Source organism: Ranitomeya imitator, chromosome 6 (assembly GCF_032444005.1).
Source record: "Ranitomeya imitator isolate aRanImi1 chromosome 6, aRanImi1.pri, whole genome shotgun sequence".
Lineage (NCBI taxonomy): Eukaryota > Metazoa > Chordata > Amphibia > Anura > Dendrobatidae > Ranitomeya > Ranitomeya imitator.
This window is the reverse complement of record NC_091287.1, coordinates 452,246,200-453,399,632: the sequence shown is the minus strand read 5'-3', so window position 1 is coordinate 453,399,632 and position 1,153,433 is coordinate 452,246,200. Positions and strand designations below refer to the sequence as shown.

The 1,153,433-nt window shown below is 44.4% G+C and overlaps 1 protein-coding gene across 1 annotated transcript; it reads left to right on the top strand.

Annotated features, from left to right (window-relative positions):
* Positions 1 to 280,396: 280,396 nt before the first annotated feature.
* On the top strand, positions 280,397 to 1,042,701 carry PREX2 (phosphatidylinositol-3,4,5-trisphosphate dependent Rac exchange factor 2). Its single transcript, XM_069731466.1, has 40 exons — positions 280,397 to 280,792; positions 400,395 to 400,466; positions 406,758 to 406,880; positions 411,779 to 411,883; positions 417,494 to 417,595; positions 428,393 to 428,554; positions 444,814 to 444,947; positions 454,181 to 454,284; positions 464,538 to 464,687; positions 470,251 to 470,395; positions 475,723 to 475,823; positions 510,743 to 510,846; positions 521,100 to 521,149; positions 564,322 to 564,397; positions 567,678 to 567,750; positions 567,941 to 568,083; positions 570,965 to 571,057; positions 581,338 to 581,486; positions 595,959 to 596,044; positions 598,504 to 598,640; positions 604,349 to 604,469; positions 604,564 to 604,748; positions 609,782 to 609,943; positions 771,791 to 772,013; positions 774,475 to 774,682; positions 836,220 to 836,393; positions 840,418 to 840,512; positions 844,772 to 844,854; positions 846,234 to 846,324; positions 848,970 to 849,098; positions 857,932 to 857,973; positions 870,439 to 870,656; positions 875,137 to 875,239; positions 880,246 to 880,389; positions 886,331 to 886,445; positions 902,883 to 902,949; positions 905,250 to 905,440; positions 969,888 to 969,990; positions 978,058 to 978,125; positions 1,041,264 to 1,042,701. The coding sequence occupies exons 1-40, from the start codon at positions 280,652 to 280,654 to the stop codon at positions 1,041,307 to 1,041,309; spliced, it is 4,818 nt and encodes a 1,605-aa protein (XP_069587567.1). The 5' UTR covers positions 280,397 to 280,651; the 3' UTR covers positions 1,041,310 to 1,042,701.
* Positions 1,042,702 to 1,153,433: the final 110,732 nt, after the last annotated feature.

The window sequence follows — 1,153,433 nt, the reverse complement described above, 5'->3', positions numbered from 1 at the left end:
GGAGAGGTGAATATATCAATATTTTTTATTTTAATTCTTTATTTTACACATAACTATGGATCCGATACCGATTCCCGATACCACAAAAGTATCGGAACTCGGTATCGGAATTCCGATACCGCAAGTATCGGCCGATACCCGATACTTGCGGTATCGGAATGCTCAACACTACTCGTAACTAAAAAATATAGCAAAACAAAATAATTGAGCTGGGCTATAAGCTGGTATATATGCAAAGTATAAGAGCATGTTCACACAGTGGCCATTTCACGGGCAAAACCTAATAATAATAACAATAATAATAATAATAATAATAAAAAATGAGCAGATACCCTACATCAAGTATATAAATATATAGTAATAGCACATGTAGCGACAGGGTCTGTTCCGCAGGACTGGCGCATAGCAAATGTCTTGCCAATATTCAAAAAGGGCTCTAAAAGTGAACCTGGAAATTATAGGCCAGTAAGTCTAACCTCTATTGTTGGTAAAATATTTGAAGGGTTTCTGAGGGATGTTATTCTGGATTATCTCAATGAGAATAACTGTTTAACTCCATATCAGCATGGGTTTATGAGAAATCGCTCCTGTCAAACCAATCTAATCAGTTTTTATGAAGAGGTAAGCTATAGGCTGGACCACGGTGAGTCATTGGACGTGGTATATCTCGATTTTTCCAAAGCGTTTGATACCGTGCCGCACAAGAGGTTGGTACACAAAATGAGAATGCTTGGTCAGGGGGAAAATGTGTGTAAATGGGTTAGTAACTGGCTTAGTGATAGAAAGCAGAGGGTGGTTATAAATGGTATAGTCTCTAACTGGGTCGCTGTGACCAGTGGGGTACCGCAGGGGTCAGTATTGGGACCTGTTCTCTTCAACATATTCATTAATGATCTGGTAGAAGGTTTACACAGTAAAATATCGATATTTGCAGATGATACAAAACTATGTAAAGCAGTTAATACAAGAGAAGATAGTATTCTGCTACAGATGGATCTGGATAAGTTGGAAACTTGGGCTGAAAGGCGGCAGATGAGGTTTAACAATGATAAATGTAAGGTTATACACATGGGAAGAAGGAATCAATATCACCATTACACACTGAATGGGAAACCACTGGGTAAATCTGACAGGGAGAAGGACTTGGGGATCCTAGTTAATGATAAACTTACCTGGAGCAGCCAGTGCCAGGCAGCAGCTGCCAAGGCAAACAGGATCATGGGGTGCATTAAAAGAGGTCTGGATACACATGATGAGAGCATTATACTGCCTCTGTACAAATCCCTAGTTAGACCGCACATGGAGTACTGTGTCCAGTTTTGGGCACCGGTGCTCAGGAAGGATATAATGGAACTAGAGAGAGTACAAAGGAGGGCAACAAAATTAATAAAGGGGATGGGAGAGCTACAATACCCAGATAGATTAGCGAAATTAGGATTATTTAGTCTAGAAAAAAGACGACTGAGGGGCGATCTAATAACCATGTATAAGTATATAAGGGGACAATACAAATATCTCGCTGAGGATCTGTTTATACCAAGGAAGGTGACGGGCACAAGGGGGCATTCTTTGCGTCTGGAGGAGAGAAGGTTTTTCCACCAACATAGAAGAGGATTCTTTTCTGTTAGGGCAGTGAGAATCTGGAATTGCTTGCCTGAGGAGGTGGTGATGGCGAACTCAGTCGAGGGGTTCAAGAGATGCCTGGATGTCTTCCTGGAGCAGAACAATATTGTATCATACAATTATTAGGTTCTGTAGAAGGACGTAGATCTGGGGATTTATTATGATGGAATATAGGCTGAACTGGATGGACAAATGTCTTTTTTCGGCCTTACTAACTATGTTACTATGTTTCTATGTAAATAGCATAGGGTGCTTAGATAATGCTGTTTTGTACACAAATGCATAAAAGCCATCCCATAACAAGGTGTACACATCCGGACAGTTCTAAGTTGTCTTTTGTGTTAAAACCTTACCTTGTGTCAAACGACTTCAATGGGAATAGCAGGACATAATGCCATCTGAGACACCCATCCGGGGGAATCTATACAGAAAAAATACTTAGCTCAGAAAAGGGGGCCACGGCCTATTTCTGCAAAGTTCAAGAGATTATAGCAAAAACCAAAGAAATGAGCCGGACTGTATCGTGATATACATGCAAAGAGTAGGAGCAAATATAGTAATAATAATAATAATCTTTATTTATATAGCGCCAACATATTCCACAGCGCTTTACAGTTTAACAGTTTCAAATACAACATTCATAAGTAACAACGTTAACAATACAATAATGAAAGCGAAATAAGACGACCCTGCTCGTGAGAGCTTACAATCTACAATGAGGTGGGGGAGATACAAAGCACAGGTGTGTATTTACAATGATGTATTTACAATGATGGTCCAGCCATCTTCAGGGGGTGGGGGATAGATGGGGATAGTGAATGGGCTACACACACAAACATAAAAAGAGTTTGATTAGTGAACATGATAGGCCGCTCTGAACAAATGTGCTTTGAGCGAGCGCCTAAAACTATGCAAATTGTGGATGGTCCTAATATCATGGGGTAGAGCATTCCAGAGGATTGGTGCAGCAAGGGAGAAGTCTTGGAGTCGGGGGGGGTGGGAGGTACGGGTTAGAGCAGAGGTTAGTCGAAAGTCCTTTGCAGAGCACAGCGGTCGGTTAGGCCAATAGACAGAAATGAGGGAGGAGACGTAAGGGGGTGCGGCACTGTGGAGAGCTTTGTGGGTGAGAACAAGTACTTTGAATTGTATCCTGTAATGAATGGGCAGCCAGTGTAACGACTGGCGAAGAGCGGACGTGTCCGAGTAATGATTAGCCAGATGGATGACCCTGGCTGCTGCATTAAGGATGGACTGGAGAGGGGAAAGTCGAGTGAGGGGGAGGCCAATTAATAGAGCATTGCAGTAGTCCAGATGGGAGTGGATCAGGGCGACAGTGAGGGTTTTTGTTGTTTCCATGGTGAGAAAAGGGCGGATTCTAGAGATGTTCTTTAGGTGTAAGCGGCACGAGCGGGCAAGAGATTGTATATGGGAAGCTGAAGGGGAGATCGGAGTTAAACATAACACCTAGACAGCGTGCCTGCTGCTGGGGTGTTATTATGGTGTTACCCACAGAGAGGGAAATGTCAGATTTAGGGAGGTTAGTAGATGGCGGGAGCAGAAGAAGTTCACTTTTGGAGAGGTTGATCTTCAGATAGAGAGCAGACATGATGTTGGAGACTGCAGACAGACAGTCAGTGGCGTTCTGTAGTACAATGGGGGTAAGGTAAGGGGATGACGTGTATAGTTGTGTGTCATCAGCATAAAGATGATACTCTAAGCCAAATTTGCTGATGGTCTATCCAATTGGAAATGACAAAAAAAAAATATGGTAGCTGACTGACTCAGCACTCCTCCCATCACCATGTGGTTTTTAATTGCATCTCATCACACTTGGTCCCGGCCAACCCATATATGTAGGCTTTGCTGAACAGAGGTGTCCACATTCACCCAGGCATACAGACATTGGCCTTCGGTAAGTGTTCACATTTGGACAGGGGGGTCAGGGACCCATCAGTTATGAGACCACCTTGACGACGGTTGATGGGCTCACACTATTTGATTATATCAAATTCTGTGCAAAGCGTCTCTTAAATATTTTCCTAATGTTCAAAAGCCATTTTGCTATTCATATTTCATATATTTCAGATTAGAACATTACACAATAGAGTGCAACCTTTTTTGTATATTTAGGTCTATCCAATTGGGACTGTGTAGAGGGAGAAGAGAAGGGGGCCAAGGACTGAGCCCTGAGGTACCCCGACAGTGAGAGGAAGAGGAGATGAAGTGGAGCCAGAGAACAGAACATTGAAGGAGCGGTCAGAAAGGTAGGAAGAGAACCAGGAGAGAGCAGTGTCCTTAATGCCTAGTGACTAAAGCCTAGAGAGTAGGAGAGGGTGGTCAACAGTGTTGAAAGCTGCAGAAAGGTCTAGAAGAATGAGCAGAGAGTGGATACAGTTACGTTTTGCTGTCAGAAGGTCATTGGTCACTTTGATGAGTGCAGTTTCAGTCGAATGTAGGGGCGGAAACCGGACTGTGAAGGGTCTAGGAGGGAGTGAGTGGAGAAGTAACCGGAAAGGCAGGAGTATATCAGGTGCTCCAAGAGTTTAGAGATGAAGGGGAGATTGGAAACCAGTCTGTAGTTATTTGGGCAGGATGGGTCAAGAGCGGGTTTCTTTAGTAATGGAGTAATGATAGAGTGTTTGAAGGAGGAGGGGAAAATGCTAGAGGAGAGGGAGAGATTAAAGATTGTAGTTAGGTGAATTGTGACAACTGGAGAGAGAGACTGGAGGAGGTGTGAGGGAATGGGGTCAGTGGTGCATGTAGTCAGACGAGAAGAGGAGAGAAGCCTGGACAGTTCTTCTTCTATGATGGGATCGAATGTGGAGAGTGAGCCAGGGGAAATGCGGGGAGGGATGGGAGTCACTGAACTTGGTGATTGGGAGCGGATTTCCTATAGTGTGCGTACATATAATCCCTTAAAACTTTACCTTTATTAATACAAGATATAAAACCCAAAACCCAATAAAAGGAGAATGATATCAAAGTATGTCACAAAAAACACTCGGATTTCCTGACGGATATTGTCTATTTTCTCTATAAAGTGGGAGGCCAGGTCATCAGCACAAATGTCTGTGATAGGGGCCTGCTTTTGGCCTGATGAGGGAGTGAAAGGTGTCAAAAAGTTTCTTGTGGTTGTTGGCTAGTGAGGAGATCAGGGTGGTGAAGTAGGTCTGTTTGGCAAGGTGAAGGGCAGAGTTATAGGTCCTTAACATAAATTTGAAGTGTATAAAGTCTTCTGGTGTGCACGTTTTCCTCCATAAGCGTTCAGCACACCTAAAGCATCGCTGGAGAAATCGTGTTTGCGATGTGAGCCAGGGCTGTTTCACTCTGTGTTTGGAGGTTCTGAGGGTGAAGGGTGCTACTTGGTCAAGGGTGTTGTGAATTCTGTTGTCGGGCTCCCTCCTGTGGTCATGAATGGTACTTCGGCTGGTTCTGTCCATGGACTTCCTCTGGTGGGTGTTTCTGAGTTCACAGGTGACGAGGTTAATTCGTTAGCTGCTGCTCTATTTAACTCCACTTAGATCTTTGCTCCATGCCACCTGTCTATGTTCCAGTATTGGTCTAGTTCACTCCTGGATCGTTCTTGTGACCTGTCTTCCCATCAGAAGCTAAGTTCCAGCTTGTATTTCTTTGGTTTGCTATTTTTCTGTCTAGCTTGCTATTTAATTTGTTGTCTTGCTTGCTGGAAGCTCTGGGACGCAGAGGGAGCGCCTCCGCACCGTGAGTCGGTGCGGAGGGTCTTTTTTGCGCCCTCTGCGTGGTCTTTTTGTAGGTTTTTGTGCTGACCGCAAAGTAACCTTTCCTATTCTCGGTCTGTTCAGTAAGTCGGGCCTCACTTTGCTAAATCTATTTCATCTCTGTGTTTGTATTTTCATCTTTACTCACAGTCATTATATGTGGGGGGCTGCCTTTTCCTTTGGGGAATTTCTCTGAGGCAAGGTAGGCTTTATTTTTCTGTCTTCAGGGCTAGCTAGTTTCTTAGGCTGTGCCGAGTTGCATAGGGAGCGTTAGGCGCAATCCACGGCTATTTCTAGTGTGTTTTGATAGGTTTAGGGATTGCGGTCAGCAGAGTTCCCACGTCCCAGAGCTTGTCCTTATTATCAGTAACAATCAGGTCATTCCGTGTGCTCTTAATCACCAGGTCCATTATTGTCCTGACCACCAGGTCATAACAGTACAGGTGGCCCAAAGTACTAATGCATCTCAATAGAGGGAAAAGAGAAGTTCTGAGACCATTTTTTTTTCTTTGCAGTGTGTTTTGTCTCTATTTTCCCCTTTACCTCTGGGTGGTTCAGGACACTGGTGTAAACATGGACATTCAAGGTCTGTCCTCTTGGATGGATAATCTCACTACAAGGATACAAAACATTCAAGATTTTGTGGTTCAGAATCCGATGTCAGAGCCTAGGATTCCAATTCCTGATTTGTTTTTTGGTGATAGATCTAAGTTCTTGAATTTCAAAAATAATTGTAAATTGTTTCTTGCCTTGAAACCTCGCTCCTCAGGTGACCCTGTTCAACAAGTAAAGATCATTATTTCTTTGTTACGTGGTGACCCTCAAGACTGGGCATTTTCCCTTGCGCCAGGAGATCCGGCATTGCGTGATGTTGATGCGTTTTTCCTGGCGCTTGGATTGCTTTATGACAAACCTAATTCAGTGGATCAGGCAGAGAAAATCTTGCTGGCTCTGTGTCAGGGTCAGGATGAAGCGGAGATATATTGTCAGAAGTTTAGAAAGTGGTCTGTGCTCACTCAGTGGAATGAATGTGCCCTGGCAGCAATCTTCAGAAAGGGTCTCTCTGAAGCCTTTAAGGATGTCATGGTGGGGTTTCCCATGCCTGCTGGTCTGAATGAGTCTATGTCCTTGGCCATTCAGATCGATCGACGCTTGCCTGAGCGTAAAGCTGTGCATCATTTGGCGGTACTATCTGAGCATGGGCCTGAGCCTATGCAATGTGATAGGACTTTGACCAGAGCTGAACGGCAAGAACACAGACGTCAGAATGGGCTATGTTTTTACTGTGGTGATTCCACTCATGCTATCTCCGATTGTCCTAAGCGCACTAAGCGGTTCGCTAGGTCTGCCACCATTGGTACGGTACAGTCTAAATTTCTATTGTCTGTTACTTTGATTTGCTCTTTGTCATCCTATTCTGTTATGGCATTTGTGGATTCAGGCGCTGCCCTGAATTTGATGGACTTGGAGTATGCTAGGCGCTGTGGTTTTTTCTTGGAGCCCTTGCAGTATCCTATTCCATTGAGAGGAATTGATGCTACGCCTTTGGCCAAGAATAAGTCTCAGTATTGGACCCAATTGACCATGTGCATGGCTCCTGCACATCAGGAGGATATCCGCTTTCTGGTGTTGCATAGTCTGCATGATGTGGTCGTTTTGGGGTTGCCATGGCTACAGGTTCATAATCCAGTATTGGACTGGAAATCTATGTCTGTGTCCAGCTGGGGTTGCCAGGGGGTACATGGTGATGTTCCATTTTTGTCTATTTCGTCTTCCACTCCTTCTGAAGTTCTAGAGTTTTTGTTGGATTATCGGGATGTATTTGATGAGCCCAAAGCCAGTGCCCTACCTCCTCATAGGGATTGCGATTGTGCAATTAATTTGATTCCTGGTAGTAAGTTTCCTAAGGGTCGATTATTCAATTTATCTGTGCCAGAACACGCCGCTATGCGGAGTTATATAAAGGAATCCTTGGAGAAAGGCCATATTCGCCTGTCGTCATCACCGTTAGGAGCAGGGTTCTTTTTTGTGGCCAAGAAGGATGGTTCTTTGAGACCTTGTATTGATTACCGCCTTCTTAATAAAATTACAGTCAAATTTCAGTATCCTTTGCCGTTGCTGTCTGATTTGTTTGCTCGTATTAAAGGGGCTAGTTGGTTCACCAAGATAGATCTTCGAGGGGCGTATAATCTTGTGCGTATTAAACAAGGCGATGAATGGAAAACAGCATTTAATACGCCCGAGGGCCACTTTGAGTACCTGGTTATGCCATTTGGGCTTTCCAATGCTCCATCAGTATTTCAGTCCTTTATGCATGACATCTTCCGAGAGTACCTGGATAAATTCCTGATTGTGTATTTGGATGATATTTTGGTCTTTTCGGATTATTTGGAGTCTCATGTGAAGCAGGTCAGAATGGTGTTCCAGGTACTTCGTGTGAATTCCTTGTTTGTGAAGGGGTCAAAGTGTCTCTTTGGAGTTCAGAAGGTTTCATTTTTGGGGTTCATTTTTTCCCCTTCTACTATCGAGATGGACCCTGTTAAAGTCCAGGCCATTTACGATTGGACTCAGCCGACATCTGTGAAGAGCTTGCAAAAGTTCCTGGGCTTTGCTAATTTTTATCGGCGCTTCATCACTAATTTTTCTACTGTTGCTAAACCCTTGACTGATTTGACCAAGAAGGGTGCTGATGTGGTCAATTGGTCTTCTGCGGCTGTAGAGGCTTTTCAGGAGTTGAAGCGTCATTTTTCTTCTGCCCCTGTGTTGTGCCAGCCAGATGTTTCGCTTCCGTTTCAGGTTGAGGTTGATGCTTCTGAGATTGGAGCAGGGGCTGTTTGGTCGCAAAGAAGTTCTGATGGCTCGGTGATGAAGCCATGTGCTTTCTTTTCTAGAAAGTTTTCGCCTGCTGAGCGTAACTATGATGTTGGTAATCGTGAATTGTTGGCCATGAAGTGGGCATTCGAGGAGTGGCGTCATTGGCTGGAAGGAGCCAAGCATCGCGTGGTGGTCTTGACAGATCACAAGAATTTGACTTATCTTGAGTCTGCCAAATGGTTGAATCCGAGACAGGCTCGATGGTCGTTATTTTTCTCCCGTTTTGATTTTGTGGTTTCGTACCTTCCGGGCTCTAAGAATGTGAAGGCTGATGCCCTGTCAAGGAGTTTTGTGCCTGACTCTCCGGGTGTTCCTGAGCCGGCGGGTATTCTCAAAGAGGGGGTAATTTTGTCTGCCATCTCCCCTGATTTGCGGCGGGTGCTGCAAAAATTTCAGGCTGATAGACCTGACCGTTGCCCAGCGGAGAAACTGTTTGTCCCTGATAGATGGACTAGTAGAGTTATCTCTGAGATTCATTGTTCAGTGTTGGCTGGGCATCCTGGAATCTTTGGTACCAGAGATTTGGTGGCTAGATCCTTCTGGTTGCTGTCTTTGTCGCGGGATGTGCGTTCTTTTGTGCAGTCCTGTGGGACTTGTGCTCGGGCTAAGCCCTGCTGTTCTCGTGCCAGTGGGTTGGTTTTGCCCTTGCCGGTCCCAAAGAGGCCCTGGACGCATATTTCTATGGATTTTATTTCGGATCTCCCCGTCTCTCAAAAGATGTCGGTCATTTGGGTGGTTTGTGATCGCTTTTCTAAGATGGTCCAATTGGTACCTTTGTCTAAATTGCCTTCCTCCTCTGATTTGGTGCCATTATTTTTCCAGCATGTGGTTCGTTTACATGGTATCCCGGAGAACATCGTTTCTGACAGAGGTTCCCAGTTTGTTTCAAGGTTTTGGCGATCCTTTTGTGCTAGGATGGGCATTGATTTGTCTTTTTCCTCGGCTTTCCATCCTCAGACAAATGGCCAAACCGAACAAACTAATCAAACTTTGGAAACATATCTGAGATGCTTTGTTTCTGCTGATCAGGATGATTGGGTGTCCTTTTTGCCGTTGGCTGAGTTCGCCCTTAATAATCGGGCCAGCTCGGCTACTTTGGTTTTGCCGTTTTTCTGCAATTCTGGTTTCCATCCTCGTTTCTCTTCAGGGCAGGTTGAGTCTTCAAACTGTCCTGGTGTAGATACTGTGGTGGATAGGTTGCAGCAGATTTGGACTCATGTGGTGGACAATTTGACATTGTCCCAGGAGAAGGCTCAACGTTTCGCTAACCGCCGGCGCTGTGTGGGTCCCCGACTTCGTGTTGGGGATTTGGATTGGTTGTCATCTCGTTATGTTCCTATGAAGGTTTCCTCTCCTAAGTTTAAGCCTCGTTTCATTGGTCCGTATAAGATTTCTGAGGTTATCAATCCTGTGTCATTTCGTTTGGCCCTTCCTGCTTCTTTTGCCATCCATAATGTGTTCATAGGTCGTTATTGCGGAGATACGTGGCGCCTGTGGTTCCATCCGTTGATCCTCCTGCCCCGGTGTTAGTTGAGGGGGAGTTGGAGTATGTGGTGGAGAAGATTTTGGATTCTCGTGTTTGAGACGGAAACTCCAGTACCTGGTCAAGTGGAAGGGTTATGGTCAGGAAGATAATTCCTGGGTTTTTGCCTCTGATGTTCATGCTGCCGATCTGGTTCGTGCCTTTCATTTGGCTCATCCTGGTCGGCCTGGGGGCTCTGGTGAGGGTTCGGTGACCCCTCCTCAAGGGGGGGGGGTACTGTTGTGAATTCTGTTGTCGGGCTCCCTCCTGTGGTCATGAATGGTACTTCGGCTGGTTCTGTCCATGGACTTCCTCTGGTGGGTGTTTCTGAGTTCACAGGTGACGAGGTTAATTCGTTAGCTGCTGCTCTATTTAACTCCACTTAGATCTTTACTCCATGCCACCTGTCTATGTTCCAGTATTGGTCTAGTTCACTCCTGGATCGTTCTTGTGACCTGTCTTCCCATCAGAAGCTAAGTTCCAGCTTGTATTTCTTTGGTTTGCTATTTTTCTGTCCAGCTTGCTATTTAATTTGTTGTCTTGCTTGCTGGAAGCTCTGGGACGCAGAGGGAGCGCCTCCGCACCGTGAGTCGGTGCGGAGGGTCTTTTTTGCGCCCTCTGCGTGGTCTTTTTGTAGGTTTTTGTGCTGACCGCAAAGTAACCTTTCCTATTCTCGGTCTGTTCAGTAATTCGGGCCTCACTTTGCTAAATCTATTTCATCTCTGTGTTTGTATTTTCATCTTTACTCACAGTCATTATATGTGGGGGGCTGCCTTTTCCTTTGGGGAATTTCTCTGAGGCAAGGTAGGCTTTATTTTTCTGTCTTCAGGGCTAGCTAGTTTCTTAGGCTGTGCCGAGTTGCATAGGGAGCGTTAGGCGCAATCCACGGCTATTTCTAGTGTGTTTTGATAGGTTTAGGGATTGCGGTCAGCAGAGTTCCCACGTCCCAGAGCTTGTCCTTATTATCAGTAACTATCAGGTCATTCCGTGTGCTCTTAACCACCAGGTCCATTATTGTCCTGACCACCAGGTCATAAAACAAGGGTGCTTCTAAGAGTGTCATTGAAGTGATGTACAGCCAGATCAGGACAGGAAAAAGAAGAGATTGGGGACAATGATGAGTGTAGGGAGTCTGAAAGTGTATGAGGGTTAATGGCATGTAGATTTCTGAATGTGCGGTAGGTAGGAGTGTGCTGGGGTGGGTGAGGATTTGTGATTGCGAAGGAAAGAATGTTGTGGTCAGAGAGGCGAAGCGGTGAGTTATCTAGGTAGGAGATTGAGCAGAGCTGGGCGAAGACCAGGTCAAGGGTGTTACCGTCCTTGTGTGTCTCAGAGGTTGAGAGCTGTGAGAGGCCTAGAGAAGTGGTTAGTGATAGAAGCTGGGATGCAGATGTGGAAGTGGGGCTGTTTATGGGGATGTTGAAGTCTCCCAGGATAAGGGTTGGGAGTTCTGAGGACATGAAGTGTGGCAGCCAGGCAGAGAAATGGTCCAGGAAGTAGGTGGGTGAGCCTGGGGGCCGGTATATGACCGCTACTCTGAGGGAGAGGGGACGAAAGGTGATGGAGTGGACCTCAAAAGAAAGGAATGAGAGTGATGGAGCTGGGGGGATGACCTGGAAAGTGCATTGTGGGGAGAGAAGTATGCCGACTCCACCACCATGTCTGTTTGTGGGTCTCGGGGTATGTGGAAATTGTAAGCCACCATGGGAAATGGCAGCAGGAGAGACAGTGTCAGAATCCTGAATCCAGGTTTCCGTGAGGGCCAGCAGATTCAGAGAGTTTTTAAAAATGTAATTGTGTAGGAAAGGAAGCTTGTTGCATACAGACCGTGGTTTCCAAAGGGCACAATAAAAAGAAGGAGATGAAGGAGTGCAAGTAATATTAGTAAGATTATTATGGTTTCTATGTGAGGTAGGTGGATGGTGGACCAGGGCTGGGGGAGATATCCCCTGAAATCAGTAGGAGTAGGAAGATAAAAAGCAAGTAGTTTTTGGAATTGTATGAAGTTTTTTTGTGCAGAGTGTTTGGGCAAGATGGACTGAGGTTTTTCAGGAAGGTGAGAAGTGCATGGGTGCTGTTCATGGGAGCGGGAAGGAGAAATAAGTTGATGTACATGAGTCGTGATGGAGGGGGGATTGGTCGGTGAAAGTGGATTGCAAGGGAACATAGGAGGATAGGAATAAAGCACATGGATAGAAGGGAGTGCAGAGTGTGGGTTACCTGACTCCTGCCATGACTAACTGCCATGGAATAACTGCTGTATCATGACATTATATATCTATTTTCACTCTACCTACATTTGTCCAATGCACAGCCACTTTATTCAGTATTGAGTATGTTTTGACTATGTATATGATACAAAAAAATATGATACTAGATGGTGGCCCGATTCTAACACATTGGGTATTCTAGAATATGTATGTATGTATGTATATAGCAGCCACATAATATATAGCAGAGGTCACTTAGTATATAGCAAATACTACGTGGCCTGTGCTATATACTATGTGGCTGCTATATACATACATACATATTGTAGAATACCCGATGCGTTAATACAGGCCACACAGTATATAACAGTGGCCACGCAGTATATAACACAGCCCAAACAGTATATAACACAGCCCACACACTATATAACACAACCCATGCAGTATATAGCAGCCACGCAGTATATAACACAGGTGTTGCAGTATATAACACAGGGCACGCAGTATATAACACAGGGCACATAGTATATAGCACAGCCCACGCAGTATATTACACTGCCCACAGAGTATATAACACAGCCCACGTACTATATAACACAGCCCATGTACTATTTAACACAGCCCACATACTATTTAACACAGCCCACGCAGTATATAGCAGCCACGCAGTATATAACACAGGCGACGCAGTATATAACACAGCCCACGTAACATATAACACAGGGCACGTAATATATAGCACAGCCCACAGAGTATATCACACAGCCCATGGAGTATATAACACTGCCCATGTACACAGGCGATACAGTATATAACACAGCCCACATAACATATAACACAGGGCACGTAGTATATAGCACAGCCCACGGAGTATATCACACAGCCCACGGAGTATATAACACTGCCCATGTAGTATATAGCAGCCACGCGGTATATAACACAGCCCACACAGTATTTAGCAGTGTGGGCACCATATCCCTGTTAAAAAAATAATTAAAATAAAAAATAGTTATATACTCACCCCCTGGGATCCAGCAAAACTCTGGCAATGCGTGCGCGGCTGCCGCCATCTTCCGTTCCTAGGATGCATTGCGAAATTACCCAGATGACTTAGCAGTCTCGCGAGACCGCTAAGTCTTCTGGGTAATTTTGCAATGCATCTCTGGGAACGGAAGATGGCGGCCGGAGCGAGCGCATCGTCAGACGACGGAAGGTGGAAATAGCAGGTTTTTTGCTTTTTTAATATTTTTAACATTACATGTTTTTACTATTGATGCTGCATAGCATCAATAGTAAAAAAGTTGGGGACACACAGGGTTAATAGCAGCGGTAACAGAGTGCGGTACCTGTGGCCCGTTACCGCTGGCTATAACCCTGTGTGAGCGGTGACTGGAGGGGATTACGGAGCAGGCGCCGGGCACTGACTGCAGGGGAGTAGGGGAGGGATTAATTGACTGTGCCCTTCGCTGATTGGTCGCGGCAGCCATGACAGGCAGCTGGGGAGACCAATCAGCGATGCGGGATTTCCGTTACGGAAGTTGCCGACAGAAAGACGGAAGTACCCCTTAGACAATTATATATATATAGATGTTTTTTCCATTATTTTCCTCGGTATGATCCTCCCTATTTTTACTATCCATTTTATGTTATTTTTTATGTTTTCTGTATTGTATAAATTGAATTATAGTATATTTTGCTTTTGAATTGCTATTTATTTTATGTTTAGGACTGTACAGGACCAACCAAACCACTAGTGAACATACAAAGATAGATACCAGTCACCAAACCTTTCAAGTGAATATAATAGTCCTAATAAGACCCTTCCTCCACATTCAGAGCCCCCCACAGTAGTCCTCATATTATTCCTCCCCATTTATAGTGCCCCCACAATAGTCCCCATATTATTCCTCCCCATATTAATTATGCCTTCTATTAACACTGCTTCCACACATTGGGTCTTACATTAATCCCCCTTCATTAATAGTATGTCTGCACTCAATGCTGTGGCCCTTGCAAATTTCATGAAGTTTGTAGTGCAATGCTGCTTTCTCATTCTCACAGCCTTGTTTCAATACACATTCGCTGTGAATTTCCAAGATCTCAGCTTGGCTGCTGTCATTCAACAGATCCCACATTGTTTACTATCAAAGTAAATTCAATCTGTCCTGGTCATGTGATGGACACTCGGATGCTTCGCTCACCTTCCCATTAATACTAGGAGACATTATTTAGGATAGCTGCTCGTGGCCCCATGTGTTGTCCTCTGGTGAGACAGGAAACAAAATGTATAGAAGAACAACCCAGCCTGCTATAGGAAAAAGTTTTATCATGAAATCACCTTTTCAACTTAATCGTGCATAAGACCCCTTTTCTAAACACTCTCAGATGTCAGGAGTCTGTAGATGTGGTCAGCCTTTGATTGGGAGAAAAAAATAGTTTTGATTCCATGAACACTGACATAAGGGTCTGCAATGATGTCCAGTGAGGAATCGGATCAAAGATGTACAGATGAGTTCCAACTAATACTGAAATTCTGAGAATTATGCAGTTCCAACTAATACCGAAATTCAGAGAATGATGCACTCCATATGTATTCTCTCCCTATATATACACACATATATATATATATGTATATGCACTGTATATATAGTACATATGGAGTGCATCATTCTCAGACTTTCGGTATTAGCTGGAACTGCATAATTCTCAGAATTTCGGTATTAATTGGAACTCATCCGTACATCTTTGATCCTCACTGGACATCATTGCAGACCCCTTATGTTTTAAAAAAATATAAACGTTCAAATCACTCCCCTTTCGTCCCATTCCAAATTTAACAATAAAAAAAAATCAAATGTACACATTTGGTAATGCCGCATTCAGAATCGCCCAATCTAATCAATATAAAAAAAATTAGCCTGATCGCTAAACAACGTGAAGAGAAAAAAATTCAAAACATCAGAATTATGTTTTTTGGTTGCCGCTACATTGCAATAAAATGCAATAATGGGCGATCAAAAGATCGTATCGACACCAAAATTGTGTCAATAAAAGCATCAGCTTGACACACAAAAAATAAGCCCTCACCCAGCCCCAGATCACGAAAAATGTAGATGCTACAGGTCTCGGAAAATGTAGCTTTTTTTTTTCTTACCAAAGTTTGGATTTTTTTTATCACCACTTAAATAAAAAAGAATCTAGACATGTTTAGTGTCTATGAACTCATAATGACCTAGATAAGCATAATGGCAGGTCAGTTTTAGCATTTAGCGAACATAGTAAACAAAAAAACAACTGTGGAATTGCACTTTTTTGCAATTTCACCACACTTTTTTTTCCCGTTTTCCAGTACATGAAATGTTTGAACCAATGGTGTCATTCAAAAGTACATTCTGTTATTCAAAAAACAAGCCCTAACATGGCCATTTTAACAGAAAAATAAAAAAAGTTATGGCTCTGGGAAAACGGGGAGCAAAAAACAAAAGCGCAAAATTAAAATACCTCAGGTCATGAAGAGTTTAAAACATCTTTAAAGATCAACATGACTGAAGAATGGTCAGTTCACTTCTTTCAACTGATTAATGTCTTGGGAAAACTAGAGAAGTTAAAAAACGCTAAAAAGCCTGAACATATGAACAAGAAGTCATTTTTACATAGAAATTTATATGCTCATTTTTTTGAGCATTTAGTTAGCACTTTTTCATGTGGGTTTTGGACTGATAAAGCCTGGCGTTCACATATGCTAAGATTCTACAGTAGCCAGTTTTCTCAGAGCCAAACACAAGATTTGAGAAATTGCTGATATAGTCTTATAATTTGAAGATGTTACTTTAGATACTGTATTTAGTTTTGACTCCAACACAAAATAAGTTGAAAATAAAAGGTGATAATAAGAGAAGTAATACAAGTCTGCTCTCCTTTTATAAGGCAATGTATATATATATATATATACATATATATATATATGTATATATATATATAATCTAAGGGGCACTTCCGTCTGTCTGTCTGACTGTTTGTCTGTCTGTCACGGAAATCCCGCGTCGTGGCAGGCCGTGACCAATCAGTGACAGGCAGAGTCTGGCCGTGAATTCGCCCCTTCTTACTCTCTGTCAGTGCCCCCTCCAGTCAGCGCTTACACAGGGTTAATGGCTGCGTTACACCGTGTTATGCCGCAGTGTAACGCAGTCCGTTAACGCTGCTATTAACCCTGTGTGACCAACTTTTTACTATTGATGCTGCCTATGCAGCATCAATAGTAAAAAGATCTAATGTTAAAAATAATAAAAAAAATAAAAAATCATTATATACTCACCTTTCGGCGCCTTTCCCGCTCCTCGCGACGCTCCGGGCCATGCATTGTGATCTCGCGCAATTTTCAAGCTTTGAAATTTTATGCCCTTAAATCAGAGAGATATGTCACACAAATAGTTGATAAATAGCATTTCCCACATCTCTACTTTACATCAGCACAATTTTTTTTTGTTAGGGAGTTATAAGGATAAAAAGTTGACCAGCGATTTCTCATTTTTACAACAAAATTTACAGAACCATTTTTTTAGGTACCATCTCACATTTAAAGTCATTTAAAAAACTACAGTGAGTCAAAAGACGTGAGCACAGCTACTAGGGTGCACGGGTAGGTTCCCAAACCATATGCATATAGATATAAAGAACCCGGCACTCAACTTGAATTAAACTTGAGGTTTTTTATTTGAGGTTTTTTATTTTCGTACTACGGAATAAAAAACCTCAAGTTTAATTCAAGTTGAGTGCCGGGTTCTTTATATCTATTTTAAAAACTACACCCCTCAAGGTGCTCAAAACCACATTCAAGAAGTTTATTAACCTTTTATGTGTTTCACAGGAACTGAAGCAATGTGGAAGGGAAAAAAATTAACATTTAACTTTTTTTTACGAACATTTTAATTCAGAACCAATTTTTTTTATTTTCAAAAGTGTAAAATGAGAAAATGAATGACACCATTTGTTGTGCAATTTCTCCTGAATACGCCAATACTCCTTATGTGGGGGGTAGAACACTGGTTGGGCGCACGGCAGAGCTTGGAAGAGAAGGAGTGCTGTTAGACTTTTTCAATGCATAATTGGCTGGAATTGAGATCGGACGCCATGTTGTTTTGGGGAGCCCTTGATGTGCCTAAACAGTGCAAACCCAGTCAAAATAGAAGAAAGTAAGCGGGCACTGCTAAATTTATAGTCAAACAATAATAATAGGGGTGCTACCTTTGCGCCCAATATGTATATAAAGTGTATAAAGAGGAAGATTTTTTCCAATGTAATGGAAACCCCCCCTAGCTAGCCATTACATTGGAAACATTTTTACTCCATGGGTCAGCTCCATAAGGTCATATTTGAAGGACACTCTGGATTTTTTAATTTCCATCAGGATCATTGGGGCCATCCCCTTGGGGAGTAAATTGGTAACTCTCGTCATCAACAGTCTTTATACCAGTATAGACCACCAAGCAGGCATAAAGGAGTTTAAGGTTTTTCTGACTAACCATACTACTTATAGCAATGACCAGATTCGGTTTTGCGAGGACTTGCTTAAGTTAATCTTAAAGGAGAATTTCTTTCTGTTTGAGGACCTGTTCTACTTGCAGAGGAAAGGAACAGCTATGGGATCCAACGTGGCACCCACATATGCTAACATATATATGGAACATTTTGAGACATCTTTAGTATATAACCATCCCCTTTTTGCGACTAACGTCATACACTGGAAAAGAGTCATTGACGACATTTTTTTCATTTGGGTTGGGAATGACAAAACATTAGCTCAGTTTTTCACAGACATCAATATAGCCACAACGGAATTGTTCTTTACCATCCATCATGACACACAATCCATCCACTTTTTGGTTACCTTAGTTTCAATCACTACGGACAGAAAATTGGAAACTGATCTGTACATGAAGCCCACGGACAGGAATAGTCTCCTTCATTATACGAGCTGTCACCCCCAGCATATCAAGAGGGGCCTCCCAAAATCCCAACACTATAGGGTCAGTCGAATTGTGACCAAAGAAAATGTCCATACACTTAGACATGACGACATGGATTTCAAATTTTGCCAGAGGGGGTACCCCAATAGAATCCTTAGATCCTCTAAAGTACAATCTGAATGAACAGTCAAGGACAAAAAACTGATTATTTTTCATCAGCACATTTCATCCCTTTTGCAGGGTAATAAATAGGAATTTATCGAAACATGGGTCTCTCCTACAAAAATCGTATCCAGAAGTTCCTGAGTTTACCAGTAGACCCATCATGGGGTGTAACCAACCTGAGAACATTAAAAACCACAGACATCGGCAGCTCGCCATTGCACGACAACCCCCACACCACGCAGGCATGCCTGTGGATTAGATCCCATAACTAGAGACCTTGTTCCTCACAGATTTTACTTGAAAAAGGCATCTTATTGCTGAAATGTTGCAGCAGAAGTATATCTGTTTACACCTGTGTTCTTTTTTCTTTGTTATATGGTGGAGAATTCGCCTTATTTTTTCATATGAATATTTGATAATAAATGTATCATTTGAGTGCCGAAGGTTTTTTGCTTTTTTACTGTTTGGAATTTCCTTCAGAGCACCAAGATCCCCTTATCTGTGAGCACCCCTAATATCCCCAATAATATAACCCTAATCACAACCCTAACCTCAACACACACCTAACCCTAATCCCAACCCTTACCATAACCCCAGCACACCCCTAACCCTAATCCCAACCCTAACCATAACCCTAACCACAAACCTAACCCTAATCCCAACCCTAATTCCAATACACCCCTAACCCTAATCCCAGCCCTAACCATAACCCTAATCCCAAACCTAACTCTAATCCCAACCCTAATCTGTGATCACATCAGAGGACAGAGATATTAAATTGCACAGTGGACTTTTTTTTGCGGTCTCCGGTAAATGGTTAATACCGGTGATCACAACCCGGGGGTCAGTAAAAACTGACCCGAATTACCCCTGGCAGCTGAGACCCTGGAGAAAATCTGACTCTGGGGGACGCTATACACTTTTTCCACAGCGCCGTTAACTAATGGCACTGTGGTTTAAGTACCCTTAACTACCGCTATTGAAAGGCGTATCGGCGGTCGATAAGGGGTTAAAGATACAATTTTATCAAGAATTTCAAGTGGGAAATCAACCTGAACCAAAAATGTTTTGGCTAATTCTAGCCTAAAGGTAAAGTGCAATGTGCCGAGTCCGAGCAGAGTTTATAAGGCAAGTGCCTACAAATGAAAAAGTGCTGCAAAGTAATCATTTGGTGGCATAGTACTTACCAGGGTTGAGCGACTTTTATTTTTATAGGATCAGGTCGGGTTTCACGAAACCCGACTTTCTCAAAAGTCGGGTCGAGTGAAATCGGCCGATCCTATAAAAAAGTCGGGGTAGGGGTCGGCCGAAACACGAAACCCAATGCAGTGCAATGGGATACTATGGTTCCCAGGGTCTCAATGAGAGGAAACTCTCCTTCAGGCCCTGGGATCCATATTAATGTGTAAAATAAAGAATCAAAATAAAAAATATTGATATACTCACCCTCGGACGAGCCCTGGTACTAACCGGCAGCCTTCCTTCCTAAGAATGAGCGCGTGAAGGACCTGCGGTGACGTCGCGGCTTGTGATTGGTCGCGTGAGCGGTCACATGGGCGGTCCTATTAGGAATATATTCCTATTAGGAATATACTCACCCTCGAACGCGCCCTGTTTCTTTCCCGCAGCCTTCCTTCCTAAGAATGAGCGCGTGAAGGACCTTAGATGACTTCGCGGCTTGTGATTGGTCGTGTGACCGCCCATGTGACCACTCACGCAACCAATCACAAGCCGCGACATCACCGCAGGTCCTTCACGCGCTCATTCTTAGGAAGGAAGGCTGCCGGTTAGTACCAGGGCGCGTCCGAGGTTGAGTATATCAATATTTTTTATTTTGATTCTTTATTTTACACTTAAATATGGATTCCGATACCGATTTCCGATATCGCAAACATATCAGAACTCGGTATCGGAATTCCGATACCAGATTCAGAAGATCGCCGACCTCATGGCCGACCCCACACAGGGGTCGGGTCGGGTTTCATGAAACCCGACTTTGCCAAAAGTCGGCGACTTCTGAAAATGGCCGACCCGTTTCGCTCAACCCTAGTACTTACAATAGTGTGTACCTGGCTTGTGGTACACCAACTACCGCCCTGACAGCGCCGTCTCGCCGACTGCCTTCTTCCAAAGGGGGCATGATATAATTGTATCATGTATCAGCTGCTATGTCCCGGTTTGTTTACTTTGTTACCTTTTACCTCACTCTAATCCCTATGTTTGAATCTTACATGTAACCCTGTTTTTAAATAATAATCTTTATTTTTATATAGCGCTAACATATTCCGCAACGCTTTACAGTTTTGCACACATTATCATCACTGTCCCCGATGGGGCTCACAATCTAAATTCCCTATCAGTATGTCTTTGGAATGTGGGCGGAAACCAGAGTACCTGGAGGAAACCCACGCAAACACGGGGAGAACATTCAAACTCCTTGCAGATGTTGTCCAGGGTGGGATTAGAACCCAGGACTCCAGCACTGCAAGGCTGCTGTGCTATCCACTGAGCCACCATGCAAAATAATTAGAAATAAAATGTTTACATTTTATTTCTTGATAAAGCCTCCATATTTTCTCCAGTACCAGAGTTTGGAGATTTGTGTGTAAACTTGTATTTTGTGAGGTTGAATACAGTCTGTTTTGGACTCATTTGAATAGTTCTTGTATTTTCGTCCGACAAAGAATCTGACATGGGTCATTTACATGCAATTCTTCAGAGGTTACAGGGAACTCTCTATTCGCTAAACCCAAGAAGTGTTCATTTTGTGTTCAAGAGCTGTCCTTTCTGGGATTCATCCCTTCTACCAATGGGTTTTGTATGGACCCTGGAAAGGTACAAGCCATTGTTGATTGGGTGCAACCCAGAGACCTCAAGGGTCTTCAGCATTTTTTGAGTTTTGCCAATTATTATTCCAAATTTATTAAGGGGTTTTCTTAGGTGGTTAAGCCTCTCACTGATCTCACTTGTAAGGGGGCTGATCTTAAAAACATGTCAACTTCGGCAGTTGAAGCCTTTTCTACTTTGGAAAAATGTTTTATGTCTGCTCCTGTGTTGGTCCACCTGATCCATCTGAACTATTCATTGTGGGGGTGGATGCATAATAATAATCTTTATTTTTATATAGCGCTAACATATTCCGCAGCGCTTTACAGTTTGCACACATTATCATTGCTGTCCCCGACAGGGCTCACAATCTAAATTCCCTATCTGTATTTCTTTAGAGTGTGGGAGGAAACCGGAGTACCCGGAGGAAACCCACGCAGACACAGAAAGAACATACAAACTCTTTGCAGATGTTGTCCTTGGTGGGGTTTGAACCCAGGACTGCAGTGCTAACCATTGTGCCACCGTGCTGACGCATCAGAGGAAGGAGTTGGGGCGGTGCTGTCTCAGGGACCAGTCACTTTGACTAACTTAAGACCTTGTGCCTTTTTGTCCAACAAATTTTCTCCTGCTGAGAAAAATTACGATGTCAGGAATTAAGAATTATTAGCCATAAAATTGGCTTTTGAGGAATGGAGGCATTTTTTGGAGGAGGCTGTTCACCGGATCACGGTGATTACGGACCACAAGAACCTGTCTTGCATTGAGTCCGCCAAACGTTTGACTCCTATACAGGTGAGGTGGTCACTTATTTTTTCACATTTTCATTTTTCTATCACCTTTCGACCTGGTTCCAAGAATGTCAAGGCTGATGCCTTATCTCACAGCCTGGATCCGATATCTCCTCCAGAACCTCCTTCCTCCATTCTTCAGCATGGGGTGGTTGTGGCTGTGGTGTCTTCTGAATTGGAACTTGAAATCTATGAGGCTCAGTCTCTTACTCCTCCGTCATGGCCCGATAACAAGCTCTTCGTCCCACTTCAGTATCGGTTGAGGGTTCTCTGAGAGTTCCACAAATCTGCTGTCAGTGGACACACCGGAGTCGCGACCACCCGGAGAGCTATTGCTCGACTGTTTTGGTGGCCCTCCATGTCTTCTGATATCACCGTGTTTGTGTCTGTCTGCTTGTGATACATGTGCCTGTGCTAAAGTTTCCCATAACTGGCCGGTTGGGGAATTGGTGCCATTGCCAATTCCAGATAGACCTTGGACTCATTTGTCCCTGGATTTTAGCACTGATCTCCCTCCTTCCAATGGCAAAACTGTGGTCTGGGTAGTGGTTGACAGATTTAGCAAACAGGCACATTTTGTTCCTTTGGCAGCGTTACCTAACGCTGAGACACTATCTAAGTTGTTTATTGAGCACGTTGTGTGGTTGCATGGCGTGCCTCTGAATTTGGTGTGTGACAGAGGGGTGCGATTCCTGTCCAAATTTTGGACACGTTTTGCCTACCATTCTGAGACCAACGGTCAGATGGAGAGGACCAATCAGTCACTAGAACAGATTTTGCGGTGTCTTGCCCCGTCTCAGCAGGATGATTGGTGTTCCTTGTTGCACGTGGCTGAGTTCACATTTAATAATTGGATTAATCAGTCAACTGGCACTTCTCCGTTTTTCTGTAGCTGCAATTTTCACCCCATTTTTGTGAATTTTATATGCTGGATTCAGCGTGTCCAGAGGCTAATTCGGCAGTTCAATGGTTAGGGGAGGTTTGGAGGGAGGTCCAGAAGAACATTGGGGTGGCTCATGGCAAACAGAAACATTTTGGTGATAAGCGACGATCTGTAGGACCTAAATTTTTGGTAGGAGATAAAGTGTGGTTGTCTACCAAGAACATACGTCTGAAACTGCCTTCCATTAAGCTGGGTCCCAAGTTTATTGGTTCTTACAAGATCATTGAGGTTGTCAATCCTGTTGCCTTTTGTCTACACTAACCTCCGTCGCTTCCTATCCCCAATGTGTTCCATAAGTCCCTTCTTAAATCATTTGTACCTTCCTCTGCTGGGTCTCCACCCCCTCTGCCTCCTGTCTCTGTGGATGGACAAACTGAGTATGAAGTTGAACGGATAGTCAATTCTCGGATGGTTCGCAGTTCGCTTTTGTACTTGGTACATTGGATGAGTTACGGTCCTGAGGATCAATCTTGGGTCCCGATGCGATCAGTCCATGCTGATCAGTTGGTTTGGGTTTTTCATGCATGTTATCCTGAGAAACCTGGGGGTCCGGTGGCCCCCTTGAGAGGAGGGTACTGTCATGATCCGGACCGGGTTTTGGGTCTTTTCTCTCCTTTCCCGGTCTGGTCATGTCAGGGGTTAACTTTCTCTGCCTCGTTCTGGTCCCGGTCTGCTATTTCTCTGCGCTGCATCCTGCAGGCAGTGCCAGTTATATTTCCTGCCTACGTCATGTGCAGCTGGCTCTGGTGAGACCCTCATTTGTCCTGCTGTGTTTAGCTTCTTTGCCCGTGTCTGTTCATTCCTCTCTTCCCACCCTGACTCTGTGTGTCCCTGTGTGTTTGCATTTCCTGGTAATCGACTCTGCTTTGGCTCTGACCTGATTCTGTCTCTTCCCTCTGGTACTTTTTCTACAAACTGTTACTGACCGAATGGCACTCCCCTGGCTCTGTATTTTGGATTTCCCTTTGTATTATGCTACTCTCTGATATCGACTTTGCTTGTCTCACTTTTCTGCTGCCACCAGATGGTAGCCTTGCTGCAGTTCTGCTGGTCTGCTCTGTGCAGGTTTCTCAGCCCTATTTCTACTCTGCTGCCATCTAGTGGAGTTTGCATTTACCTGCAGAGCTGCAGGTTGACAATAAAGTTCTTTGGTCTTGCCCATGTTGTAGAGGTTAGTTAGAGTCTGACTGAATAATTGAGTCTGTGGACAGGAGTCTTTTATGAAGGTGGCTATGTAAGACAGCTGTCTTTAATGCAGGTAATGAGTTTATTAGCAGCGTCCAACTGGTCTGTAGGAGCCAGAACTCTTAATGGTTGGTAGGGGATCAAATACTTATTTCTCACTGCAAAATGCAAATACATTTATATCATTTATACAATGTGATTTTCTGGATTCTATTTTTGATATTCTATCTCTCAATGTTAAAGACTGTTCATCTCTTTGTCAGTGGGCAAACTTACAAAATCAGCAAGTGATCAAATACTTATTTCCCCCACTGTATATCGCCACGATTCTGAACACGGCAATACTAAATGAGTAGATTTGATTTTTTTTTTATTGTTTGATTTTGAATGGAGCAAAAGGGGGGTGATCTGAACTTTTATGTTTCTTATAACATAAGGGTTTGCAATCGTGTCCAGCGAGTGTCAAAGCTGATGCTTTTATTGACACAATTTTCGTATAGATGCGATCTTTTGATCGCCCGTTATTGCATTTAATTGCAATGTAGCAGTGACCCAAAAAATGTAATTCTGACATTTTTAATTTTTTTCTCTTTACGCCGTTTAGTGATCAGGTATATTGTATATTCTTTTTTTAGATTGATAGATTGGGGGATTCTGAACGCGGCAATACCAAATGTGTATATTTGATTTGATGTGTATATTTAATTGTTTTATTTTGAATGGGACAAAAGGGGGGGGGGGTGATTTAAACTTTTATATTTTTTATAACATAAGGGTCGGCAATCATGTCCAGTGAGGATCAAAGATGTATGGATGAGTTCCAACTAATACCGAAATTCTGAGAATGATGCAGTTCCAGCTAATACCGACAGTCTGAGAATGATTGCACTCCATACATCATTCTCTGAATTTCGGTATTAGCTGGAACTGCATCATTCTCAGAATTTTAGTATTAGTTTGAACTTATCCGTACGTCTTTGATCCTCACTGGATACAATTGCAGACCCTTATGGTATTGTTTATGGAATCAAAGCTATTTTTTCCTCCCAATCAAAGCCTGACCACATCTACAGACTCCTGACATCTGATTTCATGATAAAAACAATGACTTTTTCTTGTAACAGGCTGGGTTGTTCTTCTATATATTTTGTTTCCTGTCTCACCAGAGGACAACACATGGGGCCACGAGCAGCTATCCTAAATAATGTCTCCTTCTAGTATTAATGGGAAGGTGAGCGAAGCATCCGAGTGTCCATCACATGACCAGGACAGATTGAATTTACTTTGATAGTAAACAATGTGGGATCTGTTGAATGACAGCAGCCAAGCCGAGATATTGGAAATTCACACTGAATGTGTATTGAAACAAGGCTGTGAGAATGGGAAAGCGGCATTGCACTACAAACTTCATGAAATTTGCAAGGGCCACAGCAATGAGTGCAGACATACTATTAATGAAGGGGGATTAATGTAAGACCCTATGTGTGGGAGCAGTGTTAATAGAAGGCATAATTAACACGGGGAGGAATAATATGGGGACTAATGTGTGGGCTCTATAAATTGGGAGGGATAATATGAGGACTACTTTGAAGGGCACTATGAATGGGGAAGAACAAAATGACGATTACTTTGTTGGGGCACTATAAATTGGGAGGAGTAATAAGATGACTCTGTGGGGCATTATATTTGGGGGTGAATAATATGAGGACTACTGTGGGAGGCACTGTATGTGGAGGGATGATCACATGAGGACTAGTATATTCAAGTGAAAGGTTTGCACAGCATCTCTGCTGACTGGTATCTATCTTTGTATGTTCACTAGTGGTTTGGTTGGTCTCGTACAGTCATACCTACATAAAATAAATAGCAATTCAAAAACAGAATGTACTTTAATTACATTTATACAATACAGAAAACACAAAAAAAAAAAAAAAAAAAGGGATAGTAAAAATAAGGAGGATCATACAGAGGAAAATAATGGAAAAACGTATCATATACAGTGTTGTGCAAATTAATTGGGACAAAGAAAAAAAAAATGTTATAATGCACTGTTACATACTAATTCTGAAAATTAACTTTTTCTACCGGCTAGCTGACCAAGATTTATTTATTATATATTAAAACTGGTTTGAATCACTGACTGGTAACCAACTTACGATTTAACTTAAAAAATGCTTAGTCCCAATTAATTTGCACAGCACTGTATATGGGTATCATATACTGTACATAGTCAAAAAATACTCAATACTGAATAAAGTGGCTGTGCATTGGACAAATATAGGTAGAGTAATAATAGATATATAATGTATATTTGCTCCTACACTTATGTATATCATCTTATAGTCCGGCTCATTTCTTTGGTTTTGCTATAATCTCATGATGAACTTTAGTTAACAACGACTGACATAGCGAAAACAATAATAAACAGCTCAAGCTTGCAATAAGCAAAGTGAGTAGCTCCCAGAAATCATATAACCTACATACAATATGGAGCTCTATACTCAGATAATAATTATAGTGAGACAACCTTTTTGTTTAATTACTAAGATAATACTTTCATTTGACTCACGCAAAAAGTACAAAAATTGGGCTCAAAAAGGACCCTAAATACAGAAAAAATCAATCACGGACGAGTGTACATATAAAGGGAAGGAAACAAAAGCGACGGTATACACGACAAAACTGGGAACATCACTCTAGTAGCCAGACCAGAAAATCTTTCATCCAATGTGAATTAAGCCTGGTCAAACCAAAGCATAAACCACTAACTGTCCAATTGATACAAACCGGGTATATATCCCAACTGTTTAAATTCACCTGTCCACACCTAACTGTGCAAAATTGCTGAAGTGCCGGTAATAGTTCAGAACAGCAATGGTGGGTTTGATCATTTCTTACCCATGTGGGGGAGTAGCGTAACCTGGCCGTGCAGAGCCATTGCCCCGACGCGCGTTTTGCGTTGCGGGCTTCTTCGGGGGACAGTGTAGGTAACTAGAACATGTCAAACCTTATATAAATCCAATAAATGATGCACCTGTGAGCGCATGTGGAGTGGGGCCAGGGCCGCCATGCGACGCGTCCGTACATCCAGCTTCCGGTGTGGGTCAAAGAAAAACTTCCTGTGATGTCACTGACCCGCACCGGAGCCGACAGGATGACTTCAGACACAGGCTGGCCCGGGACCCACGGCGCATGCGCATCTGGCAACATACTGCACAAGCAAAAGCTTGTTTACAGGTGGGAGACTACTCACAATTGCAAATAGAGAAATTAGGTCGGACGTGTCAGGTATAGAATCACAAATACAGTATGTACATGTCACATGAAAAAATAAGAATAAAAATTTAAAAAAGTGCCAATTATCAAGTGGGTAAACCACAGAACAAACATTTTAACAAAAAATGCTACTAACCAAACCGAAGGATGACACAGATATCTATCACAATCAGAGTACAGTATATAAATGGAGCCGCTATCATGGAGAGAAAAAAATTCCTAACATATTGCATAGTTTCAATTTCTCCTTGCGCAGTTCCAGCTCCAAATTAAGGCCACCTCCAAGGTAATATTCCACTTCATGTTATTAGTTTAAGCGGGGCTTAGGGGGAATACCCAACAAGATAGGACACTGTTATAAAAATAAACATGAAAGTCAACAAGGATATAGACACAAACATACAATATTAAAAATAAAGAAAGTAAGAGTAAATCGCCATGTCCCAACTAATATCATTATAGAAAAGGAGCAAAGGAAAACTTTTCATTTAGGCCATGGGGAGGCATCATGCCCAAGGAAACGATCCATCGACATTCAAGCTGCACCAAGACCCGTTTTAAATCCCCACCTGGTATGCCAAAGTGTACTTTATCAATGCCACGTATTATGACCTGGTGGTTAGGAGCACCCGACCTGATAGTTAAACTCATACAAGACGAGCTCTGGGATGTGGGAGCTCTGCAAGCCCTAATCCTATCGCACACACTAAAAATAGCCGTGGAGCGCTCCTGATGCTCCCTAGGTGCCTCGTCACAGCCTAAGAACTATCTAGCCCTAGAGATAGAAAATAAAGCCTACCTTGCCTCAGAGAAATTCCCCAAAGGAAAAGGCAGCCCCCCACATATAATGACTGAGTAAAGATGAAAGTCACAAACGCAAAAATGAAATAGGTTTCAGCAAAGGGAGGCCAGACTTACTAAATAGACAGAGGATAGGAAAGGAATCTTTGCGGTCAGCACAAAAACCTACAAAAAACCACGCAGAGTGTGCAAAAGGGTCCTCCGCACCGACTCACGGTGCGGGGGTGCCACTCTGCATCCCAGAACTTCTAGCTAGCAAGACAAATCAGGAAAACCAGCTGGACAAAGAAACAATGAGCAAAAATAACAATAAGGAATTTAGCTTCTGCAGGAGAAGACAGGTAACCAGGCAGATCCAGGAGCGAACTGAACCAATGCTAAAACATTGACAGCTGGCATGGAGTAACGATCTGAGTGGAATTAAATAGAGCAGCCAACCAAAGGATAAACCACGTCACCTGTGTAAAGAACCTCAGAAGCAGCAGCTTCACTCATAGCCACCAGAGGGAGCCCATAGACAGAATTCGCCGAAGTACCATTCACGACCACAGGAGGGAGTTCGACAACAGAATTCACAACAGTACCCCCCCTTGAGGAGGGGTCACCGAACCCTCACCAGAGCCCCCAGGCCGACCAGGATGAGCCAAATGGAAGGCACGAACAAGATCGGCAGCATGAACATCAGAGGCAAAAACCCAGGAATTATCTTCTTGACCATAACCCTTCCACTTGACCAGGTACTGGAGTTTCCGTCTCGAAACACGAGAATCCAAAATCTTCTCCACCACATACTCCAACTCCCCCTCGACCAACACTGGGGCAGGAGGATCAACGGAGGGAACCATAGGCGCCACGTATCTCCGCAACAACGACCTATGGAACACATTATGGATGGCAAAAGAAGCTGCAAGGTCCAAACGAAATGACACAGGATTAAGAACTTCAGAAATCTTATATGGTCCAATGAAACGAGGCTTAAACTTAGGAGAGGAAACCTTCATAGGAACGTGACGAGATGACAACCAAACCAAATCCCCAACACGAAGTCGGGGACCAACACAACGCCGGCGGTTAGCGAAACGTTGAGCCTTCTCCTGGGACAATGTCAAATTGTCCACCACATGAGTCCAAATCTGCTGCAACCTATCCACCACCGCATCCACACAAGGACAGTCCGAAGGCTCAACCTGCCCTGAAGAGAAACGAGGATGGAAACCAGAATTGCAGAAAAAAGCAGAAACTAAAGTAGCCCAGCTGGCCCGAATATTAAGGGCGAACTCAGCCATAGGCAAGAAGGACACCCAATCATCCTGATCAGCAGAAACAAAGCATCTCAGATATGTCTCCAAAGTCTGATTAGTTCGTTCGGTTTAGCCATTAGTCTGAGGATGGAAAGCCAAGAAAAAGACAAATCAATGCCCATCTTAGCGCAAAAGGACCGCCAAAACCTCGAAACAAACTGGGAACCTCTGTCCGAGACGATGTTCTCCGGAATGCCATGCAAACGAACCACATGCTGGAAAAACAATGGCACCAAATCAGAGGAGGAAGGCAGTTTAGATAAGGGTACCAAATGGACCATCTTAGAGAAGCGATCACAAACCACCCAAATGACTGACATCTTTTGAGAAACAGGGAGATCAGAAATAAAATCCATGGAAATATGCGTCCAGGGCCTCTTCGGGATCGGCAAGGGCAAAAGCAACCCACTGGCACGAGAACAGCAGGGCTTAGCCCGAGCACAAATCCCACAGGACTGCACAAAAGAACGTACATCCCGTGACAAAGAAGGCCACCAAAAGGATCTAGCCACCAAATCTCTGGTACCAAAGATTCCAGGATGACCAGCCAATACTGAACAATGAATCTCCGAGATAACTCTACTAGTCCATCTATCAGGGACAAACAGTTTCTCCGTAGGACAACGGTCAGGTCTATCAGCCTGAAACTTTTGCAGCACACGCCGCGAATCAGGGGAAATGGCAGACAAAATTACCCCTTCTTTAAGAATACCCGCCGGCTCCGGAACACCCGGAGAGTCAGGCACAAAACTCCTTGACAGGGCGTCAGCCTTCACATTCTTAGATCCCGGAAGGTATGAAACCACAAAATCAAAACGGGAGAAAAAGAGCGACCATCGAGCCTGTCTAGGATTCAACCGTTTGGCAGGCTCGAGATAAGTCAAATTCTTGTGATCCGTCAAGACCACCACTAGTGTTGAGCGATACCTTCCGATATCGGAAAGTATCGGTATCGGATTGGATCGGCCGATATTCAAAAAATATCGGATATCGCCGATACCGATACCCGATCCCAATGCAAGTCAATGGGACCAAAATATCAGAATTAAAATAAACCCTTTCTTTCCTTGTAGGTTCATTCTACATGAAGGAAAACAACTAAGAATAATGCAGGATGTATTTGGGGAGGTAGCGGAGACATTAAAGGCATAGAGGTTTAGCCCAATCAAATAGAATAGCATGTTTTTTTTTTTTTAAAGACGTTCGGAGTGACAAAGATATTGACTATGTAATTTTTTTTTTATTTTGTCAGATATTGATGTTTCACTATTCCACGCCCTTCCCCTTCTTTTTTTTCCTTTTCCCACACTTTCATCTTCATCATCATCAGCATCTTTGACATCAACTTCTTCTTCACCTTATTCATCTTCTTCTTCATCTTCTACCTATTTTTTTTTTATTACATTCTTCATATTCATTTTATTCAACTATTATTATTCTTCCTATTCTACATATTCATTTTATTCAACTGTTATTATTCTTCCTATTCTACTTCTTCATCATATTCTCATTTGTGACAGGCATTCCCGTAGTTGTTATCTATAAAAGTTTGAAGATTACACCTTCCGTTTTGCCTGTCACAAAAGTTACATTTGTCCGTGTTCAGTTTGGCCTGCAGCATCAGGCTTTATCCAGGGGCACCACGAGGAGGAACGCACACACCCCCATACACTGCTTAGTCTTCTTCTGCATATAATTTAGATAATATCTTTTGCTCTGATATTAAGTGTTATGCTTAATGTTCTTCTGCTCTTTGTTCTGCAGCCTCTTGTTCTTCTGCTTCTCGGTCTTCCATGTCGTCGTCTCCAGGGTCGTCGTCTCCAGGGTCGTCGTCTTCTCCGCCGCCGTCGTCGTCTCCGCCGTCGTCGTCGTCGTCATCGGGGTGGTCTTCAGGGTCGTCATCTCCAGGGTCGTCGTCATCTCACTGGTTGTCGTCTCTGGTGTCGTCGTCATCTTAGGGGTGGTCTTCCGGGTCGTCGACTTTAGGGTCTTCAACTTGGAAATGTAGCAGAAGGTACAAGAAGGCTGAGAAAATGCCAAGAACCAGCTGACGGTACTGGAACCCGGATGGGTAGCCGAAGGTCCAAGAGCCAATGGAACTACCGAGGACCAGCAGACGTTACTGTAACCCAGTTACTAAGCAGGAGGTATCCGTGCCTGAAAGCAATACCAAGGACCACCTGACGTTGGCGGAACTCGGATACCCAGAAGGAGGCACCTAAGCCAAAGGCTCTGCCGGGAACCAGCTGACGGTACTGGAACCAGGATGGGGAGCAGAAGGTACAAGAGCAAAAGACACTGCCGAGAACCAGCTGACGGTGCTGGAACCAGGATGTGGACCAGAAGGTCCACAGGAGAGGAGAAAACAGCTAGGCCGCGAGGCAGCCGCAGTTACCGAACCCCAACAGTCCTACAGGGGGAGCTTGGCCTACTGGCACTACAGAACCAGCCTTGACTGCCAATTCACGCAGCCCACATAGGTAGCTCCTAAACTGGAGGCACCCTGGAGTTGGCTAACCCGACCGCAACACGACGGGGCAAGCATAGGCGTCTCAGTGAGCTTGACACTACCCGGAAACAGCTGACGGTGCTGGAACCAGGCTGGGCATGAGGGAGTACCCGTGACAAAAATACTGCCGGGAACCAGCTGGCGGTGCTGGAATCCGGATGCGTTGCCCCAGTGTGCAAGAGCCAATGGCACCGAGGACCAGCTGACAGTGCTGGAACCCGGTTACTAAGCTGTAGGTGCCTGCGCTTAAAAGCACTACCAAGGACCACCTGGCGTTGGCGGAACTCGGATACCCAGGAGGAGGCACCTAAGCCAAAGGCTCTGCCCGGAACCAGCTGACGGTGCTGGAACCAGGTGGTGGACCAGAAGGTCCACAGGAGAGGAGAGAACAGCTAGGCCGCGAGGCAGCCGCAGTTACCGAATCCCGACAGTCCTACAGGGGGAGCTTGGCCTACTGGCACTACAGAACCAGCCTTGACTGCCAATTCACGCAGCCCACATAGGTAGCTCCTAAACTGGAGGCACCCTGGAGTTGGCTAACCCGACCGCAACACCACGGAGCAAGCATAGGCGTCTCAGTGAGCTTGACACTACCCGGAAACAGCTGACGGTGCTGGAACCAGGCTGGGCACGAGGGAGTACCCGTGACAAAAACACTGCCAGGAACCAGCTGGCGGTGCTGGAACCCGGATGCGTTGCCCCAGTGTGCAAGAGCCAATGGCACCGAGGACCAGCTGACGGTGCTGGAACCCGGTTACTAAGCTGTAGGTGCCTGCGCTTAAAAGCACTACCAAGGACCGCCTGGTGTTGGCGGAACTCGGATACCCAGGAGGAGGCACCTAAGCCAAAGGCTCTGCCCGGAACCAGCTGACGGTGCTGGAACCAGGTGGTGGACCAGAAGGTCCACAGGAGAGGAGAGAACAGCTAGGCCGCGAGGCAGCCGCAGTTACCGAACCCCAACAGTCCTACAGGGGGAGCTTGGCCTACTGGCACTACAGAACCAGCCTAGACTGCCAATTCACGCAGCCCACATAGGTAGCTCCTAAACTGGAGGCACCCTGGAGTTGGCTAACCCGACCGCAACACGACGGGGCAAGCATAGGCGTCTCAGTGAGCTTGACACTACCCGGAAACAGCTGACGGTGCTGGAACCAGGCTGGGCATGAGGGAGTACCCGTGACAAAAACACTGCCGGGAACCAGCTGGCGGTGCTGGAACCCGGATGCGTTGCCCCAGTGTGCAAGAGCCAATGGCACCGAGGACCAGCTGACGGTGCTGGAACCCGGTTACTAAGCTGTAGGTGCCTGCGCTTAAAAGCACTACCAAGGACCACCTGGCGTTGGTGGAACTCGGATACCCAGGAGGAGGCACCTAAGCCAAAGGCTCTGCCCGGAACCAGCTGACGGTGCTGGAACCAGGTGGTGGACCAGAAGGTCCACAGGAGAGGAGAGAACAGCTAGGCCGTGAGGCAGCCGCAGTTACCGAATCCCGACAGTCCTACAGGGGGAGCTTGGCCTACTGGCACTACAGAACCAGCCTTGACTGCCAATTCACGCAGCCCACATAGGTAGCTCCTAAACTGGAGGCACCCTGGAGTTGGCTAACCCGACCGCAACACCACGGAGCAAGCATAGGCGTCTCAGTGAGCTTGACACTACCCGGAAACAGCTGACGGTGCTGGAACCAGGCTGGGCACGAGGGAGTACCCGTGACAAAAACACTGCCGGGAACCAGCTGGCAGTGCTGGAACACGGATGCGTTGCCCCAGTGTGCAAGAGCCAATGGCACCGAGGACCAGCTGACGGTGCTGGAACCCGGTTACTAAGCTGTAGGTGCCCGCGCTTAAAAGCACTACCAAGGACCACCTGGCGTTGGCGGAACTCGGATACCCAGGTGGAGGCACCTAAGCCAAAGGCTCTGCCCGGAACCAGCTGACGGTGCTGGAACCAGGTGGTGGACCAGAAGGTCCACAGGAGAGGAGAGAACAGCTAGGCTGTGAGGCAGCCTCAGTTACCGAACCCCAACAGTCCTACAGGGGGAGCTTGGCCTACTGGCACTACAGAACCAGCCTTGACTGCCAATTCACGCAGCCCACATAGGTAGCTCCTAAACTGGAGGCACCCTGGAGTTGGCTAACCCGACCGCAACACGACGGGGCAAGCATAGGCGTCTCAGTGAGCTTGACACTACCCGGAAACAGCTGACGGTGCTGGAACCAGGCTGGGCACGAGGGAGTACCCGTGACAAAAACACTGCCAGGAACCAGCTGGCGGTGCTGGAACCCGGATGCGTTGCCCCAGTGTGCAAGAGCCAATGGCACCGAGGACCAGCTGACGGTGCTGGAACCCGGTTACTAAGCTGTAGGTGCCTGCGCTTAAAAGCACTACCATGGACCGCCTGGTGTTGGCGGAACTCGGATACCCAGGAGGAGGCACCTAAGCCAAAGGCTCTGCCCGGAACCAGCTGACGGTGCTGGAACCAGGTGGTGGACCAGAAGGTCCACAGGAGAGGAGAGAACAGCTAGGCCGCGAGGCAGCCGCAGTTACCGAACCCCAACAGTCCTACAGGGGGAGCTTGGCCTACTCGCACTACAGAACCAGCCTAGACTGCCAATTCACGCAGCCCACATAGGTAGCTCCTAAACTGGAGGCACCCTGGAGTTGGCTAACCTGACCGCAACACGACGGGGCAAGCATAGCCGTCTCAGTGAGCTTGACACTACCCGGAAACAGCTGACGGTGCTGGAACCAGGCTGGGCACGAGGGAGTACCCGTGACAAAAACACTGCCGGGAACCAGCTGGCGGTGCTGGAACCCGGATGCGTTGCCCCAGTGTGCAAGAGCCAATGGCACCGAGGGCCAGCTGATGGTGCTGGAACCCAGTTACTAAGCTGTAGGTGCCTGCGCTTAAAAGCACTACCAAGGACCGCCTGGCATTGGCGGAACTCGGATACCCAGAAGGAGGCACCTAAGCCAAAGGCTCTGCCCGGAACCAGCTGACGGTGCTGGAACCAGGTGGTGGACCAGAAGGTCCACAGGAGAGGAGAGAACAGCTAGGCCGCGAGGCAGCCGCAGTTACCGAACCCCAACAGTCCTACAGGGGGAGTTTGGCCTACTGGCACTACAGAACCAGCCTAGACTGCCAATTCACGCAGCCCACATAGGTAGCTCCTAAACTGGAGGCACCCTGGAGTTGGCTAACCCGACCGCAACACGACGGGGCAAGCATAGGCGTCTCAGTGAGCTTGACACTACCCGGAAACAGCTGACGGTGCTGGGACCAGGCTGGGCACGAGGGAGTACCCGTGACAAAAACACTGCCAAGACCCAGCTGGCGGTGCTGGAACCCGGATGCGTTGCCTATTCAAGATTGTCATCCTAGAGCCCCAAGTAGCGGTGTTGGAGCAAAGGGTAAGCAGGGGGAGCATAGTGTAGGCCGAAGCCTGCACTGGAAGCAGCTTTTTGTCTGCGTTGCCTTTGCAGGACACGATGCCGGCTACACAGCGGGGGAACAGCTGGCGGTGCTGAACCCCACTGACACATTGGCTGCTGTGTTTTTCTCTGTGCAGCTAGCACTTCCGGGCAAAAACTGGCGGTGTTAAAGCCCAGGGACAGCAGGAGGAGGAGAGGAGCAGAGTGTAGGCCGAAGCCTAATTAAACCAGTTTCAAAGGTAACCTTTAACCCACCCTCAGGTGTTACAATGTAGAAGAGCCACACCTTGTGCTGCAGTAATGCTCCACAAGTGAAAGGTTGCTCTATTAATTTGTCTACTTGCACACGCTGAATGACTTGTCTTTTTAAGGAGACGCAGCACAGGTGTCCAAAATAACGCCTTGATGCTGGGCGCAGCCTCCTGAGCGTTGTTATTTGCTGTACTGGAGTCTGCGCTCTTGTTAGCCCTTGGCCATGCGCTGTGAGCGCTGACTGTCTTCTCACCTCATTTCACGTTGGCCGGTGCGGTTAGCGATGGTCATGAATCCCAGACCCACAGTGTCTTTTCATAAAGTCACACTGCGGGGCTGTGATTCGTGGCCTTGCGCAGTAAATATGCTTTCCGCTCACACATGTCCTTACACCTGCTTCAGACTGGGCGGCCTCAGCTGATCCCTTATCGCATGCCGCGGCCATGAGGCCGCACAGTCTGAAGAAGGCGGAAGGAGATGAGTGAAGACAGGCGAACATATGCACTGCATATGCCCATCAATCACACCCTCGCAGTCAAAATATATGAGACAACGAGGGGCGTTGTGTTCGGCAGGGCGGATGCACAAGCACAAACAGCCAACCAATGATGTCAGAAGACGGACAGCGCTAACAAGGGGGGTGCTGCGTATCCTAAACAAAGAAAGTCACACCTCTGGGACAGTGTAATGGTCTCCAATGAGACACATTTTGTAGGTGTTTAGTTGCACGTGGGCAAGGAGAAAAAGTCAGCCACCTTGTACAAATGCAGCATTACTGCGGTACAAGGTGGCTGTTATACATAGAAACACCTGGGGGTGGCAGGTTCCCTTTAATTTCAGTTCAGGTGCCTGCATGGCGCTTGCAGGACACCTTGCCAGCTACAAAGCAGGGGAACAGCTGGCGGTGCTGAACCCCACTGACACATTTACTGTTGTGTTTTTCTCTGTGCAGCTAGCACGTCCGGGCAAAAACTGGCGGTGTTAGAGCCCAGGGTCAGCAGGAGGAGGAGAGGAGCAGAGTGTAGGCCGAAGCCTGCACTGGTGGCAGCTTTTGTTCTGTTGTGCCAGCGTGTCTTGTGCTGGACACGTTGCCGACTACACAGCAGGGGAACAGCTGGCGGTGCTGAACCCCACTAACACATTGGCTGGTGTTTTTCTCTGTGCAGCTAGCACGTCCGGGCAAAAACTGGCGGTGTTAGAGCCCCGGGTCAGCAGGAGGAGGAGAGGAGCAGAGTGTAGGCTGATGCCTGCACTGGTGGCAGCTTTTGGTCTGTTGTGCCAGCGTGGCTTGTGCTTGACACGTTGACGGCTACACAGCAGGGGAACAGCTGGCGGTGCTGAACCCCACTAACACATTGGCTGGTGTTCTTCTCTGTGCAGCTAGCACGTCCGGGCAGAAACTGGCGGTGTAAGAGCCCAGGGTCAGCAGGAGGAGGAGAGGAGCAGAGTGTAGGCCGCAGCCTTCACTGGTGGCAGCTTTTGGTCTGTTGTGCCAGCGTGGCTTGTGCTGGACACGATGCCGGCTACACAGCAGGGGAACAGCTGGCGGTGCTGAACCCCACTAACACATTGGCTGGTGTTCTTTTCTGTGCAGCTAGCACGTCCGGGCAGAAACTGGTGGTGTTAGAGCCCAGGGTCAGCAGGAGGAGGAGAGGAGCAGAGTGTAGGCCGCAGCCTGCACTGTTGGCAGCTTTTGGTCTGTTGTGCCAGCATGGCTTGTGCTGGACACAATGCCAGCTACACAGCAGGGGAACAGCTGGCGGTGCTGAACCCCACTGACACAATGGCGGGTGTTTTTCTCTGTGCAGCCAGCACTTCCGGGCCCCAACTGGCGTAGTTAGAGCCCAGGGTCTGCAGGAGGAGCAGAGTGTAGGCCGAAGCCTAATTGAACCAATTTCAAAAGTAACCTTTAACCCACCCTCAGGTGTTACAATGTAGAAGAGCCACACCTTGTGCAGCAGTAATGCTCCACAAGTGAAAGGTTGCTCTTTAAATTTTGCTCATTGCACATGCAGAATGAAAGACGTACACAATTTTGCCCATTGTACAGTAGAACTGTATTGGAGGCGTGACTTGTCTTTTTAAGGAGACGCGGCACAGGTGTCCAAAAATAAGGCCTTGGTGCTGGGCGCAGCCTCCTGAGCGTTGTTATTTGCTGTACTGGAGTCTGCGCTCTTGTTAGCCCTTGGCCATGGGCAGTTAGCGCTGCCCGTCTTATGACCTCATTTCATGTTGGCTGGTGCAGTTAACGATGGCCATAAATCCCAGACACGCAGTGTCTTTTCATAAAGTCACAGTGCGGGGCTGGGATTCGTGTCCTTGTGCAGTAAATATGTTCAACACTCACACATGTCCTTACACCTGCTTCAGACTGGGCGGCCTCAGCTGATCCCTTATCGCCTGCCACAGCCATGAGGCCTCGCAGTCTGAAGAAGGCGGAAGGAGGGGAGTGAAGACAGGCGAAGATATGCACTGCTCGTGCCCATCAATCACACGCTCGCAGTCAAAATATATGAGACAACGAGTGGCGTTGTGGCGGGCAGGGCGGACGCACAGGCACAAGCAGCCAACCAATGATGTCAGAAGATGGGCAGCGCTACCAAGGGGGGTGCTGCGTATCATTTAAAAAGGAGAATCACACCTCAGGGACAGTGAAATGGTCTGTAATGAGACACATTTTGTACATGTTGAGTTCCACGTGGGCAAGGAGAAAAAGTCAGCCACCTTGTACAAATGCAGCAGTACTGCTGTACAAGGTGGCTGTTATACATAGAAACACCTTGGGGGGGGGGGTCAGGGTCCCTTTAATTTCAGTTCAGGTGCCTGCGTGGCGTTTTGGAGGTCACGTTGCCGGCTGCACAGCAGGGGAACAGCTGGCGGTGCTGAACCCCACTAACACATTGGCTGGTGTTCTCTGTGCAGCTAGCCCGTCTGGGCAAAAACTGGCGGTGTTAGAGCCCAGGGTCAGCAGGAGGAGGAGAGGAGCAGAGTGTAGGCCGCAGCCTGCACTGGTGGCAGCTTTTGGTCTGTTGTGCCAGCGTGGCTTGTGCTGGACACGATGCCGGCTACACAGCAGGAGAACAGCTGGCGGTGCTGAACCCCACTGACACAATGGCGGGTGTTTTTCTCTGTGCAGCCAGCACTTCCGGGCCCCAACTGGCGTAGTTAGAGCCCAGGGTCTGCAGGAGGAGCAGAGTTTAGGCCGAAGCCTAATTGAACCAATTTCAAAGGTAACCTTTTACCCACCCTCAGGTGTTACAATGTTGAAGAGCCACACCTTGTGCAGCAGTAATGCTCCACAAGTGAAAGGTTGCTCTTTAAATTTTGCTCATTGCACATGCAGAATGAAAGACGTACACAATTTTTCCCATTGTACAGTAGAACTGTATTGGAGGCGTGACTTGTGTTTTTAAGGAGACGCAGCACAGGTGCACAAAAATAACGCCTTGGTGCTGGGCGCAGCCTCCTGAGCGTTGTTATTTGCTGTACAGGAGTCTGCGCTATTGTGATCCCTTGGCCATGCGCTCTGAGCGCTGCCTGTCTTCTTACCTCATTTCATGTTGGCCGGTGCGGTTACCAATGGCCATGAATCCCAGCCCCGCAGTGTCTTTTAATAAAGCCACACTGCAGAGCTGGGATTTGTGGCCTTGCGCAGTAAATATGTTTGCCGCTCACACATGTCCTTACACCTGCTTCAGACTGGGCGGCCTCAGTTGATGCCTTATCGCCTGCCACAGCCATGAGGCCGCACAGTCGGAAGAAGGCGGAAGGAGGGGAGTGAAGACAGGCGAACATATGCACTGCACATGCCCATCAATCACACCCTCGCAGCCAAAATATATGAGACAACGAGGGGCGTTGTGTCGGGCAGGGCGTACGCACAGGCACAGGCAGCCAACCAATGATGTCAGAAGATGGGCAGCGCTACCAAGGGGGGTGCTGCTTATCATTAAAAAGGAAAGTCACACCTCAGGGACACTGTAATGGACTGTAATGAGACACATTTTGTACGTGTTGAGTTCCACGTGGGCAAGGAGAAAAAGTCAGCCACCTTGTACAAATGCAGCAGTACTGCTGTACAAGGTGGCTGTTATACATAGAAACACCTGGGGGGGTGGGGGCAGGTTCCCTTTAATTTCAGTTCAGGTGCCTGCATGGCGTTTGCAGGACACGTTGCCAGCTACACAGCAGGGGAACAGCTGGCGGTGCTGAACCCCACTGACACATTTACTGTTGTTTTTTTCTCTGTGCAGCTAGCACGTCTGGGCAAAAACTGGCGGTGTTAGAGCCCAGGGTCAGCAGGAGGAGGAGAGGAGCAGAGTGTAGGCCGAAGCCTGCACTGGTGGCAGCTTTTGTTCTGTTGTGCCAGCGTGGCTTGTGCTGGACACGTTGCCGACTACACAGCAGGGGAACAGCTGGCGGTGCCGAACCCCACTGACACATCAGCTAGTGTTTTTTCTGTGTAGACAACACTTCCAGGTGGCAACTGACAGTGTTGAAACCCAGGGAATCAAAGAGGAGCAGAGTGTAGGCCGAAGCCTGCAGTAGAGCAAGTTGAAAGGGAACCTTTAACCACCCCCCCAGGAATTTGTTGCTGAAAGAGCCATCTTGTACAGCAGTAATACTGCACATGGAAAATGGTGGCTCCTAAAATTATGCTCCTTGCAAACGCTGAAGTACACACTCATATAATGTGTCCCCTCACACCGTCATACCGTCCCGGAAGTGGGACTTTCCTTTGTAATGTGACACAGCACAGCCGTTATTCCAACCCCTTGGTGCCGTGCGCCACCTCCTCAACGTTGTTTGGTTCTGTCACGGAGCCCGCGCTGTAATGTTATCCCTTGGCCATGCACAGTTAGCGGTGCCCGTCTTCTGACATCATTTAGGTGTCAGGCTGGCAGTGCCTGTGCGTCAAAGCTGCCCGAGATCCAACCTCGCAGTGTCATCTAATGTAATCCCACTGCTGGCCAGGGATCCATGGGCATGCGCAGTGCATATCATCGCCTCTCACTCACCTCCTTCCTGCTTCTTCAGACTGTGCGGCGTCACGGCCGTGGCATGCTATTAGGGATCAGCTGACGCCGCCTAGTCTGAACAAGCGTGAAGAAGGGGAGTGAGAGGCTAGTATATGCACTGCGCATGGCCATGGATACCAGGCCCACTGTGGGATCACATTAGACGACACTGCAAGGTGTCATTTCGGGCAGCGTGGGCGCACAGGCGCAGCCAGGACAACAACAAATGATGTCAGAGGACGGGCAGCGCAAACTGTGCATGGCCAAGGGATAACATAACAGCACAGGGTCCATGACGGAATCAAACAACGCGAAGGAGGCAGCTCACGGAGCCAAGGGGGTAGGAATGACGGCTGTGCTGCGTCACATTACAAAGGAAAGTCCCACCTCCGGGACGGTTGGACGGTGTGAGGGGACACATTACATGAGTGTGTAGTTCAGCGTTTCCAAGGAGCATAATTTCAAGAGCGATCTTTTCCTTGTGCAGTATTAGTGCTGCACATGGTGGCTCTTTCAGTAACAAACGCCTAGGGAGGGGGGGGGGACAGGTTCCCTTACATTTTTGTTGTGCCAGCGTGGCGGTCGCATGACACGTTGCCGGATACACAGCTGGGGATCAGCTGACGTTACTGAACCCCAATAACAGAGGAGCGACTGTTGACTGTGCACACAGCACTTCCAGGCACCAGCTGGCGGTGTTAGAGTCCAGGGACAGCAGGAAGAGCAGATTGGAGGTATTGCCGCACACACAGCTGGGGATCAGCTGACGTTACTGAACCCCAATAACAGAGGAACGACTGTTGACTGTGCAGACAGCACTTCCAGGCACCAACTGGCGGTGTTAGAGCCCAGGGACAGCAGGAGGAGCAGATTGGAGGTATTGCCGCACACACAGCTGGGGATCAGCTGACGTTACTGAACCCCAATAACAGAGGAGCGACTGTTGACTGTGCACACAGCACTTCCAGGCACTAACTGGCGGTGTTAGAGCCCAGGGACAGCAGGAGGAGCAGATTGGAGGTATTGCCGCACACACAGCTGGGGATCAGCTGACGTTACTGAACCCCAATAACAGAGGAGCGACTGTTGACTGTGCAGACAGTACTTCCAGGCACCAACTGGCGGTGTTAGAGCCCAGGGACAGCAGGAGGAGCAGAGGAACAGAGTGTAGACCGAAGCTTGATTGGAGCAAGCTGAAAGGAAACCTTTAACCCCCCCCCCCCAAGACGTTTGTAGCTGAAAGAGCCATCTTGTGCAGCACTAAGGATGCAAAAGGAAAAGGTTGCTCTTTTAATTATGCTCCTTGCAAACACAGAAGTAAACACTAAAAATGTGTCCCCTTATACCGTAAAACCGTCCCGGAGGTGGGAATTTCCTTCGTAATGGGACGCAGCACAGCTGTCATTCCTATCCCCTTGGTGCCGTGCTCTGCCTCCTCAGCGTTGTTTTAAGCTGTCACAGAGCCTGCGCTGGTCTGTTATCCCTTGGCCATGCCCAATTTGCGCTGCCTGTCTTCTGACATAATTTGGTGTCAGGCTGTCAGTGCCTGTGCGTCCACGCTGCTCCAGATCTCACCTCGCAGTGTCGTCTAATGTAATCCCACTGCGGGCCTTGGATCCATGGGCATGCACAGTGCATATCCTCGCCTCTCACTCCCCTCCTTCCCTCTTCTTCAGACTGTGCGGCGTCACGGCCGTGGCATGCTATTAGGGATCAGCTGACGGCGCACAGTCTAAAGAAGGGAGATGAGCGAGAGCCCGAGGTGAAGATATGCACTGCGCATGCCCATGGATCCCAGGCTCGCAGTGTGATTCAATCAGAAGACACTGAGAGGCGGGTTCTCGGGCAGCGCGGGCGCACAGGCGCAGTCAGCCTGACACCAAATTATGTCAGAGGACAGGCAGGGCAAATTGGGCATGGCCAAGGGATAACAGAACAGCGCAGGCTCCGTGACAGCTTAAAACAACGCTGAGGAGGCAGCGCATGGCACCAAGGGGGTAGGAATGACGGCTGTGCTGCGTCACATTATGAAGGAAAGTCCCAGCTCCGGGACGGTATAACGGTATCAGTGAACACATTTTATAAGTGTTAAGTTCTGCATGTGCAAGGAGCTAAACTAAAAGAGCTACCTTTTCCTTGTGCAACATTACTGCTGCACAAGATGGCTCTTTCAGTAACAAACGCCGGGAAGGGGGGGGGGGGGGACAGGTTCCCTTACATTTAGGTTGTTGTGCCAGCGTGGCGGTCGCAGGACACATTGCCGGCTACACAGCTGGGGATCAGCTGACATTACTGAAACCCAATAACACTGGGTCGTATGTTTTGACTGTGCAGCCTGCACTTCTGAGCCGCATCTGGCGGTGTTGGAGCCCAGGAATAGCAGTTCAGGTGGTAGAAAGATGAACACATCAGGAGACCTGGATGACACCCAATTACTTAATCAGGCAGAGGAGTGGCAAATTCCTGCGAGATCCAGGCCTGGTTCATTTTCAGGAAAGTAAGCCGGTCAACATTATCGGAGGATAGTCGCATGCGACGGTCTGTTAGTACACCACCTGCGGCACTAAAGACACGTTCCGATAAGACACTAGCCGCAGGGCAAGCCAGCACCTCCAATGCATACTGGCTTAGCTCTGGCCGTGTATCCAGCTTAGAGACCCAGAACTTGAACGGGGAAGAGCCATCTGGGAGTACAGTAAGAGGTCACCATCTGACGGAACCGTTGCCTCCTGCTGACTGGAGCCGCCGGTGATGGTGTAGACATTTGGGGCGGGCACACAAAAGTTTTCCACAGTTGTGCCATACTGGGCTTGCCTTGGGCAGAGGCACTGCTTCGGCTCCCTCTTTGTGCAGAGCCTCCCCCACTGCCTCGACGCACTGAGCTGCTTTGTAAAGCACTAGCAGCACTCCTCTCAGTTGGACTGGAGAAGATGATGGAATTCACCAGTGTGTCGTGGTACTCCCGCATTTTACGCTCCCGGGTCAATGCTGGGATGAGGTTTTGGACGTTGTCCCGGTGGCAAGGATCGAGGAGGGTGAACACCCAATAATCAGGCATGTTGAGAATGTGGTCGATGCGGCGGTCGTTTCTCAGGCACTGCAGCATGAAATCCACCATGTGCTGCTGACTGGCAACTGGCCCAGAAACGCTGTCCCCTGCTTGAGACATGATCTCTGCCCGCTCGTCATCACCCCACCCTCGCTGTACACACTGACCACTGGACAATTGTCTCACTCCCTCCTCTGGACGGAGCTCTTCCTCCTCCATTGACTCCTCCTCATCCTCCTCACAAAGTGGCCCCTGCGTACCCCTTTGTGAGGAACCACGTGGCGCTGACTCTCCAGAAGCTGATGGAAAAGGTGACTCCTCATCCTCCACCTCTTCCACAACATCATCCCTTAACGCTTGCAAAGTTTGTTGAAGCAGGCAGATAAGGGGTCAGTCATGCTGACTAGTGCATCATCTGCACTTGCCATCCGCGTGGAATAATCGAAAGGACGCAAAACCTGGCAGACGTCCTTCATAGTGGCCCACTCTGTGGTTGTGAAGTCTGATCGGCGCTGACTGCGACTTTTTAGCGCCTGATGCAGCTGGTACTCCATTACTGCTTTTTGCTGCTCACACAACCGCTCCAACATATGTAACGTGGAATTCCACCTGGTAGGTAGGTCACATATGATGCGGTGTTCCAGAAGGCGGAATCGGCGCTGCAGAGCAGCAATGCGTGATCTTGCCAAGCTGGAACGCTGCAAGTGAGCACACTCTAGGCGGACCTTGTGCAGCAGTGCATCAAGATCCGGATAGTCCCTCAGAAAACTCTGCACAACCAAATTGAGCACATGTGCCAGACATGGGATGTGAGTGAGGTTGCCAATGGCCAAAGCTGCCACCAGATTTCGGCCATTGTCACACACTACCATGCCTGGCTGGAGATTCGCTGGCACTAACCACACATCGCTCTCCTGCTTGATGGCATTCCAGAGCTCCTGCGCTGTGTGGCTTCGATTCCCCAATGAAACTAGTTTCAAGACGGCCTGTTGACGTTTGGCCACGGCTGTGCTCATGTCGGTCATAGGTAAACGTTCACGGGTCCATGTGGAGGTGGACTGTGACGGCTCCTGCAGCGATGATTCTGAGGAACTTGTGTATGAGGAGGAGTCAATGCGTACAGACTGGATTCCTGCAATCCTTGGAGTGGGCAGGACACGTCCTGCGCCACTCGCACGATCTGTGCCTGGCTCAACAACATTAACCCAATGGGCAGTGAGGGAAATGTATCACCCCTGTCCATGTTGACTGGTCCACGCATCGGTGGTGAGGTGGACCTTGCTACTGACGGCATTCAGTAGCGCGTGTTTTATTTGTCCCTCCACATGCTTGTGCAGGGCAGGGACAGCTTGCCTGCTGAAGTAAAAGCGGCTGGGCACCTTGTACTGTGGGACTGCCAATGCCATCAAGTCACGGAAGCTGTCAGTCTCCACCAGCCTGAATGAGAGCATTTCCAGGGACAGAAGTTTGGCAATGCCTGCATTCAGAGCCTGTGCTCGGGGGTGGTTGGCCGAGAATGCCCGCCTTTTCTCCCATGTCTCTACTACCGATGGCTGTAGAGTAGACTGGGAGTGTGAGGATGACTGGGAATGTGGTGCTGTGGGTGGAATTACACTAGGTCTCTGGACAACAGTGCCAGAGGTTCTTCCATGGCGATCCTGGGAGGAAGCCAAACCAGCTGTGCGTGAGTTGGAGGAAGAGGCAACACGAGCTGAAGAGGTGGTAGCTGCCGCTGTTGGTTGGCCTAGGTCTTCAGTGTGTTTTTGTAACTCCACCGCGTCCCTGTTCCGCACATGTTTCCACATATTTGTGGTATTGAGGTTGCTGACACTTTTACCTCTTTTGACTTTCTGATGACACAGCTTGTATTTGACAAAACAAATGTCATCTGCAACTGTGTCAAAAAAGGACCAGGCACTGCAAGTCTTGGGAGCGCCCTTTTTTGGCTTTTGAAAGAGACAGGCTCCTAATGGGTACCAAAGTGGAGGCTACAGGCTCCGCAGTCTTCCCCCTCCCTCTCCCTCTTTGGCCCGTAAGGGGAATCTCTTCCTCAGAGCTGCTCCCACTAGGGTTGAGCGAAACGGGTCGAACATTTTCAAAAGTCGCCGACTTTTGGCGAAGTCGAGTTTCATGAAACCCGATCCGACCCCTGTGCGTGGTCGGCCATGCGGTACGCGACTTTCGCGCCAAAGTCGCGTTTCAATGACGCGAAAAGTGCCATTTCTCAGCCAATGAAGGTAAACGCAGAGTGTGGGCAGCGTGATGACATAGGTCCTGGTCCCCACCATCTTAGAGAAGGGCATTGCAGTGATTGGCTTGCTGTCTGCGGCGTCACAGGGGCTATAAAGGGGAGTTCCCGCCGACCGCCATGTTACTGCTGCTGATCTGAGCTTAGGGAGAGGTTGCTGCCGCTTCGTCAGAAGCAGGGATAGCGTTAGGCAGGGTCCATTAACCACAAAACCGCTTGTGCTGTAGCGATTTCCACTGCCCAACACCACCTTCGGTGTGCAGGGACAGTGGAAGCTCCTTTTTTTTTTTTTTTTTTCCTCAGCGCTGTAGCTCATTGGGCTGCCCTAGAAGGCTCCCTGATAGCTGCATTGCTGTGTGTACGCCGCTGTGCAAAGCAACTGCTTTTTTCAAAGCACAAATCCTCTTGTTCCTTCCTTTCTGCACAGCTATCTTGTTTGTTTGTCCACACTTTTTATTTAATTTGTGCATCAGTCCACTCCTTATTGCTGCCTGCCATACCTGGCTGAGATTACTGCAGGGAGATAGTAATTGAAGGACAGTTCCCTTTTTTTTTTTTTTTGTGGGAGATTAAGATTGACATTTCTGCTAGAGTGCCATCTCTGTCTGTGTCATCTCTCACTCAGTGGGCCATAGAAAGCCTATTTATTTTTTTGCTTGATTTGGGTTCCAAAATCTACCAGAAAAAATCACAACATCAATCAGTGGGAGAAAAATATTGGCCTCAGGGCTTGTGTGCCACTCCTTACTCCTGTGTGTGCCATCTCTCACTCAGTGGGCCATAGAAAGCCTATTAATTTTTTTGCTTTATTTGGGTTCTAAATTCTACCTGAAAAAATCAATAAATCAATCAGTGGGAGATTAATATTGGCCTTTGGGCTTGTGTGCCAGTCCTAAGCGTGCCATCTCTCTCTCTCTCAGATAGTGGGCCATAGAAAGCCTATTTTTTTATTATTTTATTGGGTTTATAAATTTTCCCTGGAAAAAAAAAAAAAGTGGGAGATTAATATTGGCCTCTGGGCTTGTGTGCCAGTCCTGAGCGTGCCATCTCTCTCACAAATAGTGGGCCATAGAAAGCCTATTTATTTTTTTGGTTGATTTGGGTTCATAATTCTACCTGAAAAAATCAATCAATCAATCAATCAGTGGGAGATTAATATTGGCCTTTGGGCTTGTGTGCCAGTCCTAAGCGTGCCATCTCTCTCTCTCAGATAGTGGGCCATAGAAAGCCTATTTATTATTATTTTTTTTATTGGGTTTATAAATTTTCCCTGGAAAAAAAAAAAAGTGGGAGATTAATATTGGCCTCTGGGCTTGTGTGCCAGTCCTGAGCGTGCCATCTCTCTCACAAATAGTGGGCCATAGAAAGCCTATTTATTTTTTGGGTTGATTTGGGTTGCTAATTCTACCTGAAAAAATCAATCAATCAATCAGTGGGAGAAAAATATTGGCCTCAGGGCTTGTGTGCCACTCCTTACTCCTGTGTGTGCCATCTCTCACTCAGTGGGCCATAGAAAGCCTATTAATTTTTTTGCTTGATTTGGGTTCCAAAATCTACCTGACAAAAATCACTAAATCAATCAGTGGGAGATTAATATGGGCCTCTGGGCTTGTGTGCCACTCCTGACTCCTGTGTGCGTCATCTGTCACTCAGTGGGCCCTAGAAAGCCTATTTTTTGTTTTATTTGTTTTCTAAATTCTCCCTGAAACAATCATTTTATTTTCTTTGGTTTCTAAATTATTCCTGAAAAAAATCATTTTTTTTGTATTTTTTTTTCTCTCAAGTCTCCCTGAAAAAAAAAAAAAAAAAAATCTGTGGGAGATTCATATTGCCCCTTCTGCTTGTGTGCCAGTCTTGACTCCTGGGTGTGCCATCTCTCTCTCTCTCCCCAATTGTGGGCCATAGAAAGCCTATTAATTTTTTTGCTTGATTTGGGTTCCAAAATCTACTGAAAAAAATCACTAAATCAATCAGTGGGAGATTAATATTGGCCTCTGGGCTTGTGTGCCACTCCTGACTCCTGTGTGCGTCATCTGTCACTCAGTGGGCCCTAGAAAGCCTATTTTTTGTTTTATTTGTTTTCTAAATTCTCCCTGAAACAATCATTTTATTTTCTTTGGTTTCTAAATTATTCCTGAAAAAAATCATTTTTTTGGTATTTTTTTTTCTCTCAAGTCTCCCTGAAAAAAAAAAAAAAAAAAAATCTGTGGGAGATTCATATTGCCCCTTCTGCTTGTGTGCCAGTCTTGACTCCTGGGTGTGCCATCTCTCTCTCTCTCCCCAATTGTGGGCCATAGAAAGCCTATTAATTTTTTTGCTTGATTTGGGTTCCAAAATCTACCTGAAAAAAATCACTAAATCAATCAGTGGGAGATTAATATTGGCCTCTGGGCTTGTGTGCCACTCCTGACTCCTGTGTGCGTCATCTGTCACTCAGTGGGCCCTAGAAAGCCTATTTTTTGTTTTATTTGTTTTCTAAATTCTCCCTGAAACAATCATTTTATTTTCTTTGGTTTCTAAATTATTCCTGAAAAAAACATTTTTTTGGTATTTTTTTTTTCTCTCAAGTCTCCCTGAAAAAAAAAAAAAAAAAAATCTGTGGGAGATTCATATTGCCCCTTCTGCTTGTGTGCCAGTCTTGACTCCTGGGTGTGCCATCTCTCTCTCTCTCCCCAATTGTGGGCCATAGAAAGCCTTTTAATTTTTTTGCTTGATTTGGGTTCCAAAATCTACAAAAAAAAATAACTAAATCAATCGGTGGGAGATTAATATTGGCCTCTGGGATTGTGTGCCACTCCTGACTCCTGTGTGCGTCATCTGTCACTCAGTGGGCCCTAGAAAGCCTATTTTTTGTTTTATTTGTTTTCTAAATTCTCCCTGAAACAATCATTTTATTTTCTTTGGTTTCTAAATTATTCCTGAAAAAAATCATTATTTTGGTATTTTTTTCTCTCTCAAGTCTCCCTGAAAAAAAAAAAAAAAAAAAAAATCTGTGGGAGATTCATATTGCCCCTTCTGCTTGTGTGCCAGTCTTGACTCCTGGGTGTGCCATCTCTCTCTCTCTCCCCAATTGTGGGCCATAGAAAGCCTATTATTTTTTTTGCTTGATTTGGGTTCCAAAATCTACCTGAAAAAAATAACTAAATCAATCGGTGGGAGATTAATATTGGCCACTGGGCTTGTGTGCCACTCCTGACTCCTGTGTGCGTCCTCTCTCACTCAGTGGGCCCTACAAAGCCTTTTTGTTTTGTTTTTTTTCCTAAATTCTCCCTGAAACAATCATTTCATTTTATTTGTTTTATAAATTCTTCTGTAAAAAATAATTTTTTTTAAATTTTTTTTTTTTCTGAAGTCTCCCTTTTAAAAAAAACAAACACAAATCAGTGGGAGATAAATATTTACATTTGCGCTTCAGTGACAGTCCTGCGTGTGTGCCATCTCATTTGTTGCCAACAACAACAGAGTGTGTAACATTGTGGCTGATTTTCGTTGTGGTCTCACCCACCTGTAAAGGGGTAGCTAAATCATACTGAAGTTATAGCTCACCGTGTAAGTTGTGTGACAGCAACAAATACCGTTCATTTGTTAACGTTTTTAAAACAATGAGGAAGTCTGGTGGAAGAGGTCGTGGCCGGGGGCGTTCATTGTCAGCTGGTAATGAGGGTAGTGGTAGTGGTGGAGCATCAGCTGGTCGTGGGAAAAAAAATATTGCACCTAAGTCTGGAGCTGTGGAGCCAGGTTCGTCGTCTGGCTACACAAGGCCTCGAACGCTCCCTTTTCTGGGAGTAGGAAAACCGCTTTTAAAGCCGGAGCAGCAAGAGCAAGTTTTGGCTTATCTTGCTGACTCAGCCTCTAGCTCTTTTGCCTCCTCTCGTGAAACTGGTAAATGTCAAAGCAGCGCGTCGTTAGTGGATGTTCACGGTCAGGGACAAGTCGCTTCCTTGTCCTCTTCAGCAAAAACAACAACAGAGAAGAATGCAGCAGGCGACACAACAGGTTACTCCATGGAGCTCTTTACACATACCGTCCCTGGCTTAGAAAGTGAAGCAGTTAACAGTCCATGCCCATTACAAGTTGAATCTGACATGGAGTGCACTGATGCACAGCCACAGCCAGACTACTATCCTGGTCCTTTGACTCAGACCACAACATTGCCATCGCAGGGTGCTGATCAAGAATCAGACCCTGATGAGACTATGTTGCCCCATCACGAATGCTATACCACCGACCGCCATGGTGACACAGACGAAGTTGCACACGAGCTACAAGAAGAGGTAATAGATGACCCAGTTCTTGACCCCGATTGGCAGCCATTGGGGGAACAGGGTGCAGGCGGCAGCAGTTCTGAAGCGGAGGAGGAGGGGCCGCAGCAGGCATCAACATCGCAACAGGTTCCATCTGCCGGGCCCGTATCTTGCCCAAAACGCGTGGCAAAGCTAAAACCTGTTGGAGGACAGCGTGGCCATCCGGTTAAAGCTCAGTCTGCAATGCCTGAAAAGGTATCCGATGCTAGAAAGAGTGCAGTCTGGCATTTTTTTAAACAACATCCAATTGATCAGCGCAAAGTCATCTGTCAAAAATGTTCAACTACCTTAAGCAGAGGACAGAATCTGAAAAGTCTCAATACAAGTTGCATGCATAGACATTTAACCACCATGCATTTGCAAGCCTGGACTAACTACCAAACGTCCCTTAAGGTTGTAGCACCCTCGGCCAATGAAGCTAGTCAGCAACGCAACATCCCTTCCGGCAGTGTAGGGCCACCATTTTCCGCACCACCTGCAGTATCTGTGCAGGTTTCTTTGCCAGGCCAAAGCCGTCAGGGTCAGGGAATCACCAGTTTCGTAGTAGGAAACACTGCATCTAGGGCACCGGTGGCAACAATACCATCTCCCACCGTCTCTCAGTCTGCCATGTCCACCGGCACCCCCGCTAGTTCCACGATCTCCAGCTCTCCAGTCCAGCTCACCCTACATGAGACTATGGTTAGAAAAAGGAAGTACTTAGCCTCGCATCCGCGTACACAGGGTTTGAACGCACACATAGCTAGACTAATCTCGTTAGAGATGATGCCCTACCGGTTAGTTGAAAGCGAAGCTTTCAAAGCCCTGATGGACTACGCTGTACCACGCTACGAGCTACCCAGTCGACACTTTTTTTCCAGAAAAGCCATCCCAGCCCTCCACCAGCATGTTAAAGAGCGCATCGTCCATGCACTCAGGCAATCTGTGAGCACAAAGGTGCACCTGACAACAGATGCATGGACCAGTAGGCATGGCCAGGGACGTTACGTGTCCATCACGGCACACTGGTTAAATGTGGTGGATGCAGGGTCCACAGGGGACAGCAAGTTTGGGACAGTTCTGCCTAGCCCACGGTCTAGGAAACAATTGGCTGTAGCCGTTCGCACCCCCTCCTCCTCCTCTTCGTCCTCCTGCAGAAGCGAGAGCTCGTCCACAGACCGCAGTCGCACAACCACTCCATCCGCAGCTGCCACTGTTGCACACCAGGTCTCCCATTATGGGGCAGCTACTGGCAAACGTCAGCAGGCTGTATTGGCTATGAAGTGTTTGGGCGACAACAGACACACCGCGGAAGTTCTGTCCGAGTTCTTGCAGAAAGAAACGCAGTCGTGGCTGGGCACTGTAGATCTTGAGGCAGGCAAGGTAGTGAGTGATAACGGAAGGAATTTCATGGCTGCCATCTCCCTTTCCCAACTGAAACACATTCCTTGCCTGGCTCACACCTTAAACCTGGTGGTGCAGTGCTTCCTGAAAAGTTATCCGGGGTTATCTGACCTGCTCCTCAAAGTGCGTGGACTTTGCTCACATATCCGCCGTTCGCCCGTACACTCCAGCCGTATGCAGACCTATCAGCGTTCTTTGAACCTTCCCCAGCATCGCCTAATCATAGACGTTGCAACAAGGTGGAACTCAACACTGCACATGCTTCAGAGACTGTGTGAACAGAGGCGGGCTGTTATGTTTTTGTGGGATAATACACATACACGGGCAGGCAGTAGGATGGCAGACATGGAGTTGTCAGGTGTGCAGTGGTCGAAGATTCAAGACATGTGTCAAGTCCTTCAGTGTTTTGAGGAATGCACACGGCTGGTTAGTGCAGACAACGCCATAATAAGCATGAGCATCCCCCTAATGCGTCTGCTGATGCAAAGTTTGACGCACATAAAGGATCAGGCGTCTGCAGCTGAGGAAGAGGAAAGCCTTGATGACAGTCAGCCATTGTCTGGCCAGGGCAGTGTACAGGACGAGGTAGCGGGTGAAGAGGAGGAGGAGGACGAGGAGGATGATGGGGATGATTATATTTTTAATGAGGAAGCTTTTCCGGGGCCACTGGAAATTGGTGGCGCGGCAAGGCCGGGTTCTGGTTTTTTGAGGGACACAAGTGACGTGGATTTGCCTGAAACTGCCCCTCAACCAAGCACAACCGCAGATTTGAGAACTGGAACTTTGGCCCACATGGCGGATTATGCCTTACGTATCCTCAAAAGGGACACACGCATAACTAAAATGATGAATGATGACGATTACTGGTTGGCCTGCCTCCTTGATCCTCGCTATAAAGGCAAATTGCAAAATATAATGCCACATGAGAACTTGGAACTAATATTAGCAACCAAACAATCAACTCTTGTTGACCGTTTGCTTCTGGCATTCCCTGCACACAGCGCCCGTGATCGTTCTCACACGAGCTGCAGGGGCCAGCAGACCAGAGGAGTTAGAGGGGCAGAAATCAGAAGTGGCGTTGGCCAGAGGGGTTTTCTGACCAGGTTGTGGAGTGATTTTGCTATGACCGCAGACAGGACAGGTACTGCAGCATCAATTCAAAGTGACAGGAGACAACATTTGTCCAGTATGGTTACAAACTATTTTTCATCCCTTATCGATGTTCTCCCTCAACCGTCATTCCCATTTGATTACTGGGCATCAAAATTAGACACCTGGCCAGAATTGGCAGAATATGCATTGCAGGAGCTTGCTTGCCCGGCAGCTAGTGTCCTATCAGAAAGAGTATTCAGTGCTGCAGGTTCAATACTAACAGAAAAAAGGACTCGTCTGGCTACCCAAAATGTAGATGATCTAACCTTCATTAAAATGAACCACAACTGGATTTCGAAATCTTTTGCCCCACCTTGCCCGGCTGACACCTAGCTTTCCTATGAAAAGGTCTTGCCTGTGGACTATTCTGAATGCCTTTTCCAATCTCGTAATTTTCAGCACCTGATTGTCCAGCATACGACATGTTTACACCTCACTAAATGGCCAAACTCCCCACACGGGGCCGTGGTATGGACACTTGGCGACAGCACCCGTGAGAGTGCAGTTTGTCTGAAGAGGTGGGTGAGCCCGCTTTTGGTCGACGGCACTGCCACTGGGTCCCTCCTAGTACAATAAAGTGTCTCTGGCGGTGGTGGTGCGCACCCAACGTCAGACACACCGTTGTAATATGAGGGGCCCTGGGCCTGTACCGCCGGCCACAAGACAGTTTCCCCCCACCCCAGCTCAAACAGTGCTCTACCACTTGCAAAATTATCTCACAGCTCCACCAATGTTTAGTCTATGCGCTGACATCCTTCAATGCCTGCCACTGACAATACCATTGTATTGACATTTTTGTTATGTTAGGCCTTCGATGCCTGTCTGTGGTCACTCCTTCCACTAGGCCTCCACTGACCACACCACTGCTGTCCGTGTACCCCTGGAACAAATTTAAAATTGCCTACAGCCATGTGTTATTATTTTAGGCCTTCGATGCCTGTCTGCGGTCACTCCTTCCACTAGGCCTCCACTGACCACACCACTGCTGCCCGTGTACCCCTGGAACCAATTTAAAATTGCCTACAGCCAGCCCAATTTTTTTATTTTAGGCCTTCGATGCCTGTCTGCGGTCCATTCTTTCAACTACTACTACACTGACCAGGTCACTGCTGCCCGTGTACCCCTGGAACCAATTTAAAATTGCCTACAGCCAAGTGTTATTATTTTAGGCCTTCGATGCCTGTCTGCGGTCACTCCTTCCACTAGGCCTCCACTGACCACACCACTGCTGCCCGTGTACCCCTGGAACCAATTTAAAATTGCCTACAGCCAGCCCAATTTTTTTATTTTAGGCCTTCGATGCCTGTCTGCGGTCCATTCTTTCAACTACTACTACACTGACCAGGGCACTGCTGCCCGTGTACCCCTGGAACCAACATCAGAAAATATAAAAATAAGTATTTTGCTTACAAAAAAGAAAATACTGGAGAGATATCAAATGCAGACATTTTAACATTAAAAACAAACACACAACTAAAATCTGGTACAGTACTAAAAATGGCCACCAGCTACAATTACTTTCTCCTGCAAGTAGTTAACTGAAAGGTTTTTTCAATTGAAAACACACATATGGCATCCACCGAGTGTTGTCCTGTCGTGTCTTCTTTATATTATTGCCGAGAAGATGCAAAACAATGAAAATAATAAAATCATTAATTACCAAAATAATAGAGAAAGTCAACACCACATTGCAAATAAACATTCATTCCAAATAAAGAAGCAGGGCGCGTCCGAGGGTGAGTATATACCTAATAAGAATATAATCACCCTCGGACGCGCAATGCTTATTTCCAACAGCCTTCCTTCCTAAGAATCAGCCCTTCCGTGGTGTAGAGAGACGTTGTGTTACACTCCAAGGTGTTCCCCAGGTTGCCTTTCCTGAGCTTCGATCTTCCGGCTCTCGTTTAGTAGTTGTTGGAAACTACGCTGCATTAGGCCTTCAAATTGGGTATGGGGTGTAGAGAGATGGTGTGTTCCACTCCAAGGTGTTCCCCAGGTTGCCTTTCCTGAGCTTCGATCTTCCGGCTCTCGTTTAGTAGTTCTTGGAAACTACACTGCATTAGGCCTTCAAATTGGGTATGGGGTGTAGAGAGAGGGTGTGTTACACTCCAAGGTGTTCCCCAGGTTGCCTTTCCTGAGCTTCGATCTTCATGCTCTCGTTTAGTAGTTGTCGGAAACTACGCTGCATTAGGCCTACAAATTGGGTATGGGGTGTAGAGAGAGGGTTTGTTACACTCCAAGGTGTTCCCCAGGTTGCCTTTCCTGAGCTTCGATCTTCCGGCTCTCGTTTAGTAGTTCTTGGAAACTACGCTGCATTAGGCCTTCAAATTGGGTATGGGGTGTAGCGAGAGGGTGTGTTACACTCCAAGGTGTTCCCCAGGTTGCCTTTCCTGAGCTTCGATCTTCCGGCTCTCGTTTAGTAGTTGTTGGAAACTACGCTGCATTAGGCCTTCAAATTGGGTATGGGGTGTAGCGAGAGGGTGTGTTACACTCCAAGGTGTTCCCCAGGTTGCCTTTCCTGAGCTTCGATCTTCCGGCTCTCGTTTAGTAGTTCTTGGAAACTACACTGCATTAGGCCTTCAAATTGGGTATGGGGTGTAGAGAGAGGGTGTGTTACACTCCAAGGTGTTCCCCAGGTTGCCTTTCCTGAGCTTCGATCTTCCGGCTCTCGTTTAGTAGTTCTTGGAAACTACACTGCATTAGGCCTACAAATTGGGTATGGGGTGGAGAGAGATGGTGTGTTACACTCCAAGGTGTTCCCCAGGTTTCCTTGCCATTGCTTCAGTCTTCCGACTCTCGTTTAGTAGTTGTAGAAAAGTACACTGCATTAGGCCTACAAAATGGGTATGGGGAGGAGAGAGAGGGTGTGTTACACTCCAAGGTGTTCCCCAGGTTGCCTTTCCTGAGCTTCTATCTTCAGGCTCTCATTAAATTGTGGTTAAATGGAACAACTGCATTTGGCGTACTAGTTGGTTTGGGGCCTACTATCGGTGTCTGCCACTCCTTGCTGTTCTCCTGGTTTTCTGTCCTGAAATTCCATTTTCAGGCTCTCGTTAAGTAGTTGTTAATGTTAGACTGCATTTGGCCTACTAGTTGGGTTGGGGCCTACTATCGGTGTCTGCCACTCCTTGCTGTTCTCCTCCACTGAACAAAGCTGTGCCGCCTGTTTACTACGGTTGCCAATTTTGAACTGCATTTCGACTACTTACTGATTTGGCCCTACTCTCTGTGTCAGCCTCTCATTCCAGTTGTCCTCCACTGCAATGCCCCCTGGTTATTCCTGTGTTACCAATTTTGAACTGCATTTAGCCCACTTTATTCTTTGGGCCTATATCTGTGTTTCCACTTCATCGTGCCCATTGCCCAGCCAGTGATAGATGAGTCTGCTGGTACATTGACCCATAACGCAACATTCCCCGTGCATGCTACACAACAACATTGTGACCCTGCTGAAAGTCAGGTTGCTCTTTCAGCATACCATACCACCTTACACGGGGACAAAGAGGAAGGTGCAGATGAAAGTGCAGGTTCCTTCATCAGGTGGGGGGAGGAATACTAGTTGGCGACGTCACTGGCACAGGGCCTCTCATAGTACGCAAAAGTGTTGCTGCCGGTGGGAGGCGCCCCCGCCGTGCAAACACACCGCTGTACTTTGAGGGGCCCTGTGCCAGTGCCAATGCCAACAAGTGGGCCCCCCCTGCTTGCTCAGGATCACAGCACTTGCAAAGTTGAAATACTTACCTCTCCCTGCTCCACTGCCGTGACGTGGTCCAGATTTCCTGGGCCCACTAATTACTTGAACCAGCCCTACCCCACACAACTTTAGCCAAATGACCCCCAATTTCAAATGCCTTCCAATTATTATAAGGTAAATTACGCTTGACAAGCTTCATTAAGAAGAATGGATGGTTTTGACATTAAAATGGGCACTCTAGGTGTTTTCCTGGCCCCCACTCACTGCCGACTATGCTGCCCCATTGACTTGCATTGGGTTTCGTGTTTCGGTCGATCCCGACTTTACGTCATAATCGGCCGATTTCACTCGACCCGACTTTTGAGATAGTCGGGTTTCGCGAAACCCGGCTCGACTCTAAAAAGGTCAAGGTCGCTCAACTCTAGCTCCCACCACCTTCCTGTTCCTCACGCCACGATGGGTCAAGGACCTCATCATCTCCACTACCCTCTGCCACCAACTGCTCCTCCTGGGTAGTCTCGGCAGCACAGTACGCACCAGAAAGCGGCACCTGAGTTTCATCATCAGATGCGTACTGTGCTGTGGTCACCGCAGGCACTGGCCCACCCGCCTCTTCAGAGTCAGAGAGACAAAGCTGTTGGGCATCACTGCACACTGCCTCTTCTTCCATTTCTCCAATGCTGCTTGGCTGGCCCCCTGTTTCCAAGCCAAGAGATTCAGAGAACAGAAGTAGAGACGGCTCCTGTCCTGGGCTCTCTGACTGCCTGGCCAATTTGGCAGGTGGTGAAGAGACAGATGGCTGCTCTCCAGTGGTCTGTGCCTGAGAGGATGTGGCACTAATTGAAGTCGATGCCAATGCGTTAGCTGCCATCCATCCGACAACGGCTTCAATTTGATCTTCACGCAGCAGCGGTGCACGGCGCTCTCCGACAAAGCTGCGCATGAAGGACTGTTCCCTGCTGAAACTGAGTGATGATGAGTTACCGGTGCCCGCAGCAGGCACAGAATCACCACGTCCTCTCCCTGCTCCTCTCCCTGCTCCGCGCCCACGCCCACGTGCCTTACTCCCTGCCCTCTTCATCTTGGTTGACAGATAAAGATAATCAGAAAATTACTAAGGCCTTAGTGTGCTTATTCCTGAAATGCTCCTCCTAACAGGTGTAAGAAACACTAATGTTGTAAAGTGTGGACTAGACTTTATTATTGATAAAATGTGGCCTACACAAGTGTTAAGTGGTGTTTGGTGAACTTTACTTTTTTTATGCAGATCGGGCTACAGAGCGACTTTAACACACACGGGGACCGTGCAGACAGCCTTAAACGGCGCTGCAAGGCCCAAAAACCCTCCTCTAGGTTATCCTATGTAGTGTTTTTCCACTATTTAGCTGGAGACGGGTGGAAAGACACTAATAGGAAAAATTTTAAACAATTTTCAACTGGCTGCACTATTTGAAAAAAAGGAAAAGTTTTTTCACGGTATGAGGCAGTGACGCACCCTGAGCTGAATCCAACCGGCTGTGGCTGCACACAGACTACAGGGTGAGCTGCGCTCACACGGAGACCGTGCAGACAGCCGTAAACGGCGCTGCAAGGCCCAAAAACTCTCCTCTAGGTTATCCTATGTAGTGTCTTTCCACTATTTAGCTGGAGACGGGTGGAAAGACACTAATAGGAAATTTTTTAAAAAATTTTCAACTGGCTGCACTATTTGAAAAAAAGGAAAAGTTTTTTCACGGTATGAGGCAGTGACGCACCCTGAGCTGAATACAACGGGCTGTGGCTGCACACAGACTACAGGGCGAGCTGCGCTCACACGGAGACCGTGCAGACAGCCGTAAATGGCGCTGCAAGGCCCAAAAAAACCCCTCTAGGTTATCCTATGTAGTGTTTTTCCATAATTTAGCAAGAGACGGGTGGAAAAACACTAATAGGAAATTTTACAAAAAATGTGCAGCAGGCTGCACTATGAGCAAAAAAGGACAATGGATAGCACTGTATGAAGCAGTGTGAACCCCCCCTGAGCTGAATACAACTGGGTATATGGCTGCACACAGACTACAGAGTGAGCTGCACACACACACACAGAGACCTTGCAGAACGCTGTTAAAACAACGCTGCAAAGGCAAGAGCAAGGTGAACAGTGAACAACACACAGCGTTTTGCTAAATTAGCCTTGGGAAAGCAAAATAAAGCAATTAGCCATCTCAACTGGCCCTCAGTTAGAACACAGCGTCCTGTCCCTAACTGAAATCACAGCAGAGTGAGCGCAAAATGGCGGCAGCGTTTTTTATAGTGCAGAGTGACATCATTTTAGCAGCCAATCACAGCCTTGCCAGTACTTACATGCCCACCATGCTAAACAGGATGTGCCCACACTTCCATTCATTCCTCATTGGCTGCTGCGTGCAGTTTGAATTCTGGGAACTTCCGATTCCGGTATCCGATACGCGGGAAGTATCGGAATTCCGATACCGCAAATATCGGCCGATACCCGATACTTGTGGTATCGGAATGCTCAACACTAACCACCACGCGATGTTTAGCTCCTTCAAGCCAATGTCGCCACTCCTCGAATGCCCACTTCATGGCCAACAACTCCCGATTGCCCACATCATAATTTCGCTCAGCAGGCGAGAATTTTCTAGAAAAGAAGGCACAGGGTTTCATCACCGAGCCATCAGAACTTCTTTGCGACAAAACAGCCCCTGCACCAATTTCAGAAGCATCAACCTCCACCTGAAAAGGGAGCGAAACATCTGGCTGGCACAAAACAGGGGCAGAAGCAAAACGACGCTTCAACTCCTGAAAAGCCTCTACAGCCGCAGAGGACCAATTGACCACATCAGCACCTTTCTTGGTCAAATAAGTCAACGGTTTAGCAATACTGGAAAAGTTAGCGATGAAGCGACGATAAAAATTAGCAAAGCCCAGGAACTTCTGCAAGCTCTTCACAGATGTCGGCTGAGTCCAATCGTAAATGGCCTGAACTTTAACAGGGTCCATCTCGATAGTAGAAGGGGAAAAAATGAAACCCAAAAATGAAACCTTCTGAACTCCAAAGAGACACTTTGACCCCTTCACAAACAAGGAATTCGCACGAAGGACCTGGAACACCATTCTGACCTGCTTCACATGAGACTCCCAATCATCCAAAAAGACCAAAATGTCATCCAAATATACAATCATGAATCTATCCAGGTACTCTCGGAAGATGTCATGCATAAAGGACTGAAACACAGATGGAGCATTAGAAAGCCCGAATGGCATAACCAGGTACTCAAAATGGACCTCGGGCGTATTAAATGCTGTTTTCCATTCATCACCCTGTTTAATTCGCACAAGATTATACGCCCCTCGAAGATCTATCTTGGTGAACCAACTAGCCCTCTTAATCCGAGCAAATAAATCAGACAGCAGCGGCAAAGGATACTGAAATTTGACTGTGATCTTATTAAGAAGGCGGTAATCAATACAAGGTCTCAAAGAACCATCCTTCTTGGCCACAAAAAAGAACCCTGCTCCCAATGGTGACGACGACGGACGAATATGACCCTTCTCCAAGGATTCCTTTATATAACTCCACATAGCGGCATGCTCTGGCACAGATAAATTAAACAGACGGCCCTTAGGAAACTTACTACCAGGAATCAAATTAATAGCACAGTCGCAATCCCTATGAGGAGGTAGGGCACCAGATTTGGGCTCTTCAACTACATCCCGGTAATCTGATAAAAACTCAGGGACTTCAGGAGGAGTGGAAGGTGAAATTGACAGCAATGGAACATTACCATGTACCCCCTGACAACCCCAGCTGGACACAGACATAGATTTCCAATCCAACACTGGATTATGGACCTGTAGCCATGGCAACCCCAAAACGACCACATCATGCAGATTATGCAACACCAAAAAGCGAATATCCTCCTGATGTGCAGGAGCCATGCACATGGTCAATTGAGTCCAGTACTGAGGCTTATTCTTGGCCAAAGGCGTAGCATCAATTCCTCTCAATGGAATAGGATACTGCAAGGGCTCCAAGAAAAAACCACAGCGCCTGACAAACTCCAAGTCCATCAAATTCAGGGCAGCGCCTGAATCCACAAATGCCATTTCAGAATAGGACGACAGAGAGCAAATCTGAGTAACGGACAAAAGAAATTTAGACTGTACCATACCAATGGTGGCAGACCTAGCGAACCGCTTAGTGCGCTTAGGACAATCAGAGATAGCATGAGTGGATTCAACACAGTAAAAACACAGCCCATTCCGACGTCTGTGTTCTTGCCGTTCAGCTCTAGTCAAAGTCCTATCACATTGCATAGGCTCAGGTCTATGCTCAGAGAATACCGCCAGATGGTGCACAGCTTTGCGCTCACGCATGCGCCGATCGATCTGAATGGCCAAGGACATAGACTCATTCAGACCAGCAGGTGTGGGAAATCCCACCATGACATCCTTAAGGGCTTCAGAAAGACCCTTTCTGAAAATTGCCGCCAGGGCACATTCATTCCATTGAGTAAGCACAGACCACTTTCTAAACTTCTGACAGTATACCTCCGCTTCATCCTGACCCTGACACAAAGCCAGCAAGATTTTCTCTGCCTGATCCACTGAATTTGGTTCATCCTAAAGCAATCCAAGCTCCAGAAAAAAACGCATCAACATCTCGCAATGCAGGATCTCCTGGCGCAAGGGAAAATGCCCAGTCTTGAGGGTCACCACGCAAAAAAGAAATTATGATTTTTACTTGTTGAACGGGGTCACCAGAGGAGCGGGGTTTCAAAGCTAGAAACAGTTTACAACTATTTTTGAAATTCAAGAATCTAGATCTATCCCCAGAAAACAAATCAGGAATAGGAATTCTAGGCTCTAACATAGGATTCTGAACCACAAAATCTTGAATGTTTTGTACCCTTGCAGTGAGATGATCCACACAAGAGGACAGACCTTGAATGTCCATACCTACACCTGTGTCCTGACCCACCCAAAGGTCTAGGGGAAAAGAAAGACAAAACACAGTGCAAAGAAAAAAAAAATGGTCTCAGAAGTCCTCTTATCCCTCTATTGAGATGCATTAATACTTTGAGCCAGCTGTACTGTTATGACCTGGTGGTTAGGAGCACCCGACCTGATAGTTAAACTCATACAAGACGAGCTCTGGGATGTGGGAGCTCTGCTGACCGCAAGCCCTAATCCTATCGCACACACTAAAAATAGCCATGGAGCGCTCCTGACGCTCCCTAGGCGCCTCGTCACAGCCTAAGAACTATCTAGCCCTAGAGATAGAAAATAAAGCCTACCTTGCCTCAGAGAAATTCCCCAAAGGAAAAGGCAGCCCCCCACATATAATGACTGTGAGTAAAGATGAAAGTCACAAACGCAGAAATGAAATAGGTTTCAGCAAAGGGAGGCCAGACTTACTAAATAGACAGAGGATAGGAAAGGAATCTTTGCGGTCAGCACAAAAACCTACAAAAAACCACGCAGAGTGTGCAAAAGGGTCCTCCGCACCGACTCACGGTGCGGGGGTGCCACTCTGCATCCCAGAGCTTCCAGCTAGCAAGACAAAATCAGGAAAACCAGCTGGACAAAGATACAATGAGCAAAAATAACAATAAGGAACTTAGCTTCTGCAGGAGAAGACAGGTAACCAGGCAGATCCAGGAGCGAACTGAACCAATGCTAAAACATTGACAGCTGGCATGGAGTGACGATCTGAGTGGAATTAAATAGAGCAGCCAACCAAAGGATAAACCACGTCACCTGTGTAAGGAACCTCAGAAGCAGCAGCTTCACTCATAGCCACCTGAGGGAGCCCATAGACAGAACTCACCGAAGTACCATTCACGACCACAGGAGGGAGTTCGACAACAGAATTCACAGCAGCCACGTACACGTAATCCAGTGGGGTCACAGTCATGGCACAGCCTGAAATGTCTAGGGATCATTTTTATTTCAGAGGGATCCTCACAGTTTTTTGCAGACATGATGTCTCTCACATGTTCCCTCGTCTGTATCCATAGTTCTCGCAAAGTGAGCCCCACGTACATTAAGTTACAGGGGAAGATGGCATAATAGACCACATATGTGGTACTACAGCTAATGTAGTTAGTAATCCGGTAGTCCATACTTCCATCTGCTGTTGCAAAAGATGTGGCCCGATCGATGTTATGTCATGCCACACATGATCCACAAGGAAAACAACCCCACCTCTGCTTAGATGTACCAAAGAAGTTTGGGGGATTCACCACATAGTGCCTCTTCACTAATAAATCCTAATAAATAAATTCCTCCCTCGTCTAGCTGTTAGGAACGGTCGATCAGGATTACTTCGTTTTAAAGTTGGCTCTGTCCTGAATGTTTCTGAAGTATTTGATGCATCAAATCCCATTGATTATTATATGTTGAGATAAATCTCAAAGGTGGATCTTTCTTAACCTTGGGCGGCACTCTACAGAGAAGCCTACTGTATCCTCGACCTCGGATTCTCCTGGAGAGGTCTCGAGCCTGGTCCTCAAATGCCCCATCCGAGGAGCAAATTCTTTTCATTCTCAGAAATTGTCCTATTGGCACTGCTTTTGTTGTTGAGGATACATGTGCTGAGTTTGCATGTAGGAGTGAATTCACTGAGGTCTCCTTACGGAAGACATCAGTCTGAATATTACCCATGGTATCTACCCAGATCTTAATATCCAAAAAGTCAATCTCTTTTACAGCAATTTTATATGTCAATTTGATATTGTAAGAATTGGAATTTAGTTGACGGATGAGGTCACAGAAACCAGGCTCGGTCCCCTGCCAAACGATAAAAATATTGTCTATATAGCGATACCAGCACTGCACCTGGGAAGAGCCCTCCTCAAAAATCTTCCTCTCCCAAAACCAAAAAAAGAGGTTCGTGTGCGAGGGCGCATAGGCGGCGCCCATCGCAGTGCCGCGTTATTGAAGAAAGAATCTATCTTTAAAAGTAAAGTAATTGTGTGTAAGTACAAATTCCAGGAGCTCAAGGATCAAGGAACACAGATCAGTGTCCAAGTTGCTATTTTGGAGATAAAAAGCTGTGGCCCTCAATCCGTCGATGTGTCCTATACTAGTGTATAGGGACTCTACATCGATCATTGCCAAAAACATATCTGGTTCAAGGGAGAGACCACTGATTTTCCCCAGGACGTCCATAGTATCTCTGACATAGGAGGGCAACGTCTCCACAAGTGGATGACGATAGTATTCAAGAAATTTGCAGACCGAATTTGCAAAGCCCTCCCTGGGGAGGGGGGGTGGGGGGAGGGGGATCCTTGTGGATCTTGGGCAAAAGATAGAAGGTAGGGACCATCGGATTTTTTTCCCTGAGGCCATCATGAATCTTCTTGGGGATGATGCCTTGAGTAAAAGCTCTGTCCAGAATTTCATCAAGAATACCTGCGAACTTAACAGTGGGATTATGAGGCAACATGATATATGCCTCTTTATCCCTCAATTGCCGAAAGGATTCCCTCTCATACATTTCTGTCGGCCACAGAACAACATTCCCCCCCTTGTCTGCTGGCTAGATCACAATGTCCATCATGGACTTCAATTATTTTAGTGCTTTTCGCTGTGCCCATGTGAGATTATCTCCCCTTTTATTTTCTGAATTTATCCTAAAATCTTCAAGGACAAGTTTATTGAAAATCTCAATCTGTGGGTACAGCGACAAGGGGGGGGGAAGCAGTAGATCTAGGTACGACGGAGGTGGGGAATGCACCTGAGGCAGTAAGAGCGTTTTCATTTTCCAACTCCTCCAAGACAGATAAGGCCTCTTGATCCATTGTAGAATTAAGGCCGTCTACTCCCGTAGGTCTAGCATGGAGTCTACGCAGAACCACTTTATGTAGAAATAATTGTACATCTTTCATAGCTGTAAAAAAGTTGAAACTATTAGTTGGTACTAAGGTCAAACCCAAACTGAGAACCTCTCTTTGGGGACTTGATAGAACATGTTTCGAAAGATTAATTACCTCCAGAGTCGTATTAACTTTGGATTTCTTTTCCATTGATTGAGGAGGTGTAAGCTTCCTTTTATTCTGATTGTGTCCTTTTTCGGAAACATGTCTACCAAGGCCCAAACGTTCATTACGGTGAAAACCAGTATTACTGCTGATGGATGGTTCCTCGTCCATAGATGATGTAGAGAAGGAATTACGGTGCGGCCTTGATGTAGCTGTTGCCTGTCTGAACTTCCTCTTCCACCTGTAGACTTGATTACTAGCAAGGTCACCCATATCTCTCTGATATTTCTTTGTTTATAAAATTCAGTTTCCAGTTCTTTATTAAAGAACTTTGCACAAATAGGCCGTGGCCCCCTTTTCTGAGCTAAGTATTTCTTCTGTGTAGCTTCCCACGGACGGGTGTCTCAGTTGGCATTATGTCCTGCCATTCACGTTGAAGTCGTTTGACACAAGGTAAGGTTTTTAACACTAGTGATGAGTGAGTGTACTCGTTGCTCGAGTGGTCTCCGAGTATTTGCAACTGCTCGGAGATTTAGTTTTCATCGCCGCAGCTGAATGATTTACAGCTACTAGCCAGCCTGAGTACTTGTGGGGGTTGCCTGGTTGCTAGGGAATCGCCACATGTAATTAAGCAGGCTAGTAGCAGTAAATCATTCAGCTGCAGCAATGAAAACTAAATCTCCGAACACTAACAAATACTTGGAGATCACCCTCATCACTATTTAACACTAAAGACAAGATAAGACTGTCCTGATGGGTACACCTTGTCGTGATGAAATGGCTTTTATGCATTTGTGATCAAAATAGCATTAACTAAGTACCCTATGCTATTTACATGTGCTATTACTATATACTTATTGTAGGGTATATGCTCATTTATTATTATTATTATTATTATTATTAATGTGTTTTGTCCATGAAATGGCCACAGTGTGAACATGCTCTAACACTTCGCATGTATACCAGCTTATAGTCTGGCTCATTTTTTGGGTTTTGGTATAATTTTTAGTTATTAGCAGTATAGTGGTATTATTCAGTCATTAGAGTATATACTGGTAATATGCAGTCATTGTCTAGCAGACATCAATTCAAATAACAAACCAGAAAAAAGAAAGTCTTCCCAACACCAGGTCAGATCACAAATGCGCAAGCAGGATACAGCAGACTCCAATTAATACAGGCGGGAGCAGCACAGGTGCAAACTACTGCTGAAAGCAGCAACTCACAACACTACCAAATTATGGAGGGGTGGCTTCCCAGTCAAAAATGCACACAAATGGGGCTTGAATATAACGCTATGCCCATAATATTATATCAGGCTTGTGCATTTGTGATCTGACCTGGTGTTGGTAATGCTAGTGTGTGTTTTTTTTACTTTTCTGGTTTGTTTATTTCTAAGTCTAATTTTGCCATTATGTAGTACTATTATTAGAGCACCCACTGAGCCTGTGTCTCCACACTTTGTTCTGACTCTGAATTGGAAAATGTAATAACTTATTATTATACAAATATTAACCTTTGTTTTCTGAAAGTGTAAAACTGAGAGTTTTTTGCATTTCAACCTCTTACAAAACTCAAAAAGAAGCCTGCTTACAGGGCTGTGATGTAAATGTGCCTCCTTCCAGGAGTTCCCATATATTGCATAGGCAGGCGTTCCCTTATATTGCTTAGTCGTCTTGCCGAGCAGATTTTTATGTTTTTACTAATCAAATGTACATCATTGACAACTGTAAGTTGCCACTTGTACTTTTTTTTATCATGGATGTCTTAAGCTATTGCAAAGTTCTAATAAAGCAGAAATATATATAACACCCCCTTCTAAGGGTTTCTGGACCCCAAATAACAAGCTCCAGAGGTTTCAGAATTAGCGCAAATCTCACAGTTCAAAACAGTATGGTGCGTAGGTGAGTTAAATACAGCAGGGCAAGGTCGGTCCTTCACAATTCGTCATTATATTAAAAGAAAAAAACATTTTGATTAATATGGCAATAACCTAAAATATATCTAAAGATTGCTATCAAGAAATATAAAAGAAATTCACTGGTGGATGGTTATTCTGAGCTCTGGAATTTGAAAACTCAAAGTGTGAGAAAAAAGGTCACTGGAAAAAGGATGAAATTAATTTTCTTCAAAAACCTGATTACGGTAGTTGTTGCGTTCATTAAGACCTTGACGACTTTCTTATTTCATCATAAAAGTTCATTTGCATTCCTCTTGCAGCAGGAATCTATTCAGATGGCTTCATGTTTCATCTAAGCAGACTTGGCTACTAGCCCATTCCTTATAACTGTTAAAGGACAAATAATCCTTAAAGGAGAGTTGGTTTATAAAAAAATGCTTCTGACAGAATTTACAAGAATATTTGTTGGCATTTATCACATTTCATTTTCATATAAATCAAAGACTGAGCTGTGGGGTTACAAACAACAAGTTGCAATAATTAAAGATATAAACAAAACATCAGCCAAGGCACATCCCTAAGGTCTTAAGAGATCAAAGGCACAAGCCCCAAATCATATGTTACCCCTCCACAAAAAAATGTTAAATACATGTACAGTTATGACTGAAAGTGTTGGCATTCTTGAAATTGTTCCAGAAAATTATTACAACTACACGTGTTTTGCTCTACATGTTTATTTCCTTTGTGTGCACTGGAATAACACAAAAAAAACAGAGAAACAAGGAAAATAAGATATACCGTATATACTCGTATATAAGCAGAGATTTTCAGCACTTTTTTTGTACTGAAAGTGCCCCCGCGGCTTATACACGAGTCATGGTCCAGAAAGCCGGCAGGGGAGGGGGAACTGGGAGTCGGTGGCTGTAACACAGTGACAGCTGCAGCTGCCAGCTTCCAGAAGACATCAATACTTACCCTCCATCGCTGCATCTCCATCTTTCTGCATCTCTGTCCTGGCGCGGCAGCTTCTTGTTGTGCTGAGCGGTCACGTGGTACCACTCATTAAGGTCATGAATATGGACGCGACTCCACTCTCATAGGCGTTGAGTGCATATGCATGACCTTATTGAGCAGTACCACGTGATCGCTCAACACAGGAAAAAGCTGCTGCGCTGCGCCGGGACAGAGATGCAGGGATGTTCAGCGATGGTGCGAGGAGGCTAAGTGTGACAGAAGAGGACAGGGGAGGATGGAGGAGGACTGGGGAAGCCCAGCGTAGCCCATCCATGTATACAAGATGGGACAGGGGAGCCATGCATACAAGGATGGGAGGGAGGGAGCCGAGCCATGCATATAAGATGGGACGGGGGGAGCCATGCATACAAGGATGGGAGGGGGAGCCCATCCATGCATATAAGATGGGACGGGGGAGCCATGCATACAAGATGGGACTGGTGCAAATTGTCTCTTCAGAGAGGAAGAGGACTAGAACTCTAGTGCCACCTATTGGAAGTAGCAATCCTAACAGTCTTCTGACCGGGATCGCAGAAGTATAATTTCTCCAATACGGAGGGTAACATGTTAAGCATGTCAAGATGAGGAGACTTAAAGCCGCATTGCTCCTCTGAGAAATTATACTTCTTGGATCCCGGTCAGATGCTTCTCATTCAGCCAAACCAGATCTCCACTTTGCACTGACAAGGGGCAGTACCCCGAAACACTGTGTCTGCAAATTCTGGTTTGGCTTTTATCCTAAATCATGTGACAAGGCTCGTTAAAGGGTCGACATTGACTGTTAGGATTGCTACTTCCAATAGGTGGCACTAGAGTTCTAGTCCTCTTCCTCTCTGAAGAGACAGTTTGCATATTTCCCAGAGGAGCATTGCGGCTTTAAGTCTCCTCATCTCGACATGCTTAACATGTCACTCTCCGCAAGGAGAAATTATACTACTTGGAAGATGGGACTGGGGAAGCTTTGCATACAAGGATGGGAGGGGGAGAGTCGAGCCATGCATACAAGATGGGACGGAGGGAGCCATGCATACAAGGATAGGAGGGGGGAGCCGAGCCATGCATACAAGATGGGACCGGGGGAGCCATGCATACAACAGAGGAAGTCACACAGAGCAGGACAGGACTTGGGGGACCACACATACCGGGATAGGAATGAGGGGTAATACATACCCGACTTATACTCGAGTCAATAATCTTACTCAGTTTTCCGTGGCAAAATTAGGTGCCTTGTAGTGATGAACGAGTATACTCGTTGCTCAGGTTTTCCAGAGCACGCTCGGGTGGTGTCCGAGTATTTGTAACTGCTCGGAGATTTAGTTTTTGTTGAAGCAGCTGCATGATTTACGGCTGCTAGTCAGCCTGAGTACATGTGGGGGTTGCCTGGTTGCTAGGGAATCCCCACATGTATTCAAGCTGTCTATCAGCCGTAAATCATTCAGGGGAGGTGAGGCTTATCACTAGTGCCTCGACTTATACTCGGGTCAGCTTATACTTGAGTATATACGGTAATTTCACACAAAAAAAACAGAAATGGGCTGCACAATATTGTTGGCAACATTGCAATATTGTTGCCGCTTTTTTGTGTTGTTCCAATACACACAAAGGAAATAAACATTTATATAAAAACATGCGTAATTGCAAAATTTTTCTGGGAGAAATAATTCATTTTATGGAACAATTTCAAGGGTGCCAACACATTCGGCAGTGACTTTACAGTCATGATAGAACTTTGTTTTTGCGATAACAAGACAAAAAAAACTGACCATGCACAAATTAAATATTACCTACATTCTGAAAGATATGCTCTATACAAAAAACAACATTGCCAAATATACCACTAAGGAAGGCAAAAATAATAGTGAACCAGTGTGACTACTATTATAGTACTGCACGATAGTTATATAATATTACCATTCCGTTACTGAACAAACCACATATACAAAGGCCATTGCAACAACGATACCTAATCACTGTGAACGATATCTTCTCTAACGGCAGCCCTTCACCTTTTCAATTTTACAGACCACCATTAAGACATCTCCCATTATTTATATTGAACGTGTTTGGTGTCCAGACATTTTTGGCTTCTCACTTTTCCAGCACCATTCCCTTCAATCCGTACTCTATATTTCCCATGATGAGCTTTAGGTGACTTTTTGATGTTTCAGATTTTCTGCCCCCATTAAGTAAAATAGGTTACTTGCATTTCTTCAGAAATGCACAACATAAAAAACTCACCAAAAACTCATAGTGGGAACATCGTCAGGGCAGTGAAGTGCGCTTGTGCAGGAGCACGATGCCAAGGACACTGTGTGGATGATGTAAAACCCGTCATCCACATGAAGCAAGAAGAGAGGAGGCGCCGGATAAAAAACAACGACACCCATGGGACCGCACCAACCCGTAGGTGAATGTAATAAAAGCTATTTTTTGTTTTATGGAAAGCGGATTGGGGACATAGAGACAGCATTCTAGAATATTATCACATAGGGATTACAGGTGCTGGTCCTACCTGGCGACAGCTTCCCTTTAAGTGCTTTAAATGGTAATAATGACAACTATTGTAACTCTTACACAAATAATACTGCCCAATTTGTGCCCTCCAGACAGTAATAAAAACATTTTTCTGCCAAATCACTATAATAATGCCCTCTTTGGACCCCTTGATAAATAATAAATGCCCCTTTGCTCATTATAGAAAGTAACAAAGCCTCAAGAAAGTGATAATGCCCTCTGTATATTCATTTGATAGTAGTAATCTTGCATGAGTGCCACTTCCACTAAAATTGTTTCTATGCCCCTAATTGGTATTAGTGCTCCCTTACTTCCCTATAGAAAAAAACAGTACATAATATAACAATAATTTTGATGTAATCATTAGCAAACCTTGGTAAGAACAACTACAGCCAGTCAGGAAATAACTAAACATTGATGCCAACCCAGAGCACCAAAAATATGTCAAAACATGCACATGCAAGTACTATTTAGCTTATAGCGGTGGTGGAGAACCTATGATATGCGTGACACAGTCTAAGCAGGACAAGAGAAAACAAATTAATAGCACAGAATTATTAAGCACACAGCATGTGTGCCACAGAAACAAAAACCAGACACTTATCTTTGCTGAATTGGCAGCAAGGCAGGAGGAACCAGACAAAGATCCAAAACCTCCCAGAACCATGGACAACTGGCAAGGACTAATGAATCCTGCACACCTAAATACCCCAGTCAGAACTGCAATCAGCAGAAACACCTGACCAGGACTGCAACTCAGGGACAACTGCATTACCACCTACAACCACTGGAGGGAACCCAAAAGCAGAATTCACAACAGAGAAGGTATAGAGTAATGCATCTGGAGCGCCCGCTAGAACCGTGTGGTACTCAGGCTGGGTCCGGCGGTACTTAAAGGGGAGGGTCACGGCAGCGGTGACCCTATCCGTGGCCCAATTAAAAGCAATGAAGTGAAGTGGACAATAAAGTCTATGGGGAAATGTTCGTGATGCCACCTGTGGTACTCGGCCAGGGATGGCCGACGCTGCTTAAAGTGGACCACTGGGCTTATGGTATTGCAACAGAGTTGATACTGCTCCCCATAGGTAGAGCTTTGTCCCCGGGCTACCGATGCAGTTAGTAAGGGATAATAGCTGGTGGGGTGCAGGACTGAGGATGCAGGAAATAATGGGTTTGCAGTTTCCTTTACTTTTTTACTGATGTATTTCAGGTGCAGTCTGAGGCACAGGTTACAGGTGTAGATGGGGTCCGGACGGCCTGGGAGTAACTTGGGATCCACTTGGCCAGGTAGGCTTGGAGGCCTTCTTTCTGCGCTGAATTCTCTGTCCCTTGCTGCCTGAAGCTTTAAACATGTTCCTCTCAGTGTCTGTTACTTCTAATCTGTTTGGTTGACAGCACGAACCTTTCATGGGCACTGTCTTCTCACTGGCAGCCCGAGGCTCCTGACTTCCTGTGGTGCCTCCAGGTATTAGATGGGCCAGGAGACCCGCAATCTTCTGCTCTCCGGTTCTAGCTGCTGGACCTTTAGTACCCATGCAACCACGGATTCCGGTTTCTGGTCTGGAGTTAGGAAGGTGTTGTATGTTTGTATTACCTGCCAAGGGGATCCCTCCTTACCTCCAAGCATGACATCACCCCCCCTCCACATGAGGAAGGCAATGCCATTTTGGCAACCTGACTCCTGGGGTGGCACACATCAATAGTATATGGCATATATGAACCTGTAAAAAAATAATAAAACATCAAGTAAAATTATATATAAATTATGCCTATACAGTGAATGAGTGTATCTTAATATTGGATATATGCATGAATTGTGGGAACATATACATGCATGGGGGGATCATATACATAGATTGGGGGAGCATATACTAGGTTGGGGAGCAAATATACAGATTGAGGGCATGTACATGTATTGGGGGTGCATATACTAGGATGGGGTGCGTTTACCTGGATGGTGTGTGATACACCCACCAGGGCCGGGGGGTACTTGGTACAGGGTCAGGTACTCACAGGGGGATGTCATGGTGCAGGTGACCCGGTCTGTGGCCCTGGGTGCCCATGTTAATGGAAGGTCTTTAAAGGGATTTGTGAAATAATAAAAGTTTGTAAAGCCACCTGTGGTATTCTGGGTGTCACACTCCCCCCGTTAAATCCAGTACTCCTGGACTGGGAAAAGAAAACAACAGTTACAGATTATTAAAAAGACATACAATTTTTTAAATGCTGATAAACAGGTTAAACAGGTAAACTTGAGCTTCCCTTTATGGGAGGAAAGAAGGCTTTAACGTTGCAAGAACATACTGTATTTACATAAATATATAAATAACTTTTCAAAAATAGAACTTTTGCTATAATATACCATGGATGGCAACTACCCTTACGGGTATAATACTTTAAGGTTTCCTTTAATTAAAGGGCAAACATATTCAAGTCAATAACTCAATAACATGTAAACAATAGCAACAATGCGAGGGACCCGTTTCGTCAACCCTCAACGTAGTCTTTGGGTGGGCAACAGGGCGTAGTATCCTGACCCCATCTTCGGCCACGCCAAATGGGTTTTTCTTCATGTCTCTGTAAAACAAATCAACTCCCAAGGCAATATTAGCAACATTTTCTGTAAAGAATCTTTTGTAAAACCAGTAGGAAGCACCTTAAGAGGTGTCAACTATGTACAAGAAAGTTTTGATCATGCCTAGTTCATGACTCTATAGTTCTGTTAAACTTGAGCAACAGTAACATAACCAACCAGGTTAACTTTTAACTATTTACAGTCATATTCAAGCTTGCAGCATCAAAAACTGTTTATCTCCTTTGCCAGGGTAGCTCCTGGTGGCTACTGTTTCTTGACCGGGAGAAGCTTTCTGCAAATGTCACAACAGGTGACTCAAATGATTTTAATTCAGTATTTGGGGTCTGGGCTTTGGCCTGCATAGCGGTGCTGTCGGTGGCTTTGGCAAGGTCAGTCACTGTAGCGAGATCAGTAGCTGGGGCCTGGTTTGGTTTCCTACTGGGGCAGGATCAGTCTCTTTACCTGCTGCTGTGGTGTCTCCAGTGCTGGTCACCTCTGCTGACATCAGGGGCTGCCGGATAGGATGCTGCTCCTGCAGTTTCACCCTCAGCACCGCCTTCCACTTGTTCACGGTGTTCAGCTGTGTCCGCAGGAGTTGGTCACTGAGATCTTCCACCTCCGCTTTTAGGAACTTCGGGACCTCTGGTAACGGCTCACCATGGCTTCCATCCTGGTAGTTGGGTGAGTCTTCAGCTTCCACCCCACGCTCCTGGTCTTGGTCACTCGCCATCTTCCTCTCGGTGTCTCGGACCGGTTTCCGCTCTCTCCTTCGAGGGCGGAGCTTCTTCCTCAATCTCCCGCAATTCAGGATCAGGAGGCGGATCTCTCTGGCTGATGGGCATGTCCTCAGGGTGCAAAAGTATTTGGAGTGGGCGGCCATTATTTTCATGCTGCACAGCTAGCCCCGCCCATGATGGCGCCCTTTTTCTTTCTCCTGCGCTCCTCGTGGCGCTCTTCCTGGCGCTTTGTTTTTGGTGGTTATTTTGAAAAATAAAGCGCACATCGTGTTTCGCAGTTATGGCGATGTTTTGATGGCAATGTTTTAAAAGCTCATTAAATTCCCTGGTACACAATTCAATAAAGTCTCTCTAGTTTCTCATTTAAGCACAGTCTCTTAGGTGCACAAGACCCGTTTGCTGGGTCTGCCCATCCTGTTCGTGATGCCAGAATGAAACGCCCGCAAGGGCCGTGGGGTACTCGGTATCGGGTCCGGCACTCACAAGGGGATGTCAAGGTGGCAGCGACCCGGTCTGTGGCCCTGGGCACCCATGTTAAAGGGAAGGACCTCAAATGGATTTGTGAAATAATAAAAGTTTGTGGTGCCACCTGTGTTATTTGGTCAGGGATGACTGACGCTGCTTAAAGGGGTCCACTGGGGTGATGTTATGGCAGCTGGGATGGTGTAGCTTCCCACAGGTGAAGCTGGGTCCCCAGGGCTCCCGGTGTAGTAGATGAAGACGGTGAGTGGTGTTATTAAGAACGGAGGACACAGGTTTGCAGTCTCTACCTGGTTTACTGATGGTAGCAGGCTGCCCCAGTCCAGGGCACCAGATCACAGGTACTGGCAGGGTCCAGCCAGCTTGGGATCGAGTTCAGAGTCCCCTTTAACTAGGTGGAGTTAAAAGCCTTCCTCTTAGCGCAGTGGTATTGTAGACCTTTACTGCCTAAGACTTCTTTCAAGGTCTTCTCAGTTCTCTCTGTCCCCCTTTAGGTAGGACTCAATCCCGTATGACAGGTAACTCGAGCCTTTTTACAGGGTCTCTATCATGACCTGGGCTCTATGTGTCACTGTGTCTCCTGGGTGTAAGGGCGGACAAGTTACATGTAGTTTAGCTGTCCTACTGGTTTCTGCTGTGCCTCCTAGAGTATGACACAACCTCGGTCTTCCAGCTACTGGTATCTGCGCTCTGTCAGGGAGGTAGCCCAGTCGCTGCTATTCTCCCTTGTTGTCACTCTCCTTTGCTTCACTCTCTGGCACGTTCGCTACAAGCTGATCTTCCTTCTGTATCTCGCTATCTAGGAGCTGCAGCATTTCAGTCTACATGGCCCCTCACTCGCCCTTCTGTCTCAGACTGCTCCCATCTGCTGTCTGGCACCAACTGTCTAACTCTTCCAAACTGCTTAGCAACTGCCTAGCAACTAACTCCTCCTCCCTACCAGAGAGAGAATCTCCCCCTGAAGTCCGGTGTAGAGCTCCCCCTTCTGGCCTGGCAGCAGAATGGTGGTGTATGTGCTGATTACTTGTTAAAAGGAATCCTTGATCGCTTCCAAGCATGACATCACTCTCCCCATGAGGAAAGCAATGCCACTGTGACAACCAGGACCCTGGGGCATCACAGGTGCGTACACCAGGATGGAGGAGCATATACCAGGATGGGGGGAAAGCATATACCTGGATGAGGGTGCATATTCAAGGATGGGGGTGCATATACCATGGATGGGGGGCATATACCATGATGAAGGGCATTTACCAGGATGGAGGAGCATATGTCAGCATGGGGGCATATACATGTTTTGGATGAGCATATACAAGGATGGGGGAGCATATACAATGATGGGGGCATGTACATGGATTGGGAATCATATACTAGGGTGGGGGAGCATATACAGGGATGGGGCAACATATACAAGAATTACGGAACATATACAGGGATATGGGAGCATATGCATGGATTGGGACATCATATAAAAGTATGGGGATCATATACAAGGATGTGGGAATATAAATAAAGATGGGGCATCATATACAACGATGGGGGAGCATATACCAGGATGGGGGAACATATGCAAGGATTGAGGGAGCATATTAAAAAATGGGGGTATATACAAGGTCTGAGGGAGCATATCCAAGGATGGGGGAGCAAAAATTAGGATGAAAGTGCATATACATGAATTGAGGGAACATATACATGCATTGGGGAGCATATACCAGGATGGGGGAGCATGTATATGGATTGGGGGGCATGTACATAGATTGGGGGAGCATATATCAGGATAGGGGTGCATATGCCAGGATAGGGGCATATACAAGGATATGGGCGCATATACCAGGATGTGGGTGCATGTACCAGAATGAGAGGGCAAATACCAGGATAGGAGGCATATTCCTTTACATCTGCAGATATAATGCAAACTTTTCAGAGGCCATGCTGCATTCACTTTCGCTCCTTTTTTTCACACTTTTTCGTTAAGTATATAATTCCACGTGTTAATTCATAGTTTTGATGCCTTCAGTGTGAATGTACAATTTTCATAGTCATGAAAATAAAGAAAAATCTTTAAATGAGAAGGTGTGTCCAAACTTTTTGTCTGTACTGTACTCCCGGCCAGATCCCGACCAATGGGTGCGGATTCACTCCATACACTTCTATTGAGCGAGGACACGTTCCGTACTGAGATGTGGCTATCTAGTGGATGTAGCCAACTAAAGGCTCAGCCTTGCTTCGTGCAAGTGTATGAAAGCGAGTCCACACCCACTCGATGAGCTCTGGCTGAGAGTATGTATAACTCATACAAATCCTCCGGTTCTGGCTCAAAAAATCGGCGTATTCCCGCAGCTCACAGTGCGCGCACTGGGGGATTCATAACAAAGTGTGACCCCTTTAAGACTCATTCATGTGCACTTATGTTCACAAACTTGTCACATTGAAACTCGCCATAGGTAAAACATGCATGCTCAGCTCAGTTAATAATAATAATAATAATCTTTATTTATATAGCGCCAACATATTCCGCAGCGCTTTACAGTTTAACAGTTCATACACAGTCATTAGTAACAACGTTTAAAATAATACAATAATTAAAGTAAAATATGACGACTCTGCTCGTGAAAGCTTACAATCTACAATGAGGTGGGAGAGACACCTACAATGATGTCCCAGCCATCTTGAGGGAGTGTGGGATAGATAAAGGCTGCATGAGCTAGTCACTAGCCAATATTTGTGGTACTGTTGGGTGCGGTGAGGTTTCATGGAGAATTATTCTCAGATAGATAGTGAATGGGACACACACACACATAAAAATAAAAGAACTTTGATTAGGGAACACTATAGGCCGCTCTGAACAGATGTGTTTTGAGGGAGCGCCTAAAACTGTGTACGTTGTGGATAGTCCTAATTTGTTGGGGTAGAGCATTCCAGAGGATTGGCGCAACGTGGGAGAAGTCTTGGAGCCGGGAGTGGGAGGCAATTGGTAGGCATAGACCAAAACGCTATCACAAGTGTACAGCAGATTTATTCAATTGTGATTACTCAGGTTCCCTTCTAATTTTTGAGTTTAGAAAACTTTTAGTGTGAGAAATATGCATTAGACATGTGAAAGTGAGCAAAACATTTTGGACAGTATTATATTATTTGTGCCTTTTTTTCATTTCCTCATAAATCCTGTATGTGCTCTTCATTGTAACTATTTAAATTAAATTACTTACTTGTTTGCACAATGGGTTTGATTTAGTTTTGGCATTCCTGATCCATGGAAAAGGCATTATTTTTATTCTACTGCTATTGTTCTCAAGTTTGCAATATTAATAACTTATGGTACAACACAGACAGTCGTCTGGTTATAAAATATACCAGTACTTATTCCCAATCCATTTGATCTTGGTTGCACATATACAATTGTTGAATATGAAGAGTCAAATAATGAAACCTAACATTATCTCATCAACAAAATAAAAGATTTTTCTAATATTTTTATACTGAAATGTTATTCATTCAAAGAGCATGCATGGCCTGCATTTGCATCTCCCTCTACCTCCGACATAAGCCTGGGGTTTTATCTTAATATTTTTATCTTGTGGCACTCTTCGTTCCCCAATGAATATAAAAGTGACATCTCAGTCCCCGTAAATTTTTCAAAGGTTTGTCAAGCGTCAAGCCAGAATATCGTGGTGCCTGACAGATATGCAGTGCCTTGATAAAAATATTCATATCTGTTAGGGCTGGCGGAACGCAGCAAATAATTATAAAGATGGAATAAGGACCGTTCGCAGCCCGGTGTCCACCGTGCAGGGATGATACCTGCTGCTAGGCAATGACGGACAGTAAATGGCAGTATAATGAAAACACACACGGGTTAGCTACACCCGGTATAAATGAAGCAAACCCTGCTGCGTCACAGGACCACAACACTGCAGAGGAAACGCAAGTATTGAGTCACAGAACTCTGCCCCAAGACGCGGAGTTAGAGTACCTCTAGACCACTTGCATTCAGCACCGGAAATGCAGTGCCAGGGAAAGCACAAAATAGATTTAGCGCACTGGGTGGGCGCAGTGCCGCTTTGGCAGACACCACTAACCGTCCAAGAAGGGACAGGTAAGCGCACTGGCTGCGCACGGTGCCACACAGGCTAATGCTGCAGATAGACGCTATAAATTGTGCCTGGTGCTGAATGGCACTAGGTGGCACTAGATAGCTCCAACATTCGCGAGCAGTTATCAATACTAGGGATGGGTATGATTCAGAGCTTTCACCAGAACAGGCATACATCCACACACACACAATAACTGATTTATACTAGCGCATGGCCATGCGGTCATTCAAACCTTTTATAGCGGAAGTTCTCCAGGACATTCCTAGTGGTCCAATAAGAGCTGCTACAGGACCTGAGCATGTGACCCCCGACCTCCAATGAGAGGTCATCCCTTGGGCATGATCAGAAGAAGAAAAGCAGGACTTAATCCCTGCTCGCCGCTGATCAGTACTGGTTACGATGGCCGAGCCTGGAAGGACAGCAGTAACCCGCCACACAGTATCAGCTTGAGCCAGATGCAGGGACCGATGTCTCTGCTGAGCAGGCTCCACTGTGGCTGGAGGAGAATGGGAGACCGCAGTGGACATGGTTTGAGATTCCCCCTGTGCAGCGGCGGGAACTCAACACCTAACATTACCCCCTCCTTGGGCCTCGCTACGCTCGAAGGCAGCAATGAGCTGCGGAGCCCAAATGTGCTCAACAGGCTCCCAGGATCTGTCCTCTGGGCCATGACCCTTCCAATCCACCAAATAGAATTTTTTGCCACGTACCACCTTACACCCCATAATAGCATTCACCTCGTAATCATCCATGGATGAACCCAATGTCCCGGCAGATGACTCAGAAAACTGGGACATGTGAACGGGCTTTAGGAGGGAGACATGAAAGGTGTCGGTAATACCCAGGCGTGGAGGAAGGGCCAGACAGTAAACCACAGGGTTAACGTGTTCCAGAACCTTGAAGGGGCCTAAGTAGCGAGGCGCAAACTTAGTGGGCTCAACTCGCAGCCTGATATTATGGGCGGAGAGCCACACTAAGTCGCCAGGAGCAAAGGTCAGAACGGGGCGCCGATGTGCATCAGCGGAGACCCTCATTCTATCCTTAGAGGCCAGGATGGCATCCTGTGTGCGGTCTCAAATGTCATGTGCCTCCACAGCCAAGTCTGCCAACCTGAAGTCGGCGGAAGACACGGGCATGGGCACAGGAATCCGCGGGCCATACTTAAGGAGGAATGGGGTCTGCCCAGTGGAGTCCGCTACAGCGTTGTTCAGAGCGAACTCCGCCCATGGTAGCAAGGATGCCCAGTCATCCTGCCTGGCTGAAACAAAATGTCGCAGGTATGTGATCAGGGTCTGGTTGGCCCTCTTTACCAACCCATTCTTCTCGGGATGGTATGTGGAAGAGAGATTCAGCTCGACGCTGAGTAGATGACAAAGCTCCCTCCAGAACCGAGATGCAAACTGGGGACCCCGGTCACTGACAATTTTGTCTGGCATACCATGTAGGCAGAAAATGTGTTTAACAAACAATGCTGCCAAGGCCCATGCAGAAGGTAGCAGTGTAAGAGGCACCAAGTGCACCATTTTGGAAAAATGGTTGGTGACTACCCAAATAATGGTGCAGCTACGGTACTTGGGTAAGCCCACTACAATGTCCATCCCGACCATTTCCCAGGGCCTGTACACCACCAGCAGGGGGTAAAGTAACCCAGCAGGCCGTTGTCCAGGAGACTTGTTCTTGGCACAAAAGACACATGCCCGAATATAGACTCTGATGTCACGGGCTATATTTGGCCACCAGCACGTCCTCGCCAGGAGCTCAGATGTCCTCTTGGTCCCAAAATATCCACCCACCCTGGATGAGTGAGCCCAAGAAAGAACCTCCGGTCGCAAATTGGATGGCACAAAAGTCTTGCCCGGGGGCACAGACTCTAGCAAAACTGGGGCCACGATCCTCAGGCTCTCTGAAGTGACAATTAACCCAGGCTCTTCCTCCTCCTCCGATGACACTAAGGAGCAGGAGAGAGCATCGGCACGAGGGTTCTTCTCCCTGGAGAGAAAATGGAGGGTGAAGTGGAACCGGGAGAAGAACAGGGACCATCTAGCCTGGCAAGAGTTTAGCCGCTGGGCGGTTTGTAAATATGTAGAGAAAGGAAATATGGATCCAGCTCCAGTCCTGAGGACTAAGGGCACATTTGTTGCTCGAAATGCATCCAGTCGGGTGCTGGTTGCTCTCCTTTACCCACTATGCCGGTCATGTCTCAGCAGCATTTTAATGGGAACTAATAAAGTTTTTACATTTTATTCCTGGAGCTGGATCCATATTTCCTTTCTCTACACGTCGACCAGTGTTGTGGCAGCAACACTTTGTTTCCGTGCTCGGATGGATACTTACCACATCGGACAGATGAACTAAGGGTGAGCTGAAATATACTCTTTTTTTTCTGGGTTTGTAAATATACCAAATTTTTGTGGTCGGTGAATACTTGGAAGGCATAGCGAGCTCCCCCCAAGAGGTGTCTCCACTCCGAAAAGGCCAACTAGCAACTCCCTGTCCCCGATGGAGTAATTCCTTTCTGCCGAGGAGAAGGTCTTGGAGAAGAAGCAAGGATGCTTCTGACCTTGAACATCCTTCTGGAAGAGGACTGCTCCAGCACCGACAGAAGAGGCATCCACCTCCATGATGAATGGTTTATCAACATCAGGGAGATGTAAAATGGGAGCGCTAGCGAAGTGTGACTTAATTGAAAGAAAGGTCTTGGAGACCTCCTCCGACCACAATTTGGGATTTGTTCCCTTCTTGGTGAGGACAATCAGGGGAGCTAACAAAGTTGAGAAGTGGGGAAGGAACTGGTTATAATAATTAATGAACTGCATAAATATACTCCATAAAGCGCTGCACCGCTTTAAGAGAATGGGGTTCCTGCCAGTCCATCACAGCCTGTAGCTTGGCAGGATCCATGGCCAATCCCCGGGCGGAGATGATATAGCCCAGGAAGGGCAAGGACTCCTGCTCAAGCACACACTTCTCCAACTTGGCATAGAGGGAGTTTGCCCGTAGGAGGTCAAAGACTTTGCAAACATCTCTCCGGTGGGAGCCAATATCTAGAGAGTAGATGAGAATATCATCCAGATAGACTACGACTGAGGTGGTGAGCATATCCCGGAAGATATCATTCACAAAGTCTTGGAAAACAGCAGGAGCATTACAGAGTCCAAAGGGCATCACCAGGTATTCATAATGCCCATCCCTGGTGTTAAATGCCGTCTTCCGTTCGTCCCCCTCACGGATGAGAATCAGGTTGTAAGCACCCTGCAGATCAAGCTTAGTAAATACCCTTGCTCCCCGCAACCTATCGAATAGCTCAGTATCAGAGGCAGAGGGTATTTGTTCTTAACGGTGATGGCGTTAAGACCCCTGTAATCTATGCATGGACGTAGTTCTCCATTCTTCTTCTGTATGAAGAAGAACCAGGCCCCTGCAAGTGACACTGACTTCCTAATGAATCCTCTTGCCAGATTCTCATGGATGTATTGGGTCATCGCCGCGAGAGATAAGGGATAGACTCGACCCCGGGGAGGCTCTTCACCAGGCAAAGGTCAATAGGACAGTCATAGGGGTGGTGGGGCGTAAGGGTCTCCACCGCCCTCTTGGAGAACACGTCCACATAGGGCCAATGGTGCTTGGGGAGAGGAAAGATCTGCGGGTACTTCAGTAGTAGCAACCTGAACGCACTCCCTCAGACATCTACCCACACAAGATTTACTCCATCCCAGAATTCTCCCTGAGGACCACTCTATATGAGGAGAGCTGTAGCAGAGTCATGGTACCCCTAAGAGGACCTCATCAATTCCCTCGGGAATGACTAGCAGGAAGATAATCTCCTGATGGGATGGAGACATGGATAAAGCAAATGGGATGGTCTGGTGTGTTATTTGTGAGGGCAGAGTCGACCCATTCACCACTCGTACAGTCACCGGCTTGGCGAGCATCACCAGGGGTATAGCGTGGCGTTGGGCGAAGGCAGAGGATATAAAACTCCCCTCCACCCCGGAATCCACACAAACCTCGACTGTAAGAGTGGATGGGCCTAAGGTGATTGTCCCTTTGAAGGACAGTTTGGAGGAAAACGTCACCGTGTCTAGTGTACCTCCTCCTACAACCGCTAGATGCTGACATTTTCCCGACCGCTGGGAACATCTGGAGGCAAGATGTCCTGACTGCTGGCAGACATGACAGACCTTGAGTGCACGAGCGGTCCTGGACTTAGATCCTGCTCGTGACACCTCCATGGCCTCACGTGGCTTGGACGCCTGGACCGTAGACTCCAGAGGTTTGGCGAAGGTGGGAGCCACCTTAAACCTCTGCCTACACTGGGCTCGTTCCAACCTTCGCTCGTTAAAACGAAGGTCGATGCGAGTTAATAAAGCTATTAGCTCCTCCAGTGTGGCGGGAATCTCTCTGGTGGCCAAGGCGTCCTTCACATGGTCAGCCAGCCCCCTCCAAAATACAAGGATGAGGGCATTATCTGACCACTCCAGCTCTGATGCTAAAGTCCGGAAGTGGATGGCAAAATGGTTGACCATGGATGAGCCCTGTGTCAATACCAGCTGTTGGAGCACCGTATCATGGGTGACTCGAGGTGCTAAAAATACCTGTTTCAGAGTGCTCAGGAACCGCGGAGCACTCCTGCATCGTCACGCTCCTGCAGTGGCGTAGCTCGCTCCAATGCCCTGTCCGACAGGAGGGGTACAATGAATCCCACCTTTGCCCGCTCTGTGGGAAAACGTGCAGCCTGGAGCTCGAAGGGGTATTGTGCACTAGCTCATGAATCCCCTACACAGCTTACTGTCGCCATTAAACTTATCTGGCAAAGGGAAGCAGGATAAGGTCGGAACAGGGGGGAGTGGACAAACTAGCTGCAGCCATGCTAGCAGCCTGAACAGCTACTGTGGTAACATCCACAGCTGAGGTTGTTCGCTCAACAGCCACCAACCTGCCCTCCAGCTGCTGGATGTACCGCTACAGTCACTGTTTGTCCACCATTACTAGCCAGACCCTGGTGCTAGTATAATGTTAGGGCTAGTGGAACGCATGGGGTCCACCGTGCAGGGATGATACCTGCTGCTAGGTAAAGGCGGACAGTAAATGGCGGTATAATCAAAACACACAGGTTAGCTACACCCGGTATGAATGATGCGAACCCTATTGCCTCACAGGACCACAATACCGCAGAGGAAACGCAAGTATTGAGTCACAGAACTCTGCCCCAAGATGCGGGGTTAGAGTCCCTCTAAACCACTTGCGTTCGGCACTGAAACTGCGGTGCCAGGGAAAACACAAAATAGATTTAGTGCACTGGGTGCACGCAGCACCGCTCTGGTGGACACCACTAACCGCCCAAGTATGGACAGGTAAGAGCACTGGTTGCACACGGTGCCGCACAGGCTAACACTGCAGATAGTCGCTATAGATTGTGCTTGGTGCTGGATGGCACTAACTGGCACTAGATAGCTCCAACATTCGCAAGCAGTCATCAACACTAAGGATGGATTGTATGATTCGGAGCTTTCACCAGAACAGGCATAAATACACACACAATAACTGATTTATACTAGCGCATGGCCGTGCGGCAATGCGAACCTTTTATAGTGGAAGTTCTCCAGGACCTTCCTAGTGGTCCAGTAGGAGCTGCTACAGGACCTGAGCATGTGACCCCCGACCTCCAATGAGAGGTCGTCCCTTGGGCATGCTCATAAGAAGAAAACCAGGAGCGCCTGCTCGCTGCTGATCAGTACTGGTTACAATGGCTGAGCCTGGAAGGACAGCAGTAACCAGCTGCACAGTATCAGCTTGAGACAGACACTGGGACCGACGCTGCTGAGCAGGCTCCACTGTGGCTGGAGGAGAATGGGAGACCGCAGTGGACATGTTTTGAGATTCCCCCTGTGCAGCGGCGGGAACTCGACACCTAACAATATCCAGTGAACTTTTCCACATTTTAACACATTACATCCAAAAAACTAACTGTAGTTTACAATTTTTTTTTGTAGTTCACCAACCCAAAATAGCAAGTATTTGTGAAGCATAAATGAAATAATACATGGTTTTCTAATTATTTAAAAATATAAATCTGAAAATTGTGATGTACATTTGTATTCAGTACCTGTAGTCTGATACTCGTAATTAAAATAATGAGTGACCAATTGCCTTCAGATGTCAAATAATTAGTAAATTGAGTCCACCTGTATATAATGTATTCTCAGTATAACTACAGCTGTTCTGTGAAGGCCTTAGAGGTTTGTTTGAGAACATTAGAGATACAGAATCATGAAAACCAAGGAACACACCAGACAGGTCAGGGATAGAGTTATGGAGAAGAGTAAAGTAGCATTAGGTTATAAAATGCATAGCCCCATGTTGTGAATTCTGTGGCAGAGCTCCCTCCTGTGGTCACAAGTGGTACTTCGGCTGATTCTCTCTGTGAGCTTCTGTTGGTGGAGGGAAGTGGTACTGCGGCTTTTGAGTTTCCTCCCTCAGGTGATCTGGTGAGGTTGTTAGGTGCTTCTCTACTTAACTCCACCTAATGCTTTGATCCTGGCTTCCTTTCAATGTTCCAGTGTTGGACTTGCTTTTCCCTGGATCATTCCTGTGGCCTGCTGCTCTGCATAGCTAAGTTCTTCTTTGCTATTTGTTTGCTATTTTTTCTGTCCAGCTTGTCTAATTTTTTGCTGGAAGCTCTGGGACGCAAAGGGTGTACCTCCGTGCCGTTAGTTCGGTACGGAGGGTCTTTTTGCCCCCTTTGCGTGGTTTTCTTTAGGGTTTTGTGTAGACCGCAAAGTTACCTTTTCTATCCTCGCTCTGTTAAGAAAGTCGGGCCTCACTTTGCTGAATCTATTTCATCTCTACGTTTGTCTTTTCATCTTAACTCACAGTCATTATATGTGGGGGGCTGCCTTTTCCTTTGGGGTATTTCTTTGAGGCAAGGTAGGCTTATTTTCTATCTTCAGGCTAGTTAGTTTCTCAGGCTGTGCCGAGTTGCATAGGCAGAGTTAGGCGCAATCCACGGCTGCCTCTAGTGTTGTTTGGAGAGGATTAGGGATTGCGGTCTGCAGAGTTCCCACGTCTCAGAGCTCGTTCTATGATTTTGGGTTATTGTCAGATCACTGTATGTGCTCTGACCGCTATGTCCATTGTGGTACTGAATTGCCTTTCATAACAGCCCCAGCTCTGATAATCTCAAGGAGCACTGTTCATACCATCATCCTAAAATGAAAAGAGCAAACTGCAAACCTACCAAGACATGGCCATCCATCTAAACTGACATCCCAAGCAAGGAGAGCACTAAATAGAGAAGTAGTCAAGAGGCCCATGGTCACTCTGGAGGAGCTGCAGAGATCCACAGCTCAGGTGGGAAAGTCTGTCCACAAAACAACTATTAATTGCATAATCCACAAGTCTGGTCTTTTTGGAAGAGTGGCAAAAAAAAGTAATTTTTGAAAGCAAGCCTTAAGAAGTACCTTTTGCAGTTTCTAAAAAGCTATGTTGGGGACACAGCTAGCATGAGGAAGAAGGGGCTCTGGGCAGATGAGATTAAAGTAGAACATTTGGGACTAAGTGCAAAATGCTGTGTGTTGCGGAAAACTACCACTGCACATCACACTGAAAACACCATTCACCATTGTCAAGCATGGTGTTGGCAGCATAATACTGTGGGGATGCTTTTCTCAGCAGGGAACGGGAAGCTGGTAAGCATTGATGGAAAGATGGATGGAGCTAAATACAGGGCAATCCTGGAGGAAAACTTGTTAGAGGCTGCAAAAGACTTGAGACTGGGGCGTAGGCTCACCTTCCAGCAGGACAATGAAACTATTAATGTGTGTGAATGGCTTAGTCACAGTTCAGACCTAAATCCCATTAAGTGTGATCCTGTGGCAAGACTTGAAAATCGCTGTTCACAGACACTCCCTAACCTGACTTTCCACGCTAAAATTAGAGATTATATTACCTAAACGACCCTTGCACCAATTCCATTTGAAATTCTTGATTTATTAGAATCAAATTTCACTGAGCAGGAAAAAGTGAACATGATAAAAAAAACACTATAAAAAATTACTGGGAATAGATGCAAATTGCCTCTTCAGAGAGAAAAGCGGACTTGAACTCTATAGCACCACCTGTTGGAAGTAGAGATCCTACAAGTCACAATAGACCCTGTAACGAGTCTTGCAATATGACTTAGGATAAAATGCAAATCAGAATCTCAATTTGCAGGTATGGTGTTTCTGACTATTTGCTCTTGTCAGTGCAAAGTATGAGAACTGATAAGGCTAGGTGAGAGGCTCTGGACTGGGGTCTAAGGGGTAAGGTTCCTCCTTGTGGAGAGTGACATACCTGATCTGGCTTGTCAAGGTAAGATGGATTTTCCCCTCTTTTCTTTACAACTTTACAGGAATATCTTTTTTTTTCTAGGGAAGGTTTTGAACTTAATTTCTGCTTTAATCTCTTTTCTAAAACAGGCCACACATGATGGTTATTCTCAAGCCAGGAAAGGATACCACCCATTGTTCTAGTTATTGCACTAATTCTTTAATTAACCCCTTCACACCCCAGCCAGCTTTCACCTTCCTGACAAGACCAATTCTTTCAATCTGGCCAGTGTCACTTTATGAGGTTACAACACTGGAAAGCTTCAATGTATCTCAGTGATTCTTTAGATGTTTCTTTTTTTGTGACATGTTGTGCTTCATGTTAGGGATACATTGTTGTCAATATGATTTGCGTCTATTTATACAAATATTGAACATTTTAAGGAAAAAAATGGAAAATTTAGCAATTTTCAAACTTTGAATTTTTATGCCTGTCATAGAGAACATTAAAATCCATGAAGCCACTCTAGTGAGGGGGCATTCACTCTCCTCTTCCTCTCTCACAAAGAATTGCAGTAGGAAAAAGAGCTTACATTCTAGGTACCGTCACACTGAGCAACTTTTGAACGATAACGATAGCGATCCGTGACGTTGCAGCGTCCTGGATAGCGATCTCGTTGTGTTTGACACGCAGCAGCGATCAGGATCCTGCTGTGACATCGCTGGTCGGAGCTAGAAGGCCAGAACTTTATTTTGTCGACAGGTCACCCGCTGTCATCGTTGGATCGGCGTGTGTGACGCCGATCCAGCGATGAGTCCCCGGGTAACCAGGGTAAACATCGGGTTACTAAGCGCAGGGCCGCGCTTAGTAACCCGATGTTTACCCTGGTTACCTTTGTAAAATAAAAAAAAAAAAAACACTACATACTTACATTCCGGTGTCTGTCACATCCCTCACCCTCAGCTTCCTGCACTGACTGTGAGCGCCAGCCGTAAAGCACAGCAGTGACGTCACCGCTGTGCTCTGCTTTACGGCCGGCGCTCACACAGTCAGTGCGGGAAGCTGAGGGCGAGGGACGTGACAGACACTGGAATGTAAGTATGTAGTGTTTTTTTTTTTTACTTTTACAAAGGTAACCAGGGTAAACATCGGGTTACTAAGCGCGGCCCTGCGCTTAGTAACTCGATGTTTACCCTGGTTACCCGGGGACTTCGGCATCGTTGGTCGCTGGAGAGCTGTCTGTGTGACAGCTCCCCAGCGACCACACAAGGATTTTCCAACGATCACGGCCAGGTCATATCGCTGGTCGTGATCGTTGGAAAGTTGATCAGTGTGAAGGTACCTTAAGTCTCTTTGAAATGGAATTACACAATGGATATAGGAAAGTGAGTAAATTACTTATAGCTAGGGGGGGGGGAAGAAACCAATTAAGATAAGAAGAGGTAACCACCTAAGGTCCATTTGAAGCCAGGACTCCCTGGTCTGAACAAAGAATTAAGACAGCGACTGTTGTGATATCGGACATGAAGTCCAGGGTTCCTTTGATTAGAGGAGGGGAAGTAGGATCTCTCCAGGATGAAGCTGCTATGATGAAAGAAATTCCCCTGACTTTATGTCTATGAAGGAAAGTTATGAATATTGGGATTTGTATAGATCTGATAGAGATGGGGCATACATTTTCAACTTCAGGACTAATAAGAGAAGAATATGCATGCTTTCTCATAACCGTGACACCTGCCTATGAGCCCCAACTCAGTAGTGGACAGGTCGCTGACAACAGCCATGTCATGTTTGGCCTCTGGGTATGGTAAAATCCTGATAAAAATATGGCATCAATCTCGAATGTCTGTGATCATCTGGAGGGAAGTTATTGTTGATTTTGGAAATTTCATAAAATCCTTTAATGGCTGAGAACATCCCGCAACTCAATCCATGTGAGGTCAGCAAGGGGGGTATTGTGTGGGTGCAATTTAGGTGCTGATAAAAGGTCAAGGTGAATTATGATCTGTATTCTTGTAGAGAGATACACATTGGTGTTAACATGATTACGATTCATGGGACGTTTCCAATAAAAGTGCTCTCCTTTGCTAATCTGAATCATTTCTGTGATCAGCGTAGTAAGTTTCTTAGGTTATTCTTTTTTATTTTATATAATTGAATATGCTATATTTTTTGTCATCTTTGTAAAATCTTTTGTATATTTTTTATAAACACTGCATATCCTTTTGGATTAAAAATAAAATGTAATAGTTCTGTTCCTTTTGTTCTGTAAACCATACTCCTGAAAGCCATACGCTACCTGTCAGGCGCCTGGTCAGCCTGTATAAATGACTGGTGGCGGCAGAGAGTAGTTGTTATCGGGGGTTAGCAGAGACCGTACTAGGAGTATATACATGTATTCCATGAGTTGGAATCGGAGGTGTATATACAATATACTCACTGTTAGTTTCCTAATAACGGGCCTTTTTGTGGAAACAGCCTGCAGTCTCCTCCGTTAATTATCTATCAATCATGTAATTGTCCAGACAATAGGGGGCAGCAGAGAGCTGTTTGTGACAAAACGATAACAGTGGGTAGAGTAGTGCGACCTTCCCTGGCCATGATTCTTGACAATGCCCTTAAACCAGATAGGTGTACCACACAAAATATTTAATAAATAACATTTATAACATGTCTACTTCACATCAACATAATTTTTTAAACATAATTTTTTGATAGGAAATTAAACTGTTAAAAGTTTATTAGCAATTTCTCATTTTTACAACAAAATTTAGAAAACCAATTTTTTTTATTGACCATATTGCATTTGAAATGACTTTGAGGGACCTATGTGACAGAAAATATCCAAAACTGACACTGTTATAAAAACTACACCCCTCAAACTGCTCAAAATCACATTCAAGAAGTTTATAAACCCTTTAGGGCAGGAGTGAGCAATTAGTTTCCCCAAGGGGCCACAAGAGATACAGTGAATGTTTTGTAGGGCCAAGCCTATAGGCTGAAATTAATTCTGCTCAATATTAATATTACCATATTAATTATAATTACTTTATATTAATATTAATTGTATCACTTAATATTGAGCAGAATTATATTCTATGGGGGGCTAGATTATATTGTATTATACTCTATGAGGGGGTTACATTATATTCTATGGAGGGCTGCATTATACTATATGAGGAGGGCTTCAATGTATTCTATGGAGGGGCTACATTATACTATATAAGGGGGCTGCATTATATTTTGTAGAGTGGCTGTATTATATTCTATGGGGGCTAGATCATATTCTATGGGGGGGCTGCATTATACTATATGAGGGGGTCTGCATTATATTCTATGGGGGTTACATTATACTCTTGTGGGGGCTACATTATATTCTGTGGGGTGGCTGCATTATGGTCTGGGGTGGCTGCATTATAATGTATTGAGGACTATGGAGAATACATTATACTATATGAAGAAATGTGGGGTGCATTATACTATGGGAAGTGAATTGTACTACAGTGATGACTATGGCGGTGCATTATACTGTACTATATGAAGCACTATGAGGAGTGTATTATACTATATGGAGGACTGAGCAGTGTATTTTAATATATGGAGGACTATGAGGCGTGTATTATACTATATGGAGCACTGAAGAATCTATTATACTATATGTAGGACTGAGAAGTGTATTATACTACATGGAGGACTATGGGGAGTGTATAATATTATATGAAGCACTATGAGACGTGTATTATGCTATATGGAGGACTGAGCAGTGTATTTTAATATATGGAGGTGTCACAAAGTGACTGTCGTAGCGTGACACGACCAAACGAGAAGATGGTCACAAAACGGCGAAACACAAAAGGGTACACCGGGGACACTTTAACAACGTTGGGCCCTGTCAGTAGGGAACGAGGAATGGACACCTTCTGCACTCACCTGAAGATGTTCCCTGCTCTTACTAGCATCCCTATTTGGGTTCTCACACCCCGTGGCCAAGCAGGACACCTAATCCCTCACTTGCCCTGCTCCTATCCTGAAGTAGGGAATTGGAAGAGAGAACACTGGTCCCACTGCTGCACTCAGACAACAAAAGATAAGGTAAGTCAAACACCACAGGAAAAAGAAAACACAAAACAACCCTTAGCTGTTCTCTGCTGAAATGCACCGCACAGCAGAGTAAGGCACCAAATTACTGTATTCAACTGAAGCACAACTGAACCAGCAACCCCAGTCTTCAGCATGGTTGGTATCCAAAAGGACCTGTATAACCAGCAGTCAGCTGATGCATCAGGTGACCTTTTAAAGGATGGTGGGAGTGGTCACCAACTACATCAGCAGACTAGGCAGCAATGTAATTACACCAGCAGCCACCTGGGGAAACTGCATTAACCCCCGATGACCTGAAAGGAGAAAAGTTTTAATCTGAGGGAAACCAGATCTGCCACAAATCCAAAAATGGATCGTGACAGGAGGACTATGGGAAGTGTATTATACTATATGGAGTACTATGGGGAGTGTATTATACTATATGGAAAACTATGGGGCACATTATATTATATGGAGGACTATGGGTTGTGAATTTTACAATATGGAGGACTGTGGTGCACATTATAATATATGGAGTACTATGGGTTGTATTATACAAAACAAGCAAAATGCTGCATATTCATCGAGTGATTGGATTGTTTATACCGGAATAGAAATCATTGTGCTCAGCAGCACATCGCCAGTGTAAACTCTAGATGTGCTGCTGATAACATGATACTGTATGGGGACAGATTGATCTAATAGCGATTGTTCTGTTCCCATCATTCTTTCTCAGTTGGTAAAAAGAGGCCGGGAAACAAGTGTCAAAAGACTTCAACATTGTCGATCACACTCGTTTAGCGGCCTGAACTCAGTGCATGTAAATGCAACAGAAATGATTGTGTGTGATGTTAGCAATTGGGACCTCATTTTAAACTTTTGCCCACAGCCCCACTTTACCTAAAACCGGCCCTGACTGTATGAGCCCACACACAGCCCCTATATAACGCAAGAGCACCCACATAACTTCCTATATACAGTAGGAGCCCCAGCATAGCTCCCTATATAGAGTAAGAGCCACCACATAGTCTCCTATATACAGTAAGAGCCCCCACATAGTCTCCTATATACAGTATGAGCCACCACATAGCCTTCTATATACAGTATGAGCAGCTACATAACCTTCCATATACAGTATGAGCCCCACATAGCCTTCTATATACAGCTCTGGCAAAAATTAAGAGACTACCACATCAAAACCCTGTCATGGGCAGCCCAATCTCCAGACATGAACCCCATTGAAAACCTCTGGAATATAATCAAGAGGATGATGGATAGTCACAAGCCATCAAACAAACAAGAACTGCTTAAATTTTTGCACTAGAATCAGTGTGAAAGACTGGTGGAAAGCATGCCAAGACGCAAGAAAGCTGTGATTAAAAATCATGGTTATTCCACAAAATATTGATTTCCGAACTCTTCCGAGGTTAAAACATTAGTATTGTTGTTTCTAAATGATTATAAATTTGTTTTCTTTGAAACAAAATACAAAATGTATTGCTTGGAAATTCGGAGACGTTGTCAGAAGTTTATAGACTAAAAGAACAATTTACATTTTACTCAAAAATATACCTATAAAGAGAAAAATCGGAGAAACTGAAAATTTTGCAGTGGTCTCTGAATTTTTGCCAGAGCTGTACAGTATGAGGCCCATATAGCCTCCAAAATACAGTATAAGCTCCACATGGCCTCCAATATACAGTATCAGCCCCACATGTCCTCCTATATACATTATAAGCCCATATATATAGCTTCTAATATACAGTATGAGCCTCCCACATAGCCTCCTATTTACAAACAAGCATCCAATACACATAAAAGAGAAAACAACCACATAGTCAACTCGATCCCATTCTCCCTGCGCTCTGCTCCTTTCTCCAGTGTTCTGACTCTAAATAATTGACATCAGTGGTCTCATTGCCATTTCTAGGCCAAATAAATAAGTTTTCCAGACCGGTGTATTGTTTATCTTAGTTTGGAAAATAAATAATTGGCATCAGCTATCTCATGGCCATTTGTAGGCCAAAGAATACATTTTCTGTACCGGTGTGTGTTTTCTAGCACTTTTGAAAATAAATGAGTGTAATCAGCCATCTTGTTTCCATTTTTATGCCAAACAAAACAAATTTCTGGATCGCTAAGTGTTATTTCGTAGTCCGGGAAATAAATAATTGACATGAGTTGTCTCGGTGCAGTTAGTTAGCGAAAGAAATAATTTTTCTGGACCACTGTGTGTCATCCAATAGTCTGGAAAATATATATATTTTGCATCACTAGTCTCGTTGCCATTTTTATGACAAATAATTTTTCTGTACATTAAATATTTTTTCTGTACCTATGAGTGTCTTCTAGTACTGTTGCAAATAAATAAATCTACTCTTCAGCCATCTCTTTGCAATTAGTGTGCAGAAAAACTTCTTTAAAAAAATGAAGAGAGCATCAAATAGGGGACATGGCCGTGACCATGATGAAGCTGGTGTAACTGCTGATGGTGGTAAAGGCGTAGCTGCTGTAGGGAGAGGACGTGGTTATTCTGTACATGTTACATACCCAAATAGAACACAATAATCTGGTGCTCGCAGGCAATAGGACGTTATGCTTCCTTTTATATGCCCAAATATTGCTGCACGAATGGTGAGGCCACAAGACGTTGAAAAGGTGATAGATTGGATTGGTGAAAGTGGCTCCAATTCCTTCACTTTATCTTCCAGCTGGTGCAGTGCAGAAAGTGCACAGTTGGCACCTGAGTTCCATGGTCATCTGGCTTCCACCTCACCCCCTTGCAAGTCAGTCAAGTAGACTGAGCCCCAAGTCATGCAGCAGTCTCTTCTGCTTTTTGATGAGTCCGCTGGTTGGGGTTCCGTGGCCCATCCACCAGGCCCTGCCCCAGAAGTGGAAGATACTGAATGCGCAGATGCCCAATCACTTGTTATGCTTGAGGATGAGTACATGGGAGGGGTAGTACACATGGTCAGTCGACCAGCTAAACACATGTCGGATGATGACAAAACTCAGTTGCCAACTACAACATACGAGTATTTCTACAGTGTGCAGAACGGCAAGGAGGACAGGGTTGAGTTGTCAGTTGAGAGAAAGTGTTCAGCTTTCCATCCTCCAAAACCTCGACAGAAAGAGCAGATAACCTCCTAGCCACCCATGAACATGGTCCTGAATGACAGCATTTCCAAATTACTGGCCTTTGAAATGCTGCCATTCTGGCTGGTGAAGAATAGACAGTTTTAAAAACTGAAGGCGGTGGCTGTCCCGACACTACTTTTACAGGTGGGCCATCCCTGCCCTGCATAAACATGTTGCGGATCAAATCAGGTGTGCACTGCACAACATCATTAATGGCAAGGCCCACATAACCACCAATACGTGGACCAGTAAGCATGGCCAGGGATGTTACATCTCCGAAACTGCCAACAGGGTAAATGTGGTGGCTGGGACGGAGGAGGAAGGTGTTCTAGCTCATGTCCTACCACCACCTAGTATTGCTGGACGTTTATCTGTCCAGGTTGCCTTCTACTCCTACTCCGCTTCCTCTTCCTTATCCAGTCACAGGAAGACCTGCATCACCAACTTCATCACAGCCAAGGGGAAATGACCGGAGGCTCTTCTTAAACTTCTCTGTTTGGGGTCAAATTCCACAATGTGCAAGAACTGTAGACTGGGTCAAACAGCAGACACATGAGTGTTTGGTGCTGGAGAACCTCAAATCTGTTGTCACGGGTGTGTCAGAGGCTGCAGACTGTTGTTCTGCAAATAACTGCAGAAGGTCTTAGCAGTTTGCTTGGCAGACTTTTTCCTGGTCCTTCTGACTCTAGGACCCAGTGGCAGTTCCCCCGGCTCTAGTTGATACACCTGGACCGGGGTGTTTATAACTCCCAGCTTGCTGCTGAGAGTTGCGAGTAATATTTCCATTTCCCTGTTGAGGCTGGGAGCTATAGCAGTCCGCTCGCTTCCTTTTTGGTGTTTGAAAGACAGTGACACCTGTGTTTCTCTCTGAGTCTACTCAAGCTAAGTGCTCCACTTGTTTGTGTATCTCATCTGTCTTTAGTAGTAGTGGGGATTGACTAGTGCTGTCCTTCCCTATACAGGGCTTATCACAAGGGTTTAGGTATCCTGCTCGGCAATAGGTGGGGAACCTATATATGGACACTTAGGGCAGACAGGGTGACATTAGATCTGCCTAGGGGTCTCCACTCTCCCCTTCCCTGGTGTTGGATCCCCTTCCCCTTATCCCTTCATGTTGCACTTAGCCTTTCCTACACTGCGTGTGACACCCAAGAAAATCAGAGAACATAGGAGTATTTCTGGTTAAAAAAAGTATTTTATTATTAACATCTCATATAAAAAGTTACAGTGACAACACTGCACATTAGAGTATCTGCACCGCTGGAATAAGTGATGTACTAAGTATGTGGGAAAATGAGTCCGCTATTGTGACTCCTGAAGATATGTGCGGTCGGGTTGGCCAGAGAGAGCCTTCGGATTGGGGCATGCGCAATGAGTGTCTTTAAGGACTTAAGGTACCGTCACACTGAACGATATCGCTAGCGATCCATGACGTTGCAGGGTCCTGGCTAGCGATATTGTTCAGTTTGACATGCAGCAGCGATCAGGATCCTGCTGTGATGTCGTTGGTCGCTGCAGAAAGTCCAGAACTTTATTTCGTCGCTGGACTCCCTGCAGACATCGCTGAATCGGCGTGTGTGACGCCGATTCAGCGATGTCTTCACTGGTAACCAGGTTAAACATCGGGTTACTAAGCGCAGGGCCGCGCTTAGTAACCCGATGTTTACCCTGGTTACCATCGTAAAAGTAAAAATAACAAACACTACATACTTACCTTCCGCTGTCTGTCCCCGGCGCTCTGCTTTCTTCACTGGCTGTGAGCGCCGGCCAGCCGGAAAGCACAGCGGTGACGTCACCGCTCTGCTTTCCGGCCGCTGTGCTCACAGCCAGTGCAGGAAAGCACAGCGCCGGGGACAGACAGCGGAAGGTAAGTATGTAGTGTTTGTTTTTTTTACTTTTACAATGGTAACCAGGGTAAACATCGGGTTACTAAGCGCGGCCCTGCGCTTAGTAACCCGATGTTTACCCTGGTTACCGGCATCGTTGGTCGCTGGAGAGCTGTCTGTGTGACAGCTCTCCAGTGACCAAACAGCGACGCTGCAGCGATCGACATCATTGTCGGTATCGCTGCAGCGTCGCTTAGTGTGACGGTAACTTTAGACACTGCCAGCCGGAAAGGACTTTGGAGGATATACGCATTTTTTTACCTGAGGAGCACAGGCCGGAGTTAACTTGGACATGCACAGTTTGGCCAACTGTGCAATCACTGGAGGACTGATACAGCTGTCTGGATGCTGAGGTGTAACGGCTGCTGTGATAGGCTTGGGAACTTTAAGGGCATGTCAGTGGGGGTGGTTATCGCCATGGGGACTGTAATGCTGTGCATTGATTGGTGTTATTTCTTTGTTTACAATTTAGTGAAGGGAGCTCTAATCTGATGTGACCTGCTCATAAGAGCAATCAGAGCTTTGTACTGTCTATTATATGTATGGGCATTGTGGTAATAACTATATGGGACTGTTTTTAGTATTTTTGTATGTGTGTTTAGGTTATAATGTTGTTTTCACTTTTGTATTGACACCCTATTGGTGCTTTAATTGTTGGGAGGGGTTATATATATATAATGGTGGTTAGAACGCTGTATACTGTGCTTGATAAAGGTCTGTTGACCGAAACGTCGCTACAGAAGGCAGAATAAATGTGATTTTTTATTTTTTCACCATCCATTGTGGCGCTGTATTTTTTCTTTGAAAACACTACACATTAGTCAGAAAGGATGATGATTATGATCATCGGTGCCAGGTACCCCATAATAGAATACAAATTAAATGGAAGGCGTTTTGCTACATGATATGCAAAGGTACTAAGACCAAGTGGTCTTAGAGAAATGAATCTCACACAACGCTTACCAATTTCGGATGGGGAAAATGGCACCAAAGTGGATCAAACAAAGCCCCCAACGCACGTTTCGCTTTTTGATCTTGTAGCTTTCTCACCCGGCCTAGTGGTGTGTGATATCGGGTGAAATCCCGCAGCAGCTCTGGACCTAGCCAGTTTGATGCACCTCCCTTTCCTGGTGCATGTGCTAAACTTGGTGGTGCAGAGCTTGATGAAACACTACCACGCATGTTGGAGCTGCAGCTGAAATTAAGGGCGGTGTGTGTGCACTTTCGGCAATCTCACTCTGCTGCTGCTCACCTCTCTGTTCTGCAGCCTCACTTCTGCCTTACCGCTCACTGGAGGAAATGCGACGTACCAACAATGTGGAACTCCACCTTGCATATGCCGGAGAGACTGTCCGAGCAACAGCAGACAATAATGAAGTTTCAGCTGCAGGTCGCACAGCTGGGTCGCTCTGCAGAACATCACTTCACCAATATAAGGGCCTCCATGCGGGACGTGTGTGCCGTGTTACGCGGCTTCGAATGCCAATACTAAGCACATGTTGGTAATGTGAACTACTAATGGCTGACCCACCTGACAGCTGGGGCTCAGTGGAATAACCAGAGGTGTATCTCGGTTTTCTGGCACCCGGGGCAAGCATTCAGTTTGGTGCCCCCCATTCCCCAAGGACATATGCGATTTGCACAATTAGTCTCGTACCGATGAGTCGCTCTCCCTAATGTTCTCAATGATCAGTGAAAAACAGAGAGAAGCAGAAGAGAAACTCGTTGTCACCAAAAATCGCATATGAGCGAGTGTCCATGTGATGATGACTATTGGAACCTGCAGAGCTGAATCCTGACATTGCAGGCTTCTGAATTCTCACAACTAATGCATTGTAACACTTTTAGGATTCTCCCTTGCCAGTGGACAGTTATGTCAGCACAAGCATGCAATTTGTATACTTCTAACCACATTCCGACTAGACGTGCCTAGCCTCGCTCAGTTCATTTTCATTGAGTGAGGCCGCACATGTCTAGTCAGCATGTGACTGCATGTATGTAAATCACCAACATGAGAGAATCCTGACAGTGTGCAGGGTGCACTGTGAGAATTCAGAAGTCTGCCGTCTGACTGCAGACTCATTACAAACCTGGACATCCCCTTTAATGGTCCAAACAAATAAAAACATGAGGATTAGTATCACAAATAACATTTACATCCAGATACCTTATAGATGACATTGTCTCTGGAGTCATTCTCCTTCTTTTCTTCATCTTATCCAGACCCATGATGAGTTTTCTCATCCACAGCTCGTCTCTGCAGACTTCCATCTTCCAGTGTCATTATAATGCTCCTGAATAAAAAATTGCCCCTCACTATATTGTCTGCACAAAATATGACCCACACATTGTCCCTCTAATGGTACATGCTCTTATGGAGCATGCTCTTCACACTGACCACAACTTTCCATACCTGCCCCCTTCTTCACACTGTCCTTTCATACTGTGTCCCCCCCCTTAAGGGCCCAGTATTTATACTGTCCTCTCATCACACTCCCCCTCCTTGGTATATTGTCCCCTCCTGGCTGTACCCTTACACTGTCTCTGCATGCACACATCCCATCACCCTCACTCCCCGTACTCTGTCCACATACATTTTTCACATCCCTACTCATACCTGTCCTCTGCTTTTGACACAGTTGACCACTGCCTCCTACTACGGATCCTCTCCTCCTTTGGCATCAAAGACCTCGCCCTATCCTGGATCTCCTCATATCTTTCCAACCGCACATTCAGCGTCTCCCACTCCCACACTCTCCTCATCCCACCCTCTCTCTGTTGGAGTCCCCCAAGGATCTGTTCTAGGACCCCTACTCTTCTCAATCTATACACTTGGCCTGGGAGAACTCATAAAGTCTCGTGGATTCCAGTACCACCTTTATGCTGATGACACTCAGATCTACCTTTCTGGCCCAGATGTCACCTCCCTGCTGTTCAGAATCCCAGAGTGTCTATCAGCCATATCCTCCTTCTTCTCCTCTCGCTTCCTCAAACTCAATGTGGACAAATCTGAACGTATCATCTTTTCTCCATCTCATAGATTTTCCTTACCTGACCAATCTATCACAATTAACAACGTCGCACTTTCCCCCATACCAGAAGTCCGCTGCCTTGGAGTAACCCTTGACTCTGCCCTGTCCTTCAAACCGCCCAAGCTCTTTTCACCTGCTGTCGCCTCCAGCTCAAAAGTATCTCCAGAATCCGTCATTTCCTCAACCGTCAATCTACTAAAATTCTTGTGCATGCCCTCATCATCTCCCGCCTTGACTACTGCAACATCCTTTTCTGTGGCTTCCCTGCTAACACCCTTGCACCTTTCCAGTCCATCCTTAACTCTGCTGCCTAATTCATCTCTCCTCGCTACTCCTCCGCTTTCCCCTCTGCAGATCTCTTCACTGGCTTCCATTCCCTCAGCGTATCCAGTTCAAATTACTATTACTGACCTACAAAGCCATTCATAACCTGTCTCCTCCATATATCTCTGAACTAATCTCCCGATATCTTCCCTCACGTAATCTCCGGTCTTCCCAAGACCTCCTTCTCTCCTCCACACTTATTCGCTCCTCACCCAACCGCCTCCAAGACTTCTCCCGAATATCCCCCATCCTCTGGAATTCTTGCCCCAACACGTCCGATTATCAACCACATTCGGATCCTTCAGATGGAACCTTAAAACCCACCTCTTCAGGAAAGCCTACAGCCTGCACTGACCCTGCTGCCTCCTCACCACTACCAAAGCTACCGCCTCACCAACACTGGAGCTCCTGCAGCCCTCAACCTATTGTCTCCAACCCCACCATCCTGTAGAATGTAAGCCCGCAAGGGCAGGGTCCTCGCCCCTCTGTATCAGTCTGTAATTGTTAGTTTGCTTACTGTAAGTGATATCTGTAATTTGTATGTAACCCCTTCTCATGTACAGCACCATGGAATCAATGGTGCTATATAAATAAATAATAATAATACTGTGTCCGCATACATTCCCCCGTTCACTCCCCATACTGTCTGCACCCATGCCCCATACTGTTTCCTCATATATGCCCCCATTTCCCCATACTGTTTCCTCATACATGCCCCCCATTCCACCATACTGTTTGCTCATACATGCCCCCCATTCCCCTGAACTGTTTCCTCATACATGCCCCCATTCAACCATACTGTTTCCTCATACTTGCCCCCCGTTCCCCCGTATTGTTTCCTCATATATGCCCCTTATTCCCCTGTACTGTTTCCTCACACGTGCCCTCATTCCCCAGTACTGTTTCCTCATACATGTCCCCCATTCCCCCATACTGTTTCCTCATACATGCCCCCATTCTACCACATTGTTTCCTCATACATGCCCCCATTCCCCTGAACTGTTTCCTCATATATGCACCTGAACTGTTTCCTCACACATGCCCCATTCCCCAGTACTGTTTCCTCATACATGCCCCCATTCCCCCATACTGTTTACTAATACATGCTCCCCATTCCCCTGTACTGTTTCCTCATACAGCCCCCCTATTCCCCAGTACTGTTTTCTCATACATGCCCCCCATTCCCCATACTGTTTCCTCGCATATGCCCCATTCCCCAGTACTGTTTCCTCATACATGCCCCCCATTCTCCCGTACTGTTTTCTCATACATGCCCCCCATTCCCTCGTATTTTTTCCGCATATATGCCCCTTATTCCCCTGTACTGTTTCCTCATATATGCCCCATATTCCCCTGTACTGTTTCCTCATACATGCCCCCCATACTGTTTCCTCATATGTGCCCCCCATTCCCCCATACTGTTTCCTCATACATGCCCCCATTCTCCTGTACTGTTTCCTCATACATGCCCCCATTCCCTCATATTTTTACCACATATATGCCCCTTATTCCCCTGTACTGTTTCCTCATACATGCCCCCATTCCATTGTACTGTTTCCTCATACATGCCACCCATACTGTTTCCTCATATATTCCCCCCCATTTGCCCATACTGTTTACTGATACATGACCCCATTCCCCTGTACTGTTTCCTCATACATGCTCCCCACTCCCCAGTACTGTTTCCTTGTACATGCCCCCCATTCCCCCATACTGTTTCCTTATACATGCCCCCCATTCCCCATACTGTTTACTCATACATGACCCCATTCCCCATACTGTTTCCTCGTACATGCCCCCATTCCCCTGTACTGTTTCCTCATACGTGCCCCCCATTCCCAATACTGTTTCCTCATACATGCCCTACATTCCCCAGTAATGTTTCCTCATACATGCCCCGTTCCCCAGTACTGTTTTCTCATACATGTTCTCCATTCACCCATACTGTTTCCTCGTACATGCCCACCATTCCCCCATACTGTTTCCTCATAAATGCCCCCCATTTCCCAGTACTGTTTCCTCATACATGCCCCCCATTCCCCAGTACTGTTTCCTTATACATGGCCCCCATTACCCCGTACTGTTTCCTCATACATGCCCCCATCTCACCCTTTGCTCTTCATTTTGTGTCCTCAAGTCTCCCCCACACCTTAACCCCTTCATGACCTTGGGATTTTTCATTTTTCCGTATTCGTTTTTCACTCCCCTCTTTCCCAGAGCCATAACTTTTTTATTTTTCCTTGAATTTGGCCATGTGAGGGCTTATTTTTTGCGGGACGAGTTGTACTTTTGAACAACATCATTGGTTTTAGCATGTCGTGTACTAGAAAACGGGAAAAAAATTCCAAGTGCGGTGAAATTGCAAAAAAAGTGCAATCCCACATTGGTTTTTTGTTTGGCTTTTTTGCTAGGTTCACTAAATGCTAAAACTGACTTGACATTATGATTCTCCAGGTCAGTACGAGTTCATAGACACCTAACATGACTAGGTTATTTTTTTATCTAAGTGGTGAAAAAAAATTCCAAACTTTGCTAAAAAAAAAAAAAAAAAATTGCGCCATTTTCCGATACTCGTAGCGTCTCCATTTTTCGTGATCTGGGGTCGGTTGAGGGCTTATTTTTTGCGTGCTGAGATGACGTTTTTAATGATAGCATATTGGTGCAGATATGTTCTTTTGATCGCCTGTTATTGCATTTTAATGCAATGTCGCGGCGACCTAAAAAACGTAATTCTGGCGTTTCGAATTTTTTTCTCGCTACGCCGTTTAGCGATCAGGTTAATGCTTTTTTTTAATTGATAGATCGGGCGATTCTGAGCGCGGCGATACCAAATATGTGTAGATTTGATTTTTTTTTATTGATTTATTTTGATTGGGGCGAAAGGGGGGTGATTTAAACTTTTATATTTTTTTTATTTGTTTCACATTTTTTTTTACTTTTTTTTTTTACTTTTGCCATGCTTCAATAGCCTCCATGGGAGGCTAGAAGCAGGCACAACGCGATCGGCTCTGCTACATAGCAGCGATCTGCTGATCGCTGCTATGTAGCAGAAATGGAGGTGTGCTGTGAGCGCCGACCACAGGGGGACGCTCACAGCCACCGGTCATCAGTAATCATAGAGGTCTCAAGGACCTCTATGGTTACAATGGAGATGCATCGCCGACCCCCGATCATGTGACGGGGGTCGGCGATGACGTCATTTCCGGCCGCCCGGCCGGATGCGGTAGTTAAATGCCGCTGTCTGCGATTGACAGCGACATTTAACTAGTTAATAGGTGCGGGCAGATCGCGATTCTGCCCGCACCTATTGCGGGCACATGTCAGCTGTTCAAAACAGCTGACATGTCCCGGCTTTGATGCGGGCTCACCGCGGAGCCCTGCATCAAAGCAGGGGATCTGACCTTGGACGTACTATCCCGTCCAAGGTCAGAGAGGGGTTAAATCCCCCATCCTCACTACAAATCTCCCCACACACATTAAATAACCCCAACTCCACTCCATATCTCCCCACACACATTAAATCCACCATCCCCACTTCAAGTCTCCCCCCACACATTAAATCCACCATCCCCACTCCAATTTTCCCCACAAACATTAAACACACCCATGCCCACTACAATTTTCCCCCCACACAATAAATCCCCCTTACCCACTCAAATTCTTCCCCCACAAAATAAATCCCACATCCCCACTCAAAATCTCCCCCCACACAATAAATCCTCCCATCCTTATTCAAATTCTCCCCACACACAAATCCCCCCATCCCCACTCACATTAAATCTCCCCCCACAATAAATCCCCCAATCCTCACTCACATTAAATCTCCCCCCACAATACATCTCCCCATCCCCACTCACATTAAATATCCCCCCCAAGCACCTTCGGTGTCTTCAGCTCCACTGGAGCACTTACCACCGATCTGAGTCTCTGCTCTGCAGCGCCGGAGAGTGACTTCAGCAGCATGATCACATGACATGATCACGCTGCTGGCGTCGCTCTGACCTGGCAGTCAGAGCCTGGGAGCCGGCACGCTGCAGCTTCTCTGTCGTCTGTCAGCTTGACAGTCGGCACAGAGAACAGCTGACTCTCAGTCTAGGGGGTCAGAATGCAGCCGCCGGGGAAGACATTGCAGACCGCCACATTAGGCAGCCTGACTGCGCCCCCCTGATGGCTGAACCCGGGGCACATGCCCCGGCTGCCCCCACTAGATACGCCTCTGGGAATAGCAAGGCAGAGGAGGAAGTTACCAATGTGGCTACCAGCACCTCAGAAGACAGAGTTAGCATGCCAGAAATGTGGAAAAGTTTTGTGAGCATGCCACATCATCCGGCACCACCATCTGGTATGATAATGATATGCAGGAGGCAGCGTTACAACAAGATGGTGGAATACTACCTGTCTACTTGTCTCCATGTACTAACAAATGGATTTGCCGCATTTAACTTCTGGGTCTCCAAATTGGACACATGGCCTGAGATTGCCCTTTAAGGTTTGGAGGTGCTGGCCTGCCCTGCAGCAAGTATACTGTGGGGATGTGTGCTTAGCATGGCAGGGGTGATCATTACAAACAGGCTTATCTACCCATCCACATCCATCTTGGTTAACCTAACATTCCTTAAAATGATCCAGGCGTGTATACCACACGACTTGTTCATACCTAGACCACTACAACAGCTGCTCCCAGCTAGTTTTCAACTCTATTTGCTATTTATTTTATTTGGGGCCTCCTCCACAAATAAAAAACGCAAAAAACTGTGTTGGCTACCTCCTTCTTTGCCTCTTTCACCTATACCACCATGTCCACCTCCTCCTCCACTTGGAACTGTTCCAAGATTCTTATTTTTTTATTTCTACTATGCATAGCGTAGGGACAGAATACAGCTGTAGTGATGGACATTATTAGGTTTTGCATGTGTGCAGTTTTACAAAAACATTCTTTATGTGTGCTCTGTAACCGTCTCTGTGATAGTACCGTGCGTACCCAAAACTTTTTAGAATCCTCAACTGAGTAGGTGGTAGAAATAATTTCTAGTCTTAGGCAATAGTGATGAGCGAATATACTCGTTACTCGAGATTTCCCGAGCAAGCTCGAGTGTCCTCCGAGTATTTGTTAGTGTTCGGAGATTTAGTTTTCTTCGCCGCAGCTGAATGATTTACAGCTATTAGCCAGCTTGATTACATGCGGGGATTCCCTAGCAACCAGGCAACCCACACATGTACTTATGCTGGCTAACAGATGTAAATAATTTAGCTGAGGCAATGAAAACTAAATCTCCAAGCACTAAAAAATACTCAGAGGACAACTAGTGTGCTCGGGAAATCTCGAGTAACGAGTATATTTGCTCATCACTCTTAGGCAACTGTCTGTGATCCATGGTTTGTGAAATAAATTTATTTCACAAGCCCCCATAGACTTATATGGGTGCATGCAATCCAAATTTGGCATGCAATTGCAGCATGCTGCATTCTTTTTCCTGTCAGATCGCAATCCGATTGGAGCAGGAAAAACAAATAAACAGAAGCATAGTATTAAATTGGAATGCAATCCAATTTTTAAAGTTGGAGCGAGCCCGTACACTGACAGAATCGTCTTACACCATGGCATGGTCTAAACAGATCCAAAAGTCATCATAACAGCTTAGGGTTGTCATGACAATGATCGGGTTCTCTTGATGACGCCATGGGAGCACCGATCAGCTGAGATAGGGAGCCCCTCCCTCTCCTAGCCTCCTAAATGATCCGATCAATATCGATCACAGCATTTAGGGTGTTAAACAGATGGGTGGTGCGGGCACTGCTCCTAGCTGTGACAGCCGGTGCTACCATATAAGCCGAGCTCCTGGTGGCGATCACACTGCTCCTGTGCCCATGCAATCGTCATGACATGATTAGTGATGAGTGAGCATGCTCAAATAACATCTTATCCAAGCATGTTCGGGTACTATCCGAGAATCTGGGAGTATTACGTTCGAGTCCCGGCGGCTACATGATTTGCAGTTGTTAGATAGCCTGAACACATGTGGGGATTACCTGTTTGTTAGGGAATCTCCATAATTGTTGAGACTGTCTATCAACTGCAAATCATACAGCAGCAGGGACACAAACATAATAAACTAGCACTACCAGATAATCTGATGACATCCGAGCATGCTCGGATAAGACGTTAACCGAGCACATTCGCTTATCATCACTATTAACTATAAGTCAAAGATCAAAAACCCCTACCCGACCATGATATATAGGTACGTCAAAGGTCATGAAGGGGCTAATGTAAATATAAACTTACACTTCAATGCTTGCTATCATATTGAAGATGTTAGTTTTGTTCTCAACTGACGAAGTACATTTTAATTAATAGTGCAGAGTCCTGGTCATTGCAGTAATGTCGTTCTTCCACCAGGGGGGAGTGATGTTACGTCTGATGGCACCAAAGGAGTTCACCTTATCAGGTATCACAAAACACACTTCACACTCCAGTCCACCAGGGGGAGCAAAAGGTTCTATCTACTAGGCCACTCCTCACATTAGGGTAAAACTGGTGGGTTGGGGAGGAAGTTAGGGAGTTCCTGGCTGGAGACCGACGAGGAAAGGTCTCCAGGTTGAGCTGGCTGGAGTGATCTCCAGTCAGATCCAGACTGCGGTCTGAGGAGGACAGAAAGTACACGGAGCTGCGCCTGCAACCCATGCGGCAGCATCCTTAGAAAGGACACAAAAGGAATTGTGTTGTAGGGAGTGAGCCATGAAGTCACAGTAAAAGGAGAACAAAAACCAGAAGGAGTCCTGTCCTAAGAGAGGCTGCCTCCTTCTGGAGCGCGGGCCGGTGACCGGAACACCGAGGGAGTAATAGACTCTACGCTTTACTTCAGAGACCGTCAGGGCAGTCAATTCCAAGTTGGCTGTGCGACCTAAGCACCTAAGCAGACACGATGGCAATTGTGGAGGAGGGGCGTATCTAGAGTCCCTATAAAATAGCCTCAGGCCATCACCGTCATACGGGTTTGTCCTATCCATTGGAGGACACAGAGAGAAAGACATAACATCCACAAAAGTTGTGAGGACCTTACTGAGTTGCTCAGCAGGGGGGTACTACAACGCACGAGTGCTACAAGGAAGGCTACTGATTTCCACCTGGATAAGGGGACTCTGGAATTGCCATCAGACTGGCCAGACCCAGCCTACCCTGTCATCCGGCACTCTGGACTGTGGATGCTGAAGCCTTCAGTAAAGGTAAAGAGACTGCACCCATTGTGTGCCCATCGGATCGGCCGGTCTCTGATAGCCCGGTTGAACGTGCTCTGGACTGAGTGTACTGAAGCCTTCAGTAAAAGGTAAAGAGACTGCAACCCTGTGTCCTCGTTATTGCCTGCACCTCACACCATTACCATCTACCTTACTGGGAAGCCCTGGGGAAATACTTCACCTGTGGGAAGGTATACCATCTAGCTGCCATAACATCACCCCAGCGGACCCCTGAGCAGCATCGGTCACTCTGACCGGATACCGCAGGTGGCGTCACGAACACTACCGTTATTTACAAACTCTGCCTTTTATTGGGCGCCCCTCATAGGACCATGGTCCGGGTCGGGCCACCGTGACATCCTCGCTGAGGGAACTGAAGGACCCGGTACCGCGCACCCCATTGCCCTTACGTGGGGGCGATCCAACTGATCTTGGTATAAAAGCAAGTTCCACAATTGGTTGTGTTAAAATAAATGTTCCTCTGCTCAGATAATGTTATACATGTGTCCCTGCAGTGTACTGTGTAATGGCCGTGTCTCACCATGCAGGGACATGGTCTGTTCATACACATCTTCTGGGAGAGGAGCAAGCAAAAGAGAGTATACAGACATTATAGCATGGGATCTTAGCTGATTCTTATTGTGAGGCAAAACATTTCACTGCCTGTTTTTAATCAATGTTTTACCTCAAACAAAGAATCATCTGCGATGCTGTGCAGTGTCGACCAATATGTACCAACTGTGGGAACGTGTAGAAGAGACCTGGGATCAGATTTCGGTCAAAGCATGCTTGAATCCGATTGAGAGCATGCCCAGAAGGATTCAGGCAATGTAAAGCCAAAGGTGGAATTACAAAATACTAGCAAAATAATACAAATTAAAATTAAAATTTTTAGGAGCAAAACAGTAACAATGCAGTGACATAATAAGAATCTGCATAACTAATCATACGCTAATTAGTTGGAAGTCAAATTTATGTATGAGACCACCAAGATGATTGTCTATAAAATGATGGTAGTCTCACGTTTGACGTAGTAGTGAATGGGGATATATGGAGCCTGAAAGTCTAAAGTTCACAACAGTGTTAACCTTTTGCTCCATCAGCGTACTTCATTTATGGCACTCTGCTATTTCTAGGAGAGAACTCTAAAAATATCTAGGCTTTTGGACACCCATGTCCCCTAGTTCATTATTTTCCCCAGGAAATTACACTTGTTAGCTTCATATTTTGCCCTCCTTCAAAGTCAATGCAATTACCAGAACCACAATTGCCCTTCTTTTACCATCACCCTAAAATCCATAAATAATTTTATAATACACCTGATTGACTAAAAATTTCCAGAATTTTTTTTTAACTAGCAGTCTTTCATTATATTGATGTATATCTTCAATAACAACAAAATCTTTTATCATAATGTACTCAAAGCTCAAGAATATGTATGTCGGCTACCATCATATCTGAAAGATAGTAGCCAGTCAATACATGAATTAGAAGAAATACCATGGCAGTAGGGCTATGTAGTAGTCACATTAGATGTCATAGCACTCTATTCAAATATATCGTACCATCAGGGAATTCAAGAAGAAGCACATTTTCTGAAACAGGACAGTGATCTTCCGGGGAGACAAATAAAATGAATTCAGAAAGCCATCCTCTTCTATTAATATAATGTTTTATTGTTTGAATTCAGAAATTTTTAACATAGGGGGTACTACGGTGGGGGATTGATTCACTCCAAGATATGCAAATCTATATATGGGGTCTCTTGAGTTCCCTTGCATTATATATAACTCAAAATTGTGAGAAATCTGTTATTTAAGATGATTCATACATGACCTATGTTTAACCGACAAAAAAATCCTAAAAAATGTTTCCATGTAAGAAACTATCCAAGAATGCCCTAACAAGGAACATATGATAAAACTGAAAAATTAAGTAGGAAAACAATGGTAACTAAATAAAAAGTCATCAACTCAGCCAATTCAGATTTCTCATGTAATTCTATTACAGCATACAATTCGACACATAAAGATATAAAAAACAATATGAAGAAATACTGTTTCCAGCGTGAGACCCCACATAGCCTCCCTATGTCCGGCATGAAACCACACTTAGCCTCCCCATGTCCAGCATAAGAGCCCACATAGCCTCCACATGTCCAGCATGATTGCTCCATAGCTTCCCCATGTTCAGCATAATTGCTCCATAGCCTTCCATGACTAGCATGAGAGCCCCATAGCCTCCTCATGTCCAGCATGAGAGACCCTATTCCTCCCCATGTCCAGTCCAGGATGAGAGCCCCATAGCCTCATCATGTCCAGCATGAGAGCCCCATAGCCTCCCCATGTTCCGCATGAGACCTCACATAGCCTCCCCATGTCCAGCATGAGATCCCACATAGTCTCTCCATTTCTGGCATGAAAGCCCCATAACCTCCCCATTTCCAGCATAAGAGCCACATAGCCCCTCCATGTCCAGCATGAGATCCTCATAGCCTACCATGTCTAGCATTAGAGGCCCATAGCCTCTCCATATCCAGCATGAGAGCCCCATAGCCTCCTGATGTCCAGCATGAGAACCTCATAGCCGCCCCATGTCCAGCATGAGAGTCCCATAGCCTCAACATGTCCAGCATGTGACCCACACAGTATCCCAATGTCCAGCATAAGACCCCCATAGACTCCGCTTGTCTAGCATGAGTCCCCCATAGCCTCCTCTTGTCCATGTCCAGCATGAGACCCAGTCTCCCCATGTCCAGCATGAGAACCACATAGCCTCCTCTCTTCCAGCATGAAACCCCATAACCTCCCCATGTCCAGCATGATACCCCCATTGCCTCCCCATGTCCAGCCAAACATCCCATACACATGAAAAAAACACCACATACTCATCTCGCTCCTGTTCTGACTCTGCTCTCTCCCATGCACTGACTCTGTACAGTGCAAAGCTGATGTGATAAAATGACATCGCTTCAATTGTCTCACACGCTGATTGGTGGAAGAAGGGGCCAACTACCCCTCCTCCACTAATGCATTCAACGCTGTCTGCATCCCAAGGATGCAGAGAGCGGTGACAGTGGGCGGCAGCAGACAGGCTAGGGAGGGCATGGTGCAGCTTGTGGGCCAGAGCCAATGTTTTCAGCCCCTCGGCTGACTCGTTCTGCCAAAGTCTGCTCTAATGTAATAGGTAAATCCTTACAATTAAAAGATTATATTGATTTCCTCCTTGCAGTATGTGATTTATTTATTGGATTGCAGCTGCAGGCTACAGTACATTGGTTGTACAAAACAGACACTGTGAGCCCGCATTGGTAAACATAACTCAAACACTAAAAGTATTTTAATCTACTATATAATTGTCTAAGGGTCACTTCCGTCTGTCTGTCCTTCTGTCACGGTTATTCATTCACTGATTGGTCTCACCAGCTGCCTGTCATGGCTGCCGCGACCAATCAGCGACGGGCACAGTCCGGAAGAAGATGGCAGCTCTTTACTCCCTGCAGTCAGTGCCTGTCGCCCGCATACTCCCCTCCGGTCACCGCTAACACAGGGTTAATGCCGGCGGTAACGGACCACGTTATGCCGCGGGTAACGCACACCGTTACCACCGCTGTTAACTCTGTGTGTCCCCAACTTTTTACTATTGACGCTGCCTATGCGGCATCAATAGTAAAAAATGTAATGTTAAAAATAATAATTAAAAAAATCCTGCTATACTCACCCTCCATTGCAGCTCGCGCCGGCCGCCATCTTCCGTTGCAGGTTCCGGTGGCAGAAGGACCTGCCATGACGTCACGGTCATGTGAACGCGATGTCATCACAGGCCCTGTGCACCTGCGCGACAAGGCCCAGGTATGACGTCACGGTCATGTGACCGCGACGTCATCACATGCCCTGCACTCCTGCGCTATAAAGACCTGCCATGATGTCACGGTCATGTGACAGCGACGTCATCACAGGTCCTGTGCTAATACCAACCCTGGGACCGGAACCTGCCGTGGACAACAAGGGCTCCCTCGGAAAGGTGAGTATATGTTTATTTTTTATTTTTTCACCTGTGACAAACCTGGCTGGGCAATATACTACGTGACTGGCCAATATACTACGTGGCTCTGTGCTGTATACTACTTCGCTGTGCAATATACTACGTGGCTGGGCAATATACTACGTCACTGGGCAATATACTTTGTGGCTGCACAATATACTACGTAACTGGGCAATATACTATGTGGCTGGGCAATATACTACGTGGCTGGGCAATATACTACATCACTGGGCAATATACTGTGTGGCTGGCCAATATATTACGTCACTGGGCAATATACTACGTGGGCTGTGCAATATACTACGTAACTGGGCAATATACTATGTGGCTGGGCAATATACTACATGGCTGGGCAATATACTACGTCACTGGGCAATATACTGCGTGGCTGGCCAATATATTACGTCACTGGGCAATATACTACGTGGGCTGTGCAATATACTACGTAACTGGGCAATATACTATGTGGCTGGGCAATATACTACGTGGCTGCGCAATATACTACGTCACTAGGCAATATACTACGTAACTGGGCAATATACTACGTGGCTAGGCAATATACTACGTCACTGGGCAATATACTACATGGCTGGCCAATATGTTATGTCACTGGGCAATATACTACATCACTGGGCAATATACTACGTGGCTGGGCAATATACTACGTGGCTGGGCAATATACTACATGGCTGGGCAATATACTACGTTGCTGGGCAATATACTACATGGCTGGGCAATATACCGTATATACTCGAGTATAAGCCGACCCGCCTAATGTTGCCACAAAAAACTGGGAAAACTTATTGACTCGAGTATAAGCCTAGGGTAGGAAATGCAGCAGCTACCGGTGAATTTCACAAATAAAAATAAATGCTCCATACCGTTCATTATTGCCCCATAATATGCTCCATATAAAGCTGTGCCACATATAATGCTCCATACATTTCATTATGGCCCCATAGATGCTCCATATAAAACTGTGCCACATATAATGCTCCATACTGTTCATTATTGCCCCATAAGATGCTCCATATAAAGCTGTGCCATATATAATGCTCTGCACCGTTGATTATTGCCCCATAGATGCTCCATATAAAGCTGTGCCATATAGAATGTTCTGCACCGTTCATTAAGGCCCCATAGATGCTCCATATAAAACTGTGCCATATAGAATGCTCTGCACCATTCATTATGGCCCCATAGATGCTCCATATAAAGCTGTGCCATATAGAATGCTCTGCACCGTTCATTATGGTCCCATAGATGCTCCATATAAAGCTGTGCCATATAGAATGCTCTGCACCGTTCATTATGGCCCCATAGATGCTCCATATAAAGCTGTGCCATATAGAATGCTCTGCACCATTCATTATGGCCCCATAGATGCTCCATATAAAGCTGTGCCATATAGAATGCTCTGCACCGTTCATTATGGCCCCATAGATGCTCCATATAAACCTGTGCCATATAGAATGCTCTGCACCATTCATTATGGCCCCATAGATGCTCCACATAAAGCTGTGCCATATAGAATGCTCTGCACCGTTCATTATGGCCCCATAGATGCTCCATATAAAGCTGTGCCGTATAGAATGCTCTGCACCATTCATTATGGCCCCATAGATGCTCCACATAAAGCTGTGCCATATAGAATGCTCTGCACCGTTCATTATGGCCCCATAGATGCTCCACATAAAGCTGTGCCATATAGAATGCTCTGCACCGTTCATTATGGCCCCGTAGATGCTCCATATAAAACTGTGCCATATAGAATGCTCTGCACCATTCATTATGGCCCCATAGATGCTTCATATAAAGCTGTGCCATATAGAATGCTCTGCACCGTTCATTATGGCCCCATAGATGCTCCATATAAAGCTGTGCCATATAGAATGCTCTGCACCATTCATTATGGCCCCATAGATGCTCCATATAAAGCTGGGCCATATAGAATGCTCTGCACCGTTCATTATGGCCCCATAGATGCTCCATATAAAGCTGTGCCATATAGAATGCTCTGCACCATTCATTATGGCCCCATAGATGCTCCATATAAAGCTGTGCCATATAGAATGCTCTGCACCGTTCATTATGGCCCCATGGTTGCTCCATATAAAGCTGTGCCATATGGAATCCTCTGCACCGTTCATTATGGCCCCATAGATGCTCCATATAAAGCTGTGCCATATAGAATGCTCTGCACCGTTCATTATGGCCCCATAGATGCTCCATATAAAGCTGTACCATATAGAATGCTCTGCACCGTTGATTATTGCCCCATAGATGCTCCATATAAAGCTGTGCCATATAGAATGCTCTGCACCATTCATTATGGCCCCATAGATGCTCCATATAAAGCTGTGCCATATAGAATGCTCTGCACCGTTCATTATGGCCCCATAGATGCTCCATATAAACCTGTGCCATATAGAATGCTCTGCACCATTCATTATGGCCCCATAGATGCTCCACATAAAGCTGTGCCATATAGAATGCTCTGCACCGTTCATTATGGCCCCATAGATGCTCCATATAAAGCTGTGCCGTATAGAATGCTCTGCACCATTCATTATGGCCCCATAGATGCTCCACATAAAGCTGTGCCATATAGAATGCTCTGCACCGTTCATTATGGCCCCATAGATGCTCCACATAAAGCTGTGCCATATAGAATGCTCTGCACCGTTCATTATGGCCCCGTAGATGCTCCATATAAAACTGTGCCATATAGAATGCTCTGCACCATTCATTATGGCCCCATAGATGCTTCATATAAAGCTGTGCCATATAGAATGCTCTGCACCGTTCATTATGGCCCCATAGATGCTCCATATAAAGCTGTGCCATATAGAATGCTCTGCACCATTCATTATGGCCCCATAGATGCTCCATATAAAGCTGGGCCATATAGAATGCTCTGCACCGTTCATTATGGCCCCATAGATGCTCCATATAAAGCTGTGCCATATAGAATGCTCTGCACCATTCATTATGGCCCCATAGATGCTCCATATAAAGCTGTGCCATATAGAATGCTCTGCACCGTTCATTATGGCCCCATGGTTGCTCCATATAAAGCTGTGCCATATGGAATCCTCTGCACCGTTCATTATGGCCCCATAGATGCTCCATATAAAGCTGTGCCATATAGAATGCTCTGCACCGTTCATTATGGCCCCATAGATGCTCCATATAAAGCTGTACCATATAGAATGCTCTGCACCGTTCATTATGGCCCCATAGATGCTCCATATAAAGCTGTGCCATATAGAATGCTCTGCACCGTTCAGTATGGCCCCATAGATGCTCCATATTAAGCTGTGCCATATATGCTCTGCACCGTTCATTATGGGCCTATAGATGCTTCATATAAATCTGTGCAATATATAATGCTGCTGTTGCAATAAAAAAAAATGCCATACTCACCTCTCTTGCTGCCCGCAGCTCCTCAGTGTCCCCTCTTGGCGTCTCTCCACACTGACTGTTCAGGCAGAGGGCGGCGTGTACACTAGTACGTCATCGTGCCCTCTGACCTGAACAGTCAGAGCAAGAGGACGGGAAGACGGAGAGGCGCCCGGCGGGTGGAACGTGGACAGGTAAATATGTAATACTCACCTGCTCCCAGCATCCCTGGCTCCTTATCCCGGACAGATGGTCTCCGGGTGCCGCAGCCTCTTCCTCTGTCAGCGGTCACTGGTACCGCTCAGTACAGAAATGAATATGCGGCTCCACCCCTATGGGAGTGGAGTCCATATTCATAACTTCAATGAGCGGTACCACGTGACTGCTGAACAGGGGAAGAGCTGCGGCACCCGAAGACCATGGGACAGGCAGGGGGAGCGCCAGGAGCCCCGGAAGCAGGTGAGTATGCGACAGTCCTCTCTCCCCCTCACCCGCCGACCCCACCGCCGATCATGACTCGAGTATAAGCCGAGAGGGGCACTTTCAGCCTGAAAATCTCGGCTTATACTCGAGTATATACAGGACTACGTGGGCTGTGCAATATACTACGTGGACATGCATATTCTAGAATACCCGATGCGTTATAATCGGGCCACCATCTAGTATTACATAATGTTCCAAGACACATCACACTATTAATCCTAATAAAGAATTTTCCATTATCACCATCACTTGCATAGAGTTGAACAAAGAGACTGAGGAAAACAGGCTACAGAAACTAAAGATCCATGTCATATTGGATTTTTAAATTTCAAAGCCTAGTCCCAAAAGGATTGAATGAGAAAGTTGAGAGTGTTTGTTAGAAAGACCAGAAAAAATATATTGATTTTTCTTGGATGCCTGGTAAGTTGATATGCAAAGTTAATAGCTTGGCCACCCCCAGTCCATGTTCTGCTTTTTTCCCTTTCTACCAACGTTTCTCTTGGTGCATATATTTAGTTGAAGTGCTTTAATTCTTCTAAAAATGAGGGGCCATTTTAAAGTATCTTTTTCTATCTAAATCAATACCCACGAGAATTGTATCAACCCTGTATGGGGTCTTTTTGGGCTTTATAAATATATCAGTAGGTCCTGAGAAAACTAATTGGGAGAGTCAACAGTGGTAGATGATTGGGAAAAGGCCTTCATCCTCGCTCAAAAACTACATACAGACTGTGCTGCTCATGAAATACAGAAGGAGCATATGTCCTTCTTATCTCCACTCTAGCCTTCACCTTGATTTCCGCCTCTTGTTGCAGAGAATGGTGAGGGCTTGGTACTATGATTCACATTGGTTGGAGTTGTTCTAGACATAAGCCTTTGTGGGAAAAGATCTTTTCTCTCTATAATGCAGTATGTGGAATCGATTTAGCCAAAGAAAACCCCTAAATTGCGCTACTGTCTATGATTCCAATTTCAATATCTTTATACAAAAAAAAGAATTTGCCATCATGTTCTAACTGTAGCGTCCTGTGTCATACCTCACTACTGGTGAGACAGAACAACCTTCAATTTTTAAGTAGCTCAAGGACATGGATCACATGGTAAGGATGGAAGATTTACCGGAGGAAGAATAAGAAGAATCTTCCCAGATATTTACTGATACTCAGGCATCCTAGCTGTTATTCCAATCAATTCCAGTATGCCAAAGACTTCTGGAGTCATTGTATAAAATCGATTGTGCATAGCGTGTTCCATATCCTACTCTATCACACCTTTTGTTTCTCTTCGGCTTTCTTTTTTTCAGATTTTGTTTATTTCATACATATGATTTGTCAAATTGATTCACACACTAACATACAACCCTTGTGGGTATGATAAGATTGTATCTTATTGAAATAATCATTTATTTTGATGTTTACTTACTTCATTATGTCACATATGACTAGGCTGTGGCCATTTTATATATTTGTCAACATATTCGAGTGCTGAGTTTACTTTTTTATTTTATTATTCTTTTTATTCAATGTCTTTTCGTGCTTCTTAATTTTCAAAACATTGTAAATATAGATTGACAATAAATCAATTTAGACAATATTTCATGCAGTTTTGAATAGTCACAGGTAGATTAACCCTGCTGTTCTGTTCGGTCTGGGGAGCCCTATTTTGAACTTTGGTATTTTTTGGGGTGTTCAAGATGCGGTTCTGAAACTTGTGGTTGATTGACTTAAATGAGGATGGGTCGGTCGGCCACGGGTTTCAGAGCCGCATCTTGAATATTTTAAAGAATATTGAAGTTCAAAGTCGGTCATTTTTGACCAACAGAACAGCAGGGTTAAAATGGGTAACCAGAATATCAGAAATACCTGTTTTGATGCCATGTTTCAATACTAGGCCCAAAGATCCAGAAGACAATTATCCTATTTGAAGTTGTTTTGGAGACAGCTGCTTACTGCTAAGAACTATTGAGACTACTTCAGTACTATGTCAGGCTTTATTCATTATTAGTGATGAATGAATATACTCGTTACTCGAGATTTCTCGAGCACGCTCGGGGGTCCTCCAAGTATTTTTTAGTGCTCGGAGATTTCGTTTTTCTTGCCGCAGCTGAATGATTTACATCTGTTAGCCAGCATAAGTACATGTGGGGGTTGCCTGGTTGCTAGGGAATCCCCACATATAGTTATGCTGGCTAACAGATGTAAATCATTCAGCTGCGGCAAGAAAAACGAAATCTCCGAGCACTAAAAAATACTCGAGGACCCCCGAGCATGCTCGAGAAATCATGAGTAACGAGTATATTCGCTCATTACTATTCATTATATGACCTCTTTAGTTTACTTTGCAATTAAAAGGTTTATATGGACATGTCCTGTAAAGATTGAGCCGGCTCTCAAAATGAGTACTCCTGATTTTACAAATTTATACTAGTCCAAATCTGTAGACCTGTCACTAAAATGACATGGCTGTGTGAAGTACAGTGCAGTAATATTTCTTCTTTTGTAGACCTTCATTCCAAAGATGACCAACCTTTGCTTCAACAAGACTTTAATGTAGACTAAAGAAAATAAAACAAAGTTTATTAAAAGAAAGATGACATCTTTAGACTCCTCTTTGTAATTTGGTTGATCTGTTGACTCTTGGCTCACAGCTGAGATCCTAAATTCCTGTTAATTTAGACCTGTGGGAACGAGTTTTATGAAGTTTTCTGTCTGATGAAGACACAGTCTTCCTCCCTTTACTGATGTGTAAGCCTAAGATTTGCACAATCAGCTGGTAAACTGATGTCAGTACTAGCTCCCCCAGGCTCAGTTTACTAGATGTAGAAGGATATATGGGTCTCTTTGGCAGCTAGTGAAAAGCAGAATAGTACATAAGAATGCGAGTGGATGAATGAGAATCATGTGATGGGGTCAATCAAAGCTGACACCTATTCCCATTTAAAATCTGAGCATCTTTACAATCATCAATCTAATATATAAAGCATGACACGCTTGGTATACAGATGTATAAAGCAATGCTACCATTGACCAGAATAACAAGCACATAATTAGAGAAAATAACGCAAATAAAAAAGCAACCCCTACGTTTTCTCATGCCCTGGTAGTCTCGTGATCATGAAAAAGAAGCACAACAAATGAGACGATTTGAGCTGGGATAGGGGGCATATAAAGTCATGAGTCTCTCATTTTTTTAAAGACTAATGCCATGCTGCTCGATGGCTGTTTCAGTCTGTCAGTGTGATGTGATGTGTTATGACCTGGTGGTGAGGACAATAATGGACCTGGTGGTTAAGAGCACACGGAATGACCTGATAGTTACTAATAATACAGGACAAGCTCTGAGACGTGGGAACTCTGCTGACCGCAATCCCTAATCCTATCACACACACTAGAAATAGCCGTGGAGTGCTCCTGACGCTCCCTAGGCGCCTCATCACAGCCTAAGGAAATAGCTAGCCCTAAAGATAGAAAAATAAAGCCTACCTTGCCTCAGAGAAATTCCCCAAAGGAACAGGCAGCCCCCACATATAATGACTGTGAGTTAAGATGAAAATTACAAACACAGAGATGAAATAGATTTAGCAAAGTGAGGCCCGACTTACTGAACAGACAGAGGATAGGAAAGGTAACTTTGCGGTCAGCACAAAAAACTACAAAAAAACCCTCACGGTGCGGAGGCGCTCCCTCTGCGTCCCAGAGCTTCCAGCAAGCAAGACAAAAATCAAAACAGCAAGCTGGACAGAAAAAATAGCAAACAGAGAAAAACAAGCAGGAACTTAGCTTCTGCTGGGAAGACAGGTCACAAGAACGATCTAGGAGCGAACTAGACCAATACTGGAACATTGACAGGTGGCATGGAGCAATGATCTAGGTGGAGTTAAATAGAGCAGCCAGCTAACGAATTAACCTCGTCACCTGTGGAAGGAACCTCAGAAGCCGCAGCCCCACTCACAACCACCAGAGGAAGCCCATGGACAGAACCAGCCGAAGTACCATTCATGACCACAGGAGGGAGCTTAACAACAGAATTCACAACAGTGATGAATGTATCTTCATGTTAATCGTACTTTCAAATAACTTTTTTTTAAAATAAGCAGTGCTGTGTGTATACATGAAGTATAATACTATTTTGGCCCATTATATGACTTGTATCCTTCATTTTTCACTAGTTTTCCTCTCTGCAGGCTCTCTTTCTAATTTGCAATCCACTATGATCTGGTGGGAGGACACTATCTGCTGTGATCTCTCTCTTGTACATAACACAGCACACATCGAGGGATTCCTGCTCTTCATCCTTTTTTAGCACATAGAAAATCGCAGCTACAGCATGGATGACATTATAAAGCCATAAGGATCAGTGTAGTTATGAATCCACTAATTAAGTAGGTTAAATATTTCTTCCAAAGCTCAACTCAATCTTCTTGTGTCTTCCTCTGCTTGTTTCCTCACTCTGCTCTTCTCTCCTCCTTCTGCTCCTCTCTCCAGAGAGTGTAATGGGTTATGCCACATTATACCAGAATGAGCTGGAAGTCTGACTTTTCTCAGCTAAACACATTTGAACTGTTTTTTTTTCCCAAATGTATGGTGAGTTAGGGAGGCATGGGGGAGAGGAAAGTGTCTTATAAGTGGAGATAAGAGCAAATTTCTTTGATAAGATATGTTACAAAATGTCTTTTTATCCATTGAAAATACAGTTCCCAGTTAAACAGGGAATGTCTGTTATTTTGCTTGATATACCTCTAGAAATCCTCCTGCTGATAAGTGCCCATCTTGTTGAAAATGCTCCAGCCGGTAGTATTCCCAGCAACCAAATGCACATGTACTTAGATGCAGTGTATTTAAAATTTGTTGTTTGCACTGGTAACATTGGGCACAAACACATTTAGATATGAGTACAAACTCTTTACCATTTACGGAATATGATTATATAATTGCAATGTATCTTGTTGTATATCTGACTGTTTTGAGCATAGCTCTTGTTAACTAGATCAAATAAAAACTGAAAGTCAAATGCAGTAGCGTAGCTACCGGGAGGGCAGAGGGTGCGGGCACCCCGGGCCCGGTGCTCAGAGGGGGCCCACCCGGAGCTACGTTACGGTAACTGTATCGGCGCGCGCAGCTAAGGGGTCGCTGAGCAGGCAGGGGGCTCCGGTGCCAGCAGTGGGCCCCCCCGCCTGTCATCGCAAGGTCAGCTGTACCAGCATTTAGCCGATACAGCTGACTGCAATGATGAGGGTAAGAGCGCTGCGCTGTGCTCCTTTGCTCCTTCCCCCATCATCCCCCTGTCAGCGACCTGACGTCGGCGATGATGTCACTACCCGGCGCCCGCTGTCAGGAGATGAGCGGGAGCTCAGAGCAGTGCAGGAACCAGGAAGAAGAGAGGTGAGTATTTTTATTTAAGGGGTGCTGCCTTATAGTACAGGATCTGCCTATGGGGGTCTGCCTAATACTACAAGGTCTGCCTATGAGGAGTCTGCTTAATGCTACAGGGTCTGCCTATGGGGGGTCTGCCTAATTCTACCTGGTCTGCCTATGGGAGGTCTGCCTAACACTACAGGGTCTGCTTGTAGAAGAGTCTGCCTTATTCTACAAGGTATGCCTGTGGGGAGTCTGCCTTATACTTCATGGTTTGCCTATGGGGGGTCTGCCTAATACTACAGAGTCTGCCTGTGGGGGTCTGCCTTATACTACAGGGTATGCCTGTGGGGGTCTGCCTTATACTACAGGGTCTGCCTATGGGGGGTCTGCCTAATACTACAGGCTCTGCCTATGGGGGGGTCTGCCTTATACTACAGGGTCTGCCTATGGGGGGTCTGCCTAATACTACAGGCTCTGCCTATGGGGGGGTCTGCCTTATATTACAGGGTCTGCCTATGGGGGGTCTGCCGTATACTACAGGGTCTGCCTATGGGGGGTCTGCCTTATGCTACATGGTCTGCCTATAGGGGGTGCTGTCTTATACTACAGGATCTGCCTATGGGGGTATGTCTTATACTACAGGGTCTGCCTATAGGGGTGCTGCCTTATAGTACAGGGTCTGCCTATGGGGGTGCTGCCTTTTAGTACAGAGTCTGCCTATGGGGGTGCTGCATTATAGTACAGGGTCTATCTATAGGGGTGCTACCTTATACTACAGGGTCTGCCTATAGGGGTGCTGTCTTATACTACAGGGTCTGCCTGCGGGGTGCTACCTTATACTTAAGGGTCTGCCTATGGGGTGCTGCCTTTTACTACAGAGTCTGCCTATAGGGAGTGCATTATACAATATAGAGTTGGCCTAAGGGGAGAGCATTACACTATATTGAGGACTATCTGGCGCATTATACTATAAAGAGGCTATCTAGAGGGGCATCATACCACGTGGGGATTACAGTGTTGGAGCCAAACAGTTTGGAGGCTACTAAGGGGTCAGTATACTGTGTATAAGAGAGCATCATACTGTGTATAGGGGAGCTGTACAGGGGGCAGACTCTGGACATTATTAAATGTAAAGTGGGCACTTATTGTTATAGGGGAACTCAGGTTACTGTGACTGTCAAAGGAGCACACATGGCAATATTACTTTCTGGGAGACAAAATATGGGTACTGTTTTCTAGGGCAATTGTACCCAGCATTACTATACTATAGAGGGGTGCTTTAGAATTTAGAGGGCACACAGAACCACACAGCAGGTGCAGTAATAGGGACACACACGGCAGCACCGGCTTAGTATTGGGGGTATCAGAGGCAGTAATAGGGACACATACGGCAGCAGCGGCTCAGTATTGGGGTATCAGGTGCAGTAATAGGGACACATACGGCAGCAGCGGCTCAGAATTGGGGTATCAGGTGTAGTAATAGGGACATATACGGCAACAGCAGCTCATTATTGGGGTATCAGGTGCAGTAATAGGGACACATACGGCAACAGCGGCTTAGTATTGGGGTATCAGGTGCAGTAATAGGGACACATACGGCAGCAGCGGCTCAGTATTGTGGTATCAGGTGCAGAAATAATGACACATACGGCAGCAGCGGCTTAGTATTGGGGTATCAGGTGCAGTAATAGGGACACATACGGCAGCAGCGGCTCAGTATTGGGGTACCAGGTGCAGTAATAGGGACACATACGGCAGCAGAGGCTCAGTATTGGGATATCAGGTGCAGTAATAGGGACACATACGGCAGCAGAAGATCAGTATTGGGGTATCAGGTGCAGTGATAGGGACACATACGGCAGCAGTGGCTCAGTATTGGGGTATCAGGTGCAGTAATAGGGACACATACTGCAGAGGCTCAGTATTGGGGTATCAGGTGCAGTAATAGGGACACATACCGCAGCGGCTCAGTATTGGGGTATTAGGTGCAGTAACAGGGACACGTATGGCAGCAGAGGCTCAGTATTGGGAAACAGGTGCAGTAATTGGGACACATATGGCAGCAGCGGCTCAGTATTGGAGTATCAGGTGCAGTAATAGGGTCACATACGGCAGCAGCGGCTCAGTATTGGGGTATCAGGGGCAGTAAAAGGGACACATACGGCAGCAGCGGCTCAGTTATGGGGTATCAGGTGCAGTAATAGGGACACATATGGCAGCAGCGGCTCAGTATTGGGGTATAAGGTGCAGTAGTAGGGACACTGTTATGACCTGGTGGTTAAGAGGCCACACTGAAATGACCTGGTGGCTAAAACGCAACATGGAACGAGCTCTGAGAAGGTGGTATCTCTACTGACCGCAGTCCCTAATCCTAACAACACAACTAGAAATAGCCGTGGGATGTTCCTGACACTCCCTAGACACCTCGTCACAGCCTCAGATATAACTACCCCTAAAGAAGGAAATAGAAAGCTATCTTGCCTCAGAGAAACCCCCAAAAGGAAAGACAGCCCCCCACAAATATTGACTGTGAAAGGAGAGGGAAATGAAGAACTCAGAAATGAAATTAGATTTCAGCAAAGGGAGGCCAAAACTAAACTAGATAGACAGAGAGCAAAGGATACTGTGCGGTCAGTATTAAAAACTACAAAATCCATGCAGAGTTTACAAAAATGAACTCCACACCGACTCACGGTGTGGAGGGGCAAATCTGCTTTCCCAGAGCTTCCAGCTAGCCTGAATAAGACATAGTGACAAGCTGGACAAAAGAGACAAAATGCAAAGCAATAGAGTCCAAGCAAATGGACAAACAAAACTAGCAAAACTTATCTTTTGCAGACAAGGACTGGCCATATGAGAAATCCAAGGGAAGAATCAAATCCAACCAAGAAAATTGACAGCAGGCATGGACATAAGCCCAGAGCAGGTTTAAATAACAAACCCAGGCAAGGCGATTAGTGAAGGCAGCTGCCACAGCTACCTAACGGTGCAGCAGTTCCACTTGAAACCACGAGAGGGAGACCAAGGGCAGAACTCGCAAAAATACCATTAGCAACCACAGGAGGGAGCTCCAGAACGGAACTCACAACAGTACCCCCCCCCTTGAGGAGGGGTCACCGAACCCTCACCAGAGCTCCCAGGCCGATCAGGACGAGCCAAATGGAAAGCATGAACCAAATCGGGAGCATGAACATCGGAGGCAACAACCCAAGAATTATCCTCCTGGCCATAACCCTTCCACTTGACCAGATACTGGAGCTTCCGCCTCGAAAAACGAGAATCCAAAATCTTCTCTACCACATATTCCAATTCCCCCTCAACCAACACCGGAGCAGGAGGATCAACGGAGGGAACCATAGGTACCACATATCTCCGCAACAAGGATCTATGGAACACATTATGAATGGAAAAGGAAGCTGGAAGGGCCAAACGAAAAGACACTGGATTGATAATTTCAGAAATCTTATAAGGCCCAATAAAGCAAGGCTTGAACTTAGGGGAAGAAGCCTTCATAGGAACATGACGAGAAGACAACCAGACCAAATCCCCAACACGAAGCCAGGGACCAACACACCGACGACGGTTAGAAAAACGCTGAGCCTTCTCCTGAGACAACGTCAAATTGTCCACCACATGAGTCCAAATTTGCTGCAACCTGTCCACCACGGAATCCACACCAGGACAGTCAGAAGGCTCAAGCTGCCCTGAAGAAAAACGAGGATGAAAACCAAAGTTACAAAAAAAAGGCGAAACCAAGGTAGCCGGACTAGCCCGATTATTAAGGGCAAACTCGGCCAACGGCAAAAAGGTCACCCAATCATCCTGATCAGCAGACACGAAGCATCTCAAATAGGTTTCCAAGGTCTGATTGGTTCGCTCCATTTGGCCATTTGTCTGAGGATGGAATGCAGAAGAAAAAGACAAATCAATGCCCATTCTAGCACAAAAGGACCGCCAAAACCTAGAAACGAACTGGGAACCTCTGTCAGACACAATATTCTCTGGAATACCATGCAAACGAACCACATGCTGAAAAAATAATGGAACCAAATCAGAAGAGGAAGGCAACTTAGGCAATGGCACCAAATGGACCATCTTAGAAAACCGGTCACAAACCACCCAGATGACAGACATCTTCTGAGAAACAGGAAGATCAGAAATAAAATCCATGGAAATATGCGTCCAGGGCCTCTCAGGAATAGGTAAAGGCAAAAGCAACCAGCTGGCACGGGAACAGCAAGGCTTAGCCCGAGCACAGGTCCCACAGGACTGCACAAACGAACGCACATCCCGCGACAAGGAAGGCCACCAAAAAGACCTAGCCACCAAATCTCTGGTACCGAAAATCCCAGGGTGACCAGCCAACACCGAACAATGAACCTCAGAAATTACCCTACTAGTCCATCTATCAGGAACAAACAATTTCCCCACAGGACAGCGGTCAGGTTTATCAGCCTGAAACTCCTGAAGTACCCGCCGTAAATCAGGGGAGATGGCAGAAAGAATCATCCCCTCCTTGAGGATCCCAGCCGGCTCAAGAACTCCCGGAGAATCAGGCAAAAAACTAATAGAAAGGGCATCAGCCTTCACATTCTTAGATCCAGGAATATACGAGACCACAAAATCAAAATGTGAGAAAAACAAAGACCACCGAGCCTGTCTAGGATTCAACCGCTTAGCAGACTCGAGGTAAATCAGATTCTTGTGATCAGTCAAGACCACCACGCGATGCTTGGCTCCCTCAAGCCAATGTCGCCACTCCTCAAATGCCCACTTCATAGCCAACAACTCCTGATTGCCGACATCATAATTACGCTCAGAAGACAAAAATTTTCTGGAGAAGAAGGCACAAGGTTTCATCAAAGAGCCATCAGAATTTCTCTGAGACAAAACGGCCCCTGCCCCAATCTCAGAAGCATCAACCTCAACCTGAAAAGGGAGAGAAACATCTGGCTGACGCAACACAGGGGCAGAAGTAAAACGATGTTTAAGCTCCTGAAAGGCCTCAACAGCCGCAGAGGACCAATTCACCACATCAGCGCCCTTCCTCGTCAAATCGGTCAGAGGCTTCACCACACTAGAAAAATTAGCAATAAAGCGACGATAAAAATTGGCAAAGCCCAAAAATTTCTGAAGGCTCTTTACAGATGTAGGTTGAGTCCAATCATGAATGGCCTGGACTTTAACAGGGTCCATTTCAATAGCCGCGGGAGAAAAAATGAAACCCAAAAAAGAAACCCTCTGAACTCCAAAGAGGCACTTAGACCCCTTCACAAACAACGCATTAGTACGAAGGACCTGAAACACCATCCTAACCTGCTTCACATGAGACTCCCAATCATCGGAGAAAACCAAAATATCATCCAAATACACAATCATAAATTTATCCAGATAATTCCGGAAGATATCATGCATAAAGGACTGAAATACCGATGGAGCATTAGAGAGCCCGAATGGCATTACAAGATATTCAAAATGGCCTTCAGGCGTATTAAATGCTGTTTTCCATTCATCACCTTGTTTAATACGCACAAGATTATACGCCCCTCGGAGGTCGATTTTAGTAAACCAACTAGCACCCTTAATCCGAGCAAACAAATCAGAAAGCAAAGGTAACGGATACTGGAATTTGACAGTGATCTTATTGAGAAGGCGATAATCTATACAGGGTCTCAAGGAGCCATCCTTCTTGGCAACAAAAAAAAATGCCGCTCCCAACGGTGACGAAGACGGGCGAATATGCCCTTTCTCCAAGGACTCATTTACATAAATCCGCATAGCGGCATGCTCTGGCACAGACAGATTGAAAAGTCGGCCCTTAGGGAACTTACAGCCAGGAATCAAATTAATGGCACAATCGCAGTCCCTATGAGGAGGCAGGGAACTGGACTTGAGCTCATCAAATACATCCTGGAAATCCGACAAAAACTCAGGAACTTCAGAAGAAGGGGACGAGGAAATGGACATCAAAGGAATATCACTATGTATCCCCTGACAACCCCAATTAGTCACAGACATAGATCTCCAATCCAGCACTGGATTATGTACCTGTAACCATGGAAAACCCAGCACAACAACATCATGCAAATTATGCAACACCAAAAAACGAATATTTTCCTGATGTGCTGGAGCCATGCACATGGTTAACTGTGTCCAGTACTGAGGTTTATTCTTGGCCAATGGCGTAGCATCAATCCCCGTTAAGGGAATAGGACTCTGCAAAGGTTCCAAGGAAAAACCACAGCGCTTGGCAAATTCTAAGTCCATTAAGTTCAGGGCAGCGCCAGAATCCACAAATGCCATAACAGAAAAGGACGACAATGAGCAAATCAGGGTAACAGACAAGAGAAATTTAGGCTGCACAGTACTAATGGTAACAGACCTAGGGACCCTCCTAGTACGCTTAGGACAGTCAGAAATAGCATGAGCTGAATCACCACAGTAAAAACACAGGCCATTCTGACGTCTGAATTTCTGCCTTTCTGCTCTAGTCAAAATCCTATCACATTGTATAGGCTCAGGACTTTGCCCAGAGGACACTGCCATATGGTGCACCGCCTTGCGCTCACGCAAGCGCCGATCAATCTGAATAGCTAGAGACATAGATTTGCTCAAACCGGTAGGCATAGGAAAGCCCACCATAACATCTTTAAGGGTTTCAGAAAGACCTTTTCTGAAAATAGCAGCCAGCGCCTCTTCATTCCATTTAGCGAGCACAGACCATTTTCTAAATTTCTGGCAATATAACTCTGCCGCTTCCTGACCCTGACACAGGGCCAACAGTGTTTTCTCAGCATGCTCTACAGAGTTAGGTTCGTCATACAACAATCCAAGCGCCTGAAAGAATGCATCTACATTCAATAATGCCGGATTCCCTGTTTCAAGAGCAAATGCCCAGTCTTGAGGATCACCACGCAGTAAGGATATGATGATTTTCACTTGCTGAATGGGATCACCAGAAGAACGGGGTTTCAAAGCAAAAAACAATTTGCAGCTATTATTAAAGTTCAAAAACTTGGATCTGTCCCCAAATAACAAATCAGGAGTAGGAATTCTTGGCTCTAGAGCCGGAGTCTGAACAATATAATCTTGGATACTCTGGACTCTTGCAGCAAGTTGATCCACACGAGAAAACAAACCCTGAACCTCCATACCAGAGCATATATCCAGCACCACCCAGATATCAAGAGGAAAAAGAAGACAGAACAGAGCACAGAAAAAAAATGGTTCAGAACTAGTGTTGAGCATTCCGATACCGCAAGTATCGGGTATCGGCCGATACTTGCGGTATCGGAATTCCGATACCGAGATCCGATACTTTTGTGATATCGGGTATCGGTATCGGATCAATAGAGATGTGTAAAATAAAGAATTAAAATAAAAAATATTGATATGCTCACCTCTCCGGCGGCCCCTGGACATCACGCTGCTAACCGGGAGGCTTCTTTGTTTAAAATGCGCGCCTTTAGGACCTGCGAATGACGTCTCGGCTTCTGATTGGTCGCGTGCCGCCCATGTGACCGGCACGCGACCAATCAGAAGCCGTGACGTCATTCGCAGGTCCTCAATTCCTAGAATTAGGAGTTTAGTGAATGAGAATGACGTCGCGGCTTCTGATTGGTCGCGTGCCGCCCATGTGACCGGCACGCGACCAATCAGAAGCCGCGACGTCATTCTCATTCACAAAAACTCCTAATTCTAGGAATTGAGGACCTGCGAATGACGTCACGGCTTCTGATTGGTCGCGTGCCGGTCACATGGGCGGCACGCGACCAATCAGAAGCCGGGACGTCATTCGCAGGTCCTAAAGGCGCGCATTTTAAACAAAGAAGCCTCCCGGTTAGCAGCGTGATGTCCAGGGGCCGCCGGAGAGGTGAGCATATCAATATTTTTTATTTTAATTCTTTATTTTACACATCCCTATGGATCCCAGGGCCTGAAGGAGAGTTTCCTCTCCTTCAGACCCTGGGAACCATGAGAATACCTTCCGATACTTGATGTCCCATTGACTTGTATTGGTATCGGATATCGGTATCGGCGATATCCGATATTTTTCGGGTATCGGCCGATACTATCCGATACTTTCAAGTATCGGACGGTATCGCTCAACACTATTCAGAACTATATTTTTTTTTCATTCTTTTGAGATGCATTCAATTCATTCTTGGCCTGCTGTACTGTTATGACCTGGTGGTTAAGAGGCCACACTGAAATGACCTGGTGGCTAAAACGCAACATGGAACGAGCTCTGAGAAGGTGGTATCTCTACTGACCGCAGTCCCTAATCCTAACAACACAACTAGAAATAGCCGTGGGATGTTCCTGACACTCCCTAGACACCTCGTCACAGCCTAAGATATAACTACCCCTAAAGAAGGAAATAGAAAGCCATCTTGCCTCAGAGAAACCCCCAAAAGGAAAGACAGCCCCCCACAAATATTAACTGTGAAAGGAGAGGGAAATGACGAACACAGAAATGAAATTAGATTTCAGCAAAGGGGAGGCCAATACTAAACTAGATAGACAGAGAGCAAAGGATACTGTGCGGTCAGTATTAAAAACTACAAAATCCACGCAGAGTTTACTAAAATGAACTCCACACCGACTCACGGTGTGGAGGGGCAAATCTGCTTTCCCAGAGCTTTCAGCTATCCTGAATAAGACATAGTGACAAGCTGGACAAAAGAGACAAAATGCAAAGCAATAGAGTGCAAGCAAATGGACAAACAAAACTAGCAAAACTTATCTTTTGCAGACAAGGACTGGCCATATGAGAAATCCAAGGGAAGAATCAAATCCAACCAAGAACATTGACAGCAGGCATGGACATAAGCCCAGAGCAGGTTTAAATAACAAACCCAGGCAAGGCGATTAGTGAAGGCAGCTGCCACAGCTACCTAACGGAGCAGCAGTTCCACTTGAAACCACCAGAGGGAGCCCAAGGGCAGAACTCGCAAAAATACCATTAGCAACCACAGGAGGAAGCTCCAGAACGGAACTCACAACAGGACACATGCGGCAGCATGTATTGGGGTATCAGGGACAGTAATAAGGACACATATGGCAGCAGCTTCTCAGTATTGAGGTATCAGCAGGATGAGGATTTTGTACAGGTTGGGAATAGATGGTGATGGGGCTGGAATGTGATAAGTGGAAGGTGTCTTTGTTGTTTTCTCTGCAGCCGAGTCATGGATGGAGAAGTTGTCATGTCGTCCTGGGCCAGATGGGAAAAGTGATGATTCCATCAGAAAGAATGTCAGCGGTAAGACATTATCTGTAACTGTGCTGTGATCTCATATGTTCTGTAGGGCTGGTATCTACCACTGACCATATGGCAGTAATATCCATGTTGGTCTTTGTATAGAGATTATCTTCAGTAATAGCACGGTCATCTGCTGAGGTTCTCCTCCACTATTAGGGCGCATCACCCAGCTGTAATCAAGGTTACCTGGTTAGGGGCCCACTCAGAAGCTTTGCTCCCCCTTAACCAAAACCCTAGCTACGCTTCTGGTCAAATGTCTTGATCGGCCTTCACCAAGCCGGGGTGTAATGGTGGCAAACTGTCACAGTGGTCTTGCGGGCAGGTGGGCCATCCTCAGCAGAATTAAAAAAAGGGAAAGTTGTGAAAAGGATGCAGGATCAGCCTGTCTCAATAAGCAATGTCCAGACCTCAGGTGCAACAGGAAGAAAAACTTGCTATTACTTGAGCAGTTGATGATGACAATTACTGCTCTCCACAGTTATTTAGCAACACTGAGCCAACAGCCATTCATGGTGTGATGAACCCAAGCACTTTTCTGGCAATGTGTTGTAGCTCTCCTCACTCTCACTGCATATAGCACTATACGTGCACTAAAACATCTTCTCTCAGCCTGGACCTTGGCATCCACGGTACCTCAGACTTAACAGACTTCTCACCGCTGACAACTAAGGATCGTGTTAAGACATCCATCATCTGATCCTTAACTGATGTCATCTGGCAGTTGGGCACTTCTTGTACTGTGCGGGACACTATGTCCAATGCTGCTGCACAGATTTTGCTGGAGGCCCTACAGCTACCATAGCAAAGGCATTGGCTGGCCTCCTTGATCTCCAGCATAACCCAATCCCAGCGGCACAGAATTGCTTCTCCTGGGCTTATAGTTTTCCTGCAGGGGCTGTTACCCACCAGACTTTACAATAGCCCTTACACTAATTACATGTGTATGTGTAAAAATCGCTGAAGAATTAGTTTCTCACACCATCAGAGTTCATATCAATTTTCCAAGAAATTTAATTTGCTAAAAAGTTATTCTCCATTAAATTAATGTCCCTTACTATGGCCTGGGTTCTCTCCGGATGCCAAAACATAATAAATGCAATATGTAAAAAAAAAAAAAAACATACATTCATCTCACAGCTCTCCTCTTTGCTCCCTGCTGTCTGTCTGGTCCTCCGTTCCACCGTTGCGTCACATCTCTGGACTGGTTTTCACTCTTAGCCAGGGTATCTCGCTGTGGGCATATTCTAGAGTTAACTACACATGCGCAGTGACTTCCGAACGTGTTCATTCTAGGCTGGGGCTTCCAGTAGGCCCCTCAGCATTTGCTGTGAACTCCAAGGCCTGCTTGCGCCCAGAAGGCCCAGCTTAGAGTGAACACTGGGACGGAGATATGGTGTGACAGAAATATAGAGCACCAGACAGCAGGCAGGGAGCAGCGGGGATGCTCAGATTGGTAAGTGACCAGCATAATTTAAAAAGAATAAAACATACCTCACAGCTGACCTTTCCACCCATCCCTACTGCTCCTTGCCCATTATCCATTTCTCTGTACACCTTTCATGTTGCATCGATAGCCTGGTGTTCACTCTAGAGAGTGTGGACATAGCACGCCTGTGTTCAGTGATAAAGTAGGATCATATCCCCTAAATAACCATAGATTAAACTTGGCACTCAAAACTCGGTATTGATGAAATTTATTAAGTGCACTCTATCCGAAACATAAATGCAGATGTTTCAGTCAACACATGACCTCCATCAGTAATGCGAATTGCAGTAGTGAAAGATAAAGAAAGTAGTGACGCTGTGGACTGGCAGCACATGCTACAGCAGACAGTAGTATTTCACTCTAGGCTTAAGGTACCGTCACATTAAGCGACGCTGCAGCGATATAGACAACGATGCCGATCGCTGCAGCGTCGCTGGGTGGTCGCTGGAGAGCTGTCACACAGACAGCTCTCCAGCGACCAAAGATGCCGAGGTCCCCGGGTAACCAGGGTAAACATCGGCCGCGCTTAGTAACCTGATATTTACCCTGGTTACCTAAAAAAAAACACTACATACTTACATTCCGGTGTCTGTCGCGTCCCTCGCAGGCAGCTTCCTGCACTGACTGTGAGCGCCGGCCGGCCGTAAAGCAGAGCACAGCGGTGACATCACCGCTGTGCTTTACGGCCAGCGCTCACAGTCAGTGCGGGAAGCTGACTGCGAGGGACAGCGGAATGTAAGTATGTAGTGTTTGTTTTTTTAGGTAACCAGGGTAAATCTCGGGTTACTAAGCACGGCCCTGCACTTAGTAACCCGATGTTTACCCTGGTTACCAGTGAAGACATCGCTGAATCGGCGTCACACACGCCGATTCAGTGATGTCAGCGGGTGATCCAGTGATGAAATAAAGTTCTGGCCTTCTAGCTCCGACCATCGATCTCACAGCAGGATCCTGATCGCTGCTGCGTGTCAAACACAACGATATCGCCATCCAGGACGCTGCAACGTCACGGATCGCTATCATTCTAAAGTCGCTCAGTGTGAAGGTACCTTTAGACTTCTGGCTGCAAGTACTGCCCCAGAGCAGACCCAGTGAACTCCGGGGTTATCTTGCAATCTGAAACCCCGACCTAGAGTGACTACTGTGCCAGAGATGAGATTCGATGGATGTGTGGAGGACCGGACATCAGGCAGGGAGCAGCAGGAGGCGGATACAGAGGTGAGCCATGAAGTAATCATGTTTTTTTCCTTACTAACCTATTGCCAGCTCTCTACTGTTCAGTAAGGTGGCTATCACAGCTGGAGAACTACAAACAATCTTTATTCTCCAGAAAAAGTGGCTGGAAAGTGTAGAAAGAAGCATGTTTCTCTAAGATGAGATCAATGTTTTTATATGTTTACTTGTACTATTGATTGATAAATTAAAAATCTATGACTGAAATGAAATGCTTCAAGACTTCCAAATAGAATAATAGTAGGAATAATTAAAACCATCTATAATCATAAAAAAACAAGGAAGCCAAGTTATTTGTAGCGTGGATGTAGACAATCTATAAAAAGATAATTTTCTGAGCATGATTAAAATCAAAGTAAAGAAAATTGAGAAAGACAAAGAGAAAAACACTACAATATCTTAATAGATGAACAAGTAAATATCTAAGAGGATACATTTCTGTGAGTTTTGCTGGAGGATGACAAGTGAATAGCAGATACAATCAATTGTTAATCCACCTAAATACTACAAAACTAATAGTGCTCAAGGATAGTCTTATTACTCTTTATTGACTGAGACATCGCCTTCAGGAAAGACTGTGTTCTAGTTCAGACAGATAAGAGACATACTTGAAAGAATATGTTGTTTTCAATTGAATGGGATGTTCACTGTAATTGTGTAGATTTTACACATTCCAGTGTTTTGGGTTATATTGTGGTTTGTCAACAAGTGCTGGAAGTTACAGGGGCCCAACATTCAAGTTTTCTTAACCAGACAGATAAAAGAAAAGTTTAGGCTTGTCAAATAGTCCAAGTTGATGCCTGTTGATATATGGGATAGTCCATGCTAAAATGAAAAATGCCTCTCAATTTGTATTTTATTACTCTCACGAACTTGGCATAGCATAAAATAAATGTAAAATGTATTATGTTCTAAACAAATAATTGCTTCTATAGTTTAAAGGAAGAAAAAACAGTAAAACCTAGTTTTTTTACGGAAACTAAGTAGAAAACCTAGTTTGTGGTACGGAAACTAAGCAGAAACACCAAGGTTTTGGGGAAGATTTGGAAAGTTTACTCTCAGTTACTGCTTTCAAACACGTCTCAAACAACTCTTTAAGATAGAATCACTGAGTTTTCCAAGGTAAAGCCACTTCAGGAAAAAGATGGTGATCTTCACTGGTTGTTCTGCCACCACCATTGTGGCAGCTTCACCACCGGTATCTTTACGTTATATCACATTCCAAATTTTTTTGCAAACTGTTTTCAAGTGTCATAAAGATGTATTTTTTGTTTTTCAAATGAACTCATATATGGTATTGTGCCTCAGGGCTCTTTGGATCACGGAAATCAATCTCAAATGTCTGTGATAATTAGTTTACCTGGTGAGCTAAACTAAAAGAAAACTACATAAGGAGGACGTTCCACATTATTAAGCAGGACATAGGTTTCAAGCAATATGAGAAAGAAAAAGAATCTCTCTGCTGCCGAGAAATATCAAATAGTGCAATGTCTTGGAGGAGGTATGAAAACATTAGATATTTCATGAAAACTTAAGTGTGATCATCAAACTGTGAAGATATTTGTGGCGGATACAAAGCGCAGATGGGTTTGTGCAGATAAAGGCATAGTAAGGAAGGTTTCTGCCAGATAAATTCATCATATTAAGATAGCAGCTGCTAATATACCAGTTCTGCATAAACCTACAATTCAGCCACTCCTAAACAGAGCTAACAAGCAAAAACTGTTGAAGTCTGAGTACACAGACATGAAGCTTAATTTTAAAACTGTCTTGTTTACTGATGAGTGCTGTGTAAACCAGGATGGTCCAGATGAATGTAGTTATGGATGGTTAGTGGATGGTCATCATGTCCCAATAAGGTTGCAATGTCAGCAAGGAGGTGGCAGAGTTAGGTTTTCATCTGGAATCATGCGAAGAGAGTTGGTAGGCCCCTTTATGGTCCCTGAAGGTATGAAAATGAGTATATAGAGCTTTTTACTGACCACTTTCTTCCATGGTACAAAATAACATAACAAAATGATCTTCATGCATGACAACACACCTTCTTTTGCTGCACAGAATACCTCAGAGTCATTGGCTGCTATGGGCATAAAAGGAGAGAAAGTCATGTTGTGATCACCCCTTGCATCAACCCTATTATGAACCTTTGCAGTATTGTGGTGGGCCACTGGGGAGACGACAGATGTTGTAGAGGGGCCAACTGGGGCATGTAGTCCCACTGGCAGCAGATAAGGATGTAATGGTAGCTGAAGTGTGTAGCTGGATCCCTCAACACTTCCCTTGTGTGCACAACAATTGCCAATAGCGGGAGGTGGCACTTTTGGATGGTATAGGATTCCCTGGGGGCACTCCTGTAGCAGTGGGGTCTGGGTGCAGGTTTTGGAGCTCCCATTGTGTTTGTGCAATCTCAAGAAGCCATCAAGCAGCCAGACACGCAGGTGAACTTGTAAACATAAAAATTTTACTGAAAGAAGTAACGCCGTACAGTCTCTCTCTTTAAGGCAAAGTTCACAGTATATTGTGCATATCAAAGTAATGGTTCTCTCCATGAGACAAGCAAGGCTATGGCGTCTCAGGGTGGCTGGAGCAGAGTTCTCTTCACTTGCTATTGCAGTAACTGATATGCACAGTCTAAGAAATATTACACTGATGGAGGGACATTCACAGATTGACTATCGGTGGAAACACACTTAAAGTATGGATGTACTACCATTCCCTTTTCCAGGGAATAGGTTAAACAAAGTCGGTGGCATGGCAGCCACGTGGATCTGGTCCTGGCCAGAAACAAACAGGATAACCAGGATGCAGGAGAGCACATGTGCAGCTTTTATCTCTCCTGACTGGATGAGGCTTCCCTCTTTTGTGGATGAGATTATGAGGAGAAAGATGTTCCCCCAGCGTGGACTGGTATGAAAAACATCCTGGGAGCAGTAGTGTCTGCCTCCTATGCCTTCCTTAGGCTAGGTTCAGATTGCGTTAATGGGACTGCGCTAACAAACAGCGTTGCACGGCGAAATTAACGCCGTGCAACGCGTCCATTAGCGCGCCCATTGGCAGCAATGGGAACGCGCATCGCTAGCGCGTGCCATTTTTGGCACGCGCTAGCGATGTGCCGGTGTTTTGTGACGCGCCTCGGACGCTGCTAGCAGCGTCCGCGGCACGCCCGAGGTCCGTTCCCCGCTCTCGCAGATCGGGGATCTGCGAGAGAGGGGACGTTAAACGTGACCCCGAAAAAGACATTGCGTTAGCGCAATCTGCTAGCGCTTAGCGCTAAACGGATTGTCCTAACGCAATCTGAACCTATCCTTATGCAGCTTGCTGTTAGAATAATCACTTAACTTTCATATACACACATTGGCCAGTAGATGGCTGGAAATCACATTTATGAAAAGTCAGTATGCAATGCAATATATTACATCTCTTATCTCACAGTGCCCAAACTAATTCTGACACATTTTACCAGGTAGCTAGAAGGAATATAGAGCGCACATAGGGTCTTATCCGAGATAAAGGGAATATTCGTGAGAGATAGTATAAATTCACTCACCTATTATGGTTGTGCAAGACACAACCACTGCACTTAGCATTGGCGGCTGCTGCAAGCCCCGATGTGATGATCCTTGGCTAGATGAGGAGAATGGGGTATCAGACTGCGCTGCTCGCCTGTCAGGATAATGTACCAGAGAAGTCCAAATAGAAGTAATAGAGAATAGACTTTATTTCTACGCGTTTCGTGGTGATCACACCACTTCCTCAGGACAGTCTAGATAGACTGGTACATTATCCTGACAGGTGATCAGCGCACTCTGATGCCCCATTCTCCTCATCTAGCCAAGGATTGACACATTTTACCGGGATACCTCAGTATCCTCAAGCAAAAGATCTATGAGGGTGGAAGGTAGTTCACATAAAAAAACAGCACTGGGGAGCTATTCTGACATCCTGCAAAGACATTGAAGCAAAAACTCACAAGTTCAATGCATGTAAGAATTGTGAAGGTGATATCAAAGACGCGATGACGTCCTAAGATGAGCGGGTGCTCGGAGCAGCGGGGGAACAAGGAGGAGAGGTGAGTATTGTGTTTATTCTTTTTGTTTTAAGGGGAGTGCTTTATACTATATAGAGTCAGTCTATGGGGAGTGCATTATACTTTATGAATGCCTATGGTGAGTGCACTATACTATATAGATTCTGCCTATGGGGATTGCATTATACTATATAGAGTCTGCCTATGGTGAGTGCACTATACTATATAGATTCTGCCTATGGGGATTGCATTATACTATATAGGGTCTGCCTATGGTGAGTGCATTATACTATATAGATTCTGCCTATGGGGACTGCATTATACTCTATAAAGTTTGCCTATGGGAAGTGCATTATACTATATAGAGTTTGCCTATGGTGAGTGCATTATACTCTATAGATTCTGCCTATGGGGAGTGCATTATCTATATATATAAGAGGCATCATGATTACTCGCTAATCCCGCCCCCTGCACAGTAGCTCCGCCTCCCACCACATCACCACACACAATCCCGCCCCCACCTCATTACCACACACAATCCTGCCCCCAACACATCACCACACACAATCTCGCCCCCACCCCATCACCACACATAATCCCGCCCCCCACCCCATCACCACCCATAATCCTGCCCCCCACCCCATCACCACCCATAATAATGCCCCCCACCCCATCACCGCCCATAATCCTGCCCCCCACCCCATCACCACCCATAATCCCGCCCCCCCACCCCATCACCACCCATAATCCGACCCCCCACACCTTCACCACCCATAGTCCCGCCCCCCACCCCATCAGCACCCATAGTCCCGCCCCCCACCCCTTCACCACCCATAGTCCCGCCCCCCACCCCATCACCACCCATAATCGCCCCCACCCCATTACCACCCATAATCCTGCCCCCCACCCCATCACCACCCATAATACCGCACCCCACCCCATCACCACCCATAATACCGCCCCCACCCCATCACCACCCATAATCCCACCCCCACCCCTTCACCACCCATAATCCCACCCCCCAACCCCATCACCACCCATAATAATGTCCATCTCACAGAATCTGTGTCACGAAGTGACTGTTCAAGCATGACATGACCCAACAGGGTGGTCGGTCACAAAGCGGCGAGACTCACAAGGGAACACTGGGAATATTCAGCAGAAGAACCACTGCACTCAGGAAACTCCTTTCACCTGCTTGGTTGATCTCCAGAAGGACCTGTATAACCAACAGTCAGTTGATGCCCCAGGTGACCTTATGAAGGATGGTGGGAGTGGTCACCACCAACATCAGCTGACCCAGCAGCAAAACAATGCAATAACACCGGCGACCACCGGGGGGGGGAAACTGCATTAACCCCTGATGACCAGAAAGGAAAAAAGGTTTTAATCAGAGGAAAACCAGATCTGCCACAGATCAAACATGGATCGTGACAGTACCTCCCTTTCAATGAGCGGCCTCTGGACACTCAACACCAGACCTCACCAGATAACAACCTATGGTGAGGACGCCTCGATCCACCAGAGTTCACCTTGGCAGTTACCTGACTCCCAGATTTTTGGCAAACATGGCCTGATAAAAAATTCCACCAACGTAGGCTCCGGAGGCGCCACAAATCTCCAGAGCGCCGGCCTGGGGAATGAGTTGTGTACATGAATAACTGGGGGTAACTCCAAATGAAAAGTCCCCGGGCTGAGAATGGCCGACATCTGATATGGCCCAATCACCCTGGAACTCCAGGTAACAGCTGCACACTTCCACCTGATGTTTCTGGTGGACACCCATACGTACTCATTCACACACAGGTCCAGACCTAAACTTTATTTTCACGCATGCGTCTGCCACAAGATGATTAACTCTTTACAGAACTGACTACAGAGGCATCCCCCTGTGTCACCAAACTCACACCCCCACTACGCACTGAGAGAACCACCACCGTTGTCTGACTCCTCCTCCTTAGAGGTCTCTGACCCACCGGGTTAACATGTAGTTAGGGTAAAGTTTTGCCCCTACTCCCTGGCAGCATCTCTGCTACCCCCACTGGAGAAGAAAGGGTAGGTTGTAGAAGAACAGCAGAGATCGTAGCTCCCAGGCAGCAGTCCTTACATGACTGACCCCAGCTGACCACTTCCCTGGACCGCCAGTCTATGACCAGGTTGTGTCTTTTCAACCAAGGGAATCCTAAAACTATGGGAATGGGTATGCTCTCCAAGATGTAGCATGATAAAGACTTCATGACAAGCCCCTATATGCAGATGTATATTGTCTACTTGGGTAATGCTCCCCTGGCTGAGCGGGGCAGAGTCAATGGCCTGGATGCTTAGGGGTCTTGCTAGCATCCTACTCATCAGGCTATGGGTCTGGACAACATGAGCATCCACCAGATTGACTCCTACTCCACTGTCCACTAGCACCGGAATATTCTCAGTTACCCCATCAACAACCACCTCAGCAGGTAAGGTACACTGAGACGAGAAAATGGAGGAAATCTATACACCCTGGTCGCCTCCCTCCATACGACCAGGGAGATGCAGCTCTTTAGATGGTGCAGGTACTTGGCATGCACTGGGCAGACATTGATAAAATGACCGGTCTGCCCACAGTAAAAACATGCTCCCCACTCCACGGCGAACCTCAGACAACCCAGTTTGGGAACCAACTCCTCCCACGTGCATGGGTTCATCCGCCTACCCAGGTGTGTCCTCCTCCCTAGAAAGGACTACAGGGGGCACATTTGGTGTATGCCTCTCCCTCAAGCATCTATCCACCCGGATGGCAAGGGACATGGCGGCCTCCAACGACCTGGGGGCGGTGTACTGCACCAGAGTATCTTGCAACCTAGGGGACAGATTCTGCACAAAATGGCCCCTAAGGGCAGAGTCATTCCACAGTGTGTCTGTGCCCCACCTCCTGAACTCTCAACAGTACTCCTCAGCCAGCCAGCCCCCCTGCTTGATCTTACGGAGTCGGGATTCCCCCAGAGAGACGCCATCAGGATCACCATACACCAGCGCCAGAGCCGTAAAAAACTCATTCACCAACCGTAGGGATGGTGAACCGGTCGTCAGGGAGAAGGCCCAGGATTGGGGATCACCCTTAAGAAGGAAACGATGATTCCCACCCGTTGCTTTGCTCCTCACTCCCTGATGAACGAGGGCGGAGTCTGAAGTATAGTTTGCAGGCTTCCTTGTACAGCTCCCATGCACTTCTCACCTTCCTGAAAAACCTCAGTCCATCTTACCCAAACAGACTGCATAAAAAAACTTCATACAATCCCAAAAGCTACTTGCTTTTTATCTTCCTACTCCTGCAGATATCAGGGGACATCTCCCCAAACCCCGGTCCACCATCCACCAACCTCAACCCCTACCCTACCTCACATCGAAACCTTAATAATCTTACTAATATTAATTGCACTCCTTCATCTCCTCCTTCTTTTAATTGTGCCCTTTGGAATCCACGGTCTGTATGTAACAAGCTTCCTTTCTTACACAATTACTTTCTGAAAAACTCTCTGAATCTGCTGGCCCTCACAGAAACCTGGATTCAGGATTCTGACACTGTCTCTCCTGCTGCCATTACCAATGGTGGCTTACAATTCTCCCATTCCCCGAGACCAACAAACAGACCTGGTGGTGGAGTTGGCATACTCCTGTCCCCACAATGCACTTTCCAGGTCATCCCCTCAGTTCCATCACTCTCATTCCCTTCTTTTGAGGTCCACACAATCAGGCTCTTTCGTCCCCTCTCCCTCAGAGTAGCGGTCATAAGGCCCCGTCACACATAGCGACGCTGCAGTGATACCGACAACGATCCGGATCGCTGCAGCGTCGCTGTTTGGTCGCTGGAGAGCTGTCACACAGACAGCTCTCCAGCGACCAACGATCCCGAGGTCCCCGGTAACCAGGGTAAACATCGGGTAACTAAGCGCAGGGCCGCGCTTAGTAACCCGATGTTTACCCTGGTTACCATCGTTAAAGTAAAAAAAAAACAAATGCTACATACTTACCTATCGCTCTGTCCTCGGTGCTCTGCTTCTCTGGTCTGGCTGTGAGCGGCAGGCAGCCGGAAAGCAGAGAGGTGACGTCACTGCTCTGCTTTCCGGCTGACCGGCGCTCAGAGCCAGACCAGAGAAGCAGAGCGCCGAGGACAGACAGCGATAGGTAAGTATGTAGCGTTTGTTTTTTTACTTTTAGGATGGTAACCAGGGTAAACATCGGGTTACTAAGCGCGGCCCTGCGCTTAGTTACCCAATGTTTACCCTGGTTACCAGCGAAGACATCGCTGAATCGGCGTCACACACACCGATTCAGCGATGTCAGCGGGACCTCAACGATCAAAAAATGGCCCAGGCCATTCCGACATGACCAGTGATCTCACAGCAGGGGCCTGATCGCTGGTATGTGTCACACATAGCGAGATCGCTACTGAGATCGCTGTTGCGTCACAAAACTTGTGACTCAGCAGCGATCTCGCTAGCGATCTCGCTATGTGTGACGGGGCCTCTATACCGGCCCCCAGGCTCACCCACCCACTTTCTGGACCATTTCTCTGCCTGGCTGCCACACTTCATGTCCTCAGAACTACCAACCCTTATCCTGGGAGACTTCAACATCCCCATTAACAGCCCCACTTCCACATCTGCATCCCAGCTTCTGTCACTAACCACTTCTCTCGGCCTCTCACAGCTCTCAACCTCTGAAACACACAAAGACGGTAACACCCTGGACCTGGTTTTTGCCCGGCTCTGCTCAATCTCCTACCTAGATAACTCACCGCTTCCCCTCTCTGACCACAACATTCTCTCCTTCACACTCACATATCCTCGCTCACCCCAGCACCCTCCTACATACCATTCAGTCAGAAATCTACAAGCCATTAACCCTCTTACACTTTCAGACTCCCTATACTCATCATTGTCCCCAATCTCTTCCTTTTCCTGTCCTGATCTGGCTGTACATCACTTCAATGACACTCTTAGAAGCACCCTTGACCAAGTAGCTCCCCTCACCCTCAGAACCTCCAAACACAGAATAAAACAGCCCTGGCTCACATCGCAAACCCGATTTCTCCAGCGATGCTCTAGGTGTGCTGAACGCTTATGGAGGAAAACACGCACACCAGAAGACTTCATACACTTCAAATTTATGTTAAGGACCTATTACTTTGCCCTTCACTTCGCTAAACAGACCTACTTTACCACTCTGATCTCCTCACTATCCAACAACCCCAAGAAACTTTTTGACACCTTTCACTCCCTCCTCAGGCCAAAAGCACAAGCCCCTATCACAGATATTTGTGCTGGTGACCTGGCCTCCCACTTTATAGAGAAAATAGACAATATCCATCAGGAAATCCGCTCCCAACAACTAAGTTCAGTGACTCCCATCCCTCCCCTCATTGCCCCTGGCTCACTCTCCACATTCGATCCCATCACAGAAGAAGAAGTCTCCAAGCTCCTCTCCTCTTCTCGTCCGACTACATGCATTACCGACCCCATTCCCTCACATCTCCTCCAGTCTCTCTCTCCAGTTGTCACAAGTCACCTAACTACAATCTTTAATCTCTCCCTCTCCTCTGGCATTTTCCCCTCCTCCTTCAAACACTCTATCATTACTCCATTACTAAAGAAACCCACCCTCGACCCATCCTGCGCAAACAACTACAGACCGGTCTCCAATCTCCCCTTCATCTCTAAACTCTTGGAGCGCCTGATATACTCCCGCCTTACCCGTTACTTCTCCACTCACTCCCTCCTAGACCCTTCACAGTCCGGTTTCCGCCCCCTACATTCGACAGAAACTGCACTCATCAAAGTGACCAATGACCTTCTGACAGCAAAACGTAATGGTGACCACTCTCTGCTCATTCTTCTCGACCTTTCTGCAGCTTTTGACACTGTTGACCACCCTCTCCTACTCTCTAGGCTCCAGTCACTAGGCATTAAGGACACTGCTCTCTCCTGGTTCTCCTCCTACCTTTCTGACCGCTCCTTCAGTGTTCTGTTCTCTGCCTCCACTTCATCTCCTCTTCCTCTCGCTGTCGGGGTACCTCAGGGCTCAGTCCTTGGCCCCCTTCTCTTCTCCCTCTACACGGCCCCAATTGGACAGACCATCAGCAGATTTGGCTTTCAGTACCATCTTTATGCTGATGACACACAACTATATACGTCATCCCCTGACCTTACCCCCGCTGTACTACAGAACGCCACTGACTGTCTGTCCGCAGTCTCCAACATCATGTCCGCTCTCTATCTGAAACTCAACCTCTCCAAAACTGAACTTCTTCTGCTCCCACCATCTACTAACCTCACTAAATCTGACATTTCCCTCTCCGTGGGTGGCACCATAATAACACCCCGGCAGCAGGCGCGCTGTCTGGGTGTTATGTTTGACTCCGATCTCTCCTTCACCTCCCATATACAATCTCTTGCCTGCTCGTGCCGCTTACACCTAAAGAACATCTCTAGAATCCGCCCTTTTCTCACCATGGAGACAGCTAAAACCCTCACCGTCGCCCTGATCCACTCCCGCCTGGACTACTGTAACGCTCTATTAATTGGCCTCCCCCTCACTCGACTTTCCCCTCTCCAGTCCATCCTTAAGGCAGCAGCCAGGGTCGTCCATCTGGCTAATCGTTAGTCGGACGCGTCCGCTCTTCGCCAGTCGTTACACTGGCTACCCATTCATTACAGGATACAATTCAAAGTACTTGTCCTCACCCACAAAGCTCTCCACAGTGCGGCACCCCCTTACATCTCCTCCCTCATTTCTGTCTATCAGCCTAACAGACCACTGCGCTCTGCAAATGACTTTCGATTAACCTCTGCACTAATCCGTACCTCCCACTCCCGACTCCAAGACTTCTCCCGTGCTGCGCCAATCCTCTGGAATGCTCTACCCCAAGATATTAGGACCATCCATAATTTGCAGTTTTAGGCGCTCGCTCAAAACACATTTGTTCAGAGCGGCCTATCACGTTCACTAATCAAAGTCATTTTATGTTTGTGTGTGTGTGTAGCCCATTCACTATCTCCATCTACCCCCCACCCCCTGAAGATGGCTGGACCATCATTGTAAATACATCATTGTAAATACACACCTGTACTTTGCATCTCCCCCACCTCATTGTAGATTGTAAGCTCTCACGAGCAGGGTCGTCTTATTTTGCTTTAATTATTGTATTGTTAACGTTGTTAATTATGACTTTTGAGTTTGAAACTGTTAAACTGTAAAGCGCTGCGGAATATGTTGGCGCTATATAAATAAAGATTATTATTATTATTATTCCTTAAAGACCAAAAATGTGTCTCTCCCTCCAGAGAACCTGCCTGGGAGAGATATCTTGGGTTATGGTTGAGCCTGTACCTGAGCCGAGGCCCAGAACCCCAACATTTGCTGCAGCTGCTCCTCGGTGAGGGTCTGTAGCAATTGGGCAAAGGCCTGCATTTGAGCCATGGCTCACTAGAAAAAAATGGGATGGTTGGTTATAATGTCACAAAGTGACTGTCCAAGTGTGACATAACCCAACGGGTAGTTGGTCAAAAAGCGGCGAGACTCACAAGGGAACACCGGGGACACAATAACAACAGTGGGCCCTGCGATAAGGAGTGGGGAAATGGACACCTCCTGCACTCTCCTAAGGATGTGCCCTAATATTCCTGATGTCCCTATACAGGTTCTTTCAACCTGTCGCTGAGCTGGATACCTTAGCCCTCACTCGCCCTGCACCTATCACTGGGTAGGGAATTGGCTAGTGAGAACACTGGTCTCACCACTGCACTAATACAACACAAAGAGAAAGAAAGACAAACAAGGTATCTGCAAAAAACACTTAGCTTTCTCTGCTGCTATGCACAGTACAGCAGAATAATGCACCAGGTATGAATATTCAGCAGAAGAACCACTGCACTCAGAAAACTCCTTCCACCTGCTTGGTTGATCTCCAGAAGGACCTGTATAACCAACAGTCAGCCGATGCACCAGGTGGCCTTATGAAGGATGGTGGGAGTGGTCACCACCATCAGCTGACCCAGCAGCAAAACAATGCAATAACACCAGCGGCCAGGGGGGGGGGGAAACTGCATTAACCCCCGATGACCAGAAAGGAAAAAAGGTTTTAATCAGAGGAAACCCAGATCTGCCACAGATCCAAACATGGATCGTGACAGTCTGCCTATGGAGAGTGCATTATACTATATAGAGTCTGCCTATGGTGAGTGCATTATACTATATAGAGTCTGCCTATGGGGAATGCATTATACTATAAAGAGTCTGCCTATGGGGAGTGCATTATGCTATATAGAGTCTGCCTATGCTGAGTGCATTCTAGTATATAGAGTCCGCCTATGGGGAGTGCATTATACTATATGGTTTCTGCCTATGGGAGTGCATTATACTATATAGTCTGGCTATGGGGAGTGCATTATACTATATTGAGCAGTGTTCCCCAACTCCGGTCCTCAAGAGCCACCAACAGGTCATGTTTTGAGGATTTCCTTAGTATTGCTCAGGTTATTGAATGCTTGTCTGTCCAGGTGATGCAATTATCACCTGTGCAATACTAAGGAAATCTTCAAAACATGACCTGTTGGTGGCTCTTGAGGACCGGAGTTGGGGAACACTGATATAGAGTCTGCCTATGGTGAGTGCATTATACTCTATAGAGTCCGCCTATAGAGGTGGATTATACTATATAGAGTCTCACTATGGGGAGTGCATTATACTGTATGGAGGCCTTTGGGTAGTGCATTATAATATACAGAGTCTGCCTCCGGAGTGTGCATTATACTGTATAAAACCTATGGGGAGTGCATTATACTGTAAAGTCTGCCTATGGGGAGTGCATTATACAATATAGAGTCTGCTTACCGGGTGCATAATACTATATAGTTTCTTGCAAAGAGGCTATCCTTTCCATATTTTAGACAAGGCATATAATAAAGTTCCTCAAATTCCACAAACACTATTACTATATTAATCAAGAAAGAAAAAAGAAGACATTATCAATAATCATCAAGCTCACCAAAAAACGCAGTGGTATATATAAAATTTTTAAGCTCAATGGATAATGCAATTCATTCTGCAATTAGAAAAAAATGGCATGTAGTCAATAATGATAAAGACTTAAAAAAATTAATTTACAAAAACCTATGTTTTCTTACAGGAGAAATCATGATATAGGTGATAGCTTATTCCATAATAGAATACTACCTGTTACTCACAATTGGGTGGATAACCATAACCCTAAAGGAAACTTTAAATGTTTAGATTGCCCGAGTTGTCACTTACATATGATAACAAATCCTCTGCGTATTGGCTCTGTTTAACATAAAGTCACTGATTTCATTTCTTGTAGAACAAAATTTGTTGTTTATATTATTTTTTGTCCATGTGATTATTATATCGGTAAAACGATTAGGCCCTTTAAAACAAGATTTCGTGAGCACTATCGCTGCATTTCTTCAGGTAAAGGATCATTGAGACAAATAAAACACGTGCAAGAAAAACATAATTCTAATCCAGAAACCTTGTGCTTTGCCGGCCCCGAAGTGGTTAAATCAATCACAGTAATCTATTATTGAGGCATGAAGCAAGGATGGATCATGAATACCAATGTACAGGGTTCTATAGGTCTTAAAGACATTGGATTTAGCAGTATTTCTCTCACTTTCTGTGTTCTTCTGCAGCAATGATAAGTACTATGTATATATGCATTTTTAAATTACTATGTTTCTTTATCACTAAATACTTGTGGGTCAGCCTTTAAAAGGGGATTGACCTTTTAGTAATTATGCACCTGGACCCATTGAAGCGTCGTTACACTAAATGGCCGATGTCCTATCTGCCTCTTCCTGCCCGTCTCTGTAACCTGCACACCGCCACTATGTCCATGCTCTGAATTCGGAATAAAGGAATTTCACATTCATTGAGTTGGTGAGTGCTGAATATTCTTGTTTCAAATTACGATTGATAATCTCTTTTATGCTGAGCACAAAACACCTTTCATTTTACCACTACAGCTCTGTGGATATAAAACAACTAAACCCGTGCAGATTGCTGGTGCCGTTACTCTCTTTTTCATTGATGAATTCCTTGTATACCCTTTTGTAATGAGGCATAGTTATTCGGTATTCTATAATGGGAGTGGATTGCAATACAAAACGAAACTGAGTCTACAGAGGTTAAAGTTGGTGTACTAGCAGGTTGGGAGGATGCGGACGAGTTTTTTGCAGAATGTAACCGAAAAAGAGGAACTGCAAATTATTAGTTCAAGGGCTTTAGAAACAAAAATTTGTTTTCTTGCAGAAAAAGAAATTTGTCTTTTTTGGACTATCAAATTGTTAAAATCCTACATTGAGTTTGGACGTGTCCCTAGAGGCTTACGAGACTTCAAAGAGATTTCCCAATTTCAAGACAATTCTTTATTCTTGAAAAAATGGGAACAAATTCACATGCAGTGCTCTCAAAATCTTAGCTTAGTTTTATTGTGTAATGAAAAAGACTACTCAGACCTCAACGATCAGTTAAATAAGGCAAAAACTGAATTATGGATACGGCTAACAGAAAATCAAACGCAAACCTTCTATAATCAATTAGAAAATAAACTTATACTGACTCAAACAGAAGTAAAACAAAATAAAAAAGAAACATTTCTATGGGATAAAAATGATTCTGATATGGACCATATTTTTTTTACCTAGAATAAAAAACGCTTTAAAAACAGAAAAAATTGCAGTCAAAATAAAAAAAAAAAAAAGAAAAACTAACTTGGATGGTTGGACAGCTCAAGCAGACTCAAGTGCTGCACAAGATCATGTTAAAGCGGACAACAGTGGCTGAAAAAGATTCAATAACACCACAACCTCAACCTCTTTAGGAAACGCACCAGTAGGGGCAGAAAAAAACACAGGAATTAGCATAAAACTAAAGCAGGTTTCGTGGAAGTAATTAGCAGCAGTCTCGGCAATGAAGTGGTAAATTTAACAAACCGAGAATTGACACAGGACCATTTAGCAGTGCTTTTCAAGGGGCTCAATTTATGTCTACCAGAAACCTTTGACCTAACAGACTTTAAAATAGATTTATTCAAGAATGCAAGAAAAATGCACGTGTGTAAAGCATATAGTAATAATAAAGTTGTCAACTTTCAAATTTATCCTCCAGGTGAAATTCCTAGTACATTGGGTCCTTTAGGTTTTTGTACAAGAATGATCTATACAATGATGTGGCTACTCTGTTAAGTTTAACCCATACTTCTATATCTCAGACTGTAACTACAACTAATAAAGCACCTGAATATACACTTTTACAGGTGGAATTCCCTCAAATAACATGCCTCCCATATCTCCTGGCAATGCTGTAGACCTCTTTCAAGGCTTAGTTATTAAGGACGTGGAAGCACTATATTATAGATATATAATATTTATATAGTTCAGAATTGAAATAAAACAGAATATCAAGCCCTACAAGAAATGAAAAAAATGGAATGACGTTATTTTTCGCAGAGTGGATAAGGGCGTCAATCTGGTAGTTCTCACTAGAGAATACTATATTACAGAGGCTTTAAAGCAACTAAATGACGGGAACACCTACTTACTTTTAACAAAAGATCTACATATAAATTCAAAAATGTAAGATCTTTATTAAGAAAATATGTACAAAATGGCATTTTATCGAAAAGAAAAGCAGAGAAATTATTACCAGAATATCATCTGAAACCATCTTGGTACAGTATTCCGAAGATACGTGAGTCATTAATATCACCACCAGGTAGCCCCATAATATTGGGCAGTGGTTCATTAACAGAACGACTCTCCCTCTCCCATTATTTACAGTAGATTGGTTACTAAAACAAATCCTTGATAACATCCCCTCTCATCTAAAACAGTCAAATATAGAATGGCTAGAAGATTTTGCACAAGTAACGAGCAATGTAGAAAGTCTCTACACCAGAATTCCTCAAAATCTAGGAACTGAAGCAATAAAAAATATTTTCATGAGCACAAACAAACGCTCAGAATATATAGCATTTGTAGTAGAAGCATTACAATTTGCACTCTCACACAATGCATTTAAATTTATGGAAAAATGATCTCTCCTTCACCTCCCATATACAATCTTTTGCCCGCTTGTGCCGCTTACACCTAAAGAACATCTCTAGAATCCGCCCTTTTCTCACCATGGAAACAACAAAAACCCTTACTGTCGCCCTGATCCACTCCCGCCTGGACTACTGTAATGCTCTACTAATTGGCCTCCCCCTTACTCAACTTTCCCCTCTCCAGTCTATCCTTAATGCAGCAGCCAGGGTTGTCCATCTGGCTAATCGTTACTCGGACTTGTCCGCTCTTCGCCAGTTGTTACACTGGCTGCCCATTCATTACAGGATACAATTAAAAGTACTTGTTCTCACTCACAAAGCTCTCCACAGTGCGGCACCCCCGTACATCTCCTCCCTCATTTCTATCTATCGGCCTAACCGACCGCTGCACTCTGCAAATGACTTTTGACTAACCTCTGCACTAATCCGTACCTCCCACTCCCGACTCCAAGACTTCTCCCGTGCTGCGCCAATCCTCTGGAATGCTCTACCCCAAGATATTAGGACCATCCACAATTTGCATAGTTTTAGGCGCTCGCTCAAAACACATTTGTTCAGAGCGGCCTATCACATTCAGTAATCAAAGTCATTTTATGTTTGTGTGTGTGTAGCCCATTCACTATCTCCATCTATCCCCCACCCCCTGAACATGGCTGGACCATCATTGTAAATACATCATTGTAAATACACACCTGTACTTTGTATCTCCCCCACCTCATTGTAGATTGTAAGCTCTCACGAGCAGGGTCGTTTTATTTCGCTTTAATTATAGTATTGTTAACGTTGTTACTGTTTGTGTTTGAAACTGTTAAACTGTAAAGTGCTGCGGAATATGTTGGCGCTATATAAATAAAGATCATTATTACCCCATTTCTTAATACCGTGTATTGCCCCCTCTAACATCAATGACAGCTTGAAGTCTTTTGTGGTAGTTGTGATGAGGTTCTTTATTTTCTCAGATGGTAAAGCTGCCCACTCTTCTTGGCAAAAAGCCTCCAGTTCCTGTAATTCCTGGGCTGTCTAGCATGAAATGCGCACTTTATATCTCCCCAGAGTCACTCAATGATATTGAGGCCAGGAGACTGAGATGGCCACTCCAAAACATTCAATTTGTTCTGCTGTAGCCAAAAACAGGTCGACTTGACCTTGTGTTTTGGATCGTTGTCAGGTTGGAATGTCCAAGTACATCCCATGCGCAGCTTCTGGGCTGATGATTTCCCTCCAGTATTTGCTGATAACGTGCTGCATGATCTTTCCTTCAACTTTGACCAAGTTTACTGTGCCTTTGTAGCTCACACATCCCCAAAAAATTAGCGATCCACCTCTGTGCTTTACAGTAGGAATGGTGTTCCTTTCATCATAGGCCTTGTTGTCTTCACTCCAAATGTAACGTTTATGATTGTTGCCAAAAAGTTCAATTTTGGTCTCATCACTTCAAATTACCTTGTTTCAGAAGTTTTGAGGCTTGTCTCTGTGCTATTTTGCATTTTGTAGGCGAGAAACCATGTGGCATTTGCGTAGTAATGGCTTTCTTCTGGTGACTCGACCATGCAGCCCATTTTTCTTCAAGTACCTCCTTATTGTGCATCTTAAAACAACCACACCACTAGTTTTCAGAGAGTCCTGTATTTCAGCTAATGTTATTTGTGGGTTTGTGGGTCTTTTGTGGATTAAATTTTTGTTGGTCTACTTGACCGTGGTTTTGTTTTCACTGAGCCCCTAATTTTCCATTTGTTAATCACAGTTTGAACACTGCTGACTGGCATTATCAATTCCTCGGATATCTTTTTGTATCCCTCTCCTGTTTTATACAGTTCAACTACCTTTTCCCGTAGTTCCGTTGACAATTCCTTTGCTTTCCCCATGACTCACAATCCAGCCACGTCAGTGGCTGGATGAAAGATGCAAGAGTCTGTCTGGATCCCAGAAACTCACTCAGCTTTTATGCACACACTCTGATACAAGCAAACAGGTCACAGGTGAGGCTGTTACCTTTAGTAGACATTCAAACTCATTTGTGTCAACTTCTGTGCATGTTATCCAGGCCACAAATCACCAGGATATGTGAACCTTTGATCATAGTCATTTGGATGTTTTGGGTTGCCATTATGTATTAAAAAGAGAAAACACAGAACACAGTAGTTTGATAATAAATGGCTTCACCCAACCACTAACCAAGAGTGGAGATAAAGTTTTGGTGTTATCATTCATATTCTCTGAAAAAATCCCACGAAAGCAAAAATTCTGCAGCGGTATGTAAACTTTTGAGCACAACTGTATGTCACGAAAAAAAACAATCTCAGAATCAGTGAAATATGTTGAAGCATTCCAGAGCTGTAACCTCAAAGTGACAGTGGTCAGCATTGTAAAATTTGGCTTCGTCAATAAGGACAAAATTGGCTTGGTCACTAAGGGGTTAAAGGGACTCTGTCACCTGATTTGGTGGGTCCTGTGTTCAGTTCGATGGGCGGTGTTTTCTCTTGTTTCATTCACCTCTTCGTTTCCTGCTGGCTGCACTATTTTCTTGAATGTGAGTTGGTTTCCTCCATAGTACACGCGTGTGCAATGCAATCTTGCCTTGCGCACGCGCAGTATGCTTTGCCCAACTGCGGGTAAAGCAGAAAAGCATTAGTGCGCATACGCTGCCACTCTATGTCCCAGAACACAGTGAAATACTTCTGGGACATAGTGCGGCGGCCCATGCGCACTAATGCTTTTCAGCTTTGCCCGCAGTTGGGCAAAGCATACTGCGCGTGCGCAAGGCAAGATTGAATTGCGCACGCGTGTACTACGGAGGAAGCCAACTCACATTCAAGAAAATAGTGCGGCCAGCAGGAAACGAAGGGGTGAATGAAACAAGAGAAAACACCGCCCATCGGACCGAACACAGGGCCCACCGAAATCAGGTGACAGAGTCTCTTTAAATGTTAAGTGGGCACTTAAGAAGCATTATTGGGGCACTCAGAGTAGTGTGACCCTCAAAGGTGCAAAGAAGGCATTGTTACTTTGTGGGGACTGTTTTTTAGGGCATTTGCACAGGGCATTAATAGTTTCTTGGGGGCCCTTTTAGCATCTAGAGGGCATAAATGAGGCATTATTACTAAATAAGAGGCACAATGGTAGTATTGTTATGTGAGGCTCTAAGAGGAGCACTGTTATTGTGCCACACAGTAGTTGTAGTAATATGGACACTAACGGAAGCAGTGTCTCAACATTGGGGTATCAATAGGATGAGGCTTGTATGCAGGTTGTGGATAGATGGGGATGATACTGGTAATGTGGTAAGTCAAATATGTCTTTTGTTGAAATCACTGCAGATGAGCTGAGGCTGGAAGAAGTCGTCATGTCGGTCTGGACCAGATGGAAAAGATGGGAAAAGTGAACGACTCCATCAGGAAGAACGTCAGCGGTAAGTCACTACCATAATCACTTGTATGTTCTGCAGGACTGATACCTACATCAATGTCAATATATGGCAGTAATATCAGTGTTGGTCTTTGTGTTTACAGTGCGGTGATCTGCTGAGGTTCCCCTATATCCACAATTACGGTGCACCACCATAGTTGTAATCAGGGTTACCGGTTAGTGGCTGACTCAGGTGTATCGCCTCCACCCTGAGCTGAACCCCTAACTACGCCTTTAGCTCTGTGTGTGCATGTGTGTGTGCGTATACAGGTCCTTCTCAAAAAATTAGCATATAGTGTTAAATTTCATTATTTACCATAATGTAATGATTACAATTAAACTTTCATATATTATAGATTCATTATCCACCAACTGAAATTTGTCAGGTCTTTTATTGTTTTAATACTGATGATTTTGGCATACAACTCCTGATAACCCAAAAAACCTGTCTCAATAAATTAGCATATCAAGAAAAGGTTCTCTAAACGACCTATTACCCTAATCTTCTGAATCAACTAATTAACTCTAAACACATGCAAAAGATACCTGAGGCTTTTATAAACTCCCTGCCTGGTTCATTACTCAAAACCCCCATCATGGGTAAGACTAGCGACCTGACAGATGTCAAGAAGGCCATCATTGACACCCTCAAGCAAGAGGGTAAGACCCAGAAAGAAATTTCTCAACAAATAGGCTGTTCCCAGAGTGCTGTATCAAGGCACCTCAATGGTAAGTCTGTTGGAAGGAAACAATGTGGCAGAAAACGCTGTACAACGAGAAGAGGAGACCGGACCCTGAGGAAGATTGTGGAGAAGGACCGATTCCAGACCTTGGGGAACCTGAGGAAGCAGTGGACTGAGTCTGGTGTGGAAACATCCAGAGCCACCGTGCACAGGCGTGTGCAGGAAATGGGCTACAGGTGCCGCATTCCCCAGGTAAAGCCACTTTTGAACCATAAACAGCGGCAGAGGCGCCTGACCTGGGCTACAGAGAAGCAGCACTGGACTGTTGCTAAGTGGTCCCAAGTACTTTTTTCTGATGAAAGCAAATTTTGCATGTCATTCGGAAATCAAGGTGCCAGAGTCTGGAGGAAGACTGGGGAGAAGGAAATGCCAAAATGCCTGAAGTCCAGTGTCAAGTACCCACAGTCAGTGATGGTGTGGGGTGCCATGTCAGCTGCTGGTGTTGGTCCACTGTGTTTCATCAAGGGCAGGGTCAATGCAGCTAGCTATCAGGAGATTTTGGAGCACTTCATGCTTCCATCGGCTGAAATGCTTTATGGAGATGAAGATTTCATTTTTCAGCACGACCTGGCACCTGCTCACAGTACCAAAACCACTGGTAAATGGTTTACTGACCATGGTATTACTGTGCTCAATTGGCCTGCCAACTCTCCTGACCTGAACCCCATAGAGAATCTGTGGGATATTGTGAAGAGAAAGTTGAGAGACGCAAGACCCAACACTCTGGTTGAGCTTAAGGCCGCTATTGAAGCATCCTGGGCCTCCATAACATCTCAGCAGTGTCACAGGCTGATTGCCTCCATGCCACACCGCATTGAAGCAGTCATTTCTGCCAAAGGATTCCCGACCAAGTATTGAGTGCATAACTGAACATTATTATTTGTTGGTTTTTTTGTTTGTTATTAAAAAACACTTTTATTTGATTGGATGGGTGAAATATGCTAATTTATTGAGACAGGTTTTTTGGGTTATCAGGAGTTGTATGCCAAAATTATCAGTATTAAAACAATAAAAGACCTGACAAATTTCAGTTGGTGGATAATGAATCTATAATATATGAAAGTTTAATTGTAATCATTACATGATGGTAAATAATGAAATTTAACACTATATGCTAATTTTTTGAGAAGGACCTGTACATATGGGTGTGTAAGTAGTATCCACATTTATAAATTTCGGCAGCGCAGATGGGCGTTGATAGGTGTAAACATGTCGGCAATCGAGCAAAATGCTGCACATTCACTAGGTGATTGGATTGTTTATGGCAGAAAAAAATCATTTTTCTCAACTGCACATTACCCTGTGTAAACTGCAGATAATATGCTGCTGATAACATGATAATGTATGGCGACAGACTGATCTGATTGCTCTGTACTCAACATCCTTCTTCATCCTGTGTAATGTAAATGCAACTGGAATGTTTGAGGGTGATGGCGCCATACGTGAGTATTACAGGCAATCTGTCACCTCCTTGGATATAAATAACCTATTAATATTGGCATACAGGTGATAGAATTGTTAAACTAGTCCTACCTCTACCTGCCTTACATATCCTGAGTTTTAAATACTACTACAGCTCAGCATCTAAACTATGGTAACTGAGCTCAGTCCTTAAAGATCTGCCAAAGTATTGATTTATTAATTGATTGATTCATTTTTGTCTGTGGCACTGCGTGGGCGCTCTCAGGGTTGTGGATTTTCATCTGCAATGTGGGGAAATACTGAGCAATGTCGTGAGAAAGTTCAATAGTGTTCATATCTATCAGCCACTAGGGGGCAGTATTTAACTATGCTTTAAATTGTGCGACTTCAACCAAAATTCGTCATTGTACAGCAAAACGCTCTAATAAAGGATACCATGAGACAAATTTATCAGTATGCCCCGCTTGTGCTAGCTGTGACAATGACTATGTAAGACAATTCCAAATATTTTTGAAGGTGACCATATTTACATCCCTTTTGAGTTGTCCTTCAAAAGGGGCATTACACGTCCATGTTTTTGGTAATCATAACTTTCTAAATGTTTATAAACACAGAGGTGACTAACTGACTAACAAAAGTCGAGCACTTACAGCCGGTCACATTTGCCTGTTTGGGGAAATCCAATATAGAGTTTAGAATGTTTTCACACTGGCAATCACGAATAGAATAAACATGAAATCTCTTACGAAGAAAAGATGACACCCCAAATCATTACCCCTTGCATAGAAAATATGCAGATTGTACACCTAAGGGCTCATACACATTTGCGAGAAAAAAACGGTCCGTAATCTGGATTGAAAAAAAAATGGACGAGTGCCATGCAAGAGAAAACAATGGCAGCATACTGCGAGTGGCTCCGATATTCAGATCACGTGCACCCATGCAAGTCTATGGCTGCGTGTGAAACATCAGACTGCACTCGGATGTCATGAGAGTGCAGTCTGATGTACACTCACAGAGACAATGGGGAAGATGGAGAAATTACGTTCTCTGTTTTCTTCGCACCTGTGCTGCAATGCCCTCATCTGAAAAAATCGATTCACAGTAAGATGACACTCAGGCTCAACCTCTGACAGAGTCAGATTCTCTCATGGGAGAACATATGCCAGTGTGAGATAACTCTTAGGCTACTTTCACACTTGCGTCAGTACGGGTCGATCGCAATGCGTCAGGCTGTCGTACCGACGCACGTTGTGAAATTTGTGCACGACGTGGGCAGCGGATGCAGTTTTTCAACGCATCTGCTGGCCATTCTGAAGTCTGGGGAGGAGGGGGCGGAGCTTCGGCCACACATGCGCGGTAGAAAATGGCGGACGCGATGTTCGAAAAAACATTACATTCAATGTTTTTTCATGACGACGGTCCGCCAAAGAACAACACATCCGTTGCACGATGGACGCGACGTGTGGCCATCCGTTGCGATCCGTCGCTAATGCAAGTCTATGGGAAAAAAACGCATCCTGCAAGCACATTTGCAGGATCTGTTTTTTTTCCCAAATCGACGGATTGCGATGGATGCCAAACGACGCAAGTGCGAAAGAGGCCTAAAACTACTAAAATACTGCATGAACCCTTCCAGAATTTTCCCTAAGGCCGGCGTCACACTCGGCGTAAGACAATACGGTCCGTATTTTACGGCCGTAATACGCTGAAAAGTCCCCAAATTAGTGGTCCGTAGCTCCTCCGTAGGCAGGGTGTGTCAGCGTATTTTGCGCATGGCATCCTCCGTATGTAATCCGTATGGCATCCGTACTGCGAGATTTTCTCGCAGGCTTGCAAAACCGACATACGGACATACAATGAATCCATGTTCTCAAAAAATAATAAAAACATATATACTGTCTATATATATATATATATATATATATATATATATATATATATATGTTAGTGAGACACATATATATATATATATATATATATTAATATTTCATCCAGCGCGAGATAGCATAAAAGCCGTTAATTCAATTACCGGCTTTTGCTTTCTCCTTCAAAAACTCGACATGAAATGAGACATGGTTACATACAGTAAACCATGTCATATCCCCATTTTTTTTGCATATTCCACACTACTAATGTTAGTAGTGTGTATGTGCAAAATTTGGCCGTTCTAGCTTTTAAATTAAAGGGTTAAATGGCGGAAAAAATTGGCGTAGGCTCCCGCGCAATTTTCTCCGCCAGAGTAGTAAAGCCAGTGACTGAGGGCAGATATTAATAGCCTGGAGAGGGTCCACGGTTATTGGCCCCCCTCCCCCCCGGCTAAAAACATCTGCCCCCAGGCCCCCAGAAAAGGCACATCTGGAAGATGCACCTATTCTGGCACTTGGCCACTCTCTTCCCATTCCCGTGTAGCGATGGGATATGTGGTAATGAAGGGTTAATGCCACCTTGCTATTGTAAGGTGACATTAAGCCAGATTAATAATGGAGAGGCGTCAATATTGTTGTAATATTTTATTCTACGCTCAATCCACTGGCTTAAGACCCTCGCTCTGTGACAAAGAAAAAATAATAAACCAACAATATACATACCTTCCGAGGATCTCTAACGTCCCACATTGTAAATCCATCTGAAGGGGTTATTTTTTTTACAGCCAGGAGCTCTGCTATAATACAGCTGTGCTCCTGACTGTAAAACCCCAGCGAATGAATGTGGAGCGCCCCCAGACACAGGGCCACGACGTTTCGGTACCGGGCCTCTCTGGTTCAGTTCTGAGGCTGTCACGGTGGCTAGACCCGGTCCGCGACCCTTCTAAGGGGCGTCCAAAGAAGCTGGTAGTACAGTCTGTCAGGAGTTCGTGACGCCACCTGCTGTGGGGTTATCTGGGGTGATGGAATAGCAGCCGGATGGTATACCTTCCCACAGTTGAAGTATATCCCCAGGGCTTCCCAGTAAGGTAGATGGTAATGGTGTGAGGTGCAGGCAATAACGAGGACACAGGGTTGCAGTCTCTTTACCTTTTACTGAAGGCTTCAGTACACTCAGTCCAGAGCACGTTCAACCGGGCTATCAGAGACCGGCCGATCCGATGGGCACATCCAGAGTTTCCCTCGCAGATGGAAATCGTTGCCTACCAATACCGCCTATGTGTTGTAGTCCTACCCTGCTGAGCATTCGGAATAGTCCTCACAACTGCTGTTCTCCTTCGTTCGTTCTCTACAGCTTTCTCTCTCTCTCTCGTTCTTTGGTTCCAGATGTTGCTAGTTTCTAACGTCCCCCATGTTGTGAATTCTGTTGTCGGGCTCCCTCCTGTGGTCATGAATGGTACTTCGGCTGGTTCTGTCCATGGACTTTCTCTGGTGGCTGTGGGTGTTTCTGAGTTTCCTTCCACAGGTGGCGAGGTAAATTCGTTGGCTCGCTGCTCTATTTAACTCCACTTAGATCTTTGCTCCATGCCACCTGTCAATGTTCCAGTATTGGTCTAGTTCACTCCTGGATCGTTCTTGTGACCTGTCTTCCCAGCAGAAGCTAAGTGACTGCTTGTTTTTCTCTGGTTTGCTATTTTTCTGTCCAGCTTGCTATTTTGATTGTTGTCTTGCTTGCTGGAAGCTCTGGGACGCAGAGGGAGCGCCTCCGCACCGTGAGTCAGTGCGGAGGGTCTTTTTGCGCCCTCTGTGTGGTCTTTTTGTAGGTTTTTGTGCTGACCACAAAGCAACCTTTCCTATCCTCAGTCTGTTCAGTAAGTCGGGCCTCACTTTGCTTAATCTATTTAATCTCTGTGTTTGTATTTTCATCTTTACTCACAGTCATTATATGTGGGGGGCTGCCTTTTCCTTTGGGGAATTTCTCTGAGGCAAGGTAGGCTTTATTTTTCTATCTTCAGGGCTAGCTAGTTCCTTAGGCTGTGCCGAGTTGCATAGGGAGCGTTAGGAGCAATCCACGGCTATTTCTAGTGTGGTTGATAGGATTAGGGATTGCGGTCAGCAGAGTTCCCACGTCTCAGAGCTTGTCCTATATTATCAGTAACTATCAGGTCATTCCGTGTGCTCTTAACCATCAGGTCCATTATTGTCCTGACCACCAGGTCATAACACCCCCCGATATGTTATGGCTAGGACGCCACCCGTTTGACGGGAAGGCTTGGAGGTCTTCCGGGACCCTAGAGACGCCCCTCTCCCAATGTTGCCCCCTATGTCTTCGTAGGTGTAGAAGGTAGACAGCCAACCTATAATTGACTGTCCAGCGGAATTTGAAGTAATGCGTGAAGTCAGTTACTCCTACGGTGATCTGGCCACCGACTACGCGCCTCAGTAAGATGTTGCCTTCCTCTCTCAGCACGACTCTTACTGGCTCTCCTTTGTGCTGATCTCGTTTACACTATTCCACAATATTCTTCCCCTCTTGTCTCTTCCTTAGGATACCGCCGCAAGGTGTGCAGGCACGGTTCCGTAACGTTCTGTTTTGTCGCTAGGCACCTGCCAGGTTCCCACGCCTGACAGGGACCCCCCTGTGTCTTCTCCCTGCAACACCCCCTGCCACGGGATATTGCCTGGTTCCGACCCAGTCAGCTTCTGACTAACTTCCTCCCCAGCCCCTAGTTTTACAAGTGTGAGCAGTGGCCCAATAAATAAAGCCTTTTGCTCCACCTAGTGGTCAGAGTGTGAAGTGTAATGTGTTCTGGTGATACCTGGTCAGGAGAACTCTTTAGTGCCATCGAACGTACCGCTACTCGCCTTGGGGCTATACTGCAACGACCAGGTCTCTGGGGCGCTGCAAATGGAAACTAGGTCAATGACCTGTAGTTACCTTCATTCGCGGTGATGCGCCCTCTGCTGGTTATCCTCATATGAACTCGAGCCTGGGAACTTTTCTGAATTTTTCCCACGCTCGAAGAACATCCAGCAGAGGGTGCATCACCGCGAATGAAGGTAACTACAGGTCATTGACCTAGTTTCCATTCATTCGCTGGGGTTTTACAGTCAGGAGCATAGCTGCATTATAGCAGAGCTCCTGGCTGTAAAAAAAAATTAACCCCTTCAGATGGATTTACAACGTGGGACGTTACAGATCCTCGGAAGGTATGAATATCGTTGGTTTATTATTTTTTCTTTGTCACAGAGCGAGGGTCTTCAGCCAGTGGATTGAGCGTACCATAAAATATTACAACAAACGGTGTGTTTATTTCATTAAAATACTTTTAAATAATGTGTGTGTGTTTTTTTTAACTCTTTCATACAATTGGATTAATAATGGATAGGTGTCATAATTGACGCCTCTCCATTATTAATCTGGCTTAACGTCACCTTACAATAGCAAGGTGGCATTAACCCTTCATTACCCCATATCCCACCGCTACACGGGAATGGGAAGAGAGTGGCCAAGTGCCAGAATAGGCGCATGTTCCAGATGTGCCTTTTCTGGGGTGGCTGGGGGCAGATGTTTTTAGCCAGGGGGGGGGCAATAACCATGGACCCTCTCCAGGCTATTAATATCTGCCCTAAGTCACTGGCTTTACTACTCTGGCGGAGAAAATTGCGCGGCAGCCCACGCCAATTTTTTCCGTCATTTAACCCTTTAATTTAATAGCTAGAACAACCAAATTTTGCACATACACACTACTAACATTAGTAGTGTGGAATATGCAAAAAAAGGGGATATGAGATGGTTTACTGTATGTAAACCATGTCTCATATCATGTCGGGTTTAGGAAGGAGATAGCAAAAGCCGGCAATTGAATTACCCACTTTTAAGCTATATAGCGCTGGATGAAATATTAATATATATACAAATATGTGTCTCAATGACATATATATATACAGTGGGGCAAAAAAGTATTTAGTCAGTCAGCAATAGTGCAAGTTCCACCACTTAAAAAGATGAGAGGCGTCTGTAATTTACATCATAGGTAGACCTCAACTATGGGAGACAAACTGAGAAAAAAAATTCCAGAAAATAACATTGTCTGTTTTTTTATCATTTTATTTGCATATTATGGTGGAAAATAAGTATTTGGTCTGAAACAAACAATCAAGATTTCTGGCTCTCACAGACCTGTAACTTCTTCTTTAAGAGTCTCCTCTTTCCTCCACTCATTACCTGTAGTAATGGCACCTGTTTAAACTTGTTATCAGTATAAAAAGACACCTGTGCACACCCTCAAACAGTCTGACTCCAAACTCCACTATGGTGAAGACCAAAGAGCTGTCAAAGGACACCAGAAACAAAATTGTAGCCCTGCACCAGGCTGGGAAGACTGAATCTGCAATAGCCAACCAGCTTGGAGTGAAGAAATCAACAGTGGGAGCAATAATTAGAAAATGGAAGACATACAAGACCACTGATAATCTCCCTCGATCTGGGGCTCCACGCAAAATCTCACCCCGTGGGGTCAGAATGATCACAAGAACGGTGAGCAAAAATCCTAGAACCACGCGGGGGGACCTAGTGAATGAACTGCAGAGAGCTGGGACCAATGTAACAAGGCCTACCATAAGTAACACACTACGCCACCATGGACTCAGATCCTGCAGTGCCAGACGTGTCCAACTGCTTAAGCCAGTACATGTCCGGGCCCGTCTGAAGTTTGCTAGAGAGCATTTGGATGATCCAGAGGAGTTTTGGGAGAATGTCCTATGGTCTGATGAAACCAAACTGGAACTGTTTGGTAGAAACACAACTTGTCGTGTTTGGAGGAAAAAGAATACTGAGTTGCATCCATCAAACACCATACCTACTGTAAAGCATGGTGGTGGAAACATCATGCTTTGGGGCTGTTTCTCTGCAAAGGGGCCAGGACGACTGATCCGGGTACATGAAAGAATGAATGGGGCCATGTATCGTGAGATTTTGAGTGCAAACCTCCTTCCATCAGCAAGGACATTGAAGATGAAACGTGGCTGGGTCTTTCAACATGACAATGATCCAAAGCACACCGCCAGGGCAACGAAGGAGTGGCTTCGTAAGAAGCATTTCAAGGTCCTGGAGTGGCCTAGGCAGTCTCCAAATCTCAACCCTATAGAAAACCTTTGGAGGGAGTTGAAAGTCCGTGTTGCCAAGCGAAAGCCAAAAACATCACTGCTCTAGAGGAGATCTGCATGGAGGAATGGGCCAACATACCAACAACAGTGTGTGGCAACCTTGTGAAGACTTACAGAAAACATTTGACCTCTGTCATTGCCAACAAAGGATATATTACAAAGTATTGAGATGAAATTTTGTTTCTGACCAAATACTTATTTTCCACCATAATATGCAAATAAAATGTTAAAAAAACAGACAATGTGATTTTCTGGATTTTTTTTTTCTCAGTTTGTCTCCCATAGTTGAGGTCTACCTATGATGTAAATTACAGACGCCTCTCATCTTTTTAAGTGGTGGAACTTGCACTATTGCTGACTGACTAAATACTTTTTTGCCTTTTTTGCCCCACTGTATATATATATATATATATATATATATATATATATATATATATACCTATTCTATGTGTACACATTTATTCCAATAGAATATATTGTAAGCTGTCAGTGTGATTTTACTGTACACCGCACTGAATTGCCGGCTTTTCTCGCTAACACCGCTGCGTATTTCTCGCAAGTCACACTGCTGGTCCGTGTGTAATCCGTTTTTTTTCGGGCCCCCATAGACTTGCATTGGCGATTTTTTTGCACAATACGGTGACAAACGCAGCATGCTGCGATTTTCTATGGCCGTAGAAAGCCGTATAATACAGATCAGTAAAATACGGCAGATAGGAGCAGGGGCATAGAGAATAATTGGGCCGTGTGTAATGCGTGTTTTACGGACGTATATAATGCGCTCATACTTCCGTAAAACTCGCTAGTGTGACGCCGGCCTTATAGATAAGTAATCCCAAAACGTATTCTAAGGTTCTATAATATTTTTATTTAATTCTATATAATTTAATTTAATTTTATAACCAGCTGAAGTCCACACATGCTAGGCTTTTGCCCACTCCCATTGCCCAGTCGGCATCCCTTTGCTGAAATCACTTCGGACTGCGTCCATTCTCTTCTCAGTTCTGAACAAATACTGTGATTTCTGGCATCCACCCAAATGATAACAGACATAAAAAGAACAGATATTGGGATAATTTGTAACCTTCACTTTAGTCCATGAGGAATAAGTATTGTAGCAAAACGTCTGTGGGATTAACCCCTTCACCCCGAAACCTGTTTTCAACTTCCTCCCCAGGCCATTTTTTTCAATTCTGACCACTGTCACTTTACGAGGCCATAACTCTGGAAAGCTTCAATGGATCCTGGTGATTCTGAGATTGTTTTCTCATGACTTATTGTAATTTATGATACTGGTAAAATTTATTTGATATGGCTTAAGTTTATTTGTGAAAAAAACGTAAATTTGGCGAAAATTTTGACAATGTAGCAATTTTTTTACTTTGAATTTTTATGCCCTTACATCAGAGAGATATGTCAAAAAAATTAGTTCATAAATAACATTTCCCACATGTGTCCTTTACATCACCTCAATTTTGGAACCAAAATATTTTTTGTCAGGAAGTTATAAGGGTTAAATTTGACAAGTGATTTTTCATTTTTTCAATAAAATTTCCGAAACCATTTTTTTTAAGGACCACCTCACACTTGAAGTGACTTTAAGGGGTCTTTATGACAGAAAATACCCAAATTTGACACCATTATAAAAACTGCACCCCTCAAGGTACTTAATGCCACATTCAAGAAGTTTATTAACCCTTCAATTGTTTCACAGGAGCTGAAGCAATGTGGAAGGAAAAAATGAACATTTATAATTTTAGTCACAAAAATTATCTTTTGGCAACAATTTGTTTATTTTCACAAGGGTAAAAGGAGAAAATGACCCACTAAAGTTGTTAAGCAATTTCTCCTGAGTATGCAAATATGCCATATGTGGGCGAAAACCATTGTTTGTGCACACGGCAGGGCTCGGAAGTGTAGGAGCGCATTATAACTTTTGAATGCAAAATTGACTGGAATTGAGAGCAGATGCCATGTTGCATTTGAAGAGCCCCTGATTTGCCTAAACATTGGAAACTCCCCACAAGTTACCCCATTTTTGGAAACTAGACCCTTTAACGAACTTATGTAGTTGTGTGGTGAGCAGTGTGAACCCCCAGGCTCTTCACAGAAGTTTATAACATAGTTAGTAAGGCCGAAAAAAGACATTTGTCCATCCAGTTCAGCCTATATTCCATCATAATAAATCCCCAGATCTACGTCCTTCTACAGAACCTAATAATTGTATGATACAATATTGTTCTGCTCCAGGAAGACATCCAGGCCTCTCTTGAACCCCCCGACTGAGTTCGCCATCACCACCTCCTCAGGCAAGCAATTCCAGATTCTCACTGCCCTAACAGTAAAGAATCCTCTTCTATGTTGGTGGAAAAACCTTCTCTCCTCCAGACGCAAAGAATGCCCCCTTGTGCCCGTCACCTTCCTTGGTATAAACAGATCCTCAGCGAGATATTTGTATTGTCCCCTTATATACTTATACATGGTTATTAGATCGCCCCTCAGTCGTCTTTTTTCTAGACTAAATAATCCTAATTTCGCTAATCTATCTGGGTATTGTAGTTCTCCCATCCCCTTTATTAATTTTGTTGCCCTCCTTTGTACTCTCTCTAGTTCCATTATATCCTTCCTGAGCACCGGTGCCCAAAACTGGACACAGTACTCCATGTGCGGTCTAACTAGGGATTTGTACAGAGGCAGTATAATGCTCTCATCATGTGTATCCAGACCTCTTTTAATAAACCCCATGATCCTGTTTGCCTTGGCAGCTGCTGCCTGGCACTGGCTGCTCCAGGTAAGTTTATCATTAACTAGGATCCTCAAGTCCTTCTCCCTGTCAGATTTACCCAGTGGTTTCCCATTCAGTGTGTAATGGTGATATTGATTCCTTCTTCCCATGTGTATAACCTTACATTTATCATTGTTAAACCTCATCTGCCACCTTTCAGCCCAAGTTTCCAACTTATCCAGATCCATCTGTAGCAGAATACTATCTTCTCTTGTGTTAACTGCTTTACATAGTTTCGTATCATCTGCAAATATCGATATTTTACTGTGTAAACCTTCTACCAGATCATTAATGAATATGTTGAAGAGAACAGGTCCCAATACTGACCCCTGCGGTACCCCACTGGTCACAGCGACCCAGTTAGAGACTATACCATTTATAACCACCCTCTGCTTTCTATCACTTAGCCAGTTACTAACCCATTTACACACATTTTCCCCCAGACCAAGCATTCTCATTTTGTGTACCAACCTCTTGTGCGGCATGGTATCAAACGCTTTGGAAAAATCGAGATATACCACGTCCAATGACTCACCGTGGTCCAGCCTATAGCTTACCTCTTCATAAAAACTGATTAGATTGGTTTGACAGGAGCGATTTCTCATAAACCCATGCTGATATGGAGTTAAACAGTTATTCTCATTGAGATAATCCAGAATAACATCCCTCAGAAACCCTTCAAATATTTTACCAACAATAGAGGTTAGACTTACTGGCCTATAATTTCCAGGTTCACTTTTGGAGCCCTTTTTGAATATTGGCACCACATTTGCTATGCGCCAGTCCTGCGGAACAGACCCTGTCGCTATAGAGTCCCTAAAAATAAGAAATAATGGTTTATCTATTACATTACTTAGTTCTCTTAGTACTCGTGGGTGTATGCCATCCGGACCCGGAGATTTATCTATTTTAATCTTATTTAGCCGGTTTCGCACCTCTTCTTGGGTTAGATTGGTGACCCTTAATATAGGGTTTTCATTGTTTCTTGGGATTTCACCTAGCATTTCATTTTCCACCGTGAATACCGTGGAGAAGAAGGTGTTTAATATGTTAGCTTTTTCCTCGTCATCTACAACCATTCTTTCCTCACTATTTTTTAAGGGGCCTACATTTTCAGTTCTTATTCTTTTACTATTGATATAGTTGAAGAACAGTTTGGGATTAGTTTTACTCTCCTTAGCAATGTGCTTCTCTGTTTCCTTTTTGGCAGCTTTAATTAGTTTTTTAGATAAAGTATTTTTCTCCCTATAGTTTTTTAGAGCTTCAGCGGTGCCATCCTGCTTTAGTAGTGCAAATGCTTTCTTTTTACTGTTAATTGCCTGTCTTACTTCTTTGTTTAGCCACATTGGGTTTTTCCTATTTCTAGTCCTTTTATTCCCACAAGGTATAAACCGCTTACACTGCCTATTTAGGATGTTCTTAAACATTTCCCATTTATTATCTGTATTCTTATTTCTGAGGATATTGTCCCAGTCTACCAGATTAAGGGCATCTCTAAGCTGGTCAAACTTTGCCTTCCTAAAGTTCAGTGTTTTTGTGACTCCCTGACAAGTCCCCCTAGTGAAAGACAGGTGAAACTGTACAATATTGTGGTCGCTATTTCCTAGATGCCCAACCACCTGCAGATTTGTTATTCTGTCAGGTCTATTAGATAGTATTAGGTCTAAAAGTGCTCCTCCTCTGGTTGGATTCTGCACCAATTGTGAAAGATAATTTTTCTTGGTTATTAGAAGAAACCTGTTGCCTTTATGGGTTTCACAGGTTTCTGTTTCCCAGTTAATATCCGGGTAGTTAAAGTCCCCCATAACCAGGACCTCATTATGGGTTGCAGCTTCATCTATCTGCTTTAGAAGTAGACTTTCCATGGTTTCTGTTATATTTGGGGGTTTGTAACAGACCCCAATGAGAATTTTGTTACCATTTTTCCCTCCATGAATTTCGACCCATATGGACTCGACATCCTCATTTCCTTCGCTAATATCCTCCCTTAAAGTGGACTTTAGACAAGACTTTACATAGAGACAAACCCCTCCTCCTCTCCGATTTTTACGATCCTTTCTAAACAGACTGTAACCCTGTAAGTTAACTGCCCAGTCATAGCTTTCATCTAACCATGTCTCGGTTATTCCCACTATGTCAAAGTTACCTGTAGATATTTCTGCTTCTAGTTCTTCCATCTTGTTTGTCAGGCTTCTGGCATTTGCGAGCATGCAGTTTAGAGGATTTTGTTTTGTTCCAATCTCCTCGCTGTGGATTGTTTTAGAAATGTTCTTACCTCCCTTCTGAGTATGTTTTCCTGGGTCTTCTTTGTTCAAGTCTAATGTTTTTCTTCCCGTCCCCTCTTCTTCTAGTTTAACGCCCTCCTGATGAGTGTAGCGAGTCTTCTGGCGAATGTGTGTTTCCCAGGTTTGTTGAGGTGTAGTCCGTCTCTGGCGAGGAGTCCATCGTACAAGTAATTCACACCGTGGTCCAGGAATCCGAATCCTTGTTGTCTGCACCATTGTCTTAGCCAGTTGTTTGCATCAAGGATCCTGTTCCATCTCCTGGTGCCATGCCCGTCTACTGGAAGGATAGAAGAAAAAACTACCTGTGCATCCAGTTCCTTTACTTTCTTCCCCAACTCTTCAAAGTCCTTGCAGATTGTCAGTAGGTCCTTCCTTGCCGTGTCATTGGTGCCAACATGTATCAGAAGAAATGGGTGGACGTCCTTGGAGCTGAAGAGCTTTGGTATCCTATCGGTCACATCCTTGATCATCGCACCTGGAAGGCAGCATACTTCTCTTGCGGTTATGTCCGGTCTGCAGATGGCTGCTTCTGTGCCTCTCAGTAGTGAGTCTCCCACCACCACCACTCTTCGTTGCTTCTTGGCTGTACTTTTTGCTGTCACTTGTTGCTGTGTGCCCTTTTCTTTTTTGCTTGCTGGTATTGCTTCATCCTTAGGTGTGCCATCTTCATCCTCTACAAAGATTTGATATCGGTTCTTCAGTTGTGTGGTTGGTGATTTCTCCATGGTCTTCTTGCTTCTTTTGGTCACATGCTTCCACTCATCTGCTTTTGGAGGTTCTCTGAAACTTTTTTCACCTTCTGTGACCAGTAGAGATGCTTCTGTTCTGTCTAGAAAGTCTTCATTCTCTTTGATGAGTTTCAAAGTTGCTATTCTTTCTTCCAGACCCCGCACCTTTTCTTCTAAAAGGGCCACTAGTCTACACTTCTGACAGGTGAAATTTGATTCTTCTTCTGGTCGATCTGTGAACATGTAGCACATGCTGCAGCTCACCATGTAGGTTGTCACATCTGCCATAATGCTCCTAGATCCTGCTGACTTGCTGAATCACCAAATTCCAGGTTTGGTGATGCTTTCCAAGCAGCTGGTCCCGGCTGTACCCAACGATCTTCTAGCTTAGGGAGACTCCTTGCTTTTCCCAGAAGGCTCCTGGAATATGCAAATTAGCCTCCTCTAGCTTGAATCCCTGGTTTGGTGATGCTTTCCAAGCAGCTGGTCCCGGCTGTACCCAACGATGTTCTAGCTTAGGGAGACTCCTTGCTTTTCCCAGAAGGCTCCTGGAATATGCAAATTAGCCTCCTCTAGCTTGAATCCCTGGTTTGGTGATGCTTTCCACAACGTAAAGTTGTGAAAAAATAAAAGATCACATTTTTTCCACAAAAATGATCTTTTAGTCTCAATTTTTTTATTTTCACAAAGGTAACAGGAGAAAATAGACCACTGAAGTTGTTGCACATTTTCTCCTGAATACGCCGATACCCCATATGTGGATGAAAACCACTGGTTGTGCGCACAGCAGGGCTCAGAATGGAAGGAATGACATTTTGGATTGCAGACTTTGATGGAATGGTCTGCGGGCATCATGTTGCATTTGCAGAGCCCGAATGTGCCTAAACAGTGGAAATCTCCCACAAGTGACCTCATATTGGAAACTAAACTTCCCAAGGAATTTATTCAGATATGTGGTGAGCACCGTCAACCTCCAAGTGCCTCACAGAAAATTATAATGTTGAGTCGTGAAAATAAAAAAAAACAAATTTTTTCCACAAAAAATATCTTTTAGCCCCAATTTTTTTATTTTTACAAAGGTAACAGGAGAAAATAGACCACTAATGTTGTTGCACATTTTCTCCTGAGTCCGCCGATACCCCATATGTGGGGGAAAACCACTGTTTGTGCGCACGGCAGGGCTCAGAATGGAAGGAGTGACGTTTTGGATTGCAGACTTTGATGGAATGGTCTGCGGGCATCATGTTGTGTTTGCAGAGCCCCTGATGTGCCTTAACAGTGGAAATCCTCCGCAATTAACGCCATTTTGGAAACTACACACTGAAGTAATTTATCTAGAGGCATAGTTTTATAGTAATAATTATAATGCTTTTGGTTTTAATGGTGTATGAATTTATAATGTGGTGTTATGTGTAAGATGTACATCAGATTATAAAAGTGTGTTGTGTCAACAGGGTATGAACTAATGTTAGTAATTTGTGGACGTGTGGAATGCTTTGAAACAATCCTTAATGCAAAGGCCAGGTTTCTCAGGGCAGGTTTCACAATGATAAGTTGTGTCCTTTCGGATTCCCCTCTTGGAGCATACTCGCATTGCTTTTGTGATCGGCCTGTCCTCGCTGTTTGGGGAACCGGTCCTGGGAAATGACCTGGACAATACGGGCACTATCAGATTCAGAAGTACTGGGGCCCTCACCTCCCCGAGGTGCCAAACATTAGGGCCTTGATGACTTCCTCCTGAAACTGATGGTTGGAGGACCCCCCATGCAGCGATTGTAATACAAGACACAATCTGGTTTTCGGACTTGTGCTGTGGTCCCACGAACAGTGACAAGGGTGCTGTTGTCACTGTGTAGGGTGGTCAAGACAAGGACATCCCTTTTGTCCTTATACTTGACCACCAGCATGTTGTCGCTGCATTGGGCTCTGCTTTCCCCTTTTATCAGCGTTTGCCCACCTAGCGGCTTAGGGAGGCCTCGCTGATTTTTTTGCACGGTGTCACATTGAGCTGTACCTCTGGCAGAGAGGGCCCTGAAGAGTGGGACACTGGTGTAAAAGTTATCAATGTAGAAGTGATAACCCTTATCCAGCAGTGGGTGCAGCAATCCCCACACAATTTTCCCACTCACCCCCAGGATGAGGGCATTCGGGGGGGTTAATTTGGGTGTCCTTCCCCTCGTAGACCCTAAATCTGTGAGTTTGTACAGTTTGTACAGCTGTATGCTATACCTGGACTTCTTACTGGGCAGGTATTGTTGGAATTTTAGCCTCCCTTTGATGTGAACGAGAGATTCATCAATAGTGATGTCCCTCTGGGGTATGTACGCCTCAGCAAATTCTCTGCTGAAGTGTTCAACCACTGGCCAAATTTTATATAGACGATCAAAGTTTAGATTGTCTCGGGAAGTACACTGTGCATTATCACTATAATGCAAAAATCTTTGGATCCCTTCAAATCATGTCCTTGTCATGGCCATGTGGAATACCGGTGTACTGTAGAGAATATCAGTACTCCAGTATTGCCGAAGCTCTGGTTATTTTATTATGCCCATATGCAGCACAATTCTCCAAAATGTCATCATTTCTGCTGCATTTTTGGGGGTCCATCTGGAGTAAGATGACGTGGGATTTTGGGTGAAAAATCGTTGGGTATACAGGTTCGTATGGGCCACCATAAGATTTATTATTTCATCACTGAAAAAGAATTTGAAAAAGTCAATTTCAGTGAGGCCAGTGGTGTCAAACTGGATTCCTGAGCTGCTGCTGAAATCCGGAATGACGGGCTGATAATTTTCGGGGGGGTGCAATCCATATGGAATAGATTGCTGCAGGAGTTGCCTGGGTCCTAGGGCGCCTTGTTGATGGGACCTTCCTCACCAGATGAGAAGGAGGAGGAGGATGATGAGGAATAGAGGAATGTAGGATCTTCCTCACTGGCTGAATCCGTGTCGGACGCAAGGATGGCGTAAGCCTACTCTGGTGAATAGCGCCTTGTTGACGAATGGGCCATTTTATTTTAATTTTTCCAAACCTCGGGGATGTGTATGTAAGTGGAGCTTTTACATATGTAATATGTGGGGCTTGTGTAATAGGGTAGTCTTTATTCTAACAAAACAGAGAGAGAAAAAAAGTAGAGAGATAAAACGTACAAGAAAAAATGGAAAGAAAAATCAGATGTAAAAAAAAGTTTGTATAAAAAAATACAGACGTTCACTACATTAATGCCCTCCCTATAAATTTACCTCACGCAAATTCTTTTTTACAAAAGAAAAACGGACATCACCAACAATGTGACGTACGCTCCGCTAATGCACTTTTTATGCAAGAAAAAAAACCTCCCTACCTATAAAACTACTCTGTACAATTTTTTTTCTCTAAAAGAAGATCGGTCGTCACTAACGATGTGACGCCGGCTACGCTACCTTGCTATGTCTAAAACTATGCTGTACTAACTACTAGGGTTGAGCGACTTTTAGTTTTTTAGGGTCGAGTCGGGTTTCGCGAAACCCGACTATCTCAAAAGTCGAGTCGAGTGAAATTGGCCGATTATCGCGAAAAGTCGGCGATCGACCGAAACACGAAACCCAATGCAAGTCAATGGGGGAGCATAGTCGGCAGTGAGTGGAGGCCAGGAAAACACCTACAGTGCCCATTTTAATGGCAAAAACATCCATTCTTGGTACTGAAGCTTGTCAATCTTAATTTACCTTATAATAATAGTTAGGCATTGGACATTGGGGGTCATTTGGCTAAAGTTGTGGGGGGTATGGCTGGTTAAAGTATTTAGTGGGCCCAGGAAACGTGGACCACGTCACGGCAGTGGAGCAGGGAGAGGTAAGTATTTCAACTTTGCAAGTGCTGTGACCATGAGCAAGCAGGGGTGGCTCACTCGTTCACATTGGCACTGGCACAGGGCCCCTCAAAGTACGGCGGTGTGTTTGCACGGCGGGGGCGCCTCCCACCGGCAGCGACACTTTTGCGTACTATGAGGGGCCCTGTGCCAGTGACGTCGCCAACGAGTATTCCCCCCCCACCTGATGAAGGAACCTGCACTTTCATCTGCACCTTCCTCTTTGTCCCCGTGTAAGGTGGTATAGTATGCGGGAAGGGGAACCTCACTTTCAGCAGGGTCAGAATCTGGCTGTGTAGCGTGCAAGGGGAATGTAGTGGTCTGGGTCAATGTACCAGCAGAGTCATCTAGCACTGGCTGGGCAATGGGCAGGATGAGGAGGAAACACAGATATAGTTCCAAATATAAAAGTAGGCTAAAAGCAGTTCAAAATTGGTAACAGGACTAAACAGGCGGCATTGCTTTGTTCAGTGGAGTACAATTGTAATGAGAGGCTGACACAGTGAGTAGGCCCAAATCAGTAAGTAGTCTAAATGCAGTTAAAAATTGGTAACAGTAGTAAACAGGCGGCACTGCTTTTTTCAATGGAGGAGAACAGCAAGGAGCGGCAGACACCGTTAGTAGGCCCCAACCAAACTAGTAGGCCAAATGCAGTGTAATATTAACAACTACTTAACGAGAGCCTGAAAATGGAAGTTCAGAACAGGAAACCAGGAGAACAGCAAGGAGCGGCAGACACCGTTAGTAGGCCCCAACCAAACTAGTAGGCCAAATGCAGTGTAATATTAACAACTACTTAACGAGAGCCTGAAGATCGAAGTTCAGGACAGGAAACCAGGAGAACAACAAGGAGTGGCAGACACCGTTAGTAGGCCCCAACCAAACTAGTAGCCCCACTGCATTTGTTCCATTTAACAACTATTTATCCTGAAGATATAAGGTCAGGAAAGGCAACCTGGAGAACACCTTGTGCTGGGTTGAGGAGCGCTTTCGGGCAAATCAACGTCACTTGCCTCCCTAAAAAACCCTGAACCTTGCCTTGCAACGCCACCAGTTTCTATTGCCCCCTGAGAAGCTTCCTCATCCAAAAAATACTCATCCCCATCATCCTCCTTGTCCTCCTCCTCTTCGCCCGCCACCTCGTCCAGTAGACTTCCCCGACCAGACAATGGATGACTGTCATCATGGCTTCCCTCATCCTTGGCTGCAGACGCCTGCTCCTTTATGTGTTTCAAACTTTGCATCAGCAGATGCATTAAGGGGGATGCTCATGCTTATTATGGCGTTGTCTGCACTAGCCAGCCGTGTGCATTCCTCAAAACACTGAAGGACTTGACAGAGGTCTTCTAGCTTCGACCACTGCACACCTGACAACTCCGTTTCTGCCATCCAACTGCCTGCCCGTGTATGTGTATCCTCCCACAAATACATAACAGCACGCCTCTGTTCGCACAGTCTCTGAAGCATGTGCAGTGTGGAGTTCCACCTTGTTGCAACGTCGATGATTAGGCGATGCTGGGGAAGGTTCAAAGATCGCTGATGGTTCTGCATACGTCTTGAGTGTACGGGCGAACGGCGGATGTGCGAGCAAAGTCTTTGCCCCTTCAGGAGCAGGTCGGGTAACCCCAGATAACTTTTCAGGAAGCACTGCACCACCAGGTTTAAGGTGAGAGCCAGGCAAGGAATGTGTTTCAGTTGTGAAAGGGCTATGGCAGCCATAAAATTCCTTCCGTTATCACTCACTACCTTGCCTGCCTCAAGATGTACACTGCCCAGCCATGACTGAGTTTCTTGCTGCAAGAACTCGGACAGAACTTCCGCGGTGTGTCTGTTGTCACCCAAACACTTCATTGCCAATACAGCCTGCTGACGCTTGCCACTAGCTGTTCCATAATGGGACACCTCGTGTGCAACAGTGGCAGCTGCGGATGGAGAGGTCGTGCAACTGCGGTCTGTGGACGAGCTCTCGCTTCTGCTGGAGGATGAGGAGGAGGGGGGGCGAACGCCTACAGCCAACTGTTTCCTAGACCATGGGCAAGGCAGGACTGTCCCAATATTGCTGTCCCCTGTGGACCCTGCATCTACCACATTAAACCAGTGTGCCGTGATGGACAAGTAACGCCCCTGGCCATGCCTACTGGTCCATGCATCTGTTGTCAGGTGCACCTTTCTACTCACAGATTGCCTGAGTGCATGGACAATGCGGTCTTTTACATGCTGGTGGAGGGCTGGAATGGCTTTTCTCAAAAAGAAGTGTCGACTGGGTAGCTCGTAGCGTGGCACAGCGCAGTCCATCAGGGCTTTGAAAGCTTCACTTTCAACTAACCGGTAGGGCATCATCTCTAACGAGATTAGTCTAGCATTGTGGGTGTTCAAACCCTGGGTACGCGGATGAGAGGATGAGTACTTCCTTTTCCTAACGAGAGTCTCTTGTAGGGTGAGCTGGACTGGAGTGCTGCATATGGTGGAACTAGCGGGGGTGATGGTGGACATGGGAGACTGAGAGAGGGTTGGTGATGGTATTCTTGCTGTGGGCCTACATACAGTGTTTCCTACCAAGAACCTGGTGATTCCCTGACTGCTTTGGCCTTGCGACGAAGCCTCCACATTTGCTGCAGGTGGTGTGGTAAACAGTGGGCTTACAGTGAGGGAAGGGATGTAGCATTGCTGACTAGCTTCATTGTGAGAGGGTGCAACAATGTTAAGGGACGGTTTGTAGTTAGTCCAGGCTTGCAAGTGCATGGTGGTTAAATGTCTACGCATGCAACTTGTATTTTGATTTTTAACATTCTGACCTCTGCTGAAGGTCCTTGAGCATTTCTTACAGATGACTTTGCACTGATCATTTGTATCTTGGTTAAAAAAATGCCAGACTGCACTCTTCCTACTGTCGGATACCTTTTCAGGCATTGCACACTGAGCTACTTTAAACGGATGGCCACGCTGTCCTACAACTGGTTTTGGTTTTGCCACACGTTTTTGGCCAGATACGGGTCTGCCTGATGGAACCTGTTGCGATGTTGATGCCTGCTGCGGCTCCTCCTCCGCTTCAGAGACACTGCCGGCTGCACCCTGTTCCCCCAATGGCTGCCAATCAGGGTCAACAACTGGGTCATCTATGACCTCCTCTTCTATGTCCTGTGCACCTTCCTCTGTGTCACCGTGTAAGCCAGTGCTATAGTGTTTGTGACGGGGCTTCATAGTCTCATCTGGGTCAGATTCTGGATCAGTACACTGCGAGGGCAATGTTGTGATCTGAGTCAAAGGAACAGCATAATAATCTGGCTGTGGCTGTGCATCTGTGCACTCCATGTCCGATTCATCTTGTAATGGGCATGGCCTGTTAACAATTTCCCTTTCTAACCCAGGAACGGTATGTGTAAAGAGCTCCATGGAGTAACCCGTTGTGTCGCCTGACGCATTCTTCTCTGTTGTTCTGGGTGAAGAACCCAAGGAAGTGACTTGTCCCTGATCAGGAACATCCACTGACAACGCGCTGCTTTTATATTTTGTACTTTCTGAAGAGGAGGCAAAAGAGCTAGAGGCAGAGTCAGCAAGGAAAGCCAAAACTTGTTCCTGCTGCTCCGGCTTTAAAAGCGGTTTTCCTACTCCCAGAAAAGGGAGCGTTCGAGGCCTTGTGTGGCCAGATGATGACGGTGGCTGAACAACTCGAAACTTAGGTGCTATATTGCTTTTCCCACGACCACCTGATGCTCCACCACCACTACCATCATTACCAGCTGGCAATGACCGCCCACAGCCACGACCTCTTCCACCAGACTTCCTCATTCTTGGAAATATGTAACCAAACTAACAAACGGTATTTGGTACTGTAAAACCAGTTACAAGGTGAACGCAAAATTGTTGTGAATTTAAATCTCCCTTTATAGGTGTGTGAGAGTGCAGGGAAAATCAGGCCCACTGTATTACAGTACACAGTTTCAGTGGCAGACAGTGGCTGACAGATATGCCACTAACAGGACTGACGCAGATGCACACACTGGAAATAAAAATCTCCCCTTCTTTTTTTTTATATGGAAGACTAGTGAATAAATCTGGCCCACTGTTTTACAGTATTGTTTCTGTGGCAGAAAATGACATACAGATACCACAGACTGGACTGGCAGAGATGCACAGATTTGCCAATATTAATCTCCCCTTCTTTTTTTTTGATGGGAGACTAGTGAATAAATCTGGCCCACTGTTTTACAGTATTGTTTCTGTGGCACAAAATGACTGACAGACAGATACCACAGACTGGACTGGCAGAGATGCACAGATTTGCCAATATTAATCTTCCCTTTTTGTTTTTATATGGAAGACTAGTGAATAAATCTGGCCCACTGTTTTACAGTATTGTTTCTGTGGCAGAAAATGACAGACAGATACCACAGACTGGACTGGCAGAGATGCACAGATTTGCCAATATTAATCTTCCCTTTTTGTTTTTATATGGAAGACTAGTGAATAAATCTGGCCCACTGTTTTACAGTATTGTTTCTGTGGCAGAAAATGACAGACAGATACCACAGACTGGACTGGCAGAGATGCACAGATTTGCCAATATTAATCTCCCCTTCTTTTTTTTTATGGGAGACTAGTGAATAAATCTGGCCCACGTTTTTGCAGTATTGTTTCTGTGGCAGAAAATGACTGACAGATACCACAGACTGGACTGGCAGAAAATGACAGACAGATACCACAGACTGGACTGGCACAGACAGTTTCTGTGGCAGAAAATGACAGACAGATACCACAGACTGGACTGGCACAGATGCACAGATTTGCCAATATTAATCTCCCCTTTTTGCTTTTATATGGAAGACTAGTGAATAAATCTGGCCCACTGTTTTACAGCATTGTTTCTGTGACAGAAAATGACAGACAGATACCACAGACTGGACTGGCAGAGATGCACAGATTTGCCAATACTAATCTCCCCTTCTTTTTTTTTTTGATGGGAGACTAGTGAATAAATCTGGCCCACTGTTTTACAGTATTGTTTCTGTGGCACAAAATGACTGACAGACAGATACCACAGACTGGACTGGCACAGATGCACTGTGCAATATAAATCTCCCTTTTTAGGTGTGGGACAGTGCAGAAAAATACAGGCCCACTGTTTCACACTACACAGTTTCAGGGGCAGAAAGTGGCATGAAGATATATATATATATATAAAAAAAAAAAAAGGGACTGTACTACAATTACTATCTCCCTACAGTAATCTCAGAAAAGTATGGTAGGCAGCAATAAAAAGGACTGCTGCACACAAAAGTGAGGACAAACAAACAAGATAGCTGTGCAGAAAGGAAGGCACAACAGGATTTGTGCTTTGAAAAAAGCAGTGGGTTTGCACAGCGGCGTAGACACAGCAATGCAGCTATCAGGGAGCCTTCTAGGGCAGCCTAATAAGCTACAGAGCTGATGCACAGAAATCTAGCCTCCACTATCCCTGCAAGGAAAAGGTGGTGTTGGACAGTGGAAGCGGTTTGGGGGTCTATATTCCCTTCCTAACGCTATCCCTGCTTCTGACGAAGCGGCAGCAACCTCTCACTATGCTCAGATCAGCAGCAGTAAGATGGCGGTCGGCGTGCACGCCCCTTTATAGCCCCTGTGACGCCGCAGAAAGCAAGCCAATCACTGCCATGCCCTTCTCTAAGATGGTGGTGACCGAGAACTATGTCATCACGCTGCCCACACTCTGCGTCCTCCTTCATTGGCTGAGAAATGGCGCTGAACGCGTCATATGAAACGTGACTTTGGCGCGAAGGTCTCGTACCGCATGGCCAATCCCACGCTGCGATCGGATCGGGTTTCATGAAACCCGACTTTGCCAAAAGTCGGCGACTTATGAAAATGACCGATCCGTTTCGCTCAACCCTACTAACTACTATTATTTTATTCTAAAAAAAAAAATAGGACGTCGCTTAGACTGCGAAGTCCGCTACATTAGCTAAAAAAAGAAAAATTCCCGTGGCGCAGTCTCTGATCAGCAGCAATACTGATCAAAGCTCTGCGGACACAGGAAGAGCACAAATGCTCTGCGCACACAAAAAAAACGCAAAAAAGTGTGCTAAAAATTCAATTGGACGGGGGGTAGTCACTAAACACTGACGCCAGCTACACAACTTTGCTACATCTAAAACTGCACTGTACTAACTACAATTGTTATTTTTTTCTTTAAAAAATCAGATATCGCTTAGATTGCAAAGTCCGCTACACTAACTAGCTAAAAATAGAAAAATTCCCGTGGCGCAGTCTCTGATCAACAGCGATACTTATCAAAGCGCTGCGGACACAGGAAGAGCACAAATGCTCTGTGTAGGACGCCGCGCACAGAAAAAAAAGCACAAAAAGTGCTCTAAAAATTCAATTGGAGGGGGGAGGGGCTACTGGAACAGGGATGGGGGCTTGGGAAAGGGGACGTCAAACACTGACGCCGGCTACGCTACTTTTGCTATGTCTAAAACTACACTGTACTAACTACGATTATCATTTTTTTCTAAAAAAAAAAAATCGGACGTTGCTTAGACTGCGAAGTCCGCTACACTAACTAGCTAAAAAAAGAAAAATTCCCATGGCGCAGTCTCTGATCAGCAGCAATAATGATCAGAGCGCTGCCGACACAGGAAGAGCATAAGTGCTCTGCGCAGGAAGATGCTCACAGAAAAAAAGCGCAAAAAAAGTGCGCTAAAAATTCAATTGGAGGGGGAACGGGGGTACTGGAACAGGGATGGGGGGACGTCAAACACTGACGCCAGCTATGCTACTTTGCTATGTCTAAAACTACACTGTACTAACTACGATTATTATTTTTTTCTAAAAAAAAAAAAATCGGACGTTGCTTAGACTGCGAAGTCCGCTACACTAACTAGCTAAAAAAAAAAAAGTTCCCATGGTGCAGTCTCTGATCAGCAGTGATACTGATCAGAGCGCTGCGGACACAGGAAGAGCACAAGTGGTCTGTGCGGATGCTGAGCACATGAAAAAAGTGCAAAAAAGTGCGCTAAAAATTCAATTGGAGGGGGGTACTGGAACAGGGATGGGGGACTGGGAAAGGGGTGGGGGAGGTGATGCTGCTGCTGTGATTACAGGAGTCACACAGCAGGCAGATCGCAGCACACAGCAGGCAGATCGCAGCACACAGCAGGCAGATCGCAGGAGATTTCAATGAAGAAGGAGCACTTGGAGGCAGGAGATCGCCGGGTTGATCGCACTGGTCACCAATGGATTCTCTCTCTCAGGTGACACAGAGGGGATTAGACAACCACTCTGCACGCCAAATCTGAGGTACAGATGGCGTGCAGGGCGGTGATCGTTATTTTAGATTAACCCCTTCGGCGCTGATTGGCTAGAACCTATTGCTCAGCCAATCAGCACCATAGGGGTTAATCAGGTGAGGTGAGGTGACGTGGTGATCACCCCACCCACTGTGACGGCTGTGATTGGTGCTTCGTCACAGAGCACAGATTACAGCCTGTCACATGCTTTTTTTTTTTCAACAACTTTATTGCTATCTTTGCTGTGATTGGCTGGTGAGAATTTACCAGCCAATCACAGCGATCGCCGAGGCGCAGGCGGATCAGCCCCACGTGGTGACATGCCGGGATCAGGAACAGCAGCCATCCTCACCCGATCACCGCGCGATGCAGCGCGGTGACCGGAAATAGCAGCGCTGTACTAGTACTGCGGTTTACAGGAACACAGTTCCCACAGTGCAGTACTAGTACGGTGCATGTAAGGAAGGGGTTAAACAGGTTGTTTTAGTTTGATAACCCCTTTTTAGTTCTAAGGTGCAGCAGGACATGGCAACTTTTAAGCTAATGTAGTCGTTGCCTGTAAGGCTAAGTTCACAAGTCAATGGGTGAAAAATGCTGAAAAAATGCTGAAAAAAGTGACATGCTCTATGTTCAAAAAAAAATTAAAAGCACAAAATACTGATGACAAAAAAACAATGTGTGTGCATGAAATTTATGAAATCTCGTAGGCTTTCCTGGTACTGTAAAACGCAGCTGAAAATTTGCATTACAAAAACTCATAAAAAACACATCAAAAACACCCAGTGTGAATTTAGCCTAAATGTTTAGTTAATGGGAACAGGGCTGGATTTAGGAGGTGGGTGGCCCGGGGCCCATTTTGGAGGGAGGCCCATTTTTCAAGGTGCTGCAATATGTAATGCAAAAACACAAAATGAAACGAACGCAAGTTTATTTACAAAAATCATTTACACAGAGTAATTCAAGAAAAATCATTCATTTTTTACAATCCGGGCACTTTCCTTGATTTTTGTGCTGCAAAATCACTAATGATGTCACTGAAGTCCAATTCACGCAGTATATCTGACCCTGTCAACCCTTGAAGTCCTGAAAGGGTGTTAAAGATTAAAATATGTACATATGTATGTACAGTATGTATATTGTAGAAATTTGGGTTATCTATATCAAAGACTGATGCTGGGCTCTATATGTCATAGGCTTCTGCTGGGCTCTATAAGTATGAGAGGCTTCTGCTGGGCTGAATATATATGAGAGGCTTCTGCTTGGCTGTATATATATGAGGGGCTTCTGCTGGGTTGTATATATATGAGGGGCTTCTGCAGGGCTGTATATATATGAGGGGCTTCTGCTGGGCTGTATATATCAGAGGCTGTTTACCTGTATATATCAGAGGCTGTTGCTGTGCTGGCCGTATATGTATGAGAGGCTTCTGCTGGGCTGTATATGTATGAGAGGCTTCTGCTGGACTGTGTATGTATGAGGGGCTTCTGCTGGGCTGTATATATCAGAGGCTGTTTACCTGTATATATCAGAGGCTGTTGCTGTGCTGGCTGTATATGTATGAGAGGCTTCTGCTGGGCTGTATATGTATGAGAGGCTTCTGCTGGGCAGTATATGTATGAGAGGCTTCTGCTGGCCTGTATATATATGAGGGGCTTCTGCTGGGCTGTATATGTATGAGAGGCTTCTGCTTGGCTGTATATGTATGAGAGGCTTCTGCTGGGCTGTATATATATGAGAGGCTTCTGCTGGGCTGTATATGTTTGAGAGGCTTCTGCTGAGCTGTATATATTTGAGAGGCTTCTGCTGGGCTGTATATGTATGAGAGGCTTCTGCTGGGCTGTATATGTATGAGGGGCTTCTGCTGGGCTGTATATGTATGAGAGGCTTCTGCTGAGCTGTATATGTATGAGAGGCTTCTGCTGGGCTGTATATATATGGGGTGTGCTGAGCTGTCGGTGCTGTTTATCCCCTTTTCCCTGATCCTCTATTCTTCTGGTATTTTGAACTCAGATCGATACTTGACTAAGCCTTTGTCTCTTTCCTCTGTTTATGACATACCATCCCGGCATTTGACCTCAGACTCCTTGACTATCCCAACTCAGCGTGACAAAAACAACAACCAAACTTTTTTTTTACTCACCCTCACCGGGTCCAGTAGTGAGTTTCAAATTCTGTTATGTAATTGTCTGCAGGGCTGACATCATGTCGATAGTGCTGTAGCCTATTTGTGAGTTCAACGGCTCAGAGTGGTTCATTTTGTCAACTCAGGCACCACTGCTGAGTTCAATGCCGCAGTCAGTAGCAGACACCTGGTGCAGTGGTGGAGACTCAAATCCCAGAGAGTTTGAGAAAAGTGCAGCTTGTTTTTCTAACAAACTGTGGCTATGGGACAGGGGTTTTCCAAGGTCAACTGTATTTTCCTTGATGAAATGCCCACAGTGATTAGCTGATTGCTGAGAAATCTATTATGTTAAAGAGGTAGGTGCCACAAATATACTCAGTTACTAATTCAGGGAAACCTGGTGTTCTAAGAGGTTGGTCCTCACAAAGAAGTCAATATACATACTGTAGAATATAAGGAAGGTGAAAATATGTCACAGAAAGTCTATTTCTAAGATATGATCTGTTAAAAAAAATGATCTTTTGGGGAGATTTCATTGTACTTCTCAAATTGGAAATGCTTTCTTCTCCAGAAGCAATATTCTGATAATGCTGCCAGTCAACAATTGGAAATTAAAAACTGCCATGCAAATCCATTGGATTTTGCTACAGCCCGTTTTCAATTAAATCTGCTTGAGAAAGCGACTTACTAAACACACGAAACATGCGTTGAGGCTTTCTCACTGCCTTGTTCCAGCCTGAGTCTCCCCTCACCTGCCAGGCAAGAGGCTACTCCTTATTAGTGCTGTGAGGCAGTGACCCCTGTTACAGCTAGGTGGCATTGTTTGTGCATCCCAGAATGAGCACAGAGGCATATGAAGGCCATAGGTGTGCATGGTAGTCGCAGGTGTAGCTGTGATTGCAATGTGAGGCAGTGACTTGTGTCACAGGTAGTGGTCGCTGTGTTCTCCCCAGGTTGTGCATGCACACGGATGAAGTCCATAGGTGTGCATGGGAGTCAAGGATTTCCGGTCCGGGTTTTCCATGTGGTTGAAGGCCACAGGTTTGTGTGTTAAAAGTCCTGCAGTAAGGGGTATGGGTGTGTCAGGTGTAACGTCTGTGTCAATTTGGTGTGTGCTGGTGTGCAGAGCAGAGGCTTGCAAAGCACTTGCTGAGTGCATGGAGGCACAGGCCAGCGGAGCCAGCACGCAGGGCAGCTGAATAGCCTGGCACCCACAGCGTATATAGCGATGCAAGTCATCCATGGTGACTGGTGTCGGATGTGGACAGTCTTGTGCCCGTAGGTGGATGTCCTATGCCCGAAAGAGATGGATATGAACAGTTCTGTACCCAGATGTGGATATCCTGTGCCCAAAAGAGGACTAGCATGTGTAACGATTGCTAACAGGTAGACATGGTGCCCGGTTGCTATCCGGAGGATATCCTGGGCTGTGTACGGTTGTGTGAGTAAAGAGACTGGGATACAGCGATGCAGGACACCCACGAGAACTAAATATCCACCTGTAGAAGACGATGCACGCCATTGAAACGCGTTGTGGTTTTACCCTAACTGGTGTCTGTGTTCTCCTTCTGCGCTCCTGAGACTGGCTATTCTGTTCCTGTTGCAAAACCCACGAGAACCAGTCAGAGGAGGACTGGCATGTGTAGTGTCTGCAACATGTAAAGCTGTGTGTTTGTAGACTTTAATATGGCGTGCGGTCTCCCAGGGAAACTGGACACGGGAAGGCTGGCCTGATTAAGGACTGCAATTTAAAGCCATATGATATGTATTGCTATGAACTGGTGTGAACTGAACACTGATAATATTCACTGAATATGTATGCATTTGTGTGAATTGGACTTTAATGCTGTGAGGAAACACAAGGAAACACATTAAAGAGACTTTGTGTTGGAACTTTGTGGGTCACTGCCTCTTCACTGCGTACGATGCTACTGCAGCCTTACAGTGCTTATACACTTGCAGTTCCACTTGGCTTATTGGCGTTGTTTATTCCTCTATGGATGTCCACCCTGTTATACCCTCTCACAAATTTACCTAAGATAATGTAATGACTTATGGCTGGTATTTCGTTTCACTATCTTTGTTTTGCAAACAAAATAACCGTATGCACTACTGGTGAAATGGTGCTAAGGTTAGGTTCCCACACCTTAAGACAGTATAATGAAAAGAACCTAGCACTCAACTTGATGCTTTTAGTGCATAATTTATTGTAGTAGTACCCAAACGTTTCGGTCCTTCATAACGGACCTTCATCAGTAAACTACATGTGAGAAAATAAAAAATATAAACAACCAAACATAAACCAAAAGAAAAAATAAACTATACAAAACAAAGTATATACATGAAGTGTTTGATACAGAAACAGCATCGATATAAAATACAGGTCAAATGTATAAATGCAATATACGCTGAGAAGAGGTACACCGAATATCGAGGTATAAAAGTTCCACTCATAGAAATGGGAGAAGACAGCCAGAAATCATGAAAAAAAGAGGTGAAGTACATACCGTACTAGTAAGTGGAAAATGAGACCATAGGGTCATGGGGCACTAAAAGAGCAGCGTCTGGGGATATAGGAAAAACCTATTAAAGATTCACATGAGCCCATGGGACATTAGTGGGGGGATATAATACAAAACATACCTTAAGAGTAAGGCCGGATAGGTATGGTAATGCTGCGAAACACAATGAGGCTAATTACATACCGGGGCGTAGTAGATAGGGCATAGTCAGCGCAATAATTACCTAGTTTAGCAGAGTAGAGTGAAGCCGCTGACAGACGCGGTGTCCACCGCTGGTCTGGTCAGGAAACGAAGGAACCGCCGCTACATGTGCGGAGGGCGGGACCGATCACAGCCCGATGGCCAATCAGCGGCCGCGTGATGGCCGGAAGTGACGTCGCGCAAGTTGTAAGAGAGTGTGCGGTTATGGAAGGAGTATGTGCGCCGTTACACCCGGAAATGACGCCACGTTGTCATGGTGATAGAGCGATACAGAGGGGCGGCTACAGAGGAGCACAGAGAATAGCGCCGACCAAGTATCTATATCTAACAGTACTCTAGTAGGGGGAAACGAAGAGAGAGACCCAGGAGGGAGGGTTCCAGAAGGTCACAGTAAAAAGAAGTCAGGAACACAAGTAGCGTAGAAATGAAGTGCCTAGTGGAGATTCCGTGACTGGTGAGAGTTCTCCGTGGTGATGGTGCTCCTATAGCGTAGCAAGTAGCCATGTGACAAACTAGGCAAGGTGCGTGTAGCAGACTTGATCCAGTGTATATACGGGTGGTACGACAAGATCTCAGTACTAAAAGCATCAAGTTGAGTGCTAGGTTCTTTTCATTATACTATCTTTGTTTTGCCTCACACACTTTTTTGTTTTTGTATCATTAGTAGTGTTGAGCATTCCGATACCGCAAGTATCGGGTATCGGCCGATACTTGCGGTATCGGAATTCCGATACCGAGATCCGATATTTTTGTGATATCGGGTATCGGTATCGGAAGTGTAAAATAAAGAATTAAAATAAAAAATATTGTTATATTCACCTCTCCGGCGGCCCCTGGACATCAGCGGGAGGATCCGGCGTCCGGCACGGCTTCTTTCTTCAAAATGCGCGCCTTCAGGACCTGTGGAATGACGTCTCGGCTTCTGATTGGTCGCGTGCCGCCCATGTGACCGCCACGCGACCAATCAGAAGCTGCGACGTCATTCCTCAGCTAAAGTCCTAGAATGAGCGCCTTCTAGGACCTGAGGAATGACGTCGCGGCTTCTGATTGGTCGCGTGGCGGTCACATGGGCGGCACGCGACCAATCAGAAGCCGGGACGTCATTCCACAGGTCCTGAAGGCGCGCATTTTGAAGAAAGAAGCCGTGCCGGACGCCGGATCCTCCCGCTGATGTCCAGGGGCCGCCGGAGAGGTGAATATAACAATATTTTTTATTTTAATTCTTTATTTTACACTTTAATATGGATCCCAGGGCCTGAAGGAGAGTTTCCTCTCCTTCAGACCCTGGGATCCATGAGGATACATTCCGATACTTGATGTCCCATTGACTTGTATTGGTATCGGATATCGGTATCGGCGATATCCGATATTTTTCGGGTATCGGCCGATACTATCCGATACCGATACTTTCAAGTATCGGACGGTATCGCTCAACACTAATCATTAGCTGTTTTTAATGTGTATTACTTATTACACTTTTTCATGTTCATTCGTTACTCCTTTTCCTCCAGTTTTTCATACTTTTTCAATGAATGTAACAAGTGAAAGAATTCTGAGAATTACTTTACTCAAAAACCCATAGATAGCTATTTCTACAGTAACAGGAACAGTAAAGGAAATAGAGAAGACAGTAATGTCTATCCACCTGGGAAACTATGACAAAGGAGTCTGAGCAAAAACAAATCTAAACCTTACACCTACACTGTCTGTCTGAATCAATACATTGCTTTGTCTCAGCTGGTATGCATCTGATTGCTTCTGATAGATTCAACTCAAGTTACTGTTAAAGACAGAAATAATACACAGCGTAAAATAATCTTTAGATGTACAATAGGAATTGAATATTGGGACAAGGCACTTAACAAATATCCCCCTGTGAAGATTAGTGTAACATGTTCTTGTTTGACTGATAAAATGGCAAAAAGAAGGAAAAACGTCCAGAGGTTTGTTATGTTAGAAAGAAACAGTATTCTCTATTTGGTGTGATTCTTTACAAGTAGATGATGAATGGTTGAACCAAAAAAAAACTGAAAAATTTAGCTTTGCTCCATTTTGAGTCTTACAAATAGCCCAGATTTCCAAAGTGACATGATCGTCTAAGGCCATTCAAAGCCTAATTTAACACATCCCCTGTGTCTGAGTATTAAAGGGAACCTGTCACTAGAAAAAATGCTATTTGTCATGATCCGTTCCGGAGTTTAGTCCTGTCTCCTCTTTCTCTGGGTGGATCATGTCAAGGGTTAACTTTGATCTGCCTCATTCTGGGCTCGGGTTTGCTATTTAGCTCCCAGGTATACTGAGGGTTGTGTCAGCTATATCTTTGGCATGTGAACCTGACTCTGGAAGCCCTTGGTTTGTTCTACTGTGAACCCTGACTTGTCCTGTGTCTGTTATCTCCCCCTGCCTGCCCTTTTCCAGTGTCTCTTTGCTTGTCTGTATATCTGCTTGACTCCCTGGTTATGATCTCTTGGCTTGGCTCTTTGACTCTGTTTCAGTTTGTCGCTATTGTACCGTATTTTGCCTGTCCTGGTTTACTTATCCCGTGCTATGTCCTGACTATTCATTCTGTCTAACTCCATTTGTATTATTGTGCTGTCTTGTAATCTGACTCGGCTTTCCTGACCTCGCTCTCGCCACTAGGTGGCGTCTGTTCAGTTGCTCTGTGTGTGCAGTCTGGCTTCCCTACCAAGCTCCCCCTGGTGGAGGTTGCGCTGTACTGCACTGCAGCTGCATGACACTATTAACCTGCAGACATGTATGCCTACATGTCCCATGCACACCAACTTATATTCCATTTCATTTATTTAGGTAACTGTTCTCATTATTGTACAATTTGCAGTGGATCTATACCTTGCATCTGCTCTGGTCAACCTATCATTTGTCACAAGCATCTCAAACTGTTATTAGAGACTTTTCATATTAAGCTATAATCTGCTATAAATATTGCTATCTACATGTGTATGCAGCTTCATATCTGTCAGTGTCATCTACAACTCAACTCCTGGTTCTGTTTCGTTAAATGTATGTTGCCTTCCAGAATAGCATGTTATCATGTCCTTACTGTTCCATGAGCCTTCCTGTCTACTGTGCCAACACTCTGGATAAATGTGCCCACCCACCTACACTTGCAGTTTTGTGAATCCGCCTCACCAGGAGAGCCTAAAGGTACCTTCACACATAACGATATCGTTAAAGATATCATTGCTTTTTGTGACGTAGCAATGATATCGTTAAGGAAATCGTTCTGTGTGACAGCGACCAACGATCAGGCCCCTGCTGTGCCATCGTTGGTCGCTGAGGAAAGTCCAGAACTTTATTTCGTCGCTGGACTCCCTGCAGACATCGCTGGATCGGCGTGTGTGACACCGATCCAGCGATGTCTTCACTGGTAACCAGGGTAAACATCGGGTTACTAAGCGCAGGGCCGCGCTTAGTAACCCGATGTTTTCCCTGGTTACCAGCGTAAAAGTAAAAAAAGCAAACACTACATACTTACCTACCGCTGTCTGTCCCCGGCGCTCAGCTTCTCTGCACTCCTCCTGCACTGGCTGTGAGCGTCGGTCAGCCGGAAAGCACAGCGGTGACGTCACCGCTCTGCTTTCCGGCTGCTGTGCTCACAGTCAGTGCAGGAGGAGTGCAGAGAAGCAGAGCGCTGGGGACAGACAGCGGTAGGTAAGTATGTAGTGTTTGTTTTTTTTACTTTTACGCTGGTAACCAGGGTAAACATCGGGTTACTAAGCGCGGCCCTGTGCTTAGTAACCCGATGTTTACCCTGGTTACCAGGGGACTTCAGGATTGTTGGTCGCTGGAGAGCTGTCTGTGTGACAGCTCTCCAGCGACCAAACAGCGACGCTGCAGTGATCGACATCGTTGTCGGTATCGCTGCAGCGTCGCTGAGTGTGAAGGTACCTTAACAGACAACCTAACAGGCCAGTCATGTGAAAAGGTATAGAAATGGAAAAATGGTTTAAGCCATTCATATGCAACATCAACAGCTTAATCGATGTCATTTACTCAATAGATGTCATAATTTCCCTGCATAAAATAATAAGACACAATAAGGAAAACCCTTTAAAATCTATATTTAATTTTACAATCGCTAAAACCATCCCCTTAAAGTGAATAAAATGCTGAAACATCAAAAATAAACATAACTAGTAATGTAGATGGGAAACTATCAGTGGGACAAACTCATGTTACTTTACCAAAAGATCCAATACACCCAGATTTATGATCCCAATGTCATCGGAGAAATCATAATTGACAAGAACAAGGGGGGCGATCTAAACTATGAGACAAAATAATACAATTTACATAGCCAAAAACAAGAGTCAGTAGTCTAGTATTAACAACCTGCAAAAGTGAAGGCACCAAATTATTAGGATGACACACACATAATGGAGTGGTATATCACCGCTGGACAGCAGAGGGGCAGCAAAAGTTTAAAACATAAAAAAAAAATTCAGCAGGCTGGAAGCAGCAGGGATGATCAGTAAGGTGAATGGTGAGATGAGTTTGTCTTTTTTCACTTCATAACCTTTTGCCAGCCGGTTACCCCTCTGACATTTCTATTTCTTCCTGCCCGCTGTCTGGTCCGCTGTTACACCGCATCTTCAAAATAAAGTTTATACTAGGCCACGACTTCCAGCCCCAAGCAGGCCCTGGACTCCACTGCTCATGCTGTGGAGCCTATTTGAAGCCGGAAGCCTCAGCCTAAAGTGAACCCCTGGCCAGAGATACAGTGAGATGGAGGCATACAGTGGGGGGAAAAAGTATTTAGTCTGCCACCATCTGTGCAAGTTCTCCCACTTAAAAAGATGAGAGAGGCCTGTAATTGACATCATAGGTAGGCCACAACTATGAGAGTCAAATTAAGAAATCAAATCCAGAAAATCACCTTGTCTGATTTTGCAAGATTTATTTTGCAAATTATGGTGGAAAGTAAGCATTTGGTCATTAACAAAAGTTCATCTTAATATTTTGTTATATATCTTTTGTTGGCAATGACAGAGGTCAAATGTTTTCTGTAAATCTTCACAAGGATGGCACACACTGTTGGTGGTGGTATGTTGGCCCATTCCTCCATGCAAATCTCCTCTAGAGCAGTGATGTTTTGGGCCTGTCGCTGGGCAACACAGACTTTCAACTCCCTCCAAAGGTTATCTATTGGGTTGAGATCTGGAGACTGGCTACGCAACTCCAGGACCTTCATATGATTCTCATGAAGTCACTCCTTTGCTGACCTGGTGGTGTGCTTGGGATCATTATCATGCAGAAAGACCCATCCATGTTTCATCTTCAATGCCCTTGCTGATGGAAGGAGGTTTGCACTCAAAATCTCACGATACATGGCCCCATTCATTCTTTCATGTATATGGATCAGTTGTTCTGGTCCCTTTGCAGAGAAACAGCCCCAAAGCATAATGTTGGCATCCCATGTTTCACAGTAGGTATGGTGTTCTTTGGATGCAACTCAGCATTCTGTCTCCTCTAAACACAACGAGTTTGATTTCTACCAAACAGTTCTACTTTGGTTTCATCAGACCATATGACATTGTCCCAATACTCTTCTGGATAATCCAGATATTCTCTAGCAAACTTCAGACCGACCCGGACATGTACTGGCTTAAGCAGGGGGGCACTTCTGGCACTGCAGGATCTGAGTCCCTGGTGGCGTAGTATGTTACTGATGGTAGCCTTTGTTATGGTGGTCCCAGCTCTATGCAGGTCATTCACTAGGTCCTCCAGTGTGGTTCTGGGATTTCTGCTCACCGTTCTTGTGAACATTTTGACCCCACGGGGTGAGATCTTGCGTGGAGCCCCAGATCTACAGCGATTATCAGTGGTCTTGTATGTCTTCCATTTTCTTATTATTGCTCCCACAGTTGATTTCATCACACCAAGCTGCTTGCTTATTACAGATTCAGTCTTCCCAGCCTGGTGCAAGGCTACAATTTTGTTTCTGGTGTCCTTCGACAGCTCTTTGGTCTTCACTGTAACACCCCTGGTAAACGGTTGTTACAGTGGCATTGCTTTCCTCACGGGGAGAGTGATGTCATGCTTGGAAGCGAGGAAGGATTCCTTTAACAGGTATTCAGTACATAATACACCATTTTGACTCTAGGCAAGAACGGAGAGCTCTACACCCGACTTCAGGGGAGCTGCTCTTTCTGGTCAGAATAAGGAGTCAGTTGCTAGGCATTTGCTAGTCAGATGGGGAGAGTTAGAAAGTTGGTGAGAGGAGAACGAGGAGTGAGGAAGGAAAGCTGGGGCCGTGCAGATGAGTGATTCTGCAGCTCTTGGGAAGGAAAAAGAAAGCAGAGTATCTTGTAAAAAGACTGAAAGGAGAAAGGAGCTAAGGCAAAGTGAAGAGCTGGAGAAATAAATTACGACTGAACTTTCTCCACACTGAGCGCATATACTGGTAGCCGGAAGACCGGGGTTGTGGGGGTAACTTCATGCCCCACAGCAGAAACCGGCAGACAGCTAGATTTCAGGTAATCAGTCCACCATTAACACCGGAGAACACAGTAACAGATAGAGCCCGGGTCATGATAGAGATCCTGTAAAAAGGCTCAAGTTTTCCTGTCACACGGGTTAGTGTCCTGCCTAAAGGGGGACAGAGAGAACGTGAGGACCTTGTGTGAGGCCTAGGGCAGTAAGGGACCACAACACAGCGCTAGAAAGAAGGCTTCCAACTCCACATGGTTAGGGGGATTCCTGAGATGCTTCCAAGCTGGGCGGACCATACCAGCACCTGTGTTCCAATACCCTGGACTGTGGCTGCTTAAAGCAAGAAAATAGACTGCAACCTTGTGTCCTCTGTTTTCTTACTACACCACCGACCTTCATCTCCTCTACTACACCGGAAGCCCTGGGGACCCTGCTTCACCTGTGAGAAGCCATACCATCCCAGCTGCCATAACATCACCCCAGAGGACCCCTTTAAGCAGCGTCGGTCATCCCTCACCTAATACCACAGGTGGCATCATGAACAAACTTTATTCAAACCCCTTTAAAGACCTTTCCCTTAACATGGGCATCCAGGGCCACGGACACATCCCTTTAAGTGCACATTCTGACACATCCCTTTAAGTACCAGACCCGGTACTGAGTACACCACGGCCCTGATGGGCGTTTCATCACTATAATGGAGTTTGGAGTGTGACTGTTTGAGGTTGTGGACAGGTGTCTTTTATACTAATAACAAGTTCAAACAGGTGCCATTGCTACAGGTAATGATTTGATGATAGAGGAGTCTCTTAAAGTTACAGGTGTGTGAGAGCCAGAAATATTGCATGTTTTTAGTTGACCAAATACTTATTGTCCACCATAATTTGCAAAATAAATCTTGCGAAATCAGACGGTGATTTTCTGTATTTGTTTTCTCATTTTGACTCTCATAGTTGTGATCTACCTATGATGTCAATTACAGGCCTCTCTCATCTTTTTAAGTGGGAGAACTTGCACAATTTGTGACTGACTCTCTAATTAGCATTAAGATGCCGTGGTTTTTGTGCTCAGCGGTAGGTTCAGACGGAGCCGCGCCTGCACTACCTTGCGGCGGCATCTTAAGAAAGGACACAAAGAGAAGGATATTGTGGGAAAGTGAGAAACGAAATCAAAGCACAAAGGAGAGCCAGTAGGAGTCGTGCCCTGAGAACGGCAACATCCTACTGAGGCGCGTAGCCGGTGGCCGGACACTGAGGAAGTAACTGACTCCAAGCATTACTTCAAATAACGGCAGGACAGTTGATTATAGGTTGGCTGTCTACCATACATCACCTAAGCAGACATAGGGGGCAAGCGTGGAGAGGGGCGTCTCTAGGGTCCCAGAATAGCTCCGAGCCTTCCCATCAAACGGGTGCATCCTATCCAGATAAACTTGGGGGATGGAGAGAGAGAGAAAGAACGAACACGAAAGTTGTGAAGACTATCCCGAATGCTCAGCAGGGAAGAACTACAACACACAGGCGCTAGTGGTAGGCACTGATTTCCACCTGCAAAGGGAACTCTGGATGTGCCTTTGGACCGGCCGGTCTCAGCCAGCCGTTATCAGTGCTCTGGATAGAGAATCCCGAAGTCTTCAGTAAAAGGTAAAGAGACTGCAACCCTGTGTCTTCGTTGTTAACTGCGCCTCACATCATCGCCACCTACACTACTGGGAAGCCCTGGGGACATGTGTGATACAAAACAAGAAAGATAAACAGTTTGTATGGGTCCTAGAACTAGGGAACAATCAGTCATTTTTTAGTTGATTTTTTTTCAACCCCGCAAAAAGTGTATTCAGACCTCTGTGTGGGAGAGAACATTCTAAATTATGACAGTCTTTGAAGTGGATAAAAGTACTACATTTGTATTCACCGCCTTTCTCATGTCTGTCTCTAGTAACCTTTCACACTGTATTGTCTAAAAAGGGACAGACGTGGCCCCACATTTTTATAAGGAATTCGAGGCACCATACAGGCATTTCTTCAGCAACAGTTAGAGACAGCCAAAATAACAGGCCCCAAGATAAATCTGTTTAACTGTGTCTGCAGCATTTTCTCCATGCAGAGAACAGCTTGAATTTTTATTTTTGATCTTTCTATAGTGTGCACAGTGTGCATGAACCTATCTATTTATCTATCTATCGATTTGGGCAGATTTGGGCCTTTTTTCCACTGGTCAACACAAACTGTAAGGGTCTCAACGATTCTCCGATCCCCATATATAAAGGAGCCTTTAGCTACAGTGTCAATAAGGAATTCTCTATTCAATTGTTAAGGAAAGCCGTCTTGGTAAAACGGTAAAAACAAATATATATTCTCCCCTGGATACTAGAAGCAGAGCACCGGGGGACAGACACCGAAATGTAAGTATGTAGTGTTTGTTTTTTTTACGTTTACGCTGGTAACCAGGGTAAATATCGGGTTACTAAGCGCGGCCCTGCGCTTAGTAACCCGATGTTTACCCTGGTTACCAGGGGACTTCGCATAGTTGGTCGCTGGAGAGCTGTCTGTGTGACAGCTGTCCAGTGACCACATAGCGACGCTGCAGCGATCAGGATCGTTGTCTAGATCGCTGCAGTATCGCTAAATGTGACGGTACCTTAAGATGGTGTGTATACATTTGGTTTGACTTCTGACTGAATCTAATCGGGTTCTGGTATGTTCATCGAACATGTTTGGCGAACGTCTAAATGTTCAGCGAATCAAACAGAACCGAACCTTGAAAGGTTCGCTAATCTCTAATCATTAACGCCAGTTAGAGCGCTGTGGCTCCCATACTGTCAAATGACAGTGGGAGCCAGCAGCTGCAATCGGAGGGAAAAAGTTTACCTCCGGTCACTGGTGTCAGCTGATGGGACTACTACTCACATCAGCCTACGCTTGATGCTGCAAATAATAGCAAGAGTAGGCAGCGGCTGATGGGAGTATTCATCAGCCGGCGCCTGTGCTTTTAATAAACAATTTTTTAAATGACCTGGGTTCGCCTTTATTTTTGATAACCAACCAGGCAAAACTGACAGCTGCAGGCTGCAACCCTCAGCTGTCAGCTTTAGCAAGGTTGGTTATCAAGACTAGAGGAGTTCCCTGTTGTGAGTTCGGTTTTTGGGCTCCCTCTGGTGGTTACTGATGGTACTGGGTGATTTGTGTTCTGCTGTCTCTGGTGTCCACCTGTTCTATTAGCATTTGGGAGTTTCCTATTTAACCGGGCTTTCTTGTCATTTCCCCGCCGGCTATCAAGGTTATCAGAGTGTTTTGTTACCTCAGCTTCTGGCTTCAGTAATCTTCAGGACAAGCTAAGTTTTTGATTTTCTTGTTCCACGTTTTGCTTTATTTTGTCTTGTCCAGCTTGCATATAATTGTTTCTTTGCTGCTGGTTGCTCTAGTGGGCTGTAATTGCTCCTCATGTTCCATGAGTTGGAACATGAGTTCAAGTAATTACAGGATGGTTTTTTGAAGGGTTTTTTGCTGACCGCACAGTTTACTTTTGTATCCTCTGCTATCTAGTTTTAGCGGGCCTCATTTTGCTGAATCTGTTTTCATACTGTGTATGTGCCTTCCTCTCATTTCACCGTCATTATATGTGGGGGGCTGCTATTTCTGTGGGGTATTTCTCTGGAGGCAAGAGAGGTCTGTGTTTCTTCTAATAGGGGAAGTTAGATCTTCGGCTGGTGCGAGACGTCTAGGACCAACGTAGGCACGTTCCCTGGCTATTGTTATTTGTGTGTTCAGGTTTAGGGTCGCGGTCAGCTCAGGTTCCATCACCCTAGAGCTCGTTGGTGCTTGTCCTTTTGTGATTCCCTGCCATTGGAATCATGACAGTATAGCCGGCCAAAATGTTTGGGCTGAAGTAGGAGGAAAAGTAGTCTGAGGAAGTTTTTTTTTTTTTTTTTCTCTCCTCTAAGGTTGCTGCCTAGCCTTAATTGCAGCCTGGCTGATTTTTTTTTTTCCTCCTCTTAATCCTTGAATGGCTCTGACCTTAGCTGTTTATCATGGACGTCCAGAGTTTAGCTTCCAGCTTGAATAATCTTGCTGCTAAGGTTCAAAATATACAAGATTTTGTTGTACATGCTCCTATGTCTGAACCTAGAATTTCTATTCCAGAGTTCTTTGCTGGAGATAGATCTAGTTTTCTGAATTTTAGGAACAATTGCAAGCTGTTCCTTTCTTTGAAATCTCGCTCTTCTGGAGACCCTGCTCAGCAGGTTAAGATTATTATATCTTTCCTGCGGGGTGACCCTCAAAATTGGGCATTTGCATTGGCACCAGGGGATCCTGCGTTGCTTAATGTGGATGCGTTTTTTTCTGGCATTGGGTTTGCTCTATGAGGAACCTAACCAGGAGATTCAGGCTGAAAAAGCTTTATTAGCTCTCTCTCAGGGGCAAGATGAAGCAGAAATATATTGTCAAAAATTTCGGAAATGGTCAGTGCTTACTCAGTGGAATGAGTGCGCCCTGGCTGCAAAGTTCAGAGATGGCCTTTCTGAGGCCATTAAAGATGTTATGGTGGGGTTCCCTGCGCCTACGGGTCTGAATGAGTCTATGACTATGGCTATTCAGATTGATCGGCGTTTACGGGAGCGCAAACCTGTGCACCATTTGGCGGTGTCTTCTGAACAGGCACTTGAGACAATGCAATGTGATAGAGTTCAGTCTAGAAGTGAACGGCAAAACTATAGGCGGAAAAATGGGTTGTGCTTTTATTGTGGTGATTCAGCTCATGTTATATCAGCATGCTCTAAACGCACAAAAAAGGTTGATAAGTCTGTTGCCATTAGTACGTTACAGTCTAAGTTCATTCTGTCTGTGACTCTGATTTGCTCATTATCATCCATTTCCGTCGATGCCTATGTAGATTCAGGCGCTGCCCTGAGTCTTATGGATTGGTCATTTGCCAAGCGATGTGGGTTTAGTCTTGAGCCTCTGGAAGTCCCTATTCCTTTGAAGGGAATTGACTCTACACCTTTGGCTATGAATAAACCTCAGTACTGGACACAAGTGACCATGCGTATGACTCCCGTTCATCAGGAGGTGATTCGCTTCCTGGTATTGTATAATTTACATGATGTTCTAGTAATTGGTCTGCCATGGTTACAAACTCATAATCCAGTCCTTGACTGGAAAACAATGTCTGTGTTAAGCTGGGGATGTCAGGGGGTTCATGATGATGCACCTCCGATTTCTATCGCTTCATCTACTCCTTCTGAGGTTCCTGTATTTTTGTCTGATTATCGGGATGTTTTTGAGGAGCCTAAGCTCAGTTCGCTTCCTCCTCACAGGAATTGCGATTGTGCTATAGATTTAATTCCTGGTAGTAAATTTCCTAAAGGTCGTTTGTTCAATCTGTCAGTGCCAGAGCATACTGCTATGCGGGATTATGTTAAGGAGTCCTTGGAAAAGGGACATATCCGTCCATCTTCGTCCCCTTTGGGAGCAGGTTTTTTTTTCGTGGCCAAAACAGATGGGTCCTTGAGGCCTTGTATAGATTATCGTCTTTTGAATAAGATTACCGTAAAATATCAGTATCCTTTGCCTTTGTTGACTGATTTGTTTGCTCGCATTAAGGGGGCTAAATGGTTCACTAAGATTGATCTTCGGGGTGCGTATAATCTTATACGAATAAAGCAAGGTGATGAGTGGAAAACCGCATTTAATACGCCTGAGGGCCATTTTGAGTATTTGGTAATGCCTTTCGGACTTTCTAATGCTCCTTCAGTCTTCCAGTCCTTTATGCACAATATTTTCCGTGAATATCTGGATAAATTTATGATTGTGTATTTGGATGATATTTTGGTTTTTTCTGATGACTGGGAGTCTCATGTTCAGCAGGTCAGGAAGGTGTTTCAGGTCCTGCGGGCTAATTCCTTGTTTGTAAAGGGCTCAAAGTGTCTCTTTGGAGTCCAGAAGATTTCTTTCTTGGGGTATATTTTTTCCCCTTCTACTATTGAGATGGATCCCGTCAAGGTTCGGGCTATTTGTGACTGGACGCAGCCTGCATCTCTTAAGAGTCTGCAGAAGTTCTTGGGCTTTGCTAATTTCTATCGTCGTTTTATAACTAATTTTTCTAGTGTTGTTAAGCCTTTGACGGATTTGACTAAGAAGGGTGCTGATGTTGCTGATTGGTCTCCTGCGGCTGTGGAGGCCTTTCAGGAACTTAAACGCCGGTTTTCTTCTGCTCCTGTGTTGCGTCAGCCTGATGTTTCGCTTCCTTTCCAGGTTGAGGTTGATGCTTCCGAGATTGGAGCGGGGGCGGTTTTGTCGCAGAGAGGCTCCGATTGCTCGGTGATGAAGCCATGTGCGTTCTTTTCTAGGAAGTTTTCGCCCGCTGAGCGGAATTATGATGTGGGTAATCGGGAACTTTTGGCCATGAAGTGGGCATTTGAGGAGTGGCGTCATTGGCTGGAGGGTGCTAGACATCGTGTGGTGGTCTTGACTGATCACAAAAATCTGATTTACCTTGAGTCTGCCAGGCGTCTGAATCCTAGACAGGCTCGTTGGTCACTATTTTTCTCTCGTTTCAATTTTGTGGTTTCATACCTGCCAGGTTCAAAGAATGTGAAGGCGGATGCTCTTTCTAGGAGTTTTGTGCCTGACTCCCCTGGAAATTCTGAGCCCACTGGTATCCTTAGGGATGGGGTGATTTTGTCGGCCATCTTCCCAGACTTGCGACGTGCTTTGCAGGAGTTTCAGGCGGGTAAACCTGATCGTTGTCCGCCTGAGAGACTGTTTGTTCCGGATAGTTGGACCAGTAGAGTCATCTCCGAGGTCCATTCTTCTGCGTTGGCAGGTCATCCTGGAATATTTGGTACTAGAGACTTGGTGGCCAGGTCTTTTTGGTGGCCTTCCTTGTCGAGGGATGTGCGTTCTTTTGTGCAGTCTTGTGAGGTTTGTGCTCGGGCTAAGCCTTGCTGTTCTCGAGCCAGTGGATTGTTGTCACCTTTGCCTATCCCGAAGAGGCCTTGGACGCACATTTCCATGGACTTTATTTCGGATCTCCCTGTCTCTCAAAAAATGTCCGTCATCTGGGTTGTGTGTGACCGCTTTTCTAAAATGGTTCATCTTGTACCCTTGCCTAAGTTGCCTTCCTCCTCTGAGTTGGTCCCTCTGTTTTTCCAGAACGTGGTTCGTTTGCATGGGATTCCGGAGAACATCGTTTCTGACAGGGGATCCCAGTTTGTGTCTAGATTTTGGCGGACGTTCTGTGCTAAGATGGGCATTGATTTGTCCTTTTCGTCTGCATTCCACCCTCAGACGAATGGCCAGACGGAGCGAACTAATCAGACCTTGGAAACTTATTTGAGGTGTTTTGTTTCTGCTAATCAGGATGACTGGGTTACCTTTTTGCCGCTGGCCGAGTTTGCCCTTAATAATCGGGCTAGTTCTGCTACCTTGGTTTCTCCTTTCTTTTGTAATTCGGGGTTTCATCCTCGTTTTTCCTCTGGTCAGGTGGAGCCTTCTGATTGTCCTGGAGTGGACATGGTGGTGGATAGGTTGCATCAGATTTGGAGTCATGTGGTGGACAATTTGAAGTTGTCCCAGGAGAGGGCTCAGCAGTTTGCTAATCGCCGTCGCCGCGTGGGTCCTCGACTTCGTGTTGGGGACTTGGTGTGGTTGTCTTCTCGTTTTGTTCCTATGAAGGTCTCTTCTCCTAAGTTCAAGCCTCGGTTCATCGGTCCTTATAGGATCTTGGAAATTCTTAACCCTGTGTCGTTTCGTTTGGATCTCCCGGCATCGTTTGCTATTCATAATGTGTTCCATCGGTCGTTGTTGCGGAGGTATGAGGTACCTGTTGTTCCTTCGCTTGAGCCTCCTGCTCCGGTGCTGGTGGAGGGAGAATTGGAGTATGTTGTGGAGAAGATCTTGGATTCTCGTGTTTCCAGACGGAAACTCCAATATTTGGTCAAGTGGAAGGGTTATGGTCAGGAGGATAATTCTTGGGTGGTTGCCTCTGATGTTCATGCTGATGATTTGGTCCGCGCTTTTCATAGGGCTCATCCTGGTCGCCCTGGTGGTTCTCGTGAGGGTTCGGTGACCCCTCCTCAAGGGGGGGGTACTGTTGTGAGTTCTGTTTTTGGGCTCCCTCTGGTGGTTACTGATGGTACTGGGTGATTTGTGTTCTGCTGTCTCTGGTGTCCACCTGTTCTATTAGCATTTGGGAGTTTCCTATTTAACCGGGCTTTCTTGTCATTTCCCCGCCGGCTATCAAGGTTATCAGAGTGTTTTGTTACCTCAGCTTCTGGCTTCAGTAATCTTCAGGACAAGCTAAGTTTTTGATTTTCTTGTTCCACGTTTTGCTTTATTTTTGTCTTGTCCAGCTTGCATATAATTGTTTCTTTGCTGCTGGTTGCTCTAGTGGGCTGTAATTGCTCCTCATGTTCCATGAGTTGGAACATGAGTTCAAGTAATTACAGGATGGTTTTTTGAAGGGTTTTTTGCTGACCGCGCAGTTTACTTTTGTATCCTCTGCTATCTAGTTTTAGCGGGCCTCATTTTGCTGAATCTGTTTTCATACTGTGTATGTGCCTTCCTCTCATTTCACCGTCATTATATGTGGGGGGCTGCTATTTCTGTGGGGTATTTCTCTGGAGGCAAGAGAGGTCTGTGTTTCTTCTAATAGGGGAAGTTAGATCTTCGGCTGGTGCGAGACGTCTAGGACCAACGTAGGCACGTTCCCCGGCTATTGTTATTTGTGTGTTCAGGTTTAGGGTCGCGGTCAGCTCAGGTTCCATCACCCTAGAGCTTGTTGGTGCTTGTCCTTTTGTGATTCCCTGCCATTGGAATCATGACAGTTCCCATGGCATTTTTTCTAAATTATTGAAATAATTTTAAAAAACTGCTTGGTTTCCTCCTCATTTTTGACAACCAGCCAAACTAAAGCAGACAGCTGGGGTCTGGTATTCTCAGGCTGGAAAAGGGCCATGAATATTGATCTCCCCAGCTTAAAAATAGCAGCTCGCTGCCACTCAGAAAAGGCGTATCTATTAGATGTGCCAATTCTGGTGCTTTGCCCCGCTCTTCCATCTTGCCCTGTCATCTATAAGATGCCTATCCATTACTCATCCTATAGTTGTACAGTAAATAAACACACAATCAGAATAAAGTCCTTTATTTTATTTATTTTATTTTTAAAAATAATTAACAGTTATACTCACCTGTTATGTTTGCTAATGACAGGTGTTATGAAGGCAATCCAGAAACACAGTGTGCTTAGCGATCAGAGCGCACACAGTGATCTGACAAATACCCAAAAATACAAGAACGAGCTCTGAGACGTGGAAACTCTGTAGACTGCACACCTGATCCTATCCTAAACACAACTAAAAGCGGCTGTGGATTGCGCCTAACAACTACCTAGGCAACTCGGCACAGCCTAAGAAACTAGCTAGCCTGAAGATAGAAAAATAGGCCTGACTTGCCCCAGAGAAATTCCCCAAAGGAAAAGGCAGCCCCCCACATAAAATGACTGTGAGTAAGATGAAAAGACAAAACGTAGGGATGAAATAGATTCAGCAAAGTGGGGCCCGATATTCTAGGACAGAGCGAGGACAGTAAAGCGAACTTTGCAGTCTACAAAAAACCCTAAAGCAAAACCACGCAAAGGGGGCAAAAAAACCCACCGTGCCGAACTAACGGCACGGCGGTACACCCTTTGCATCTCAGAGCTTCCAGCAAAACAAAAGACAAGCTGGACAGAAAAAAAGCAACAAAAAAGCAAAAGGCACTTAGCTATACAGAGCAGCAGGTCACAGGAACAATCAGGAGAAGCTCAGATCCAACACTGAAACATTGACAAGGAGCAAGGATAGCAGCATCAGGCGGAGTTAAGTAATGAAGCAGTTAACGAGCTCACCAGAACACCTGAGGGAGGAAGCTCAGAAGCTGCAGTACCACTTGTGACCACAGGAGTGAATTCAGCCACAGAATTCACAACAGTACCCCCCCCTTGAGGAGGGGTCACCGAACCCTCACCAGAGCCCCCAGGCCGACCAGGATGAGCCGCATGAAAGGCACGAACAAGATCGGAAGCATGAACATCAGAGGCAAAAACCCAGGAATTATCTTCCTGAGCATAACCCTTCCATTTAACCAGATACTGGAGTTTCCGTCTAGAAACACGAGAATCCAAAATCTTCTCCACAATATACTCCAATTCCCCCTCCACCAAAACCGGGGCAGGAGGCTCAACAGATGGAACCATAGGTGCCACGTATCTCCGCAACAACGACCTATGGAATACATTATGTATGGAAAAGGAGTCTGGGAGGGTCAAACGAAAAGACACAGGATTGAGAACCTCAGAAATCCTATACGGACCAATAAAACGAGGTTTAAATTTAGGAGAGGAAACCTTCATAGGAATATGACGAGAAGATAACCAAACCAGATCCCCAACACGAAGTCGGGGACCCACACGGCGTCTGCGATTAGCGAAAAGTTGAGCTTTCTCCTGGGACAAGATCAAATTGTCCACTACCTGAGTCCAGATCTGCTGCAACCTATCCACCACAGAATCCACACCAGGACAGTCCGAAGACTCAACCTGTCCTGAAGAGAAACGAGGATGGAACCCAGAATTGCAAAAAAATGGAGAAACCAAGGTAGCCGAGCTGGCCCGATTATTAAGGGCGAACTCAGCCAACGGCAAAAAGGACACCCAATCATCCTGGTCTGCAGAAACAAAACATCTCAGATATGTTTCCAAGGTCTGATTGGTTCGTTCGGTCTGGCCATTATTCTGAGGATGGAAAGCCGAGGAAAAGGATAGGTCAATGCCCATCCTACCACAAAAGGCTCGCCAAAACCTTGAAACAAACTGGGAACCTCTGTCAGAAACAATATTCTCAGGAATGCCATGCAACCGAACCACATGCTGAAAGAACAAAGGTACCAAATCAGAGGAGGAAGGCAATTTAGCCAAGGGCACCAGATGGACCATTTTAGAAAAGCGATCACAGACCACCCAAATGACTGACATCTTTTGAGAAACGGGAAGGTCAGAAATGAAATCCATCGAAATATGTGTCCAAGGCCTCTTTGGGACCGGCAAGGGCAAAAGCAACCCACTGGCACGAGAACAGCAGGGCTTAGCCCTAGCACAAATCCCACAGGACTGCACAAAAGTACGTACATCCCGTGACAGAGATGGCCACCAGAAGGATCTAGCCACTAACTCTCTGGTACCAAAGATTCCAGGATGACCAGCCAACACCGAACAGTTTTGAGGATACCCGCTGGCTCAGATAAACCCGGAGAGTCGGGCACAAAACTCCTAGACAGAGCATCCGCCTTCACATTTTTAGAGCCCGGAAGGTACGAAATCACAAAGTCGAAGCGGGCAAAAAATAACGACCAACGGGCCTGTCTAGGATTCAAGCGCTTGGCAGACTCGAGATAAGTCAAGTTCTTATGATCAGTCAATACCACCACGCGATGCTTAGCTCCTTCAAGCCAATGACGCCACTCCTCGAATGCCCACTTCATAATTACGCACTAAGCGGTCTAGACATCCCCTTGAGGATGCCCGCTGGCTCAGATAAACCCGGAGAGTCGGGCACAAAACTCCTAGACAGAGCATCCGCCTTCACATTTTTAGAGCCGGAAGGTACGAAATCACAAAGTCGAAGCGGGCAAAAAATAACGACCAACGGGCCTGTCTAGGATTCAAGCGCTTGGCAGACTCGAGATAAGTCAAGTTCTTATGATCAAGTCAATACCACCACGCGATGCTTGGCTCCTTGTACTGTTATGTTTGCTAATGACAGGTGTTATGAAGGCAATCCAGAAACACAGTGTGCTTAGCGATCAGAGCGCACACAGTGATCTGACAAATACCCAAAAATACAAGAACGAGCTCTGAGACGTGGAAACTCTGTAGACTGCACACCTGATCCTATCCTAAACACAACTAAAAGCGGCTGTGGATTGCGCCTAACAACTACCTAGGCAACTCGGCACAGCCTAAGAAACTAGCTAGCCTGAAGATAGAAAAATAGGCCTGACTTGCCCCAGAGAAATTCCCCAAAGGAAAAGGCAGCCCCCCACATATAATGACTGTGAGTAAGATGAAAAGACAAAACGTAGGGATGAAATAGATTCAGCAAAGTGGGGCCCGATATTCTAGGACAGAGCGAGGACAGTAAAGCGAACTTTGCAGTCTGCAAAAAACCCTAAAGCAAAACCACGCAAAGGGGGCAAAAAAACCCACCGTGCCGAACTAACGGCACGGCGGTACACCCTTTGCGTCTCAGAGCTTCCAGCAAAACAAAAGACAAGCTGGACAGAAAAAAAGCAACAAAAAAGCAAAAGGCACTTAGCTATACAGAGCAGCAGGTCACAGGAACAATCAGGAGAAGCTCAGATCCAACACTGAAACATTGACAAGGAGCAAGGATAGCAGCATCAGGCGGAATTAAGTAATGAAGCAGTTAACGAGCTCACCAGAACACCTGAGGGAGGAAGCTCAGAAGCTGCAGTACCACTTGTGACCACAGGAGTGAATTCAGCCACAGAATTCACAACACTCACCTAACCTTCATTCCATTTAAGCCCTTGTGTCAAGTAAAAAAACAGAAAATAATAAACAACAAAAATACTCACCTAATGCCCCTTCCACTGAAGCCATGGTCTCCTGTAAAAATAATAATAAAAAACAACCATATGCCTCACCTGTCCGTCATTCTGTCCTATGCCATAATCTATGTCAGTTGTCAACCTGGACGATGCTAAGTTCACTGCAGTTCTCACTCACCGCTGCACCATGAGACTTCTTCTCACTGTGCTAGCGATGATCTTACCAAGATCCATGCAGTTCAGGGGCCTGACTGGGAACACAGCCTCAGTGACCTGCGATAACCTTGATGACATCACCGCTAGTCATTCAGACTGAGTTCGGAGCAACTCATTCCCCACTAGTTCTTGGCACTGTCCTGGTTAAAAACTGTTCATCCCCAGACATGGATTACGGCATGGGACAGAAAGATGGACAGGTGAGTGATATGGTTGTTTTTTATTCATTTTTTTTTTACAGGAGAACATGGCTTCAGTGGAATGAACATTATGTGAGCATAAATGTGTTTGTTATTTTTAAATAAAAAAATAAGAGTGTGGTTTTTTATTTACAAATAAAGCATTTTATTCTAGCTGTGTGTTTATTTACAATAAACTATAGGATTAGTAATGGATAAGCGTCTTATAGACGTCTCTCTATTACTAAGCCATGGGTTTGATGTCACTGGACAATAAAAAGGTGAAATCAACCCCACAAATATGAACCCCACTTGCCACCACCAAAGGGTAAGTGTGAGAAGCCATGCAAAGCACCAGAATTGGCGAGTCTAGTAGATGCCTCTATTATGGTTGGCTGAGGGCTGCTATTTTTAGGCTGGGGTAGGGTTGAGCGAAACGGGTCGAACATTTTCAAAAGTCGCCGACTTTTGGCTAAGTCGGGGTTTCATGAAACCCGATCCGACCCCTGTGCGGGGTCGGCCATGCGGTACGCGACTTTCGCGCCAAAGTCGCGTTTCAATGACGCGAAAAGCGCCATTTCTCAGCCAATGAAGGTAAACGCAGAGTGTGGGCAGCGTGATGACATAGGTCCTGGTCCCCACCATCTTAGAGAAGGGCATTGCAGTGATTGGCTTGCTGTCTGCGACGTCACAGGGGCTATAAAGAGGCGTTCCCGCCGACCGCCATCTTACTGCTGCTGATCTGAGCTTAGGGAGAGGTTGCTGCCGCTTTGTCAGAAGCAGGGATAGCGTTAGGCAGGGTCCATTAACCACAAAACCGCTTGTGCTGCAGCGATTTGCACTGTCCAACACCACCCTCGGTGTGCAGGGACAGTGGAAGTTTTTTTTTTTTTTTTTTCCCCTCAGCGCTGTAGCTCATTGGGCTGCCCTAGAAGGCTCCCTGATAGCTGCATTGCTGTGTGTACGCCGCTGTGCAAACCAACTGCTTTTTTCAAAGCACAAATCCTCTTGTTCCTTCCTTTCTGCACAGCTATCTTTTTTGTTTGTCCACACTTTTTATTTCATTTGTGCATCAGTCCACTCCTTATTGCTGCCTGCCATACCTGGCTGAGATTACTGCAGGCAGGGAGATAGTAGCTGCCTGCCATACCTGGCTGAGATTACTGCAGGCAGGGAGATAGTAATTGTAGGACATTCCCTGTGTTTTTTTTTTGTTTTTTTTTGGTGGGAGATTAAGATTGGCAATTTGGCATTTCTGCTAGAGTGCCATCCCTGTGTGTGCCATCTCTCTCACATAGTGGGCCATAGAAAGCCTTTTCATTTTTCTGTATTTTTTTTTGTGGGGTGTATAAATTCTCCCTGATAAAAATACAGTGGGAGATTAATATTGGCCTTTGGGCTTGTGTGCCAGTCCTGAGTGTGCCATCTCTCTCACAAATAGTGGGCCATAGAAAGCCTATTTTATTTTTTTGGGGGTTTTATAAATTCTCCCTGAAAAAAAGGGAGATTAATATTGGCCTCTGGGCTTGTGTGCCAGTCCTGAGCGTGCCATCTGTGCCAGCCCTGAGCGTGCCATCTCTCTCACAAATAGTGGGCCATAGAAAGCCTATTTAATTTTTTTTTTGGTTTTATAAATTCTCCCTGAAAAAAAGGGAGATTAATATTGGCCTCTGGGCTTGTGTGCCAGTTGTGAGCGTGCCATCTGTGCCAGTCCTGAGCGTGCCATCTCTCTCACAAATAGTGGGCCATAGAAAGCCTATTTAATTTTTTTTTTTTGTTTTATAAATTTTCCCTGAAAAAAGGGAGATTAATATTGGCCTCTGGGCTTGTGTGCCAGTTGTGAGCGTGCCATCTGTGCCAGTCCTGAGCGTGCCATCTCTCTCACAAATAGTGGGCCATAGAAAGCCTATTTAATTTTTTTTTTGGTTTTATAAATTTTCCCTGAAAAAAGGGAGATTAATATTGGCCTCTGGGCTTGTGTGCCAGTTGGGAGCGTGCCATCTGTGCCAGTCCTGAGCGTGCCATCTCTCTCACAAATAGTGGGCCATAGAAAGCCTATTTAAATATTTTTTTGGTTTTATAAATTCTCCCAGAAAAAAAGGGAGATTAATATTGGCCTCTGGGCTTCTGTGCCAGTCCTGAGCGTGCCATCTGTGCCAGTCCTGAGCGTCCCATCTCTCTCACAAATAGTGGGCCATAGAAAGCCTATTTTTTTTTTTTGGGGGGTTTTAGAAATTCTCCCTGGAAAAAAAAAGGGAGATTAATATTGCCCTTTGGGCTTGTGTGCCAGTACTAAGCGTTCCATCTCTCTCTCTCTCTCTTAGTCAGTGGGCCATAGAACGTCTATTTTTGGTTTTATTTGTTTTCTAAATTCTCCCTGAAAAAATCATTTTATTTTATTTGGTTTCTAAATTCTTCCTGACAAAATCATATTTTTTTTATTATTTTTTTTTCTAAAGTCTCCCTGAAAAAAAAAAAAAAAACAGTGGGAGATTAATATTGGCCTTTCTGCTTGTGTGCCAGTCTTGACTCCTGGGTGCGTCATCTCTCAGTCAGTGGGCCATAGAACGCCTATTTTTGGTTTTATTTGTTTTATAAATTCTCCCTGAAAAAATCATTTTATTTTATTTGGTTTCTAAATTCTTCCTGATAAAATCATATTTTTTTTATTATTTTTTTTTCTAAAGTCTCCCTGAAAAAAAAAAAAAAAAAAAAAAAAAACAGTGGGAGATTAATATTGGCCTTTCTGCTTGTGTGCCAGTCTTGACTCCTGGGTGTGCCATCTCTCTCTCTCTCTCTCTCCAATTGTGGTCCATAGAAAGCCTATATTTTTTTTCCTTGATTTGGGTTCCAAAATCTACCAGAGAAAATAACTCCATCAATCATTGGTAGAAAAATATTGGCCTCTGGGCTTGTGTGCCACTCCTGATTCCTGTGTGCGTCATCTCTCAGTCAGTGGGCCATAGAACGCCTATTTTTGGTTTTATTTGTTTTATAAATTCTCCCTGAAAAAATCATTTTATTTTATTTGGTTTCTAAATTCTTCCTGATAAAATCATATTTTTTTTATTATTTTTTTTTCTAAAGTCTCCCTGAAAAAAAAAAAAAAAAAACAACCAAAAAAAACAGTGGGAGATTAATATTGGCCTTTCTGCTTGTGTGCCAGTCTTGACTCCTGGGTGTGCCATCTCTCTCTCTCTCTCTCTCTCTCTCTCTCTCTCTCTCTCTCCAATTGTGGTCCATAGAAAGCCTATATTTTTTTTCCTTGATTTGGGTTCCAAAATCTACCAGAGAAAATAACTCCATCAATCATTGGTAGAAAAATATTGGCCTCTGGGCTTGTGTGCCACTCCTGATTCCTGTGTGCGTCATCTCTCAGTCAGTGGGCCATAGAACGCCTATTTTTGGTTTTATTTGTTTTCTAAATTCTCCCTGAAAAAATCATTTTATTTTATTTGGTTTCTAAATTCTTCCTGATAAAATCATATTTTTTTTAATATTTTTTTTTCTAAAGTCTCCCTGAAAAAAAAAAAAAAAAATCAACCAAAAAAAACAGTGGGAGATTAATATTGGCCTTTCTGCTTGTGTGCCAGTCTTGACTCCTGGGTGTGCCATCTCTCTCTCTCTCTCTCTCTCTCTCTCTCTCCAATTGTGGTCCATAGAAAGCCTATATTTTTTTTCCTTGATTTGGGTTCCAAAATCTACCAGAGAAAATAACTCCATCAATCATTGGTAGAAAAATATTGGCCTCTGGGCTTGTGTGCCACTCCTGATTCCTGTGTGCGTCATCTCTCAGTCAGTGGGCCATAGAACGCCTATTTTTGGTTTTATTTGTTTTATAAATTCTCCCTGAAAAAATCATTTTATTTTATTTGGTTTCTAAATTCTTCCTGATAAAATCATATTTTTTTTATTTTTTTTTTTTTCTAAAGTCTCCCTGAAAAAAAAAACAATGGGAGATTAATATTGGCCTTTCTGCTTGTGTGCCAGTCTTGACTCCTGGGTGCGTCATCTCTCAGTCAGTGGGCCATAGAACGCCTATTTTTGGTTTTATTTGTTTTATAAATTCTCCCTGAAAAAATCATTTTATTTTATTTGGTTTCTAAATTCTTCCTGATAAAATCATATTTTTTTTATTATTTTTTTTTCTAAAGTCTCCCTGAAAAAAAAAAAAAAAAAAAAAAAAAAAACAGTGGGAGATTAATATTGGCCTTTCTGCTTGTGTGCCAGTCTTGACTCCTGGGTGTGCCATCTCTCTCTCTCTCTCTCTCTCCAATTGTGGTCCATAGAAAGCCTATATTTTTTTTCCTTGATTTGGGTTCCAAAATCTACCAGAGAAAATAACTCCATCAATCATTGGTAGAAAAATATTGGCCTCTGGGCTTGTGTGCCACTCCTGATTCCTGTGTGCGTCATCTCTCACTCAGTGGCCCATAGAAAGCATATAGTTTGTTACATTTGTTTTCTAAATTCTCCCTGCAAAAATCAATGTGTTTTTTTTGGGGGGGTTTCTAAAGTGTTCCTGAAAAAAATAAAAATAAAAAAAAAATAATAGTGTGACATTAATATTAACATTTGTGCTTCAGTGACAGTCCTGCGTGTGGGGCATCTCTCTAATTTGCAGCCACCAAAAAAAGAGTGTGTAACATTGGGCCTGATTTTCGCTGTGGTCTCACCAACCTGTAAAGGGGTAGCTAAATCATACTGAAGTTATAGCTCACCGTGTAAGTTGTGTGACTGCAACAAATAACGTTAGTTTGGTTACGTTTTTAAAACAATGAGGAAGTCTAGTGGAAGAGGTCGTGGCCGGGGGCGTTCATTGTCAGCTGGTAATGAGGGTAGTGGTAGTGGTGGAGCATCAGGTGGTCGTGGGGAAAAAAATATTGCACCTAAGTCTGGAGCTGTGGAGCCAGGTTCGTCGTCCGGCTACACAAGGCCTCGAACGCTCCCTTTTCTGGGATTAGGAAAACCGCTTTTAAAGCCGGAGCAGCAAGAGCAAGTTTTGGCTTATCTTGCTGACTCAGCCTCTAGCTCTTTTGCCTCCTCTCGTGAAACTGGTAAAAGTAAAAGCAGCGCGTCGTTAGTGGATGTTCACGGTCAGGGACAAGTCACTTCCTTGTCCTCTTCAGCAAAAACAACAACAGAGAAGAATGCAGCAGGCGACACAACGGGTTACTCCATGGAGCTCTTTACACATACCGTCCCTGGCTTAGAAAGTGAAGCAGTTAACAGTCCATGCCCATTACAAATTGAATCTGACATGGAGTGCACTGACGCACAGCCACAGCCAGACTACTATGCTGGTCCTTTGACTCAGACCACAACATTGCCCTCGCAGGGTGCTGATCAAGAATCAGACCCTGATGAGACTATGTTGCCCCATCACGAACGCTATACCACCGAACGACACGGTGACACAGACGAAGTTGCGCAGGAGGTACAAGAAGAGTTATTAGATGACCCAGTTCTTGACCCCGATTGGCAGCCATTGGGGGAACAGGGTGCAGGCGGCAGCAGTTCTGAAGCAGAGGAGGAGGAGGGGCCGCAGCAGGCATCAACATCGCCACAGGTTCCATCTGCCGGGCCCGTATCTTGCCCAAAACGCGTGGCAAAGCCAAAACCTGGTGGAGGACAGCGTGGCCATCCGGTTAAAGCTCAGTCTGCAATGCCTGAAAAGGTATCCGATGCTAGAAAGAGTGCAGTCTGGCATTTTTTTAAACAACATCCAATTGATCAGCGCAAAGTCATCTGTCAAAAATGTTCTACTTCCTTAAGCAGAGGTCAGAATCTGAAAAGTCTCAATACTAGTTGCATGCATAGACATTTAACCACCATGCATTTGAAAGCTTGGACTAACTACCAAACGTCCCATAAGGTTGTTGCACCCTCGGCCAATGAAGCTAGTCATCAACGCAACATCCCTTCCGGCAGTGTAGGACCTCCATTTAGCGCACCACCTGCTGTATCTGTGCAGGTATCTTTGCCAGGCCAAAGCAGTCAGGGTCAGGGAATCACCAGTTTCGTAGTAGGAAACACTGCATCTAGGGCACCGGCGGCAACAATACCATCTCCCACCGTCTCTCAGTCTGCCATGTCCACCGGCACCCCCGCTAGTTCCACGATCTCCATCTCTCCAGTCCAGCTCACCCTACATGAGACTATGGTTAGAAAAAGGAAGTACTTAGCCTCGCATCCGCGTACACAGGGTTTGAACGCCCACATAGCTAGACTAATCTCGTTAGAGATGATGCCCTACCGGTTAGTTGAAAGCGAAGCTTTCAAAGACCTGATGGACTACGCTGTACCACGCTACGAGCTACCCAGTCGACACTTTTTTTTCCAGAAAAGCCATCCCAGCCCTCCACCAGCATGTTAAAGAGCGCATCGTCCATGCACTCAGGCAATCTGTGAGCACAAAGGTGCACCTGACAACAGATGCATGGACCAGTAGGCATGGCCAGGGACGTTACGTGTCCATCACGGCACACTGGGTAAATGTGGTGGATTCAGGGTCCACAGGGGACAGCAAGTTTGGGACAGTTCTGCCTAGCCCACGGTCTAGTAAACAGTTGTCTGTAGCCGTTCGCACCCCCTCCTCCTCCTCCTCCTCCTCGTCCTCCTGCAGAAGCAAGAGCTCGTCCACAGACCGCAGTCGCACAAACACTCCATCCGCACCTGCCACAGTTGCACACCAGGTCTCCCATTATGGGGCAGCTACTGGCATACGTCAGCAGGCTGTATTGGCTATGAAGTGTTTGGGCGACAATAGACACACCGCGGAAGTTCTGTCCGAGTTCTTGCAGCAAGAAACGCAGTCGTGGCTGGGCACTGTAGATCTTGAGGCAGGCAAGGTAGTGAGTGATAACGGAAGGAATTTCATGGCTGCCATCTCCCTTTCCCAACTGAAACACATTCCTTGCCTGGCTCACACCTTAAACCTGGTGGTGCAGTGCTTCCTGAAAAGTTATCCGGGGTTATCCGACCTGCTCCTCAAAGTGCGTGGACTTTGCGCACATATCCGCCGTTCGCCTGTACACTCCAGCCGTATGCAGACCTATCAGCGTTCTTTGAACCTTCCCCAGCATCGCCTAATCATAGACGTTGCAACAAGGTGGAACTCAACACTGCACATGCTTCAGAGACTGTGCGAACAGAGGCGGGCTGTTATGTTTTTGTGGGAGGATACACATACACGGGCAGGCAGTAGGATGGCAGACATGGAGTTGTCAGGTGTGCAGTGGTCGAAGATTCAAGACATGTGTCAAGTCCTTCAGTGTTTTGAGGAATGCACACGGCTGGTTAGTGCAGACAACGCCATAATAAGCATGAGCATCCCCCTAATGCGTCTGCTGATGCAAAGTTTGACGCACATAAAGGATCAGGCGTCTGCACCAGAGGAAGAGGAAAGCCTTGATGACAGTCAGCGATTGTCTGGTCAGGGCAGTGTACATGACGAGGTACCGGGCGAAGAGGAGGTGGAGGATGAGGAGGATGATGGGGATGAGTATATTTTTAATGAGGAAGCTTTCCCGGGGGCACGGGAAATTGGTGGCGTGGCAAGGCCGGGTTCTGGTTTTTTGAGGGACACAAGTGACGTAGATTTGCCTGCAACTGCCCCTCAACCAAGCACAACCGCAGATTTGACAACGGGAACTTTGGCCCACATGGCGGATTATGCCTTGCGTATCCTCAAAAGGGACACACGCATTACAAAAATGATGAACGATGACGATTACTGGTTGGCCTGCCTCCTTGATCCTCGCTATAAAGGCAAATTGCAAAATATTATGCCACATGAGAACTTGGAACTAATATTAGCAACAAAACAATCAACTCTTGTTGACCGTTTGCTTCTGGCATTCCCTGCACACAGCGCCCGTGATCGTTCTCACACGAGCTCCAGGGGCCAGCAGACCAGAGGTGTTAGAGGGGCAGAAATCAGAGGTGGCGTTGGCCAGAGGGGTTTTCTGACCAGGTTGTGGAGTGATTTTTCTATGACCGCAGACAGGACAGGTACTGCAGCATCAATTCAAAGTGACAGGAGACAACATTTGTCCAGTATGGTTACAAACTATTTTTCATCCCTTATCGACGTTCTCCCTCAACCGTCATTCCCATTTGATTACTGGGCATCCAAATTAGACACCTGGCCAGAATTGGCAGAATATGCATTGCAGGAGCTTGCTTGCCCGGCAGCTAGTGTCCTATCAGAAAGAGTATTCAGTGCTGCAGGTTCAATACTAACAGAAAAAAGGACTCGTCTGGCTACCCAAAATGTAGATGATCTAACCTTCATTAAAATGAACCACAACTGGATTTCAAAATCTTTTGCCCCACCCTGCCCGGCTGACACCTAGCTTTCCTATGAAAAGGTCTTGCCTGTGGACTATTCTGAATGACTTTTCCAATCTCGTAATTTTCTTCACCTGATTGTCCAGCATACGACATGTTTCCACCTCACGAAATGGCCAAACTCCCCACACGGGGCCGTGCTATCGCCACTTTGCGCTTGGACCCTTGAGAGTGCTGTTTGTCTGAAGAGGTGGGTGTGGCCGCTTTTGGTCGACGGCACTGCCACTGGGTCCCTCATAGTACAATAAAGTGTCTCTGGCGGTGGTGGTGCGCACCCAACGTCAGACACACCGTTGTAATATGAGGGGCCCTGTGCCTGTACCGCCGGCCACAAGCCAGTTCCCCCCCCAGCTCAAACAGTGCTCTACCACTAGCAAAATTATCTCTCACAGCTTCACCAATGTGTAGTCTAGGCGCTGACATCCTTCAATGCCTGGCACTGACAATACCATTGTTTTGACATTTTTGTTATGTTAGGCCTTCGAAGCCTGTCTGCGGTCCCTTCTTTCTACAACTACTACACTGACCAGGCCACTGCTGGCCGTGTTACCCTGGAACCAATTTAAAAGTGCCTATAGTCAGCCCAATTTTGTTATGTTAGGCCTTCGAAGACTGTCTGCCGTCACTCCTTCCACTAGACTTCCACTGACCAGACCACTGCTGCCCGTGTACCCCTGGAACCAATTTAAAAGTGCCTACAGCCAGCCCAAGTTTGTTATGTTAGGCCTTGGAAGCCTGTCTGCGGTCACTCCTTCCACTAGACTTCCACTGACCAGACCACTGCTGCCCGTGTACCCCTGGAACCAATTTAAAAGTGCCTACAGCCAGCCCAAGTTTGTTATGTTAGGCCTTGGAAGCCTGTCTGCGGTCACTCCTTCCACTAGACTTCCACTGACCATACACTGCTGCCCATGTACCCCTGGAACCAATTTAAAAGTGCCTACAGCCAGCCCAAGTTTGTTATGTTAGGCCTTCGAAGCCTGTCTGCGGTCACTCCTTCCACTAGACTTCCACTGACCAGACCACTGCTGCCCGTGTACCCCTGGAACCAATTTAAAAGTGCCTACAGCCAGCCCAAGTTTGTTATGTTAGGCCTTGGAAGCCTGTCTGCGGTCACTCCTTCCACTAGACTTCCACTGACCAGACCACTGCTGCCCGTGTACCCCTGGAACCAATTTAAAAGTGCCTACAGCCAGCCCAAGTTTGTTATGTTAGGCCTTGGAAGCCTGTCTGCGGTCACTCCTTCCACTAGACTTCCACTGACCATACACTGCTGCCCATGTACCCCTGGAACCAATTTAAAAGTGCCTACAGCCAGCCCAAGTTTGTTATGTTAGGCCTTCGAAGCCTGTCTGCGGTCACTCCTTCCACTAGACTTCCACTGACCAGACCACTGCTGCCCGTGTACCCCTGGAACCAATTTAAAATTGCCTACAGCCATGTTTTATTATTTTAGGCCTTCGATGCCTGTCTGCGGTCACTCCTTCCACTAGTCCTCCACTGACCACACCACTGCTGCCCGTGTACCCCTGGAACCAATTTAAAATTGCCTACAGCCAGCCCAATTTTTTTATTTTAGGCCTTCGATGCCTGTCTGCGGTCCATTCTTTCAACTACTACTACACTGACCAGGGCACTGCTGCCCAAGTACCCCTGGAACCAATTTAAAATTGCCTACAGCCATGTGTTATTATTTTAGGCCTTCGATGCCTGTCTGCGGTCACTCCTTCCACTAGGCCTCCACTGACCACACCACTGCTGCCCGTGTACCCCTGGAACCAATTTAAAATTGCCTACAGCCAGCCCAATTTTTTTATTTTAGGCCTTCGATGCCTGTCTGCGGTCCATTCTTTCAACTACTACTACACTGACCAGGGCACTGCTGCCCAAGTACCCCTGGAACCAATTTAAAATTGACTACAGCCATGTGTTAATATTTTAGGCCTTCGATGCCTGTCTGTGGTCACTCCTTCCACTAGGCCTCCACTGACCACACCACTGCTGCCCGTGTACCCCTGGAACCAATTTAAAATTGCCTACAGCCATGTGTGATTATTTTAGGCCTTCGATGCCTGTCTGCGGTCACTCCTTCCACTAGGCCTCCACTGACCACACCACTGCTGCCCGTGTAACCCTGGAACCAATTTAAAATTGCCTACAGCCATGTGTTATTATTTTAGGCCTTCGATGCCTGTCTGCGGTCACTCCTTCCACTAGGCCTCCATTGACCACACCACTGCTGCCCGTGTACCCCTGGAACCAATTTAAAATTGCCTACAGCCAGCCCAATTTTTTTATTTTAGGCCTTCGATGCCTGTCTGCGGTCCATTCTTTCAACTACTATTACACTGACCAGGGCACTGCTGCCCGTGTACCCCTGGAACCAATTTAAAATTGCCTACAGCCATGTGTTATTATTTTAGGCCTTCGATGCCTGTCTGCGGTCACTCCTTCCACTAGGCCTCCACTGACCACACCACTGCTGCCCGTGTACCCCTGGAACCAATTTAAAATTGCCTACAGCCATGTGTTATTATTTTAGGCCTTCGATGCCTGTCTGCGGTCACTCCTTCCACTAGGCCTCCACTGACCACACCACTGCTGCCCGTGTACCCCTGGAACCAATTTAAAATTGCCTACAGCCATGTGTGATTATTTTAGGCCTTCGATGCCTGTCTGCGGTCACTCCTTCCACTAGGCCTCCACTGACCACACCACTGCTGCCCGTGTACCCCTGGAACCAATTTAAAATTGCCTACAGCCAGCCCAATTTTTTTATTTTAGGCCTTCGATGCCTGTCTGCGGTCCATTCGTTCAACTACTACTACACTGACCAGGGCACTGCTGCCCAAGTACCCCTGGAACCAATTTAAAATTGACTACAGCCATGTGTTAATATTTTAGGCCTTCGATGCCTGTCTGCGGTCACTCCTTCCACTAGGCCTCCACTGACCACACCACTGCTGCCCGTGTACCCCTGGAACCAATTTAAAATTGCCTACAGCCAGCCCAATTTTTTTATTTTAGGCCTTCGATGCCTGTCTGCGGTCCATTCTTTCAACTACTACTACACTGACCAGGGCACTGCTGCCCGTGTACCCCTGGAACCAATTTAAAATTGCCTACAGCCATGTGTTATTATTTTAGGCCTTCGATGCCTGTCTGTGGTCCCTCCTTCCACTAGGCCTCCACTGACCTGTCTACTGCGGCCCGTGTACCCCTTGAACCAACCTAATAAAATATTTAAAAAATTAATTTGATTATAAAAAATAAGATCGTGTTGAGATCTCAAATGCAGACATTTTAACAATCAAAACAAACACACAACAAATATCTGGAACTGTACTACAAAGGTCCAACAGCTACAATTTCTTTCTCCTGCAAGAAGTTAACTGAAAGTTTTTTGGAGTTGTTAACACAGATATGGCATCCACCGAGTGTTGTCCTGTCGCGTCTCCTTTAAATTATTTCCAATAAGATGTTAAACTATTAATTTAATAAAATCAATAATTAAAAAAATAATTGAGTAAGTCAAAAGCACATTGCAAATAAACATTAATTACAAATCAAGAAGCATGGCGCGTCCGAGGGTGAGTAGATACCGAATAAGAATATAATCACCCTCGGACGCGCAATGCTTATTTACAACAGCCTTCCTTCCTAAGAATCAGCCCTTCCGTGGTGTAGAGAGAGGTTGTGTTACACTCCAAGGTGTTCCCCAGGTTGCCTTTCCTGAGCTTCGATCTTCCGGCTCTCGTTTAGTAGCTGTTGGAAACTACGCTGCATTAGGCCTACTAATTGTGTATGGGGTGTAGAGACAGGTTGTGTTACACTCCAAGGTTTTCACCAGGTTGCCTTTCCTGAGCTTCGATCTTCATACTCTCGTTTAGTAGGTGTCGGAAAGTAGGCTGCATTAGGCCTACAAATTGGGTATGGGGTGGAGAGAGATGGTGTGTTACACTCCAAGGTGTTCCCCAGGTTTCCTTGCCATTGCTTCGGTCTTCCGACTCTCGTTTAGTAGTTGTAGAAAAGTACACAGCATTAGGCCTACAAAATGGGTATGGGGTGGAGAGAGATGGTGTGTTACACTCCAAGGTGTTCCCCAGGTTGCCTTTCCTGAGCTTCGATCTTCATGCTCTCGTTTAGTAGGTGTCGGAAAGTAGGCTGCATTAGGCCTAAAAAATGGGGAATGGGGTGGAGAGAGATGGTGTGTTACACTCCAAGGTGTTCCCCAGGTTTCCTTGCCATTGCTTCGGTCTTCCGACTCTCGTTTAGTAGTTGTAGAAAAGTACACTGCATTAGGCCTAAAAAATGGGTATGGGGTGGAGAGAGATGGTGTGTTACACTCCAAGGTGTTCCCCAGGTTGCCTTTCCTGAGCTTCGATCTTCATGCTCTCGTTTAGTAGGTGTCGGAAAGTAGGCTGCATTAGGCCTACAAATTGGGTATGGGGTGGAGAGAGATGGTGTGTTACACTCCAAGGTGTTCCCCAGGTTTCCTTGCCATTGCTTCGGTCTTCCGACTCTCGTTTAGTAGTTGTAGAAAAGTACACAGCATTAGGCCTACAAAATGGGTATGGGGTGGAGAGAGATGGTGTGTTACACTCCAAGGTGTTCCCCAGGTTGCCTTTCCTGAGCTTCTATCTTCAGGCTCTCATTAAATTGTGGTTAAATGGAACAACTGCATTTGGCGTACTAGTTGGTTTGGGGCCTACTATCGGTGTCTGCCACTCCTTGCTGTTCTCCTGGTTTCCTGTCCTGAAATTCCATTTTCAGCCTCTCGTTAAGTAGTTGTTAATGTTAGACTGCATTTGGCCTACTAGTTGGGTTGGGGCCTACTATCGGTGTCTGCCACTCCTTGCTGTTCTCCTCCACTGAACAAAGCTGTGCCGCCTGTTTACTACGGTTGCCAATTTTGAACTGCATTTCGACTACTTACTGATTTGGCCCTACTCTCTGTGTCAGCCTCTCATTCCAGTTGTCCTCCACTGCAATGCCCCCTGGTTATTCCTGTGTTACCAATTTTGAACTGCATTTAGCCCACTTTCTTCTTTGGGCCTATATCTGTGTTTCCACTTCATCGTGCCCATTGCCCAGCCAGTGATAGATGAGTCTGCTGGTACATTGACCCATAACGCAACATTCCCCGTGCACGCTACACAACAACATTGTGACCCTGCTGAAAGTCAGGTTGCTCTTCCCGCATACCATACCACCTTACACGGGGACAAAGAGGAAGGTGCAGATGAAAGTGCAGGTTCCTTCATCAGGTGGGGGGAGGAATACTAGTTGGCGACGTCACTGGCACAGGGCCTCTCATAGTACGCAAAAGTGTTGCTGCCGGTGGGAGGCGCCCCCGCCGTGCAAACACACCGCTGTACTTTGAGGGGCCCTGTGCCAGTGCCAATGCCAACGAGTGGGCCCCCCCCTGCTTGCTCAGGATCACAGCACTTGCAAAGTTGAAATACTTACCTCTCCCTGCTCCACTGCCGTGACGTGGTCCAGATTTACTGGGCCCACTAATTACTTGAACCAGCCCTACCCCCCACAACTTTAGCCAAATGACCCCCAATTTCAAATGCCTTCCAATTATTTTAAGGTAAATTACGCTTGACAAGCTTCATTAAGAAGAATGGATGGTTTTGACATTAAAATGGGCACTCTAGGTGTTTTCCTGGCCCCCACTCACTGCCGACTATGCTGCCCCATTGACTTGCATTGGGTTTCGTGTTTCGGTCGATCCCGACTTTACGTCATAATCGGCCGATTTCACTCGACCCGACTTTGGACATAGTCGGGTTTCGCAAAACCCGGCTCGACTCTAAAAAGGTCAAGGTCGCTCAACTCTAGGCTGGGGCCTATATCCATGGCCTTTTATCAGCCTGAGGAAACCTGCCCCCAGCTGTCTACTTTAGCTTGGCTGTTCATGAAAAACGGCATGGACCCTACAACTTTTATTTAAATTATTTATCTAAATAATTTAAAAAAGCGGCTTGGGGACCCCTCTATTCTTGATAACTAGTCTTGCTAAAGCTGACCGCTGAGAGTTGCAGTCTATGGCTACTGCATTGGCATGATTGCCAAGCAATCCCTGCTTATTTAATGGCTGAAAAACAAACATAAAACATGTGGGTGGAGCGCCCGCTAGGACTGTGTGGTACTCGGTACCAAGTGTCCAATAAAATGGGATTAATGTAAATGGTAATAAAGTTTATGAAGATTATTCATGACGCCTACCTGTGGTACTTGGCAATAAAGGTGTTAGCCGACGCTGCTTAACCCCTTAATCCCATATGAAGTACTATCCCGTCGAGGTGGGGTGGGCTTTAATTCCCACCGACGGGATAGTACGTCATAGGCGATCGGCCGCGCTCACGGTGGGAACGCGGCCGATCGCGGCCGGGTGTCAGCTGCCTATCGCAGCTGACATCCGGCACTATGTGCCAGGAGCGGTCACGGACCGCCCCCGGCACATTAACCCCCGGCACACTGCGATCAAACATGATTGCGATGTGCCGGCGGTATAGGGAAGCATCGCGCAGGGAGGGGGCTCCCTGCGGGCTTCCCTGAGCCCCCCGCAGCAACGCGATGTGATCGCGTTTCTGCGAGGGTCTCCTACCTCCTTCCTCCTTGCTGGACCCGGATCCAAGATAGCCGCGGCATCCGGGTCCTGCAGGGAGGGAAGTGGCTTACCAAGTACCTGCTCAGAGCAGGCACTTGGTAACGCTGCACTGCTCTCAGACAGATCGGTGATCTGTCAGAGTGCTGTGCAAACTGGCAGATCACCGATCTGTACTGTCCCCCCCTGGGACAAAGTAAAAAAAAATTTTTCCAAATGTGTAAAAAAAATTAAAAAAAATATTCCTAAATAATGAAAAAAAAACATATTATTCCCATAAATACATTTCTTTATCTAAAAAATAAAAAAAAAAACAATAAAAGTACACATATTTAGTATCGCCGCGTCCGTAACGACCCGACCTATAAAACTGGCCCACTAGTTAACCCCTTCAGTAAACACCATAAGAAAAAAAAAAAAACGAGGCAAAAAACAACGCTTTATTATCATACCGCTGAACAAAAAGTGGAATAACACGTGATCAAAAAGACAGATATAAATAACCATGGTACAGCTGAAAGCGTCATCATGTCCCGCAAAAAACGAGCTGCCATACAGCATCATCAGCAAAAAAATAAAAAAGTTATAGTCCTGAGAATAAAGCGATGCAAAAATAATTATTTTTTCTATAAAATAGTTTTTATCGTATAAAAGCACCAAAACATAAAAAAATGATTTAAATGAGGTATTGCTGTAATCGTACTGACCCGAAGAATAAAACTGCTTTATCAATTTTACCAAACGCGGAAAGGTATAAACGCCTCCCCCAAAAGAAATTCATGAGTAGCTGGCTTTTGGTCATTCTGCCTCACAAAAATCGTAATAAAAAGCGATCTAAAAATGTCACATGCCCGAAAATGTTACCAATAAAATTGTCAACTCGTCCCACAAAAAACAAGACCTCACATGACTCTGTGGACCAAAATATGGAAAAATTATAGCTCTCAAAATGTGGTAACGCAAAAATAATTTTTTGCAATAAAAAGCGTCTTTCAGTGTGTGACGGCTGCCAATCATAAAAATCCGCTAAAAAACCCGCTATAAAAGTAAATCAAACCCCCCTTCATCACCCCCTTAGTTAGGGAAAAATTAAAAAAATGTATTTATTTCCATTTTCCCATTAGGGTTAGGGCTAGGGTTAGGGTTAGGGCTAGGGTTAGGGCTAGGGTTAGGGTTAGGGCTAGGGTTAGGGTTAGGGCTAGGGTTAGGGCTAGGGTTAGGGTTAGGGCTAGGGTTAGGGCTAAGGCCAAGGGTAGGGCTAGGGTTAGGGCCACAGTTAGGGTTGGGGCTAAAGTTAGGGTTAGGGTTGGGGCTAAAGTTACGGTTAGGGTTTAGATTACATTTACAGTTGGGAATAGGGTTGGGATTAGGGTTAGGGGTGTGTCAGGGTTAGAGGTATGGTTAGGGTTACTGTTGGGATTAGGGTTAGGGGTGTGTTTGGATTAGGGTTTCAGTTATAATTGGGGGCTTTCCACTGTTTAGGCACATCAGGGGCTCTCCAAATGCGACATGGCGTCCGATCTCAATTCCAGCCAATTCTGCGTTGAAAAAGTAAAACAGTGCTCCTTCCCTTCCGAGCTCTCCCATGTGTCCAAACAGGGGTTTACCCCAACAAATGGGGTATCAGCATACTCAGGACAAATAGGACAACAACTTTTGGGGTCCAGTTTCTCCTGTTACCCTTAGGAAAATACAAAACTGGGGGCTAAAAAATATTTTTTGTGGGAAAAAAAAGATTTTTTATTTTCAAGGCTCTGCGTTATAAACTGTAGTGAAACACTTGGGGGTTCAAAGTTCTCACAACACATCTAGATGAGTTCCCTGGGGGGTCTAGTTTCCAATATGGGGTCACTTGTGGGGGGTTTCTACTGTTTAGGTACATTAGGGGCTCTGCAAACGCAATGTGACACCTGCAGACCATTCCATCTAAGTCTGCATTCCAAATGGCGCTCCTTCCCTTCCGAGCCCTCCCATGCGGCCAGTGGTTCCCCCCCACATATGGGGTATCAGCGCACTCAGGACAAATTGGACAACAACTTTTGGGGTCGAATTTCTCCTCTTACCCTCGGGAAAATACAAAACTGGGGGCTAAAAAATAATTTTGGGGGGAAATTTTTTTTTTAAATTTTCACGGCTCTGCGTTACAAACTGTAGTGAAACACTTGGGGGTTCAAAGCTCTCACAACACATCTAGATGAGTTCCCTGGGGGGTCTAGTTTCCAATATGGGGTCACTTGTGGGGGGGTTTCTACTGTTTAGGTACATTAGGGGCTCTGCAAACGCAATGTGACACCTGCAGACCATTCCATCTAAGTCTGCATTCCAAATGGCACTCCTTCCCTTCTGAGCCCTCCCATGCGGCCAAACGGTGGTTCCCCACAACTTTTGGGGTCGAATTTATCTTCTTACCCTCGGGAAAATAAAAAATTGGAGGCGAAAAGATAATTTTTGTGAAAAAATATGATTTTTTATTTTTACGGTTCTGCATTATAAACTTCTGTGAAGCACTTGGTGGGCCAAAGTGCTCACCACACCTCTAGATAAGTTCCTTAGGGCGTCTACTTTCCAAAATGGTGTCACTTGTGGGGGCTCTCCAAACGCAACATGGTGTCCCATCTCGATTCCAGTCAATTTTGCATTGAAAAGTCAAATGGCACTCCTTCGCTTCCGAGCTCTGTCATGCGCCTAAACAGTGGTTTACCCCCACATATCGGGTATCGGTGTACTCAGGACAAATTGTACAACAACATTTAGGGTCCATTTCTCCTGTTACCCTTGGTAAAATAAAACAAATTGGAGCTGAAATAAATTTTTTGTGAAAAAAAGTTAAATGTTCATTTTTATTTAAACATTCCAAAAATTCCTGTGAAGCACCAGAAGGCTTAATAAACTTCTTGAATATGGTTTTGAGCACCTTGAGAGGTGCAGTTTTTAGAATGGTGTCACACTTGGGTATTTTCTATCATATAGACCCCTCAAAATAACTTCAAATGAGATGTGGTCCCTAAAAAAAAAATGGTGTTGTAAAAATGGGAAATTGCTGGTCAACTTTTAACCCTTATAACTCTCTAACAAAAAAAAATTTTGGTTCCAAAATTGTGCTGATGTAATGTAAACATGGGGGAAATGTTACTTATTAAGTATTTTGTGTGACATATCTCTGTGATTTAATTGCATAAAAATTCAAAGTTGGAAAATTGCGAAATTTTCATAATTTTCGCCAAATTTCCGTTTTTTTCACAAACAAACGCAGGTACTATCAAAGAATTTTTACCACTATCATGAAGTACAATATGTCCCGAGAAAACATTGTCAGAATCACTGGGATCTGTTGAAGCATTCCAGAGTTATAACCTCATAAAGGGACAGTGGTCAGAATTGTAAAAATTGGCCCGGTCATTAACGTGCAAACCACCCTCGGGGCTTAAGGGGTTAAAGGAGTCCGCTGGGGCTGATGGCAATGCAGCAGAGTTGGTAGCACTCTCCACAGGTAGATCTAAACTCCAGGGCAGCTGTAGTTTTAAAAGTGAAGATGGTGCTAGTGGCAGTTGTAGTAGCTGTGGTGCAGGGTGGATGGCATGGTAAATAAATGTGAGGACACAGCAAGTTGCTGTTTCCAATGCTGTTCTCACAGTTCTTAGTTGCCCCAGTTGGGGTGCTGTGTCCTCCGATTAAGTGATCCAGCCAGCTCTCAAGCAATTTGGGTGCACTTTCCAGAACCCTCTTTCTTATGTTCCTTTCTCTGGCCATCTTTCCGTGCCAGCTCTCGCCCTCCTGCCCTGCACCTGCCACACAGTGTTCCAAGCCAGCAGCCAGGGATTCCTCTGGGAGGTAAGTGCTCCCTGAATCCTATACAGCTGCCTTTTCAGCGAATGTGTGCATATATGACTGTGCTTCTTGGAAATGCCACAGCCTCCAGTTATCTAGCTGAGTTCTTAGTTTCTCCATTAGTTTGAGGGCCGATCCCTCACTGCGACCTGGTTCCTCCAGCTGGCGATGGTCAGTGTGGATACGAGCCCCACAGGTGGACTTCTCATTACCCGTGCCTCTAGGACCCCTTCCTTCAGTTCTTTCTGTTGTGTTCTTTTCCTTCAGTTCCCTCACTTTCTGGGAACTCTTTTCTGTCTGTTTCAGTATTTTCTGTCTCACAGGAGCTGCAGACCATCACGTCTGCTCAGCTCCACTTCTCTTACCAACTCTGCCTAAGCTGATGTTCCTCAACAAGCTCCTCCGCTACTCTACCTACCCCACCCACTCCTCCAACACCCTTTCCTATTCAACCTGGCCCTGACTGAATTGGCTGTGTTAGATGTGGGTGTAGGGTTCTGTTGCCGTGCCCCTCCTTCCTGAGAGCGAAGTCCCATGCATCTGGGTGAGGTGCAGCACTCTATGGTGACTGGACCCTCAGGGGCGCCACATGGGGCAGGGACTCGAGCATGTGCACGAGCACCAAGGATGCTCGATCGATGACAGAGAATGCCCTAGCACCCCAAAGCTTAATCGAGAGTCGTGCAGTGCCAAGCACTCTTGCTCATCATGAATTATAAAAACTGAAGCAAGTCAAGAATCGACCATAGATCTTCAGTTCTTGTGTAACTCCAGGTTTTGTGTCTTCTTGTGTTCTCTGCTCCACTTGTTTGCCTGCTGTCCTTGTCTTCTCTGTTCCACTTGCCATCTGGCATGTAGATAGCATTCAGAAGCAGCAGCATGGAGAACATCATGATAAATTTATCTGCGAATCAAGCACTGGCATGACATAAATCATATACTAAAATCAGCAGCACCGTCAGCATTTTGTGTCCTTATTTGCGTGTACTACTTATTTATACACTTATGTTTTGCAGGAACAAAATTTTTCAACCCATCAAAAAAATAATTTCATGACTCTTCATGCACTTTTTTTTTAGATACTTTTTAAATCTGGAAAGGCTTCAATAGTGTCTAAAACACATGCACATTTTGCCGCATTTAGTTTATAAAAATTTCTGTGCCAGAACTCTGGCCCAATTTGCTTGATAAACCTCCTGCCATGTATATCAAAACAAATGATATAATGCCAATCATATGTTACTGAAGATAATCTCTATATAACGACTAACATGAATATTACTGCCATATGGTCAGTGGTAGATACCAGTCCTACAGAACATATAAAAGATCACAGCACAGTTACAGATAATGTCTTACCGCTGACGTCCTTTCTGATGGAATCGTTCATTTTTCCCATCTTTTCCATCTGGCCCAGGCCGACATGACAACTTCTTCCAGCCAGGACTCGTCTGCAGAGAATACAGCAAAAACACATTTCACTTCTCATATTCCAGCCCCATCACCATCTATTCCCAACCTGCACAAACTCCTCATCCTGCTGATACCTCAATACTGGGCCGCTGCTGCCGTATGAGTCCCTAATACTGCCCCTGATACCCCAATACTGAGCCCCTGCCGTATGTGTCCCTATTACTGCACCTGATACCCAATACTGAGCCGCTGCTGCCGTATGTGTCGATATTACTGCACCTGCTGTGCGGTTCTCTGTGCCTTCTAAATTCGAAAGCACCCCTCTATAATGTAGGAATGCCGGGTGCACGTGCCCTGGAAAACATTTTGCTCCCTAGAAAGTAATATTGCCACGTGTGCCCCTTTTATAGTCACAGTAACCTGAGTTGCCCTATAACAAGAAGTGCCCACTTTACATTTAATGATGTGCCGAGTCTCCCCCCTGTACAGCTCCCCTATACAGTATAATGCCCCCTCACTGTATAGTAAAATCCACACAATATACTGACCCCTTAGTAGCAGCCCCCAAACTGCTTGATGGCTCCAACACTGTATGATGACCCCTTCACTGTAATCTCCACACAGTATGATGCCCCACTAGATGGCCTCGATATAGTATAATGCACCAGATCATCCTAAATATTGTATAATGCACTCCCCATAGGACTCTACATAGTATAATGCACTCCCCATAGGACTCCATATATATAATGCACTCCCCATAGGCCTACTCTATAGCACAAGGCAGCACCCATAGGCAGACTCTATAGCACAAGACAGCACCCCATAGGTAGACCCTGTAGTATAAAACAGCACCCCATAGGCAGACCCTGTAGTATAAGGCAACACCCCATAGGCAGACCCTGTAGTATAAGGCAACACCCCATAGGCAGATCCTGTAGTATAAGGCAGCACCCCATAGGCAGATTGTCACGCACGCGCCCAGACTGGTTGGCGCGGGCATACGGGGGTGTGGCCCCACTGGACCACAGACCAAACTTCCCTGGAAGGGGCGTAACTAAGTAGCTTCCTAGGTGTTCGCTGGAGCCTCTGATGGTGAGGTCAGACTTGTGCAATAGGAAGCTACCAGGTGCCACTCCAGGGTAATGTCTGGCTGTGGCTGCTGATCCCACTAAAGAACGGAACGGGCACGGCTGGCACACTGGCTGACAGGCGGGCACGGCTGGGACACAGGCAGGCAGACGGGTACAACAGACACTGGCGGGCAGGCGGACACGACTGGCTCTCTGGTAGGCAGGCAGGTACGGCTGGAACATAGGAAGAACCGGTAGGGACCGGTCTGCAGGCAGGTATGTGAAACAGGTAGGAACCTGTTCAGACAGGAGGATTAAGTAACAAGTAGAGAAAGACCGCAAGAGCGGATGCAGAGCGAAAGCACAAGAGCTAGAACCAAGAACAGAAACGCAGGAGGCTGAGTACGAGTAGAAGGTGGAACTAAGAGAAGAGAAGGAGAAGGCAAAGCCAAGGACGGAGCTGCAAGAGGCGGAGCCAAGAGCAGAGATGCTGGAGGCGGAGCCAAGAGCGGAGATGCTGGAGGCGGAGCCAAGAGCGGAGATGCTGGAGGTGGAGCCAAGAGCGGAGATGCTGGAGGCGGAGCCAAGAGCAGAGATGCTGGAGGCGGAGCCAAGAGCGGAGACGCTGGAGGCGGAGCCAAGAGCGAAGATGCTGGAGGCGGAGCCAAGAGCGGAGACGCTGGAGGCGGAGCCAAGAGCAGAGACGCTGGAGGTGGAGCCAAGAGCGGAGATGCTGGAGGCAGAGCCAAGAGCGGAGACGCTGGAGGCGGAGCCAGTTAGAACCTCAAAGAGCAGAGCCAGATAGAACCGCAAAGAGCGAAGCCACAGAGCAAAACCACAGAGTGCGAAGCAAGGTCAGAGTGCAGAGCAGAGAGCAAAGCCACAGAGTGTAAAGCAAGGTCAGAGTGCAGAGCAAAGTAAGCAGTGCCACAGACAGTGACGAACAGAGCAGAAAAGGCAAACCAAGACAGATATAAACAGACAGAGGAATAGGACTAGACGAAGACAGAGTCAGGAACGAGACAAGACACAGAGACATAGACACAAGCCAGGGTATGATGCCCCTCTGGGTGGCTACACAAGACAGAGACCAGGGTACAAAGCCCCACTGGGTGGCTACACAGGACAAGACCAGGGTACAACGCCCCCCTGGGTGGCAGACAAGAAAGAGTAACCGAGACAGGACCTGGCACCTCAGCAGCTAAGAACTGACTGAGGGAGTAAGTTGCACAGGCCCAGAGCACAGGGTGGAGCTGCACTATATACAGGAGGCCTCTTGGTAATTGGTCAGGAACTGATTAGACAGATGCACCTGATTCCTATAAGAACCAGAGAGTTCAGGCGCCGGCCCCCTATACACATAGCCATGAAGCATGCACAGAGCAGAGACACAGAACATGGAGCTGGCATGAAACAGAAACCACATCATGACCTGGAGCAGTGGGTAAGATTGTGTGAGAGATGTGAGGCCATGCCGTGATGCCAGCAGAGTTGTTACAGTACCCCCCCTCCCCCCTTTACGGCCCCTCTTCTTCAAGCCCACCAGAATAACTTGTAGAAGAAGGATAGGAGCACACATAGTCCAGGCCAACATGACATCTTCAGGGTAGAATAAGGCAGGCGGGTCACCAGGAATCTCATAAAACAAAGTCTCTTGGTGCTCAACAGGGTTAGCTTCCACAATGAGCTGGACCACCTCCTTCAGGTAGACAGGTAACAGGGAATTGAATGCTGCTGTCTTAACATCTTCACCAGCCGGACACATGGAAACTGGAAGCCTTCTCATAGGATTCAACTTTTGCCCGACAGGTAGCAGAGATGTTCTTAGGTACGGAACACAAGAAAAGTCATTAGAGATGAGAGTGGAGAACAACAGCTCCACCGGGTCAGAGAAAAATTGAGGTGAACAAACTTCTGTTTTGAAATCTTCACCAGCCGGCCACAAGGACGCTGAAGGTATCCACATAGGAACCATCTTCTGCCCATTATCCAGAAGAAATTGTCCAAACGGCGGGGATGTTCCTAGGAAAGGATTACAGGAATAGTCGTGGGAGATGTGTGGAGAGATAGTCACCGCTTCCCCATCTTCAGTGACGTTAGCACACCTTGACTCGACGACTACCTGTTTACTGGTATAGTCGCTGGAGATGTGTGGAGACATCGTCACCGTTTCCCCATCTTCGGTGACGTCAGCACATCTTGACTCGACGACTAGCAGACCAGCTGAAGAAGATGACTCTGCTGAGAGTCTTTGATGCATGGGAACCAGACACTTCTCAAGACTGGGTAAGTTCAAACGAAGCACTTTACTGGAACTCTTGACCAGAGCGGGTGGTAGAGTCCTTGGCTCAGAATGACCCATGGGCATAACAGACAGCATACGGAAAACAAACTTCTTCGTGTATAAGGCTCCAACTTGGAGCTGTAGTTGTCCTAGCAGGACTAGACTGCTCTTTAGCAGGGCTCGGCCATTATCAGGCAACGCCCACACCGGGTTCTGGAGCTGTAGAACGGAGACCATACACTGACTCCGAATGATAGGCGGCTCAAACACACCAAAGCTCCCAGAAGGCAGAGAAACAGTCATTAACTTTGATGGAAAGGAAGTACTCTCGCCAGGGGCAGCCTCTCCTACTGGCCCAGGGTTTTGGAGTACAGGCCTCACAGGGCAAAGACCATCTGAATGTTCTTTACAACCACAGGGATACCGTATTTCAATCTCAGCACCAGATTCAGGCTGCAGATTTGCCAGACCCCTCTTATTAGACCTCTTGGATCTTGCTCGGGTGGCCATTTTGGCGGGTTGTGGAACAGATGAGTCTTGGACGGTCATGGATGGAAGTGACGGTTTACCTACAGGTTTCTTTCATCTGGACCGTCTCTGTGAGCTTGAAGGGGAAGACTTTTCAGGAGATGCAGTACTTGGCTCATCGAAGGCTTTACAGAAGGCCACCAGGAAGGCCGGCAGATTCGAGATGATGGGTTCCCCTGCTTCCCAAAGGGGGTCGCACCACATCAAAGCATCTCCTCTAAGGTAGGCCATTAAGAAACCTACTTTCAACCAGTCAGTGGGGAATTGGGTAGCATGCCACTTGAAATAACGCAAGCACCGCTCCAGGAACACACGACCTTGCTTTGGTCCCCATAGTAGCATGGAGGATCTGCTGGCTTGGATTCGTCATTAGGAGCGCAGGCTTGAATTCGATCAAACAGCTCATTAGAGATGACAATAGGGGATGGAGCAGTGAAGGACTGGCTTTCAGACTGGGTAAACATTTTCCTCGGAGGCCAATACTGGCAAGAAGAGAGTTCATCTTGCTCCGAGAGCGAAGGCACATGGGACTCAGCGGGGACCATGGCCTGTGCAAACTGTCACGCACGCGCCCAGACTGGTTGGCGCGGGCTTACGGGGGTGTGGCCCCAATGGACCACAGACCAAACTTCCCTGGAAGGGGCGTAACTAAGTAGCTTCCTAGGTGTTCGCTGGAGCCTCTGATGGTGAGGTCAGACTTGTGCAATAGGAAGCTACCAGGTGCCACTCCAGGGTAATGTCTGGCTGTGGCTGCTGATCCCACTAAAGAACGGAACGGGCACGGCTGGCACACTGGCTGACAGGTGGGCACGGCTGGAACATAGGAAGAACCGGTAGGGACCGGTCTGCAGGCAGGTATGTGAAACAGGTTGGAACCTGTTCAGACAGGAGGATTAAGTAACAAGTAGAGAAAGACCGCAAGAGCGGATGCAGAGCGAAAGCACAAGAGCTAGAACCAAGAACAGAAACGCAGGAGGCTGAGTACGAGCAGAAGGTGGAACTAAGAGAAGAGAAGGAGAAGGCAAAGCCAAGGACGGAGCCGCAAGAGGCGGAGCCAAGAGCGGAGACGCTGGAGGCGGAGCCAAGAGCGGAGACGCTGGAGGCGGAGCCAAGAGCGGAGACGCTGGAGGCGGAGCCAAGAGCGGAGACGCTGGAGGCGGAGCCAAGAGCGGAGACGCTGGAGGCGGAGCCAAGAGCGGAGACGCTGGAGGCGGAGCCAAGAGCGGAGATGCTGGAGGCGGAGCCAAGAGCGGAGACGCTGGAGGCGGAGCCAGGTAGAACCGCAAAGAGCAGAGCCAGATAGAACTGCAAAGAGCGAAGCCACAGAGCAAAGCCACAGAGCAAAGCCACAGAGTGCGAAGCAAGGTCAGAGTGCAGAGCAGAGAGCAAAGCCACAGAGTGTAAAGCAAGGTCAGAGTGCAGAGCAAAGTAAGCAGTGCCACAGACAGTGACGAACAGAGCAGAAAAGGCAAACCAAGACAGATATAAACAGACAGAGGAATATGACGAGACTAAGACAGAGTCAGGAACGAGACAAGACACAGAGACATAGACACAAGCCAGGGTATGATGCCCCTCTGGGTGGCTACACAAGACAGAGACCAGGGTACAAAGCCCCACTGGGTGGCTACACAGGACAAGACCAGGGTACAACGCCCCCCTGGGTGGCAGACAAGAGTAACTGAGACAGGACCTGGCACCTCAGCAGCTAAGAACTGACTGAGGGAGTAAGTTGCACAGGCCCAGAGCACAGGGTGGAGCTGCACTATATACAGGAGGCCTCTTGGTAATTGGTCAGGAACTGATTAGACAGATGCACCTGATTCCTATAAGAACCAGAGAGTTCAGGCGCCGGCCCCCTATACACATAGCCATGAAGCATGCACAGAGCAGAGACACAGAACATGGAGCTGGCATGAAACAGAAACCACATCATGACCTGGAGCAGTGGGTAAGATTGTGTGAGAGATGTGAGGCCATGCCGTGATGCCAGCAGAGTTGTTACACAGATTCTGAAGCATAAGGCAGCACCCATATAGGCAGACACTGTAGTATAAGGCAGCCTCCCATAGACAGACTCTAGTAAAAGGCAGCACTCTATAGGCAGACCCTGTAGTATAAGACAGCACCCCATAGGCAGACTCTAGTAAAAGGCAGCACCCCATAGGCAGACCCTGTAGTATAAGACAGCACCCCATAGGCAGATTCTGAAGTATAAGGCAGCATGAATATAGGCAGATCCTGAAGTATAAGGCAGCCCCATAGACAGATCCTGAAGTATAAGGCAACCCCCCTATAGGCAGATCCTGAAGTATAAGGCAGCCCCCCATAGGCAGATCCTGAAGTATAAGGCAGCATGAATATAGGCAGATCCTGAAGTATAAGGCAGCCCCATAGACAGATCCTGAAGTATAAGGCAGCCCCCCTATAGGCAGATCCTGAAGTATAAGGCAGCCCCCCATAGGCAGATCCTGAAGTATAAGGCAGCCCCCCTATAGGCAGATCCTGAAGTATAAGGCAGCCCCCCTATAGGCAGATCCTGAAGTATAAGGCTGCCCCCCTATAGGCAGATCCTGAAGTATAAGGTAGCCCCCATAAAAAACTATAAATAAATACTCACCTCTCTTCCTCCTTGTCCAGCGGTGCTCGGACCTCCCGCTCATCTTCTGGCGCCGGGTGGTGACGTCACCACACCCACTGTCAGCATCTGTGATGTCAGACGCTGACAGGGTGATGATGGGAGAAAGAGCGCAGTTCCTTCATCAGTACGGTGATGGGTGGGGGGCCCACTACTGGCACCAGGCCACGCCCGGCCTGCTCAGAGGCCTCATAGCGGGCAGCAGTGCAGAGAGATCGATTCTCCCTGCTCTGCCTCTGAAGGTAACTGTATCGGCGCGCTGCACACAACGATACAGTTACAGTAGCATAGCTACGGGTGCGCCCCCTCTGAGCACCAGACCCGGGGCGATGGCCCCCTCTGCCGCCCGGTAGCTACGCTACTGGTTATATCTGTTTAAGCAACATGTGGATAACTGTAAAATAAATATCAGGTCACTGTTAAGTAGAATACAACGCAAAGCTCAAACTATGCTTGGAATAACAGGGATAATATCTTGTCCCACATACATAATGATATATACCATAAAATATATACAGCAGCCAGAGACAACACAGCTGACTCATAGTGACATGAGATGGACTGGATGTAATCTGAAAAAAATGCACCCTTCCTCTGGTGTATGTTGGGAAGAACTAGTTCTTCTTGAAGAGACAAGCTGAGTATGGCGTCTTACTGACAATGATACATGGGAGAAAAGTATGCAAATTAGCTCTCTTACAGAAAAAATCAATTATCTTGTACCACTTAGTAGCGGTGGCTACCCTATGAGTCAATGTCCAACCCTTTAACAAGACTTGCAACATGACCAAGGATATGCCAAGCCAAAAACTTGACTTCCTAAGTTTGGTCAGGGAAGTGCAACAAATTTGAGGAAATGTGGTGGAATACATAAAAAAGGATATTTACATTTGTGGGAAAATTTCAGTTAATTAAGGGAATCTGTCAGCAGGTTTTGCTAGCTCATATGAGAGCAGCCAGAGTTTTTGGATGTAGCAGAGCTCAAAGGCTAAATTCGCCCACACCACAGCTTTCTGTGTACATTGTATAGTGACAATGTAAGCAGGTGACTGAATGCAAAGCACAGACAAAGCACTAGGCGGAAGTAGCCACTAAAACTGTTTATTTCCCTGATATTTTGGGAATTGTGGTAACTATAGCAATGACAAACAATGTTAAACAGAATAATTACTGCAGGATATATACAAATATACATTGAATCTTCGGGTTCTCTCTGACTGCTATAACAGTCTCTTGTTAAAGCGCTTATAACCTCTAGCAAAGGAAATGATAACAGTACTAGGGAAAGTCACTACATTATCTCTTCTCCTAACACAGGTCCTAGTGGGGGTCTCCAGTTCTTCCAGCTAGACCTCAAGTCCTCCTGACAAAGTCTAAAAAGGCTCGCTGGGTCTTTGCCTCAAACGGCCACTGCCCAGTCTGCTGCACTAGACCAGAGCAACCCCTTTACCATATGTTGGTGCTGGAAGCAATGGCCTTGCTTATTCGAGCCCCCCATTCATCACCATCGGCGTCCTTCCTCGAGTGGAGTCTTCTCGTGGATCTTCGCTGCTTGACCGACAGTGAATGTCTCTGGTACCTGGTGGAATGAGGGCTGAGCCTCGCCTCTTGACTGGCATAGTCTGGACTTCGGATCTTGACCGGCGCAGGTCGGGTTCTTGGGCTTTAACCAGCATCGTCTGGATTCCAGAACTCATGGCGCCACAACCTCCTACTTTGGGCCTTCTGCCGTGACTAGTGACCTCAGTCTCAGCGTCTTCCTTGATACATGTCCCAACCATTCCTTTACTTGATGCCGAATCTCCTCCTATTTTAGTGCGGTAGCCTTTTATATTGGGGAAAGGCAACATCAAGGTCACCTGACCAGGTGCTCCATTCAAACTCTTCCTCCCTGAAACTCTCCCTCCGTTGGTTCCACAGTGTCTCGTTTGGACACATCATTGCAGTAGATTAGGTATCCATTGTTACGACCACTAACAGCTAACTAACTGACAAACTGTCAATATATATGGTCGTAACCACAAATAACTTAGCCACTGCAATGCCCTACACATGGGGTGAGCGACATAGCGAATCAGAAAAACTATACTACATAGCTAATTGGAGGTATTTGCTAATATTATTATTATTATTATTACACCTACTACATATTGAGGTAGGATCTTTGAAATGGGAACACCCCTTTAAGGCAACATGACAGAAGTACTGTCCATCCTTAAAGAGCTTTAGGACTCCAAGTACATCCTCAACATTGTCTCAAAAGCGTCGCACTCATGCAGAATCTGCTCTACACTGAAGAGCAGCAAACACTTTGAAAAAGGCAGTATATAAGCTCTGGCTCGAAATTTATCCCTGGAAATGCTGCAAGCCTTGTAAAGGGTCAGACTCTAACTTTCCGGATGGCTACCTCTCCTATGTGGTACTTGCAAGATTTTTTTTTTATTCAGAGAGGGATGATTTGTAAACTTTACTCCCATCTTACATTGCCTGTTAAGAGTCTATACTCAGCTGGTCTCTTATGGAGAATCAGTACTCACCCAGGGAGTTCTGATCACTATCAGAGTGTTACAATTCCCCCCTAATGCCTTTTCCTTCTGAAATGAGCCAGGTAATGGGTGAATCAAACAGATGCTAATAAATGTTTACTTTGGCTTTTTGCATGGTAATTGCTTGCAGTGTTTGGCTTCTATTCTTTATTCTGCACCATCACCTCATTTCCATTTTGAATGAAAAATATTGCTGTTCAATGTTCATGCATCTTAGAGAACTCTTGTCTGCGTGACTATCCAGCTGATTTCACAGAGAGGGATAACGGGAGATGAGCGCATGCAAAGTAAAGTTAAACTGAAATGATGGTTTACTAAGCAAAAATATTTTAAAGGAAACTCTGGTACTCTAAAGCTACTTATTGTAACTATTCATATTTTCAGAGCAAAGTGTAAATCTCATGAGCCCTGGTGTAAAAAGTTCACTTTGGGTTCTCACACAATTTTTTTTAGATACAATTTTTTTTAGATTCAGAGGATCAATTTAATGTATAGTAGTAGCCCTCTAGTAATAATCAGATGCCAGGTCTGCACATCGTAAAGTGATCACCGAATAGTTAAATCCAGTGACTCACAAATGATGTCTTCCTCACTACTCGCTATTGCTTTTCTTCTGTGGACCAAGGCCACCATAAATACATTTTTGATTCCCAACTTGCCTGTTCACACAAATGCCTAATTGTGGTGCGATCCTTAATGCCACTCTTGGAGCCCCTGCACAATAGTAATGCCCCTAAGTGGTAATAATTGTTCCACGTCATTCAACACAAGACAAAATTACTTCCTCTCTTCTCCGAAACCTGTTATCTGTCCACTTTTTGCTCCTGCACAGTAAAAAAATCCTGCTTTCCTTTGTGTTTTCACATAGCTATAATGCTTCTTATGTGCTCCATGGTAATAGTGCTGCATCTTGTGCCTCCATACAGTAATAATACCCTTTCTGCCCCCTACAGTAATACATGTTAAAATTTTCCTCTGTGCCCCTGAAGTAATGAGGTGATGTTCAAATTATGTTTTGCTCTGTAGCTCTGAAAAATGAAATTTGGACAGTTTCCCCAACTGAGCCATTCACAAGAATGAGGCAAACAGTCACTCTGTACTCCATCTGGCATCAGTTCTGGCAGTATCTGTCTTTTTAGGGAGTACAAATGTACAGTTACCAATCACAAACGGAACCAAAAAGTTTGCCAGAAATGTGGATTCAGCAAAATGGTGGCGGCTGATGAGGCTCAGAACAGTTCTGCACATGGGTGCGCAAGGTTACGGCGCATGCGAAAATGTCATGATATGATTCAGCACTCGTGGCAGCAAGCAGGCGATGTGAAGAGGACCAGACAGGTGACGGTGAGAAGCGGAGGGGTCACAGGTGAGCGGTGTTGTGAATTCTGTGGTCAAGCTCCCTCCTCTGGTCATGAGTGGTACTTCGGCTGGTTCTGTCTATGAGCTTCCTCTGGTGGATGTGAGTGGGGCTGCGGCTTCTGAGTTTCCTTCCTCAGGTGACGAGGTTAAGTCGTTAGGTGCTGCTCTATTTAACTCCACCTAGTTCTTTGTTCCTGGCCTCCAGTCAATGTTCCAGTATTGGTCTTGCTTTCTCCTGGATCGTTCTTGTGACCTGTCTGCCCTGCATAAGCTAAGTTTTGCTTGTGTTACTTTTGTTTGCTATATTTTCTGTCCAGCTTGCTATATTGGTTTTTCTTGCTTGCTGGAGGCTCTGAGACACAGAGGGAGCACCTCCGTACCGTTGGTCGGTGCGGAGGGTCTTTTTTCCCCTCTGCGTGGTTGTTTGTAGGTTTTTGTGCTGACCGCAAAGCTATCTTTACTATCCTCGGTCTATTCAGTAAGTCGGGCCTCACTTTGCTAAAATCTCTTTCATCTCTGTGTTTGTATTTTCATCTTAACTCACAGTCATTATATGTGGGGGGCTGCCTTTTCCTTTGGGGAATTTCTCTGAGGCAAGGTAGGCTTATTTTTCTATCTTCAGGGCTAGCTAGTTTCTCAGGCTGTGCCGAGTTGCATAGGGAGCGTTAGGCGCAATCCACGGCTACCTCTAGTGTGGTATGATAGGATTAGGGATTGCGGTCAGCAGAGTTCCCACGTCTCAGAGCTCGTCCTATGTTAGTAACTATCAGGTCACTTTGTGTGCTCTTAACCACTAGGTCCATTGTGGTTCTGAATCACCTGTTCATAACAGAGCGGTAAATATAAATGTCTTTTTTTATCTTTAACATCTTATGTTTATTATGCTCTAGTGTCTAAAGAAAGGCTATAACATAATAAGGGACATTCAATTTGAGAAGAAAAATTCCCTGCTAATCGAATTTCCAATTAAAATCTGCATGAACAAGTGAATTTGACTTCCAATTTGCCTTGTACAAGCATTGTCACTGAGACAGTACAGTATGTCCTCCAGTTTGTTTTTGGGCAAACATGTATTCTCAGTTCACCAATGTTTGACCTATCTTATTAGCCTGTCTTTATTGGCACTGTACTCGCAGAATACCAGTCCTTAGGCCGGTCCATGCTTTTGTTTGTAGCACTTTACACGCATACGTCATCTCTTTAGTAAGTCTTACAATGTAATTAGTATCTTAGACCTCGCTGTGCATGTGCACATTGACGATTTAAGATTTCATCCCAAAGATCTGTTCACATTACTGTGGAGCAGACATCGCTCATGGTGTCCAGCATGCTGCTTCCGCACTACATGTTTGCTTACGCTCACCCATATAACATTGTGAATCATTAAACACTATGAAATATATTAGGATAATTGATTTCCAAACCTCTGTTATTGATTTTTATTACATCCAAAAACAATACTGCCTAGATATATGGCACTTCCAAATAAGAATATAAATCAAAAAAATAAGTGGGAAGCTATATGCCATAAAATTACAACATTTTATTGAGACAAAAAATAAAAGAACAATTTAAAAGAATGCATTGACAACAAATGCAAAGTAAGACACTTTTTAAAAGTGATGTGCCATTAGTAAAATACATTATATTTCTTGACTTAGGGTTAGGTTAAGGATAGGCCAGTATGAAAAACTAGGTATATATAAGGAGTTAAATATTAACTTCTAGAAGTCAATAAGCAAAAGAGTCGAGCGCACTGCTAATAACAAATGCCAATAGATACAAAACTATGAGGGTGCGGAAGCAGCAATAAACATGAACTATGTAACAAAAATGAAAAGCATTACTGCAAAAATACGCACTCCATCAAAGAATACAAACAAAATAAATAAGATAAATAGACTGATTTTATTAACAGATCAAAAAAACACACTACAAAACGATAAAAACACAATTAAAAACAAGTAGACAACATCACAACAACACAGGTGATAAAGACCATACCTAGATGTAATAAGGCGACTAAACACAGACCAATTGGCTCATGGGGTATATGCGCTAGTAATGCCTAGAAAAAAATCAAAAAATCGTGCCATATAGGTCCCTAAAGAACCATTTAAAAAATAGTGAAAATAAGGCACAAAGATTTAATCTATAACAATAAAAATAGGCAAGATATGAGCCAAAGAAAGGGCTGAGAAGCCACCAATATACAATAATATCACTAGATATTTAAAGCATAAATAGGAGGAAACCCCCCATAATAATAAACCAATAAATAAAGATTCCAAGGAGACACACATAGCACTTTCAATTAATATATGTGAAAACGAGTCACTGAAGATTGTCCTTATATCCATACATAAAGGTTACATACAGGTACTTAGTGCATCAACAAGGGATTGAATTAGAATCCAAAAAACTGCTTCCTACAGTCAAAAAATTCCCGAGTGTTATGGGTAAATCACCTTTATGTGAAACAGAAATAGTGGAGCAGTAAAACAATGATAAAAGTTGCAAGTTAACTGCCGATGTCAGAGATTGACAACGGCATTTAACAGGTTAACAGTTGCGGGTGGATCGCGATTCCACCCGCAGCTGTTAGAGACACATGTCAGCTGTTCAAAACAGCCTGGAATGATGTGGGCTTAGCTCTGGAGACCACATCAAAGGGAGGGATTCTGACGTGGGTGTATTATTACGCCCAACGTTGGAGAGGGGTTAAATACATCGCACCCTTTGCCTTCTGCAGGCCTTTTATTTTCCCATACATTCAGCTTTGATGTGGTCGGTGTTCATAAATCTGCTGTGAGGAGCTCGTAAAGAAACATACTCTCCATCAGGCCATCATAAAAGACAGACTCTCGGGTAACCCATTCAGCAGTCAGCAACAAACAGTGCAACACACGCAATAGAAGGCAAATGGTACAATTTTCTTTTAAAGAAAAACAATTGCAAAAATTAATTTTTAACCCTGATTGAATGAATTTAAGTATAAAAAAAAGTTCCCAAAGGTGGATAATCCCAGAGAACGTGTTGACAAATTGTCACACTGCTATCTTGTGTTCATCTACAAGTAGGGGTATTGCATACATTTTGCTTCTTTCACTGTTTTGTACACATTAGGTTTGTAGTTATTTATACCAAGCACTTTTTGTGCTTCAAGAACCAGCCAGTTATTACAATTTTGGCATTTGATATTTCATCTATGTATTTATATGGAGCCAACTGTTCTTTCTTTTTTTTAATTAACCGCTTGCATGCACACTATATTTAAGTGCAGCATGAGTAAGGTACAAGGCATGTGAGTTGTGACATATACTATATTCTTTAACTTATGGATTTTTATGTTTTATTTTCCTTTTGTGTCAATAAAACTGAACCCCTTTACATCATATTTTGGTGTGCACTTCTACCTCAAATAGAAGAGTTACATAGGTTAAAAAAAATATCGGTCCTTCAAGTTCAACCTATATAGTTACATAGTTAATAAAAAAAATGCATCAAGTTCAGCCAAGGTATGGGAAAGGGTAAAAGGAAGCGGTATGTATATATAACTATAATAACTGATCCAGTCTGCCCGAGAATAAATATTATTTCCCTCCTAATCCCAACTGTTGATCCACTAGACTAAACATTCAGAAAAGAACTTTACACTTTGTACATAAGCATTTGTTTTATTTTCTTTTAAAAAACATCTAAAGCATCTAAGCTTTTTTCAAACTATGAAATGGTTTCTGCTGTCTATCTAGGTAGTCTAATCCACAGATTAATAGTCCTTATGGTAAAGAAGCCTGTCTCCTCTGGAGATTGAACCTTTCTTTTTTTAGATAGCGAGAGCTCTCCCTTGTCTTTTGAGGAAGTTTTACATAAAACAACTTTTGACCATACTTTTTGCAATGTATTCGTACAAGTTAATCATGTCTACCCTTTAAACGACTCTTCTTAAAGCTAAATAAATTTCTTTCTTTTAGTCTTTCCTTACAACTAAGATTCTCCATGCCTCTTGTTAGTTGTTTGGCCTTTATTGCTCCTGTGCATGAACAATATATGGACCCCTTGCAGTGCAAAAGCTCATCATAATGCACAATTCCACCTGCTTTGGAGGTTGAAGTTGCCCCCTTATCTCTTCAGCCCTTGTGTGGTGGCACAGGCTGCACCAATAAGGCTACATTCACATTTGCGTTGTTGGGCGCAGTGTCGGCGACGCAACCAACCGCATGTACACAACGCAGCGTTTTGCGACGCATGCGTTGTCATAAGATCGTACAGAGCAGGAATTTTGGCGCAGGGAAAACGCTACAAGTAGCATCCTCTGCGCCCTGTCTGTGCGTCAATATGACGCATGCGTCGTAAAATGCAATACAACGCATACCGGCGCATGTCCATGCACCCCCCATGTTAAAGATAAGGACACATGACGCATGTGTCGGTATGCGTCGATGACGCTGCGCCCAACACCGCAAATGTGAACGTAGCCTAATGTGCCTGTCTCTGATTTTGTGCTCTGCCTGTCAGTACAGCGATCAATGAGCACTATGTGTATATTAGTCAGTGTTGCTGCCGCTATTGGTCCATCTCTTAATGCGGATGTCAGAACAACTTATAGAGCTGATAGATCTAAGAGTTTGTACACATATTTGTAGGGTAAATTCTAGAAATATCTTAAACAAATCTTTAGGGCCCCATTCACCCATTGTAAACTGGGCATATGGCATATGTCAAGCTGACGCTCTGAGCATGCCCTTTTTTTTATTATATAGAGAAGATACACGGGGTATAAATGTATATTTTGTATAACAACGCAACCCTTTGGATGAAGAAAAATAATCCTGTTTATAGTATATAGCATCTACATTGTGCTTTACAATGGGGGAAATAATCCATAAGACAGTGACGCTCCTCAGCCTGTTATTGACTGAGCCGGCATTTCTTCCAATTTCCTGAGTGTTGAATTTGGATCAGGAAAAATTGGTCAGCATGTGACATATTGCCAGATGGAGCATAGGAGAAACAAAAAAACACACCCTTTCTGTAATACTTAATCAATGATTGATTGACCATTCCCAATATAAACTCCAGATTGTGGCCAAGTATCGACAAATACATACAGCGTCATGTATCAAAATTCAATATATCTTTTTGCATTGGGAAATGTTAGGTATTGTCCCAGGAAGACCACCCCTGCTTATTTCCCTATTATAACATATAGATTTCAGAAGGGTAACCACTTGGGACTTTCTAATTATGGCAGAACTGCAATACAAAGGTACCTTCACACTGAACAACATTACAATGATAACGATAGCGATCCGTGACGTTGCAGCGTCCTGGATAGCGATATCGTTGTGTTTGACACGCAGCAGCGATCTGGATCCTGCTGTGACATCGCTGGTCGGAGCTAGAAGGCCAGAACTTTATTTCGTCGCTGGATCACCCGCTGTCATCGCTGAATCGGCGTGTGTGACACCGATCCAGCGATGTGTTCACTGGTAACCAGGGTAAATATCGGGTTACTAAGCGCAGGGCCGTGCTTAGTAACCCGATGTTTACCCTGGTTACCATTGTGAATGTAAAAAAAAAAAAAACACTACATACTTACCTTCCGCTGTCTGTTACGTCCCTCGCCATCAGCTTCCTGCACTGACTGTGAGCGCCTGCGGTAAAGCACAGCGATGACGTCACCGCTGTGCTCTGCTTTACGGCCGGCCGGCACTCACAGACAGTGCAGGGAAGCTGACAGCGAGGGACGTGACAGATACCAGAATGCGCTTAGTAACCCGATGTTTACCCTGGTTACCCGGGGACTTCGGCATCGTTGGTCGCTGGAGAGCTGTCTGTGTGACAGCTCTCCAGCGACCACACAAGGACTTTCCAACGATCACGGCCAGGTCGTATTGCTGGTCGTGATCGTTGGAAAATTGCTGAGTGTGACGGTACCTTAAGAATTGGTCCCACATTAGAAGAACTGGCTTATCTCACACCAAAACAATTACTATGTGTGTCTACTATACTATTCATTTGGGAAATAGTCCAAAAAATGAGGATGGATGGAGCTGAAAATAATATTGTTTTTAGATTTGTTTTTTTCTGAGCTACATAATAATTTAAACAATGTTTGGTATGAGAACCTCAATCCACTTAAGGAAAATGACTTTGAGAATAATGTTCTGGACTTAGGTTGCCCTTGGGTAGTCTTTTATTTAATTTTTGGAAAAGTATTTTACTTTGTGGATCCCTTTGTTGCTGTCAGTGTAATCTCATTATTATGCACTTTCTTGCAAAAGGAGAAGACAAGCATAATTGATTCCTTGGAATAATGCATTAAAATGTCAATAAACATTGTCACAATTACCAGCATCAAAAATATAACTGATGATGAATTTTAATTAAATGAAAAAAATGATACATGAAGAAACTGCAGATAAGAAATTTATGACCGTAAACTATTGAAAAGGCCACAAAGGTTTGAGCAATCCAGAAAAGTAGCAAAGGTAAGAAGCCTTGTGCAATCACAGTTGTTCTATTTTCCCATAGCATTAGGGCAAATATTTGCAATAAATTGAACTTTCCCAAAATTTAGCTTATTAGTCTTGCTATGTAAAGAGCTGGTATGTTAATTGAGGAGTGTTCCATATTACAACAGTAGAAAATACCAAACATTCCCAAATCATTTGTTAGCAATTTTAAAAGAGTGGAAAAGCAAGAGCAATCTTTATGCCATCTATGTACCTATCTCTATTTCGTTGGCATTTTGTTATGTAATATTTAGTAACATAAGGCAAGATTTTTACTAATAATAAACAATAAACTTTATTTTGAAATAGCGCTAACATAGTCCCCAGCGCTTTACATTTTGCACACATTATCATCGCTGTCCCCGATGGGGCTCACAATCTAGGTTCCCTATCAGTATGTCTTTGGAATGTGGGAGGAAACCGGAGAACCCGCAGAAAACCCAGACAAACACGGGGAGAACAATAGTATTAATAGTCTAATGATTTAAAAATCAATGGAAAATTAATGGTTTAATTTTAATAGTGTGTTGCATTTATATGTATTCACTGAACTTAAAGAGAGTTCTTTCACCACATTTTATGTGCTAAATTGGCTACATCATGATGAAGTAGCTGAAATATGAAAAAAATATATTTTACTTTGATTGCTTGTTCTATATCCTACTCTACTTCAGTATAACAGTATATAATGTAAACGATAGTGGCTGGTCTTCACCGGAATACCAAGATGGCAGCGATGGCAGGCCTTCAGCAGGCCCCATCGTCTATAGTAACCCATCTATACCCAGTGATTGTGTTGTGGAAGACTGGTGGGAGCCATTCACTGGCGATCGCTCCATTTAAATGCCACCATCAGTGATTGACAGCAGCATATAAAAGGTTAGACATCATCAATCGTAGTTTGCTCACTTCGTTAATTTTTACAGCCAGATTCTAGGTGTGTAGACTCCTCATCTTCTGACCCCACTTCACACCTGCGGACTCAGGTGTGTCATGCCCATATGCAGGGCCAACATCAGGGCATTACTGTCCTGACTGGCGTATAGGGCCCAGTGGGCATCAGGCCCGGCCCCGACCCCAAGACGCAGGTTCTATTGCTTTGCGGCAATAGTTAAAGCCGCCAGCCAATCGGAGGCTGGCAGCTGACGTCAGTGCGCACGTCGCCAGCGTATGACCTCATTGTCATTCGCCGGCGAGTCCGGGCTGAAATGTCTGGGATGGACGTTGGCACTGGAGCCGGCCAGGTAAGAAGAAAGCTGTTTGTTTTTTTTTACTGAATGCGGCAAGCAGATTGGAGACACAGGGGGCAGGAATGAAGAAAACACAGGGGGCAGAATGAAGAAAACACGGGGCAGAATGAAAACAACACAAGGGGCAGAATGAAGACAACACGGGGCAGAATTAAAACAACACAGGGGGCAGAATGGAAAGACAGGGGGAAAAATGAAGAAAACACAGGGGGCAGAATGAAAACAACACAGGGGTCAGAATGAAAACACAGGGGTCAGAATGAAAACACGGGGGCAGAATGGAAACACAGGGGGCAGAATGAAGAAAACACAGGGGGCAGAATGAAAACAACACAGGGGTCAGAATGAAAACACAGGGGTCAGAATGAAAACACGGGGGCAGAATGGAAACACAGGGGGCAGAATGAAGAAAACACAGGGGGGGCAGAAAGAAAACAACACAGGGGGCAGAATGAAGACAACACGGGGCAGAATTAAAACAACACAGGGGGCAGAATGGAAACACAGGGGGCAGAATGAAGAAAACACAGTGGGCAGAATGAAAACAACACAGGGGTCAGAATGAAAACACAGGGGTCAGAATGAAAACACAGGGGGGCAGAATGAAGAAAACACAGGGGGCAGAATGAAGACAACACGGGGCAGAATTAAAACAACACAGGGGGCAGAATGGAAACACAGGGGGCAGAATGAAGAAAACACAGGGGGCAGAATGAAAACAACACAGGGGTCAGAATGAAAACACAGGGGTCAGAATGAAGAAAACACAGGGGGCAGAATGAAGAAAACACAGGGGGCAGAATGGAAACACAGGGGGCAGAATGAATAAAACAGGGGGCAGAATGAAAACACAGGGGGCAGAATGAAGACAACACGGGGCAGAATTAAAACAACACAGAGGGCAGAATGGAAACACAGGGGGCAGAATGAAGAAAACACAGGGGGCAGAATGAAAACAACACGGGTCAGAATGAAAACACAGGGGTCAGAATGAAAACACAGGGGGGCAGAATGAAGAAAACACAGGGGGGCAGAATGAAGAAAACGCAGGGGGTAGAATGGAAACACGGGGCAGAATGAATAAAACAGGGGGCAGAATGAAAACACGGGGCAGAATGAAGAAAACATGGGGCAGAATGTAGAAAACACAGGGGGCAGAATAAAAACAACACAGGGGGCAGAATGAAAACATGGGGCAGAATGAAGACAACACAGGGGGCAGAATGAAAACACGGGGCAGAATGAAAACAACACAGGGGGCAGAATGAAAACAGCACAGGGGAAGAATGAAGAAAACACGGGGCAGAATAAAAACGGGGCAGAATGAAAACAACACGGGGCAGAATGAAAACACAGGGGGCAGAATGAAAACACATCGGGCAGAATGAAAACAACACGGAGCAGAATGAAAACAGGGGGCAGGAATGGAAACAACACGGGGCAGAATAAAAACACAGGGGGAAGAATGAAAACACATCGGGCAGAATGAAAACACGGGGCAGGAATGGAAGCAACACGGGGCAGGAATGGAAACATCACGGGGCAGGAATGGAAACAACACAGGGGGCAGAATGAAAACAGGGAGAAGGAATGGAAACAACACAGGGGAAGAATGTGGGACACGGGGCAGAATGAGACATGGGGCAGGATGCGAGACACAGAGGGGCAGCATGTGAGACACAGGGCAGAATGTGAGACACAGGGGGCAGAATGTGAGACACGGGGAAGAATGTGAGACACAGGGGCAGGATGTGAGCCACGGGACCAGGATGGTAGACAGCAGAATTTGAGACACAGGGGGCAGGATGGGAGAGATGGGGGCAGGATGGAGACAGATGGGGCAGGATCATGGTGCAGGATGGATAAGATGGAGACAGATGGGGCGGTAGGATCATGGGACAGATCGAGCAGGATCATGGGGACAGATGGGGCAGGATCATGGGGACAGATGGGATAGGATCATGGGGAAAGATGGAGCAGGATCATGGGGACAGATGGGGCAGGATCATGGCGACAGATGGGGCAGGATCATGGGGACAGATGGAGCAGGATCATGGGGACAGATGGGGTAGGATCATGGGGAAAGATGGAGCAGGATCATGGGGACAGATGGGGCAGAATCATGGGGCAGATGGAGCAGGATCATGGGACAGATGGGGCAGGATCAAGGGGACAGATGGAGCAGGATCACGGGGACAGATGGGGCAGGATCATGGGGACAGATGGGGTAGGATCATGGGGAAAGATGGAGCAGGATCATGGGGACCGATGGGGCAGAATCATGGGGACAGATGGAGCAGGATCATGGGACAGATGGGGCAGGATCAAGGGGACAGATGGAGCAGGATCACGGGGACAGATGGGGCAAGATCATGGGAACAGATGGGGCAGGATCATGGGACAGATGGGTCAGGATGGATACTCATGAGGGCAGAATGGGAAAACATATGGCTGAAGCCAGGAATGAGATACACGGGGCCAGGCTGGGGGATATTATTACCATAGGGGCTAATTAAGGGATATTATTACTGCAGTGATGTATTTATTTTATTTTTTGAGGATACTGTTTTAAATGGGGGGGCGGTCCTGTTTCGGTGCAGAGCGACACTATGTTAAGTAACATTAAGTAATGTGTTCTGCAAGCGGAGCTCTAGATAACCGTGTTATTTCGGGCAGAGATGACTCCTGGCTGGAAGAAGTGAAGGTGGTCTGTGCTGGATTAAGATGGAAAGCAAAGCAGAAGGAATACACCTAGAGACGTCACTGGTGAGTCAGTGTGTTACCTGTACACTGACACTATACACTGTATACTATATACAGCGGTCCTGTGTACAATGTCAAAAGTGATCACTGTATTACTTTTACACTGATACTACATACAGAGCTCCTGTGTATAATGTCACCGGTGATCACTGTATTACCTGTACACAGACACTGCATACTTAGTACAGATCTCCTGTGTATAATGGCCCTTTTGGTGATAGTATTGTGTTTTTTTTATTAACCCTTTCACGACATGCGCCGTACTATTACTGCGCATGCCATGTCACCCCCTTTGATGTGGGCTCCGGCGGTGAGCCCACATCAAAGTCGTGACATGTGAGCTGTTTTGTACAGCTGACATGTGCGCGCAATAGCGGCGGGTGAAATCGCTATTCACCCGCCGCTAATAACCTGTTAAATGCCGCTGTCAAAAGCAGACAGCGGCAATTAATCGGCGCTTCCGGCCGGGCGGCCGGAAATTATGTCATCGCCGACCCCCGTCACATGATCGGGGGTCGGCGATGCATCAGGAAGGTAACCATAGAGGTCCTTGAGACCTCTATGGTTACTGATGCTGGCATGCTGTGAGCGCCCCCTTGTGGTCGGCGCTCACAGCACATCTGATGATCGCTGCTATGCAGCAGAGCCGATCAGGCTATACCAGCTTCTAGCCTCCCATGGAGGCTATTGAAGCATGGCACGAGTAAAAAAAAATTGTTTTTAAAAATATGAAAAAAATATAAAAAATATACAAGTTTAAATCACCCCCCTTTCGCCCCATCCTAAATAAAACAATTAAAAAAAAAAAAACTTACACGTATTTGGTATCGCCACATTCAGAATCGCCCGATCTATCAATAAAAATAAAGCATTAACCTGATCGCTAAACAGCGGAGTGAGAAAAAAATCAGAAACAGCAGAATTACGTTTTTTTGGTCACCGTGACATTGCATTAAAATGCAATAACGGGCGATCAAAAGAACTTATCTGCACCGAAATGCTATCATTAAAAACGTCAGCTTGGCACACAAAAAATAAGCCCTCACCCGACCCCAGATCACGAAAAATGGAAACGCTTCGGGTATCGGAAAATGGCACTTTTTTTTTTTTTTAAGCAAAGCTTTGAATTTTTTTTCACCACTTGGATAAAAAATAATGTAGACATGTTAGATGTCGATGAACTCGTAATGACCTAGAGAATCACAATGGCTGGTTAGTTTTAGCATTTAATGAACCTAGCAAAAAAGCCAAACAAAAAACAAGTGTGGGATTGCACTTTTTTTGCAATTTCACGGCACTTGGAATTTTTTTCCCGTTTTCTAGTAAAATACATGGTAAAACCAATAGTATCGTTCAAAAGTACAACTCATCCCGCAAAAAATAAGCCCTCACATGACTATATTGACGGAAAAATAAAAAAATTATGGCTCTGGGAATGAGGGAAGTGAAAAATGAAAACGCAAAAACGAAAAAGGGCCGCGACTTGAAGGGGTTAATGATCAGTATTTTAATATTCAGTCACTATGTGGTGGTAATTTGTTGTCCGGCCATGGTGTAGTGGTATTTGTTCCCTGTATGTGGTATTATTCATCACCATGTGGTGGTAATATGTAGTCTGGTCATGGTGTGGCGGTATTTGTTCCTTGTATGTGCAATTCTTCGGTCACTGTGGTGGTAATATGTGATCTGGACATGGTGTGGCAGTATTTGTTCCTTGTATGTGGTATAGGTCACTGTGGTGGTAATATGTGGTCTGGTCATGGTGTGATGGTATTTGTCTCTTGTATCTGGTATTATTCGGTCACTGCGGTGGTAATATGTGATCTGGACATGGTGTGGCAGTATTAGTTCCTTGTATGTGGTATTACAGGTCACTATGTGGTGGTAATATGTGATCTGGCCATGGTGCAGTGTATTTGTCGCTTGTATATGATATTATTGGTCATATTAAAAATTGAAAAATAAATAAAAAATATACCTAAATTGTATTGCATATTTTAACACATTTTTAATAGGTTAGGGTAGAGTAGGGCTCGGCCAAAAGAGTCTGCCTTGTTGTGGTGGCAGATTAGAAAAATCTTTTGGCTAAAACAAAAGCTGCTGGCTATATGTGTGATCTGGTGATGGGAACTGTTAATGTTTGATTGGTGAGAAGTGGAGTTTTTTCAAGAGAGAGTGGTGGGACTGTGGACAGTTTGAGGGGTGGAGGCGGGGCTGTGGTGGAGTCTGGGCGGAGTCTCAAGGGGGCCCAGAAAATTTTGCCAGCTTGTGGCCCCAAAATTCCTAGTGGCAGCCCTGCCCATATGCACCAAGATTTGAAAGAGTTTAGTTACAGTCTTTCAATTTAGGAGCAATCTTGGTAGTCACACAAAGGCACAAAGCCTAGTGGTTACAGGTCACAGTGGAGGTACAAAGCTTGATAGTTACAAGCAGCAAATGGAATTTTTTTTAACATAGTTCACAATATAACTCATAGCCAGCAATTGCAGAGCCCAGCTACCAATCTACTAGCTCGCTTACCAACCCAATCCACTCCTATAACCAATAACTGCCCTTGACACTTGTTATAGGCTGTACATGGTCTACTACCACTTCAAATATCCAAAACTCTCACAAGCCAATTGCAAAAGCTAGCCAGGGCAAATCCTTGGCCTAGGTAGGTTGTAAACCCTCTGTCCAACATCAAGGTTGCCAATATTCTCAAAAAACCCAACCCCAAACATAGCTTCTTTCCATTATGAGACAGTGGCAGTGATACCATAGTCAATATACTCACCAATCCTCCGCCCCAGGGCAGCCTGAGTCTATGCGCGAAAACTCCCCAAAATGCGGGTTAAACCCATAATTGACCAGGAAGGGAGACATTCCCGTAGTCTGACTCATACAACCATTGAAAGCAAACTCTGCCACACCACAGGTAACGCATCACACCAGTCCTCCTGTCTAGAAGATGCCAAACATCTCAGAATTTGCTCCAGGGACTGATTAGTGCGTTCAGTTTGCCCATTAGACTTGGGATGATAGGCAGAGGAAAAAGACAGAGTGATTCCCAACTTCTTACAAAAAGCCCTCCAAATCTTGGCCACAAACTGCACACCTCTGTCAGACACCACATTCATAGGCACACCATGCAGGTGGACCATATGCTGCACAAACAACCTGGCCATGGATTCAGCAGACAGTAAAGCGGGCAGAGGTACAAAATGAGCCTGTTTGGAAAAGTTATCCACCACCACCCATACAACAAAGTTACCACTGGATGGAGGGAGATTAGTGATAAAATCCATGGACAAATGTGTCCATGGTCTATCTGGAATTGGCAAAGGCACCAATTCCCCGGCTGGCCGGCAATGAGAATTTATAGAATGGGCACAAACCCCACATGCAGACACAAAAGTATTAACATTTGCAAAAAAAGAGGGCCACCAGAAAGTCCTAGCAACTGCCTCCTGGGTGGCCGAAATCCCAGGATGAGCACTCAATGCAGACTCATGAAACTCCTGCAGGAGTCTAAGATGGAAGTGTTCCGGTACAAACAATTTACCCACAGGTTTGTTACAGGGAGCAAGAGCCAGTGCCTCAAAAATCTCTCTCTCCAAATCAGATGAGATTTCAGTCACCACCACCCCAGGTTGAAGAATGGAGGATGAGGGTTCAGGAGGAGACACCGGATCAAAGCTTCGGGACAATGCATCTGCCTTACCATTGTTAGACCGTGGACGGAAGGTTATAGAAAATTGAAAAAAGTTACCACCGGGCCTGCCTGGGGGTCAATCTCTTGGCATACTCGATGTATGCTAAATTTTTATGATCGGTGATTATGGTGACAGGATGAACAGCCCCCTCCAAAAAATGCCTCCATTCTTTAAAGGCCAACTTGACTGCCAGAAGCTCTCTATTCCCCATATCGTAATTTCTCTCGGAAAAGAACTTTCTGGAAAAGAAGGCACAAGTTTTGATGGATCGCTTTTGTGCAAAGCAGGTGTCTTATCTGCTTGGAGGTGCGATCCTGTTGGTCTCTGCGGCATGGTGCACGGTGCTGGGGCTCTTCCTCTCTGCCACCATGGCTACTGACAGATCAACTACCCTTCTTTTTTTTAGCTTGTTTTTAGCTTTATTCTTTCAGAAAAATAACAATATATATACGTATAGACAACCGATTTGGAGACAAAAACTTTTTTTAAGAATTAAAGATTTATTTTTACTTTCTTAAGATAATTAATAAATGTCAGTTTTTAATAGAAATTTCAATGCAACAGTTGTTAACCTCTTCTGGCACTTTTGAGGAATATTATTAATTCTGTACTGACCGCGATTTACTAACTGTTTGTTAACTATGAACTTTGACACCATGTGTCATCTGACTATTTGGCGCCATTTTTTTAAAAATCCAGTATGTATTTAAGCAATGTACTACCTATGTATGTTGTATGTGATATTTCCTGAAGAAGGGGTCCTAATGACCTTGAAACGCGATGACTAAACCACCTTTAGGCCATGTGCACACGTTCAGGATTTTTCGCGTTTTTTTCGCGTTTTTTCGCTATAAAAACGTGATAAAAACACGAAAAAAACGCTAACATATGCCTCCTATTATTTGCAGGGTATTCCGCATTTTTTGTGCAAATGTTGCATTTTTTTCCGCGAAAAAATCGCATCGCGGAAAAAAAAGCAACATGTTCATTAAATATGCGGAATTGCTGGGATTCCGCACACCTAGGAGTGCATTGATCTGCATACTTTCCGCATGGGGCTATGCACACTATGCGGGAAGTAAGCAGATTATGTGCGGTTGGTACTCAGGGAGGAGGAGAGGAGACTCTCCTCAACGGACTGGGCACCATATAATTGGTAAAAAAAAAAGAATTAAAATAAAAAATAGTGATATACTCACCCTCTGATGGCCCCAGGAGTGTTCCCGCCTCTCCGGTGCATGCTGCCGGTTCCGTTCCTTTAGATGGTCTGTGTGAAGGACCTGCGATGACGTCGCGGTCTTGTGATTGGTCGCGTGACCACTCATGTTACCGCTCACGCGACCAATCACAAGCCGCGACGTCATCGAAGGTCCTTCACACACAAACCATCTATAGGAACGGACGCCGCCGAGGAGATCGGCTGTCTGCAGGTAAGTATAACCATTTTTTATTTTTTTTATTATTTTTAAACATTCTATCTTTTACTGCATAGGCAGCATCTATAGTAAAGAGTTGGTCACACTTGTCAAACACTATGTTTGACAAGTGTGACCAACCTGTCAGTCAGTTTTCCAAGCGATGCTACAGATCGCGTGGAAAACGCTAGCATTCTGCAAGCTAATTACGCTTGCATAATGATAAAAAAAAAACGCGAAAAAAACGGAAAAAAAACCGCAAAAAAAAATGTGGATTTCTTGCATAAAATTTCCGGTTTTCTTCAGGAAATTTGTGCAAGAAATCCGGACGTGTGCACATACCCTTAAACTTCATCACTCCTCTGGAATTTCGTTACTGGGGCAGCACGGGCGTAATCCACACTTCCTATGCAGTATACTGTATTAACCCCTTTTTCCCATATGACGTACTATCCCGCCGAGGTGACCTGGGACTTAACTCCCAGTGACGGGATAGTACATCATAGTGGATCGTCCATGCTCAAAGGGGAGTGCGGCCGATCACGGCCGGGTGTCAGCTGACTATCGCAGCTGACATCCGGCACTATGTGCCAGGAGTGGTCACAAATCGCTCCCGTCACATTAACCACTGGCACACTGCGATCAAAGATAATCGCAGCCAGGGCAGGCTCCAGGTTTTCGTGGGCCCCGGGCGAAAGCGTCTCAGTGGGCCCCTTAACACATACCACAATTCATAATGCACAGTTACAGCAGAGAAATATAGGTATAGTACAATGCCAAAGATTTCACTTCTTACATTACATGAGTGATATCTATTGTAAATTCTTCAATAGCTCAGAAACCGGACAGTATAGTCCTCCATACAGTATTATGGGCATCACATAATGCTCCATGCAGAATAATGTGCCCCATATATTGCTCCTTACAATATTATGGGCACCACATAGTGCCCCATACAGAATAAAGTGCCCCATATATTGCTCCATACAGTATTATGGGCACCACATAATGCTCCATACATAATAATGAGCCCCACATATTGCTCCATACAGAATAATGAGCAGCATATATTGCTCCATACAGAATAATGGACCCCATGCAATGCTCCATACAGTATAATGAGCCACATATAATGCTCCACACAGTACAATGAGCCACATACGTATATTGCTCTGTACAGTATTATGGACACTATATATGGCTCCATTCAGACTAATAGGCCCAATATGATGCTCCATACAGAATAATGAGCCCCATGTATTTATCCATACAGAATAATAGACCACACACAGTGCTCCACACAGAATAATGAGCCACATATATTGCTCCATACAGAATAATGAGCCCCATATATTTCTCTATACAGTATGTAATAGGCCCCATATATTGCTCCATACAGTGTAATGAGCCCCAAATAATGGTCCATATAGTATAATAAGCCTCACATAATGCTCCATACAGTATATGATGGGCCCCATATAATGCTCCATACAGAATAGTTCCCATATAATGCTCCATATATAATGGGCCCCATATATAATGCTCCAGTGTATGATGTGCCCATATCATGCTCTATACATAATTGGCCCCATATGTGATGCTCCAGAGTATGATGGGCCCATATATGATGCTCCAGTGTATAATGAGCAACATACATGATGGGCCCCATATATGATGCTTCAGTGTATGATGGTCCCCATATATAATGCTCCAAACATTAAAAAAATAAATACTCACCTCTCATCGCTGGCTGCTGCTCTGCTCCAGACTCCTCAGTGTCATCATCTTCCAGCTCCCTGAACTGTGGCTGCTAAGGCAGAGGGCGCACAGACGTGACGTCATCGCGCCCTCTGACCTGAACATCACAGTCATCAAACGCCGCAGCAGTGGAGCTGGTAAAGGTAAGTATCACAAGTGCAAGGACCCTGATCAAGCAGAGGGGCCCACTCGCGGGTGTCTGCACTAGCATAGACACCGGGCTCCCATAGGGCACAGGTGTCACAAAAGGCAAGCGGGCCCCCACCTGTTCAGGGCCCTGGCACTTGCCCAGGTACACCAGTTGCTGACACCGGCCCTGATCGCAGCATTCCGGAAGCATAGGGAAGCATTGCACAGGGAGGGGGCTTCCTGCATGCCTCCCTGAGACCCTTGGAGCAACGCAATGTGATTGCGTTGCTACGAGGGTCTGCTACCTCCTCCTCTCTGCCGGCCCGGATCCAAAATGGCCATGGGGGGCCTTCCAGGTCCTGCAGGGAGGTGGCCTTCAAGATCCTGCTCAGAGGAGGCGCCAGGAAGCCTCCCTGCACTGCCTGTCAGATTGCTGATCTGACACAGTGCATTGTAAAGTGTCAGATCAGCGATCTTATAATATACAGTAATGTCCCCAGCCATCCCCCCCCCCCCCCCAGGCCATGTAAAAAAGTAAAAAAAAGAAAAATTTACATGTGTAAAAAAAAAAAAAAATCCTAAATAAAGAAAAAATATGTATTGTTCCAATAAATACATTTCGTTATCTAAATAATAAAAACTATAAAAGTACACATACTTAGTATCGCTGCGTCTGTAACGACCCGACCTATAAAACTGTCTCACTAGTTAACCCCTTCATTGAATGCCGTAAAAAAAAAAAACAGGCAAAAAACAACGCTTTATTATCACACCGCCAAACAATAACACGCGATCAAAAAGACTGATATAAAAACCATGGTACCGCTGAAAAAGTCATCTTGTACCACAAAAAAACGAGCTGCCATACATCATGATCAACGAAAAAATTAAAAAGTTATAGTCCTTAGAATAAAGCGATGCAAAAATAATTATTTTTTATATAAAATAGTTTTTACCGTATAAAAGGGCCAAAACATAAAAAAGATATAAATGAGGTATCGCTGTAATCGTTATGACCCGAAGAATAAAACTGCTTTACCAATATTATCAAATGTGGAACGATATAAGCGCCCCCCCAAAAGAAATTCATGAATAGCTGGTTTTTGTTCATTCTACCTCACAAAAATAGGAATAACAAGCGATCAAAAAATGTCACGCGCCCAAAAATAGTACCAATGAAAATATCAACTCGTCCTGCAAAAAACAAGACCTCACATGACTCTGTGGACCAAAATATGGAAAAATTATAGCTCTCAAAATGTGGAGATGCAAAAACTATTTTTTGCAATAAAAAGCGTCTTTTAGTGTGTGACGGCTGCCAATCATAAAAATCCGCTAAAAAAACAGCTATAAAAGTAAATCACACCCCCCTTCATCACCCCCTTAGTTAGGGAAAAATAGTAAAATTTAAAAAAATTTATTTATTTCCATTTTCCCATTAGGGTTAGGGTTAGGGTTGGGGCTAAAGTTAGGGTTAGGGTTGGGGCTAAAGTTAGGGTTAGGGCTACAGTCAGGCTGGGGGCTAAAAAATAATTTGTGTGAAAAAAATGATTTTTTTTATTTTCACGGCTCTGCATTATAAACTGTAGTGAAACACTTGGGGTTCAAAGTTCTCACAACAAATTTAGATAAGTTCCTTGGGGGGTCTAGTTTCCAATATGGGGTCACTTGTGGGGGGTTTCTACTGTTTAGGTACATCAGGGGCTCTGCAAATGCAACGTGGGGCAGCATGGTGGCGCAGTGGTTAGCACTGCAGCCTTGCAGCGCTGGGGTCCTGGGTAGGGTTGAGCGACTTTTCTTTTTATAGGATCGGGTCGGGTTTCATGAAACCCGACTTTTTCAAAAGTCGGGTCGAGTGAAATCGACTGATCCTATCGAAAAGTCAGGGTTGGCCGAAACACGAAACCCAATGCAGTGCATTGGGTTTCTAATGGTTCCCAGGGTCTGAAGGAGAGGAAACTCTCCTTCAGGCCCTGGGATCCATATTTAAGTGTAAAATAAAGAATCAAAATAAAAAATATTGATATACTTACCCTCGGACGCGCCCTGGTTCTCACCGGCAGCCTTCCTTCCTAAGAATGAGCGCCTGAAGGACCTTCGATGATGTCACGGCTTGTGATTGGTCGCGTGAGCGGTCACATGGGCGTCACGCGACCAATCACAAGCCGCGACGTCATCTAAGGTCCTTCAGGCGCTGATTCTTAGGAAGGAAGGCTGCGGGTTAGAACCAGGGCACGTCCGAGGGTGAGTATATACCTATTAGGAATATACTCACCCTCGGACGTGCCCTCGGACGCTTTCTTCCTAAGAATTAGTGCCTGAAGGACCTTAGATGACGTCGCGGCTTGTGATTGGTCGCGTGACCGCCCATGTGACCGCTCACGTGACCAATCACAAGCCGCGACATCATCGAAGGCCTTTCAGGTGCTCATTCTTAGGAAGGAAGGCTGCCGGTGAGAACCAGGGCGCGTCCGAGGGTGAGTGTATCAATATTTTTTTTTTTTTATTCTTTATTTTACACTTAAATATGAATTCCGATACCGATTCCCGATATCTTAAACATATCGGAACTCGGTATCGGAATTCCGATTCCAGATCAGAAGATCGCCGACCTCATGAAACCCGACTTTGCCAAAAGTCGGCGACTTCTGAATCTGGCCGACCCGTTTCGCTTAACCCTAGTCCTGGGTTCTAATCCCACTCAGGACAACATCTGCAAAGAGTTTGTATGTTCTCTCCGTGTTTGCGTGGGTTTCCTCCGGGTACTCCGGTTTCCTCCCACATTCCAAAGACATACTGATAGGGAATTTAGATTGTGAGCCCCATCGGGGACAGCGATGATAATGTGTGCAAAATGTAAAGCGCTGCGGAATATGTTAGCGCGATATAAAAATAAAGATTATTATTATTATAACGTGATACCTACAGACCAATCTATCAAAGTCTGCATTCCAAACGGCGCTCCTTCCCTTCCGAGCTCTGCCATGTGCCCAAATAGTGGTTCCCCCCCCCACGTATGGGGGCTAAAAAAGAATTGTTGTGGAAAAAAAATAATTTTTATCTTCACGGCTCTGTGTTATAAACTGTAGTGAAACACTTAGAGGTTCAAAGTTCTCACAACACATCTAGATAAGTTCCCTAGGGGGTTTCCTTTTCAAAATGGTGTCATTTGTGGGAGGTTTCAATGTTTAGGCACATCAGGGGCTCTCCAAACGCGACATGGTGTCCTATCTCAATTCCAGTCAATTTTGCATTGAAAAGTCAAACAGCGCTCCTTCCCTTCCGAGCTCTGCCAGTGGTTTACCCCCACATATGGGGTATCAGCGTACTCAGGACATATTTTACAACAACTTTTGGGGTCCAATTTTTCCTTTTACCCTTGGTAAAATAAAACAAATTGGAGCTGAAGTAAATTTTTTGTGAAAAAAAGTTAAATGTTCACTTTTTTAAACATTCCAAAAATTCCTGTGAAACACCTGAAGGGTTAGTAAACTTCTTGAATGTGGTTTTGAGCACCTTGAGATGTGCAGTTTTTAGAATGGTGTCACAGTTGGGTATTTTCTATCATATAGACCCTTCAAAGTGACTTCAAATGTGATGTAGTCCCTAAAAAAAATGGTGTTGTAAAAATGAGACATTGCTGGTCAACTTTTAACCCTTATAACTCCCTAACAAAAAAATTTTGGTTCCAAAATTGTGCTGATGTAAAGTAGACATGTGGGAAATGTTACTTATTAAGCATTTTGTGTGACATATCTCTGTGATTTAAGGGCATAAAAATTCAAAGTTGGAAAATTGCGAAATTTTCAAAATTTTCGTCAAATTTCCATTTTTTTCACAAATAAACATAGGCAATATCAAAGACAATTTACCACTATCATGAAGTACAATATGTCATGAGAAAACATTGCCAGAATCATCAGGATCCGTTGAAGTGTACCGGAGTTATAACCTCATAAAGGGACAGTATGTAAAAATTGGCCCAGTCATTAATGTGCAAACCACCTTTGGGGGTTAAGGGTTAATAAAATTTTGAAAGACAGCAGGAGCATTAGTTAGACCAAATGGCATGACCAGGTTCTCAAACAGTCCTTCAGATTTGAGAAATGCCATTTTCCACTCATCCCCTACACGAACCCTTATCAGGTTATAGGCCCCACTTAAATCAAGCTTGGAAAACTATTTGGCCCCTGAAATTTGACTACACAGATCTGGAATGAGGGGTAGTGGATAGGTGTTTCTCACGGTAATCATTTTAAGGTCCTGAAAGTCGAGGCACGGCCACAAACCACCATCTTTTTTTTGTTTATGAAAAAGAACCCAACGGCTACAGGCGAGACAGAAGGATGAATATGCCCTTTGCAGAGGCTTTCTGCAATATATTCCTTCATGGCTTGGTGCTCGGGCCAAGACAGATTAAACAAACGAGCCTTGGGAAGTTTAGCCCCAGGAACTACGTCAGTGGCCCCTTCGAAAGGTCTATGTGGTAGAAGCGCCTCAGCCTCGCTTTCGGAGAACACGTCTTCAAAGTCCTTTAAGTACTCCGGAATACCTTCCAGACTGACAGACGACATAGATACAGATTTTAACGGGGTGGATATTGGTACAGAATTGCAACACACACTGGTACAACTGGACCACCATTGAACAATGTCCCCAGTTACCCAATCAATAACAGGGTTATGGCGTTGAAGCCAAGGCATACCCAATACCAGACCCGCAGGCAAACTGTACAAGACAAAACAGCTTATGTTTTCCACATGAGTAGGGCCCACTCTTAATGAGAAGACCTCGGACACAAAACATATTCCCTCTCGGGTTAGAGGAAAGGAGTCAATGGCCACCACCTTGACTGGGGATTCAAGCCTAACTGTCCCTATCTTATAAAGAGTCACAAAACAAGAGTGAATTAAATTGATGGTAGATCCACAGTCCACAAAAGCGGTAGTCAAAACAGGAACACCACCAACCTCCAACTCCATCTGGAGAAGGATTTTAGCAAATGAGGAAAATTGTACTTGGGAGTCTGGGCAACATCCTTGATCACTACCCAGACTTAGGCTTTTCCGACATCTTAGATTAGGAGGGACAAGAAGGACAGTCTTTTTTCCAGTGTTCTGGGGCTCCACAGTTGAAGCACAGCTGGTTATCTCTGCGGCATCGCCTCTCTTTCTTTTTGACCAAAATGGCTCCCATCATCATAGGTTCTGAATAGGTGTCCCTGGAGCTGGTGTATAAAGGGGTTTCCTGCTGCATCACCCCCCTGGCACGGAGCCTATGGTCCATATGGACAGCCTGGATCATGGCATCCTCCAGGGTATACTGGGGAAGATGCAATGCCAGTGCATCCTGCAAATGGTTGGACAGGCCTCTGTGGAACAACTCTCTTAAGGTGGCATCATTCCAGGATATCTCAGCTGCCCAGCATCTGAACTTTGGAACAAAACCATTCTGCTGACTGCTTCCCCTGTGTCACACTCATCACCATGTCCTCAGCCAGATGCACTCTATCAGGCTCATCATAAAAATGCCCAAGAGCCTCAAAAACAGATCCACAGACAGCGGAGGGAGAGAGAAAAAGCCCAAGCCCGTGGAGCTCCCTTTAATTAAGAAATAATAATTCCCACCCTCTGACTTTAATTCCCTGAGGCACTTAGACACAAAAAGAAAAACAATTTACACCCCTTTTGAACACCCTGAATAATTTTTTGTCCCATGAAAAGGTGTTGGACAACTTAACAGGAGGTTCAGGAGAAACAAAGGAAACATCTGTGGCACCCTCATCCCGAGCCCCAGAAGAAAAAGAAACCCACACGGCGTCAGCAACCCCCACTGAATTTGTTGGTGTGACTGAGCCAAGGTTAGCCTGTCCACAGATAGTTTTTGCATCATTTGAATGAGGCTATTCACTTACATAGAGAGCATGCAGTGGATCCATGACCAAAAGTAAAAAAAAGGTACAAAACCATGTTTAATTGTTCAGGTCAGTGATAATATCAAGAACCCTGCTGCAGACTTACAGCAGGAGTCTGTGCACAAGATACAGAAGGACAGGGGGGTGAGAGGGCAGCGCTGCGGTGAGCTTACCTGTAGGAGCGCAGGACGTGAAACACGTGACCACTGGGGGATGGGCCAGAAGCAGAGCCAGACGCCGAGTAGCGGCTGTGACCTGCGAAACCGGAGAGTAGTCTGAACGTGCCGAAGTCAAGCCAGGAGGTCGATGAAGTACTAAAGGATGAGATGCTGAGTGGTCAGGAAGTAGCAAAAGGTCAGGTAGCCAGAGATAGCGGTGCAGTTCAAACGGGGCAGACAGGAAATTAGTAACAGTACCAAGCCAAAGGTCAGAGCCAGAAACAGAAAGTAAGCACAGAATCACAAAGCAATGCACAGAACGAGAACATGGACCTGATCATACATGAGAAAGCAAATGGACTATACAGTATGCAAGCACACCAGGGGGTCAGACACACAGCCAGAACAGATGTATCACAGACAAGGATCCCCAGATGAAGGCGGGTAAATATAGCCCTCCCCAAACCAAAATGAGGCCATATAAAATTAACCCTGAGAGGACAGGGAAGGAACCCTGTCAACAACCATGACAATGATGGTCTGTTTCTCTTTCATTGAGAGCTCCTTTGACCGCAGGTTGTGGGTTCACAGCAACAGCTTCAAAATGCGATTGCCACACCTAGAATCAGCTCCAGACCATTTATATGCTTAATTGATGATGGATTAATGAGGGACTAGTCCATGAAGCCCATTACAGTCCATATTGATTATATAATTGGATCTTGACTATGTTTGGTTACCAGCTAATATTCAAAAACTCGTGTCACTGTCCAAATATTTCAGGACCTAACTGTACATGTATTATTGTTATTATTTCTTATATAATGCAGTGTTTTATACTTTGCCATGATTTATATGTATACCGTGGCAACTAGGCAACAGATATAGTGAAATGCCCCAAGCACAAGTGAGAAAGTGGTGCTGTATACATCAACATATTCTGTAGGAAAAGTGCCCTAATATGTATATGTAGGATCCCACTAAGTAGCAGGAGTGAAATCTAAAGTGATAAACCCAGCGCATAAAGACTTAGCACAATGAGCTGCTACATGAAATGAAGATCAAAAAAGGATTTTTGTGGATATATTTCCACACTGCTGAGCAAATGAAGAGGTCAGTCCAGAGGTTGGCAGATAAAAGATATTTATGGTTGCTTCCTGAAGGAAAAGTGATTGAGCTTCAGAACGTGTAGAATAAACCACAAATATCTTTTATCCACCAATCTCTGGACTGACGTCTTCATTCACTCAGCAGCGTAGAAATATGGTATAGCCACAAAATTTCTTTTTTGATCTGGATACTAACGGTCACTTGCTGAATCTTCCTGGATCTGCTGCACTGTCATTTACGCCTAAAATCCCAAGCATCGGACACATCAGGTTAGCATTATCTGATAAGACGTGTAATTTTATCGGATAGGACCCTATTTGCTCTATTTGCTCCACAGTTTTTTGATCGGCACGAAATGAAAAGTCATAGTGAGTGTGGTGTTAGCTTTAGCATGTCTACCTACAAACCCTGGATTTGGAAAGAGAGTGAGTTCTCCTGTTTTTTACTTGAGCTCAGAAGAATCTGCAAACAAGCTAAAGGCAAAAATCAAGAATCCCAAAATTGGTGTCTCACTCCAAGGAACTATTTAGAGCCGAAAAAAAGAGCATGAAAGAAGTGCACCCCAGGAGAAAAAGATTAGCCCTCCTGGATGAGAGATCCACCATTAAGCCGGGCTCAGACTTGCGAGTGTGATGCGAGAAACTTGGCACTCGGCAGTGTGCAGCTGCATGTATTTCTATGCAGTGCCGGGTATTGATGCGAGAGACTGGTGAAAGTAATGAGAAAAAAGCGTAATGACGTAGCGAAAAAAAAAGTCAAAATGCCAGAATTGCATTTTTTTGGGTGCCCCAACACTGCATTAAAATGCAATAACGCTCAAAAGATCGTATATGCACCAAAATGGTATCATTAAAAACATCAGCTCGGTGCACATAAAAAAGCCCTAACCAAACCTCAGATCACAAAAAGTGGAGACGCTACGGGTATCGGAAAATGACGCATTTTTTTTAAAATCAAATTTTAGATCTTTTTTCACCACTTAAATATACATGTTTGGTGTCGATTAACTTGTAATGACCTGAAGAATCGTAATGGCAGGTCAGGTTTAGCATTTAATGAACATGGTAAAAAAAAACAAAAACAACTGTGAGATTGCACTTTTTTTGCAATTTCACTTTTCCCCCTGTTTTCCAGAACACTATATGTTAAAACCAATGGAGCCATTCAAAAGTACAACTCATCCCGCAAAAAACAAGCCCTCACATGGCCATTTTTACCAAAAAAATAAAAATGTTATGACTCTGGGAAAACCTGAGCAAAAAATGAAAATGCAAAAATAAAAATACCTCTGGCCGTTAAGGGGTCAAAGGACTTTATTCTGAGTGTCTGCGTTTTTATACAATATTACTTTAGGGTTAGTAATGGTGGCGTCTTATTGACTCCTCTCCATTACTAACCTCGGGGCTTGATGCCACCTGTCATTACAAAGGTGACATCAACCCCCCAACTATCACCCCACTTGCCACCGCTACAGGGCAAGTGGGAAGAGCGGGGCTAAGTGCCAGAATTGGCGCATCTTATAGATGCGCCTTTTCTAGGGCAGCTGAGAACTGATGTTTTTAGCCTGGGGGTAGTATCCATGGCCCCTTCCTATCAGCCCGCAGCTGTCTGCTTAGTCTTTGCTGGTTATTAATTATAGAGAGACCCAACCTCATTTTTGGGGGGGTCCCCCATTCTAATAGCCAGTAACGACTAAGTATATAGTTGTGAGGTTATATTGATAGCCTGGGAAGCTCCTTGGGTATTAACCCTTCCCAGGCTATAATCATCTGCCCCCAGGCATCGCCTTTCCCTCTGCTGGTTAAGAAAATTACACAGGAGTCCACGCCATTTTTTTCAGAAAAATAATCTTTTAATAATTAAATATATGTACAGTAAGCTGCATACACTGTTCTAATTGTATTTGTCATATACATCTGTATATCTACCTATTCTATATATATTTACTGTATGTAATCCATCTCATCTATCCTGTCAGCTCCTGCTGTAATTTTACAGTCCACGACAGATGAATTACCGGCTTTTCTTCTATGTAATTTACACTGCTCACAAAAATAAAGGGAACACTTAAACAGCAGAATATAACTCCAAGTAAATCAAACTTCTGTGAAATCAATCTGTCCTAGGAAGCAACACTGTTTGACAACAAATTTCAATAGGAATAGACAACAGATGGAAATTATTGGCAATTATCCAGACACACTCAATAAAGGAGTGGTTCTGCAGGTAGGGACCACAGACCACATCTCAGTACCAATACTTTCTAGCTTATGTTTTGGTCACTTTTGAATGTTGGTTGTACTTTCACACTCGTGGCAGCATGAGGCGGACTCTATAACCCACACAAGTGGCTCAGTGCAACTCATCCAGGATGGCACATCAATGAGAGCTGTGGCAAGAAGGTTTGCTGTATCTGTCAGCGTAGTGTCCAGAAGCTGGAGGCGCTAGCAGGAGATAGGTCAGTACACCAGGAGACGTGGAGGGGGTCGTAGGAGGGCAACAATCCAGCAGCAGGACCGCTACCTCAGCCTTTGTGCAAGGAGAAACAGGAGGAGCACTGCCAGAGCCCTGCAAAATGACCTCCAGCAGGTCACAAATGTGCATGTGTCTGCACAAACAGTTAGAAGCCGACTCCATGAGGATGGTCTGAGTGCCCGATGTCCACAGATGGCAAACTCGCCACTGGTGCCCTGTGCTCTTCACAGATGAAAGCAGGTTCACACTGAGCACATGTGACAGACCTGACTAAGTCTGGAGATGCAGTGGAGAGTGATCTGCTGCCTGCATCATCCTTCAGTATGACCGGTTTGGCAGTGGGTCAGTAATGGATTGGGGTAGCATTTCTTTGGAAGGCCGCACAGCCCTCCATGTGCTCGCCAGAGGTAGCCTGACTGCCATTAGGTACTGAGATGAGATCCTCAGACCCCTTGGGAGACCATACACTGGTGCGGTTGGCCCTGGGTTCCTCCCAATACAGGACAATGCCAGACCTCATGTGGCTGGAGTGTGTCAGCAGTTCCTGCATGATGAAGGCAGTAAAGCTATGCACTGGCCCGCCCATTCAGCAGACCTGAATCCGATTGAACACATCTGGGACATCATGTCTTGCACCATCCACCAACGTCACATTGCATCACAGACTGTCCAGGATGCTTAAGTCCAGGTCTGGGAGGAGATCCCTCAGGAGACCATCCATCGCCTCATCAGAAGCATGCCCAGGTGTTGTAGGGAATTCATACAGGCACATGGAGGCCACATACACTACTAAGCATCATTTCCTTGTCTTGAGGCATTTCCACTGAATTTGGATCAGCCTATAACTTCATTTTTCACTTTGATTTTGAGCATCATTCCAACTCCAGACCTCCATGGGATATTAGTTGTGATTTACATAGATCATTTTTAGGTTTTATTGTTCTCTGCACATTCTACTATGTGGTGAATAAAGATTTACAACAGGAATATTTCATTCAGTGATATCTAGGATATGGGATTTTAGTGTTCCCTTTATTTTTTTGAGCAGTGTATATATATTATTATTATTATAATTATTATTATTTATTATTATAGCGCTATTTATTCCTTGGCCCTTTACGTGTGAGGAGGGGTATACATAATAAAAACAAGTACAATAATCTTAAACAATACAAATCACAACTGGTACAGGAGGAGAGAGGACCCTGCCCACGAGGGTTCACAATCTACAAAGGATGGGTGAGGATACAGTAGGTGAGGGTAGAGCTGGTCGTGCAGCGGTTTGTTCGATCGGTGGTTACTGCAGGTTGTAGGCTTGGCGGAAGAGGTGGGTCTTCAGGTTCTTTTTGAAGGTTTCGATGGTAGGTGAGAGTCTGATATGTTGTGGTAGAGAGTTCCATAGTAGGGGTGATGCACGAGAGAAATCTTGTATGCGATTGTGGGAAGAGGAGATAAGAGGGGAGTAGAGAAGGAGATCTTGTGAGGATCGGAGGTTGCGTGCAGGTAAGTACCGGGAGATGAGGTCACAGATGTATGGAAGAGACAGGTTGTGTGTATGTATATGTGTGTATGTGTCACTGACATCTATATATCTATGTATTCTATGTGTTTATATTTATTCTTTATATTTTTTTCTAACCTGTCAGTATGATTTTACTGTATGCAGCAGATGAATTGCCAGATTTTCCAAGGACATCTGTGCATAAAAATTGGACAGCACTTGCATGGTCCGAGAGCTGTGCAATTTTCTTCTCCCACCCATACGCTTGCATTGGTGAGTCTCGTCCGAGATACGCGGCAAATTGCTGCATGCTGCGATTTTTTTCTCAGTCCGATTTCAGCTGAGAAAAGAAATTACAGATGAAATATAACCCATTGAATAACATTGGTCAGAGTGCAATCCTATTTCTTATCTGATTGCACTCATCCGTTTTTCTCGCAAATGAATATGAGCCCTAACCATCAAGCTTGTTACCTACCCAGTGTGTAAAATCCACTTGAATTGATGCTGATATCCATCTGTATTACATTTGATATTCTTGTGTAGGGAAACCACTCTGTCCAATGAGGGTCAATGCATTAATACTTTTTAAAGGACCATCCACATTATAATAATAATTATTATTATTTATTTATATAGCACCATTAATTCCATGGTGCTGTACATGAGACGGGGTTACATCAAAATGCAAATATCACTTACAGTAAACAAAACTAACAATGACAGACTAATACAGAGGGGAGAGGACACTGCTCTTGCGGGCTTACATTCTACAGGATTATGGGGAAGGAGACAGTAGGTTGGGGGTTGCAGTAGCTCAGATGGTGTTGAGGTGGCCGTGTGGTCGTTACAGGCTGTAAGCTTCTTTGGAGAGGTGGGTTTTCAGGTTTCTTTTGAAGGATCCAAATGTGGTTGATAACCGGACGTGTTGGGGCACAGAATTCCAGAGGATAGGGGATATTCAGGAGAAGTCTTGGAGGCGATTGGGTGAGGAGCGAATGAGCGTGGAGGAGAGAAGGAGGTCTTGGAAGGACAGGAGATTATGTGAGGGAAGATATTGAGAGATTACTTTGGAAATATATGGAGGAGAAAGGTTATGGATGGCTTTATAGGTCAGTGTTAGTAGATTAAACTGGATATGCTGGGAAATTCGGAGCCAGTGAAGGGATTTGCAAAGAGGGGAAGCAGGAGTGTAGCGAGGAGAGAGATTAATTAGTTGGGCAGCAGAGTTAAGGTACCTTCACACATAACGATATTGTTAACGATATCGTTGCTATTTGTGACGTAGCAACGATATCGTTAATGAAATCGTTCTGTGTGACAGCGACCAACGATCAGGCCCCTGCTGGGAGATCGTTGGTCGCTGAATAAAGTCCAGAACTTTATTTCGTCGCTGGACTCCCTGGAGACATCGCTGGATCGGCGTGTGTGACACCGATCCAGCGATGTCTTCACTGGTAACCAGGGTAAACATCGGGTAACTAAGCGCAGGGCCGCCCTTAGTAACCCGATGTTTACCCTGGATACCATGCTAAAAGTTAAAAAAAACAAACAGTACATACTTACCTACCGCTGTCTGTCCTCCAGCGCTGTGCTCTGCACTCCTCCTGTACTGTCTGTGAGCCGGAAAGCAGAGCGGTGACGTCACCGCTCTGCTTTCCGGCTCACAGACAGTACAGGAGGAGTGCAGAGAAGCAGAATGCAGCGCTGGAGGACAGACAGCGGTAGGTAAGTATCTAGTGTTTGTTTTTTTTAACTTTTAGCATGGTATCCAGGGTAAACATCGGGTTACTAAGCGCGGCCCTGCGCTTAGTTACCCGATGTTTACCCTGGTTACCGGCATCGTTGGTCGCTGGAGAGCTGTCTGTGTGACAGCTCTCCAGCGACCAAACAGCGACGCTGCAGCGATCCGGATCGTTGTCGGTATCGCTGCAGCGTCGCTTAATGTGAAGGGGCCTTTAAGGATGGACTGGAGAGGTGCGAGAGTGTTAGAAGGTAGGCCACAGAGGATGTTGCAGTAGTCGAGGCGGGAGATGATTAGGGCATGCACAAGCATTTTGGTAGAGTGAGGGTTGAGGAACGGAGGGATTCTGAAAATATTTTTGAGCTGTAGGCGACAGGAGGTGGCGAGAGCTTGGATGTGTGGTTTGAAGGACAGGGCAGAGTCCAGGGTTACTCCGAGGCAGCGGATTTGGGGGACAGGGGAAAGTGTGATTTCATTTATTTTGATAGATAGATCAGGTAGGGAAGATATGCGAGATGGAGGAAAGATAATTAGTTCAGATTTGTCGTCATTGAGCTTGAGGAAGCGAGTGGAGAAGAAGGAGGATATGGCTGATAGACACTCCGGGATTCTGGAGAGCAGAGAGGTGACATCTGGTAAGAGAGAGTTTAGGGTACCGTCACACAGTGGCATTTTGATCGCTACGACGGCACGATTTGTGACGTTCCAGCGATATATCCGTGACATTCCAGCGATCTCGCTGTGTCTGACACGCTCCTGCGATCAGGGACCCCGCTGTGAATCGTACGTCGTAGCAGATCGTTTGAAACTTTCTTTCGTCGTCTAGTGTCCCGCTGTGGCGGCATGATCGCATGGTGTAACAAAGGTGTGCACGATATTGTATATGATGTGCGCATAGTAACCAACGGCTTCTACATCGCACATACGTCATGAAATTATCGCTCCAGCGTCGTACATTGCAAAGTGTGACAGCAGTCTACGACGCTGGAGCGATATTGTTACGATGCTGGAGCGTCACGGATCGTGCCGTAGTAGCGATCAAAATGCCACTGTGTGACGGTACCCTTATTAGGTAAGAGGAAAGATCAGCATGGACGTGCTACTCAAGGAGTTTGAATGCAAATGGGAGCAAAGATATGGGGCGATAGCTGGACATAGCGCTTGGGTCTAGGGATGGCTTTTTGAGGATAGGTGTGATTGTGGCATGTTTGAAAGCAGTGGGGAAGGTACGAAAAGTTAGTGATAGGTTGAAGAAATGGATTAGGGATGGGATTAGTGTGGTGGTGAGGTTGGGGAGGAGGTGGGATGGGATGGGGTCAAGTGCACAAGTGGTGAGGTGTGATTTTGAGAGAAGGTGAGCAAGCTCCCCTTCAGTGATTTTGGAGAGGGAAGTTATGGGGTTTGGGCATTGGTCTGGTATACAAAGGAGTTGTGGTGGTTTGACGACAAAGATTTGCCTTGTTTGGTCGATCTTATTTTTGAAGTGCGTGGCAAAGTCCTCGGCAGAGAAGGGAGTTAAAAGTATTGAACAACTGTTTGAGGTTGTGAAGTAGACCTGTTTAGCAGAGGTGAGAGCTGATTTGAATGCGAGTGTTGCTTGTTTCAGTGCAGTGAAATCATCTTGCAAATGAGTTTTCTTCCAACGCCGTTCTGCAATTCTGGAAGCTTGCTGAAGCTTTTAAGTGATGTTATTGTGCCAGGGTTGTCTATTGGTTCGTCGCACTCTGCTATGCATGACAGGGGGGATCTTGTCAATAGCTGATGCATGAGTAGCATTGTAGAAAGCAGTGGCAGTGTCTGTGTCGTGGAGTGAGGATATGGATGCTAGTGGTAGGATAGAGTCAGAGAGTGTGTGGGTGTCTAGGTGTACGAGGTTCCTGTGTGTGCGCATGTTGCTGGACATGGGTGACAGGTGAGGAGGACGGATGAGAAAGTGAGTAGATGGTGGTCAGATAGAGGATGAGGGGAGGTTGTGAAGTTAGAGAGCAGAGACGGGTGAAGACCAGGTCTAATGTGTGTCCGTCTGTGTGGGTGGCCTAGGAGGACCACTGAGTAAGTCCAAAGGATGAAGTAAGGGACAGGAGTTTGGAGGCTGCTGACTGGTGGGTGTCAATGGGGATGTTGAAATCACCCATGATAATGGTGAGAATGTCAGCAGAGAGAAAGTGAAGGAGCCAGGTGGAGAATTGGTCAATAAAGGCAGTGGTCGGGCCCGGAGGTCGGTATATGATGGCCATTTGGAGGTTGTAGGGGGAGTAGATGCGGACAGTGTGGACTTCAAAAGAAGGGAGGATAAGGGAGGGTAGAGGTGGGATTGGGTTAAAGGTACAGTTGGAAGAAAGGAGAAGACCCACTCCTCCACCACGTTTATTGCCAGGGCGAGGAGTGTGGGTGAAGTGGAGGTCACTGTAACATAGTGCAGCAGGGGAGGCTGTGTCAGAGGGTGTCAGCCATGTTTCTGTGATGCCCAGAAAGAAAAGATTGTGAAAGGTAAAGAGGTTGTGAATCACATGGAGTTTATTGCAGATGGAGTGGGCATTCCATATTGATCCAGAGAGAGGGTGCAGGGGGGTGGGCATCATGGGCATGGATTTGAGGTGGCCAAAATTTAGGGTGATTATAGTGGGTTGGGAGCGATAGGAGGGGGTAGTAATGAGAGGTATGAGCTGTGGGGGTTCAGGATTGGGAGATATGTCTCCAGCAATGAGGAGAAGCAGAGAGAGAGAGAGCAGGTGGGAAAAGGAGAGTGGGCGGCTTGTTATGTGTTTTATTAGGAGAGGTCTGAGGTTGAGGAGGAGCTCAGCAGAGGAGGACAGGTGGGGAGGGCAAGAGGGAAGGAGAGATTATTACTTGGTTAGAGGGTGCTGGGGTTTGGGGATAGCAAAGGAGGCTGAGGAGTAATGGAGCCAAAACTGTTAGAGCGTATGTCAGCATGGTGATAGTAAGTGTGGTGGAAAAGGAAAGAAATGTAGTACATTTATTAACAGTGGTTAGCCACATGACCTGACCCACTCTTTAAGTACATACTACATGTGAAAAAATTAAACTCAATAAAAGCATGCATTACATTGGTAGTCACTCAGCTTGGGCGCACAATTTGCCATATGAGCCTTATTATATGCTCAGTACAATGCCCCCGCCCGGCAGGTTTCTTACAAGACCAGCATATCTTTTCAATAGTTTAGTTAATTGAGTTTTTTCCAAAATTCAAACAGCACATTTTCACATGTATATACAGTTTTATGAAAAAGTTTGGGCACCCCTATTAATCTTAAGCTTAAAGTTTTATAAAAATTGTTTTTTTTTTTGCAACAGCTATTTCAGTTTCATATATCTAATAACTGTTGGACACAGTAATGCTTCTGCCTTGAAATGAGGTTTATTGTACTAACAGAAAATGTGCAATCTACATTCAAACAAAATTTGACAGGTGCATAAGTATGGGCACCCCACCAGAAAAGTGACATTAATATTTAGTAGATCCTCCTTTTGCAAAAATAACAGCCTCTAGTCGCTTCCTGTAGCTTTTAATCCTGGATCCTGGATGAAGGTATTTTTGACAATTCCTCTTTACAAAACAATTCCAGTTCAGTTAAGTTTGATGTTGCCGAGCATGGACAGCCCTCTTCAAATGATCCCACAGATGTTCAATGATATTCAGGTCTGGGGACTGGGATGGCCATTCCAGAACAGTGTAATTGTTCCTCTGCAAGAATGCCTGAGTAGATTTGGAGCGGTGTTTTGGATCATTGTCTTGCTGAAAGATCCATCCCCTGCGTAACTTCAACTTTGTCACTGATTCATGAACATTATTGTCAAGAATCTGCTGATACTGAGAGGAATCCATGCGTAGCTCAACTTTAACAAGATTCCCGTTGCCGGCATTGGCCACACAGCCCCAAAGCATGATGGAACCTCCACCAAATTTTACTGTGGGTAGCAAGTGTTTTTGTTGGAATGCTGTGTTTTTTGGCAGCCATGCATAACGCCTTTTTGTATGACCAAACAACTCAATCTTGGTTTCATCAGTCCACAGGACCTTCTTCCAAAAAGAAATTGGCTTCTACAAATGTGCTTTTGCATACCTCAGCCGACTCTGTTTGTGGCGTGCTTGCAGAAACGTCTTCTTTCGCATCACTCTCCCATACAGCTTCTCCTTGTGCAAAGTGCGTTGTATAGTTGACTAATGCACAGTGACACCATCTGCAGCAAGTTGATGCTGTAGCTCTCTGGAGGTGGTCTGAGGATTGTCCTTGACTGATCTCACCATTCTTCTTCTCTGTCTTTCTGATGTTTTTCTTGGCCTGCCACTTCTGGCCTTGACAAGAACTGTACCTGTGTTCTTCCATTTCCTTACTATGTTCTTCACAGTGGAAATTGACAGGTTAAATCTCTGAGACAGCTTTTTGTATCCTTCCCCTGAACAACTATGTTGAATAATCTTTGTTTTCAGATCATTAGACAGTTGTTTTGAGGAGCCCATGATGCCACTCTTCAGAGGAGATTCAAACAGGAGAACTACTTGCAAGTGGCCACTTTAAGTAGCTTTTCTCATGATTGCATACACCTGGCTATGAAGTTCAAAGCTCAATGAGGTTAGAAAACCAAAAAAAGTGCTTTAGTAAGTCAGTAAAAAGTAGGTAGGAGTATTTAAAACAAGAAAATGATAAGGGTACCCATACTTATGCACCTGTCAAATTTTGTTTGAATGCAGATTGTACATTTTCTGTTAGTACAATAAACCTCATTTCAAGTCAGAAACATTACTGTGTCCAACAGTTATTAAATATATGAAACTGAAATAGCTGTTGCAAAAAAAACAATTTTTATAAAACATTAAGCTTAAGATTAATAAGGGTGCCCAAACTTTTTCATATAACTGTAACATAACATGAAATCGTGAAATCGCAAGTACTGCACGTCAGCACCATGAAAGAGGCTAAGGCCCGTAAATATACGGTCCGTTTTTGATGGCCGAGATACGCAGAAAATTTCCTGAACAGTGATCCGTATTCAATGTGAGGATGCGATTTTTTCTCCTAAAATTTTCCGTGTGTCATCCATTTGGCATCCGTATGGCATCCGTACGACGAGATTTTCTCGCCGGCTTGCAAAATGGACATAGAATGGATCCATGGTCTCAAATATTCATAAAAACATATACTGTATACAGTCTATATATATATATATATATACATATATATATACAGTATTTCATTGAGACACATATATATATACATAAATTGCGCGGGAGCCCACGCCAGTTTTTTCCGTGATTTAACCCTTTATTTTAACAGCTAAAGCCCCAAAATTTTGCACACAGACACTTCTAACATTAGTAGTGAGGAATATGTAAAAAAAAATAAGGGATATGAAATGGTTTACTGTATGTAAACCATGTCTCATATCCTATCGGGTTTGGGTAGGAGATAGCATATATATATATATATATATATATATATATATATATATATATATATATATATATATATATATATATATATATATATACAGAACAGACCAAAAGTTTGGACACACCTTCTTGTTTAAAGATTTTTCTGTATTTTCTTGACTATCAAAATTGTACATTCAAACTGAAGACATCAAAACTATGAATTAACACATGTGGAATTATATACTTAACAAAAAAGTGTGAAACAACTGAAATTATGTCTTATATTCTGGGTTCTTCAAAGTAGCCACCTTTTGCTTTGATGACTGCTTTGCACACTCTTGGTATTCTCTTGATGAGCTTCAAGAGGTAGTCACCGGGAATAGTTTTCAATTCACAGGTGTGCCCTGTCAGGTTTAATAAGTGGGATTTCTTGCCTTATAAATGGGGTTGGGACCATCAGTTATGTTGTGCAGAAGTCTGGTGGCTGCACAGCTGATAGTCCTACTGAATAGACTGTTAGAATTTGTATTATAGCAAGAAAAAAGCAGCTATGTAAAGAAAAACGAGTGGCCATCATTACTTTGAGAAATGAAGGTCAGTCAGTCTGAAAAATTGGGCAAACTTTGAAAATGTCCCCAACTGCAGTGGAAAAAACCATCAAGCGCTACAAAGAAACTGGCTCACATGAGGACCGCCCCAGGAAAGGAAGACCAAGAGTCAACTCTGCTTCTGAGGATAAGTTTATCTGAGTCACCAGCCTCAGAAATCGCAGGCTAACAGCTGCTTAGATTAGAGACCAGGTCAATGACACACAGTTCTAGCAGCAGACACATCTCTACAACAGCTGTTAAGAGGAGGCTTTGTGCAGCAGGCCTTCATGGTAAAATAGCTGCTAGGAAACCACTGCTAAGGACAGGCAACAAGCAGAAGAGACTTGTTTGGGCTGAAGAACACAACGAATGGACATTAGACCAGTGGAAATATGTGCTTTGGTCTGATGAGTCCAAATTTGAGTTCTTTGGTTCCAACCTCCGTGTCTTTGTGCGACGCAGAAAAGGTGAACAGATGGATTCTACATGCCTGGTTCCCACCGTGAAGCATGGAGGAGGAGGTGTGATGGTGTGGGAGTGCTTTGCTGGTGACACTGTTGGGAATTTATTCAAAATTGAAGGCATACTGAACCAGCATGGCTACCACAGCATCTTGCAGCCGCATGCTATTCCATTCGGTTTGCATTTTGTTGGACCATCATTTATTTGTCAACAGGACAATGACCCCAAACACACCTCCAGGCTGTGCATGGGCTATTTGACCAAGAAGGAGAGTGATGGGGTGCTACGCCAGATGACCTGGCCTCCACAGTCACCAGACCTGAACCCAATCGAGATGGTTTGGGGTGAGCTGGACCGCAGAGTGAAGGCAAAAGGACCAACAAGTGATAAGCATCTCTGGGAACTCCTTCAAGATTGTTGGAAGACCATTCCCGAGGACTACCTCTTGAAGCTCAGCAAGTGAATGCCAAGAGTGTGCAAAGCAGTCATCAAAGCAAAAGGTGGCTACTTTGAAGAACCTAAAATATAAGACATAATTTCAGTTGTTTCACACTTTTTTGTTAAGTCTATAATTCCACATGTGTTAATTTATAGTTTTGATGCCTTCAGTGTGAATGTACAATTTTCATAGTCATGAAAATACAGAAAAATCTTTAATTAAGAAGGTGTGTCCAAACTTTTGGTCTGTACTGTATATATACATATATATACCTATACTATGTGTAGACATTAATTTTATCTGTTCTATTCTAACCTGTCAGTGTGATTTTACTGTGCACCGCACTGAATTACCGGCTTTTCTATGGAACACCAGTGCGTATTTCTCGTAAGTCACATGCATGGTCCGTGCGTAATCCGATTTTTTCTCACACCCATAGACTTGCATTGGCGATTCTCGTCCGAGATACGCTGACAATTGCAGCATGCTGCGATTTCACTCGGATCCTGAATACGGCCGAGAAAACAACGGATAATAGGAGCTGCCCCATAGATTAACATTGGGCCGAGTGCTACGCGAGTTTTTATCGCATTGCACTCGTCCGTATTACGGTCTACTGTGATTCCGGCCTAAGGAGCAGTATCAGACCCAGGACACAAAAAGAGTGGAGTAGTTTCCAGGCAATAGAAGCCATATTATTCTAACCTGATATAACCTCATATATTAATTTAGTGAAGTTGAGATTCTATATACATTTAGAGGGAAAAATACTGGACCTGAAAGTGAGGAACGAACAGAATTCATTTTTTCCTGCACAACAGAAAAACAGAATTCCTAATGAAGGTGTAAATCTTGCCTAATTGGGTTTTGGCACCAGCAGTGGCGTAACTACCGCGGTCGCAGCGGTCGCCAGTGCGACCGGGCCCGGCAGGTCAGGGGCCCGGGCCCGGCAGGCAGTCTCGGACTGGCAGTGCCTCCCCCCGCTCCAGGGCCTCCCCCCCCCTTCCCCGCCGCCGCCGCCACCGCCGCCGCTGCCTTGAATACTCACCCTGCTCCAGCGATGGTCTCGGCGTCTGCACTGCAGCTCGTTCCTGCTTGAGCGGTCACGTGACACCGCTCATTAAGATCATGAATATGCGCATATTCATGATCTTAATGAACGGTGTCACATGACCGCTCAAGCAGGAAGAAGGTGCTGCGCCGGCGCCGCCGCCTGGAGTCGGGACAGAGCGCGAGGGATGTCGGCACGGCCGTGCAGTGGGAAGACAGGTGAGTATGAGGGACGGGGGGACGGGGGGGGATGAAGGAGGACATAAGCCGGCGCGCCGAGCAGGAGCAGGAGCGGAGAGATAAGCCTGCATACAGGGGGGAATATGAGCCATGCAGGGGGGAATATGAGCCATACAGGGGGGAATATGAGCCATGCAGGGGGGAATATGAGCCATGCAGGGGGGAATATGAGCCATGCAGGGGGGAATATGAGCCATGCAGGGGGGAATATGAGCCATACAGGGGGGGATATGAGCCATGCAGGGGGGAATATGAGCCATGCAGGGGGGAATATGAGCCATGCAGGGGGGGATATGAGCCATACAGGGGGGAATATGAGCCATACAGGGGGGGATATGAGCCATGCAGGGGGGAATATGAGCCATGCAGGGGGGGATATAAGCCATGCAGGGGGGAATATGAGCCATGCAGGGGGGAATATGAGCCATGCAGGGGGGGATATAAGGCATGCAGGGGGGAATATGAGCCATGCAGGGGGGAATATGAGCCATGCAGTGGGGATATGAGCCATACAGGGGGGAATATGAGCCATACAGGGGGGAATATGAGCCATACAGGGGGGAATATGAGCCATGCAGGGGGGATATGAGCCATACAGGGGGGAATATGAGCCATACAGGGGGGAATATGAGCCATGCAGGGGGGAATATGAGCCATGCAGGGGGGAATATGAGCCATGCAGGGGGGGATATGAGCCATGCAGGGGGGAATATGAGCCATGCAGGGGGGGGATATGAGCCATGCAGGGGGGAAATATGAGCCATGCAGGGGGGGATATGAGCCATACAGGGGGGAATATGAGCCATGCAGGGGGGGGGGATATGAGCCATGCAGGGGGGAATATGAGCCATGCAGGGGGGGATATAAGCCATGCAGGGGGGAATATGAGCCATGCAGGGGGGAATATGAGCCATGCAGGGGGGGATATAAGGCATGCAGGGGGGAATATGAGCCATACAGGGGGGAATATGAGCCATGCATACAGGAGGGGTAATATGAGCTATGTATATGGGATAGGAGGGAGATGAGCCATGCATACAGGAGGGGGGTCATTATACAGTATTGAGCATCATGTGTGGCCGTTATACAGTATGGAGCATCATTTGTGGTCATTATACAGTATTGAGCATTATGTGGGATCATTATACAGTATGGAGAACTGTGTGGCCGTTATACACTATGGAGCACTATGTGTGGGTGGTCATTATACAGTATGGAGCACTGTCTGGCCATTATACAGTATGGAGCAATGTGTGGCCATTATACAGTATGGAGCATCATGTGTGGCCATTATACACTATGGAGCATCATGTGTGGCCATTATACACTATGGAGCATCATGTGTGGCCATTATACACTATGGAGCATCATGTGTGGCCATTATACAGTATGCAGCATCATGTGTGGCCATTATACAGTATGCAGCATCATGTGTGGCCATTATACAGTATGGAGCATCATGTGTGGTGGCCGTTATACAGTATTGAGCATCATGTGTGGCCATTATTCTATGGGGGTTACATTGAGTTGTATGGCAGGGCTGCAGGGGGGGGGCCCCATTTGGAAGTTCGCACCGGGGCCCCTAACTTTGTAGTTACGCCACTGGGCACCAGGGTCTCTCTGCAGTCATGCCATGAGATAAGAAATCTCTTAGTGCCTGTTCACATGACCGTATTTTCGGTCTGAGCATTATATATGTGAAAAAAACAATCCGCACTTGGACCAATGCTATTCAGATTGTATAAAACAAGCTCACCCACACGCGTCAGATGCCGACTTGTTACATAGCCATCATCTATCTCTAACGACAGCGGACGGTTCTGTGCTGTCTGTTAAAGTATAACAAAAAAATACAAATTTGATATTGCTGCATCTGTAAAAATCTAGGTCTATCAAAATATTACATTAATTAATTCCTATGGTAAAAGACGTAAAGAGAAAAAAATCTCAATACTAGAATTGCATTTTTTGGTCACCTTCAGTGGAGTAACTAGAGTCCGATGGGCCCCAATGCAAAATTTGGACCTGGGCCTCCACCTGCATGTTGGTCAATGGTCAGATGTATGGATCCTAGTAGCATTCTAGATCCTATAATGACATGTGTTTGCCCCCCGTTCTGGGTGTTTCTTTTTATAATTTCCCCCATCTTATCCTATCCTATAATAATGTCTCTCATCCTAGTCCCCTTACCAGTATAATATCCCTCTTCCATGTATAATGTTCCACATCATGGGCTCCTTCCTAGTATAATGAACTCCATCCTTATCCCTTTCCAGTAATAACGTCTGGTAAAATGTCCCCTATCCTGGGCCCCTATGCTGTAATAATGTACCCCATCCTGGTACTATGTCATCTATAATAGGCCCCTCCTGGTATAATGTCACTCATACTTATGTCTTTGCAGTAATAATGTCTCCCAGTCTGTTAAAATGTCCCCTATCCTGGGCCCCATACTATAATAATGTCCCCATTCTGGTATTATGTCCTATAATGGGCCCCTTCCTGGTATAATGTCCCCCATACTTATGTCTTTGCAGTAATAACGTCTCCCAGTCTGGTAAAATGTTCCCTATCCTGGGTCCCATACTGTAATAATGTCCCCCATTCTGGATTTATGTCCTATAATGGGCCCCTTCCTGGTATAATATCCCACATCCCATAACAATGTCTTTGAACTCACATTCAGCCTAAGGGTACGTGTCCACGGTCAGGATGGCCAGCGCTTTGGATGGAGCGGAAAACTCGCTCTGCCCAAAGCTCTGCCCCCTTCTGGGGATGCGATGATGCCGGATGTGTTAATTGCACACATCCGGAATCATGGCACCCCACACATAGGGCCCTGTGTTTTACCTTTCGGCGGCGCAGCGTCGCCGCAAGGTAAACTGACATGCTGCGATCTAAAAAGATGCGTGTCCGGAGTCGCAGGGACGCATAGTAGAGACGGGATTTCATAAAATCCCCTCCACTATGCTGTAACATCTGGACACTGCGTGTTTGACGCTGCGACCCAACGCAGCGTCAAACATGCAGCGTTTCCTGCACGTGGAAACATACCCTAAATAGGTGCTGGTATCTACAACTGTGATCCTAATGGATCGCCCCCCAGGTCTAGGGGTTACTCGGAGCCGGGCCTTTCGGTTCTCGTTGGGGATGTCACGGTGGCTGGCCCGGTCCGTGGCCCTCGGGAGGTCCATTAATAAATGCGGCGAAAGGTCTTTAAAGGGGTAATGTTCGTGACGCCACCTGTGGTATTCGGTCAGTGTGACCGACGCTGCTTAGGGGTCCGCTGGGGTGATGTTATGGCAGCTAGATGGTATACCTTCCCACAGGTGAAGTATGTCCCCAGGGCTTCCCAGTGAGTAGATGATGGATGGTGTGAGGCGCAGTGAATAACGAGGACACGAGGTTGCAGTCTCTTTACCTTTACTGAATGCTTCAGTGTCCACAGTCCAGAGCACCAGATCACAGGGCAGGCAGAGTCCGGCCAGTCAGAAGGCAAATCCAGAGTCCCCCTTATCCAGGTGGAAATCAGTAGCCTTCCTCTAGCACCTGAGTGTTGTAGTCCCTCCCTGCTGAGCTTCTCGGTGAGGTCCTCACAACTATTGTAGATGTAATGTCTCTTTCTCTCTGTCCCCCTGATGGATAGGATAGGACAAACCCGTATGACTGATGGCCTGAGGCTTTTTTACAGGGACTCTATCACGCCCAGGCCCCCATAAGTTGCCACCTGTGCCTCCTGGGTATAGGGTCGGGCAGCCAACATAGAATTAACTGTCCTGCCAGTCTCTAAAGTAAAGCATAGAGATCCTTACTCCCTTGGTGTTCTGGCTACCGGCTTCTGCGCCTCAGAAAGGAGGCAGCCTTTTACAGGGCAGAACTCCTTCTGGTTTCCTCTCCTTTTGCTATGACTTCGTTTCTCACTCACTACTAGACAATTCCCTTCTGATGTCTCCTTCTTAGGATGCTGCCGCACGTGGGGCAGACGCAGCTCCGTGGACCCTCATCCTCCGCAGACCTTAGTCTGCATCTGGCTCCCTCTCACTCCAGCCTGCTTCTGTCTCACTTCCTATCCAGACTACCAGTTTTACCAAATTGTGAGGAGTGCCCTGATAGAAGCATGGTTCCCCTGGCGGCCTGGAGTGTGAAGTGTGTTGTGTGGTTTGTGATACCTGGTAAGGTGATCTCCTTTATTGCCATCAGACGTAACATCACTCCCCCTGGTGGAAGAATGACATTACTGCAACAACCAGGACCCTGAGGCGCTGCACTAACACCCCATGTCACCTCAGTTCCCTAAAAAAATGCATAAAAAGCAATCAAACCATTGTATGTACCCCAATTTGGAGCCAATGAAACTTTTAGCTCACCAGGCAATAAAAATCATATTTATCAACGGAAAAATAAAAGCGTTATGGGTCACGGAAATGGTGCCACAAACTAACATTTTTTTTCTTTTACAAAATTGTGGATTTTTTTTACCACTTCATTTAATAAAAAAAACATGCAAGTTTGGTATTACCACAATCATATTGACCTGAAAAAAACAAGTTTTTTCAGATTATTTTTAAAGTATAAAGGTACCGTCACACTGAGAAACGCTGCAGCGATACCGAAAACGATCCGGATCGCTGCAGCGTCGCTGTTTGGTCACTGGAGAGCTGTCACGCAGACAGCTCTCCAGCGACCAATGATGCCGGTAACCAGGGTAAACATCGGGTTACTAAGCGCAGGGCCGCACTTAGTAACCCAATGTTTACCCTGGTTACCAGCGTAAAAGTAAAAAAAAACCAAACACTTCATACTTACCTTCCGCTGTCTGTCCCTCGGCGCTGTGCTTCTCTGCCCTGTGTAAGCCCAGCGGCCGGAAAGCAGAGCGGTGACCAGTGAAGACATCGCTGAATCGGTGTCACACACGCCGATTCAGCGATGTCTGCAGGGAGTCCAGCGACCAAATAAAGTTCTGGACTTTCTGCAGCGACCAACGACATCACAGCAGGGGCCTGATCGCTGCTGCCTGTCACACTGGACGATATCGCTAGCCAGGACGCTGCAACGTCACGGATCGCTAGTGATATCGTTTAGTGTGACGGTACCTTAAGGAATAATGTGAAAACAAATAAGACAAAAAAGCAAGGGTGAAATTGCGTTAATTCACTGCAGGTTTATATTGCCCTGTGGGGAGGGGTGCCAGTCCAATTTTCACCTCAGGTAACAGGAAAACAAGAATTGGCCCTGGGGCCCCCAGTCTGAAGATTGAGGAAAGTGTCAATATTTAGTGATTGGTCTTACAATACGTCTTCTTTGAAGAAGAAAACAATGCCAGATTACCTTTAATAAGATACTTTATGCAGATAATAGGGACTCATTTAAACAATTAACATTCCCAGATAAAGGTGTGATAATGGTGGAAACAAAAACATTAAAGGGATCAGATGGCACAACGGCATTCTACACAAAGATCTAATGATGGTCTTCTTGATGGTCTTCTTTTAGGGTATGTGCACACGTCAGGATTTCTTGCAGAAATTTTCCTGACAAAAACTGGCCTTTTCTGCCAGAAATCCGCATGCGTTTGTACCGCGATTTTACCGCGTTTTTGGTGCGTTTTTTGTGCATTTTTTCCCAAATGCATAGAATTGCGGGAAAAACGCAAGAAATCCGCAAAAATAATGAACATGCTAATTTTTATACCGCGATGCGTTTTTTTCACGGAAAAAAACGCATCCATGTGCACAAAACATGCAGAATGCATTCTAAATGATAGAATGCATAATGTATGCATTTTTAATGAGGTTTTATAGCGTTTTTAGCACGAAAAAAACGCAAAAAACCCTGAACGTGTGCACATAGCTTTAGTCTTTGGAGATAAAGCCACTATTTTCAGATGACTAAACTAGTCACAGACATTAAATAAGCTTAAAATGATCATACATAGTCAGCCATCATCAGCTGAACAATTAGGGTATGTTCACACATGGCAGTTTTGCAGAGTTTTTGTGGTGTATTTTATACAGTGTAATTGGTGCTTAACATGCAGAACGTTTTACAACACCATTTCCAAAATCCCATGCACTCGTTGAGTTTTTCGTTTTACATGCACATTTTAACAAACATGCAATTTGTGAACATCCCCTTAAGGGCAGTCCCACACGTCCAGATAATTCCGGTACCGGAAAAATCGGTACCGAAATTATCCGTGTCCGTGTGCTCGTGCGTTTCTGTGGCACATCAGTGTGGCACACGTGTGCCGCCCGTGTGCCGACTGGGTACCACACGCACCCTGCAGGAGACAGTAATAGAGATAAGCGCTGTCCCCCCCACGTGGTGCTGAAGCCGCCATTCATATCTTCTCTTCTTTTTTTTTTTGTTTCATGTGTTTAACATAAAGATCCATGTCCCCCCCCCCTCGCACCCCTGTGCACCCCCCCCCCCTCGCTGTTATTAAAACACTCACCCGGCTCCCTCGCTGGCGCTGCTTCCTGTCCTGGCCGCACCTTCTACTGTATGAGCGGTCACGTGGGGCCGCCGATTACAGTCATGAATATGTGGCACCACCTCCCATAGGCGCTCCCACGAACACTGACATGTCTCCGTGTTTGGCACACGGAGACACGGTCCACAAAAAATCAATGACATCTGCACAGATGCATTGATTTGAATGTGTCTACGTGTGTCAGTGGCTGAGGTATGTGAGGAAACTGTCACCTCACGTACCGGAGACACTGACGTGTGAAACCGGCCTCAAGGGGTTTTTCAATACTATATAAATCAAATGGAACTCTATCTGTCGGAAAACTGCAGCCCATCAGCTGGTCTAAGGCTATGTTTGCACGTGGCATATTACATCAGGATTTGCTGCGGATTGAATGCTGCGTGCAGCTGTAGTGTCAAATCCGCAGCGTCCAGATGTTGCAGCATGGTGAACGATTTTTTATACATAAAGGTGAACCTGCCCTTCAGGTGGCAAAAAAAAATATATAATTCCACAATTGTTGGTTTTAGGCTATGTGCACACGTTGCAGAATGGTGTGCGGATTTTTCCTCACTGTTTTTGCAAAGGCCGCTGGTAAACCGCACTGCGGATTACCCTCGGATTTGCCGTGCATTTACCGCAGTTTTTGTGCAGATTTCATATGCTTTTCACACCTGCGGATTCCTATTGAGGAGCAGGTGTAAACCGCTGCGGAATCCGCACAAATTGACATGCTGCGAAAAAAAACACTGCTGCGTTTCCGCACGTTTTTTTTTCCGCAGCATGCGCACTGCAAATTTTGTTTTCCATACATTTACATGGTACTGTACAACGCAAGGAAAACAGCTGCAGATCTGCAGCAAAATCCGCAACGTGTGCACATAGCCATACTCCAGAGTTGTTGTTTGTTTTAACCGCTTACTGCCAACTCCCAAACTGGAGAATTTGGGTTTTATCATGCACCCACTGACATACTGAACCAAGAGGGATTTTATCTGTTACTTTCTGCCATCTGTTTTTTGTTGTTGTTTATCCTGGTTGATGCCTTCAAAGGACGCAATATGACCTGGCATTAAAGGACCGATACACTAATGGCAGCCACAGAACAACAAAGCCCATCACTGTCTAGCATTAGTCCCATCTCCATGGCAGGACCCACTGTGTGATGGAGAGGCCCCCCTGACTGCTGAACATTAGGTCTGTTACATCTCTTGTCACTGCTGAAGAACCAACAATGGCTGAGAGGTTCTCTCTAATGATGTCTCTGAATAACAGCAAACATTATTTCCGCCTTTCCATTCTGATTTGGTGACAGAGTACATGGTACATTACAATAGCAGCGTAATATCAAAAGGTTTCATAGAGATAAATGTTACAAATTAATGTTTTGAAACAAATTATATGAAATTCAAGGCATTTTTCCTGCCACTTAATCAGACATAAAACTGTTCATATCCTGAACTTAGATTGTGTGAAACATAATCATGTCAGTAGTTTTACTAAGGGCTCAATGTTCTGATCTTAACTCCCCTGGAAATATATCTGTATAATATGAGCCAAGGGGTATTCTACACTATAGGTACATATTGTACAAATAAATATAATGTATATAATATGTACACATTAAGATCAGAACATTGGGCCCTTAGTAAAACTACCACTCCGACATGTTCCACTCAAGCTAAATTCATGATATGTAAAGTTTTATTATTATTATTATTTTACTTTTATAGCAGCATTATAATCCACGGTGCTAAGCAGACGTGATCGTCACTGTCCCCATTGGGCTCACAGTATGTCTTTGGATTGTGGCAAGAAACCAGAGAACCAGGAGGAAACCCACGGAAACACAGAGAGAACATACAAACTCCTGTCAGGTTTTGTCCTTATGATTATTTCGGGGCCCCTTCTTCCTAAACGGGTTCACATTTTCCATTATCAAAGTATTTGCCTCCTTCAATTATGGGCCCTATAACAGCTGCTGGGCCTTACAGCGTTTTTTTATGTACCGAGTCAAGTGATAAGGCCACATTCACACGTTCCTTTTTATCCTGCGGGTTCTCCCGCAGCGGATTTGATAAATCTGCAGGGCAAACCCGCTGCGGTTATCCCTGCAGATTTATCGCGGTTTGTCCTGCGGGTTCCGCTGCGGGTTCCACTGCGGGATTTTACCCCTACTATTGATGCTGCATATGCAGCAATACGCAGCATCAATAGTAATGTTAAAAAAAAATAAAAAAATAATGGTATTCTCACCCTCTGACGTCCCGATCTCCTGGGCGCTGCAGGCGGCGGTCCGGTTCCAAAGATGCTGTGCGACCAGGACCTTCGGTGACGTCACGGTCATGTGACCGCGACGTCACCGCAGGTCCTGGTCGCATAGCAAACCTGAGACCGGCCGGCCGCGTGCAGCGCTGAGACTTCAGAGGTGAGTATAACATGATTTTTTAATTTAATTCTTTTTTTTTTTTATACAAATATGGTTCCCGGGGCCTTGAGGAGAGTCTCCTCTCCTCCACCCCAGGTATAACCCGCACATTATCCGCATTACTTCCCGCATGGTGGGCACAGCCCCATGCGGGAAGTAAGCGGATCAATGCATTTCTATGGGTGCAGAATCGCTGCGATTCTGCACAAAGAAGTGACATGGTCCTTCTTTTTTTCCGCAGCAATTCAGCGCGTTTTTTTTCGGGTTTTTCCGCATCATGTGCACTGCGGTTTCTGTTTTCCATAGGGTAACATTGTACTGTACCCTGCATGGAAAACAGCTGCGGACCCGCAGCGGCAAAATCGCCGCGGTTCCGCAGTAAAAACCGCATAGTGTGAACATGGCTATAAAATACACCTATATTCCGATGGAGATGGTGGTCCATATAATGCAGACTTCATAGTCAAGAGGGTACTGGTCCTGACACGATGACTCCGAGGCTATGTGCCCGCGGTCCGGAAGTAGCAGCGTTTTGGATGCATAACATTGTTATGTTACGTGACCCTGAGGCCAATCAGAGCTGTCTTCACTCTCGACATCTTCAGGTGAACCGCATATATCGGGAGGAAACAAGAGAGCTGCAACTTTCTATATTTGCCTTATTTCCTATTTCCTTTTCAAATTAGTTTTACTCAAAGTTTAAAATTCTTTTTTTAGATCGTTCATATTTTTATGTTATTATAGTGCAAAAGCTTGGTGATAATCAATATGACAGTCATTAGTGTTGGGGGGGGGGGGGGGGGGGTTACCCAGCTTTCCAAGCATCCTGAGTGGCAAAGCTGCCCAGGTACTGTATATAATAATACACTTCCTATTTATCACTCTTGGAGATTTGCTTCTGGCAATGTTATGCAGTACCAGTCGAAATGGTGTAGATTGAGGTGTCACCCAGATTTCTCAAACTAATTGAGATCCGAAAACTGTACATTTATATTTTTATAATTTTTTTAAAGGGGAAGAAAAAGTTTCTATTTTATAGAAAAGCTGTTGTGTTCCCTCCCGTGTGCTAACATCTGAATGATTCCATCCCAGGGAGGTATCTAATCCCAAACAGCAGAGAACACAGCAAATGACTTTCCTTTCCTGTGTGAGATGACATTAGCAGAAGTGATGACTCTGGAGAAGTTAAACTCTCTGACTCCTGAAGAACTTTACAAGCCTCCTGCATGGAGGCAGAGTAGTAGGAAGAGGGGCTGCAGTCTTACCCAGGCTCCTGACATCCTCCTGACACCCATGCCCCCTGTTAGCCCTGTGCAGAGGGGGCATTGTTGGCACATTCTACTTCCCAAGGTTTCTGCTCTCTTTCCTGCCATTCATTGGAGGATGAAGGAGGGGACAACACTGGAGCAGAGGGTGGGTGATGGGGGTTGGTTCCAGGATGAAGGGGCTGGAGTCACATGGAGACAATCTTTTGATTAATGTCCAAATTACTTGCTCTGCTCCCAAAGCACTGACTGGGAATCTGCAGGCACAGAGGAACTTTTCTCTGTTCCATCTGGATTGATTGTATTTGATCAGGGCAAGATGAGTCTGAATGTGAAGGCGACAGCGCACTATTAGCCTTGGAGGATCTCACTTTGGAGAACTTTTCTGCATTGAGTGAAGTGATCACTGGAGGATCAGCACTGAGCCCTGGGATACAACATGACAGAAGAACATAGACCTGATGGAAAGGTGGAGAGCAGCAAAGACCTGGAGAGGCAGCTCCGTCTCAGGGTGTGCGTTCTCAGCGAACTCCTCAAGACTGAGAGGGACTATGTGGGGACCTTGGAGTTTCTTGTCTCGGTGAGTTGTGTGATGGGGACATGGGGGAGGGGATGTCTTCTATCACTGCTCAGTCAGCCTGACTAACAGGATTATTGGAAAGCCCCATAGGAACCTCAACAATAGGCATAGAATGGGCAGAATAATTGTCTCCAGGACAGGCAGGGATCATTAGATTATGGATATTATGCAACACTAAAACAAAGGTTAATAATATCTATCCAGAAAAAGGAAAAAAGCAGTACAAGATATATATAGATATATAGATATATATAGAGATATATAATCAAAGAGCAAATTGGGTTACAAAGCTTCCCAGGCATAAGCCTAACTCGAATAGTAGCAACAAAAATGGAATCAGCACTTCAAAAATAGAGCCAATTATAGGATTATAATGGCCCATGTGGCGACTTTTCGGTTCATAGAGTGAAATTTCCTGCGGAGAAAGGTTTACACTATGAACCACAACATTGCCACATAATTTGCACTGCTTTTGGAGTTCTGCTTCCATTCCATTTTTATTTGTATCTGTCTATAATCTCTCTCTCCACCTAATTATCAACAGTACCTCACTTTATAGGTAGCCTAGTCCATCTAATTGTCTACAGTACCTCACTTTATAGGTAGCCTAGTCCATCTGATTGTCTACAGTACCTCACTTTATAGGTAGCCTAGTCCATCTAATTATCTACAGTACCTCACTTTATAGGTAGCCTAGTCCATCTAATTATCTACAGTACCTTACTTTGTAGGTAGCCTAGTCCATCTAATTATCTACAGTACCTTACTTTGTAGGTAGCCTAGTCCATCTAATTATCTACAGTACCTCACTTTATAGGTAGCCTAGTCCATCTAATTATCTACAGTACCTTACTTTGTAGGTAGCCTAGTCCATCTAATTATCTACAGTACTTCACTTTATAGGTAGCCTAGTCCATCTAATTATCAACAGTACCTCACTTTATAGGTAGCCTAGTCCATCTAATTATCTACAGTACCTCACTTTATAGGTAGCCTAGTCCATCTAATTATCAACAGTACCTCAATTTATAGGTAGCCTAGTCCATCTAATTATCTACAGTACCTCACTTTGTAGGTAGAGTATTACATCTAATCTACAGTATCTCACATTGTAGGTAGCATAGTCCATCTAATAATCTACAGTATCTCACGCTGTAGGTAGCCTAGTCCATCTAATTATCTACAGTACCTCACTTTGTAGGTAGCATATTCCATCTAATCTACAGTATCTCACATTGTAGGTAGCATAGTCCATCTAATAATCTACAGTATCTCATGTTGTAGGTAGCCTAGTCCATCTAATTATCTACAGTATCTCATGTTGTAGGTAGCCTAGTCTATCTAATTATCTACAGTACCTCATTTTGTAGGTAGCATATTCCATCTAATCTACAGTATCTCACATTGTAGGTAGCCTAGTCCATGTAATTATCTACAGTATCTCACTTTATAGGTAGCCTAGTCCATCTAGTTATCTACAGTACCTCACATTGTAGGTAGCCTAGTCCATCTAATTATCTACAGTACCTCACTTTATAGGTAGCCTAGTCCATCTAGTTATCTACAGTACCTCACTTTGTAGGTAGCCTAGTCCATCTAATTATCTACAGTACCTCACTTTATAGGTTGCCTAGTCCATCTAATCATCTACAGTACCTTACTTTGCAGGTAGCCTAGTCCATCTAATTATCTGCAGTACCTCACTTTGTAGGTAGCCTAGTCCATCTAATTATCTACAGTACCTTACTTTATAGGTAGCCTAGTCCATCTAGTTATCTACAGTACCTCACTTTGCAGGTAGCCTAGTCCATCTAGTTATCTACAGTACCTCACTTTGCAGGTAGCCTAGTCCATCTAATTATCTGCAGTACCTCACTTTGTAGGTAGCCTAGTCCATCTAATTATCTACAGTACCTTACTTTATAGGTAGCCTAGTCCATCTAGTTATCTACAGTACCTCACTTTGCAGGTAGCCTAGTCCATCTAGTTATCTACAGTACCTCACTTTGCAGGTAGCCTAGTCCATCTAATTATCTATAGTACCTCACTTTGCAGGTAGCTTAGTTCATCTAATTATCTACAGTACCTCACGTTGTAGGTAGACTAGTTATATAGACCTTTTAAAAAAGTTTGCAGAACTGGCACAAAGTAATAATATAAATACACCAACAAAATAATTACCAAGTGGCCCAAAAGTAGGTATACAGGTGAATCAATTACATTTTTCTCACAAGGGATGTATATTTGCATTTTATCACATTATCACATTTACATTTGTTTCACACTGTTTCATCTCCTAAACTCTCTAATTGTCTACCAACAACGACATCAATATCCAAGATTGACTTTCTTAATTCATCTGGGATTTTCTATCAAGAACCTTATTCTTTACTGCATCCCTAAAAAAAGAAGTTCATAGGTGTTGTCGGATGTGGCAATGTATGTTTGTACCTATAAAATCTCATAGAACTTCAATGATTCAGCTGTAGACCTACTTTTGGGCCACCAGGTTATAAGATCTATACTCACCAAAGGACCATAAATTGTGTCCTTTCTGTGAGCTGACCATCCCCAGGTGTAGATCATGTCTGTATTGTGTGGGTCAATCATGGAATTGATGCTCCTGATAACTAGTGTGTAATATCTAGACTTGCTCATATCCAGAATGGTTCAGATTGTATTTGGCAGCATTTTATTATTTATTCTGGATGTACAGGACAAGTCTCCATTCACATTAGCTTCCATTGATTATTCTGTAGCAATTTATACTGGAGATAAAGCATCAGTAGCATCTATCACCTTGTAAATGGAGCATTACATTACATTCATAGCATATGGGAGAGGTAGTCACATATGAGTAGGTACCAACCCTCAAAAAGCAATTGGAGTAAATAGAGGTGGTCACATATACACAGTATGCGGGGCCAAGGGGTCATGCATGATGGACTTTTGGACTTCTCAATATTTGACCCCTTGGCCCTGCTTTTATCACCACTAATGTATACCAGCTCTACATGAATCTAGATGGTCAAGTTATGGATGTCCACCAAAGATCTAAAACAGTTTTATTTCTCAGTAAGTAAAAAGAAATCTGAAAAGGTATGTGTGAATGTCTTTAGACAAGGTTGGACAAACCTTGGAGCTGGATAGTCGGTGCTCCTAGAAGTCTGTTTTGGCCTCCCAACTCTGAGCTATTTTTTACAGATGCACATAAAACGTGTTACTGCTGCTGATCATAAAGTTATAACTCCTGTAGTTGACCCAAATTATTCACCATTTTGGATGTCCTTGATTTTAGTATTGCATGCTATGTAACAAGGAGCAGAGATGGACGGTGAGGAGACATCAGGCAGTCCTTTAATTGTTCATAGACAGAATAGCAGGGGATAATATAACAGATCTTCAGCTTTCACCTTTTGTGGTTCCTTTTCAACCTGATTGTTTTATGGACTGAGAATGTGTTGTGATGCCATGTCCCCTGTAACACAAAGCACACAGTGCCCAATTGTACTGAGGAGAATAAAGGGACAGTGTGAAGGCCGTGGTACATGCATGCCTGGGCACAGGCTCATCCTGGACACTTCTGTAAGAGGGGCAATAAAATATAGACAGCGCGTCTCAATAGAGCTATTCCTGCTGAAAAGATCCGGAGTCTACTTCCCACACAAATCTACTATTCACATGATTTACAGAAATACTTACAACACCATTGAGTTTGCACTGTTGATAGTTTTATTTTGAACAGATAAAACAAGGAATACTTTTTCACACTATTAATGGGGATCTGTCAGCAGAGACCTTGATTCCAGCGATGTGTCACTTACTGGGCTGTTTCAATAAAATCAGGGTTTTATCAGCAGGAGATTATCTACAGGACTGGATGTCTTGTGTGTCCTGGTCCAATCACGTTCATACCACTGAGCTCTGCAAGATCTGTAGGGTAGAAAACTGTGATTGTGTCACAAATGCTACAGACAGTAAAAAAAAAAGTGACACATCGCTGGAATCCGGGTCTCTGTCTCTATGTCATCCTGTCATCAGATTACATAGCAAAAGAGTCAGGACAGATGCCCTCTAAATGACAAGGTTGTATGTCTCAGGTGTTGCCTCTACATGCAGTTTTGAAGTCTTCATAGAATTGGCAGCTCTAGATTATTAAGGCCCCCCAATACTCCATAGACTAAAGTCAACAGAACCAGCAGATATAGGTGGGACTGGCTGACAGCGTAATGTGTGAGAGGGTATACTGATCGTCTCTTAATAGACAATGCCATGCTGGAAAAGGATCTGGTCAGTTAGATTTCCAATGGCCAATCCTTTTATTCTCCCTCCAGATAGGCCTCTGCCAGAGGAGTCTGACAGCGGCTCTATCATACAGGACACATGAGCATGTGATTTAGCCAAATAAAATCTATACAGTGTGTATGGGGGACTTAAAGAGGACCAGTCACCAGGTCAAAAGTCTCTAGTTTTTTCTCTAATTGCATTACTGCGGCTCCTGTGAGTATTCGGTTTCCATTTGGTGTTTTTAACCCCTTCATGACCCAGCCTATTTTGACCTTAATGACCTGGCCGTTTTTTGCAATTCTGACCAGTGTCGCTTTATGACGTAATAACTCAGGAACGCTTCAACGGATCCTAGCGGTTCTGAGATTGTTTTTTCGTGACATATTGGGCTTCATGATAGTGGTAAATTTAGGTCAATAAATTCTGCGTTTATTTGTGATAAAAACGGAAATTTGGCGAAAATTTTGAAAATTTCGCAATTTTCACATTTTGAATTTTTATTCTGTTAAACCAGAGAGTTATGTGACACAAAATAGTTAATAAATAACATTTCCCACATGCATACTTTACATCAGCACAATTTTGGAAACAAAATTTTTTTTTGCTAGGAAGTTATAAGGGTTAAAATTTGACCAGCGATTTCTCATTTTTACAACAAAATTTACAAAACCATTTTTTTTAGGGACCACCTCACATTTGAAGTCAGTTTGAGGGGTCTATATGGCTGAAAATACCCAAAAGTGACACCATTCTAAAAACTGCACCCCTCAAGGTGCACAAAACCACATTCAAGAAGTTTATTAACCCTTCAGGTGCTTCACAGCAGCAGAAGCAACATGGAAGGAAAAAATGAACATTTAACTTTTTAGTCACAAAAATGATTTTTAGCAACAATTTTTTTATTTTCCCAATGGTAAAAGGAGAAACTGAACCACGAAAGTTGTTGTTCAATTTGTCCTGAGTACGCTGATATCTCATATGTGGGGGTAAACCACTGTTTGGGCGCACGGCAGGGCTTGGAAGGGAAGGAGCGCCATTTGACTTTTTGAATGAAAAATTGGCTCCACTCTTTAGCGGACACCATGTCACGTTTGGAGAGCTCCCGTGTGCCTAAAAATTGGAGCTCCCCCACAAGTGAACTCATTTTGGAAACTAGACACCCCAAGGAACTTATATAGATGCATAGTGAGCACTTTGAACACCCAGGTGCTTCACAAATTGATCCGTAAAAATGAAAAAGTACTTTTTTTTCACAAAAAAATTCTTTTAGCCTCAATTTTTTCATTTTCACATGGGCAACAGGATAAAATGGATCCTAAAATTTGTTGGGCAATTTCTCCTGAGTACATCGATACCTCACATGTGGGGGTAAACCACTGTTTGTGCACATGGTAAGGCTCGGAAAGGAAGGAGCGCCATTTGACTTTTTGAATGAAAAATTATCTCCATCGTTAGCGGACACCATGTTGCGTTTGGAGAGCCCCTGTGTGCCTAAACATTGGAGCTCCCCCACAAGTGACCCCATTTTGGAAACTAGACCCCCCAAGGAACTTATCTAGATGCATATTGAGCACTTTAAACCCCCAGGTGCTTCACAGAAGTTTATAACGCAGAGCCATGAAAATAAAAAATAATTTTTCTTTCCTCAAAAATGATTTTTTAGCCTGGAATTTCCTATTTTGCCAAGGGTAATAGGAGAAATTGGACCCCAAATGTTGTTGTCCAGTTTGTCCTGAGTACGCTGATACCCCATATGTGGGAGTAAACCACTGTTTGGGCGCACGGCAGGGCTCAGAAGGGAAGGCACGCCATTTGGCTTTTTAAATGGAAAATTAGCTCCAATCATTAGCGGACACCATGTCACGTTTGGAGAGCCCCTGTGTGCCTAAACATTGGAGATCCCCCACAAATGACCACATTTTGGAAACTAGACCCCCAAAGGAACTAATCTAGATGTGTGGGGAGGACTTTGAACCCCCAAGTGCTTCACAGAAGTTTATAACGCAGAGCCATGAAAATAAAAAATAAAAATTATTTTCTCAAAAATGATTTTTAGCCTGCAATTTTTTAATTTCCCAAGAGTAACAGGAGAAATTTGAGCCCAATATTTGTTGTCCAGTTTCTCCTGAGTACGGTGATACCCCATATGTGGGGGTAATCTACTGTTTGGGCACATGCCGGGGCTCGGAAGTGAAGTAGTGACGTTTTGAAATGCAGACTTTGATGGAATGCTCTGCGGGCGTCACGTTGCGTTTGCAGAGCCCCTGATGTGGCTAAACAGTAGAAACCCCCCACAAGTGACCCCATTTTGGAAACTAGACCCCGAAAGGAACTTATCTAGATGTGTGGTGAGCACTTTGAACCCCCAAGTGCTTCACAGAAGTTTATAACTCAGAGCCGTGAAAATAATAAATACGTTTTCTTTCCTCAAAAATAATTATTTAGCCCAGAATTTTTTATTTTCCTAAGGGTTACAGGAGAAATTGGACCCCAAAAGTTGTTGTCCAGTTTCTCCTGAGTACGCTGATACCCCATGTGTGGGGGTAAACCACTGTTTGGGCACACGTCGGGGCTCAGAAGGGAAGTAGTGACTGTTGAAATGCAGACTTTGATGGAATGCTCTGCGGGCGTCACGTTGCGTTTGCAGAGCCCCTGGTGTGCCTAAACAGTAGAAACCCCCCACAAGTGACCCCATTTTAGAAACTAGACCCCCCAAGGAACTTATCTAGATATGTGGTGAGCACTTTGAACCCCCAAGTGCTTCACAGACGTTTACAACGCAGAGCCGTGAAAATAAAAAATCATTTTTCTTTCCTCTTTCCTGTTTTTAGCAAGCATTTTTTTATTTTCACAAGAGTAACAGGAGAAAATGGACCCCAGTAATTGTTGCGCAGTTTGTCCTGAGTATGCTGGTACCCCATATGTGGGGGTAAACCACTGTTTGGGCACACGTCGGGGCTCGGAAGTGAGGGAGCACCATTTGACTTTTTGAATACAAGATTGGCTGGAATCAATGGTGGCGCCATGTTGCGTTTGGAGACCCCTGATGTGCCTAAACAGTGGAAACCCCTCAATTCTACCTCCAACACTAACCCCCCCACACCCCTAACCCTAATCCCAACTGTAGCCTCGTGTGAGATTTTTCAGCATCATTTTTGAAAAATCCGCGGGTAAAAGGCGCTGCGTTTTACCTGCGGATTTACCGCGGATTTCCAGTGTTTTTTGTGCGGATTTCACCTGTGGATTCCTATTGAGGAACAGTTGTAAAACGCTGTGGAATCCGCACAAAGAATTGATATGCTGCGGAAAATACAATGCAGCGTTTCCGCGCGGTATTTTACGCACCATGGGCACAGCGGATTTGGTTTTCCATAGGTTTACATGGTACTGTAAACCTGATGGAACACTGCAGCGAATCCGCAGCGGCCAATCCGCTGCGGATCCGCAGCCAAATCCGCACAGTGTGCACATAGCCTAATTCTAAAAAGGTATGTGCACACACTGCGGAAAACGCTGCGCATCCGCAGCAGTTTCCCATGAGTTTAGAATTCAATGTAAACCTATGGGAAACAAAAATCGCTGTACACATGCTGCAGAAAAACTGCACGGAAACGCAGCGGTTTACATTCCGCAGCATGTCACTTCTTTCTGCGGATTCCGCAGCGGTTTTACAACTGCTCCAATAGAAAATCGCAGTTGTAAAACTGCAGTGAAATGTGCAGAAAAATAGCGGTAAAACTGCCATAAATCCGCAGCGGTTTAAAAAAAATCCGGAAAAATCCGCAGAAGACCAGAATACGTGTGCACATACCGAAACCCTAACCCTAACCTAACCTTAGTGGAAAAAAAAAAATTCTTTATTTTATTATTGTCCCTACCTATGGGGGTGACAAGGGGGGGGGGGGTCATTTACTATTTTTTTTTTATTTTGACCACTGTGATAGGTTATATCACAGTGATCAAAATGCACTTTGGAACGAATCTGCCGGCTGGCAGATTCGGTGGGCGCACTGCGCATGCGCCCGCCATTTTGGAAGATGGAAGCGCCCATAGAGAAGACGGACGGACCCCGGGAGGATCGGTAAGTATGATGGGGTGGGGGGAGCACGGGGAGGGGGATCGGAGCATGGGGGGGTGGATCGGAGCGCGGGGGTGGATCGGAGCATGGGGGGGTGGATCAGAGCACGGGGGATCGGAGCACGGGGGGTGGATCGGAGCAAGGGGGGTGGATCGGAGTGCAGGGGGGTTGGATTGGAGCATGGGGGGGTGATTGGAGCATGGGGGAGCGGACAAGAGCACGGGGGGAGCGGAGCACAGGACGGAGCGGTGCATAGGACTGATCGGAGGACTGGGTGGGGGCGATCGGTGGGGTCGGGTGGGGGCGCATCAGGGTTTCCAGCCATGGCCGATGATATTGCAGCATCGGGCATGGCTGGATTGTAATATTTCACCAGTTTTAATAGGTGAAATATTACAAATCGCTCTGATTGGCAGTTTCACTTTCAACAGCCAATCACAGCGATAGTAGCCATGGAGGGGTGAAGCCACCCCCCCTGGGCTAAACTACCACTAAACTACTAAACTACCCCCTGTCCCTGCAGATCGGGTGAAATGGGAGTTAACCCTTTCACCCGATCTGCAGGGACGCGATCTTTCCATGACGCCACATAGGTGTCATGAGTCGGATTGGCACCGACTTTCATGACGCCTACGTGGCGTCAAAGGTCGGGAAGGGGTTAAATCTGCTATGTTATTCTAGACATGAGGGCCATTTTATTAAGTGCTATTCTTTCTGGCCTTTACCAAGGGGATGTTGCATGCATGGTAAAATACAGAACATCCTGAAGACAAACCCTCCCCCCCCCCCGAAAATCATGTGAGGCACACTCACTTAATAAAGACAATGAAAATGATCAATAAATAAAAAGGCCAATGTCTTTCCCGTTACTGAGGTAGGAGATGGCAATGCTACTGATGACATTCTATAAAGGAGGGAGGAGCTAGAGACAGAGCTCCGCCCTCCTCCCCTCCCCCTCCTATCTACATAGATTTTACCTCAGAATTGAGAATTCTGATAATGACTGATCAGTCCAGGAAGAGAGAGAAGCAGATTCCTGTGATAAGATTTATTACAAAGTTGCTTATTTTCATGTGTACTATTGATTTATGAAATAAAAAAATTAAAACAACTGTTACTTTTCAACCCTTTCACCCCAGAGCCTGTTTTCACCTTCCTGATCAGGACAATTTTTTCACTTCTGACCAGTGGAATTTTGCGAGGTAATAACTTTGGAATGCTTCAACATATTCCAGTGATTCTGAGAGGTTTTTTTTTCATGACATATACTTCATGTTAGCGATAAGTTTTGGTCAATATGATTTGCGTTTATTTAGGAAAATATTAAAAATGTAACAAAAAATGTGAAGGTTTTGCAATTTTCAAAGTTTGAATTTTCATGCCCTTAAACCAGGTAGTTATAACACACACAATAGTTAATAAATAACATTTCCCCATGTCTGATTTACATCTGCATGATTTTTTAAACATCATTTTTCTGGTTAGTAAGTTTGAAGGGTTAAAAGTTTATTCGAAATTTCTCATTTCTCTAACAAAATTTAAAAATCCAATAATTTTTTTAGGCTCCACATTTGAAGTGACTTTAAGAGGCCTACGTGACAAAAAATACCAAAAAGTAACACCATTTTTAAAAAACGCACCCTTTTTAGTGCTCTAAACCACATTCAATAAGGTCATTAACCTTTTAGGGGTATCACAAGAATTAAAGCAATGTGGAAGCAAAAAATGAGAATTTTAAAATTTTACTTTTTTCTCACAAAATGTTGCGTTAGCTCCAAATGTTACATTTTCAAAAGTGTAACAGGGAAAAGTGGACAATACTATTTGTTTTGCAGTTTCTCGTGAGCACACTGATACTGCATGTATGGTGGAAAAGTAGTAATGGGTGCATGGCATGATTTGGAACGCAAGGAGCACCATTTGACTTTTCAAGTGCAAAATTGACTGAAATAGATAGCGGACGACATGTCGCGTTTCAAGAGCCCCTCATGTGCCTAAACAGTGGAAACTCCCTACATGTGACCCCATTTTAGAAATTACACCCCTCGAGGAACTTATCTAAAGTTGTGGTGAGCACCTTGAAACCCATATGTTCAATAAAATGTTGCTTTAGCCCCACACTGATACCTCATATGTGGTGAAATAGTACTGTTTGGGCACAAGACAGGACTCAAAAGGGAAAGAGTATCAATTTAATTCTGGAGCACAATTTTGGCTGAAATAAATTGCTGATACAATGTCACATTTGAAGAACCCCTGACATGCCAGAACAGCAGAAACCCCTACTAGTGACCTCATTTTGGAAACTACATCTCATAAGTGAGTCATCTAGGGGTTTTGTTATAATTTTGAATCCTCAGGCGATTCACAGAATTGTATAACATTGTGCTGAGTCTATGGAAAACTACCGTTTTTCCACAAAAATTTTGCTTTGGACCCAAGTTTTCAATTTTCAAAAAGGTTAATAGGAGAAAAAGAATGGTACAATTTCTCCTGAGTACACCGATGCCCCATATGTGGTCGAAAACTACTTTGAGGCAGAGTGCAAAGCTCAGAAGGTAAGAAGCGCTATATTGGATTTCAGTTTTTGTTGTAATGGTTTGAGGGTGCCATGTCACATTGGCAGAGCCCCTGAGGTGCCAGAACAACAGAACCCCTCTATGAGTGACCCCATTTTACAAACTACACTATCCAATGAATTGATTTAGGGGTGCAGTGAGCATGTTGACACCACATGTGCCTCGCAAAATATTGCACCATTGGGAGATGAAGAAAGAATTTTATTATTATTTTGTATTATTATAGCGCCATTTATTCCATAGCGCTTTACATGTGAGGAGGGGTATACATAATAAAAGACAAGTACAATAATCTTAATACAAGTCACCACTGGTACATAAGAAGAGTGGACGTTGCCCGTGAGGGCTCACAATCTACAAGGGATGGGTGAGAAAACAGTAGGTGAGGGTAGAGCTGGTCATCTAGCGGTTTGGTCGATTGGTGGTTACTACAGGTTGTAGGCTTGTCGGAAGAGGTGGGTCTTCAGGTTCTTGTTGAAGGTTTCGATGGTAGGTGAGAGTCTGATGTGTTGTGGTAGAGGGTTCCAGAGTAGGGGTGATGCGCAAGAGAAGGCTTGTATGCGATTGTGGGAAGAGGAGATAAGAGGGGAGTAGAGTAGGAGATCTTGTGAGGATCCGAGGTTGCGTGTAGGTAAGTACCGGGAGACGAGGTCACAGATGTATGGAGGAGACAGGTTGTGGATGGCTTTGTATGTCATGGTTAGGGTTTTGAACTGGAGTCTCTGGGTATTGGGGAGCCAGTGCCGGGATTGACAGAGGGGAGAGACTGTGGAATAGTGGGGGGACAGGTGGATTAAGCGCGCGAGTTTAGAATAGATTGGAGGGGTGCAAGAGTGTTAGAGGGGAGGCCACAGAGCAGGAGGTTACAGTAGTCAAGGCAGGAGATGATGAGGGCATGAACTATTTCTATTTTTGCGCTGACAAATTCATGTGAGGACTTGTTTTTTTGGGTACAAGTTGACGATTTGTATCGGTATCATTTGTGAGCACATAACATTTTTGATCGCTTTCTTTTCTGATTTTTGGGAGACAGAATGAAAAAAGCCAGCAATTTCGGAATTGTTTTTTGAGCTTTTTATGACATTAACTATCTCGTAAAAGTTAACAAACAGCTTTTTTTATTCAGGTGAGTAAGAATACAGCCATACCACATTTATACAGTTTGTTTTGTGTTTTGCCGATTTTACACAATAAAAACTATTTTATAGAAAAATGAATTCATTTTGCATCATTGTATTCTGAGAGCTATACATTTTTTATTTCTCCACTGATGGAGCTGTATGGTAGCTTGCATTTTGCGGGTCATCTAGACCAGTTTTGCCTACATTCGACTTTATGATCGCGTTTCATTTCACGTTTAGTTCGGCGGTATGATGAAAAAGCACAGGTTTTTTTGCCACTTTTTTACCGGGTAAGTGAAGGGGGTTAACTAGTGTGACAGTTTTATAGCTCCAGTCATTCCAGATGCAGCGATATCAAATATGTGTACTTTTTTTTTGGTTATTTTTGTTTTTGCATAAATATACATATTTATTCATATAATTTTTTTCAGTTTATTTTGTGATTATTTTTTTTATATTATTTTTACAATTTTTAAAAACTTTTTTTAAAACTTTTTTACTAAGTCCCTCTGTGGGACTTTAACGTTTATTACTCTGATCGCTTGTAGAATGGATTGCAATACAGCAGCACTGCAATGGATTATAACTGTCCTTTATACATTGACAAAAGCATTGTAGACCATGCTCCTGGCCTGTTCTAAACAGCCTACCATAGCTAGAAGACTTGTAGGTTGTTATGATGACCTCGATTTGCCATGACAACATGGCATGCTATATCTCTAATTGTCAGTTGTTTCGGAGGTTGTGGGTGGTGACTTCATCCTATGATGTCTCCCGTACTCCGATCACACAGGAATTCCAACTCTCCTGTCTCTAGATAATGTGCAGAAGCAGATGCATGGATTACATTATTCTTTAGTAACGAGCAGTGTATCTGTGATTCCAGTCACTTACACCTCTTCCTCATAGACAGCTTAAGTTGATCCCTCAGTCAGCTGGCAGGCTGTCTTTTTTCAGGACTTTTAGCAGTTTTGAGTGATCATTTCTCTCATAATATATATTGCAAAGTTTCTTATCTTTGTTTACTGTATTAATTTATTCAAACTTAGTATAAATGACAGTGAGCATTTAACAAGTGCGGAAATATAAACAGTTTTAAACTGAATGAATAATATAGTTTACTATTCATACATTGTGTTCTTAGAGTCAAGGGTCACATTCAGTGTAGCTCTTGTCTATGAAAAAACACAGTAATCATCCATTAAAAGCAAAGAATTACGACTCTAATGGGTCCCTGACGTGTTTTCCTAAAGGACTGATATCAATTAATTCGGAAGTTTTTTCATTGGTTTTCTACTTTCTCCTTTGGGACACTTCTAATAATTAAATTTGCATGGAATTTTCCTTTTTTTCTAGCAACTCAGAGTGAATGTAAAAATTGTTTAATTTCTTTCTTGGAATGTATATTTATTTTTTTAGAAGGAAAAGTAACTGATCTGGATTTCTTGAGACATTTTTGAAATCTTCAATCAATATTTAAATTTTTCTACAAGCACCAAGATTTACTATTTATATATTGTAATAAAACATTTTTAATAGGTCAGCAAAGACGATGTAATATGTTAGAAAATTAGACTAGGCAATGATCGTTCATGTGGATGATTATCGCTCTATGTAAATTCCACTGGACTCTTTGGACTTAGGAATCCTAACATATCCTCAATTAGGATATGTTCACACATTGCATTTTTGCAGCAGTTTTTTCTGCATCAAAAGCCACAATAGTGAGGGGCGTGGCCTAACTGCCGATGGAGTAGGTCGCACAGAGCGGGAGCTCCGCAGCCAGGAACCTTAAAGCGGCCCATATCTACCTCCTCAGCGTCCTCGTTCACCTCCGCGATATCGGTACCGGCTCCCGGTGCGGTGGTAAGTGTATGGGGAAATCTAAAGCGGGCGCCCGTGATCCCTCCAGGAGAATTCCTGATTTCTTTGCGGCCACCCCACAGCCACCGCCAAAATCCAAGATGGCGCCGTCCTCCCCCAGGCCTTCCCGCTCTTCGCAACGCAACGCTCAAGCGTCGCAATCAAGTGGTGCTGCGTTGCATTCAGGCGGAGCAGCATTGCATTCAGGCGGAGCAGCGTCCAATTCAGGCGCTGCGGTGTCGGATTCAGCTGACGGTCCGGTAACTGCTGCTCTCCTCAAGGGTCTACTTGGAGACCTCAGAACCTATATTCAAGAGGATATGCGCTCTATGCTGGCTGAACTAAGAGGGGAAGTGGTGGAGCTGGGTAATCGCACGGACCGCCTGGAACGCAAGATGGCGGAGCTGGTCTCTTCCCATAACGAGCTCTGGGATGCTCATGAGACCCTGCAAGCCCTGGCCACTAAAACCCACTCTAAAGCCCTGGACCTGGAAGATAGGTCCAGGAGAAACAACGTCAAACTCAGAGGCATTGAGGAATCTGTCCTTTCAGGAGATTTGAAACTATTTTTGCAGGACTTTATAGCTGCAGCTCTCCCTCAGTTGGCTCCAAAGGACGTCATAATTGACCGGGTGCACAGGATCCCTTAAACCGTCTGGCCTGGGTCCCTCCGTCCCAAGAGACGTGCTGGCACGCATACACTTCTACGAAATGAAGGAAGATTTTCTCCAGGCTCTAAGGGAGAATCCAACCCTCCCTAAAAGATTTGCACACATCTCTGTTTTCCCAGATTTCTCTCCGGGTACTTTGGCCCTTCGGAGGGCCTTTGCCCCCTATGCTACTATCCTCAGAGAGAAAGGCATCCAGTACCGCTGGGGGTTTCCTACCAAGCTCCTCATCCGCAAAGATGGATCGATCACCACCTGCCTGATGCAATCTCACACAGCTTCCGCTCTCTCCAAATGGGGACTCTCAACTCCTGAATCTCCGGCTTCTGTGAACCTGTCTAGGCCTGGAGGTGGCGGAGGCTCCAGGGCCCGCATTACACCGGATTGGGAGGTGGCCTGAGCCCACTGCATCTATGGTTCCTGGCTATTTTCCCGCACGGATTTATTTTGTTTTCTCTTTTCTCATTTTTAAGCTGCGCTGGTCCCTCTTTCGAGTGTATCTGCAGCATTTGTTTGCCCCATAGGTGAACTGTTTTATGATTCTCACCTTTTGGACTCAGGGTCTCCCTGAATGGACCTCGGTCCACTGGTTTACTTGTTATTTGTTGTATGTCTTGTTTGTGTCCCCCCTTCTCTTTCTTCCCTCTCTCCAGTTTTCCCACATGTATGCTTTAGGTTATTGGCCACGTGTCTTATGCTCTCATATACAGGTTATCGGTGTCCAGATGACTGCAAAACTGTTTATATGACATCATTATGAGTATCTCGTTGTATTCGATTAATGTTAATGGTCTCAACTCTCCGGGCAAGAGGTCTGTTGTGTGGCGTCAGTTGAGCAAATCCCGCCATGATATTTTGTGCCTTCAGGAAACGCACTTGCTGGAATGTGATAATCCCAGAATGCATTCAGGTTTATATCCGCACCAATTTTTTGCTAATGGCCCGTCAAAAAAGGCGGGAGTAGCCATTTTTTTTAGCAGGGCCAACTCCTTCCAGCTGGTTCGCTCCATTGCGGATCCGATGGGTAGGTTTATTGTGGTTCTCTGCCTTATTAACAACGCACCCTACACTATTGCCTCGATCTATGCCCCTAATGTAGGGCAGCTCAAGTTTCTGGAGGGGGTTTTCCAAATTCTACACGATATCCAACATGGTCATAAACTGATTGCTGGGGATTTCAATGCTCCAATGTTTAGGGATGTGGACTGCTCTGCCTCTTCCCTGTCAAGATGCGAAGCAGGTCCTCTGATTAACTCTTTCAATCTACATGATATCTGGAGATATCTGCATTGCGGCGAGAGAGACTACACGTTCTTGTCTCCCTGGCACGGCTCCTACAGCAGGATTGATTTTGTGCTGGTGAATGACGTGGCTCTTCCTCATTGCATCTCAGCAGATATAGGCAGTATCACATGGTCGGATCATGCCCCGGTGTCCCTTACTCTAAAAGACCCCTTGGCCATCAGGCCTCCTGCACACTGGCGTCTCAACGCCCATCTCCTTGCTGACCATTCTAACTCCCAGGGTATTGAGGAGGCTTTGCGGGAATTCTTCGCTTCCAGTGATACCCCGGACATTCGTGACGACACTCTTTGGTTTGCCCACAAGGCGGTAATCAGGGGTTGCCTCATCAAGATGGGGGCAACGGCCAAAAGAAAGTATAACGCAGCTCTCCAATCTGCCCTGGATGAATTAACCCACCTCGAGACGGCTCACAAAATATCCCCTACTCCGGTGCTTTTCTCTGATCTGTCTACAGCCCGCATGCATGTCTGCAACCTGCTCCTCCATAAAGCTGAGAAGTCTCTGAGGAAAACTAGAGCTAAATTTTATGCAATGGGGGACCGAGCGGGCGCTGTTCTGGCTAGACGTGTTAGGAAGAGAGAGGCTCAATCCAAGATCCCATTCTTGCTCAGGACTGATGGCTCCCGGGTGTGCAACCCTATTCATATTGCTGAGGAATTTGCATCTTATTATTCCTCTCTCTATGACCTTCGGTCTGACCCAGGGATTCCCCAGCCTTCGCGGGAGTCAATTTTGGCATTCTTGGAGAAGGCTAATCTCCCCTCGGTCACTTCGGAGCAGCTCTCCTTCCTAAACTCCCCCATTGTCGAGTCTGAACTCGCGCAGATTGTCAGAGAGGCCAATAAGGGTTCCTCCCCTGGGCCAGATGGCTTTTCTTTTCTTTACTATGCCCAGTTCTTCTCTGTCCTCTCCCCTTATCTTTTGCGCCATTTTAATAATTGGTTGTCGACAGGCAGTATTAGGGCTGAGGGGTTGGAGGCCTCAATAGCGACCCTCCCCAAACAGGGGAAACCCCCAACATCCCCGGGGAACTTACGCCCGATAGCACTCTTAAACTGCGACGTGAAGATTTACGCAAAAATCTGGGCCAACAGATTATTCTCGGTCCTCCCTGGCCCAGACCTGGTTCACCCAGACCAAGTTGGGTTTGTTCCGGGCAGAGAGACCAGGGATGGCACTAGGCGCCTGATAGATCTTTTGGATGTGGTGGAGAGGGGTGGCCTCCCCAGTGTATTTCTGTCGCTAGATGCCGAAAAAGCGTTCGACAGGGTGCACTGGGGATATATTGAACTCGTACTGGAAAAGTTTGGGCTTATTGGGCAAATTAGTAGAGCGGTTATGGCATTGTATTCCAACCCCTGTGCGTCGGTTCGATCGGCGGGTTTTGGGTCTCGAACATTTCCCATTCGGAATGGTACGCGTCAGGGCTGCCCCCTCTCCCCTATCATCTTTGCTCTGATCATGGAGCCCTTAGCTGCAACGGTCAGGCAAAGTGCAGACATAAAGGGAATTGTGGTGGGGGGAACTGAACATAAAATTGGTCTTTATGCCGAGGATGTGGTATTAACCTGCACCTCACCTTTAACTTCGTTGAGCGCGATTACCTCTATTTTAACGGAATTCTCAGCGGTCTCATACTACAAACTTAACTTGACCAAATCCACAATCTTTCCCCTTTTCCTCCCGGTTCCCCTCCAGATCCAAATTCAATCACAATACGCGTTTATTTGGGCCCCCTGGGCTTCACGTACCTAGGTATTAAGATAACAAGGTTAGACAATATAGTTCGCGCTAATTGTGAGGAAACCCTTGCGGAGGTCAGGAAGGGCATAGATCATTTATCGAATGCGTCGCTCTCATGGATGGCCCGTATACAAACTGCCAAAATACAATTCCTACCTAAAATTATGTACCTCTTCCGTTGCCTCCCCCTTTCTATCCCCGCGAAGTTTATTTCAGCTTTTCAATCGCTTATAGATCGGTTTATTTGGAACAAGAAGCCACACAGGGTCAGGCGTCGGATTATGTCCCTACCATACTCTATGGGTGGGCTGGGCGCTCCTGCGGTACAGTCTTACTATAGGGCGGCGATCCTTGAGCCCCTTAAAATATGGTGGGAGGGGAACTCATGCTTACCCTGGTACCTTATCGAGTCCCACTTTGCCCCCCAGAACTCACTTAAACTTCTCCTAGAACTTCAGCTGCTTCGGGTCCCTCTTGTGGACCCGTGTCTCCGCTCTATCAGGAGTGCTGCTAAACTCTGGGCGCTGCTTAGCTCCTCACATTTGGGGTTCATGTATGATTATGTCTCTTTGCGGGCTTTGGAGTATGCTATCGGACACATTTCTCTTTCCTCCTGGAGAAGTCGTGGGGTGCTCCGGGTGGCGGACCTATTTGGCTCAGATGGTCTTCTGTCATTTGAGGACCTCTCAGGGAGATTCTCCCTGAACATCACTGATTTTTTCCAATATCTTCAGCTCCGTAGCTTTCTCAGATCACGTCGGTCGTTCGGAGCGCCCCCGCCTTTAACAGAGGACCCGGCTCATAGGTTCTTCAGACCAGCCACTATATTGCCCCATGGCATATCCATTATCTACAAAGCCCTCATATCCTATGGTTCCACTGACAAATTTCAATTTATGACTTCCTGGGAGTCCTCGCTGGGTTTTGAGGCCTCCCTGGAGGATTTGCAGTTTGCAATGACACATCCCTCTAAATTCTCCTCATGTATTAGTCACTTGGAGCAGGTGAAAAAGATACATCTACACTGGTACATTACCCCCGTCCGTTTGGCGAGGTTTTCCCCGTCCTCCTTCCCTCTCTGCTGGAAGGGGTGTGGCGCCTTGGGGTCCTCGTCCCATGTTTGGTGGTCGTGGCCGCGGATTCAGGTTTTCTGGAGCGAGGTGGAGGCACTGATTACCGACCTGACTCGTCTCCCCCTGCTGCTGAGTGGACAACTTGCTGTCCTGGGCATCTCCCTCACCGATCTTCCCTCCCCTCTCCGGCCCATTGTCTCTAATGTCCTGGTTGCTGTCAGACAATGCATTGCGAAACATTGGAGGTCCTCGGATCTCCCTTCCAGAGCCGAGATGATCGCCAAAATCGACTTACACTTTTGCTATGAGGTTATTATGGCTCAGGGTTTGTCGATAAGAACTAGGGTCCTCTCATGGTGGGACCCCTGGGTGTCCTCCGTACACATCTCTCAGTCTGCTCTTACCCTCATTTAAATTGTATATTTCATCAATCTCCCTTTTTTGCTGTACTTGACACTGTAACTGTATACTCTGTACTAATTATGTTGTAGTCCTCATGCTTTTTGTACTGGATTTGTCCCCCCATCCCCCTTCCCTCTCTGATTGCCCTCCCCTCCCTCCCTCCCCCTCCTCTTCCCAAAGTTCACTGTTGTATGGTTAATATGCAATTTCTCAATAAAAACTTATTGGTTTAAAAAAAAAAGCCACAATAGTGACTGGGAAAAAGCTTTGTACAATATACACAATTTTGTGGTATTTTTATGTGCATTTTTACATTTATTTTTACTTTAGTTTTTTATCCAGTTATGTTAGCGGCTGAAAAACACTGGAAAAACACTGAAAGAATTGACTTACTGCATCTTGGCAAAAACATAATAGGGTCCCAAATACGAGCAGGAAAGAAATGCAGCATACTCATGAGATTTCAGAAATCTTGTTGATTATGCCACTACTGTAAAAGGCTCCGTATTTTACCACCAAGCATAGTGCATAAAAGGAGTCGCTGGGACTACTGTATATACAGTACATCACATAGGAGATGCTGAGACAGCTGTATATACCCCACATAGGAGACGATGGGACTGCTGTATATACACCAGATTGACGATACTGTGACTGCTGTCTATACATCACATAGGAGACACTGGGACTGCTGAACATAAATAACATAGGAAACATTGAGACTGCTGTATATGCATCACATAGGAGACACAGGGACTGTTGTATATACATCACACAGGAGACACTGGCAATGCTGTATATACATAATATAGGAGAAGCTGGGACTGCTGTATATACTTCACATAGGAGACACTGGGACTGCTGTACATACATAACATAGGAAACATTGATACTGCTCTACATCACAGGAGACTCTTGGATATTTTTATTACAAGAGGGGCTGGGGGCATAGACATCACAGGAGATGCTGGGACATATTCATCATCAAAGAAACTGGGGAGAATAGCCATCACTTGGGGGCTATATATATCACTAAGAAGCATAGACAGCACTGGGGGTATATATGTCCCTGGGGGGAATATACATCACTGGTGGGGTCACATACATCTCTGGGGCTATATACAGCACAGGTGGGGGGATACACAGCACTGGGGGGGGCATATACATCACTTTTGTGGGTAAATGCAGCACTGGGGAATATACACATCACTTGGAGGCACATACTGCCCTGGGGGGGAGTATACAGCACTGGGGGGGACAGGCATCACTATGGAGGCACAGAGATCACCAGAGGGTTGCTCGAAGATCACAGGGGGTAGCATGAAGATCACAGGGGGGCACAGAGGTTACAGGGGGCTCATAGCTGGGGGGCACAGAGATCACAGAGGGGCACATAGCTGGAGGGGACAGAGATCACAGGGGGCACGGAGATCACATGGGATCACAAATATCACAGGGGGTACATGGCAGGGGTACAGGGATGACAGGGGCACAGGGATCACAAGGGAGCAAAAAACTGGGAGCCACAGAGATCACAGGGGTGCAAATCGCTGGGGGGGCACAGAGATCACAGGGGGGCACATAGCTGGGGGGCACAGAGATCACAGGGCAGCACAGAGATCACAGGGGGCACATAGCTGGGGGCACAGATCACAGGGGCATAGAGATCACATGGGAAACATAGCTGGGGCATAGAGATCACAGGGGGTACATAGCTGGGGTCACAAGATCACATTGGGCACATACCTGGGAGGCACAGAGGTTACAGGGGACATATAGTTGGGGGTACAGAGATCACATGGGGCACATAGCTGGGGGTTACAGAGGGGGCACAGATCACCAGCAGACTGGCACAGAGCTGCCGACACAGAGATCCCAGGGAAGGCACAGAGCTGCCAGCACAGAGATCGCTCTGGAGTCTGTGGTAGGCAGCAGCGTAGCAGCTCCTCTTCCAGGACAGGAGTGCATTGGGCGCTAACCCCACCCACCACAGCACTAACCCCGCCCACCCAGATGACGTCATCATTCTATTGCAGGCAGGCAGCGTTCTGTAATGAATGTTGCGTGTCGTGCACTTGGGGGTTAAAGGGACAGCAGTCGGCAGGATATATGGCTGCCGCCCGAGCATTGCGGAGTCAACCGGGGACCTGCCCGCGGGCCACATGAAAAGTGAAAAGTAAACTTGCAAATAACTCATGAAAGAATAAACTGTTCGTATAGGAATGCTCGGACCTGACACCCATAATGTGGTGGTGCACCATCTTGCTGGAAAAACTAAGGGAACATGCCATCTTCAGTGCATAGCTGAACAGTTTCCTGGAAAGTGGATTGGTCATCGTGGGCCAGTTGAATGGCCACCAATGTCTCCTGATCTGACCCCATTAGACTTTTATCTTTGGGGTCATCTGAAGGTAATTGTCTATGCTGTGAAGATACTGAGATGTGCAGCATCTGAAACCACGGATAATGGAAGCCTGTGCCAGTATTTCTTCTGCGGTGTTGCTATCAGTGTGTCAAGAGTGGGAGAAGAGGGTGCATTGACAATCCAACACAATGGGCAGTACTTTGAACACATTTTATAAGTGGTCATAAACTTGTAAATAACTCATGAAAGAATAAAGTTATGTTAAAGCCAAGCACACCATTGTTTTTCATGTGAAATTCTCAATAAGTTTGATGTGTCACATGACCCTCTTCCCATTGAAAAAAATTAAGTTGGATCCAAAATGGCCGACTTAAAAATGGCTGCCATGGTCACCACCCATCTTGAAAAGTTATCCCCCTCCCATATACTAATGTGCCACAAAGAGGAAGTGGATATCACCAACCATTCCCATTTTATTTAGGTGTATCCATATAAATATCCCACCCTGTATATTATACTGTCAGCTGAACCTGTCGACGTCAGCGGGTTCGGATGACATTAGTCTAATATATATTTTGATGCAGCGGTAAGACCATATGCAGTGAAACGACAGTGACCCAAACAAGTTCAGACAAAATGTTCCTTTATTGTGTTACTTCACACAGTCTATACAATACACGGCTTCTTCATACAGTCCATTAGAAATATATGGCTTTAGTTTGCTGTCAATAAACAGGCCGGACTTCCCTCTGTCCGGTTTCCCTGGGCAATTGCATGCCGGTACCAAGTCTCTGTCATTACGCAGATCACAGCACTCTTTATCCTCCGGATTGCAGCTGGGTAAACATAAGACAGCCAGGGACACAGGGTGTCAGTCCCTTTGGTTCCTCTTGCCCTCGTGTTGCTCCACACAGATTGAGCTCTGCAGTGAACTTCTCTGTCTGCCTCCAAACCAACACTGACACACCTTCCCCTTTGATACAGGGCTTTTAATCAGTCACTGCTTCACCATTCTAATTACAGCTACACCTGTGTCTGCAGTACACCCTCATGGCCTCAGTATGCCTCTGTGTGCATTCTGGAGAGCCCAAACAGTGCCCCCTAGCTGTAACAGGGGTCACTGCCTCAACATATCCTTCCCCCTATTCATAACTGTGGGGTTGAACATTTGTTATCCCATATGGGTGAAAGACTGTGCATCGGTATGCCCCTGTGACATTCCCACTTGACACTACAGTAAATAACTAAAGTAGGGACTGGAACCATCGATTGGTGAATGCATCCCTCCCCTTTGCATTTCTCCTCCATATTTCATTACGGGACCACCCACCCCATTCTCCATTGCAGAAGCCAAGCCCTCTTTTCTAATTAACCACAGATTTGGGCAAGTTTTGGGTGGTCTTGACCTTGTTTTTTTAGGGTTCACTAACCCCACGGGTCATCCTGTCACTTAAGTATCTGCTTTCGGGCCCCTGGTATTGTTTCCTCTGTACCCTTACCCATGCCTCAGTGATTATGTCACGCTGAAACACCACAGACCGCACTGGCAAATCCGAGCATATATCTGTATTATGTCGCACCCAAACCTGAGCCTCCCGACACTGCTGTCAAGCGAGCGCTCTATCTAATTTACCCTGACCCTCGGCCCCATCCTTGACCGCTGCCAGATGATTCAATGTGCTCACGTCCCCAGTCGCCTCCGCAACCATAGACTCCTGACTCTTCTCATACCTGCGTCTCCATGTGGGACCCTGGATCTGAGCTGTCCTGACCTTACCAGGGAACATCTCCACCTCAGGGTCCAATGGGGTCCCCACGACCTCTACTGCCACAACCTCTTGGGAAGCCTATCAGGGTTACACTCTAACTCTAAATTGGCAACCCCTGTGGCATACATCTTAGGATCTTCGGGTTCTACTCCGGAAACAACATCTTTAGTTTCTCTTGCCATTACCTCTAGGGGGAGCCTATCGGGATTACACTCTGTCCTTAGGTTGGTGACCCCTATTGCAGGTATCTCAATTTCTTTGGGTTCTGCACCCAGTTCAACACTTTCCGTGAGAGGGTTGACCCTGGTTTCCCACAGGGACCAAAATAGGGGCAAATCTCTCCCCAACACAGCCCCATATGGAAGGGTCTTTGCCACTCCTACCACATGCTTAATGTCCCCACATAGTGTGGAAAAATTAACCTCCACTGTCGGATACTCCCGGGTTTCCCAGTGAATCCCCATCATCTTCACTTTTGGTCCTTTGGGGTTGTCCGCGTCAACCAGGAACCGATGGACCAGAGTCACTTTACTCTGTTGTGAATTCTGTGGTCAAGCTCCCTCCTGTGGTCATGAGTGGTACTTCGGCTGGTTCTGTCTATGAGCTTCCTCTGGTGGATGTGAGTGGGGCTGCGGCTTCTGAGTTTCCTTCCTCAGGTGACGAGGTTAAGTCGTTAGGTGCTGCTCTATTTAACTCCACCTAGTTCTTTGTTCCTGGCCTCCAGTCAATGTTCCAGTGTTGGTCTTGCTCTCTCCTGGATCGTTCTTGTGGCCTGTCTACGCTGCATAAGCTAAGTTTTGCTGGTGTTACTTTTGTTTGCTATTTTTTCTGTCCAGCTTGCTATATTGGTTTTTCTTGCTTGCTGGAAGCTCTGAGACGCAGAGGGAGCACCTCCATACCGTTAGTCGGTGCGGAGGGTCTTTTTGCGCCCTCTGCGTGGTTGTTTGTAGGTTTTTGTGTTGACCGCAAAGCTATCTTTCCTATCCTCGGTCTATTCAGTAAGTCGGGCCTCACTTTGCTAAAATCTATTTCATCTCTGTGTTTGTATTTTCATCTTTACTCACAGTCATTATATGTGGGGGGCTGCCTTTTCCTATGGGGAATTTCTCTGAGGCAAGGTAGGCTTATCTTTCTATCTTCAGGGCTAGCTAGTTTCTCAGGCTGTGCCCGAGGCGCCTAGGTCTGGTCAGGAGCGCTCCACGGCTACCTCTAGTGTGGTATGATAGGATTAGGGATTGCGGTCAGCAGAGTTCCCACGTCTCAGAGCTCATCCTATGTTATTAGTAACTATCAGGTCACCTTGTGTGCTCTTAACCACTAGGTCCATTGTGGTTCTGAATCACCAGTTCATAACAGTACTGGAGGTCCAAAGTACTAATGCTTCTCAATAGAGGGAAAAGAGAAATTCTGAGACCATTTTTTTTTTCTCTGCACTGTGTTTTGTCTTTCTTTTCCCCTAGACATTTGGGTGGTTCAGGACACAGGTGTAGTGATGGACATTAAAGGTCTGTCTTCTTGTGTGGATCATCTCACTGCAAGAGTACAAAATATTCAAGACTTTGTGGTTCAGAATTCTATGTTAGAACCAAGAATTCCTATTCCTGATTTGTTTTCTGGAGATAGAGCTAAGTTTCTGAGTTTTAAAAATAATTGTAAACTGTTTCTGGCTTTGAAACCCCGCTCCTCTGGTAACCCAGTTCAACAAGTTAAGATCATTATTTCTTTATTACGTGGCGACCCTCAAGACTGGGCATTTTCCCTTGCGCCAGGAGATCCTGCATTATGTAATATTGATGCGTTTTTTCTGGCGCTCAGATTGCTTTATGATGAACCTAATTCAGTGGATCAGGCAGAGAAAAATTTGCTGGCTCTGTGTCAGGGTCAGGATGAGGTAGAGATATATTGTCAGAAGTTTAGGAAGTGGTCTGTGCTCACTCAATGGAATGAATGTGCGCTGGCAGCAATTTTCAGAAAGGGTCTCTCTGAAGCCCTTAAGGATGTCATGGTGGGATTTCCTATGCCTGCTGGTCTGAATGAGTCTATGTCTTTGGCCATTCAGATCGGTCGACGCTTGCGTGAGCGTAAAACTGTGCACCATTTGGCGGTATTATCTGAGCATAAACCTGAGCCTATGCAGTGTGATAGGACTTTGACCAGAGCTGAACGGCAAGAACACAGACGTCAGAATGGGCTGTGTTTCTACTGTGGTGATTCCACTCATGCTATCTCCGATTGTCCTAAGCGCACTAAGCGGTTCGCTAGGTCTGCCACCATTGGTACGGTACAGTTGAAATTTCTTTTGTCCGTTACTTTGATCTGCTCTTTGTCATCCTATTCTGTCATGGCATTTGTGGATTCAGGCGCTGCCCTGAATTTGATGGACTTGGAGTATGCTAGGCGCTGTGGGTTTTTCTTGGAGCCCTTGCAGTATCCTATTCCATTGAGAGGAATTGATGCTACGCCTTTGGCCAAGAATAAGCCTCAGTATTGGACCCAGCTGACCATGTGTATGGCTCCTGCGCATCAGGAGGATATTCGCTTTTTGGTGTTGCATAATCTGCATGATGTGGTCGTGTTGGGGTTGCCATGGCTACAAGTCCATAACCCAGTATTGGATTGGAAATCAATGTCTGTGTCCAGCTGGGGTTGTCAGGGGGTACATGGTGGTGTTCCATTTCTGTCTATTTCATCATCCACCCCTTCTGAGGTCCCAGAGTTCTTGTCGGATTACCGGGATGTATTTGATGAGCCCAAGTCCAGTGCCCTACCTCCGCATAGGGATTGCGATTGTGCTATCAATTTGATTCCTGGTAGTAAGTTTCCTAAAGGTCGACTGTTTAATTTGTCTGTGCCTGAGCACGCCGCTATGCGGTCATATTCGCCCGTCGTCGCCATTGGGAGCAGGGTTCTTTTTTGTGGCCAAGAAGGATGGTTCGCTGAGACCTTGTATTGACTACCGCCTTCTAAATAAAATCACAGTCAAATTTCAGTACCCCTTGCCGCTGCTGTCTGATTTGTTTGCTCGGATTAAGGGGGCTAGTTGGTTCACCAAGATAGATCTTCGTGGTGCGTATAATCTTGTGCGTATTAAACGGGGCGATGAATGGAAAACAGCATTTAATACGCCCGAGGGCCATTTTGAGTACCTGGTTATGCCATTCGGGCTTTCTAATGCTCCATCAGTGTTTCAGTCCTTTATGTATGACATCTTCCGAGAGTACCTGGATAAATTCCTGATTGTATGCTTGGATGATATTTTGGTCTTCTCGGATGATTGGGAGTCTCACGTGAAGCAGGTCAGAATGGTGTTCCAGGTCCTGCGTGCAAATTCTTTGTTTGTGAAGGGGTCAAAGTGTCTCTTTGGTGTTCAGAAGGTTTCATTTTTGGGTTTCATTTTTTCCCCTTCTACTATCGAGATGGACCCTGTTAAAGTTCAGGCCATTTATGATTGGACTCAGCCGACATCTCTGAAGAGTCTGCAAAAGTTCCTGTGCTTTGCTAACTTTTATCGTCGCTTCATCAATAATTTTTCTAGTATTGCTAAACCGTTGACTGATTTAACCAAGAAGGGTGCTGATGTGGTCAATTGGTCTTCTGCTGCTGTGGAAGCTTTTCAAGAGTTGAAGCGTCGTTTTTCTTCTGCCCCGGTGTTGTGCCAACCAGATATTTCGCTCCCGTTCCAGGTCGAGGTTGATGCTTCTGAGATTGGAGCAGGGGCTGTTTTGTCGCAAAGAAGTTCTGATGGCTCGGTGATGAAACCATGTGCCTTCTTTTCCAGGAAGTTTTCGCCTGCTGAGCGTAATTATGATGTTGGCAATCGAGAGTTGTTGGCCATGAAGTGGGCATTCGAGGAGTGGCGGCATTGGCTTGAAGGAGCTAAGCATCGCGTGGTGGTCTTGACTGATCACAAGAACTTGACTTATCTCGAGTCTGCCAAACGGTTGAATCCTAGACAGGCTCGTTGGTCGCTGTTTTTCTCCCGTTTTGACTTTGTGGTTTCGTACCTTCCGGGCTCTAAGAATGTGAAGGCGGATGCCCTTTCTAGGAGTTTTGTGCCCGACTCTCCGGGTTTGCCTGAGCCGGCGGGTATTCTCAAAGAGGGGGTAATTTTGTCTGCCATCTCCCCTGATTTGCGGCGGGTGCTGCAAAAATTTCAGGCTAATAGACCTGACCGTTGCCCAGCGGAGAAACTGTTTGTCCCTGATAAATGAACGAGTAGAGTTATCTCTGAGGTTCATTGTTCGGTGTTGGCTGGTCATCCTGGAATCTTTGGTACCAGAGATTTGGTGGCTAGATCCTTTTGGTGGCCGTCTCTGTCGCGGGATGTGCGTTCGTTTGTGCAGTCCTGTGGGATTTGTGCTCGGGCTAAGCCCCGCTGTTCTCGTGCCAGTGGGTTGCTTTTGCCCTTGCCAGTCCTGAAGAGGCCCTGGACACATATCTCTATGGATTTTATTTCGGATCTCCCCGTCTCTCAAAAGATGTTGGTCATTTGGGTGGTTTGTGATCGCTTCTCTAAGATGGTCCATTTGGTACCCTTGTCTAAATTGCCTTCCTCCTCTGATTTGGTGCCATTGTTTTTCCAGCATGTGGTTCGTTTACATGGCATTCCGGAGAACATCGTTTCTGACAGAGGTTCCCAGTTTGTTTCGGGAAAGTTTTGTCGCAAAGAAGTTCTGATGGCTCGGTGATGAAACCATGCGCCTTCTTTTCCAGGAAGTTTTCACCTGCTGAGCGTAATTATGATGTTGGCAATCGAGAGTTGCAGGCCATGAAGTGGGCATTCGAGGAGTGGCGTCATTGGCTTGAAGGAGCTAAGCATCGCGTGGTGGTCTTGACTAGAGTTGAGCGACCTTGACCTTTTTAGAGTCGAGCCGGGTTTCGCGAAACCCGACTATCTCAAAAGTCGGGTCGAGTGAAATCGGCCAATTATGACGTAAAGTCGGGATCGACCGAAACACGAAACCCAATGCAAGTCAATATGGCAGCATAGTCGGCAGTGAGTGGGGGCCAGGAAAACACCTAGAGTGCCCATTTTAATGTCAAAACCATCCATTCTTCTTAATGAAGCTTGTCAAGCGTAATTTACCTTATAATAATTGGAAGGCATTTGAAATTGGGGGTCATTTGGCTAAAGTTGTGGTGGGTAGGGCTGGTTCAAGTAATTAGTGGGCCCAGGAAATCTGGACCACGTCACGGCAGTGGAGCAGGGAGAGGTAAGTATTTCAACTTTGCAAGTGCTGTGAACCTGAGCAAGCAGGGGGGGCCCACTCGTTGGCATTGGCACTGGCACAGGGCCCCTCAAAGTACAGCGGTGTGTTTGCACGGCGGGGGCGCCTCCCACCGGCAGCAACACTTTTGCGTACTATGAGAGGCCCTGTGCCAGTGACGTCGCCAACTAGTATTCCTCCCCCCACCTGATGAAGGAACCTGCACTTTCATCTGCACCTTCCTCTTTGTCCCCGTGTAAGGTGGTATGGTATGCGGGAAGAGCAACCTGACTTTCAGCAGGGTCACAATGTTGTTGTGTAGCGTGCACGGGGAATGTTGCGTTATGGGTCAATGTACCAGCAGACTCATCTATCACTGGCTGGGCAATGGGCAGGATGAGGAGGAAACACAGATATAGGCCCAAATAATAAAGTGGGCTAAATGCAGTTCAAAATTGGTAACACAGGAATAACCAGGGGGCATTGCAGTGGAGGACAACTGGAATGAGAGGCTGACACAGAGAGTAGGCCCAAATCAGTAAGTAGTCGAAATGCAGTTCAAAATTGGCAACCGTAGTAAACAGGCGGCACAGCTTTGTTCAGTGGAGGAGAACAGCAAGGAGTGGCAGACACCGATAGTAGGCCCCAACCCAACTAGTAGGCCAAATGCAGTCTAACATTAACAACTACTTAACGAGCGCCTGAAAACGGAATTTCAGGACAGGAAACCAGGAGAACAGCAAGGAGCGGCAGACACTGTTAGTAGACCCCAAACCAACTAGTACGCCAAATGCAGTTGTTCCATTTAACCACAATTTAACGAGAGCCTGAAGATAGAAGCTCAGGAAAGGCAACCTGGAGAACACCTTGGAGTGGAACACACCATCTCTCTCCACCCCATACCCATTTTGTAGGCCTAATGCAGTGTAGTTTTCTACAACTACTAAACGAGAGTCGGAAGATCGAAGCAATGGCGAGGAAACCTGGAGAACACCTTGGAGTGGAACACACCATCTCTCTCCACCCCATAGCCAATTTGGAGGCCTAATGCAGTGTAGTTTCCAACAACTACTAAACGAGAGCATTAAGATCGAAGCTCTGGAAAGGCAACCTGGAGAACACCTTGGAGTTGAACACACCATCTCTCTCCACCCTATACCCATTTTGTAGGCCTAATGCAGTGTAGTTTTCTACAACTACTAAACGAGAGTCTGAAGACCGAAGCAATGGCAAGGCAACCTGGGGAACACCTTGGAGTGTATCACACCATCTCTCTCCACCCGATACCCATTTTGTAGGCCTAATGCAGTGTAGTTTTCTACAACTACTAAACAAGAGTCGGAAGACCGAAGCAATGGCGAGGAAACCTGGAGAACACCTTGGAGTGTAACACACCATCTCTCTCCACCCCATACCCATTTTGTAGGCCTAATGCAGTGTAGTTTTCTACAACTACTAAACGAGAGTCGGAAGACCGAAGCAATGGCAAGGAAACCTGGGGAACACCTTGGAGTGTAACACACCATCTCTCTCCACCCGATACCCATTTTGTAGGCCTAATGCAGTGTAGTTTTCTACAACTACTAAACGAGAGTCTGAAGACCGAAGCAATGGCAAGGAAACCTGGGGAACACCTTGGAGTGTAACACACCATCTCTCTCCACCCGATACCCATTTTGTAGGCCTAATGCAGTGTAGTTTTCTACAACTACTAAACGAGAGTCTGAAGACCGAAGCAATGGCAAGGAAACCTGGGGAACACCTTGGAGTGTAACACACCATCTCTCTCCACCCGATACCCATTTTGTAGGCCTAATGCAGTGTAGTTTTCTACAACTACTAAACGAGAGTCGGAAGACCGAAGCAATGGCAAGGCAACCTGGGGAACACCTTGGAGTGTAACACACCATCTCTCTCCACCCGATACCCATTTTGTAGGCCTAATGCAGTGTAGTTTTCTACAACTACTAAACGAGAGTCGGAAGATCGAAGCAATGGCGAGGAAACCTGGAGAACACCTTGGAGTGTAACACACCATCTCTCTCCACCCCATACCTATTTTGTAGGCCTAATGCTGTGTAGTTTTCTACAACTACTAAACGAGAGTCGGAAGACCGAAGCAATGGCAAGGCAACCTGGGGAACACCTTGGAGTGTAACACACCATCTCTCTCCACCCGATACCCATTTTGTAGGCCTAATGCAGTGTAGTTTTCTACAACTACTAAACGAGAGTCGGAAGACCGAAGCAATGGCAAGGCAACCTGGGGAACACCTTGGAGTGTAACACACCATCTCTCTCCACCCGATACCCATTTTGTAGGCCTAATGCAGTGTAGTTTTCTACAACTACTAAACGAGAGTCGGAAGACCGAAGCAATGGCAAGGCAACCTGGGGAACACCTTGGAGTGTAACACACCATCTCTCTCCACCCGATACCCATTTTGTAGGCCTAATGCGGTGTAGTTTTCTACAACTACTAAACGAGAGTCGGAAGATCGAAGCAATGGCGAGGAAACCTGGAGAACACCTTGGAGTGTAACACACCATCTCTCTCCACCCCATACCCATTTTGTAGGCCTAATGCAGTGTAGTTTTCTACAACTACTAAACGAGAGTCGGAAGACCGAAGCAATGGCAAGGAAACCTGGGGAACACCTTGGAGTGTAACACATCATCTCTCTCCACCCCATACCCAATTTGTAGGCCAAATGCAGCCTACTTTCCGACAACTACTAAACGAGAGCATGAAGATCGAAGCTCAGGAAAGGCAACCTGGGGAACACCTTGGAGTGTAACACACCCTCTCTCTACACCACGGAAGGGCTGATTCTTAGGAAGGCTGTCGGAAAGAAGCAGGGCGCGTCCGAGGGTGATTATATTCTTATTAGGTATATACTCACCCTCGGACGCGCCCTGCTTCTTTATTTGTAATGAATGTTTATTTGCAATGTGGTTTTGACTTACTCAATTTTTTTGTTAAATAATGATTTTATTATTTTCATTGTTTTGCATCTTCTTGGCAATAATATAAAGAAGACGCAACAGGACAACACTCGGTGGATGCCATATCTGTGTTTTAAATTGAAAAAAACTTTCAGTTAACTACTTGCAGGAGAAAGTTATTGTAGCTGGTGGCCATTTTTAGTACTGTACCAGATTTTTGTTGTATGTGTTTGTTTTTAATGTTAAAATGTCTGCATTTGATATCTCTCCAGTATTTTCTTTTTTATAAGCAAAATACTTATTTTTATATTTTCTGATGTTGGTTCAAGGGGTACACGGGCAGCAGTAGACAGGTCAGTGGAGGCCTAGTGGAAGGAGGGACCGCAGACAGGCTTCGAAGGCCTAACATAATAAATTGGGCTGGCTGTAGGCAATTTAAAATTGGTTCCAGGGGAACACGGGCAGCAGTGGTCTGGTCAGTGTAGTAATAGTGGAAAGAACGGGCCGCAGACAGGCTTCGAAGGCCTAACATAACAAAAATTGGGATGTAGGCAATTTACAATTGGTTCCAGGGGAACACAGACAGCAGTAGACAGGTCAGTGGAGGCCTAGTGGAAGGAGGGACCGCAGACAGGCTTCGAAGCCCTAACATAATAAATTGGGCTGACTGTAGGCAATTTAAAATTGGTTCCAGGGGAACACGGGCAGCAGTAGACAGGTCAGTGGAGGCCTAGTGGAAGGAGGGACCGCAGACAGGCTTCGAAGCCCTAACATAATAAATTGGGCTGGCTGTAGGCAATTTAAAATTGGTTCCAGGGGAACACGGGCAGCAGTGGCCTGGTCAGTGTAGTAGTAGTGGAAAGAACGGGCCGCAGACAGGCTTCGAAGGCCTAACATAATAAATTGGGCTGGCTGTAGGCAATTTAAAATTGGTTCCAGGGGAACACGGGCAGCAGTGGCCTGGTCAGTGTAGTAATAGTGGAAAGAACGGGCCGCAGACAGGCTTCGAAGGCCTAACATAACAAAAATTGGGATGTAGGCAATTTACAATTGGTTCCAGGGGAACACGGACAGCAGTAGACAGGTCAGTGGAGGCCTAGTGGAAGGAGGGACCGCAGACAGGCTTCGAAGCCCTAACATAATAAATTGGGCTGGCTGTAGGCAATTTAAAATTGGTTCCAGGGGAACACGGGCAGCAGTAGACAGGTCAGTGGAGGCCTAGTGGAAGGAGGGACCGCAGACAGGCTTCGAAGCCCTAACATAATAAATTGGGCTGGCTGTAGGCAATTTAAAATTGGTTCCAGGGGAACAAGGGCAGCAGTGGCCTGGTCAGTGTAGTAGTAGTGGAAAGAACGGGCCGCAGACAGGCTTCGAAGGCCTAACATAACAAAAATTGGGATGTAGGCAATTTACAATTGGTTCCAGGGGAACACGGACAGCAGTAGACAGGTCAGTGGAGGCCTAGTGGAAGGAGGGACCGCAGACAGGCTTCGAAGCCCTAACATAATAAATTGGGCTGGCTGTAGGCAATTTAAAATTGGTTCCAGGGGAACACGGGCAGCAGTGGCCTGGTCAGTGTAGTAGTAGTGGAAAGAACGGGCCGCAGACAGGCTTCGAAGGCCTAACATAATAAATTGGGCTGGCTGTAGGCAATTTAAAATTGGTTCCAGGGGAACACGGGCAGCAGTGGCCTGGTCAGTGTAGTAGTAGTGGAAAGAACGGGCCGCAGACAGGCTTCGAAGGCCTAACATAACAAAAATTGGGATGTAGGCAATTTACAATTGGTTCCAGGGGAACACGGACAGCAGTAGACAGGTCAGTGGAGGCCTAGTGGAAGGAGGGACCGCAGACAGGCTTCGAAGCCCTAACATAATAAATTGGGCTGGCTGTAGGCAATTTAAAATTGGTTCCAGGGGAACACGGGCAGCAGTAGACAGGTCAGTGGAGGCCTAGTGGAAGGAGGGACCGCAGACAGGCTTCGAAGCCCTAACATAATAAATTGGGCTGGCTGTAGGCAATTTAAAATTGGTTCCAGGGGAACACGGGCAGCAGTGGCCTGGTCAGTGTAGTAGTAGTGGAAAGAACGGGCCGCAGACAGGCTTCGAAGGCCTAACATAACAAAAATTGGGATGTAGGCAATTTACAATTGGTTCCAGGGGAACACGGACAGCAGTAGACAGGTCAGTGAAGGCCTAGTGGAAGGAGGGACCGCAGACAGGCTTCGAAGCCCTAACATAATAAATTGGGCTGGCTGTAGGCAATTTAAAATTGGTTCCAGGGGTACAAGGGCAGCAGTGGTATGGTCAGTGGAGGCCTAGTGGAAGGAGGGACCGCAGACAGGCTTCGAAGGCCTAACATAATAAATTGGGCTGGCTGTAGGCAATTTAAAATTGGTTCCAGGGGAACACGGGCAGCAGTGGCCTGGTCAGTGTAGTAGTAGTGGAAAGAACGGGCCGCAGACAGGCTTCGAAGGCCTAACATAACAAAAATTGGGCTGTAGGCAATTTAAAATTGGTTCCAGGGGAACACGGGCAGCAGTAGACAGGTCAGTGGAGGCCTAGTGGAAGGAGGGACCGCAGACAGGCTTCGAAGCCCTAACATAATAAATTGGGCTGGCTGTAGGCAATTTAAAATTGGTTCCAGGGGAACACGGGCAGCAGTGGCCTGGTCAGTGTAGTAGTAGTGGAAAGAACGGGCCGCAGACAGGCTTCGAAGGCCTAACATAATAAATTGGGCTGGCTGTAGGCAATTTAAAATTGGTTCCAGGGGAACACGGGCAGCAGTGGCCTGGTCAGTGTAGTAGTAGTGGAAAGAACGGGCCACAGACAGGCTTCGAAGGCCTAACATAACAAAAATTGGGATGTAGGCAATTTACAATTGGTTCCAGGGGAACACGGACAGCAGTAGACAGGTCAGTGGAGGCCTAGTGGAAGGAGGGACTGCAGACAGGCTTCGAAGCCCTAACATAATAAATTGGGCTGGCTGTAGGCAATTTAAAATTGGTTCCAGGGGAACACGGGCAGCAGTAGACAGGTCAGTGGAGGCCTAGTGGAAGGAGGGACCGCAGACAGGCTTCGAAGCCCTAACATAATAAATTGGGCTGGCTGTAGGCAATTTAAAATTGGTTCCAGGGGAACACGGGCAGCAGTGGCCTGGTCAGTGTAGTAGTAGTGGAAAGAACGGGCCGCAGACAGGCTTCGAAGGCCTAACATAACAAAAATTGGGATGTAGGCAATTTACAATTGGTTCCAGGGGAACACGGACAGCAGTAGACAGGTCAGTGGAGGCCTAGTGGAAGGAGGGACCGCAGACAGGCTTCGAAGCCCTAACATAATAAATTGGGCTGACTGTAGGCAATTTAATATTGGTTCCAGGGGTACAAGGGCAGCAGTGGTATGGTCAGTGGAGGCCTAGTGGAAGGAGGGACCGCAGACAGGCTTCGAAGGCCTAACATAATAAATTGGGCTGGCTGTAGGCAATTTAAAATTGGTTCCAGGGGAACACGGGCAGCAGTGGCCTGGTCAGTGTAGTAGTAGTGGAAAGAACGGGCCGCAGACAGGCTTCGAAGGCCTAACATAACAAAAATTGGGCTGTAGGCAATTTAAAATTGGTTCCAGGGGAACACGGGCAGCAGTAGACAGGTCAGTGGAGGCCTAGTGGAAGGAGGGACCGCAGACAGGCTTCGAAGCCCTAACATAATAAATTGGGCTGGCTGTAGGCAATTTAAAATTGGTTCCAGGGGAACACGGGCAGCAGTAGACAGGTCAGTGGAGGCCTAGTGGAAGGAGGGACCGCAGACAGGCTTCGAAGCCCTAACATAATAAATTGGGCTGGCTGTAGGCAATTTAAAATTGGTTCCAGGGGAACACGGGCAGCAGTGGCCTGGTCAGTGTATTAGTAGTGGAAAGAACGGGCCGCAGACAGGCTTCGAAGGCCTAACATAACAAAAATGTCAATACAATGGCATTGACAGTGCCAGGCATTGAAGGATGTCAGCGCATAGACTAAACATTGGTGGAGCTGTGAGAGAAAATTTTGCAAGTGGTAGAGCACTGTTTGAGCTGGGGGGGGACTGTCTTGTGGCCGGCGGTACAGGCCCAGGGCCCCTCATATTACAACGGTGTGTCTGACGTTGGGTGCGCACCACCACCGCCAGACACTTTATTGTACTATGAGGGACCTAGTGGCAGTGCCGTTGACCAAAAGCGGGCACACCCACCTCTTTAGACAAACAGTACTCTCACGGGTGCTGGCGCCAAGTGGCGATACCACGGCCCCGTGTGGGGACTTTGGCCATTTAGGGAGGTGTTAACATGTCGGATGCTGGACAATCAGGTGCTGCAAATTACGAGATTGGAAAAGTCGTTCAGAATAGTTCACAGGCAAGACCTTTACATAGGAAAGCTAGGTGTCAGCCGGGCAAGGTGGGGCAAAAGATTTCGAAATCCAGTTGTGGTTCATTTTAATGAAGGTTAGATCATCTACATTTTGGGTAGCCAGACGAGTCCTTTTTTCTGTTAGTATTGAACCTGCAGCACTGAATACTCTTTGTGATAGGACACTAGCTGCCGGGCAAGCAAGCTCCTGCAATGCATATTCTGCCAATTCTGGCCAGGTGTCTAATTTTGATGCCCAGTAATCAAATGGGAATGACGGTTGAGGGAGAACGTCGATAAGGGATGAAAAATAGTTAGTTACCATACTGGACAAATGTTGTCTCCTGTCACTTTGAATTGATGCTGCAGTATCTGTCCTGTCTGCGGTCATAGCAAAATCACTCCACAACCTGGTCAGAAAACCCCTCTGGCCAACGCCACTTCTGATTTCTGCCCCTCTAACACCTCTGGTCTGCTGGCCCCTGCAGCTCGTGTTAGAACGATCACGGGCGCTGTGTGCAGGGAATGCCAGAAGCAAACGGTCAACAAGAGTTGATTGTTTGGTTGCTAATATTAGTTCCAAGTTCTCATGTGGCATTATATTTTGCAATTTGCCTTTATAGCGAGGATCAAGGAGGCAGGCCAACCAGTAATCGTCATCGTTCATCATTTTTGTTATGCGTGTGTCCCTTTTGAGGATACGTAAGGCATAATCCGCCATGTGGGCCAAAGTTCCAGTTCTCAAATCTGTGGTTGTGCTTGGTTGAGGGGCAGTTTCAGGCAAATCCACGTCACTTGTGTCCCTCCAAAAACCAGAACCCGGCCTTGCCGCGCCAACAATTTCCACTGGCCCCGGAAAAGCTTCCTCATTAAAAATATAATCATCCCCATCATCCTCCTCGTCCTCCTCCTCCTCTTCGCCCGCTACCTCGTCCTGTACATTGCCCTGGCCAGACAATGGCTGACTGTCATCAAGGCTTTCCTCTTCCTCAGCTGCAGACGCCTGATCCTTTATGTGCGTCAAACTTTGCATCAGCAGACGCATTAGGGGGATGCTCATGCTTATTATGGCGTTGTCTGCACTAACCAGCCGTGTGCATTCCTCAAAACACTGAAGGACTTGACACATGTCTTGAATCTTCGACCACTGCACACCTGACAACTCTATGTCTGCCATCCTACTGCCTGCCCGTGTATGTGTATCCTCCCACAAAAACATAACAGCCCGCCTCTGTTCACACAGTCTCTGAAGCATGTGCAGTGTTGAGTTCCACCTTGTTGCAACGTCTATGATTAGGCGATGCTGGGGAAGGTTCAAAGAACGCTGATAGGTCTGCATACGGCTGGAGTGTACGGGCGAACGGCGGATATGTGAGCAAAGTCCACGCACTTTGAGGAGCAGGTCGGATAACCCCGGATAACTTTTCAGGAAGCACTGCACCACCAGGTTTAAGGTGTGAGCCAGGCAAGGAATGTGTTTCAGTTGGGAAAGGGAGATGGCAGCCATGAAATTCCTTCCGTTATCACTCACTACCTTGCCTGCCTCAAGATCTACAGTGCCCAGCCACGACTGCGTTTCTTTCTGCAAGAACTCGGACAGAACTTCAGTGGTGTGTCTGTTGTCGACCCAAACACTTCATAGCCAATACAGCCTGCTGACGTTTGCCAGTAGCTGCCCCATAATGGGAGACCTGGTGTGCAACAGTGGCAGCTGCGGATGGAGTGGTTGTGCGACTGCGGTCTGTGGACGAGGTCTCGCTTCTGCAGGAGGATGAGGAGGAGGAGGAGGGGGTGCGAACGGCTACAGCCAACTGTTTCCTAGACCGTGGGCTAGGCAGAACTGTCCCAAACTTGCTGTCCCCTGTGGACCCTGCATCCACCACATTTACCCAGTGTGCCGTGATGGACACGTAACGTCCCTGGCCATGCCTACTGGTCCATGCATCTGTTGTCAGGTGCACCTTTGTGCTCACAGATTGCCTGAGTGCATGGACGATGCGCTCTTTAACATGCTGATGGAGGGCTGGGATGGCTTTTCTGGAAAAAAAGTGTCGACTGGGTAGCTCGTAGCGTGGTACAGCGTAGTCCATCAGGGCTTTGAAAGCTTCGCTTTCAACTAACCGGTATGGCATCATCTCTAACGAGATTAGTCTAGCTATGTGGGCGTTCAAACCCTGTGTACGCGCATGCGAGGCTAAGTACTTCCTTTTTCTAACCATAGTCTCATGTAGGGTGAGCTGGACTGGAGAGCTGGAGATCGTGGAACTAGCGGGGGTGCCGGTGGACATGGCAGACTGAGAGACGGTGGGAGATGGTATTGTTGCCGCCGGTGCCCTAGATGCAGTGTTTCCTACTACGAAACTGGTGATTCCCTGACCCTGACTTCTTTGGCCTGGCAAAGAAACCTGCACAGATACTGCAGGTGGTGCAGAAAATGGTGGCCCTACACTGCCGGAAGGGATGTTGCGTTGATGACTAGCTTCATTGGCCGAGGGTGCTACAACCTTAAGGGACGTTTGGTAGTTAGTCCAAGCTTGCAAATGCATGGTGGTTAAATGTCTATGCATGCAACTTGTATTGAGACTTTTCAGATTCTGCCCTCTGCTTAAGGTAGTTGAACATTTTTGACAGATGACTTTGCGCTGATCAATTGGATGTTGTTTAAAAAAATGCCAGACTGCACTCTTTCTAGCATTGGATACCTTTTCAGGCATTGCAGACTGAGCTTTAACCGGATCGCCACGCTGTCCTCCAACAGGTTTTGACTTTGCCACGCGTTTTGGGCAAGATACGGGCCCGGCAGATGGAACCTGTTGCGATGTTGATGCCTGCTGCGGCCCCTCCTCCTCCGCTTCAGAACTGCTGCCGCCTGCACCCTGTTCCCCCAATGGCTGCCAATCGGGGTCAAGAACTGGGTAATCTATTACCTCTTCTTGTAGCTCGTGTGCAACTTCGTCTGTGTCACCGTGTCGGTCGGTGGTATAGCGTTCGTGATGGGGCAACATAGTCTCATCAGGGTCTGATTCTTGATCAGCACCCTGCGAGGGCAATGTTGTGGTCTGAGTCAAAGGACCAGCATAGTAGTCTGGCTGTGGCTGTGCATCAGTGCACTCCATGTCAGATTCAACTTGTAATGGGCATGGACTGTTAACTGCTTCACTTTCTAAGCCAGGGACGGTATGTGTAAAGAGCTCCATGGAGTAACCCGTTGTGTCGCCTGCTGCATTCTTCTCTGTTGTTGTTTTTGCTGAAGAGGACAAGGAAGCGACTTGTCCCTGACCGTGAACATCCACTAACGACGCGCTGCTTTTACTTTTACCAGTTTCACGAGAGGAGGCAAAAGAGCTAGAGGCTGAGTCAGCAAGATAAGCCAAAACTTGCTCTTGCTGCTCCGGCTTTAAAAGCGGTTTTCCTACTCCCAGAAAAGGGAGCGTTCGAGGCCTTGTGTAGCCAGACGACGAACCTGGCTCCACAGCTCCAGACTTAGGTGCAATATTTTTTTTCCCACGACCACCTGATGCTCCACCACTACCACTACCCTCATTACCAGCTGACAATGAACGCCCCCGGCCACGACCTCTTCCACCAGACTTCCTCATTGTTTTAAAAACGTTACCAAACTAACGGTATTTGTTGCTGTCACACAACTTACACGGTCAGCTATAACTTCAGTATGATTTAGCTACCCCTTTACAGGTGGGTGAGACCACAACGAAAATCAGGCACAATGTTACACACTCTGTTGTTGGTGGCAACAAATGAGAGAGATGCCACACACGCAGGACTATCACTGAAGCGCAAATGTAAATATTAATCTCCCACTGATTTGTGTTTTTTTTTTTAAAAGGGAGACTTTAGAAAAAAATAAAAAATAAAAAAAAATGATTTTTTAAGGAAGAATTTATAAACCAAATAAAATGAAATGATTGTTTCAGGGAGAATTTAGAAAACAAATTAAAAAAAATAGGCTTTCTATGGCCCACTGAGTGAGAGAGGACGCACACAGGAGTCAGGAGTGGCACACAAGCCCAGAGGCCAATATTTATCTCCCACTGATTGATTTAGTGATTTTTTCAGGTAGATTTTGGAACCCAAATCAAGCAAAAAAATTAATAGGCTTTCTATGGCCCACAATTGGAGAGAGAGAGATGGCACACCCAGGAGTCAAGACTGGCACACAAGCAGAAAGGGCAATATTAATCTCCCACTGATTTGATTTTTTTTTTTTTTCAGGGAGACTTTAGAAAAAAAAATACAAAAAAATGAATTTTTCAGGAAGAATTTAGAAACAAAATAAAATAAAATGATTGTTTCAGGGAGAATTTAGAAAACAAATAAAAAAAATAGGCTTTGTAGGGCCCACTGAGTGAGAGAGGACGCACACAGGAGTCAGGAGTGGCACACAAGCCCAGAGGCCAATATTTATCTCCCACTGATTGATTTAGTGATTTTTTCAGGTAGATTTTGGAACCCAAATCAAGCAAAAAAATTAATAGGCTTTCTATGGCCCACAATTGGAGAGAGAGATGGCACACCCAGGAGTCAAGACTGGCACACAAGCAGAAAGGGCAATATTAATCTCCCACTGATTTGATTTTTTTTTTTTTTTCAGGGAGACTTTAGAAAAAAAAAAATACAAAAAAAATGATTTTTTCAGGAATAATTTAGAAACCAAATAAAATAAAATGATTTTTTCAGGGAGAATTTAGAAAACAAATAAAACAAAAAATATGCTTTCTAGGGCCCACTGAGTGAGAGATGACGCACACAGGAGTCAGGAGTGGCACACAAGCCCAGAGGCCAATATTTATCTCCCACTGATTGATTTAGTGATTTTTTCAGGTAGATTTTGGAACCCAAATCAAGCAAAAAAATTAATAGGCTTTCTATGGCCCACAATTGGAGAGAGAGAGATGGCACACCCAGGAGTCAAGACTGGCACACAAGCAGAAAGGGCAATATTAATCTCCCACTGATTTGATTTTTTTTTTTTTTTCAGGGAGACTTTAGAAAAAAAAATACAAAAAAATGAATTTTTCAGGAAGAATTTAGAAACAAAATAAAATAAAATGATTGTTTCAGGGAGAATTTAGAAAACAAATAAAAAAAAAATAGGCTTTGTAGGGCCCACTGAGTGAGAGAGGACGCACACAGGAGTCAGGAGTGGCACACAAGCCCAGAGGCCAATATTTATCTCCCACTGATTGATTTAGTGATTTTTTCAGGTAGATTTTGGAACCCAAATCAAGCAAAAAAATTAATAGGCTTTCTATGGCCCACAATTGGAGAGAGAGATGGCACACCCAGGAGTCAAGACTGGCACACAAGCAGAAAGGGCAATATTAATCTCCCACTGATTTGATTTTTTTTTTTTTTTCAGGGAGACTTTAGAAAAAAAAAATACAAAAAAAATGATTTTTTCAGGAATAATTTAGAAACCAAATAAAATAAAATGATTTTTTCAGGGAGAATTTAGAAAACAAATAAAACAAAAAATATGCTTTCTAGGGCCCACTGAGTGAGAGATGACGCACACAGGAGTCAGGAGTGGCACACAAGCCCAGAGGCCAATATTTATCTCCCACTGATTGATTTAGTGATTTTTTCAGGTAGATTTTGGAACCCAAATCAAGCAAAAAAATTAATAGGCTTTCTATGGCCCACAATTGGAGAGAGAGAGATGGCACACCCAGGAGTCAAGACTGGCACACAAGCAGAAAGGGCAATATTAATCTCCCACTGATTTGATTTTTTTTTTTTTTTTTCAGGGAGACTTTAGAAAAAAAAAATACAAAAAAAATGATTTTTTTCAGGAATAATTTAGAAACCAAATAAAATAAAATGATTTTTTCAGGGAGAATTTAGAAAACAAATAAAACAAAAAATTGGCTTTCTAGGGCCCACTGAGTAAGAGATGACGCACACAGGAGTCAGGAGTGGCACACAAGCCCAGAGGCCAATATTTATCTCCCACTGATTGATTTATTGATTTTTTCAGGTAGAATTTAGAACCCAAATCAACCAAAAAAATAAATAGGCTTTCTATGGCCCACTATTTGTGAGAGAGATGGCACGCTCAGGACTGGCACACAAGCCCAAAGGCCAATATTAATCTCCCACTTTTTTTTTTTTTTTCCAGGGAAAATTTATAAACCCAATAAAAAAAATAATAAATAGGCTTTCTATGGCCCACTATCTGGGAGAGAGAGATGGCACGCTTAGGACTGGCACACAAGCCCAAAGGCCAATATTAATCGCCCACTGATTGAATTATTGATTTTTTCAGGTAGAATTTAGAACCCAAATCAACCAAAAAAATAAATAGGCTTTCTATGGCCCACTATTTGTGAGAGAGATGGCACGCTCAGGACTGGCACACAAGCCCAGAGGCCAATATTAATCTCCCACTTTTTTTTTTTTTTTCCAGGGAAAATTTATAAACCCAATAAAAAAAATAATAAATAGGCTTTCTATGGCCCACTATCTAAGAGAGAGAGATGGCACGCTTAGGACTGGCACACAAGCCCAAAGGCCAATATTAATCTCCCACTGATTGATTTATTGATTTTTTCAGGTAGAATTTAGAACCCAAATAAAGCAAAAAAATTAATAGGCTTTCTATGGCCCACTGAGTGAGAGATGGCACACACAGGAGTAAGGAGTGGCACACAAGCCCGAGGCCAATATTTTTCTCCCACTGATTGATGTTGTGATTTTTTCAGGTAGATTTTGGAACCCAAATCAAGCAAAAAAATAAATAGGCTTTCTATGGCCCACTGAGTGAGAGATGGCACACACAGGAGTAAGGAGTGGCACACAAGCCCTGAGGCCAATATTTTTCTCCCACTGATTGATGTAGTGATTTTTTCAGGTAGATTTTAGAACCCAAATCAAGCAAAAAAATAAATAGGCTTTCTATGGCCCACTGAGTGAGAGATGACACAGACAGGGATGGCACTCTAACAGAAATGCCAATCTTAATCTCCCACAAAAAAAAAAAAAAAAAAAAAAAAGGAACTGTCCTTCAATTACTATCTCCCTGCAGTAATCTCAGCCAGGTATGGCAGGCAGCAATAAGGAGTGGACTGATGCACAAATTAAATAAAAAGTGTGGACAAACAAACAAGATAGCTGTGCAGAAAGGAAGGAACAAGAGGATTTGTGCTTTGAAAAAAGCAGTTGGTTTGCACAGCGGCGTACACACAGCAATGCAGCTATCAGGGAGCCTTCTAGGGCAGCCCAATGAGCTACAGCGCTGAGGGGAGAAAAAAAAAAAAATGTAGCTTCCACTGTCCCTGCACACCGAAGGTGGTGTTGGGCAGTGGAAATCGCTACAGCACAAGCGGTTTCGTGGTTAATGGACCCTGCCTAACGCTATCCCTGCTTCTGACGAAGCGGCAGCAACCTCTCCCTAAGCTCAGATCAGCAGCAGTAACATGGCGGTCGGCGGGAACGCCCCTTTATAGCCCCTGTGACGCCGCGGACAGCAAGCCAATCACTGCACTGCCCTTCTCTAAGATGGTGGGGACCAGGACCTATGTCATCACGCTGCCCACACTCTGCGTTTACCTTCATTGGCTGAGAAATGGCGCTTTTCGCGTCATTGAAACGCGACTTTGGCGCGAAAGTCGCGTACCGCATGGCCGACCCCGCACAGGGGTCGGATCGGGTTTCATGAAACCCAACTTTGTCAAAAGTCGGCGACTTTTGAAAATGTTCGACCCGTTTCGCTCAACCCTAGTCTTGACTGATCACAAGAACTTGAGTTATCTCGAGTCTGCCAAACGGTTGAATCCTAGACAGGCTCGTTGGTCGTTGTTTTTCTCCCGTTTTGACTTTGTGGTTTCGTACCTTCCGGGCTCTAAAAATGTGAAGGCAGATGCCCTGTCTAGGAGTTTTGTGCCCGACTCTCCGGGTTTGCCTGAGCCGATGGGTATTCTCAAAGAGGGGGTAATTTTGTCTGCCATCTCCCCTGATTTGCGGCGGGTGCTGCAAAAATTTCAGGCTAATAGACCTGACCGTTGCCCAGCGGAGAAACTGTTTGTCCCTGATAGGTGGACGAGTAGAGTTATCTCTGAGGTTCATGGTTCTGTGTTGGCTGGTCATCCTGGAATCTTTGGTACCAGAGATTTGGTGGCTAGATCCTTTTGGTGGCCGTCTCTGTCGTGGGATGTGCGTTCTTTTGTGCAGTCCTGTGGGATTTGTGCTCGGGCTAAGCCCTGCTGTTCTCGTGCCAGTGGGTTGCTTTTACCCTTGCCAGTCCCGAAGAGGCCCTGGACACATATCTCTATGGATTTTATTTTGGATCTCCCCGTCTCTCAAAGAATGTCGGTCATTTGGGTGGTTTGTGATCGCTTCTCTAAGATGGTCCATTTGGTACCCTTGTCTAAATTGCCTTCCTCCTCTGATTTGGTGCCATTGTTCTTCCAGCATGTGGTTCGTTTACATGGCATTCCGGAGAACATCGTTTCTGACAGAGGTTCGCCGGTTTGTTTCGAGGTTTTGGCGAGCTTTTTGTACTAGGATGGGCATTGATTTGTCTTTTTCCTCGGCCTTCCATCCTCAGACAAATGGCCAGACTGAACGAACCAATCAGACCTTGGAAACATATCTGAGATGTTTTGTTTCTGCTGATCAGGATGATTGGGTGTCCTTTTTGCCTTTGGCTGAGATCGCCCTTAATAATTGGGCCAGCTCGGCTACTTTGGTTTCGCCGTTTTTCTGCAATTCTGGTTTCCATCCTCGTTTCTCTTCAGGGCAGGTTGAGTCTTCAGACTGTCCTGGTGTGGATACTGTGGTGGATAGGTTGCAGCAGATTTGGACTCATGTAGTGGACAATTTGACATTGTCCCAGGAGAAGGCTCAACGTTTCGCTAACCGCAGGCGCTGTGTGGGTCCCCGACTTCGTGTTGGGGATTTGGTTTGGTTGTCATCTCGTTATATTCCTATGAAAGTTTCCTCTCCTAAGTTTAAGCCTCGTTTCATTGGTCCGTATAGGATTTCTGAGGTTCTTAATCCTGTGTCTTTTCATTTGACCCTTCCAGCTTCTTTTTCCATCCATAACGTATTCCATAGGTCATTGTTGCGGAGATACGTGGCACCTGTGGTTCCATCCGTTGATCCTCCTGCCCCGGTTTTGGTTGAGGGGGAGTTGGAGTATATAGTGGAGAAGATTTTGGATTCTCGTATTTCGAGACGGAAACTCCAGTACCTGGTTAAGTGGAAGGGTTATGATCAGGAAGATAATTCCTGGGTCTTTGCCTCTGATGTTCATGCTGCCGATCTGGTTCGTGCCTTTCATTTGGCTCATCCTGGTCGTCCTGGGGGCTCTGGTGAGGGTTCGGTGACCCCTCCTCAAGGGGGGGTACTGTTGTGAATTCTGTGGTCAAGCTCCCTCCTGTGGTCATGAGTGGTCATTCGGCTGGTTCTGTCTATGAGCTTCCTCTGGTGGATGTGAGTGGGGCTGCGGCTTCTGAGTTTCCTTCCTCAGGTGACGAGGTTAAGTCGTTAGGTGCTGCTCTATTTAACTCCACCTAGTTCTTTGTTCCTGGCCTCCAGTCAATGTTCCAGTGTTGGTCTTGCTCTCTCCTGGATCGTTCTTGTGGTCTGTCTACCCTGCATAAGCTAAGTTTTGCTGGTGTTACTTTTGTTTGCTATTTTTTCTGTCCAGCTTGCTGTATTGGTTTTTCTTGCTTGCTGGAAGCTCTGAGACGCAGAGGGAGCACCTCCGTACCGTTAGTCGGTGCGGAGGGTCTTTTTGCGCCCTCTGCGTGGTTGTTTGTAGGTTTTTGTGCTGACCGCAAAGCTATCTTTCCTATCCTCGGTCTATTCAGTAAGTCGGGCCTCACTTTGCTAAAATCTATTTCATCTCTGTGTTTGTATTTTCATCTTTACTCACAGTCATTATATGTGGGGGGCTGCCTTTTCCTTGGGGGAATTTCTCTGAGGCAAGGTAGGCTTATCTTTCTATCTTCAGGGCTAGCTAGTTTCTCAGGCTGTGCCCGAGGCGCCTAGGTCTGGTCAGGAGCGCTCCACGGCTACCTCTAGTGTGGTATGATAGGATTAGGGATTGCGGTCAGCAGAGTTCCCACGTCTCAGAGCTCGTCCTATGTTATTAGTAACTATCAGGTCACCTTGTGTGCTCTTAACCACTAGGTCCATTGTGGTTCTGAATCACCAGTTCATAACATTACTCCCCGTGTCCAGGAGAGCCTCTGTTCGGCACCCATTCACCACTACCTGGCACAATTCTGGTTCGCTGCAGGCTGTGCCTGTAGTGGTGCTAGAGACTGGGTGGGCACACATAGACCTCAGACCTGCGTTCCCACAGTCCATGGGCTTACATGTCACTGAACAGTTACTAGCCCCATGCCCAGGCTCTGGTGCAATGTCATGAGTGTATTTATACCGCTCAATCAATTCTATCAGCAGTTCCAGGTTGCCTAGGTCCCTTAGCCCGACCCAACGCTGTATGGTGGCCGGCAGAGCCCTCACCATCCGCTCAGCCACGATTCTCTCAATCATCTCAAATGGGGGGAAAAACTCAGGCTGGAGCCATTCCTCCACCAACTGCAATAAGTCATTTGCTTGAGACCTGGCAGGCTGAGTCTCTACATAGGACCGCTGGTACACCCAATGATCGCCCCTTACCTTTGGGGTCTCTTCACGACTCTGCTGTTCATGCCCCATTTTAGGGGTCTCCTTTTTAACATGCTGAAGCTCTGATAGCTTCCACTGCAGCAGCTCCTGCTGCTGCTGCAGCTGCAGCACTTGCTGCTGCAGAACCTCTTCCTGCGAATGCTGAAACTGCAGCATCTCTTGCTGAAGCCTTTGCTGATTGAAAACAACCTGCTCCAAAAGTTCTTCCATTTCTCCAGCAGACTTGCACAAGGATCTGCAGCACTCTCTGGGCTGTGCCTTAGTTTAAACGACCCGCATTCTTTCCACCATATGTGATGCAGCGGTAGGACCATACGCAGTGAAACGGCGGTGACCCAAGCAAGTTCAAGCAAAACGTTCCTTTATTGTGTTACTTCACACACTTCATACGGCTTCTTCATACAGTCCATTAGAAATACATGGTTTAGTTTGCAGTCAATAAACAGGCCAAACTTCCCCTGTCCAGTTTTCCAGGGTGACCGCACGCCGGTACCAAGTCTCTGTACTCATGCAGTGCACAGCACTCTTTATTCTCCGGATTGCAGCTAGGTAAACATAAGACAGCCAGGGATGCAGGGTGCCAGTCCCTTTGGTTCCTCTTGCCCTTTTGTTGCTCCACACAGATAGAGCTCTGCAGACAACTGCTCTGTCTGCCTCCAAACCAACACTGACACACTTCCCCCTCTACTACAGGGCTTTTAATCAATCACTGCTTCACCATTCTAATTACAGCTACACTTGTGTCTGCAGTACGCCCTCATGGCCTCACTACGCCTCCGTGCACATTCTGGAGAGCCAAAACAGCACCCTCCATTATTTCCTTGAGAGGGTGGTATAAATGGAAGAGGCCATAAAAGAACACATCAGTCCATACAGAAACATGGAAGAAAGGATACATTAAATTGGTTTTAAGCGTCTCATACTAATAGATTAAGGTTGTCCAACACATTTGAACACTATAATATGTATGATGACAGCCCAACAGACAGCTGACATCTACTCTGAATGAAAGGAAAGACTAGCTTATTCTTCTCTTTTATTATATTGAAATCAGTGGCATTACGATTTCATCCATAAACCATTATTTGAACACATGACAGGTATATAATCAGACAGGAAGGCGAGAGCTAAATAAATAGTAAAATCTAAAAGAAGTATATATGACAGATTACATTATTTTCACTTCTCCAGAGCATGTTGTTTTTGCAATTCATTTTAAGGCAACATTTGGAGGTCAGCTTTCATATTGGGATTTCTGATTTTCTTGTCATTTTCATGGAAGATTACTTGATTTCTAGGTCTTTAACTTGTATGTGAGTCACTGTGTCTTGACGTAATACACACGTTCCCTGCCCCAAGTAAAAAACAAATTGTTATATTAAAAACAGAAGACATCGCCAGCCTCTAAAAGTTTATATTTGAGTTGTGATGAATTATTCTTTGATCTGGATCTTGTGTCATTATTGCTTACATCTGTTCAGTAGTATGTGGAAGCATTACTGATTATCCTTACATATTACAGATACAGGCATCGAGGTAATGAGCAAGCGGCACTATACTTGCAAGGTGGAGGTAGTTATAGGATAGCAGATGAGTCAGTAGGAAAGGCTAAAAACTTTTTGCAAGAGGTCAGCTTTCAAGGTGATTATAATGGTTTACAGCAGAGCCTCAGAAGAACAGTAGTATGAAAGTATTGCTAAGAAGACATTTTCTAAAAGGAAAGAAATATGAACTATGTTGCCAGCTGCCAGAGGGAGAAGGAGACTGATTTTGCTCAGAACCTGCCTCCAGCAGCACCAAATAACAGCAGAAGAAAGGAGGAACTGTTAAAGCAAAAAAGAAAATACTGAAAACAGCTAAATTACTTGAAAACAGCTAAAGTGATGGAAGTATTGGATCTTCATAAAGCAAACAGCTGAGTATAGAATCTTATGAGCACCATGGGAGAAAAGTATGCAAATTTGCTCACTTGGAGAATGAAATAAACTGTTTTGCAAGTACCACCTAAGAGAAGTGGCTACCCTATAAGGTAATGTCTGACCCTTTAACAAATGTTAAGAAAGGTTGCTGCCAGGTCATCAATGTAGAACTGAATCCGGCTGAGTGAAGGGCCATGATTTAACGTGGGGGATTTTCTGGTTCTTCCAACAGACACCACTGTATAATACTTTGAAGAATGAAGTTGGCATATTTTTACTGGATGTGTTTTTTTTTTATAATAATGGACACAATACAAAAACATCAAAAGTAAAATTTCTTTTGTGTAGTTCTTCTTGTCTGTGTTATGTGAAATTTATAGAAAACTTTTATGTTTTTGTCCTGTCTGTTCTCTGTCTGCTGTAAATTAGCCTCAGTAAATTATAACTGTTCAAGTTTTTGTACCTCAAAAGATGTGCAATATGAAAAAGGACCATGCAAACCACATCCGTTCTCCATTAGAGAACCCTGAATATCTTGCCATTAGTTCTCCTTCTTGCATAATATGGAATTACAATTATCATAGGCCTTGAGGGATGATAAAACTTTAGGCTCCCATTGTCTATTCATTTTTTTATGCCTGTCTGGCACTGGGACATGAATAATTTCATAGACACTTTGAGTCTCTCTCAATTATTATAGTTCAATTTCTAACCGAAGGTTTTAAATTTTATAACCTAGAATACAAAGTTTTATTTTATCCTTCTACTTAAGTTCATAACTGGAGGCGTGAGGTGAGCTTTGAGCCCAATTGTCCTACATGCAATTTTAATGCGGTTAATTCAGGAAAAACTTGAAATCCTGTTCCTTCAATATTCCTGATCTACAAGTTGATTACAATGTAGCTGCATATGATTTTGATAGCTGTTAACAGGTACTCCTCCCAATCCCTCACCCATATGCATGCACACTTGTATTGAGAGTACATCATACATGTTCCATGTTCATAAATTGAAAGGTGTCACGGCCACTCCTTCTGCGGCTGTGCCTGCTGCTGGACCACCGACACTCCCCCAGCTCATACTTACCCGCTGCGGCACGCTCCTCCTGCAGGCACGCATCCTCTCCTTCATTCTTCCCCGCTCCCTGGTTCTCGTCGGGTGCGCGTACGCACTGCTCACTCCAGCACTTTCTGATTTACAGGCGCTCTGTATCTCCTCTCTGTGATCCTGGAGGACCGGTGACCCAGAAGTCCTTCAGCACTCCATGTATTTAAGGCGATTCCTTCCTCTGCTCCTTGCCTGTTTGTCATTTGTGCTGCTGTGACTCAGGTCCACCTTTGTCTTTGCACTGCCTGTTCTGAGTCTCCGCTCTGTCCAGCCAGTTCAGCTTGTCTGCCTTTCCCAGGCTTCCTTGTCTCCTCGTCCAGTCCAGCCCTCCCAGTGTCCTCTCCGTACTCTGTTAGTCTGGTGTCTCTGTCCTGTCCTGCTTCCTTTGTGTCTTCCCCTTCCCAGTGCTCCTTTGGTCTCGCCTGTACTAAGCTGTTATGATCCGGTGACCTTGGAGCCGCATGGAACCTTCTCTGGAGTTGGTGTAAACTGTACTGACCGCAAATCCTGAACTTATCACCGCAACTAGAAGTAGCCGTGGGGTGTGCCTAACAAATCCTAGACACCTCGACACAGCCGGAGGACTAAATACCCCTATAGATGGAAATAGGAGTTCTACCTTGCCTCAGAGCAGAACCCCAAAGGATAGACAGCCCCCCACAAATATTGACTGTGAGTAGTAGAGGAAAAGACACACGCAGGCAGGAAACAGGATTTAGCAAAAGAGGCAACTCTAACTAAAATAGGAAAGGATAGGACAGAATACTAAGCGGTCAGTATTAAAATCCTTCCAAAATATCCACAGCAGAAAATACAAAAAACTCCACCATCTAACTAAAGATGTGGAGCGTATATCTGCAACTCCAGAGAATCCAACAAGACTGAGAAAACACTGACACAGTCTAAGCTGGACAAGAGAAAACAAATGAATAGCACAGAATTATTAAGCACACAGCATGTGTGCCACAGAAACAAAAACCAGACACTTATCTTTGCTGAATTGGCAGCAAGGCAGGAGGAACCAGACAAAGATCCAAAACCTCCCAGAACCATGGACAACTGGCAAAGAATAATGAATCCTGCACACCTAAATACCCCAGTCAGAACTGCAATCAGCAGAAACACCTGACCAGGACTGCAACACAGGGACAACTGCATTACCACCTACAACCACTGGAGGGAACCCAAAAGCAGAATTCACAACACTAAGCTCTTACCAAACTGTACTTCATTTTACCCTGCTCTGTCCGTCCTACGACCAGCTTCTTTATTTTGTACCTCCTACTACCTGTCTCTAGGTTCCAGCTTCTGCGGCAATAGTCTCCCTTGGGTCTGCCCCTAACGCTCCCTGTATAGGGGTGGTCTACCTGGTCAGCTAACCCTTGGGAGGTTCGTTGTCATGGATCTGCGGGTCAACTCCAGGTGTTCCAAAAGATCTTACAAAAGGGAAATAAGCAGCTATCAGACACTTTAGGTGATTGTTTATCTGCTAGGAGAACAAAAGAGTAGGCATGTTAAATTCCAACAGAAATTAGATGGTTGACCTCTCCTGCTTATATTTTCACATTTAGCTGACGTTAATCTGATGTATACGGCAACCTTTGGACACACATTATCCTCTGGAGACTGATTGGATTAAGTGTTGTAAAAATGCTTTTACTTCAGGAGATTTTTTTTTCAGACTGCTGTTTTAGAATAGTTGGTGACATCATTGTCATCTAGTGATGGCCTGGTGTAAATGTTATTAGTAGTGACAGGGTGTCCATTTGGTGGGGTCTTGGTCCTGTTCGGCCTTTATTCACATTTACATCACTTGACATATGGTAAGGTTTTAATGCTAGAGGATAGGACTGTCCCGAATAGGGTCACCTTGATGTGGTCGGATGGCTTTTTCGTTTTTTTTTTTGTCCAAATTATGTTAACTAAGTACCTTATATTATTTTCATGCAGTAGTGCTATTTGTTTATTTATTTAATGCAGGGTATTTGCTAATTTTCTTTTTATCTTTTTCATTTTAATTAACTTTCTAGTCTTTATCTTATCATTTTATTTAACCTTCTAGTCTGCAATTATATAGGTGACCTATTCATCAATATCAAATTGATGAAACAGAGGCATAGTTAGGAATTTGGCTCACAGGGGCCGAAACTACTAATTGGACCTCTAACGAGGTAACCACGTTTAATAAATCTCTACTGAAAGACCACCACTTACATCACAGCCATACAGTGACCATATAGTAGTAGATAGCAGCATATATAAGAGATCACAGCACAGTTATATATAGTAAATTATAGCTGATGTTCTTTCTGATGGACTTTTCCCATCTTTTCCATCTTGCCTATCATTACACAACATCTTCCATCCACAACTCGTCTGCAGAGATTACAACAAAAACACATTTAAATACAACAAAGACACCTTTCTCATATTACCAGCATGATCCTCATCTATTTCCAACCTGCACAAACTCCTCATCCTGCTGATACCCCAATGCTGAGCTGCTACTATCGTATGTGTACTCATTACTGCACCTGCTGTGTTGTGTGGCACAATAATAGCGCCTGAGTGCCCCATAACAATAACTGCCTACTTAACATTTAATAATGGCCAAAGCTTACACACTGTATAATAGCCCCAAACTAGCTCCCACACTGTATAATGGCCCCCACACTGTACAATGGCCCCTTAGTAGCCACCACGCCATATGATGGCACATTAGTAGCCCCTACACTGTTTCATAGCCCACACACAATACAATTGCCCCACATTAGCTCCCACACTGTATGATCACCCTCAAAGGAGAACTCCACTCTGTATCATAGCCCCTTTAGTAGGCCCCACACTGTGTCATGGCCCCCTTCATATCTCCCACTCTGTATCAGGGCCTCATTAGTAGCAAATACTATGTATTTTGGGCTCCTTAGTATCCCCCACACTCTATCTTGACCCCCTTAGTAGCTCCCACACTTTGATGGTCCCCTTAGTAGCCCCACTCTCTATGATGGCTGTTATGAACTGGTGGTTTAGGAGCAACATGGACGAGCTCTGAAGGAGGTGGTACCTGTACTGACCGCAGTCCCTAAGCTCAACACAACACTAGAAGTAGCCGTGGGATGCTCCCGTCACTCCCTAGGCACCTCGTCACAGCCTGAGAATTAACTACCCCTAAAGATAGAAACAGGAATACTATCTTGCCTCAGAGAAAATCCCCAAAGGATAGATAGCCCCCCACAAGTAATGACTGTGAGTGGAGAGGGAAAAGACATACACAGAATGAAACCAGGATGTAGCACAGGAGGCCCGTCTAGCTAGATAGATAGGACAGGATAAAATACTGTGCGGTCAGTATTAAAAACTACAAAAATCCACACAGAGCTTACAAAAATCTCCACACCTGACTAAAGGTGTGAAGGGTAAATCTGCTTCCCAGAGCTTCCAGCTTAACTGAATTAATCCATACTGACAAGCTGGACAAAACATCGAAAATTTTCAGAAGTCGCCGACTTTTGGCAAAGTCGGGTTTCATGAAACCCGACCCGACCCCTGTGTGGGGTCGGCCATGAAGTTGGCGATCTTCTGAATCTGGAATCGGAATTCCGATACCGATTCCCGATATGTTTAAGATATCGGGAATTGGTATCGGAATTCAGATTTAAGTGTAAAATAAAGAATTAAAATAAAAAATATCGCCATACTTACCCTCTGACGCGCCCTGGTACTAACCGGAAACCTTCCTTCCTTAGAATCAGCCTTCCAAGACCTTGCGGTGACGTCGCGGCTTGTGATTGGTCGCGCGGCCGCCCATGTGACCGCTCGCGCGACCAATCACAAGCCGCGACGTCACCGCGGCGTCACCGAAGGTCCTGGAAGGGCTGATTCTTAGGAAGGAAGGCTGCCGGAAAGAAGCAGGGCGCGTCCGAGGGTAAGTATATACCTAATAGGAATATACTCACCCTCGGACGCGCCCTGCTTCTTTCCGGCAGCCTTCCTTCCTAAGAATCAGCCCTTCCAGGACCTTCGGTGACGTCGCGGCTTGTGATTGGTCGCGCGAGCGGTCACATGGGCGGCCGCGCGACCAATCACAAGCCGCGACGTCACCGCAAGGTCTTGGAAGGCTGATTCTAAGGAAGGAAGGTTTCCGGTTAGTACCAGGGCGCGTCAGAGGGTAAGTATGGCGATATTTTTTATTTTAATTCTTTATTTTACACTTAATTATGGATCCCAAGGCCTGAAGGAGAGTTTCCGCTCCTTCAGACCCTGGGAACCATGGAAACCCAATGCACTGCATTGGGTTTCGAGTTTCGGCCGACCCCGACCCCGACTTTTTTATAGGATCGGCCGATTTCACTCGACCCGACTTTTGAAAAAGTCGGGTTTCGTGAAACCCGACCCGATCCTATAAAAGTAAAGGTCGCTCAACCCTACACAGAACGAATAAGTCCACAACATGTGGACAGAAAAGAGCAAAGCAAGGACTTATCTTTGCTGAACTGGTCAGGATATCAGGGAAATCCAAGCAAAGATGTGAATCCAACCAGGAACCATTGACAAGTGGCACTGGCTGAAGGGAAGAGCCAGGCATAAATAGCCGAGCAGAAAGACAATCAGTGGAAGCAGCTGCAGACTGCTAAATCCAAGGAGCAGCCATTCCACTTAAAACCACCGGAGGGAGCCCTAGAGCTGAACTCACAAAAGTGCCACTTACAACCACCGGAGGGAGCCCAAGAGCGGAATTCACAACAGATGGCCCCCCTTAGCAGCTCCCATGATATATTATGTCCCCCCTTAGTAGAATCCATTATATATGAAAGGGCCTCCTTAGTAGCCTCCACTATTTATATGGGTCCTCTTAGTAGTCCTCACACATAATGGCCCTCACACAATATTACAATTACAAAAAAAATCATATACTCACCTTACCCCAGCGAGTCCAGCAGAAAACAGTGGCAAGTCCCAGGCAGACAAACAAGGTGCCATACAGCCTAGTTGCTATCCGGCACATGCTTGGCAAGATTCTAATACCCCTCTGAGATTTTATTGCCTCTGCACTACTCAAGTTATATATATATATATATATATATATATTCTCCCCTGGCTATAATCTCGCTTGATGAAGTTAATGCAAAAAGGTCGAAACGCGTAGAGAATGTTTTGGGTTTGCTACTATTAGGACATCATTTGGGTACTGCCCTTGTTAGGATGGGAGTCATTTACATAAGGCACGACAGGGGATAACAGGGACCAAATTGTTCTTCTCTTTTTCCAGAGTTGTCCTATGCTATTAATCTCTACAGGCACTGTTGTCTTGGTGGGCACGTTTCTTTATAATGGTTGTCATAAGTGTTACTTGCTTTACAACAGTCTTTGTTATTTTGAGTATTTTTAATATATCTTAGTCAAAGTAAATTTTTATGGTTTCTCATGCTGAGTACTTTCATATACTCACCTTACCTGTCATGTCGAACGCTGTTCACACTAGGGCGTCCGACAGACAGCGGTAATTCCCCATTTGTCCACTATACGCTCAGTGGCGCCGGCTAGATTTTATCCAGGTTATCCAGGGTTAATCTGGCTGGTAATCTGGTTGGAGGCTGGGTCACGCCCGTGGCCTTTAAATAGTCATTCTGGACTTTGGGCGTAGCCGATTATAGCTTGTGTCTTGTGCCTGGTGATCTCAGTCTGGAGTGGTGGTCTAGGAGTTGAAGTATCGTATCTGGTGGTGTATTATCCTTTGTCATATTTCTCCTTCCTATATTTGTGTTTATTTTTGCCCTGTGCACATTATAGTGTTTTCCTGTGTGTCTGCGGTGAGGTACGTTTTTAGTTTTCCCTGTCTGTACTTTCTGTGTAGGTTGGTGTGTGGTCTTATCACTGGGTGGCGGGTGGAGGTTTCAGCATAGGGCTGAAACAGGAGTCAGGGTCCGGCCTGGCGGCCCAGACAAGCACACCATCAGTGTAAATTCTGGGAGAGGGACAGACAGAGTTTTCCCTAGTCTGAGGGATATCGCAGGGGCCCGGGTAATCAGCTTTAGTCTACCCAATACCCCCGTGACATTACCGCAGTGAGTCCAGCAGGAAACGTCATCGCATCACGACTCTGATGTACTGTGTGTGTTGCGACTCGATGATGTCATCGAGTTGCTCTGTCTTTGACCTCCGGCCTACAGAAACTAAAGTGGCAGTGCAGGGAGACAATTTCTCCCTCTGCCGCAGAGTTTAACTATATCACAGTTAGTTGTAGCGGTAGGTTGGAGTGGAACCCCTCTAAGCCCCTTCTGCCCCAAGGTAGGTACGCTACTTTGATGGTGGTCCAAACCCAACCTCCATCGATCTTCTGCTAGCAGCTTCAGCAGCAGCTGGACATAAGTAGTGTGAAGGAATATCTGGAGTATTCAAGTGGCCACAAAACAATGTGGCAGAGGTACAGTGTTCCTCTCCATTACACTGTTGTCATAAAAAGCCAGAACAACTTATTGCAGTTCTTCAATACAAAAAATGAACCTCATATATTATATATAGAGTCATTACAAACAGAATGATCTATTTCCAGTGTTTATTTCTGTTAATGTTGATGATTATGGCTTACAGCCAATGAAAACCCAAAAGTCATTATGCAAGAAATTCCTGAAATCTCGTAGCTTTTCCTGGTGCTGTATAAGCGCAGCTTCTAAGCTTCTTATTTACATACAACATGCTCTTTATGAACATGGTCTTATAGCTCAGGAGTCCTAAATTCAAATCTGACCAAGAACAGCATCTAATAATGGGAAATAAATAGGATCTGGGCTAGATGGAATTCACTGTACATGAGTATGTTAATGAAGTGATTTAACATCTATTTGTATTCCAATGTAGCTGTCCCTTAGGAATAATCCAGAATGAGTCTTTGCTAGTGTGGTAATTTCCAGGTGTAAAAACACTGCCCTAATGGTTTGAGCTTGATCTCTGTCTCTCTTTCTCAGTAATGGTGCCTGTAGTATCTCTTTCATCCAATGTAATGAGTTCTACATGCGATGGTCAAAAAGGAGCTAAGAGTAGTTGGGCACCGTGTTTGCATACTGATGAGAGAACAAACAAAGGTTAAATTCTCCAAGGCTGCGCGGTGCCAAAGAAAGACGGATTGTCAATTCTATTCTAGTTTTCTTTCCTAAAAAATATATTATTGGCTTTTGCTTCCATTATGTTTGGTTTAATAGTTGGACCGTGAATAATTACCGCTAATCACATATTACTTCCCAATACAAGAGAATGTATACCAGAGACAGAAACATCTTATCACAGTACAAGTTAATGAAAGGCAGCAACCTAGGCAGGAAGCTAGCCACAGGGGATAGATCCCCAGAGTGTTCTGGAGGGGGCTGGGTAACATAATTGTATGTTCAATGGAAAAAGAGCCACAGGCGATATGTAGGAAACGGACAAATAATGGAACATAGACTCTAAAATCTGCACTTCTGGCTCCTAAGTGACTGGATATAAACTTCCTTAAAATTTCCTCTGCTGAATGCTCTTATCGGAATAGGCTTTTCCTCACCATTGAAAAAAGCTATTTTTACAAATGCCCAGGATGAAGTTCATTTTCCACTGGTGGAGTTCCCCGACTCCCTTAAAAGATTTTGGATATTGAAAAGAATTAGAAAACTTTTATAATCTAGGTAAAGAGAGGAATGTTCCTCCAGACTCAGAATACTTGCCGGGACAACAAATCCTCATTCAATGTATTTGATGGCCATTTTGTGTTTTTCCACAAATTTTTACGAAATACTCGTTTTTGACCAAATTTCACATTTGTAGAAAAGGTTGAGAAGATTTATGTTGGGATATTTTTTTGCATTCAACAGTTTTGGCAGAAATGTCTTCAAATCCTAAATCTTTACAGGGCATATGAATGAGTTGGTTTCTGCAGAATGCACAGATTTTGGTTGGATCCATCGAGATGAAAGGGGCAATTGTACTAATATCCGCAACAGTTTTGACTTGCAATTTACCTTTATGGTGATTGACTTATCTCTTTCCAATCCTGAGTTACATGATGTCTTCTTTTCCACTTATGGTCCATCTGTGCTCTGAATTTGGCTGGTTTCTTGTTACTAGAGAGCAGAGGGGCCCAGATGTCACTGAGGTTACAGCAGAGTGGCAATAGACAGGATTTTGAAAGCAGCTATGTAAATGAAAGGAGAAATTCATGTGAAGTTATATGCATCCATAAACCGCATGTGAGGGTAGAACGTTTTCTTGCCGCATTGCACTTTTCCTGGTTGAATGCAGTATCACGTTGGTCTCCATTCAATTAGAGTTCCAAAAACAGTTAACAGGATTATCAACAACTTGGACAACCCTATCTTAAATATTATTTTCCTCCATGTAAAATAAAAATAAATTCACCTCCTGTTTCAGCATCATTCCCGTGGTGTTGGCGCTGGGTCTTCTGGGGCTTTGTGGCATTTGTGTGCCTCCTGAGCACTGCAACTAATCAACGGTCACTAATGTGCTGTAGTTATTATTATTATTATACATTTTTATCCAAAGGAAGAGAGAGCGAGGCTGGCCTTTAGTGTCCGTAAGGCTACTTTCACACTTGCTTCGGTACGGGGCCGTCGCAAACCGTCGGCCCGACGTACCGACGGACAATGTGTTAAATGTAGCACAACGTGGGCAGCGGATGCAGTTTTACAACGCATCCGCTGCCCATTGCGATGAGCGGGGAGGAGGGGGCAGATTTTCAGCCGCGCATGCGCGGTCAAAAATGGCGGACACGACGCACGAAAAAACGTTACATTGAACTTTTTTTGTGTGTCGCGTCCGCCAAAAACACGGCGCATCCATTGCACGACGGATGCAACGTGTGGCCGTAAGTCGCAATGCGTCGGTAATACAAGTCTACGGAGAAAAAACGCATCCTGCGGGCACATTTGCAGGATGCGTTTTTTCACCAAAATGACGCATTGTGACGTATGCCTAACAACGCAAGTGTGAAAGTAGCCTAACATGGATTTATACAACTTATTGATGATACAGAGTCAACGACAACATAGATTTCTATGTGGGTTTACTGTATCTCCATTTGCCTCTGGTTTTATTTGTCGTGTGCACAAGGCCTTAGTATTTAATATACCCTATTTTTCATGTTTTATTCTCTCACTTATTGCTATAAGGAATAGCTGAATACACTGCCTATTTTGTAATAATCCTCTATATTTTAATCTGATGGTAATCACATCTTTTATTTGTGAGAATCGCAATACAAATACATTAATATTTCAACACTTGATATCAGTGCATGTCCTTTATTGGCAGTTAATTCTTCAATTAAGTATAGAGAAATTGGGAGTGCATTCAGTGTCCTGTAGATGGAGTCGCAAGCAGATCAGGATGGGTCTCTTAAAGGTAATCTGTCAGCAGGTTTTTGAGTTAGGGCCCGAGACACTGATTTCAGGAATGTATCACTGATTAAGGTACCGTCACATTTAGCGACGCTGCAGCGATATAGACAGCGATATAGATCGCTGCAGCGTCGCTGTTTAGGTCGCTAGGAGACGTCAAACACGGCAACACCAGAACGATGCAGGAGCGATCCAGTGACGTACTTATCGTTCTCGCTGGTCATTGCTCCATGAAAAAACATTGCTGGCATCATTGCTTTTGCTGTCAAACAGGAGGAATCACGCCGACCTGGCGACCAAATAAAGTTCTGGCCTTCTAGCTCCGACCAGCGATGTCACAGCGGGATCCTGATCGCTGCTGCGTGTCAAACACAACGAGATCGCTATCCAGGACGCTGCAACGTCACGGATCGTTGTCGTTCTCGTTGGAAAGTTGTTCAGTGTGAAGGTACCTTTAGGCTGTGTGCTGTTGTTGCAATACAATGAATGTTTTATCAGCAGGAGATTATCATTGCCAGACTGGTGCCCATTTGAGTCTTGGTCCAATTTCTCCACCCCACCACTAATTAGCAGCTTACTGTCATTGTACATTGTGCACAGAAAGCTGTAGTGTGGGCGTATTAGCTTTATGAGCTCTGCTACATTTAAGAACACTGATTGTGTCCCACTGGAAACTAAGCTTTACATAGTTGAAATCAGGGTCTCTTTTCCTGCAAAATCCTGGTGACAGATTTCATTTAATACCTGCATTCACTGCATACTTCTTGGATGACGCAAAACGAATGCATTTCATTAATACAGTTAATATAATACAGAAATGATGAGAGCATCTTTAGGGCTGTAGCTTTAAGCACAAAATATTCCTTCATCGTACATGTATTATACCGACTATTAATAAAGTACTATATATATATTTTGCATCATCCAAGGAGTGTGCATTGAATTTGAATATATCCCTTTAGTGATAATAACATCTGATTGCGGGGTCTACCAGCATGTACACCCCCAATGTCAATATTTTTCTTTGGAACTTGCAATCGGAATAAGGGTGCACAATCCATATTCAACTTTTTTTCAGATATATTACATATTAATGAGTTTTTTAAATGTCCAAAATTGGTTGATTTTACTGTTGTACATACTTTTTAGATTTCTGAGAAATAAGGATAATACAAAGCTTTCTATTTCCAAATTGGCACTTATACCTGCTGTGAGCACATTATCCGCTCAGAGTTGTGTCTCTTGATTTTTTTATATGCAAATTGCCTCTTCTGAGAAAAAGAGGACTTAAGGTACTGTCACACTAGACGATATCGCTAGCGATCCGTGACGTTGCAGCGTCCTCGCTAGCGATATCGTCCAGTGTGACAGGCAGCAGCGATCAGGCCCCTGCTGGGAGATCGCTGGTCGGGGAAGAAAGTCCAGAACTTTATTTCGTCGCTGGACTCCCCGTAGACATCGCTGAATCGGCGTGTGTGACACCGATTCAGCGATGTCTTCGCTGGTAACCAGGGTAAACATCGGGTAACTAAGCGCAGGGCCGCGCTTAGTAACCCGATGTTTACCCTGGTTACCATCCTAAAAGTAAAAAAACAAACACTACATACTTTCCTACAGCCGTCTGTCCTCCAGCGCTGTGCTCTGCTCTCCTCCTGCTCTGGCTGTGAGCGTCGGTCAGCCGGAATGCAGAGCGGTGACGTCACCGCTCTGCTTTCTGGCTGCCCGGCGCTCACAGCCAGACCAGAGAAGCAGAGCGCCGAGGACAGACGGCTGTAGGTAAGTATGTAGCGTTTGTTTTTTTACTTTTTAGGATGGTAACCAGGGTAAACATCGGGTTACTAAGCGCGGCCCTGCGCTTAGTTACCCGATGTTTACCCTGGTTACCGGGGACCTCGGGATCGTTGGTCGCTGGAGAGCTGTCTGTGTGACAGCTCTCCAGCGACCAAACAGCGACGCTGCAGCGATCCGGATCGTTGTCGGTATCGCTGCAGCGTCGCTTAGTGTGACGGTACCTTTAAACTCTATAGCGCCACCTGTTGGAAGTAGCGATCCTACAAGTCGCTACTTCTAACAGGTGGCGCTATAGAGTTTAAGTCCTCTTTTTCTCAGAAGAGGCAATTTGCATATTATATTTCCCAGAGGAGCATTGCACGGCGAATAAGCCTCCTTACCTTGACAAGCCAGAGTTGATTTTTTTATTAACTTTTCTACACATAAGACATTTTACATTATTTCTCTCTGGTTAATATTGCCTTATACAGAGAACAGCTGCAGCATATACTGATAGGTAGTACCAGTATCCTTGTTTTGCGGATTATGTGTATCTAACATTTAGTAGAACACAATTATCAATAGAGTCTTGGTTTTAGTATCGTATGTTTGAAAAAAAAATATTATTTCTCATACAGTAAAGAGTTAACAATGTTCCTTTCCAACACCCCTCCCTAGCTTGGTCAGGTACTCCTGCTAATTGCATCTCCATTGTCCCTGGAAAATTAGCTCTGTGCCAGCGCTGGACTCCAATGACATTTATGTCTCTGGCTCCATTCAGTAAGGAGCACATTCATTAAGTTAGTGAGTGTGGATTGTCCTGTTCTGGTCTCTATTCACAAGTCTGAACACTTGTTCTTGACATTTTCTTTCTGAGCACAAGATAAAACCTTCTGTGCAATATTTTCCAAGAAAATGTCCACGTATTCAAGTTCTTGTTATAATTAGCAATTGCCCATCTGTTTCTACAGTTGTTATCTGATTATCAATGTATGCCGTGGTACTGCATGTATGCTACTAGTTTACCAGTCACATCTACACACGTCCAGGAAGATTTTTTTGAAAGCCCGAGAATGTGGCTTTTTCCACCCAGGTGCAAGAAAAGTGCATTGTGCCACAATAGAAAAGAATGTGATCTATTGAAAGCCAAAAAAATGGCCCCATGAAAGCTTTCTTCATCCCACCAGACTTGAATGCCAAAGTAAGGATTGGGGTAGGCAGCTACCTCTTGGCAGAGCTTAGAAAGATCCTTGTTTTGCCGTGGGTAGCCACCTCAGTGGGGTGCTGGTAGCCTAAGTCAAGATCAAGTTTATTGTCAATTCTTATCAGGGGTTTGGAAATTCCCCTTGAATAATTTGTGCATATATGCACATGCAGTATAAGCTTCTGGGAGGCTTAAATAGTTAAAAGCAGGCAACCTCAGCACCTCGGTTGAAAACCCAGAGTGTGAAGAGCCCAGGGATGGTGACTCTAGGATGCCTTATTTCAGAAGATTTCACTCCATGTCGAAAGGAACTTGTGAAGCCCTAAGAACAGATTTTAGCCAAAAGGTGACTTTAGTTTTTCCTTTACATCATAGGGAGTGTGAAGAACCCTGTAAACAACTTCTATATATCAGTGGTGGTAACCAAACCAGGAAACATATTGGTCAAAGTAGGGAAATCAGCACTAAATAGTGCAAAAGAACCCAAACACCAAAAAGAAACACCAACTCCATATCATATGCCAAAGAAGGAGATTAGAGTATATATGTATAAAACAATTATATTTTATTAACAATACATTAAACAATGCACTTTACTGATTTTGCACTTTTGTATTCACATTGTTTAATGTATTGTTAATAAAATATAACTGTTTTATACCTCTGTACTCCTCTATTTTCTTTCTATATATCAGTGCACAGATTTTTTGTTCAGTTCTCTGCTCTTTCCTTAAACTGGTTGTCCACTTTAGAATAACTTTACAGAGTGTAGAGATTATTAGAAAACACAGTAAAGGTACCTTCACACATAACGATATTGTTAACGATATCGTTGCTATTTGTGACGTAGCAACGATATCGTTAATGAAATCGTTCTGTGTGACAGCGACCAACGATCAGGCCCCTGCTGGGAGATCGTTGGTCGCTGAATAAAGTCCAGAACTTTATTTCGTCGCTGGACTCCTGCTGACATCGCTGGATCGGCGTGTGTGACACCGATCCAGCGATGTCTTCACTGGTAACCAGGGTAAACATCGGGTAGCTAAGCGCAGGGCCGCGCTTAGTAACCCGATGTTTACCCTGGTTACCATGCTAAAAGTAAAAAAAAACAAACACTAGATACTTACCTACCGCTGTCTGTCCTCCAGCGCTGCGCTCTGCTCTCCTCCTGTACTGGCTGTGAGCCGGAAAGCAGAGCGGTGACGTCACCACTCTGCTTTCCGGCTCACAGACAGTACAGGAGGAGTGCAGAGAAGCAGAGTGCAGCGCTGGAGGACAGACGGCTGTAGGTAAGTATCTAGTGTTTGTTTTTTTTTACTTTTAGCATGGTAACCAGGGTAAACATCGGGTTACTAAGCGCGGCCCTGCGCTTAGTTACCCGATGTTTACCCTGGTTACCGGCATCGTTGGTCGCTGGAGAGCGGTCTGTGTGACAGCTCTCCAGCGACCAAACAGCGACGCTGCAGCGATCCGGATCGTTGTCGGTATCGCTGCAGCGTCGCTTAATGTGAAGGGGCCTTAAGACAAAAATAATTCTTACCACTGTAATCCCTTTGCCTCTACAGGGATTGATGATGTTCTAACAACAGTCAACATACCTTGAAGTCAATAAGTGGCTTTAGACCTCAGGTGACTTGTTTTTGGAAGGTCATCAATACGCATTATGTAGCTTAGCATATAGAGAGAGCAGAAAAAAAGACTTAAGCCACATCATATAATTGTCAGCAGAACCTGCCAACACTCTAATGCATATGGGGAACTGGATAATTGTTGGGGAGATGCCGATTGGGCATGTCTGATTTATGCTGATCACTATCTTCTCCCTTAGATAAGCCATCAGACAGAGATGTATGTCAGCGGCTTTCTTATAGAGAACACAGGAGTGCCCAGGATAGCGAATGATACATGACACAGAGGAGCTAGAAGACCACAGCATCTGTTTTCTCCTACTCCTGCACTGATTAGAAGCACTTCACCTTCATATTAAACGGTGCAGGTTTCTTTTAGCTGTGCAAGGGTTAATCTGCTGAATTGAGAGCTACTAGAAGCTTTCCTGCTTGAAGGCACAGCTGTTCAATATTAGCAACTCCCTTCTTCATCTATACAATCTGGGCCCTGGCAAGCACTCATTGTCAAAGTTAGCTTTTGCTGCATGGCTAGAGGTTGTTAGTTATTATTTGAGAAGGTGTTTGGTGGATTTATCTGTGACTGTTGCTAGGTTTTGGGTGTGTGCTAATTCCCCTTCTTCTAATACTTTGGTTTTATCCCATCCTTCACTCCTCATTGTATACTTGTTTTGTTTGTCTGTGTATATTTATATGATTGCTATTTTCCTTTATCCCTGTTTGTATTACCTTGTTAGTCTGGTTGTTGTATTATGCAAAGTATTATGTATTATGGGTCCGAAACGCCCGTCGGGGTGCACATAGTCACAGATTGGCGGTCCTGGAAATATCTCCCCCAGCTTTATAAGTAAGTAGCATTGGATCGTATGTTCGTTTAGCATTTTTTCCATGTAGAATATGCATGGCATACATAGCAAGCCGTCTCTTATATAACTTGCACATTGCACTTTCTGGTTTGCATTTCTTGCATATTTTATACACATAGAATTTGCATAGCAACTCATTCCTTATATAATCTGCATGTAGCACTTTCTCTTTTGCATCCCCTGCATGTTATATGTTATATTTTACACACATATAAATCACTTCACTCGTGTGGTAATTTACATCTGTTTTATAATTACACATGTTTTATACATTCAGGTTCTGCTTTGCATTTTTATATATATAAACTTTTTTATATATTTTTTACATATGATCTCTACTTCTATACCTACAATTTTATTTACTGGGGTATCCAGTTTATATATACAAAATATTTTTGACCTGCCTAGTGCAAATTGGAAACTGCACTATATATATATATATATATATATATATATATATATATCTCCTTGATATGTGCACATAAAAAAACATATGGTATAACTATACATATACATAGCTATTTTATCCTAATATTTTATTGATTACTGTCTGTTACTATACAATAATAAAAGTGATATATTGAAATATTCCCTGTCATCTTTCTTCTATTCTGGCTTGATTCATGTTCGGTGCATGTTTTCTTTGTTGTTTTATGGTACACTACTACTCCCCTCTTCCATGGGTGGGGGAAGGGTACAGACTGAGGGAGGATTCAGGACCTAAGGCAAGGTACGTGGCCCTGGATTCTTCACCTTTAGAAGTAATCTGAGGAACATGGCGAGCTAGGGCGCCCCCAATATTACGGACAGGGAAAGAGCTCCTGGTCCCAGGACACCCAACAAGAGAGTTCTGGTCCACTGAAACTAAGTGGAATGACCCTGCACTCTGTAGCCTGTTCTGTCAAGGGCTGTCAGTAAGGGTGAACAATGCCTTATCCCTGTTTGAGACTCCAGTTTCCCTTAAGGCGGCTATGTCTTTAGCTATCTGGGTGGATCGTCATCTTCGCCAGAGACATAATGAGACACCCCGATGTGCGGGAGGTCCGGGGCCAAAGGAAACCTGGTCTGAGTCATCTGAGCATCCTATGCAGTTGGGTAGTGCAACTCATTCTGGAAATTTTACTGTAGTTTGGCGTAAAGGGGGAGCATGATTTTACTGTTACAGAAAGGGTCATTATGTGGGTGCATGTCCTTCCCTACCTCACTGTAAACAGTCATGGGAAAACTTAGGAGCCCGGGTTGCAGGGAGGTTAGCAACCGGGATGTACATATTTTCTCTGTGGGTAGAACACAATTTTTTCTGCCTGCTGAAAACCATCTGGGCAAAAATAAGGTGTTTTTTTCTGCCTTTCTGGACAGTGGGATGGTGTTTAACTTGATCGATGTTAGGTTTGGCCAGGTCCAGGGCCTCAAACTATATACACTGTCCAGATTTACACCCATAATTGCCATCAACTCCGCACCCTTGAGACAGGTAATTTACTCAAGTCATCCGAGAGTTACATCTACAAGTAGGTGCCAAGCTCTCAGACGTTATTGAATCTTATGTGCTAGAGGGTCTGCCCTCTTCTGTGATTCTTGGACTACCTTCCACTCTTCGCTAGTCGTTACACTGGCTGCCCATTCATTTTAGGATCCAATTCAAAGTACTTGTTCTCACCCACAAAGCTCTCCACAGTGCGGCACCCCCTTACATCTCCACCCTCATTTTTGTCTATCGGCCTAGCTGATCGCTGCGCTCTGTAAATGACTTTTGACTAACCTCTGCACTAATCGATACCTCCCACTCCCGACTCCAAGACTTCTCTCGCGTTGCGCCAATCCTCTGGAATGCTCTACCCCAAGAAATTAGGACCAGGCACAACTTGCACAGTTTTAGGCGCTCGCTCAAAACACATTTGTTCAGAGCGACCTATCATGTTCCCTAATTAAAATCATTTTATGTGTAAGTGTGTGTGTAGCCCATTCACTAACTCCACCTATCCCCCACCCCCTGAAGATGGCAGGACCTTAACTGTAAATATATCCTTGTAAATACACACCTGTGCTTTGCATCTTCCCCACCTCATTGTAGATTGTAAGCTCTAATGAGCAGGGTTGTTTTATTTTGCTTTAATCATTATATTAATGTTAATGCTGTTACTTATGACTGTTGTGTTTGAAACTGTTTAACTATAAAGCGCTGCGGAATATGTTGGCGCTATATAAATAAAGATTATTATTAGCTTGACTCATGCGGCACAACCCTGTAGTAGATTGGCAGACATGGGAGGTGGTAAAGTGGAGTAAGTTTTGTCAAGAACACTGCTTGGGCACCCGACTTTCAAGGGTGGACATCCAGTCTGTGCCTAAATACCTGTTTGACTTTGGGGATGTGTTTTCAGAGCTGGATTGCCAAGAACTTCCTCCCCATTGTCCTTATGACAGCTCCGTTAATCTTGTCCATGGGGCCAGCTGCCAAAGAGCAAACTATATAATATCTCTGGTCCAGAGAGGTATGCCATGAAGGACTATATCGTAGAAAGTTTGGCATAGTTTCATATCAGACAATCCTCATCCCCCATTGCTGCAGAGTTTTCCTTTGTACTGTATATAAGAAAGACGGGGGTGTTACAACCCTGCCTAGATTTCTGCAAACTCATCCGCAAACTCAATCAGATTACCGTTCGGGATCCGTATCCGCTCCCTCTCATCCATCTCATTTAATAATATTGTAGGAGCAAAATGTTTTTTCTAAACTGGATCCCAGTTAAGCGTATAATCTCATTCATATAATCTCATTCATATTAAAGAGGGGGATGAGTGGAAAACAGCTTTCAATACGCTTGATGGACACTACAAGAAATTTGTTATGTGATTTGTGTTGATTAATACACCCACCGTCTTTCAGCACTTTGTAAATTATATTTTTACTCACCTGGTAGGTAGATTTGTTGTAATCTATCTTGATGACATATTAATTTATTCACCTGACCTGGAGTCACATCAGGTACATGTAAGGCAGGTCTTACTCAGAGACAATAAATTATTTGTCAAACCAGAGAAATGTATGTTCTCGATTAAAGAGATTCCTTTTCTACGATATGTAGAAACGTCACAGCGGTGACGTCACCGCTCTGCTTTCCAGCCGCTGTGCTCACAGTCAGTGCAGGAAAGCAGAGCGCCGGGGACAGACAGCGGTAGGTAAGTATGTAGTGTTTGTTTTTTTTACGTTTACGCTGGTAACCAGGGTAAACATCGGGTTACTAAGCGCAGCCCTGCGCTTAGTAACCCGATGTTTACCCTGGTTACCAGGGGACTTCGGGATTGTTGGTCGCTGGAGAGCTGTCTGTGTGACAGCTCTCCAGCGACCAAACAGCGACGCTGCAGTGATCGACATCGTTGTCGGTATCGCTGCAGCGTCGCTGAGTGTGAAGGTACCTTTAGCATAGCCAGCTTAATTATATTTAGTTTTTGTTATTGGAACCATAAATTAATGAAGATTAGGGCTTTGATGACATGCATACATTTTGACAAGTACACATGGCACTCTCTCATCTACTACTAGACATCTTTTATGCAAATATTGTTATGCTAGATTCATTTTTGTATATGTCATCTGGAAAACATATGGCAGCTCTTCTAAAGTTGATCTTTTTCATGACCCAGGATATAGTGGTTTTCCTGGACTGAGACTCTGCCAAGAAAAATAAGAAAAGTCTGCAAAAGTCCTCTTGTTGTAATAAAGACTCTTCAATGAAATGGATGAGTTTTCGCTATAATAAAAACCATGCAAGGTTTATTCTTTCATGCTATAAAAAATGAATGGGGGCACAACATCTGAAGACACCAACATGGTACCATCATGAAGTGATGTGGCACCTCCTAAAACAAAATCCAAATCCAGCCCCTATAATATTAAGGGCCCAATCATATTTAGAGCAAAAAGACATCTAAGACATCATTCTTGGTGTATGGACTCAGACCCTAGTAGGTAGCAGCAAGGTTTAATAAGCTCAGAAATGTCAGCTAATGATGCCATTGTTTTTGCATTTTAAGCTTAGGCAAATATTCTCTTTTGCATTGTTTTCATCAAAATGTTAAAGAAGAGTGAACTAACTAGTGATGAGCAACTCTTTTTTCACTTTATGCCACCCAGTGGAGGCTAGATCAATACATAGTGTAACTCTGTTGAAGCTGTTGAAGTATGTCTTAGCCATTGCAATTCAAGTACAATTATGCAATTCATGTAAAGCACTGTTGGACTGTTAAATTGCCAAGCTGTTTGAAATTAAATTTTGCCTTAAATTTTTAAATTGTGTTAACGATAACACTGGCGTGGTCATGCAGATAGCACTGCAGTCAACTTTTGTCAGGGAAAACAGCCAGTGAGATCCCACAGATCCAACCTCTGTCACCAATTTGTCAGGGGACGCAACTCCGCTGCCTTCAGTCGTCAGGACAATACACAATTGACTGATGAGTGATAGACAAGGCCACGGTTGCTTCCACCATTAGGCCAGCTATTGTGGAACTCACACAGTTACTATATGGTATGTACACCTCCAATTCCAGCTCATGGAATATATATATATATATATATATCTATATAGATAAACTGTATATACTGTATATACTTATACAGTCTTTGCCAACTCCACAATCCCAAAAGAACTAAAAGCTGCCTCTACAAATCATTTATACAGGCCAGTTGTGCACCCATTACATGTAGAGTATGGCTTCAGTGGTGCGGTTTACAGAGCAAGAGGAACAAAGCTATTAAATTTTATATATTGAATCTGGAAAGGTAGCAGTGTTTGTAAAAAGTATACAAAGATTATATAAAATGGGAACAAACAATATGGTATATACAATTACATAAGATAAAAAGGATAAGAAAAGAAAATGACTAAACCTGTTGTCACGATAATGGCTCAGAACTTAGCCAAGGTAGATATTCTTTAGGAAAACAGACAGAACCCAAAAGATGCACCTTCCAGGATTGACAAACAGCCAAATCCAAATTTTGCTTTTCATTAGATCGAGGTTATGCTCAAATACCCCACTTGGTGAGCTTATGGGGGGTTAGTTTTGGGATGTGCTGGATGTGTTAGAATTGTATAAGATCCCCAACCTACAAGATATCTTCAACTCTGGAGGTCCAGTTGGTAGATATTATCTTCCTGTTTCTTATCACCATTTTACCAGTCTACAGAGATAATACACAACTATAAATATACTGCTTAAAAAAAAATAAAGGGAACACTAAAATCCCACCTCTTAGATATCACTGAATGAAATATTTCACTTGTAAATCTTTATTCACTACATAGTGGATTGTGTTGAGAACAATGAAACCTGAAAATGATCAATGTAAATCACAACTAATATCCCACGGAGGGCTGGAGTTGGAATGATGCTCAAAATCAAAGTGGAAAATGAAGTTACAGGCTGATCTAACTTCAGTGGAAATGCCTCAAGACAAGGAAATGATGCTCAGTAGTGTGTGTGGCCTCCACATGCCTGTATGACCTCCCTACAACGCTTGGGCGTGCTCCTCATGAGGCGGCGGATGGTCTCCTGAGGGATCTCCTCCCAGACCTGGACTAAAGCATCCGCCAACTCCTGGACAGTCTGTAGCGCAATGTGACATTGGTGGATGGTGCGAGACATGATGCCCCAGATGTGTTCAATCGGATTCAGGTCTGGGGAACGGGTGGTCCAGTCCATAGCTTCAATGCCTTCATCTTGCAGGAACTGCTGACACACTCCAGCCACATGAGGTCTGGCATTGTCCTACATTAGGAGGAACCCAGGGCCAACTGCACCAGCATATGGTCTCACAAGGGGTCTGAGGATCTCATCTCGGTACCTAATGGCAGTCAGGCTATCTCTGGCGAGCACATGGAGGGCTGTAGGCCCTCCAAAGAAATGATATCCCACACCATTACTCACCCACTGCCAAACTGGTCATGCTGTAGGATGTTGCAGGCAGCAGATCGCTCTCCACGGCGTCTCCAGACTCTGTCATATCTGTCACATGTGCTCAGTGTGGACCTGCTTTCATATGTGAAGAGCCCAGGGTGCCATTGGTGAAATTGCCAATCCTGGTGTTCTGTGGCAAATGCCAAGCGTCCTGCATGGTGTTGGGTTGAGAGCACAACCCCCATCTGTGGACGTCGGGCACTCAGACCATCCTCATGGAGTTGGTTTCTAATCATTTGTGCAGACACATGCACATTTGTGGCCTGCTGGAGGTCATTTTGCAGGGCTCTGGCAGTGCTCCTCCTGTTTCTCCTTGCACAAAAACTGAGGTAGCGGCCCTGCTGCTGGGTTGTTGTCCTCCTACAGCCCCCTCTACGTCTCCTTCGGTACTGGCCTGTCTCCTGGTAACACCTCCAGCTTCTAGACACTACGCTGACACACAGCAAACCTTCTTGCCACAGCTCGCATTGATGTGCCATCCTGGATGAGCTGCACTACCTGAGCCACTTGTGTGGATTGTAGCGTCCATCTCATGCTACCACGAGTGTAAAAGCACAACCAACATTCAAAAGTGACCAAAACATCAGCCAGAAAGCATTGGTACTGAGATGTAGTTTGTGGTCCCCACCTGCAGAGCCACTCCTTTGTTGAGTGTGTCTTGATAATTGTCAACAATTTCCATCTGTTGTCTATTCCATTTGCACAACAGCATGTGAAATTGATTGTCAAACAGTGTTGCTTCCTAAGTGGACAGTTTGATTTCACAGAACTTTGGTTTACTTGGAGTTATATTCTGTTGTTTAAGTGTTCACTTTATTTTTTTGAGCAGTGTATATAAAATGCTTCCTTTTGCAACCCCCCAGACTATGTCCCTTTTACAGCCATATTAAAGCACAAAAGTTCTGGTGCCTATTGACTTCTATTGAATTCGGGTCCAGGGTCAAGTTAGAGGTCAAGTTCGGATCCGAACCACACTTTGTAGGCTGGAGTCACACTCAGCGTAAGACAATACGGTCCGTATATTACGGCCGTAATACGCTGAAAAGTCCCCAAAATAGTGGTCCGTAGCTCCTCCGTAGGCAAGGTGTTTCAGCGTTTTTTGCGCATGGCATCCTCCGTATGTAATCCGTATGGCATCCGTACTGCGTGTTTTTCTCGCAGGCTTGCAAAACCGACATACGGCTATACAAGGGATCCATGTGTTAAAAAAAAAACATATATACTGTCTATATATATATATATATATATATATATATATGTCAGTAGACACATATATGTATATATATTATTACTTCATACAGCGCTAGATAGCTTTAAAGCCGGTAATTCAATTGCCGGCTTTTGCTATCTCCTTCCTAAACCCGACATGATATGAGACCTGGTTTACATATAGTAAACCATCTCATATCCCCATTTTTTTTTGCATATTCCACACTACTAATGTTAGTAGTGTGTATATGCAAAATTTGGCCGTTCTAGCTATTAAATTAAAGGGTTAAATGGCAGACAAAATTGGCTCCCACGCAATTTTCTCTGCCAGAGTAGTAAAGCCAGTGACTGAGGGCAGCTATTAATAGCCTGGAGAGGGTCCATGGTTATTGGCCCCCCGGCTAAAAACACCTGCCCCCAGCCACCCCAGAAAAGGCACATCTGGAAGATGCGCCTATTCTGGCACTTGGCCACTCTCTTCCCACTCCCGTGTAGCGGTGGGATATGGGGTAATGAAGGGTTAATGCCACCTTGCTATTGTAAGGTGACATTAAGCCAAATTAATAATGGAGAGGCGTCAATTATGACACCTATCCATTATTAATCCAATACTAGTAAAGGGTTAAAAAAAACACACACACATTATTAAAAATTATTTTAATGAAATAGAAACAAAGGTTGTTGTAATAATTTATTCTACGCTCAATCCTTCTGAAGACCCTCGCTCTGTAACAAAGTAAAAATAATAAACCAACAATATCCATTCCTTCCGAAGATCTGTAAGGTCCCACGATGTAAATCCATCTGAAGGGGTTAAAATATTTTGCAGCCAGGAGCTCTGTTAATGCAGCGCTGCTCCTTTCTGCAAAAACCCGGAGAATGAAGGTAAAGGAGGTCAATGACCTATATTTACCTTCATTTGCGGTGAGGCGCCCTCTGCTGGCTGTTCCTGGAGCATGGGAACTTTCCTAGAAAGCTCCCAGGCTCAAGTTCATAGGAGGACAACCAGCAGAGGGCGCCCTCATGCGGAAAGTAAGCAGATCAATTCATTCCTAGGTGTGCAGAATCCCCACAATTCCGCAAATTTAATGAACATGTTGCTTATTTTTTTGCAATGCGATTTTTTTCGTGGAAAAAAATGCAACATTTGCACTAGAAATGCGGAATACACTGTAAATAATAGGAGGCATATGTAAGCGTTTTTTTCGCGTCTTTATCACGTTTTTATGGCAAAAAAACACGAAAAAAACGCGAAAAGTACTGAATGTGTGCACATGGCCTAACAGGTGAAAGTATGAGAAGCAAATTAATATTCGCATAACTAATTACATTCTAATCACCTGGAAAAAGTAGACTTTGAGTGTCGTCTTTGGTCAATTTGGCAAAAATTAATTTCTAGTCTGGTGACAACCAACCTGACTGAATTTATTCATCCCAAAAGTATATTGTCGCTCAATTGACTGAATGCAGAATTAGCAGGCCAATGACCGATGTAAGCTAGCCATAAACATATTTGTGTTGGCAGATCTTGCAAATCTCAATGATATCTGTAAACAATCTAATGTCTATGAGGCTATGCTGAGAGCCCCCTGATGTCTGCAATTGTGGAAAATAAGCTATAAGTTGGTAGAATTGTAGCTTATCCGATCTGCCGTAGTCCGTTCAGATAAATAAAATGTGAGGTGTTTGGCATTTTTTCAATCTGAGCTGGCAGCTAATCTGGCATCATCTCTATTAAGACAAAATACGTTGAATAAGTACATTGGAAGATGAATCATATGTGACTAATATTTATTACTTAGCACCTTAATTTTACTGCTTACGTATTCACTTGTGCTGCAAAAGTAATGACATTTATTTTCTACAGTTCCCGCCCCTGAGGAGCTTGCAACTGATTAACACATTTTAAAATTTTGAAATAATTAAAATTGATAATGGAGCAATAAGAATTTTCTTTTTACAGTCATGGAAGTTTTAGCTGGAAACATCTGCTTGAACACATAATACCTTGGCAGTCTGTTAAGAACAATTAAACCATAATTTAAGGCAGAAGAATCTAAAACCCATCCTGTAACATGGCATGTGTTTAATTAGCTTAGTGCTCCAGTTTTCCGAAGGTTGTAGCTTTCCTCCCAATGACCTTTATTGTTTAAAATCCCAAGTCTTAGCCAGAACTTGGCTTTGACAGACCAAGCGATGACACTCAAACCAAAATAGGATGTATTCTAATGACACTGTATCTCTGACACCAATGACACTCCCTCCCCAACTTAAATAAACGTTGCTTAAACTCTTATACATATTTTGAACTCTAAAATGGAATGGGGGAATAATTATACATTTCAAAATGTCCAGTGAATAGAAGGGAAGGGCTTTGGCTTGCTGTCATTAACGATAAGGCTGTGTGATTTCCTCTTCCTTTCCTATGTAAAGTGGTCAGTGGACGTCAGGAAATGTGGAAAGGAAATGCAAACACAATCTCTATACAATTAAAGGCTCCATTCAGTTCATTTCTGAGAAAAGTCTTACAAGTGAGAACATCAGGCCTGTAGACGCATCCCCCCTACTTACATTGTAGCTTATGTAGCCATAGTCCATCACTTATAGTTAGGCAGCCTGAAATATTCTACGTCCCATTAATATATACCGTAGTATTCAAGCAAACATTATTATTCGTGTAGATTTTTATTTTCTTTGCTTTATCTTTTATATGTTCCACTTCATGATTTTTTTATTTCACTGTGAAGCAAGAAGAAATTATCTTGATGCCAAAGAATCTTAGATTTGGCGTTGGTTCAAAATGTGGATTTAGAAAAGGAAATGTCTTTAACCCCGGATGCACTGTTTATCGGACCTGCCAAGGTCCCGAAAGACTCCAACTGTTCCAAAGTACCGTACTCTAATCTTAGTGCTACATCAAGGCTAATCACGTTTCTAGCACTTGCCAACTGCAATCTCTTCACATACTGAATTGCTGGTGTGATCGAGAACACAAAAGGGCAATCACACTCATGGAGCGGAGCACCTTATGTTTTATGTTCATCAGTGATAGGTGAATATTTTTTTTTCAGATTATTTTATTTTCCATTGCTCTTAGCACTATTATGTTTCATAAGAGTGTACAAAAATTGACGCCTTTAACATCAGTCTTAGTCATCTTTCTGTAAGTTTTTGGAGTATTACACTAAACCAGAGTAACCAAAGGGAGTAACAACATAGACATTAAAGGTGTTGTCAGAGACTTTAAAGGAATTGTCCATTACTAGGACAAACCCTTCTAGATCTAAATTTTTGACCCGATAAAATAAAAAAGCTTATACTCACTTTCCCTCAGGCGAGGAAGTCAGAGATCAACTGCAGTCCAGACTTCCTCCTCATGTTCAATTCGATAGAAGGCAGAGACAGTGATGCCAAAGCTGATTGGGCAATGGGCACTACGTATCATGCAACAGCACGAGAGCCCCAGGACTGTGAGTGCCGACACTGCTGGAACTGTGCCGGCACAGAGGTGAATATAAGCTTTTTTATTTTTTCGGGGCCAAACATTTTGATCCAGAATGAACCCCTTTAACATTGATGGCTTATCTTTAGGAAGGTAATCAATGTCTGATCGTTGATGGCGTGACACCTCACACCAATCAGCAGTTCCCAGTGTTGATGGCTGCCGGAACTGCTCAGTTGCAAAAATACACAGCACTGCTCAGTTGATGAAATAGGTTACTTGTTGTAACGGGCTGGGTGGTGGAGCTACTATGCCAAAGCACAAGGAAGACCTAGAGGGGCATCACTAGGAGCCTCACCAAATCTGACCACGGACATGCAGCAGCTAACGATATCGCAACAAATAAACCATTGTTACCTAAGTAGGTGCCACTGGTCCGAGCGTCCACCTCACCTGTACATTTTGCAATTACTGCTTCATCCAGGGGATGCTCGGACCAGTGGCACCTACTTAGGTAACAATTTTTTATTTACATGTTAACTTTTTAGGTACTCGGTATGGCACTATGTACTTTACTTGCACATGTGATCTCTCATATACTTGAATTATTCCACTTGGCAAGCTATTAGGGTATGTGAATTATCACTTTACTACTATCATATTTTTTTAGATACCGTATATACTCGAGTATAAGCCGAGATTTTCAGCCCATTTTTTTAGGCTGAAAGTGCCCCTTTTCGGCTTATACCCCAGTCATTGTCCCAGGGGGTCAGTGGGGGAGAGGGAGGGGCAGGAGTGGTGGCTGTCACATTATACTTAACCCCTCCTGGCGCGGTCTCTGCAAGTCCCTGCTTCTCCGATGGTCTCTGGCACCGGCAGCTTCTTCCTGTGTTCAGCAGTGATGTGGTACCGCTCATTAAAGTAATAAGTATGGACATGACGCCACTCCCATAGGCATGGAGCGCATATTCATTACTTTAATGAGCAGTACCATGTGACAGCTGAACACTGGAACAAGCTGGAGACCATCTGAGAAGCAGAGACCGTGCCAGGATGGGGTGAGTATGATGGGGGAGGGTGAGCCATGCGATATTCACCTGTCCCCATTCCACCTCCGGGCTCTGTCTTCTGTGTCCTCTGGCTGTGACGTTCAGGTTAGAGGGTGCGATGACGGGGTTAGTGCACACCCTTTGCCAGAACAGTCACTGCAGAGACCCGAAAGGCACCGCAGCGCGAGGCGGTGGTACAGGGATAAGTGAATATTGCAAGTGCCGGTGTCCTGAACCAGCGATGACTCCCACACCTGGCCGCCATATGCCGGTGTCCCCGCCTGCACAGGACACCATCTGGGGGCTATTGGTTAGTATGTCACTTTTTTTAGTTTTTTAATCGCAGCAGCAGCAGCATATGGGGCATATTATTCTACGGAGCATTTTATGAGGCCATCATCTTTTATGGATCATTATATGGGGCATTTTATTTTTCTATAGAGCATCTTATGGTGCTATCATTAACCATTTATGCAGCATTATATGGGGCATATTTTAATAGGGAGCATCTTATGGGGCCATTATTAACCTTTGTGCAGCATTATATGGGGCATATTTTTTGTATGGAGCATCCAATGGGGCCCATCATGAACTTTATGGAGCATTATATAGGGGATATTTTGTATGGAGCATCTTATGGGGCCCATGATGAACTGTATAGAGCATTATATGGGGCTCCTGATTCAATATGGATATTCAAAAACATTTAACCTACTGATGTCTCAATTAATTTTACTTTTATTGGTATCTAGTTTTATTTTTGAAATTTACCAGTAGCTGCAAAATTTCCCACCCTAGACTTATACTAGAGTCAATAGGTTTTCCCAGTTTTTTGTGGCAAAATTAAGGGTCTCGGCTTATACTCGGGTCGGCTTACACTCGGGTATATACAGTATGTGTATAGATTAAATACTATTTGGTGTTACTAGTCACTTATTTATCACCCATACTCAGCATACATTTGTATCCATTTGATTGTGCACTGCACTGTCTTGTCTATCTATTTATTTGATCATTATTAGTGATGGGCGAAACCCCCGATGTTCAGGATCGCTAGGTTCATCCGAGTTTTTTTTAAAGGTCGAGTTGGGGGCCAGAGATGGCACGAACTTGGGTCCGAACCCTGAACTCTGACATTACATACAGTGGGGCAAAAAAGTATTTAGTCAGTCAGCAATAGCGCAAGTTCCACCACTTAAAAAGATGAGAGGAGTCTGTAATTTACATCATAGGTAGACCTCAACTATGGGAGACAAACTGAGAAAAAAAATCCAGAAAATCACATTGTCTGTTTTTTTAACATTTTATTTGCATATTATGGTGGAAAATAAGTATTTGGTCAGAAACAAACAATCAAGATTTCTGGCTCTCACAGACCTGTAACTTCTTCTTTAAGAGTCTCCTCTTTCCTCCACTCATTACCTGTAGTAATGGCACCTGTTTAAACTTGTTATCAGTATAAAAAGACACCTGTGCACACCCTCAAACAGTCTGACTCCAAACTCCACTATGGTGAAGACCAAAGAGCTGTCAAAGGACACCAGAAACAAAATTGTAGCCCTGCACCAGGCTGGGAAGACTGAATCTGCAATAGCCAACCAGCTTGGAGTGAAGAAATCAACAGTGGGAGCAATAATTAGAAAATGGAAGACATACAAGACCACTGATAATCTCCCTCGATCTGGGGCTCCACGCAAAATCCCACCCCGTGGGGTCAGAATGATCACAAGAACGGTGAGCAAAAATCCCAGAACCACGCGGGGGGACCTAGTGAATGAACTGCAGAGAGCTGGGACCAATGTAACAAGGCCTACCATAAGTAACACACTACGCCACCATGGACTCAGATCCTGCAGTGCCAGACGTGTCCCACTGCTTAAGCCAGTACATGTCCGGGCCCGTCTGAAGTTTGCTAGAGAGCATTTGGATGATCCAGAGGAGTTTTGGGAGAATGTCCTATGGTCTGATGAAACCAAACTGGAATTGTTTGGTAGAAACACAACTTGTCGTGTTTGGAGGAAAAAGAATACTGAGTTGCATCCATCAAACACCATACCTACTGTAAAGCATGGTGGTGGAAACATCATGCTTTGGGGCTGTTTCTCTGGAAAGGGGCCAGGACGACTGATCCGGGTACATGAAAGAATGAATGGAGCCATGTATCGTGAGATTTTGAGTGCAAACCTCCTTCCATCAGCGAGGGCATTGAAGATGAAACGTGGCTGGGTCTTTCAACATGACAATGATCCAAAGCACACCGCCAGGGCAATGAAGGAGTGGCTTCGTAAGAAGCATTTCAAGGTTCTGGAGTGGCCTAGCCAGTCTTCAGATCTCAACCCTATAGAAAACCTTTGGAGGGAGTTGAAAGTCCGTGTTGCCAAGCGAAAAGCCAAAAACATCACTGCTCTAGAGGAGATCTGCATGGAGGAATGGGCCAACATGCCAACAACAGTGTGTGGCAACCTTGTGAAGACTTACAGAAAACGTTTGACCTCTGTCATTGCCAACAAAGGATATATTACAAAGTATTGAGATGAAATTTTGTTTCTGGCCAAATACTTATTTTCCACCATAATATGCAAATAAAATGATAAAAAAACAGACAATGTGATTTTCTGGATTTTTTTTCTCAGTTTGTCTCCCATAGTTGAGGTCTACCTATGATGTAAATTACAGACGCCTCTCATCTTTTTAAGTGGTGGAACTTGCACTATTGCTGACTGACTAAATACTTTTTTGCCCCACTGTATATGGGATGGGAGGGGGAGCTGTAAAAAAAAGCAGAAGATTAATAAAAAAAATTAGAATTATACTTACCTGTTCAGCGATGCGTCCTCCCGTCCTGCTGTCTCCCAGCCGCATCTTCTTCCGGGGCCGCTCATTAACTGCCCGCAGTATTCACTGCCCTTGGCAGTCTTCGGCTTTTTCTGGCAGTGTTCGTGCAGTGATAACACCGCACGAACACTGCCAGAAAAAGCCGAAGACTGCTGAGTGCAGTGAATGCCGGCAGAACGTAATGAGCGGCCCCGGAAGCAGATGCGGCCGGGAGACAGCGGGACGGGAGGACGCGTCGCTGGACAGGTAAGTATAATTCCAATGTTTATTATTAATTTTCTGCTTTTTTTTTAGAGCCCGAAGTGGACCCGAACTGTAACATGGGTTTCCCATAGAAACCCGTGTTCAGGACCGTGTGACTGAACACTATGTGTTCGTACGGTCCCAAACTTTACAGTTCAGGTTCGCCCATCCCTAATCATTATTGGTATTTATACAGTATGTACTATTTGTTGCTATATATTCTTTTCTTCCTATTATGTGATTGTTTTCTGGTCCAGGTTTCCACCAATTTTTTCCATCTGTGGCTTCCATTCTTTTTGACTTATATCATTTGTATATTTTTAGATTAAAATGAATAAAATACTATTTTAACGTACTATGGTCTAATCATGGAGTATTTGTTTTTTGGGGTTTTTTTTTGGTGAGCTTTATATTGATATGTATACTTTAAGACTTTAAATTACAGGACTCTTCTATAGGTGTATCTATCGAAATAGGTTACTGCACAACCACCCCTATTGATTTGAATAGGTGAGATGTGCAGAATTCGTTTGTGGCCACTAAACAGTCGATGGAACTGTGCTGTGCAGCTCCGCAACTGAGCAGTTCAAGCTTCCACCAGCATAGTGAACAGCTGATTGCTGGGGTGACCCACCTCACCGATCACACACTGATGGCCTATCCTAACAATAGGCTATTAATGTTAACGTCTGAGACAACCTCTGAATGAGAACATGCAAACTCAATTGACTTTGCCCAGAATTGAACCAAGGAGCACTACAAGGCAACAATGTTAGCTACTAAGCCATGATACTGCCCCAAATCATAAACTTGCATTTTTATTTCTGCTTATGATATAAATCAACACAACAAAAGGATGTATGGTTATCAAATAGCAAAAAAGACATACTCTAAATTTGATTCATCTCTGTAATTTATTGATCCAAAAAGATTTGTCATATTACAACAGATTGCTGTAGTTACTCAGTATCTCAGATACTTATATGGTGGGCTCCAGGGCTTGTTCAGAAGAGATTGGGGATTAAATGTTCACACCCATACCATGGGAAAAGTATGTGAACTTTATAACCTGAGTTACATGGGCATGTGGCCTACCATTATGCACACTCTCTACTTCCTTCATCCCCCATATTACATCCAAATTAAATTAGACAACATTTTAGTTGGGCGTTTTACTCCAAGCTTCACATGCCATTTATTGTGATCCCTTTGTAACAGGAACATAATCAGATATGCCAGATCCTAACAGAGCTGTTCTCAGGTTTTCTCCTTCGCCCATCTTCCTTCAGATGTCCAGATCTAGAAGAAAATCACATTTTCTGCTGGAGTTTTTTTGTGCTGTAATAAATAATGAAGAGCGGGAAGCCCACTGTGAGAAGCACAAAAGGATATTGTGGCCTTCAGAGAGAGTGGCTGTCATTCACGCCGCTGTCATTCTGAAAGCTTACTTCCACTTAGGAAAAGTGTATTACAGCTATAGTTCTAGAAGCAATCGGATCTTTAACGCTTTCTCAGCCAGATGCTGCCAATTCACTTACCGTGATCATCCTTTGTCTTCAGTTATAGTAATGGGCCCATTGTACAATAGATGGAAAGCTTTCTTAAAAGCCATTAGTGGAGACCTAATTACAGGATATTGTGAATGAAATAGATAAAATAATCATTATTTGCCACATCCTTTGTAAATTGCAATTAAAGGAAATGTGGTTAATGGAAGCTCTTAGCACCCAAAGATATATGAGATAGATACTCTTCATAATATTTATGCATTCTCTCTTTCAAAAAAAAAAAAAAAATTAGATATAAATGAGTTCTTTCCCTTTGAAACAAAGAGCATGATAAAACTGCTCTATACACCATTTGAATATGTACAGAACTATTTCAGTTTTGTAACTGCATCCATTCTCCCATTGATGTGGTGAAGTAGTCCTGTGCCCTTAGCAGAGAAACACCCCCAAAATGATGTTTCCACCTCCATGCTTGACAGTGGGGATGGTGTTCTTTGGGTCATAGGCAGTATTTCTCTTCTACCAAACGTGGTGAGTTGAGTTAATGCCAAAGACCTCAATTTTTGTCTCATCTGACAACAGCACCTTCTCCCAATCACTCACAGAATCATCCAGGCGTTTATTGGCAAACTTCAGCCAGGCCTGCACATGTGCTTTCTTGAGCAGGGGGACCTTGTGGGCACTGCAGGATTTTAACCTCTTCGTGACCGCCCACGGCCGATATACTGTACGTCAGCGCTAGTTAGTTTTGTAACTCACCATCCACTTCTTTTCAGTGGGTGGTTACTGTCCATAAGAATTCTACCTGTACTTTAGGTGCTGGGACTTTCTTTATTGACTAAGTTCCTAGCATGCATTGGTCCTATCATTAGCCGATGGATTCCTGGCCTGAACTGATAGGCTGACTCTTTTATGCCTGTATTCAATTTGGCAGAGTAGAGACAAAGACCTGCTCTTACTATAAGGAAATCATCTTGGTGTTTTTTGCTGGGGGAAAAGGATATGTTTGACAACTTTTTGTGGACATCACATGCTGCAGGCATCCATCATATGTGATGACTGAGTGCAGTTGACAAATTATTCTGCCATCAGAGATTGTTTGCAGACTTCATCGGTAGCCCACTCATATTTTTCGACAATAATTATGCTACAGGCAACGTTATTCTTCCATCTGCCTAGTGTTATTGGGATTCATCACATGATGGATCCAGCACAGCATGGTACTTTACATTATGAATGCGTTTAGCAGATGAAAGTGGATGAAAATCCATCCGACAGGTGCATCGGATTCAAAATTATGTCAATTTGGCAAGCAATTGAAATGCATATATAAAAAAATCACTATAGGCTGTAGCTACAGTGTGGAGAGTTAGGCCCATAGTCTTGTATTTGCTCTTGTTTGTAGGACTTGAGCGTTAATGTTATTTATTGGAAATTCTGTGAATATTCCAAAAGTCCATTATCATCTAACACAGGAAACTTTTATTCAAGTCCCTTCAGAAATACCTTACATGCTTACAACTTTCATTAATATTACGACCTTATTCTCTCCGCAAGTTCTAAATCAATACGTTTCCTTTGTATATTTATAGAGAAATTATCTCCTCAGCGTTCCACAACAGCCTTTATATACTGCTAGTTACAAGTTTCCAGAGATTACTCTCAGAGGAACAGAACATTTTGAGATGTTTAAACCTCAGCACATATTTCATATTTTTTTCACAGAACATTTACTTCAATTCTTATTCCATATGGAAGCGTTGTATCTGTTCTCAGCACTTTTTCATGTGCTGAAAGTAACAAACAACAAACCGACATGAATAAACAAATTAAAATCTACCCAAGAGTTTATGTGTCAGGTCAAACTTGGAAAAATAGGATGATAAATCTATTTAATGAGTACATTTGCTCAAACAAATTTGTCCTAGTTGAGTGGTTTTTAATTGCTCAATTTCCTGCAGAATTTTCTGTGGGTACAGGACAAATTTTCATCCACAAATAAACTCATGCATATAAGCATTAATCGTAATGTACTTAAGGCTAAATATTATTTTGAGAGAGCCTATAGAATAAATAATAATAATCTATTTATATAGCACCAACATATTTCGCAGCGCTTTACACACATTATCATCGCTGTCCCCGATGGGGCTCACAATCTAAATTCCGTATCAGTATGTCTTTGGAATGTGGGAGGAAACCGGAGTACCCAGAGGAAACCGATGCAAACATGGGGAGAACATACAAACTCCTTGCAGATGTTGTCCTTGGTGGGATTTGAACCCAGGACTCCAGCGCTGCAAGGCTGCAGTGCTAATCACTGAGCCACCGTGCTGCCCATATAGAATCTTTTTCTCTAAAGGTACCTTCACACTGAGCAACTTTACAATGAGAATGACAACGATCCGTGACGTTGCAGCGTCCTGGATAGCGATCTCGTTGTGTTTGACACGCAGCAGCGATCTGGATCCCGCTGTGACATCGCTGGTCGTAGCTAGAAGTCCAGAACTTTATTTGGTCGTCAGGTCGGCGTGTATCATCATGTTTGACAGCAAAAGCAACTATGCCAGCAATGTTTTTACATGGAGCGAACAACCAGCGAGAACGATAAGTTCTCCTGCTCCTGCATCGTTCTGGTGTTGCCGTGTTTGACGTCTCTACAGCGACCTAAACAGCGACGCTGCAGCAATCGGCTCGTTGTCTATATCGCTGCAGCGTCGCTGAATGTGACGGTACCTTAACTTTCTCCTACATTGTAGTGAATGTGGAAAAAGAGACTCATCAGTACTGTGCAATTCTCACCATGTTTACAAAGAGGGAGATAAGTCATCTACAAACAGACATCTGCAATGCCATCTCCCCTCAAAATTAGAATGGCTCAGATACAGCACCTACCTGTCTATTATTGTGTATATTTCGCCAAAACAGCAATGATCAATTAAAATATAGTATTCGGCCCCTTTACTTTCAGTGCAGCAAACTCACTCCAGAAGTTCATTGTGGATCTCTGAATGATCCAATGTTGTCCTAAATGCCTAATGATGATAAATATAATCCACCTGTGTGTAATCAAGTCTCCACATAAATGCACCTGCTCTGTGATAGTCTCAGGGTTCTGTTTGAAGAACAGAGAGCATCATGAAGACCAAGGAACACAACAGGCAGGTCCATGATATTGTTGTGGAGATGTTTAAAGCCGGATTTTGATACAAAATGATTTCCAAAACTTTAAACATCCCAAGGAGCACTGTGCAAGCGATCATACTGAAATGGAAGGAGTATCATACCACTGCAAATCTTCCAAGACCCGGCCGTCCCTCTAAACTTTCATCTCAAACAAGGAGAAAACTGATCAGAGATGCAGCCAAGAGGCCCATGATCACTCTGGATGAACTGCAGAGATCTATACCTGAGGTGGGACAGTCTGTCCATAGGACAACAATCAGTCGTACACTGCACAAATCTTGCCTTTAAGGAAGAGTGGCAAGAAGAAAGCCACCTCTCAAAGATATCCATAAAAAGTGTTGTTTAAAGTTTGCAACAAGCCACCTGGGAGACACACCTAACATGTGGAAGAAGGTGCTCTGGTCACAGGAAACCAAAATCGAACTTTTTGGCCACAACGCCAAACGATATGTTTGGCGTAAAGGCAACACAGCTCATCACCCTGAACACACCATCCCCACTGTCAAACATGGTGGTGGCAGCATCATGGTTTGGGCTTGCTTTTCTTCAGCAGGGACAAGGAAGATGGTTAAAATTGATGGGAAGATGGATAGAGCCAAATACAGGACCATTCTTGAAGAAAACCTGTTTGAGTCCTCAAAAGACCTGAGACTGGAACAGAGATTTGTCTGACAACAAGACAATGATCCCAAACATAAAGCAAAATCTACATTGAAATAGTTCACAAATAAACGTATCCAGGTGTTAGAATGGCCAAGTCAAAGTCCAGACCTCAATTTAATCGAGAACCTGTGGAAAGAGCTGAAAACTGCTGTTCACAAACGATCTCCATCAAACCACACTGAGCTCGAGCTGCTTGCCAAGCAAGAATGGGCAATAATTTCAGTCTCTCAATGTACAAAACTGATAGAGACATACCCCAAGCGACTTGCAGCTGTAATCGCAGCAAAAAGTGGCGCAACAAAGTATTAAGGTAAAGGGGCCGAATAATATTGCACGCACCACTTTTCAGTTTTTGAATTTCCACAAAACCACTAAATTTTGTTCAACTTCACAGCTTTGTTCCACTTGTTGTTGATTCTTCACCAAAAATTTACATTTGGTATCTTTATGTTTGAAGCATGATATGTGGGAAAAGGTTGAAAAGTTCCAGGGAGCCGAATACTTTTGCAAGGCACTGTAAGTATTTGATCCCTTGCTGACTTTGTAAGTTTGCCCACTGAGAGAGACATGAACAGTCTATAATTTTAAGTGTAGGTTAATGTTAACATTGAGAGATAAAATCTAAAAAATAAAATGCAGAAAATCACTTTGTATAAAATACATAAATGTATTTGCATTTTGCAATGATAAATAAGTATTTGATCCCTCTGTCAATCAAGACAAACCCTTGTTGGCAAGCACAGCAGTCAGACTTTTTTGTAGTTGATGATGAGGTTTGCGCACATATCAGGAGGAATTTTGGTCCACTCCTCTTTGCAGATCATCTCTAAATTATAAATATTTTGAGGCTTTTGTTTGGCAACTTGGAGCTTCAACTCATTCCATAAGTTTCTATGGGATTAAGGTCTGGAAACTGGCTAGGTGACTCCATGACCTTAATGTGCTTCTTTTTGAGCCACTCCTTTGTTGCATTGGCTATATGTTTTGGGTCATTGTCTTGCTGGATGACCCAGCCATGACACATTTTTGATGTCCTGGCGGAGGGAAGGAGGCTGTTACTCAGGATTTTACGGTACATCCATTCTACCATTGATGCGGTGAAGTAGTCCTGTGCCCTTAGCAGAAAAACAACCCCAAAACATAATGTTTCCACCTCCATGCTTGACAGTGGGGACTGTGTTCTTTGGGTCATAGGCAGCATTTCTCTTCCTCAAAACACAGCGATTTGAGTTAATGCCAAAGACCTCAATTTTTGTCTCATCTAACCACATCGCCTTCTCCCAATCACTCACAGAATCATCCAGTTGTTCATTGGCAAACTTCAGACAGGCCTGCACATGTGCCTTCTTGAGCAGAGGGACCTTGTGGGCACTGCAGGATTTTAAACCCTAACGTCGTAATGTGTTACCAATGGTTTTCTTTGTGACTGTGGTCTTAGCTGCCTTTAGATCATTTTTTTTCTCGTTTTTTTGCGATAAAAATGCATTACAAACTGCAGACATATGCATCCTATCATTTAGAACGCATTCTGCAATTTTTGTGCACATAATGCATTTTTTCCACACAAAAAAAAAAACGCATTGTGGTAAAAAAAAAAGCATGTTCATTAATTTTGCGGATTTTTTGCGTTTTTCCCGCTATTCTATGCATTGGGAAAAAAAACGCGTCAAAACACGCAAAAAACGCGTCAAGAACGCGAAATAATGCATGCGGATTTCTGGCAGAAATGTCCGGTTTTTGTCAGGAAATTTCTGCTAGAAAATCCTGACGTGTGCACATACCCTTAGGCTGATCTATCACCTCCCTCATGATCAAGGATACCCCAATGAGGTGAGATTTTGCTTGGTGCCCCAAATCGATGTCGATTTGTCATTTTGCATTTCTTCCATTTTCTTACTATTGCACCAATAGTTGTCTCCTTCTCACCCAGCGTCTTACTTATGGTTTTGTAGCCCATTCCAGCTTTGTGCATGTCTATGATCTTATCCCTGACATCCTTATAAAGCTCCTTGGTTTTGCCCATGTTGTAGAGGTTAGAGTCTGACTGATTACGTATATACTCGAGTATAAGCCGAGATTTTCAGCCCAAATTTTTGGGCTGAAAGTGCCCCTCTCGGCTTATACTCGAGTCAAGGTGGGTGGCAGGGTCGGCGGGTGAGGGGGTGAGGGCGCTGAGGCATACTTACCTGCTTCCAGCGATCCTGGCGCTCCCCCTGCCGTCCCATGGTCTTCTGTGCTGCAGCTTCTTCCCCTCTTCAGCGGTCACGTGGGACCGCTCATTAGAGAAATGAATAGGCGGCTCCACCTCCCATAGGGGTGGGCCGCCTATTAATTTCTCTAATCAGCGGTGCCGGTGACCGCTGATAGAGGAAGAAGCTGCGGCACCGAAGACAGCTGTCCAGGAGAAGGAGCCGGACGCCGGGACCAGGTAAGTATGTAATATTCACCTGTCCGTGTTCCAGACAGATGAATGTCCCGGCGCCGCTCCATCTTCTCGACGTCGCTCTGCTCTGACTGTGCAGGTCAGAGGGCGCGATGACGCATATAGTGTGCGCGGCGCCCTCTGCCTGATCAGTCAGAGCGGAGAAACGCCGGGACCGGACGCCGGAACGAGACGCCGGGAGCTGCAATCAAGAGAGGTGAGTATGGCTTCTTTTTTTTTTTTTTACTGCAGCAGCAGCGGCAATGGCACAGATTTCTATGGGGAACTATGAACGGTGCAGAGCACTATATGAGGCACAGCTATAGGGAACTATGAACGGCGCAGAGCACTGTATGGGGCACAGCTATAGGGAACTATGAACGGCGCAGAGCACTGTATGGGGCACAGCTATAGGGAACTATGAACGGTGCAGAGCACTATATGGGGCACAGCTATAGGGAACTATGAACGGTGCAGAGCACTATATGAGGCACAGCTATAGGGAACTATGAACGGTGCAGAGCACTATATGAGGCACAGCTATAGGGAACTATGAACGGCGCAGAGCACTGTATGGGGCACAGCTATAGGGAACTATGAACGGCGCAAAGCACTATATGAGGCACAGCTATAGGGAACTATGAACGGCGCAGAGCATATATGGGGCACAGCTATAGGGAACTATGAACGGTGCAGAGCACTATATGAGGCACAGCTATAGGGAACTATGAACGGCGCAGAGCACTGTATGGGGCACAGCTATTGGGAACTATGAACGGCGCAGAGCACTATATGAGGCACAGCTATAGGGAACTATGAACGGTGCAGAGCACTATATGAGGCACAGCTATAGGGAACTATGAACGGTGGAGAGCACTATATGAGGCACAGCTATAGGGAACTATGAACGGTGCAGAGCACTATGAGGCACAGCTATAGGGAACTATGAACGGTGCAGAGCACTATATGAGGCACAGCTATAGGGAACTATGAACGGCGCAGAGCACTATATGAGGCACAGCTATAGGGAACTATGAACGGTGCAGAGCACTATATGAGGCACAGCTATAGGGAACTATGAACGGTGGAGAGCACTATATGAGGCACAGCTATAGGGAACTATGAACGGTGCAGAGCACTATGAGGCACAGCTATAGGGAACTATGAACGGTGCAGAGCACTATATGAGGCACAGCTATAGGGAACTATGAACGGTGCAGAGCACTATATGGCACAGCTATAGGGAACTATGAACGGTGCAGAGCACTATATGAGACACAGCTATAGGGAACTATGAACGGTGCAGAGCACTATATGAGGCACAGCTATAGGGAACTATGAACGGCGCAGAGCACTATATGGCACAGCTATAGGGAACTATGAACGGTGCAGAGCACTATATGGGGCACAGCTATAGGGAACTATGAACGGTGCAGAGCACTATATGAGGCACAGCTATAGGGAACTATGAGCGGTGCAGAGCACTATATGAGGCACAGCTATAGGGAACTATGAACGGCGCAGAGCACTATATGGCACAGCTATAGGGAACTATGAACGGTGCAGAGCACTATATGGGGCACAGCTATAGGGAACTATGAACGGTGCAGAGCACTATATGAGGCACAGCTATAGGGAACTATGAACGGTGCAGAGCACTATATGAGGCACAGCTATAGGGAACAATGAACGGTGCAGAGCACTATATGAGGCACAGCTATAGGGAACTATGAATGGTGCAGAGCACTATATGAGGCACAGCTATAGGGAACTATAAACGGTGCAGAGCACTGTATGAGGCACAGCTATAGGGAACTATGAACGGTGCAGAGTACTGTATGGGGCACAGCTATAGGGAACTATGAACGGTGCAGAGCACTATATGAGGCACAGCTATAGGGAGCTATGAACGGCGCAGAGCACTGTATGGAGCACAGCTATAGGGAACTATGAACGGCGCAGAGCACTGTATGGGGCACAGCTATAGGGAACTATGAACGGTGCAGAGCACTATATGGGGCACAGCTATAGGGAACTATTAACGGCGCAGAGCACTATATGGGGCACAGCTATAGGGAACTATGAACGGCGCAGAGCACTATATGAGGCACAGCTATAGGGAACTATGAACGGCGCAGAGCATATATGAGGCACAGCTATAGGGAACTATGAACGGTGCAGAGCACTATATGAGGCACAGCTATAGGGAACTATGAACGGTGCAGAGCACTATATGAGGCACAGCTATAGGGAACTATGAACGGTGCAGAGCACTATATGAGGCACAGCTATAGGGAACTATGGACGGTGCAGAGCACTATATGGGGCACAGCTATAGGAAACTATGAACGGTGCAGAGCACTATATGAGGCACAGCTATAGGGAACTATGAACGGTGCAGAGCACTGTATGGGGCACAGCTATAGGGAACTAAGAACGGTGCAGAGCACTATATGAGGCACAGCTATAGGGAACTATGAACGGTGCAGAGCACTATATGGGGCACAGCTATAGGGAACTATGAACGGTGCAGAGCACTATATGAGGCACAGCTATAGGGAACTATGAACGGTGCAGAGCACTATATGGGGCACAGCTATGGGGAACTATGAATGGTGCAGAGCACTATATGAGGCACAGCTATAGGGAACTATGAACGGTGCAGAGCACTATATGAGGCACAGCTATAGGGAACTATGAACGGCGCAGAGCACTGTATGGGGCACAGCTATAGGGAACTAAGAACGGTGCAGAGCACTATATGAGGCACAGCTATAGGGAACTATGAACGGCGCAGAGCACTGTATGGGGCACAGCTATAGGGAACTATGAACGGTGCAGAGCACTATATGGGGCACAGCTATAGGGAACTATGAACGGTGCAGAGCATATATGGGGCACAGATATGGGGAGATATGAACGGTGCAGAGCATTATATGGGGCACAGCTATAGGGAACTATGAACGGTGCAGAGCACTATATGAGGCACAGCTATAGGGAAATATGAACGGTGCAGAGCATATATGGGGCACAGCTATAGGGAACTATGAACGGTGCAGAGCACTATATGAGGCACAGCTATAGGGAACTATGAACGGTGCAGAGCATATATGGGGCACAGTTATGCGGAGATATGAACGGTGCAGAGCATTATATGGGGCACAGCTATAGGGAACTATGAACGGTGCAGAGCACTATATGAGGCACAGCTATAGGGAACTATGAACGGTGCAGAGCATATATGGGGCACAGATATGGGGAGATATGAACGCTGCAGAGCATATATGGGGCACAGCTATAGGGAACTATGAACGGTGCAGTGCATATATGGGGCACAGTTATGCTGAGATATGAACGGTGTATTACAAAAGAAAAAAAAAACCCCATAAAAAGTTAGATACTTTATTAGATAACAATAATTAAGGACATAAAGGTAAAAACCTCAAAAAACCCTATCTACTCCATCCGTTAGTCCTACAAGGAAGAGGATATAATCCCCTACAATACACCCTAATATATACTGGTAAAATACCCCTATTAAGCCAAATATAAATATATATGTGTGATTCGTGATACCAAATAGCAGCTATAAGGGTGTATTGATGTAAGTGAAAATATCCCTCACAGCTACAAAAAATAAACCTAAAAGCTGATGCTACCTAGATGCGGAGGTTGGCACCCTAAAAGAAATAGCGAGAATGGCGCCCCCGCTCGTACGATGACTATCCCTGGTCTCCTATCTACTCCCTATAAGAGATAGGTACAGAAACAGAAGGCCAGATGGCTGAGAATAACTTGTACAAGTATGTGATACCAATAATCCAGCACAACTGGCCCTCCCCCACAATGTGATGTGAGACCCAAGGATAGATATATATACCAACTATAGCATCACTATATATATTATAAATAGCATATAGCAACTAATAGGACAAACAAAACAGACCAGTACTTATGTTGGCTCATAGGTCATACAAAGCCAACAGTAATAATGACTAACTAATAATATACAGAACATATACACCACATCGATACATAACACGGCGTCACCACATCCATCTGGATACAAAATAAATCAATACATATAGCAGTGTGGATAATACAGTGAATACACCATGAAATCAGAATAGTAATGATATACTCATCCACTGCATTCAACCGTCCACAGCTGATAATAAATCCAGATGTCGCGGCTCAAGCCATGATGACTGGGCAAATAACACCTCCAGACAACCTCTCGACGCGTTTCCCCCACAAGGTTGGGTTCATCAGGAGAGACTAGATGACGGCATAGCAGTAGTTGCAAAGTTGCAAAGATAGGGCAGCCCTAACTTTGCAACTACTGCTATGCCGTCATCTAGTCTCTCCTGATGAACCCAACCTTGTGGGGGAAACGCGTCGAGAGGTTGTCTGGAGGTGTTATTTGCCCAGTCATCATGGCTTGAGCCGCGACATCTGGATTTATTATCAGCTGTGGACGGTTGAATGCAGTGGATGAGTATATCATTACTATTCTGATTTCATGGTGTATTCACTGTATTATCCACACTGCTATATGTATTGATTTATTTTGTATCCAGATGGATGTGGTGACGCCGTGTTATGTATCGATGTGGTGTATATGTTCTGTATATTATTAGTTAGTCATTATTACTGTTGGCTTTGTATGACCTATGAGCCAACATAAGTACTGGTCTGTTTTGTTTGTCCTATTAGTTGCTATATGCTATTTATAATATATATAGTGATGCTATAGTTGGTATATATATCTATCCTTGGGTCTCACATCACATTGTGGGGGAGGGCCAGTTGTGCTGGATTATTGGTATCACATACTTGTACAAGTTATTCTCAGCCATCTGGCCTTCTGTTTCTGTACCTATCTCTTATAGGGAGTAGATAGGAGACCAGGGATAGTCATCGTACGAGCGGGGGCGCCATTCTCGCTATTTCTTTTAGGGTGCCAACCTCCGCATCTAGGTAGCATCAGCTTTTAGGTTTATTTTTTGTAGCTGTGAGGGATATTTTCACTTACATCAATACACCCTTATAGCTGCTATTTGGTATCACGAATCACACATATATATTTATATTTGGCTTAATAGGGGTATTTTACCAGTATATATTAGGGTGTATTGTAGGGGATTATATCCTCTTCCTTGTAGGACTAACGGATGGAGTAGATAGGGTTTTTTGAGGTTTTTACCTTTATGTCCTTAATTATTGTTATCTAATAAAGTATCTAACTTTTTATGGGGGTTTTTTTTTCTTTTGTAATACATTGTCATTTTCCCTTAGTGTATTTATTAGTTGAGTAAGTTGTTGAGATATGAACGGTGCAGAGCATTATATGGGGCACAGCTATGGGGAACTATGAACGGTGCAGAGCACTATATGAGGCACAGCTATAGGGAACTATGAACGGTGCAGAGCATATATGGGGCACAGATATGGGGAGATATGAACGCTGCAGAGCATATATGGGGCACAGCTATAGGGAACTATGAACGGTGCAGAGCATATATGGGGCACAGTTATGCGGAGATATGAACGGTGCAGAGCATTATATGGGGCACAGCTATGGGGAACTATGAACGGTGCAGAGCACTATATGAGGCACAGCTATAGGGAACTATGAACGGTACAGAGCATATATGGGGCACAGCTATAGGGAACTATGAACGGTGCAGTGCATATATGGGGCACAGCTATGCGGAGATATGAACGGTGCAGAGCACTATATGAGGCACAGCTATGGGGAACTATGAACGGTGCAGAGCACTATATGAGGCACAGCTATAGGGAACTATGAACGGTGCAGAGCATATATGGGGCACAGCTATAGGGAACTATGAACGGTGCAGTGCATATATGGGGCACAGCTATGGGGAGATATGAACGGTGCAGAGCACTATATGGGGCACAGCTATGGGGCAATAATGAACGGTGCAGAGCACTATATGGGGCACAGCTATAGGGCAATAATGAACGGTGCAGAGCACTATATGGCACAGCTATGGGGAACTATGAACGGTGCAGGGCACTATATGAGGCACAGCTATAGGGAACTATGAACGATGCACAGCACTATATGGCACAGCTATAGGGAACTATGAACGGTGCAGAGCACTATATGGGGCACAGCTATAGGGAACTATGAACGGTGCAGAGCACTATATGAGGCACAGCTATAGGGAACTATGAACGGTGCAGAGCACTATATGAGGCACAGCTATAGGGAACTATGAACGGTGCAGAGCATATATGGGGCACAGCTATGGGGAGATATGAACGGTGCAGAGCATATATGGGGCACAGCTATAGGGAACTATGAATGGTGCAAAGCATATCTGGGGCACAGCTATGGGGAGATATGAACGGTGCTGAGCACTATATGGGGCACAGCTATGGGGCAATATGAACAGTGCAGAGCACTATATGGCACAGCTATGGGGAAATAATGATCTATTTTTATTTTTGAAATTCACCGGTAAATGCTGCATTTTCCACCCTAGGCTTATACTCGAGTCAATAAGTTTTCCCAGTTTTTTGTGGCAAAATTAGGGGGGTTGGCTTATACTCGGGTCGGCTTATACTCGAGTATATACGGTAATTGAATCTGTGGACAGGAGTCTTTTATAAAGGTGATTATGTAAGACAGCTGTCTTTAATGCAGGTAACGAGTAGATTAGAGGAATCTAACTGCTGGTCTGTAGTAGCCAGAACTCTTAATGGTTGGAAAGAGATCAAATACTTATTTCTTACTGCAAAACGCAAATACATTTATATAATTTATACAATGTGATTTTCTGGTTTTTATTTTTTAATATTCTATCTCTCAATGTTAAAATTAACCTACCTTTAAAATTATAGACTGTTCATGTCTTTGTCAGTGGGCAAACTTACAAAATCAGCAAGGGATCAAATACTTATTTCCCCCATTGTATAACTCATGTAGTGCGTGCACTGGGGGATTATTAAGTCTGCAGTCTCACATTGTGACTGCAGACTTATTGATTTGGACCGGACAACCCCTTTAATGCCATGTTATAAATTTTTTAAAGAGTCTTGTTAGGCCATGGCTGTCCTATAGAATGGGAATAGTCCACCACATAAGGATCTTCATCTCATATATACAGTATCTCTCTAGTGTTTTCTATCAGTAAGTTGGTGTGAAAAAATTTCAAATGTGAAAGATGATGTGAATCAGGTGGGTGTGATTCGACATACTGGGGCTGCGACTGGTCATGGCCTAAGAAGAAATAATTGCTGTGCTGCGCTGCTTAATGAGTCCGTTTTTGCATTTATTAAACATTGAGAGGTAGAAGTACAATTTGTCACGGTGTAAATACTCTTCTATTTTACTTAAATATGTCATGTTCTTTTGTAAATATTTCCCTCACACATGATAGGGAATAAAAATGAAATGTTGCAAAATAAGTTATGGTATTTGTTATAATGCAAACATATTTTGCATATTAGATATGTTTTTTTAAAAGCCAGACCTGCCATTAGCCACCAATAGTTAAAAGTAGAAGTTCAAAAATTTGTAAAATGTAAAAATTGAGGGAGAAAATTGCTTCATTTTTAACTACTTCCACAATCAGTAAAATTATGTTAGAGCCCTATAAAGACATTTAACACTTGGTGATAGACTGAAGTACAAGTGAAGAACATCACAAATAAGCAGTATAGAACCTCACCGATCTGCTTATCATTATGGAATAAATACTAATTTATTGCTCCACATTTTGCAGAAAGCTGATATTTACAAATTACTCCATTGTGTCTATTGTTTGCTTACTCTTGTTTCTGCTGTCGCATAATATTAATTATTCAGCTGAAAACATGTAACCACATTTCCAATAAGTGACTTTGTTTCCAGTATGATAATGCAGTCGGAGGGCTGTAACTGTAATTTCTTACCGAGAGAATGTTTTACACTCATTGTAACAATGTTAAAGTCAAGATTAACTAACTACAAGCACCTTTTTTAATGACTGTCATAGCTGCAGATTAGTATTCTACACGGGTATTTATAAGGTATTCCTCTTGAGAGTTACACATTAAAGGGAACCTGTAAGCACATCTTTTAAATACAGAAGACGTGGACTGTTCCATAATGCCTTGCAACTATGAAATCTAGAGGATTATCATACATTTTACAATGGTGGTCAAAGTCATTACAGATTGGTGGTTCCCAGTGGAGCACAATTAGTACGGCAGAGTTATTTTTCATCTCTCAGAGTCACTGAGTAAGTCTCTTTCGTGAAAAGTGTAAGCTCTTATGGTCAACGGTGTCCTCTCTCTCTCGCCCGTCTAATGTAAGCTCTTAAGGACAGCCGAGTCCCCTCACTCTCGCCTGTAGAATGTAAACTCTTAGGGTTAGTGGGGTCCTCTCTCTCTCACCTGTAGAATGTAATCTCTTAGGGTCAGCAGGGTCCTCTCTCTCACCTGTGGAATGTAAGCTCTTAGGGTCAGCAGAGTTCTCTCTCTCTCTCGCCTATAGAATGTAAGCTCTTAGGGTCGGCGGAGTCCTCTCTCTCTCACCTGTAGAATGTAAGCTTTTAGGGTCAGCGGGGTCCTCTCTCTCACCTGTAGAATGTAAGCTCTTACAGTCAGCAGAATCCTCTCTTTCTCACCTTTAGCATGTAAGCTTTTAGGGTCAGCAGAGTCCTCTCTCATTTGCCTGTATAATGTAAGCTCTTAGGGTCAGCGGGGTCTTCTCTCTCTCATCTGTAGAATGTAAGCTCTTACGGTCAGCAGAGCCCTCTCTCACCTGTAACATGTAAGCTTTTAGGGTCAGCAGAGTCCTCTCTCTCTCTTGCCTGTAGAATGTAAGCTATTAGGGTCAGCGGGGTCCTCTCTTTCCTGCAGAAGTAAGCTTTTAGGGTCAGCGGGGTCCTCTCTCTCGCCTGTAGAAAGTAAGCTCTTAGAATCAGCAGAGTTCTCTCTCTTGCCTGTAGAATGTAAGCGCTTATGGTCAGTGGGGTCCTATCTCTCACGCCTGTGGAATGTAAGCTTTTAGGGTCATTGGATTCCTCTCTTACCTGCAGAAGTAAGCATTTAGGGTCAGTGGGATCCTCTCTCTCGCCTGTAGAATGTAAGCTCTTAGGGTCAGCAGAGTTCTCTCTCTCTTGCCTGTAGAATGTAAGCTCTTATAGTCAGTGGGGTCCTCTCTCTCGCACCTGTGGAATGCTAGCTTTTAGGGTCAGCAAAGTCCTCTCTCTCTCACCTGAAAAAAAAGTAAGCTCTTAGTGTCGGCAAAGTCCCTCTCTCTCACCTGTAGAATGTAAGCTTTTAGGGTCAACGGGGTCCTCTCTCTCTCACCTGTAGAATGTAAGCTCTTAAGATCACCAGAGTCCTCTCTCACCTGTAGCATGTAAACTTTTAGGGTCAGCAGAGTCCTCTCTCTCTTGCCTGTAGAATGTAAGCTCTTAGGGTCAGCGGAGTCCTATCTTACCTGTAGAAGTAAGCTTTTAGGGCCAGCGGGGTCCTCTCTCTCGCCTGTAGAATGTAAGCTCTTAGGGTCAGCTGAGTCCTATCTCTCTTACCTGTAGAATGTAAGCTCTTAGGGTCAGCTGAGTTCTATCTCTCTTACCTGTAGAATGTAAGCTCTTAGGGTCAGCTGAGTCCTATCTCTCTTACCTGTAGAATGTAAGCTCTTATGGTCAGTGGGGTCCTCTCTTCTGTAGTGTGTGAGCTCTTATGGCCAGCAGGGTACTCTCTCTCCTGTAGAGTGTAGGCTCTTATAGTTAACGGGCCCATCTCTGCTTCCTGTAAAGTGTAATCTCTTATGGTCAGCAGGGTCCTTTTTCTTCCTCACTTGCATTTAATAAGCAATTACAGACTTTCCAGTATTAAAATTTCTACAAATTTACTCGTGACTAGTGTTGAGCGATACCTTCCGATATTCAAAGGTATCGGTATTGGATGGTATCGGCCGATATCCAAAAAATACTGTTACCCGATACCAATGCAAGTCAATGGGTCACAAATATCGGAAGTGATCCTGGATGGTTCCCAGGGTCTGAAGGAGAGGAAGCTCTCCTTCAGGCCCTGGGATCCATATTCATGTAAAAAATAAAGAATAAAAATAACCTTCGATGACGTCTCAGTCAGGTGACCGCTCACCTGACCGCTCACGTGACGTCATCGAAGGTCCTTCACTCTCTGCATTCTCAGTAACGGAGGCGGACACTTGCAGCGGTGACAGCCAGGGTTCGCCGGAGTGGTGAGTATATCCATATTTTTTATTTTTATTCTTTATTTTTTACATGAATATGGATCCCAGGGCCTGAAGGAGAGTCTCCTCTCCTCCAGACTCTGGGAACCATACGCACCGCACACGCCGATTCCAATTTCTGATATCGCAAAAATATCGGAACTCGGTATCGGAATTCCGATACAGTAAGTATCGGCCAATACCCGATATTTGCAGTATCGGAATGCTCAACACTACTCGTGACAGATCAAATTTGAATTTCCAAAGATTCGCTCATCTCTAAACATTATAAATATATTTTAAAATCCTTTTAATTATCTGTGCCAAAAAGCACAGTTGTTTCCACCTTGCTAGACACTTTGTGAAGGTGTTTAGAAAAGACACACAGTGCCAATTTTGCAAGTTTTCCTACAAAGAATGGAGAGGTCTGTAATTTTTATCGTAGGTACACTTCACCTGTGATAGTCAGAATCTAAAAAAAAATCCAGAAAAATCACATTATATTATTTTTACATGAATAATTTTATTTTATTGAAAGAAGTATTTGATCACCTATCAACCAGCAAGAATTCTGGCTCTCACAGACCTGTTAGTTTTTCTTTAAGAAGCCCTCCCACTCTTTAATCTTCATCTCTTCATCTTTAATATAATTAAAAGCAAGAAATTCAAAGGCACAGATACAAAGCTGGGTTGTATTAAAATAATATGGAACAATTAGTAATGAAGAAATGGTCTTGTTTAACCCCTTCCCGACATGCCCCGTACTAGTACGGCGCATGTCGGGTCCCCTGTTTTGATGTGGGCTACGGCAGTGAACCCACATCAAAGTCGCGACATGTCAGCTGTTTTGTACAGCTGACATGTGTGCGCAATAGCGGCGGGTGAAATCGCGATCCACCCACCGCTATTAACCTGGTAAATGCCACTGTCAAACGCTGACAGCGGCATTTAACCGGCGCTTCCGGCCACGCGGACGGAAATGAGCGCATCGCTGACCCCCGTCACATGATCGGTTGTCGGCGATGCATCAGGATGGTAACCATAGAGGTCCTTGAGACCTCTATGGTTGCTGATGCCGGCCTGCTGTGAACGCCCCCCTGTGGTCGGTGCTCATAGCACACCTGCATTTCAGCTACATAGCAGCGATCTGATGATCGCTGTTATGTAGCAGAGCCGATCAGGCTATGCCAGCTTCTAGCCTCCCATGGAGGCTATTGAAGCATGGCAAAAGTAAAAAAAATGTTTTTAAAAATATTAAAAAAAAAAAATATATATATAAAAGTTTAAATCACCCCCCTTTCGCCCCATCCAAAATAAAACAATAAAAAATAAATCAAACCTACACATATTTGGTATCGCCGCATTCAGCATCACTCGATCTATCAATAACAAAAGCACTAACCTGATTGCTAAACGGCGTAGCGAGAAAAAAATTCAAAACACCAGAATTATGTTTTTTGATCACCGTAACATTGCATTAAAATGCAATAACGGGCGAGCAAAAGAACATATCTACACAAATGTGGTATCATTAAAAACATCAGCTTGGCACGCAAAAAATAAGCCCTCATCCGACCCCAGATCACGAAAAATGGAGACGCTATGGGTATCGGAAAATGGCGCTTTTTTGTTAGCAAAGTTTTTAATTTTTTTTTCACCACTTAGATAAAAAATAGCCTAGACAAGTTAGGTGTCTATAAACTCACAATGACTTGGAGAATCATAATGGTAGGTCAGTTTTAGCATTTAGTAAAGCTAGCAAAAAAGCCAATCAAAAAACAAGGGTGGGATTGCACTTGTTTTGCAATTTCACCGCACTTGGAATTTTTTTTCCCATTTTTTAGTGCAAGACATGGTGAAACCAATGGTGTCTTTCAAAAGTACAACTCGTCCCGCAAAAAATAAGCCCTCACATGACCATATTGACAAAAAAATAAAAAAGTTATGGCTCTGAGAAGGAGGGCAGCGAAAAACGAAAACACAAAAACGAAAAATGGCCGCGACAGGAAGGGGTTAAAGAGATGACTTTATTTTTCTAAGAAAGCATTTAATTAAACAAAGAACATTAACTATAAATCCCATGGGAAGAAAGAAGATAAAAGAAATCTGCTGAACTTGATGATCGAATGTTAGGTTAAATTTACTGTTATCCATCAATGACAAGCAGATCAATCACGCTGTGTAGAACTCATTTCTGATCTTTTTCAGTTAGATTTATACTTCAGCCTCCCCATAAACATAATACAGTAGAGTTGTTCAATGAACTACACAAAATAGAATGAATGAGAATGAATGAGTGGAATAGATACAATTTGTATTTGTATATCATATAATGAGCTATATAACTTATTTCTTGCCAAAATTTGCTATATGTCCAGGCTTATGCTGTTGAGGTACTGTCTTAAACAGACAACAGATAGGCGCAGTGTTATTTTTGAGTTTTTCAAAACTACGGCCTGTAACCTTGATGTTTTGTTTGTGTTCACTTCCTCCTAGTAATTAGGACTTCAACTCTTTAATTAAATGGATTATTTGGCTGAAAAAGCGCTGTTCTTTACTGCATTCCAAATAGCCTCTATTAAGCACCACTTGACATGCAGGGTGAACACAATATTTAGGGTTAAGTCATGATGCGGTCAAAATCCTGTCCCCCAAAGGTAACCAATAGAAGCACGATTTTCATGTTTTTAAAATGAGGTGATTGGTACTTGAGTTTCCAGTCTCATTTCCTTATCAGCCAGCATCATTTTATCTCCAGTGAGAGCCATTTTATGCCATTCAAGTGACTTTCAGGGGATGAGCCTTCCATCGTTGTTCACATAAACCAATGTCATCACGCCAGCTCATATGTGAACAACCGATCCTTACTTCCTTCCTTTTATACTCCATGTTGTAATGATGAAGATAATGATTGATGCATGCTCCAGGCAAAGCAGTTCATTCTCCCACAATATCGAGTGCTGAATGATTCTGTTGAAAGCTGAAAATCGGCAACAGGTTATGGGCCAACAACAAAGTGACAAAGGTGACACAGCATAACATGATCAAGAGACTGATACAATGTTCTGTATACAGTACAATAAAAAAAAATAGGCGTCACACCCCCATCAATCAGACATTGATGACCTATCCTGAGGATAGGCAATCAATGTTAAAATCCAGGACAACCCCTTTAAAATTATAAGTGATACATGTCTTACAGCCCATAATTCTGATATGAATGCATCAGCTGCATTCACTGTAAACTGTAAAATGATGATAGTTAAAGTCAAAATAATCTTCAGACTCAAAAAAATCATGTACACCTTAATTTGTTTTAAGAACAGGGCAAAAAATTGTCCTTTTTTAACAGACTGCCCTGGAATTCCTGTACTGTTGGCAACTCTGATAGCTTCAGATGTGTAATTATCAGGCACTGCCATAATTAAAGGGACAATATGCAAACAGTGCCTAATAATCTGCTATAGTAATGTCTATTGATTGAAATAGGGTGTGGATGTGCAGTACCCAAGCGTCACCACCACTATACAGTACATGAAGCTGTGCTGTGCAACTGAGAAGTTCTGTCAGCCGTCGATACCGCTGATCGGCAGCGATGCCAGATATTCCATACCCACCAATCAGACATTGATGACCTATCCTAAGGACAGACCATCAATGTTAAAGTCCTGGAAACCCCCTGTAATGATTTATTATGGTTTTATGTGTCTGTATAAAAATATTGCCTGTCTGTTTTTTTGATAGGCTGTCCAGACAAAATAAAAAGTAAACGTGGCTACCCTGAGTCTGGTTGTATTTTACTAAATCTTTCTGTCCTCCATATTGGTCATCAAGTCATTCCAGGTACCTTATAAATATCTGTACAGTATTATTATTATTGATGATGGCTTGTACAAAAGCCGAGAAAACAGAGGAACTGTACATTTTTAACAGTTCCTCTGTTTTCTCGTGCTTTGTAACCCTGCAGTTATGTTCCATTAGATGTGCCCTGTTTCTAATTGCTCTCGGTCCGTGGTGAGCCTGGCAGCTGAATGGAGAACAGCTCCTTTGCTTACTGAGTAGGTGTAATGGTTCTGAAAGTGACCTACTCACTTGAGACACATATTGATTTTCTGTTTGAGTCTGACTTTTGGTGGCTCAAAACCAGCATGAGACCGTATGTATGAGTGACCTCGAGAAATGATGGCCTGACTGGAGTGTTCTCCATTACTACAAATCATAATGTGATCAGAACTCTACAGCAAAATGCTTTTAGTACTTTAGAAAATATTCCCAGTAGAAGTCTAGTCTAGTGGTTTAGCTTGGTGATTAGGTTTCTTTTAAGAGTTATGGCGTGATTGTACTACATACACGATTTCAAAAAACTTTTCAACTTTATGAATAGTTTTCACTTAAAAACAAAATCTGAACTTTTTTGTATGAAGCGCCTTTGCAGACTTACAGTCATGGCCAAAAGTATTGACACTCCTGCAATTCTGTCAGATAATACTCATTTTCTTCCTGAAAATGATTGCAAACGCAAATTATTTGGTATTATTATCTTCATTTAATTTGTCTTAAATGAAAAAACACAAAAAGAATTGTCCTAAAGCCAAATTGGATATAATTCCACACCAAACATAAAAAAGGGGGTGGACAAAAGTATTGGCACTATTCAAAAAATCATGTGATGCTTCTCTAATTTGTGTAATTAACAGCACCTGTAACTTACCTGTGGCACCTAACAGGTGTTGGCAATAACTAAATCACACTTGCAGCCAGTTGACATGGATTAAAGTTGACTCAACCTCTGTCCTGTGTCCTTGTGTGTACCACATTGAGCCTGGCGAAAAGAAAGAAGACCAAAGAACTGTCTGAAGACTTGAGAAACCAAATTGTGAGGAAGCATGAGCAATCTCAAGGCTACAAGTCCATCTCCAAAGACCTGAATGTACCTGTGTCTACCGTGCAGAGTGTCATCAAGAAGTTTAAAGCCCATGGCACTGTGGTTAACCTCCCTAGATGTGGACGGAAAAGAAAAATTGACAAGAGATTTCAACGCAAGATTGTGTGGATGTTAGATAAAGAACCTCGACTAACATCCAAACAAGTTCAAGCTGCCCTGCAGTCCGAGGGTACAACATTGTCAACCCGTACTATCCATCGGCATCTGAATGAAAAGGAACTGTATGGTAGGAGACCCAGGAAGACCCCACTTCTTACCCCGAGACATAAAAAAGCCAGGCTGGATTTTGCCAAAACTTACCTGAAAAAGCCTAAAACATTTTGGAAGAATGTTCTGTGGTCAGATGAGACAAAAGTAGAGCTTTTGGGGCAAAGGCATCAACATAGAGTTTACAGGAGAAAAAAGAGGTATTCAAAGAAAAGAACACGGTCCCTACAGTCAAACATGGCGGAGGTTCCCTGATGTTTTGGGGTTGCTTTGCTGCCTAAGGCACAGGACTGCTTGACCATGTGCATGGCATTTTGAAGTCTGAAGACTACCAACAAATTTTGCAGCATAATGTAGGGCCCAGTGTGAGAAAGCTGGGTCTCCCTCAGAGGTCATGGGTCTTCCAGCAGGACAATGACCCAAAACACACTTCAAAAAGCACTAGAAAATGGTTTGAGAGAAAGCACTGGAGACTTCTAAGGTGGCCAGCAATGAGTCCAGACCTGAATCCCATAGAACACCTGTGGAGAGATCTAAAAATGGCAGTTTGAAGAAGGCACCCTTCAAATATCAGGGACCTGGAGCAGTTTGCCAAAGAAGAATGGTCTAAAATTCCAGCAGTGCATTGTAAGAAACTCATTGATGGTTACCGGAAGTGGTTGGCCGCAGTTATTTTGGCTAAAGGTTGTGCAACCAAGTATTAGGCTGAGGGTGCCTGTTGTGAATTCTGTGGCAGAGCTCCCTCCTGTGGTCACAAGTGGTACTTCGGCTGATTCTCTCTGTGAGCTTCCGTTGGTGGAGGAAAGTGGTACTGCGGCTTCTGAGTTTCCTTCCTCAGGTGATGTGGTGAAGTCGTTAGGTGCTGCTCTATTTAACTCCACCTAGTGCTTTGATCCTGGCCTCCAGTCAATGTTCTAGTATTGGACCTGTTTCCTCCTGGATCGTTCCTGTGGCCTGCTGCTCTGCATAGCTAAGTTCCGCTTTGCTATTTTGTTTGCTGTTTTTTTCTGTCCAGCTTGTCCTTTTGTTTTTTCCTGCTAGCTGGAAGCTCTGGGACACAGAGGGTGTACCTCCGTGCCGTTAGTTCGGTACGGAGGGTCTTTTTGCCCCCTTTGCGTGGTTTTTGTAGGGTTTTGTGTTGACCGCAAAGTTACCTTTCCTATCCTCGCTCTGTTCAGAAAGTCGGGCCTCACTTTGCTAAATCTATTTCATCTCTACGTTTGTCTTTTCATTTTAACTCACAGTCATTATATGTGGGGGCTGCCTTTTCCTTTGGGGTATTTCTCTGAGGCAAGGTAGGCTTATTTTCTATCTTCAGGCTAGCTAGTTTCTCAGGCTGTGCCGAGTTGCATAGGGAGCGTTAGGCGCAATCCACGGCTGCCTCTAGTGTGGTTGGAGAGGATTAGGGATTGCGGTCAGCAGAGTTCCCACGTCTCAGAGCTCGTTCTATGTTTTTGGGTTATTGTCAGGTCACTGTATGTGCTCTGACCTCTATGTCCATTGTGGTACTGAATTACCTTATCAGAACAGTACCGGAGGCCCAAAGTACCAATGATTCTCAATAGAGGGAAAAAAGAGGTTCTGAGACCATTTTTTTTTCTCTGCACTGTGTTTTGCCTTTTTTTTCCCCTAGACATTTGGGTGGTTCAGGACACAGGTGTAGCGATGGACATTAAAGGTCTGTCTTCATGTGTGGATCAGCTCACGGCAAGAGTACAAAATATTCAAGACTTTGTGGTTCAGAATTCTATGTTAGAACCGAGAATTCCTATTCCTGATTTGTTTTTTGGAGATAGAACTAAATTTCTGAGTTTCAAAAATAATTGTAAACTATTTCTTGCTTTGAAACCTCGCTCCTCTGGTGACCCAGTTCAACAAGTTAGGATCATTATTTCTTTTTTACGTGGCGACCCTCAGGACTGAGCATTTTCTCTTGCGTCAGGAGATCCTGCATTAAGTAATATCAATGCGTTTTTCCTGGCGCTCGGATTGCTGTACGATGAACCTAATTCAGTGGATCAGGCAGAGAAAAATTTGCTGGCTCTGTGTCAGGGTCAGGATGAGATAGAGGTATATTGTCAGAAATTTAGAAAGTGGTCCGTACTCACTCAATGGAATGAAGGTGCACTCGCAGCTATTTTCAGAAAGGGTCTCTCTGAAGCCCTTAAGGATGTCATGGTGGGATTTCCTATGCCTGTTGGTCTGAATGAGTCTATGTCTTTGGCCATTCAGATCGGTCGACGCTTGCGTGAGCGTAAATCTGTGCACCATTTGGCGGTATTACCTTAGCTTAAACCTGAGCCTATGCAGTGCGATAGGACTTTGACCAGAGTTGAACAGCAAGAACACAGACGTCTGAATGGGCTGTGTTTCTACTCTGGTGATTCCACTCATGCTATCTCTGATTGTCCTAAGCGCACTAAGCGGTTCGCTAGGTCTGCCACCATTGGTACGGTACAGTCAAAATTTCTTCTGTCCGTTACCTTGATCTGCTCTTTGTCATCGTATTCTGTCATGGCATTTGTGGATTCAGGCGCTGCCCTGAATTTGATGGAGTTGGAGTATGCTAGGCATTGTGGGTTTTTCTTGGAGCCCTTGCAGTGTCCTATTCCATTGAGAGGAATTGATGCTACGCCTTTGGCCAAGAATAAGCCTCAGTACTGGACCCAGCTGACCATGTGCATGGCTCCTGCACATCAGGAGGTTATTCGCTTTCTGGTGTTGCATAATCTGCATGATGTGGTCGTGTTGGGGTTGCCATGGCTACAAGTCCATAATCCAGTATTAGATTGGAAATCCATGTCGGTGTCCAGCTGGGGTTGTCAGGGGGTACATGGTGATGTTCCATTTCTGTCAATTTCGTCATCCACCCCTTCTGAGGTTCCAGAGTTCTTGTCTGATTACCGGGATGTATTTGATGAGCCCAAGTCCGATACCCTACCTCCGCATAGGGATTGTGATTGTGCTATCGATTTGATTCCTGGTAGTAAATTCCCAAAAGCTCGACTGTTTAATTTATCTGTGCCTGAGCACGCCGCTATGCGGAGTTATGTGAAGGAGTCCTTGGAGAAGGGGCATATTCGCCCGTCATCGTCGCCATTAGGAGCAGGGTTCTTTTTTGTAGCCAAGAAGGATGGTTCGCTGAGACCTTGTATAGATTACCGCCTTTTAAATAAGATCACGGTTAAATTTCAGTACCCCTTGCCGTTGTTATCTGATTTGTTTGCTCGGATTAAGGGGGCTAGTTGGTTGACCAAGATAGACCTTCGTGGTGCGTATAATCTTGTGCGTATTAAGCGAGGCGATGAATGGAAAACTGCATTTAATACGCCCGAGGGCCATTTTGAGTATCTAGTAATGCCATTCGGACTGCCAATGCTCCATCAGTGTTTCAGTCCATTATGCATGACATCTTCCGAGAGTACCTGGATAAATTCCTGATTGTGTACTTGGATGACATTTTGATCTTCTCGGATGATTGGGAGTCTCATGTGAAGCAGGTCAGAACGGTGTTTCAGGTCCTGCGTGCTAATTCTTTGTTTGTGAAGGGATCAAAGTGTCTCTTTGGTGTTCAGAAGGTTTCATTTCTGGGGTTCATCTTTTCCCCTTCTACTATCGAGATGACCCTGTTAAGGTCCAAGCCATCCATGATTGGACTCAGCCGACATCTCTGAAAAGTCTGCAAAAGTTCCTGGGCTTTGCTAATTTTTATCGTCGCTTCATCTGCAATTTTTCTAGTATTGCTAAACCATTGACCGATTTGACCAAGAAGGGTGCTGATGTGGTCAATTGGTCTTCTGCTGCTGTGGAAGCTTTTCAAGAGTTGAAGCGTCGTTTTTCTTCTGCCCCTGTGTTGTGTCAACCAGATGTTTCGCTTCCATTCCAGGTCGAGGTTGATGCTTCTGAGATTGGAGCAGGGGCTGTTTTGTCGCAGAGAAGTTCTGATTGCTCGGTGATGAAACCATGCGCCTTCTTTTCCAGGAAGTTTTTGCCTGCCGAGCGAAATTATGATGTGGGCAATCGAGAGTTGCTGGCCATGAAGTGGGCATTCGAGGAGTGGCGTCATTGGCTTGAAGGAGCTAAGCATCGCGTGGTGGTCTTGACTGATCATAAGAACTTGACTTATCTCGAGTCTGCCAAGTGGTTGAATCCTAGACAAGCTCGTTGGTCGCTGTTTTTTGCCCATTTTGACTTTGTGATTTCGTACCTTCCGGGCTCTAAAAATGTGAAGGCGGATGCTCTGTCTAGGAGTTTTGTGCCCGACTCTCCGGGTTTATCTGAGCCGGCGGGTATCCTCAAAGAGGGAGTAATTGTGTCTGCCATCTCCCCTGATTTGCGGCGGGTGCTGCAAAAATTTCAGGCTAATAAACCTGATCGTTGCCCAGCGGAGAAACTGTTTGTCCCTGATAGGTGGACGAATAAAGTTATCTCTGAGGTTCATTGTTCGGTGTTGGCTGGTCATCCTGGAATCTGTGGTACCAGAGAGTTAGTGGCTAGATCCTTTTGGTGGCCATCTCTGTCGCGGGATGTGCGTTCTTTTGTGCAGTCCTGTGGGATTTGTGCTCGGGCTAAGCCCTGCTGTTCTCGTGCCAGTGGGTTGCTTTTGCCCTTGCCGGTCCCGAAGAGGCCTTGGACACATATCTCTATGGATTTTATTTCAGATCTTCCCGTCTCTCAAAAGATGTCAGTCATTTGGGTGGTCTGTGATCGCTTCTCTAAGATGGTCCATTTGGTACCCTTGTCTAAATTACCTTCCTCCTCTGATTTGGTGCCATTGTTCTTCCAGCATGTGGTTCGTTTACATGGCATTCCAGAGAATATCGTTTCTGACAGAGGTTCCCAGTTTGTTTCGAGATTTTGGCGAGCCTTTTGTGGTAGGATGGGCATTGACTTGTCTTTTTCCTCGGCTTTCCATCCTCAGACTAATGGCCAGACCGAACAAACCAATCAGACCTTGGAAACATATCTGAGATGCTTTGTTTCTGCTGATCAGGATGACTGGGTGTCCTTTTTGCCTTTGGCTGAGTTCGCCCTTAATAATCGGGCCAGCTCGGCTACCTTGGTTTCGCCGTTTTTCTGCAACTCTGGGTTCCATCCTCGTTTCTCTTCAGGGCAGGTTGAGTCTTCGGACTGTCCTGGTGTGGATACTGTGGTGGACAGGTTGCAGCAGATTTGGACTCATGTAGTGGACAATTTGACCTTGTCCCAGGAGAAGGCTCAACGTTTCGCTAATCGCAGACGCTGTGTGGGTCCCCGACTTCGTGTTGGGGATTTGGTTTGGTTATCTTCTCGTCATATTCCTATGAAGGTTTCCTCTCCTAAGTTTAAACCTCGTTTCATTGGTCCGTATAGGATTTCTGAGGTTCTTAATCCTGTGTCTTTTCGTCTGACCCTTCCAGATTCTTTTTCCATACATAACGTATTCCATAGGTCATTGTTGCGGAGATACGTGGCACCTATGGTTCCATCTGTTGATCCTCCTGCCCCGGTTTTGGTGGAGGGGGAGTTGGAGTATATTGTGGAGAAGATTTTGGATTCTCGTGTTTCAAGACGGAAACTCCAGTATCTGGTTAAGTGGAAGGGTTATGCTCAGGAAGATAATTCCTGGGTCTTTGCCTCTGATGTCCATGCTCCCGATCTTGTTCGTGCCTTTCATATGGCTCATCCTGGTCGTCCTGGGGGCTCTGGTGAGGGTTCGGTGACCCCTCCTCAAGTGGGGGGTACTGTTGTGAATTCTGTGGCAGAGCTCCCTCCTGTGGTCACAAGTGGTACTTCGGCTGATTCTCTCTGTGAGCTTCCGTTGGTGGAGGAAAGTGGTACTGCGGCTTCTGAGTTTCCTTCCTCAGGTGATGTGGTGAAGTCGTTAGGTGCTGCTCTATTTAACTCCACCTAGTGCTTTGATCCTGGCCTCCAGTCAATGTTCTAGTATTGGACCTGTTTCCTCCTGGATCGTTCCTGTGGCCTGCTGCTCTGCATAGCTAAGTTCCGCTTTGCTATTTTGTTTGCTGTTTTTTTCTGTCCAGCTTGTCCTTTTGTTTTTTCCTGCTAGCTGGAAGCTCTGGGACGCAGAGGGTGTACCTCCGTGCCGTTAGTTCGGTACGGAGGGTCTTTTTGCCCCCTTTGCGTGGTTTTTGTAGGGTTTTGTGTTGACCGCAAAGTTACCTTTCCTATCCTCGCTCTGTTCAGAAAGTCGGGCCTCACTTTGCTAAATCTATTTCATCTCTATGTTTGTCTTTTCATCTTAACTCACAGTCATTCTATGTGGGGGCTGCCTTTTCCTTTGGGGTATTTCTCTGAGGCAAGGTAGGCTTATTTTCTATCTTCAGGCTAGCTAGTTTCTCAGGCTGTGCCGAGTTGCATAGGGAGCGTTAGGCGCAATCCACGGCTGCCTCTAGTGTGGTTGGAGAGGATTAGGGATTGCGGTCAGCAGAGTTCCCACGTCTCAGAGCTCGTTCTATGTTTTTGGGTTATTGTCAGGTCACTGTATGTGCTCTGACCTCTATGTCCATTGTGGTACTGAATTACCTTATCAGAACAGGTGCCAATACTTTTGCCTGGCCCATTTTTGAAGTTTTGTGTGAAATGATCAATGTTTTGCTTTTTGCTTCATTCTCTTTTGTGTTTTTTCATTTAAGATAAATTAAATGAAGACAATAATACCAAATAATTTGTGTTTGCATTCATTTTCAGGAAGAAAATGAGTATTATCTGACAGAATTGCAGGGGTGTCAATACTTTTGGCCACGACTGCATATGTAAAGCTATTGTTACACACCAAAAACAAGCTATTCACTCCTACTTGAACATGTTAGTTTTCCAAAACTAAGAGCATAAATTAAGGATTGGGGTTCCTTTTTTGGCTATGACATATACCCTTCTTCCAGAAAAGCTTTCCACAAGAACATTCATCAGATAAGGCACCGATATTGAACATAGAAGGTCTAACTCATAATCATTGTCCCAAATAATTCTAGAAGTGTTTGGTAGAGTTGAAATTATAGCTGTGTGATGCCACTGCAATTCCACCAAACCAGCCTCATCCAAATATACAGTGGGGAAAAAAGGATTTAGTCAGACACCAATTGTACAAGTTCTCCCACTTAAAAAGATGAGAGAGGCCTGTAATTGACATCATAGGTAGACCACAACTATGAGAATCAAAATGAGAAAACAAATCCAGAAAATCACCTTGTCTGATTTGGCAAGATTTATTTTGCAAATTATGGTGGAAAATAAGTATTTGGTCACCTAAAAACATGCAAGATTTCTGGCTCCCACAGACCTGTAACTTCTTCTTTAAGAGGCTCCTCTGTCCTCCACTCATTACCTGTAGTAATGGCACCTGTTTGAACTTGTTATCAGTATAAAAGACACCTGTCCACAACCTCAAACAGTCACACTCCAAACTCTACTATGTTGAAGACCAAAGAAATGTCGAAGGACACCAGAAACAAAATTGTAGCCCTGCACCAGGCTGGGAAGACTGAATCTGCAATACGCAAGCAGCTTGGTGTGATGAAATCAACTGTGGGAGCAATAGTAAGAAATTGAAAGACATACAATTTCTTGCCTTGTCATGCAGATGACAGCATGGGAAACTCTGGATGTTTGGCCCCCCATTCATTTAAATGGGGTCCAGATTTGTGTTTGAATTTGGATACTGTGTTGATACCCGAATCAAACTTTTTTTTAATGTTTGGACGAACACGAAAGACACGAACATCCACAGCTTCGCCCATCACTAGTAAAGACTCGTTAATTCATTCAGTAGTAATGAATTGGGAAGCTTAGGCCCATGCTCATCAATGTATTTGTGCTTTTGTTTTAGATATTTTACTTCAAAGTAGTATCTTATCTCCAGTATGAGTTATACGTTTAGCCATTTACACCAAAATGTTGAGACTTTTGCATCTTACTTACTTTTATATCTAACTTGTTAAAGTGGAGAAGAGGGGCAAAACGTTGGCATGGTTTACAGCTTGCCCAGGATTTAGACATACTTCTGCCATTTTTCAAAAAAAATTACAAAAACAGTCGCAAATATGAATAAAAGTAACATCTATATATTACCTGGGGTCATAAATTTGTCACAATGTATTGTCAATAAATCAGTGAAGCTTTAACTTAAATACTGGATAAAACAACTCAATTTCGGTACAATTTGGTCTTCAGTATTTCAGCTCATTGAATATAGTGGGCACAGGGCAAACTGAAGGCCTGGCACTTCATTTCCAAATGAGTAGTGCACTAGTTAGATTATGTTGCCTCACAAAGTATTAAAGTGTGACACCCATGGGAATGATAGTTAATTATTAGCCACATATAATTTATTCCGCCACCTATTGAAAAGACATGAGGACAATGTGAAAGGCAAACTACCGAAACAAAGCAAACAGCTGGATGCAACCTGCCCAAATGGCATGTTTAACAGCTTCTAATGATGAGTTGGCTTCTATGCAATCCGAGCTGCCTAATAAAGTGTTAGGAAGGCTTATGGGTATCTGCTGCCAAGCCAATTATTGTCATTCCGTTTCAAAGCCATTTGTCAGTGCTTACAAAGGAAGACACATCTGACATTTACTAGATTGACTCGCGTCACATCTTGCTTTATTGCCAGAAACTGCAGTTCAAAGTCAGGGATGAAACCCAAGTATAAGCATCTGATACCAGCTCCCTGAACACGGCAGTACTCAGATATGAGGCTTGTTTGCTGCATTTTAATGGTTGCCAGAATATAAAAAACTTATTACAATCTGAAATAGGTTATTACTAGACAAAGCAGGGCTGTCATAAGATGGGCGCAGCAGAACTGTAAACTTTATACCTCAACCAAACATAGCTATCCTCTGTCCTTTCCTGATGGCCATGAGTTTCCCTGTTTGACATACCAAAAACACCGATGTTAAAGGCACGTCCACACCAATGAAAAGTAAGGCTTGTCAGTATGGGCTCTGAACATTGCCTGTTTAACCCATTCTCTTGCAAGACTGTATGATTAGGTTCAATTTATTCTCGTATAATTAGTTTATTTCTTACATTGCAGATCTTTTGTTGATGGCAGCAGGTTTTCACATAAGATATTTCTCTATTTTTTCTCCAGCGAGAAGTATTGCCAAAGCAGGATACGGCCATGATGATGATTAAAATGGGGACAGTGTGGTTTTAGCATTGGGTGGCATTTTGTTTATATGACTTTCTTTTTGACAAAAAGGTCAGATGCTGTCCGTGAGATTGATCTATTTCTATAAGTTCAGTATTGTCATGCTAAAAACTGTAAATTGTCAGGATTCACAGAGAAAGCCTTTAAGTTCAGAATAGGAATTGCTAGCTCACGCCTGCTAACTGTTTTGGGGTATTCTGCCTCCCATAGCTCTGCTATGCTACTGAGGTACTCCTCATTCCGGCCGTATGAAAATCAGTTTCTGGTAGAAATCTCGAACTTGCTATCTTTAGTTCTTCTGGACTAAACACACTCTCCACTTGTGTCCTTTTCCCTCATAGCAAAACATCCTTCTCCCTCAGTAACTTCTCTCTAACTTCTAACAAACAGGACAATTTTTTCCTAATGCCTGCTTATTTCCTCCCACCATGGGCTGGCTCTCTGTTTGTAGGCTAACTAACTGCGGCAGGCTCCAAAGTAGATAAAACAACAAAGTCAATGCAGGTCAATGCATTGCATTAATACAAACGTTTTCAGAAGTCATGCTATCTGCTCTTCCACTCCTTTACAGGTGGAAAGGGGGATACATGAGGTTTCTCCATGCATATTGGCATAATACATATTGAATCAAACTCTACAAAAATTATATATTCCCAAGTTCAACGTCCCCCTGCAATCCACGATACCCATAATTTGCTTGTCCTACACATGGTTTTAACTCTTATCTCATGTTGGTACTGCTGTCTTTCTAGTTCAGGATTGGTAGTCTGTGGTCACATGACTGGGAAACCACTATTTCCAGAAACTCATTGTGTCTATCAGCATCCATTGCTCAGTGAGTACTCAGTAGACTTCTCTGCTCGGTTGAGTAATAGACACACAGACAGTGGTTATGAGCGTTATTGAACTTTGATCCTTATTAAACTTCTTTGAAAATGGCAAGTACAGACAGTGCTTGTAGACATGCACTGGCACACATGTCATTTCACTGGAGAAAAGAGGATACAAGCTATAGAAAAATAGCGGGTATCTACTGTGCATTCTAGAGAACCAGGCGGTCAGATCCCTGGGAAAAAGTGTATAAACATACTTAGACCATTAGAATTTTGGAAGGTGGGGTGGAAAATCTGGAGTTTAGATCACTCTAGAAATTTATTGTATTTAAAGAAAATCTGTCATCAGGATATTACTATCTCATCTGAGCGCAGCATAATGTAGAAAAGGAGACCCTGATTCCAGTGATATATGCTCAGCCCACACCATAGGTATCTATGTACATTGTCTATTGACAGTGAGCTGCTTGTCACAGGAGGAGGCGGAGATGGATTAGCAGCCATGTGAGCAGCCAGCCTGACAGTGATATTGTCTTAGAGGAAAAGCCTTCGTTGTAAGAAAACAATAGCACACAGCCTGTTAGGATTCCGGTTGTGTTTCTGTGGATTGACCACTAGTGAATGCTATTCTTAACCTTGATAATTATTCTGCATTTCCACTCCACTTACCACTGCTGTTTTGTTCTGAAATCATCCTTTACTGTGACAGCACATTCTGACCCTGTGGGTGCTATCTTGTTTTTTGTGTGGGTCCACTTAAAGCCTCATGTAAAATTCACTCATTGCTTGAGTGTCTAGCTGTTTAGTCTAGTTCAGTTCCTTGTTCTGAGAAGTATCTTACCCAGACTGTTCCCACTCCTCTCTGGATTGTTGCTACAACTTGCAATGCTGCCTGCAATTACTTTTACCAGTGCCTGCTGTTTCCTGCTAGTGCTTCTTGGCTAGTGGGTTCCATTCGAGCATCACCAGTATCGTAACACAGCCTAATAAGTGACACAATTCAGTGCTTCACTCTCTATCTGCTGCTGTATTCAGATTACATAGCAGAAAAACCTGCTGTCAGATTCACTTAAAGAACTTGCTTATCTTGACAATGACAAACAGTGACCTAGGAATATGGATGTTGGAACAATCCAGATCTTTTTTTTGTAATAATAATAATCAGTTCAACGTTACTGTAAATGTTTTTCTAATCGTTATGCAAATATTGGCATCTATGTTGAAAAAGTCTTAAAAGAAGAGCGTACGTGATCTCTGGAAAGTTGCCATTCTATACAATGAACAATGAAGTAATGAAGACAGTGCTAGAAATAAGGATTGCAGATGGTCTTAGGTACTTGACTTTCTACATAAGGCACATGCAACATATTACTGAAGAATAATGTCGCCGGCAAACATTTGTCAAAGATATGGTATCTAATTATCATTCCCTTTGACAAAATGTAGATACTCCTAACACAAATCTACCATTTAATTGTCTAAGGGTCACTTCCGTCTGTCTGTCTGTCTGCCACGGATATTCATTGGTCGCGGCCTCTGTCTGTCATGGAAATCCAAGTCGCTGATTGGTCACGGCAAAACAGCCATGACCAATCAGCGATGGGCACAGTCCGGAAGAAAATGGCTGCTCCTTACTCCCCGCAGTCACTGCCCGGAGCCCGCATACTCCCATCCGGTCACCACTCACACAGGGTTAATGCCGGCGGTAACGGACCGCGTTATGCCGCGGGTAACGCACTCCGTTACCGCCGCTATTAACCCAGTGTGTCCCCAACTTTTTACTATTGATGCTGCCTATGCAGCATCAATAGTAAAAAAATGTAATGTTAAAAATAATTAAAAAACAAAAAACCTGCTATACTCACCCTCCGTAGTCCGCCGAGCCGCTCACGCCTTCCGCCATCTTCCGTTCCCAGCGATGCATTGCGAAATTACCCAGAAGACTTAGCCGTCTCACAAGACTGCTAATGCTAAGTCATCTGGGTAATTTCGCAATGCATCCTGGGAACGGAAGATGGCCTCAGGCGCGAGCGGCTCGGCGGACTATATAACTATTTTTTATTTTAATAATTTTTTTAACAGGGATATGGTGCCCACACTGCTAAATACTGTGTGGGCTGTGTTAGATACCACGTGGCTCTGTGCTGTATACTACATAGGCAGTGTTATATACTATGTGGGCTGTGTGATATACTCCGTGGGCTGTGCTAGATATTACATGGCCACTGTTATATACTGTGTGGGCAGTGTTATATACTACGTGACTGAACAATATACTACGTGGCTCTGTGCTGTATGCTAAGTGGCTCTGTGCTGTACACTACATGGCTCTGTGCTGTATACTACGTGGCTCTGTGCTGTATACTACATGGCTCTGTGCTGTATACTACATCGCTGGGCAATATACTACATGACTGGGCAATATACTACGTGACTGGGCAATATACTATGTGTCTGTGATGTATACTACGTGGCTCTGTGCTGTATACTACATCTCTGTGCAATATACTATGTAGCTGGGCAATATACTACGTGATTGGGCAATATAGTACGTGACTGGGCAATATACTACGTGGTTGGGCAATATACTACGTGGTTGGGCAATATACTACGTGGACATGCATATTCTAGAATACCCGATGCATTAGAATCGGGCCACCATCTAGTCTTTATATATTTGTCAGAATCCTAGATAAGTTCCCATGATAATAACATTCTGCAGCTTGTCAATAATTGCTTGGGATGCCGATTGCCCAGTATATGTTATAATTAGGGTTGAGCGACTTTTCTTTTTATAGGATCGGGTCGGGTTTCACGAAACCTGACTTTTTCAAAAGTCGGGTCGAGTGAAATCGGCCGATCCTATAGAAAAGTCGGGGTCGGGGTCGGCCGAAACACGAAACCCAATGCAGTGCAATGGGTTTCTAATGGTTCCCAGGGTCTGAAGGAGAGGAAACTCTCCTTCAGGCCCTGTGATCCATATTTAAGTGTAAAATAAAGAATCAAAATAAAAAATATTGATATACTTACCCTCGGACGCGCCCTGGTTCTCACCGGCAGCCTTCCTTCCTAAGAATGAGCGCCTGAAGGACCTTCTGAATCTGGCCGACCCGTTTCGCTCAACCCTAATTATCTTAAATGACCATAGCGACTACACATTGATAATCATAAAAAAAAATGTCTGGAATTTCACTATCATTGATTCTATCAATGATACTGCAATTTAGATCCAGTGCCATATCTCTGTGCATGCCCACTTCATGTTGAGCCAGCTAGAAAATCAAGAACGCAGTCAATCATATTGGACCCTTAAACAGCATCTGTAATATAAAAACTGAATCATTGAGGCTGATACGTATACTTGGGTATTAAAGTGATCTCATTCTACTTTTAGATCCTAATCCAAAGTTGACCTATACTAGGTTGTTAAAATGATAAAAAAGGAAGTTTCTCTATGGCTTTATGGTAGCCTTTCTTGACTATCTGTCTTAACCAAGTGATGAGAAAGTAACTCTGCACAAAGAGTTGTGAATAAGTCAGAATGGCTATAACCATAAAAACACATCAGGTGCAAAAAGGGGTTTTCTCAGTATCACAAATGATCAAAATTGCTTGTAAAATCAAGCAACTTTGTAAATTACTTGGTCTTAAAAATCCTAGGATACTGCCTTATGCTGCAGTCTATGATTTGTGGCTGGTCTCCTAGACAAGGAATGCAGTGCTTAGACACCCGTGCTCCACAAATGCTGCACAGGCAAAACGGCAATCATGACGCTGGTCCAAACTTGCAATCAATCAGGAGATCATTACCCCACATTAAGCAGGAAACCGGAAGGCAGGGGACTGGTGCGCTTCTGAAGATTGATGATGAGAATAATTTTTAAGGTCTATAAATTGAGCTAAACACTTTAAAAAAAAAAATATATATATATATATATATATAAATAAATAATTTTAACTTTGGAACAAGAAGGGCTACACAAATTTGGCTAGGTGCTGATACTTTTAGAGTTTTGCTCATTCAAGCCTCTGTCACTCAGGGTCTATTTCCGGCACAGCATTACCTCCTTCGGCTTGATCTACAGGTCATTTGCTGTGTGACTTCAAGCCAAGGAGCTGTCAGTCAAGCAGGAACAGGCGGCGCTGGGCAGTGAATAGAGCTGGAGTGACAGGAGCTTGGGAAGTGTTTCCACATGTCAAAGTCCTCCAGTTTAATTTGCATAACAGCTCATATTTCTCAGTAATGGAAAAAACGGACCGGCCATGTAAAGGTATTGCTAGACTTGTCTTTGATAGAGCTAAAAGAGGTACAATTTGGGGATGAAATTCTGCTGACAGATTTTCTTTACTACAGCAACTCCTTCTTCCTCTATCCAGCAGAAAATCCCAGCAGTTAAATGTCAGGACACTTTGTAATATTTGTAACATCACAATCATATATTCAGTAGGTTATCATTTTTTTTTTCTTTAGATCTTGAAAGACCTCATTTTTTTTCATGTGTCGTGCTCATCCACATTATCTTTCCATTTTCCAAAATACAATTGTCCTATCCATATGACTAAAAGAGTGAATAAGACATAAGCAAACAAAACACTTCTATAGTTTATTCCCTCCTTTTTTTCTAGCTGCCTATTGACAAGAACGTTGTACACTTGCCGAGAAAAATGTAGCTCATGATTGATTGTGAATCAATTCCATAAGACCCACAAATCATTCAGTACGGCTCAACCACTGACCTACTGCATATTACGGAACCAATAACTAGAAAAAGGAAAGGCCACAAACTAATGTTATTTATGGATTTCGCTTTAGTACGTTTTAATATGCTGTAGAAGTTATTAAAAACACATCTAATAAGCCTAAGATGCCAACTGACATTATTGAATATATTTTTCAAATTTAATATAAACAGCACACCAAATCATTGAAACATAATAATTCAAGTATAATACAGGCTTGTTTTAATTCTCAAAATATTTACCGGTACATGCATTAGTATAACTAATAATTCTGCTTTGCCTTTACCTATTCTAGTATTAATATCTATATGATAGTCACCTGAACACCTTTGTTACACCTTAAGCCAACAGTATGTATTGCACAGTATATTGTCCAATTTCCAACCTGAAAAGCTTTTAGCAGCTCACAATTAGTGATGAGCCAATATACTCGTTACTCGAGATTTCCTGAGCATGCTCAAGTGTCTTCCGTGTATTTTTTAGTGCTCGGAGATTTCGTTTTTATTGCCGCAGCTGAATGATTTACATCTGTTAGCCAGCATAAGTACATGTGGGGGTTGCCTGGTTGCTAGGGAATCCCCACATGTACTTATGCTGGCTAACAGATGTAAATCGTTCAGCTGCGGTGATGAAAACAAAATCTCCGAGCACTAAAAAATACTCGGAGGACACCTGAGCGTGCTCAAGAAATCTCGAGTAACGAGTATATTCGCTCATGACTACTCACAATGCATCAGCTCTATTGACATCAGCACAGTGCGCTAACTGTTCACCCTCTACTCTTAGTATTTGAGGTCTCTTTCCTTAAGTACAAGATTTCAAAGGGAATCTGTCACCAGGTTTTCCCCATACCAGGTACGGCCAGCAAATTTAAGCCCTCCTTTACACCATACTAGAAGGCTTTATGTAAGTCCCCAATAACTCCTACAAGGTACATAAAAGATCTTTACTTATACTCACATACAGTGAGGTCTGGTCCGATGGGCATCTCTAGTCTTGATCCAGTATGTCCTCTCTTCCGCTTTCAGCTGAATTTTTATCATTGTATTTCTGGCTTGATAAAGGTCTATTATGATCGAAACGTCACATCATCTACCTAAATTTTGTATTTTCGCCGTGTGATTTTAAGGATGGAATAAAAGCTATGTTTTATCTCTCTTTACATTCTCTGGGGCCTCGGAATCTTTGGAATCTTTACTTCTTTGGACCTTGTGGGGGTATCACACCGAGTTTGCACGGATTTATCACTGGTGCATGAGAATCGCTCACTGGACTCACTTACTATTAATTATATATCAGCATCATTAAAGGGATTATCAAGCCTTAGTCTATAAGTATGCTGCCTCTCTATGTGACTGCAGACTCGTGAATCCTCACATCATGTGCTCTGAGGATTCTCCGGAGCTGCTATCAGGTGGTCATGTGACTGTTAGTATGCGATTTGCATACTTTCAGCGACATTACTAGTCACATTATTAGACATGTCCTGCTTCATTCAAATCACTTGTATTGAATGAGTCTCAGCACGTCTAGTCAGCATGTGACTGCATGAATACAAATCACATAGTTGAGGTCACGCACCCACCACATCCGGCAGCAAAGAATCCCCACAGTGCCCAGTGTGCGCAATGTGAGGATTCACAAGTCTGCAGTCACATAAGGAGAGAGTTACTTTTAGCATGGAGCTGTTTACTTAGTGAGTGCATGTTGTACAATATCCTGTGACCAAAATTTCAATCTGACCAGAAGTCAAAGGTAACGTCACAAGCACTCAATGCAATTCTATGAGAGCTTTATTCTGGCCCTCATAGACGTTTGTTGAGTAGTCACCTCCGGCTCACCCAGCAAACACGGGAGTAATCTGGCAGATCAAAAACTGCAGTAGACAACCGGAGTGGTGGCGATTAGTTATGGGCGAAAGTGCTCAGATAACGTCTTAGCCTAGCATATTCAGGTGTTATCCGAGTATCTTGGGCATCCTCATATATTATGTTCGAGCCCCTGTGGCTGCATGATTTGACAGCCTCCACACATGTGGGGATTCCCTAATAAACAGGCCAGCCCTACATGTGTTTGTCTAATAGCCGCAAATCATGCAGCCGCGGGGACTGGAACATAATATAAGAGCATGCCAAAGATACTCGGATAATGCTCGTCTTCCCATCACTACTGGCGATAGATGGAGAAGATGGTGACTGGTAAGTATACTACTTGGGGATGGGAACTTAGTTTGGTAGCACCACTCCAGTTCTGAAGTAAAAAAAGAACGCCATAGTGTTGCTCTAAGGAACTGAGCAGAATAATATTTTGGCTAACATTTGGATACTTGTATAATGTGCAATGAGGAGGACCACTAGTAGGAGGTATCACATCTAACATGAGGCAGGCCCTGCTGCTTAGTGTTTGGATAAACTGATTGATGTCACTACAGTCCATCTTGACTTAGCAAATTATTATAGGAAGCAGTTACTCATTTTGTCTGTACTGAATAAGATCTTGTTCTCAGTTTCGCTAGATATTCAAATATTTTATTTTAGTCTTTTGGATTATCATTAGAACATTGGGGAAAAGTTGAATGCTAAGAAACTGTTATTCTTTCCCTTCAGGTAGCAATAGCAAAAACTCTAACAAGACATTTCTCTCTTTTTCCTAGGCGTTTTTCCACCGAATGTTGCAATATGCAGCTTCAAAATCTGATAAAAATGTCACAGAGGAAACTGTAAAGGTTAGTCCTGAAATTCTTAATGGTTGTTTTCTATTTTCAGCTCATGTTGATGTGTTTTGACTCCACTAATAGGTTTATTTGGAACAACATAACAAGAGTCGTGACATGTTTGGTTTGTCTGAAGACCTCTCAGCCCTACATTGGTGAAATATCTCAGCCTTTAAAATACCACTAACTTGCTCATGGTTAAAGTAAAATCAAACCAGACTGAGAAACGCACGAGACAAAGTCACGTTCAGCGTGTGGCCTTACTTTTCAGCAGAAATAAAAAGACACATTATTTAATGTATGTCTTTTTCTTTCTTATATTGAATCGATTCATTATAAATTTTGAATGCTGTTTTTTAAATCCCATGATAATGGTGACATACAGTATTGTGAGGACCACTCACTTTCTTGCAGCACTTCATAAACCTTCACAGGATTCAAATGAAAGTAACAAAGGGAAAACAGCACAGTCCATCCCTAGGTAGGCAGGTTAAGCAAATGGTCTCTCATCCATGCAGTGACACAGATCTTGTTCCTCAATCACTTGGATCTGCAAACAGACTGCCTCTCCAAAACTACATCCACCTGAGCCAATTTAGCAGCCTTTTATAGGAGCTGCAAAAGATGGATGGGAGATATGGGAGCCTCCATTTTCACCCGTTCCTAAATCCCACACAAAAAATCCGATATCAATAAACAAAAAGCCCTCACCAATCTATCATAGCTGGAGCCTTCATCTCCAAGATCTACACCACCGAGGCTGGCCACCTCAGTGACAGATATCTCCCGTCCAGGACTTTACCACCAGTTCCTTTACAAGATATATAATATAAATATATATATATATATATATATATATATATATATATACACACAGTACAGACCAAAAGTTTGGACACACCTTCGCATTTAAAGATTTTTCTGTTTTTTCATGCCTACGAAAATTGTACATTCACACCGAAGGCATCAAAACTATGAAGTAACACATGTGGAATTATATGCTTCCAACAATCTTGAAGGAGTTCAAAGAGATGCTTAGCACTTGTTGGCCCTTTTGACTTCACTCTGCGCTCCAGCTCACCCCAAACCATCTCGATTGGGTTCAGGTATGGAGACTGTGGAGGCCAGGTCATCTGGCGTAGCACCCCATCACTCTCCTTCTTGGTCAAGTAGCCCTTACACAGCCTGGAGTTGTGTTTGGAGTCATTGTCCTGTTGAAAAATAAATGATGGTCCAACTAAACGCAAAACGGATGGAATAGCATGCCGCTGCAAGATGCTGTGGTAGCGATGCTGGCTCAGTATGCCTTCAATTTTGAATAAATCCCCAACAGTGTCACGAGCAAAGCACCCCCACATCATAACACCTCTTCCTCCATGCTTCACGGTGGGAACCAGGCATGTAGAGTCCATCCGTTCACCTTTTCTGCGTCGCACAAGGACACGGTGGTTGGAACCAAAGATCTCAAATTTGGACTCATCAGACGAAAGTACAGATTTCCACTGGTCTAATGTCCATTGCTTGTGTTCTTTAGCCCAAACAAGTCTCTTCTGCATGTTGCCTGTCCTTAGCAGTGATTTCCTAGCAGCTATTTTACCATGAAGGCCTGCTGCACAAAGTCTCCTCTTAACATTTGTTGTAGAGATATGTCTGCTGCTAGAACTCTGTGTGGCATTGACCTGGTCTCTAATCTCAGCTGCTGTTAACCTGCGATTTCTGAGGCTAGTGTCTCGGATAAACTTATCCTCAGAAGCAGAGGTGACTCTTGGTTTTCCTTTCCTGCGGCGGTCCTTATGTGGGCCAGTTTCTTTGTAGTGCTTTTTTTTTAGTGGTTATTGCCACTCACTTGGGGACACTTTCAAAGTTTGCCCAATTTTTCAGACTGGCTGACCTTCATTTCTTAAAGTAATGATGGCCAGTTGCCCACTCGTTTTTCTTTACTTAGCTGCTTTTTTTCTAGCCATAATACAAATTCTAACAGTCTATTCAGTAGTACTATCAGCTGTGTATCCACCAGACTTCTGCACAACACAACTGATGGTCTCAACCCCATTTGTAAGGCAAGAAATTCCACTTATTAAACCTGACAGGGCGCACCTGTGAATTGAAAACCATTGCCGGTGACTACATCTCGAAGCTCATGAAGAGAATGCCAAGAGTGTGCGAAGCAGTCATCAAAGCAAAAGGTGGCTACTTTGAAGAACCTAGAATATAAGACATATTTTCAGTTATTTCAGACTTTTTTGTTAGGTATATAATTCCACATGTGTCAATTCATAGTTTTGATGCCTTCGGTGTGAATGTTCAATTTTTATGGTCATGAAAATACAGAAAAATCTTTAAATGAGAAGGTGTGTCCAAACTTTTGGTCCGTACTGTATATATATGGTACAAAGTGATTTTATAGTACAGGATTAAGGGAATAGTATTAACATGAATAATATTTAAAATTTCAAAGTGTTTGTAAGAAGAAACACATTTTCTTTCAATTCACTTAACATTAAAAGTCCTCTCTTCTCTCAAGGACAAAAGGATTTTTAACTTTATTGTTTGCTGTTCATTATCTAATTTACTGTCCACTGCTACAGTCAAGCAGCGGTGGCCAAGCTTGCTTAGCGCTTATGAGCTCTTTTAATAAAGCTTGTAAGCGCTAATCTAAAGCTGGCCAGATCATTGGAGAGCACGAATCAACCAGCTTTTGTGCTTTTGCACTCTTCCAATACTGTAGAGGCAAAGCTCCCTATGGTTGTAGCATTAAAGAGCTCATCATTTAGACAACATGTCATTGGTCCAAGCTGTCAACTTTTAGGTGATAAGAGAGCACTGGCCCACAGGAAGCAGGATCTTATAATATTGGGATTATGTGAAAAGTGATGTCACGATATAATGATAATAATGAAAAAAAGAGTCCTGATGGGCATCACCCACCAATGTCTAATAGCGGTGCGGCAAAGATGTATCAAAGCATATATAGGACAAGAACAACTAAAGGGACACTTCAAAGAATAGTTATTGTGACAAAGTCACTGGTAAAGTACTGTAGGGGAGATACTGTATGTTTCACTATGCATAATGGCATCAGTTATATAAAACCTACAGTTTTTCCTCCAGCACACTAAGTGTCGTGAGGGGTTAAGTGAGTTGCATAATGGGCTAGCTTTTATGTGGATGTCCATAGAGCTTGTGGGAGGATGTCCACCTTATCTCCACCTCAGGGTGTGGTCTGGGGCTTAAATAGCTAGCCTCCAAAGGCGGCAGTGTTTAATGTCTGGAGAGGGACACTCCAGAGAAGTGGTTTGTGTTTATTCTAAAACCTGAACCGCGTGTGTTCTGCTAGCGGTGAGTGGGAGGAACCCTGCTCTCAGAAGATCTGTGCTTTCTGCTACTGATTTGTTTTGTTTTCCTGTCTTGCCCAGAGGGCTGTATTTGTTTTAGTACACCTTGGTTTATGCTGTCCATAATAAACCAAAGGAAGTTCTTAAAGCCACAGTGTTCCCATGTACAGCCAAGTGAGCCCCTCTAGCACAGTATATACACACCCTAGTACATAAAATATATCAATCTTATTAGATAAAAAAAATTAAATACAAGGACAAAGATTAAAAACACTTATAAACTGATAAGCAACACCATAGAGTAGCCTATTGCATACTGCCATGGTCAAACTGTAAATGAATACATATCTAAAATATGAAATAAAACGTGCATAATTTAGTGGTGGAAATGCATGGCTGTCAATAGGAGATGTAAAAAGAAATTTGGTCAGACATTACCAAATACACTAGATTTATTTAGAGTGGTATGTTCACAAATTACATTTTATGGATTAATAGGATAACTTTAATTCCATAGGATCGACACCCAGCAATCTCGAAAGTGGGGATCCTGGCGATTTAGCTCTGCAGAGGCCAGTCTTGAATGGCACACATGCTCATCTTCTACTCCATTCATTCTCCATGGGACTGCTTGATAAAGCGATCAGTAAATCATCCCCTATCCTGTGGTTAGTGGATCATTCTGAGAATACGCCTTTAAAAAAAATAGGGTACAATTCCCGAATATTACTCTTTCCAAATTCATTGGAGAAAAATATAACCTAAGCCCGATCCCCTTTAAAAGATTCTCCTAGTTACATTACCTAAAAAAAGAAATGGTTACAGTGTAGGAAAACAGAATATATTGAAATGCATTGCTTATGAGACATCGTCTGCAAACATTTCATATATATTTAACACTTCATTGCTTAGATATCTAAACCAGCCACTTTTAGAGAACCTGCTCTCACTGGAACCTGATAGCTTTTGCCTTTGATTTATGTTACTAATAATAATTTCACTTTCTGTGCTTAGGATGAAGAATTATACCGTGATACCAATGGTTTCTAGTGTTTATCTTTATATTTCTTCAGTGTTTATGTTTATATTTCTTTAGTCGTTTTTATGTGGACGGTTTAGATATTTTTCGATTGTTGCAGGGAAATTGAAATTCCTTCTTCTAACCAAGCAATAATCCAGAAAGCCTTTGTCAAATCCTTTCAGGTCCCTTTAATGCGGGATAGCAAGATACAGTTTTTTCTTTTTAATCCAAATAGCAGTCCGAAATGTTTTCTTTATTTCCTTTGCTTGGTATTCATTGCAACGCTCCCTGCCCTCCGCATACGAGGCATTGTGCAAGCATTCTTCAACTAAGTGCAGAATACATTTTCGCTCCCCGAGTATTAATCTTTTTATCTGATTGTGATACAGCCTCTACAGTGCTATATATCCTGCACCGACAAATATATTCTCCCGGCATTATCAGGACCCTGGGGAGAGCAATGTGGATATTGAGGTGATTTTTCAGGCACATTCTGATACAAAGAATATACGATGCTGGGCTTTACAGTCGGTGAACACTGTGAAAGGGGAAATACAGAAACCACAGGGAATATAAAATACGTTTATGACACATCATCCAGTCTATTAGAAAGCAAATATATGGAAAGTATAGAAGAGTAAAGCAATCTTGTGCTGGAACCATTGCTCACTGAATGCTGGATTATCACATGATATTTATGCCTCTACACTTATTTCTTCCATAATGTATACTCTATAGGGAAAATGAGAAGGTTTAAAGGTATCACTTGTCTTATGACTGGAAAGTCATTTGCGTAAATCTACAGGGGATTTGTAAAGTAGAATTTATTTTAACAATTTTATGCAGTTTTTCCAACTTTGTCACGGAAATGCTCAGTTACTTGTAAGTTTAGCTACTATAAATCTCAGGGTGCAATCTAGACCCCTTGATATGCAGTTTGCAGCCTGGTCCAATTTTCAGATTTTTCTCTTATGGGAGTGTCTCTCCCAGTAATATAGGATGGATATGATATCTGTGTATATCCAGGGTTCTGCTATCTTCATTTGTTTTCATGCATCGGCACAGGTCCAAAGCAGCATTTATTTGCTCCACAAGTGCTATTCATTTCATCTAAAGACTGTTTCTCTGTTCTCCATAAGACTTTAGATGCTTTCTCACCTCTCCACTGTAGATTTGTGTACAACACCCTCTTCCTTCCACTGGCTATCTCTAACACTGAAAGAAGAGAGGGGGGTGGAGAAAGACTACAGAACCAAGAGTAGGAACTCTGTGGGATTTGGATAAGTTTTCCAAAAGCCCTCAGCTGGTTAAAGGACTCATACTTTGCAATAGCAAGAACGTTTTATTGATTTAATGAAGACTATCTGTTGCTTAGCTTTACATTTAGTAGGCCAATTAAGAATAACGTAAATTATAGCCTTTAAAGGTGTTGTGTGCAATGAGACCAACTGGGCTGAACTGCAATACTAGAGACAGCCAATGGGCAGTCGTGCAGATGTATTGAAATCCTGGAGAAACTATTAATATTATAAAAAGTAAATGTTTTCACAGTTGTATGAAGTGTAAAATTTCCCAAATACTGTCAAACCATGAACTTATTTTGTCATATATGATCCCTACTTTGTCTTAAAAATGCAGTAGTGGAAGGGCACATGCTCATTTTAATAGGCAAAGTGTGAAAATTGTCTGTCGGTCTTCCCTAGAGATACAGATGATTGGGTATGGTACAAATTACCCTGTCCAATCCTTTCTTCTTCAGCCAGAAACTTTGGGGATAATCAGAGGCTTATTCCTTGTAAAGTGAATTAATTATGTTTCTATTTTGAAATTTAGTCGTGAAATAAAAGTTCTCCAGAAAGTGGCATTATACAGTGGATCGTGTGGTAATCTGTTAACACGTTCTTACAATACAATGACTATATCACTGCATAACATTGATCTTTCCAGATGTTATTCTCCAACATTGAGGACATCCTCATGGTGCACAGAGACTTTTTATTGCTCATTGAGGAATGTTTGCATCCAGAACTTAATGCTCATCGAGACGTTGGAATCTCCTTTCTACGATTCGTAAGTTGGATTTCATATTTATGTGATTCCCATTTTTCATTAAAGTGCTCCAAAACCAACATTTTTAAGTCATAAACTAATCTCTTTTCGCATGTACTTTAATTAAATAGTCCCTATTGTTCCTTCGGTGTTTTATTTATTTTATTTACCTTCTTCCTTAGAGATGACGCTGTGTTTGACAACTCCCAGGGCATGCTGGGATACTCAAATGAACAGTCATCAGGGGGTCCCTGCTCTACTGAGCATGAGTCGGTTTTCAGTTCTGACATATGCTCAGTAGAATCTTGTTACTGTGTAATATGCACAGTGACAGTGTGTTCCCTAGCCGAGTCTGCTGAGCAGTGACGAGCTGGCAGCAGAGCGCATCTGTCAGTGTGCTTTGTAAGGAGACAACTTGGCCAGCAGAGACCAGAACCACCCTAACAGGTGGCATCACTTGTGGGGATGGGGCTGGTCTCTGCTTTTCCTACACGCCGGGTAATCTCCTTACACTGCATACTGACAGTGCTCTCTTTTGCCAACTCGTCACCTCTCATGGGAGCCAGTGAGCTCACTGTCACTGCGCATATCACACAGTAACAAGTTCTTACTGAGCATACGTCAGAATTGATAACTAACACATGCTCAGTAGAGCAGGGACTAGCCCAGCCCTGGCAACAGACGTCACTGACTCTTCGTTTCAGAGTGGGGACAGAGGCTGTGGCAATGACCAAAGCGTCTGCCCCTTAATAATGGCTAATTTATGTATCCCAGCATGCACTTCTCAAATAAAATTTAATCAAACAAGAATAAAATAAAAAAATGAATAAATCAGTTAGATAGTGTAGTGAGGAAACAATAGGAAATGTTTTATTAAAGTAAGAAAAGAGATTGGATTTTGACATTAAATATATAGACATTTAGGAATAAAATAAATGTTAGTTTCGGACCACCCATTTACCATGCATTGATTTACCATAATTATGTCATAAACAGGTTTTCAAGGATTTAACTTCTTTTCTCTTCAAAAACAAAACACAACAATACTCATTTTTAAAATTCTGATCATCCTCAGCGCCATCACTCCAACAGTCCCTGCCAGTCTTTCTTTACTTTTCTCCACCATTGCAGTCAGCCCATGACCTCAACGTTTTTATGCTATACTGAAGTCATGTAGATATACATGCACATGAGCTCTGCAGTGAGCCACTGAAGACTGTGACAAAGTCACTGGCAAAGTACTGGAGGAGAGATATGTGTCACTGAGGTTATTAACTTCAGTGATATGAACCTAGGAAAATTCCCCAGCACACTAAGTGCTGAGAGGGGTAAGGTTAGTTGGCCATGTTAAGAACTAGGTTTAGTGAACAGCTGAAGAGTGGGTGGGAGGCTGTTCACCATATATCCACCCCAGGGTGAGGTTTAGAAGATAAATAGTCTACCACAACACCTGCACAAACTTGTGGAGGAGCAAGGATTTGACACCTCAGTATTTCTGTTAGAAAATAAATGTTAAATCAAAATCAATCTTTTTAGATTAGCATGAAGCACTAGCACAGTGGTGAGCAATGCACCTTGCAGCCCTGTGGTTTATCCAACCTATGCATCATCTTAATATGAGCTTTGTTTGGGACATGGGCTGATATTATTGAACGTGCATTGTGTCTAGATCTATAGAATATTTGATTAGATGAGCGGAAATCATAAAGATATTTCAGCCAGGCAAGAGCCAGCCAATAGGCATCACTAGGGTAAGACAGTTTAACCATCCAGATGTGACCTTTTTGAGATATTTAGACCCTTCCTCAACTCTGTGAGGCCTCTGGGGTCACTGTGGGTGGGTATATTCCCAAGGTTTGGGAATGCTTTGACATAGAATCTACATAAGAGGATTACCCACCTTTGATTAATTGTTAGTGGTTTGGTGGTCATCAACAATAAGACACCAATTCCATAAGTGGTACCTTTTAATGAATTTGGCACCGTGCACTTTGTCAAGACTTGCATAGCATGAGCTTGTTTTCTATGTTTAAAATTTTCAGCGTTGGTGTATGTTTTTATATATGCAGTATTGTGAAAAAGTTCAGTTGATTATGCTCTATTAATTTCAAGTGACATGTATCTGTTAGCATTAACTGAGTAGCTTATGGACCCAGGGTTGGACTGGCCTGCCAGAGAACCAGAGAATCCTCCGGTGGGCCCTGGCTTCTCCTTCAGGAGAGTTCATAATGCAAACCTTGCAGCTTCTATGGGGCTCTTCAGTGGGGGAGAAAGGTGGGCCCTCAGAATCTAATCCTCCCGTGGGCCCAATGTTCTTCAGTATGACACTGACCCATATATATACTGTATATACATAAATACTGTATATATATTGGATTTACAAGTACTTTCACCAAATTTAGAGCTAAAAAACATAGTGTTGACCTCACTTAAAGAGAACCTGTCAGCACGATTTTGTAATGTTTAGTAAAGACATGGCTGTAATGGCTTTGTGATACTGAGTACATTGATACCTTTGGTGACGAAATCCCCTTTGTTGTTCTTCTGCATTCAGCATTTGAAGTCTTCTGCTTTTTAGATTTCGGAGCATAGGTGCCGGATGGTACACGTGGTCTTCTCCTCCCTGTCTGTGATTCCCCGACCCCTCCGCCTGTCTCCGGTGTCTGAAGGATACGTCACTGCTGAGAGTTCAAACAGAGGAGGCCCGTCATTCATAGACCGGAGGCAGTAGGGGAATCACACACAGGGAGGAGAAGAACCAGTGTACAGTCCGGCCCCTCTACACCGAAAACTGATTAGCAGAAAACTTCAAATAGTAATTAAAAAACAACAACAAAGGTGTCAATTTAATCAGAATTACAGCACCATTATAGTCGTGTCTTTACATTACAAAATTGTTTTGTCAGGTTCTCAGTAAACTTTGGTTATAACAGAAGTTCTTAGCTATGTTTGAGTGTAATGAATGAAAGCTAGGTAATAGTCATGCTGGTATAATAAAGAAAAACTTATACAAGTTGCGTTCAAGCCCATTTTTTTCTTGCCTCTGCCTATTATATACACTATATACAAAGACATACACTACAGTACTGTGCCAGGGCTGTTCAGTTGCTTTTTGCTATGTAAAGTGCATCATATACAGTTATATGAAAAAGATTGGGCACCCCTATTAATCTTAAGCTTAATGTTTTATAAAAATTGTTTTTTTTTGCAACAGCTATTTCAGTTTCATATATCTAATAACTGTTGGACACAGTAATGTTTCTGCCTTGAAATGAGGTTTATTGTCCTAACAGAAAATGTGCAATCTGCATTCAAACAAAATTTGACAGGTGCATAATTATGAGCACCCCACCATAATATTGACATTAATATTTAGTAGATCCTCCTTTTGCAAAAATAACAGCCTCTAGTCGCTTCCTGTAGCTCTTAATGAGTTCCTGGATCCTGGATGAAGGTATTTTTGACCATTCCTCTTTACAAAACAATTCCAGTTCAGTTTAGTTTGATGGTTGCCGAGCATGGACAGCCCTCTTCAAATGATACCACAGATGTTCAATGATATTCAGGTCTGGGGACTGGGATGGCCATTCCAGAACAGTGTAATTGTTCCTCTGCATGAATGCCTGAGTAGATTTGAATCATTGTCTTGCTGAAAGATCCATCCCCTGCGTAACTTCAACTTTGTCACTGATTCATGAACATTATTGTCAAGAATCTGCTGATACTGAGAGGAATCCATGCATCCCTCAACTTTAACAAGATTCCCAGTGCCGGCATTGGCCACAAAGCCCCAGAGCATGATGGAACCTCCACCAAATTTTACTGTGGGTAGCAAGTGTTTTTCTTGGAATGCTGTGTTTTTTGGCCGCCATGCATAACACCTTTTTGCATGACCAAACAACTCAATCTTGGTTTCATCAGTCCACAGAACCTTCTTCCAAAAAGAAATTGGCTTCTCCAAATGTGCTTTTGCATACCTCAGCCGACTCTGCTTGTGGCGTGTTGCAGAAACGGCTTCTTTTGCATCACGCTCCCATACAGCTTCTCCTTGTGCAAAGTGCGTTGTATAGTTGACCGATGCACAGTGACACCATCTGCAGCAAGTTGATGCTGCACCTCTCTGGAGGTGGTCTGAGGATTGTCCTTGACTGATCTCACCATTCTTCTTCTCCGCCTTTCTGATGTTTTTCTTGGCCTGCCACTTCTGGCCTTAACAGGAACTGTACCTGTGTTCTTCCATTTCCTTACTATGTTCCTCACAGTGGAAATTGACAGGTTAAATCTCTGAGACAGCTTTTTGTATCCTTCCCCTGAACAACTATGTTGAATAATCTTTGTTTTCAGATCATTAGACAGTTGTTTTGAGGAGCCCATGATGCCACTCTTCAGAGGAGATTCAAACAGGAGAACAACTTGCAAGTGGCCACTTTAAGTAGCTTTTCGCATGATTGCATACACCTGGCTATGAAGTTCAAAGCTCAATGAGGTTAGAAAACCAAAAAAAGTGCTTTAGTAAGTCAGTAAAAAGTACGTAGGAGTATTTAAAACAAGAAAATGATAAGGGTGTCCATACTTATGCACCTGTCAAATTTTGTTTGAATGCAGATTGCACATTTTCTGTTAGTACAATAAACCTTATTTCAAGGCAGAAACATTACTGTGTCCAACAATTATTAGATATATGAAACTGAAATAGCTGTTGCAAAAAAAACAATTTTTATAAAACATTAAGCTTAAGATTAATAGGGGTGCCCAAACTTTTTCATATAACTGTATAACACAGAGCAGTATGTGCTTTGGTTCACTTGCACAGACTTTTATGAAGCAGAGAAGCCTATAATAATTATATCAAAGCTTTGAGTCCTTGACACCATGCTATACTTGTTATAATCTATTCACTATATCCTTGTATACTGTAGAGAGAGCGTTTTGCCATTTATGATGAATACTGCAGCAATCACGAAAAGGCACAAAAACTTCTGCTAGAACTTAACAAGATAAGAACAGTCCGGACTTTTCTGCTGGTAAGGAATGGCGATTATACTACATGGTTTTCTGTATTATAGGTCGATGCCAATTCCGCATGCGTTTTACCCGCGGCACAGTTGCGGAATTGCCGCGGAAATTCCAGACGTGTGCACAGACGTGTGATCCTATCCCAATATGTAGTAGGTGGAATATTAATAATATTAGCAAATACCTCCAATTACAAATGTAGTACAGTTCTTCTGATTCACTATGTGACTTTCCTCATGCAGGGCATTGCAGTAGCTTAGGTATCCATGGTTATGACCTCTAACAGTTAACTAATTAACTGTTACTACATGAGTGATTGTAACCATGGATACCTAAACTACTGCATTGCACTGCACATGAGGTAAGTGACGTGGCAAATCAGAAAAACTGTACTACATTTCTAATGAGGTGTTTGCTAACATTGTTATTACGCCAACTGCATATTGGGGTAGGATATTGGAGATGGGAACACCTCTTTAATTCTATTGTTGGATGGAAATATTATGCTGTGTTTTATGTGGTTATTGATTTAAAGGCTATTAAAAAACTTGTGAAAGCTCTCGCTAGCTACAGAACTGTTAAGTCCTGAGACAGATAATATTACTATGCTTTATTATTATTCTTTTGTTTGCTTTTCGACACAGCTTTTCATTTTATTCACTTCTAAGAAAAATCAAACAATTTTGCAGACTTTATAAACTCCAATTTTTTTGGGGGGCGCCAAAACCAAAAGGAAAGGGAAACATATAGGAAGGAATTTTTTCTTTCTTCCTGTTGTAACCACTTCTGGCTCAAAAGCTGCGTCAAAATGGCATGTGTGATTCCCACCTTGTTTTGTTATTTCCTGTGACGTCTTAATGGATGTCTTCACCTTTGTAACTAATTATTATTGCTTTAGTGCAAATAAAATAAACAACTTTGCAAAGTCCTTTTTCAATAATTTTACTACTTTTTTGTATATAGAGCTTCTGGTGCAGACCTATGTGTTTCCGTGGTTACAGACTACAACCAAACCTTTGTAGTCTGACCCTGCATTCATACTCCCTTTCATCTGGTGATGAAAGATGAGTATGATTTTTAATCAGACTGTATAGAGTGTTTGATCTCTCTAACCATTGAGATTCAACACTCTACATATAAGCTGTATACTCAAAGACCAAAATTGTAGCTAAAGTTTCCTTTATCCAGGGAGTTTTCAAGATAAGTGTCATGGCGTTAACCTAACTAAGATATGAAAGACAGAGTGGCTTGCTGCCCGCTCTTCTTTGAACCATGCACACAGGGTACATGTCCTACAGGCCACTATAAGTGTTACTTTTTATTTTATGCATTCAAGCCATACAACAATAATTGCTAAGGTGGACAGATCCTTTAATGTCTTTTAAAGGGGTTGTCAAGGCACAAAATATTGATGGCCTATCGATTGAAGCTATCTGTAAGTAAGCATAAAAATTAAATAAATAATAAAAAAATAGTATTGTAATACATTGACGGCAAAGCCCATCACCCCCTGCCCCTTCATCTCATTTTTGAAATATATTTTTTGGATTGGTCATTAATAGAGATGAGTGAACCTTAAGGTTCGGTTTGACTATTTTCGCCTAACTTCCCACTGTTTGGCGAACATGCTGAGCGAACTGTTCCTCGAACACCATTGAATTCAATGGGAGGCAAAACCAAACGCATAGACAACACCTTCAGGGGGACCAATAGCTGCCAAAACAGTGCAAATTAAGAGCAGACACCAGGAAATGTATTATTAATTGAGACATCAATTGTGCTATAAATAAATAATTTTTTTTAAAAATTGATGCGGGTTCCCCTGTATTTTTGATAACTAGCCATGCAAAACTGACAGGCGGGCTGCAACCTTCAGCTGTCAGCAGTAGCAAGGCTGGATTATTTTTTACCAAACGGTGTAGGGTTCCCCCCATTTTTGACAACCAGCCAATCTAAAGCAAAGAGCTGGGGCTGGTATTTTCAGCAGGTAAGGGGCCATAGGTATTGTCCCCCCAGCCTAAAAATAGCAGCCAGCAGCCACATAGAAATGGAGCATCTATTAGATGCGCCAATTCTGATGCTTTGCCCAGCTCTTCCCACTTGCCCTGATATGGTGGGAAGTGGGGGGATAGTTAAGGGGATTGATGTCTCCTTTGTATTGTCAGGTGTCATCAAGTCCAGAGGTTAGTAATGTAGAGGCATTTATAAGACACCCCTATTACTAACAACATAGTGATATTAGTATCAAAAAAGTATCCTTACTAGATGCAAAGAGAGATAGTAAGAGGTCTTTTCCAAAGAAAGAAAGAAAATACCCGAATAATTGCGTGTAAACTACTGGACAAAACTTATATAGTTCTACGTTAGTATAAATAGGAACATACAGACAAAAAAACGTATGTTGAACAAAGTAGAAAATTTATTAATAATCGCAACAAAGCAAAACAAAAATTATTTAAAAAGTTGCCATGAGTGCCTGAAAGGAGCCAAAATAGATCTCAGCGGCACCAACTTGGGAAAACAAGCAAGGCAGGTACAAGTACAACTAAATGGCAAGGAATGGCAATGTTATACTAAGTGTCTGTGACATAGACAAATAAATGCATCCTGAAACAATTGGTAATCCATATCAAAGGCAATACATAATTACAGTCATATGACATGAGGATGAAGGTTTCAGGATTAGATAGCGCAAAAAGATGCCAATGCTGCCAGAAAAAGGATTGAAAAAACCTTACATGATAGTGAAAAGTTGCCTTACCTAAACCCAAATGGTGGTGCCACTTTCCCTATGAGCGTTTCGGCGGCGTGCCTTCGTCAGGGGGAGTCAATAGTGATATATCATAGTGATATTGTATCAAAAAAACACACCCAGAATAAAGTCCTTTAATTGAAAGAATGACACAGACTCCTTTAATGAATCTTAATTAAACCATACTCACATCATCTCCCAATCCACTGAATCCAATGTCTCCTGTAACAGAACTAAAATAATAAACAATAGTCCTTGCCTGTCATCCAAGAAGATAATAATTCATTTGTCCCATGACACGTCTAGCTTTGCTATATCTAGATGGCAGGCTGCATTGTTGCATAATGTAACTATACAGCCTGCCATACAGCAGAGACACTGAGCTGTGCGTGCTTGCTCAGCTAAGCGTCTCACAGTGAACTCCTGTCACCTCGCAGACATCACCCTGAGCGTGTGAAAGTTCTGCCTTTAGAAAGGTACTGGGAGTTCACAGCCAATAAACTCAGTTTAGCTCACTGACATCAGCATGAGCGCCGTGGGAAAAGGTGTAGCGGCACTCGTACTGACATCAGTGAGATGAACTGAGTTCATTGGCTTTGGACTCCCAGGACCTTTCTGACAGCACCGCGACCATGAGAACTTTATCATGGTTCACAGCTAGTTCAACTCACTGACGTCAGCAGTGGCGTAACTACAAAGTTAGGGGCCCCGGTGCGAACTTCCAAATGGGGCCCCCTCCCCTGCAGCCCTGTCATACAACTCAATGTAACCCCCATAGAATAATGGCCACACATGATGCTCAATACTGTATAACGGCCACCACACATGATGCTGCATACTGTATAATGGCCACACATGATGCTGCATACTGTATAATGGCCACACATGATGCTTCATAGTGTATAATGGCCACACATGATGCTCCATAGTGTATAATGGCCACACATTGCTCCATACTGTATAATGGCCAGACAGTGCTCCATACTGTATAATGACCACCCACACATAGTGCTCCATGGTGTATAACGGCCACACAGTTCTCCATACTGTATAATGATCCCACATAATGCTCAATACTGTATAATGACCACAAATGATGCTCCATACTGTATAACGGCCACACATGATGCTCAATACTGTATAATGACCCCCCTCCTGTATGCATGGCTCATCTCCCTCCTATCCCATATACATAGCTCATATTACCCCTCCTGCATGCATGACTCATATCTCCCCATGTATGCATGGCTCATATTCCGCCCCTGTATGCATGGCTCATATTCCGCCCCTGTATGCATGGCTTATATTCCCCCCTGTATGCATGGCTCATATTCCCCCCCCCCTGTATGCATGGCTTATATTCCCCCCTGCATGGCTTATATTCCCCCCTGCATGGCTCATATTCCCCCCTGCATGGCTCATATTCCCCCCTGCATGGCTCATATTCCCCCCTGCATGGCTCATATTCCCCCCTGCATGGCTCATATTCCCCCCTGCATGGCTCATATTCCCCCCTGCATGGCTCATATTCCCCCCTGCATGGCTCATATCCCCCCCTGCATGGCTTATATTCCCCCCTGCATGGCTCATATCCCCCCCTGCATGGCTTATATTCCCCCCTGCATGGCTCATATCCCCCCCTGCATGGCTTATATTCCCCCCTGCATGGCTCATATCCCCCCCTGCATGGCTTATATTCCCCCCTGCATGGCTTATATTCCCCCCTGTATGCAGGCTTATCTCTCCGCTCCTGCTCGGCGCCCGGGCCCCTGACCTGCCGGGCCCGGTCGCACTGGCGACCGCTGCGACCGCGGTAGTTACGCCACTGGACGTCAGTGCGAGCGCCATTACATCCTTTCTCACGGCACTCTCACTGACATCAGTGAGCTGAACTGAGTTCATTGGCTGTGAATTCCCAGGACCTTTCAGATGGTACCGCGAATGTGAAAGCTTTCTCATGCTCACAGTGATGTCAGGCAGGTAATAGGAGTTCACCGCAGTGCTGGCACACGCTGCTCAGTGTCTCTGCTGGATAAGAGGCTGTATAGTCACATTCATGCAATAATGCAGACTGCCATCTAGATGTAGCAGGGCTAGACCCGCTTTGGGACAAATGGATTATTATCTTCTTGGCGGACAGGTGAGGAATATTGTTGTATATTAAGTTAATTATGTTACAGGAGACATTAGCTTCAGTGGACTGGGTGATGATGTGAGTATGGTTTAATTCAGATTCATTAAAGGAATCTGTGTCGTTCTTTCAATTAAAGGACTTTAAAAAGCACTGAAAAAAGTGACATGCTGCAGTTCGCAAAAAGCGCAGCAGTTTTCCATATCAGTCAGGGAAAAAAAAACAACAAGTGCGTATGAGATTTCTGAAAACTCATAGACTTTGCTGATATTGTAAAACACAGCGTAAAATTTGCATAAAAAACTCAGCAAAAAAAACAATACAAGCATGCAACGTGTGAACATAGCCTTAGCCTTAGGGTCACAGTAGAGCTGGCATTAGAATATATGGAATTGTAAGAGGATGTAATTAACAACTTATAAACTAAACTTGCCAATGTAAACTTTAGGGACAAACTGCAAAAGCTTAGTCTTTAATAAACACTTATTTATCGATCTAGATATTTTGATATGGGCATCAGTGAGGTTATGCACATTTAGTTGTCTTGCAGAAAATAAACACATTTCTTTTAGCATGTGTTAGCAAATAGTTGCTGTTTGACCAGTAAACCACGCATAAACATGCGAGCATCCTGCGAGCGCTCAGTGCAGACGCCCACGGTTTAATATCGCAGCATGGAAAAAGTGAATGACAAGGCTGAGATTTGCCTGAAAACCGAATGTGTTTGTGTTTCAGAACTGCATGCTTCTGGGTGGACGGAAAAACACAGATGTTCCACTGGAAGGATATTTAGTTGCGCCAATACAGAGAATATGCAAGTACCCACTTCTTTTGAGAGTAAGTACGCATCGGTTGCCAGGGGATGCTGTTAGACGCCCGAAGCATGCGGCTCAGTGGATTTAAATCTCTTTCATGCCATCACTTCCCATCTTTTAACAGGCTGTGTATTATGCAGAGCAAAACTTGGCTCGAAAAGATACCATCTAACAGTGACCATTGTGGTGCGGCCTCATCGATGCAAAGCACACCTTGTGTTCAGTAAATTAACATGCATTCCCTGAAAAACATTTTTGTCCATGTACACTGTGTTTTTTTAAAGAATTTATTTTGTGTACGATTTTGTATGTGTAGATGGGTATGATCTCAATGGGGTGCCGAAGGAGCAGATTTTTTTTGTCTGGATTTTAGAGACAGAAAATGCATTGTGTATGAAATATTAAAGGGGTTGTCTGGTCATAAGCTACAAGTCTGCAGACACTCTATGTGACTGCAGACTTGTGACTCCTCGCAGCACGCGCACTGCATGTTGTGAGGATTCTCCGATGCCGTCGCCGTTAATGGCGAACCCGTGATCGCACATATGTGATTTGCCTGCTTCTGGCCACATTCCAACTAGACGGTGTTCGGCCTCGCTCAGTATGCTCGCATTGAGTGAGGCTGGACGTGTCTAGTCAGAATGTGGGAAATTGCGTACTTACGGTCACATGACACCTGCTCCCGGCAAAGTCTCACAGGGTGCAGTGCGCATGCTGTGCAGATTCACAAGTCTGCCAGACAACCCCTTTAAGAAATCGTATGCATGAATTGGTAAAAATAACCACAAGGATATTGCCGCAGATTTCACAATTTGCAATACAAAACGTGAAGGGTGTGGTTTGCCTGCTTTAGTTTTGGTAAATATTATCATCTGCAGTAAATAAGCGGTATATTTTGCTGACGCAATGTTTTGCTGGTAAGTCCGTAGTGAAAAGGCCCCGTGGAGATGTACCCTAAGTGCTAAACTTTCACATTACTTAAATGTAAAGAGCCGTGCCCTTTTATACATGTCCATTTTGGGGAACCTGTCAGCAGGTTTTCGTTTCTTCATATGAGAGTAACCTGATGTAGGCAAAGAGAAGCTGAATCCAATGATGTATCACTTAGTTTACTAGTTGCAGCCATTCTAACACAACACTTTTTAGATGTAAAATGCAGAAGAGTTCAGAAAGCTGCCCCCAGCCACACCAGGCTCTGTATGTATGTTGTCCATTGACAGTGAGATGCTTATCACAGGAGGGGAGGAGTCGAACCAGAAGGCGCGTGCCAGCTAATCACAGCAATGATAATGTCCTAGTGATAAAATCTTCAGTGTAAGAGTACTTTCACATTGCATCTTACCCACTGTGACAAAGTCACTGGCAAAGTGCTGGAGGGGAGATACGTTTCACAGAGGCTATTAGTTCCAGTGAATTTAAACCCAGAAGTTTGCTCCAGCACACTGTGTGTTGAGAGGGGTTAATTGACTATTTTAAGGGCTGAGTTTTTGTGGATAACCATAGAGCCGGTGGGAGGTTGTCTACCTAATCCCCACCCCAGGGTGTGGTCTTTGGTTTAAATAGTCAGCCTGAGGTATTCAGTGTTCACTGTGTCTGGAGAGGCTAACTCCAGAGAAGTGCTCGTGTTTATGCTAACCTGAACCTTGTATTTTGCTAACCCTGAGCGGACGGATCCCCGCTACCACAAGGAATGGGCTTTCTGCTACCAATTTTGTTTTCCTGTTTTTGCCCAAAGGGCCGAGTTTATTTTTAAGTCACCACGGTTTGCGCCACATATATAATAAACCAGTGAAGATTTTGAAGAGACAGTGTACCCGTGTCTACCTCCGTGTACATCTGAGTGAGCCGATCTACCACACTACATTTAGTGGTCCTGCCAGTGCTTGTGTCCGAACCCCCACACAAAACAGGATTTGAGTGTATGAACCGACGGGCCATTGACTATAATGGACCCGACAGAGTCAGCATTTGCTCTGTTACGCATCATTTTTCAGCGTATATGTCTACTGGAGGTAGACACCAATGTCCGCCTTCAGTAGTCATGTACGCCCAAAAATTATGCACAACAGAGCACTGTCAGCCCCATCAGCGCATACATCTGAATTCCAATATGCATGGGATCTGCGATAAGCCCTGACGGGATCATTGAATGTGGACAAGAACGCAATGTGACAGGGGCCTAAGTAAACAACAGCACATGACCTGATATGTAATACATCATTGAATTCTGTGCTTTAACCTCTAACTCATGCTGTCTTCAGATTACATAGCAAAAGCCTGCTGATAGATTTCCTTTAATGGTTCTCACACGTGTGCATATAAAAAAAATTGCTCTATTTCTCATACCGAAAAGTAGGACGAGTGTCAAGCGCATATCATTCCGTTTGTAATGCGAATGATATGCGTGTGCACAATTTTTTTCTCAACTTGCATCTGTATGACATACGTATGCAATGCATTTTTATAACATCATCTTTTGCAAATAATAATATAATAATATAATTATAATACTGTATGTAAATTAAAATGTAAATTAAAGCTAGTTGTCATAAATAATAAAGCAATCTTACATGAAGATATAGATAGAACGATAATAGAAAGATATTTGATATATAATAGATAGATAATAAGTAGATATATACAAAAATAGATAATAGATAGTCTATCTGTGAAGACACGGGGGAATCAGCGGGTGCTCTAGTCTGCTAGCCGAAGTTGCATGGACCAGGGCTCATCCCACCGGACATCTGCTCTCCTTTTACCGTGGGCATAATGCTACTCAGACAACATAGGGTGAGGGTAAAACAGTGTGGCAATACTTTATCGAACCACAAAACAGGCAAATACCACATAGAACAGACCTAGCAAAATACCCAAGATGGTGCAAAATTACAGAGTCTCACTCTTCCGCTGACTCGCTGGGATAAGAGCAGCTGTGACTTCAGAGCTTCCAGGACTGACTGCCCACACCTGTCCCTCGCACAGAGAGGAGGTAACGACAAGCTTAGGAAACTGACAGTCCATTGAGGTACAAAGCCAGGTGCCTAGTGAGTCACAACCAGGCTTCTCCGAAAATCTCCATGGAGCTAGGTGACCGGTGGGTCCCAATCCTGGCTCTCCCAAATATATCCATAGGGCTAAGTCGACCAGTGGGTCCAAATCCTGACTACTCCAAATGTATCCATGGGTTCAGTGATGGTCAGTGGAGAAGATCTGTACTCTTTCAGCTGGGGCTGTAGTCCCCTAAGCTGATATCCTGTAGTGTGCCAAATCTGTCTCCCTCATGATGGATCCATTATCTGGCAGCTATCATGTAGAGTGTTCCCGGAAGTGGTTTTGTAAAGAGTCTCTGGTTCTTTGGATTTCTGGATGTCTTGGATGTATTGCTACAGAGGCATATCCCCTTTTTACAGTTCACAACTGTTCTTCAAGATATCATTCACAGGTCAATGGGAAGAGGTGATGAGATTAACTTACATTGTTTAATTATTTATAGTTTATCCTTCAAGGTTTGCAAGTCTACACACTGCATGGCCTGGTATAATGTGTAATCACATATCAGCAAACATCATTGTTCAGAGACCCTGCATCTCTGTTTTGCAAATATAACAGTACAATAATACTGTAGGAGCTGATATAAGAGGTAAATAACAAACATTCATCAATTTAGAAATATCAATTCAAGCTACAAAAGGAATCAACAGTCTATGCCTCCTGGCTTACTGAAAATAGACATCTATTTATCTATCTATTATTTTTATTATTGTTTATTATCATCTATCTACAGTATCAATATTTTTATATAAGATTTTTTTCTTGATTTTTTTCTTGATTTCCAGGAGGTTTCTGGCTTTGAACTTTCTGTGCATGGCTGATGCAATTTCTTGATTCCTTAAAAATTGGATGGCATACGGATGATTTTTTTCATGCACTGAATGACTTGCATTGGCGAGTCTTGTCTGATATCTGTGACCACTCGCAGCATGCTGCAATTTTTTCATCAGCCCGATTCCAGCTGAGGAAAAACTGGTAGATCAGATCTGACTCAATGAATAACATTGGTGCTGAAGCAATTAGATTTTTTTTTCATTCCACTTGGCATATTTATACTCTAATGTGAGTGAACCCAAATAGAGCAATTAGTGGCACAGGGGGCAAGCAATCCACATAAATCTATGGTGCCATGATGTCCTAAGAGTGATATTACATTAATAAGCATATGCCAAATATGTCTAATATGGGAAATTTCCCTTAATATACTGTTTGTTTATCACCATATAATACATTTCCATTTTGTTTTCATTTTTTATGCATTGCTCTGTGTTAAATGAAAAAGCTACAATTATTTTTAAACATTAAAGGGAAGTAAATCTCTCTGGCCTGGGCTGGAACGTATGCAGTACTTTATGTGAGCAGATGCGGCCAGGTGTCAATCAGGGAGAATAGGGTGGAGTCAAGTGAGGAGTAATGAAGAGGAAAGAAGCTGTCACTGTACAGTACATTGCCCCCCCCCCCCCCATGTACTTCCTGCCATATTTACATATGGCTTCTGCACTATATTTCTCAAGATTGACACATCAGATCTCAAAAAAATCATTTTTGGGGGGTCTAAGCATCTATACTATATACCACTGCTCCTTTATGGAAAAATATGTGTTAGGTTCCCTTATAATGTGTACATAACTTAGAAAACCTCTTTTTCTGCTTATTTATTGATATACCATAATTGGCATAAAAAAAATAACCAAACAAATATACCGGTATGTTAATATGATTTTTTACTGCATGAAAAAACACAACCTATTGCAATTTCCTATGCGGTTAGTCTGCATTGCATGAGTTTCTTTTTTATTTATGTATTTTTTTTTATTTTTCATTATGGTAGCCTATGTATGATTTTCTACATCTTAGCTGAACACGTATAATAGTTTAGTGGAGATTTTAGTTCCACATTAAATTATGGTACATTGCCTGGTAGAAATATGTCATTTCCCAGAATAAAAAAAAACTGCAGGAAGATATCCTATAAATCCATTAAAACTGCAGAAATGACTGTATAATGCGAACAAAAATAATTTTCATAGACTTTAACCCCTTAGCGACCGCCGATACGCCTTTTAACGGCTGCCGCTAAGGGTACTTAAACCACAGCGCCCCGCTAAGGGTACTTAAACCACAGCGCCGTTAATTAACGGCGCTGTGGAAAAAGTAAATAGCGATCCCCAGAGTCGGATTTTCTCCGGGGTCTCGGCTGCCGAGGGTAGCCAAGACCCCAGAGAACATGATTCGGGCGGTTTTTAACCCACCCCGCATTTGCGATCGCCGGTAATTAACCATTTACCGGCGATCGCAAAAAAAAACCGCGATCTCTTTTTAATTTCTCTATCCTCCGATGTGATCGCACATCGGAGGATAGAGAAAAGGGGTCCCAGGTAGCACCCCAATACTTACCTATCTCCCCCGATGCTCCTCGTGGCTCCCGGTGGGCGCCGCCATCTTGAAAATGGCGGGCGCATGCGCAGTGCGCCCGCCGGCCGGCCCCGCGAGAATCTTTGGGGTCTCGGCTGCCGGGGGTAGCCGAGACCCCAAAGAGCATGATCGGGGGTCGGTTTTAGCAACCCCTGTTTTGCGATTGCCGGTAATTAACTGTTTACCGGCGACCACAAAAAAAAAAAAAGAAAAAAAAAAGCAAAGTGTAATTCTCTGTCCTCTGATGTGATCGCACATCAGAGGACAGAGAAATAGGGGGATTCGGGGACCCTACAATACTCACCTGTGTCCCTGGATCCTCCTGCTGCTCCTCCTGGCCGCCGGCATCTTCTGGGCAAAAGAAAATGGCGGGCGCATGTGCAGTGCGCCCGCCATCTGTCTCCATCTGCCGGCTGGCAGGAGAAGAGCAGTTGGGGCTAAAATTAGGGTTAGGGTTAGGGGTAGGGTTAGGGGTAGGGTTAGGGGTAGGGTTAGGGGAAGGGGTAGGGTTAGGGGTAGGGTTAGGGGTAGGGTTAGGGCTAGGGTTAGGGCTAGGGTTAGGGTTAGGGTTAGGGTTAGGGGTAGGGTTAGGGGTAGGGGTAGGGTTAGGGTTAGGGGTAGGGTTAGGGGTAGGGTTAGGGCTATGGTTAGGGTTAGGGGTAGGGTTAGGGGTAGGGTTAGGGGTAGGGTTAGGGCTAGGGTTAGGGGTAGGGTTTGGGGTAGGGTTAGGGCTAGGGGTAGGGTTAGGGGTAGGGTTAGGGTTAGGGCTAGGGTTAGGGCTAGGGTTAGGGGTAGGGTTAGGGCTAGGGTTAGGGGTAGGGTTAGGGTTAGGGCTAAATTTAGGGTTAGGGTTGGCGCTAAATTTAGGGTTAGGCTTCTTTCACACTTACGTCGGTACGGGGCCGTCGCAATGCATCGGCCCGACATACAGACGCACGTTGTGAAAATTGTGCACAACGTGGGCAGCGGATGTAGTTTTTCAACGCATCCGCTGCCCAATCTATGTCCTGGGGAAGAGGGGGCGGAGTTACGGCCACGCATGCGCGGTCAGAAATGGCGGATGCGACGTACAAAAAAACGTTACATTGAAAGTTTTTTTGTGCTGACGGTCCGCCAAAACACTTATCCAGTGCACTACGGACACGACGTGTGGCCATCCGTCACGATCCGTCGGCAATACAAGTGTATGGGCAAAAAACGTATCCTGCGGGCACATTTGCAGGATCCGTTTCTTGTCCAAAATGACGGATTGCGACGGATGCCAAACGACGCAAGTGTGAAAGTAGCCTTAGGGCTAGGGTTAGGGTTGGGGCTAAAGTTAGGGCTAGGGTTGGGGCTAAAGTTAGGGTTAGAGTTGGGATTAGGGTTAGGGTTTGGATTAAGGTTGGTATTAGGGTTAGGGTTGGCATTAGGGTTACGCTTGGGATTAGGGTTAGGTTTGGGATTAGGGTTAAGTTTAGGGTTGTGATTAGGGGTGTATTGGGATTAGGGTTAGGTTTGAGGTTAGGGTTGAGATTAGGATTAGGGGTGTGTTGGATTTAGGGTTTTGATTAGGGTTATGGTTAGGGTTGACATTAGGGTTGTTTTGGGGTAAGGGTTGGGATTATCGTTAGGGTTAGTGATTAGGATTATGGATCGGGTTGGGATTAGGGTTAGGGGTGTGTTGGAGTTGGGTTGGAGCTAGAATTGGGGGGTTTCCACTGTTTAGGTACATCAGGGGGTCTCCAAACACGACAGCCAATTTTGCGCTCAAAAAGTCAAATGGTGCTCCCTCCCTTCTGAGCTCTGCCGTGCGCCCAAACAGTGGGTTACCCCCACATATTTGGCATCAGCATACTCGGGATAAATTGGACAACAACTTCTGGGGTCCAATTTCTCTTGTTACCCTTGTGAAAATAAAAACTTGGGGGCTACAAAATCCTTTTTGTGGAAAAATGTATATATATTTTTTTTATGACTCTGCATTATAAACTTCTGTGAAGCACTTGGGCATTCAAAGTTCTCACCACACATCTATATAAGTTCCTTGGGGGGTCTAGTTTCCAAAACGGGGTCACTTGTGGGGGTTACTACTGTTTAGGTACATCAGGGGCTCTGCAAACGCAACATAACGCCCACAGACCATTCTATCAAAGTCTGCATTCCAAAACGGCGCTCCTTCCCTTCCGAGCTCTGCCGTGCGCCCAAACAGTGGTTTACCCCCACATATGGGGCATCAGCATACTCAGGATAAATTGGACAACAACTTTAGTGGTCCAATTTCTCCTGTTACCCTTGTGAAAATAAAAACTTGGGGGCTACAATATCTTTTTTGTGAAAAAAAAAATATTTTTTATTTTCACGACTCTGCATTCTAAACTTCTGTGAAGCACTTGGGCATTCAAAGTTCTCACCACACATCTAGATAAGTTCCTTGGGGGGTCTAGTTTCCAAAATGGGGTCACTTGTGGGGGATTTCTACTGTTTAGGTACATCAGGGGCTCTGCAAACGCAACATAATGCCCGCAGACCATTCTATCAAAGTCTGCATTCCAAAACTGCGCTCCTTCCTTCCGAGCTCTGCCGTGCACCCAAACAGTGGTTTACCCCCACATATGGGGTACCAGCATACTCAGGACAAATTGGACAACAACTTTAGGGGTCCAATTTCTCGTTACCCTTGTGAAAATAAAAACTTGGGGGCTAAAAAATCTTTTTTGTGGAAAAAAAAATATTTTTTATTTTCACGACTCTGCATTATAAACTTCTGTGAAGCACTTGGGCATTCAAAGTGCTCACCACACATCTAGATAAGTTCCATGGGGGTCTAGTTTCCAAAATGGGGTCACTTGTGGGGGATTTCTACTGTTTAGGCACATCAGGGGCTCTCCAAACGCGACATGGCGTCCAATCTCAATTCCAGCCAATTCTACATTGAAAAAGTAAAACGGCACTCCTTCTCTTCCAAGCTCTGCGGTGCGCCCAAACAGTGGTTTACCCCCACATATTGGGTATCAGCGCACTCAGGAGAAATTGCACAACAACTTTTGTGGTCTAATTTCTCCTGTTACCCTTGTGAAAATAAAAATTTGTGGGCAAAAATCATTTTTGTAGAAAAAATGCGATTTTTTTTTTCACGGCTCTACATTATAAACTTCTGTGAAACACATGGGGGTTAAAAGTGCTCACCCCACATCTAGATAAGTTCCTTAAGGGGTCTAGTTTCCAAAATGGGGTCACTTGTGGGGGATTTCTACTGTTTAGGCACATCAGGGGCTCTCCAAACGCAACATGGCGTCCAATCTCAATTCCAGCCAATTCTACATTGAAAAAGTAAAACGGCACTCCTTCTCTTCCAAGCTCTGCGGTGCGCCCAAACAGTGGTTTACCCCCACATATTGGGTATCAGCGTACTCAGGAGAAATTGCACAACAAATTTTGTGGTCTAATTTCTCCTGTTACCCTTGTGAAAATAAAAACGTGGGGGCTACAATATCTTTTTTGTGAAAAAAAAAATATTTTTTATTTTCCTGACTCTGCATTCTAAACTTCTGTGAAGCACTTGGGCATTCAAAGTTCTCACCACACATCTAGATTAGTTCCTTGGGGGGTCTAGTTTCCAAAATGGGGTCACTTGTGGGGGGTTACTACAGTTTAGGTACATCAGGGGCTCTCCAAACGCGACATGGCGTCCAATCTCAATTCCAGCCAATTCTACATTGAAAAAGTAAAACGGCGCTCCTTCACTTCCAAGCTCTGCGGTGCGCCCAAACAGTGGTTTACCCCCACATATGGGGTATCGACGTATTCAGGAGAAATCGCACAACAACTTTTGTGGTCTAATTTCTCCTGTTACCCTTGTAAAAATAAGAATTTGTGGGCGAAAAGATCATTTTTGTGTAAACAAAAGCGATTTTTTATTTTCACGGCTCTACGTTATAAACTTCTGTGAAGCACTTGGGGGTTCAAAGTGCTCACCACACATCTAGATAAGTTCCTTAAGGGGTTTAGTTTCCAAAATGGTGTCACTTGTGGGGGGTTTCCACTGTTTAGGCACATCAGGGGCTCTCTAAACGTGACATGGTGTCCGATCTCAATTCCAGCCAATTCTGCATTGAAAAAGTCAAACGGCGCTCCTTCACTTCTAAGTTCTGCGGTGCGCCCAAAAAGTGGTTTACCCCCACATATGGGGTATTGGCGTATTCAGGAGAAATTGCATAACAAAATTTATGGTTACATTTCTGTTTTTACACTTGTGAAAATAAAAAAAATGGTTCTGAATTAAGATGTTTGCAAAAAAAAGTTAAATGTTCATTTTTTCCTTCCACATTGTTTCAGTTCCTGTGAAGCACGTAAAGGGTTAGTAAACTTCTTGAATGTGGTTTTGAGAACCTTGAGGGGTGTAGTTTTTAGAATGGTGTCACACTTCGTTATTTTCTATCATATAGACCCCTCAAAATGACTTCAAATGTGATGTGGTCCCTAAAAAAAAATGGTGTTGTAAAAATGAGAAATTGCTGGTCAACTTTTAACCCTTATAACTCCCTAAAAAAAAAAAATTTTGTTTCCAAAATTGCGCTGATGTAAAGTAGACATGTGGGAAATGTTATTTATTAACTATTTTTCGTGACTTATCTCTCTGATTTAAGGGCATAAAAATACAAAGTTTGAAAATTGCAAAATTTTAAAAATTTTCGCCATATTTCCGTTTTTTTCATAAATAATCGCAAGTAATATCGAAGAAATGTTACCACTAACATGAAGTACAATATGTCATGAAAAAACAATCTCAGAATCAGCGGGATCCATTGAAGCGTTCCAGAGTTATAACCTCATAAATTGACAGTGGTCAGAATTGCAAAAATTGGCCCGGTCATTAAGTACCAAATTGGCTCTGTCACTAAGGGGTTAAAGTAAAAAAAAAAAAGAAATACAAGACTGAACTGAGAAAATCAATTAGAGGGTTTCTCTAAAAAACAAAGTTTTTGTAAAAACAATGATTTCATTCTAACGTTTCATGTTGGTCTGTTTTCAATAAAGGATTTCTACATTTTAAAATCCAGAAGATCTGGTAATCCTGTACATTTAAGGTCCTGTTCTTTTTGGATTAAAGTATTTTTCAGTATTTTAGGTTGAAACATCGGTACAATATATTAGGTCTTGATGTGCCAGACAATTATAATATTTTATTTCCTGGATAATTTAATGTCTTGTATTTTATGGTGTAAGACGATTTTGAACTATACACCAGTCCTTCAAGTGCCAATAAATGAGAATTCTGGATAAGAAAAAACATCACACAAAATGAGGTACAGTAAAAGTCACAAATACAGATGCAGAAATTGTAGTGTTCTCTTTAAATTCCCTACAGGAGTTGTTGAAGAGAACACCGAAGAGACACAGCGATTATATGTCTGTGGTGGAGGCTTTACAGGCAATGAAGGCTGTATGCTCCAACATTAATGAGGCCAAGAGACAGATGGAAAAGTTAGAAGTGCTAGAAGAATGGCAGAGCCATATAGAGGGATGGGAGGTGAGTCACTTATTAATAGTGTTAGCAGCATCACTTTGTTTAAAGGCATGCATTTGTGTATAATATTCTTTTATTAAGCATCAAAAAAATTTAACAAGGCTTATACCATGTACCGAAAAAGAATAACCAACACCGGTAACAAACGTTGTATTATTATTGCAAATATGTTTATATAGTTTTATACAAAAGTGTGATGATACAATAATAAAGTCACGTATTTTTTAATTAATTTTTTTTTTATTCCATACCAGGCCCTACAGCATCATAAATCAAAGCACTCGCTCTAAACATTATTATTACAATTCGTATTCATGGCGAAATATCGTTATGATATGCCGGCATTGTCTGATTTCCTTTTGCTGTGACTTAGGCTTACATTAGTTTTCTCACCAAAAGATAAGTTAGGGCTTATTTTTAGGGGAAGTCTTATTTTTGTTTTCCATGAACAACAATCTACGGTACATTTATTCCTGGACAAAAAAAAAATCATCATTAATTCAAATACAGTTATGGCCGAAAGTGTTGGCATGCTTGAAATTGTTCCAGAAAATGAAGTATTTCTCCCAGAAAATTATTGCAATTACACATGTTTTGTTATACACAGGTTTACTTCCTTTATGTGTACTGGAACAACATAAAGCATTGCGTGTCTGTGTGCCTCACTAAGCATGGAGAACAGAAAGAGGAGAAGAGAACTGTCTGAGGACCTGAGAACACAAATTGTTGAAAAATAAGAATCCCAATGTTACAAGTCCATCTTCAGAGATCTTAATGTTCCTTTGTCCACAATGCGCAACTAAGGCCTCTTTCACACTTCCGTCTTTTCAGATCCGTCACAATCCATCTTTTTTTGAGAATGCAGGATCCTGCAAAAAAAATTGCAGGATCCTGCGTTTTCCCATAGACTTGTATTAGCGACGGATTATGACGGATGGCCATCTGTTTCATCCGTCGTGCACTGGATCTGTCGTAAAATAGCTGTCCGTCGTGCAGAGAAAACGTTCATTGTAACATTTTTTGTGCACTTCGGAATATCGGTCAGCGCCGCATCTTGCACTGCCCGTCGCTGACCGTCACACACTGGAATCCAGCGACAGATCCAGTCTTTCCCTTCTGAGCATGCCTGGAAGGATTTTCAAGTCTGGGGAAAATCTCTCTCTCTCTCTCGTCCCCAGACATTTCAATTCCGGAAATTTTTCCCTTCACAAATCCGAACGACGCATCCGTCATTTCACAGGATCTGTCTCACACTTTTTACTATTATCATGACGTCCGTCGATATGTCATTTCACTGCACGTCGATGGAAAACAAAAAACGCAAGTGTGAAAGTAGCCATAATCTAGAAGTTTACGAAAAACTGATGAAAGATTGAAACACAGGATAGTTTGGATGGTGGATAAGCAGCCCAATTGAGTTAAAAACATGTTCAAGCTCTCCTGCAGGCTCTGGGTGCATCAATGTCAGCAAAAACTAGCTGTGAATATTTGAATGAAATAATCTGCTATGGCAGCAGATCCAGGAGGAGCCCACTGCTCATACAAATCATTTCAAAAACCTGACCTGCACATCCAAACATAGACTAAGTGTGAACAGGTGCTGAACCTAGTCACCAACTCGTATATAGTTAAATAAATAAGGCAGCACACTGCAGCGCTAGAACATACAAACTTGAAATACGAAATTTGAACTGCATTACTGCACTAGAAATATGAAAAATGAGAGCGTTTAGCGCATAAAAATGGCCAATTTTATGTGTACCTGGTAGCCACTTTACGGCATCTCTCTTATACCAGGTCCTACGCTTGCCTTACTTCGCTGAGAATAAACGTCTCCATCTGAATGGGTACATGTGAAGCCTCTTCCTAGACTAAAATTCTCTCTCTCTATGGAGGGGTATTGGACCTCCTGTAATTAAAACACCTGTGGCTAGAAGGCGGAGTGCACGATCAGAAGGCTAAATAATACATTTCAAAAACTTGACCTGCACATCCAAACATAGACTAAGTGTGAACAGGTGCTGAACCTAGTCGCCAACTCGTATATAGTTAAATAAATAAGGCAGCACACTGCAGCGCTAGAACATACAAACTTGAAATACGAAATTTGAACTGCATTACTGCACTAGAAATATGAAAAATGAGAGCGTTTAGCGCATAAAAATGGCCAATTTTATGTGTACCTGGTAGCCACTTTACGGCATCTCTCTTATACCAGGTCCTACGCTTGCCTTACCTCGCTGAGAATAAACGTCTCCAGAATTTTAGTCTAGGAAGAGGTTTCACATGTACCCATTTAGATGGAGACGTTAATTCTCAGCGAGGTAAGGCAAGCGTAGGACCTGGTATAAGAGAGATGCCGTAAAGTGGCTACCAGGTACACATAAAATTGGCCATTTTTATGCGCTAAACGCTCTCATTTTTCATATTTATAGTGCAGTAATGCAGTTCAAATTTCGTATTTCAAGTTTGTATGTTCTAGCGCTGCAGTGTGCTGCCTTATTTATTTCACTGCTCATACAAAGACATAAAAAACTAGAAAGCAGTTTGCCAAAATGTACGTGAGAAAATCAAAATCCTTCTGGGAAAGTGTATTGTGGATAAATGAGACCAAGATAGAACTTTTTTGTAAAGCACATCATTCTACAAAAATGGAATAAGGCCTACAAAGAAAAGAACACAGTACCTACAGCCAAATATGGTGGAGTGGAGATCTATAATATAACGCTGGGAGCGTCACTCTGTCCGAAGCCTCTATAGACTGCGCAAGCGCCGGCGCAGTCTGGGCCTCACAGAGCGACGCTCCCGGGAGATCGCGGTGTGCGTTCACACTGAACACACACCGCGATCTCCACCGCAGAAGCAGGGACCGCCAGGAGGGTGAGTACCGCCCTATATTCACCTGTCCCCGTTCCATCGCTGAGCGGCGCCATCTTCCCGGTCTTCAGTCTGTGGCCTTCAGTTCAGAGGGCGCGATGACGCGTTTAATGCGCGCCGGCGCCGCCCTCTGACTGAACAGTCACAGCCAGGAGACCGGGAAGATGGCGGCGCTCAGCGATGGAACGCCGGACAGGTGAGTATAGTAAGTGCTGGGGGGCCTGAGCTGGCGGCGATACCGGCACCTGACCCCCACAGCGCGCCGGTGTCCCCGCCTGCTCAGGCCCCCCAGCACTCGGCGCCGAGCGGGTCAGAGGCAGTATGGGGACGCAGGATGGAGCAGCACATAAGGATGGGGACGCAGGATGGAGCAGCACATAAGGATGGGGACGCAGGATGGAGCAGCACATAAGGATGGGGACGCAGGATGGAGCAGCACATAAGGATGGGGACGCAGGATGGAGCAGCACATAAGGATGGGGACGCAGGATGGAGCAGCACATAAGGATGGGGACGCAGGATGGAGCAGCACATAAGGATGGGGACGCAGGATGGAGCAACACATAAGGATGGGGACGCAGGATGGAGCAGCACATAACAGTATGGGGACGCAGAATGGAGCAGGACATAAGGATGGGGACGCAGGATGCAGCAGCACATAAGGATGGGGACGCAGGATGGAGCAGGACATAAGGATGGGGACGCAGGATGGAGCAGGACATAAGGATGGGGACGCAGGATGGAGCAGGACATAAGGATGGGGACGCAGGATGGAGCAGCACATAAGGATGGGGACGCAGGATGGAGCAGCACATAAGGATGGGGACGCAGGATGGAGCAGCACATAACAGTATGGGGACGCAGGATGGAGCAGGACATAAGGATGGGGACGCAGGATGGAGCAGGACATAAGGATGGAGACGCAGGATGGAGCAGCACATAAGGATGGGGACGCAGGATGGAGCAGCACATAAGGATGGGGACGCAGGATGGAGCAGCACATAACAGTATGGGGACGCAGGATGGAGCAGCACATAAGGATGGGGACGCAGGATGGAGCAGCACATAAGGATGGGGACGCAGGATGCAGCAGCACATAAGGATGGGGACGCAGGATGGAGCAGCACATAACAGTATGGGGACGCAGGATGGAGCAGGACATAAGGATGGGGACGCAGGATGGAGCAGCACATAAGGATGGGGACGCAGGATGGAGCAGCACATGAGGATGGGGATGCAGGATGGAGCAGCACATAACAGTATGGGGACGCAGGATGGAGCAGCACATAAGGATGGGGACGCAGGATGGAGCAGCACATAAGGATGGGGACGCAGGATGGAGCAGCACATAAGGATGGGGACGCAGGATGCAGCAGCACATAAGGATGGGGACGCAGGATGCAGCAGCACATAAGGATGGGGACGCAGGATGCAGCAGCACATAAGGATGGGGACGCAGGATGCAGCAGCGCATGACAGGATGGGGACGCAGGATGCAGCAGCACATAAGGATGGGGACGCAGGATGCAGCAGCGCATGACAGGATGGGGACGCATGATGGAGCAGCGCATGACAGGATGGGGACGCAGGATGGAGCAGCACATGACAGGATGGGGACGCAGGATGGGAGCAGCGCATCACAGGATGGGAGCAGCGCATCACAGGATGGGGACGCAGGATGGGAGCAGCGTATGACAGGAAAGGGAACGCAGGATGGAGCAGCGCATGACAGGATGGGGATGCAGGATGGAGCAGCACATGACAGGATGGGGACGCAGGATGGAGCAGCGCATGACAGGATGGGGACGCAGGATGGAGCAGCACATGACAGGATGGGGACGCAGGATGGAGCAGCACATACCATGATGGAGACAATATACCAATATAAATGCTCGCCACCCGGGCGTAGAACGGGTTCAATAGCTAGTTCAAATATGTTTTGGGATTGCATTGCTGCCTCTGGCAGTGGGTGCCTTGACTCTGTGCAAGGCATCAAGAAATCTGTTTGGAGAAGGCAACCTTCAAATATGAGAGACCTGGAGCAGTTTATAAAGTAAACTGGTCCAAAATTCCACTTGAGAGATGTAAGAAACTAGTTGATGTTTATAGGATGTGATTGATTGCAGTTATTTCCTTCAAAGGGTGTGCAACAAAACATTAAGTTTGAGGGTGCCAACAATATTGTCATTTTTGGGGTTGAAGTGAAATTATGTCTAAGTTTCCTTTTTCTCCCCTCTTTTTTATGTATTGCTCCAATACACAATAATGAAATAAGTATGTGCATAACAAAACATGTGTAATTGCAATAATTTTCTGGGATAAATACTTCATTTTGTGGAACAATTTCATGGTTGCCAACACTTTCAGCCATGACTGTATACTGTATATGTTCCCCATACTGGGCCCATCCAGGTATACACAGAATATGTTCCTCATCCTGGTATATATAAGATCCCCATCCTGGTTTACATATATTGCCCACCATTGTATATGCCCCCTGTTCTGCCGCTGTTCATTAAGGCATTAAAAAAATAAGCGATTCTACTCACCTTCCCTCCATTCGCCTGCCACGCGGCGTCATCAGCAACTGACTTCAACGTGCAATGAACGGAAAGCGCGTGACGTCACTGCCATGTGCCCCCAGTCACTTGCATGCCAGCTGCTGGCTTCTGATTGGCTGGCAGCATGCATTGCAGTACAGGGACCCGCAGAGACTCTGTGCCGCAATATATTTCAGCTTAATGTGCGTCCTCGAAATTACATTTTGCTGAAGTATTCTCTGGCATTTGTCGGCCCCTCACCAGCATTGGCCGGATTGTGACCCATGTGACCACGATCATTACGGCCCTGCTTTCACCAAATTTTTCATGTTAAACTGGACGTAACTTGTATTTATAGCTGGAGAAAGGAATTGTTTTTTTTTCATTTTTAATTTTCCCTTTCTGTTGTGATGATAGTAGCAATCAAAGTATTTGGTACCTAATGAATCAACTTTTGTAAGTCTAAGTGGGTGTTATCATAAAGTTTTCAGAAAGTTTTCACTGGGGGTGTCCTTCTGCTTCTTGTATGATGCTTCACTAATCATCAACAGGCAACACTGCACTGGAGAAAGAAGGACATGCCCCCACAATAGCTTAGAGCAGGTTTCTCAGTGTGTGAGATGTAATGATACAGCTCTGATCTTCTGGTCTAACAACTGAAAATATGTCTTATATTCTATGTTCTTCAACGTAGCCACCTTTTGCTTTGATGACTGCTTTGCACACTCTTGGCATTCTCTTGATGAGCTTCAAGAGTTATTCACCAGAGATGGTCTTCCAACAATCTTGAAGGAGTTCCCAGAGATGCTTAGCACTTGTTGGCTCTATTGCCTTCACTCTGTGGTCCAGCTCACCCCAAACCATCTCGATTGGGTTTAGGTCTGGTGACTGTGGGGGCCAGGTCATCTGGTGTAGCACCACATCACTCTCCTTCTTGGTCAAATAGCCCTTACACAGCCTGGAGGTGTGTTTGGGGTCATTGTCCTGTTGAAAAATAAATGATGGTCCAGCTAAACGCAAACCGGATGGAATAGCATACCGCTGCAAGCTGCTGTGGTAGTCATGCTGGTTCAGTATGCCTTTAATTTTGAATAAATCCCCAACAGTGTCACTAGCAAAGCACCCCACACCATCACACCTCCGCCTCCATGCTTCACAGGGGGAACCAGGCATGTAGAGTCCATCCGTTCACCTTTTCTGCGTCGCACAAAGACACTGTGGTTGACTTGGAACCAAAGATCTCAAATTTGGACTCATCTGACCAAAGCACAGGTTTCCACTGATCTAATGTCCATTCCTTGTGTTCTTTAGCCCAAACAAGTCTCTTCTGCTTGTTGCCTGTCTTTAGCAGTGGTTACCTAGCAGCTATTTTACCATGAAGGCCTGCTGCACAAAGTCTCCTCTTAATATGCTTGGATACAGCACTCTGTGAACAGCTATCTTCTTTAGCAATTACCTTTTGTGGCTTACCCTCCTTGTGGAGTGTGTCAATGACTGCCTTCTGGACATCTGTCAAGTCAGCAGTCTTCCCCATGATTGTGAAGCCTACTAAAACAGAATAAGGAAGCCTTTGCAGGTGTTCTTTTGTTAATGATTATAATTTACTGAGTTAATGACTTTGGGGTTTTCATTGGCTGTAAGCCATAATCATCAACATTACCAGAAATAAACACTTGAAATAGATCACTCTGTTTGTAATGACTCTATATAATATATGAGTTTCACTTTTTTGTATTGAAGAACTGAAATAAATTAACTTTTTGATGATATTCTAATTTTGTGAGAAGCACCTGTATTTCAGCATAATAAAAGCAATGTTTATGGACATAAAGAAAATATGATCTCTGATATAGCATTCTATTATGAACCAGCTGAACTTAGCTTCTTTTTTCTTGCCATAATACAAATTCTAACAGTCTATTCAGTAGGACTATCAGCTGTGTATCCACCAGACTTCTGCTCAACACAACTGATGGTCCCAACCCCAATTATAAGGCAAGAAATCCCACTTATTAAATTTGACAGGGCACATCTGTGAAGTGAAAACCATTTCCGGTGACTACTCCTTGAAGCTCATCAAGAGAATGCCAAGAGTGTGCAAAGCAGTCATCAAAGCAAAAGGTGGCTACTTCGAAGAACCTGGAATATAAGACATATTTTCAGTTGTTTCAAACTTTTTTGTTAAGTATATAATTCCACTTGTTTTAATTGATAGTTTTGATGCCTTTAGTGAGAATTTACCATTTTCATAGTCATGAAAATACAGAAAAATCTTTAAAGGGAACCTATCACCCGTTTTTTTCAATATGAGATAAAAATAGCGTTCAATAGGGCCTGAGCTATGCTTTACAATAGTGCCTTTATTGTCCCCTGATTCACCACTTTTGCTGCCAAAACACCTTAGTAAACCCGCCGTTTTCGGCTGTTAATCACGCTGGTCTGGTCAAATTGGCGTTGTGAAATCGCTGTTTCTCCCCCCGCTCCTCGGCATGTCTGACGTAACTCGATCTGTGAATAGCACAGATCGCGCTCTTTTTTTGCAGTTGCGCAGTGCATTCAGCTCTAGCGCATGCGCAGTATGTATTGCCCAACTGTTGGCAAAGTACACAATACATAATTGAGCATGCGCGGTTTTCCACTGTGCCTGCTGTGCCTGCTTCTAGCCTCCCATGGAGGCTATTGAAGCATGGCAAAAGTGAAAAAAAAAAGTGGAAAAAAAAATAAAAAAAATATAAAAGTTTAAATCATCCCCCTTTCGCCCCAATCAACATAAATCAATTAAAAAAAAATCAAATCTACACATATTTGGTACCGCTGCGTTCAGAATCACCCAATCTATCAATTAAAAAAAGCATTAACCTGATCGCTAAATGGCGTAGCGAGAAAAAAATTAGAAACTCCAGAATTACGTTTTTTTGGTCGCCGCGACATTGCATTAAAATGAAATAACGGGCGATCAAAAGAACGTATCTGCACCAAAATGCTATCATTAAAAACGTCATCTCGGCACGCAAAAAATAAGCCCTCAACCGACCCCAGATCATGAAAAATGGAGACGCTACGAGTATCGGAAAATGGGGCAATTTTTTATTTTTTTAGCAAAGTTTGGAATTGTTTTTCACCACTTAGGTAAAAAATAACCTAGTTATGTTAGGTGTCTATGAACTTGTACTGATCTGGAGAATCATAATGTCAGGTCAGTTTTAGCATTTAGTGAACCTAGCAAAAAAGCCAAACAAAAAACAAGTGGGGGATTGCACTTTTTTTGCAATTTCACCGCACTTGGAATTTTTTTCCCGTTTTCTAGTACATGACATGCTAAAACCAATGATGTCGTTCAAAAGTACAACTCGTCCCGCAAAAAAATAAGCCCTCACATGGCCAAATTGATGGAAAAATAAAAAAGTTATGGCTCTGGGAAGGAGGAGAGTGAAAAACGAACACGGAAAAACGAAAAAATCCCAAGGTCATGAAGGGGTTAAATGAGAAGGTGTGTCCAAACTTTTGCTCTGTACTGTGTATATATATATATATATATACATATATATATACATATATATATATATATATATATACGTATATATATATATATATATGTATATATATATATATATATATATATATATATATATATATATGTATATACAGTACAGACCAAAAGTTTGGACACACCTTCTCATTTAAAGATTTACCTGTATTTTCATGACTATGAAAATTGTAAATTCACACTGAAGGCATCAAAACTATGAATTAACACATGTGGAATTACATACTTAACAATAAAATGTGAAACAGCTGAAATTATGTCTTATATTCTAGGTTCTTCAAAGTAGTCGCCTTTTGCTTTGATGACTGCTTTGCACACTCTTTGCATTCTCTTGATGAGCTTCAAGAGGTAGTCACTGGAAATTGTTTTCACTTCACAGGTGTGCCCTGTTTAACCCTGCTGTTCTGTTCGGGTCATAGTCACCCGAACAGACTTTTTGCGGCCCTGTAGATTTTTTTCTGTAAGTCTATAAAACTTGAGACTCCTTGACTTTTCCTCATTTGGGGGGACCTACCTATGAGTATTTTTTTTTTTTGGTTACTTTTTGCTACACGCAAAAAGTTACACTTGTTGTGTTCGGCTCATAGTGACCCGACATCGTTTTTTACAGCTGTGAGGCCATATTTTCAGTGAAATAAAGGAGTTATAACCTCAGTTGGGTCTATTTATTGCATCTACTATTGTATATCAATTGATTTATTTCCTAAATTATTTCAATGGGGTCGTACACGCGCTCTACCGGGGGTATGCATTGAGATCTGCGCACCATAAAAATAGCTTTATATTGATTATTTTTGGTGCGCAGTCTATTCTAAAATGTAGAGTGCATCCAGAGAGATCACTAGGTGTGCACTACACGTGTATATTATGCGCAGAATGGACTGCTCAGAACTCGCTGTCTAAGACGTTTTTTTTTGTAAAGCTGAGCTGTAAAGTCTTGCAAATAATTTTTTTTTGCTAAGTAAGTCTGTCTTCCTGGCTTATCTGCTTGTTTTCAGAAGGGTTCTTATCTTCTCTGCTCTTATCAGTACACATATGCTAGCCCAGACATGTTACCTTTCAGTTTCTTTGGAGAGCAGCTGTGTGCTTCTACCCCCATGGCCTCTTCCGGCATCAAAAGAAAAAGATGCAGCTATTGCCCTTCTACTTGTGACAACAAGACGATTATAACATGTTCTGGCTGTAAAACATTTCTATGCAAAAATCATGTGTATTGTTTTTCATGCAAGAATCCGTAAATTTATATGATCATGTAAATATATTCACATTGTAATGTTTATTATCTTTAATTTTTTATCACAAAATGTTTGATTTGATTGTTTTGTTTTGTTTTTTTACAAAATATGTGTAGTTTTCTATTTTTGTTTTGCTCATTGGATGGATCAGAATAAAAACAAAAAAAAAAGATTTCTAGTTCATTTTTCTTTTTTTTTTTTTACTACCAAACATGTTCACAAAGTCTAGTAAGCAAAAAGTATTAAAAAAATGGAGTTAGAGTGTCTAAAATCAAGGTTTAATAAGCCGGGTCATAGTGACCCGGAACACTACAAGTGTATAGTAAATGCGAACAAAACAGCAGGGTTAATAAGTAGGATTGCATGCCATATAAATGGGGTTGGGACCATCAGTTGCATTGAGCAGAAGTCTGGTGGATACACAGCTGATAGTCCTACTGAATAGACTGTTAGAATTTGTATTATGACAATAAAAAAGCAGCTAAGTAAAGAAAAACGAGTGGCCATCATTACTTTAAGAAATGAAGGTCAGTCAGACTGAAAAATTGGGAAAACGTTGAAAGAGTGCCCAAGTGCAGTTGCAAAAACCATCAAGCGCTACAAAGAAACTGGCTCACATGAGGACCACCCCAGGAAAGGAAGACCAAGAGTCACCTCTGCTTCTGAGGATAAGTTTATCAGAGTCACCAGCCTCAGAAATCGCAGGTTAACGGCAGCTCAGATTAGAGACCAGGTCAATGCCACACAGAGTTCTAGCAGCAGACACATCTCTACAACAACTGTTAAGAGGAGACTTTGTGCAGCAGGCCTTCATGGTAAAATAGCTGCTAGGAAACTACTGCTAAGGACAGGCAACAAGCAGAAGAGACTTGTTTGGGCTAAAGAATGCAAGGAATGGACATTAGACCAGTGAAATCTGCACTTTGGTCTGATGAGTCCAAATTTGAGATCTTTGGTTCCAACCACCGTATCTTTGTGAGACACAGAAGAGGTGAACGGATGGACTCTACATGCCTGGTTCCCACCGTGAAGCATGGAGGAGGAGGTGTGATGGTGTAGGGGTGCTTTTCTGGTGACACTGTTGGGGATTTATTCAAAATTTGGAGGAATACTGAACCAGCATGGCTACTACAGCATCTTGCAGCGGCATGCTATTCCATCCGGTTTGCGTTTAGTTGGACCATCATTTATTTTTCAACAGGACAATGACCCCAAACACACCTCCAGGCTGTGTAAGGGCTATTTGACCAAGAAGGAGAGTGATGGGGTGCTACGCCAGATGACCTGGCCTCCACGGTCACCAGACCTGAACCCAATCGTGATGGTTTGGGGTGAGCTGGACCGCAGAGTGAAGGCAAAAGGGCCAAAAAGTGCTAAGCATCTCTGGGAACTCCTTCAAGATTGTTGGAAGACCATTTCTGGTGACTACCTCTTGAAGCTCATCAAGAGAATGCCAAGAGTGTGCAAAGCAGTCATCAAAGCAAAAGGTGGTTACTTTGAAGAACCTAGAATATTAGACATATTTTCAGCTGTTTCACACTTTTTTGTTAAGTATATAATTCCACATGTGGTAATTCATAATTTTGATGCCTTCAGTGTGAATTTACAATTTTCATGAAAATACAGAAAAATCTTTAAATGAGAAGGTGTGTCCAAACTTTTGGTCTGTACTGTATATATATATATATATATATATATATATATATATACATATATATATATATATATGTATATATATATATATATATATATATATATATATAATCCAGAGATTGATAAATAGGGAGTAATTTTGGATCTTCAAAGGTTATACCATTACATCTCACATATGGAAAATCCTGAGTCCAGTTCACCATGAAAAAAGTGGTGGATCCTGTTTAAGGAATGTTTTATCAACTTTAAAGTGACATTCAGGTTTAAGCCAATATGCAGCTAACTCACTTATTTTTGAATAAAATATAGCCTTGATTTGCCGTAACCATTTTATACATTTCTCAAATTGTATCATATTAGGCTCCTTTAAATAATCATCTGCTTTTCAGTTGTGCTTCAGAAAGTGGCATGAAGAAACAAAGTGATTTCCTACCAGAAGGAAACATTTAAGGAGGGCAAGGCTTTACAAGGAATAGAAGAAGTTATTTTTAGAACCAGTGAGGATCAAAGCCTGGCCTAAATTCCCATCGCTAGCAATATGCTGAGCCGGTTTATGAGCATGAACATCCCGGCAATACGTGACCATCTGCTGAAATATGACCCTCTGTCGCCTGAATGGTACCACAGTGCTGAACCCCTTTCATAGATGAAAAAGAAATATTCTACCTGCATATGGTATAAAACTCCTTTTTTAAGGAGAAGAGGAAGAAATAAAAAATTTGGGTGCAGCAAATATGATTATGGTACTAAAAATCCTTGGTGATGGACACATTTTTTTGTAATAGCAAGACCTCATTCAGACACCCGTACATCAGAGTTTATCAAGAAAGAATACCTTCTCATTATAGTTTATGAAGCTGTTCACATGTTGGTGTTTTTTTTTGCACCGCAGTGATAAGTCCAGATCAAAACTAACCATACAAATCTATGGGTCTGCGAAAGATCACTACCTGCACACAGCAATCCGTGTACCATCTATGTGCTGAATAGGAGAAGTTTTATAATACTTGTTTTAATTTTTATATTAATTCTGTAATTCAGTGAGGAAAACCCTGACAAAATACTGCTGAAAATTAGATCCAAAACGCTGATGGAAATTGGACTATTTTCTGCATGCAAGAAAAATTGCTGATGTCTGAATAAGGCCAAACTCTGGATTCACATATTGATCTTTTGATGTTGTTTTCATAGTAATTTTTTATGTTGGTTTTTGACCCAAAGAGGAATGGGTCGCAAGAAAATATATAATTTACTTCTTTTTGATAAGCTTTTGAAATTACACCAAAACCCTTCATAAAAGTGTGTAAAGTGGTAATAAACTAGATAGTTTCACAAATAGCAGTTGAGATAAGCAAATTTATTCTAGTGGAGTTGAATTCTACTCGAATATGACAAAAATCTGCTTTCACTTGACTTTTTTGTAATTCACTTCTGTGAGGAAGTAAAATGGCGGACACTAACCGACATTTTGCTGAACCGTAATGGGCCATCTAAAGGGAAAAAAATAAATACTTATACTTTCCTTACCGCTCCCCTAACTCTTCCATTCCTCATTGTCCCCAGTCTGGTCCTGGTTGCATCTTCTTATCACCACTGCAACAGCTGAAATCCCCGTGACATTTCTGGGCGTGCAAGGTGACGGTGCACATCACAAAATCGTGACCTTATGCGCTCTTGTGCAGAACTGTCTTAAGCCTTTTAAGAGCTGAAAATCATGACTTAACAGGATGAGGCCTGGGGATTCAGTGCCTGCGGTGGTGATTAGAAGATGCAACCAAAGAGGAGCGGTCGGGTCATGGTGAGGAGCAGACGGGTCGGAGAAGTGATTGGTAAAATGAATGCAACCATTTTTTTAAATTTTTTATATTTTATGTTTCTTATGCCCTGGGGTCTGGATAGACCACATAGCACCATAAGGTAAATTCAATTCATGAAGAGTAACTCTCTCAATCGAATTTCATAGAAACATCTGCGCCGGCAAGTGAATTCAAATTTTGCCTGATCTGCTCATCTCTAGCTGTTGGTTAATCTATTCTTGTCATGTGAATTGCCCTCCTCAGTGACGGCATCTTACATGTAGGATCCTGTCATATCTATCAGCAGACTGTAGGATTCCTGTGCTCTACCTTTGGAGCAGATGACTTTTTACACAGTCGCCTGTAGCCTGACAGGAAAGCTACATGGAAACTGAATTCTCTTCCTTCCTATGTGATATAAACACTTTGACTTGTAAGGGGAGTCACGCCAAAGATAATACTAAATTGGGAAGTTGGTACTTAATCATTCCCTAAGAATATTTGAGCTTTCATATCATTGTAAGATCAAGCAAAGGCAAATCCTTACTTAAAAGGAGTTGTCTAGTTTAGAAAACCCATTTTCCAATACCTTTGGATGGTGTTATAGTTCACTTTCTCATCTTTTCCATCTGGCCCAGACCGGCATAACATCTTCTTCCAGCCTCAATTCGTCTGTAGAGTTTACAACAAAGACATATTTGACAATATCGTCCTTTAGAAAATATTTATGCCCAGTGCAAGTGCCCTAGGCACACTGCCCACATTTTGCCCCCCCCCGAAAGTAATAGTGCGCCCTGTGTGCCCATAAGATGATTTAACATTTAATTTACTCTGAGTTCTCGCATGTACAGTAATAATGTCCCCTCAGTTTTGTACACCTTACCTATACACAGTATGATGACCCTACAGCTCCCATATACACAGTATGATGAGCCCACAGCTCCCCCATACTCAGAATCATGCCCATCATAGCTCCCCTAACCAAAGTACAATGGCCCCCACAGTAGTCTCCACACAGTATGATGCCCCTACAGCTCCCATATACACAGTATGATGAGCCCACAGCTCCCCATACTCAGAATCATGCCCATCATAGCTCCCCTATACAAAGTATGATGGCCCCCACAGTAGTCTCCGCACAGTATGATGCCCCTACAGCTCCCATATACACAGTATGATGAGCCCACAGCTCCCCATACTCAGAATCATGCCCGTCATAGCTCCCCTATACAAAGTACGATGGCCCCCACAGTAGTCTCCACACAGTATGATGCCCCTACAGCTCCCATATACACAGTATGATGAGCCCACAGCTCCCCATACTCAGAATCATGCGCATCATAGCTCCCCTATACAAAGTATGATGGCCCCCACAGTAGTCTCCACACAGTATGATGCCCCTACAGCTCCCATATACACAGTATGATGAGCCCACAGCTCCCCCATACTCAGAATCATACCCATCATAGCTCCCCTATACAAAGTACGATGGCCCCCACAGTAGTCTCCACACAGTATGATGCCCCTACAGCTCCCATATACACAGTATGATGAGCCCACAGCTCCCCCATACTCAGAATCATGCCCATCATAGCTCCCCTATACAAAGTACGATGGCCCCCACAGTAGTCTCCACACAGTATGATGCCCCTACAGCTCCCATATACACAGTATGATGAGCCCACAGCTCCCCATACTAAGAATCATGCCCATCATAGCTCCCCTATACAAAGTATGATGGCCCCCACAGTAGTCTCCACACAGTATGATGAGCCCACAGCTCTCCCATACTCAGAATCATACCCATCATAGCTCCCCTATACAAAGTAGGATGGCCCCCACAGTAGTATCCACACAGTATGATGCCCCTACAGCTCCCATATACACAGTATGATGACCCCACAGCTCCCCCATGCTCAGAATCATGCCCATCATAACTCCCCTATACAAAGAACGATGGCCCTCACAGTAGTCTCCACACAGTATGATGCCCCTACAGTCCCCCTACAATTATTATTAAAATTAAAAACAAGCATCTGATACTCATGTAATCCGGGATCCTGGTGAGTCTGCTACTTAAAATGACACCAGACAGATTTGTGTGCAAATGTCCCAAATACAGTTGGTTGCATCATTAAGGATTTCATGAGTAGGTCACATTTTAGGACACAAGCCTTCAAATTTTGCTGCAAAAATGTCAGCAGTTCTTTGTTTTTGTATGAAAATGATCTTACAAAGAAAAACAATGTTGATGAATTATGCAGTGAATGAATGAAATGAATTCCTGAGATGATACGAATCCATATTTACACGACTCCAGGAGAGATGCTCTATTTGTTCCTTATCGTTCTGCTTTATTATCTGTTTTCTGCATTCTATTATTGCTCTTATTCACTGCTTTTATTATTTAAATGACACATTGTCAGCTTCTTTTAAGCATACAAAAGATAAAGAAATGAGTGACGTAGCGGGAGAGACCATTGCCTATGAAACCTGTTATTTTTTTGTTTAGCTGTACCGATTGCTGTGATAAAAATACAATTTTCTGGCACAATAATACTGTTTCCATTGAGCAGTTGATATGCTTTTTTTTTCTTCTTGTCTGCTTTGTTAGGGGTCCAGCATAACCGATACTTGCACTGAAATGCTGATGCAAGGAGTTCTTTTAAAAATTTCCTCTGGGAATATACAGGAGCGGATTTTCTTTCTCTTTGATAACCTTTTAGTGTATTGCAAAAGAAAGCATCGGTAAGTATTAACAAACAGCATAAAAAGCTGAATTATTCCAAATGCTTCCTTTTCATTTTGTAGGACTTTAATTACATATTTAACTCTGTATTTTGTAGTTTACTCCAATTCACTCTTGTAATTTACCTTTTTTATGTTAGCACTATACAATTTCCAACAATCTAGGGAATTTCTATCGAGAGACCATTTTCACTCATATTGGAGACTGCCACATCTGTAAATGTACAGTATGTTAAAGATATACTGCAGATAAAAGTTCCACAATTGGATGTGTAAAAAAAATGTTCCTGTGCTGAGACAATCTTATAAATGTGCCCCTGCTGTGTACTGTGTAATGGCCGTGCCTGACCGTACAGGAACATGGTCTGATCATATCACAGCTCCTGGACAGAAAAGGATGCAATAGAGTATACAGATAGGACAGCAGGGGATCATAGCTGATTCTTTCTGTGAGGGAAAACATTTCCCTGCCTGTTTTTAAGAAAGAAGGACTCAGCTGCGATCCATGCTGTTCTGTTCTGTTTTTATGCTCCACAGTTCCTATCTTTTCATGCATGGTTGAGTCACTTGACCATGTTTAGTTGTATTGAAGATATGGCTTTTCGCCGCAGTTCTTTCATGAAGACTCCTAGCCATCTTCATTGGAATAGTAGACAGGTGTAGCTGAGTCTTACAAGTTGCTGCCAGTTTGGAGCTTATGACAATGCTGGACATCTTATTTTGAAGGGAAGTAAGCATGATGTGGCTTTCATGTTGCAATGTTTCATTGGCCAACCACCACATCTATTGTCCTCAACATTACCCATTCCTTGATGTTCTCAGTGCTGTGAAATACAGGCATATTCTTATCCATCATACAATGCCATCAGGGAGGAATCTAACTGGCCCCAAATTTGTTCTGCAGCAAGACTACAACCCTGACGATACACCCTGCCCATACAGCCGATGTCATTAACAACTATCTTTAGTGTAAAAAGAATAAGAAGTTTAGGAAGTGATGACATAGCAACCACATAGTACTTATCTCAGCATCTTCGAATTTCTATGGATCTACATGAAGAGACAGATGGATTTGCATATGCCTACATCCACAGAAGATCTGTGGTTAGTTCACCCAAATGTTTGGAGCAACCTTCCTGCTGAGTTCCTTCAGAAACCGAGTGAAAGTGTACAAAAAAGAATTAATGCTTTCATTTAATCATAGAATGTTAAAGTAGCAAGGGACCTCAAGTTCATTGTGTCCAACCCCCTGCTCAATGCAAGATTCACTAAACCATCTCAAACAGATGTCTGTCCAGCTTCTGTTTGAAGACTTCCACTGAAGGAGAACTCACTACATCTCATGGCAGCCGGTTCCACTCTTCCAGATCCTTTAACTGTTCATTGTAGGACATACATTGCAGTCCACTCACCAAGCTCTTCTCTGAACTTGTCCAGTTTTTTTATGTCTTTTTTAAAATGTGGTACCCAGAACTGGACACAGTATTCCAAATGCTGCCTGAACAAGGATGGGTAGAGGTAGATTAATTACTTCACATGGTCTAGACTCTATGAGTCTCATAATACGTCCTAGAACTGTGTTTGCCTTTTTTGCAGCTGCATCACACTGTTGACTCATGTTCAGTCTGTGATCTATTAGTATACTCAAGTCTTTTTCATGTTGCTTAGTTCTATTCTTCCCATTCTATATATGTAATTTTCATTTTTCTTGTTCAGATGTAGAATCTTGCATTTCTCCCTGTTAAAAACCATTCTACTAGTCACTGCTTATCGAGATCCTTCTGAATGCTTTCTCTGTCTTCTCTACTGTTATCTATCCCTCCTAGCTTTGATGCTACCTTGAAGGCAAAGGGTGATTACAGCAAATATTGATAGGATTTAGATTTGTCACTTATTCATTCACTTTGCATTTTGTTAATTGATAAAAATAAACTATTCCCACTTCTGTTCTTGAAAGCATTCTTACTTTGCAGTATTTTTTCAACATCTGACTAAAACTTTTGCACAATGCTGTATATTTTTACATAAAGGTAGCACAAAAACAGACATTTTATAAAATGTAAGAACACATCTGCACGCTGCTTAAATTTTGGGTTAAAGAATTTAAATTCTTATTTCGATTTTTGAAACCATGGGCGAGATAAAGCTTCAGTAAATGATCTACTCAATCATATACTAAGCTGGCTGTATCTACAATTCCAAATATAGTGTCCTGAAGACTATGGCATTAAGGAAGTCGTGTGGAAGTTTTCAGAGCTATGTAAATTGTTTGCATTTGTGCATTGAGCCCTCCACTTCTCTTAAGATAAATAATCTACATTCCTGTGTTTCCTTAGGGAAACAAGGGATATTGAGAGCAAATAAAGTTGCTGACAGTTGTATTCTAACAATATTAACCCCTTCCCGACCCATGACGCCACGTAGGCGTCATGAAAGTCGGTGCCATTCCGACCCATGACGCCTATGCGGCGTCATGGAAAGATCGCGTCCCTGCAGGCCGGGTGAAAGGGTTAACTCCCATTTCACCTGATCTGCAGGGACAGGGGGAGTGGTAGTTTAGCCCAGGGGGGGTGGCTTCACCCCCTCGTGGCTACGATCGCTCTGATTGGCTGTTGAAAGTGAAACTGCCAATCAGAGCGATTTGTAATATTTCACCCATTATAACGGGTGAAATATTACAATCCAGCCATGGCCGATGCTGAAATATCATCGGCCATGGCTGGAAATACTAGTGTGCCCCCACCCCACCCCTCCGATCGCCCCCCCACCCCCCCGATCTGGCCGGTACACTGCTCCGGCTCCCCTCCGTCCAGTGCTCCGCTCCCCCCCGTGCTCGTGCCCGCTCCCCCCGTGCTCCAATCACCCCCCCGTGCTCCAATCACCCCCCCTGCACTCCGATCCACCCCCCCCCGTGCTCCGTTCCACCCCCCCGTGCTCCATTCCAGTCCCCCCGTGCTCCGTTCCACGCCCCCCGCGCTCCGTTCCACCCCTCCCGCGCTCCGATTCCTCCCCCCGTGCTCCGATCCCCCCCCCCCGTGGTCCCCCCCCACCCTATCATACTTACCGATCCAGCCGTGGTCCCGTCCGTCTTCTCCCGGGCGCCGCCATCTTCCAAAATGGCGGGCGCATGCGCAGTGCGCCCGCCGAATCTGCCGGCCGGCAGATTCGTTCCAAAGTGCATTTTGATCACTGAGATATAATCTATCTCAGTGATCAAAATAAAAAAAATAATAAATTACCCCCCCCCCCCTTTGTCACCCCCATAGGTAGGGACAATAAAAAAATAAAGAATTTTTTTTTTTTCCACTGTTAGAATAGGGTTAGGGTTAGGGGTAGGGTTAGGGGTAGGGGTAGGGTTAGGGGTAGGGTTAGGGGTAGGGTTAGGGGTAGGGTTAGGGGTAGGGCTAGGGGTAGGGTTAGGGGTAGGGTTAGGGGTAGGGTTAGGGTTAGGGTTAGGGCTAGGGTTAGGGTTAGGAATGTGCACACGTATTCTGGTCCTCTGCGGATTTTTCCGCTGCGGATTTGATAAATCCGCAGTGCTAAACCGCTGCGGATTTATGGCGGATTTACCGCGTTTTTTTCTGCGCATTTCACTGCGGTTTTACAATTGCGATTTTCTATTGGAGCAGTTGTAAAACCGCTGCGGAATCCGCACAAAGAAGTGACATGCTGCGGAATGTAAACCGCTGCGTTTCCGTGCAGTTTTTCCGCAGCATGGGCACAGCGATTTTTGTTTCCCATAGGTTTACATTGAACTGTACACTCATGGGAAACTGCTGCGGATCCGCAGCGTTTTCCGCAGCGTGTGCACATACCTTTAGAATTAGGCTATGTGCACACGGTGCTGATTTGGCTGCGGATTGGCCGCTGCGGATTCGCAGCAGTGTTCCATCAGGTTTACAGTACCATGTAAACATATGAAAAACCAAATCCGCTGTGCCCATGGTGCGGAAAATACCACGCGGGAACGCTGCGTTGTATTTTCCGCAGCATGTCAATTCTTTGTGCGGATTCCGCAGCGTTTTACACCTGTTCCTCAATAGGAATCCGCAGGTGAAATCCGCACAAAAAACACTGGAAATCCGCGGAAAATCCGCAGGTAAAACACAGTGCCTTTTACCCGCAGATTTTTCAAAAATGGTGCGGAAATATCTCACACGAATCCGCAACGTGGGCACATAGCCTTAGGGTTAGGGTTGGAATTAGGGTTGTGGTTAGGGTTAGGGGTGTGTTGGGGTTAGTGTTGTGGTTAGGGGTGTGTTGGGGTTAGGGTTGTGATTAGGATTATGGCTACAGTTGGGATTAGGGTTAGGGGTGTGTTGGGGTTAGTGTTGGAGGTAGAATTGAGGGGTTACCACTGTTTAGGCACATCAGGGGTCTCCAAACGCAACATGGCGCCACCATTGATTCCAGCCAATCTCGTATTCAAAAAGTCAAATGGTGCTCCCTCACTTCCGAGCCCTGACGTGTGCCCAAACAGTGGTTTACCCCCACATATGGGGTACCAGCATACTCAGGACAAACTGCGCAACAATTACTGGGGTCCAATTTCTCCTGTTACCCTTGTGAATCTAAAAAAATGCTTGCTAAAACATAATTTTTGAGGAAAGAAAAATGATTTTTTATTTTCACGGCTCTGCGTTGTAAACGTCTGTGAAGCACTTGGGGGTTCAAAGTGCTCACCACATATCTAGATAAGTTCCTTGGGGGGTCTAGTTTCTAAAATGGGGTCACTTGTGGGGGGTTTCTACTGTTTAGGCACACCAGGGGCTCTGCAAACGCAACGTGACACCCGCAGACCATTCCATCAAAGTCTGCATTTCAAAAGTCACTACTTCCCTTCTGAGCCCCGACGTGTGCCCAAACAGTGGTTTACCCCCACATATGGGGTATCAGCGTACTCAGGAGAAACTGGACAACAACTTTTGGGGTCCAATTTCTCCTGTAACCCTTGGGAAAATAAAAAATTCTGGGCTAAATAATTATTTTTGAGGAAAGAAAACGTATTTATTATTTTCACGGCTCTGCATTATAAACTTCTATGAAGCACTTGGGGGTTCAAAGTGCTCACCACACATCTAGATAAGTTCCTTTCAGGGTCTAGTTTCCAAAATGGGGTCACTTGTGGGGGGTTTCTACTGTTTAGGCACATCAGGGGCTCTGCAAACGCAACGTGACGCCCGCAGAGCATTCCATCAAAGTCTGCATTTCAAAACGTCACTACTTCAATTCCAAGCCCCGGCATGTGCCCAAACAGTAGTTTACCCCCACATATGGGGTATCACCGTACTCAGGAGAAACTGGACAACAAATATTGGGGTCAAATTTCTCCTGTTACCCTTGGGAAAATTAAAAAATTCTGGGCTAAATAATTATTTTTGAGGAAAGAAAACGTATTTATTATTTTCACGGCTCTGCATTATAAACTTCTATGAAGCACTTGGGGGTTCAAAGTGCTCACCACACATCTAGATAAGTTCCTTTGGGGGTCTAGTTTCCAAAATGGGGTCACTTGTGGGGGGTTTCTACTGTTAAGCCACATCAGGGGCTCTGCAAACGCAACGTGACGCCCACAGAGCATTCCATCAAAGTCTGCATTTCAAAACGTCACTACTTCACTTCCGAGCCCCGGCATGTGCCCAAACAGTGATTTACCCCCACATATGGGGTATCAGCGTACTCAGGAGAAACTGGACAACAACTTTTGGGGTCAATTTCTCCTGTTACCCTTGGGAAAATAAAAAATTGCAGGCTAAAAGATCATTTTTGAGAAAATAATTTTTTTTTTTATTTTCATGGCTCTGCGTTATAAACTTCTGTGAAGCACTTGGGGGTTCAAAGTCCTCACCACACATCTAGATTAGTTCCTTTGGGGGTCTAGTTTCTAAAATGGTGTCATTTCTGGGGGATCTCCAATGTTTAGGCACACAGGGGCTCTCCAAACGTGACATGGTGTCCGCTAATGATTGGAGCTAATTTTCCATTTAAAAAGCCAAATGGCGTGCCATCCCTTCCGAGCCCTGCCGTGCGCCCAAACAGTGGTTTACCCCCACATATGGGGTATCAGCGTACTCAGGACAAACTGGACAACAATATTTGGGGTCCAATTTCTCCTATTATCCTTGGCAAAATAGGAAATTCCAGGCTAAAAAATCATTTTTGAGGAAAGAAAAATTATTTTTTATTTTCATGGCTCTGCGTTATAAACTTCTGTGAAGCACCTGGGGGTTTAAAGTGCTCAATATGCATCTAGATAAGTTCCTTGGGGGGTCTAGTTTCCAAAATGGGGTCACTTGTGGGGGAGCTCCAATGTTTAGGCACACAGGGGCTCTCCAAACGCGACATGGTGTCCGCTAACAATTGGAGCTAATTTTCCATTCAAAAAGTCAAATGGCACGCCTTCTCTTCCGAGCCCTGCCGAGTGCCCAAACAGTGGTTTACCCCCACATATGAGGTATCGGCGTACTCGGGAGAAATTGCCCAACAAATTTTATGATCCATTTTATCCTACTGCCCATGTGAAAATGAGAAAATTGAGGCGAAAAGAATTTTTTTGTGAAAAAAAATTACTTTTTCATTTTTACAGATCAATTTGTGAAGCACCTGAGGGTTTAAAGTGCTCACTAGGCATCTAAATTAGTTCCTTGGGGGGTCTAGTTTCCAAAATGGGGTCACTTGTGGGGGAGCGCCAATGTTTAGGCACACAGGAGCTATCCAAACGCGACATGGTGTCCGCTAACGATGGAAATAATTTTTCATTCAAAAAGTCAAATGGCGCTCCTTCCCTTCCGAGCCTTACCATGTGCCCAAACAGTGGTTTACCCCCACATATGAGGTATTGGTGTACTCAGGAGAAATTGCCCAACACATTTTAGGATCCATTTTATCCTGTTGCCCATGTGAAAATGAAAAAATTGAGGCTAAAAGAATTTTTTTGTGAAAAAAAAGTACTTTTTCATTTTTACGGATCAATTTGTGAAGCACCTGGGGGTTCAAAGTGCTCACTATGCATCTAGATAAGTTCCTTGGGGCGTCTAGTTTCCAAAATGGGGTCACTTGTGGGGGAGCTCCAATTTTTAGGCACACGGGGGCTCTCCAAACGTGACATGGTGTCCGCTAAAGAGTGGAGCCAATTTTTGATTCAAAAAGTCAAATGGCGCTCCTTCCCTTCCAAGCCCTGCCGTGCGCCAAAACAGTGGTTTACCCCCACATATGAGGTATCAGCGTACTCAGGACAAATTGGACAACAACGTTCGTGGTTCAGTTTCTCCTTTTACCATTGGGAAAATAAAAAAATTGTTGCTAAAAGATAATTTTTGTGACTAAAAAGTTAAATGTTCATTTTTTCCTTCCATGTTGCTTCTGCTGCTGTGAAGCACCTGAAGGGTTAATAAACTTCTTGAATGTGGTTTTGAGTACCTTGAGGGGTGCAGTTTTTAGAATGGTGTCACTTTTGGGTATTTTCAGCCATATAGACCCCTCAAACTGACTTCAAATGTGAGGTGGTCCCTAAAAAAAATGGTTTTGTAAATTTCGTTGTAAAAATGACAAATCGCTGGTCGAATTTTAACCCTTATAACTTCCTAACAAAAAAAAATTTTGTTTCCAAAATTGTGCTGATGTAAAGTAAACATGTGGGAAATGTTATTTATTAACTATTTTGTGTCACATATCTCTCTGGTTTAACAGAATAAAAATTCAAAATGTGAAAATTGCGAAATTTTCAAAATTTTCGCCAAATTTCCGTGTTTATCACAAATAAATGCAGAATTTATTGACCTAAATTTACCACTAACATGAAGCCCAATATGTCACGAAAAAACAATCTCAGAACCGCTAGGATCCGTTGAAGCGTTCCTGAGTTATTACCTCATAAAGGGACACTGGTCAGAATTGCAAAAAACGGCAAGGTCTTTAAGGTCAAAATAGGCTGGGTCTTGAAGGGGTTAAATATACTGTCCTCTCTTTGGCGGTGTATATAACTGGCACTGACGAAATCATAATGGCGAAAAATCAGCAATATAGTTGGAGGCTAAGGAAATAGGTTTGAAATTGTTATTTCTAGTGTTTCCACAGTAGAAATAATCTGGTCCTTGTCCAGACCCAGACATGTTTAGTGTGAGAGTGTAGATTACAACAAGTGACTTATATCTGGAACCCACTTTAAAATGGGAACCCTCTGGACATCTCTTAAGAATTTTTTTTATGTAAGCGATGTGTGTTAATTCCTTAAAGCACTAATCGCCCAATTTACCTTGTCTTGAGGTTTTTCGAGGGAATTAAACCAGTTTTTTTTTAAAGCGCTTAGACTGGTTAAAAGAATACTCACCTGCAAAGATACTTCACAGCTTTCTGAAAGGGTGAGGCAGGCCCCCACTGTAGACAGTGATTGTCCTAGTTATTACTTTCTGCCATTTTTCATGTGTCGAGATGAGAAAGGGAAGCATAGACCAGCATAGACCATCAGAATATGAGATACGTGGGATCAGTAAAGGCGAGTATTCCTTTTTTTAACCTTTTTTTAACCAGTCTGTGCCTTTCATAATTAGTATTTATTTGCCTTGAACGTAGGCATCCTGACTAAGGGCTTGAGCACATGGCCGTATTTTCAGTTCAAGTGTGATCCCACAAAACATCAGATTTCACTGGGACAAATGTTATTATATGGTCCACATGTCACATTTTTCTATCAGTCTTGGTAAAAAAAATTGCTGCATGATCGAGTTTGAGTCTGTATTCGGATTGCACTCAACCATGCATTTCAATGAGTCCATGGAAATCATTAGACTGCACTCAGACGCCATCAATTTTCACAGACTGACAGAATGGAGAAGATTGAGGCATTTTTTTTTCTCCATCTTCTCATCCGAGGAAATGGTATCACACATGAACAGAGTTTGATCACAGTGTGATTTGCATAATTGACCCAATGAGAGAATATACATTCTGCTCCAAGCCTAATACAGACCTATAAAATGCACCAGCATTACAGACATGCAAAAGTCGCCTAACAAATATTTTATCTGAAAATTTGGAGGGAAATACAGAGAGTAAAGTGTGGGAAATTTGCTTGTCTGAGCAATGATATATTGCAAATTCATGTTTTAGTGCAATCTAATTGTTTTTTTATTTGCAAAAAATAAATGGAGCACTGCAAGTCTTGTGGTATCTAGTAGAGAGTCATGTCATAATTCCCCTTCCATCAATTCACTTAGATTTTGTTTAATTTAAAGACGTTTGAAGAACAGCAAAGCATCCACAGATGGGCTCCGCTATCTCTTCCGAGGCCGGATAAACACAGAAGTGATGGAGGTTGAAAATGTTGATGATGGAACAGGTGTGTATATAAATAATCCTCGTAAAGTGACTGTCAGCGCCGGCAAACCAACGATTTCCCACTGTGCAAGCTGGCAAGTGAATACAGTAGAGAAATCATGCCATGTCCAAATTAGCTCTCTCCATGCAGAGTGATGGCTCTCACACCACAGATTTACCACTAGGCATTATGTATATGCATTTCTCAGACACAAATATTCCTAAATACTTATCGGGATATTCATCTGAATGTGATAACTACTTATTTCAGCTGTTAGAAATGAGTTATTCATGTTTGAAATAAAAAATAAGGAAATTCACATTACTGATCCTCCAACGCTCCTCTTTCAGCCAAACATGTTAACGCTACAATGGTCACATGTCTGTAAGGGCAAAAGAGAACGTAAAGAGCTGGAATTTGGGGGTCCCAGGCTGTGTGCACACGGTGCATTTTTTATGCGTTTTTGCAGAGTTTTTTTCCGCACGTAAATGGGTCAAAAACGCTATGGAATCCTTAAGCAAGCTAAATCAATGAGAATCCTGAAGTGCTGTGCACATGAACAGTAACTTTCCTCTGAGTATTTGCAGTGCATTTTTTTCTGCAGCATGTCAATTCTTTGTGTGTTTCTGCAGCGCTTTTCACCCATTGACTTCAATTGAGTCAGTCAAATCCGCAGCAAAAATGCAGGTATAAAAATGTTTGTGGATCTGCTGAGTTTTGTTTGTATTTTCCCGTACTTACTATGGTGTCTCCCATGCTGTTATCTGTGTGACAGAAGGGGAACATTGGTGCAGAGGTTCTTATCGGCGGTAATGTTACATCCGGTAAGACTGTCAGTCAGAGCACTGCAGGGATATTTTATACAATATCACTATGGTGTTAGTAATGGATAGGTGTCTTATAGACACCTCTTCATTACTAACCTGTGTGGGCTTGATGTCACCTGACTATACAACGTTGACATCAACCCCACAAATATGAACCCTACTTGCCACCGCTACAGGGCAAGTGGGAAGAGCGAGCCTAAGTGCCCGAATTTGCACATTTTGTAGGTGCGCCTTTTCTGGGGTGACTGAGAGCTGATGTTTTTAGTCTGGGAAGGAGCCAATATACATGACCCCTTTCTAGGCTATTAATAGCAGCCCACAGCTGTCTGCCTAGCCTTTGCTAGTTAGATTTTATAGGGGGACCCTATGTCAATTTTTTTTTCTGGGGTCACCTTGTAAACTAGTCAGTAAAGGCTAAGCAAACAGCTGTGATCTGATATTAATAGCCTGGGAGCCTTTATGGCTATTGGTTCCTTCCAAGAATATTAACATCAGCCCTCAGCTGTCGGCTTTCCTTTTGCTGGTTATTAAAATTATGCGGGAGCCACGCAATTTATTTTCCATTTTTTTCTTTAAAATTAACAGTTTTTGTTTGGTTACAGCCTATGTACATTCATTCTGGTCCTACATAGGCTGGTGACAATATTTGTGTAGGTTTACAAAAACGCATGGAAAAACGCATGCAAAAAATGCATGCAAAAAAGCTGCAAAAGCGCACCAAAAATGCGTGTTTTTGCTGCAGCATTTTCCCTGCCAAGAGATGCAGAAACCTTGCAGAAATTTCTGCAAGCAAATACTCAACATGTGCACTTAGCTGCTGGGTAGTTTTTTTTAAATATTAAATGAGTACATTTGGAGAACAAACACATTAGGCTACATTCCCACAATGAGTTTTAGTAGAGTTTTTGATGTTACACGTTTTCTGCACAATTTATGCACCTATGATGTAAATTAGATTTCTTGTGTTTTTCATTGCATTTTTTTATGCGTTTTTGTGTGTATTCACCACATTTTTGACGCTGCGGTTTTTTGTCTCCTGTTGGTGTGTCTTCTTTTAAGTAAAGCTGCTTTTATTTTATACCTCCTGGTATTTGGCTTTGACAAAACTATATTCATATAGTCATGTGTGATTACATATGTTTCTTGATGCTTTTCCACTACGGAAATGTAATAACGCATGTGCATTTTGTACCTTCGGAATTCACACATCTAATGCAAATCTATGGGAAAAATCTGCACATATAACTCAGCGGTAAAGCAAGAGAAATTGACTTATTTGAAACATACACTGCTGGTCAGTTTATGTTGAGTAAAAAAAAAAGCACAATGGCCACGAGATCTCTAAAAATCTCATCCGCTTTGCTGGAACTCTTAGACACTGCGTTTTGTATTGCAACAAAAATATGCAGACTAAGAAGCACACGACCTTAGTTAGACCACTTAATAAGAGTTTTGTGCACTGTGTAATAGATTTGGCACATCTTTTTAGATACTTTTTTCCCTACAAGCTAACACAGGATTATAAATTGTTAGAATATGAAGATGGTAATAAACGATGAAGCAAGAAATAGTTTGGTGGTTGGCACTACCAAAGCTGCATTTAACTGCAGTTATCTCATGTCCTGTAGATATAAGTAGGGGTTCTTAATATATTCATGGCATCCTGAATTAAAAAAGTCTAAGGCCTCCTTCACACGTCTTTGTTTCCAGTATGTGTGTAAAAAATTTTTTCACAGATATCACACGTACCTATTATAACCTATGGGGCTGCTCACGTCTATGCTTTTACACGGACCATATGTCTATGCAAAACACACATAGACATGTCCTTTTTTCCGGCAGCATGGAGGACAAGGGCCAATACAAGTGAATGGGTCCCTGAAAGACACGTACAGCACACGGATTGCATACATGTGCCATCCATGCTCTGTCCATGTGCTGTACTTGTTTAACATTGCAATGTATAGGAGAAGCTTTGGAATTTAATTCTTTCTTTAACCATTCTGTAAAAAACACTAATGGTAAACACGGACAGACGGATGTCACACCGATGGAATGCACCAATGGCACTGCTACCGGTTTGTCACGTATATGTTTTATACAGACGTGTGAAGGAGGTCTAACTAAAAGCTCCTTTTCATTTTTATTCCCTTTGCTAGGTATCATGTATGTAAGCGTCATGACGGTAGTAACATACTCACCGGTTGTCATCTTCTCCCAGTTTCAGCAACATTCCGGTTGGCTCCAGCATCGTGTGGAGATGCAGTTACTCAATGTTTGAGTGTTTACATCGAATGAGGGTTATGCAATGTTTTATTTTAACACTATTCTATGGGGCAGTGAGAAAAAAATGGCTGCATGTTAGAGGTGGCTCCACAAATCGGATTATGCGCACAAACTCAAGTCTGTAGGTTCATATAACCCATCGGACTGCACTCTCATGCCATCTAAGTACAGTCCGATTTATGCCAACACAGACAATGGAAAAGATGGAGAAATTAAATTCTCTGTCTTCTCCGCACCTGCGATCAGATTCTCGCATGTGAGACAATCAGATCACAGAAAACTGACACTCTGATCGGAGTTTGAGCCTCGTGTCATTATCGATGTGATTCTCTCGAGTGAGGGAGCCCCAAGTCTGAAACTCAGAATGAAGCACTGTAGCCTCATAGTGAGTCTCATAGACTTGTATTTAGAAAATTCAGAAATTGATCTCTGCACCACACATGTTAATTTGGCAGGTCACAAATGCAGTGATGTGGTGCCGCAACAGTCCGGAGCGCCACTGAAGAGACGAAGATGAAACTGGAGAGTATGTTACAATTTTACAAAAATATTACTGAGGTCGGGCCTTAAACCACAACAATACTCAAAAAAAGGAAAGAAAAAGTTAGATAAAAATAAGTAAATACATTCTAGTAAAACATAGCATTTTTTTAGCCTAATACACAATGCGTTAGATACACCTTGATGCAGAATACTATTTTGCTTAATTGCTCATATTTGGAAGTAAAAATCAATTTTGCAATTGCATTCGATTAAAAATAGTGCATTATTTATTTCTATAGCACCAGCTTTGCACTATCTATTCCTAGTTGCAGAATGAATTAACTGCAAATCATCAGTGAGCTCGACCTGATCCTTTGCCAGGAGAGTTTGCAACTCTTAGGGCCCCTTTCCACTTGTGTGAGAAAAAAACGGTCCGATTTACGGACCGAAAAAACGGATGTAACGTGTGCGATTGTCATGCGAGTGTCATGCGAGTGTAATGCGATTTTTAATCGCATCATCCGTTTTTACATCCGTATGACATCCGTTTTTTTCTCTGCAAATATCTTTATACAGTCATTTACAGGACTATTTACAGTGTTCTGTGCCACAGAATGGTAAGGTATCCGTAAAAAACGGATGGAATACGGATGGTCCGTATTCCATGCGTTTTTTTTCTCGCACCCATTGACTTGCATTGGCGAGTCTCGTCCGAGAATCTCAGCAATACGCAGCATGCTGCGATTTTTTTCTCAGCCGACACAGATTTTTCTCAGTCCGATTTCGGCTGGGAAAAAAATCGCAAATGGAATGTCACCTATTGAAAAACATTGGTCCGAGTGCAATCCGATTTTTTATCGGATTGCACTCGTCCGTTTTTCTCACAAGTGGAAAGGGGCCCTTATATACATCTTTTTCTGAGCTTTTCTCAGATGGTTTATGAACACAGCTCAAATCAAAGTTAAATGTGCAGGAAAGTAAAGTAGCTGAAAAAAAAGCAAATATTTTAATATTTTTAATGAAACTCAATTGCAAAAATGATTTTTAGACCCCGATACATGCATTTAAGTTAACAAAAGAGATGAACAACCCTTTTAACACAATTTAGAGTTTTGTGCAAGTAAGTAAATTATCTATTTGCACATTATATAAAAGTGACGTGAATTTTATTGCTTTTCTAATTGTACATAACATTACCCTGGAAATAAACACATTTTCCTCACTGATGCAAATCAGTTCTAGCAAAGCATTGGGTAGCTGATTTGATAAACAGAGACATTTATTAATTACTGTATTTACGGTGCACAATTTATATCACTTTATGCAGCTGCTAGCACGTCACACATTTATTGATACATTAATAATTGGAAATATGGCTCCTCTGTTACTTTATTAAGTTTTTATTGCTTCGGGAGCTTCATCTGTAATACAAATTGCATATTGATGCTTTTAAATGAGCAAATAAATTGCATTACGTGCTACACAAAGGATTACAGCTGCCTTGATGGAAGCTGTATAAATGGTCTTACACGCTGACATGCGGTCACTTTTCCATTACATTCTCCTTAATCCCCACCACTTCATTTCCTATTATTACAGCAGGTGGAGGTCAGAGGATATAATGGATAAAGCTATATTTTTGGGAAAAATAATTAACACTAATGTCACTGATACCATGTTGTATCACAATGTGCTGAAATCAATTCTAATATTTATCCTTCACATAGACTTTGGTCATTGTCCAGTGACTATCAATTTTTTGCTGTAATTTTTCAGTTTTAGATTCTTTGCAGTTAGCAAAAGTACTAAAATAAAATGGACACTTAAGAATAGGGTCTTCTTTTTTTTTTTGACCCAAAAATCACTTTTGACTGTGCTGGGCATTGACATTTTAGTAAATGGGACTTATAACCATCCATCAGTTCAAAGAAAGTTTCCATGGTCAGGCTTGGAGCTGGCTACTCTGCTGAGTCTAAGGGGTGCACTGTTTTTTACTCCTTAACCACTTTACAATATACTAGTCATTTCTGCAGGGGGCTCTTAGGTTACAGCTGCAAAGTAGCTGTTGACCGGCAAAGAGAAGTGAGGGAAAAAGCAAACAAACCAAGGAATTAGTGACACTGAATAGAAGTAGATTAAAAAAACATAGTCATTGATAGTTGGGTGAGAATCCAGAAAGCTAGGATGAATAATTGGACATAGAGTAGTCAGACAGGTGTTAACACATATGCGGAGGCAACAGTGCAGACAATGAAACCAACAACTATTTATTTAACACCATTAAATCGGTGCCTGTAGAACAATATCAGAAAATAGCGCAAATTGTGAAAAATTAAACAAGTTATGTTATAAGGAGAATACTGTCATTCAAATTTGCAGGATATTGACACAATGCCTTTGGCACAATATCATTCTACAGGGCAGGCAATTTATATGGATACACCTAAATAAAATGGGAATGGTTGGTGATATCAACTTTCTGTCTGTGGCACATTAGTATATGGGAGGGGGAAAACATTTCAAGATGGGTGGTGACCATGGCGGCCATTTCGAAGTCAATGAATACTGGAAGCTTGTGCTATCATTTCTTCGGCGGTGTTGCTATCAGTGTGTCAAGAGTGGGAGAAGTGGGTTGCATTGACAATCCAACACAATGGGCAGCACTTTGAATACATTTTATAAGTGGTCATAAACTTGTAAATAACTAATGAAAGAATAACGTTACGTTAAAACCAACCACACCATCGTTTTTCTTGTGAAATTCTCAATAGGTTTGATGTGTCACATGACCCTCTTAACATTGGAAAAAATAAAGTTGGATCCAATATGGCCGACTTCAAAATGGCCTCCATGGTCACCAACCATCTTGAAAAGTTTTCCCCCTCCCATATACTAATGTGCCACAAACAGGAAGTTAATATCACCAATAATTCCCATTTTATTTAGGTGTATCCATATAAATGGCCCACCCTGTAGTATCAATATCAAACAACTGTTATCGACAGTGAGGTCTTAGTCTTAATACTGAAGCCAAAAGGGCGTCACTATCGCTACCGGGCTCGTAACTGTGGTCATTCTCTAGGCAGAGCAGAACATCACACAGACCCTAATGGGGGGGGGTGATGATACTGCTCACCAGGCTATAAATCCCAGATTGTTGGGTTTCTCTGCACAATCGGCACTCTGGCCTTCGTTCTCTGAAGCATGTTCCCAGTTCCCACTTTTTATTGTGTAAGTTATGGCTCACATGAAGACCCCCCACTGTGGTCTAGTCGCCTCTCTCTCAGTTCTCATTCTAATCAGCTTTCCCAGCTCTGGTCTCTCTTGGGTCTTCACCCGGGTCTGGACTATCTTGGGTCTTCACCCGGGTCTAGTCTCTCTATTTGTTTAATTGGGTCTGGTCTCATAATGGCAGCTATAAGCCAACTCCGCTACTCACATGACCATGTTGCTACAGGCCCAGGTGCTGACTCCTTCCCTACTTTGTCCTCCTGGCCCTTTTATAACTATTAACTGTGCCACAGCTGTCTCCTGACCTGGTGTCTCCTCCAATCACTCCCCCAAGTGAGATTTGACGTGCATAATTTTCTGATGTATGCGCCTACTGGAGGCAGACACCCAGACGCAGTCTACTATGTCTTGGTGTCCGCAACGTGTAGATGTACATGCCAGAAAATTATACACTTAAGAGCCCACATTTGCTCTGTCGGCACCACTATAGTCTATGGCTCCATCGGCCCATATGTCTGAATTCCATTTTGTGGGAGTATGGACTTAGACCCGGCGGGACCACTCAATGGGTGGAAAAACGCAATGTGAAAGTACCCTTACACAGACAAAGGTCAAGCCACAGCAGGGGCTAATTTATTCCATAAGAATCATCAGGCAGAAAGTATGGTTAGAACAGTAAAATACCAATCTAATAATTGCACATGGGTAATAGTAGTATTAGTAGAAGTTTACAATAGCTGAAAGAGTTATTACCAGTATTAATCCTTTTTTAAGTAAAGCTACCATATAGGGGTAGATGATACATCACTATAAACAATCTTAAACAAGTATTTACCAAAAATGAATGTCCTCAAAGTAAAAAAAATGAAGTACATAATCAGTGTTAAAACATAGTTTATTTGCCAAAATATATAAAATCCATTAAAATTAGAAAGGTGCTAGGAAAGAAAAAAGGGAACATGTTCCAAGGTATGCCATACATATAGTGGCAGTTCACAGTTTACTATCAAAACAGTTAAGGAAGCAGTAAAGGTATTATCTATATAGATCCCTGTAATAAAGTGCCAACAATAAGGTGCATCTATAGTCCTGTGATCAAGACAATAGCTACGGTAAGTCCTATCCATTCAACTGAACTAACAGAGCTGACAGGCAATAAATGTGTTACTTATGTTGATCCCTATAGTAAAGTGCCATCAGTAAGATGCATCTATAGTACTGTGATCAAGACAAGGGGTAAGTAAACCTAATATGTACACTTTATTACCTGTTAGGCTGAACCTCTGGGCACACATTGGAGTCCTTCTGCCCCGACGCACGTTGCGCTCCTCTTCTTTAGGTGGCCTCTCTGAGAGCTGGAACTGCACAGGTGTGAGTGGTGCCATCTTGGAGGTTGATTTTTTTTCTTCTCCAGCAAGATGGCACAGCTGGCGCCTGTGCAATAGCAGCTATCATATGTCTATACACACTGGTAGCTGCTACTGCGCAGGCGTGGCGAGCGACATTTTAAAATGTATTTATTTTTTTGTACATGCTCAATAACATGAAGAATAGTTATTACTAGGACACTAAACATGCAATTATGCTGCAGCGCAGGTGCCATGGCTGGCGCATGCCTGCTATTGCGTTTTATTTTTTTTCAGTATGTACAGGTATTCATTATGTAAACTAGTGGGCAGGTCAGTGAGGGATCAGTGACCTGTCAGCAGTCTGCATTATGAATACCTAATCAGGGCAACAGATAAGTCCCCCCCTCCAGGCCGCCCCGGAGCGCAAGCATATCATTAACACAAAACTAAAAATAAACATTACACAACAACCACAAGACGGATTTCATCACCAGGTATCATTTTAATCATTATAACGGCGCCGACCTGACACTGTCTATAGGTTACTGTGCACATCCTGCTGACAGGTTCCCTTTAAGCGGTGAAAAAAAAATCCAAAATTTGTATGAAAAGTATTTTTGCGTTTGTCTCCATTTTTTGAGACCCATAACGTTCTCATTTTTTGTGATCTGGGGCTAGGTGAAGGCTTTTTTGGGGGATACCAAGCTGACATTTTTATTGATATCATTTTTGGGTAGATTCGATGTTTTGATCGCCTGTTATTGAATTTTATTGTAATTTTGCTGCAACCGAAAAAAATGTAATTCTGGCTTCTTGATATTTTTTATGCCACTTACCACTCGGATTAATTTATTTTATATTTTGATAGACGGAACATTTCTGAATGTGGTGATACAATATATGTGTTTTTTAATTGCTTTATTTTCAATGGGTCAAAGGGGGCAAATTTGGATTTTTGTGGGTTTTTTAGTATTTTTTTAAACTTTATTTTTTTTTTACATTATTTGATAGTCCCCTTAAGAGACTTAAAGCAGCGATCATCCGATCTCCTGTGTTATGTACAGTGGGTACGGAAAGTATTCAGACCCCTTTAAATTTTTCATTCTTTGTTTCATTGCAGCCACTCTGCACCCCGTCTTGACTGAAAAAACTGAAATGTAATAATTTAAAGGGGTCTGAATACTTTCTGTACCCACTGTATAGCAGAATTTATGATCTCCTGTGAATGTCGGCCATGGGCCAATGTTCACAGGAGTAATGACAGGCACTTCTGCAGACTCCCAGTTGTCATGACAACCCACATGCAGGAGAGTATGCCACCAAAATAAATGAAGTTTTCGACTACTTTAACATTATGCTCCTTCACCTTAATGCGGGAATGGTTTTTCTGGAGTAGGTTGGTACATAACCAAGGTCTTTCCAGTATTGATAACAGACCGAAGTTGTCGCAAGCTCTTCACGTAGCACAGAGGTTTTAAGATTTCAAAGCAATGTACCCTTTACATGGCACGGATTCATATACTCATGACAAAGGATCCCCTGCTGCCACCACTAAAATTATAGTTGTCATCATGTACAACTTTTGTTTTTTGTTGTGTTTTAATAGTGCATTCAGGATTATAGGTGTAGTATGTGACAATCATACAGTTGGCACATTTTAGTAGTAATATTACTTTGTTTTTCTCCACCTAAGCATAATGCATATCAGCAGGAACAGTAGTCATTCTGACATCCCCCCTACACATTATGTCAGGAAAGAGGATTGGCAGAAAGCTGTCAATCAATCGATTGTTCAATCAACAGCTATCTCATGTACAGTCCAAATGTCACAATGCCAAGTTAATTCCAAATGTGTAAACCTGCTAAATCTGCAGGGGGTTGAATACTACTTGTAGGCACTGTATATATATATTATGTGTGTATATATCGAAATGGAAGAATACATTTTGCTGTTCATTTTATACAATTCTTGGTATGTTTTACACCAAGTACTGAAAATGTTGCCTGCTGTATCGTGCCCTCTTTCCACTCGTCATGTCTTAATGAAATCCTGAGTGTACTATTGTGTTCATTGGATTTACATATTTGTCCCTTTTAGCTGATTTCCATAGCAGTGGTAACCTTGTCGTCAATGGCTGGAAAATACACAACACAGCAAAAAACAAGTGGTTTGTCTGTATGGCAAAGACACCTGAGGAAAAGCAAGAGTGGCTTGAAGCGATCCTGAAAGAAAGGGAGAGGAGAAAAAGTGAGTACAGGCCTCAATAGGATCTTACTACCTTATTAATCCAATTGTGGATTTCACTTAAAAAGCAAATTACTAATCTCACTAAATCTGCACTGTGTGAACATTTCCTTACTGACCTAATGTTTCTCACAGATGAAAGTTTCTTACAATTGGAACAATATTTAAAGGGGTTTTCTCATGAACAAAAGTTAATTTTAATGAATAGTTCTTGGAATAATAACAATTTCCATAATTGGATGTGTTTAAATAAAATGTTCCTGTGCTGAGATAATCTTATAAATGTGCCCTTGCTGCGTACTGTGTAATGGCCGTGTCTGACCATACCACAGCTCCTGGGCAGGTGAGGAAGCAAAAGAGTATACAGACATTACTGTATGGGATCACAAATTATTCTTTCTTTTAAGTAAAAGATTGTTTAAAGACAGGAAGGGAAATGTTCTACCTCACAAAAAGAATCAGCTGCGATCCCGTATTGTAATATCTGTATACTCTTTTTTGCTTTCTCCCCCCCCACCCAGGAGCTGTGGTGTGATCAGACCATGTTCCTGTACAGTCAGACACAGCCATTACACAGTACACAGCAGGGGCACATGTATAAGATTATCTCAGCACAGGAACATTTTATTTAAACACATCAAATTGTGGAAATTATTATTATTCCAAGATCTATTGATTAAAATGAACTTTTGTTTGTAGGAAAACCTCATTAAGTGACAATAAAATGCGTCAGCCTGGAGCTTACAGAACAATTGTCTCCCCTGCAAGGTATGGGTGAAAACTTGCTGATCACTGTTAATTCCACCATTCCTAATAATGGGGTCTGAAGTTCCCTATTGGAATGGAGCAATGGTTCCACTCCTGTTGCACCAATTCATTTATTGTCTATGGGTGTGTTGTAGAGAACTAGTCCTAAAACAATGAATTGAGCTTGATGCAAAATCATCACTCCATTCAAACAGGGTACTCAGTAGCCATATTTTTTGATTAGTCCAATGGGTAGGTGATAACTTCCTCTTATGGTGTAACCTTTTTAATGTGAAAATGTGTATTAACCCCTTTCCGACATCGGGCATAATAGTACACTGATGTCGGACTGCCTCCCTTTGATGTTGGCTCTGGCGCTGAGCCTACATCTTTTCTGGCACTTGTCAGCTGTTTTGAACAGCTGACATGTGCCTCTAACAGCCGCGATCCACCCGCAAAAGTTAACTAGCTAAATGCCGCTGTCAAACTCTGACAGTTGCATTTAACACATGCTTCTGGCAAGCGCACTGGAAATCTGTGTAAGGCCACTGTTAGTGTGGGAAGTCTTCGGTCTGTCTGTATTGCTTCTTTTTCTAGTCCCTAGATAGAAACAAGAACATCAGTTGGGTGTTTTAGCATCGTAGTTGAGTGGTCACATGCATAATATATCCAACAATATGCACTAAATCATTGTGAGCAACAGTTTCCTGATGTAAAGAATATGGAGCTGAAATGAAAGTCTAGAACCATGCTCGCTCGGTTTGACATGTTTCTTCTGTGTTCCTGTAATCCCTATTTAAGTGTTGTTTTTAACTTTGTGCTTCATTTAGCACAGGATGTCATATGAGTCATTGCTAAAAAAGCTTCTTGTAAATAGCATAACACTTGTAAACAGTCTCCGCAAATTAGGTATGTCTTATTTGAGATCAGATCATTCCACCTACTGTATTCAACATTGTTAAACTTCCATTGGGTGTAGTGGTCAATAAACAACATCCATGACAACCTAAACAATGGATATCATATTCGGTAAAATTCCACTAGATGCATTGTGTAGTCATGTGCCATCTAAATCTTGTTGCTGGCTCCAAATCGTAGAGATACTTTTAATACTTTAACTCCCTCCTCCGCCCCCCTCTTCCCCCTCCAACATCCCTCATCTCTGCTGAGGACTTTGCAACACACTTTAAAAATAAGATCAACCAAACAAGGCAAGTCTTCATTGTTCAGCCACCACAGCCCCTTTGTATACCAGACCAATGCCCAATCCCCATAGCCTCCCTATCCAACATCTCTGAAGGGGAGCTTAATTGTCTTCTCTCCAAATCGCACCTCACCACCTGTGCAATGGACCCCATCCCATCCCACCTCCTCCCCAACCTCACCGCCACTCTTATCCCATCCCTAACCCACCTCTTCAACCTACCACTAACTTCTGGCACCTTCCCTTCTGCTTTCAAACATGCCACAATCACGCCTATCCTTAAAAAGCCAACCCTCGATCCAACTGCTATGTCCAGCTATCGCCCAATATCGCTGCTCCCATTCGCTTCCAAACTCCTGGAGGAGCACATCCACACTGAATTTTCCTCCCACCTCTCATCTAAATTGCTCTATGACAATCTACAATCCGGTTTCCGCCCCATCACTCAACTAAGACAGCCCTGACCAAAATTACTAATGACCTACTTACAGCCAAAGCGAAGGGACAATACTCTTTACTCCTCCTTCTAGACCTGTCATCTGCTTTCGACCTCACCCTATATGCTGATGACTCTCAGATCTACCTCTCTGGCCCAGACGTCACCTCTCCGCTCTCCAGAATCCTGGAGTGTCCATCAGCCATATCCTCCTTCTTCTCCTCTCGCTTCCTCAAACTCAATGTGGACAAATCTGAACTCATCATCTTTTCTCCATCTCATAGATCTTCCTTACCTGACCTATCTATCGCAATAAACGACATCCCGCTTTCTCCGTACCAGAAGTCCGCTGCCTCGGAGTAACCCTTGACCCTGCCCTGTCCTTCAAATCACACGTACAAGCTCTTTCCACCTCCTGCCACCTCCAGCTCAAAAATATCTCCAGAATCCGTCCTTTCCTCAACCGTCAATCTACTAAAATGCTTGTGTATGCCCTCATCTTCTCCCGCCTCGACTACTGCAACATCTTTTTCTGTGGCCTCCCTGCTAACACCCTTGCACCTCTCCAGTCCATCCTTAACTCTGCTGCCTGACTAATTAATCTCCCTCCGCGCTACTCCTCTGCTTCCCCCTCTGCAAATCTCTTCATTGGCTCACATTCCCTCAGCATATCCAGTTCAAATTACTAATACTTACCTACAAAGCCATCCATAACCTGTCTCCTCCATATATCTCTGAACTAATCTCTCGATATCTTCACTCATGCAATCTCCGATCCTCCCAAGACCTCCTTCTCTCCTCCACACTTATTGGCTCCTCACCCAACCGCCTCCAAGACTTCTCCCGAATATCCCCCATCCTCTGGAATTCTTTGCCCCAACACATCCGACTATCAACCACATTCGGATCCTTCAGACGGAACCTGAAAACCAACCTCTTCAGGAAACCTTACAGCCTGCACTGACCCTGCTGCCTCCTCACCACTACAGTAACTACGGCCTCACCAACACCGGAGCTCCTGCAACCCTCGACCTACTGTCTCCTTCCGCACCATCCTGTAGAATGTAAGCCCACAAGAGCAGGGTCCTTGCCTCTCTGTATCAGTCTGTAATTGTTAGCTTGCTTACTGTAAGTGATATCTGTAATTTTTATATAACCCCTTCTCATGTACAGCACCATGGAATCAATGGTGCTATATAAATAAATAATAGTAATAATAATACTTTATGTGCTGCTCTACTTCGTAATCATATTCAAAAGTTGTGAGAACATCTAAGCAATGAATTCAAGAAATTAGTAGAACCTCTAGGAATATCATTCTTCTGAGCCAAACCTATGGTGCTTTTTGACTCAACTCGAGACAAAATGATCAGACAGATGAAAGCCCAGCATGTCCTATCCTTTTTCTACCACTCACCCTATATAAATTGTTGGACGATTCACCTTGCTAAGAAATTGAAAGAATGCAAACTACTATCATATATGATAACACCTATAACGTTCTCATTCAGACATTTAAAGGTAATCTTCACCTAAACTAAGTAATACAAATGATTGAAAAATATGATCACAGCAGCCTTTATTAATTATGACATGTATGAAAACACACCATTAGTTTCCTGATGTGATCTTGGATGGCCCATTAACACTGGACAGTACCGGATACAACAATCCCCAGTTGTTCTAACTCAGGGAGAAAACTGTCATGGTACTGCCCATACCATAATATGCTGTTCCCCAGGAACCATCCCAGTGGGAACTAACCATCATTAGTAATGAAGGGTCATGCTACCTCCGATGTGACCCTGACCCCATTGACCAAGGCTGTCCCTGACCTTTGCTCTTCTGACTGCTATGACATAATCGTAACAAAGACAAATCCTTCGCACCATCAAAACTCGTACAAAACCAACTAACATAAAGGAGGGGCTGGTGAAAAGGATGCTCACAGGTCCTGGATCCTGAATGACAGCCGTTGGTCCATGGGTCCTTCTCTTCTTTTTTTTAGGGTTACCTAAGAAACTCCACATTCCCATAACAAATTACCCGATCCTGACCTACTGCAGCCCCATGTGACCTATCCTCTAACCCCTGCCCTCTAATTAAACATCTGGACATGCAAAACCAACAGTTAACCCTTACCTAGCCTTCTACTTCCAAACGCCTGTCATGTCCAGGCTTACACTAGCTGCGCCCGTTCCAGCCCTATTTAACCAACTGAGCCAGACAGCCAGTCCCCATCACATGCCAAGAGGGAAAGCTCTCAGAATAGGTAAGAAGAAATACAAAAGTAGAACCACCAGGATTGTAAGAGGGGGCTGAGATAGAGAAATTTATGTTCATTTCATAACTAAGGCATCTAAGTAGGTTCAATTAATTAAATTTTGTATAATGACATGTTCTCGAACATTCCCTTTGATGAGGGTTTGCCTTAATAACAAGTGCAGTATCTTTTTCATATTAGATGCATCAATTCTCATGTTTCATGTCTAATCCAATATAGAGAATATAAAGTATAGCGTTAGGAAGTGGCCGAAACTCCAAATTACACTACCGCATACATATTGTGTGCTGCCATTAAAAGATGCATTTCTATCAAAATTGTTATCCTCTTAATATAATGCAGACATCATATTATATACAGTAGTACTGTGTACTTACAATTGCCAGTTAATTATTCTCTATTCCATCAAGTCTATGATATCACGTGATTAAAAATAGATTAGATAAATCCTTCTTAGCGCTATGTAGAAACAGGAGGTAAATTTTCCCTGCACGGGTCATCACTGCAAAAGTCCTTGGCAGGGGGAGAAGGGAGCAGCTGGGTCAAGAGTTGTAGAGGGGGATGACTCGTGCAGGAAAAGAAACTTCCTGTTTCTTCATGGAGCAGAGAAAAGAGGAGAATTAACTGGGTAGAAGGGCAAAATGAGCAATTGTAAATATACAGTGCAATATGGCATGATGATTTCAATGTATTAAGAGGATAAAAATGTTGATGGGAGTAGTTCTTCTTTATGAATCTTTCTGCAAGAACTTTACGTACATTGCGCCTTTTTTTTTCCAAAGTAAGATGTTGAGTATAGTGAAATAGACTGTATTCGGTCATCGAGTTACTCACATAAATGCACTAATTTAGAAAACGTAATAATTCTAAAAAAAAGTGTTTCTGATTGCCACAGGTTTAACACTAGGTATGGAACAGGATACATGGATGATGATATCAGAACAAGGAGAAAAACTTTATAAAATGATGTGCAAACACGGAAACCTAATCAAAGACAGAAAAAAGAAACTTACAACGATCCCAAAGTGTTTTCTTGGCAGGTAACCATGTAACAATTTATCACAACCCCTTTTGCTATGCCTTCTTGTTATATATTATTTTTATTATGTAATTGTGTTTACATAACAAAAAAAGAGGCTTTCCATTTAATGTAAAAAAGGCCACATATCAGTGAATCTGAAGGTAAAACATTAGTAATTTTTTTTGCAATTATGGTATGTTTACTTACAAAGTTAATTTGTTTTCATGGGCCCATATTTACAAAAGTGGTTATGTTGGTTGCCTGTTAGCTTCACTCAGAATGTTAGTTGATGCAGGTGATGCTTAATTTTAGAAAAGATAACTCAAAAGACCATTCTTCATTTTCTTTTAATCAATAATCACAAGAAATTCTGCCTAATATAAATAATTTTGAAGGATGACTTTGAAAGTTAGGATTTGTGAATAACTTGTATGTTTCCGGGGGTTTGATAGTTGAGACCCCCATTAATCCCTAGAGAGAGGTTTGAAAAGCCCCGTCAGAATGGAGTGGTAGCTTTGCATTCCGTGCAACATACACTCGGCCATCTACCATCATAGCTTGCACCACACTAAAAATTTGTGTTTTTGGTGTTATGATCTGGAAACATCAACGATGCTCATGGTGACACTTACATACATGCTGTGCAATGAAAAGATGAACATCCTGTTGGACATAATCATCAGACACAATTTTTTAAACAATCAATTGCTACATTCTTACTTGACTTACTGTATAATGTAGGTTTTGATAGGATTGGCAACTAGATTTTTTTATTTTTCTGGACAATTTATAAGAATACCACACTGACAGCTAAACATGTTACGTAATATACACTATATACAGTGGGTGCAGAAAGTATTCAGACCACTTTAAATTTTTCACTCTTTGTTTGATTGCAGCCATTTGGTAAATTCAAAAAAAGTTATTTTTTTCTCATTAAAATACACTCTGCACTCCAGCTTGACTGAAAAAACAGAAATGTAGTAATTCTTGAAAATTTATTAAAAAAGAAAAACTGAAATATCACATGGTCATAAGTATTCATACCCTTTGCTCGGTATTGATTACAAGCACTCTTTTGAGCTAGTACAGCCATGATTCTTCTTGGGAATAATGTAAAAAGTTTTTCACACCTGGATTTGGGGATCCTCTGCCATTCTTCCTTGCAGATCCTCTCCAATTCCATCAGGTTGGATGGTGAACGTTGGTGGACAGCCATTTTCAGGTCTCTCTAGAGATGCTCAATTGGGATTAGGTCAAGGTTCTGGCTGGGCCGGTCAAGAATGGTCACAGAGTTGTTCTGAAGCCACTCTTTTGTTATTTTAGCTGTGTGCTTAGGTTCATTGTCTTGTTGGAAGGTGAACCTTCGGCCAAGTCTGAGGTCCAGAGCACTCTGGAAGAGGTTTTCATCCAGGATATCTCTGTACTTGGCAGCATTTATGTTTCCTTCATTGACAACCAGTCGTCCTGTCCCAGCAGCTGAAAAACACTCCAATAGCATGATGCTGCCACCACCATGTTTCATTGTTGGGATTGTATTTGGTAGGTGTTGTGAATTCTGTGGCTGAATTCACTCCTGTGGTCACAAGTGGTACTGCAACTTCTGAGCTTCCTTCCTCAGGTGTTCTGGTGAGCTCATTAGCTGCTTCGTTACTTAGGCTAGTTAGTTTCTCAGGCTGTGCCGAGTTGCATAGGGAGCGTTAGGCGCAATCCACAGCTGCCTCTAGTTGTGTTTGGAGAGGATCAGGAATTGCGGTCTACAGAGTTTCCACGTCTCAGAGCTCGTTCTATTATTTTGGGTTATTGTCAGATTACTGTATGTGCTCTGATCGCTATGTACATTGTGTTACTGAATTGCCTAACACAACAGTACAGGAAGCCAAAAGTACTAATGATTCTCAATAGAGGGAAAAGAGAAGTTCTGAGACCATTTTTTTTCCTTTGCACGGTGATTTGCATTTTTTTTCCCCTAGACATTTGGGTGGTTCAGGACACAGGTGTTACAATGGACATTAAAGGTCTGTCTTCATGTGTAGATCAGCTCACGGCAAGAGTTCAAGATATTCAAAATTTTGTGGTTCAGAATTCTTTGTTAGAACCGAGAATTCCTATTCCAGATTTGTTTTTTGGAGATAGAACTAAATTTCTGAGTTTCAAGAATAATTGTAAACTGTTTCTGGCTTTGAAACCTCGCTCCTCTGGTGACCCAGCGCAACAGGTTAGGATCGACTATGACCAGAGTTGAACGGCAAGAACACAGACGTCTGAATGGGCTGTGTTTCTACTGTGGTGATTCCACTCATGCTATCTCTGATTGTCCTAAGCGCACTAAGCGGTTCGCTAGGTCTGCCGCCATTGGTACTGTACAGTCAAAATTTCTTCTGTCCGTTACCTTGATATGCTCCTTGTCATCGTATTCTGTCATGGCGTTTGTGGATTCAGGCGCTGCCCTGAATTTGATGGACTTGGATTATGCTAAACGTTGTGGGTTTTTATTGGAGCCCTTGCAGTGTCCTATTCCATTGAGAGGAATTGATGCTACACCTTTGGCCAAGAATAAGCCTCAATACTGGACCCAGCTGACCATGTGCATGGCTCCTGCACATCAGGAGGTTATTCGCTTTCTGGTGTTGCATAATCTGCATGATGTGGTCGTGTTGGGGTTGCCATGGCTACAAGCCCATAATCCAGTATTGGATTGGAATTCTATGTTGGTGTCCAGCTGGGGTTGTCAGGGGGTACATGGTGATGTTCCATTTCTGTCAATTTCGTCATCCACCCCTTCTGAGGTTCCAGAGTTCTTGTCTGATTACCGGGATGTATTTGATGAGCCCAAGTCCGATGCCCTACCTCCTCATAGGGATTGTGATTGTGCTATCAATTTGATTCCTGTAAACAGGAACACATGGGCTACTTGCACAGTGAACAAGTCTGTATGATCATGTTCACACACCACCAAGAAACCTGAAGACACAAAAGAGAATAGTAAAACCAAAAACACTCAGTTTGAAAAAATGTTGCAGTAATCCGCAAGTGCTAGTAAAAGATGTAAAAAACAGGGTATTTGGTTGATACGTTTTTTGCAAAAAATGTATACTAAGCTGCTCTACCAATCTTCACGGTATACCCTTATCTGGTGAGGTCGTTAGCTGCTTCTCTACTTAACTCCACCTGATGCTTTGATCCATGCTTCCTGTCAATGTTCCAGTGTTGGACTTGTGTTTCTCTGGATCATTCCTGTGGCCTGCTGCTCTGCATAGCTAAGTGTTTCTTTGCTATTTGTTGCTATTTTTTCTGTCCAGCTTGTCTATTTGTTTTGCTGGAAGCTCTGGGACGCAAAGGGTGTACCTCCGTGCCGTTAGTTCGGTACGGAGGGTCTTTTTGCCCCCTTTGCGTGGATTTCTTTAGGGTTTTGTGTAGACCGCAAAGTTATCTTTCCTATCCTCGTTCTGTCTAGAATATCGGGCCTCACTTTGCTGAATCTATTTCATCCCTACGTTTGTCTTAACATCTTACTCACAGTCATTATATGTGGGGGGCTGCCTTTTCCTTTGGGGTATTTCTCTGAGGCAAGGTAGGCTTATTTTTCTATCTTCAGGCTAGTTAGTTTCTCAGGCTGTGCCGAGTTGCATAGGGAGCGTTAGGCGCAATCCACAGCTGCCTCTAGTTGTGTTTGGAGAGGATCAGGAATTGCGGTCTACAGAGTTTCCACGTCTCAGAGCTCGTTCTATTATTTTGGGTTATTGTCAGATTACTGTATGTGCTCTGATGGCTATGTACATTGTGTTACTGAATTGCCTAACACAACACATCACACTTCAATTAGTTTTTATGAAATCCTATTACAAGTCCAAGAGTCCAAGGGTATTGATATCGAGTTAGTCTGATGTTTGCAGCTATTATAGCTTCTACTCTTCTGCAAAGGTGTTATGAGCTCAATAGGTAAGATGGACTCTCTAAGCTGTAGGTCTGGGTGAGCAGCACAATTTAGTGGAAATGGTCTTGAAATGTGAAATGTGGATCAGTGAGGACCAAAACTGTCACCAGGTTTGGCCGATAAAAGATGCCACCACTGCCTTTCAGGGCTTATCTACAGTATTCTATAATGCTGTAAATAAGCTTCTGATCCAACCTGAAAGATAACAAAAATAAGTTTGATTATACTCACCGAGGGGGCGGTCCGGTCTGGGTCTGGCGCCTCCCATCTTCTTGCAATGCCACCCTCCTGCTTGCTTCACAGGCTTCCCAGCATTGCGCTCCTGCGCAGGCGTAATTTTCTGCCCTGTTAAGGCATTGTTCTTGGCGCTGTAAGGCTTATATGCAGCTGCTCGGCCATGGAAACCCATGTCATGAAACTCCTGGAGCACAGTTTTTTACGCTGATGTTTATGCACTAATAGGTTGGAATTGTGCAGTTATTGAATTAGCAGAGCATTGTCGACTTTTTTTTGCACTATGCACTTCAGCATTCGGCAACCCTACTACGCAATTGCCATTTTGCAGTTGAGATGCTGTGGTTTTTAAATCCTTCCACTTTTCAATAATACCTCTCACAAGTGATGGTGGAATATTTAGGAGTAGAGTTGGTCCAAATCCATTTGCATATCCCATTGCAACAGCCACAAAATTGGTCTGTGGCCACTGCACAGGTGTTCTGCCTCTTACTTACCGGCTTGGCGCATCATCATTGTAGCAGTGTGATGCACTGGTTTGCTAATCAAAATAGGAGTCACAGATGCCAGAAGGCAAACCACAATATCCCTCTCCCATGCAGCGGCCACAAACTAACGTCGTGGACAGTGGAATGGGATGTCGAAACTATTCACACTAGCTCTCTGTAGGAGGGAACAACAGTAGAGTCCTATTACAGGACCACAATGGAATTCAGTGAGCTCTTTAGAAAGACTCATTCTTTCACAATTATTTGTAAAAACAGACTGCTTGGCTATGAATTAGATTTTACACACCAGTGGCTATGGGACTGTATGAAAAACCTGAATTCAAAGTTCAAGAGATGTGTCCTTATACTTTAGTCTTCGTAATTTGCCTACAGTAAACAGTCCATAATACTAATGTCAGCACATTAACAGTATTTACAATGGAATGTAAAATATGGATTATTATAATCACAAAAAGGGCAAAAGCTTTTCCTTCTGTTTCCTTTTTTTAAAACAAAAATTGACATTGGAAAAAATAAGTCTCTTATTTTTATTAACTGTTCCAGAATTTACAGACACTTGATCTCATAGTAGTCACTAATAAAAAATCCCCACACAGTTGTAAATGGGAAGAATGAACACTTTCTGGAATTGTTTCTTCATCTTCATTTGTTTCCATTTTCTTGCAGTGAATTTGTGGAGTGGCTATTGGAAATTGGAGAAATTCACAAACCTGAAGAAGGTGTTAACCTCGGCCAAGCTTTACTAGAGAATGGAATAATTCATCATGGTAAAATTTGCATCCTTAAAACACATTCTGCCTAATACAAAAGTTAGAACACAAATATTTCTTATACATAAATTTATATATTAAAAAGAATATGTGAAAAGTCCAAAACATTATTCCACTCCTGATATTTTTTTTAAAAGCAAGCTGCAGATGCTTTAAAAAAAAACAACACATTCTACTTACAGCTCCTGTTGCTGCCACATCCCGTGCTGGTCTTTGCAGTTCTTCAGTAAGGTGATTTATGGACCAGAGACATTTTTGTTTTTCCACTTTCTTTTTTCCAAGTAACAGAATGTACTGTCAAAGCTCACATACAGTGCCTTGCGAAAGTATTCGGCCCCCTGGAACTTTTCAACTTTTTCCCACATATCATGCTTCAAACATAAAGATACCAAATGTAAATCTTTGGTGAAGAATCAACAACAAGTGGAACACAATTGTGAAGTTGAACAAAATTTATTGGTTATTTTAAATTTTTGTGGAAATTCAAAAACTGAAAAGTGGGGCGTGCAATATTATTCGGCTCCTTTACTTTCAGTGCAGCAAACTTACTCCAGAAGTTCATTGTGGGCCTCTGAATGATCCAATGTTGTCCTAAATGCCTAATGATGATAAATATAATCCACCTGTGTGTAATCAAGTCTCCGTATAAATGCACCTTCTATGTGATAGTGTCAGGGTTCTGTTTGAAGCACAGAGAGCATCATGAAGACCAAGGAACACAACAGGCAGGTCCGTGATACTGTTGTGGAGAAGTTTAAAGCTGGATTTGGATACAAAATTATTTCCAAAACTTTAAACATCTCAAGGAGCACTGTGCAAGCGATAGTATTGAAATGGAAGGAGTATCATACCACTGCAAATCTACCAAGACCAGGCCATCCCTCTAAACTTTCATCTCAAACAAGGAGAAAACTAATCAGAGATGCAGCCAAGAGGCCCAAGATCACTCTGGATGAACTGCAGAGATCCACAGCTGAGGTGGGACAGTCTGTCCATAGGACAACAATCAGTCGTACACTGCACAAATCTGGCCTTTATGGAAGAGTGGCAAGAAGAAAGCCATTTCTCAAAGATATCCATAAAAAGTGTAATTTAAAGTTTGCAACAAGTCACCTGGGAGACACACCAAACATGTGAAAGAAGGTGCTCTGGTCAGATGAAACCAAAACGGAACTTTTTGGCAACAATGCCAAATGATATGTTTGGTGTAAAGGCAACACAGCTCATCACCCTGAACACACTATCCCCACTGTCAAACATGGTGGTGGCAGCATCATGGTTTGGGCCTGCTTTTCTTTAGCAGGGACAGGAAAGATGGTTAAAATTGATGGGAAGATGGATGGAGCAAAATACAAGACGATTCTTGAACAAAACCTGTTTGTGACTGCAAAAGACCTGAGACAGGGACGGAGATTTGTCTTCCAACAGGACAATGATCCCAAACATAAAGCAAAATCTACAATGGAATGGTTCACAAATAAACGTATCCAGGTGTTAGAATGGCCAAGTCAAAGTCCAGACCTCAATCCAGTATAAAGAGCTGAAAACTGCTGTTCACAAACGATCTCCATCAAACCTCACTGAGCTCGAGCTGTTTGCCAAGGAAGAATGGGCAAGAATTTCAGTCTTTCGATGTACAAAACTGATAGAGACATACCCCAAGCGACTTGCAGCTGTAATCGCAGCAAAAGGTGGCGCAACAAAGTATGAAGTTAAAGGGGCCGAATAATATTGCACGCCTCACTTTTCAGTTTTTTAATTTCCACAAAAATGTAAAATTATGAACAGATTTTGTTCAACTTCACAATTGTGTTCCACTTATTGTTGACTCTTCACCAAAAATTTACAGTTGATATCTTTATGTTTGAAGCATGATAAGTGGGAAATAATTGAAAAGTTCCAGGGGGACGAATACTTTTGCAAGGCACTGTAGCTGAGCTTCACAGGAGGATCAAGATGACAGTGGCGGAGTCATAGTAACCTACCGTGCCTTGGCATTCGCTGACTGCAGGCTCAGAATTAGGGTCAGCTGTGTTAGGTCTCGAGTTCCCGCTTCTGCACAGGGGGAATCTCGAGCCATCTCCGCTGCGGTCTCCCATTCTTATCCAGCCGCAGTGGAGTCTGCTCAGCAGGGACGTCGGTCCCAGCGTCTTGCTCAGTCTCACTCTGTACAGAGAGTTACTGCTGCTTCTTCAGCTTCTGCCATTAAAGCCAGTGCTGGTCAGCTGCGAGCGGACTTCTCTGGGACTAAGTCCTTGTCTGCACACACTGAGCATGCCCAGGGCAAGATCTCCCGTTGGAGATCGAGGGTCATGTGCTCAGGCTCTGCAGCACATTCCATTGGTCCTCTTGGCAGGTCTTGGAAGGGCAAAGTTTCTGTGGCCACTTCCTGTGCTGCAACTATATAAACTGCGCATGACCGCACGGCCATGCGCTAGTGTACAATTGTTAATGTGTGTATGTTGTGAGTGCAAGTCGTCCTTGGATACCCCTACCCTATTGAATGTCTGTTCGCGGAAGGTGTATGGTTGCTATCTAGCGCCCGACTTATCCTACAGCACGTATCACACATTACAGCGTCCAGTTGCTGTGACCGCCAGTACGGCGCCGTGCACTTCCTCTGTGCTTTCCTTACCCAAGCCTGGGTGGTTAGTGGCGTTCGTCAGTGCGGCACCGCATGCACTCTTGTGCCTTAATATTGTTATGTAGTTTCCTTACACACCCAGTTGCGGTGTTGTGCCAGCAAGGGTCTAATCGGACTTCAATCCTAGTTGGGGTTGAGTTCGCTGACTACTTGCTCGCGCTCTATGTGCGGTACCGTGGTCCTGTGACGCAACAGGATCGCTTCCTTCACGCTGGGTGAAGTTTAACCCACGTGTGTATATTTATGAGTACCGCCATATAGTCCGTCATTACTTGGCAGCAGGTTCCATCTCTGCTCGGTGGACCCCGGGCTGCGAACGCACCATACTCTATCTGTCTTATTATTTGGTGCGTTTCGCTAGCCCTAACATTACACTAGCGCCAGGGTCTGGCTAGTAATGACGGACAAACAGCAATCCTTGCGGTATATCCAGCAGCTGGAGGGTAGGTTGGCGGCTCTTGAGAGCGCAACCTCAGCTGTGGATGTTACCGCAGTTGCTGTACAGGCTGCTAGCGTGGCTGCAGCAACCCTGTCCATTGTCACCCCTGCTCCGACATTTTCTCGCCTCCCGCTGCCAGAAAAATTTTCTGGTGATAGCAAATTTTGTAGGGGATTTGTGAGTCAGTGCTCTATTCACCTCGAGCTCCTGGCTGCACGTTTTCCCACAGAGCGGGCTAAGGTGGGATTTATAGTATCTCTCTTGTCGGACAGGGCGTTGGAATGGGCTACGCCGCTGTGGGAGCGTGGCGATCATGTGGTGCAGAGTGCTCCGCTGTTTCTGAGCACTCTGAAACAGGTCTTATTAGGACCTCAAGTCACCCATGATACTGCGCTCCAACTGCTGGCATTAACTCAGGGTGAGTCCTTGGTCAGTCATTTTGCCGTCCAATTCCGCACTTTAGCTTCTGAGCTGGATTGGTCGGATAAAGCTCTTATCCCCATATTTTGGAGGGGCCTGGCTGACCACGTTAAGGACGCTCTGGCCACTAGGGAGGTTCCTGCCACACTGGAGGAGTTAATAACGGTCTCCACTCGAATTGACCTCCGTTTTAACGAGCGGAGGTTAGAGCGAGCCCAGTGTAGGCAGAGGTTTCGGCTGGCTCCTACCTTCGCCAAACCTCTGGAATCTCCGGTCCTGGTTCCTGAGTCACATGAGGCCAGGGAAGTGTCACAAGCGGGATCTAAGTCCCGGACCGCTTGTGCACTCAAGGTCTGTCATGTTTGCCAGCAGTCAGGACTAGAGTTGAGCGACCTTGACCTTTTTAGAGTCGAGCCGGGTTTTGCGAAACCCGACTATGTCCAAAGTCGGGTCGAGTGAAATCGGCCGATTATGACGTAAAGTCGGGATCGACCGAAACACGAAACCCAATGCAAGTCAATGGGGCAGCATAGTCGGCAGTGAGTGGGGGCCAGGAAAACACCTAGAGTGGCCATTTTAATGTCAAAACCATCCATTCTTCTTAATGAAGCTTGTCAAGCGTAATTTACCTTATAATAATTGGAAGGCATTTGAAATTGGGGGTCATTTGGCTAAAGTTGTGGGGGGTAGGGCTGGTTCAAGTAATTAGTGGGCCCAGGAAATCTGGACCACGTCACGGCAGTGGAGCAGGGAGAGGTAAGTATTTCAACTTTGCAAGTGCTTTGAACCTGAGCAAGCAGGGGGGGCCCACTCGTTGGCATTGGCACTGGCACAGGGCCCCTCAAAGTACAGCGGTGTGTTTGCACGGCGGGGGCGCCTCCCACCGGCAGCAACACTTTTGCGTACTATGAGAGGCCCTGTGCCAGTGACGTCGCCAACTAGTATTCCTCCCCCCACCTGATGAAGGAACCTGCACTTTCATCTGCACCTTCCTCTTTGTCCCCGTGTAAGGTGGTATGGTATGCGGGAAGAGCAACCTGACTTTCAGCAGGGTCACAATGTTGTTGTGTAGCGTGCACGGGGAATGTTGCGTTATGGGTCAATGTACCAGCAGACTCATCTATCACTGGCTGGGCAATGGGCACGATGAAGTGGAAACACAGATATAGGCCCAAAGAAGAAAGTGGGCTAAATGCAGTTCAAAATTGGTAACACAGGAATAACCAGGGGGCATTGCAGTGGAGGACAACTGGAATGAGAGGCTGACACAGAGAGTAGGGCCAAATCAGTAAGTAGTCGAAATGCAGTTCAAAATTGGCAACCGTAGTAAACAGGCGGCACAGCTTTGTTCAGTGGAGGAGAACAGCAAGGAGTGGCAGACACCGATAGTAGGCCCCAAACCAACTAGTACGCCAAATGCAGTTGTTCCATTTAACCACAATTTAATGAGAGCCTGAAGATAGAAGCTCAGGAAAGGCAACCTGGGGAACACCTTGGAGTGTAACACACCATCTCTCTCCACCCCATACCCATTTTGTATGGCCTAATGCAGTGTACTTTTCTACAACTACTAAACGAGAGTCGGAAGACCGAAGCAATGGCAAGGAAACCTGGGGAACACCTTAGAGTGTAACACACCCTCTCTCTACACCCCATACCCAATTTGAAGGCCTAATGCAGTGTAGTTTCCAAGAACTACTAAACGAGAGCCGGAAGATCGAAGCTCAGGAAAGGCAACCTGGGGAACACCTTGGAGTGTAACACACCCTCTCGCTACACCCCATACCCAATTTGAAGGCCTAATGCAGCGTAGTTTCCAACAACTACTAAACGAGAGCCGGAAGATCGAAGCTCAGGAAAGGCAACCTGGGGAACACCTTGGAGTGTAACAAACCCTCTCTCTACACCCCATACCCAATTTGTAGGCCTAATGCAGCGTAGTTTCCGACAACTACTAAACGAGAGCATGAAGATCGAAGCTCAGGAAAGGCAACCTGGGGAACACCTTGGAGTGTAACACACCCTCTCTCTACACCCCATACCCAATTTGTAGGCCTAATGCAGCGTAGTTTCCGACAACTACTAAACGAGAGCCGGAATATCGAAGCTCAGGAAAGGCAACCTGGGGAACACCTTGGAGTGTAACACACCCTCTCTCTACGCCCCATACCCAATTTGTAGGCCTAATGCAGCGTAGTTTCCGACAACTACTAAACGAGAGCCGGAATATCGAAGCTCAGGAAAGGCAACCTGGGGAACACCTTGGAGTGTAACACACCCTCTCTCTACACCCCATACCCAATTTGAAGGCCTAATGCAGTGTAGTTTCCAAGAACTACTAAACGAGAGCCGGAAGATCGAAGCTCAGGAAAGGCAACCTGGGGAACACCTTGGAGTGTAACACACCCTCTCGCTACACCCCATACCCAATTTGAAGGCCTAATGCAGCGTAGTTTCCAACAACTACTAAACGAGAGCCGGAAGATCGAAGCTCAGGAAAGGCAACCTGGGGAACACCTTGGAGTGGAACACACCATCTCTCTACACCCCATACCCAATTTGAAGGCCTAATGCAGAGTAGTTTCCAAGAACTACTAAACGAGAGCCGGAAGATCGAAGCTCAGGAAAGGCAACCTGGGGAACACCTTGGAGTGTAACACAACGTCTCTCTACACGACGGAAGGGCTGATTCTTAGGAAGGAAGGCTGTTGGAAATAAGCATTGCGCGTCCGAGGGTGATTATATTCTTATTAGGTATATACTCACCCTCGGACGCGCCCTGCTTCTTTATTTGGAATGAATGTTTATTTGCAATGTGGTGTTGACTTTCTCTATTATTTTGGTAATTAATGATTTTATTATTTTCATTATTTTGCATCTTCTCGGCAATAATATAAAGAAGACGCGACAGGACAACACTCGGTGGATGCCATATGTGTGTTTTCAATTTAAAAAAACTTTCAGTTAACTACTTGCAGGAGAAAGTAATTGTAGCTGGTGGCCATTTTTAGTACTGTACCAGATTAGAGTTGTGTGTTTGTTTTTAATGTTAAAATGTCTGCATTTGATATCTCACCAGTATTTTCTTTTTTATAAGCAAAATACTTATTTTTATATTTTCTGATGTTGGTTCCAGGGGTACACGGCCAGCAGTGCCCTGGTCAGTGTAGTAGTAGTTGAAAGAATGGACCGCAGACAGGCATCGAAGGCCTAAAATAATAACACATGGCTGTAGGCAATTTTAAATTGGTTCCAGGGGTACACGGACAGCAGTGGTGTGGTCAGTGGAGGCCTAGTGGAAGGAGTGACCGCAGACAGGCATCGAAGGCCTAAAATAATAACACATGGCTGTAGGCAATTTTAAATTGGTTCCAGGGGTACACGGGCAGCAGTGACCTGGTCAGTGTAGTAGTAGTTGAAAGAATGGACCGCAGACAGGCATCGAAGGCCTAAAATAAAAAAATTGGGCTGGCTGTAGGCAATTTTAAATTGGTTCCAGGGGTACACGGGCAGCAGTGGTGTGGTCAGTGGAGGCCTAGTGGAAGGAGTGACCGCAGACAGGCATCGAAGGCCTAAAATAATAACACATGGCTGTAGGCAATTTTAAATTGGTTCCAGGGGTACACGGGCAGCAGTGACCTGGTCAGTGTAGTAGTAGTTGAAAAAATGGACCGCAGACAGGCATCGAATGCCTAAAATAATAACACATGGCTGTAGGCAATTTTAAATTGGTTACAGGGGTACACGGACAGCAGTGACCTGGTCAGTGTAGTAGTAGTTGAAAGAATGGACCGCAGACAGGCATCGAAGGCCTAAAATAAAAAAATTGGGCTGGCTGTAGGCAATTTTAAATTGGTTCCAGGGGTACACGGACAGCAGTGGTGTGGTCAGTGGAGGCCTAGTGGAAGGAGTGACCGCAGACAGGCATCGAAGGCCTAAAATAATAACACATGGCTGTAGGCAATTTTAAATTGGTTCCAGGGGTACACGGACAGCAGTGGTGTGGTCAGTGGAGGCCTAGTGGAAGGAGTGACCGCAGACAGGCATCGAAGGCCTAAAATAATAACACATGGCTGTAGGCAATTTTAAATTGGTTCCAGGGGTACACGGACAGCAGTGACCTGGTCAGTGTAGTAGTAGTTGAAAGAATGGACCGCAGACAGGCATCGAAGGCCTAAAATAAAAAAATTGGGCTGGCTGTAGGCAATTTTAAATTGGTTCCAGGGGTACACGGGCAGCAGTGGTGTGGTCAGTGGAGGCCTAGTGGAAGGAGTGACCGCAGACAGGCATCGAAGGCCTAAAATAATAACACATGGCTGTAGGCAATTTTAAATTGGTTCCAGGGGTACACGGACAGCAGTGGTGTGGTCAGTGGAGGCCTAGTGGAAGGAGTGACCGCAGACAGGCATCGAAGGCCTAAAATAATAACACATGGCTGTAGGCAATTTTAAATTGGTTCCAGGGGTACACGGACAGCAGTGACCTGGTCAGTGTAGTAGTAGTTGAAAGAATGGACCGCAGACAGGCATCGAAGGCCTAAAATAAAAAAATTGGGCTGCCTGTAGGCAATTTTAAATTGGTTCCAGGGGTACACGGGCAGCAGTGACCTGGTCAGTGTAGTAGTAGTTGAAAGAATGGACCGCAGACAGGCTTAGAAGGCCTAACATAACAAACTTGGGCTGGCTGTAGGCACTTTTAAATTGGTTCCAGGGTAACACGGCCAGCAGTGGCCTGGTCAGTGTAGTAGTTGTAGAAAGAAGGGACCGCAGACAGGCTTCGAAGGCCTAACATAACAAAAATGTCAAAACAATGGTATTGTCAGTGCCAGGCATTGAAGGATGTCAGCGGCTAGACTACACATTGGTGAAGCTGTGAGAGATAATTTTGCTAGTGGTAGAGCACTGTTTGAGCTGGGGGGGGGAACTGTCTTGTGGCCGGCGGTACAGGCACAGGGCCCCTCATATTACAACGGTGTGTCTGACGTTGGGTGCGCACCACCACCGCCAGAGACACTTTATTGTACTATGAGGGACCCAGTGGCAGTGCCGTCGACCAAAAGCGGCCACACCCACCTCTTCAGACAAACAGCACTCTCAAGGGTCCAAGCGCAAAGTGGCGATAGCACGGCCCCGTGTGGGGAGTTTGGCCATTTCGTGAGGTGGAAACATGTCGTATGCTGGACAATCAGGTGAAGAAAATTACGAGATTGGAAAAGTCATTCAGAATAGTCCACAGGCAAGACCTTTTCATAGGAAAGCTAGGTGTCAGCCGGGCAGGGTGGGGCAAAAGATTTTGAAATCCAGTTGTGGTTCATTTTAATGAAGGTTAGATCATCTACATTTTGGGTAGCCAGACGAGTCCTTTTTTCTGTTAGTATTGAACCTGCAGCACTGAATACTCTTTCTGATAGGACACTAGCTGCCGGGCAAGCAAGCTCCTGCAATGCATATTCTGCCAATTCTGGCCAGGTGTCTAATTTGGATGCCCAGTAATCAAATGGGAATGACGGTTGAGGGAGAACGTCGATAAGGGATGAAAAATAGTTTGTAACCATACTGGACAAATGTTGTCTCCTGTCACTTTGAATTGATGCTGCAGTACCTGTCCTGTCTGCGGTCATAGAAAAATCACTCCACAACCTGGTCAGAAAACCCCTCTGTCCAACGCCACTTCTGATTTCTGCCCCTCTAACACCTCTGGTCTGCTGGCCCCTGGAGCTCGTGTGAGAACGATCACGGGCGCTGTGTGCAGGGAATGCCAGAAGCAAACGGTCAACAAGAGTTGATTGTTTTGTTGCTAATATTAGTTCCAAGTTCTCATGTGGCATAATATTTTGCAATTTGCCTTTATAGCGAGGATCAAGGAGGCAGGCCAACCAGTAATCGTCATCGTTCATCATTTTTGTAATGCGTGTGTCCCTTTTGAGGATACGCAAGGCATAATCCGCCATGTGGGCCAAAGTTCCCGTTGTCAAATCTGCGGTTGTGCTTGGTTGAGGGGCAGTTGCAGGCAAATCTACGTCACTTGTGTCCCTCAAAAAACCAGAACCCGGCCTTGCCACGCCACCAATTTCCCGTGCCCCCGGGAAAGCTTCCTCATTAAAAATATACTCATCCCCATCATCCTCCTCATCCTCCACCTCCTCTTCGCCCGGTACCTCGTCATGTACACTGCCCTGACCAGACAATCGCTGACTGTCATCAAGGCTTTCCTCTTCCTCTGGTGCAGACGCCTGATCCTTTATGTGCGTCAAACTTTGCATCAGCAGACGCATTAGGGGGATGCTCATGCTTATTATGGCGTTGTCTGCACTAACCAGCCGTGTGCATTCCTCAAAACACTGAAGGACTTGACACATGTCTTGAATCTTCGACCACTGCACACCTGACAACTCCATGTCTGCCATCCTACTGCCTGCCCGTGTATGTGTATCCTCCCACAAAAACATAACAGCCCGCCTCTGTTCGCACAGTCTCTGAAGCATGTGCAGTGTTGAGTTCCACCTTGTTGCAACGTCTATGATTAGGCGATGCTGGGGAAGGTTCAAAGAACGCTGATAGGTCTGCATACGGCTGGAGTGTACAGGCGAACGGCGGATATGTGCGCAAAGTCCACGCACTTTGAGGAGCAGGTCGGATAACCCCGGATAACTTTTCAGGAAGCACTGCACCACCAGGTTTAAGGTGTGAGCCAGGCAAGGAATGTGTTTAAGTTGGGAAAGGGAGATGGCAGCCATGAAATTCCTTCCGTTATCACTCACTACCTTGCCTGCCTCAAGATCTACAGTGCCCAGCCACGACTGCGTTTCTTGCTGCAAGAACTCGGACAGAACTTCCGCGGTGTGTCTATTGTCGCCCAAACACTTCATAGCCAATACAGCCTGCTGACGTATGCCAGTAGCTGCCCCATAATGGGAGACCTGGTGTGCAACAGTGGCAGGTGCGGATGGAGTGTTTGTGCGACTGCGGTCTGTGGACGAGCTCTTGCTTCTGCAGGAGGACGAGGAGGAGGAGGAGGAGGGGGTGCGAACGGCTACAGACAACTGTTTACTAGACCGTGGGCTAGGCAGAACTGTCCCAAACTTGCTGTCCCCTGTGGACCCTGAATCCACCACATTTACCCAGTGTGCCGTGATGGACACGTAACGTCCCTGGCCATGCCTACTGGTCCATGCATCTGTTGTCAGGTGCACCTTTGTGCTCACAGATTGCCTGAGTGCATGGACGATGCGCTCTTTAACATGCTGGTGGAGGGCTGGGATGGCTTTTCTGGAAAAAAAGTGTCGACTGGGTAGCTCGTAGCGTGGTACAGCGTAGTCCATCAGGTCTTTGAAAGCTTCGCTTTCAACTAACCGGTAGGGCATCATCTCTAACGAGATTAGTCTAGCTATGTGGGCGTTCAAACCCTGTGTACGCGGATGCGAGGCTAAGTATTTCCTTTTTCTAACCATAGTCTCATGTAGGGTGAGCTGGACTGGAGAGCTGGAGATCGTGGAACTAGCGGGGGTGCCGGTGGACATGGCAGACTGAGAGACGGTGGGAGATGGTATTGTTGCCGCCGGTGCCCTAGATGCAGTGTTTCCTACTACGAAACTGGTGATTCCCTGACCCTGACTGCTTTGGCCTGGCAAAGATACCTGCACAGATACAGCAGGTGGTGCGCTAAATGGTGGTCCTACACTGCCGGAAGGGATGTTGCGTTGATGACTAGCTTCATTGGCCGAGGGTGCAACAACCTTAAGGGACGTTTGGTAGTTAGTCCAAGCTTTCAAATGCATGGTGGTTAAATGTCTATGCATGCAACTAGTATTGAGACTTTTCAGATTCTGACCTCTGCTTAAGGAAGTAGAACATTTTTGACAGATGACTTTGCGCTGATCAATTGGATGTTGTTTAAAAAAATGCCAGACTGCACTCTTTCTAGCATCGGATACCTTTTCAGGCATTGCAGACTGAGCTTTAACCGGATGGCCACGCTGTCCTCCACCAGGTTTTGGCTTTGCCACGCGTTTTGGGCAAGATACGGGCCCGGCAGATGGAACCTGTGGCGATGTTGATGCCTGCTGCGGCCCCTCCTCCTCCTCTGCTTCAGAACTGCTGCCGCCTGCACCCTGTTCCCCCAATGGCTGCCAATCGGGGTCAAGAACTGGGTCATCTAATAACTCTTCTTGTACCTCCTGCGCAACTTCGTCTGTGTCACCGTGTCGTTCGGTGGTATAGCGTTCGTGATGGGGCAACATAGTCTCATCAGGGTCTGATTCTTGATCAGCACCCTGCGAGGGCAATGTTGTGGTCTGAGTCAAAGGACCAGCATAGTAGTCTGGCTGTGGCTGTGCGTCAGTGCACTCCATGTCAGATTCAATTTGTAATGGGCATGGACTGTTAACTGCTTCACTTTCTAAGCCAGGGACGGTATGTGTAAAGAGCTCCATGGAGTAACCCGTTGTGTCGCCTGCTGCATTCTTCTCTGTTGTTGTTTTTGCTGAAGAGGACAAGGAAGTGACTTGTCCCTGACCGTGAACATCCACTAACGACGCGCTGCTTTTACTTTTACCAGTTTCACGAGATGAGGCAAAAGAGCTAGAGGCTGAGTCAGCAAGATAAGCCAAAACTTGCTCTTGCTGCTGCGGCTTTAAAAGCGGTTTTCCTAATCCCAGAAAAGGGAGCGTTCGAGGCCTTGTGTAGCCGGACGACGAACCTGGCTCCACAGCTCCAGACTTAGGTGCAATATTTTTTCCCCCACGACCACCTGATGCTCCACCACTACCACTACCCTCATTACCAGCTGACAATGAACGCCCCCGGCCACGACCTCTTCCACTAGACTTCCTCATTGTTTTAAAAACGTAACCAAACTAACGTTATTTGTTGCAGTCACACAACTTACACGGTGAGCTATAACTTCAGTATGATTTAGCTACCCCTTTACAGGTTGGTGAGACCACAGCGAAAATCAGGCCCAATGTTACACACTCTTTTTTTGGTGGCTGCAAATTAGAGAGATGCCCCACACGCAGGACTGTCACTGAAGCACAAATGTTAATATTAATGTCACACTATTATTTTTTTTTTATTTTTTTTTTTTTCAGGAACACTTTAGAAACCCCCCAAAAAAAAAAAAATAGATTTTTGCAGGGAGAATTTAGAAAACAAATGTAACAAACTATATGCTTTCTATGGGCCACTGAGTGAGAGATGACGCACACAGGAATCAGGAGTGGCACACAAGCCCAGAGGCCAATATTTTTCTACCAATGATTGATGGAGTTATTTTCTCTGGTAGATTTTGGAACCCAAATCAAGGAAAAAAAATGTAGGCTTTCTATGGACCACAATTGGAGAGAGAGAGAGAGAGAGATGGCACACCCAGGAGTCAAGACTGGCACACAAGCAGAAAGGCCAATATTAATCTCCCACTGTTTTTTTTTTTTTTTTTTTTTTTTTTTTTTTTTTCAGGGAGACTTTAGAAAAAAAAATAATAAAAAAAATATGATTTTATCAGGAAGAATTTAGAAACCAAATAAAATAAAATGATTTTTTCAGGGAGAATTTATAAAACAAATAAAAACAAAAATAGGCGTTCTATGGCCCACTGACTGAGAGATGACGCACACAGGAGTCAGGAGTGGCACACAAACCCAGAGGCCAATATTTTTCTACCAATGATTGATGTAGTTATTTTCTCTGGTAGATTTTAGAACCCAAATCAAGGAAAAAAAATATAGGCTTTCTATGGACCACAATTGGAGAGAGAGAGAGAGAGAGAGAGAGAGAGAGAGAGAGAGAGAGAGATGGCACACCCAGGAGTCAAGACTGGCACACAAGCAGAAAGGCCAATATTAATCTCCCACTGTTTTTTTGGTTGTTTTTTTTTTTTTTTTTTTCAGGGAGACTTTAGAAAAAAAAATAATAAAAAAAATATGATTTTATCAGGAAGAATTTAGAAACCAAATAAAATAAAATGATTTTTTCAGGGAGAATTTATAAAACAAATAAAACCAAAAATAGGCGTTCTATGGCCCACTGACTGAGAGATGACGCACCCAGGAGTCAAGACTGGCACACAAGCAGAAAGGCCAATATTAATCTCCCACTGTTTTTTTTGGTTGTTTTTTTTTTTTTTTTTTCAGGGAGACTTTAGAAAAAAAAATAATAAAAAAAATATGATTTTATCAGGAAGAATTTAGAAACCAAATAAAATAAAATGATTTTTTCAGGGAGAATTTATAAAACAAATAAAACCAAAAATAGGCGTTCTATGGCCCACTGACTGAGAGATGACGCACCCAGGAGTCAAGACTGGCACACAAGCAGAAAGGCCAATATTAATCTCCCACTGTTTTTTTTTTTTTTTTTCAGGGAGACTTTAGAAAAAAAAATAATAAAAAAAATATGATTTTATCAGGAAGAATTTAGAAACCAAATAAAATAAAATGATTTTTTCAGGGAGAATTTAGAAAACAAATAAAACCAAAAATAGGCGTTCTATGGCCCACTGACTGAGAGATGACGCACACAGGAGTCAGGAGTGGCACACAAACCCAGAGGCCAATATTTTTCTACCAATGATTGATGTAGTTATTTTCTCTGGTAGATTTTAGAACCCAAATCAAGGAAAAAAAATATAGGCTTTCTATGGACCACAATTGGAGAGAGAGAGAGAGAGAGAGAGAGAGAGAGAGAGAGATGGCACACCCAGGAGTCAAGACTGGCACACAAGCAGAAAGGCCAATATTAATCTCCCACTGTTTTTTTGGTTGTTTTTTTTTTTTTTTTTTCAGGGAGACTTTAGAAATAAAAATAATAAAAAAAATATGATTTTATCAGGAAGAATTTAGAAACCAAATAAAATAAAATGATTTTTTCAGGGAGAATTTAGAAAACAAATAAAACCAAAAATATGCGTTCTATGGCCCACTGACTGAGAGAGAGAGAGAGATGGAACGCTTAGTACTGGCACACAAGCCCAAAGGGCAATATTAATCTCCCTTTTTTTTTCCAGGGAGAATTTCTGAAACCCAAAAAAAAAATAAAATAGGCTTTCTATGGCCCACTATTTGTGAGAGAGATGGGACGCTCAGGACTGGCACAGATGGCACGCTCAGGACTGGCACAGAAGCCCAGAGGCCAATATTAATCTCCCTTTTTTTCTGGGAGAATTTATAAAACCAAAAAAATATTTAAATAGGCTTTCTATGGCCCACTATTTGTGAGAGAGATGGCACGCTCAGGACTGGCACAGATGGCACGCTCACAACTGGCACACAAGCCCAGAGGCCAATATTAATCTCCCTTTTTTCAGGGAAAATTGATAAAACAAAAAAAAAAATTAAATAGGCTTTCTATGGCCCACTATTTGTGAGAGAGATGGCACGCTCAGGGCTGGCTGGCACAGATGGCACGCTCAGGACTGGCACACAAGCCCAGAGGCCAATATTAATCTCCCTTTTTTTCTGGGAGAATTTATAAAACCAAAAAAATATTTAAATAGGCTTTCTATGGCCCACTATTTGTGAGAGAGATGGCACGCTCAGGACTGGCACAGATGGCACGCTCACAACTGGCACACAAGCCCAGAGGCCAATATTAATCTCCCTTTTTTCAGGGAAAATTTATAAAACAAAAAAAAAAATTAAATAGGCTTTCTATGGCCCACTATTTGTGAGAGAGATGGCACGCTCAGGGCTGGCACAGATGGCACGCTCAGGACTGGCACACAAGCCCAGAGGCCAATATTAATCTCCCTTTTTTTCAGGGAGAATTTATAAAACCAAAAAAAAAAATAAATAGGCTTTCTATGGCCCACTATTTGTGAGAGAGATGGCACACTCAGGACTGGCACACAAGCCCAAAGGCCAATATTAATCTCCCACTGTATTTTTATCAGGGAGAATTTATACACCCCACAAAAAAAAATACAGAAAAATGAAAAGGCTTTCTATGGCCCACTATGTGAGAGAGATGGCACACACAGGGATGGCACTCTAGCAGAAATGCCAAATTGCCAATCTTAATCTCCCACCAAAAAAAAAAAAAACAGGGAATGTCCTACAATTACTATCTCCCTGCCTGCAGTAATCTCAGCCAGGTATGGCAGGCAGCTACTATCTCCCTGCCTGCAGTAATCTCAGCCAGGTATGGCAGGCAGCAATAAGGAGTGGACTGATGCACAAATGAAATAAAAAGTGTGGACAAACAAAAAAGATAGCTGTGCAGAAAGGAAGGAACAAGAGGATTTGTGCTTTGAAAAAAGCAGTTGGTTTGCACAGCGGCGTACACACAGCAATGCAGCTATCAGGGAGCCTTCTAGGGCAGCCCAATGAGCTACAGCGCTGAGGGGAAAAAAAAAAAAAAAAAAACTTCCACTGTCCCTGCACACCGAGGGTGGTGTTGGACAGTGCAAATCGCTGCAGCACAAGCGGTTTTGTGGTTAATGGACCCTGCCTAACGCTATCCCTGCTTCTGACAAAGCGGCAGCAACCTCTCCCTAAGCTCAGATCAGCAGCAGTAAGATGGCGGTCGGCGGGAACGCCTCTTTATAGCCCCTGTGACGTCGCAGACAGCAAGCCAATCACTGCAATGCCCTTCTCTAAGATGGTGGGGACCAGGACCTATGTCATCACGCTGCCCACACTCTGCGTTTACCTTCATTGGCTGAGAAATGGCGCTTTTCGCGTCATTGAAACGCGACTTTGGCGCGAAAGTCGCGTACCGCATGGCCGACCCCGCACAGGGGTCGGATCGGGTTTCATGAAACCCCGACTTAGCCAAAAGTCGGCGACTTTTGAAAATGTTCGACCCGTTTCGCTCAACCCTAGTCAGGACATCTAGCCACCAGAAGTTCTCAGCGGTCGAGGAAACGTCAGCGTCTAGTGGTAGTAGGTGGAGGTACACTAGACACGGCGACGTTTGCCTCTAAATTGTACTTTAAGGGGACAATTTTTATAGGCTCATTCTCCCACTCGGTAGAGCTCTGCGTCGATTCTGGGGTGGAGGGCAATTTTATGTCTTCTGCCTTCGCCCAACGTCACGCAATACCCCTGGTTATGCTAGCTCAACCAGTAACGGTACGAGTGGTGAATGGGTCGACACTGCCCTCACAGATAACACACCAGACCATCCCTTTTACTCTGTCCATGTCGCCATCTCATCAGGAGATTATATCTCTGCTCGTCATTCCTGAGGGAATTGATGAGGTCCTGTTGGGAATACCTTGGCTACGGTACCACTCTCCTCATATCGAGTGGTCCTCTGGCAGAATCCTGGGATGGGGCGAATCTTGTGGGGGTAGGTGTCAGAGGGAGTGCGTTCAGGTTGCTACTACAGAGGTACCCGCAGATCTTTCCTCTCTCCCCAAGCAGTATTGGTCTTATGCAGACGTGTTCTCCAAAAAGGCGGCGGAGATCCTTCCGCCCCATCGCCCCTATGACTGTCCTATTGATCTCTTGCCTGGTGCTGAGCCTCCCCTGGGTCGAGTCTATCCGCTATCTCTCCCGGAGACGGAGGCAATGTCACAGTACATCCAGGAAAATCTGGCAAGAGGATTCATTAGGAAGTCAGTGTCACCTGCTGGGGCAGGGTTCTTCTTCGTGCAGAAGAAGAATGGGGAATTGCGTCCATGCATAGACTACAGGGGTCTTAATGCCATCACCATTAAAAATAAGTATCCTTTGCCCTTGATATCTGAGCTCTTCGATAGGCTTCGGGGAGCAAGGGTATTTACTAAACTAGATCTGCGGGGTGCTTACAACCTGATTCGCATCCGTGAGGGGGACGAATGGAAGCCGGCTTTTAACACCAGGGATGGGCACTATGAATATCTGGTGATGCCCTTCGGGCTCTGTAATGCCCCAGCCGTTTTCCAAGACTTTGTGAACGATATCTTTCGGGATATGCTTTCCACCTCGGTCGTAGTCTATCTGTATGATATTCTCATCTACTCTCCAGATATTGACTCCCACCGGAGAGATGTTTGCAAAGTCTTCGACCTCCTACGGGCAAACTCCCTCTATGCCAAGTTGGAGAAGTGTATGTTTGAGCAGGAGTCCTTACCTTTCCTGGGCTACATCATCTCTGCCTAGGGATTGGCTATGGATCCTGCCAAACTACAGGCTGTGATGGAATGGCAGGAACCCTATTCTCTTAAAGCGGTGCAGCGCTTTATGGGGTTCATTAATTATTATCTCCAGTTCATTCCGCACGTCTCAACTTTGGTAGCTCCCTTGGTTGCCCTCACCAAGAAGGGGGCGAATCCCAAATTGTGGTCTGAGGAGGTCTCCAAGGCCTTTAACTCTATAAAGTCACACTTCGCTAGCGCTCCCATCCTACATCGCCCCGATGTTGATAAGCCATTTATCATGGAGGTGGATGCCTCTTCTGTTGGTGCTGGAGCAGTCCTCTTTCAAAAGGATGCTCAAGGTCGGAAGCATCCTTGCTTCTTTTTCTCCAAGACCTTCTCACGAGCAGAGAGGAATTATTCCATCGGGGAGAGGGAGTTGCTAGCCATGAAGTTGGCTTTCTCGGAGTGGAGACATCTCTTGGAGGGAGCACGTTTTCCCTTCCAAGTCTTCACAGACCATAAAAATTTGGTGTACCTGCAGACAGCCCAGCGGTTGAATTCTCGCCAGGCCAGATGGTCCTTATTCTTCTCCCGGTTTCATTTCACCCTCCATTTTCTTTCTGGGGAGAAGAACATTCGGGCCGACGCTCTCTCTCGCTCCGTTGTGTCATCTGCGGAGGAGGAGGAGGAGCCTCGGCTTATTGTCCCCACTGAGAGCTTGAGAACTGTGGCCCCGGTTTCGCTAGAGTCTGTGCCCCCGGGCAAGACTTTTGTTCTATCCAGTTTGCGACCGGAAGTTCTCTCTTGGGCACACTCGTCCAGGGTGGGTGGACATTTTGGTACCAAAAGGACATCTGAGTTACTGGCGAGGACATACTGGTGGCCGCATATGGCTCGTGATGTCGCAGAGTATGTTCGGGCGTGTGTCTCTTGCGCCAAGAACAAGACTCCTCGGCAATGGCCAGCTGGTTTGCTTTATCCTCTGCCGGTGGCAGACAGGCCCTGGGAGATGGTCGCGATGGACTTTGTGGTGGGCTTACCCAAGTCTCGTAACTGCACCATTATCTGGGTGATCTCCGATCATTTTTCCAAAATGGTGCACTTGGTGCCTCTTCCACGGCTACCTTCTGCACGGGCGTTGGCTGTCTTGTTCGTCAAGCATATCTTTCGCCTACACGGTATGCCAGACAAAATTGTTAGTGACCGGGGTCCCCAGTTTGCGTCTCGATTCTGGAGAGAGCTTTGTCGCCTACTCAGTATTGAGTTGAATCTCTCTTCGGCATATCATCCCGTGACGAATGGGTTGGTAGAGAGAGCCAACCAGACCTTGGTCACATATTTACGACATTTTGTTTCTGCCAGGCAGGATGACTGGGCATCCTTGCTACCGTGGGCAGAGTTTGCACTTAACAATGCCGTAGCCGACTCCACCGATCAGACTCCATTCCTCCTAAATTACGGCCAGCATCCGCGTGTTCCTGTGCCCATGCCTGTGTCTTCTGCTGACTCCAGGGTGGCAGACTGGGCTGTGGAGGCACGGGACATTTGGGACCGCACGCAGGATGCCATTCGGGCCTCCAAGGAGAGAATGACGTCCTCCGCCGATGTTCATCGGCGCCCCGCTCCAACCTTTGCTCCTGGCGACTTGGTGTGGCTCTCCGCCCGTAACATCAGGCTGCGAGTTGAGTCCACTAAGTTTGCTCCTCGCTACTTGGGTCCCTTCAAGGTTCTCGAACGGGTTAATCCTGTGGTCTACCGTTTGGCTCTTCCTCCACGCTTGGGTATCACTGACACCTTTCATGTGTCCCTCTTGAAACCCGTATACATGTCCCGGTTTTCCGAGTCATCTGCCGGGACATCGGGTTTGTCTACGGACGATTACGAGGTGAACGCTATTTTGGGGTGCAAGGTGGTACGCGGCAAAAAGTTCTATCTGGTGGATTGGAAGGGTTATGGCTCAGAGGACAGGTCATGGGAGCCTGCTGAAAACATTCGGACCCCACAGCTCATTGCTGCCTTCGAGCGTAGCGAGGCCCAAGGAGGGGGGGGGGCCCTAGGAGGGGGGGTAATGTTAGGTCTCGAGATCCCGCTTCTGCACAGGGGGAATCTCGAGCCATCTCCGCTGCGGTCTCCCATTCTTATCCAGCCGCAGCGGAGTCTGCTCAGCAGGGACGTCGGTCCCAGCGTCTTGCTCAGTCTCACTCTGTACAGAGAGTTACTGCTGCTTCTTCAGCTTCTGCCATTAAAGCCAGTGCTGGTCAGCAGCGAGCGGACTTCTCTGGGACTAAGTCCTTGTTTGCACACACTGAGCATGCCCAGGGCAAGATCTCCCGTTGGAGATCGAGGGTCATGTGCTCAGGCTCTGCAGCACATTCCATTGGTCCTCTTGGCAGGTCTTGGAAGGGCAAAGTTTCTGTGGCCACTTCCTGTGCTGCAACTATATAAACTGCGCATGACCGCACGGCCATGCGCTAGTGTACAATTGTTAATGTGTGTATGTTGTGAGTGCAAGTCGTCCTTGGATACCCCTACCCTATTGAATGTCTGTTCGCGGAAGGTGTATGGTTGCTATCTAGCGCCCGACTTATCCTACAGCACGTATCACACATTACAGCGTCCAGTTGCTGTGACCGCCAGTACGGCGTCGTGCACTTCCTCTGTGCTTTCCTTACCCAAGCCTGGGTGGTTAGTGGCGTTCGTCAGTGCGGCACCGCATGCACTCTTGTGCCTTAATATTGTTATGTAGTTTCCTTACACACCCAGTTGCGGTGTTGTGCCAGCAAGGGTCTAATCGGACTACAATCCTAGTTGGGGTTGAGTTCGCTGACCATTTGTTCGCGCTCTATGTGCGGTACCGCGGTCCTGTGACGCAACAGGATCGCTTCCTTCACGCTGGGTGAAGTTTAACCCACGTGTGTATATTTATGAGTACCGCCATATAGTCCGTCATTACTTGGCAGCAGGTTCCATCTCTGCACGGTGGACCCCGGGCTGCGAACGCACCATACTCTATCTGTCTTATTATTTGGTGCGTTCCGCTAGCCCTAACAAGCTGTCAGTCAGTGCCAGTGGCGCGGTTTCAGGCGCTTCTCACAATGCAGCCAGCGGTGACTGAACCCGTGCCAGCACCACTCGTATGACTGAAATCCAAATGCTGCTTAAAGGAATAAAGTCATTTCCTCTCATCAGCAGGGGTCTAAGTGTGGCCCTGGGCAGTTTCAGAACGTTATTAACCTGCAGATTAACCCCATATCTTCAGGAAAATAGTGTTTTTTCACGCAACAGGTTCTAACTTCCACATACAGTATGTCCACTGGTCGCTTGGTGAACCCTCTGTGTCACCTGAGAACTTCCATAGATCTTGTTGCAATGGATCTCATTGCCTTTTTAAGAATTACTTTTATTCCTGTATGCTTCTCTCCAGCACATAACCAAAGTTGGCCATATTCTGTCGCAGCCACTCAATGCCCAATTCCATTCAGTTGGCCTAGTTGGGGCTTTAAATCATGAAATGGAGAGATAGTGTATGCGGTGATTCCAATAAAATGTGTGAAAGTGCTGATAAACAGATGTATAAATCCATAGCAATAAAGAGAGTGAAACACTTACTGATTAAATACTTTCAACATATAAAATATGTCTTTGCAATGTGAACATATGATATAAACTTTTCATAAAATAGCCTTCTAACATTTTAATGACTTGCTGCATACCTCAAAAATTCTGTACACATTCCTAAAGGACGTGTATGTTTTTATGAGCTGCCTCCATAAGAGCATTGCTGGTTTACAATTTAATACATTCAGTCTTTTAGCAGAGCTTTCTTTTCCACTTGGCTGATCTTTTAATGACCGCGGTACACAAATATATTGAAATGTAATTGCTTTTATCTAGAGGTTGGTGCACTCTACTGATGTGAAACTAATCACAATTTTGTTTCATTTGAAATCTTAATTAATTCTGTCTTTTTGTTAGGTGTGACTTACTTTTATCATTTTTTTTCCTGATACATAACAGGACAATTATAGATGACAAAGCTGAATGCAAATACTGTTATTAATGTTCCCACAATGTTTTATGCTTCACTTCCATTTAATAATGGATCTATTAAATAACACTTCTTCAAATATTTTTGGTATCTCAATAATGTTAATGACACATTTGGGTTTACTTAAAAAAAAAAAAACTCCTCAAACTAAATATATGCTCATGTAGCGCTGTCAAAGTCAAGTCGAGAAACACTTTCACATGGCCAGTCTGTTCCTCGGTTACTGATAAATCAGCGTTTGAATTGATATGTAAATGGATATTGTAGGTCCGAAGCCTCTGTCGTTCCAGCTCTGTTTCCCATCCAGCGCTGCATCATCTTACTTGACTGGCAGTCTCTATACTGAGCGACTTCAGGCAAAGAAACTGTCAGTCAAGCAGGAGGAGACACCACTGGGTAGGGAATAGAGCTGGAGTGACTGAGGCTTCAGATCTAGAAATTGCTCTTCAGCTTTATTTGCATATCAATTCAAGCGGTGATTTCTCAGAAATGGAGAAAGAGTCTAACCATGTAACGGTAACGATGGACTTGTCTTTGTCTGAGTATACAGTAAATAGTTTTGGGTTGTTAAATCCTGCTGACGGATTTTAAAATCATTATAATTTACATTAATGAGATATATATTGTGGAACGTCGGCTCACTTAGCTGCTCCCGGAGGTAGATACAGGAACACATTTGATTAAAGTGGGTGGTTTATTGCATCATAAACCAATAAGCCCAAACTAGTAACAGAAAAACAGCCTTTCTGGCTCAAATGAACGTAAAAAGTCCATTTGCAGTCTTTCCCAGTATGGCTCCTGCTTTCTGGGACAATATATACCGAAGATCTTGCAGGAGCTTCAGTCTGGAGGCTTCCTTCCTCCAAACAACAGACTGAGAAAATGGATGGACATTTATCTTCCTCCAGCCATACCCTGGAGGTGGAGATATGGTGGGTAGGCATCCCGCCTATCTCTGACCTACCCATCATGAAAGCCAGACCCATATAGCGACTGAATTGATGTCAGCACATATCATGCCGGAGGAAAACCCACAGCTTTCACATCATGCAGGATAGCAACCTTAGCTACACATCTCTCCTCATGTATGCCGCCAGTGACCCTGTCACAATATATAAAGTTTGGGCAGTCCTGCTCAAAATTACTGTTATTGTGAACAGTTAAGCAATTTGAAGATGAAATAATCTCCAAAAGGGCTAAAGGTATTTTCATTGTATTTTAGGCAATATATATACTGTATGTATATATATATATATATATATATATATAATCAGCAACGGGCACAGCGACAATGATGTCATAAAGGACGTAGAAATCCCGCGTCTGATTGGTCGAGGCCGCCAGGCCTCGACCAATCAGCAACGGGCACAGCGACGATGATGTCATAAAGGACGTAGACATCTCACGTTTCTGATTCAGCGACGGGCACAGTATTGACATAGATGTCATAATGGTTGCCATGGCGACGATGATGTCATAAAGGTTGCCTCGACCAATCAGCGACGGGCACAGTGTGCCGCGAATTCTGGAATCATCATTGTCCATATACTACGGGGACATGTATATTCTAGAATACCCGATGCATTAGAATCGGGCCACAATCTAGTATATATATATATATATATTTATATATATATATATATATATATATATAATATAAAGCTGAATGTGTGTGTATGTGTGTATGTATTATGTATGTATGTGTGTGTGTGTAGGTCCGGGATTGGTATCTGCACCGTCGCAGCTACAGCCACAAAATTTTGCACAGTCACGCGTCTGGATGGACCCCGAGAGCGTCATAGGCTATGTTGTGAGGCAAAATTTTAACCCCGCACGTTCCAATTCACCAAACAATTTTGCCCCTATATACATAATGGGGAAAAAGTGAAAGGAAAAGTGTTGGAGGCAAATTGACAGCTGCCAGATGTGAACAAGGGGGACTTAAAGAATGAGAGCGATGGCGCCAAAGAGTATATACCATACAGTTGCTAAGGTTGGGCCCCGACATGGGACACTCACCACACACGGGGATATGAACACACACAAAATGCGCCACACACTACCACGTGCTTGAACACATATACCACCCTCAGCACACATTTCACCACACATACACCAACCTCACCACATAAAGTCGAAACACAAAAGTCACCGCTCAAAACTCGCCACGCGCAAAATTCGCCGCATGCAAAACTCGCAACATGCAAAACTAGGCTCACGCAAAACTCACCTCATGGAAAACTCACCATACGCAAAACTTGCACACTCAGAAAAATTGCCACATGCACAAAAGTTGCAACACATGCAAAAGTTGCCTCACACAAAACTTGCACATACTCAAAACGCACCACACATAAAACTCGCCACGTGCAAAACTCGCTATGCGCAAAACTTGCTGCACACAACTTGCTACACTAACCTGTCACATGCAACGCGACACACAAAAAGTTGCTACACGCATTTCACCACACAAAACTCATCTCACAAATGTCGCTACATGCATGTCACCACACGCAACTCAATACACACAACTTGACACATGAAACTCGCCCTAATACACACACAGTCTGGTATTATCCTTCAAAAATAAAAATCTGATTAATAAGCAGACAAACTACAAGAGCAACAAATATACCATATAGGAAATACGGCAGCTGTCAGTCTCATGACCTGTCTATTATGTGTATGTGTGAGCTAATATAAACTGCCAGGGGGAGGGCTTCCTGTTGGGTGGGGATTTATCAGGGTGCCAATAGCAACCAATCACAGCTTATCTTCTATTTTGCTACAGTTAATTAATCTGAGCTCTGATTGGTTAATATAGGCAACAAAGGACATTCTCAGTATAACAAAGCTTGTGTGAGGTAATAGCATGTCAGTTAGGGTGTGTTGGTGGAAAGGCTGATGTCAGTCACATTACCTCTATGTGAGAAGATATAGAAACTGCCAGTTACAGACTATTTTTACCACAATAATGCCTCATAAGCAAAGGAATTCCATGGCACGAATGTCAGCTGATGCAAAAAGAAAAGCTGCATTACGGGCCAATGAAAAATGTGAAGACCGAGAAACAAGGCTGACACACATGAGAACAGCAGCTGCTTCCTCAAGAGCCATATCCAACTGAGTTCCTCAATTCCTCGGAGCCACAAGGACTTCTGTTGTGAATTCTGCTCTTGGGCTCCCTCCGGTGGTTGTTGATGGTAATGCAATTATTCCTGAGCAGCAGTCTTGGACAGGTGTTTCTGCTAATTGCAATTCTGACTGGGGTATTTAGCTGTGCAGGTCTCATTAGTCCTTGCCAGTAGTCAATGTTCCTTTGGAAGTGTTGGTCCTCTGCCTGGCCTCTCCTGCTTGCTGCCAATTCAGCTAAGATAAGTGTTTGCTTCATTTTTTAGACACACTGCTGTGTGTTTATTTTCTGTGCTTATCTTGTTTCTATTTTGTTCCTGCTAGACTGTGCCTGATGTTTTTCTCAGTCTAGTTGGACTCGCTGGAGTCGCAGATATACTCTCCACATCTTTAGTTAGGTGGTGGAGTTTTTGTATTTTTCTGCTGTGGATATTTTGTAGTGTTTTATGCTGACCGCATAGTATCCTGTACTATCCTTTCCTATCTAGGTAGAAGTGGCCTCCTTTGCTTATCCCTGTTTTCTGTCTGCGTGTGTCTTTTCCTCTCCTACTCACAGTCATTATTTGTGGGGGGCTACCTATCCTTTGGGGATCTACTCTGAGGCAAGAGAGTTTTCCTATTTCCATCTTTAGGGATATTTAGTCCTTAGGCTGTGTCGAGGTGTCTAGGTCTGGTTAGGCACACCCCACGGCTACTTCTAGTTGCGGTGATAGGATCAGGGTTTGCGGTCAGTAAAGTTACCACTGCTTCAGCGAAGGTCTTTTCATGCTGCTCCAAGGCCACCTGATCATAACAGACTTCCTCCTCACAACCTCTTTCTAAAACCTGGAGCACCTATTCTGCTATTGAGATATGTGGATCCACCAATGCTGTGTAATGGAACAAGACTCTTGATTAAGAACCTGTTTCCACATGTAATTGACGCAACCATTTCGAAAGGATGCGCCACGGGAGAAGATGTTTTCATTCCAACAATTCCTCTCATTCCATCTGATTTGCCTTTTCATTTTAAACGCCTCCAGTTTCCTGTTCGACTGGCATTTGCTATGTCCATCAACAAGGGTCAGGGACAGTCCTTTAAAGTAGTTGGAATCGATTTACAATCTCCATGCTTTTCTCATGGTCAACTTTATGTGGCCTGATCAAGAGTTGGAACAGCCAAAAATCTGTTCGCCTTTGCACCTTAAGGAAAAACTAAAAATGTTGTTTATCAAAAGGCTCTCGAATAAGTAGTAGAAGATTACTTCACATTACTTGCCAATTTAATTAAATCTGGGTGGAATATCTCTGGTGTCGAAATATATGTTGTGAAATGCTTCTATTAGCTTAGTTTTTGCCTTTTAATAATTACATTTCTATCTATTTGTTTTGTGGTTTTTGTGTGCAGAATAAATTTTTGTTAACACATTCTATTTTGCTAACAGCAGTTATTAACCTGGGCGAAGCCAGGTAGTACAGCTAGTAATATATATTTCCCCTTCTGGGCAGCCGTCTACCAGGAAATTTTACATTTTAGAGAACTTCATGCTTCTCTCTGCTGAAAAGCTTTTTGGAGATGGAACTTTCATTCTCTAGCAGGACTTGGCACCTGTCCACACTGCCAAATGTACCAATACCTGGTTTAAAAATAACAGTATGACTGTGCTTGATTGGCCAGCAAACTCGTCTGACCTTAACCCCATAGAGATTGTATGGGGTATTGTAAATAGGAAGATGAGAGACACCGGACCCAACAATGCAGACAAGCTGAAGGCTGCTATCAAAGCAACCTGGGCTTCCATAACACCTCAGCAGTGCCACAAGCTGATCGCCTCCATTCCACGCCGCATTGATGCCAAAGGAGCCCCGACCAAGTATTGAGTGCATTTACTAAATATACATTTCAGTAAGCCAACATTTCGGATATTAAAATCATTTTTCAAGCTGGTGTTATATACTATTCTAATTTACTGAGATACTGACTTTTGGGTTTTCATTGGCTGTAAGCCATAATCATCAACATTAACAGAAATAAACACTTGAAATAGATCACTCTGTTTGTAATGACTCTATATATATGAGTTTAAGTTTTTGCATTGAAGAACTGGAATAAATTAACTTTTTGATGATATTCTAATTTTGTGAGACACACCTGTAAGTGTCCCAAAATCATGTCCCCAACACATCTAATAAATAATGTGGCTGACCCTGTTAAGTCATTCTGGAGAAAGAAATAGTGTAATAGCAGGAAAACGGTGCATCATTTTTAATGAAACCTATTTGCACAAAGTATTTTTAGCCCTAATTGCATGTAGTTTAGGAAGAACAAAAATTTGTCCCTGAAGGTGGAAAACCCTTTTTAAGTTGAGCCAGATTGGTAACACTTGTTTGCTTCTTTCCAAAAACAGACCGCAGATGCAGATGTCCATCTTTGAAAATACAATTATTAAAACTAATTATTATTACTATTGCTTTTTATAGTACCATTAATACCTGGTCATTGCACATATGAATAGAAATTAACTTTTTTCACTTGCCAAATCCATTTTTAGTACTATCAGAGACAGTGGTGGCAACAACCCGGAACACTCTAGAGTGAAATGCGTTGATCATTTCTCTAGTACTCTCCTTTTCAGCAAGTCATTCTTTTTTAATGTAGAAAGCCTTGTTTTGGTGAAGGCTGCACTACATGACATGCTATTAACAGCTGGAAGAAATAACTGCCAGCGATCAAAGTATTTCATAGCGGATGTAGGTCAGCATGTTGTGAGCAGCTTTCTTTTGTTATATCATTGTTGCAGCAGTCGGTATATCAGTAGAAAATCTGTGTCCTGCCCAGGAATCCTATACGGCGGCCGGTCGACTGACACCAAGTGGATGTTTTGACTTAGATGAACTGCTGCTCCTGATCCTAAGTGAACTTCTGGTTCCAAAATCTATCCATGTAAAATATTAATGAATTGTACAGCAGTAAATCTGTACAGTGTAAGGGAATCATGGGGAGTTTGAATTTCTTCATCTATCTTACTCCTTTTTTAGATACTTCCATGGAATACTAGACCGATATGTTAGGGAATTGCTGCTTATGCCATATGTTTCCAATGGCTAGTACAGGATGGCTGCTATAAAAAAAAAACAACAGAAACAGTGCCACATTTGTCATCAGGTTGTATTTGATATTGCAGTTCCCTTCTATTCACTTCAGTGGACATGTGCTACTACGCTAGACACAAACTACAAACGAGAATTGTTACTGGATGGAAGAAGCCATGTTATTCTAATGTCAAGCAACACCTTTAAGTATAAAAAGAGGATTCAGAGATCCTCCAAAAATTAGAAAAAACAGCAAAACACGGCAGAGGTTCTTACCTGCCTAGGCCTCCAAACAAATGCACTAACAGGATGCAGTGGACCCACATGGGTCCACTGCATCCTGTTAGTGCATTTGTTTGGAGGCCTAGGCAGGTAAGAACCTCTGCCGTGTTTTGCTGTTTTTTCTAATTTTTGGAGGATCTCTGAATCCTCTTTTTGTGCTTTTGCTGTTTAGAGATAGGACTCATAAGCTTGAGGACCCTTGACGTGGGTTATGAGCTTGCGTATTTTGGCCAGAATATAAACCAATACTTCACATAATATTTTTTTATGTGTTTTTTGCACTTTTTTTCGGGGTGCAGTTGGGCCCATTTTCTGCTTGTAAACTGTGGTGTCTGTGCACATGGGGTGCATTTGGATAGCGCTGGGCAGGCCCGCCTGATCTAATACTAGGCCTGCCTGGATGCTGTGCATCTCCATTGTGTGAACAGCGCCACATACAAGTTTTTATGTGCAGCTATGTGCCAAGCAGCCACCCCCCCCATTAGTTTGGTAGCTGGTGAGTGGCTGCGTCATCGGTTATGCTGCACCTGTGTTTCTATTTTACCACATGGGTCCACTGCATCCTGTTAGTGCATTTGTTTGGAGGCCTAGGCAGGTAAGAACCTCTGCCGTGTTTTGCTGTTTTTTCAACACCTTTAAGTATCTAAACAAATTAGGGCACCAGTGAAAAAAATCTAAAATACAGTAGCCATCTATTTATTAATATGGCCTCATAATAAAGTACGGTATATCTTAAAGGATTTGTTTAGGGCTTACATAACAATGCTTTATCATCAGAACAGGAGCTATAAAAAGCTGTTCGGTAGAGTTACCAGGTGTGAGACCCCCCACTGTTCAGAAACTCATGACCTATCTACTATATAATTGTCTAAGGGTCATTTCGTCTGTCTGTAATGGAAATCCCAAGTCGCTGACTGGTCACGGCAAAACAGCCACGACCAATCAGCGACGGGCACAGTCCGGCGGCAAAATGGCCACTCCTTACTCCCCGCAGCCAGTGCCTGCTCCATACTCCCCTCTAGTCAGCGCTCACACAGGGTTAATGGCAGCATTAACGGACTGCGTTATGCCGCGGTGTAACGCACTCCGTTACCGCTGCTATTAACCCTGTGTGACCAACTTTTTACTTTTTATTAAAAAAATAAAAAATAGTTATATACTCACCATCCGTCGGCCTGTCGGATCCAGAACAGGCCTTTACCGCTCCTCGCAACGCGTCAGTGACCGCTCCATGCATTGCGATGACTGCTACGTCATCATCTCGCGAGACGTCACCGCTGTGCTCTGCTTTACGGCCGGCCGGCGCTGACACAGTCAGTGCGAGAAGCTGACGCCGGGGAACATGACAGACATCGGAATGTGAGTATGTAGTGTTTTTTTTTTTTTTACTTTTACAATGGTAACCAGGGTAAATATCGGGTTACTAAGCGCGTCCCTGCGCTTAGTAACCCGATATTTACCCTGGTTACCCGGGGACTTCGGCATCGTTGAAGACAGTTTCAACAATGCCGAAGTCTTTCCCCTGATCATTGGTTGCTGGAGAGAGCTGTCTGTGTGACAGCTTCCCAGTGACCACACAACGACTTACCAATGATCACGGCCAGGTCGTATCGCTGGTCGTGATCGTTGGTAAGTCGTTTAGTGTAACGGTACCTTTAAACTAGTTCTATCAGGTGATGAACTTTGATTTTTGCCTTGTTAAATGATCCCTGAAACAGTCAGTCCATTGGTAAATGCAGATGAAAAGTGCCTGTTTAATATCTCAGCCTTTTCTTTGTTCTCTATATTTGTTATTATTTTGTTTTAAGAGGCCGAAATCATTAATTTCTTTTCTTTATGGCATTGATGTATTTATAACATTTTGGGGGATTTATTTTAACCCCTTCATGACATGCGCCGTACTAGTACTGCGCATGCCGTGTCACCCCCTTTGATGTGGGCTCCGGCGGTGAGCCCGCATCAAAGTCGCGAAATGTCAGCTGTTTTGTACAGCTGACATGTGCGCGCAATAGCGGCGGGTGAAATCGCTATTCACCCGCCGCTATTAACCTGTTAAATGCCGCTGTCAAACACAGATAGTGGCATTTAACCACCGCATCCGGCCGGGCGGCCGGAAATGACGTCATCGCCGACCCCGTCACATGATCGGGGGTCGGCGATGCATCAGGAAGGTAACCATAGAGGTCCTTGAGACCTCTATGGTTACTGATGCAGGCCTGCTGTGAGCGCCCCCCTGTGGTCGGCGCTCACAGCACACCTGCATTTCTGCTGCATAGCAGCGATCTGATGATCACTGCTATGTAGCAGAGCCGATCAGGCTATGCCAGCTTCTAGCCTCCCATGGAGGCTATTGAAGCATGGCACAAGTAAAAAAAAAAGTTTTTAAAAATATGAAAAAAATATAAAAAATATAAAGGTTTAAATCACCCCCCTTTCGCCCCATCCTAAATAAAACAATAAAAAAAATCAAACATACACATATTTGGTATCGCCGTGTTCAGAATCGCCCGATCTATCAATTAAAAAAAAGCATTAACCTGATCGCTAAACGGCGTAGCGAGAAAAAAATCCGAAACGCCAGAATTACTTTTTTTTGGTCGCCGCGACATTGCATTAAAATGCAATAACGGGCGATCAAAAGAATGTATCTGCGCGAAAATGGTATCATTAAAAACATCAGTTCGGCACGCAAAAAATAAGCCCTCACCCGACCCTAGATCACGAAAAATGGAGACGTTACGGGTATCGGAAAATGGCACTTTTTTTTTTAAGCAAAGTTTGGAATTTTTTATCACCACTTGGATAAAAAATAACCTAGTCATGTTAGGTGTCTATGAACTCGTAATGACCTGGAGAATCATAATGTCAGGTTAGTTTTAGCATTTAGTGAACCTAGCAAAAAAGCCAAACAAAAAACAAGTGTGGGATTGCACTTTTTTTGCAATTTCACCGCACTTGGAATTTTTTTCCCGTTTTCTAGTAAAAGGCATGGTAAAACCAATGGTGTCGTTCAAAAGTACAACTTGTCCCGCAAAAAATAAGCCCTCACATGACCATATTGACGGAAAAATAAAAAAGTTATGGCTCATGGAAGGAGGGAAGTGAAAAACGAAAACGCAAAAATGAAAAAGGGCCGCGACTTGAAGGGGTTAATGTCGCTGGCGATTTACGTTTCAGTAACTAATTTTGTTAGCTTGATTTCCTTTTTACATTTCTTATTTATATTCCTGTAATGGTATTTCTGCATTCTTGGCTTCAAGATTTTGAATGCCTTTTGTTTTTGTCTTATTAAATTTTGTACTGTCTTTTTTATCCGTAATAATTCATTTTTATTCCTCTACATTTTATTACCATAGGGTATAAGCTTTCTAGCTTTCTACAGGTTTCTAGTAGTATTTCCTTAAATATGCCTCATTTATGTTCGGTATCCCCAGTTACCATGACATGATCCCAGTCTACACGATTAAGCTCTTCCCTTAATTTGTTAAAGTCAGCTTTCCTAAAGTTGCAGGTTTTTGCATTTCCCCTTTGAAATGTTTTATATAATATCACATTGAAACTTGCAATATTATGATCACTGCTTTCCAAATGCTCCCTGACCTGTAGATCAAAAATTATATCTAGTATATTTGACAGCACCAGATCCAGTAGATTATCTCCCCTGGTTGGTTCATCTACAAGCTCAGAGAGATGATAGTCCTGAATTGTGGATAAGAACTTTCAGATTTCAGCACAACCAGAAGATTCTATATCCCACTGAATGTCTGGATGTTTAATATCCCCGATCATTAGGACCCTAGTAATAGTTGCTGCTTTTTTAATTTTCTGCAGTATTTCCTCTTCTACCTGTTCCGCTATATTAGAAGGTTTGTAGCAAAGATGTATTAGCATTAGCAGCTTTCCTTTATTGCCGTCCTCATGTACATTTACCAACACAGACATTACATTTTTGCAGCTCCCCCAATGTCAGCATGGAGCACAATTTTTCAGTTGGATTTAACAATTATACACCCCATTCACCTTTACTGTCTTTCCTGTTCTTTATTAATGTAGTGTAACCCTCTACGCTTGTCATTCAGTCATGGCTTTCATCTAGCCCGGTTTCCGTAATGACCACATCGTAATCTGTGGCTACTTTGCAATGAGAACGACAACGATCCGTGACGTTGCAGCGTCCTGGATAGCGATCTCGTTGTGTTTGACACGCAGCAGCGATCTGGATCCTGCTGTGACATCGCTGGTCGGAGCTAGAAGTCCGGAACTTTATTTGGTCGTCAGGTCGGCGTGATTCGTCATGTTTGACATCAAAATCAACGATGCCTGCAATGTTTTACATGGAGCGAACAACCAGCAAGAACGATAAGTTAATCGCTATTACGTCACTGGATCGCTCCTGCATCGTTCTGGAGCTGCTGTGTTTGACGTCTCTACAGCGACCTAAACAGCGATCGGCTCGTTGTCTATATCGCTGCAGCGTCGCTGAGTGTGACGGTACCTTAAGAGTCTCCAATTCATTAATTTTGTTTGCAAGACTTCTTGCATTTGCCAGTAGACTTGTAATCCTATTAGCACATTTATTACTTCTCACCTCCCTACTTTAGTTGTGTGTCTTAGCTCCCCTAAATCTTCATTGACCCCTACTGTCTCACTCTCTTGAGGTACTGTCACACTAGACGATATCGCTAGCGATCCGTGACGTTGCAGCGTCCTCGCTAGCGATATCGTCCAGTGTGACAGGCAGCAGCGATCAGGCCCCTGCTGGGAGATCGCTGGTCGGGGAAGAAAGTCCAGAACTTTATTTCGTCGCTGGACTCCCCGTAGACATCGCTGAATCGGCGTGTGTGACACCGATTCAGCGATGTCTTTGCTGGTAACCAGGGTAAACATCGGGTAACTAAGCGCAGGGCCGCGCTTAGTAACCCGATGTTTACCCTGGTTACCATCCTAAAAGTAAAAAAACAAACACTACATACTTTCCTACAGCCGTCTGTCCTCCAGCGCTGTGCTCTGCTCTCCTCCTGCTCTGGCTGTGAGCGTCGGTCAGCCGGAAAGCAGAGCGGTGACGTCATCGCTCTGCTTTCTGGCTGCCCGGCGCTCACAGCCAGACCAGAGAAGCAGAGCGCCGAGGACAGACAGCAGAAGGTAAGTATGTAGCGTTTGTTTTTTTACTTTTTAGGATGGTAACCAGGGTAAACATCGGGTTACTAAGCGCGGCCCTGCGCTTAGTTACCCGATGTTTACCCTGTTTACCGGGGACCTCGGGATCGTTGGTCGCTGGAGAGCTGTCTGTGTGACAGCTCTCCAGCGACCAAACAGCGACGCTGCAGCGATCCGGATCGTTGTCGGTATCGCTGCAGCGTCGCTATGTGTGACGGTACCTTTGGTCTACTCTATCAATCCCCTTATTTGCACAACTACTCTACCTCCCCAGATCCTGGTTTAAAAGCTCCTCCATCAATCTGACCATTTTTCCCCAGCACAGCTGCACTCATCCCACCCCATTGAGATGCAGCCAGTCCCAACTGTAGAGCCTGTAACCAACAGAGAAGTTGCCCCAGTTCTCCATGAGCCCAAACCCTTCTTTCATGCACCAAGTCACCAATTTCTAAGCTGCTGATTTATCTCCCTAAGCTCCCACTGTCTTTCTAGTGTTGTTCGTGGCATCGGCAGTATTTCTGAAAACACTACTTTCGAGATCCTGGCCTTCAGCTTCTCTCAAAGTTCCCTGTAATCATTTTTATCGACCTTCCACCTAACTCTAAGTGATACCAGTGCGTACTGTGACCGCTGGGCTTTCCCCAGCCTCTCCCAGCAAACTGTCTATCCAACACACTGTTCGACATTCACTGTCTCAACAGAAGATGACTCTGTCTGTCCGCCTAATTATAAAGTCCTCTACCATCATCATCTATCTGGCCTTTGCTGCACTCCTTTTTCCCTCCTTCCTACAGTAGCCATTTTCCTTGTTGCTAGGAGCAATGTCGTGCTGTAGTGATTCCAGTCCTGGGCTTGCATTCCTAATATCAGCCAAACAGGCATATTTACTAGATTGTGCCAGACCAGGACTGAGCTCCCTGGAAGATTAACCTCTTCCGCTTCTTCTAACTGTTGCCCAACTGCCTACTTCTGAGTCCTGATCCTCCCCGCCTCCATGTCACTATCATATTGTGTTTAACTATATACTTATATGCAGGCCCACACTTAAAATGCAGCTCCCCCTTTGCTTAGTCTGGCGGTGATAATCTCCTGCTGATAAAATATTAACTGTATGGAAACAACAGTACACAGCCTAATAAGTGATGCACCATGAACTCTGTGTCTCAGCCCCTTCCTCATTTTGTCCTCAGGTAACAAAGCAAAACACTACTGACAGATTCCCTTGAACAATCATATATTGATGACCTATCCCAAGGTGAGATCATCAAAATATAAATCCTGTGGAATCCCATTAAGCCAGTGCATTTAATGTACTTTCCCAGCAATCCAAGTCCCTCATCTGTGTAATTTCAACAATCTGGTGCTAAATCTGTCATTGACGCATACTACACCATGGACGTAGGATCCTAGACTGGAAGATTTTGAACAGAGATTTTGATCCTAGATTGCGTGATTTCCCTTTAAGAAACATAATTTTTAGTACTTCATTCCAAAAGTGAGAAACAACAAGAACAGGAGGAAATGTTCAGATTGCTTGGGATCCATCTTACCTTTACTTTAGGATTTTGGGTAGATGCAGAAACACCAGGGGGTACAAACATAGTCACAGTATTCACTAGGATAAGTTCAAGACCTGCTAATATGAAAAATGTCTTCTTTTTTAGTGACAGATAAACACCAGTTTAAATCGGAGCAGATGTTGTATAGATTTCGTTACGATGATGGGACTTACTATCCAAGGAATGAAATGCAAGATGTGATATCCAAGGTAATGACTATTATTGGTAAATATCAATGAATGGCTGTAACCTGTTTCATTGTATTAGACACCAAGATTTCCCTGGAAAATGAGATTGGTAACAAAGCAACACTAACTAAGCAGGCACAAAAAGGGGGTCCAAGTAACAGAATGTACTGTCAAAGCTCACATATATGACTGAGCAAGAAACTTATTTTAGTGTAGAACAAGTAAATGTTCACTGAAACACAAGAGTAACTCAGAGCTGCCACTCCATTACTCTGGTCACGCCTCCTGATGACGTTAAGGCGAAACACGCGTAGGGGCGGCAGGCCTGGGTATCTGGTCACTAATTATACTTGTAAGTAATGTTATACTATATGCCCTTTATTACACGACATTACTTATGCATGTTATGTAGTTCATGCACTTTATATTGCCTTTGCCACTTACACTTCCTTTCGTTTTGACATCCTCTCCCTCATAAGAGGAAAATTTCCCCTAACCGGGGTAATAGAGTGGCAGCTCTGACTTACTCTTGTGTTTCAGTGTGCATTATTTCAGCTATATTGTGCATGCATTTACTTGTTTTACACTAAAACAAGTTTCTTGCTCAGTCGTATACAGTGCCTTGCGAAAGTATTTGGCCCCTGGAACTTTTCAACCTTTTCCCACATATCATGCTTCAAACATAAGTAAATTTTTGGTGAAGAATCAACAAGTGGAACACAATTGTGAAGTTGAACAAAATGTATTGGTTATTTTAAATTTTTTGGGAAATTCAAAAACTGAAAAGTGGGGCGTGCAATATTATTTGGCCCCTTTACTTCCAGTGCAGCAAACTCACTCCAGAAGTTCATTGTGGATCTCTGGATTGTGGATCTCTGAATGATCCAATGTTGTCCTAAATGCCTAAAGATGATAAAAATAATTCCCCTGTGTGTAATCAAGTCTCCGTATATATGCACCTGCTCTGTGATAGTCCCCGGGCTTCTGTTTGAAGCACAGAGAGCATCATGAAGACCAAGGAACACAACAGGCAGGTCCATTATACTGTTGTGGAGAAGTGTAAAGCTGGATTTGGATACAAAAATATTTCCAAAACTTTAAACATCCCAAGGAGCACTGTGCAAGCGATCATATTGAAATGGAAGGAGTATCATACCACTGCAAATCTACCAAGACCTGGCCGTCCCGCTGAACTATCATCTCAAACAAGGAGAAGACTGATCGGAGATGCAGGCAAGAGGCCCATGATCACTCTGGATGAACTGCAGAGATCTAGAGCTGAGGTGGGACAGTCTGTCCATAGGACAACAATCAGTCATACGCTGCACAAATCTGGCCTTTATGGAAGAGTGGCAAGAAGAAAGAGATTTCTCAAAGATATCCATAAAAAGTGTAATTTAAAGTTTGCAACAAGCCACCTGGGAGAGACACCAAACATGTGGAAGAAGGTCCTCTGGTCAGATGAAACCAAAATCAAACTTTTTCGCAACAATGCCAAACGATATGTTTGGCGTAAAGGTAACACAGCTCATCACCCTGAACACACCATCCCCACTGTCAAACATGGTGGTGGCAGCATCATGGTTTGGGCCTGCTTTTCTTCAGCAGGGAAGATGGTTAAAATTGATGGGAAGATGGATGGAGCCAAATACAGGACCATTCTTGAAGAAAACCTGTTGGAGTCTGCAAAAGACCTGAGCTGGGACGGAGATTTGTCTTCCAACAAGACAATGATCCCAAACATAAAGCAAAATCTACAATGGAATGGTTCACAAATAAACGTATCCAGGTGTTAGAATGGCCAAGTCAGAGTCCAGACCTCAATCCAATCGAGAATCTGTGGAAAGAGCTGAAAACTGCTGTTCACAAACAATCTCCATCAAACCTCACTAAGCTCGAGCTGTTTGCCAAGGAAGAATGGGCAAGAATTTCAGTCTTTCGATGTACAAAACTGATAGAGACCTACCCCAAGTGACTTGCAGCTGTAATCACAGCAAAAGGTGGCGCAATCTTGCCTTGCGCAGGCGTGTACTGTGGAGGACAGAGAATGAACTTCAATCCAATATTGCAGCCGGCATGCAGCCAGCGGGTAAGGAAAGGGTGAATCAAAAACCCAAAAACCTCGCCTCCATGGCTGAAGAGTGTTCCCTCCAAATTCAGGTGACAGTGTCCCTTTAAAGGGGCCGAATAATATTGCATGCCCCACTTTTCAGCTTTTGAATTTCCACAAAAATTTAAAATAACCAATAGATTATTTTGTTCAACTTCACAATTCTGTTCCACTTGTTGTTGATTCTTCACCAAAAATTTACAGTTGGTATCTTTATGTTTGAAGCATGATATGTGGGAAAAAGTTGAAAAGTTCCAGGGGGCTGAATACTGAATAAGGCACAGTATGTGAGCTTTGACAGTACATTCTGTTACTTGGACCTCCTTTCTGTGCCTGCTTAGTTAGTGTTGCTCTGTTGGTAATTTATGATATATGATGATTTGTTGATAAAATTTATATACATAGTCTAATATATGGGGGTCTGTTACTACTTTATGCTGCCTCTATTAGGGAATAGAGAAATTAAAGGGAATCTGTCACCCCAAAAATCATATATGAGCTAAGGCCACCGGCATCAGGGGCTTATCTACAGCATTCCGTAATGCTGTAGATAAGCCCCTGATGTATCCTGAAAGATAAGAAAAACAGGTTATATTATACTCACCCAGGAGCAGTCCCACTGCGGTCCTGGTCCGATGGACGTCGCAGTCCGGTTCCAGCGCCTCCCATCTTCATACGATGACGTGCTCTTCTGGTCTTCACGCCATGGCTCCCGCGCAGGCGTACTTTGTCTGCCCTGTTGAGGGCAGAGCAAAGTACTGCAGTGCGCAGGCGCCAGGAAAGGTCAGAGAGGCCCGGCGCATGCGAACTGCAGTACTTTGCACTGCCCTCAACAGGGCAGGGCAGACAAAGTACGCCTGCACCGGGGCCTCGGCAGGAAGACCAGAAGAGGACGTAATTGTATGAAGCTAGGAGGAGCCGGAGCCGGACCGCGACGCCCATCGGACCCGGACCGCAGCGGGACCGCCCCTGGGTGAGTATAATGTAACCTGTTTTTCTTACCTTTCAGGTTACTTCTGGGGCTCATCTACAGCATTACAGAATGCTGTAGATAAGCCCCTGATGCCGGTGGCCTTAGCTCATATACGATTTTCGGGATGAAAGATTCCCTTTAACCTCTAATGCATTGTGAGTTCGACTCCCAGGTGAACTATTGTCCCCGACCCTTATACATAGCTGTGCTCCAAGAGAAGATAGCTGGAAAACACCAAACAGCCAATGTTAACGTAATAGTAACTAACAGATATGGATTACCCAAAGTTTGTAACTTTTATATAACTTTGTACATCATAACTTGAGATGAACATTTAAAATGGAAGCAGGTTGACAGTAGATACGCTGAAAGCAGCAAAGAATTGAGTAAGTTTATTCATAAGAGTTCACTGAGCTTATAATGTAAGATCTTGGGGCTACATGATGTTATATCCAGCCTGGCACAACTATGGCCAATTAAAGATAATGTAATGCAGGGTCTTCTGAAATCCTTGGGAAATATTTACTTAAAATCATTATATTACATATACTATACATTAGATTAAGATTGGAAGTAAAGCGGGTAACTATAATGTGTCCAAATCGCTTATAGAGAGTCCAAATGGCAATATTTGTTGTTTCTTGTGGAGAATGCTATGTCAGTGTTAAGGAGACTTATAGGCCACGCAAAGCTCCCCGGGGAATATAAATATGCACCTACTCTGTTCAGAGAGAAAGAGGACTAGAACTCTAAAGTCACCTATCCATGGAAGCAATGCAAAAATTCAATATTCACTGATCCTTTATAAGAATACATAGTCCATCAGAATTTACTCATCTGTGAAAGGGACTTTTCACTTTGGACAATCTGTTTTTATTAGAAGGGATCTTTAAAGGGAACCAGTCTCCATGAAAATGCAGTCCAATATGCAAGCACCAAATTATGGAGCCGGGAAGCTGAGTGGGTTCATATTTAGTTTCATGAGAAAAGATTCAGTATAACCCGTTTTCATCATTTAATCCTCTGCTCTTTCTGGAATGTTTGGTCAAGTAGGCGGTCCTATCAGTGATTGACAGTTTCCTTTGTAGGAGTGAATACTGAGACAGCTGTCAGTCTCTGATAGGACCTCCCACTGGACCAAAAATCCCCGAAAGAGCAGAGGATTAAATGATGAAAACAATGGATATACTGAATATTTTCTCACAAAACTGCATATCAACCCACTCATCTCCCCCTGCTGTATAACAAGATGCCTGCAGATTGGACGGGATTTTCATGGCTATAGGTTCCCTTTAATGCTAAGGCAATCACATGGTCTGCATGCAACCCCCAGCTATTAGCAATAATCTCTGGGAAACCTTGGAAAATGTGTCTAGTTACATTTTAGCATCAAAAATAAAGTTCCTGTTGAAAGTGTATGTAATGTAAAGACTTTCCTGGTACTCCATAGTGAGGAATGGTTTATGCAGTTGCTCTCCATTATGGCTAATAGATTTACAGTAACTACTGATTGTGATGCATGAAAATGGATTTTCTATACCAGAGACTACTTTAACCTCACAGTTAAATTAAAGAGTTGTCTGGCCTTATATTGATGAACAGTCCCTAGTATAGATAATCAATATTAAATTGGTGGGGGTCCCACAACCTTTGCTCCCCACCAATCAGCTGTCTGCAGCTCTTAGGCTGGTAGAACACAAACAGTGAGTGGCGACAGCACAGCTCCATGCACTGTTTAGTGGCCGTTGATGAAAACTGCAGCTTAATTCCGATTCAATTGCATTGAAAATCTTAAGGGCGTACTGCCCCTTTAAGATGACGGAATGTTTCCAGCGCATCCCTAAATATGTACAATTCATCCCAGACAATGTCCTACAATAGAATGGCCACAGACCGTTTTATGGCTATACTATGTATGCAAATCATGGCCCTGGTGTAACATACTACATAGGGATATTATGCACACACCTGCCTTTCTGCTCTTCAGCATCTTTATGTTAAGACGTTTCTGGCAGGATGATCTGATAACATCTGGTGTATTACTATGAGTGTTATGAAAACTGAAAGCATAAGCATATACCGGTAGTTTTGGTCAGCCTGCCAGGAGTATAATGTGCCTAGCAGGGAGAATGCCTATGAATTTGTTTAGATTTACTGGTACATTTTGTTACCAACCCCTTTGAAACTGGTTTCTGCTAATTTTACGCTGTTTTATTATACATCATGACTTTACATATAAAGAAAAAGATTGCGATCAGCTCACAGGAAAGGCAGTCCGTAAAAAGAAGAAAGTTGATCCAGCACTTCGAATAAAATGCTAAACTTTTATTCCATCAATATTCCATCAGTAAAAACATGATTCAAGAGAAAATCCACATTCTGAAATTATATATATATATATTATTATATTATTATATATCATCCGAGGAGAAAGTTCCAAAAGAAAAGAGATTCAAAGACCTGGTTGACTCGTTTTGAAGTGATACTCCTTATTCATCATCATGGTTTGAATTTTATTCGAAGTACTGGATCAACTTTCCTCTTTTTTATGAATGCTTTACGAAGATGTTGCTAAAGACTAACCGTCATTTTAATGTTTAATTCATAAACCAATAGTGCTAGTGAAAATAAGCAACTTCGTAATATATCTTATCAGTGAAATCTGCTTCTTTCTCTGCCAGAAATGCTCACTTATTATCAAAATTCTCATTTCTGAGGTAAAATTTGTATTCAGTGGAAACAGACTTTCCTATTTCTGAGATAGGAGATAGCGGCTAGCTGGCTACCACTGATTAGATAGAAGGGAGGAGCTCTGTCTCTAGCTCCTCCCATCTATATTGTAGATGGCGGCTGCTACTGATAAGATTCTATGTAGGAGGGAGGAGCTCTGTCTCTCACTCCTCCCATCATTATAGGAGAAGGTGGCTGCTACTGATTAGATAGAAGAGAGGAGCCCTGTCTCTAGCTCCTCCCATCTATATAGGAGATGGCAGCTGCTACTGATTAGATAGAAGGTAAGGAGCTCTGTCTCTAGCTCCTCCCATCTATATTGTAGATGGCGGCTACTATTGATAAGATTCTGTGTAGGAGGGAGGAGCTCTGTCTCTAGCTCCTCCCATCTATATAGGATATGGCAGCTGCTACTAATTAGATAGAAGAGAGGAGCCCCGTCTCTAGCTCCTCCCATCTATATAAAAGATGGCAACTGCTACTGATTAGATAGAAGAGAGGAGCCCCGTCTCTAGCTCCTCCCATCTATATAGGAGATGGCAGCTTCTACTGATTAGATAGAAGGGAGAAGCTCTGTCTCTAGCTTTTTTTTTACAACAGAGTATTTTTGACCTCACTGTGCTCTTTTGTGTCTTCAAGTTTCTTGGTGGTGTGTGAACAGGTTCCTACAGACTTGTTCATTGTGCAAGTAGCCCATGTGTTTCTGGTTCTGTAATTGTTCTCTTGTTTCTACAAGACTAGGGAGTCCACCACTCCTTATGGGTCATTTGCATCAAAGCTGTTTCATCCAGCATGTCCACATGGCTATTCCGTCTCTGAACCCTGCTTATACAGGTACTATACAGATGATCAGGTTTTTAAATACATCAGATAGGGATTATATACATTAGGTAGGACTGCTCTATATGGGTATACCTTCATGATTGGTGGAGCAGCTTAGTATACATTTTTTTGCAAAAAAAGTATCAACTAAATACCCTGTTTTTTTCCATCTTTTGACTAGTACTTGCTTATTACTGTGATTTTTTTTACAACAGAGTATTTTTGACCTCACTGTGCTCTTTTGTGTCTTCAGGTGATAAGATTCTATGTAGGAGGGAGGAGCTCTGTCTCTAGCCCCTCCCATCCATATAGGATATGGCGGCTGCTACTGATTAGACAGAAGAGAGGAGCGCTGTCTCTAGCTACTCCCATCGATATAGGAGAAGGTGGCTGCTACTGATTACATAGAAGGGAGGAGCCCTGTCTCTAGCTCCTCCCATCTATATAAGAGATGGCAGCTGTTACTGATTAGATAGAAGGGAGGCGCCCTGTCTCTAGCTCCTCCCATCATTATAGGAGAAGGTGGCTGCTACTGATTACATAGAAGGGAGGAGCCCTGTCTCTAGCCCCTCCCATCTATATAAGAGATGGCAGCTGTTACTGATTAGATAGAAGAGAGGCGCCCTGTCTCTAGCTCCTCCCATCATTATAGGAGAAGGTGGCTGCTACTGATTACATAGAAGGGAGGAGCCCTGTCTCTAGCTCCTCCCATCTATATAAGAGATGGCAGCTGCTACTGATTAGATAGAAGGAAGGAGCTCTGTCTCTAGCTCCTCCCATCTATATTGTAGATGGCGGCTACTATTGATAAGATACTGTGTAGGAGGGAGGAGCTCTGTCTCTAGCTCCTCCCATTTATATAGGATATGGCGGCTGCTACTGATTAGATAGAAGAGAGGAGCCCTGTCTCTAGCTCCTCCCATCTATATAGGAGATGGCAGCTGCTACTGATTAGATAGAAGGTAAGGAGCTCTGTCTCTAGCTCCTCCCATCTATATTGTAGATGGCGGCTACTATTGATAAGATTCTGTGTAGGAGGGAGGAGCTCTGTCTCTAGCTCCTCCCATCTATATAGTATATGGCAGCTGCTACTAATTAGATAGAAGAGAGGAGCCCCGTCTCTAGCTCCTCCCATCTATATAGAAGATGGCAACTGCTACTGATTAGATAGAAGAGAGGAGCCCCGTCTCTAGCTCCTCCCATCTATATAGGAGATGGCAGCTGCTACTGATTAGATAGAAGGGAGGAGCTCTGTCTCTAGCTTTTTTTTTACAACAGAGTATTTTTGACCTCACTGTGCTCTTTTGTGTCTTCAAGTTTCTTGGTGGTGTGTGAACAGGTTCCTACAGACTTGTTCATTGTGCAAGTAGCCCATGTGTTTCTGGTTCTGTAATTGTTCTCTTGTTTCTACAAGACTAGGGAGTCCACCACTCCTTATGGGTCATTTGCATCAAAGCTGTTTCATCCAGCATGTCCACATGGCTATTCCGTCTCTGAACCCTGCTTATACAGGTACTATACAGATGATCAGGTTTTTAAATACATCAGATAGGGATTATATACATTAGGTAGGACTGCTCTATATGGGTATACCTTGACGATTGGTGGAGTAGCTTAGTATACATTTTTTTGCAAAAAAAGTATCAACTAAATACACTGTTTTTTTCCATCTTTTGACTAGTACTTGCTTATTACTGTGATTTTTTTTTACAACAGAGTATTTTTGACCTCACTGTGCTCTTTTGTGTCTTCAGGTGATAAGATTCTATGTAGGAGGGAGGAGCTCTGTCTCTAGCTCCTACCATCCATATAGGATATGGTGGCTGCTACTAATTAGATAGAAGAGAGGAGCGCTGTCTCTAGCTACTCCCATCGATATAGGAGATGGTTGCTGCTACTGATTATATAGAAGGGAGGAGCCCTGTCTCTAGCTCCTCCCATCATTATAGGAGAAGGTGGCTGCTACTGATTACATAGAAGGGAGGAGCCCTGTCTCTAGCTCCTCCCATCTATATAAGAGATGGCAGCTTTTACTGATTAGATAGAAGGGAGGCGCCCTGTCTCTAGCTACTCCCATCGATATAGGAGATTGTGGCTGCTACTGATTACATAGAAAGGAGGAGCCCTGTCTCTAGCTCCTCCCATCTATATACTGTAGGAGATGGCAGCTGCTACTGATTAGATAGAAGGGAGGAGCTCTGTCTCTAGCTCCTCCCATCTATATAGGAGATGGCAGCTGCTACTGATAAGATTCTATGTAGATGGGAGGAGGGAGGAGGAGCTCTGTGTCTAGCTCCTCCCTTCTACAGAGAATTATATCTGTAGCAGCCACCGTCTCCTATCTCAGCAATGGGAAAGTCTGTCTTCACTGAATACAGATTTTACCTCAGAATTGAGAATTTTGATAATGAATGGTGAATTCTGGAAGAGAAAGAACCAGATTTATCCCATAAGATATATTACAAAGTTGCCTATTTTCATGGACATTATGAAGCCTGTTTAGCCAGTACAAGCCAATGGCAGATGGATGAGATGGGCTAAAGCCACATTCACAAATTCAGTGTAACAGTCAAGTACCGGCCCGATTTTCTCGAGCTGAACTCAACAGCGTCATAGGCATATATTCTCCAGTCCAACCAGCACCCATATACTATTGCCAAGTGTGATGATGTGAGTCAGACCTTTTAAAGATATATTCTGAGTAGTGATGATCGAATGTGAACAGATAAAGTGTAATCCGACCATGCTCGCGTGCTAACTGAGTGACTTTGGCGTGCTCAAATAATATGTTTGAGTCCCCTCACCTACATGTTTTATGGCTATTCCATAGCCACAATACATTCAGGGATTGCCTAACAAACAGGAAATCCCTCCATGTGTTGTGGCTGTCAAACTGTTGTGAGACATGCAGCCGTAGGGATTCGAACATATTTTTCGAGCACGCCGAAGACACCCGTATAATCTCCAAGCACTCTCCGATAACACCTTATCCGATCACGTTCGCTCATCACTACTTCTGAGTAGTAAGTCTGAGGTTACTCTCATCTAATAGCGAGGCATTATTTTGGTGGGTTTCTCACTGAAGAAGTGTGTGCTCAAAGCCTCAATCAGTTTGGTGCTGACAAGACTATGATACGGAGTCTAAGGAAACTCCCTATTTTTCAACCATATCCTTTGAAAATAGTTTTCATGTTCAAAATATGAGATTGTTAATCAAATGGCTTAATGCTGCAATGAGATGGTATTGTAGTCAGGAAACAGCCAAGAAGTGTCTACCTTACCAATGTTAGCTGGATCAGCCACCATGCCGTATCTTACTTTTGGAATTATTTTTTAATCAAGGATGACCAATCATGTATCAGACTCCAGTAAAGAATAAAACTAGTTTGTGTATCCTGCTACCTTTTGGTTATAACTTATCCAGGTTAGATACTGCATACCCAGAAATATTTGGCGCTACGATTAATGTTACGCAGTGCAAGGTGCAATTGAATGTACCCTACTTTTGTCATTCTTGCTGCAAGGCTACGACAGGAGATATGCTTGTTCTCTCCATCATTATATTCATATAACTGTGGTAAATAAATAGGCCATTAAATGTTTTTCATATTAACATAAAATGTTATCCTTTCTTTTCAGGGTGTTAGACTATACTGCCGACTGCACAGTCTGTTTACTCCAGTAATCAGGTAAAGTATTGGAAAATGTTCTATTTTTTTCTAATTGTCATTATATTCCATGCAAGCGTTTTTTATGCAGTGTTTAATGGGAAAAAAAGCTTAATGTGAACCACCAGCCTTATTTGGGTTATGAGTGCAAGATTTTCTGCAGGTTATTCTAACAATAAAAACCCCACTACAAACTGACCAAAAAAGGACCCTAGGTAGGCATAGAGAAGTGTGGCACTATAGCAATAGCACAATGACCTCTCCTAGTGCAGATTCATGGCATCCTGACATCCTTATAAGGCTGCATAGCACTTGGACCAATGTTAATCTATGGGGCAGCTCCCATCATCCATTTTTTTCTCGGCCGTATTATACGTGTGAGAGAAATCGCACCAGGCTGCAATTTGCACCGTATATCGGCCGGGAATCACCAATGAAAGTTTATGGGTGCAAGAAAAACTCGCTCACCACATGGACCATCAGAGTGACTTGCAAGAAATACTCACCGGTTTCCTTTAGAAAAGCCGGCAATTCAGTGCGGTGTACAGTAAAATCACACTGACAGGTCAGAATAGAATAGATAAAATAAATGTCTACACATAGTATAGGTGTATATGTATACTGTATATACTTTTTTAGTTCTTATGTTTGGAGATCACTGGTTCGGTGGTCAGGAAAGCGTTGCACATTTTGAGGTAATACTGGATGCCGTTCCAATTTTTTTCTATATATACTGTATATATACATATATATATGTCAGTGACACACACACATATATATATATATATATATACATATATATATATATATATATATATATATACTGTATATCTTTATATTTCATATAAAGTTAGATAGCAGAATAGCCAATAATTCAATTGTCGGATTCTGTAAAATCATTGCAGAAACCAAAAGGATATGAGACATGGTTTACATACAGTAAACCATTGCAGAACAGTTAGATTTAAATGTCCCACACTAATAATGTTAGAAGTGTGTGTGTAAAATTTGGGAGATGTAAGTGTTAATTTAAAGGAATAATTCACGGAAAATACTGTAAGATGCGCCTATTCCGGCACTTAACCTCTCTCTTCCCACTGCCCTGTAGCATTGGCATATGGGGTAATAAGGGGTTAATGTCACCTTGCTATTGTAAGGTGACATTAAGCCTGGTTAATAATGGAGAGATGTCAAGACTCCTATCCATTATTAATCCAATAGTATGAAAGAGTTAAAAATACATATACACATTAAGAATAAAGTCTTTTAATGAAAGAATGAAACACACAGGTTTTAACATCTTTATTGCACGCTCAATCCAAGCGAAGCCTTCGTTTTTCTGTAAAAAAAATCCAAAATAAAAAAGCAACAATATCCCATATCCAACCCTGAGGAAGGAGACAGGCGTCTCCGAAACGCGTCGGTTGTTTGGCCCCATTCGCACTCCGTACTCACTTGTCTGGTCACCGGGGGTTACGGTCACGTGACTCGTTACGTCACCCAGGTCCTGCGCACAACCGGCACACACTGCCGCTTACACACGCGGCGTCGGCTCTTCAGGATCTCCGTCTCCTCCCGGAGACCAGCTGCTTTGTGGCTTGCCGCCGGCCGGGGCAGCCACTGGATCACATTTTCTGTGTCCGCTGAAGGACTTATCGTTAACGGGAGCGCTCAAGACTTCTTATTTTATGGTACAGGTAGGAACCATTGCCGAGTGCTCTGAATTACTATTGCCTGTGTCAAACGAATATATTATCATCCTGTCAGCGGCCATTGTTTTAGTGAAATTCTGAGACTGGGACATTTCTTAAGAAGATTTTTCTTTCTTTTGTTATTGTGTGAATATTTTATTTATTTCTTTTACCATTCTCCGTTATTTTCCTAGCGCCTACCGGTATATATTACTTTTGTATACATACATATCTTTACAATATCCCATACCTGTCTGCCATACAGTCAAGTCCCACGCAGTAATAAATATCTGGGGGCATTTACATTTTACAACTGGGAGCGCTGCTAATGCAGCCGCTCCCGGCTGTAAACGACTGGGGAATGAATGAAATGCAGGGAACGGAGCTTCGGTGACTAGCGGTGACGTCCACTGGAGCTGTGCCCCCTGGCGGCATGAACTCAAATGAACTCTTCAGCGTGGGAAAATCAGCTGGCATTTTCCCAGGCTGAAGAGTTCATTTGAGATCATGCCGCCAGAGGCGCAGCTTCGGTGAAAATCCTCACTTTGCATACGGATGACATACGGATCACTGTTCAGGAACATTTCTGCGATTCTCGTCCGTTTAAAACTGACTTTTTTTTATACGTTGTGTGTGACTCCAGCCTTAGAAGACACTTGAGTGCTTGCGTTCCTCCAAACTTTTGCAGAACTAAAAAGACTTTTTATCCATTGAGTAGTTTTGATTCTTGCAGGTTCACACTACGTATGGAGATGAAGTGTTAGGCAAACTAATCCCTCTCTCGCCTCTCATGGTAGGAGCCTCTATCTGCACTGAATGCTCCAGAATAAATGAAACTATTATGGTTCTTCTTATGCTTAATATATAGTGGCATGTAAAAGTTTGGGCACCCCTGGTCAAAAATAGCTGTTATTGTGAACAGTTGAACAAATTGAAGATGAAATGATCTCTAAAAGGCCTAAAGTTAAAGATGACACATTTCCTTTGTGTTTTAATATACAGTACAGACCAAAGGTTTGGACACACCTTCTCATTTAAAGATTTTTCTGTATTTTCATGACTATGAAAATTGTATATTCACACTGAAGGCATCAAAACTATGAATTAACACATTTTTCTTGCCATAATACAAATTCTAACAGTCTATTCAGTAGGACTATCATCTGTGTATCCACCAGACTTCTGCACAACACAGCTGATTGTCCCAACCCCATTTATAAGGCAAGATATCCCACTTATTAAACTTGACAAGGCACACCAGTGAAGTGAAAACTATTCCCGGTGACTACCTCTTGAAGCTCATCAAGAGAATGCCAAGAGTGTGCAAAGCAGTCACCAAAGCAAAAGGTGGCTACTTTGAAGAACCTAGAATATAAGACATAATTTCAGTTGTTTCACACTTTTTTGCTAAGTATATAATTCCACATGTGTTAATTCATAGTTTTGATGCCTTCAGCTTGAATGTACAATTTTCATAGTCGTGAAAATATAGAAAAATCTTTAAATGAGAAGGTGTGTCCAAACTTTTGGTCTGTACTATATATATTGTCATCTTTTACTTTTTAAAAATTGCAAGAAAAGAAAATGGACCAATGCAAAAGGGGGCACCCTTGGTGATTTGTGTGCTCAGGTAACCCCCACTATTCTACATCGTATAGACCACACACTGCTGCAGGGGGTGCGATGATGTCACTGTACTGTGCAGGGGAGAAAGAACTCTGTCTCTGAGATTAGATACAATGTATGCTCATTACATTTTGTCACTGTGCAATATTCACAGTGACAGTGCTCTCCCTCGCCGGCTCTGATCAGAAGTAACAAGCTGACAAGAGATTGCGCTGTCAGTATACATTGAAAGGAGAGAACGAGTGAGCTAAAGCCAGCACCAGCCCTGCAAGTAATGTCACTTGTGGGGCAAGGTTAGTGTCTTCTTTTCCTGCACGCCAGGTAATCTTCTTACATTGCACGCTGACAGTGCACTCTCTTGCTGGCTCGTTACTTCTGATCAGAGACAGTGAGTGAGCACATTGTTACTGAACATACTGCTCAGTGACAATCTGCTGAGCATACATCGGAATCGACAACCGATGCATGTTCACTAGAACATCGCCTAGCCCTGCCCCTGAAATGGAGGTTACTGATAATGCTTCATTTCAGGAAGTTGGCAGAAGCTGCGCCCTGATGAAGACTCATTTGACTTTCCCAGCATGCACTGGGACTACGAAAAAACAAAGAGGAAGTAGTAAAATAAAAAAATAAAGCAGATAGAGTAGTGAGGGAATGGTAGGGACTTTTTAATTAAATAATATTACAAAAGAGATTAGATTATATCATTAAATATATTTGGGATTAAAATAAATTTGAGTATCGGATCACCCCTTTAAGTCTAATGTTTATGGCCACCTTAATAAGAAAACAGAGAAAGCTTTATACCAAGTGACAAGCCATTTCCTCGCAGGTTACGATATACCAGTATGGTTTGTATCTACTTTCAAGAACAAACTAGGACATATCCTTCTCGATAATCCCATGATGTGTGGGATACAGTTAATTGGCATGGCCACTGGCTGGCTAAATATATGCCCAGGAATCATTTATTAAATATTGCCCTTGGCTCTTTGTCAGTGATAATGATGAGCTATACATAGAATAATGAGACAAAGAAATATCTGGAGCTTACGGTCTAAGCAAAGCAATAGCGAGTGGATTTTTCTGCACTTTGCTGATGATCTGTATAATTCATCGGAACTGGTCCAGACAATGGCACATCTATAAGAGGAATTTGCTGTCTGCACAAATTTCCTACTAATTCACTTACAGAGCAGTCATTTTACTTTGACCTAAATCCAAATTCCTTATTTTTATTTTAAAGAAAATCAGCTCTGAGGCTAAACATCATCCCTGTCCAAACCTGCTTCTAATAATGTATAGAAATGCCATTTACTGCATAGCTCAGTGCACAGGATTTACATATAAATGGGATTAAACGAATGTATACAAATAAGAAAATCATTAGCGTAGCTCTCCATCGACTTGCACGGACATGAACAATCAGACATTACAATTTCCATTATACATTTACTATTGCCAGCAATATCCAGAAACATATCTGGATCACTATGAAAAACATTAGCTGTAATTTGTTTCAAATGTACAAGTGCTTCGCACTAAATTAGAATAACATCAAAAAGTTAATTTATTTCAGTTCTTCAATCAACATTAACAGAAATAAACACTTGAAATAGATCACTCTGTTTGTAATGACTCTACATAATATATGAGTTTTACTTTTTGCATTGAAGAACTGAAATAAATTAACTTTTTGATGTTATTCTAATTTTGTGAGAAGCACCTATATATAAATTGTTATTACACATGGGCCGTTTTCCCATTGTATGTTCACATACTGAGGTTTTTGATGTGTGTTTTATGTGTAAAATATGTAATGTTTTACAATATCAGTAAAATCACTTACATTTCTGAAAGCTCATGCTGCGTTTTTTTTTCATGTGTATTTTTGGGGACCTGCCAAGATGTGTTATGTCATTCTTTCAGAGTTTTTGCAGCTCTTTTCACTCATTCAAAGGAATAGGAGAAAAATGCAGATAAAAATGCACATGCAAACGTGTCAAAATACACGTATTAGGCTGCTTTCACACATCAGTTTTTTGCCGTCAGGCTCAATCCGGTTGCTCGACGGATAGACAGATCCATCGTAAATTGTGAAAAACTGATGCGACGGATCAGACTAGCGGATTCGGCAAAAAAAACGGATCCGTCGCATGAGTTTTTCATTCGTTTCTTCCGTTTTTTTATCCGTTTTATGATGGATTACGACAGATCCCTTTTTTAAAAACACCCATGAGAGGCTCCCAAACCTTATTGGTTACTGAAAACCTATATATACAGTGTTTCTACAGCCCATCTTTGACAGGTTGTAGAGCAAGTGGCGAAGATGGAAGGCGTGATGGCAAACACTCTGAAAATTTATGTGGATTTCACTTTTGAGGCAAATCGTTTGAAAGCGATTGTTATGAAGAAGTAGCGAGAAAGACAGTACATCATGCGTCTGCGCCGACTACGTTTTTGGATCCACCCAATCACAGCACAGAGAATGACTTGTGGGGTATATTCTACACTATACATGGAGTTAAGAGGAAACCCCGAGAAGTTTTTCTCATATGTTTCTCATATGGAGAACTTTGATTTATTGGTGGAACGGATTGGACACCTCATCTGAAGAAGTGACACATATTGCGGCTTCTCCATTTCACCGGCAGAACGTCTGATGGTGACTATTCGGTAAGCCTTTTTATTGTATCTCCTACTGTTAAAGCACACTTATAACTGTAATTTTGTTGCTGGTATTTTGTACTATTTATTGCCTTGCTTTTTTTCTCAGATTCCTTGCAACTGGAGAATCCCTTTCGTCACCCCATTTCCAATTCAGGCTCGGGATTTCCACCATATCGGGGATTGTTAAGCACACCTGCCGTGCATTGTGGGACTCTTTGCATGAAGAATTTATCCCACATCCCACAACAGAGAGTTAGCTGGATATTGCAGTAAAATTCCAACAAATTTGTCAGTTTCCCAATTGCTTGGGTGCTGTGGACGGGAAACATATCCGCTTCGTCAAACCTGCTGCATCTGGCTCTGAATATTTCAACTACAAGAAACATTTCTCCATTGTGCTTATGGCAAGTTTATAGAGGTCAATATTGGGGCCTATTACTTCTCAAATGATTTGCAAGTTTTGAAAATGTCTGCAATGGGGTGTCATCTCTATGGAAACACCTTCCAATTTCCAACCCAAGACCGCTTCCTGAAACCTCTAAGCCACCAATGCCATTTGTATATGTTGGAAATGAAGCATTCCAACTCTCGGAACACCTGCTGGAGCCATACTCAAGTAGTGCATTGACGCCAACTTAAAGAATTTATAATTACCGCCTAACACGAGCACGAAGAATGGTGGAGTGCGCTTTGGGATTCTAACATCCAAATGGCGAGATCTGTTGACTGGTATAAACCTGAAGACTGACACTGTTGACGAGGTGGTGAAATCTTGTGTGGTCCTGCACAATTTCATTATATGCCATACTAATCCCTTCTAGGAACCTTCATAAATAAGAAAACTTGGAGGTTGTAACATCACTTTATAGTGCTTATTGTATGTCTGTTTTTTTTTTTTTTGCTACCTGATGAAGGCTGCACTGTAATATTAGCAGCCGAAACGCGTTGTACTGTATTTTAACCCCTTTCTGACATGGGACGTACTATCCCGTCGAGGTGGGGTGGGCCCCTATGACCATGGACGGGATAGTACGTCCAGCACGATCGGCGACGTTCACGGGGGGAGCGCCGCCGATCGCGGCCGGGTGTCAGCTGTTTATCGCAGCTGACATCCGGCACTATGTGCCAGGAGCGGTCACGGACCGCCCCCGGCACATTAACCCCTGGCACACCGCGATCAAAGATGATCGCGATGTGCCGGTGGTGCAGGGAAGCATCGCGCAGGGAGGGGGCTCCCTGCGGGCTTCCCTGAGCCCCCCGCAGCAACACGATGTGATCGCATTGCTGCGAGGGTCTCCTCACCTCCCTCCCTGCTCGAGCCCCGGATCCAAGATGGCCGCGGATCCGGGTCCTGCAGGGAGGGAGGTGGCTTCACAGAGCCTGCTCAGAGCAGGCACTGTGAAGCAGCCTGCACTGCTCTCAGATCGGTGATCTGACAGAGTGCTGTGCACACTTTCAGATCACCGATCTGTGATGTCCCCCCCTGGGACAAAGTAAAAAAGTAAAAAAAAAAATTTTCAAATGTGTAAAAAAAATAAAACAAAATATTCCAAAATAATGAAAAAAAAAATATTATTCCCATAAATACATTTCTTTATCTAAATAAAAAAAACAAACAATAAAAGTACACATATTTAGTATCGCCGCGTCCGTAACGGCCCTACCTATAAAACTGGCCCACTAGCTAACCCCTTCAGTAAACACCGTAAGAAAAAGAAAAAAAAAACGAGGCAAAAAACAACGCTTTATTATCATACCGCCGAACAAAAAGTGGAATAACACGCGATCAAAAAGACAGATATAAATAACCATGGTACCGCTGAAAGCGTCATCTTGTCCCGCAAAAAATGAGCCACCATACAGCATCATCAGCAAAAAAATTAAAAAGTTATAGTCCTGAGAATAAAGCGATGCAAAAATAATTATTTTTTCTATAAAAGAGTTTTTATCGTATAAAAGCGCCAAAACATAAAAAAATGATATAAATGAGGTGTCGCTGTAATCGTACTGACCCGAAGAATAAAACTGCTTTATCAATTTTACCAAACGCGGAACGGTATAAACGCCTCCCCCAAAAGAAATTCATGAATAGCTGGTTTTTGGTCATTCTGCCTCACAAAAATCGGAATAAAAAGCGATCAAAAAATGTCACGTGCCCGAAAATGTTACCAAGACCTCACATGACTCTGTGGACCAAAATATGGAAAAATTTTAGCTCTCAAAATGTGGTAACGCAAAAAATATTTTTTGCAATAAAAAGCGTCTTTCAGTGTGTGACGGCTGCCAATCATAAACCCCCCCCTTCATCACCCCCTTAGTTAGGGAAAAATAAAAAAAATGTATTTATTTCCATTTTCCCATTAGGGCTAGGGTTAGGGTTAGGGTTAGGGCTAGGGTTAGGGCTAGGGTTAGGGCTAGGGCTAGGGTTAGGGCTAGGGTTAGGGCTAGGGTTAGGGCTAGGGTTAGGGTTAGGGCTAGTGTTAGGGTTAGGGCTAAGGTTAGGGCTACAGTTTGGGTTGGGGCTAAAGTTAGGGTTCGGGTTGGGGCTAAAGTTACAGTTAGGGTTTAGATTACATTTACAGTTGGGAATAGGGTTGGGATTAGGGTTAGGGGTGTGTCAGGGTTAGAGGTGTGGTTAGGGTTACTGTTGGGATTAAGGTTAGGGGTGTGTTTGGATTAGGGTTTCAGTTATAATTGTGGGGTTTCCACTGTTTAGGCACATCAGGGGCTCTCCAAACGCGACATGGCGTCCGATCTCAATTCCAGCCAATTCTGCGTTGAAAAAGTAAAACAGTGCTTCTTCCCTTCCGAGCTCTCCCGTGTGCCCAAACAGGGGTTTACCCCAACATATGGGGTATCAGCGTACTCAGGACAAATAGGACAACAACTTTTGTGGTCCAATTTCTCCTGTTACCCTTGGGAAAATACAAAACTGGGGGCTAAAAAATAATTTTTGTGGGAAAAAAAAAGATTTTTTTATTTTCACGGCTCTGCGTTATAAACTGTAGTGAAACACTTGGGGGTTCAAAGTTCTCACAACACATATAGATTAGTTCCCTGGGGGGTCTAGTTTCCAATATGGGGTCACTTGTGGGGGGTTTCTACTGTTTAGGTACATTAGGGGTTCTGCAAACGCAATGTGACGCCTGCAGACCATTCCATCTAAGTCTGCATTCCAAATGGCGCTCCTTCCCTTCCGAGCTCTGCCATGCGCTCAAACGGTGGCTCCCCCCAACATACGGGGTATCAGCGTACTCAGGACAAATTGGACAACTACTTTTGGGGTCGAATTTCTCCTCTTACCCACGGGAAAATACAAAACTGGGGGCTAAGAAATAATTTTGGGGGGAAAGATTTTTTTTTTTAATTTTCACGGCTCTGCGTTACAAACTGTAGTGAAACACTTGGGGGTTCAAAGCTATCACAACACATCTAGATGAGTTCCTTAGGGTGTCTAGTTTCCTAAATGGTGTCACTGGTGGGAGGTTTCTACTGTTTAGGTACATTAGGGGCTCTGCAAACGCAATGTGACACCTGCAGACCATTCCATCTAAGTCTGCATTCAAATGGCACTCCTTCCTTCCGAGCCCTCCCATGTGCACAAACAGTGGTTCCCCCCACATATGGTGTATCATCGCACTCAGGACAAATTGGGCAACAAATTTTGGGGTCCAATTTCTCCTGTTACCCTCGGGAAAATACAAAACTGGGGGCTAAAAAAATAATTTTTGTGGGAAAAAATTTTGTTTTATTTTTACGGCTCTGCATTATAAACTTCTGTGAAGCACTTGGTGGGTCAAAGTGCTCACCACACCTCTAGATAAGTTCCTTAGGGGGTCTACTTTCCAAAATGGTGTCACTTGTGGGGGGTTTCAATGTTTAGGCACATCAGTGGCTCTTCAAACGCAACATGGCGTCCCATCTCAATTCCAGTCAATTTTGCATTGAAAAGTCAATCGGCGCTCCTTCCCTTCCGAGCTCTCCCATCCGCCCAAACAGTGGTTTACCCCCACATATGGGCTATCAGCGTACTCAGGACAAATTGTACAACAACTTTTGGGGTCCAATTTCTTCTCTTACCCTTGGGAAAATAAAAAATTGGTGGCGAAAAGATAATTTTTGTGAAAAAATATGATTTTTTATTTTTACAGTTCTACATTATAAACTTCTGTGAAGCACTTGGTGGGTCAAAGTGCTCACCACACCTCTAGATAAGTTCCTTAGGGGGTCTACTTTCCAAAATGGTGTCACTTGTGGGGGGTTTCAATGTTTAGGCATATCAGGGGCTGTCCAAACGAAACATGGCGTCCCATCTCAATTCCAGTCAATTTTGCATTGAAAAGTCAAATGGCGCTCCTTCGCTTCCGAGCTCTGCCATGCGCCCAAACAGTGGTTTACCCCCACATGTGGGGTATTGGCGTACTCAGGACAAATTGTACAACAATGTTTGGGGTCCATTTTCTCCTGTTACCCTTGGTAAATTAAAAAAAATTGGAGCTGAATTAAATTTTTTTGTGAAAAAAAGTTAAATGTTCATTTTTATTTAAACATTCAAAAAATTCCTGTGAAGCACCAGAAGGGTTAATAAACTTCTTGAATATGGTTTTGAGCACCTTGAGGGGTGTAGTTTTTAGAATGGTGTCACACTTGGGTATTTTCTATCATATAGACCCCTCAAAATGACTTCAAATGAGATGTGGTCCCTAAAAAAAAATGGTGTTGTAGAAATGAGAAATTGCTGGTCAACTTTTAACCCTTAAACTCCCTAACAAAAAAAAATTTTGGTTCCAAAATTGTGCTGATGTAAAGTAGACATGTGGGAAATGTTACTTATTAAGTATTTTGTGTGACATATCTCTGTGATTTAATTGCATAAAAATTCAAAGTTGGAAAATTGCGAAATTTTCATAATTTTCGCCAAATTTCCGTTTTTTTCACAAATAAACGCAGGTACTATCAAAGAATTTTTACCATTGTCATGAAGTACAATATGTCACGAGAAAACAATGTCAGAATCACTGGGATCCGTTGAAGCGTTCCAGAGTTATAACCTCATAAAGGGACAGTGGTCAGAATTGTAAAAATTGGCCCGGTCCATAACGTGCAAACCACCCTTGGGGGTAAAGGGGTTAAAAATATTTTACAAATATATTTTATTTTTTTATTTTGAGAAAATAAATGAATTTTTATTAACATTTTTTCACTGGAAGTGGATGCATTTGAAAAATCAATAGGTGCTTAGCGCCACATGTGCTTGGAGTTTATTTGTGCTTTGAAGTTATATGCAAGGAACACATTTCCATTGATGACCACTTTAAAGAAACCAACTTGAATGATTATCAGAACATTACTTTTAGAAGTTCTGTGTCAGTTTCCAGAATGAGGGACAAATTTGCTGAATTTGAACCTGGTTGGGTTTTACACAAAATATTGTACCTTTTTTACCCAAAGTATTGTACCTGGTTGGGTTTTACCCAAAGTATTGTACCTTTTTTACCCAAAGTATTGTACCTTTTTTTATCCAAAGTATTGTACCTGGTTGGAGGCTTTACCCAAAGTATTGTACCTGGTTGGGTTTTACCCAAAGTATTGTAACTTTTTTTTACCCAAAGTATTGTACCTAGTTTGGTTTTACCCAAAGTATTGTACCTAGTTTGGTTTTACCAAAAGTATTAAATCTTATAATTAAATAAATGAAAGGCACAAATTTTTAAACAGAAAAAGTATTTTTTTATTTACATCTGATATATGTACATTTATAAATTTAGGTAGTGTGGGGTGGAGGTAATACTGGAGGGGCTGACAGATTGAACCACTTCGACAGTGGGAGTGTGGAGAGAGGAAAGTGATGGCGCTGGTGAGGGATCAGTAGGTAAAACAGAAGGTGAAAGGGTGGAGAAAGAAAGAGAATGGGTGGCATAAAATCGGGAGTAGAGATGGGAATATTGAAAGTTTTGAGGGGTAGAGTTGAAGGATTGAGAGGCAGAAGAGGTGGTGGGTGGAGAAGAGGGTCTTTGGGGCATGATGGGTGTGGAAGGAGACTGGTGGTAGTTGGCAAGGAGTAGAGGTTTGGCAGGGAGTGGAGGCACAGATGATGTGGTTGGGAACTGGTATGGGCCAGGATGCTGGTATGGAGCAGGAAGTTGGTTCGGGGCAGGAAGCTGGTATGGGGCAGGAAGCTGGTATTCTATAGGGGTAGGAGGAGGGACTGTGGCTGGAGGGGGGCAGGTGCGGGAGGAACTACCATAGTGGGTGGAGGGGCTTGGGAGCTAACATGCGCTAGGGCAAACTGGCAGCCTTGCATTACATGCTTCTGCTGGTCAGGAGATAGCTTGCCTATGCTCTCGACTACTGCCTGGAAAAAGGAATGATTTGGCGATTTACTTGCATCTGAATGCATCCTATCCAGACGCGTGTGCAACTCAAGAATACTGTTGTTCAGCAAATTATATCCTGCAGTCATTTGCTCAGACAACAGTTTCAATGGGTTCTGGAAGGATGCATTTAGATTCAAGAACTCGGGCACATAGCTCTTTTCCTGAATCCTCTGGCACTGCCACCCAGAACCCATAGGTGTTCTAGAGGTGGCAGCAGTGTCAGAGGGGTGGGGTAAAGGAAAATTTCCATCCTCACCAGCAGCTTCATGTAACGAAGCCTGCCACGATGCTCCAGCGCTGGTGGATGGGACCAAGGGACCAGATGTAAAAGAAGGTTGGGAAGGTGCAGATGGGTCGGGACTGTCGAAGTGGCCCCAGGTGGCGGACTCTTGTGGGATCTCTTCAGAAGGGTTCAACGCTGCAGGCTCCCGAGTGCTGCAGACGGTGCTGTGGAACAAAGGAAAAAAATGTAATTAATATATTGTTATTTCTTGGCCCTGGATGAAACAAAAAAAAAAGGTTACACATGTAAACTTTTTTACTTAATAAATGGGGTGGTGAATATTTACCTTCTCCTCACCATAGTTCACCGGAGGAGCGACAGGGCTCGAGCATACTTGTATTTGCTCCTGCGTCCTCACGATCCACTCGGGGCCTACATCTCCTTGTTGAACTGTCGGATTAGATCGATGAGGAGGTCGATGTCTAGACCGGCCTCCTCACCATTTGAGTCAGGAGCACGCTGTGAAGCCTGTTAAAAAAGACAAAAACCAAAAACATTACACTGAAATCCTCAACATGATGTGGAAAAAAAATTAAATAAAAAAGTACTTACTCGATGGCGACTGCCCTGACGCTCACGCCGACGACACTGGGAAGCACTTTGGGGACCTCTTGATCGAGCCCCAGAATCGGAAGACTAAAAAAAAATAAAAATAAATAAACATTATGTGCTTGGATGTAGGCTTATGTGTTGTGTGTACTGTGATGTCTGTAATGATCTGTTTTTATGTGTTGTGTGTACTGTGTGTTGTGAATTCTGTGGCAGAGCTCCCTCCTGTGGTTACAAGTGGTACTTCGGCTGGTTCTCTCTGTGAGCTTCCGTTGGTGGAGGAAAGTGGTACTGCGGCTTCTGAGTTTCCTTCCTCAGGTATGTGGTGAAGTCATTAGGTGCTGCTCTATTTGACTCCACCTGGTGCTTTGATCCTGGCCTCCAGTCAATGTTCTAGTATTGGACCTGTTTCCTCCTGGATCGTTCCTGTGGCCTGCTGCTCTGCATAGCTAAGTTACTCTTTGCTATTTGTTTGCTGTTTTTTTCTGTCCAGCTTGTCAATTTGTTATTTTCTGCTTGCTGGAAGCTCTGGGACGCAGAGGGTGTACCTCCGTGCCGTTAGTTCGGTACGGAGGGTCTTTTTGCCCCCTTTGCGTGGTTTTTGTAGGGTTTTGTGTTGACCGCAAAGTTACCTTTCCTATCCTCACTCTGTTCAGAAAGTTGGGCCTCACTTTGCTAAATCTATTTCATCTCTACGTTTGTCTTTTCATCTTAACTCACAGTCATTATATGTGGGGGCTGCCTTTTCCTTTGGGGTATTTCTCTGAGGCAAGGTAGGCTTATTTTCTATCTTCAGGCTAGCTAGTTTCTCAGGCCGTGCCGAGTTGCATAGGGAGCGTTAGGCGCAATCCACGGCTGCCTTTAGTGTGGTTTGAGAGGATTAGGGATTGCGGTCAACAGAGTTCCCACATCTCAGAGCTCGTTCTTGTTTTTTGGGTTATTGCCAGGTCACTGTATGTGCGCTGACCTCTATGTCCATTGTGGTACTGAATTACCTTTCATAACAGTACTGGAGGCCAAAAGTACTAATGATTCTCAATAGAGGGAAAAAAGAAGTTCTGATACCATTTTTTTTTCTTTGCACTGTGTTTTGCCTTTTTTTTCCCCTAGACATTTGGGTGGTTCAGGACACAGGTGTAGCAATGGACATTAAAGGTCTGTCTTCATGTGTGGATCAGCTCACGGCAAGAGTACAAAGTATTCAAGACTTTGTGGTTCAGAATTCTATGTTAGAACCGAGAATTCCTATTCCTGATTTGTTTTTTGGAGATAGAACTAAATTTCTGAGTTTCAAAAATAATTGTAAACTATTTCTGGCTTTGAAACCTCGCTCCTCTGGTGACCCAGTTCAACAAGTTAGGATCGTTATTTCTTTTTTGCGTGGCGACCCTCAGGACTGGGCATTTTCTCTTGCGTCAGGAGATCCTGCATAAAGTAATATCGATGCGTTTTTCCTGGCGCTCGGATTGCTGTACGATGAGCCTAATTCTGTGGATCAGGCAGAGAAGAATTTGCTGGCTCTGTGTCAGGGTCAGGATGAAATAGAGATATATTGTCAGAAATTTAGAAAGTGGTCCGTACTCACTCAGTGGAATGAAGGTGCGCTCGCAGCTATTTTCAGAAAAGGTCTCTCTGAAGCCCTTAAGGATGTCATGGTGGGATTTCCTATGCCTGCTGGTCTGAATGAGTCTATGTCTTTGGCCATTCAGATCGGTCGACGCTTGCGAGAGCGTAAATCTGTGCACCATTTGGCAGTATTACCTGAGCTTAAACCTGAGCCTATGCAGTGCGATAGGCCTTTGACCAGAGTTGAACGGCAAGAACACAGACGTCTGAATGGGCTGTGTTTCTACTGTGGTGATTCCACTCATGCTATCTCTGATTGTCCTAAGCGCACTAAGCGGTTCGCTAGGTCTGCCACCATTGGTACGGTACAGTCAAAATTTCTTCTGTCTGTTACCTTGATCTGCTCTTTGTCATCATATTCTGTCATGGCATTTGTGGACTCAGGCGCTGCTCTGAATTTGATGGACTTGGAGTATGCTAGGCGTTGTGGGTTTTTCTTGGAGCCCTTGCAGTGTCCTATTCCATTGAGAGGAATTGATGCTACGCCTTTGGCCAAGAATAAGCCTCAGTACTGGACCCAGCTGACCATGTGCATGGCTCCTGCACATCAGGAGGTTATTCGCTTTCTGGTGTTGCATAATCTGCATGATGTGGTCGTGTTGGGGTTGCCATGGCTACAAGTCCATAATCCAGTATTAGATTGGAAATCCATGTCTGTGTCCAGCTGGGGTTGTCAGGGGGTACATGATGATGTCCCATTTCTGACTATTTCGTCATCCACCCCTTCTGAGGTTCCTGAGTTCTTGTCTGATTACCAGGATTTATTTGATGAGCCCAAGTCCAGTGCCCTACCTCTGCATAGGGATTGTGATTGTGCTATCGATTTGATTCCTGGTAGTAAATTCCCAAAAGGTCGACTGTTTAATTTATCTGTGCCTGAGCACGCCGCTATGCGGAGTTATGTGAAGGAGTCTTTAGAGAAGGGGCATATTCGCCCGTCATCGTCGCCATTAGGAGCAGGGTTCTTTTTTGTAGCCAAGAAGGATGGTTCACTGAGACCTTGTATAGATTACCGCCTTCTAAATAAGATCACGGTTAAATTTCAGTACCCCTTGCCATTGTTATCTGATTTGTTTGCTCGGATTAAGGGGGCTAGTTGGTTCACCAAGATAGATCTTCGTGGTGCGTATAATCTTGTGCGTATTAAGCAGGGCGATGAATGGAAAACAGCATTTAATACGCCCGAGGGCCATTTTGAGTATCTAGTAATGCCATTCGGACTTGCCAATGCTCCATCAGTGTTTCAGTCCTTTATGCATGACATCTTCCGAGAGTACCTGGATAAAATCCTGATTGTGTACTTAGATGACATTTTGATCTTCTCGGATGATTGGGAGTCTCATGTGAAGCAGGTCAAAACGGTGTTTCAGGTCCTGCGTGCTAATTCTTTGTTTGTGAAGGGATCAAAGTGTCTCTTTGGTGTTCAGAAGGTTTCATTTTTGGGGTTCATCTTTTCCCCTTCTACTATCGAGATGGACCCTGTTAAGGTCCAAGCCATCCATAATTGGACTCAGCCGACATCTCTGAAAAGTCTGCAAAAGTTCCTGGGCTTTGCTAATTTTTATCGTCGCTTCATCTGCAATTTTTCTAGTATTGCTAAACCATTGACCGATTTGACCAAGAAAGGTGCTGATGTGGTCAATTGGTCTTCTGCTGCGGTGGAAGCTTTTCAAGAGTTGAAGCGTCGTTTTTCTTCTTCCCCTGTGTTGTGTCAACCAGATGTTTCGCTTCCGTTCCAGGTCGAGGTTGATGCTTCTGAGATTGGAGCAGGGGCTGTTTTGTCGCAGAGAAGTTCTGATTGCTCGGTGATGAAACCATGCGCCTTCTTTTCCAGGAAGTTTTCGCCTGCTGAGCGAAATTATGATGTGGGCAATCGAGAGTTGCTGGCCATGAAGTGGGCATTCGAGGAGTGGCGTCATTGGCTTGAAGGAGCTAAGCATCGCGTGGTGGTCTTGACTGATCATAAGAACTTGACTTATCTCGAGTCCGCCAAGCGGTTGAATCCTAGACAAGCTCGTTGGTCGTTGTTTTTTGCCCGTTTTGACTTTGTGATTTCATACCTTCCGGGCTCTAAAAATGTGAAGGCGGATGCTCTTTCTAGGAGTTTTGTGCCCGACTCTCCGGGTGTATCTGAGCCGGCGGGTATCCTCAAAGAGGGAGTAATTGTGTCTGCCATCTCCCCTGATTTGCGGCGGGTGCTGCAAAAATTTCAGGCTAATAAACCTGATCGTTGCCCAGCGGAGAAACTGTTTGTCCCTGATAGGTGGACGAATAAAGTTATCTCTGAGGTTCATTGTTCGGTGTTGGCTGGTCATCCTGGAATCTTTGGTACCAGAGACTTAGTGGCTAGATCCTTTTGGTGGCGATCTCTGTCGCGGGATGTGCGTACTTTTGTGCAGTCCTGTGGGATTTGTGCTCGGGCTAAGCCCTGCTGTTCTTGTGCTAGTGGGTTGCTTTTGCCCTTGCCGGTCCCGAAGAGGCCTTGGACAGATATCTCTATGGATTTTATTTCAGATCTTCCCGTCTCTCAAAAGATGTCAGTCATTTGGGTGGTCTGTGATCGCTTCTCTAAGATGGTCCATTTGGTACCCTTGTCTAAATTGCCTTCCTCCTCTGATTTGGTGCCATTGTTTTTCCAGCATGTGGTTCGTTTACATGGCATTCCAGAGAATATCGTTTCTGACAGAGGTTCCCAGTTTGTTTCGAGGTTTTGGCGAGCCTTTTGTGGTAGGATGGGCATTGACTTGTCTTTTTCCTCGGCTTTCCATCCTCAGACTAATGGCCAGACCGAACGAACCAATCAGACCTTGGAAACATATCTGAGATGCTTTGTTTCTGCTGATCAGAATGACTGGGTGTCCTTTTTGCCTTTGGCTGAGTTCGCCCTTAATAATCGGGCCAGCTCGGCTACCTTGGTTTCACCGTTTTTCTGCAACTCTGGGTTCCATCCTCGTTTCTCTTCAGGGCAGGTTGAGTCTTCGGACTGTCCTGGTGTGGATACTGTGGTGGACAGGTTGCAGCAGATTTGGACTCATGTAGTGGACAATTTGACTTTGTCCCAGGAGAAGGCTCAACGTTTCGCTAATCGCAGACGCTGTGTGGGTCCCCGACTTCGGGTTGGGGACTTGGTTTGGTTATCTTCTCGTCATATTCCTATGAAGGTTTCCTCTCCTAAGTTTAAACCTCGTTTTATTGGTCCGTATAGGATTTCTGAGGTTCTTAATCCTGTGTCTTTTCGTCTGACCCTTCCAGATTCTTTTTCCATACATAACGTATTCCATAGGTCATTGTTGCGGAGATACGTGGCACCTATGGTTCCATCTGTTGATCCTCCTGCCCCGGTTTTGGTGGAGGGGGAGTTGGAGTATATTGTGGAGAAGATTTTGGATTCTCGTGTTTCAAGGCGGAAACTCCAGTATCTGGTTAAGTGGAAGGGTTATGCTCAGGAAGATAATTCCTGGGTCTTTGCCTCTGATGTCCATGCTCCCGATCTTATTCGTGCCTTTCATATGGCTCATCCTGGTCGTCCTGGGAGCTCTGGTGAGGGTTCGGTGACCCCTCCTCAAGGGGGGGGTACTGTTGTGAATTCTGTGGCAGAGCTCCCTCCTGTGGTCACAAGTGGTACTTCGGCTGGTTCTCTCTGTGAGCTTCCGTTGGTGGAGGAAAGTGGTACTGCGGCTTCTGAGTTTCCTTCCTCAGGTGATGTGGTGAAGTCGTTAGGTGCTGCTCTATTTGACTCCACCTGGTGCTTTGATCCTGGCCTCCAGTCAATGTTCTAGTATTGGACCTGTTTCCTCCTGGATCGTTCCTGTGGCCTGCTGCTCTGCATAGCTAAGTTACTCTTTGCTATTTGTTTGCTGTTTTTTTCTGTCCAGCTTGACAATTTGTTTTTTTCTGCTTGCTGGAAGCTCTGGGACGCAGAGGGTGTACCTCCGTGCCGTTAGTTCGGTACGGAGGGTCTTTTTGCCCCCTTTGCATGGTTTTTGTAGGGTTTTGTGTTGACCGCAAAGTTACCTTTCCTATCCTCGCTCTGTTCAGAAAGTTGGGCCTCACTTTGCTAAATCTATTTCATCTCTACGTTTGTCTTTTCATCTTAACTCACAGTCATTATATGTGGGGGCTGCCTTTTCCTTTGGGGTATTTCTCTGAGGCAAGGTAGGCTTATTTTCTATCTTCAGGCTAGCTAGTTTCTCAGGCCGTGCCGAGTTGCATAGGGAGCGTTAGGCGCAATCAACGGCTGCCTTTAGTGTGGTTTGAGAGGATTAGGGATTGCGGTCAACAGAGTTCCCACGTCTCAGAGCTCGTTCTTGTTCTTTGGGTTATTGCCAGGTCACTGTATGTGCGCTGACCTCTATGTCCATTGTGGTACTGAATTACCTTTCATAACAACTGTGATGTCTGTGATGATGTGGTTCTGCGATGCATGTAAGAAACTTACCAATTGTGAGCTCGCTCCCAGTATTTCTCCACCTCATCCTTCTCCTTCTGGAAGCACCTCTGATGCGGCAGCTTCCTGTTATACAAAAATGATGTATTAATAATATATATATATATATTTATATATATACGTAGAAAAAGGGAACAGCACAATATCAACTTATCTTCAGGTGCAGGGCCCCAGGATAACAGTCCATATATCCAGATAATCGATAAAAGTCAAAAAATGAGGCAGCACTCCATAGGATCAGTATTCAACTTTGCAGGATTTAATCAACCCACTGTGCAGGGCGACGTTTCGGCTCAGACTGAGCCTTTCTCAAGCAATGGGTGGTACAAAAGGGTGCATATATATAGTACTTCCATCAATAATTACAACCAATGAGTATTTCAACCAACCAAAATTCATAACATACAGTGCTTAAGTTATTTTTCATTGTCATATACTAATATAAAGTGCTATAGTGCTTAAGTGCTAAGTGCTCTTATGTGTTTATATTGTAGACATATATCCCCCTGTCACGATCGCTACATATTTGTTGTCCATAGATATTATTAACACTTACTTTCCGCTGTGAGGGCTCATGTAACGCATGGAGGACGCCATTCACTATACTTAGCGTCCATACGTTCTAACTGCGCATGTCCGAGAGAGCAATAAGACCCGAATAAGGGAATACCGATTGCTTTACTATGCGCTTGCGCACTAGCGCCAATAGACGCCATGTAGTCTCTGGCAGAGGGTGATTACAGATTAATTCATCTAGCGCTCGCGCACTAGCGCCCTTAGTAGCCATATTGTAAGTGGCACATTCCACTACTATACCATGTGCTTCCGCCTAGCCACCATATTGGAAGTGGCATGAACTAGAGCGCTAATTCCTATATAAACAACCAGTAGATCAATCCAATCCGCCATGTATTTCATTAAATATGGTATCGTGTTGTGGCTAGAATTATCCAACTATCCAATATATAGGCTTTCATAAGGTTTTTTACATACCCTGGCAGCTCGGACGGCACCTTATTCAGGATTAGTGTTGAGCATTCCGATACCGCAAGTATCGGGTATCGGCCGATACTTGCGGTATCGGAATTCCGATACTGAGATCCGATACTTTTGTAGTATCGGGTATCGGTATCGGATCCATAGTGAGGTGTAAAATAAAGAATTAAAATAAAAAATATTGATATATTCACCTCTCCGGTGGCCCCTGGACATCACCGCGGGTAACCGGCAGGCTTCTTTGTTTAAAATGAGCGCGTTTAGGACCTGAGGAATGACGTCGCGGCTTCTGATTGGTCGCGTGCCACCCATGTGACCGCGACGCGACCAATCAGAAGCCGCGACGTCATTCCTCAGGCCCTAAATGCCTAGAATGAGCGCGTTTAGGACCTGAGGAATGACGTCGCGGCTTCTGATTGGTCGCGTGCCGCCCATGTGACCGCGACGCGACCAATCAGAAGCCGCGACGTCATTCTCAGGCACTAAACTCCTCATTCTAGGAATTTAGGACCTGAGGAATGACGTCACGGCTTCTGATTGGTCGCGTCACGGTCACATGGGCGGCACGCGACCAATCAGAAGCCGCGACGTCATTCCTCAGGTCCTAAACGCGCTCATTTTAAACAAAGAAGCCTGCCGGTTACCCGCGTGATGTCCAGGGGCCGCCAGAGAGGTGAATATACCAATATTTTTTATTTTAATTCTTTATTTTACACATTAATATGGATCCCAGGGCCTGAAGGAGAGTTTCCTCTCCTTCAGACCCTGGGAACCATCAGAATACCTTCCGATACTTGGTGTCCCATTGACTTGTATTGGTATCGGATATCGGTATCGGCAATATCTGATACTTTTTGGGTATCGGCCGATACTATCCGATACCGATACTTTCAAGTATCGGACGGTATCGCTCAACACTATTCAGGATGTCTCCGGGCGCCACGTAGTGTCCAGATGCCCCAGCTAACCCATAAACGCCAGCTGTTGCAATTAGGACAACTACTAGGTACCAAACCTTAACCTTTGTGATACCATTATCTGAGCCAACAACCACCATATACATAAGAATATACTATCCTATAGGAAATAATTTTTCTTCAGATGATAATGCTTTACACCAATTATTTTATTGTTCTCAGGACAGTTGCACAGTAGAAATAGAAATTTTTTGAAAAACTTATTTTTAATATTTTGAAATTTTTGGCAAAAACCAAACATTTATAGAAAGAACCATGAAATAACAAATTTTCGGTCCTCCTGCGTTCATGTCCACCCACAGCTTTGTTATGGATCTACAGAGGGGATAGCAAAAAATATATATTAAAAACAATTAGAATTTAAAACAACAGAAGGGTAAGCATACCCCTTCTGAACCCGGTCCTCCAGTTATACAACCTAAAACAAGGAACTATATACCATGGAAAACCATACACTTTACATAACTGTATGAATTTTACAGTCCACATTAAGGCCATTTGGTTTCAGGGTGTTCAGTTCGTAGATCCATTTTAGTTCCTTCTTCTTTAGGATCAATTCCCTATCCCCCCCTCTCCTCTGTGCCGGGACTACATCAATTATTTTACATTTCAAATCCTTCTCAGTATGGTTGAATTCTAGAAAATGTTTTGGTACTGGGAGATCCGTTCGCTTTTTCCGTATGCTGTACCTATGCTGGTTCATTCTTACCTTAAATTCACATGTGGTCTCACCTATATACCAAAGTTTGCAGGGGCACATCAGTAGATATATAACATATGCTGAACTGCACGTCAAATATTCGTTAATCCTATACGTTTTCCCAGTCTGGGGGTGTAGAAATGTAGGGCCTTTTACCATGTGGGTGCAATTCACGCAATTCAGACATGGATAGCACCCTATTTTACTGACACCAGTTTAAAAAATTAAATATAATGCAATATACTGAAGAAGGTAGGATTTTCCTACTAAGGATGCTAGAAATAATTTTAAAACGCAATTATTTTCTTTTTGGGGATACATTTTATGCAAAAAAACGGGGAACAGCCATGGGGGCCAATATGGCCCCTGCATATGCAAACCTGGTGATGGAAGCCCTGGAGGAGGACCTCATCTATGTGTCCCACCACTTCCGGCAAGTGCTGGTGTGGTGGAGATACATAGATGATGTCTTCCTCCTGTGGACGGGTACACAGAAAGCATTAGAAGACTTCCATGGGTTCCTCAATACGATTGATGACACCATCAAGTTTACGTTGGTGTCGTCTAAATTGGAAATACAATTTTTGGATGTACTAGTCACGCAAAAAGAAGGAGAATTGAGTACAACACTTTATGTAAAAAAAACGGACAGGAACAACTTGCTAACGGATGATAGCCAGCACCCATGTAATATGATAAGATCGAACCCGCTCAGCCAATTATTGAGAGTAAGACGCATTGTGAAAAAAGAGGACAAAGTTGACGAGGTGCTCGACAGGTTAATAAATAAGTTCTTGGGAAGAGGGTACCCAAAAAATCTATAAGAATCCACTAGAGAAAAAGTCCTTAACCAGAAAAGGGATGAATTAATTAATAACCCAGTACCGAAACATTTTCTAGAATTCAACTATACTGAGAAGGATTTGAAATGTAAAATAATTGATGTAGTCCCGGCACAGAGGAGAGGGGGCGATAGGGAATTGATCCTAAAGAAGAAGGAACTAAAATGGATCTATGAACTGAACACCCTGAAACCAAATGGCCTTAATGTGGACTTTAAAATTCATACAGTTATGTAAAGTGTATGGTTTTCCATGGTATGCAGTTCCTTGTTTTAGGTTGTATAATTGGAGGACCGGGTTCAGAAGGGGTATGCTTACCCTTCTGTTGTTTTAAATTCTAATTAATTTTAATATTTATTTTTTGCTATCCCCTCTGTAGATCCATAACAAAGCTGTGGGTGGACATGAACGCAGGAGGACCGAAAATTTGTTATTTCATGGTTCTTTCTATAAATGTTCGGTTTTTGCCAAAAATTTCAAAATATTAAAAATAAGTTTTTCAAAAAATTTCTATTTCTACTGTGCAACTGTCCTGAGAACAATAAAATAATTGGTGTAAAGCATTATCATCTGAAGAAAAATTATTTCCTATAGGATAGTATATTCTTATGTATATGGTAGTTGTTGGCTCAGATAATGGTATCACAAAGGTTAAGGTTTGGTACCTAGTAGGGTTGAGCGAAACGGGTCGTTCATTTTCAAAAGTCGCCGACTTTTGGCAAAGTCGGGTTTCATGAAACCCGATCCGACCCCTGTGCGGGGTCGGCCATGCGGTACGCGACTTTCGCGCCAAAGTCGCGTTTCAATGACGCGAAAAGCGCCATTTCTCAGCCAATGAGGGTAAACGCAGAGTGTGGGCAGCGTGATGACATAGGTCCTGGTCCCCACCATCTTAGAGAAGGGCATTGCAGTGATTGGCTTGCTGTCTGCGGCGTCACAGGGGCTATAAAGGGGAGTTCCCGCCGACCGCCATGTTACTGCTGCTGATCTGAGCTTAGGGAGAGGTTGCTGCCGCTTCGTCAGAAGCAGGGATAGCGTTAGGCAGGGTCCATTAACCACCAAACCGCTTGTGCTGTATCGATTTCCACTGCCCAACACCACCTTCGGTGTGCAGGGACAGTGGAAGCTACATTTTTTTTTTTCCCCCTCAGCGCTGTAGCTCATTGGGCTGCCCTAGAAGGCTCCCTGATAGCTGCATTGCTGTGTGTACGCCGCTGTGCAAACCAACTGCTTTTTTCAAAGCACAAATCCTCTTGTTCCTTCCTTTCTGCACAGCTATCTTTTTTGTTTGTACACACTTTTTATTTAATTTGTGCATCAGTCCACTCCTTATTGCTACCTGCCATACCTGGCTGAGATTACTGCAGGGAGATAGTAATTGAAGGACACTCCCTGTTTTTTTTTTTTTTTTTGTGGGAGATTAAGATTGACATTTCTGCTAGAGTGCCATCCCTGTCTGTGTCATCTCTCACTCAGTGGGCCATAGAAAGCCTATTTATTTTTTTGCTTGATTTGGGTTATAAAATCTACCTGAAAAAATCACTACATCAATCAGTGGGAGAAAAATATTGGCCTCAGGGCTTGTGTGCCACTCTTGACTCCTGTGTGTGCCATCTCTCACTCAGTGGGCCATAGAAAGCCTATTTATTTTTTTGCTTGATTTTGGTTCTAAAATCTACCTGAAAAAATCACTACATCAATCAGTGGGAGAAAAATATTGGCCTCAGGGCTTGTGTGCCACTCCTGACTCCTGTGTGCATCATCACTCACTCAGTGGGCCATAGAAAGCCCATTTTTTTTTTTTTGCTTTATTTGGGTTCTAAATTCTACCTGAAAAAATCAATAAATCAATCAGTGGGAGATTAATATTGGCCTTTGGGCTTGTGTGCCAGTCCTAAGCGTGCCATCTCTCTCTCTCAGATAGTGGGCCATAGAAAGCCTATTTTTTTTTTTTATTGGGTTTATAAATTTTCCCTGGAACCAAAAAAAAAAAAGTGGGAGATTAATATTGGCCTCTGGGCTTGTGTGCCAGTCCTGAGCGTGCCATCTCTCTCACAAATAGTGGGCCATAGAAAGCCTATTTATTTTTTTGCTTGATTTGGGTTCTAAAATGTACCTGAAAAAATCACTACATCAATCAGTGGGAGAAAAATATTGGCCTCAGGGCTTGTGTGCCACTCCTGACTCCTGTGTGCATCATCACTCACTCAGTGGGCCATAGAAAGCCCATTTTTTATTTTTTTTGCTTTATTTGGGTTCTAAATTCTACCTGAAAAAATCAATAAATCAATCAGTGGGAGATTAATATTGGCCTTTGGGCTTGTGTGCCAGTCCTAAGCGTGCCATCTCTCTCTCTCAGATAGTGGGCCATAGAAAGCCTATTCATTTATTTATTTTTGGTTTTATAAATTCTCCCTTAAAAAGAAAAGGGAGATTAATATTGGCCTTTGGGCTTGTGTGCCAGTCCTAAGCGTGCCATCTCTCTCTGTCTCTCAGATAGTGGGCCATAGAAAGCCTATTTATTATTTTTTTTATTGGGTTTATAAATTTTCCCTGGAACAAAAAAAAAAAAGTGGGAGATAAATATTGGCCTCTGGGCTTGTGTGCCACTCCTGACTCCTGTGTGCGTCATCTCTCACTCAGTGGGCCATAGAAAGCCTTTTTTTGTTTTATTTGTTTGCTAAATTCTCCCTGAAAAAATAATTTTATTTTATTTGGTTTCTAAATTCTTCCTGAAAAAATCATTTTATTCTATTTTTTTTTCCTAAAGTCTCCCTGAAAAAAAAACAAAAAAAACAAATCAGTGGGAGATTAATATTGCCCTTTCTGCTTGTGTGCCAGTCTTGACTCCTGGGTGTGCCATCTCTCTCTCTCTCTCCAATTGTGGGCCATAGAAAGCCTATTATTTTTTTTAGCTTGATTTGGGTTCCAAAATCTACCTGAAAAAATCACTACATCAATCAGTGGGAGATAAATATTGGCCTCTGGGCTTGTGTGCCACTCCTGACTCCTGTGTGCGTCATCTCTCACTCAGTGGGCCATAGAAAGCCTTTTTTTGTTTTATTTGTTTGCTAAATTCTCCCTGAAAAAATAATTTTATTTTATTTGGTTTCTAAATTCTTCCTGAAAAAATCATTTTATTCTATTTTTTTTTCCTAAAGTCTCCCTGAAAAAAAAAAAACAAAAAACAAATCAGTGGGAGATTAATATTGCCCTTTCTGCTTGTGTGCCAGTCTTGACTCCTGGGTGTGCCATCTCTCTCTCTCTCTCCAATTGTGGGCCATAGAAAGCCTATTATTTTTTTAGCTTGATTTGGGTTCCAAAATCTACCTGAAAAAATCACTACATCAATCAGTGGGAGATAAATATTGGCCTCTGGGCTTGTGTGCCACTCCTGACTCCTGTGTGCGTCATCTCTCACTCAGTGGGCCATAGAAAGCCTTTTTTTGTTTTATTTGTTTTCTAAATTCTCCCTGAAAAAATCATTTTATTTTATTTGGTTTCTAAATTCTTCCTGAAAAAATCATTTTATTCTATTATTTTTTTTTCCTAAAGTCTCCCTTAAAAAAAAAAAAAATCAAATCAGTGGGAGATTAATATTTACATTTGTGCTTCAGTGACAGTCCTGCGTGTGTGGCATCTCTCTCATTTGTTGCCACCAACAACAGAGTGTGTAACATTGTGCCTGATTTTCGTTGTGGTCTCACTCACCTGTAAAGGGGTAGCTAAATCATACTGAAGTTATAGCTCACCGTGTAATTTGTGTGACAGCAACAAATACCGTTAGTTTGTTTACGTTTTTAAAACAATGAGGAAGTCTGGTGGAAGAGGTCGTGGCCGGGGGCGTTCATTGTCAGCTGGTAATGAGGGTAGTGGTAGTGGTGGAGCATCAGCTGGTCGTGGGAAAAAAAATATTGCACCTAAGTCTGGAACTGTGGAGCCAGGTTCGTCGTCAGGCTACACAAGGCCTCGAACGCTCCCTTTTCTGGGAGTAGGAAAACCGCTTTTAAAGCCGGAGCAGCAAGAGCAAGTTTTGGCTTATCTTGCTGACTCAGCCTCTAGCTCTTTTGCTTCCTCTCGTGAAACTGGTAAATGTCAAAGCAGCGCGTCGTTAGTGGATGTTCACGGTCAGGGACAAGTCGCTTCCTTGTCCTCTTCAGCAAAAACAACAACAGAGAAGAATGCAGCAGGCGACACAACGGGTTACTCCATGGAGCTCTTTACACATACCGTCCCTGGCTTAGAAAGTGAAGCAGTTAACAGTCCATGCCCATTACAAGTTGAATCTGACATGGAGTGCACTGATGCACAGCCACAGCCAGACTACTATGCTGGTCCTTTGACTCAGACCACAACATTGCCCTCGCAGGGTGCTGATCAAGAATCAGACCCTGATGAGACTATGTTGCCCCATCACGAACGCTATACCACCGACCGACACGGTGACACAGACGAAGTTGCACACGAGCTACAAGAAGAGGTAATAGATGACCCAGTTCTTGACCCCGATTGGCAGCCATTGGGGGAACAGGGTGCAGGCGGCAGCAGTTCTGAAGCGGAGGAGGAGGGGCCGCAGCAGGCATCAACATCGCAACAGGTTCCATCTGCCGGGCCTGTATCTTGCCCAAAACGCGTGGCAAAGCCAAAACCTGTTGGAGGACAGCGTGGCCATCCGGTTAAAGCTCAGTCTGCAATGCCTGAAAAGGTATCCGATGCTAGAAAGAGTGCAGTCTGGCATTTTTTTAAACAACATCCAATTGATCAGCGCAAAGTCATCTGTCAAAAATGTTCAACTACCTTAAGCAGAGGACAGAATCTGAAAAGTCTCAATACAAGTTGCATGCATAGACATTTAACCACCATGCATTTGCAAGCCTGGACTAACTACCAAACGTCCCTTAAGGTTGTAGCACCCTCGGCCAATGAAGCTAGTCAGCAACGCAACATCCCTTCCGGCAGTGTAGGGCCACCATTTTCCGCACCACCTGCAGTATCTGTGCAGGTTTCTTTGCCAGGCCAAAGCAGTCAGGGTCAGGGAATCACCAGTTTCGTAGTAGGAAACACTGCATCTAGGGCACCGGCGGCAACAATACCATCTCCCACCGTCTCTCAGTCTGCCATGTCCACCGGCACCCCCGCTAGTTCCACGATCTCCAGCTCTCCAGTCCAGCTCACCCTACATGAGACTATGGTTAGAAAAAGGAAGTACTTAGCCTCGCATCCGCGTACACAGGGTTTGAACGCACACATAGCTAGACTAATCTCGTTAGAGATGATGCCCTACCGGTTAGTTGAAAGCGAAGCTTTCAAAGCCCTGATGGACTACGCTGTACCACGCTACGAGCTACCCAGTCGACACTTTTTTTCCAGAAAAGCCATCCCAGCCCTCCACCAGCATGTTAAAGAGCGCATCGTCCATGCACTCAGGCAATCTGTGAGCACAAAGGTGCACCTGACAACAGATGCATGGACCAGTAGGCATGGCCAGGGACGTTACGTGTCCATCACGGCACACTGGGTAAATGTGGTGGATGCAGGGTCCACAGGGGACAGCAAGTTTGGGACAGTTCTGCCTAGCCCACGGTCTAGGAAACAATTGGCTGTAGCCGTTCGCACCCCCTCCTCCTCCTCTACGTCCTCCTGCAGAAGCGAGAGCTCGTCCACAGACCGCAGTCGCACAACCACTCCATCCGCAGCTGCCACTGATGTAAACCAGGTCTCCCATTATGGGGCAGCTACTGGCAAACGTCAGCAGGCTGTATTGGCTATGAAGTGTTTGGGCGACAACAGAGACACCGCGGAAGTTCTGTCCGAGTTCTTGCAGAAAGAAACGCAGTCGTGGCTGGGCACTGTAGATCTTGAGGCAGGCAAGGTAGTGAGTGATAACGGAAGGAATTTCATGGCTGCCATCTCCCTTTCCCAACTGAAACACATTCCTTGCCTGGCTCACACCTTAAACCTGGTGGTGCAGTGCTTCCTGAAAAGTTATCCGGGGTTATCCGACCTGCTCCTCAAAGTGCGTGGACTTTGCTCACATATCCGCCGTTCGCCCGTACACTCCAGCCGTATGCAGACCTATCAGCGTTCTTTGAACCTTCCCCAGCATCGCCTAATCATAGACGTTGCAACAAGGTGGAACTCAACACTGCACATGCTTCAGAGACTGTGTGAACAGAGGCGGGCTGTTATGTTTTTGTGGGAGGATACACATACACGGGCAGGCAGTAGGATGGCAGACATGGAGTTGTCAGGTGTGCAGTGGTCGAAGATTCAAGACATGTGTCAAGTCCTTCAGTGTTTTGAGGAATACACACGGCTGGTTAGTGCAGACAATGCCATAATAAGCATGAGCATCCCCCTAATGCGTCTGCTGATGCAAAGTTTGACGCACATAAAGGATCAGGCGTCTGCAGCTGAGGAAGAGGAAAGCCTTGATGACAGTCAGCCATTGTCTGGCCAGGGCAGTGTACAGGACGAGTTAGCGGGCGAAGAGGAGGAGGAGGATGAAGAGGATGATGGAGATGATTATATTTTTAATGAGGAAGCTTTTCCGGGGCCACTGGAAATTGGTGGCGCGGCAAGGCCGGGTTCTGGTTTTTGGAGGGACACAAGTGACGTGGATTTGCCTGAAACTGCCCCTCAACCAAGCACAACCGCAGATTTGAGAACTGGAACTTTGGCCCACATGGCGGATTATGCCTTACGTATCCTCAAAAGGGACACACGCATAACTAAAATGATGAATGATGACGATTACTGGTTGGCCTGCCTCCTTGATCCTCGCTATAAAGGCAAATTGCAAAATATAATGCCACATGAGAACTTGGAACTAATATTAGCAACCAAACAATCAACTCTTGTTGACCGTTTGCTTCTGGCATTCCCTGCACACAGCGCCCGTGATCGTTCTCACACGAGCTGCAGGGGCCAGCAGACCAGAGGAGTTAGAGGGGCAGAAATCAGAAGTGGCGTTGGCCAGAGGGGTTTTCTGACCAGGTTGTGGAGTGATTTTGCTATGACTGCAGACAGGACAGGTACTGCAGCATCAATTCAAAGTGACAGGAGACAACATTTGTCCAGTATGGTTACAAACTATTTTTCATCCCTTATCGATGTTCTCCCTCAACCGTCATTCCCATTTGATTACTGGGCATCAAAATTAGACACCTGGCCAGAATTGGCAGAATATGCATTGCAGGAGCTTGCTTGCCCGGCAGCTAGTGTCCTATCAGAAAGAGTATTCAGTGCTGCAGGTTCAATACTAACAGAAAAAAGGACTCGTCTGGCTACCCAAAATGTAGATGATCTAACCTTCATTAAAATGAACCACAACTGGATTTCGAAATCTTTTGCCCCACCTTGCCCGGCTGACACCTAGCTTTCCTATGAAAAGGTCTTGCCTGTGGACTATTCTGAATGCCTTTTCCAATCTCGTAATTTTCTGCACCTGATTGTCCAGCATACGACATGTTTACACCTCACTAAATGGCCAAACTCCCCACACGGGGCCGTGGTATCGACACTTGGCGACAGCACCCGTGAGAGTGCAGTTTGTCTGAAGAGGTGGGTGAGCCCGCTTTTGGTCGACGGCACTGCCACTCGGTCCCTCCTAGTACAATAAAGTGTCTCTGGCGGTGGTGGTGCGCACCCAACGTCAGACACACCGTTGTAATATGAGGGGCCCTGGGCCTGTACCGCCGGCCACAAGACAGTTCCCCCCCCAGCTCAAACAGTGCTCTACCACTTGCAAAATTATCTCACAGCTCCACCAATGTTTAGTCTATGCGCTGACATCCTTCAATGCCTGCCACTGACAATACCATTGTATTGACATTTTTGTTATGTTAGGCCTTCGATGCCTGTCTGTGGTCACTCCTTCCACTAGGCCTCCACTGACCACACCACTGCTGCCCGTGTACCCCTGGAACCAATTTAAAATTGCCTACAGCCATGTGTTATTATTTTAGGCCTTCGATGCCGGTCTGCGGTCACTCCTTCCACTAGGCCTCCACTGACCACACCACTGCTGCCCGTGTACCCCTGGAACCAATTTAAAATTGCCTACAGCCATGTGTTATTATTTTAGGCCTTTGATGCCTGTCTGCGGTCACTCCTTCCACTAGGCCTCCACTGACCACACCACTGCTGCCCGTGTACCCCTGGAACCAATTTAAAATTGCCTACAGCCATGTGTTATTATTTTAGGCCTTCGATGCCTGTCTGCGGTCACTCCTTCCACTAGGCCTCCACTGACCACACCACTGCTGCCCGTGTACCCCTGGAACCAATTTAAAATTGCCTACAGCCATGTGTTATTATTTTAGGCCTTCGATGCCTGTCTGCGGTCACTCCTTCCACTAGGCCTCCACTGACCACACCACTGCTGCCCGTGTACCCCTGGAACCAATTTAAAATTGCCTACAGCCATGTGTTATTATTTTAGGCCTTCGATGCCTGTCTGCGGTCACTCCTTCCTCTAGGCCTCCACTGACCACACCACTGCTGCCCGTGTACCCCTGGAACCAATTTAAAATTGCCTACAGCCATGTGTTAATATTTTAGGCCTTTGATGCCTGTCTGCGGTCACTCCTTCCACTAGGCCTCCACTGACCACACCACTGCTGCCCTGTGTACCCCTGGAACCAATTTAAAATTGCCTACAGCCATGTGTTATTATTTTAGGCCTTCGATGCCTGTCTGCGGTCACTCCTTCCACTAGGCCTCCACTGACCACACCACTGCTGCCCGTGTACCCCTGGAACCAATTTAAAATTGTCTACAGCCATGTGTTAATATTTTAGGCCTTCGATGCCTGACTGCGGTCACTCCTTCCACTAGGCCTCCACTGACCACACCACTGCTGCCCGTGTACCCCTGGAACCAATTTAAAATTGCCTACAGCCATGTGTTATTATTTTAGGCCTTCGATGCCTGTCTGCGGTCACTCCTTCCACTAGGCCTCCACTGACCACACCACTGCTGCCCGTGTACCCCTGGAACCAATTTAAAATTGCCTACAGCCATGTGGTATTATTTTAGGCCTTCAATGCCTGTCTGTGGTCACTCCTTCCACTAGGCCTCCACTGACCACACCACTGCTGCCCGTGTACCCCTGGAACCAATTTAAAATTGCCTACAGCCATGTGTTATTATTTTAGGCCTTCGATGCCTGTCTGCGGTCACTCCTTCCACTAGTCCTCCACTGACCACACCACTGCTGCCCGTGCACCCCTGGAACCAACATCAGAAAATATAAAAATAAGTATTTTGCTTATAAAAAAGAAAATACTGGAGAGATATCAAATGCAGACATTTTAACATTAAAAACAAACACATACAACAAAAATCTGGTACAGTACTAAAAATGGCCACCAGCTTCAATAACTTTCTCCTGCAAGTAGTTAACTGAAAGGTTTTTTCAATTTTAAACACAGATATGGCATCCACCGAGTGTTGTCCTGTCGCGTCTTCTTTATATTATTGCCAAGAAGATGCAAAACAATGAAAATAATAAAATCATTATTTACCAAAAAAATAGAGTAAGTCAAAACCACATTGCAAATAAACATTCATTACAAATAAAGAAGCAGGGCGCGTCCGAGGGTGAGTATATACCTAATAAGAATATAATCACCCTCGGACGCGCCCTGCTTCTTTCCGACAGCCTTCCTTCCTAAGAATCAGCCCTTCCGTGGTGTAGAGAGAGGGTTTGTTACACTCCAAGGTGTTCCCCAGGTTGCCTTTCCTGAGCTTCGATCTTCCGGCTCTCGTTTAGTAGTTGTTGGAAACTACGCTGCATTGGGCCTACAAATTGGGTATGGGGTGTAGAGAGATGGTGTGTTCCACTGTAGAGAAATGGTGTGTTCCACTCCAAGGTGTTCCCCAGGTTTCCTCGCCAATGCTTCGATCATCATGCTCTCGTTTAGTAGTTGTTGGAAACTACGCTGCATTAGGCCTACAAATTGGGTATGGGGTGTAGAGAGATGGTGTGTTCCACTCCAAGGTGTTCCCCAGGTTTCCTCGCCAATGCTTCGATCATCATGCTCTCGTTTAGTAGTTGTTGGAAACTACGCTGCATTGGGCCTACAAATTGGGTATGGGGTGTAGAGAGATGGTGTGTTCCACTCCAAGGTGTTCCCCAGGTTGCCTTTCCTGAGCTTCGATCTTCCGACTCTCGTTTAGTAGTTGTTGGAAACTACGCTGCATTAGGCCTACAAATTGGGTATGGGGTGTAGAGAGATGGTGTGTTCCACTCCAAGGTGTTCCCCAGGTTGCCTTTCCTGAGCTTCGATCATCATGCTCTCGTTTAGTAGTTGTTGGAAACTACGCTGCATTAGGCCTACAAATTGGGTATGGGGTGTAGAGAGATGGTGTGTTCCACTCCAAGGTGTTCCCCAGGTTTCCTCGCCAATGCTTCGATCATCATGCTCTCGTTTAGTAGTTGTTGGAAACTACGCTGCATTGGGCCTACAAATTGGGTATGGGGTGTAGAGAGATGGTGTGTTCCACTCCAAGGTGTTCCCCAGGTTGCCTTTCCTGAGCTTCGATCTTCCGGTTCTCGTTTAGTAGTTGTTGGAAACTACGCTGCATTAGACCTACAAATTGGGTATGGGGTGTAGAGAGATGGTGTGTTCCACTCCAAGGTGTTCTCCAGGTTGCCTTTCCTGAGCTTTGATCTTCCGGCTCTCATTTAGTAGTTGTTGGAAACTATGCTGCATTAGGCCTACAAATTGGGTATGGGGTGTAGAGAGATGGTGTGTTCCACTGTAGAGAGATGGTGTGTTCCACTCCAAGGTGTTCCCCAGGTTTCCTCGCCAATGCTTCGATCATCATGCTCTCGTTTAGTAGTTGTTGGAAACTACGCTGCATTAGGCCTACAAATTGGGTATTGGGTGTAGAGAGATGGTGTGTTCCACTCCAAGGTGTTCCCCAGGTTTCCTCGCCAATGCTTCGATCATCATGCTCTCATTTAGTAGTTGTTGGAAACTACGCTGCATTGGGCCTACAAATTGGGTATGGGGTGTAGAGAGATGGTGTGTTCCACTTCAAGGTGTTCTCCAGGTTGCCTTTCCTGAGCTTCGATCTTCCGGCTCTCGTTTAGTAGTTGTTGGAAACTACGCTGCATTAGGCCTACAAATTGGGTATGGGGTGTAGAGAGATGGTGTGTTCCACTGTAGAGAGATGGTGTGTTCCACTCCAAGGTGTTCCCCAGGTTTCCTCGCCAATGCTTCGATCATCATGCTCTCGTTTAGTAGTTGTTGGAAACTACGCTGCATTAGGCCTACAAATTGGGTATGGGGTGTAGAGAGATGGTGTGTTCCACTCCAAGGTGTTCCCCAGGTTTCCTCGCCAATGCTTCGATCATCATGCTCTCGTTTAGTAGTTGTTGGAAACTACGCTGCATTAGACCTACAAATTGGGTATGGGGTGTAGAGAGATGGTGTGTTCCACTCCAAGGTGTTCTCCAGGTTGCCTTTCCTGAACTTCTATCTTCAGGCTCTCATTAAATTGTGGTTAAACGGAACAACTGCATTTGGCGTACTAGTTGGTTTGGGGCCTACTATCGGTGTCTGCTGCTCCTTGCTGTTCTCCTGGTTTCCTGTCCTGAAATTCCGTTTTCAGGCGCTCGTTAAGTAGTTGTTAATGTTAGACTGCATTTGGCCTACTAGTTGGGTTGGGGCCTACTATCGGTGTCTGCCACTCCTTGCTGTTCTCCTCCACTGAACAAAGCTGTGCCGCCTGTTTACTACTGTTGCCAATTTTGAACTGCATTTCGACTACTTACTGATTTGGGCCTACTCTCTGTGTCAACCTCTCATTCCAGTTGTCCTCCACTGCAATGCCCCCTGATTAGTCCTGTGTTACCAATTTTGAACTGCATTTAGCCCACTTTATTCTTTGGGCCTATATCTGTGTTTCCTCCTCATCCTGCCCATTGCCCAGCCAGTGATAGATGAGTCTGCTGGTACATTGACCCATAACGCAACATTTCCCGTGCACGCTACACTGCAAGATTGTGACCCTGCTGAAAGTCAGGTCCCCCTTCCCGCATACCATACCACCTTACACGGGGACAAACAGGAAGGTGCAGATGAAAGTGCAGGTTCCTTCATCAGGTGGGGGGAGGAATACTAGTTGGCGACGTCACTGGCACAGGGCCTCTCATAGTACGCAAAAGTGTTGCTGCCGATGGGAGGCGCCCCCGCCGTGCAAACACACCGCTGTACTTTGAGGGGCCCTGTGCCAGTGCCAATGCCAACGAGTGGGCCCCCCCTGCTTGCTCAGGTTCACAGCACTTGCAAAGTTGAAATACTTACCTCTCCCTGCTCCACTGCCGTGACGTGGTCCAGATTTCCTGGGCCCACTAATTACTTGAACCAGCCCTACCCACCACAACTTTAGCCAAATGAACCCCAATTTCAAATGCCTTCCAATTATTATAAGGTAAATTACGCTTGACAAGCTTCATTAAGAAGAATGGATGGTTTTGACATTAAAATGGGCACTCTAGGTGTTTTCCTGGCCCCCACTCACTGCCGACTATGCTGCCCCATTGACTTGCATTGGGTTTCGTGTTTCGGTCGATCCCGACTTTACGTCATAATCGGCCGATTTCACTCGACCCGACTTTTGAGATAGTCGGGTTTCGACTCTAAAAAGGTCAAGGTCGCTCAACTCTAGTACCTAGTAGTTGTCCTAATTGCAACAGCTGGCGTTTATGGGTTAGCTGGGGCATCTGGACACTACGTGGCGCCCGGAGACATCCTGAATAAGGTGCCGTCCGAGCTGCCAGGGTATGTAAAAAACCTTATGAAAGCCTATATATTGGATAGTTGGATAATTCTAGCCACAACACGATACCATATTTAATGAAATACATGGCGGATTGGATTGATCTACTGGTTGTTTATATAGGAATTAGCGCTCTAGTTCATGCCACTTCCAATATGGTGGCTAGGCGGAAGCACATGGTGTAGTAGTGGAATGTGCCACTTACAATATGGCTACTAAGGGCGCTAGTGCGCGAGCGCTAGATGAATTAATCTGTAATCACCCTCTGCCAGAGACTACATGGCGTCTATTGGCGCTAGTGCGCAAGCGCATAGTAAAGCAATCGGTATTCCCTTATTCGGGTCTTATTGCTCTCTTGGACATGCGCAGTTAGAACGTATGGACGCTAAGTGTAGTGAATGGCGTCCTCCATGAGTTACATGAGCCCTCACAGCGGAAAGTAAGTGTTAATAATATCTATGGACAACAAATATGTAGCGATCGTGACAGGGGGATATATGTCTACAATATAAACACATAAGAGCACTTAGCACTTAAGCACTATAGCACTTTATATTAGTATATGACAATGAAAAATAACTTAAGCACTGTATGTTATGAATTTTGATTGGTTGAAATACTCATTGGTTGTAATTATTGATGGAAGTACTATATATATGCACCCTTTTGTACCACCCATTGCTTGAGAAAGGCTCAGTCTGAGCCGAAACGTCGCCCTGCACAGTGGGTTGATTAAATCCTGCAAAGTTGAATACTGATCCTATGGAGTGCTGCCTCATTTTTTGACTTTTATATACAGTGGGGCAAAAAAGTATTTAGTCAGTCAGCAATAGTGCAAGTTCCACCACTTAAAAAGATGAGAGGCGTCTGTAATTTACATCATAGGTAGACCTCAACTATGGGAGACAAACTGAGAAAAAAAAATCCAGAAAATCACATTGTCTGTTTTATTAACATTTTATTTGCATATTATGGTGGAAAATAAGTATTTGGTCAGAAACAAAATTTCATCTCAATACTTTGTAATATATTCTTTGTTGGCAATGACAGAGGTCAAACGTTTTCTGTAAGTCTTCACAAGGTTGCCACACACTGTTGTTGGTGTGTTGGCCCATTCCTCCATGCAGATCTCTTCTAGAGCAGTGATGTTTTTGGCTTTTCGCTTGGCAACACGGACTTTCAACTCCCTCCAAAGGTTTTCTATAGGATTGAGATCTGGAGATTGGCTAGGCCACTCCAGGACCTTGAAATGCTTCTTACGAAGCCACTCCTTCGTTGCCCTGGCAGTGTGCTTTGTATCATTGTCATGTTGAAAGACCCAGCCACGTTTCATCTTCAATGCCCTTGCTGATGGAAGGAGGTTTGCACTCAAAATCTCACGATACATGGCCCCATTCATTCTTTCATGTACCCAGATCAGTCGTCCTGGCCCCTTTGCAGAGAAACAGCCCCAAAGCATGATGTTTCCACCACCATGCTTTATAGTAGGTATGGTGTTTGATGGATGCAACTCAGTATTCTTTTTCCTCCAAACACGACAAGTTGTGTTTCTACCAAACAGTTCCAGTTTGGTTTCATCAGACCATAGGACATTCTCCCAAAACTCCTCTGGATCATCCAAATGCTCCCTAGCAAACTTCAGACGGGCCCGGACATGTACTGGCTTAAGCAGTGGGACACGTCTGGCACTGCAGGATCTGAGTCCATGGTGGCGTAGTGTGTTACTTATGGTAGGCCTTGTTACATTGGTCCCAGCTCTCTGCAGTTCATTCACTAGGTCCCCCCGCGTGGTTCTGGGATTTTTGCTCACCGTTCTTGTGATTATTCTGACCCCACGGGGTGGGATTTTGCGTGGAGCCCCAGATCGAGGGAGATTATCAGTGGTCTTGTATGTCTTCCATTTTCTAATTATTGCTCCCACTGTTGATTTCTTCACTCCAAGCTGGTTGGCTATTGCAGATTCAGTCTTCCCAGCCTGGTGCAGGGCTACAATTTTGTTTCTGGTGTCCTTTGACAGCTCTTTGGTCTTCACCATAGTGGAGTTTGGAGTCAGACTGTTTGAGGGTGTGCACAATTGTCTTTTTATACTGATAATAAGTTTAAACAGGTGCCATTACTACAGGTAATGAGTGGAGGAAAGAGGAGACTCTTAAAGAAGAAGTTACAGGTCTGTGAGAACCAGTAATCTTGATTGTTTGTTTCTGACCAAATACTTATTTTCCACCATAATATGCAAAAAAAAAGATAAAAAAACAGACAATGTGATTTTCTGGATTTTTTTTTCTCAGTTTGTCTCCCATAGTTGAGGTCTACCTATGATGTAAATTACAGACGCCTCTCATCTTTTTAAGTGGTGGAACTTGCACTATTGCTGACTGACTAAATACTTTTTTGCCCCACTGTATATATATATATATATTACGTGAACATCACAAAAAAAAATTATTTACCTCACAATGCTGATGATGCGGGGAGGGCTCCCAAAAGAAGACATGGCTGGCTGATGGCCTGGTAGGCTGTGTCTGGCTGCAGATGGCTGCTGGCAGGCTGTGGCTGGCTGCTAGCAGTCTGAGGTTGGCTGGCCTTGGGCAGATTTCAGCTCTGGCGGCAGGTTTCTGGCGGCAGGTTCAGTTCTGGTGGCAGGTTTCAGCTCTGGTGGCAGGTTTCAGCTCTGGCGGCAGGTCTGTCTTGCTTGCTTACTGGCTGGTAAATGGATGAGTGAAGGCCTATCTGGCAGGCTTTATATCAGTTCCCTAATTGGGGGCTGGCCAATTGAATCGGGGCATGCTTAGTTAAAAAAACAGAATCCAGCGCCCATAGGCTTCCATTCTATCAAACGCCGGACAAAAAACGTTACTTTGTCCATTGTTTCCGGCCGCCAGATAAACAATTTTCGCCTGTGAAAAACGGATGAAACATGAGGCCATCCGTCGCAATCTGGCGCTAATACAAGTCTATGAGAAAAAAATGGATCCGGCGACATCATTCGCCGGATCCGTTTTTTTCAAAATTCGCCAGATTGAGCCTGACGGCAAAAATCTGATGTGTGAAAGCAGCCTTATACGCAGCGCTTTCTAAATGACATCAATCTGGCTTTTGGTGCAGAAAAAAATACTGCAAAAATGCCCCATGTTAACATACCCAAAGTCTTATATCATTTTTGTTTCATTATAAAAATACGCCTTTTATGATACGTGGCAACGTGGGAAAAGAATGTGCTAACTTACTGATAATTCACTGGTTAACACTGAAGTGGGCAGAACAATGTGGACCTTAGAGCTATATGTAGCAACTCTCATCTCTGACCAATATATGAGGATCTTGAGAAATCAGCTCATTCATGGTCAATACCTAGTAGTCTTAGTTTATGTAATATACTACTCTGAGCAGAAAATCAGGAGAAGAAAAAGTCAGTCAACTTATTCCTTTAGGAATTGCTTTGACACCTGGTTAGCGGTTTTATACATTCAATTTAAATATTAAATGGATCAATTTTATACATTCAATATTAATGGGATTAGGTCATCAATATCAGATCAATATCAGATCATTGAAGGTCTAACACCCGGCATCCCAGAGATCAGCGGATTGCAGCGCTGGTGGCTGGGTGTCCACAGTGCAAGAGCTGGAACAGCACAGCTCTGTATACGGCCTACTAGAGGTTTTCAGGTCAGATCCTACTCAACTGCAATGCCCTAGACCTAAGGATAAGTCATTAATGTCACTAGACCTGAAAACACTTTTAAATAGAGTTTAGCCATCTGTAAATGTACATGATTTAGCTACAAGAGGTTGTAGAAATGGAAGGTGCAAACAATAATATGATGTCGCTGAAGCATGAATGACTTTCCTCATTGCAATGTTCTGCGGAATCAAATCTGCAGAAAGGCCAAAAATAGACAGTCCTTCCTATATAATCAAATATATACTCCAGTGTGGACCTAGAACATGGCAGCAAAACAGATGCATACAAGACAATACAAAAACTCTGCAAACATTGAACACATGAATTACATTTTTTGCTAAACACAAACATCAGTTGTTATTAGAGAATATTTTGATCAAAGTGTGTGAGCCTACCTGTGAGCCCTACCTCCTCTAAACGTGGCTATAGGCCTCCAAATGAATTTGGAAATGTTGAATCCAGCTATGCTTTGATCTAATAAGAAACAGATTTGTGCAGATCATTGGATAGAGTGCACAACTAAGATGGAGGCAACTAAACCCCCATGCGCAGCACCATGTGCCATTTCTGAGCTGCCTATAGCCGCCATTACAATTAAAAGGGAGCAAGTTGATTAGGATATGTATCATTTGCATGAGTGCACAAAGTTCTGGAAATTAGAATATATGAAGGAGTAAAATGTACCGTACTTTTAGCAGTATAAATGGTCTCATGTACCTACTGGGAAAGAATGAGCTGTCTGCTTGTCTTATGCACAAAGCCATAAGGATCTGTTCTGCTTCTCTCCAAGCAGCAGTCTATTGCCAGACATTATGTCAAGTCAGACAAAAATGTAATAACTCTATCCTTCATGTCCTAGTATTCCTGCAAGCACATTGCCTCCAATTACATATTATACAAATGGAGTAGTTTAGCAGCTCTGCTGGATTTCATCTTACGCTCTGCCATGCCTGAATTGTTGAGCTTTCTGGAAATAATTTTGACTTTTTCTTTATTGAGCCCAAAAGAAATGGGTAACAAAAATGGAGATCTTGTTTTATTCTGTGAATATATTTTCTCCTTGCCGTGAGGCTTGAGATAAGCGGCGGTGCCGAAGCCTCAATGGTTGTTCACATTAGAAATGTAATAATTAATTTAGAACTGAGGACAGACGTGACACGTCCTTTCTCTCCATTTCCCGCACTTGTGTTGTCACATTATGAGGATCTAATGAACTGTGAAATAACAATGCCTTTGAAAATATATCTATACTCACATGGAACCAAGGGTAAAAAGTAATTGCAGGCAGTGATTCTTCATACATACAGAACGCTGTTTCCATGAAATATACCATTTTCTAACCTTAGCAGGATGAATGTAAAGTACCCATGTAATGAGATGTGGCTCTCTTCAGACTCTGACATCTTGTTTTCTAATAGCTAGGTGCAATTGTGTTTGATAAATGGCCCCCACACGTTCACATGTTCTCATTTGATAGATTGTATGATAAACAGACAATCCACAATCGCTTTTTTTTTAATTAATTTCTCTTACCAACAAATCACTCCAAAGTGCTGACCGCTAGTTGTCTTACATTTGTTAATCTTGCAATCTGCTGCCTGTTGTCAGGTGTAATCCATCCTACTAGCAGAGACACCGAGACTGATTTGTTTCAATACTCCTTTCCTCCTGTCTGGAAAAAAGGGAGTGTCAGTACACAGCCAAAACCAAAAGGTTATGCCAAGCAAATGACACACAGCCATAACCAAAAGGTGAGCGTTTAGAGCAGGCAAGCCATTGGAAGGAGAAATGATTGCTGGAAAATGGGGAAAAAGAAAAAATTTAAATCATATAGTGCTGGAAAAATGCTATTTTAGAGGAACCACTCATTAAAAATTAATGGATAATGAGTTACAGAGCATGAGAATCAGGTTTATGCATGTTAGACTGGTATATAAATCAAGAGCAGTGTAAACCCGTGGTAGGGATAAGGGTAACAAAGCTACGGTATGTAGCAAGTATTTTTCTAACCTCCGTCCTGATAAGCACTTGTGGACTTGCTTTGCAGGAGGCATAATGTCATAGAGATGCAATTTTAGAAGAAAAGACCTATCATACATCCAATGCCTTAAGATACCAAGTGTCAAGGTTCATCAACAATAATAATATTCCAAAATGTCATGATCTCATTGAGAAAAATATCAAAATACAACACAAAATGCTCAGTTTATGAAACACAGTTGACTTTAGAAACAACACAAAATAATATATACGGTACATACCGTATGTATATACAGTATATGTAATTTATTTATGTGGGTATATACAGTTGTGTGAAAAAGTGTTCCTTATTTCTTATTGTTTTGCATGTGTGTAACACTTACCGTAAATGTTTAAGATCACCAAATACATTTAAATATTAGACAAAGATAACTCAAGTAATCACAAAATGCAGATTTTAAATGAAGATCTTTATTATTAAGGGAAAAAGAAATCCAAACCAACAGGGCCCTGTGTGAAAATCCTGATGGCCCTCTAAACCTAATAACTAGTTGGGCCACCCTTAGCCGCCCTCAAAGTATATACTGTATAATACAATATGTCATGGTGTGTGGCTGGGGAAAAGAAGTACTACTCCATGAGTCCATGGTCTGTATAGACACTATTGTCTCTATATTAATTTACCAGGGCACTCATGCTCGTTATTTATTGTAGGTTGGTCTTGTTATCATATGCACAGTACATTCTAATATATATATATATATATATATATATAAATATACACACCATTCAGTCTAGATTAAATATAAATATTGGTGTGAATAGTGTTATGAATCTACACAAGGTGTCAATGGCTATAATGTGCATGACAGAAGGCAAAGTGAGATATGTTGCCATCAGAAGCTCTCGACTGTCTCGCCGCCTCAGGCTTTGGATCTTCAATATCATGCAATTATATTCTGTAAGTTAATAAAAGTAAATGTAAATGTACGGTATAATAAAGCACATTTTATACATTTTTCTACCTATAACTGTCTTGCTTTGTTCTCTATGAGAAAATGGCAACAGCTGTAATTGCTATAATGTTTGGTAAAGAAAAAAACACAAAAAAAAACTGTAACAGTGCTGTGTATAATCAACCATCATTATAAAAATGGAGCCTTAATCACAAACTACTGATTTTTACTCATTTTTTATTTGCTTTATGGCTCAGCTTATCCTTGGACAGAACAAAAAGTTGTAGCTATAATTATGTATTAAAGGGAACCTGTCAGCGCGCTATTACTTATGGAACCTGTCGGCATCTTTTTTTCATATGGAAATAATGGACTAAAATAAAATAATACATCTGATTTAGGGATCCGATGTTTCAGTCATCAGAAAGCTACCAGATCAGTCATATGCAAATGAGGCTGGAAGTTTGAGTGCATTGACACACCCGCAATGCACTTCCGGTCTGATTTGCATAACTTTTCTATGCTTTATTTCTTCTGACTGGCACATGGGATCATGCTACACAGTTATACCATATTTAAAGAAGCGATGATAGGTTTTTAAAGACTTTATGTTTCTTATTCTTCAAAGAACCGTTCATCTGCATGCCCTACACTGCCTCTACAGGTACTAAAATCACTAAACCTAAAATCCAGGTGAGCGGTCTTGTACCATAGTGATATTCAGCATCAATGAAGTGTCATATTCCAAAGTCTTATCAAGGAGAATTCAGTAACCGATTTACATTAGTCTTGAGAAGTAAAAAGTTTCCATCTTATATAAAGATCCTAATATTAGGACATTTCAAACATACAGAAATACTATTATAAATGTCTCAGCCGGCAAAAAACAATATTTTGTAGAAAAACAATATTTTAATTTGAATATAGAATTAGTTTTGCCTTTATCTATATTTTTTGGCCTAATCTTTGTTTTCTGTGTGTTATATTTGTTTTTAGGGATAAAGACTATCACCTTAGAACATACAAGTCAGTGGTTATGGCAAACAAGCTAATAGACTGGCTTATTGCACAGGTATGAAAAGAATTTCCAGCAAACAATGAGCTAGGCTTCCTTCACGTGTGACAAAGGCTCAGTTCACTTGTAAGGTGCCAGGGGTGGTAGTCATGGCGAGGGGCTGTTGTGTTCCCACTCCCTGGCACCCCGCAAAGAAAACATAATGTCCTGTCTGTTGTGTGATGTGTGTGCAGTGCCAGTCACTCACTTTTGAGTTAAGTGCTCCTCAGGTTGTAGCATCCCGGTTTCCTTCAGCATCACACAATGATTATCAGAGTCCAAGTACATTTTCAACAACACAACTGTACTCAGCTCGTCCAGTTCAGTCACAAGCACCACATAGCAATCCTCAGCAGATATATCCATTCCTTTTTCTGTGCTTTCCCTTGTTCTTCCTTTAATCTCTCGTTTCAACACCTCATCTTCCGGTATCGCAGCTCCCTGACTAGCCGAACTAGCTTGTACCTGGAGTTCCACATCCATTTTCCTCTCCATGGGTGAAACTAAAGGCTGGCACTGCCAATCCTTCTCAGACTGTAGGTTTGGACATCCTGGGATTTCCCATTAAGCCTTGCTGCTGTCACTCTTATGCTGCTCTGGTTCTCTGGTGCTCGTGTGACTTCCAGTCCCAAGGCCCTGGGCTGCTGAGCTCCTCTTCTTAAAACTTTTTTCTCTAACAACCTTGCTGTTCCGTTCTCTATTCTCTAACTAACTAACTCACCCCAGGAAGTGGCCGAACTTACATTGCCCTGGCCCCTCCAACTAAGGAATGTTCCCTGACATGTAAACCTAACTTACCCTATTATTTCCCCCACTAAACTGTAACTCCCTTAGAAAAACTATTTCTATACTGGTACTCCAGTTCCCTAACTCTAGTATGCCCCACTAAACTATACCCAATCCTATCCTTCATATATCTACCTAATCTTATCACAGTATCAAAACATACAAAGTAGATATAAAACTCGTACACATTATAATAACTACATCAATAGGAATATGATACACGTAAAACATTATTTACATGACCACACATTGACTGTTCACACATGGGCATTAGGGGGAGATGTGTATGACAGCTCCTGTCACCCTCTTACACACTGCCCTAGCCAAGCTTCTAAAAGCGGTTTATTGGCGCTACCCCAGGCACTTAATTCTTGAGACGTGTGCTATCTATCTTTCTATAGAAAAAATGGAACAGCACAATACCAATAAGTGGGTGCACAAGCCTCCTCAGCAAAGCATCCAATACTTGCTCCAATCCAGTTAAAGAAAAAAATGAAGGCAGCACTCCTTGGATAAAGGTGAAAAAATGTGGTTTTATTTCAAACCCACAGGGCGTGGCAACGAGCCTTTTTCAAAACGCTCAATGTGAGCCGAAAAGTTGCCACACCATGTGGGTTTGAAATAAAACCACATTTTTTCTTTATCTAACTATCTGTTGATCTATCTGTTGATCTATCTATTCATCTATCATCTATCTATCTGTCCCTCTATTATCTATCTATCCATCTCATTTCTATCTATCTATCTATCTATCTATCTATCTATCTATCTATCTATCTATCTGTCTGTACAGTACAGGAATCCATGCCATAAAGGCCATAGAGCTACAGTTAGCTGTGTACCTGTTCAACAGAGGAGGCACAAAGACAAAAAAGGGAAGATAGTTATTAAAGATGCGGAAATGTATCATTTTTATTTGCTTTACACCCTCCTCTCTTTATTAAATGAACCACATTGCATAGTACTACTATTGACAATTGTTAAAATATTGCAATTAGTGATGAGCGAATATACTGGTTACCCGAGATTTCCTGAGCACGCTTGGGTGATCTCTGAGTATTTGTTAGTGTTCGGAGATTACGTTTTCATTTCCCCAGCTGAATGATTTACAGCTATTAGCCAGGCTGAGTACATGTAGGGGTTGCATGGTTGCTAGGGAATCCCCACATGTAATCAGCTGGCTAATAGCTGTAAATCATTCAGCTGGGGAAATGAAAACGTAATCTCCGAACACTAACAAATACTCGGACATCACCCGAGCATGCCCGGGAAAACCCGAGCAATGAGTATATTCGCTCATCACTAATTACAATTCTTTCCTATGACAGTTTCTTAACTTATTATCAAGCTTAAGTTGAACTCAAGGTACAGTTCAAAATGCCTATATGCCGTTGTTCTTATAGGGGTATGATTTATACTCACAGAAGTTAGCACCACTTCTGATCGAGACCAGCTAGATCAATGACTCAAAATGTGTTTTGTCTAATACAGCACGAAACTTAAGTGATGCTCCTGGATTATTACATTCAGTACTTAAAAGGAAGCTGACAGCGATAAATGTTGCCTGATTCTGGGGCACCTACTGGTTGTATGATCTCAGCCAGGTATGTGTGACTCTGAAACACTACAGAGTTTTAGAGAAAAACTAATTGTAAAAGCCACCATGGTCTGAGCTGCAACAGACACCGGTCAAACAGACGATTCCCGACGGCATCTCCCCACCCACTGCCCTGGATTGACAGGTCTCCGCAGCTTTTCATAGTCTAACATGCCTGCCTGAGATCATGCAGAAAATTTGGAGAATGACTGATCAATCCAGGAGGAGAGAGAAGATTTCTCTGATAAAATATATTACGTTTGTTATTTTTTTGTGTACTATTGATTTATAAATAAAAAAAAATAAAATGATGGATACTCTTTAAAGAAGTCTTGACAAATTTTTTTACTCCATAATCTTTCTTAATTATTCATGTAATGTGCTTTCTCAGTGTAAGCCTATGAGACTCAGAACAAGGCTCACATAAAGAAAGCGACTTCCGGTGGGCACACAAACCCCTGTATGAGCTGCTTAGGCCGGGATCACACATGCGAGAAACACGTCCGTGTCTCGCATGTGAAACCCAAGCTCTGGCGCCACAGCGTGCGAGCGGAGTGTGCAGCTGCATAGGAACACATGGAGCTGCACGCTCCGCTTCCAAGTGCCGGCGCCAGAGCTTGGGTTTCACATGCGAGACACGGATGTGTTTCTCGCATGTGTGATCCCGGCCTTAGTCTGCTTTCAGGTCATATTCGCCAGAAGAGGACACACTGGAAACTGGGGAAGACGGTGATCTATTCAAGTATTTTAGTACAATCACACTACATTACATGGATAGTTAGGACGGATTGTGGTATAATATTTCGATGAGACTTTTTGAACATCCATAATGGTTTAGAAATGCCAAACCTTAGTATTTTGAATAATAATGGACAGTGTGTATAAACATGTTTTCATCTGCTTATAACATTGCAGGGTGACTGCCGCACAAGAGACGAAGCAATCATTCTTGGGGTAGCACTTTGTGATAATGGATTCATGCATCACGGTATTCTATGTTTCATTATTTTATGCATTTTTTTAATACATCAGTTACCGTATATATTTTGTAATTGACTTTCCAATTTTTCTTGTTAATACATGTCTTTTATATATGTTTGTTACAATACTTTATTATAAATATATAAATCATATGTACCAGAGTGTTTTCTGTGTAATGGGATTTTTCTTTTGTCTAGTGTTGGAGAAGAGTGAGTTCAAGGATGAACCTCTGTTATTTCGGTTCTTCTCTGATGAAGAAATGGAAGGATCCAATATGAAGCACAGACTTATGAAACATGACCTGAAAATTGTTGAGAACGTTATTGCTAAATCTCTATTGGTAGGTACCGGACTAAAGAGGAGGGCTGCAAGTGCTTACTGCACATTTTTCTTATCTTCAAATGAATTTTCATATCCATTTTAATTGAGGTGTATTTATTACTTCAAATGGATCAAAGATGGTCAATGTCATGAACAAACATTACTTACCTGATTAAGAGTTGTCCCACGAACAAAGTACATTTTAATTACCGTAATAGATGTTGGAATAATAGTAAGTTCCATGACTGAATGTGTTAAAAAAAATGTTCCTGTGCTGAGGTAATCTTATAAATGTGTCCTGCTGTGTGCTGTGTAATGGCCGTGTCTGACCATACAGGAACATGGTCTGATCATATCACAGCTCCTGGGCAGGAAGGGAAACAAACGAGTATACAGACAGGACAGCAGGGGATTGTAGGTGCTGTCATGTCTGTATACTCTTTTGCCTCTCCCCTGACCAGGAACATGTCCGGAATTTTGGGAGCAATATTTTTACTGGACCTTTTTAACTTATAAATCCACCAGCACAGTCCACAGATAGTCCTGATGAAATTAATAGACTTTACACAAATCAGCTAAAATCAAATAACCCACAGAATTAAAAATAAATATGTGCTGTATTAACTTATTTATGGAGAATAATCCATAGATATACAGTAATTACGATAATAGCATGCAGATTAACAACCCCCCAGGACAATACAAAACAATCCCATAAGAACGTTGCAGGATGCCCTGAGCACAGTCCTGCTTATAACCAGTATATACTTGTATACCACAGTGGTGCACAGATTAATATAAAAAGTCACAGAGGAGTGTAACTAAGCAGTATCGCAACACCCAATGTATCAAACATGCAGTTAATATTAAATATCACATTTTGCACTGTTGTAATGTGTCTACCTGTGGACTTGGCAAGACGAGCTTGGCAAACCCCTCAGTAGAAACCCCTCACCTTTTACCAGCAAGGCCTACCATTGAAAACAAGAGTAATCCAGCTGAGCGACAAGGAGAATAGGTTGGGATGACGTTTGTGTATCGCGGAGAAGCCCTGCGTCATACTTATCCTTTCTCAGTGACAGGTTATAGGAAAAAGCTGCAGTCCTGGTCCCTGAGATCAACACTTAGTGAATTTTACAGAAATCAGGCAATTACCGAACAGTTTATAAAGCTTACATATGTAATCCCAGATAACACCCTGTGCTGAAAATGGAAATGTTCCCTGTGCATGAATGCAAAATACATAAGTACAAAGTTTCTCTGAATCGCTACTAAATGACATAAATTACTTTAGATTGGTGAAAGTAACGTCTATAAAAATAAGTTGAGAAAATGCTTCTCCTGAAAGGTTATACCGGGTAAAGTAAGGCATAGGCGCAATGACATGTCCTGTGTGATGACGCCCTCTCACATGCTGATAATAGCGGCCATAATATCATATATTTAACTGCTCCTTGTGATTCAGGGCAAGTTTAGCTATGAGCAAAATACATTTTCCTGTAATAAAGGAACCAGGGAAGCTGTGTATCTATTTTATGAGGAACTCTGATCAGTAGGAGGAGGACTTTAAGGGAATATATCAGCAATAGTGATGAGCGAATATACTCGTTACTCAAGATTTTCCCGAGCACGCTCAGGTGTCCTCCGAGTATTTTTTAGTGCTCGGAAATTTAGTTTTCCTCGCCATAGCTGAATGATTTACATCTGTTAGCCAGCATAAGTACATGTGGGGGTTGCCTGGTTGCTAGGGAATCCCCACATGTAATCAAGCTGGCTAACAGATGTAAATTATTCAGCTGCGGCAAGAAAAACTAAATCTCCGAGCACTAAAAAATACTCAGAGGACCCCCAAGCATGCTTGGGAAATCTCGAGTAACGAGTATAATCGCTCATCACTAATCAGCAAGATCAACCCCTTTACCCAAACGGCTCAAATGGGCAGTCAGGTCTTTGAGATATAAATCAATCAACTCCTTTATGTCTTATATCTGATGGTTCTGAGAAACCATCATTTTAATTGATATTTGCATATGACTCACCGGAATAAGCCTTTTCTGTTCCCCTCTGTGGTGGCTCTTTCTCTTTATCTCTCAATGGCAGTACTCTCATGCAGCTGCGCTGTGCTCCTTCACTTGGGGCAAAGTACGCAGACTGCACCATTTCACTGAGTTCTAATCACCCCTACTTATTACATATAGTGCTTGTGTATTCTCTCCTGCCACACAGCTTTTCTTCTTCCTGCCTGTCTGCGCTGCTTGCAGGCGTCTGATCTCTACTGGAGGAACATACGCTAACAGATGGTGTGGAAGTATTGATGTCATTGACCCAATGCTGTCCTCTAACCCAACCATATCACAAGCAACTTGCTCCTAATGAGCAACATTTCAGTCTTTAGTACAGCTACTCAGTAGCGCCCTGGGCACCCTCCATCCTCATCTCCAATTTTGCAATGCAGTGCAACCTGCTAAACCAGTGAAATGCTGGACCCTGTTGCACTAGGATGTGAACAAGCAGAGCTGCAAGGTTGGAGATGGATTACATGTATTTAAAAAAAAATCACAGTTTATGGTACGTAATGTAAACACTAAACAAAATGGGTGATAGAAATTTTTTGGCCTTTTTTTTATATATATTTTTACCAAAACAAAAAACCCTTTAATTTTTTTAAGATGTAGGGAGACACATGTTGTATCTGTGACATAAGGCATATGATGTTTTACGACAGATTTTAGACTTTTTTTCATTAGGACATATTCTGTTCTGTGCTTATCTGCATAACGTTTGGGAAAGTCTAGAGAATAAAAATACATTTTATTGTCAAGCCATTTTTTTCTTCTTAGTTTATGGCACTGTCTACCACAAAATACTTACTGATATGAGTCTACATTTTTCTATTCCAGGTAAAACCCAGTGATGGGAGCTATGGTTTTGCACTAGAAGATAAAAATAAAGTGCCCATTGTTAAATACATTGAACGGGGATCCAGCGCAGAGGTGAGATTGCCTTAGTTTATCCCAAAAATGAATCTATTTTTTATCTTTAAAGTCAACGGAAAAGAAAATATTTTTTTTAGATAATATTTTTTTTCCATTTACTGTCTTCATTTATTTTCTATGCTTTTTAAATTGATTTTTTGCAATCAGAATTAAACAGAACATGCAGCAGTTATAGCAAAACATTCTATCAGAAATAAAATTGACATGCCTATCCAATCTGTTATCAGATTTTTTCCGTTAGCGCCCATACTCATTTGCGTGAAAAATGGACAAGTGCAATCTGATAGAAAATCGGATTGCACTCTGAATAATGTTATTCTATGATTCCCTGCTCATCTGCGATTTTTTTCTTAGCTCAGATTGGACAGAGAAAAAAAATCACAGCATGCTGCGATTTACCACATATATCGGACGAGACTCGCCAATGCAAGTCAATGGGTGCGAGAAAAAAAATTGTACGGCACACGTACCATGTGTATGCTGTCTGATTTTTACCCACCCATCTTCTAGAAAACCCAACATTTCATCAGTCGAGTACAGTAAATTCACCGTGTGACCCGTCAGAGTAGAATATAAAGAATAGATATATATATTGAATTGATACAAAGATGTCAGTCACATATATAATTACTGCAGTGCATGTGTAGTTTAATGTTCTTGGATTTAGCTAATAAATTAATAACTTAAAGAAAAAAATGGCTTGGGGTCTCCTGAAATTTTAATAACCAGCAAAGGGAAAGCGGACAGCTGAGGCAGGTGTTTCTAGCCTAGGACGGGGTTAATACACATGGAGCTTCCCAGGCTATTAATATCAACTCACAGCTGTCCAATTAGCCTTTACTGATTATTAAAATGGGCCCTTCCCCCAAAAAATGACATGGGGCCCCAGCTATAATTAACACTAGAAGTCCCAGAGAGGGATCATTTAACATTTCTACCTTTGGAACCCAGAGACGGGTCGAATAACCTGAAGGATTTTAGCTTAAGGTACCGTCACACTGAACGATATCCCTAGCGATCCGTGACGTTGCAGCGTCCTGGCTAGCGATATCGTTCAGTTTGACACGCAGCAGCGATCAGGATCCTGCTGTGATGTCGTTGGTCGGAGCAGAAAGTCCAGCACTTTATTTCGTCGCTGGACTCCCTGCAGACATCGCTGAATCGGCATGTGTGACACCGATTCAGCGATGTCTTCACTGGTAACCAGGGTAAACATCGGGTTACTAAGCGCAAGGCCGCGCTTAGTAACCCGATGTTTACCCTGGTTACCAGCGTAAAAGTAAAAAAAACAAACACTACATACTTACCTTCCGCTGTCTGTCCCCGGCGCTGTGCTTCTCTGCACTGGCTGTGAGCGCCGGCCAGCCGGAAAGCACAGCGGTGACGACACCGCTCTGCTTTCCGGCCGCTGTGCTCACAGTCAGTGCAGGAAAGCACAGCGCCGGGGACAGACAGCAGAAGGTAAGTATGTAGTGTTTGTTTTTTTACTTTTATGATGGTAACCAGGGTAAACATCGGGTTACTAAGCGCGGCCCTGCGCTTAGTAACCCGATGTTTACCCTGGTTACCGGAATCGTTGGTCGCTGGAGAGCTGTCTGTGTGACAGCTCTCCAGCGACGCTGCAGCGATTGACATAGTTGTCGGTATCGCTGCAGCATCGCTATGTGTGACGGTACCTTAACATCCTCTAATCACCATCTTTTGTTCTGTAATTAAGGCCATTACTGTCGCACCACAGGAGGTTGTTGTTTTCCGAGTTTAGCCATTTAGTTTCTAGCTAGTTCCATTCAGTTTATTGTATTTGATAATATAAAGACTATACATATTGTATTTAGTTTAGTTTTATTTGAGCAAAAAAGCGCTGAAACAATTAATCATTTTTTTATATATTTTAAATAGAGAATTAGAAATTTTAGAACAAGGTACAGCTATGAGTAATGACCAGAAGCATTTGTGTCTAAGGCCTCAAGCACACTAGCGGAAAAAAATTGCGCAAAAATCGCACAAGAGGACTGAAATTTCAGTGTGAAAAATATGCAAAAGAACAACTGTTATTTGTTTCCATGCTTTTTATTTTTGTTATAAAAAGAATTAAAAAAATTGCATGATGTCTTGGAAGCGGTTTCGGGTCATAGTTGCAATGATCCTTGGGTTTGTCAGGTTTGCTGACCAGCTGTCACGTAGTGATGGAACCTTGGTCACCTCCCACAAGATAATGACTGAAATAAATGCCAATAGTTCCGGGAGACCCATGAACCAATCCACCTGCTCCGTGTGACGTGCATGTTGAGTAGTCCATTCTTGAATGCTACGAAGCATGTCAAGAGTGATAAAACAGAGGAAGCTCTGAAGGCTACTCCAGACAATTCGTCTGGCCTTAGCACTTGGCTCTCCATCTGTAGGGTACGGTTCTATTGGGGTGAAATCTAGACGTTTCCCCACTTGTACTTCACGCCACACTGTGCCATCTTTTGCGGTCTCTGTCGGCTCACTCGCCAACCGAGCTCTCTTTTTTGGTAGAGGAGGAGTCATCTGCAAGATAAATAATTTCAAATTAACATTTTGTTTTGGATCTATTTGGTTCATATTTGAGAGAATTTCAGTTCCCTGCTAATCCAGCAGGGAACTTAGAAACTTTCTCAGCCTCCGCATGTTCCCCGCATGCGGGAGAGCGGGGAACACGGTCCCTAGCAACCCGCTGTGTTTACTGGTTACCAGCTACACAGTGGGCTGCGGGGAGTGTGATTCACACTCCCGCATCCCCCCCCCTGCACAGAGAACTCCTCAAGATGCGTTCCCTGGGAAAGGGAAGGGTTGGTGTTGCTCAGGATCAGTTCCAATGCTTGTTGAATGGTGTGCCTTCTCTGCATTTTGTTTCTTGTGAACAAAATAGGAGAAGCAGTCACCTATTTATCCCCCACAGCACAAAAGGCTGCATGCAAATTTGCTAAGGTGGGGCCTGGGGGGTGGGCAGACACACTCAGGAGCAGCTTACATTCTTTTGTTTACACTCTCTTACAAGACCTTTGTTGAGGTGGATCAACACAATTGCCCCTTGCAGATTCCACAGGCAATGGCCACATTTACAAATGAAAGGATGCTAACTGGAGCCATCAGAGTTGTCAGTTTGGACTAAGGGTCATTTGACCCTCTTTCTGGACTTCAGGAGGGAGCTTGAAATTTCTGGGACTTCTAGTGTTAATAACCAGGAAAGGCTAGGCAGACAGTTGCGGGCTGATATTAATAGTCTAGAAAGGGGCCATGGATATTGTCCCCTTCCTAGATTAAAAACATCAACTATCAGTCACCCGAGAAATGGTGCATCCATAAGATGCGCCAATTCTGGCGCCTAGCCTCCACTTTTCCCACTTTCCCTGGTATGGTGGCAAGTGGGGTAATAGTATTGGGGTTGATGTCAAATTTGTATTACCAGCTGACATGAAGCCCAGGGGTTAGTAATGGAGAGGCGTCTAGAAGACATCCCCATTTTTAACCCCATAGTCGTATTGTAAATAAAAATAAAGTTCTTTAATTGAAATAAAGACACTGACACCTTTATTTGAAATCAAAATAAAAAAAAAACCTAAATTATACTCACCTTTATCCCTAATCCACTGATGCCCATGTCCCCTGTAAAAGAAAAAAAATGATGAACCACCATAATCCTCACCTGTACAACAAGGTGATAATCCAGTTGTCCCACGACGAGTCTAGCGCTGCTACATCTAATCAATCAGAAGAGAAACCAATCGTATGTATAAATAAATGATGTCTAAGTTAATTAATTAGAACTGTATAAACCTAAATGACAAGTATTATCAAATATATGCAGAGCTCCTCATACCTTAGTGGGCTTCTTAAATCCCTGGGATTAGCACTATGGCACTTTATTAGGTTTCTGGCAGTGCTTGATAAAGGTGGCTCCTAATAGGATACACTTTTTGTGGATGTTATTTTAGCACTATAGCACTTTTTTATGGTTGTGGCAATAATATAATTACCAATTTTTGCACTGTTGCACATGTTTTTAGGAGTTATTTAACATTGACACAATATCATGCATTTTAGTGTATGACATTCTCAGGGTAATTTTTTTCCCCTTTTTTCAGCACTTTGTTAGGCTTCTGGCAGTACCTGATATAGGTGATTCTTAATTAGACACATTTTATTGTGTATTTATTAGATTTTTCTTATATATATGGCATTTTTTTTTTGCACGATAGTACTTTTTGTGGAATTGTGGCAATAATATAATTATAATTATATGCTGCCTGCAGCACATGTTACTTGGGAATTATCTAATTCTTTCACAATAAAATGCACTTTAGTATATGACTTTTTTAGGGAATCTTTCACGGTTTTATTTATAATTTTTGTATTACCTAGTATGTCATAATATATTATGAATTATTGAGTTTCCTATACCTGTATCATACATGATCATATGTGCTTCTATTATCAGCTGTTAACTGTTTTTATATGTTACATTTTATTTATATAATTTTTCAATAAAATATTTAATTTTATAAGAACATTGTCGCTTACTGCACAAATTTTTAGGAGGATTTTTCGCTGCTACATCTAGAAGCCATGCTGAACATTGCATGATGCGAGCGTTAAGCCTGGCAGCCAGGAGAGACACTCAGCTGCGCATGATAGCACAGCTTCAGTGTCTCGCGGTAACGTGAATAAGTTGAGTGGAGTAGCACAGCAGAAACTGGCCAGTGATGGAGTTTTTAATTTCTCTTGAAGTAAATATGTGGTTTATTTGCGGATTTTCCGAATAGACTTGAATGAAATAAGGAAAAGCTGCAGACAAAAAACATAAGTAACCCGATTTACCTAATAGGTGCAAAACTGCTGCAGAAAGTCTGCAACATCAAAAAGGCATCAAATAATCATTATAAGCAGGTAGCCTTAAGATCAGTTGTAGACGAGCATATGAAAAAACATCTGAGAATTTTTTTCACCCATTGTCTTGAATTTGTGAGTCTCGTCTGAGACTCAGTTAAAAGTAGTATGATTTTGTTCTCATGGAGTTGGACCGAGAAAAAAATAATTCATGTGAGCAGCACTATTGAATAACATGGGTCAGTGTGCTATTAAAATAAAAAAAATTGAGTATCACGCATCTGATTTATACTCTCATCTGCATGAGCCCTAAAGGAAACCTGTGCTCACCTGTCTATCAAATGGAGCAAGGAGGGGACAGCAATGGACTCGTCAAGCCTCTCCATATTCTTCCCAAGCAGCCTTTCAAACTATGCTTCAGCTTTAAAACTCTGATGATTATTTTCTAATTTTCCTCCAATTTTTATTCATGGTCCATCCATGTGTCCGGTTTTTATGTTTATGTGACATCTGTGTGATGTCCATGTGACTTTGTTGCTATATATATATATATATATATATATAAACAAAAAAATGTAATTTATTCTGTGGCATGGGGCGATAGCCATGGGCAAGCACTCATCTCCTCCTTTTATATGTGGGTCCTGCCTGGGTGTTGGCTTTATTGCTGTGAAGGCCTTGCACCCTTGCAGGCTGCCTGTAGCCAGTGGTGTTGGCTGGCCATGACCATAGGTTCCGTAGTTCAATAAAAGAGGCTCACTTTCTAAAACACAGTCTTTACTGAACAGTAACTTGAGAAGGGTCATGTACAAGGGATAGCGGGTACAAATACTTATGACGTTTCTTTTGTAGTATGAAACATTTTCATTCACATAGTTTTCTTCCACTGTAGTCTACTCCAGGGCTAGTGAGGCACACTGTTTTGCCTTACTTCGTCAGAACCTAGCTTACCACCACAGTCCTCTAATCACTCAGCGGTTTCGTGTCCTACGTCTTCTACTACTGGTGCCCTGGATCTACCGCTCAGGACCCCCACTAGTCCCACAATCTTAGACATGTTCAGTCCATTACCTTCGGCATTTTGCAAGCTCAAGGTTTGTTGTGACACGTCGTCATATCCAAGGACCCCTTGTCTGGAAGGCCACTCTGTCCCATAAGTCATGTCAGGATCTCGCTATTCCCTTGTGCCTTAATCTCCATTTCCAGTAGTTCACATAACATTTCCTACTGCTACATGAATTTGACCCTAACTATCTACATTAAGAAGTCTCTTGCCCTACCCCTAAGCCCTATGGGTTAGTCCAAACATTAACATTATCCTTACCCTAATGTCATTACCTAAACTTTAGTCACAATCTTCTACTACCTACCTTGTGTACTAAGCCCTAAACTATGTCTTACCCTACACTTATCCTATATTGTACATGTACACTATACGTTACTTGTATACTACATATATTATACTTCACACGGCACTATATATAGATGCATGACATAATGCACAAAACGCGATTGGTGTCTTCAGGGCTAGGAACGTGACAGTCCAGTCCACACTGTTTACACATCATCACATACAGTTTCCTAGGTTTATAATAGAAATATATTCCGTTTGGGATCCAATTTTTTTTACACATACATAGACTGGAATGGGTGAACCTCATTGAAGATTCGGAAGAAAGCAGTGCAATATGCAATTTTTTTCTAATGGACTGTCAGGCCAAAAAATCATTCATCTGAATAAGATCGGTCAGTGTGTTGTCCGTATGTTATCTGTTTAAAACTCGGACAGTACTCGTCCCATTGATACGCTTGTCTGCATGAGCTGTAAAACATACATTGCTGCAACCACAGCCAGGCTCTGACATATCAGCACTGTACTAACTGGACGGTGTTGGGGTACTGTGTTCTCTCCTAGCAGCAACTCTGGGGTAGAATACCTTCATAATACAGGATGCAATGTAACATGCCTATTTTATTAGCATTTATTATGTAAGACTCTAAGATGATAAACTCTGTTAGTTTCTGTAAAAATTCACAGGTACACAACGGCACAGTGTGGCCAATAGTGAGTGGCCTGTGGGTGCTGTATTAGGAATCCATACAACAGAATTATAATATGGTCTGTGTGTGAGGCTGAACAGTAAAGTTAAAACATTGCCCCAATAATGAAATTTCCTTACTTTTGTGATTGCCCATTTATTGCAAACGCTGAACAGGGCAGGTGCAGACAAGCACATTGTAACAACTCTGCTGGCATCACGGCATGGCCTCTCACACTCTTACCCACTGCTCCAGGTCATGTTGCGGTTTCTGTTTCTATCCAGCGCCATATTCTGTGCCTCTGCCCTCTGCATGCTTCATGGTTGTGTGTATAGGGGGGCAGCACCTGAACTCTCTGGTTCTTATAGGTATCAGGTGCATCTGTCTAATCTGTTCCTGACCAATTACCAAGAGGCCTCCAGTATATAGTGCAGCTCCACCCTGTGGTCTGGGCCTGTGCAATGTGTTAGCTCAGTTACTGTTTAACTTCTGAGTTTGCCTGGCCTTGCTCTGAGTTACTCCCTCTCTGGTGGCTTTTCTCTGTGCTATTGCCTTGATCTTGTTGTCCGCCCTCCAGGAGGCTGTATATCCTGGTCCCTGTGTCTTTGTCCTTGTGTCTTGTTCCATTGCCGTGTCTGTACTTAGTCTTATCTGGGTCACCTTGTCTGTGGCTTCCTTCCCTGCTGTGTCTTTCCTTGTGTTCTCAGTCTGCTTACACTCCGCATTCTTGCGGCTCTGCTTGCTCTGTATCTTGGTGGCTTTACTGCTGCTCTGCACTCCTGCGGTTCTGCTCTGTTCTACTCTGCTCCGCTCCCGTTGCTGCAGAAACCTTTTTCTGCAGTTCCTCTCTGCAATCCTTGCGGTTCCACTCTGCTTAGCTTCTGCAGTATCTCTTGCTGCAGCTTCTCTCCACATTCTTTGTGGCTCTGCTCAGCTTTTGTTGCTACACTATCTCTTGCTGCTTTTCCACTCCTATCTGCAGTCTTGCACTCCTCTCCTGTGTGAACAGGTCCCAACCTGTTTCTTCATACCTCATTCCTTTCTGCTTGTTTCCTTTCCTGCACCTCCTGTGTGAACAGGTCTACCTGTTCCTTCATATTTCATATCTGTTCCTGCACCTCCTGTGTGAACAGGTCCCTTCCTGTTCCTTCATATTTCATATCTGTACCTGCACCTCCAGTGTGAACAGGCCCCTATCTGTTCCTTCAAACTATATATCTGTACCTTCACCTCCAGTGTGAACAGGTCCCTACCTGTTCCTTCATATTTCATATCTGTTCCTGCACCTCCAGTGTGAACAGGTCCCCTACCTGTTCCTCCAAACTACATATCTGTACCTGCACCTCCAGTGTGAACAGGCCCCTACCTGTTCCTTCATATACCACATCAACCAGTCCTGTGTTCTCTGCCGTGCCTCCAAATCCTGTGTTCCTGCCAGTCCTGCTGTTCCTGCCCTGCCTTCCAGTCCTGTGTTCCTGCTGTCCTAGCCAGTCCTGTGTTCTCTGCCGTGTCTCTGCCAGCCCTGTCTCAGCCATGCCAGCCTACTCATCTGAGTTCCAGCCGTGCTCTTCTGCCAGTCCTGCCTAATGCCCGCACCAATCCTGGTGTTCCTGTCTCCCAAGTGGGATCAGCAGCCACAGCCAGACACCACCCTGGAGTAGCACCTGGCAGCTGCCTGCTGCACAAGCCTGACCTCACCATCAGAGGCTCCAGTGAAAACCCAGGCAGCTGTCATAGTCACGCCCCTTCCAGGGTAGTCTGGTTTGTGGCACAGTGGGGCCACAAACCCCCCGAGCTCACGCCCACCAGTCAGGGCGTGAGCGTGACACATATTTTCAGTCCGAGTGTGATCTGACAAAAGATCAGATCGCACCCGGACTAATGTTATTTTTTGTTGCCGTGCACATGTTCGATTTTTTTTACTCGGACCGAGCCAGTCCATGTATAAAATCGCGTCATGCCCAAGTATGACTTGGATTACACCTGGCCATACAAGTCAATGAGTCTGCACAAGAATCCGCCCTTTTCACACCATGGAAACAACAAAAACCCTCACCGTCGCCCTGATCCACTCCCGACTGGACTACTGTAACGCTCTATTAATTGGCCTCCTCGTCACTCGACTTTCCCCTCTCCAGTCCATCCTTAATGCAGCAGCCAGGGTTGTCCATGTGGCTAATCATTACTCGGATGCGTCCGCTCTTCGCAAGTCATTACACTGGCTGCCCATTCATTACAGGATACAATTCAAAGTACTTGTTCTCACCCACAAAGCTCTCCACAGTGCGGCACCCCCTTACATCTCCTCCCTCATTTCTGTCTATCGGCCTAACCGACCGCTGCGCTCTGCAGATGACTTTCGACTAACCTCTGCACTAATCCGTATCTCCCACTCCCGACTCCAAGACTTCTCCGGTGCTGTGCCAATCCTCTGGAATGCTCTACCCCAAGATATTAGGACCATCCACAATTTTCATAGTTTTAGGCGCTCGCTCAAAACACATGTGTTCAGAGCGGCCTACCACGTTCACTAATAAAAGTCATTTTATGTTTGTGTGTGTGTAGCCCATTCACTATCCCCATCTACCCCCCACTCCCTGAAGATGGCTGGACCATCATTGTAAATACATCATTGTAAATACACACCTGTACTTTGCATCTCCCCCGCCTCATTGTAGATTGTAAGCTCTCACGAGCAGGGTCGTCTTATTTCGCTTTAATTATTGTATTGTTAACTTTGTTACTTATGACTGTTGAGTTTGAAACAGTTAAACTGTAAAGCGCTGCAGAATATGTTGGCACTATATAAATAAAGATTATTATTATTGTTATGATGACATCTAAGTTCAGTCTGATTTCCAAAGAATCACAGAAGGGAGAAGATGGAGAATTTTTTTTCTCCATCTTCTCATCCGAGAGAATCGGTTCACACAATGCTTGCACTCTGGTCAGAGTTTGATAAGAGTGTGATTTGCATAATTGACCCGATTCTCTCAAATGAGAGAATTTATTCTCCTATGACCCTAGTCTTACTCGAGCTAATTGTATATTTTTTCTAAGATCACATGTACAGTATATGCCCTGATTGTGTGCGCTTTCCTATTACACGTTGCATAGACTGAATCTACGGTATACACAGTACATTGATTATACACTACGTCTGTATGGACAATGTACATTCCCTGATATTAGTCTCCGTCATATCTTTTCTAATTTAGTTTCCATTTTAATCATGACAACTTGGACATTAATGCTAATTATGGGGCTTAATGTGGTGAAGATAGTGCAGATGGTTTGTTGGGGTGACTCCAGGATCTTTATTTCTTGTGTTCTGAGCTGGAAAGATTTGCTTTAATAAAGGAACTATTTCTGTCATTTGTTCCCAGTTGTCAGGAATGGCGGTCGGAAAAAAAATCTATGCTGTAAATGGTGACCTTGTTTTCCTGAGGCCGTTTCATGAAGTGGATTGTTTTCTGAGGACTTGCTTAAACAGCAGAAAACCTCTGAGGATTCTCATGAGCACAAAACCAAGGGAGTAAGTCAACTCTTGTCCTTTCTATTTTAAGATGTAGATACACCTTTTAATTTCCTTACAGTTTTGTTCGTGCCAGCCATTCTTAACCCTTTAACAGCCTTGATTCTTTAAATCCATCTTAACTGGTCTAACGGCAGTGGGGCAGATTTGTAGTCTAAAAAAACTTGGCACTCAAAATTCAAAGAAAAAATATTTGATCGGTGTTAAATATATATACATACAGAAAAATCTTTAAATGAGAAGGTGTCCAAACTTTTGGTCTGTACTGTATGTATATATATATATGTGTATGTATATATATATATATATATATATATATATATATATATATATATATATAGTACATATATATATAGTACATATATATATATATATATATATATATACATATATATATATACAGTACATATATATTTGGAGAAAATTTCTCCAAATTTATTTTTTAGATGGCACTAGTCACTAAGCAAGTTTTCCAACTTTTATGACTCTCCTGTTGTTTCAGAATGAAATGTACATTTCCTACAAGCACGTAAAAATGATGTCTAAAAATTAATCACGTTCCTCCTTGTACATCATTCCCATTTTTCCAACTTTTGGAGAGCATGGTGCAGAAATATAAAAATAGGTGCAATTTGTATCTTTTGAGCAATTTCTGACTTTATGAGGCAGGCTTAATTAAAAAAAAATAATATATACTGATTCATGAGTGTTAGCTTAAATCATTTATGATGTTTTAACATATGTGTTATGGAACTGCAACACAGGACTCGGGTAGAAGGGGGAAAACTGACCCTGCACTATGACTAGACTGGTACCCAACGATGGAGTGGGCGACCCATTCTTTGCGAATAGACCCACCGACGATCCTAGGTTAATCTCAAGTGACGACCTATAGATCTGGGGAAGGGGTTCCCTAAAAGATCTAAGGACTGGTCCAAAAACGGGTCACCTCCTCATAGAAAAACACAGAGAAGGCTGCAGATACAAACAGAAAGCAGAAACTGAGACTAGCAGAACCAGAGCTCCCAGTACTGCACAAATTATACACACAGAAGACAAAGCAAAGCACCAAGTCAGAACTAAAGCAGATTAACAGTGTTGTCCAGCAAGGACTGGGAGGCAGATGCTGGTTAATAAAGAGTGATACAATTACCTGACCTTAGACAAACCCAGCACCAGAGGGAAAAGAAGAGCAGCCAGAACACCACAAGAAAATGGCGGATAGTAACAAACTAAACAGATTCTATCAATATGCAACAGAAAAGATTGAAGTTTCCCATAGAGGTTATTATTAGATTGATACTACTGCTCAGCCCCCGCTTCATCAGTGACCCCCATCTGACAGTAATTGGCTGAGTGAGATTTTCCAACCTTAAAGATCTGTGGGGGTCCACCCACACTGGTACCCACATGGTTTAGCAGAGTGGGGCAATTTTCTCCTTCAATTCACTCCGTATGAGGGCTACTGTAAAAAGCCAAGCATGCTCCTCAGCAGACCCATAGGAATTGAATGGAGTGGTTTTCGAGCAGGTGCACTGCCATTCCAATCTAAAAAGGATAAAAGTGCTCCCTTTCACTGATTCATGTGGGTCCCATGGGCAGACCCCTGCCAGTCATTAAGTTATCACCATTGCTGTGGATATGGGATAACTTATCTTTACTGGACAACCCCTTTAATTACTGTCTCTTTGTGTAATTTAAAAACGTGGTCAACCATACAGTCCAATAGAATTGTGTGAACTAGATTCAGAGAGATGTAATGTGAGATACTAATGCATCCTAAATACTGTATATAATAAATGCTGTTGTAGAATACAGTTTTGGAGACTCTCAGATATCACTATCTAACTATAGCCCACAGGACATGTAAAAAAATAGAGAGCAGATCAATTTGTGCAGGATCGAGTTTGAGTCAAGTTTCCTGAAATTCGCGGTTTCACACAAATTCAAACATTTTCGATATTTGATTCATGGTCCACAAAAAAAAACTTGCCCGGCACAATTACTGATGTATCAGAGAGCAGGCAGGCAGGCATTGTATTGCATTGTCATGTGGGCTTCCCTATATTGTTCTGTAGCTATGACATCTTACGGATCATCATACCTTTTACAGTGGTGGTCTGGTCAGTACCGAGGCCCACAAATCGCTGGTTCCCAGTGGAGAACTGTTTGTGTAGCAAAGTTGTTTTTTACTTACACAGTAATTGAGTGACTGTCTCTCTCCTGTAGAGTTTAAAGGGAATCTGTCACTCCCAGGATGTATATGACCTATTAATATGGGCATACAGGTAATAGAAATGTTATACTAGTCCTGCCTGTCTGCCTCATATTAATCATCTTGATGCTGAACAATGTTATATTCTGTCTTTATGTTAATGATTTCTTCCAGGATCCGGGGCATGTGGTACTTGGAAGAAATCCCTGCCTCCTCTCCGCATTGTAATACTACCACCCTCTCATGTACGTCAGTTATGGAACTGGAATCCCATGCCTGTGCCCTGCACTCCCTCAGACATACATACCTCATCCTCCCTTCTATGGGCACTGCATTCAGGGATCTTCTGTGCAGCTGCTGATGACTTCCGCTCCAGTGACCTCTGGTGTGCGCGTCGACAAGGTGCTCTCCCCACTTCCTCCCCTTATAGTCATGGCTATGTACATATGGTTCCTAGCGATGATTGTGCAGGGAGGAAGTGGAGAGAACACTTTATTGGTGCGCACCGAAGGTCACAGTGACTCGCTGGCACCTGCGCAGAAGATCTCTGAATGCAGTTCCCATAGAAGGGAGAAAAAGGTATGGAATACTGAGGGAGTGCAGGACACAGGCGCGGGATGGCGGGGCATTCACTGACATGTATGGGAGGGAGTAAGTATTACAATGAGGAGAGAAGGCAGGGATTTCTTCCAGGCATCGCACACCCTGAAGCCTGGAAGAAATCATTACCATGAAGACAAAATATAACATTTTTCAGCATCAAAACCGTTAATATGAGGCATACACAGGTAGGACTACTGTAACATTTCTATCACCTGTATGCCCATATTAATAGGTCATATATGTCCCAGGGATGACAGATTCCCAATAAAGCTCTTACCGCCAGAAGGGTCCTCTCCCTCCTGTAAAGTGAACCTGTATGGTTCAGCGAGCTTCTCTGTCTCTCGCTTCTCCCCTACATGTATTTTACAAGCAATTACAAGCTTTCTGGAATTAAAATCTGCACAAATTTATTTGCCGCAAGTCAAAATTTTTGGGGAAAAATTGAGCGAAATTAGCAAATTCAAATTTGCAAAGATCCGCTCATCTCTACATACTATCTATCTGATCTGATAAGGTGTCAAAAATAGCACTAAATAAAAAGGCCCATCTTTCTGTGACCTTACAGCAGATTTAAAAAAAAAAAAAAAAATTAAAAAAAAGGTGATCAGGGGGAATAAAATAAAATCTGGTCATTTTTAACCTGGTCACAGGTTTTTTTAATATGTAATCTCTTATCTTGATGTGTGAGTGTCTGGCAGTCTTTAAAGGGAACCTGTCACGTGTCTGCTACAAACCTGCAGCTATGAGGTGATCTGCAGGTTAATAACATTCTAAACCTGCCTGGCGCTGGCACCTAAACCCCCCAATGCAGGTAGGAAGTGAACTTTATTCCTCCCTGCATCATTCAGGTTTCAGTCATAGGGCAGCGCCGGCGTGGGTTAAGTCCCAGCTCTGTGTATAGAGAACAGCGGCTGTAACTGCACCCCCTGCCCTGACTGACAGCAGCTCAGCTTTAGGGCCGGCTCTCAGTCAGGGCCAGGAATGCAGTTACAGCCGCCACTCTTTATACACAGAAATGTGAGTGAAGCAGAGGCAGCGTCACCCCCGTGACTGAAACCCGAACACTGCTGGGAGGTATAGATCTAATTTCATCCTGTCAGAGGGGGACTAAGTGATGGCACGGCACGGCGCAGGCTCAGAACGCAATCAACCTGAAAACTAATCCCATATCTTCAGCTTAATAGCATTTTTTCAAGTGACAGGTTCCCTTTAAAAGTGCTCAGTGTGGATAAATGAGGCAGCAATGTGAGCTGTAGTAGTACGGTGTAATATATGCTTATTTTGTTTGCTTTTAATTTAATCTCCAGTATTTAGAAGTGTATGAAGGTCAGATGCTGCTTCCCGCTGTGAATCATAATTAGATTCAGGGTTTCCATTCAGGGACCAGTATTTGGCAGTGGGAAATGATACAGCTACATTATCAGTGTACAGCAGGAAGCAGAGTGGGAACTGTACACTTGATTTCTTATGATACTGGTTGTTAACAACATTACACTTGTATACTCCTGTCTATATACATTGCTGCAAACTGAACTTACAAATGTGTCTGTCAACTAGATACAAATCAAGCCAGGCTTTTCCCGTCCCATGGTTGTACCTGGTCGACAGGATGGGACTCAGCAAAGCTTTGTCTGGTCTCTAGTGATGAGCGAGTGTGCTCGTTACTCGAGTCTTCCGAGCATGCTCGAGTGTTCTCCAAGAATCTTGGGCGTACTCGTAGATTATGTTTGAGTCCCCACAGCTGTTAGACAGCCTGAATACATGAGGGGATTCCCTAACAAACAGGCAATCCCTTCATGTGTTCAGGCTGTCTAGCAGCCACAAATCATGCAGCTACAGGGACAAAAGATAATCTACGAGCACGCCCAAGATACTCGGAGAACACCCGAGCATGCTCGGAAAACTCGAGTAACGAGCACACTCGCTCATCACTAATGGTCTCCATTATTGCAGAGTGGAGGGAGAAGGTTTCTGATGCAGCAGTCTCTCCCCCAGCCAGATATTATTAGATGAGACATAAATTAAACAGCATGGAGTAGAGCAGCAGTTCCAGGCGAACCTTATAGAGTCTTAGTAATTTATTTATTAAATAAATCAATACTACACATGGAAATAAGAAACTGTGTAATATATATAATTTTTGTAGCTAAATCTGCTTCTTTCTCCTCCAGGATTGATCACTCTTTTTCAAAATTCTCAATTCCCAGGTTTAATCTGTATTCAGTGAATTAAGTTATTCCCATTACTGAAATAAGTGATGGCAGTCGGTGCTCATAAAGTTTTATGGAGAACTGTAACTGTTTTTTTCAGGAGACCTTGCAGCAGAATGTCTGAATCTGCCTTCAGCTCCTCCCTACTCCTCTCTCCATAGAGCAGGGGTGGGGAATCTTTTTTCTGCCAAGGGCTATTTGGATATTTATACCATCCTTCGGGGGCCGTACAAAATCCGCCCACAAAGTGAATCCTGACTATGGCACTGGTGTCAGGACATAATCTTTCATTGCATGCCCTTCAGTGTTCAGTAGTGAACACTGCGTGTGTGCTAACAGAGCAAGAAGAAATTAATGAGCTGGTGGCAATCAAAATAAACCTCCATGCCCAAGAATGCGGTCCCTGAGAATCTGCTAGGGCGCCGGATAAAATGTCATCGAGGGCTGTAAATGGCCCTGGGGCCTGAGGTTCCCCACCCCTGCCATAGAGTAACATCTCCTATCTCAGCATTATGAGGATCAGTCTTTACTTAATACAGATTTTACCCATGAATTGAGAATGATTGACCAGTCCTGACGGAGAAAGAAGCAGACTTCCAAAATAGATTGCAAAGTTTCTTATCTTATTGTGCAGTTTTGATTATCAGAGACAGTTTTAGTCGACAACCCCCAGAGCCCTTCCTCCCAACTACCCAGCCCTCCACCTCCAAAACCAACTTCTCCACTATTACAGAAGATGGACTCTCCACTCTACTCTCAAGATCGCATCTCACCACCTGTGTACTTGACCCGATCCCTTCCCACTTCATCCCAAACCTCTCCACAGTCTTCATCCCAGCTCTAACCCATCTCTTCAACCTATCACTAACAACTGGTGTTTTCTCCTCAAGCTTTAAACATGCCTCAATCACACCTATCCTCAAAAAAGCCCTCTCTTGACCCATCCTCTGTATCTAACTATCACCCTATATCACTTCTCCCCTATGCCCCAAAACTACTGGAACAACACATCCATCTTGAACTGTCCTCCCATCTATCTTCCTGCTCCCTTTTTGACCACTTACAATCAGGCTTCCGGTCACACCACTCCACTGAAACTGCCCTAACTAAGGTCACCAATGACCTATTAACCACCAAGAGCAAGCAACACTACTCTATCCTCCTCCTCCTGGACCTGTCCTCTGCCTTTGACACAGTGGACTATTCCCTATTACTACAGATCCTCTCATCCCTTGGCATCACAGACTTGGCCCTATCCTGGATCTCCTCAAACCTAACTGACCGAACATTCAGCGTCTCCCATTCACACACCACCTCCTCACCTCGCCCCCTATCTGTCGGAGTCCAGCAAGGTTCAGTTCTAGGGCCCCTGCTCTTCTCCATTTACACTTTTGGCCTGGGACAGCTCATAGAATCTCATGGTTTTCAGTATCATCTCTATGCTGACGACACACAGATCTACATCTCTGGACAAGATATCACCACCCTACTAACCAGAATCCCTCAATGTCTATCCGCTATTTCATCCTTCTTCTCCACTAGATTTCTAAAACTTAACATGGACAAAGCAGAATTCATTGTCTTTCCCCCATCTCACGCGACCCCCCCAACGAACCTATCCATTACATTACTGCAGCCCACTCTCCCCAGTCCCATAAGCTCGCTGTCTCGGGGTAATCCTTGACACTGATCTCTCCTTCAAACCGCATATCCAAGCCCTTTCCACTTCCTGCCGCCTTCAACTCAAAAATATTTCACGGATCCGTACATTTCTAAACCAAGAATCTGCAAAAACCCTAGTCCATGCCCTCATCAACTCTCGCCTCGACTACTGTAACCTCCTGCTCTTTGGCCTCCCCTCTAACACTCTCGCACCCCTCCAATGTATTCTAAACTCAGCTGCCCGACTAATCCACCTGTCCCCCCGCTATTCCCCAGCCTCTCCCCTCTGTCAATCCCTTCACTGGCTCCCCATTACTCAGAGACTCCAGTACAAAAGCCTAACCATGACATACAAAGCCATCCACAACCTGTCTCCTCCATACATCTGTGACTTCGTCTCCCGGTACTTTCCTGCACGCAACCTCCGATCCTCACAAGATCTCCTTCTCTATTCCCCCCTTATGTCCTCTTCCCACAATTGCATACAAGATTTCTCTCGTGCATCACCCCTACTCTGGAACTCTCTACCACAACATATCAGACTCTCACCTACCATCGAAACCTTCAAAAAGAACCTGAAGACCTACCTCTTCCGGCAAGCCTACAACCTGCAGTAACCACCGATCGACCAAACCACTGCATGACCAGCTCTATTCTTACCTACTGTATCCTCACCCATCCCTTGTAGATTGTGAGCCCTCGAGGGCAGGGTCCTCTCTCCCCCTGTACCATTTGTGACTTGTATTGTTCAAGATTATTGTACCTGTTTTAATTATGTATATACACCTCCTCACATGTAAAGCGCCATGGAATAAATGGCGCTATAATAATAAATAATAATAATAATAATTGATTTATGAACAAAAATATAAACAATGGTTACACTTTAGATTTTTTCAGTCTATTTGAATACTGAATCCTAACCGTATGCCATTTGCTGGCTGCCAGGATTCCCCTCTGCACGTGCAACTTTTCTTTTTAATAGAACATTGAGAAAAGCAGGAAAAGTTACTGGTCGGCCCATGAACACCAGTATGTACAGTACATCACATAAGGGAATCCTGACAATATGCATATATCATACTGTTAGATCCTACTTACATGGACCAACTGGTGGTACATTTTTACTGATTGATGATTGTTTAAATGGCTTTTAACACAGACGGACCAAAGTAAACGATGAGCACTGAGCAATCTGTAATAGATCACTCAGTGCCCATATGCTGCCATAGTTCTCGGCAGCGCGAGTCCTGTTTACACAAAACGATGCACCGCTGAGAACCAAGACTTTTCTGCGTTGCGAAGAAGATCATTGTTCCTTATGAACAAGCATTTTGCTTGCTCATTTGGTGATCAGCAGCGCATAACAGATAGACTGACCACAGAAATGCATGTTTAGCCCAGAAAACCACTTTAATCTTCCTATATTTTAATAAGATATTACAGGAATTGTGGATTTAAGCCTTAATACCATGAAAGCTACATGGTAAACCTACATGTTTTCCAGCCAGGAGCCTAGCCTGTCTCCCAGACCTTGACTTAGTAGAATGTATTTTCCAACCAAGCCCATGTTGTTCTTTTATATCTTGGTGCAGACTTGTATTTTCCATGGCCACTAGCTTTGCTGGCTCCGGTATCTAATTGTTTTTGCAGTAACTTTGCTTAATTCTATTTCCACCTGTAACGTTATTTCCTTTGGAGAATTACTCAAGTCCAAGGTCCACATTGACAGAAACGCACTTTGATGTAGACGGGGCAACTTGTGATGAAACCCATTTTACAGGCATCCCTGAACTCATATTTTATCCAGAAACAGACTCAAAAGCCAAAGCAAAGATATATTGAGTCCTTTTTAAAACAAGGGCACGTGGATAGTCATTCCGAGCACTCATGCAAAATTTTGGCTAGAAGTAAAGAACGACTTGTGTCTGAGGGACATAAAGATCAGAAATGTCAATCTGCCCGATGTAACTAACATTAGTGAATGTGGTTAAGCAGGAATGCAATGTGGTTGGATTTCTGACAGCTGTCAGATTGAAGAGAAACAAAATGAGACCACATTCATTATCATAACTTACAAAGTAGTGGCGCAGCAAATTTACAATTTTTGTCGCAGGACTGCAATTGGCTGTTTCCCCCATAGACATAGGACAATATAAGTATTTGATACACTGACAATTTTCCAAGTTTTTCCACCTACAAAGAATGGAGAGGTCTGACAATTTTATTGTAGGTATATTTCACCTGTGAGAGAAAAAAACAGGAAATCACATTGTATGATTTTTACATAATTAATTTTTATTTATTGCATGAAATAAGTATTTGATTTAATAGAAAAAACAGAACTTAATATTTGGTACAGAAACCTTTGTTTGCAATTACAGAGGTCAGACATTTCCTAGTTCTTGACCAAGTTTGCACACACTGCAGCAGGAATTTTGTCCCACTCCTCCATACAGATCTTCTCCAGATCTTTCAGGTTTCGGGGCTGTCACTGGGCAACATTGAGTTTCAGCTCCCTCTAAAGATTTTCTATTGGATTCAGGTCTGTAGACTGGCTAGGCCACCCCAGGACCTTGAGATGCTTCTTATGGAGCCATTGTCATGCTACATCATCCATTCTTTGTAGGTGGGAAAACTTGCAACTTCGGCAGTGTATCAAATACTTATTTTCCTTACTGTATAATATGTGCTATAGTCATCAGCCTTTTAACTTAATTTCCCTAATAAATGACATGGTAGCTGAAACTGTGTCAAACCTGCATATTTTTAAAGGGAACCTGTCACCTGAATTTGGGGGGACCGGTTTTTGGTCATATGGGCAGGGTTTTTGAGTGTTTGATTCACCCTTTCGTTACCCGCTGGCTGCATGCTGGCTGCAATATTGAATTGAAGTTCAATCTCTGTCCTCCATAGTACACGCCTGCGCAAGGCAATCTTGCCTTGCACATGTGCAGTATGCTTTGCCCAACTGCGGGCAAAGCTGAAAAGCATTAGTGTGCATGTGCCGGCGCACTATGTCCCAGAACACAGCGAAATACTTCCGGGACATAGAGCGCCGGCGCATGCGCACTAATGCTTTTTGGCTTTGCCTGCAGTTGGGCAAAGCATACTGCGCATGCGCAAGGCAAGATTGCCTTGTGCAGGTGTGTACTACGGAGGACAGAGAATGAACTTCAATCCAATATTGCGGCCAGCATGCAGCCAGCGGGTAACGAAAGGGTGAATCAAACACCCAAAAACCCCGCCCTTATGACCAAAAAACAGTCCCGCCAAATTCAGGTGACAGGTTCCCTTTAATGAAGTTTCACTGTTATTACATTTACAGTGGATATGCCAAGTCGACACATACCTGGTAATATGCCAGGTTTTTGTTACATAAAAAAATCATTCCAAGAAGAATCATTTTATAACTTTTAACCCCTTACTGACATGATATGCCAGTTCCCTGGTGGGTTTGATGTGGGCTCACGAACCAAGGACACATCTCTGCTAGCAGATGATGGCTGTGATATTCAACCATCTTCTGCCTCTAACAGTAATGCATACAGCAGAGCTACACCCATATCAATGTCTGACAGCAAGATTTATAGGTGCTGGCAGGGATATTCATTGTTCTATGCACCCATTGGTATTCCTGTTACATAATCACAGGGCAACAATGGTTTGCCATGACAGCTGTTGGTCTGCTGAAGACCCCCATGCTTGTCATGATTCTTCTGGCTGATGTTCATAAGAGACCATGATTTGTACCATATACAGCAATACCATAATATTGGAAGTTCAAGTCCCTTGAATAGTAAAACAATTTTTTTATGAAAAGAATAAAAAAAACATAAAAGTTCTAATAACCCCTTTTTCTCCCATTAAAAATAAATGGTATTGTAAAATTCCGATCATCAAAATTTAAAAATTAATTAGCCAAATTGGTAAACTGTGTAAAGAGAAATAAAAGTCTAAATGCAAGAATTACTGTTTTTCGTACGCCGCAAAATGACAAAAAGAATGCAATAAGTGGCATGCAAAACATTGAATCCACCCCAAAATGGTATCAATAAAAACTGACAGCTCCATCGATTGAAAATTGTAAACATTACAGGTCTCAAAAAATGGCAACTCAAGCAATTTTTTTTTTTTTTACAAAACTCAAATTTTTTTTCACCACTTAAATAATATATTGCTAGGTATTTTTTACCATATGATGAACGCTATAAATAAAAAACAATTATCGAATTGTGCTTTTTTGACAATTTTGAAGCACTCCAGTATATCACGTGATAAAATAAATGGTATTATAATTTATGGTTTAACCCCTTAATGACCGCCAATAAGTCTTTTAACTGACCTGAGATATAAGATAATAGTATCCCCATACAGGTGACAATCCAGCAGCTGTCGGCTGTACACTATAGCTGACAACTTGCTGTATCAGCCACGATCAATGTTGGCACTGTCCATATCTGTTTAACCCTTTAGATGCTGCTGTCAATAGTGACTACATCATTAGAAATGGTTAACAGAGGGTGGGGGCTCCCTCTTTATCCCAATTGGTGCCCTCACATCATGATTGTGTGGTCCTGATATTTGCGATGATAATTCACGACCAAATAGCGGTTTGGAGTCTGTCGGCTGTTGTAACCTGTTCAGAAGTTAGAGGCATTTAGGTGGTAAAAATACACATTTTCATTTCTGTCATACCACTTTACATTAATTCCTGTAAAGCACCTGAAGGGTTGATAAACTACCTGAAAGCAGTTTTCAATATGTCCGGGGGTGCTGTTTTTAAAATGGTATCACGTTTGGGGGTTTCCCAATATATGAGACCCCTAAAGTCACTTCAAACATGGATAGGTCCCTAAAAAAATAAATGTTGTAAATTTCCTTGAAAAAAATGAAAAATTGCTGCTACATTTTTAAACCTCCTAAAATGCTGACAAAATAAAAGAACATTTTACAAATGGTGCTGATGTAAAGCTGACATGAGGGAAATGTTATTTATTAATGGTTTATCTGGATTAAAGGGATAATCATTCAAACATTGAAAATTGCTAATTTTTTAACATTTTTCTAAAATTTTTGATATTTTGTATAAATAAACACAAAACATATTGACCTAAATTTACCATTATCATAAAGTACAATGTGTCAAGAAAAAGCAATCTCAAAATCACTTAGATTTGTTGAAGCGCCACAGAGTTATTACCACATAAAGTAACACTGGTCAGATTTCAAAAATTTGGCTCTGTCACTAAGTCTAATGTCTGTATTTTTGTTTCTTTGTTCTCTTGATATTACTTACACACTGGCTTGTGTTTGCTGTATTGCAGAAATAATTTAAGTTTTTTAGAAAATGGTTCATAATAGAATTCTATATCAGAGATCATATTTTTCTTTATGTCCATAAAAATGGCTTATACATGATATTATGCTGAAATACTGGTTCTTCTCACAAAATTAGAATATCGTCAAAAAGTTAATTTATTTCAGTTCTTCAATACAAAAAAGTGAAACTCGTATATTATATCGAGTCACTACAAACAGAGTGATCTATTTCAAGTGTTTATTTCTGGTAATGTTGATGATTATGGCTTACAGCCAATGAAAACCCCAAAGTCATTATCTCAGTAAATGAGAATCATTAACAAAAGAACTCCTGCAAAGGCTTCTTAAGTGTTTAACAAGGTCCCTTATTCTGCTTCAGTAGGCTCCACAATCATGGGGAAGACTGCTGACTTGACAGATGTCCAGAAGGCAGTCATTGACACACTCCACAAGGGGGGTAAGCCACAAAAGGTCATTGCTAAAGAAGCTAGCTGTTCACAGAGTGCTGTATCCAAGCATATTAATGGAAAGTTGAGGGAAGGAAAAAGTGTGGTAGAAAAAGGTGCACAAGCAACCAGGATAACCGCAGCCATGAAAGGATTGTTAAGAAAAGGCCTTTCAAAAATTTTGAGGAGATTGACAAAGAGTGGACTGCTGCTGAAGTCATTGCCTCCAGAGCCACCAGACACAGACGTATTGAGGGCATGGGCTACAAGTGTTGCAGTGCTTGTGTCAAGCCACTCATGACCAATAGACAACCCCAGAAGCATCTTACCTGAGCCAAGGAGAAAAAGAACTGGACTGTTGCTCAGTGGTCCAAGGTGTTGGTTTCCGATTAAAGTAAATTTTGCATTTCATTTGGAAATCAAGGTAGCAGAGTCTGGAGGAGGAGTGGAGAGGCCACAATCCAAGCTGCTTGAGGGCTAGCGTGAAGTGTTCACAATCAGTGATGGTTTGGAGAGCCATATCATCTGCTGGTTTAGGTCCACTGTGTTTTATCAAGACCAAAGTCAGCGCAACCATCTACCAGGAAATTTTAGAGCACTTCATGCTTTCCTCTGTTGACAAGCTTTTTGGAGATGGAAATTTCATTCTCCAGCCGGATTTGTCACCTGTCCACACTGCCAAAAGTACTAATACCTGGTTTAAAAACAACAGTATCACGGTGCTTGATTGGCTAGCGAACTCGCCTAACCTAAACCCCATAGAGAATCTATGGGGTATTGTCAAGAGGAAGATGAGACACCAGACCCAACAATGCAGACAAGCTGAAGGCTGCTATCAAAGCAACCTGGGCTTCCATAACACCTCAGCAGTGCCACAGGCTGATCACCTCCATGCCACACCGCATTGATGCAGCAATTGATGCAAATGGAGCCCCGACCAAATATTGAGTGCATTTAGTGAACACACATTTCAGTAGGCCAACATTTTGGATTTTAAAATCATTTTTCAAGCTTGTGTTATAAAGTATTCTAATTTACTGAGATAATGACTTTTGTGTTTTCATTGGCTGTTTTCATTGGCTGTAAGCCATAATCATCAACATTAACAGAAATACACACTTGAAATAGATCCCTCTGTTTGCAATGACTCTATATATCTAATATATAATTGCCTAGAATACTACTTCCTGCAATTTGTGCCAACTTCCGTGGCTTTGTCCGGAGCTAATGTCCGGAGCTAATGTCCGGAGCTAATGTCCGGAGCTAATGTCCGGAGATTAATTGCCTAGAATACTACTTCCTGCAATTTGTGCCAACTTCCGTGGCTTTGTCCGGAGCTAATGTCCGGAGCTAATGTGCGGAGATAATGTCCGGAGCTAATGTCCGGAGCTAATGTCCGGAGATAAGTGACGTCAACAGTGTCCAGTGTCTGATTGGTTGCCGCCTGCTGCGAGCGACCAATCAGAAACGTGCCGTACTGTGACACACTCCGCCCGCCATTTTGGTGTGATTTTTGAATTTTTACCTCACAGCAAGTTTCTACTGCGTGGAGGCGGGCCCAGTGACGTTGCTTTTCAAGCTCCTGCCGAATTTCGTCAAAAAAATGATAATACCATTTACCAAAACTATATATATTTAGTTGTGAAGTGGTTCAGTGACATTTTCACACCAATTTTGAACTTTTGTTTGGTGTTTTCTCCATATACTGCCTATTATTTTTGTTACTATTATTTATTAATTGTATTATTCTTACATTTGAATAAATAAAGTATATATGGATTCTAGACTCCCGATTCTTTAGAATCGGGCTGCCATCTAGTATAACATATAAGTTTTACTTTTGTATTGAAGAACTGAAATAAATTAACATTTTGATGATATTCTAATTTTGTGAGAAGCACCTGTATATTATTATTAGTAGATGCTGAGCTGAATTGAAAGTCATAATGTAAGATTTTTGGACTTTTCTCACGATAACATATAATGCCTACACTATTACTTCATTTTTTGCCAGGACGGTAAAAATCCCAGATTCACCAGAGGGACTCGGTTTCCAGATAAGGGGTTTTGGACCATCGGTTGTACATGCTGTGGGTAGAGGTACAGTTATGTTTTGTTATGCTACTATCCCAGTCATTTTACGAACATGGGGAAACCATTTATTATCTATCTATCTATCTATCTCCCACCAAAAATTAATGAAGCAAAAATCAGGATTGCAGGAGAAAAGATGGAGGCTTACATGTGTTACCCTCCTGCCATTTGCTTTTTTTTTCCTGCTTGTGTCTACCATCGCTGCTTTTAAGTCTGAATTAAATAACAAAGTTTTTTTATGAAGACGCGAGTGCCAACTTTTTCACTTGGTTTATAAAAATTCAGACTGTTCATTTGCTTTTAGAGACAATCAAAAATATTTGCAGTATCTTGGTCCTTCAGCCATGTCGGTAGACTGAATGACCAGAGCCTTGGGAACCTCTTCCTACTTATTGGAATCCCTGGTGCTTTTGATGATTAGTAGGCCCAACACCATGTCATGATGTCAGAATCATTTCTCACCCTGGGCCCACAAAGCAGAAGACACACCAGGGATTTGGGGAGATAAGTTACGGTTCCCAGGTCTTATGTCGACAGCCACAGTCTACCAATGTGGCCACTGATCCAAGGTCTTGCCATTTTTTTTAATTATCTCTATTTCCTATCTAGCAATCTATCTACCTAACTCTTGCTTCATGATAAGCCAGGAACAGTTTGGCATTAGGTCAAAGAATGTACTCCCAGGCAGTTGCTTCACTTCTTCCATGAGGTACAGAGCCCTAGGTCACCCTGTCACCCACAGACAGCCTTTCCTTGCTGATTCTTTGGATTTTGATCTTTTCAACACTAGTGTTAGAACCTAAAACTATTCAAGGTATTGCTCCGATGTCCACAGTGTGCAACCCCAGACAAATGCCCTGTTCCGGAAATCCACAGTTCTCCACTCTTTGGTTTTCCACCTGTGTTCCCATTAGACCCTCAACCAGAATGGTGTTGGTGTTCAGATATTGGATGCCACTGTCCTTATGCCATGGTTTCATCTCCCATAGATATAACATAAGTACCAGAATGGCACTGATGGTTTGGATGATGGAAAATGATTCATTTCCTTTTCATGGCTGACTGAATATAAAGTGCACATTTATTTCCATAGAGTGCATAGTCAGGACTCAACTGTATTATCTGCAGTATTATTTTGTAATTTTGTGGTTACCATACACTTTGAATAAAAGTTATCTGAACCCACCAATTCTGGTGGGATTTGACAGCTATGTAACGTTTATGGAGGGATCCCAACTCTTCCTCGACAGATTAATGTCAAAGTAGAGAAGGATCCAGCCTGTTGAATTTCAATGGCTGATCCTTTTGTTAGCTGCAGGTTTATCCCAAACCAAGTGCTACAGTATAATTGGAAGTCAACCATGAAATAGCCATAAATAGATCTATGTCATTTTGCAACAGAGTTTCAAGAGCAACTCCAAGAAATTTGATGCACTTGATGTTACTATTTGGTAGGTGTGATTGAATCCAGTTTGTATAGTAGTAAATTAGGATGGCAAAAATGCAATATCCTATATTGCAATGTAAGCCACACATTCATATACAGTATATCATTACTAGTGGTATACTGTAAGATTACATTTATGATTTCTTTAAAGCACCACTCCAACGTTTTTTTTTATTGCAGCGCTGGAGTGGTGCTACTAATCTAGTATTATACTTACAATCTGCAATCTTCAGATCTTTCCGGTGCCATCTTGTGACCGCAACTTCTGACTGACCGGAGGTTAGAGGTAATGGTCACAAGCTCTCTGTGTAAATCTATGAGAGCCGCATTCTGGCCTCGTTCTGGCTCTCATAGACTTACATTGAGTTGGGACTGGAGCAATCTGGCAGGTCTCAAACTGATGAAGACCAAACGGAGATAAAAGATAAAGATGGCAGCTGGTAAGTATAAGACTGGGGCAGGGAACATAGATTAGTAGCACCACTGCAATAAAAAAAATACACCGGAGTGGTGATTTAATGTAATTTAATCTCCGGTTTTAAATACACATCAACAAAATGTTGTAGAATTAATGTTATAATAATATGGCGGTTTATCATTTCTTGCCTGATAGTCTAAGGAAGGAAGATGAACAAGCTTCACTGTATATTAAGTAATAATACTCTAGGTCTCACCGTATATTCCTGCAGATGATGTATGGATGTATTTCTCCTACTCCACAGATACAACATATTTCAGATTGCTTCACAGGGTTTTTGGTGAAATAATCCAATTACTCAGTGTCATCAAGGTTGCAAAACAGTCATTGCCGCAGTTCTGACCTTACCCATAGTGCACTGCTTTAAACTTTTTTTTCCTGAGTGCTTAAATTGATATATCTCAGCAGCGTGTCATCTTCTCAAAATTGCTTTTCTGTTCTTAAAAGCAACATTCTCCTTAATCAGCAGCTGGATTGTAAATCAATAGCAGAAATGTCATTTTAATTGAGATTGGTAATTTTTCATGTTGGGTTCTGTAGGGACAGTAGCAGCGACGTCTGGTCTTCACCCTGGGCAGTGCATCATCAAAGTGAATGGGATCAATGTCAGCAAGGAGAGTCACGCTAGTGTTATCGCCCATGTGACTGCTTGCAGGAAGTATCGGCGCCCCATGCAGGTTAGGTTATGCCATGAATATTCAAATTTATGATATTACGTTGGCACAGCGAATGCTTATTGAGTTCTGTTAGTAATATATATGTGGTTATATATATCTCTGTAAATAAATGTGTGTGTATATATAATGTAAGGAGGGACTTCCTGCAAAGTAAGTAAGTTAAGTCAGTTGTATGGTATGTTCTCATAAATTGCAACCAGTATTGACATGCTGCAAAAGGTTAGAACAGTTAGCGAAAGCTGTATCATTACACACTGAAAAAACTTTTTCATCTGTGTTCCCGCCTGCTTATGATTGGGCAACTCACATAGGGGAAGAAATACATGCCCCCAATGAAAACTAGTTAACACACCCAATTGGCCTTAACAAAAATTAACTTATTTGCTCTCGAATTTTCTCATTAATGGAGAAGCAAAATTAAAAACAAAGAAAAATGTTTTATTCCACTCCACTGCACTACATTGTGTTTTAAGTTCAACATGAATACTTTGGTGTAGATTCCTTTCTTATATACCTTTTTCTATAAAAGGAAAAAGTAAAAAGTGACTAGAAGGACTTGGCTATGCGTGCACAACATCTTTTAAACTCAGAAAAAGCCACTGAGTTTTTCAAGTTGAAGAAATTTCAGGAAATTCTGGTGGTTTTTGTTTTCCTGAATTGTCGTTTGTTTAATTTTTTCAGTCGTTTCCTGATTGTTTTTAATTGTTTTGACCACCGGCTATTTTTTTAGGGTTTTCCCCTGGTTTTTAGTCTTTTTTACTGATATTTTTTTCACTTCATAAAATAATGACGAAACTGCTAGAAGTTAATTATCCAAAATAATTACGTCAAAACATTCTTAAAGACGTCCGAGTGGGCGTGTTTTGAGCTGTCCCTTTGACTTGTATTGTAAAGTACAGAGCATCTTCTGAGAGAAAGACCCCAGAAGAATGGACATGTCACTTCTTTTAACCATTTGTCATCTTTAAAGTTGAAGTGATTGAAAGACATTCAAAAGCCTGAACATGTGCACAGCAAGTCATTTTTACATACAAATTCATGTTCATTCCAGTGGCATAACTAGAGTCTGATGAGCCCCGGTGCAAGATTTGGACCGGGACCCACCCCTCATCCTGAATAAATTATGTATGTATATATATATATATATATGTATATATATATATATATATATATATATATATACAGTGGGGCAAAAAAGTATTTAGTCAGTCAGTAATAGTGCAAGTTCCACCACTTAAAAAGATGAGAGGCGTCTGTAATTTACATCATAGGTAGACCTCAACTATGGGAGACAAACTGAGAAAAAAAAATCCAGAAAATCACATTATCTGTTTTTTAACATTTTATTTGCATATTATGGTGGAAAATAAGTATTTGGTCAGAAACAAAATTTCATCTCAATACTTTGTAATATATCCTTTGTTGGCAATGACAGAGGTCAAACGTTTTCTGTAAGTCTTCACAAGGTTGCCACACACTGTTGTTGGTATGTTGGCCCATTCCTCCATGCAGATCTCCTCTAGAGCAGTGATGTTTTTGGCTTTTCCCTTGGCAACACGGACTTTCAACTCCCTCCAAAGGTTTTCTATAGGGTTGAGATCTGGAGACTGGCTAGGCCACTCCAGGACCTTGAAATGCTTCTTACGAAGCCACTCCTTCATTGCCCTGGCGGTGTGCTTTGGATCATTGTCATGTTAAAAGACCCAGCCACGTTTCATCTTCAATGCCCTTGCTGATGGAAGGAGGTTTGCACTCAAAATCTCACGATACATGGCCCCATTCATTCTTTCATGTACCCGGATCAGTCGTCCTGGCCCCTTTACAGAGAAACAGCCCCAAAGCATGATGTTTCCACCACCATGCTTTACAGTAGGTATGGTGTTTGATGGATGCAACTCAGTATTCTTTTTCCTCCAAACACGACAAGTTGTGTTTCTACCAAACAGTTCCAGTTTGGTTTCATCAGACCATAGGACATTCTCCCAAAACTCCTCTGGATCATCCAAATGCTCTCTAGCAAACTTCAGACGGGCCCGGACATGTACTGGCTTAAGCAGTGGGACACGTCTGGCACTGCAGGATCTGAGTCCATGGTGGCGTAGTGTGTTACTTATGGTAGGCCTTGTTACATTGGTCCCAGCTCTCTGCAGTTCATTCACTAGGTCCCCCCGCGTGGTTCTGGGATTTTTGCTCACCGTTCTTGTGATCATTCTGACCCCACGGGGTGGGATTTTGCGTGGAGCCCCAGATCGAGGGAGATTATCAGTGGTCTTGTATGTCTTCCATTTTCTAATTATTGCTCCCACTGTTGATTTCTTCACTCCAAGCTGGTTGGCTATTGCAGATTCAGTCTTCCCAGCCTGGTGCAGGGCTACAATTTTGTTTCTGGTGTCCTTTGACAGCTCTTTGGTCTTCACCATAGTGGAGTTTGGAGTCAGACTATTTGAGGGTGTGCACAGGTGTCTTTTTATACTGATAACAAGTTTAAACAGGTGCCATTACTACAGGTAATGAGTGGAGGAAAGAGGAGACTCTTAAAGAAGAAGTTACAGGTCTGTGAGAGCCAGAAATCTTGATTGTTTGTTTCTGACCAAATACTTATTTTCCACCATAATATGCAAATAAAATGTTAAAAAAACAGACAATGTGATTTTCTGGATTTTTTTTTCTCAGTTTGTCTCCCATAGTTGAGGTCTACCTATGATGTAAATTACAGACGCCTCTCATCTTTTTAAGTGGTGGAACTTGCACTATTGCTGACTGACTAAATACTTTTTTGCCCCACTGTATATATATATATATATATATATATGTATGTGCCCTCATCCTGGCCCCATCCTGGTATATATATTGCCCATTGTGCTATATGTCCCTCACCCTGTGCCCCATTCTGGTATGTATATGGTATATCCCATCTTGGTATATGTCCCCCGTTCGGCCGCTGTTCTTTAATGTTTAGAGGAAAATAAACCATTATACTCACCAGGGGCATACAAAGAAGTCATGGGGCTCCATGGAAAAAGTATAATGCACCCCCCATATTCCTTCATATAGTATAATGCATCACATAGTCTGCCATATAATATACTACACAGCTTATAGTCATCCATATAGTATAATGCACAGCCCATAGTCATTCATAAAGTATAATGCACCACATAATCATCCATAAAATATAATGCTCCCCATAGTCATCTATATATTGCACCCCCTTAGTCAACCATAAAATATAATTCACCCCATAGTCAATCATAAAGTATAATGCACCCCATAGTCATCCTTAAAGTATAATGTACTCCATAGTCATTCATAAAGTATAGTGTACCCCATTGTCATCCATAAAGTATAATGTACCCCCATAGTAATTTATAAAGTATAATGTACCCCATAGTCATCCATAAAGTATAATTCACCTCCATAGTCATCCATAAAGTATAATGCACAGCCCATAGTCATCCACAAAGTGTAATGTACCCCATAGTCATCCATAAAGTATAATGCACCCCCATAGTCTTCCATAAAGTATAATGCACCCATAGTCTTCCATAAAGTATAATGCACGCCATAGTCTTCCATAAAGTATAATGCACCCCCATAGTCATCCATAAAGTATAATGTATCCCATAGTTATCCATAAAGTATAATGCACCACATAGTCATCCATAAAGTATAATGCACCCATAGTCTTCCATAAAGTATAATGCACTCCATAGTCTTCCATAAAGTATAATGCAGCCATAGTCATCCATAAAGTATAATGTATCCCATAGTCATCTATAAAGTATAATGCACCCCCATAGTTATCCATAAAGTATAATGCACCACATAGTCATCCATAAAGTATAATGCACCACATAGTCATCCATAAAGTATAATGCACCCCATAGTCATCCATAAAGTATAATGCACAGCCCATAGTCATCCACAAAGTGTAAAGTACCCCATAGTCATGCATAAAGTATAATGCACCCCCTTAGTCTTCCATAAAGTATAATGCACCCATAGTCTTCCATAAAGTATAATGCACTCTATAGTCTTCCATAAAGTATAATGAACCCCCATAGTCATCCATAAAGTATAATGTATCCCATAGTCATCTATAAAGCATAATGCACCCCCATATTTATCCATAAAGTATAATGCACCCCATAGTCATCCATAAAGTATAATGTACTCCATAGTCATTCATAAAGTATAGTGTACCCCATTGTCATCCATAAAGTATAATGTACCCCCATAGTAATTTATAAAGTATAATGTACCCCATAGTCATCCATAAAGTATAATTCACCCCCATAGTCAATCATAAAGTATAATGCACCCCATAGTCATCCTTAAAGTATAATGTACTCCATAGTCATTCATAAAGTATAGTGTACCCCATTGTCATCCATAAAGTATAATGTACCCCCATAGTAATTTATAAAGTATAATGTACCCCATAGTCATCCATAAAGTATAATTCACCTCCATAGTCATCCATAAAGTATAATGCACAGCCCATAGTCATCCACAAAGTGTAATGTACCCCATAGTCATCCATAAAGTATAATGCACCCCCATAGTCTTCCATAAAGTATAATGCACCCATAGTCTTCCATAAAGTATAATGCACGCCATAGTCTTCCATAAAGTATAATGCACCCCCATAGTCATCCATAAAGTATAATGTATCCCATAGTTATCCATAAAGTATAATGCACCACATAGTCATCCATAAAGTATAATGCACCCATAGTCTTCCATAAAGTATAATGCACTCCATAGTCTTCCATAAAGTATAATGCAGCCATAGTCATCCATAAAGTATAATGTATCCCATAGTCATCTATAAAGTATAATGCACCCCCATAGTTATCCATAAAGTATAATGCACCACATAGTCATCCATAAAGTATAATGCACCACATAGTCATCCATAAAGTATAATGCACCCCATAGTCATCCATAAAGTATAATGCACAGCCCATAGTCATCCACAAAGTGTAAAGTACCCCATAGTCATGCATAAAGTATAATGCACCCCCTTAGTCTTCCATAAAGTATAATGCACCCATAGTCTTCCATAAAGTATAATGCACTCTATAGTCTTCCATAAAGTATAATGAACCCCCATAGTCATCCATAAAGTATAATGTATCCCATAGTCATCTATAAAGCATAATGCACCCCCATATTTATCCATAAAGTATAATGCACCCCATAGTCATCCATAAAGTATAATGCACCCCATAGTCATCCATAAAGTATAATGCACCCCATAGTCATCCATAAAGTATAATGCACCCCATAGTCATCCATGTACTAGTATGGCCATTGATTTTTTTTTAAATAAACAAAATTCACCTTCCCTTCACTCCCACGCTGCAGGTGTCCTCTTGTGAATCTGGCAGCTGACTTCAGTGTGCGTCAGGAGCGTGTGAGGTCACCGTCATGCGCCGGGTCATGTGAACGCAGATATCAGCTGCTGGCCTCTGATTGGCCAGCAGCGTGTATTGCGGCATGTGGACCCGATATGTCTCTGCACCACAATATACTTCAACTGGATGTGCATCCTTCACGTTTTCTGATGGCATCGGTGGGCCCCTGGTTCATTCTTTTGAGCATTATCTAATAGGTTTTTCAGGCGGTTTCCATAGTAAAATCACCCTAAAAAAACATTTTGTGCATATATCCTAAAAATCTTTTTTGGTGTGTATATTTTTCAGCAAGATTCCATACAGTGGATTTATGACAGTATTGAAAGTGCCAAGGAAGACATGTTAAAACCCACACATCCCAAACCTCTAGGGGACAATGATGGGGATGGATTTGATTGCAAAGTGGAAGGTACAGTCAAGTTTTACTTCTCAACATTACATTTTTAAAATTGCACTTTTATTGACTGCACATCATTGATTCATGTCTGTTTTTTCTTCCAAAGAGGTTATTGACAAGTTCAGTACCATGGCAATAATAGACGGGAAGAAGGATCATGTAAGCCTCACAGTGGATAACGTTCACCTGGAGTATGGAGTTATTTATGAATATGACAGCACTGCCGGAATCAAATGTCATGTAGTGGAGAAGATGGTGGAACCAAAGGGATTTTTCAACTTAAGTGCTAAGGTGAGAAGTGTAAAAAGAGTAGTTACATGCAATATATATATGGACACAAAAAGTCTTCACACTTCACATTCTGTTAAAATGCCAGATTTTTGTCATGTAAAGCACATCATGCAAAGAAATATAATTTCAGAACTTTTTCCACCTTTACTGTCACCTATAATATGTACAATTCAATTGCAAAACAAACTGAAATAATTTTGAAGGGTAAAATAAAATGACAAAACTAAAATAATGCGGTTGCATAAGTGTGAACACCTTCTTATAATTAAATGCAGATCTGGTCAAGGGTCTAAATAGATTTAAGGGTCTTGTGGTCTAATACATTTAGACCACATTCACAAGTTCAGTATTTGGTCAGTATTTTACCTCAGTATTTGTAAGCCAAAACCAGGAGTGGGTGATAAATACAGAAGTGGTGCATATGTTTCTATTATACTTTTCCTCTGATTGTTCCACTCCTGGTTTTGTCTTACAAATACTGATGGAAAATACTGACCAAATGCTGAACGCTAGAACGTGTCAGAATTAATATTGGGGTCTCCATTTGTTTTGTCTCAGTTTATAGAAGGGTCTTTTTGTTTTTAAATTACTTTAGTAACCTGGTCTGAGTGAGTTTAGAGTTCTGATATGAAGTCTGAAATAATTTATCCGTCTGAATGAATTTTTGGCTTTCTCTAAATTATGTTTGGGGTCTGATCAGGGGTACAGTAATACTTTTATTATTTTTGTTTCACCAATGTGAACCCTTCTAAGGGTGCGCTCACACTAGCGTATAACACGCTTGAATGTTATCCAGTGTTTTATCGAATAGCACTCGGCCCAATGTTATACTGTGGGGCAGTGTGGAATAGCGTTTTTTTAAAATGTCGATTCGGCATGAGAAAACAAGAGTGCATCCAATAATTGGATCAAGCGCACCCATACAAATCTATCAGTGCATGTGAAACATTGGACTGCACTTGAATGCCATCTCTGATTATGGTGGACACAGAGACCGGAGAAGATGGAGAAATTAAGTTCTCTGTCTTCTCCGCACCTGTGGTACGATTCTCTCATACAAGAGAATCAGAACACATTAAGGTGACACTTGGATCAAGAGTTTTATCCCAGTGACATTAGCATAATCAGTCTGATTCTCCCTCACATGAGAGAGTGTGAGCAAATCCTAAAAGTAATTTTTATTCTTTTGGAAAACTCCTTTAATTTCAATTTGGGAAAGCTGGCATACAGTGTTCCGTTATGCTTCTAGTGGTAGCAGTCGCATCTATCTGTAGAATATAAATACTGTATAACATTGAGGTCAGTGGAGAATCAGACCTAGAGATCTGCGGAAAATCAAGGTGACGACCTATTGTGATCTGAGGGTTGGATCAAAATTGGCAATGCAAGTCAATGGGTCCATGAGAAAATGGGACTTCACTCTAGTGCAACTAAATTTTCATGGACTGTCAGAAAGGACAAGGTGAAGAAACTTTTTTTTTATTTCTTCACATAGAACAAGAAAAATGGATGGCCACACGCAGATTAAACTCTTGTCAAACTAATGAGATTCTGATCAAAATAATTTATCCATTTTTCTCATACTATAGAAAACTGAACATCTGAATGAGGCCTAATGGAGAGGGATCTCAGTTCTTTTATTTTTTCCATATGTATAGGGGGAAGGCTGGTATGATGACATTGTGGCAATGATGGGGGAGGGGGGATTGTTATGATGTTGCTTTTAGTTTTATGTATTAACTAGATGGTAGCCTGATTCTAATGCATCGGATATTCTAGAATATGTATGTAGTTTATTCATGAAGATTTTAGAATAATACACTGAATACACAGGATTTCGCCTGTCGCTGATTGTTCGCTGCCGGCCACGTAGTATATAGCACAGCCACGTAGTATATACCAGCCCACATAGTAAATAGCACAGCCACATAGTATATTGCACAGTCATGTAGTATATAGCAGAGCCACGTAGTATATAGCACAGCCACGTAGTATATAGCACAGCTCACGGAGTATATAGCACAGCCCACGGAGTATATAGCAGAGCCACGTAGTATAGAGCACAGCCACGTAGTATATAACACAGCCCACAGAGTATATAGCACAGTCACGTAGTATAGAGCACAGCCCACAAAGTGTATAACAGCCCACATAGCATATAACACAGCTCACGTAGTATATAACAGCCCATGCATGCAGTATATAACACAGCCCACGTAGTGTATAACACAGGCCACGTAGTGTATAACACAGGCCACGTAGTGTATAACACAGGCGATGTAGTGTATAGCACAGCCCACGTAGTGTAGAGCACAGCCCAGATAGTATATTGCACAGCCCAAGTAGTACATTGCACAGCCCACGTAGTACATTGCACAGCCTACGCAGTATATAGCACAGCCCACGCAGTATATAGCACAGCCCACACAGAATATTGCACAGCCCACGCAGTATATTGCACAGCCCAAGTAGTACATTGCACAGCCCACGTAGTACAATGCACAACCCACACAGTATATAGCACAGCCCACGCAGTATATTGCACAGCCCATGCAGTATATTGCACAGCCCACGCAGTATATTGCACAGCCCACGCAGTATATTGCACAGCCCACACAATATATTGCACAGCCCGCGTAGCATATTGCACAGCCCGTGTAGTATGTTGCGCAGCCTGCGTAGTATGTTGCACAGCCCATGTAGTATATTGCACAGCCCGCGTGGTATATTGCATAGCCCGGGTAGTACATTGCACAGCCCACATAGTATATTGCCCTGCCCACGTAGTATATTGCACAGCCCACGTAGTATATTGCACAGCCCACGTAGTATATAGCTATGTGGGCATCATATCCCTGTTAAAAAAAGTAATTAAAATAAAAAATAGTTATATACTCACCTTCCGTTGGCCCCCAGATCCAGGAAGCGTTTACCAACACTCCTCGCGCGCTCCGGTCTCAAGAGTGCATTGCGGTCTCGCAAGACCGATACGTCATCATCTCACGAGAACGCAATGCATGAGCGGTCACCGGAACGTCGCGAGGATTGGGAAAGGCCTGTTGTGGATCCGAGGGGCCGACGGACGGTGAGTATATAACGATTTTTTTTTTTTATTATTATTTTTAACATTAGATCTTTTTACTATTGATGCTGCATAGGCAGCATGAATAGTAAAAAGTTGGTCACACAGGGTTAATAGCAGCGTAAATTGAGTGCGTTACACCGCGCCCGTTAGCACTGCCATTAACCTTGTGTGAGCACTGACTCGATGGGAGTATGGAGCGTGCACTGATTGCGGGGAGGAAGGAGCGGCCATGTTGCCGCTGGACTGTGCCTGTCGCTGATTGGTCGTTGCAATGGTCGTGGGCGTTTTGCCATGGCCAGTCAGCGACTTGGATTTCCATGACAGACAGAGGCTGTGACCAATGAATATCTGTGACAGACAGATAGAAAGACAGACAGACAGACGGAAGTGACCCTTAGACAATTATATAGTAGATGTTTATACATGTAATAAAAGTAATGTTATGTTTTATCCCTTTGGCAGGTGGTGTCTCTGGGAATGCGGGAGGTCTGTCCACTAGGGGAACCATGCAGTACATAGGGATACAGTTTGCACTACACTAGCAATTAGCTAGTTGATTGAGTTGAGATTAGCCCACAGTTTGGAAAGGTTAGACAAGTTTTATAAGTAAAGGTTTTTCCGGGTTAGAAGATGTTCAGTCAGAGTCAGTCAGAGTCCAGGACTCAGACAGAAACAAGTTCAAATTCAGGGTGGAGTGGAGAGTAAAAGCTGGACAAGACAGCATTAACAGGAGCAAGAAGAGGCAGATATAGCAGATCTGAACCGATGCTGGCAGTCCAGGTATCCACACAGCATGAGGACACTGTCATGATCCAGTCTGGGTTTTGAGTTCTGTCTGCCATTTTCCCGGGGTGATCATGTAAACGGTTAACTTTGCTCTGCCTCATTCTAGGGTCAGGTTTGCTATTTACCTTTGCTGTATCCTGCAAGCGGTGTCAGTTATATTTTCAGCCTACGGTGTGAGTATCTGACTCTGGTAGTACCCTGATTGGTCCTGCTGCACTTTCTGACCTTGCCCTTGTCTATTCCTCCTTCGCTGCCTGTCTTGTCTTAGTGTTTCCTGATTCGTTTTTGATTTCCCGATGTTTGACTTGGCTTGGACTTTGACTTAACTTTTCCTCTGGTCCCTTGTACTTCTGCCTTTTGTCTGGTACTGACCTTTTGGCTCTCCACTGACTCTGTGCTTGTGTTTTCCCTTTGTACTGCGTGACAGGCTAGGTTTTGACTCGGCTTGTTTGACTATTCTGCTGCCACCTGGTGGTAGCTTTGCTGCAGCACTGCAGGTCTACCCTTGCAGACTTGTTACTATCATTACTGAGGTTCACCTGGATGCTGGGAAAGTCTTAGGCTTTAGGTCCAGAAGGGGTATTGAGAGCCATACCCCTGTCCACTCTGTGAGGAAGATGTCCGCTGGGTCGCAGATAAAGTAAAGGATGGTGGTACTCAGGGAAGCTGTTATGCCAGGAGGAGAGTTCCTAGGGCCAAATAGGACAGTTGGGCGATGGGCAAGTAGGGCAGGAAGGAGGCAAAGACTGACAGGCCAAGAAACAAAGGAAAGATCACTAAAATGGGACTCTGTCCTATTCTGTATGCTGCAGCCATGTCTAACCGAATTACACAGTATAATTGAAACTGTTAACCCGGACCCAAGACCTCCTGTCTTGTCTGAAGCTATTGCCAGACCCAAAACTTTGGATGGGGAGGTAGCACGTACTCCTGAAGTACCAGGGAGTAAAGAAACAATTTATCACACACTCGTGACTGATTCCTGTTTAGAAGAGGGCAGAGGGGTTTCAAGGCAATCAGAACTCAGTTCCGGACCACAGCAAACTGGCCCTGGATCCCACTTCATCTGCCCTGAAATAAGTTGTGTAACATTGAAACCCCATTTAAGAACTGAGACATTTTCTCAGCTCTATATAACAATGTATTTTCTTCTTTTACACAGATCTTAGATGCTCTTGCAAAAAGCGATGAACAATTTGTACAAAACTGCAGCAATCTCCATTCCTTACATGAAGTCATTCCACCAGAACTGCAGAATAAATTTCACATTATTTGCCGGGAAAAAATTGAACACATCTACAGGCGGATCACTAGCTATAGGAAGGTAACTAAGGTTTTACTACTTTTCTTTTTTTAAACACTATTGTAAATATGTATTACCTGGCTCACATACTTTATTAACCGTTCTTTAGCCAGTAAAATATTATAATGCAGTAAAGCCTCATATAACGTGCTCAGCAGCAAATGTGTTTCTCTAATGATACAGTTCTGCAGAACATGTCCTAAATTTTTCAGGAGCCTGCAGACATAATGCTGTCAGTAAGCTCTGCACTGTGAGGACTCCAGATTGTAGACACTTGTAAATCAGTCTGTGTCTGATGAGAGATGCGCTGGGCAATGTCTGGGAACGTAAAGAGGTTTTCATATGTCTGTGATTTTCCACCGACCGAGAAGTCCATGCAAAATTGCGAAGACATGTCGGATTATGTTGTGAGTGTCAAGTCAGAATCAGCAATGTAAGTCTATGGGTCAGTGACAAAATCAGTCAACAATCGGATGGCAGACTGTATCAAAAGAACAGAGATTTTTTTTTTCTTTTTCATGTATGAGAAAAATTGATGACACTCGGACCAAACTCGCATGAAGCTCTGCCCAAAAATCGCTGATGAAGCTCAGTCCGTTTTTCTCATGCATGAAAAAAAATGGAGGTCTGAATGAGGCCTAAATGTGGGTCCCACCAGCAACACTTCCTAATTTCCTACAGACAGGAGTTTCATAACCAGTGTTTGTAAAGGGGGCTGGCTACCTGGTCATTTCAGTAGCTAACTTAGCCCCCAAAACTTCTTGCCCAATGCTTCACGTTGGGAAGCGTTTCCAGTGTCCTGTACATTATCAGAACTGTGCAAAGTTTCTGTGGCCACTTCCTGTGCTGCAACTATATAAACTGCGCATGACCGCACGGCCATGGGCTAGTGTACATTTGCTTACGTGTGTTTGTTGTGAGTGCAAGTCATCCTTGGATACCCCTTCCCTATTGAATGTCTGTTCGCGGAAGGTGTATGGTTGCTATCTAGCGCCCGACTTAGCCTACAGCACTAATCACACATTACAGCGTCCAGTTGCTGTGACCGCCAGTACGGCGCCGTGCACTTCCTCTGTGCTTTCCTTACCCAAGCCTGGGTGGTTAGTGGCGTTCGTCAGTGCGGCACCGCATGCACTCTTGTGCCCTAATATTGTTATTGAGCTTCCTTACGCACCCAGTTGCGGTGTTGTGCCAGCAAGGGACTAATCGGACTTCAATCCTAGTTGGGGTTGAGTTCGCTGACTACTTGCTCGCCTTCTATGTGCGGTACCGCGATCCTGTGACGCAACAGGATCGCTTCCTTCACGCTGGGTGAAGTTTAACCCACGTGTGTATTCTTATGAGTACCGCCATATAGTCCGTCATTACTTGGCAGCAGGATCCGTCTCTGCACGGTGGACCCCGGGCTGCGGACGCACCATTCTCTATCTGTCTTATTATTTGGTGCGTTCCGCTAGCCCTAACATTACACTAGCGCCAGGGTCTGGCTAGTAATGACGGACAAACAGCAATCCTTGCGGCATATCCAGCAGCTGGAGGGTAGGTTGGCGGCTCTTGAGAGCGCAACCTCAGCTGTGGATGTTACCGCAGTTGCTGTACAGGCTGCTAGCGTGGCTGCAGCAACCCTGTCCATTGCCACCCCTGCTCCGACATTTTCTCGCCTCCAGCTGCCAGAAAAATTTTCTGGTGATAGCAAATTTTGTAGGGGATTTGTGAGTGCTCTATTCACCTCGAGCTCCTGGCTGCACGTTTTCCCACAGAGCGGGCTAAGGTGGGATTTATAGTGTCTCTCTTGTTGGACAGGGCGTTGGAATGGGCTACGCCGCTGTGGGAGCGTGGCCATCATGTGGTGCAGAGTGCTCCGCTGTTTCTGAGCACTCTGAAACAGGTCTTTTTAGGACCTCAAGTCACCCATGATACTGCGCTCCAACTGCTGGCATTAACTAAGGGTGAGTCCTTGGTCAGTCATTTTGCCGTCCAATTCCGCACTTTAGCTTCTGAGCTGGATTGGTCGGATAAAGCTCTTATCCCCATATTTTGGAGGGGCCTGGCTGACCACGTTAAGGACGCTCTGGCCACTAGGGAGATTCCTGCCACACTGGAGGAGTTAATAACTGTCTCCACTCGAATTGACCTCCGTTTTAACGAGCGGAGGTTAGAGCGAGCCCAGTGTAGGCAGAGGTTTCGGCTGGCTCCTACCTTCGCCAAACCTCTGGAATCTCCGATCCTGGTTCCTGAGTCACATGAGGCCAGGGAAGTGTCACAAGCGGGATCTAAGTCCCGGACCGCTTGTGCACTCAAGGTCTGTCATGTTTGCCAGCAGTCAGGACATCTAGCCACCAGATGTCCTCAGCGGTCGAGGAAACGTCAGCGTCTAGTGGTAGTAGGTGGAGGTACACTAGACACGGCGACGTTTGCCTCTAAATTGTCCTTTAAGGGGACAATTACTATAGGCTCATTCTCCCACTCGGTAGAGCTCTGCGTGGATTCTGGGGCGGAGGGCAATTTTATGTCTTCTGCCTTCGCCCAACGTCACGCAATACCCCTGGTTATGCTAGCTCAACCAGTAATGGTACGAGTGGTGAATGGGTCGACACTGCCCTCACAGATAACACACCAGACCATCCCTTTTACTCTGTCCATGTCGCCATCTCATCAGGAGATTATATCTCTGCTCGTCATTCCTGAGGGAATTGATGAGGTCCTGTTGGGAATACCTTGGCTACGGTACCACTCTCCTCATATCGAGTGGTCCTCTGGCAGAATCCTGGGATGGGGTGAATCTAGTGTGGGTAGGTGTCAGAGGGAGTGCGTTCAGGTTGCTACTACAGAGGTACCCACAGATCTTTCCTCTCTCCCCAAGCAGTATTGGTCTTATGCAGACGTGTTCTCCAAAAAGGCGGCGGAGATCCTTCCGCCCCATCGCCCCTATGACTGTCCTATTGATCTCTTGCCTGGTGCTGAGCCTCCCCGGGGTCGAGTCTATCCGCTATCTCTCCCAGAGACGGAGGCAATATCACAGTACATCCAGGAAAATCTGGCAAGAGGATTCATTAGGAAGTCAGTGTCACCTGCTGGGGCAGGGTTCTTCTTCGTGCAGAAGAAGAATGGGGAATTGCGTCCATGCATAGACTACAGGGGTCTTAATGCCATTACCGTTAAAAATAAGTATCCTTTGCCCTTGATATCTGAGCTCTTCGATAGGCTTCGTGGAGCAAGGGTATTTACTAAACTAGATCTGCGGGGTGCTTACAACCTGATTCGCATCCGTGAGGGGGACGAATGGAAGACGGCTTTTAACACCAGGGAAGGGCACTATGAATATCTGGTGATGCCCTTCGGGCTCTGTAATGCCCCAGCCGTTTTCCAAGACTTTGTGAACGATATCTTCCGGGATATGCTTTCCACCTCGGTCGTAGTCTATCTGGATGATATTCTCATCTACTCTCCAGATATTGACTCCCACCGGAGAGATGTTTGCAAAGTCTTCGACCTCCTACGGGCAAACTCCCTCTATGCCAAGTTGGAGAAGTGTATGTTTGAGCAGGAGTCCTTACCTTTCCTAGGCTACATAATCTCTGCCCAGGGATTGGCTATGGATCCTGCCAAACTACAGGCTGTGATGGACTGGCAGGAACCCCATTCTCTTAAAGCGGTGCAGCGCTTTATGGGGTTCATTAATTATTATCGCCAGTTCATTCCGCACTTCTCAACTTTGGTAGCTCCCTTGGTTGCCCTCACCAAGAAGGGGGCGAATCCCAAATTGTGGTCTGAGGAGGTCTCCAAGGCCTTCAACTCTATAAAGTCACACTTCGCTAGCGCTCCCATCCTACATCGCCCCGATGTTGATAAGCCATTTATCATGGAGGTGGATGCCTCTTCTGTTGGTGCTGGAGCAGTCCTCTTCCAAATGGATGCTCAAGGTCGGAAGCATCCTTGCTTCTTTTTCTCCAAGACCTTCTCACCAGCAGAGAGGAATTATTCCATCGGGGACAGGGAGTTGCTAGCCATGAAGTTGGCTTTCTCGGAGTGGAGACATCTCATGGAGGGAGCACATTTTCCCTTCCAAGTCTTCACAGACCATAAAAATTTGGTGTACCTGCAGACAGCCCAGCGGTTGAATTCTCGTCAGGCCAGATGGTCCTTATTCTTCTCCCGGTTTCATTTCACCCTCCATTTTCTTTCTGGGGAGAAGAACATTCGGGCCGACGCTCTCTCTCGCTCCGTTGTGTCATCTGCGGAGGAGGAGGAGGAGCCTCGGCTTATTGTCCCCACCGAGAGCTTGAGAACTGTAGCCCCAGTTTCGCTAGAGTCTGTGCCTCCGGGCAAGACTTTTGTACCATCCAGTTTGCGACCGGAGGTTCTCTCTTGGGCACACTCGTCCAGGGTGGGTGGACATTTTGGTACCAAAAGGACATCTGAGTTACTGGCGAGGACATACTGGTGGCCGCATATGGCTCGTGATGTCGCAGAGTATGTTCGGGCGTGTGTCTCTTGCGCCAAGAACAAGACTCCTCGGCAACGGCCAGCTGGTTTGCTTTATCCTCTGCCGGTGGCGAACAGGCCCTGGGAGATGGTCGGGATGGACTTTGTGGTGGGCTTACGCAAGTCTCGTAACTGCACCATTATCTGGGTGATCACCGACCATTTTTCCAAAATGGTGCACTTGGTGCCTCTTCCACGGCTACCTTCTGCACGGGCGTTGGCTGTCTTGTTCGTCAAGCATATCTTTCGCCTACACGGTATGCCAGACAAAATTGTTAGTGACCGGGGTCCCCAGTTTGCGTCTCGATTCTGGAGAGAGCTTTGTCGTCTACTCAGTATTGAGTTGAATCTCTCTTCGGCATATCATCCCGAGATGAATGGGTTGGTAGAGAGGGCCAACCAGACCTTGGTCACATATTTACGACATTTTGTTTCTGCCAGGCAGGATGACTGGGCATCCTTGCTACCGTGGGCAGAGTTTGCACTTAACAATGCCGTAGCCGACTCCACCGGTCAGACTCCATTCCTCCTAAATTACGGCCAGCATCCGCGTGTTCCTGTGCCCATGCCCATGTCTTCTGCTGACTCCAGGGTGGCAGACTGGGCTGTGGAGGCACGGCACATTTGGGACCGCACGCAGGATGCCATTCGGGCCTCCAAGGAGAGAATGAGGTCCTCCGCCGATGTTCATCGGCGCCCCGCTCCGACCTTTGCTCCTGGCGACTTGGTGTGTCTCTCCGCCCGTAACATCAGGCTGCGAGTTGAGTCCACTAAGTTTGCTCCTCGCTACTTGGGTCCCTTCAAGGTTCTCGAACAGGTTAATCCTGTGGTCTACCGTTTGGCTCTTCCTCCACGCTTGGGTATCACCGACACCTTTCATGTGTCCCTCCTGAAACCCGTATACATGTCCCGGTTTTCCGAGTCATCTGCCGGGACATCGGGTTCGTCTACGGATTACGAGGTGAACGCTATTTTGGGGTGCAAGGTGGTACGCGGCAAAAAGTTCTATCTGGTGGATTGGAAGGGTTATGGCCCAGAGGACAGGTCATGGGAGCCTGCTGAAAACATTCGGGCCCCACAGCTCATTGCTGCCTTCGAGCGTAGCGAGGCCCAAGGAGGGGGGGGCCCTAGGAGGGGGGGCAATGTTAGGTCTCGAGTTCCCGCTTCTGCACAGCGGGAATCTCGAGCCATCTCCGCTGCGGTCTCCCATTCTTATCCAGCCGCAGTGGAGTCTGCTCAGCAGGGACGTCGGTCCCAGCATCTTGCTCAGTCTCACTCTGTACAGAGAGTTACTGCTGCTTCTTCAGCTTCTGCCATTAAAGCCAGTGCTGGTCAGCAGCGAGCGGACTTCTCTGGGACTAAGTCCTTGTCTGCACACACTGAGCATGCCCAGGGCAAGATCTCCCGTTGGAGATCGAGGGTCATGTGCTCAGGCCCTGCAGCACATTCCATTGGTCCTCTTGGCAGGTCTTGGAAGGGCAAAGTTTCTGTGGCCACTTCCTGTGCTGCAACTATATAAACTGCGCATGACCGCACGGCCATGCGCTAGTGTACATTTGCTTTCGTGTGTTTGTTGTGAGTGCAAGTCGTCCTTGGATACCCCTTCCCTATTGAATGTCTGTTCGCGGAAGGTTTATGGTTGCTATCTAGCGCCCGACTTAGCCTACAGCACTAATCACACATTACAGCGTCCAGTTGCTGTGACCGCCAGTACGGCGCCGTGCACTTCCTCTGTGCTTTCCTTACCCAAGCCTGGGTGGTTAGTGGCGTTCGTCAGTGCGGCACCGCATGCACTCTTGTGCCCTAATATTGTTATTGAGCTTCCTTACACACCCAGTTGCGGTGTTGTGCCAGCAAGGGTCTAATCGGACTTCAATCCTAGTTGGGGTTGAGTTCGCTGACTACTTGCTCGCCTTCTATGTGCGGTACCGCGATCCTGTGACGCATCAGGATCGCTTCCTTCACGCTGGGTGAAGTTTAACCCACGTGTGTATTCTTATGAGTACCGCCATATAGTCCGTCATTACTTGGCAGCAGGCTCCATCTCTGCACGGTGGACCCTGGGCTGCGAACGCACCATTCTCTATCTGACTTATTATTTGGTGCTTTCCGCTAGCCCTAACAGCATCTGTGAACAATCCCTTTAAGTGTTGTAACATACCCAAGATTTCTATGTCCATCCACTTTATTTCTTGTCCCACTGTGTCTGCATGTTACAAATTATGTAATCAAAATAGGCTGTAGTTCATTACCTATGCCAGTCGACTTCTGTAGCAAAGCTGATGCAGATATCACAATTCTGCATTGCACATATTTCAGCCACTTGTTTTGTAGCAGGACCTGCTTTTCAGCTCCGTATATTCTATTACATGGCTCTTTGTGCTATACGGTATTGTTAATATAACAATTGTATAGCAGCAACAGAGTATAGTCACATTCGGCAGATTTCTGGCAGAAATTCGAGAGTGAAAATCAAGTCTATACATCAGAATGGTTTTGTTTAAAGGGAAACTGTCAGGTCCCCTGCACCCCCAGAACCACCAGCAGTTGTGTCTTTATATATAAATCCCCTGCCTAACTGTCCCTGTATTACATGACACACAAACACAAATCTTTATAAAAAAAGTATTTCTAAAGCCTGTTTATAATATGTAAATGAGGCCTTTGACTAGTCGATGGGGCAATAGTGTCCACAGACTAGTCTGCCCACTTAGCATGTTGTCAAGCTCCTGTGGTCGTAATAACATAACTTACATGCGCCAGCGTCATCGCTAGCGCTAATCTTGCCTCGCGCATGTGCGCGGCATCTTTCCCTCATTGCGTTCATCCCCTGAAGCCGGGTGTACGCGTGCCGGCTTCAGAGAGGTGCACTGCTCATGTTTGGAAGTCTTCTTCACTTGCATTCGTGCCACTGTGTCTGCTCCAATGGCTTGTATGAAGACGGGAATATTTTGGATTTCCTATGGTCAGTCAAAAGCCAAACCAAAACCAGTAGATATTCATGAGAGACATGAGTATAACATAAAATCTAATTGTAATTTCCAGAAATATTACTTTTTAGGCAATTCCTGAAAATTAAATATATACTGTATGTACAGACCATGGAATAATGAAATTCTAAGGCTCTTGTCTCCAGTCTGTGTATATCCAGCTATTGAAAAATCACAACTTCCAGCATTACCTGATATCCACAGACTGTGAGGTGATGCTTGGAGTTTTAGTTTTCCATAGCCTGGACACCAACCACTATCCTCTGGGAAGAACAAGCTTTAATAATCTGGTATTGGATCTAAAAGTGATGGTAATAACTTGTGGGGATTTCTCTGGAGCTTTTGACTTGTGAATAGTTGCAGAGGATTTTAGCTTTGATTCGGTTTATCATAGCGCGGAATATTTACTTTACAGCAGTATTTCCTTTTTTTCAAAGAGAATATTTTATAACAGTGAATGAGACACATCTATAGCGCGATGTGCATTGAATTCAGGAGTAATTAAAAACAGGAACATATATTAAACTTCATTACAAGAATTCAGATCTTTTTTAGGTGTATTCCCTGTGTGCATAAATGATACATAGGAAAGAAAACACTCAATTCTTCAAAGAATGTTTTGCCAAATCTGATTCAGACAGATCATTTGGGTAGTGGCAATGCTGGCACCTGATACTAGGGGCACATACTCCTCATAGCATTATGCATTCATGCATTCAATTGTATATGCATCCTCCCCTACCACCAGTGCTCCATGATTTTCAAATGCACTTTATGACCACTAGAGTTGAGCGACCTTGACCTTTTTAGAGTCGAGCCGGGTTTCGCGAAACCCGACTATCTCAAAAGTCGAGTCGAGTGGAATCGGCCGAATATTGCGAAAAGTCGGGGATCGACCGAAACATGAAACCCAATGCAAGTCAATGGGGGAGCATAGTCGGCAGTGAGTAGAGGCCAGGAAAACATGTACAGAGCCCATTGTATTGGCAAAAACATCCATTCTTGCTACTGAAGCTTGTCAATCGTAATTTAGCTTATAATAATTGTAAGGCATTTGAAATTGGGGGTCATTTGGCTAAAGTTGTGGGGGGTAGGGCTGGTTCAAGCAATTAGTGGGCCAAGGACATCTGGACCACGTCACGGCAGTGGAGCAGGGAGAGGTAAGTATTTCAACTTTGCAAGTGCTGTGATCCTGAGCAAGCAGGGGGGGCCCACTCGTTGGCATTGGCACTGGCACAGGGCCCCTCAAAGTACAGCGGTGTGTTTGCACGGCGGGGGCGCCTCCCACCGGCAGCAACAGTTTTGCGTACTATGAGAGGCCCTGTGCCAGTGACGTCGCCAACGAGTATTCCTCCCCCCACCTGATGAAGGAACCTGCACCTTCATCTGCACCTTCCTCTTTGTCCCCGTGTAATGTGGTATGGTATGCGGGAAGGGGGACCTGACTTTCAGCAGGGTCACAATCTTGCAGTGTAGCGTGCACGGGGAATGTTGCGTTATGGGTCAATGTACCAGCAGACTCATCTATCACTGGCCGGGCAATGGGCAGGATGAGGGGGAAACAGATATGGGCCCAAAGAATAAAGTGGGCTAAATGCAGTTCAAAATTGGTAACAGGACTAACCAGGGGGCATTGCTTTGTTCAGTGGAGGACAACTGGAATGAGAGGCTGACAAAGAGAGTAGGCCCAAATCAGTAAGTATTCTAAATGCAGTTCAAAATTGGCAACAGTAGAAAACCGGCGGCACAGCTTTGTTCACTGGAGGAGAACAGCAAGGAGCGGCAGACACAGATAGAAGGCTCCAACCCAACTAGTAGGCCTAATGCAGTGTTGTTTTCAACAACTACTAAACGAGAGTCGGAAGATCGAAGCAATGGAGAGGAAACCTGGGGAACACCTTGGAGTGGAACACACCGTCTCTACACCCCATACCCAATTTGTAGGCCTAATGCAGTGTAGTTTTCAACAACTACTAAACGAGAGTCAGAAGACCGAAGCAATGTAGACGAAACCTGGGGAACACCTTGGAGTGGAACACACCGTCTCTACACCCCATACCCAATTTGTAGGCCTAATGCAGTGTAGTTTTCAACAACTACTAAACGAGAGTTGGAAGACCGAAGCAATGGAGAGGAAACCTGGGGAACACCTTGGAGTGGAACACACCGTCTCTACACCCCATACCCAATTTGTAGGCCTAATGCAGTGTAGTTTTCAACAACTACTAAACGAGAGTCGGAAGATCGAAGCAATGGAGAGGAAACCTGGGGAACACCTTGGAGTGGAACACACCGTCTCTACACCCCATACCCAATTTGTAGGCCTAATGCAGTGTAGTTTTCAACAACTACTAAACGAGAGTCGGAAGACCGAAGCAATGTAGACGAAACCTGGGGAACACCTTGGAGTGGAACACACCGTCTCTACACCCCATACCCAATTTGTAGGCCTAATGCAGTCTAGTTTTCAACAACTACTAAACGAGAGTCGGAAGACCGAAGCAATGGAGAGGAAACCTGGGGAACACCTTGGAGTGGAACACACCGTCTCTACACCCCATACCCAATTTGTAGGCCTAATACAGTGTAGTTTTCAACAACTACTAAACGAGAGTCGGAAGATCGAAGCAATGGAGAGGAAACCTGGGGAACACCTTGGAGTGGAACACACCGTTTCTACACCCCATACCCAATTTGTAGGCCTAATGCAGTGTCATTTTCAACAACTACTAAACGAGAGTCGGAAGACCGAAGCAATGGAGAGGAAACCTGGGGAACACCTTGGAGTGGAACACACTGTCTTTACACCCCATACCCAATTTGTAGGCCTAATGCAGTGTCGTTTTCAACAACTACTAAACGAGAGTCGGAAGACCGAAGCAATGGAGAGGAAACCTGGGGAACACCTTGGAGTGGAACACACCGTCTCTACACCCCATACCCAATTTGTAGGCCTAATGCAGTGTCGTTTTCAACAACTACTAAACGAGAGTCGGAAGATCGAAGCAATGGAGAGGAAACCTGGGGAACACCTTGGAGTGGAACACACCGTCTCTACACCCCATACCCAATTTGTAGGCATAATGCAGTGTCGTTTTCAACAACTACTAAACGAGAGTCGGAAGACCGAAGCAATGTAGACGAAACCTGGGGAACACCTTGGAGTGGAACACACCGTCTCTACACCCCATACCCAATTTGTAGGCCTAATGCAGTCTAGTTTTCAACAACTACTAAACGAGAGTCGGAAGACCGAAGCAATGGAGAGGAAACCTGGGGAACACTTTGGAGTGGAACACACCGTCTCTACACCCCATACCCAATTTGTAGGCCTAATACAGTGTAGTTTTCAACAACTACTAAACGAGAGTCGGAAGATCGAAGCAATGGAGAGGAAACCTGGGGAACACCTTGGAGTGGAACACACCGTTTCTACACCCCATACCCAATTTGTAGGCCTAATGCAGTGTCATTTTCAACAACTACTAAACGAGAGTCGGAAGACCGAAGCAATGGAGAGGAAACCTGGGGAACACCTTGGAGTGGAACACACTGTCTTTAAACCCCATACCCAATTTGTAGGCCTAATGCAGTGTCGTTTTCAACAACTACTAAACGAGAGTCGGAAGACTGAAGCAATGGAGAGGAAACCTGGGGAACACCTTGGAGTGGAACACACCGTCTCTACACCCCATACCCAATTTGTAGGCCTAATGCAGTGTAGTTTTCAACAACTACTAAACGAGAGTCGGAAGACCGAAGCAATGGAGAGGAAACCTGGGGAACACCTTGGAGTGGAACACACCGTCTCTACACCCCATACCCAATTTGTAGGCCTAATGCAGTGTAGTTTTCAACAACTACTAAACGAGAGTCGGAAGACCGAAGCAATGGAGAGGAAACCTGGGGAACACCTTGGAGTGGAACACACCGTCTCTACACCCCATACCCAATTTGTAGGCCTAATGCAGTATAGTTTTCAACAACTACTAAACGAGATTCGGAAGATCGAAGCAATGGAGAGGAAACCTGGGGAACACCTTGGAGTGGAACACACCGTCTCTACACCCCATACCCAATTTGTAGGCCTAATGCAGTGTAGTTTTCAACAACTACTAAACGAGAGTCGGAAGATCGAAGCAATGGAGAGGAAACCTGGGGAACACCTTGGAGTGGAACACACCGTCTCTACACCCCATACCCAATTTGTAGGCCTAATGCAGTGTAGTTTTCAACAACTACTAAACGAGAGTCGGAAGACCGAAGCAATGGAGAGGAAACCTGGGGAACACCTTGGAATGGAACACACCGTCTCTACACCCCATACCCAATTTGTAGGCCTAATGCAGTGTAGTTTTCAACAACTACTAAACGAGAGTCGGAAGATCGAAGCAATGGAGAGGAAACCTGGGGAACACCTTGGAGTGGAACACACCGTCTCTACACCCCATACCCAATTTGTAGGCCTAATGCAGTGTCGTTTTCAACAACTACTAAACGAGAGTCGGAAGATCGAAGCAATGGAGAGGAAACCTGGGGAACACCTTGGAGTGGAACCCACCGTCTCTACACCCTGTAAGACTCATGCTGGTGTGGTAGATGGAGGCAGGTATATCTCGCCCAGGTGTTTGTCCTATGTGAATTAGGCCACTCAGTATCTTCAGGGTGCTAATGGGTTAATGATTGCAGGAATAAAAGATGACCAGCTGGGTGTTTCCAGGGTCTGCCTGGGGCACACAGATTGCCTGCTTGTGTGAGACAAACGTGAGTGAAGAGCTCTGCTCAAGATCTGTATGATGTTAGCTGGGTGGGAGAAGCCCCCCAGTTGTTGAGATAGCAACGTATTTGTTTAGTTAGTGCCGGACAGGCTAGGGTTTATTTTTATGTTTTGTTTTTTGTGTTGCTTTCACGTTAATAAATCTGACCTGAGGTCAGCCTGCTCAGAAACCTGCTGTACGCCTCAGATTCAATGCACAAACCACGTGTCCTTTGACCCCAGCAAAGGCGATCCCAGAGTGTTTTGTCACATTGTGGTGGAGAACGCGGGCATACCGTGGCACAGTCGACAGCATGGAAGACGTGGTGAAAGCCTTAGTACAGTCCACTGCCGTACAGCAGCAGGCCACTGCCGCACAGCACGAAGCTAATCGCTTGATGGCCGCACAGCTGAAGGAGTTACTGGACATGACGGTTGCAGGCCGCCAACTTCTCCAACAGGTGGCGCAGCGCCTGGTGAGCATGCCTGACGCTGACCCGGAAGCAGAGTCCAGAAGGATCCATGTGAGTCGATACTGGCAAAAGCTGACTGCAGAAGATGACGTCGAGGCATATCTGACAACTTTTGAGCGGACGGCATTGAGAGAGAAGTGGCCGAAGGCACGATGGGCCGATTTGATTGCCCCGTTTCTCTCCGGCGAGGCCCAAAAAGCTTACCATGATTTGGACCCGGAGGTCGCTCAGGACTTTGAGAAGCTGAAAGCTGAGATCCTGGCCCGGCTGGGTGTGACGACGGCTGTCCGTGCACAGAGGGTACATCAGTGGACATACCAGCAAGATAAACCAGCGCGGTCTCAGATGTTCGACCTGATCTACTTGACAAAGAAATGGCTGCAACCCGAGGTACTGACAATACCCGAAATAATCCAGCGGGTTGTCCTGGACAAGTACCTGAGAGTACTACCCCCAGCGCTGAAAAGGTGGGTAAGCCAAGGAAATCCCACGACAGCGGATCAACTTGTGGAGTTGGTCGAGCGTTATTCCGTGGCAGAAGGACTTCCCGACGACACCGCCAAACCCCGGACTGTGCCTCCTCCTCGTGGAACCGGTAAGACTGTTCCAGGGACCACGGGTGAAGGAAAATCGCTTAAAACTGTGGGGGAGGAGTCCGGGACTGCTCGCACTCCGAGACCAAGAGTATTGGACGGTGGTCTCAGTAGGGGACCTGTTAGGTGTTTCCGCTGCCATGAGAAGGGTCATGTTTCTGCGAACTGTCCTGTTACCGCTGAACCCATGCAGTGCAACGTTATAGATTCTAGAAAACGCATGTCTTTGGTTACACAGCTAGTGAGTGTGAATGCGGGTCAAAATGATACAGTGAAACACCTGTGTGAATTATCTGTTGATGGGAAAAATGTTGTGGCATTACTAGACTCTGGAAGTGTGGTGACTCTGGTGAAAGCTAGTCTGGTGGCACTTCCGTCTGGTCCGTCTGACAAGTTTTCTGTGACATGTGTGCATGGTGACACCCGCTCGTACTTAACAGCGGTCATATGGATTTCTACTCCCTATGGGTCAGTGCAGCACAAAGTGGGACTCGTTCCCGCATTGTTACATGATGTCATCCTGGGCAGGGACTTTCCCTATTTCTGGCAGTTGTGGGAGAATCAGTTACTCCTTCACGGTAGCTGTACCCGTGAATCTTCTCCCATGCCATCTGGAGGTCCCGAGTCCCTAGAGGAGACCCCACAGGAAGATGTTGCTGGGGAGGTTAATGAATCTAACCTTCAGTACCCCTTCTCCGTCATGGCGGGGGAAACAGAGGAAACTGAGGAACCTCAGCGAGAGGCGGAGGCAGACAGCCATCCGGCACCCTGCCTGCCAGATTTGGGAGTCCAGGTGGATGACTTCCACAGCGAGCAAATGAAAGATCCTACCCTGACTCCGGCTAGGAAAAATGTAAAAATGATAGATGGGGTACCCGTAGAACCTGACACTAGGCTAGCGTACCCGTATATGGTTCTTGAAAATGATTTGCTCTACCAGGTAGAAAAAAAAGGGGAAGACACAGTGCAACGGTTATTGGTACCCAAACCTTATCGGCGGAAGGTACTGGATTTGGCCCACGGACATATAATGGGGGGACATCTGGGGGTACAGAAAACCACAGAAAGGATATTGCATTGTTTTGTGTGGCCTGGAATACATTGTGATGTGCGTAACTATTGTGAGTCCTGTCCAGAGTGCCAAATCGCGGCCCCTAAATCTCAGTTCCGTAGCCCTTTGGTACCCCTTCCTATCATCGGGGTCCCTTTTGAGAGAATTGGGATGGATTTGGTTGGGCCCCTTCCCCGATCCGCACGTGGGCACCAACATATCCTCGTCATCGTGGACTATGCCACTCGTTACCCGGAAGCCGTCCCTTTGCGTAACACAGCTACCAAGACGATCGCCAAGGAATTGGTACAAGTGTTTAGTCGGGTGGGAATTCCAAAACAGATACTCACCGACCAGGGGACTCCCTTTATGTCGAGGGTAATGAAGGAGCTCTGCAGGCTCTTACAAATAGACCCGTTGCGTACGTCTGTCTATCACCCTCAAACAGATGGCCTGGTTGAGCGCTTCAACAAAACCTTAAAACAGATGCTCCGGAAGGCGATAGACAAAGATGGGAAGAACTGGGATTACTTGTTACCCTATTTGCTGTTTGCCATTAGGGAAGTTCCCCAGTCTTCCACAGGATTTTCGCCTTTCGAACTGTTGTACGCCCGTCGTCCCCGGGGACTGCTGGACGTCGCAAAAGAAACCTGGGAAGGTCAAGTCACTCCCTTTAAAACGGTGATCGACCATGTAACACAAATGCAGGATCGTATTGCCGCTGTCATGCCCATTGTTAGGGACCATATGTTACAGGCCCAGGGAGCACAGAGGCAAAGTTATGATAGAGGCGCTAAGGTCCGTACATTTGCACCCGGCGATAGGGTATTGGTCCTAATCCCTACGGTGGATAGTAAATTCCTGGCGAAATGGCAGGGCCCATTTGAGGTCCGAGAAAGAGTTGGTGAAGTGAACTATAAAGTGTACCAGCCGGGTAAGAGAAAACCGGAACAGATTTATCATGTGAATCTGATAAAATCCTGGAAAGACCGCTCTGCCCTAACGGCAGATCTGCCCCGTCCGGTTTGTTCACCTACTGTACCAGAGGTGCAGGTTGCTGAGACTCTCTCAGAACGACAAAAATCTGAGGTTAAGCAATTTTTGTTACAGAACCGACAGTTTTTCTCCGAAAAACCTGGCCGGACGAAGTTGGTGAAACATGAGATTGTCACAGAGCCTGGCGTCACTGTTCATGTGAAGGCCTACCGGATTCCGGAAGCCCGCCGTGAAGCCGTCTCCCGGGAAGTGATGGCAATGTTGGACTTAGGAGTCATTGAGGAGTCACACAGCACCTGGTCCAGTCCAATTGTGTTGATACCTAAACCGGATGGCTCCATCCGGTTTTGTAATGACTTTAGGAAACTGAATGCAGTTTCTAAATTTGATGCGTACCCTATGCCCCGGGTCGATGAGTTGATCGACCGGCTTGGTAAAGCCCGATACATTACGACCCTGGATTTAACAAAGGGGTACTGGCAGATTCCTCTGGCCGAGGCGGCCAGAGAGAAGACGGCATTTGCTACACCGGAAGGTCTGTTCCAGTATGTCTATATGCCGTTTGGACTTCACGGAGCTCCCACAACGTTCCAGAGATTGATGGATCGAGTCTTGAGGCCTCACAGACAGTACGCTTCTGCCTACCTGGATGACATCGTAATTTACAGCATGGACTGGGAAACTCATCTCCAGAAGGTACAAGCCGTGATTGATGACCTGCGAGATGCAGGTTTAACGGCAAACCCCAAGAAATGCCACATCGGGCTTGAAGAAGCCCGATACTTGGGCTACGTGATTGGCCGAGGAGTGGTTAAACCCCAGATCGACAAAATACAGGCAATTCAGGGCTGGCCACAACCAGTGAACAAGAAACAAGTGCAGGCTTTCCTGGGGATTGCCGGCTATTATCGCCGGTTCATACCCAATTTTGCAGCCATGGCTACTCCCTTGACGGATCTTACCAAGGGGAAGGGTTCCGTCATGGTAAAATGGACCTCAGCTGCTGAAGAGGCCTTCCACAGCCTGAAACGGGCTTTGTGCTCTCAGCCCGTACTAGTGACTCCTGATTTCAGCAGCGAGTTTGTGGTACAAACTGATGCCTCTGATACTGGTGTCGGAGCTGTACTTTCCCAGGTGAGGGACGGAGTCGAACACCCGGTCCTCTATCTCAGTCGAAAACTGAATGTACATGAGCAGAGGTATGCCGTGGTTGAAAAAGAGTGCCTAGCCATTAAATGGGCTCTCGACTCCCTCAAGAATTACCTGGCTGGTAGGAAGTTTAGGCTGGTCACAGACCATGCCCCTCTCAAGTGGATGCACCTCCACAAGGACCGTAATAGTCGGGTAACCAGGTGGTTCCTTGCCCTGCAGGCTTACTCTTTTACGGTGGAGCACCGACCTGGGGTGCAGATGGGGAACGCCGATGCCCTATCCCGAGTGCACTGTTTCAAAAGTGTTCTTGCTCGACCGGAGTGGTCTGAGCAAGGGGGGGGGATATGTAAGACTCATGCTGGTGTGGTAGATGGAGGCAGGTATATCTCGCCCAGGTGTTTGTCCTATGTGAATTAGGCCACTCAGTATCTTCAGGGTGCTAATGGGTTAATGATTGCAGGAATAAAAGATGACCAGCTGGGTGTTTCCAGGGTCTGCCTGGGGCACACAGATTGCAACGTATTTGTTTAGTTAGTGCCGGACAGGCTAGGGTTTATTTTTATGTTTTGTTTTTTGTGTTGCTTTCACGTTAATAAATCTGACCTGAGGTCAGCCTGCTCAGAAACCTGCTGTACGCCTCAGATTCAATGCACAAACCACGTGTCCTTTGACCCCAGCAAAGGCGATCCCAGAGTGTTTTGTCACAACCCCATACCCAATTTGTAGGCCTAATGCAGTGTAGTTTTCAACAACTACTAAACGAGAGTCGGAAGATCGCAGCAATGGAGAGGAAACCTGGGGAACACCTTGGAGTGGAACACACCGTCTCTACACCCCATACCCAATTTGTAGGCCTAATGCAGTGTAGTTTTCAACAACTACTAAACGAGAGTCGGAAGATCGAAGCAATGGAGAGGAAACTGGGGGAACACCTTGGAGTGGAACACACCGTCTCTACACCCCATACCCAATTTGTAGGCCTAATGCAGTGTAGTTTTCAACAACTACTAAACGAGAGTCAGAAGATCGAAGCAATGGCGAGGAAATCTGGGGAACACCTTGGAGCGGCAGACACCGTTAGTAGGCCCTACCGAAGTAGTAGCCCCAATGCAGTTTTCAAATTCCTAGAGGCTGAAAACAAGACTATTGACGCTCATCTTTTTTCAAAGGAGGACAGCTGTATTGAGTGGCGTAGACAGACACAGGTAGTAGGCCTTAAACCAAAAATGTGGCTCAATGCCGTTTAAAAAAGGTTACAGGGGTACACAGGCAGCATTGGTCTGGTCAGTGGAGGACAATTTCAATTATGGACCGCAGACAGAGTTTGTACGCCTACTATTAAAAAAAGGATGCTCTATGCAATTAAAAATAGGTTCCAGGGGTCCACAGGCAGCAGTGGTGTGGTCAGTGGAGGAGTATTGGAAGGAGGGACCGCAGACAGGCGTAGTAGGCCTAACATAACAAAATTAGGCTGTAGGCACTTTAAAATTGGTTCCAGGGGTACACGGGCAGCAGTGGTGTGGTCAGCGGAGGACAATTTTAATTAGGGACTGCAGACAGACTTTGTAGGCTGTCCCCTGTGGACCATGCATCCAACACATTAACCCAGTGCGCCGTAACGGACACGTAACTTTTTGTGGACATGCCTACTGGTCCATGCGTCTCTTGTCAGGTGCACCTTTCTACTGTTTGATTGCCTGAGTGCTATGACAATGCAGACTTTTTCATGCAGGTGGAGGGCTGGGATGTCTTTTCTCACAAAAGAAGTGTCGACTGGGTAGCTTGAACCGTGGTACATCGTAGTTCATCTGGGCTTTATAAATATAAAACATATAAAAAAAGTAGGCTTCATGCACTTTCAGCTGGGTTCCAGGGGTACACGGCCAGCATTGGTCTGGTCAGTGGAGAACTATTGGAAGGAGGGACCGCAGACAGGCGTAGTAGGCCTAACATAATAAAATATGGCTGTAGGCACTTTAAAATTGGTTCCAGGGGTACACGGGCAGCAGTGGCCTGGTCAGTGGAGGACTATTGGAAGGAGGGACCGCAGACAGGCTTCGAAGGCCTAACATAATAAAATTGGGCTGTAGGCACTTTAAAATTGGTTCCAGGGGTACACGGGCAGCAGTAGACAGGTCACTGGAGGACTAGTGGAAGGAGGGACCGCAGACAGGCGTAGTTGGCCTAACATAATAAAATATGGCTGTAGGCACTTTAAAATTGGTTTCAGGGGTACATGGGCAGCAGTGGTCTGGTCAGTGGAGGACTAGTGGAAGGAGGGACCGCAGACAGGCTTCGAAGGCCTAACATAATAAAATTGGGCTGTAGGCACTTTAAAATTGGTTTCAGGGGTACACGGGCAGCAGTAGACAGGTCACTGGAGGACTAGTGGCAGGAGGGACCGCAGACAGGCGTAGTAGGCCTAACATAATAAAATTGGGCTGTAGGCACTTTATAAAGGGTTCCAGGGGTTCACGGGCAGCAGTAGACAGGTCACTGGAGGACTAGTGGAAGGAGGGACCGCAGACAGGCGTAGTAGGCCTAACATAATAAAATTGGGCTGTAGGCACTTTAAAATTGGTTCCAGGGGTACACGGGCAGCAGTAGACAGGTCACTGGAGGACTAGTGGAAGGAGGGACCGCAGACAGGCGTAGTTGGCCTAACATAATAAAATATGGCTGTAGGCACTTTAAAATTGGTTCCAGGGGTACATGGGCAGCAGTGGTCTGGTCAGTGGAGGACTAGTGGAAGGAGTGACCGCAGACAGGCTTCGAAGGCCTAACATAATAAAATTGGGCTGTAGGCACTTTAAAATTGGTTCCAGGGGTACATGGGCAGTAGTAGACAGGTCACTGGAGGACTAGTGGCAGGAGGGACCGCAGACAGGCGTAGTAGGCCTAACATAATAAAATTGGGCTGTAGGCACTTTATAATTGGTTCCAGGGGTTCACGGGCAGCAGTAGACAGGTCACTGGAGGACTAGTGGAAGGAGGGACCGCAGACAGGCGTAGTAGGCCTAACATAATAAAATATCGCTGTAGGCACTTTAAAATTGGTTCCAGGGGTACACGGGCAGCAGTGGTCTGGTCAGTGGAGGACTAGTGGAAGGAGGGAACGTAGACAGGCTTCGAAGGCCTAACATAATAAAATTGGGCTGTAGGCACTTTAAAATTGGTTCCAGGGGTACACGGGCAGCAGTAGACAGGTCACTGGAGGACTAGTGGAAGGAGGGACCGCAGACAGGCGTAGTAGGCCTAACATAATAAAATATGGCTGTAGGCACTTTAAAATTGGTTCCAGGGGTACACGGGCAGCAGTGGTCTGGTCAGTGGAGGACTAGTGGAAGGAGGGACCGCAGACAGGCTTTGAAGGCCTAACATAATAAAATTGGGCTGTAGGCACTTTAAAATTGGTTCCAGGGGTACACGGGCAGCAGTAGACAGGTCACTCGAGGACCAGTGGCAGGAGGGACCGCAGACAGGCGTAGTAGGCCTAACATAATAAAATATGGCTGTAGGCACTTTAAAATTGGTTCCAGGGGTTCACGGGCAGCAGTGGTCTGGTCAGTGGAGGACTAGTGGAAGGAGGGACCGCAGACAGGCTTCGAAGGCCTAACATAATAAAATTGGGCTGTAGGCACTTTAAAATTGGTTCCAGGGGTACACGGGCAGCAGTAGACAGGTCACTCGAGGACCAGTGGCAGGAGGGACCGCAGACAGGCTTTGAAGGCCTAACATAATAAAATTGGGCTGTAGGCACTTTAAAATTGATTCCAGGGGTACACGGGCAGCAGTAGACAGGTCACTGGAGGACTAGTGGAAGGAGGAACCGCAGACAGGCGTAGTAGGCCTAACATAATAAAATATGGCTGTAGGCACTTTAAAATTGGTTCCAGGGGTACACGGGCAGAAGTGGTCTGGTCAGTGGAGGACTAGTGGAAGGAGGGACCGCAGACAGGCTTCGAAGGCCTAACATAATAAAATTGGGCTGTAAGCACTTTAAAATTGGTTCCAGGGGTACACGGGCAGCAGTAGACAGGTCACTGGAGGACTAGTGGAAGGAGGGACCGCAGACAGGCGTAGTAGGCCTAACATAATAAAATATGGCTGTAGACACTTGGAATTCTCTTGCAGGGGTACACAGGCAGCATTGGTGTTGTCAGCGGAGGCCGATTGTAATGAGTGTCTGCCAGTTAGTAGTCCCAAACAATAAATACATGTTAATGTCTCGCATTACAACAAAACGAAAACACAAAAGGGTGCAATCATTAGGTACAGGGGTGGGCTCCTCTGCGTAGTTTCAGACCTAGTAATTTAGCGCAAAGTATTTACTTGGGTAAATATTGGACACTGCCCCTGACTATGTTAAGTACCATCATACATGTCAACACAATGGTATTGTCAGTGGCAGGAATTTAAGGATGTCAGCGCATAGACTAAACATTGGTGGAACTGTGAGAGATAATTGTGCAAGTGGTAGAGCAATGTTTGAGCTGGGGGTGGGGGAACTCTCTTGTGGCCGGCGGTACAGGCCCAGGGCCCCTCATGTTACAACAGTGTGTCTGATGTTGGGTGCGCACCACCACCGCCAGAGACACTTTATTGTACTATGAGGGACCCAGTGGCAGTGCCGTCGACCAAAAGCGGGCACACCCACCTCTTCAGACAAACAGCACTCTCACGGGTGCTTGCACCAAGTGGCGATACCACGGCCCCGTGTGGGGAGTTTGGCCATTTAGGGAGGTGTAAACATGTCGTATGCTGGACAATCAGCTGCTGCAAATTACGAGATTGGTAAAGTCATTCAGAGTAGTCCACAGGCAAGACCTTTTCATGGGAAAGCTAAGTGTCGGCCGGGCAAGGTGGGGCAAAAGAATTCGAAATCCAGTTGTGGTTCATTTTAATGAAGGCTAGATCATCAACATTTTGGGTAGCCAGACGAGTCCTTTTTTCGGTTAATATTGAACCTGCAGCACTGAATACTCTTTCTGATAGGACACTAGCTGCCGGGCAAGCGAGCTCCTGCAATGCATATTCTGCCAATTCTGGCCAGGTGTCTAATTTGGATGCCCAGTAATCAAATGGGAATGACGGTTGAGGTAGAACATCGATAAGGGATGAAAAATAGTTTGTAACCATACTGGACAAATGTTGTCTCCTGTCACTTTGAATTGATGCAGCAGTACCTGTCCTGTCTGCGGTCATAGCAAAATCACTCCACAACCTGGTCATAAAACCCCTCTGTCCAACGCCACTTCTGATTTCTGCACCTCTAACACTTCTGGTCTGCTTCCCCCTGCAGCTCGTGTGAGAACGATCACGGGCGCTGTGTGCTGGGAATGCCTGAAGCAAACGGTCAACAAGAGTTGATTGTTTGGTTGCTAATATTAGTTCCAAGTTCTCATGTGGCATAATATTTTGCAATTTGCCTTTATAGCGAGGATCAAGGAGGCAGGCCAACCAGTAATCGTCATTGTTCATCATTTTAGTAATGCGTGTGTCCCTTTTGAGGATATGTAAGGCATAATCCGCCATGTGGGCCAAAGTTCCAGTTGTCAAATCTGCGGTTGTGCTTGGTTGAGGGGCAGTTTCAGGCAAATCTACGTCACTTGTGTCCCTCAAAAAACCAGAACCCGGCCTTGCCACGCCACCAATTTCCAGTGGCCCTGGGAAAGCTTCCTCATTACAAATATACTCATCCCCATCATCCTCCTCGTCCTCCACCTCCTCTTCGCCTGCTACCTCGTCCTGTACACTGCCCTGACCAGACAATGGCTGACTGTCATCAAGGCTTTCCTCTTCCTCTGCTGCAGACGCCTGCTCCTTTATGTGCATCAAACTTTGCATCAGCAGACGCATTAAGGGGATGCTCATGCTTATTATGGCGTTGTCTGCACTAACCAGCCGTGTGCATTCCTCAAAACACTGAAGGACTTGACACGTCTTGTATCTTCGACCACTGCACACCTGACAACTCCATGTCTGCCATCCTACTGCCTGCCCGTGTATGTGTATCCTCCCACAAAAACATAACAGCCCGCCTCTGTTCGCACAGTCTCTGAAGCATGTGCAGTGTTGAGTTCCACCTTGTTGCAACGTCTATGATTAGGCGATACTGGGGAAGGTTCAAAGACCGCTGATAGGTCTGCATACGGCTGGAGTGTACGGGCGAACGGCGGATATGTGAGCAAAGTCTGCGCACTTTGAGGAGCAGGTCGGATAACTCAGGATAACACTTCAGGAAGCACTGCACCACCTGTTTTAAGGTGTGAGCCAGGCAAGGAATGTGTTTCAGTTGGGAAAGGGAGATGGCAGCCATGAAATTCCTTCCGTTATCACTCACTACCTTGCCTGCCTCAAGATCTACTGTGCCCAGCCACGACTGCGTTTCTTTCTGCAAGAACTCGGACAGAACTTCTGCGGTGTGTCTGTTGTCGCCCAAACACTTCACAGCCAATACAGCCTGCTGACGCTTGCCAGTAGCTGCCCCATAATGGGACAACTGGTGTGCAACTGTGGCAGCTGCGGATGGAGTGGTTGGGCGACTGCGGTCTGTGGACGAGCTCTCGCTTCTGCAGGAGGACGAGGAGGAGGAGGAGGGGGGTGCGAACGCCTACATCCAACTGTTTCCTAGACCGTGGGCTAGGCAGAACTGTCCCGAAATTGCTGTCCCCTGTGGAACCTGCATCCACCACATTCACCCAGTGTGCCATGATGGACACGTAACGTCCCTGTCCATGCCTACTGGTCCATGCATCTGATGTTAGGTGCACCTTTGTACTCACAGATTGCCTGAGTGCATGGACGATGCGCTCTTTAACATGCTGGTGGAGGGCTGGGATGGCTTTTCGCGAAAAGAAGTGTCGACTGGGTAGCTCGTAGCGTGGTTCAGCGTAGTCCATCAGGGCTTTGAAAGCTTCGCTTTCAACTAACCAGTAGGGCATCATCTCTAACGAGATTAGTCTAGCTATGTGGGCGTTAAAACCCTGTGTATGTGGATGCGAGGATAAGTACTTCCTTTTTCTAACCAGAATCTCATGTAGGGTGAGCTGGACTGGAGAGCTGGAGATCGTGGAACTAGCGGGTGTGCCGGTGGACATGGCAGACTGAGAGACGGTTGGAGACGGTATTGTTGCCGCCGGTGCCCTAGTTGCAGTGTTTCCTACTATGAAACTGGTGATTCCCTGACCCTGACTGCTTTGGCCTGGCAAAGAAACCTGCACAGATACTGCAGGTGGTGCGGAAAATGGTGGCCTTACAGTGACGGAAGGGATGTAGCGTTGCTGACTAGCTTCATTGGCCGAGGGTGCTACAACCTTAAGGGACGTTTGGTAGTTAGTCCAGGCTTGCAAATGCATGGTGGTTAAATGTCTATGCATGCAACTTGTATTGAGACTTTTCAGATTCTGACCTCTGCTTAAGGTAGTTGAACATTTTTGACAGATGACTTTGCGCTGATCAATTGGATGTTGTTTAAAAAAATGCCAGACTGCACTCTTTCGAGCATTGGATCCCTTTTCAGGCATTGCAGACTCAGCTTTGACCGGATGGCCACGCTGTCCTCCAACAGGTTTTGACTTTGCCATGCGTTTTGTCCCATCTACGGGCCCAGCAGATGGAACCTGTTGCGATGTTGATGCCTGCTGCGGCCCCTCCTCCTCCGCTTCAGAACTACTGCCGCCTGCACCCTGTTCCCCCAATGGCTGCCAATCGGGGTCAACAACTAGGTCATCTATAACCTCCTCTTCTAGCTCGTGTGCAACTTCGTCTGTGTCACCGTGTAAGTCAGTGGTATAGCGTTCGTGACGGGGCAACATAGTCTCATCAGGGTCTGATTCTGGATCAGTACCCTGCGAGGGCAATGTTGTGGTCTGAGTCAAAGGACCAGCATAGTAGTCTGGCTGTGGCTGTGCATCAGTGCACTCCATGTCAGATTCAACTTGTAATGGGCATGGCCTGTTAACTGTTTCACTTTCTAAGCCAGGGACGGTATGTGTAAAGAGCTCCATGGAGTAACTCGTTGTGTCGCCTGCTGCATCCTTCTCTGTTGTTGTTTTTGCTGAAGAGGACAAGGAAGCGACTTGTCCCTGACCTTGAACATCCACTAACGACGCGCTGCTTTTACATTTACCAGTTTCAAAAGAGGAGGCAAAAGAGCTAGAGGCTGAGTTAGCAAGGTAAGCCAAAACTTGCTCTTGCTGCTCCGGCTTTAACCCTGCTGTTCTGTTCGGTCTGGGGAGACCTATTTTGAACTTTGGTATTTTTTGGGGTGTTCAAGATGCGGTTCTGAAACTTGTGGTTGATTGACTTAAATGAGGATGGGTCGGTCGGCCACGGGTTTCAGAGCCGCATCTTGAATATTTTAAAGAATATTGAAGTTCAAAGTCGGTCATTTTTGACCAACAGAACAGCAGGGTTAAAAGCGGTTTTCCTACTCCCAGAAAAGGGAGCGTTCGAGGCCTTGTGTAGCCAGACGACGAACCTGGCTCCACAGCTCCAGACTTAGGTGCAATATTTTTTTCCCACGACCACCTGATGCTCCACTACCACTACCATCATTACCAGCTGACAATGAACGCCCACGGCCAAGACCTCTTCCACCAGACATCCTCATTGTTTTAAAAACGTAACCAAACTAACGGTATTTGTTGCTGTCAAACAAGTTACACGGTGAGCTATAACTTCAGTATGATTTAGATATCCCTTTACAGGTGGGTGAGACCGCAAGGAAAATCAGGCACAATGTTACACACTCTGTTTTCGGTGGCACCAAATGAGAGAGATGCCACACACGCAGGACTGTCACTCAAGCACAAATGTCAATATTAATCTCCCACTGTTTTTTTTTTATTTTTTCAGGGAGAATTTAGAAACCAAATAAAAAAAAAAAAATAGGCTTTCTATGCCCCACTATTTGAGAGAGAGATGGCACACCCAGGAGTCAGGACTGGCACACAAGCAGAAAGGCCAATATTAATCTCCCACTGTTTTTTTTAATTTTTTCAGGGAGAATTTAGAAACCAAATAAAAAATTAAAAAAATAGGCTTTCTATGGCCCACTATTTGAGAGAGAGAGAGATGGCACACCCAGGAGTCAGGACTGGCACACAAGCAGAAAGGCCAATATTAATCTCCCACTGTTTTTTTTTTATTTTTTCAGGGAGAATTTAGAAACCAAATTAAAAAAATGGATTTTTTCAGGGAGAATTTAGAAACCAAATAAAAAAATTAAAAAATAGGCTTTCTATGGCCCCCTATTTGAGAGAGAGAGATGGCACACCCAGGAGTCAGGACTGGCACACAAGCAGAAAGGCCAATATTAATCTCCCACTGTTTTTATTTATTTTTTCAGGGAGAATTTAGAAACCAAATAAAAAAATTGATTTTTTTCAGGGAGAATTTAGAAACCAAATAAAAAAATAGGCTTTCTATGGCCCACTATTTGAGAGAGATAGAGATGGCACACCCAGGAGTCAGGACTGGCACACAAGCAGAAAGGCCAATATTAATCTCTCACTGTTTTTTTTTATTTTTTCAGGGAGAATTTAGAACCAGATAAAAAAAAATAGGCTTTCTATGGCCCACTATTTGAGAGAGAGAGAGAGAGAGATGGCACACCCAGGAGTCAGGACTGGCACACAAGCAGAAAGGCCAATATTAATCTCCCACTGTTTTTTTATTTTTTCAGGGAGAATTTAGAAACCAAATAAAAAAAATAGGCTTTCTATGGCCCACTATTTGAGAGAGAGAGAGATGGCACACCCAGGAGTCAGGACTGGCACACAAGCAGAAAGGCCAATATTAATCTCCCACTTTTTTTTTCTGGGAGAATTTAGAAACCAAATTAAAAAAAAAATAGGCTTTCTATGGCCCACTATTTGAGAGAGAGATGGCACACCCAGGAGTCAGGACTGGCACACAAGCAGAAAGGCCAATAATAATCTCCCACTGTTTTTTTTATTTTTTCAGGGAGAATTTAGAAACCAAATAAACAAAATTGATTTTTTCAGGGAGAATTTAGAAACCAAATTAAAAAAAAATAGACTTTCTATGGCCCACTATTTGAGAGAGAGAGAGATGGCACACCCAGGAGTCAGGACTGGCACACAAGCAGAAAGGCCAATATTAATCTCCCACTGTTTTTTTTTATTTTTTCAGGGAGAATTTAGAAACCAAATAAAAAAAATAGGCTTTCTATGGCCCACTATTTGAGAGAGAGAGATGGCACACCCAGGAGTCAGGACTGGCACACAAGCAGAAAGGCCAATATTAATCTCCCACTTTTTTTTTTTTCTGGGAGAATTTAGAAACCAAATTAAAAAAAAATAGGCTTTCTATGGCCCACTATTTGAGAGAGAGAGATGGCACACCAAGGAGTCAGGACTGGCACACAAGTAGAAAGGCCAATATTAATCTCCCACTGTGTTAGGGCTAGCGGAACGCACCAAATAATAAGACAGATAGAGTATGGTGCGTTCGCAGCCCGGGGTCCACCGTGCAGAGATGGAACCTGCTGCCAAGTAATGACGGACTTTATGGCGGTACTCATAAGTATACACACGTGGGTTAAACTTCACCCAGCGTGAAGGAAGCGATCCTGTTGCGTCACAGGACCGCAGTACCGCACATAGAGCGCGAGCAAGTAGTCAGCGAACTCAACCCCAACTAGGATTGAAGTCCGATTAGACCCTTGCTGGCACAACACCGCAACTGGGTGTGTAAGGAAACTAAATCAATATTAAGGCACAAGAGTGCATGCGGTGCCGCACTGACGAGCGCCACTAACCACCCAGGCTTGGGTAAGGAAAGCACAGAGGAAGTGCACGGCGCCGTACTGGCGGTCACAGCAACTGGACGCTGTAATGTGTGATTCGTGCTGTAGGATAAGTCGGGCGCTAGATAGCAACCATACACCTTCCGCGAACAGACATTCAGTAGGGTAGGGGTATCCAAGGACGACTTGCACTCACAACATACACACATAAACAATTGTACACTAGCGCATGGCCGTGCGGTCATGCGCAGTTTATATAGTTGCAGCACAGGAAGTGGCCACAGAAACTTTGCCCCTCCAAGACCTGCCAAGAGGACCAATGGAATGTGCTGCAGAGCCTGAGCACATGACCCTCGATCTCCAACGGGAGATCTTGCCCTGGGCATGCTCAGTGTGTGCAGACAAGGACTTAGTCCCAGAGAAGTCCGCTCGCTGCTGACCAGCACTGGCTTTAATGGCAGAAGCTGAAGAAGCAGCAGTAACTCTCTGTACAGAGTGAGACTGAGCAGGACGCTGGGACCGACGTCCCTGCTGAGCAGACTCCACTGCGGCTGGATAAGAATGGGAGACCGCAGCACAGATGGCTCGAGATTTCCCCTGTGCAGAAGCGGGAACTCGAGACCTAACACACTGTTTTTTTTTTTATTTTTTCAGGGAGAATTTAGAAACCAAATTAAAAAAATTGTTTTTTTCAGGGAGAATTTAGAAACCAAATAAAAATAAAAATAGGCTTTCTATGGCCCACTATTTGAGAGAGAGAGATGGCACACCCAGGAGTCAGGACTGGCACACAAGCAGAATGGCCAATATTAATCTCTCACTGTTTTTTTAAATTTTTTTCTGGGAGAATTTAGAAACTAAATAAAAAAAATTGATTTTTTCAGGGAGAATTTAGAAACCAAATAAAAAAATAAAAAAAATAGGCTTTTTATGGCCCACTATTTGAGAGAGAGAGATGGCACACCCAGGAGTCAGGACTGGCACACAAGCAGAAAGGCCAATATTAATCTCCCACTGTTTTTTTTATTTTTTCAGGGAGAATTTGGAAACCAAATTAAAAAAATTGATTTTTTCAGGGAGAATTTAGAAACCAAATTAAAAAAAAAAAGGCTTTCTATGGCCCACTATTTGAGAGAGAGAGATGGCACACCCAGGAGTCAGGACTGGCACACAAGCAGAAAGGCCAATATTAATCTCTCACTGTTTTTTTTTATTTTTTCAGGGAGAATTTAGAACCAGATAAAAAAAAATAGGCTTTCTATGGCCCACTATTTGTGAGAGAGAGAGAGAGAGAGAGATGGCACACCCAGGAGTCAGGACTGGCACACAAGCAGAAAGGCCAATATTAATCTCCCACTTTTTTTTTTTTCTGGGAGAATTTAGAAACCAAATAAAAAAAAATAGGCTTCTATGGCCCACTATTTGAGAGAGAGAGATGGCACACCCAGGAGTCAGGACTGGCACACAAGCAGAAAGGCCAATATTAATCTCCCACTGTTTTTTTTATTTTTTCAGGGAGAATTTAGAAACCAAATAAACAAAATTGATTTTTTCAGGGAGAATTTAGAAACCAAATAAAAAAAAAATAGGCTTTCTATGGCCCACTATTTGAGAGAGAGAGAGATGGCACACCCAGGAGTCAGGACTGGCACACAAGCAGAAAGGCCAATATTAATCTCCCACTGTTTTTTTTTTTTTTCAGGGAGAATTTAGAAACCAAATAAAAAAAATAGGCTTTCTATGGCCCACTATTTGAGAGAGAGAGAGATGGCACACCCAGGAGTCAGGACTGGCACACAAGCAGAAAGGCCAATATTAATCTCCCACTTTTTTTTTTTTCTGGGAGAATTTAGAAACCAAATAAAAAAAAAATAGGCTTTCTATGGCCCACTATTTGAGAGAGAGAGATGGCACACCCAGGAGTCAGGACTGGCACACAAGTAGAAAGGCCAATATTAATCTCCCACTGTGTTAGGGCTAGCGGAACGCACCAAATAATAAGACAGATAGAGTATGGTGCGTTCGCAGCCCGGGGTCCACCGTGCAGAGATGGAACCTGCTGCCAAGTAATGACGGACTTTATGGCGGTACTCATAAGTATACACACGTGGGTTAAACTTCACCCAGCGTGAAGGAAGCGATCCTGTTGCGTCACAGGACCGCGGTACCGCACATAGAGCGCGAGCAAGTAGTCAGCGAACTCAACCCCAACTAGGATTGAAGTCCGATTAGACCCTTGCTGGCACAACACCGCAACTGGGTGTGTAAGGAAACTAAATCAATATTAAGGCACAAGAGTGCATGCGGTGCCGCACTGACGAGCGCCACTAACCACCCAGGCTTGGGTAAAGAAAGCACAGAGGAAGTGCACGGCGCCGTACTGGCGGTCACAGCAACTGGACGCTGTAATGTGTGATTCGTGCTGTAGGATAAGTCGGGCGCTAGATAGCAACCATACACCTTCCGCGAACAGACATTCAGTAGGGTAGGGGTATCCAAGGACGACTTGCACTCACAACATACACACATAAACAATTGTACACTAGCGCATGGCCGTGCGGTCATGCGCAGTTTATATAGTTGCAGCACAGGAAGTGGCCACAGAAACTTTGCCCTTCCAAGACCTGCCAAGAGGACCAATGGAATGTGCTGCAGAGCCTGAGCATATGACCCTCGATCTCCAACGGGAGATCTTGCCCTGGGCATGCTCAGTGTGTACAGACAAGGACTTAGTCCCAGAGAAGTCCGCTCGCTGCTGACCAGCACTGGCTTTAATGGCAGAAGCTGAAGAAGCAGCAGTAACTCTCTGTACAGAGTGAGACTGAGCAGGACGCTGGGACCGACGTCCCTGCTGAGCAGACTCCACTGCGGGTGGATAAGAATGGGAGACCGCAGCGGAGATGGCTCGAGATTCCCCCTGTGCAGAAGCGGGAACTCGAGACCTAACACACTGTTTTTTTTTTATTTTTTCAGGGAGAATTTAGAAACCAAATAAAAAAAATTGTTTTTTTCAGGGAGAATTTAGAAACCAAAAAAAAAAAAAAAAATAGGCTTTCTATGGCCCACTATTTGAGAGAGAGAGATGGCACACCCAGGAGTCAGGACTGGCACACAAGCAGAAAGGCCAATATTAATCTCCCACTTTTTTTTTTTTTTCAGGGAGAATTTAGAAACCAAATTAAAAAAAAATAATAGGCTTTCTATGGCCCCCTATTTGAGAGAGAGAGATGGCACCCCCAGGAGTCAGGACTGGCACACAAGCAGAAAGGCCAATATTAATCTCCCACTGTATTTTTTTTTTTCAGGGAGAATTTAGAAACCAAATAAACAAAATTGATTTTTTCAGGGAGAATTTAGAAACCAAATAAAAAAAAATAGGCTTTCTATGTCCCACTATTTGAGAGAGAGAGAGATGGCACACCCAGGAGTCAGGACTGGCACACAAGCAGAAAGGCCAATATTAATCTCCCACAGTTTTTTTTTATTTTTTCAGGGAGAATTTAGAAACCAAACTAAAAAAATAGGCTTTCTATGGCCCACTATTTGAGAGAGAGAGAGATGGCACACCCAGGAGTCAGGACTGGCACACAAGCAGAAAGGCCAATATTAATCTCCCACTTTTTTTTATTTTTTCTGGGAGAATTTAGAAACCAAATAAAAAAAAATAGGCTTTCTATGGCCCACTATTTGAGAGAGAGAGAGATGGCACACCCAGGAGTCAGGACTGGCGCACAAGCAGAAAGGCCAATATTAATCTCCCACTGTTTTTTTTTATTTTTTCAGGGAGAATTTAGAAACCAAATAAAAAAAATTGATTTTTTCAGGGAGAATTTAGAAACCAAAGTAAAAAATAAAATAGGCTATCTATTGCCCACTATTTGAAAGAGAGAGATGGCACACCCAGGAGTCAGGACTGGCACACGAGCAGAAAGGCCAATATTAATCTCCCACTGTTTTTTTTATTTTTTCAGGGAGAATTTAGAAACCAAATAAACAAAATTGATTTTTTCAGGGAGAATTTAGAAACCAAATTAAAAAAAAAATGCTTTCTATGGCCCACTATTTGAGAGAGAGAGATGGCACACCCAGGAGTCAGGACTGGCACACAAGCAGAAAGGCCAATATTAATCTCCCACTGTTTTTTTTATTTTTTCAGGGAGAATTTAGAAACCAAATTAAAAAAATAGGCTTTCTATGGCCCACTATTTGAGAGAGAGAGATGTCACACTCAGGAGTCAGGACTGGCACACAAGCAGAATGGCCAATATTAATCTCCCACTGTTTTTTTGATTTTTTCAGGGAGAATTTAGAAACCAAATAAACAAAATTGATTTTTTCAGGGAGAATTTAGAAACCAAATTAAAAAAATTAGGCTTTCTATGGCCCACTATTTGAGAGAGAGAGATGGCACACCCAGGAGTCAGGACTGGCACACAAGCAGAAAGGCCAATATTAATCTCCCACTGTTTTTTTTTATTTTTTCAGGGAGAATTTAGAAACCAAATAAAAAAAAATAGGCTTTCTATGGCCCACTATTTGAGAGAGAGAGATGGCACACCCAGGAGTCAGGACTGGCACACAAGCAGAAAGGCCAATATTAATCTCCCACTTTTTTTTCTATTTTTTCTGGGAGAATTTAGAAACCAAATAAAAAAAATAGGCTTTCTATGGCCCACTATTTGAGAGAGAGAGATGGCACACCAAGGAGTCAGGACTGGCACACACGCAGAAAGGCCAATATTAATCTCCCACTGTTTTTTTTAATTTTTTCAGGGAGAATTTAGAAACCAAATAAAAAAAATTGATTTTTTCAGGGAGAATTTAGAAACCAAATAAAAAAAAAAAAGGCTTTCTATGGCCCACTATTTGAGAGAGAGAGATGGCACACCCAGGAGTCAGGACTGGCACACGAGCAGAAAGGCCAATATTAATCTCCCACTGTTTTTTTTTATTTTTTCAGGGAGAATTTAGAAACCAAAAAAAAAAAAATAGGCTTTCTATGGCCCACTATTTGAGAGAGAGAGATGGCACACCCAGGAGTCAGGACTGGCAAACAAGCAGAGAGGTCAATATTAATCTCCCACTGTTTTTTTTAATTTTTTCAGGGAGAATTTAGAAACCAAATAAAAAAATTGATTTTTTTTCAGGGAGAATATAGAAACCAAATAAAAAAAAATAGGCTTTCTATGGCCCACTATTTGAGAGAGAGAGATGGCACACCCAGGAGTCAGGACTGGCACAAAAGCAGAAAGGCCAATATTAATCTCCCACTGTTTTTTTTATTTTTCAGGGAGAATTTAGAAACCAAATTAAAAAAAAATAATAGGCTTTCTATGGCCCACTATTTGAGAGAGAGAGATGGCACACCCAGGAGTCAGGACTGGCACACAAGCAGAAAGGCCAATATTAATCTCCCACTGTTTTTTTTTTTATTTTTTCAGGGAGAATTTAGAAACCAAATGAACAAAATTGATTTTTTCAGGGAGAATTTAGAAACCAAATTAAAAAAAAAAAAATGCTTTCTATGGCCCACTATTTGAGAGAGAGAGATGGCACACCCAGGAGTCAGGACTGGCAAACAAGCAGAAAGGCCAATATTAATCTCCCACTGTTTTTTTTTATTTTTTCAGGTAGAATTTAGAAACCAAACTAAAAAAAATAGGCTTTCTATGGCCCACTATTTGAGAGAGAGAGATGGCACACCCAGGAGTCAGGACTGGCACACAAGCAGAAAGGCCAATATTAATCTCCCACTTTTTTTTATTTTTTCTGGGAGAATTCAGAAACCGAATAAAAAAAATAGGCTTTCTATGGCCCACTATTTGAGAGAGAGAAATGGCACACCCAGGAGTCAGGACTGGCACACAAGCAGAAAGGCCAATATTAATCTCCCACTGTTTTTTTTATTTTTCAGGGAGAATTTAGAAACCAAATAAAAAAAAATAATAGGCTTTCTATGGCCCACTATTTGAGAGAGAGAGATGGCACACCCAGGAGTCAGGACTGGCACACAAGCAGAAAGGCCAATATTAATCTCCCACTGTTTTTTTTTTATTTTTTCAGGGAGAATTTAGAAACCAAATAAACAAATTTGATCTTTTCAGGGAGAATTTAGAAACCAAATTAAAAAAAAAAATAGGCTTTCTATGGCCCACTATTTGAGAGAGAGAGATGGCACACCCAGGAGTCAGGACTGGCACACAAGCAGAAAGGCCAATATTAATCTCCCACTGTTTTTTTTTATTTTTTCAGGTAGAATTTAGAAACCAAACTAAAAAAAATAGGCTTTCTATGGCCCACTATTTGAGAGAGAGAGATGGCACACCCAGGAATCAGGACTGGCACACAAGCAGAAAGGCCAATATTAATCTCCCACTTTTTTTTTATTTTTTCTGGGAGAGTTCAGAGACCAAATAAAAAAAATAGGCTTTCTATGGCCCACTATTTGAGAGAGAGAAATGGCACACCCAGGAGTCAGGACTGGCACACAAGCAGAAAGGCCAATATTAATCTCCCACTGTTTTTTTTTTATTTTTTCAGGGAGAATTTCGAAACCAAATAAAAAAAATTGATTTTTTCAGGGAGAATTTAGAAACCAAATAAAAAAATAGGCTTTTTATGGCCCACTATTTGTGAGAGAGAGATGGCACATCCAGGAGTCAGGACTGGCACACAAGCAGAAAGGCCAATATTAATCTCCCACTGTTTTTTTTTTATTTTTTCAGGGAGAATTTAGAAACCAAATAAAAAAATTGATTTTTTCAGGGAGAATTTAGAAACCAAATAAAAAAAAAATAGGCTTTCTATGGCCCACTATTTGAGAGAGAGAGCAGGCACACCCAGGAGTCAGGACTGGCACACAAGCAGAAAGGCCAATATTAATCTCCCACTGTTTTTTTTATTTTTTCAGGGAGAATTTAGAAACCAAATAAAAAAAATTGATTTTTTCAGGGAGAATTTAGAAGCCAAATAAAAAAATAGGCTTTCTATGGCCCACTATTTGAGAGATAGAGATGGCACATCCAGGAGTCAGGACTGGCGCACAAGCAGAAAGGCCAATATTAATCTCCCACTGTTTTTTTTTATTTTTTCAGGGAGAATTTAGAAACCAAATAAAAAAAATTGATTTTTTTCAGGGAGAATTTAGAAACCAAATAAAAAAATAAGCTTTCTATGGCCCACTATTTGAGAGAGATAGAGATGGCACACCCAGGAGTCAGGACTGGCACACAAGCAGAAAGGCCAATATTAATCTCTCACTGTTTTTTTTTATTTTTTCAGGGAGAATTTAGAACCAGATAAAAAAAAATAGGCTTTCTATGGCCCACTATTTGAGAGAGAGAGAGAGAGAGATGGCACACCCAGGAGTCAGGACTGGCACACAAGCAGAAAGGCCAATATTAATCTCCCACTGTTTTTTTTATTTTTTCAGGGAGAATTTAGAAACCAAATAAAAAAAATAGGCTTTCTATGGCCCACTATTTGAGAGAGAGAGAGATGGCACACCCAGGAGTCAGGACTGGCACACAAGCAGAAAGGCCAATAATAATCTCCCACTGTTTTTTTTATTTTTTCAGGGAGAATTTAGAAACCAAATAAACAAAATTGATTTTTTCAGGGAGAATTTAGAAACCAAATTAAAAAAAAATAGACTTTCTATGGCCCACTATTTGAGAGAGAGAGAGATGGCACACCCAGGAGTCAGGACTGGCACACAAGCAGAAAGGCCAATATTAATCTCCCACTGTTTTTTTTTATTTTTTCAGGGAGAATTTAGAAACCAAATAAAAAAAAATAGGCTTTCTATGGCCCACTATTTGAGAGAGAGAGATGGCACACCCAGGAGTCAGGACTGGCACACAAGCAGAAAGGCCAATATTAATCTCCCACTTTTTTTTTTTCAGGGAGAATTTAGAAACCAAATAAAAAAATTGATTTTTTCAGGGAGAATTTAGAAGCCAAATAAAAAAATAGGCTTTCTATGGCCCACTATTTGAGAGATAGAGATGGCACATCCAGGAGTCAGGACTGGCGCACAAGCAGAAAGGCCAATATTAATCTCCCACTGTTTTTTTTTATTTTTTCAGGGAGAATTTAGAAACCAAATAAAAAAAATTGATTTTTTTCAGGGAGAATTTAGAAACCAAATAAAAAAATAAGCTTTCTATGGCCCACTATTTGAGAGAGATAGAGATGGCACACCCAGGAGTCAGGACTGGCACACAAGCAGAAAGGCCAATATTAATCTCTCACTGTTTTTTTTTATTTTTTCAGGGAGAATTTAGAACCAGATAAAAAAAAATAGGCTTTCTATGGCCCACTATTTGAGAGAGAGAGAGAGAGAGATGGCACACCCAGGAGTCAGGACTGGCACACAAGCAGAAAGGCCAATATTAATCTCCCACTGTTTTTTTTATTTTTTCAGGGAGAATTTAGAAACCAAATAAAAAAAATAGGCTTTCTATGGCCCACTATTTGAGAGAGAGAGAGATGGCACACCCAGGAGTCAGGACTGGCACACAAGCAGAAAGGCCAATATTAATCTCCCACTTTTTTTCCTGGGAGAATTTAGAAACCAAATTAAAAAAAAAATAGGCTTTCTATGGCCCACTATTTGAGAGAGAGATGGCACACCCAGGAGTCAGGACTGGCACACAAGCAGAAAGGCCAATAATAATCTCCCACTGTTTTTTTTATTTTTTTCAGGGAGAATTTAGAAACCAAATAAACAAAATTGATTTTTTCAGGGAGAATTTAGAAACCAAATTAAAAAAAAATAGACTTTCTATGGCCCACTATTTGAGAGAGAGAGAGATGGCACACCCAGGAGTCAGGACTGGCACACAAGCAGAAAGGCCAATATTAATCTCCCACTGTTTTTTTTTATTTTTTCAGGGAGAATTTAGAAACCAAATAAAAAAAAATAGGCTTTCTATGGCCCACTATTTGAGAGAGAGAGATGGCACACCCAGGAGTCAGGACTGGCACACAAGCAGAAAGGCCAATATTAATCTCCCACTTTTTTTTTTTCTGGGAGAATTTAGAAACCAAATTAAAAAAAAATAGGCTTTCTATGGCCCACTATTTGAGAGAGAGAGATGGCACACCAAGGAGTCAGGACTGGCACACAAGTAGAAAGGCCAATATTAATCTCCCACTGTGTTAGGGCTAGCGGAACGCACCAAATAATAAGACAGATAGAGTATGGTGCGTTCGCAGCCCGGGGTCCACCGTGCAGAGATGGAACCTGCTGCCAAGTAATGACGGACTTTATGGCGGTACTCATAAGTATACACACGTGGGTTAAACTTCACCCAGCGTGAAGGAAGCGATCCTGTTGCGTCACAGGACCGCAGTACCGCACATAGAGCGCGAGCAAGTAGTCAGCGAACTCAACCCCAACTAGGATTGAAGTCCGATTAGACCCTTGCTGGCACAACACCGCAACTGGGTGTGTAAGGAAACTAAATCAATATTAAGGCACAAGAGTGCATGCGGTGCCGCACTGACGAGCGCCACTAACCACCCAGGCTTGGGTAAGGAAAGCACAGAGGAAGTGCACGGCGCCGTACTGGCGGTCACAGCAACTGGACGCTGTAATGTGTGATTCGTGCTGTAGGATAAGTCGGGCGCTAGATAGCAACCATACACCTTCCGCGAACAGACATTCAGTAGGGTAGGGGTATCCAAGGACGACTTGCACTCACAACATACACACATAAACAATTGTACACTAGCGCATGGCCGTGCGGTCATGCGCAGTTTATATAGTTGCAGCACAGGAAGTGGCCACAGAAACTTTGCCCCTCCAAGACCTGCCAAGAGGACCAATGGAATGTGCTGCAGAGCCTGAGCACATGACCCTCGATCTCCAACGGGAGATCTTGCCCTGGGCATGCTCAGTGTGTGCAGACAAGGACTTAGTCCCAGAGAAGTCCGCTCGCTGCTGACCAGCACTGGCTTTAATGGCAGAAGCTGAAGAAGCAGCAGTAACTCTCTGTACAGAGTGAGACTGAGCAGGACGCTGGGACCGACGTCCCTGCTGAGCAGACTCCACTGCGGCTGGATAAGAATGGGAGACCGCAGCACAGATGGCTCGAGATTTCCCCTGTGCAGAAGCGGGAACTCGAGACCTAACACACTGTTTTTTTTTTTATTTTTTCAGGGAGAATTTAGAAACCAAATTAAAAAAATTGTTTTTTTCAGGGAGAATTTAGAAACCAAATAAAAATTAAAATAGGCTTTCTATGGCCCACTATTTGAGAGAGAGAGATGGCACACCCAGGAGTCAGGACTGGCACACAAGCAGAATGGCCAATATTAATCTCTCACTGTTTTTTTAAATTTTTTTCTGGGAGAATTTAGAAACTAAATAAAAAAAATTGATTTTTTCAGGGAGAATTTAGAAACCAAATAAAAAAATAAAAAAAATAGGCTTTTTATGGCCCACTATTTGAGAGAGAGAGATGGCACACCCAGGAGTCAGGACTGGCACACAAGCAGAAAGGCCAATATTAATCTCCCACTTTTTTTTTTTTCTGGGAGAATTTAGAAACCAAATAAAAAAAAATAGGCTTCTATGGCCCACTATTTGTGAGAGAGAGAGAGAGAGAGAGAGATGGCACACCCAGGAGTCAGGACTGGCACACAAGCAGAAAGGCCAATATTAATCTCCCACTTTTTTTTTTTTCTGGGAGAATTTAGAAACCAAATAAAAAAAAATAGGCTTCTATGGCCCACTATTTGAGAGAGAGAGATGGCACACCCAGGAGTCAGGACTGGCACACAAGCAGAAAGGCCAATATTAATCTCCCACTGTTTTTTTTATTTTTTCAGGGAGAATTTAGAAACCAAATAAACAAAATTGATTTTTTCAGGGAGAATTTAGAAACCAAATTAAAAAAAAATAGGCTTTCTATGGCCCACTATTTGAGAGAGAGAGAGATGGCACACCCAGGAGTCAGGACTGGCACACAAGCAGAAAGGCCAATATTAATCTCCCACTGTTTTTTTTTTTTTCAGGGAGAATTTAGAAACCAAATAAAAAAAATAGGCTTTCTATGGCCCACTATTTGAGAGAGAGAGAGATGGCACACCCAGGAGTCAGGACTGGCACACAAGCAGAAAGGCCAATATTAATCTCCCACTTTTTTTTTTTTCTGGGAGAATTTAGAAACCAAATAAAAAAAAAATAGGCTTTCTATGGCCCACTATTTGAGAGAGAGAGATGGCACACCCAGGAGTCAGGACTGGCACACAAGTAGAAAGGCCAATATTAATCTCCCACTGTGTTAGGGCTAGCGGAACGCACCAAATAATAAGACAGATAGAGTATGGTGCGTTCGCAGCCCGGGGTCCACCGTGCAGAGATGGAACCTGCTGCCAAGTAATGACGGACTTTATGGCGGTACTCATAAGTATACACACGTGGGTTAAACTTCACCCAGCGTGAAGGAAGCGATCCTGTTGCGTCACAGGACCGCGGTACCGCACATAGAGCGCGAGCAAGTAGTCAGCGAACTCAACCCCAACTAGGATTGAAGTCCGATTAGACCCTTGCTGGCACAACACCGCAACTGGGTGTGTAAGGAAACTAAATCAATATTAAGGCACAAGAGTGCATGCGGTGCCGCACTGACGAGCGCCACTAACCACCCAGGCTTGGGTAAAGAAAGCACAGAGGAAGTGCACGGCGCCGTACTGGCGGTCACAGCAACTGGACGCTGTAATGTGTGATTCGTGCTGTAGGATAAGTCGGGCGCTAGATAGCAACCATACACCTTCCGCGAACAGACATTCAGTAGGGTAGGGGTATCCAAGGACGACTTGCACTCACAACATACACACATAAACAATTGTACACTAGCGCATGGCCGTGCGGTCATGCGCAGTTTATATAGTTGCAGCACAGGAAGTGGCCACAGAAACTTTGCCCTTCCAAGACCTGCCAAGAGGACCAATGGAATGTGCTGCAGAGCCTGAGCACATGACCCTCGATCTCCAACGGGAGATCTTGCCCTGGGCATGCTCAGTGTGTACAGACAAGGACTTAGTCCCAGAGAAGTCAGCTCGCTGCTGACCAGCACTGGCTTTAATGGCAGAAGCTGAAGAAGCAGCAGTAACTCTCTGTACAGAGTGAGACTGAGCAGGACGCTGGGACCGACGTCCCTGCTGAGCAGACTCCACTGCGGGTGGATAAGAATGGGAGACCGCAGCGGAGATGGCTCGAGATTCCCCCTGTGCAGAAGCGGGAACTCGAGACCTAACACACTGTTTTTTTTTTATTTTTTCAGGGAGAATTTAGAAACCAAATAAAAAAAATTGTTTTTTTCAGGGAGAATTTAGAAACCAAAAAAAAATAAAAAAATAGGCTTTCTATGGCCCACTATTTGAGAGAGAGAGATGGCACACCCAGGAGTCAGGACTGGCACACAAGCAGAAAGGCCAATATTAATCTCCCACTGTTTTTTTTATTTTTTCAGGGAGAATTTGGAAACCAAATTAAAAAAATTGATTTTTTCAGGGAGAATTTAGAAACCAAATTTAAAAAAAAAGGCATTCTATGGCCCACTATTTGAGAGAGAGAGATGGCACACCCAGGAGTCAGGACTGGCACACAAGCAGAAAGGCCAATATTAATCTCCCACTTTTTTTTTTTTTTCAGGGAGAATTTAGAAACCAAATTAAAAAAAAATAATAGGCTTTCTATGGCCCCCTATTTGAGAGAGAGAGATGGCACCCCCAGGAGTCAGGACTGGCACACAAGCAGAAAGGCCAATATTAATCTCCCACTGTATTTTTTTTTTTTCAGGGAGAATTTAGAAACCAAATAAACAAAATTGATTTTTTCAGGGAGAATTTAGAAACCAAATAAAAAAGAATAGGCTTTCTATGTCCCACTATTTGAGAGAGAGAGAGATGGCACACCCAGGAGTCAGGACTGGCACACAAGCAGAAAGGCCAATATTAATCTCCCACAGTTTTTTTTTATTTTTTCAGGGAGAATTTAGAAACCAAACTAAAAAAATAGGCTTTCTATGGCCCACTATTTGAGAGAGAGAGAGATGGCACACCCAGGAGTCAGGACTGGCACACAAGCAGAAAGGCCAATATTAATCTCCCACTTTTTTTTTATTTTTTCTGGGAGAATTTAGAAACCAAATAAAAAAAAATAGGCTTTCTATGGCCCACTATTTGAGAGAGAGAGAGATGGCACACCCAGGAGTCAGGACTGGCGCACAAGCAGAAAGGCCAATATTAATCTCCCACTGTTTTTTTTTATTTTTTCAGGGAGAATTTAGAAACCAAATAAAAAAAATTGATTTTTTCAGGGAGAATTTAGAAACCAAAGTAAAAAATAAAATAGGCTATCTATTGCCCACTATTTGAAAGAGAGAGATGGCACACCCAGGAGTCAGGACTGGCACACGAGCAGAAAGGCCAATATTAATCTCCCACTGTTTTTTTTATTTTTTCAGGGAGAATTTAGAAACCAAATAAACAAAATTGATTTTTTCAGGGAGAATTTAGAAACCAAATTAAAAAAAAAATGCTTTCTATGGCCCACTATTTGAGAGAGAGAGATGGCACACCCAGGAGTCAGGACTGGCACACAAGCAGAAAGGCCAATATTAATCTCCCACTGTTTTTTTTATTTTTTCAGGGAGAATTTAGAAACCAAATTAAAAAAATAGGCTTTCTATGGCCCACTATTTGAGAGAGAGAGATGTCACACTCAGGAGTCAGGACTGGCACACAAGCAGAATGGCCAATATTAATCTCCCACTGTTTTTTTGATTTTTTCAGGGAGAATTTAGAAACCAAATAAACAAAATTGATTTTTTCAGGGAGAATTTAGAAACCAAATTAAAAAAATTAGGCTTTCTATGGCCCACTATTTGAAAGAGAGAGATGGCACACCCAGGAGTCAGGACTGGCACACAAGCAGAAAGGCCAATATTAATCTCCCACTGTTTTTTTTTATTTTTTCAGGGAGAATTTAGAAACCAAATAAAAAAAAAATAGGCTTTCTATGGCCCACTATTTGAGAGAGAGAGATGGCACACCCAGGAGTCAGGACTGGCACACAAGCAGAAAGGCCAATATTAATCTCCCACATTTTTTTCTATTTTTTCTGGGAGAATTTAGAAACCAAATAAAAAAAATAGGCTTTCTATGGCCCACTATTTGAGAGAGAGAGATGGCACACCAAGGAGTCAGGACTGGCACACACGCAGAAAGGCCAATATTAATCTCCCACTTTTTTTTTAATTTTTTCAGGGAGAATTTAGAAACCAAATAAAAAAAATTGATTTTTTCAGGGAGAATTTAGAAACCAAATTAAAAAAAAAAAAGGCTTTCTATGGCCCACTATTTGAGAGAGAGAGATGGCACACCCAGGAGTCAGGACTGGCACACGAGCAGAAAGGCCAATATTAATCTCCCACTGTTTTTTTTTATTTTTTCAGGGAGAATTTAGAAACCAAAAAAAAAAAAAAGGCTTTCTATGGCCCACTATTTGAGAGAGAGAGATGGCACACCCAGGAGTCAGGACTGGCACACAAGCAGAGAGGTCAATATTAATCTCCCACTGTTTTTTTTAATTTTTTCAGGGAGAATTTAGAAACCAAATAAAAAAATTGATTTTTTTTCAGGGAGAATATAGAAACCAAATAAAAAAAAATAGGCTTTCTATGGCCCACTATTTGAGAGAGAGAGATGGCACACCCAGGAGTCAGGACTGGCACAAAAGCAGAAAGGCCAATATTAATCTCCCACTGTTTTTTTTATTTTTCAGGGAGAATTTAGAAACCAAATTAAAAAAAAATAATAGGCTTTCTATGGCCCACTATTTGAGAGAGAGAGATGGCACACCCAGGAGTCAGGACTGGCACACAAGCAGAAAGGCCAATATTAATCTCCCACTGTTTTTTTTTTATTTTTTCAGGGAGAATTTAGAAACCAAATGAACAAAATTGATTTTTTCAGGGAGAATTTAGAAACCAAATTAAAAAAAAAAATATGCTTTCTATGGCCCACTATTTGAGAGAGAGAGAGATGGCACACCCAGGAGTCAGGACTGGCAAACAAGCAGAAAGGCCAATATTAATCTCCCACTGTTTTTTTTTATTTTTTCAGGTAGAATTTAGAAACCAAACTAAAAAAAATAGGCTTTCTATGGCCCACTATTTGAGAGAGAGAGATGGCACACCCAGGAGTCAGGACTGGCACACAAGCAGAAAGGCCAATATTAATCTCCCACTTTTTTTTATTTTTTCTGGGAGAATTCAGAAACCGAATAAAAAAAATAGGCTTTCTATGGCCCACTATTTGAGAGAGAGAAATGGCACACCCAGGAGTCAGGACTGGCACACAAGCAGAAAGGCCAATATTAATCTCCCACTGTTTTTTTTATTTTTCAGGGAGAATTTAGAAACCAAATAAAAAAAAAATAATAGGCTTTCTATGGCCCACTATTTGAGAGAGAGAGATGGCACACCCAGGAGTCAGGACTGGCACACAAGCAGAAAGGCCAATATTAATCTCCCACTGTTTTTTTTTTATTTTTTCAGAGAGAATTTAGAAACCAAATAAACAAATTTGATTTTTTCAGGGAGAATTTAGAAACCAAATTAAAAAAAAAATAGGCTTTCTATGGCCCACTATTTGAGAGAGAGAGATGGCACACCCAGGAGTCAGGACTGGCACACAAGCAGAAAGGCCAATATTAATCTCCCACTGTTTTTTTTTATTTTTTCAGGTAGAATTTAGAAACCAAATAAAAAAAATAGGCTTTCTATGGCCCACTATTTGAGAGAGAGAAATGGCACACCCAGGAGTCAGGACTGGCACACAAGCAGAAAGGCCAATATTAATCTCCCACTGTTTTTTTTTTATTTTTTCAGGGAGAATTTCGAAACCAAATAAAAAAAATTGATTTTTTCAGGGAGAATTTAGAAACCAAATAAAAAAATAGGCTTTCTATGGCCCACTATTTGTGAGAGAGAGATGGCACATCCAGGAGTCAGGACTGGCACACAAGCAGAAAGGCCAATATTAATCTCCCACTGTTTTTTTTTTATTTTTTCAGGGAGAATTTAGAAACCAAATAAAAAAATTGATTTTTTCAGGGAGAATTTAGAAACCAAATAAAAAAAAAAATAGGCTTTCTATGGCCCACTATTTGAGAGAGAGAGCAGGCACACCCAGGAGTCAGGACTGGCACACAAGCAGAAAGGCCAATATTAATCTCCCACTGTTTTTTTTATTTTTTCAGGGAGAATTTAGAAACCAAATAAAAAAAATTGATTTTTTCAGGGAGAATTTAGAAGCCAAATAAAAAAATAGGCTTTCTATGGCCCACTATTTGAGAGATAGAGATGGCACATCCAGGAGTCAGGACTGGCGCACAAGCAGAAAGGCCAATATTAATCTCCCACTGTTTTTTTTTATTTTTTCAGGGAGAATTTAGAAACCAAATAAAAAAAATTGATTTTTTCAGGGAGAATTTAGGAACCAAATAAAAAAAAATAGGCTTTCTATGGCCCACTATTTGAGAGAGAGAGATGGCACACCCAGGAGTCAGGACTGGCACACAAGCAGAAAGGCCAATATTAATCTCCCACTGTTTTTTTTATTTTTTCAGGGAGAATTTAGAAACCAAATAAAAAAAAATATGCTTTCTATGGCCCACTATTTGAGAGAGAGAGATGGCACACCCAGGAGTCAGGACTGGCACACAAGCAGAAAGGCCAATATTAATCTCCCACTGTTTTTTTGATTTTTTCAGGGAGAATTTAGAAACCAAATTACCAAAATTGATTTTTTCAGGGAGCATTTAGAAACCAAATAAAAAAAAAATAGGCTTTCTATGGCCCACTATTTGAGAGAGAGAGAGATGGCACACCCAGGAGTCAGGACTGGCACACAAGCAGAAAGGCCAATATTAATCTCCCACTTTTTTTTTATTTTTTCTGGGAGAATTCAGAAACCAAATAAAAAAAAATAGGCTTTCTATGGCCCACTATTTGAGAGAGAGAAATGGCAAACCCAGGAGTCAGGACTGGCACACAAGCAGAAAGGCCAATACTAATCTCCCACTGTTTTTTTTTATTTTTTCAGGGAGAATTTCGAAACCAAATAAAAAAAATTGATTTTTTCAGGGAGAATTTAGAAACCAAATTAAAAAATAGGCTTTCTATGGCCCACTATTTGTGAGAGAGAGATGGCACATCCAGGAGTCAGGACTGGCACACAAGCAGAAAGGCCAATATTAATCTCCCACTGTTTTTTTTTAATTTTTTCAGGGAGAATTTAGAAACCAAATAAAAAAATTGATTTTTTCAGGGAGAATTTAGAAACCAAATAAAAAAAAAAATAGGCTTTCTATGGCCCACTATTTGAGAGAGAGAGCAGGCACACCCAGGAGTCAGGACTGGCACACAAGCAGAAAGGCCAATATTAATCTCCCACTGTTTTTTTTTATTTTTTTTTTATTTTTTCAGGGAGAATTTCGAAACCAAATAAAAAAAATTGATTTTTTCAGGGAGAATTTAGAAGCCAAATAAAAAAATAGGCTTTCTATGGCCCACTATTTGAGAGAGAGAGATGGCACATCCAGGAGTGAGGACTGGCACACAAGCAGAAAGGCCAATATTAATCTCCCACTGTTTTTTTTTTTATTTTTTCAGGGAGAATTTAGAAACCAAATAAAAAAAAATAGGCTTTCTATGGCCCACTATTTGAGAGAAAGAGATGGCACACCCAGGAGTCAGGACTGGCACACAAGCAGAAAGGCCAATATTTATCTCCCACTGTTTTTTTTATTTTTTCAGGGAGAATTTAGAAACCAAATAAAAAAAATATGCTTTCTATGGCCCACTATTTGAGAGAGAGAGATGGCACACCCAGGAGTCAGGACTGGCACACAAGCAGAAAGGCCAATATTAATCTCACTCTGTTTTTTTTATTTTTTCAGGGAGAATTTAGAAACCAAATAAAAAAAAATAGGCTTTCTATGGCCCACTATTTGAGAGAGAGAGATGGCACACCCAGGAGTCAGGACTGGCACACAAGCAGAAAGGCCAATATTAATCTCCCACTGTTTTTTTTTTTATTTTTTCAGGGAGAATTTAGAAACCAAATAAAAAAAAATAGGCTTTCTATGGCCCACTATTTGAGAGAGAGAGATGGCACACCCAGGAGTCAGGACTGGCACACAAGCAGAAAGGCCAATATTAATCTCCCACTGTTTTTTTTATTTCTTCAGGGAGAAGTTAGAACCAAATAAAAAAAATAGGCTTTCTATGGCCCACTATTTGAGAGAGAGAGATGGCACACACAGGAGTCAGGACTGGCACACAAGCAGAAAGGCCAATATTAATCTCCCACTTTTTTTTATTTTTTCTGGGAGAATTTAGAAACCAAATAAAAAAAATAGGCTTTCTATGGCCCACTATTTGAGAGAGAGAGATGGCACACCCAGGAGTCAAGACTGGCACACAAGCAGAAAGGCCAATATTAATCTCCCACTGTTTTTTTTAATTTTTTCAGGGAGAATTTAGAAACCAAATAAAAAAATTGATTTTTTTCAGGGAGAAATAAGAAACCAAATAAAAAAAAAATAGGCTTTCTATGGCCCACTATTTGAGAGAGAGAGATGGCACACCCAGGAGTCAGGACTGGCACACGAGCAGAAAGGCCTATATTAATCTCCCACTGTTTTTTTTATTTTTTCAGGGAGAATTTAGAAACCAAATAAAAAAAAATAGGCTTTCTATGGCCCACTATTTGAGAGAGAGAGATGGCACACCCAGGAGTCAGGACTGGCACACAAGCAGAAAGGCCAATATTAATCTCCCACTGTTTTTTTTTATTTTTACAGGGAGAATTTAGAAACCAAATTAAAAAAATTGTTTTTTTCAGGGAGAATTTAGAAACCAAATAAAAAAATAAAAAAATAGGCTTTCTATTGCCGACTATTTGAGAGAGAGAGATGGCACACCCAGGAGTCAGGACTGGCACACCAGCAGAAAGGCCAATATTTATCTCCCACTGTTTTTTTATTTTTTCACGGAGAATTTAGAAACCAAATAAAAAAAATGATTTTTTTCAGGGAGAATTTAGAAACCAAATAAAAAAAAATAGGCTTTCTATGGCCCACTATTTGAGAGAGAGAGATGGCACACCCAGGAGTCAGGACTGGCACACAAGAAGAAAGGCCAATATTAATCTCCCGCTGTTTTTTTTAATTTTTTCAGGGAGAATTTAGAAACCAAATAAAAAAATTGATTTTTTTTCAGGGAGAATTTAGAAACCAAATAAAAAAAAAATAGGCTTTCTATGGCCCACTATTTGAGAGAGAGAGATGGCACACCCAGGAGTCAGGACTGGCACACAAGCAGAAAGGCCAATATTAATCTCCCACTGTTTTTTTTATTTTTTAGGGAGAATTTAGAAACCAAATTAAAAAAAATAATAGGCTTTCTATGGCCCACTATTTGAGAGAGAGAGATGGCACACCCAGGAGTCAGGACTGGCACACAAGCAGAATGGCCAATATTAATCTCCCACTGTTTTTTTTATTTTTTCAGGGAGAATTTAGAAACCAAATTAAAAAAAATAGGCTTTCTATGGCCCACTATTTGAGAGAGAGAGATGGCACACCCAGGAGTCAGGACTGGCACACAAGCAGAAAGGCCAATATTAATCTCCCACTGTTTTTTTTATTTTTTCAGGGAGAATTTAGAAACCAAATAAAAAAAATAGGCTTTCTATGGCCCACTATTTGAGAGAGAGAGATGGCACACCCAGGAGTCAGGACTGGCACACAAGCAGAATGGCCAATATTAATCTCCCACTGTTTTTTTATTTTTCAGGGAGAATTTAGAAACCAAATTAAAAAAAAATAATAGGCTTTCTATGGCCCACTATTTGAGAGAGAGAGAGAGAGAAGGCACACCCAGGAGTCAGGACTGGCACACAAGCAGAAAGGCCAATATTAATCTCCCACTGTTTTTTTTAATTTTTTCAGGGAGAATTTAGAAACCAAATAAACAAAATTGATTTTTTCAGGGAGAATTTAGAAACCAAATTAAAAAAAATAGGCTTTCTATGGCCCACTATTTGAGAGAGATAGATGGCACACCCAGGAGTCAGTACTGGCACACAAGCAGAAAGGCCAATATTAATCTCCCACTGTTTTTTTTTATTTTTTCAGGTAGAATTTAGAAACCAAACTAAAAAAAATAGGCTTTCTTTGGCCCACTATTTGAGAGAGAGAGATGGCACACCCAGGAGTCAGGACTGGCACACAAGCAGAAAGGCCAATATTAATCTCCCACTGTTTTTTTTTATTTTTTCAGGGAGAATTTAGAAACCAAATAAAAAAAAATAGGCTTTCTATGGCCCACTATTTGAGAGAGAGAGATGGCACACCCAGGAGTCAGGACTGGCACACAAGCAGAAAGGCCAATATTAATCTCCCACTGTTTTTTTTTATTTTTTCAGGGAGAATTTAGAAACCAAATAAAAAAAATTGATTTTTTCAGGGAGAATTTAGAAACCAAATAAAAAAATAGGCTTTCTATACCCCACTATTTGAGAGAGAGAGATGGCACATCCAGGAGTCAGGACTGGCACACAAGCAGAAAGGCCAATATTAATCTCCCACTGTTTTTTTTTTAATTTTTTCAGGGAGAATTTAGAAACCAAATAAAAAAATTGATTTTTTCAGGGAGAATTTAGAAACCAAATAAAAAAAAAAATAGGCTTTCTATGGCCCACTATTTGAGAGAGAGGGCAGGCACACCCAGGAGTCAGGACTGGCACACAAGCAGAAAGGCCAATATTAATCTCCCTCTGTTTTTTTTATTTTTTCAGGGAGAATTTAGAAACCAAATAAAAAAAATGGATTTTTTTCAGGGAGAATTTAGAAGCCAAATAAAAAAATAGGCTTTCTATGGCCCACTATTTGAGAGAGAGAGATGGCACATCCAGGAGTCAGGACTGGCACACAAGCAGAAAGGCCAATATTAATCTCCCACTGTTTTTTTTTTATTTTTTCAGGGAGAATTTAGAAACCAAATTAAAAAAAATAGGGTTTCCATGGCCCACTATTTGAGAGAGAGAGATGGCACACCCAGGAGTCAGGACTGGCACACAAGCAGAAAGGCCAATATTAATCTCCCACTGTTTTTTTTATTTTTTCAGGGAGAATTTAGAAACCAAATAAAAAAAAATAGGCTTTCCATGGCCCACTATTTGAGAGAGAGAGATGGCACACCCAGGAGTCAGGACTGGCACACAAGCAGAAAGGCCAATATTAATCTCCCACTGTTTTTTTTATTTTTTCAGGGAGAATTTAGAAACCAAATTAAAAAAAATAGGCTTTCTATGGCCCACTATTTGAGAGAGAGAGATATCACACCCAGGAGTCAGGACTGGCACACAAGCAGAAAGGCCAATATTAATCTCCCACTGTTTTTTTTATTTTTTCAGGGAGAATTTAGAAACCAAATAAAAAAAATAGGCTTTCTATGGCCCACTATTTGAGAGAGAGAGATGGCACACCCAGGAGTCAGGACTGGCACACAAGCAGAAAGGCCAATATTAATCTCCCACTTTTTTTTATTTTTTCTGGGAGAATTCAGAAACCAAATAAAAAAATAGGTTTTCTATGGCCCACTATTTGAGAGAGAGAGATGGCACACCCAGGAGTCAGGACTGGCACACAAGCAGAAAGGCCAATATTGATCTCCCACTGTTTTTTTTAATTTTTTCAGGGAGAATTTAGAAACCAAATAAAAAAAATTGATTTTTTCAGGGAGAATTTAGAAACCAAATTAAAAAAAAATAATAGGCTTTCTATGGCCCACTATTTGAGAGAGAGAGATGGCACACCCAGGAGTCAGGACTGGCACACAAGCAGAAAGGCCAATATTAATCTCCCACTGTTTTTTTTTTTTTATTTTTTCAGGGAGAATTTAGAAACCAAATAAACAAAATTGATTTTTTCAGGGAGAATTTAGAAACCAAATAAAAAAAAAATAGGCTTTCTATGGCCCACTATTTGAGAGAGAGAGATGGCACACCCAGGAGTCAGGACTGGCACACAAGCAGAAAGGCCAATATTAATCTCCCACTGTTTTTTTTTATTTTTTCAGGGAGAATTTAGAAACCAAATAAAAAAAAAATAGGCTTTCTATGGCCCACTATTTGACAGAGAGAGTGTTAGGGGTCGAGTTCCCGCTTCTGCACTGGGGGAATCTCGAGCCACTTCCGCTGCGGTCTCCCATTCTTGTCCAGCCGCAGTGGAGCCTGCTCAGCAAGGACGTCGGTCCCAGCGTCTTGCTCATTCTCACTCTGTTCAGAGAGTTAGTGCTGCTTCTCCAGTCTCTGCCATTAAAGTCAGTACTGGTCAGCAGCGAGCGGACTTCTCTGGGACTAAGTCCTTGTCTGCATGTACTGAGCATGCCCAGCGTAAGGTCTCCCGTTGGAGATCGAGGGTCATGTGCTCAGGCTCTGCAGCACATTCCATTGGTCCTCTTGGCAGGTCCTAGAAGGGCAAAAGTGCTGTGGCCACTTCCTGTGCTGCTCCTATATAAACTGCGCATGACCGCACGGCCATGCGCTAGTATTGTCTAAACAATTGTTGATGTGTGTATGTTGTGAGTGCAAGTCGTCCTTTGAAATCCCTTCCCTATTGAATGTCTGTTCGCGGAAGGTGTATGGCTGCTACCTAGCGCCCGACTTAGCCTACAGCACTAGACACACATCTCAGCGTCCTGTAGCTGTGCCTGCCAGTACGGCGCCGTGCGCCTGCCTTGCGCTTTCCATACCCGAGTCTGGGTGGTTAGTGGCGTCCGTTAGTGCGGCATCGCTCGCACTCTTGTGCACTTATACTTCTTAAAGTTCTCTACACACCCAGTTGCGGTGTTACGCCAGCAAGGGTCTAATCGGGCTCCAATCCCTTCTGGGGTTAAGTCCGCTGACCACTTGCTCGCGCACTAGTGCGGTACTGCGGTCCTGTGGATTAACAGGATCGCTTTCTTCACGCTGGGTGAGGTTTAACCCACGCGTGTATCCTTTAGTGTACCGCCATATTGTCCGTCGTGCTAGCTGCAGGGTCTTTTACCTGCACGGTGGACCTCGGACTGCGAACGCACCTAGTTTCGTACCATCTATACATGGTGCGTTCCGCCAGTCCTTAACATAATACTAGCGCCAAGGTCTGGCTAGTATGGCGGACATTCAGCAATCTTTGCGGTATATCCAGCAGTTGGAGGGTAGGTTGAAGGTTCTCGAGAACTCAACCTCAGCTGTGGATGTTACCGCAGTTGCTGTAAAGGCTGCTGGCGTGGCGGCAGCAACCTTGTCCACTGCCACCCCTGTTCCGACATTATCCCGCCTCCCGTTGCCAGAAAAATTTTCTGGAGATTGCAAAACTTGTAGGGGATTCGTGAGTCAGTGCTCTATCCACCTCGAGCTCCTGGCTGCACGTTTTCCTACAGAGCGGGCTAAGGTGGGATTTATTGTCTCGCTGTTGTCGGACAGGGCGTTGGAGTGGGCTACGCCGCTGTGGGAGCGTGATGATCATGTGGTGCAGAGTGCTCCGTTGTTTCTGGGCACGCTGAAAAAGGTCTTTCTAGGACCTCAACTCACCCATGATACAGCGCTCCAACTACTGGCATTAACTCAGGGTGAGTCCTTGGTCAGCCATTTTTCCGTCCGATTCCGTACGTTAGCTTCCGAGCTGGAGTGGTCGGATAAAGCCCTTATCCCCATATTCTGGAGGGGCCTGGCTGACCATGTTAAGGACGCTCTGGCCACTAGGGAGATTCCTGCCACACTGGAGGAGTTAATATCTATTTCTACTCGTATAGACCTCCGTTTTAACGAGCGGAGGTTGGAACGAGCCCAGTGTAGGCAGAGGTTTCGGCTGGCTCCTACCTTCGCCAAACCTTTGAAATCTCCAGTCCAGACATCTGAGTCACATGAGACCTTGGAGGTGACACGAGCGGGATCCAAGTCTCAGTCCGCTCGTGCACATAAGGTTCGTCATGTTCGCCAGCAGTCAGGACGTCTTGCCTCCAAGAGTCCTCAGCGGTCGGGGAAACGTCAGCGTCTAGTGGCAGTTGGAGGAGGTACACTAGACACGGCGACGTTTGCCTCAAAGTTGTCCTTCAAGGGGACAATTACCATAGGCCCATCCACTCTCACGGTCGAGCTATGCTTGGACTCTGGGGCAGAGGGTAACTTTATGTCCTCCGCCTTTGCCCAGCGTCACGCAATACCCTTGGTGATGCTCGCCCAGCCAGTGACCGTTCGAGTGGTAAATGGGTCAACACTACCTTCACAGATTACTCACCAAACCATTCCTTTCACCCTATCTGTGTCTCCATCACATCAGGAGATAATCTCCCTATTAGTCATTCCTGAGGGAATTGATGAGGTCCTGTTGGGGATGCCATGGCTTCGCTACCATTCTCCTCATATTGAGTGGTCCTCTGGGAGAATTTTGGGATGGAGTAAATCCTGTGAGGGTAGATGTCAGAGGGAGTGCGTTCAGGTTGCTTCTACACAGGTACCCGCAGATCTTTCCTCTCTCCCCAAGCACTATTGGTCCCATGCAGACGTGTTCTCCAAAAGAGCTGCGGAGACCCTTCCGCCTCACCGCCCCTATGACTGTCCTATTGACCTCTTGCCTGGTGCTGAGCCTCCCCGGGGTCGAGTCTACCCGTTATCTCTCCCGGAGACGGAGGCAATGTCCCAGTATATTCAGGAGAATCTGGCAAGAGGATTCATTAGGAAGTCAGTGTCACCGGCAGGGGCTGGGTTCTTCTTCGTACAGAAGAAGACTGGAGACTTACGTCCATGCATAGACTACAGGGGTCTTAACGCAATTACCGTTAAGAACAAGTACCCATTACCCCTGATATCTGAGCTCTTTGATAGGCTACGGGGAGCAAAGGTATTTACAAAGTTAGATCTGCGGGGTGCTTACAACCTGATTCGCATCCGTGAGGGGGATGAATGGAAGACGGCTTTTAACACCAGGGATGGGCACTATGAATATCTAGTGATGCCCTTTGGGCTCTGTAATGCCCCAGCCGTTTTCCAAGACTTTGTGAACGACATCTTTCGGGATATGCTCACCACCTCGGTCGTAGTCTATCTGGATGACATTCTCATCTACTCTCCAGATATAGACTCCCATCGGAGAGATGTTCGCAAAGTCTTCGACCTCTTACGGGCAAACTCCCTCTACGCTAAGTTGGAGAAGTGTGTGTTTGAGCAGGAGTCCTTGCCTTTCCTTGGATATATCATTTCTGCCCAGGGTTTGGCTATGGATCCTGCCAAGCTACAGGCTGTAATGGACTGGCAGGAACCCCATTCTCTTAAAGCGGTGCAGCGCTTTATGGGGTTCATTAATTATTATCGCCAGTTCATTCCACACTTCTCAACTTTGGTCGCTCCCTTGGTCGCCCTCACCAAGAAGGGAGCAAATCCCAAGTTGTGGTCAGAGGAGGTCTCCAAGGCCTTTCTCTCGATTAAGTCACACTTCGCTAGCGCTCCCATCCTACATCGCCCCGATGTAGATAAACCATTCATCTTGGAGGTGGATGCCTCATCCGTTGGTGCTGGAGCAGTCCTTTTCCAAAAGGATGCTCAAGGTCGGAAGCATCCTTGCTTCTTCTTCTCCAAGACCTTCACACCAGCGGAGAGGAATTATTCCATCGGGGACAGGGAGTTGCTAGCTATGAAGTTGGCTTTTTCAGAGTGGAGACACCTCTTGGAGGGAGCTCGCTTTCCCTTCCAAGTCTTCACTGACCACAAGAACTTGGTGTATATACAGACGGCCCAGCGGCTGAATTCTCGCCAGGCAAGATGGTCCCTGTTCTTCTCCCGGTTCCATTTTACTCTCCATTTTCTCTCCGGGGAGAAGAACGTTCGTGCCGACGCTCTCTCCCGCTCCGTAGTGTCATCTGAGGAGGAGGAGGAGGAGCCTCGGCTTATTGTCCCTTCTGAGAGCCTGAGAACTGTAGCTCCGGTTTCGCTAGAGTCTGTGCCCCCGGGCAAGACTTTCGTGCCAGCTAACTTGCGACCGGAGGTTCTCTCTTGGGCTCACTCCTCCAGAGTGGGGGGGCATTTTGGGACAAAGAGGACATCAGAGCTTTTGGCGAGAACATACTGGTGGCCGCATATGGCCCGAGATGTCAGGGACTACATTCAGGCGTGCGTTTCTTGCGCCCAGAATCGGTCTCCTCGGCAACGGCCTGCTGGGTTGCTTTACCCTCTACCGGTGGCAGACAGGCCCTGGGAGATGGTCGGAATGGACTTCGTGGTGGGTCTACCCAAGTCGCGTGGCTGCTCCATTATTTGGGTTGTCACTGACCATTTCTCTAAGATGGTGCATTTGGTGCCGCTTCCTCGGTTACCCTCAGCACGGGCCTTGGCGGTGTTGTTCGTTAAACACGTTTTCCGTTTGCATGGTATGCCTGATAAGATTGTCAGCGATCGGGGTCCCCAGTTCGCATCTCGGTTTTGGAGAGAGCTCTGCCGTTTACTCAGCATAGAGTTAAACCTCTCCTCTGCTTACCATCCCGAGACGAATGGGTTGGTGGAGAGAACCAACCAGACTCTGGTGACATATTTGCGACATTTCGTCTCTGCTAGGCAGGATGACTGGGCATCTTTGCTACCTTGGGCGGAATTTGCCCTGAACAACGCCGTAGCCGATTCCACTGGTCAAACTCCTTTTCTCCTTAATTACGGCCAGCATCCGCGTGTCCCTGTGCCCATGCCCGTGTCCTCCACCGATTCTAGGGTGGCAGACTGGGCGGTGGAGGCACGTGACATCTGGGACCGCACACAGGATGCTATCCGGGCCTCCAAGGAGAGAATGAGGGTTTCGGCTGATACACACCGGCGCCCCGCTCCGGTCTTTGCTCCCGGCGACTTAGTGTGGCTCTCCGCCCGTAACATCAGGCTGCGAGTTGAGTCCACTAAGTTTGCTCCTCGCTACATTGGCCCGTTTAAAGTTCTGGAACAGGTCAACCCTGTGGTTTACCGTTTGGCCATTCCTCCACGCCTTGGTATCACCGATACCTTTCACGTTTCCCTCTTAAAGCCCGTTCGCTTGTCTCGGTTTTCTGAGTCTTCTGCTGGGACATCGGGTTCATCCACGGATGAATTTGAGGTGAATGCTATTGTGGGAAGCAAGGTGGTACGTGGCAAAAAATTTTATTTGGTGGATTGGAAGGGTCATGGTCCAGAGGATAGAACCTGGGAGCCTGTGGAGCACATTCGGGCTCCGCAGCTCATTGCTGCCTTTGAACGTAGCGAGGCCCAAGGAGGGGGGGGCCCTAGGAGGGGGGGTAATGTTAGGGGTCGAGTTCCCGCTTCTGCACTGGGGGAATCTCGAGCCACTTCCGCTGCGGTCTCCCATTCTTGTCCAGCCGCAGTGGAGCCTGCTCAGCAAGGACGTCGGTCCCAGCGTCTTGCTCATTCTCACTCTGTTCAGAGAGTTAGTGCTGCTTCTCCAGTCTCTGCCATTAAAGTCAGTACTGGTCAGCAGCGAGCGGACTTCTCTGGGACTAAGTCCTTGTCTGCATGTACTGAGCATGCCCAGCGTAAGGTCTCCCGTTGGAGATCGAGGGTCATGTGCTCAGGCTCTGCAGCACATTCCATTGGTCCTCTTGGCAGGTCCTAGAAGGGCAAAAGTGCTGTGGCCACTTCCTGTGCTGCTCCTATATAAACTGCGCATGACCGCACGGCCATGCGCTAGTATTGTCTAAACAATTGTTGATGTGTGTATGTTGTGAGTGCAAGTCGTCCTTTGAAATCCCTTCCCTATTGAATGTCTGTTCGCGGAAGGTGTATGGCTGCTACCTAGCGCCCGACTTAGCCTACAGCACTAGACACACATCTCAGCGTCCTGTAGCTGTGCCTGCCAGTACGGCGCCGTGCGCCTGCCTTGCGCTTTCCATACCCGAGTCTGGGTGGTTAGTGGCGTCCGTTAGTGCGGCATCGCTCGCACTCTTGTGCACTTATACTTCTTAAAGTTCTCTACACACCCAGTTGCGGTGTTACGCCAGCAAGGGTCTAATCGGGCTCCAATCCCTTCTGGGGTTAAGTCCGCTGACCACTTGCTCGCGCACTAGTGCGGTACTGCGGTCCTGTGGATTAACAGGATCGCTTTCTTCACGCTGGGTGAGGTTTAACCCACGCGTGTATCCTTTAGTGTACCGCCATATTGTCCGTCGTGCTAGCTGCAGGGTCTTTTACCTGCACGGTGGACCTCGGACTGCGAACGCACCTAGTTTCGTACCATCTATACATGGTGCGTTCCGCCAGTCCTTAACAGAGAGATGGCACACCCAGGAGTCAGGACTGGCACACAAGCAGAAAGGCCAATATTAATCTCCCACTGTTTTTTTTATTTTTTCAGGGAGAATTTGGAAACCAAATTAAAAAAATTGATTTTTTCAGGGAGAATTTAGAAACCAAATAAAAAAAAAAACGCATTCTATGGCCCACTATTTGAGAGAGAGAGATGGCACACCCAGGAGTCAGGACTGGCACACAAGCAGAAAGGCCAATATTAATCTCCCACTTTTTTTTTTTTTTCAGGGAGAATTTAGAAACCAAATTAAAAAAAAATAATAGGCTTTCTATGGCCCACTATTTGAGAGAGAGAGATGGCACCCCCAGGAGTCAGGACTGGCACACAAGCAGAAAGGCCAATATTAATCTCCCACTGTATTTTTTTTTTTCAAGGAGAATTTAGAAACCAAATAAACAAAATTGATTTTTTCAGGGAGAATTTAGAAACCAAATAAAAAAAAAATAGGCTTTCTATGTCCCACTATTTGAGAGAGAGAGAGATGGCACACCCAGGAGTCAGGACTGGCACACAAGCAGAAAGGCCAATATTAATCTCCCACTGTTTTTTTTTATTTTTTCAGGGAGAATTTAGAAACCAAACTAAAAAAATAGGCTTTCTATGGCCCACTATTAGAGAGAGAGAGAGATGGCACACCCAGGAGTCAGGACTGGCACACAAGCAGAAAGGCCAATATTAATCTCCCACTTTTTTTTTATTTTTTCTGGGAGAATTTAGAAACCAAATAAAAAAAATAGGCTTTCTATGGCCCACTATTTGAGAGAGAGAGATGGCACACCCAGGAGTCAGGACTGGCACAGAAGCAGAAAGGCCAATATTAATCTCCCACTGTTTTTTTTTATTTTTTCAGGGAGAATTTAGAAACCAAATAAAAAAAATTGATTTTTTCAGGGAGAATTTAGAAACCAAAGTAAAAAATAAAATAGGCTATCTATGGCCCACTATTTGAAAGAGAGAGATGGCACACCCAGGAGTCAGGACTGGCACACGAGCAGAAAGGCCAATATTAATCTCCCACTGTTTTTTTATTTTTTCAGGGAGAATTTAGAAACCAAATGAACAAAATTGATTTTTTCAGGGAGAATTTAGAAACCAAATAAAAAAATAGGCTTTCTATGGCCCACTATTTGAGAGAGAGAGATGGCACATCCAGGAGTCAGGACTGGCACACAAGCAGAAAGGCCAATATTAATCTCCCACTGTTTTTTTTTTATTTTTTCAGGGAGAATTTAGAAACCAAATAAAAAAAATTGATTTTTTCAGGGAGAATTTAGAAACCAAATTAAAAAAAAAATGCTTTCTATGGCCCACTATTTGAGAGAGAGAGATGGCACACCCAGGAGTCAGGACTGGCACACAAGCAGAAAGGCCAATATTAATCTCCCACTTTTTTTTCTATTTTTTCTGGGAGAATTTAGAAACCAAATAAAAAAAAAATAGGCTTTCTATGGCCCACTATTTGAGAGAGAGAGATGGCACACCAAGGAGTCAGGACTGGCACAAACGCAGAAAGGCCAATATTAATCTCCCACTGTTTTTTTTAATTTTTTCAGTGAGAATTTAGAAACCAAATAAAAAAAATTGATTTTTTCAGGGAGAATTTAGAAACCAAATTAAAAAAAAAAAGGCTTTCTATGGCCCACTATTTGAGAGAGAGAGATGGCACACCCATGAGTCAGGACTGGCACACGAGCAGAAAGGCCTATATTAATCTCCCACTGTTTTTTTTTTTTTTCAGGGAGAATTTAGAAACCAAATAAAAAAAAATAGGCTTTCTATGGCCCACTATTTGAGAGAGAAAGATGGCACACCCAGGAGTCAGGACTGGAACACAAGCAGAAAGGCCAATATTTATCTCCCACTGTTTTTTTTAATTTTTTCAGGGAGAATTTAGAAACCAAATAAAAAAAATGATTTTTTCAGGGAGAATTTAGAAACCAATTAAAAAAATAGGCTTTCTATGGCCCACTATTTGAGAGAGAGAGATGGCACACCCAGGAGTCAGGACTGGCACACGAGCAGAAAGGCCAATATTAATCTCCCACTGTTTTTTTGATTTTTTCAGGGAGAATTTAGAAACCAAATAAACAAAATTGATTTTTTCAGGGAGAATTTAGAAACCAAATTTTAAAAAAATAGGCTTTCTATGGCTCACTATTTGAGAGAGAGATGGCACACCCAGGATTCAGGACTGGCACACAAGCAGAAAGGCCAATATTAATCTCCCACTGTTTTTTTTTGTTTTTTCAGGGAGAATTTAGAAACCAAATAAAAAAAATAGGCTTTCTATGGCCCACTATTTGAGAGAGAGAGATGGCACACCCAGGAGTCAGGACTGGCACACAAGCAGAAAGGCCAATATTAATCTCCCACTGTTTTTTTTATTTTTTCAGGGAGAATTTAGAAACCAAATAAACAAAATTGATTTTTTCAGGGAGAATTTAGAAACCAAATTTAAAAAAAATAGGCTTTCTATGGCCCACTATTTGAGAGAGACAGATGGCACACCCAGGAGTCAGGACTGGCACACAAGCAGAAAGGCCAATATTAATCTCCCACTGTTTTTTTTATTTTTTCAGGGAGAATTTAGAAACCAAAAAAAAAAAAAATAGGCTTTCTATGGCCCACTATTTGAGAGAGAGAGATGGCACACCCAGGAGTCAGGACTGGCACACAAGCAGAGAGGTCAATATTAATCTCCCACAGTTTTTTTTTATTTTTTCAGGGAGAATTTAGAAACCAAATAAAAAAATTGATTTTTTTTCAGGGAGAATATAGAAACCAAATAAAAAAAAATAGGCTTTCTATGGCCCACTATTTGAGAGAGAGAGATGGCACACCCAGGAATCAGGACTGGCACAAAAGCAGAAAGGCCAATATTAATCTCCCACTGTTTTTTTTATTTTTCAGGGAGAATTTAGAAACCAAATTAAAAAAAAATAATAGGCTTTCTATGGCCCACTATTTGAGAGAGAGAGTTGGCACACCCAGGAGTCAGGACTGGCACACAAGCAGAAAGGCCAATATTAATCTCCCACTGTTTTTTTTTAATTTTTTCGGTGAGAATTTAGAAACCAAATAAACAAAATTGATTTTTTCAGGGAGAATTTAGAAACCAAATTAAAAAAAAAAATAGGCTTTCTATGGCCCACTATTTGAGAGAGAGAGATGGCACACCCAGGAGTCAGGACTGGCACACAAGCAGAAAGGCCAATATTAATCTCCCACTGTTTTTTTTTATTTTTTCAGGTAGAATTTAGAAACCAAACTAAAAAAAATAGGCTTTCTATGGCCCACTATTTGAGAGAGAGAGATGGCACACCCAGGAGTCAGGACTGGCACACAAGCAGAAAGGCCAATATTAATCTCCCACTTTTTTTTTATTTTTTCTGGGAGAATTCAGAAACCAAATAAAAAAAAATAGGCTTTCTATGGCCCACTATTTGAGAGAGAGAAATGGCACACCCAGGAGTCAGGACTGGCACACAAGCAGAAAGGCCAATATTAATCTCCCACTGTTTTTTTTTTTATTTTTTCAGGGAGAATTTCGAAACCAAATAAAAAAAATTGATTTTTTCAGGGAGAATTTAGAAACCAAATAAAAAAATAGGCTTTCTATGGCCCACTATTTGTGAGAGAGAGATGGCACATCCAGGAGTCAGGACTGGCACACAAGCAGAAAGGCCAATATTAATCTCCCACTGTTTTTTTAAAATTTTTTCAGGGAGAATTTAGAAACCAAATAAAAAAATTGATTTTTTTCAGGGAGAATTTAGAAACCAAATAAAAAAAAAAATAGGCTTTCTATGGCCCACTATTTGAGAGAGAGAGCAGGCACACCCAGGAGTCAGGACTGGCACACAAGCAGAAAGGCCAATATTAATCTCCCACTGTTTTTTTTATTTTTTCAGGGAGAATTTAGAAACCAAATAAAAAAAATTGATTTTTTCAGGGAGAATTTAGAAGCCAAATAAAAAAATAGGCTTTCTATGGCCCACTATTTGAGAGATAGAGATGGCACATCCAGGAGTCAGGACTGGCGCACAAGCAGAAAGGCCAATATTAATCTCCCACTGTTTTTTTTTTATTTTTTCAGGGAGAATTTAGAAACCAAATAAAAAAAATAGATTTTTTCAGGGAGAATTTAGAAACCAAATAAAAAAAAATAGGCTTTCTATGGCCCACTATTTGAGAGAGAGAGATGGCACACCCAGGAGTCAGGACTGGCACACAAGCAGAAAGGCCAATACTAATCTCCCAGTGTTTCTTTTATTTTTTCAGGGAGAATTTAGAAACCAAATTAAAAAAAAATATGCTTTCTATGGCCCACTATTTGAGAGAGAGAGATGGCACACCCAGGAGTCAGGACTGGCACACAAGCAGAAAGGCCAATATTAATCTCCCACTGTTTTTTTTTATTTTTTCAGGTAGAATTTAGAAACCAAACTAAAAAAAATAGGCTTTCTATGGCCCACTATTTGAGAGAGAGAGATGGCACACCCAGGAGTCAGGACTGGCACACAAGCAGAAAGGCCAATATTAATCTCCCACTTTTTTTTTATTTTTTCTGGGAGAATTCAGAAACCAAATAAAAAAAATAGGCTTTCTATGGCCCACTATTTGAGAGAGAGAAATGGCACACCCAGGAGTCAGGACTGGCACACAAGCAGAAAGGCCAATATTAATCTCCCACTGTTTTTTTTTTATTTTTTCAGGGAGAATTTCGAAACCAAATAAAAAAAATTGATTTTTTCAGGGAGAATTTAGAAACCAAATAAAAAAATAGGCTTTCTATGGCCCACTATTTGTGAGAGAGAGATGGCACATCCAGGAGTCAGAACTGGCACACAAGCAGAAAGGCCAATATTAATCTCCCACTGTTTTTTTTAAATTTTTTCAGGGAGAATTTAGAAACCAAATAAAAAAATTGATTTTTTTCAGGGAGAATTTAGAAACCAAATAAAAAAAAATAGGCTTTCTATGGCCCACTATTTGAGAGAGAGAGCAGGCACACCCAGGAGTCAGGACTGGCACACAAGCAGAAAGGCCAATATTAATCTCCCACTGTTTTTTTTATTTTTTCAGGGAGAATTTAGAAACCAAATAAAAAAAATTGATTTTTTCAGGGAGAATTTAGAAGCCAAATAAAAAAATAGGCTTTCTATGGCCCACTATTTGAGAGATAGAGATGGCACATCCAGGAGTCAGGACTGGCGCACAAGCAGAAAGGCCAATATTAATCTCCCACTGTTTTTTTTTTATTTTTTCAGGGAGAATTTAGAAACCAAATAAAAAAAATAGATTTTTTCAGGGAGAATTTAGAAACCAAATAAAAAAAAATAGGCTTTCTATGGCCCACTATTTGATAGAGAGAGATGGCACACCCAGGAGTCAGGACTGGCACACAAGCAGAAAGGCCAATACTAATCTCCCACTGTTTCTTTTATTTTTTCAGGGAGAATTTAGAAACCAAATTAAAAAAAAATATGCTTTCTATGGCCCACTATTTGAGAGAGAGAGATGGCACACCCAGGAGTCAGGACTGGCACACAAGCAGAAAGGCCAATATTAATCTCCCACTGTTTTTTTGATTTTTTCAGGCAGAATTTAGAAACCAAATAAACAAAATTGATTTTTTCAGGGAGAATTTAGAAACCAAATTAAAAAATAGGCTTTCTATGGCCCACTATTTGAGAGAGAGAGATGGCACACCCAGGAGTCAGGACTGGCACACAAGCAGAAAGGCCAATATTAATCTCCCACTGTTTTTTTTTTATTTTTTCAGGGAGAATTTAGAAACCAAATAAAAAAATTGATTTTTTCAGGGAGAATTTAGAAACCAAATAAAAAAAAATAGGCTTTCTATGGCCCACTATTTGAGAGAGAGAGCAGGCACACCCAGGAGTCAGGACTGGCACACAAGCAGAAAGGCCAATATTAATCTCCCACTGTTTTTTTTTATTTTTTCAGGTAGAATTTAGAAACCAAACTAAAAAAATAGGCTTTCTATGGCCCACTATTTGAGAGAGAGAGATGGCACACCCAGGAGTCAGGACTGGCACACAAGCAGAAAGGCCAATATTAATCTCCCACTTTTTTTTATTTTTTCTGGGAGAATTCAGAAACCAAATAAAAAAAAATAGGCTTTCTATGGCCCACTATTTGAGAGAGAGAAATGGCACACCCAGGAGTCAGGACTGGCACACAAGCAGAAAGGCCAATATTAATCTCCCACTGTTTTTTTTTATTTTTTCAGGGAGAATTTCAAAACCAAATAAAAAAAATTGATTTTTTCAGGGAGAATTTAGAAGCCAAATAAAAAAATAGGCTTTCTATGGCCCACTATTTGAGAGAGAGAGATGGCACATCCAGGAGTCAGGACTGGCGCACAAGCAGAAAGGCCAATATTAATCTCCCACTGTTTTTTTTTTATTTTTTCAGGGAGAATTTAGAAACCAAATAAAAAAAATTGATTTTTTCAGGGAGAATTTAGAAACCAAATAAAAAAAAATAGGCTTTCTATGGCCCACTATTTGAGAGAGAGAGATGGCACACCCAGGAGTCAGGACTGGCACACAAGCAGAAAGGCCAATATTAATCTCCCACTGTTTTTTTTATTTTTTCAGGGAGAATTTAGAAACCAAATAAAAAAAATATGCTTTCTATGGCCCACTATTTGAGAGAGAGAGATGGCACACCCAGGAGTCAGGACTGGCACACAAGCAGAAAGGCCAATATTAATCTCCCACTGTTTTTTTGATTTTTTCAGGGAGAATTTAGAAACCAAATAAACAAAATTGATTTTTTCAGGGAGAATTTAGAAACCAAATTAAAAAAAATAGGCTTTCTATGGCCCACTATTTGAGAGAGAGAGATGGCACACCCAGGAGTCAGGACTGGCACACAAGCAGAAAGGCCAATATTAATCTCCCACTGTTTTTTTTATTTTTTCAGGGAGAATTTAGAAACCAAATAAAAAAAAATATGCTTTCTATGGCCCACTATTTGAGAGAGAGAGATGGCACACCCAGGAGTCAGGACTGGCACACAAGCAGAAAGGCCAATATTAATCTCCCACTTTTTTTTTATTTTTTCTGGGAGAATTCAGAAACCAAATAAAACATAATAGGCTTTCTATGGCCCACTATTTGAGAGAGAGAGATGGCACATCCAGGAGTCAGGACTGGCACACAAGCAGAAAGGCCAATATTAATCTCCCACTGTTTTTTTTTTATTTTTTCAGGGAGAATTTAGAAACCAAATAAAAAAAATTGATTTTTTCAGGGAGAATTTAGAAACCAAATAAAAAAAAATAGGCTTTCTATGGCCCACTATTTGAGAGAGAGAGATGGCACACCCAGGAGTCAGGACTGGCACACAAGCAGAAAGGCCAATATTAATCTCCCACTGTTTTTTTTATTTTTTCAGGGAGAATTTAGAAACCAAATAAAAAAAATATGCTTTCTATGGCCCACTATTTGAGAGAGAGAGATGGCACACCCAGGAGTCAGGACTGGCACACAAGCAGAAAGGCCAATATTAATCTCCCACTGTTTTTTTGATTTTTTCAGGGAGAATTTAGAAACCAAATAAACAAAATTGATTTTTTCAGGGAGAATTTAGAAACCAAATTAAAAAAAATAGGCTTTCTATGGCCCTCTATTTGAGAGAGAGAGATGGCACACCCAGGAGTCAGGACTGGCACACAAGCAGAAAGGCCAATATTAATCTCCCACTGTTTTTTTTATTTTTTCAGGGAGAATTTAGAAACCAAATAAAAAAAAATAGGCTTTCTATGGCCCACTATTTGAGAGAGAGAGATGGCACACCCAGGAGTCAGGACTGGCACACAAGCAGAAAGGCCAATATTAATCTCCCACTGTTTTTTTTATTTCTTCAGGGAGAAGTTAGAACCAAATAAAAAAAATAGGCTTTCTATGGCCCACTATTTGAGAGAGAGAGATGGCACACCCAGGAGTCAGGACTGGCACACAAGCAGAAAGGCCAATATTAATCTCCCACTTTTTTTTATTTTTTCTGAGAGAATTTAGAAACCAAATAAAAAAAAATAGGCTTTCTATGGCCCACTATTTGAGAGAGAGAGATGGCACACCCAGGAGTCAGGACTGGCACACAAGCAGAAAGGCCAATATTAATCTCCCACTGTTTTTTTTTATTTTTACAGGGAGAATTTAGAAACCAAATTAAAAAAATTGTTTTTTTCAGGGAGAATTTAGAAACCAAATAAAAAAATAAAAAAATAGGCTTTCTATTGCCGACTATTTGAGAGAGAAAGATGGCACACCCAGGAGTCAGGACTGGCACACAAGCAGAAAGGCCAATATTTATCTCCCACTGTTTTTTTATTTTTTCAGGGAGAATTTAGAAACCAAATAAAAAAAATGATTTTTTCAGGGAGAATTTAGAAACCAAATAAAAAAAAAATAGGCTTTCTATGGCCCACTATTTGGGAGAGAGAGATGGCACACCCAGGAGTCAGGACTGGCACACAAGCAGAAAGGCCAATATTAATCTCCCACTGTTTTTTTTATTTTTTCAGGGAGAATTTAGAAACCAAATAAAAAAAAATAGGCTTTCTATGGCCCACTATTTGAGAGAGAGAGATGGCACACCCAGGAGTCAGGACTGGCACACAAGCAGAAAGGCCAATATTAATCTCCCACTGTTTTTTTTTATTTTTACAGGGAGAATTTAGAAACCAAATTAAAAAAATTGTTTTTTTCAGGGAGAATTTAGAAACCAAATAAAAAAATAAAAAAATAGGCTTTCTATTGCCGACTATTTGAGAGAGAAAGATGGCACACCCAGGAGTCAGGACTGGCACACAAGCAGAAAGGCCAATATTTATCTCCCACTGTTTTTTTATTTTTTCAGGGAGAATTTAGAAACCAAATAAAAAAAATGATTTTTTCAGGGAGAATTTAGAAACCAAATAAAAAAAAATAGGCTTTCTATGGCCCACTATTTGAGAGAGAGAGATGGCACACCCAGGAGTCAGGACTGGCACACAAGCAGAAAGGCCAATATTAATCTCCCGCTGTTTTTTTTAATTTTTTCAGGGAGAATTTAGAAACCAAATAAAAAAATTGATTTTTTTTCAGGGAGAATTTAGAAACCAAATAAAAAAAAAATAGGCTTTCTATGGCCCACTATTTGAGAGAGAGAGATGGCACACCCAGGAGTCAGGACTGGCACACAAGCAGAAAGGCCAATATTAATCTCCCACTGTTTTTTTTATTTTTCAGGGAGAATTTAGAAACCAAATTAAAAAAAATAATAGGCTTTCTATGGCCCACTATTTGAGAGAGAGAGATGGCACACCCAGGAGTCAGGACTGGCACACAAGCAGAATGGCCAATATTAATCTCCCACTGTTTTTTTTATTTTTTCAGGGAGAATTTAGAAACCAAATTAAAAAAAATAGGCTTTCTATGGCCCACTATTTGAGAGAGAGAGATGGCACACCCAGGAGTCAGGACTGGCACACAAGCAGAAAGGCCAATATTAATCTCCCACTGTTTTTTTTATTTTTTCAGGGAGAATTTAGAAACCAAATAAAAAAAATGATTTTTTTCAGGGAGAATTTAGAAACCAAATAAAAAAAAATAGGCTTTCTATGGCCCACTATTTGAGAGAGAGAGATGGCACACCCAGGAGTCAGGACTGGCACACAAGCAGAAAGGCCAATATTAATCTCCCACTGTTTTTTTTATTTTTTCAGGGAGAATTTAGAAACCAAATAAAAAAAATATGCTTTCTATGGCCCACTATTTGAGAGAGAGAGATGGCACACCCAGGAGTCAGGACTGGCACACAAGCAGAAAGGCCAATATTAATCTCCCACTGTTTTTTTTTATTTTTTCAGGGAGAATTTAGAAACCAAATAAACAAAATTGATTTTTTCAGGGAGAATTTAGAAACCAAATAAAAAAAAATAGGCTTTCTATGGCCCACTATTTGAGAGAGAGAGATGGCACACCCAGGAGTCAGGACTGGCACACAAGCAGAAAGGCCAATATTAATCTCCCGCTGTTTTTTTAATTTTTTCAGGGAGAATTTAGAAACCAAATAAAAAAATTGATTTTTTTTCAGGGAGAATTTAGAAACCAAATAAAAAAAAAATAGGCTTTCTATGGCCCACTATTTGAGAGAGAGAGATGGCACACCCAGGAGTCAGGACTGGCACACGAGCAGAAAGGCCTATATTAATCTCCCACTGTTTTTTTTATTTTTTCAGGGAGAATTTAGAAACCAAATAAAAAAAAATAGGCTTTCTATGGCCCACTATTTGAGAGAGAGAGATGGCACACCCAGGAGTCAGGACTGGCACACAAGCAGAAAGGCCAATATTAATCTCCCACTGTTTTTTTTTATTTTTACAGGGAGAATTTAGAAACCAAATTAAAAAAATTGTTTTTTTCAGGGAGAATTTAGAAACCAAATAAAAAAATAAAAAAATAGGCTTTCTATTGCCGACTATTTGAGAGAGAAAGATGGCACACCCAGGAGTCAGGACTGGCACACAAGCAGAAAGGCCAATATTTATCTCCCACTGTTTTTTTATTTTTTCAGGGAGAATTTAGAAACCAAATAAAAAAAATGATTTTTTCAGGGAGAATTTAGAAACCAAATAAAAAAAAATAGGCTTTCTATGGCCCACTATTTGAGAGAGAGAGATGGCACACCCAGGAGTCAGGACTGGCACACAAGCAGAAAGGCCAATATTAATCTCCCGCTGTTTTTTTTAATTTTTTCAGGGAGAATTTAGAAACCAAATAAAAAAATTGATTTTTTTTCAGGGAGAATTTAGAAACCAAATAAAAAAAAAATAGGCTTTCTATGGCCCAATATTTGAGAGAGAGAGATGGCACACCCAGGAGTCAGGACTGGCACACAAGCAGAAAGGCCAATATTAATCTCCCACTGTTTTTTTTATTTTTCAGGGAGAATTTAGAAACCAAATTAAAAAAAATAATAGGCTTTCTATGGCCCACTATTTGAGAGAGAGAGATGGCACACCCAGGAGTCAGGACTGGCACACAAGCAGAATGGCCAATATTAATCTCCCACTGTTTTTTTTATTTTTTCAGGGAGAATTTAGAAACCAAATTAAAAAAAATAGGCTTTCTATGGCCCACTATTTGAGAGAGAGAGATGGCACACCCAGGAGTCAGGACTGGCACACAAGCAGAAAGGCCAATATTAATCTCCCACTGTTTTTTTTATTTTTTCAGGGAGAATTTAGAAACCAAATAAAAAAAAATGATTTTTTTCAGGGAGAATTTAGAAACCAAATAAAAAAAAATAGGCTTTCTATGGCCCACTATTTGAGAGAGAGAGATGGCACACCAAGGAGTCAGGACTGGCACACAAGCAGAAAGGCCAATATTAATCTCCCACTGTTTTTTTTATTTTTTCAGGGAGAATTTAGAAACCAAATAAAAAAAATATGCTTTCTATGGCCCACTATTTGAGAGAGAGAGATGGCACACCCAGGAGTCAGGACTGGCACACAAGCAGAAAGGCCAATATTAATCTCCCACTTTTTTTTATTTTTTCTGGGAGAATTCAGAAACCAAATAAAACATAATAGGCTTTCTATGGCCCACTATTTGAGAGAGAGAAGTGGCACACCCAGGAGTCAGGACTGGCACACAAGCAGAAAGGCCAATATTAATCTCCCACTGTTTTTTTTTATTTTTTCAGGGAGAATTTCGAAACCAAATAAAAAAAATAGATTTTTTCAGGGAGAATTTAGAAGCCAAATAAAAAAATAGGCTTTCTATGGCCCACTATTTGAGAGAGAGAGATGGCACATCCAGGAGTCAGGACTGGCACACAAGCAGAAAGGCCAATATTAATCTCCCACTTTTTTTTTATTTTTTCTGGGAGAATTCAGAAACCAAATAAAACATAATAGGCTTTCTATGGCCCACTATTTGAGAGAGAGAGATGGCACATCCAGGAGTCAGGACTGGCACACAAGCAGAAAGGCCAATATTAATCTCCCACTGTTTTTTTTTATTTTTTCAGGGAGAATTTAGAAACCAAATAAAAAAAATTGATTTTTTCAGGGAGAATTTAGAAACCAAATAAAAAAAAATAGGCTTTCTATGGCCCACTATTTGAGAGAGAGAGAGAGATGGCACACCCAGGAGTCAGGACTGGCACACAAGCAGAAAGGCCAATATTAATCTCCCACTGTTTTTTTTATTTTTTCAGGGAGAATTTAGAAACCAAATAAAAAAAATATGCTTTCTATGGCCCACTATTTGAGAGAGAGAGATGGCACACCCAGGAGTCAGGACTGGCACACAAGCAGAAAGGCCAATATTAATCTCCCACTGTTTTTTTTTATTTTTTCAGGGAGAATTTAGAAACCAAATAAACAAAATTGATTTTTTCAGGGAGAATTTAGAAACCAAATTAAAAAAAATAGGCTTTCTATGGCCCTCTATTTGAGAGAGAGAGATGGCACACCCAGGAGTCAGGACTGGCACACAAGCAGAAAGGCCAATATTAATCTCCCACTGTTTTTTTTATTTTTTCAGGGAGAATTTAGAAACCAAATAAAAAAAAATAGGCTTTCTATGGCCCACTATTTGAGAGAGAGAGATGGCACACCCAGGAGTCAGGACTGGCACACAAGCAGAAAGGCCAATATTAATCTCCCACTGTTTTTTTTATTTCTTCAGGGAGAAGTTAGAACCAAATAAAAAAAATAGGCTTTCTATGGCCCACTATTTGAGAGAGAGAGATGGCACACCCAGGAGTCAGGACTGGCACACAAGCAGAAAGGCCAATATTAATCTCCCACTTTTTTTTATTTTTTCTGAGAGAATTTAGAAACCAAATAAAAAAAAATAGGCTTTCTATGACCCACTATTTGAGAGAGAGAGATGGCACACCCAGGAGTCAGGACTGGCACACAAGCAGAAAGGCCAATATTAATCTCCCACTGTTTTTTTTTATTTTTACAGGGAGAATTTAGAAACCAAATTAAAAAAATTGTTTTTTTCAGGGAGAATTTAGAAACCAAATAAAAAAATAAAAAAATAGGCTTTCTATTGCCGACTATTTGAGAGAGAAAGATGGCACACCCAGGAGTCAGGACTGGCACACAAGCAGAAAGGCCAATATTTATCTCCCACTGTTTTTTTATTTTTTCAGGGAGAATTTAGAAACCAAATAAAAAAAATGATTTTTTCAGGGAGAATTTAGAAACCAAATAAAAAAAAAATAGGCTTTCTATGGCCCACTATTTGAGAGAGAGAGATGGCACACCCAGGAGTCAGGACTGGCACACAAGCAGAAAGGCCAATATTAATCTCCCACTGTTTTTTTTAATTTTTTCAGGGAGAATTTAGAAACCAAATAAAAAAATTGATTTTTTTCAGGGAGAATTTAGAAACCAAATAAAAAAAAAAAATAGGCTTTCTATAGCCCACTATTTGAGAGAGAGAGATGGCACACCCAGGAGTCAGGACTGGCACACGAGCAGAAAGGCCTATATTAATCTCCCACTGTTTTTTTTATTTTTTCAGGGAGAATTTAGAAACCAAATAAAAAAAAATAGGCTTTCTATGGCCCACTATTTGAGAGAGAGAGATGGCACACCCAGGAGTCAGGACTGGCACACAAGCAGAAAGGCCAATATTAATCTCCCACTTTTTTTTTATTTTTTCTGGGAGAATTCAGAAACCAAACAAAAAAAATAGGCTTTCTATGGCCCACTATTTGAGAGAGAGAAATGGCAAACCCAGGAGTGAGGACTGGCACACAAGCAGAAAGGCCAATATTAATCTCCCACTGTTTTTTTTTATTTTTTCAGGGAGAATTTCGAAACCAAATAAAAAAAATTGATTTTTTCAGGGAGAATTTAGAAACCAAATTAAAAAATAGGCTTTCTATGGCCCACTATTTGTGAGAGAGAGATGGCACATCCAGGAGTCAGGACTGGCACACAAGCAGAAAGGCCAATATTAATCTCCCACTGTTTTTTTTTTTATTTTTTCAGGGAGAATTTAGAAACCAAATAAAAAAATTGATTTTTTCAGGGAGAATTTAGAAACCAAATAAAAAAAAAAATAGGCTTTCTATGGCCCACTATTTGAGAGAGAGAGCAGGCACACCCAGGAGTCAGGACTGGCACACAAGCAGAAAGGCCAATATTTATCTCCCACTGTTTTTTTTTATTTTTTCAGGTAGAATTTAGAAACCAAACTAAAAAAATAGGCTTTCTATGGCCCACTATTTGAGAGAGAGAGATGGCACACCCAGGAGTCAGGACTGGCACACAAGCAGAAAGGCCAATATTAATCTCCCACTTTTTTTTTATTTTTTCTGGGAGAATTCAGAAACCAAATAAAAAAAAATAGGCTTTCTATGGCCCACTATTTGAGAGAGAGAAATGGCACACCCAGGAGTCAGGACTGGCACACAAGCAGAAAGGCCAATATTAATCTCCCACTGTTTTTTTTTATTTTTTCAGGGAGAATTTCGAAACCAAATAAAAAAAATTGATTTTTTCAGGGAGAATTTAGAAGCCAAATAAAAAAATAGGCTTTCTATGGCCCACTATTTGAGAGAGAGAGATGGCACATCCAGGAGTCAGGACTGGCGCACAAGCAGAAAGGCCAATATTAATCTCCCACTGTTTTTTTTTTATTTTTTCAGAGAGAATTTAGAAACCAAATAAAAAAAATTGATTTTTTCAGGGAGAATTTAGAAACCAAATAAAAAAAAATAGGCTTTCTATGGCCCACTATTTGAGAGAGAGAGATGGCACACCCAGGAGTCAGGACTGGCACACAAGCAGAAAGGCCAATATTAATCTCCCACTGTTTTTTTGATTTTTTCAGGGAGAATTTAGAAATCAAATAAACAAAATTGATTTTTTCAGGGAGAATTTAGAAACCAAATTAAAAAAAATAGGCTTTCTATGGCCCACTATTTGAGAGAGAGAGATGGCACACCCAGGAGTCAGGACTGGCACACAAGCAGAAAGGCCAATATTAATCTCCCACTTTTTTTTATTTTTTCTGGGAGAATTCAGAAACCAAATAAAACATAATAGGCTTTCTATGGCCCACTATTTGAGAGAGAGAAATGGCACACCCAGGAGTCAGGACTGGCACACAAGCAGAAAGGCCAATATTAATCTCCCACTGTTTTTTTTTATTTTTTCAGGGAGAATTTCGAAACCAAATAAAAAAAATAGATTTTTTCAGGGAGAATTTAGAAGCCAAATAAAAAAATAGGCTTTCTATGGCCCACTATTTGAGAGAGAGAGATGGCACATCCAGGAGTCAGGACTGGCACACAAGCAGAAAGGCCAATATTAATCTCCCACTGTTTTTTTTTTATTTTTTCAGGGAGAATTTAGAAACCAAATAAAAAAAATTGATTTTTTTCAGGGAGAATTTAGAAACCAAATAAAAAAAAATAGGCTTTCTATGGCCCACTATTTGAGAGAGAGAGATGGCACACCCAGGAGTCAGGACTGGCACACAAGCAGAAAGGCCAATATTAATCTCCCACTGTTTTTTTTATTTTTTCAGGGAGAATTTAGAAACCAAATAAAAAAAATATGCTTTCTATGGCCCACTATTTGAGAGAGAGAGATGGCACACCCAGGAGTCAGGACTGGCACACAAGCAGAAAGGCCAATATTAATCTCCCACTGTTTTTTTTTATTTTTTCAGGGAGAATTTAGAAACCAAATAAACAAAATTGATTTTTTCAGGGAGAATTTAGAAACCAAATTAAAAAAAATAGGCTTTCTATGGCCCTCTATTTGAGAGAGAGAGATGGCACACCCAGGAGTCAGGACTGGCACACAAGCAGAAAGGCCAATATTAATCTCCCACTGTTTTTTTTATTTTTTCAGGGAGAATTTAGAAACCAAATAAAAAAAAATAGGCTTTCTATGGCCCACTATTTGAGAGAGAGAGATGGCACACCCAGGAGTCAGGACTGGCACACAAGCAGAAAGGCCAATATTAATCTCCCACTGTTTTTTTTATTTCTTCAGGGAGAAGTTAGAACCAAATAAAAAAAAATAGGCTTTCTATGGCCCACTATTTGAGAGAGAGAGATGGCACACCCAGGAGTCAGGACTGGCACACAAGCAGAAAGGCCAATATTAATCTCCCACTTTTTTTTATTTTTTCTGAGAGAATTTAGAAACCAAATAAAAAAAATAGGCTTTCTATGGCCCACTATTTGAGAGAGAGAGATGGCACACCCAGGAGTCAGGACTGGCACACAAGCAGAAAGGCCAATATTAATCTCCCACTGTTTTTTTTTAATTTTTTCAGGGAGAAGTTAGAACCAAATAAAAAAAAATAGGCTTTCTATGGCCCACTATTTGAGAGAGAGAGATGGCACACCCAGGAGTCAGGACTGGCACACAAGCAGAAAGGCCAATATTAATCTCCCACTTTTTTTTATTTTTTCTGAGAGAATTTAGAAACCAAATAAAAAAAAATAGGCTTTCTATGGCCCACTATTTGAGAGAGAGAGATGGCACACCCAGGAGTCAGGACTGGCACACAAGCAGAAAGGCCAATATTAATCTCCCACTTTTTTTTATTTTTTCTGAGAGAATTTAGAAACCAAATAAAAAAAAATAGGCTTTCTATGGCCCACTATTTGAGAGAGAGAGATGGCACACCCAGGAGTCAGGACTGGCACACAAGCAGAAAGGCCAATATTAATCTCCCACTGTTTTTTTGATTTTTTCAGGGAGAATTTAGAAATCAAATAAACAAAATTGATTTTTTCAGGGAGAATTTAGAAACCAAATTAAAAAAAATAGGCTTTCTATGGCCCACTATTTGAGAGAGAGAGATGGCACACCCAGGAGTCAGGACTGGCACACAAGCAGAAAGGCCAATATTAATCTCCCACTTTTTTTTATTTTTTCTGGGAGAATTCAGAAACCAAATAAAACATAATAGGCTTTCTATGGCCCACTATTTGAGAGAGAGAAATGGCACACCCAGGAGTCAGGACTGGCACACAAGCAGAAAGGCCAATATTAATCTCCCACTGTTTTTTTTAATTTTTTCAGGGAGAATTTCGAAACCAAATAAAAAAAATAGATTTTTTCAGGGAGAATTTAGAAGCCAAATAAAAAAATAGGCTTTCTATGGCCCACTATTTGAGAGAGAGAGATGGCACATCCAGGAGTCAGGACTGGCACACAAGCAGAAAGGCCAATATTAATCTCCCACTGTTTTTTTTTTATTTTTTCAGGGAGAATTTAGAAACCAAATAAAAAAAATTGATTTTTTTCAGGGAGAATTTAGAAACCAAATTAAAAAAAATAGGCTTTCTATGGCCCACTATTTGAGAGAGAGAGATGGCACACCCAGGAGTCAGGACTGGCACACAAGCAGAAAGGCCAATATTAATCTCCCACTGTTTTTTTTATTTTTTCAGGGAGAATTTAGAAACCAAATAAAAAAAATATGCTTTCTATGGCCCACTATTTGAGAGAGAGAGATGGCACACCCAGGAGTCAGGACTGGCACACAAGCAGAAAGGCCAATATTAATCTCCCACTGTTTTTTTTTATTTTTTCAGGGAGAATTTAGAAACCAAATAAACAAAATTGATTTTTTCAGGGAGAATTTAGAAACCAAATTAAAAAAAATAGGCTTTCTATGGCCCTCTATTTGAGAGAGAGAGATGGCACACCCAGGAGTCAGGACTGGCACACAAGCAGAAAGGCCAATATTAATCTCCCACTTTTTTTTATTTTTTCTGGGAGAATTCAGAAACCAAATAAAACATAATAGGCTTTCTATGGCCCACTATTTGAGAGAGAGAAATGGCACACCCAGGAGTCAGGACTGGCACACAAGCAGAAAGGCCAATATTAATCTCCCACTGTTTTTTTTTATTTTTTCAGGGAGAATTTCGAAACCAAATAAAAAAAATAGATTTTTTCAGGGAGAATTTAGAAGCCAAATAAAAAAATAGGCTTTCTATGGCCCACTATTTGAGAGAGAGAGATGGCACATCCAGGAGTCAGGACTGGCACACAAGCAGAAAGGCCAATATTAATCTCCCACTGTTTTTTTTTTATTTTTTCAGGGAGAATTTAGAAACCAAATAAAAAAAATTGATTTTTTTCAGGGAGAATTTAGAAACCAAATAAAAAAAAATAGGCTTTCTATGGCCCACTATTTGAGAGAGAGAGATGGCACACCCAGGAGTCAGGACTGGCACACAAGCAGAAAGGCCAATATTAATCTCCCACTGTTTTTTTTATTTTTTCAGGGAGAATTTAGAAACCAAATAAAAAAAATATGCTTTCTATGGCCCACTATTTGAGAGAGAGAGATGGCACACCCAGGAGTCAGGACTGGCACACAAGCAGAAAGGCCAATATTAATCTCCCACTGTTTTTTTTTATTTTTTCAGGGAGAATTTAGAAACCAAATAAACAAAATTGATTTTTTCAGGGAGAATTTAGAAACCAAATTAAAAAAAATAGGCTTTCTATGGCCCTCTATTTGAGAGAGAGAGATGGCACACCCAGGAGTCAGGACTGGCACACAAGCAGAAAGGCCAATATTAATCTCCCACTGTTTTTTTTATTTTTTCAGGGAGAATTTAGAAACCAAATAAAAAAAAATAGGCTTTCTATGGCCCACTATTTGAGAGAGAGAGATGGCACACCCAGGAGTCAGGACTGGCACACAAGCAGAAAGGCCAATATTAATCTCCCACTGTTTTTTTTATTTCTTCAGGGAGAAGTTAGAACCAAATAAAAAAAAATAGGCTTTCTATGGCCCACTATTTGAGAGAGAGAGATGGCACACCCAGGAGTCAGGACTGGCACACAAGCAGAAAGGCCAATATTAATCTCCCACTTTTTTTTATTTTTTCTGAGAGAATTTAGAAACCAAATAAAAAAAATAGGCTTTCTATGGCCCACTATTTGAGAGAGAGAGATGGCACACCCAGGAGTCAGGACTGGCACACAAGCAGAAAGGCCAATATTAATCTCCCACTGTTTTTTTTTAATTTTTTCAGGGAGAAGTTAGAACCAAATAAAAAAAAATAGGCTTTCTATGGCCCACTATTTGAGAGAGAGAGATGGCACACCCAGGAGTCAGGACTGGCACACAAGCAGAAAGGCCAATATTAATCTCCCACTTTTTTTTATTTTTTCTGAGAGAATTTAGAAACCAAATAAAAAAAATAGGCTTTCTATGGCCCACTATTTGAGAGAGAGAGATGGCACACCCAGGAGTCAGGACTGGCACACAAGCAGAAAGGCCAATATTAATCTCCCACTTTTTTTTATTTTTTCTGAGAGAATTTAGAAACCAAATAAAAAAAAATAGGCTTTCTATGGCCCACTATTTGAGAGAGAGAGATGGCACACCCAGGAGTCAGGACTGGCACACAAGCAGAAAGGCCAATATTAATCTCCCACTGTTTTTTTGATTTTTTCAGGGAGAATTTAGAAATCAAATAAACAAAATTGATTTTTTCAGGGAGAATTTAGAAACCAAATGAAAAAAAATAGGCTTTCTATGGCCCACTATTTGAGAGAGAGAGATGGCACACCCAGGAGTCAGGACTGGCACACAAGCAGAAAGGCCAATATTAATCTCCCACTTTTTTCTATTTTTTCTGGGAGAATTCAGAAACCAAATAAAACATAATAGGCTTTCTATGGCCCACTATTTGAGAGAGAGAAATGGCACACCCAGGAGTCAGGACTGGCACACAAGCAGAAAGGCCAATATTAATCTCCCACTGTTTTTTTTAATTTTTTCAGGGAGAATTTCGAAACCAAATAAAAAAAATAGATTTTTTCAGGGAGAATTTAGAAGCCAAATAAAAAAATAGGCTTTCTATGGCCCACTATTTGAGAGAGAGAGATGGCACATCCAGGAGTCAGGACTGGCACACAAGCAGAAAGGCCAATATTAATCTCCCACTGTTTTTTTTTAATTTTTTCAGGGAGAATTTAGAAACCAAATAAAAAAAATTGATTTTTTTCAGGGAGAATTTAGAAACCAAATTAAAAAAAATAGGCTTTCTATGGCCCACTATTTGAGAGAGAGAGATGGCACACCCAGGAGTCAGGACTGGCACACAAGCAGAAAGGCCAATATTAATCTCCCACTGTTTTTTTTATTTTTTCAGGGAGAATTTAGAAACCAAATAAAAAAAATATGCTTTCTATGGCCCACTATTTGAGAGAGAGAGATGGCACACCCAGGAGTCAGGACTGGCACACAAGCAGAAAGGCCAATATTAATCTCCCACTGTTTTTTTTTATTTTTTCAGGGAGAATTTAGAAACCAAATAAACAAAATTGATTTTTTCAGGGAGAATTTAGAAACCAAATTAAAAAAAATAGGCTTTCTATGGCCCTCTATTTGAGAGAGAGAGATGGCACACCCAGGAGTCAGGACTGGCACACAAGCAGAAAGGCCAATATTAATCTCCCACTGTTTTTTTTATTTTTTCAGGGAGAATTTAGAAACCAAATAAAAAAAAATAGGCTTTCTATGGCCCACTATTTGAGAGAGAGAGATGGCACACCCAGGAGTCAGGACTGGCACACAAGCAGAAAGGCCAATATTAATCTCCCACTGTTTTTTTTATTTCTTCAGGGAGAAGTTAGAACCAAATAAAAAAAAATAGGCTTTCTATGGCCCACTATTTGAGAGAGAGAGATGGCACACCCAGGAGTCAGGACTGGCACACAAGCAGAAAGGCCAATATTAATCTCCCACTTTTTTTTATTTTTTCTGAGAGAATTTAGAAACCAAATAAAAAAAAATAGGCTTTCTATGGCCCACTATTTGAGAGAGAGAGATGGCACACCCAGGAGTCAGGACTGGCACACAAGCAGAAAGGCCAATATTAATCTCCCACTGTTTTTTTTTTATTTTTTCAGGGAGAATTTAGAAACCAAATAAAAAAATTGATTTTTTTCAGGGAGAATTTAGAAACCAAATAAAAAAAAAAATAGGCTTTCTATGGCCCACTATTTGAGAGAGAGAGATGGCACACCCAGGAGTCAGGACTGGCACACGAGCAGAAAGGCCAATATTAATCTCCCACTGTTTTTTTTATTTTTTCAGGGAGAATTTAGAAACCAAATAAAAAAAAATAGGCTTTCTATGGCCCACTATTTGAGAGAGAGAGAGATGGCACACCCAGGAGTCAGGACTGGCACACAAGCAGAAAGGCCAATATTAATCTCCCACTGTTTTTTTTTATTTTTACAGGGAGAATTTAGAAACCAAATTAAAAAATTGTTTTTTTCAGGGAGAATTTAGAAACCAAATAAAAAAATAAAAAAATAGGCTTTCTATTGCCGACTATTTGAGAGAGAAAGATGGCACACCCAGGAGTCAGGACTGGCACACAAGCAGAAAGGCCAATATTTATCTCCCACTGTTTTTTTATTTTTTCAGGGAGAATTTAGAAACCAAATTAAAAAAATGATTTTTTCAGGGAGAATTTAGAAACCAAATAAAAAAAAAAAAGGCTTTCTATGGCCCACTATTTGAGAGAGAGAGATGGCACACCCAGGAGTCAGGACTGGCACACAAGCAGAAAGGCCAATATTAATCTCCCGCTGTTTTTTTTAATTTTTTCAGGGAGAATTTAGAAACCAAATTAAAAAATTGATTTTTTTTCAGGGAGATTTTAGAAACCAAATAAAAAAAAAATAGGCTTTCTATGGCCCACTATTTGAGAGAGAGAGATGGCACACCCAGGAGTCAGGACTGGCACACAAGCAGAAAGGCCAATATTAATCTCCCACTGTTTTTTTTATTTTTTCAGGGAGAATTTAGAAACCAAATTAAAAAAATAGGCTTTCTATGGCCCACTATTTGAGAGAGAGAGATGGCACACCCAGGAGTCAGGACTGGCACACAACCAGAAAGGCCAATATTAATCTCCCACTGTTTTTTTTATTTTTTCAGGGAGAATTTAGAAACCAAATAAAAAAAAATAGGCTTTCTATGGCCCACTATTTGAGAGAGAGAGATGGCACACCCAGGAGTCAGGACTGGCACACAAACAGAAAGGCCAATATTAATCTCCCACTTTTTTTTATTTTTTCTGGGAGAATTTAGAAACCAAATAAAAAAATAGGCTTTCTATGGCCCACTATTTGAGAGAGAGAGATGGCACACCCAGGAGTCAGGACTGGCACACAAGCAGAAAGGCCAATATTGATCTCCCACTGTTTTTTTTAATTTTTTCAGGGAGAATTTAGAAACCAAATAAAAAAATTTATTTTTTCAGGGAGAATTTAGAAACCAAATTAAAAAAAAAATAGGCTTTCTATGGCCCACTATTTGAGAGAGAGATGGCACACCCAGGAGTCAGGACTGGCACACAAGCAGAATGGCCAATATTAATCTCCCACTGTTTTTTTTATTTTTCAGGGAGAATTTAGAAACCAAATTAAAAAAAATAATAGGCTTTCTATGGCCCACTATTTGAGAGAGAGAGAGAGATGGCACACCCAGGAGTCAGGACTGGCACACAAGCAGAAAGGCCAATATTAATCTCCCACTGTTTTTTTTTATTTTTTCAGGGAGAATTTAGAAACCAAATAAACAAAATTGATTTTTTCAGGGAGAATTTAGAAACCAAATTAAAAAAAAATAGGCTTTCTATGGCCCACTATTTGAGAGAGATAGATGGCACACCCAGGAGTCAGGACTGGCACACAAGCAGAAAGGCCAATATTGATCTCCCACTGTTTTTTTTATTTTTTCAGGGAGAATTTAGAAACCAAATAAAAAAAATTGATTTTTTCAGGGAGAATTTAGAAACCAAATAAAAAAATAGGCTTTCTATACCCCAATATTTGAGAGAGAGAGATGGCACATCCAGGAGTCAGGACTGGCACACAAGCAGAAAGGCCAATATTAATCTCCCACTGTTTTTTTTTTTTATTTTTTCAGGGAGAATTTAGAAACCAAATAAAAAAATTTATTTTTTCAGGGAGAATTTAGAAACCAAATAAAAAAAAAAAATAGGCTTTCTATGGCCCACTATTTGAGAGAGAGAGCAGGCACACCCAGGAGTCAGGACTGGCACACAAGCAGAAAGGCCAATATTGATCTCCCACTGTTTTTTTTATTTTTTCAGGGAGAATTCAGAAACCAAATAAAAAAAAATGATTTTTTTCAGGGAGAATTTAGAAGCCAAATAAAAAAATAGGCTTTCTATGGCCCACTATTTGAGAGAGAGAGATGGCACATCCGGGAGTCAGGACTGGCACACAAGCAGAAAGGCCAATATTAATCTCCCACTGTTTTTTTTTTATTTTTTCAGGGAGAAATTAGAAACCAAATTAAAAAAAATAGGGTTTCCATGGCCCACTATTTGAGAGAGAGAGATGGCACACCCAGGAGTCAGGACTGGCACACAAGCAGAAAGGCCAATATTAATCTCCCACTGTTTTTTTTATTTTTTCAGGGAGAATTTAGAAACCAAATAAAAAAAATAGGCTTTCTATGGCCCACTATTTGAGAGAGAGAGATGGCACACCCAGGAGTCAGGACTGGCACACAAGCAGAAAGGCCAATATTAATCTCCCACTTTTTTTTTATTTTTTCTGGGAGAATTTAGAAACCAAATAAAAAAAATAGGTTTTCTATGGCCCACTATTTGAGAGAGAGAGATGGCACACCCAGGAGTCAGGACTGGCACACAAGCAGAAAGGCCAATATTGATCTCCCACTGTTTTTTTTTATTTTTTCTGGGAGAATTTAGAAACCAAATAAAAAAAATTGATTTTTTCAGGGAGAATTTAGAAACCAAATAAAAAAAAAATAATAGGCTTTCTATGGCCCACTATTTGAGAGAGAGAGATGGCACACCCAGGAGTCAGGACTGGCACACAAGCAGAAAGGCCAATATTAATCTCCCACTGTTTTTTTTTTTATTTTTTCAGGGAGAATTTAGAAACCAAATAAACAAAATTGATTTTTTCAGGGAGAATTTAGAAACCAAATAAAAAAAAAATAGGCTTTCTATGGCCCACTATTTGAGAGAGAGAGATGGCACACCCAGGAGTCAGGACTGGCACACAAGCAGAAAGGCCAATATTAATCTCCCACTGTTTTTTTTTATTTTTTCAGGGAGAATTTAGAAACCAAATAAAAAAAAATAGGCTTTCTATGGCCCACTATTTGAGAGAGAGAGATGGCACACCCAGGAGTCAGGACTGGCACACAAGCAGAAAGGCCAATATTAATCTCCCACTGTTTTTTTTTATTTTTTCAGGGAGAATTTAGAAACCAAATAAAAAAATTGATTTTTTCAGGGAGAATTTAGAAACCAAATAAAAAAAAAAAATAGGCTTTCTATGGCCCACTATTTGAGAGAGAGAGATGGCACACCCAGGAGTCAGGACTGGCACACAAGCAGAATGGCCAATATTAATCTCCCACTGTTTTTTTTTTATTTTTTCAGGGAGAATTTAGAAACCAAATAAAAAAAAATAGGCTTTCTATGGCCCACTATTTGAGAGAGAGAGATGGCACACCCAGGAGTCAGGACTGGCACACAAGCAGAAAGGCCAATATTAATCTCCCACTGTTTTTTTTTTTTTTTTCAGGTAGAATTTAGAAACCAAACTAAAAAAAATAGGCTTTCTATGGCCCACTATTTGAGAGAGAGAGATGGCACACCCAGGAGTCAGGACTGGCACACAAGCAGAAAGGCCAATATTAATCTCCCACTTTTTTTTTTTAAATTTTTTCTGGGAGAATTTAGAAACTAAATAAAAAAAATAGGCTTTCTATGGCCCACTATTTGAGAGAGAGAGATGGCACACCCAGGAGTCAGGACTGGCACACAAGCAGAAAGGCCAATATTGATCTCCCACTGTTTTTTTTAATTTTTTCAGGGAGAATTTAGAAACCAAATAAAAAAATTGATTTTTTCAGGGAGAATTTAGAAACCAAATTAAAAAAAAAATAGGCTTTCTATGGCCCACTATTTGAGAGAGAGAGATGGCACACCCAGGAGTCAGGACTTGCACACGATCAGAAAGGCCAATATTAATCTCCCACTGTTTTTTTATTTTTTCAGGGAGAATTTAGAAACCAAATAAACAAAATTGATTTTTTCAGGGAGAATTTAGAAACCAAATAAAAAAAAAGATAGGCTTTCTATGGCCCACTATTTGAGAGAGAGAGATGGCACACCCAGGAGTCAGGACTGGCACACAAGCAGAATGGCCAATATTAATCTCCCACTGTTTTTTTTTATTTTTCAGGGATAATTTAGAAACCAAATAAAAAAAAAATAATAGGCTTTCTATGGCCCACTATTTGAGAGAGAGAGATGGCACACCCAGGAGTCAGGACTGGCACACAAGCAGAAAGGCCAATATTAATCTCCCACTGTTTTTTTTTATTTTTTCAGGTAGAATTTAGAAACCAAACTAAAAAAAATAGGCTTTCTTTGGCCCACTATTTGAGAGAGAGAGATGGCACACCCAGGAGTCAGGACTGGCACACAAGCAGAAAGGCCAATATTAATCTCCCACTGTTTTTTTTTATTTTTTCAGGGAGAATTTAGAAACCAAATAAAAAAAAAATAGGCTTTCTATGGCCCACTATTTGAGAGAGAGAGATGGCACACCCAGGAGTCAGGACTGGCACACAAGCAGAAAGGCCAATATTAATCTCCCACTGTTTTTTTTTTATTTTTTCAGGGAGAATTTAGAAACCAAATAAAAAAAATTGATTTTTTCAGGGAGAATTTAGAAACCAAATAAAAAAATAGGCTTTCTATGGCCCACTATTTGAGAGAGAGAGTGTTAGGACTGGCGGAACGCACCAAGAGAGATGTAATGGATGCGTTCGCAGTCCGGGGTCCACCGTGCAGGTGAAACCTGCTGCTAGGACATGACAGACGATATGGCGGTACTCATAAGTATACACGCGTGGGTAAACCTCACCCAGCGTGAAGAAAGCGATCCTGTTGCGTCACAGGATCGCGGTACCGCACATAGAGCGCGAGCAAGTGGTCCGCGAACTAGACCCCAACAGGGATAGTAGTCCGATTAGACCCTTGCTGGCACTACACCACAACTGGGTGTGAAAAGTATATACAATAGAGGCACCGAAGTGCAAACTGTGCCGTGCTGGCAGGCACCACTAAGTACCCAGACATGGGTCAGGAAGCGCACACAGGCGCGTGGCGCCGCACTGGCGGTCACAGCAGAGGACGCTGACACGTGTGTGACACGTTGAGTGTTAAGTCGGGCGCTAGATAGCAGCCATACACCATACGCGAACAATCATACAGTAGGGTAGGGGTATTTAAAGGACGACTTGCACTCACAACAAACACACGTATAAAGTTGTACACTAGCGCATGGCCGTGCGGTCATGCGCAGTTTATATAGCTGCAGGACAGGAAGCGGCCACAGAAACTTTGCCCTTCCAAGACCTGCCAAGAGGACCAATAGAATGCGCTGCAGAGTCTGAGCACATGACCCTCGATCTCCAACGGGAGATCTTGCCCTGGGCATGCTCAGTGTGCGCAGACAAGGACTTAGTCCCAGAGAAGTCCACTCGCCGCTGACCAGTATTGGCTTTAAAGGCAGAAGCTGGAGAAGCAGCAGGAACTCTTCTCACAGAGTCAGACTGAGCGAGACGCTGGGATCGACGTCCCTGCTGAGCAGGCTCCACTGCGGCTGGAGGAGAATGGGAAACCGCAGCGGAGATGGATCGAGATTCCCCCTGTGCAGCAGAGGAAACTCGACTCCTAACACCAAATAAAAAAATTGATTTTTTCAGGGAGAATTTAGAAACCAAATAAAAAAAAAAATAGGCTTTCTATGGCCCACTATTTGAGAGAGAGAGATGGCACACCCAGGAGTCAGGACTGGCACACAAGCAGAAAGGCCAATATTAATCTCCCACTGTTTTTTTTATTTTTTCAGGGAGAATTTAGAAACCAAATAAAAAAAATTGATTTTTTCAGGGAGAATTTAGAAGCCAAATAAAAAAATAGGCTTTCTATGGCCCACTATTTGAGAGAGAGAGATGGCACATCCAGGAGTCAGGACTGGCACACAAGCAGAAAGGCCAATATTAATCTCCCACTGTTTTTTTTTTATTTTTTCAGGGAGAATTTAGAAACCAAATAAAAAAAAATTGATTTTTTCAGGGAGAATTTAGAAACCAAATAAAAAAAAATAGGCTTTCCATGGCCCACTATTTGAGAGAGAGAGAGAGATGGCACACCCAGGAGTCAGGACTGGCACACAAGCAGAAAGGCCAATATTAATCTCCCACTGTTTTTTTTATTTTTTCAGGGAGAATTTAGAAACCAAATAAAAAAAAATAGGCTTTCTATGGCCCACTATTTGAGAGAGAGAGATGGCACACCCAGGAGTCAGGACTGGCACACAAGCAGAAAGGCCAATATTAATCTCCCACTGTTTTTTTTATTTTTTCAGGGAGAATTTAGAAACCAAATAAAAAAAAAATAGGCTTTCTATGGCCCACTATTTGAGAGAGAGAGATGGCACACCCAGGAGTCAGGACTGGCACACAAGCAGAAAGGCCAATATTAATCTCCCACTTTTTTTTTTTTTTTTCAGGGAGAATTCAGAAACCAAATAAAAAAAAAATAGGCTTTCTATGGCCCACTATTTGAGAGAGAGAGATGGCACACCCAGGAGTCAGGACTGGCACACAAGCAGAAAGGCCAATATTAATCTCCCACTGTTTTTTTTTTATTTTTTCAGGGAGAATTTAGAAACCAAATAAAAAAAAATTGATTTTTTCAGGAAGAATTTAGAAACCAAATAAAAAAATAGGCTTTTTTATACCCCACTATTTGAGAGAGAGAGATGGCACATCCAGGAGTCAGGACTGGCACACAAGCAGAAAGGCCAATATTAATCTCCCACTGTTTTTTTTTAATTTTTTCAGGGAGAATTTAGAAACCAAATAAAAAAATTGATTTTTTCAGGGAGAATTTAGAAACCAAATAAAAAAAAAATAGGCTTTCTATGGCCCACTATTTGAGAGAGAGATGGCACACCCAGGAGTCAGGACTGGCACACAAGCAGAAAGGCCAATATTAATCTCCCACTGTTTTTTTTATTTTTTCAGGGAAAATTTAGAAACCAAATAAAAAAAATTGATTTTTTCAGGGAGAATTTAGAAGCCAAATAAAAAAATAGGATTTCTATGGCCCACTATTTGAGAGAGAGAGATGGCACATCCAGGAGTCAGGACTGGCACACAAGCAGAAAGGCCAATATTAATCTCCCACTGTTTTTTTTTATTTTTTCAGGGAGAATTTAGAAACCAAATAAAAAAATTGATTTTTTCAGGGAGAATTTAGAAACCAAATAAAAAAAAAAAGGCTTTCCATGGCCCACTATTTGAGAGGGAGAGATGGCACACCCAGGAGTCAGGACTGGCACACAAGCAGAAAGGCCAATATTAATCTCCCACTTTTTTTTTATTTTTTCAGGGAGAATTTAGAAACCAAATAAAAAAAAATAGGCTTTCTATGGCCCACTATTTGAGAGAGAGAGATGGCACACCCAGGAGTCAGGACTGGCACACAAGCAGAAAGGCCAATATTAATCTCCCACTGTTTTTTTTATTTTTTCAGGGAGAATTTAGAAACCAAATAAAAAAAAATAGGCTTTCTATGGCCCACTATTTGAGAGAGAGAGATGGCACACCCAGGAGTCAGGACTGGCACACAAGCAGAAAGGCCAATATTAATCTCCCACTTTTTTTTTATTTTTTCTGGGAGAATTTAGAAACCAAATAAAAAAAATAGGCTTTCTATGGCCCACTACTTGAGAGAGAGAGATGGCACACCCAGGAGTCAGGACTGGCACACAAGCAGAAAGGCCAATATTGATCTCCCACTGTTTTTTTTAATTTTTTCAGGGAGAATTTAGAAACCAAATAAACAAAATTGATTTTTTCAGGGAGAATTTAGAAACCAAATAAAAAAAAAATAGGCTTTCTATGGCCCACTATTTGAGAGAGAGAGAGATGGCACACCCAGGAGTCAGGACTGGCACACAAGCAGAATGGCCAATATTAATCTCTCACTGTTTTTTTTTTTTTTTTTCAGGGAGAATTTAGAAACCAAATAAAAAAAAAATAGGCTTTCTATGGCCCACTATTTGAGAGAGAGAGATGGCACACCCAGGAGTCAGGACTGGCACACAAGCAGAAAGGCCAATATTAATCTCCCACTGTTTTTTTTATTTCTTCAGGGAGAAGTTAGAACCAAATAAAAAAATAGGCTTTCTATGGCCCACTATTTGAGAGAGAGAGGTGGCACATCCAGGAGTCAGGACTGGCACACAAGCAGAAAGGCCAATATTAATCTCCCACTGTTTTTTTTATTTTTTCAGAGAGAATTTAGAAACCAAATAAAAAAATTGATTTTTTCAGGGAGAATTTAGAAACCAAATAAAAAAAAATAGGCTTTCTATGGCCCACTATTTGAGAGAGAGAGATGGCACACCCAGGAGTCAGGAATGGCACACATGAAGAAATGCCAATATTAATCTCCCACTGTTTTTTTTATTTCTTCAGGGAGAATTTAGAACCAAATAAAAAAAAATAGGCTTTCCATGGCCCACTATTTGAGAGAGAGAGATGGCACACCCAGGAGTCAGGACTGGCACACAAGCAGAAAGGCCAATATTAATCTCCCACTTTTTTTTATTTTTCTGGGAGAATTTAGAAACCAAATAAAAAAAAAATAGGCTTTCTATGGCCCACTATGTTAGGACTGGCGGAACGCACCAAGACAGATGATAAAGGTGCGTTCGCAGTCCGGGGTCCACCGTGCAGGTGAGAACCTGCTGCTAGCAATTTGCAGACAATATGGCGGTACACTAAAGTATACACGCGTGGGTTAAACCTCACCCAGCGTGAAGAAAGCGATCCTGTTAATTCACAGGACCGCAGTACCGCACTAGTGCGCGAGCAAGTGGTCAGCGGACTTAACCCCAGAAGGGATTGGAGCCCGATTAGACCCTTGCTGGCGTAACACCGCAACTGGGTGTGTAGAGAACCTTAAGAAATCTATGTGCACAAGAGTGCGAGCGATGCCGCACTAACGGACGCCACTAACCACCCAGACTCGGGTATGGAAAGCGCAAGACAGGCGCACGGCGCCGTACTGGCAGGCACAGCTACAGGACGCTGTGATGTGTGTTTAGTGCTGTAGGCTAAGTCGGGCGCTAGATAGCAGCCATACACCTTCCGCGAACAGACATTCAATAGGGTAGGGGTTTCCAAGGACGACTTGCACTCACAACATACACACATAAGCAATTGTAAGACAATACTAGCGCATGGCCGTGCGGTCATGCGCAGTTTATATAGCAGCAGCACAGGAAGTGGCCACAGCACTTTTGCCCTTCTAGGACCTGCCAAGAGGACCAATGGAATGTGCTGCAGAGCCTGAGCACATGACCCTCGATCTCCAACGGGAGACCTTACGCTGGGCATGCTCAGTACATGCAGACAAGGACTTAGTCCCAGAGAAGTCCGCTCGCTGCTGACCAGCACTGACTTTAATGGCAGAGACTGGAGAAGCAGCACTAACTCTCAGAACAGAGTGAGAATGAGCAAGACGCTGGGACCGACGTCCTTGCTGAGCAGGCTCCACTGCGGCTGGACAAGAATGGGAGACCGCAGCGGAAGTGGCTCGAGATTCCCCCTGTGCAGAAGCGGGAACTCGACCCCTAACATTACCCCCCCTCCTAGGGCCCCCCCCTCCTTGGGCCTCGCTACGTTCGAAGGCAGCAATGAGCTGCGGAGCCCGAATGTGCTCAACAGGCTCCCAGGACCTGTCCTCGGGGCCATAACCCTTCCAGTCCACCCAAAAAAATTTTTTACCACGCACCACCTTGCACCCCAAAATAGCGTTCACCTCATAATCGTCCGTAGACGAACCCGATGTCCCAGCAGATGACTCGGAAAACCGGGACATATACACGGGTTTCAAGAGGGACACATGAAAGGTGTCGGTGATACCCAGGCGTGGCGGAAGGGCCAAACAATAGACCACAGGATTAACCTGCTCGAGGACCTTGAATGGACCCAAGTAGCGAGGAGCAAATTTAGTGGACTCAACTCGCAGCCTGATGTTACGGGCGGAGAGCCACACCAAGTCGCCAGGAGCAAAGGTCGGAGCGGGGCGCCGATGAGCATCAGCGGAGGACCTCATTCTCTCCTTAGAGGCCTGAATGGCATCCTGAGTGCGGTCCCAAATATCCCGTGCCTCCACAGCCCAGTCTGCCACCCTGGAGTCGGCGGAAGACACGGGCATAGGCACAGGTACCCGTGGATGCTGACCATAGTTGAGGAGGAATGGGGTTTGTCCAGTGGAGTCGGCTACGGCGTTGTTCAGTGCAAACTCTGCCCATGATAGCAAGGATGCCCAGTCATCCTGCCTGGCTGAAACAAAATGTCGCAGGTATGTGACCAAGGTCTGGTTGGCCCTTTCTACCAACCCATTCGTCTCGGGATGATAAGCGGAAGAGAGATTCAACTCAATACTGAGAAGACGACAGAGCTCTCTCCAGAACCGAGACGCAAACTGGGGACCCCGGTCACTGACAATTTTGTCTGGCATACCATGTAGGCGGAAGATATGTCTAATGAACAACGCTGCCAAGGCCCGTGCAGAAGGTAACCGCGGCAGCGGCACCACATGCACCATTTTTGAGAAATGATCGGTGATGACCGAAATGATGGTACAGCCGCGAGACTTGGGCAAACCCACAACAAAGTCCATCCCGACCATCTCCCAGGGCCTATCTGCCACCGGCAAGGGATAGAGCAAACCAGCTGGCCTTTGACGCGGAGATTTATTTTTGGCGCAGGAGACACACGCCAGAACATAATCCCTGACATCCCGGACCATATGCGGCCACCAGTACGTCCTCGCCAGTAGCTCAGATGTCCTCTTTGTCCCAAAGTGTCCACCCACCCTGGACGAATGAGCCCAAGAGAGAACCTCCGGTCGCAAATTAATGGGCACAAAAGTCTTGCCCGGAGGCACAGACTCTAGCGAAACCGGCGCCACGGTTCTCAGGCTCTCGGAAGGGACAATAAGCCGAGGCTCCTCTTCCTCCTCCTCAGTTGACATAAGGGAGCGAGAGAGAGCGTCAGCACGGATATTCTTCTCCCCAGCGAGATAATGAAGGGAAAAGTGGAACCGGGAGAAGAACAGGGACCATCTGGCCTGGCGAGAATTTAGCCGCTGGGCTGTCTGCAAATAGACCAAATTTTTGTGGTCCGTGTAAACTTGGAAGGGAAACCGCGCACCTTCCAGAAGGTGTCTCCACTCCGAAAAGGCCAACTTCATTGCTAGCAACTCCCTGTCCCCGATGGAGTAGTTCCTCTCCGCTGGCGTGAAGGTCTTGGAGAAGAAGAAGCATGGATGCTTCCGACCTTGAGCATCCTTTTGGTAGAGGACTGCTCCAGCACCAACGGACGAGGCATCCACCTCCAGTAGGAATGGCTTATCCACATCGGGACGATGTAAGATGGGAGCGCTAGCAAAGTGGGACTTAATAGAAGTGAAGGCCTTGGAGACCTCTTCCGACCACAATTTGGGATTCGCTCCCTTCTTGGTGAGGGCTACCAAGGGAGCTACCAGAGTTGAGAAGTGGGGAATGAACTGGCGGTAATAGTTTATGAACCCCATAAAGCGCTGCACCGCTTTAAGAGAATGGGGCTCTTGCCAGTCCATCACAGCCTGTAGTTTGGCAGGATCCATAGCCAATCCCTGGGCGGAGATGATATAGCCCAGGAAAGGTAAGGACTCCTGCTCAAACACACACTTCTCCAACTTTGCGTAAAGAGAGTTTGCCCATAGGAGGTCGAAGACTCTGCCAACATCTCTCCGGTGGGAGTCAATATCTGGAGAAAAGATGAGAATATCATCCAGATAGACTACAACCGAGGTGGAAAGCATATCCCGGAAGATGTCGTTGACAAAGTCTTGAAAAACGGCAGGTGCATTACAGAGCCCGAAGGGCATCACCAGATACTCATAGTGCCCATCTCTGGTGTTAAATGCCGTTTTCCACTCGTCCCCCTCACGGATGCGAATCAGGTTGTAAGCACCCCGCAGATCTAGTTTCGTAAACACTCTTGCTCCCCGAAGCCTATCGAAAAGCTCAGATATCAACGGCAAAGGGTACTTGTTCTTAACTGTGATAGCATTAAGACCCCTGTAGTCTATGCATGGACGTAGTTCTCCATTCTTCTTCTGCACGAAGAAGAACCCTGCCCCAGCAGGTGACACTGACTTCCTGATGAACCCTCTTGCCAGATTCTCTTGTATGTACTGAGACATTGCCTCCGTTTCCGGGAGAGATAATGGATAGACTCGACCCCGGGGAGGCTCAGCACCAGGCAAGAGATCGATAGGACAGTCATAGGGGCGATGGGGCGGAAGGGTCTCCGCCGCCTTCTTGGAGAACACGTCTGCATAAGACCAATATTGCTTGGGGAGAGAGGATAGATCTGCGGGTACCTCAGTAGTAGCAACCTGAACGCACTCTCGGTGACACCTACCCCCACATGATTCACCCTATCCCAGAATTCTGCCTGAGGACCACTCGATGTGAGGAGAGTGGTACCGTAGCCAAGGTATCCCCAACAGGACCTCATCAATACCCTCAGGAATGACGAGCAGAGAAATAATCTCCTGATGGGATGGCGACAGGGACAGAGTAACAGGGATGGTCTGATGTGTTATCTGTGCGGGGAGTGTCGACCCATTCACCACTCGTACCGTTACTGGTTGGGATAGCATAACCAGGGGTATTGCGTGACGTTGGGCGAAGGCAGAAGACATAAAATTGCCCTCCGCCCCAGAATCCAAGCAGAGGTCTACCGAGTGGGAGGATGAGCCAAAGGTAATTGTCCCCTTAAAGGACAATTTGGAGGCAAACGTCGCAGTGTCTAGTGCACCTCCACCTACTACCACTAGACGCTGACGTTTCCTCGACCGCTGATGACATCTGGTGGCAAGATGTCCTGACTGTTGGCAAACATGGCAACCCTGGAGTGCACGAGCAGTCTGGGACTTAGATCCCGCTCGTGACACCACCTTAGGTTCCTGGAACTCAGGAGCCTGAACTGGAGATTCCAAAGGTTTGGCGAAGGTGGGAGCCAGCCGAAACCTCTGCCTACACTGGGCTCGCTCTAACCTCCGCTCGTGAAAACAGAGGTCAATGCAAGTAGATACTGCTATTAACTCCTCCAGTGTGGCGGGAATCTCCCTAGTGGCCAGAGCATCCTTAACGTGGTCAGCCAGCCCCCTCCAAAATATAGGGATAAGGGCTTTATCCGACCACTCCAGCTCAGATGCCAGAGTGCGGAAATGGACGGCAAAAAGGCTGACCAAGGACGAGCCCTGAGTCAGTGCCAACAGTTGGAGCGCCGTGTCATGGGTGACACGAGGTCCTAGAAAGACCTGTTTCAGAGTGCTCAGGAATAACGGAGCACTCTGCACCACATGATCGCCACGCTCCCACAGCGGCATAGCCCACTGCAACGCCCTGTCCGACAATAAGGAAATTATAAAGCCCACCTTAGCCCGCTCTGTAGGGAAACGAGAGGCCAGAAGCTCGAGATGTATTGAGCACTGACTCACGAAACCCCTACAGGACTTACTGTCACCAGAAAATTTCTCTGGTAGCAGGAGGCGAGATAGCGTCGGTACAGGAGCGGCAGTGGACAAGGTAGCTGCAGCTACACTTGCAGCCTGAACAGCGACAGCAGTAACATCCACAGCTGAGGTTGAACGCTCAAGAGCCGCCAACCTTCCCTCCAGCTGCTGGATGTACCGCTGTAAACGCTGATCGTCCGCCATTTTACTAGCCAGACCCTGGCGCTAGTATTCTGTTAGGACTGGCGGAACGCACCAAGACAGATGATAAAGGTGCGTTCGCAGTCCGGGGTCCACCGTGCAGGTGAGAACCTGCTGCTAGCAATTTGCAGACAATATGGCGGTACACTAAAGTATACACGCGTGGGTTAAACCTCACCCAGCGTGAAGAAAGCGATCCTGTTAATTCACAGGACCGCAGTACCGCACTAGTGCGCGAGCAAGTGGTCAGCGGACTTAACCCCAGAAGGGATTGGAGCCCGATTAGACCCTTGCTGGCGTAACACCGCAACTGGGTGTGTAGAGAACCTTAAGAAATCTATGTGCACAAGAGTGCGAGCGATGCCGCACTAACGGACGCCACTAACCACCCAGACTCGGGTATGGAAAGCGCAAGACAGGCGCACGGCGCCGTACTGGCAGGCACAGCTACAGGAAGCTGTGATGTGTGTTTAGTGCTGTAGGCTAAGTCGGGCGCTAGATAGCAGCCATACACCTTCCGCGAACAGACATTCAATAGGGTAGGGGTTTCCAAGGACGACTTGCACTCACAACATACACACATAAGCAATTGTAAGACAATACTAGCGCATGGCCGTGCGGTCATGCGCAGTTTATATAGCAGCAGCACAGGAAGTGGCCACAGCACTTTTGCCCTTCTAGGACCTGCCAAGAGGACCAATGGAATGTGCTGCAGAGCCTGAGCACATGACCCTCGATCTCCAACGGGAGACCTTACGCTGGGCATGCTCAGTACATGCAGACAAGGACTTAGTCCCAGAGAAGTCCGCTCGCTGCTGACCAGCACTGACTTTAATGGCAGAGACTGGAGAAGCAGCACTAACTCTCAGAACAGAGTGAGAATGAGCAAGACGCTGGGACCGACGTCCTTGCTGAGCAGGCTCCACTGCGGCTGGACAAGAATGGGAGACCGCAGCGGAAGTGGCTCGAGATTCCCCCTGTGCAGAAGCGGGAACTCGACCCCTAACACACTATTTGAGAGAGAGAGATGGCACACCCAGGAGTCAGGACTGGCACACAAGCAGAAAGGCCAATATTGATCTCCCACTGTTTTTTTTAATTTTTTCAGGGTGAATTTAGAAACCGAATAAAAAAAATTGATTTTTTCAGGGAGAATTTAGAAACCAAATTAAAAAAAAAATAGGCTTTCTATGGCCCACTATTTGAGAGAGATGGCACACCCAGGAGTCAGGACTGGCACACGATCAGAAAGGCAAATAATAATCTCCCACTGTTTTTTTTATTTTTTCAGGGAGAATTTAGAAACCAAATAAACAAAATTGATTTTTTCAGGGAGAATTTAGAAACCAAATTAAAAAAAAATAGGCTTTCTATGGCCCACTATTTGAGAGAGAGAGATGGCACACCCAGGAGTCAGGACTGGCACACAAGCAGAAAGGCCAATATTAATCTCCCACTTTTTTTTTATTTTTTCAGGGAGAATTTAGAAACCAAATAAAAAAAAATAGGCTTTCTATGGCCCACTATTTGAGAGAGAGAGATGGCACACCCAGGAGTCAGGACTGGCACACAAGCAGAAAGGCCAATATTAATCTCCCACTGTTTTTTTTATTTCTTCAGGGAGAATTTAGAAACCAAATAAAAAAAAATAGGCTTTCTATGGCCCACTATTTGAGAGAGAGAGATGGCACACCCAGGAGTCAGGACTGGCACACAAGCAGAAAGGCCAATATTAATCTCCCACCGTTTTTTTTTATTTTTTCAGGTAGAATTTAGAAACCAAACTAAAAAAATAGGCTTTCTATGGCCCACTATTTGAGAGAGAGAGATGGCACACCCAGGAGTCAGGACTGGCACACAAGCAGAAAGGCCAATATTAATCTCCCACTTTTTTTTATTTTTTCTGGGAGAATTCAGAAACCGAATAAAAAAAAATAGGCTTTCTATGGCCCACTATTTGAGAGAGAGAGATGGCACACCCAGGAGTCAGGACTGGCACACAAGCAGAAAGGCCAATATTAATCTCCCACTGTTTTTTTTTAATTTTTTCAGGGAGAATTTAGAAACCAAATAAAAAAATTGATTTTTTCAGGGAGAATTTAGAAACCAAATAAAAAAAATAGGCTTTCTATACCCCACTATTTGAGAGAGAGAGAGAGATGGCACATCCAGGAGTCAGGACTGGCACACAAGCAGAAAGGCCAATATTAATCTCCCACTGTTTTTTTTATTTCTTCAGGGAGAATTTAGAAACCAAATAAAAAAAAATAGGCTTTCTATGGCCCACTATTTGAGAGAGAGAGATGGCACACCCAGGAGTCAGGACTGGCACACAAGCAGAAAGGCCAATATTAATCTCCCACTGTTTTTTTTATTTCTTCAGGGAGAATTTAGAAACCAAATAAAAAAAAATAGGCTTTCTATGGCCCACTATTTGAGAGAGAGAGATGGCACACCCAGGAGTCAGGACTGGCACACAAGCAGAAAGGCCAATATTAATCTCCCACCGTTTTTTTTTATTTTTTCAGGTAGAATTTAGAAACCAAACTAAAAAAAATAGGCTTTCTATGGCCCACTATTTGAGAGAGAGAGATGGCACACCCAGGAGTCAGGACTGGCACAGAAGCAGAAAGGCCAATATTAATCTCCCACTTTGTTAGGACTGGCGGAACGCACCAAGACAGGTGACAAAGATGCGTTCGCAGTCCGGGGTCCACCGTGCAGGTGAGAACCTGCTGCTAGCAATTTGCAGACTATATAGCGGTACACTAAAGTAAACACGCGTGGGTTAAACCTCACCCAGCGTGAGGAAAGCGATCCTGTTAATTCACAGGACCGCAATACCGCACTAGAGTGCGAGCAAGTGGCCAGCGGACTTAACCCCAGAAGGGATTGAAGCCCGATTAGGCCCTTGCTGGCACAACACCGCAACTGGGTGTGTAGAGAACCTTCAGAAATATAAGCGCACAAGTGCGCGAGCGATGCCGCACTAACGGACGCCACTAACCACCCAGACTTGGGTATGGAAAGCGCAAGGCAGGCGCACGGCGCCGTACTGGCAGGCACAGCTACAGGACGCTGTGATGTGTGTTTAGTGTAGTAGGCTAAGTCGGGCGCTAGATAGCAGCCGTACACCTTCCGCGAACAGACATTCAATAGGGAAGGGGTAACCAAGAACGACTTGCACTCACACATACACACATATCAATTGTAAGACAATACTAGCGCATGGCCGTGCGGTCATGCGCAGTTTATATAGCTGCAGCACAGGAAATGGCTATAGAACTTTTGCCCTTCTAGGACCTGCCAAGAGGACCAATGGAATGTGCCGCAGAGCCTGAGCACATGACCCTCGATCTCCAACGGGAGATCTTGCCCTGGGCATGCTCAGTGTGTGCAGATAAGGACTTAGTCCCAGAGAAGTCCGCTCGCTGCTGACCATAATAGGCTTCAAAGGCAGAAGCTGGAGAAGCAGCAATAACTCTTCTCACAGAGTCAGACTGAGCGAGACGCTGGGATCGACGTCCCTGCTGAGCAGACTCCACTGCGGCTGGAGGGGAATGGGAGACCGCAGCGGAGACGGATCGAGATTCCCCCTGTGCAGCAGAGGAAACTCGACTCCTAACATTACCCCCCCTCCTAGGGCCCCCCCCTCCTTGGGCCTCGCTACGCTCGAAGGCAGCAATGAGCTGTGGGGCCCGAATGTTTTCAGCAGGCTCCCAAGACCTGTCCTCTGGACCATAACCCTTCCAATCCACCAAATAAAACTTTTTGCCGCGTACCACCTTGCACCCCAAAATAGCGTTCACCTCGTAATCGTCCGTAGACGAACCCGATGTCCCGGCAGATGACTCGGAAAACCGGGACATGTATACGGGTTTCAAGAGGGACACATGAAAGGTGTCGGTGATACCCAAGCGTGGAGGAAGAGCCAGGCGGTAGACCACGGGATTAACCTGCTCGAGGACCTTGAATGGGCCCAAGTAGCGAGGAGCAAACTTAGTGGACTCAACTCGCAGCCTGATGTTACGGGCGGAGAGCCACACCAAGTCGCCAGGAGCAAAGGCCGGGGCAGGGCGCCGATGTGCATCGGCGGAGGACCTCATTCTCTCCTTCGAGGCCCGAATGGCATCCTGAGTGCGGTCCCAAATGTCCCGTGCCTCCACTGCCCAGTCTGCCACCCTGGAGTCAGCAGAGGACACGGGCATAGGCACAGGAACCCGCGGATGCTGGCCGTAATTAAGGAGGAAAGGAGTCTGACCGGTGGAATCGGCTACAGCGTTATTAAGGGCGAACTCTGCCCATGGTAATAAAGATGCCCAGTCATCCTGCCTGGCAGAAACAAAATGTCGCAGATATGTGACCAGAGTCTGATTGGCCCTCTCTACCAACCCATTCGTCTCGGGATGATATGCGGAAGAGAGATTTAACTCAATGCTGAGAAGACGACAAAGCTCTCTCCAGAACCGAGACGCAAACTGGGGACCCCGGTCACTGACAATTTTGTCTGGCATGCCGTGTAGGCGGAAGATGTGTCTTATGAACAACGCTGCCAAGGCCCGTGCAGAAGGTAACCGTGGGAGCGGCACCAAGTGCACCATTTTCGAGAAATGATCGGTAATTACCCAAATGACGGTACAGCCGCGAGACTTGGGCAAACCCACTACAAAGTCCATCCCGACCATCTCCCAGGGCCTGTCTGCCACCGGCAAGGGATAGAGTAACCCAGACGGCCGTTGTCGAGGAGACTTATTTTTGGCGCATGAGACACACGCCAGAACGTAATCCCTGACATCTCGCAGCATATGCGGCCACCAGTACATCCTCGCCAGCAGCTCAGATGTCCTTTTAGTCCCAAAGTGTCCACCCACCCTGGAGGAATGAGCCCAAGAGAGAACCTCCGGTCGCAAATTTATGGGCACAAAAGTCTTGCCCGGAGGCACAGACTCAAGCGACACCGGAGCCACGGTTCTCAAGCTCTCAGAAGGAACAATAAGCCGAGGCTCTCCTTCCTCCTCCTCAGATGACACAACAGAGCGAGAAAGAGCATCAGCTCGAATGTTCTTCTCCCCAGCGACATAATGGAGGGTGAAGTGGAATCGGGAGAAGAATAAGGACCATCTGGCCTGGCGAGAATTTAGCCTCTGGGCTGTTTGCAAATATAGCAAATTTTTATGGTCTGTAAATACTTGAAAGGGAAAACGAGCCCCCTCCAAGAGATGTCTCCACTCAGAGAAAGCCAATTTCATCGCTAGCAACTCCCTGTCCCCGATGGAATAATTCCTCTCCGCTGGTGTGAAGGTCTTGGAGAAGAAAAAGCACGGATGCTTCCGACCTTGAGCATCCTTCTGGAAGAGGACTGCTCCAGCACCAACGGAAGAGGCATCCACCTCCATTATAAACGGCTTATCGACATCGGGACGATGTAGGATGGGAGCGCTAGCAAAATGAGACTTAGTAGAAGAAAAGGCCCTGGAGACCTCTTCAGACCACACTTTGGGATTTGCTCCCTTCTTGGTGAGGGCTACCAAGGGAGCTACCAAAGTTGAGAAATGGGGGATGAACTGGCGGTAATAATTAATGAACCCCATAAAGCGCTGCACCGCTTTAAGTGAATGGGGTTCTTGCCAGTCCATCACAGCCTGTAGTTTGGCAGGATCCATAGCCAATCCTTGGGCAGAGATGATATAGCCCAGGAAAGGTAAAGACTCCTGCTCAAACACACACTTCTCCAACTTTGCGTAAAAAGAGTTTGCCCGTAAGAGGTCGAAGACTCTGCCAACATCTCTCCGGTGGGAGTCAATATCTGGAGAGAAGATGAGAATATCATCCAGATAGACTACGACCGAGGTGGAAAGCATATCCCGGAAGATGTCGTTGACAAAGTCTTGGAAAACGGCTGGGGCATTACAGAGCCCGAAGGGCATCACCAGATACTCATAATGCCCATCTCTGGTGTTAAACGCCGTCTTCCATTCGTCCCCCTCACGAATGCGAATCAGGTTATAAGCTCCCCGCAGGTCTAATTTGGTAAATACCTTAGCTCCCCGTAGCCTATCAAAAAGCTCAGAAATCAGGGGCAGCGGGTACTTATTTTTAACGGTGATGGCGTTAAGACCCCTGTAGTCTATGCAAGGACGCAACTCTCCATTCTTCTTCTGTACGAAGAAGAACCCTGCCCCAGCTGGTGACACTGACTTCCTAATAAATCCTCTTGCCAAATTCTCCTGGATGTATTGGGACATAGCCTCCGTTTCCGGGAGAGAGAGGGGATAGACACGTCCCCGAGGAGGTTCTGCTCCAGGCAAGAGATCTATAGGACAGTCATAGGGACGGTGAGGCGGAAGGGTCTCCGCGGCTTTTTTGGAAAAGACGTCTGCATAAGACCAATAGTGTTTGGGGAGAGTAGAGAGATCTGCGGGTATCTCAGTGGTGGAAACCTGAACGCACTCTTTCACACATCTGCCCTTGCAGGATTCACTCCAACCCAATATCCTCCCAGAGGTCCACTCAATATGTGGGGAGTGGAAACGAAGCCAGGGCATTCCCAGCAGAATCTCATCCATTCCCTCGGGAAGGACAAGAAGGGAAATAGTCTCCTGGTGGGATGGGGACATGGCTAACGTGAAAGGGACAGTCTGATGTGTGATCTGTAATGGAAGTGTCGACCCATTCACCACTCTCACGGTTACTGGTTTGGCTAGCATAGCCAGAGGTATTGCGTGGCGCTGAGCAAAAGCAGAAGACATAAAATTTCCCTCTGCTCCTGAATCCACACAAAGCTCTACTGTAAGAGTGGATGTGCCTAACAGGATTGTCCCTTTAAAGGACAATTTTGAGGAAAATGCCGCGGTGTCCAGTGAACCTCCTCCAATGGACACTAGACGCGATCGTTTTCCCGACCGCCGTGGACATTTATTAGCGAAATGTCCCGGTTGCTGGCAATTTTTACATAGCACAGGTACTCGAGCGGTCTGAGACCTAGATCCCGCTCGAGAAACCTCCATGGCCTCATGGGAGTCGGACGCCATAACAGGAGATTCTAGAGGTTTGGCAAAGATGGGAGCCAGCCGAAACCTCTGCCTACACTGGGTCCGCTCCAACCTCCGCTCGTTAAAACGGAGATCGATGCGGGTAGCTATAGTAATAAGCTCCTCCAGTGTGGCGGGAATCTCCCTGGTGGCCAAGGCGTCCTTCACATGATCTGCCAGTCCTTTCCAGAACACCGGAATAAGGACTTTATCCGGCCATTCCAGCTCAGAAGCTAGAGTCCGGAATAGGATGGCAAACTGGCTGACCATGGACGAAGCCTGAGTAATTGCCAACAATTGGAGCGCGGTATCGTGGGTGACACGAGGTCCCAGAAAGACCTGCCTCAGAGCGTCCAGGAAGATAGGAGCACTCTGCACCACACGATCACCACGTTCCCAAAGCGGCGTTGCCCACTCCAACGCCCTGCCCGACAAGAGAGATATAATGAATCCCACTTTCGCCCGTTCCGTAGGAAAACGTGCAGCCAGCAGCTCGAGATGTATGGAGCACTGGCTCACGAATCCCCGACATGGCTTACTGTCACCAGCAAACTTGTCTGGAAGCGGGAGACGGGATAAGGTCGGAGCAGGGGTGGCAGCGGACAAACTGGCTGCAGCTGCACTTGCAGCCTGAACAGCAACAGCAGTAACGTCCACAGCTGAGGTTGTGCGCTCGAGAGCCGCCAACCTACCCTCCAGCTGCTGGATGTACTGCTGTAGACGCTGACCGTCTGCCATTTACTAGCCAGACCCTGGCGCTAGTATTATGTTAGGACTGGCGGAACGCACCAAGACAGGTGACAAAGATGCGTTCGCAGTCCGGGGTCCACCGTGCAGGTGAGAACCTGCTGCTAGCAATTTGCAGACTATATAGCGGTACACTAAAGTAAACACGCGTGGGTTAAACCTCACCCAGCGTGAGGAAAGCGATCCTGTTAATTCACAGGACCGCAATACCGCACTAGAGTGCGAGCAAGTGGCCAGCGGACTTAACCCCAGAAGGGATTGAAGCCCGATTAGGCCCTTGCTGGCACAACACCGCAACTGGGTGTGTAGAGAACCTTCAGAAATATAAGCGCACAAGTGCGCGAGCGATGCCGCACTAACGGACGCCACTAACCACCCAGACTTGGGTATGGAAAGCGCAAGGCAGGCGCACGGCGCCGTACTGGCAGGCACAGCTACAGGACGCTGTGATGTGTGTTTAGTGTAGTAGGCTAAGTCGGGCGCTAGATAGCAGCCGTACACCTTCCGCGAACAGACATTCAATAGGGAAGGGGTAACCAAGAACGACTTGCACTCACACATACACACATATCAATTGTAAGACAATACTAGCGCATGGCCGTGCGGTCATGCGCAGTTTATATAGCTGCAGCACAGGAAATGGCTATAGAACTTTTGCCCTTCTAGGACCTGCCAAGAGGACCAATGGAATGTGCCGCAGAGCCTGAGCACATGACCCTCGATCTCCAACGGGAGATCTTGCCCTGGGCATGCTCAGTGTGTGCAGATAAGGACTTAGTCCCAGAGAAGTCCGCTCGCTGCTGACCATAATAGGCTTCAAAGGCAGAAGCTGGAGAAGCAGCAATAACTCTTCTCACAGAGTCAGACTGAGCGAGACGCTGGGATCGACGTCCCTGCTGAGCAGACTCCACTGCGGCTGGAGGGGAATGGGAGACCGCAGCGGAGACGGATCGAGATTCCCCCTGTGCAGCAGAGGAAACTCGACTCCTAACACACTTTTTTTTATTTTTTCTGGGAGAATTCAGAAACCGAATAAAAAAAAAATAGGCTTTCTATGGCCCACTATTTGAGAGAGAGAGATGGCACACCCAGGAGTCAGGACTGGCACACAAGCAGAAAGGCCAATATTAATCTCCCACTGTTTTTTTTTAATTTTTTCAGGGAGAATTTAGAAACCAAAAAAAAAAATTGATTTTTTCAGGGAGAATTTAGAAACCAAATAAAAAAAATAGGCTTTCTATACCCCACTATTTGAGAGATAGAGAGATGGCACATCCAGGAGTCAGGACTGGCACACAAGCAGAAAGGCCAATATTAATCTCCCACTGTTTTTTTTTAATTTTTTCAGGGAGAATTTAGAAACCAAATAAAAAAACAATAGGCTTTCTATGGCCCACTATTTGAGAGAGAGAGCAGGCACACCCAGGAGTCAGGACTGGCACACAAGCAGAAAGGCCAATATTAATCTCCCACTGTTTTTTTTATTTTTTCAGAGAGAATTTAGAAACCAAATAAAAAAAATAGGCTTTCTATGGCCCACTATTTGAGAGAGAGAGATGGCACACCCAGGAGTCAGGACTGGCACACAAGCAGAAAGGCCAATATTAATCTCCCACTGTTTTTTTTATTTTTTCAGAGAGAATTTAGAAACCAAATAAAAAAAAATAGGCTTTCTATGCCCACTATTTGAGAGAGAGAGATGGCACACCCAGGAGTCAGGACTGGCACACAAGCAGAAAGGCCAATATTAGTCTCCCTCTGTTTTTTTTATTTTTTCAGAGAGAATTTAGAAACCAAATAAAAAAACTTGATTTTTTCAGGGAGAATTTAGAAACCAAATAAAAAAAAATAGGCTTTCTATGGCCCACTATTTGAGAGAGAGAGATGGCACACCCAGGAGTCAGGAATGGCACACAAGCAGAAAGGCCAATATTAATCTCCCACTTTTTTTATTTTTTCTGGGAGAATTTAGAAACCAAATAAAAAAAAAATAGGCTTTCTATGGCCCACTATTTGAGAGAGAGAGATGGCACACCCAGGAGTCAGGACTGGCACACAAGCAGAAAGGCCAATATTAATCTCCCACTGTTTTTTTTAATTTTTTCAGGGAGAATTTAGAAACCAAATAAACAAAATTGATTTTTTCAGGGAGAATTTAGAAACCAAATTAAAAAAAAAATAGGCTTTCTATGGCCCACTATTTGAGAGAGAGAGATGGCACACCCAGGAGTCAGGACTGGCACACAAGCAGAAAGGCCAATATTAATCTCCCACCGTTTTTTTTTATTTTTTCAGGTAGAATTTAGAAACCAAACTAAAAAAAATAGGCTTTCTATGGCCCACTATTTGTGAGAGAGAGATGGTACACCCAGGAGTCAGGACTGGCACACAAGCAGAAAGGCCAATATTAATCTCCCACTTTTTTTATTTTTTCTGGGAGAATTTAGAAACCAAATAAAAAAAAAATAGGCTTTCTATGGCCCACTATTTGAGAGAGAGAGATGGCACACCCAGGAGTCAGGACTTGCACACGATCAGAAAGGCCAATATTAATCTCCCACTGTTTTTTTATTTTTTCAGGGAGAATTTAGAAACCAAATAAACAAAATTGATTTTTTCAGGGAGAATTTAGAAACCAAATAAAAAAAAAGATAGGCTTTCTATGGCCCACTATTTGAGAGAGAGAGATGGCACACCCAGGAGTCAGGACTGGCACACAAGCAGAATGGCCAATATTAATCTCCCACTGTTTTTTTTATTTTTCAGGGATAATTTAGAAACCAAATAAAAAAAAAATAATAGGCTTTCTATGGCCCACTATTTGAGAGAGAGAGATGGCACACCCAGGAGTCAGGACTGGCACACAAGCAGAAAGGCCAATATTAATCTCCCACTGTTTTTTTTTATTTTTTCAGGTAGAATTTAGAAACCAAACTAAAAAAAATAGGCTTTCTTTGGCCCACTATTTGAGAGAGAGAGATGGCACACCCAGGAGTCAGGACTGGCACACAAGCAGAAAGGCCAATATTAATCTCCCACTGTTTTTTTTTATTTTTTCAGGGAGAATTTAGAAACCAAATAAAAAAAAAATAGGCTTTCTATGGCCCACTATTTGAGAGAGAGAGATGGCACACCCAGGAGTCAGGACTGGCACACAAGCAGAAAGGCCAATATTAATCTCCCACTGTTTTTTTTTTATTTTTTCAGGGAGAATTTAGAAACCAAATAAAAAAAATTGATTTTTTCAGGGAGAATTTAGAAACCAAATAAAAAAATAGGCTTTCTATGGCCCACTATTTGAGAGAGAGAGTGTTAGGACTGGCGGAACGCACCAAGAGAGATGTAATGGATGCGTTCGCAGTCCGGGGTCCACCGTGCAGGTGAAACCTGCTGCTAGGACATGACAGACGATATGGCGGTACTCATAATTATACACGCGTGGGTAAACCTCACCCAGCGTGAAGAAAGCGATCCTGTTGCGTCACAGGATCGCGGTACCGCACATAGAGCGCGAGCAAGTGGTCCGCGAACTAGACCCCAACAGGGATAGTAGTCCGATTAGACCCTTGCTGGCACTACACCACAACTGGGTGTGAAAAGTATATACAATAGAGGCACCGAAGTGCAAACTGTGCCGTGCTGGCAGGCACCACTAAGTACCCAGACATGGGTCAGGAAGCGCACACAGGCGCGTGGCGCCGCACTGGCGGTCACAGCAGAGGACGCTGACACGTGTGTGACACGTTGAGTGTTAAGTCGGGCGCTAGATAGCAGCCATACACCATACGCGAACAATCATACAGTAGGGTAGGGGTATTTAAAGGACGACTTGCACTCACAACAAACACACGTATAAAGTTGTACACTAGCGCATGGCCGTGCGGTCATGCGCAGTTTATATAGCTGCAGGACAGGAAGCGGCCACAGAAACTTTGCCCTTCCAAGACCTGCCAAGAGGACCAATAGAATGCGCTGCAGAGTCTGAGCACATGACCCTCGATCTCCAACGGGAGATCTTGCCCTGGGCATGCTCAGTGTGCGCAGACAAGGACTTAGTCCCAGAGAAGTCCACTCGCCGCTGACCAGTATTGGCTTTAAAGGCAGAAGCTGGAGAAGCAGCAGTAACTCTTCTCACAGAGTCAGACTGAGCGAGACGCTGGGATCGACGTCCCTGCTGAGCAGGCTCCACTGCGGCTGGAGGAGAATGGGAAACCGCAGCGGAGACGGATCGAGATTCCCCCTGTGCAGCAGAGGAAACTCGACTCCTAACACCAAATAAAAAAATTGATTTTTTCAGGGAGAATTTAGAAACCAAATAAAAAAAAAAATAGGCTTTCTATGGCCCACTATTTGAGAGAGAGAGATGGCACACCCAGGAGTCAGGACTGGCACACAAGCAGAAAGGCCAATATTAATCTCCCACTGTTTTTTTTATTTTTTCAGGGAGAATTTAGAAACCAAATAAAAAAAATTGATTTTTTCAGGGAGAATTTAGAAGCCAAATAAAAAAATAGGCTTTCTATGGCCCACTATTTGAGAGAGAGAGATGGCACATCCAGGAGTCAGGACTGGCACACAAGCAGAAAGGCCAATATTAATCTCCCACTGTTTTTTTTTTATTTTTTCAGGGAGAATTTAGAAACCAAATAAAAAAAAATTGATTTTTTCAGGGAGAATTTAGAAACCAAATAAAAAAAAATAGGCTTTCCATGGCCCACTATTTGAGAGAGAGAGAGATGGCACACCCAGGAGTCAGGACTGGCACACAAGCAGAAAGGCCAATATTAATCTCCCACTGTTTTTTTTATTTTTTCAGGGAGAATTTAGAAACCAAATAAAAAAAAATAGGCTTTCTATGGCCCACTATTTGAGAGAGAGAGATGGCACACCCAGGAGTCAGGACTGGCACACAAGCAGAAAGGCCAATATTAATCTCCCACTGTTTTTTTTATTTTTTCAGGGAGAATTTAGAAACCAAATAAAAAAAAAAAAGGCTTTCTATGGCCCACTATTTGAGAGAGAGAGATGGCACACCCAGGAGTCAGGACTGGCACACAAGCAGAAAGGCCAATATTAATCTCCCACTTTTTTTTTTTTTTTTCAGGGAGAATTCAGAAACCAAATAAAAAAAAAATAGGCTTTCTATGGCCCACTATTTGAGAGAGAGAGATGGCACACCCAGGAGTCAGGACTGGCACACAAGCAGAAAGGCCAATATTAATCTCCCACTGTTTTTTTTTTATTTTTTCAGGGAGAATTTAGAAACCAAATAAAAAAAAATTGATTTTTTCAGGAAGAATTTAGAAACCAAATAAAAAAATAGGCTTTTTTATACCCCACTATTTGAGAGAGAGAGATGGCACATCCAGGAGTCAGGACTGGCACACAAGCAGAAAGGCCAATATTAATCTCCCACTGTTTTTTTTTTATTTTTTCAGGGAGAATTTAGAAACCAAATAAAAAAATTGATTTTTTCAGGGAGAATTTAGAAACCAAATAAAAAAAAAAATAGGCTTTCTATGGCCCACTATTTGAGAGAGAGATGGCACACCCAGGAGTCAGGACTGGCACACAAGCAGAAAGGCCAATATTAATCTCCCACTGTTTTTTTTATTTTTTCAGGGAAAATTTAGAAACCAAATAAAAAAAATTGATTTTTTCAGGGAGAATTTAGAAGCCAAATAAAAAAATAGGATTTCTATGGCCCACTATTTGAGAGAGAGAGATGGCACATCCAGGAGTCAGGACTGGCACACAAGCAGAAAGGCCAATATTAATCTCCCACTGTTTTTTTTTATTTTTTCAGGGAGAATTTAGAAACCAAATAAAAAAATTGATTTTTTCAGGGAGAATTTAGAAACCAAATAAAAAAAAAAAGGCTTTCCATGGCCCACTATTTGAGAGGGAGAGATGGCACACCCAGGAGTCAGGACTGGCACACAAGCAGAAAGGCCAATATTAATCTCCCACTTTTTTTTTATTTTTTCAGGGAGAATTTAGAAACCAAATAAAAAAAAATAGGCTTTCTATGGCCCACTATTTGAGAGAGAGAGATGGCACACCCAGGAGTCAGGACTGGCACACAAGCAGAAAGGCCAATATTAATCTCCCACTGTTTTTTTTATTTTTTCAGGGAGAATTTAGAAACCAAATAAAAAAAAATAGGCTTTCTATGGCCCACTATTTGAGAGAGAGAGATGGCACACCCAGGAGTCAGGACTGGCACACAAGCAGAAAGGCCAATATTAATCTCCCACTTTTTTTTTATTTTTTCTGGGAGAATTTAGAAACCAAATAAAAAAAATAGGCTTTCTATGGCCCACTACTTGAGAGAGAGAGATGGCACACCCAGGAGTCAGGACTGGCACACAAGCAGAAAGGCCAATATTGATCTCCCACTGTTTTTTTTAATTTTTTCAGGGAGAATTTAGAAACCAAATAAACAAAATTGATTTTTTCAGGGAGAATTTAGAAACCAAATAAAAAAAAAATAGGCTTTCTATGGCCCACTATTTGAGAGAGAGAGAGATGGCACACCCAGGAGTCAGGACTGGCACACAAGCAGAATGGCCAATATTAATCTCTCACTGTTTTTTTTTTTTTTTTTCAGGGAGAATTTAGAAACCAAATAAAAAAAAAATAGGCTTTCTATGGCCCACTATTTGAGAGAGAGAGATGGCACACCCAGGAGTCAGGACTGGCACACAAGCAGAAAGGCCAATATTAATCTCCCACTGTTTTTTTTATTTCTTCAGGGAGAAGTTAGAACCAAATAAAAAAATAGGCTTTCTATGGCCCACTATTTGAGAGAGAGAGGTGGCACATCCAGGAGTCAGGACTGGCACACAAGCAGAAAGGCCAATATTAATCTCCCACTGTTTTTTTTATTTTTTCAGAGAGAATTTAGAAACCAAATAAAAAAATTGATTTTTTCAGGGAGAATTTAGAAACCAAATAAAAAAAAATAGGCTTTCTATGGCCCACTATTTGAGAGAGAGAGATGGCACACCCAGGAGTCAGGAATGGCACACATGAAGAAATGCCAATATTAATCTCCCACTGTTTTTTTTATTTCTTCAGGGAGAATTTAGAACCAAATAAAAAAAAATAGGCTTTCCATGGCCCACTATTTGAGAGAGAGAGATGGCACACCCAGGAGTCAGGACTGGCACACAAGCAGAAAGGCCAATATTAATCTCCCACTTTTTTTTATTTTTCTGGGAGAGTTTAGAAACCAAATAAAAAAAAAATAGGCTTTCTATGGCCCACTATGTTAGGACTGGCGGAACGCACCAAGACAGATGATAAAGGTGCGTTCGCAGTCCGGGGTCCACCGTGCAGGTGAGAACCTGCTGCTAGCAATTTGCAGACAATATGGCGGTACACTAAAGTATACACGCGTGGGTTAAACCTCACCCAGCGTGAAGAAAGCGATCCTGTTAATTCACAGGACCGCAGTACCGCACTAGTGCGCGAGCAAGTGGTCAGCGGACTTAACCCCAGAAGGGATTGGAGCCCGATTAGACCCTTGCTGGCGTAACACCGCAACTGGGTGTGTAGAGAACCTTAAGAAATCTATGTGCACAAGAGTGCGAGCGATGCCGCACTAACGGACGCCACTAACCACCCAGACTCGGGTATGGAAAGCGCAAGACAGGCGCACGGCGCCGTACTGGCAGGCACAGCTACAGGACGCTGTGATGTGTGTTTAGTGCTGTAGGCTAAGTCGGGCGCTAGATAGCAGCCATACACCTTCCGCGAACAGACATTCAATAGGGTAGGGGTTTCCAAGGACGACTTGCACTCACAACATACACACATAAGCAATTGTAAGACAATACTAGCGCATGGCCGTGCGGTCATGCGCAGTTTATATAGCAGCAGCACAGGAAGTGGCCACAGCACTTTTGCCCTTCTAGGACCTGCCAAGAGGACCAATGGAATGTGCTGCAGAGCCTGAGCACATGACCCTCGATCTCCAACGGGAGACCTTACGCTGGGCATGCTCAGTACATGCAGACAAGGACTTAGTCCCAGAGAAGTCCGCTCGCTGCTGACCAGCACTGACTTTAATGGCAGAGACTGGAGAAGCAGCACTAACTCTCAGAACAGAGTGAGAATGAGCAAGACGCTGGGACCGACGTCCTTGCTGAGCAGGCTCCACTGCGGATGGACAAGAATGGGAGACCGCAGCGGAAGTGGCTCGAGATTCCCCCTGTGCAGAAGCGGGAACTCGACCCCTAACATTACCCCCCCCTCCTAGGGCCCCCCCCTCCTTGGGCCTCGCTACGTTCGAAGGCAGCAATGAGCTGCGGAGCCCGAATGTGCTCAACAGGCTCCCAGGACCTGTCCTCGGGGCCATAACCCTTCCAGTCCACCCAAAAAAATTTTTTACCACGCACCACCTTGCACCCCAAAATAGCGTTCACCTCATAATCGTCCGTAGACGAACCCGATGTCCCAGCAGATGACTCGGAAAACCGGGACATATACACGGGTTTCAAGAGGGACACATGAAAGGTGTCGGTGATACCCAGGCGTGGCGGAAGGGCCAAACGATAGACCACAGGATTAACCTGCTCGAGGACCTTGAATGGACCCAAGTAGCGAGGAGCAAATTTAGTGGACTCAACTCGCAGCCTGATGTTACGGGCGGAGAGCCACACCAAGTCGCCAGGAGCAAAGGTCGGAGCGGGGCGCCGATGAGCATCAGCGGAGGACCTCATTCTCTCCTTAGAGGCCTGAATGGCATCCTGAGTGCGGTCCCAAATATCCCGTGCCTCCACAGCCCAGTCTGCCACCCTGGAGTCGGCGGAAGACACGGGCATAGGCACAGGTACCCGTGGATGCTGACCATAGTTGAGGAGGAATGGGGTTTGTCCAGTGGAGTCGGCTACGGCGTTGTTCAGTGCAAACTCTGCCCATGATAGCAAGGATGCCCAGTCATCCTGCCTGGCTGAAACAAAATGTCGCAGGTATGTGACCAAGGTCTGGTTGGCCCTTTCTACCAACCCATTCGTCTCGGGATGATAAGCGGAAGAGAGATTCAACTCAATACTGAGAAGACGACAGAGCTCTCTCCAGAACCGAGACGCAAACTGGGGACCCCGGTCACTGACAATTTTGTCTGGCATACCATGTAGGCGGAAGATATGTCTAATGAACAACGCTGCCAAGGCCCGTGCAGAAGGTAACCGCGGCAGCGGCACCACATGCACCATTTTTGAGAAATGATCGGTGATGACCGAAATGATGGTACAGCCGCGAGACTTGGGCAAACCCACAACAAAGTCCATCCCGACCATCTCCCAGGGCCTATCTGCCACCGGCAAGGGATAGAGCAAACCAGCTGGCCTTTGACGCGGAGATTTATTTTTGGCGCAGGAGACACACGCCAGAACATAATCCCTGACATCCCGGACCATATGCGGCCACCAGTACGTCCTCGCCAGTAGCTCAGATGTCCTCTTTGTCCCAAAGTGTCCACCCACCCTGGACGAATGAGCCCAAGAGAGAACCTCCGGTCGCAAATTAATGGGCACAAAAGTCTTGCCCGGAGGCACAGACTCTAGCGAAACCGGCGCCACGGTTCTCAGGCTCTCGGAAGGGACAATAAGCCGAGGCTCCTCTTCCTCCTCCTCAGTTGACATAAGGGAGCGAGAGAGAGCGTCAGCACGGATATTCTTCTCCCCAGCGAGATAATGAAGGGAAAAGTGGAACCGGGAGAAGAACAGGGACCATCTGGCCTGGCGAGAATTTAGCCGCTGGGCTGTCTGCAAATAGACCAAATTTTTGTGGTCCGTGTAAACTTGGAAGGGAAACCGCGCACCTTCCAGAAGGTGTCTCCACTCCGAAAAGGCCAACTTCATTGCTAGCAACTCCCTGTCCCCGATGGAGTAGTTCCTCTCCGCTGGCGTGAAGGTCTTGGAGAAGAAGAAGCATGGATGCTTCCGACCTTGAGCATCCTTTTGGTAGAGGACTGCTCCAGCACCAACGGACGAGGCATCCACCTCCAGTAGGAATGGCTTATCCACATCGGGACGATGTAAGATGGGAGCGCTAGCAAAGTGGGACTTAATAGAAGTGAAGGCCTTGGAGACCTCTTCCGACCACAATTTGGGATTCGCTCCCTTCTTGGTGAGGGCTACCAAGGGAGCTACCAGAGTTGAGAAGTGGGGAATGAACTGGCGGTAATAGTTTATGAACCCCATAAAGCGCTGCACCGCTTTAAGAGAATGGGGCTCTTGCCAGTCCATCACAGCCTGTAGTTTGGCAGGATCCATAGCCAATCCCTGGGCGGAGATGATATAGCCCAGGAAAGGTAAGGACTCCTGCTCAAACACACACTTCTCCAACTTTGCGTAAAGAGAGTTTGCCCATAGGAGGTCGAAGACTCTGCCAACATCTCTCCGGTGGGAGTCAATATCTGGAGAAAAGATGAGAATATCATCCAGATAGACTACAACCGAGGTGGAAAGCATATCCCGGAAGATGTCGTTGACAAAGTCTTGAAAAACGGCAGGTGCATTACAGAGCCCGAAGGGCATCACCAGATACTCATAGTGCCCATCTCTGGTGTTAAATGCCGTTTTCCACTCGTCCCCCTCACGGATGCGAATCAGGTTGTAAGCACCCCGCAGATCTAGTTTCGTAAACACTCTTGCTCCCCGAAGCCTATCGAAAAGCTCAGATATCAACGGCAAAGGGTACTTGTTCTTAACTGTGATAGCATTAAGACCCCTGTAGTCTATGCATGGACGTAGTTCTCCATTCTTCTTCTGCACGAAGAAGAACCCTGCCCCAGCAGGTGACACTGACTTCCTGATGAACCCTCTTGCCAGATTCTCTTGTATGTACTGAGACATTGCCTCCGTTTCCGGGAGAGATAATGGATAGACTCGACCCCGGGGAGGCTCAGCACCAGGCAAGAGATCGATAGGACAGTCATAGGGGCGATGGGGCGGAAGGGTCTCCGCCGCCTTCTTGGAGAACACGTCTGCATAAGACCAATATTGCTTGGGGAGAGAGGATAGATCTGCGGGTACCTCAGTAGTAGCAACCTGAACGCACTCTCGGTGACACCTACCCCCACATGATTCACCCTATCCCAGAATTCTGCCTGAGGACCACTCGATGTGAGGAGAGTGGTACCGTAGCCAAGGTATCCCCAACAGGACCTCATCAATACCCTCAGGAATGACGAGCAGAGAAATAATCTCCTGATGGGATGGCGACAGGGACAGAGTAACAGGGATGGTCTGATGTGTTATCTGTGCGGGGAGTGTCGACCCATTCACCACTCGTACCATTACTGGTTGGGATAGCATAACCAGGGGTATTGCGTGACGTTGGGTGAAGGCAGAAGACATAAAATTGCCCTCCGCCCCAGAATCCAAGCAGAGGTCTACCGAGTGGGAGGATGAGCCAAAGGTAATTGTCCCCTTAAAGGACAATTTGGAGGCAAACGTCGCAGTGTCTAGTGCACCTCCACCTACTACCACTAGACGCTGACGTTTCCTCGACCGCTGATGACATCTGGTGGCAAGATGTCCTGACTGTTGGCAAACATGGCAACCCTGGAGTGCACGAGCAGTCTGGGACTTAGATCCCGCTCGTGACACCACCTTAGGTTCCTGGAACTCAGGAGCCTGAACTGGAGATTCCAAAGGTTTGGCGAAGGTGGGAGCCAGCCGAAACCTCTGCCTACACTGGGCTCGCTCTAACCTCCGCTCGTGAAAACAGAGGTCAATGCAAGTAGATACTGCTATTAACTCCTCCAGTGTGGCGGGAATCTCCCTAGTGGCCAGAGCATCCTTAACGTGGTCAGCCAGCCCCCTCCAAAATATAGGGATAAGGGCTTTATCCGACCACTCCAGCTCAGATGCCAGAGTGCGGAAATGGACGGCAAAAAGGCTGACCAAGGACGAGCCCTGAGTCAGTGCCAACAGTTGGAGCGCCGTGTCATGGGTGACACGAGGTCCTAGAAAGACCTGTTTCAGAGTGCTCAGGAATAACGGAGCACTCTGCACCACATGATCGCCACGCTCCCACAGCGGCATAGCCCACTGCAACGCCCTGTCCGACAATAAGGAAATTATAAAGCCCACCTTAGCCCGCTCTGTAGGGAAACGAGAGGCCAGAAGCTCGAGATGTATTGAGCACTGACTCACGAAACCCCTACAGGACTTACTGTCACCAGAAAATTTCTCTGGTAGCAGGAGGCGAGATAGCGTCGGTACAGGAGCGGCAGTGGACAAGGTAGCTGCAGCTACACTTGCAGCCTGAACAGCGACAGCAGTAACATCCACAGCTGAGGTTGAACGCTCAAGAGCCGCCAACCTTCCCTCCAGCTGCTGGATGTACCGCTGTAAACGCTGATCGTCCGCCATTTTACTAGCCAGACCCTGGCGCTAGTATTCTGTTAGGACTGGCGGAACGCACCAAGACAGATGATAAAGGTGCGTTCGCAGTCCGGGGTCCACCGTGCAGGTGAGAACCTGCTGCTAGCAATTTGCAGACAATATGGCGGTACACTAAAGTATACACGCGTGGGTTAAACCTCACCCAGCGTGAAGAAAGCGATCCTGTTAATTCACAGGACCGCAGTACCGCACTAGTGCGCGAGCAAGTGGTCAGCGGACTTAACCCCAGAAGGGATTGGAGCCCGATTAGACCCTTGCTGGCGTAACACCGCAACTGGGTGTGTAGAGAACCTTAAGAAATCTATGTGCACAAGAGTGCGAGCGATGCCGCACTAACGGACGCCACTAACCACCCAGACTCGGGTATGGAAAGCGCAAGACAGGCGCACGGCGCCGTACTGGCAGGCACAGCTACAGGACGCTGTGATGTGTGTTTAGTGCTGTAGGCTAAGTCGGGCGCTAGATAGCAGCCATACACCTTCCGCGAACAGACATTCAATAGGGTAGGGGTTTCCAAGGACGACTTGCACTCACAACATACACACATAAGCAATTGTAAGACAATACTAGCGCATGGCCGTGCGGTCATGCGCAGTTTATATAGCAGCAGCACAGGAAGTGGCCACAGCACTTTTGCCCTTCTAGGACCTGCCAAGAGGACCAATGGAATGTGCTGCAGAGCCTGAGCACATGACCCTCGATCTCCAACGGGAGACCTTACGCTGGGCATGCTCAGTACATGCAGACAAGGACTTAGTCCCAGAGAAGTCCGCTCGCTGCTGACCAGCACTGACTTTAATGGCAGAGACTGGAGAAGCAGCACTAACTCTCAGAACAGAGTGAGAATGAGCAAGACGCTGGGACCGACGTCCTTGCTGAGCAGGCTCCACTGCGGCTGGACAAGAATGGGAGACCGCAGCGGAAGTGGCTCAAGATTCCCCCTGTGCAGAAGCGGGAACTCGACCCCTAACACACTATTTGAGAGAGAGAGATGGCACACCCAGGAGTCAGGACTGGCACACAAGCAGAAAGGCCAATATTGATCTCCCACTGTTTTTTTTAATTTTTTCAGGGTGAATTTAGAAACCGAATAAAAAAAATTGATTTTTTCAGGGAGAATTTAGAAACCAAATTAAAAAAAAAATAGGCTTTCTATGGCCCACTATTTGAGAGAGATGGCACACCCAGGAGTCAGGACTGGCACACGATCAGAAAGGCCAATAATAATCTCCCACTGTTTTTTTTATTTTTTCAGGGAGAATTTAGAAACCAAATAAACAAAATTGATTTTTTCAGGGAGAATTTAGAAACCAAATTAAAAAAAAATAGGCTTTCTATGGCCCACTATTTGAGAGAGAGAGATGGCACACCCAGGAGTCAGGACTGGCACACAAGCAGAAAGGCCAATATTAATCTCCCACTTTTTTTTTATTTTTTCAGGGAGAATTTAGAAACCAAATAAAAAAAAATAGGCTTTCTATGGCCCACTATTTGAGAGAGAGAGATGGCACACCCAGGAGTCAGGACTGGCACACAAGCAGAAAGGCCAATATTAATCTCCCACTGTTTTTTTTATTTCTTCAGGGAGAATTTAGAAACCAAATAAAAAAAAATAGGCTTTCTATGGCCCACTATTTGAGAGAGAGAGATGGCACACCCAGGAGTCAGGACTGGCACACAAGCAGAAAGGCCAATATTAATCTCCCACCGTTTTTTTTTATTTTTTCAGGTAGAATTTAGAAACCAAACTAAAAAAATAGGCTTTCTATGGCCCACTATTTGAGAGAGAGAGATGGCACACCCAGGAGTCAGGACTGGCACACAAGCAGAAAGGCCAATATTAATCTCCCACTTTTTTTTATTTTTTCTGGGAGAATTCAGAAACCGAATAAAAAAAAATAGGCTTTCTATGGCCCACTATTTGAGAGAGAGAGATGGCACACCCAGGAGTCAGGACTGGCACACAAGCAGAAAGGCCAATATTAATCTCCCACTGTTTTTTTTTAATTTTTTCAGGGAGAATTTAGAAACCAAATAAAAAAATTGATTTTTTCAGGGAGAATTTAGAAACCAAATAAAAAAAATAGGCTTTCTATACCCCACTATTTGAGAGAGAGAGAGATGGCACATCCAGGAGTCAGGACTGGCACACAAGCAGAAAGGCCAATATTAATCTCCCACTGTTTTTTTTATTTCTTCAGGGAGAATTTAGAAACCAAATAAAAAAAAATAGGCTTTCTATGGCCCACTATTTGAGAGAGAGAGATGGCACACCCAGGAGTCAGGACTGGCACACAAGCAGAAAGGCCAATATTAATCTCCCACTGTTTTTTTTATTTCTTCAGGGAGAATTTAGAAACCAAATAAAAAAAAATAGGCTTTCTATGGCCCACTATTTGAGAGAGAGAGATGGCACACCCAGGAGTCAGGACTGGCACACAAGCAGAAAGGCCAATATTAATCTCCCACCGTTTTTTTTTATTTTTTCAGGTAGAATTTAGAAACCAAACTAAAAAAAATAGGCTTTCTATGGCCCACTATTTGAGAGAGAGAGATGGCACACCCAGGAGTCAGGACTGGCACACAAGCAGAAAGGCCAATATTAATCTCCCACTTTTTTTTATTTTTTCTGGGAGAATTCAGAAACCGAATAAAAAAAAAATAGGCTTTCTATGGCCCACTATTTGAGAGAGAGAGATGGCACACCCAGGAGTCAGGACTGGCACACAAGCAGAAAGGCCAATATTAATCTCCCACTGTTTTTTTTTTATTTTTTCAGGGAGAATTTAGAAACCAAAAAAAAAAATTGATTTTTTCAGGGAGAATTTAGAAACCAAATAAAAAAAATAGGCTTTCTATACCCCACTATTTGAGAGATAGAGAGATGGCACATCCAGGAGTCAGGACTGGCACACAAGCAGAAAGGCCAATATTAATCTCCCACTGTTTTTTTTAAATTTTTTCAGGGAGAATTTAGAAACCAAATAAAAAAACAATAGGCTTTCTATGGCCCACTATTTGAGAGAGAGAGCAGGCACACCCAGGAGTCAGGACTGGCACACAAGCAGAAAGGCCAATATTAATCTCCCACTGTTTTTTTTATTTTTTCAGAGAGAATTTAGAAACCAAATAAAAAAATTGATTTTTTCAGGGAGAATTTAGAAACCAAATAAAAAAAAATAGGCTTTCTATGGCCCACTATTTGAGAGAGAGAGATGGCACACCCAGGAGTCAGGAATGGCACACAAGCAGAAAGGCCAATATTAATCTCCCACTGTTTTCTTTATTTCTTCAGGGAGAAATTAGAACCAAATAAAAAAAATAGGCTTTCTATGGCCCACTATTTGAGAGAGAGAGATGGCACACCCAGGAGTCAGGACTGGCACACAAGCAGAAAGGCCAATATTAATCTCCCACTGTTTTTTTTATTTTTTCAGAGAGAATTTAGAAACCAAATAAAAAAAAATAGGCTTTCTATGCCCACTATTTGAGAGAGAGAGATGGCACACCCAGGAGTCAGGACTGGCACACAAGCAGAAAGGCCAATATTAGTCTCCCTCTGTTTTTTTTATTTTTTCAGAGAGAATTTAGAAACCAAATAAAAAAACTTGATTTTTTCAGGGAGAATTTAGAAACCAAATAAAAAAAAATAGGCTTTCTATGGCCCACTATTTGAGAGAGAGAGATGGCACACCCAGGAGTCAGGAATGGCACACAAGCAGAAAGGCCAATATTAATCTCCCACTTTTTTTATTTTTTCTGGGAGAATTTAGAAACCAAATAAAAAAAAAATAGGCTTTCTATGGCCCACTATTTGAGAGAGAGAGATGGCACACCCAGGAGTCAGGACTGGCACACAAGCAGAAAGGCCAATATTAATCTCCCACTGTTTTTTTTAATTTTTTCAGGGAGAATTTAGAAACCAAATAAACAAAATTGATTTTTTCAGGGAGAATTTAGAAACCAAATTAAAAAAAAAATAGGCTTTCTATGGCCCACTATTTGAGAGAGAGAGATGGCACACCCAGGAGTCAGGACTGGCACACAAGCAGAAAGGCCAATATTAATCTCCCACCGTTTTTTTTTATTTTTTCAGGTAGAATTTAGAAACCAAACTAAAAAAAATAGGCTTTCTATGGCCCACTATTTGTGAGAGAGAGATGGTACACCCAGGAGTCAGGACTGGCACACAAGCAGAAAGGCCAATATTAATCTCCCACTTTTTTTTTATTTTTTCTGGGAGAATTCAGAAACCAAATAAAAAAAATAGGCTTTCTATGGCCCACTATTTGAGAGAGAGAGATGGCACACCCAGGAGTCAGGACTGGCACACAAGCAGAAAGGCCAATATTAATCTCCCACTGTTTTTTTTTAATTTTTTCAGGGAGAATTTAGAAACCAAATAAAAAAAAATGATTTTTTCAGGGAGAATTTAGAAACCAAATAAAAAAATAGGCTTTCTATACCCCACTATTTGAGAGAGAGAGATGGCACATCCAGGAGTCAGGACTGGCACACAAGCAGAAAGGCCAATATTAATCTCCCACTGTTTTTTTTAAATTTTTTCAGGGAGAATTTAGAAACCAAATAAAAAAAAATAGGCTTTCTATGGCCCACTATTTGAGAGAGAGAGCAGGCACACCCAGGAGTCAGGACTGGCACACAAGCAGAAAGGCCAATATTAATCTCCCACTGTTTTTTTTATTTTTTCAGGGAGATTTTAGAAACCAAATAAAAAAAATTGATTTTTTCAGGGAGAATTTAGAAGCCAAATAAAAAAATAGGCTTTCTATGGCCCACTATTTGAGAGAGAGAGATGGCACATCCAGGAGTCAGGACTGGCACACAAGCAGAAAGGCCAATATTAATCTCCCACTGTTTTTTTTTATTTTTTTCAGGGAGAATTTAGAAACCAAATAAAAAAAATTGATTTTTTCAGGGAGAATTTAGAAACCAAATAAAAAAAAATAGGCTTTCCATGGCCCACTATTTGAGAGAGAGAGATGGCACACCCAGGAGTCAGGACTGGAACACAAGCAGAAAGGCCAATATTAATCTCCCACTGTTTTTTTTAATTTTTTCAGGGAGAATTTAGAAACCAAATTAAAAAAAAAATAGGCTTTCTATGGCCCACTATTTGAGAGAGAGAGATGGCACATCCAGGAGTCAGGACTGGCACACGATCAGAAAGGCCAATATTAATCTCCCACTTTTTTTTTATCTTTTCAGGGATAATTTAGAAACCAAATAAACAAAATTGATTTTTTCAGGGAGAATTTAGAAACCAAATAAAAAAAAAATAGGCTTTCTATGGCCCACTATTTGAGAGAGAGAGATGGCACACCCAGGAGTCAGGACTGGCACACAAGCAGAATGGCCAATATTAATCTCCCACTGTTTTTTTTTATTTTTTCAGGGAGAATTTAGAAACCAAATAAAAAAAAATAGGCTTTCTATGGCCCACTATTTGAGAGAGAGAGATGGCACACCCAGGAGTCAGGACTGGCACACAAGCAGAAAGGCCAATATTAATCTCCCACTGTTTTTTTTAATTTTTTCAGGGAGAATTTAGAAACCAAATAAAAAAAATTGATTTTTTCAGGGAGAATTTAGAAACCAAATAAAAAAAAAAATAGGCTTTCTATGGCCCACTATTTGAGAGAGAGAGATGGCACACCCAGAAGTCAGGACTGGCACACGAGCAGAAAGGCCTATATTAATCTCCCACTGTTTTTTTTATTTTTTCAGGGAGAATTTAGAAACCAAATAAAAAAAAATAGGCTTTTGTATGGCCCACTATTTGAGAGAGAGAGATGGCACACCCAGGAGTCAGGACTGGCACACAAGCAGAAAGGCCAATATTAATCTCCCACCGTTTTTTTTATTTTTTCTGGGAGAATTTAGAAACCAAATAAAAAAAAAATAGGCTTTCTATGGCCCACTATTTGAGAGAGAGAGATGGCACACCCAGGAGTCAGGACTGGCACACAAGCAGAAAGGCCAATATTGATCTCCCACTGTTTTTTTTAATTTTTTCAGGGTGAATTTAGAAACCAAATAAAAAAAAAATAGGCTTTCTATGGCCCACTATTTGAGAGAGAGAGATGGCACACCCAGGAGTCAGGACTGGCACACAAGCAGAAAGGCCAATATTAATCTCCCACTGTTTTTTTTAAATTTTTTCAGGGAGAATTTAGAAACCAAATAAAAAAAAATGATTTTTTCAGGGAGAATTTAGAAACCAAATAAAAAAATAGGCTTTCTATACCCCACTATTTGAGAGAGAGAGATGGCACATCCAGGAGTCAGGACTGGCACACAAGCAGAAAGGCCAATATTAATCTCCCACTGTTTTTTTTTAATTTTTTCAGGGAGAATTTAGAAACCAAATAAAAAAAATAGGCTTTCTATGGCCCACTATTTGAGAGAGAGAGCAGGCACACCCAGGAGTCAGGACTGGCACACAAGCAGAAAGGCCAATATTAATCTCCCACTGTTTTTTTTATTTTTTCAGGGAGAATTTAGAAACCAAATAAAAAAAATTGATTTTTTCAGGGAGAATTTAGAAACCAAATAAAAAAAAATAGGCTTTCTATGGCCCACTATTTGAGAGAGAGAGATGGCACACCCAGGAGTCAGGACTGGCACACGAGCAGAAAGGCCTATATTAATCTCCCACTGTTTTTTTTATTTTTTCAGGGAGAATTTAGAAACCAAATAAAAAAAATAGGCTTTCTATGGCCCACTATTTGAGAGAGAGAGATGGCACACCCAGGAGTCAGGACTGGCACACAAGCAGAAAGGCCAATATTAATCTCCCACCGTTTTTTTTTTATTTTTTCTGGGAGAATTTAGAAACCAAATAAAAAAAAATAGGCTTACTATGGCCCACTATTTGAGAGAGAGAGATGGCACACCCAGGAGTCAGGACTGGCACACAAGCAGAAAGGCCAATATTGATCTCCCACTGTTTTTTTTATTTTTTTCAGGGTGAATTTAGAAACCAAATAAAAAAAATGGATTTTTTCAGGGAGAATTTAGAAACCAAATTAAAAAAAAAATAGGCTTTCTATGGCCCACTATTTGAGAGAGAGAGATGGCACACCCAGGAGTCAGGACTGGCACACGATCAGAAAGGCCAATAATAATCTCCCACTGTTTTTTTTTTTTTTTTTCAGGGAGAATTTAGAAACCAAATAAACAAAATTGATTTTTTCAGGGAGAATTTAGAAACGAAATAAAAAAAAAATAGGCTTTCTATGGCCCACTATTTGAGAGAGAGAGATGGCACACCCAGGAGTCAGGACTGGCACACAAGCAGAAAGGCCAATATTAATCTCCCACTGTTTTTTTTATTTTTTTAGGGAGAATTTAGAAACCAAATAAAAAAAATAGGCTTTCTATGGCCCACTATTTGTGAGAGAGATGGCACACCCAGGAGTCAGGACTGGCACACAAGCAGAAAGGCCAATATTAATCTTCCACTGTTTTTTTTATTTCTTCAGGGAGAATTTAGAAACCAAATAAAAAAAAATAGGCTTTCTATGGCCCACTATTTGAGAGAGAGAGGTGGCACACCCAGGAGTCAGGACTGGCACACAAGCAGAAAGGCCAATATTAATCTCCCACTGTTTTTTTTATTTTTTCAGAGAGAATTTAGAAACCAAATAAAAAAAATTGATTTTTTCAGGGAGAATTTAGAAACCAAATAAAAAAAATAGGCTTTCTATGGCCCACTATTTGAGAGAGAGAGATGGCACACCCAGGAGTCAGGAATGGCACACAAGCAGAAAGGCCAATATTAATCTCCCACTGTTTTTTTTTTTCTTCAGGGAGAAATTAGAACCAAATAAAAAAATAGGCTTTCTATGGCCCACTATTTGAGAGAGAGAGATGGCACACCCAGGAGTCAGGACTGGCACACAAGCAGAAAGGCCAATATTGATCTCCCACTGTTTTTTTTATTTTTTTCAGGGTGAATTTAGAAACCAAATAAAAAAAATGGATTTTTTCAGGGAGAATTTAGAAACCAAATTAAAAAAAAAATAGGCTTTCTATGGCCCACTATTTGAGAGAGAGAGATGGCACACCCAGGAGTCAGGACTGGCACACGATCAGAAAGGCCAATAATAATCTCCCACTGTTTTTTTTTTTTTTTTTCAGGGAGAATTTAGAAACCAAATAAACAAAATTGATTTTTTCAGGGAGAATTTAGAAACGAAATAAAAAAAAAATAGGCTTTCTATGGCCCACTATTTGAGAGAGAGAGATGGCACACCCAGGAGTCAGGACTGGCACACAAGCAGAAAGGCCAATATTAATCTCCCACTGTTTTTTTTATTTTTTTAGGGAGAATTTAGAAACCAAATAAAAAAAAGAGGCTTTCTATGGCCCACTATTTGTGAGAGAGATGGCACACCCAGGAGTCAGGACTGGCACACAAGCAGAAAGGCCAATATTAATCTTCCACTGTTTTTTTTATTTCTTCAGGGAGAATTTAGAAACCAAATAAAAAAAAATAGGCTTTCTATGGCCCACTATTTGAGAGAGAGAGGTGGCACACCCAGGAGTCAGGACTGGCACACAAGCAGAAAGGCCAATATTAATCTCCCACTGTTTTTTTTATTTTTTCAGAGAGAATTTAGAAACCAAATAAAAAAAATTGATTTTTTCAGGGAGAATTTAGAAACCAAATAAAAAAAATAGGCTTTCTATGGCCCACTATTTGAGAGAGAGAGATGGCACACCCAGGAGTCAGGAATGGCACACAAGCAGAAAGGCCAATATTAATCTCCCACTGTTTTTTTTTTTCTTCAGGGAGAAATTAGAACCAAATAAAAAAATAGGCTTTCTATGGCCCACTATTTGAGAGAGAGAGATGGCACACCCAGGAGTCAGGACTGGCACACAAGCAGAAAGGCCAATATTAATCTCCCACTGTTTTTTTTATTTTTTCAGAGAGAATTTAGAAACCAAATAAACAAAATTGATTTTTTCAGGGAGAATTTAGAAACGAAATAAAAAAAAAATAGGCTTTCTATGGCCCACTATTTGAGAGAGAGAGATGGCACACCCAGGAGTCAGGACTGGCACACAAGCAGAAAGGCCAATATTAATCTCCCACTGTTTTTTTTATTTTTTTAGGGAGAATTTAGAAACCAAATAAAAAAAAATAGGCTTTCTATGGCCCACTATTTGAGAGAGAGAGATGGCACACCCAGGAGTCAGGACTGGCACACAAGCAGAAAGGCCAATATTAATCTCCCACTGTTTTTTTTATTTTTTCAGAGAGAATTTAGAAACCAAATAAAAAAAATTGATTTTTTCAGGGAGAATTTAGAAACCAAATAAAAAAAATAGGCTTTCTATGGCCCACTATTTGAGAGAGAGAGATGGCACACCCAGGAGTCAGGAATGGCACACAAGCAGAAAGGCCAATATTAATCTCCCACTGTTTTTTTTTTTCTTCAGGGAGAAATTAGAACCAAATAAAAAAAATAGGCTTTCTATGGCCCACTATTTGAGAGAGAGAGATGGCACACCCAGGAGTCAGGACTGGCACACAAGCAGAAAGGCCAATATTAATCTCCCACTGTTTTTTTTATTTTTTCAGAGAGAATTTAGAAACCAAATAAAAAAAAATAGTCTTTCTATGCCCACTATTTGAGAGAGAGAGATGGCACACCCAGGAGTCAGGACTGGCACACAAGCAGAAAGGCCAATATTAATCTCCCACTGTTTTTTTTATTTTTTCAGAGAGAATTTAGAAACCAAATAAACAAAATTGATTTTTTCAGGGAGAATTTAGAAACGAAATAAAAAAAAAATAGGCTTTCTATGGCCCACTATTTGAGAGAGAGAGATGGCACACCCAGGAGTCAGGACTGGCACACAAGCAGAAAGGCCAATATTAATCTCCCACTGTTTTTTTTATTTTTTTAGGGAGAATTTAGAAACCAAATAAAAAAAAATAGGCTTTCTATGGCCCACTATTTGAGAGAGAGAGATGGCACACCCAGGAGTCAGGACTGGCACACAAGCAGAAAGGCCAATATTAATCTCCCACTGTTTTTTTTATTTTTTCAGAGAGAATTTAGAAACCAAATAAAAAAAATTGATTTTTTCAGGGAGAATTTAGAAACCAAATAAAAAAAATAGGCTTTCTATGGCCCACTATTTGAGAGAGAGAGATGGCACACCCAGGAGTCAGGAATGGCACACAAGCAGAAAGGCCAATATTAATCTCCCACTGTTTTTTTTTTTCTTCAGGGAGAAATTAGAACCAAATAAAAAAAATAGGCTTTCTATGGCCCACTATTTGAGAGAGAGAGATGGCACACCCAGGAGTCAGGACTGGCACACAAGCAGAAAGGCCAATATTAATCTCCCACTGTTTTTTTTATTTTTTCAGAGAGAATTTAGAAACCAAATAAAAAAAAATAGTCTTTCTATGCCCACTATTTGAGAGAGAGAGATGGCACACCCAGGAGTCAGGACTGGCACACAAGCAGAAAGGCCAATATTAATCTCCCTCTGTTTTTTTTATTTTTTCAGAGAGAATTTAGAAACCAAATAAAAAAATTTGATTTTTTCAGGGAGAATTTAGAAACCAAATAAAAAAAAAATAGGCTTTCTATGGCCCACTATTTGAGAGAGAGAGATGGCACACCCAGGAGTCAGGACTGGCACACGAGCAGAAAGGCCTATATTAATCTCCCACTGTTTTTTTTATTTTTTCAGGGAGAATTTAGAAACCAAATTAAAAAAATAGGCTTTCTATGGCCCACTATTTGAGAGAGAGAGATGGCACACCCAGGAGTCAGGACTGGCACACAAGCAGAAAGGCCAATATTAATCTCCCACTTTTTTTTCTATTTTTTCTGGGAGAATTTAGAAACCAAATAAAAAAAAATAGGCTTTCTATGGCCCACTATTTGAGAGAGAGAGATGGCACACCCAGGAGTCAGGACTGGCACACAAGCAGAAAGGCCAATATTGATCTCCCACTGTTTTTTTAATTTTTTCAGGGAGAATTTAGAAATTAAATTAAAAAAATTGATTTTTTCAGGGAGAATTTAGAAATCAAAAAAAAAAAAAAATAGGCTTTCTATGGCCCACTATTTGAGAGAGAGAGATGGCACACCCAGGAGTCAGGACTGGCACACAAGCAGAAAGGCCAATATTAATCTCCCACTGTTTTTTTTTATTTTTTCAGGGAGAATTTAGAAACCAAATAAAAAAAAAAATAGGCTTTCTATGGCCCACTATTTGAGAGAGAGATGGCACACCCAGGAGTCAGGACTGGCACACAAGCAGAAAGGCCAATATTAATCTCCCACTGTTTTTTCTATTTCTTCAGGGAGAATTTAGAAACCAAATAAAAAAAATAGGCTTTCTATGGCCCACTATTTGAGAGAGAGAGATGGCACACCCAGGAGTCAGGACTGGCACACAAGCAGAAAGGCCAATATTAATCTCCCACTGTTTTTTTTATTTTTTCAGAGAGAATTTAGAAACCAAATAAAAAAATTAGGCTTTCTATGCCCACTATTTGAGAGAGAGAGATGGCACACCCAGGAGTCAGGACTGGCACACAAGCAGAAAGGCCAATATTAATCTCCCTCTGTTTTTTTTATTTTTTCAGGGAGAATTTAGAAACCAAATAAAAAAATTTGATTTTTTCTGGGAGAATTTAGAAACCAAATAAAAAAAAATAGGCTTTCTATGGCCCACTATTTGAGAGAGAGAGAGATGGCACACCCAGGAGTCAGGAATGGCACACAAGCAGAAAGGCCAATATTAATCTCCCACTTTTTTTTCTATTTTTTCAGGGAGAATTTAGAAACCAAATAAAAAAAAATAGGCTTTCTATGGCCCACTATTTGAGAGAGAGAGATGGCACACCCAGGAGTCAGGACTGGCACACAAGCAGAAAGGCCAATATTAATCTCCCACTTTTTTTTCTATTTTTTCTGGGAGAATTTAGAAACCAAATAAAAAAAATAGGCTTTCTATGGTACACTATTTGAGAGAGAGAGATGGCACACCCAGGAGTCAGGACTGGCACACAAGCAGAAAGGCCAATATTAATCTCCCACTGTTTTTTTTATTTTTTCAGGGAGAATTTAGAAACCAAATAAACAAAATTGATTTTTTCAGGTAGAATTTAGAAACCAAATAAAAAAAATAGGCTTTCTATGCCCACTATTTGAGAGAGAGAGATGGCACACCCAGGAGTCAGGACTGGCACACAAGCAGAAAGGCCAATATTAATCTCCCTCTGTTTTTTTTATTTTTTTCAGAGAGAATTTAGAAACCAAATAAAAAAATTTGATTTTTTCAGGGAGAATTTAGAAACCAAATAAAAAAAAATAGGCTTTCTATGGCCCACTATTTGAGAGAGAGAGATGGCACACCCAGGAGTCAGGAATGGCACACAAGGAGAAAGGCCAATATTAATCTCCCACTGTTTTTTTTATTTCTTCAGGGAGAATTTAGAACCAAATAAAAAAAAAATAGGCTTTCTATGGCCCACTATTTGAGAGAGAGGGATGGCACACCCAGGAGTCAGGACTGGCACACAAGCAGAAAGGCCAATATTAATCTCCCACTGTTTTTTTTTTATTTTTTCAGGGAGAATTTAGAAACCAAGTAAACAAAATTGATTTTTCAGGGAGAGTTTAGAAACCAAATTTTAAAAAAATAGGCTTTCTATGGCCCACTATTTGAGAGAGACAGATGGCACACCCAGGAGTCAGGACTGGCACACAAGCAGAAAGGCCAATATTAATCTCCCACTGTTTTTTTTTATTTTTTCAGGGAGAATTTAGAAACCAAATAAAAAAAAATAGGCTTTCTATGGCCTACTATTTGAGAGAGAGAGATGGCACACCCAGGAGTCAGGACTGGCAAACAAGCAGAAAGGCCAATATTAATCTCCCACTTTTTTTTTTTTATTTTTTCTGGGAGAAGTTAGAAACCAAATAAAAAAAATAGGCTTTCTATGGCCCACTATTTGAGAGAGAGAGATGGCACACCCAGGAGTCAGGACTGGCACACAAGCAGAAAGGCCAATATTAATCTCCCACTTTTTTTTCTATTTTTTCTGGGAGAATTTAGAAACCAAATAAAAAAAATAGGCTTTCTATGGCCCACTATTTGAGAGAGAGAGATGGCACACCCAGGAGTCAGGACTGGCACACAAGCAGAAAGGCCAATATTGATCTCCCACTGTTTTTTTTAATTTTTTCAGGGAGAATTTAGAAATTAAATTAAAAAAATTGATTTTTTCAGGGAGAATTTAGAAACCAAATAAAAAAAAAATAGGCTTTCTATGGCCCACTATTTGAGAGAGAGAGATGGCACACCCAGGAGTCAGGACTGGCACACAAGCAGAAAGGCCAATATTAATCTCCCACTGTTTTTTTTTATTTTTTCAGGGAGAATTTAGAAACCAAATAAAAAAAAAATAGGCTTTCTATGGCCCACTATTTGAGAGAGAGATGGCACACCCAGGAGTCAGGACTGGCACACAAGCAGAAAGGCCAATATTAATCTCCCACTGTTTTTTCTATTTCTTCAGGGAGAATTTAGAAACCAAATAAAAAAATAGGCTTTCTATGGCCCACTATTTGAGAGAGAGAGATGGCACACCCAGGAGTCAGGACTGGCACACAAGCAGAAAGGCCAATATTAATCTCCCACTGTTTTTTTTATTTTTTCAGAGAGAATTTAGAAACCAAATAAAAAAAAATAGGCTTTCTATGCCCACTATTTGAGAGAGAGAGATGGCACACCCAGGAGTCAGGACTGGCACACAAGCAGAAAGGCCAATATTAATCTCCTTCTGTTTTTTTTATTTTTTCAGGGAGAATTTAGAAACCAAATAAAAAAATTTGATTTTTTCTGGGAGAATTTAGAAACCAAATAAAAAAAAATAGGCTTTCTATGGCCCACTATTTGAGAGAGAGAGATGGCACACCCAGGAGTCAGGAATGGCACACAAGCAGAAAGGCCAATATTAATCTCCCACTTTTTTTTATTTTTTCTGGGAGAATTCAGAAACCAAATAAAAAAATAAATAGGCTTTCTATGGCCCACTATTTGAGAGAGAGAGATGGCACACCCAGGAGTCAGGACTGGCACACAAGGAGAAAGGCCAATATTAATCTCCCACTGTTTTTTTAAATTTTTTCAGGGAGAATTTAGAAACCAAATAAAAAAAATTGATTTTTTCAGGGAGAATTTAGAAACCAAATTAAAAAAAAAAATAGGCTTTCTATGGCCCACTATTTGAGAGAGAGAGATGGCACACCCAGGAGTCAGGACTGGCACACGAGCAGAAAGGCCTATATTAATCTCCCACTGTTTTTTTTATTTTTTCAGGGAGAATTTAGAAACCAAATAAAAAAAAATAGGCTTTCTATGGCCCACTATTTGAGAGAGAGAGATGGCACACCCAGGAGTCAGGACTGGCACACAAGCAGAAAGGCCAATATTAATCTCCCACTTTTTTTTCTATTTTTTCTGGGAGAATTTAGAAACCAAATAAAAAAAATAGGCTTTCTATGGTACACTATTTGAGAGAGAGAGATGGCACACCCAGGAGTCAGGACTGGCACACAAGCAGAAAGGCCAATATTAATCTCCCACTGTTTTTTTTATTTTTTCAGGGAGAATTTAGAAACCAAATAAACAAAATTGATTTTTTCAGGTAGAATTTAGAAACCAAATAAAAAAAATAGGCTTTCTATGCCCACTATTTGAGAGAGAGAGATGGCACACCCAGGAGTCAGGACTGGCACACAAGCAGAAAGGCCAATATTAATCTCCCTCTGTTTTTTTTATTTTTTTCAGAGAGAATTTAGAAACCAAATAAAAAAATTAGATTTTTTCAGGGAGAATTTAGAAACCAAATAAAAAAAAATAGGCTTTCTATGGCCCACTATTTGAGAGAGAGAGATGGCACACCCAGGAGTCAGGAATGGCACACAAGGAGAAAGGCCAATATTAATCTCCCACTTTTTGTTTTTTTTTTCTGGGAGAATTTAGAATCCAAATAAAAAAAAATAGGCTTTCTATGGCCCACTATTTGAGAGAGAGAGAGATGGCACACCCAGGAGTCAGGACTAGCACACAAGCAGAAAGGCCAATATTAATCTCCCACTGTTTTTTTTATTTTTTTCAGGGAGAATTTAGAAACCAAGTAAACAAAATTGATTTTTCAGGGAGAGTTTAGAAACCAAATTTTAAAAAAATAGGCTTTCTATGGCCCACTATTTGAGAGAGACAGATGGCACACCCAGGAGTCAGGACTGGCACACAAGCAGAAAGGCCAATATTAATCTCCCACTGTTTTTTTTTATTTTTTCAGGGAGAATTTAGAAACCAAATAAAAAAAAAATAGGCTTTCTATGGCCTACTATTTGAGAGAGAGAGATGGCACACCCAGGAGTCAGGACTGGCAAACAAGCAGAAAGGCCAATATTAATCTCCCACTTTTTTTTTTTTATTTTTTCTGGGAGAAGTTAGAAACCAAATAAAAAAAATAGGCTTTCTATGGCCCACTATTTGAGAGAGAGAGATGGCACACCCAGGAGTCAGGACTGGCACACAAGCAGAAAGGCCAATATTAATCTCCCACTGTTTTTCTTTTATTTTTTCAGGGAGAATTTAGAAACCAAATTAAAAAAATTGTTTTTTTCAGGGAGAATTTAGAAACCAAATAAAAAAAATTGATTTTTTTCAGGGAGAATTTAGAAACCAAATAAAAAAAAAATAGGCTTTCTATGGCCCACTATTTGAGAGAGAGAGATGGCACACCCAGGAGTCAGGACTGGCACACAAGCAGAAAGGCCAATATTAATCTCCCACTGTTGTTTTTTATTTTTTCAGGGAGAATTTAGAAACCAAATAAAAAAAAATAGGCTTTCTATGGCCCACTATTTGAGAGAGAGAGATGGCACACCCAGGAGTCAGGACTGGCACACAAGTAGAAAGGCCAATATTAATCTCCCACTTTTTTTTTTATTTTTTCTGGGAGAATTTAGAAACCAAATAAAAAAAATAGGCTTTCTATGGCCCACTATTTGAGATTGAGAGATGGCACACCCAGGAGTCAGGACTGGCACACAAGCAGAAAGGCCAATATTAATCTCCCACTGTTTTTTTTTATTTTTTCAGGGAGAATTTAGAAACCAAATAAAAAAAATTGATTTTTTCAGGGAGAATTTAGAAACCAAATAAAAAAATAAAAAAATAGGCTTTCTATGGCCGACTATTTGAAAGAGAGAGATGGCACACCCAGGAGTCAGGACTGGCACACAAGCAGAAAGGCCAATATTAATCTCCCACTGTTTTTTTTTTGTTTTTTCAGGGAGAATTTAGAAACCAAATAAAAAAAATTGATTTTTTCAGGGAGAATTTAGAAACCAAATAAAAAAATAAAAAAATAGGCTTTCTATGGCCCACTATTTGAGAGAGAGAGATGGCACACCCAGGAGTCAGGACTGGCACACAAGCAGAAAGGCCAATATTAATCTCCCACTGTTTTTTTTTATTTTTTCAGGGAGAATTTAGAAACCAAATAAAAAAAATTGATTTTTTTCAGGGAGAATTTAGAAACCAAATAAAAAAAAATAGGCTTTCTATGGCCCACTATTTGAGAGAGAGCGATGGCACACCCAAGAGTCAGGACTGGCACACAAGCAGAAAGGCAAATATTAATCTCCCACTGTTTTTTTTATTTTTCAGGGAGAATTTAGAAACCAAATAAAAAAAAATAATAGGCTTTCTAAGGCCCACTATTTGAGAGAGAGAGATGGCACACCCAGGAGTCAGGACTGGCACACAAGCAGAAAGGCCAATATTAATCTCCCACTGTTTTTTTTATTTTTTCAGGGAGAATTTAGAAACCAAATAAACAAAATTGATTTTTTCAGGGAAAATTTAGTAACCAAATTAAAAAAAAAATAGGCTTTCTATGGCCCACTATTTGAGAGAGAGAGATGGCACATCCAGGAGTCAGGACTGGCACACAAGCAGAAAGGCCAATATTAATCTCCCACTGTTTTTTTTAATTTTTTCAGGGAGAATTTAGAAACCAAACTAAAAAAATTGATTTTTTTCAGGGAGAATTTAGAAACCAAATAAAAAAAAATAGGCTTTCTATGGCCCACTATTTGAGAGAGAGAGATGGCACACCCAGGAGTCAGGACTGGCACACAAGTAGAAAGGCCAATATTAATCTCCCACTTTTTTTTTTATTTTTTCTGGGAGAATTTAGAAACCAAATAAAAAAAATAGGCTTTCTATGGCCCACTATTTGAGATTGAGAGATGGCACACCCAGGAGTCAGGACTGGCACACAAGCAGAAAGGCCAATATTAATCTCCCACTGTTTTTTTTTTATTTTTTCAGGGAGAATTTAGAAACCAAATAAAAAAAATTGATTTTTTCAGGGAGAATTTAGAAACCAAATAAAAAAATAAAAAAATAGGCTTTCTATGGCCGACTATTTGAAAGAGAGAGATGGCACACCCAGGAGTCAGGACTGGCACACAAGCAGAAAGGCCAATATTAATCTCCCACTGTTTTTTTTTTTATTTTTTCAGGGAGAATTTAGAAACCAAATAAAAAAAATTGATTTTTTCAGGGAGAATTTAGAAACCAAATAAAAAAATAAAAAAATAGGCTTTCTATGGCCCACTATTTGAGAGAGAGAGATGGCACACCCAGGAGTCAGGACTGGCACACAAGGAGAAAGGCCAATATTAATCTCCCACTGTTTTTTTTATTTCTTCAGGGAGAATTTAGAACCAAATAAAAAAAAAATAGGCTTTCTATGGCCCACTATTTGAGAGAGAGAGATGGCACACCCAGGAGTCAGGACTGGCACACGATCAGAAAGGCCAATAATAATCTCCCACTGTTTTTTTTTTTTTTTTCAGGGAGAATTTAGAAACCAAATAAACAAAATTGATTTTTTCAGGGAGAATTTAGAAACGAAATAAAAAAAAAATAGGCTTTCTATGGCCCACTATTTGAGAGAGAGAGATGGCACACCCAGGAGTCAGGACTGGCACACAAGCAGAAAGGCCAATATTAATCTCCCACTGTTTTTTTTATTTTTTTAGGGAGAGTTTAGAAACCAAATAAAAAAAAATAGGCTTTCTATGGCCCACTATTTGAGAGAGAGAGATGGCACACCCAGGAGTCAGGACTGGCACACAAGCAGAAAGGCCAATATTAATCTCCCACTGTTTTTTTTATTTTTTCAGAGAGAATTTAGAAACCAAATAAAAAAAATTGATTTTTTCAGGGAGAATTTAGAAACCAAATAAAAAAAATAGGCTTTCTATGGCCCACTATTTGAGAGAGAGAGATGGCACACCCAGGAGTCAGGAATGGCACACAAGCAGAAAGGCCAATATTAATCTCCCACTGTTTTTTTTTTTCTTCAGGGAGAAATTAGAACCAAAAAAAAAAAATAGGCTTTCTATGGCCCACTATTTGAGAGAGAGAGATGGCACACCCAGGAGTCAGGACTGGCACACAAGCAGAAAGGCCAATATTAATCTCCCACTGTTTTTTTTATTTTTTCAGAGAGAATTTAGAAACCAAATAAAAAAAAATAGTCTTTCTATGCCCACTATTTGAGAGAGAGAGAGATGGCACACCCAGGAGTCAGGACTGGCACACAAGCAGAAAGGCCAATATTAATCTCCCTCTGTTTTTTTTATTTTTTCAGAGAGAATTTAGAAACCAAATAAAAAAAAATAGGCTTTCTATGGCCCACTATTTGAGAGAGAGAGATGGCACACCCAGGAGTCAGGACTGGCACACGAGCAGAAAGGCCTATATTAATCTCCCACTGTTTTTTTTATTTTTTCAGGGAGAATTTAGAAACCAAATAAAAAAAATAGGCTTTCTATGGCCCACTATTTGAGAGAGAGAGATGGCACACCCAGGAGTCAGGACTGGCACACAAGCAGAAAGGCCAATATTAATCTCCCACTTTTTTTTCTATTTTTTCTGGGAGAATTTAGAAACCAAATAAAAAAAAATAGGCTTTCTATGGCCCACTATTTGAGAGAGAGAGATGGCACACCCAGGAGTCAGGACTGGCACACAAGCAGAAAGGCCAATATTAATCTCCCACTGTTTTTTTTATTTTTTCAGAGAGAATTTAGAAACCAAATAAACAAAATTGATTTTTTCAGGGAGAATTTAGAAACGAAATAAAAAAAAAATAGGCTTTCTATGGCCCACTATTTGAGAGAGAGAGATGGCACACCCAGGAGTCAGGACTGGCACACAAGCAGAAAGGCCAATATTAATCTCCCACTGTTTTTTTTATTTTTTTAGGGAGAATTTAGAAACCAAATAAAAAAAAATAGGCTTTCTATGGCCCACTATTTGAGAGAGAGAGATGGCACACCCAGGAGTCAGGACTGGCACACAAGCAGAAAGGCCAATATTAATCTCCCACTGTTTTTTTTATTTTTTCAGAGAGAATTTAGAAACCAAATAAAAAAAATTGATTTTTTCAGGGAGAATTTAGAAACCAAATAAAAAAAATAGGCTTTCTATGGCCCACTATTTGAGAGAGAGAGATGGCACACCCAGGAGTCAGGAATGGCACACAAGCAGAAAGGCCAATATTAATCTCCCACTGTTTTTTTTTTTCTTCAGGGAGAAATTAGAACCAAATAAAAAAAATAGGCTTTCTATGGCCCACTATTTGAGAGAGAGAGATGGCACACCCAGGAGTCAGGACTGGCACACAAGCAGAAAGGCCAATATTAATCTCCCACTGTTTTTTTTATTTTTTCAGAGAGAATTTAGAAACCAAATAAAAAAAAATAGTCTTTCTATGCCCACTATTTGAGAGAGAGAGATGGCACACCCAGGAGTCAGGACTGGCACACAAGCAGAAAGGCCAATATTAATCTCCCTCTGTTTTTTTTATTTTTTCAGAGAGAATTTAGAAACCAAATAAAAAAATTTGATTTTTTCAGGGAGAATTTAGAAACCAAATAAAAAAAAAATAGGCTTTCTATGGCCCACTATTTGAGAGAGAGAGATGGCACACCCAGGAGTCAGGACTGGCACACGAGCAGAAAGGCCTATATTAATCTCCCACTGTTTTTTTTATTTTTTCAGGGAGAATTTAGAAACCAAATTAAAAAAATAGGCTTTCTATGGCCCACTATTTGAGAGAGAGAGATGGCACACCCAGGAGTCAGGACTGGCACACAAGCAGAAAGGCCAATATTAATCTCCCACTTTTTTTTCTATTTTTTCTGGGAGAATTTAGAAACCAAATAAAAAAAAATAGGCTTTCTATGGCCCACTATTTGAGAGAGAGAGATGGCACACCCAGGAGTCAGGACTGGCACACAAGCAGAAAGGCCAATATTGATCTCCCACTGTTTTTTTAATTTTTTCAGGGAGAATTTAGAAATTAAATTAAAAAAATTGATTTTTTCAGGGAGAATTTAGAAATCAAAAAAAAAAAAAATAGGCTTTCTATGGCCCACTATTTGAGAGAGAGAGATGGCACACCCAGGAGTCAGGACTGGCACACAAGCAGAAAGGCCAATATTAATCTCCCACTGTTTTTTTTTATTTTTTCAGGGAGAATTTAGAAACCAAATAAAAAAAAAAATAGGCTTTCTATGGCCCACTATTTGAGAGAGAGATGGCACACCCAGGAGTCAGGACTGGCACACAAGCAGAAAGGCCAATATTAATCTCCCACTGTTTTTTCTATTTCTTCAGGGAGAATTTAGAAACCAAATAAAAAAAATAGGCTTTCTATGGCCCACTATTTGAGAGAGAGAGATGGCACACCCAGGAGTCAGGACTGGCACACAAGCAGAAAGGCCAATATTAATCTCCCACTGTTTTTTTTATTTTTTCAGAGAGAATTTAGAAACCAAATAAAAAAATTAGGCTTTCTATGCCCACTATTTGAGAGAGAGAGATGGCACACCCAGGAGTCAGGACTGGCACACAAGCAGAAAGGCCAATATTAATCTCCCTCTGTTTTTTTTATTTTTTCAGGGAGAATTTAGAAACCAAATAAAAAAATTTGATTTTTTCTGGGAGAATTTAGAAACCAAATAAAAAAAAATAGGCTTTCTATGGCCCACTATTTGAGAGAGAGAGATGGCACACCCAGGAGTCAGGACTGGCACACAAGCAGAAAGGCCAATATTAATCTCCCACTGTTTTTTTTATTTTTTCAGAGAGAATTTAGAAACCAAATAAACAAAATTGATTTTTTCAGGGAGAATTTAGAAACGAAATAAAAAAAAAATAGGCTTTCTATGGCCCACTATTTGAGAGAGAGAGATGGCACACCCAGGAGTCAGGACTGGCACACAAGCAGAAAGGCCAATATTAATCTCCCACTGTTTTTTTTATTTTTTTAGGGAGAATTTAGAAACCAAATAAAAAAAAATAGGCTTTCTATGGCCCACTATTTGAGAGAGAGAGATGGCACACCCAGGAGTCAGGACTGGCACACAAGCAGAAAGGCCAATATTAATCTCCCACTGTTTTTTTTATTTTTTCAGAGAGAATTTAGAAACCAAATAAAAAAAATTGATTTTTTCAGGGAGAATTTAGAAACCAAATAAAAAAAATAGGCTTTCTATGGCCCACTATTTGAGAGAGAGAGATGGCACACCCAGGAGTCAGGAATGGCACACAAGCAGAAAGGCCAATATTAATCTCCCACTGTTTTTTTTTTTCTTCAGGGAGAAATTAGAACCAAATAAAAAAAATAGGCTTTCTATGGCCCACTATTTGAGAGAGAGAGATGGCACACCCAGGAGTCAGGACTGGCACACAAGCAGAAAGGCCAATATTAATCTCCCACTGTTTTTTTTATTTTTTCAGAGAGAATTTAGAAACCAAATAAAAAAAAATAGTCTTTCTATGCCCACTATTTGAGAGAGAGAGATGGCACACCCAGGAGTCAGGACTGGCACACAAGCAGAAAGGCCAATATTAATCTCCCTCTGTTTTTTTATTTTTTCAGAGAGAATTTAGAAACCAAATAAAAAAATTGATTTTTTCAGGGAGAATTTAGAAACCAAATAAAAAAAAAATAGGCTTTCTATGGCCCACTATTTGAGAGAGAGAGATGGCACACCCAGGAGTCAGGACTGGCACACGAGCAGAAAGGCCTATATTAATCTCCCACTGTTTTTTTTATTTTTTCAGGGAGAATTTAGAAACCAAATTAAAAAAATAGGCTTTCTATGGCCCACTATTTGAGAGAGAGAGATGGCACACCCAGGAGTCAGGACTGGCACACAAGCAGAAAGGCCAATATTAATCTCCCACTTTTTTTTCTATTTTTTCTGGGAGAATTTAGAAACCAAATAAAAAAAAATAGGCTTTCTATGGCCCACTATTTGAGAGAGAGAGATGGCACACCCAGGAGTCAGGACTGGCACACAAGCAGAAAGGCCAATATTGATCTCCCACTGTTTTTTTAATTTTTTCAGGGAGAATTTAGAAATTAAATTAAAAAAATTGATTTTTTCAGGGAGAATTTAGAAATCAAAAAAAAAAAAAATAGGCTTTCTATGGCCCACTATTTGAGAGAGAGAGATGGCACACCCAGGAGTCAGGACTGGCACACAAGCAGAAAGGCCAATATTAATCTCCCACTGTTTTTTTTTATTTTTTCAGGGAGAATTTAGAAACCAAATAAAAAAAAAAATAGGCTTTCTATGGCCCACTATTTGAGAGAGAGATGGCACACCCAGGAGTCAGGACTGGCACACAAGCAGAAAGGCCAATATTAATCTCCCACTGTTTTTTCTATTTCTTCAGGGAGAATTTAGAAACCAAATAAAAAAAATAGGCTTTCTATGGCCCACTATTTGAGAGAGAGAGATGGCACACCCAGGAGTCAGGACTGGCACACAAGCAGAAAGGCCAATATTAATCTCCCACTGTTTTTTTTATTTTTTCAGAGAGAATTTAGAAACCAAATAAAAAAATTAGGCTTTCTATGCCCACTATTTGAGAGAGAGAGATGGCACACCCAGGAGTCAGGACTGGCACACAAGCAGAAAGGCCAATATTAATCTCCCTCTGTTTTTTTTATTTTTTCAGGGAGAATTTAGAAACCAAATAAAAAAATTTGATTTTTTCTGGGAGAATTTAGAAACCAAATAAAAAAAAATAGGCTTTCTATGGCCCACTATTTGAGAGAGAGAGATGGCACACCCAGGAGTCAGGAATGGCACACAAGCAGAAAGGCCAATATTAATCTCCCACTTTTTTTTCTATTTTTTCAGGGAGAATTTAGAAACCAAATAAAAAAAAATAGGCTTTCTATGGCCCACTATTTGAGAGAGAGAGATGGCACACCCAGGAGTCAGGACTGGCACACAAGCAGAAAGGCCAATATTAATCTCCCACTTTTTTTTCTATTTTTTCTGGGAGAATTTAGAAACCAAATAAAAAACATAGGCTTTCTATGGTACACTATTTGAGAGAGAGAGATGGCACACCCAGGAGTCAGGACTGGCACACAAGCAGAAAGGCCAATATTAATCTCCCACTGTTTTTTTTATTTTTTCAGGGAGAATTTAGAAACCAAATAAACAAAATTGATTTTTTCAGGTAGAATTTAGAAACCAAATAAAAAAAATAGGCTTTCTATGCCCACTATTTGAGAGAGAGAGATGGCACACCCAGGAGTCAGGACTGGCACACAAGCAGAAAGGCCAATATTAATCTCCCTCTGTTTTTTTTATTTTTTTCAGAGAGAATTTAGAAACCAAATAAAAAAATTTGATTTTTTCAGGGAGAATTTAGAAACCAAATAAAAAAAAATAGGCTTTCTATGGCCCACTATTTGAGAGAGAGAGATGGCACACCCAGGAGTCAGGAATGGCACACAAGGAGAAAGGCCAATATTAATCTCCCACTGTTTTTTTTATTTCTTCAGGGAGAATTTAGAACCAAATAAAAAAAAAATAGGCTTTCTATGGCCCACTATTTGAGAGAGAGGGATGGCACACCCAGGAGTCAGGACTGGCACACAAGCAGAAAGGCCAATATTAATCTCCCACTGTTTTTTTTTTATTTTTTCAGGGAGAATTTAGAAACCAAATAAAAAAAATTGATTTTTTCAGGGAGAATTTAGAAACCAAAAAAAAAATAAAAATAGGCTTTCTATGGCCCACTATTTGAGTGAGAGAGATGGCACACCCAGGAGTCAGGACTGGCACACAAGCCGAAAGGCCAATATTAACCTCCCACTTTTTTTTTATTTTTTCTGGGAGAATTTAGAAACCAAATAAAAAAAATAGGCTTTCTATGGCCCACTATTTGAGAGAGAGAGATGGCACACCCAGGAGTCAGGACTGGCACACGAGCAGAAAGGCCTATATTAATCTCCCACTGTTTTTTTCTATTTTTTCTGGGAGAATTTAGAAACCAAATAAAAAAAATAGGCTTTCTATGGCCCACTATTTGAGAGAGAGAGATGGCACACCCAGGAGTCAGGACTGGCACACAAGCAGAAAGGCCAATATTGATCTACCACTGTTTTTTTTAATTTTTTCAGGGAGAATTTAGAAACCAAATAAAAAATATGATTTTTTTTCAGGGAGAATTTAGAAACCAAATTAAAAAAAAAATAGGCTTTCTATGGCCCACTATTTGAGAGAGAGAGATGGCACACCCAGGACTCAGGACTGGCACACGATCAGAAAGGCCAATATTAATCTCCCACTGTTTTTTTTATTTTTTCAGGGAGAATTTAGAAACCAAATAAAAAAAATTGATTTTTTTCAGGGAGAATTTAGAAACCAAATAAAAAAAAAATAGGCTTTCTATGGCCCACTATTTGAGAGAGAGACATGGCACACCCAGGAGTCAGGAATGGCACACAAGCAGAAAGGCCAATATTAATCTCCCACTTTTTGTTTTTTTTTTCTGGGAGAATTTAGAATCCAAATAAAAAAAAATAGGCTTTCTATGGCCCACTATTTGAGAGAGAGAGATGGCACACCCAGGAGTCAGGACTAGCACACAAGCAGAAAGGCCAATATTAATCTCCCACTGTTTTTTTTATTTTTTTCAGGGAGAATTTAGAAACCAAGTAAACAAAATTGATTTTTCAGGGAGAGTTTAGAAACCAAATTTTAAAAAAATAGGCTTTCTATGGCCCACTATTTGAGAGAGACAGATGGCACACCCAGGAGTCAGGACTGGCACACAAGCAGAAAGGCCAATATTAATCTCCCACTGTTTTTTTTTATTTTTTCAGGGAGAATTTAGAAACCAAATAAAAAAAAATAGGCTTTCTATGGCCTACTATTTGAGAGAGAGAGATGGCACACCCAGGAGTCAGGACTGGCAAACAAGCAGAAAGGCCAATATTAATCTCCCACTTTTTTTTTTTTATTTTTTCTGGGAGAAGTTAGAAACCAAATAAAAAAAATAGGCTTTCTATGGCCCACTATTTGAGAGAGAGAGATGGCACACCCAGGAGTCAGGACTGGCACACAAGCAGAAAGGCCAATATTAATCTCCCACTTTTTTTTCTATTTTTTCTGGGAGAATTTAGAAACCAAATAAAAAAAATAGGCTTTCTATGGCCCACTATTTGAGAGAGAGAGATGGCACACCCAGGAGTCAGGACTGGCACACAAGCAGAAAGGCCAATATTGATCTCCCACTGTTTTTTTTTATTTTTTCAGGGAGAATTTAGAAATTAAATTAAAAAAATTGATTTTTTCAGGGAGAATTTAGAAACCAAATAAAAAAAAAATAGGCTTTCTATGGCCCACTATTTGAGAGAGAGAGATGGCACACCCAGGAGTCAGGACTGGCACACAAGCAGAAAGGCCAATATTAATCTCCCACTGTTTTTTTTTATTTTTTCAGGGAGAATTTAGAAACCAAATAAAAAAAAAATAGGCTTTCTATGGCCCACTATTTGAGAGAGAGATGGCACACCCAGGAGTCAGGACTGGCACACAAGCAGAAAGGCCAATATTAATCTCCCACTGTTTTTTCTATTTCTTCAGGGAGAATTTAGAAACCAAATAAAAAAATAGGCTTTCTATGGCCCACTATTTGAGAGAGAGAGATGGCACACCCAGGAGTCAGGACTGGCACACAAGCAGAAAGGCCAATATTAATCTCCCACTGTTTTTTTTATTTTTTCAGAGAGAATTTAGAAACCAAATAAAAAAAAATAGGCTTTCTATGCCCACTATTTGAGAGAGAGAGATGGCACACCCAGGAGTCAGGACTGGCACACAAGCAGAAAGGCCAATATTAATCTCCTTCTGTTTTTTTTATTTTTTCAGGGAGAATTTAGAAACCAAATAAAAAAATTTGATTTTTTCTGGGAGAATTTAGAAACCAAATAAAAAAAAATAGGCTTTCTATGGCCCACTATTTGAGAGAGAGAGATGGCACACCCAGGAGTCAGGAATGGCACACAAGCAGAAAGGCCAATATTAATCTCCCACTTTTTTTTATTTTTTCTGGGAGAATTCAGAAACCAAATAAAAAAATAAATAGGCTTTCTATGGCCCACTATTTGAGAGAGAGAGATGGCACACCCAGGAGTCAGGACTGGCACACAAGGAGAAAGGCCAATATTAATCTCCCACTGTTTTTTTAAATTTTTTCAGGGAGAATTTAGAAACCAAATAAAAAAAATTGATTTTTTCAGGGAGAATTTAGAAACCAAATTAAAAAAAAAAATAGGCTTTCTATGGCCCACTATTTGAGAGAGAGAGATGGCACACCCAGGAGTCAGGACTGGCACACGAGCAGAAAGGCCTATATTAATCTCCCACTGTTTTTTTTATTTTTTCAGGGAGAATTTAGAAACCAAATAAAAAAAAATAGGCTTTCTATGGCCCACTATTTGAGAGAGAGAGATGGCACACCCAGGAGTCAGGACTGGCACACAAGCAGAAAGGCCAATATTAATCTCCCACTTTTTTTTCTATTTTTTCTGGGAGAATTTAGAAACCAAATAAAAAAAATAGGCTTTCTATGGTACACTATTTGAGAGAGAGAGATGGCACACCCAGGAGTCAGGACTGGCACACAAGCAGAAAGGCCAATATTAATCTCCCACTGTTTTTTTTATTTTTTCAGGGAGAATTTAGAAACCAAATAAAGAAAATTGATTTTTTCAGGTAGAATTTAGAAACCAAATAAAAAAAATAGGCTTTCTATGCCCACTATTTGAGAGAGAGAGATGGCACACCCAGGAGTCAGGACTGGCACACAAGCAGAAAGGCCAATATTAATCTCCCTCTGTTTTTTTTATTTTTTTCAGAGAGAATTTAGAAACCAAATAAAAAAATTAGATTTTTTCAGGGAGAATTTAGAAACCAAATAAAAAAAAATAGGCTTTCTATGGCCCACTATTTGAGAGAGAGAGATGGCACACCCAGGAGTCAGGAATGGCACACAAGGAGAAAGGCCAATATTAATCTCCCACTTTTTGTTTTTTTTTTCTGGGAGAATTTTGAATCCAAATAAAAAAAAATAGGCTTTCTATGGCCCACTATTTGAGAGAGAGAGAGATGGCACACCCAGGAGTCAGGACTAGCACACAAGCAGAAAGGCCAATATTAATCTCCCACTGTTTTTTTTATTTTTTTCAGGGAGAATTTAGAAACCAAGTAAACAAAATTGATTTTTCAGGGAGAGTTTAGAAACCAAATTTTAAAAAAATAGGCTTTCTATGGCCCACTATTTGAGAGAGACAGATGGCACACCCAGGAGTCAGGACTGGCACACAAGCAGAAAGGCCAATATTAATCTCCCACTGTTTTTTTTTATTTTTTCAGGGAGAATTTAGAAACCAAATAAAAAAAAATAGGCTTTCTATGGCCTACTATTTGAGAGAGAGAGATGGCACACCCAGGAGTCAGGACTGGCAAACAAGCAGAAAGGCCAATATTAATCTCCCACTTTTTTTTTTTTATTTTTTCTGGGAGAAGTTAGAAACCAAATAAAAAAAATAGGCTTTCTATGGCCCACTATTTGAGAGAGAGAGATGGCACACCCAGGAGTCAGGACTGGCACACAAGCAGAAAGGCCAATATTAATCTCCCACTGTTTTTCTTTTATTTTTTCAGGGAGAATTTAGAAACCAAATTAAAAAAATTGTTTTTTTCAGGGAGAATTTAGAAACCAAATAAAAAAAATTGATTTTTTTCAGGGAGAATTTAGAAACCAAATAAAAAAAAAAATAGGCTTTCTATGGCCCACTATTTGAGAGAGAGAGATGGCACACCCAGGAGTCAGGACTGGCACACAAGCAGAAAGGCCAATATTAATCTCCCACTGTTGTTTTTTATTTTTTCAGGGAGAATTTAGAAACCAAATAAAAAAAAATAGGCTTTCTATGGCCCACTATTTGAGAGAGAGAGATGGCACACCCAGGAGTCAGGACTGGCACACAAGTAGAAAGGCCAATATTAATCTCCCACTTTTTTTTTTATTTTTTCTGGGAGAATTTAGAAACCAAATAAAAAAAATAGGCTTTCTATGGCCCACTATTTGAGATTGAGAGATGGCACACCCAGGAGTCAGGACTGGCACACAAGCAGAAAGGCCAATATTAATCTCCCACTGTTTTTTTTTATTTTTTCAGGGAGAATTTAGAAACCAAATAAAAAAAATTGATTTTTTCAGGGAGAATTTAGAAACCAAATAAAAAAATAAAAAAATAGGCTTTCTATGGCCGACTATTTGAAAGAGAGAGATGGCACACCCAGGAGTCAGGACTGGCACACAAGCAGAAAGGCCAATATTAATCTCCCACTGTTTTTTTTTTGTTTTTTCAGGGAGAATTTAGAAACCAAATAAAAAAAATTGATTTTTTCAGGGAGAATTTAGAAACCAAATAAAAAAATAAAAAAATAGGCTTTCTATGGCCCACTATTTGAGAGAGAGAGATGGCACACCCAGGAGTCAGGACTGGCACACAAGCAGAAAGGCCAATATTAATCTCCCACTGTTTTTTTTTATTTTTTCAGGGAGAATTTAGAAACCAAATAAAAAAAATTGATTTTTTTCAGGGAGAATTTAGAAACCAAATAAAAAAAAATAGGCTTTCTATGGCCCACTATTTGAGAGAGAGCGATGGCACACCCAAGAGTCAGGACTGGCACACAAGCAGAAAGGCAAATATTAATCTCCCACTGTTTTTTTTATTTTTCAGGGAGAATTTAGAAACCAAATAAAAAAAAATAATAGGCTTTCTAAGGCCCACTATTTGAGAGAGAGAGATGGCACACCCAGGAGTCAGGACTGGCACACAAGCAGAAAGGCCAATATTAATCTCCCACTGTTTTTTTTATTTTTTCAGGGAGAATTTAGAAACCAAATAAACAAAATTGATTTTTTCAGGGAAAATTTAGTAACCAAATAAAAAAAAAAATAGGCTTTCTATGGCCCACTATTTGAGAGAGAGAGATGGCACATCCAGGAGTCAGGACTGGCACACAAGCAGAAAGGCCAATATTAATCTCCCACTGTTTTTTTTAATTTTTTCAGGGAGAATTTAGAAACCAAACTAAAAAAATTGATTTTTTTCAGGGAGAATTTAGAAACCAAATAAAAAAAAATAGGCTTTCTATGGCCCACTATTTGAGAGAGAGAGATGGCACACCCAGGAGTCAGGACTGGCACACAAGTAGAAAGGCCAATATTAATCTCCCACTTTTTTTTTTATTTTTTCTGGGAGAATTTAGAAACCAAATAAAAAAAATAGGCTTTCTATGGCCCACTATTTGAGATTGAGAGATGGCACACCCAGGAGTCAGGACTGGCACACAAGCAGAAAGGCCAATATTAATCTCCCACTGTTTTTTTTTTATTTTTTCAGGGAGAATTTAGAAACCAAATAAAAAAAATTGATTTTTTCAGGGAGAATTTAGAAACCAAATAAAAAAATAAAAAAATAGGCTTTCTATGGCCGACTATTTGAAAGAGAGAGATGGCACACCCAGGAGTCAGGACTGGCACACAAGCAGAAAGGCCAATATTAATCTCCCACTGTTTTTTTTTTTATTTTTTCAGGGAGAATTTAGAAACCAAATAAAAAAAATTGATTTTTTCAGGGAGAATTTAGAAACCAAATAAAAAAATAAAAAAATAGGCTTTCTATGGCCCACTATTTGAGAGAGAGAGATGGCACACCCAGGAGTCAGGACTGGCACACAAGCAGAAAGGCCAATATTAATCTCCCACTGTTTTTTTTTATTTTTTCAGGGAGAATTTAGAAACCAAATAAAAAAAATTGATTTTTTTCAGGGAGAATTTAGAAACCAAATAAAAAAAAATAGGCTTTCTATGGCCCACTATTTGAGAGAGAGCGATGGCACACCCAAGAGTCAGGACTGGCACACAAGCAGAAAGGCAAATATTAATCTCCCACTGTTTTTTTTATTTTTCAGGGAGAATTTAGAAACCAAATAAAAAAAAATAATAGGCTTTCTAAGGCCCACTATTTGAGAGAGAGAGATGGCACACCCAGGAGTCAGGACTGGCACACAAGCAGAAAGGCCAATATTAATCTCCCACTGTTTTTTTAATTTTTTCAGGGAGAATTTAGAAACCAAATAAACAAAATTGATTTTTTCAGGGAAAATTTAGTAACCAAATAAAAAAAAAATAGGCTTTCTATGGCCCACTATTTGAGAGAGAGAGATGGCACATCCAGGAGTCAGGACTGGCACACAAGCAGAAAGGCCAATATTAATCTCCCACTGTTTTTTTAATTTTTTCAGGGAGAATTTAGAAACCAAACTAAAAAAATAGGCTTTCTATGGCCCACTATTTGAGAGAGAGAGATGGCACACCCAGGAGTCAGGACTGGCACACAAGCAGAAAGGCCAATATTAATCTCCCACTTTTATTTTATTTTTTCTGGGAGAATTCAGAAACCAAATAAAAAAAAATAGGCTTTCTATGGCCCACTATTTGAGAGAGAGAGATGGCACACCCAGGAGTCAGGACTGGCACACAAGCAGAAAGGCCAATATTAATCTCCCACTGTTTTTTTTAATTTTTTCAGGGAGAATTTAGAAACCAAATAAAAAATAGGCTTTCTATGGCCCACTATTTGAGAGAGAGAGATGGCACATCCAGGAGTCAGGATTGGCACACAAGCAGAAAGGCCAATATTAATCTCCCACTGTTTTTTTTTTAATTTTTTCAGGGAGAATTTAGAAACCAAATAAAAAAATTGATTTTTTCAGGGAGAATTTAGAAACCAAATAAAAAAAAAATAGGCTTTCTATGGCCCACTATTTGAGAGAGAGAGATGGCACACCCAGGAGTCAGGACTGGCACACAAGCAGAAAGGCCAATATTAATCTTCCACTGTTTTTTTTTATTTTTTCAGGGAGAATTTAGAAACCAAATAAAAAAAATAGGCTTTCTATGGCCCACTATTTGAGAGAGAGAGATGGCACACCCAGGAGTCAGGACTGGCACACAAGCAGAAAGGCCAATATTAATCTCCCACTTTTTTTTTTTTCTGGGAGAATTTAGAAACCAAATAAAAAAAAAAATAGGCTTTCTATGACCCACTATTTGAGAGAGAGAGATTGCACACCCAGGAGTCAGGACTGGCACACAAGCAGAAAGGCCAATATTAATCTCCCACTGTTATTTTTTTATTTTTTCAGGGAGAATTATTTAGAAACCAAATAAAAAAAAAATAGGCTTTCTATGGCCCACTATTTCAGAGAGAGAGAGATGACACACCCAGGAGTCAGGACTGGCACACATGCAGAACGGCCAATATTAATCTCCCACTGTTTTTTTTAATTTTTTCAGGGAGAATTTAGAAACCAAATTAAAAAAAAAAATAAATAGGCTTTCTATGGCCCACTATTTGAGAGAGAGATGGCACACTCAGGACTGGCACACAAGCCCAAATGCCAATATTAATCTCCCCCTGTGTGTTTTTTTCAGGGAGAATTTATAACCCCCCCCAAAAAAAAACAGAAAAATAAAAAGGCTTTCTATGACCCACTATGTGAGAGAGATGGCACACACAGGGATGGCACTCTAGCAGAAATGCCAATCTTAATCTCCCACAACTTATTTTTTTAGGGAGAATTAAAAAAAAAAAAAGGGACTGTCCTACAATTACTATCTCCCTGCAGTAATCTCAGCCAGGTATGGCGGGCAGCAATAAGAAGGAGTGGACTGCTGCACAAATTAAATAAAAAGTGTGGACAAACAAACAAGATAGCTGTGCAGAAAGGAAGGAACAACAGGATTTGTGCATTGTAGCCCAATGAGCTACAGCGCTGAGGAAAAAAAAATGTAGTGGTGTTGGACAGTGGAAATCGCTACAGCACAAGCGGTTTGGTGGTTAATGGACCCTGCCTAACGCTATCCCTGCTTCTGACGAAGCGGCAGCAACCTCTCCCTAGGCTCAGATCAGCAGCAGTAAGATGGCGGTCGGCGGGAACGCCTCTTTATAGCCCCTGTGACGCCGCAGACAGCAAGCCAATCACTGCAATGCCCTTCTCTAAGATGGTGGGGACCAGGACCTATGTCATCACGCTGCCCACACTCTGCGTCCACCTTCATTGGCTGAGAAATGGCGCTTTTCGCGTCATTGAAACGCGACTTTGGCGTGAAAGTCGCGTACCGCATGGCCGACCACACACGGGTCGGGTCGGGTTTCATGAAACCCGACTTTGCCAAAAGTCGGCGACTTTTGAAAATGAACGATCCGTTTCGCTCAACCCTAATGACCACAAATCAAATATATACGTATATACCTAAATTATTGCTATGGACAACATCATGTGGATCGCCCCGTCAGGGCAGCGGGGTACCCTTCGGTTCACAGGGGGATGTCACGGTGGCTGACCCGGTCCGTGGCCCTGGGACGTCCGTGTAAAAGGTAAAGGTCTTTAAAGGGGAAATGTTCATGACGCCACCTGTGTTATTCGGTCAGGGTGACTGACGCTGCTTTAAGGGGTCCGCTGGGGTGATGTTATGGCAGCTAGATGGCATACCTTCCCACAGGTGAAGTATGTCCCCAGGGCTTCCCGGTGTGTAGATGGTGGATGGTGAGAGGCTCAGAGAAGAACGAGGACACAAGGTTGCTGTCTCTTACCTTTACTGAAGACTTCCGTATCCACAGTCCAGGGCACCAGATCACAGGGCAGGCAGAGTCCGGCCGGCTTGGAGGCAAGTCCAGAGTCCCCTTGTCCAGTGGAAATCAGTAGCCTTCCTTTGTGCTGCAGTGTTGTAGTCCCTTACTGCTAAGCTTCTCATAAGGTCCTCACAACTGTTGTAGATGTTATGTCTCTCTCTCTGTCCCCCATGTAGGATAGGACAAACCCGTATGACTGGTGGCTTCAGGCGGTTTATAGGGACTCTATCATGCGCCAGCCTCTAAAGGGTGCCACCGTGCCTCCTGGGAGTAGGGCGGACAGGTAACGTGAAATTAGCTGTCCGGCCGGTCTCTGGAGCAAGGCATAAAGGTCGTTACTCCCTCGCTGTTCTGATTACTGGGATTCTGCGCCTCAGTAGGAGGCAGCCTGTGTAGGGCTGGTCCACTTCTGATATTCACTCCTTTGCTATGACTTCCTTGCACGCTCACTGCAATACAGTTCAGCCTTCAATGTCTCTTTCTAGGAACTGCAGCTCTGAGGGCATGCACAGCTCCTTTGACCCTCAATCCTCCTCAAACTCTGGTCTGGAACTTTCTCTGTCAGCAACTGAACGATGGTCTTTCCTTCTCGGTTTCCTCTTTCTGCCAGGAGCTGCAGACTCCCACGTCTGCTCAGGCATTCTCCTATCGTACCAACTCCGCCTCAGCTGATGTTCCATGACAAGCTCCCTTCTGGCAATCTCTCTCTCTAGCACATCTTTCTGTTTCCTTCCTCTCTATTTCTCTGACAGGAACTGAACTGACTTTCCCTACAGACTACCAGTTTAACCAATGTGGGGAGTGACCTAATAAATAGGAGCAAGAGCTCCCCCTGGTGGCCTGGAGTGTGAAATGTGTTGCATGCTTGTGACACCTGGATGCAGTTGTCCTTCTTTGCCTCCAAACGTAACACCACCCCCCCAGAGGAGAATGATATTACTGCAACGACCAGGACCCTGGGGCCCTGCACATTCAGTTTAATACAAATAGATGTAAAATTCTGAGACTATTATAGAAGTTGCTTTTTTATATATCTAATATATAAAGCTGAATGTGTGTATGTGTGTTTGTGTGTGTGTATGTGTGTATGTCCGGGATTGGCTTCTGCACCGTCGCAGCTACAGCCACAAAAGTTTGCACAGTCACACGTCTGGACCCCGAGAGCGTCATAGGCTATGTTGTAAAGCGAAATTTTAACCCCGCGTGTTTCAATTCACCAAACGATTTTGCCCCTATCTACATAATGGGGAAACAGTGAAAGGAAAAGTGTTGGAGGCAAATTGACAGCTGCCAAATGTGAACAAGGGCGACTTAAAGAATGACTGCGATGGCGCCAAAGAGTATATACCATACAATTGCTAAGGTGGGGCCCCGACATGGGATACTCACCACACACGGGGATATGAACACACACACAAAATGCGCCACGTGCTTGAACACATATACCACCCTCAGCACACATTTCACCACACATACACCAACCTCCCCACATAAAAGTCGAAACACAAAAGTCGACACTCAAAACTCGCCCCGTGCAAAATTCGCCACATGCAAAACTCACCACATGCAAAACTAGGCTCACACAAAGCTCGCCACACGAGCAAAACCCACCTCATGGAAAAGGAAAACTCGCCACACGCAAAACTGGCACGCGCGGAAAATTTGCCACATGCACAAAAGTTGCAACACATGCAAAAGTTGCCTCACACAAAACTTGCACATACTCAAAACGCACCACACATAAAAATCGCTACGCGCAAAACTCGCCATGCGCAAAACTTGCTGCACACAACTTGCTACACTAACCTGTCACATGCAAATCGACACCCAAAAAGTTGCTACATGCATGTCGCCACACAAAACTCATCTCACAAAAGTTGCTACATGCATGTCGCAACATGCAACTCAAAACACAACTTAACACATGAAACTCGCCCTAAAACACACACAAGTCTGGTATTATCCTTCAAAAATAAAAATCTGATTAATAAGCAGACAAACTACAAGAGCAACAAATATACCATATAGGAAATATGGCAGCTGTCAGTCACATGACCTGTCTATTATGTGTATGTGTGAGCTAATACATACTGCCAGGGGGGAGGGCTTCCTGTTGGCTGGGGATTTATCAGGCCGCCAATAGCAACCAATCACAGCTCAGCTTCTATTTTGCTACAGTTAATTATTCTGAGCTCTGATCGGTTAATATAGGCAACAAAGGACATTCTCAGTATAACAAAGCTAATATATGTTGTAAAATGCTTCAATTAGCTTAGTTTTTGCCTTTTAATAATCACATTTCCATCTACCATATTTGTTTTGTGTTTTTTTGTGTGCAGAATTTATTTTCTTCGTTAACACATTCTATTTTGCTAACAGCAAAGCGGGAGAAGCCGGGTAGTACAGCTAGTGTGTGTATATATATATATATATATATATATATATATATATATACATATACTAGATGGTGGCCCGATTGTAACGCATCGGGTATTCTAGAATATGTATGTATGTACATAGCGCTTAGCACAGCTACATAGTATATAGAACAGCCACGTAGTATATAGCACAGCCACGTAGTATATAGCAAAGCCACATAGTATATAGCACAGCCACATAGTATAGAGCACAGCCCATGTAACACAGACAGCCATGTAGTATATAGCACAGCCACGTAGTATATAGCAGCCACATAGTATATAGCACAGCTCCCACGTAATATATAGCACAGCCCACACAGTATATAGCACAGGCCATGTAGTATATAACACTGCCCACGCAGTATATAACACAGCCCACGTAGTATATAACACTGCCCACATAGTATATAACACAGCCCACGCAGTATATAACATTGCCCACATAGTATATAACACAGCCCACGTAGTATATAGCACAGCCCACGTAGTATATAACACAGCCCACGTAGTATATAGCACAGCCCACGTAGTATATAGCACAGCCCACATAGTATATAGCACAGCCCACGTAACACAGACAGCCACGTAATATATAGCACAGCCACGTAGTATATAGCAGCCACGTAGTATATAACACATCACATGTAACATATAACACAGCCCACATAATATATAGCACAGCCCACACAGTATATAACACTGCCCACGCAGTATATAACACTGCCCACATAGTATATCGCACAGCCCATGTAGTATATAGCACAGCCACACACTATGTAGCACAGTCCACATAACACTGACAGCCACGTAGTATATAGCACAGCCACGTAATTTATCGTAGCCACGTAGTATATAGCACAGCCCATGCAATATATAGCACAACCCATGTAATATATAGTACAGCCCACGCAGTATATAACAAAGGCCATGCAGTATATAACACAGCCCAGATAGTATATAGCAGCCACGTAGTATATAACACAGCCCACATAATATATACCACAACCCACGTAATATATAGCACAGCCCATGCAGAATATAACACAGGCCACGTAGTATATAACACAGCCCAAGCAGTCTATAACACAGCCCACATAGTATATAGCACAGCCCACGTAGTATATAGCACAGCCCACATAACAGACAGCTGTGTAGTATATAGCACAGCCACGTAGTATATAGCAGCCACGTAGTATATAACACAGCACACGTAATATATAGCACAGCCCATGTAATATATAGCACAGCCCACGCAGTATATAATACAGGTCACGCAGTATATAACACAGCCCACGTAGTATATAGCACAACCCACGTAATATATAGCACAGCCCAAGCAGTATATAGCACAGGCCACATAGTATATAACACAGCCCATGCAGTAAATAACACAGCCCACGTAGTATATAGCACAGGCCACGTAGTATATAACACAGGCCACGCAGTATATAACACAGCCCACGTAGTATATAGCAGTGTGGGCACCATATCCCTGTTAAAAAAAATAAAAATACTTATATACTCACCCTCTGGCATCCAGCGACTCATGAGACCGCTAAGTCATCTGGGTAATTTTGCAAAGCATCACTGGGAAAGGAAGCTGGCGGCAGCATCGCGCGCATCAATGGACGGCGGAAGGTGAGAATAGCACAATTTTTTTAAAATTAATTTTAACATTAGATCTATTTACTATTGATGCTGCATAGGCAGCATCAATAGTAAAAAGTTGGTCCGGGATGGGGCGACACACTGGCACTGACTGGAGGGGAGTAGGGAGAGGGGCACTGACTGGAGGAGAGTAGGGAGGGGCCAATTTGTGGCCGGACTAAGCCAATCAGTGACGCGGGATTTCTGTTACGGAAGTTGCAGACAGAAAGACAAACAGACGGAAGTACCCCTTAGACAATTATATATATATACATATATATATATACAGTATATATACAGTGGGGCAAAAAAGTATTTAGTCAGTCAGCAATAGTGCAAGTTCCACCACTTAAAAAGATGAGAGGCGTCTGTAATTTACATCATAGGTAGACCTCAACTATGGGAGACAAACTGAGAAAAAAAAATCCAGAAAATCACATTGTCTGTTTTTTTAACAATTTATTTTCATATTATGGTGGAAAATAAGTATTTGGTCAGAAACAAACAATCAAGATTTCTGGCTCTCACAGACCTGTAACTTCTTCTTTAAGAGTCTCCTCTTTCCTCCACTCATTACCTGTAGTAATGGCACCAGTTTAAACTTGTTATCAGTATAAAAAGACACCTGTGCACACCCTCAAACAGTCTGACTCCAAACTCCACTATGGTGAAGACCAAAGAGCTGTCAAAGGACACCAGAAACAAAATTGTAGCCCTGCACCAGGCTGGGAAGACTGAATCTGCAATAGCCAACCAGCTTGGAGTGAAGAAATCAACAGTGGGAGCAATAATTAGAAAATGGAAGACATACAAGACCACTGATAATCTCCCTCGATCTGGGGCTCCACGCAAAATCCCACCCCGTGGGGTCAGAATGATCACAAGAACGGTGAACAAAAATCCCAGAACCACGTGGGGGGACCTAGTGAATGAACTGCAGAGAGCTGGGACCAATGTAACAAGGCCTACCATAAGTAACACACTACGCCACCATGGACTCAGATCCTGCAGTGCCAGACGTGTCCCACTGCTTAAGCCAGTACATGTCTGGGCCCGTCTGAAGTTTGCTAGAGAGCATTTGGATGATCCAGAGGAGTTTTGGGAGAATGTCCTATGGTCTGATGAAACCAAACTGGAACTGTTTGGTAGAAACACAACTTGTCGTGTTTGGAGGAAAAAGAATACTGAGTTGCATCCATCAAACACCATACCTACTGTAAAGCATGGTGGTGGAAACATCATGCTTTGGGGCTGTTTCTCTGCAAAGGGGCCAGGACGACTGATCCGGGTACATGAAAGAATGAATGGGGCCATGTATCGTGAGATTTTGAGTGCAAACCTCCTTCCATCAGCAAGGGCATTGAAGATGAAACGTGGCTGGGTCTTTCAACATGACAATGATCCAAAGCACACCGCCAGGGCAACGAAGGAGTGGCTTCGTAAGAAGCATTTCAAGGTCCTGGAGTGGCCTAGCCAGTCTCCAGATCTCGACCCTATAGAAAACCTTTGGAGGGAGTTGAAAGTCCGTGTTGCCAAGCGAAAAGCCAAAAACATCACTGCTCTAGAGGAGATCTGCATGGAGGAATGGGCCAACATACCAACAACAGTGTGTGGCAACCTTGTGAAGACTTACAGAAAACGTTTGACCTCTGTCATTGCCAACAAAGGATATATTACAAAGTATTGAGATGAAATTTTGTTTCTGACCAAATACTTATTTTCCACCATAATATGCAAATAAATTGTTAAAAAAACAGACAATATGATTTTCTGGATTTTTTTTTCTCAGTTTGTCTCCCATAGTTGAGGTCTACCTATGATGTAAATTACAGACGCCTCTCATCTTTTTAAGTGGTGGAACTTGCACTATTGCTGACTGACTAAATACTTTTTTGCCCCACTGTATATATATATATATATATATATATATATATATATATATATAAATCCAAATCCTAAGCATGGATGGTATTTTTACTGCCTTCAGCCACCATTAGAGGGAGCTAATATTAAATCATATACAGCAAACTTCTCAGCTCCCTCTAGTGATGGATGACTACAGTTGCAATTTTATCATATTAAGATTCATTAAAGGAATTTTGAGCTCTGTATTGGACACAGAGCCTTTGACAGATATCCACACATATTAAGAAAAGGCACACTACAAAATGTTGGACTTATAAATGATATGCTGTTAAAAAGTTGATAGAGACTTATTTTACTGGTTATTTTCTGTATTTTAGTTAAAAATTCTTCTTAACTAATTTTCACAGTAAGTTTGAAAATAATTTACAAATACTTTTACTGCTTATGAGAACTCATTATTCTCCAAAGTGGCATTCAAAGTTTTGCTGGTTTCCATGTGAAACTGTACACAAGGTGGTTGTCAGACAAGTGACTTACAGCTTTACTGAACTACTACAATATTGTATGAAGAGTAGTGATGAGCGAAGACTCGAACAGTAAAATTCAGGGTCCGTACCTAACACGTACTGTTCGGACACGGACCCTGAACACAGATTGCTCCAGGAAGTCCATTTTACTGTTCGCTTTAGGCACCCTGAACATCAGGTGTTTCCCAAGCTGTCATCTGCACGACAGCGCAAGAAACACCGGCAGCTATGAACCGCCAGCAGCTGTGACTGGCAGTAAAAAGTTTACATCTGGTCACTGAGGCATCAGTTGATATTAAAAAAAAAAAAAAAACAAAGAACAAAAAACAAAAAAAAAAACTGAGCCGGAGTATGACTTGAAAACATGCATGGTGCAAAGGCATGTTCACACTGGCCATAGAAACAAGCAAAACCAAAAGAAGACAATGTGTGCATATACCCTAATGAAAATAAATAAGTAAAAAAGCTTGCCTTGCTTTGATTAGCTTATATTAGCAATATTCCCATCAGCCTATGTCTGCTGCTGCGAATAACAGTGAGAGCAGGTGTGGCTGCTGGGAGTATTCATTAGCCGGAGCCTGCACTATAAACAATGGTGTGGGGATCCCTCTATTTTTGATAACCAGCATGACAAAACTGACAGCTATGGGCTGCAATCCTCAGCTGTCAGCTTTATCACATATGGTTATCCAGAATAGAGGGGTCCCCACGTCATTTTAAAACATTATTTAAGTAAGTAATTTAAAAAACGGTGTGGGGTTCCCCCTTTTTTAATGACCAGCCAAGCTAAAGCAGACAGCTTCAGAAATGTCTTATGATGAACTGCGAGATGAATTCACTGAGCTCAGCGCTGCACCGTGAGAATTTTTCTCACAGTGCTCGCGGTGATCTCACTGAAGTCACCACAATTCCATCGGCCCTGCTCACATCAGATGTGAGCTGGGAATGCAGCCTCAGTGACCTACGATAACCTCGATTATGTCACCGTTAGTCACTGACGCTGTGCTCGAAACAGCTCATTCTATCGTGGTTTTGAGCCTAGATGGTCACATCTTGGCACAGTACAGGTTGAAAACCAATTATTGCAGACCTGGATTACAGCATGGGACAGCATGTAGGACAGGGGAGGGATATTGTTGTTTTCTATTTTTTTTTAATTACAGGAGACCAGGGCTTCAATGGAATGGGTGGAAGGTGAATAAAACTGTGTTTGTTATTTTTAAATATATTTGTAAAACGACATGTATTTTTATTTCAAATAAAGGACTTTATTCAGGGTGTTTTTCACTGACCATATGACTTTGAGGTTACTAATGAATAGGCGCCTTATAGACACCTCTCCTTATTAACTGCTTGGCTTGATGTCACCTGAAAATATAAAGGTGACATCAATCCCACAAATATGAACCCCACTTGCCACTGCGACAGAGCAAGCAGGGAGAACCAGACAAAGGGCCAGAATTGGCACATCTAGATGCTCCTTTTCTGGGATGGCAGTGGGCAGTTATTTTTAGGCTGGGCGCCAATATCCATGTCCCCTTACCAGCGTGATAATACCAGCCCCCAGATGTCTTCTTTAGCTTTTCTGGATGTCAAAAATGGGGGGACCCCACACCGTTTTCTACAATTATTTAAATCATTTAAAAAAACCTCATTTAGAACCCCTATATTTTTTTATAACCAGCCATTATAAAGCTGGCAACAGAGCTGCAACCCGGGATCAGTTTTGTCATGCTAGTTATCAAAATTAAAAAGACTCCACTTCATCTTTTTATTATTTATTTATTTATAGCGCAGGCGCCAGCTGATGAATATTCACATCAGCAGCGCATGCTCTCACTGCCATTAGCGGCAGCAGGCATAGGCTGATGGGAGTATTACTCTCTCATGAGCTAACGCCTCTGTGACTGGAGGTAAACTATTTACTGCCGATCACAGCTGCTAGCTCATGCCACCATCTCACAGCTTGGGAGCTGCCGCTATCTGACAGGTGGTAGTAAACTTACCACTGATCAGACGCAATGTTTGCCGTGCTGTCATGAAGCGTGGCACACAATGGATGTTCCAACCCTACCGTTCATCTGAACGGGGTCTGTGTTTGGGTTCGAGTACTAACTGGTACCTGAACCGAACTTTTTTTTAACTGTTCAGCCGAACCCGCTGACCTCGAACATCCATAGGTTTGCCCATTGCTAATGAAGGTGCTAGTTTTAAAGGGGATATCCAGGACCATTTAATTTATTCTTTTACTAATGGTCTAAAAACTAACAGGCAAGTAGTTGCTAATAACGGCAACTACCTGCCTGTTCAACCCTGTGCCGGCTCAGAGTTGTCACCAATTGCTTCTCTCAGCGATTCAGCTGCACCTGTACTTTGTTGAGCGGTGCAGAGGCTGCATTTTGAATGTGGGGGCTGCAGATAGTGCATAGTTAAACACAATATCATAGTTTACAACAAGAGCATAGTTTGGTGTTTTCCTTATTAGCTTTCCATTGTTTTTCTTCTGTATATATCTGTATATCCCCAATATACAGAGAATACCAGCCCCCAGCTGTCTGCTTTAGCAAGGCTGGTTGTCAAAAATGGGGGGACCCCATGCCTTTTGGAACCGTGGCTTTCTGACCGGCGGGGATGATTTCACCAAAATCCGTGTTCGGTGTCCGTGCCTGATCAGTAGATGTTCTGTACGTAACACCGAGCTTTACACTTCGGGTTTGCCCATCTCTAACAAGTATAATATCTACTATATAATTGTCTAAGGGTCACTTCCGTCTGTCTGTCTTTCTGTCTGTCTTTCTGTCTGTCTGTCTTTCTGTCACGGATATTGATTGGTTGCTGCCTCTGTCTGTAATGGAAATCCAAGTCACTGATTGGTCGTGGAAAAACACCCACGACCATTGCCACGACCAATCAGTGACGGCCATAGTCTGGCAGCGAAGTGGCCGCTGCTTTTCTGCCCTGCAGTCAGCGCTGAGCGCTCACACAGGGTTAATGCCAGAGTTAACCGACCGTGATGTAATGCACTCCGTTAACGCAGTTATTAACCCTGTGGGACCAACTTTTTACTATTGATGCTGCGTATGCAGCATCAATAGTAAAACAATCTAATGTTAAAAATAATAATAATTTTAAAAAAAAGGTTATTCTCACCCTCCGACGTCACCTGCTGTCCTCGGCAGTGCGAGCGGCAGGTTCCGGTACCAAGGATGCTATGCGAGAAGGACCTGCCATGATGTCACGGTCATGTGACCGTGACGTCATCACAGATCCTGCGCTCATACCAACCCTGGGACCGAAAGCTGCCGCGTGCACCGCACACAGTCGCCAGGACTACAAGGGGCCTTTGGAAGGTGAGTATATGTTTATTTTTTTATTTTAAGTATTTTTTAACCACGCATATAGTGCCCACATTGCTATATACTGCATGGGTTGTGTTACATACTGTGTGGGCTCTGTTATATACTGCATCTCTATGCTATATACTATGTCGCTGGGCAATATACAACGTGACTGTGCAATATACAACGTGGCTGTCAAGTATACTACGTGGCTGTGCAATATACTATGTGCTCTGTGCTATATGCTACGTATGTGGCTCTGTTATATACTACGTGGCAGTGCAATATACTACGATATACGACGTGGCTATGTTATATACTACGTGGCTCTGCTATATACTACGTGGCTGACCAATATACTACCTGCCTGTGCAATACACTACGTAGCTGTGCAATACACTACGTAGCTGTGCAATACACTACATGGCTATGTTATATACTACATGGCTGTGTTATATACTACATAGCTCTGCTATATACTATGTATGCTGTGTTACATACTACGTAGCTCTGTTATATACTACATCGGTTGTGTTATATACTACGTCACTATGCAATATAGTATGTAGCCTGTGCTATATACTACCTACGTATTCTAGAATACCCGATATGTTAGAATCGAGCCACCATCTAGTCATATATAACTAACTATTGAACCTGTTCTACGCCCGGGTGGCGAGCATTTATATTGGTATATGGTCTCCATCCTGGTATGTGCTGCTTCCATCCTGCTCCCTAATCTTGTCATGTGCTGCTACCAACTTGCACCCCCATCCTGTCATATGCTGCTCTCATCCTGCGCCCCCTTCCTGTCATGTGCAGCCCACATCCTGGGCCCTCATCCTGTTTTGTGTGCCTCCATCTTGTCATGTGCTACTCTTTCTGTGTCCTCATCCTGTCATGTGCTCCCATCCTGCATCCCAATCCTGTTATGTGTTCCCATCCTGCACTCCCATGCTGTCATATGCTGCTCCCATCCAGCACCCCCATTGTGGTTTGTGCTGCCCCCATCCTGGTATGTGCTACTCCAATTCTGCGCCCCATCCTATAATGTGGTGCTCTCATCCTGCATCGCCATCCTGTCATGTGGTGCTCTCATCCTGCGTCCCCATCCTGTCATGTGGTGCTCACATCCTCTCATGTGCTGCTCCCATCTTGCACCCCCATCTTGTCATGTGCTGCTCCCATCCTGCATGCCCATTCTGTCATGTGCTGCTCCCATCCTGCGCCCCGATCCTGCCATGTGCTGCTCCCATCCTGCGCCCCCATTCTGTCATGTGCTGCTCCCATCCTGTGCCCCCATTCTGTAATGTCGTGCTCCCATTCTGCACCCCCATTCTGTCATGTGCTGCACCCATTCTGTGCCCACATTCTGTCATGTGCAGTAAAAAATCACTGGCTTGCTACGCTGACGTATTTTCTATATATATTCAGTAGAAAGTGGCTTGATTGCTCCCCTGACATATGCTATATATATGCAGACCCTGTAGTATAAGGCAGCACCCCATAGGCAGACCCTGTAGTATAAGGCAGCACCCCATAGGCAGATCCTGGTAGTATAAGACAGCACCTCATAGGCAGATCCTGTAGTTTAAGACAGGACCCCATACGCAGACCCTGTAGTATAAGACGGCACCCCATAGGCAGACCCTGTAGTATAAGACAGCACCCCATACGCAGACCCTGTAGTATAAGACAGCACCCAATAGACAGACCCTGTAGTATAAGACAGCAACCCATAGGCAGACTCTGCAGTATAAGGCAGCACCCCCCTCCACAGGCAGATTCTGCAGTATAAGGCAGCTCCCCCCACCACAGGCAGGCAGGCCCTGCAGTATAAGACAGGACCCCATAGGCAGACCCTGTAGTATAAGACAGCACCCCATACGCAGACCCTGTAGTATAAGACAGCACCCCATAGACAGACCCTGTAGTATAAGGCAGCAACCCCCCCTTCACAGGCAGACTCTGTAGTATTATGCAGCACCCCCCAACCAGGGAGACTCTGTAGTATTATGCGGCACCCCCCACACACACAAAGGCAGACCCTGTAGTATAAGGTAGCCCCCACAAAGAAAAACAATAAATATATACTCACCTCTCTTATTCCTGGTTCCTGCGCTGCTCCCTGCTCCTGCTCACCTCCGGACGCGTGTGCTGGGCAGTGATGTCATTGCGCCCTTTGTCAGGTGCGTCGCGCTTGCGCAGTCTATAAAGACTTCGGACAGAGTGAGGCTCCTAGCATTATATTATAGAAGCACAGTAAACTTAGCTCTAAAAAACAATGGCACAGTCACTGTTTTTACTGTTCTCCCTCAAAATATAAATAACCTTAAAGTGAGACATGCAATTGGTCTTACAAAAAAACAAGCCTTCATAAAACTATACTGGAGGGAAAAAACATCATAGTGGGAATAACCGAGACATGGTTAGATGAAAGCTATGACTGGGCAGTTAACTTACAGGGTTACAGTCTGTTTAGAAAGGATCGTAAAAATCGGAGAGGAGGAGGGGTTTGTCTCTATGTAAAGTCTTGTCGAAAGTCCACTTTAAGGGAGGATATTAGCGAAGGAAATGAGGATGTCGAGTCCATATGGGTTGAAATTCATGGAGGGAAAAATGGTAACAAAATTCTCATTGGGGTCTGTTACAAACCCCCAAATATAACAGAAACCATGGAAAGTCTACTTCTAAAGCAGATAGATGAAGCTGCAACCCATAATGAGGTCCTGGTTATGGGGGACTTTAACTACCCGGATATTAACTGGGAAACAGAAACCTGTGAAACCCATAAAGGCAACAGGTTTCTGCTAATAACCAAGAAAAATTATCTTTCACAATTGGTGCAGAATCCAACCAGAGGAGCAGCACTTTTAGACCTAATACTATCTAATAGACCTGACAGAATAACAAATCTGCAGGTGGTCGGGCATCTAGGAAATAGCGACCACAATATTGTACAGTTTCACCTGTCTTTCACTAGGGGGACTTGTCAGGGAGTCACAAAAACACTGAACTTTAGGAAGGCAAAGTTTGACCAGCTTAGAGATGCCCTTAATCTGGTAGACTGGGACAATATCCTCAGAAATAAGAATACAGATAATAAATGGGAAATGTTTAAGAACATCCTAAATAGGCAGTGTAAGCGGTTTATACCTTGTGGGAATAAAAGGACTAGAAATAGGAAAAACCCAATGTGGCTAAACAAAGAAGTAAGACAGGCAATTAACAGTAAAAAGAAAGCATTTGCACTACTAAAGCAGGATGGCACCATTGAAGCTCTAAAAAACTATAGGGAGAAAAATACTTTATCTAAAAAACTAATTAAAGCTGCCAAAAAGGAAACAGAGAAGCACATTGCTAAGGAGAGTAAAACTAATCCCAAACTGTTCTTCAACTATATCAATAGTAAAAGAATAAAAACTGAAAATGTAGGCCCCTTAAAAAATAGTGAGGAAAGAATGGTTGTAGATGACGAGGAAAAAGCTAACATATTAAACACCTTCTTCTCCACGGTATTCACGGTGGAAAATGAAATGCTAGGTGAAATCCCAAGAAACAATGAAAACCCTATATTAAGGGTCACAAATCTAACCCAAGAAGAGGTGCGAAACCGGCTAAATAAGATTAAAATAGATAAATCTCCGGGTCCGGATGGCATACACCCACGAGTACTAAGAGAACTAAGTAATGTAATAGATAAACCATTATTTCTTATTTTTAGGGACTCTATAGCGACAGGGTCTGTTCCGCAGGATTGGCGCATAGCAAATGTGGTGCCAATATTCAAAAAGGGCTCTAAAAGTGAACCTGGAAATTATAGGCCAGTAAGTCTAACCTCTATTGTTGGTAAAATATTTGAAGGGTTTCTGAGGGATGTTATTCTGGATTATCTCAATGAGAATAACTGTTTAACTCCATATCAGCATGGGTTTATGAGAAATCGCTCCTGTCAAACCAATCTAATCAGTTTTTATGAAGAGGTAAGCTATAGGCTGGACCACGGTGAGTCATTGGACGTGGTATATCTCGATTTTTCCAAAGCGTTTGATACCGTGCCGCACAAGAGGTTGGTACACAAAATGAGAATGCTTGGTCTGGGGGAAAATGTGTGTAAATGGGTTAGTAACTGGCTTAGTGATAGAAAGCAGAGGGTGGTTATAAATGGTATAGGCTCTAACTGGGTCGCTGTGACCAGTGGGGTACCGCAGGGGTCAGTATTGGGACCTGTTCTCTTCAACATATTCATTAATGATCTGGTAGAAGGTTTACACAGTAAAATATCGATATTTGCAGATGATACAAAACTATGTAAAGCAGTTAATACAAGAGAAGATAGTATTCTGCTACAGATGGATCTGGATAAGTTGGAAACTTGGGCTGAAAGGTGGCAGATGAGGTTTAACAATGATAAATGTAAGGTTATACACATGGGAAGAAGGAATCATTATCACCATTACACACTGAATGGGAAACCACTGGGTAAATCTGACAGGGAGAAGGACTTGGGGATCCTAGTTAATGATAAACTTACCTGGAGCAGCCAGTGCCAGGCAGCAGCTGCCAAGGCAAACAGGATCATGGGGTGCATTAAAAGAGGTCTGGATACACATGATGAGAGCATTATACTGCCTCTGTACAAATCCCTAGTTAGACCGCACATGGAGTACTGTGTCCAGTTTTGGTCACCGGTGCTCAGGAAGGATATAATGGAACTAGAGAGAGTACAAAGGAGGGCAACAAAATTAATAAAGGGGATGGGAGAACTACAATACCCAGATAGATTAGCGAAATTAGGATTATTTAGTCTAGAAAAAAGACGACTGAGGGGCGATCTAATAACCATGTATAAGTATATAAGGGGACAATACAAATATCTCGCTGAGGATCTGTTTATACCAAGGAAGGTGACGGGCACAAGGGGGCATTCTTTGCGTCTGGAGGAGAGAAGGTTTTTCCACCAACATAGAAGAGGATTCTTTACTGTTAGGGCAGTGAGAATCTGGAATTGCTTGCCTGAGGAGGTGGTGATGGCGAACTCAGTCGAGGGGTTCAAGAGAGGCCTGGATGTCTTCCTGGAGCAGAACAATATTGTATCATACAATTAGGTTCTGTAGAAGGACGTAGATCTGGGGATTTATTATGATGGAATATAGGCTGAACTGGATGGACAAATGTCTTTTTTCGGCCTTACTAACTATGTTACTATGTTACTATGTATCATGGATTTTTGAATGCAAAGCTAAAAAAAATGGCAGTCATTCAGCACCAAAGTATGCTGTGTCCTTAAATGGTTAAACTAGTTTGTTTAACTACTTTTTGTTCCATAAAAAGATCTTTTTATATGTATATATAATTACTGATCAATGGAAACTAAAAGGTCTATATTATTAATATTATTATTATTATTATTATTATAATTTATTGTTATAGCGCCATTTATTCCATGGCACTTTACATGTGAGGAGGGGTATACATAATAAAAACAGGTACAATAATTTTAAACAATACAAGTCATAACTGGTACAGTTGGAGAGAGGACCCTGCCCGCGTAGGCATACAATATTATTATAGTTTGTGAAAAATTTTCGAAGTTGATATGACTCTGTACTTGACTTTTTGTTCAGAGGGTAAAATGTAACCATAGCAGCCAAATTTGCAAGGAAAGCTTGAACACTTTGTGCGTGAAAGTTGAATTGTATAAATAATCCATTCACCGTATATTTATCTGAACATTGCGCACTTTTCAGAAGTTACATTTAAGTAACAATGTTCCAGATGTGCAGTTGCCATTGAAAGCCCTTACATTCTTTCAAATGACCTGATCTAGATTCTGGAATTTGGTTACTTTAGAGTGTGGGACATTCCAATAACAACATCCTTAGAAAAGCAGCAAATCAGGATGTGCCTCCTGGTGTTCTGGTGGGGGTCCAAGAGTTTAATGGACGTGGCCGTGGCAAGGACGGGCGTTTGCATTTGAATCCTAGCTGTGGGCGCATCCTATTCCCCTGTGACCTGCATCCAGATGCCAAACTGATCCAAGGGGCATGGTTAGATGTGTCATGGGAGGCTATGGGAGAGCCCTGTTCGTTCCGAGTGTTCTTAGGGGTGCCAGTTTTGGACCTTTGGGAGGTCTTATCTGACTGGAAGATGATAGTATTTTACAACATAATCAATTATGGTATGTGCCATAAGAGAAAAAGAAGTGAAGAGGGAAATACAATTAAAATATTGATTTTTTATTGATAAATAATTAAAAATTGGGTAATAATAAAAATAGACATAAAGGGAATCTCCAATCATATGAGGAGGTTAGCCATGAATAATTTTGACTGCAGTATAGTCATTAATAGATTTACAAATACATAAAGTGCACAGTTAAAAACGCTACAAAAAGGGAAAACAGGTTAATTAGGATCAAGGTGTTAAGGATTTCTAGGCTCCCTTAGGAAAAAGGCCAGTAGGTATGTATCCAGCAATGCAAATACCTTGCTATTTAATGCTGGGAAGTGATTGCAACACTAAACAATACTGCCTTCACCAAGGGAGGGAGTGGAAAAGACACAGTCCAAAAGAAGGAGGTATAGTTCATATGGTACAATTCATATAGTTTGTTACCTGCTATTGAAGCTGGAATAAAGCACAGGAAATCTGTGCACGAAATGTAATTAACTGGCAAAGCGCCCCCCAATGGAAGATGATAGTAGACTGAATAGAAGGAGATGGTATCATGGGCAGGCTGCTGCTAACAACCAGTAGGCCCCGCCCCTTATGTGTGACATAATGTCCCATAATGGAGGGGGAGCACCAAAGAGCAGCTTTAGGGTCACAGAATTACAGCTACTGTATGGATTGAAAACAGCCCTATGTCTGCTATCTTAATAGTTTATGAAGACATGAGCATTAGGATAATTTTTTATCTCTCTGGAGTACCCCTTTAAGACATAAGGCTCTACAATGTTTTCCTTATTCTAATCTCTGTGCACTTATGTTTTTCCTAATCTTGTGTGTGTTTAATATTTGTCCTATTTTTTATCATGATGTTTTTATTTCTGATTGAAAAAAACCTATCACTTGTCAGTAATTGTGAGTTCTCCAATTCATTGGTATGTTCATCCAGTTCTTAGGCTACGTTCACATTTGCGTCTTTGGGCGCAGCGTCGTCGACAGATACTGACGCATGCGTCATGCGCCCCTATCTTTTACATGGGGGGTATGCGTTGTCATGCATTTTACGACGCATGCGTCATTTTGACGCACCAGACAGGGCGTGGACGACGCTACAGGTAGCATTTTTCATGCGTCACATTTCCGATAAAAAACGCATGCAACGCACTTGCGTCGTAAATGTGTCAAAAAAACACATTAGTGGCTACGTAAAACGCATAGGGCGCAGGTGCCTGCGTTGACCCGCGTTGGTCGACGCATGCGCCTTTTGAGAATAATGCAAGTGATGGGGGTTTTTTTTACCGTTTTTGATCTTCAATTCTATAGGACAAGGCATGCGTCAAAAACGCTGCATTGTGTATGCGTTTGACATGCGTTGCGTCGACGACGCTGCGCCCAAAGACGCAAATGTGAACGTAGCCTTAGTTTTCTATTTCTCCAGTCAGTTTTTTAAAGGTCTCTATTACTACTCCCACATTGGTTATCACCGGTGTTCCAAATGGTTAATCTGCCAAACTCATTAGTAAAAATGGAGACAATTTACTGCTGGTTTAACTAGAGGGTATATAGGGATACATTTTCTCATCACAGACAATCCCTTTGATACGAGAGCTGTCACAGTTGCTTGGTTTTCTTTATTCCCCACTACAGTCACAACAGTGAAAATGTAATGTTAGATGTGTGTGTTCAAATGAATGATGTCTGTGTAATAAATGGACAGACCAGTTACCCCGAGCGAGAGATACTGAGCGGCACCACCTCTAGGATGTCCACATGCAAGATAGAAGTGTCTATTACCTACAGCCTACTGTACTTTAGAATTAATATTGATAATAACTGTAATAACTTTGATAAAACAGCTTCATGTTATTTTTTATTATTTTATTTGTTTGCATTTAGTTTTCAAGGGTCCTGAAAAACCGAGCCTGGCCTACATTCAAACAAGCCAAGTCCAAAATTTCGCCTCTACATAGCAGTGACTTCTGCCCAACTAACTGTCATTTCAATGTAATGGAGGTATCATACCCCAAAACCTTGACGTCACTTGGGAGCGCATTTGGGGTCCAGCTTGACAGTAGAAAACAACCATTGCAAGACAAAGAGAATAAAAATACAGAACAAGGTGACCTTGGATACTTTTGAGTGTTAAAGGGATTCTGTCACCTCGAAAACTCGAATTATACTACTTGTTCAGTCATGTAGGGGGACTTTGCCTCCATAAAAATAATTCCTGTGTTATAGATTTTACTTGCATTTGCTGACAAGGAAATAAAAAAACATGTTTTAATATGTCAATCAGAGCTCCGTGGAGCACCCCCGGCGTGGCCACAAGCTACCTGCTCCATTCCACCACCTGGAGAAACATTAATTAAACATTTAATTAAAGTATAACGAAAAAAAGGATTAGAATATGACATTTAGTAGACAGAGATTTAGGATTAAAATATTTTCTTGTTTCTGACCACTCCTTTGAATTTTTGAAAATATTAAGAAATTTCTTAATTTCTTAATACCCAAAACATATTATGTATAGTAAAAATTCACATCTTTACAGAATGTTTTGTGGGTTGTAGCCATTCGTGAAGTCTGGAGAACATCTGTCTGCTCCTACCATTTCTAACTGAGTATACATTGATTTTGTGAGTCAAGTACATTACACTTGGAGGAATGTAAATTGGATTTATCTTGACCTTTTGACTTCTCAATATCTGAAATTCATACGAGACCAATATTTATTGAAATTGTTTCTCTCTAGGATTACAATTCTGGAGCCTTACTTATGAGCTGCTGCCTTAAGTGCACGGTTCAGCCTGTAATGCGATATAATGCATCACATATGCTTCATAGGGAAGATTTCCTAGAAGTAATATACATTTTGCCACTAGTTATTTATATCTAGTAGTGATGATCTTGACATTTTGAGTGACTGATCTGATTATAGGGACCATTGAGAATAAATATTTGATGCTGATAATCATAATGATAAGCTTTATGTATACAGTGGTCATATATTCCACAACAGAAAGACTAGATAGCATGATAAAAGAGCATTTCTATCCATCCTATAGTTATACACACATGACATTTTCATTTATAACACAGTATAGCATAAATCAACTAAAAACCTAGCACAATTCTGTTTTTTTATGTTTGTGTCATGATGTTTTGTACTATAAATGTAGTTCTTACCTAGACAGATCATTATATTTAGGGATTATTCCCACCTATACAACTATCAACTACCGGGCATGCATGCCATTTATCAAATCTATACTGCCAAACACAGACAAGTATAACTCTATTCTGTCAAAGCATTTTAGAGCCCCATTCTCTGAATCAGTGGGGCTCCCAATGGTTGAACTCCACTGAACATGTGGCTACAGGAAGAAAATGTACTTACTGTATTTCCTCCCGGGAGCCTCCGGCTTTCAGTCATGGGGGTGTGCATGGAGCGTCTACAGTCACTGTTAACAACACTGCTCATTATACCATAAGCACACCCAGACACTTTGTTTGACTGCCGCCTCTGCAGAGCATTTGTGCAGAGCAAGCTGTCAAAGTGTCGGCTTACAGTATAGTGAGTGGTGCTGTGAGCAGTGACTGTAGACGCTCCATGCACGCCCGCATGACTGAAAGCCAGCAGCTCCTGGGAGGAAACAAGCTAATTTTCTCCTGGTAGCCTCATTTCCAGTGAAGAGGCCAACTGGCATACTATTACTATTCACTTGCAGATTATCCCTACGTTTGCAGGTAAATTGGGTTTTACGAGGTGGCGGGTTCCCTTTTATCCAAATTGTAATTATTATTATTGTGTAGTTTGTTCTTCTTAAGAATATTTTAATGTAAATGTGTTACTATGTTACCATTTGACTCTTTAGGCAAGCTAAATCCTATGGTATATATACTACATACCATTACTACAATGGCTGCACCATCGGGACATTCACTGGGTCAAAGAGATGGTCATGTAAGACAATAAACATGGAAGAGTGCAGCATGAGAAGCACCAGGTGGTTTGATTGGGATGTTGCAATGGAAGGTGGGGGGATTAGCCTCTCACCTGGAAGGGTTGTGCACCCCTGCACAACTCCAGTACCGGACCTCTCCATGCAATCCCGCTCTGTTGCTCTGAGACTGATCCTGTGCTGTGCTTCTTGGTCTGGTCATGTGGGCCCAAGGTCCAGTCACGTGATGCAACTTCACAGGATGTGACTTCACTTCAGGTCCTGTTGCCTGGAGATGAGCTCTATGGCCCCAAGCTGCTCCAGCCACAATCCCTCAAGGGGAATGTAAACTTTTTTGGGAAAAAATGTGGTCAATTTAAGGAGCGCTATGGCTATAGAGCACATTGCAATAGATTAGTGGTAAACAAACCTTTTATTGAACCACTACGCGTTTTGGCAGCGGACTGCTACCTTCCTCAGGTAGATTTACGTCTGCAGGTAAATTGGGTTTTACGAGGTGACCGCTTCCCTTTAATCCAAATTGTAATTATTATTATTGTGTAGTTTGTTCTTTCTTAGGAATATTTTAATGTAAATGTATTACTATGTTACCATTTGACTTTTCCTAATACTCTTTAGGCAAGCTAAATCCTATGGTATATATACAACATACCATAACCACGATGGCTGCACCATCGGGACATTCACTGGGTCAAAGAGATGGTCATGGACTGAGATACCTGCTAAGCAATGAAGATTTAGAAACACAAGATATCCATCACAAATTACTATGCAAACTCCATTCCGCGCTGGCAGAGGTGGAAACTTGTGTATCTCAAATTGATGAGTAAGTAATCCATCCAACACAGATATCATAAAAGCCTATTCACTTCCATGAAATGACTTCTGGCTTGGACAATATGGTCCATATGCTGGCCAAAAATGGCTAGATTTACCTCTCAGTTTAATTGTTGAACAAAAGCTGATATGTTTAGTTTGACAATCTCATCCATGTGCAAAGTAGTCACCAAGCGCCTCATTTTACCTGATTCTAGTGACTATATTTTTCACCATCCCAAAAAAAAGTTTTAACTGCATCCCAAGCATAATCCTTCATAGGCATTAGAATTAATTCACAGATTTATAAAAACGTCTTTGTGGGCAGATACTTGTCCCCCAATTCAACAAAGCTAGGTAAAGTCGCTCAATTGTGGCGCAAAACGAGGCCATGCAAACATTTAATGACAGTCTCACGCCATTTTTACCTCAGGTCTGATGAAATTGGAAATGCTGGGGCAAAATGAAGTGTGGTAAACCCTTCTTTTCAATTTCATGATGAGCGGTGGCGTTCCTTACTCTACAAATCGCACTCTAGTCATCAACTGACATGCCACTTTCCAGACTCACCAGATTCAATGAGAGGCTTGCACCTCTCAATGAATCAGGAGCGTCTGGCTCCAGCACACCCCCTCATCAAGGTCTTGGTGTCTATTTTCTTGTTTTGCAGCCAAGAACTTCTTCCTAGTCACAGTTTAATTTTTCACCATGTGCAATTATATTCTTGAGTTGAAGATGAAAAAAAAATCTGTACCATCCTGTAATTTCACGTGACTTAGGTCACTATGCGGTCCAATCTGGATTACCTATGGATAGGTTATCAATATCAGCCAACAGTCCTGCCAATCAGCTGTTATCACATCCAGCTAGATGAAAACAATGTTAGGAGCTGGAACAGCATGGCCCCAACTAATAGTGGGTACTGTAGCTCAGCTCCAACTTCAGTAAGAAGCTGTGACAAGAAGACTGTGACTAGTCCGTGTGGCAGCATTGCTTAGATAACTGAAAGGAGCATGTAGATGCTTTATATATTATTTTTCTGCACAATGATAGGGCTGTTAATTTAAACGGGGCATGTATACTACTTTATAATCATAGTGACCTCCCCCTGGTTTATGCCCCTACATACTGTTCTCACAGGATCCATTTAAAAGGGGTTTTCACATAAAAAAAAATACTGTTATAACCTGTGAAGAAAGTCAACAGATGTTCCATTTCCTGTAGCGCCTCCACAGGGGACATTACTTTTTAGTTTATTATTAAACCAATGGCTATGTGTATTATATTATATGTGCTGGTTACTCCAGAGCAAGAGACAGCTTTAAGAATTTAGAGTAGAAATCCTCAGAATTCCCAAACAGGGAACAACCCATAAAGGAAACATTTGAACATATGGGTATAACTTAAGTTAAAGGGGGTATTTTCATCTTCAGGATCCTAACCCAATATGTAGTAGATGTAATAATAATAATATTAGCAAATCTCCAATTAGAAATGTAGTATAGTTTTTCTGATTTGCTATGTCTCTTTCCTCATGTGCAGGCATTGCAGGACCTTAGGTTTCCATGGTTATGCCCTGTAGCAACTATCTAACTAAGTCACTATATCAGTGGTCGCAACCATGGATACCTAAGGTCCTGCAATGTTATTATTATTACACCTACTACATATTGGGATAAAATCTTGGAGACGGGAATACTCAGCTCATGTAAGTGTAGAATGCTGAACCAAGACCTTTTTTTTTCAAGGTCCTCATAATTAATAGCTATTGCTCAATAGAGAGTTTCTTCAGTTTACTCCTCACTGCATACCTACGATTATGACCCTGGGATATTGGGTGATATACTGTACTAGGTTTCCTTGCAGGTCCGGTCACACATAAATTTTTCAAGTTAAGTTGTTAGGAGGTAGGAAGTGTGCACCACAAAATGACCTGTCTCCTGATATGCACACTCCCAGGACATTTCATGACTTAGTAAACAGGAACAAAGACATTTCCCAAGACACATCAATCAATGGTCACATTTTTAAATCTTTGGATTAAAATGTATTAGGTAAATGTTATTTCTGTCCATTTTATTTGCCTAGTTTACAAATATATTTATTGCCTCAATCTTAATTATACTCTATTGTTTCTGAGTTGTCATATGTCTATATATTTCATAATAATTTGTAAATTAAAGTGGTGGTTACTGTGGGTCCAATGGCACCTGCACCAAACTTAAGATCCCTTGTGTTAGGACTGGCGTAAGGCACCAAATAATAATTGGGATGATATAAGGTGCGTTTGCAGTCTGGGGTCCACCGTGCACCTAAGACACCTGCTGCTTGGTAATGACAGACTATATGGCGGTATAATGTGAGTACACACACGGGTTAGCTTCACCCGGTATGAAGGAAGTGAACCCTGTTGCATGACAGGGCCGCAATACCACACAGAGAGCACAAGCAAAGCCCCAAGAGATCTCTTGTGCTCGACACCACTACTGCGGTGCCTGGGAAACAAAGTAAAGTAAATATTAACTGCACAGGAGCGCGTGCAGTGCCGATCTGGCTGACGCCACTAACCACGCTAAGTAGGGCCTGGAAAGCACACAATCCGCTCTGGCGGTCGCTGCTAACTAGATTCAGCAACTTATGCAATTGTGCAGGATAGCACTGTTAGGCGCTAGGTAGCTCTACCATTCGCGAGCAGGCAGCAACACTAGGGATGGGAATGATTCGGAGCTTTCATCCATCAACAGGCATTCTTCCACACACACACGTTAATATGTTTACACTAGCGCATGGCCGCTTGGCCTTGCAAACCTTTTATAGCAGTAGCGCTCTGGGACCTTTCTGATGGTCCAATATGAGCCGTAACAGGACCTGAGCATGTGACCGGACTGTCCCGTGGGCATGCTCAGTGTGGGAAAAGCAGGACTTAGTCCCTGAAATGCCTGCTCGCTGCTGAACAGTGCTGGCTACAAGGGCAGAGCTTGGAAAGGTAGCAGTACCCAAGCGCACAGTACCAGCTTGAGCCAAACGCTTGGATCGACGTCTCTGCTGGGCAGGTTCCACTGCGGCTGGAGGAGAATGGGAGACCGCAGTGGACATGGTTCGAGATATCCCCTTGTTTAGCGGCGGGAACTCGACACCTAACACCTTGTGAATTGAGTGGTGGTGGATCATGCACAGCTTTGCTTCATTCATTTCTAGTGGTACTGCAGGAGGTAGCCAAATACTCCGATCAGCTAGTCCTCGGCACTCCTATAAGAATGAATGGAGTGGATGTATACATGACCAACTATGACTCCATTCAGAGCACCGGTGTTCAGAATCAGTGTGGGTCCAAGCAGTTGGACCTCCAGTGATCAGGAAGTTATCCCCTATCTTGTGAATAAGGGACAACTTTCAAACGAGAATACAATATCCGCCCTCTTGAGCCTCCAAAATATATTTGAAGAATGGGCCAGGGAAGAAAACTGAACCTTTTTCCCAGGTAAAATGTCCAGCTACAGTTCTGCAATTTGGAGATACTCTGACCCAGTCATTTAGCCATCTTTACCCATTTTTCCTGTTTCAAATCAATATATACAGTTAGGTCCATATATATTTGGACAGAGACAACATTTTTCTAATTTTGGTTATAGACATTACCACAATGAGTTTTAAACAAAACAATTCAGATGCAGTTGAAGTTCAGACTTTCAGCTTTCATTTGAGGGTACCCACATTAAAATTGGATGAAGGGTTTAGGAGTTTCAGCTCCTTAACATGTGCCACCCTGTTTTTAAAGGGATCAAAAGTTATTGGACAGATTCAATAATTTTAAATACAATGTTCATTTTTAGTACTTGGCTTGAAAACCCTTTGATGGCAATGACTGCCTGAAGTGTTTAACTCATGGACATCACCAGATGCTGTGTTTCATCCTTTTTAAAGCTCTGCCAGGCCTTCACTGCGGTGGTTTTCAGTTGCTGTTTGTTCGTGGGCCTTTCTGTCTGAAGTTTAGTCTTTAACAAGTGAAATGCATGCTCAATTGGGTTGAGATCAGGTGACTGACTTGGCCATTCAAGAATATTCCACTTCTTTGCTTTAATAAACTCCTGGGTTGCTTTGGCTTTATGTTTTGGGTCATTGTCCATCTGTAGTATGAAATGACGACCAATCAGTTTGGCTGCATTTGGCTGGATCTGAACACACAGTATGTCTCTGAATACCTCAGAATTCATTTGGCTGCTTCTGTCCTGTGTCACATCATCAATAAACACAAGTGACCGAGTGCCACTGGCAGCCATGCATGCCCAAGCCATCACACTGCCTCCGCCGCGTTTTACAGATGATGTGGTATGCTTTGGATCATGAGCTGTACCACGCCTTCGCCATACTTTTCTCTTTCCATCATTATAGTAGAGGTTGATGTTGGTTTCATCTGTCCAAAGAATGTTCTTCCAGAACTGTGCTGACTTTTTTAGATGTTTTTTAGCAAAGTCCAGTCTAGCCTTCTTATTCTTGATGCTTATGAGTTGCTTGCACCGTGCAGTCAACCCTGTTGTGAATTCTGTGGCAGAGCTCCCTCCTGTGGTCACAAGTGGTACTTCGGCTGATTCTCTCTGTGAGCTTCTGTTGGTGGAGGGAAGTGGTACTGCGGCTTCTGAGTTTCCTCCCTCAGGTGATCTGGTGAGGTCGTTAGGTGCTTCTCTACTTAACTCCACCTAATGCTTTGATCCTGGCTTCCTGTCAATGTTCCAGTGTTGGACTTGCTTTTCCCTGGATCATTCCTGTGGCCTGCTGCTCTGCATAGCTAAGTTCTTCTTTGCTATTTGTTTGCTATTTTTTCTGTCCAGCTTGTCTATTTTGTTGCTGGAAGCTCTGGGACGCAAAGGGTGTACCTCCGTGCCGTTAGTTCGGTACGGAGGGTCTTTTTGCCCCTTTGCGTGGTTTTCTTTAGGGTTTTGTGTAGACCGCAAAGTTACCTTTTCTATCCTCGATCTGTTAAGAAAGTCGGGCCTCACTTTGCTGAATCTATTTCATCTCTACGTTTGTCTTTTCATCTTAACTCACAGTCATTATATGTGGGGGGCTGCCTTTTCCTTTGGGGTATTTCTCTGAGGCAAGGTAGGCTTATTTTCTATCTTCAGGCTAGTTAGTTTCTCAGGCTGTGCCGAGTTGCATAGGCAGAGTTAGGCGCAATCCACGGCTGCCTCTAGTGTTGTTTGGAGAGGATTAGGGATTGCGGTCTGCAGAGTTCCCACGTCTCAGAGCTCGTTCTATGATTTTGGGTTATTGTCAGATCACTGTATGTGCTCTGACCGCTATGTCCATTGTGGTACTGAATTGCCTTTCATAACAGAACCCTCTGTATTTACTTTCATGCAGTCTTCTCTTTATGGTAGATTTGGATATTGATACGCCTACCTCCTGGAGAGTGTTGTTCACTTGTTTGGCTGTTGTGAAGGGGTTTCTCTTCACCATGGAGATTATTCTGCGATCATCCACCACTGTTGTCTTCTGTGGGCGCCCAGGTCTTTTTGCATTGATGAGTTCACCAGAGCTTTCTTTCTATCTCGGGATGTACCAAACTGTAGATTTTGCCACTCCTAATATTGCAGCAATTTCTTGGATGGGTTTTTTTCTGTTTTCGCAGCTTAAGGATGGCTTGTTTCACCTGCATGGAGAGCTCCTTTGACCATATGTTTACTTCACAGCAAAACCTTCCAAATGCATGCAAAACACCTCAAATCAACTCCAGGCCTTTTATGTTAGGACTGGCGGAACGCACCAAGAGAGATGTAGCCAGGAGCTCGAGATGAATAGAGCACTGACTCACAAATCCCCTACAAAACTTGCTATCACCAGAAAATTTTTCTGGCAGCGGGAGGTGAGATAATGTCGGAACAGGGGTGGCAATGGACATAGTACCTGCAGCCACGCTGGCAGCCTGTACAGCTACTGCAGTAACATCCACAGCTGAGGTCGCGCTCTCGAGAGCCACCAACCTACCCTCCAGCTGCTGGATATGCCGCAGAGATTGCTGTATGTCTGTCATCACTAGCCAGACCCTGGCGCTAGTGTAATGTTAGGACTGGCGGAACGCACCAAGAGAGATGTAATGGATGCGTTCGCAGTCCGGGATCCACCGTGCAGGTGAAACCTGCTGCTAGGACATGACAGGCGATATGGCGGTACTCATAAGTATACACGCGTGGGTAAACCTCACCCAGCGTGAAGAAAGCGATCCTGTTGCGTCACAGGATCGCGGTACCGCACATAGAGCGCGAGCAAGTATCAGCGAACTAGACCCCAACAGGGATAGTAGTCCGATTAGACCCTTGCTGGCACTACACCACAACTGGGTGTGAAAAGTATATACAATAGAGGCACCGAAGTGCAAACTGTGCCGTGCTGGCAGGCACCACTAAGTACCCAGACATGGGTCAGGAAGCGCACACAGGCGCGTGGCGCCGCACTGGCGGTCACAGCAGAGGACGCTGACACGTGTGTGACACGTTGAGTGTTAAGTCGGGCGCTAGATAGCAGCCATACACCATACGCGAACAATCATACAGTAGGGTAGGGGTATTTAAAGGACGACTTGCACTCACAACAAACACACGTATAAAGTTGTACACTAGCGCATGGCCGTGCGGTCATGCGCAGTTTATATAGCTGCAGGACAGGAAGCGGCCACAGAAACTTTGCCCTTCCGAGACCTGCCAAGAGGACCAATAGAATGCGCTGCAGAGTCTGAGCACATGACCCTCGATCTCCAACGGGAGATCTTGCCCTGGGCATGCTCAGTGTGCGCAGACAAGGACTTAGTCCCAGAGAAGTCCACTCGCTGCTGACCAGTATTGGCTTTAAAGGCAGAAGCTGGAGAAGCAGCAGTAACTCTTCTCACAGAGTCAGACTGAGCGAGACGCTGGGATCGACGTCCCTGCTGAGCAGGCTCCACCGCGGCTGGAGGAGAATGGGAGACCGCAGCGGAGACGGATCGAGATTCCCCCTGTGCAGCAGAGGAAACTCGACTCCTAACATTACCCCCCCTCCTAGGGCCCCCCCCTCCTTGGGCCTCGCTACGTTCGAAGGCAGCAATGAGCTGTGGGGCCCGAATGTTTTCAGCAGGCTCCCATGACCTGTTCTCTGGACCATAACCCTTCCAATCCACCAGATAGAACATTTTGCCGCGTACCACCTTACACCCCAAAATAGCGTTCACCTCGTAATCGTCCGTAGACGAACCCGATGTCCCGGCAGATGACTCGGAAAACCGGGACATGTATACGGGTTTCAAGAGGGACACATGAAAGGTGTCGGTGATACCCAAGCGTGGAGGAAGAGCCAGGCGGTAGACCACAGGATTAACCTGTTCGAGAACCTTGAAGGGACCCAAGTAGCGAGGAGCAAACTTAGTGGACTCAACTCGCAGCCTGATGTTACGGGCGGAGAGCCACACCAAGTCGCCAGGGACAAAAGTCGGAGCAGGGCGCCGATGAACATCGGCGGAGGACCTCATTCTCTCCTTGGAGGCCCGAATGGCATCCTGCGTGCGATCCCAAATGTCCCGTGCCTCCACAGCCCAGTCTGCCACCCTGGGATCAGCGGAAGACACAGGCATGGGCACTGGAACACGCGGATGCTGGCCGTAATTTAAGAGGAATGGAGTCTGACCGGTGGAGTCGGCTACGGCATTGTTAAGTGCAAATTCTGCCCACGGTAGCAAGGATGCCCAGTCATCCTGTCTGGCAGAAACAAAATGTCGCAGATATGTGACCAAGGTCTGGTTGGCCCTTTCTACCAACCCATTCGTCTCGGGTTGATATGCCGAAGAGAGATTTAACTCAATACTGAGTAAACGACATAGCTCCCTCCAGAATCGAGACGCAAACTGGGGACCCCGGTCACTAACAATTTTGTCTGGCATACCGTGTAAGCGAAAGATATGCTTGATAAACAAGACAGCCAACGCCCGTGCAGATGGTAGCCGTGGAAGAGGCACCAAATGCACCATTTTGGAGAAATGGTCGGTGATCACCCAGATAATGGTGCAATTACGAGACTTGGGTAAGCCCACCACAAAGTCCATCCCGACCATCTCCCAGGGCCTGTCACCACGGGCAGAGGGTAAAGCAAACCAGCTGGCCGTTGCCGAGGAGTCTTGTTCCTGGCGCAAGAGACACACGCCCGAACGTACTCCGCGACATCACGAGCCATATGCGGCCACCAGTATGTCCTCGCCAGTAACTCAGATGTCCTTTTAGTACCAAAATGTCCACCCACCCTGGACGAGTGCGCCCAAGAGAGAACCTCCGGCCGCAAACTAGATAGAACAAAAGTCTTGCCCGGGGGCACAGACTCCAGTGAAACCGGGGCCACGGTTCTCAAACTCTCGGTGGGGACAATAAGCCGAGGCTCCTCCTCCTCCGCAGATGACACAACGGAGCGAGAGAGAGCATCGGCCCGAATGTTCTTCTCCCCAGAAAGGAAATGGAGGGTGAAATGAAACCGGGAGAAGAACAAGGACCATCTGGCCTGGCGAGAATTCAACCGCTGGGCTGTCTGCAGATACACCAAATTTTTGTGATCTGTGAAGACTTGGAAGGGAAAACGTGCTCCCTCCAAGAGATGTCTCCACTCCGAGAAAGCCAACTTCATGGCTAGCAACTCCCTGTCCCCGATGGAATAATTCCTCTCTGCTGGTGCGAAGGTCTTGGAGAAAAAGAAGCAAGGATGCTTCCGACCTTGAGCATCCTTTTGGAAGAGGACTGCTCCAGCACCAACAGAAGAGGCATCCACCTCCATGATAAATGGCTTATCAACATCGGGGCGATGAAGTATGGGAGCGCTAGCGAAGTGTGACTTTATAGAGATAAAGGCCTTGGAGACCTCCTCAGACCACAATTTAGGATTTGCCCCCTTCTTGGTGAGGGCAACCAAGGGAGCTACCAAAGTTGAGAAGTGCGGGATGAACTGGCGATAATAATTGATGAACCCCATAAAGCGCTGCACCGCTTTAAGAGAATGAGGTTCCTGCCAGTCCATCACAGCCTGTAGTTTGGCAGGATCCATAGCCAATCCCTGGGCTGAGATGATGTAGCCTAGGAAAGGTAAGGACTCCTGCTCAAACATGCACTTCTCCAACTTGGCATAGAGGGAGTTTGCCCGTAGGAGGTCGAAGACTTTGCAAACATCTCTCCGGTGGGAGTCAATATCTGGAGAGTAGATGAGAATATCATCCAGATAGACTACGACCGAGGTGGAAAGCATATCCCGGAAGATATCGTTCACAAAGTCTTGGAAAACGGCTGGGGCATTACAGAGCCCAAAGGGCATCACCAGATATTCATAGTGCCCATCCCTGGTGTTAAAAGCCGTCTTCCATTCGTCCCCCTCACGGATGCGAATCAGGTTGTAAGCACCCCGCAGATCTAATTTAGTAAATACCCTTGCTCCCCGAAGCCTATCGAACAGTTCAGATATCAAAGGCAAAGGGTATTTATTCTTAACGGTGATGGCGTTAAGACCCCTGTAGTCTATGTATGGACGCAATTCCCCACTCTTCTTCTGCACGAAGAAGAATCCTGCCCCAGCAGGTGACACTGACTTCCTGATGAACCCTCTTGCCAGATTTTCCTGTATGTACTGTGACATTGCCTCCGTCTCCGGGAGAGATAGCGGATAGACTCGACCCCGGGGAGGCTCAGCACCAGGCAAGAGGTCAATAGGACAGTCATAGGGGCGATGGGGCGGAAGGGTCTCCGCCGCCTTTTTGGAGAATACGTCTGCATATGACCAATACTGCTTGGGGAGAGAGGATAGATCTGCGGATACCTCAGTAGTAGCAACCTGAACGCACTCCCTCTGACACCTACCCCCACAAGATTCACCCCAACCCAGAATTCTGCCTGAGGACCACTCGATATGAGGAGAGTGGTACCGTAGCCAAGGTATTCCCAACAGGATCTCATCAATTCCTCCCGGAATGACGAGCAGAGAAATTATCTCCTGATGAGATGGCGACATGGACAGAGTAAAAGGGATGGTCTGGTGTGTTATCTGTGAGGGCAATGTCGACCCATTCACCACTCGCACCGTTACTGGTTGAGCAAGCATAACCAAGGGTATTGCGTGACGTTGGGCGAAGGCAGAAGACATAAAGTTGCCCTCCGCCCCAGAATCCACGCAGAGCTCTACCGAGTGGGAAAATGAGCCAATAGTAATTGTCCCCTTAAAGGACAGCTTAGAGGCAAACGTTTCCTTGACCGCTGAGGACATCTGGTGGCTAGATGTCCTGACTGCTGGCAAACATGACAGACCCTGAGTGCACAAGCGGTCCGGGACTTAGATCCTGCTTGTGACACCTCCCTGGCCTCATGTGACTCAGGAACCAGGACTGGAAATTCAAGAGGTTTGGCAAAAGTAGGAGCCAGCCGAAACCTCTGCCTACACTGGGCTCGCTCTAACCTCCGCTCGTTAAAACGGAGGTCAATTCGAGTGGAGACAGTTATTAACTCCTCCAGTGTGGCAGGAATCTCCCTAGTGGCCAGAGCGTCCTTTACGTGGTCAGCCAAGCCCCTCCAAAATATGGGGATAAGAGCTTTATCCGACCAATCCAGCTCAGATGCTAAGGTGCGGAATTGGACGGCAAAATGACTGACCAAGGACTCACCCTGAGTTAATGCCAGCAATTGGAGCGCAGTATCATGGGTGACTTGAGGTCCTAAAAAGACCTGTTTCAGAGCGCTCAGAAACAGCGGAGCACTCTGCACCACATGATCGCCACGCTCCCACAGCAGCGTAGCCCATTCCAACGCCCTGTCCGACAATAGAGACAAAATAAATCCCACCTTAGCCCGCTCTGTGGGAAAACGTGTAGCCAGGAGCTCGAGATGAATAGAGCACTGACTCACAAATCCCCTACAAAACTTGCTATCACCAGAAAATTTTTCTGGCAGCGGGAGGTGAGATAATGTCGGAACAGGGGTGGCAATGGACATAGTAGCTGCAGCCACGCTGGCAGCCTGTACAGCTACTGCAGTAACATCCACAGCTGAGGTCGCGCTCTCGAGAGCCGCCAACCTACCCTCCAGCTGCTGGATATGCCGCAGAGATTGCTGTATGTCTGTCATCACTAGCCAGACCCTGGCGCTAGTGTAATGTTAGGACTGGCGGAACGCACCAAGAGAGATGTAATGGATGCGTTCGCAGTCCGGGGTCCACCGTGCAGGTGAAACCTGCTGCTAGGACATGACAGACGATATGGCGGTACTCATAAGTATACACGCGTGGGTTAAACCTCACCCAGCGTGAAGAAAGCGATCCTGTTGCGTCACAGGATCGCGGTACCGCACATAGAGCGCGAGCAAGTGGTCAGCGAACTAGACCCCAACAGGGATAGTAGTCCGATTAGACCCTTGCTGGCACTACACCACAACTGGGTGTGAAAAGTATATACAATAGAGGCACCGAAGTGCAAACTGTGCCGTGCTGGCAGGCACCACTAAGTACCCAGACATGGGTCAGGAAGCGCACACAGGCGCGTGGCGCCGCACTGGCGGTCACAGCAGAGGACGCTGACACGTGTGTGACACGTTGAGTGTTAAGTCGGGCGCTAGATAGCAGCCATACACCATACGCGAACAATCATACAGTAGGGTAGGGGTATTTAAAGGACGACTTGCACTCACAACAAACACACGTATAAAGTTGTACACTAGCGCATGGCCGTGCGGTCATGCGCAGTTTATATAGCTGCAGGACAGGAAGCGGCCACAGAAACTTTGCCCTTCCGTGACCTGCCAAGAGGACCAATAGAATGCGCTGCAGAGTCTGAGCACATGACCCTCGATCTCCAACGGGAGATCTTGCCCTGGGCATGCTCAGTGTGCGCAGACAAGGACTTAGTCCCAGAGAAATCCACTCGCTGCTGACCAGTATTGGCTTTAAAGGCAGAAGCTGGAGAAGCAGCAGTAACTCTTCTCACAGAGTCAGACTGAGCGAGACGCTGGGATCGACGTCCCTGCTGAGCAGGCTCCACTGCGGCTGGAGGAGAATGGGAGACCGCAGCGGAGACTGATCGAGATTCCCCCTGTGCAGCAGAGGAAACTCGACTCCTAACATTTTATCTGTTTAATTGAGAATGACATAACGAAGGGATTGCCCACACCTGTCCATGAAATAGCCTTGGAGTCAATTGTCCAATTACTTTAGGTCCCTTTAAAAACAGGATGGCACATGTTAAGGAGCTGAAACTCCTAAACCCTTCATCCAATTTTAATGTGGATACCCTCAAATGAAAGCTGAAAGTCTGAACTTCAACTGCATCTGAATTGTTTTGTTTAAAATTCATTGTGGTAATGTCTATAACCAAAATTAGAAAAATGTTGTCTCTGTCAAAATATATATGGACCTAACTGTATATATATAGAGAGAGAGAGAGAGAGAGAGAGAGAGAGATACATAGATAGATATATGTTCATTTTTCCTTGAGTCAACAGCAGTCGTTACTAATCCTCTTGATTTACTGTATATTTAAAGATAAGAGCAGAGGACAAAACTGCAGAACTTGTTACAGTGTGACAAAAACTGTTCCTAATGAATGGCTGTCCTCTTATCTCTCCAGTACACTCCTATGCTTATGTTTTCTGTTAAAAAGGTCACTGTTACACTTTTGCTTGTTACACTATCGTAGCTTGATAAATGTTGCAATATGATGCAGCAAGCCGAATATATAGCATGTATTATCAGTCGGGAGTCTGATATAAATCTTAACATGGCAACATTATTGCTGTGTTAGACTTGGTCTTTCCACATTCTAGAAACATCCTTAGAATACGAGCGCACCAAGATTTTTGAGACATTTTTGATGCAGTAACTGACTTTGTGCACACAACATCATTTGCAGACAGAAAGTGCCTGAAAAAAACATCAAACAAGGTTGGAAAGAATGACCACATGTATTTGTATGTAGAAATGACTTACTGTACATATGTTCAGGCTTCTGAGCATCCTTTAACCACTTTAGGATTATATAAATACCGAGCCTTTAAAGGGCCACTGTCACCCCCCTGCAGCCGTTATAAACTAAAAGAGCCACCTTGTGCAGCAGTAATGCTGCATTCTAACAAGGTGGCTCTTTTAGTTTTGTGTTCAGGTATTATTAAAATAAAGCGTTTTGAAACTCTGCAGAAATACCTGTCTTTGTCCACGGAGGCGGGTCTGAAGCCTCCTCTGTGAAGTGCCCAACAGCCGTCACTCACATCTTCTGGGGCGATGGTCGCCGCCCCCTGCACGCTGTTTTCTTTTGAAATCCGGCGCCGGCGCTGTGTAAATACTTGTGGGGCAGGCGCAGTAAGCTCTGGCTGTCTGACGTCACAGCCAGGCTTGCAGACTGCGCCTGTGCTGGCAGTGCGGCCACCCACCTCGGGACTCCCTGCCCCGCACTGTGTTATGCATTATGCACAGTGCGGGGCTAGGATTCCTGGGCATGCGCACTGCATGTCTCAGACTCTCACCCAGGTCCCCCGCCCCCCTCCTTCCAGCCTCTGGCTATTCAGCTGAGCTCATCCTGCCGCCTCCTCCTTCTGCTCATCACAGGGAAAGAAACAACCTAGGAATCTTTCCTGCTAGCTGGTGTGTGTTGTCTAGCTGTGTTCTGTAGGTCTATGGATTGGATATGTTACTAAATAGGGGGTGATCTTTACCCAGCGATAAGTAAAGTTATATACTGATCTGGCCATACATTATACTGCACTATGGCTATATATTGGATGTTGGGGGAGCATTATACCGCACTATGGCTATATATTGGATGTTGGGGGAGCATTATACCGCACTATGGCTATATATTGGATGTTGGGGGAGCATTATACCGCACTATGGCTATATATTGGATGTTCGGGGAGCATTATACCGCACTATGGATATATATTGGATGTTGGGGGAGCATTATACCGCACTGCGGATCAATATACGGACCTGTTGGGGGAGCATTTTACCGCACCGCGGATCAATATACGGACCTGTTGGGGGAGCATTACACCGCACTATGGATATATATTGGATGTTGGGGTAGCATTATACCGCACTATGGATATATATTGAATGTTGGGGGAGCATTATACCGCACTATGGCTATATATTGGATGTTGGGGGAGCATTATACCGCACTATGGCTATATATTGGATGTTGGGGGAGCATTATACCGCACTATGGCTATATATTGGATGTTGGGGGAGCATTATACCGCACTATGGATATATATTGGATGGTGGGGGAGCATTATACCACACTATGGCTATATATTGGATGTTGGGGGAGCATTATACCGCACTATGGCTATATATTGGATGTTGGGGGAGCATTATACCGCACTATGGATATATATTGGATGTTGGGGGAGCATTATACCGCACTGCGGATCAATATACGGAACTGTTGGGGGAGCATTCTGGATTCCATCCTCGTTTCTCTTCAGGACAGGTTGAGTCTTCGGACTGTCCTGGTGTGGATTCTGTGGTGGATAGGTTGCAGCAGATCTGGACTCAGGTAGTGGACAATTTGATCTTGTCCCAGGAGAAAGCTCAACTTTTCGCTAATCGCAGACGCCGTGTGGGTCCCCGACTTCCTGTTGGGGATCTGGTTTGGTTATCTTCTCGTCATATTCCTATGAAGGTTTCCTCTCCTAAATTTAAACCTCGTTTTATTGGTCCGTATAGGATTTCTGAGGTTCTCAATCCTGTGTCTTTTCGTTTGACCCTCCCAGACTCCTTTTCCATACATAATGTATTCCATAGGTCGTTGTTGCGGAGATACGTGGCACCTATGGTTCCATCTGTTGAGCCTCCTGCCCCGGTTTTGGTGGAGGGGGAATTGGAGTATATTGTGGAGAAGATTTTGGATTCTCGTGTTTCTAGACGGAAACTCCAGTATCTGGTTAAATGGAAGGGTTATGCTCAGGAAGATAATTCCTGGGTTTTTGCCTCTGATGTTCATGCTTCCGATCTTGTTCGTGCCTTTCATGCGGCTCATCCTGGTCGGCCTGGGGGCTCTGGTGAGGGTTCGGTGACCCCTCCTCAAGGGGGGGGGTACTGTTGTGAATTCTGTGGCTGAATTCACTCCTGTGGTCACAAGTGGTACTGCAGCTTCTGAGCTTCCTCCCTCAGGTGTTCTGGTGAGCTCGTTAACTGCTTCATTACTTAACTCCGCCTGATGCTGCTATCCTTGCTCCTTGTCAATGTTTCAGTGTTGGATCTGAGCTTCTCCTGATTGTTCCTGTGACCTGCTGCTCTGTATAGCTAAGTGCTTTTTGCTTTTTTGTTGCTTTTTTTCTGTCCAGCTTGTCTTTTGTTTTGCTGGAAGCTCTGAGACGCAAAGGGTGTACCGCCGTGCCGTTAGTTCGGCACGGTGGGTTTTTTTTGCCCCCTTTGCGTGGTTTTGCTTTAGGGTTTTTTGTAGACTGCAAAGTTCGCTTTACTGTCCTCGCTCTGTCCTAGAATATCGGGCCCCACTTTGCTGAATCTATTTCATCCCTACGTTTTGTCTTTTCATCTTACTCACAGTCATTATATGTGGGGGGCTGCCTTTTCCTTTGGGGAATTTCTCTGGGGCAAGTCAGGCCTATTTTTCTATCTTCAGGCTAGCTAGTTTCTTAGGCTGTGCCGAGTTGCCTAGGTAGTTGTTAGGCGCAATCCACAGCCGCTTTTAGTTGTGTTTAGGATAGGATCAGGTGTGCAGTCTACAGAGTTTCCACGTCTCAGAGCTCGTTCTTGTATTTTTGGGTATTTGTCAGATCACTGTGTGCGCTCTGATCGCTAAGCACACTGTGTTTCTGGATTGCCTTCATAACACCTGTCATTAGCAAACATAACAGTACAAGGAGCCTAACTAATGATTCTCAATAGAGGGAAAGAAAAAGTTCTGACATCATTTTTTTTTTTTTTTCTGCTCTGTGTTCACTTTTTTTTTTTTCTTTCCCCTAGACATTTGGGTGATTCTGGACACAGGTGTGGACATGGATATTCAGGGTCTGTGCTCTTCAATGGATAATCTCGTTATAAATGTACAAAAAATTCAAGATACTATTGATCAGAAATCTATGTTAGAACCAAGAATTCCTATTCCTGATTTGTTTTTTGGAGATAGAACTAAGTTTCTAAGTTTCAAAAATAATTGTAAGCTATTTCTGGCCTTGAAACCTCATTCTTCTGGTAATCCTATTCAACAGGTTTTGATTATTATTTCTTTTTTGCGCTGCGACCCTCAAGACTGGGCATTTTCTCTTGCGCCAGGAGACCCTGCATTGAGTAGTGTCGATGCGTTTTTCCTGGCGCTCGGATTGCTGTACGATGAGCCTAATTCAGTGGATCAGGCTGAGAAAAATTTGCTGGCTTTGTGCCAGGGTCAGGATGATATAGAAGTATATTGTCAGAAATTTAGGAAATGGTCAGTACTCACTCAGTTGAATGAATCTGCGCTGGCAGCTTTGTTCAGAAAGGGTCTCTCTGAGGCTCTTAAGGATGTCATGGTGGGATTTCCTATGCCTGCTGGTTTGAATGAGTCTTTGTCTTTGGCCATTCAGATCGGTCGACGCTTGCGCGAGCGTAAATCTGTGCACCATTTGGCGGTACTGCCTGAGGTTAAACCTGAGCCTATGCAGTGCGATAGGACTATGACTAGAGTTGAACGGCAGGAATACAGACGTCTGAATGGTCTGTGTTTCTACTGTGGTGATTCCACTCATGCTATTTCTGATTGTCCTAAGCGCACTAAGCAGTCCGCTAGGTCTGCCGTCATTGGTACTGTACAGTCCAAATTCCTTCTGTCCATTACCTTGATATGCTCTTTGTCGTCGTTTTCTGTCATGGCGTTTGTGGATTCGGGCGCTGCCCTGAATCTGATGGATTTGGATTATGCTAAACGTTGTGGGTTTTTCTTGGAGCCTTTGCGGTGTCCTATTCCATTGAGAGGAATTGATGCTACACCTTTGGCCAAGAATAAACCTCAATACTGGGCCCAGCTGACCATGTGCATGGCTCCTGCACATCAGGAAGTTATTCGCTTTCTGGTGTTGCATAATCTGCATGATGTGGTCGTGTTGGGGTTGCCATGGCTACAAACCCATAATCCAGTATTGGATTGGAATTCCATGTCGGTATCCAGCTGGGGTTGTCAGGGGGTACATGGTGATGTTCCATTTTTGTCGATTTCGTCATCCACCCCTTCTGAGGTCCCAGAGTTCTTGTCTGATTATCAGGATGTATTTGAAGAGCCCAAGTCCGATGCTCTACCTCCGCATAGGGATTGTGATTGTGCTATCAATTTGATTCCTGGTAGTAAATTCCCTAAAGGTCGATTATTTAATTTATCCGTGCCCGAACACGCCGCTATGCGCAGTTATGTGAAGGAATCCCTGGAGAAGGGACATATTCGCCCATCGTCATCACCACTGGGAGCAGGGTTCTTCTTTGTAGCCAAGAAGGATGGTTCACTGAGACCGTGTATTGATTACCGCCTTCTTAATAAGATCACTGTTAAATTTCAGTATCCCTTGCCATTGTTATCTGACTTGTTTGCTCGGATTAAGGGGGCTAGTTGGTTCACTAAGATAGATCTTCGTGGTGCGTATAATCTGGTGAGAATCAGGCAAGGAGATGAATGGAAAACTGCATTCAATACGCCCGAGGGTCATTTTGAGTATCTAGTGATGCCGTTCGGACTTGCCAATGCTCCATCTGTGTTTCAGTCTTTTATGCATGACATCTTCCGTGAGTATCTGGATAAATTCCTGATTGTTTACTTGGATGACATTTTGATCTTCTCAGATGATTGGGAGTCTCATGTGAAGCAGGTCAGAATGGTTTTTCAGGTCCTGCGTGCTAACTCTTTGTTTGTGAAGGGATCAAAGTGTCTCTTCGGTGTGCAGAAAGTTTCATTTTTGGGGTTCATCTTTACCCCTTCTACTATCGAGATGGATCCAGTTAAGGTCCAAGCCATCCAGGATTGGATTCAGCCGACATCTCTGAAAAGTCTGCAAAAGTTCCTGGGCTTTGCTAATTTTTATCGTCGCTTCATCTGTAATTTTTCTAGCATTGCCAAACCATTGACCGATTTGACCAAGAAGGGTGCTGATTTGGTTAATTGGTCCTCTGCTGCTGTGGAAGCTTTTCAGGAGTTGAAGCGTCGTTTTTGTTCTGCCCCTGTGTTGTGTCAGCCAGATGTTTCTCTTCCGTTCCAGGTCGAGGTTGATGCTTCTGAGATTGGAGCAGGGGCGGTTTTGTCACAGAGAGGTTCTGATTGCTCAGTGATGAAACCATGTGCTTTCTTTTCCAGGAAGTTTTCGCCCGCTGAGCGTAATTATGATGTGGGCAATCGAGAGTTGCTGGCCATGAAGTGGGCATTCGAGGAGTGGCGTCATTGGCTTGAAGGAGCTAAGCATCGCGTGGTGGTATTGACTGATCATAAGAACTTGACTTATCTCGAGTCTGCCAAGCGCTTGAATCCTAGACAGGCCCGTTGGTCGTTATTTTTTGCCCGCTTCGACTTTGTGATTTCGTACCTTCCGGGCTCTAAAAATGTGAAGGCGGATGCTCTGTCTAGGAGTTTTGTGCCCGACTCTCCGGGTTTATCTGAGCCAGCGGGTATCCTCAAGGAAGGAGTCATTGTGTCTGCCATCTCCCCTGATTTGCGGCGGGTGCTGCAAAAATTTCAGGCGAATAAACCTGATCGTTGTCCAGCAGAGAAACTGTTCGTCCCTGATAGGTGGACTAATAAACTTATCTCTGAACTTCATTGTTCGGTGTTGGCTGGTCATCCTGGAATCTTTGGTACCAGAGAGTTAGTGGCTAGATCCTTCTGGTGGCCATCTCTGTCACGGGATGTACGTACTTTTGTGCAGTCCTGTGGGATTTGTGCTAGGGCTAAGCCCTGCTGTTCTCGTGCCAGTGGGTTGCTTTTGCCCTTGCCGGTCCCAAAGAGGCCTTGGACACATATTTCGATGGATTTCATTTCTGACCTTCCCGTTTCTCAAAAGATGTCAGTCATTTGGGTGGTCTGTGATCGCTTTTCTAAAATGGTCCATCTGGTGCCCTTGGCTAAATTGCCTTCCTCCTCTGATTTGGTACCTTTGTTCTTTCAGCATGTGGTTCGGTTGCATGGCATTCCTGAGAATATTGTTTCTGACAGAGGTTCCCAGTTTGTTTCAAGGTTTTGGCGAGCCTTTTGTGGTAGGATGGGCATTGACCTATCCTTTTCCTCGGCTTTCCATCCTCAGACTAATGGCCAGACCGAACGAACCAATCAGACCTTGGAAACATATCTGAGATGTTTTGTTTCTGCAGACCAGGATGATTGGGTGTCCTTTTTGCCGTTGGCTGAGTTCGCCCTTAATAATCGGGCCAGCTCGGCTACCTTGGTTTCTCCATTTTTTTGCAATTCTGGATTCCATCCTCGTTTCTCTTCAGGACAGGTTGAGTCTTCGGACTGTCCTGGTGTGGATTCTGTGGTGGATAGGTTGCAGCAGATCTGGACTCAGGTAGTGGACAATTTGATCTTGTCCCAGGAGAAAGCTCAACTTTTCGCTAATCGCAGACGCCGTGTGGGTCCCCGACTTCCTGTTGGGGATCTGGTTTGGTTATCTTCTCGTCATATTCCTATGAAGGTTTCCTCTCCTAAATTTAAACCTCGTTTTATTGGTCCGTATAGGATTTCTGAGGTTCTCAATCCTGTGTCTTTTCGTTTGACCCTCCCAGACTCCTTTTCCATACATAATGTATTCCATAGGTCGTTGTTGCGGAGATACGTGGCACCTATGGTTCCATCTGTTGAGCCTCCTGCCCCGGTTTTGGTGGAGGGGGAATTGGAGTATATTGTGGAGAAGATTTTGGATTCTCGTGTTTCTAGACAGAAACTCCAGTATCTGGTTAAATGGAAGGGTTATGCTCAGGAAGATAATTCCTGGGTTTTTGCCTCTGATGTTCATGCTTCCGATCTTGTTCGTGCCTTTCATGCGGCTCATCCTGGTCGGCCTGGGGGCTCTGGTGAGGGTTCGGTGACCCCTCCTCAAGGGGGGGGTACTGTTGTGAATTCTGTGGCTGAATTCACTCCTGTGGTCACAAGTGGTACTGCAGCTTCTGAGCTTCCTCCCTCAGGTGTTCTGGTGAGCTCGTTAACTGCTTCATTACTTAACTCCGCCTGATGCTGCTATCCTTGCTCCTTGTCAATGTTTCAGTGTTGGATCTGAGCTTCTCCTGATTGTTCCTGTGACCTGCTGCTCTGTATAGCTAAGTGCTTTTTGCTTTTTTGTTGCTTTTTTTCTGTCCAGCTTGTCTTTTGTTTTGCTGGAAGCTCTGAGACGCAAAGGGTGTACCGCCGTGCCGTTAGTTCGGCACGGTGGGTTTTTTTTGCCCCCTTTGCGTGGTTTTGCTTTAGGGTTTTTTGTAGACTGCAAAGTTCGCTTTACTGTCCTCGCTCTGTCCTAGAATATCGGGCCCCACTTTGCTGAATCTATTTCATCCCTACGTTTTGTCTTTTCATCTTACTCACAGTCATTATATGTGGGGGGCTGCCTTTTCCTTTGGGGAATTTCTCTGGGGCAAGTCAGGCCTATTTTTCTATCTTCAGGCTAGCTAGTTTCTTAGGCTGTGCCGAGTTGCCTAGGTAGTTGTTAGGCGCAATCCACAGCCGCTTTTAGTTGTGTTTAGGATAGGATCAGGTGTGCAGTCTACAGAGTTTCCACGTCTCAGAGCTCGTTCTTGTATTTTTGGGTATTTGTCAGATCACTGTGTGCGCTCTGATCGCTAAGCACACTGTGTTTCTGGATTGCCTTCATAACACCTGTCATTAGCAAACATAACACCCAACATCCAATATATATCCATAGTGCGGTGTAATGCTCCCCCAACAGGTCCGTATATTGATCCGCAGTGCGGTATAATGCTCCCCCAACAGGTCCGTTTATTGATCAGCAGTGCGGTATAATGCTCCCCCAACATCTCCGTTTCTTGATCAGCAGTGCGGTATAATGCTCCCCCAACATCTCCGTTTATTGATCAGCAGTGCGGTATAATGCTCCCCCAACAGTTCCGTATATTGATCCGCAGTGCGGTATAATGCTCCCCCAACATCCAATATATATCCATAGTGCGGTATAATGCTCCCCCAACATCCAATATATAGCCATAGTGCGGTATAATGCTCCCCCAACATCCAATATATAGCCATAGTGCGGTATAATGCTCCCCCAACATCCAATATATAGCCATAGTGCAGTATAATGTATGGCCAGATCAGTATATAACTTTACTTATCGCTGGGTAAAGATCACCCCCTATTTAGTAACATATCCAATCCATAGACCTACAGAACACAGCTAGACAACACACACCAGCTAGCAGGAAAGATTCCTAGGTTGTTTCTTTCCCTGTGATGAGCAGAAGGAGGAGGCGGCAGGATGAGCTCAGCTGAATAGCCAGAGGCTGGAAGGAGGGGGGCGGGGGACCTGGGTGAGAGTCTGAGACATGCAGTGCGCATGCCCAGGAATCCTAGCCCCGCACTGTGCATAATGCATAACACAGTGCGGGGCAGGGAGTCCCGAGGTGGGTGGCCGCACTGCCAGCACAGGCGCAGTCTGCAAGCCTGGCTGTGACGTCAGACAGCCAGAGCTTACTGCGCCTGCCCCACAAGTATTTACACAGCGCCGGCGCCGGATTTCAAAAGAAAACAGCGTGCAGGGGGCGGCGACCATCGCCCCAGAAGATGTGAGTGACGGCTGTTGGGCACTTCACAGAGGAGGCTTCAGACCCGCCTCCGTGGACAAAGACAGGTATTTCTGCAGAGTTTCAAAACGCTTTATTTTAATAATACCTGAACACAAAACTAAAAGAGCCACCTTGTTAGAATGCAGCATTACTGCTGCACAAGGTGGCTCTTTTAGTTTATAACAGCTGCAGGGGGTGACAGTGGCCCTTTAAAAGAAGTGACATGTCTATTCTGCTTATGGCTCTGAAGGTGCTCTGTAGTCTACAATACAAGTCAATAGGAAAGCTCAAAAGATGACTGTCATCGTCATTTGTCATAGTTTTTGCTTAGAAAAACAATAGTAATTTCATCATTATTTAATGAAAGGAAAAATATTACCAGAAAGACTTCGACCACTGAGCAAAAAGACTCAGTGTGCATTTAACCTTACAGGCTCATTCACACAGTTTGCAGAATTTGACTGTACAATTTCAATTTAAAGGGAGTCTACCAGCACAAAATTACCGTAGTGAAACCAACCAAAGGCGCTCAGCGCAGCTAAACAGTTTAGCGCACCTTCCCACCTATCTGTCTCGCTTCTGTCTCTGATCTCTTCCTCCTCGATATTTCTGAATTTGCAGGAGCTAGAGGAGGAAGGTGGAGATAATTGGTAAAAGGGTAAAAGGTGCACCAAACTGTTTGGCCACACCAAGGGTGCACCGAACGCCTGTATTTGGTTTGAGCAGTCATTTTGGGCTGATAAATTTCTTTTAAATGGAACCTGTCACCATGAAAATGCTGTCCAATCTGCAAGTATCATGTAATAGACTGGGGGAGCTGAAAATATTTATTTATACCGTATACACTTGTGTATAAGCAGACCAAAATATAAGCCGAGGCACCTAATTTTGCATTGAAAAACTGGGAAAACTTATTGACTCGAGTATAAGCTGGGTATACATTGTCCCCTAATCCCCATTCTGTTATGCATGGCTCCTTATTCCCATCCTTGTCTGCATGGCTCCTTATTCCCATCCTTGTCTGCATGGCTCCTTATTCCCATCCTTTTTCTGCATGGCTCCTTATCCCCATCCTTGTATGCATGGCTCCTTATCCCCATCTTTGTCTGCATGGCTCCTTATCCCCGTCCTTGTATGCATGGCTCCTTATTCCCATCCTTGTATGCATGGCTCCTTATCCCCATCTTTGTCTGCATGGCTTTTTAATCGAATCCTTGTATGCATGGCTCCTTATTCCCATCCTCGTCTGCATGGCTTCTTATTCCCATCCTTGTATGCATGGCTCCTTATTCCCATCCTCGTCTGCATGGCTTCTTATTCCCATCCTTGTATGCATGGCTCCTTATTCCCATCCTTGTATGCATGGCTCCTTATTCCCATCCTTGTATGCATGGCTCCTTATTCCCATCCTCGTCTGCATGGCTTCTTATTCCCATCCTTGTATGCATGGCTCCTTATTCCCATCCTTGTATGCATGGCTCCTTATTCCCATCCTTGTATGCATGGCTCCTTATTCCCATCCTTGTCTGCATGGCTCCTTATTCCCATCCTTGTCTGCATGGCTCCTTATTCCCATCCTTGTCTGCATGGCTTTTTAATCCCATCCTTGTATGCATGGCTCCTTATTCCCATCCTCGTCTGCATGGCTTCTTATTCCCATCCTTGTATGCATGGCTCCTTATTCCCATCCTCGTCTGCATGGCTTCTTATTCCCATCCTTGTATGCATGGCTCCTTATTCCCATCCTTGTATGCATGGCTCCTTATTCCCATCCTTGTATGCATGGCTCCTTATTCCCATCCTCGTCTGCATGGCTTCTTATTCCCATCCTTGTATGCATGGCTCCTTATTCCCATCCTTGTATGCATGGCTCCTTATTCCCATCCTTGTATGCATGGCCCCTTATTCCCATCCTTGTCTGCATGGTTCCTTATTCCCATCCTTGTCTGCATGGCTCCTTATTCCCATCCTTGTCTCCATGGCTTCTTATTCCCATCCTTGTATGCATGGCTCCTTATCCCCATCCTTGTCTGCATGGCAACATATCTCCATCCTTGTCTGCATGGCTCCTTATCCCCATCCTTGTATGCATGGCTCCTTATTCCCATCCTGGTATGCATGGCTCCTTATCCCCATCCTTGTCTGCATGGCTCCTTATTCCCATCCTGGTATGCATGGCTCCTTATCCCCATCCTTGTCTGTATGGCTCCTTATTCCCATCCTGGTATGCATGGCTCCTTATTCCCATCCTTGTATGCATGGCTCCTTATCCCCATCCTTGTCTGCATGGCTTCTTATTCCCATCCTTGTCTGCATGGCTCCTTATTCCCATCCTTGTATGCATGGCTCCTCATCCCCATCCTTGTCTGCATGGCTCCTTATTCCAATCCTTGTCTGCATGGCTCCTTATACCCATCCTTGTATGCATGGCTCCTTATTCCCATCATTGTCTGCATGGCTCCTTATTCCCATCCTTGTATGCACGGCTCCTTATTACCATCCCTGTATGACGGCTCCTTATTCTCATCCTTGTATGCATGGCTCTTTATCCCCATCCTTGTCTGCATGGCTCCTTATTCTAATCCTTGTCTGCATGGCTCCTTATTCCCATCCTTGTCTGCATGGCTCCTTATTCCAATCCTTGTCTGCATGGCTCCTTATCCCCATCCTTGTCTGCATGGCTCCTTATTCCCATCGTCTGCATGGCTCCTTATTCTCATCCTTGTATGCATGGCTCCTTATCCCCATCCTTGTCTGCATGGCTCCATATTCTAATCCTTGTCTGCATGGCTCCTTATTCCCATCCTTGTCTGCATGGCTCCTTATTCCAATCCTTGTCTGCATGGCTCCTTATCCCCATCCTTGTCTGCATGGCTCCTTATCCCCATCCTTGTCTGCATGGCTCCTTATTCTAATCCTTGTCTGCATGGCTCCTTATTCCAATCCTTTTCTGCATGGCTCCTTATCCCCATCCTTGTCTGCATGGCTCCTTATTCCCATCCTTGTCTGCATGGCTCCTTATTCCAATCCTTGTCTGCATGGCTCCTTATTCCCATCCTTGTCTGCATGGCTCCTTATTCCAATCCTTGTCTGCATGGCTCCTTATCCCCATCCTTGTCTGCATGGCTCCTTATTCCAATCCTTTTCTGCATGGCTCCTTATCCCCATCCTTGTCTGCATGGCTCCTTATTCCAATCCTTGTCTGCATGGCTCCTTATTCCCATCCTTGTCTGCATGGCTCCTTATTCCAATCCTTGTCTGCATGGCTCCTTATCCCCATCCTTGTCTGCATGGCTCCTTATTCCAATCCTTGTGTGCATGGCTCCTTATCCCCATCCTTGTCTGCATGGCTGCTTATCCCAATCCTTGTCTGCATGGCTCCTTATTCCAATCCTTGTCTGCATGGCTCCTTATCCCCATCCTTGTCTGCATGGCTCCTTATTCCAATCCTTGTGTGCATGGCTCCTTATCCCCATCCTTGTCTGCATGGCTGCTTATCCCAATCCTTGTCTGCATTACTGCTTAGTCCCATCCTTGTCTGCATGGCTCCTTATTCCCATCCTTGTCTGCATGGTTCCTCATCCCCATCCTTGTGTGTATGGCCCCCCATGAGAAAGGCAGAAAAAAACCATCCTACTTACCTTCCCTTGCAGCATCTCATTCCGGTGCCAGCAGCTCCTGCGCTCATTAAGGGAATAAATAATTGGTAAAAGGGTAAAAGGTGCACCAAACTGTTTGGCCACACCAAGGGTGCACCGAACGCCTGTATTTGGTTTGAGCAGTCATTTTGGGCTGATAAATTTCTTTTAAATGGAACCTGTCACCATGAAAATGCTGTCCAATCTGCAAGTATCATGTAATAGACTGGGGGAGCTGAAAATATTTATTTATACCATATACACTTGTGTATAAGCAGACCAAAATATAAGCCGAGGCACCTTATTTTGCCTTGAAAAACTGGGAAAACTTATTGACTCGAGTATAAGCTGGGTATGCATTGTCCCCCAATCCCCATTCTGTTATGCATGGCTACTTATTCCCATCCTTGTATGCATGGCTCCTTATTCCCATCCTTGTCTGCATGGCAACATATCCCCATCCTTGTATGCATGGCTCATTATTCCCATCCTTGCATGCATGGCTCCTTATCCCCATCTTTGTCTGCATGGCTCCTTATCCCCGTCCTTGTATGCATGGCTCCTTATCCCCATTCTTGTCTGCATGGCTCCTTATTCCCATCCTTGCATGAATGGCTCCTTATTCCCATCCTTGTATGCTTGGTTCCTTATTCCCATCTTTGTCTGCATGGCTCCTTATCCCCGTCCTTGTATGCATGGCTCCTTATCCCCATCCTTGTATGCATGGCTACTTATTCCCATCCTTGCATGCTGTCACGATTCCCCTGACCACTGTCACCAATGGGTCAGGATTCACACCGTGACCGTCACCCCTACGTCACGGATTGAGGTGACTTTAGACCAACAGACGGCTATCACATGTGCAGGGGGGCTTATCTTAGTTATCCCTCCACTCCACGATGTGATGAAAAACCACACACAAGGCTATTGACCTCTTAGTTAACAGCAGGGGCTTATTCTAGGTATCCCACTGCTTTTCTATATACCACGAACTGCAGGGATTTATGTATATCCCGCTTACAGTTCCCCTTAACACTTGCAGCTCTCTGGCGCCCCCCTTACTCTCAGGTCAGATTAGGTACTGCACCCTGGGTAATTAGTCGCCAGAAAGGCTGCCTGCTATGTACTGGCTATTGGGCACGCTGCAGCGACGCGATAACTACTCCCACTCAGGCAGGAACAATAATTATCAAACCCGCAGTTGCTTCAGCATAATCCAACAGTCAGCACACTTTCGCTGCCACCAGCTTCGATTAAACGGGTCCGAAGCTAACCCAACTCAACAGTAACAGTAGCGTATTTCACTTCAGAAGACTTAGGGTACGGTTTTTAGAGCATGGAGAAGAACTAACATATAATAGTATATCCCATTAAAAATAATTAGGCAGGGCTTTATCAAAAATAGTTTATAAAGATGTTACAAATGAGACAATTGCAAATATGTACATGGGTAATTATAACATAAAGGGAATAAATGAGAAAAGCAACACTCACATGTTTAAAGCATGACAGGCATCCAGGCTAGTGGAGTTTTTCCATATGTCCCAGCTCATTTGGACGTGCTGCTGGCTTCAGAAGACAAGCAGTCCAGAAGGAGACATCAGCAGAAGAGTGCCTCCTCAGAGCCTGCCAGACACTTAAACCCTTAAGGCTGTGACATCACAGAAAGGCTGACTTATCCAGACCCTCCTCTCTCTACATTCTGCCTAAACTTTAAACTATTCTCGCTAATTTCTATAACTTCACTACAAAACACGTCATAGTTCTAACAAACCCATCAATCATCTCGGGTTAACGTGAGCATTCTAATGAGATCAAATATGTCCTATCTGGGATACATATTTACAGAGAAAACCCTACTTCTTTACCAGACGGAGTTAGAAGCCCGAGTTTCAAGGGATGGGTACCTACACCGAGTGGGAATACGAATATATATTTTCGTGTTCTTACCGTAAACATGGTGCATAATATCGTACCAAAACCAAACAAAGGATCTTTCATGAATTTTGGAGCCACTTTACCAGTTCTGACTAGTGAAGGTGGGAGGGGTGAGGGACTTTCCTCTGAGCCTGGAATTTACGACCCCAGGGCAATTAAACCCCCTTCTAGCATACAGTCCGTAGCCCAGAGAGAAACAAGTAGAGTCAGCTAGTGAAGGGGGGGTTTAGCCCACCTCATGAGCTGACGAGCAACTAAACTTATGATATTTCATACCATATCGTGACACCTCCCCCTTTTGGTGTGCGCTAGGGAGGCAGTACCCCACGGTATGCCTCCATGGGCACCTCAGTAGGTTCACCCTGGCAGGAGAGTCCATCTGCATTCCCATGCTCTTTGCCCGTTTTATGTTCAATGGTGAAGTCAAACTGCTGAAGGGCAAGGCTCCAGCGTAGCAACCTGCCGTTGGTTCCACACATGGCATTTAGCCAGCGCAGAGGGTTGTGGTCGGTCACCACAATGAAGGTGTGACCGTACAAGTAGGGCTGCAAGCGCTGCAGGGCCCAGACTATAGCCAGGCACTCCTTCTCGATGGTGGAGTAGGCCACTTCCCTCGGCAAAAGTTTCCGGCTCAGGTATAACACGGGGTGCTCTTGGTCCTCCGAGTCAACCTGGCTGAGTACAGCACCAAGGCCAAACTCGCTGGCGTCGGTCTGCACCAAGAACGGTCGACTGCTGTCGACTGCTTTCAACACAGGGGCGTTGCACAGTGCAGTTTTCAACGCCTGGAAGGCCCCCTCACAGCCATCAATGTGAGGTAGCTTCTTCCTGGTGAGGTCCGTCAAAGGTTTTGCCAGGCTACTATAGTGCTTTACGAAGCGCCTATAGTACCCTGCAGTGCCCAAGAAGGACATCACCTGTTTCTTGGTCACGGGAGTGGGCCAGTTCACGATCACTCCCACTTTGTCAGGCTCTGGCTTCAGGGTGTTCCCGCCTACCCGGTGCCCCAGGTAGTGAACCTCCCTCATGCCCATCTGACACTTTCCCGGCTTGATAGTCAGTCCTGCTTGGTGAATTCGCCTGAGCACCTCCTCGAGATGCTGCAGGTGTTCCTTCCAGGAGGGACTGAAGATGGCAATGTCATCCAAGTACGCCACGGCGTACGTCTCCAGTCCCTGAAGCAGGAGGTTGACCATCCGCTGGAAAGTGGCAGGGGCATTCTTCATGCCGAAGGGCATGACCGTGGACTCATACAGTCCAAAGGGTGTGATAAAGGCGGACTTTTCCTGTGCCTCAGGGCTCAGGGGAATCTGCCAGTATCCTCGACTCAGATCCATTATTGTTAGGTAATCTGCGCCAGCTAACTTCTCAAGCAGCTCCTCCATGCGCGGCATTGGGTGCGCATCCGAGGCTGTGATGGCGTTGAGCCCCCTGTAGTCCACGCAGAACCGGGTGGTCCGGTCCTTCTTTGGCACGAGAACTACAGGTGATGCCCACGTGCTCTTTGACCGTCGAATCACCCCCAGCTGTAACATCTCATCGATCTCTTGGCGCATAGTCTGCTGCACCTGGTCAGAGATTCGATAGGGTGTTCGCCGTAGTGGGGCGTGATTCCCGGTGTCCACCTCGTGGACTGCTAACTCAGTCCTCCCAGGTCGGTTGGAGAATACGGCCCGGAAGGGTTCCAGTGTGGTTTGCAACTGCACCCGCTTACCTCCACATCCTCGATGGACCCATTGGCCTTGGCTTGGGCCAGCAAGTCCAGGAGGGTGTCTTCCTCCCCGTCTTCGGGTAAGCTGCAGACCGGTAGGATGAAAGGTTCACGTTCGTGATGAGCCTTCATCATGTTGACGTGAAAGGCCTTTTGCCTACCCCGAGCGTGGTCAAGCGTGACCACGTACGTGACCGGGTTGAGCTGTTGGTGGACGACGTACGGGCCCTCCCAGGCTGCCTGAAGCTTATCCGTTGGTACGGGGACCAGCACCCACACCTTTTGACCTACGTGGTAGGTCCGCTCCACTATGGACACTTCAGAAGGGTTCGGCTCCTCTTCCCAGGATTCTCTTACCAACCCAAGGGGTCCCCGGACTCGCCTGCCGTACAGGAGCTCGAAGGGGGAGAACCCCGTCGAGGCCTGCGGAACCTCTCGGTAAGCGAACAGCAGGTGTGGGAGGTACCGCTCCCAGTCACGCCCTTGAGTCTCAACCAGCATGCTTAGCATCTGTTTGAGGGTACCATTGAAGCATTCACACAAGCCATTGGTCTGTGGGTGATACGCACTCGATACCAGGTGCTTCACCTGCATTTTCTTACAGAGAGCCTCCATTAGGCGAGACATAAATTGGGTCCCTTGATCAGTAAGCATTTCCCTGGGAAATCCTACACTTGAAAAGATAGCCAACAGGGCACCCGCCACCTTATCTGCCCTAGTTGACGACAGAGCTACTGCCTCTGGGTACCGGGTAGCGTAGTCTACCACAGTAAGGATATATTGCTTTCCAGAGCTGCTGGGGACGGCCAGCGGGCCCACAATGTCCACCGCGATCCTCTGGAAAGGCTCCTCTATCACTGGCAAAGGGATCAGGGGAGCCTTAAGAGCAGGCCCCACCTTCCCCACTCTTTGACAAGTGATACAGGAGCGGCAGTAGTTTGACACATCTGTCCCCATCTTAGGCCAATAGAAGTGTTGAGACAGCCGGGCCTTAGTTTTGCTGATCCCCAAGTGTCCAGCTAGCGGGATCTCATGGGCAATCCGCAACAACTCACCCCGGAATTGCTGCGGGACGACCAGCTGTCTTTCCCTCAACCACTCCTTTTGTGATTCTCCGGGTACTGTCTCCCGGTACAACCTTCCTTGTTCTCAGAACACCTTCTCCTTATCAGTCTCGGAGAAGGGCGTCCCGGCAAGTTGTCTCAAACTCTCTAGGCTCGCATCTGTGTGCAGAGCGGCCTGAAACTCCTGGCTAGGGGAAGCCAGAAGCGACGTCAGGGTCCCTTCCCCACGGGAACCCTCTTGGACCTGCTCTGGGTCCACCTCTGGTTCAGTCACAGTAATGACTGAGGAGGGTCCGGAAGGCCGACAGTTATCTGCGTTCCGGGCACTCTGACTGCGGGTGACAGCAGCTACGTAGGCTGTCTCCCCGGGGATTTCTAAAGGCCCATCCGCCGGCGCTGCTATGGGCTCTACCTCCCCATCCACCCCCAACACTTCAGGGGCAGTGCTACTTATGGGCCAGTTACCTTCCTCGGTGGCACTGGTCACTTTCATGGCGTCACCTTCCTCACGGTTCCCATGCATCTCCCCATTTCTTGTAGCACCGACACTTGCCCCTGTTAGGGGTTCCTCAGCCGTCTCACTTCGCAGAGCGACGTGGCTGGGCACGCCTGTACCTATGGACACATTAACCTTCACAGAAAAATCATGATCAGGTTCAGCTGGCACAGGTACAACATTTTCACCATCAATCCTAGGGAAAAAATGGTTAATCGATGCATCATTACAAGATAAAGCATGGTCAGGTAACACATGCGATTTCCCATCATCATCATCATCATCAGGGTTAACTTTACCCTTATTAGTAGATTGGGGAGGGGTGTCAGGGACGTAGTATGCAACCATCCTCCCCAAATCAGTCCCCAACAAAACATCAGTGGGCAAATTATCAGACAGCCCCACTTCCTTCACCCCGCTCCCGGCACCCCAATCAATAAAAACCCGGGCCATCGGTAAGGGACAGCTGATGCCCCCAATCCCAGTGACAGTTAGGGTTTTCCCCGGAATGATTTCTTCAGGGGCCGCCAGTTCGGGTCGGATGAGGGTTCGTTCAGCCCCGGTGTCCTTGAGGCCTGTAGCAACATGGCCTCCCACAGTGACGTGCTGTACGTTGTCACACACCCTCCCAACCACACCACCCACCAAAAGAACTGCTGCATTAGGCCCTGGGGCCTTGGCTTGGGTGTTCTTCTGCTTGGTTGGGCAGGAGAGACTGATATGACCAGTCTGATGGCAGGTGTAACACGTGCGAGGTTCGGTGGTCGGTCTGGTGCTGTTGGCCACGGGGCCAGGACCTCTGGTGTGTTGGCTGGCAGGGGTACTGGCGTTGGTTGCAGGCTTACCCCCTCTCCAGCTGGTGGTGATTGGCTTCCGCCCTTCCGATCTACGGTTGGCCTCATAGGCATCGGCAATCTGTGCTGCTTTCGTCACGTCTTTGGGTTCTCTGTCCATCACGAACTGTCGCACCTCAGCTGGGCAAAGATGAAAGAACTGGTCTTTGATCATCAGGTCTCGCAGCTGTGCAAAGGTGGTCACTGACAGTCCTTGGGTCCACTGGTCAAAGTGGGTCCCCAGTCCATGCACCACATCACTGTAACTGTCGTGTGGGCCACGTTGGAGGGTCCGGAACTTTCTACGGTACACCTCGGGTGTAAGCTGGTACTTGGCTATCAGAGCCTTTTTGATGGCCTCATAGTCACCATCTTGTTCTTGAGGGAGGGCAGCAAACGCCTCCAGAGCTTTACCTCTCAGCCCTGGTGTCAGGTATCGGGCCCATTCATCTGTAGGTAGCTGGTACTGCCTGCAGGCTTTCTCAAAGGCCCGCAGAAAAGTGTCCAAGTCCCCGTCCTTCTCCATAACAGGAAAGTGATCGGGCCGGGGCTTAGGTATCTGAGCGCTGGTGGGCTCACGTCTCTGGGCGGTGGAGGGCATCCCCCCCTGCCGGAGCATCTCCAGTTCATGTGCTCGCTGGGCTTGGCGCTCGGCTCTCTCAGCCTCCCGCTCGGCCTCTCGCTCGGCTGGCTCCTGGTATTGCTGGATCAGCTGCAGACGCCTCTCTAGGTCATCTGCGGAGCATTGTTGCAGAGCCAGCTGCAGGAGGAGGTCTGCACCCCCCTGGTTGTCAGTAGGGCCCGTATTCAGTGGTTGGACCTCTGCTGCAGCACCATGTTCGCTTGTGCTGGCTTCTGCGGCCTCTGGGCTCTGTGGCCTGGCTTGGTCTGCTTCAAATTGCACCAGTTCAGCGACCATTTGAGCCTTGGTCTTGCCCTGGGGGTTCAGGCCATGGCACGTGCATATCCCAGCAAGAAAGTCCTTCTTCTGCTGGTTGTACCAGGCTTCCCCTTTCGCAGCCATGGTTGCCAAATAAAAGATAGGATAGAAAAACGAAGAGAAAGGGAAGGGATAATTACCAGTACGCAATTGTCTCACAACTAAAAAGCACTGAGTTCGTTCTCCAAACTTATTTGCGCAGAGTCCTCGCAAGAACTTTCTGCAAGTTTTTAGTGAGAGGAATGATTACTCAAACCAAATCACTAATGCTCTAAGATATCCCACCGCCTTGCCACCAATTGTCACGATTCCCCTGACCGCTGTCACCAATGGGTCAGGATTCACACCGTGACCGTCACTCCTACGTCACGGATTGAGGTGACTTTAGGCCAACAGATGGCTATCACATGTGCAGGGGGACTTATCTTAGTTATCCCTCCACTCCACGATGTGATGAAAAACCACACACAAGGCTATTGACCTCTTAGTTTACAGCAGGGGCTTATTCTAGGTATCCCACTGCTTTTCTATATACCACGAACTGCAGGGATTTATGTATATCCCGCTTACAGTTCCCCTTAACACTTGCAGCTCTCTGGCGCCCCCCTTACTCTCAGGTCAGATTAGGTACTGCACCCTGGGTAATTAGTCGCCAGAAAGGCTGCCTGCTATGTACTGGCTATTGGGCACGCTGCAGCGACGCGATAACTACTCCCACTCAGGCAGGAACAATAATTATCAAACCCGCAGTTGCTTCAGCATAATCCAACAGTCAGCACACTTTCGCTGCCACCAGCTTCGATTAAACGGGTCCGAAGCTAACCCAACTCAACAGTAACAGTAGCGTATTTCACTTCAGAAGACTTAGGGTATAGTATTTAGAGCATGGAGAAGAACTAACATATAATAGTATATCCCATTAAAAATAATTAGGCAGGGCTTTATCAAAAATAGTTTATAAAGATGTTACAAATGAGACAATTGCAAATATGCACATGGGTAATTATAACATAAAGGGAATAAATGAGAAAAGCAACACTCACATGTTTAAAGCATGACAGGCATCCAGGCTAGTGGAGTTTTTCCATATGTCCCAGCTCATTTGGACGTGCTGCTGGCTTCAGAAAACAAGCAGTCCAGAAGGAGACATCAGCAGAAGAGTGCCTCCTCAGAGCCTGCCAGACACTTAAACCCTTAAGGCTGTGACATCACAGAAAGGCTGACTTATCCAGACCCTCCTCTCTCTACATTCTGCCTAAACTTTAAACTATTCTCGCTAATTTCTATAACTTCACTACAAAACACGTCATAGTTCTAACAAACCCATCAATCATCTCGGGTTAACGTGAGCATTCTAATGAGATCAAATATGTCCTATCTGGGATACATATTTACAGAGAAAACCCTACTTCTTTACCAGACGGAGTTAGAAGCCCGAGTTTCAAGGGATGGGTACCTACACCGAGTGGGAATACGAATATATATTTTCGTGTTCTTACCGTAAACATGGTGCATAATATCGTACCAAAACCAAACAAAGGATCTTTCATGAATTTTGGAGCCACTTTACCAGTTCTGACTAGTGAAGGTGGGAGGGGTGAGGGACTTTCCTCTGAGCCTGGAATTTACGACCCCAGGGCAATTAAACCCCCTTCTAGCATACAGTCCGTAGCCCAGAGAGAAACAAGTAGAGTCAGCTAGTGAAGGGGGGGTTTAGCCCACCTCATGAGCTGACGAGCAACTAAACTTATGATATTTCATACCATATCGTGACACATGCATAGCTCCTTATTCCCATTCTTGCATGAATGGTCCTTATCCCCATCTTTGTCTGCATGGCTCCATATTCCCATCCTTGTTTTCATGGCTCCTTATCCCCATCCTTGTCTGCATGGCTCCTTATTCCCATCCTCGTCTGCATGGCTCCTTATTGCCATCCTTGTATGCATGGCTCCTCATCCCCATCCTTGTATGCATGGCTACTTATTCCCATCCTTGCATGCATACCTCCTTATTCCCATCCTTGCATGAATGGCTCCTTATTCCCATCCTTGTCTGCATGGCTCTTTATTCCAATCCTTGTCTGCATGGCTCCTTATCCCCATCCTTGTCTGCATGGCTCCTTATTCCAATCCTTGTCTGCATGGCTCCTTATCCCCATCCTTGTCTGCATGGCTGCTTTTCCAAATCCTTGTCTGCATGGCTGCTTATTCCCATCCTTGTATGCATGGCTCCTTGTTCCCATCCTTGTCTGCATGGCTCCTTATTCCCATCCTTGTCTGCATGGTTCATCATCCCCATCCTTGTGTGTATGGCCCCCCATGAGAAAGGCAGAAAAAAACCATCCTACTTACCTTCACATGCAGCATCTCATTCAGGTGCCAGCAGCTCCTGCGCTCATTAAGGGAATAAATAATTGGTAAAAGGGTAAAAGGTGCACCAAACTGTTTGGCCACACCAAGGGTGCACCGAACGCCTGTATTTGGTTTGAGCAGTCATTTTGGGCTGATAAATTTCTTTTAAATGGAACCTGTCACCATGAAAATGCTGTCCAATCTGCAACTATCATGTAATAGACTGGGGGAGCTGAAAATATTTATTTATACCATATACACTTGTGTATAAGCAGACCGAAATATAAGCCGAGGCACCTAATTTTGCCTTGAAAAACTGGGAAAACTTATTGACTCGAGTATAAGCTGGGTATGCATTGTCCCCCAATCCCCATTCTGTTATGCATGGCTACTTATTGCCACCCTTGTATGCATGGCTCCTTATTCCCATCCTTGTCTGCATGGAAACATATCCCCATCCTTGTATGCATGGCTCCTTAGGCCCATCCTTGTATGCATGGCTCCTTATTCCCATCCTTGCATGCATGGCTCCTTATCCCCATCTTTGTCTGCATGGCTCCTTATCCCCGTCCTTGTATGCATGGCTCCTTATCCCCATCCTTGTATGCATGGCTCCTTATTCCCATCCTTGTATGCATGGCTCCTTATCCCCATTCTTGTCTGCATGGCTCCTTATTCCCATCCTTGCATGCATAGCTCCTTATTCCCATCCTTGCATGAATGGCTCCTTTTCCCCATCTTTGTCTGCATGGCTCCATATTCCCATCCTTGTTTTCATGGCTCCTTATCCCCATCCTTGTCTGCATGGCTCCTTATTCCCATCCTTGCATGCATAGCTCCTTATTCCCATCCTTGCATGAATGGCTCCTTATCCCCATCTTTGTCTGCATGGCTCCATATTCCCATCCTTGTTTTCATGGCTCCTTATCCCCATCCTTGTCTGCATAGCTCCTTATCCCCATCCTTGTATGCATGGCTCCTTATCCCCATCCTTGTATGCATGGCTACTTATTCCCATCCTTGCATGCATAGCTCCTTATCCCCATCCTTGTATGCATGGCTCCTTATCCCCATCCTTGTATGCATGGCTCCTTATTCCCATCCTTGTATGCATGGCTCCTTATCCCCATCCTTGTATGCATGCCTACTTATTCCCATCCTTGCATGCATAGCTCTTTATTCCCATCCTTGCATGAATGGCTCCATATCCCCATCTTTGTCTGCATGGCTCCATATTCCCATCCTTGTTTTCATGGCTCCTTATCCCCATCCTTGTCTGCATGGCTCCTTATTCCCATCCTTGCATGCATATCTCCTTATTCCCATCCTTGCATGAATGGCTCCTTATCCCCATCTTTGTCTGCATGGCTCCTTATTCCCATCCTTGTATGCATGGCTCATTATCCCCATCCTTGTATGCATGGCTACTTATTCCCATCCTTGCATGCATAGCTCCTTATTCCCATCCTTGCATGAATGGCTCCTTATCCCCATCTTTGTCTGCATGGCTCCATATTCCCATCCTTGTTTTCATGGCTCCTTATTCCCATCCTTGTCTGCATGGCTCCTTATTCCCATCCTTGTATGCATGGCTCCTTATTCCCATCCTTGTATGCATGGCTCCTTATCCCCATCCTTGTATGCATGGCTACTTATTCCCATCCTTGCATGCATAGCTCCTTATTCCCATCCTTGCATGAATGGTCCTTATCCCCATCTTTGTCTGCGTGGCTCCATATTCCCATCCTTGTTTTCATGGCTCCTTATCCCCATCCTTGTCTGCATGGCTCCTTATCCCCATCCTTGTATGCATGGCTCCTTATCCCTATCCTTGTATGCATAGCTCCTTATTCCCATCCTTTCATGAATGGCTCCTTATCCCCATCTTTGTCTGCATGGCTCCATATTCCCTTCCTTGTTTTCATGGCTCCTTATCCCCATCCTTGTCTGCATGGCTCTTTATTCCCATCCTTGTATGCATGGCTCCTTATTCCCATCCTTGTATGCATGGCTCCTTATCCCCATCCTTGTCTGCATGGCTCCTTATTCCCATCCTTGCATGCATAGCTCCTTATTCCCATCCTTGCATGAATGGCTCCTTATCCCCATCTTTGTCTGCATGGCTCCTTATTCCCATCCTTGTATGCATGGCTCATTATCCCCATCCTTGTATGCATGGCTACTTATTCCCATCCTTGCATCCATAGCTCCTTATTCCCATCCTTGCATGAATGGCTCCTTATCCCCATCTTTGTCTGCATGGCTCATTATTCCCATCCTTGCATGCATGGCTCCTTATCCCCATCTTTGTCTGCATGGCTCCTTATCCCCGTCCTTGTATGCATGGCTCCTTATCCCCATTCTTGTCTGCATGGCTCCTTATTCCCATCCTTGCATGAATGGCTCCTTATTCCCATCCTTGTATGCTTGGTTCCTTATTCCCATCTTTGTCTGCATGGCTCCTTATCCCCGTCCTTGTATGCATGGCTCCTTATCCCCATCCTTGTATGCATGGCTACTTATTCCCATCCTTGCATGCTGTCACGATTCCCCTGACCACTGTCACCAATGGGTCAGGATTCACACCGTGACCGTCACCCCTACGTCACGGATTGAGGTGACTTTAGACCAACAGACGGCTATCACATGTGCAGGGGGGCTTATCTTAGTTATCCCTCCACTCCACGATGTGATGAAAAACCACACACAAGGCTATTGACCTCTTAGTTAACAGCAGGGGCTTATTCTAGGTATCCCACTGCTTTTCTATATACCACGAACTGCAGGGATTTATGTATATCCCGCTTACAGTTCCCCTTAACACTTGCAGCTCTCTGGCGCCCCCCTTACTCTCAGGTCAGATTAGGTACTGCACCCTGGGTAATTAGTCGCCAGAAAGGCTGCCTGCTATGTACTGGCTATTGGGCACGCTGCAGCGACGCGATAACTACTCCCACTCAGGCAGGAACAATAATTATCAAACCCGCAGTTGCTTCAGCATAATCCAACAGTCAGCACACTTTCGCTGCCACCAGCTTCGATTAAACGGGTCCGAAGCTAACCCAACTCAACAGTAACAGTAGCGTATTTCACTTCAGAAGACTTAGGGTACGGTTTTTAGAGCATGGAGAAGAACTAACATATAATAGTATATCCCATTAAAAATAATTAGGCAGGGCTTTATCAAAAATAGTTTATAAAGATGTTACAAATGAGACAATTGCAAATATGTACATGGGTAATTATAACATAAAGGGAATAAATGAGAAAAGCAACACTCACATGTTTAAAGCATGACAGGCATCCAGGCTAGTGGAGTTTTTCCATATGTCCCAGCTCATTTGGACGTGCTGCTGGCTTCAGAAGACAAGCAGTCCAGAAGGAGACATCAGCAGAAGAGTGCCTCCTCAGAGCCTGCCAGACACTTAAACCCTTAAGGCTGTGACATCACAGAAAGGCTGACTTATCCAGACCCTCCTCTCTCTACATTCTGCCTAAACTTTAAACTATTCTCGCTAATTTCTATAACTTCACTACAAAACACGTCATAGTTCTAACAAACCCATCAATCATCTCGGGTTAACGTGAGCATTCTAATGAGATCAAATATGTCCTATCTGGGATACATATTTACAGAGAAAACCCTACTTCTTTACCAGACGGAGTTAGAAGCCCGAGTTTCAAGGGATGGGTACCTACACCGAGTGGGAATACGAATATATATTTTCGTGTTCTTACCGTAAACATGGTGCATAATATCGTACCAAAACCAAACAAAGGATCTTTCATGAATTTTGGAGCCACTTTACCAGTTCTGACTAGTGAAGGTGGGAGGGGTGAGGGACTTTCCTCTGAGCCTGGAATTTACGACCCCAGGGCAATTAAACCCCCTTCTAGCATACAGTCCGTAGCCCAGAGAGAAACAAGTAGAGTCAGCTAGTGAAGGGGGGGTTTAGCCCACCTCATGAGCTGACGAGCAACTAAACTTATGATATTTCATACCATATCGTGACACATGCATAGCTCCTTATTCCCATTCTTGCATGAATGGTCCTTATCCCCATCTTTGTCTGCATGGCTCCATATTCCCATCCTTGTTTTCATGGCTCCTTATCCCCATCCTTGTCTGCATGGCTCCTTATTCCCATCCTCGTCTGCATGGCTCCTTATTGCCATCCTTGTATGCATGGCTCCTCATCCCCATCCTTGTATGCATGGCTACTTATTCCCATCCTTGCATGCATACCTCCTTATTCCCATCCTTGCATGAATGGCTCCTTATTCCCATCCTTGTCTGCATGGCTCTTTATTCCAATCCTTGTCTGCATGGCTCCTTATCCCCATCCTTGTCTGCATGGCTCCTTATTCCAATCCTTGTCTGCATGGCTCCTTATCCCCATCCTTGTCTGCATGGCTGCTTTTCCAAATCCTTGTCTGCATGGCTGCTTATTCCCATCCTTGTATGCATGGCTCCTTGTTCCCATCCTTGTCTGCATGGCTCCTTATTCCCATCCTTGTCTGCATGGTTCATCATCCCCATCCTTGTGTGTATGGCCCCCCATGAGAAAGGCAGAAAAAAACCATCCTACTTACCTTCACATGCAGCATCTCATTCAGGTGCCAGCAGCTCCTGCGCTCATTAAGGGAATAAATAATTGGTAAAAGGGTAAAAGGTGCACCAAACTGTTTGGCCACACCAAGGGTGCACCGAACGCCTGTATTTGGTTTGAGCAGTCATTTTGGGCTGATAAATTTCTTTTAAATGGAACCTGTCACCATGAAAATGCTGTCCAATCTGCAACTATCATGTAATAGACTGGGGGAGCTGAAAATATTTATTTATACCATATACACTTGTGTATAAGCAGACCGAAATATAAGCCGAGGCACCTAATTTTGCCTTGAAAAACTGGGAAAACTTATTGACTCGAGTATAAGCTGGGTATGCATTGTCCCCCAATCCCCATTCTGTTATGCATGGCTACTTATTGCCACCCTTGTATGCATGGCTCCTTATTCCCATCCTTGTCTGCATGGAAACATATCCCCATCCTTGTATGCATGGCTCCTTAGGCCCATCCTTGTATGCATGGCTCCTTATTCCCATCCTTGCATGCATGGCTCCTTATCCCCATCTTTGTCTGCATGGCTCCTTATCCCCGTCCTTGTATGCATGGCTCCTTATCCCCATCCTTGTATGCATGGCTCCTTATTCCCATCCTTGTATGCATGGCTCCTTATCCCCATTCTTGTCTGCATGGCTCCTTATTCCCATCCTTGCATGCATAGCTCCTTATTCCCATCCTTGCATGAATGGCTCCTTTTCCCCATCTTTGTCTGCATGGCTCCATATTCCCATCCTTGTTTTCATGGCTCCTTATCCCCATCCTTGTCTGCATGGCTCCTTATTCCCATCCTTGCATGCATAGCTCCTTATTCCCATCCTTGCATGAATGGCTCCTTATCCCCATCTTTGTCTGCATGGCTCCATATTCCCATCCTTGTTTTCATGGCTCCTTATCCCCATCCTTGTCTGCATAGCTCCTTATCCCCATCCTTGTATGCATGGCTCCTTATCCCCATCCTTGTATGCATGGCTACTTATTCCCATCCTTGCATGCATAGCTCCTTATCCCCATCCTTGTATGCATGGCTCCTTATCCCCATCCTTGTATGCATGGCTCCTTATTCCCATCCTTGTATGCATGGCTCCTTATCCCCATCCTTGTATGCATGCCTACTTATTCCCATCCTTGCATGCATAGCTCTTTATTCCCATCCTTGCATGAATGGCTCCATATCCCCATCTTTGTCTGCATGGCTCCATATTCCCATCCTTGTTTTCATGGCTCCTTATCCCCATCCTTGTCTGCATGGCTCCTTATTCCCATCCTTGCATGCATATCTCCTTATTCCCATCCTTGCATGAATGGCTCCTTATCCCCATCTTTGTCTGCATGGCTCCTTATTCCCATCCTTGTATGCATGGCTCATTATCCCCATCCTTGTATGCATGGCTACTTATTCCCATCCTTGCATGCATAGCTCCTTATTCCCATCCTTGCATGAATGGCTCCTTATCCCCATCTTTGTCTGCATGGCTCCATATTCCCATCCTTGTTTTCATGGCTCCTTATTCCCATCCTTGTCTGCATGGCTCCTTATTCCCATCCTTGTATGCATGGCTCCTTATTCCCATCCTTGTATGCATGGCTCCTTATCCCCATCCTTGTATGCATGGCTACTTATTCCCATCCTTGCATGCATAGCTCCTTATTCCCATCCTTGCATGAATGGTCCTTATCCCCATCTTTGTCTGCGTGGCTCCATATTCCCATCCTTGTTTTCATGGCTCCTTATCCCCATCCTTGTCTGCATGGCTCCTTATCCCCATCCTTGTATGCATGGCTCCTTATCCCTATCCTTGTATGCATAGCTCCTTATTCCCATCCTTTCATGAATGGCTCCTTATCCCCATCTTTGTCTGCATGGCTCCATATTCCCTTCCTTGTTTTCATGGCTCCTTATCCCCATCCTTGTCTGCATGGCTCTTTATTCCCATCCTTGTATGCATGGCTCCTTATTCCCATCCTTGTATGCATGGCTCCTTATCCCCATCCTTGTCTGCATGGCTCCTTATTCCCATCCTTGCATGCATAGCTCCTTATTCCCATCCTTGCATGAATGGCTCCTTATCCCCATCTTTGTCTGCATGGCTCCTTATTCCCATCCTTGTATGCATGGCTCATTATCCCCATCCTTGTATGCATGGCTACTTATTCCCATCCTTGCATCCATAGCTCCTTATTCCTATCCTTGCATGAATGGCTCCTTATCCCCATCTTTGTCTGCATGGCTCCATATTCCCATCCTTGTTTTCATGGCTCCTTATTCCCATCCTTGTCTGCATGGCTCCTTATTCCCATCCTTGTATGCATGGCTCCTTATTCCCATTCTTATCCCCATCCTTGTATGCATGGCTGCTTATTCCCATCCTTGTCTGCATGGCTACTTATTCCCATTCTTGTCTGCATGGTTCTTCATCCCCATCCTTGTATGTATGGCTCTTTATTCCCTTCCTTGTATGCATGGCTCCTTATTCCCAATCTTGTTTGCATGGCTACTTATCCTCATCCTTGTATGCATGGCTACTCATCCCCATCCTTGTATGCATGGCTCCTTATTCCCATCCTTGTCTGCATGGCTCCTTATCCCTATCCTTGTCTGCATGGCAACATATCCCCATCCTTGTCAGCATGGCTCCTTATTCCCATACTGGTATGCATGGCTCCTTATCCCCATCCTTGTCTGCATGGCTCCTTATTCCCATCCTGGTATGCATTTCTCCTTATCCCCATCCTTGTCTGCATGGCTCCTTATTCCCATCCTGGTATGCATGGCTCCTTATTCCCATCCTTGTATGCATGGCTCCTTATTCCCATTCTTATCCCCATCCTTGTATGCATGGCTGCTTATTCCCATCCTTGTCTGCATGGCTACTTATTCCCATTCTTGTCTGCATGGTTCTTCATCCCCATCCTTGTATGTATGGCTCTTTATTCCCTTCCTTGTATGCATGGCTCCTTATTCCCAATCTTGTTTGCATGGCTACTTATCCTCATCCTTGTATGCATGGCTACTCATCCCCATCCTTGTATGCATGGCTCCTTATTCCCATCCTTGTCTGCATGGCTCCTTATCCCTATCCTTGTCTGCATGGCAACATATCCCCATCCTTGTCAGCATGGCTCCTTATTCCCATACTGGTATGCATGGCTCCTTATCCCCATCCTTGTCTGCATGGCTCCTTATTCCCATCCTGGTATGCATTTCTCCTTATCCCCATCCTTGTCTGCATGGCTCCTTATTCCCATCCTGGTATGCATGGCTCCTTATTCCCATCCTTGTATGCATGGCTCCTTATTCCCATCCTTGTCTGCATGGCTCCTTATCCCCATCCTTGTCTGCATGGCTCCTTATTCCCATCTTTGTCTGCATGGCCCCTTATCCCCATCCTTGTCTGCATGGCTCCTTATTCCCATCCTTGTCTGCATGGCCCCTTATCCCCATCCTTGTCTGCATGGCTCCTTATCCCCATCCGTGTATGCATGGCTCCTTATTCCAATCCTTGTCTGCATGGCTCCTTATCCCCATCCTTGTCTGCATGGCTCCTTATTCCCATCCTTGTCTGCATGGCTCCTTATCCCCATCCTTGTATGCATGGCTCCTTGTTCCCATCCTTGTCTGCATGGCTCCTTATTCCCATCCTTGTATGCATGGTTCCTTATCCCCATCCTTGTATGCATAGCTCCTTGTTCCCATCCTTGTATGCATGGCTCCTTATTCCCATCCTTGTATGCATGGTTCCTTATTCCCATCCTTGTCTGCATGGCCCCTTATCACCATCCTTGTCTGCATGGCCCCTTATCACCATCCTTGTCTGCATGGCTCCTTATTCCCATCCTTGTCTGCATGGCCCCTTATCCCCATCCTTGTCTGCATGGCTCCTTATTCCCATCCTTGTCTGCATGGCTCCTTATCCCCATCCTTGTTTGCATGGCTCCTTATTCCAATCCTTGTGTGCATGGCTCCTTATTCCCATCTTTGTCTGCATGGCTCCTTATTCCCATCCTTGTCTGCATGGCTCCTTATCCCCATCCTTATATGCATGGCTCCTTATCCCCATCCTTGTATGCATGGCTCCTTGTTCCCATCCTTGTCTGCATGGCTCCTTATTCCCATCCTTGTATGCATGGCTCCTTATCCCCATCCTTGTCTGCATAGCTCCTTATTCCCATCCTTGTCTGCATGGCTCCTTATCCCCATCCTTGTATGCATGGCTCCTTGTTCCCATCCTTGTCTGCATGGCTCCTTGTTCCCATCCTTGTCTGCATGGCTCCTTATTCCCATCCTTGTATGCATGGCTCCTTATTACCATCCTTGTATGCATGGTTCCTTATCCCCATCCTTGTATGCATGGCTCCTTGTTCCCATCCTTGTATGCATGGCTCCTTATTCCCATCCTTGTATGCTTGGTTCCTTATTCCCATCCTTGTATGCATGGCTCCTTGTTCCCATCCTTGTATGCTTGGTTCCTTATTCCCATCCTTGTATGCATGGTTCCTCATCGCCATCCTTGTGTGTATGGCTGTTATGAACAGGTAATTCAGTACCACAATGGACATTGAAGTTCAGAGCACACAAAGTGACATGACAATTACCAAAAACATAGGACGAGCTCTGAGACGTGGGAACTCTGCTGACCGCAATCCCTAATCCTATCACACCACACTAGAGGTAGCCGTGGATTGCCTGATAAACTAACTAGCCCTGAAGATAGAAAAATTAGCCTACCTTGCCTCAGAGAAATTCCCCAAAGGAAAAGGCAGCCCCCCACATATAATGACTGTGAGTAAAGATGAAAATACAAACACAGAGATGAAATAGATTTAGCAAAGTGAGGCCCGACTTACTGAATAGACCGAGTATAGGAAAGATAGCTTTGCGGTCAACACAAAAACCTACAAACAACCACGCAGAGGGGCAAAAAGACCCTCCGCACCGACTAACGGTACGGAGGTGCTCCCTCTGCGTCTCAGAGCTTCCAGCAAGCAAGAAAAACCAATATAGCAAGCTGGACAGAAAAAATAGCAAACAAAAATAACACAAGCAAAACTTAGCTTATGCAGGATAGACAGGCCACAGGAACGATCCAGGAGGAAGCAAGACCAATACTAGAACATTGACTGGAGGCCAGGATCAAAGCACCAGGTGGAGTTAAATAGAGCAGCACCTAACGACTTAACCTCATCACCTGAGGAAGGAAACTCAGAAGCCGCAGTACCACTCTCATCCACCAAAGGAAGCTCATAGACAGAACCAGCCGAAGTACCACTCTCGACCACAGGAGGGAGCTTGGCCACAAAATTCAGAACAGTACCCCCCCCTTGAGGAGGGGTCACCGAACCCTCACCAGAGCCCCCAGGCCGACCAGGATGAGCCACATGAAAGGCACGAATCAGATCGGCAGCATGGACATCAGAGGCAAAGACCCAGGAATTATCTTCCTGACCATAACCTTTCCACTTAACCAGATACTGGAGTTTCCGTCTCGAAACACGAGAATCCAAAATCTTCTCCACTATATACTCCAATTCCCCTTCAACCAAAACCGGAGCAGGAGGATCAATAGATGGAACCACAGGTGCCACGTATCTCCTCAACAATGACCTATGGAACACGTTATGGATGGAAAAAGAAGCTGGAAGAGTCAAACGAAAAGACACAGGATTAAGAACCTCAGAAATCCTATATGGACCAATGAAACGAGGCTTAAATTTAGGAGAGGAAACCTTCATAGGAATATAACGAGATGACAACCAAACCAAATCACCAACACGAAGTCGGGGACCCACACAGTACCTGCGGTTAGCGAAACGTTGAGCCTTCTCCTGGGACAAAGTCAGATTGTCCACTACATGAGTCCAAATCTGCTGCAACCTATCCACCACAGTATCCACACCAGGACAGTCCGAAGACTCAACCTGCCCTGAAGAGAAACGAGGGTGGAATCCAGAATTGCAGAAAAACGGCGAAACCAAAGTAGCCGAGCTGGCCCGATTATTAAGGGCGAACTCCGCCAAAGGCAAAAAGGACACCCAATCATCCTGATCAGCAGAAACAAAACATCTCAGATATGTTTCCAAGGTCTGATTGGTTCGTTCAGTCTGGCCATTTGTCTGAGGATGGAAAGCCGAGGAAAAAGACAAATCAATGCCCATCCTAGCACAAAAGGCTCGCCAAAACCTCAAAACAAACTGGGAACCTCTGTCAGAAACGATGTTCTCTGGAATGCCATGTAAACGAACCACATGCTGGAAAAACAACGGCACCAAATCAGAGGAGGAAGGCAATTTAGACAAGGGCACCAAATGGACCATCTTAGAGAAGCGATCACAAACCACCCAAATGACCGACATTCTTTGAGAGACGGGGAGATCCGAAATAAAATCCATAAAGATATGTGTCCAAGGCCTCTTCGGGACCGGCAAGGGCAAAAGCAACCCATTGGCACGAGAACAGCAGGGCTTAGCCCGAGCACAAATCCCACAGGACTGCACAAAAGAACGCACATCCCGCGACAGAGACGGCCACCAAAAGGATCTAGCCACCAACTCTCTGGTACCAAAGATTCCAGGATGACCAGCCAACACCGAACAATGAACCTCAGAGATAACTTTATTCGTCCACCTATCAGGGACAAACAGTTTCTCCGCTGGGCAAAGGTCAGGTCTATTAGCCTGAAATTTTTGCAGCACCCGCCGCAAATCAGGGGAGATGGCAGACAAAATTACCCCCTCTTTGAGAATACCCGCCGGCTCAGGCAAACCCGGAGAATCGGGCACAAAACTCCTAGACAGGGCATCCGCCTTCACATTTTTAGAGCCCGGAAGGTACGAAACCACAAAGTCAAAACGGGAGAAAAACAGCGACCAACGAGCCTGTCTAGAATTCAACCGTTTGGCAGACTCGAGATAAGTCAAGTTTTTGTGATCAGTCAAGACCACCACGCGATGCTTAGCTCCTTCAAGCCAATGACGCCACTCCTCGAATGCCCACTTCATGGCTAGCAACTCTCGATTGCCAACATCATAATTTCGCTCAGCAGGCGAAAATTTCCTGGAAAAGAAGGCGCATGGTTTCATCACCGAGCAATCAGAACTTCTCTGCGACAAAACAGCCCCTGCTCCAATTTCAGAAGCATCAAACTCGACCTGGAACGGAAGCGAAACATCTGGTTGGCACAACACAGGGGCAGAAGAAAAACGACGCTTCAACTCCTGAAAAGCTTCCACAGCAGCAGAAGACCAATTGACCACATCAGCACCCTTCTTGGTTAAATCAGTCAATGGTTTAGCAATACTAGAAAAATTAGCGATGAAGCGACGATAAAAATTAGCAAAGCCCAGGAACTTCTGCAGACTCTTCAGAGATGTTGGCTGAGTCCAATCAAAAATGGCCTGAACTTTAACAGAGTCCATCTCGATAGTAGAAGGAGAAAAAATGAACCCCAAAAATGAAATCTTCTGAACACCAAAGAGACACTTTGACCCCTTCACAAACAAAGAATTAGCACGCAGGACCTGGAACACCATTCTGACCTGCTTCACATGAGACTCCCAATCATCCGAGAAGACCAAAATATCGTCCAAGTATACAATCAGGAATTTATCCAGGTACTCTCGGAAGATGTCATGCATTAAGGACTGAAACACTGATGGAGCATTAGAAAGTCCGAATGGCATAACCAGGTACTCAAAATGGCCTTCGGGCGTATTAAATGCTGTTTTCCATTCATCGCCCCGTTTAATACGCAGAAGATTATACGCACCACGAAGATCTATCTTGGTGAACCAACTAGCCCCCTTAATCCGAGCAAACAAATCAGACAGCAGCGGCAAGGGGTACTGAAATTTGACCGTAATTTTATTTAGAAGGCGGTAATCAATACAAGGTCTCAGCGAACCATCCTTCTTGGCCACAAAAAAGAACCCCGCTCCCAATGGCGACGATGACGGGCGAATATGACCCTTCTCCAAAGACTCCTTCACGTAACTCCGCATAGCGGCGTGCTCAGGTACAGATAAATTAAACAGTCGACCCTTAGAAAACTTACTACCAGGAATCAAATCGATAGCACAATCACAATCCCTATGCGGAGGTAGGGCATTGGACTTGGGCTCATCGAATACATCCCGGTAATCAGACAAGAACTCTGGGACCTCAGAAGGGGTGGATGATGAAATAGACACAAATGGAACATCACCATGTACCCCCTGACAACCCCAGCTGGACACAGACATTGATTTCCAATCTAATACTGGGTTATGGACTTGTAGCCATGGCAACCCCAACACGACCACATCATGCAGATTATGCAACACCAGAAAGCGAATATCCTCCTGGTGCGCAGGAGTCATGCACATGGTCAGCTGGGTCCAATACTGAGGCTTATTCTTGGCCAAAGGCGTAGCATCAATTCCTCTCAATGGAATAGGACACTGCAAGGGCTCCAAGACAAACCCACAGCGCCTAGCAAACTCCAAGTCCATCAAATTCAGGGCAGCGCCTGAATCCACAAATGCCATGACAGAATAGGAAGACAAAGAGCAGATCAAAGTAACGGACAAAAGAAATTTCGACTGTACCGTACCAATGGTGGCAGACCTAGCGAACCGCTTAGTGCGCTTAGGACAATCGGAGATAGCATGAGTGGAATCACCACAGTAGAAACACAGCCCATTCTGACGTCTGTGTTCTTGCCTTTCAGCTCTGGTCAAAGTCCTATCGCACTGCATAGGCTCAGGTTTATGCTCAGATAATACCGCCAAATGGTGCACAGATTTACGCTCACGCAAGCGTCGACCGATCTGAATGGCCAAAGACATAGACTCATTCAGACCAGCAGGCATAGGAAATCCCACCATGACATCCTTAAGGGCTTCAGAGAGACCCTTTCTGAAAATAGCTGCCAGCGCACATTCATTCCATTGAGTGAGCACGGACCACTTCCTAAACTTCTGACAATAAATCTCTATCTCATCCTGACCCTGACACAGAGCCAGCTAATTTTTCTCTGCCTGATCCACTGAATTAGGTTCGTCGTACAGCAATCCGAGCGCCAGAAAAAACGCATCAATATTACATAATGCAGGATCTCCTGGCGCAAGGGAAAATGCCCAGTCTTGAGGGTCGCCACGTAATAAAGAAATAATGATCTTAACTTGTTGAACTGGGTCACCAGAGGAGCGGGGTTTCAAAGCCAGAAATAGTTTACAATTATTTTTAAAATTCAAAAACTTAGCTCTATCTCCAGAAAATAACTCAGGAATAGGAATTTTAGGTTCTAACATAGGATTCTGAACCACTAAATCTTGAATATTCTGTACATTTATAGCGAGATTATCCATCAAAGAGTACAGACCTTGAATGTCCATGTCCACACCTGTGTTCTGAACCACCCTGATGTAAAGGGGAAAAGAAAGACAGAACACAGTGCAAAGAAAAAAAAAATGGTCTCAGAACTTCTCTTTTCCCTCTATTGAGAAGCATTAGTACTTTGGGCCTCCAGTACTGTTATGAACAGGTAATTCAGAACCACAATGGACATTGAAGTTCAGAGCACACAAAGTGACATGACAATTACCAAAAACATAGGATGAGCTCTGAGACGTGGGAACTCTGCTGACCGCAATCCCTAATCCTATCACACCACACTAGAGGTAGCCGTGGATTGCGCCTAACGCTCCCTATGCAACTCGGCACAGCCTGAGAAACTAACTAGCCCTGAAGATAGAAAAATAAGCCTACCTTGCCTCAGAGAAATTCCCCAAAGGAAAAGGCAGCCCCCCACATATAATGACTGTGAGTAAAGATGAAAATACAAACACAGAGATGAAATAGATTTAGCAAAGTGAGGCCCGACTTACTGAATAGACTGAGGATAGGAAAGATAGCTTTGCGGTCAACACAAAAACCTACAAACAACCACGCAGAGGGGCAAAAAGACCCTCCGCATCGACTAACGGTACGGAGGTGCTCCCTCTGCGTCTCAGAGCTTCCAGCAAGCAAGAAAAACCAATATAGCAAGCTGGACAGAAAAAATAGCAAACAAAAATAACACAAGCAAAACTTAGCTTATGCAGGATAGACAGGCCACAGGAACGATCCAGGAGGAAGCAAGACCAATACTAGAACATTGACTGGAGGCCAGGATCAAAGCACCAGGTGGAGTTAAATAGAGCAGCACCTAACGACTTAACCTCATCACCTGAGGAAGGAAACTCAGAAGCCGCAGTACCACTCTCATCCACCAAAGGAAGCTCATAGACAGAACCAGCCGAAGTACCACTCTCGACCACAGGAGGGAGCTTGGCCACAGAATTCACAACATATGGCCCCCCGTGAGAAAGGCATAAAAAAACCATCCTACTTACCTTCCCTTGCAGCATCTCATTCCGGTGCCAGCAGCTCCTGTGCTCATTAAGGGAATAAATATTCACCTCTCTCCATGCCTATGAATGTGCTGAGAAACTCGGCTTATACACGAGTATATACAGTAGTTTTGTGAGAAAATATTCAGTATAACCCGTTTTTCATAATTTAATCCTTTTGCTCTTTCTAGGATTCTCGGGCCGTGTGTGGTCCAGTGACTGACAGCTGTCTATGTATAAGTGTGTATTGAGAGACAACTGTCAATCACTGATAGGACCACCCACAGGAGCGAGAATCCAGAAAAGAGCAGAGGATTAAATGGTGAAAAACAGGTTATACTGAATCTTTTCTTACAAAACTATATATCGGTCTACTCCGCCCTACCTGCTCTATAACATGGTGCCTGCTGATTAAAATGCATTTTAATGGTGAAAGATTTCATGTAATTTGAATTACTTTAGCTTTACTTTTAGAAGAAGGTGTTTCCGTCCTTATGGAGTCTAATAGAGGCACTATAGTTTTACAGAGCCCCTTAGTAAGCGTTAGTATAAAATATCTGCTCATTTAGCTCACAACTGCTGGCACATCCACATGACCAGTGAAATATGTAATATTACATCTGAGTCGACTAATGAAGTCAAGAGGTGACCATAAACTGTAATACAGATGTGCAGTCGAGATCTCTGTACGTACAGGGATTAAAGGGGGAAAGCCAGGGCAACCCCTTGGATCTGGTAAACAGAATGACTAAGCCTGTCCATGGTAGCCATTTTTACAGATACCAGGTGGCCACGGACAGAACCTCGTTACAATATATGTGCATGCCATAATTAGAATAGATTACCGTGTCCTGTCCACTCCGTATATACTATTAAATGTAGGATGGCTGTGCAACAATTGATGTACTCAATATACATGCGCATGTATATATATATATATATATATATATATATATATATATATATATATATATATATATATATATATATATATATATATATATATATATATATATATATATATATATATATATATATATATATATATATATATATATATATATATATATATATATATATATATATATATATATATACAGCACGGTGGCGCACTGGATAGCACTGCAGCCTTGCAGCGCTGGGGTCCTGGGTTCTAATCCCACCCAGGACAACATCTGACAAAGAGTTTGTATGTTCTCTCCGTGTTTGCGTGGGTTTCCTCCCACAGTGCAAAGACATTTGCAAAGGCATTTGATAGGGATTCTAGATTGTGAGCCCCATCGGGGACAGTAATGATAATGTGTGCAAACTGTAAAGCGCTGCGGAATATGTTAGCGCTATATAAAAATAAAGATTATTATTATTATATATAAGTATATGTATTGTGAGGGTCACTGACACTTTACGTGAGGGGAGATATGTGTCATGAAGATTGCTTTCATCTGTCATCTAGAAACCCATAAATTTCTCTCCAGCATGCTATATGCTGAAGGAGTTAATTAGCCATGTTATGGAACGGGTTTGTAAGTGAGTAGGTAAGAGATGGACGGGACTCCTACTCACCTTATTGCCACCTCAAGGGTGTGTCTGGGATGTTAACTGCACACCCACTGTTTTTTCTTCTCTGGTTGTGGTTTTCAGAGGAGAGACTCCAGATGTGGCTCCAGGTAGACCTGAAGACACATGGTGGTCTGAGTTTACTTTGCTGCTATGGTTTATGCTGTTCCATAATAAGCTAGCAGTTGATTTACCACAAGAATTGTTCCTATGTCTACTTCTGGGAGGAGCGGGGTGAGTCAACTCCTCACAGTATGTATATATGTGTATGGTGAGGCAGTGACCGGTGTCACATGTAGGGGTCACTTTGTGTTCCCCTCCAGGATCCACACGGAGGTGTATTGAGGCCATGGGAGTGCAATGCAGTCACCGGCGTAGTAAGTGTTAGTCTTGGGCAAACTATTTGTCGAAGGCAGATTTAAGAACACTGTTCTGGGCTTTTGTGTTTTGAAATGGACTACAGTGTGGTAGTGGTGCAGTCCATTTCATTCCTGGCCGGGTTTTCCATATGGTTGAAGGTTTCAGGTTCAGAGTCAGTGCCAGTCTGGTGTTTGAAGGAGTACAGAGCAGAAGGCTCAGCAGAGCTCCACCTGTGTGAGGCAAAACAGGCAAGTGAAGCCAAACAGCTAAGGGAGCTGAAGGGCCTGGCACCCAATGCGTACACAGCAGTGCATTCACCCACGGCAACTGGTCTCAGGAGGTGGACTGGCATGTTTATTGGCTGCAAACTGGAGAATAAGGTTCATGGCTGTGATCCGGATAATATCGTGTACTGGGTATTGCTGTGAGTTGAACATTAAAGAGACACTGTACACCGCGGTGTAGTTACCCAGCTTGCCTTGTGCAGGCATGTACTACGGAGGACAGAGAATGAACTTCAATCCAATATTGCAGCCAGCATGCAGCCGGCGGGTAAGGAAAGGGTGAATCAAACACCCGAAAACCCCGCCCCTATGGCTGAAGATTGTTCCCTCCAAATTCAGGTGACAGAGTCCCTTTAAGGAAAAAAGAAATCCAAACCTACAGGGCCCTGTGCTAAAAATTGATCCCCCCACCTCTTTAAAGCATAAATTAACTGTTGTTTATCATATCTTTGGGAAGCTGACTCCAAATTCCCTAGCCACAACCAGGCCTGATTACTGCTATACCTGTTCTCAATAAAAAAAAAAACAACACTTAAATAGGACCTGCCTGACAAAATGAAGTAGACTAAAAGATCCTCAAAAGCTAGAAAATATGGGGCGATCCAAAGAAATTCTAGAACAAATGAAAACAAAGAATTTGATATTTATAAGTCTGAAAAAGGTCAAAAAGGACTCCAATGAACCACAGTGAGAGCCATTATACACAAATGCAAAAACACGGAACAGTGGTAAACTTTCCCAGGTGTGGCTGGCAGACCAAAATTACCCCAAGAGCACATTAATGACTAGACAAGAGGTTAAAAAAGACCCCACAACAACATCCAAAGAACTGCAGGCTTCACTTGCCTCAGTTAACGTCACTGTTCATGACTCCACCATAAGAAAGAAACCACTGCTGAGCAATAAGAACATAAAGGTTTGTCTCAGTTTTGCCAGAAAACATCTTGATGGTCACCAAGACTTTTAGGAGACTACTCTGTGCACTTATGAAATAAAATTTGAACTTTTTGGAAGGTGTATGTCCCATTGTAACACAGCATTTCAGGAAAGGATCATCATACCAACAGAAAAATATGGTGGTGGTAGTGGGATGGTCTGGGGCTGTTTTGCTGCTTTAGGACCTAGAAGACTTGCTGTGGTAAATGGAACCATGAATTCTGCTGTTTACCAAAAAATCCTGTCCAACTATTTGTTCATGACCTCAAGCTGAAGCGAACTTGGGTTATGCTGCAGGATAATGATCCAAAACACAGCAGCAAGTTCACGTCTGAATGGCTTAACCCTGCTGTTTTGGTCGCATTTACTTATACACTTGTAGTGTTCCGGGTCACTATGACCCGGCTTATTAAACCTTGATTTTAGACAATCTAACTCCATTTTTTTTATACTTTTTGCTTACTAGACTGTTTGTGAACATGTTTGGTAGTAAAAAAAAAAAGAAAAATGAACTAGAAATCTTTTTTTTTTGTTTTTATTCTGAAAAAACAGATCCATCCAAAGAGCAAAACGAAAATAGAAAACTACACATATTTTGTAAAAAAAACAAAACAATCAAATCAAACATTTTGTGATAAAAAATTAAAGATAATAAACATTACAATGTGAATATATTTACATGATCATATAAATTTACGGATTCTTGCATGAAAAACAATACACATGATTTTTACATAGAAATGTTTTACAGCCAGAACATGTTATACTCGTCTTGTTGTCACAAGTAGAAGGGCAATAGCTGCATCTTTTTCTTTTGATGCCGGAAGAGGCCATGGGGGTAGAAGCACACAGCTGCTCTCCAAAGAAACTGAAAGGTAACATGTCTGGGCTAGCATATGTGTACTGATAAGAGCAGAGAAGATAAGAACCCTTCTGAAAACAAGCAGATAAGCCAGGAAGACAGACTTACTTAGCAAAAAAAAATTATTTGCAAGACTTTACAGCTCAGCTTTTCAAAAAAAAACAACGACTTAGACAGCGCGTTCTGAGCAGTCCGTTCTGCGCATAATATACACGTGTAGTGCACACCTAGTGATCTCTCCGGATGCACTCAACATTTTAGAATAGACTGCGCACCAAAAATAATCAATATAAAGCCATTTTTATGGTGCACAGATCTCAATGCATACCCCCGGTAGAGCGCGTGTATGACCCCATTGAAATAATTTAGGAAATAAATCAATTGATATACATTAGTAGATGCAATAAATAGACCCAACTGAGGTCATAACTCCTTTATTTCACTGAAAATATGGACTCACAGCTGTAAAAAACGATGTCGGGTCGCTATGACCCGAACACAACAAGTGTAACTTTTTGCGCGTAGCAAAAAGTAAACGAAAAAAAAAAAATACTCATAGGTAGGTCCCCCCAAATGAGGAAAAGTCAAGGAGTCTCAAGTTTTAGAGACTTACAGAAAAAAATCTACAGGGCCGCAAAAAGTCTGTTCGGGTCACTATGACCTGAACAGAACAGCAGGGTTAAGAAAAACAAAATTAAGACTGGAATGGCATAGTTAAAGTCCTGACTTGAATCCAATTGTATAGAGAGAGACTGTAGATAATTGCATAAAATAAATCCAACAATGGAGAAGTAATACTCACTAAAATAATAGAGGTTTCTCTTTCCTGGATGGCGTCCTCCCCAACGCGTGTTTCGGCACGCTGCCTTCGTCAGGTGGACAGAGCTCATAGCAAGTGATCTGATTATTGCCTGTAAGTAGCAGAGCCAATCGGATTATGGCAGCTTCTAGTCTCCCATGGAAACTATTTAAGCATGCCAAAAGTAAAAAAAAATGTTTTAAAAAATATATAAAAAAAAAAATATATATATAAAAGTTCAAATCACCCCCCTTTCTAAGTAAAAAAAAAAATTAAACCTACAGATATTTGGTATTACTGCGTTCAGAATCACCCCACCTATCACTATAAAAAAGAATTAACCTGATTGTTAAACTGTGTAATGAGAAAAAAATGTCAAAAGGCCAGAATTAGTTTTTTTGGGGGTTGCCACAACATTGCATTAAGTGCAATAATGGGCGATCAAAAGATCATATCTGCACCGAAATGGTATCATTAAAAACGTCAGCTTGGCACACAAAAATTTAGCCCTCACCCAACCCAAGATCATGAAAAATGTAGACGCTATGGGTATCAGAAAATGGCACAAATTTTTTTACATTTTTTTTAAAACAAACTTTAGAATTTTTTTCCACCACTTAAATAAGAAAAAACCTAGACATCTTTGGTGTCTATCAACTTGTAACGACCTGGAGAATCGTAATAATAAAACAAACCCTCACATGGCCATTTTGACTAAAAAATAAAAAACCTATGACTCTGGGAAGAAGGGGAGCAAAAAAATGAAAATGCAAAATCAAAATTACCACTGGTCATTAAGGGATTAAAGGGGTTGTCCGGTCCAAAATGATAAGCTTTCATACTCCTGGCCAGGGCCCATCTAGTGGGCGTGACCGCATTCCATACACTTGTATTGAGCGAGGCCGCCCCCTGTGTAGTGATGTGACCATGTAGACGGCGTGGCCAACTATACAAGTGTATGGAAGCAAGGCTCGCCCACGGGCGGGAGTACGTATAACTCATACATACCCTCCCCGCTCAGAAACTAGCAAATGCGCTGGCGGGATTCATAAGTCTGCAGCTACACACAGTGACTGCAGACTTATCGATTTGGAGCAGACAATCCCTTTAATATCAGACAGGACATTATGTACCATTACTGATTTTTCTTTTGTTCTTCCCTTGTCTTTTTATTTTTCAACACATGAATATGTCTCTACAGCTCTTTATTTTTTTGTACATTATTTCCCTTTTATCCAGAATCTAGCAATGTGTGACATATTAGCTCATAAATAGACATATACACACGCACACACACAAATATATTATGAAATGTATACATATAGTATTAGTCATATCTGCGCGTTAGTCAGGATTGTTGAGACTAGTTGCCAGCTTGTAAGTTGTATCTACTGTATCTGGCAATTACCTTGGATCAAATTGTTTTAAGGAAATGGAAAGCCCCAAAGGATCTAGTTAAAGGATCTGCAAAGGGAAAACAGGAAAACTGAGGTTCACAGCAGTCAGGGTGTGAAGTGTTGATTTAGCACATATTCTTCACAGCTTCGAGGACTGGCAACACAAGCACGTTTTATATGTGAACGTTTAAAGGGCACCTGCCTACTAACATTCAATGCATAAAAAAATAATTCTGGTGACGTTTGTTTTTAATACAAAATTAGTTTATAAGGAATGAAGAATCGTGACATAGTGATTAATTAACAAGTTCACAATAATATGTGAAATATTTAATTTCAAGTCCTAAGGCTTTGAATAAGGCCATCCTGTCTACATATGCCTGCGAGGACACAGGGGAGCCAATTGCAGACTTTCACTTTTATTAGATCTCTTGGGCTCCAGAGCACAGATTCCCCAGAGCTGATCTGTCATAAGTTCTCTAATAACTGGTCTCACACCACAGCCATTGACATTGCAGAATGTACTTACTGTATTCCTGGCTTACATATGTCTAATTTCCCTGCGTGGCACAATCTATAAATATTTAATGTCTTAGATATTGCACACATCCAGTGTTGCCAACTTGATATTTTTTTTTTCAAAAAAATCATGGATTGCCTACATTTGTTTACAGAAAATTGGATTATCACAGTAAGTCATTAAAACTTTAAGTGTTATATGTCTACAGTAAAGCCCATAACTGCTGTGAGGGTTGTCTGGTCTTTTGATAAAACTCTGCAGTCACTCTATGTGACACGGTGTCAGGATTCTCCGGTGTCGGCAGAGAGAGCGGGCAGTCATGTGAGCGGAAGTATGCAATATGTATTCATCTGGCCTCATTTTGACCTTAAATACGCAGCCTTACAAAATTTACTTGTATTTAGGGAGGATGCACACGTCTAGTCGGAATGTGTCCAGAAGTATGCATATTTCATTCTCGTGGTCACATGACCTCCCACTTTCACCGCAGCGACCAGAGAATCCTACTGGTGTTCAGTATGTCTTTTGTTACATAGAGTAAAGCACGAACAACCTCTTTAACCCATTAAAGACCGCCGATACACCTTTTAACGTCAGTAGTTAAGGGTACTTAAACCACAGCGCCGTTAATTAATGGTGCTGTGCAAAAAGTGTATAGCGCCCCCAGAGTGAGATTTTCTCTCAGGTCACCGAGACCCCAGAGAACATGATTCGGGTCGGTTTTTACCTACCCCGGTTTTGCGATCGCCTTTATTAACCGTATAGCGGAGACCACAAAAAAAAGGCTGATGTGCCATTTAATTTCTCTCTCCTTTGATGTGATCACACATCAGAGTAAAGAGAAATAGGTTCTCCGATCCCCCCTGGTATCTCCCAGTGCTCCTCGGGCCTCCTACTTCCCTCCCCCATGGGCGCTGCCATCTTCTCCTGGGAAGAAAATGGCGGGTGCATGCATGATGCACCCACCGAGATCTGCCAGCTGACACCCAGCAACAATAGGAACATTTTTCCTATTGGTTTATTTCGGTCACTGTGATAAACCCTATCACAGTGATCAAAATGAAAAAAAATAGCAAACCCCTACTTTATCACCCCTTTAGTTAGGGACAAATAATAAAATAAAGAAAATGTATTGCCATTTTCCCATTAGGGTTAGAGTTGGACTAAAGTTGGGGTTAGGGCTAAAATTAAGGTTAGGGTTAGAGTTGGGATTAGGGTTAGGGTTAGGATTAGGGTTAGGGTTAGGATTAGGGTTGGGATTAAGGTTACGGTTGGGTTAGGGTTAGGTTTGGGATTAGGGTTAGGTTTTGGATTAGGGTTATGGTTAGGGTTGGGATTAGGGTTAGGGGTGTGTTGGGGTTAGGGTTGTGAATAGGGTTAGGGTTGTGATTAGGGTTAGGGGTTTGTTGGGGTTAGTGTTGTGATTATGGTTATGGTTGGGATTAGGGTTAGGAGTGTGTTGGGTTAGGGGTGTGATTAGAGTTATGGTTAGGGTTGGGATTAGGGTTATGAGTATGTTGGGGTTAGGGTTGGAGTTAGAATTGGGGGGTTTCCACTGTTTAAGTACATCAGGGGGTCTCCAAAAACGACATGGCTCCACCATTAATTCCAGCCAATTTTGCGGTCAAAAAGTCAAATGGTGCTCCCTCCCTTCTGAGCTCGGCCATGCCCCCAAACAGTGGTTTACCCCCACATATGGGGCATCATCGTACTCAGGACAAATTGGACAACAACTTTGGTGGTCCAGTTTCTCCTGTTACCCTTGTGAAAATAAAAAAAAATTGGGGGCTAAAAAATCATTTTTGTGGAAAAGAAAATATTTTTTTTATTTTCACTGCTCTGCGTTATAAACTGGGGGTTCAAAGTTCACACAACATATCTAGACAAGTTCATTGGGGGGTCTGGTTTCCAAAATGGGGTCACTTGTGGGGGGTTTCTAATCTTTAGGAACATCAAGGGCTCTGCAAGCGCAACATGACAGCTGCAGACCATTCCAGCAAAGTCTGCATTCCAAAACATCACTACTTCCCTTCCAAGCCCCGACGTGTGCCCAAACAGTGGTCCCCCTACATATGGAGTATCAGCGTACTCAGGACAAATTGAACAACAACTTTTGGGGTCCAATTTCTCCTGTTTCCCTTGTGAAAATTTAAAAAATACGGGCTAATATATCATTCTTGTGGAAAAAAATTATTTTTTATTTTCACAGCTCTACGTTATAAACTTCTGTGAAGTTCACACAACACATCTAGACAAGTTCCTTGGGGGTCTAGTTTCTAAAATGGGGTCACTTGTGGGGGTTTCTACTGTTTAAGCACATCAAGGGCTCTGCAAATGCAACATGATGCCCGCAGACCATACTATCAAAGTCTGCATTCCAAAACTGCGCTCCTTCCCTTACGAGCTCTGCCATGCACCCAAACTGTAGTTTACCCCCACATATGGGGTTTCAGTGTACTCAGGATAAATAGCACAACAAATATCATGGTCCATTTCCCCTGTTACCTTTGTGAAAGTAAAAATTTGGGTGTAAAAAGATCATTTTTGTGGAAAAAATATGATTTTTTTATTTTCATGGCTCTACATTATAAACTTCTGTGAAATACTTGAGGGTTTTTAGTGCTCACCACATCTAGATAAGCTCCTTGGGGGGTCTAGTTTCCAAAATGGTGTCACTTGTGGGGGGCTTCTACTGTCTAGGCACATCAGGGGCTCTCCAAATGCGATATGGCGTCTGATCTCAATTTCAGCCAATTCTGCATTGAAAAAGTCAAATGTCGCTCCTTCCCTCCCATGCTCTGCTCACAAACAGTGGTTTACCCCAACATGTGGGGTATCAGCATACTCAGGAAAAATTTCACAACTGCTTTGGTGGTCTAATTTCTCCTGTTACCCTTGTGAAAATAAAAATTTGGGGGCAAAAATATCATTTTTGTAGAAAAAACTAAGATTTTTTTATTTTCACGGCTCTACGTTATAAATTTCTGTGAAGCACTTGGGGGTTCAAAGTTCTCACCACACATCTAGATAAGTTCCTTAAGGGGTCTAGTTTCTAAACTGGTGTCACTTGTGGGGGGTTTCCACTGTTTAGGCACATCAGGGGCTCTCCAAATGCAACATGGCGTCCGATCTCAATTCCAGCCAATTCTGCATTGAAAAAGTCAAACAGCACTCCTCTTCCAAGCTCTGCTGTGCGCCCAAACATTGGTTTACCCCCACATATGGGGTATCGGCGTATTCGGGAGAATTTGAACAACAAATTTTTTTGGTTCATTTTCTCTTTTTACACTTGTGAAAATAAAAAAAATTGGTTCTGAAGTAAGATGTTTGTAAAAAAAAAAGTTAAATGTTATTTTTTTCCTTCCACAAGCACGTAAAGGGTTAATAAAGTTCTTGAATGTGGTTTTGAGCACCTTGGGGGGGGGGGGGGTGTAGTTTTTAGAATGGTGTCACTTTTAGGTATTTTCTGTCATGTACACCCCTCAAAGTGACTTTAAATGTGAGATGATCCCTAAAAAAATGGTTTTGTAAATTGTGTTGTAAAAATGAGAAATCGCTTGTCAACTTTTAACCCTTATAACTTCCTAACAAAAAAATTTTGTTTCCAAAATTGTGCTGATGTAAAGTAGACATGTGGGAAATGTTATTTATTAACTATTTTGTGTGACATATCTCCCTGATTTAAGAGCATAAACATTCAAAGTTTAAAAATTGCTAAATTGTAAAATGTTTCGCCATATTTGCTTTTTTCATAAATAAATGCAAGTAATATTGAAGAAATATTACCACTATCATGAAGTACAATATGTCATGAAAAAACACTCTCAGAATCACCGGGATCCGTTAAACCATTCCAGAGCTATAACCTCATAAAGTGACAGTGTTCAGAATTGCAAAAATTGGCCTGGTCATTAAGCTGCAAATTGGCTCCGTCACTAAGGGGTTAAGTGCTTCACTGTGAACTGAAAAAAGTCATTAAAATCTTTATCAGTTTCTTAAGCTTTCAACAAATCACAGATGAATTAACTTTTTTTTTTTTTTTTGACGGTCAGAGGAATAAAGTGCCCTGTCTCCAGACTGTTCTGGAATTTCTGGATAGTTGGCTACTCTGCACACATAAGTATAAGGGTATATTTCCAAGGTCAGTAAACGCTGTGGATTGGACACTGCATACATCTGCAGCGTCCAATCTGCAGTGGCCAGATGTTACAGCATAGTGGATGGGATTTTATGAAATCCCATCTCCACTATGCGTGCAGGGACGCCTCCGGCTTCCCTGTGTATACGCACATGTGGTGCGTCTTTATAGACCGCAGCATGTTTATTTATCTTGTAGAGATGCTCAGTCTCCACAAGATAAATAGCACCGTTCTACCTATAGGATGCGGTGATTCCACATGGTTCAATGAACACATGCGGAATCACCGCGCGTACAAAAGCTGATAGCGCTTTGGACGGAGCGGACAAGTGCTGTGTCCTGAGCGCTGCCAGTTTGTGCCCATGCAAACATACCCTAAGAGGAAGTTTCTGTTCACATTGGATGCTTTGGATTCCTCCAAAATTATCAGGCAAAAATGTGTTATTCTGTTGTACTATGTTGTCTGCTCAAATACTAGACAACATGACAAAAATGTGATGGACGGACCCCAATATAGTAAGTAGGATTCACTAGGTTCTGATGGCGCCCAGTGTATAAGGGTTCTGCAGTGAGATAAGTTGACAGAGGAAAAAATCTAGTTGATCTTGTCTTCTGCTTCACCATTGTATTGATAAATCAACCACTTTGGCCCTCAGTAAAGAAAACAGCTTCATCATGTATGTAGCCATTTAGTCCTAAGGCCACGTTCACACGTATTTGGTCAGTATTTGACATCAATATTTCTAAGCCAAAACCAGGAGTGAGTGATAAATGCAGAAGTGGTGCATATGTTTCTATTATACTTTTCCTCTAATTGTTCCACTCTTGGTTTTGGCTTATAAATACTGATGTAAAATACTGACCAAATACCGAATGCTATGGTCATGCAGACAGATTTGGGCAGTGCCAAAAAGTAAAATAAACTCATTCACTTTAGAAAAAAAATGAAGCTTTCCTAAGAAACTATACATTTTTTGTCTTTATGGCAGACTGTTGTCTTCAATAACTTGCTCTCCCAAATGTGAGAGAAAAACAGAAAACGTAATAGCACTGGATGGCGATGAGAAGGGAGAGAAGAACGGCAAGAGAGTCTGCTTTAATGTTGCAGGAGAGGAGCAGGAGGACTCGGGACATGATACCATCAGCAACAGGGACTCCTACAGGTAATTCCTACTTCTATTGAGTCTAGGACTGAGGCAAGGCTTCTGGGTGTGCTGTATACTGTAGGCATAAAATCTATCTAATATATTCAGCCCTCTTCAGTTGTATGAATAAGCATATTTTATACAAAAAAGTAATATCTGCCTCCTCCATAGATTAGAAACTATAAAATTACTATTACAAATGCTTTTCCTCACTGTTTTCTCCATTATGTAGTTCCCCATTACGGCTCAGTGTTGTGTGAATGATTTAGGTCACGTGCAAACGTCGAGTGTTTGGTGAGTATTTTACCTCAGTATTTGTAAGCCAAAACCAGGAGTGGGTGATAAATACAGAAGTGGTGACGTGTTTCTATTACACTTTTCCTCTGATTGTTCCTACTCCTGGTTTTGGCTTACGAATACTGAGGTAAAAAATTCACCAAATACTGAACGTGTGAATGTGGCCTTAAACGGGGAAGCAGCACTATGTGTACTTATGTAAGATATTGCCCGAATGCAGTATTATAGCAGGAGGGGCCGCCATGAACAAGTTCCTGCCACCGCCGGGTACTGAAAAACAAATTTTGCTATTCTCAAGAATCTCTTCATAGGAGGGCACAGGGCCAAAGACTCTTTCATTAACGGCCATAAAGGTTAATGGTTACTGTTGCACTACTTCTTTGGACTGTGTGTCTTTCCTCATTCATGGCATATATACATACATACTGACCTCTCTGTTGAAGGGACCTGAGTTCTTGTTCGTCCATTGTAGGTCTCTATCGAAGCCCAATCCCTAGGTAAAGTGCAAACCCTCCATCTGACAATAGCTCTAATGCTTGCTAAACCTTCTACAAGTCTCCAATTATTCACTGTCGAGCATGGGGAGGCTCAGGTCTAATTCTCTCTGTGGGTCTTTGCCAAACCTTGTTATCTTTTAGGGCCACAGCCTATGCATTGAATTCTTTAATGGGAACACCTGCCTCTTATATGATTACCTCTGCCCAGCAGACGTAGCACACCGCCCCTATGCTACATATACTCTTACACTTCTCTAGCCTATAATGGCATCTCCCATTACATTGTGTAAAATTGCCTAAAATACCAAACATAGCAGGTAGTCACCCTCATTGGGTCTAGTGACAGCTCATTGCCATTACTATAGACCTAGTATTTTGGCTACAATGGTGACATCACATCAACAATGCACCTCACCTCTAAACCCAGTCACTGAGCTCAGCAGTGCATGCTGTCAACTTTGGCATAGCCATCTCCAAGTGAGTGCTGCAAAATTATGCTCTGATGCAAAAAATATTCTGTTCACCTCCGTTTTGAGTTCTGTTTTGAAACAGGATTCATGTGGAATACAGATCCATAACAAAAAGAAGCAAACTGAGGCAGACATGGCCCATTGACTATAAGGAGTCTGGTTTTCGTCATGTGTCCATTCCTTGAATATAATAGAAGGGCTAGCATGTTGTGCATCTTGTTCCGTCCAGAAACCACGTGGTCCCCAATATACACTGCTCAAAAAAATAAAGCGAACACTTAAACAACAGAATATAACTCCATGTAAATCAAACTTCTGTGAAATCAAACTGTCCACTTAGGAAGCAACACTGTTTGACAATCAATTTCACATGCTGTTGTGCAAATGGAATAGAAAACAGATGGAAATTATTGGCAATTATCAAGACACACTCAATAAAGGAGTGGTTCTGCAGGTGGGGACCACAAACCACATCTCAGTACCAATGCTTTCTGGCTGATGTTTTGGTCACTTTTGAATATTGGTCGTGCTTTCACACTTGTAGCATGAGACGGACTCTACAACCCACACAAGTGGCTCAGGTAGTGCAGCTCATCCAGGATAGAACATAAATGCAAGCTGTGGCAAGAAGGTTTGCTGTCTCTGTCAGCGTAGTGTCCAGAGACTGGAGGCACTACCAGGAGACAGGCCAGTACACCCGGAGACGTGGAGGGGGCCATAGAGGAGCAACAACCCAGCAGCAGGACCGCTATCTCAGCCTTTGTGCAAAGAGGAGCAGGAGGAGCACTGCCAGAGCCCTGAAAATGGCCTCCAGCTGGCCACAAATGTGGATATGTCTGCAAGAATGGTTAGAAACTGACTCCATAAGGATGGTCTGAATGCCCGAGGTCCACAGTTGGGGGCTGTGCTCACAGCCCAACACCATGCAGGACGCTTGGCATTTGCCACAGAACACCAGGATTGGCAAATTCACCACTGGCACCCTGTGCTTTTCACAGATGAAAGCAGGTTCACACTGAGCACAGGTGACAGATGTGACAGAGTCTCGAGATGCTGTGGAGAGCGATCTGCTGCCTGCAACATCCTTCAGCATGACCGCTTTTGCAGTCGGTCAGTAATGGTGTGGGGAGGCATTTCTTTGGAGGGCCGCACAGCCCTCCATGTGCTCGCCAGAGGTAGCTTGACTGCCATTAGGTAACGAGATGAGATCCTCAGACCCCTTGTGATACCATATTCTGGTGCGGTTGGCCCTGGGTTCCTCCTAATGCAGGACAATGCCAGACCTCTTGTGGCTGAAGTGTGTCAGCAGTTCTTGCAAGATGAAGGCATTGAAGATATGGACTGGCTTGTCCATCCCCCAGACCTGAATCCGACTGAGCACATCTGGGACATCATGTCTCACACCATCCACCAACGTCACATTGCACCACAGACTGTCCAGGAGTTGCCGGATGCTTTAGTCCAGGTCTGGGAGGTGATCCCTCAGGAGACCATCCACCATCTCATCAGGAGTATACCCAAGCATTGTAGGAAGGTCATACAGGCACGTGGAGGCCACACACACTACTGAGCATCATTTCCTTGTCTTGAGGCATTTCCACTGAAGTTGGATCAGCCCGTAACTTCATTTTCCACTTTGATTTTGAGCATCATTCCAACTCCAGACCTTCGTGAGATATTAGTGGTGATTTACGTTGATAATTTTTTGGTTTTATTGTTCTCAACACATTCCACTATGTAATGAATAAAGATTTACAACTGGAATTTTTCATTCATTGATATCTAGGATGTGGGATTTTAGTGTGTGTTCCCTTTATTTTTTTGAGCAGTATAGTTTGAATCCATTTGTAAAGGATTCATATTCCACATGAATTGCATTTCTCTGCTCCTACACCAGAGCTAACTAATGCAAGTGTAAACATGAGCATAAGCCAACATCATTTACAACTAGTGAAAACAAAGCAGTGCCATATGAATATTCTTTCTTTTAGGTAGCTTACTTTTTGTGTCTATAAAATTTACCAGAAGACACATAGTGGTAATACAATGTAAAATTATATAATTTACAAGGGAAACAAGGAATCAGTACTATCTGTGCCTTCATCATTTACAGGAGAAACATGAAGATGGTTTGATATCACTTGCCTAGCACGCTATGGGGCCAGTACTATCTATAGCTACAATATTTACAGAGAAAAAATAAAAGCAGAGTTTTCCTTGCCTGTTTAATTCACCTGGAGAGACATGAAGGCAGTAATATCTGTGCCTGTATCATTTGCCTGGAGAGACATGAATGCGGTACTATCTATAGCTACAATATTTACAGACAAAAAATAAAAGTAGAGTTTTCATTGCCTGTGTTCAGCAGCTATGCTGTGGATACCAGCATGCCCCTCTGAGCTCAGTGACTGGCTATAGCAGTGACGCGCCCTGATGATGTGACGCCACCACGTTAGAAAAAACACCAGGACTAGATCAGCAGCGGAGAGCTGGCGCTGGACCGAGGGAGGGTGAATACATGCTTAGTTTATTCTTTGTATTTTAAACAGTTTTGGGCCCACTTTCCTGAAAGTGGACAACTCCTTTAAGCACAGAAATATTGATACTAGTGATAGTGTCACATGGACAATTACTCTTCAGCAAGTGCGGCAATTTAACGTGTTAAACTTTGCTTTACATGAGTTAAGAAAATATTGCACGTTTCTGGTTTTAACATAACAATTTAATTGCTGAATTGAGTAGACATTATTTTAGATATGTTTTCCATTCATTTTATAGTGATTGCAACAGTAATAGAAACTCCATTGCATCGTTCACAAGTGTCTGCAGCAGCCAGTGTAGTTCTTACCTTCATAGCGATGACATGGATTCTGGTAAACCCACTTTCTTTTTGTTCTATAAATACAAAGACTGATCGTTTAGAAAATTCAAGAACCGGTTTCTATGATATCATTTCTAGATAATCTGCAATTTTACAAATTTAGATCATTCCGGTGATATTTGGGTATTTCATTTCCTGCTCAATAGCTGAAAAGAATTATGTAACAAAAAGGTTTGTATTTTATACCTGTGTCGCGGGGTTAGATTTGCATAAAAGTAAAAGCAGTACCATTTTATAAAGATTCGGACTGTGGCAAAATGATGGTAAGGAAGCCATTTTGATGTATACTTTTTGCTGTGAATCATAGACTCATAGAATGTTAGAATGGGAAGGGACCTCCAGGGTCATCATCATGTCCAACCCCATGCTCAATGCAGGATGAAAGTAGACTCAAAAATATTTTGATTTAAAACATTATTCCGTCACCTCTGCTTTATCAGCACATTATGGCTGGGCTGGCGTCTGACACCCATGTCTAAAATATAGAAAGCAATAAAAAGTACCAAATAATATAAACTACGGTACTTATAAATTGCTCTTAAAGCAAACAAATAATAGAAAATACCCATTTACAAATGTATAATTTTTTATTAGAAATAGGAACACAATAGCAAATAACACACAATTACGGAAAAAAAATCTATTAAAAACACCCCATAAAAATCCAAAAAGGCAGTGTACCAGTGGTAAATCCGACTATGGCAAAATATAGTATACATTTTGAGATTATAACCTATATCAATAATGCAGTAAGGGTATAATAAAAAGTACTTGTCGTGGCTCGGTTTGGTAATTTGATCGTGGAATCTGTTGCTTTCGTAGTTCTTCTGCCTGTTGAACTATTGCTTTTTTCTTCCCTGTCCAAATGCTGATTGTTCCTATTGCCTTTATTCTCCCTTTCCGATATGCAACTTTCCAGGTGTTTTCCACTCTCCCAATTTCTGTTTGCCCTATCACGTTAAGGCTATGTGCCCACGTTCAGGATTGTTCACAGAATTTTCCTGATCAAAACCAGACTCCTTTCGCAGGAAATCCGCTCGTGTTTATTTTGCATTTTTATCGCGTTTTTGCGCCATTTTGCACGTTTTTCTCACTTTTTGGGTTTTTTTTCCAGAGCTTCCCAATGCAATAATAACCACCAAAAAAAGCTAAAAAAAGCTAAAAATCCTGAGCGTGGTCACATAGCCTAAGGATGGGGTTTCATCCATTATCGCTTCACTGCTCTTCTTTGCTGGCTACACTTCAAGGTGAATTTGTGCTAAGTACTTCCAGCCCTTTAGTGAAAGGATTTACCCTGCTAGACTTACACTGCTTATATTCTTGCTGTGTTTGTTTGTCTACCTTCCCAGCAGCTTTTCCTTTTACCACTTTTAGGTTTCTGGGAGGTTATTCTAGTTTTATTTTATTTTTTGGATATCCTTATTGTTCCCTTTCTCCATTTTCATGAATGTGCTTTAAGTTTCTCACCCTGGGTCTTCTTGTCCACCTGCACACCTTCCTCTCCCCATGTTGGCAGTGTGTTGCGGACTCCCTTCTGGTTCCTCGGGAGGCACAAGAAACCTCCCACGGCCTTTTAGGGAGTCAGGTCCAAAATGGTGTTTTTTACTTGTGCAGATTGGGATTAACTAGTTTGTACATGGAGCAGTTGGGTGTAGGTATGACTTCTCTCTATATCTTCGCTCTCTTCCCTCTCTCTTACTCCCTTTACCCGTGTGTGAATGTTGTACAGTACAGACCAAAAGTTTTGACACACCTTCTCATTTAAAGATTTTTCTGTATTTTCATGACTATGAAAATTGTAAATTCACCCTGAAGGCATCAAAACTATGAATTAACACATGGGGAATTATATACTTAACAAAAAAGTGTGAAACAACTGAAAATATGTCTTATTTTCTAGGTTCTTCAAAGTAGCCACCTTTTGCTTTGATGACTGCTTTGCACACTCTTGCCATTCTCATGATGAGCTTCAAGAGGTAGTCACCAGGAATGGTCTTCCAACAATCTTGAAGGAGTTCCCAGAGACGCTTAGCACTTGTTGGCCCTTTTGCCTTCACTCTGCGGTCCAGCTCACCCCAAACCATCTCAATTGGGTTCAGGTCTGGCGACTGTGGAGGCCAGGTCATCTGGTGAAGCAGCCCATCACTCTCCTTATTGGTCAAATAGCCCTTACACAGTCATTGTCCTGTTGAAAAATAAATGATGGTCCAACTAAATGCAAACCAGATGGAATAGCATGCCGCTGCAAGATGCTGTGGTAGCCAAGCTGGTTCAGTATGCCTTCAATTTTGAATATATCCCCAGCAGTGTCACCAGCAAAGCACTCCCACACATCATACCTCCTCCTCCATGCTTCACAGTAGGGACCAGGCATGTAGAGTCCATCCATTCACCTTTTCTGCGTCGCACAAAGACACGCTGGTTGGAATTAAAGATCTCAAATTTGGACTCATCAGACCAAAGCACAGATTTCCACTGGTCTAATGTCCATTCCTTGTGTTTGTTAGCTCAAACAAGTCTCTTCTGCTCTTTGCCTGTCCTTAGCAGTGGTTTCCTAGCGGCTATTTTACCATTAAGGCCTGCTGCACAAAGTCTCCTCTTAACAGTTGTTGTAGGGATGTGTCTGCTGCTAGAGCTCTGTGTGACATTGACCTGGTCTCTATTCTGAGCTGCTGTTAACCTACGATTTCTGAGGCTGGTGACTCAGATAAACTTATCCTCAGAAGCAGAGGTGACTCTTGGTCTTCCTTTCCTGGGGCGGTCCTCATGTGAGCCAGTTTCTTTGTAGTGCTTGATGGTTTTTGCCACTGCACTTGGGGACACTATCAAAGTTTTCCCAATTTTTCGGACTGACTGACTGTCATTTCTTAAAGTAATGATGGCCACTCGTTTTTCTTTACTTTGCTGCTTTTTTCTTGCCATAATACAAATTCTAACAGTCTATTCAGTAGGACTATCAGCTGTGTATCCACCAGACATCTGCACAACACAACTGATGGTCCCAACCCCATTTATAAGGGAAGAAATCCCACTTATTAAACCTGACAGGGCACACCTGTGAAGTGAAAACCATTACCGGTCACAACCTCTTGAAGCTCATCAAGAGAATGCCAAGAGTGTGCAAAGCAGTCATCAAAGCAAAAGGTCGCTACTTTGAAGAACCCAGAATATAAGACATCATTTCAGTTGTTTCACACTTTTTTGTTAAGTATATAATTCCACATGTGTTATTTCATAGTTTTGATGCCTTCAGTGTGAATGTACAATTTTCATAGTCATGAAAATACAGAAAAATCTTTAAATGAGAAGGTGGGTCCAAACTTTTGGTCTGTACTGTACGTGCATAACAGTACTAACCTAAACAGACAAAATACAATTTTTTTACAATCCATGATTATAATAGATGATAGTAGGTATGATAAAATAATTTTCGTAGAGATCATGACTATAATATCAACAGAGGAATGCCTTGAATCAAGACACCAAACAATAATATCAATAATATAAAATGGACTCACTAATTAGGAACTGCCCCCAAAAGGAGTGAAACACAAAAGTAGCAAAATTGCCAAAAGACCCCAGATCAAAGAGAACCATTATAATACCAACCACACATAATTAGTGGACCACTGCCCAGTACCCTTCTATGTGTTTTGTGAATACCTGATGAAACTATACCTGAAACGCACGTTGGGGTACTGGGCAGTGTGAATCATATGGTCCACTAATTTTGGCTAGTGGTGGGTATTGTAATGGTTCTCTTCGATTTGAGATGTTAGACTTTCTTAATTCATACTATATTCTGTCATAATGGGATTTACCACTGATGACACTGCATTTTTGTGCTTTTTATGGGGTGTTTTAAATATATTATATTAAGTAATAGATGGTTATTTTTTTTTTAGTATCTATAAAAACTTAATATGCAAATTGCCTCTTCTGAGAAAAAGAGGACTTATACATTGGTATGCCAGTATTTTCTTATTACTGTAAGTCTTTAGCAGGGCCCTCACTCCTCTCGGTATCTATTTTGAACTGTGATTTCTGTTATGCTGTAATGTCTATGGTCTGTACAAGTCCCCTCTATAATTTGTAAAGCGCTGCGGAATATGTTGGCGCTATATAAATAAAATTATTATTATTATTATTATTATTAGTCTTCATGAGGAAAGCCTGTTAATAAATAAGAATTAAAAAAAATAGAATTGCTGTTATTGGGTTTTTACAGCATCTCAAACTTTTCTACTTTAGGAGATGAGATGCCCTTAAACGTACGGATTTCTCATGAGAAGCAGGACAAATTACACAGCTGCCTAGAACATCTTTTCAGCCAGGTGAGTAATATGGACAGTAACAAATTTATTCTTAGATGGCAATGTTTACATGTGATGAAAAACCATGGCTGAAGCCGCATCACCAATATAAGAAACCGAATGTCACCTACTGTATATTTGGTTCTATTGTGGTTTCTGCCTTGTTTTCTTCAATAAATAAGGAGCTTTAGAGAATGCTCTTAGAAGGCTGAGTTATGGAATCGCATATAAGAAACCAAAAAAGCCCATAGGAAAACATTAAATTAAACTGAATTTGGCAGAATTTTGGATCAATTTGCGTTAAAAAAAAATTGTCTTTTTTTACTTGCAGCATGAAATTATTTTAGACCATTTTCAGCGTCTTGTCTGACAAGTGGGCTTGACCTTTTTGCAAAGGGATGAGGCTTAATAGAGAGTGTACTAGCCCAAGATGTGACAGAACAAGTCAAAAAAACACCAATACTTAACAGCAAATTTCTGGCACAAATTAACCTTATTTATAGTTAATAAATATGACACATTTAAAGGGATGTAGATGTAACAAAGCTAAGACTTCTGGACTGTGTATAACGCCCACACCCCTGATTGACAGCTTTTTGTCTATATTGTGCATTGTCAGCAAGCTACCAAACAATTCTGGGAATAAGGTTAATGAGCTGGACTGCCTGGCTCATGAGATGTAGTCCTGTTTTGATAATCTCCTGCTGATTAAATACTGATTGTATTGAAACTACAATACACATTATAATAAGTGACACATCCCTGTAATCAGGGTCTCCTGCCCTATATTGTTTGACTCTCAGGTAAATAGCAAAACCAGATTCCCTTTAACACTGTCTATTCTAACTTTGCACTGTCTAAAAATTAGACAACATTTGTAAAAATGTATTGTGACCGCTGCTCTAAAATATTATAGTGATCAAAAAGCAATGGAGATATTTAGTGAACCGACCCTTATATGGGTTGTCTATAATCTGGGAATGGCTGGGAAGACGTCCAGCAGAGAGTCCATTATAATCCGGCCAGATAATGGTTGTGACACCGCAGGGAACTACATGAAGAGGGTTCAAATGAATGGTCATCCATCAAATACCTTCCAGAGCTTGGGCTTCTGCTTGTCAGTACCTCTTCACTTTGGACCATTGAGTGAGACCAGAATAGAACACCTCCTTCTTTGACATCTATATGCCATAATAGGGAGAACCCTTTGTCTTTTGGGGGTGAGGTGATTGGGATCAGACCTGGTAATAGCTCTGCAAGATAACTATAAACAATGTTGAAAATATCCATGAATACCAATACGCATTGTAAACCATTAGCATTTCTACATTTTTCCAAATAAACAAGATTATAGTTTTCCTTCCTTATTTGTTTACATTGAAAACCTTGTGTTCTTCTAGGTGGAATCGATAACTAATCTTCTCAGAGGACCGGCTGTGGCCAGAGCATTTGAACAAACAAAATATTTCACACCTGGACGAAGTTTACAAGGTGCCGATACCTACAGTGCATCATTTTGTCTCTTATGAACTAGAAAAAAAAACCATTATTTAATGATTTCCAATTGAAACCTTTCATTATTGTATCCAGTCAATAACACATAAACAGTAAGGGTGAATGGGATATGCATGAATCAACTTTAAAACGATGCTAAATATTTTGCGTCAGGGCCTGGGAGCCTCAAGTTATTCTGGGGAATGTTGGGATTGGTCCAACCATGTGTTACAAGATTGTCCATACATTTGTTTGACAGACTGAAGGAATTGTAGAAACGGACACTCTACAATACTATAGAGTGGGCAATTAATTCTCCGTAGGGGCCATATGAGAGACTGTGATAGTTGTGCAGGACCAAATCAATAGGTTATAATTATTACCATAATACTGCTCAATATTAATATATTAATTATAGTCATTATTCTATATTAATATTATTTATATCACATAATATTGAGCAGAATTAAGTATGCTGACACCCCCCTGCATATGGTATGAGACCACACACCTCCCCCTGTATGCATTATGAGCCCTGACACAGCCCTCATACAATATGAGCCCCCATATAGCCTCCTATGTACATGAGACCCAACATTGTCCTCGCTATACAGCATGAACCCCCACATAGCCCCATAAAGTGACAAGCAAAAGGGTAACAATGTTTTGAACATTTGACTTTCAGGCTCCATATCTCACCATTCACTACTGCTTCAAACGTGAGACTACCATCATTTTATGACAATCATCTTGGCTATCTCATAAATAAATTTGACTTGCAACTATTTAGCATATAATTAGTTATGCATATTCTTATCACATCACTGCATTGTTACTGTTTTGCTTTTAAAAATCTATATTTTAATTTTTAATATTTTGTAATTCTATCTTTGGCTTTCGACACTGCCTGAATATTTCTATACATGCTCTCAATCAGATTCAAGCATGTCTCACCAGAAATCTAATCCCAGGTCACTTTCTCAAAGTTGGTGCATACGGGTCGCCTCACTTGGGTATTTATAGTTTTTTATTGAACTCTACGCACAAGTGTTCAAATGAGTTGAGATCTGGGAACTGTGGGGGCCAATCCAGCACCTCTACTTCATTGTCATTGAACCATTTCTTCACTAATCTTAACTTATACTTCGAGTCGATGTCCTGCTGGAGCACTATGTCATTCTTTTCATACTCAGTACTTGAGTGTATGAACTAACTCGTCTTGTAGGATACTCAGATATAGCTCAGCACTGAGACCACCATCGATCCTGGTCAAGTATCCAAAGCCTTTGGCTGTAAAACAAAATCATATCATCAGGTTCCTCTTGACAGTTCCTTCAATTTCCATCAGAGCCTAGTCTATTGACTTTTATCTCATCGCTCCAAATTACCTAGTCCAATCTTCTACTGTTCACTTTTCATAGTGTTTTACAAACTCAGTCTGACTTTTCTTATGACAATATAGAAGTCGAGGCATCTTTACCTGTTTTCGAGCCACCATTCCAGACTTGTGTAATGTGTTTTGCACGGTGCTTGCATGGACAGGCTCCCACTATTAGGAAGCATGCCAGCCACCTCCTCTGCCGTGTTTGTTGCACCAATACTGATAGACCTTGTAATGTGCCAACTTGTTGTCTCCGATATTTTGCCTGGATGTCCATCTCATTGCTTTTGAATTAATGGATGGACTTCATTTTGTAGTTTTCCAACTGTCATGACACTTACATGATGCAGTTTAGAAATTTTATTGGCTGAGAGACTGCTGTCAATGAGCAGCATGGCTGTTTCTCTTTTCATTGAAAATCTTCTTCCTGGTTGCTCATCGATTCGAACCAGTGACCTTTTTCTCTTGAATCAACATAATAAGACACTGAGCTATTGGGGAAAGTGAGGACAGGTTGTATTTTGTAGTATACCGGAAGAAAACTATTTTTCCACCAACAGGAGCAACACAGTAACAATGCAGTGACATGACAAGAATCTGCATAACTAATCATATGCTAAATAGTTGCAAGTCAAATGTATGAGATAGGCAAGATAATTGTCTATAAAATGATGGCAGTCTCAAATTGGAATCAGTAGTGGATGGTGAGATATGGAGCCTGAAAGTCAAAAGTTCATAACTTTGTTTCCCTTTTGCTCACCACTGTATATATAGTATGAGCCCAAGCATAGCCCCTTATTTACAGTAGGAGCTCATTCATAGCTTTTTCTATATACATTATGAGCCCTTCACAAAGCCTCTTATATACAGAATGAGACTTCGCATGGCCTTCCTATATACAATATAAGCCTCCACACATCCCTCTATAGGCACATGCTCCCCTCACTCCCGCTCCCCTGGCATTTTGCTACGGTTTCCGGTGCACTGACTCTCCACACAGCAGACATGATGTAGTGACGTCATCGCGACTGCTGTCTCAATAGTACACGCTGATTGGTGGGAGAAGGAGTCAGTGAGTCTGTCCTGTCCTGAGGGTGCAGATAGCAGTGATATCGGGACCCAGGGGGAGGACATGGCCCGTTTTCCACTGTTTTCACAGTGCACTTTACTCAGGTCTCATACAGAGTTAAAATGATTAATGATTTCAGCTTAGCTTTCTTGTTTACATGCCGATCACACGTTTGTTTCTTGCATTCTGTAGAATTTCAACAGGAAATGGAACCTAAATTAAGCTGTCCAAAGCGGTTACGACTTCACATTAAACAGGACCCCTGGAATTTGCCCAGTAGTGTTCGCATTCTTGCACAGAACATTAGAAAGTTTGTAGAAGGTGAGTTATCATTCGTAAACTTTTGCTATTTCTTTGACTACAATGAAGTATAAATCAAATCTTTCCCATTAAACAGTGGCACCATTTGGACAGTTCCTAATGTGATGACAGCTGTATTTTGTATATTTTTCTTCTCTTTTGCAATGCTGCGTCCTATATCTTTGTAAGAAATTGGCCAATCTTTCCTTTTTGTCCAATCTCTTTATCTCTGAATTGACTTTCCCCATTGTATCTGTTTTAACTGTCCATCACAGGAAAAAAGTATTTAAGGCCCATTTTAACATGCTAGTGATTGGCCAAATAACTGTTTATAGGTTGGCACTTTCCCGATCATTGCCAGAATAAACATGGTATCAACCAGCTTATAAAAGGGAAAGTGCTCGCTTATTTGGGCAAATCGCTTCTTTTATGCAATTCAAAATTAATGCTGATTAGCCACACATCCTTTTGTGTAAATAGAGAATGTGCTGCCAAGAATGTGCAACTGTATGGGGGCAACTGATCGTAGTTGGCACATGCAGCATATAAACAGAGCTAAACGAGTGCCAATGGCATGCCAGATTGCTGACGAGCACTCGATATGGGTAATCATTATCGGACCATTTAAAAGGACTTTTATGGTTCACACAGGTGGGTAAATTGCCACAACGAATGATGATGTTCATATTTCTCAGCACTCGTTCATTTAATGTTTAGTGGCAATGGTTGGGAGGCCTATGCAAGAACAATGAATTGCATGATCGTTTCTAACACACTCTTTATATTGTTGTCTATACTGGGCAAAGTACTACTGATAAACAACAATTTTTATGTCTACATAAAGTATGTAAACGCTAGCAAAAATCATTTTTTTGTTCAGTGCTCCTTTCATCACAGGGCCTATTTACACCGTTAATGATCAGGCACAAACATTTATTTGGGCCACCAAGGTACCGTACATTTCACTGTTGACTTAAAGAGGACCTTTCATCAAATGTTTCATGTTGAACTGGACACATCTAATATGTGGCTGCAGAGCAAAATGCAAAAAATACAATGTTTTTTTTTGTTGTGGGAGAAATGTTTCTTTTTTTGAATTTTATCTCTCCAATGCAGAGGTATTACATTATTTGGAATTGGCACCTAAACATTAATTTTCAGGTCCCCCGTGATCCCAGAACCACCAGCAGTTGTGTCTGAATATATAAATTCCCTGCCTAACAGTCCCTGTATTACATCACACACATACACAGACATTTAGAAAGAGTACCGTATTTCTAAAGTTCGTTTATGATATGAAAATGAGGGCTTTGATTAGTCAAGGTGGCATTAGTGTTCTCAGACTAGTCAGTCCACTTAGATGTTATCATGCCACTGTGGTCTTGATAACATAACTTACAAGCGTCTGTGTCATCGCCAGCGCTATACTTACCTCAAGCATGCGTGCGGCACCTTTCACTCTCATGATTGATCCTTTGAAGCTGGGTGTACGCTAGAAATGAGCGAATATGTTAAGAAAACGATCGCCAAACATAAATTTGGCACGAATATGGTACATTCAGATTCGTGACTGGTAACACAAGCATTTTTCTTAAAATCGGAAAAAGTTGTTAACATTCGGTGAAAGATAGAATAAATGCTAGTAATTCATGTGTCGCCTTCAGTAAAATCACAGCGTGACAGGTTAGAATAGAATAGATAGATTAGATACATACACATAGACATACAGATGTCAGTGACACATATATATATATTACATACATAGATAGAAGAAAAAACGGCAATTTAGCAGCCGCAGTAGGGTAAAATCATAGCAGAAGCCGACAGGATAGAAGAGATGGATTACACACTGTACAAATAGAATTGGTAGATATATAGATGTCAGTGACAAATACTATTGGCACAGTGTGTGTGCAACTTACTGTAAATGTATTTAATTAATAAAAGTTTATTTTTCTGAAAAAAATGGCGTGGGCTTCCGCATAATTTTCGTAACCAGCAGAGGGAAAGCTGATGGCTGGGGGGCCGATGTTTATAGCCTGGGAAGGGGGTAATACCAATGGAGCTTCCCAGGCTATTAATATCAGCTCACAACTGTATACCGTACTTAGCCTTTACTGGCTATTAAAATGGAGGACCTAAAGTAAAATTACGTAGGGTCCCCCTATAATTAACAACCCGCAAAGGCTATGCAGACAGCTGCTGGCTGATATTAAAAGCCTAGGAAGGGGCCATGGATACTCCCCCTGGCTAAAAGCAACAGCTCTTAGCCACCCCAGAAAAAGCACATCTCTTAGATGCGCCAATTCTGCAACTTAGCCTCTCTCTTCCCACTTCCATTTTATTTAAAAATAACAAACACAGTTACACTCACCAAACGCCTATTCCACCAGAGCCCTCGATCTTCTGTATTAAAACTAAAATAAAAAACAACAATATACCATACCTGTTTGTTGTTCTGTCCCACACTGTAATCCATGTCTTGGGGATAAACAGGTTTCAACCTGGACGGTGCCAAGATGCGACCATCCAGGCTGAAAACTTTCTCACAGTGCTAGCGGGGATCTCACTGAGGGAGGTGACCGCAGTTCAACCCAGCTGGAAACGGAGCCTCAGTGATGTCACTGCTAGTCACTGAGGCTGCGCTCGCAGCAGCTCATTCACCAGTGGTTCTCAGCCTGGATGGTTGCATCTTTGCACTGTCCAGGTTGAAAACTTTCTCTTATAGGTGCACCTATTCTGGTGCTCTGCCTGGCTCTTCCCACTTGCCCTATAGTGGTGGCAAGTGGGGTTCATATTTGTGGGGTTGATGTCTCCTTTGTATTGTCAGTTGACATCAACCCCCGAGTTTAGTAATGGAGAGGCATCAATATGACTCCTAACCATTATTAATCCTACAGTTACATGGTAAAGACACAGCCAGAATAAAGTCCTTTAATTGAAAAAATGACACAGACACTTTTAATAATCTTAATTAAAACATACTTATGACCTTGCCTAATTCCATTGAAGCCCTCGTTCTCCTGTAATAAAACTAAAATAAAAAATCAACAATATACCATGTTAGGGCTAGCGGAACTCACCGAGTAAATAGATAAAGTTATTGGTGCGTTTGCAGCCCGGGGTCCACCGTGCAGGAGGAACCTGCTGCTAGCAAATGGCACTATATGGCGGTATAAGTGAACTCTGTTACTTCACAGAGTCGCCAACAAAAGAAAGCACTGTGCCCTGTTAGACTCACAGGAGTACACAGCTAACTGCTGAGTTGATAGCAGTCAGAGGTCTTGCACACAAACAAACTCCTCACCGGAGGTGCCGATATACTAGGGGCTTATTTCAGCCGGGGCTCTAAATACATACACACAAGACCACACTGGCGCAAAGCACATAACATAGATTGATACTAGCACATGGCCATGTGGTCATGCAAACCTTTTATAGCTGCAGCAACTTCAGGACCTTCCCAGAAGGACCAATGGGAGGCTGCCACAGAACTTGAGCAACTTCAGGACCCTCCTAGAGGACCAATGGGAGTTGCTGCAGTACCTGAGCATGTGACCCTTGATCTCCAATGAGAGATCTTACCCTGGGCATGCCCAGAAGGGAAAAAGTAGGACTTAGTCCCAAAGACGTGAAAGAAAACACCGTGTGCACAGCTACAAACTGGTGCTAAGACTTAGGTTCCCAAACCATCAGTATATATAGCAAGAAAGTCTAGCACTCAACTTCAGTAACCGTAGAAACGATTTATTAGTAGCACTAGAAACGTTTCAGTCCCTTGGGACTTTCATCAGTCACTACAATATCATAACAAAAAATGAAATCAAAAGTACATCCAGTACAAAAATAACTAAAGTATATACAAAGAAATACAAACAAAAATAAAGATAAACAGACAAGGTTAACATGAAGCAGGTCAAATTAAGAAATCATATACTTCACTTATAACTAAAAGGCAGAGGAAGCGGTAGCAAACAGCCAGGCTAAGTGTCAATATAGTGAAAGAACGTGACTCCGCCAGCGGACGAGACGAAGAAAGTTGAAAAAAGTTGAAAAAACCAGGAAAGAACAGGACACACGTACCGTGCCTATGAAGGCCGATAGGGCCAGGGTGATGGAGCAGAGAAAAATATACCTATATATTGCGCCTAATATAAAAGGGAACAGAGAAGTATATGAGTGACAATACATCAAATGGGATGGTGTAGAGACGAGATACCACCTAGATACTCACATAGGTAGGATACCCCTACTAGCGCTAATGGGGGAGATAGTGAGAGCTGTAGAAAAGACATACAGGATGACATTAGATCAGTACCAAGATGGAAAATGCCCATGTGGGTAAAAGGGGCGAGACTCAAACCAGTACCTGGAGAGCAAGGCTGATACGGTGGGGAGTGGCCACCTAACGGGTAAAATACCCGCAAGCTGTGGGAGAGAAAGGGGGGAGAGGACGTTAGCATCGGCTGAGGAGTGGGGTTCCCCTAGGTAAAAAAAGGATGACATTACCTGAGAATACTGGACAGAGGGGAAAAAGTTTCTAGTGCTACTAATAAATCGTTTCTACGGTTACTGAAGTTGAGTGCTAGACTTTCTTGCTATATTTAGTCCCAAAGACATCTGCTCACTGCTGACCAGTACTGGCTACAATGGCAGAAGCTGAAAAGGTAGCAGTAACCCTTTGCACAGTACCAGACTGAGCGAGACACTGAGACCGATGCCTCTGCTGAGCAGACTCCACTGCGGCAGGAGAAGAATGGGAGACCGCAGCGGAGATGGCTCGAGATTCCCCCTGTGTAGAGGTGGGAACTCGACCCCTAACATACCATACCTGTTTGTCGTTCTGTCCCACGCCGTAATCCATGCCTGGGGGACTAATAGTTTTCAACCTGGACGTTGTCAAGATGCGACCATCCAGGCTGAGAAGCAATGGTGAATGAACTGCTGTGAGCACAGCCTCAGTGACTAGCGATGATGTCATCGAGGTTAACTCCGGTCACTGAGGCTGCTTTCCCAGCAGGGCTGAACTGCCATGACCTCAGTAACATAGGAAAAAGTCAGTAATAATGTCATCGCAGTTCAATCTCAGTGACTTCACCGCAGATCACGGTGAGAAATTCTCACGGGGATCTGCTGTGAAGCCACTGTGCTTGAACTGCGGTGAACTCAGTGACTTTTTTCCACGATGCTAGCGTGGATCTCTCCGAGGTCACAGCAGTTCAGCCAGGCTGGGAACAGGAGAACGAGGGCTTCAATGGAATTAGACGAGGTCATAAGTATGGTTTAATTAAGATTATTAAAAGAGTCGGTGTCATTTTTTCAATTAAATGTCTTTATTCTGGCTGTGTCTTTATTTACCATGCAACTATAGAATTAGTAATGGATAGGTGTCTTATAGACACTTCTCCATTAGTAATCCGTGGGATTGATGTAACCTGACAATACAAAGGTAACATCAACCCCACAAATATGAACCATACTTGCCACCGCTGCAGGGCAAGTGGGAAGAAGCAGACAAAGCGCCAGAATTGGCGCATCCAATAGATGTGCCTTTTCTGGGTAGCTGAGGGCTGCTATTTTTAGGCTGGGGGGGCTATATCCATGGCTCCTTACAAGCCTGAGAATACCAGCCTTCAGTTGTTTGATTTAGCAAGGCTGTTTTTTTTTTTAAATGGGGGGACCCATGCTGTTTGTTTAATTATATATTTAAATAATTAAAAATACGGCATGGGGACCCTTCTATTCTTGATTACCGACCTTGCTGAAGCTGACAGCTGAGGGTTGCAGCCCCTAGCTGTGAGTTTTGCGTGGCTGGTTATCAAAAATACAAGGGAACTTACGCCGGGTTTTTATGTACAGCACAGGAGCGGCTGATGAACACTCCCATCCGCCGATCCTGCTCTCACTGTTATTAGCGGCAGCAGGTGTCGGATGATGGGAGCAGTTGTCCCATCAGCTGACACCAGTGACCGGAGGTAAACGTTATACCTCCAATCACAGCTGAGCATGGGAACTGCGGCTCTCTGACTGGCGGGGATGATTTCACCTCCAATCAGAAGCAATATGCCGGTGTTTCCCATGCTATCACACAGCTTGGAAAACACAGACGTTTGTGCTGTGTATGTTCGGCTACATTCATCGATGATTAAATCGGCGAATATTGAAAATTCGGCGATCATGAGCCGAACCGAACATTGAAATTTTGGCTCATCTCTAGTGTACACGTCCCGGCTTCAGAGAGGCGCACTGCCCATGGTCGGAAGTCTCTTCACACAGCATCTCTCTCTTTCTGTTTCTTTCTGTCTGTCTCTCTTTGTCGCTCTGTGTATCCCTCTCTATTTGTCTGTGTCTGTCTCTCTGTCTATGTACATGACTCTGTCCATGTTTCTCTCTCTTTCTCTCTCTGTCTCTTTGTCTGTCTCTGTGTCTGTCTGTGTATCTCTCTCTGTATGTGTCTGTGTCTGTCTCTGTTTCTCTCTGTCTCTGTCTATATTGTCTGTGTCTGTTTCTCTGTCTGTGTGTCTCTGTCTCGCTCTCTGTCACTCTATGTCTGTCTCTGTCTGTCTCTTTCTCTTTGTCCCTGCCACAGCTGCACAGAGTACATCAGTGACCCCACTACAGCAGCACAGAGTATGTTAGCGACCCATGATACAGCAACACGGAGTGCCAGCAACTCCACAACAGCAGCACAGAATATGTCAGCGACCCATGTCTGAGACAGACGGAGACAGACAGAGACACACACACACACATAAAGACAGACAGAGAGAGACAGACACAGAGAGACACACAGAGAGAGGCATACAGACAGATACGCAGACAGAGAGAAACAAAGAGAGACAGAGAGAGAGAGACAAAGAGAGACAGACAGAGAAAGAGATTCTGTGGCCTGGGTCGCTGACCATACTCTGTGCTGCTGTGGCAGGGTCTATGGAAGGGGCTGTGTCTGTATTAGTGGTTGATCTAGAAGAGAGAGAGAGACACAGTCTATCTGTCTCGCGGACTTTATGATGAGGAACATGTTTGTGCTTCGGGGCGGTTTGTGGGCAATTCTCTCCTTGGTCTTTCCTTGGTTTCTTTGGCCTAGAGCACCAAGATAAGACTCTGCCTACTGTCCTGCCCCGGAGCACGGGCATAACATTAACTGAAAACTTTTATCACTGACTACACAAGAACCACAAGAAGGATTCCGTCACCCCAAGTATAATTTTCATCAGTGTAACAACTCCAACATGACAGTGTCTGTAGGTTTTTTTTAACATAATCTTGCTGACAAGTTCACTTTAAATATGTGTCTACCTGGGGTGTACACATATTTAAAAGGCATCTATTCAGGATCCAAAAGAGGTGGCTCTTCTTGGTGAGTGGAGCCAATTGAACCAGGTTACAAAAAAAGAGCCCTACTGCACATCAGTATTGTTTGTCAACACATTTCTCACACTGAGCCTGTTCTAAGCTACGGCGGTGCCGTGTTTTGCTACCTGGTTCTGATTGGTCACCATCAGAAAGGGGAAGAAGTACACGCTCCCAAAGAAATCTCTCTGTTAATGCCCACTCAGACTTTTAAAAAAGTAACTGTTTAGGTGCCGAATATTTTGATTTCTAATATCTCTGCAACACAGAGACAAAATAAAAAAAAAAGCATTCCTTCTGGTCTGCAAACAATATGTTATTTTGTGAACAGTTCCACATGAATAATTTGGTGAAATATCCTCCTTAAAAAGGTAATGAAGTTAGGCACATAACTGAGACTTTAGATGGAGAGACCAGGGAAGGACAACTCTTGCCTCCATTTCTTTCATTCTGAAAAAATGCAAGCAATTTTTCCAATTTCCATTTGACCTCAAAGACTGTGAGTCTTACTAGGCATTTACACATTTATGTAATTAAAAACGAATGGTAATTCAAAAGAATCTTTTATAATCCATAAAGTTATGCATTTGTAGCATTCATGGCAAGAATACTAAGTGCCATAATGGCCATTTGTCAATGGAATAAAGTCCCATCATGTTTCGCTTTCAAACCTTGAGGGCTTTGTCATGGCTCGTTCTGAAGGTTCATTGTTGTGAAATACAGAATATTTGCTTTATATGAAGAATGAGATTTCATTGCTGGATGCAACCGTATAACACTAGAGTAATTCCAAGAAGAATGCCGTGTCAGCACTTACTGTAATGCATTTTGGTAGTAAGGAAATGATTCTTTAGAAGATTTATGAGTATGTTTATTTTACCGAAATCCAAGGGAGATTAAAGCAACAGTTATCTACTTTCCGCTGTCTCATTTTAGCTGATTTCCCACAGCTCTAGATCTCAAATTGGAAAAAAATGCCCTGAACCATTAAAAAGTTGCTTTTGATTAGCCTGTCATTAAAGGGTATCTAGCTGATTCTGTCATCTAATTTGCATGAGATTCAACAAATGTGCAAGAAGTTTACAGAGGTTACAATCTTGAATGTTGATGAGAAACATAACTGCTTGATGAATAAATACACCAAGGAGAACTGTAGAAAATACAGGGGTAAGATAAAATTCGTCCAAAAGAGCCGATTTTTTCGATTTGGACAACCATTGTTTGAACATTTTATGGAATGGCCGACATAAGACAGAACATGAGATTTGCCAGATTGTAACATTTTGGCTGAAACTACTTGCATTTGTCTTGGCCGAACTCACCTCGATGATCTTCCACTTTGCAGAACATTAGTTTATTTTATTTTTTTTAAATTGGCTTCCCGACTGGCCGGTGTTACCTCTTTTGTTGCTGGTGGGATTGTTCACACTAACAATCCCACGATTAACTAATCTGATGCAAGGGCTTGCTTGACTTAACAACTGTCATTTATTCATTTTAGAGGTAGAGACGCGGATACTATTGGCCCTCCTGGAATATACAGGTAAGAATAATGGCGGCTTTTATGATGTAATTTCCATCAGTAATCTCTAAGTTGAAGCTATGCATATTTATATAAAAAAAACATTAAATAACGTTACGGAAGTCTTCACTTTTTTAGGTTTTTAAAGGATTTATATTGATATTTGAAATGGCTTTAAGCCACTGTCGTTTATTCAAAGAAGCATGAAAGTGTATCAAGAGATAAAGTAATGTGAAGATCAGAGAACTAATTAGAACTAATGAATCCCATGAGGAAATGAGTGAGATGTAGGTAGAAATATGACTTTCATAGATTTTTACATGGTAATATAATATATTATACTTGCTATATCAGTGATATTTACCAAAGTGACATTTAAATATACAGTACCGTATAAACCACAGAGAACAGCAGTGTAAATTGGCAATAAAAACAGATTTTCTTCAACATAATTAAAAAATATGCAAATAACTAGTATAATCAAGGTGACTGCTAACCAAGCAGGGATGGCCAACACAAATGTGGAGTACAGAGTGGTAAAAGTTCATACAAAGTCTAGTACAAGTAAGGCCAGTAGTACACAAATAGTTATGTCCCTGTAGAATTCCATGTCTGGCAGTGAATAAATAAATTAGAAGATAGCACTTACATGGATGAAACACTGGTGTGTGTGGCGTCCCCGCTGCCCCAACGCACGTTTTCACTTCTTTGTATATACAGTACTGGTCAAAGGTTTGGACACACATGTTCATCCAGTGGTTTTCCTTGTTCTTTTTGGAATGTGCACATTAGAGAATCAGACTAAAGGCAGCAAAACCACAAAGGACACATATGGAAATAAGCAGTTAAGAAACTCGTGGAATATGTGCTAAACCTTCTAAAGTACCCCCCTTTTCTTTGACAGCTTTACACCCCCTAACAATTCAAAAAAGTAAAATGTAATAAAATAATTGTTTTACAGTATCACACTTTTTATGGTTGAAGGTAGACATAAGTATGAGTTCAACACATACCCTAACATGTTGATGCAGAAGAAGGCAAAAACCACATGAGTCAGATGCTAATTGCCCCATATTAGGGGAAAAATTCCTTCTGAAGTCAACATACGGCAATCAGACTAGTTCTCTGGATCAACATCCCATAACAGAATCTAGTACCCAGAACCTGTAATATTATGTTTTTCAAGAAAGGTGACCAGGCCCTCTTTGAATCTTTTTAGTGAAGCATCCATTCCAGCATCATGTGGCATGGGGCTCCATTATTTCACTGCTCTTACAATAAATAATATGTCTGTGATAAATACAAATATCTAGACAGCACAAATAAAAACAGTAATCCATTAAAAATTAAGGAATGCAAGAGAAGATTTAGGGTTAGTTCGCACAGGGCGTTTTTGCTGCATTTTTTTGCTGCTTTTTTATGCTAATTTTCAGCTGCTTTTTACAGTACCAGCAAAGCCTATGAGATTTCAGAAATCTCATGCACACACATTGTTTTTTTGTTTGATCAGTATTTTGTGCTTTGCTGCATTTTTTGGACATAGAGAATGTCACTTCTTTCAGCGTTTTTGCTGCGTTTTTTCACCCGTTGATTTGAATGAGTGTTGAAAAAAACGCAGCAAAAACGCAGGTATCATTATTTGCTGTGTTTTTGCTGCTGAAGATCCAAGGACATTAGCATGGACAAGAGAAAAAAAATGCACCCAAAAAATGCACCAAAAACGTACCAAATACGCAACAAAAAACTCACCAAAAACGCACCTAACCCTGCGTTTTTGATGCAGCTTCTTTCCTGCCAAGAAGATCAGGTTTTGCTGCAGAAAAAAAAAAGCAACAAAAGCGCCCTGTGTGAACTTACCCTAAAACACTGACGCGTTTCTAATGTGTTAAATGCCCTTATTCATAGTGTATCGAACGAATAAGGAGATTCTCGTTTTAAGTTGGATGGAACCAATTACACACGATATTAAAAAAAAGTATATTCAACCAATAAGTGAAAAACACTGTATCTATATACAAACATTAATCAAATTTGAATCAAAAGCAATATATACAGTATATATAGAATAAATAATTTTTTATATTCATGCTCTGTGGATATTTTGTGTCAAGAGTTAATATATCCAAATTGCTTCACTTAAAGTGAGGCGTTTCTGTCAGCTGCCTCTTTTGATAGGACATGCAACTCACCGCATGCCATAAAATCTTAAATATGTAGTGTTACCATTGTGTATGGTGACAAAATGCATCACAGCACCAGAGTAGGATCCTTTTTATATATATTGGCAAGATGTTCCAAAATATGTTGTTTCAATTTTCTAAATGTGGAACCTATATAACGCACTGTGCATAGATTAAATTCTACACAATACAATACATAATGTGTATTGCAATGAATCCCTTGATTCTAATGGATAATATGTTGGATTCCAAATTTTAATTAACACATCACTGTCTGTGACACGACCTATGTTTTCATTTTCTGCTTGTAATTGGATGTTGATGCCAAAATTCTCAGAGTTTGAGTCATCAGACCACAGTACAGATTTCCAATAAACTAATGTCTTGTCCTTGTGGTGTTTGGCCCAAACAAGTCTATTCTTCTTGTTTGTGGTCCCCAATAGTGGCTCCTTTGCATCAGTTTGGCCATGAAGGTCTGCTTTTCATTCATTCATTCTCTCATCTGGAGAGTTGATGTTGAGATACAGGTCCTTCTCAAAAAATTAGCATATAGTGTTAAATTTCATTATTTACCATTATGTAATGATTACAATTAAACTTTCATATATTATAGATTCATTATCCACCAACTGAAATTTGTCAGGTCTTTTATTGTTTTAATACTGATGATTTTGGCATACAACTCCTGATAACCCAAAAAACCTGTCTCAATAAATTAGCATATTTCACCCATCCAATCAAATAAAAGTGTTTTTTAATAACAAACAAAAAAAACAACAAATAATAATGTTCAGTTATGCACTCAATACTTGGTCGGGAATCCTTTGGCAGAAATGACTGCTTCAATGCGGCGTGGCATGGAGGTAATCAGCCTGTGACACTGCTGAGATGTTATGGAGGCCCAGGATGCTTCAATAGGGGCCTTAAGCTCATCCAGAGTGTTGGGTCTTGCGTCTCTCAACTTTCTCTTCACAATATCCCACAGATTCTCTATGGGGTTCAGGTCAGGAGAGTTGGCAGGCCAATTGAGCACAGTAATACCATGGTCAGTAAACCATTTACCAGTGGTTTTGGCACTGTGAGCAGGTGCCAGGTCGTGCTGAAAAATGAAATCTTCATCTCCATAAAGCATTTCAGCCGATGGAAGCATGAAGTGCTCCAAAATCTCCTGATAGCTAGCTGCATTGACCCTGCCCTTGATGAAACACAGTGGACCAACACCAGCAGCTGACATGGCACCCCACACCATCACTGACTGTGGGTACTTGACACTGGACTTCAGGCATTTTGGCATTTCCTTCTCCCCAGTCTTCCTCCAGACTCTGGCACCTTGATTTCCGAATGACATGCAAAATTTGCTTTCATCAGAAAAAAGTACTTGGGACCACTTAGCAACAGTCCAGTGCTGCTTCTCTGTAGCCCAGGTCAGGTGCCTCTGCCGCTGTTTATGGTTCAAAAGTGGCTTTACCTGGGGAATGCGGCACCTGTAGCCCATTTCCTGCACACGCCTGTGCACGGTGGCTCTGGATGTTTCCACACCAGACTCAGTCCACTGCTTCCTCAGGTTCCCCAAGGTCTGGAATCGGTCCTTCTCCACAATCTTCCTCAGGGTCCGGTCTCCTCTTCTCGTTGTACAGCGTTTTCTGCCACATTGTTTCCTTCCAACAGACTTACCATTGAGGTGCCTTGATACAGCACTCTGGGAACAGCCTATTTGTTGAGAAATTTCTTTCTGGGTCTTACCCTCTTGCTTGAGGGTGTCAATGATGGCCTTCTTGACATCTGTCAGGTCGCTAGTCTTACCCATGATGGGGGTTTTGAGTAATGAACCAGGCAGGGAGTTTATAAAAGCCTCAGGTATCTTTTGCATGTGTTTAGAGTTAATTAGTTGATTCAGAAGATTAGGGTAATAGGTCGTTTAGAGAACCTTTTCTTGATATGCTAATTTATTGAGACAGGTTTTTTGGGTTATCAGGAGTTGTATGCCAAAATCATCAGTATTAAAACAATAAAAGACCTGACAAATTTCAGTTGGTGGATAATGAATCTATAATATATGAAAGTTTAATTGTAATCATTACATTATGGTAAATAATGAAATTTAACACTATATGCTAATTTTTTTAGAAGGACCTGTATGTCTGATTCTTGATGTTGGTGTATCATTTGGTTGTAATCTGAAATGCTGTCAATTTGCATTAAGGCTAATAACTGTGATGAACCTATCCTCTGCAGCAGAGGTAATTTCATTTCCTATGGCAGCCCTCATAAAAGCCAGCCTCATCATAGCCATTGATGATTTTCATGACTGCTCTTGAGGATAACTGTTATGACCTGGTGGTCAGGACAATAATGGACCTGGTGGTTAAGAGCACACGGAATGACCTGATAGTTACAAATAAAATAGGACGAGTTCTGAGACGTGGGAACTCTGCTGACCGCAATCCCTAATCCTATCACACACAATAGAAATAGCCGTGGAGTGCTCCTGACGCTCCCTAGGCGCCTCGTCACAGCCTAAGTAACTAGCTAGCCCTAAAGATAGAAAAATAAGCCTACCTTGCCTCAGAGAAATTCCCCAAAGGAAAAGGCAGCCCCCCACATATAATGACTGTGAGTAAAGATGAAAATTACAAGCACAGAGATGAAATAGATTTAGCAAAGTGAGGCCCGACTTACTGAATAGACAGAGGATAGGAAAGGTAGCTTTGCGGTCAGCACAAAAAACTACAAAAAGACCACGCAGAGGGCGCAAAAAGACCCTCCGCACCGACTCACGGTGCGGAGGCGCTCCCTCTGCGTCCCAGAGCTTCCAGCAAGCAAGACAACAATCAAAATAGCAAGCCGGACTGAAAAATAGCAAACCAGAGATAAACAAGCAGGAACTTAGCTTCTGCTGGGAAGACAGGTCACAAGAACGATCCAGGAGTGAACTAGACCAATACTGGAACATTGACAGGTGGCATGGAGCAAAGATCTAGGTGGAGTTAAATAGAGCAGCCAGCTAATGAATTAACCTCGTCACCTGTGGAAGGAACCTCAGAAGCCGCAGCCCCACTCACAACCACCAGAGGAAGCCCATGGACAGAACCAGCCGAAGTACCATTCATGACCACAGGAGGGAGCTTGACAACAGAATTCACAACAGTACCTCCCCCTTGAGGAGGGGTCACCAAACCCTCACCAGAGCCCCCAAGCCGACCAGGACGAGCCAAATGAAAGGCACGAACCAGATCGGCAGCATGAACATCGGAGGCAAAGACCCAGGAATTATCTTCCTGACCATAACCCTTCCACTTGACCAGGTACTGGAGTTTCCGTCTCGAAATACGAGAATCCAAAATCTTCTCCACCACATACTCCAACTCCCCCTCAACCAACACCGGGGCAGGCAGATCAACGGATGGAACCACAGGCGCCACGTATCTCCGCAACAATGACCTATGAAATACATTATGGATGACAAAAGAAGCTGGAAGGGTCAAATGAAACGACACAGGATTGAGAACCTCAGAAATCTTATACGGACCAATGAAACGAGGCTTAAACTTAGGAGAGGAAACCTTCATAGGAACATAACGAGACGACAACCAAACCAAATACCCAATGTGAAGTCGGGGACCGACACAGTGCCGGCGGTTAGCGAAACGCTAAGCCTTCTCCTGGGACAATGTCAAATTGTCCACCACATGAGTCCAAATCTGCTGCAACCTATCCACCACAGTATCTACACCAGGACAGTCCGAAGACTCAACCTGCCCTGAAGAGAAACGAGGATGGAAACCAGAATTGCAGAAAAACGGCGAAACCAAAGTAGCCGAGCTGGCCCGATTATTAAGGGCGAACTCAGCCAAAGGCAAAAAGGACACCCAATCATCCTGATCAGCAGAAACAAAGCATCTCAGATATGTTTCCAAAGTCTGATTAGTTCGTTCGGTTTGGCCATTTGTCTGAGGATGGAAAGCCGAGGAAAAAGACAAATCAATGCCCATCCTAGCACAAAAGGCTCGCCAATACCTCGAAACAAACTGGGAACCTCTGTCCGAAACGATGTTCTCCTGGATGCCATGTAAACGAACCACATGCTGGAAAAACAATGGCACCAAATCAGAGGAGGAAGGCAATTTAGACAAGGGTACCAAATGGACCATCTTAGAGAAGCGATCACAAACCACCCAAATGACCGACATCTTTTGAGAGACAGGGAGATCCGAAATAAAATCCATAGAGATATGCGTCCAGGGCCTCTTCGGGACCGGCAAGGGAAAAAGCAACCCACTGGCACGAGAACAGCAGGGCTTAGCCCGAGCACAAGTCCCACAGGACTGCACAAAAGAACGCACATCCCGCGACAAAGACGGCCACCAAAAGGATCTAGCCACCAAATCTCTGGTATCAAAGATTCCCGGATGACCAGCCAACACCGAACAATGAACCTCAGAGATAACTCTACTAGTCCATTTATCAGGGACAAACAGTTTCTCCGCTGGGCAACGGTCAGGTCTATCAGCCTGAAATTTTTGCAGCACCCGCCGCAAATCAGGGGAGATGGCAGACAAAATTACCCCCTCTTTGAGAATATCCGCCGGCTCAGGAACACCCGGAGAGTCGGGCACAAAACTCCTTGACAGGGCATCAGCCTTCACATTCTTAGAGCCTGGAAGGTACGAAACCACAAAATCAAAACGGGAGAAAAATAGCGACCAAAGAGCCTGTCTAGGATTCAACCGTTTGGCAGACTCGAGATAAGTCAAATTCTTGTGATCCGTCAAGACCACTACGCGATGCTTGGCTCCTTCAAGCCAATGATGCCACTCCTCGAATGCCCACTTCATGGCCAACAACTCTCGATTGCCAACATCATAATTGCGCTCAGCAGTCGAAAACTTTCTAGAAAAGAAGGCACATGGTTTCATCACCGAGCCATCAGAACTTCTTTGCGACAAAACAGCCCCTGCTCCAATCTCAGAAGCATCAACCTCAACCTGAAACGGAAGCGAAACATCTGGCTGGCACAACACAGGGGCAGAAAAAAAACGACGCTTCAACTCCTGAAAAGCTTCCACAGCTGCAGAAGACCAATTGACCACATCAGCACCCTTCTTGGTCAAATCAGTCAACGGTTTAGCAACACTAGAAAAATTACTGATGAAGCGACGATAAAAATTAGCAAAGCCCAGGAACTTTTGCAGACTCTTCACAGATGTCGGCTGAGGCTAATCATAAATGGCCTGAACTTTAACAGGGTCCATCTCGATAGTAGAAGGGGAAAAAATTAAACCCAAAAATGAAACCTTCTGAACTCCAAAGAGACACTTTGACCCCTTCACAAACAAAGAATTCGCACAAAGGACCTGGAACACCATTCTGACCTGCTTCACGTGAGACTCCCAATCATCCGAGAAGACCAAAATATCATCCAAATATACAATCAGGAATTTATCCAGGTACTATCGGAAGATGTCATGCATAAAGGACTGAAATACTGATGGAGCATTGGAAAGCCCGAATGGCATAACCAGGTACTCAAAATGGCCCTCGGGCGTATTAAATGCTGTTTTCCATTCATCGCCCTGTTTAATACGCACAAGATTATACGCACCATGAAGATCTATCTTGGTGAACCAACTAGCCCCCTTAATCCGAGCAAATAAATCAGACAGCAGCGGCAAAGGGTACTGAAATTTGACTGTGATCTTATTAAGAAGGCGGTAATCAATACAAGGTCTCAAAGAACCATCCTTCTTGGCCACAAAAAAGAACCCCGCTCCCAATGCTGACGACGACGGGCGAATATGACCCTTCTCCAAGGATTCCTTTACATAACTCCGCATAGCGGCGTTCTCTGGCACAGATAAATTGAACAGTTGGCCCTTAGGAAACTTACTACCAGGAATCAAATTGATAGCACAGTCGCAATCCCTATGAGGAGGTAGGGCACTGGATTTGGGCTCATCAAATACATCCCGGTAATCCGACAAAAACTCCGGGACTTCAAAAGGGGTGGATGATGAAATAGACACAAATGGAACATCACCATGTACTCCCTGACAACTCCAGCTGGACACAGACATAGATTTCCAATCCAACACTGGATTATGGACCTGTAGCCATGGCAACCCCAAAACGACCACATCATGCAGATTATGCAACACCAAAAAATGAATATCCTCCTGATGTGCAGGAGCCATGCACATGGTCAATTGGGTCCAGTACTGAGGCTTATTCTTGGCCAAAGGCGTAGCATCAATTCCTCTCAATGGAATAGGATACTGCAAGGGCTCCAAGAAAAAACCACAGCGCCTAGCAAACTCCAAGTCCATCAAATTCAGGGCAGTGCCTGAATCCACAAATGACATAACAGAATAGGATGACAAAGAGCAGATCAGAGTAACGGACAAAAGAAATTTCGACTGTACCGTACCAATGGTGGCAGACCTAGCGAAACGCTTAGTGCACTTAGGACAATCGGAGATAGCATGAGTGGAATCACCACAGTAAAAACACAGTCCATTCCGACATCTGTGTTCTTGCCGTTCAGCTCTGGTCAAAGTCCTATCACATTGCATAGGCTCAGGTCTATGCTCAGATAATACCGCCAAATGGTGCACAGCTTTACGCTCACATAAGCGTCGATCGATCTGAATGGCCAAAGACATAGACTCATTCAGACCAGCAGGCATGGGAAATCCCACCATGACATCCTTAAGGGCTTAAGAGAGACCCTTTCTGAAAATTGCTGCCAGCGCACATTCATTCCACTGAGTGAGTACAGACCACTTCCTAAACTTCTGACAATATATCTCTACCTCATCCTGACCCTGACACAGAGCCAGCAAGATTTTCTCTGCCTGATCCACTGAATTAGGTTCATCATAAAGCAACCCGAGCGCCAGAAAAAACGCATCAACATCACGCAATGCCGGATCTCCTGGCGCAAGGGAAAATGCCCAGAGGGTCGCCACGTAACAAAGAAATAATGATTTTCACTTGTTGAACAGGGTCACCTGAGGAGCGAGGTTTCAAAGCAAGAAACAATTTACAATTATTTTTGAAATTCAGAAACTTAGATCTATCCCCAAAAAACAAATCAGGAATTGGAATCCTAGGCTCTAACATTGGATTCTAAACCACAAAATCTTGAATGTTTTGTACCCTTGCAGTGAGATTATCCATACAAGAGGACAGACCTTGAATGTCCATATCTACACCTGTATCCTGAACCACCCAGAGGTAAAGGGGAAAAGAGAGACAAAACACACTGCAAAGAAAAAAAAAATGGTCTTAGAACTTTTCTTATCCCTATATTGAGATGCATTAGTACTTTGGGCCACCTGTACTGTTATGACCTGGTGGTCAGGACAATAATGGACCTGGTGGTTAAGAGCACACGGAATGACCTGATAGTTACTAATAAAATAGGACGAGCTCTGAGACGTGGGAACTCTGCTGACCGCAATCCCTAATCCTATCACACACACTAGAAATAGCCGTGGAGCGCTCCTGATGCTCCCTAGGCGCCTCGTCACAGCCTAAGGAACTAGCTAGCCCTAAAGATAGAAAAATAAGCCTACCTTGCCTCAGAGAAATTCCCCAAAGGAAAAGGCAGCCCCCCACATATAATGACTGTGAGTAAAGATGAAAATTACAAACACAGAGATGAAATAGATTTAGCAAAGTGAGGCCCGACTTACTGAACAGACAGAGGATAGGAAAGGTAGCTTTGCGGTCAGCACAAAAAACTAGAAAAAGACCACGCAGAGGGCGCAAAAAGACCCTCCGCACCGACTCACTGTGCGGAGGCGCTCCCTCTGCGTCCCAGAGCTTCCAGCAAGCAAGACAACAATCAAAATAGCAAGCTGGACAGAAAAATAGCAAACCAGAGATAAACAAGCAGGAACTTAGCTTCTGCTGGGAAGACAGGTCACAAGAACGATCCAGGAGTGAACTAGACCAATACTGGAACATTGACAGGTGGCATGGAGCAAAGATCTAGGTGGAGTTAAATAGAGCAGCCAGCTAATGAATTAACCTCGTCACCTGTGGAAGGAACCTCAGAAGCCGCAGCCCCACTCACAACCACCAGAGGAAGCCCATGGACAGAACCAGCCGAAGTACCATTCATGACCACAGGAGGGAGCTTGACAACAGAATTCACAACAGATAACTTCAAGTGTTCTGGATATATATATATATATATATATATATATATATATATATATATATATATATATATATATATTTATATTTAATTTGTGGTTTTGCTTCTTTAAGTATGAATCTACAATGTTCAACAAGTTAACTGCTGCATGAATAGATGGGTCCAAACCTTTGAGAATTCAGTAATATGCATAAAAAATATTCTACATGGGTAACAGATCAGTTTCTAGCACACAAAGTGCCCTGTACTATAGCCTAAACACATTGAATCATGGGACCATATTTAAAATCGACATTGGCACATCATTTATGAATAAAATGTATCCCTTTACAGACTAAAGTACATACTGTAAAAACTGAATTAGTGTGAGTGCTTTAATATACTTACCTACTGCTGCTCTCTCCGGTTTCCAGCGCCGTTCTGCTCCTCTTCTCATTGACGTCACTGCAATTCAGACACCCAAGATCGCTCTATTATCTATGTGTCAGCAGAAAGCCTCTTTTACAATGTAAGCAATGGAGCCTCATCCTGACACTCCAGAGACTTACACGGCAAAAGCCACCTCCAGGTCACGCAATGTAACTCGGAGACGTCATAGAGCAGAGGAGCGGATCGGGGCTGGATCACCAGTAGGTGAGTAAATTAAAACACTCACACTACACTACACACCATACACATATACACACATTTAATGAAAAAAAATATTAACTTCCAACAGAATAAGAACAAGGAAAACTACTGTATAAACAGGTGTGTCCAAACTTTTGACTAGCACTATATATGAATTGTACTATACAGTATATACGGTATTATAGATAGAACCTACGTAACTGGCCAAATCCAAAGAGCTTCCAAAAAACACAAAATTCTATTTGGTGTCAATGATAATTGCTCTCCACACAAGAAACAGCCACTCCTATTACCATAATAATTCAAAATAAATGTTATTATGCACATTTAATAAGCACAATAAAAAAAGTGGAAAAGGAACACTCCACACAAGATCATCTAAAAGGGTAAGTGATCCATATATACAATTTTATATGCATTATAAAGATGGATTAAATTCTATATGGATTATATATACTGTACATTTACAATGTCTCTGTATGCACAAAACAATCATACAATATAAGCCGTCTCACATGTTCATCGATTCAGATAAATCACATTTTAAAGTGCATAATGCAAGGTAAGCAAAACTGATACTGAAAATACCAAGTGCATTTATAAAAAAAAATTGCATACATAAAGTATGATTAAATATATTAGGCCATAAGTGCTTAATTCATTATATTATGAGACATTGCAGGATTACTTCTTATAAAGTGTAATATTTTAGACCATATAAGGAAATGGTGATATTTATTAGACTAATGCCCTACTGCTGTCTACGTATGTTTCGCCTCTGCTTCCTCAAGGATCCGCCCCTTGAGGAAGCAGAGTGACATTTCCTGTTCTTTTCAGCAGCCACATCAGCAATAGACCGAGTCTGACTCATTCATTTCTATAGTAGAGATTTCTAGGCATGATCGGATATGGGCAAAGATTATTGTTGTTAAAATTATTCTGTCTGCAGGTTTTTGCTATGTACTCTAAGAGCAGCACGATGTAAGGGATGAGACCTTGAGTCCAGTGATGTGTCACTTACTAGGTTGTATATTGCTGTTTCAATACAATCAGTGTTTTATCAACAGGAGATTATCGCTACAGGACAAACCACCTTGTGCCTCTTGGTCCTACTGCCATTGATTAGCAGCTTTCTGTCCATGTACAGTATACACAGAAATCTGCCAATCAGTGGTGTGAATGTGGTAACACAGGTCTCCGCATTCTGAGAACTAACAGATCTGCAGCAGAGAAATCTGTGATTGAAACAAAATGACAGCAAGCAACTCAGCAAGTGACACATCACTGGAAGCAGGGACTCTGCCCCTACATCATGCTGTTCTCATACTGAAGCACACAACTCTTTTTAATGTACGGTAGTTGGTAATATGGAAAACTGCAAACATTTTTATTTTTTATATATATATATTTTACATAAAAATATGATTTAAGCATTAGATCATTTTCTGATGACACATTCCCTTTATTGAAAGTCGTGTGATTTATTACAGATTTTTCTTGCGTTTGTCTCTGCAGATAGTGAAGTACAGCTGAGGAGAGATATGGTGTTTTGTCAGAGTATAGTGGCCGCCATCTGCGCCTTCTCTGAACAGCTTATGGCTGCATTAAATCACATGTATGACAGCAACCGAGAGTATGAAGTGGAAACACAGGAAGCCAGTAGAAGATGGCTGGAGCAGATTGCTAATGCCGGGGTTCTTCTCCACTTCCAGTCTCTTCTCTCCCCAAATATGGTAATGGTGGATATTACTTCCCTGTGTGTTACTAATAACTGGATGCTGTTACTGAAGGGGCTTTACAGGAATTAAATATTGATGATTTCCAAAATTATAGTAAAGTCCAAGTCCAGGAACCATCGTCAGTCAGCAGAGTGGAAGAACCTTTTATGGATAAGCCATTAAAATTTGACTGGTGGGAGGCATTTGAGCAAAATAAGGCTACTTTCACACTAGCGTTGTTTTCAATACGTCGCAATGCGTTGTTTAGGGGAAAAAATGCATCCTGCAAAGTTGTTTGCAGGATGCGTTTTTGCCCCATAGAGTAACATTACCGACGCATTGCGACGTATTGACAAATGTCGCAAACTGTCATGCGACGGTTGCGCCGTGTTTTGGCGGACCGCCGGGAGCAAAAAATGTTAAATGTAACGGTTTTTGCTGCCGACGGACCGCTTTTTCCAACCGCGCATGCGCGGTCGGAACTCCGCCCCCACCTCCCCGCACCTCACAATGGGGCAGCGGATGCGCCGGAGAAATGCATCCGCTGCCTACGCTGTGCGGCGCATCAAACGCTAGCGTCGGAATCTAGGCCCTACGCATTGCGACGGGCCGAATCCGACGCTAGTGTGAAAGTAGCCTTAAGGGGTGCTCCTTCCCCATTTTTTTGCACAGGCACATTAGATTGAATATGGTGGATGTGAATCTGATAGTGTTGCTCAAATTTTTTAGAATAAAGCTAACACAGCTGCAGCACAAGGCACAACGGTAGGTATGGTGCTGTATCTGTGTAAACAAGTTGGTCAGAACTTCTATAATCACATTGTATGGTCATCAATACTTTGAGATGCTTTTCCCAGAATGGACGCGAATCACCATCTCATATGCTCAAATACTGCACCATTCAAATACACAAGACCCCCATTCTTATGATCGGTGCGCGGTGCAGCAGTGGTGGGACCCTGAGCAATCAGTGAAATATCAAGTGTAGGGTTCTACTATCTCTAGGACCAGAAACCCCTTTAAGTTTGTTTTGGAAAGATTTGCTGTACAAACGGAGAGCATTATGGGTATTCCTGACTCAGTAAATGGAGGCTTATCAATAGGAAATGCAATCGATTAAGGCCATGTTCACACAGTGCATTTTTTACCGCGGAAACGCAGCGGTTTTGCCGCTGCGGTTCCGCAGCTGTTTTCCATGCAGGGTACAGTACACTGTACCCTATGGAAAACAGGACCCACTGTGCACATGGTCCTGAATTGAAAAAAAAAAACCGCACTGATTAGCTGCGGTAAAAAAGAAGTACCATGTCACTTCTTTTTGTAAAACAGCAGCGGTTCTGCACCCATAGACCTCCATTGTGAGGTCAAACCCGCAGTAAAACCCGCAGATCAAAAATAGATCTGCGGGTTTTATTGCGGTTCGTGGTGCAGAACCGCTGCAGCAGGAAGTGCGGGGAAGCGAGCGGAAGTGCGTGGGTGGAGTGTGGCTGCCCCGATCCCACCCCCCCATGCTCCGATGCCCCTCCCCCGTGCTCCGATGTCACCCCCCCGTGCTCCGATGCCCCCCCCCGTGCTCCGATGCCCCCCCCCGTGCCCTAATCTCCCCCCCTTATACTTACCCGGCCTCCCGGTGTCCGGCCGGCCGTCTTCTCCCTGGGCGCCGCCATCTTGCAAAATGGCGGGCGCATGCGCAGTGCGCCCGCCGAATCTGCCGGCCGGCAGATTCGTTACAAAGTGCATTTTGATCACTGAGATATCTCAGTGATCAAAATAAAAAAAATAGTAAATGACCCCCCCCCCCTTTGTCACCCCCATAGGTAGGGACAATAAAAAAATATTTTTATTTTTTTTTTCACTAAGGTTAGAATAGGGTTAGGGGTAGGGTTAGGGTTAGGGGTAGGGGTAGGGTTAGGGGTAGGGTTAGGGTTAGGGTTAGGGGTAGGATTAGGGTATTTTCAGCCATTTTAACCCTAAAAAAATTCCTAGAAAACACACAGACTCTGGCTAGAAAACTGCATCAAAAAACGCATCAAAAAACGCATCAAAAAAGGACCAAAAAAGGACCAAAAAAAGGACCTGCGTTTTCTGCCAAGAGCTGCAGTTTTTTAAAAAACAGTCCTGAAAAAAAAAGGATGGAAATCAGGAACGTGTGAACATACCCTAAAGGGGCTTTTTATTTACTCACACTCCTCGGGTCCAGGGTCGACTCTGCCACGTTCTTCCTGTTGTGTGTTGTTGTCTACAGCCCTGAGTCACATTGATAGCGCTGCAGCCAATCAGTGAGCTCAGCAGCGCTTCCTGAGCAGACGGCATGAGCTGCTGAACTCACTGATTGGCTGCAGCGCTATCAATATGATGTCAGTGCTGCAGATAATAACAGGAAACGGATGCAGCAATGGAGAGTCAGCACCGGGCCCGGATTAGTAGAGCAAAGTGCGTTTTATTTATTTTTTTTACACAAACTGCTCCTGGGGACAAGGGTTTTCTGAAAATGCAAACGCCTTTAATGTTTGGTAGAAATCCAACCTCCTGGACTGCATGATGTTGTTCCCAACCATCTACTGCAGCGCTGCTTTATTCAAGTGAATGGGACTGGCTGTAGATCTCAGCAAAGCTGACTAGCTGGGAGCTCTGTGCTATAGGGAGGAACTGTGAGGAAGACAAAGCCCCGAGGACCGATAATAATAATAATAATAATAATTTTATTTATACAACGCCAACATATTTCGCAGCACTTTTCAATTTAGCGAGGACATGTGCATACATTAATGACAATACAAAGTAAGTCATAGCTCAGCAGTTGTAGGAGGGAGGGCCCTACTTGTAAGCTTCCAATCTATGAGCAAACAGGGGGAACACAATATATAGATTGTTCTTGTTACGTGCCGTCCTGCCATCATTATAATAAATAGGGGTTTTCATATAAGGCTACATGATCCGGTCACCAGCCAGGATCTAAGTGGTTACCAAGTGCTATTGGGCGCATGGCGGACGTGGAGACAGAAGAGTAGAAGGACCATATTCTGAGGAGTATTTACAGAGGGGACAGGGGAGATTAGTGAAGTGAGGTGGTAGGCCTGTCTAAAGAGGTGTGCTTTAAATACACTCTTAAAAATATGGGGGCTGGGATAGTGCATTCCAGAAAATTAGGGCAGCACGAGAGAATCTTGGGAGACAGAAGTGGGATGTTGGGATTATGCAGGATGTTAGTTTTAGATCAGTTGTAGAACTGGGAGTACGGGTAGGGTGATGGACAGAAGTGAGGGAGAAGATATAGAGCGGAGCAGAACTGTGGAGCGCTTTGTGGGTGAGAGAGATATGTTTGTATTGTACTCTGTAGCGAATAGGAATTTCATTCACAGCAAATATGGAGTTCCCATAGGTCGGATGGCCCATGATCACTAAAGTGGTTGTGCCACTATCAAAAGTACATTTTAATCAACAGATCTTGTAATAATAATAATTTCCACAATTTGATGTGTTTAAAAAACTGTTCCTGTGCTGAGATAATCTTATAAATCTTATAATCTTAAAAATGTGCCCAGTGTAATAGCTGTGTCCAACCGTGCAGGACCAGGTCGGATACACCACAGCTACTGGCCAGGGGAGGAAGCAAAAGATTAGACAGACATTACAGCACAGAATCACAGCTGACTCTTTCTTTGAGGTAAAATATTGTTTAAGAACAGGCTGGGAAATGTTTTATGATTCCCTGCGGTCCTGTCTATATTCTCTCTTTTGTTCCCCCACCACCACCCAGGAGCTGTGATATGATCAGACCATGTTCCTGTACGGTCAGACACAGCCATTACACAGGACACAGCAGGGGCACATGTATAAGATTATCTCAGCACAGGAACATTTTATTTAAACACATCCAATCGTGAAAATTATTATTAATCCAAGATCTATTACGGTAATTAAAATATACTTTTGTTTCTGACACTTCTGTTTTAAGTGATCATATACCTTAACGATACATCATCATTTACTGAGGTGGAATACTCCTTTAACACTTTTCAAGCAAAAGGGTTTTGCTACCGTTTTTCTAGATTAGGGAATATTTTTTCCCCTTAACATAATATATGATAATAGATTTTTTTTCTTTTGACTGAAATGAAATCTTTTGTTGGTTGGATTTGGCAGATGTTCTTCATAATGTTGCGAATGTTTCAACAAGCAGTTTGTAAAAAAAATGAAAGATTGATAGAAGAGCAAATAAATGACTGTTGCGTTCGATAAGAACATGTACCACTTGATACCTAATGTAGTATTCATCTTGTGTTTCATTGTTTTGGTAGCCTCCATTGTGCGTATTATGAAATGCCCTATAATGTAATATAGTTCCTCTAATCTTCACTTCCACACTGCCGTTTATTATTCTGATTGTGCTAGTGTGATTGGATTTATATTAATTCTTTATACACATTGCTGTGTGGGCGGACTATGCAGTCGTGTTTCATCTCCTGCTTCCGACGTTTCTTTTCTTCTATAGACAGATGAACAAGCTATGCTGGAGGACTCACTTGTTGCTCTGTTCGATTTGGAGAAGGTCATGTTTTACTTCAGAAAAGCAGAAAACGGGCCACAAATTGCAAGTATGTATTAAGATGAAAAATCAGTAATAGGGTATGTGCACATGTTAAAAGGATCAACCCTGCTAAGCCATCTATATGAGCATGCACATCATCGAACGTTGAAAAAAAAGTTACCTTGATATCTGCGATCTGATGTCTTGTTCCTTGAGAAATTCATGTTTTTCTTATGTGTGAATGTGCTATTCAGCCTATGTGCCGGACACTGATCTGCATGGGAATCTGCCTCCAGAGATTATTTGAAATGAAAGGGAGAATTACTCGTGTGAGATGTGAAACTAGCACAGAACTGTACAACTGAACTTTGTCACCTTACAAACACATTTTGCAGCTGCAGATGTGTCAGGTATCATCACACACAGCTCCGCAGTGAGATCAGGAGAGCAGAGAGCGGCCATTACTCAGCACACTGACAACGACCCCTACATGTAAAATAATCCCTGGGGGCAGATTCTTATGCAGATCACTGTGCATGTCATAGTGCAAAATAGCTCATTTACATATGAGAAAAAAAAATTCTATGGAATAAGACATCAGATCTCATTTATCAAGCTATCATTGTATTCAGCTGCCTGTGACCTACATGCCCATATAGATGACTTCGAAGGTTTGATCCTACTAACAGAATCCCTTTAAGTATTTGCTGCATTTTTTCCCAGCACAGTTTTGTCATGAAAATGTAAGGATTTCCTACTACCAGCAAAATTAGATTCTTGAAATATCATTCGCATATTGTTTATTTTACCTTGCAGATTTGAAGCAGCTCCAATCTCTCGCATATCAATTCTTTCAATGTTTTTGTAGTGTTTTTCACCTATTCTAATAAATGGGGGAAAAAATGCATCAAAGATGCATGTAAAAAAAAAAAAAATCATAGACAGAGCAAACACGCTGTAATAATGTACATATTTTATGCTGTGTTTTTCCTGGCAACAATTAACGTAATTACATTAATTTTTACATACATAGTAAAAGATCTAATGTTAAAAATAATTTAAAAAAATAATAAATCGTGATATTCTCACCTTCCGGCGTCCCCCGCAGCATTCCCGCTCCTCGCGATGCTCCCGGCAGCTTCCATCCTCAGCGATGCCTCACGGGAATGACCTGTGATGATGTAGCAGTCTCGCGAGACCGCTTCGTCATTACAGGTCATTGCCGCAAAGCATCACTGGGTACCAAAGCATCGCGAGGAGCGGGAACGCTGCGAGGGACGCCGGTAGTTAGAATATCACGATTTATTATTTTAATTTTTTTTTTTAACAATTATATGGTTCCCAGGGCCTGGAGGAGAGTCTCCTCTCCTCCACCCTGGGTACCAACCGCACATGATCCACTTACTTCCCACATGGTGGGCATAGCCACATGTGGAAAGTAAGCGGATCAATGCATTCCTATGTGTGCGGAATCCCCGCGATTCTACACAAAGAATGAACATGCTGCGTTTTTTTCTGGAATGCGATTCCGCCGCAGAAAAAAATGCAACAAGTACACAAAAATTGCGGATTGTATTCTAATAATAGGATGCTTAATGTATGATTTTTTTTCACGGTTTTATCACGTTTTTATAGTTTTTATAGTAAAAATCCTGAACGTGTGCACATAGCCTTATAAGTAAAAAAAACTTTTAGCATTAAAAAGTAGAGGCTTTTACTATTATTGTGAACAGTTAAGCAAGTTGAGATGAAATGATCTCTAAACAGGCTAAAATTAAAGATGGCAAATTTCCTTTGTATTTGAGGCAAAAAAAATTGAGATTTTTTTTTTTACATTTTAAAAACTACAAAAAGGAAAATTGGCCAATGCAGAAGGTTGAGCACCCTGAATGGTTAGTACCTAGTAGCTCCCCCTTTTGCAAGTGTCACAGCTTGTAAGCACTTTTTGTAGTCTTTCAATTCTTGTGTGAGGGATTTTCGTCCATTCTTCCTTGGAAAATTCTTCCAGTTCTATAAGATTCCTGGGTCGTCTTGCCTGCACTGCTATTTTGAGGTCTAACCACAGATTTTCAACGATCAGATCATGGGAATTTGAGGGCCATTGTAAAAACTTCAGTTTGTGCCTTTTGAGCTAGTCTTTTGTGGATTTTGATGTGTGTTTAGGATCATTATCCATTTGCCTTTTTAACTTCAGATTTTTTATGGATGGTGTTATGTTTGCATCAAGAATTTGTTGTAATTTCATTGAATACATTCTTCCCTCTACCCATGAAAATTTTCCTCTGTCGTTGGCTGCATCACAACCCCAAAGCATGATTGATCCACCCCCGTGCTCAATAGTTGGTGAGATGTTCTTTTCCTGAAATTTTGTGCCCCTTTTTTCTCCACGCACACATTTGATCATTATGGCCAAAAAGTTCTATTTTAACCTCATCGTTCCACAAAACTTCTTTCCAAAATGCATCAGACTTGTTTAGATGTTCTTTTTACATACTTCCACAGGAAAGGTTTTCTTCTGATAACACTTCCATAAGGTCACATTTCAGGTGTCTCTAAACAGCAGAACAATGTACTACAACTCCAGAGTCTGCTAACTCTTTCTGAAGGTCCTTTGCAGTCAAGCGGGGATTCTGATTTGCCTCTCTAGCAATCCTACGAGCAGCTCTTACTGACATTTTGCTTGGTCCAGACTTTGTTGACCTCCACCATTCCTGCTAACTGCAATTTCTTAATTACATTTTGAACTGAGGAACAGGCATCTTGCAAATGCGGCTGTTTCGCGCTAAGCAGCGCTTCCACGGGTTAATCAGATCCTCAATCCTTGACCTGTGGAAGCGCCGCTTCACGCGAAACGGCCGTCGTCAGCACTGGCTTGCACACCCCTTAACCCATTCTCCTGGCCATGATGTTTTAATTGTCCGAATAAAGCTTGGAATTTTAAAGGATCGGTGAGTGGTCTCCATTTTCTCATCTCTCTCTCTATATATATATACTGCATATACATATATATACAGTGCCTTGCGAAAGTATTCGGCCCCTTGGAAGTTTTCAACCTTTTCCCACATATCATGCTTCAAACATAAAGATACCAAATGTAAATTTTTGGTGAAGAATCCACAACAATTGGAACACAATTGTGAAGTTGAATGAAATTTATTGGTTATTTAAACTGTTTGTGGAAATTCAAAAACTGAAAAGTGGGGTGTGCAATATTATTTGGCCCCTTTACTTTCAGTGCAGCAAACTCACTCCAGAAGTTCATTGTGGATCTCTGAATGATCCAATGTTGTCTTAAATGCCTAATGATGATAAATATAATCCACCTGTGTGTAATCAAGTCTCCGTATAAGTGCACCTGCTCTCTGATAGACTCAGGGTTCTGTTTGAAGCACAGAGAGCATCATGAAGACCAAGGAACACAACAGGCAGGTCCGTGATACTGTTGTGGAGAAGTTTAAAGCTGGATTTGGATACAAAAAGATTTCCAAAACTTTAAACATCCCAAGGAGCACTGTGCAAGCGATCATATTGAAATGGAAGGAGTATCATACCACTGCAAATCTACCAAGACCCGGCCGTCCCTCTAAACTTTCATCTCAAACAAGGAGAAAACTGATCAGAGATGCAGCCAATAGGCCCATGATAACCCTGGATGAACTGTGGAGATCTACAGCTGAGGTGGGACAGTCTGTCCATAAGACAACAATCAGTCATACACTGCACAAATTTGGCCTTAATGGAAGAGTGGCAAGATGAAAGCCATGGTCAGATGAAACCAAAATCAAACTTTTTGGCAACAATGCCAAACGATATGTTTGGCGAAAAGGCAACACAGCTCATCACCCTGAACACACCATCCCCACTGTCAAACATGGTGGTGGCAGCATCATGGTTTGAGCCTGCTTTTCTTCAGCAGGGACAGGAAATATGGTTAAAATTGATGGGAAGATGGATGGAGCAAAATACAAGACGATTCTTGAACAAAACCTGTTGGTGTCTGCAAAAGACCTGAGACAGGGACGGAGATTTGTCTTCCAACAAGACAATGATCCCAAATATAAAGCAAAATCTACAATGGAATGGTTCACAAATAAACGTATCCAGGTGTTAGAATGGCCAAGTCAAAGTCCAGACCTCAATTCAATCGAGAATCTGTGGAAAGAGCTGAAAACTGCTAACAAACGATCTCCATCAAACCTCACTGAGCTCCAGCTGTTTGCCAAGGAAGAATAGGCAAGAATTTCAGTCTCTCAATGTACAAAACTGATAGAGACATACCCCAAGCGACTTGCAGCTGTAATTGCAGCAAAAGGTGGTGCAACAAAGTATTAAGTTAAAGGGGCCGAATAATATTGCACGCCCCACTTTTCAGTTTTTGAATTTCCACAAAAATTTAAAATAACCAAAAAATTTTGTTCAACTTCACAATTGTGTTCCACTTGTTGTTGATTCTTCACCAAAAATTTACATTTGGTATCTTTATGTTTGAAGCATGATATATGGGAAAAGATTGAAAAGTTCCAAGGGGCCGAATTCTTTCGCAAGGCACTGTCTATCTATTATGCACTGCAATAAAGAATAAAAGGTTGCAAGGTTACAAAGGTCCTTATATCCTTTAAACCTCAAAATGTCTTGTAAGTGCGAGGGGTAACAGAAAATCGATAAGACCTCATTACTAAGGTTATATAAAGAGCTTACTGGGTGACATGAAAGACTCTTCTATTCCCATTGGCTAATTGACATGGAGGCATTAATGCACCAAATTCTCTATTCCGGTACTGGAATAAGTTGTGACAATTACTGTAGATATCATCGTCTTTGATTGTAAATACCGTATAATAAGTAAAGATTATGAAAAAGAATTTAATTTAACCGATAGAGCTTATTAAAGTCCCATGCACTTATTGCAGCCACCATAATACAAACATTTATAAAAGAGGTCCTCTTATAGGACATCCATTTGGTGCTACACAATCAAACTGGAGTTCAGCGTGACTGGACTATAAAGCCAATAAACTATCACACTATGCTTTTGTATGGGAAACTACTAACGCATTTCACTTGTATTCTCAGACGTTCCTATTACCTATCAGGCAGAAGGTAGCCGACAAGCTCTGAAAATTTACTTCTACCTAGATATTTATCATTTTGAGCATCTTCCACAAAGGCTGAAGAACGGAGGAGGATTTAAAATTCATCCTGTCCTTTTTTCTCAAGGTGAACACTTTTTGTTTTATATTTTCTTGCCACAAAAAAAGATAGGTGCTTGTATTCTGAATATTGGATTATCATTTCCTGTGATTTGCACTTTACTTGTAACTATAAAATAACAAACTACATTTTTAGGTAAGAGATATTAACTCCATGTAAAAAAAAACATTTGCCGCACTGACAATCAAAGACCCCTTCAAATTATAGAAAGGTTTGCCAAACCCAACAATTCCAAATGGACCAGCCGACAATAGATGATAGATGATGTCAAGGGTTAGAATGTTGACGGTGATATTGTTTATCTTACTGGGAAGACAAGCTGTCTCCATAGGTATCAGGGAATCCATTCACTTTATATCAAAGTTGATGAGACAAATGTTCTTTTGTTTTTGACCACTTGCAACTAATGAAAGTTGTTAAAAATTGTGTTAGTTTTTTTTGTTCTATACTCGCTGGGTAATTGTCCAAAAACATCCAACATTGTCAGATATAGCCTGGAATGTCACTGAGGCCATCGCCAAACCAATGACCATTCTACCAACAAACCATAGTTTGTCAGGCCGTTTTCTAATGTTCATGGGTTCTTTACTTCTCTCCTTCTATTCATTACACATCAAGTTTCACCAAGTCTAGCACACACGTGTCAGGGGATAGGTAGGGATAATTGTCAGTTGGATGGCATCTAGCCATAGCATATGGCCACCTAATGTTTGACATTGAGCAATTCATAGTAAAGTTAAAGCCCAAATGAGCACGGAGCTGTTAATCTTCCTCAGCTCATTATAAAAAATGCTGAAATTGTTTTCTATAGCCATCAGTCATACAATCTACTAGCTGACTATAGTCCTCTAGAGGTCTACTACCATAATCTCTAGCAAGGAAATTTGATGTCCTGATTTTAAAGCAGAATTTTCGATAAAAATTTTGTGAAAATTGCTGTAATCATGTATTTAAGCTAAGTTGACATCAGATTTTAGTATCCTTGTAAAATGCCTGTTTGACTATTTTTTTCAAATAGATTAATTATCGTAACTGTGGATTTTCAATGGGACTTCCTTCAAATATCCATTTGTTTCTATTTCATAATTTTCCATCAGGATTGGTCTTTTAAACATGACCAACAAATCGATCGTATCAAAGACTTTCAATTGGGCAACCGGCACCCATCATAGTAAAAGGGTTATTCTAATCTTCTATTTTCAGGAATTCACTCTCCCCCGCAACCAGTTTCCTGTTTTGCTGGGCATGGTGCACTCCTGAAGATTGGCAGTTTGTACCAGTAACATGGTCACCTGATTGCTTGAATCCATATGCTCTCCCAGACTTCTAGCAGAGACAGCTTTGCCTCTACAGCATGGGAGAAGCACAGGGGACTGAAGCTGGTCAGATACAGAGATCTGGCCAGCTTCATGGTAGCACAAATATTCCTCAAGAGCCACAAACAGATCATGTTTTCAGGTATTACACGTCACCAGGACTTCACCTTCCCCTATGGCCACTGCCCTCTGTTGTTCTCCATGGTGGGCTGGCATTAGGGGAAAGAAAACTGGGCAATTGCCCAAGGCCCCACACCTTTGGGGGCCCCCTGCCTCTACAACAAGAGATGCACTGATAATAGCATTAAAGCAATTACAAAAATAAAAACTACACATGTTTGGTATTGCTGCTTTCATAAAAGTCAGATCTATCAATATAAAAAGTAAATTAATCCAATCAGTAAACGGAGTAACAAGAAAAAAATCGAAATGATTACATTTTTTTGGCCTCCTCCACATTGCTATAAAACTCAATAACAGGAGGTTAAAACATCGTATCTGTCCCAAAATTGTATCACTAAAAACATCAGCTAAAAGGCACAAAAAATAAGCCAAAACACTGCTCCATACCCCGAAAAATTAAAACATTCCAGGTCTTGGAAAATGGTGTCAAAAAGAAATTTTATTTTTAGAAATTTCAGAATTTTTTTTCAACTCTTCAATAAAGGAAAACTATATATATATTTGTTATCTTCGTACTCATCCTGACTTGGAGAATCATATTACTACATTAGTTTTACTATATATTGAACAAGGTAAACTATGTTATGGAATGAATGCTGTCATTTAAAAGTATAACTTGTCCCTCAAAAAAAAAATAACCCTCATATGTGGACAGAAAAATAAACTATGGCTCTTGGAAAAAGGGAAGGAAAAAACAGAAAATCGCCCAGGATTTTGGAACACCAGGATGGGGCTAAACAATTCAAATTTAACTCAATTGAGTAGATGATCCTATGAGAATGTTTTTCTTACTGACCAGTTTGTAAAACCTATTTTATTTAACTTTATTTAACTTTTTCAGGTCATTCTTAATTAATATAAGAAGTTCTGTGTTCAGAATCCTCATCTCTAGGTCAGAGTATCAGCTTCTCTCGCTGGAGGACCTGACCTGTATGACACAGGCAGCACAATGATGTGAATGGATATGTGTGTGTCTCTGTCTCTGTGAATGTGGTTTAGCCTAGAATGTATGGAATGTATGGACTCTTGATGGTATATATAGCTATGTGTGAAGACGTGTGTATGTATGAGCTCTGTATACATATTTGTATGTGCTCTGTGTATACATATATATATACAGTGGGGCAAAAAAGTATTTAGTCAGTCAGCAATAGTGCAAGTTCCACCACTTAAAAAGATGAGAGGCGTCTGTAATTTACATCATAGGTAGACCTCAACTATGGGAGACAAACTGAGAAAAAAAAATCCAGAAAATCACATTGTCTGTTTTTTTAACATTTTATTTGCATATTATGGTGGAAAATAAGTATTTGGTCAGAAACAAAATTTCATCTCAATACTTTGTAATATATACTTTGTTGGCAATGACAGAGGTCAAACGTTTTCTGTAAGTTTTCACAAGGTTGCCACACACTGTTGTTGGTATGTTGGCCCATTCCTCCATGCAGATCTCCTCTAGAGCAGTGATGTTTTTGGCTTTTCGCTTGGCAACACGGACTTTCAACTCCCTCCAAAGGTTTTCTATAGGGTTGAGATCTGGAGACTGGCTAGGCCACTCCAGGACCTTGAAATGCTTCTTACGAAGCCACTCCTTCGTTGCCCTGGCGGTGTGCTTTGGATCATTGTCATGTTGAAAGACCCAGCCATGTTTCATCTTCAATGCCCTTGCTGATGGAAGGAGGTTTGCACTCAAAATCTCACGATACATGGCCCCATTCATTCTTTCATGTACCCGGATCAGTCGTCCTGGCCCCTTTGCAGAGAAACTGCCCCAAAGCATGATGTTTCCACCACCATGCTTTACAGTAGGTATGGTGTTTGATGGATGCAACTCAGTATTCTTTTTCCTCCAAACACGACAAGTTGTGTTTCTACCAAACAGTTCCAGTTTGGTTTCATCAGACCATAGGACATTCTCCCAAAACTCCTCTGGATCATCCAAATGCTCTCTAGCAAACTTCAGATGGGCCCGGACATGTACTGGCTTAAGCAGTGGGACACGTCTGGCACTGCAGGATCTGAGTCCATGGTGGCGTAGTGTGTTACTTATGGTAGGCCTTGTTACATTGGTCCCAGCTCTCTGCAGTTCATTCACTAGGTCCCCCCGCGTGGTTCTGGGATTTTTGCTCACCATTCTTGTGATCATTCTGACCCCACGGGGTGGGATTTTGCGTGGAGCCCCAGATCGAGGGAGATTATCAGTGGTCTTGTATGTCTTCCATTTTCTAATTATTGCTCCCACTATTGATTTCTTCACTCCAAGCTGGTTGGCTATTGCAGATTCAGTCTTCCCACCCTGGTGCAGGGCTACAATTTTGTTTCTGGTGTCCTTTGACAGCTCTTTGGTCTTCACCATAGTGGAGTTTGGAGTCAGACTGTTTGAGGGTGTGCACAGGTGTCTTTTTATACTGATAACAAGTTTAAACAGGTGCCATTACTACAGGTAATGAGTGGAGGAAAGAGGAGACTCTTAAAGAAGAAGTTACAGGTCTGTGGGAGCCAGAAATCTTGATTGTTTGTTTCTGACCAAATACTTATTTTCCACCATAATATGCAAATAAAATGTTAAAAAAACAGACAATGTGATTTTCTGGATTTTTTTTTCTCAGTTTGTCTCCCATAGTTGAGGTCTACCTATGATGTAAATTACAGACGCCTCTCATCTTTTTAAGTGGTGGAACTTGCACTATTGCTGACTGACTAAATACTTTTTTGCCCCACTGTATATGTGTGTGTGTTTACGTATACATGCGAGTGTGGTATGTGTGTATACCTATGTGTGTGTGTGCTCGGTGTATACATGTGTGTATGCATATGTTTATGTAACATACTTTGTGTGTATCACATACAGTGTATATAAAGTTATAAAATCTGGCAATGTAGATGAGAGTTCATAGGTGTAAACATGTTGGCAATCACCCAACAAATAAGCAAAATGCTGCTCATTCATTGGGTGATTGAATTGTATATGCCAGAACAGAAATCATTGTTTTCAGCAGCACATCTCCCAGTGTAAACTGCAGATGTGCTGCTAATAACTTGATACTGTATGGGGACATATCGATCTACTAGTGACTGTTCTGTCCCCATCATACTTCTTCAGCCGGTGTAAAGAAGTCGGGAAGCAAGCACCAAATGACTTCAATATGGTCGATCGTGCTCATTTAACAATCTGAACTCAGCGCATGAAAATACAGCTAAAATATTTGAGTATGATGGTGCAATATGTGAGTATTTAGGGCCCTACTTTAACCTTTTGTGCAGGGTCCCACTTTGGCTAAAACCAACCCTGGCTCCATGTCAGGTTTTACAAGTGACCTGGCGTGCTCCTATGTTTTCATCTGCTTAGGCCTATAAAAGGTTCATCAAGACACAGACATGTGTCATGGTATTAAGTCTCTTGGTTCTGTTTGTTTTACTGTGCACTATTACCTGTTCCTGCCCTACCTCTGTCTGCATTGTCTTGGAATTTCATGCATCCTGTCTGTCTACGGCCTCTACGGCTTCAAGTCCTTGCTCCACCCCTGCTTTTCTGTGTCCTGTCTACCTGCGGCCTCCAGTGCTCCAAGTCCTCGCTCCATGTGCCTTCCTGCTGCTCCATCAACTCTTGGGATCCATGTGCCTACCCAGATTTGGAGCTTAGAGGATCCACCTCACAAGTTGAGTCTGGCATCAGACTTTCTTTAGTTTTGCCCTGGTGATAATGTCATAACCTGTGCATTACTCATGAAATCCTGAAAACATGGTCTGCTGGGGGCTCTACAAGACTGGAGTTGGGGAGCACTGTTCTAAAACATAGAGCCTAGTAGAGGCGCACACTCCTTACCTAGGTAACCAGCCACTCTGGGACCCTAGGGAGGCCGGTTGCCTTGGCAGCAAGCTTTGAAAGGAGACTAATTATTCTGTTGTTAAACAGGATAAGAACAGATCTTTTTTTCTGATTTGTGCAGTGCACATCTATGACAAGAGGGTGCTACAGGATAGGCATAAGGTGGCACCATCTTGTTTAATGCCGTTCAAACAGTTTTAAAGGATGTTAAAACATGTTGTGAGCCTTAAATACCTAAACTTGACCTAATAGGACTGTTTACAAAGGGTATCAAAAGGTCTGTGAACTCCGTGAAAAAAATCCTGCAACCATAGTTTATATGGCTGGACCAAGTGTAGAGTATGGATGTGCAAGTGACATAAAATGATTAATTATATATTCATCTTTATTATTAGCCGTCTCTGGACATTACATATTCTAGCACATTTCATTGATAAGTTGCCTATAGATGTTATCCTATTTCTTGCATTCCATGTCTATTCTTTTAATGATCCCTACAATTGATGGCTGCTCATCTTAAAAATCTCACCGAGACCATAAAATCAGAATAGCATGAAACTGTGCAATGTTCCAGACTACAATGGAGAAAAAATAAGAGCAATATCTCTTCCTATTTCAGCTCTGGAGAGTATGGATGGCTATTATTACAAGGATAATGTTTCTATTGAAGAATTTCAGGCCCAGATTAATGCTGCTTCACTCGAGAAAGTTAAACAGTACAATCAGAAGCTAAGGTGAGTCTTCCAGTGATTTACGCTCATCTGCAGCCATTCATGTCTTCTGCTTCTTCTGACTCCTTAAGCTGATGATGAAAGATGTTTTAGCTTTACTAACCGGTAGTAAATGGAAAGCGACCCTGTAATTTAGCAGCCCCATAACATTACACTAGAGAGACATTCTGTAATAACTCAGACCTGTCTCTCTCAACTTCCAATTACAGTCACTTGGCTTAGTCAAGCAATGCTCATATACTGCAGCTCAGATCACATTCACTGGAATTGGAGCTGAGCTGTAGTAATAAAGAATAGCCACTACATTGTGTATGGCACTCTAGTATTCTATCACCATATACAGTATTTTTTAAGCTATGGCATCAGGTCACTCTATGTGAATGCAGATTTGTGAATCCCCACAGAGTGCGCACTGCAACCTGTCAGGATTCTCCAGTGCTGGCATCGGGTGCTGCAGTGGCTGACTGAATATATATGATTTGCATAAATGCTGTCACGTGCCGACTAGACGTGCACGGCTCACTCAATGCAAGTGCATTAAGCAAGAATGGGCACATCTAGTCGGAATGTGACCAGAATTATGCAACTCACATGACCGCCCTCTCCCGGCGCCAGCACCAGAAAATCATCACAACACATATGCCACTCACTATGAGGATTCATAAGTCTGCAGTGACATAAAGTGACTGCAGACTTGTACCCTAACGCCAAACAACCCCTATAATCTTTCAATTTCAAAGAACTCCTTTAAGATTAGAGATGGGCAGACATCTGGATGGTCTGGCGGGTTTGGCCAAACAGTTTGGGTACCAGAACAGTACATGAACCCGGCCCCCTTTCACTTGAATGGGAGTACTCATCAGCCACAGCCTGCTCTGTAAATACATAATTTAAAAAAGACATGGTGTGGGTTCCCCTGTATTTTTGATAATAGATGCGTATTTTCTGTGCGACTGTGGGCTACTATTTTTAGGCTGGGGGGGGGGGCAATTCCATGGCCCCTTACCAACCTGAGAATACCGGTCCCAAGCTGTAAATTATTTAATTATAGGGTAGGCGCCGACTGATGAATACTCATTGCTCTCGCTGTTATTATCAGCAGCAGACGTTTGCTGATGGGAGCAGTAGTCCCATTAGCTGACACCAATTACCGGATGTAAACGTTATACCTCCAATCACAGCTGCATGCTCCCACTGTCTAATGACAGCATGGGAACTGCGGCTGTTTGACCGGCGGTGATGATTTTACCACCGATCAGAAGCTGTATTTGTCGCGCTGTCAAGCACATGGCAGCATGGGAAACATGCTGGATGTTCCAGTGTTCCAGTGTTTCCCATGCTGCCATGTGCTTGACAGCGCAACAAATACAGCTTCTGATCGGTGGTAAAATCATCACCGCCGGTGAGACAGCCGCGGTTCCCATGCTGTCAAAAGACAGCGGGAGCATGCAGCTGTGATTGGAGGTATAACGTTTACCTCCGGTAATTGGTGTCAGCTAATGGGACTACTGCTCCCATCAGCAAACGTCTGCTGCTGATAATAACAGCGAGAGCAATGAGTATTCATCAGCTGGCGCCTGCCCTGTAATTAAATAATTTACAGCTGGGGACCGGTATTCTCAGGTTGGAAAGGGGCCATGGAATTGCCCCCCCCCCCCCAGCCTAAAAATAGTAGCCCACAGTCGCCCAGAAAATGCGCATCTATTATCAAAAATACAGGGGAACCCACACCATGTCTATTTTAAATTATGTATTTACAGAGCAGGCTGTGGCTGATGAGTACTCCCATCAGCCACTCCTGTTCTCACTGCTATTAGCGACAGCAGGTGGCAGCTGATGGGAGCAGTAGTCCCATCAGCCAACACCAATGATTGGAGGTAAACTTTATACCTCCGATCATAGCTGCGTGCTCACGCTGTCATTTGACAGTGAAGGAACCGCAGCTGTTTGACTGGCGGTGATGATTTTACCGCCGATCAGAAGCAGTGTTTGCTGCGTGACAAACACCCGGTGTCCAGGGGGCCGACCGCGAACAGCAACATGGACTTCCTCGTGTAGTCCATGTTAGCTGTCTGTGCCTGAACTGTAGGTGTTTACTGTTCAGGTTCGCCAATCTCTTGTCAAGATTTCAATGCAGTAATATATTCATCTTCTATTACAGAAAAACATTTTTCAAAAGTATCCAAATACATTCTGCCACAAGTATAAAATCTCTAGCATATGGATTAACTAGGACATCAATGGCAATGCTACCATGCATCAAGCCAACAATCTGTACACAGCATTCTGCCAATCTGCCACTTACCTGTACCTGTAGTTTTAAGCAACACTTTTATGGAGATGAAAAGCTGAACATATTTTACTTTAACCCCTTCATGACCCAGCCTATTTTGACCTTAAAGACCTTGCCGTTTTTTGCAATTCTGACCAGTGTCCCTTTATGAGGTAATAACTCAGGAACGCTTCAACGGATCCTAGCGGTTCTGAGATTGTTTTTTCGTGACATATTGGGCTTCATGTTAGTGGTAAATTTAGGTCAATCAATTCTGCGTTTATTTGTGATAAAAACAGAAATTTGGCGAAAATTTTGAAAATTTCGCAATTTTCACATTTTAAATTTTTATTCAGTTAAACCAGAGAGTTATGTGACAAAAAATAGTTAATAAATAACATTTCCCACATGTATACTTTACATCAGCACAATTTTGGAAACAAAATTTTTTTTTGCTAGGAAGTTATAAGGGTTAAAATTTGACCAGCGATTTCTTATTTTTACAACGAAATTTACAAAACCATTTTTTTTAGGGACCACCTCACATTTGAAGTCAGTTTGAGGGGTCTATATGGCTGAAAATACCCAAAAGTGACACCATTCTAAAAAATGAACCCCTCAAGGTACTCAAAACCACATTCAAGAAGTTTATTAACCCTTCAGGTGCTTCACAGTAGCAGAAGCAACATGGAAGGAAAAAATGAACATTTAACTTTTTAGTCACAAAAATTATATTTTAGCAACAATTTTTTTATTTTCCCAATGGTAAAAGGAGAAACTGAACCACGAAAGTTGTTGTCCAATTTGTCCTGAGTACACTGATACCTCATATGTTGGGGTAAACCACTGTTTGGGCACACGGCAGGGCTTGGAAGGGAAGGAGCGCCATTTGACTTTTTGAATGAAAAATTGGCTCCACTCTTTAGCGGACACCATGTCGCGTTTGGAGAGCCCCCGTGTGCCTAAAAATTGGAGCTCCCCCACAAGTGACCCCATTTTGGAAACTAGACGCCCCAAGGAACTTATCTAGATGCATAGTGAGCACTTTGAACCGCCAGGTGCTTCACAAATTGATCCGTTAAAATGAAAAAGTACTTTTTTTTCACAAAAAAATTCTTTTCGCCTCAATTTTTTCATTTTCACATGGGCAATAGGATAAAATGGATCATAAAATTTGTTGGGCAATTTCTCCCGAGTACGCCGATACCTCATATGTGGGGGTAAACCACTGTTTGGGCACACGGCAGGGCTCGGAAGGGAAGGAGCGCCATTTGACTTTTTGAATGGAAAATTAGCTCCAATTGTTAGCGGACACCATGTCGCGTTTGGAGAGCCCCTGTGTGCCTAAACATTGGAGCTCCCCCACAAGTGACCCCATTTTGGAAACTAGACCCCCCAAGGAACTTATCTAGATGCCTAGTGAGCACTTTAAACCCCCAGGTGCTTCACCAATTGATCTGTAAAAATGAAAAAGTACTTTTTTTTCACAAAAAAATTCTTTTCGCCTCAATTTTTTCATTTTCACATGGGCAATAGGATAAAATGGATCATAAAATTTGTTGGGCAATTTCTCCCGAGTACGCCGATACCTCATATGTGGGGGTAAACCACTGTTTGGGCACACGGCAGGGCTCGGAAGGGAAGGAGCGCCATTTGACTTTTTGAATGGAAAATTAGCTCCAATTGTTAGCGGACACCATGTCGCGTTTGGAGAGCCCCTGTGTGCCTAAACATTGGAGATCCCCCACAAGTGACCCCATTTTGGAAACTAGACCCCCCAAGGAACTTATCTAGATGCATATTGAACACTTTAAACCCCCAGGTGCTTCACAGAAGTTTATAATGCAGAGCCATGAAAATAAAAAATAATTTTTCTTTCCTCAAAATGATTTTTTAGCCTGGAATTTCCTATTTTGCCAAGGGTAATAGGAGAAATTGGACCCCAAATGTTCTTGTCCAGTTTGTCCTGAGTACGCAGATACCTCATATGTGGGGGTAAACCACTGTTTGGGCGCACGGCAGGGCTTGGAAGGGAAGGCACGCCATTTGGCTTTTTAAATGGAAAATTAGCTCCAATCATTAGCGGACACCATGTCACGTTTGGAGATCCCCTGTGTGCCTAAACATTGGAGATCCCCCACAAATGACCCCATTTTGGAAACTAGACCCCCAAAGTAACTAATCTAGATGTGTGGTGAGGACTTTGAACCCCCAAGTGCATCACAGAAGTTTATAACGGAGAGCCATGAAAATAAAAAATAAAAATTATTTTCTCAAAAATGATCTTGTAGCCTGCAATTTTTTATTTTCCCAAGGGTAACAGGAGAAATTTCACCCCAAAAATTGTTGTCCAGTTTCTCCTGAGTACGCTGATACCCCATATGTGGGGGTAAACCACTGTTTGGGCACACGCTGGGGCTCGGAAATGAAGTAGTGACGTTTTGAAATGCAGACTTTGATGGAATGCTCTGCGGGCGTCACGTTGCGTTTGCAGAGCCCCTGATGTGGCTAAACAGTAGAAACCCCCCACAAGTGACCCCATTTTGGAAACTAGACCCCGAATGGAACTTATCTAGATGTGTGGTGAGGACTTTGAACCCCCAAGTGCTTCACAGAAGTTTATAACGCAGAGCCATGAAAATAAAAAATAAAAATTATTTTCTCAAAAATGATCTTTTAGCCTGCAATTTTTTATGTTCCCAAGGGTAACAGGAGAAATTTCACCCCAAAAGTTGTTGTCCAGTTTCTCCTGAGTACGCTGATACCCCATATGTGGGGGTAAACCACTGTTTGGGCACACGCTGGGGCTCGGAAGTGAAGTAGTGACGTTTTGAAATGCAGACTTTGATGGAATGGTCTGCGGGCGTCACATTGCGTTTGCAGAGCCCCTGGTGTGGCTAAACAGTAGAAACCCCCCACAAGTGACCCCATTTTGGAAACTAGACCCCGAAAGGAACTTATCTAGATGTGTGGTGAGCACTTTGAACCCCCAAGTGCTTCACAGAAGTTTACAACGCAGAGCCGTGAAAATAATAAATACGTTTTCTTTCCTCAAAAATAATTATTTAGCCCAGAATTTTTTATTTTCCCAAGGGTTACAGGAGAAATTAGACCCCAAAAGTTGTTGACCAGTTTCTCCTGAGTACGCTGATACCCCATGTGTGGGGGTAAACCACTGTTTGGGCACACGTCGGGGCTCAGAAGGGAAGTAGTGACTTTTGAAATGCAGACTTTGATGGAATGGTCTGTGGGCGTCACGTTGCGTTTGCAGAGCCCCTGGTGTGCCTAAACAGTAGAAACCCCCCACAAGTGACCCCATTTTAGAAACTAGACCCCCCAAGGAACTTATCTAGATATGTGGTGAGCGCTTTGAACCCCCAAGTGCTTCACAGACAACGCAGAGCCGTGAAAATAAAAAATCATTTTTCTTTCCTCAAAAATGATATTTTAGCAAGCATTTTTTTATTTTCACAAGGGTAACAGGAGAAATTGGACCCCAGTAATTGTTGCGCAGTTTGTCCTGAGTACACTGATACCCCATATGAGGGGGTAAACCACTGTTTGGGCACATGTCGGGGCTCGGAATTGAGGGAGCACCATTTGACTTTTTGAATACAAGATTGGCTGGAATCAATGGTGGCGCCATGTTGCGTTTGGAGACCCCTGATGTGCCTAAACAGTGGAAACCCCTCAATTCTACCTCCAACACTAACCCCCCCACACCCCTAACCCTAATCCCAATTGTAGCCATAACCCTAATCACAACCCTAACCACAACCCTAATTCCAACCCTAACCCTAAGGCTATGTGCCCACGTTGCGGATTCGTGTGAGATTTTTCAGCATCATTTTTGGAAAATCCACGGGTAAAAGGCACTGCGTTTTACCTGCGGATTTTCCGCGGATTTCCAGTGTTTTTTGTGCGGATTTCATCTGCGGATTCCGCACGTTATTTTCCGCACCATGGGCACAGCGGATTTGGTTTTCCATAGGTTTACTTGGTACTGTAAACCTGATGGAACACTGCTGCGAATCCGCAGCGGCCAATCCGCTGCGGATCCGCAGCCAAATCCGCACCGTGTGCACATAGCCTAATTCTAAAGGTATGTGCACACGCTGCGGAAAACGCTGCGGATCCGCAGCAGTTTCCCATGAGTTTACAGTTCAATGTAAACCTATGGGAAACAAAAATCGCTGTACACATGCTGCAGAAAAACTGCACGGAAACGCAGCGGTTTACATTCCGCAACATGTCTCTTCTTTCTGCGGATTCCGCAGCGGTTTTACAACTGCTCCAATAGAGAACCGCAGTTGTAAAACCGCAGTGAAATGTGCAGAAAAAACATGGTAAATCCGCCATAAATCCGCAGCGGTTTAGCACTGCGGATTTATCAAATCCGCAGCGGAAAAATCCGCAGAGGACCAGAATACGTGTGCACATACTGAAACCCTAACCCTAGCCCTAACCCTAGCTCTAACCCTAACCCTAGCCCTAACCCTAGCCCTAACTCTAACCCTAGCCCTAACCCTAGCCCTAACCCTAGCCCTAACCCTAACCCTAACCCTAGCCCTAACCCTAACCCTACCCCTAACCCTAGCCCTACCCCTAGCCCTAACCCTAGCCCTAACCCTAGCCCTAACCCTACCCCTAACCCTAGCCCTAACCCTAACCCTACCCCTAACCCTAACCCTATTCTAACATTAGTGGAAAAAAAAAATTCTATATTTTTTTATTGTCCCTACCTATGGGGGTGACAAAGGGGGGGGTCATTTATCATTTTTTTTATTTTGATCACTGGGATAGATTATATCTCAGTGATCAAAATGCACTTTGAACGAATCTGCCGGCCGGCAGATTCGGCGGGCGCACTGCACATGCGCCCGCCATTTTGGAAGATGGCGGCGCCCAGGGAGAAGACAGACGGACCCCGGCAGGATCGGTAAGTATGATGGGGTGGGGGGGAGCACGGGGGGGGGGATCGGAGCATGGGGGGGTGGATCGGAATGCGGGAGGGGTAGAACGGAGCACGGGGGGGTGGAACGGAGCACGGGGGGGTGGAACGGAGCACGGGGGGTGGAACGGAGCACGGGGGGGTGGATCGGAGTGCAGGGGGGGTGATTGGAGCACGGGGGGGGGTGATTGGAGCACGGGGGTGAGCGGACAAGAGCACGGGGGGAGCGGAGCACAGGACGGAGGGGAGCGGGGCAGTGTACCGGGCAGATCGGAGGGCTGGGGGGGCGATCGGTGGGGTGGGGTGGGGGCACATTAGTATTTCCAGCCATGGCCGATGATATTGCAGCATCGGCCATGGCTGGATTGTAATATTTCACCCGTTATAATAGGTGAAATATCACAAATCGCTCTGATTGGCAGTTTCACTTTCAACAGCCAATCAGAGCGATCGTAGCCACGGGGGGGTGAAGCCACCCCCCTGGGCTAAACTACCACTTCCCCTGTCCCTGCAGATCGGGTGAAATGGGAGTTAACCCTTTCACCCGGCCTGCAGGGACGCGATCTTTCCATGACGCCACATAGGCGTCATGGGTCGGATTGGCACCGACTTTCATGACGCCTACGTGGCGTCATAGGTCGGGAAGGGGTTAAGATGTTTTCTGAGAATGGACAAAATTTGATCAAGAGTGGAAAATGTACTAAAATGATACAAACTTGTTAAAACCACTTATTGCTGCCTCTGTGAAGGTCACTGTTTGCTTGTCTGCAGCTTTAACGAGACATAGACCACTGCTGCCTAGCACTGGCCATGGTGGGGACACTACAAGATGTTCATGATGGGTTAAGTAATGACAAGTGCTCGTTAACAAGTTGTCCAGGACTTGAAAAAAATATGTCTGCTTTTTTCCTGAGGCAGTGCTCCATTTGTAAATGGCTGGTTTTGGTATTGCAGCTCGGTCCCATTTAATGGAATGAGGATGTGCTACAGGAACAGATACAGCCATGGACAAAAGTGTACATTTTCTAAGATAGGCAGCAACCTTTTTTTGTAATCCCAGGAAATCTTTGGGAATTATGTAGGAAACTCTGGGAAACAGCGCAATTTTGTCCACGGTTGTATCTGTTGATCACTGTCATCAGCAGTTCAAAAGTTTCAATTTTTTTAAACTTGTTTTATTCTCGCTGGTCACCTGAGTAAATAGGTTGTTTTTATTTGTTTGTTTTTTTTAAATCTGCCATATGATTCTGAGGATATGAGCCTTTTTATTTAGTGTAAGTTTTTGTCGTCTTTACAAAGGGGCGGTGGTCATAGAGTAATTATTTAGATCAGCCTAAAAATGTGCCTCCAGAGAATCCTGGGAGCCACATCCCCTTAAAGCGAACCTGTCAGCAGAATTTTGCTAAGTAAACTACAGGCACTGTCAGGTTGACGCCATTACACTGATTAAAATGATACCTGGGTTGATGAAATCCGTCTTGTGGTTTTTGTTTAATATGTATTTGCAACTTTCAGTTAATGAGACTCTCGTGCTTTGCAGTGGGCCTGCGTGCTGGTCTTTTTTTGGTGGTCTGTTCTTATATTCATCCTTATTGGCTTAAATGACAGGTCACTGAACCATCAGTGACCTGCCTCCAATTTTAAATACTGCGCTTGCGCAGTTCATATAGGTGTAACTACAGCAAAATGGCGCCTCCGGTGTCGCATGCGCAGTAACATCTATCACTTGTCGATAAATACTACTGCACAAGCGCCACCATCAAAACCATTTTGCTGCAGCCAAATTTTTTTTCCTCCAGCAAAATGACGCCAGCGCTTGTGCAATAGCATCTATTGACAAGCGATAGATTCTACTGCGCATGCACCACTGGCACAATTTTTCTGCAGCAAATTTTTTTTTTCCTCCAACAACATGGCGCTGCTAGTGGTGCATGTTCAGTATCATGTATTGCGACAGATGCTGCTGTGCATGCGCCGTTGCCGGTGCCATTTTGCTGTATTTCATTCTTTTTTTCCAAAGACCACAATATGAACTGCACAAGCTAAGTATTTAAAATAAAAAGCAGGTCACTTAAGGCTCAGTGACCCATGATTTAAGTCCATAAGGATGAACAGAGCATCAAATAAAGGACCGTCCGCAGGTCCATCCCAAAGCACGGGAATCTCATTAACTGAACACTGCAAATACAGATTAAACAAGAACCACAAGACAGATTTCATCAACCCAGGTATCATTTTAATTAGTGTAACTGTGCCAACCTGATAATGCCTGTAGTGTACTTCACAAAATCCAGATGACAGTTTTGCTTTACAGAGGTTGTCCGGCCTTAGAATTCAAGTGTGCAGTCACCGAATGTGATTGCAGACTTGTGAATCATTGCACCATACACTGTGAAGATTCTCCACTGCAAACACTCGAGCAGGTGGTCATGTGACTGCAATTTTTACCCTTTCCGACACTTTCCAACTAGACGTGTCCAGCCTTGCTCAATTCTTTTATATTGAGCGAGGTCACACACATCTAGTTGGCACATGACCGCAAGCATGCAAATTGCATACTTGCGGTCACGCACCTGCTGCATTCTGCACCATTCCAGAGAATCTTCACAGTGAGTGCTATGTGGATTCCGAAGTCTGCAATCATAGAGACTTACTGTGGACTTGTATCCTAAGGATGGATAACCCCTTCATAAAAATGAGTTCTGAATAAAACGGCACATAGCTGTAGAATTGTATCACGAATTTACAAATGACAAAAATTTAAATACTCAGTAAAGCAGTGAGAGTAAAATAAGAGCACAATCTGGCCACTCTTGACTTTTAGCTGGCCTCTTTAATGTTTTATTACGTTTTAACTTTTTTTTTTACATCTTTTTAGTTGTAATTCTATTAAATATTGGGCACTAGTAAGCTTCTCTTTAAGACTTGGGTTTTCAGTGGGCTTCAAGTTCCTAGAACAGGCCTTGGTTAAGCTTCTGGTAAGGAATGGATTAAATATTAAAGATTAATGAGAACTTAACATAGTGTGAACATTCTTAATGAAATGCATAAGACTACAAGAGGAGAGCTGTCCCCAGTTCTCTGAATGTGACGAGGGATTCTTTACTACTAAAAGGCCCCATGAGAACCTCGACATGCACATCAAGGATGTTGCTCTTCTGATTAACTAAACATTCTGGAGATAAATTAACGTCTTTTACGTTTGTGAAAACAATAAAAATGATTCTTTTAAATTAAAAGTCAAAGTGGAGGAAATCTTTACAATTAATTTACTTATTACTCCCGAAAGTAATCCGTTTAATGCGCTCAGAATTAAATTATAAAATCCATGGATTCACTTTGTCTTAATAAAATGCCAGTGGGAGCAGTAAATAGATGAGGGACATTTACTGTATGTATTTATACATAGCACAGAGTACTTTATGACGTGTAGCCCGGCCGAGGATATATCAGAGATCTGTCTTGGTAAAGATTTATAGCTCTGATTAGAGAATATTCCTGGGTCCTGCAGTAAACTGAGAAACATAGCGTAATTCATGAATATGAAGTATAAGAAGAGCTGTCGGTATCGCAGTATCAAATCTGGCTCGTGTTATGTGTCTAGTAATTTGTGGCTGGGTTTTATGGGTGCATACATGATTCATCATTTATAGAGGGTTTTTTTACTCCCTTTTTTTTTTGTTCTGTGGCATTCATTGTATTTTTACACCAAATTATTCAAAATGGCGTACATGGTTCATAAGTTTTTGGAAAATTCAAAGTAGCCTTTTTTTTAAACCTTTGTTGTAACAATTAGTTGCACGTTATGCTAAAATGATGCAAAAATGTGCTAGTTTCAGGTGTAGATAAAATCATTCCAAGGAGTGACTGGAGTACATTTGCGCCAATGTTTAGCGACTACAAGTGGAAAAAACATCAAAAAGTAGATAAAAAAGGTGGAAATTTAAAATGAATCAGGATCATAACCTTTATATTTTTTTACACTTACAAACTGAATTATAGAATGTACCAGTCCATTCTATAAACTGGTGGAATCTAAGTGGGTTTGTATATAGGAACATCGCTCTTGGTGACAATTGTAAAATGTCTGTTTTCTGCTCATAGGGCACTACTAGAGGTGAGAATATATATTGGAGTGAAATTGAATTCTACACAAATATTCCACAAATCTGTGTTGCTAAATGGCCACTATTTCTCTGATCCACAAACACCCATCAGAAGGTTAAAAAATGTAAAATAAACAGTTCTCACTTTATCAAGCACTTCTCTGGCCCCTGCACTCCTATCTGTTACCGTTCTGGTCCTCATTGCATCTTCTTACTGTCAACACAACAGCTGAAATCCAAAGTCCACAGTGCACCACATGACTTTGTGACTTCGTGGCCTTTCGCGTGCTGGCGCACAACCCTCCCAGGGTTAATCAAAGACTTAATTACCAGCTTGGCGTAAGAGGTGGGCATTTCAGCACTCATAGGGGTGAGAAGATGCGACAAGGACCGGACATGTGATGATGAGGAGTAGAGGAGCCAACGAGCTGAGCATTAAGGGGAGTATAAATGTTTTATATGCATTTTTTTATGTTTATGTAATACGGGACATTACATTTGTGGAGAATAACTTCTCTGTAAATCAGATTCCCAGGGAAAATTGGAATGAACAGGTGAAATCAAATTTTGCCTGATCCACTCATGTCTAGTCATTACCAGGATCGTAGGCACAGCAGATGCCGTGAGACCTGGCAAGTTGAGGTCCGACATGGAGTCACAGTAGAATCATGGTGGAAAATGTAACAAGTGAGTTAACAAGACAATAAGAAATTGAATGCAAATCATTGGAAAGAGAGAAGAAAATATATGGGCATAGTGAAGAATGAGGTAATCGTGCATTTGTCATGTCCTCATTTAGCTACACTAGGTGGACATGGTGGACCCCTGGTAATTACGCCAAGCCAGGCTGTGGGAATCCGTACACTACTGCTCTTTTGACTCTTCTCCCCATATCTGAATCCTTTTTGAACTGCTGTCTCTAAAAGGAGGTAACGATTGAGGCTGTTCCGGTCTCATGCTGCTTGTATTTCAGGCAGAATAAATCTCCTGTCAGGCTTCCAGTAATCTATTCTATTCTTTTACCATTATAGAAACACTTTGAAAACCTTGCTTCCTATTCTGCAGTCGATATTGGCATGAAGCCAGCATTTCCATTAGGAATTTCTCATAAAATGTGATTAACCCGGCAGCATATGCTTCTTGTAATTAAGTGAAGTGCATAGAAATGTACTCTCTCTCTATCCGGGATAGTATTCTCTGTATCTGGGATAGTGTGCAAGGGGTGAACGTTTTGATTTAAAACCATAACACCACAATCATTTTTTGATTAAAGGGAATCTGTCACCAGGTTTTCTTACAATGTAATCTCTGCACAGCATAACAGCATATTGCTATAATCACTATTTTTCTGCTGCAGATCAACTAGATCTCTGAATGCTGAGCTGTGCATAACTCCGATCACACCACAGATTGGCAGCTTTTGGGCTCGCTCATACGAGCATATAAAATGGACGAGTGTGTGGCGCCCTGTGTCTGTGTCGCCACAAAATGGTCAAACATGTACTATTTTATATGTGTATTGTAAATGATGGGAGTTATGCTTTCTCTGCTGGGGACATCTGCCCACACAATTTACCTCACTCTCATACTCTGTCTGAAGCTTAGAGCTTTGCAGAGATACCCTAACTGGGAGGGGAAGGGCAGAGTTAGTCTGTGAGGAGACAGTGTGTGAAAAGAAAATGGAGAATGTTCATGGAGGAGAGACATGTTCTCTCTCCAGGGACAGTGCTGAGAAGGATCAGGGTATCAGCCCCCAGACCATCCAGGCTTCCAGAGTCGGGTGGTAAGCTGAGATGCTGTGTGGTTTTCATATCCAGCAGTGAAGTGTTTATCCCAGGAGCTCCATAGCAACAGAGAATCAGTGAGGGGATTGTGCAAGAACAAACATGTGCTTCACATGGGATTTACGCTGCTGGCGGCCAGGGGAGAAAACACAGTGAGTACGTGGCTGTACTGGAAGTTTCAGACTCCAGGAAACCTTTGTCCCAGAAGGGATTAGAGCAGCTGGGAGTTTATACTGAATCAAAAAAGAGGGAGATAATTCCCATCGTGCAGAGCAGACTATATATCTGGTGAGAGTTGTATTCCATCCTCTGAAACTGCATCTGGACTTCAGTAAATGGTAAACTGACTTTCTCTGTCTCCTGCCTTATTACTCTGCACCATCTACTTCCATCATTATCCTTGGGGGCCAGCCCTAGTTCGAGGGGGTTAAATATCTGCACTGCCATCATCACCTACTCCCCGGGGATCATCTTCAGTGCCGGCCATCTTACAGCCAAACACTCCAACTGGCGTCACGAAATCTTCTTTTTAATTTTTATTTTCCTTTTCAGCTTTTTATTTTTAATCCCTTTTTCACTGTCCCCAGAGCACAGGCATCGGGCATGCCTGCCATCCCCATGACCCCCTGAATCCAACACTATCCGGTGACCTGCATGGGGGTGACCTCTGGGCGATACAAGTTCAAAGCGAGAAAACATCACATTGCACTCTGACCATTGTTATACAGTGAATCAGTGCTCATCTGCAAGTACCGTATTTTTCGGGCTATAAGATGCACCGAACCATAAGACGCACTCCAAATTTTAGGATGGAAAATAGCAGAAAATTTTTTTTTATAAGATGGGCGGCCGTCTTATTGTTCGAATTTAAAATATATTACCTGAGGGCCAGCGGTGGTACAGCAGGGTCACAGAAGGCATGGTCCCTTCCTCAGGAAGCCGGCGGCGGCAGAAGTGGGGCAATGCTGCAGTCCCGGGGTGCAATGTTGCAGGTCTGGTGTCGGCGGTGAGGCAGAGCATGGAGCAGGAGCAATCTGTGCCACGTGTGCACAGATTGAGATCTAGGCAGCCATTATCCTGAAGCCGAATGCTGCTGAGATTTAAATCTGTGCACGCGTGGACCCCAGCGGACATTTTCCTGAAGCCTCCGGCGGCCGATGGCTTCAGGAAAATGGCCGCAGGAAACCAATGATGCACTCGGCTCTTCTCACCATGGACACCGGGCCGTGGCATCGCCACATTTCTGCCACCGGTATCCTGAAGAAGGGACCCTGCTCAGGTGCACTCCGCACTGCCCACCACCTCAGCATCGTCAAACCTCTGCAGCAACCCCCCGGTAAGCCTGCATTCGCATTATAAGACGCACCACCCATTTTCCTCCCAATTTTTTTGGGGAAAAAGTGCATCTTACAGTCTGAAAAATACGGTATTTCCTCAGCTGTAATCAAACTGAGGAAAAAATCGCAGCATACTGCAAGTGGATGTGAGAATCATACCCCACTCGCCAATGCAGGTCAATGGGTGCGAGAAAGTTTTTACGCACACATCACAAAGGAACCACCAAATTTCATCAGCCAAGTACAGTCAAATTACAGTCAGAATCCTCATAATAGATGCATGGATGAATGGATGGATGGATAGCAGGGTGTTTAGCTTTGTTTAACTTGTTTAATTAATAAATAAAATGACGTGGGGACCTACCTCTCTTTGACCAGCAAATGTAAATCATACAGCTTAGGGCTAATATTATCAGACTGCAAAGGTCCTTGGTTATTAGGCCATCTGATGTGTCATAACTACAAAGTACAAAATTACCTGCCACCACTTAAAGTACTATGCAGAATACTTTGTCATGAATGGAAAAAAGCTGCCAAGATAATCTGTTTAACAGCCATTAAAATAAATACTAAAAAACACACAAATACATTTGAACTGAGGGTTGGTCGTGCACAGTTTTTGTTCTCATTTTCCCGCTGCTCCCCTGAGTGTTCTCTTTTTGTTTTCTTTTTAAACCACCTTACGGTTCCATAGATATTGGCCTTTTTAATTAGTGCTAATTTTGATGGTCCTTACCCAGGGGGAAATTGACGACAGGGTAATAATGCAGAGCAGACTAAAGATGTGCTCCCAGAGAATCCTTCGAGCTGCTCACCGTTGGAAAATACCATAACATTAGCACTAAATAAAAAGGTCCATATTTCGGAGACTGCATGGCTGATAAATAAAATGGAATGCTATAGGAAGCCTCGGGATTAGAATAAGGCTAAGAACTGTCCACTATTGACCCGATGACAGGTTTTCTTTAATTCTTTAGAACAAATATTCTAAAGTGTTTATGTAAAGCATTTTGATTATTGATATTGTGAGTGGCTTTGGAGTTAGTCACTATTAGCAAACACCGCATGTGCGAGCTTTGTTTTCTTTTTTTCTTTAATACGATGCTTTACAGTATTCCGTATGTGATAAGGCACATCATTGAATAGATGAAGAGATATGAAAAACATTACAAGCTGGCCACATACTTAAAAGAACACTTGTTTGTCTGACATGTATATGTTCGCAAATGAGAGCGGGAAATAGGACAGTGACAAACTCCTTCTGTGCATCTGATATTTGGAAAAAATAAAAGATTGGACATGTTAAAATCCGGCATGCCTGATCATTCGTGCCTCTGACATCTGCCAGATCATTGAGTATAGCCATCGTTCATCCAGTAGGTATGTAGAGTATAGTTCTTCTGACTCGCTATGTCTTTTACCCTATGTACAGGGCATTGCAGTAGCTTTAGTGTCCATGGTTACGACACCTAACCATGAGGCAAAAACAGCATAATGAATCAGAAGAACTATACTACATTTCTAATTGGAGGTATTTGCTAATATTATTATTATTACTCCTACTACATATTGGGATAGAATGAATGTTGGAGTTGGGGATACCCCTTCATGGAAAAAAGAGCAGCACTATGACTGAACTGTTGCCTTCTATTTTAACCAAGGAAAACATCTGAATGAAGTTTGTATGTTCTCTCTGTGTTTGGGTTGTTAACCCAGAGGTATAACTAAACATAAGGGGGCAAGGCAAGTGCCCAAGGTGCTGGATGCCAGATGGTGCCAACAAGCAAGTCTACTTTATAAGGGTCATTTAGTCACAGGGACAGAGAAACAACAAGCAGCATCTTCAGCCCAGGTATAGGATCATCCAACTGCTGCTTTGGATTCACTACTCCAATTTTATATCATTATTACAGTAGCACAAACCTGTCCACCTGTCATTTTTTTTAGTTCTCTCAATATATTCATGTCTAATATGCATTAATTTTTTTAGAGCCTTTTACTTGGATAAAACAAATCTGCCTCCAAATACCACATCGAAAGCTGCATACATTGATAAGGTAAATCATTTATAATGAGGATAACATTTACATATCACAATTTAGAGTAATGGCATGATAAGAAGTCATATATATTCAGATCTCAATGTAATACCGATATTAAAAACCAGTCTAAACCCGCGCAATTTGTTCCATTCTATTGAAGAAATGTGTCAGGTTCCCGAAATCAATTGTTTAAGCATGCTTGTGCGATGTTCTGCTAGTTCTACTTTCATGGTTGGTAGGGAACCAAAAGTAAGTCAGCCCCATAGGTAAATGTAATCCACAGTGGCCTAATGGGTAATAAATATGGAGGACATTTCTATTGTTATGGGAAACTCACACAAAATGTTGATCTTTAAAAATTCACCAAAATAAGGGGGATTTCCAGTTTGTTTTTCCGATTTTTTTTTTGCCTTATGGCAACACAAAAATGCACTCGCCTAATCAACCAAATAACTAATCAATCATGTTTTTTATCTTAATGCACAATAACATGATAAGCTGTTATGTAGATGAAATACGAACATGTGAACAAAGTGACTAATTTGGTTTGTTCCGTATGTGAGAAACTGACAACCTTCGCACAACACTGTGTTACCAACTGAAGGATTGGGCTATACAGCGAACATGACCACATTGCATGTCCCATAGCAAAAGATCACACCTTGCCAATGATTCTTACCTCAATAGTATAAGTGGCATTGCAGCCATCAAGTTACCGTGACATGCAAGTTACAAAGAGTCCAGCAGATGTGGATTTCTTGCTTCTTGTGTGTTGAAGCTGCAGCAACTTTATGATGGCAATTTTACCATGTTCACTTAAATTATGATGTACCACCAGCTTCATGTCATTTTTGGCCATGTGAAAAGTATCGCAGCTGAAGTGGTCATGTAGCTCTAGACAAAATACCAGATTGGTTACAGAGACCCCAAGTTAAAGTTGCTGGCTTGAAAATGGATTGAGGATGTCATGATGTGATGGTTTGAAGTAATGAAAAGGGACCTAAAAACTGTCCCTGAAACTGGGATCTTAGATAGACCAGTCCCAGGGGTACTCTTGATGGTAGAGAGGCCTTGGTCTCCTACCTTACTATGCTTCTGTTAAACCCTAATCTGTTCCCTCCACACCCCTTGAGGCAGGGGGCAGAAATGTAAGTGAAAGACACAAAGACAGACAGGGGTAACTGGAAACTACTGTCATACAAAACACTCACCAAAAATAGGGAGTGGGATAGGGAAAGGGAGGAACAAACAAACTAAATAGGAATAAGGACGAGGAGATAAACACTTCTGAACTCCAACATTACACAACTCAACACTGCCAGGAAGAATATTATTTTACCGGCAGGGAAGAAACGCACAAACCTAGTGTCTGTAGGGAGAAAAATTATATCAGCAGCGGCAGCTGAGATCAACAATGCTGTGTATTCCCAGCCAGCATGAAATGAGTCCTTAACCCTTTCAGCTCTGATGGAAAGGAAATACATTTAAAATGGGACATGAGTCATACCTTCTCAAAAGAGGATCTGGGATTCTTTGCCTGTAGTGACCTTCTAACTCCAAGAATCCCAGGGGGATGTGATACCCTCATGACAGAGGATCATTGATTATTATTCTGTATCATATAAATAGCCTGTTCAGAGTGGAAGAGAAAACTAGTGCCATTACATGGATGAAGAAATCTTAAAAATCAATATAGACCCTTTTACAATGTTTGTTACATGATTTAGAATAAGAAGGCAAACCAGAAACTCCATTTACAGATATACATGTTTCAGGGTGTCTGCTCCTCAAAAGTGCAAAGCAAAAGTTCTGGTTTGGCTAGATGAGAGGTCTCTGACAGATGGTTTAAGGAATATGTTTCTCCTTGTGGAGAGTGCCAAGCCAGCAAAATAAGACTTGTAGGTAAGAAGGCCACTTAAACTCTAGTGCCACTTATTGTGGTTAGCAATCATAAGAGTCAATATTGATTCTTTAACATGTCTTGCCACATTTATCCATTATAAAATATGAATTCATGGATCCTGCTTGAATTGTAGTGGTGGAATAGGATTTTTAAAGCCCTATCACTTCAATTCCTACCTATATATTGTTGCTGACCACGCACATTTGTTTACCAGTGACTGCTTTGAGCAATCATGTCACATAGCAAACATCATCTCAGTATACTTCCATGAATAAAACAATCAGTAAGTTCAATGTCTCCATGGTCTACATATTTTCTGACTACAATACCTTACGTTCACATGTATTGTATGTATGACGTATACTGCCACATATTACAAGATAATCACCTGTTTTCTGTCTCCATGTTGTAGCTGATGAGGCCGCTCAATGCTTTGGATGAACTGTATCGGCTGGTGGATTCATTCATACACTCAAAGCGTACAGCAGCATGCGCCTACACAGCCTGCAGTGCCTCAGGCGTAGGTCTGCTCTCAGTGTCTTCAGAACTTAGCAACCGGCTTGGAGCATGCCATGTTATAATGTGCAATAGTGGAGTGCACAGGTATGTAAAAGCACAGATTTGATCTTCTCAGTTATTACATTTACAATATTTCATATGTTAATAAATATATACTTCCTGAATCCTAATGCAAATAAACATACAATGAGAACCCATGGAGATAAATAGTTGGAATGGTACTGTTATGATCCAGTTTGGGTTTTGAGTCCTGTCTCCCCTTTTCCCGGTCTGATCATGTCAGGGGTTAACTTTTCTCAGCCTGTTATGATCCAGTCTGGGTTCAGGTTGGCTATTTATCCCCGCTGTGTCCTGCAGTTCATGTCAGTTATAGTTTCTGCCTAGTGCTGCTGTAGCTGACTCTGGGTTTCTCTGATTGGTCCTGCTGTGTTTGCTGTCTGAACCTGTGTCTCTGTTTTCCCGTTTCTGTCTTGACTCAGTGTTTTCTGTTAGTGTGCATACTCCCTGGTTTGACTTGGCTTGTAACCTGACCTATTTCTATCCTTTGTCTTTTGGCTTATCCGCTCCTGACCATGAGTGACCCCCTGGCTTGTCTAGCACCACGAGGTTTGCTTATTCCTTTGGTACTGCGCTACAGTCTAGGGTTTGACCCGGCTTGTTTGACTATTCTGCTGCCACCTGTGGTAGCCTCACTGCTGCACTGCAAGTCAGCTCTGTTTAGGTGCATTCCTACTTCCTCTCTACTGCCATCTAGTGAAGCCTGCACCTACCTGCATTGCAGCAGCATGACAGGTACAGTTAGGGCCAGAAATATTTGGACAGTGACACAAGTTTTGTTATTTTAGCTGTTTACAAAAACATGTTCAGAAATACAATTATATATATATAATATGGGCTGAAAGTGCACACTCCCAGCTGCAATATGATAGTTTCCACATCCAAATCGGAGAAAGGGTTTAGGAATCATAGCTCTGTAATGCATAGCGTCCTCTTTTTCAAGGGACCAAAAGTAATTGGACAATGGACTCTAAGGGCTGCAATTAACTCTGAAGGCGTCTCCCTCGTTAACCTGTAATCAATGAAGTAGTTAAAAGGTCAGGGGTGGATTCCAGGTGTGTGGTTTTGCATTTTGAAGCTGTTGCTGTGAGCAGACAACATGCGGTCAAAGGAACTCTCAATTGAGGTGAAGCAGAACATCCTGAGGCTGAAAAAAAAGAAAAAATCCATCAGAGATAGCAGACATGCTTGGAGTAGCAAAATCAACAGTTGGGTACATTCTGAGAAAAAAGGAATTGACTGGTGAGCTTGGGAACTCAAAAAGGCCTGGGCGTCCACGGACGACAACAGTGGTGGATGATCGCCGCATACTTAATTTGGTGAAGAAGAACCCGTTCACAACATCAACTGAAGTCCAGAACACTCTCAGTGAAGTAGGTGTATCTGTCTCTAAGTCAACAGTAAAGAGAAGACTCCATGACAGTAAATACAAAGGGTTCACATCTAGATGCAAACCATTCATCAATACCAAAATAGACAGGCCAGAGTTAAATTTGCAGAAAAACACCTCAAGAAGCCAGCTCAGTTCTGGAAAAGTATTCTATGGACAGACGAGACAAAGATCAACCTGTACCAGAATGATGGGAAGAAAAAAGTTTGGAGAAGAAAGGGAACGGCACATGATCCAAGGCACACCACATCCTCTGTAAAACATGGTGAAGGCAACGTGATGGCATGGGCATGCATGGCTTTCAATGGCACTGGGTCACTTGTGTTTATTGATGACATAAGAGCAGACAAGAGTAGCCGGATGAATTCTGAAGTGTACCGGGATATACTTTCAGCCCAGATTCAGCCAAATGCTGCAAAGTTGATTGGACGGCGCTTCATAGTACAGATGGACAATGACCCCAAGCATACAGCCAAAGCTACCCAGGAGTTCATGAGTGCCAAAAAGTGGAACATTCTGCAATGGCCAAGTCAATCTCCAGATCTAAACCCAATTGAGCATGCATTTCACTTGCTCAAATCCAGACTTACGACGGAAAGACCCACAAACAAGCAAGACCTGAAGGCTGCGGCTGTAAAGGCCTGGCAAAGCATTAAGAAGGAGGAAACCCAGCGTTTGGTGATGTCCATTGGTTCCAGACTTAAGGCAGTGATTGCCTCCAAAGGATTTGCAACAAAATATTGAAAATAAAAATATTTTGTTTGGGTTATGTTTATTTGTCCAATTACTTTTGACCTCCTAAAATGTGGAGTGTTTGTAAAGAAATGTGTACAATTCCTACATTTTCTATCAGATATTTTTGTTCAACCCTTCAAATTAAACGTTACAATCTGCACTTGAATTCTGTTGTAGAGGTTTCATTTCAAATCCAATGTGGTGGCATGCAGAGCCCAACTCGCGAAAATTGTGTCACTGTCCAAATATTTCTGGCCCTAACTGTACATTATCATTACACAGTAAACTCAATTTAACATATTGAATTTTTTAATGAGGATTAGATTCAGAAGAGCGATACAATGGTTTCCAGGGATAAGAAATTGGAGGGGAGGAATTTTTACATCCATCTCAAAATATGTGAAAAAAAGTAAAAGGAGCAATCCTTAACTCACCATTTTCCAGATGCTCCCATTTCAATGTTGCTTGGTTCCCCACCAGTCTCTACTTCCTGGTGCAACAATGTCTTTTGTGACCACTAAACCCAGTAATTGGCTACACTGGACACATGCATTTAAGTTGGAGACATCATCATTGCAGCAGGAAGTAGCGACCAGAGGACCAGGCAGTGCCAAAAATGAGAGTGCAATGCCAGGCAGTGGGGAGTGGTGGGATTGTGAAATTTTTCTTTTTTTCTTTTATAACCCATTTTGGACCATATATGTTTACCTTTGAGCTATGAATTTCCTTCCTAAAGGCTTTACTTCTGTTTTTTACCTATAAAAAAATTGACAAATGTAAAAATAGGCTTTAGACAATACATTCTATGGCTTTTCTTCACCTAATTCAAAAAAGGTTAAAGGACGCTGATCAGAGCCCATGGAGCACTGTGCTCACAAGAGCAATGCATCGTCTCCATTCTGGGTCTCGAACATAGACCACCATGAATGACAATTTTTTATATATGTCTTTGACATGCCCAAAGTAGAGTGAAAAAATAGCTATGCTTGTTGTTATTCTTAAGTGCAGAATGACATTTTGTTTGCGAAAGAAATATTTTTTTCCACAATTTATATGGGAAAGTGGATTTTAGACCAAGCTGACTTTTAAAAGTACAAAGCTGACATACATAATAAAAATCTTCGTAATGTCTCATTTAACTCTTAATTAGGCATAAAATGAGATGTGTTCAACAGAAAACATGAAGTTTAGAATTGATGAATTTGTTGGACTATTAGCGATGGACATTCACAAGTGTAGCCACGATGTTTCTCTTGCGCTTCATTACTTTAGTAATCTTTGATTCTCGCATGAGTTACTTGTGCACGCTTTTTTTGTTTGCTTTCCTTGATGATACTTTTTTAACCTTTTCAATTCAAAACTCAAGTCTTTATATTATCCTAATATGAGATTTTGTGCTACTAGACGATACAGATCGGGACAAACTAAAAATAGGAAACTTTCTGGCCTCGGTAATATAGTTTTCAAATTAGAAATATATAAAAAAGGAGACAGAGTAATATTATCTGTTTGTTTGATATCATTGTGTTAGTTCTCTATTGCACAAGTAGGACATCTTCCTTTGAGTTTGGCTCAGTGCCCATTACCCACACAGTAAGCATATCCGCATGCACTGAGCTCTCTTTGCCATCAGTGCTCATTATAATTGTAAAATCACGCAATAATTAAGTCTGGTTTGAAGTTGTACTAATTTCTAAAATGAGATTGCTTTTCAAACTGGATTAAAATTGTTTGTAAGTGTTCTTATTTCTTCCTATTAGCTATAATAAGGCTCAACCTACAGATTGCCAGTGACAGTGAGCTTGCCGATTAACATAAGGGCTGACCATCTGACGGATATGTTCAAGTCATAAGAAAAAGATGACTATCGATCAAGGAAATTTTATTGAAGGCTCTGTCTTTAAAAAAATCACCTTCATGTATTTAGTTCCCTTTGTTCTATTTTTCTATGATTTATGTGAGCTGTCAGAGGTGTAGCTACAGTGGGTCCAAAGGTAGCACTCATAACCAGGCTTGAAAGGTTGTCCAGGCTTTTAATATTGGTGACCTATCTTAGGATAGGTCATCAATACCAGATCGGTGGGGGTGCAACACCTGGCACCCTGTTATTCAGCTGACTTTCTCGTTGCCATGCATCATGGGTCTCCGCTTCTCCTTTCACAGAGTGTGGGTCTACTTTGTCGCGCCATCCCATTTTCTAGCATCTCCTCCTGTTGTTCTTTGTCATACTTTCCACTTCACTCTGTTTAGGTGGGCGCCTCTTGCTGTAGGCTGCATGCTGCCAGTGACTTTGGCTGGCCAAGACAGGTCTTGCAAAGTTCAAAGAGGGAACCCACCACTTAAGAATAAACTGTCTTTTACTGAACAATAACTTGGTGGGAATTACATACAGCAGATGGCGGGTGCATACATTCATGAACTGTTCTCTAATTACATGCAACATCTTTGTACATAACCCTAACTGACTGACTAAGCCTTGGTCAAAGTTATCTGAGCATGCAAATCTCTAAGGGTGCACAAACTTTTGCATTGGCCCATATTCCTTTTTAAAATTTTAAAATGTAAAAGATGAAAATATATATATTTATAAATTAACCCCTGTCATGTCACATGTCGGGTCCCTGACTTCAATGCGGGCTTTTATCTTTACCGGCAGCTGATGGCTGAATTATTCAGCCACCATCTGCCTCTAAGGTCTGTGGGTAGAATGGAGCTCCACCCACAGCTGTTAACATGTTAAATCCCGCTGTCAATCTCTAACACTGGAATTTAACTTACAACAGCAGAGGGACGTGTCATGGCCCACATAGTCCACTGAACATAATTGAAAATCTGTGGCTAGACCTCAGAATAGCAGTGCATGCAAGACGACCCAGGAATCTGACAGAAATGGAAGAATTTTCCAAGGAAGAATGGATGAAAATCCCTCAAACAAGAATTAAGAGTCTTAGATGACTACAAAAAGCGTTTACAAGCTGTGATACTTTGAAAAGGGGGTGCTAATAGGTACTAACCATGCGGGGTGCTCAATCTTTGCCATCAGCCCATTTCCCTATTTGTAATTTTTTAAATGCAAAAAAATTACAATTTTTTTTGCCTAAAATACAAAGGAAATGTGTGATCTTTATTCTTTAACTTTAGGAATTATAGAGATCATTTCATCTCCAACAAGCTGTAAGCTAAGTAAGTTTATTGCAGGAGAATTACACCAGATAGATAAAGCCACTGAATTGCTTATTATTAAGCTTTCGAATATACCGATTTCATAACATGGAAATATCCTTTTAACTTGGACAACTATGTTAAGAATGTCATATAGGAATTTAGATTTCAGCCCGTGTACTTGAAAAGGTTCTTATTTTTCCATTAGGGTGTGTGTTGTTTCTTTAACTTTTATGACCTGCTTCCGATGACATTACTGCTTGTGAAGCTGCAAGTTCAGAGCTCAGTAGGCATTACCTTTGAAGCATGTTTGCTTTCCTCTTTTCTCTAGCCTGTGTGATTGTCTCTTCAGTCTTGACATTCATACACTGACATGGCTGTTCGTGTGCTACGATTTATAAAAACATGCTATAATGTATCACATGCTGTATGTGACTAGCACTGACCTCCAGTGACCATAGATGCCTACACATTGCTCTGATATAGGTCAGAAGAATAATGCGACAAAAGGGCAAAAGGAATACAATCTGGAAGGTCAAAGTACCAAACAAGTTCATGCAGCGTTTACCAAAGAGCGGCAGTTGCATCAACCTGGTGCATAAAGGTCCTTATGGAATCTGTATACAGAAAGTGGTAGGACATTTTAAATAAAGGCTAAGAAATATCTGCAGCATTGCTTCATTTCTTTGCTTTTAGAAGTGTTAGACAAGGCCTTTATTTGTTAATTTGATTCTAAATGTGAGATGCTGCATCAGTAACTGCAGTCTTTGGGGCATCCTACAATGATTCTTCTACCAAATCTCCAAAGGATAAAATATATTCACTTTGGAAATTTACTGTAATAATTAACCAACTTGGTAGAAAACCTTTGGCTATTAGTCAGTCACCCTTTGTAACCCAGGAGTATAGTGACTATATGGAAGCTAATAGCTGCGTGTAGCTTCTTCCCGCACTCAACATATGTAGTGCCAATTTCAGCTCATTTACTGTACACAGGGGCATCGGGAGATGGATTCGTCGCTAATACATCTACTCTCTTATGAATGGCAATGAACAGATGTCCTCTTATTAACTAGACTGAAAAACATATATGCTAATTGTTAATAACTGATATACTGTAATGCTAAAATCTGCATATTTAATGTAAACGATATGGAAGGAATTAATTGCCTGTTTAAGGCTGCAGTAAAACATGATTAAAGAAAAGTAGGTTGTAATTATGTAAGCAATAATTATTGTAATGAGGTCTAATTGTGTGGTTAATGAAGATAAGTGCATGTAATCTTGTATAATGTTTCTCTAGAGTTCTCTTGGACGATTTGTCACGTATTGGGAAAGCTAGATGACGAACATAATGGTAAATGATGTGTTTCATAACATCACTTGTTTAGGTGGACAGTGGTAGTGAAATCTGGGACGCAATGATTGACACAGAATACAGCGGATATATAGTTATATGGGTCCAGTGTATTAGGCTAGGTTCACATTGTGTTAGTGCAATCCATTTAGCGGATACGCTAACGGATTGTGCTAACGCAATGTCCAAATAGGGATTGCGTTTGGCAATCCCGCTAGCGCAGATGCCCGATCTGCGCTAGTGAAGAACGGACCCTGAACGCTGCAAGCAGCATTCGAGGTCCGTCCGAAACTAACGGCACATCGCTGACGCATGACGAAAAAGGCATACGTTTAGCGATGCGTTACGATCCGTTAGCACATTGCTGTCAATGGGTGCGCTAACTGATCCGTTACATAGCGTTAATTGCGACATGTAACGGAGTCCGTTAGCGGACACCCACTAACGCAATGTGAACCTAGCCTAAGGGGAACGTTCTCTACCTTCCTCTTCCTGGTCCCGTTACTACTGACTAAAATACGCCATGTTCTTCTTCAATAAAAGAGAAATTGACCTATCCCTATAATATGCTGTGCTTCCACAAGAAGATTCAAATAAACCTTCCCCGCATTGCAATTTTTATTAGGTTGTACAAGATTGTATCAGGAGATTAGTAACGTGGTTCTAAACAGAAGATTCAATTTAAAGTGTGGATTCAGTCATAATAAGCTATTATGAAGGAGAAACACAGAAAGTGTGCGCAGAATGTAAAAGACAAAGGAACAAAAGGCAACTTTTTAGGAAGAAGCTGCATTTTATTTTACATTATTGTCAAATTTGACCAGGTTCCCATTAGAAACTGAGTAGAGACATTTTGTGGTGCAAGCTACCAAATTGTAATAAATTGTAGAGTGTGCACTTTGGGGGAAAATACAGTATATCTGGTCTTGTGTGCCAGTTTTTTTGGTATTAAATAGTCACAAATTTTACTGCATACTGTTTATGCAGAGAAATTGGGAAAATATACAGTTAAGTCCATATATATTTGGACAGAGACAACATTTTTCTAATTTTGGTTATAGACATTACCACAATGAATTTTAAACAACACAATTCAGATGCAGTTGAAGTTCAGACGTTCAGCTTTCATTTGAGGGTATCCACATTAAAATTGGATGAAGGGTTTAGGAGTTTCAGCTCCTTAACATGTGCCACCCTGTTTCTAAAGGGACCAAAAGTAATTGGACAATTGAATCCAAGGCTATTTCATGGACAGGTGTGGGCAATCCCTTCGTTATGTCATTCTCAATTAAGCATATAAAAGGCCTGGAGTTGATTTGAGGTGTGGTGCTTGCATTTGGAAGGTTTTGCTGTGAAGTAAACATGCGGTCAAAGGAGCTCTCCATGCAGGTGAAACAAGCCATCCTTAAACTGCGAAAACAGAAAAAACACATCCGAGAAATTGCTACAATATTAGGAGTGACAAAATCTACAGTTCGGTACATCCTGAGAAAGGAAAAAAAGCACTGGGGAACTCATCAATGCAAAAAGACCTGGGCGCCCACGGAAGACAACAGTGGTGGATGATCGCAGAATAATCTCCATGGTGAAGAAAAACCCCTTCACAAAAGCCAACCAAGTGACCAACACTCTCCAGGAGGTCGGCGTATCAATATCCAAATCTACCATAAAGAGAAAACTGCATGAAAGTAAATACAGAGGGTACACTGCGCGGTGCAAGCCACTCATAAGCATCAAGAATAAAAAGGCTAGACTGGACTTTGCTAAAAAAAACATCTAAAAAAGCCAGCACAGTTCTGGAAGAACATTCTTTGGACAGATGAAACCAAGATCAACCTCTACCAGAATGATGGAAAGAGAAAAGTATGGCGAAGGCATGGTACAGCTCATGATCCAAAGCATACCACATCATCTGTAAAACACGGCAGAGGCAGTGTGATGGCTTGGGCATGCATGGCTGCCAGTGGCACTGGGTCACTAGTGTTTATTGATGATGTGACACAGGACAGAAGCAGCCGAATGAATTCTGAGGTATTCAGAGACATACTGTGTGCTCAGATCCAGCCAAATGCAGCCAAACTGATTGGTCATCGTTTCATACTACAGATGGACAGTGACCCAAAACATAAAGCCAAAGAAACCCAGGAGTTTATTAAAGCAAAGAAGTGGAATATTCTTGAATGGCCAAGTCAGTCACCTGATCGCAAACCAATTGAGCATGCATTTCACTAGTTAAAGACTAAACTTCAGACAGAAAGGCCCACAAACCAACAGCAACTGAAAACCACCACAGTGAAGGCCTGGCAGAGCATCAAAAAGGATGAAACACAGCGTCTGGTGATGTCCATGAGTTCAAGGCTTCAAGCAGTCATTGCCAACAAAGGGTTTTCAACCAAGTACTAGAAATGAACATTTTATTTAAAATTATTTAATCTGTCCAATTACTTTTGGTCCCTTTAAAAACAGGGTGGCACATGTTAAGGAGCTGAAACTCCTAAACCCTTCCTTCAATTGTAATGTGGATACCCTCAAATGAAAGCTGAAAGTCTGAACTTCAACTGCATCTGAATTCTCTTGTTTAAAATTCATTGCGGCAATGTCTATAACCAAAATTAGAAAAGTGTTGTCTCTGTCCAAATATATATGGACTTAACTGTAGCTTTGAGGGCAGGTGCACATGACCATAAGTTTTCTCATCCAAGAGAATCAGGTCCATTATGGAAATTTACACTCAGATCAAACTCCGGTCAGAGTGTGAGCATAGTGCGATCTGATTCTCTAAGCTGAGAAGCTGAAGAAAAAAGCTCTCCATCTTCTTCATTGTCTCACTGTGAGGAAATTCGAATGCACTCAGATGTAATCCGAGAGAAGTCCGAGGTTTTATACTTATTCATTGACTTGCATGGCCATGTGCGATCCGAATACACTGTTCTAGAGCCAAATTGGTTCAGAGATGAAAACAGTTGAAGTCAACTAATTTTGTGGGGCTGAAAACCAATATGATGCTTAAATACGTGTCTTCTTCAGGGGTTAAACCTTCTGGTAGTCCACAACCAGCTGCCATTTTTGGATTTCAGTCACAGCTGCTGTTCCTTAAATCCTGATATGGTGTTGTGAATAGGGTTATTTAGCCTTCTACGGTCTTCAAATTGTGCATGTTTTTTTTTGAGCATCTATGGGTTCATGGGTTTAACCACTTACTAAGAGTACACATCAATGTTCTGTTTTCTCATGAATCTTTGTTTATATGACATTTTTCTGCTTGTATTATATACTAATATATGGCCACTTGGATTTTTGTGAACTTCTGTGGAGGTAAGTTATTGCCATACCAACCTCATAACCAGCTATTGAACCGTTTTTTGTTTTTTAAATGTTTTTATGTGTCTTGTTGCACGTGATTTGTTGTTTACATTAATAAAGTTCAAATTTTATATATTTTCCTGGGAGTTCCCTATTTTTTAGCATGAATCTTTTTCTTTTCTATTTTCTCCATTGCCATGCAGCATGCTTTAGGAAAATCCCTTCAGTTCAATAATGAATTAGCGATGCCCTCTGTTTCTTAAGTCTTAAGCTAAAGACAGGTATAGCGCTGCTAAAGCACTGTGAGGCTGGTCGCTTGTGCGCTTGTGTTGAAAATGCGCTTTTTGCCACCCACCAAACATGAGCACAGGTGACTATGGTCTGGACTCAGGAGACGTCATTGTGCATGGACCAGGCTGGCTATGGTGCAGCCAAATTATATTATATACTAGCTGAAGAGCCCGGCGTTGCCTGGGCATAGTAAATATCTGTGGTTAGCTATAGCACCTCACTTCTCTTAATTTCCCATCACGCCTCTCATTTTCCCCCTCACATCTCTCATTTTCTCCCTTACACCTCTTATTTTTCCCCTCACTCCTCTCATTCCCCCCTAACACTTGTCATTTCGATCTCACATCTGTCATTTTCCGATCACTCCACTATTTTCCTCACTCCTCTCATTTTGCACTCACACCTTTTCATTTTCACCTCACACCCCTCATTTTCCCTTCAGTATATACATGTTTGTCATCTCCCTTATACATAGTGTACACCTGTATGTCATCTCCTGTATATAGTATATACCTGTATGTCATCTCCCCTGTAAATAGTATATACCTGCTGTATGTCATCTCCTCCTGTATATTGTATATACCTATGTGACATCTCCTCCTGAATATAGTATATGCCTGTATGTCATCTCTTCTGTATATACTGTACTATATAGCTGTAAGTCATCTCCTCCTATATATAGTATATACCTGTATGTCATCTCCTGTATATAGTATATACCTGTATATCATTTCCTCCTGTATATAGTATATACGTGTGTCATCTCCTCCTGTATATAGTATATACCTGTAACTCATCTCCTCCTGTATATAGTATATACCTGTGTGTCATCTGCTCCTGTTATAGTATATACCTGTGTGTCATCTCCTCCTGTATATAGTATATACCTGTGTGTGTCATCTCCCCTGTATCTATAATATAACGCTGGGAGCGTCACTCTGTCCGAAGCCTTTATAGACTGCGCAAGCGAAAGCGCCGGCGCAGTCTGGCCCCCACAGAGTGACGCTCCCAGGAGATCGCGGTATGCGTAAACACTGAACGCACACTGCGATCTCCACCGGAGAGTCAGGTAAGCGCCAGGAGAGTAAGTATATTCACCTGTCCCCCGTTCCAGCGCTGCGTGCGGCTCCGTCTCCCGGGTCCTCTGCTGTGACATTCACAGTTCAGAGGGCGCGATGATGCGCTTAATGCGCGCCGGCGCCGCCCTCTGACTGACCAGTCACAGCCAGAGGACCCGGAAGATGGCGGCGCACAGCGCTGGAACGAGGGACTGGTGAATATAGCAAGTGCTGGGGGGCCTGAGCTAGTGGCGATACCGGCACCTGACCCCCACAGCGCACTGATGTCCCCGCCTGCTCAGGCCCCCCAGCACTCGGCGCCCAGCGACGATAGGTGAGTATGGTATTTTTTTTATATATATCGCAGCAGCATACGGGGCATATAATACAATGGAGCATCTTATGGGGCCATCAACCATAATGGAGCAGTGTACGGGGGCATATACTATGGAGCATCTTATGGGGGCCATCAACCATAATGAAGCAGTGTACGGGGGCATACACACTGGAGCATCTTATGGGGGCCATAAACCTTTATGGAGCAGTGTACGGGGGCATACACTATGGAGCATATTATGGGGGCCATAAACCTTTATGGAGCAGTGTACGGGGGCATATACTATGGAGCATCTTATGGGGGCCATCAACCATAATGGAGCAGCGTATGGGGCATATGGATGGGAGAAGCAAATTAAAGAATGGTGGCACAGGATGGGAGCGCAGGATGAGAGCAGCACATGAAAGAACGGGGGCGCAGGATGGGAGCAGCACATGAGAGAAAGGGGTTGCAGGATGGAAGCAGCACATGACAGAACGGGTGCAGGATGGGAGCAGCACATGACAGAACAGGTGCACAGGATGGGAGCAGCACATGACAGAACGGGCGCAGGATGGGAGCAGCACATGACAGAACGGGGGCACAGGATGGGAGCAGCACATGACAGGATGGGGGCGCAGGATGGGAGCAGCAAATGACAGAATGGAGGCGCAGGATGGGTGCAGGACATGTCAGAATGGAGGCACAGGATGGGTGCAGCACATGTCAGAATGGAGGCACAGGATGGGTGCAGCACATGTCAGAATGGGGGCGCAGGATGGGAGCAGCACATGTCACAATGGGGGTGCAGGATGGGAGCAGCACATGACAGAATGGGGGCGCAGGATGGGTGCAACACATGACAGAATTGGGGCGCAAGATGGGTGCAACACATGGCAGGATGGGGACGCAGGATGGAGCAGCACATGTCAAAAAAGGGGTGCAGGATGGGAGCAGCACATGTCAGAATGGGGGTGCAGGATGGGTGCAGCACATGACAGGATAGGGACGCAGGATGGAGCAGCTCATGACAGGATGGGGACGCAGGATGGAGCAGCACATACCAGGATGGTGACCATATACCAATATAAATGCTCGCCACCCGGGCGTAGAACGGGTTCAATAGCTAGTATAGTATATACCTGTGTGTCATCTGCTCCTGTGTATAGTATATATGTGTGTGTCATCTCCTCCTGTATATAGTATATACCTGTATGTCATCTCCTCCTGTATATAGTGTATACCTGTGTCATCTCCCCTGTATATAGTATATATGTGTGTGTCATCTCCCCTGTATATAGTATATACCTGTGTGTCATCTCCTCCTGTATATAGTATATATCTGTGTGTCATCTCCTCCTGTATTAGACCTCGTTCACACGTTATTTGCTCAGTATTTTTACCTCAGTACTTGTAAGCTAAATTGTCAGCCTGATAAATCCCCAGCCAACAGGAAGCCCTCCCCCCTGGCAGTATATATTAGCTCACACATACACATAATAGAGAGGTCATGTGACTGACTACTGCCGTATTTCCTATATGGTACAGTTGTTGCTCTTGTAGTTTGTCTGCTTATTAATCAAATTTTTATTTTTGAAGGATAATACCAGACTTGTGTGTGTTTTAGGGCGAGTTTCATGTGTCAAGTTGTGTGTGTTGAGTTGCGTGTAGCGACATGCATGTAGCAACTTTTTATGTCGAGTTGCATGTGACAGGTTAGTGTAGCAAGTTGTGTGCAGCAAGTTTTGCGCATAGCGAGTTTTGCGCGTGGCAAGTTTTATGTGTGGTGCGTTTTGAGTATGTGCAAGTTTTGTGTGAGGCAACCTTTGCATGTGTTGCAACTTTTGTGCATGTGGCAATTTTTCCGCATGTGGTGAGTTTTCCATGAGGTGGGTTTTGCACGTGTGGCGAGTTTTGCGTGAGCCTAGTTTTGCACGTGGCGTGTTTTGCGCGTGGCGAGTTTTGAGCGGCGACTTTTGTGTTTTGACTTTTATGTGGCGAGGTTGGTGTATGTGTGGTGAAATGTGTGCTGAGGGCGGTATATGTGTTCAAGCACGTGGTAGTGTGTGGCGAGTTTTGTGTGTGTGTGTGTTCATATCCCCGTGTGTGGTGAGTATCCCATGTCGGGGCCCCACCTTAGCAACTGTATGGTATATACTCTTTGGCACCATCGCTCTCACTCTTTAAGTTCCCCTTGTTCACATCTGGCAGCTGTAAATTTGCCTCCAACACTTTTCCTTTCACTTTTTCTCCATTATGTAGATAGGGGCAAAATTGTTTGGTGAATTGGAACGTGCGGGGTTAACATTTTGCCTCACAACATAGCCTATAATGCTCTCGGGGTCCAGATGTGTGACTGTGCAAAATTTTGTGGCTGTAGCTGCGACGGTGCAGATGCCAATCCCAGACATACACACACACACACACACATACATACACACACACATACATACACACACACACACACACACACACACACACATACATACACACACACACACACACACACACATACATGTTGTGAATTCTGTGGCAGAGCTCCCTCCTGTGGTCACAAGTGGTACTTCGGCTGATTCTCTCTGTGAGCTTCTGTTGGTGGAGGGAAGTGGTACTGCGGCTTCTGAGTTTCCTCCCTCAGGTGATCTGGTGAGGTCGTTAGGTGCTTCTCTACTTAACTCCACCTAATGCTTTGATCCTGGCTTCCTGTCAATGTTCCAGTGTTGGACTTGCTGTTCCCTGGATCATTCCTGTGGCCTGCTGCTCTGCATAGCTAAGTTCTTCTTTGCTATTTGTTTGCTATTTTTTCTGTCCAGCTTGTCTAATTTGTTGCTGGAAGCTCTGGGACGCAAAGGGTGTACCTCTGTGCCGTTAGTTCGGTACGGAGGGTCTTTTTGCCCCCTTTGCGTGGTTTTCTTTAGGGTTTTGTGTAGACCGCAAAGTTACCTTTTCTATCCTCGCTCTGTTAAAAGAGTCGGGCCTCACTTTGCTGAATCTATTTCATCTCTACGTTTGTCTTTTCATCTTAACTCACAGTCATTATATGTGGGGGGCTGCCTTTTCCTTTGGGGTATTTCTCTGAGGCAAGGTAGGCTTATTTTCTATCTTCAGGCTAGTTAGTTTCTCAGGCTGTGCCGAGTTGCATAGGCAGAGTTAGGCGCAATCCACGGCTGCCTCTAGTGTTGTTTGGAGAGGATTAGGGATTGCGGTCTGCAGAGTTCCCACGTCTCAGAGCTCGTTCTATGATTTTGGGTTATTGTCAGATCACTGTATGTGCTCTGACCGCTATGTCCATTGTGGTACTGAATTGCCTTTCATAACAGTACAGGAAGCCAAAAGTACTAATGATTCTCAATAGAGGGAAAAAAGAAGTTCTGAGACCATTTTTTTTTCTTTGCACTGTGTTTTGCCTTTTTTTTCCCCTAGACATTTGGGTGGTTCAGTACACAGGTGTAGCGATGGACATTAGAAGTCTGTCTTCATTTGTGGATCAGCTCTCGGCAAGAGTACAAAAGATTCAAGACACTATTGATCAGAAATCTATGTTAGAACCAAGAATTCCTATTCCTGATTTGTTTTTTGGAGATAGAACTAAGTTTCTGAGTTTCAAAAATAATTGTAAATTATTTCTGGCCTTGAAACCTCGCTCCTCTGGTGATCCAGTTCAACAGGTTTTGATTGTTATTTCTTTTTTGCGCGGCGACCCTCAGGACTGGGCATTTTCTCTTGCGCAAGGAGATCCTGCATTGAGTAATATCGATGCGTTTTTCCTGGCGCTCGGATTGCTGTACGATGAACCTAATTCAGTGGATCAGGCAGAGAAAAATTTGCTGGCTCTTTGTCAGGGTCAGGATGAGATAGAGGTATATTGTCAGAAATTTAGAAAGTGGTCCGTGCTCACTCAATGGAATGAATCTGCGCTGGCAGCTATGTTCAGAAAGGGTCTCTCTGAAGCCCTTAAGGATGTCATGGTGGGATTTCCTATGCCTGCTGGTTTGAATGAGTCTATGTCTTTGGCCATTCAGATCGGTCGACGCTTGCGTGAGCGTAAATCTGTGCACCATTTGGCGGTATTACCTGAGCTTAAACCTGAGCCTATGCAGTGCGATAGGACTTTGACCAGAGTTGAACGGCAAGAACACAGACGTCTGAATGGGCTGTGTTTCTACTGTGGTGATTCCACTCATGCTATTTCTGATTGTCCTAAGCGCACTAAGCGGTTCGCTAGGTCTGCCACCATTGGTACGGTACAGTCAAAATTTCTTCTGTCCGTTACCTTGATCTGTTCTTTGTCATCGTATTCTGTCATGGCATTTGTGGATTCAGGCGCTGCCCTGAATTTGATGGACTTGGAGTATGCTAAGCGTTGTGGGTTTCTCTTAGAGCCCTTGCAGTGTCCTATTCCATTGAGAGGAATTGATGCCACGCCTTTGGCCAAGAATAAGCCTCAATCCTGGACCCAGCTGACCATGTGCATGGCTCCTGCACATCAGGAGGTTATTCGCTTTCTGGTGTTGCATAATCTGCATGATGTGGTCGTGTTGGGGTTGCCATGGCTACAAGCCCATAATCCAGTATTAGATTGGAAATCCATGTCGGTGTCCAGCTGGGGTTGTCAGGGGGTACATGGTGATGTTCCATTTCTGTCAATTTCGTCATCCACCCCTTCTGAGGTTCCAGAGTTCTTGTCTGATTACTGGGATGTATTTGATGAGCCCAAGTCCGATGCCCTACCTCCGCATAGGGATTGTGATTGTGCTATCAATTTGATTTCTGGTAGTAAATTCCCAAAAGGTCGACTGTTTAATTTATCCGTGCCTGAGCACGCCGCTATGCGCAGTTATGTGAAGGAATCCCTGGAGAAGGGGCATATTCGCCCGTCATCGTCACCATTAGGAGCAGGGTTCTTTTTTGTAGCCAAGAAGGATGGTTCGCTGAGACCTTGTATAGATTACCGCCTTCTAAATAAGATCACGGTTAAATTTCAGTACCCCTTGCCATTGTTATCTGATTTGTTTGCTCGGATTAAGGGGGCTAGTTGGTTCACCAAGATAGATCTTCGTGGTGCGTATAATCTGGTGCGAATCAGGCGAGGAGATGAATGGAAAACTGCATTTAATAAGCCCGAGGGTCATTTTGAGTATCTAGTGATGCCATTCGGACTTGCCAATGCTCCATCAGTGTTTCAGTCCTTTATGCATGACATCTTCCGAGAGTACCTGGATAAATTCCTGATTGTGTACTTGGATGACATTTTGATCTTCTCGGATGATTGGGGGTCTCATGTGAAGCAGGTCAGAACAGTTTTTCAGGTCCTGCGTGCTAATTCTTTGTTTGTGAAGGGATCAAAGTGTCTCTTTGGTGTGCAGAAGGTTTCATTTTTGGGGTTCATCTTTTCTCCTTCTACTATCGAGATGGATCCTGTTAAGGTCCAAGCCATCCATGATTGGACTCAGCCGACATCTCTGAAAAGTCTGCAAAAGTTCCTGGGCTTTGCTAATTTTTATCGTCGCTTCATCTGCAATTTTTCTAGTATTGCCAAACCATTGACCGATTTGACCAAGAAGGGTGCTGATTTGGTCAATTGGTCTTCTGCTGCTGTGGAAGCTTTTCAGGAGTTGAAGCGTCGTTTTTCTTCTGCCCCTGTGTTGTGTCAACCAGATGTTTCTCTTCCGTTCCAGGTCGAGGTTGATGCTTCTGAGATTGGAGCAGGGGCTTTTTTGTCGCAGAGAGGTTCTGATTGCTCAGTGATGAAACCATGCGCTTTTTTTTTCCAGGAAGTTTTCACCTGCTGAGCGAAATTATGATGTGGGCAACCGAGAGTTGCTGGCCATGAAGTGGGCATTCGAGGAGTGGCGTCATTGGCTTGAAGGAGCTAAGCATCGCGTGGTGGTATTGACTGATCATAAGAACTTGACTTATCTTGAGTCTGCTAAGCGGTTGAATCCTAGACAGGCTCGTTGGTCGCTGTTTTTTGCCCGTTTTGACTTTGTGATTTCGTACCTTCCGGGCTCTAAAAATGTGAAGGCGGATGCTCTGTCTAGGAGTTTTGTGCCCGACTCTCCGGGTTTGTCTGAGCCGGCGGGTATCCTCAAGGAAGGAGTAATTGTGTCTGCCATCTCCCCTGATTTGCGGCGGGTGCTGCAAAAATTTCAGGCTAATAAACCTGATCGTTGTCCAGCGGAGAGACTGTTTGTCCCTGATAGGTGGACCAATAAAGTTATCTCTGAGGTTCATTGTTCGGTGTTGGCTGGTCATCCTGGAATCTTTGGTACCAGAGAGTTAGTGGCTAGATCCTTTTGGTGGCCGTCTCTGTCGCGGGATGTGCGTGCTTTTGTGCAGTCCTGTGGGATTTGTGCTCGGGCTAAGCCCTGCTGTTCTCGTGCCAGTGGGTTGCTTTTGCCCTTGCCGGTCCCGAAGAGGCCTTGGACACATATCTCTATGGATTTTATTTCTGATCTTCCCGTTTCTCAAAAGATGTCAGTCATTTGGGTGGTCTGTGATCGCTTTTCTAAGATGGTCTATCTGGTACCCTTGTCTAAATTGCCTTCCTCCTCTGATTTGGTGCCATTGTTCTTCCAGCATGTGGTTCGTTTACATGGCATTCCAGAGAATATCGTTTCTGACAGAGGTTCCCAGTTTGTTTCAAGGTTTTGGCGAGCCTTTTGTGGTAGGATGGGCATTGACTTGTCTTTTTCCTCGGCTTTCCATCCTCAGACTAATGGCCAGACCGAACGAACCAATCAGACCTTGGAAACATATCTGAGATGCTTTGTTTCTGCCGATCAGGATGACTGGGTGTCCTTTTTGCCTTTGGCTGAGTTCGCCCTTAATAATCGGGCCAGCTCGGCTACCTTGGTTTCGCCATTTTTCTGCAATTCTGGGTTCCATCCTCGTTTCTCTTCAGGACAGGTTGAGTCTTCGGACTGTCCTGGTGTGGATACTGTGGTGGACAGGTTGCAGCAGATTTGGACTCATGTAGTGGACAATTTGACCTTGTCCCAGGAGAAGGCTCAACGTTTCGCTAATCGCAGACGCCGTGTGGGTCCCCGACTTCATGTTGGGGATCTGGTTTGGTTATCTTCTCGTCATATTCCTATGAAGGTTTCCTCTCCTAAGTTTAAACCTCGTTTCATTGGTCCCTATAGGATTTCTGAGGTTCTTAATCCGGTGTCTTTTCGTCTGACCCTTCCAGATTCTTTTTCCATACATAACGTATTCCATAGGTCATTGTTGCAGAGATACGTGGCACCTATGATTCCATCTGTTGATCCTCCTGTCCCGGTTTTGGTGAAGGGGGAATTAGAGTATATTGTGGAGAAGACTTTGGATTCTCGTGTTTCTAGACGGAAACTCCAGTATCTGGTTAAATGGAAGGGTTATGCTCAGGAAGATAATTCCTGGGTTTTTGCCTCTGATGTCCATGCTCCCGATCTTGTTCGTGCCTTTCATGTGGCTCATCCTGGTCGGCCTGGGGGCTCTGGTGAGGGTTCGGTGACCCCTCCTCAAGGGGGGGGTACTGTTGTGAATTCTGGGGCAGAGCTCCCTCCTGTGGTCACAAGTGGTACTTCGGCTGATTCTCTCTGTGAGCTTCTGTTGGTGGAGGGAAGTGGTACTGCGGCTTCTGAGTTTCCTCCCTCAGGTGATCTGGTGAGGTCGTTAGGTGCTACTCTACTTAACTCCAGCTAATACTTTGATCCTGGCTTCCTGTCAATGTTCCAGTGTTGGACTTGCTTTTCCCTGGATCATTCCTGTGGCCTGCTGCTCTGCATAGCTAAGTTCTTCTTTGCTATTTGTTTGCTATTTTTTCTGTCCAGCTTGTCTAATTTGTTGCTGGAAGCTCTGGGACGCAAAGGGTGTACCTCCGTGCCGTTAGTTCGGTACGGAGGGTCTTTTTGCCCCCTTTGCGTGGTTTTCTTTAGGGTTTTGTGTAGACCGCAAAGACCGCAAAGTTACCTTTTCTATCCTCGCTCTGTTAAGAAAGTCGGGCCTCACTTTGCTGAATCTATTTCATCTCTACGTTTGTCATTTCATCTTAACTCACAGTCATTATATGTGGGGGGCTGCCTTTTCCTTTGGGGTATTTCTCTGAGGCAAGGTAGGCTTATTTTCTATCTTCAGGCTAGTTAGTTTCTCAGGCTGTGCCGAGTTGCATAGGCAGAGTTAGGCGCAATCCACGGCTGCCTCTAGTGTTGTTTGGAGAGGATTAGGGATTGCGGTCTGCAGAGTTCCCACGTCTCAGAGCTCGTTCTATGATTTTGGGTTATTGTCAGATCACTGTATGTGCTCTGACCGCTATGTCCATTGTGGTACTGAATTGCCTTCCATAACACATACACACACACACACATACATACACACACACATACATATACACACACACACACACACATTCAGCTTTATATATTAGATTTATTCTGGATAGGATATTCAAGATGCCGACAATTCCATGCTCCTCTGAAATCAGGCAAGGAAATCACAGAGTTCAGAGGAGTTGCATACTTTATTCGGGGCTATACAACTATGCGTTACATAGGCTATGTACCTGAGGAAGTGGACAGGACATCTACGAAATGCGTAGTTTTATAGTCTTGAATAAAGTATGCAACTCTTCTGAACTCTGTGATTCCCTTGCCTGATTTTGACGGAGCGCAGAATTGTCGGCATCTTGAATATCCTATCCAGAATTTCTTGAAGATCCTTTGCGGATTCGGTGTCATCTGCAGCCCTCCTATCATACTTACTATATGTGTTGTGCATACCCACTGCGTGTAAAGGTGAGAATTTTACCTTACAGTAAACTAATTGTTATTTTGGCAACTGCGCTATTGCGCCCTATCTTTACCCTTTCTAATGATATATTTATTGCAAGAAGTAATATACTGCATGTTGCAACTGTATATAGAGGAAGATGTGAGGAGTAATATATTTCAGGATGAGGCCATATATAGAGGGGGTAGGACGAATAACATACTGCAGGTTGGAACTGTATATTCAGGGGTGAAGAAAGGTGTGATCTACTGCAGGATGGTACAGTATATGGACGGTCTCAGAGCAGCAATATACTGCAGAATGGTACCACACACGCATTCCAAAGAGATACTGATAGGGATTCTAGATTGTGAGCCCCATCGGGGACAGCTGATAATGTGTGCAAACTGTAAAGCGCTGTGGAATAAGTTAGCGCTATATAAAAATAAAGATTATTATTATTATTAACACACATAGAGGGACTGAGAGAAGCTATGTACTGTCAAATGGAACTGTATATAGAGGGGCTGAGATGAGTGATATACTACAGAAAGGGACTATATATTAGGAGGGTTGAGGAGCGATGTACAGAAGGAGGGGACTGAGAGGAGTGATTTATTACAAGAGGGACTGTGAAAAGTGATGTATTCTGGGATGAGGCTAAATATAGAGGGTTTGAAAGGAACTTACAAAAGGATGTATAGAGGGGTTGAGAGGATTGAAATACTACAGGAAGAGCTGTATTTAGAGAGACTGAGTGGAGTGATATTCTTTCTTTTCTTCCTGATCTTGTCCAGACTTCATGAGTTTTCTCATCTACAGTCAGCGCTACAGACTTCCATTTTCTCCGGTCTTGTGTAGCACATAATGCCCTGAAAGAGAGCAGTGTAATTATTATGCTCCTGAATGAAAATATCTGCCCTATGCTGAACCCCTGAATTAATAATTGTCCTTCACTATATTCCCTGCACAAAATATTACCCCACACTGTCTCTATTATGGGACATGCCCTCCACACTGCCCCCTCCTTTCCATACTGGGCCCCCTCTTCACACTGTCCTCTCACACTGAGACCCCCTATAGTGCCCAGTTTCTACTGTGCCCCCTCATCACACTCACTCTGCTTGGTATACTGTTGACCTCCTGGCTGTGCTTTTACACTGTTTCCCCATGCTATACCCTCCAATAGTCACTCTCTATTCTGTGCCCATTCGTACTTTTTCCCCCCTACTGTCTCCTCGTACTATTCCCTCAATAGTATCCTCACACATTTCCCCTCCTTGCTCATACATTTACCCTCTTACTTTCCATACTGCCTGCTCTCACATCCCTCTGACTCCCCATACTGTGTCTGCACCCAATAAACCGACTCTTTAGGGCAAATATCATATATGCTCCGCCATACTATACAAACAAGAACCGAAAGAAAAATGGACACTAGAGCTAAAAATTAATATTTATTGAAAAATACGTATAAAAATAAAAGAACAACACTAACAAAGATAATAATACAGGATGCAAAAAACAAGGAAAGGCTACACACTAGTGCCACGTACTAATAGCCACACCAATAATAAATACATAGGCAAGAAATGATGTACACTACTCCTATCATATGAAGTCTCTGGAGATAGAAAATATATGCAATTTATTATGTAACATCAATAAATATAGTATAGAGACTACCCAACGTATGAAAAACCATAATAATCAATAAATATATATGAAACATCAGATAAAAAATGCTTCACATGGAGTAGGTCTCACATAGGAGCAAGGCTCATGAAAGCAGGGCTAAGTTTAGAGGGAGGTTCATATATAGAGAAGTACACGGTGCAGCATACAAATAAATATATAAAAGGAAGATCCCACACAATATAAAGGCTGCATAAATGATTACCATAATATCCTATGAACCAACCTGTAGTGGTACGTGGAAGATGAGGCCCCGACGCGCGTTTTGCACAATAGCTTCCTCTTGGGGCGTTAGTGTAGGGGTCAGGGGGTCCTATTTTTATACCCAGTGTGGGATACTAGAGCAGTGCGGCTGTAATGACGCTTCCACTGGCGCCGCAGTGACCGGAAGCTGCGGGGTCGGCGTCCTACGTCACAGGTTCACGCCCTGCACTGACGCGTCAGTGGGAGGGACCAGAAGTGCGACGTATGCAGGACGCGTATCCCCGGCAACCAGGACACACAGGCCAGAGGGAGCGCACACCGCTGCAAAGGATGAGGGAAGGCAGAACTAAACGAGCAGGGAGCAGCGCAGTTATAAAGAGAAAAGCCTGAGTGAGTACCGAACGGCAATAATACTAAACATACCTGTGAATGATAAACCGTGATAGGAGTGAAGGGGGTGAAGTAAAGTGCTCAAGGAAGTGCTGGAGTGAAAAAGGGAAAGAGAGGGAAAAATAATAAGAAATTAGTGATAGCGCACATAAACCATGAAAACAAGTGATAAGTGACATTGATACGATGAATTCTATAAATGTAGTGGATACATAAATAACGCACATGTATATTAATGCGTGCAGCATAAAGAAAAGAAAAAGAATATGAAATTAGCCAATGCTGTTAATATGCATTACCAACACAATGAAAATAAAAAATAGAGGTTTTTATGAATACTAATAGGTAGGACATATAAAAAGTGATACCTGAAAAAGAGTTACCGTAGATATAAGAAATAAAAAATAAAAAACCGAATAATACGTGCATGCTAAATAAGCATACACTGAGAAGTTTTTCTTTTCACTTCTTTATATTGGCACTTCTCAGTGTATGCTTATTTAGCATGCACGTATTATTCGGTTTTTTATTTCTTACATCTAACTCTTTTTCAGGTATCACTTTTTATATGTCCTACCTATTAGTATTCATTAAAACCTCTATTTTTTATTTTCATTGTGTTGTATGCTGCACCGTGTACTTCTCTATATATGAACCTCCCTCTAAACTTAGCCCTGTTTTCATGAGCCTTGCTCCTATGTGAGACCTACTCCGTGTGAAGCCTTTTTTTATCTGATGTTTCATATATATTTATTGATTATTATGGTTTTTCATACGTTGGGTAGTCTCTATACTATATTTATGGATGTTACATATTAAATTGCATATATTTTCTATCTCCATAGACTTCCTATGATAGGAGTAGTGTACATCATTTCTTGCCTATGTATTTATTATTGGTGTGGCTATTAGTACGTGGCACTAGTGTGTAGCCTTTCGTTGTTTGTTTGCATCCTGTGTTATTATCTTTGTGAGTGTTGTTCTTCTATTTTTATACGTATTTTTCAATAAATATTCATTTTTAGCTCTAGTGTCCATTTTTTTCGGTTCTTGTGTCTGCACCCAACCCATCACTCTCGCTCCCCATACTGTGTTTGCATACATTTTTCCCTCGTTTCTCAATCTGTGTCCGCACCCATACCATCACTCACCATACCGTGTCTGCACCCATCCCCCTTACATGCCCCCATCTCATACCTTCCTCCTCATATTGTGTCTTCAAATTACTCCCGCTCCCCATATTGTGTCTGCACCTTTCCCTTCCTTACCCCCATACACACAGTAAATACCCTCACACACTAAATACAACCACACACACAGTAAATGCACTCGCCCTGTAAACACCACATACACCTAGTAAACACTCCCCCCACGCAGTAAATACACCGCCCCTTATCTTACCATCAATCTGTGCCTCTGCAGCGCCAGAGAGTGATGTCAGCAGCATGATCATATGACATGATCACACTGCTGACATCACTCTGACCCAGCATTCAAAGCTTCAATTGTATTTGTGTCTGTAAGTTGTGAGTACAATTGATCTCTGGGAGCCAGCGAGCTGCAGCTTCTCTGTGCCAGCTGTCAGCTTGACAGCCGACTCCCAGTCCAGGTGTGACATATGAAGCCGCAGGGGGAGACACGTCAGACCGCCACATTAGGCGGCCCGACTGTGCCCCCTGCTGTCTGCAGGGATGGGAGGTATAACAATTAATTTTGGTGAAATATATATATTTACATAAGATGGGTGCTGTGTGTGGGGGACTAGGTTATAATCTGGGGTGGGGGTTAATTATACTACAGGTGTTGTGTGGGTATAATCTCAGGAGGGGGCATGATTATTGCATGAGTGCATGTTACAGACATGGGGGTGTTTATTATGCTATGCGGAAGGGACAGCAGATTACTTTAATCCTACATCATGTGACAAGGATTTTTAAACAATGGATATTGACTTTTAGGCTGTGTGCACATGTTGCGTTTTTTTCGCATTTTTTCCCGATAAAAACGCTATAAAACCACAAAAAACGCATACAATAAGCATCCCATCATTTAGAATGAATTCCACATGTTTTGTGCACATGATGGGTTTTTTTCCGCGAAAAAAACGCATCGCGGTAAAAACCGCAGCATGTTCATTAATTTTGCGGGTTTTTTTTTGCGGATTTCCCACTACAAAATGCATTGGGAAGTGTCCGGAAAAACCGCGGCAAAAACACGGCAAAACCGCATGCAGATTTCTTGCAGATTTCTTGCAGAAAATGTCAGTTTTTTCTCAGGAATTTTCTGCGAGAAATCCTGAACGTGTGCACGTAGCCTTAGGATTGCTATTAAAAATAGTTGGCACTAGAGTCCCTTCTCTCTTCATGTGCTGAACACTGTTCCCCAAGATAAGGGTTCGGTTTTTTTCTTCGTTTTTTCTATATGTTTTCCCGATTTGTCCGATACACCTTCCATTGGTGCACATTGGTGGTTATAGATATATATATATATATTCTCTCGTCCCATGTACCGTGCCTTGAGATATATTTAACTACTAAAAACGTTGTCCGGCCCATGCAAAGACCCACTGCAATGGGGAGGAGAGATGCTTAAACTTACAGCTGGATCTAAATTTACATTGGCCCTCATTAAATTGCCAACACAAACCTTGCTTCTTCCCTCCCTACTATCCAGATTGGCTACTGATTCCCTGACTCCCTGATGGGCTGGCCGAACCGGCCCTCATTTGAAAAGGATGCCTAGATATGGCCATCACTCTTAAACTAAGGCCAATATCTTTTTGATCTCATCTAGTGGCGGAATGATAGCCTTTCGCTGACTAAACTGTTCATCATACCTCAGACATGCCTGACCCCCATAAACCCTATGTGTTTCACTTATGGAATCAAAATAACAAAAAAGGGGGGAACAATTCTCAGGCGCTTTCCTATCTATGACATTTGCCAAAATCGCAACTGCTTGCATTAAATTACTGAACGTTTGCGGTACCAATGGCCATCTGCGCTTCTCCTCATACTCTTTTTTTTTTATCATCCTTTTTCCCTTTGCCTAAATTAAACTTCGCAAGAGGCAAAATGGAAAAAATTGACATACTGATTTTTCCAAATCTAATCCCTCACTTCTTTTTAAGGTGGACAGGCCTTCGAAGCAAAGGTACACTTTGTTCCCACCTTGTCATCCAAATGAATTTTATCGCCTTTATTTCTTTCCTTCTGAACTGATACTGACACCTGCCCACCACCTGTGATGGCCCACCCAAACTACTATTAGCCTCAATGGCCATGCCCACCCCTGACCTGACCCATGCAGACAATTGTGCCAGGGATCGCCCGCCACCTTCCAGCCTTGCCACAATTTCCTTGACATTAGTTAATATATCTTTATCCCCATTCCGTACTAAATTACCACACACACTTTGACTACTGACTATACGCTGGGACGTACTTTGATTGCTAAACCACTCTGCGACACATCGTGATGCCAACTGTGCCCTGAGAAAAAATTAAAGGGGAAAGGAGAAGCCAAAACACTCCCTGTACCCAACAATGTGACTAACACACCTGCACTTTGACTACTGACAAACCCTGGAACATAAGAATAGGGGGAAATGGTCAAGACATAGAATAATACTCATCAGGCCACGTGGGAGCTGTGGTCCCACTAGCTGAATATCCAGCATTCAGATGGCTGTCATGTACATCAGTGACAGAACTGCTGACAGATGGATCCTCAGCAGGTGGAGAAAAGGGAGGGGGGCCATATCCTTGAGATACTGGGAAATTGTGCTGATGGAGAGAGTGAACCAGCAGACTGAGATATAAAGAGGGGGAACCTCAGGAAGCCAGTCCACAGTTAGATACTGCCAAGGCCTGGTTCTGGAGAAGATCCTTATTGATGGCAGAAGCAAGCTGCCCATATTTCTTGGTGCCTCAGGCTCCACCCCGTCATAAGCAGAGGCCTGCTAACCACCTCACAGCTATAATAATAATAATAATAATAATATAATATTTTTTATTTATATAGCGCCAACATATTCCGCAGCACTTTACAATTAAGCCGGGACATGTACAGACAATAAATTCAATACAAGTTAAGACAATTTAAATAGTGATATTAGGAGTGAGGTCCCTGCTCGCAAGCTTACAATCTACAAGGAACTGGGGGGACACAATAGGTGAAAAGTGCTTGTTATTTCAGGTCTGGCAACTATAATAAATAGGGATTTTCATACAAAGCTGCATGATCCGGTCATCAGCCCGTGTGTTTAAGTGCAATAGTCAAGTATCAAGTGCAGTTATCCTGTGCATGGAGGGTGTGGAGACAGATGAATAGTAGGGTGCAGATTCAGAGTAATATTTGGAAGGAGGGAACAGGGCAAAGTTAGTTTACGGAGTAGTTGATGTGGTAGGCTTGTTTGAAGAGATGGGTTTTTAAAGCGCGCTTGAATAGGTCGGGGCTAGGTATCAGTCTGATCGTCTGGGGAAGTGCATTCCAGAGAGCCGATGCAGCACGAGAGAAGTCTTGGAGACGGAGGTGCGAGGTTCATATTACAGGTGATGTTAGTCTTAGGTCATTTGTAGAACGGAGGGCACGTGTAGGGCGATAGACAGAGATGAAAGAGGAGATATAAGGCGATGCAGAACTGTGGAGAGCTTTGTGGGTGAGAGAGATAAGTTTATATTGGACCTTGTAGCGAATGGGTAGCCAGTGTAATGACTGGCACAAGATGGAGGCATCGGTGAAGCGGCTGGACAGAAATATGACTATGGCTGCAGCATTCAAGATAGATTGGAGAGGAGAAAGTTTGGTAAGATGGAGACAGATCAGAAGAGAGTTGCAGTAGTCCAGACGGGAATGAATGAGAGCGACAGTAAGAGCCTTAGCAGTTTCAACGGTGAGAAAAGGTCGGATTCTGGAGATGTTTTTAAGATGCAGGTGACAAGAGCGAGTGAGTGATCGGATATAGGGAGTAAAGGAAAGTTCGGTGTTGAATATGACCCCAAGACAGCGGGCATGCTGCTTGGGAGTTATGGTTGAACCCTCCAGGGTAATTTCGATGTTGGGTAGAGTGAGGTTAGTAGAAGGGAGAAACACAAGTAGTTCCGTTTTGGAGAGATTAAGTTTCAGGTAGAGGGAGGACATGATGTTAGAGACAGCAGACAGACAATCCTTGGTATTTTGAACTAGGGTAGGGGTGATTTCAGGGGAAGAAGTGTATAATTGGGTGTCATGAGCATAGAGATGATATTGGAATCCAAATCTGCTGATTGTTTGTCCAATAGGGGCTGTGTAAAGAGAGACGAGGAGGGGGCCTAGGACTGAGCCTTGCGGGACCGAGATGGTAAGGGGACGAGGAGAGGAAGAAGAGCCGGCAAAAATACAGTGAATGAGCGGTCAGAGAGGTAGAAGGAGAACCAGGAGAGGGCTGTGTCTTTGAGGCCTATAGAGCGGAGCATAGTGAGGAGGAGCTGGTGATCCACAGTGTCAAATGCGGCAGAGAGATCCAGGAGAATCAGCAGAGAGCAATGACCTTTGGATTTAGCTGTTATTAGATCATTAGAGACTTTAGTGAGGGCAGTTTCAGTGGAGTGTAAAGAGCGGAAACCAGATTGTAAGGGGTCAAGAAGAGAGTTATCCGAGAGATAGGGGATTAGACGGGAGTGGACCAAGCGTTCCAGGAGTTTAAAGATGAAGGAAAGGTTAGAGACAGCTAGGCCTCACATCTGAATTCCTCCCAGCCCGGGACCTGGCAGACCAACCGGAGCGCAGCACTCAGGTTGAAGGGTCCCTTGAGGGGCTCCTGCGCTGATGCCGTGGAGCCGTGTCAGAGACAATAGCATTGGGGGCACTGCTCCTGCAGAAATGAAGCCATCCCAGAGAGTGAGCGCTGGCCGCATTTCTCAGGGATTTTAGGAACTGGTCTATGAACGACATTCTAGGGTGGGGTGGCTTGCTATGTTACCAAGAAGCAGAAAAGTAATAAACTCCTCCCCTAACCCCCTTTATAAATGCCCTATCACTAATTAATCCTTGCCCCACCTTCTAAACTATCACCATGCCAGCCTCCGACCACTGGGCAAGCCCAGGGCTCCAGCCTTTCCTATCCACCCACACCACCGCTTTCTGTGTACATTGTATATTCACAGCATACTGCTAATCAGTGGTGGGGTATGGCTGGACCAGGATTCAAGCGGGCACTAGTCCGGGTGTTGATAATCTCTTGCTAATTAAACACTCATTGTATTAAAATATCAGAACACAGCCTAATAAGTGATACATCCCTGAAATCAGTGTATAAGCTGCTACCTTATGCTGCCATTACATTTCATAGCAAAACCTGTTGAAAGATTCCCATTAACAGTCAATGCTAAGAAGGAGGCTTCATTTTAATACTGCAGTGGTACCTCCTACGGGAGGAATATCACTGTTTAATAGTTCATCTTATGGATGCTTTAATTATGGGGGGCATTTTCCTACAGACATATTTCCCTTCTTCAATTATAGAACAGCAATAGGTTTATTATTTGATACACTAAGAAAGAAATGGAAACTTTGACAGTGATGTTTGACAGTGTGTTACATAATGTAGGTGACTGCGATGCTGGTGAGGGAGATACATTTAATCTCCATAAATAGTGAATGTGAAGCGAGACCTCTGCAGAGCGGGAATAAACTTGCACTTTCAGTAGGCAATAGACGGTCAGTTTATGTTTGTTGCCTTCTTCTTCCCTAGCACGATACTTATGTTAAATTGATTATGCTTGGCACAGAGCAAGCACAGCAATTCAGAATGATCTAAGCTTTCAAGAGGAGCTTTATATAGATTGCTTGGGGCTGGAAGGGACCTGTGGACACATTTGTGGTCCTGACATTATTACTCAGGAGAGCCTGCTGTATTTTACCAAGTGACTGCATCGTGCTCTGTGCTTATTATCACACATTTTCATTGATTCATCAGATTATTTAGGGATCTGGGGGTTTCTTTTGAAATTAAATTGAATAGAAATTCTGCATGAATGGAAATTGCTTTGAGCAGTAGGGGCCTTTTCTGTGGATTGTGCGGATTCTGTGTCGGTTGCGTAGGCTTTGTGCCTCTGAATTATTAGTAGTTGCATCATGTCATTTGTTTTTATTGGAGATCTGTATACTGTATGCATTTCCAAATGCAATTCACTTCCATTTGTCTGCACAGACAAACATCATTGTGATTGTGCGAAACTTCTCAGACATCATTTAAAATAATGTTTGGTGATGAACTTTTCAGAATGTTTACTCTCGTATCTCTCTGTGGATTTGTATGATTAGCAAATATAGGATTCATTAGGTAGAACAATATTGTTAAATTAGGATTAAGTATATGGGGATTTCGAAAGGTGAAAGGCACAGCTAAACATTTAATGGGATGCACATTGCTGCTGACTATTGCAGTTTTGCAAGTCAGATATTAATCTATGCACCAGTAAAAAGAGAGCTGGTCTATTTAAATAGCATTTATTTATTTATTTCATAAAGCAATGGTACAAAGGATGACACATAAAATTGTTTAAAAACAACTATAATATAGTGAAAACTGGCACCCACACACAAAATGCCTACAGTCATAATAAAAACTGAGTATACATTCTTTCATATATTAGAACATATTAAAGGGAACCTGTCACCCCCAAAATCGAAGGTGAGCTAAGCCCACCGACATCAAGGGCTTATCTACAGCTTTCTGTAATGCTGTAGACAAGCCCTCGATGTATCCATAAAGATGAGAAAAAGAGATTAGATTATACTCATCCAGGGGCGGTCCCGCTGTGGTCCGGTCCGATGGGCGTCGTGGTCCGGTCCAGCGCATCCCATCTTCTTACGATGACGTCCTCTTCTTGTCTTCACGCTGCGGCTCCGGCGCAGGTGTACTTTGTCTGCCCTGTTGAGGGAAGAGCAAAGTAATGCAGTGCGCAGGCACCGGAAAAAGTCAGAGAGGCTCGGCACCTGCGCACTGCAGTACTTTGCTCTGTCCTCAACAGGACAAAGTATGCCTGCACCAGAGCCGCAGCGTGAAGACAAGAAGAGGACATCATCCTATGAAGATGGGAGGCCACTGACCGGACCACGACGCCCATCTGATCGGACCGACCGCCTAGGTGAGTATAATCTAACCTGTAGATAAGCCCCTGATGCCTGGCCCTCTTACTGGGCAGGAATTGTCAACATTTGAGCTTCCCCTTAAAATGCATTAGTGACTCATCCACGTAGATGTCCCTATGGAGAACGTACTCCTCAGTAAACTTGTTGCTGAAGTGATCTATGACCAGCTGAACTTTGATCACTTCAAATTGTGGACATTTATTTATCATTTATTTTACTCGCTTATATAGCACCATTAATTTCACAGCGCTTTACAGACATTATCTGCACTAACCCCATTTAGGCTCACAATCTAGATTCCCTATCTGTATGTGTTCTGCTCTTTTATGCTCAGTAAGAGAAAGTATATGTAGTTTGACACTTGTTACGACCCGTAAGAGGTGATATGTTATCCTTTTATGACGTTTAAATATGTTTAGCATAATCTGTCAGCATTCTTACAAATGCAGGTGTCTTCTCCTTTAAGTTCAGTATGTTGTGGGACTGCCCCTTGCTCTTTTGTGAAGGAGACATGTTTTCAGACAAGCCTGGACTCCATGCAGACAAGACACGTGTCTCTTGTTTCTGCTCACTTCTTACTACTATCCCCATTCTTCAGCTAATCCTTTTATACCACACATATTCATCTTCATAACATTGCACCCATAAACCAAAGACTACTGAACTTTACCATCTGTTTTTTTTGGGATGTGAAGGAGGTTTAGCTGTATGCTGGAATTCACATAGCGCAGTATGTCTTTGGAGTATGGGAGGAAACCAGAATACCCAGAGGAAATCCATGCAAACACAGGAAGAACATACAAACTCATTTCAGATGTTGTACTCGATGGGATTTGATTCACATGTTTAAGTGTTTACCATTTTCTTTTGAGCGTTTTGGGCTGCACAACCCGAACTTCGTGACCTAAAATTACCACCAACATTTTATGCAAATAAACATAGCTATGGTCACCTCCGATGAACAATATACAGCTGTATAGTACAATTTATCCCAATCAGAAGTTTGTAAAGCTATGTCTCAGATTCATGTGTATCACTATGTTGTTTATGTATTTTGAAAATTTGAAAATTAAAAAAAAAAAAAAAAAAATTTGATCCCTGATTGCCCCACAAAATCAGGAATTGGTGGCTCAAAATCTTTGAGGGCTGAGGTTCGTACAGGGTCAGTAACAATGGGTGCTGGTTTATTTTCTGTCTTGAGGCATCTGCATGGCGGTTCAGTATCACTTGAGGAAACGGAGAAGAATGAAAAATAAAGGAAGGTGGCATCCTCTCCCTCACAATCATTGTTGAATATCATGATTGGGACAAGCAGGACGTTTTTTTTACATATGCCAGTGTTTGTGTGTGTACCACGTGTTTTATTCAGGTGTGTGCGTGAATGTTTGGTGTAAACTTTTTTGTTAGAAGTGAAAAAGACAAGAAGAAAATAGTCTATTAAGAAAAAGATACAAATAAAATAAAAAGAATGTAAAAATTTGATAAAATAAAAAACAAACTTACTAAATGGATGTCAGTAAAAAAAAAAAAATTATCCACAACTATCTGACACTAACCCTGATTATATTCAGTAAAAAGTAATGTACTAGTCGCTGATTACCACACTATATTTTTACTGTCCTCAGTGTAGTCCTATCAACTAATCTAAAAAATTGTTTCTTCTTTTCTCACACCATAAAAAAACTACACCCGGAGGCCGGTCAGTGATCAGTGGTCGACGGTTGTAGGACACACACACAGATATGATTCATTCTTTCCACTTTTTATCTGACACAACTCTGACTATATTCGGTAAAAATAGTGTAGTAATTGCCTGTTACTATAGTATATTTTTACTGTCCCTAATATAGAACTATGAACTAATCTGTTATTTTTTTATTTTATTTTTTTTCCGCTTTTCTATTTGACACTAACCCTGACTAAAATTCGGTAAAAAATTATGCAGTGGACACTGATTACTACAGTATATTTTTACTGTTCCTAATCTAGTCCTCTCAGCTAATCCAATTTTTTTTTTTATTCTTTTGCCACACACAAAAAACAAAACAACTGGAGGCAGATCAGTGATGTGCATCACCAATCAGCACTCAACATCATCATCCAATCAGAGCTGGGTCAGGTGACGCTGTCATTGCTAGACTCCAGCGTATATTTGGAACTACTACAGCACCGATCATAGGCTGGACATCACTGCCCTCCCGATGCCCTGCTGTGAGTATCAGCAGGCCCCATAATGAGATCACCGTGACACTGCAGTGTCACATTAAGGATAGGATGTAAGGTCGTGAATGGGTTAAAACATATATTTTACTGTGCAATTAAAACTATCTTAAAAAAAGGCAAAAAAAAAGATTAAAAAAAAAGATTAAGGATTCACAAGCTTACACTTTTTAGGTTAGCAACCCTTATTCAAACCTGTGAATAAGGGTTGGTAAACCGAAACGCGTAAGTAATGGATCCTTAATCTTTTTCGCATCTTCTCACCATGTTTAAATTGCACAGTAAGTTACAGTATGTAACTTCTGATTTTAGGCTGTAGTCACACAATTGCTCCAATTTTCAGCCACGAGAGTTGTCTGAGTGAAATTCTTTTTTTTAATTTTATGTGCAAATGCTAGTTCAATCCGAGTATGACATTTTTTTCCTCACATGCATGGCGTATGCCATACGTATGCAATACGTTTTTTAATATGATTTTTTATATACTGTAAATACTGTATGTGAATTTAAACTATTTCCCCCCAAAAAATTAACCCCTTTGTGACCGAAGGTATTTTTGTTTTTGCATTTTCATTTTTTGCTCTGCTGGAGACCTCTGGTTGTCATGCCAACCCATCGATGACTCGTGGTCATGTGACACGGGTGCCGATGAGCGTGATTTTTGGAGCGTTTGCTGGGAGCATGTTAAATGTCTCTGTCAGAGCTTGACAGCGGCATTTAACAGGTTACCAGCTGCGGGAGGATCACGATTCATGCCACGGCTGTGGCATGTGAGTTGGTCAAAACAGCTGACATGATCCAGAAAAGATGTGGGCTCACTGCCGAAGGCCACATTAAAGGGAGAGTGTCCGACATCAGCGTATTATTACACCCAATGTCGGAAAGGGGATAAAGCATGATGAAAGATAGATATCCTGCAGATACATAATTTTAGAGGGCCCCTACATATAATAAACTTCCACCCTTTAGTGTCTTTTATGTGACACTAAAGGTGGTTTACTAGTCTTGTTTAGCCTAATAAATAACTAAATAAAGAAAACAAAATGATGTGGTGTCTCTTGTATTTTATATAACCAGCAAAGGAAAAACAGACAGCTGGGGGCTGATATTGTTTGTGAATATTGAGTCCTTCCCAGCCTAAAAATGCAAGCTCATATCAGCCCTAGAAGTGGCACATCACATTAGATGTGCCAATTCTGGCGCTTTGCACAGCTCTTCCTGATTGCCCTGGTGCGGTGGCAATCAGGGTAATGGTAGTTGGGGTTGATATCAGCGGTGATTTGTCAAATTTTACTGCCAGCATCAAGACCTAGGGTTAGTAATGGAGAGGCATCTGTCAGACACCCCTATTACTAACAGTGATGGGCAAATATACTCATTACTTGAGATTTCTCGAGCACGCTCGGGGGTATTGCTCGAGTATTTTTTAGTGCTCGGAGTTTTAGTTTTTTTGCACCGCAGCTGAATGATTTACATCTGTTAGCCAGCATAAGTACATATGGGGATTCCCTAGCAACCAGGCAACCCCCACATGTACTTATGCTGACTAATGTAAATCATTCAGCTGCGAGGCAAAAAACGAAAATTCTGAGCACTAAAAAATACTCAGAGGACCCCCGAGCATGCACGAGAAATCTCGAGTAACAAGTATATTCGTTCATCACTAATACTAACCCAGTATTTACAAATAAAAAGACAGACACAGAGAAATAAACATTTGGTTCACCAATTTATTTATAAAAAAAAAAAAGCTATACAGCTCCGCCATAGGCCAGGGAGTCTGCTGTAGTCCACAAATGGAATCCTGAAAGACATAAAAAGAGAGGAAAATAGATAATACACTCTTCATCGTTCACCAGTTTATTCCCTAAAATGTTGCCATTCAGATCCGACATAGTCCAGTGTTCTTTAAATCTGGTGCCGGCGACTGTGACTAGCAGGAACAATACTGCTATTCGCAGGCAGCGGATACTGATGTCACCGCTAATCAAAGTTGTCAGCGAGACCCTGCGGCTCTGAACAGCTGCGATGTCAGTAACTATACCGCTCATCAGAGTTACCAAGTCATGCTGCCCTTTAAGACTTGATAACTACGATGAGCGGTGTAGTTACTGATGTCACCGCTGTTCAGACCTGCCAGGCTTTGTGGAGCGCAGCGGGAGCCAGTAATTCTGATTAGCGGTGACATCAGTACCCGCTTGTTCACAATTATCTTGCAGTGTTAATGCAGCTTAAGACTGGACAGTCTTAAAAATTAGATTTCTCAAAAAGCATGAACCACTTTGATAAATTTGGATCATTTTAACCCCTTTCTGCCATTGGACGTACTATTCCGTCCATGTGGGGTGGGCTTTACTTCCCAAGGACGGAATAGTACGTCATAGCGATCGGCCGCACTCAAGGGGGGAGCGTGGCCGATCGCGGCCGGGTGTCAGCTGACTATCGCAGTCAAACGGCGCTCCTTCCCTTCCGAGCTCTCCCATGCGCCCAAACAGTGGTTTTCCCCCACATATCAGGTATCAGCGTACTCAGGACAAATTGTACAACAACTTTTGTGGTCCAATCTCTCCAAATTGGAGCTGAAGTAAATTTTTTGTGAAAAAAAGTTAAATGTTAATTTTTATTTAAACATTCCAAAAATTCTAGTGAAACGCCTGAAGGGTTAATAAACTTCTTGAATGTGGTTTTGAGCACCTTGATGGGTGCAGTTTTTAGAATGGTGTCACACTTGGGTATTTTCTATCATATAGACCCCTCAAAATGACTTCAAATGAGATGTGGTCCCTAAAAAAAATGGTGTTGTAAAAATGAGAAATTGCTGGTCAACTTTTAACCCTTATAACTCCCTAACAAAAAAATTTTGGTTCCAAAATTGTGCTGATGTAAAGTAGACATGTGGGAAATGTTACTTATTAAGTATTTTTTGTGACATATCTCTGTGATTTAATTGCATAAAAATTCAAAGTTGGAAAATAGCGAAATTTTTAAAATTTTCGGCAAATTTCCATTTTTTCACAAATAAATGCAGGTAATATCAAATAAATTTTACCCCTATCATGAAGTACAATATGTCTTGAGAAAACAATGTCAGAATCACCGGGATCCGTTGAAGCGTTCCAGAGTTATAACCTCATAAAGGGACAGTGGTCAGAATTGTAAAAATTGGCCCGGTCATTAACGTGCAAACCACCCTTGGGGGTAAAGGGGTTAAGACTCTCTGTTCTAAACCTGCGCTGTCCAAGAATTAGTACCGATAAATCTGCCCAATTTTTCCAATATATTAGGAGAAAGCTCCTCCAAAATACCATTTGCTCCTGCAATTTTGGATAGTTTTCTCAAAGAGGCTTCACTGTGCTAAAAAGTGAAGTTCATAGGAATCCTCAATCAAATACAGTATAAGCCAATTCACATAAACAATCCAGATTTGTATCACTTTTTTTCTCCGGCAGGCTTGTCAACTGAATCTTCTCCAGTATTCCTGGCTCACTGCATGAGTTCATATAACAGGAGATGTGGCATTACTACTTAGAAGAAGCCCCCTGGGCGATAACATGGTTTATGGCTCTTCTGCTTTATGACATTGAACATCAGAATAGAAAGCAGTTTTATTAGCGAGTTGTCATTGACCCATATACATTTGTCAGGTGATCTCTGAGGCTGAGCGTGACTGGATATTTGTTACTATTTATTTCTAGCAAGAAATCTTTTTTCTGAGGCAATAACAATTTATCTTAGATTGGAATGATAAGGGTTATCTTCCTATGTACAGACCCTCCTTGTAGTGTTATGACCCGGATACTATTAGTATTGTTACAGACAGCAAAACCTCAGCATTCACGCTTCTTATAACATTTTAACAAAATAAGACCAGGGTAATCTAAATGTTCTTCCAGTTCAAACAAGAAAAATATATGAAGAAAATTCATATTTTTTATTCAGTTTGTCAATTTAGTTTAAACAAGCAGTTTGTCAAATCTAAAGAGGAAAAAAACAACTTTACAAATATTATTAGTATATTTATTCATGCTACTTATATGGCTCCATTAATTCTTCAGCGCTTTACATACTTTATCATCGCTGTCCCCATTGGGTCTCACAAATCTAAATTCCCTATCATTATATCTTTGAATGTTGGATGAAACTGGAGAACCTGGAGAAAAACACAGGGAGAACATGCAAACTCCTTGCAGATGCTGTCCTTGGTGGGATTTGAACCCAGGACCCAAACTCTGCTAGGTTGCTATGTTAACCACTGAACAAATTTTACTATTTCATGTACAGCTCCTATGCAGACCTATCTGTTTTCATGATTAAAGGCTTCAATCAAAATGTGCTTCGTCATATCTCACGATTATGCTCCATTAAATCTATCCCCTACTTCTTACTGATCATCTTTTGGTAGGAGCGCAAAAAGTCTGTAACCAAGTAGCCACATTGGCATGCAATGGCTCTTTGGCACAAAACAACAGCAACATATTATTTACAGTAGCAAATATTTTAAAATTCCTTAATTTTTCATTTTAGATCCATTGGTCTATTGGAGCAATAAGAAACAGTTGCAAAGGTGAATATATACACTGCTCAAAAAAATAAAGGGAACACTTAAACAACAGAGTATAACTCCAAGTAAATCAAACGTCTGTGAAATCAAACTGTCCACTTAGGAAGCAACACTGTTTAGCAATCAATTTTACATGCTGTTGAGAAAATGGAATAGACAACAGATGGAAATTATTGGAAATTATCAAGACACACTTAATAAAGGAGTTGTTCTGCAGGTGGAGACCACAGACCACATGTCAGTACCAATGCTTTCTGGCTGATGTTTTGGTCAGTTTTGAATGTTGTTTATGCTTTCACACTCGTGGTAGCATGAGACGGACTCTACAACCCACACAAGGGGCTCAGTTAGTGCAGCTCATCCAGAAAGGCATATCAGTGCGAGCTGTGGCAAGAAGGTTTGCTGTGTCTGTCAACATAGTGTCCAGAGGCAGGAGGCGCTACCAGGAGACAGACCAGTACACCAGGAGATGTCGAGGGGGCAGTAGTAGGGCAACAATCCAGCAGCAGGACCGCTACCTCAGCCTTTGTGCAAGGAGGAACAGGAGGAGCACTGCCGGAGCCCTGCAAAATGACCTCCAGCTGGCCACAAGTGTGCATGTGTCTGCAGAAACAGTTAGAAACCGACTCCATGAGGATGGTATGAGTGTCCGACATCCACAGATGGGCGTTGTGCTCACAGCCTAGCACCGTGCAGGACACTTGGCATTTGCTACAGAACACCAGGATTGTCAGATTCGCCACTGGCACCCTGCACTCTTCACAGATGAAAGCAGTATCACACTGAGCATATGTGACAGACGTGACAGAGTCTGGAGACACCGTGGAGAGCGATCTGCTGCTTGCAACCTCCTTCAGCATGACCAGTTTGGCAGTGGGTCAGTAATGGTGTGGTGTGGCATTTCTTTGGAGGGCCGCACAGCCCTTCATGTGCATGCAGAGGTAGCCTGACTGCCATTAGGTACCGAGATGAGATCCTCAAACCCCTTGTGAGACCATATGCTGGTGTGGTTGGCCCTCGGTTCCTCCTAATGCAGGACAATGCCAGACCTCATTTGCTGGAGTGTATCAGCAGTTCCTGCAAGATGAAGGCATTGAAGCTATGGATTGGCCCGCCCATTCCTCAGACCTGAATCCAATTGAAGACCTCTGGGACATCATGTCTCGCACCATCCACCAATGTCACGTTGCACCACTTACTGTCCAGGAGTTGGCGGATGCTTTTGTCCAGGTCTGGGAGGAGATCCCTCAGGAGACAATCTGCCACCTCATCAGGAGCATGCCCAGGCATTGTAGAGAGGTCATACATGAACATGGAGGCCACACACACTACTGAGCATCATTTCCTTGTCTTGAGGCATTTCCACTGAAGTTGGATCAGCCTGTAACTTCATTTTCCACTTTGATTTTGAGCATCATTCCAACTCCAGACCTTCGTGGGATATTAGTTGTGATTTACATTGATCATTTTTAAGTTTTATTGTTCTCAACATAGTAGTCCCATCGGACGATGCCTGCCTACATACAGACCCGAACACACACACAGCCTCACAGACCCCCCCACACACACAGACACCGGCACATATTCACCGCACACACATAGTCTCCGCCCACACTCTCTTCCTCCCGATCTGCAGTGTTTCTCGCATTCAACTCCGCAGCAAAACCACAGATCTTTTTAAACCTGCAGATTTGCCTGACTCAAATGGTAGTCAATGGGTGCAGAAATGCTGCAGATCCACAAAAAGAATTGACATGCTGTGGAAAATAAAATGCTGCAAATCCGCGCGTATTTTTTGCGGTCTGCATGGCTGTGTGTCAGCAGAAGGAAGCATGAAGTGCTCTAAAATTTCTTGATAGACGGCTGCGCTGACTTTGGTCTTGAGAAAACACAGTGGACCAAGACCTGCAGATGACATGGCTCCTGAAACATCACTGATTGTATAAACTTCACACTAGACCTTGAAAATTAAGGTCCCAGAGTCTGGAGGAAAAGTGGAGAGGCCACAATCCAAGCTGCTTGAGGTCCAGTGTGAAGTTTCCACAATCAATGATGGTTTGGGGAGCCATGTCATCTGCTGGTGTAGGTCCACTGTGCTTTATCAAGGCCAAAGTCAGAGCAGCCGTCTACCAGGAAATTTTAGAGCATTTTTTATGCTTCCCTCTGCCAACAAGCTTTTTGGAGATGGAAATTCCATTCTCCAGCAGGACTTGGCTTCTATCTATCTATTAACTATCTATCTATCTATCTATCTATCTATCTATCTGTCTGTCTGTCTGTCTATCTATTATCTATCTATTATCTATCGTCTATCTATCTTCTATCTATCTGACTATTATTTATCTCTCTATCTATCTATCTATCTATCTATCTATCTATCTATCTATCTATCTGTCTGTCTATCTATTATCTATCTATCTTCTATCTATCTTACTATTATTTATCTCTCTATCTATCTATCTATCTATCTATCTATCTATCTATCTATCTATTATCTATCTTTTATCTATCTATCTTCTATCTATCTGACTATTATTTATCTATCTATCTATCTATCGATCGATCTATGTGTGTAAACATTATTCTTCAATGGAGTATGTAAAAGAAGAGGTTGGACAAAGAAATGACATCACAATTATTTTTTTTGTTAAATAATATATTTTTGTTTAGCTTACAAAAACACATACAAAATACGCATGAAAAAAACGCATGAAAATCCGCATAAAATCTGCATAAAAAACGCATAAAATCGGCACAGATTTTCACCTGCGTGTTCTGCCAAGAGAGGAAGAATCTGCGCAGAAAATTCCACAGGTAAATCTGCAATGTGTGCACATACCCTTAGAGCTGCAACCCCTTCTAAACTTTCCGGATGCAGCGAACCTCCCAGCTATTCAGCCTCATTCACCTCACCTGTGCAGGAAAACTGCTGCATAGCCCCATTATTAGTGTGAAAGCCACATTCACACGTTCAGTATTTTACATCTGTATTTGTACCCCAAGACCAGGAGTGGGTGATAAATACAGAAGTGGTGACGTGTTTCTATTATAACCCCTGCCAAAAATTCTGGAATCACCGGCCTTAGAGGATGTTCATTCAGTTGTTTAATTTTGTAGCAAAAAAGCAAATCACAGACATGGCACAAAACTAAAGTTATTTCAAATGGCAACTTTCTGGCTTTAAGAAACACTAAAAGAAATCAAGAATTCAATAACAGGCCAAATAGTGGTCATCATGAGGAGGAAGCTGCTAAATATTGAAGTGAGAGAATGGTCACTGACTCACTACCTAGTGAATTGAGCCACTCTGTTCTGGTTCCGAGCTTTGTTTTTATCCAGCTGTCACTAACGCTGCTAACAGATGGTTGGGTGTCAGATGGATCTGATATTGATGATCCTGCAAATAGATTTAGAATTGCTAAGTAGTGGACAACCCTTTAAACTCCATTTTACTGTAAATATGGAAACCTGGCCCTGCATACTAATGTGGTATTATTCTGATACCTTCTTGCACACATCACAGAGCATAATATATAATAGAAGAGCACAGCATTGACTCAATATATAATTTTTATATAATTTTAAATATAACTCTGCATAGTTAAGCTGGCTGTATGCGAAGCACAGAGACATTTTATGGGGAGTCCCTGCAGCTTCTATTTATATTCTTTTAATATAGGGATATTTCCATGGAGAACAATTTCCAGTTTAAATAACAAGAGATAGAAAATTAAATTTGCTGGAATTTGGTGTAACAAACTTTTGCACACACTCAGATCAAATATATGCTTTGTGTAGGCAAATACAATGGAACTGTAATGACTTTAGCAGCATTGCTTTGTATCTGTATATGTGACCCTGAACACCTTGCAATGGAGGCCTCATTGTCTATTATTATTTTTATTATAATTTAGCATCAATATGAATATTAAAACCATCCCCCTAGGTTTACAAAGCAGATATCCTTACTACTATATCTGCAAGAGGACAAATGGATCCTAATTTTTCTTTATAATATATTATTTCATTTATAATGAAGCAGTATCAATAATAAAAACACATGTTGCCTAGGGTAGTGGCTCAGAACCTTCTGTCTATAGTTTACGAAAGGTGGCTCTTGATTAGTATAATTGCTGGGTGATTTGCTGCCTCATTTTGCAACAGGAATATATGTGGCCTATCGCAGATTAAAATTCCCTGTTCTGCCGATCAGTGGGTAACCCGTTTGTCAGACCCACACAGATCTGTAAGCTCGCATTTATCCTGAGAAGGTGATAACTCGTTTTCACCAGACATCCCCTTTAATTTTCATATGGTCAAAAAATTTAATTATATACAGTGGGTACGGAGTACGGAAAGTATTCAGACCCCTTTCAATTATTCACTCTTTGCTTCTTTGCAGCCATTTGGAAAATATTGTGATATTTCATTTTTTTCTGTTATTAAATTTGCAAAAATGACTACATTTCTGTATTTTTTTAGTCATGTGGTGCAGAGTGTACATTTATGAGAAAAAAATTGAATTTACCAAATGTCTGCAATGTAACAAAGAGTGAAACATTTAAAGGGGTCTGAATACTATCCATACCCACTGTAGCTTACCAGCCCCAATTATCAATGAGATATCTGCCTATTTCCCTTTTAGGTAGAGCATGACGGCATTTACAACAATCTTGAGTGGAGTATGTATGAATTAAACAGTATATAGCTACAATATGTAAACATGATACTTTTTAATTAATACTTTTTTAATACTTTTTTAATTAAAATGTTTGCCAATTTCTGCCAATTTTTGGCTGATTTTACATTTGTGTATTTTGTTGACTAATTTGCTTTGGTATTTAAAGACTAAACTTTTTTTTTATACAGTTATGAGTCAGCCTTTGCAAATTTTTAAATCTTTGTAATATACTTAAAGGGAACCTGTCACCCCGTTTTTGAAAGATGAGATATAAATAGTGTGAAATAGGGGCAGAGCTGGGCTTTACATTAGTGTCCTTTTGGTGCCTTTATTCCCCCGGGATGCTGCTGAAATACCTTTGTGAAGTGTCCGTTTTGTCCTGTCAGTCAAGTTGGTCAGGTCGAATGGGCGTTGTAAAATAGCGGTTCCTCCCCCTGATTCTCGGCTTGTCTTTCGTAAACGCGATCTGTGAATAGCACAGATCGCGCTTTTTCTTAGCGCCTGCGCAGTGAATTTGCCTCCGGCGCCTGCGCATTATGTTTTGCCCATCTGTGGGCAAAGCATAATTGACATCATTGCGCATGCGCGGGCCTTCACTTTAGCCGGGGTGCCCCGGAAGTTGTCATATCGGCAAAGTGTTATTCTGGATGCCGTATCTCATCCCACACTGCGAGCGTAAGTTTTGTGCCAAGATCGCTCGCCTGCCTTACGCTCGCAGTGTGGGATGAGATACGGCATCCAGAATAACACTTTGCCGATATGACAACTTCCGGGGCACCCCGGCTAAAGTGAAGGCCCGCGCATGCGCAATGATGTCAATTATGCTTTGCCCACAGATGGGCAAAACATAATGCGCAGGCGCCGGAGGCAAATTCACTGCGCAAGCGCTAAACATAACGCCAACGGTGGAACTAAACTTCGCAGGGAATCGCATGAGGTGGGGGAGGAACCGCTATTTTACAACGCCCATTCGACCTGACCAACTTGACTGACAGGACAAAACGGACACTTCACAAAGGTATTTCAGCAGCATCCCGGGGGAATAAAGGCACCAAAAGGACACTAATGTAAAGCCCAGCTCTGCCCCTATTTCACACTATTTATATCTCATCTTTCAAAAACGGGGTGACAGGTTCCCTTTAATTACTTTATTTAGCTTTTATGTCTTGAATGTTATGCTGCAATGTGATTTCAGTCCCCAGGTGAATCTCCTTTGGAAGCTCCTTTAAACCACTGCTCAGTAACATGTATACACTAGATTAAAAATATCTGTGCCGGGGATGTTCCCTCTCAGCGCCTCTGTACTCTCCTCCTCTGTACTGAGATATGTAAAGTCCCCTAAACAGATTAATTGAATGCAGTGTATGGATCTTGCTGAGCAGCAATCGAGAGGAGCTTCAAAAGGAATTTGAATTGGGATTTGAAACAGCATAGTCTTTGGGAGAGAAGGGAGTAAAATAAGATAATTATATATCGTATGTTACAAAAAAATATAAACTTTGCAAAGGCTGATCAATATCATATTAAAGACATATTAAAGAAGTTAAGTTATTCTTGAGCTAATACCAGGAGTGGAATCCAAACAGAGTAAAACTAAAATGGAAATATTTGCACCTCTATAGTTTTTGAGCCAATCCTGGTTTAGTATTGACAAAAACATGAAAGTGTTAAACTGGCCTTAGCGTTGATCCAATCCAAATAAAACTTAGGCGTTTTGTCTGTTGCTAAGGAGTCTGTGAGAAGTTGTTACAGATTTGGCAGAACCAAAGCTTATAAGGGAATATATCAGTAAGATAAACACCCGAAGTTGCATAGACTTGCATGCAGGTCTTTGAAATGTTAATTCATTGACACCTCTGTATCTGCTATCTGTTGCTGCAATCCCAGATAAGTAACGTTTTCATTCATATGTAAATGAGGTGTCAAAGCGATATGTTCAAGTTTAAACGTTTTGACAGAACTTTCCGACCATTGGCACCTCCAGAGATCCCGACAACCATAAATGTAGCAGTAGTCAATCCTGCACATTGCAGCTCTATTCACTTTTAATGGGGGCACCAGAGAGGTTTGGTTGATCTTCGGCACTCTCATTAGATTGAATGGAACAGCAGTGCGCATGATTGATCACCGCTCCATTCACACAATGCTCTTCAGAACCCCAGTTCTCTGGATCACTGGTGGCCTAAGCATTTCGACCCAGTGATGTACCACCAATGGCAACAGGCAACGTGGCTGTTATTGGATCTTGGAGTTGGGGGAGGGGGGCCAGTGCCGGCATCACCCCGACCAGCATCATACATTCAACTGTATCATCATCCTGGATACCGATACAGATAAAAGCAATAATGAAGGAGGGGGCTGTCCATTCCCTCCTTCATCATTCTCACTCTCAGCCTCTGAGATCTGATGTCTCAGCGCAGTGGGCACAATGACATCCCTACATGGAGTCTTCAGCACTGAGATGTGCAGCGCTTCAGACTACATGCTGATGAGACCAGTGAGGCTGGAAGAGGTATTTATTTGTTTTGTTTTTTATCAGTGAGAACATTGTTGTGCCATTATACTGTACGAAGAACTGTGTGAGCCCATTATACCGTATAGAAGGCAATGGGGGCCCATTATACAACATGGAAGGTAATGTGGGGCACATTATACTACATGGAAGACTATGTGGGTCACATTATACAATATAGAAAATAATATGGGGTCCATTATAATATTTGAAGGCCTGTGTGAGGGCCATTATACTATGTGTAGAACTATGTGGGCCCGTTTTACTATATGTAAGGCTATGTGGGAGTTCATTATGCTATTTTTATTGCTATGTGGACTCATTATACTATGTGGGGACTATTATAATATTTGGAGGGCTATGTGGGGGCAATCATACCATTTTTAGGGCTATATGGGGGGCCAATATACTACGTGGAGTGCTATGCGGAAGCCTTTATACTTTATGTAGGGCTATGTGGGGGCATTATACAGCTTGAAGGGCTATGTGGGGGTTCATGATACTGTTTGCAAGGCTATTGAGGGGGCCATTATACTGTTTGGAGGGCCATGATAGTGGCCTTTATATAGTATCTGAGCAATGTTACAGTGTGAAGATTTGTGTGCAGTCTATCATTTGTGCAAGGCCATGTTGGGCCTTTATGCAGTTGGAGGACTATGCAAGGGCCATTGTGCTGTTTTGGGGACTGTGTGGGGGCCATTATGCTCTTTGGAGGGCTAGTAGGGGGCATCATACTGTGTGGAGGATTGTGTTGGGGTTGTCGAACTGTGTGGAGGGTTATGTTGGGGCTATTATACTTTAGTTGGGGCATCATACTGTGTTGGGGTCGCCATACTTTGCTAGGGTATAAATTAGGGTTATGATGCGTGTGGAGGGTACTGTGAAGGAATTCATTGTGGGGGTTTGATACTATATTTGGGGGCACTTGTTTTGGCATTATATATTATGGGGGCAAAGGAAGGAAATCTAAAGGCTTAAATAGTATGAAAATTACTTTATAAGGGCTGCAAAATTGTGATATATGCTCTTCTGTGACCCCACCAAATATAATTTTTTGGAAGGGGGCAGGAGCAGGGGAAATTAGAACTCTTGCTATGGGGCCGAATGATTTCTAAGTAGGTCCCTGGTTAGACCATCAGTGGTTGGAGACTTATCCCCCTATCCTGTGGACAGGGGATAACTTACAAATTCGAGAATACCCATTTACATGCTCTTGGTGTGACTGTCTGTGAAATGTCAGGCGACAGGCAAGGAAATTAGACGTGAGCTGTCAATCAAGGTTAGGAGGCTGGTGATGGGTGGGGAAACAACCTCTAGAGGCAGAGGCTTGTTAAGTGCTCTGTCACACTCAGAGCACTCAACACCTCATTTGCATATGAAAGAAAACACTAATTACACAGGAATGCAGGAACAGTAAAGGTACCTTCACACTGAGCAACTTTCCAACGAGAACGACAACGATCCGTGATGTTGCAGCGTCCTGGATAGCGATCTCGTTGTGTTTGACACGCAGCAGCGATCAGGATCCCGCTGTTACATCGCTGGTCGTAGCTAGAAGTTCGGGAACATTATTTGGTCGTCAGGTCAGCATGATTCGTCATGTTTGACAGCAAAAGCAACGATGCCTGCAATGTTTTTCCATGGAGCTAACAACCAGCGAGAACGATAAGTACGTCACTGGATCGCTCCTGCATCGTTCTGCTGTTGCCGTGTTTGACGTCTCCGAACGACCTAAACAGTGACGCTGCAGCGATCAGCTCGTTGTCTATATCGCTGCAGCGTCGCTTAATGTGACGGTACCTTTAGAAGCTATAATGTTGTTCATGGATTTTCATTTCAAAGACCTACATGTCCATATTTGCAGTTTGTGAGGGTGATCTTAATAACAGATTCCTTAAAACTCACAGAAAAGTTTATTTCAGTGTTCATATTGCCTTTAAATAAAATTAAGTAAAGGAAATAGTTTCCTGTGAAATACTTTGGCTGAAATATTGCCAATGTGGATATAACGCAAATCTAATGTAATGAGCCACGAACATTTAGGGGCTTTTCATTGCTGATTGATAGAGTACATATCTTGCAGTAATTAGGTAGTTGCCATGTGTAGAGCACAAAACAGGGAAACAAACTGGAATTGCTGCAAGTATGAAAAACATTTTAGCTTCTCATTACGTTACTGCTTCCTAAGCTTTTCACCAAACTAAAATACATGATGAAATTAAGAATGGCAGTCATAAAGAGATCCATTAATAAAATGTATCATTTACTATTAGGGTTTTTTCTCTCACTTTTATAGAGCTAGCATGTACAATTGTGATCTACACATATTGTAGTTATTCATATGGTTACAAATTGAGGCTCATAATCTAATTTGAATGGATATCCAATTTTTTATTTATTATTCTTACCACCACAACAATATTCTAACATTCTAATATTATATAGCATTCTAAGAATGACTGACATTATGAGATGGTTGTAATAAGAAAATAGTTTATTCCAAGAGATAGAGGTCATAAGGCCGGGACAAAGTATTTTGGTGGTCTAGGTAGATGAAGTTGATAGCAACCCCCACCGTGATGAGCCCTCTGCACCCAAGTAAAGTAATGGATCAGAGACTAAGGCAACAGGGCCCCTAAAGTACCTCATCATTTTCACCAAAAATTACTAGCGAAAGTACAAACAAATTATGTACTTTAGGGGTGAGGCTCAACAGAGAGTGTGTTTTCAAAGTTAGACATAGAATTATTCATTGTTTGCAGACCATTTACACAATGCAAGGGATAAATAGAGATATTCATCCCTCTTTTAAATGTCAGACTCAAGGATGGTTATAGAGACTAATATAACTTAACTATAACTGGGGCCATTTGGTTTCAATTAAAGTGTCGAACATTTGGCCAATGCCTAATGGAAACTAAACAGACCCCAATATCGATGAAAAGAGATATGGATACATATTACTGTTTTTAAAGAAGCACTCTTCCCAGCAAAATTTGTATCCTCTTAATATATTTCAGTCATCACATTATATAACACTGTGTACTTATAATTGCTCATTTTGCCTTTCTATCCAGATAATTCTCTTTTCCATTAAGGCTATGACATCATGTAACTAAAAACTGACTAGCCGAATCTTTGTGATAGCTCCCACAGCCAGTCTGTCTAATGTCCCCCACAGCCAGCCCTCATTTGTCCCCCACAGCCTGCCCCCTTATGTCCCCCACAGCCCGCCCCCTTATGTCCCCCACAGCCCGCCCCCCTTATATCCCCCACAGCCCACCCCCTTATGTCCCCAGTTCTAGAGAAATGGCGTGCACTCTGCTGGATATAGAGTAGGTGCAGGCTGAACCTGGAGCCAGTCCAGTCGAAATCATAAAATTAGAAAAACAGCCGAACTCAGAGTATGGATTTTCAAATGCATAACATAAATCAGGTTTATTGGAGTCACCACAGTAGTAAAAAAGTGTCAAGGTAATGTTTCAACCCCGTAATGGGCCTTTATAAAACCTCACTTTTAATGAAGATAAGAGTAGGGGAAAGGAACCACAGTAGAGTATAGGGACTCCCAGGTGGAACTAGATGGCAACATATGAGTGGATCCGGAAAGGGACGATAGTCCTGATGGGAGCTGCGGGCCCCATGTGGCGAGTGTCTGTGGTGATGTGCACATCACTTATTTGAAAATCCATACCCTGAGTGTTTTTCTAATTTTATGATTTCGTCTGGACCGGCCCCTTATGTTCCCCACAGACAACCCCTCTTATGTCCCCCTCAGCCAACCTCTCTAATGTTCCCCAGAGCCAGACCCTCATATGTCCCCAACATCTAGCCCCTCTTATGTCCCCACAGCCAGCAGCTCATATGTCCCCAACAGCCAGCCTCTCATATGTCCCTCAAAGGCAGCCTCTCATATCTACTCTATAGCCAGCCCCTCATATGTCCCCCACAGTCAGCCCCTCATATGTCCCCAACAGCCAGCATCTCATATGTTCCCCACAGCCAGCCTCTCATATGTCCTACAAAGGCAGCCTCTCATATCTACCCCATAGCCAGACCCTCATATGTCCCCCACAGCCAGCCCCTCTTATATTCCCCACAGCCAGACCCTCATATGTCCCCAACAGTCAGACCCTCTTATATCCCCCACAGCCAACCCCTCCTATGTCCCCCACAGCCAGCCCCTCATATATTACCCACAGCCAGCATATCTTATGTCCCCACAGCCAGCCCCTCATATGTCCCCAACACCCAGCCTCTCATATGTTCCCCACAGCCAGCCACTCATATGTCGCACAAAGCCAGCTTCTCATATCTCTCCCATAGCCAGCCCCTCATATGTCTCCTTAAGCCAGCTCCTCATATGTTCCCCATAGCCAGCCCCTCATATGTATCCTTAAACCAGCTCCTCATATGCCCCCCATGCCAGCCCCTCATATGTCCCCCAGCCCTAAAATGAAGAATGTGGCTCTATTTGCACATCTTTGTCCTGTTGTCTCTATACATACGACCCTATTTGTAAGCTGAGATACAGTACAACTGAGCTGTATATGCTACAGAGTCTCAGTTTTTGGATGCAATAGTCATTTTATTCCAGAAGGTGTAAATGCTTTTATAAAAAGAATATATAATTTAGTGTAGATATTGCAGCTTTTCAGGTTTACATTCCCAGCAAAGGATAATTTGTATAATATTTTCAGAATCTTAAAAGCTCCTATATTGATTAAAAAAAAATCAGGCGACAACACAGAGAACGCGAAGGGGGAATGATGTTTGTTCAGTAATATATTTCCAGAGAGGGCTCAAGAATTTGTTACAACCCTGTTCTGCTCTGCTCCCCTTAACAGCAGGAACATGTGCAGCATTTAGTCTGCAGTAGCCTGACGAAAGTAATTGAGTAAGTATTGCCAGTGTCTGGAGCGCACTGAATCAGGTCTTCTCGGAGGTAGCTGTGCACAAGCCAGCCTTTTTTCATTCAGCTAAAAGCCTTACAATCTAATCTTTGGAAAATACTTTTTATGTTCTGCAGTGTAATTCACATCTTGAAAATCCTCTCCTACGTTCACTTGCCTAAGCAAAATGCTGCTATTAGTTCTTTTATTCCCTGCTTGTTCAAGAAATTACGTGCTATAAAGAAATATACAGCAGAAGGTTTAATTCAGCATTTTATGTCATCACTGTTTAATATGGATCTGTCAACATTACTCCTACAAAACAACTCTACTACTTGCTTCTTACAATACAGGGGTCACAAATGAGAATTATATGATCATATTTATTGATATAAATAGTAAGGAAATAAAAATGTACTGTATATCACGCATCATAAATTAAAGTAATTGACTGCGTAATGTTACACTATGGTAATAAAAATTACAACATTTTGATCCAATTTGATGCCTAATGACAGAATATTATCATTGACTGTCATGTTACTGTTGTGTCCTTGTCACTGTCATATTTGCTCTGTAGGTTCATCTTTTACCTGAGGTAAAAGCAATGGTGAACCTAAAATTGGCCTGACTTTGGGATCTGCCCTTGGCACAGACATAATGATCGCAGTCGCAGAGGTCGCGACTGGACCTGTGCGAGTGAGGGGCTGCCGACATCAGTGCAAACTTCAACTGGATGTGCATCCTCTGATGCACATTCAACTGAACTGTTTTGGGGTCTGTGCGCTGCAATATACGCTGTTAGTGATGGGCAAACCCTCGGATGTACGAGTCCTGCGGGTTCGGCTAAATGGTTAAAAAACTTTACCTAACTTTCAAAAGTTTACCTCCAGCCACAGAGGTGTCAGCTGACAAGAGAGTATTACTCCCATCAGCATACGCCTGCTGTCACTAATAACAGCGAGAGCAGGCTGCAGCTGATGGGAGTATTCATCAGCCAACAGCTGTGCTATAACTAAATACATTTTTTAAAAAGAAACGGCATGGGTTCCCCTGTATTTTTGATAACCAGCATGGCAAAACAGACAGTTGTGGGCTGCAACCCTCAGCTGTCAGCTTTATCATGGCAGGAATAGAATAGAGGGATACCCAAGCCATTTTTTTAAATTATTTAAATAAATAATTTTAAAAAGCGGCATGTGGTCCCCCCATTTTTGACAAGCAGCCAAGGTAAAGCAGACACCTGGTGTTAGGAGTCGAGTTTCCTCTGCTGCACAGGGGGAATCTCGATCCATGTCTGCTGCGGTCTCCCATTCAGCATCGGCCGCAGTGAGGTCTGCTCAGCAGAGACGTCGCTCCCAGCGTCTCGCTGAGGCTGATTCGGTGCATAGGGTCACTACTGCCTTTTCTGGCTTTCCTATGGTACCCTGCACTGATCTGCGGCGAGCAGGCCTCGCTGGGACTAAGTCCTTATTTACACACACTGAGCATGCCCAGGGCAAGGTCTCCCATTGGAGGTCGAGGGTCACATGTTCGGTCACATGTTCAGGTACTGCAGCGCATCCCATTGGTCCTCCAGGAAGGTCCTGAAAGGGCAAAACTTTGGTAGCAGCTTCCTGTGCTATAACTATATAAACTGCGCATGACCGCATGGCCATGCGCTAGTATCGTCTTTTGTCATATGCTTTGCGCCAATGTGGTCATGCGTTTGTATGTGTTCAGGGACCCGGCTGAAATAAGCCCCTAGAATGCTGGCACCTCCGGCGAGGAGATTGTGTATAAGTGTGTTCAGGGACCCGGCTGAAATAAGCCCCTAGAATGCTGGCTCCTCCGGCGAGGAGATTGTGTATGCATGCATGACCACTCACTGCTCACATCTGGGTAGTTGGCCTGTGCCTCTGTGAAAGTCTAACAGGGCACAGAGCCTGCCTCTCGCGGTTACTCTGTGAAGCTAACAGAGTTGGTATATACCGCCATATAGAGCCGCCATTATTTAGCAGCAGGTACTTTCCTGCACGGTGGATCCCGGGTTGCGAACGCACCAATTCCATTTAATAAACAATATATTTGGTGCGTTCCGCCAACCCTAACACCTGGTGGCTGGTATTCTCTGGCTGGTAAGGAGCCATGGATATTGCCCCTCCAGCCTAAAAAATAGCAGCCCGCATGCACCCCAGAAAAGTTAAAACTATTAGATGCACCAAATCTGACGCTTTGCCCTGCTCTTCCCTCTTGCCCTGTGGCAAGTGGGGCTATTATTTGTTGGGTTGATGTTAGCTGTTTTATTACATCAAGGCTACAAGTTAGTAATTTAGAGGCATTATCAGAGTGTAGTAATAGTGCATATGCACTTTTCTGGAGTGGTCAAAGTAAAGAGTCATTGGGAGAAACGACATTGGCAAGGATGACAGTAATGACCTTCTGCTCCTCAAGATGTGTACCACACATGACCTTGTCATCACCAGCACTCTGTTCCATCTACACACTCACAAGAAGACATTGTGGATGCACCCACGCTCAAGGTACTGGCATCTGATTGACTATGTCATTTCCAGGAAGAGGGATAGGATGGACTTTAGAGTAACGAGAGCAATGTGTGGTGCCGACTGCTGGTCCAACCACTGACTCATTGTGTCTAAGTGCAGGCTTCGCCTTCTGAAGTTCAGTAGACCCCAAGGGCAGACGACTACAATGAGGCTCAATATTTACAGGCTGCAAAGTGGCAGAGCTGCAGAGGAATTTTCAAATTACCTTGATGGCAGACTCAATACGTGGAGATAGAAGTTTCACATTCCTGATATGCAGAAATAGGCAAACTAAAGGAATAAGAGATCAAATTCAGAAAAAAAAACCTTCGGCACTGCAGATATGACACAGATATCCTTGAAAAAGGCACAATGCCAAAACGTTGGATTTAAATATTCCGTTACTCTCACATCTCAGCTGTGAGAAAAAATTCACCTGACAGCCAAACTGTTAGACACGCTGCAGTCAGACGAGACCAGCGTTGAAGAACAGTGGACAATTTTTAAAGATGCTATTTACAATACTTGGAATGGTTGGTGATATCAACTTCCTGTTTGTGGCAAATTAGTATATGGAAGGGGGAAAACTTTTCAAGATGGGTGGTGACCATGGCGGCCATTTTGAAGTTGGCCATTTTGGATCCAACTTTATTTTTTCCAATGGGAAGAGAGTCATGTGACATCAAAATTATTGAGAATTTCACAAGAAAAACAATGATGTGCTTGATTTTAACATAACTTTATTTTTTCATGAGTTATTTACAAGTTTCTCTTTGTTTACAACCATTGACATGTCACAGACGTTAACACGTGAGGAGCGGATAGAAATTGTGTTGATGTCTGGTGAACGCAGTACTCGGGTCATTGCATCAGATTTCAATGTAAGACACCCTACGCAAGAAACCTGTCCCCATTCCCATGTTGTTTAGGTGTAGCCATATGAATGGCCCACCCAAAAAAGTTTGCCTCATCACTGAATATAATGTTCTGTGTAAACTGAGGGTCCTGTTACAATTTTAGTTTTTTTTTGTTTCCCCATTCTGAAAATTCAGAGTGCCGATCTGGGTCATCTTCGTTGAGATGCTGCAGCAGCTGGATTTTGTAAGGGTGCCATTTGTAAGTAGCTAATATCAGCCGAAGGGATGTTCAACTGATGACAGATCGGCGCGCTGAATTTGCAGAATGGGCAAAACAAAAATTGGTACAGGACCCTCAGTTTACACAGAACATTATGTAACAAAAGAGAAACCTGTAAATAACTCAAGAAAAAAGTTACGTTAAAACCAAGCACACCATTGTTTTTCTTGTGAAATTCTCAATAAGTTTGATGTTACATGACCCTTTTTCCATTGGAAAAAATTACGTTGAATCCAAAATGGCAGCCATGGTCACCACTAGAGTTGAGCGACCTTGACCTTTTTAGAGTCGAGCCGGGTTTCGCGAAACCCGACTATCTCAAAAGTCGGGTCGAGTGAAATCGCCCGATTATGACGTAAAGTCGGGATCGACCGAAACACGAAACCCAATGCAAGTCAATGGGGCAGCATAGTCGGCAGTGAGTGGGGGCCAGGAAAACACCTAGAGTGCCCATTTTAATGTCAAAACCATCCATTCTTCTTAATGAAGCTTGTCAAGCGTAATTTACCTTATAATAATTGGAAGGCATTTGAAATTGGGGGTCATTTGGCTAAAGTTGTGGTGGGTAGGGCTGGTTCAAGTAATTAGTGGGCCCAGGAAATCTGGACCACGTCACGGCAGTGGAGCAGTGAGAGGTAAGTATTTCAACTTTGCAAGTGCTGTGAACCTGAGCAAGCAGGGGGGGCCCACTCGTTGGCATTGGCACTGGCACAGGGCCCCTCAAAGTACAGCGGTGTGTTTGCACGGCGGGGGCGCCTCCCACCGGCAGCAACACTTTTGCGTACCATGAGAGGCCCTGTGCCAGTGACGTCGCCAACTAATATTCCTCCCCCCACCTGATGAAGGAACCTGCACTTTCATCTGCACCTTCCTGTTTGTCCCCGTGTAAGGTGGTATGGTATGCGGGAAGGGGGACCTGACTTTCAGCAGGGTCACAATCTTGCAGTGTAGCGTGCACGGGAAATGTTGCATTATGGGTCAATGTACCAGCAGACTCATCTATCACTGGCTGGGCAATGGGCAGGATGAGGAGGAAACACAGATATAGGCCCAAAGAATAAAGTGGGCTAAATGCAGTTCAAAATTGGTAACACAGGACTAATCAGGGGGCATTGCAGTGGAGGACAACTGGAATGAGAGGCTGACACAGAGAGTAGGCCCAAATCAGTAAGTAGTCGAAATGCAGTTCAAAATTGGCAACAGTAGTAAACAGGCGGCACAGCTTTGTTCAGTGGAGGAGAACAGCAAGGAGTGGCAGACACCGATAGTAGGCCCCAACCCAACTAGTAGGCCAAATGCAGTCTAACATTAACAACTACTTAACGAGCGCCTGAAAACGGAATTTCAGGACAGGAAACCAGGAGAACAGCAAGGAGCGGCAGACACCGATAGTAGGCCCCAAACCAACTAGTACGCCAAATGCAGTTGTTCCGTTTAACCACAATTTAATGAGAGCCTGAAGATAGAAGTTCAGGAAAGGCAACCTGGAGAACACCTTGGAGTGGAACACACCATCTCTCTACACCCCATACCCAATTTGTAGGCCTAATGCAGCGTAGTTTCCAACAACTACTAAACGAGAGCATGATGATCGAAGCATTGGCGAGGAAACCTGGGGAACACCTTGGAGTGGAACACACCATCTCTCTACAGTGGAACACACCATCTCTCTACACCCCATACCCAATTTGTAGGCCTAATGCAGCGTAGTTTCCAACAACTACTAAACGAGAGCCGGAAGATCGAAGCAATGGAGAGGAAACCTGGGGAACACCTTGGAGTGTAACACACCATCTCTCTACACCCCATACCCAATTTGTAGGCCTAATGCAGCGTAGTTTCCAACAACTACTAAACGAGAGCCGGAAGATTCGAAGCTCAGGAAAGGCAACCTGGAGAACACCTTGGAGTGGAACACACCATCTCTCTACACCCCATACCCAATTTGTAGGCCCAATGCAGCGTAGTTTCCAACAACTACTAAACGAGAGCCGGAAGATCGAAGCAATGGAGAGGAAACCTGGGGAACACCTTGGAGTGTAACACACCATCTCTCTACACCCCATACCCAATTTGTAGGCCTAATGCAGCGTAGTTTCCAACAACTACTAAACGAGAGCCGGAAGATCGAAGCAATGGAGAGGAAACCTGGGGAACACCTTGGAGTGTAACACACCATCTCTCTACACCCCATACCCAATTTGTAGGCCTAATGCAGCGTAGTTTCCAACAACTACTAAACGAGAGCCGGAAGATCGAAGCAATGGAGAGGAAACCTGGGGAACACCTTGGAGTGGATCACACCATCTCTCTACAGTGGAACACACCATCTCTCTACACCCCATACCCAATTTGTAGGCCTAATGCAGCGTAGTTTCCAACAACTACTAAACGAGAGCCGGAAGATCGAAGCTCAGGAAAGGCAACCTGGGGAACACCTTGGAGTGGAACACACCATCTCTCTACACCCCATACCCAATTTGTAGGCCCAATGCAGCGTAGTTTCCAACAACTACTAAACGAGAGCCGGAAGATCGAAGCTCAGGAAAGGCAACCTGGGGAACACCTTGGAGTGTAACAAACCCTCTCTCTACACCACGGAAGGGCTGATTCTTAGGAAGGAAGGCTGTCGGAAAGAAGCAGGGCGCGTCCGAGGGTGATTATATTCTTATTAGGTATATACTCACCCTCGGACGCGCCCTGCTTCTTTATTTGTAATGAATGTTTATTTGCAATGTGGTTTTGACTTACTCTATTTTTTTGGTAAATAATGATTTTATTATTTTCATTGTTTTGCATCTTCTTGGCAATAATATAAAGAAGACGCGACAGGACAACACTCGGTGGATGCCATATCTGTGTTTAAAATTGAAAAAACCTTTCAGTTAACTACTTGCAGGAGAAAGTTATTGTAGCTGGTGGCCATTTTTAGTACTGTACCAGATTTTTGTTGTATGTGTTTGTTTTTAATGTTAAAATGTCTGCATTTGATATCTCTCCAGTATTTTCTTTTTTATAAGCAAAATACTTATTTTTATATTTTCTGATGTTGGTTCCAGGGGTACACGGGCAGCAGTGGTGTGGTCAGTGGAGGCCTAGTGGAAGGAGTGACCGCAGACAGGCATCGAAGGCCTAAAATAATAACACATGGCTGTAGGCAATTTTAAATTGGTTCCAGGGGTACACGGGCAGCAGTGGTGTGGTCAGTGGAGGCCTAGTGGAAGGAGTCACCGCAGACAGGCATCGAAGGCCTAAAATAATAACACATGGCTGTAGGCAATTTTAAATTGGTTACAGGGGTACACGGGCAGCAGTGGTGTGGTCAGTGGAGGCCTAGTGGAAGGAGTGACCGCAGACAGGCATCGAAGGCCTAAAATAATAACACATGGCTGTAGGCAATTTTAAATTGGTTCCAGGGGTACACGGGCAGCAGTGGTGTGGTCAGTGGAGGCCTAGTGGAAGGAGTGACCACAGACAGGCATCGAAGGCCTAAAATAATAACACATGGCTGTAGGCAATTTTAAATTGGTTACAGGGGTACACGGGCAGCAGTGGTGTGGTCAGTGGAGGCCTAGTGGAAGGAGTCACCGCAGACAGGCATCGAAGGCCTAAAATAATAACACATGGCTGTAGGCAATTTTAAATTGGTTCCAGGGGTACACGGGCAGCAGTGGTGTGGTCAGTGGAGGCCTAGTGGAAGGAGTCACCGCAGACAGGCATCGAAGGCCTAAAATAATAACACATGGCTGTAGGCAATTTTAAATTGGTTCCAGGGGTACACGGGCAGCAGTGGTGTGGTCAGTGGAGGCCTAGTGGAAGGAGTGACCACAGACAGGCATCGAAGGCCTAACATAACAAAAATGTCAATACAATGGTATTGTCAGTGGCAGGCATTGAAGGATGTCAGCGCATAGACTAAACATTGGTGGAGCTGTGAGATAATTTTGCAAGTGGTAGAGCACTGTTTGAGCTGGGGTGGGGGGAAACTGTCTTGTGGCCGGCGGTACAGGCCCAGGGCCCCTCATATTACAACGGTGTGTCTGACGTTGGGTGCGCACCACCACCGCCAGAGACACTTTATTGTACTAGGAGGGACCCAGTGGCAGTGCCGTCGACCAAAAGCGGGCTCACCCACCTCTTCAGACAAACTGCACTCTCACGGGTGCTGTCGCCAAGTGTCGATACCACGTCCCCGTGTGGGGAGTTTGGCCATTTAGTGAGGTGTAAACATGTCGTATGCTGGACAATCAGGTGCAGAAAATTACGAGATTGGAAAAGGCATTCAGAATAGTCCACAGGCAAGACCTTTTCATAGGAAAGCTAGGTGTCAGCCGGGCAAGGTGGGGCAAAAGATTTCGAAATCCAGTTGTGGTTCATTTTAATGAAGGTTAGATCATCTACATTTTGGGTAGCCAGACGAGTCCTTTTTTCTGTTAGTATTGAACCTGCAGCACTGAATACTCTTTCTGATAGGACACTAGCTGCCGGGCAAGCAAGCTCCTGCAATGCATATTCTGCCAATTCTGGCCAGGTGTCTAATTTTGATGCCCAGTAATCAAATGGGAATGACGGTTGAGGGAGAACATCGATAAGGGATGAAAAATAGTTTGTAACCATACTGGACAAATGTTGTCTCCTGTCACTTTGAATTGATGCTGCAGTACCTGTCCTGTCTGCGGTCATAGCAAAATCACTCCACAACCTGGTCAGAAAACCCCTCTGGCCAACGCCACTTCTGATTTCTGCCCCTCTCACTCCTCTGGTCTGCTGGCCCCTGCAGCTCGTGTGAGAACGATCACGGGCGCTGTGTGCAGGGAATGCCAGAAGCAAACGGTCAACAAGAGTTGATTGTTTGGTTGCTAATATTAGTTCCAAGTTCTCATGTGGCATTATATTTTGCAATTTGCCTTTATAGCGAGGATCAAGGAGGCAGGCCAACCAGTAATCGTCATCATTCATCATTTTAGTTATGCGTGTGTCCCTTTTGAGGATACGTAAGGCATAATCCGCCATGTGGGCCAAAGTTCCAGTTCTCAAATCTGCGGTTGTGCTTGGTTGAGGGGCAGTTTCAGGCAAATCCACGTCACTTGTGTCCCTCAAAAAACCAGAACCCGGCCTTGCCGCGCCACCAATTTCCAGTGGCCCCGGAAAAGCTTCCTCATTAAAAATATAATCATCCCCATCATCCTCCTCGTCCTCCTCCTCCTCTTCGCCCGCTACCTCGTCCTGTACACTGCCCTGGCCAGACAATGGCTGACTGTCATCAAGGCTTTCCTCTTCCTCAGCTGCAGACGCCTGATCCTTTATGTGCGTCAAACTTTGCATCAGCAGACGCATTAGGGGGATGCTCATGCTTATTATGGCGTTGTCTGCACTAACCAGCCGTGTGCATTCCTCAAAACACTGAAGGACTTGACACATGTCTTGAATCTTCGACCACTGCACACCTGACAACTCCATGTCTGCCATCCTACTGCCTGCCCGTGTATGTGTATCCTCCCACAAAAACATAACAGCCCGCCTCTGTTCACACAGTCTCTGAAGCATGTGCAGTGTTGAGTTCCACCTTGTTGCAACGTCTATGATTAGGCGATGCTGGGGAAGGTTCAAAGAACGCTGATAGGTCTGCATACGGCTGGAGTGTACGGGCGAACGGCGGATATGTGAGCAAAGTCCACGCACTTTGAGGAGCAGGTCGGATAACCCCGGATAACTTTTCAGGAAGCACTGCACCACCAGGTTTAAGGTGTGAGCCAGGCAAGGAATGTGTTTCAGTTGGGAAAGGGAGATGGCAGCCATGAAATTCCTTCCGTTATCACTCACTACCTTGCCTGCCTCAAGATCTACAGTGCCCAGCCACGACTGCGTTTCTTTCTGCAAGAACTCGGACAGAACTTCCGCGGTGTGTCTGTTGTCGCCCAAACACTTCATAGCCAATACAGCCTGCTGACGTTTGCCAGTAGCTGCCCCATAATGGGAGACCTGGTGTGCAACAGTGGCAGCTGCGGATGGAGTGGTTGTGCGACTGCGGTCTGTGGACGAGCTCTCGCTTCTGCAGGAGGACGAAGAGGAGGAGGAGGGGGTGCGAACGGCTACAGCCAATTGTTTCCTAGACCGTGGGCTAGGCAGAACTGTCCTAAACTTGCTGTCCCCTGTGGACCCTGCATCCACCACATTTACCCAGTGTGCCGTGATGGACACGTAACGTCCCTGGCCATGCCTACTGGTCCATGCATCTGTTGTCAGGTACACCTTTGTGCTCACAGATTGCCTGAGTGCATGGACGATGCGCTCTTTAACATGCTAGTGGAGGGCTGGGATGGCTTTTCTGGAAAAAAAGTGTCGACTGGGTAGCTCGTAGCGTGGTACAGCGTAGTCCATCAGGGCTTTGAAAGCTTCGCTTTCAACTAACCGGTAGGGCATCATCTCTAACGAAATTAGTCTAGCTATGTGTGCGTTCAAACCCTGTGTATGCGGATGCGAGGCTAAGTACTTCCTTTTTCTAACCATAGTCTCATGTAGGGTGAGCTGGACTGGAGAGCTGGAGATCGTGGAACTAGCGGGGGTGCCGGTGGACATGGCAGACTGAGAGACGGTGGGAGATGGTATTGTTGCCACCGGTGCCCTAGATGCAGTGTTTCCTACTACGAAACTGGTGATTCCCTGACCCTGACGGCTTTGGCCTGGCAAAGAAACCTGCACAGATACTGCAGGTGGTGCGGAAAATGGTGGCCCTACACTGCCGGAAAGGATGTTGCGTTGCTGACTAGTTTCATTGGCCGAGGGTGCTACAACCTTAAGGGACGTTTGGTAGTTAGTCCAGGCTTGCAAATGCATGGTGGTTAAATGTCTATGCATGCAACTTGTATTGAGACTTTTCAGATTCTGTCCTCTGCTTAAGGTAGTTGAACATTTTTGACAGATGACTTTGCGCTGATCAATTGGATGTTGTTTAAAACAATGCCAGACTGCACTCTTTCTAGCATCGGATACCTTTTCAGGCATTGCAGACTGAGCTTTAACCGGATGGCCACGCTGTCCTCCAACAGGTTTTAGCTTTGCCACGCGTTTTGGGCAAGATACGGGCCCGGCAGATGGAACCTGTTGCGATGTTGATGCCTGCTGCGGCCCCTCCTCCTCCGCTTCAGAACTGCTGCCGCCTGCACCCTGTTCCCCCAATGGCTGCCAATCGGGGTCAAGAACTGGGTCATCTATTACCTCTTCTTGTAGCTCGTGTGCAACTTCGTCTGTGTCACCGTGTCGGTCGGTGGTATAGCGTTCGTGATGGGGCAACATAGTCTCATCAGGGTCTGATTCTTGATCAGCACCCTGCGAGGGCAATGTTGTGGTCTGAGTCAAAGGACCAGCATAGTAGTCTGGCTGTGGCTGTGCATCAGTGCACTCCATGTCAGATTCAACTTGTAATGGGCATGGACTGTTAACTGCTTCACTTTCTAAGCCAGGGACGGTATGTGTAAAGAGCTCCATGGAGTAACCCGTTGTCGCCTGCTGCATTCTTCTCTGTTGTTGTTTTTGCTGAAGAGGACAAGGAAGCGACTTGTCCCTGACCGTGAACATCCACTAACGACGCGCTGCTTTGACATTTACCAGTTTCACGAGAGGAGGCAAAAGAGCTAGAGGCTGAGTCAGCAAGATAAGCCAAAACTTGCTCTTGCTGCTCCGGCTTTAAAAGCGGTTTTCCTACTCCCAGAAAAGGGAGCGCTCGAGGCCTTGTGTAGCCAGACGACGAACCTGGCTCCACAGCTCCAGACTTAGGTGCAATATTTTTTTTCCCACGACCAGCTGATGCTCCACCACTACCACTACCCTCATTACCAGCTGACAATGAATGCCCCCGGCCACGACCTCTTCCACCATACTTCCTCATTGTTTTAAAAACGTAAACAAACTAACGGTATTTGTTGCTGTCACACAAATTACACGGTGAGCTATAACTTCAGTATGATTTAGCTACCCCTTTACAGGTGAGTGAGACCACAACGAAAATCAGGCACAATGTTACACACTCTGTTGTTGGTGGCAACAAATGAGAGAGATGCCACACACGCAGGACTGTCACTGAAGCACAAATGTAAATATTAATCTCCCACTGATTTGATTTTTTTTTTTTTTTTTCAGGGAGACTTTAGGAAAAAAAAAAATAGAATAAAATGATTTCTTCAGGAAGAATTTAGAAACCAAAGAAAATAAAATGATTTTTTCAGGGAGAATTTAGAAAACAAATAAAACAAAAAAAGGCTTTCTATGGCCCACTGAGTGAGAGATGACGCACACAGGAGTCAGGAGTGGCACACAAGCCCAGAGGCCAATATTTATCTCCCACTGATTGATGTAGTGATTTTTTCAGGTAGATTTTGGAACCCAAATCAAGCTAAAAAAAATAATAGGCTTTCTATGGCCCACAATTGGAGAGAGAGAGACAGATGGCACACCCAGGAGTCAAGACTGGCACACAAGCAGAAAGGGCAATATTAATCTCCCACTGATTTGTTTTTTTTGTTTTTTTTTCAGGGAGACTTTAGGAAAAAAAAAATAGAATAAAATGATTTTTTCAGGAAGAATTTAGAAACCAAATAAAATAAAATGATTTTTTCAGGGAGAATTTAGAAAACAAATAAAACAAAAAAAGGCTTTCTATGGCCCACTGAGTGAGAGATGACGCACACAGGAGTCAGGAGTGGCACACAAGCCCAGAGGCCAATATTTATCTCCCACTGATTGATGTAGTGATTTTGTCAGGTAGATTTTGGAACCCAAATCAAGCTAAAAAAATAATAGGCTTTCTATGGCCCACAATTGGAGAGAGAGAGAGAGATGGCACACCCAGGAGTCAAGACTGGCACACAAGCAGAAAGGGCAATATTAATCTCCCACTGATTTGTTTTTTTTTTTTTTTTTCAGGGAGACTTTAGGAAAAAAAAAATAGAATAAAATGATTTTTTCAGGAAGAATTTAGAAACCAAATAAAATAAAATGATTTTTTCAGGGAGAATTTAGAAAACAAATAAAACAAAAAAAGGCTTTCTATGGCCCACTGAGTGAGAGATGACGCACACAGGAGTCAGGAGTGGCACACAAGCCCAGAGGCCAATATTTATCTCCCACTTTTTTTTTTTTGTTCCAGGGAAAATTTATAAACCCAATAAAAAAAATAATAAATAGGCTTTCTATGGCCCACTATCTGAGAGACAGAGAGAGATGGCACGCTTAGGACTGGCACACAAGCCCAAAGGCCAATATTAATCTCCCTTTTTTTTTAAGGGAGAATTTATAAAACCAAAAAAAAAAAAATAAATAGGCTTTCTATGGCCCACTATCTGAGAGAGAGAGATGGCACGCTTAGGACTGGCACACGAGCCCAAAGGCCAATATTAATCTCCCACTGATTGATTTATTGATTTTTTCAGGTAGAATTTAGAACCCAAATAAAGCAAAAAAAAAAAAAAAAAAGGGCTTTCTATGGCCCACTGAGTGAGTGATGATGCACACAGGAGTCAGGAGTGGCACACAAGCCCTGAGGCCAATATTTTTCTCCCACTGATTGATGTAGTGATTTTTTCAGGTAGATTTTAGAACCAAAATCAAGCAAAAAAATAAATAGGCTTTCTATGGCCCACTGAGTGAGTGATGATGCATACAGGAGTCAAGAGTGGCACACAAGCCCTGAGGCCAATATTTTTCTCCCACTGATTGATGTAGTGATTTTTTCAGGTAGATTTTATAACCCAAATCAAGCAAAAAAATAAATAGGTTTTCTATGGCCCACTGAGTGAGAGATGACACAGACAGGGATGGCACTCTAGCAGAAATGTCAATCTTAATCTCCCACAAAAAAAAAAAAAAAAAACAGGGAGTGTCCTTCAATTACTATCTCCCTGCAGTAATCTCAGCCAGGTATGGCAGGCAGCAATAAGGAGTGGACTGATGCACAAATTAAATAAAAAGTGTGTACAAACCAAAAAGATAGCTGTGCAGAAAGGAAGGAACAAGAGGATTTGTGCTTTGAAAAAAGCAGTTGGTTTGCACAGCGGCGTACACACAGCAATGCAGCTATCAGGGAGCCTTCTAGGGCAGCCCAATAAGCTACAGCGCTGAGGGGGAAAAAAAAAAAATGTAGCTTCCACTGTCCCTGCACACCGAAGGTGGTGTTGGGCAGTGGAAATCGCTACAGCACAAGCGGTTTGGTGGTTAATGGACCCTGCCTAACGCTATCCCTGCTTCTGACGAAGCGGCAGCAACCTCTCCCTAAGCTCAGATCAGCAGCAGTAACATGGCGGTCGGCGGGAACTCCCCTTTATAGCCCCTGTGACGCCGCAGACAGCAAGCCAATCACTGCAATGCCCTTCTCTAAGATGGTGGGGACCAGGACCTATGTCATCACGCTGCCCACACTCTGCGTTTACCTTCATTGGCTGAGAAATGGCGCTTTTCGCGTCATTGAAACGCGACTTTCGCGCGAAAGTCGCGTACCGCATGGCCGACCCCGCACAGGGGTCGGATCGGGTTTCATGAAACCCGACTTTGCCAAAAGTCGGCGACTTTTGAAAATGAACGACCCGTTTCGCTCAACCCTAGTCACCACCCATCTTGAAAAGTTTTCCCCCTCCCATATACTAATGTGCCACAAACAGGAAGATGATATCACCAACTGTTCCCATTTTATTTAGGGGTATCCCTATAAATGGCCCACCCTATACATGGCCCACCCTGTATTGTGAACATTGACAATCTCAATCTCCTTTACGCCATGACTTTTTTCAACTGTTCCAGCCCAGAAAATAATACACTGTATAGCACAGGAGTTGCATGCCTTTGCTAGTTGTGTAGGTGACATCTTGGCCAAGAGCAGCTATGAAATAAACACCGACTTTTATAATATATATGATTTGTTGGTAGACTGGTGTGAGCATTGACAGTTTTCATATAAAACCATGGAGCAGCTTGTAAGCATCCACTACATAACTATTACTCCATTACGGAAGAGGCTTCTTGTTTAATGCAAAGTATATGTGACAAGATTTTTATTCCTCCGGTTACAGATATAATGATTGGATGTGTCCTAATGTCTTTTCTTTCCTATAATCATTATTTTCTGTGTCAGATTCAGACTGACATGATCTATGATTTCCTTCTCTTCCAGATGCACATTGAGTGTCACCCTTGAACAGGCTCTTATTCTCGCACGGAGTCACGGACTGCCTCCCCGGTACATCATGCAAGCAACAGATGTCATGAGAAAACAGGTTTGTTAGACATTCAGTCAACTGATCAACAATAACTCCCCGCTGATAATTAATTCCCAGATTGCCATGCTAGCTTCATCTAAGTAAAGAGTTTGCTGTCCAAAAAAGCTGCGCTGACATTAAAGGCACACCTGCTCACTTTTGATACAAATCAATATTTTTTAATGCCATTACACTTTCATCAAGCAATACTGTTCTCTGATTTATTATCAGAATAAGCACTCGCTTGGCATCTGCTGTGTTGGCTTGGGTTAAGGCCACATAGAGACAAAAATATATAAAAAAGGTGCAAAAATGGAGAGCGTGGATTATTTTTGTGGTGCTGGGAGACATCTATTCAGTATGATGTGGCATTATTATGGCAGGGGACAATAGCATTGTAAATATTGTCCGTATGCGGTCCATTTTTTAAGGATCGCAAATACGGACATATACACACCCATTGTACTCAGCAGTGATGCACATGTCCGGATTTTCATACGGACTGTGTGTCCATGTGAGAAAACTGCAGACATGTCAATTTTTTTTGTGCAGCACAGACAAATGTGTGATGTGCATGTGCACACTGATGACACAAAGATGACATCTGTGTGTCATCAGCGTGACACGTATCGACCCTTGGGAAAAAGCGGTACAGTTCGCTCTGTTCCCTGGCACTGGCCGGCTGCCCTCATCATTGTCTCCTAGTCACGCTGATCTCAATGATGCGAGTTGTACTCAGCAGCAGCTGTGTACCTCCTCTGTAAAATAAATAAATACAAAAATTGTTGTGGGCTCCCCTCAATTTTCATCACCAGCAGAGGAAAAGCCCACGTTTGAGGGCTAATGTTAATAACCCAGGGACAAGGGACAATAACCCATATTTTTCCCAGGCTATTAATAACAGCCCACATCTGTTTGCTTAGCCTTTCCTGGTGAAGTTACGAGGGACCCCAGAAATAGTGGCATAGTGTCCCCCTATAAATTTAAACAAGCAAAGCCTAAACAGACAGCTGTGGGTTGATATTAATAGCCTGGGAAGAGGGGTCAGAGATATTGCCCCGCCTCCCCCGGTTGCCAACATCAGTCCTCAGCCGCACCAGAAATGGCGCATCCATAAGAGCCTCGCTCTTCCCACTTGCCCTATGACAGAGGCAAGTGGGGTAATAGCCTTGGGGGGGTTGATGTCACCTTTGTATTGACAGATTACATCAAGTCCAGGAGTTAGTAATGGAGAGGTGTCTATAAGACACCTCTCCATTACTAAACCCATAGTCATATTGTAAATAAACACAGATCAAGAATAAAAGTCCTTTATTTAAAATAATACAAAAGACCATGTTTAACACATTTATTTAAGATTAAAAAACATATTTATACTCACCTTACGCCCATTCCATTGAAGCCCACATCCCCTGTAAAAAAAGCAAAAAAATAAACAACCATATCCCTCAACTGTCCGACATACTGTCCCACGCTGTAATCCATCTAAGAGATAAGTGCTTTACAACGTGGACAGTGCCATGATATGACCATCCAGACTGAAGAGCAGGATAGACTGAGGTGCTGCGAGCACAGCTACAGTGAAGAGCAGTGATGCCATAGAGTTCACTGCCGTTCATTAACTGTGTTCCGTCACTTCACTGTGAGCAGCACAATGAACTGCGGTGACCTCAATGAGATCATCAGGAGCACCATGAATTTTCTTTATTTAGAGATTTCTTTATTGAATTATTTATTTTACACAGGAGGTACACAGCTGCTGCTAAGTACTACTCCAAACATTGTCTCCTGGTCACGCTGAGATCAGTGCATGTGACACAGACGGCACACGAATGTAACACACAGACAGCAAACACAGACACACTGAGCACACAGACTGCACACCGGTTTCGCATACGCACACATGGACACAGAGTACCATGAGTCTCACCAGTACTGGTTTTTCCTGTACAGGAATTACCAGGACGTGTGAAGGAGGCCTTATGATGTATGATAAGGAAAAGTATGACTTATCTGTTTTTATTTAGTTTCCCTTTATGATAGGGAGGAAAAAAAATGTTTTACCCCTGAAATTGGTAGCATTTGCATTTGGTGGCATTTTGATGAAAAGGAAATAATAGATTAAGTTATTGCCAAGCCCAAGCAATATATGGAAGTACTTCTTCTGCCAAAGTGAAAGCCACTGTGTAGTTGGGGTAACATTATAGAGGAGGATCCGGGTCTTTTGGGGCATATGGAAGGGGATTTCACGATTAACCCTTGGTAGTGTTGTTGGCTGAGCTAGCACTTCTCCAGGCACATGACAACAGATCTGTACAGCTGACATGTGCCCGCAACAGCAGCGGATGGAAACGCGATCCACCCGCAGCTATTAACTAGTTAAATGCCCCCAGAGGAAGCTATTGTGCGAAACGCGCGTCAGGGCCTCCTCTTCCACGTACTATTACAGGTTGGTTCTCAGGATATTAGGATAATTACTTATGCAGCATTTATATTACATGGGATTCTCATCTTATATATTTATCTGTATGCTGCACTGTGTACTTCCCGATGTGTGAAGCTCCCTTTAAACTTAGCCCTGCTTTCATGAGCCTTGCACCTATGTGAAACATACTTTGTGTGAAGTCTTCTTTTATCCGATACTTCTTATATATATTTATTGATTATTATACTCTCTCACACATTCTGTAGTTTCTAGATTATATTTATGGATATTACATATTAAATTGCATATATTTTCTATCTTCATCGACTTCCCAAGATAGGAGTAGTGTACATCTCTTTGTTGCCTATGTATTTAATATTGGTATGGTTATCAGTACGTGGCACTAGTGTGTAGCCTTTTTCTTGTTTTTTGCATCTTTCATTATTATTTTTGTTAGTGCTGTTCTTCTATTTTATACATATGCTTCAATAAATATTTAATTTTAGCTCTAGTGTCCATTTTTCTTTTGGTTCCTAACTAGTTAAATGCCGCCGTCAATCTCCGGCAGCGACATTTAACTTGCACTTACCGGAAGCCCGTCATAAATCCCACCCATCGGTGACCCTGTCACTTGAATGCGGGTCACCAATGGGTCGGCAGGACAACAAGAGGTCTGAAGCAGACCTCCATGTTTGTCATGGCTGGATTGCTTAGAGCGCCACCCTATGGTCGGCGCTCACAGCAAGTGAGCATGTCTGCTACACACAAGTGATCTGATCATTGCCAGTATGTAGCAGACGTGATCGAAATGCTGCAGCTTCTAGTCTCCATTGGAGACTATTGAAGCATGCAAAAAGTTTAAAAAAAATGTTCTTAAAAATATTTAAAAAATAAAAAAATGTAAAAGTTCAAATTAATGCCCTTTCGCCCCATTCAAAATAAAACAATAAAAAATAAATCAAATATTCACATATTTGGTATCTATCAATATAAAAAAAGAATTAACCCAATCGCTAAACGGTGTAATCCCTCACCCTGCCCCATATCATGAAAAATAGCGCCTTTTTTTTAAACAAAGTTTGAAATTTTTTTTCAACACTTAAATTAAAAAGATCCTAGACATGTTTGGTGTCAACAAACTCATAATGAGCTGTAGAATCATAATGGCAGATCGGTTTTAGCATTTAGCAAACATGGTAAAAAAATTAAAAAAAATTATGGGATTGCAATTTTTTCACCACACTTGGAATTTGCTTACCATTTTCCAGTACACAGTATGTTAAAACCAATGGTGTCATAGAAAAAGTACAACTTTTTCCGCACAAAACAAGCCCTCGCATGTCCATATTGACCAAAAACTAAAAAAGTTATGGCTCTGGGAAGAACGGGAGCAAAAAACTGAAATACCCCCAGTATTTGACTTATTTGACTAATATGAAGCTACTGTAAAACCTCAAGAAAATCGATCTTTAACATTTCAAACAGTCATTTAGCATCCAATTAACTTTAACCCCCAAACAGTTGTGCCTGTGGAGTTTCCTCTACCCATGGCAACTTAACTGGACATTTTAGTGATTTATATTATAAAACTGGTTCAGAATCTTTGGAAAAGAACATCCTGCTGACATCAGCACTTATTGTAATGGATACACCACTAATGCAATTTTTGGCAATGTCTGTAAACGCTGATCATTTAATCAATAGTCTTGGCTTTGATCAAAACATACTTCAGTAAATCTGTTTTAAAAGCAGCGAAGCTTTGGGTGGTTTATATTTTAGTACAGAGTTTAACTGTTTCATTTAATTACTAGAAACTGTCATCTATATATCCTGAATGAAGCTGCAGAGTAATCAGGAATAATTAGTATCAGCACTTTGTTATAGTCACAGTGAACCCTTAACAACGTCTGCCATAGAAAATCCCAATCATGCTTTCCAGAGAACAGTGACATCACAATCATGTTAGCATCACTTCCAGGGCCCTATAGCATCTCATTGCATGGGTCATCCTCCCAGGTCAATGTTAGGTTCCTGCACTTAAACGTTTAGTCTCAAAATCACATTATTTTTCACAAAGCACAGTAAATACACATTTATTTTTAAACCCTTCCAAATGGTGTGAAATTGCGCAAAAACATAATTCCACAATTGTCTTTTGGGTTTTGTTTTTACAGTATGCATTGTGTGGCAAAATAATGTGGCAATATGATTCTTTAGATCAGTAAAATTACAGAAACACCAAACTGCTGTAGGGACTGTAGTTTGCTATCCCTAAAGCTAGGGGCACCCTAGCTATCCCTACTCCCTAGATTACTTCTAATGGTGAAGATGCTTGGGTCACGTACGATGTTGAGCTCCTGAATCCGCCCATATCTGTCCTCTCCCCTACGCAGGGAAAAGGGTAGTAGTGGTATATAAGAATACACAAACCAGACTAACAAAGGAAGACGCACAGGGATAAATGAATATACCAATCATATGAATATGCACTCACAAACAACAGAGTGGAACACTGGGAAGTAAAAGGAAAGAACAACCAAATAGGAGAGGGTGAGTCTATGCACACAGACAAGTCATCGAGCAACAGTGTCCTGAACAACACTCCAATCTCCTCCTCAAAAATACCTCCAACTCCACACCAGGCAGTATAAAACTAACGCTGGCAATTCTGATTGCCAGAGGTGAGTATATATAGCAGAGGGAAGTGGCCAACACCAAACAGCTGAGATCATCAAAGCAGGAAAGCTCCAGGATCTATCAACTAAACAGATTAAACCTGTACTGCTAGCAAAACCCTTCAACATTTAATATGATGGTGTGATGCTTCTAATCAGAGCAGTAGTATGTGGAAGGAGACATCATGGTCTTTTGGCCCCTCTCTGTTACGGTTAACCCGTGAAAACAATTAGGTGAAAATCAAACAGCCCCCCGGTTGCCATGGTAACTCATCAATGCCCCATGATCACGTTGCAGGGGATGATTGGAGTCGAGCCTTGCCCTTTAAACATTGAAGGCAGAGATTGACAGTGGTATTTTAACAGTGAACAGCAATGATCATGGTTCAGCTCCAGCCTCTGATCTTAGAAACAGATGCAGGCTAGAAAAAATAGCCGACATCAGACATGTTTGAAGAAAGCTCAGCTACCATACAGTTTTGTCTGGACTTGATGGACATATTAACTATGTAATTATATATCACTCCTCTCAGCCCCACTGAATACAGTATCCTCCTGCAGAATGTCACTCCTCTAATCTTCCTCTATGTACAGCCTATTGCAGTACACTACTCCTCTCAGCCTTCTATACATACAGTCCCATCCTGCAGTACATCAATCCTCTCAGCTCATCTTTATACATCCCCATCCTATAGAACAACAGTCCTCCCAGCCCCCATATACAGTGACGTCACCAAGTTTATCTGCTTTTCAGGTGTACTATTGATTTATGAAATACAATTTAAAACAAAGGCTTAATTACCTAACTAAGAAAACCATGGGTATGTGTAATCTGCATAGTCATATTAATTAAAAGAACATAAACAATATTACCTTAAACACTATTAATAACGGCTGTAAAGAACAGAAAATGAGTAATAGCCATATTTGGGTTATTACACATGCAGTTGAGCTGATTACGACCTGAATACTTGAGGCTTATATTTCATAAAACTTAATTGTAGTTAGTTAAAGTGCATTATAAAAAGCATTACCATCTCTCTCATCTATGGAAGTGGACTAAGTAGAGACTTTATTCTAACCATACATCACAGGGAATCTGCACTTTCCACTACAATGTTAATATAAGGAACAAGTCTATCATATGACCCGTTGGGTATCTTGCTATTCATCATTTACCAGCATGTCCTTGGAAAAGCTCCATTAATTCAAGAAAATGTATAATGCATGTGAATTCTCATCAGTTATGTACTCCTGCTCCAATCACTCCTTCTCTGTCAAGCAGAGAGTCATTTTCTTTAACTAGTAATATTCTTCTAAGCATTTCTGTAACTAGAAACTTGCCCCAGGGCAAGATTTGGACTACCCCCAACCATCTCTCACTAGCATTTTGATCAGATTCATAGGCTCCAGATACCAAGAAATCTGACAAAATCATGACAATAAGATATTTTTTCACATAATATGCTTAAACATTAGTCATATAGTTACAGAATAATAGATTTTATCCCCATACTATTACTGAACAAAACCCATTATATCAAGAACAATATACCAATAATTCTATATGTAAGAAACAAGTAATGCTACCACACCATTATATATTACTACCACATAGTGTTTGAATATAACCACCATCCTGTTACTGAACAAAACCCACTGTACTAAGACCAGTATACCAATATTACCACATTGATGGAAAAATACCTCCACACCATGACCAGAACACAAATTACCACCACACAGTGACCAAATAATATCATCATTCTAATTATTAAGAATTGCAATACTAACGTAATGTTACCCCATACAATGACCATCTGGTGAAAGGTATTAGTATTTACATATAGGAAACTCCAGATACTCACCAGTGATGTCTCAAATTGAAGTCCTTCATCTCCGCTTTTCTTCTTCATCCATGTAGATAACTATGGCTTCTTCTAGCCAGGACATGTCTTTGCAAAATGTAACACACAAATATCTATGGCTGATCACTTCTAGAGCACCATCCCCACTTCTACAGTAACATTAACTCTCTTTTTCTCACAGTAGCAGCATCCCCAAAACTAAAATACAATACAGTAGTGATGTTCCCCTATGTGTCCGTTGTACAGTAGTGATGATTATGTCTCCTTTTATGTCCAGTTACATTTCTCCACCATGGCACTCCTACAAAAGTATTGTTCACTCATTTTGGTGCCAATATAATATTATTATAACAATAGTATATAATATTTAACTTTGTGGCCCCATCTAGTATAATGCCCCCCTATGTAATAATATATATATATATATATTATAGGGGGATATTATTACTATACATATATAGTAATAATATCCCCCTATCTGTCTGTCACATATTAATGATATCCTACAATTCTGGCCCCCATAAGATAATAGTGTCCTCCAATTTTGATATTGTGCCCCCATTATGCCCCCCGCGATCTGCTCCCACAGTGCTCCACTACTATTAAATTAAAAAGACCAAATCTCTCACCTGTCCCCACACACGCCAAATGGCTCTATTGTTGTCTTCCTCTTTGTCCCAGCTGGCTCCCCACCCAACACTTCCCCTTTGGGGGGTCTAAATCTGTAGAGCATGCCGATATCCTGTTGCAGGCAACTTAATGATGTCATGTCATGCCGTTGTCACAGTATAAGCCCCGAGGCATGCCCTGCAGCTGTGGGCCTCTGCTAGGCCAGCAACAGTAGAGTAAGTGTAGGGGAGGGAGACAGTGGTTCTCTGCTCTACAATAGTTTTCAACTGGAAGTCCCAATGAGCCCCCTCACTCACCGTCCCGGTTGCAGTGGCACAATCTGTGACTGCGATCATTAAACCTCTGCTTCTAATGCATGTAGTGGAAGGATTGCACAATCTGTAGAAAACTTGAATTATTAGACCTGATAAAATTGTGCTCTTTTGCTGTATATTAATGATTATGTCATGTACATTATTATCTTGTTTTGGTTTCTTTTACATTGCAGGGAGCAAGGGTTCAGAACACTGCTAAGAATTTGGGTGTTAGGGACAGGACACCAACATCTGCTCCAAGGTACAGTATGAAAGCACTATAACTGATATCATAGGCACTTACATATGGTGTGGCCATTTGCACTTAGGACCCAGGAAATGAAATCATGATTTTATACACATAACTAATGAAGATAAAATGTATTGATGTACTGATCAGGCTCCTATGTCTTGGTGGAAATAACGACTTTGTGAGGGGGGATCTTATCCCAATGGAGAGGGACGTATGAGCAGAGCTTTAGCATACATTAGGAAACTATCCATTTTAGGTGAGTTGTATCCGGTTGTCAATTGTCTTCTATTGTAGAGAAAACTGAATCTGTCTGGATACTGCCCTTCAACTGGACAGAAGAAAAGGACATTGATTCATTTTTCAGTCCAATTGCTAAATGTGCCACAATTTGTACCAAAAACTGTCCTTCATGACTTATGCAATATTTATTATGCTTTTAGACACTTTCTGTGTCTTGTCCAACAATGGGGCATGACCTGTTGGAGCGCGCTCATTGATTAAATGTGACACGGAACACCAACTAATAAGTGGTATAAGCCTAAGGGACACACAGAGAGATTTACCAAGATCATCGAACAGCGTGAATCACTTTAATAAATTTTGCGCATTTTAAAAGGAGTCTGTTAGCAGACCATTGTTTTCCACATCCGGAAAACAAATGGAAAACAAGTAGGTTAGAAGGTGCACTGAACTGTTGGGCAACACCAAAGGTGCACCGAGCTCCTGTGCTTAGTCTGAACAGTCATTTTTAGATGTCAGAGTCCCTTTAAAGGGAACATGTCATCTTCAAATACGGTGTTTACCTGCAGATATAGTAATGCGGCTTACTAGAGGCATGGCTATAGGGAAAAAGTGAAGTCATATTCTCCATGCAGCTGCAGACTTGCAGTCATCGGGGAGGTGCAGGGGGCTGCTACAGTCACCACTCACTACACATAGAGTGCAGTGTCATCATTCCCCCCCCCCCCGCACACTGATTGTCAGCCTGCTGTGCCGCGTGTGTGCAGAGATAGCTGTCATTCAATGTGGCGGGGAAAGTTAACAGCACTATCACTGTGTAGAGAGTTGTGAGTGTTACAGCTTATTACAGCGCCCCAATGACTGGAAGTGAGCAACTGCAGGCAGAATATAACTTCATTTTCTCTGTGTAGCCACAATTACAGTATGCCAACCAGACTAGATCTGTAGCCGCACTTACAGTAAGCCGACCAGACTAGATCTGTAGCCGCACTTACAGTAAGCCGACCAGACTAGATCTGTAGCCGCACTTACAGTAAGCCGACCAGACTAGATCTGTAGCCGCACTTACAGTAAGCCGACCAGACTAGATCTGTAGCCGCACTTACAGTAAGCCGACCAGACTAGATCTGTAGCCGCACTTACAGTAAGCCGACCAGACTAGATCTGTAGCCGCACTTACAGTAAGCCGACCAGACTAGATCTGTAGCCGCACTTACAGTAAGCCGACCAGACTAGATCTGTAGCCGCACTTACAGTAAGCTGACCAGACTAGATCTGTAGCCGCACTTACAGTAAGCCGACCAGACTAGATCTGTAGCCGCACTTACAGTAAGCTAACCAGACTAGATCTGTAGCCGCACTTACAGTAAGCCGACCAGACTAGATCTGTAGCCGCACTTACAGTAAGCCGACCAGACTAGATCTGTAGCCGCACTTACAGTAAGCCGACCAGACTAGATCTGTAGCCGCACTTACAGTAAGCCGACCAGACTAGATCTGTAGCCGCACTTACAGTAAGCCGACCAGACTAGATCTGTAGCCGCACTTACAGTAAGCCGACCAGACTAGATCTGTAGCCGCACTTACAGTAAGCCGACCAGACTAGATCTGTAGCCGCACTTACAGTAAGCCGACCAGACTAGATCTGTAGCCGCACTTACAGTAAGCCGACCAGACTAGATCTGTAGCCGCACTTACAGTATGCCGACCAGACTAGATCTCTAGCCGCACTTACAGTAAGCCGACCAGACTAGATCTGTAGCCGTATTTACATTAAGCCGACCAGGCTAGATCTGTAGCCGCACTTACAGTAAGCCGACGAGACTAGATCTGTAGCCGCACTTACAGTAAGCCGACCAGACTAGATCTGTAGCCGTATTTACAATAAGCCGACCAGACTAGATCTGTAGCCGCACTTACAGTAAGCCGACGAGACTAGATCTGTACCCTCACTTACAGTAAGCCGACGAGACTAGATCTGTAGCCGCACTTACAGTAAGCCGAGCAGACTAGATCTGTAGCCGCACTTACAGTAAGCCGACCAGACTAGATCTGTAGCCGCACTTACAGTATGCCGACCAGACTAGATCTGTAGCCGCACTTACAGTAAGCCGAGCAGACTAGATCTGTAGCCGCACTTACAGTAAGCCGACCAGACTAGATCTGTAGCCGCACTTACAGTAAGCCGAGCAGACTAGTTCTGTAGACGCACTTACAGTAAGCCGACCAGACTAGATCTGTAGCCGCACTTACAGTAAGCCGACCAGACTAGTTCTGTAGACGCACTTACAGTATGCCGACTAGACTAGATCTGTAGCCGCACTTACAGTAAGCCGACCAGACTAGATCTGTAGCCGCACTTACAGTATGCCGACCAGACTAGATCTGTAGCCGCACTTACAGTAAGCCGACCAGACTAGATCTGTAGCCGCACTTACAGTAAGCCGACCAGACTAGATCTGTAGCCGCACTTACAGTAAGCCGACCAGACTAGATCTGTAGCCGCACTTACAGTAAGCCGACCAGACTAGATCTGTAGCCGCACTTACAGTAAGCCGACCAGACTAGATCTGTAGCCGCACTTACAGTATGCCGACCAGACTAGATCTCTAGCCGCACTTACAGTAAGCCGACCAGACTAGATCTGTAGCCGTATTTACAATAAGCCGACCAGGCTAGATCTGTAGCCGCACTTACAGTAAGCCGACGAGACTAGATCTGTAGCCGCACTTACAGTAAGCCGACCAGACTAGATCTGTAGCCGCACTTACAGTAAGCCGACAAGACTAGATCTGTAGCCGCACTTACAATAAGCCGACCAGACTAGATCTGTAGCCGCACTTACAGTAAGCCGACCAGACTAGATCTGTAGACGCACTTACAGTAAGCCGCCTAGACTAGATCTGTAGCCGCACTTACAGTAAGCCGACCAGACTAGATCTGTAGCCGCACTTACAGTAAGCCGACCAGACTAGATCTGTAGCCGCATTTACAATAAGCCGACCAGACTAGATCTGTAGCCGCACTTACATTATGCCGACCAGACTAGATCTGAACCCGCACTTACAGTAAACCGACCATACTAGATCTGTAGCCGCACTTACAGTAAGCCGACCAGACTAGATCTGAACCGGCACTTACAGTAAGCCGACCATACTAGATCTGTAGCTGCACTTACAGTAAGCCGACCAGACTAGATCTGTAGCCGCACTTACAATAAGCCGACCAGACTAGATCAGTAGCCGCACTTACAGTAAGCCGACCAGACTAGATCTGAACCGGCACTTACAGTAAGCCGACCATACTAGATCTGTAGATGCACTTACAGTAAGCCGACTAGACTAGATCTGTAGCCGCACTTACAGTAAGCCGACCAGACTAGATCTGTAGCCGCACTTACAGTAAGCCGACTAGACTAGATCTGTAGCCGCACTTACAGTAAGCCGACCAGAGTAGATCTGCAGCCGCACTTACAGTAAGCCGACTAGACTAGATCTGTAGCCGCACTTACAGTAAGCCGACCAGGCTAGATCTGTAGCCGCACTTACAGTAAGCCGACCAGACTAGATCTGTAGCCGCACTTACAGTAAGCCGACCAGACTAGATCTGTAGCCGCACTTACAGTAAGCCGACCAGACTAGATCTGTAGCCGCACGTACAGTAAGCCGACCAGACTAGATCTGTAGACGCACTTACAGTAAGCCGACTAGACTAGATCTGTAGCCACACTTACAGTAAGCCGACCATACTAGATCTGTAGCCGCACGTACAGTAAGCCGACCAGACTAGATCTGTAGCCGCACGTACAGTAAGCCGACCAGACTAGATCTGTAGACGCACTTACAGTAAGCCGACCAGACTAGATCTGTAGCCGCACTTACAGTAAGCCGACCAGACTAGATCTGTAGCCGCATTTACAATAAGCCGACCAGACTAGATCTGTAGCCGCACTTACAGTAAGCCGACCAGACTAGATCTGTAGCCGCACTTACAGTAAGCCGACCAGACTAGATCTGTAGCCGCACTTACAATAAGCCGACCAGACTAGATCTGTAGCCGCACTTACAGTAAGCCGACCAGACTAGATCTGTAGACGCACTTACAGTAAGCCGACCAGACTAGATCTGTAGCTGCACTTACAGTATGCCGACCAGACTAGATCTGAACCCGCACTTACAGTATGCTGACCAGACTAGATCTGTAGCTGCACTTACAGTAAGCCGACCAGACTAGATCTGAACCGGCACTTACAGTAAGCCGACCATACTGGATCTGTAGCTGCACTTACAGTAAGCCGACCAGACTAGATCTGTAGCCGCACTTACAGTAAGCCTACCAGACTAGATCTGTAGCCGCACTTACAGTATGCCGACCAGACTAGATATGAACCCGCACTTACAGTAAGCCGACCAGACTAGATCTGTAGCCGCACTTACAGTAAGCCGACCAGACTAGATCTGTAGCCGCACTTACAGTAAGCCGACCAGACTAGATCTGTTGCCGCACTTACAATAAGCCGACCAAACTAGATCTGTAGCCGCACTTACAGTAAGCCGACCAGACTAGATCTGTAGACGCACTTACAATAAGCCGACCAGACTAGATCTGTAGCCGCACTTACAGTAAGCCGACCAGACTAGATCTGTAGCTGCATTTACAGTAAACCGACCATACTAGATCTGTAGCCGCACTTACAGTAAGCCGACCAGACTAGATCTGTAGGCGCACTTACAGTATGCCGACCAGACTAGATCTGAACCGGCACTTACAGTAAGCCGACCATACTAGATCTGTAGCTGCACTTACAGTAAGCCGACCAGACTAGATCTGTAGCCGCACTTACAGTAAGCCGACCAGACTAGATCTGTAGATGCACTTACAGTAAGCTGACCATACTAGATCTGTAGCTGCACTTACAGTAAGCCGACCAGACTAGATCTGTAGCCGCACTTACAGTAAGCCGACCAGACTAGATCTGTAGCCGCACTTACAGTAAGCCGACCAGACTAGATCTGTAGCCGCACTTACAGTAAGCCGACCAGACTAGATCTGTAGCCGCACTTACAGTATGCCGACCAGACTAGATCTCTAGCCGCACTTACAGTAAGCCGACCAGACTAGATCTGTAGCCGTATTTACAATAAGCCGACCAGGCTAGATCTGTAGCCGCACTTACAGTAAGCCGACGAGACTAGATCTGTAGCCGCACTTACAGTAAGCCGACCAGACTAGATCTGTAGCCGCACTTACAGTAAGCCGACAAGACTAGATCTGTAGCCGCACTTACAATAAGCCGACCAGACTAGATCTGTAGCCGCACTTACAGTAAGCCGACCAGACTAGATCTGTAGACGCACTTACAGTAAGCCGCCTAGACTAGATCTGTAGCCGCACTTACAGTAAGCCGACCAGACTAGATCTGTAGCCGCACTTACAGTAAGCCGACCAGACTAGATCTGTAGCCGCATTTACAATAAGCCGACCAGACTAGATCTGTAGCCGCACTTACATTATGCCGACCAGACTAGATCTGAACCCGCACTTACAGTAAACCGACCAGACTAGATCTGTAGCTGCACTTACAGTAAGCCGACCAGACTAGATCTGAACCGGCACTTACAGTAAGCCGACCATACTAGATCTGTAGCTGCACTTACAGTAAGCCGACCAGACTAGATCTGTAGCCGCACTTACAATAAGCCGACCAGACTAGATCTGTAGCCGCACTTACAGTAAGCCGACCAGACTAGATCTGAACCGGCACTTACAGTAAGCCGACCATACTAGATCTGTAGATGCACTTACAGTAAGCCGACTAGACTAGATCTGTAGCCGCACTTACAGTAAGCCGACCAGACTAGATCTGTAGCCGCACTTACAGTATGCCGACTAGACTAGATCTGTAGCCGCACTTACAGTAAGCCGACTAGACTAGATCTGTAGCCGCACTTACAGTAAGCCGACCAGAGTAGATCTGCAGCCGCACTTACAGTAAGCCGACTAGACTAGATCTGTAGCCGCACTTACAGTAAGCCGACCAGGCTAGATCTGTAGCCGCACTTACAGTAAGCCGACCAGACTAGATCTGTAGCCGCACTTACAGTAAGCCGACCAGACTAGATCTGTAGCCGCACTTACAATAAGCCGACCAGACTAGATCTGTAGCCGCACGTACAGTAAGCCGACCAGACTAGATCTGTAGACGCACTTACAGTAAGCCGACTAGACTAGATCTGTAGCCACACTTACAGTAAGCCGACCATACTAGATCTGTAGCCGCACGTACAGTAAGCCGACCAGACTAGATCTGTAGCCGCACTTACAGTAAGCCGACTAGACTAGATCTGTAGCCGCACTTACAGTAAGCCGACTAGACTAGATCTGTAGCCGCACTTACAGTAAGCCGACCAGAGTAGATCTGCAGCCGCACTTACAGTAAGCCGACTAGACTAGATCTGTAGCCGCACTTACAGTAAGCCGACCAGGCTAGATCTGTAGCCGCACTTACAGTAAGCCGACCAGACTAGATCTGTAGCCGCACTTACAGTAAGCCGACCAGACTAGATCTGTAGCCGCACTTACAGTAAGCCGACCAGACTAGATCTGTAGCCGCACGTACAGTAAGCCGACCAGACTAGATCTGTAGACGCACTTACAGTAAGCCGACTAGACTAGATCTGTAGCCACACTTACAGTAAGCCGACCATACTAGATCTGTAGCCGCACGTACAGTAAGCCGACCAGACTAGATCTGTAGCCGCACGTACAGTAAGCCGACCAGACTAGATCTGTAGACGCACTTACAGTAAGCCGACCAGACTAGATCTGTAGCCGCACTTACAGTAAGCCGACCAGACTAGATCTGTAGCCGCATTTACAATAAGCCGACCAGACTAGATCTGTAGCCGCACTTACAGTAAGCCGACCAGACTAGATCTGTAGCCGCACTTACAGTAAGCCGACCAGACTAGATCTGTAGCCGCACTTACAATAAGCCGACCAGACTAGATCTGTAGCCGCACTTACAGTAAGCCGACCAGACTAGATCTGTAGACGCACTTACAGTAAGCCGACCAGACTAGATCTGTAGCTGCACTTACAGTATGCCGACCAGACTAGATCTGAACCCGCACTTACAGTATGCTGACCAGACTAGATCTGTAGCTGCACTTACAGTAAGCCGACCAGACTAGATCTGAACCGGCACTTACAGTAAGCCGACCATACTAGATCTGTAGCTGCACTTACAGTAAGCCGACCAGACTAGATCTGTAGCCGCACTTACAGTAAGCCTACCAGACTAGATCTGTAGCCGCACTTACAGTATGCCGACCAGACTAGATATGAACCCGCACTTACAGTAAGCCGACCAGACTAGATCTGTAGCCGCACTTACAGTAAGCCGACCAGACTAGATCTGTAGCCGCACTTACAGTAAGCCGACCAGACTAGATCTGTTGCCGCACTTACAATAAGCCGACCAAACTAGATCTGTAGCCGCACTTACAGTAAGCCGACCAGACTAGATCTGTAGACGCACTTACAGTAAGCCGAACAGACTAGATATGTAGCCGCACTTACAGTAAGCCGACCAGACTAGATCTGTAGCTGCATTTACAGTAAACCGACCATACTAGATCTGTAGCCGCACTTACAGTAAGCCGACCAGACTAGATCTGTAGGCGCACTTACAGTATGCCGACCAGACTAGATCTGAACCGGCACTTACAGTAAGCCGACCATACTAGATCTGTAGCTGCACTTACAGTAAGCCGACCAGACTAGATCTGTAGCCGCACTTACAGTAAGCCGACCAGACTAGATCTGTAGATGCACTTACAGTAAGCTGACCATACTAGATCTGTAGCTGCACTTACAGTAAGCCGACCAGACTAGATCTGTAGCCGCACTTACAGTAAGCCGACCAGACTAGATCTGTAGCCGCACTTACAGTAAGCCGACCAGACTAGATCTGTAGCCGCACTTACAGTAAGCCGACCAGACTAGATCTGTAGCCGCACTTACAGTATGCCGACCAGACTAGATCTCTAGTCGCACTTACAGTAAGCCGACCAGACTAGATCTGTAGCCGTATTTACAATAAGCCGACCAGGCTAGATCTGTAGCCGCACTTACAGTAAGCCGACGAGACTAGATCTGTAGCCGCACTTACAGTAAGCCGACCAGACTAGATCTGTAGCCGCACTTACAGTAAGCCGACAAGACTAGATCTGTAGCCGCACTTACAATAAGCCGACCAGACTAGATCTGTAGCCGCACTTACAGTAAGCCGACCAGACTAGATCTGTAGACGCACTTACAGTAAGCCGCCTAGACTAGATCTGTAGCCGCACTTACAGTAAGCCGACCAGACTAGATCTGTAGCCGCACTTACAGTAAGCCGACCAGACTAGATCTGTAGCCGCATTTACAATAAGCCGACCAGACTAGATCTGTAGCCGCACTTACATTATGCCGACCAGACTAGATCTGAACCCGCACTTACAGTAAACCGACCAGACTAGATCTGTAGCTGCACTTACAGTAAGCCGACCAGACTAGATCTGAACCGGCACTTACAGTAAGCCGACCATACTAGATCTGTAGCTGCACTTACAGTAAGCCGACCAGACTAGATCTGTAGCCGCACTTACAATAAGCCGACCAGACTAGATCTGTAGCCGCACTTACAGTAAGCCGACCAGACTAGATCTGAACCGGCACTTACAGTAAGCCGACCATACTAGATCTGTAGATGCACTTACAGTAAGCCGACTAGACTAGATCTGTAGCCGCACTTACAGTAAGCCGACCAGACTAGATCTGTAGCCGCACTTACAGTATGCCGACTAGACTAGATCTGTAGCCGCACTTACAGTAAGCCGACTAGACTAGATCTGTAGCCGCACTTACAGTAAGCCGACCAGAGTAGATCTGCAGCCGCACTTACAGTAAGCCGACTAGACTAGATCTGTAGCCGCACTTACAGTAAGCCGACCAGGCTAGATCTGTAGCCGCACTTACAGTAAGCCGACCAGACTAGATCTGTAGCCGCACTTACAGTAAGCCGACCAGACTAGATCTGTAGCCGCACGTACAGTAAGCCGACCAGACTAGATCTGTAGACGCACTTACAGTAAGCCGACTAGACTAGATCTGTAGCCACACTTACAGTAAGCCGACCATACTAGATCTGTAGCCGCACGTACAGTAAGCCGACCAGACTAGATCTGTAGCCGCACGTACAGTAAGCCGACCAGACTAGATCTGTAGACGCACTTACAGTAAGCCGACCAGACTAGATCTGTAGCCGCATTTACAATAAGCCGACCAGACTAGATCTGTAGCCGCACTTACAGTAAGCCGACCAGACTAGATCTGAACCGGCACTTACAGTAAGCCGACCAGACTAGATCTGTAGCCGCATTTACAATAAGCCGACCAGACTAGATCTGTAGCCGGACTTACAGTAAGCCGACCAGACTAGATCTGTAGCCGCACTTACAGTAAGCCGACCAGACTAGATCTGTAGCCGCACTTACAATAAGCCGACCAGACTAGATCTGTAGCCGCACTTACAGTAAGCCGACCAGACTAGATCTGTAGCCGCACTTACAGTAAGCCGACCAGACTAGATCTGTAGCTGCACTTACAGTATGCCGACCAGACTAGATCTGAACCCGCACTTACAGTATGCTGACCAGACTAGATCTGTAGCTGCACTTACAGTAAGCCGACCAGACTAGATCTGAACCGGCACTTACAGTAAGCCGACCATACTAGATCTGTAGCTGCACTTACAGTAAGCCGACCAGACTAGATCTGTAGCCGCACTTACAGTAAGCCTACCAGACTAGATCTGTAGCCGCACTTACAGTATGCCGACCAGACTAGATATGAACCAGCACTTACAGTAAGCCGACCAGACTAGATCTGTAGCCGCACTTACAGTAAGCCGACCAGACTAGATCTGTTGCCGCACTTACAATAAGCCGACCAAACTAGATCTGTAGCCGCACTTACAGTAAGCCGACCAGACTAGATCTGTAGACGCACTTACAGTAAGCCGACCAGACTAGATCTGTAGCCGCACTTACAGTAAGCCGACCAGACTAGATCTGTAGCTGCATTTACAGTAAACCGACCATACTAGATCTGTAGCCGCACTTACAGTAAGCCGACCAGACTAGATCTGTAGCCGCACTTACAGTATGCCGACCAGACTAGATCTGAACCGGCACTTACAGTAAGCCGACCATACTAGATCTGTAGCTGCACTTACAGTAAGCCGACCAGACTAGATCTGTAGCCGCACTTACAGTAAGCCGACCAGACTAGATCTGTAGATGCACTTACAGTAAGCTGACCATACTAGATCTGTAGCTGCACTTACAGTAAGCCGACCAGACTAGATCTGTAGCCGCACTTACAGTAAGCCGACCATACTAGATCTGTAGCTGCACTTACAGTAAGCCGACCAGACTAGATCTGTAGCCGCACTTACAGTAAGCCGACCATACTAGATCTGTAGCTGCACTTACAGTATGCCGACCAGACTAGATATGAACCCGCACTTACAGTAAGCCGACCAGACTAGATCTGTAGCTGCACTTACAGTAAGCCGACCAGACTAGTTCTGTAGCCGCACTTACAGTAAGCCGACCAGACTAGATCTGTAGCCGCACTTACAGTAAGCCTACCAGACTAGATCTGTAGCCGCACTTACAATAAGCCGACCATACTAGATCTGTAGCTGCACTTACAGTAAGCCGACCAGACTAGTTCTGTAGCCGCACTTACAGTAAGCCGACCAGACTAGATCTGTAGCCGCACTTACAGTAAGCCTACCAGACTAGATCTGTAGCCGCACTTACAGTAAGCCGACCAGACTAGATCTGTAGATGCACTTACAGTAAGCCGACCAGACTAGATCTGTAGCCGCACTTACAGTAAGCCGACCAGACTAGATCTGTAGATGCACTTACAGTATGCCGACCAGACTAGATCTGTAGCCGCACTTACAGTAAGCCGACCAGACTAGATCTGTAGCCGCACTTACAATAAGCCGACCAGACTAAATCTGTAGCCGCATTTATAGTAAGCCGACCAGATTAGATCTGTAGCCGCACTTACAGTATGCCGACCAGACTAGATCTGTAGCCGCCCTTAAGTTACCGTCACACTGAAATGACGCTGCAGCGATACAACAACGATGTCGATCGCTGCAGCGTCACTGTTTGATCGCTGGAGAGCTGTCATACAGACAGCTCTCCAGCGACCAACGATCCCGAAGTCCCCTGGTAACCAGGGTAAACATCGGGTTACTAAGCGCAGGGCCGCGCTTAGTAACCCGATGTTTACCCTGGTTACCAGAGTAAACGTAAAAAAAACAAACACTACATACTTACCTTCCGTGTCTGTCCTCCGGCGCTGTGCTTTCCTCTGCACTGTCAGCGCCGGACAGCCGTAAAGCAGAGCAGAGACGTCACCGCTGTGCTTTCCGGCTGGCCGGCGCTCACAGCCAGTGCAGAGAAGCACAGCGCCGGAGGACAGACATGGAAGGTAAGTGTGTAGTGTTTGTTTTTTTATGTTTACGCTGGTAACCAGGGTAAACATCGGCTTACTAAGCGTGGCCCTGCGCTTAGTAACCCGATGTTTACCCTGGTTACCAGTGAAGACATCGCCGAATCGGCGTCACACATGCCGATTCAGCGATGTCAGAGAGAGATCCAGCGACGATAGAAAGTTTCAAACGATCTGCTACGACGTATGATTCTCAGCGGGGTCCCTGATCGCAGTAGCGTGTCAGACACAGCGAGATCGTAAGGATATCGTTGGATCATCACGGATCGTGCCGTCCTAGCGATCAAAGTGCCACTGTGTGATGGTACCATTACAGTATGCCGACCAGACTAGATCTGTAGCCGCACTTACAGTAAGCCGACCAGACTAGTTCTGTAGCCGCACTTACAGTAAGCCGACCAGACTAGATCTGTAGCCGCAGTTACAGTATGCCGACCAGCCTAGATCTGTAGCCGCACTTACAGTAAACCGAGCAGACTAGTTCTGTAGACGCACTTACAGTAAGCCGACCAGACTAGATCTGTAGCCGCACTTACAGTAAGGGTACCGTCACACAGTGGCACTTTAATCGCTAGGATGGCACGTTCTGTGACGTTCCAGCGATATCCTTACGATCTCGCTGTGTCTGACACGCTACTGCGATCAAGGACCCCGTTGAGAATCGTACGTCATAGCAGATCGTTTGAAACTTTCTTTCGTCGCTGGATCTCCCGCTGACATCGCTGAATCGGCGTGTGTGACGCCGATTCAGCTATGTCTTCACTGGTAACCAGGGTAAACATCGGGTTACTAAGCGCAGGGCCGCGCTTAGTAACCCGATGTTTACCCTGGTTACCAGCGTAAACGTAAAAAAAAAAAACACTACATACTTACCTTCCGTGTCTGTCCTCCGGCGCTGTACTTCTCTGCACTGGCTGTGAGCGCCGGCCAGCCGTAAAGTACAGCGGTGACGTCACCGCTCTGCTTTACGGCTGACCGGCGCTGACAGTGCAGAGGAAAGCACAGCGCCGGAGGACAGACACGGAATGTAAGTATGTAGTGTTTGTTTTTTTTACGTTTACGCTGGTAACCAGGGTAAACATCGGGTTACTAAGCGCGGCCCTGCGCTTAGTAACCCGATGTTTACCCTGGTTACCAGGGGACTTCGAGATCGTTGGTCGCTGGAGAGCTGTCTGTGTGACAGCTCTCCAGCGACCAAACAGCGACGCTGCAGCGATCGACATCGTTGTCCTATCGCTGCAGCGTCGTTTCAGTGTGACGGTACCCTAAGCCGACCAGACTAGATCTGTAGCCGCATTTACAGTAAGCCGACCAGACTAGATCTGTAGCCGCACTTACAGTAAGCCGACCAGACTAGTTCAGTAGACGCACTTACAGTAAGCCGACCAGACTAGTTCTTTAGCCGCACTTACAGTAAGCCGACCAGACTAGATCTGTAGACGCAAAATATGAAAGAATACGAGCACTCACCATTCATGCAAAAAATGTCCATCCCTTATTGAGGCTTCATAGTAAAAAAGCAGGACATAGTAACATAGTAACATAGTTAGTAAGGCCGAAAAAAGACATTTGTCCATCCAGTTCAGCCTATATTCCATCATAATAAATCCCCAATAAATCGCTCAGGAGAGCGAAACGGCCGTCGTCGTTGGGAACCACAGGTTCTCCCTGCTATGTCCTGCTTTTTTACTATGAAGCCTCAATAAGGGATGGACAGTTTTTGCATGAATGGTGAGTGCTCGTATTCTTTCATATTTGGTTTCTGCAGAACTTTCACCTGTTTTCTACGAGCACCGCATTCTGTAGTGGCTTAAAAGAACGCTGACTGGTCTGAGGGATTTGTTGTGAATTCTGTGGCAGAGCTCCCTCCTGTGGTCACAAGTGGTACTTCGGCTGATTCTCTCTGTGAGCTTCCGTTGGTGGAGGAAAGTGGTACTGTGGCTTCTGAGTTTCCTTCCTCAGGTGATGTGGTGAAGTCGTTAGGTGCTGCTCTATTTAACTCCACCTAGTGCTTTGATCCTGGCCTCCAGTCAATGTTCTAGTATTGGACCTGTTTCCTCCTGGATCGTTCCTGTGGCCTGCTGCTCTGCATAGCTAAGTTCCGCTTTGCTATTTTGTTTGCTGTTTTTTTTCTGTCCAGCTTGTCTATTTGTTTTTTCCTGCTTGCTGGAAGCTCTGGGACGCAGAGGGTGTACCTCCGTGCCGTTAGTTCGGTACGGAGGGTCTTTTTGCCCCCTTTGAGTGGTTTTTGTAGGGTTTTGTGTTGACCGCAAAGTTACCTTTCATATCCTCGCTCTGTTCAGAAAGTCGGGCCTCACTTTGCTAAATCTATTTCATCTCTACGTTTGTCTTTTCATCTTAACTCACAGTCATTATATGTGGGGGCTGCCTTTTCCTTTGGGGTATTTCTCTGAGGCAAGGTAGGCTTATTTTCTATCTTCAGGCTAGCTAGTTTCTCAGGCTGTGCCGAGTTGCATAGGGAGCGTTAGGCGCAATCCACGGCTGCCTCTAGTGTGGTTGGAGAGGATTAGGGATTGCGGTCAGCAGAGTTCCCACGTCTCAGAGCTCGTTCAATGTTTTTGGGTTATTGTCAGGTCACTGTATGTGCTCTGACCTCTATGTCCATTGTGGTACTGAATTACCTTATCATAACAGTACTGGAGGCCCAAAGTACTAATGATTCTCAATAGAGGGAAAAAAGAAGTTCTGAGACCATTTTTTTTTCTCTGCACTGTGTTTTGCCTTTTTTTTCCCCTAGACATTTGGGTGGTTCAGGACACAGGTGTAGCGATGGACATTAAAGGTCTGTCTTCATGTGTGGATCAGCTCACGGCAAGAGTACAAAATATAGAAGACTTTGTGGTTCAGAATTCTATGTTAGAACCGAGAATTCCTATTCCTGATTTGTTTTTTGGAGATAGAACTAAATTTCTGAGTTTCAAAAATAATTGTAAACTATTTCTGGCTTTGAAACCTCGCTCCTCTGGTGACCCAGTTCAACAAGTTAGGATCATTATTTCTTTTTTACGTGGCGACCCTCAGGACTGGGCATTTTCTCTTGCGTCAGGAGATCCTGCATTAAGTAATATCGATGCGTTTTTCCTGGCTCTCGGATTGCTGTACGATGAACCTAATTCAGTGGATCAGGCAGAGAAAAATTTGCTGGCTCTGTGTCAGGGTCAGGATGAGATAGAGGTATATTGTCAGAAATTTAGAAAGTGGTCTGTACTCACTCAATGGAATGAAGGTGCGCTCGCAGCTATTTTCAGAAAGGGTCTCTCTGAAGCCCTTAAGGATGTCATGGTGGGATTTCCTATGCCTGCTTGTCTGAATGAGTCTATGTCTTTGGCCATTCAGATCGGTCGACGCTTGCGTGAGCGTAAATCTGTGCACCATTTGGTGGTATTACCTGAGCTTAAACCTGAGCCTATGCAGTGCGATAGGACTTTGACCAGAGTTGAACGGCAAGAACACAGACGTCTGAATGGGCTGTGTTTCTACTGTGGTGATTCCACTCATGCTATCTCTGATTGTCCTAAGCGCACTAAGCGGTTCGCTAGGTCTGCCACCATTGGTACGGTACAGTCAAAATTTCTTCTGTCTGTTACCTTGATCTGCTCTTTGTCATCGTATTCTGTCATGGCATTTGTGGATTCAGGCGCTGCCCTGAATTTGATGGACTTGGAGTATGCTAAGCGTTGTGGGTTTTTCTTGGAGCCCTTGCAGTGTCCTATGTTGTGAATTCTGTGGCTGAATTCACTCCTGTGGTCACAAGTGGTACTGCAGCTTCTGAGCTTCCTCCCTCAGGTGTTCTGGTGAGCTCGTTAACTGCTTCATTACTTAACTCCGCCTGATGCTGCTATCCTTGCTTCTTGTCAATGTTTCAGTGTTGGATCTGAGCTTCTCCTGATTGTTCCTGTGACCTGCTGCTCTGTATAGCTAAGTGCTTTTTGTTTTTTTGTTGCCTTTTTTCTGTCCAGCTTGTCTTTGTTTTGCTGGAAGCTCTGAGACGCAAAGGGTGTACCGCCGTGCCGTTAGTTCGGCACGGTGGGTTTTTTTTGCCCCCTTTGCGTGGTTTTGCTTTAGGGTTTTTTGTAGACTGCAAAGTTCGCTTTACTGTCCTCGCTCTGTCCTAGAATATCGGGCCCCACTTTGCTGAATCTATTTCATCCCTACGTTTTGTCTTTTCATCTTACTCACAGTCATTATATGTGGGGGGCTGCCTTTTCCTTTGGGGAATTTCTCTGGGGCAAGTCAGGCCTATTTTTCTATCTTCAGGCTAGCTAGTTTCTTAGGCTGTGCCGAGTTGCCTAGGTAGTTGTTAGGCGCAATCCACAGCCGCTTTTAGTTGTGTTTAGGATAGGATCAGGTGTGCAGTCTACAGAGTTTCCACGTCTCAGAGCTCGTTCTTGTATTTTTGGGTATTTGTCAGATCACTGTGTGCGCTCTGATTGCTAAGCACACTGTGTTTCTGGATTGCCTTCATAACACCTGTCATTAGCAAACATAACAGTGCTATTCCATTGAGAGGAATTGATGCTACGCCTTTGGCCAAGAATAAGCCTCAGTACTGGACCCAGCTGACCATGTGCATGGCTCCTGCACATCAGAAGGTTATTCGCTTTCTGGTGTTGCATAATCTGCATGATGTGGTCGTGTTGGGGTTGCCATGGCTACAAGTCCATAATCCAGTATTAGATTGGAAATCCATGTCTGTGTCCAGCTGGGGTTGTCAGGGGGTACATGGTGATGTCCCATTTCTGACTATTTCGTCATCCACCCCTTCTGAGGTTCCAGAGTTCTTGTCTGATTACCGGGATATATTTGATGAGCCCAAGTCCGATACCCTACCTCCGCATAGGGATTGTGATTGTGCTATCGATTTGATTCCTGGTAGTAAATTCCCAAAAGGTCGACTGTTTAATTTATCTGTGCCTGAGCACGCCGCTATGCGGAGTTATGTGAAGGAGTCCTTGGAGAAGGGGCATATTCGCCCGTCATCGTCGCCATTAGGAGCAGGGTTCTTTTTTGTAGCCAAGAAGGATGGTTCGCTGAGACCTTGTATAGATTACCACCTTCTAAATAAGATCACGGTTAAATTTCAGTACCCCTTGCCGTTGTTATCTGATTTGTTTGCTCGGATTAAGGGGGCTAGTTGGTTCACCAAGATAGATCTTCGTTGTGCGTATAATCTTGTGCGTATTAAGCGAGGCGATGAATGGAAAACTGCATTTAATACGCCCGAGGGCCATTTTGAGTATCTAGTAATGCCATTCGGACTTGCCAATGCTCCATCAGTGTTTCAGTCCTTTATGCATGACATCTTCCGAGAGTACCTGGATAAATTCCTGATTGTGTACTTGGATGACATTTTGATCTTCTCGGATGATTGGGAGTCTCATGTGAAGCAGGTCAGAACGGTGTTTCAGGTCCTGCGTGATAATTCTTTGTTTGTGAAGGGATCTAAGTGTCTCTTTGGTGTTCAGAAGGTTTCATTTTTGGGGTTCATCTTTTCCCCTTCTACTATCGAGATGGACCCTGTTAAGGTCCAAGCCATCCATGATTGGACTCAGCCGACATCTCTGAAAAGTCTGCAAAAGTTCTTGGGCTTTGCTAATTTTTATCGTCGCTTCTTCTGCAATTTTTCTAGTATTGCTAAACCATTGACCGATTTGACCAAGAAGGGTGCTGATGTGGTCAATTGGTCTTCTGCTGCTGTGGAAGCTTTTCAAGAGTTGAAGCGTCGTTTTTCTTCTGCCCCTGTGTTGTGTCAACCAGATGTTTCGCTTCCATTCCAGGTCGAGGTTGATGCTTCTGAGATTGGAGCAGGGGCTGTTTTGTCGCAGAGAAGTTCTGATTGCTCGGTGATGAAACCATGCGCCTTCTTTTCCAGGAAGTTTTTGCCTGCTGAGCGAAATTATGATGTGGGCAATCGAGAGTTGCTGGCCATGAAGTGGGCATTCGAGGAGTGGCGTCATTGGCTTGAAGGAGCTAAGCATCGCGTGGTGGTCTTGACTGATCATAAGAACTTGACTTATCTCGAGTCTGCCAAGCGGTTGAATCCTAGACAGGCTCGTTGGTGGCTGTTTTTTGCCCGTTTTGACTTTGTGATTTCGTACCTTCCGGGCTCTAAAAATGTGAAGGCGGATGCTCTGTCTAGGAGTTTTGTGCCCGACTCTCCGCGTTTATCTGAGCCGGCGGGTATCCTCAAAGAGGGAGTAATTGTGTCTGCCATCTCCCCTGATTTGCGGCGGGTGCTGCAAAAATTTCAGGCTAATAAACCTGATCGTTGCCCAGCGGAGAAACTGTTTGTCCCTGATAGGTGGACGAATAAAGTTATCTCTGAGGTTCATTGTTCGGTGTTGGCTGGTCATCCTGGAATCTTTGGTACCAGAGAGTTAGTGGCTAGATCCTTTTGGTGGCCATCTCTGTCGCGGGATGTGTGTTCTTTTGTGCAGTCCTGTGGGATTTGTGCTCGGGCTAAGGCCTGCTGTTCTCGTGCCAGTGGGTTGCTTTTGCCCTTGCCGGTCCCGAAGAGGCCTTGGACACATATCTCTATGGATTTTATTTCTGATCTTCCCGTCTCTCAAAAGATGTCAGTCATTTGGGTGGTCTGTGATCGCTTCTCTAAGATGGTCCATTTGGTACCCTTGTCTAAATTACCTTCCTCCTCTGATTTGGTGCCATTGTTCTTCCAGCATGTGGTTCGTTTACATGGCATTCCAGAGAATATCGTTTTTGACAGAGGTTCCCAGTTTGTTTCGAGGTTTTGGCGAGCCTTTTGTGGTAGGATGGGCATTGACTTGTCTTTTTCCTCGGCTTTCCATCCTCAGACTAATGGCCAGACCGAACGAACCAATCAGACCTTGGAAACATATCTGAGATGCTTTGTTTCTGCTGATCAGGATGACTGGGTGTCCTTTTTGCCTTTGGCTGAGTTCGCCCTAAATAATCGGGCTAGCTCGGCTACCTTGGTTTCGCCGTTTTTCTGCAACTCTGGGTTCCATCCTCGTTTCTCTTCAGGGCAGGTTGAGTCTTCGGACTGTCCTGGTGTGGATACTGTGGTGGACAGGTTGCAGCAGATTTGGACTCATGTAGTGGACAATTTGACCTTGTCCCAGGAGAAGGCTCAACGTTTCGCTAATCGCAGACGCTGTGTGGGTCCCCGACTTCGTGTTGGGGATTTGGTTTGGTTATCTTCTCGTTATATTCCTATGAAGGTTTCCTCTCCTAAGTTTAAACCTCGTTTCATTGGTCCGTATAGGATTTCTGAGGTTCTTAATCCTGTGTCTTTTCGTCTGACCCTTCCAGATTCTTTTTCCATACATAACATAGTAACATAGTTAGTAAGGCCGAAAAAAGACATTTGTCCATCCAGTTCAGCCTATATTCCATCATAATAAATACCCAGATCTACGTCCTTCTACAGAACCTAATAATTGTATGATACAATATTGTTCTGCTCCAGGAAGACATCCAGGCCTCTCTTGAACCCCTCGACTGAGTTCGCCATCACCACCTCCTCAGGCAAGCAATTCCAGATTCTCACTGCCCTAACAGTAAAGAATCCTCTTCTATGTTGGTGGAAAAACCTTCTCTCCTCCAGACGCAAAGAATGCCCCCTTGTGCCCGTCACCTTCCTTGGTATAAACAGATCCTCAGCGAGATATTTGTATTGTCCCCTTATATACTTATACATGGTTATTAGATCGCCCCTCAGTCGTCTTTTTTCTAGACTAAATAATCCTAATTTCGCTAATCTATCTGGGTATTGTAGTTCTCCCATCCCCTTTATTAATTTTGTTGCCCTCCTTTGTACTCTCTCTAGTTCCATTATATCCTTCCTGAGCACCGGTGCCCAAAACTGGACACAGTACTCCATGTGCGGTCTAACTAGGGATTTGTACAGAGGCAGTATAATGCTCTCATCATGTGCATCCAGACCTCTTTTAATGCACCCCATGATCCTGTTTGCCTTGGCAGCTGCTGCCTGGCACTGGCTGCTCCAGGTAAGTTTATCATTAACTAGGATCCCCAAGTCCTTCTCCCTGTCAGATTTACCCAGTGGTTTCCCGTTCAGTGTGTAATGGTGATATTGATTCCCTCTTCCCATGTGTATAACCTTACATTTATCATTGTTAAACCTCATCTGCCACCTTTCAGCCCAAGTTTCCAACTTATCCAGATCCATCTGTAGCAGAATACTATCTTCTCTTGTATTAACTGCTTTACATAGTTTTGTATCATCTGCAAATATCGATATTTTACTGTGTAAACCTTCTACCAGATCATTAATGAATATGTTGAAGAGAACAGGTCCCAATACTGACCCCTGCGGTACCCCACTGGTCACAGCGACCCAGTTAGAGACTATACCATTTATAACCACCCTCTGCTTTCTATCACTAAGCCAGTTACTAACCCATTTACACACATTTTCCCCCAGACCAAGCATTCTCATTTTGTGTACCAACCTCTTGTGCGGCACGGTATCAAACGCTTTGGAAAAATCGAGATATACCACGTCCAATGACTCACCGTGGTCCAGCCTATAGCTTACCTCTTCATAAAAACTGATTAGATTGGTTTGACAGGAGCGATTTCTCATAAACCCATGCTGATATGGAGTTAAACAGTTATTCTCATTGAGATAATCCAGAATAACATCCCTCAGAAACCCTTCAAATATTTTACCAACAATAGAGGTTAGACTTACTGGCCTATAATTTCCAGGTTCACTTTTAGAGCCCTTTTTGAATATTGGCACCACATTTGCTATGCGCCAGTCCTGCGGAACAGACCCTGTCGCTATAGAGTCACTAAAAATAAGAAATAATGGTTTATCTATTACATTACTTAGTTCTCTTAGTACTCGTGGGTGTATGCCATCCGGACCTGGAGATTTATCTATTTTAATCTTATTTAGCCGGTTTCGCACCTCTTCTTGGGTTAGATTGGTGACCCTTAATATAGGGTTTTCATTGTTTCTTGGGATTTCACCTAGCATTTCATTTTCCACCGTGAATACCGTGGAGAAGAAGGTGTTTAATATGTTAGCTTTTTCCTCGTCATCTACAACCATTCTTTCCTCACTATTTTTTAAGGGGCCTACATTTTCAGTTTTTATTCTTTTACTATTGATATAGTTGAAGAACAGTTTGGGATTAGTTTTACTCTCCTTAGCAATGTGCTTCTCTGTTTCCTTTTTGGCAGCTTTAATTAGTTTTTTAGATAAAGTATTTTTCTCCCTATAGTTTTTTAGAGCTTCAATGGTGCCATCCTGCTTTAGTAGTGCAAATGCTTTCTTTTTACTGTTAATTGCCTGTCTTACTTCTTTGTTTAGCCACATTGGGTTTTTCCTATTTCTAGTCCTTTTATTCCCACAAGGTATAAACCGCTTACACTGCCTATTTAGGATGTTCTTAAACATTTCCCATTTATTATCAGTATTCTCATTTCTGAGGATATTGTCCCAGTCTACCAGATTAAGGGCATCTCTAAGCTGTTCAAACTTTGCCTTCCTAAAGTTCAATGTTTTTGTGACTCCCTGACAAGTCCCCCTAGTGAAAGACAGGTGAAACTGCACAATATTGTGGTCGCTATTTCCTAAATGCCCAACCACCTGCAGATTTGTTATTCTGTCAGGTCTATTAGATAGTATTAGGTCTAAAAGTGCTGCTCCTCTGGTTGGATTCTGCACCAATTGTGAAAGATAATTTTTCTTGGTTATTAGCAGAAACCTGTTGCCTTTATGGGTTTCACAGGTTTCTGTTTCCCAGTTAATATCCGGGTAGTTAAAGTCCCCCATAACCAGGACCTCATTATGGGTTGCAGCTTCATCTATCTGCTTTAGAAGTAGACTTTCCATGCTTTCTGTTATATTTGGGGGTTTGTAACAGACCCTAATGAGAATTTTGTTACCATTTTTCCCTCCATGAATTTCAACCCATATGGACTCGACATCCTCATTCCCTTCGCTAATATCCTCCCTTAAAGTGGACTTTAGACAAGACTTTACATAGAGACAAACCCCTCCTCCTCTCCGATTTTTACGATCCTTTCTAAAAAGACTGTAACCCTGTAAGTTAACTGCCCAGTCATAGCTTTCATCTAACCATGTCTCGGTTATTCCCACTATGTCAAAGTTACCTGTAGATATTTCTGCTTCTAGTTCTTCCATCTTGTTTGTCAGGCTTCTGGCGTTTGCGAGCATGCAGTTTAGAGGATTTTGTTTTGTTCCAATCTCCTCACTGTGGATTGTTTTAGAAATGTTCTTACCTCCCTTCTGAGTATGTTTTCCTGGGTCGTCTTTGTTCGAGTCTAATGTTTTTCTTCCCGTCCCCTCTTCTTCTAGTTTAACGCCCTCCTGATGAGTGTAGCGAGTCTTCTGGCGAATGTGTGTTTCCCAGGTTTGTTGAGGTGTAGTCCGTCTCTGGCGAGGAGTCCATCATACCAGTAATTCACACCGTGGTCCAGGAATCCAAATCCTTGTTGTCTGCACCATCGTCTTAGCCAGTTGTTTGCATCAAGGATCCTGTTCCATCTCCTGGTGCCATGCCCGTCTACTGGAAGGATAGAAGAAAAAACTACCTGTGCATCCAGTTCCTTTACTTTCTTCCCCAACTCTTCAAAGTCCTTGCAGATTGTCGGTAGGTCCTTCCTTGCCGTGTCATTGGTGCCAACATGTATCAGAAGAAATGGGTGGACGTCCTTGGAGCTGAAGAGCTTTGGTATCCTATCGGTCACATCCTTGATCATCGCACCTGGAAGGCAGCATACTTCTCTTGCAGTTATGTCCGGTCTGCAGATGGCTGCTTCTGTGCCTCTCAGTAGTGAGTCTCCCACCACCACCACTCTTCGTTGCTTCTTGGCTGTACTTTTTGCTGTCACTTGTTGCTGTGTGCCCTTTTCTTTTTTGCTTGCTGGTATTGCTTCATTCTTAGGTGTGCCATCTTCATCCTCTACAAAGATTTGATATCGGTTCTTCAGTTGTGTGGTTGGTGATTTCTCCATGGTCTTCTTGCTTCTTTTGGTCACATGCTTCCACTCATCTGCTTTTGGAGGTTCTCTGACACTTTTTGCACCTTCTGTGACCAGTAGAGATGCTTCTGTTCTGTCTAGAAAGTCTTCATTCTCTTTGATGAGTTTCAAAGTTGCTATTCTTTCTTCCAGACCCCGCACCTTTTCTTCTAAAAGGGCCACTAGTCTACACTTCTGACAGGTGAAATTGGATTCTTCTTCTGGTCGATCTGTGAACATGTAGCACATGCTGCAGCTCACCATGTAGGTTGTCACATCTGCCATGTTGCTCCTAGATCCTGCTGACTTGCTGTGTGTTTTCCTTCTTGTGTAATCTACTCAGCCAAGCTCTCTTGCAATAATGTCCTACAGGCAAAAATTTGCGCGCCGTAAGGCGCGCGGTTTGGTGATGCTTTCGAAGCAGCTGGTCCCGGCTGTACCCAACGATCTTCTAGCTTAGGGAGACTTTGCTTCTCCCAGAAGGCACCTGGAATATGCAAATTAGCCTCCTGAAGCTTGAATCCCTGGTTTGGTGATGCTTTCGAAGCAGCTGGTCCCGGCTGTACCCAACGATCTTCTAGCTTAGGGAGACTTCGCTTCTCCCAGAAGGCACCTGGAATATGCAAATTAGCCTCCTGAAGCTTGAATCCCTGGTTTGGTGATGCTTTCCATAGGTCATTGTTGCGGAGATACGTGGCACCTATGGTTCCATCTGTTGATCCTTCTGCCCCGGTTTTGATGGAGGGGGAGTTGGAGTATATTGTGGAGAAGATTTTGGATTCTCGTGTTTCAAGATGGAAACTCCAGTATCTGGTTAAGTGGAAGGGTTATGCTCAGGAAGATAATTCCTGGGTCTTTGCCTCTGATGTCCATGCTCCCGATCTTGTTCGTGCCTTTCATATGGCTCATCCTGGTCGTTCTGGGGGCTCTGGTGAGGGTTCGGTGACCCCTCCTCAAGGGGGGGTACTGTTGTGAATTCTGTGGCAGAGCTCCCTCCTGTGGTCACAAGTGGTACTTCGGCTGATTCTCTCTGTGAGCTTCCGTTGGTGGAGGAAAGTGGTACTGCGGCTTCTGAGTTTCCTTCCTCAGGTGATGTGGTGAAGTCGTTAGGTGCTGCTCTATTTAACTCCACCTAGTGCTTTGATCCTGGCCTCCAGTCAATGTTCTAGTATTGGACCTGTTTCCTCCTGGATCGTTCCTGTGGCCTGCTGCTCTGCATAGCTAAGTTCCGCTTTGCTATTTTGTTTGCTGTTTTTTTTCTGTCCAGCTTGTCTATTTGTTTTTTCCTGCTTGCTGGAAGCTCTGGGACGCAGAGGGTGTACCTCCGTGCCGTTAGTTCGGTACGGAGGGTCTTTTTGCCCCCTTTGCGTGGTTTTTGTAGGGTTTTGTGTTGACCGCAAAGTTACCTTTCCTATCCTCGCTCTGTTCAGAAAGTCGGGCCTCACTTTGCTAAATCTATTTCATCTCTACGTTTGTCTTTTCATCTTAACTCACAGTCATTATATGTGGGGGCTGCCTTTTCCTTTGGGGTATTTCTCTGAGGCAAGGTAGGCTTATTTTCTATCTTCAGGCTAGCTAGTTTCTCAGGCTGTGCCGAGTTGAATAGGGAGCGTTAGGCGCAATCCACGGCTGCCTCTAGTGTGGTTGGAGAGGATTAGGGATTGCAGTCAGCAGAGTTCCCACGTCTCAGAGCTCGTTCAATGTTTTTGGGTTATTGTCAGGTCACTGTATGTGCTCTGACCTCTATGTCCATTGTGGTACTGAATTACCTTATCATAACAGGGATTACAGCTGGTGGTGTGAGCTGATAGTGCATCTCTTTTCTTGCCTTTTGATTTCTAGATCTGTAGACGCACTTACAGTAAGCCGACCAGACTAGATCTGTAGCTGCACTTACAGTAAGCCGACCAGACTAGATCTGTAGACGCACTTACAGTATGCCAACCAGAATAGATCTGTAGCTGCACTTACAGTAAGCTGACCAGACTAGATCTGTAGACGCACTTACATTAAGCCGAGCAGACTAGATCTGTAGACGCACTTACAGTAAGCCGACCAGACTAGTTCTGTAGACGCACTTACAGTATGCCGACCATACTAGATCTGTAGCCGCTAGTGTTGAGCGATACCTTCCGATATCGGAAAGTATCGGTATCGGTTTGGATCGGCCGATATTCAAAAAATATCGGATATCGCCGATACCGATACCCGATCCCAATGCAAGTCAATGGGACCAAAATATCGGAATTAAAATAAACCCTTTCTTTCCTTGTAGGTTCATTCTACATGAAGGAAAACAACTAAGAATAATGCCGGATGTATTTGGGGAGGTGGCGGAGACATTAAAGTCATAGAGGTTTATCCCAATCAAATAGAATAGCATGTTTTTTGTTTTTTTTTAAGACGTTCGGAGTGACAAAGATATTGACTATGTAAATTTTTTTTTTATTTTGTCAGATATTGATGTTTCACTATTCCACGCCCTTCCCCTTCTTTTTTTTCTTTTTTTTTTTCTTTTCCCACACTTTCATCTTCATCATCATCAGCATCTTTGACATCAACTTCTTCACCTTATTCATCTTCTTCTTCATCTTCTACCTATTTTTTTTTTTTTATTACATTCTTCATATTCATTTTATTCAACTATTATTATTCTTCTTATTCTACATATTCTTTTTATTCCACTGTTATTATTCTTCCTATTCTACTTCTTCATCATATTCTCATTTGTGACAGGCATTCCCGTAGTTGTTATCTATAAAAGTTTGAAGATTACACCTTCCGTTCTGCCAGTCACAAAAGTTACATTTGTCCGCGTTCAGTTTGGCCTGCAGCATCAGGCTTTATCCAGGGGCACCACGAGGAGGAACGGACTCACCCCCATACACTGCTTAGTCTTCTTCTGCATATAATTTAGATAATATCTTTTGCTCTGATATTAAGTCTTATGCTTAATGTTCTTCTGCTCTTTGTTCTGCAGCCTCTTGTTCTTCTGCTTCTCGGTCTTCCATGTTGTCGTCTCCAGGGTCGTCGTCTCCAGTGTCGTCATCTCCGCCGTCGTCGTCTCCGCCGTCGTCGTCGTCGTCATCGGGGTGGTCTTCCGTGTCGTCGTCATCGTGGTGGTCTTCCGGGTCGTCGACGTTAGGGTCTTCAACTTGGAAATGTAGCAGAAGGTACAAGAAGGCTGAGAAAATGCCAAGAACCAGCTGATGGAACTGGAACTCGGATGGCTACCCGAAGGTTCAAGAGCCTATGGAACTACCGAGGACCAGCTGACGTTACTGGAACCCGGTTACTAAGCAGGAGGTACCCGTGCTAAAAAGCACTACCAAGGACCGCCTGACGTTGACGGAACTCGGATACCCAGAAGGAGGCACCTAAGCCAAAGGCTCTGCCCGGAACCAGCTGACGTTACTGGAACCAGGATGGGGAGCAGAAGGTACAAGAGCAAAAGACACTGCCGAGAACCAGCTGACGGTACTGGAACCCGGATGGGTAGCCGAAGGTCCAAGAGCCAATGGAACTACCGAGGACCAGCTGACGTTACTGGAACCCGGTTACTAAGCAGGAGGTACCCGTGCCTGAAAGCACTACCAAGGACCACCTGACGTTGGTGGAACTTGGATACCCAGAAGGAGGCACCTAAGCCAAAGGCTCTGCCCGGAACCAGCTGACGGTACTGGAACCAGGATGGGGAGCAGAAGGTACAAGAGCAAAAGACACTGCCGAGAACCAGCTGACGGTGCTGGAACCAGGTGGTGGACCCGAAGGTCCACAGGAGAGGAGAGAACAGCTAGGCCGCGAGGCAGCCGCAGTTACCGAACCCCAACAGTCCTACAGGGGGAGCTGGGCCTACTGGCACTACAGAACCAGCCTTGACTACCAGTTCACGCAGCCCACATAGGAAGCTCCTAAACTGGAGGCACCCTGGAGTTGGCTAACCCGACCGCACCACGACGAGGCAAGCATAGGTGTCTCAGTGAGCTTGACACAACCCGGAAACAGCTGACGGTGCTGAAACCAGGCTTGGCACGAGGGAGTACCTGTGACAAAAACACTGCCGAGAACCAGCTGGCGGTGCTGGAACCCGGATGCGTTGCCCCAGTGTGCAAGAGCCAATGGCACGACCGAGGACCAGCTGACGGTGCTGGAACCCGGTTACTAAGCTGTAGGTGCCCGCGCTTAAAAGCACTACCAAGGACCGCCTGGCGTTGGCGGAACTCGGATACCCAGGAGGAGGCACCTAAGCCAAAGGCTCGGCCCGGAACCAGCTGACGGTGCTGGAACCAGGTGGTGGACCCGAAGGTCCACAGGAGAGGAGAGAACAGCTAGGCCGCGAGGCAGCCGCAGTTACCGAACCCCAACAGTCCTACAGGGGGAGCTGGGCCTACTGGCACTACAGAACCAGCCTTGACTACCAGTTCACGCAGCCCACATAGGAAGCTCCTAAACTGGAGGCACCCTGGAGTTGGCTAACCCGACCGCACCACGACGAGGCAAGCATAGGTGTCTCAGTGAGCTTGACACAACCCGGAAACAGCTGACGGTGCTGAAACCAGGCTTGGCACGAGGGAGTACCTGTGACAAAAACACTGCCGAGAACCAGCTGGCGGTGCTGGAACCCGGATGCGTTGCCCCAGTGTGCAAGAGCCAATGGCACGACCGAGGACCAGCTGACGGTGCTGGAACCCGGTTACTAAGCTGTAGGTGCCCGCGCTTAAAAGCACTACCAAGGACCGCCTGGCGTTGGCGGAACTCGGATACCCAGGAGGAGGCACCTAAGCCAAAGGCTCGGCCCGGAACCAGCTGACGGTGCTGGAACCAGGTGGTGGACCCCAAGGTCCACAGGAGAGGAGAGAACAGCTAGGCCGCGAGGCAGCCGCAGTTACCGAACCCCAACAGTCCTACAGGGGGAGCTGGGCCTACTGGCACTACAGAACCAGCCTTGACTACCAGTTCACGCAGCCCACATAGGAAGCTCCTAAACTGGAGGCACCCTGGAGTTGGCTAACCCGACCGCACCACGACGAGGCAAGCATAGGTGTCTCAGTGAGCTTGACACAACCCGGAAACAGCTGACGGTGCTGAAACCAGGCTTGGCACGAGGGAGTACCTGTGACAAAAACACTGCCGAGAACCAGCTGGCGGTGCTGGAACCCGGATGCGTTGCCCCAGTGTGCAAGAGCCAATGGCACGACCGAGGACCAGCTGACGGTGCTGGAACCCGGTTACTAAGCTGTAGGTGCCCGCGCTTAAAAGCACTACCAAGGACCGCCTGGCGTTGGCGGAACTCGGATACCCAGGAGGAGGCACCTAAGCCAAAGGCTCGGCCCGGAACCAGCTGACGGTGCTGGAACCAGGTGGTGGACCCCAAGGTCCACAGGAGAGGAGAGAACAGCTAGGCCGCGAGGCAGCCGCAGTTACCGAACCCCAACAGTCCTACAGGGGGAGCTGGGCCTACTGGCACTACAGAACCAGCCTTGACTACCAGTTCACGCAGCCCACATAGGAAGCTCCTAAACTGGAGGCACCCTGGAGTTGGCTAACCCGACCGCACCACGACGAGGCAAGCATAGGTGTCTCAGTGAGCTTGACACAACCCGGAAACAGCTGACGGTGCTGAAACCAGGCTTGGCACGAGGGAGTACCTGTGACAAAAACACTGCCGAGAACCAGCTGGCGGTGCTGGAACCCGGATGCGTTGCCCCAGTGTGCAAGAGCCAATGGCACGACCGAGGACCAGCTGACGGTGCTGGAACCCGGTTACTAAGCTGTAGGTGCCCGCGCTTAAAAGCACTACCAAGGACCGCCTGGCGTTGGCGGAACTCGGATACCCAGGAGGAGGCACCTAAGCCAAAGGCTCGGCCCGGAACCAGCTGACGGTGCTGGAACCAGGTGGTGGACCCGAAGGTCCACAGGAGAGGAGAGAACAGCTAGGCCGCGAGGCAGCCGCAGTTACCGAACCCCAACAGTCCTACAGGGGGAGCTGGGCCTACTGGCACTACAGAACCAGCCTTGACTACCAGTTCACGCAGCCCACATAGGAAGCTCCTAAACTGGAGGCACCCTGGAGTTGGCTAACCCGACCGCACCACGACGAGGCAAGCATAGGTGTCTCAGTGAGCTTGACACAACCCGGAAACAGCTGACGGTGCTGAAACCAGGCTTGGCACGAGGGAGTACCTGTGACAAAAACACTGCCGAGAACCAGCTGGCGGTGCTGGAACCCGGATGCGTTGCCCCAGTGTGCAAGAGCCAATGGCACGACCGAGGACCAGCTGACGGTGCTGGAACCCGGTTACTAAGCTGTAGGTGCCCGCGCTTAAAAGCACTACCAAGGACCGCCTGGCGTTGGCGGAACTCGGATACCCAGGAGGAGGCACCTAAGCCAAAGGCTCGGCCCGGAACCAGCTGACGGTGCTGGAACCAGGTGGTGGACCCCAAGGTCCACAGGAGAGGAGAGAACAGCTAGGCCGCGAGGCAGCCGCAGTTACCGAACCCCAACAGTCCTACAGGGGGAGCTGGGCCTACTGGCACTACAGAACCAGCCTTGACTACCAGTTCACGCAGCCCACATAGGAAGCTCCTAAACTGGAGGCACCCTGGAGTTGGCTAACCCGACCGCACCACGACGAGGCAAGCATAGGTGTCTCAGTGAGCTTGACACAACCCGGAAACAGCTGACGGTGCTGAAACCAGGCTTGGCACGAGGGAGTACCTGTGACAAAAACACTGCCGAGAACCAGCTGGCGGTGCTGGAACCCGGATGCGTTGCCCCAGTGTGCAAGAGCCAATGGCACGACCGAGGACCAGCTGACGGTGCTGGAACCCGGTTACTAAGCTGTAGGTGCCCGCGCTTAAAAGCACTACCAAGGACCGCCTGGCGTTGGCGGAACTCGGATACCCAGGAGGAGGCACCTAAGCCAAAGGCTCGGCCCGGAACCAGCTGACGGTGCTGGAACCAGGTGGTGGACCCCAAGGTCCACAGGAGAGGAGAGAACAGCTAGGCCGCGAGGCAGCCGCAGTTACCGAACCCCAACAGTCCTACAGGGGGAGCTGGGCCTACTGGCACTACAGAACCAGCCTTGACTACCAGTTCACGCAGCCCACATAGGAAGCTCCTAAACTGGAGGCACCCTGGAGTTGGCTAACCCGACCGCACCACGACGAGGCAAGCATAGGTGTCTCAGTGAGCTTGACACAACCCGGAAACAGCTGACGGTGCTGAAACCAGGCTTGGCACGAGGGAGTACCTGTGACAAAAACACTGCCGAGAACCAGCTGGCGGTGCTGGAACCCGGATGCGTTGCCCCAGTGTGCAAGAGCCAATGGCACGACCGAGGACCAGCTGACGGTGCTGGAACCCGGTTACTAAGCTGTAGGTGCCCGCGCTTAAAAGCACTACCAAGGACCGCCTGGCGTTGGCGGAACTCGGATACCCAGGAGGAGGCACCTAAGCCAAAGGCTCGGCCCGGAACCAGCTGACGGTGCTGGAACCAGGTGGTGGACCCCAAGGTCCACAGGAGAGGAGAGAACAGCTAGGCCGCGAGGCAGCCGCAGTTACCGAACCCCAACAGTCCTACAGGGGGAGCTGGGCCTACTGGCACTACAGAACCAGCCTTGACTACCAGTTCACGCAGCCCACATAGGAAGCTCCTAAACTGGAGGCACCCTGGAGTTGGCTAACCCGACCGCACCACGACGAGGCAAGCATAGGTGTCTCAGTGAGCTTGACACAACCCGGAAACAGCTGACGGTGCTGAAACCAGGCTTGGCACGAGGGAGTACCTGTGACAAAAACACTGCCGAGAACCAGCTGGCGGTGCTGGAACCCGGATGCGTTGCCCCAGTGTGCAAGAGCCAATGGCACGACCGAGGACCAGCTGACGGTGCTGGAACCCGGTTACTAAGCTGTAGGTGCCCGCGCTTAAAAGCACTACCAAGGACCGCCTGGCGTTGGCGGAACTCGGATACCCAGGAGGAGGCACCTAAGCCAAAGGCTCGGCCCGGAACCAGCTGACGGTGCTGGAACCAGGTGGTGGACCCCAAGGTCCACAGGAGAGGAGAGAACAGCTAGGCCGCGAGGCAGCCGCAGTTACCGAACCCCAACAGTCCTACAGGGGGAGCTGGGCCTACTGGCACTACAGAACCAGCCTTGACTACCAGTTCACGCAGCCCACATAGGAAGCTCCTAAACTGGAGGCACCCTGGAGTTGGCTAACCCGACCGCACCACGACGAGGCAAGCATAGGTGTCTCAGTGAGCTTGACACAACCCGGAAACAGCTGACGGTGCTGAAACCAGGCTTGGCACGAGGGAGTACCTGTGACAAAAACACTGCCGAGAACCAGCTGGCGGTGCTGGAACCCGGATGCGTTGCCCCAGTGTGCAAGAGCCAATGGCACGACCGAGGACCAGCTGACGGTGCTGGAACCCGGTTACTAAGCTGTAGGTGCCCGCGCTTAAAAGCACTACCAAGGACCGCCTGGCGTTGGCGGAACTCGGATACCCAGGAGGAGGCACCTAAGCCAAAGGCTCGGCCCGGAACCAGCTGACGGTGCTGGAACCAGGTGGTGGACCCCAAGGTCCACAGGAGAGGAGAGAACAGCTAGGCCGCGAGGCAGCCGCAGTTACCGAACCCCAACAGTCCTACAGGGGGAGCTGGGCCTACTGGCACTACAGAACCAGCCTTGACTACCAGTTCACGCAGCCCACATAGGAAGCTCCTAAACTGGAGGCACCCTGGAGTTGGCTAACCCGACCGCACCACGACGAGGCAAGCATAGGTGTCTCAGTGAGCTTGACACAACCCGGAAACAGCTGACGGTGCTGAAACCAGGCTTGGCACGAGGGAGTACCTGTGACAAAAACACTGCCGAGAACCAGCTGGCGGTGCTGGAACCCGGATGCGTTGCCCCAGTGTGCAAGAGCCAATGGCACGACCGAGGACCAGCTGACGGTGCTGGAACCCGGTTACTAAGCTGTAGGTGCCCGTGCTTAAAAGCACTACCAAGGACCGCCTGGCGTTGGCGGAACTCGGATACCCAGGAGGAGGCACCTAAGCCAAAGGCTCGGCCCGGAACCAGCTGACGGTGCTGGAACCAGGTGGTGGACCCGAAGGTCCACAGGAGAGGAGAGAACAGCTAGGCCGCGAGGCAGCCGCAGTTACCGAACCCCAACAGTCCTACAGGGGGAGCTGGGCCTACTGGCACTACAGAACCAGCCTTGACTACCAGTTCACGCAGCCCACATAGGAAGCTCCTAAACTGGAGGCACCCTGGAGTTGGCTAACCCGACCGCACCACGACGAGGCAAGCATAGGTGTCTCAGTGAGCTTGACACAACCCGGAAACAGCTGACGGTGCTGAAACCAGGCTTGGCACGAGGGAGTACCTGTGACAAAAACACTGCCGAGAACCAGCTGGCGGTGCTGGAACCCGGATGCGTTGCCCCAGTGTGCAAGAGCCAATGGCACGACCGAGGACCAGCTGACGGTGCTGGAACCCGGTTACTAAGCTGTAGGTGCCCGCGCTTAAAAGCACTACCAAGGACCGCCTGGCGTTGGCGGAACTCGGATACCCAGGAGGAGGCACCTAAGCCAAAGGCTCGGCCCGGAACCAGCTGACGGTGCTGGAACCAGGTGGTGGACCCCAAGGTCCACAGGAGAGGAGAGAACAGCTAGGCCGCGAGGCAGCCGCAGTTACCGAACCCCAACAGTCCTACAGGGGGAGCTGGGCCTACTGGCACTACAGAACCAGCCTTGACTACCAGTTCACGCAGCCCACATAGGAAGCTCCTAAACTGGAGGCACCCTGGAGTTGGCTAACCCGACCGCACCACGACGAGGCAAGCATAGGTGTCTCAGTGAGCTTGACACAACCCGGAAACAGCTGACGGTGCTGAAACCAGGCTTGGCACGAGGGAGTACCTGTGACAAAAACACTGCCGAGAACCAGCTGGCGGTGCTGGAACCCGGATGCGTTGCCCCAGTGTGCAAGAGCCAATGGCACGACCGAGGACCAGCTGACGGTGCTGGAACCCGGTTACTAAGCTGTAGGTGCCCGCGCTTAAAAGCACTACCAAGGACCGCCTGGCGTTGGCGGAACTCGGATACCCAGGAGGAGGCACCTAAGCCAAAGGCTCGGCCCGGAACCAGCTGACGGTGCTGGAACCAGGTGGTGGACCCGAAGGTCCACAGGAGAGGAGAGAACAGCTAGGCCGCGAGGCAGCCGCAGTTACCGAACCCCAACAGTCCTACAGGGGGAGCTGGGCCTACTGGCACTACAGAACCAGCCTTGACTACCAGTTCACGCAGCCCACATAGGAAGCTCCTAAACTGGAGGCACCCTGGAGTTGGCTAACCCGACCGCACCACGACGAGGCAAGCATAGGTGTCTCAGTGAGCTTGACACAACCCGGAAACAGCTGACGGTGCTGAAACCAGGCTTGGCACGAGGGAGTACCTGTGACAAAAACACTGCCGAGAACCAGCTGGCGGTGCTGGAACCCGGATGCGTTGCCCCAGTGTGCAAGAGCCAATGGCACGACCGAGGACCAGCTGACGGTGCTGGAACCCGGTTACTAAGCTGTAGGTGCCCGCGCTTAAAAGCACTACCAAGGACCGCCTGGCGTTGGCGGAACTCGGATACCCAGGAGGAGGCACCTAAGCCAAAGGCTCGGCCCGGAACCAGCTGACGGTGCTGGAACCAGGTGGTGGACCCCAAGGTCCACAGGAGAGGAGAGAACAGCTAGGCCGCGAGGCAGCCGCAGTTACCGAACCCCAACAGTCCTACAGGGGGAGCTGGGCCTACTGGCACTACAGAATCAGCCTTGACTACCAGTTCACGCAGCCCACATAGGAAGCTCCTAAACTGGAGGCACCCTGGAGTTGGCTAACTCGACCGCACCACGACGGGGCAAGCATAGGCGTCTCAGTGAAGTTGACACAACCCGGAAACAGCTGACGGTGCTGAAACCAGGCTTGGCACGAGGGAGTACCTGTGACAAGAACACTGCCGAGAACCAGCTGGCGGTGCTGGAACCCGGATGCGTTGCCTTGCCTATTAAAGATTGTCTTCCTAGAGCCCCAACTAGCGGTGTTGGAGCAAAGGGTAAGCAGGGGGAGATGAGTGTAGGCCGAAGCCTGCACTGGAGGCAGCTTTGTGTCTGCGTTGCGTTTGCAGGACACTTTGCCGGCTACACACTGGGGGAACAGCTGGCGTTGCTGAACCCCACTAACACAATGGCGTGTGTTTTTCTCTGTGCAGCTAGCACTTGCGGGCAAAAACTAGCGATGTTAGAGCCCGTGTTGAAGCAGGAGGAGGAGGAGAGGAGCAGAGTGTAGGCCGAAGCTTAGTTGAACCAATTTCAAAGGAAACCTTTAACCCCCCCCTCAGGTGTTACAAAGTACAAGAGACACACCTTGTGCAGTATTAATGCTGCACAAGTGAAAGGTTGCTCTATTAATTTGTCTACTTGCACACGCTGAATGAAAGACATACACAATTTACCCCATTCTACAGTCAAACTGTAGTGGATGCGTGACTTGGTTTTTTGATGAGACGCAGCACAGGTGTCCAAAATAACGCCTTGGTGCTTGGAGCAGCTTCCTGAGCGTTGTTATTTGCTGTACAGGAGTCTGCGCTCTTGTGTTATCCCTTGGCAATGCCCTGTTAGCGCTGCCCATCTTATGACATCATTTCATGTTGGCCGGTGCGGTTAACGATGGCCATAAATCCCAGACCCACAGTGTCTTTTCATAAAGCCACACTGCGGTGCTGGGATTCGTGGCCTTGAGCAGTAAATATTTTGGCCGCTCACACACGTCCTTACACCTGCTTCAGACTGGGCGGCCTCTGCTGATCCCTTCTCGCATGCCGCGGCCATGAGGCTGCACAGTCTGAAGAAGGCTGAAGGAGATGAGTTAAGACAGGCGAAGATATGCACTGCTCGTGCCCATCAATCACACCCTCGCAGTCAAAATAATTAAGACAACGAGGAGCATTTTATTCAGGCAGGGCGGACGAACAGGCGCAAGTAGCCAACCAATGATGTCAGAAGACGGGAAGCGCTACCAAGGGGGGTGCTGCGTATCATTAGAAAGGAAAGTCACACCTCAGGGACAGTGGAATGGTCTCAAAGAGACACATTTTGTACGTGTTGAGTTCCACGTGGGCAAGGAGAAAACATCAGCCACCTTGTACAAATGCAGCAGTACTGCTGTACAAGGTGGCTGTTATACATAGAAACACCTGGGGGTGGGGGCCAGGCTCCCTTCAATTTCAGTTCATGTGCCTGCGTGGCGTTTGCAGGTCACGTTGCAAGCTGCACAGCAGGGGAACAGCTGGCGGTGCTGAACCCCACTAACACATTGGCTGGTGTTTTTCTCTGTGCAGCTAGCATTTCCGGGCAAAAACTAGCGGTGTTTGAGCCCAGGGTCAGCAGGAGGAGGAGGAGAGGAGCAAAGTGTAGGCCGAAGCCTGCACTGGTGGCAGCTTTTGGTCGGTTGTGCCAGCGTGGCTTGTGCTGGACACGATGCCGGCTACACAGCGGGGGAACAGCTGGCGTTGCTGAACCCCACTAACACATTGGCTGGTGTTTTTCTCTGTGCAGCTAGCATTTCCGGGCAAAAACTAGCGTTGTTAGAGCCCAGGGTCAGCAGGAGGAGGAGAGGAGCAGAGTGTAGGCCGAAGCCTAGTTGAACCAATTTCAAAGGTTACCTTTAACCCCCCCTCAGGTGTTACAAAGAACAAGAGCCACTCCTTCTGCAGCATTAATGCTGCACAAGTAAAAGGTTGCTCTATTAATTTGTCTACTTGCACAAGCTGAATGCAACACGTAGACTATTTAGCCCATTATACTGTTTAACAGTAGTGGAGGCGTGACTTGTCTTTTTAAAGAAAAGCAGCACAGGTGTCGAAAACAACACCTTTTTGCATGGGCGCAGCTTCCTGAGCGTTGTTAGTTGCTGTACAGGAGTCTGCGCTCTTGTGATCCTTTGGCCATGCGCTGTGAGCGCTTCCTGTCTTATGACCTCATTTCATGTTGGCCGTTGCGGTTAGCGATGGACATGAATCCCAGACCCACAGTGTGTTTTTAAAAAATCACACTGCGGTGCTGGGATTCGTGCCCTGGTGCAGTAAATATGTTTGCCGCTCACACATGTCCTTACACCTGCTTCAGACTGGACGGCCTCATCTGATCCCTTATCGCCTGCCGAGGCCATGAGGACACCCAGTCTGAAGAAGGCGGAAGGAGATGAGTGAACACAGGCAAACATATGCACTGCACATGCCCATCAATCACACCCTCGCTGTCCAAAAAAATAAGACACCGAGGGCCGTTGTTTCGAGCAGGGGAGATGCACAGGCGCAGCCAGCTAACCAATGATGTCAAAAGACGGGCAGCGCTAACAAGGGTGGTGCTGCGTGTCATTACAAAGGAAAGTCACACCTCAGGGACATTGTAATGGTCTGTAATGAGACACATTTTGTACGTGTTGAGTTCCACGTGGGCAAGGAGAAAAAGTCAGCCACCTCGTACAAATGCAGCAGTACTGCTGTACAAGGTGGCTGTTATACATAGAAACACCTGTGGGTGGGGGGCAGGCTCCCTTCAATTTCAGTTCATGTGCCTGCGTGGCGTTTGCAGGTCACGTTGCAAGCTACACAGCAGGGGAACAGCTGGCGTTGCTGAACCCCACTGACACATTGACTGGTGTTTTTCTCTGTGCAGATTGCATGTCCGGGCAAAAACTAGCGGTGTTAGAGCCCAGGGTCAGCAGGAGGAGGAGGAGAGGAGCAAAGTGTAGGCCGAAGCCTGCACTGGTGGCAGCTTTTGGTCGGTTGTGCCAGCGTGGCTTGTGCTGGACACGATGCCGGCTACACAGCGGGGGAACAGCTGGCGGTGCTGAACCCCACTAACACATTGGCTGGTGTTTTTCTCTGTGCAGCTAGCATGTCCGGGCAGAAACTGGCGTTGTTTGAGCCCAGGGTCAGCAGGAGGAGTAGAGGAGCAGAGTGTAGGCCGAAGCCTAGTTGAACCAATTTCAAAGGTTACCTTTAACCCCCCCCTCAGGTGTTGCAAGGTACAAGAGCCACACCTTGAACAGCATTAATGATGCACAAGTCAAAGGTTGCTCTATTTAATTTTGCTCCTTGCACACGCTGAATTAAACACGTACACTATTTAGCCCATTATACTGTCAAACAGTTGTGGAGGCGTGACTTGTCTTTTTAACGAGACGCAGCACAGGTGTCAAAATTTGCACCTAGGTACTGGGCGCAGATTCCTGAGCGTTGTTATTTGCTGTACAGGAGTCTGCGCTCTTGTGTTATCCCTTGGCAATACCCTGTTAGTGCAGGCCGTCTCATGACCTCATTTCATGTTGGCCGGTGCGGTTAACGATGGCCATAAATCCCAGACCCACAGTGGCTTTTCCTAAAGTCACACTGCGGTGCTGGGATTCGTGGCCTTGTGCAGTAAATATGATCGCCGCTCACACATGTCCTTACACCTGCTTCAGACTGGGCGGCCTCAGCTGATCCCTTATCGCATGCCGCGGCCATGAGGCCGCACAGTCAGAAGAAGGCGGAAGGAGGGGAGTGAAAACAGGGGAACATATGCACTGCTCGTGCCCATCAATCACACCCTCGCAGTCAAAATATATGAGACAACGGGGGGCGTTGTGTCGGACAGGGGGGACGCACAGGCACAGCCAGCCAACCAATGATGTCAGGAGACGGGCAGCGCTAACAATGGGGGTGCTGCGTGTCATTAAAAAGGAAAGTCACACCTCAGGGACATTGTAATGGTCTGTAATGAGACACATTTTGTACTTGTTGAGTTCCACGTGTGCAAGGAGAAAAAGTCAGCCACCTTGTACAAATGCAGCAGTACTGCTGTACAAGGTGGCTGTTATACATAGAAACACCTGTGGGTGGGGGGCAGGCTCCCTTCAATTTCAGTTCATGTGCCTGCGTGGCGTTTGCAGGTCACGTTGCAAGCTACACAGCAGGGGAACAGCTGGCGTTGCTGAACCCCACTGACACATTGACTGGTGTTTTTCTCTGTGCAGATTGCATGTCCGGGCAAAAACTAGCGGTGTTAGAGCCCAGGGTCAGCAGGAGGAGGAGGAGAGGAGCAAAGTGTAGGCCGCAGCCTGCACTGGTGGCAGCTTTTGTTCTGTTGTGCCAGCGTGGCTTGTGCTGGACACGTTGCCGACTACACAGCAGGGGAACAGCTGGCGGTGCTGAACCCTACTAACACATTGGCTGGTGTTTTTCTCTGTGCAGCTAGCATTTCCGGGCAGAAACTGGCGTTGTTTGAGCCCAGGGTCAGCAGGAGGAGTAGAGGAGCAGAGTGTAGGCCGAAGCCTAGTTGAACCAATTTCAAAGGTTACCTTTAACCCCCCCCTCAGGTGTTGCAAGGTACAAGAGCCACACCTTGAACAGCATTAATGATGCACAAGTCAAAGGTTGCTCTATTTAATTTTGCTCCTTGCACACGCTGAATTAAACACGTACACTATTTAGCCCATTATACTGTCAAACAGTTGTGGAGGCGTGACTTGTCTTTTTAACGAGACGCAGCACAGGTGTCAAAATTTGCACCTAGGTACTGGGCGCAGATTCCTGAGCGTTGTTATTTGCTGTACAGGAGTCTGCGCTCTTGTGTTATCCCTTGGCAATACCCTGTTAGTGCAGGCCGTCTCATGACCTCATTTCATGTTGGCCGGTGCGGTTAACGATGGCCATAAATCCCAGACCCACAGTGGCTTTTCCTAAAGTCACACTGCGGTGCTGGGATTCGTGGCCTTGTGCAGTAAATATGATCGCCGCTCACACATGTCCTTACACCTGCTTCAGACTGGGCGGCCTCAGCTGATCCCTTATCGCATGCCGCGGCCATGAGGCCGCACAGTCAGAAGAAGGCGGAAGGAGGGGAGTGAAAACAGGGGAACATATGCACTGCTCGTGCCCATCAATCACACCCTCGCAGTCAAAATATATGAGACAACGGGGGGCGTTGTGTCGGGCAGGGGGGACGCACAGGCACAGCCAGCCAACCAATGATGTCAGGAGACGGGCAGCGCTAACAATGGGGGTGCTGCGTGTCATTAAAAAGGAAAGTCACACCTCAGGGACATTGTAATGGTCTGTAATGAGACACATTTTGTACTTGTTGAGTTCCACGTGTGCAAGGAGAAAAAGTCAGCCACCTTGTACAAATGCAGCAGTACTGCTGTACAAGGTGGCTGTTATACATAGAAACACCTGTGGGTGGGGGGCAGGCTCCCTTCAATTTCAGTTCATGTGCCTGCGTGGCGTTTGCAGGTCACGTTGCAAGCTACACAGCAGGGGAACAGCTGGCGTTGCTGAACCCCACTGACACATTGACTGGTGTTTTTCTCTGTGCAGATTGCATGTCCGGGCAAAAACTAGCGGTGTTAGAGCCCAGGGTCAGCAGGAGGAGGAGGAGAGGAGCAAAGTGTAGGCCGCAGCCTGCACTGGTGGCAGCTTTTGTTCTGTTGTGCCAGCGTGGCTTGTGCTGGACACGTTGCCGACTACACAGCAGGGGAACAGCTGGCGGTGCTGAACCCCACTAACACATTGGCTGGTGTTTTTCTCTGTGCAGCTAGCATTTCCGGGCAGAAACTGGCGTTGTTTGAGCCCAGGGTCAGCAGGAGGAGTAGAGGAGCAGAGTGTAGGCCGAAGCCTAGTTGAACCAATTTCAAAGGTTACCTTTAACCCCCCCCTCAGGTGTTGCAAGGTACAAGAGCCACACCTTGAACAGCATTAATGATGCACAAGTCAAAGGTTGCTCTATTTAATTTTGCTCCTTGCACACGCTGAATTAAACACGTACACTATTTAGCCCATTATACTGTCAAACAGTTGTGGAGGCGTGACTTGTCTTTTTAACGAGACGCAGCACAGGTGTCAAAATTTGCACCTAGGTACTGGGCGCAGATTCCTGAGCGTTGTTATTTGCTGTACAGGAGTCTGCGCTCTTGTGTTATCCCTTGGCAATACCCTGTTAGTGCAGGCCGTCTCATGACCTCATTTCATGTTGGCCGGTGCGGTTAACGATGGCCATAAATCCCAGACCCACAGTGGCTTTTCCTAAAGTCACACTGCGGTGCTGGGATTCGTGGCCTTGTGCAGTAAATATGATCGCCGCTCACACATGTCCTTACACCTGCTTCAGACTGGGCGGCCTCAGCTGATCCCTTATCGCATGCCGCGGCCATGAGGCCGCACAGTCAGAAGAAGGCGGAAGGAGGGGAGTGAAAACAGGGGAACATATGCACTGCTCGTGCCCATCAATCACACCCTCGCAGTCAAAATATATGAGACAACGGGGGGCGTTGTGTCGGGCAGGGGGGACGCACAGGCACAGCCAGCCAACCAATGATGTCAGGAGACGGGCAGCGCTAACAATGGGGGTGCTGCGTGTCATTACAAAGGAAAGTCACACCTCAGGGACATTGTAATGGTCTCTAATGAGACACATTTTGTACGTGTTGAGTTCCACGTGGGCAAGGAGAAAAAGTCAGCCACCTCGTACAAATGCAGCAGTACTGCTGTACAAGGTGGCTGATATACATAGAAACACCTGTGGGTGGGGGGCAGGCTCCCTTCAATTTCAGTTCATGTGCCTGCGTGGCGTTTGCAGGTCACGTTGCAAGCTACACAGCAGGGGAACAGCTGGCGTTGCTGAACCCCACTAACACATTGGCTGGTGTTTTTCTCTGTGCAGCTAGCATGTCCGGGCAGAAACTGGCGTTGTTTGAGCCCAGGGTCAGCAGGAGGAGGAGAGGAGCAAAGTGTAGGCCGAAGCCTGCACTGGTGGCAGCTTTTGGTCGGTTGTGCCAGCGTGGCTTGTGCTGGACACGTTGCCGACTACACAGCAGGGGAACAGCTGGCGGTGCTGAACCCCACTAACACATTGGCTGGTGTTTTTCTCTGTGCAGCTAGCATTTCCGGGCAAAAACTAGCGGTGTTTGAGCCCAGGGTCAGCAGGAGGAGTAGAGGAGCAGAGTGTAGGCCGAAGCCTAGTTGAACCAATTTCAAAGGTTACCTTTAACCCCCCCCTCAGGTGTTGCAAGGTACAAGAGCCACACCTTGTGCAGCATTAATGCTGCACAAGTAAAAGGTTGCTCTATTTGTTTTGCTCCTTGCACACGCTGACTAAAACACGTACACTATTTAGCCCATTATACTGTCAAACAGTTGTGGAGGCGTGACTTGTCTTTTTAACGAGACGGAGCACAGGTGTCAAAATTTGCACCTAGGTACTGGGCGCAGATTCCTGAGCGTTCTTATTTGCTGTACAGGAGTCTGCGCTATTGTGATCCCTTGGCCATGCGCTGTGAGCGCTTCCTGTCTTCTGACCTCATTTCATGTCGGCCGTTGCGGTTAGCGATGGACATGAATCCCAGACCCACAGTGTGTTTTTAAAAAATCACACTGCGGTGCTGGGATTCGTGCCCTGGTGCACTAAATATGTTTGCCGCTCACACATGTCCTTACACCTGCTTCAGACTGGGCGGCCTCATCTGATCCCTTATCGCCTGCCGCGGCCATGAGGACACCCAGTCTGAAGAAGGCGGAAGGAGATGAGTGAACACAGGCAAACATATGCACTGCACATGCCCATCAATCACACCCTCGCTGTCCAAAAAAATAAGACACCGAGGGCCGTTGTTTCGAGCAGGGGAGATGCACAGGCGCAGCCAGCTAACCAATGATGTCAAAAGACGGGCAGCGCTAACAAGGGTGGTGCTGCGTGTCATTACAAAGGAAAGTCACACCTCAGGGACATTGTAATGGTCTCTAATGAGACACATTTTGTACGTGTTGAGTTCCACGTGGGCAAGGAGAAACAGTCAGCCACCTCGTACAAATGCAGCAGTACTGCTGTACAAGGTGGCTGATATACATAGAAACACCTGTGGGTGGGGGGCAGGCTCCCTTCAATTTCAGTTCATGTGCCTGCGTGGCGTTTGCAGGTCACGTTGCAAGCTACACAGCAGGGGAACAGCTGGCGTTGCTGAACCCCACTGACACATTGACTGGTGTTTTTCTCTGTGCAGATTGCATGTCCGGGCAAAAACTAGCGGTGTTAGAGCCCAGGGTCAGCAGGAGGAGGAGGAGAGGAGCAAAGTGTAGGCCGAAGCCTGCACTGGTGGCAGCTTTTGGTCGGTTGTGCCAGCGTGGCTTGTGCTGGACACGATGCCGGCTACACAGCGGGGGAACAGCAGGCGGTGCTGAACCCCACTAACACATTGGCTGGTGTTTTTCTCTGTGCAGCTAGCATGTCCGGGCAGAAACTGGCGTTGTTTGAGCCCAGGGTCAGCAGGAGGAGGAGAGGAGCAAAGTGTAGGCCGAAGCCTGCACTGGTGGCAGCTTTTGGTCGGTTGTGCCAGCGTGGCTTGTGCTGGACACGTTGCCGACTACACAGCAGGGGAACAGCTGGCGGTGCTGAACCCCACTAACACATTGGCTGGTGTTTTTCTCTGTGCAGCTAGCATTTCCGGGCAAAAACTAGCGGTGTTTGAGCCCAGGGTCAGCAGGAGGAGTAGAGAAGCAGAGTGTAGGCCGAAGCCTAGTTGAACCAATTTCAAAGGTTACCTTTAACCCCCCCCTCAGGTGTTGCAAGGTACAAGAGCCACACCTTGTGCAGCATTAATGCTGCACAAGTAAAAGGTTGCTCTATTTGTTTTGCTCCTTGCACACGCTGACTAAAACACGTACACTATTTAGCCCATTATACTGTCAAACAGTTGTGGAGGCGTGACTTGTCTTTTTAACGAGACGCAGCACAGGTGTAAAAATTTGCACCTAGGTACTGGGCGCAGATTCCTGAGCGTTGTTATTTGCTGTACAGGAGTCTGCGCTATTGTGATCCCTTGGCCATGCGCTGTGAGCGCTTCCTGTCTTCTGACCTCATTTCATGTCGGCCGTTGCGGTTAGCGATGGACATGAATCCCAGACCCACAGTGTGTTTTCAAAAAATCACACTGCGTGGCTGGGATTCGTGGCCTTGTGCAGTAAATAGGTTGGCCGCTTACACATGTCCTTACACCTGCTCCAGACTGGGCGGCCTCAGCTGATCCCTTATCGCCTACCACGGCCAGGAGGCCGCACAGTCTGAAGAAGGCGGAAGGAGATGAGTTAAGACAGGCGAACATATGCACTGCTCGTGCCCATAAACCACACCCTCGCTGACAAAATAAATATGACAACGAGGGGCGTTGTTTCTAGCAGGGCGGATGCACAGGCGCAGCCAGCTAACCATGATGACAAAAGACGGGAAACGCTACCAAGGGGGGTGCTGCGTATCATTACAAAGGAAAGTCACACCTCAGGGACAGTGGAATGGTCTCAATGAGACACATTTTGTACGTGTTGAGTTCCACGTGGGCAAGGAGAAAAAGTCAGCCACCTTGTACAAATGCAGCAGTACTGCTGTACTAGGTGGCTGTTATACATAGAAACACCTGGGGGGGTGGGGCCAGGTTCCCTTTTAATTTCAGTTCCTGTGCCTGCATGGCGTTTGCAGGTCACGTTGCCGGCTACACAGCAGGGGAACAGCTGGCGTTGCTGAACCCCACTAACACATTGGCTGGTGTTTTTCTCTGTGCAGCTAGCACTTCCGGGCAAAAACTAGCGGTGTTTGAGCCCAGGGTCAGCAGGAGGAGGAGAGGAGCAGAGTGTAGGCCGAAGCCTGCACTGGTGGCAGCTTTTGTTCTGTTGTGCCAGCGTGGCTTGTGCTGGACACGTTGCCGACTACACAGCAGGGGAACAGCTGGCGGTGCTGAACCCCACTGACACATCACCTAGTGTTTTTTTCTGTGTAGACAACACTTCCAGGTGGCAACTGACAGTGTTGAAACCCAGGGAATCAAAGAGGAGCAGAGTGTAGGCCGAAGCCTGCAGTGGAGCAAGTTGAAAGGGAACCTTTAACCCCCCCCCCCAGGCATTTGTTGCTGAAAGAGCCATCTTGTACAGCAGTAATACTGCACATGGAAAATGGTGGCTCCGAAAATTATGCTCCTTGCAAACGCTGAAGTACACACTCATATAATGTGTCCCCTCACACCGTCAAACCATCCCGGAAGTGGGACTTTCCTTTGTAATGTGACACAGCACAGCCGTCATTCCAACCCCCTTGGTGCCGGGCACCACCTCCTCAACGTTGTTTGGTTCTGTCACGGAGCCCGCACTGTAATGTTATCCCTTGGCCATGCACAGTTAGCGGTGCCCGTCTTCTGACATCATGTAGGTGTCAGGCTGGCAGTGCCTGTGCGTCCAAGCTGCCCGAGATCCAACCTTGCAGTGTCATCTAATGTAGTCCCACTGCGGGCCAGGGATCCATGGGCATGCGCAGTGCATATCATCGCCTCTCACTCACCTCCTTCCTGCTTCTTCAGACTGTGCGGCGTCACGGCCGTGGCATGCTATTAGGGATCAGCTGACGCCGCCTAGTCTGAAGAAGCGTGAAGAAGGGGAGTGAGAGGCTAGTATATGCACTGCGCATGGCCATGGATACCAGGCCCACTGTGGGATCACATTAGACGACACTGCGAGGTGTGATTTCGGGCAGCGTGGACGCACAGGCGCAGCCAGGACGACAACAAATGATGTCAGAGGACGGGCAGCGCAAACTGTGCATGGCCAAGGGATAACATAACAGCGCAGGGTCCATGACGGAATCAAACAACGCTAAGGAGGCAGCGCACGGTGCCAAGGGGGTAGCAATGACGGCTGTGCTGTGTCACATTACAAAGGAAAGTCCCACCTCCGGGACGGTTGGACGGTGTGAGGGGACACATTACATGAGTGTGTAGTTCAGCGTTTGCAAGGAGCATAATTTCAAGAGCGACCTTTCCCTTGTGCAGTATTAGTGCTGCACATGGTGGCTCTTTCAGTAACAAACGCCTAGGGGGGGGGGGGGGACAGGTCCCCTTACATTTTAGTTGTGCCAGCGTGGCGGTCGCATGACACGTTGCCGGATACACAGCTGGGGATCAGCTGACGTTACTGAACCCCAATAACAGAGGAGCGACTGTTGACTGTGCACACAGCACTTCCAGGCACCAACTGGCGGTGTTAGAGCCCAGGGACAGCAGGAGGAGCAGATTGGAGGTATTGCCGCACACACAGCTGGGGATCAGCTGACGTTACTGAACCCCAATAACAGAGGAGCGACTGTTGACTGTGCACACAGCACTTCCAGGCACCAACTGGCGGTGTTAGAGCCCAGGGACAGCAGGAGGAGCAGAGGAACAGAGTGTAGGCCGAAGCCTGATTGGAGCAAGTTGAAAGGAAACCTTTAACCCCCCCCCCCAAGACGTTTGTAGCTGAAAGAGCCATGTTGTGCAGCACTAAGGATGCAAAAGGAAAAGGTTGCTCTTTTAATTATGCTCCTTGCAAACACCGAAGTAAACACTAAAAATGTGTCCCTTTATACCGTTAAACCGTTCCGGAGGTGCGAATTTCCTTCGTAATGGGACACAGCACAGCTGTCATTCCTATCCCCTTGATGCCGTGCGCTGCCTCCTCAGCGTTGTTTTAAGCTGCCACGGAGCCTGCGCTGTTCTGTTAGCCCTTGGCCATGCCCAATTAGCGCTGCCTGTCTTCTGACATAATTTGGTGTCAGGCTGTCAGTGCCTGTGCGTCCACGCTGCTCCAGATCCCACCTCGCAGTCTCATCTAACGTAATCCCACTGCGGGCCTTGGAACCATGGGCATGCACAGTGCATAACCTCGACTCTCACTCCCCTCCTTCCCTCTTCTTCAGACTGTGCGGTGTCACGGCCGTGGCATGCTAGGGATCAGCTGACGGCGCACAGTCTAAAGAAGGCAGAGGGAAATGAGCGAGAGCCCGAGGGGAAGATATGCACTGCGCATGCCCATGGATCCCAGGCCCGCAGTGTGACTCAATCAGAAGACACTGCGAGGCGGGATCTCGGGCAGCGCGGCCGCACAGGCGCAGCCAGCCTGACACCAAATTATGTCAGAAGACAGGCAGCGCAAATAGGGCATGCCCAAGGGATAACAGAACAGCGCAGGCTCCGTGACAGCTTAAAACAACGCTGAGGAGGCAGCGCATGGCACCAAGGGGGTAGGAATGACGGCTGTGCTGCGTCACATTACGAAGGAAAGTCCCAGCTCCGGGACGGTATAACGGTATCAGTGAACACATTTTATAAGTGTTAAGTTCTGCGTGTGCAAAGAGCTAAAAAAAAAGAGCTACCTTTTCCTTGTGCAGCATTACTGCTGCACAAGATGGCTCTTTCAGTAACAAACGACGGGGGGGGGGGGGGGGGACAGGTTCCCTTACATTTAGGTTGTTGTGCCAGCGTGGCGGTCGCAGGACACATTGCCGGCTACACAGCTGGGGATCAGCTGACGTTACTGAAACCCAATAACACTGGGTCGTATGTTTTTACTGTGCAGCCTGCACTTCTGAGCCGCAACTGGCGGTGTTGGAGCCCAGGAATAGCAGTTCAGGTGGTAGAAAGATGAACACAGCAGGAGACCTGGATGACACCCAATTACTTAATCAGGCAGAGGAGTGGCAAATTCCTGCGAGATCCAGGCCTGGTTCATTTTCAGGAAAGTAAGCCGGTCAACGTTATCGGAGGATAGTCGCATGCGACGGTCTGTTAGTACACCACCTGCGGCACTAAAGACACGTTCCGATAAGACACTAGCCGCAGGGCAAGCCAGCACCTCCAATGCATACTGGCTTAGCTCTGGCCATGTATCCAGCTTAGAGACCCAAAACTTGAACGGGGAAGAGCCGTCTGGGAGTACAGTAAGAGGGCAAGCCATGTAGTCTGTCACCATCTGACGGAACCGTTGCCTCCTGCTGACTGGAGCCGCCAGTGATGGTGTAGACATTTGGGGCGGGCACACAAAAGTGTGCCAGAGTTGTGCCATACTGGGCTTGCCTTGGGCAGAGGCACTGCTTCTGCTCCCTCTTTGGGCAGAGCCTCCCCCACTGCCTCGACGCACTGAGCTGCTTTGTAAAGCACTAGCAGCACTCCTCTCAGTTGGACAGGAGAAGATGATGGAATTCACCAGTGTGTCGTGGTACTCCCGCAATTTACGCTCCCGGGTCAACGCAGGGATGAGGTTTTGGACGTTGTCCCGGTAGCGAGGATCGAGGAGGGTGAACACCCAATAATCAGGCATGTTGAGAATGTGGTCGATGCGGCGGTCGTTTCTCAGGCACTGCAGCATGAAATCCACCATGTGCTGCAGAGTGCCAACCGGCCCAGAAACGCTGTCCCCTGCTTGAGACATGATCTCTGCCCGCTCGTCATCACCCCACCCTCGCTGTACACACTGACCACTGGACAATTGTGTCGCTCCCTCCTCTGGACGGAGCTCTTCCTCCTCCATTGACTCCTCCTCATCCTCCTCACAAATTGGCCCCTGCGTACCCCTTTGTGAGGAACCACGTGGCGCTGACTCTCCAGAAGCTGATGGAAAAGGTGACTCCTCATCCTCCACCTCTTCCACCACATCATCCCTTAACCCTTGCAAAGTTTGCTGAAGCAGGCAGATAAGGGGGACAGTCATGCTGACTAGTGCATCATCTGCACTTGCCATCCGCGTGGAATAATCAAAAGGACGCAAAACCTGGCAGACGTCCTTCATAGTGGCCCACTCTGTGGTTGTGAAGTCTGATCGGCGCTGACTGCGACTTCTTTGCGCCTGATGCAGCTGGTACTCCATAACTGCTTGCTGCTGCTCACACAACCGCTCCAACATATGTAACGTGGAATTCCACCGGGTAGGTAGGTCACATATGATGCGGTGTTCCGGAAGGCGGAATCGGCGCTGCAGAGCAGCAATGCGGGATCTGGCCAAGCTGGAACGCCGCAAGTGAGCACACTCTAGGCGGACCTTGTGCAGCAGGGCATCAAGATCCGGATAGTCCCTCAGAAAACTCTGCACAACCAAATTGAGCACATGTGCCAGACATGGGATGTGAGTGAGGTTGCCAAGGGCCAAAGCTGCCACCAGATTTCGGCCATTGTCACACACTACCATGCCTGGCTGGAGATTCGCTGGCAGTAACCACACATCGCTCTCCTGCTTTATGGCATTCCAGAGCTCCTGCGCTGTGTGGCTTCGATGCCCCAATGAAACTAGTTTCAAGACGGCCTGCTGACGTTTGGCCACGGCTGTGCTCATGTCGGTCATAGGTAAACGTTCACGGGTCCATGTGGGGGTGGACTGTGACGGATCCTGCAGAGAGGAATCAGAGGAACTGGTGTAAGAGGAGGAGTCGATGCGTACAGACTGGATTCCTGCAATCCTTGGAGTGGGCAGGACACGTCCTGCGCCACTCGCACGATCTGTACCTGGCTCAACAACATTAACCCAATGGGCAGTGAGGGAAACATATCGCCCCTGTCCATGCTGACTGGTCCACGCATCGGTGGTGAGGTGGACCTTGCTACTGACGGCGTTCAGTAGCGCATGTTTTATGTTTGCCTCAACATGCCTGTGCAGGGCAGGGACAGCCTGCCTGCTGAAGTAAAAGCGGCTGGGCACCTTGTACTGTGGGACTGCCAATGCCATCAAGTCACGGAAGCTGTCAGTCTCCACCAGCCTGAACGAGAGCATTTCCAGGGACAACAGTTTGGCAATGCCTGCATTCAGAGCCTGTGCTCGGGGGTGGTTGGCCGAGAATGCCCGCCTTTTCTCCCATGCCTGTACTACCGATGGCTGTAGAGTAGACTGGGAGTGTGAGGATGACTGGGAAGGTGGTGCTGTGGGTGGAATTACACAAGGTCTCTGGGAGGAAGCCAAACCAGCTGTGCGTGAGCTGGAGGAAGAGGCAACACGAGCTGAAGAGGTGGTAGCTGCCGCTGTTGGTTGGCCTACATCTTCAGTGTGTTTCTGTAACTCCACCGCGTGCCTGGTCCGCACATGTTTCCACATATTTGTGGTATTGAGGTTGCTGACATTTTTCCCTCTTTTTACTTTATGATGACACAGCTTGCATTTGACAAAACAAATGTCATCTGCAACTGTGTCAAAAAAGGACCAGGCACTGCAAGTCTTGGGAGCGCCCTTTTTGGCTTTGGAAAGAGACAGGCTCCTAACGGGTGCCAAAGTGGAGGCTACAGGCTCCGCAGTCTTCCCCCTCCCTCTCCCTCTTTGGCCCGTAAGAGGAAGCTCTTCCTCTGAGCTGCTCCCACCACCTTCCTGTTCCTCACGCCACGATGGGTCAAGGACCTCATCATCTCCACTACCCTCTGCCACCAACTGCTCCTCCTGGGTAGTCTCAGCAGCACAGTACGCACGAGAAAGCGGCACCTGAGTTTCATCATCAGATGCGTACTGCGCTGTGGTCACCGGAGGCACTGGCCCACCTGCCTCTTCAGAGTCAGAGAGATAAAGCTTTTGGGCATCACTGCACACTGCCTCTTCTTCCATTTCTCCAATGCTGCTTGGCTGGCCCCCTGTTTCCAAGCCAAGAGATTCAGAGAACAGAAGTAGAGACGGCTCCTGTCCTGGGCTCTCTGACTGCCTGGCCAATTTGGCAGGTGGTGAAGAGACAGATGGCTGCTCTCCAGTGCTCTGTGCCTGAGAGGATGTGGCACTAACTGAAGTCGATGCCGAGGCGTTAGCTGCCATCCACCCGACAACGGCTTCAATTTGGTCTTCACGCAGCAGCGGTGCACGGCGCTCTCCGACAAAGCTGCGCATGAAGGACTGTTCCCTGCTGAAACTGAGTGACGACGAGTCACCGGCGCCCGCAGCAGGCACAGAATCACCACGTCCTCTCCCTGCTCCTCTCCCTGCTCCGCGCCCACGCCCACGTGCCTTACTCCCTGCCCTCTTCATCTTGGTTGACAGATAAAGATAAGCAGAAAAGTACTAAGGCCTTAGTGTGCTTATTCCTGTAATGCTCCTCCTAACAGGTGTAAGAAACACTAATGTTGTAAATTGTGGACTAAACTTTATTATTTTTCAAATGTGGCCTACGCAAGTGTAAGTTGTGTTTGGTGAACTTAACCTTTTTTTTGGTGCAGATCGGGCTACAGAGCTAGTTTAAATCACACGGAGACCGTGCAGACAGCCGTAAACGGCGCTGCAAGGCCAAGAAACCCTCCTCTAGGTTATCCTATATAGTGTTTTTCCACTATTTAGCTGGATACAAGTGGAAAGACACTAATAGGAATTTTTTTTTTCAAATTTTAAACTGGCTGCACTATTTGAAAAAAAGGAAATTTTTTTTCAAGGTATGAGGCAGTAACGCACCCTGAGCTGAATCCAACCGGCTATGGCTGCACACAGACTACAGGGCGAGCTGGGCTCACACGGAGACCGTGCAGACAGCCGTAAACGGCGCTGCAAGGCCAAAAAACCCTCCTCTAGGTTATCCTATATAGTGTTTTTCCACTATTTAGCTGGATACGAGTGGAAAGACACTAATAGGAATTTTTTTTTTCAAATTTTAAACAGGCTGCACTATTTGAAAAAAAGGAAAATTTTTCTCAAGGTATGAGCCAGTAACGAACCCTGAGCTGAATCCAACCGGCTATGGCTGCACACAGACTACAGGGCGAGCTGGGCTCACACGGAGACCGTGCAGACAGCCGTAAACGGCGCTGCAAGGCCAAAAAACCCTCCTCTAGGTTATCCTATATAGTGTTTTTCCACTATTTAGCTGGATACGAGTGGAAAGACACTAATAGGAATTTTTTTTTTCAAATTTTAAACAGGCTGCACTATTTGAAAAAAAGGAAAATTTTTCTCAAGGTATGAGCCAGTAACGAACCCTGAGCTGAATCCAACCGGCTATGGCTGCACACAGACTACAGGGCGAGCTGGGCTCACACGGAGACCGTGCAGACAGCCGTAAACGGCGCTGCAAGGCCAAAAAACCCTCCTCTAGGTTATCCTATATAGTGTTTTTCCACTATTTAGCTGGATACGAGTGGAAAGACACTAATAGGAATTTTTTTTTTCAAATTTTAAACAGGCTGCACTATTTGAAAAAAAGGAAAATTTTTCTCAAGGTATGAGCCAGTAACGAACCCTGAGCTGAATCCAACCGGCTATGGCTGCACACAGACTACAGGGCGAGCTGGGCTCACACGGAGACCGTGCAGACAGCCGTAAACGGCGCTGCAAGGCCCAAAAACCCCCCTCTAGGTTATCCTATGTAGTGTTTTTCCACAATAGAGCTGGAGACTGGTGGAAAAACACTAATAGGAAATTTGAGAAAAAATGTGCAGCAGGCTGCACTAAGAGCAAAAAAGAACAACTGTGTGAGGCAGTGTGAACCCCCCCTGAGCTGAATACAACCGGGTATATGGCTGCACACAGACTACAGAGTGAGCTGCACACACACACACACACAGAGACCTTGCAGAACGCTGTTAAAACAGCGCTGCAAGGCAAGAGCAAGGTGAACAGTGAAGAACACACAGCGTTTTGCTAAATTAGCCTTTGGAAAGGAAAATAAAGCAATTAGCTAGCTCAACTGGCCCTCAGTTAGAACACAGCGTCCTGTCCCTAACTGAAATCACAGCAGAGTGAGCGCAAAATGGCGGCAGCGCTTTTTTATAGTGCAGAGTGACATCATTTCAGCAGCCAATCCAAGCCTTGCCAGTACTTACATGCCCACCATGCTAAACAGGATGTGCCCACACTTTCATTCATTCCTCATTGGCTGCTGCGTTCAATTTGAATTCTGGGAACTTCCGATTCCGGTATCCGATACGCGGGAAGTATCGGAATTCGGTATCGGAATTCCGATACCGCAAATATCGGCCGATACCCGATACTTGCGGTATCGGAATGCTCAACACTAGTAGCCGCACTTACAGTAAGCCGACCAGACTAGATCTGTAGACGCACTTACAGTAAGCCGACCAGACTTGATCTGTAGACGCACTTACAGTAAGCCGACCAGACTAGATCTGTAGACGCACTTACAGTAAGCCGACCAGACTAGATCTGTAGACGCATTTACAGTAAGCCGACCAGACTAGTTCTGTAGATGCACTTACAGTAAGCTTACCAGACTAGACCTGTAGCCGCACTTACAGTAAGCCGACCAGACTAGATCTGTAGACGCACTTACAGTAAGCCGACCAGACTTGATCTGTAGACGCACTTACAGTAAGCCGACCAGACTAGATCTGTAGACGCACTTACAGTAAGCCGACCAGACTAGATCTGTAGATGCATTTACAGTAAGCCGACCAGACTAGTTCTGTAGATGCACTTACAGTAAGCTGACCAGACTAGATCTGTAGCCGCACTTACAGTAAGCCAACCAGACTAGATCTGTAGACGCACTTATAGTAAGCCGACCAGACTAGTTTTGTAGACGCACTTACAGTAAGCCGACCAGACTAGTTCTGTAAACGCACTTACAGTAAGCTGACCAGACTAGATCTGTAGCCGCACTTACAGTAAGCCGACCAGACTAGATCTGTAGACGCACTTACAGTAAGCCGACCAGACTAGTTCTGTAGATGCACTTACAGTAAGCCGACCAGACTAGTTCTGTAGACGCACTTACAGTAAGCTGACCAGACTAGATCTGTAGCCGCACTTACAGTAAGCTGACCAGACTAGACCTGTAGCCGCACTTACAGTAAGCTGACCAGACTAGATCTGTAGCCGCACTTACAGTAAGCTGACCAAACTAGATCTGTAGATGCACTTACAGTAAGCCGACCAGACTAGATCTGTAGCCGCACTTACAGTAAGCCGACCAAACTAGATCTGTAGATGCACTTACAGTAAGCTGACCAGACTAGATCTGTAGCCGCACTTACAGTAAGCTGACCAGACTAGATCTGTAGCCGCACTTACAGTAAGCCGACCAGACTAGATCTGTAGACGCACTTACAGTAAGCCGACCAGACTAGTTCTGTAGACGCACTTACAGTAAGCCGACCAGACTAGATCTGTAGACGCACTTACAGTAAGCTGACTAGACTAGTTCTGTAGACGCACTTACAGTAAGCTGACCAGACTAGATCTGTAGCCGCACTTACAGTAAGCCGACCAAACTAGATCTGTAGATGCACTTACAGTAAGCCGACCAGACTAGATCTGTAGCCGCACTTACAGTAAGCCGACCAAACTAGATCTGTAGCCGCACTTACAGTAAGCTGACCAGACTAGATCTGTAGCCGCACTTACAGTAAGCCGACCAAACTAGATCTGTAGACGCACTTACAGTAAACCGACCAGACTAGATCTGTAGCTGCACTTACAGTAAGCCGACCAGACTAGATCTGTAGCCGCACTTACAGTAAGCTGACCAGACTAGATCTGTAGCCGCACTTACAGTAAGCCGACCAGACTAGATCTGTAGACGCACTTACAGTAAGCCGACCAGACTAGATCTGTAGCTGCACTTACAGTAAGCCGAGAGGGACTAGTTCTGTAGACGTACTTACAGTAAGCAGACCAGACTAGATCTGTAGCTGCACTTACAGTAAAGGTACCGTCACACTCAGCAACTTTGCAACGAGAACGACAATGATCCGTGACGTTGCAGCATCCTGGATAGCGATCTCGTTGTGTTTGACCCGCAGCAGCGATCTGGATCCCACTGTGCCATCGCTGGTCGGAGTTAGAAGTCCAGAACTTTATTTCGTCATCAGGTTGGCGTGTATCGTCATGTTTGACATCAAAAGCAACGATGCCAGCAACGTTTTACATGGAGCTAACAACCAGCGAGAACGATAAGTGAGTCACCGTTACGTCACTGGATCGCTCCTGCATCGTTCTGGAGCTGCTGTGTTTGACGTCTCTACAGCGACCTAAACAGCGACGCTCCAGCGATCGGCTCGTTGTCTATATCGCTGCAGCGTTGCTGAGTGTGACGGTACCTTAAGCCGACTAGACTAGATCTGTAGCTGCACTTACAATAAGCCGACCAGAGTAGATCTGTAGCCGCACTTACAGTAAGCCGACCAGACTAGATCTGTAGCCACATTTACAATAAGCCGACCAGACTAGATCTGTAGCCACATTTACAATAATCCGACCAGATTAGATCTGTAGACGCACTTAAGGTACCGTCACACATAGCGACGCTGCAGCGATACCGACAACGATCCGGATCGCTGCAGCGTCGCTGTTTGGTCGCTGGAGAGCTGTCACACAGACAGCTCTCCAGCGACCAACGATCCCGAGGTCCCCGGTAACCAGGGTAAACATCGGGTAACTAAGCGCAGGGCCGCGCTTAGTAACCCGATGTTTACCCTGGTTACCATCCTAAAAAGTAAAAAAACAAACGCTACATACTTACCTACAGCCGTCTGTCCTCGGCGCTCTGCTTCTCTGGTCTGGCTGTGAGCTCCGGGCAGCCAGAAAGCAGAGCGGTGACGTCACCGCTCTGCTTTCCGGCTGACCGACGCTCACAGCCAGAGCAGGAGGAGAGCAGAGCACAGCGCTGGAGGACAGACGGCTGTAGGTAAGTATGTACTGTTTGTTTTTTTACTTTTAGGATGGTAACCAGGGTAAACATCGGGTTACTAAGCGCGGCCCTGCGCTTAGTTACCCGATGTTTACCCTGGTTACCAGCAAAGACATCGCTGAATCGGTGTCACACACGCCGATTCAGCGATGTCTGCGGGGAGTCCAGCGACGAAATAAAGTTCTGGACTTTCTTCCCCGACCAGCGATCTCCCAGCAGGGGCCTGATCGCTGCTGCCTGTCACACTGGACGATATCGCTAGCGAGGACGCTGCAACGTCACGGATCGCTAGCGATATCGTCTAGTGTGACAGTACCTTTACAGTAAGCTGACCAGACGTGATTATGATGCTATTCATCTGCAGATTACTGCTATATCTGCAGCTTTTCTGCCGGTGATAGCTTCCCTTTATGACTGTCTTGTATAAAGTTTTCACTGTTTAAGACAGTCTAGTTAATTATGGTCCAGCTTCTTTCAGCAAAATGAAAAAACTTGGTATGAACCCAGTTCTATACTACACAAGGCCAGGGTTAAATGGCGACTTTGGCCGCGGCACAATGTAAGTGAATGTGATCACGTTGACCAGCACGTTGCTGCGACCGCTGCTGCTGCATGCCGCATGCATTATGGCAATTTACAGATACTTCTTGCCTTGTGTCAACCATTTAGGCTAACAGTGGTCTAATATTATGGCTGGCACACATTGTGCTGACCATGGAGAATATTTTATAGCCACAGCTCCCACATCCACTGGTGACTACTTCCAGCCAAACATTCCAATCTGTTGCCCCAATCTGTCCTCCAGGTCAGCTTTTCTGTAGGACAGTTTAGACAGAAGAGGTCCATAAGCTTTATGCTCCTGCAATGGAAAGCCTACATAGTGGAAAGCAAACGGAAATGCTGTGAAAATGCAGCAATTTTATCATAATTCAGAAAAAAAGCACAGCGAGAATTGCATCATGTGAACATCGCCTAATAAGGCTACATTTACATGTTGTTGCTGTTGTGCATTTTTTGTGACAAAAAAAATCATCTTGACCATGTGTGAACACAGCCTAGTAATGGCTTCTTTGCCACTAATAAAACTAGAAAGACAAATGTCACCATTTTGGTGCAATATAAGATGTAATTTCCACATCTAGTTTACACTAGATCCTAAATATTCAGAAGATTTACTTTACTTGCTTTACTAATATTAAACATTGCAGCCGATCCTACTGTACGTATCTCCGATAAAGTATTTCTACAGATGAGTGATTGTTTTTTGCACTATGGTTTTCTGCTGTAAAAAGACAGCAGGAACAATAAATGCCTCGGTGAAGCTGAGATGACATACATCTTATTATATAACGAGAGGAATCACAAGACGGTATTACAAGATCTATGGCCGCCTCAGCTTGTGCGCGAGAGGTCGCATTACAGAAACTCAGGGGACAGAATATTATACGATTACTTATAACCATGGTAAACAAACAGTGCAATAAAACAGCAGGAAATCAGCGGGGTCCTGACCGTAATGACGGGAAACTGACCAGCTAGGAGAATGATATGTTGATATTACTTCAGCGATCATTATTAAAGCATTGCCAGGATAGCGCTGTCATTTTCAAGGCTCTTCTGTAATATTCAATACTTTTCTATTATTTCAAGTTCCAAGTTCTTATTTACATTTCTTGTTTGCACTTTTTTTTTTACATGAGTAGAATTTTTGCTCATCTAGTTTTACCATCAGGATATTTTCCTGCCTGATACTTTGACATAGCAGATGAAGGCTAAGCTTAGGGTAAAGTATTCAGACCCCTTTACATTTCACTCTTTGTTTCATTGCAGCCATTTGATAAATTCAAAAAAAGTTCTTTTTTTTCTCATTAATGTACACTCTACACCCCCATCTTGACTGAAAAAAAAATGTAGAAATTTTTTCATATTTATTAAAAAAAGAAAAACTGAAATATCACATGGTCATAAGTATTCACTTATCCACTTCAAAACATGGCCATAACCTTTTTATTGTTGCATCAATATGGCTGTATGAGGGCTTGTTTTTTGTGGGATGAGTTGTACTTGTGAGTGACACCATTTATTCTATCGCACAATGTAGTGAGAAATGGGAAAATTCCAAGTGCACAGAAATAACAAAAAAGTGCAATTTTTTACCATGTTCACTATATATCGTAGTTACACTAACCTGGCAAGTACGCAGATAATGAACATGTATAGTTTTTTTTTTTTATTTAAAAATTGTGCAGATCGCTTTTTGGCTGTGACATGTGGTGAAACACCACCTACAGCCCCGTCATTCGGGGGGTAAGTGAGACTGGGTCGTGCCTCACTAATGCAAAGTTAATTTCTAGAGTCCAAAAGTTGACATGAAATCACCGGATATCACCGGCGGCTGCAGCTGGGGGTCATGTGATCTGAACTGAGCGAGGTACATAGGGTATTTAGAAAAAGTCTTATTTGAAAGGTTTAAATATGCAGTGCAGTGGACCACTTCTTTAAGTGGTGAAATTTGTAAAAAAAAAAAATGTTGCGGCAGTCAAAAGCCTGTAATACAGATATTTGTTTTTTTTTTTTTTGCATTACGCCGTTTTCCGAGTGCATTCATTTATTTTATATTTTGATAGATGAGACTTTTACTAATGCAGCGATACTAAATGTGTGCATTTTTTTTTTCGTTTTTTTTTCAATGGGGCAAAAGAAGGGTGACTTGAACTTTTGTGTATTTTAATTTTTTTCATATTCTGAAAAACATTTTTTTTTTCACTTTTTGGTGTATTTAATAGTCCTCTTAGCGGACATGTAGCTGTGATCATCTGATCGTTTGTACTATACATTAGCCCTACTATGCATAGAGGAAATTGCGATCTCCTGTGAACGCCGGCTACGTACTGGCTCTCACAGTAGAATCGTTATAATAGGCACGGAGGTTATCAGCAGACCCCGGCTGTCATAACAACCCATCTGCGCCCCCATGATTACATAAGCTCGCTGATGGGAGCGTGGAACGACGCGCCCTCCCTGCTGGCATGCGTTAAATGCCACTGTCAGAGATTGACAGCGGGATTTAACAGGTTAATAGCTCCGCCCACAGCTGTTCGAGTTTGAAGGGGTTAAACTCACCTCTATTGCAAGGGCCGTTTAGCGGTGTCAGCACTTCCTCTGCCTAGCCTCGCATAGTATTGTTATGTCACGCGATCCCTGCGGCCAATCAGCGCTGGATTCACTCTCTTCTAATTTGAACCAATTGGACGTCCGGATGAAGTTAGAGAGCAGCTGCTGCTCTCACCCCGTCTGGATGTCAGTTACTGGCCCGTCATATGCTGCAGCCAGTAGTTCCCTCTGCCTCCCCTTTGGACCCACTATGTAGATATTTTAGGATAAGCCATTTGTTGCTTAGTGCATCTGAGCGCTTGATGTCTTCACACTATAGTCTATCATTTCAGAAGTAGCAGGAGAAAGCAGTATATATCAGAGACACCAATATGAATCTCTTCAGTAATAATGTCATGGCTGAGACCAGTGAACCTCTGAGCTCATGTTTCACTCTAACTAAAGAAGTAGTTTTGCAATTATTTTACTTTTATTTCCTGTCACCTACATGTGACTGACTTATCCCCGCTTCATTCATCAAGAATATCGAATCCACAGTTATACTCCAAATCATAAAAGTAAAAGCAGATTTATGGGTGAGAATTAAATAAGGCATTAAAATCAATGCTATAAGTTATATTCTTGCATGTTATTTTAGGGGACGTAATAAATATATTCCTAAACTTGCTTTACCTTCAGTAAAAATATAGAAAAATGATAGCACACATGTCAGCAAACTGTGGATTGGGGCAGATCGAGTCATACTGTGTAGATGGCTATCTGGAAATTGGAGTGACCGGCCCATAGTCACCTTCCTGTAACTTTACTCACTCTTCCTGCTCACTGTGATGCCAATTCATTAAGATTGGCATTTTGTACAAATTTGAGGCCCCTTTCAGCTGCCGTGCACCACCACAAGCATTGTACTCCAGTCAGGGATTGTAGCATATTTCTGTCTTAATTTAAAGTGCAAATTATGATGAATTAGTCAACCACACTCTCCTTCTAAGCTTTGCACACTTTCCAAAAAGATGGCAGAGCTGGCTAGGACTTGTGTAAAAACTCCAAAAGTTGCAAAATTTGCGTTCATCCATGGGAACTGTAGTGAAAAACTTTGTATGAATAGGCCTCTATGTGCTAAAGGGAGTCTGTTATCACAAAATGACTATTCAAACCAACGACAGCACCTTGCGGAGGACTTAGCCCTAACAAAAGACCGGGTGCCCATGATTCGGAAGTAGCAGCGCTTTGGACGCAGCGTATGTTCACTGCATCCAAAGCGCTCCTTCTATTGAACACAGGTGATTCCGCTAGAGTTCACTGAGCTGTGAGGATTCACCACGTTCAATACATTCTATTGATGTAATTGAATGAGTTGACGTGAGTCTCCGCAAGAGAAATTGGCGTGCTGCAGTCTGGAAAGAAGTGCCGCATGTCCATCTCCACGGGTGATCCGCAGGCATCTGTGCATGCTTAGTGTGCATGGGATTTCTCACCACTGCGGGTTTGACACTGCATGAGTCAAACGCACAGCAACTTTGGATTGTGTGCACCTACCCTTAAGTGTCTAAGTCCATTGCTTCAATTGCTAGAAATCGTTCTTAATTCAAATTTGTTAACGAGGTACTCGGTGCACACTTGGCATGGCTGAGCAGTTCAAGGTGTCTTCCTACCTATTAGTTTTCCATTATATCTTTCAGGCTCCCCGTCCTGTGATGGTAGATGCATATCAGTATTCGCAGAGTATTCCGCAGAGCTGCGGAATGACGTCGCGGCTTCTGATTGGTCGAGTGCCGCCCATGTGACCGCCACGCGACCAATCAGAAGCCGCGACGTCATTCCTCAGGCCTTAAATTCCTAGAATGAGCGCGTTTAGGACCTGAGGAATGACGTTGCGGCTTCTGATTGGTCGCGTGCCGCCCATGTGACCGCGACGCGACCAATCAGAAGCCGCGATGTCATTCTCAGGCACTAAACTCCTCATTCTAGGAATTTAGGACCTGCGGAATGACGTCGCGGCTTCTGATTGGTCGCGTGGCGGTCACATGGGCGGCACGTGACCAATCAGAAGCCGCAACGTCATTCCGCAGGTCCTAAACGCGCTCATTTTAAACAAAGAAGCCTGCCGGTTACCTGCGTGATGTCCAGGGGCCGCCGGAGAGGTGAATATATCAATACTTTTTATTTTAATTCTTTATTTTACACATTAATATGGATCCCAGGGCCTGAAGGAGAGTTTCCTCTCCTTCAGACCCTGGGAACCATCAGAATACCTTCCGATACTTGGTGTCCCATTGACTTGTATTGGTATCGGATATCGGTATCGGCGATATCCGATACTTTTCGGGTATCGGACGATACTATCCGATACCGATACTTTCAAGTATCGGACGGTATTGCTCAACACTAGTTAAAAGTTGACCAGCGATTTCTCATTTTTACAACACCATTTTTTTTAGGGACCACATCACATTTAAAGTCATTTTGAGGGGTCTATATAATAGAAATACCCAAAAGTGACACCATTTTAAAAACTTCACCCCTTAAGGTGCTCAAAACCACATTCAAGAAGTTTATTAACCCTTCAGGTGCTTCACAGAAATTTTTGGAATGTTTAAAAAAAAATAAACATTTAACTTTTTTCACAAATTTTTTTTAATTCAGATCCAATTTGTTTTATTTTAACAAGGGTAACAGGAGAAATTGGACCCCAAAAGTTGTTGTACAATTTGTCCTGAGTATGAAGGCACCCCATATGTGGGGATAAACCACTGTTTGGGCGCATGGCAGAGCTCAGAAGGGAAGGAGCTCTGTTTGACTTTTCAATGCAAAATTGGCTGGAATTGATATAGGATGCCATGTCGTGTTTGAAGAGCCCCTAATGTGCTTAAACAGTGAAAACCCCATAAGTGACATCATTTTGGAAAGTAGACCCCCTAAGGAATTTTTATAGATGTGTGGTGATCACTTTGAACCCCCAAGTGCTTCACAGAAATTTTTATAATGTAGAGCTGGAAAAAGAAAAAAATCATATTTTTTCACAAAAATGATATTTTTGCCCCTAATGTTTATTTTTACAAGGGTAACAGGAGAAATTGGACCCCAAAAGTTGTTGTCCAATTTGTCCTGAGTACGCTGATACCCCATATGTGGGGGGCAACCAGCGTTTGGGCGCATGGCAGAGCTCGTAAGTGAAGGAGCGCCATTTGGAATGCAGACTTAGATGGAATGGTCTGCGGGTGTCACGTTGCATTTACAGAGCCCCTGATGTACCTAAACAATAGAAACCCCCATAAATGACCCCATATTGGAAAGTAGACCCCAAGGAACTTATCTAGATGTGTTGTGAGAACTTTGAACCCCCAAGTGTTTCACTACAGTTTATAATGCATAAAAATACATAAAATGCATAAAAATGATTTTTTAGGCCGAAAATTTTTATTTTCTCAAGGGTAGTAGGAGAAAATGGACCACAAAAATTGTTGTCCAATTTGTCCTAAGTACGCAGATACCCCATATGTGGGGGTAAACCACTGTTTGGGTGCCCGGTAAAGCACAGAAAGGAAGGAGTACTGTTTTACTTTTTCAATGCAGAATTGGCTAGAATAGAGATCGGACGCCATGTCGCGTTTGGAGAGCCCTTGATGTGCCTAAACAGTGGAAACCCCCCAATTCTAACTCCAACCTTAACCCCAACACACCCCTAACCCTTATCCCAACCCTAACCATAACCACACCCCTAACCCGAACACGCCGCTAACCCTAATTCCAACCATAACCACACCCCTAACTCCAACACACCCCTAACCCCAACCCTAATCCCCAGCCTAACCATAACCCTAACCACACCCCTAGCCCTGACACACCCCTAACCCTAATCCCAACCCTAATCCCTACCGTAAATGTAATCCAAACCCTAACCCAATCTCTAGCCCCAACCTTAACCCTAACTTCAGCCCCAACCCTAACCCTGACTTTATCCCCAACCCTAACCCTAGCCCTAACCCTAACCTTAATGGGAAAACAGAAATAAAAACTTTTTTTATTTTATTATTTTTCCCTAACTGAGCGGGTGATGAAGGGGATGTTGATTTACTATTTATAGTCGGTTTTTATAGTGAGTTTTTGTTTGACAGCTGTCACCTGCTTTTTATTTCAAAAAATATTTTTTGCATCACCACATTTTGACAGCTATAATTCTTCCATATTTTGGTCCACAGAGTCATGCGAGGTCATGTTTTTTGCAAGACTAGTTGACGTTTCTATTGGTACCATTTTCGGGCACGTGACATTTTCTGATCGCTTTTTATTACAATTTTTGGGAGGCAGAATCAACAAAAAACAGCAATTCATGAATTTCTTTTGAGTGGGGTATTTATACCATTCCGCATGTGGTAAAATTGATAAAGCAGTTTGATTATTCGGGTCAGTACGTTTACAGCAATACTTCATTTATATCTTTTTTTATGTTTTGGCGCTTTTCTACAATAAAAACTATTTTATATAAAAAAAAATTATTTTTGCATCGCTTTATTCTGAGGGCTATGACTTTTTTAATTTTTTGCTGATGACACTGTTTGGCAGCTCATTTTTTGTGGGACAAGATTACGTTTTCAGCGGTACCATATTTATTTATATCCGTCTTTTGGATCGCGTGTTATTACACTTTTTGTTCGGCGGTATGATGATAAAGCATTGTTTTTTTGCCTCGTTTTTTTATTATTTTTTTTTACGGTGTTCACTGAAGGGATTAACTAGTGGGAAAGTTTTATAGGTCGGGTCGTTATGGACGCGGCGATAATAAATATGTGTACTTTTATTGTTTTTTGGGGGTTTTTTTACACAAAGAAATGTATTTATTGGAACAATATTTATTTATTTTTTCTTTATTTAGGAATTTTTTTAAAAACATTTTTACACATGTTAACTTTATTTTTTTTACTTTTTTACATTGTCCTGGGGGGACATCACTATATATTGTCAGATTGCTGATCTGACACTTTGCAGAGCACTGTGTTAGATCAGCGATCTGACAGGCAGTGCAGGAGGCTTGCTGGCGCCTGCTCTCAGTAGGCGCTGACAAGCCACCTCCTTGCATGACCCGTAAGGACCGCGCCGCCATCTTGGGTCCAGGGCCTGCAGGGAGGAGAACAGAGGAGACCCTCAGAACAACACGATGACATTGCGTTGTTCTGAGGGTCTCAGGGAGCCCCCTCCCTACGCGATGCTTCCCTATGCCGCCAGAACACAGCAATCTTGTTTGATCGCAGTGTTTCGGGGGTTAATGTGCCAGGAGCGGCACATAGTGTGATAATCAGCTGACACCCGGCCGCGATCAGCCGCGCTCCCCCCGTGAGCACAGCTGATCGCGTATGATGTACTATCCTGTCCATGGGAATTAAGTCCCAGGTCGCATGGACATGATAGTACATCCGATGGCAGAAAGGAGTTAAATTTTAAAAATCCATAAATTTTTTTTTAATTGCAATTAAAAGTGTCTTCTTTTTCTTTGTAATCACCATCTAGGACAGGAATTGAGAAAGTCATGACAATATTTAGTCAGCACTACGGAAAATGTTGGTAATTTCATCTCTAACTTAGCAAGGCTAGGAAGCAATGCTAACCAAGCCGTTCGTGTGGCAGTTTTCACATCATTATGAGGAATTTATTGTCTATTCATAAAACATAACCCGAAGTGAAATACTAATACTGCCTGTGTTTTTTTTCTAGGTTGTACCGTCTCTGCCAGCCGCCACCTGCTGATGATGAGCCCTGAATGTACCCACCATCGATTCTGCGAGGATTCTTTTAACAGAACTTGTTTTTTGACTGTTCTTGTCAATGTGGATATTCAGTATCTAAGAAGCTGAAACTCCTCTTCAGCGGACAAGACACTTCATTACGAGCTATGAGGACTATTCGTCAGCAGCATATTTTGTACACTGGAATCCCACTGGATGAAGCACTTACGTGTTGTAAAAAATCAACAAGGACTTCGAATGTTTTTTTTTTAATTTTCATTTCAAGCTTTTTTTTTCCACGTACAGACAAGACTTACTTTAATATTTGTATTAATTATGTCAGTGAAAAAGGAAATATATTTCTAAAGGAAACATTTATATCTACTTTGCTATCAATAAACTACTACATACATAATATATGTCATAATTCTGTAGAACGTAAAGCACAGTTCATTATTACTCCATGTGTACTTTCCCTTCAAGACATGACTTTGCTATAGAGAAAACAATGAAAGAAATAGACATTTTATAACTAACCCATGGATAATGTAAAATATTTGGGCAATACATTAAATAGATTGATATTATTGACAACAAACAATTTGTAATTTTTTACTATTACCGGTAATTCTGCAATTTCCATTATTTTTTTTAAGTGTGGTATAAGAAGCAGCCATTGTGCTTTGCTCATCTGTCTCTCCGTACAAGTGCCAAAAACAGCACTTTTTACTTACACCATGTGTAGCTTTTTTCACAATTTTAATTAATAAACTTGATAGCTGTTTTATAGAAAATACTGAATTTGTTTGAGAGGAATTAGGCTACGTGCACACGTTGAGTGTTTGGTGAGTTTTTTACCTTAGTATTTGTAAACCAAAATCAAGAGTGGGTAAAAAATGCAGAAGTGGTGATGTGTTTCTATTATACTTTTCCTCTGATTGTTCCTCTCCTGATTTTGGTTTACAAATACTGAGGTATAAAACTCAACAATACTCAAGGTGTGACCTTGACCTTAAACACATGTATAGAGCGATCTGTCAGTCAAAAGGAATTGGGCAGAGAAAAGCCTCATCCCTCAAATTCTCGTATTCCCCAGTCGGCTATTCAAAGTATGTTTTGTTTGAATCGTTGCTTCGTGGTTCAGGTATCATGAATTTGTCTGGTTCTTTTCAAAGGCTATTATAGTTGTAGAAATTGTTTGCATTTTGCAAGGATATGTCATCACTTGCGAATTGTGGGGGTTTGGAGGACCTGCTTTATATTTTGCAATCAAAGTGTTAGTGTAAAATCCTGTCTAAACGTAATAATAGTGATCGGAACGGACAACATCAGATACCTATTTTTATAATATTTTTGTTTCTTTACCTTGAAAAAGATGCCAGTCTGGTGCCGAAACGCGTTGGATAATAAAAAAAACCTTCATTGTATACCACTGAGGATTCTTCATTTTTGCAAGCACTGCCCAGGTTCCATGATCTCTCCACTAATATGATATGCTAATATTTTGGGTCATTAGAAATGTAGTCATGGCCAGGATCTGCGGCCATAACATTGGCACAAAAATGTACAGATATTAAGAACATCTGAAACCAGTCTAATACATTAGTAATTATCATAATTTTTTGACTGTGGTCAGCACGGTGGCTCAGTCGTTAGCACTGCGGTCTTGCAGTGCTGTTATCCTGGGTTCTAATACCACCAAGGACAACATCTGCAAAAATAATAAATTCATCTGTCTGCTCCTAAAGTCCAGATTTCCACAGGTTGAACAAGTGATCGTACATTTAATGATGCATGGTTATTAAGGATCTTGCAACTAACTGTCTGAAATGTCAATATGTTGGAGAAGTGATGAAGGGATGTTCTAGTTTTTCTGTAAATTTTTCTAAATGACAATTAATTAGAATAGATAGTCTAATTAAAGTTTCTACCATAGATCAGCAGTTAGTGTCACCACACAGCACCGGTGCTTGATTAAGTCTTGACCTCTCCTTACATTTAACAAGTGGTATTATTTCACCATTTATAGAATGTACAGGAATGATGCCATAAAAAATGCAGGGCAGCTTTATATTCTGTTATATATGGGACTCTATCATCTCCGGTTGTGAAGGCTTATTGCTAAGGTCATCATCACATTGGTGTGGGACTGACTGCCAGGGTATGTTTAATGCTGTCCACTGACGGTTAGCAGCCCTAATAGAAGATAGACTGCCGACCACTAGGGTTGAGCGAAACTGGTCGTTCATTTTCAAAAGTCGCCGACTTTTGGCAAAGTTGGGTTTCATGAAACCCGATCCGACCCCTGTGTGGGGTCGGCCATGCAGTACGTGACTTTCGCGCCAAAGTCGCGTTTCAATGACGCGAAAAGCGCCATTTCTCAGCCAATGAAGGTGAACGCAGAGTGTGGGCAGCGTGATGACATAGGTCCTGGTCCCCACCATCTTAGAGAAGGGCATTGCAGTGATTGGCTTGCTGTCTGCGGCGTCACAGGGGCTATAAAGGGGCGTTACCGCCGACCGCCATCTTACTGCTGCTGATCTGAGCTTAGGGAGAGGTTGCTGCCGCTTCGTCAGAAGCAGGGATAGCGTTAGGCAGGGTCCATTAACCACCAAACCGCTTGTGCTGTAGCGATTTGCACTTCGGTGTGCAGGGACAGTGGAAGCTACATTTTTTTTTTTTCTCAGCGCTGTAGCTCATTGGGCTGCCCTAGAAGGCTCCCTGCTAGCTGCATTGCTGTGTGTACGCCGCTGTGCAAACCAACTGCTTTTTTCAAAGCACAAATCCTCTTGTTCCTTCCTTTCTGCACAGCTATCTTTTTTGTTTGTCCACACTTTTTATTTAATTTGTGCATCAGTCCACTCCTTATTGCTGCCTGCCATACCTGGCTGAGATTACTGCAGGGAGATAGTAATTGAAGGACAGTTCCTTTTTTTTTTTTTTTTTTGTGGGAGATTAAGATTGGCATTTCTGCTAGAGTGCCATCCCTGTGTGTGCCATCTCTCACTCAGTGGGCCATAGAAAGCCTATTTATTTTTTTGCTTGATTTGGGTTCTAAAATCTACCTGAAAAAATCACTACATCAATCAGTGGGAGAAAAATATTGGCCTCTTGGCTTGTGTGCCACTCCTGACTCCTGTGTGTGCCATCTCTCACTCAGTGGGCCATAGAAAGCCTATTTATTTTTTTGCTTGATTTGGGTCCTAAAATCTACCTGAAAAAATCACTACATCAATCAGTGGGAGAAAAATATTGGCCTCTGGGCTTGTGTGCCACTCCTGACTCCTGTGTGTGCCATCTCTCACTCAGTGGGCCATAGAAAGCCTATTTATTTTTTTGCTTGATTTGGGTCCTAAAATCTACCTGAAAAAATCACTACATCAATCAGTGGGAGAAAAATATTGGCCTCTGGGCTTGTGTGCCACTCCTGACTCCTGTGTGTGCCATCTCTCACTCAGTGGGCCATAGAAAACCTATTTATTTTTTTGCTTGATTTGGGTTCTAAAATCTACCTGAAAAAATCACTACATCAATCAGTGGGAGAAAAATATTGGCCTCTGGGCTTGTGTGCCACTCCTGACTCCTGTGTGTGCCATCTCTCACTCAGTGGGCCATAGAAAGCCTATTTATTTTTTTGCTTGATTTGGGTCCTAAAATCTACCTGAAAAAATCACTACATCAATCAGTGGGAGAAAAATATTGGCCTCTGGGCTTGTGTGCCACTCCTGACTCCTGTGTGTGCCATCTCTCACTCAGTGGGCCATAGAAAGCCTATTTATTTTTTTGCTTGATTTGGGTTCTAAAATCTACCTGAAAAAATCACTACATCAATCAGTGGGAGAAAAATATTGGCCTCTGGGCTTGTGTGCCACTCCTGACTCCTGTGTGTGCCATCTCTCACTCAGTGGGCCATAGAAAGCCTATTTATTTTTTTGCTTGATTTGGGTTCTAAAATCTACCTGAAAAAATCACTACATCAATCAGTGGGAGAAAAATATTGGCCTCTGGGCTTGTGTGCTACTCCTGACTCCTGTGTGTGCCATCTCTCACTCAGTGGGCCATAGAAAGCCTATTTTTTTTTTATTTGGTTTCTAAATTTTCCCGGTAAAAAATCATTTTATTTTATTTGGTTTCTAAATTCTTCCTGAAAAAATCATTTTATTTTATTTTGTTTCTAAAGTCTCCCTGAAAAAAAAAAAAAACAGTGGGAGATTAATATTGCCCTTTCTGCTTGTGTGCCAGTCTTGACTCCTGGGTGTGCCATCTCTCTCTCTCTCTCTCTCAAATTGTGGGCCATAGAAAGCCTATTTATTTTTTTGCTTGATTTGGGTTCTAAATCCTACCTGAAAAAATCAATAAATCAATCAGTGGGAGAAAAATATTGGCCTCTGGGCTTGTGTGCCACTCCTGACTCCTGTGTGTGCCATCTCTCACTCAGTGGGCCATAGAAAGCCTTTTTTTTTTATTATTTGGTTTTTAAATTCTCCCTGAAAAAATCATTTTATTTTATTTGGTTTCTAAATTCTTCCTGAAAAAATCATTTTATTTTATTTTGTTTCTAAAGTCTCCCTGAAAAAAAAAAAAAAATCAGTGGGAGATTAATATTGACATTTGTGCTTGAGTGACAGTCTTGACTCCTGGGTGTGCCATCTCTCTCTCTCTCTCAAATTGTGGGCCATAGAAAGCCTATTTATTTTTTGCTTGATTTGGGTTCTAAATTCTACCTGAAAAAATCAATAAATCATTCAGTGGGAGATAAATATTGGCCTCTGGGCTTGTGTGCCACTCCTGACTCCTGTGTGTGCCATCTCTCACTCAGTGGGCCATAGAAAGCCAATTTTTTTTATTTGGTTTCCAAATTCTCCCTGAAAAAATCATTTTATTTTATTTGGTTTCTAAATTCTTCCTGAAAAAAATCATTTTATTTTATTTTGTTTCTAAAGTCTCCCTGAAAAAAAAAAAATCAGTGGGAGATTAATATTGACATTTGTGCTTGAGTGACAGCCTTGACTCCTGGGTGTGCCATCTCTCTCTCTCTCTCAAATTGTGGGCCATAGAAAGCCTATTTATTTTTTTGCTTGATTTGGGTTCTAAATTCTACCTGAAAAAATCAATAAATCATTCAGTGGGAGATAAATATTGGCCTCTGGGCTTGTGTGCCACTCCTGACTCCTGTGTGTGCCATCTCTCACTCAGTGGGCCATAGAAAGCCTTTTTTTTTTAATTTGGTTTCTAAATTGTCCCTGAAAAAATCATTTTATTTTATTTGGTTTCTAAATTCTTCCTGAAAAAATCATTTTATTTTATTTTGTTTCCAAAGTCTCCCTAAAAAAAAAAAAAAATCAGTGGGAGATTAATATTGACATTTGTGCTTGAGTGACAGTCCTGCGTGTGTGGCATCTCTGTGATTTGGTGCCACAGAAAACAGAGTGTGTAACATTGTGCCTGATTTTCCTTGTGGTCTCACCAACCTGTAAAGGGATATTGAAATCATACTGAAGTTATAGCTCACCGTGTAAGTTGTTTGACAGCAACAAATAAAGTTACTTTGGTTAAGTTTTTAAAACAATGAGGAAGTCTGGTGCAAGACGTCGTGGCCGTGGGCGTTCATTGTCAGCTGGTAATGATGGTAGTGGTAGTGGAGCATCAGGTGGTCATGGGAAAAAAAATATTCCACCTAAGTCTGGAGCTGTGGAGCCAGGTTCGTCGTCTGGCTACACAAGGCCTCGAACGCTCTCTTTTCTGGGAGTAGGAAAACCGCTTTTAAAGCCGGAGCAGCAACAGCAAGTTTTGGCTTACCTTGCAGACTCAGCCTCTAGCTCTTTTGCCTCCGCTTCCTTGTCCTCTTCAGCAAAAACAACAACAAGAGAGAAGGATGCAGCAGGCGACACAACGGGTTACTCCATGGAGCTCTTTACACATACCGTCCCTGGCTTAGAAAGTGAAACACTTAACAGGCCATGCCCATTACAAGTAGATTCTGACATGGAGTGCACTGATGCACAGCCACAGCCAGACTACTATGCTGGTCCTTTGACTCAGACCACAACATTGCCCTCTCAGGGTACTGATCCACAATCAGACCCTGATGAGACTATGTTGCCCCGTCACGAACACTATACCACCGACCGACACGGTGACACAGACAAAGTTGCACACGAGCTAGAAGAGGAGGTAATAGATGACCCAGTCATTGACCCCGATTGGCAGCCATTGGGGGAACAGGGTGCAGGCGGCAGTAGTTCAGAAGCGGAGGTGGAGGAGGGGCCGCAGCAGGCATCAACATCGCAACAGGTTCCATCTGCCGGGCCCGTATCTGGCCCAAAACGCGTGTCAAAGCCAAAACCTGTTGGAGGACAGCGTGGCCATCCGGTTAAAGCTCAGTCTGCAATCCCTGAAAAGGGATCCGATGCTAGGAAGAGTGCAGTCTGGCATTTTTTTAAACAACATCCAATTGATCAGCGCAAAGTCATCTGTCAAAAATGTTCAACTAGCTTAAGCAGAGGTCAGAATCTTAAAAGTCTCAATACAAGTTGCATGCATAGACATTTAACCACCATGCATTTTCAAGCCTGGACTAACTACCAAACGTCCCTTAAGGTTGTAGCACCCTCGGCCAATGAAGCTAGTCAGCAACGCAACATCCCTTCCGTCACTGTAAGGCCACCATTTTCCACACCACCGGCAGTATCTGTGCAGGTTTCTTTGCCAGCCAAAAGCAGTCAGGGTCAGGGAATCACCAGTTTTGTAGGAGGAAATATTGCATCTAGGGCACCGGCGGAAACAATACCGTCTCCAACCGTCTCTCAGTCTGCCATGTCCACCGGCACAACCGCTAGTTCCACGATCTCCAGCTCTCCAGTCCAGCTCACCCTACATGAGACTCTGGTTAGAAAAAGGAAGTACTTATCCTCGCATCCACGTACACAGGGTTTTAACGCCCACATAGCTAGACTAATCTCGTTAGAGATGATGCCCTACCGGTTAGTTGAAAGCGAAGCTTTCAAAGCCCTGATGGAGTACGCTGAACCACGCTACGAGCTACCCAGTCGACACTTTTTTCCAGAAAAGCCATCCCAGCCCTGCACCAGCATGTTAAACAGCGCATCGTCCATGCACTCAGGCAATCTGTGAGTACAAAGGTGCACCTGACTACAGATGCATGGACCAGTAGGCATGGCCAGGGACGTTACGTGTCCATCACGGCACACTGGGTGAATGTGGTGGATGCAGGGTCCACAGGGGACATCAATTTCGGGACAGTTGTGCCTAGCCCACGGTCTAGGAAACAGTTGGCTGTAGGCGTTCGTACCCCCTCCTCCTCCTCCTCGTCCTCCTGCAGAAGCGACAGCTCTTCCACAGACCGCAGTCGGCCAACCACTCCATCGGCAGCTGACACTGTTGCACACCAGTTGTCCCATTATGGGCCAGCTACTGGCAAGCGTCAGCAAGCTGTATTGGCTATGAAGTGTTTGGGCGACAACAGACACACCGCGGAAGTTCTGTCCGAGTTCTTGCAGCAAGAAACGCAGTCGTGGCTGGGCACAGTAGATCTTGAGGCAGGCAAGGTAGTGAGTGATAACGGAAGGAATTTCATGGCTGCCATCTCCCTTTCCCAACTGAAACACATTCCTTGCCTGGCTCACACCTTAAACCTGGTGGTGCAGTGCTTATTGAAAACTTATCCTGGGTTCTCCGACCTGCTCCTCAAAGTGCGTGGACTTTGCTCACATATCCGACGTTCACCTGTACACTCCAGCCGTATGCAGACCTATCAGCGGTCTTTGAACCTTCTCCAGCATCGCCTACTCATAGACGTTGCAACAAGGTGGAACTCAACACTGCACATGCTTCAGAGACTGTGCCAACAGAGGCGGGCTGTTATGTTTTTGTGGGAGGATACACATACACGGGCAGGCAGTAGGATGGCAGACATGGAGTTGTCAGGTGTGCAGTGGTCGAAGATACAAGACATGTGTCAAGTCCTTCAGTGTTTTGAGGAATGCACACGGCTGGTTAGTGTAGACAACGCCATAATAAGCATGAGCATCCCCCTAATGTGTCTGCTGATGCAAAGTTTGACACACATAAAGGATCAGGCGTCTGCACCAGAGGAAGAGGAAAGCCTTGATGACAGTCAGCCATTGTCTGGTCAGGGCAGTGTACAGGACGAGGTAGCGGGCGAAGAGGAGGTGGAGGACGAGAAGGATGATGGGGATGAGTATATTTTTAATGAGGAAACTTTCTCGGGGGCACTGGAAATTGGTTGCGTGGCAAGGCCGGGTTCTGGTTTTTTGAGGGACACAAGTGACGTAGATTTGCCTGAAACTGCCCCTCAACCAATCACAACCGCAGATTTGACAACTGGAACTTTGGCCCACATGGCGGATTTTGCCTTACGTATCCTCAAAAGGGACACACGCATTACTAAAATGATGAACGATGACGATTACTGGTTGGCCTGCCTCCTTGATCCACGCTATAAAGGCAAATTGCAAAATATTATGCCACATGAGAACTTGGAACTAATATTAGCAACCAAACAATCAACTCTTGTTGACCGTTTGCTTCAGGCATTCCCAGCACACAGCGCACGTGATCGTTCTCACACGAGCTCCAGGGGGCAGCAGACCAGGAGTGTTAGTGGTGCACACATCAGAAGTGGCGTTGGACAGAGGGGTTTTCTGACCAGGTTGTGGAGTGATTTTGCTATGACCGCAGACAGGACAGGTACTGCTGCATCAATTGAAAGTGACAGGAGACAACATTTGTCCAGTATGGTTACAAACTATTTTTCATCCCTTATCGATGTTCTCCCTCATCCGTCATTCCTATTTGATTACTGGGCATCAAAATTAGACACCTGGCCAGAATTGGCAGAATATGCATTGCAGGAGCTTGCTTGCCCGGCAGCTAGTGTCCTATCAGAAAGAGTATTCAGTGCTGCAGGTTCAATATTAACCAAACAAAGGACTCGTCTGGCTACCCAAAATGTTGATGATCTAACATTCATTAAAATGAACCACAACTGGATTTCGAATTCTTTTGCCCCACCTTGCCCGGCCGACACCTAGCTTTCCTATGAAAAGCTCTTGCCTGTGGACTACTGTGAATTACTTTTCTAATGTCTAATTTGCTGCAGCTGATTGTCCAGCATATGACATGTTTACATCTCCCTAAATGGCCAAACTCCCCACACGGGGCCGTGGTATCGCGACTTGGCGCAAGCACCCGTGAGAGTGCTGTTTGTCTGAAGAGGTGGGTGTGCCCGCTTTTGGTCGACGGTACTGCCACTGGGTCCCTCATAGTACAATAAAGTGTCTCTGGCGGTGGTGGTGCGCACTCAACGTCAGACACACTGTTGTAACATGAGGGGCCCTGGGCCTGTACCGCCGGCCACAAGAGAGTTCACCCACCCCCAGGTCAAACATTGCTCTACCACTTCCACAGTTATCTCTCACACTTCCACCAATGTTTAGTCTATGCGCTGACATCCTTCCATTCCTGCCACTGACAATACCATTGTGTTGACATGTATGATGGTACTTAACATAGTCAGGGGCAGTGTCCTGTATTTACCACAGTAAATACTTTGCGCTAAATTAGTAGGTCTGAAACTACGCAGAGGATCCCACCCCTGTACCTAATGATTGCACCCTTTAGTGTTTTAATTTTGTTTTAATGCGAGACATTCACATTTATTTATTGTTTTGGACTACTAACTGGCAGACACTCATTACAATCGGCCTCCGCTGACCAGACCACTGCTGCCCGTGTACCCCTGGAACCAATTTTAAATTGCCTACAGCCAGCCCAATTTAATTATTTTAGGCCTTCGAAGCCTGTCTGCGGCCCGTTCTTTCAACTACTACTACACTGACCTGTCTACTGCTGCCCGTGTACCCCTGGAACCAATTATAAAGTGCCTACAGCCTGTCCAATTTTATTACGTTAGGCCTTCGAAGCCTGTCTGCGGTCCCTCCTTCCACTAGGCCTCCACTGACCTGTGTACTGCTGCCCGTGTACCCCTGGAACCAATTTTAAATTGCCTACAGCCAGCCCAATTTATTATGTTAGGCCTTCGAAGCCTGTCTGCGGTCCCTCCTTCCACTAGGCCTCCACTGACCTGTGTACTGCTGCCCGTGTACCCCTGGAACCAATCATAAAGTGCCTACAGCCTGTCCAATTTTATTATGTTAGGCCTTCGAAGCCTGTCTGCGGTCCCTCCTTCCACTAGGCCTCCACTGACCAGACCACTGCTGCCCGTGTACCCCTGGAACCAATTTTAAATTGCCTACAGCCAGCCCATTTTATTATGTTAGGCCTTCGAAGCCTGTCTGCGGTCCTTCCTTCCACTAGGCCTCCACTGACCAGACCACTGCTGTCCGTGTACCCCTGGAACCAATCATAAAATGCCTACAGCCAGCCCATTTTATTATGTTAGGGCTTTGAAGCCTGTCTGCGGTCCCTCGTTGCACTAGGCCTCCACTGACCAGACCACTGCTGCCCGTGCACCCCTGGAACCAATTTTAAATTGCCTACAGCCAGCCCATTTTATTATGTTAGGCCTTCGAAGCCTGTCTGCGGTCCTTCCTTCCACTAGGCCTCCACTGACCAGACCACTGCTGCCTGTGTACCCCTGGAACCAATCATAAATTGCCTACAGCCAGCCCATTTTATTATGTTAGGCCTTCGAAGCCTGTCTGCGGCCCTTTCTTTCAACTACTACTACACTGACCTGTCTACTGCTGCCCGTGTACCCCTGGAACCAATTATAAAGTGCCTACAGCCTGTCCAATTTTATTATGTTAGGCCTTCGAAGCCTGTCTGCGGTCCCTCCTTCCACTAGGCCTCCACTGACCAGACCACTGCTGCCCGTGTACCCCTGGAACCAATCATAAATTGCCTACAGCCAGCCCATTTTATTATGTTAGGCCTTCGAAGCCTGTCTGCAGCCCGTTCTTTCAACTACTACTACACTGACCTGTCTACTGCTGCCCGTGTACCCCTGGAACCAATTATAAAGTGCCTACAGCGTGTCCAATTTTATTATGTTAGGCCTTCGAAGCCTGTCTGCGGTCCCTCCTTCCACTAGGCCTCCACTGACCTGTGTACTGCTGCCCGTGTACCCCTGGAACCAATTTTAAGTTGCCTACAGCCAGCCCAATTTATTATGTTAGGCCTTCGAAGCCTGTCTGCGGTCCCTCCTTCCACTAGGCCTCCACTGACCTGTCTACTGCTGCCCGTGTACCCCTGGAACCAATCATAAAGTGCCTACAGCCTGTCCAATTTTATTATGTTAGGCCTTCGAAGCCTGTCTGCGGTCCCTCCTTCCACTAGGCCTCCACTGACCAGACCACTGCTGCCCGTGTACCCCTGGAACCAATTTTAAATTGCCTACAGCCAGCCCATATTATTATGTTAGGCCTTCGAAGCCTGTCTGCAGTCCCTCCTTTTACTAGGCCTCCACTGACCTGTCTACTGCTGCCCGTGTACCCATGGAACCAATCATAAATTGCCTACAGCCAGCCCATTTTATTATGTTAGGCCTTCGAAGCCTGTCTGCGGTCCCTCCTTCCACTAGGCCTCCACTGACCAGACCACTGCTGCCCGTGTACCACTGGAACCAATCATAAGTTGCCTACAGCCAGCCCATTTTATTATGTTAGGCCTTCGAAGCCTGTCTGCAGCCCGTTCTTTCAACTACTACTACACTGACCTGTCTACTGCTGCCCGTGTACCCCTGGAACCAATTATAAAGTGCCTACAGCCTGTCCAATTTTATTATGTTAGGCCTTCGAAGCCTGTCTGCGGTCCATCCTTCCACTAGGCCTCCACTGACCTGTGTACTGCTGCCCGTGTACCCCTGGAACCAATTTTAAATTGCCTACAGCCAGCCCAATTTATTATGTTAGGCATTCGAAGCCTATCTGCGGTCCCTCCTTCCACTAGGCCTCCACTGACCTGTCTACTGCTGCCCGTGTACCCCTGGAACCAATCAAAAAGTGCCTACAGCCTGTCCAATTTTATTATGTTAGGCCTTCGAAGCCTGTCTGCGGTTCCTCCTTCCACTAGGCCTCCACTGACCAGACCACTGCTGCCCGTGTACCCCTGGAACCAATTTTAAATTGCCTACAGCCAGCCCATTTTATTATGTTAGGCCTTCGAAGCCTGTCTGCGGTCACTCCTTTTACTAGGCCTCCACTGACCTGTCTACTGCTGCCCGTGTACCCATGGAACCAATCATAAATTGCCTACAGCCAGCCCATTTTATTATGTTAGGCCTTCGAAGCCTGTCTGCGGCCCGTTCTTTCAACTACTACTACACTGACCAGTCTACTGCTGCCCATGTACCCCTGGAACCAATTATAAAGTGCCTACAGCCTGTCCAATTTTATTATGTTAGGCCTTCGAAGCCTGTCTGCGGTCCCTCCTTCCACTAGGCCTCCACTGACCTGTGTACTGCTGCCCGTGTACCCCTGGAACCAATTTTAAATTGTCTACATCCAGCTCAATTTATTATGTTAGGCCTTCGAAGCCTGTCTGCGGTCCCTCCTTCCACTAGGCCTCCACTGACCTGTGTACTGCTGCCCGTGTACCCCTGGAACCAATCATAAAGTGCCTACAGCCTGTCCAATTTTATTATATTAGGCCTTCGAAGCCTGTCTGCGGTCCCTCCTTCCACTAGGCCTCCACTGACCAGACCACTGCTGCCCGTGTACCCCTGGAACCAATTTTAAATTGCCTACAGCCAGCCCATTTTATTATGTTAGGCCTTCGAAGCCTGTCTGCGGTCCCTCCTTCCACTAGGCCTCCACTGACCAGACCACTGCTGCCCGTGTACCCCTGGAACCAATCATAAATTGCCTACAGCCAGCCCATTTTATTATGTTAGGGCTTTGAAGCCTGTCTGCGGTCCCTCGTTCCACTAGGCCTCCACTGACCAGACCACTGCTGCCCGTGTACCCCTGGAACCAATCATAATTTGCCAACAGCCAGCCCATTTTATTATGTTAGGCCTTCGAAGCCTGTCTGCGGCCCGTTCTTTCAACTACTACTACACTGACCTGTCTACTGCTGCCCGTGTACCCCTGGAACCAATTATAAAGTGCCTACAGCCTGTCCAATTTTATTATGTTAGGCCTTCGAAGCCTGTCTGCGGTCCCTCCTTCCACTAGGCCTCCACTGACCAGACCACTGCTGCCCGTGTACCCCTGGAACCAATCATAAATTGCCTACAGCCAGCCCATTTTATTATGTTAGGCCTTCGAAGCCTGTCTGCGGCCCGTTCTTTCAACTACTACTACACTGACCTGTCTACTGCTGCCCGTGTACCCCTGGAACCAATTATAAAGTGCCTACAGCCTGTCCAATTTTATTATGTTAGGCCTTCGAAGCCTGTCTGCGGTCCCTCCTTCCACTAGGCCTCCACTGACCCGTGTACTGCTGCCCGTGTACCCCTGGAACCAATTTTAAATTGCCTACAGCCAGCCCAATTTATTTTGTTAGGCCTTCGAAGCCTGTCTGCGGTCCCTCCTTCCACTAGGCCTCCACTGACCTGTCTACTGCTGCCCGTGTACCCCTGGAACCAATCATAAAGTGCCTACAGCCTGTCCAATTTTATTATGTTAGGCCTTCGAAGCCTGTCTGCGGCCCGTTCTTTCAACTACTACTACACTGACCTGTCTACTGCTGCCCGTGTACCCCTGGAACCAATTATAAAGTGCCTACAGCCTGTCCAATTTTATTATGTTAGGCCTTCGAAGCCTGTCTGCGGTCCCTCCTTCCACTAGGCCTCCACTGACCCGTGTACTGCTGCCCGTGTACCCCTGGAACCAATTTTAAATTGCCTACAGCCAGCCCATTTTATTATGTTAGGCCTTCGAAGCCTGTCTGCGGCCCGTTCTTTCAACTACTACTACACTGACCTGTCTACTGCTGCCCGTGTACCCCTGGAACCAATTATAAAGTGCCTACAGCCTGTCCAATTTTATTATGTTAGGCCTTCGAAGCCTGTCTGCGGTCCCTCCTTCCACTAGGCCTCCACTGACCAGACCACTGCTGCCCGTGTACCCCTGGAACCAATCATAAATTGCCTACAGCCAGCCCATTTTATTATGTTAGGCCTTCGAAGCCTGTCTGCGGCCCGTTCTTTCAACTACTACTACACTGACTTGTCTACTGATGCCCGTGTACCCCTGGAACCAATTAAAAAGTGCCTACAGCCTGTCCAATTTTATTATGTTAGGCCTTCGAAGCCTGTCTGCGGTCCCTCCTTCCACTAGGCCTCCACTGACCCGTGTACTGCTGCCCGTGTACCCCTGGAACCAATTTTAAATTGCCTACAGCCAGCCCAATTTATTTTGTTAGGCCTTCGAAGCCTGTCTGCGGTCCCTCCTTCCACTAGGCCTCCACTGACCTGTCTACTGCTGCCCGTGTACCCCTGGAACCAATCATAAAGTGCCTACAGCCTGTCCAATTTTATTATGTTAGGCCTTCGAAGCCTGTCTGCGGCCCGTTCTTTCAACTACTACTACACTGACCTGTCTACTGCTGCCCGTGTACCCCTGGAACCAATTATAAAGTGCCTACAGCCTGTCCAATTTTATTATGTTAGGCCTTCGAAGCCTGTCTGCGGTCCCTCCTTCCACTAGGCCTCCACTGACCCGTGTACTGCTGCCCGTGTACCCCTGGAACCAATTTTAAATTGCCTACAGCCAGCCCATTTTATTATGTTAGGCCTTCGAAGCCTGTCTGCGGCCCGTTCTTTCAACTACTACTACACTGACCTGTCTACTGCTGCCCGTGTACCCCTGGAACCAATTATAAAGTGCCTACAGCCTGTCCAATTTAATTATGTTAGGCCTTCGAAGCCTGTCTGCGGTCCCTCCTTCCACTAGGCCTCCACTGACCCGTGTACTGCTGCCCGTGTACCCCTGGAACCAATTTTAAATTGCCTACAGCCAGCCCAATTTATTTTGTTAGGCCTTCGAAGCCTGCCTGCGGTCCCTCCTTCCACTAGGCCTCCACTGACCTGTCTACTGCTGCCCGTGTACCCCTGGAACCAATCATAAAGTGCCTACAGCCTGTCCAATTTTATTATGTTAGGCCTTCGAAGCCTGTCTGCGGCCCGTTCTTTCAACTACTACTACACTGACCTGTCTACTGCTGCCCGTGTACCCCTGGAACCAATTATAAAGTGCCTACAGCCTGTCCAATTTTATTATGTTAGGCCTTCGAAGCCTGTCTGCGGTCCCTCCTTCCACTAGGCCTCCACTGACCCGTGTACTGCTGCCCGTGTACCCCTGGAACCAATTTTAAATTGCCTACAGCCAGCCCATTTTATTATGTTAGGCCTTCGAAGCCTGTCTGCGGCCCGTTCTTTCAACTACTACTACACTGATCTGTCTACTGCTGCCCGTGTACCCCTGGAACCAATTATAAAGTGCCTACAGCCTGTCCAATTTTATTATGTTAGGCCTTCGAAGCCTGTCTGCGGTCCCTCCTTCCACTAGGCCTCCACTGACCAGACCACTGCTGCCCGTGTACCCCTGGAACCAATCATAAATTGCCTACAGCCAGCCCATTTTATTATGTTAGGCCTTCGAAGCCTGTCTGCGGCCCGTTCTTTCAACTACTACTACACTGACCTGTCTACTGCTGCCCGTGTACCCCTGGAACCAATTATAAAGTGCCTACAGCCTGTCCAATTTTATTATGTTAGGCCTTCGAAGCCTGTCTGCGGTCCCTCCTTCCACTAGGCCTCCACTGACCCGTGTACTGCTGCCCGTGTACCCCTGGAACCAATTTTAAATTGCCTACAGCCAGCCCATTTTATTATGTTAGGCCTTTGAAGCCTGTCTGCGGCCCGTTCTTTCAACTGCTACTACACTGACCTGTCTACTGCTGCCCGTGTACCCCTGGAACCAATTATAAAGTGCCTACAGCCTGTCCAATTTTATTATGTTAGGCCTTCGAAGCCTGTCTGCGGTCCCTCCTTCCACTAGGCCTCCACTGACCCGTGTACTGCTGCCCGTGTACCCCTGGAACCAATTTTAAATTGCCTACAGCCAGCCCAATTTATTTTGTTAGGCCTTCGAAGCCTGTCTGCGGTCCCTCCTTCCACTAGGCCTCCACTGACCTGTCTACTGCTGCCCGTGTACCCCTGGAACCAATCATAAAGTGCCTACAGCCTGTCCAATTTTATTATGTTAGGCCTTCGAAGCCTGTCTGCGGTCCCTCCTTCCACTAGGCCTCCACTGACCAGACCACTTCTGCCCGTGCACCCCTGGAACCAATTTTAAATTGCCTACAGCCAGCCCATTTTATTATGTTAGGCCTTCGAAGCCTGTCTGCGGTCCCTCCTTTTACTAGGCCTCCACTGACCTGTCTACTGCTGCCCGTGTACCCATGGAACCAATCATAAATTGCCTACAGCCAGCCCATTTTATTATGTTAGGCCTTCGAAGCCTGTCTGCGGCCCGTTCTTTCAACTACTACTACACTGACCAGTCTACTGCTGCCCGTGTACCCCTGGAACCAATTATAAAGTGCCTACAGCCTGTCCAATTTTATTATGTTAGGCCTTCGAAGCCTGTCTGCTGTCCCTCCTTCCACTAGGCCTCCACTGACCTGTGTATTGCTGCCCGTGTACCCCTGGAACCAATTTTAAATTGTCTACAGCCAGCCCAATTTATTATGTTAGGCCTTCGAAGCCTGTCTGCGGTCCCTCCATCCACTAGGCCTCCACTGACCTGTGTACTGCTGCCCGTGTACCCCTGGAACCAATCATAAAGTGCCTACAGCCTGTCCAATTTTATTATGTTAGGCCTTCGAAGCCTGTCTGCGGTCCCTCCTTCCACTAGGCCTCCACTGACCAGACCACTGCTGCCCGTGTGCCCCTGGAACCAATTTTAAATTGCCTACAGCCAGCCCATTTTATTATGTTAGGCCTTCGAAGCCTGTCTGCGGTCCCTCCTTCCACTAGGCCTCCACTGACCAGACCACTGCTGCCCGTGTACCCCTGGAACCAATCATAAATTGCCTACAGCCAGCCCATTTTATTATGTTAGGCCTTCGAAGCCTGTCTGCGGCCCGTTCTTTCAACTACTACTACACTGACCTGTCTACTGCTGCCCGTGTACTCCTGGAACCAATTATAAAGTGCCTACAGCCTGTCCAATTTAATTATGTTAGGCCTTTGAAGCCTGTCTGCGGCCCCTCCTTCCACTAGGCCTCCACTGACCAGACCACTGCTGCCCGTGTACCCCTGGAACCAATTTTAAATTGCCTACAGCCAGCCCATTTTATTATGTTAGGCCTTCAAAGACTGTCTGCGGTCCCTCCTTTCACTAGGCCTCCACTGACCAGACCACTGCTGCCCGTGTACCCCTGGAACCAATCATAAATTGCCTACAGCCAGCCCATTTTATTATGTTAGGCCTTCGAAGCCTGTCTGCGGTCCCTCCTTTTACTAGGCCTCCACTGAACTGTCTACTGCTACCCGTGTACCCATGGAACCAATCATAAATTGCCTACAGCCAGCCCATTTTATTATGTTAGGCCTTCGAAGCCTGTCTGCGGCCCGTTCTTTCAACTACTACTACACTGACTTGTCTACTGCTGCCCGTGTACTCCTGGAACCAATTAAAGTGCCTACAGCCTGTCCAATTTAATTATGTTAGGCCTTCGAAGCCTGTCTGCGGCCTGTTTTTTCAACTACTACTACACTGACCCGTGTACTGCTGCCCGTGTACCCCTGGAACCAATTTTAAATTGCCTACAGCCAGCCCATTTTATTATGTTAGGCCTTCGAAGCCTGTCTGCGGCCCGTTCTTTCAACTACTACTACACTGATCTGTCTACTGCTGCCCGTGTACCCCTGGAACCAATTATAAAGTGCCTACAGCCTGTCCAATTTTATTATGTTAGGCCTTCGAAGCCTGTCTGCGGTCCCTCCTTCCACTAGGCCTCCACTGACCAGACCACTGCTGCCCGTGTACCCCTGGAACCAATCATAAATTGCCTACAGCCAGCCCATTTTATTATGTTAGGCCTTCGAAGCCTGTCTGCGGCCCGTTCTTTCAACTACTACTACACTGACCTGTCTACTGCTGCCCGTGTACCCCTGGAACCAATTATAAAGTGCCTACAGCCTGTCCAATTTTATTATGTTAGGCCTTCGAAGCCTGTCTGCGGTCCCTCCTTCCACTAGGCCTCCACTGACCCGTGTACTGCTGCCCGTGTACCCCTGGAACCAATTTTAAATTGCCTACAGCCAGCCCATTTTATTATGTTAGGCCTTTGAAGCCTGTCTGCGGCCCGTTCTTTCAACTGCTACTACACTGACCTGTCTACTGCTGCCCGTGTACCCCTGGAACCAATTATAAAGTGCCTACAGCCTGTCCAATTTTATTATGTTAGGCCTTCGAAGCCTGTCTGCGGTCCCTCCTTCCACTAGGCCTCCACTGACCCGTGTACTGCTGCCCGTGTACCCCTGGAACCAATTTTAAATTGCCTACAGCCAGCCCAATTTATTTTGTTAGGCCTTCGAAGCCTGTCTGCGGTCCCTCCTTCCACTAGGCCTCCACTGACCTGTCTACTGCTGCCCGTGTACCCCTGGAACCAATCATAAAGTGCCTACAGCCTGTCCAATTTTATTATGTTAGGCCTTCGAAGCCTGTCTGCGGTCCCTCCTTCCACTAGGCCTCCACTGACCAGACCACTTCTGCCCGTGCACCCCTGGAACCAATTTTAAATTGCCTACAGCCAGCCCATTTTATTATGTTAGGCCTTCGAAGCCTGTCTGCGGTCCCTCCTTTTACTAGGCCTCCACTGACCTGTCTACTGCTGCCCGTGTACCCATGGAACCAATCATAAATTGCCTACAGCCAGCCCATTTTATTATGTTAGGCCTTCGAAGCCTGTCTGCGGCCCGTTCTTTCAACTACTACTACACTGACCAGTCTACTGCTGCCCGTGTACCCCTGGAACCAATTATAAAGTGCCTACAGCCTGTCCAATTTTATTATGTTAGGCCTTCGAAGCCTGTCTGCTGTCCCTCCTTCCACTAGGCCTCCACTGACCTGTGTATTGCTGCCCGTGTACCCCTGGAACCAATTTTAAATTGTCTACAGCCAGCCCAATTTATTATGTTAGGCCTTCGAAGCCTGTCTGCGGTCCCTCCATCCACTAGGCCTCCACTGACCTGTGTACTGCTGCCCGTGTACCCCTGGAACCAATCATAAAGTGCCTACAGCCTGTCCAATTTTATTATGTTAGGCCTTCGAAGCCTGTCTGCGGTCCCTCCTTCCACTAGGCCTCCACTGACCAGACCACTGCTGCCCGTGTGCCCCTGGAACCAATTTTAAATTGCCTACAGCCAGCCCATTTTATTATGTTAGGCCTTCGAAGCCTGTCTGCGGTCCCTCCTTCCACTAGGCCTCCACTGACCAGACCACTGCTGCCCGTGTACCCCTGGAACCAATCATAAATTGCCTACAGCCAGCCCATTTTATTATGTTAGGCCTTCGAAGCCTGTCTGCGGCCCGTTCTTTCAACTACTACTACACTGACCTGTCTACTGCTGCCCGTGTACTCCTGGAACCAATTATAAAGTGCCTACAGCCTGTCCAATTTAATTATGTTAGGCCTTTGAAGCCTGTCTGCGGCCCCTCCTTCCACTAGGCCTCCACTGACCAGACCACTGCTGCCCGTGTACCCCTGGAACCAATTTTAAATTGCCTACAGCCAGCCCATTTTATTATGTTAGGCCTTCAAAGACTGTCTGCGGTCCCTCCTTTCACTAGGCCTCCACTGACCAGACCACTGCTGCCCGTGTACCCCTGGAACCAATCATAAATTGCCTACAGCCAGCCCATTTTATTATGTTAGGCCTTCGAAGCCTGTCTGCGGTCCCTCCTTTTACTAGGCCTCCACTGAACTGTCTACTGCTACCCGTGTACCCATGGAACCAATCATAAATTGCCTACAGCCAGCCCATTTTATTATGTTAGGCCTTCGAAGCCTGTCTGCGGCCCGTTCTTTCAACTACTACTACACTGACTTGTCTACTGCTGCCCGTGTACTCCTGGAACCAATTAAAGTGCCTACAGCCTGTCCAATTTAATTATGTTAGGCCTTCGAAGCCTGTCTGCGGCCTGTTTTTTCAACTACTACTACACTGACCTGTCTACTGCTGCCCGTGTACTCCTGGAACCAATTATAAAGTGCCTACAGCCTGTCCAATTTAATTATGTTAGGCCTTCGAAGCCTGTCTGCGGCCCGTTCTTTCAACTACTACTACACTGACCTGTCTACTGCTGCCCGTGTACTCCTGGAACCAATTATAAAGTGCCTACAGCCTGTCCAATTTTATTATGTTAGGCCTTCGAAGCCTGTCTGCAGTCCCTCCTTCCACTAGGCCTCCACTGACCAGACCACTGCTGCCCGTGTACCCCTGGAACGAATCATAAATTGCCTACAGCCAGCCCATTTTATTATGTTAGGGCTTCGAAGCCTGTCTGCGGTCCTTCCTTCCACTAGGCCTCCACTGACCAGACCACTGCTGCCCGTGTACCCCTGGAACGAATCATAAATTGCCTACAGCCAGCCCATTTTATTATGTTAGGCCTTCGAAGCCTGTCTGCGGTCCCTCCTTCCACTAGGCCTCCACTGACCAGACCACTGCTGCCCGTGTACCCCTGGAACCAATCATAAATTGCCTACAGCCAGCCCATTTTATTATGTTAGGCCTTCGAAGCCTGTCTGCGGCCCGTTCTTTCAACTACTACTACACTGACTTGTCTACTGATGCCCGTGTACCCCTGGAACCAATTATAAAGTGCCTACAGCCTGTCCAATTTTATTATGTTAGGCCTTCGAAGCCTGTCTGCGGTCCCTCCTTCCACTAGGCCTCCACTGACCCGTGTACTGCTGCCCGTGTACCCCTGGAACCAATTTTAAATTGCCTACAGCCAGCCCAATTTATTTTGTTAGGCCTTCGAAGCCTGTCTGCGGTCCCTCCTTCCACTAGGCCTCCACTGACCTGTCTACTGCTGCCCGTGTACCCCTGGAACCAATCATAAAGTGCCTACAGCCTGTCCAATTTTATTATGTTAGGCCTTCGAAGCCTGTCTGCGGCCCGTTCTTTCAACTACTACTACACTGACCTGTCTACTGCTGCCCGTGTACCCCTGGAACCAATTATAAAGTGCCTACAGCCTGTCCAATTTTATTATGTTAGGCCTTCGAAGCCTGTCTGCGGTCCCTCCTTCCACTAGGCCTCCACTGACCCGTGTACTGCTGCCCGTGTACCCCTGGAACCAATTTTAAATTGCCTACAGCCAGCCCATTTTATTATGTTAGGCCTTCGAAGCCTGTCTGCGGCCCGTTCTTTCAACTACTACTACACTGACCTGTCTACTGCTGCCCGTGTACCCCTGGAACCAATTATAAAGTGCCTACAGCCTGTCCAATTTAATTATGTTAGGCCTTCGAAGCCTGTCTGCGGTCCCTCCTTCCACTAGGCCTCCACTGACCCGTGTACTGCTGCCCGTGTACCCCTGGAACCAATTTTAAATTGCCTACAGCCAGCCCAATTTATTTTGTTAGGCCTTCGAAGCCTGCCTGCGGTCCCTCCTTCCACTAGGCCTCCACTGACCTGTCTACTGCTGCCCGTGTACCCCTGGAACCAATCATAAAGTGCCTACAGCCTGTCCAATTTTATTATGTTAGGCCTTCGAAGCCTGTCTGCGGCCCGTTCTTTCAACTACTACTACACTGACCTGTCTACTGCTGCCCGTGTACCCCTGGAACCAATTATAAAGTGCCTACAGCCTGTCCAATTTTATTATGTTAGGCCTTCGAAGCCTGTCTGCGGTCCCTCCTTCCACTAGGCCTCCACTGACCCGTGTACTGCTGCCCGTGTACCCCTGGAACCAATTTTAAATTGCCTACAGCCAGCCCATTTTATTATGTTAGGCCTTCGAAGCCTGTCTGCGGCCCGTTCTTTCAACTACTACTACACTGATCTGTCTACTGCTGCCCGTGTACCCCTGGAACCAATTATAAAGTGCCTACAGCCTGTCCAATTTTATTATGTTAGGCCTTCGAAGCCTGTCTGCGGTCCCTCCTTCCACTAGGCCTCCACTGACCAGACCACTGCTGCCCGTGTACCCCTGGAACCAATCATAAATTGCCTACAGCCAGCCCATTTTATTATGTTAGGCCTTCGAAGCCTGTCTGCGGCCCGTTCTTTCAACTACTACTACACTGACCTGTCTACTGCTGCCCGTGTACCCCTGGAACCAATTATAAAGTGCCTACAGCCTGTCCAATTTTATTATGTTAGGCCTTCGAAGCCTGTCTGCGGTCCCTCCTTCCACTAGGCCTCCACTGACCCGTGTACTGCTGCCCGTGTACCCCTGGAACCAATTTTAAATTGCCTACAGCCAGCCCATTTTATTATGTTAGGCCTTTGAAGCCTGTCTGCGGCCCGTTCTTTCAACTGCTACTACACTGACCTGTCTACTGCTGCCCGTGTACCCCTGGAACCAATTATAAAGTGCCTACAGCCTGTCCAATTTTATTATGTTAGGCCTTCGAAGCCTGTCTGCGGTCCCTCCTTCCACTAGGCCTCCACTGACCCGTGTACTGCTGCCCGTGTACCCCTGGAACCAATTTTAAATTGCCTACAGCCAGCCCAATTTATTTTGTTAGGCCTTCGAAGCCTGTCTGCGGTCCCTCCTTCCACTAGGCCTCCACTGACCTGTCTACTGCTGCCCGTGTACCCCTGGAACCAATCATAAAGTGCCTACAGCCTGTCCAATTTTATTATGTTAGGCCTTCGAAGCCTGTCTGCGGTCCCTCCTTCCACTAGGCCTCCACTGACCAGACCACTTCTGCCCGTGCACCCCTGGAACCAATTTTAAATTGCCTACAGCCAGCCCATTTTATTATGTTAGGCCTTCGAAGCCTGTCTGCGGTCCCTCCTTTTACTAGGCCTCCACTGACCTGTCTACTGCTGCCCGTGTACCCATGGAACCAATCATAAATTGCCTACAGCCAGCCCATTTTATTATGTTAGGCCTTCGAAGCCTGTCTGCGGCCCGTTCTTTCAACTACTACTACACTGACCAGTCTACTGCTGCCCGTGTACCCCTGGAACCAATTATAAAGTGCCTACAGCCTGTCCAATTTTATTATGTTAGGCCTTCGAAGCCTGTCTGCTGTCCCTCCTTCCACTAGGCCTCCACTGACCTGTGTATTGCTGCCCGTGTACCCCTGGAACCAATTTTAAATTGTCTACAGCCAGCCCAATTTATTATGTTAGGCCTTCGAAGCCTGTCTGCGGTCCCTCCATCCACTAGGCCTCCACTGACCTGTGTACTGCTGCCCGTGTACCCCTGGAACCAATCATAAAGTGCCTACAGCCTGTCCAATTTTATTATGTTAGGCCTTCGAAGCCTGTCTGCGGTCCCTCCTTCCACTAGGCCTCCACTGACCAGACCACTGCTGCCCGTGTGCCCCTGGAACCAATTTTAAATTGCCTACAGCCAGCCCATTTTATTATGTTAGGCCTTCGAAGCCTGTCTGCGGTCCCTCCTTCCACTAGGCCTCCACTGACCAGACCACTGCTGCCCGTGTACCCCTGGAACCAATCATAAATTGCCTACAGCCAGCCCATTTTATTATGTTAGGCCTTCGAAGCCTGTCTGCGGCCCGTTCTTTCAACTACTACTACACTGACCTGTCTACTGCTGCCCGTGTACTCCTGGAACCAATTATAAAGTGCCTACAGCCTGTCCAATTTAATTATGTTAGGCCTTTGAAGCCTGTCTGCGGCCCCTCCTTCCACTAGGCCTCCACTGACCAGACCACTGCTGCCCGTGTACCCCTGGAACCAATTTTAAATTGCCTACAGCCAGCCCATTTTATTATGTTAGGCCTTCAAAGACTGTCTGCGGTCCCTCCTTTCACTAGGCCTCCACTGACCAGACCACTGCTGCCCGTGTACCCCTGGAACCAATCATAAATTGCCTACAGCCAGCCCATTTTATTATGTTAGGCCTTCGAAGCCTGTCTGCGGTCCCTCCTTTTACTAGGCCTCCACTGAACTGTCTACTGCTACCCGTGTACCCATGGAACCAATCATAAATTGCCTACAGCCAGCCCATTTTATTATGTTAGGCCTTCGAAGCCTGTCTGCGGCCCGTTCTTTCAACTACTACTACACTGACTTGTCTACTGCTGCCCGTGTACTCCTGGAACCAATTAAAGTGCCTACAGCCTGTCCAATTTAATTATGTTAGGCCTTCGAAGCCTGTCTGCGGCCTGTTTTTTCAACTACTACTACACTGACCCGTGTACTGCTGCCCGTGTACCCCTGGAACCAATTTTAAATTGCCTACAGCCAGCCCATTTTATTATGTTAGGCCTTCGAAGCCTGTCTGCGGCCCGTTCTTTCAACTACTACTACACTGATCTGTCTACTGCTGCCCGTGTACCCCTGGAACCAATTATAAAGTGCCTACAGCCTGTCCAATTTTATTATGTTAGGCCTTCGAAGCCTGTCTGCGGTCCCTCCTTCCACTAGGCCTCCACTGACCAGACCACTGCTGCCCGTGTACCCCTGGAACCAATCATAAATTGCCTACAGCCAGCCCATTTTATTATGTTAGGCCTTCGAAGCCTGTCTGCGGCCCGTTCTTTCAACTACTACTACACTGACCTGTCTACTGCTGCCCGTGTACCCCTGGAACCAATTATAAAGTGCCTACAGCCTGTCCAATTTTATTATGTTAGGCCTTCGAAGCCTGTCTGCGGTCCCTCCTTCCACTAGGCCTCCACTGACCCGTGTACTGCTGCCCGTGTACCCCTGGAACCAATTTTAAATTGCCTACAGCCAGCCCATTTTATTATGTTAGGCCTTTGAAGCCTGTCTGCGGCCCGTTCTTTCAACTGCTACTACACTGACCTGTCTACTGCTGCCCGTGTACCCCTGGAACCAATTATAAAGTGCCTACAGCCTGTCCAATTTTATTATGTTAGGCCTTCGAAGCCTGTCTGCGGTCCCTCCTTCCACTAGGCCTCCACTGACCCGTGTACTGCTGCCCGTGTACCCCTGGAACCAATTTTAAATTGCCTACAGCCAGCCCAATTTATTTTGTTAGGCCTTCGAAGCCTGTCTGCGGTCCCTCCTTCCACTAGGCCTCCACTGACCTGTCTACTGCTGCCCGTGTACCCCTGGAACCAATCATAAAGTGCCTACAGCCTGTCCAATTTTATTATGTTAGGCCTTCGAAGCCTGTCTGCGGTCCCTCCTTCCACTAGGCCTCCACTGACCAGACCACTTCTGCCCGTGCACCCCTGGAACCAATTTTAAATTGCCTACAGCCAGCCCATTTTATTATGTTAGGCCTTCGAAGCCTGTCTGCGGTCCCTCCTTTTACTAGGCCTCCACTGACCTGTCTACTGCTGCCCGTGTACCCATGGAACCAATCATAAATTGCCTACAGCCAGCCCATTTTATTATGTTAGGCCTTCGAAGCCTGTCTGCGGCCCGTTCTTTCAACTACTACTACACTGACCAGTCTACTGCTGCCCGTGTACCCCTGGAACCAATTATAAAGTGCCTACAGCCTGTCCAATTTTATTATGTTAGGCCTTCGAAGCCTGTCTGCTGTCCCTCCTTCCACTAGGCCTCCACTGACCTGTGTATTGCTGCCCGTGTACCCCTGGAACCAATTTTAAATTGTCTACAGCCAGCCCAATTTATTATGTTAGGCCTTCGAAGCCTGTCTGCGGTCCCTCCATCCACTAGGCCTCCACTGACCTGTGTACTGCTGCCCGTGTACCCCTGGAACCAATCATAAAGTGCCTACAGCCTGTCCAATTTTATTATGTTAGGCCTTCGAAGCCTGTCTGCGGTCCCTCCTTCCACTAGGCCTCCACTGACCAGACCACTGCTGCCCGTGTGCCCCTGGAACCAATTTTAAATTGCCTACAGCCAGCCCATTTTATTATGTTAGGCCTTCGAAGCCTGTCTGCGGTCCCTCCTTCCACTAGGCCTCCACTGACCAGACCACTGCTGCCCGTGTACCCCTGGAACCAATCATAAATTGCCTACAGCCAGCCCATTTTATTATGTTAGGCCTTCGAAGCCTGTCTGCGGCCCGTTCTTTCAACTACTACTACACTGACCTGTCTACTGCTGCCCGTGTACTCCTGGAACCAATTATAAAGTGCCTACAGCCTGTCCAATTTAATTATGTTAGGCCTTTGAAGCCTGTCTGCGGCCCCTCCTTCCACTAGGCCTCCACTGACCAGACCACTGCTGCCCGTGTACCCCTGGAACCAATTTTAAATTGCCTACAGCCAGCCCATTTTATTATGTTAGGCCTTCAAAGACTGTCTGCGGTCCCTCCTTTCACTAGGCCTCCACTGACCAGACCACTGCTGCCCGTGTACCCCTGGAACCAATCATAAATTGCCTACAGCCAGCCCATTTTATTATGTTAGGCCTTCGAAGCCTGTCTGCGGTCCCTCCTTTTACTAGGCCTCCACTGAACTGTCTACTGCTACCCGTGTACCCATGGAACCAATCATAAATTGCCTACAGCCAGCCCATTTTATTATGTTAGGCCTTCGAAGCCTGTCTGCGGCCCGTTCTTTCAACTACTACTACACTGACTTGTCTACTGCTGCCCGTGTACTCCTGGAACCAATTAAAGTGCCTACAGCCTGTCCAATTTAATTATGTTAGGCCTTCGAAGCCTGTCTGCGGCCTGTTTTTTCAACTACTACTACACTGACCTGTCTACTGCTGCCCGTGTACTCCTGGAACCAATTATAAAGTGCCTACAGCCTGTCCAATTTAATTATGTTAGGCCTTCGAAGCCTGTCTGCGGCCCGTTCTTTCAACTACTACTACACTGACCTGTCTACTGCTGCCCGTGTACTCCTGGAACCAATTATAAAGTGCCTACAGCCTGTCCAATTTTATTATGTTAGGCCTTCGAAGCCTGTCTGCAGTCCCTCCTTCCACTAGGCCTCCACTGACCAGACCACTGCTGCCCGTGTACCCCTGGAACGAATCATAAATTGCCTACAGCCAGCCCATTTTATTATGTTAGGGCTTCGAAGCCTGTCTGCGGTCCTTCCTTCCACTAGGCCTCCACTGACCAGACCACTGCTGCCCGTGTACCCCTGGAACCAATCATAAATTGCCTACAGCCAGCCCATTTTATTATGTTAGGCCTTCGAAGGCTGTCTGCGGTCCTTCCTTCCACTAGGCCTCCACTGACCTGTCTACTGCTGCCCGTGTACTCCTGAAACCAATTATAAAGTGCCTACAGCCTGTCCAATTTTATTATGTTAGGCCTTCGAAGCCTGTCCGCGGCCCGTTCTTTCAACTACTACTACACTGACCTGTCTACTGCTGCCCGTATACTCCTGGAACCAATTATAAAGTGCCTACAGCCTGTCCAATTTAATTATGTTAGGCCTTCGAAGCCTGTCTGCGGCCCGTTCTTTCAACTACTACTACACTGACCTGTCTACTGCTGCCCGTGTACTCCTGGAACCAATTATAAAGTGCCTACAGCCTGTCCAATTTTATTATGTTAGGACTTCGAAGCCTGTCTGCGGTCCCTCCTTCCACTAGGCCTCCACTGACCAGACCACTGCTGCCCGTGTACCCCTGGAACCAATTTTAAATTGCCTACAGCCAGCCCATTTTATTATGTTAGGCCTTCGAAGCCTGTCTGCGGCCCGTTCTTTCTACTACTACTACACTGACCAGTCTACTGCTGCCTGTGTACCCCTGGAACCTATTTAAAAGTGCCTACAGCCCAATATTTTTTTATCTTAGGCCTTCGAAGCCTGTCTGCGGCCCGTTCTTTCTACTACTACTACACTGACCAGTCTACTGCTGCCCGTGTACCCCTGGAACCAATGTTAAAGTGCCTACAGTCCAATTTTTTTTTATGTTAGGCCTTCGAAGCCTGTCTGCGGCCCGTTCTTTCTACTACTCCTACACTGACCAGACCACTGCTGCCCGTGTACCCCTGGAACCTATTTTTTATTGCATAGAGCATCCTTTTTTTAATAGTAGGCGTACAAAGTCTGTCTGCGGTCCACTATTGAAATTGTCCTCCACTGCCCAGAGCAATGCTGCCTGTGTACCCCTGTAACCTTTTTTAAGCTGCAGTGAGCCACATTTTTGGTTTAAGGCCTGCTACCTGTGTCTGTCTGCGCCACTCAATTCAGCTGTGTTCCTTTGAAAAAAGCTGAGCGTCAATAGTCTTGTTTTCAGCCTCTAGGAATTTTAAAACTGCATTGGGGCTACAACTTTGGTAGGGCCTACTAACGGTGTCTGCCGCCACAAGGTGTGCCCCAGGTTTCGTCCACATTGCTTCGATCTTCCTACTCTCGTTTAGTAGTTGGTGAAAACTACACTGCATAAGGCCTACAAATTGGGTATGGGGTGTAGAGACGGTGTGTTCAACTCCAAGGTGTTCCCCAGGTTTCCTCTCCATTGCTTCGATCTTCTGGCTCTCGTTTAGTTGTTGTTGGAAACTACACTGCATTAGGCCTACACATTTGGTATGGGGTGTAGAGACGGTGTGTTCAACTCCAAGGTGTTCCCCAGGTTTCCTCTCCATTGCTTCGATCTTCTAGCTCTCGTTTAGTAGTTGTTGGAAACCACACTGCATTATGCCTACAAATTGGGTATGGGGTGTAGAGAGATGGTGTGTTACACTCCAAGGTGTTCCCCAGGTTTCGTCCACATTGTTTCGGTATTCCGACTCTCGTTTAGTAGTTGTAGAAAACTACACTGCATTAGGCCTACAAATTGGGTATGTGGTGTAGAGACGGTGTGTTCCACTCCAAGGTGTTCCCCAGGTTTCCTCGCCATTGCTTCAATCTTAATGCTCTCGTTTAGTAGTTGTTGGAAACTACGCTGCATTAGGCCTACAAATTGGGTATGGGATGTAGAGAGATGGTGTGTTACACTCCAAGGTGTTCCCCAGGTTTCGTCCACATTGCTTCGGTCATCCGACTCTCATTTAGTAGTTGTTGAAAACTACACTGCATTAGGCCTACAAATTGGGTATGGGGTGTAGAGACGGTGTGTTCCACTCCAAGGTGTTCCCCAGGTTTCCTCGCCATTGCTTCGATCTTCTGGCTCTCGTTTAGTAGTTGTTGGAAACTACACTGCATTAGGCCTACAAATTGGGTATGGGGTGTAGAGAGATGGTGTGTTACACTCCAAGGTGTTCCCCAGGTTTCGTCCACATTGCTTCGATCTTAATGCTCTCGTTTAGTAGTTGTAGAAAACTACACTGCATTAGGCCTACAAATTGGGTATGGGGTGTAGAGACGGTGTGTTCCACTCCAAGGTGTTCCCCAGGTTTCCTCGCCATTGCTTCGATCTTCTGGCTCTCGTTTAGTAGTTGTTGGAAACTACACTGCATTAGGCCTACAAATTGGGTATGGGGTGTAGAGACGGTGTGTTCCACTCCAAGGTGTTCCCCAGGTTTCCTCGCCATTGCTTCGATCTTAATGCTCTCGTTTAGTAGTTGTTGGAAACTACACTGCATTAGGCCTACAAATTGGGTATGGGGTGTAGAGACGGTGTGTTCCACTCCAAGGTGTTCCCCAGGTTTCCTCTCCATTGCTTCGATCTTCTGGCTCTCGTTTAGTAGTTGTTGGAAACTACACTGCATTAGGCCTACAAATTGGGTATGGGGTGTAGAGACGGTGTGTTCCACTCCAAGGTGTTCCCCAGGTTTCCTCGCCATTGCTTCAATCTTAATGCTCTCGTTTAGTAGTTGTTGGAAACTACACTGCATTAGGCCTACAAATTGGGTATGGGGTGTAGAGAGATGGTGTGTTACACTCCAAGGTGTTCCCCAGGTTTCGTCCACATTGCTTCGATCTTAATGCTCTCGTTTAGTAGTTGTTGGAAACTACACTGCATTAGGCCTACAAATTGGGTATGGGGTGTAGAGAGATGGTGTGTTACACTCCAAGGTGTTCCCCAGGTTTCGTCCACATTGCTTCGATCTTAATGCTCTCGTTTAGTAGTTATTGGAAACTACACTGCATTAGGCCTACAAATTGGGTACGGGGTGTAGAGAGATGGTGTGTTACACTCCAAGGTGTTCCCCAGGTTTCGTCGACATTGCTTCGATCTTAATGCTCTCGTTTAGTAGTTGTTGGAAACTACACTGCATTAGGCCTACAAATTGGGTATGGGGTGTACAGAGATGGTGTGTTACACTCCAAGGTGTTCCCCAGGTTTCGTCCACATTGCTTCGATCTTAATGCTCTTGTTTAGTAGTTGTTGGAAACTACACTGCATTAGGCCCACAAACTGGGTATGGGGTGTAGAGACGGTGTGTTCCACTCCAAGGTGTTCACCGGGTTTCCTCGCCATTGCTTCGATCTTAATGCTCTCGTTTAGTAGTTGTTGGAAACTACACTGCATTAGGCCTACAAATTGGGTATGGGGTGTAGAGACGGTGTGTTCCACTCCAAGGTGTTCCCCAGGTTTCCTCTCCATTGCTTCGATCTTCTGGCTCTCGTTTAGTAGTTGTTGGAAACTACACTGCATTAGGCCTACACATTTGGTATGGGGTGTAGAGACGGTGTGTTCAACTCCAAGGTGTTCCCAAGGTTTCCTCTCCATTGCTTCGATCTTCTGGCTCTCGTTTAGTAGTTGTTGGAAACTACACTGCATTAGGCCTACAAATTGGGTATGGGGTGTAGAGAGATGGTGTGTTACACTCCAAGGTGTTCCCCAGGTTTCGTCCACATTGCTTCAGTCCTCCGACTCTCGTTTAGTAGTTGTAGAAAACTACACTGCATTAGGCCTACAAATTGGGTATGGGGTGTAGAGACGGTGTGTTCCACTCCAAGGTGTTCCCCAGGTTTACTCGCCATTAGTGTTGAGCGATACCTTCCGATATCGTAAAGTATCGGTATCGGATAGGATCGGCCGATATTCAAAAAATATCGGATATCGCCGATACCGATACCCGATCCCAATGCAAGTCAATGGGACCAAAATATCGGAATTAAAATAAACCCTTTCTTTCCTTGTAGGTTCATTCTACTTGAAGGAAAACAACTAAGAATAATGCAGGATGTATTTGGGGAGGTGGCGGAGACATTAAAGTCATAGAGGTTTAGCCCAATCAAATAGAATAGCATGTTTTTTTTTTTTTTTTAAAGACGTTCGGAGTGACAAAGATATTGACTATGTAAATTTTTTTTTTATTTTGTCAGATATTGATGTTTCACTATTCCACGCCCTTCCCCTTCTTTTTTTTTACTTTTCCCACACTTTCATTTTCATCTTCATCAGCATCTTTGACATCAACTTCTTCTTCACCTTATTCATCTTCTTCTTCATCCTTTACCTTTTTTTTTTTTTATTACATTCTTCATATTCATTTTATTCAACTATTATTATTCTTCCTATTCTACATATTCATTTTATTCAACTGTTATTATTCTTCCTATTCTACTTCTTTATCATATTCTCATTTGTGACAGGCATTCCCATAGTTGTTATCTATAAAAGTTGGAAGATTACACCGTCCGTTCTGCCAGTCACAAAAGTTACATTTGTCCGCGTTCAGTTTGGCCTGCAGCATCAGGCTTTATCCAGGGGCACCACGAGGAGGAACGGACTCACCCCCATACACGGTGTGTTCCACTCCAAGGTGTTCCCCAGGTTTCCTCGCCATTGCTTCGATCTTAATGCTCTCGTTTAGTAGTTGTTGGAAACTACACTGCATTAGGCCTACAAATTGGGTATGGGGTGTAGAGACGGTGTGTTCCACTCCAAGGTGTTCCCCAGGTTTCCTCTCCATTGCTTCGATCTTCTGGCTCTCGTTTAGTAGTTGTTGGAAACTACACTGCATTAGGCCTACAAATTGGGTATGGGGTGTAGAGACGGTGTGTTCCACTCCAAGGTGTTCCCCAGGTTTCCTCGCCATTGCTTCAATCTTAATGCTCTCGTTTAGTAGTTGTTGGAAACTACACTGCATTAGGCCTACAAATTGGGTATGGGGTGTAGAGAGATGGTGTGTTACACTCCAAGGTGTTCCCCAGGTTTCGTCCACATTGCTTCGATCTTAATGCTCTCGTTTAGTAGTTGTTGGAAACTACACTGCATTAGGCCTACAAATTGGGTATGGGGTGTAGAGAGATGGTGTGTTACACTCCAAGGTGTTCCCCAGGTTTCGTCCACATTGCTTCGATCTTAATGCTCTCGTTTAGTAGTTATTGGAAACTACACTGCATTAGGCCTACAAATTGGGTACGGGGTGTAGAGAGATGGTGTGTTACACTCCAAGGTGTTCCCCAGGTTTCGTCCACATTGCTTCGATCTTAATGCTCTCGTTTAGTAGTTGTTGGAAACTACACTGCATTAGGCCTACAAATTGGGTATGGGGTGTACAGAGATGGTGTGTTACACTCCAAGGTGTTCCCCAGGTTTCGTCCACATTGCTTCGATCTTAATGCTCTTGTTTAGTAGTTGTTGGAAACTACACTGCATTAGGCCCACAAATTGGGTATGGGGTGTAGAGACGGTGTGTTCCACTCCAAGGTGTTCACCGGGTTTCCTCGCCATTGCTTCGATCTTAATGCTCTCGTTTAGTAGTTGTTGGAAACTACACTGCATTAGGCCTACAAATTGGGTATGGGGTGTAGAGACGGTGTGTTCCACTCCAAGGTGTTCCCCAGGTTTCCTCTCCATTGCTTCGATCTTCTGGCTCTCGTTTAGTAGTTGTTGGAAACTACACTGCATTAGGCCTACACATTTGGTATGGGGTGTAGAGACGGTGTGTTCAACTCCAAGGTGTTCCCAAGGTTTCCTCTCCATTGCTTCGATCTTCTGGCTCTCGTTTAGTAGTTGTTGGAAACTACACTGCATTAGGCCTACAAATTGGGTATGGGGTGTAGAGAGATGGTGTGTTACACTCCAAGGTGTTCCCCAGGTTTCGTCCACATTGCTTCAGTCCTCCGACTCTCGTTTAGTAGTTGTAGAAAACTACACTGCATTAGGCCTACAAATTGGGTATGGGGTGTAGAGACGGTGTGTTCCACTCCAAGGTGTTCCCCAGGTTTACTCGCCATTAGTGTTGAGCGATACCTTCCGATATCGTAAAGTATCGGTATCGGATAGGATCGGCCGATATTCAAAAAATATCGGATATCGCCGATACCGATACCCGATCCCAATGCAAGTCAATGGGACCAAAATATCGGAATTAAAATAAACCCTTTCTTTCCTTGTAGGTTCATTCTACTTGAAGGAAAACAACTAAGAATAATGCAGGATGTATTTGGGGAGGTGGCGGAGACATTAAAGTCATAGAGGTTTAGCCCAATCAAATAGAATAGCATGTTTTTTTTTTTTTTTTAAAGACGTTCGGAGTGACAAAGATATTGACTATGTAAATTTTTTTTTTATTTTGTCAGATATTGATGTTTCACTATTCCACGCCCTTCCCCTTCTTTTTTTTTACTTTTCCCACACTTTCATTTTCATCTTCATCAGCATCTTTGACATCAACTTCTTCTTCACCTTATTCATCTTCTTCTTCATCCTTTACCTTTTTTTTTTTTATTACATTCTTCATATTCATTTTATTCAACTATTATTATTCTTCCTATTCTACATATTCATTTTATTCAACTGTTATTATTCTTCCTATTCTACTTCTTTATCATATTCTCATTTGTGACAGGCATTCCCATAGTTGTTATCTATAAAAGTTGGAAGATTACACCGTCCGTTCTGCCAGTCACAAAAGTTACATTTGTCCGCGTTCAGTTTGGCCTGCAGCATCAGGCTTTATCCAGGGGCACCACGAGGAGGAACGGACTCACCCCCATACACTGCTTAGTCTTCTTCTGCATATAATTTAGATAATATCTTTTGCTCTGATATTAAGTGTTATGCTTAATGTTCTCCTGCTCTTTGTTCTGCAGCCTCTTGTTCTTCTGCTTCTCGGTCTTCCATGTCGTCGTCTCCAGGGTCGTCGTCTCCAGTGTCGTCGTCTCCGCCGTTGTCGTCTCCGCCGTCGTCGTCGTCGTCATCGGGGTGGTCTTTCTGGTCGTCGACGTTAGGGTCTTCAACTTGGAAATGTAGCAGAAGGTACAAGAAGGCTGAGAAAATGCCAAGAACCAGCTGATGGAACTGGAACTCGGATGGCTACCCGAAGGTTCAAGAGCCTATGGAACTACCGAGGACCAGCTGACGTTACTGGAACCCGGTTACTAAGCAGGAGGTACCCGTGCTAAAAAGCACTACCAAGGACCGCCTGACGTTGGCGGAACTCGGATACCCAGAAGGAGGCACCTAAGCCAAAGGCTCTGCCCGGAACCAGCTGACGGTGCTGGAACCAGGATGGGGAGCAGAAGGTACAAGAGCAAAAGACACTGCCGAGAACCAGCTGACGGTACTGGAACCCGGATGGGTAGCCGAAGGTCCAAGAGCCAATGGAACTACCGAGGACCAGCTGACGTTACTGGAACCCGGTTACTAAGCAGGAGGTATCCGTGCCTGAAAGCACTACCAAGGACCACCTGACGTTGGTCGAACTTGGATACCCAGAAGGAGGCACCTAAGCCAAAGGCCCGGAACCAGCTGACGGTACTGGAACCAGGATGGGGAGCAGAAGGTACAAGAGCAAAAGACACTGCCGAGAACCAGCTGACGGTGCTGGAACCAGGTGGTGGACCCGAAGGCCCACAGGAGAGGAGAGAGCAGCTAGGCCGCGAGGCAGCCGCAGTTACCGAACCCCAACAGTCCTACAGGGGGAGCTGGGCCTACTGGCACTACAGAACCAGCTTTGACTACCAATTCATGCAGCCCACATAGGAAGCTCCTAAACTGGAGGCACCCTCGAGTTGGCTAACCCGACCGCAACACGACGGGGCAAGCATAGGCGTCTCAGCGAGTTTGACACAACCCGGAAACAGCTGACGGTGCTGAAATCAGGTTTGGCACGAGGGAGTACCTGTGACAAAAACACTGCCGAGAACCAGCTGGCGGTGCTGGAACCCGGATGCGTTGCCCCAGTGTGCAAGAGCCAATGGCACGACCGAGGACCAGCTGACGGTGCTGGAACCCGGTTACTAAGCTGTAGGTGCCCGCGCTTAAAAGCACTACCGAGGACCGCCTGGCTTTGGCGGAACTCGGATACCCAGGAGGAGGCACCTAAGCCAAAGGCTCGGCCCGGAACCAGCTGACGGTGCTGGAACCAGGTGGTGGACCCGAAGGCCCACAGGAGAGGAGAGAACAGCCAAGCCGCGAGGCAGCCGCAGTTACCGAACCCTAACAGTCCTACAGGGGGAGCTGGGCCTACTGGCACTACAGAACCAGCCTTGACTACCAATTCATGCAGCCCACATAGGAAGCTCCTAAACTGGAGGCACCCTGGAGTTGGCTAACCCGACCGCAACACGACGGGGCAAGCATAGGCGTCTCAGCGAGTTTGACACAACCCGGAAACAGCTGACGGTGCTGGAACCAGGTTTGGCATGAGGGAGTACCTGTGACAAAAACACTGCCAAGAACCAGCTGGCGGTGCTGGAACCCGAATGCGTTGCCCCAGTGTGCAAGAGCCAATGGCACGACCGAGGACCAGCTGACGGTGCTGGAACCCGGTTACTAAGCTGTAGGTGCCCGCGCTTAAAAGCACTACCGAGGACCGCCTGGCGTTGGCGGAACTCGGATACCCAGGAGGAGGCACCTAAGCCAAAGGCTCGGCCCGGAACCAGCTGACGGTGCTGGAACCAAGTGGTGGACCCGAAGGCCCACAGGAGAGGAGAGAACAGCTAGGCCGCGATGCAGCCGCAGTTACCGAACCCCAAGAGTCCTACAGGGGGAGCTGGGCCTACTGGCACTACAGAACCAGCCTTGACTACCAATTCATGCAGCCCACATAGGAAGCTCCTAAACTGGAGGCACCCTGGAGTTGGCTAACCCGACCGCAACACGACGGGGCAAGCATAGGCGTCTCAGCGAGTTTGACACAACCCGGAAACAGCTGACGGTGCTGAAACCAGGTTTGGCACGAGGGAGTACCTGTGACAAAAACACTGCCGAGAACCAGCTGGCGGTGCTGGAACCCGGATGCATTGCCCCAGTGTGCAAGAGCCAATGGCACGACCGAGGACCAGCTGACGGTGCTGGAACCCGGTTACTAAGCTGTAGGTGCCCGCGCTTAAAAGCACTACCGAGGACCGCCTGGCTTTGGCGGAACTCGGATACCCAGGAGGAGGCACCTAAGCCAAAGGCTCGGCCCGGAACCAGCTGACGGTGCTGGAACCAGGTGGTGGACTCGAAGGCCCACAGGAGAGGAGGGAACAGCTAGGCCGCGAGGCAGCCGCAGTTACCGAACCCCAACAGTCCTACAGGGGGAGCTGGGCCTACTGGCACTACAGAACCAGCCTTGACTACCAATTCATGCAGCCCACATAGGAAGCTCCTAAACTGGAGGCACCCTGGAGTTGGCTAACCCGACCGCAACACGACGGGGCAAGCATAGGCGTCTCAGCGAGTTTGACACAACCCGGAAACAGCTGACGGTGCTGAAACCAGGTTTGGCACGAGGGAGTACCTGTGACAAAAACACTGCCGAGAACCAGCTGGCGGTGCTGGAACCCGGATGCGTTGCCCCAGTGTGCAAGAGCCAATGGCACGACCGAGGACCAGCTGACGGTGCTGGAACCCGGTTACTAAGCTGTAGGTGCCCGCGCTTAAAAGCACTACCGAGGACCGCCTGGCTTTGGCGGAACTCGGATACCCAGGAAGAGGCACCTAAGCCAAAGGCTCGGCCCGGAACCAGCTGACGGTGCTGGAACCAGGTGGTGGACCCGAAGGCCCACAGGAGAGGAGAGAACAGCCAAGCCGCGAGGCAGCCGCAGTTACCGAACCCCAACAGTCCTACAGGGGGAGCTGGGCCTACTGGCACTACAGAACCAGCCTTGACTACCAATTCATGCAGCCCACATAGGAAGCTCCTAAACTGGAGGCACCCTGGAGTTGGCTAACCCGACCGCAACACGACGGGGCAAGCATAGGCGTCTCAGCGAGTTTGACACAACCCGGAAACAGCTGACGGTGCTGAAACCAGGTTTGGCACGAGGGAGTACCTGTGACAAAAACACTGCCGAGAACCAGCTGGCGGTGCTGGAACCCGAATGCGTTGCCCCAGTGTGCAAGAGCCAATGGCACGACCGAGGACCAGCTGACGGTGCTGGAACCCGGTTACTAAGCTGTAGGTGCCCGCGCTTAAAAGCACTACCGAGGACCGCCTGGCGTTGGCGGAACTCGGATACCCAGGAGGAGGCACCTAAGCCAAAGGCTCGGCCCGGAACCAGCTGACGGTGCTGGAACCAGGTGGTGGACCCGAAGGCCCACAGGAGAGGAGGGAACAGCTAGGCCGCGAGGCAGCCGCAGTTACCGAACCCCAACAGTCCTACAGGGGGAGCTGGGCCTACTGGCACTACAGAACCAGCCTTGACTACCAATTCATGCAGCCCACATAGGAAGCTCCTAAACTGGAGGCACCCTGGAGTTGGCTAACCCGACCGCAACACGACGGGGCAAGCATAGGCGTCTCAGCGAGTTTGCCACAACCCGGAATCAGCTGACGGTGCTGAAACCAGGTTTGGCACGAGGGAGTACCTGTGACAAAAACACTGCCGAGAACCAGCTGGCGGTGCTGGAACCCGGATGCGTTGCCCCAGTGTGCAAGAGCCAATGGCACGACCGAGGACCAGCTGACGGTGCTGGAACCCGGTTACTAAGCTGTAGGTGCCCGCGCTTAAAAGCACTACCGAGGACAGCCTGGCGTTGGCGGAACTCGGATACCCAGGAGGAGGCACCTAAGCCAAAGGCTCGGCCCGGAACCAGCTGACGGTGCTGGAACCAGGTGGTGGACCCGAAGGCCCACAGGAGAGGAGAGAACAGCTAGGCCGCGAGGCAGCCGCAGTTACCGAACCCCAACAGTCCTACAGGGGGAGCTGGGCCTACTGGCACTACAGAACCAGCCTTGACTACCAATTCATGCAGCCCACATAGGAAGCTCCTAAACTGGAGGCACCCTGGAGTTGGCTAACCCGACCACAACACGACGGGGCAAGCATAGGCGTCTCAGTGAGTTTGACAGTCCCCGGAAACAGCTGACGGTGCTGGAACCAGGTTTGGCACGAGGGAGTACCTGTGACAAAAACACTGCCGAGAACCAGCTGGCGGTGCTGGAACCCGGATGCGTTGCCCCAGTGTGCAAGAGCCAATGGCATGACCGAGGACCAGCTGACGGTGCTGGAACCCGGTTACTAAGCTGTAGCTGCCCGCGCTTAAAAGCACTACCGAGGACCACCTGGCGTTGGCGGAACTCGGATACCCAGGAGGAGGCACCTAAGCCAAAGGCTCGGCCCGGAACCAGCTGACGGTGCTGGAACCAGGTGGTGGACCCGAAGGCCCACAGGAGAGGAGGGAACAGCTAGGCCGCGAGGCAGCCGCAGTTACCGAACCCCAACAGTCCTACAGGGGGAGCTGGGCCTACTGGCACTACAGAACCAGCCTTGACTACCAATTCATGCAGCCCACATAGGAAGCTCCTAAACTGGAGGCACCCTGGAGTTGGCTAACCCGACCACAACACGACGGGGCAAGCATAGGCGTCTCAGTGAGTTTGACAGTCCCCGGAAACAGCTGACGGTGCTGGAACCAGGCTGGGCACGAGGGAGTACCCGTGACAAAAACACTGGCGAGAACCAGCTGGCGGTGCTGGAACCCGGATGCTTTGCCTATTAAAGATTGTCTTCCTAGAGCCCCAACTAGCGGTGTTGGAGCAAAGGGTAAGCAGGGGGAGCAGAGTGTAGGCCGAAGCCTGCACTGGAGGCAGCTTTGTGTCTGCGTTGCATTTGCAGGACACTTTGCCGGCTACACAGTGGGGGAACAGCTGGCGTTGCTGAACCCCACTAACACAATGGCGGGTGTTTTTCTCTGTGTAAATAGCAAAAAGGGAAACCTAAAATATAACATTTAATAATACTAATTAAAAAACTATACGACACAACAATACATATAATGACAAACTCATGTATTGACCAACAGGTCAATCAGACGGGGAACTGATAAACAGTCCAAAGAGAAAAGATCAGTAATAAATTTGGATCCCTACACAACCTTCAGGGCTTATTGTCATAATATGCACCCAGTCAAGTAAAGCAGAGGAAACCAACAAAACAAATATATACTACTGTGAAAAATATAACTTGAGGTTCTATATAAGGTGAACGGGGAAAATACCACCATCTATCACCAATAAGAAACCTTCAAATACATGGGGATACACATCGAGCTATTGGAACAATCTCACCCAAATGTGATGCTGCAGCATGTTGAAATGTGTTCCCCATGTCAAGATCAGAGTCCTATGGATCAGGTTCCGACCATCTAGGATCCGTTGGACTCCCGGACCACTTCCTGCGTTAAAGACCACCTCCCTTAGGGTATTATTAAATGTTATATTTTAGGTTTCCCTTTTTGCTATTTATACATAATTCTTTGGGCATCCAATTTTTTCAGTGAGTGGTTCATTACCCTCTTTTTGCTGTGTTTTTCTCTGTGCAGCTAGCACTTGCGGGCAAAAACTAGCGATGTTAGAGCCCGTGGTGAAGCAGGAGGAGGAGGAGAGGAGCAGAGTGTAGGCCGAAGCCTAGTTGAACCAATTTCAAAGGAAACCTTTAACCCCCCCTCAGGTGTTACAAAGTACAAGAGACACACCTTGTGCAGTATTAATGCTGCACAAGTGAAAGGTTGCTCTATTAATTAGTCTACTTGCACACGCTGAATGAAAGACGTACACAATTTAGCCCATTGTACAGTCAAACTGTAGTGGATGCGTGACTTGGCTTTTTAAGGAGACGCAGCACAGGTGTCCCAAATAACGCCTTGGTGCTTGGCGCAGCTTCCTGAGCGTTGTTATTTGCTGTACAGGAGTCTGCGCTCTTGTGTTATCCCTTGGCAATGCCCTGTTAGCGCTGCCCGTCTTATGACCTCATTTCATGTTGGCCGGTGCGGTTAACGATGGCCATTAAACCCAGACCCACAGTGCCTTTTCATAAAGTCACACTGCGGTGCTGGGATTCGTGGCCTTGAGCAGTAAATATTTTCGCCGCTCACACACGTCCTTACACCTGCTTCAGACTGGGCGGCCTCTGCTGATCCCTTCTCGCATGCCGCGGCCATGAGGCTGCACAGTCTGAAGAAGGCGGAAGGAGATGAGTGACGACAGGCGAACATATGCACTGCTCATGCCCATAAACCACACCCTCGCTGACAAAATAAATAAGAAACCGAGGGGCGTTGTTTGGAGCAGGGCGGACGCACAGGCGCAGCCAGCTAACCAATGATGTCAAAAGACGGAAAGCGCTACCAAGGCTGGTGCTGCGTATCATTAGAAAGGAAAGTCACATCTCAGGGACAGTGGAATGGTCTCAATGAGACACATTTTGTACGTGTTGAGTTCCACGTGGGCAACTAGAAAAAGTCAGCCACCTTGTACAAATGCAGCAGTACTGCTGTACAAGGTGGCTGTTATACATAGAAACACCTGGGGGTGGTGGGCAGGCTTCCTTCAATTTCAGTTCATGTGCCTGCGTGGCGTTTGCAGGTCACGTTGCCGGCTACACAGCAGGGGAACAGCTGGCGTTGCTGAACCCCACTAACACATTGGCTGGTGTTTTTCTCTGTGCAGCTAGCACTTCCGGGCAAAAACTAGCAGTGTTTGAGCCCAGGGGCAGCAGCAGGAGGAGAGGAGCAGAGTGTAGGCCGAAGCCTGCACTGGTGGCAGCTTTTGGTCGGTTGTGCCAGCGTGGCTTGTGCTGGACACGATGTCGGCTACACAGCAGGGGAACAGCTGGCGGTGCTGAACCCCACTAACACATTGGCTGGTGTTTTTCTCTGTGCAGCTAGCACTTCCGGGCCAAAACTAGCGGTGTTTGAGCCCAGGGTCAGCAGGAGGAGGAGAGGAGCAGAGTGTAGGCCGAACCAATTTCAAAGGTAACCTTTAACCCCCCCTCAGGTGTTGCAAGGTACAAGAGCCACACCTTGAACAGGATTAATGCTGCACAAGTCAAAGGTTGCTCTATTAATTTTGCTCCTTGCACACGCAGAATAAAACACGTACACTATTTAGCCCATTATACTGTCAAACAGTAGTGGAGGCGTGACATTTCTTTTTAAGAAGACGCAGCACAGGTGTCAAAATTTACACATAGTTGCTGGGCGCAGATTCCTTAGCGTTCTTATTTGCAGTACAGGAGACTGCGCTCTTGTGTTATCCCTTGGCAATACCCTGTTAGTGCAGGCCGTCTTATGACCTCATTTCATGTTTGCCGGTGCGGTTAACGATGGCCATAAATCCCAGACCCACATTGCCTTTTCATAAAGTTACACTGCGGTGCTGGGATTCGTGGCCTTGTGCAGTAAATATGTTCACCGCTCAGACATGTCCTTACACCTGCTTCAGACTGGGCGGCCTCAGCTGATCCCTTATCGCCTGCCACGGCCATGAGGCCGCACAGTCTGAAGAAGGCGGAAGGAGGGGTGTGAAGACAGGCGAAGATATGCACTGCTCGTGCCCATCAATCACACCCTCGCAGTCATAATATATGAGACAACGAGGGGCGTTGTGCCGGGCAGGGCGGACACACAGGCACAGCCAGCCAACCAATGATGTCAGAAGACGGGCAGCGCTAACAATGGGGGTGATGCGTGTCATTAAAAAGGAAAGTCACACCTCAGGGACAGTGGAATGGTCTCAATGAGACACATTTTGTACGTGTTGAGTTCCACGTGGGCAAGAAGAAAAAGTCAGCCACCTTGTACAAATGCAGCAGTACTGCTGTACAAGGTGGCTGTTATACATAGAAACACCTGGGGGGTGGGGCCTGGTTCCCTTTAATTTCAGTTCAGGTGCCTGCATGGCGTTTGCAGGACACGTTGCCAGCTACACAGCAGGGGAACAGCTGGCGTTGCTGAACCCCACTGACACATTGACTGGTGTTGTTCTCTGTGCAGCTAGCACTTCTGGACAAAAACTAGCGGTGTTTGAGCCCAGGGGCAGCAGGAGGAGGAGAGGAGCAGAGTGTAGGCCGAAGCCTAGTTGAACCAATTTCAAAAGTTACCTTTAACCCCCCCTCAGGTGTTGCAAGGTACAAGAGCCACACCTTGAACAGCATTAATGCTGCACAAGTCAAAGGTTGCTCTATTAATTTTGCTCCTTGCACACGCTGAATAAAACACGTACACTATTTAGCCCATTATACTGTCAAACAGTAGTGGAGGCGTGACTTGTCTTTTTAAGGAGACGCAGCACAGGTGTCAAAATTTACACCTAGGTGCTGGGCGCTGATTCCTGAGCGTTGTTATTTGCTGTACAGGAGTCTGCGCTATTTTGATCCCTTGGCCATGCGCTGTGAGCGCTGCCTGTCTTCTGACCTCATTTCATGTTGGCCGGTGCGGTCAGCAATGGCCATGAATCCCAGGCCCGCAGTTGGTTTTCAAAAAATCACACTGCGTGGCTGGGATTCGTGGCCTTGTGCAGTAAATATGTTTGCCGCTCACACATGTCCTTACACCTGCTTCAGACTGGGCGGCCTCAGCTGATCCCTTATCGCCTACCACGACCATGAGGCCGCACAGTCTGAAGAAGGCGGAAGGAGATGAGTTAAGACAGGCGAACATATGCACTGCACATGCCCATCAATCACACCCTCGCAGCCAAAATATATGAGACAACGAGGGGGGTTGTGTCGGGCAGGGCGGACGCCCAGGCACAGGCAGCCAACCAATGATGTCAGAAGACGGGCAGCGCAACCAAGGGGGGTGGTGAGTGTCATTAAAAAGGAAAGTCACACCTCAGGGACATTGTAATGGTCTGTAATGAGACACATATTTTACGTGTTTAATTCAACGTGGGCAATGAGAAAAAATCAGCCACCTTGTACAAATGCAGCAGTACTGCTGTACAAGGTGGCTGGTATACATAGAAAGACCTGGGGGGGTGGGGCCAGGTTCCCTTTAATTTCAGTTCAGGTGCCTGCATGGCGTTTGCAGGACACGTTGCCGGCTACACAGCAAGGGAACAGCTGGCATTGCTGAACCCCACTAACACATTGGCGGGTGTTTTTCTCTGTGCAGCTAGCACTTCCAGGCTACAACTGGCGGTGTTATAGCCCAGGGTCAGCAGGAGGAGGAGAGGAGCAGAGTGTAGGCTGAAGCCTGCACTGGTGGCAGCTTTTGGTCTGTTGTGCCAGCGTGGCTTGTGCTGGACACGATGCCGGCTACACAGCAGGGGAACAGCTGGCGGTGCTGAACCCCACTGACACAATGGTGGGTGTTTTTCTCTGTGCAGCCAGCACTTCCGGGCCCCAACTGGCGTAGTTAGAGCCCAGGGTCTGCAGGAGGAGCAGAGTGTAGGCGGAAGCCTACTTGAACCAATTTCAAAGGTAACCTTTAACCCACCCTCAGGTGTTACAATGTTGAAGAGCCACACCTTGTGCAGCAGTAAAGCTCCACAAGTTAAAGGTTGCTCTTTAAGTTTTGCTCATTGCACACGCAGAATGAAAGACGTACACAATTTAGCCCATTGAACAGTAGTTCAGTTCTGTATTGGAGGCGTGACTTGTCTTTTTAAGGAGACGCAGCACAGGTGCACATAAATAACGCCTTGGTGCTGGGCGCAGCCTCCTGAGCGTTGTTATTTGCTGTACAGGAGTCTGCGCTATTGTGATCCCTTGGCCATGCGCTGTGAGCGCTGCCTGTCTTCTCACCTCATTTCATGTTGGCCGGTGCGGTTAGCAATGGCCATGAATCCCAGACCCGCAGTGTGTTTTCAACAAATCACAATGCATGGCTGGGATTCGTGGCCTTGTGCAGTAAATATGTTTGCTGCTCACACATGTCCTTACACCTGCTTCAGACTGGGCGGCCTCAGCTGATCCCTTATCGCCTACCACGGCCATGAGGCCGCACAGTCTGAAGAAGGCGGAAGGAGATGAGTTAAGACAGGCGAACATATGCACTGCACATGCCCATCAATCACACCCTCGCAGCCAAAATATATGAGACAACGAGGGGGGTTGTGTCGGGCAGGGCGGATGCCCAGGCACAGGCAGCCAAACAATGATGTCAGAAGACGGGCAGCGCTACCAAGGGGGGTGGTGCGTGTCATTAGAAAGGAAAGTCACACCTCAGGGACAGTGGAATGGTCTCAATGAGACACATTTTGTACGTGTTGAGTTCCACGTTGGCAAGGATAAAAAGTCAGCCACCTTGTACAAATGCAGCATTACTGCTGTACAAGGTAGCTGTTATACATAGAAACACCTTGGGGTGGGTGGCAGGGTCCCTTTAATTTCAGTTCATGTGCCTGCGTGGCGTTTGCAGGTCACATTGCCGGCTACACAGCAGGGGAACAGCTGGCGGTGCTGAACCCCACTAACACATTGGCTGTTGTTTTTCTCTGTGCAGCTAGCACTTCCGGGCCAAAACTAGCAGTGTTTGAGCCCAGGGGCAGCAGCAGGAGGAGAGGAGCAGAGTGTAGGCCGAAGCCTGCACTGGTGGCAGCTTTTGTTCTGTTGTGCCAGCGTGGCTTGTGCTGGACACGTTGCCGACTACACAGCAGGGGAACAGCTGGCGGTGCTGAACCCCACTGACACATCAGCTAGTGTTTTTTCTGTGTAGACAACACTTCCAGGTGGCAACTGACAGTGTTGAAACCCAGGGAATCAAAGAGGAGCAGAGTGTAGGCCGAAGCCTGCAGTGGAGCAAGTTGAAAGGGAACCTTTAACCCCCCCCCCCAGGCATTTGTTGCTGAAAGAGCCATCTTGTACAGCAGTAATACTGCACATGGAAAATGGTGGCTCCTAAAATTATGCTCCTTGCAAACGCTGAAGTACACACTCATATAATGTATCCCCTCACACCGTCAAACCATCCCGGAAGTGGGACTTTCCTTTGTAATGTGACACAGCACAGCCGTCATTCCAACCCCCTTGGTGCCGTGCGCCACCTCCTCAACGTTGTTTGGTTCTGTCACGGAGCCCGCGCTGTAATGTTATCCCTTGGCCATGCACAGTTAGCGGTGCCCGTCTTCTGACATCATTTAGGTGTCAGGCTGGCAGTGCCTGTGCGTCCAAGATGCCCGAGATCCAACCTCGCAGTGTCATCTAATGTAATCCCACTGTGGCCCAGGGTTCCATTGGCATGCGCAGTGCATATCATCGCCTCTCACTCCCCTCCTTCCTGCTTCTTCAGACTGTGCGGTGTCACGGCCGTGGCATGCTATTAGGGATCAGCTGACGCCGCCTAGTATGAAGAAGCGTGAAGAAGGGGAGTGAGAGGCTAGTATATGCACTGCGCATGGCCATGGATACAAGGCCCACTGTGGGATCACATTAGACGACACTGCGAGGTGGGATTTCGGGCAGCGTGGACGCACAGGCGCAGCCAGGACGACAACAAATGATGTCAGAGGACGGGCAGCGCAAACTGTGCAAGGCCAAGGGATAACATAACAGCGCAGGGTCAATGACGGAATCAAACAGCGCTAAGGAGGCAGCGCATGGTGCCAAGGGGGTAGCAATGACGGCTGTGCTGCGTCACATTACAAAGGAAAGTCCCACCTCCGGGACGGTTGGACGGTGTGAGGGGACACATTACATGAGTGTGTAGTTCAGCGTTTGCAAGGAGCATAATTTCAAGAGCGACCTTTTCCTTGTGCAGTATTAGTGCTGCACAAGGTGGCTCTTTCAGTAACAAATGCCTAGGGGGGGGGGGACAGGTCCCCTTACATTTTAGTTGTGCCAGCATGGCGGTCGCATGACACGTTGCCGGATACACAGCTGGGGATCAGCTGACGTTACTGAACCCCAATAACAGAGGAGCGACTGTTGACTGTGCAGACAGCACTTCCAGGCACCAACTGGCGGTGTTAGAGCCCAGGGACAGCAGGAGGAGCAGATTGGAGGTATTGCCGCACACACAGCTGGGGATCAGCTGACGTTACTGAACCCCAATAACAGAGGAGTGACTGTTGACTGTGCAGACAGCACTTCCAGGCACCAACTGGCGGTGTTAGAGCCCAGGGACAGCAGGAGGAGCAGATTGGAGGTATTGCCGCACACACAGCTGGGGATCAGCTGACGTTACTGAAACCCAATAACAGAGGAGCGACTGTTGACTGTGCAGACAGCACTTCCAGGCACCAACTGGCGGTGTTAGAGCCCAGGGACAGCAGGAGGAGCAGAGGAACAGAGTGTAGGCCGAAGCCTGATTGGAGCAAGTTGAAAGGGAACCTTTAACCCCCCCCCAAGACGTTTGTAGCTGAAAGAGCCATCTTGTGCAGCACTAAGGATGCAAAAGGAAAAGGTTGCTCTTTTAATTATGCTCCTTGCAAACACAGAAGTAAACACTAAAAATATGTCCCCTTATACCGTAAAACCGTCCCGGAGGTGCGAATTTCCTTCGTAATGGGACACAGCACAGCTGTCATTCCTATCCCCTTGGTGCCGTGCGCTGCCTCCTCAGCGTTGTTTTAAGCTGTCACGGAGCCTGCGCTGTTCTGTTATCCCTTGGCCATGCCCAATTAGCGCTGCCTGTCTTCTGACATAATTTGGTGTCAGGCTGTCAGTGCCTGTGCGTCCACGCTGCTCCAGATCCCACCTCGCAGTGTCGTCTAACGTAATCCCACTGCGGGCCTTGGATCCATGGGCATGCACAGTGCATATCCTCGACTCTCACTCCCCTCCTTCCCTCTTCTTCAGACTGGGCGGTGTCACGGCCGTAGCATGCTATTAGGGATCAGCTGACGGCGCACAGTCTAAAGAAGGCGGAGGGAGATGAGCGAGAGCCCGAGGGGAAGATATGCACTGCGCATGCCCATGGATCCAAGGCCCGCAGTGTTATTCAATCAGAAGACACTGCGAGGCGGGATCTCGGGCAGCGCGGCCGCACAGGCGCAGCCAGCCTGACACCAAATTATGTCAGAAGACAGGCAGCGCAAATAGGGCATGGCCAAGGGATAACAGAACAGCGCAGGCTCCGTGACAGCTTAAAACAACGCTGAGGAGGCAGCGCATGGCACCAAGGGGGTAGGAATGACGGCTGTGCTGCGTCACATTACGAAGGAAAGTCCCAGCTCCGGGACGGTATAACGGTATCAGTGAACACATTTTATAAGTGTTAAGTTCTGCGTGTGCAAGGAGCTAAAATAAAAGAGCTACCTTTTCCTTGTGCAGCATTACTGCTGCACAAGATGGATCTTTCAGTAACAAACGACGGGGGGAGGGGGACAGGTTCCCTTACATTTAGGTTGTTGTGCCAGCGTGGCGGTCGCAGGACACATTGCCGGCTACACAGCTGGGGATCAGCAGACGTTACTGAAACCCAATAATACTGGGTCGTATGTTTTTTCTGTGCAGCCTGCACTTCTGAGCCGCAACTGGTGGTGTTGGAGCCCAGGAATAGCAGTTCAGGTGGTAGAAAGATGAACACAGCAGGAGACCTGGATGACACCCAATTACTTAATCAGGCAGAGGAGTGGCAAATTCCTGCGAGATCCAAGCCTGGTTCATTTTCAGGAAAGTAAGCCGGTCAACGTTATCGGAGGATAGTTGCATGCGACGGTCTGTTAGTACACCACCTGCGGCACTAAAGACACGTTTCGATAAGACACTAGCCGCAGGGCAAGCCAGCACCTCCAATGCATACTGGCTTAGCTCTGGCCATGTATCCAGCTTAGAGACCCAAAACTTGAATGGGGAAGAGCCGTCTGGGAGTACAGTAAGAGGGCAAGCCATGTAGTCTGTCACCATCTGACGGAACCGTTGCCTCCAGCTGACTGGAGCCGCCGGTGATGGTGTAGACATTTGGGGCGGGCACACAAAAGTGTGCCAGAGTTGTGCCATACTGGGCTTGCCTTGGGCAGAGGCACTGCTTCTGCTCCTTCTTTGGGCAGAGCCTCCCCCACTGCCTCGACGCACTGAGCTGCTTTGTAAAGCACTAGCAGCACTCCTCTCAGTTGGACTGGAGAAGATGATGGAATTCACCAGTGTGTCGTGGTACTCCCGCAATTTACGCTCCCAGGTCAACGCTGGGATGAGGTTTTGGACGTTGTCCCGGTAGCGAGGATCGAGGAGGGTGAACACCCAATAATCAGGCATGTTGAGAATGTGTATAAACAGAAGAGAAAAAGAAGTACCAAACCACCCGTAAATAAAATCTGTTATTTATTGGTAGTAGATGTATACCGATCAAAGATACAAATATCTCACCCAGATAGGTCCGTGTGTGTGGTTGGATAATAGCCCCAACGCACGTTTCGCGTGGGCTTCCTCAGGGGGCCCATCATACATCACACTGAGTTTGGGACACTTAGTTTTTAGGCCACAATTGTGGTGATTTAGGTGGTTTTATCCTGGAACTTTCCATTTAACCGGTGTTAGATGCTGCTATATGCAATGCCAGATACGCATGGTCCTGTGTACACTATGTAATGTGGTTGGTTTTTGTTTGTGTCCTTCACAATTTTACATGTTTGTCCATGATAATATACATTTTTTGATACTATTTTGTACTGTATTGTATGTTATATGTTTTTAGATCTACTACCAATAAATAACAGATTTTATTTACGGGTGGTTTGGTACTCCTTTTTCTCTTCTGTTTATATCCTTATTGGAGTATGTTTTATGCCTGTTTTTGACAGTGCTGGTTCTTATTAGTATTTCTGGGTATTTTTTATACATGTTGAGAATGTGGTCGATGCGGCGGTCGTTTCTCAGGCACTGCAGCATGAAATCCACCATGTGCTGCAGACTGCCAACTGGCCCAGAAACGCTGTCCCCTGCTTGAGACATGATCTCTGCCCGCTCGTCATCACCCCACCCTCGCTGTACACACTGACCACTGGACAATTGTGTCGCTCCCTCCTCTGGACGGAGCTCTTCCTCCTCCATTGACTCCTCCTCATCCTCCTCACAAAGTGGCCCCTGCGTACCCCTTTGTGAGGAACCACGTGGCGCTGACTCTCCAGAAGCTGATGGAAAAGGTGACTCCTCATCCTCCACCTCTTCCACAACATCATCCCTTAACCCTTGCAAAGTTTGCTGAAGCAGGCAGATAAGGGGGACAGTCATGCTGACTAGTGCATCATCTGCACTTGCCATCCGCGTAGAATAATCAAAAGGACGCAAAACCTGGCAGACGTCCTTCATAGTGGCCCACTCTGTGGTTGTGAAGTCTGATCGGCGCTGACTGCGACTTCTTTGCGCTTGATGCAGCTGGTACTCCATAACTGCTTGCTGCTGCTCACACAACCGCTCCAACATATGTAACGTGGAATTCCACCGGGTAGGTAGGTCACATATGATGCGGTGTTCCGGAAGGCGGAATCGGCGCTGCAGAGCAGCAATGCGGGATCTTGCCAAGCTGGAACGCCGCAAGTGAGCACACTCTAGGCAGACCTTGTGCAGCAGGGCATCAAGATCCGGATAGTCCCTCAGAAAACTCTGCACAACCAAATTGAGCGCATGTGCCAGACATGGGATGTGAGTGAGGTTGCCAAGGGCCAAAGCTGCCACCAGATTTCGGCCATTGTCACACACTACCATGCCTGGCTGGAGATTCGCTGGCAGTAACCACACATCGCTCTCCTGCTTGATGGCATTCCAGAGCTCCTGCGCTGTGTGGCTTCGATTCCCCAATGAAACTAGTTTCAAGACGGCCTGCTGACGTTTGGCCACGGCTGTGCTCATGTCGGTCATAGGTAAACGTTCACGGGTCCATGTGGAGGTGGACTGTGACGGATCCTGCAGAGATGATTCTGAGGAACTTGTGTAAGAGGAGGAGTAAATGCGTACAGACTGGATTCCTGCAATCCTTGGAGTGGGCAGGACACGTCCTGCGCCACTCGCACGATCTGTACCTGGCTCAACAACATTAACCCAATGGGCAGTGAGGGAAACGTATCGCCCCTGTCCATGCTGACTGGTCCACGCATCGGTGGTGAGGTGGACCTTGCTACTGACGGCGTTCAGTAGCGCATGTTTTATGTTTCCCTCAACATGCCTGTGCAGGGCAGGGACAGCTTGCCTGCTGAAGTAAAAGCGGCTGGGCACCTTGTACTGTGGGACTGCCAATGCTATCAAGTCACGGAAGCTGTCAGTCTCCACCAGCCTGAATGAGAGCATTTCCAGGGACAACAGTTTGGCAATGCCTGCATTCAGAGCCTGTGCTCGGGGGTGGTTGGCCGAGAATGCCCGCCTTTTCTCCCATGCCTGTACTACCGATGGCTGTAGAGTAGACTGGGAGTGTGAGGATGACTGGGAAGGTGGTGCTGTGGGTGGAATTACACAAGGTCTCTGGACAACAGTGCCAGAGGTTCTTCCATGGCGATCCTGGGAGGAAGCCAAACCAGCTGTGCGTGAGCTGGAGGAAGAGGCAACACGAGCTGAAGAGGTGGTAGCTGCCGCTGTTGGTTGGCCTACATCTTCAGTGTGTTTCTGTAACTCCACCACGTGCCTGGTCCGCACATGTTTCCACATATTTGTGGTATTGAGGTTGCTGACATTTTTCCCTCTTTTTACTTTCTGATGACACAGCTTGCATTTGACAAAACAAATGTCATCTGCAACTGTGTCAAAAAAGGACCAGGCACTGCAAGTCTTGGGAGCGCTCTTTTTGGCTTTGGAAAGAGACAGGCTCCTAACGGGTGCCAAAGTGGAGGCTACAGGCTCCGCAGTCTTCCCCCTCCCTCTCCCTCTTTGGCCCGTAAGGGGAATCTCTTCCTCAGAGCTGCTCCCACCACCTTCCTGTTCCTCACGCCATGATGGGTCAAGGACCTCATCATCTCCACTACCCTCTGCCACCAACTGCTCCTCCTGGGTAGTCTCGGCAGCACAGTATGCACCAGAAAGCGGCACCTGAGTTTCATCATCTGATGCGTACTGCGCTGTGGTCACCGGAGGCACTGGCCCACCCGCCTCTTCAGAGTCAGAGAGACAAAGCTGTTGGGCATCACTGCACACTGCCTCTTCTTCCATTTCTCCAATGCTGCTTGGCTGGCCCCCTGTTTCCAAGCCAAGAGATTCAGAGAACAGAAGTAGAGACAGCTCCTGTCCTGGGCTCTCTGACTGCCTGGCCAATTTGGCAGGTGGTGAAGAGACAGATGGTTGCTCTCCAGTGCTCTGTGCCTGAGAGGATGTGGCACTAACTGAAGTCGATGCTGAGGCGTTAGCTGCCATCCACCCGACAACGGCTTCAATTTGGTCTTCACGCAGCAGCGGTGCACGGCGCTCTCCGACAAAGCTGCGCATGAAGGACTCTTCCCTACTGAAACTGAGTGACGACGAGTCACCGGTGCCCGCAGCAGGCACAGAATCACCACGTCCTCTCCCTGCTCCTCTCCCTGCTCCGCGCCCACGCCCACGTGCCTTACTCCCTGCCCTCTTCATCTTGGTTGACAGATAAAGATAAGCAGAAAAGTACTAAGGCCTTAGTGTGCTTATTCCTGAAATGTTCCTCCTAACAGGTGTAAGAAACACTAATGTTGTAAAGTGTGGACTAAACTTTATTATTTTTCAAATGTGGCCTACTCAAGTGTTAAGTTGTGTTTGGTGAACTTTCCTTTTTTTTTTTCTGCAGATCGGACTACAGAGCAAGTTTAACTCACACGGGGACCGTGCAGACAGCACTAGGTTATCCTATGTAGTGTTTTTCCACTATTTAGCTGGAGACGGGTGGAAAAACACTAATAGGAATTTTTTTTTTTTAATTTTAAACAGGCTGCACTATTTGAAAAAAAGGGAATTTTTTTTCAAGGTATGAGGCAGTAACGAACCCTGAGCTGAATCCAACCGGCTATGGCTGCACACAGACTACAGGGCGAGCTGGGCTCACATGGAGACGGTGCAGACAGCCGTAAACGGCGCTGCAAGGCCCAAAAACCCCCCTCTAGGTTATCCTATGTAGTGTTTTTCCACAATTTAGCTGGAGACGGGTGGAAAGACACTAATAGGAAATTTGAGAAAAAATGTGCAGCAGGCTGCACTATGAGCAAAAAAGGACAACTGTGTGAGGCAGTGTGAACCCCCCCTGAGCTGAATACAATCGGGTATATGGCTGCACACAGACTACAGAGTGAGCTGCACACACACACACACACACACACAGAGACCTTGCAGAACGCTGTTAAAACAGCGCTGCAAGGCAAGAGCAAGGTGAACAGTGAAGAACACACAGCGTTTTGCTAAATTAGCCTTGGGAAAGGAAAATAAAGCAATTAGCTATCTCAACTGGCCCTCAGTTAGAACACAGCGTCCTGTCCCTAACTGAAATCACAGCAGAGTGAGCGCAAAATGGCGGCAGCGTTTTTTATAGTGCAGAGTGACATCATTTCAGCAGCCAATCACAGCCTTGCCAGTGCTTACATGCCCACCATGCTAAACAGGATGTGCCCACACTTCCATTCATTCCTCATTGGCTGCTGCGTTCAGTTTGAATTCTGGGAACTTCCGATTCCGGTATCCGATACTCGGGAAGTATCGGAATTCGGTATCGGAATTCCGATACCGCAAATATCGGCCGATACCCGATACTTGCGGTATCGGAATGCTCAACACTACTCGCCATTGCTTCGATCTTAATACTCTCGTTTAGTAGTTGTTGGAAACTACACTGCATTAGGCCTACAAATTGGGTATGGGGTGTAGAGACGGTGTGTTCCACTCCAAGGTGTTCCCCAGGTTTCCTCGCCATTGCTTCGATCTTAATGCTCTCGTTTAGTAGTTGTTGGAAACTACACTGTATTAGGCCTACAAATTGGGTATGGGGTGTAGAGACGGTGTGTTCCACTCCAAGGTGTTCCCCAGGTTTCCTCGCCATTGCTTCAATCTTAATGCTCTCGTTTAGTAGTTGTTGGAAACTACACTGCATTAGGCCTACAAATTGGGTATGGGGTGTAGAGACGGTGTGTTCACTCCAAGGTGTTCCCCAGGTTTCCTCGCCATTGCTTCAATCTTAATGCTCTCGTTTAGTAGTTGTTGGAAACTACACTGCATTAGGCCTACAAATTGGGTATGGGGTGTAGAGACGGTGTGTTCCACTCCAAGGTGTTCCCCAGGTTTCCTCGCCATTGCTTCAATCTTAATGCTCTTGTTTAGTAGTTGTTGGAAACTACACTGCATTAGGCCTACAAAATGGGTATGGGGTGTAGAGAGATGGTGTGTTACACTCCAAGGTGTTCCCCAGGTTTCATCCACATTGCTTCGGTCTTCCGACTCTCGTTTAGTAGTTGTAGAAAACTACACTGCATTAGGCCTACAAATTGGGTATGGGGTGTAGAGACGGTGTGTTCCACTCCAAGGTGTTCCCCAGGTTTCCTCGCCATTGCTTCGATCTTAATGCTCTCGTTTAGTAGTTGTTGGAAACTACACTGCATTAGGCCTACAAATTGGGTATGGGGTGTAGAGACGGTGTGTTCCACTCCAAGGTGTTCCCCAGGTTTCCTCGCCATTGCTTCGATCTTAATGCTCTCGTTTAGTAGTTGTTGGAAACTACACTGCATTAGGCCTACAAATTGGGTATGGGGTGTAGAGACGGTGTGTTCCACTCCAAGGTGTTCCCCAGGTTTCCTCGCCATTGCTTCAATCTTAATGCTCTCGTTTAATAGTTGTTGGAAACTACACTGCATTAGGCCTACAAATTGGGTATCGGGTGTAGAGACGGTGTGTTCCACTCCAAGATGTTCCCCAGGTTTCCTCGCCATTGCTTCAATCTTAATGCTCTCGTTTAGTAGTTGTTGGAAACTACACTGCATTAGGCCTACAAATTGGGTATGGGGTGTAGAGATGGTGTGTTACACTCCAAGGTGTTCCCCAGGTTTCATCCACATTGCTTCGGTCTTCCGACTCTCGTTTAGTAGTTGTAGAAAACTACACTGCATTAGGCCTACAAATTGGGTATGGGGTGTAGAGACGGTGTGTTCCACTCCAAGGTGTTCCCCAGGTTTCCTCGCCATTGCTTCGATCTTAATGCTCTCGTTTAGTAGTTGTTGGAAACTACACTGCATTAGGCCTACAAATTGGGTATGGGGTGTAGAGACGGTGTGTTCCACTCCAAGGTGTTCCCCAGGTTTCCTCGCCATTGCTTCAATCTTAATGCTCTCGTTTAGTAGTTGTTGGAAACTACACTGCATTAGGCCTACAAATTGGGTATCGGGTGTAGAGACGGTGTGTTCCACTCCAAGATGTTCCCCAGGTTTCCTCGCCATTGCTTCAATCTTAATGCTCTCGTTTAGTAGTTGTTGGAAACTACACTGCATTAGGCCTACAAATTGGGTATGGGGTGTAGAGAGATGGTGTGTTACACTCCAAGGTGTTCCCCAGATTTCGTCCACATTGCTTCGGTCTTCCGACTCTCGTTTAGTAGTTGTAGAAAACTACACTGCATTAGGCCTACAAATTGGGTATGGGGTGTAGAGACGGTGTGTTCCACTCTAAGGTGTTCCCCAGGTTTCCTCGCCATTGCTTCGATCTTCTGGCTCTCGTTTAGTAGTTGTTGGAAACTACACTGCATTAGGCCTACAAATTGGGTATGGGGTGTAGAGACGGTGTGTTCCACTCCAAGGTGTTCTCCAGGTTTCCTCGCCATTGCTTCGATCTTAATGCTCTCGTTTAGTAGTTGTTGGAAACTACACTGTATTAGGCCTACAAATTGGGTATGGGTTGTAGAGACGGTGTGTTCCACTCCAAGGTGTTCACCAGGTTTCCTCGCCATTGCTTCGATCTTAATGCTCTCGTTTAGTAGTTGTTGGAAACTACACTGCATTAGGCCTACAAATTGGGTATGGGGTGTAGAGACGGTGTGTTCCACTCCAAGGTGTTCCCCAAGTTTCCTCGCCATTGCTTCAATCTTAATGCTCTCGTTTAGTAGTTGTTGGAAACTACACTGCATTAGGCCTACAAATTGGGTATGGGGTGTAGAGAGATGGTGTGTTACACTCCAAGGTGTTCCCCAGGTTTCGTCCACATTGCTTCGATCTTAATGCTCTCGTTTAGTAGTTGTTGGAAACTACACTGCATTAGGCCTACAAATTGGGTATGGGGTGTAGAGAGATGGTGTGTTACACTCCAAGGTGTTCCCCAGGTTTCGTCCACATTGCTTTGATCTTAATGCTCTCGTTTAGTAGTTGTTGGAAACTACACTGCATTAGGCCTACAAATTGTGTATAGGGTGTAGAGAGATGGTGTGTTACACTCCAAGGTGTTCCCCAGGTTTCGTCAACATTGAATCGATCTTAATGCTCTCGTTTAGTAGTTGTTGGAAACTACACTGCATTAGGCCTACAAATTGGGTATGGGGTGTAGAGAGATGGTGTGTTACACTCCAAGGTGTTCCCCAGGTTTCGTCCACATTGCTTCGATCTTAATGCTCTCGTTTAGTAGTTGTTGGAAACTACACTGCATTAGGCCTACAAATTGGGTATGGGGTGTAGAGACGGTGTGTTCCACTCCAAGGTGTTCACCAGGTTTCCTCGCTAGTGTTGAGCATTCCGATACCGCAAGTATCGGGTATCGGCCGATACTTGCGGTATCGGAATTCCGATACCGAGATCCGATATTTTTGTGATATCGGGTATCGGTATCGGAAGTGTAAAATAAAGAATTAAAATAAAAAATATTGTTATATTCACCTCTCCGGCGGCCCCTGGACATCTGCGCGAGGAACCGGCGTCCGGCACGGCTTCTTTCTTCAAAATGCGCGCCTTTAGGACCTGTGGTATGACGTCCCGGCTTCTGATTGGTCGCGTGCCGCCCATGTGACCGCCACGCGACCAATCAGAAGCCGCGACGTCATTCCTCAGCTAAAGTCCTAGAATGAGCGCCTTTTAGGACCTGAGGAATGACGTCGCGGCTTCTGATTGGTCGCGTGGCGGTCACATGGGCGGCACGCGACCAATCAGAAGCCGGGACGTCATTCCACAGGTCCTAAAGGCGCGCATTCTGAAGAAAGAAGCCGTGCCGGACGCCGGATCCTCCCGCTGATGTCCAGAGGCCGCCGGAGAGGTGAATATAACAATATTTTTTATTTTAATTCTTTATTTTACACTTTAATATGGATCCCAGGGCCTGAAGGAGAGTTTCCTCTCCTTCAGACCCTGGGATCCATGAGGATACATTCCGATACTTGATGTCCCATTGACTTGTATTGGTATCGGATATCGGTATCGGCGATATCCGATATTTTTCGGGTATCGGCCGATACTATCCGATACCGATACTTCCAAGTATCGGACGGTATCGCTCAACACTATTCCTCGCCATTGCTTCGATCTTAATGCTCTCGTTTAGTAGTTGTTGGAAACTACACTGCATTAGGCCTACAAATTGGGTATGGGGTGTAGAGACGATGTGTTCCACTCCAAGGTGTTCCCCAGGTTTCCTCGCCATTGCTTCAATCTTAATGCTCTCGTTTAGTAGTTGTTGGAAACTACACTGCATTAGGCCTACAAATTGGGTATGGGGTGTAGAGAGATGGTGTGTTACACTCCAAGGTGTTCCCCAGGTTTCGTCCACATAGCTTCGATCTTAATGCTCTCGTTTAGTAGTTGTTGGAAACTACACTGCATTAGGCCTACAAATTGGGAATGGGGTGTAGAGAGAGGGTGTGTTCCACTCCAAGGTGTTCCCCAGGTTTCGTCCACATTGCTTCGATCTTAATGCTCTCGTTTAGTAGTTGTTGGAAACTACACTGCATTAGGCCTACAAATTGGGTATGGGGTGTAGAGACGGTGTCTTCCACTCCAAGGTGTTCTCCAGGTTGCCTTTCCTGAGCTTCTATCTTCAGGCTTTTGTTAAATAGTGGTTAAATGGAACAACTGCATTTGGCGTACTAGTTGGTTTGGGGCCTACTAACAGTGTCTGCCGCTCCTTGCTGTTCTCCTGGTTTCCTGTCCTGAAATTCCATTTTCAGGCTCTCGTTAAGTAGTTGTTAATGTTAGACTGCATTTGGCCTACTAGTTGGGTTGGGGCCTACTATCGGTGTCTGCCACTCCTTGCTGTTCTCCTCCACTGAACAAAGCTGTGCCGCCTGTTTACTACGGTTGCCAATTTTGAACTGCATTTCGACTACTTACTGATTTGGGCCTAATCTCTGTGTCAGCCTCTCATTCCAGTTGTCCTCCACTGCAATGCCCCCTGGTTAGTCCTGTGTTACCAATTTTGAACTGCATTTAGCCAACTTTATTCTTTGGGCCTATATCTGTGTTTCCTCCTCATCCTGCCCATTGCCCAGCCAGTGATAGATGAGTCTGCTGGTACATTGACCCATAACGCAACATTCCCCGTGCACGCTACACAGCAAGATTGTGACCCTGCTGAAAGTCAGGTTCCTCTTCCCGCATACCATACCACCTTACACGGGGACAAAGAGGAAGGTGCAGATGAAAGTGCAGGTTCCTTCATCAGGTGGGGGGAGGAATACTAGTCACTGGCACAGGACCTCTCATAGTACGCAAAAGTGTTGCTGCCGGTGGGAGGCGCCCCCGCCGTGCAAACACACCGCTGTACTTTGAGGGGCCCTGTGCCAGTGCCAATGCCAACGAGTGGGCCCCCCCTGCTTGCTCAGGATCACAGCACTTGCAAAGTTTAAATACTTACCTCTCCCTGCTCCACTGCTGTGACGTGTTCCAGATTTCCTGGGCCCACTAATTACTTGAACCAGCCCTACCCCCCACAACTTTAGCCAAATGACCCCCAATTTCAAATGCCTTCCAATTATTATAAGGTAAATTACGATTGACAAGCTTCTGTAACAAGAATGGATGTTTTTGCCATTAAAATGGGCAGTGTAGGTGTTTTCCTGGCCTCCACTCACTGCCGACTATGCTCCCCCATTGACTTGCATTGGGTTTCCACTCGACTTCTAAGATAGTCGGGTTTCGCGAAACACGGCTCGACTCTAAAAAGGTCAAGGTCGCTCAACCCTACCGAGCACCAATGATGCCACTTTCATTAGTGCAAAAGAAATAGACTAGCCAGCAAAATGTCTACTCCTTGTTCCCCCATACAATCAAATCTACTGACTGCAGTGTGTTTAGATGAGAAATGGAGAGTTATCTAGTTGAGGTTAGCTCATTTTATAAATTCTAAAAATGTGTGTTCTCCAGAATATTAATTTATTTTTGTAATTTGCACTGTCAGCCACTTTGTTGAATCAGGCCAGGCAAACAGTTAAAAAAATAATAATACTCTCCAGTCCCGCCACCCCTGAATCTCACTGTCCGGTCTTCCATGCTTCCTCTTCAGCCTCTTCACTTTAGACCAGGACTTCCAGCACAACTATTCTTCTGACATTCCTGGTCTGCATGCCATGATGCTGTGACTCGCTTAGCTGAAGTGACAGCAGGTCATGGAATGATGTTTGAGGCCTAGGTCCAATGGAAGTCCTGATTTGGAGTGAAGAGGCCAAAAAGGAATTTTTTTACATGATATTTATTACACTTAGGGGTCTAGAGAGACAGCAGATGATAATAAGGAACTTTGAATTTGCAGATAATTTGCTAGAATTTCCTTGTAAAAACCACGTGATTTGCTGAATTTGAATCTTGGCAAATCCGTTTATCTCCAGTAACCAGGGAAGTATAAAGCAAATAATTTTTTTGGTACCACATAGCTAAGGAGGATCACTCAGCTCTCCTGTCATGTGCATTTCAGCTAATTCCTTATTTTCATAAAATAAGAATTTTGGTTCATAATTTCTTAAAAAATCTGTGTTGTGCTGTTCCTTTGTTATTACTCCAGTAAATGCATAAATCAATTGACCACCTGATGTCAGTGACATAACTTGAAGCCTGTGGTCCCTAATGGAAAATCTTCAACAGTGCCCCCACCTAACACAAGTATTTATTAGTATTGGTATTCTTTTCCGCCCCTTAGACTACAGGACCTGGATGCGATTGCAGCCCCTGTACCCACTACAGTTATATTCCCTGGCCCTTGTTAATGGGACAGAGGTTTTTCCCAGGTCAAAGAGACACATTCATTCACACTTCCATTAAAACTGACATTGTGATACTGTGCTCACCATATTGACAAGCGGAATGGGAACGTCCAGTTGATAGTTCATTCAGATATTTCCAGGAGGAATAACAAAAGAGCAAAACTATGAAGGTGTGCAGCAGAAATGGTAAGTATTTACTTAAACAGTCACATAGACGAGGTGGGAGATCTTCATAGCATACCGATTGTTACTGCTTTATAGAAAGATAGGATAAAGGCCCTTCACCCACTGTGAGAATAATAAGGAGTATGGATTTTCTTAAGTATTTTGTTCCTGTTTGCTCAGTGTCCTCATAGTGATCTGTAAGAACTGAAAAGTGTAATGTATTTGACCAACATCTTCTTTCCAATGTGAGTCATCTGTCCTTGTCTGATGCCCTGTTCTATTTATTAGATTTCATTCACAGCTGCAAAAACGTGATAGCTGCATGAAAAAGACAGCCAGATACAGGATACATGGAGATCTGTGGCAAAAACATTATGATTTATAGGGAATAGCATGTGAATATGCCGCTGATCCAGCTTCCGGTACTTCTAAGGTGAAACTGAAAATGAATAATAGAAACCATATTTTATAACTTTAATCTTGTAAGTCAAGAAAAAATTAATACAGTTGAATCAATTTTCTTTTTACTTTAGTTGACAGGATCGCTTTAAAAATTTGCATGGAAATAATCAAAGCTTATGGTTTATTTAGTGATGACACATTTGGGTAGAGCTCGCTTGACCATTCCCGGGGTGGATGTGTAACACCCCAGGGTCCTGGTTGTTACAGTGGCATTGCTTTCCACAAAGGGAGAGTGATGTCACGCTTGGAAGCGAGCAAAGATCTCTTTCATCAGGTAAACACAAGCATACAACATGTTCACACTCCAGGCCAGAAGGGGGGGCTCTAAACCTGGTTTAAGGGGAACTTCCCTAGATATACATTCTGGTCTGGTGGGAAAGTCAGTTTGTGAGAGGGCAGTGAAGCAGGAAGATGTGCCAAGTGGGAGCTCCCTGTCAGAGAGGGCTAGAGAGAGATTGCCAGAAGGGAGCTCGTAGAGGAACATCAGCTAGGCAGAGTTGGTATGAGAGGAGTGTAGCTGAGCAGACGTGGGAGTCTGCAGCTCCTGGCAGAAAGAGAGACAAACGACTGAGGGGCTGTGCAGCCATGAGAAAGAGCTGCAGCTCCTGGACAGAGAAAACACAGAAAGATGAATAGACTTGTAGTGAGCATGCAGGAGAGTGAAGAACAGGAGAGTAACAACTGGGGAGGACAACTGCGATTCTGCTGCCTCCCTGCGGAGTGCAGATTCTGGTAGCCAGAAGACTGAGGTTGTGTCGGACTCTAAGAGGCACAGCAGAAACCGGCAGGACAGCTGGACTACATGTAACCTGTCCACCCTAACACCCAGGAGGCACAGTGGCACATAGAGCCCGGGTTGTGATAGAGACCCTGTAAAAAGGCACGAGTCACCTGTCATATGAGTTTGTGTCCCACCTTTATGGAGGACAGAAAGAACTATGAGGACCTTGATAGAAGCCACAGGCAACAAGGGACTACACCAAAGCGCTGGTAGGAAGGCTTTCATCTCCGCCTGGTAGAGGGGACTCTGAACGTGCTTCCAAGCCCTACCTGTACCTGTGATCTGGTGCCCTGGACTGCAGTTGCCTGATGCCTTCAGTAAACAAGATAAAGAGACTGCAAACCTGTGTCCTCCGTTTCTTACCGCACCACCCACCATCTTCACTTACACACCAGTAGGCCTGGGGACCCAACTTCACCTGTGGGAAGTTATACCATCTAGCTGCCATAACATCACCCCAGAGGACCCTTTTAAGCAACATTGGTCCCCATTGTCCGAATACTACAGGTGGCACCATGAACACAAACTTTATTCTAAACCCCTTTGACATTCCCTTTTACTTGGGCACCAAGGGCCATGGACCGGGTTGCCGCCACCGTGACATCCCCTTTAAGTACCAGACCCGGTACCCCACAGCCCTGGTGGGCGACTCAACTTGCCATCACGAACAAGATGGACCGACCCATTGAAATGGGTCCTGTGCACCATGGATTGTAATGGACTGTGTAAAATTGTTTAATGGCCGCCATAATTGCACCACGAGGTGGATAGAGAATGAGGGGGATGTGTTGCCATGGGTGGAGCTCAAGAACTGGCGTGAAAGCTGGATTCACCTCCTACAGAGACTTTAATGCCAGCAGAACATGTCCATCAGGAGGACAGATCCGCCCCCGGAGATAGCCAGTGGGAAAGTGGAGTAGAGACCGCCCTGAAGGAAAAAGGAGGAAGATGTGGGAAAGCGTGGCCACAGCATGGCTGCACGCTACCCCATGAGACCAATTGCAGACAGTAGTGGAGAGCCGCCGGGACCTGCCGACACCAGAGAGGATGTCCCCTGTCAGCAACAAGAAATCCCGGACCTGATGACCACCTTGGATCCAGAGCCTCTCGGTGCAGTGATGGAGGAGCTGGCCTGATGAATCCTGCGGGCCCAGATGACAGCGGTGGCCACATGGAAGGAGTCCCTGATCCGGAGGATGACAGACAAACAGCAGCGGAACTTACCACCAGTGCTCACAACCCCGGCAGAGCCAGAAAGAGCGGCACTGCTGAAAAAGATGGCGGCGCCGACAGAAGACCTGGAGCCCGCACCTTTGACCCCAGTGGAGCCGGAAAGTGAGACGCTGCCAATGGAGATGACAACACCGCAGCACTAGGCCCTGCAACCAGCGCACCTGACTCCAGTGGAGGCAGAAAAGGACACTGGCACCGGAGAAACAGGTATGAAAACTGCCCCGGTAGCTGAGGAAACCCTGGTGGGACCCCTAGCACCCCCGCCAACTTTAACGCCTGGCCATGTAGTAACCACTACAGTAAACTGGGATCGCATGACAGATCTGGGGGATAAGCTTACCGACCCAATGGTACCTGAACCCTCACCCCTGAAAGCATTTAGACAGAAAGAGAACATACTCTGGAGGCACCCTAAAACGGACACTAATGGGATTTCCTGTAGAGGTCCAAGCAGCAGCTAACCATGTGGAAATAATGGAAAAAGAGGAATACTGCAGACAGCAATGCCTGGACCAGCAGGCAGACCAAAGCTCAGACCCCAGATACTGGACTAAAACCATTTGAGTCACCTGTTGTGACATTTGCAGAAAGGTTTTCTTGGTCAGGGAGTGATAACAGCCGCCCAGAGCTACCCTGGCAAAGGAGATAAACAGTTTTGATTCCAAGTTTGAATATGACTGTGAATAGTTAAAAGTTAACCTGGTGAGGTTTCTGCATTGAAAGTTCGTTTATTTGAAAACAAGATAAGTAAAAGCAGTCAGAGGGGAGCGCAGAGGAATTGACCCAGGGAAGGGGAGATGAAAGGGAGTTGTCGAGCACCACCGCAGCTCCAGCTGAATACCTCCAAAGGAGGATAAGAGCATGTGTCAAACAGATATCAGTCCCAGGAACGCTGAAGGAAACTCAGACAACATATGTCGTTTGCCACAACGCGTTTCAACGGTAAACACCGTCTTCTTCAGGTGGGAGAAGAAGACGGTGTTTACCGTTGAAACGCGTTGTGGCAAACGACATATGTTGTCTGAGTTTCCTTCAGCGCTCCTGGGACTGATTTCTGTTTGACACACGTTTATTTGAAAAGACACTGCGGCCATGGACAGTGAATGGTCCACAAATTGTTATGTAAATAGTTGGCACCTTCTAGGTGCCCCTTTGGTTCTACCCACATTGCCAGCATGGGTAGGGCCTTGTTTGTTCCACAGACCTAAAGAGAAAAACCGTCTGGCATGGCTGAACACTTCGTCTGGATATACGCCTTGAAGCCCGTCCAAAATCTACGTTGATGGTTTGTGACGGTTCTCCCACATCATTGTTGTTATTGGTGCACAAGGACACCCTGTTATTGAAATGTTTGCACTTTTCTGCATTTTGTAAATATGTTATGTAACATTCAAGAAACAGTATCTCCCATAAAGGGAAGCCAAAGTTTCATATCCATTTTACCTGTTGAAATGCATTTCCCAAAATGTTTTTGTACGTCTTTTTTTCACCTGTAACTATTGTTCTTCTTTTCCCAGTCCAGGAGTACTGGATTTAACAGCGGGGAGTGTAACACCCCAGGGTCCTGGTTGTTATAGCGGCATTGCTTTTCTCACGGGGAAAGTGATGTCACGCTTGGAAGCGAGCAAAGATGTCTTTCATCAGGTAAACACAAGCATACAACATGTTCACACTCCAGGCCAGAAGGGGGAGCTCTTAACTTGATTTAAGGGGAACTTCCCTAGATATACATTCTGGTCTGGTGGGAAAGTCAGTTTGTGAGAGGGCAGTGAAGCAGGAAGATGTGCCAAGTGGGAGCTCCCTGTCAGAGAGGGCTAGAGAGAGATTGCCAGAAGGGAGCTCGTAGAGGAGCATCAGCTAGGCGGAGCTGGTACGAGAGGAGTGTAGCTGAGCAGACGTGGGAGTCTGCAGCTCCTGGCAGAAAGAGAGAAGAAGGACTGAGATAACACAGAAAGACGAACAGATTTGTATGAGCGTGTAGGAGAGCGAAGCACAGGAGAGGGGAGGAAAACTGTGATTGGGCTGCCTCCCTGCGGAGCGCAGATTCTGGTAGCCAGAAGACCAAGGTTATGTCGGACTCTAAGAGCCTCTGCAGAAACCGGCAGGGCAGTTGGACTACATGTAACCTGTCCGCCCTAACACCCAGGAAGCACATTGGCATATATTGCCCGGGCTGTGATAGAGATCCTGTAAAAAGGCTCGATCCACCTGTCATGCGGGTTTGTGTCCTACCTTTATGGAGGACAGAGAGAACTGTGAGGACATTGATAGAAGCCACAGGCAGCAAGGGACTATACCAAAGCGCTGGTAGGAAGGTGTTCATCTCCACCTGGTAGAGGGGACTCTGAACTTGCTTCCAAGCCAGCCGGACCCTACTTGAACCTGTGATCTGGTGCCCTGGACTGCGGTTGCCTGAAGCCTTCAGTAAACCAGGTAAAGAGACTGCAAACCTGTGTCCTCCTTTTCTTACCGCACCACCCACATCTTCACTTACACACCAGGAGCCCTGGGGACGCAACTTCACCTGTGGGAAGTTATACCATCTAGCTGCCATAACATCACCCCAGAGGACCCCTTTAAGCAGTGTCGGTCCCCATTGACCGAATACCACAGGTGGCATCACAAACACAAACTTTATTCCAAATCCCTTTGACATTCCCTTTTACTTGGACGCCCAGGGCTATGGACCAGGTCGCCGTCACGTGACATCACCTTTAAGTACCGGACCTAGTACCGAGTACGCCACGGCCCTGGTGGGCGACTCAGATGTCTCCAGAGACACAAGCTGGGCACAATATAATGGGCGCCACATATTTACAGTTTTTGCTCTATAACATCCACTACATGCTTGTTTCTGGAAATAATCAATGGAATGAATATCATCACTACCCCCATAGATGAATTTCCAGAGAGGTGTCAGTTCCAAAATGGGGTCACTTCAGACGGGATTCTGCTTTTCTGGCACTTAGCGACTCTGCAAATGAAGCTTGCAAACTATTCTAGGAAGATCTGTGCTCCAATAGTCAAATAGCGCTCCTTTCTTCATAGGTCGTGCCGTGTGCTGTCTGTAGGGGTTCTGTAAAAGTCAAACAATGCAATTTTTTTTTAATGAAATTAAATTGCAAAAAACATTTTTTGTAAAAATAAATGTTTCCAAAGGTAGACAACCCCTTAATAATGGGTGAATGGGAAGGAGGTTTGCAATTCAGTCTATTTTTTTTTTCACATGAGAAAATCACTGATGGAACTCCAAATATTCATGAAAATATGATCCAAAACACTGGTGAAAATGTTTGCCTATGAGAAAAAGCATTCACGTAAGAATGAGCCCTTTGGATATGTTTATATCACAGATTTACATTTGAATTTCACGCAATGAATGAATATTCTGTGCCAAAATTCATGTGAATTCCACATCTGCAGTGACTTCTATTGTTCTTTTATTCATGTGCATGAAAACGAAGTAACAATTCACTGCTTTAGGGCTCCTTCTCACTTGCGAGAAATACGTCCGAGTCTCGCAGGTTAAAACCCTGCTCTGGAGCTGGCACTCCAGTGCGGAGCGTGCGGAGCGTGCGGCCACACAGCAGTACATGGAGCTGCACGCTCCGCTCTGGAGTGCCAGCGCCAGAGCAGGGTTTTAACCTGCGAGACTCGGATATATTTCTCGCAAGTGAGAAGGAGCTCTTATGCTGATTTTGTGAAGAAACAGCATCAGGTAGCCGTAAAAATTGAGCAAATGGATGCAAAGCAAAGGCATGACACGCTGAAATTTCATGGCAAAAAATCAAAGGGCCAGCTGAAATTTCTGTCAAGGATTCCATGATGGAATTTCAGAGAAATCTGGTATGCGAACAAACCAAAAAGATTTTTTTCTATGGTATGGCTTCTTGCTCCCTGCCCAGATTCTTTTTTTTTTTGCCTGTAAATAGTCATAATAACTAATGCATAACATCATTAATTTTGGAACAGGAAAACAAATGCGACTTTGTTGTGAAAAATTGTATTGTATATAAAAAGCAACATCATAAAGCAACTAGCTGCAGAATCCTGCCAGGACTCATGCAGAATATACAGACTGCCCTAGTTCTGGTTAGCATCCCACAGAGCAGCAGCAACAGCCTTCTGGAGATAAAAGTAACATTACAGTTGGAGTATTGTGGAGCGCCCCCAGACACAGGGCCACACGTTTCGGTACCGGGCCTCTCTGGTTTGGTTCTGAGGCTTTCACGGTGGCTAGACCCGGTCCGCGACCCTGCTAAGGGGCGTCCCATGGAAGTAGCAAAACAGTCTGTCAGGGGTTCGTGACGCCACCTGTGGTGTTCGGTCAGGGTGACCGACGCTGCTGTGGGGTCCGCTGGGGTGATGGAATGGCAGCTGGAAGGTATAACTTCCCACAGGTGAAGTATGTCCCCAGGGCTTCCCAGTAAGGTGGATGATGATGGTGTGAGGTACAGTCAATAATGAGTACACAAGGTTGCAGTCTCTTTACCTCTTTACTGAAGGCTTCAGGATCCTCAATCCAGAGTACGTTTAACAGGGCTCTCAGAGACCGGCCGGTCCGATGGGCACATCCAGAGTTTCCTTCGCAGATGGAAATCGTTGCCTACCAGTAGCGCCTGTGTGTTGTAGTCCTACCCTGCTGAGCATTCGGAATAGTCCTCACAACTGCTGTTCTCGTTCGTTCATTCTCTACAGCTCTCTCGTTCTTTGGTTCCATATGTTACTAGTTTCTAACGTCCCCCAGGTATGTTATGGCTAGGACGCCACCCGTGTGATGGGAAGGCTTGGAGGTCTTCCGGGACCCTAGAGACGCCCCTCTCCCAATGTTGCCCCCTAAGTCTTCGTAGGTGTAGTAAGGTAGACAGCCAACCTATGATTAACTGTCCAGCAGAGTTTGAAGTAAGGCCTGAAGTCAGTTACTCCTATGGTGTTCCGGCCACCAACTACGCACCTCAGTAAGATGCTGCCTCTCTCTCTCGGCACGACTCTTACTGGCTCTCCTTTGTGCTTGATCTCGTTTACACGGTTCCACAATATCCTTCCCTTCGTGTCTCTTTCTTAGGATACTGCCGCAGGGTGTGCAGGTGCGGTTCCATTACGTTCTGTTCGGTAGGTACCTGCCAGGTTCCCACGCCTGACAGGGACCCCCCTGTGCCTTCTCCCTGCAACACCCCCTGCCACGGGATGTTGCCTGAATCCAACCCAGTCAGCTTCTGACTAACTTCCTCCCCAGCCCCTAGTTTTACCAGTGTGAGGAGTGGCCCAATAAATAAAGCCTTTTTCTCCCCCTAGTGGCCGGAGTGTGAAGTGTAATGTGTTCTGGGGATACCTGGTCAGGAGAACTCCTTAGTGCCATCAGACGTACCGCTACTCCCCTTAGCGGCAGAGTGCCATACTGCAACGACCAGGTCTCTGGGGCGCTGCACTCCCCCCCGGTTAAATCCAGTACTCCTGGACTGGGAAGAAGAACAACAATATAATACAGCAAAAGACATACAAATTTTTGGAATGCTTAGAACAACTAAATAGAAAAGGTTCTTCCCTTTATGGGAGGTAAGGACACTTAAACGTTACAAACAAAAACAGGATTAAATACTTTTAAATAACATTTTTGACTATAAATAACTCTCAGTACCCAGCCGGATATTCTACTAAGTGCAAACTCTAAACAATAAGTAACTTTTCCTTTAAGGGCGTACACGCTGAACCCACTAAAGGCCTACCATAAAATGCTATATAACTCAACTTCTCTTTCCGTTCCAACTTCACCAATGCAGGACCGCCTAGCTCCTTGACTGGGCTGTTGTGAATTCTGTTGTCAAGCTCCCTCCTGTGGTCATGAATGGTACTTCGGCTGGTTCTGTCCATGGGCTTCCTCTGGTGGTTGTGAGTGGAGCTGCGGCTTCTGAGTTTCCTTCCACAGGTGACGAGGTTAATTCGTTAGCTGGCTGCTCTATTTAACTTCACTTAGATCATTGCTCCATGCCACCTGTCAATGTACCAGTATTGGTCTAGTTCTCTCCTGGATCGTTCTTGTGACCTGTCTTCCCAGCAGAAGCTAAGTTCCTGCATGTTTTTCTCTGGTTTGCTAGTTTTCTGTCCAGCTTGCTATTTTGATTTTTGTTTTGCTTGCTGGAAGCTCTGGGACGCAGAGGGAGCGCCTCCGCACCGTGAGTCGTGCGGAGGGTCTTTTTGCGCCCTCTGCGTGGTCTTTTTGTAGTTTTTTGTGCTGACCGCAAAGTTACCTTTCCTATCCTCTGTCTGTTCAGTAAGTCGGGACTCACTTTGCTAAATCTATTTCATCTCTGTGTTTGTAATTTTCATCTTTACTCACAGTCATTATATGTGGGGGGCTGCTTTTTCCTTTGGGGAATTTCTCTGAGGCAAGGTAGGCTTTATTTTTCTATCTCTAGGGCTAGCTAGTTTCTTAGGCTGTGTCGAGTTGCATAGGGAGCGTTAGGAGCAATCCACGGCTATTTCTAGTGTGTGTGATAGGATGAGGGATTGCGGTCAGCAGAGTTCCCACGTCTCAGAGCTCGTCCTATATTATTAGTAACTATCAGGTCATTCCGTGTGCTCTTAACCACCAGGTCCATTATTGTCCTTACCACCAGGTCATAACACTGGGCCTACTGCCATTGTGCCAACCATCTCTCTATATCTCTCAGGAGGACTCTCTCTCTAACCCCTACGGGTTCACTTCAAGCTTTCCTGTCCTCAATCTTTATTAACATTATCAAACTTTCTAAATTTTAACATTAATAACGTTCAACTTTTATTAAAGCCATCATGTAAACATTCCCTTTAAGAGGGACCCAAGTCTCTAGTGCAGATTCTCTCTCTGTCTGCCAGTCCAACGAAAGCAAGACCTTCTGCATCATATCTTGAAGCATCATCTTCGCAAAGTCTTCTCTCGCTTGTAAAACCAGTAGGGAGCACCTTTAAGAAGGTGCAAACTATATACAAAAACAGTTTTGAATCAATCACCATCCATGATCCGGCAGTCTTTTAAACAATGATGAACTTGTGCAAACGTAGAAAAGAAATAGAAAACATTAGGGATCCCGGGTAAACAAAGGGATCCCTAGGAGTTAACCCTGGACGGGTTTAAAGTAGCAGCAACAGCAGGAAACAGTTAACTATATACATTTCGGGTCTCCGAGATTTATTTCCTCGGCGTTAGTGGCTGCGACAACTCCACCGGCAGCAGTGGGCGGGGCCACCCCGCCGGGTACTCATGGGCACTCGGTGTGGTCACAGGAGACCCCGGGCTCCAGTCAGGGGTCTGTGTGGCGATTGTCCTGGACCTCGCAACAACCGAGGCGCCAACCATCCCGAGGTTGAGCTCTCTGCCACCACCGTAGTAACAGTGTCCACAGTACAAGTGGTGGTTTTCACAACAGGGCATGTAGGGGTCACCACCGTGGTCTTGGTGACGGTCGTGGTCCGGTCACAAGGGGGCACCCTCGCTATGGGTGATGGCTTTGCAGCCGCTTTGGTCGATGATGTCATGGGGGCTGGTCGCTTGCGCACATTCAGGGCGAACCAACCCCTCTCCCCGAATTGCTGGGTGTAGGTGACTTCGTCCCCTTTGTACAGATCCCGGTCCGGGTGGCCTTCCTTGAGATGGGACTCCACATCCCTCCGGTTTACGAAAACCTCGGAATATAGGTCCGGCTCATTGATGAAGCCCCATCCTCCACGGAGCCGGAACTCAACAACGGTGCCCTGCCTGCGTGGGGTCTGGTGGGTGGTACGGTCCCTGCGGGCTTGGTCCTTCACTTCAAGGTCCCGCCGCTAGTGGGCTTCCCGCTGGGCCTGGTGCTGTCTCTCCATCTCCTCCCACTGCCGATCCAGCTGGGCCTGGTACTGCTCCCAGCTAAGGGCCTCCACCATCTCTCCCTCCTGTGTCTGCACCCCGGGGAACCCCTTGATGTTCGACCCCGGGTTCACCCAGCGGCACACCGTACGCTCTGCGTAGACCTCGCCTGGCATGGTAAGCGGCGAGATCGGGGCCTTGAGGAAGTGCTTCATGCCCGTGGGTTGGTCCCATTGTGGAAGGCGCTGGAGTTTATGGGTCCCAGGGAGTGGGGGCGCCACGACCGGGCCTATCAGCAGGTCTTCCGCGGCCGGGGTGGGATCGGCAGACTCACCGGTCGATGCGGCTTCCTCCGATGCGACCGACTCCAATGGTCATGAAGGTTCCAGAGTCAGGAGTTCCTCTGCGGGTATCTCTTTGCACGAGGCCTCGGTCTCAAGCCGCCACTGGAGAAGCTGCTCCACAAGATCCTCCATCTCGCCCTGTAGGAGACCGGTCCTGGATGTGAGGCCCTGGCTGTGATGCTCATCCGGGTAGCTGGGGGAGCCTTCTGCTTCAACCCCGCAGTCTGGGTCTGAGCAGTCAGCCATGGCGTCCTCCATGTGGGTCGCTTCCTGGTCTTTTTCCCGCTCTCTCCTTCGTGGGCGGTTTTGTTTCTTGTTCCTCCACCCCCCCCATTGAGGATCAGGAGGCGGATCTCTGCTACTGACGGACACGTCCTCAAGGTGCAGAAATATTTAGACTGGACAGCCATTATCTTTCGCGCTCTCCAGCTTTCTCACGCCCACTTCCACGCCCTTCTTCTTCTCCTGTGCTCCTCGTGGCACTACAATGGCGGCGGTTTTGGCGGGAATCTTGCGGTAGATAGCAATGCACAGTCCTTGCAATAAATCACAGTCCAACACGTTTCAATTGCAGTTCCAAGGCACACATGACCCAATGCTTCAGGCTTAAGTACGATCCTGTTCGTGACGCCAAGTTGGAGCGCCCCCAGACACAGGGCCACGCGTTTCAGTACTGGGCCTCTCTGGTTCGGTTCTGAGGCTGTCACGGTGGCTAGACCCGGTCCGCGACCCTGCTAAGGGGCGTCCAATGGAAGTAGCAAAACAGTCTGTCAGGGGTTCGTGACGCCACCTGTGGTGTTCGGTCAGGGTGATCGACGCTGCTATGGGGTCCACTGGGGTGATGGAATGGCAGCTGGATGGTATACCTTCCCACAGGTGAAGTATGTCCCCAGGGCTTCCCAGTAAGGTGGATGATGATGGTGTGAGGTACAGTCAATAATGAGGACACAAGGTTGCAGTCTCTTTACCTCTTTACTGAAGGCTTCAGGATCCTCAATCCAGAGTACGTTTAACAGGGCTTTCAGAGACCGGCCGGTCCGATGGGCACATCCAGAGTTTCCTTCGCAGATGGAAATCGTTGCCTACCAGTAGCGCCTGTGTGTTGTAGTCCTACCCTGCTGAGCATTCGGAATAGTCCTCACAACTGCTGTTCTCGTTCGTTCGTTCTCTACAGCTCTCTCTCGTTCTTTGGTTCCAGATGTTACTAGTTTCTAACGTCCCCCAGGTATGTTATGGCTAGGACGCCACCCGTGTGACGGGAAGGCTTGGAGGTCTTCCGGGACCCTAGAGACGCCCCTCTCCCAATGTTGCCCCCTATGTCTTCGTAGGTGTAGTAAGGTAGACAGCCAACCTATGATTAACTGTCCAGCGGAGTTTGAAGTAAGGCCTGAAGTCAGTTACTCCTACGGTGTTCCGGCCACCAACTACGTGCCTCAGTAAGATGCTGCCTCTCTCTCTCTCGGCACGACTCTTACTTGCTCTCCTTTGTGCTTGATCTCGTTTACACGGTTCCACAATATCCTTCCCTTCGTGTCTCTTTCTTAAGATACTGCCGCAGGGTGTGCAGGCGCAGTTCCGTTACGTTCTGTTCTGTTCGCTAGGTACCTGCCAGGTTCCCACGCCTGACAGGGACCCCCCTGTGCCTTCTCCCTGCAACACCCCCTGCCATGGGATGTTGCCTGAATCCAACCCAGTCAGCTTCTGACTAACTTCCTCCCCAGCCCCTAGTTTTACCAGTGTGAGGAGTGGCCCAATAAATAAAGCCTTTTTCTCCCCCTAGTAGCCGGAGTGTGAAGTGTAATGTGTTCTGGTGATACCTGGTCAGGAGAACTCCTTAGTGCCATCAGACGTACCGCTACTCCCCTTAGCGGCAGAGTGCCATACTGCAACGACCAGGTCTCTGGGGTGCTGCAATTGGAATTAAATTTTGCGCGTTTTGCCTTATTCTTCTGATCTATGATGTGAATGGAAACTAGGCAGAAGTCAATAAAGGGAATTGTTCCGGCTGCTTTTTCAAACAACTGGCAAAGGTTAAGTGAGCACCTGAAGATTCCTTGGAAATGCCTTCCCTATGAGTAGTGCTCGTCCTTGGTTAGGCTGATTTCACATTTGCGGATGATGGCTTTGCGGAGGGCTGCGTAGTTCCTCCGTTAAGCCTCGCCCACTGCCACGCTTCTTCCTTCAGCTCCGCCTATGTCTTCCTGTGTCCTGCTTACCCTATCTTTAACATTTGGTACGCAGGCCATGCAGATTTATGCGGCTGCCTCCGCATGCATCATTCTCACGCTGTGCCGACCTGCGTCAAGCGCAACATGTTGCATTTTTTTGCAGTAGGTGCAGCGTGAAAATGATGCATGCGGAGGCATCCGCATACATCCGCCTGGCCTGTGTACCCAATGTTATGTTAAAGGTAGGGTACGCCAGACGCATGCCAACGTAGATGGAGCTAAAGGAAGGGATGCGGCAGTGAAACTAAGTAGTCCTCCGCAAAAACCTCGTCCGCAAATGTGAAACTAGCCTTACACCGATGGCTGCTGCTTTTAGCTTTATTTAATTGATGTCACACTGATGAAAGAAATGGAAGGTAAAAAATCCACCAGGAAATAAAAAGCAATTGAAAGAAATACTGATGTATAAAATAATAGATCTTTTCATTACACCATGTAATTATATCTGCTGATAAGTAGTGTTGAGCGATACCGTCCGATACTTGAAAGTATCGGTATCGGATAGTATCGGCCGATACCCGAAAAGTATCGGATATCGCCGATACCGATACCCGATACCAATACAAGTCAATGGGACACCAAGTATCGGAAGGTATCCTGATGGTTCCCAGGGTCTGAAGGAGAGGAAACTCTCCTTCAGGCCCTGGGATCCATATTAATGTGTAAAATAAAGAATTAAAATAAAAAATATTGATATAATTACCTCTCCGGAGGCCCCTGGACTTCACCGCTGGTAACCGGCAGCCTTCTTTGTTTAAAATGAGCGCGTTTAGGATCTGAGAATGATTGGTCGCGTGCCGCTCATGTGACCGCCACGCGACCAATCAGAAGCCGCGACGTCATTCCTCAGGTCTTAAATTCCTAGAATGAGGAGTTTAGGACCTGAGAAATGACGTCGCGGCTTCTGATTGGTCGCGTGCCGCTCATGTGACCGCCACGCGACCAATCAGAAGCCGCGACGTCATTCCTCAGGTCCTAAATTCCTAGAATGAGGAGTTTAGGACCTGAGGAATGACGTCGCGGCTTCTGATTGGTCGTGTGGCGGTCACATGAGTGGCACGCGACCAATCAGAAGCCGTGACGTCATGGGAGTCCCTAAACGCGCTCATTTTAAACAAAGAAGGCTGCCGGTTACCAGCGGTGATGTCCAGGGGCCTCCGGAGAGGTAAGTATATCAATATTTTTTATTTTAATTCTTTATTTTACACATTACTATGGATCCGATACCGATACCCGATACCACAAAAGTATCGGAACTCGGTATCGGAATTCCGATAGCGCAAGTATCGGCAGATACCCGATACTTGCGGTATCGGAATGCTCAACACTACTGATAAGCGATAAAGAATCCATGGAAAAAACAGCGCAAATATGGTCTTATTGTTGGCTTAATGCATATTGATCTGTATGTATTGCAACAACTATTGTTTGTTTAATATGATGTGATTTATATATCTGCATGCATATTGTTCACATGTCAACAAAGTTAAAAAAAAAAAAAAAGGAGTCCTCATTTACAGACAGGATGTTCCTCCTCCCCCTTCCCTATGAGCACATTTCTTGTGTGTAGATGAAGCTGAAAGGACTCACAGCAGATCTCTGTCTCTCTCAGAAACCAGATTGATCCTGTTCTCATGTTGCAATGCTGGATGTTCTTGATTCTTAATAAATGAACATTCTCTGTTGCTCGTTGTGGACATCACGCTGATTAACCCGCTGCTAACAGGTTATGGGCCCAGGAGTCAAAGCAATCCCAAACCACCAGAGCACAGAGATAGAAAGACAACAGCAAACTGAGAAAAAGTAAAATGGCCACCAGCAGCAACTCAACAAAGTTTACAGTGCCAAGCCTGAATAACCAGAACTATCAATCCTGGAAATTCAAGTTGAAGATGCTGCTGATAAGAGAAGGTACGTGAAAATATACTCAGGACCCTAAGCCTGACCCAGTACCACAGGAATGGCTAGAAATGGATCAGAAAACACAGAGCACCATATCACTCAGTATAGAGGATGATCAGATTTTGCATGTGTGTAAGTGTGAATCTGCAAAGGTAATGTGGGAGCAGTTGCAGAAAGTATATGAGAGAATAAATTTAAGTAATAAACTCTATCTAATGAGAAAGCTGTATCAGTCTAAGCTACACAATGACCAGGACATGCAGGACTACATTAGAAATACTCTGGAGACCGTAGAGCGCCTGCGGGGCATTGGGGAAGATATGAAGGACTTCCATGTAGCAGCACTATTACTTAGTGGTCTCCCAGAAAGCTATGACACGCTGGTAACTGCACTAGATGCACGCCCAGATGATGAGCTGACATTGGAATACGTCAGAGGAAAGCTTGTAGATGAATATAAGAGAAAGGCAGAAAATGTGAGCAGCAAGATGTGTAACAAGGAAACTGCTTTACAAACACATGATGTGCCCACCAGCAGAAACCACCCTAAAGAGACACGTGAATGTTTTGTATGCAAGAAGCCAGGTCATTTAAAAGCTGAATGCAGAGTCTGGAAAGCTAAAATGAATCAGTTGAAAAAGCAAAACAGCCAACAGAGAGTTAAGAGTGCTGTATCTGGAAACAATGATTCGGCAAATACTGAAGCTGCATTCACATCAGTCAATGCATTTAAATCAAAGGATGCGTGGTGTATAGATTCTGGTGCAACCAGTCACATGACCAATGACAGAGACTTCTTTACTAAGCTTAACCACAATAAGTCAGAGAAAGTGATAATGACAAACGGTCAGTGCATGAACTCAGAAGGCATAGGAGACGGTTATATTGATTGTAACATCTCTGCAACACAAAGTAGAAGGATCCATGTAAAGGATGTACTATATGTGCCTAGTCTTGAAAGTAATCTATTATCTGTGAAAAAGCTCACAAAACAAGGTAATGAAGTTACATTTAAGGAAGATAGCTGCATCATCTCAAAGGAGAGTCACACATTAGCAAAAGGAAAAATCAGAGATGAACTGTATCAGTTGAAATGTAAAGAGTGTGTATGCACAGCTAAGCAAGAACTGCACAAGAACTGTATTCATGTATGGCACAGGCGGCTTGCGCATAGAGACCCAGAAGCAATAAGAAAGTTATTTCAAGAACAATTAGCTGACAATATTACAATTGATTCATGTAATCAGACAATGAGGTGTTCTAGCTGTATCAAAGGGAAAATGTCCAGAAAGGCCTTTCCTAAGAAAAGTACTACAAGAACAGAACAACCACTAGATTTAGTGCACACGGATATCTGTGGTCCAATGCGTACTCAGACCCCTGGAAAGAAGAGCTATTTTCTTACATTTATTGATGACAATTCAAGATATACAGTTGTCTATTTACTTCACAGCAAAAATGAAGTTCCAGAGAAACTTGGAATATATCTAGCTGAAATACACAACAAGTTTGGAAGAATGCCAAAAACTTTACATGCAGATAATGGAACTGAGTATACAAGTAATGAAACACAGAGCATTTTAAAGAAAAATGGAATCATATTTTAAACTACTGTACCACACAACCCTGAGCAAAATGTTGTAGCAGAAAGAAGGAACCGGACACTCTGTGAAAGCGCAAGGAGTATGTTATTTGATGCAAATTTGCCTACAGTATATTGGGGCGAAGCTATTATGACGGCTTGTTATCCTCAGAACAGACTACCAAGTAAAGCGATAGAGAAAACTCCATTTGAGCAGTGGAATGGTACAAAACCAAAACTACAACACATAAGGATTTTCGGAAGTAAAGCATTTGCACATGTTCCCAAAGAAAAACAAACTAAGTGGGAATCTCATGCCAAGGAAGGCATCCTGGTAGGCTACAGTGAAACCCAGAAAGGTTATAGAATTTTACACCCAGAGACAAACAAGGTCACAATAAGTAAAGATGTAGTGTTTGATGAAAACTTCGTGTCACCCAAGTTTTATGACATTATGCCAGTAGTCCAGATGAAGCAACAACAACAATCTCAATCACAATTACAAGACAACGAAGAAAAGAATGTAGAAGTCTGGCTGGACTCTTCAACCACTGAAGGAACAAAAAAAGCCCTAAGTGAGCCTGAAATTAGACAGTCGTCAAGATCAAACAAAGGAATACCAGCTAAACGTTTATCCTACATTGTGAAGACACTGCCTGAGTCAGAACCACAGTCATGTGATGAAATGCAGAAACTACCCGCACATGAAAGAACAAAGTGGATCAATGCCGCGAATGAAGAAATGAACTCGCTTCCTTAACTTCAAACTTGGAAACTCACTGAGTTACCACAGGATATAAAGGCAATTAAGTGCAAATGGGTATTTAAAACCAAATATGATTCTGAAGGTAAAGTCCACAGATTTAAAGCGAGGTTGGTCGCAAAAGGATATTCTCAAAAATATGGCGAAGACTATGATGCTACTTTTTCCCCAGTCGCTAAGCAGACAACATTTAGAGCATTGTTAGCGGTAGCTGCAGTACAAAGGATGTTTGTCAGACATTTGGATATCAAAACTGCATTTTTAAATGGTGACATTGAGGAGGACTTATACATGACTCAACCTGAAGGTTATGTAAAGGAAGGTGAACAGAATCTTGTTTGCAAACTACAAAAATCTCTTTATGGTCTTAAGTAATCGGCGAGAGCATGGAACACTAAAATGAACAAAGTCTTGTTAGAAGAAGGATTTAAAAGAGGTGAAGTGGATTCATGCCTGTACACGAGATATACAGATGGAAAATGGATGTATATTCTCTTATATGTGGACGATGTAATTGTAGTTCATCAAGAAGAAGCTGAAATTGGGAAAATTACTAAAATTTTGAACCAGCATTTTGAAACGAAAGACCTAGGAAATGTGACATATTATCTAGGAATCCACATCCAGAGAGAGGAAGATGGAAGTTTTCTTTTAAATCAAAGTGCAAAGATTAATTCAATTTTGGATCAGTTCAGAATGACGGAGGCCAAAGGTGTATCAACACCAATGGAATCATCCTACCTGAAACTGGAAGAAGATGACCTGTTGCCTAACAATAAGAAATATCGACAGGCAGTGGGGGCACTTCTATATATATCAACTACGACTCGACCGGATATTACAACAGCAGTTGGAATATTGTGCAGATATGTGGAGAAACCGTGCCAAAAGGACTGGAATGCCGTTAAAAGAGTTCTCCAATATTTAAAAGGGACACAAGGTGTAAATTTAAAAATATCTGCAGCAGGAAATCTAAAACTCACCGGCTATGTTGACTCAGATTGGGCTGGTGATTCGCAAGATCGTAAATCCACAAGCGGATACGTATTTAAACTTGGAGAAAGTTCAATCTCCTGGTCTAGTAGAAAACAAGTGTCTGTTGCTTTGTCATCTACAGAAGCTGAGTATGTATCCGCAGCCTATGCAAGTCAGGAGATCATTTGGCTAAGACAACTGATGGATGATCTTGGTAAACCATTAACTCAGCCAACGGTGATATATGAGGACAACCAAGGATGCATTAAACTTGCATGCAGTGAAAAGATCAGTGCTAGAACTAAGCACATCGACGTCAGATGTCATCATCTACGTGATTTAATAGATCATGGCGTAATTCAATTTGTTTATTGTGAAACTGATAAAATGTTAGCTGATATTTTGACCAAGCCATTGCCACGACCTAGGATCCAAGAATTGAGAACCACTATGGGACTGACAGAATAAGTAGTTGTTGAGTGGGGGTGTTGGCCTAATGCATATTGATCTGTATGTATTGCAACAACTATTGTTTGCTTAATATGATGTGATTTATATATCTGCATGCATATTGTTCACATGTCAACAAAGTTAAAAAAAAAAAGGAGTCCTCATTTACAGACAGGATGTTCCTCCTCCCCCTTCCCTATGAGCACATTTCTTGTGTGTAGCTGAAGCTGAAAGGACTCACAGCAGATCTCTGTCTCTCTCAGAAACCAGATTGATCCTGTTCTCATGTTGTAATGCTGGGTGTTCTTGATTCTTAATAAATGAACATTCTCTGTTGCTCGTTGTGGACATCACGCTGATTAACCCGCTGCTAACACTTATCTTGAATTAAGTTTTGTCAGTGAGTGACCGTTGGTATTTATATAAAAAATAATTCCTGTGGATATATTTCTGCACTGATGTAGGTAAGAGGCAGGAGAGCAGCACAGCCACAGCGCAGCCGAAACTTTCCTCTACGAGCGTCCTGTTCCCGGGCAGAAGAATGGAGTGATGGACAGGAAGTCTCTGGTGATTTTATTCTCTCCTCACCAGAGACTTCCTGTCCATCACTCTATTTTTCCTCCTGGAAACAGGACGCACGTGGAGGGACAGTCCAGCTGCGCTGTAGCTGTGCTGCTCTCCTGCCCTTCCCTACAGCAGTGGAAATATATACGAAGGAATCCTTTTTGATATATTTTCTCATAAAAGGACAGATTTTGAGTCGCTACATCAATCATACGTAGCTCATTAATCTTGAATATGTGTTAATTTCAGCAGGAGCTGATCTGCACTGTGCACCTTGAACAGGTAGTGGAAATGACCAATGGATGTTCAAGTTCACCGGGTTCAATGAATATACAGTAAAAAGTTTGGTTTGGGTCTGATCTGGATCTTGAACTTGACCCCGGACCTGAACCCAACAGAAGTCAATGGGGACCTGAACTTTGGTGCTTTTAAATGGTCATAGTCAGTGCTAGGAGGCTGCAAATGGAAGCTAAATCGGGGTAAGAGCAGGACAATTGCCCTTAAAACACATTTTAGTGAAATTACTTAAAATATCACAGAATAAAAAAAAGAAAAATATGTAATCTTGAACAAGGAAGTGAAGGTCCAAGTGGAACAGAAGGTGGAGAAGGTTGATTTGGCGGTGTAGGTGGAAGAGACAGGGGAGGAGGAATCCAACACTCTTTTTGTGGGAAGGGTGTTTGTCTTTGTTAGTGAACTGACTTAAAAGAACATAGAATTAAACAAAAAAACAATCTATTGTAGGAGAACGGAGTGCAGGGGATAAAACACTGCAATGCTGTGCGGCTTCCATGCCTGAACAAAACTCTGCAGAACTGATCCGAAGGAGAGAAGTTGCAGGAGCGATGGAATTAGCCAGTGCTCATGGTCAGCTGATGGTGGTAAAGTCAGCCTTTGATACAAAAGGCCAGCACACCAAAAGAGAGAAAATTTGGCACCAAGGGAGGTGACAGTTGCTCCTGCAGATCCATCAGCCTTGACAGTTGGCCACAGCCAGCAAAGCCCAGATGACTGTCAAGAACTGAAGACCAGAGCTACGATAGTCAAAGCTCCCAACCCAGACGCCGCCAGTCAACAGCCATGAGTAGTGTTGAGGGATACCTTCCGATATTCGGAAATATTGGTATCGGATTGGATCGGCCGATATTCCAAAAATAACGGATATCACTGATACCGATACCCAACACCAATGCAAGTCAATGGGACAAAAATATCGGAATTAAAATAAACCCTTTCTTTCCTTGTAGGTTAATCCCACATGAAGGAAAGCAACTAAGAATAATGTAGGATGTATTGGGGGAGGTGGAGGAGACATTAAAGTCATAGAGGTTTCGCCCAATCAAACGGAATAGCAGGAATTAATATTTTTTTTAAGACGTTCGGAGTTACAAAGATATTGACTATGTTAAGATATTTAATATTTTGTCAGATATTTATGTTTCACTACTTCCATGCTCTTCACCTTCTTTTTACTTCTCCCACACTTTCTTCTTCATCATCCTCAGCAGCATCATCTTTTCCTTCAACTTCTCCTTCACCTTATTCATCTTCTTCTTCACCTTCTTCGTATTATTTTTTTTTTCATTCTTCATATTCTTTTTATTCAACTATTATTCTTCTTCATAATCAACTTCTTCATCTTCTTCTTCTTCATATTCTTATTTGTGACAGCCAGGCCTTCCTGTAGTTGTTATCTATAAAAGTTTGAGGATTACACCTTCTATTCTGCCTGTCACAAAAGATTTACAACAGGATTTGTCTGCATTCAGTTTTGCCTGCAGCAGCAGGTTTTTTCCAGGGGCACCACGAGGAGGAACGGACTCACCCCCATACATTGCTTAAACTTCTTCTGCTTATAATTTAGATATCTTTTGCTCTGATTTTTAGTCTTATGCTTAATGTTCCTCTGCTTTTTGTTCTGCAGCTTCTTGTTCTTCTGGTTCTCGGTCTTCAGGGTCGTCATCTTTAGGGTCTTGAACTTAGAAATGTAGCAGAAGGTACAAGAGCAAAAGACACTGCCGAGAACCAGCTGACGGTACTGGAACCCGGATTGCTAGCCGAAGGTACAAGAGCCAATGGAACAACCGAGGACCAGCTGACGTTACTGGAACCCGGTTACTAAGCAGGAGGTACCCATGCCAGAAAGCACTACCAAGGACCACGTGACGTTGGTGGAACTCGGACACCCAGAAGGAGGCACCTAAGCCAAAGGCTCTGCCCAGAACCAGCTGACGGTACTGGAACCCGGATGGCTAGCCGAAGGTACAAGAGCCAAGGGAACAACCGAGGACCAGCTGACGTTACTGGAACCCGGTTACTAAGCAGGAGGTACCCGTGCCAGGAAGCACTACCAAGGACCACCTGACATTGGTGGAACTCGGATACCAAGAAGGAGGCACTTAAGCCAAAGGCTCTGCCCAGAACCAGCTGACGGTACTGGAACCAGGATGGGGAGCAGAAGGTACAAGAGCAAAAGACCCTGCCGAGAACCAGCTGACGGTACTAGAACCCGGATGGCTAGCTGAAGGTACAAGAGCCAATGGAACTACCGAGGACCAGGTGACGTTACTGGAACCCGGTTACTAAGCAGGAGGTACCCGTGCCAGAAAGCACTACCAAGGACCACCTGACGTTGATGGAACTCAGATATCCAGAAGGAGGCACCTAAGCCAAAGGCTCTGCCCGGAACCAGCTGACGGTACTGGAACCAGGATGGGGAGCAGAAGGTACAAGAGCAAAAGACCCTGCCGAGAACCAGCTGACGGTACTGAAACCCGGATGGCTAGCTGAAGGTACAAGAGCCAATGGAACTACCGACGACCAGCTGACGTTACTGGAACCCGATTACTAAGCAGGAGGTACCCGTGCCAGAAAGCACTACCAAGGACCACCTGATGTTGGTGGAACTCGGATACCCAGAAGGAGGCACCTAAGCCAAAGGCTCTGCCCGGAACCAGCTGACGGTACTGGAACCAGGATGGGCAGGAGGGACTACCCGTGACAAAGACACTTCTGAGCAGCGACTGGCGGTGTTGGAGCCCAGGGAATCCAAGAGAAGCAGAGTATAGGCTGAGGCCTAATTGGAGCCAGTTGAAAGGGAACCTTTGACCCCCAAAGGTGTTTGCAACTAAAAGAGCCTCCTTGTGCGGCACTAATGCTGCACAAGGAAAAGGTGCCTCTTTTCATTATGCTCCTTGTACACGCTGAAGTTATAAAATGTGTCCCCTCATACCCTGAAACTGTCCCGGAGGTGGGACTTTCCTTCTTAATGAGACGCAGCACAGCTGTCATTCACACCCTATTGGTGCCGTGCACCGCCTCCTCAGCACTCACTGCGCCTGCCCCAGGCAGAACAAAATAGCGCAGGCGCCGGATTTGACTTGAAAACAGCGTGAAGGGGGCGGCGCCCGACGCCGAAGAAGCCTTGAGTGACAGCAGTGTTGCGTGTGCAGCAGGGGGGTTAAGACCTGCCTCCGGGACTAAAGACAGGTATTTTTGCGAAATTACAAAACGCTTTATTTCTGCTTTGACTGCACCAATAAATAAAAGAGCCACCTTGTCAGAATGCAGCATTACTGCTGCACAAGGTGTCTCTTTTAGTTTCTAACTGCTGGAGGGGGTGACAGAGTCGCTTTAAGAAATGGACAGTGGAATAGTATGAGGCAGTGACGCACCCTGAGCTGAGTACAAAAGGATGTGGCGGTAGAACAGACTACAGAGCGAGCTGCACTCACACACAGACTGTGCAGACAGCCCTGAATGGCGCTGTAAGGCCAAAACAAGCTATGTAATCCTATATAGTGTTTTTTCACAATCTAGCAGGATACGGAGGGAAAGCCACTAATAGGATAAATTTGAAAAAATGTGCAGCAGGCTGCACTAATTGCAAAAAAGGACAATGGATTGAACAGTATGAGGCAGTGACGCACCCTGAGCTGACTACAACCAGCGGTGGCTGCGGACAGACTACAGAGTGAGCTGCACTCACACACACAGAGACCTTGCAGACAGCTCTGAACAGCGCTGCGAGGCAAAAGCAAGGTTCTCACATAGCAGTTGCTAAATTAGCCTGGGTAAAGCACAATGAAGCAAATCGCTAAACTGGCCTCAGTCAGAACACAGCGTCCTGTCCCTAACTGAATTCACATCAGAGTGAGCCCAAAATGGCAGCGGCGACTTTTATAGTGCATCATGACATCATTTCAGCAGCCAATCACAGCCATGCCAGTAGTTACATGCTTACCATGCAGAACAGGATGTGCCCACACTTCTAATCATTCCTCATTGGCTGAATTAAATGAAACTGGCTCTTAGAATTATGGGAACTTCCGATTTCGGTATCCGATATACTGAAAGTATCGGAACTCGGTATTGGAATTCTGATACCGCAAATATCGGCCGATACCCGATACTTGCGGTATCGGAATGCTTAACACTAGCCATGAGACTTACTTTACCAGGCGTAGTTAGAGGGATGACTGCAGACCAGATGGTACAGCTGACGCTAGAGTGACCCATAGAGAGCTGATAGACTTTGTCAGGAAAATGTGTGAAAAGTGAGACGGAGCATTGGCACTTGACAGGGGCCAGATAGCCGCAGAGGTGCCTTAGTGACTGTTCCCACCAATACAGTGCTGGTCACCTCCATGCCAGACAGAAGTTGACCCAAAAATCCAGAACTGCCATTGAAGACATATTTCACATTGTGCATTAACTGATATATCTCTGTATATATACTTGCCCGTGAATAGTATTGTGAATGCTTTGTTCATGACTCAGTTACTTGCCATAATAATATTTCTTGTATTAACCCTGTTAAGTAAATAAAGTAGCAGTAGATTCCTGATTCCTGCCTAGTTTATCTGCTGTTGCCTTCAGATTACCTGCTTACATTTGGCATAGTCGTCAGGATACAACATTCTAGTGTGGAAATGGCGGATCAGGTTAAAACAGCTCCACCAAGGGAAGTATTTTCTTGGGGGCCATGCTTAGTAACCTCCCAAAGGTCACGGGGAATAATTTGCACTTGTGGGATTGGGTGGGGAGACTGTGGAGCATGTTGCGTATGTATCCCATGACCCCTCTGTACAGGCAGAGCAGGCCTTACTGACTCTCGACAGTGAGGAGCAAGCAACCGATATGTACCGACAACCAAAGGATCGTGACACTGTAGAGAAGGTGATTAAGATCTTAGAGGACATGCACAGAAACACTATGGACCTTGATGATTTACGAATTTGCCAACAAGTCCAAGAGGAGGTGAGACAGTAGAGCAGTATGTCAACACCCTGCAGGAAGTGACAGCCCATAATACCAAAAAAACTCATGAAAATTCCGGGGGCTGGGTCCTTTAGACAAAATGCTGCAAGACCAATTAGTTGCCGGCCTGAGGGACCCCTGTTTGAGACAGACCCTGAAAAGTGTCAGCGGTAGTGTTGAGCGATACCGTCCGATATTTGAAAGTATCGGTATCGGATGGTATCGGCTGATATACAAAAAATATCGGATATCGCCGATACCGATATCCGATACCAATACAAGTCAATGGGACACAAATATCGGAAGGTATCCTGTAATGGATCCCAGGGTCTGAAGGAGAGGAAACTCTCCTTCAGGCCCTGGGATCCATATTCATGTGTAAAATAAAGAATAAAAATAAAAAATATTGATATACTTACCCTCTGACGCGCCCTGGTCGTCACCGCTGCAACCGCCTTGCTTTCGTTCCGAAGTTAATGACAGTCGATGACGTCGCGGCTTGTGATTGGTCGCGTGAGCGGTCACATGACCGCTCAGCGACCAATCACAAGCCACGACGTCATCGAAGGCCCTTAACGCGCTCATTCTTCGGAACGAAAGCAAGGCGGTTGCAGCGGTGACGACCAGGGCGCGTCAGAGGGTAAGTATATCAATATTTTTTATTTTTATTCTTTATTTTACACATGAATATGGATCCCAGGGCCTGAAGGAGAGTTTCCTCTCCTTCAGACCCTGGTATCCATTACAGGATACCTTCCGATATTTGTGTCCCATTGACTTGTATTGGTATCGGATATCGGTATCGGCGATATCCGATATTTTTCGGATATCAGCCGATACCATCCGATACCGATACTTTCAAATATCGGACGGCATCGCTCAACACTACCGCTGACACTTTTCAGGGTCTGTCTCAAACAGACGTCATTGAAGGCCCTTTACGCGCTCATTCTTCGGAACGAAAGCAAGGCGGTTGCAGCGGTGATGACCAGGGCGCGTCAGAGGGTAAGTATATCAATATTTTTAATTTTTATTCTTTATTTTACACATTAATCTTAATCCCGATACCGATTCCCGATATCACAAAAATATCAGAACTCGGTATCGGAATTCCGATACCGCAAATATCGGCCGATACCCGATACTTGCGGTATCAGAATGCTCAACACTAGTCAGCGGTCTAACCCTGACATGAGTTTTCTGGAGGTCAAGGCTGAGACTCGAGAAAAAGAAGTACAGCTATTAAGTGGCCGTACTTTCGTCAGCAGCTAACAGGGAACCTGACTGGGCCCGTGAATTACGTTAGGAGATAAGGGACATCCGAGGGAAATTTCACAGTATAACAGATCTTCTGGCCACCTTCAGAGATGTGACAGCCTAACGCTGTACAAAGGGAGTCATGATGGGGAATATCCTCCCTCACCTGGCCCGTCATCTCGAGTTTGTCGCCTACCGGAAGAATGCAGAATGGAGTGCTGGACCTGCAGCGGCAAGGGATACATTTCCCGAGCTGAGGCCCTAGAGGCAGAAGCGGTCAGTTAAACTATTGTGCCCCACAGTTGAGGAGTAGACCATGGGGCCCAGTACCCTGAAAGAAGCAGAGTTTGACTCCAAAGATATTGCTTCTGAGAGGCCTATCACCTTGGCTGAATGTGAAGGAGAGCGCATCCGCTGCTTGATGGATACGGGGTCAAAGGTAACCACATTGCCAGACAAATACCTTCAATGTCACTTTCCTGATGCAGGTGTATGAAGGGGCATTATATTAGACTTATGGCTGCCAACCAATTGCCCATCCTAGTGGCCAGGGTGGTGCGGATGACCATTCGAACTTGTGGAAAAAAGTTGGGAAGAAAAAGAATTGTGTTGGTTAAAGGCCTCATGGGCCCGGGATCTGTCAAGACCCTGGAGTTGAATGTCCTCAAGGAGGTGGGATAGTTTCTGGCTGATGAACGGCAATGGAGTGACTGGAATCGTGTGACTAGATAGCATGCTGGGGAGTGTTCCAACAACTCACCAGAATAAGTCAAGTCCATAAATTACCTGACACCTCTCAGCTCCTCAGCAAAGTAGTCATGCCCTCAAAAGCTACGATGAACTTGCCTGCCAGACAAAGCATGCTCACCATGCTAATGCAGGCCTGTCTGCCAATAGAAGGGGTAAAGATACAGACTTATCCCATAGAAGAAGATGAGACAGTTCCTGGACACTAAGTCGCTTGCACTCTAGGTTGGTTCGGGCATTTCATACAGCTCATCCTGAGAAACCTGGTCCTGAGGTTCCGGAGGTCCCTCGTAGAAGGGGGGGTACTGTCACGGGGCTACCATGACAGAGAGGTTCCAGAGAACCGCAGCGCTCTGGGCCTCTTTCACACACAGTGACCAGAAGCTCTTCACCTATATTCTGACCTGGCTGCTTTGTGCCAGCAGTGAAGGAGCGTAGTGTTGGTGTTGGAGGTTTATTTACAGAGATTGATGTCTGCGGTTTTGGTTGCATGTTTAACCTATTTTCCTTCCTAGTTTATTCCTTCTCTTCCCTTCTTTGTGTTTCCTCTGTGGTTGTGTGAGCATTTGGTGAGTTTGAGACTTTTAGTTACCTTGTCTGTATACCTTGTTATTTGTTGTATTATTACACTGGTGCAGTCCACCTCCTTTGGGGGGAGAGGGGGCCACTGAATGGGCCTGCACAGGAGACAGGGATACGCTGGCGGCTCGGGCCTCCTAACCATCATAGGTACCCCTGAGATAAGGGAAAGCCAGGGCCCCATTAAAGTGGTAGGGACAGGTGCAGGTCCCAATACGCCGTCCTGCCCCTTTAACGCCGCTTATGGCGTGACACTATGTCTGCAGCCACTAATAACAGAAACAGCAGGAGTGGCTGATAGGCGTTTCATCATCCGGCGCCTGGCCTGTAAATAAATAATTTTTTTAAAAATTGTGTGGGTTCTCCTGTATATTTCATAACCAGCCAGGCAAAACTCACAGCTGGGGGCTGCAACCCTAAGCTGTCAGCTTCAGCAAGGCTGGTTATCAAGAATAGAGGGGTCCCAATGCTGATTTTTTCAATTATTTAAATAAATAATGGAAAAAAACAGTGTGGGGGATCCCCCATTTGTGACAATCATAGAGGCCCTGAGGCCATCCAGCCAGAGACCCAAGTCTGGCAACGTGTGAGATCGGCCTTCACTTTCAGCACAGACTTACAGTACCAGTTTAAGGGAATGAAGAGAAGGATGGACTCAAATGGGGTTGCCTTCTCTGCTTGGTGTCTGGAACCACCGTGGCAAAGTAGATTGTGAGCCTTCGCGGGCAGGGTCCTCACTCCTCCTGTACCAGTTATGACTTGTATTGTTTAAGATTATTGTACTTGTTTTTATTATGTATACCCCTCTTCACATGTAAAGCGCCATGGAATAAATGGCGCTATAACAATAAATAGCTTATCTGTCCTGGACTGACCTTCCCATGTGATAGAAGGGGGCGGGTACTGGTCAAAGGTGCTGCGTGCGGGGAGCTGACAAGAGTCCGACCAGGAAAGTGCAGAGTGCATGAAAGTGAGCTGCCAGCTGGGCGGCAGTCATTGAGCATGAGGGCCCCCTGACCGAGGACTCGAGCAGAGAGGCTTGACACTGTGAGCGCCCTCCGAAATTACGCTTATCCGCCAACCTTCGTGGCTGGAGGAGACTCCCCTGACAGGTTAGAGGCAGACGCTGGCACAGGCAGGCCCGGCGAACTAAGTAGTAGGCCTGAGCCCCTGGGAGGAGTATTTGGACTGACCAAGCAGCGCAGTGCTGTTCCTGTGGTAACTAATTCTGGACAAAGCTTTGTGACTAAGGGTACAGTCACACTATACGATTTACCTACGATCACGACCAGCGATATGACCTGGCCGTGATCGTTGGTAAGTCGTAGTGTGGTCGCTGGGGAGCTGTCACACAGACAGCTCTCCAGCGACCAACGATGCCGAGGTACCCGGGTAACCAGGGTAAACATCGGGTTACTAAGCGCAGGACCGCGCTTAGTAACCCGATGTTTACCCTGGTTACAAGCGTAAAACTAAAAAAAACAGACAGCACATACTTACATTCTGGTGTCCGTCAGGTCCCTTGCCGTCTGCTTCCCGCACTCACTGACTGCCAGCCGTAAAGTGAAAGTGAAAGCACGTCACCGCTGTGCTCTGCTTTCACTTTACGGCCGGCAGTCACAGTGCGGGAAGCAGACGGCAAGGGACCTGACGGACACCAGAATGTAAGTATGTACTGTTTTTTTTTTTTTAGTTTTACGCTTGTAACCAGGGTAAACATCGGGTTACTAAGCGCGGTCCTGCACTTAGTAACCCGATGTTTACCCTGGTTACAAGCGAACGCATCGCTAGATCGCATCGCTAGATCGCTAGATCGGTGTCACACACACCGATCTAGCGATGCCAGCGGGAGATCCAGCGACAAAAGAAAGTTCTAAACGATCTGCTACGACGTACGATTCTCAGCAGGATCCCTGATCGCTGCTGCGTGTCAGACACAGCGATATCGTAACGATATCGCTGGAACGTCACGAATCGTACCGTCGTAGCGATCGAAATGGCAGTGTGTGACGGTACCCTAAGACAGATGAGAGCAGGACTTCGGCTCCCCCCATGTCGTCCTGTAACCTGCTTTGGAAACCGTATCTTCGCCGTGGACAGGGACCTCAGAGACTGGATGTGCCGCTATTGACGGTGCCAATGTTGGAGAATGAAACCCCTTCAATCTAGTGCTCCTCCCTGCGTAGAGTGATTATTCCTGTAAATAAACCTTTAACTCTTGGTCTGCCTCAAATCCGTGGCCACATCCTCCGTATCTGCAGATTATTACACCGGTGTGGGCAGAGGGAGGAATGCAGGCCAGACGGGGTCCTGCTGATGCTAGAGAGCCCACAGAGAGACTGATAGACTTTGTCAGGAAAATGTGTGACTAGTAAGATGGAGAAGTCGCACAAGGCACCTTAGTGACTGTTCCTGCCAATACAGTGCTTGTCACCTCCATGCCAGACAGAAGTTGGCCAATAAATCCTGCACTGCCATTGAAGACATATTTCATGTTGTGCATTAACTAATGTATCTCCGTATATATAATTGCCTGTGAATAGTATTGTGAATGCTTAGTTCATGTGATTTAAGGTACCGTCACACTGAGCGACGCTGCAGCGATACCGACAACGATCCGGATCGCTGCAGCGTCGCTGTTTGGTCGCTGGAGAGCTGTCACACAGACAGCTCTCCAGTGACCAACGATGCCGGTAACCAGGGTAAACATCGGGTTACTAAGCGCAGGGCCGTGCTTAGTAACCCGATGTTTACCCTGATTACCAGCGTAAAAGTAAAAAAACAACAAACACTTCATACTTACCTTCCGCTGTCTGTCACTTGGCGCTCTGCTTCTCTGCCCTGTGTAAGTACAGCGGCCGGAAAGCAGAGCGGTGACGTCACCGCTCTGCTTTCCAGCCGCTGGGCTTACACAGGACAGCGGAAGGTAAGTATGAAGTGTTTGTTGTTTTTTTACTTTTACGCTGGTAACCAGGGTGAACATCGGGTAACTAAGCGCGGCCCTGCGCTTAGTAACCCGATGTTTACCCTGGTTACCAGTAAAGACATCGCTGAATCGGCATCACACACGCCGATTCAGCGATGTCAGCAGGAAATCCAGCGACCAAACAAAGTGCTGGACTTTCTGCAGCGACCAGCGACATCACAGCAGGATTCTGATCGCTGCTGTGTGTCAAACTGAACGATATCGCTAGCCAGGATGCTGCAACGTCACCGATCGCTAGCGATATCGTTCAGTGTGACGGTACCTTTACTTGCGATAGTAATCTTTCTTGTATTTACCCTGTTAAATAAATAAAGTACCATTTGTTGATCCCTGCCTGGTGTATCAGCTGTCATATTCAGATCACCTGCTTACATTAGAACCAGGAGTCGGTTGTCCAAGAGAAGGAGAAGGATGAAGTGGAGGAGAAAGTTGAGGTGTAGGTGGAAGAGGCGTAGGAGAAGGTGGAGGTAGTCAACACTGGATTTGTGTTTTTTTTTTTGGGGGGGTACTCTGAAAACACGCAGTGTAATAATCTGCTAGCTACTGTCTTTCTGTACATAAGCCGCGTAATATTCTGCACTTTTTTGGGTTGAAAACAATTAGGACAGCGTCAAATAGGGTGCATGGCCATGTTGTTGATGGTGTTTGTGTAGCTGCTTCTGGGACACAGAGGACATGGTCAATCTGTGTCTGCTACTTGACCAAATAAAACACCTTCCTCTGGTGCACGCAGGCAACGGGACGTTCTGCATAATTTCGTAGGCACGAGTACTGCTGGACAAATGGTGAGAAGAGATGAGCGAACCTCCCGAGGTTCGGTTCAGTTTGCCAAATGTCCTGAAGTTCACCGAACATGTTCGCCAAACAGTTCGACAAACTTACCCGAACCCCATTAAATTCAATGGGAGGCAAACCAAATGTATACATACCACCTTAAGGGGTGACAAAAAGCTTTCCAAACAGTTAAAACTAATGTCAGACACAATGAAAAGTGGCATCAATTGACCCACAGTAGAATATTTTATAATGGCACAGAAGCTGTCAGCCATGGGCCATGAATGAGGTACCAGGATCTGGGCCAGCATTTAGAGCTTTGAATCGAAGTTTCAATTAAGACCTGGTGGTTAAGGGAGCAGTGTAAGCCTTCTTTGCTGGGAGCACTGGTACCTCATGCAACAGCTCAAATGTTTTTTTTCCAGCCACATTCAGGTGGTACAAACATCAGTTTCACAAAGTACTATTGGTAGTATTTGCTGCTGCAAATGTTTTTGTGGTGATGCCTTGATGTCCTGGTGGTTAGAAATTTAGAAATAACGATACACACAGTGTGCCTCACTGCTGTCTTGGGGAAAACCACTCTTAAGATTGTCTACAAGCGTGTTTCAATACTCCAGTATGCGCACATCCCTTTTAAGGGAAAGAAGCATTTGGCAAAATGTATTCTTGTGCCATGGATCTAACAGAGTGGCAACCCAGTAGTCAGCGCTATTTCTAACCCTAAGAATATGGGCATTATGTTGAAGATAGTGCAGCAGGAAGGAGATCATGTGTCTGACGCTTCCTATTAGGTCCAAGTCCATGGTGTGTTGGTGGCAGGGTAACCCTCAAGGTTGCTTCCTCCATCTCCTCCCACCAACCCCAGACAACAGAACCCTGTTGCGCTGCCATCACCTCTTCCTCCTCATCCTCCTCAATTTGTTCCTTGGCTCCTACACCTTCACTAACAGTTTGTCTGGTACCTTGATCCTCCCTTGATTGCTGTAATTCAACCTTCCATAGCACCTGTGCCATGACAGTACAGAACTTAGAAATATTGTTATCCCTTCCGCATCCTCCTCTGCCTCCACCTCTTCCTTTGGGACCACCACCTCCTCCCGTAGACTATTCAAAGTGTGATCCAGCATGTAGATGACCGCAATAGTGATGTTCATGATGGCAGTTTCAAAACTGTGCAGAGAGTGCAGAAATACTTCATCTGTGCCCACTACGCAAGCGTGATTTGTATCAAGTCTGTACTGCGTGGGCCCAGGCTATGCAAAAGGACATACTGCACCACTTTGCTGCTGCCATAGTCTCTGTAACATGTGAAGAGTGGAACATTGCAAACTGTTAACTGGTAGTCCGAAAGACCTCTGTAGCGATGCAAGTCGATGAACTGCGAGGTGCAGTCACGAAATGAGCACACAGCCATCGTGCTTTCTGCAGTGATGCCTCCAGGCTGGGAAAGTGTTGGAGAAAATGCTGTACCACCATGTTGAGGATGTGAGCCATGCAAGGCAAATGTATGAGGTTGCCCCAGCGTAGGTTCACCAGCAGGTATACACCATTATCGCATACGGCCTTCCGTTGCTCCAGGTTCAGTGGAGACAGCCATTGCTTTAACTCAGCCTGGATAGCTGTCCACAACTCTTGAGCTGTGTGACTGCAATCGCAAAGGCATATTAATTTTAACACTGCCTGATTGAAGTGAGCCCTTGCTGTGCAGTACTGTGGAGGGGGATTCTCTCTGCACTGTCGAAAAGGCGGGTCTCATTAAGGGAGAGGTTGAGGGCGTAAGTGGAGGCCCTAGAGGAGATGGAGGAGCCAGAAACAGTGAAGAAATTGTTACAGAGGTTTGTCCCTCAAGCCTTGGGGATTCAAAGACTTGAGGAGCAGTCCCTTGACCACCTGCCCCACAGCCACTAGAGTCACTCAGTAACCAGTCAGCAAGATGTAATGCCCTTGGTCATGTTTGCTCGTCAAGGTGTCAGTGGTGAAATGCACCCTGGCAGACATAGGGAACAGGTGATGTCTGTGGCAGGCTGATGTAGAGCAGGATTAATTTTCTTAGAGAATTAATGGTGACTGAATACTGGGGGATTGCGACGGCCTTCAGCTTTCAGAAACCTTCTGTATGCACCAGGTGGAAAGTCAGCATTTCCGTGGCCAACAGATTGGAGATAGTTGACTTCAAGCTCTTAGCTTTGACATGTGTTGCATACATTTTTTACGTGACCACAGCTGCAGGACCGAGGGTTGGCTGCTGTGCTGGGAGAGGGTGGAGTAGGGTGAACAGGACAAACTGTTGAACTGTAAGTGAGGTGCAGGTGGACATGTTATGGTGGGTTAAGAAAGATGTGTTGTGCAAGGTGACACAAAAACAGCAGACATGTCCTCTTCCGTAACAGCCAATGGGCTCTCACTCACCCCGACTTTAGGGGGTAAACAAGTGGAGTTTCTGTGGCCGGAGACCTGTGTGAAAAGACTTGGCATATTGATGGAGGAGAAAGAAGCAGCAGATGTGGTTGATGGGACGGCCGGTGGTTGACGAGTCCTGCTAGTATGCATTTTAGTGCAGTGAGATTCCCAGACTAAGGCATGTTGAATGCGCATGTGCTGGTTCATGTATGTAGTTCTCAAATTATTGCAATTTTTGCCTCTACTGAGCTTTTTTTCTGCAAATTTAGCAGATAATGTGAGTTGGGTGATCCATTGCTTTCTCAAAATAAGGCACAGGCTAGGCAATTCTTAGGCTTAATTAGGCCTAAAGATTTTAAAGAGGAAATGGGGCCTTCTGATTTCTTTCTGCAACACAGTTTTATCCCAAACAATTTGGACTAGCAAATAGGGCCTCCTGGCTGAACCCCAATTTTAAGCCTACCAATTTTTAAGAGCAAATGGGGCCTCCTGATTCCTTATTGCAACACAGTTTTATCACAAACTATTTGGATTATCAAACAGGGCCTCCTGGTTGAACTTCAATATTAGGCCTAATGACTTTAATGAGCAAATGGAGCCTCCTGATTCCTCACTGCAACACAGTTTTATCCCAAAAGATTTAGATTAGCAAATAGGGCTTCTGGCTGAACCCCAATATTAGGACTAACGATTTTTAAGAACAAATGGGGCCTCTTAATTCCTTTGTGCAACATAGTTTTATACAAACAATTTGGATTAGTAAATAGGGCCTCATGGCTGAACACCTATATGGTGCCATTTTTTTAAACAAATTTTGAAAAAAATTATACCACTTAAATAAAGAAGAACATATACATGTTTGGTGTCTGTGAACTCGTAATGAGGTGGAGAATCGTAATGGCTTAGTTTTAGTATTTAGTGAACATGGTAAAAAAAAACAACTGTGGAATTGCACTTTTTTGCACACTTGGAATTTTGTCCCATTTTTCAGTACACGATTTGTTAAAACCAATGGTGTTGTTCAAAAGTAAGACTTGTCCCTCAAAAAAACAAGCCCTTACATGGCCATATTGACCGGAAAATAAAAAAGTTATGGCTCTGGGAAAAAGGGGAGCAAATAACAGAAATTCAAAAACTGAAATACCCCTGTCATTAAGGGGTTAAGAGACAATCAGTTGGAGAAGTATAGGCAAATAACCATATTGGATTACCGAAATCTTTGCAATGGTGAACTTAAGTAAAATATGTCATAAAATGAAGGGATGATGATAAATATTCCCTTAAACAGACTTTAGAACAGAGACCCATAGTAGGCAAATACCTGTTACAGCATTATGATTTGATGTGTACATGTATTCTGATAAGTCTCTTACTATAGAAGATTGGATAATAGCAGATTTATTGAAGCTTTAATAAACGCCTCTTGAAGCTGAGCTCTAACACCGTAATGACAATTTACAGCAAAGGAACTTTTGCACATTTTCTTATGATTTTGACCCTCTGTTATTTATAGTCATGCACCCCGGTGTAAGCTTCATTAATGGACTGGATTCTGTACTAAAGGTTATGCCTTTTTTTATAAATTTGTGTCTATTTTTTGTAATCATTTCTATGGCATAAATTACTGAAGGGTAACAAGCGTGTAAATGGATGACTTGTATTTCATTTTCTAGGTGAAAATCAATTTTAGACCGCCAGTTTCTATTAAAAAGAAAACCATTTGACATTTAAATGTCATCTTGAAGTTAACAATGTGTTTGTACTGATATTAGAAAGTAACATTTTTTACACAGAATTGCTGGTAGTATTGGAGAAACCGTGTATTTCTACCCTTATGTTCCTTTTTATATATTTACCGGTGCCAGTTTCCAGATAATTTCAGACCGTCTCATTTCTGCTCCATAGAATGGCAAACAAATGTTATGCCAAGCTCATATAACAATGATTAGTAATACGAATTAAAGCGTAACTACACTCATGATAAAGTTGTTAAAACTTTTCAAATCACTTTATTAGGGCATTTGTCTTAATACTTGTAAAATAATGTGAATCAAAGTGTGTTTCAAGCCTATGGTATTCCTCAGTATATTTGCCCTTTTTAGCTGCATTGATATCAAAATGTTCTTATTTGAAGTACAGATGATGAAAGTAACACATATTACTGTCATGGATCAAAGAATCTCATGTGATCCTACTAAAGTATAACAGCATTAAAACCAATTTAAACTATTAAAAATAGTGGAAAATCTTAGGTAAAAATATAACATTTGTAACAAGTATAGCAGCAATTGCAATTTATACAGTAGTTATTATTTATGTGTAAAACTATTTTAGATAAATGATAGAATCCTTGCACTTATGTCTTGTAACTACATCACTATTACTTCCCATATCGATAAAGAAGGTAATATTTTATATTTCTCATCCTTTTTATGTACATGCTATTAAAAAATCCTCTTCTATCTCAAGAATAGAGGGATTTTTAATTTTATTCCTTGCTGTCTGGGTTAGCGGCCAATGCTGCTGGTCTCCTAAGCAGGTGTTGGGGGTCGAGTTCCCACCTCTGCACAGGGGGAATCTCGGGTCATCTCTGCTGCGGTCTCCCATTCTTCTTCTGCTGCAGTGGAGCCTGCTCAGCCTAGATGTTGGTCCCAGCGTCTTGCTCAGTCTCACTCTGTGCAAAGGGTTACTGCTGTTTTTCCAGCTTGTGCCATTGAGGCCAATGCTGGGCAGCGGCAAGCAGACGCTTTTGGGACTCAGTCCTGCTTTTCCTCTTCTGAGCATGCCCAGGGCAAGATCTTCCATTGGAGATTGAGGGTCACATGCTCAGATACTGCAGCAGATTCCATTGGTCCTCCAGGAAGGTCCTGAAGGTGCTCAACTTCTGTGGCAGCCTCCCATTGGTCCTTCCGGGAAGGTCCTGTACATGATGCAGCTATAAAAGGTTCACATGACCGCATGGCCATGCACTAGTGTACATTTGTAATCGTGTGTGTGTTGATGAGTGCAAGTCGTTCCTTAAAAACAACATCCCTTGTGTATGACTGTTCACGTAAGGTGTATGGCTGCTTTCTAGCGCCCGGCTGAACTCACAGTGTTAACACATGAAACAGCGTCTACTGCTGTGACCGCCAGTATGGCACCACGTGCCATTAGAGCACTTCTTTAGCCCAAGTCTGGGTGGTTAGTGGCGTCCGCCAGTACGGCACAGCTCGCACTCTCGTGCTCAAAATTATTATTTCAGTTTACCTCTTACACCCAGTAGCGGTGCCGAGCGCAAGTAGTCTAAACGGACTCAAATCCTGAGTCTTGGGACTGAGTTCGGTGACTCCTTGCTTGCACTCTTTTGTGCAGTACCGCGGCCCTGTGACTTAACAGGGTTCGCTTCTACCGCCATATAGCACTGCCATTTGCTAGCAGCAGGTTCTCACCTGCACGGTGGACCCCGGACTGTGAATGCACCTAATAACATCTTACTTTTTTTTTTTGCATTCCACCAGTCCTAACAGACCACTAGCGCCAGGGTCTGGCTAGTAAATGGTGGACAATCAGCGTCTACAGCGGTACATACAGCAGCTGGAGGGTAGATTGGCGGCTCTAGCGCGTACAACCTCAGCTGTGGATGTCACTGCAGTCACTGTTCAGGCTGCAAGTGTAGCTGCAGCCAGTTTGTCCGCTGCCACCCCTGCTCCGACTATTTCCCATCTCCCACTTCCAGACAAGTTTGCTGGTGACAGTAAGCTATGTCAAGGATTCGTGAGTCAGTGCTCCATACATCTTGAGCTCCTGGCTGCACATTTTCCTACGGAACGGGCGAAAGTGGGATTTATTTTATCTCTTTTGTCGGGCAGGGCGTTGGAGTGGGCAACGCTGCTTTGGGAGCGTGATGATCATGTGGTGCAGAGTGCTCCTCTCTTCTTGGACGCTCTGAGGCAGGTCTTTTTGGGACCCCGTGTCACCCACAACACCGCCCTCCAATTGTTGGCAATAACTCAGGGTTCGTCCATTGTCAGCCAGTTTGCCATCCAATTCCGGACTCTAGCCTCTGAGCTAGAATGGCCAGATAAAGTCCTTATTCCGGTGTTCTGGAGAGGACTGGCAGACCATGTGAAGGATACCTTGGCCACCAGGGAGATTCCCGCAACACTGGAGGAGCTCATTTCTATATCTTCCCGCATCGACCTCCGTTTTAATGAGCGGAGGTTAGAGTGGAGCCAGTGTAGGCAGAGGTTTCGGCTGGCTCCCACCTTCGCCAGACCTCTAGAATCTCCTGTTCTGGCGTTCCGACTCCCATGAGGCCATGGAGGTTTCTCGAGCGGGACTTAAGTCTCAGACCGCTCGAGTACCCGTGGTTTGTAGAAATTGCTAACAACAAGGACATTATGTAAATAAATGTCCACAGCGGTCGGGTAAATGATCGCGTCTAGTAACCATTGGAGGAGGTTCACTAGACACAGCGGCGTTTTCCTCCAAACTGTCCTTCAAAGGGACAATCATGTTTGGCTCATCCTCTCTAACAGTCGAGCTTTGTGTGGATTCTGGAGCAGGGGGAAATTTCATGTCCTCTGCTTTTGCTCTGCGCCACGCTAAACCTCTGGTGATGCTCGCCAAACCGGTAACTGTTAGAGTAGTGAATGGGTCAACACTTCCATTACAAATCACACACCAGACAGTCCCTTTCAAGTTGTCCATGTCCCCTTCCCACCAGGAGATTATTTCCCTTCTTGTCCTTCCCGAGGGAATGGATGAGATTCTGCTGGGAATACCCTGGCTCCGTTTCCACTCCCCACATATTGAGTGGACATCTGGGAGGATATTGGGTTGGAGTGAGTCTTGTAAGGGCAGATGTGTGAGAGAGTGTGTACAGGTTTCCACTACTGAGATACCCGCAGATCTTTCTTCCCTTCCCAAGTGCTATTGGAGCTATGCAGACGTCTTCTCCAAAAAGGCTGCAGAGACCCTTCCGCCTCACCGCCCCTATGACTGTCCTATTGATCTCATGCCTGGAGCTGAACCTCCTCGGGGACGGGTCTATCCCCATTCTCTCCCTGAGACGGAGACTATGTCTCAATACATCCAGTAGAATTTGGCAAGAGGGTTCATTAGGAAGTCAGTGTCACCTGCTGGGGCAGGGTTCTTCTTCGTGCAGAAGAAGAATGGAGAGTTATGTCCATGCATCGATTACAGTGGTCTAAATGCCATCACCGTTAAGAATAAGTACCTGTTGCCCCTGATTTCTGAGCTCTTTGACAGGCTAAGGGGAGCAAGGGTATTCACCAAATTAGATCTGCGGGGTGCTTATAACCTGATTCGCATCCGTGAGGGGGACGAATGGAAGACGGCTTTTAATACCAGGGATGGGCAATATGAGTATCTGGTGATGTCCTTCGGGCTCTGTAATGCCCTAGCCGTTTTCCAAGACTTTGTCAATGATATCTTCCAGGATATGCTCTCCACCTCGGTGGTAGTCTATGTGGATGACATTCTCATCTTTTCTCCAGATATTGACTCCCACCAGAGAGATGTTGGCAGAGTCTTCGACCTCTTACGGGCAAATTCCCTCTATGCAAAGTTGGAGAAGTGCGTGTTTGAGCAGGAGTCTTTACCTTTCCTGGGCTATATCATCTCCGCCCAGGGATTGGCTATGGATCCTGCCAAACTACAGGCTGTGATGGACTGGCAAGAACCCCATTCTCTTAAAGCGGTGCAGCGCTTTATGGGTTTCATAAATTACTATCGCCAGTTCATTCCCCACTTCTCAACTTTGGTAGCTCCCTTGGTAGCCCTCACCAAGAAGGGAGCAAATCCCAAATTGTGGTCTGAAGATGTCTCCAAGGCCTTCACTTCTATTAAGTCTCATCTTGCTAGCGCTCCTATCCTACATCGTCTCAATGTTGATAAGCCATTCATAATGGAGGTGGATGCTTCATCCGTTGGTGCTGGAGCAGTCCTCTTCCAAAAGGATGCTCAAGGTCGGAAACATCCTTGCTTCTTCTTCTTCACACCAGTGGAGAGGAATTATTCCATCGGGGATAGGGAGTTGCTAGCAATGAAGTTGGCCTTTTCGGAGTGGAGACATCTTTTGGAGGGAGCTCGCTTTCCCTTCCAAGTCTTCACGGACCACAAAAATTTGGTTTATATACGAACAGCCCAGCAGCTAAATTCTCATCAGGCCAGATGGTCCTTTCTCTTCTCCCGGTTCCACTTCACTCTCCATTATCTCGCTGGGGAGAAGAACATGCGTGCTGATGCCCTCTCTCGCTCTGTTGTGTCATCTGAGGAGGAGGAAGGGGAGCCTCGGCTTATTGTCCCTTCTGAGAGCCCGAGAACCGTAACTCCGGTTTCACTAAAGTCTGTGCCCCCAGGCAAGACTTTTGTACCCATTAATTTGCGACCGGAGGTTCTCTCTTGGGCTCATTCATCCAGAGTGGATGGACACTTTGGGACAAAGAGGACATCTGAGCTGCTGGTGAGAATGTATTGGTGGCCACATATGGTCCGTGACGTCGGAGACTATATTCGGGCGTGTGTCAAACCAGGGATTCAAGCTTCAGGAGGCTAATTTGCATATTCCAGGTGCCTTCTGGGAGAAGCGAAGTCTCCCTAAGCTAGAAGATCGTTGGGTACAGCCGGGACCAGCTGCTTCGAAAGCATCACCAAACCAGGGATTCAAGCTTCAGGAGGCTAATTTGCATATTCCAGGTGCCTTCTGGGAGAAGCGAAGTCTCCCTAAGCTAGAAGATCGTTGGGTACAGCCGGGACCAGCTGCTTCGAAAGCATCACCAAACCAGGGATTCAAGCTTCAGGAGGCTAATTTGCATATTCCAGGTGCCTTCTGGGAGAAGCGAAGTCTCCCTAAGCTAGAAGATCGTTGGGTACAGCCGGGACCAGCTGCTTCGAAAGCATCACCAAACCAGGGATTCAAGCTTCAGGAGGCTAATTTGCATATTCCAGGTGCCTTCTGGGAGAAGCGAAGTCTCCCTAAGCTAGAAGATCGTTGGGTACAGCCGGGACCAGCTGCTTCGAAAGCATCACCAAACCAGGGATTCAAGCTTCAGGAGGCTAATTTGCATATTCCAGGTGCCTTCTGGGAGAAGCGAAGTCTCCCTAAGCTAGAAGATCGTTGGGTACAGCCGGGACCAGCTGTTTCGAAAGCATCACCAAACCGCGCGCCGTACGGCGCGCAAATTTTTGCCTGTAGGACATTATTGCAAGAGAGCTTGGCTGAGTAGATTACACAAGAAGGAAAACACACAGCAAGTCAGCAGGATCTAGGAGCAACATGGCAGATGTGACAACCTACATGGTGAGCTGCAGCATGTGCTACATGTTCACAGATCGACCAGAAGAAGAATCCAATTTCACCTGGCAGAAGTGTAGACTAGTGGCCCTTTTAGAAGAAAAGGTGCGGGGTCTGGAAGAAAGAATAGCAACTTTGAAACTCATCAAAGAGAATGAAGACTTTCTAGACAGAACAGAAGCATCTCTACTGGTCACAGAAGGTGCAAAAAGTGTCAGAGAACCTCCAAAAGCAGATGAGTGGAAGCATGTGACCAAAAGAAGCAAGAAGACCATGGAGAAATCACCAACCACACAACTGAAGAACCGATATCAAATCTTTGTAGAGGATGAAGATGGCACACCTAAGAATGAAGCAATACCAGCAAGCAAAAAAGAAAAGGGCACACAGCAACAAGTGACAGCAAAAAGTACAGCCAAGAAGCAACGAAGAGTGGTGGTGGTGGGAGACTCACTACTGAGAGGCACAGAAGCAGCCATCTGCAGACCGGACATAACTGCAAGAGAAGTATGCTGCCTTCCAGGTGCGATGATCAAGGATGTGACCGATAGGATACCAAAGCTCTTCAGCTCCAAGGACGTCCACCCATTTCTTCTGATACATGTTGGCACCAATGACACGGCAAGGAAGGACCTACCGACAATCTGCAAGGACTTTGAAGAGTTGGGGAAGAAAGTAAAGGAACTGGATGCACAGGTAGTTTTTTCTTCTATCCTTCCAGTAGACGGGCATGGCACCAGGAGATGGAACAGGATCCTTGATGCAAACAACTGGCTAAGACGATGGTGCAGACAACAAGGATTTGGATTCCTGGACCACGGTGTGAATTACTGGTATGATGGACTCCTCGCCAGAGACGGACTACACCTCAACAAACCTGGGAAACACACATTCGCCAGAAGACTCGCTACACTCATCAGGAGGGCGTTAAACTAGAAGAAGAGGGGACGGGAAGAAAAACATTAGACTCGAACAAAGACGACCCAGGAAAACATACTCAGAAGGGAGGTAAGAACATTTCTAAAACAATCCACAGTGAGGAGATTGGAACAAAACAAAATCCTCTGAACTGCATGCTCGCAAACGCCAGAAGCCTGACAAACAAGATGGAAGAACTAGAAGCAGAAATATCTACAGTTAACTTTGACATAGTGGGAATAACCGAGACATGGTTAGATGAAAGCTATGACTGGGCAGTTAACTTACAGGGTTACAGTCTGTTTAGAAAGGATCGTAAAAATCGGAGAGGAGGAGGGGTTTGTCTCTATGTAAAGTCTTGTCTAAAGTCCACTTTAAGGGAGGATATTAGCGAAGGGAATGAGGATGTCGAGTCCATATGGGTTGAAATTCATGGAGGGAAAAATGGTAACAAAATTCTCATTGGGGTCTGTTACAAACCCCCAAATATAACAGAAAGCATGGAAAGTCTACTTCTAAAGCAGATAGATGAAGCTGCAACCCATAATGAGGTCCTGGTTATGGGGGACTTTAACTACCCGGATATTAACTGGGAAACAGAAACCTGTGAAACCCATAAAGGCAACAGGTTTCTGCTAATAACCAAGAAAAATTATCTTTCACAATTGGTGCAGAATCCAACCAGAGGAGCAGCACTTTTAGACCTAATACTATCTAATAGACCTGACAGAATAACAAATCTGCAGGTGGTTGGGCATTTAGGAAATAGCGACCACAATATTGTGCAGTTTCACCTGTCTTTCACTAGGGGGACTTGTCAGGGAGTCACAAAAACATTGAACTTTAGGAAGGCAAAGTTTGAACAGCTTAGAGATGCCCTTAATCTGGTAGACTGGGACAATATCCTCAGAAATGAGAATACAGATAATAAATGGGAAATGTTTAAGAACATCCTAAATAGGCAGTGTAAGCGGTTTATACCTTGTGGGAATAAAAGGACTAGAAATAGGAAAAACCCAATGTGGCTAAACAAAGAAGTAAGACAGGCAATTAACAGTAAAAAGAAAGCATTTGCACTACTAAAGCAGGATGGCACCATTGAAGCTCTAAAAAACTATAGGGAGAAAAATACTTTATCTAAAAAACTAATTAAAGCTGCCAAAAAGGAAACAGAGAAGCACATTGCTAAGGAGAGTAAAACTAATCCCAAACTGTTCTTCAACTATATCAATAGTAAAAGAATAAAAACTGAAAATGTAGGCCCCTTAAAAAATAGTGAGGAAAGAATGGTTGTAGATGACGAGGAAAAAGCTAACATATTAAACACCTTCTTCTCCACGGTATTCACGGTGGAAAATGAAATGCTAGGTGAAATCCCAAGAAACAATGAAAACCCTATATTAAGGGTCACCAATCTAACCCAAGAAGAGGTGCGAAACCGGCTAAATAAGATTAAAATAGATAAATCTCCGGGTCCGGATGGCATACACCCACGAGTACTAAGAGAACTAAGTAATGTAATAGATAAACCATTATTTCTTATTTTTAGTGACTCTATAGCGACAGGGTCTGTTCCGCAGGACTGGCGCATAGCAAATGTGGTGCCAATATTCAAAAAGGGCTCTAAAAGTGAACCTGGAAATTATAGGCCAGTAAGTCTAACCTCTATTGTTGGTAAAATATTTGAAGGGTTTCTGAGGGATGTTATTCTGGATTATCTCAATGAGAATAACTGTTTAACTCCATATCAGCATGGGTTTATGAGAAATCGCTCCTGTCAAACCAATCTAATCAGTTTTTATGAAGAGGTAAGCTATAGGCTGGACCACGGTGAGTCATTGGACGTGGTATATCTCGATTTTTCCAAAGCGTTTGATACCGTGCCGCACAAGAGGTTGGTACACAAAATGAGAATGCTTGGTCTGGGGGAAAATGTGTGTAAATGGGTTAGTAACTGGCTGTGATAGAAAGCAGAGGGTGGTTATAAATGGTATAGTCTCTAACTGGGTCGCTGTGACCAGTGGGGTACCGCAGGGGTCAGTATTGGGACCTGTTCTCTTCAACATATTCATTAATGATCTGGTAGAAGGTTTACACAGTAAAATATCGATATTTGCAGATGATACAAAACTATGTAAAGCAGTTAATACAAGAGAAGATAGTATTCTGCTACAGATGGATCTGGATAAATTGGAAACTTGGGCTGAAAGGTGGCAGATGAGGTTTAACAATGATAAATGTAAGGTTATACACATGGGAAGAAGGAATCAATATCACCATTACACACTGAACGGGAAACCACTGGGTAAATCTGACAGGGAGAAGGACTTGGGGATCCTAGTTAATGATAAACTTACCTGGAGCAGCCAGTGCCAGGCAGCAGCTGCCAAGGCAAACAGGATCATGGGGTGCATTAAAAGAGGTCTGGATACACATGATGAGAGCATTATACTGCCTCTGTACAAATCCCTAGTTAGACCGCACATGGAGTACTGTGTCCAGTTTTGGGCACCGGTGCTCAGGAAGGATATAATGGAACTAGAGAGAGTACAAAGGAGGGCAACAAAATTAATAAAGGGGATGGGAGAACTACAATACCCAGATAGATTAGCGAAATTAGGATTATTTAGTCTAGAAAAAAGACGACTGAGGGGCGATCTAATAACCATGTATAAGTATATAAGGGGACAATACAAATATCTCGCTGAGGATCTGTTTATACCAAGGAAGGTGACGGGCACAAGGGGGCATTCTTTGCGTCTGGAGGAGAGAAGGTTTTTCCACCAACATAGAAGAGGATTCTTTACTGTTAGGGCAGTGAGAATCTGGAATTGCTTGCCTGAGGAGGTGGTGATGGCGAACTCAGTCGAGGGGTTCAAGAGAGGCCTGGATGTCTTCCTGGAGCAGAACAATATTGTATCATACAATTATTAGGTTCTGTAGAAGGACGTAGATCTGGGTATTTATTATAATGGAATATAGGCTGAACTGGATGGACAAATGTCTTTTTTCGGCCTTACTAACTATGTTACTATGTTACTATGTTACTATGTCTCCTGTGCCAAAAATAAGTCTTCTCAACAACAGCCAGCTGGGTTATTATATCCCCTGCCGGTGGCAGACAGGCCCTGGGAGATGGTCGGGATGGACTTTGTGGTGGGTTTGCCAAAGTCTTGTGGCTGTATCATCATTTGGGTTATCAACGGTCAGTTTTCTAAAATGGTGCACTTGGTGCCGCTTCCACGGCTAACTTCTGCACGGGCCTTGGCAGCGTTGTTTATTAAACACATCTTCCGCCTACACGGTATGCCGGACAAAATTGTCAGTGACCGGGGTCCCCAGTTTGCGTCTCGGTTCTGGAGAGAGCTTTGTCATCTTCTCAGCATTGAGTTAAATCTCTCTTCTGCATATCATCCCGAGACGAATGGGTTGGTAGAGAGGGCAAACCAGACCTTGGTCACATATCTGTGACATTTTGTCTCAGCCAGGCAGGATGACTGGGCATCTTTGCTATCGTGGGCGGAGTTTGCGCTGAACCATGCTGTAGCTGACTCCACTGGACAGACTCCATTCCTCCTTAACTATGGTCAGCATCCGCGGGTACCTGTGCCTATGCCCGTGTCTTCCGCCGATTCCAGGGTGGCAGACTGGGCTGTGGAGGCACCGGACATTTGGGACCGCACTCAGGAAGCCATTCGGGCCTCCAAGGGGCGAATGAGGTCCTCCGCCAATGCACATTGGTGCCCCGATCCGACCTTTGCTCTTGGCGATTTAGTGTGGCTCTCCGCCCGTAACATCAGGCTGCGAGTTGAGTACACTAAGTTTGCACCTCGCTACTTGGGCCCTTTCAAGGTCCTCGAACAGGTTAACCCTGTGGTCTACCATTTAGCCCTTCCGCCACGCCTGGGTATCACCGACACCTTTCATGTGTCCCTCTTGAAGCCTGTATACATGTCCCGGTTTTCTGAGTCATCTGTCGGGACATCGGGTTCGTCTATGGACAATTACGAGGTGAATGCTATTTTGGGGTGCAAGCTGGTTCGTGGCAAAAAATTTTATTTGGTGGACTGGAAGGGTTGTGGTCCTGAGGACAGGTCCTGGGAGCCTGTTGAGCATATTTGGGCTCTGCAGCTCATTGCTGCCTTCGAGCGTAGCAAGGTCCTAGGGGGCAGGTGATGTTAGGGGTCGAGTTCCTGTCTCTGCACAGGGGTAATCTCGGGCCACCTCCGCTGCAGTCTCCCATTCTTCTTCTGCAGCAGTGGAGCCTGCTCAGCGGAGATGTCGGTCCAAGCGTCTTGCTCAGTCTCACTCTGTGCAAAGGGTTACTGCTGTTTTTCCAGCTTGTGCCATTGAGGCCAATGCTGGGCAGCAGTAAGCAGACGCTTTTGGGACTAAGTCCTGCTTTTCCTCTTTTGAGCATGCCCAGGGCAAGATCTCCCATTGAAGATCGAGGGTCACATGCTCAGATACTGCAGCAGATTCCATTGGTCCTCCAGAAAGGTCCTGAAGGTGCTCAACTTCTGTGGCAGCCTCCCATTGGTCCTTCTGGGAAGGTCCTGTACATGATGCAGCTATAAAAGTTTTGCATGACCACACGGCCATGCGCTAGTGTACATTTGTAATCGTGTGTGTGTTGATGAGTGCAAGTCTTTCCTTAAAAAAAACCATCCCTTGTGTATGATGTTCGCGTAAGGTGTATGGCTGCTATCTAGCGCCCGGCTGAACTCACAGCGTTAACACACAAAACAGCGTCTACTGCTGTGACTGCCAGTATGGCGCCATGCGCCATTAGAGCACTGCTTTAGCCCAAGTCTGGGTGGTTAGTGGCATCCGCCAGTACAGCACAGCTCGCACTCTCGTGCTCAAAATTATTTCAGTTTACCTTTTACACCCAGTAGCGGTGCCGAGCGCAAGTAGTCTAGACGGACTCAAATCCCGAGTCTTGGGACTGAGTTCGGTGACTCCTTGCTTGCGCTCTTTTGTGTGGTACCGCGGCCCTGTGACTTAACAGGGTTCGCTTCTACCGCCATATAGCGCTGCCATTTGCTAGCAGCAGGTTCTCACCTGCACAGTGGACCCCGGACTGCGAACGCACCTAATAACATCTTACTTTTTACTCGGTGCGTTCCCCCAGTCCTAACAGCAAGAAGTACAGTCTTTACAAGCTCTTTGCAATAAAGCTTGCAAGCTCTGCTGTGAAGCTGGCCAGATTTCTAGATCTGACCAGTTTTAGTGCCCCTTATCTTTTCTAATGCTGCAATGGCAAAGCAGCATCTGGCTCACAAAATAGAAGATTCACAGTTCTCAACAGCGGTGCAACTAAACAGCTGTCCCAAACTGGCAATCAATGAAAAAAGAAGGCTAATCAGAAAACAAAGGCTAAGAGAAGACTTAATAGCTGTCTACAAATATCTGAAGGGCTGTCACAGTGTAGAGGGATCATCCTTATTCTCATTTGCACATGGAAACAAGAGAAGCAATGGAATGAAAGGGGGAAGATAAAGTATAGATATTAGAAAAAACTTTTTGACAATCAGGGTGATCAATGAGTGGAACAGGCTGACAAGAGAGGTGGTGAGTTCTTCTTCAATGGAAGCCTTCAAACAGAGGCTGGACAGACAACTCAATGATTATATGAATTAAGGGTACTCTAATTCATATAATCAGTGCATTCCTTTTGAACAACTTGAGACAATTCCCTTGAAGTGAACCTGTCTTCATGATTTTGTTAAGTAAACTACAGGCATTGTCAGATTGGCGCTGTTACACTGACTAAAATGATGCCTGGGTTAAGCAAGCAATAGATGCTAACTGCGCATGTATCAATACATGGAGCTGCACTCTCCGCTCTGGAGTGCCGGCGCCAGAGCTGGGTTTTCACCTGCGAGACTCGACCGTATCTCGCGTATGTGTGATCCCGGCCTTGCATTAAGTTTCAACTCACATGTAGTAGGATCAGTGACCAAACAGAAGCAGCTGGTATTGGACATTACACACTATATGAAGTACTTTTCTATTAGTCACCTGGCTGTTGCAGTCAACCACTGGCCTCGGGGGTGGGGCACTGTATACAACATATGAATGCTAAGGCCAGTAACTGGCTGCGCCAGTCAGGTGACTAATCTATCATCACTGTCAAGACTGGCAGAGACCACTGGAGCAATGGAGAATTCAATGATAATTGATATATCTTTATTTGATAAAATTTCTGACCTTTGAGACAATTTTCAAAAATCTCAGAAACTCCTTTAAATGTAATATTTTTAATGAAAAAGAAAAATAAATCTCCAGCATGGATCTTCTAAAAAGTCAATTTATTGGAAACACTTTAAAATGCAAACATTTGCAAAAAAGAGATGGGGGATGATGCCATGACTAAGACCTGATGGTCGAAACGCGTCGGCGTTGACCACCTGGGACCCCCATCTCTTTTTTGCAAATGTTTGCAATTTAAAGTGTTTCCAATAAATTGACTTTTTAGAAGATCCATGCTGGAGATTATTTTTTCTTTTTCATTGCTGGCTCTGGACTACGCCCTTGACCAAGGCGGCTCCGTGCATGGACATCATTGCACTGTTGAGGGATTGGTGAGCTGACATATTTTCTTCCCATTTTTTCCTTTTTCCCTATTTTAATATTTTTAATGTTGTATTTACATTTCTGTTTGTCTGTTCCATTTAAAGGAATTCATGTGCAAAAACTGATGCAAATGGTAGCAGAGAGGCCCCGTTGATTATATTTTATGTGACCTGTCTTGAATTCTGTAATGGGGAGCACGGTTCATAGTCACCTGGCATCTTTAAAAAGAGACACCACAAACAAGCTTGGCTCTAGCCACTCCATTCCTCAGATCCCAAGGGTTGCCCTGGGCTTCTCCTTTGAACCCATAAACAGTGATGTGGTCTTACACAGGGACCTCTGGGCTGGCGCCACAGGGATCTGAAGCTGTTTGGTGGTGCAGGTTCGCAAGAATGGTCAAGTAGCTTGGTCGAAACTAAGAAGACACACAAGATACAACAACGGGCAACAGAATGGTCAGTAGGCTGGGAGCTTCACACACCAATATTGGCAGCCTAGAAGGCACAGATTGGAAGGTAGTGAGTGAATGGACTGAGCTTGCACTGCCCAGAGCTTTTGGTCTTCACATCTCCCCAATCACAACCACCACTAACACAATGATTATGGTGGAGCCTGGTCACAGGAACAGCGCCCGGAGGAGATGTGACTGTTTTTGTTTTAATTTTAGTGTTGAGAATGAGAACAGGAGAAAAAGTTCTGCATGTTGCATCTTTTCTTCTATGCATATAGCAGTATTGCTAATAGAAAGCATGATTGTCGTAGGGCCCTTCAGACTGGCTCTGTAAAGAGGGACACGTGTGTTTTTTTGCTCTGTCCCTGCGACCACTCGACGCCTTCATTTGGTAAAACCTGGCATGTTGAGACCCCTTGCGGGGTTGCTGCACGTTTGATGCTGCACACTTAAACCCGCAGCGACCAGCTGTTACAGTACAGTAGATGGTGTATGTAGAAATCCCATGCCCACCAGGCCTCCACAGCCTTCTGCGGATCACCGCAGTCCAATTTCTTCAGCCCTAAATAATAGAGAAGATGGAGAAATTTTTAACTCCATCTTCTCCTCATCCGAGGATGTCAGAGTACATTGTAATCACACTTTGATCAGAGTGTCATTTGCGTACTCAGCCTGGGTCTCTCAGTTGACAGAATCTTGGGTCGTCTGCACCTGGCCTTGCCCTATGTGTGGTCTGAGTGCCATCCTTGGAAAAGGAAAACTGACAGCACTCGGATTATTAATGTTATTCTATAGGGCTCTTCAGATGACTGTTTTTTCACACAAACTATAGATCGGCATGAAGAAAATCTCTGTGTGTACTATTCTCTTACATATTTCAGATGAGACTCAGCTTTTCAAGTGTTTGGGTGACCCCCCAAAATTTCTTCTTACATGGAACAACCGGATACATTGCCATTATTAGCACAGGAAACTTTATTTGGTCTTGTAAGTTTTAATAACTGCTGATGTATAAAAATGGATAACAAACAGAGGAGAAAAAATGCTTATTTTTTTCTGAATGAAAATCGGACAATTTTTTATACGCTGGTCTGAACTTAGTTTTAGGGCAGTCCCACACGTCCAGATAATTCCGGTACCGAAAAAAATCGGTACCGGAATTATCCGTGTCCATATGCCCGTGCGTTTCTGTGGCACATCAGTGTGGCACACGAGCGGCACACGTGTGCCACCCGTGTGCCCACTGGGTACCGCACGCACCGTGCAGGAGACAGTGCTAAAGTTTAGCGCTGTCCCCTGCATCGTGCTGAAGCCGCCATTCAAATCTTCTGTGCAGCAGCGTTTGCTGTAGAGAAGATATGAATATTCCTTTTTTTTTTGGTTTCTCATGTTTAACATAAAAATTAGGGTTGAGCGAAACGGGTCGAGATTTTTCAAAAGTCGCCGACTTTTGGCAAGGTCGGGTTTCATGAAACCCGACCCGACCCCAGTGTGGGGTCGGCCATGAAGTCGGCGATCTTTTGAATCTGGAATCGGAATTCCGATACCGATTCCCGATATGTTTAAGATATCGGGAATTGGTATCGGAATTCAGATTAAAGTGTAAAATAAAGAATTAAAATAAAAAATATCGCAATACTTACCCTCTGACGCGTCCTGGTACTAACCGGCAGTCTTCCTTCCTTAGAATCAGCCTTCCAGGACCTGGCGGTGACGTCGCGGTGACGTCGCGGCTTGTGATTGGCCGCGCGGCCGCCCATGTGACCGCTCGCGCGACCAATCAGAAGCCGTGACGTCACCGAAGGTCCTTCAAGCGCTGATTCTTAGGAAGGAAGGCTATCGGAAGGAAGCAGGGCGCTTCCGAGGGTGAGTATATTCCTATTAGGTAAAATATGGATCGCAGGGCCTGAAGGAGAGTTTCCGCTCCTTCAGACCCTGGGAACCATGGAAACCCAATGCACTGCATTGGGTTTCGAGTTTCGGACGACCCCGACCCCGACTTTTTTATAGGATCGGCCGATTTCACTCGACCCGACTTTTGAAAAAGTCGGGTTTCGTGAAACCCGACCCGATCCTATAAAAGTAAAGGTCGCTCATCCCTAATAAAGATCCATGTCCCCACCCCCCTCCCATCCCCTGTGCGCCCGCCCGCTGTTCTTAAAATACTCACCCGGCTCCCTCGCTGGCTGGCGCTGCTTCCTGTCCTGGTCGCACCTTCTCCTGTATGAGCGGTCACGTGGGGCCGCTCATTTACAGTAATGAATATGCGGCTCCGCCCCTATGGGAGGTGGAGCAGCATATTCATGACTGTAATCGGCAGCCCCACGTGACCGCTCATACAGTAGAAGGTGCGGCCAGGACAGGAAGCAGCGCCAGCCAGCGAGGGAGCCGGGTGACTATTTTAAGAACAGCGGGCGGGCGCACAGGGGGTGAGAGGGGGGTGGGGACATGGATCTTTATGTTAAACATGAGAAACAAAAAAAAAAAAAGGAATATTCATATCTTCTCTACAGCAAACGCTGCTGCACAGAAGATATGAATGGCGGCTTCAGCACCAGTGGGGGGGACAGCGCTCACTGTAGCGCTGTCTCCTGCACGGCACACGGACTGCACACGGACAACGTCCGTGTGCGGTACGTGTTTTACACGGACCCATTGACTTTAATGGGTCCGTGTAATCCGTGCGCTCCCACGAACACTGACACGTCTCCGTGTTTGGCACACGGAGACACGGTCCGCAAAAAATCAATGACATCTGCACAGATGCATTGATTTCAATTTGTCTATGTGTGTCAATGGCTCCGGTACGTGAGGAAACTGTCACCTCACGTACCGGAGCCACTGACGTGTGAAACCGGCCTTATGGATGAGATTTTCAGCAGAGATTGGTCAGTGTTCAGACTTTACCATCAGTGTTTCAGTAAATGTAAGCTCCCCGTTTGCAAAAAAAGAACTTATGGAGGTTCAGCCAGTGAAAGCCACACGCAGCACACCTGCTGTAGACTTCAATGCAAGTTGTGCTTGACTGAGACTTAACTGCAACTTATTTACAGCAACATCAGAGCTCTAAAATAGGTGACAGTGAGTTCCAGACAATGCTGCAACAATGTTTTTGTCGCACCACAGGTCTCCATGAAGCCCCATTGTTAGGGGAGATGCAAACAGACATACCTTCATCAGTGCTGACAATGCAAATGACATTCTATTTAAATTCTGATACAGGAAAGATATATATCTTGGTACCGTGTTAGTCAGTAAATAGAAAAATATTTAGAATTGAGAGTCCTCAGTGGTTGATATGGATCAACCCCACGTAAGGGCAATGGGGTACTCGGTACCGGGTCCTTCAGTTCCCTCAGCGAGGATGTCACGGTGGCCCGACCCGGACTGTGGCCTTATGAGGGGCGCCCAATAAAAGGCAGGGTTCGTAGATAACGTTAGTGTTCGTGACGCCACCTGTGGTATTCAGTCAGGGTGATCGACGCTGCTTAGGGGTCCGCTGGGGTGATGGAATGGCAGCTAGATGGTATACCTTCCCGCAGGTTAAGTATGTCCCCAGGGCTTCCCAAAAGTGTAGATGGTGATGGTGGATGGTGCAAGGCACGGTGAATAACGAGGACACAATGGTTGCAGTCTCTTTACCTTTACTGAGGCCTTCAGCATCCAAAGTCCAGAGTGCCGGATGACAGGGTAGGCAGGGTCCGGCCGGTCTGATGGCAATTCCAGAGTCCCCTTATCCAGGTGGAAATCAGTAGCCTTCCCCTTGCGCACTGTAACGTAGTAGGTCCCTACTTGCATTAGCTACCTGTTGTGAATTCTGTGGCCAAGCTCCCTCCTGTGGTCGTGAGTGGTACTGCGGCTGGTTCTGTCTATAAGCTTCCTTTGGTGGATGAGAGTGGTACTGCGGCTTCTGAGTTTCCTTCCTCAGGTGATGAGGTTAAGTCGTTAGGTGCTGCTCTATTTAACTCCACCTGGTGCTTTGATCCTGGCCTCCAGTCAATGTTCTAGTATTGGTCTTGCTTCCTCCTGGATCGTTCCTGTGGCCTTTCTATCCTGCATAAGCTAAGTTCTGCTTGTGTTATTTTTGTTTGCTATATTTTCTGTCCAGCTTGCTATATTGGTTTTTCTTGCTTGCTGGAAGCTCTGAGACGCAGAGGGAGCACCTCCGTACCGTTAGTCGGTGCGGAGGGTCTTTTTGCCCCTCTGCGTGGTTGTTTGTAGGGTTTTGTGTTGACCGCAAAGCTATCTTTCCTATCCTCGGTCTATTCAGTAAGTCGGGCCTCACTTTGCTAAATCTATTTCATCTCTGTGTTTGTATTTCATCTTTACTCACAGTCATTATATGTGGGGGGCTGCCTTTTCCTTTGGGGAATTTCTCTGAGGCAAGGTAGGCTTATTTTTCTATCTTCAGTGCTAGTTAGTTTCTCAGGCTGTGCCGAGTTGCATAGGGAGCGTTAGGCGCAATCCACGGCTACCTCTAGTGTGGTGTGATAGGATTAGGGATTGCGGTCAGCAGAGTTTCCACGTC

What these genes read in the sequence shown, in the direction of transcription:
- PREX2 (XM_069731466.1), top strand. Translation starts at nt 280,652, where the DNA reads ATGACAGAAGAACATAGACCTGATGGAAAGGTGGAGAGCAGCAAAGAC. An exon ending in ACCTGGACGAAGTTTACAAG is followed by an intron (nt 846,325 to 848,969) that starts GTGCCGATACCT and finishes TGCATTCTGTAG; the next exon opens with AATTTCAACAGGAAATGGAA. An exon ending in AAACGGGCCACAAATTGCAA is followed by an intron (nt 875,240 to 880,245) that starts GTATGTATTAAG and finishes TTGTATTCTCAG; the next exon opens with ACGTTCCTATTACCTATCAG.